Here is a 1151402-nt window from a genome sequence, read left to right as displayed (position 1 = left end):
CAGCATCTGCTGCTACCAGACAAAGAGCAGCTATCTTTGAAGAAGAGATCAAGACCCCAAGTGGTGAAGAGCTACCCGTTGACTGGAATGAGATACTGTAGGGAACAGTTTGCCACAGGTAGCTCGCCAACTACTTACCTACCAGCAAAACTTATCCTCACCTTGCTGGGAGGCTTCAGGTTTTCTCAACAGGAAATCCCAAATCTTTGTGCTCAAATTTGCATGGTAAGTCAGTTACTGACTTAAGAACTTTTAATAGGAATTTAGGTATAGCTTAGATAGCCTCCCCTCTACCCCCTGCCTGATGATTGAGCTGTGAGACTAATCTTTGCCACTATATTCTTACATCAAAGAATTAACCAGGCTTCATTTTTTTCTGGGTGTCCTCACATGTTAGGACCCAGAATAGCACTGCCTGTTTTGTGTTTTATGCTATTTAGTTTATCTTCTGAATTCACTTTCCAAATGCTTTTTCTCCCCAACTCTTAAAATTTACAACAAGCAGTGGAGTTATGCTGACAGACCTGCAGATTTTGTTATGAAAAGTATTTTTCAGCAGTTACATATGTTTGCACTAACCTAGTGGAACTGGAGGTGTACCCGCAGTGAGTGACCTTGAAATCCCTGGGGGAGGATGACTGTAATTTTGAAATGCTGGTTAGCACTGAGTTACTGAAGTTGTTGATTAGTTTTATTGATACATATTTCACAGTTAGCAATTTTCATTATTAGATACATTTGTCAGTGGTAAATACTGTGCTTGCAGTGACTAATTACACATTCTGTGATTGTATGTAGATTACAGCAAGAAACTGGGTAGAAAACCTGGGTGTTTTTTATTGAGACCTATTGGCATGACAATCCACCTGGTGAAGCCTGTTTGCTGTCTATTGACTGGGACCTTTGATTCCTTCTTTAAACTGAGGTTTCTGCAAAAAGTGCATTCCTGCAGTATTCTTGAAGGTGTCCTAATACAGCACAACAATATCATTCCATAATACTGATGCTTTGTAAGGATAAAGATTGCTTTAGTTCTGCTCTGCATGTTTAATAATGACAAACTACAATGGAACAGTCAAGGAGAGCTTTTTTTTTTTTTTTTTTTTTTTTTTTTTGGCCAAATACATTCCTCTGGGATCATATATGTTAATTACAAATATTCACTTGCTCGTCTGAATACAATTTGTAATACTATAACCTTTGTAAAATTTGTCCAAAAAAACACACATTTTCTGTAAGTTATGTTCTTTTATAGATGATTCTGAGATATTCAAAATCCCATTCACTCAGTGAAATAGAAATGAGCTAAATACACTCTTCCCATGCCTGTGTGTGAACCCTTTAACAAAGAAATTGGTAATTTGACGTTGGTGCTTCACAAGCCTGTGAAACGATTACTATTCCCCAAAGTGTTCAGAAAGCTCTTACTGTCCATTTCCAATTACGCCAAAGAAAAATACTAACACTTCCTAAGTCATTTATAGCTTCCAATTCACATCATTTTGAAGTCTAGATCATTTTCTGATGTGAGCTGTAGATTACTAGCCAGTTAGATATTTACGTGTTTACAACAAATTGTTAATCACCATCAGAGCTGATTATCTGGCTTCAATATCACCAGAGAAGATTATGTAAAATTTCATAAATCCCACTTCAAGAGGATCATCAAAAACAGTAATTAAGTTCCAGTATTTCCCAATAAAATAATTTCCCATCTAACATTGTACTTGCTTTCCAAGAAGGAAATGGAGTTGTGGAATGCAGCACCTAGTAATATCAAGTGATAAAGCTATAACTTACATTGACAAAACTGCCAGTCCTTTACAGTGCCATAACACCTCAACAACGCCATCCTACTTCCTGTAACTCTGAAATCATCATTTAAATATTAACAACTGGATATCCTGCTGATTAGTAAAACAATAAAAGGGATTGATATCCTTCCTCTAAATTCCCTGTTGCTATTTACCAAATACATATATAACAATTTTTTTGCAATCCAACCATCCACCTACCACCAGTGAAGACAACAAGAAAGTGGCAATTAAACTTGGAGCAGTTTATATATTTTTCTGTTCTTTGATATAGAAATGATCTATATATAATTTGATATCAACACTTGCTAGTTTCAAAATTCTAAAAAAAAAAAATAGGAAAAAAAAAAAAAAAAAAACCCAAATACCAAAACCCTCTGAGAGAGTTGTCAGTACAGTCTCAGTACTGAAGGGAATTATTGGTCATATGCTTCACACATTCACATGTGAGTTAAAGAAATCTGGAGAACGCTTCCTCTTTGAAGCTGATTTGGAACTCCCTTTTCCTATAAGGGGAGGTGGTTTTATTTTCTTTTTCTAAACATAAGGTGAAATACAACTGTGACCTACAGACCCATGCAGTGCACAAGTACTGAGTCATGGTACGCTTTTATAACAGCGGTGCGTATGGCTGAGCTTTCACAGAAGTCAGAACGTCTCCCTGCTTGGTTTTGTTTTACATCGACACTGCCTCGGTGATTGGTGATTCCTTAAGCCTAATGTTGCACCAGAAGTGTGCTATGTGATGTTTTTTGAAAGAGCAAGCTTCTGAGTCCTTGTGTCCTAAAAATAATAATACTAAAAAAAAAAAAAGGAAGGAAGAAAAAGACTTTCTGATACTTATCCTGTCGGCACACAAGAGTTTACATTAGATGATAAATAAAATCATACGGTTTTCAGCTGATATCATTAGCACAGGGACCTGTTTCTGCTAAATTTGAATGCCAGTGGCTCAGCACATTGGCTGCGTCACTGAAAAATTATTCTGGAGGTGAAACTCCCAGTGAAACCATGACAGCTGGCTGGTTTTTAGGATTTTATTCTACTAATATTTTGAATCGAGTTCCTTCTTAAATTCTTGGACTTTTATCTGTCTTCAGACCTTCTCATGTCTATTGGCTTTTACTAGAGCTCAGAAAAAACAATAGTGACAGGCTACTCTGCATTACTAAGAATGGAAACATGTTTAACTAGATGATATTTAATGGAAAATCACAGAAATTATATTGCCTGAACAGCATCTGCAAACACCCACTCACTCTACACTTACGTATGTGTGTTGTTTTGTTTTGTTTTACTCTAAGATACTGTGCTACTGTACTAGCAAGTTTCTCCCATCTTGACAGATAAAATTACAGAGTTTAATCTCCAGAAACTAGCTCAACAAGAATTTATTTAAATAGCTGGGCATAAATTCTCGCTCCTAAATGAGCCTCAGATTAGCTCCAATTTCTCTAATGGTAATTTCTGATAATTACAAACAGAATACACTGGATATAGAAGAAAGAAGAGGTCTTATATTTAAAGCAAAGGGCTGGAAGTCTAGATTCTGTGGCTGATTCAAGTGTTACCTTAAGGTCATGCCTTGAACAGTTCACTTTGATGGGAGTTTCAAAAGAGTGTGAATGAATCAGATACTACCCTAAATCCCACTGCAGAGCTAGGTGCGAAATTTCATCATGCTCCCCTGGAACTCCCAGGACTTCACTGTTTTTGCTTCTGATCAGGGGATAAAACTTGCATGTTCTGTATAGACAGCAGATGCCTAAAGAGTATTTCTTTCATAAAAAGGAAGAATCTCTATCACTGGGAACATTTTAAGAGAAAGCTTGCCTCAAATAACTTAACCTCATGTAGATTTACAAAAACAAGAAGGCCAGAACTGATCTTTGCTGCTTACTCAGATATACTGTGACTAATTCCTCCCCTCCTGAAAGATACCAGCCATTTGCTTTTCCAGATCTCATTCCCACCCCTTAATCCTTATTCTCCAGAGAACACAGATTATCCTCATTGCCCCCATTTTGGCACATTTCCTGGAAACAACACTGCTGCAATACATTCAAGTACATGTATATGCACAAACAATGATGGCAAACTACTTTGACCTCAGCTGCTTGCTGCGTACTAAAAGTACATGCCTTCAATTTTAATCCTGCTTTTCTGACAGATTTTTCTCCCTCACTTCTCTTTCTGTACCCTCTTTGAAACGGAATGTAAGCTTAATACTATTTGCATTCTGGTTGAACTTTCAAACCCAGGAATATTTCAGTGCCAAGCAGAGAACAGCTCAGCTCTGCCCTGGTTCATCTGCCACATCTCTGACACAGAATAGCTTAGGTTGGAGGGACCTTAAAGATTGTCTGTTTCCAAACCCCCTGCCCAAGAATGTTCTGTTGTTTGCATGGTTACAGGATGTTGGTACTGAAAGAGTTAACGTGCCTTTTGTACCTCAGACACAGTAGGATTTTGCAAGCAAATGTCTCCTGGTTGCAAGAGCATACGAGCAAGTAGGAGACTAATTTCCTGTTAAGGAGTCGCTACATTAAAAGGATATTTGCATAATCATAGACTAAGATAATGTAGGGAAAACCCCAGAGATCACTCTGATGCCAGGATTAAGCCAAGCCCAACATGTAATTTATTTGAATGCATGAAAACTGCTTCTTATCTTCCGCTTCTATCTTAAGTCCCCAAGCACTTTAGTTGGCAGCAGCAGGCTCTCACTCCTCCTGGCTAATTCATTATCCCCAACAACTTTTAAAAGGGTTATTTTAAGTTTAACTTAACAGTCTCTGCAACTTAATTCATACAATAAAAAAATTACTCTTTTTATGACCTGTGTCACACGTTCAAAATCAGGCTACCGCATCTTCTTGGGTCATCATTTCATTTAATGCCCTCGCCTTCAGGTTATGGCAACTTCTGAAATATCACACACATAACAAAAATAAAGGTCCAGACTACACCTATGAAAAACATAGCCAAAAACAATGAGATTTCATAATGCAGGCTTTTTTTTTTCAGCTTGTATATAAATAAAGGAGTGTCCACGTAGGAGTTTAACAGAATGCCCTAAAGAGCAAGTACATTAGCAATTAAAAATCAAGGAACTTAAATGTTTCTGAACAGATTAATACTTCTCCAGGGCTGGTTGTTCCATTTTACATCCAGTTGTATGCTTTATTTTTCTATTTAAAGAATCTCGATAGCAAAGATTTTCTCGTACTTTTTACTTCATAATTCCCCTGCGTAATTTTGCTTAGAGGCTCTCAAATTACTGTAGAGAGGCCTGAAAGACTATATATTTTTTTAATTTATTTTTATTTTTTACCCAAGTTGGATGGTAAAGTTATATGAATCCTAAAGATCAGTTGCCAGGAAAAAAAAAAACAAGAAACAGAAACAGGAAAATTAAAGGAAAAAATAAGAGACAAGAAGGGCCATTGCTGCGCCTGCCTGCCAGGGCTAAAATGAAAGGGGATACAGAGAAATGTGAGGAGGAAGAAGTCAGCTGTTGTTTCTGAAAAGCAACAAGGGGAGCAGCTCCATGGCATTTCAGTGCTTCAAGCCTGGAGCCACAGCATAAGAGGGGAATCTTTCAAACAAAGTGAGGGAAAGACAACCATTATGATAACAAATGATTTAGTTAATTGTAGTAAAGACAAGAAGAGAATATAATTACGGCCTCAGACACCTAAATAAGAAAGCATTTAGTAGCAATAGGAGCAACATTAGCAGAAGAGAATCATTATACGAACAGGAGGATCTCCACTGTTCATTGCAAACGCAGCACTAATAAAATGCCTTTCCTGTAGTAGGAGAGAGCACTATGTTTTACCACACTTTAGCAATGATTACAGCAGTAAAATCCCAGTAGCCTGAAGGTAGTCCAATAATACTAATCCATAAAGTTCACACATTAAGATTTGAAATTTCTCATGCTCAATAAGTAGGACTGCTACATATGAAAGAAAATGTGGACATCTTAAGTAGTTAACACAATACACGTTTCTTGCAGATTTTGGAAGTGCTAAAAAAACACCTATCGAATAACGAAGATAACAAACGAAGCCTAATTAGGACAGAATAACAGTCAGTCAACTGAACTATAGTGGATAACTTTGCTAATCCTAAAACTCACACTGCACAAAATCAGTTCCAAATAAAACAAAAAAACAATGCATTGCAATCTGTTCCTTCGGCGAGACAAGGATGGGAGAGTCATCCAAGCTACCTTTAGTTTTAATGTCTCTTCATAATAGACAGTCTACGTTTAACTCAAACTTGATAAAGGTTCCCAGGCTTCAACACAGAGACCAAAACTGTGGCATTATGTCATGTAACAGCATTACACAAGTCTTGATCCCTAATCATGTTTTGTTTTGTGCAGAAATCTGTGCAGAAATCTATATGAAGAAATTTATCTGAACACTTAATCTCTGGGGGAAAAACAAAAGTGTCCAAACTACCTTGCTGCCTTACTCTATCATTAGCAATAGGCCATTCCCAGCCTCAGTTACAGAAATCCTCCAGCTTTGGACATCTCCGCCATGTTCCTATCTACTTCACTGGTCCTTACACTTCTCTGATTTTTAACTCATGCCAATTTCAGATTTCCCAACATAACAGGGTGTAGTTTTACAAAGATTTATCCAAAGAAGAAGTGTACATACACGAGAACTGTGTTAAGCTAAAAGAGGGAATACATAATCTTCATATATAGTTAAAGGATTTCTCCTAGGCTACAAGAAATGAAAATAGAATTCCTGAAAAATGACAGACAAAAAAAAGGAGGAGAAAGTTAAAACTCTGTGGAATGGGGCATTAAAAATCCAGGAATTCAAAGTAACACAGCATAGACTGTAACAAAATTAACCTTGTGCATGAAAAAATGGGATAAAGCTCATGTTACAGAATATTGGGCATAAATCACTCAGGAAAAGCGTTATGAAGTTGACAGAGTTAAACAGAAAAGTGACCAGACAGCCTTGTATTGCAGATGCCAGCAAGGTCAAAAGATTCCCCATTACAGGATTAAGTTTATCACACGATGAGATGTAAGACGCAGACGCAAATTTAACATGCTTGCAAGCCAACAGAGAGATCAAGAACTTTAACCTCTATCCCACAAACATGAGCTTTGTTGCATCTGCAATTATCTTCTGCTTTAAAAAAAAAAATCATAACACTGTTCCTTTTCACATTCAGTTAAAATCCTTAAGCTGCTACTTTGAATTACAGTTGACTAAGACAGATTTGATTTCTTCCCTAGGAAATCACATAAAGATTTCCTGGGGGGTTTTTTGTTCATTTTTTGAAACATTTTCCATGCTCCCAGTATTGCCAATGGAAATTACAGATCTCAGATTCTGTAAATACAAGAAATAGGTTTTCAAAGAAACAAATGAAAGAAAGGCAGCTTAAGTACAGGAGGAGTCTTTGAAATGCTGTTAGCTGGGAGAGTTTAAAGTCAGAATAATCTCATGAGTTGTATTTTCAACTTGTCAGCTGTGCACTGAAATTGTGCTTTTTAGTACTGTTAATCTCTACAGAGGAAATTCCCACTGTATCATGTTCTTTATGGTAGGTAAAAGGACTAGGATGCCATAGGATGCTAAGATCATGCCAGGAAAGGATTTCTCAGGGACAGAAAATGATGCAAGTGGCTGACACCTTTCTTACAAAATTCTTGCAAGCTCTCTATGGGCTGAGCTAGAGATAGTAGTTTTCAGAGTGGTTCTCAGAGTCTGTAGACATCCTTGTGAATTAGATTCCATATGCAGCCATCTCTTGGGACTATCTAAAATATCCCTTTTGGTCATTTCTGTTCTAAATGAGCACAACAGCAGCACAGAAAGCACGCTATCCTCCTGAAACTATGCCCTCTATGCTTGAGGTCTTAGAGAATAAGAATGGGATTTCCCTCTATTGGCCAAAGTCATTTCTTGCTCAGAGAAGCATTGGATCTTTGACTCATCTCTGATCAACTTTAAGCTCCATGGAGGCCTTGTTTCCTACTATTTATTTCAAGCACTTATGTCCCATCCAAAAACAAGCAAATAAACAAACTAATGAGGGTTGGCTTGAATGGACTTCTCCATGAAGAATTTTTTTTATTCAAACGTATAAAAAGATAAAAGTTTTTTAAATACAAGCTGAGTGTGTGAAGTAGAATAAACAGCTAACAGCAAACAATAGTGTCTTTAATCTTAAACCATATCTGAGTGTTAAGTGACAAAACACAGCAAAGAAGATCCTCTCAGTTGAGAAATCTCAGCCTAGAATCCACTCCTGAAGAAAGAAGTTTAAGCCTTTGAAAAATGTAACCAGAGATCACTAGCTTATTTCTGAGAAGTCCCTGCTCTTTCAGATGGCACCCAGGCAGTCAGTGGTCTCATTTAGGATGATGAAAACCTGGTGGCAGGTACCTTTCTGGAATGAAGAAACTCAACCAAGTTTCTCCCACCTTCATGAAGAAAGCTGGAATTTCTACTATTCTGAATTTGCAGGGTGTATACATCTTTCTGAAGACACCCAGAAACTATTCACTGGCTCATAAAGAAATAACAATAGGCACTGATGAATTCTCAGGGAACCAAGAGATTTCTTAAATGGAGAGAATCTTGAATTCTAGTCTGTATTCGTCCAACAGAAGGAAGAGCTTAAGTGAGACAGAGTAGATTTTGAATTAGTGTTACTTGTGTAAAAGTGGGATATAAAATTACTTTTCAGTGTCACTTGTGGGAAATATTTTATTCAGAGCCCGATTCAGATGTCCTCACACCTTGCAAAGATGCGCCACGTCTCCATACAGGATTATTTTGGATGTAGGTGTTTGGTTGCCCAAGGTATTTGGTGACTACATGCAATTCTAGGAGAACATTAAGTGACAAAGGAAAAAAAAAAAAAAGGACAAGTTACCTATGAATTAGATAGTTCATGCAGGAAAAGAGCCTCAGAGGTTTGGATAGGCATTTTAGAACAAATATAAGGAAGCAATTATAGCTTCCAGGCCTCCCTTTTAGGAAAGAAAAAAAAAACCTACACGCAAAAAAACCTCTTGCTTTCTGTGATTCTTTTCATCTTCTTTTGGTCCTGACATAGATGACAGACACCTTTTCTAATCATTCACCTTGGCAAATTTTTCATTTTTCAAATTAGTAACCTTTAATAAACACTCCCCTGTAATTTGCATTGATAATCCTTTTCCCTAGAAGAGTGGGTGTAGCTGCAGGAACATGTCCAAAGGTTGCTCTCCAACCTCTTACTATTGAAAAAAGCACCATGCCACTAGCTACTATGACTCAATAATAGATTGAAATCTCTTGTTATGTTTTAATATGGGATAACAACTCCCTTAGAATTTCCATTAATAACGAAGCACCTCTATGAAATACAGACAGAACAACAGCTGCAGTGAACTTCTAGTAGATAATGCTTCTGCAAGACCTCAGCATTACGTTAGCTCTCAAGACACTGCATCCCAGACTTCCAGACACAGTTCCTGGTATTCACCCAGAAAAAACTCTAACAGGAGTAGTTCAAATGCTGATATGCACACAGTTGACTAACTGCAATTTGGAGACAATGTAGTAACACAGACATGTTGCGACTTCGTGAATATGGTAGTGTTAATGCCTTAAACTGCACAGTGCTCTGACTTGAGCAGGGAAAATAAAAGCTAATATGATAGTGAGTCATATTGGGAAGTTAGCTGTACCCATGTAAGAGTGTCACTGTAACAAGTGGAATCTTCTAGTCTCAAGAAGTGATGCAGCACTGACAAGATTCTTAGAGTAGGAAAATCCAATTCAGGCCATGAATAAACAACCCTTCATCCGTGCCTCACCTTACTTTGATACTGATTTTTAGGAAGATAAGGTGCCACATCCACCTTCTATATAATGTTAGATCCTAGCCTGAGCCTCTAATTCTTTCCATCCACATTTAAGAAAAGATGCTAAAATCTTGTGGGAGAAGAATCTTTTATTGATTCTAAGCTGCTTTGAAAACAATACAGGACCAAAAGTGATCTTTGCTTTAACTTTAAGAAGGTTGTAGTTTTGGGTTTTTTTTTTTTTTTTTTTTCCCAATCAACCAAATACTCAAACTCACATTAAAAACTTAAAAACTTGAATCTAATTGTTAGATGCTTTATTTAACTTCCACTCAAATTAACACAAGTGGATTCCATCTTGCTCTCAGAACTTGAAGTTTGGAGAGTTAGAGGTGCTAATAACTCAAAATGACAGGACAGGGGTCCTTCTGCTCTGGGAATGAGATAGTGCTAAGCACATGTTTTACCATGTAATTCGAATAACCTTCCCTCACCCAAATCGTTTTCCACAGCAAAGAAGAACAAAAACAAGGGTTATTTGATCTTCATTTATACATGTCAATCAAATACTTCTTTTCTTCCTCCTCCTCCCCCAGCTGCACATCTTTCCCCACTGCCCTCCAGCAGAATGTGGGTGGAATTCAATGAAGGCACATATTCTATTTTTTCCCCCCACTTATTTTTGAAGAAACTATGATAACTGCTGTCAGTAATGTTTATGGAGGTAGTAGGAGTAGCTTTTTCTTGCTTGGGATTTTACATACAAGCACCTTTCCAAAGAGTCTTTGTGTTTGCACACCAGTCAATTGCATGATTACTGGAAAACAGCAAGCACTGAAAGTGCTATCTCAAGTTAAACAAGCAAGTTACTACCATTGCTGATAGAGTCCCTGTGTAGTTGCCACCAAACAATTTTCTTTTATTTTTCCACAGGACTATGCAATTAACTTGTATGCCCAGTGTTATTTCAGGATGGGTGTACTGTTCAACTTACTTGAGTTATGCAATACAGGTATTTTGATGTTGATGAAATGTCTCATAACCCAAGATCACTGCTACTGATTCAGGAGGAAATATACCCAGTCTGCAAAGTGGCCAAGGGTTAGTACATACAGAGAATAAACTCTGGTAAAGTACAAAAGAAAATAGAAAAGAAAAAGCACACAGAGAAAAAGGAGATGGTAAAGAAAAAAAATAAGAAAAAAAGATGAATGATAGCCCTATATGAGCAGGACTCATGAGAAATTGTCTCAAGCCTGAAAGCATCTAGCTTGCTTACATGACTAGCTACAGCCATGTTTTCCTTATCTGTGAAATGAGGATAAAATTCCTTTCTGCTGTGCTTTGTAGATTGTGACTAACATTATAAGACCTCATGTTCAACTGAGACGGCTAAAGAGTAGTTAATAAATAAATATAATACTAGAGAAAAGGGAAGAAAGTATGCAGATTATAAAAGAAAAAAAGGGAATGAAAAAGGAAAAAGCAGACTTATTGAAAAGACAAATAGGATGAAGATTCAAAAATACCTAGAGGACAAAAAGATATCCATAGAAAATAAAAGTTATAAAGAAATATGGCACAAAGGACTTATAAGAAGAATATCTGAAGGGCAGAAAAACAGTAGAGGTTAGAAAAACATTTACTTTCTAAATATGGCTGATAATAGAAAAAACAGTGGCTGTGTCATAAAACAATGAGTGCCCTGTGGCAGGACAATAGTATTCTATCCATTTTTTCCATGCTGGAAGAACACGTTGCTTCTATGTGTAATTGCTTGCATTTCTCTTGTGGTATTGTCAAATGTCCTGTGCCCTCCAGAGCTGATGAGAGCTCTGCAACACAGAGCCCCAAGAACAGAATAGAATCAAAATCCTTACATAGAAGCAGTGTTAATAAAGAAAGTTGCCTTGAGGGCTATTAAGTTCAGCACTAATTAAAATGGCTGATTAGCTGCTTTGAAAAATGTGGTTCCCCTTTTCCATGGGATAGACACAGACAAGCCTTACAGCTCCTTTCTGTAAATGCTGTACAGCTAGCACATCATTCCTGATCCCCTGGAGTGAAAGCAATTCCTTTCCTTCCATTTCTCTCTCTACGGAAGCCATTCCAGTTGCCAGTGTAATGGAGTTCAGGCTTTTGTTGGTCTTCTCTCTGTCATCTATGAGAGGACATCAGCCAGCAGCTACTGAAGTGAGTGTCTTTGACTTTGATTCTTTAACTTTGAGTTGACGGTGACCCAACTGATTAATTCCTCTACATTAACTGGGAGCTTTGAGGCATTCTAAAAGGCCAGAATAAGTACAGGAAAACGGTACCACACTGTGAAGTCTTGAGGTAGGGAATGGCAGAGATTTCCAGCTCTAAGAAAAGAGAGGTGGAGGAGAGAAGGAATAGAAGAGAGGAGAAGCTGTGAGGAGCAATCTGCTGAAAGAAGTCTTCCATGCTCCTTCCTCAAAGTCCCTCAATCTTAGCTGGATTAGGTAGCGCTCAGTAGAAAGCAGGCAGCAACCCAAGCAAATCAGGTCCAGAAACAGCTGCAGTTTTTGCTTGTTTGTTATCAAATAAGAAGAAAAATAAAGAAACCCCTTGATAATTAGCTAACATTCTACCTTTTTCAGGATACTGCATGTTTTGTGAAAACGATACCAAGGTTTCCCAGAGTGACTTCTAGATTTACTTCCCCGTGTCTTATTTGACATGCCCAGTACCTCTTAATTCACATAAGTTCCTTGGTGCAACAGCTGTACATACGACACATGTAACATTACACATATGAGTTGGATCCAGGGAAATAACTCTAACAGCTTTCCTGAAGGCAGAAAGTCAGCTTCAGTAAGCAGAGTAAAAAAGGTTCAGCACAGATTGTTTTGTGTCATCCCCAAGAATGGATGATCAGTGAAGTCCAGCCCCTGAATTTTTATTTTATCAAGTCCTACAAGGAAATGAAGTCACCAGGCTAACTAATTTAGAAATACTGATACTTAGGTTGAGGAAGGTTGAAGATCTTGACAGCGTCTGAAAGGTTTTATTAAAACCTTTTACTGCAGGACTGTGCCAAAACATCTCTATCTTGCACATTTATATCAGACTTCTATAGTCAAGTTCCCTCCCTGCTTCAGGAAAGAAAAGTGACCCTTGAATACTGATGAGCTGAATGTCCTCAATTCGTGCAAACAATTAGTAGGAACAGTCATATGAACTGGGACACGCATGTACAGCATGCACAGGTTTTTCATACAGAGCAAGTATATAAACAAATTACTCCTTACTTGACCTAGTGAAGCACCACACCTACTCTGCACACAATTATATCTTTTATGTTCTGCATGAAAGAATATACTGCAAATGAATCTTAGTACAAAGTTTAAATAAAGAATTACCAAGTAATAATTAAACCAGCCTGTCATTTATTATGATTAGACACTAAAGTAAGATCTGTTTCTTTTAATGCTTCTCAAAGAATGTACTCATTTTAGAACACGTACAACCAGTTACAGAGAGGTCTCAAAAGACATACTGTTCTCCTCCGGGCTTAGTGATGCAAAGTGTATTCATTTTTATTACCGGAGTTGACCCAGTTATTGATATCACAGCCGAGGTGACACGCTATCAGTCTTGTCATAATGAGGTTATGACCCAGAACTTTCTCTTGTAACCTCTTCTGTAATGTTCAACTAAAGGTCTCTTCTGTTATGAAACCCTTCACAGCAGGACAAAATAAGTTGCTGTGTTTCAAACAGGAGGAACACCAGGCTGTGTACTGCTAAGCTGCATTAATCTGGGAAGCTTTCTGTGCACAGATGGCCAACCAGATGTAAGCATTAACCAAGAAATCAGACCTAATTGTGGCAAATTTGAGTGGTAGAGGCTCACACATGCACAGTTCCTCACATCTATTTGCAGTGCACCACATGAGAGGGCAGAACTTGTATGGTGTAGAAACTGCTGTGGGAGCTCAATGGCGTTTCCACTTCTTAGTTCCTTTAGTGCACCACAGATCACCTACCACTGAAGTCTTAACTTCAGATTTTTGGGTTACAGATAATGCTAATCCTACAAAGGTATTATTTACAATTTATATTATAGTTGCACCCAGAAACCTAAAAAGAAAGGGTATCGTTTAATTAGGAGTTTTGCAAACAATAATGAGTTGCTGCATCAGAGATCTAACACAGTTCTTATCGGCGAGCATAAAAGCGATGGATGGAACAGATAAACTGTGAGGTGGGAGTGGATTGGAAAGACTGAATAACTGTAAAGCAAACAGACTTCACTGCAGCTCACTACTTGCCTAACAGATGGGAGTGGTTCATGAGCATCATAGCAGAAAAAGGTTTTGAGGAGGGATTTAGAGAGGGATAAGACATCAGCTTTATGGATTTTGGCAAGAACTGGTTTTCACTGCTAGGTAATGTGGCAGAGAAAATATTTAAGACTTCTGTCTCACTGAAAGAAGAGCAGCTGCTTAAGTTGCACTAGGTGATCACTCCTCAATTTAATACATTAATTGCTATAGCATGCGGTGAGAGATGGTTTTGCTAATTGACTTTAGCCCATTTAGCATCCATGGTCTGAAAAACAGTTTTGATTTTCATCTCCTGTGAGTACATATAATTATATCTTCTCTTTGTTGTTTATCCTGAAGTTGATCATGCTCCAGTACGGCTGAAGTCCAGAAAGCATAGCTGTATGTTGAAATGAAAATTGCACAATAACCATCATCATAGAGACCTAAGGGGAAAGTTGTAAGATTTGTTATAATCTCATACAGCTTTATGAGATGTTTAAACCAGAAAATACAAAAATGTTTTCTGAATAAGGTATGATCATATTTCATATGAAGCTCAGATCTTTTCCACTGTGGATTCCACTTCACTTTCAGTGAAAACAAACAGCATCTTCATTAAATACAGCGATTTGGGAGCTGATAAGGTTGTTTTAATTATTAATTGTATTGACTCCCAATATATTTTGGGCTAAAACAAGCATTTAAAGCTAATTAAGAATATAATTAAGCCTTCCTGAAGTTGACAGGTACGACTTTATCAGCTCTGAATCCTTTCTTCCACTCCAAGTCCTGCTCCCACAGACCACTAGCTCTCCATGGTCCCTGGATGCTATTACAGACTTGACTGATCATCTATTAGCCCTGCACCCCTGGCAGGAGCCTCCCTCTCTCATCAGCCAGGAACTTTCACTCACTTAGTAGCCTTTAACCACGTAACAGAATCAAGGCCAGATCTGTTGCTCAGGTTCCTTTTACTGATGTAGCATGTTAAGTGAAAAAGCATGCTGCAGGTCAAGCTTTCAAGCAGCTGAGCCAAGAAGTTCATACACAATCTTCCTCCCACTACTTTATTTACATCCAGTCTGCTCCTTTAACACTTCACCATGCTCTTCCTACTGCTTAGCTTCTGTTGTCAATCTGCAACACATTTTTTTATTGATTAATGAATGACTAATGTTTATGACTTAACCATACATTACAGACCCATGCTACTTCCAATCATTGTCTTCACCATGTGTTCATGTCCTAAGAGTTTGAAGGCTGTCTTTGGCCATTTTCTTGCTTTCATGTCCCTAATAAGAGGCATGAACGCAGACCTTTGCTGGAATATAAATACCTTGCTAGTTCACCTCCTCCCTGCTCAGTCACCGTTTGAAGCACCCCATTATTTTGGTTGCACGCTTACAATAATTAAGTCTCCCATTTTTTCTAGGCCTCAATTATCTTGCTTTCACTGACACCTATAAAGTCTTATTTCAGGAAACAGGAAAATTAACCACAGTATTTATTTATTTACATCCACATAACATAAAACCTAGGTAGAGTTGTTAAAGCACCTGGCACTGGTTTAGAAACATAATTACAATATTATAGAATCAGTCAAAACACCAGCTGCTCTTTCTTTCCTATATCTCTTCTATCAGCTACATATCATTCACTAGTTTCTGAGAAGATTCAATAAAGATTATAACTTCCCATAAACCATATCTATTACACAATCGTATCTTTTCCTTGCTATTACAGCTTAGCATCGCTTGTACAATCTTTGGAAAGAAGCTATGGAGAATAAGTAAACAAATAACTTCTAAAAATTATTAATGTCTTATATCACAAAGCCCAGATTACTGCACCCATAGCACAGTTTGTCCACTTCTGATGCTCAGCAACTACCTTCATGAAGTTTTGAGAAATGCATTGAACAAGCCCACCTCTCCTGCTGAGATGGAAAACAAAGCAATTCATCACTCAAATACAATCTAAAATAATTCCTACCATATAAAATTTTCTGATAGGTAGCAAAGAATATTTTTAAAGGTCAGTGGAGAAGTGGAATGCATAATGAAATACTGATGAATTGGGATAAGACTGGTAGTTGATATAAGAACAAGTTAATCACTTAGTGCTGTAAATTATTACTGCTCTTACATTTAAATATTTGCGTACAGCAAAGAGAACCAAAGATAACTTTAAAAAAAAAAAAAAAAGGGCCTAGTCTTTTATGTATGTATATATGTCTGAAAAAGGGTGCGATGGCATTCTTGCAGGCAGTCTGTCCAGCATTGACTGCTGCCTGCCTATATTTCAGCTATGAGAATACTTCAATAAATAGCCTTAAAGTTTCACAAAAGACACCTTTAGGCCAGCCATGATATTCCTCTCGTTCCAATCTGGATTTGCATCAGATTTTTTTTTGTTTGTTTGTTTTGTTGTTGTTATTTCTTTGCTGCGAGTTCAAAAATTTGGAAAAGTTGAAACAAAATTTTGATTGTCAATTAACTACCAGAAATTCCCCATGAACACATACCCCATGTGTTCACTTCAGATGCTCTTCAGAAGCTGGGAGGCTGGAAGAGAGCTTCCAGATTAACATTACCAGTAACAGGACTGAAAATAGGAGAGATGCATCGCATCAACACCTAAACCAGAAAAATACAAGTGCAACCCAGAACCATTAGTAAATGGGTGCTACTATGAAGTTGAGTAGATTTAAAAGTTAGTAGTTTTCGATTTTTAAAAATGTGTTTTATGGTTGGTTTCATCCAATTACACATATTCTTTTTAACTAGTAACACTTGTTTCTGCAGAGAGATTACAAATAAGTACTAATTAATGAACCTTCCAAACTGGGCTAATGATCTGATGTATGAGCATAAGAGGTTGCAGCAATTTCTTACCATTTGGTAGTGGAAAATGTGTGCAAATACTTCTTGGCCAGGCTGGTAGAACTACAAAGCCTTGATGTAACAAGAGATTGGAGCACTCGGACTGAAAGTTTTGATTAACCATTTGGTCGACTGCTTGACTTGCTATCTAATTATGAAGTTTAACTACATCTCCACAAGATCTAGAAAGACTCTCCACACCTCATTGTTGTTTTTCTTTTGTTTGTTTGTTTTCTATTTTTTGTTGGTTTGTTTCTGTTTATATTTTTAAAGTCAGCTTAAAACTGATATGCATCTGACAACAAGCAGTTCACCACATAGCACCAAGGCTTTGCTGTATCAAAGGGCAAGAGATCATAAATGAGGCATTTGTCTAAAATGTAGCCAGATTTTCCAAAGAGCTCAAGGATAATTCTTTTCAAATGCTCACCATCTACCTCTATAGGTATATTTTCAGAAATGCTCAAAGCCATGCATGCTAAAAGTCTCCAAGAATGTTGCTGGTTGTTTTGGTTCTTAAACAGAAGCCAAGCTTTTTGAAAAGCCTGTCCCCTTTGAAATATTTCTGCTAAAGGATATTATAGTATAGATGTTATTATTTTGGGTTCTAGATGCATCTGTACATCTCTATAAAACAAGCATGGTGTAAAACAACATGGTGTTAAATGAAAAACAAACTCAGTCCCTTTGGAACACAGATCTTTCTTTTTGTTATTTCTTGAAATGGCTTCATAGACATCCTTTGTATGAAATAACTCATCCTTGTCATTTGGAAACATTATATCATAAGGTTTTGTCAAGTCATTTTTTCCCCCACTGCATCTATTTATAAAGCAGGCATTCTCTTTTTTCAGCTTTTCTTATATATGCCCTTCTTCCTAAACAAATGCCTGTTTTCTTCATTACAAATACTTTTGTAACTTTTACAAAACAGAATTACACCTGACATTATTTCCTAACATATTCATTCTGTAGATTTTTTGTTCTGTTTGATCTTTTCCGAGTGCTGCAACTCCATTTTACTAAACCCTTACTTGTGAACAAAATATAGGAGGAACAGAAAATTGTAGATATCAGCCGGAAAAAAAAGAAACAAGAAATCACCTGGAAGGAAAGTAGAGTGCAATTTAGTAAAAGAGTCAAGTGGAAGATGGCACTCTTGCACAGACCTACAAAATATATGAAAGCAGAATGGAAAACATCTAGAAAATAGTTTGGAATACACTGAGGTCAGGGATATATCTAAGCACAGGCTACACTTGAATAAAAAACATCTTGCTGTCATAACAAGAAGAAAGAAGTTGGCATCACCCTGGAGGTTTAAAGCAGAGCACGGCCTTCAGATACATGAAGTTTTTCTCATCAGGGTTGGTATGACTTCAGCTGGAACACTATGCCTATGACTGGGAACACCTCTTCTATAAGTATGGCAGCTAGAAGTGGGAGGCCAAGGATATGTCATTGAGATCATTTATGCTTCATGACATTCAGAAAAATCATCTCTTAATACTGCTGAAACAAAACTGTGGACAGGAAAGTAAAAGATAGAGACAGAAGAGAACTTGCCAATGTTATCTGACCAAGAGCAGAGGAAGCCTGTGCTGCCTTTCAAAGCTCACAAGACTTCAGGCTGCCCCTTTGGCCAGTTTGGTGTCTCCTTAAAAATGTACCTCAAATGTAAAACGCATCTCAGAAGACAACAAAGTATTAATTCAGGTTCTGACTAAATATAAAGGGAAGAAAAAAGAAATCAGTGTAAAAATATAGTATTGGACTAGACATCAAGGAAGACTGTGGAACATGAGTCCTTGAGGGTTTTGAAGGTGAAACAAAGGCCTGAGGAACACATTATGTTCAGGGTTTACCCTGCTCTGCAATGGAAGTCAGACCAGAGAGCTCCACAGGTCCATTCCCACACTAGTGGCACTGTGCTGATCCTGAGATCACTTTTTTTTTTTTTTTTTTTTTTTTAAATGTCAGCTGGTCCAGCAGTGACTTCTCCTCTCACCAGAGGACAAACACATTTGCAAGATGCTTCATCAATAAGCAGGTTGTCTGGAGGTAAGGGTTTCATGAGCATGTCTGCATGTAGTACATTTATGTAAGGGACATACGTGTGCTCACAGGACAGTGATCAGATGAGTTCAAACTTGCAGGCTCTTCAAGACCCAAATGTCCATCATCTAGATGGACTTCAGTGAAAGATTAACAAGAATACTTGTGTGCAGCTTGGCCCAGAACACCCAGGAAGGAGAAGAACTACTCAGAACTGCCTGCGGGAGTTTACAACTGGGAGCAATAGGGTAAAGTCAGGTAAGAAAAAACTGTTTGAACATCAGTAAAATTTCCTAACAGTGAATGTTATTAGGCTGGATAATCTCCCCTTAGGGAAGCAATAAAAACGACATCATTTGCATCTTTGCAAACGAGACCAGACAAAGCACTGGGAAATATACTGTGGGGAATAATCTTGTAAAAAGATTGCACTAATTTTTCCCATCTATTCTTTCTTCATAGGATTGCTTCATACGTGCAGTGTGCCATACTCCTTTTCCTGTTACTTTATTCCTTTTTCCTGTGGGTTGAATAATAAAAAAAAAAAACCCTGGAGCAATTGATACCTTTCTAACTAAAATACGACATACAAAGACAATTTGCCTTTTTATTTAAAAAAGGTATCTTTTTTTAGTTAAAATATAACCAGCAACAGATACAAGATCATATTCTGTAGGGTACTGACACACTCCAGCACAATAAGCAATTAGGTTTGCCCTAAATTAATTATTGTTTGACATGCTACTCATACATATATTCTGCGTAAGAGGAGGAAGTCAGTCTGACCTTAATTATTGCTTGTAAATAATCCCCAAGTTGTAACTAAGTAGAGCCTTTTAAAATGTAATTATTATAATACCAGAGTTACAGAGCTCATTGATTTATAATTGCTTAATTGTTTATATCTATTAAACCACAGCTGTGATAGGTTCATCACGCATACATGCACTACTGTGGAAACCAATGAAGTATGGCCGGGAACTTGGACCAACATTATCTCCCACAGCTACATGCTAAATAATCATTCCAGTCAAGGTCAGCAGTGTTCATCAGATGGCTGACCAACTGTGGGAAATAAGCTGGTCATTTCAGAACAGATCCTGCAAAGTAACAAGATGGGAATAGGACACAAACATATCGGTACCTCCAGGATCCTGAGTTTCCCACCGATTTCCAATTCAGAACAAAACTTTCTCCTCTCTGTGAGCCTGACTGTACACTTTCAGGGTCGTAATGTGTAATAATCTATTGGAAATACAGGTAGCTGTGCTAGTGGGAAACATAATATCCAAGTAATTATAAAGTTTTCCTCTCTTTCTAAGCAAGGTCTATGCAGTAGTTTGTACACTTGCATGCAAAGGATAGACTGTGCTTTTGTCATGCCAACTACACATATGCAGAGAGCCTTTCATAGAGGGAATTCAAGCCACACACACCATCCTCATATCTTCAGTGTGTTCAGCTCTTTCTCTGCCACGGTCTGGTAATAAGAAGCTGAACAACTGCACTGCATTACACGTAGTTGTGACTGGGGAAAAAGAGCAAGATAGAAAAAACACTTAGGAGTAGTCAGCATGACACTTTCATTAAAATTGCAGTGTATCCCATCTGTCAGGAAGGAGACAGCAACATTTTTCTCTGAGAAACTGCAACCTGGCACTCAGGAAGATTTTAATATATTTCTAAATACCACCTTCTTCTGACAAAGATAACACCTGGATTTTTTATCATTAAAATTTCAGCTAAATATAAGCTTTTGGTTCAAATCTGTTGTCATTTTACAGTGGAGAATATCACCAGCAAAAAAGCACATTAATTCTGTATATGTTCATGGAAGCTGGGAGAGACCCACCAGGATCAACTCCTGGCTTCACATGGGATGACCTGAAACTCAACCACTATGCCTGAGAGCTTTGTCAAATGCTGCTTGAACTCTGGTAGGCTTGGCCAGATGACCACTACCCCAGGAAGCCCTTTCCAGCAAACACACATTACATCACAGAATCAGATCCTAGAAGAAATGATGGAACTATGAACTGACAGCTCATATAACCACACTAACACCTGAAAGATAAATGTATTCACAGAGCAGGTATTGGGAGTAAGAGATTATATATATATTCTCAGTATTCATGCAAATTCTTATATATTTCTTAAAAACGTAACACATTCGGAAAGCCTGAGAAAATTGGTTCTGTGATAGACCAATAAAGAAATTTCTGCAATGAATTTCTTCCGTATGCTCCAAATACTGAAAAGTGATAATGGTGATCTTTGTGCAAGCTGCACATGAAGATTCAGCTGTAAAGACCTAAAAATCCCATTCCAATCTCAGGCTTTCCTAGACTGAGCAGCATAAAGAAAAAGCCGTTGCCATTAGTCTCGATTTCTGCACTCCTATAAAGTGAATATTAGTCATGTAGGTTCATCAGTCGGGTTACATCTAAATTCCCCATGGTAAATGAGACTAAAGAAATGCAAAGTATTCTAGTGTTGTACAATCCAGATGGAGCGATAATACCCTGCTTGTTATTATCAACATTCCACAGCAATTAGGGAATCACAGCAGAATCCTAAATCTATGGGAAGAAAATCAGATTGCCTCAAAGTGTGGTCCTGTCCCATCATGTGACTGAGCGTGTAGGATTAAAGGTATCCCTATCTCAGTGTTTTTGTGCACTTTTTTTTTTTTAAGTTTATAATTGAAAATGTTGTTTTCTGTTGTTCCTCCTCCCACCCTCAAGCCGTCAGTTATGCAAATACAGCACAAGTCCTGCTCTTCTGCATACCCTCACCAGTCATCAAGGTTTTTCAGCCAAGTTCTGCTCCCACTTCTACCTGCACAGACCTATTCCTTGCAAATAGAAAATGTGCAAAGAACAACCGTAGCAGCCATCCATCCTTGGGCTCTAATTTCCTTGGAAAGGTCGTGGATAACCTACTCTTATCTGTTGTGTTTTGGTTTCTTGTTTGTTTGTGTTTGGTGGTGTTTTTTTTTTTTTTTTTTTCCAAATATAACATGAAGAAAAAAAATCATGTCATGAAAAAATTTATCTTCCTTATCTGCAATTCTTATTGAAAAAAAATATTCTTTACATTGCTGACAGCTTGTTATTTTCCTCATCTGTGAACAGCTGACATCTCTTATCTTGTGCTTGGAATATAAACTCTCCAGTACAGACCATCAGATCATTCCTTATTCCTCCCACTGACATTACAGTCAAAGCAAGAACAATAAGAAAGAAGGCAACTTTTTTTTTTTTTTTGTGCAGAAATGTTTTGGACTGCTTGGCAGACTAGCTGGTACATGAAATATATCCCGAAAACATAGAACATCACCTATGGACAGCTAGAATTTTTCCTAACTCTTAAACTTTTCGGTATTTCTTCATTACTTTGTGTTGGCTGAACACAGCACCTATCTGAAATAATGAAGGTATTTTAACCAATAAAGGTAACTGTAGATCCAAATACAATGTTTGAGGTTAGAACTTTAGAACCAGGTAACACAAATTTATCTTGCATAGGAAGTAGGGGAAAAAAAAAATGGAACAGAAAAAAATCCCAAAACCCACAAATGAAAAACATTAAAGAATAAGCAAGTTGAAATAGTTATAATATAGAGAGAAAAGATACAATCATGAACAATCTGTAATTAAATACCCGCAATAACACAGAGAAAGTTACTTCCTTGATGTTCAAAGGGCCAAAGGAAGGAAAGAGTAAATTAAAGCCTCCTTATAAGAAAACAGCCTGATTCTGTGTTGGTAACTTAGAAACTGAAGTTCTGACAAGCCTGATAACAGGAATAGTCGAGGGGGAAGGCTTGCTTCGCTGTGAATTTACAGTATATTTGCTGGACATTTTAGAACAGTTCCTAACTGATGACTGGGAAGAGCCATTAAGCGAATCCTAGCTGATCACTGGTCTTTAGGAGAATTTGAGAGCTGATTCTGCTCCATGAAACCAAAACCTTTAGGAACCAAATAAATAAATAAATAAATAAGAAAACTGGTGAACACAGGCGGCCTGTGGATGGAGAACTCAGCTGACATACTTTGAAGACCCATTTTCATAAATTACTACTTGATATTTAAAAAGAGGAAACAAACTAGAACAAAGAAGCAAGCCAACAAATATCAATCAATTCCAAGCAAATGAAAAACAAGAAAGAAAAAAAACAACAACACACAAAGACTGTGAGCACCTAGAAGGAAAATTTTCCAGTTTTTGCACTAGGATAAGCTACATAAATAGCACCTCCCCCAATAATTCCTCATATAAATTATTATTCATTAAAGAATATCTCCTCCCCACTTTTCCTGAAGCAAGAAGGACATAGGAGCAAGACATCCTGCTATAAATCTCTGATCCCTCACCTGCTTAAGCAGGAATTCATATGCAGGGTATGATGTAGCTGTGGTGCACCTGTACCCTCTGTAATAGCTGTGTGAGGGGTGACAGTGAACACATGGAAACTGTTCTCTGCTGATGGATGAGGAGGCACATCTTTAGAGAGCACTGTTTCCCAGAAGGAATCAGGCAGAGGATGCTAAAGGGAGATCCAGAAGCTCCACAAGACAGGAGAGATTGTCAATAATATTGTTTAATACCCACTGCCCTAAGCTCGTGCAAAGCAGCTTCTGAACAGACCTATTCAGCTCATAGGCTTGCTTTCTCCTCCTCCACTGCAACATGAATTCATTCATTATTTTTCAGGAGTATCATCCGTATATAAAAATAACCCATTCACAATGTCTACTACTAAAAAAAATAACTTTTAATCATGTTAGTACTTAAAAAATAGAGCCTTCATCCTTACGTGATTTCCGTCCACACCAAATCCTTTACATGCAGTACCTACACACACACACAAAAGTACGATCAAAGCACAAGCTTAACTTTAATAACCAACAGCCTTACTTGAGGACACTGAACACCAAATAAACAGAGGCAGCTCCCTGTATTTCACTCCTCACTTCATCCTCCCAGTGGGGAGGTTCTGCAGGCTGGATGCCTTGTTCATACAAAACTTATTAGTGCAGGATCTAGCACATTTTGAACCATCTTTTAATTGAGATCTGTAAGCAGTAAAGTACAGATTGGTGTTGCTCCTAATTAAGTACATCTATTTGCACCCAGAGCACTTTTCTGTCAGCTTGAAGGAACACCCAGGACTGGCAAAACAGACGCCTTGAATTAGCACAGAGGTCATATGTGCTGACATGCATAATATAAGCAGATTGTCCCACTTTTCCACCCACTGAATTCTTGTTGCTAATCTAATTAGTGCCCTCTGACTATTTCAGATGGCCACTTGCAAGCAACAACAAAGATAAAATGCTGGGGTATCTTGTGACACATACCTGCTTTTTTGTCTGCCCTATTTCCAACACATTTTTCTCTGCTCTTTTTGTCTCCCTTCTGCTCATTCATTCTCTGTAGATGGGCTGCCTTCACTTCCATGCTTTGAGAGAGGAGTGCAGTACTGAGATTAAAAAAAATCCAGTGGAACTGGAAAGCTGGATCTCTCTTTTCCCTTTCTTTTCCCTATATCCTTTACTGCCCCTCTTTTCACTGCCCCTTTCCACCTCTCCCATCTCCAAGGCTCCCTGCTTCTCCTTTCACCTGTAGGCTGAGAGCTGGGCACAGTTTGCAGAGCAGGACAGCCCTTCCCTAAGCATTTGTAGGCAAGGAGGGTGCGGATTTAATACAAAGAAATATTTATGTTTACCACCATCTTTAGCCATTTTCATGCATTCTGCAAACAAGGAAGAAGCACTGCAACTCTAAGCAGTGGCTTCTTTGCAGAGAACAGGGAAGATATGCTCACCCCCCTCATTCTCATACTCCTTCACCTGTTGCTGTGGCCAAAAAAAAAAATAAATAAATAAAGGTGAACACCCAGGGATACTAATAGCAGTTTTGGACCTTAGGTTATCTGGAATTTTTATTTACCACTGGCATAATTTTAGTAAGAAGAGAACATGAAAATAATAATGATAAAAAAGAAACGGTCCTAATGCCAAAGACCTCTCTTCCCAAAGAAGAAATATCAAACAGTAAAACCCAACTGTAATCCAAGAGCAACAGTTAATGAGTATGTACATGTGTGATAGATCTCACAGCAGAGTCTCTCTTAGAAAGGTAGGAGGCGAGTGAAAGCAGTACTGTAAAAATTGTCATGCTCGCATACAGGAGCAGTAAGTAAAGCTGTACAGACACAGGAGAGTGGGAGTAAACAACATCACCTCCACAGAAAAGATGGGTTCAGGAAAAGCCAGCCAAGAGACTCAGCAAATGGGGGAGGGGGAAAAGGAACATTAGAGCTCTTTTGAATGAAACTTAGTGATTATCAGTCTTTTATATAAAGTCATTCCTGCACTCATACAGTGATTCACCTCCTCCATTCAAAAAATGATGCAGTCTGCATAAGTAACAGTACTCATAAAAGGTTTGATCCAAATTCATTTTTCTAGCCAAGTTGAACAGCAAGAAATCAAAAAGGCGTCCCAAAAAGTTAAGCAAGACCCACTAAGTAAGTACAGGGAATAGATGTAGTTGCTATGTATTTTAACTTACATTTCACGTACTTCTATGATAAGGAGATACTCATAACAGGGGTGAGCAGGTTTGTATGAAAATGTAATACTTATTTCAATAAGGGAAGATCATTTTCTAAAAGGACTCAGATAGCTGTGTATTTTTTAGTTTCTCTTATACCAATCCTTCTTCAGAAGAACAGAATTCTTTAGAGGAAAAAAAAAAAGCCTGACAGACAAAACTCAAACTTCACAAAGCCCGGTGTTTCACTAAGCTTGTTATGCGTGAACGATTTAACGTGGCGTTAGCGATAAGCAATAATTGTATTCAGTCAAAAGGAAAAGAAGGACCAAAGACTTGAACTCTTCATCACCATAGGTCTTAAACAAGATCAAAAGCATACCCTTGGTAGTTGCAAGAGAGTTACTCTCTCCTTGGGCAGTCACTAGAGGGCAACATCACCTACTCAATCTACCCAGCAGACAGGATCACAGCATCCACACCCTTCTCTCCCAGAGGCTCACCAGGCCCAAGCTGGCTATGCTCATGTTGCCTGTAGGATTGCCACATGCTCAGCTCTGAAAACTCAACTTTCCAGTTGCTCAGTCAGCTTTAACACAGGGGCACCTGCAGGGCACCGTGAAAATAGGCTCCTTGGGATCCCAGGGGAGAGGAAAACTCAGGAATACTTGGCTCTCCACACCCCTAAACTTTCAGCATGCAACAGAGGAGCCTGGAGGACTTGCTCTCTAGTTAGAACTACCCAAGCCTTCTACCACACGTACAGTAAGCCAACAGTCACTATTTTATATCACTGTACCTTCACATCCTGTCCCAGCACTCAAATGCCTGTAGAGACGGTTACCTTGTTAATTCTGCAGCACACTCAGGACACCTGCTCTGTATTCTTACTGGGCTGCTCACATGTCACAAGAGCACAGAGACATTCTCAAGAAGGTACTGTCTCCCAGAACAGGGGGAAACTGATGGCCACATCCACTCCCTCAGTTATACACACAAGCACAGCTTGTGGGCAGAACAATCAGTGGCCCAGGCAACCTACCTATTCACTACCTCAGCCCCACAGCTGAGGCACTCAGCTGGACTAGCTCAGCTCATCAGTCAGCCCTGGCACTGCACCAGGAGAAGAAAGTCCAACTGAAGTGGTCTTTGTTTGCATAAAGGAATTCCACAAGTTGTACTACTTCCACAGCCTCCTGTAGTTCAGGCTTTCCTGTGTTCTTCTCTCCTTGGACCCATATTGCAACAACGATGTGCTGCAGAAAATGGCACAGCACCCCAGTGTCATTTTTATTTTTCAGTCAGGAACTGGGGAGGCCAGTCTTCAAGCATATCCAGATGAAGAGTTAGGATGGGTTAGATTGCCAGCAAGCAGGAATGGTCACACATGAGAAATGTAAGAGTGATATCCTCTCTTCACCACTCTCAACCAAGTTTTATCCACATTTTATTTTTTTCCTACTCCCTCCACCTTACAGTAGTCATTTTCAAGCAAGAATAAAGGAGAATGCTGATGCTAGCTTTCTGCAGTACAGTTTGGGGCTGGAAAATGCCTTCTGGCCATGTGGCTGAAGGAGATGCAAATTTGAAAGCAGCTGCAATCCACAGAGATTGTCTCTTCATCTTCTCCACAACAACCCCTGCACAGCAGCTCTATCTCAACTATCTCTTAAAAGTTGCACTCCTACAATAAAGATGTCCATCATCAGCCTAGTACTCTCACTTCCATGTGGGGTTATCTGTAAAAGTACTCACCTAGCGACTTCTCCAAATTGCTCTAGCAACCCAAGGACAGATGAAATGCTGAATATACCATAAAATGTTGATTAGCTTTGTCAGACCAAGGGCAGAAATCTCCTACAGTCTTCCTGAATGTGTCTACTATGCAACAGTCATACAACATCCTCATATAACAGAGCTGGTAGCTCTTCAAGGATACCCTTCTGAGCATGAGAGCTCTTCAGCCCCAAGCATAAGAAATCAAGCAGTGAAGGTAGAAAGCCAATGTGGCTGAGCAATGGCCTGGTTGCCAAGCTGAGGGAAAAGAATGAAAAATACAGGCAGTGGAAGCAGGGATGGGTAGCCTGGGAAGAATACAGGGATGACTCCTGGACATGCAGAAATGGGGTTATAAAAGACAAGGCACAGATGGAACCGAACTTGGCATGGGATGTGAAAAATAACAGAAAGGGATTCTCTAGGAACACTGGTCAGAAGAGATGGGCAAAGGAGAGTGTACCCCCTCTGATAAATGAGAAGGGAGAACTGGCTTCAACAAACATGAAGAAGGCTGAGGTATTCTATGAGTTCTTTGCCTTGATCTTCACTGGCCGTCAAGTTTTCCATGCCTCTCACATCCCTGAACCCCTAGGCAGTCACTAGGGGGCAAAATGTCTCCCACTGTAAGAGCAGAGGAACTCAGAGACCACCTCATAAGTCTGAATGTGTACAACCATACGGGGCCATATGACATACATCCCAGGATCCTGAGGGAACTGGCTGATGTGGTTGCCAGGCCGTTCTCCATCATATTTGAAAAGTCGTGGCTGTCAAGCAAAATCCTTGGTGACTGGAAAAAGTGAAACATTACTTTCATTTTCAAGAAAGGAAGAAAAGACCCAGGGAACTACAGGCTGGTGAGCTTCACCTCTGTGCCTGGGAAAATCGTGGAACATCAATCTAAAAGCCTTCTATGTTGGAGTGACGGTATCAGTGGAAGGGCAACTGATGTCATCTGCCTGGACTTGTGCAAGGCCTTTGACATAGTCCCACACCACATCCTTATCTCTAAATTGGAGAAATATGGATTTGAAGTCTGATTATTTGGTGGATAAATAGTGGGTTGGATGGTCGCAGCCAGAGTATTGTGATCAGTGGATCTATGTTCAGGTGGAGACTATTTATGAATAGTATCCTCCTTGGATTGGTCTTGGACAGTGCTCTTCAGCATCTTGATCAATGACATAGTGGGACTGAACATGCCCTTAGCAAGTTTGCTTATGGCAACAAGCTGAGTGGTACAGTTGATATAATAGAAGGCAGAGATGCCACCCAAAGGGATCTAGACAAGCTTGAAATGTGGCCCCACAAGAATCCAATGAGATTCAACAGGGCCAAATGCAGTGTGTTGCACTTGGGTCATGGCAATCCCAGACACGTCTAAAGACTGAGAGAAGAACTCATTGAAAACAGTCCTGTGGAAAAGAATTTGGGCATTCTGGTAAACAAAAAGCTGGGTGTGAGCCAGCAGTGTGCTCTTGTAGCCCAGAAGGAAAATAGTATCCTGGGCTGCATCAAAAGAGGGGTAGCCTCTCTGCTCTGCCCTCTTGAGGTCCTATGTGGAGTACTGCATGCAGGCCCAGGCCCCCAGCACAAGAATATATGTCACAAAGGTCTTCCCAAAGAAGCTTTGGACGATCTCCAAAGCCTGGAGTACCATGAAAAGCACCTGAAGTTCCAGGGTGGGAAACACTTGTTTTACAAGAAGCAGGTCTACAGGTCATAAAGAGTTTGGGACATTTTGAATTTTACCTGGGATTTTCCCTTCGGAGAGTGGGTACCTGGAGCTGCTCTACCCAAGTTAGATTCTTGAGTGAGAATGTATGTTTTAGTTTAGAGGGAATGAATAAGCAGTAGGTGTTTATCTGCTCTAGTAGTAATGCACTACCTACACTATTGGTAATGGTGTATCTAGTATAATGTGCTAGATAGCAATTTCATTAACTCATGAGGAATAATACTTGCATGTTGGAAGAGCCCCAGGAACTGGAGAAGGGGAATTAGAAGAAATAGTGCTGTTTATTGCTAAAAGGTGGACGGAGGAGCAATGGTATAAAAGGTAAATAAGTAGGGAATAAAATGAAAGAGAAAACATTGAAACTAAATCCCAATTAAAGAGGTAATATGTGCAAATCTAGGGCACAAATGATCTTGTTAACTGCATTGTCCACGGCCTACAAAAGGGAACACATTTGCATTAGAAAAATCAAAAAAAGCAGACTCGAATGTTTTCAAAACTTGTGAGTTGTGATAACTTTAGATCTCCAAATCTCCAGACATGGTTAGAAAATGAGGAAAAGCTCTGTGAAAATTTAACAGAACTTTCTAAGATGAAAAAAAAGTCAATTATGTTTATACAAGACGCTAAGAAAGATAAACGTTAGAGCAAAAGCTTCCTTTATGTATTGAGAGATGATGGTCTCTCAGCACTGGAAAGAGTAGCTCTTATCTTTCTGCATACATACAACAGAAGGATACTTGGTCATTATTATTCACTAAAACTCCCATACTAGGCAAAGCTACCATCTGAGTCACTTTAACAGAAACCCACCCATTCCCAGGCCTACAGCACTTACTAACAAGCCAGCATTTAGATATGCAAATAATAACATATTGTAATCAGCAGCTTGTCCAATAATATTCCCTTTGTTTCATCAAAAAGGCGTATCAGTTTTGTACAGTTGGCAGTGAACATGCAAAGAGGAATTTGAAAAAGCAAGAACAGCCAGAACAGCAGCTCCTGCCAGTCCGATTGCAAGCATCACTGATGTCAGATGATGCATCAGAAGCTTAGGGTGCTAATGACTTGTTGATGTGTTTATCGTTATGTAGCTATTCCTTAGCAGAGATTTTCATGGTAGGTTTTGTTTTTATAGATGTTGCTATATTACTCATGAACTGGAAGGTTCAAGGGAAATTTTTGAAAACAAGATGAAAGCTTGAGGGTACTGGCACGATGGGAGAGAGAAAGTTTGTAGGAATCTACTGTAGGGAACCTGGTTTAGCAGAGGAGTTGGACTAGATGATCTCCAGAGGTCCCTTTCAATCTTTATAATTCTGTGATTCTGCAATTTTCACATATACTTTGTCCAAAACACAGAAACAATAAATATCTTGTCCCTAGTAACAAGCCTGTTACAGGATTAAGAGTACAGGACACTTGGCTTCATCTGCTTAGCTACAGTCATCTATTTATATTCATACATACATACATATAAATATATACATATATATATATATAATCAGCTGTAGTCCTTGAACAGAAGTTAAAACGTATGCAAAAAATTAAGGGAACTAAATTATCATCCTGAAATAATTCAGCTAGTTTATCTTCTTTGTGTGGGTTTTTCTTTTTCTTTTTTTTTTTTTTGTCTGTCTTTCCTTTGGAGATTTGCAAGACAATTTTCAGAGCCTAATTAAGTTTTTTCATGAAGATGCACTCCTTTCATTTTGGAGAAGTAATCACATTTAATCTGCAGACACCTAGCCATTATAGCAAGTCTGTCTGTTCACTATGACAGATAGATTATGAGAAAATAAATGGAAAGTGACATTCATATTAGACAAAGTGTGTATTTGGCAGCCATCAACGAGCTTTTCTAGTTGCTATGACTTTAACACATCATCGCTTTCTCATTACAACCTGATTGAGTAAGTTAGGTCACCAAGTGGCTTTTGCAAACATTTATTATGACAGTAACATTGAAGTTATGGTTGAAGTTATCAAAATTCTTCAGAATGAATTATTTTCTTGAGCATAGGTTATCCCTCTATCAGCTAGAGACTAGCTATTTATAGGGGAGCTTGGGATTCTAAGCTCTTTAGGCATGGAGCAGTGCAAATCCAATTGCAGATTGAGTCAAAGAAGCTTCCACAGCAGCTTATTCCAATAGAGTAGGTGCTGGAAAAGACAACATTCTTAAAGGGGCTCTGCATAAACCAAAATGTGTATACATGAGAAGACAATCAAGAATACTAATGCAGTGAAATATGTCATAAAAAAAGGCAAGAAGAAAAGGTTTCATTGTAGATAAAATGACTTAAAGTATGAAAAAGATGTTCTAAAAGATGAACTATGCCAAAGAAAAAGAGATACAGGTGTTGTTTTGCCCTTCATCCAGATGTGCAATCAGTACTTTGCAGAATACGTGCAGAAAGCAGGGCTGCTTAGGAGAGCATGCATTCTAAGGTGATTTATATCAGCTAAATAAAGGTAATTAAAGATATAAAGGACTGAAGCAGTAAAAACAAGACTGAGCTATTTAACCAAGTGTGACAGCTTTGCATGACTGATTATTCATGAACTACTTCTAGGTAGTTAGGAAACATAAAACGTGATTCATAACCTCTAGAAAGAAAACAAGCTACTTAGTAAGAAAGCTAATTTTATGATACTCCTAAAACCAGTGTAAATATTTGAATTCCTTTCTGAAAAACTTTCTGAAAAAGATGAATAAATACATCCATTCACATAGCACACAAGCATCTATATACATATATTTCATAACTAGCAATTAAAAAGTAGGCACACCTATGAATGCAGTATGCATGCATTTAAATGCATACTCCAAAAGCATTAAATAATTAGTGATCATTTCTACCAGACTGCTTTCATGTATTTTTATGGAGAACAACACTGTCTACGAAGGAATGCTAAAGTAACAAGCCTTTAAAAAGAGAAATGATCCATAGAATTATCCTCTGATCAGGCTGAAAGCTTCTCTTCACAGGTAAATAATCGAGCAGTACACTAAATGGTGATTGCAGAGTGTATTAACAGCTCTTCATTAACTCTTCACATGCAGTAATTTTACCTCATTTACTCCATCAGTTAGCTACCAACACTGACAGAGCTGCAAGTGTATACATGTAGGGGGTTAATGTGAGAGTCACTGCAGCACAGTGAATTACTAAGTCACTGCCCAGCATCTAGGAAATCCCTGGCTGCAACTCACAAATTAACTAAATATATATAATTCTGCAAAACAATCTAGTAATGAAAAAAAGTGCAAAGTAATTCCTGTTTATTCATATAGGTATCATAGCAGGAAGAGAGATAAATGTTCATTTCCATAAGAGTTTGGGGATTTTTTTAAGAAAACTATCCCCTTTATTTAATTTCATCTGCCTGGTCAGATACTAAGTGTGACTACTTCTCATTTCTTGCACTGATGAAATACAATGTATACATATATATTATTATAAAATTATGAGCATGCTCTATTATGAGCCAGATTTAAAGTAAACATAAAATGAACACCAAAGAATTACTAGGAAATTGGCTGGCAATGGGATGTTAGCTTCCTCTCTTTTTAGGTTGGACATTAGGAAAAATTTATTCTCCAGAAGTGCGGTGATGCATTGGAACGTGTTGCCCAGGGAGGTGGTGGAGTCACTGTCCCTGGAGGTATTCAAGAAATGTGGAGATGTGACAGTGAGGAACATGGTCAGTGGGTATGGTTGTAATGGGTTGGTGGCTGGACTACATGCTCTTAGTTGTCTTTCCCAACCTTAATTCTATTTTATTCAATTCTATTCTATTATAAAGTTCTTCTTTCTCTTACTGTAATCGAGGGATAAATAGTTACTGAAGTCATAATAAGGGTGTATATTTACATTAAGAAGGGAAGGGAAGGGAAGGGAAGGGAAGGGAAGGGAAGGGAAGGGAAGGGAAGGGAAGGGAAGGGAAGGGAAGGGAAGGGAAGGGAAGGGAAGGGAAGGGAAGGGAAGGGAAGGGAAGGGAAGGGAAGGGAAGGGAAGGGAAGGGAAGGGAAGGGAAGGGAAGGGAAGGGAAGGGAAGGGAAGGGAAGGGAAGGGAAGGGAAGGGAAGGGAAGGGAAGGGAAGGAGGAAGACTAATAATTTGAAAAAATCTCTGCTGAACTTTGAGTATTTCCCATTTTCATTTCAGAAAACATATCCTCAGTGCTTAAACACAGTTTTGAAGCCATGCCTCCTAATTACACTAACGTCTGTAAAACAACTCAGTAAAATAAAGCCAGACCTAGCTCCAGAAGAACATTCATAGTTAGGCAACGGGTAAATTAACAGTATGCTCATAGCATTTAGATATGAAAGCCATGGAGGTTTTCTAAGCTACCTAATCCATTAGTGAAGATTTGAAAGGGTTAGGGACTAATATAACCAAATACCAGAGCTGGTAACCTTCTGCGGTATCTGTTACTTGGACAGTTGAACTTCCCCAGCACAGAGCACCTGCTCTGAATTATTTTCCAAACCTGCTTTGTTTCTAGAAGCCTTTGTAATAGCAAAACAATTAGCCTCAGTGTTTTCATACTGCAACACTGTCAGCCCAAGAGAGGAAGATACACAATGCAAATGATGACCCGAGGACTCGGGAATTTAATAAGCAAAAACACCACATGCAAACTTTGGTGGGTAGAGATTCCTCTAATATGTATGAGTGTTGGTTTTAGACTGAGATGGAGTGATCTTGCTAGAATAAATTGTTGCGTAATGGGGGAGCATCCCTTCCTTACCTGCTGGACTTGGATGGCCCAGCTCTGGGCTGGCCTGTGCAGCCCTGAGCCTGCAGCCATGCCATGGACACGCAGGAACACCCTGGAAGAAAGCCAGCAGCATGGGTTTTAGAAAGAGTCAAGGCATGCAGGCAGTATGACATAAGCATTTGTGCTGCATGATAAAAGGTGTTTGTGGCATCTAATAAACTCATTGTCTGGCTCATGAGGGTGCTCACTGTTGTTATTATTGTTATGGTTAATGGTAGTAGCACTAAATTAGCGTAGTAACTGCTACTCTCAGTAGAGACCAGGCTCTCTGAAATATAAGCTTATAACAATTAAAAGCCAGCTGGTCTCACAGAGTTTACATTGAAAACATAGGAAATAGCGCTTCAAATTTGATCTGGCTGCAGCTGAGGGGTCACAAATTGCTGCCACATTCCAAGGCATGGTAATACAAACCAAAAGCAAAGCAGCCATTCATGTGGGCTTATCAGCCTGCGCCTTGAAGAGCCTTTGGAAACTGATCCTCTGTTGCCCCGTTGCCCTCGTGACAGGGCAACAACCCCCAGCAGACAGGTGTGGCTGCCAGTTAGAGTGGCTAATCTCTTGGATCAGCCTGGTGTGAATGAGTAGAGCACATGATTCAGAGTCCAAAGGGTGGGTGTGAGCTTTATTTTGCTGCTACCCAAGTGGAGGTGTCTCTCGTGCAAGCAGGGCTGCTTCCCCAATGTGATCAGAGCATGGGGCCTCCTTGGCCAGGAAATGAGAGGAACAGCTTAAATTTGGCACTGCCAAGGCAGGAAAGAGATTTGTACATTGTACCTTCAGCCCAAACCATACACAGTCTTTGAGGGGGAGCAGCTGGTCCCAAAATGTGTCTGGAAACCACTGGAAAGCCTGGTAAAAAGCATACTGGGAGTGTCATGTCATAAACAACACTGTTTCATTAAGTCATTTAGACATAGCAACCGAAGCCATCACATACACATTTACTTGCCACGAGAAGTTCAGAGAGTGGCTGTGACCTAGTACCTATCCTGTGCAGAGCTGACCACATCCACCTCTGTCATGACTCTCTTCGCTGCAGCCAAATTACAGGAGGTTGTTCTGCCAAGAGAAACATGTGCTGATTTGGGATGTCCCAAACTCATGAGACTTTTTGAGAACCTCCACTGGAAGATGGCCTATTGTAGAAGTACTTGTCATTCTCTTCACTATTCCTAGTTAGATGTGTTCTCTGAAGTGTGTCCATCCAAACTTTTTTAGCTCTGTATTTCTCCTGAAGTGTTTTACTTCAACTTCAAATTGAAAAGTTGGGTTGGTTTTTGTTTTTGTTTTGTTTTGTTTTTTAAAGACTGTTTATTGAAACGGGTGAATGTATAATGCTTCAAAGGGTGAATAAATATGGTCTTTTTCCCCCATAATTAACTTGCCAAAATCAATTCTGTAGCAAAACTATTCTTCCTCCAATTCTGCCCTCACTTCTTTCATCAAGCTCACACTGAAAAAACACTGTTAATCCCCAAGAAGCATCAATATTTTTGCTGCAGAGCATTGCACAACTTGTGGTATGGACTAATGCCATGCATTAGCTGTGAAGCAAGGTTTGACGTAGCTAGAGAACATCAAGTACAATACCACATTTTATCAAAACCAAACAGCAGAACAATGCACACAAGGCTCTCGCAAATACACCAGACCCATCAGATTTCCATCAGATAAAGTCAGTACAGAGAAGAAATATAGGTACACTCTGTTTTCATTAATGCAGGAATAGGCTCAGAAACTCTACTCTTCCTCTGTACAGCGCCCTTAAGCCAACAGACCTCAGGATGAGCCTTTTGGACAGAAATATTGTCAGTCTGCACTTCAAACCACAAAGAATCATGCTTTTCCCACATGCATCGGAAAGGATTTGTCCAGCTTCTCCCCACTGTGCTTCCCAGTGGCACATTTACCTCAGCATGTCTCCCCCAAGACCTCTGAGACCCCTTCTCAGCCCTGCCTGAGGCTCCCAGGAGGCAGCACAGGGTCAATTCCCTCATGGACATGAGGTCTACCCAGAGGGACCAGCAATTCTGCCAGAGAACCAGATAGCACCACACATGCCAGCCCAGCCACTGTGCACAGCACTGCTCAGAGCAATGAGCCACCTAACAATATCAGAGATGAGTCCTGCTAATCAGGGGGCTGCAGCAGCCCTGGCCAGCCGGTGTGGAGCCACGTGGGATGTGTATGCCAGCCATGCATCAGAGGGACTGGGCTGGTTTTGTGGCCTGGCTGCCTCCATGGATTTGGGCTGCGCTTCCCAAGGCTCCATAGGAACGGCTGGTGCTCTGGGGCAGGCCTGCAGGCAGGAGGGATGCAGAGAAATGCCCAAATATTGTGACACGCTAATCGACACCTTCAATAGAAAATGATTCATTCTCAACTATGTGCTGGGCTGATCCTGGCTGGAAAAGCCGAGTGGAGAGAGAATCTCTAGAGTAGAGATGAACAAGGAAACACACACAACTGAAACTCATGCTATAACTTGTTAACAGTAGAGCTAAGGTTTTGCTTAGTTCAGTTAGTATCCTAATTCAGACACCAATCCAAATCTCCTTTAACAAGACACTTGGAAATCTTGCAAAAAGAGCCTTCCCAAGCTCCCAACACTGAAACCTATACTGCAGAAGTGATTTTCTCCACATTTTCTCTTTCAAGCACAACAGAAGCCAGAGAACACAAAAGGTGAGTGAAAATATTTTTAAAAGGAAATTTCTAAGCCTTTCTTGCATTCGCTGTGGGCAAAGACTCAGTCTCTCTGAACAGGTTTGTTCTATGCAGTAACAAAAATGATTTATTTTCTCTAGCCTCGTTTTAAAAGGCAGGTCATGGACATTCTGTTAGTTCATAAAAGAATAAATATACGAAGACAGTGGCTCACCTGATTTATGGCTGAGCTGTCTGGTATATGTTATGGCTTGAATTTACATTGTGACTTACAGTAAATTAAATAGAGACCATAAATGGAAAATGTTTAAAAGGCCATTACATAACTGAATAAATGGGCTGAACATGTTGCTTGCATGCCTCTCCCACACCCTGATTAGTGGAGGATGATGGCTTCATCTCAGATTGAATCTGCACTGTTGCCGCTATACGTATTGCCAGGCTACAGCAAGTATTACAAATCACATGTCATTATTTTTAAAGAACAGCAAGGGAAAACAAATACAATCAGATAAACTGACTACTTCTGCAATTGTACCATATCCTCACTGAGTTTTGTCTAGTATCACCATGTATAAAGGGACAGGAAAATGAGAAATACAAAGAAAACCGTATCTTTAGAAATAGAGGGCTAAGGAGATACAAGTTTTACACTGCAGGGGACTGTTAGCACTGACACTTCAAGGTAAACACAGGTTTGCCACCAGCCACCAACAGACAAGCCAAATGCTGCACAGCTCAGGCAGAGTGGGCATGGAGGTTCAGTATATGGGGGGGTCAGGAAGGTAAAGCTACTGGTTATGCCTCCTACTTACGCCTCCTACAAGAGGCATAGTAGTGCTACTACTATAGTGCCCCTCCACTACCAACAACATGTGTGATCCCAGCCTGTAAATAAATGAAGGAAAACAACATCAATTTGGAAAAAAAAATTCCAGCTATTTTTGGCTGCCCTATTCAAATGTAACCATGGCTGTGCATTGACAAACCAGCTCCAAGGAACGTGGACGTGCTTCTCTCATCTAGCAATAATTCTGTAGCAAATGTTGTGGCACTGAATGCAGCCTCTTTCTGTTAGTCACTCTTGGGATTTTGTTCAGAGGTGTCCAAAAGGCTACAGGGATTACTATCCCTGAGCAGCTACCCAGCGAGCTGCACTCTCTTCACCAAATTCTTCCTTCTGACAAAATAGTGATTTGGTGGCATTTTCTTCTTATTTCTTAATTGTCTCCAACACTTGATGACCTGTGTTTTTTTTATAAAAATCTTCCACTGCTAGCTTAAACTACCTTCTAAAATTCACTCATCTCCCAGGCTCTCCTTTTAGACTTCTTCTGTAAGATGAACAGAAATACATCAGATTGACAGAAATGAGCCAGTAACTCTCTCCCAGCCAAGCACTTTGGCACACAAAAAGTCATCCAGGACAGCCTCTGTCCTTTCATGCAAGCGTGCCACCAGTAACAGGCAACTCCAAAGCTCAGAAAACAGATAAAAAATTATGGACCTCAAGCAGAGTGGTGGGAATCCAGAGAAGTTCCCATCAGGTTCAGCTGGGAGATCTGAGCTGCCGCTCTTTGCAAGGGAGGAAAAACTGCAGGCAAGGAGGGTCTCCTGCTCGGAAGAACGGCTGAGCACTAAGGCCATCCCCAAACAGGTCCCTGCTGTGCCACGTGTTCCTTGTGTGGCCTGGGGCAAACCAGGATTCAGGCTGGCCAGCTCTCTTCTCTGCAAATCATAGATAATCTTGTTCTCTACCCCACAGGACATGATATGCAGTCAACACTGAGATGGTAGTGGGGTGCTCACATTCCAAAGACAAGACTCCTTTTGTATTTGTTTTTTGTTTGCTTGTTTTTTTTTTCCTTTAAATTCAGCTATTGTAGCATGCTGACTGACTTTTCTGTGCACCACTTCTTGTCTATCTTGACTATCTCATCATGTATCATTACAATTTAGTTTTACAAAAGGAAGCTAGTTTATCTGTCCATAGTTCCATAAATATGAATCTGAAGTATTTCATAAGAATACAGATAACTGTTAAGATTTATCCCCTAACCAACTTGAAATGTTTCCTAATTGTTTTTACCAATATCTTTATTTCAGAGACAATTCAACTAAAATCAATGTTGAAAATCAAAGTTGCAGCACATTTTAAATTTCAGGCGGTTTTTCTGAAAAAAGAGAAAATCCTTGTATAAAGAAGTTTCCAGTTTCTACGTCACAGTGAATCTGCAAACCACTCAAAACCCAGCGGGATGATTTGGTACGACAAGAGGCAATCCTATTAGTACATGATTAACAAATTGCCCAAGCCCTCTTTCCAGAATCAAGATCAAAATGTGTTTTTCTTACAAATTGAAAACCTTGGGTGTGTTGGATAGCTGAGCAGTGAGTAATTGGAATAGAAAGCCTTTCATGTGGAGCAGTCAACTCCTATTCACATCCCTTATTAGAACTGACTGCAGTTTCTTGCTTGATGGTGCCATTGCAGCACCATCAGCAGTGTGTTCATAGACAGCGACCACTGGGCTATCCCCAGTGCCGTCACTCCTAACTCCTCTCCTGCAGTGCAGGGGAGGTGAGCCAGGAGGTGACTCTAAGATGATGAAATATTTAAAAATCTGCAGAGAAATCACAAGCAAAATTTCCTCTTAATAGTTTCTGAAAATAGAATATTTCATGCCAAAATGTGGCTGCTTTTTGTCTGGAGTGGGAGAAGATGTGGGCTTTTCTCAGACCATCTGTTTTTCCCTTGAATGTCAGATTCTAGCAATAAATTCTTGAAGCTGCAAAGATTGTAATTATGAGCAGATAATTCTGCCACTCTTCCTACGTTACTAAAATCAATAGTCTATTTGTGAAGTGAAACAGCAGTGCCATGAAAAAAATTATATTTGGCAAGTGCTCTGCTTTTTCTTTTTAATGCTCCCAATTTACCTTGCAGTATTTCTGTAAGACTTTTTGGCAAGAGTAAGGATATGTAAATGTTGGTTTTTTTTCTATCGTTTCATTCACTAGTAATATCCAACTCTGCAGGCTTGTGCATTTAAATCCACATCCATAGCACAGCTTGTGGTCAAGATGCCAACTGTTCTTCCACATACATTTAATTTCCCTGGTTGAAATGCTGATTCAAGTGGACTTAATAAAGAAGTAAATCATTTAAGCATGGAAATGAAGGTGTTGCATGTGAGAGATCTTTCCCAGTCATCTCATTACTGCATACTAATGGTGCAGTTTAATCTCTACATCTTTTGTTTGGTCTGATTAGGCATATCCCAGTTCCCATTAAGCATCAGGAAGAGAGCAAGTTATCCTTAGAAGATAGCAACATGAGGCTCAGTCCTTGCTTCCTGACACACCCAACTCCCACATCATTTCATGTGCCTGAGGTTGGCAGTACCAGGTGCCAATCATTCTAGACAGCCAAGATCTTTTTTGCTGTGGCCTGGCAACATCAATAAGGCATTACCATCTTGTTAACTCAGGGTATCCTCCAGGTGTTTTCATTTTGCATTGAAATTCTCTGGACATCAAGATAGAGAGAGGTTTGTCCTAAGTAATAGGAGACAAACTCAGCAGCACTGAGTTAATTAATTGTTAGCACTTATAAATGAGCGCTACAAACTGATCAGATCTGGTTTGACACTGGAGCTTTGCATAGGTTTTTGATTCCTCCTAGAATGCCATGCAGAGAATCCACTGGCAGTTCATCTACTGACTTGTCCAACACACGAATCACATACCCTGTGTCCCCCCAAGCCCAAATCTTCCACTGACTACAGACAACCCTTAGGTGATCAGTCTCAGCAGGCTGCAGCCAACCTTTTGTGGCTACCTTCCTAAATACCAAGCATTAGTCATCTTAGAAAACTGATGCTACTGTATTTATTTCATATCAGCTGTATTCTGGATGGCCAAATCTCCTTTTCTTTCTGCTTTGTTGATGGCAACAAACATGAACTTCTCTGGAAGTTCAAGTGTTCCTAAAATTCTTTTTCTCAGCCTTGGCAGAGCATCAGGAGTACCTCTGACTTTGCTTTAAACTGAAATAAAAAGAAGTACAACAAAGGAAATATTTCATAGCATTTAAGTTTTATAGGCTTTGTAGAAGAAAAGCTGGAACATCCTTTTAAAGCTGATTTGTGTCTAAATATCACTGTTTATTTCATTGGCTTGTTTTTTTTACAAAAAGCTGTTTTCCATCCTAGTTCTTCCCTCAGCTCTTTAATTACTCATTCAAAACTTAGCTGAAGAATAAGAGAATTAAAGTGTTGTAAAACTGATGCCCTGTTTTTTCCTTTCACTTGCAATGCATAGACCAAACTTATTTGACATATATATATTTTTTTTCTTTGGCATAGTCCCTTACCTATATCCACCTTCTAATAGGACTGTATCTCCCATTGGACAATAAGAAGAATGGGTTTGGCTAAAAGTTTGAATTTTCCTTGGAAAAAGCCAAAATAGGTGGATCTGTTTTTCTGTCAAGCTAGAAATATCCGTTATATTGTATTTACAGGGTTTTTTTCTTCACAATTTCATTATTTTTCTAAAATCTAGCACTATTCAGTTACCACAGTCCAGCTTTTGCAGCTTTGCAGGTTGCCATTAGAAATTCTTTGCAGCAAAAATATACTCAACCTTTATTTTTGTGACCATTTTAAAAAGAAACAAAAGCATTTTGTACCACTAGAATCACAGTGCCTCCTGTAGACAGCTTTGTGCTTCATGATGGGCAAATGAAAGGAAAGAACAACCCCAGAGCAGGGGTTGTTCTACAATACCTGGCAGATGCATTCACATCCATAGAAACATCTCTGTTTCTATGACTTCAAGGAATTTGCTTCAAGTCTACATACAAGTAGATAAACATTTCAAAAGCAATGAAGAGATCTGGACTTTATCTTCTGTTTATAAGCTGCTTGTGGGAAGATGATAACAGTACTCACATTTCTGACAATAATACTATGAGGATAGGATCACAAAGCATTTTAGGATTTTACACCAGTATGAGCTCTATAAACATTAGATGCACTAGGAAAGTCATGGAAGGGCTTGGGTTGGAAGGGACCTCAAAGATCATTTAGTTCTAAGCCCCCTGCCACAAGTAGGGTTGTCAACCACTAAATCATGAAATGAGATCAGGTTGTCTGTGGCCCTGTCCAACCTGGATTTGACTATCTTCAGGAATGGCGGCATCCACAGCTTCTCTGGCCAGCCTGTTCCCACACTCTACCACCCTCTCAGTGAAAAAGTTTCTCCCTGGCATCTAAACTAAATCTTCCTTCTTTTAGTTTTAAACTGTTCCCCCTTGTCCTATCACCATCTACCCACATAAAAAGTTGATTTCCTTCCTGTAGGGCAGTTGTTTGCAGCACACGATCCTGCTAGTGTAGAAGCATAGACCAATCTAGGTTAACACTCCCTACAATCTAATGGCATTAGCAACCTCTCTCATTTCCTTTTTAGACTTGAACTTGCTTTATCACTTACCTGCAGGGAAGAGTAAACAGTAAACAATTACCTAAGAGGCTAGATAGGTGAGACTCAGACATAATTCAGGGTATGTCAGTGTGACTTGTTCTCCCCACTGTCCTCTACAATCAGTTTTAATTTCACATGTATTCTAATTTAAGTTTTATGTCCATATGATACTCTTCTGTAAATTCTTAAACATTTATTGCAGAATGTACACTCAGGTGACAATGTAAAAGTGAAATCTTAGCACTAGGTGGCTTTAGGAATTGTCAATGCACGCAGCTAGAGGTGGCCAGAAGGCTTTTGAAGAAAATGTCTTTTCCCCCATTGAGACATTATTGTTTCATCCAAGCCTACATGACTTACGACACAAGAAGCTGTGCTAGAGGAGCTCTAAGATCATGCCAGTCCATCGCTCGCCCAAAGGAAAGATCAGCTGTGCTTATGTAATTCTAAGGAGTTGTTGGTCTAACCTGTTCTTTTTAATGTCGGCAGATGGGCCTCTTCTTCATACCATTGTAAATCTCTTGCTTGCATCTAACCTAAATTTCCTTTGCTGCAGTTAGGCTTGTTATTTCTTGTTTTGACTTACTGGAAGTAGAGAAAGATTCATCTCCTTTGTGACAGCTTTTTTTACATTTGAAGATGAGAACCACCTTTCTTTTCATTCTTGTCCTCTCCCTGTAAAATAAACCTGATATTCTAATCTTTCCTCATAAAGCATGTCTTCTAGATCTCTAGCGCTTCCTGCTGTGCTACCAAGACCATAGCGTTCCTGAAATAGTGTCCAAAGCCAGGCTTCATATTCTAGCTAAAGTTAGATTATCTGCAAGTGAGCAGGCTGGAAGAGCACTATTATCTCACAGGTACCGTGCCCATGTGTTCTTGAATATTTTCTGGCACTGCCCTCTTACGCATAACTTGTGCTCCGCAGAAACATTATGTTCCTCTTTTTCTGTGAAACATCCAATAAGTCAGTTACCATCTTATTTTGTGCAACTGAGTATTGCTGTAGTGCCATTGATCTTGTTTGTGTCCATTTAGAACATCTAGAACCTTCCACTTATTTCAGATCACACTTCTAATGTCATCGTTTTGACTTTCCATCCTGTGTTCCAAAGGGCTGGCTGTATTTTTCAGCTGTCATGACTTACAAACTCAGTAAATTGACTCTTTTCCATGAGTAAAGTCATTAATGAAAATATTAACCAGTACTTGGGCCCATGGCAGATCACAGTTGAGTCATATTAAATATAACTCAATTTGACAGCAGATCACTAATAACCACTCTTAGGGTGCAATTTTGCAACTGGTTTGAGCACAGTTTGGAGTAATTTCATCGAGGCTATGTTTCCAGACTAAAATGTCTACAAAACAGTAATAAGTCAAAAGCCTAGCACAGAATTCTCTCTTCTATTAAAGAAATGTTAACCTGACATGCTATCACAGAATAAAATTTGTTGAAACTCTACTTCAAAATCCATTTTGACTTTTGTAGGTATTTTGCAGTGGCATTATCAGTACCAATTCAGAAACTGAAGTTACACTCGTTGACCTATATTTGCCTTAGCCATCTTCTGCTCACCACCCCCTGAAGTCTTTTGCGTTTAAAAACTTTATTTTACTACATTGCTGCTTTTTTATTTTATTTTATTTTATTTAACTCTTTTGTTAACAATTCAGGGTGCTCCACCCACTTTCTCGGGAAGTTTTGAACTGATCTCAAAAATCTCAGCAGATCTGAACCCCCTACCTCACATTTTTACCTTTCCAGTCTGAAGTCCTACTTCTTCTGCTAATGTTAAATTTCTTTGGCATTCTGATCAGAAGTCCAACCAAGTTTCTAGTGGGAGTGTTACTAAAGTTCATAAAGCACACAGAGTGAAAAAAGGATAAAGAAAACTAGTATTTTCCAATCTAAAATTTACCATATTTATATCCAAATGCATTTTGGAAAAAGCTTCAAGAATTTTTGTTTTTAATTTAAAACCTTAAAAATTGTAAATGATGGTTGCTTTTATTTATTTGTAACTTCTTCTGAAAAAGAATTTAAAATATTGTGATTCATTTAAGAAGAATATTATTTCTTCTGTTTTCCTCATTGACACATGCAAGAGAAAACTGATTAGCAACAATTTTCTTTTTTCATTCCATGCTACATGCATTGAGATTTTAAAGCTGTGTTATTGCCTTCCATACTCAGTGTCTAGACTACGATTTCCAAAGTAAAACTGACAGGCCCAAAAAAGGAATTAAAGGTTTGCAAGCAAACAACTCCAGACCTCCTTAACTGCAGCCTGAGCTATCTCACTTGTGGATGATACAGGTTCACTGTTGCAAACTATTGCTTTCTCCATAGAGCAGAACAGCACAGAAAATAAGGCTGTGGAATAAAACAGAAAAATATTATCTATTTTATTTTCAAACTATTGCAGATCTTTTCAAACATCACGCTCTAGAAACGATTTGAAAGGCTGGGTATTACAACTAGATCCCTTACGCGTCACACGTATACACGTCACAGGTTAGCTTTCTGCATGCAATACTACAGCTGTAATCACTTGAGACGTTGAGAAAGAATTGTGTCTGGAATACAACACTGATAAGCAGGAGTGCCTCTGTCTGAAGTAGCTGAGACCACTGACTGAGATCCTTCCAAGTGATCAAAACCAACACAGTACATTTTATGTCCCCGTGCATGTAAACAGCCTTATAATAACCATGTAGCACTTTTTTGTAGCTCTGAACATACTACCCTGCTCACCTACAGCCCGATCTGGTTAGGAAAAGCACATTTACAAATACTCTGAAGGAAAGAAAGCTTGAAGCCTCCAACTCCGTTACCTTAAGACAGCAGCTGAAGTAAAAAAAGATCACTAACACTACTGATGAGAAAATAAAAGGACACATGATAGAATGATTAACAAGTTAGGACTCCATCGTTAGGATAATTGGCTTTTTCTGGGAAACTGCTAATGTGCATGATCCCATGGATACATTTTCACATACTGGTGGCAATCCAGGTCATATTTTTGATTTACTCTCCATTACATTTTGTAGGTAGAAGACAATATGTTCAAGAACATCTTGAAAAAGTACAGTATAATTGCATCCATTGCTCTCCCTTTCTGTCACAAGATGCCTGCAGTGTACCTGCTTCTTTTCACCATGACATGGCAGGCACAAAAGGATGTTACTGCATTATCTCAGCCTTCTGAAGATGCTTATTTTCTGCTATCAAAATGCTTGGACCATAGATCTCTTTAACTGCCGTGAACTTGTTGTGCAAGGCTAGATTGAAAGGATACATGCAGACGTTTTGTTTGAAAGAAATCCCTCAGGACTGGTCAGTGAGGGTTGTATTTTTCTTGTTTTTCCCTGGAAGCAGGTCACAACTTTTACTCCCACCCAGAGTACTTTCTGATTCCCCTTTTCCATCTCCAAAGAAGCCCTGATGTGCTCCACCTCACCCCGCTCTAGGGATGGGGCATGGAGAAGAGAGATCTGACACAGACATCACACCTTGAGCCACATTTGTTGCAGTTCCTCAGCATCAAGTGGAGGATGGTCTGTTCTGCCTTGCTCCTTCAGACAGGTGTGTAAACGCAGGGGATAATCTAGCTCCAAAAAATTAATTATCTGTAACCCAGTCATTGCCATGTTGTGGTGATCCACTCTGCCTGTGGTTTCTTTGTGATTTTTTTCCCTAACCAAACCCTTTGAGTAAGCTGGGGAATGAAGGTGTGGGAACTGACTGGGGAGCAGAGCTGTGTGGGTTGATCACACAGTATTATTACGATTTATTTTTTTTTAAACTAGCGTATCAGGTGAATACAAACAGCCAAATCATAAAATTTTGAGATGGAAAAAAGCATAATAGGTCCCACCTACTCTATGCCTCTGCCAGTACCAGATTGTTATCTGCAGTTTATTTTCCAGCCTGATTTTTCCTGGGATAGGCGATTGCTCAGTGCTTCTGAAAATCAGGCCCTGCTGGTGCACAGATGGGGCCTCAACCACTTCCCTTAGGAGACATGAGGTAATTGTTCTCAGATATTAGCATGCAAATGCCATATCCAGAGTTCAAAAGGCCTAGACGCATCACTCTGCAATTTCAGTCATTACAGTTATAATGGTTTCTAATTCTGATCACACACTGTGAGCAAGCATGGTGCAGCCCAACCACCTCCAGCCTTGCAGCCAGCAGTTGGGAAGGACTCCCTGCATGGCCAAGAGGTTATTCCCCAAATCCTTCTCTTCAGTTCCTTCTTTTCTTAACTATATTTCCACCCCTTACCAGCCATCTCTTCAATTCACAACATAAAACCCCACACCATTTATCAGCAGCTTTGATCCGCACTCACCCCTTGCTGCCCAGATGATGCAGGCTGTGCCTCACAGCGCCCTGTGACTCAACATGGCCTGCTCACCTTCATGGCAAACACCTGCTGGTGGGAGGGATCTTTCACAAACACCTTGTGCTTGCAACTCCTCAACAAGCTCATCCATGCAGTTCAGTCTAGGTTTGCAATCAGTCTGGGTCCCCCTGGTTTGCTTCAGTTCCCTAGTTTCACACCCTAGCCTCATCAGATCTGTGCTTTACCAGACTGTAAAAGCAGACCGTAAAAGTCAAAGGAACATTGTGGTAAAAATGCAATGCAAAATCCTTTCATTGCTGTGTAAAATTTAAGGAAAGGTATCAACATGTTTGTCAAAGCATAATATACCTGCCAAGCGCCCCTGCATGGCTGAGTCAGATGTCTTCTCCACAGAGCAGTTCCTTCAGTGCTCACAAACGGCTGATGCCAACTTGACAAGTAATGGCTGCCCAAGAGACAGATCACTTCCCCCTCCTGCTCCTCTGATCACAGAGTTGTACATTCTCCTTCAAGTTGGACCCAACAACCCCACAGCCTCAGGGTGTGCAGATCCAACCAAAATCTTATCCTTTTCTACTTCAGACTAATTTTTGGGTCCATCATCGAGCAGGGCCAGTCCATACAGCAGCAGGCACAGAGCAGAAAGGCACGGTAGCCATTCTTCCAATTGCTGTCTGAGGCCAACTTAAACAGACTGTGACTACAAACTGCAGTCAGACTCAAGGTGTTTTATATGGTGGCTAGGCTTAGGAGATAGGTCTCCGATAAGGCCCCTGCTTCTAGCCTTGTCTTTCTCCAAGCTGAGGAAAGACTTGTTGCTCTACATCCTTTCTGAGGCAGGGAATCAGCTTAAAAGCTTAAAGCTTCAGCTTTGCCTGCAGGTCCCTGTAATTCATAACTTTAGTGTTCAAACAAAATATTAGCTAGTAATATTTCTCCACGGTGTCGTTGGCTGCTACAGTGTGGCTTTTTCTTGACACATAAAGAGGTTTTAAAAATGCTGATGGCCCTTGGGCGTAGCTGCACAGAGTTATTATCTTGTGAAACCATTTATTAAAGGTGACAGCAAAGCTTAATAGCTGGCTTTGTACTTAACTTGACTGTAAACAAATGGGTTATCCATATGCAGTGCATTAAATTCCTTCTGCACACCAGAAGAAAGGAGCATAAGCTTCAGCACATGACTTTTCATTGTATATATATTGAAAAATTACATCTGATAGAAACATCAGATAAAGGGCAGGTCTCATCTACCACTGCTGAAAGTGACCAATCTCCATGACAGCAGAACATACTTGGGATGAGACAGTCCTTGGTTGGGTCCCAGGACACCCACAGTGGGTCTTTGTATTCTATTCCCTTAAATTCGATAGCACCAGGTTACTCCTCACCCATGCAAGCACAGTTCAGTGTCAGTTACTTTCCTTCACTGAAGCCATGAGCTCAGGTTTCAGGGAGCCTAAAAGTGTTTTCAACCTCAACATTTATTAAGTTCCCCCAGTCCTTAACATTTTCAGCACTGACAACTCCAATTTCAGTTTTTATAGTACAATGAATGAACAGCTGCATCTGCCACGCTGCTGGAGGCAGAAGTGATGGAGCCTGGCATGACAGGATAGCTTATACTCTCATCTGGGTCAGCTTGAGGAGAGCTCTGGAGAAGTGAATCTAGAGGCAGCCCCAAAACAGGGAGGAGCTGGGAAAGAACCACACGGATAGGTAGGAGCCATGCTATGTCAGGGATGGCTGCTGGGGTGGGAGAACAAAGTGAGTCCCTCTTCCACGGGAGCGTGGTAACAGAATGGATTAACTTTACCATCTAACTAATTTCCTTGAAAGCAAATGTGCCTTTCGTTACCCACAAACCTAGCAGGAAAAGAGCTGTGTGTGGCTGTATGACAGCAACTGAGCACACCATGCATCCTCAAGCAGAGTGGCCTTCTCCACTAAATGTCTTCTGGCATGCCAATGATTTCAGTCTGAACGTATTAAAGTGTCTAGCTCATGATCTGTAAAATACTGAAAAATATTGGTTTGGCATGAATAACTGGTGAATCATCAGCATTTGTAATTGTGTAGGGGCATGGAGGTAGTTCTGTTATTTGTATTCTGATTTCACATGAGAACATTGATATGAAACAGCAGTAATTGAATCTGATAAGCACCAGTGAGCCTTTCCCCAGGAGAGGAGGTACGATTCAGAGAGAGATAGAGGAGTACAGAGAGAACTCTAGAAGTAGGCATGGAGACTTGCAGGTTGCCTCATATCACTACTCATAGATTTTATACACTCCCAAAATGAGAGATCATCAGCTCAGGCAAAGCTAATTACCTGAAACATTATGATTGTATCTGCCATAAGAAGGATGAGATTCAAGGCGTTTCCCTTCCCCCTTTTTTAATTAATTGTCTGTCTATTTAAGCTTTCTTTGAAAATATAGGGCTCTTAGACAGCATAGGATTGCAGTCTGCACATCTCTGGTGGCTCGCAGTTGTCACTGGTTGTTGTTTCTCCTCCTATTGGTCGGTGGCCACACTAAAGAAAAGTACCACTGAGCAGCATCAGGTTCTGGTGTTGTCCTCCATTCCCTCCCAGATGCACTGACTGAGAATGAGAGAGCCCCTGGAAGCAGATTTGGTTTGCACATTTAAATTTCCCTGACTTGGCAAATCCAAAGCTTATAACTGTGTAAGCTAGAGCCAAAGGGCTAGTTTGTTTTTAGCCTGTGAAAGCCAGCTAAAGGCTGGTGGCTTCTGGGGAAAGGGCAATTCCCATGGGTACAGCCGGGATTAAAAGCACCCATCTGGGAAAAGAGGGTGGAAGAAGAGAGCAGAGGCAGGATCTGACACACAGCAAGCAAGCTCGCAAGACCTGAAGGAGAGCGTGCAGTCCCCTCATCCCAGCATTCCTCATGCTCTCTACTGGAGGGCTACATCAAGCATCCTCACAGCAGCAACCCAGACCTTTTCCAGACCCATCTGTTTTCAGACCTTTCTGCAGCACTCGCTGTCACTCGCTGGCATATTAAAACACTTTGGCATACATCTTTGATCAGGCCTCAGGAGGTGAGGGCACTACAGCCCTGCACTCAGTCAATCCTACTTTCTCCAGGGGCTGCAACCTGGATCAGTTTGATGCTTCTCCTCACCTGTGGAACTATGGAGCTTTCCTCCAGCTGCCTCTGAGAGCTGAGAAGCACAGTACTCTCATCCCCACACAATCTTATAGATCACGTTATTGACCAAGATTCTCTAGGTGCAGAAAGGAGCTTTGGAAAGAAGCATGTGAGAGAGTCATGTCAGCCCTGAGGACTCTTATTTCCACCAATGGGTCCTGAGATCCTTGAGCTTTCAGTCCCTTCATTGCTCTGAAGACACATAGAGGGAGAGAATCCTCTGCAAAACACACAAGATGTGTCATGACACTGAAATCACTTCTTGAAAAAGCAGTCACACCTCTCTGAATTACCCATAGCTTGAAATGAGGAAATCCCAGTGCATGGTTATGCAGAAACCTGGAATCAGTCACAAAACATCTGCCAATGGAAAAACAAAGTGACTTTCACAATGAATGAAAGTTGCAATAAATAGTCCACCTGTTAATCTCAGTTTGCAATCAATTCATTCGAACAATAAATCACTTGAACTAATTCACTGGAAGAAGAGACTATCTTAACATCTAGAGAGGTGTCAAGCTGCAGGCTCAGATACAAACAAACAAGTGCAATACATACATGAAATTTATAACAGTAGAGAGCAAGTGTTTATGAAGCCTTCACACCTCCCTGGGGCCCAGTAGTGCTGCATAAGGAGCAAGCTGGTTTGCAAAGGCAAAAGGCAAAAGCACATTTTGTGTAGTTCTTCTGTTCTTCTTCTTGCAGGCCCACTCTAGGAACAGAAACTGCATTTCTGGCCCATCCTGTCCTCCTGACCCTAGGCAAGATCTGAGAGGAGAAAACAATTGCAATGCTGAAAATTTGTAGATTGCATCCAGATTTTCTCACTTTTAAGTTTGAATTCAAAGCACTGCTTGAGATAAAATACTCTGATTCAAATAGGTATTAGTAACGTGCATTGAATATGACAGTGAAATTGATGGCCTGTGGTAAAAAGGACGGTAATCAAGGCAGGAGCAAGGATCCATCAGGATGTAAAATTTGTGGGACGGATCCTTAATTAGTTTGATTAGAATGAAAATATATGCTGGGTTACGCCAGATTTATCAGCAAACCAGAATACTTTAAGCAAAATGCAGTTTTACAGCTGCCATGCTGTTGACTTCTACCCAAAAAGTTTCATTAATCAGATTCTCCTAGAAACACCTCGAGCTGGAACATGCAACTGAATAGGGAGCTTCCGATGCAACACAGCACACGTGTGATTTTTGTGCAGCCTTGAGGTTCGTGATTAATGATACAAATCTGATGTATTTTTACCTTTGTATCCTCCAAAAAGAGGTGAATTGCTGAAGAGGTGCAAGTGTTTGGCCAACTTCTACAGAAGCAGTAACACTATCTTCATCTGTGTCTTAGAAAACACAAAATACTTTTTAAAGAATAGCTCGATTAAATCAGATTCATTTCCAGTGTAATTACTGTAATGTAATAGGCAAAAACAAAATGCAGAAAGTTATTACTAAACCTTTTCTCAAAAATTAAAGTTAAATGACAAGAAAAATCTCTCCTGTTTTACTTTATGTTATTTGTTCTCCTGACATGTTGGACATCTCTTTGGTTTTCAGTTTAAAGAACAAAATTTGCCTTCATAGGTTAAAAACTAAAAAAATAAACACTAAAATACTCTTGTGAAATACATGTTAGTGTTGGGCTTTTCATGTGGAAACAATTCCACGTTACTTATGTCAAAATGAAAACACCTGAGAATGCTTAAAAATTCTCACAGAAATAACCAGCAATTTTCAACTAGATTTAGCTATTCAAGTCAGCAGCCTCAAGAAAAATAATCCTACCAGCACAGAAACTGCTTGGGAGAGATGCACTGGAGTTTCAATGGAGAAAAATTCAGATTTTCTATCTTGAGAAAAAATGCAATTTTCCTTTTTATTTTAGTGACATCTCATATTTGCTCTAAAAGTAATCCCCCACCACAAACAAAGTATCTCTTTTCCAGGAACATTAAAAACTGTGATCCAAAATGATGCTATAAGTCTGAGAAGAAGCAGCTGTAATTTGCCTCTTCGTTTTGCAGGATGTGGTGCAGCATCACAGATCATCCCTCTCAACCTCATTCCCCATGTTGAGACTAAACGTCGTTGCTAGAAATTCAAAAGTTGATGAGAGAAAAGGAGAATATTATACCATTTTGAAGACAGAGGAGAGAAATTCTTCAGTAGAAAGCATATTTTTAGTCATTTTGCTTCCATAATTTTTTTTTTTTTTAGCCTCAGAAGATTATATCATACATATAGGTGTATTGTTCTCATTTCTTCTCCTTACAGTTGCAATTAGACTTGTAAACACTAATTTGTATTTAATTTTTGCAACCAACCTCTGGTGGGAAGAATATAAATAGACTGATTTGGATGTCATCAACTCTTTTTCTGCCTTTGGAATTCCACACAGAAGCACTCAGTGCAGCAAGACATGGCCATGCACTAAGTCTCTTTCTCATGTTCTTTTTTTTGGTTTTCCTGGCATTTTCTTGAATTTTCTCACATGTTTAAACAGTGTCTGGTGACTGAAAGAGCTAAATATCAAGGGAAAGGCAGCAAGACTGCTTGCTGGAGGAAATTCCCGACTGGCACAGAGCTCAGCCAAGTTGCCCTACATCTCAGGACTTGGGCTGCCTGTGCAAAACTCCATCAGCCCAGGAGAAAACGCTGCAAACCCCAATAGATTATCTGTCATTTAAATTGTTGTCACTGCTTGGGAATCATTGGTATTGGTAACTTTAACTGCTTCTCTTTCTGCAGTACCAGATTTCGCTTAACTGAAGCAATTCTCACTCAGTCCTGTCACAGACATTCACACAAATTTATACTGGGTTTACATGAAGCCTGGAAGACTATTTCCAGTGCATGTTTTAGTTACTTTCAATTTCCATAGGATTTGCAAACAGAACATTTATTTCACATGGCCTCAGAGCGTGGCCGTAAACTGCAGTCTTGCTTTATTGTAAGTCACAAGCAGACAAGGTTACTTTTCAATATGCGTTTATTTGCATGTTTCCATGTATTCTTATTTGTCTTTGGCTCAAATATTGGACTCAGCTTGCGTGAAACAAAAGCCCAGCCATTTTACGGAAAACTAGCTGTATGCTTATTTAAAACAGCCTGAACCAGTGTGATATCTGGCTCCTGTTCCTCCTGAAGGCTGATGTGGGACTCCCGAGCCCTCAGAGTGCGACAGCCCTGTGGGGAAGCAGCCTGGTTCTGCGGGCTGAACGCGAGGGCTTTGCCTGTGTCTGAAAATCAAACTTTTTCTCTGATACAGCCACAGGGTGCAAACGCTGTGCGAGCCTGCTCTGAATTCCTCCTAAGTATCAGGTTTTTCATTTTTTCCCTCAAACTGAAGACCGAATTAGGAGAAAGGTATTCTCTTTGTTCATTGAGTGTTTTCGTAGCTATCTCTTAGGTGAAAAAATAGCACAAAGGAAAGGACTTTGCCACTTTAGCTGCTTTGATTCAGTGAAGGAAATGCTAAGTGCGAGTAATGCCAGCTGTAATCAGACAAGCCCTTGTACGTGCTCCAAAATGCCTTGAAGTTAAATGTGCAGTGCTGAAGTAAGACTTTGTGAAGTTCAGCAGCCAAACAAGAAAGGCAGTCTGGCTCTGCTGACAGCACTGACAACAAGCCTTGTGGGACGTGCAAGACGTTTGCAAATCCAGTGGCTTCACCAGAGAAGGCTACACCACCAATCAGTTCAGCAGGCTACTGGATTCTGTGGGAGTCACATTTTTTTTTCCAATACTGAAATATTCTCCAATATCAAAAAGAATTCATTGTAGCCATAATTCCAGTCTCAAGAGATAAAAAACAAAAAACCAAAAAACCAAAGTAAATGTTCACCAGAAAATTTCTTTCACGAGTCATTTATTTGAATTTTTATCATGTCCACAAAAATAGAAACAGTCTTCAGAACCATTCTGTGATACATAGTCTCCAAGTTGAGATTTACAATGGCAATAGAGAAATATCTCATGTGGGGTTTTTTCCACATGTGTATGTTGAAGAAGCTGTGAGAAGCAAGCAAGAATGATGCATTTCACCATGGAAAGAAAGACAAAAATGTAACTAAACATGTTAATGTCTCTGTAGTTCACCAGCCTACATATAGTTTCTCAGGATGTTTTAAGAGTAAGTTGCTCTAACTTTGTGCAGAAAATAGAGTTGGAGGGGTGCTCACGCTTACACCTCTGACATTCTGATTTGCATGTATCTATATAAATATAATATACTTTCCTATCTAAAGCTTTATACATATGAAAAATTATGGTACAATAAAAATCTATACACATGGTGCTACCAGTTGAGCAGCTGCTAACTTATAGGATACATCTAAAAATATGATTGCTCAGCTTCTGAAATACAAAATAAAAGAGCAATCAGAAATGCTTTTTGTTTAAATAGTAATTTACATAAACATTCATCTCTTCATTTTCTCCATTTGCTTAGGCCTTGTAAAAATATTCCCTTTGGTTGGTTGCATCTGTCCTTGGCAAGAACTGCAGATTTAAACAGTCCTTTGTGTTTGTCTTAGGCAAGGGTTAATACATTTGTGAAACAGAGTAAAAGTTGGCTGGCTCCTATTCCAGGTTTGTGCTATTGTAATGCTGAATGACAAGTACCTAGTCTGAAAAGTTCTACAGAATGGGAACATAAACTTGCATGATTTCCACTTGCTGAAAGACCTGACAGTAAAAGGCTGGCATTTGTACTGCAACACAGCATAAATCACTATCCGGATTTATACAGTGGGCTTTAAGTGAAGCTACTTATTTTCAAAACCTTTACAAGCATGTTTAGCTGCTGCTCAGTAAAAAAGGGGTGAGACATCTATATTACAAGTTCAATGAATTTCCCAGTAAGTTGCTGAGAGATCTGGTAGAAAGCAGTTTTATGAAGGTATGTTAATCAGTAAGACATGAGTTAACCTGAGATTTAGCACAACAGCATCACTATGGCCATCAGCTATACCTTTTTGCTTCCAGAGCAAGAAAGGATGAAATCTGGGTGCCAGGGGATTTGTGACTGTGGCACTGATTTCAGGTTTTCACTGAAGGAGTGGATTGGAATGTGAAGGGGGATAAGCCTGGAGTACCGTGGTGATGGTTGGACTAGATGATCTTAGTGGTCTTTTCCAACCTTAATGATTCTATGATCCTATGAATGGACTGCAAATAACTGTGGGGTTGGGGGGGTGGAAGGTGACGATCTTTGGAACAAAGTGAAGGTTCTCTCCTCATCTGGTGGCATGGTTCTTGCTGTATGAACTACAAAATGATGGTAAATGGAGTGGAATGTAGCCAATCAAGCTGAAAAAAGAGGAAATTAGTGAGTTGCGCAAAAGCAAGCAAGGCTGGCACAGTCAGTCCACAAAAAAAAAAAAAAGATACACTGAGAGAAAAAAAAAATGCTTTGAAGTACAGAGGCTTATAACTTGATTTGTAAATTAGATGAACCTCTCTCCACCCAGGTTATGAAAAGTAAAAATTGTCATGTACAGGTAATTGATGGTGACAGCTTTGGCACACACACTGTAGGAGGTGGTGCTATTGTTAGACATGCCCTACATGTGTAGATAACAAGCTAAGCTCTTATGTTTGCCTACAAATTGTTGCTAAGCACATTTGATGCCATTTATATTGATACTTCTGTTGTCTCTTGGTTTCATCTGCATTTCCTTTTAAGACAAACAAAAAATGGAATAGCTTACAACCTCCAGCTGCGCCCTGCTGAATTTCTGCCTAATTTGGATTCAAATCCAAGAGATGCCTGAGGAAATGGATATTGGATGGATTTAATATTCCTTTTTATTTTCCCCTGGATTTTTCAGCCCCTGTAATTGCCATTGCTTTCCAAATTCCCAATCCTTGAAATAGTGAATAGGAATCGATCTTTGTTTCACCTCTGCTAACATCACCAAGAAAATCCTGTTTTTCAACTCCCACATCTCACGTACTCAGTGACCTGGTGAAGAACTGCCTCCTCTAGATTTATTTCCCCATGTTCTGCCTGTGCCTGGTGCCAGCAGGAAGCATTCGTGAGTTGGAGAAAGAAAAAGCTGCCAATGAATGTTCAGTCTCTGCATGGCACAGATAGAGACAAGCCCAAAATACTGACCCAGATCCAAATACAAGTGTCCCCAATGTCTCATTGTCTTTATGTTGCTGGGTTTTTCTGCAACAAAGAACGGGAAAAAAAAAAAAGAAAAAAAGCAAACAAAAAAGCAAACAAATACAAAGAGCTAGACTTGTGAAAAGCAAAGAGAACTCATATTTTACATGCAACTGAGTTTTACATTTCTCAGAGGTTATTTGAAAATAAATGTCCAAATGAGACTTGACCTGCCAGGAAGATCATATAACTTGAAGGAACTGGGGAGACTTCTCCCTCGTGCAATTGGATTAATAGATATTCTGCTTGCCCCTCTCCTCATTGCCTTATGTGTTGTGGATTTGAATGCTCTAGTTAGGAATATAAGATAGGGGAAAGTATTATCTCTACTGGGAAACTGGTGCTTTTTGGTAAGTTTGCCCAGTCAGAAAACAGTCATCTTCCTCTAATGGCTTTGGTCCCTGAGATTGACTCTCTTCCTGCAGTCCACTTCAAATACAGTTTAAGTCAGTTATAAACAAATAGCCCGTTTCATGGTGTGAGCTGAATGCCCTTTGGAGGTTAGGGAAGAAACTCAGTACCAGGCAAGGTCCAGTCCTAAACTTCTGCCTACAAAAGAAGGTCCCAGTGGTGGAGGTAGTATGGGTTCTCCAAGTAAATGCTCACACCCACCTTGATGAGCTACTGCTCTTACAGCCGGGACAAGCCAATTGAAGGGGAACCCACTGTCTGGATTAATAAAAGCAACTGGAAGCCAGCAAAGTGTTGAAACATTCAGAAATTGGAGGGAAGGAACAAGTGATATTGGCCAATGAAAGCTATAAACCAGCTGGTTATGGAAGAAGACTACTTGGCTCAGAGATGCTTTACAGTTTCTCCACTTACAGCTGCCTTCCAAAGTGGATTACCATACTGCCTAAATGCCCTAGTATTTTGCTCCTTCCCTTTCTTTGCATGACTCGCAGCATTGTCATGAATCACATTATGCCTGTATGACTTAACAAAAAAAAAAAAAAAGAAGAAAAACTTCACAAGAAGGGAAAAATAATCATAATTCTATAATGTTATCTTATATCACAGAAAACTGTGTACATTTTTTCCCCATACAGGACATACTTCAAATAAAATAATTTTAACGCCAACAATGATAATGTTCCTTCTTCCCGACAGAAGTAGAATTGTTTTTTCACCCCAGTTTGGTACATAAATATAAGAAAATAGTCTTTGAATATTTACATCCAGGTGTTTTAAGTGTTATTTCTTGAGATCCTTAATTCTCATTTTCTCTCCAGCCACGGGCATTCTTTCCAAATTTATATACTAATCTGCGACCATCCACACGCTCCAGGATTTCTCGTTTATAATAGTATCTGTTAAAGGAAACATGTAGAAAAGATTTAAACCAAATTCCTCTACAGTCTCAGAAGACCACAGTCAAATTGGGAATCACAAAGCTATCTGAAATGTCTTTAGTTTGTTTCATTTTACGTTATTTTATTATACTTTATTACACCAAAGGTTGATCTAACTGAAAGACAAGGAAGAAAAAAAATCACTGTGTCTTCTTTTACTTCACATTAACCAACTTACAAATTTGAATCTCACCATTTTTCAAGTTCCACAGTATTGCCCTATTCATTACACGCTCTGATTAAATTTCATCTTGTTTTGTTTTTTTTGGTGGTGTTTTTTTTTTTCTCCTAAATAAGCCTGCATCTGAAATCTGACCAGGAAAGAATCTAAAATTCCATTTTGAAATACAGTTTGAACTTCTATGGATTATGGGAAATTCTGAGAATGTTAAACCAACTGGCAAAGAAGGTCCTCACAGAGGACCTGTAAGCCAGTTTTAAGATAAAGGCAGGGGAATGTTTATGTTCTGAACACTGATGCAAAAAACAAGTTCTCTGTAATCTAAAACTTCCCAGTTCAATAGCACGTGAACTTTCAGCTTGCTGTAACCATTTTTCCTTTCTACAATCAAATATTTTTATTGGTTGGCAGTGTGGACAGAAACAGAATCTACTATGTATAAAATATATTGTAAACGTTATATAATATGAATATTATAGTATACAGACACAGGAGGAATAAATTAAGACAAAGCAGAATGCAATGTTACAACCTCAAGATTAGTGGGAAAGACTTCGTTGTTGCAAAAAATAAAAAAAAGGAACTGCTGCTGCTTGCACTTCATTTTTAAAAGTAACCAGATTCTCCATTCAGGCAATTTCTTTATGTGCACTCACCTCATAGCCCGGCTGAGTTTCTCATAAGTCATGCTGCTGTTGTTCTTCTTCTTCCCCCAGAGCTGAGCCACAGCTTCGGATTTTAAAAATCTGAAGACACCTTCTGACCGGTCCTCCCACTTGATTAATCCTGGGTATTTCTCAGGGTTAAGAAGAATATCTCGAATAAATTCCCACAGATGAGTTCCTCGAGGGTCTGAAAGAGGGAGGGTGCAGAAGGAAGGAGTTTAAGGAGCTCTCTGGGCTATGTTCTTTATTATGCAGTTTTCTTACGGTGTGTCATCTATAAGCAAGGACCACTCAGTGAGGATGGGCCATGCTTTGTGGACTGCAGAACCACCACCTCAGAGCTACACATGTGAAAACATTGATGGCTTTTACACCAAGGCTAGAGCTGAGCATCAGCCTTTGGAAGGCTGAGCCCTGAGGCAAAAGGATGGATAAGAGCCACAACAACCAGGAGAGGTAGAGACCAAACCATCCCCTGCTGCCTGAACTAAACACCACTTTGGGACTGAACATGTTTAAGTCTTCCCTTCACCTCCTCCCTTTTTCCTGATATTTTTCCTGATATTCTTCTACAGCATGGCAGCATGTAACCTGGTGTTATTGTGCAACTCCTGAAACAGCCAGCAGAACTGTATGGAGGGCACTGAAGTGCCATGCATTTAAAACAGATAAACAGAAGGCAAATGAAATACAATGCTGTTCCACGTGTGCAAGTGTTTGGTCTCAAGTGTTCTAGGTAGACTTCAAGAAGAAGGTGTATACTGGCTAGAGGAATAGTGATAAAAATGGATAGCCAAAATTGTATAGGAAAATAGCATTAAAAGTTTGGCTGCAATGGCAGAAAGGGCAAAAACAGACATCCAAGTTCAATATGGAGGCCCCATTTAAGCACAACTCTAATCCAGCTATTGTAGAGATGACACGAGAAAGCCCACGTAGAAGGAAAACAAACATACAGTCAAACAAGTGAGATGTGGTATATGAATGAAGAGTAACAGTGACAAGGTGGGCCAGGAAACAGTTGTCCTTTGGTCTGCTTTCAAATGCATGTAAGGCTTTGGACCAATGTAAGAAGGAAACAACCTCAGCAAAGATGCAGTGTTAAATAGAAACTGGTATACAGGTAACATCAGTATTTTTCAGTCAACTAATCCAGTATTTTTCTTTGCTATGATAACTGCTTTCTAGAGGCAACCAAATGTGGTGGATCTAGTCTATCTGGACATCAGCAACAGACTGTATAGATAAAGGTACAACGACTAATGATGAAACTGGAAATGTAGGGGATTAGCCCAGCATGGCAAAGTAACCTTTACTTTATGCCAAGACTATGATGGGGTTCTTCTCAGGTTCGTCTTCAAACCATTCCTACTTAATCTCTTCATTAGCAATCTTGATACACACACACAACACCACAAAAAAAGTCTGTGTGCAGATAAAAGTTCTGGAGTTCTGAATGAGCAAAGTCACAGAGCAGGATAAGAAGAGAAGTCATGAAGGAAAACTAATCTGGAGACTACAGAAACAGGATTAAATTGAATACTGCAATACACATCAGAGGACAAATACTAATATGCTCTACTATAAGCACAGGATGAAAAAAAAACATATGCAAGTTGTTTTCAGGTTTGAAATCCCAGTAATATGCATTAAGAGAATGGTGTCTACAAATCACAGATATGGTAATCTGTCTTCAGACTCAGGTTGAATCAAAACTAGCAGAAAAAGAGGATGAGGGGAGCAGAAAGACCTCCGTATCAGAAGAAAAGGCAGCTGTAGGAGTAGGGGCAGGTGTTTGCTCATGATGGCATGCATTAAAAGCTCTGGGAAGAGATGCAGAGCTGCATCTCTGGCATTGCTGCACCTAGCAGGCACAGGCACAGCAGGGCCTGTGTACAGACCTTCCTTATTTAGTTCATCACCTCCTTAGTTATCCCTATATTCCAGATCACCAGCTCAGCTCAACGAAGGGGGGAGGAAACTGAATTCTGGTGGTTTCCCTCTGGGCTCTTACTGATAAAAACAATTAGAAAAGTGCAAAACTACTGCATCAAAAATAACATGAGCAAACAGCACCAGAAACAGTGAGATCCTTGGAGAATTCTATCAGAGTAACCATCTAACTAGCTCTGCTTTCAAAATGAACTCAGAATGCTCCCTTTTCCTTCCCAATGGGTATCTGCTCTTCATGCGTTTCTTTTCCCTCAATCAAACAACCATTATAAACCACGGATGTTATAACCATTATAACCATGGACTTACTGTGTTTCTTGGTGTGGGACTTTGGGGTATGATCTTGTGTTTTTTTCACATCTGAAGAATCTGTAGAGAGGAAAATGAAGCCTATTTGTAAATTTGATTAAAGGTTTTCCATTGACTAGCAGGTTGAAAGAAATAAAACCACAAAAAAGAACGAATATCTCTTTTAAAGATAATCACTTTTCAGAAGGCAATCTAAGGGAGGAGGAAGGGGGAGAGTTTTGTTTTCTGTACTGTATGGTAATCAGCACACTTCACAAAGAGACCATTGATGAATAAAGAATGAACGCAGAGGTAAACATTTGGCTTTTGAAACCTAAATTAGATTAACAAATACCTCACCCCATGCTATGTGTGAGAGAGAGAAAAATAAGAGAATCAAGTCTATAAAAGGAAGCCTGAATTGTCCCATTATGTCTTAGTCTTTGCAGAAGCATGTATCTTTGGGGGCTTATTTGTTTCCGAAGAGATGATCTAATGTGAAATATATGCGCTGGTACCGATGCACAGAACACCTACCTGACTAAAACATAATGAACTGGCACAGCACGGTTGTTTGGGGGGCAGGGAGCGGGACTGCACTGGTAGGAGGTTTTGGCAGCTGGACGTGCATATATTGTTCCATGGCTCGCAGCCACAGAAACAAGCCATTTCTCATTGATGGTGCTTTATCACCTGCAGCCAGCCCCAGGAGGAATCGGATTTCTGGCACAAATGTTTCTTCAGAAACCAAGAAAAAGAAAAGTTCTGTCTGTTCCTCGCCGTCCCCCACCTGGCAGCCTGACTGCATCCCGCTCTGCAGCTCCAAGGTCTCACAAAATCTGCGGGACCGTCCCGAGACGGAGGCCCTCCTCTATTTGCTTTTCGGCCTGCTTCGTGCCTGAATGCCACAAAGCAAAGCTGAAGGTCCCACGCACGTTTTCCCAGCTTCTATGAATGCAGGATTATCATACTTTTCATGGAAACGGGACATTTGCATGTGCAAATGACTCACAGGAAATATTCATTTGCATAGAAACTTGTTGGATTTGCACAAGCAACTGCAATAACTGCATGTGAAAAGGTAGATGCAAAGCTATTCACACAAGTCACTTTATTCATACATAACTGGATATGTACCCCGAGCAGGGCAGAGAGGATAAGTCCAACCTCCCCTGCTCTGAGCTGACATAATTACTGTCCTTGACCCCCCGAGCAGCAAATGTGCTCTGAGTCATTTTGCCTTCCCACTCTCAAAGAGCAGGAACCAGCCTGAACCTCACTCAGCTTGGGGGGAAAAAGTAAAATGAGGCCTATTTCACTGCCTTTCCTCAGATTACGATCCCCTGATGTTATTAAAAGCCTGTGGGAACTCCTGGTGAGGACAGCAGGACCAGGCCCTTTATTTGCCCTCTTATTTAAATCCTTTCCATTTTAAAATCCCACAGTTTGCTTGCAAATGTTTGTTATACTCTGTTTAGCTGGGGATTTATTCTTGGAGATTCAGTTGCCTTCTGCTTGGCTGGTGATTTACTCTGGGTTTCAGCTGTGTACACAGCCTCTCGCTCTGCCTCCCTCTCATGGAGACCGGTTTCAAACACGCTGTGTCGGGAGGCTGGGGCCTGACAGATGAAAAGAGTTACAATGCAGTTTCAACAAAGCTGCCTTGCAAAACTTGTGACAAAAGGTTGCAGGGTATTTGCATATGATTCAGGAGTGAGCCATATTCTTTACGGGATATACAAATTTAGTTTTTACAGGAGGCTGTGCCCTTGGCGTGCCACCCTTGCTCTAGGCTCAAGCAGTCAGCAGGTAAACACACCGCGCCAGGAGCTTGACAGGTCCCCAGTCCCACCAGAGCACTCTGAACTCCTGGCAGCCATCTTAGCAGAGTGGGTGGAGGCGGCAGCGAAAGCAAACACAGTGGGGGTTTTGGTGGTGGTTGGCTGTTTTTTTTCTCTTTTTAAGGTTTGGTGGTTTTCTTTCTCAAGTTAGGTTTTCTCTCTCTCTTATTAAATCGATTGCCAAATGCATGCATTTAAGCCACACGTCCCAGTAGTAAGCCCAGCGGCGCAGGGAGGCAGGGGCGCGGTGGGCACAGGAGCAGTCACAGCTCGACAGCCCACAGGGCTCTGCGGAGACAGTGCCTATGAGGCCACATCCCTGCAGCACACCTCCCTCATTACCCCACCACTTCTACCTGTCTCCCTCAGGCCTATCTGCCTGAAAGCTTTCTAAGATGACTGTGCCTTTCCTTCCCCCTTTCTTGCTGCCTCATGACCTCAGATTCCCTTTTCCCTCCACCTTGCTCTTGCCTCCATCCCGCTGCCTGCAGCAGGACGTGCCCTGCAGAGCACCCCGACATGTGTGCCCTGCCCGCAGTTTCAATGGGCGCTACATCAAATGGGTTTGTGCACTTTTTCCTGCCCTTTAGCAGACAGATCGTATCTCTTCTGTGGCCTCGTGGAGCTCTGAGAAGGGTGAAATGGTGTGCTGGGCTTGCCTGGGGACAGGCTGGGCTGGGAGTAGGCAGGGGGCGCTGGGCCTGCCCTACAGTGCCCAGCGGCTGCCCCCAGCATGCCCCCAAACCTACTTGACATGAACGACCAGCTCAGCAGGGAACTGCAGCCGCTTCTGGGGAGGAATATGACAATTATTTGCCCACACTTGGCTACCCCACAGAAAAGCACATGCCTGAGCTGGAACATCTTGTCTCTCTGACACTAACATCTTCCCCTTTGACTAAGTCACTTTAAAAGATATGTGGAGGCAGCAGATTGTTTGATCTTCTTTGTCTTGACAGAGGGAAGAGAGAAGCTATGGTAATGATGATAGCTAAAAGAGTTGTCAGAATCAGTACTGCTTGGTATAAAAATGACTGGAGGCTCAGATTCAATCCTACAACACAAGACCACGGAGACTATTATATGTCAGTAGCTTTGGGAGAAGCAACAATTAACAATATAATTACAAGTTCCTTACCAGGAGGCTGGTGACTCGGTGTCGACATGGAGATTTGAGCACGACAGAACGTTTTGCTGTCCAATAGCTCTGGAATTAAAAAGAAAACAGTTAAAGTAATGTCCTCTTACAACCATAGAGCTACTTCAGAAAAGCAAGAAGTATAGTGAAGGTAGTTACCTACTGTGCTACCATAGCCACTATCATACAGGTAGTTGTCTTCTTTCCAGGACACCATTAACGATGGATCTGAAGGTGAAGGACAACGAGGGAAATTAGATCAACAAAAGGACATAAGGATGAATACAGACAGACAAAGCAGTAAGAAATGTGCAGAAGGTACAGTGAACTGAGAATTGAAGGGGCTAAGTGAAAAATTACTTTCTTTCTCTGAAATTGTGGATTAGGGCTTGCATACTCAGGCAAACATACTTACACAAAGCACTGACTTACAAAATAATGTAGCCGCCTTTTCCTTTTCCTAAGACACCATTTATACCTGCCCTGGAATGAATTTTCCTATGTCAGAACAGCTCTAATTCTACCCTAATTCTCTAATTCTATGACAGTTCTTTGGTGCCATGAAAATGAAAGTGCTCTCAAATATCTAGTAGAACAAGAGAATGCTTATAATTAGTATTTATTTCTATAATAGTGGAACTCGAAAGTCCCCTCCAAGACAGAACTTCATGTGTAAGCACATAGTGAGAAACATCAAAGCAGAACCATTTTATTCTGGCACGTAAGTCCCCACCCTTAACCCAAAAGCCACTAGTAAGCTTAAAGAGTAATATGACTTAGTGACCTTCTGGTCAGGTGGATCAATACATACAGAAGTATTGTCTTTATAAGCCGTACAGCGAGCAGGAAATTACTCTTTTTACAGTGCATTTTTGAGGTTAGAAGCTTTAAACACTTATTTTTCTTTTGAACTCAAGCTCAGAAAGGATGAGATCTGAAGTTCAAATCCATGTTTTACTTTTTTTTTTTTTCATGTTCACATAAATGGGGGGGGAAAAAAAGAGTTATAGCTAAATAATCATGGTTGGCTGAGTTACCACTTATGACATAGGAATTTAGCAGGCATGCTAAGTAATAGCTGCATGTTTGGGCACCCAGAGCTTGTGTTCCTACAATAGCACACACCCTTTGCTTGTTTGGACACCTGATCTGCCCAGTGTTGCCTCTGAAAACAGGCCTTAGCCAGCCAGAACGTGGGGAGACAGCTTGTCTTCACATTTCATTCTATTTCAGTGCCTACAAGGCAGGCTTTCCCCCCTAAACCACCAGCCCATCCCTGCCAGCTCATATGGAGTCCCAGTCTGCACCAGTCCACCCTACCAGCAGGCACAGTGAGTAGCACTAGTCAATGGTGGGCTTTGATCTCTCCAGGATGTGTGGCAGAGGTACTGTGCAGAGCCCTGTGTATCTCTACTTGAAGGAGAGACTAACATTATATCAGGATCTCATAAATCAGGACTTGAAGAATTACTGTGGTTTCTTATAGGGCAAGCATCAAGGCTGCTGCATGCATGCCACCCATACCATGCGGGTACGGGCAGGGAGCCGACTGCAATGCTTGCTTGCTGCAAGGAGAAGGTGAAGAGTGTCCCTGACTGGGGAGGCTGTGCTCCTCCAGGATCACTGAATGAATTGGCTGGCAGTATTTGTCAGAGACACCTCACACTACAAGTCTGTACTCCTGCTGTCAGGAAATACTAAAATGTGGCTAATGAATATATCTACAGGCAAAGATGCTGGGACCAGTGTGATAGACAGTGTTCAGATATAGACGGAGCTGTCCTGGTAAAAGCAACTGGCACAATAATTGTGCCCAGAGTGCACTGAAGTTCTTTTCCTGGAGAAACAAGGCCCAGGCAGGAAAAGCATCTAGCTACGAATACAATGGAATAAGGGACTGCTGCAGGAAAAATGCAGACGTATGCTACCACGAATTTCAGTTTAACTGAAACGTGAAGAAACTGAAATGTAACATTTTAAATTTTTTACTCAAATATGTTTGGTTTGGAAATTTCCTCACATTTCAAAGCACTAACAGCACTTCTTCGCAAAATATTTTTCCTCTTTAGAAAAAAAAACCAACAACTTAAATTTCTGTGAACTGTTTTGCAATCTGCTGAATGAAGCAAAGAATGATGTTCTCTACACTCTCTGACTGCACTCTCTAACCACTGCACACTATACTAACTCTGAACATCAGTGTAGGCAGGTGGTGTTACAGTATTCTCCCAGCAAAAGTGGCCACATGAGAAGGTATTTTGGTGCTACCTGAAGCTTCAAAAAAATGATTGACTGATATCTGTGTTATCTCCTTAAATCTGTGTGAAATGCCGTTGCAATTAATGCTGTTGTGATCTCTCTCTTGCAATGGACAACTTCCCCTTTTCCCCATAAAAAGATCAGTTACCCAGCAATTACTTACCTGTTTGCTCTGTCTTCACAATGACGTTATGAGATTGGTACACGTCACTTCCACACTGACCTGCAAGAAAGCATATGGCAGATAGGACATGCAACAACAAGCAGAGAAGAATTAAAGATACAGTTCCAAGCACAAACCGTTGCAGTTGAGCCAGAGAGCTAATTTTGGAGTGGAATACAAACCTTTCCCCTTGATCCTTCTGCCTTATATGTGACATAAGCAATGATACAGTAATATAGTCAGTAAGGCGTTAGCAATATAGCAAACAAAGCAAATGACATTTGCCAGGTGTGTTTCAGAAGTGGCTTCTGAAGATTTGAAAATTCAGACAATCGTATATGCGTCTCTATCCCCTGCGTAGCTTACTGTCTATTTACCATTCCATTTTAGGTGCTGAAGGTTGCTATAAAGCAACTGCCCTGCTGTCCCAGCTGCCTGCGTGAATTCCTGCAGACTCATGCTGCACAGATGTTCCCCGTTGATATCAAACTCCTGGAAGGGTATGCAGTTGGCATCCAGTTGGTTGGTATCAAGGAGATGCTGCAGCCATTCCCAGACCTGAAACTTCGTCCAGTACTGAGGATGTATTTCGTGCCACTGGGTTCCATAGAAACTGCTGGACACTGGAGAAGAAAATGAGTATTAACTGGCTCTGTTAACACCATGGGATTATTTTGAGGACAGAAAAGTTACATACATAAATTTCACGCCCTGGAAGTCCACAAACTTAGACTCTTTTCAGTTTTTAACACTAGCTCAGTACCTACTGCTGGAGAAAAACATCTTTTTGTTGTTGTTGTTTTTTTACTCAGTTTTCCAATTAAAAATGAAATATATTACTTTACACCTCTCTTAAGAAGTTGAATGAGTAGAAATGAATTTAGTAATGTTGGCTAAATATACCAAAAATTCTTTGGAGCAAGATAAACTGCAGAAGTACTGTCACAAAGGAGTGTTGATCTGTGCGTGGGAAAAGTGTATTAGTGCATAAGAAAACGATGGAAAAGCCTTGCAAAATCCACATAATGAGCAGTGGAAATTTTGTTTGTATAAAGATTGAATATGAATTGTGGAATTCAGCCAACGAACACTAAAAACAAGGCACTCTTAAATTGCTCTAACATAAAAATCTATCAGTACGGCCTACAATATCAGGGCAGAGCTGACCTTCTAACAAATGCATGTTATCTTTGTAGTCTGGTAAGATGGTTTCTGAATATAATTGTAAAACTCATTTTGAAATTAAGGGAACTACCTAATTTTCTTCTTAGGATGTCTGAATCTTTTCTTGGTCAGTCTTTCAAACCACCCTCAGTTGTATGTCACTGCATGACAATAATTTATGTGTACAAATGAAAGGAAACATATGCGGGGACAGGATAATTACACAAGATAAGATAAGATGTAAGATATACAAAGGTAGGACTGCCTTGATCCAGCCTCTCAGAGAAGTTAGCAAAAGGAGTTCAGTGCAATTTATTCCTTGGGAAAAGAGGACAGCGGGGAAGGCCAGGCAGAGACAGCGGCATGATAAAATGTTCAGAAAAGCAAGAAGGTTCATTTAAGGATGAAAGAATTACAGACTGCAGAGGTGGTTAAATTATGGGAAAAGGAAAGACTGCCGTGCTCTGGCTCTGAGTTAGCTCTGCACCAACACATTGTTTCTCTCACTGGTACCAATCTGGTCCTTCACAGTCTTTCCCACACAGCTGTGAGAAATACAAGTAACAAAGGGTATGGCTAGAAGACTACAAGCTACAGAGCTGGCACATTTTAGGAAACTGTTTCAGCCAGATCTCAGGTCTCTTCAGATGAGATGCAATGCACAGTGTGAGCTCATGGATGAACACAGAATAAGCCCACAGTTACTTGTGCTCCTTTATCAACGCTGGCCAGCAAAGTCTGCGTCAGTGCTTTAGTTAGATGTTGCTCATCCTGCTGTTGAAGGATTAGGGGAATGAGTACAGAAATGACTAAGACTTTGGTATGTTGGCAAGTGAAGGTTTGAAGGAACCAAGAAGCGTTCCCTGAAAAGGAGGCTGAATTTATTCCCATCATTTCAGAACTGTCAAGAATTTTCAGAGATTCTCTAATGTAAGCACAAGTCTTTAATGAGAGAAAGGAGTTTGCATGGGAAATGGACGTGAGGAGGTAGGTAACTGTAGAGGCTGGTCTATGCTTTCGGTTTCCTGTAACTCCAAAAGATGTGTGAATGCTTGAGGATCTCTCAATGGGAAATCCAAATCCATATCTTTATGAGATCCTGTGCAAGATCAGTCAAGACTTTTTTTCCATTATTCTGTTACAGGCAGCTTATAGGCAACTTGATACATTTACTCAAAGCTCACTTTTGTATTTCTTTGTATTTAGAAATTACACATTAAAAAAAAAAATCAAACACAAGTTTCACTGAATAGGAACTTTTGCTGTAAGTTTTTTGTACCACTCTGTAGATTAGAAGAACAACTGCAACACGTTTGCTTAGATTTTAAGGTTTACGCATTGATTTCAAAGCACTATTTTGGGTGAGGAAAACAAACCTAGATGAAACACTGCACGTCTATCTATGCATCTGTATCTACATTTTTATATATAGAGAGAATGTGTATCTGTGCAGCTAAATCATCACAAGAATAGTATAATAAATTTCACCCTGTGTGACACCTTGTAAGTTAATTTAGGTGCAAAAGTCATCACTAGCTCTTAGGCATTAGAAGGCATATATGGAATTAAAGAGATGGTTCTGTGCATAACAAAGAAGTTCTCAGATCACAAGCTATCTAGTGCCCTAACGCCAGTCTAATTAGATAGCTATCTAGTAATTTGAGCTGAAAAAGCAAATATAGTGAAGGAGCAAAAAGACTACTCCCCTGCAAAGCCGGAGGGGTGATTAGTGCTGAAGAGTAATGTCGGATCAGAGAGGGCATGAGGGGTAAATGTGACAGAGAAAGAATTCTGGACTGAGGAGAGGGAACATTTGACTCTTTTGCTACCTTGAAATTCATTTTAACAAAAAGGAGCAGTAACAAAATAAACTGGACACTTTCAGAAATTTAAGTTTTGTGAGTTCAGCTCTGACAAAGAAAATACAAACGGAAATTTTCCAACATGAAGTGAAACTCCAGCAAACTAGTATCACTGAAAAGCAATACCTGTGCATATTTAAGGGTTAAGTAGTCCCTTCCACCCCTGCCTATCCTCTCCCACCAAAAAAAATAAAAACACATAGCTCAGAGCTGTTGAATTCCTCCTACCATTGCACGTGGAATATCCATCTGTCCAGGAAGGCTGCTGGTGGAGTAGGTTGCTGCTGGAATTGATACTCATTCTGCCAGCTCCTTCCAAAATCATGATCTGTAAGTGAATTGAACAGCTTGCTTAGTGAGCAGTGTCTAGTCCAAAAGGTAAATGGTAAAAAAAAAAAATCCACTGAAGGTAAAGTGAGCAAGCCAATTCCATTTGTAGAAGATACAATTGAAATCAAGAACATGTTGCCACAACCCCTTTTCAGCTGCCACAAAATCTCTTTATGATAAACATTACCATGCTTGATTTGCATATGCAAGAAGCAAGTTTCTACAGCTGCCCATCCATAAATGAATAATCCGTAATCAGAAATGAAGCCGAATGAAAAGACAAGGATCCTGACAGAGCAATACAGGAAAACTGCCAAGCTTTGAGAAACGAAAAACAAAGTTGTTTGACTTTTTTTAATTTTTCTTTTTTTAGATTTAAAGAGAAAATGTGTTAAAATAGGATTTTCTTTTCTTTCTTTTTTCTTTTTTCTTTCTTTTTTTTTTTTTAGGAGAAAGAAAAGATTTTTCAATAACTGCAAATTAAACTATACAAGAACTCATGGTAAGAACTCAAGTTGAGAAACTCCTTCACACAGAGGGACCCACGTGTAAATGCTACAGGGAGGTAATGTTAGAAGGAATATTTTTTCAGTTTGCTCAGTTTTGCTCAGTTTCTTTCTGATCTGCGTCAACAGCGTCCCTAACCTACTCTCAGCTGCAGATAGCAGAGATCCTACATTTGGAACCACTGAAGAACTGGACAGTCAAAGATCTCAAAGATGAGACAAGTGAGACAAATTTTCCTTTCTACTTATGTTAGCTTTAGCATCATGGGCAAAACTGTTACTTTATTTGGTAAGACATGTTTGAGCAAAATTACTTAGATGGTATTTTAAAAAATGTCACATATTTATCACACATTAAATCATTTCAGTGAACATAGACAAAGCTCCACAACTACAGGTACTCATGACTTTTTAATTATCTTTCAATGGTTTCAAGTTGCAAGCTTATAAGTACACATTATAACCGCACAGCATGAACATTCTTCAAGAGTTTAGAAAAGTAATTTTTAACTAATACAAAGGTTTCAGAACAGTGCTGTTATATAACTGCACACAGAACAAACTGTTGTTCAAAACCTTCTAAATCAAAAGCCATGGACGCTGTGAGAATAAAACTTTTAGAGCTCAGGAGGGAACGTGAAAGTAGCTAGATGTCACTTTGAAATTACAGAGAGGCTGAAATAAAAAAAAAAATGCACCCATGAAAGTTAAAGAAGATGGTCTTGGCCTTTTCCGCACTGAGGAGAATGAGAAAACTTCCACTGAGTGCCCTGCCAGACCCTCACAAGCTCATACCAAGAACATTTTTGGTAGAAGGAGTCATTAAGAAGAGTCGCAACCTTGAAAGAACTGCCTGAAAAAGATCTGGACTGACACATACCTCCATCATTTGCAATAAATGACGACATTCGTAAAAGTTACTGAAGTGCACACATTTAGGAGAGCCTCTCTACGTCTTTTCCCTGACTCCACATTGATGTACATTTATAAATGGACAGAGGTTGTTGAGAATCACTGAAAAATCCAAACCCTTAAGAAATGTGTCACAGGGAATAATCCTTTACAGTATACCCTACTTCAGTGCTTTTTTTTTTTTTCTGCTACATAGAATGACATAATGCTTTCTACTCTTAATTCTAACAAATCCATGATTCAGTGACGACTGGTGAAATTTTTTTCTTGTATCAGATATGTGATGTTACAAAATGTCAGCAATTGAGTGATACCTATCGTCCCCCCATGGCTAAAATCCATGGCCAAATAAAAGATGACGGGGTATCAGTCAGTAAGTTTGTGCAAGTTAGAAAAGAAGACGTCTTTAGCCCTGTGTTAAAGTCAAGTGACTTGGTACTCTGAGGTCAGGAAACATTTCATTTTCTTACACTGACTTTGTTCAGCATAAAAGATGAATATCATTTATCTCATACGCTTGAGATGGATGCTTTTCAGTGATAATGCATGTTTGAAAGTAAATACATACTCACTCTTCTGAGCAGATACAGACTGAAAGATTTATCAAATTATTTATTTCACTGACTCGTTTTTTAATCATTTAAGATTTAATTATGTTCTTAAGATTTTATACAAGTGAAGTATTCATGATACAAAACTTATTACATTATCAAATAAAGGTGAGGTAGAATACCAGGCATGCTGGGAAAACCATAAAGCTTGAGGATTAACAGAACTCTCTCAGGAACGTAGTTTGATGAGTTCTCTTCTTTTTAAAAAGTACATTAGGCATTTAATATTGAATTTCAACTGATAGATCTCCAGTCAAATTTTCAGCAGAGATCATCAAGGATTCACATGTGTTATGTCATTTTAAACAGTTTCTACAGTTTATGGAACTCCACACAATTTTAATGTCTGATACTTGCTCAAATAAAAATGTCTGAGAAAATGTATGCTTACAATCTGAAATGCTTTCCATGTTCAAGGCCCTGTGTACCTTTGCTCTGAAAACTCTACTACGTAAATTCTTGTTTTATTTTCTTTCTAACTAATCAGATGAATTTCCAAACCAAAAGACACTATGACACTTTGGTTCAGAGACTAAAGCTATAGAAAGTTAAATAAACAAAAAATTAAGTCTTGCATAGTTTCCAGCATAAAGCAGAACACGTCAGAACACCAACTAGAAGCACTCTGAAAGCCTTTTCCTTAGATTCTGATTCCTGACATGCTCCCTTGAAATCTTATTCCCCTGTCATAGTCTAGCACACAATTGCTCTTCACAGTATTCCTTACAACATTAATAGTATTTCCAGACAATGTACGTGGAACTTTGCAAATTAATCAATCAGTACATCCTCTTTCTGAAAGCTATACAAATTATTTTAACCAAAATAACTTATCTTTCCACATCACTTGTGGAAACAGCTGTTCACGAGAAGAAGAAATCATGATACAACAGTAACCACTGGCACAGGACTAGATTCAGCTTTGACCCAAACTTTCCCAAAGTTATGGGTGCTATTCAAGGTACTGGGTTGGGTTTTTTTGTAACTTGAAAATTGCCATGTCACCTCCTGTATCTTAATGCAAGAGCGTTGCTTATTTGGAAATGACTTCCAGCACTTTGTTCAGAGTGAATATAAAGTTCCACTAACATAACTTCCATGAATTTGCTTGGAAGTGTGCACATCTTGCTCAAGAATATTTTCTCTATGAAAATGAAATTGTGATTTTCTTCGTTTCATCCAGTATATGCCTTTCTTTGATACGAGTTCATGACAGATTTATGCTTAGAGCAGTGTCTCATCTCATACTTGGAAAGATTTCGAGTCAGGATATTGGAACGGGTGTGCTCTTCATTAGTTTGGGGCCAAATCCTCAAGTCTCCCTTGTGTACAGACAAACCTGGTTAAAGGGTGTGAAGCCTCAAGGGGAAGGACACATAATATGTTCAGTTTTCTTTTAATCGTATGCCATATATCAAAGTGAACGGTGGAACTAATGAAGCATGGTTTCCTATGAATGTGTATCTTGTGGTTGGATTCTCGAGTGTCTAGTAAGATGTGAGCGCTGATTGAAGTTTTTCCCACGGTTGGGGCATTCATAATATCTCGTTGTCTTAAAGGAGTGAGCTCAAGCTTCACTCCTTCTTTCAGACAGGGTATTAATAGATTTTTCTCCTCCACTTGGCAGCTTGTTTTCATTAATCCTGAAAGAACTTCATATCTTTCAGACTTCTACCCCATATCAAATTTAATTAAAATTGGCAATGGGACTCAAAGACTGTTACAGGCCAATTGCAAAAGCCAACAGACAGAAAATATAACCACAAAAGCCTCATTTCCTCAGGAAACCATGCTAAAAAGGGATTCTAACTAAGATGAGATGTTGGAAAACAAAATAAAAGTCTTAGGATATGTCTCTGTACTGAATAAGACGTGGTACATTATGAATGAAAGCACACATGAAATGTTCTGTGTGTATATACAAATACACATATGCGTATACACATATTTGCACGCATACACTCTTGTGTGTGTGTTGCAGGTATCTGTACACACATTCCTAGTTTCTTCCACTAGAGATGTGACACCTTTGAATTACAATCTTAAAACACTACCAGAAACATGGCACAGTTATAAGCAGAATCCAACAATGCTCTACTCAAACAGCAAGGTTAAATATAGTTGTGCATTGGTGCTAAGCAGCATTCATTTCAGAGAGTCCTATTAGAGGGCATGAGTGCACCCAGAAAAAAAAAAAAAAAAGCTCTTTCACCTACATTTGATATATCAGATGGTATTCAAAGTCCAAAGCCTGAAGGCCTCTCTTAATGAAGCTCTTACTGGAGTCAGGAGGAGCTCAGACCAAGCCACAACCTGGCCACTTTGCAGCCATAAGAGCTCAGTTGTTCTGGTCCTCTCATCTGTCCTGGCTGCCGGACTAATCTGAGTACGTGGTGGTACCAGAAACAACCATGGCTGGGCAAGGGAGCAAACCCAGCATTGCAGGAAAACATATTTACAAATCCTTGAACCTTGAACAGTGTATAGCGCACTGTATGCAAATTATTTTATTGCACTACAGGTGTGCTCTGAAAGTAAATTACCCTGATCCCCATTTCCACATTCACCCCAATGAGCCTTAACAGCCAAATAATGGATTTCTCCTTTCTTTGAACTCAAATATTTCAACAACACCGTGTATTAAATGACAGGAAAATACTGAACGCAACATGAAAGGAGAACGAGCAATGCAGAGAAAATGAGTGAATCCCAAAGAGCTCCAACCACAGCGATTGCACTGACATTGATTTGTACAATTGCTTACATTACAACACTGAACTGAACTAAGGGTCTCATTAATTACAAATATGAGGGGGTGTGGAGCCCATAGGGGAGAGAGGCGTACAGCTTTCTGGTTTGTAATACGCACTCTATGCAAAAGACAAAAAAATATCTAAGGCAAAACTGACTGGAACTATTAAACTATGACTCCACCCGTAAGCTATGCAAAGTCTAAAAGTGACTTCTAGCTGAGACAAGCTCAGTGCAGCTCCTCCTGGCGTGTCCAAAAGGGTGGATCTCTTTTGGCGCATTTATCTATGGGATCCTTCCCCATTTTTCCCCTTTTACCATCGTGGCTGAACTTCAAATATAGATTTCACCTGGGCCTATTTTCTTTGAAGTATGTTATGTACACAGTGAAGACACAATCCCTGCTTTTCAGGGCTTGGAGTTTATGGAACAAGTATCTACAGAGTATGTTAAATATTTTATACCATTACTTTGCCTTGGATTGCAGTCAAGCAGTTAAACAGCAATCTAAAATAAATGATACCAGATAATAACTGCAGCTGCAGAGGAACAGATTCTGGATTTTAAGCTTTTTCTTGAAATCTCAAAAGATGGCAATGGGCTGAGCTTTCAAGACATCAGAAACAAAGGAGATGCACAACAAAGCACGTGGCCCTGCTTTACACATACGGTTATTTCAGAAACACAACTGCATTGTACTTGAAATGTCTATGATCAATTAGCTGCTTTGCATTCCAACCACCTATTTTACATCTCCAGCAGCAGGCACAAACCAAATACATGAATGCCGACAGCCTGTTTGCATGTTACCATGAGCTTTCAGTCTTCTGCTGTTTTCTCCCATTTAAAGTGCATTGCTAGCAGGGTACCAGAGTTTAATTCTGAGCCACCACACAAATAAATACAGTTAGGGATGACCCCAAGAGTGCTTTACAGTCTCTATCCATCTATTTTGCAAAAGTTTCACATTCACCCTCAGCATCTATGCCAAAATCCCAGATAAGATACAACTCTGTCAGAACTCACTGTGATCCTTTCCTGTTAGGATCTCTCCTAACCATGCAGATCCACATACAGTAATCACGCACCTCCTTGCTTCAAACCCATTGTTTTAGTGTCCAAAAAAAACAGACAGAAGCCTCCAACAAAAAACTTTTTGCAGGTTGATCCACAGGGATCCACATCACAACTCAAAGCTCAGCTGAGTGCCACCTCACTGTGACCTGTAAGTTACTGTTTCAATGACAGCCCATGCAGTTCTTGTTATATAACATACATGGTGTTTGATGCATTTCATTTTTTAGTCCATCATATGTACCCTTAGGCCACAGCAACAAAACGTGCTTACTGAACAACGCTGCGAGTGTAAAGTTCAACTATTCATTTTTATAAGAAAGTTTTCTAATCCTCCAAACTCTTTGTATTCCAGATTCTGGTTTGGAGCTTTGGGGCCTATGTTTTTCTTTCCTCTGAACTGCACATTCCTATGCTTCTACGTTTCTGGTGTATACAGCTGTGGTTCATATGCATAAAACCACCTTTGCATGTGCAAAACTGGCTCTTGGTAAGCTTTCAGAGAGTATATTGAGACCTTGATCATTTACTGTTGTGGGCTTTTGGAAAGGAAGAGTTGGGTTTATTCTTTTGTTTTCTTTGAACCTTGTTATTAAACGTATATATGAAGGTAAACTGAAAGACTAGAAAAAGGAAGATGAATAGAAAAGGAGCTTTTAGCATTTACCTGCGTTGCAGATAGGATCACAATAAACAAAGTCAAATAAAGCTTGGTTGGAATCTTTTATTACTAAAGATCTGGTTTTCATGATGCACTACAAGGCAACTTTTGTAAGAGATATGTGGTGGTTGTTTTAACATGTTCATATGGATGCTTCAAAATCTTGCATATATATTTTAACCAAAGAGAAGCCTGAGTAGAAAAGCTAGGATCTAGATCTGTATCTGAGCTACCCCTCCGCTCCAGGGTTTGGTTCTTATCTCCCTTTTAACGATGTAATTTAAAGACAAAACCATAGTTCAGTTTCCTTTTTGAGTGAGAACAAAGTTCACTTTATGAATGCAAAAAACAAAAATTTACTTGATTATATGCAAAGTCTCATAGAGTATTTTTCCTCTGTCCCCCCCCCCTTTTTTTTTTTCTCCATAATCCACAATCTTCATATGAACTGGCTTCAATAGACAAGGTACTACTTAGTATAATGAAAATAAAAGAGAGAATTTCAACAGAGGTTTTGTTTGTTTGTTTTTCTAAATCAGAAGCAAACAGAAAGCCAACTACAAGCACATGGTCCTCAAGGCACAGATGTGCCTGACACTACTAGCTGCCAAATGTTGGCACTTTGGAAAATTTTACCCACACTTATGCTAGCTCAGCAGAGGAAACTGAACCTGCCTCTCAACAAGGATCTAGTGTTGGGATCCCTGCTTCCTCCTCACAGCACAGCCTAGATGTACATCTTCTTGCCATGCCTCTAGTTTTTGAGTAAGAAAGAAAATAGCATAACCAATTTTGCTGTCAAAAAGCTCACTCTCCTCATGCAGAAAGTCCATTCACAGATCTGTATCTAAGAGGCAGTCACACGGCTAAATTAAAAGCAAGCCAAGAAAAGGTTCTATTTCTTGTGATAAATGCTCACGTCATTTCTGCACAATCATACGCTTAGAATTTTCTGAATATGTAGACATGGTTGCAAATAACTGACAAAAAAAAGTAGGATTTTTGTTGTTCTTTGGAGATGATCCTGCAAGACGTGGCTGCGACTGGCATATAGCACTCCCTTTATTGCTGTCTGCATCACCTCAGCAAGTTCATGATAATTTGGGCCAGCCATTTTTTCCTGAGTATTTAGAAGTCATTTGCAATAGATTCATCAGTCTTGCCTCAGGGGTACAGAGTCTTGGAAAACACAACAATGGGAAAAACTGCCTTTGCTCTTTATTCTTCTTTCAGCACTTAATACCACACCTCATGGAACAACTCCACACCTTCTTTCATGTCCTTCCTATCTCTCTGGTACATCCTTCCTCTAACCAGGAGCCAGCTCATCTTCCTAATCTCCTTTTACTAAACACCTTTCTTTTGCTTACAATACACTAAATATACAAATGGCCAAAAAGCACTCTAGATACCCCTGTAGCTTGACAAACTACCTACCTATAATTAGGCAAGAACCTCATCAGCTAACAAAATACTACCATCATGTTCTAACACCTTCTCTTTTCCCCTTGGCTCTAGTTCCCCAACCACTTCCCTCCACCTTTCACGACAGCTTCTCTCTGTATTGCCTTGAAGACTGAGTCTGTGTTGGGGGATCTGCTTTCTATGCCGCTAACATAGACTGTGCAACTGATCAGTTATTAGCAAATAATGACAAAAATTGTGGCTTTGTTCATATTTGGCTCTCTTTAGAAGCTGAAACACTTATGTCATAACTGCCACTCTGATGTATAGAGTCTGACATGCACTGCTGCAGCAGCCCATATTTCATAGAGAAGTATGTTTTAACTACTGCCACCACCAGAACTTCTCTTTTTTTTTAGTGGGACTAGTCTGGTTTCAGTAGTAACAACCACTAATTTGCCTACTCCCAAAATAAAAATATCCTTTTCCTCTCCTTGCTTTTTTTGTTTGTTTGTTTGTTTTTTAACAGTTACAGATACTGTGTTTTTACAAAGAGCATCTGCTTGGAAGTTACAGGCTTCTTCTTTGGGGTTGATTTCTGTGTGAGGACTGCACAGAATAAGGAATGTGACTTGGGCACCACAAAAGGGAAGGTGTTCTGGAGGTCTGTGTGAGCAGCTTCTGGTGCCTGGGCAGGAGGAGGAAGGCAGAGACCTCCCCAGCAGGGATGGCAGCCCTACAGACATGGGCACAGTGAGCCCTAGGCATGATAAGGCTGAGAGCAGCTGAGCCTTCACATCCCTGTGCTGCCAGTACCCCACTCAGGACATGCAGCTAACACAGCCTAGAGACTGTTCTACATTAACATTCTTCCAGGGTGGTGCCTGTTGGTTCTACGGACATTAAGCCATATCTTCTCACTTAGAGTTACTGGGCTTTTTGGTGTTGTCCAAAACCTGACTCAGGATAGAGAAAGACATTTTCTTTTTCATTTCCCATACTACCAACTGTTAGCAAGCTGGATTTCACTTTGGAAAATTTCCTGCTTTTGATAGCAGAGATAAAATCTTGAATATAAATGTTGTCCATTTAAGATTTCATACGTAAAAGCCTTACTTATGATTAACAGACAAATTTTCTCATTGAGACTATTTTTTTTTTACATGAATTAATTCAGTTAACAAACTGATAGCATTTGCTCACTAAATACATGAAAGGCATAAATGGGAGTTAGCTATGACAGAGGAGCTGGGAGTTGAGAGCAAAGTGTCCTATCCTAAATAAGGTCCAAGCACAAGCTGCTGGAGGTCTAAGCCAGTCAGCAGCAGCATTTGTGCCTTTATTTCAACCCACTGGCTGCCCAGCCTGATGTCATCACACTCTTCTGCAGTCATGAAAGCAGAAGGGTGTTTCAAGGAAAAGACATAACAGGGGTAGTAGAGGGCTTGTAATGGGAAGGATTATGAGTTACAGTTGATAAGAGAGGGTTTGTACAGCTGAATGTTAACTCCTCTGTTCAAGTCAGACACATTCCCCAGTGCCAGGCTGGGGAATATTGATTCCACCAGAATGACAGTAGCTCCATCCAATACATCTGCTCCTCCAGCACTGCTCTCTAGACTATGAAATATCCCAGGGTGGGCAGGTGTTTGTGAAGGAAAACATGCCCAAACAGCAGCTATCAGTGAAACAGTTCATTGGTGCTCACTGACCATTACTTTGACTGCCATATAGTCTTACGTATTTGTGCATTGAGCAAGCACTTTTATTTGGAACTCTGTTATCTCTTCGATATTTCTTCATCCTGTATTTACTGTGTTAAGAATAAGAGGTTGAGAGACCACTGCCCTGGCATTTTACTCAGCCACGCGCTCCTGGCCCCACGTGGTCAGAACTTCAGGGGAAGCCAAACGTCTCCCGCAGCCACACAGCGCTGGAACACTAGTGAGGTCTCATTCAGGCTTTCTGCCTTCATTAAAAGCAGCCAGAAAAAGTAGGGAGCAAAGTTTTCATGCTCCGCAGCCACCTTCTACAGGCAAAGCAAGAAGGAGCTGTGGAAAACATCTTCCTGCTTTTGTAAAAGCCCAGAGCAGCTTCCTCTGTCTCCTGGCCACAATTAGGGGAGCAACATTTCACAGTGCCTCTCCTCAGCTGGCACAGTGAGAGCTGCCCATCCTGTTTTCATTGATTTCTCCAGTGGCTGCATTAAACAATACAATGGAGTATTTATGTGCCTGTGTTGGGAGCAGGTTGTTAAGTAAAACCCACCGTAAATAGAGCCGTTAATTCAGTTGCTGGCATGGCCCTCTGTTATCTTCTCAATACCTCCCAGAGGGTATTAGCCTTACCCTTTCGTTTGAGTTGGCAGCAGAGTTATTTTTTTGCACCTGCTGCTCTACTCCGATAACAACACAGGTCAGCTTTGATTTGTTGGAATATAAACAAAAGAGCAAAGCCAGGCATCTGCCTCAACAGCCTGGGCCGGTTTGACGATACAGCTTTTCCCATTGGGTTCTGCACAAATGTACTCTTACGATTCTTACGTGAACTCTCTCCTGCTTCATAAATAGTCCTTTGCTACAGAACAGACTGGTGTCAGGAGGACGGCTCAACACCGTACTTTTCCACTGACTGAAATCCCAACAGGGCAAAGTAACACCCTCTTCCAAGACTGACATCAGAAGAGGTGTTGCACAAAACACGTAAAGCAAAATCAGCTGGAAAAAGAGTGGTTTGAAAGTGAGCAGGAGAAACCAGCAAACTGAGTGTAAGGGGCAGAGGATCCTTGCTGAGAGAGAAAGAAAACCGGAAGCATTGGGAAGGTTTGCTTGTCTTCATTCACCTACACACACTCCACCACTCCAGCTGCTATTTACCAAAATAAATTAATAAATGAAATTCACAAGAAGCAGGCATTCAGCTAGGAACAGACTAATTTTAAGGTCTGCTGAAAACTAAGCCTGCAGGGTTCATTTTCTGTAAAAGCATCCATCTATAGCAATTGCAGAAGCACACTAAAAAAAGTGTCCTCAGACAGGGCAGTAAATAGCACAAAGCACAGAAGCGATGGAAGAAACTGGTATTGCCTCCTTATGACAAGTATGAAAATTGAGACACAGAGCTGAAATGATTTGCTAAAGTCATATAAGAAGTCAATGGACGAGTCAGTCCCACTCACATCCTCCAGTGCAAGCTCCATTGCATCATGTTTCCAGCAAAAAATTTCAACATGCAGATTAGCTAAGGATGATCATGTTGTTTGTTGTTGTTGTTAGGGCAAAGAGAAGACATAAAATAAGGGAAATAATTTTCTGTAGAAAAGAAACCTGTTCAGACGGAAGCAAGTCTCTTCTACGCATCATAGTTATTATGTACCTAGTAGAGATTTGAATGTTAACTTAGTCAAACAATTAAATCTACACTTGAAATATTAAATCAAAAAAGCTGCCCTTGACCTATGCATGATCCTGAAAAAGAGCTAGAAATTCCTGAGCTGGCTGAAATTCAAAATTTCTGTTATGTGGAACTGTGGCTATTTCAAGGCTTTTTTTTTCCCCCTTTTTAAATCACAACGAACTTTAAAAAGCAAGTTTCCTTGCAGCAAAGAGGTAGGATTCCCATCTCTATGAGCTGGCATGTAAAAACCTATATTCAAGCTGTTCAAGTAACAAAAGCGCAACTCAGCCTGTTACGCAAAACTGTAGAAGACAAAACATCCAAAGCCACACCACGATATCACTGCAGCAAGCAGCAATGTCACTGCGGGGCGGCTGCACTGGAAGCCCTTGCCTCGTGTGGCTCTGCCCATGTGGGCACCTGGAGACTCCCTCAGAGCTTTGCCACTGTGATTCTGGAGCACACTCTGCGGGTACCAGATCTGACATCCCAAACACAAGCTGTGATGTGGAGCTTGCCATCCTGATCCTACTCTTTCACCAAGTGCTGGAATATCTCTTCCTCCTTATTGCTTTTCTTTCCATTTCATTTCTTTTTACTCTTTTACTTTTGCATTCTATTTGATCAGACTGGCTGACCTAGCTAAGGAAGCTTCTTCTTGGAGACCACCAAAGGCCTGGAGCCAATGAGACAAACAAAAACAGCATCTCCAGTTCTCTCTCTATGGCACAAAAATGCCAGGTCCTCCAGCGTCTGCGCGCTGACCTGCAGGACGGAGGCTGGAGGAGTCAGAAGCAGGGAGAAAAGCTCTTTTCCCTCAGTTCTTTTTGCTTCTCTCTATGAGTATTTATCTCACTTAGTCCTTGAGCTAGCTGGAACAGGTTCCACCAACAAAACTAATGAAAATATTTCTAGGCTCTTTCAAACAACTATTCTCTTCTAAAGAATACTTACTAACATCTGAACTATACCAACTTTAACTTTTTAAATACCATCGAAGCTATACCAACTTGAACATTTTAGGGAGGGGCAGTTAGCAGAGATCCTTATATATCCTTCTTCAGATCCTTGTAAAAGCTGTTTCTGGTTTTTCAATATCAAAGACGCACTGTATCATAAGGCAGGCTAACATTTTGGTGCTAAATTCACCCAAACCTCATTAGCTTTTCACATTATATTAGCACTGATTGTGAACGTCACATCCATCAACACAGTGATGCTGAACACAGCAGCACCCGATGCCGCAGTAGCTGCCGACTTCTGCTCGGGGCTCAGGGAAGGGCCGCCCTGGGCACACAGCTCATGCTCCTGCAGGAAAGCCAAGCAAAGCACTGGGCAAAAGCAGAGGGAGGGAGGGAACTCATCACAGAATCACAGAACTCATAGGCAGCTCAGGCTCAGGATGTTGGCACGAGCAACCCCTCACTCAGTGCAGGACAGCACAAGTCACCCATTTCTGTCTGCTGACAAAATACACTGAACACAAGTCACTTTACATTTTAAAGGATTAAATGAAGGAATTATTCAGACTATCAGACAAAATTGGCTGAATTTCAGGCAAATATTTGAATATCTACTTTAAAAAGTTAGGCAAGAAAGCCCATGCAGGAGATAAGGGATGTGCGTGTGCATGTACTTTGTGCAGCGTGTCTGAGTGTATGCCTATCGGGAGTGGCTGCAGACAGACTGAGAAAGATTTGCTGGATTGACTACAATTTGACTATCATCCAAAAATATTTAATCATTTGTGATTTTAAAGGAAGAAGATAAGTTTCTACCTGTTCTTGCACAGTATTAGAGCTCCATCAAAAGTCTTAGGGAGGGTAAAGATATCTACCAGTCCCTAAATGAAGGAAAATCTGTATCTATTTCACTTTGTACATCACGCTTTTGATAAGTCTCTAAGGATATCTCCTTGTCTAATCACCTATTAATTCAGTCTTCTAAAATGTTTTTCATCTTCCTCTGTCAGAGCAGTTGCCTGGGAACATTAGGAGTGAAGTCTGCTTTACATGAGTGGCATGGCAGATCCCACTGCGAAAGAGATGAGAACAGCACCTTCAATGTGTCAGAATTTGACTCCCTGATAAAGCCCCTTCATGGCCATGCCAATCTATGAGACAATTGCTTAACCAAGCATACTTTAAAAGTGCATCATCAAGATGCAAGCTTCTACACTGTTGTGCAATAGTAATTATAAGCTTCAGTAAAAACCATTAAGAAAGTTTGGGGGTAATCATTATATTGTTCATTTAGTCTCATTCCTGACCATAGCATCTCGGGCAGTTTTACACAGGATCATTAATAACAGAGCAATATAAATTAGTTACTACTCACTGCCAGGTGAAAGAGAGAATCCAGAACAGTTTTGAAAAATATATATATTTTTATGATGGTGGCACCAGAAATCTGGACAACAGAGTATATTTTTACACATAGAAGCTCAATCCTTACAGACACGCAGGAGCTCAGGAAGCTTTTCTGGCTACAAATGATTGCAGACTGAGAAAATATCTTAAGAGGTTACGCCACTGCATTTCCTCTCCAATAGGCAGGATTTTTTATTTTATTCTTCGTATTTGCAGATCCTCCAAATAGAATGGCTTTCTTTTCACCACTGCAAAGCAATTCTTTTTCATTGCCCAATCTCTTTGGTCTATGACCAGCCACTACTCAGCTAGCTGTTTTTTTCTACTAGCTCTCATACTCTTTCCTGTGAAGCACATTTTACAAGATCAGCAAAGGAATAGGTAATGACAACCATGTGCAAAGTCAGCTTTTGGAAAGGGAGCCTTTCAGGGATCGTCCTCATAGAGAGACACGCAAAGTGCCAACTGCCAGTTGGTTGCTCCACTGGCTACGTGACTCCATGTTTACTCATTCTCACCCATCTATAGGCCAACAACCAACAAATGTCCCAAGCATTTTAGGCATTCAGTGAGGGATTTGCTTCAAGTTGCACCCCTAATACAGCTCAAAACATCTATCATACTAAGGAAAGACGGGTAGCATCCCCAGAAAACAAATTAATCCTTACTTTTCCATATGCCAACTGTACGAACAAACCCTTCTTAGTTTATGCTTTCTATCAGTAGTTTTACTCATGAATTTTGCCTTCACCAAGTCTGCAGTGTCCCTGGTTAATCAGGGGCTGAAATACACACAAACTGCAGTATGGGCTGAAGGTTAGCACAGGGAGAAGGAGCAGCCGACACCCGAGGCACCTTTGAGGTTGGGTGGGTGACCAAAGCCAGTGGGTTTGCTGAAGATAGGGGGTCATTTTTGGTGCTCACGATGAACTTATCATTAGGAAGAGAACTCCGTAAGTTTATCCTTAAAACCTTAGCAATAGCTAAGCTGCCAGACTGGACAAAACACTCAACAAAACATCACAAACTGCGCAAGGTAAAGAAATTGTTAGCATTTCTGTTCATTTCCTCATGTGCAGCAATGCCTTTATATTTGATTCTACCACATGCTGACATCATGTGTCATTTGCAATGACAGCAGACAATTAAGCTTGTGACCCTTTTCTTTTTATGTGCTGTTTACTGCAGGAGCGCCTAGACTTCAGCAAGAATTCCTTCTTCACAACAGAAGGAAGACTTACGAGGAGAGCACTGTAAGACCATAGGAAATCCCATAGAGGGTGGTCAAACTTCCATCAAAACAAGAAGGGGTCATTCATCTATTTGTAGTTTAGTCTCGGCACTCTGACTTAATTTTTAAGCCAGTTAGCTCCGTCTCACTGTTCTGGTACCATGGGCTATTGCTCCAGTCCATGGAGGTGGTGTTGGCTGTATCGCAGACGGAGCTCAGACAATTCTGTGCGAACTGAAGCACATCAACAGCAACAGAAAAAAAGTAACTGTAGACTCCACAGAACAAACCCCGGTAAATCTGCAATCAGTGGAAAAACTGCCGGGAGAAGATTGAATGATTTGGTCCCAACATTAAGCTAGACAGAGTAAGTAAGGGGTGAGCAAAGGAGAGACGGCAAGTATTGATTCTGGAAAGGTGTCGCGGACAGCTCTCCGAGCTCACAAAGGCAAAGTCATTTAACCTCTGCTTTAAGAACTGACCATATATACTTCTTCAGCATGTACAGAAATTAATTCTCCTAGAATTTATTTGTTTGATTTGCTGTGGGAGAGGCAACAGACTAACACAACAGTCCTGTCTGGACAGAGACACCTACAGAAATCCTTCATTTTCCTCTCTAATCTCTCTTCATCTGTGTCTCTGGATGAATTTTCCTCTTTAGTTTGATCTCTCTCCATCGCAATTTGTTACCTCGCACCTCCCAGACAGAACAAGTACTGATTTTAACAGTAAAACTCACTGGTAATGAAAAGAAGTGAAGTAAGTTCAGTTGGAGCCAAATTATTTGTCTTAGTCCAGCTCTCCAACAGTTTGTTTTCACCACGTCTGAAAACTCGTAACAACTTGAGAATATCTGAAGTAATATAACATCGCTGTGGCAATACCACAAGCAAATAATGACAAGCAAATATTTCCCATGTTAAAAAGACCACATTCTATTAACTGAGCTCACCCTCACTGGGATAATAACAATTGTTGTCACCTCACAAACTGCTATGAAGCATTACCTAATTTCTGCTGGGGTAGAAACACAATTCTGCTCTGATACAGGTTTATTTATTACTGTGACTTGGGAAGAATATACTCTTATTTTCTTGGGGGATTTATAATAACCACTAGGACTAGGAAAAATAAAAATAAAAAAAAATGCAAGCAAACAACATCAGCGCTATTAATGGTAACACTGTCCCCGCATGTAGGACCAAGACAAAGAGGTGAGAAGGGGGTCTGGAGGACAACAACTCCACAAAAATCAACCATGCTAAATAAACTTCTGATCCAGAGCTTTCAGAAGGGGGAAGGCATCACCTTTTAGGAGAAAAAAAAATTACTTCTGGGGGCAGAAACACAAATATATTGACTCATAGTTTTTATGTGCTTGGCTTTGCTGCTCCTACTGCGTGTGACCACTCCTGACATCCAAATTTTACAGAGGATATTGAAAAATTAGAGACAATCATCAAAGAGATCAAAGGACAGAAAAATGTACAGTGGAACTAACAAAGATTTTTCCGTGAGATGGAAGAGCCTATGGTACTCAATGCATTTGTATAAGATAAGACTGATGGTGGACTTGTTCACAGCTCCAAACAGCTACCACAGTAAGGAACAGAAATTTGTGACTCAGGGGGATTTTGTGTTGGCTATCAAAAGGTAACAGAACCCAGTGGCTGAATGTTGAAGTTAGACCAAGTCAGACTGAAAATGAGACAAAATATTTTAGAGGAACGGTGCTTAAAAAGTTAATTTAAAAGTTCTGTTGAATTTCCCATTGTTGGACTTACAGGCTTTTATTTTTTTTTCTTCAAGTTTGGAAGTTTTCTAAAATATAAGCTCTACTTCAAGCCCTCTACTTCTGAATTCCTCTAATTCTGGGAAATCCTACTGTTATCACAACAGTCACTTCTGGTTTTAAAACCTGCAAGGGCCAGGAATTAAAGTGTCATTAACTGCGATATTTGTTGGTAAAGTACCTTAATCCTGCTGTTTTTCTAGTTTTAATTGCAGCTGTTCTCTCTGGTTTCTACATTTGCATTAAGTATAAACCTGCTCTGTTTTTCAGCTGTGGTACTTTCTACAGTGCAAAACAGATGTCAGAAAAGTGGCTTAAATTGCTACCCACAAATTTGCTATCAAAACAGTACTTAAAGGAGTGCTTTTTACTATTATTATTATCCCTCTCAAATTTTCACAAATTAGAGGAAATGTTGCTACAAGATAGCTGTACTGAATGCAGTGACGAGTGTACAAGTAAAATCACTCAGTGAAACTTTAAGCTCAAGGTCCATTTCTATCTTAACAAAGCAGTTTCATTTCAAAAATGAACATGAAAACGTAGAAGAAAAGGTGACATACGTTTAGATGCAATAATCTAAAAGTTCACTTCTGATAAAATTAAATAACTCTAAAATTATGTATAACGCAAGAGCACCCGCTTAAAATGCCTCATGGATAAAATACAAATATTTATCATAATGCCCATCACATATATTTTACACAATCATTGTAGATTTCAAGTAACTCTTTCCTTATGTGCACCTCTACCATTCCTTAAACCAAATTTTTAAAGTCTCTTTCTTACTGTGTCTATACCTTAAGGGGCCAATTCTGGTTCTATTCAAATAAAATTACCATTGGAAGAGAAGCAAATTAAACAAGAGGAGACACTGCAGGTCTCTGTTCATGCTGTATTTACCAATTCAGTACTTGAGATCCCTTCTCTGGGGTGCTTTAACTTAGATGGGACTGAGAGCGACGATTCCCCTCACCACTGGAGCTGCCAAGAGACTCCCTTGAGAACAGAGCTGGGCCAAGTTATAAACTCCTTTAGTATTTCTTTGTCATCAGTACAATCACCATCAATACCTCTTCCCTAAAATCACCAGAAGTGCCATCCTAGTGAAGGGTCTCTGTTACATGGCGCTAGTGCTAGTGAGAAGGTCTACTTTCTCATCCCTTGCCTTACTGAACAGATGACCTCTCATCATTTGAACAACAAAATTGACACCAAAATTATTATTCTCAGATATATCATAATAACAAGGGTCCTCAGAACCTTTGAGTAATTCTGAGGAAGCCAGTGGCTCAGTGTGAGGTCAGTGACATTCTGCATGAATAAAGATAGTAGATCTGGCCCCAATCAAACATAAACACAACAAGATTATTTAAACATAAGTAAGGTTCAAGTTCAAAATAGGTAAATAGAAGTATATACTGTAATGTTAAAAAAAAAAAAAAAAAAAAAGCCTTTTGATCTAATGAGCTTAGCTCCTGTTCCAAACTGGGAAGGGAGGGGCTCGGTAGGGTGGGCATGAGTCCAGCAGACAGTTCTTTTTTTTTTTTTTCATTGGTGTTAATTTAAAGGAAGCATATAAAAAATAATAACCCAAACACCTTACCTCATTTAGCTGCAGATTCTGGAGTGGAAATCCTTAACTGAGGCAATGGAAAGACAGTCTGAAGAACGGTAGGTAGGGTAAACACAGGTACTAGGTTATCTCTTCTAAAGACTCCCAGGAGTGAAGATAAATGGATGTGATATTAATTTTAAAACATTTTGCTGAACACTCAGGCAGCCAATGGGGGAATTCCTTAGGTCACTTCCTGTTCATTTGATTGGGTCTGCAACGACAACAACCTAGACGAGGTTGGGAGCATTTGCATAAGGCCAGCTCAGTCCTCAGTATTCAAAGAGAACAGGTCTAACCAGGTTACACGTGTGGCTCCAGAACAAAAGAGAAACTTGGTAATGGATGAGGGATTGATTTCTTTGTAGTTGTTTTTTTAAGACCATCCCTTTTTTTTTTTTTTTTTTTTTTTTTTAAATGGAGGTTATTTCAGGTAGATAGGGAGATTATAATTAGAATGAGGAGAAGTGAAAAGCAGGAATGTCCTAACTTAAAAATAGGCTGGAAATAACATTAGAAGATGCATAGTAGAAAATAGCCCTGTGCTGCCTGGCAGGTGATTGGACAAGCCAATACTATGGACTTGATTCTTTCTTTTCATACTTTGAGCTTCCTGTGAAATGAATGAGTCTCCATAAGGGGGAGTCTCTTGTTCCTCCAGCTTCTCCAGGTATGTGAGAGAAGTAAGAAAAAAGGAAAAAATGCAAACAAAATCTTTAGTTTATGTGTAAATAGGGATGAGTATAAAAAGACAGCTATACAAAGATCAGCAAGGAAAAAAAAATCTGCAGGTGAGCTTCTGGTTTTATATTTATCTGCTTTAAGCTTCCTGATTTTTAGGGTTCTGACCAGCAAGGGAGAGCTAAAACTTTTCTTAAGGCACTCCACAGACCATAGGAGTCAGGCAAAATCTTTTTCTTTGCTCCTCCAAGCCACAGGGAGGGCACTGGATTAGAGGCTTTCACTAATCCAGTCCTGAGTTCAACTCTTGGCTGAGATGAAAAGCACGGAAGGGCTGTTTCCTCATGAAATACTTGGTCTCAAAAGACAGTTCTGAGAATCTGGCCTTGATTATGTACAAGTTACTTCTCCAGCTTGCAATCAGCAACCTGTGTGAGAAATGAGGTACCTAAAATATGAATCCTCACCTATCACAATTTACTGACATAGGAAAGTTTCAATGTTTTGTTAATTTGTATGCATAAGACAATAATAGCTGAATATTTTTATTCCATGATTTTTCAGAGGTCTATATGAAAAGAATTTTCCAGCCACCTTTCATTTTTGGTTCCAGGGCCCTGGAATCTCCCTCTGAACAGACACCAACAAGCACTCTCGGTGCTAGATTCACACATCACAGGGAATGAATCGTCCTTCAACAGTCAAAGACACTATTAATTATTAATCAGGACAACTGTCAGTGTAGAGGAAACATTTCAGACACATTACTTACTCTGAACCTGATTTCAAGATCAATCTCACTCTTGAGGAATGTCACCTTTGTTCCTATCATCCACACTGAAGATATTAAAATCTAAGTTGGTTTCATTCACACTAATAAGGTGTGCCTGAACACGAGCGATGTTTAAGAAGATCCCATTGCTTTTCACCCAAGGTAAAGTCAAGTTTCATGGCTGCTCATCTCGATTCTCACTTATCAAAGAAAGTTGACCCTGATGAAGAAGGCAGCTGTAAATTTCCATCTTGGGAGCAGTACCATCTTGGAATTACAACACCAATGGCTAAGGATGTCCATGAAAACAGCGAGGCAACTGCTCAGAGTCTTCACAAGTAAGTCAAGTATCTGTGAGGTTTTTCTAAGTACTCATGTCACCAAGTCTAAGTATTTGCATACCAGTTCATCTCTTGGGTGAGCATTCATACTAAAGCTTTCATCATTAAAATAATGCCTTATCATCATATCAGCATGAGTGATCAATCCAGAGCAGGAGAACAGGAAAAAGTTAAGAAGTAAGCAAAGAATAAGAAAGCAATAAAGAGCATTTCCCTTCCCTGGAAAGACATCGTTAACAAGGAAGCCACCACATCTTACACCGCCCCCTTGAGTAAATGCTGAAGATGAATGTCTCATCATATGCTGCAGCAGCATCACAGGAAGATATGACCACAGGATCTCAACATGGCTACAGATATCAGACTTTTCCTACTGTCAGTAAGGGCACAAGCAAAAGTGGCAGAACTTTGATTCAAATACGGTACTTAGACTGGTATGTCACTTTGTGTTTGTGTGGCTGCAAGCCTTTTCTGTCTCAGCTCCCAAGGGCAGAGACAGCTCTGGTTGCTAAGGCCCAGAATACTTCCAGACAGACAAAAAAAAAAAAGCACATTGTACCAACAGGTCTGGGCAAGGTGAGGCTAACTTGGCCAGCATACCAGCATGCATTATTTAAGTAGTGTTCTATTTTCAAAGGCAGGGTGCCACACAGGGTGGTGGCTTCTTAAATTTACTGCCCTACCAGGCCAGCTATGCTGCCCCCATGCTCCTGATTATGCTTATTGACACTTACATGTGGTTCAGCGCAGAGAGTATTACAGGTGGCTTTTGGAGACAGGCAGACTTTTCCCTCTTCATATTCTTCTGCAGCGCTAGAACCACAAAATTAGCATGATTTTGGTCCCCACACAATTCTAGGTGGCAGAGGAAACATGAAAACCTCTCTAATTAGGAGCTAAGAGGCCATGTTCACAGGATGGTTGTAGTGTCAGTACAGATTCTCAGAATTAATTTAATTGCAACCATCAAGCATGGAGGAAATTATCTAAATCAGTCTAGATTCTTAAATTGGCGTCTGACACCTGATGAAAACAGAGAACAAATGTGTGATAATTCCTACTTTTCCAGTGATATTCTATGCTTCATTTGTTAAATTTCAGTGGAATATCAAAAGGAAAGCATAAGAAGCTGATAGGTATGTTAGACATGCCCAGCAATCAGAACCGAGTGTACAATGTGTCTTCAGTCTTCTACAGCAAAATCAGAAGTGACTCATAAAATCTGCTGTAGAATAATACAATTTCTGTAAGAACTTCAGAAAGACCACAAGGAGCAGAACAGAAGCTATTTCCAAACAGATTTGATGTTACAGGCAAGCACCACCTATTACTATAGTTGCATACTACCTAGGCTTGCAAGACAATTTTTTCTTTACAGGTTTCTGAATTCTCTGCCTTAGCTGTTTAGATAAACTGAAATTTCCCATCATGTGAACTATATTTGTATACTTTTCATCCTTAATAGTGTATAATATATCTCCAGGAAATTAAAAAAAAAAAAAAAGAGAGAATACTTTTCCTTACATTCACAGTTAAAACTACTCCTGCCTTTTTTTTTTGGAAAGCTCAGGAACTTGAAGCAAGGATGGATCACAGCTGGCTAATGAGTTAAAGACATGCTATTTACCACTTTCAGTAAGATCCACTCACGTTTGGAGAGCTTAAAGCTCCTCGTCAAATCAGAACCCACATAATGAACTCCACACTGAGGAGCTGCATACCCTGCAGCTTCCTTGCACACCAAGTGTGCTCCATTTCCCACGTTCACAGCTAACAAAGGCTATTCTTGTTCACATCCACCCTTCTGAAAAGACAGATTTTCCAGTGAGTCCCCCATTTGGCCCAACAGCAACACTCAGTTCATCAGGCAGAGGTCTGAGCTGGGCTGTAGTTCCTGGGTTTAACTCACAGTGATGAAACAACAGCCCTTTCACTTCACATTTAAAATAAATAATGCAGAATGCATACTGAAGAAACAGAAGTAGAAGGACGCATTAACATTGTGACAAGTTGAGCAGTACTGTACTTAAGGCAGAGACAAAATGGTACTCATTTGAAGCCAAGCTAACCAACATTATGTATTCAGGGAGTGGCCCTCAGCTGTATTTGCTGCACATGAATCAAAGTTGCTCTGAAAACTTGTATTCATTTCCTCATGAGTTTTCTTATAGTGTTAATCCTCATGGTATTTGAGGTATTATAGTAATACATTTATTCGTAATATAAATAAACATTTAATGCATGTACAGCAGTGTATTACATTATGTTAATGCATTAGCACTAATACTACAGTATTAGCACCAAAACACTTATTTATCTTTACGCTGCCCTAGTGAAGTAACATAATAATTTATTATCCTTATTTTAATGGGGAATTCTAAAAAGATCAAGGTGAAGGTGTTTAATAATTCAAGGTATCCATTCTGAGATGCCTAAGAATGTGTATTTAGAGTGCTTGGTTTTCAATAGCTAGGTGAAGTACTGAAAGGTCTCTCCCATTCACTTCTGTTTCAGATTTTAGTGCTCAGCAGTTTCATACATCAGATGTCTTTCTCACAGGAAAGGAGAACTTTTTCTGCATACGAACAAACGGTGACATCAGTCTAGAAAACAGCTTAAGTATTTTGTCTGGATTTTTCCAAATGTATTCAATCTAAAGCAAAACTCCTTACAGCCCTTTTGGTCAACATTTGGATAAATTATAAGTAAAGGTAGTAACAGTGAGGAGTTAGGCAATGGCCTCAGAGTATCAGCTCTGCATATGATTCTAGGAAGGTTCAATCTCTAAACCTACACAGCTACATGCAATAATATTTCTTCAGCTTCCTCACAATCCCCCATCTGTCATACCAACAACATGCTGCAAACTGGAACTGATGAACTAGAAATAGTTGAGTAACAGAGCTCTTTGGTTTTGAATGCTCTCATGATGCGAAGTTCTCCAAAACCAAGTATGCCGTGGAACAGGCGTACGCTCCAATGAAAAAAGTGATAAAGTGAACCCCCTCAAGTTCCTCCCAGCAAAGCCAATTGCCAGCCAGAGGTACCACCTAAGCACTGCTTTTTCTCCTGGTGGTACACAGCCTCTGTCTTGATTCTTCAGCCCCCTTTTCACAGAGGAGAACTGAGGGAGACGTTTTCTCAGAAAATCCACAGTGATTTCTCTTATTGTGCTAGTCCAAAGGTGAAGACAAGTCTGAGTCCAGCACCTGTTACTGTTATCTGTTACTTAAACAATTTACAGGAAAAACACGCAAGAATCTTTGCAAGGATCACTGCAATTCTGCCCATGGTCTGCAAGAAATATTCAGGGATAAAGACCATAGAAACCTGAGCTGAGGATAGAGTAGAAAGCAAATAAAACTACAAATAACATTAAGCTTTCCATGGAAAAGGTAAGAGTAGAAAAGGGCTAAAATAAACCAGCAGGGCAAATAGAATACCTTAGTCAAACACTGAAGGAAAAATGTAAATCCTAGAAAGAATATGAGCTTATTATTAATTACGTATTTGTTTCATTCTCCCCTGTTGTACAGGTCAAACCAACTCAGTGTAACAGCACAGTGGCATCCAGCCACTCCTTTGTGCAAGAGCTTCCATTGTTGCTCATACTGGTGGGAATAAACAGGTATGAGAAGTGGGGAAGGAGAGATTTCAAATAATAAATAATGGCCGTGGCAAATAAAAATGTGTACCACTGAGGAGATAGTTCAGTGCAGCACCTGATTTGCTTTTCACTTGGACAAAAAACTGTAAGGAGTCACTAGGATCAACTGCCAAGAAACCATTTACAAGACCTAAAAGCTGTGTTTTTCATCCATGTGAACCCATGCAGTCCCATAAACTTTTGTGAGATTTTAACAATATATATATATCCAACAGCATTTGCGAACATAGCTCTGTGCATTGCCTGTTCAGGCGCCAAAAATCATCGCTTTAACTATCTGTTACATAAAGTCTCCTTTTCAGTGGTGCTTCTTTCTGTAGGAAATGATGGATGTATATAATCATTTATGTATATCAGAGGGCTATATGCATCAAAGGGGATGAGAAATTGTTGATTGAGTGTTTTGTCATTAAGAATTTCTAAGCCCAAATGGGGATTATTATGAGCCTAGACTATGGAATGCTTTCTCAGAGAAAAGGCATCACAACTTTGTGCAATAGCAGACATTAAGACACAACAGGCACAGCACAATGACCTAATTGGTCTTTTCTACCTGCTGTGGTTTCAATCTCTTACCAAATACTTTGATGCTGCTGGGACCAAAACAAATCACGCTTTTGATTTTAAGAACATAAAACTATCTTTCCATGAATGCAAGCACAAAGATAAAGAGTACAAATATAGCAAGATAAACTTTTAGTTGGGCAGAGATACTCTTTCTTGTACATTCACAGCCTGCAACCTGGTAAAACCACAGGGGCCAGAAGAGGCAAAGCCATTCCTATGAGTGTTGTACCTCACTCTCCCCAAATCTGGTGAATATGGAAGGATGTTTGCACTAAGACCCACTGGTAACCCTGTAGTCAGAGCCATTGATTTCTCAGACATTGGATCTGAAGCACAATTAGAGAGCTCAGAAAGAGATCTTGCATCACAGACACCTTGTTTTTGAAGTACAGAGAAGAAAAAGTAGGGATAAGCACTGTAGGATGGCTGGACAGAGTTCAAATCCATTCTTGTGCATAGGCCCTCATCAATGACTCTACATCACAGTATTTGAGGTTGGTGTTTCATATACAGTATATAAATGTCAAGCGTCTTAGGAAATCTACTTATGCTAAGTGAATCACACCTGCAGCATTTCAATGTTAATCCAATTCTTTTTTGAGTGAAACTTTTCCTAATTTAAGAAAGCTGGATTTCGTAAGGAGTGCTCTTTGTAAACCCTCGAAGAGTACATAGGGTTTGAATATTCCAAACATCAAAAGCTGTTCAGAAGAGAGTTTGATCTGAAATAATCTCCAGCAGAGACCTAAAAGTAGCACATCATTTCTTTATGCTCTGAAAAAGCAGAAGATTAAAAAGTAAGCACAGCAGGCCACTAGAGGAGCAGTTACGTATCATAAGGACACACAAAGGAGTCTACAAAATAGGAATGAAAAGTGATAGCAGCAACACTTACTTGAACATTTAAGTTGTTCATACCATAATCAGCTATTTTTCAAGGCAGCCAACCTTTTAAGCTGCATGTAGTGACAAAAATGAAATAGAGACAAAGAGTCAAGGACGTCCCTAGACACAAAAACCCATGCACATACTTAGAGCAAAAGCAGTTCAAGGACAGACAGCAAAACACAGGCCCCTGCAGAGTAGAGAGCAGACTGTCTGGGATGCCAGGTGTCTGACTGTGAGACTATGGATTTGATTAGTTATGAGGAATTTATGGCACCAGTGCTGCTCCCTTGGGTTGCTCAACTAGGAATACGCCCAACAGAGACCCATGGCAGCATGAATATGTGGGTGACCAAGCTTCTCACACTTCATGACATTGGAGAGTAATAATATTCTAAATAAGTGCATTTTCATGAATGCTTGCATGCATGTGGGTGAGCATTACATGGCTGAATGACTGAGGAGGGGATAAAGTAACAAACTCATTATGTATATGTCTGTCCTGGTGCATAAATGTGAGCTGAGTGCATACAGATTGGTACATTCATCTATTTGAGAAGAGGTATTAGAGGCCTCCAAGGTTTCAGCCTTCACAGACAGGGAGTGGATATGTCTGCCATAAGGCAAGGCTGGAATAGCTGAACAGTAGCAAATGAAGGGATTTAAGACCTGCGTAGTTACAAAGGACATTAAAAGTCCAAGTCGTCGTTGTTCAGATTGGCCTTAGAAATCATACCTGGACAGATCGTTTGGGGACATCTCAAAGCAGGCAGCTGCAAGACAGCATGACACGTGCACAGTTCGTAGGTTATCCTCCAATCTTGCAGTCACGACAGGATTTCCTTTGCCAGCATCGATGGGGGAAGTGAGGGTTAACCCTTGGACACAGCTACAGCAGGCAAACCTTTCCAAACCAGTTTATCCCAACTCCAGTATCTACACAATGCTCAATGCCCGTGAGATGCAAATATCTGGTTTATGATTAACTGTGTTAAAATTCCATGGAACTGCAAGTACTTTTATTTGTTTGTATAATGAAATTAAAACAGCGCACCCTTTCCTTACTAAACTTCAACTTTGCTAGCAGTTAAAAAGAAATATGAAACTTTCAGTAGATATACGTGCTATATCCTGGTATGCCCCGAGTTCAGCCTTTGTCCTTAGAGTTCTGCTGCATTAATCTTTGAAATGGGCTGTCCATGTCTGAAAGCTATAGTATAACCCAGACACCTTTCACTCTATGACTATCTCACTTTTGTAATGCTTAGATCTGGCAAATCATTTTGACATGTAGCATGATCTCAGCTGAAAGTACACGTACATTCTTTTTGCCTGAAGAAAGGCCCATTTTATTCAGGTATGTAGCTGTTTGGCCAGCAAGCACTGAAGAGCTGCATTGCCTTTTACCAACGAGGCTGATGGATCCCAGAAAATGACCATGTGAACAGAGTCACACGTAGTGCAGTGAGGCACACTGGCATGAAGCTGGTACTTCATCATCCCTGTACAGGGTTACTGCATTACACTGCATTACTCAGAATTAATTACTTGATTTATTTAAAAAGAAAAACCTTCTCCCAGGTTTCTCCCATGCCCTTTCTGAAATGGCTTTTAGCAGCTGGCATGGTGCATCTGTGGGAGGAAAGAATGAGAAAAATTGGAGTGACTTTAGTAGGACTCATTCTCATTCTGTGGCTTGCAAACTAGACTCAGTGACCCACAGCAACACTGCCCTGAATTTCAAAGGAGTGAGTCCCTCCTTGAGCTGCTCCCTTTTCTTCTAGTAAGCTAGCAAAAGCCTTGGAGCTGGAGTTGTGTTCTTCAGGAATCTCCACCACTGGTCTCATGCCCCGTAGCCAATCCTTCTACTGACACACAGTTTCAACAGGAAAACTCTACAAGTCTATTTTGCACAAAAATAAATCTATGTAAGTGCGAGGACACATTAACAGGCAGATGGAATCACACTAGTAGTGGGAACAGATCCTCCAAAAAGAGTGAACTGGTTGATTTAGCAGGCAGGTGGCCTCACCACGCATTTACACACGTACACATCACAGAAATGCCTCAAGAACATACCTGAGAGAAACACTTATGAAGCAGCCATATCCAGAAGAAAAAATTGACCTGGTCTTTATGGGGATTCCTGATGAGGAGATTACACAGTTGCAACTAAAATGATCTGGCTGTTCATTAGTACCAACTACATCACTTAGCTATTGGCCTTGATCTATTCAGAATGGTCATTGGCACAATGTGCTTACTTCTGAACACTTTTGAATGTGGATGAAAAGTGCACAACAAGCATGTTCTTGGATCATAACAGCTAGCATGGGAAATTTTGTTAACATGCTCCAAATTTACAAAAAGAGGAAAAAGAGCAAAGATGAGGAGAGAGGAGTGAAAAATGGGAAAATACTGGATTTTTCAACTTACAGAGTGTATAAGAAGTGGTCATTTTCTGCATTTCTTTTCTACCACTGTACACTTGGATGTATGTATTTCATACAGTAATTCAAGCTGGAATGGACCCGAGGAAGTCCTGCATCCAACCTCCTGCTGAAAACAGTGTTGGCTAAGAGATCAGACCACACTGATACAGGTTCTAGGGTTCTGTTTAACCATCTAAATCAGTTCCTTGATCAATCAGGTGTTTTTTCATGAATTGAAACCACTATGTAGACACCATTGTAGTGTCTAGCATTCATAAAGGTACTTCTTGTACCACTTCTTTGTGAGAGTATTCAGTCATTTATTATAATCTGGAAATAAGCTTATTCCAGTCATTTAACTCAGTTTTGCCCTGTTCACGTTCATCCAAGTGCTCCAGATGTAATCTGTCATATTCCTTTTGCAACACTACTTGGAGTTACTTTCATCTTCAAACTATATATCACATCCATACCCACATCTCTAATAATGTGAAACTGAGGCATCTTGAAATCCAGTGCCTATAAGGGTGCAAGTTCAAAGAAAGCAGCAAGCTATTCCTGTGCAATTGTGAATAGGAAAAAATAACAGAAGTGCATCCTGCTGAAAACAACAGTTAATCAACTGCTAAATATCACCTTTACCATTTTTTTTTTTTCCATGAAACAGATTTGCATAGAACCAGCTCTGTTCCCAGCATCAGCACTCATCACTGAAAGATGCAAAGAAAAAGAAGCAGTACTGGAACTTTCAGGCACCTCAGCAGTATTGCTGTCCCAAGCATTCATCATCTTAAGACAAGAACATGACCGTAACGTGAGTTTCTAACAACTGTATTTCCAGAACTATTTTGGAACATAATTCTTCAAGAAATGTATTTTGTTTACAAAAATAAAAGCTGTGGGATGTATGCCTTAGTGTCCAAACATAACATTTTTGGTCTGCAAGTTCCAGGTCAGGAATTTAATTCTCCTAGTTGATATTGAATTATTATTATTACAAACAGAATGAAAAAGATGAAGAGAAGGAGGGAGAAAGAGAGGGTAAGATTCTAGCAGTCATCTGTTAGGCCTCCTTTGATGACAGTCTTATTTTGAGATGCAAGTTAAAAACCACAAAGTACATATAAAACAAAATACACTTTAAAAACATAATCCAGAATGGATTTAATTTAGATATGCAAATGAATATAAATACGTATGTATTATATACATACTATTTTGGCTAAAATAATCTAAATAGAAGTGACCATTTGCAGCATTTAGAAATGAACCCAAACTACACCACATGCTTTTGTTGAGATCCGACAGCCAATAGGAAGCTTCCAACTGATGCAAAGCTTCGCAAAAAGAAATTATTTGCTGTGCACTTCTGACAGATCTCTAACACCTACGCTGTCAGACCTCAGAGTTCAACTTCATTGCTTTTTCAGATGTCCTCTTAACACGGAATCTTATCTTATTCACACGTGGGTTTCATGTCCTGATAGCATGGCAGCAGAGGAAGAACACTGTGCATACTACTCTCGCGATACACAGGTCAGCTCTGTGATTGGCTGAACCCTTGAGATCTGCCCTTTCCTATTTAAAATCAGCTCCTGCTAACTTCAGTGGTATCTCTGCAAATAGCTACATCACTTCATATTTTCAAATTGTTTCAACTGAAATTTTTATAAAGCAGGTGAGTTCCTCGGACAGAGCCGTGCGAATAACAAATCTCTTACAAGGACGGACAATAAATCATGACTCTGGTGACTCACTGCCTGTATAGAGGATGGAAAATGAAAGGGTAAGTCCTTGAATAAGAACTGACTGAGATCTGAGTGAGACCAGTTACTGAGATAATTAGCCGATGGATGCGAGATGAAAGCCGAGGTCTTTTCATTTATACATTAATTAACCAGAAGATCAAAGACCTTGGCTAGGCCTATAACCACGACTGCAACGTTGGCTTGCTATGCAATAATGAACTCATTATTACCTGCTTTCATAAATTACCTGTGGTAGACTATTTTATTTTTAATACTGTACATAAAGCATAAAAACAACTACAATGTTATTTTTGAATATTTTAATTGCTAAGCATGCACTTTTGTGTAATGAGAGCATTCATCCCTTCACCTGATCACTGTTACCAGCTCAGTTCTACTTTCTGTCAGGAAATTTCCTAACAGGTGACAAGTCTCTCTATTTCATGGAATCAAGGGGAAAGGAGTGACCAGAACACCAATATGGACTTGAAGTGGGATGCAATGGTAAAATAAAAAGTTTAAAAAATCTGATTATCTGTCTCAGAGCAAGGAAAACAGATCAGTGTGCTACGATTTCACAGGACAAAGAAAAGTAAATATTCTGATACTTCATGCTGTCATTTTATGCCAGTATACTTCTGCCGTCATATCAGGGAAAAGTATGCATGGACCCACGATTGCAGAGCTGATTTTAGCTTGCATGATTGTATGTGGTTGATCTTAGGGAAAATTTCTCTTCTCTACAGTCTTTCTGAAAGAGCATAGGTGGGTCGTACGACAGTCATGTTTCAGGTCCAGACCTATAAAACACTGTCATTTCTGAGACTCTACAAATGTCTACAGTCTATATTTGAGAAAAGCTTATAAACACGCATCCAATAGAAAGTTTCAGATAAAATCCCAGTGAGTTGAGAAGGAAGTTGTGAATCAACAGTAAGACACGATGTGAAGAAAAGCTTTGTTGCAAATGGGTGAGTTGTGATGTGGGCATGTTAGTATATGCCCTCTTTTAAAGGGCATAGAAAAGAAAGGTATTTTATCTGTAGGCAAAGTTTCTGATGCAAAGAAGATATAATCACATTTATTTATGATCTGCTCTGAAGACCTCACACTGCTGGTGAGAAGTGTAAGTAGAAGAGATTGAGCCATCTGTTGCTACAGCAACATAAAGCAATTACTCATTGCTCTGGGACACAGGGTAAACCTGACATCGATTTTTGTTCTCTCCTCAATTCTTTACTTAATAATTTACCTTCAAGAGGGGGACATACTGATTCACAGCTCAGATGGAAATAAGGGTTGGTGAGGTCCCCACATTGAACCATTTATAAGTAAACTCTTTACACTTGGACATTACCCACAAGCTAACATTTTTCCCAGTGCTTCATTATTTTGAACTGGTCTGCAAACTTTAGTCAACCCCCACATTTCTCACCAAGCATTCACCAAAGCTTTTGTTTCCAGCACAACTATTCATAATGCCTTATTCATCCTGTGACCTCAGTAACATGTTATGGTTGTTTTTCTCCGTAACTGGATGACTTGAAAACCCACAAAGATCCCTCAAGATGGCTGTAGGAACACTTCCACTGAAAGTACTTGAGCGTGTCAGAGCTTGTCATTGCAGAGGTGCAGCTGGATGGATGTTTATGGCTTGTCCCTATTTCACAAACACTATAGTAAACAAAATGTCAAGCCAAACACAAAGACTAGCAAGTACAATCCAGGGGTGTTATTAAAAAATACATTCCCAAAGCCCTTTGAATCACTCTTCCAGGTTCCCTTGAGAAAGGCACAGAGAGAAACTCATCACTCTTTCACTAATATTCAGGACTTGTACAGTACAGTTTTGTCGGCTCTTCTTATGCCCTAGAGAGAAAAAGGGATGTGGCCGAAAGACCTTCAGCTAGAAGCATTTCCCCAGGAAACACTCACAGCCTCCGAGAAAGGTGCATCATCCACAGCAGTCTCAGTGGGTGCCGAGGGGTAGTGTCACTGCCAGCACCAACTCCTCCTCTGCCCTTGAAAACCTTTCCTTGGGAATTCAGCAGTGGACGAAACCTTGCATTATTTTGGGGAATTAAACTGTGCGTTTACTATGGTGTTCAGGGTGGAGAAAAGGGAGGAAACAAAGTGAAGGGAAAGGGAACGGGGGGGGAGGGAAGACTCCTCTAATACCCAGTATCCAGATCTGAATGCAGAGGGCATGTGCCAACAACTTCAAGACTGGCAGACAGCAATACCCCAGTGACCAATACCGCTCTGATCAGAACTGTGCTGGGAGCAGTGCCCATCTAAGCCATGCAACTGGCGGCTGTCTGGAAGCTTTGTTCTTGTTTTGTCACTTTGGCTCTGATAAAGTGAGTCACAGCAGTCCCTGGGTAACCTTTGGGAGGCAGTTTGCTCCTTGCTCCAAGGGCCCTGCCTCACCTCACCTGAGCTCTAGCTTTCATAGCTGAGATAGAAGTAAGACATCAGATCAACCTGCCACTCCCTTTGCCACTGCAAAGCTACCTTCACTGTATGAAGTGAGCAGTAACTTTTGGCCCATTAACTATCGCTGGGCTATTGCTGAAACTCAGAAGTCCAAAACAAGTGCAGAAGGCCTAGCCAGGTGGCTACCCCTCCCCTGCCCCAGTTAGCTAGTGCAGGGAGGAGGCAGGTTCTCTGTATCCCTCCCAAAACTTAATGCTATCTTTGCTTTTAGCTGACCACGCCTGAGATCAATAACAAGAAAGCTATTCCTTTCTTAGGTCTCAAAAGAAACTGTCACAGCAGCTTGCTGTCATTTTGCGTGCTAGCCTAGCTGGATCCGCCTGCAGTTAAGATGTGTAAGGAAAGCAGAGAATCACAGAATCATAGGGTTTTGGAAGGGACCACTGGAGACCGAGTCCAACTCCCAACTAAAGCAGGTTCCCTACAGTAGGTCACAGAGGAAAGTGTCCAGACGGGTTTTGAATATCTCCAGGGAAGGAGACACCACAGCCTTTCAGGGCAGCCTGTTCCAGTGCTCTACCAGCCTCACAGTAAAAAAGTTTCTCACATTCAGATGGAACTTTCTGTGTTCTGGTTTGTGCCTATTACCTTAGGCTTGTCACCAGGCAGCACAGTTTCAAACAGTTAGCCTCTCTTGACAAGATAAAAAGAATTCTTTGCTGAATTAATTCTCCTGCACTCATAATTTATTAGCAATTTGCATTTCTGCATCATGAGTAAGCATTTCCCACAGCCCCACTGTCTCAGCCTCATCAGAATTCTGTTTCCAAATCAATTTTCACACTCCAGAGTATTATTGGGTCACCTCCCAGAAATCATTCCCAGTGTGGGTTGAGCCAAGCATCTCTGAATAGGAGAGAATGAAGCAATTTAGCCACAAGTACTGTGAAGTCTTTCCTCTTAGCTAGTGGATCAAATGAGTGCTTAAATCCTTCCAATAATTTTCCTTCATTTATAAAGGCATGCTATTTGCAAGGTAGCTGGAGAGAAGCTAACGAGAAGTCCATTCCAACAGCTTAGTTCTAATAGAAAGACAAACTTTTAGAGGTAGGAGAATACCAAACTTGTCTTTTCAATCCATACTAACAGGCTGATCTTGAACCACTGAAATTTCTGTCATTAATCCCTTAAGAATCCTTGGTACAAAGATGCAGTGGCTCTACCGGTATAGTAAGAGCTATGGGAATATATTTATTTTTCTTTCTTTTTTCCCAAAGAATGGATTTGTAATTAAAATTATAGCACGCAGGCATTTAAATAGTAGTATCTGAAAACATAACATGAATTGATACATCTCTAAAGCTTCACAGGATATTAAGAACAGGTTAGCTTTCAAGATCCGTGCAACTGTCTGCCATTCCTGCACACAGACAATCTGTGAAGGAACTGCTTATAATACTCAACAGCTTTTCAAGGAAGAAAATAAACAGAAAAAAAGCCCCATAACTAAATTATGTTTCCACAGTGTCGTATAAATTATAAAAATGAGAGAAGATAGGATTTGGTTATGTATCTTACACTTGTTATAGTCATTTAGTCTCATGTTTTTCTTTCCCCTTTTGAATTTTAGTGTTGTTACAGAATGCCAAACCAGCACTGTAAAGGTGCAGTCTAAATCCCAGGCATACCTATTGAACATTGCCACTGACTCACTGTATGCCTTGGGCAAGTGCCTGCTTTGCTTCATGAAGAGGTGAACAGAGGAATGACAATTTTCAGCCTCATGAAGTACTTTAAGAACTTCCAACAAAAAAGCCTAACTCTACAGCTACAATCTCTTACCTGCTTCCCTCCCAGCTTGGTCGTGCTAGCAAAGCAAAGCACGTGAGTCCTTTAGGAAAGAGACTCTCCCTACCCACCATCTATTTAAATAAAATGTTTGAACCCACACCCATCTCCTCCTGACACTGGGTTAATCATTGAGCCACTTAGCAGGTGCATCTCCTTAACACCCCCAATAATACACTTTTGCAGGTGGCTGGAGGTAGGCTGAAGTCTGATAGCAGTTAAATACATACATGGAGAGGGAGAAAGAGATAGAGGAAAAACTTCAGAGGAAAATATATTCTTTATTATTTCATGAGTTTTCTTAACATGAACTTGATGAAGAAGGAAGAGGCTGAGGGCTATGGAGAGCAGTAGGTGGGCTGTGGCTGGCTCTGTGGCCCCACCATGTTCTGGTGCCCTTGAGGCTTGTCAGGTGCCAGGGTCAGTCAGTTTCCTTGCAGATCTGACACTTTACTGCTCAGAGCAGTGTGACTCCATACATCTAATTGTGAGAGTGTGTCATGCGATGCCGTTAACTTTTTATAGTTTTTATAGCTTTTTAGGGAGATAGCAGTATCTTTACAACTTCCTTCGCTGGCTGTTTTCCTGGCACTAGATGGAAACAGGAGCTGCCAGAGCTCCGTCAGCTGCTCTGGGAAGCACAGGGCCAAGGCTATGGGCAGCATAATGTCAGTGCTTCATCTCAGCAGATGGTGGAGCAGCCAGTGCCCACAGCACTGCTAAGACCAAGGCAGCAAGTGCTTTGGAGATCACAGGAAGGCAGACAATGTAAAATCAGATGGGTTTCCTGTGTGACTCAGCCTTTGTTTTTAATTTAGTATGTCATCCACTTGTTTACAGCGATCTAGACCTAGTCTGGAGAAACCAATAAGTGATTTCCAAAGAGCTAACGCATTCCATCACAGGTCACAATCCCATGCTTGATTCATACATCGTGACCTCTAACAGTCGTGCAGGTGTGTGGAAACACACCTCATTTCTCAGTTAGCTTGTCTCAGGCAGTGCTGTAAAGGTGAACACATACAGCAGTAAGAAAGGATTGGGAGGTATTGACGCAACGTGATCAAACTTGGTTGCAATATTGCAGTTTCGCAATGAAGAATAAGGTTTTGAAGAAATTCCAGCCTCCAAATTTCCTGTAAGGCAGTCATGCACAGCTGCAGGTCGGACAGCAAAAGCAGAGCTAAAGGCAGTCACTAGCACAGTACATCCAGAGAGACAACAGTGCGAGAGAGACCGGCAACCCGCCGAGGTATTAATTGATGGAGGTTGAACGAAAATAACCTCAGGACAAGGGGAAGAGCACCACCTGGTGGAGAAAGAGCCCAAACTGAAAGCAGTGGTTCTGATTTTTACAATCACTTAATTGCAAAGGATGAGGGAATACTGTTGTCTCCAACTCCACTTTGCACTCCCAAGTTATTCTTTACAGAGTCGTATCTGTCTCACTTGGCATACACTGTCCGTGCAACCCATCACATAATGATCATGCTGATAAAAATGAGTCTGGGAAGCTCAGAACACAAGGACAGTTTAAATTCCCAGTCAGAATAGGGTACATATGTTGCATGCCTCAAAAATAAATAGTTTTACTTTAATTTTAAGAAGTCCAAATTACCTGGACTCAACCTGTTGCTGGTCTGTACCAGCCAGTACACATGCACTGCTTCTTCTCAGAAATGCATCCCTGAGACTGCCTTCATTAGGCTTTTAGCAGTCCAACCTTCCCTAATCAGAGAATTCCTGTCTTCATTTGTTAAAGCAATGAATTTCTAGAAAAGGGGAAGACAGGAGTGTCTTTATAAGGAACAAGACCAAGAGATCCATGCCTGACCATATCCATGGAACCTGTGGTGTTCTTAGAACAGCTATTTTCACCTCAGATTTATTTAAAGTTAGCTGATAGCTTCAAAATAGGAGAGATACACACGCATTTTTCACGTGCACATGCATATTTCCTAGGAAACAAGGCTGTTAAGAAACATCAAATGCGCATTAATCCGTATGATCACTTCTCCATGAATGGATCTCAGTCCAGCATTTGCAGAGTGCTTTTGCAACAACGTAACAGCAGAAATGGGGCAAGCATCTGAGCCTGCATGTTACGCAGTTAATTCTTAATTCTAATGAATTAAGCGCAGCATTCAGTAGAATGAACCTTATGAATTACAGATTAGGTCCAGGGTCAATTCCAATAACTCTGTAATTTGGAACTGAGAAATTTTGTAATTTAAGAAAACAATACTGGATCAACAGGGATCATTTAATGTTTCTGTAGTAGGCAAGTTCCAGGGGACACCTGGAAAGAAATTCTAAAATCTGCAGCTGTGGGAATTACACTGGAAGTAGTCTGTGCTGAGCCTTTTTTTTCCCCTCTAAAATGGGGTTACAGGTTCTTCTCCTCCATCTGATCTGAACAGTACCTCACTGCCTTGCACTAAGGGAGCATATAAGAAATCAAGCACAGAATCACGTAAGTTAGAGGGAAATCATTTAAGTTTGTGTAAAGTCATTTCTTCCATGCAATTTTATTTTTGCTCGCCTTGCTAATGAAATAAGATACAAGATTCAAGAGAGTCCAGGAAATAGCTATGGATCTTGTAGCCCTTGCAAACCAATTGGAAAGGGAGGATTAATACTCTTCTGGGAATAATCAGATGTCACTTCAAAGAAATGTATGGGCAAATACAGAGCTTGTGATGTTTGTCTGTGATGAGATGACTGCTGCTGCTATCCACTGTTGAAAGTGATAATAAATGTTAAGGATATCCAACACTGGACATACAGTAGCACATCTCTGTGCAAATACAGTCACCAAAATTGCATTGACAGCTGAAATAAGTAGGTGTTTGGCTGAGCTATCTCACTGCCTTGCCTTTACTGTTTACCACGCTGGGAACCACTTACACAATAGCACAATTGCACAAGGAAACAAATGTGTACACACAGTTCAGACAACAGATAACCTGCATTCTTTCAAAGTCTGCCTTGCAGTCCATTGTAGAGATGTTTCTTTTGCATTTCTCTATTCCTTCACTACTGAATCAAAATCCCTGCTTTTGTTTTTTTTTTGAACATGCAAATCACTTCATTAGATGGAATAGTCCCATAACTTCAGTGCTATCTAGGACAGTCTTTTGCCCCCAGAGGTGTTTGAGAGACATGTAGGTGTAGTACTGACTGACATGGTTTAGTGGTACAGAAGTGATAGGTTGATTGCTGGACTAGATTATCTTAGTTTTCTTTTCCAATCTTAATGATTCTGTGATTGCTTGCTTTAACAAACACATGCCCATCTCAGTATTGTCACATTACTTTGAGCTTCACATGCTTGGAACCAAGAAGTTCCTTCCAGTCTGCTTTGATCAAGATTGCCATTTCCAGTAATATGTATTCAGTGTAGTCAATGTCTTTTCAAAAATATTGCAATTTTTGTTTTTGTTTTTTAACAAAAGGGAAATTCCTGGTGAAAAAATGCTGCCCTGGCAGATTCCTCACCAGCACTGCATGCAAGCGCTTATCAGAAAATGCAATGCCTACTATCTAAAAAAAAGATCGCCTAACCTCTGCCTAGGATCTTGCTTCTTAAAGAGGAGCCATAAAGAGGAGGTTAGCCCATAAGTCACATTCCTCACTGACAGCACCTGCCTGCTTGGGAAGGCAGCGTACGCCTGTCCACGTAGCCTCCACTTCGTCCATCGAACAGCAACAGCAAATTCCACAGAGAAATTTCCAGCATGAGTCACGAACTCAGGCCTGGACCATCTCCTAAAAGAAGCACAGACTCTCAGGGGCTGTTTTATCAATCCAGCCTGCTCTTTGTTTCAGCCTATTCCCCAGGTCTGCCTACACACCAACCTAATGTGGACCAATTGTTTCCCTTGACAAGACAACATGAATGTAAAAGTAGTTCAGTATAAAAGCCGTGCCTGATATATGTTAGGGAAATAAATCACCCCATACCACTTGCCTAGAGATCAGGGTTCCAACAAGAGGACTGGAGCGTGCTCAGCTGATGAAAGATTCTCTGATATATATGGCATAAGAGAGGAAGCAACCTTTACTCAGCATTAGAAAGACTGAGAGGTACATTTAATGGATGCATCCTGCTCCCTCACACACTACTGAGAGTTCCAGACATTCCTATGTCCTTCAGTACCTCCTGCATTTTGGTTTGTATTTATGAAATTCGACTTTAAACAACTTTTTCCTCCCCACTCTGCTATCACATAAAAAGGTTTCATAAGTTAAAGATCAACTTTGTCCTGGTTTAAAACTACAAAGACTGTGAGATTTGTATGTAACCATCTTATGGTCTAGAAACTACTTCCTAGCAAGCATGCTTCATTGAAAATTTTTTACTTGAGCTAAGTTTAAGGTTTCTCAGTGACTATAATTCCTTCCTCAATCGTGCTTTCAGTCTTTTTTGTGGGTTTTGTTGTTTTTTTGGTTGTTTTCCTACTGAGCTAACAAGAGGGATGGTTGCAAAATGATCATGTGTCCTATATATGGTTACTGATGCTATTTGTAGGTAATTGATACAGATGCATAACAAATTTCAGAACTCAATGCAAATATATATAAATCCTGAGTGGAAACTCAGTGGCAATGTGAAAAACATACAGCAGTGCCTGGAGCTCTAGAATACTTCAGAGGACCTTGAGTGAGCGTGAAGCAGCTCTGCCATTGAAGAGCCTCCTCCATCTTTCATTCTTGTCTTGTAAGTGAATCTAAATAGGATTTGTTTAACCCATGCAAGCAAATTGTACTATCCAAACATGGTTTATGCTGAGGTTTCTCAGCATTCATCTTTAAGTATCATCACAGATGGGTTGCTACTGTATCCCTTCTGGAATAATACTGCAATGAGAGATGAAACACTTAGATGCTACTTATCTTCCTGTAATTAGCCATGCATCTATCTTAAAAGTTTCAGTTTTTCTTGAAATCACGCTCTAAAATTTACTTCATCAGATGCCTTGGTGAGGAAGGACTGCTATCAGCTTAAGTGCTGAAGACTTCTTCCAGGCAAACCAGATGAATAAAGGGATTGTTCCTCTTTGAAAACTGAAATGACTACTAATAATCCACGCAGTGCTTGAGATTGCTCCTGAGGAGAATATTCACAGTTTTATACATGAAAAAGAAATAGCACAAAAAATTACATGAAATACTGATTAAACAATGAAACAAGAAGATAGAATGGTCCTTGTGGCTATAAAGCTTCCATTACTGGTCACAGGAAAGGTACTGCCTGATAATAAGTGCATCCTCATCCCAAAAGCTGAGTCTAATCTACAGGACCACTAATGATGTTCTTTGGCTCATTCAAGAGCATGCCTAAGCTGAAGTTTTGAAAATATCACCACGATCTTCAAAAGCAAAGGTCAACATAGACACCACAGTTTCTATGCACATGCACACACAGGAGATCATTTCCCCTTCACTCCCTGCATCTGCCCTCCCCTGGCACCTCACCTGCAGCTCTTCCATCACAGAAGTGTATAGAAACACACTGCAAACAAACATTCTCAAAGTGTGACAACTGATTACTATCTGAATCAGCTTTGGTACAGCCTGAGCATGTTAAGACCCAAAAATATTTCAGCGTCATAAATGGAACTGGATATGAAGGACTTGCCTTCTAAAGTTCTTTGCTAAAAGTTGGTTTGAGAGAGACCTGTAAGTCAACTGAATGGTAAAATATTCGGAGTAGTCACAGGAGGTGAATACCATGTTGTGATCCTAGCTGGGGCCCATACATACTGAAAAATATAGCAATGATTACAGACACTAAGATGAGATTCGCTAGCTCACAGTTTAGCTTCCTGGCTGACTTAAGACTGTCATTTACCTATCCAGAAAAGTGGAAGTGAATCACTCAAGTGTGTGAAGTCAATGTGCATATGCTAAAGCACGTTAAGCTTCTAATTCAGTGCTCTCATGTATCCCTAAATCACTATAGCTTAATCCTGAAGAGTCAGCAAAAAAGTGTTTAACTTCCCTTCTCGAAAGAACCACGTGTCTTACTCTGCCTTTCAGTTCATCTGCCACCATACTTTTTGCAGCAGTGTGGTCACGTAGTTGCATTCTGATCCTTTCAGATCGGTTAAACAAGACCAGATCAAACCTGGTGACTAATTGGACTTGAGAAGGCCAAACATGTGATGGCCATTGGCAAACACAGACCCAGCGCCAGGACAGACCTGCAATTCCCAGGGTTTCCAGACAGGTCTTGCTATCTCTCCTATCACTTTTTTTCTCTGCCTCCTTATGTTTGCACATGTATGGTTCCACAGACCTTGATTGCTTTCTTATCCTCCCTCTCTATTCTTTGACCAGAAACAGTTCTCAGGCTCCATTTTTAAGAACAATGTCCTCATTAGTGAGCAGCACCTCACAGACTGAGCTAATTTGATTTTCTGAATTATTATTTAGTCCTAAAATGGTGTGACTATCAACCTTCACTTCTTATCCTCATCTCCTTTGGAATTCTATGTGACAGTAAGCATTTGCTATATTTCATAGAGTACCTAGACAAGTCTCAACAAAATAATCCCTTAAATTCATTGAAGTTTGAGTACTTTCGTGGAGAAGAAACGATAGAAAAATAAATTGACCAATTTTAAAGCAACTTAAAGTAGTTTTATAAGAAAAGAATTGTAGAGTATGTTTCTGGTTTGTTGCTGCAGGGTAAAAAAGAAAGAGTAAACCTGCAGAACTTCCAGTTTAGAACACTTTCAAAAAGATAATCTAATGCTTTTCTTGAAGAACAGAAATACGTTACTGAAAAAGAGAGAAAGGTTATTCTTATAAATAATGGATTTGCTTAACATCAAAATTCATTTCCCAGCCTTTAAGCTAAAGCAAAGGCTGGCTTCACAGCTGCCTTTGCAAAATCCTAAGCAGCACCACAGTGTTAATCGTTCAAGGATGTTTCTCTGGTTGCAGTGGCCAGAAAGCCAGTTTCCCACCTACCCATTGTAAAGTGGAGCATGTAAACTCAGCAAGTTAACATTTCCTCTGATCCACTCCCTGTCATGCACACAAAGCTCTGCAGCATGCCCAATCCTGCAGCTCTTTCTCCAGCATTCACTAACATAACATTTACAGTTTTCCCACTCCATTTCCTTAAGTTCAAATGTAAATATAGACTTGTAATGATGAAAAGACGCCCCGATGTCCCCTCCCCAAAGTCTCTTCACTGACCATCCAGATAAGGCACGTGGCATTTTGGGAAACATGAAGGGTTAAAGATCGTTCTTAGTACACAACAATGTACCATTTATTCACTAATCCTTCAAACTTAATTCCTGAAATGTCAAAAGCATTTCACAAGCTAACAACATTGGCAGCATTAAGCTTTCTGTTCTGCCCAAAGTGCCTGTGAAACAACAGACAGAAGTTTTCATTTCTTTCTGGAAGCCACCTAGGTAAGTGTTAGTTTCATCTGGCTGTGGCACTGATTGCTTACAAGGTCATTTGAAGGATAAATTCAACATGCTGAAGCACTAAGAGAAAGATCAGGTGGTCCTTGCAAATACTGATGGAAACATACTGTACTTCCATACAGAAGGACATACTGCTATGCCTGTTTTTCATGATTGAACTGAAACAAGAGTTCAGATGTGCATATTTCTCCAAAGAAATACACGGCAGGACAGGAAGTCAGGCAGAGGTCCTTGTTGCTAGCTGCTTCCTTTAGTCTCTGGGCTCTACTTCCTGCCAATCTTTGCTGTTGCCTATGGGACCTCAGTACCCCACTGATATTCCAGACCATGGTTTGAAAGCATTATTGAAGCAGTGCTCTCTTCTAAGAAACCTCTGTGTAAAATTAATGGTATAACAATTTAGAGAAAAGAAACTCCTCCCATGGAAGGATGCCTACCTCTCTGACCACCACCTAGGAAACCTCATTTGAGCAGAAGCAGCATTACCCAGTTCCCATCCACATTCTCCAAAACATTTCAATCAAGATTACCGATTCTTTCTGTGTACCAGTGAAGATGATAAACTTACAGAAACCCAACTTGTTATTTGGTTAGTCCTATCCATTTACATGTCTCCATGGCAGCATGGCATCTTGAAGGATTCAATCATCCTCACAACCAAATTTTCCAACTAAAGTTGTCATAAGTACATCTTTTTTATGATTCTTGTGCCTCAGGTCACCAACAACCCTTCACAGTTAGATTCATATCCAGAAAATTTACTCTCCTCTTACCCAGGAAAGAGTTCATTTAGCTGGAACTGTGTACAGCTATTTTGTTGAGAGATGCCCACCTTTACAAAAATATAAGTGCGCTGCCTTTGCAGGTAGTGACAAAGGCACGCACAGGTGTGTAGCAAGAGGTTACTTTAATGTGCCTTTGAGTTTCAAGGATTAAGAAACAGGCTCAAACGCTTTTTGAAGTTTCATCTTTCATTGAATCCCTTAATCCCTCCAAGCTTGGCACCATTTCTCACTCATTTGTTTATGTTTTAATCTAAAGTTTCTCACTTGAGAACCACATTGACCTTTTGATTAAACCTGAGGCTGTGAGTGATAGTGCAGCTGGGAGTTTTGTTCCAGCACTTCATGCTTCTCATGACTTGCAAAGAGAGCAGGGAGTTTGCACACCAGCACTGCACAAAGCTGATCACATCCATGCCAGATGATTTTAGCTTTGCTGGTTGTGTCACTGGACCTGAATGCTCATGAGCAAAACAGTCATAGAAAACAAAGGATCTGACACTGAAGGATCAATACCTGAGCAATGCTGTTCATCCTTGTGGGTTAATGTGGCAACCCCTACTTTGGATTGCCGTGCTTGGAGGTAACAGCAGCAGGTTAGAGTCTGACCCACAAGAGCTGTCTTAGAGGCTGTATTCCTTGGTTGGCTTCATTGAGGAGTAGTGTGTGAAAGCACAGGGATGAAAAGACTCAACTTTGCTGCTGCTACTTTAATAGGATATTACCTTCAAGATGCATCTTAGAAATGAGAATGACAAACAGTGACCCCTAAAAAGAAGCGTTGTCTACAGCAGGACTTTCGGTGGAATTTGTTTTGCAGGAGGTTGTCACAAGGCTAAAGGGGCAGCTGGGTTTCAGCCACTGCAGCAGCATAATGAACCACTGCAATTATGCAAAGACAGACAGCAGTAAGTGTTTTTTAACTTTATGGCTCATATGATCAACTGATTGCCTGTGGAAAAAAATCCCCTCACAACGCTCAGAATTGTGTGGGTGCTTTCTGCAGGGTTTCCCCTTCACAACATATATTTACTGCCTTTTCCCCTGCTTTCTTCTGCCATGGTAGATTCAGGGTAAGAGATGTGACCTGTACAAAATTCTTATGCCATGTTTTGCTTCCTTGTACTTGCCTGTAAAAATTACCCATAATTTAATCATGCAGCACCTTCCATTCAGAAATTTCACAAAGTGATTACCATAAAAATCATACATGATACCCAAAAAGAGAAAAGCTCAGATATCACTAGAAAGATATCCAAAATCCTCATTTCTGATGACTATATCTTCCAGCCAACAAAATGCCAGGCTCCCAGCACAACATCTAGCCTCAGTAGGAATTAAGGAGTCACCCTTCCTCATCCACCATGCTAGAGGCATCCAAATATGCCAGCATCTCTAGAACACAGCCATCCAAGACGACTTCAGCCAAGCCTGCTGCAGGGCAAACAGCCTTTCAGTCCTATGGTGCTAGTACTACAGCACTCATTCAGGACACAGGTTGCAGAATCTGACATTCTCCCTCTGCCCAAGGACCCCACATCTCTCATTGCTTATGAGTCAGCTATGCTTTATCCCACTGTTCATTTATTCAGTCTAACTGAGGGGATTTCAAACTGCATGCACTAATTCATTATGCTGCAATAATACCCTGAGTTGAAGAATAAGGATTGCTTTACAGGCTTCTACTTAGGGCAATGACCTTCAATAAAAGAGACACCTCAAGCTAACAAAGCCACAGATTCTACAAGGTGTGAAGACAGGTATAACTTTTCATATTTACCTAAAGCACAGTTCTCATGAATGAGGGTCTTTTAGGCTCTCTTGTGAATAAGAAAGGAAAATTGACCCCACCTTAAAAATGATTGAATGTATTTTCTAAAGACACAGAGAGATTTGTTAAGAAAAGGAATCTACTGTGTATGTGCACGTCTTCAAAACAATCTTCCTTTCTTCCTACAGCTTTCAGTTAGGGGTGAAAAAAATTCAGGGGGGATCAAATGAGGAATATGTATATAACAGCTTCTAGATCAGAATAAATTTGAGATCCTGAGACTTGAGCACCTTCAGTGCAGACCTCTACGTGAACGTTGACCACTTAGACTTCTGAGAGAAACTAACATTTTTTTCTCTCTTTGCAGAGGTTTTATGGGCCCTGTTAACAAGTGAAAGGTATTTTAAAAGGGTGATCATTTTTATAGCACTGATTTGATTGCTACTATTGTTTTCCAACCATTTCTGATCTATGCCATTGTTCCCTAACTTCTCTAGGTTAAATCTGTAGAGGGAATTCCCATCATATCTTAAAGGTCAAAGACACACCGTTGATTTTTCTTCCCTTAAGAAGAAAACAACTGAAAGCTGCATGCAAGCATTGTGATTCTTAATTCTGTGGATATGAGAAAATGGCTCTTGTCCTATCTGGCATTGTTTAGAAAGAATACATCCACATGTTGTTGTTAAATGGAGCAGCTGCCCATTCATGTTATCTAAAAGTGGGAGGTGGTTAAGCAGTTAGAATAAGAACGAGAGCTGAAAAGTAGAAACATTTCATCATCCTGGTAAACTGGATTACAACCTAAGAGACCAACACCTGTGGAAAGCCCATGTTGCTGCTTCCATTCTGCCAAGCAATAGAGGCCAACAGGCAGAAGAGAAAGCAGTAAGTTCTCCCATAGCATGGTAAATCCCAGCACTTGTACTACAACATATACAAACCGTCTTCTTCACCAAAATGAATCCGGCAAAGAAGACTTTGCTGTGGAGAAATAAAAGCATTCTCCTGGGTTAGATAAAGAACCAGGGCCTCCTCCCATGTACAGCTATGAACATAAACACCTATTTCTGGATCCAAACTCAAAAAGCCTGGTGCTGCCCAGTCTCTCCCACCAAAGCTTGGTTTTTCCTCAATGCTTCTTTTGCCTCCAGTTTTGATTCTAATGTTGAATACATTCAATTATGACTTCACAAAAAGAAGTCTCACAAAAGTACAGTATACAAATATTCAGCATACAGTGATCATCCCAACTAACGCCAAGGAGGCTGTCGGTACTACCACCGTCCTGCAACACTACCATATTTGGCAGAGAAAATCTCTAGAACATGAGGGAATTTCCAGATACACATCCCAGAAGTTCCTACATATTCCAGAGAAAGTCTGAGAAGCCTTATTCAAGCATGCCGTTAACTGTATCATTACTAGTGGACTCCTCCATCTCTTGTCAGTAATGCTGGTTCTAGGATTAAACAAGAACATAGACAATCTATATCTCTTCAGGAGAGAGCAAAAACTGCTGCAGCTCAGTGTATGGTATTGTAATGCTGGAACATAGCCAAAAACACACCATAAAAGCATAGAGGCAAAGTCCTAGGCTGCAGCAACTGCAGACAGAGAAACAAACGAAAAAACATCCACTCACCCTTGGAAAGCCTCAGGAAGGCAAAGATCTCCAGCAAAACACCCTCACCTTCACTGCCAACCCTTAAATGAGGTCTGGTGGATCCTGGTTCCACCCCTTCCAATCAGTCAGGTACATTGCATACACCTGAGCTCCCCTGGGTTGGCCCTGCCTTCCCACCAGGTGCTCAATCACTGCTTCAAGCCTTGACTGAGCATTTCTGCTACAGCTTTAAAACCCCAAAAAATCTGGCTCCTGCTTCTGGTTGGTGCTGAGAATTGTGGTGCTATTAGCAATGAGGTGGTCTGTGCAAAGTTGGATCATAGCTTGGTTGTAGTGCTGTAAAGGGTAGGCCCACTGAATCACTGTCAGAATCACTGCAGGAAGATGTTGAGGTTTGAAGTATGTTCAGAAATGCAGAAATTCCTCTTGCTGGAAGAAGTCTGGGAGAGTCCCCTGTTCTTGCTGTGAACTGCTCTCTCCCGTGATGGCCATGGAACAAATTCACTGTCATTTTAAGGGTCTGAATAGTACTGTGCTAGCCCAGGTACCTAAGAAATTCTGTATGCAATCACATCACAGCAGTATCTCGGGCTAGTTAAATGCCTAGACTTCCTGAGCAATGTTGCTTACCCTCACTGCAGGTGTCAGCGTGGGATCTCTGATGACAGCACACAGTGGTGTCACACACTTGAAGAAGCAGTGATGCAATATTTGCTGAATGTATTTGCTGAATGTCACTAAACCTCCAGATGTTTCTTCCTTTTATAGTCCTTCAGAAGTATATAAGGATTTGTGGAGTGATCTCTGTGGAAAAAAAAACAATGGTTAAATTCACATAGTCCATCATTTTGTTAACTAGAATGTAGTTTTCCAATAAATATGTTTCCAGATAGACGTCCCAGAAATTTCTGCATATTCCAGGGAAAGTGGAGTGATTCTTGTCTGGAGGATCTACGCATCCAGTCATAAAGATGTGATGCATTTGTTGTGTGGTGCCAGTTGGTTCTGAATAGAGAAAACAGAGTTAATAATCAGTTTTTCTGCTGCTGTAGCTGGAAGAAGAAAGAGATTTGCATGTACTTTAAGTATTATTCCTTGAAAAGAGCCCTCCACGCTGTTCCAAGAAATCTCATCCATTGTGTACATTACCTATAAATGTATACTTAATACTTATCTTTAATTTTAGAGACTGCTTGTGTGGGTATTTTTGCTAATGTATTCTCTGTTATGCTGTCACATAACCTTAATGCTGCCTCTTTTCTTAAAAGGCTGCTAGAGGCCCTTCCTCTTACCTTGCCCATTTAGTTAGTGTTCTGTAGGAAAAGACACTCAGATTAGTTTTGTATCAGGACGGAAGAGAACATGAGGACATTATGGTCTCAGACATCCTGAGATCTCGCTTTCCCCTGATACCTGGTGCTTCACTGCTCCTTGATGCTTCCGTTGACATTTTGACTGGTGCTCCAAAGGGAAAATCAGCAAAGGGAAATCTCCCTTCTCTACAGGCAGTGCAGAGCTCACTGGGATGGGCTATGCCTGGGAGATGTGTCCCCCAAGATGCACACCATTAGGCCATGTAACACAGGAATGTATTCATGGCAACCTCTGTTACGGCAGGGCATCTAGCTGGCATTGTTTGGTGTTCGTTAATTCACAGTGGAGCAAATGGTGTTATTTGAGTTTCTACTGCTGTAGCTGAAAGAAAAAAAGCCTAGATTAGTATTTATGGTAAGTGTTATTAACCTGGCTTCACCAGCACACTCTCCAAGCCATATAATACAAGTCAAAGTCTCTTTGCAGTCACTCAGATGATTACAAGAGATAAAAAGTAATAATGGGTCATAAACTGAGGGAATATGAGACAAACACCACTTAATAGACTGTGAACGAAGTTCATTGTAGCCAGTGGAAATCTGAGCTGCATCTGAATCAGAACCGCCTCGCTGTGGAAATCCCTAGTGTCCATTTGCACTTGTCAGCAACGTTTCTCTGATCAGGCTGCAAAGCTGAGTGAGTGGCACTTTTATTAAAAATTGTGAAAGATGATGTCGCGGGCTAATCCAGTAATAACTTCTTCCTGCTACTCTCAGGAGCCCAGTCAATCTTCTTTAAACCTGCAAAGTCTTTGTTCATGTTCTGAGCACTGAGACTCAAGTAGTTCAGTGCACATGGCACAGGCTGGTGCTATCCTGGGAATTCAGAAGTGCAGAACAATGTTCCTGTGTAGCAGAAGGTGATGAGCCTCAGGTGCATCATGCCCCTGGGCAGTCCCATTACAGCACGAGCCATGAGGCCGTGCATGGCCCTGCTGCACTGGGGAGATGGAGATGCTCCTACAATCCGCACCACGCTGCAGTGCCTGGTTTCAGTCTCTGCTCTGCAGGGTCACACTATGCAGCAATGTGAGATGCACACAGGAGTGGAAGCTCTCTGACACCGCAGTAATCAGGCAAGCAAACGCGTCAGCTTGGAGCAAGAGCTTAAAAGAAAAGCAGAAAACTAAGTCAAAGGGATCCTACAAGCAGATGGCTCTGCGTTTGCCTCATTTAGTATCTTCAACTCCTCCCTGAATGACAATTGCGGCTGTGGAATTTCTGAAGATAGGAAAACCTTAGTCCAAAGCCTGCCTTAGGCATATAAAGGACAAGGTATCCTCAGCGTTAGAAGCAGCACCTCTCTGGAGAACTGAGGTGTCATACATGTGCAAGTCTTTAACTTGTGCTATTTACTCAGGCATCCTCCAGAGACTACTAATTAATGTGGAGCTCTGGGGCACAAAAATATTTTGATCTAGGCTGACCAAAGCTCCTCCTCGTTTATATTAAGAACTGTTTTTTAATATTAGATGTGCTCATTTCATTTTCCAATTCATTCTCTCTACTGCCGGTGTCTCTGATCTGTTGCTTCTAATGATGCCAAGCATCATCCTCATGAAAATTCACATAATTTGGTAGTCAGTAACAACATAAAGGCAGCTGCATCTGGGCTACAACCCTGCAGGTCTGGGGGATCTCAGGCCCTGTGAGATATAAAACAGTTTTGAAAAATTTCTTCTCAGAAGGAATGGTTATGCAGTGCTATAGGCAGCCCAGGAAGGCGGTAGAATCACCTTCCCTGGAGGTGTTCATGGGCCATGGAGTTGTGGCACAGAGGGACATGGTCAGCAGGCATGGTGAAGATGGGGTTGTGGTTGGAGTAGATGATCTTAGTGCTCTTTTCCAACCTTAATGATTCTACGTGCAGAGTAGAGATGTCACTTGACATCAGGTGAGCACTGTACTTTCTCCCACGCTGTCAGTGTTTTGCTCCATGATTTTCACCAGTCATTTTCCTGGTCTTTGTCAGAAGTGGTGAGAATGCCACTTTCCTGGGATTTGAGGTCTCTGAATATAATTCAGTAACCATTTGTACATACTAAGGCTTTGAAGGAAAGAGTGAAAATGCCACCTCAGTTCAAGTGCTTAAACACACTGGGTTTGCCTAAGGTGGTCCAAGAGTCAGGCTTACGTAAATGAACACTTTTCAGAGGAGGAGAAGAAAACAATGCAGGATAAAGGTAAACTTTCTGCACTTGTGAATGTTTCTCCCCCGTTCCCTCAGCTGTGTTATACTATATATTATCACTGTCATCAAAAGGGGTGTGTGTAAGAACTTGAAAAACCAAACGAACCTGTCTGCAAGGTGTTCCGTATATCACAGTCCCACAGGTGGCTTTATTTCCAAGCACCGGGCTGTGCTGCTGCTGCCTCCTGCTCCCCCTGGCTCCCAAGGCTGCTTCTGGATTTAGCTGCTGCATCGGGAGTAAGCGTCCGCCTGCAAGTAAGCTCCATTTCTTTCTTGAAGTCGCTGTTTTCAAAAGAGCTGTCAGCTGCCAAGGTGCTTTAGTTGTGATGATTTATCAGGCACTCAGCTGATGTACTGCCTGCCACTTTTGTTGTGCATCACCTCCTTTCTTAATGATAAACAATTGATTGGTTTAATGAATTAATAGAGGAGGCATGCGTGAACCTCAACAAATGCTTTTTAATAAATTAACTATCTAGGCCTGTCTCATTAAATCAGAAGAGAACGTTTGCAGTGTGACAGCTAATTAATTGCTTCTTCCAATCAGTCACCAGCTGGGATAAAGCCAACATTGTAAAGTTCCCCTTTTGTTTAAACAAGTGAATGCCTCTTCCCCTTTCTGTTTCCCAAAAGTGGATTTAAGTGGATACCCATGTGTGTATCTAAGCAGCACCAGCTAACAGTGAAATGTCATTCGACGTGACCCAAACCAACATCCTGTTTGCATAACGTATTTGAAAAGAGATTACCTTTGTTAGTGATGTTAAGAATTAACATTATTTTCTGGAGCGTACATAGATCTGTATAGGAGCAACTGCATATAAGCTGCATATGGGTAAAACAGGATTTTTCCTTCCTAAACGGCTTATGCTACCCTGTCACAGCACACAGCCAAGCTATTGGATGTCAGGCTGGCAGCTCTGCCCCACACCCAGGAGCCCAGGCCCAGTGCTCAGTGGGAGCTCAAGCTGACCTTCCTCTCACGGAACTGATTTCCCAGCTTGGATAAATAATTTTCCTCACAGGGAACTACAAAATCAAGCATGTGACTCATTCAGATCTTTTCTAAAACCAATGGCTTTGGATCTGTTTCAGACTGTACTTTGCTCTCTCTAGTTCATCCATCATCCTGGGTATCATTCTACCTTGTGCAAATCTACTTTCCATCTTGGAAAAATCATCATGAAAATTCACAAGCCAGGCACTGAATCTACTAATCTGTCATTAATGTTTGCATAGCGATGATGAAAACAATAGCAACTTCATCTTCTCTCTGGGTCAAGTCTTACCCAGATGGAGAAATAATTATAGTCTTCAAAGGTAATCTATTCTTTTCTGTAAGCCATTACTATTTTCAACTTTTTTTTTTTTTCTACTAAAAGCACTAGCCTAAAAAAAATGCAACCAATAAATGGTTTTTACTGTGAAGAGGATGTGTCAATCTTATCGTCCTCTCATCTTTTTCATTTGTGTTTCTAGCAAGCTTGTGAAACTGTCAGAAATTATTTTCTGCTGATAAGCAAAAGAAATATACAGTAAAATTCTATCTTTGATGAATTTTAGGGGAAAATTGTTTTGAGAAGGACGGGGATTTCATTCCAGATATTCTTGTCTCTATGTGAAATCTTATTTATGGGCAGACCGGTGTCAAGAGTGGGGGAGATGCTTTTCCAGGTTAGCTTAGCAATCATTCTTAAGGCACATTTCTCCAATTACCTGCAGAGATATTTTATTCACTTTTCCAAAATTGAGTTGGCTCTGGGGGTTTTCTTTCTGCTTGTTGGGTTGGTACCAGGATGTGTGTATTCACAGCCAGGTGATCATTGTGCCATTTGGGGATGACTGTCACAGGAAAATAGAGTGTGCTGGCTGCCAAGGGAATGGTTGGGAACGTTATTGTCACTGCACGTGTCCTGGATACTTCTTTCTTTCCTGTATTTCCAATTTAGCACAGCTAAACTGGAATCACCTACTGCACAGATGGAGGTACTTTTCTAGCACTGTCCTGTCATTACTGAAGTGAGTTATCAGTGATTTGTAGTTCTCCCTACCTTCTTCCCTGTTCCATGAGCTCCTATCCAGCTCTTCTGCGTGTGCCTGTCCTGCCACCCCTTGGTGATAAATGAGTGTTGAAATTCTGCTGAAGTTTACCAAAAAAAAAAAAATCCCACTGAGCCTCAGAAGTGTTTTTTTCTATTGTGGCAAACAGTAATTTCCATTTGCATAGATAGTAACATGAAGTCTCAAATTTCTCAAATTTAAAAGTCTCAAACCATTTTTCAGAGACAGTTGTGCCAACATGCTTGCACCATTGTACAGAGTTGAGAAAGATTTGGAAGACTTCAAAGAAATAATGAAGTGGATTTTAAAAGCACAGTGCCTTATGTCCTAGTTTCCTCTTTGGGAAAGACAGGAATTGTTCCATGGACTAACTGATGTGAAGACAAAAATGGGCCTGATTTGAACTCTTACCTTTCAGAGTTCAGAAACAACTGCTCATTCTACCCGACACTGTGAATTTCAGAATTCTATGTATAGCAAGCCAACATCATCTCATTCCAATAATACAAAAACAATTGCAGAAAAATTGGAGTAAGCGTTTTGTGCTCATTTTTGTTTGGATTATATTGTGCAGCAACTCAGATAGGAATAAAAGCCACTGTTTTGACATTGTAATGGTTTGTAAATATATGTGACATTAGGGACCACTCTGCCAGAGGAATAAAAGAGTCCTACAGGGAGCATCACTAGTTCTGAAAGGCAGAAGCAGCTTAGGTCTGAAGAAAAGGAGTAAATTGTCTTGAGCAGTTGAGCAGTTGCCTTGAGCCTCGGTGCTCAAAACATGAACATTTTAAAATCCACTTCATTATTTCCTTCAAGCCTTCCAAACCATCACCTTTCCTACCGCTTGTGGGAAGCTGTGGGGGTTTGGGCATTGTGAGTCTTGGCCGTGAAGAACAGCAAATTGCATGTTTGTGTACTTATGTGTATGTGACATAGGCAGAGTGGGATGGACCACAATTCTCTTCTCCGTGCCAACTTTCATTTCTACCATAGATCATGTTTTCACCAACCTCTACTATTTCATTGAAATATCACCAAGATATGCAAGAATCCCCTTCCCTGAAGCACGGAACATCTGTAATAGTTCCCTAATTTTCCACATAAATTCTTAGTTTTCCTCAGGCTTTGTTAATCTCCTCATGCTTTAGCCTGGCTGACATTTATGGCAGTGTGTTATAGACACAGTGAACATCTTTATGGCCAGAATGATATTTTCTCATACATGGGGACTTTTTTACCACAATCTCATATAGTCATAAAGTTAAACTCATCCACGTGTTTCTAATTATTTAACGATTTGTTTAATAGTTTATTTGTCACTCTTATTTTTGTATGTATAGGTTGCATTTTCAAATCCCTAGGAATATGTCTTTCCAATCATTTTGACTGCAAGTCTACCTATGGTGTTTTCATTCCTGCATTCCTGCTAAATGTCTTACTTCATCTTACTAGTTTTCAAAAGATCATTAACTTCAACTGAAGTTTATGTGGTGGCCGTTGGTGCATCACAGATCTATGCAATCACACCAAGAAATTAATGCTGCTCTACTTAAAAGTAGCACTCTTAATATTTTCATCAACTAATGTATTGCTGTCTCAAGGTGATGCTGGATTCAGTAACACCCAGCACGTTTCTGTCAAACATGATGGTTTGTGATCCCCTGATGTCTTGGACAGAGATATTTGGGACAACTGAAGATGACTATTCCACCTGTGACCATCAGACAGGTATGTAGATAGAAACTGAAATTGAAAAGAATTTTCAGTAATTCAAGGTTAATTTGAATTTAATTTAGTTCAAGATAAACTGAGTGCCAAACAGGCTGAGCCCTCTCTTTTAACCTTTCTCTTAGAATCAAAGAATGAACTGGGTTTAAAGGGACCATAATAAACATCTAGTTTCAGCCCCCTTGCTATGTGCAGGGGACCTTTTCTGGTCCAGTTAACTTCCTCAAGCATATTGCTAGCTTAGAAAAGATCAAGGTGCACAGAAAGAACAGTGTTTTGTGTTTAAGCAATGTTTTCCCCCCATTTAGCAAGGTGATATAAGTAATGCAGGAAGGAACCCTCAAAGGAAAGTGCAGTCAACAAGGAGAGAAAGGCAGCAATTGAAAGGCAGATTCTTGACTCCTTGTTTATCCCATCTGCCTAGAATTTAGAATTTGTCCCTGAGATCACTTCTACCGTACAGAACTTCAGCCATATACTGAGCCAGTTATTTGTGATGACTGTCAATGACCAGATCACACACGTAGCTGCCAATAACTGGGATTTCAAAAGCTATTGGAGAACTGTGTGGGTCTAGAAACACATCAAATTCTCCTCTGCAGAATTTGCCAATGTTAAGTGTGCAATTCTCTGACTGTGCATGTGGAGACCCTGCACTTCACCAGGCTGCACACCTTACACGGTCATCCCAACTCTGCAAAGGAATTCATTCTAAATCTCCCTTCCAGTCAGTCATACAGTTCCCGAACAGTCCTTCTCTCTCCGAATCATTCAACAGTTCTGTAAAGAAAGGTAACACAACCAAGTCACAATACTGACCCAACCTTGTGGTGAGATCTGGGGAAGATTTATGATTTTATGCAGTATTTTTCTCTTAGGAAGCTATTTTTGTCCTCTTAAGTGAGAACAGTGTTGGCCTTACGGAAAAGTACTTTCCTGCTAAGGCACAGTTTGAGTAATAAGGAACAAAACTTTCCACACAGCTTCTGTTGGTGCTAATCCATGGCCATTGAGGACTTAGTGTTTGTTTCCATATGGCTGAATTTGTCTGTTCCATGTTTGTATGGTATATTAGGTAGAATATAAATGTTGCTTCAACTAGAAGGCTGTTCTTTAAAGCTGTGCAGGAATTAAATTTTTACTTAAATATATATATATCTGTATACTGTTTTAATATTAGTTTTCATTCCAACTTAGAATGAAATTCTAAAGTTCACTAGACATTACAGAAGTCACAGAAAGTATTCTGTTTTAAAATTTAAGAATGCAATTTAAAAAGTCTAATGTTATTCTACTTAAAGTTAATTTGGGGTCAGTCACAGTTTTGCCTTGATTCATATTATACATTTGCCTGCTATCCAACCTTGGTTTTGTTGTTGTTGTTGTTTAAAAAATGAAAATCCATCAAATCACTGAAATTGAAATGATCCCAAGGGCTGCCCAGGGAGGTGATGGAATCACCATCCCTGGATGTGTTCAAGAAATGTGAAGAAGTGGTACTGAGGGACATGGTTTAGTGGGCAATATAGGTGGTAGATAAATAGTTGGGCTGGATAACCTTAAAGGTCTTTTCCAATCTTCGTGTTTCTATGACTCTATGAAGTAGTTCTGCTATCAGCAGATCAGCATTTGCTGAAGGCAGAGCAGCCCTTCTGAGGCATCTTGACAATTCCTAGCATTACAGCCATCTGCTCCTTGTTATCAGCGTGAGCTCTGCAACTCAACAGTTGGGCAGCTCTGAGCTCACCCAGGTGGACAGCAGTGCAGCAGTGAAGTTGAGTCAGATTCTGCTTGTAGCTAAGTGCAAAGCTCTCTCTGCTCTAGAAGCAGAATTTTGTGCAGCAATCAGGTCAGACTCCCTCTTGCCAAGCAAAGTTGAACAGAGGAAATAATTATCATTTTCTGATCATGGTGGAAGCTACATTTCCTCCTTCACAAGTTTTTATTGCTCAATTTCTGATGCTTTTAAACTTCCCATAAACCCCTCATGGTTACAATCATTTCTGAATCAAATTTAAACCAAGCTTGTAAAACCTGTGAGTTCCGTTCCTATTTCCTTCCTTTCCTTCACAGTAGCTGAGGAGCACATTTAACATGTCTAGCACCGAAAAAAAAAACAACACCAAAAAACTACTGCAGTGGTGCAGGAGCAGTGCTAGAGCAGCAATTTGAGGAGAACTTGGCACTGAAGGCAGAGGAGAATGTGGGTCAGCACAACTCATCCTGCGCTGCCTCCTGGTCACAGCAACAGGCTTCAGGGCTCTGATCCCAACGCTTTCTGAAAACTTGTTTTGGATTTGATGAAAAAAAGTGTGAGGTCAAGTTCAAATTTATTCCAGATGGAAATGTATATTAATATACATAAATATATATAAAACATATGTATATATTCAGATGAACAATAGACGACAAGTCTGCCTAGAAAGAGTCAGATGCAGATCACTGATTTAAAGCTATTACTAGACTCAGCTCCTGTGCCAGACAGGGCGTTAGTAGTTCTATGTACAAGCTCAAATTAATCTATATGTACCAGTCCAAGTCCGATAGTTTCCCTGAAAATATGAAATTGTTCCTGCAAACCTGATCACAGAAAGGAGCCCAACTTAGTGGGACTTTCAGTCTGGGGCTCAGCCTATCCTCATGTTCCTATGAGAACTACAAGGTTAATCTGCCTTTACAGTTTCCACATTAGTCATCTTAATGTTCTTACATTTTCACTTTCTGGCAATCAGAACATACCAGGATTTACATTTTAGAGGCATCTTTATTTATATACACAAAGTGGAGGAAGCTAAAATCTGTGACACTGAAATACTGTGTTATTTTCATTTCTTGTCCTCATTTTCCATCACTGGGTGCTGGAAAATTATACAGAAGTGTTAATACTGGGGAACTAATACAAGAAAATGTGTGAAAATTCTGCCTCTAAAAATCAAAACATTATGATTAAATGAGATGTATTTTTTCCAACTGACAAAAGGTGGGCATGGGCTGTCTGCCTTATATTACAGCTGGGCTATATATAGAGAGAGAGCAGACTCAATTGCATCCACCCAGATTTGTTATGGCTGATAAAAGTATTTTCCCCAACTGTAACCACACGTGCAACATTGGTTTGCCGTTGCCATGCAGAAACAAGGGCATCCCAGGAAAACCTGGACAGCTGACTTTTCTTGGCCTGCATTGCTGAACCTACCTGGGACTTCATGTCTTCCTCAGCTTTGCTTGCCACTACAGATAAAGACACATCGCCTGCAAGGCAGGAGACTCATTTTCACAGCGCAGCATTAGCTGGAGGACATGAACCAGGCTTACTGACTGAAACAACAGTTGCAGCCCGGTGGGATTATGCTTACAAATGTCATTTCCCAAGGGCTGGGTGCTGGGTGACATTAAAGGGTTTAAAATATTCAGGTTTCAGGAGAGGCCCAGCAAGACAATTAGTGCAATGGAATAGATGGTAGGAATCGTCTAAAACCAGTGGAAAGGGCAACATCTGAATCGAGGGTCTCTTCTCCACTCTCAGCTGCCCACCACCGTCCTCCTGGGTGCCCTGTTCGTAGCTTTAGGCACACTGCTGCCCTGCCACAGGGAGCTACCTGCACCCAGCTCCTGCCAGGTGCCTTTTTGCCTTACACTTTTGGAACAGTGCTATGAAATTCTACCTGACCTTTACTTTTTCTCTAAAAGAAGACCTGAAATCCTTTCGTAGAGCCTTTGTCTTCAGCTGATCTTTTCTTCCAGCAGGCTGTTTGAAGTGGCACGGTACCTCAGTCACGTCTATCGCCTGGAAGAAGGGGGAAGCTCCCCTGTATGTATAACCTAGATATAAGAACTAAAAGGCAAGAGCACATGCAAATGCTACACCTCGGTGTCAGCACATTTTGAGCACTCATCCTGTACATTAACATGGGGCCTTGGAATATTCCAAAAAAAATCTGAGCCTTTCCAAAGCCAAAGCAAACAAGGAAACTAGACTGGATGAGTGCTGGTCCATGAAAAAAACATGCTGTGGCATTTGTACTGCCTGCAAAGCTGATATTTATCACTGTCAAGTCAAATTTTCAAGACCAATGGCCAATTCACTGTGAGATAATTCACTGTACCCATGGAAGGACAGAAAGCTCACAGGGCAGCTCAGGAAACATGAGGCTGGACGTGTGCCCGATCCACAGAAAGGCCTCTCTGCAGTCTGTCTGTCTAGCTGGGTACCTGGGGATGCTCCACCTTTCCTAAGGGGGCTGGAGGCTGTTGGCACAGGATTAAATAAAAATAGTCTGCCTGGTCCAAAAGAGATCGATTCAGCCTTCTGCTTTTCTTGAGCAGCCTCTAAAGTTGAGATTCCTGTAGAGCTCAAACCTAGTATTAAAGCAATTTTTTTTTCCTGGCAGAAGCCCTGTGAGCCCAGTGTTTCCAGCACTCCCATTCCCCCCAAGGAAACCTCCAGACTCTGACATAGCCAGGTGTATGCCATCTGCAGGGCTTAGAGCAGCCAACCCAATGTCAGGCTCACCAGATTTCCCTTTTAAATCAGGAGCTGAATAAAATGTCAGATTCAAATATCCTTAAGCAATGGGCCCCAAAAGGTAGACCCAGATCTTCTGCCCACCTCTTTGCTTTACAGGGATGTCACAGCAGAGGTTCAGTATTACATTAATTCCATATGTGCATAGAGATGAAGATATTTATAGCCTGGGAATGATTCATGAAAGCAACCACAAATTCCCCTGTAAACTTTTAGGACTTCTAATTAGAAGTATTAATTATTTAACAGAAGCCCACGTCGAAAGCAGGATCCACATTTCAGTTATTCTGTCACAATTTCAAGCCCTTGGAATTCATTTTACTGTGAAACTCCCCCAGCCTATTTGCATCATTTTGCACTCTAAACTAGCTGGTTGTCTAGACAAATGACAGCTACAATTCACTTTGCTCGCAGTGCTATCATAGCCTAATTTGAATTGCCATTTCATATGAGCAGTACCTAAAATCAGATGTTCAGGATTCATTTGAAAATAAAATGGTAAAAAATGGATGACCAAACTAAGACAGTGGGAAATGTAAGTCAAGAATACAATGCTGTTAGATGTGAAAATGCACTAAATAATCTCTGCTTACATTATACTCCTCTCATTCACATGCTATTTTGTTGCCCTCCTGTTGTTACTTACTTTTAAGCCACTCTAGGAATACAATAAATGATTCAGATAGATAATTAAAGCCAATTAATGAGACGTATTAAAAGTAATGCATTTTTCAGTTTCTAACATAACAACAAGTATTTCAATCTATAGCTCTAATATCATTTTAGATGAAAATTAATGGCATTTACCCAACTGCCACAGATATCACTGAAAGAGAGTATGTCAGGTTATTTCAGCCCAGGAATACATCACTCATTGTTACCACACAGTGCCACGTTCACACAAATTCTTTAATTTTCTTGTACCTTTTTGAAATTTATTTATGTGTTTTTGAGAGGTACATTGTCCTTTGTACATGTAAGCAGTTTCTCTCAGTCTAAGGTCTAAGACAATTAGCATGCATATTTGCATGGCAACAGCAGTAAGTGAAATGCACAACGTAGGGCCTGGTGTTCTTTTACAGAATAAGGAAGGAAGTCTGCAACCATAACAGAAGAAAGAAGAGGGATGAGTTTTGCTTGGAACGTGGTTATTAAAATGAAGAGCTTTGCATCACAATGTTCCTCTTTCTGGTGAAATATTTTACAGATTCTGATTCTTTCTGGACATCCATCAACCCGGAGCACTGGAGTAAGCACAACGTCTGCGAATGGCTGCAGTTTTGCTGTGACCAGTACAAGCTAGATGCCAACTGCATTTCCTTTTCCCATTTTAATATCAGTGGCTTACAGCTCTGCAACATGACCCAGGAAGAGTTCCTGGATGCTGCAGGCATTTGTGGTGAATACTTGTATTTCATCTTACAGAACATCAGGATGCACGGTGAGTGTTCCAGAAACCAAATGCAAAACAGAAAGCAGTGCTTTTTTGAGTGAAGTTTTTGCTAACAGAAAGTGTGGGATTCATGCTGTAGAACAGCAAAACAGGAGGGCACTTAGGTATTAGCCTACATAAGGACACAGCCACAGCTGTGTCCTCCACTCTTGATGTAGCTACGGGGTCAGCCACATGTCACCAGGTTCCTCCCTGGGCCACAGAAACCTTCATGCAGGCTCCAGTGCTGTTCCATCCTTGGCCTTTCTGCTGAAACTGCTTGACCTGCAGCAGTCCCAGGGTTACATCCAAACTGGATACAGAGAGACATAATACACAGTTATTCCTGTAACCCAACAGAGTGAAGACTGCTCTGCTTCCCAGAAAGTAGACCGGTTTTGTTTGATGAGATTATGAGAGCTGACACTGAACAGCTGAGTGTAAGTTAAATACAACAAACCATGCCCATCCACCCCCTGCATTGCCCAAGGCCTGTGAGGAAAGGCAATATACACAGTCCTGTAACGAGACTGTCACAACATAGCAGGCAATGCACCCAACTGCATCTTTACAAGCAGGCCTAAGTTTATCATTTACTTACTTTGTGTGTTGGACTGCTCAGCATGGATTAAGTTCTCCGAATGCAGCTTGGTATGGGCAAAAAATTCATTTATGTACTGGGAATGTAATGGATCCTTTACTAAGGTGACACAAACCTACTAACACAGAGTTTCAGGCCTGTGCACATCTGGTTTCCAGCAGAAAAAGTGATTGTTAGGTAGGGGAAGGATGCAGAAGTAGTTTTCAAGAGACTGAATGAGGACGGAGTGAAAAGAAGCTGCGAGTGATCTTTGGAGAGAGAAACAGAGACACGTGAGTAGATGTGGTGCAAAGGCTAAGGAAAGTGGAGGATCAAGACAGATCAAGAAGTGGAAACAATAAATCAATTTAGCAGTGGAGAAGTTGAAAAATTATTTCACTGGTTTCAGTAGTTAGTCTTCTGAAGAAAAGCATTGAACACTGGGTTGTGTTTTACCTTCACAGGCACATCCTTTTTTACTGACTTAGAAGAAACAAAGTTATCCAGCAAGGACTGTAAGTAAACATGATCACACACACTAAGTTGCACCCAATGGAAAACACATTTCAGAGAAGTTCCCCTATTTTGTTACTTTTATCCCACTACTGTTTACCCCATGAAATAAATCTGTAGGTCTTAACTGTTAATTGCTTTCACGAGGTTTCACCAATCACCCTTCTGCAAACCCCACAGTTGTGTTAATTATTCACTTGCACTTAGTTTTGTGCTGGAGTTTTATTAAAGAGATAAAGTTGCAGCTCACATACCCTCTTTGACTTAATGTTGCATGGTGTTTGCATAGGTGACCTTTTGACCAAGTTGCCACCAGACTCAGGAGTTCCTTCTTCACTTCTCACGTTATTCTGCAGTTCAGTCCCAGTGCATGATAAAGCATGCATAAAGACAGGTGGCATCAGCAGCCAAGAATGTCACAGTCATGGTAGAACAAGTAAGTACATATCTGAAACTCAAAATTCAAGATTACACAACCTATGTTGTTCTAACTCTTCAGCTCCATGCGGTTATCAAAAGAAACCTTAACGATACCACAAATAAGTAAAATTACAAATAAGTAAAATTGGATATTAGGAAAAATTTCTTCTCTGAAAGAGTGGTCAGGCAGCAGCACAGGCTGCCCAGGGAGGTGGTTCAGTCATTGTCCCAGAAGGTGTTGAAGAAAAGCTTAGATGTTGTGGAAAGGGACATGATTTAGTGGGAAATATTGGTGGATGGTTGGGCTGGATGATCTTGGAGGTCTTTTCCAGCTTTGGTGATCCTACGATTCTAATCTTACGTTAAGGTAATAGCTACACCTGCATTTTCTTTTTTCTTTTCTGTTTTGTTTGTTAGAGTCCCATTATTTGTGGGACATCTGGTGTGCAAACACATCTCTGAGCTAGGTGAAACAACAGGAAAAGAAACAGTCTACCAGTGCTGGGAAACTGGCACTCGTTATCTCAGTTTTAGCCAGCCCAGTCTTTGTTACAATTTTTCCCTTGAAACACTTGAGATGAACATTAAAATTTTTTTAAAAGCACCAATTTAAACCATATGTTAAAGTTGTCAATGATAAGTGAATGAAATAAATAAAGCTGTTTTAAATTCCTAAAATTCCTGGAGTAGAAACCAGATTCTAGCACCATAAATATTTGTAAAAGCCCTTAACTGATATTTTCTGGAGCACTTCTTATTTGCCCCTTAATTCCATTTGTAGAGAGGTAAGGCACTAACATTTGGAGAGTCTAATTGAAATAAGTGCAAACAGACAACAGGAATAACTAGCTGGTGACAAACGTAAATATAATTCTGCCTAAGTAAGAAAACATCTACTGAAGAGCTGTCTTCTTCCTGTTCAAGACCTTCAGAGTTCACATCTGTGGGAATTTGTAAGAGACCTCCTCCTTTCTCCTGAAGAAAACAGTGGCATTCTGGAATGGGAGGACAGGGGAAAAGGCATTTTTCGAGTTGTCAAATCAGAAGCTCTGGCAAAGATGTGGGGACAAAGGAAGAAAAATGACAGAATGACATATGAAAAACTGAGCAGAGCACTTCGGTGAGTTAATTGGTGGAAGGGCCCCTCACCTCACTTGACTTCTGTCTCAACATCCATATCTCATTACTATCCTGAAAACTTACAATGGGCAGACAGGAATTGGTACTTCCTGTTTTTTCTAAGGCCACGAGAGAGCACTCAGTCTCCTTTGTGTCACATAGGATCATAGGGCTAGATGTAGAGTGGTAGAGTGGTGCAATCGACTCTACTGATTGCAACAAAGCTATCACATTAACTCAGCTGAGAACTTGGACTATATCTGCTAAATGACGCTTTTTATTCCAGCAGAAACATAGGCAGTTTCTGCTGAATTGTGGTAATCTTAGTTAAAAATACAGCTAAGAAAAAAGCTTTGTATTCCTTGTAATTTTCAAACAGTGGAAGGTATAATCCAAGGCACCTGGGAAAGCTGAAAGCTCTTTTAAGTCACAACAAAGCAATTTAATGGAAAGGAAGATTGGAAAGAGTACACTGACTCCCATTCTATTCTCTGGCTGTGATGTCTATGTAAAGAACTCCAGTAATCTGAATTCTACTACTTTTTTGTTTATTTTCCCTGCAGATACTATTATAAAACAGGCATTTTGGAACGAGTAGACAGAAGGCTGGTGTACAAGTTTGGGAAGAATGCCCACGGATGGCAGGAGAACAAGATATGAACTGCTCAGTGCTCCCACAAATGCCTGGCACAAAACACGCCACAATCTGGATGGTCCAGCTGCAGTGGACACTTGAGAGAGAGGCTTTCCCCTCCCTTTCTCCCCTCAGCCCATCTGGACGAATTCATTGGAGTCTGCTACAGGAAACAGGCTACAGCATCAAAAAAAGCACTTGAATTTTGGAGTCGTTTCTGCCAAGCACTGTCTGCTAGGAAGTCTTTAGGAATATCTTTATCTGCTGCTCAAGTGACAATTAAATCCTGCCTGTCTCCCTGCCTCAGCCAATAATGTCAATGACCAGTACGAAATTCCTCTCTGTTCTGCTGCCATTTAAAGGGGAATATTTAGAGACATTTCCCAGTTATGTTACAGTATTTCTAAAGAAAGTAGAAAAGCTTCTTTTCCATTTGATGAGAAAAACCACACTTCTGATCCATTCCACTCTAAATCACTGCATTTCTCAGATATGCCAGAAATCCATGTGTTGTCTGAAACGTGCAGTCCAGTCTCCTCTATGTGCCTGGATTTAATATATCCAGTCAACATAGTTAACAAAAAAAAAATCAATCTCAATTCTGAAATACATGTATCAAGTAATTACTACCTTTATCTGCTAATTCCATCTGTGAAAAGATGTAGAGCAACACACACTTGATGTATTTGATTTTTTTATTTTTTTTTTCCATGAAGATGAATTCAAGTTACTTCTGCATTAGGAAGAAGCAGTTCTGGATAGGGTACAAGAATTTGCTGAAGTAGATTAGTTTTGAAATGTAAATGAATATTTGTGGAGATGTTTCTAAAGAGCTTTTGCCCACATCTATGCAGACATCAGTTGAACACTTCAGAGCAGCTTACAGCAGTGTTGTACATATACCAGTAAAATTAACGTGTGGTGTGTGCCCTCAGCTGCTCCATAGATCAACCCTACAATAAGCAAATTTGTTAGAATGAAAGGCGGTATGTGAGAATTCAGTTGCGGCTTTTGGAAGCATCATGACTATTCTGTAGTTTTACAAGGTTTGCTTCTTCAACGTAATAAATTTAAGCTACAGCTGTAAATGTATCAACTACTTTAGCCTTACCGCAAGTGGCATTCAGGGAAGTTCAATGGGCCTCTAAACTTGCTTTCCAATGGACAACTCTGCACACATTACTCTACATAATCCCAGGTCACTGAGGACTTCCTTAACCCTAAAGCCTTTTTCTTGCAACTCAGAAAACCGTGGTATTATTTGCAATAGGAATTAGCTTTCATGGCAAGTGTCTGTTGTAAGAATTGGGATTATCAGGTGAAGAACAGCTGCAGCAACCCCCATTCCAGGCACTGCACTACATGGGATTACATGGGCAGCAGCTGGAATGGAGGATGGTGGTTACTGACTTCAGAACCTAGATCAGGCCCCAGCACTACCAACAGCCTGCAAAATTCACATTAGAGATGACTACCAATGAGGTTTCTTCCAGAAATTACGCGTATTTGTTTGGAAAGGCTCCTCTTTCTCCTATTTTTCAGCCACGTGTTTGTTTTTATCTGCATAACAGCTACAGATAATCTTTCTGGGAAATAAATTCCTTAGGGATATAAACACAGCATAAAGGGCATGCTGTGAAAAAATGCTCAACGTTTATTGCAGCTGCCTGTTTCATAATATGGGAAAACAGCTTGGCTGAAGGAAAAACAAGGCACTAAACTTGACATAGAAACACTTCTTAGACTATGACAAGATGTAGAACTGAGGGATGCAGATTTTCAAATGTGTCTGACACCTGTGTAATTTAGGTAGTAAAATATAGTACAAATGTTCTGTTTAGGCTTCTAAATAGATAGATAGATAGATAAATAAATAAATAAATAAACAAATAAATCAAGCTTTCAAACTCTTTAAAACTAGCAGGAATTGCCAACATTCCACCACACTACCTGCAAAACACAGCCAGGTGGCCCTCTTGTGCCACGTCCAAAAGAGATCAACAAGCCTTTAGGCCCCAATCCAATTATGAATCATAGAATTGCTGAGGTTGGAAAAAGACTTTAAAGATCAACGAGTCCAACCATGACCACCCATACTACCCTAACTGTAACAACCCTCTGCTAAATCATGTCCCTTAACACCACATCCAAATGGTTTTTAAACACATCCAGGGATGAAGATTTACTGTAGAGATGTTCTTAAAATGTGAACTGTAAAATAGATTTTCCTCTTAGGTTTGTAGAGTTTCCTGCCCACTGCAACTTGTTAACAACATGAACGAAGATGTATGCCTTTCTTCCTCTCGTGTTGCCATAACTCCTTTCAAGAGTTCCCAGAACCACTCCATGGAGGCCGGATCTTGTAGCCTGGGCCTGTCCCACAACTTCCAGATGTGGACCAGGGCAGCACCAGGCATCTCTCTGGCACCAGGCCCAGGGAGATCCAGCCCTGATGGCTGTGGAGACAAGGACAGCTGGGACTGGGCAGTCACTGGGGCCTTGGTGAGGATCACCACGAGGAGAGGTCAGGCAGGGTCAGTCAGCTCAAAAATGTATAACTTAATCTAGCTCTGCCATAAGAATGGAAATTCAGAAGACGGGATAATGCTAATCCCAAAGTCTAATCCATCAACACAACTTCCCCCTTGTGCAGCCAATCTAAGCAGCGCAGATACAGCAAAGAACAAGATGCTATTTCAGATATTGTTAAGTCAGAGCACACGGCGCAGAACTCTTTGGAAGGGAGTGGCCTGTTTAAGCATAGCTTAGAAACAACCTGATAAAAATCTGAAAGTTTTTAAAAGGGTCAACTACTGTAAATTGTTAGTGTTGTAACTCTAATGGAGCTGTGATGATCCAACAGAGTCTGCAGGCAACTTCAGCCAGGAAAAAAGGTTGCCCAGCTGTTCCTTCACGCTCATGAATGCAGTATAGAAACAACAGGCAATTTAATACGCTTCTCCCAAGGCAGATAACACATCTATTTCTAAAAACTAAAGCAGAGCAGAAAAACATACAACATTATTTTTCATACATTGCCTTCCTGTACCACTGAAGGCATCAACGGGCAACAGAATCAAGATCCTAAATGGCTACACGTGGAAACTGTTCACCTATCGACATTTACAATGCCAATGCAAATGTCCTTTTTTCAAATCTCCAAAGATATTGAGGAAGCCATTTTATTCAGAAAGAATTAAATCTAGCATCATTACTAAGGCTCTCAGCCAGAAAATGCACCGCCTTCTACATCCTAATGCCTACCTAGTATCATTCTAAGCTGTGAAAAGGGAGCTTCCTCTAAGGCAGGCACAAGTATTACACAGGATCATTGTATCTTCAGAAAGCATGTAATTCTGCACACCACCTTTGTCACAAGGGGTTACCTTGCAAAACATCATTTAAGATGAATCACAGCTTCTTGCTGTGTAAATCCTTGTAAATCCTGACTATCTGCATGAAATGACAGAATTTGTCATTCTCCAGCAACATCTGGGTTAAACCTGTATTCTACCTGGTTTGGAGCAAAAGTCAAACCCAGACGTCAGCCCTTCCACATGCCAGAATAGCATCTTAGCCTATTTCAACAGTAAATGATACATGTTTTACTAATTGCAGGCAAGGATTTCAGGCCGATTATGCCTCCAGACATCACATAAATTAACAAAATCAGTTCCTCTATTTAGGCATGATGATTCCCACCTCTACCTGCTTCTAGCACAGAAGAAATGCAGAGGCCAAGGACTTTGTTATGGAACCATGGCAGTCACCAGTACAACTTGGAAGAGCCTTAGCTCTCACACTCTGTTCCTTAAAATCCTGCCAAATCTTAACAAAATAGAAGCCTGATTGTAAGTCAGCTAGTTTCTGTCACAAACTGAACTATATGCATTGCATATTACTGCTTCAAGCTTGGGAAAATACTGTATTTCTAAGCAGCAGTTTCTTTGAAGGTTCACTTTACAAGTTCAGAAGATGGCAAGTTTGAGCAGTCTGATCTTGAAGAATGTGCTTTGAAAGTTTTAACCTTGTCCTGGAGGCACAAAGTGCAAGAAGAATATGCTTTAGTTTTTATTGTAAAATCCAGTTAAATCATCTTCAAACTGAGCTACAGAAGAAGTAGGAATGATTGTGTGGAACATTTCTTACCACATTTTCCCCAATACGCAAGTTCTCATTAAACAAGAAAGGAAATCAAACGTCTAATTAAACTATTATTCATAATTATTATTTATTTCTTTTGCTCTACTATTAGTAAGCAAGGACATAACCTAATTATATTACCATCTGTGCTGTCACTTCTCAGAATCAATATTTTTAAGCAAGATTTAATTCAGACTGAATGTTGAAGTTGGAGTGACATTCTCGTACTGATAATTTTCCAAATACTTACTTCTTATTATTTAAACAAAACATTAAAGTCATTAAAGGGGAAAGCCTCAGAACAAAGTTGGCTGTTTATCCAGTGAAAATCCTGTAAGGGAGGATTTTCATTCACCCTAAGGAGGCTTCTTCAGCACTATTTATTCCAAAGAGCTTGCATACAGGTTCTGCTGCCAGGCAAATATTAGAAGAATTGTCATCTGAAATGCTAAGTCAAAGCAGCATGGGAACAGGAAGAAATTTCCTTTATCAGCTCCAAACACATTCTTGGTTGTTCTGTCCCAAGCCTCCTATATGGTTGGTCAAAAAAGGAAAGTAGTGATGAACTTCATGCAGGCCCAGCTGACCAGAATTTCAGACCAAGAACAAATTTTAGACTTGGCTTTACGTCTTTGAGAGCCATGTGTTGATTTTAGCAAATCAAGATGACATTCGCATGGAAAAGAGAAGGAAGATGATGTACTTTATTTTTTCTCAGCAGTGTGCTCACTACCAATCATAGCTGCTGCTCTCATTGCCCAGGTGGGCTTTTTGGCTTCACCCAACCGATTATTCTCCCATCCATAGGAAAGCAGGAACACAGAAGAGCAGCAGTACAGGACACTGCCAACGTTTTACCTTCAAACATGCAGCACCTACACATTCCGTTAGTGATCTCCAGGACATTCATTGCATTTCAGACCTACAATAAAGCTATTTCTATTGACATCCATTGGGAGGGGGGTGGTGAGGAAGGCACCAAGTGTTTCTCTATCACATTCTGCAGCAAAAAGTGCAGCTCCTGGACGAGACGTACGAGTAAGGCAATGTTTGATAGGCAGCACAGCATCAGAAATTAATTCTTTTCTACGCAAAACTGAAACGAAGTAGAATAATCATTTTTTGAATTGCGTGGTACTGAGCATTCCTTATGTTAAAAGGTTGCAGACATCTATTTTAAATTTAATTTACTCTTGTATTCCAGAACAATCACTTGTTCCTAGGAGTGCAATTTTGTATTTCAAATTCTTAACAGCTCTTTGAGACAACTGATTTGCAATGCCAGAATTCTCCATCAGAGGCCACAGTTGAGCTAAAACAGCATTTGCTGCGGTCTCAGCCAGAGCTCCAGCACCCTGATCACTTGCAACACTTTCACACACGCTCCTACCATTTTGCTATGTGCAGTAAATTGTAATAAATGAAAACCGGGCAACCAGGTCTGCATTCATAATGATTTATATCTTGCCGTCGCTTACTGTAACGATATCACTGATGGAAAATGGTACTTTTAAGGCTAAGGAGTTTCTCAGCATTTTGCATGTTCAAAAATCCTAGGACTATCAGAAAGAGTGTATGTTGCTGTTTACCTTTTCATTTTAATCACCTGAACAAAAAAGTCCCTCCATTGTTAACATTTAATAATCTTTGATTCTTGAACAGCTCTGGAAATAAACTGAGAGTTTGGACTGCAAATAAAATCAGATGAGAGAAGTAGAACAAGAAGGCAAGTAAAAGTGTAAAGTTACACAGTTGTTTATACAAGTTCTGTTTGCTCTCAGGAATGACCATCATTGAACTCGTGATGACACAGAGCTTCTCTTGGTCCTGAACATATCCTAGTTAGTTTTTAAATTGGCTACAAACAAGGTTGAGTGCCAGAATTTGGTCTTACGCACTGACACGGAGAATAAGGGAATGCAGGATGCAGACTCAAGGTTTTAAGTGAACTATAGAGTTGTCTCAGCATCAAGGTGAAGGCAGCTTAAAGAGCTCAAGGTGAACTTTAACTAGCTCAGAGGACTTGGACTTTGGTTCTGCCAGTCAGAAAGCAAAGCAGAGAAAGGGGCTAATTTAGATACTGTGAGTCTCTGTTGAGAGAAGCCAGTGTATTTTCATGAATTAGTAACTGTTCATCCATTGTGACTTCATCCTCAGACCCTGAAATGAAAGTGCAACTTCTGAAAAAGTGAATTTGAGAGGAAAAAAAAAAAAGTCATCTGAATATCAGCAGTTAAGACTGCTTGCTTATAACAGTGACGGAGAAGAGGTTAATACATGGAAATTTCACCTGGTGGAAAGATACAAGAAAGCCTCTGATTAGATAATGAATGGACTTTGCATTGTTTGTGCAATGATTGCCTGAATTACTTTCAACTAAGAAACACTCAGCACTGACTTTTTAAATAAAAGCCTTTAACCTGGTACGATCAGTCAGAACGTAAGAGATTTGTTATTAATTAAACTATCTTCTGCTCTGAAAAATGTGCAATCATGGTTAGAGGTTAACAGCACAAAGTGCTATTTCAGAACCATGGGAGTAAAAGAAATGGTTCTTGAAAACTGTGGAAGAAAAGGAGTGGGGCAGAGAACTCACATTGTTGTCAGTTTTCTCCACTGTCGACCAACATTTACTCATAGAATCACATCATTGAGGCACAAAGCAACATTAGCATTCATCTGCAAGTTACTACTTTTAATAGCCTTTTAAAATTACTTGAAGTACTCATTTAAAATAACTTCTGATTTTGAGGAACTGCCTTTTCTTTTTACCTTGGATATTATTGGACTCCCAGTGCAATTTACAGTAAGTGGAGGTGCAATAAGAAAGAATGAGCTTCAAATGTTTCCATCCGTTGAAGACCATTTGCACAAAACAGTAGGTGGAGTAACGTTGTTATGGAGGGCTGCTGGATAACCCTGCAAGAAAGCCTTAGCAATATGGATCAGTGCCAGAACAAACAGGAGAAGCTGCCAAACTCTTCCACAGCTATCTTCTATCAATCTTATCAGTACTTTTAAATGATAGGTAGCATAGGTTTGGAAAAAAGGCTGCCTCTATTACCTCAGTAAAACATTTAATAGCTTGGTGAGATTTTGCACGCAAGATAATCACTGCATGGGCCAAACAATAAAACAGATACAAATTACAGTTATGCAACTCAACAGAAAAACATGAAAAATGACTCTTATGTAACAAAGTTATGGCACATGAAAAAAACAGAGTGGAGATAAAATTAGCACTAGCACAAGATTGCCTTTTCTAAATGTCTGGAAAATGATGGAAGCACAATATAGTCAATGGGCAGTGTAAAATATGGCCTTTATTCCAATCAGTCTAATTTTTTTTAGTCATATCTTGAAAGGGGGAGTCCAGGACAATTTCTATTATAAATGACATCGAAAATTTATACTTAGAATTTCTTCTTCCTATAAATTTTCTCTGAAAAATATTGTTTTAAGAAATGCCAGTGTTGGTATCAAATATTCTTTATAAATGGCACCTCAGCTCAACAGCTAGAAATTAATGAAACAAGCATATTCAGTGTCTTGTGTTGTAATGTTGAATGGTAAGTAATAGAAAACTTCAGTACTTGAATGCTTGCTTTGAAGCAAAAAGCTGTATCTGTGAGAGTACAGACAAATCTTAGCCAGAGTGAAGAGTACAGCTGTACTTCCATGTGTGCTGAAACTATCCCTTACCCTGCATTCTTTATAAACTTATACATACACACCCATCAGATGAAGAACCAGTGGGGAAAAAAAAAACAAAAAAAAAAAACTTGTAATTTGTTTTAGGCCTCAAGAAGATCTCAGTGCCCAAAGTACCTTTGTCTGCACAACAACAAGTAATAAGTAAAGCAGGCAAAATGGCTATAAATTTCTTTCTCTTTCCCGATTTCCCTCCACAACGTTTGGAACGTTGTCCAAAAAGCTGTATACAGTGTGAGAGCAATTAGGTAGAGGTATGCTGCTGTGTGGTTTCTTAATTTCCTAAGATGTGCCAATTTGGATTTTTACCGCATCTCAGGCAACCAACTTATTTAACCGGGCTTACCACCTTATTTAACTGCATTTAACTGAAAAATCACAGGGAAAAAATGCAAGAGAGACAAAATATATTAGACTTTAGTCAAAGGTTACAGCTTTAGTCAGACTAATGGTTGCGTAACTGAAAGCAGCACAGGTTTGGCCAGCTTACTTGCCAGAGCCCAGCATCTGCTACTTCAGCAGAGCCTGCAGGGAACAGGTCGTACAGACCTCTGCCCAGACAGGGGGTTAGTCATTGCCACATCTGGGCTGACTTTCACTAAAGCAGTCAAACAAAAGGTGTTTGGTCAGGCAGCCAATTACTGTGCTTCATTTCCTTTGATCTATTATGTAAAGACAACATCGGGGTGAAGAAACAAAATGTTTCAGAGAGCTATTTAATGCTGGTGAGGAGGAACAACAAAGAAATCTGGATATGGTCTAGGAGGGTGAAGTAATTACAATAGACTGAATAAAGCGAGCTAGGGGAAGTGGAAGATCAGTGATAGGGTTCTGACCACCAGGAGACTCATCTCCTAGAGACTCCCATGCAATCTCATACGTCAGTGCCATCTGAACACACAGTGATATGTCAGCTTCCACAAGAGCTCGGCTATCCTCTTGTCCGCACATTTTCAGTGGCCATTCTGGATGGCCATTACCCTATCTGAATCTGCAGCTGAAAGACAGATGGACTTCAAGCTGAAAACTTGCACACCTTCCACCCCTAGCACTGAGCCAGAGAAAGCTGCCTTAAGGCATTTTATATTTTCAGCCTGTTTGGGAGTGTTGCAACTTTAGTTTGTGAGCACTACCTTCCATCACATTATTCGGTAATCCTTACAAAATATTTGCAAAAGGTCAAACAGGTTCTTGAGATCTAAGTGGAGAGAACAGAAAAGCAATAATTCATTATTCATAAGCCATTCACATGTAGACAAACATACTAACTTCTGTCAACGCTGAAACAATAATCTCATGGTGAGACAAAGGCTTATTGCATGAAAAAGATATTGGAAAAAAAATTCAAAAAACCCAACAGAATTCTCAGTAAGGGAAAAAGTCAATCAGGTTAAAAATGGTAGCAACTGAGAGGAATAAAGTAAGAATAAGCACTGATGTTAACAGCCACAGCAAATCTGTTCTGAATGTTTTTTTATCACATACTATCAAACAGGGCTTGCAGTTTTGCTTCTGACTTGTTTTATTACAGTTTTGCAGTATTTGAACTGAAATAAGATTGAGGTAAATGTTTCAAGGTTTTCAATAAATTATCAAGATACTGTGCCCAAGTTCCTCTGAAGAAAAGTTTGAAGTAACCTGCATCTAATGTTTCCTTTCAAGGTAAACTACCATCATGTAACAAAACAGGTCAGGCTGTAATTTCTAGGAGAGAAAAAAAAATAGTGTTATTCTGCTCTAGTAAGCAGGATGTAAAAATAAATAAATAAATAAATAAAAAAGTAACATAAAATCACCTGCAAATAAGCTTCAGCACAGCTCCTGAAGGCCTGTTTACTCTCAGAATGCAATGAAGTGAGACTACCAACTGTACTGGAGTTGAAGTTCAACTTTGAGTGGAATTTCACCATGACATACTACTAAATCACATCAGCCCTATACAGCAATCCAGGCTGTAAAAAAATATCACCACCAGTGAATTTAACATCAAGCTACTTCACCTGCTACTTTTAACTAGTGTCTCATTGTTCAGCCTCGATTAGCTTTCAGACTATGGAAAGAGGCAATCCTTTGCACACACAGCATTTTCAGGAATCACCTTCAATCTATGAGATCCATTCCCACAAATGAAATCATCTTAAGCAAGAGGAGCTCCTCGTGTGAAAAGTTTTCATAAGAAAAGTATAATGGTACATTACTAATGGGACAAAAGAGGAAGGGAATGTAACACAGACTTTGCTAGTACCTTTAAGAGTTACCTGGGAGATGATGGTTGAGCACAGATTACAAAAGCCTTTCTCTTTGATACTGGAGATCCAATATTTAATTGAGAATCTAGCTGCTACTGAGTCAAACCACTGATTTGGCAAACTTGCTTTAGATTCATTTGCAATCACAAATTGCTGGTTACATCATTAATGTCAGCTGGATCAAGTGCTCAAATCCAACTGTGTACATCATACTCTGGGTCATCTCAGCTTGACTACAAGCTCAAGCCTCAGTTCCAACTGAATTTTAAAATATTACCTATGAAAAAAGGCCAAGCTTTACTATGGATTGCATATCATGTCATAATCCAGCATCAACAAGAGATTAGAACATCCACTTCTGCAATATTGTTTTGAAGCCTCAAACCCCTCAGCAAGAAAAACCCCAAGTGCAGAATGGTTTGACTTGAAGTTAATGTACGAATGCCTTTAAAACCTCTAGTTTTAAGGCTTTATTATGAGTTTTCCTTATTTGTATTAGCTTTCTCTGATACAGATTATATGGTGCATGTATGCATGCACATCCAAGATGGGATCCTTCAGTTCCTGTCCACTTTGCACTGAGAAAAAAAAAAAAGAGCACATATCTGTCTTCTTCCTCTTCTCCCTCCCTTAGACAGAAGGAGTGAAATGAAGGCCACAAGCCATCCCAGAAGCAGAATGAGGACTGAATAATTAGGAGACAAAAAAGGGGACAAAAAGAAGGGTTCAAGGGTAAAATTGTTTAGCATTAAGAATCATTTAAGATATTTATTACAGGAAAACAATGAGAACACTGCATTTCTTTCCAAAATGGTGGAGCCTCCTTCCCTGGAAATATTCAAAATCTACCTGAACACTTTTTTATTTCACTTGTTCTGGGGAATGTGCTTTAGCAGGGGGTCAGATCAGGTGATCTCCAGAGGTCCCTTCCAACCCTACAGTTGTGATTCTGATCAGTGGGAAAAAAAAAAAAATAAAATCAACGTCACTTTTTTCCCCTCCTCTTAGCACCCAAGCAAAGTGGGCTATAAAGGCCTGTTGTAACACAGTGAGCACATTTTTTCATGATTAAACATTCGTTGTCTGGAATTGCTATCTGTGATGTTAAAAAGCAGCTCTTAACACACCTAAAAATACATTTTGCAAGAAGGCCCAGTCAAGCTATGTGCATCTTTGAAAATGTTTTTTTCCCCATGCAAGCTTCTAGATTAAGGTCTCAAAATTAGTATTAACTACTCATACAGCCTGTTGCTTAACTTTGAAACATAGCAAATGGAAAACAGATAAATGGGTGGAAGTTCACCTCTAGTATACAACTTCGTTGCTTACAGTCAATAAAATATTTTCTTAGTATCACAAACTGACGCCCATAATATTTAGTAAGAAAGTAGATATTTCTTCACATTCACTCACCCAATTAACTTTTAAATTGCAGATAACAATGAAACAGTTAAAAAGAAGGATTAATGGAGCTCCAATGCAGAGGGTACTCAAACTCTCACAGGCAAAGTGTGGAATCAACCCACAGCAACCACTTCCTTCTGTGGCATCTCGAAAGAGAATACTCTTGCTTAGATGTTATTCTGTGGGAAGCAGTGACTTGCATGCCTGTCAGCTCACGCATCAGCTCTCCAAAAGAACAGTACACAGCCACTGTCTCTAAGACGAGCAGATGTATAAAATTACTTTGCAAATCAGCAAGATTGATTTTATGTATGCTAAGTCATAGATACCCACACCAAGATTAGCAGACAGTCCTCATGAGTGAATTTCACCAGATAATTCTCTAGTCAGTTCAATAAAGGAATTCCGGACTTACTTTTTGTAACATGCATGAAGCAATATCTGACCCAAATCTAGCTCACCCTTTCCCCAGAGAAGATGTAGCAATTCCACATACTCAGTCATCTCTTGCTATAGCTCATTCCAGCTACTATCTTCTGCAATACTAGAGTCTGCTACTTTGTTTTCCTTTTCTTAAGTGTTAGCACTCTCCCATCTAGCAACAAAGGGAAAAGGCCCTGGAGAAGCTCTAGGTTTTAAAACTGTCAAACTCATTTTTCAATCCATTGTTAGCAATGAGCATCTAAAAAAACTATGAAGTAATTCTTAATACAATTAAAAAAAAAAAAAAAAAAAAAAAAAAAAAAAAAAAAAAAAAAAAAAAGAACTGCACTGCAATAACCTAGAAAACAAATATTTAATTTTACTTGGGCAGAAGACAAAGTCACAATACAAATACGATTATGTCATGTCACACAAACTGTCTTAGCTTTCACAATGCATAGTCATAAATAGATCTATCACCTGGGTTACTTGTACAAATAGCATTATTGTTTGCTCAGTGCTGCCTACCTGCTAAAACCCCACTTAGAGCCTTTAAAAAAAAGGCAGGTTTTACTTTGAAACACCTGTCATTGTTAACTTTTAGCACAGAACACTGTTCAGTCTTAAGCACAACAACAGAGAGCTGAAATAAAATATAGCTGCAACTGTTAACTATCTAGCCCATTCTACTACTACACAAGATGTTTCCTTGGTCTTTCTTATGACCCAGAACTTAGTTTTTGACTTGATGCTGTTCAAGTTTTAGCCTAACCTCTACTCTAAACTAGTACAATTTGCAGTATAACTTATTAACTACAATCATTCGTTCAGACTGCCTTTATCTGGTCATGCCACTGAAGTTAAGAAACAGTTGTTTGTGTTAAACATTTTATTAAAAACCTCCAGGAGTGCTGTGTGATAACGCCCTTTCCAACTCATGATCAATAGATGTGTTTAACCACTATTTTGCAAAGGTTACATTTCAACATGCATGAGGCATGCAGTTTACAGAATCATAGGGGTTGGAAGTTCTTCTACACGTTAATACAGAATTTCCTGCATTCAAGTTCAACAAAAGAACAAACAAACAAACAAAAAAAAACCCTGAACTTGTTATCTTCTACTTCCTTTGCAAGGTTTAATTCCAAGAGCATGTTGACCTTTGTTGCATCTCTACAAGCCCTGAGAAAGTTGCTATAATCTCCCCAGGTGGGCAGCCCTTTTTCCACATTTCATGGACTTTCTCCTTTCCTTTCATTTTATCCATGAGTTCCTTGCTCATCCAGCAGGCCTCTAGCCATGCCTCCCTGTATTTCTTACTCTAAGGGATGCACTTATCTTGAACATGAAATAAGTGGTATTAAAGTGCCAACCATTCCTCCCGGGCCCTCTTACCTTCTAACACTCCAGTCCATGGGATACCTCCAAGTACATCTTTGAAAAAGTCAAAGTTGGCTCTCTTGAAGTTTAGGGCAGCAATTCTATTTACTGCTTTGTTTCTTCCACACGAAATCAGGAACTCCACCATCTCGCATCCTAAGCTTCCCCCAACCACCACAACACTGACCAGCTTTTCCTTGTTAGCAAAACCAAGCTCAAGTAGCACACCCCTCCCCATCAGTCCCTCCCACCACCTGTGTCAAAATTTATCAAAACATTGCAGGAACCACCTGGACCTTGTGTGCCTGGCCATCTGCAACAAATACCAGTATGGCTGAAGTCCCCCATGTGAGCCATTGCCAGGGATGGTGAGGCTACTACCAGACGTTTGTAAAAGGCCTCATCTGCTTCCTCCTCCTGATCAGGCAGCCTGTAGTACACACAACAGTATCACCTATGTTAGCCTGCCCCTTAATTCCTACCCACAAGTTCTCCACCTGATCACCATTCCCCTCCAAGTTCTAGTTGCTGTCTTACGTAAGGAGCAACTCCCCCACCTTGTCAGCCTATCTTTCCTCAAGAGGAAATAACCATCCATTGCAGCAACCCAGTTGTGTGAGCTGTCCCAAGATATCTCTGCTCCTTGCCCACGAAGAAAAAGTAACAAGCACAATAAAAGAAAAGTTGAACATTTGGGTAATATATATATTGAAGAACAACTATCTATACCGACAGCCTGTTGAAAGGCTTTATGGGAACACTGAGATATATTTCAAGTGTTTTATTTCAACTGCGTGCTCTTTATTGATAGTGTCCAACAGAATGAGTTAACTTTGATGAAAAACTGGATGAACTTATGACTGAAATTTGAAAATTTTAGATGAAAAATATCAAAAGGTCCCTTAGCATGTAGAGCCTTAAGGAAGACTCCATCAACAAAAGCCACAGTGAAGTTCAAAAGCAATTTTTTCCCCTTTCACAGGGTACACAGTCTCAGGCACTGCTGTACCACAGATTCAAGCAGCATTCTCTTTTCAGAAGGCCTTACAAATTAAACAGAAGGCTTCAAACAGATAATTTGTCATATCAGTACTGAATAGAATTTCCTTTTGGCACCATCACATGAATTTGAAGTGTCAGCCTGAGTCTGCAACCTTTGTTTGCTTATGAGGTCTACATCAGAGCTTGTGCAATCCAAGTAACTTGTGGTCTAAAATAAATACCAGTTCCCCAGAACTTCAACAGCTTCTGCACTATCACAACAACAACAACAAATCCTCAAAAAAAAACCAAACAAATTAACAAATTCATGCTATCATTTAAAATAAACTGATTGAATGTAGGCTCACAAAAAAGGCAACATGTAGCAAAGAAATTTTTAATTGTTTTATTTCAGAAACAAAAGAAAGGCAACATAATCCATTTACCAGAGATCATGAAAATTACAAAGTCTTGCATACTCCTTCCCAAGACTCATTAGGATTTTCTGTGTCAGCAAAACAAATTCCCACTCATTTATACAGCTCTTTCATTTCCCACCAGCCTCATCATGCAATTATCCAGACAAATCCCAGGATAAAACAGACCATCATTTGATATCATTTTACTTTATCACACAGATGTTTTTCACAATAGGTTAGTATGTAAATGAGTTGGAATAGCTTTCTACAGTGTTTCTAGTTAACAGTACTTTATCAATTTTTTTTCAGTCTATCTGTATCACTTCTCATAAAGCTAATTTGTGCTTGAAATCCAAATCAAGGAGTACCCCTACTCAAAATGCAATCCAACGTAGATCCTCAAATGCACCAACTGTTGAAACTGGTATATTTGCTTAAAAGCTAGTAGCTGGGCTCTGAAATCTTTTATCATCATTCAGTGCTTCTTTCAATCCAAATGCTAGTAAAGCAGTATTAGCAGGCAAGCAAGGAAAGTGTATATTTCAAACTGAGGGCAATGTTGTGTAACTAAGGTCTGGACTGATTACATATACATGCTGATCTTTCTCTTTGGTAAGGGAAGAGGGAAAAGTAACAGGCAGAATTATTGATACTTGCTGGAATTATAGATGCATGGCAAACTGCCTATTGAGCACAGTTAGAAAACATTTTTATTCCATTAGGAACAGCTTCAATGTGTAATGGATATGACAAATTTTATTCTAAATTCCAACCATCAGCTTGAACACTAGTTACCCCATAACTGGGTGATACTTCCAAGTTAGTTAAGAATAAATACTTGTTGGGATTTTTGGCCTCTACAAAAAATGTAGCTTAAGCCATGGCTTTGTTGTATGAACATATTGTGAAATATTCAGGCACTGACTGTAGTTTCTTAGGCCAACACCATACATGTTCAGGTACAATAAAACCAGAATTTCTGTAATTATCATAAAACTTAAGAACTCAGGATACAGCTAAAATATAAACGCTTTCATTATGTCTCAGTTCATAAGGTACTATTAAAGATTATACTCCAAAATTGTAGATAAAATATCAATATGCTAAAAAAACTCCTTTGAACTATCAGAAGGAATAACACTTCTCAATCCAAAGGGTTGCAATTTCTTTTTGTACTGATTAACTAAATTGCAAACAGTGTACAACATTCCAATATGTCTAAAATCAGGCTTTATCCCTTTTATCCCTACATAGATGAACGTGCATGCATACAAACACACCATTTCAATTAGGCTTTAATTTTGAAAACCAGCTCTGACTTAAGCAACATCAGATTACAGCAGTCAAACAACTTCAGGAGCTATTGGGAATAGTTTAAGGCATCTAAGCTTGTAAATCAATGTATTTGGAGGTTAATGTTCCACATGTTTGGAAAAATCAATGTTTTTCAATTTAAATACTTGTAAATGAGAAAAAAAAACAAACACATTTTTCTCCCCCTATGGACTTGTAAGATGTAATCACTTTGGTTGTAAAGTGTACACAAGTAGAAAATAACTGCACCCGCCATCTCCCTTAAATCAGTTATCTCTGACACAGCATTAATAAGTAGAGATTTGTTATCTTCAATATGTGCTTAAAATGAAAATTACATATGTGAGATAAGCTTCCTATTCAGCTCCATTTTTTACAAAGAAATGAGAAATATTCAGTAGTTCTGGTAAAATATTGGTTATGTATTATTTTTATTCAGGAAGATAAAACAATTTCAAAAGGAAGAACCTACAAATACATTCAGGTAACTACTTTACTAGAAATACTAAGTAATATCAGCTTTTTAACATGAACAAGTTTATCCATAAGGATAATCACAGTATCATTATTTAAGTCTTATTGTGCAATTTAGCCAGAGATAGTTTTTCATTTAAAAAAAATGGAATAGAACATGAATTTATGTTTCCTCTTAGAAAGGAAAACTTTTCAGTTTCCTAGAAAACACCATGTTTTTAGCGAGCAGTAAAGCACTAGTGTTGAAAGGCACTAGGATTGTTAGCTTGTGTTACTTACTGTTTCCAGTACAGATACAGGCACTTGAAAGCTTAATAAATCAAGCCTGTAAAAAATTTGTGAGGAATTCTGCCACATTCAATACATTTTCAACAGGTTGTCCCACAGTTGTATGGACGCAAAATTCATATGGTAATTCTCTGCAGCACACTTTACAAGTTGGACGTCTCTTTGGCAGACACACGAGAAGTGGCTTGTCTGTATGTCCTGATGACATCCTAAAAAGTGATACAAGAGAAATAATTAGAGTAAGTTCCATTAAAGCAGTCACAGAAATTGCAGGAAAAAAAAGTACAATTGAGCAACAATTTTTTATCCTGTGTAGTCAGAAAAGTCCCATTAAAGTGTTTTTTACTACTACTGAAAGTAGATAATTGTTTCGTATGAAGAATCAACCTGAACTCCTTGCAAAGCACTTCCACTTATTTTCCAAACCTTTGGAAAGCAATTAGCTACATTAAATTAAATGTTGATTAACCAGTCATTTTTTTTTTTTTTTTTTTTTTTTTTAAGTGAGCGATGTTCCCTCATTTTGTAATTCCACATGCATTGACTTCTCCCATTTAAAATCAAATGCAAGTTAAAATAGACTCTTCATTCTGGTAAACATATGAATAAAACTAAAATACTTGGTTCAACAAAATTGAGCAGCACAAGTCTTTAGCACACCTTTTTCCCAGTCTCAGCATTGTATTTGTCCAGCAGTGCCTGAATACGTGCACCATAATCAGGGTGAACATCACTGAAGTTTTTCACCTAAACAAAACGACAACATAAAATGCAATGAATTTCCCCTATTCTGTGATCTATAATCAGAATATAAAAGGAAGAATAGAAGGATAGAAAAGCATTTTCAAAATTAACAGTTTGATTTTCAACGACCAGAAGGGAGCAATGAACACAATGAATCATTGCTTCTTTAAGCATACATAAAAGGCCTCTCCTGAATTTAAACAGATCATCTGATTTTTGAAGTGCAAAGATAAACATAACGACATCCCTGGTGTTCAACTTCAAATTTTTCTCAGTAGGAACAAGTCCTTCCAGCACACTCTACATTATTTACACATATTCACACATTAAAATGTTCTGTATTTGCAATTCCTGCAAAAGAAAGAAAAGTCTGCAAGTTACCTAGAAGCAGAATTCCTCATCTTTGTCTCATAAGCACAGTGTTATTTTGACAAAGTTGCTAGACATCCTGGACTGCAGACAAAAAAGAGCAAAGACTGAAAGCAAACAGACTACTTACAGCCCTCTTTTGAATGAAAAGTTGAGCATCTTTAAGATGATCAGCAATATTTTTACACAGCCTTTGGCGTTCATCCTCCTTCAACACTTTGAGATAGAAGTCTCGCACCTTATAATTAGAAAAAAAAATTGGTTTGAAATTTCCAAAAGCAAGTCATTCTACCAGCAGCAGCCCATTATTTAGGATTCATTATTATCAAAGAAATAATAGCTATCACTAGTAAGGCAGCATTTAAATTCAACTCCATAGGCAACTAATTTTTGCTGGCTTTTTTCCCTCCCCCCCCCCCAGCAAATCCGTTAACAACCCTTTTTGTTTGTAGTTTAAGATCACTGATGCTTACCTAGTTAATGAAAACAAGTATGTACTGTTGCACTTCAAATTAAGGAACTGGAGCTTATTACATTACATGCATATTCTAGTTTTGCTATCTGCATAGACCAGTTGCAGGAAAACCGAACACCACTCTCTAGATATGAGTACTCAAAATATGATGTCAGAGGTCTATGAGAATTCATTTATGGTCCTGTCAGCAAGAATTCAGTTATTAATCATTATTAAGCTGTACAGAGATCTTTCAAAATTTTACAAGCACTTAATTTCAGGTTGGCCCAAATGCAAAGATATTCGTGTTTGATTGATCATTGTTAATATTATTCATACAGACTATATGCTCATCTTCTGAATAAGCAGTGTAAAGTCCCTCTATGCATCAGACCTGAGACACATTGTCTTCATTTGCACTGCTGAAACGCTGCACATCTCCCGAAACGGACATGCGGCTCTCCTTCAGAACATGCTCATCTGCTGGACCAGTAAAGCTATTTGGATAATAGTTCGGGGCACCACCTGAAGAGGGAACGCAAAAAAATTTAAGAAAATTAAAATAAATAGATAGAAATAATCTAAAAAAAAACAATCACCCAATTCTGATTCACCTTACTGAAAACAGTCATCAATATACGGTTATCAACAGCAGCATTCTTTTAGCCAGCATTTAAAAAGCACTTAGTACAAGAAGAATTTACATAGATCTCGGGATAAAAAAACAAACTGCTCTGTTTCAAAAATAAGGAGGCCTGGCCACTTCCTCTACATCATTGCTCAGAATTTTAATAAAATCATGGGACTCACTGAAAATTTCAGTCCAAAGGCAATGAAAACATACTTCCGTCTGCTTATTTGAAATCTCAAATTTGACCCTTCACAGCTTATTTTCAACACAATGAACTTACAAAGCTTCTTAAACGCTGCTTTCAAGTTCCTGTTTTCCAAACATTTCCACTTCCTCCTTCATGAAGTTTTTTTCATAGCCCAGAGGAATACATGCTTTTGGCATGAAATGTAGCTCAAGTACATACTTGCTTATGTTTAGATACAAGTCAGTCAACATTGGGCAAATACTGACAGAACGTATCATGCAACAGAGCTGAATTTAAAGTTCTAGTGTTGGGATTTACATTCCTGCCTTTCAGTCTCTTGGAAACTGGTGGGAAAAAATGCAGATATAGACTTATTAAAAGATTTAGGCTCTAATTTTTAGAGCAGATTTTTGCCTACAAGTACAAACAAAGAAAAAGTAATTATCTTGTGAAACCATTTCTCAGGCATACTTAGCATTAAATAATTAGCATTTTAGAACTTTTCAATTCAAGCTGTTAACATGTTTGTCCCTGGAAGTCTTTGAATTAACAAACTAGGGCCGTCAATGAACTCATTTGACTGGCCATGCTCTCCTGCGATTCCCCTCTCTGAAGATGACCTATCTGTAAACTTCCTAACCAAGTGAAGCTTAACATGCATTTTAAAACTTCTAAATAAAACTAAATGATTTCAAAAACACTTTCCACACAAATGTTCAAACAAAGTGTGATTTTCTGGATTAATGCAAGAGATATAGAGCCATTATATGTATTTATATACAGTTTGTATGCATACATACAACATACATATATTCAAATTGCAAATGAATATTTTTCACAAGTGACAATTACACACAAAATTTGAAAACCCAATTTGGAAATAACAGCTTCTTGATACAAGACATTAGTTGTAGTAACCGCCGTCTACATACTTTTAAATAGTTAAAAAAGACATTTATGTTCACATGCTCACGTAATGTTTCTCACAATGTAAAAAATTAGTCAAAAAAGTACTTAATAAATATCTTTAATCTGCTGCGAAAATAAAAAGCTGCAGTAGCTTCAAAGATTAAAGGATTTCTATTAATACCTTGGTTGTCAGACACACACATTGGCCCATCCCTCTGATAATTGGCCACGCGAGCCCTGTAGGGGCAATTCACCGGAATCTGCAGATAGTTTGGTCCCAGACGATGTCTGTGCGTGTCAGGATATGCAAAAAGACGACCCTAAAACAGGCATCACAAACATCACTAAAGCTCTTTCAGCAAGCAGCAGTTATGCAGAGTGTCCCAATTAAAATCATTATATACTAAATAGTAAAAGGCAGAAGACTGCTTCCTTAGCATATTTATATATTCCTGACATAATTTAAAGCACCTTCAAAGTGACACAGACACAAACTAACTTCACAAAAGAAACCTGTGAAGAACAGCATGTGGAGATGTATTTACACAACTTGGCATTTCCTACCAATTACCAACAAGTTTGTTTCAGAATACTAACCCTATCCTGACATAGGAGAAGAGTTACATGCCTAGAAATTAAAAATACCACAACAGTGGTAAATATCAAGGAGCAATATAAGTATTTTCCTACTTGTAAGCAATTTTTAAATTTAAGTTTAAATTTAAGATTAGTTCTGTGCATCAGAGTGTTTCAAGTCCACTTCTCACACTCAAGCACTCTTAATTCTAAAATATTCTACAAAAGCATAAGTAAGCAAGCATTGCTGCTAAGGTCTTATATAGTTGCTCTTGTCAGACCAATAGATTTCCTAGCAACAAGTTATTTGCAGATGTCCTCTAAATTTTGGATTTTCTATTCCTTTAGTTGTTTCCATTCTCTTACTATTTAAACACTGGATAATCATATCAACAAATTGTGATTATTTAAAGACAAAAAAATTCAGCTGCTTTCCATCTGTCCAGTTATTTTACCATTGTTACATAAAGTGATTGCAATGCTTTCACAAACAGAACACGAGATTTCACCCACGGAGTACTACAGGAACAGTACATTACCTGCAGCATCTTATCGGGGCTGGGTTCAATACCAGGTGGCATGTTGCTAGGATCATATGCCATCTGTTCTACCTCCGTAAAGTAATTGACAGGATTCCTGTTCAAGACAATCTTGCCCACCGGAATGAGAGGATAGTCACCATGCGGCCAAATCTATATCAGAAAACGCATGCATTAAAATCCATGTGATTAGTATTATGCAGCTTAAATAACAAAACAGGCAAGTGCTGCTTAATTAAGTCTCAACTGAGAGAGAATACATTATTGAAGTAATTTCTGCTTTGCTAACAGACATTTTGAGGAATGTCTTTGTCTTCTGAAATTTACACAGAGCATTCGTGCAAATAATTTCATCGTGGCATAATCCCAGCACTGGACTGCTTAAATGAAATACCCACAGGCACTTGAAGAGATGCCTAGGAATGCAGTATTGTATGTGGAACTGGTAGCATGATTGTTTTCTGCTACTAAAAAAATGCAACGAGATAAACTAGCCTTTCTTTTGTTATGCTGCAGTTTCAAAAGGTCAGAAGTATTTAAACATTTTGGAGGTGGGCAATACTACAGAAAAAAATAAAAAAACATAAGTTTACTTTACTATCTTCCAAGTGCCATTCTTTGGAACAGCAACTGGAAGTCTGATGTAACCAAAAACCAACACCAAGACCACACAATGCAACTGTTTCAGCAAGGAAGAACAACAGAGATACCTTAGTCAAATCAAAAGGATTAAATGGGAACTTCTCTGCTTGTTCAAAAGTCATAACTTGAATGTAGAAAGACCAGGAAGGATAGTTTCCATTGGCTATGGCATTGTAGAGATCACGAATTCCATAATCAGGATCAGTAGCAGCCAGTCTTCCTGCTTCTTCAACAGTAAGATTTTTGATGCCCTGATCAGTCTAAAAGCAACAAAAGCAGGAGAAACAGATATTACTTGCAGAAATTACAATAATAATAATAATAGCAATGTGCTTTAAGAAGACTCAAGAACTAAGAGCATGATGTCCCAGTCTACAGTAATATCAGTTTGGGAACAATACAGTCAACAGCTGGCTTCCAGATAAGAATGAGTTCTCTTATAAAACAGAAATAAAAGTAATGCTATACCACACAAAAACAGACATGGAAATACAATCTCTACAGCACATAAAGTGAATATATTTCTTCTTTCCCCTCACAGGATGGAGTGCTCCTTTACTGTCCCATCATCTTATCTCTTCCCACAGACCACGTGCTAAAATAAACTGATAGAAGGGTAGTGGCTCTCAATGCTGGAAGTCCAAGATTCATACCGAATCCATCTTTTCAGATATTCTGTTGAAATTTCCTTTCTTCCCCTTCAATTTCTCCGACATCTTCAGCACGAACTACACCATCATTTTAATAAGCTTCTGACAACTGAAAAACTAAAAGCTGCTATGCAATCCTTCTTAGTTCAGAATAATGGTTTCTCAAGCCTTGGTTCAAGAGTAAGCATCCAGGCTCCACTAACTGAAATTTAACAAGTTAAGCAGCTCCACTGTCTTTAAAACTGAAGGGAAGCTGTTTGCAAGTGAGATGCGCTACTGACTTATTTCCCAACAAAAGTAGGAAAGTTCTACAAGCTTCAGCCATAGAGCTCTCAGGTAGAGGATTATATTCTTTGACTTTACATAATCGATGTTGTATTTCTAAGGAACATCATCTATGTGCTTTAAATGAATGCAACTGATTTGAAAACATGCACACACAACATATGTAGAGTATACACACTAAGTAATTCTCTTCTGAATTAAAGCAGAAGTTAAACACAGAGCATTCAGACAATCTTTGAGTTGATCTTTTCATTCAGTGTAAAGTCTACTTCCAATAAATAAGAGGAGAAAAAGCACACCTTAACATGGAATTTGCAGTAGACGGCTCCCCCGCTAGCATTAACGAGTTTAAAAGTATGAGATCCATATCCATTCATATGGCGAAATCCATCAGGAATACCACGATCACTGTACGTGAAAGACACCTACAGGGAAGAATCCAACAACATTAGCTCATTCAGTTCAACTAAACAACCACTTGAGACTAAGGTCACTTACTACATGATATGCATCACTGTAAATATTTAACATGAAAAATTATATCAACATCCTAGAGAAATTTAAGTTTCTAAGACTTAAACCAAGACTGCTCAGGTTTTGCACATGGAACAAGGATGCCCACTTTAAGTATTAAAGGAAAAACACATCAACCTAGTGATAATGTTATGATTTTCTCTATAAGCACAGAGCAGGAAAGTATAGATATTTAAATACAACTAAAATTTTTAATAAAATAAAGAAAAATCAGGAAATTTAAGTCCTGAATAACTAACCCATCAGTGTCCTTAGGCAATAAACACAGCACTAAAGTTATTCCGAATGCTGGTTTTTTTCCGATTTACAATCAGAAACAACACCAGCTGCATCTCCATTCCAAGTAACTGGAAAACTTCTACATTAATCTGTTCATTTTTAAAAACACAACTGCATTTCAATTTTCTTTAGCTTTTCTAATGGCATTCTTCTTTATATGCTAACATTAATATACAGTTCGTTGTTAATCAGCTCTCCCATGGCTTTAGTATTAAAGAAACACACGAGCTTTCTTTCCATCTCCATGTAAGATATGATCACAAAAGTGGGAGAAATCTAGCTTTTTCATAGTCTTTCAAAGAAAAAAAAAGACAAAACTAAAAGAAAGTACTAATGGCCTTAGGAGGTATCAAAGGTATTACAGGCTTTTGACCTTTACGGTACCTAAAAAAATCATGTAGGCTTCCAGACAAAACAGTTTCAGTTAAAAACATGCTGCTGTAACATGAAATTCAAGACGAGAAACTTACTTGATGCAAAGACTCGGGGCGAAGACTCAAGAAATCCCATACCATATCTGCATCCTTCAAGTGAGTCTGAGGGTTCCTCTTTTGGCTATGGATGAAAGATGGAAACTAATTTGTCCAGGGAGGAAAGGAAAGAGAGAAAAAAAAAAGTTTTATTTCATATCCCCAAATACAAGGTTTTGCTTATTATATCCCATGTACAAGATTAACAGTTTAACAGATTAACAGTTTTATTCAGTACATTTTCAGCTATGAAAGGAACAAAACACTGGAGGATTAGGAAGCTTTAAGAAAAATCTTCTGTTGTCATTCACTTCCTGCAACCAAATTTGTTACCCTAATTTTACTGATTTGACTATGAAAGCAAAATTTTAACATTAGGATTAACGGGATGTTCAAAGACAGAAAATGCTTTCAACTTCTGTCCAATAAAATGAGAGGCAAATGCTCTTAAATTTGCATATAAACACTAGTGAAGCTGATCAAACTGGAAGTTTAAAGCCACTATATATTTACTTGTTGTCTGCTATCCTGTAGCATGTGCACTAGCAAATAACTAGGCATGTGTGCTATTGAGGTAGCAATGTAAGTAATCAAGTATTAGCTCTTAATTTTTTATTTTTATTTTTATTTTTTTTTTTTTTTAAGTATCACCTTGTCAAGTTAAAACCAGTTAGAACACCTATTGGACAGAATTTAAAAGCATGTCAAAACAATTCTTGCTTCTCAGTAGAGCAAGAACAAGGTTTGAGATAACTTTTGTACTCTTCCACACAATACTATCATCCTCAGTGCTTACTCACCAACATTGCATCCCGGATAAAGAAGATAGGTGTATTATTTCCCACGAGATCCCAGTTACCTTCTTCTGTATAGAATTTCATTGCAAAGCCTCGAGGGTCACGAACTGTGTCAGCTGACCCAGATTCTCCAGCTTGAAGAAACACAAACACATACAAGCGTTATGATAAGAAATCAAAGTAGAAAACTATGAAACTTGAGAATATGCCATAAGATCCTAAGAGAATGGTTTATGTTGTTGTTTATTTCTAATTAAAATCTATTACATTCAAAGAATTTTCTGCATGTTCGCAGTAATACCTCAGGGAGTGCCTGAAGGGGCTGAATTACCTAGAAATACATTATTTTCTGTGCATCAAATCCCATTGTGAAAGCTCTCACTTGGAGAACAGCAATCTAAGTTGCGTACCCAGTGAAAGCACAACTTCTTACAGAAGAGTTGCAACACTTAATTAATCCCTTGCTTTATCCAAAGTAATCTTTTCAGCAGGTGAATTTATACCACAGCAAAAGTATCCTCCACCGTATGTCAGCAAGTGTTCTGGAGGCATTCAGCAACTATTAACGTTAGCCGTCATTAAGAAACAACTAGGACACCCATTATCTCTTGTAAAATGATTCTGTCTGCTACAAAATAGCTCAGAAGAAACACGTTCAAAAACAGCAGGAAAAGGAAAGCTAACACTGCAACCTTCCTCTTCAGCACTATCTACTTACCAAGCTCAGCTACATGCCTTTTCTCTCCAATAGAATATTCCAGAGAAAGACCAGTAAGCTAAAAACTAGAGGTCCTTGAGTTTTGTTTTTTTTTCCTTCCCTTTTCCAGTGCAATTCCCAGAATTAAATATTCATTAGAATTTATTTTAAGTATAATAAACATGTCTAGTAATACACACCTTTCAGAAGATCCTTTTTCTATCAGGTATACTCTATAGCTTTACAACACATACTTAACATAGCCAATCCATGCATTCACTTCTTTAGCAAAAGAAGCAAGATTGTTTAGAATACTGACTATTCCTACTTGCCTAAAATACACTTAGCAGCATTCTTCTCCAGAGCGTTCCTACAGCATAAGAGATTTCAGGTCTTCAAATTTAAAGAGTAAAACCACAGTTTCCAAATGTTGACTGTGACCCTTCCAGAAACAAAGCTTTCCATCAGAACTAAAAACAGACTAAAAGTGGTACAGACTACCCTTTCTTTCACATTCCAGGGGAAAAACAGGGCTGGTGCCACAAGACATAGAACTAGTGCACTGTTGTTTAAGGTCTTAAAAATTAAATAAAATATACAGAGAAGGAAACATTTCAAATATCTTAAAGACAACGTAAGTGTTCTGCAACTCAAACACTGATATCAGGGTTAACTATGAGATTGTATATGTATGTATGTATGTATGTATGTATGTATGAAGATACACAATTTTAGAGCCTTACCAACAGTGGAGAACCGTATAGCAATTGGAGTTCTTTTTCCAATGTGTTCAAACACTTTTGCCTTGCAGTACTGGGTAATATCATGAGTCACTTCAAAATAGCCAAAGGCACCTGAAGAAATATAATTTCAAAACATCAGATCTACATAATTTCCTTCCACTCATAGCACATATATTATTCAATTATGGTTAAACATACAACATTAACTTAAAAAAAAACATGAAAATACACTTTAAATCTATGCACTAAACCACCAATTTGTTTTTACAGATTAAAATTTACATCACACAATCTAGTATTTGCAGTGTGCTCCCCTACCCCCATCTTAACAGACTGCTAACAGCTCTTGGCAGCAATACAGATCTCACTCCTACTCTACAAAATAATAAACAGTAACTCTCTTTGGGTGCTTTTCTGCCAAGATTTTATATTTACCTCTGAGGAAGATAAGTATTTCTTTGATCTTAGTAAATGTTGTCTTTAAACAAGACAAAGCAACCAGTTCTCCCCACCCTCCAAAGACGACCTTTTCTACAGATCTATATATATTACAATAAAATTCAGCCCCATATTTTATTGTTTAAGAGCAATGTGTAACAGAAACCAGTGGTGCTAGTTCTATGTGACATTTTTCTAGTTTAAGTATTAAAGATCATCTCTCTTTGGCAGACTGACACATCAGGAATTAGAGAGTGAAGTTTTTAATCAAAAAACACAGAAACAAGTATTAAAACACAGATGGTTAAGACATCCTATCAGAGAAGAGGGGTAGTAAGAAGCAACAGACAGATGAAACAGAGTACAGTGAATAGTACAATATTTAAAATAAATCAAAGGGCTATAATTACATTTCTATATTTTTTAATAGTTTGACTGCTTTAAATTTCAGCTTTGACCCTTGGCATAATAACTGGTATAAATTTAATCAAGAACTGCAGATTCATAGCACATTAACTGTTTATTACAATTGAATTATTACAGGTTTTTTTGTGGTTGGTTGGGTTTGTGGTTTCTTGTTTGTTTTTAAATTTCACACACTTGATCCATTTACCTTTGGATCAAAGACGAGCACACAGTTTTTCTAAACCAAGCCTTACCTGCTGCTCTGTTGTTAACTGAATTATAGACTACAATACAATTCAATCCAACTGTACTGATATGCCACCTCAAAAGCTTCTTAAACCTGATCCCCAGAGAAAAAAGTGCATTTATAAAACATACCTGTTCCTTTTGCATGCACAACTCTTTCAGGAATCCTCTCTCTGTCAAAATGAGCCATCTCATCAGTGAAAACAACATCTTGAACAAGAAGAGGTCCACGTGGCCCAACAGTCATAATATTAAGTTTATCCCCTATTGGATTGCCAGCAGCAGTGGTCAAGGCATCTGGCTTCTGAAAGTAAGAAAATGACTATTAACACTAGAAATTGAAAGCCCTCTATCTAAACCACAGGACACACAAAAAAGTATGTATCATGGTTTCAGCTGAGATAGTTTTCTTCATAGGGGCTTATATGATGCCACAGTCTGGATTTTTGAGCAGTGGTGATAGCAGCTTGATGTTTCAGTTGTTGAACAGCAGTGCTTACACAGAGCAAGCACTTTCTAAAAAACAAACTTCTCATGCTGCTCTGCCAGCAGGCTGTGGTGCACAAGGAGCTGGGAAGGGACCCAGCCAGCACAGATGATCCTGACTGACCAAGGAGACATCTCATACCACACAGCATTATGCTCTGCAATTTAAGCCAGCATAAAAGTGGAAGTGAAGCCGTTTGTCCTCTCAGAGGGCGAACCATTACACACAAGCAAATTAATTCCTTGTTTTGCTTTGCTCACACGCATGGCTTTTGCTTTACCTAGCAAACTGACAACACGCAAGTTCTCAAGTTTACTTCTCCAGTTTCCTCTCCCATCCTATGCAGGGAGAGCGAGCAAGTGGCTTTGTGGTGCAGAGCTGCTCATTTGTGACATACCATAACTCCATCCTTCCAGCCATCCAAAGTGGGGCATAAAGTGTTCAAGATGATGACAGATTTGATACAAGTGGGGACTGCACTAGAACCAGATGTATAAATGTTTCAGCTGTTTAGCTGCTAACAGGGCTTACTTGACTTACTGCATGGTAGGAGTTTGGTGCTTACTAGTGGCTGCTTTTGCTCTGCCATTTGCTCTACTCCTTATCAGCTTGTTTTACTGTGCCTATGAACATTCTGATAACAGCTACAGCCTGGGCTGGACAGGGTGCGACTCCAGACTGAACTCCAGTCAGAGGGATTGTGCCCTGCAGGTAAGCCCACATGAGAGGATGTATAACCCAAAACATTGGTGGCCACGAGGAAGCCTGCACCATAGCAGGTACACCTTGCAATGTCTGTGAATAAGACCATGCGAAAGTACCTCAAAAGCATCTGTGGATAAGAACGCAATGCAGCAGGCATGTCAGAAGCAACCTCTGAAGGGACTGAGGCTCATTGAAAAGGCCACACTACAGCAGGTACACCTCAAAGTGACTGTGAATAAGTCACTGCCACAGGTTGTATGCTCCTGAAGAGGCTACGTCCTGTTAATAAGCTCACACCAGAACAGGCAGACCTTAAAGCATCTATGGTCGTGGATAAGTCTACAACTTAGCAGACAGGCATCTAAAGAGATTGTGGCTCACAGTAAGGCCAGGTAGAAGCAGGTACAGCTCCAAAGAACTACAGCCAATAGGCAAACCCAGGCTTGAGCAAAAGCAAGAGTTCTTTACATGTTACACCTTACAGACTGGAATGAAAGGACCGAAGGTAGAAACTGTAACTGACACAGCCTTAAAGAGTTGTAATCTATGGGTTGAGTTGTGTGTTACAGTTGAGTCCGACAAGCAGAGCTGCCACTGGCACACAGAAACACCACACAACACCACTCCTATCCTCAGAGCTACTGTAACAGATAGAAGCTAAATCACAGTCATTCCACAGGAGTGGTCCACAGACCAAAGGAAGGGTATCTTCATATTACCAAAGGGTGGTCATTAATGAAGATGCATTAGAAAAAGTGGGGGACTTGAGCATGATATGCAAGAAGGGGTTCTTACATCATGGTTTTGACTGGGATGGAATTCATTTTCTTTGTAGATATTCACACAATACCAACATTTGGATTTTTTAATGAAAACAGTGATGGCAGCACCACCCATGTTTCAGTTGTAGCAGAGCTGTGCTTGCTCAGAGCCATAGACTTTCCTCCTTCTCATGTTGCCTTGACAGCAGGAGCTGGAGAGACACAGCCAGGACAGTTCCCACACTGACCAAAAGGATGTCACATACCATCTGCTTGCCAAAGGGAAGCTAAGGAATGAATTCCTTGTTCTGCTTTGCTTGCACACACAGCTTCTGCTTTACCCAGCAATCTGTCTTCACGCCAACCCATGAGTTCTTCACAGAATCACAGAATTGCTAGGGTTGGAAGGGACCTCAAGGATCGTGAATCTCCAACCCCCTGCCACATGAAGGGCCACCAACCTCCCCATTTAATACTAGACCAGGCTGCCCAAGGCCCCATCCAACCTGGCCTTGAACACCTCCAGGGATGGGGCACTCATAACCTCTCTGGGCAGCCTGTTCCAGCACCTCACCGCTCTCATATTAAAGAATTTCCCCCTGACATCCAATCTAAATTTTCCCTCCCTCAACTTAAAACCATTTCCCTTCATCCTGCAGTTACCAACCTTTCAAAGAGTTGATTCCCCAATCTTATTGTTCTTGCACTTTTACCTTTCCAATTCTCTCTCCCATATCACCTGCAGAGTGAACAAGTGGTCACACGGCGCTGAGCTGCCTGCCAGGGTTAAGCCACAACTATATGCAAGAAAACTGCATAAGATTCTGGAACTACTTACAGAAATCATAGGGGTGTAAATATCAACAGCATTATACCTAAGGCCACTTCAGAACGGGAGTTAAAGCCATATACAATGAGAGAATGCTTTCTACCTTCAGAAGTATTTATCATGGCTTCACTTTCCTTCAAGTAAAATATGATGAGATGATTTTAAAACGCAAGTTTCATTTTGACCCTTCTGCTGCTCCTGTGACAAGAGGGGATATGGGAGAAAAAGCATGAAAGAGGGTAACTACTGAAAAGTAGTGAGGAAAAAGGGGAAAGTAACGTCAGTGCAGGGATGAAGTCACAAGGAAAGATTTGCAGTCACAGAAAAGACTAGAAGGTACTCATGAATGCCTTTACTAGTTTGGAAGAGCTGTGCTAATAATAAGCAAGAACAAATCTAAGGAATGATCAATCCCAGACTCATAAGCTACTGAAGGACTAGGACTACCAGAAGCACTGCTGTCAACAAACACCCCGTCAAAAGAACAGGAAATTAGAACCTTTTGCGTCTTTAAATCAATTGCCTGAAATAGGCTGTATTTCTCCTCTGTTCCCCCCTTCCTTCCACACAGTTCCTGTAGCTCATTCCAAAGCACTGCTTGTTCATATGGTAGGAGTGACTCTGTACCAGGGGAGAAAAAACAGCCACTCTGAGATAACTTCAAGAAACATCTGCTGGAATTCTACAGCACTACTCAGTCTGTAATTCCACTTTCCTAAATACATACAATATAAACTCTTTTCTACTGGTGTGTATATCTGCACTGTGTATTAATACGCTATTCTAAAGGTGACAGTGCTATTTTACTGGGTACTGCATTAAAACACACACACACACACAAGAAAAGAAAGAAAAAAAAAAGGGAACAGTAAGCCAAAGGAATAGGTGCTTTAATTAAAACATTAGTTTGTCAGGGGAAAAAACAGAAAAGCAGAAGCTGTTGTCAATATTATTTCTACTAATTTTGTGTCACATGCTTATATTTTGATCAGTTTTGAATCAAATAAAGGGATTTTACTGTTCACTTTGAGAAGCCTGACTGCATAGGAAGTTCTCCCATCCTGAATTATTCTAAGGGTTTAGTTTCTTAACATGATATTCTAACATGCAGACCCCATACAATGTAGCACCCCTAAAAATAAACATGATAAAGCATAATTAAACGGTTTATAATTTGAGGTGATTGTTTAAGTTGTCATTACAGCTGATTTTTTTTTTTTAATGACAATTTTGATATACTAAAGTAAGTAGAAGGACACTACCATATTCAAGGCATTTCAGGAAAAATTCATTTATCTATTCCAGTCATTCAGCCCAGTAAATGTAAAATACTGTGCTTCAAAATATTCACCTTGCACAAATTAGTGCAATGTGATTTTTCAGCTCATTATCCTGAGCCACTTTCCATACTAGGAAGCTTCATGCAGCCCATTTTTAAATCCATTCTAAGCCTCTGCTTTGAAAAGCCCTTTCTTCAAACATGGAATGGTCTGCAGATACGACTATAAAAAGCTCACACATCTTGACATTTTTAAATGAACTTTTCGGTCAAGAAAATTTTAGTTTGCATAGGGAAAAACTTTTTTTCCCCTCCTTTGGAAACCTAACTACCTGCAATGTTTTTTCTTTGATTTTTGTTAATTTTGTCAACTGAAAATTAATCAATTTTTTGTTGATGACTACAAAACTCATTTAAGACAGGAAAAGTTTGTAATGTGATAAAAAGAAATCCCAAAAGTTGCACCATGTCCATCAAGGCACAGAGAAGTCATGTTGACATAAGAGCCCCGCTTATCCTTTCAAAACTGTATACAAATTCTAAGCTCAGCAGTAGGACTACAAGCCATATACCTACAACCTTCTGCTCCACAATGCCCTTGCAAGACATTGGTAATGGTCATTAAGGATATACACATGATGGCTCTTTTCCCAGCCTTAAAAAGAAGTTTTTGATTCATCTATGGTTTCATAATACAGAACAATTACCTGAAAAGGAGAAAAAACTGTATATCAGTTGGAAGCTATGTATGCTGTAAAATATAAAAGGTTTGTAGAGACAGTACAGCCCTTTTCAAATGGACAGGTTACTTCATTATCTGTTTCTTCCACGATGCAAACATAAGACCAGTAGAAACGGCTAGAAATACATCCTTTTGAAACAAATCATACTAAAAAAAAACTTAAGATTTTCATGACCGAAAGATCTTTTTGTGAAGGCAAACTTTCTGAGAGGTTCTTTCTAATATTGACACTAGAAGTACAAACGCTTCCAACTGGCAGGATATATATAGTCACCTTAGTTTCAGGATAATGGCATGAAGGGCACACAAAGCAACTTCCATCTCTATGAGGGGAGAGAAGGAAAACCACGTTAGTTTTAAGAGAACTCTCAGACTACTTTTGGAGTTGAGTTTGTTTGATGCCTTTATTTTCAAATGGTTGGGAGCTGCATACAGTCAAAGCCATAAAAGATAAACACTCAGATTTGAAGCCAATGTCGCAGAAAGGAAGGAAGTAAAGCCAGGAGGATTTTAGTCACACTTGTTGTAAACACCATACATCAAAGTGCATTCTTCCAGGCATTACTGATACTTTGCACCTTACATATGTCACTTTAAAATTCAAATAAGTCACCCCTACTTTCTCTCTTGAGGTCTCGTGACTCCTTATGGAACACAGACTCCGTGTTAACTCCCAATCTTCACATTAACCTTGGCCTATATTTAAATGCTGTTTCACTACAGAAGAGCTGACACTAACACAAACAGCATTAGCTGCAGTACATGAAAATGCTATACGACACGGTGGAATATGTTGAAGCCACAACCGATCGTCAGAACACTGTTTACACAGAGTGCTGTGTAGACTGGACAAAGTCGAGGGCTAACTATGAGCAGTGTGAACTATGGCAGCCACTCACATTTAGTAAGGCTGCCGTTCTATTCTATTCAAGTAGAAGGAGCGTTTAACGCCATATACGTATTCCTGTCAGCAGATTCCGAGCAGCAAACTGGCACAGGGGTTCGCTGAAAAGGAATGGCAGCCAACCGGTGCGGCATTTACACCCTCAGCCAAGCACTCTGGCACACACTCCGTCTTTGGAAGGCAGAGCCCTATATTGTTGTTTACGCGATTTCAACCCACCTCTCACCCCAATCCAACCTGGCAAACACATCTCTGTTCCTCTCTGTCTATACCGTTCCCTAATCCGATTTTCACCGATTTCTACCGCTGCGATAACAGGACAGCCGATCCCAGCTAGCCCCCCGCGGGAGCGGCTTCCCACAGCCCGTCGCCGGGCACGGCCCAGCCTTGCCCAGCAAAGGCGGACAAGGCTGAGCCGCGAGATGCCCGTGCCAGTGGCACCGCTGCCCGGCTGGCAGCCGCTCCTTTTGGCTGAAGGCAGCTCGCCCTCGCCGTGCCCCGCACGCAGCGGCACGCGGGCCGGCTGACAGCTCTCTGCCGGCGGCGAACCACCCGAGAGCTCGCCCCCATCACAGACCGCGGCGGTACCTGCGAGCCCCGCTGGCTTTGCCACCGCTTCAGCTGTTCCGAGGCGACGTCCTGTCTGTCAGCCATCTTGCAAGCTTAGGAGACCCCCGGGCAGGAAGGGCACTGCAGAGCGAGAAAAGCGCGCGCAGGGCGGGCTACTGAGACAAGACTCGCTACCGCCAACCTCGGAGAGGAAACCCTACCGAGCTCCACTGCGCCAGCGAGTAGCGGGAGCGACCGCACCCACGGTACCTACTCCAGTGCTGCGCCCACCCCCTCGCCGCCGTGACCAATAGCCCCGCGTCGAGCGGGCAGCGCGAGCTCTGAATGGCTGAGAGGAATGTCAGTCAGGGCATAAGGACCCCCCCCCCACACACACACCCCACCCCCTGGGTGAGGCGCTGTGTGCGGACGCCGGCGGCGCCCTGCGACTCAGCTTGGGGGCGGTGGGGGTCACGTGGATCCTCCCCGTGGGCTGCGGAGTGCCGCCTCGTTAGTTAGGGCTGGAGTGCGTCTAATGAGCTGTGCGCAGCTACGGTTTTGTTAGGCGTTTTTAATCTCGAGGTCCCCCAGCTCTGTAGAGTCACCGTCCCTGGAGGTGTTAAGGAAAAGGCAGATGTGGTTTTGCGGGACGTGGTTTGGAGTGGTTACAATCATGGGCTGGCTGCTAGGCTACATGATTTTAGTGGTCCATCCAACCTTAGTGATTCTATGATCCTATGAAACGAGGAAAAGGCTTTTCTACAAGGCTAGCGTGACTCCTTAACAGATACAAAAAGTAGCTTAACTCATTATTTCAGTAAGATAATTCTCTATCAAGCAGATAGTTATTTAAGGCCTCCAATTACAGGTCTGGATACTGCTAAGGGATTATCATTAATGGTTCTCCATTTTCTCAGTAGTGAGAACAGCAAACTGCTCTCTTCTTCAGTCTCACTTGGGATGGTTTTTGTTGCTGTCTCAGCATCTCATAATCCTTTCTACCTCAACATCATGAAGCATTAGAAAGGACACCCATATTTCTAATATTTCTTGTTGTAAATACACGCCAGCCTACTGCATCTTCTTTGTAAGTACCAATCAACTGCACGTATAAGAATTCTGCTGCATTCAGAACAGATTTGGTAAAAATAAGCAGAAGGAAATCCACACAGATTTAAGAACTCTTTGTACAGAGCAGAATATCCATATAATATCTGCCAAAACAAAACAAAACAAATCTAAGCTTCAGAACAAGGTCTTAATCCACAGTAAACTTAATTTTCAAGACTTTAGGTCCCATTCTGCAACTATGCTTGTAGGCCTCACCATCAGCCATTTCTGAGAACATACAGTGATCATTTCAGGTACTCATTTAGACTTCAGTACCATTCTCCTTAACAGCTTTTATGTTTTTAAGATGGCTTCTTCATATTAAAAACAAAGGTCTTCACACAGAGACTTTATATTAGGAGTGCATCTACACATTTGTTAAAATCAAGCAACTTAAAAATGATTTTGCTTAACCAGCAAAATGAGGGAAATGTGTTTCATTAAAAGCTTTTGTTTGCTTTTCCTTTAAAGTTTAACATTCCCTGTCAACAAATGTGTGTATATAAGCTTGCCTGATACAAACCTGCTTCAAAATAAGAGTAACTTTAAAAAAATTCTCGTCTCTCCAATAAAACCTTCTTGTTACAGTTGTAATGCTAGAGAAAAACGTGTATGTATACATACTTGTGTGTGTACAAAAAGAACAGGAGGAGATTAATTATTGACTAGTAAAATATGCTAAAATACAAGAGAAAGCAGTAGTAACATCAATGGCACATATTTTCATAAATTTTTGTTCTTTAGTTTTATCAAAACTAAGTAAACACATTTGAGAAGAAAGGTTATATCCAGCACTAAGTTAAACATAAAGCAAGTACTTTTATCTCATGTTATGGAAAAACGATCTGTATCTTCAGTAAGTGGTGAATGCTGGTTTAAATTCCACAAGCATCTTGCTGTGGATATGTTAATTTATTTCCTCCCCCTTCTATTATATGATTCCTGAGGCATTTCATTTGCCTGGGAAAGCCTCCTGTTATATATATGTATTATGTAAACAAACTTCAAACAATTCCAAATTAATCATCTCTATTTACCTGGGGAGACTGGTTCTCTGTTGTGCATCTTTCTCTTATGTCTTTCTGAGACATAATCCAAACCACACTTCATCCTTAATGGAAATTTTCTGAGATTAAAACTCATAATAGTTTAACATTTGTTTTTGTTTTTCTTTTTTTATAAAGTGAATTTAAGCATGAACTACAGGGTCAGCTTCACACATGCAGTCATATAGTACATAAACAATTTGTGGTGCAGTCCTTTAAACTGAAGAGAATGATCTAGAGTTAGTTTCACAGATCATAGAAGGTTGGAGTTGGAAGAATAAAAGGTCAGTAGTATCACTTGATTTCCTACTTAAGTTATGTAAGTTCCTAAAGTTTTTGTTTCACAAATATCATCCACCTTGAATGACTGACTTGGCACCTACCTCTTACTTGAATTTTAATCAGATTCACAAATGTTCCCACGTTCCATACATCTTCTGAGTAGGTATACTCAGAGTACCTCTGCTACATGGCAAAGCATTTAACTTCAGCACAAAGCATGGTGGCCATTTGAACTTCAGTCTAGTGACTGAGAGAAGAGCAGGACAAGATTTCTCTTTTTTAATGCTCATTTTTAACAAAACTAATTATAACCTAGTACACTCATCTCATACTTAATTTCTTTGCCCATCTACTAATGATATTTGAACTTAACATCTTCTGGGGAATTCAAACCATCATCTAGAGATGAGGCTTGGTTTTGTTTTCCACCTGAACTTATTTCACACATCTTTGTGTTTTGCAATTTCTTAATTTGCATAAGCAATACTTCTGATCATCACTGTCAAGAACTTGTTTCATATTTAGTGCTGAAAAGAGAACTGCAGTATAACTAAAATAAAGTCGGTTGTAGAATAAGAAATTCAGCCCTTTTCACACGGTGAGGCTCTCAAACACATATTTATGTGGATATCTCAGTTTTCTTTTTTTATTCTTAGAAACTTAATAAAATTATTTTATTAAATTTTTAGTATTAATAAAATTATTTCACATCATATAAGTCATATAAATACAATTTTATTGTATTAATGTGTTTTATTTTCTTTGAGTTAAACATCAAAGAGTAAGCATACGAATATTTGCCTGCATTTGTTCTCTGTATTGTTAGCAGGACTGTATGAAGCATTTAGCTAACAACAATTAAACATGTATTTTTAAACTTGCTTTTGCCCATTGATATTTCATTCTTCATAAGACTTAAAGCTAAACACAGTAATGATTTTTACTATTGTTAAAATCAGAAGCTCTTAATCTGTTAAATGGGTCACCCATCCAGAATGACTTGTGCTTTGAATTAGTCAAGTGCTTAATTGGTATGCTGGTTATTTGCAGGTATTAATATAGATATTTGATGTCAGAGATATGGTCTAATTCTGTAGCAAGAAGAGGACATTTTGTACTAGGAGTAATATAAATTAAGTGTGACTCATGGAAGTTTTGAGAAACTCAAGCAATTGTATATATTTACCAAAATTCCTTGTAAAACTGAGTAATTCTGGTTAAGATAATAAAATTGAAATGTTGTTATATAAGCATAGTTATTTAAAACAGAAATGGTTGTAATATTCTAAAAGCTTTAGCTACCTACCTTTATCACTCGACTCTGAGTACTGCTGTGAAAAATGTACTTACGTGTGTACCATTACTTAATCAAATTCATCATGTGTTATTTAACTAGGGTCTTCTGAATTCATCCTAATCTGAGGACCAATGATGATCCAAAGGGCCTTAAAAGTGCCTGTAAAAAGACTGCAAAAACCAGCCAGCAAATCATATTTTTACATTGTTGTGTGTAAAATTAAGCAAATAGCATGTAGGAAATAAAAATGGACACTGAATGTTTGGCCTTATTTGGTTGTTATACTGCATTAAATGGTCCAATGGTCTTTTCCTACCAGTGAAAATTAGATAAATGACTGTGGAAAATTTTGGATACATGTCTGCAGCTAAATTCATCACTACCACTCTCTCTCTGTATATTTATACACAGGAATTATTTGTACAATTCATTAATATACTAAAGAGTCAAACTGAAGCTTCTACTTGGATGTACAAACAGTTTTTGTGTCATTATATGTTGCATTCTATAATAAGCAAGCTACAAAAATAATAGTTTGATGTTGTGCTGTAAAATATTAGTGCAATATTTGCACACTACAAGTGGGAAAGTGTACCTGATATAGTCTGAGTTGTGTGTGCATAATTTTATAAAACTCTACAGTTTTATATGCATGTATGTATACACGTAAATATGTAGTGACACATCTACATTATGTGAACCAAATGAAAGAAGTTACATGTATACCTAATAAACTAAACATTACTTATTATTTGAGCATTCTATTTGGAAAGAAAGTCAACTGGTATTCTGAGTGACTGATGTTAACATTGTGAGGTAACACCACTAATGATGACTGTAGGCATAGTTAATATGACTAATATAAAAGTTTTCAGTAAAATTTGGTACTAAAACAACGTTAAAATTTATCCTTTGATTACATGACTCTTGACAGTGATTTCTGATTTATTTCTGTGAATAGTCATTATTATGACACATTATTATGACTGTGATCGCATGAAGTTTATGAGGGAAAAAAAAAGATAATAAACCAGCCAGTGGAATGCCAGCAAGTGATTGAGATTTGCTGTAACAGCATCGACACCAGAAAAAAAGAGGGATCTAAGGGGAAGATGCATAGAATTTGTAAGGTATGAACGAGTAAATGTGACTGTCTTTAAAACCAACAGGGAAGTAGCTAGAAATTATGTATGATCTAGTCACCAAGTCAAAATTATTACACCTCAGAGATCTATGTTAGAAATCTAAGTGACATTTAGGTGTCTAAATAAAGCCTGGATTAATTTCTTTTTTCTTTAAGCAAGTTGTGAAAGTTGAGAGTCTCTGTGAGCTGAGATGCACCAAAAGATTTCCATTGCACATGACAAGCACAATAGGGATATGTGCTTTGTTTGCTAGAGTATCATGCACACATTTTACATATGTAATAATCTGATGTGCTGGCTTGATGGTTCCATTTCTCATGGAATCACCTGGAGGTAATTGCTGCAGATTTCTAGAGCAGAGAGTACACATCATGATTCCATTACAGATAATTCTAACATGCATATAATCCACTTGTATTTGTATTTTTAGGACAAAAGTTGAAAGAGAAAAATACATTTTAAGATATTTCATGGAAGCCAGCTGGTCACTCTGATTCATTTTCATCACCTTTAAAGTAGCTCATCAGTAGATGCTGAGCATAACTCATTTTTTAAGGTAATTTCAATGAATTGTGGAAGAGATGCACTTTTAAAAATCTGCTTTATTGTAGGGGAAGAATTGTGATGTCTCTTCAGTTGCCCTATTCAAAAGGGCTAAGAGCAATAGATGCAAGATTGTGAGGTTTGCCCCTTTGAGATGGTTGCAAATAAGAACCAAGGGAATAATTAATCCTAGGGTGCTAACACACTAATTAGTGTTCTTTGAACTGATAGGAGTTCTAGGTTCTCAGTTCCTTTGAAAAATCTGTTTTTATTTTGGTGTGAATTTTTTAGTCTTCCCCCCCCATCTTAAGTAGCTGTCATTCTCTGTATATTTTGCATAATAATAGGAGGAAGCTAAGGATGGAATGCTGGGAAAAAAGTCTGCATACCATCTGCTTACATATCTTAATTTTGACAATAAAATAGAACAAAAAAATTACAAGGTTCTTATGAGATTCAAAGAAGCAATACACACAAAGCAAAACACAGCAGTGTTAGTAGCATATAAGATAAAAATAAAATGGCTCTTCTAACCTGGAATAATGGGTTCATCACAGTGTCTGCCATATGGCCAGCAGCTTGCTGATACCCTTTGCTCCAGCTGTCTTGTGTAATGACAGCATTTGAGTCACTCTCATAAAAGCAGCTTTTCATATTGGCTAGTTACGTGTCATTATGACTTGCAAAGATAGCCTTCTTTGTTGTTGTTTAAGATTCAAACAATTGCCAGGGGCTACTTCTGATATCTGCTGAAGTAGAATAAAAGCCTTTGACTGTTTAGGCTACAGATAAATGCATGCAAAATGAACAGAGGTGGTTGTGCGATTTCCTTTGAGTTTAGTTCTCTTCCATATGACTGACCAGAGTTATTCATGGTTTTCTGTACTTCTCTATAAGGAAAATTCATTACCTCAAACAGGTAAGTTGAATTAGAATTAGAGAAGCAACCAATAAACTAAAAAAATAAAAAAATAAAAAAATAGAAAATGCTTTAGTAACTATAGCAGCCTTTACAGCATTCACTTAAGCATTGGGATCAAGTTTAGACATCCAAAAAGTTTTCAGGTACTGAATTATATGGAGAGCTATGTTTTAAAAGCACGATCCTGTTTTATAAAATTAAATTATTGGAAGGTAGAATAATTACTTCCACATCAGCACAGAACTTGATTGTTTCATAACATTCAAGCAGCAGTGGAAAGTACCTTGTAATTATAATAAAGAATTAGTCAGAGGTTGTGTTTACTGTTCCCCCCAGTAGTTGCATCTAAGACACCAGTGGGATTATATTGATATGTTTCTAGCTATTAATTCTTTCTGTGCACCACAGAAACACATTTAGAGGATATTTCGATGAGTTTACAAGCAGTTTACATTACCAGAATTACCATGTAGAGATAAAAATGAAATGCACATTAAATGTTGTTACAAACCATTGTTTGTTTATTCACAACAAAAAGTGGAGAAAGATTTCAGGGTGAAAAGGCTGAAATAAAATTTTAAATTGCACTACCTACATTAATTTTCACACTGAAAGGAAAGTTTTGTTAGAAAGCATCAGAGCTTCAGCTCAGCTACATAAGCTTGTGTCTAGTTATAGCAGAAGGATGTAGTATCTTCAAATGCTCAAAAACTTCAAAAAAGCAACACTGGGGATGTGCGTGTAACATCTATTCAGTACTTCATATGCATTATAGTAATGAAATACGTTTATTATCGCATATGTACATACATGTATGTACATATACATTATGTCTTATAGTCATCATTAATTATATGATCACATCTCTCTTTCTCCCATTATTTTGAAAACTTGGAGATAAATTCTCCCCTCTTCGGTTCTGACATGTCTTGCCAGGGTAGAGCCTGCTGGAGGAAATCAGGAAATTCAACTGAAGTTCTATTTACCCACAGCATCCCTCAGATCATACATTTTCTGAAGAGCCTGTCTTTCAGGACTGAGTTCACCAAGTATTGGCTTCTGGCCACAAGCTGGAAACCAAAAGAATTCCAAAGATGAAGGACTGACAATAAATGAACCCTGCTAAAAAAATGAACTACTCAATACAGCAAATAAGTTACAGTAATGCAGTACACACACACACACAAAGAATGTGTGTTATCTTCTTTATGTTTTTAACAGAAAGAAGGACATCTTAGTACTGTGAGTGGATAAGATATAAAATAATAAACATCAGCCAGTGACTAGCATGCAGATAAGTCTCATCAAGTTTCAGATTGTAAATTGCAAAGAAACTGATATATCACCAGGGGCACTGGCACACTGTTGCAAAGTCTAGCTTGTTACCACAGAGACACTACATCAGGAATATCTTTTTATTACCTAATTTTCTTAGATGTAATTATAGAATTATAATAAATAGAGGTATGTAACTTTTCATCCTGTCTCCTGTGCTACAGTACAAGAGCCTGTTTGCTGTTTTATCAGTCACTGGCACAAGCCACTACTGCTAAATTTCACTATTTCTATAGCTACTAATACTTCCCCCCCCCCCCCCTTCATGTTTCCTTCTCACCTAATGTAACAAATTATAAATAATCATCTTCTAACACCCTAAAACTGTCTAAAAGATCTTCAGGGGTCTATCAGCATTCCTATTCAGCTACATCTGTACACTATTTCTATTTTGGCTAAGAGCAATTTTTAATCTGTGCTTAACCAGCATAAAGGCATACACATTTTTTTTAACTGAAAACATTGCTTTCTTTTATTTAAAGAATTAAAATCTAGAAGCATTTGATTAAATTTCATAGCTGAGAGAAGGATGACTATTGGTAGCAACTGTGCAAATTCAGACAGGCTTTGACTACCAACTACTTTCAATTCACTAACTAACAGCGAAAATGCTATTTTTCAGTAGTCTTTTTATCCTCTGGCTGAGGAGATTAATGGTTACTAGGTTGTTTGTTTGTGGCTTTTTTTTTTTCCTTTTTTGATATTATTGCTGGATGTTGTTTGTTTTTATGTGCTACCATTTCTTCTGTTTGTTATTGTTTTACTGAAAACTTGAAGTAGGCTTCAAGATACAGAAGGCTGAAGTATTGTAATTTTCTGGCTGCATGGCAGATTCTAGAGGCTTTTCACCATCCTCTTCTGTATTGATTTTTAATTTTTTTTTCTTCTCACCCTCATAGGGATTATAACCAATATATTCTATTTATAAAAACACGATGATATACTTAAAAGCTAACTTACAAGCATCTTCCTATAGATAGGAGAATCATATTTTTAAGCATTTGAACAAGGATTTTGTTGTAACCCAGTTCTAATGAGTTATCCTAAGACATCCACCCAACAGTCATTCAATTTCATCATTTTGCCAGCCTCTGATACATCTCTTGTTCATCCTTCTGTTGGCTTCTTATGGGTCCCATAACACAGTGCCCTGGCACCAGCCCCACTCTTACTGAATCATGGAGACTATTCTCCTGTGTGGTTTTTTTCAGGGCCAGTTAACTGAGATTTGCTATGCATATAGGACATTATACAGCACAGTCAGACTTCTATTACAGATGGTGTGTCACAGGTATATCCTCCCAGTGACGCAGGTGGAAAGAAAAAAAGGGAGTTGGTAATTATCTACCTATTGTCTACATACAGTATGTATTTCAACCTGAGTGGCAATAACTAATTGGCCGATGTCAGTGGTCTCCTTGCTGGAAAAATGTTCCTGTGCTATTATAAAGTGGTATAGAGTAAAAAGATTTTCTGAAACTGTTACAGGATCTTTGAGAGAGAAACAACTCTGTAAGCAGTGGTGAGAAGTGACATTTCAAATTTAAGAAAATGAAAGGAGCATATACATGAATTTCTGCAGCATGAGTTAAAGAACTTGTGTGATTTAATATATGAGTACAGTATGCCCTTCTCTTAAGATTGTCAGCTGCAAGAATAAGGCAGCTATTAACATAGAGGAGACGAGCACCACAGAAAGGAAAGAGACCGAACCTTTGCAGCCTCCTAGGCTCTCTTAAGTAACATCACAATTTTAATCAGCCAAAAGGAGAGAATGTGACTGCACAAGACACAGTAGAATGCACACTCTGGAAAGAAAGGGTTCTGACAAGTGTCCATACATTTCCATGCACATATGTGCTTCATTGAAAACTTTTCTGTACAGATCACAGAATATAGTGCTGCCTGGGTACAACCCTCATTTCATCTTAAGGAACAAACACCATGGAATGAAGTTTATAGAAACTATGTGACAACATCAGTGTGATGAAGTGCCAGTCATTGCTCCTCCTCTCTTTTTCCACTGATGTTTTCCTGTACACTTCCTATCAAAACCCTATCCCTCCCTTTACAAGGTTCTTAATTTCAGAAGATATATTTCCATGGTCCTACCACTCCATCAGGCTCCCTAAGCCACACATGGCATACCAGCATGGATGGGAGAGAGAAAAATCCAGGCATTAGAGAATATGTAGTGCCTGTTTTACACTATTGACATTTTAGTGGAGGGCAGCCTCAGAACACAAAGGGAAATGGGGCAATTTAGCACAGCAGTGTCTTCACTCATTAACCTTCAGCCCAGGATTTCCATTTCTGATTGGGATACTATTTACCAGTTGTCAGATATGCTCACACAGCATAGAAGATTCTAGTTTACTCCTTTTACAGCGGACAAAGTACCTGCATACACAAGTTAATCAACAGTGAGCACAGGAAGGCTCATGGGACACCGTATTAGACACACTTCATTGTCAGTGGACAGTGCAGTGACTACCAGCTGCACAATAGACAAGAATGTATGCTGCTAGTCACCTCAAAAGCATGCTCCAATTCAAAACAAAACACCTGAAAGTATCACTAAGTTTTTAATTCACTCTTCATTGAAGACAGGTCAAGCAATAAATAAGTTCCATTACCACATTGTACATCTCATAATATGCATCAGCATGCTTTCCCTTACCTTTACTCCATTTTCCTGTACCTGTCTCTCTTAGTTTACTTGTTTCTTGCAGGTGTTTTCTCTTCCCCTGGAATGTGATACCGAGCTCTGTAGACATCATGTCTTGTTGTGATGAGCCATCTGGCTCTACTCCAGGAACACGATCTATAAGAAAGTTTTAAGACTCCCATAAGACTCTTCATATAAAAAAAACGCAGGCTTTGTCTTTGTGAAACAGATGTCTGCGGAAAGATGGGCAGCAGTGCACAACGTTTTTTTTTTTCCCCACCGATATATTTTTAACTGAAAGAGGTGCTACCTCATCCAGAAGTAGGGAATAGGGAAAGAAACCAGATCTCTATCAAGTTTTATAAATAGAAAGTCAGAGTCTTCATTACTATGCAGTTCAAATGTTATTCCAGGCAGTCCTTCAACTGTTCTAAGCAGTTACATATGCAAGGTATTGTACACTTGTTGACTACTCTGTGAGGCAAGGCATGTTATGCTTATAGTGCCATATCAGTGAATGTGATCTGTTTGAAACTGTGCCACATGCACTGCCTCATCAGCATTCATGGGCAGCCCCATTATGTGGGGTGTGTCAAACAGCAATTGTTCACATATCAGTGGGAAACCTGGTATGCATCTTTCTCATAAGCGAATACGTAGGTATTCGGTGGACATCCTGGAACACAACACTATTGTTCTGTTATTTCCATACAACCAACACGGGGTAAGTGGGTTGCTGTGACACAGTGAACCCTCCTGCTACTAAGTTTGTTATTCCTGAGAAAAATAAAGCTCTAAGCCCACCCAGAAAGAGAGGGATTTGTGCAGACAGTCAGTGCAAAATGATGGGTACACTTGTGAGGGCTTGTAGGACCCACATAGAATAAGATCCTGTACCAGCTAGAAAGCTATTGTTTTATTTATATATTTTATTTATATATATTTTATTTATATATATTTTATTTATATATATATATATATCAGTGCCATAATAAATACTTAGCTATTGTGCTAAGGATATAAATTGTTCCATGCAAAGTAGTCTTAAGGTTTTGCCCTTTCATTTCACCTTGGTTTGTCTTTAATTTATTTTTTTTTTGCCACTATATCTAAACACTACTCTCAGCATGAACTGATACAGTCTAGGGCATCCATTTTATTGCAGAGTTAGAAGATGAAGTATTCTGCCAGGGGACAGTGACAAATTCAATATTTAACTGTCTATATGGCTATTCTTCCAATTGACTCAGTGATCATAGTAACAGGCTTTTGATAAATGTTATTTTCAACACTGTATTACTGACTAGTAAGAGAGACATCAGGATATAAACATTATTTCAGTAAACATGTGCCAGGAAGCATGACACGCATCCGTTCCAATCTGTATGTGATTTGTTCTATCAGGTGTCTAGTGAGACATTAATATTACAGCCAGTGAATGGCTACAGCAATTACTGTAATTTTGACACCCAGAGTTCTTCCAAATATGCAAGTACTCTGGCACATGGGATTGTAGCATGTTTCTACATGTACAGGGTACAGTAGTGGAAACATGATGATGACCCCATTATTACTGCAAGTGCCTCAAACTCATGATTTCCACTGGCAACTAATCACATGCAGACTCATAAGATCTGGTATTATAGCAGAGCTAGGTATCCAGTAGCTATGAAAATTTATCCTGGTTAAGTCTATAGCTGAATGTTATATTAATAGCTGATAAACAGCTGGAAAAATAGTATATTTGCAGCTATTTTGGTGAAGAAAATAATCTGTCTCCTCCCCTTCACCTGGTTACAAATTGCACAGTATGATTGCCTGCCACCAACCCTTGCTGTTAAGAGACCTTGCTGCTAGTAAATGAGAAATATTACTGATATTGCACCAAGTAACGATCCAAGAATTTAATGCATGGTTAAAATGCTACTCTTTTATTCTAAGAGCTTTTTCCCCCACCCTTGTCATCATAATCATCTCGTTGTGCAATTCATGGAACAAAAGGATGAAACAGATCCTTAATTTTCATGTTTTCCACATCCTAGAATCATCTACAGTAATCTCACTGTAACACTTTTTCAGTTGTGCTGTGCACTTAGAGATGAAAACTTTTTAATGTCAGATACTGTATTCATTCACTATGAATGTATAAAACATACCATTTCTGGACAGAATTTTTGTCTGTTGAGACTTATATTTTAAATTAGATGAGATCTTACTGGCTGTTTCCAAGATTAGTTTGCTTTTCCTAAATCTACAAGTGGAACAAGTGTCTTCAGCATTCCTCTCATTCTTAGAAAGTAATTGAATTTTGGAAGGCACCTCTTGAAGTCATCAAATCCAACTCACAAAGCAGGGTCAAGTACAGCATTATCCAGGGCTACATCCAGTTAGATTTAGAATATATCAAGGATGGGAGGTCCCCAGGCGACCTGTTCCAGAGTTTGACTGCCTTCCACAGGAAAAGAGTTTCACATGCTTCAATTGAAATATTCATATATTGATTTGTGCCTTTTACTGAGCACTACTGAGAAGAGCCTACCTAACTCTGCATCTTCTACTCTGCTTCCTATCAGATATTTATTCACAAACACCCACCCCTGCCTTTCTAAGGCTAATCACACCAGCTCTCTCACCTCTTCTCATACGACAGAAGTTCCACTCCCCTAATCATCTGTGTGTCCTGTCGTTGGACTCTCTCCTGTATGTTGGTGTCGTTGCTGTTCTGGAAAGCCCAGAACTGAACCCAGCGCTCCATGTATGCCTCATCAGTGCTGAGTAGATGTGAAGGGTTCTCTCTCTCTCTCTCCACCTGCTGGTAGTTCTCTTATGCAGCTTTAGTATGCTGTTGGCTTTCATCACCACAAGGATGCACTGCTGGCTCATATTGAATGTGCTGTCCAGTGGGACTCTATTTCCTTTAATGCAAGTTTTCCTTTCCCAGATGGTCCCAGCACATACAGAGGCCTGGAATTATTCATCCCTAGATGCAGCACTTGGCACTTACTTTTGATGAACTTCAAGGGACTCCTTTCTGACCATTTCTTTAGCCTGTTAAAGATCCCCTGATTTTATTATTATTATTTTTTTTAATCAATAACTTCTTGTTTTAATCCATCCTTGCAGTTTTCTTTTCTTTTATTTATTTATTTTTTTAAAATCATCTGCAAACTTACATGGGCACCACTGGTAACCAGCCTCCAGCAGAAGGTTTTCAATGCTGATCACAACTCTTTAAGTGCAGCAGCTCAGGCAGCTTTCAGTCTACCTCCCTGACCACTAATTTAAGCCATACTTCTTCAGTTTGCCCATGATGATGTTATGGAACAATTGGTAAAAATGAAGATCAACGATATTATCTGCTCTTCTCTCATCCACCATGAAAGTGGTTTCTTCATAGAAGGCTGTCAGGTTAGCCAGGCACTGTTTCCCTTTCATGAATCAATGCTAGCCATTCTCGAGTATTTTTGTCTCCTAGTGCATTTGCAAATTATTTCCAGGACTGCTGGTTGTACCCAGTTTCCAAGGATAAAGATGAGAATGATTAGCCTGTGTTTTATTCCAATCCTCCTTCTTACCTTTTTAGGGATAGGAATTACATTTGTTTCCTTCCAGTCCTCAAGAATCTTCCCCCAAAATCTGTGACTTTCCAAAGATGTTGAATAGTGGTCTTGTAGTGACATCAACTAGCTCCCTCAGCACTCATATTCTCAAACCCCAAAAACCTTTGTATGTCTAATCAGTTAAATGCTCCTTAACCTTATCATTTCAAATGATAGAGAAATGAATTAGTATTAATTCCTAGACAAAGGTAACTCACAGGAAAAAAAATAATAATGAAGAGAAATTAAAAAATGGAAGTTCTGCTTTGACAGTTTTACGGATTTCCGTGAGACAAGAGCTGTGAGGGCAGTTGCAGCAATTAGACAGATCAGTACAATGGGAAAGGTACTGCAACAAAGATGCAATGACAAAAAAGCCACCATGAAAGAAAAGTGCCATAAAGAAAGAAAAGAAAAAAAGATCACTCACCTGTATCAGAAGACACCAGGTTTGCAGGGGAAAGCTTCACCAAGGAGGAATCTCCTACTAGAGATCCTTCCCTGTGGCAGTCAGCCCTTAAATGAGGTCTAAGAGAGGTGCAGCCAGGCTCCACCCCTTCCTGTCACACAGCTGAATTGCCTTCACCTGTGCTCCCAGGGCTGACCGGTCCTTTCCCCAGGTGCTCAATCAGTAGTTCTTAGTGGACTTAACAGCTCCCATACAGTAGCAAACTTCCATTATTAGACCAATTGGAGAGAAAAATAAGGAGAAAGCTTTCTGTGGAATTATTAATAGCAAAATATAGTTTTGTTCTCTGCTGAATCACAGATAAAACTTAGGGAGGAAGTAAAATCACTGTTTGTTACTAAAAAGCCTGGAGATTTCTTTAGTACATTCTCTGTAGAAAATTCCAGTACGTTTTAAGTACCTGAAGAGTTTACACAGGGATAGTATGATTTTCTGAGGATTTTGAAGGGCATGAGATTCTACGCTCTCTTTTTAAAATGTAATTACTGCTATGTGGTAAATTTACCTATAAATTATCAACTACCATATTCTGAAATTTTAATGCCATAAGCTTTAGAAATATATTCTGCACCAAGATGAGTGTAGAAGAAACTGATCTCATTACATATCAGGAAGAAGTCTCCCCTTGGGAGGGTGCAGTTGGTGCCTCCATTATTACTTGCTAGCTGGTGAGATCAGCAACCAGTATTTGGTAATTTGCTGAAACAGACCCTCGACTCGTGTTAGACAGGAAAATGAAGACCTTTGCTGTATGGAGATTTTGCAGTACAGTAGAAAACACACCAGATAAACGTTATATATTCTTACAGCATTAAAAACAGAATTAGCACTTGCTCAAATTAAAAAAAAAAAAGTTCTAGTGGTAACCATCACAGCTGCAAAAATAAGGCTTCAAACAGCTCCTCTGCCAGGTGCTTTGGATGTACTAATTTAGGGGTTTGGTTGCACTGTTCGAATAGTTTTTCTGATTGCTGTGCTGGGGATGTTTTGCTGTTGTTTTTACTTTTTCTCATGGAACGACTACCTGAGTCTTTTTTACTTCAGAATGATTGAAGTTAGCTCACGTGGGACTTGCAGGTAAGGGATGTTTTTGTTGCTTACTACAGCAAGTGTGAATGTTGTATTCCAGGAATATGTTAAAATTTCTGATTGCAGAGGGTGATATTAATATAATTATTGGCCACTTAAATGTATTAATTTGGAGTCTTTTCTACAAGTTAAATTTATAGGGGTTTTACATTTGCTTTTTCTATTTCCTTAAAAATGGGTTTGATGTTATTTGTCTAGTTGCTATTTGTAAGTCAGAGAATGATGATGCTTTTTAATTCCAATTAATTTTGATGTGCTTCTGAATTATAGTCTTAAGACTTTTTTATAATCTGTAGTGCATTTGAGCTTGGAATAACACCTGGCTCTGAGGCCTTTAAATGAAGGAAAATGGGGCTTCTAAAGCATGAAGATTTTGTTTATGATGGGATTTCTGCTGTTACATACTTGGAGCCTCTGATCCTGGAAGTCTTTCAATAGCTTTTCCGTTCTTAACTCTTCTGTTCCAAAGCAAAAGTTGACTCTCAGTGTTTAAACATGTGATCTCTAATGGATCCAGTCAAAAGCATAAAGACAGCATGATGCCTGTTTTGTCTTTTTAAAGCAAGAAATGTCAACTTGTTATCAGTGCTTTGATTTTTGGGGGGCTGGCAATTTTGTGTGAGCTGGAATAATGCGTTCTGGAAACATGCCTTGGTTTTCATAACGTAGTCTGTAGCTCAGTTACAAATACACATCTCTGGTCTGAAAGCAAACAAATTCCTTCCATAAAGGAAAATATTTTGAAGGAAATAATTTGATTGCTTCTGTCCACGCCCTATTCTTCATTTAGCTGTTCTATGATAGAGACAGTGAATTAACACTGGAGAACACCAGCAACACGATGAATTTGTTCCTCTGTGGATAAATAACCTGTGGGAAATCAGGAAGTGCTGGTAAAAACACAAATATGTCTCATTTTCGTTTCTCTTTTCCCTTCTTCCCATGTCCCAGAAAGTTTTGCTTTTAAAACATGGTTTGCCTTCAGGTTTAGATCTCCAGTAAGGAATATCTCTTCTGCCCTCAAGGGGCTTCTGCTGTGTGGTTTGTCTGCTTTGGGAGAAGGTTGGTGGTCTCGTTTCATTGAAGGGAGAGAAAGATTTACCAGGCGGTGTATTGTCCCCTAAGAAAACGTTGCCTGTGTAATTCTAAAAATGGCAAGGAGTTTAACTTCTAACTGTGAGGAAATACTGCTTGAGGGAGTTAAGCAGATAGTGCTGTTAAGTTGGGTGATTTTTGTGGTGTTAAATTACTTGGCATTGTAGGAATAACAAAATGTACAGGAGGAGAGGGGATGTGATAGTGAGAATAGTAGATGTGACATGTAGAAATGTAAAGCTGTATACAAACACACCGCTGCATTTTCTTTAAATAATAAAGTTTCTGCTAGTCAACCAGGTAGCAATTCTCAGCAATTCATGTTTCATTTTGTAATAGTGTGACTCAGTGGAAGCAGGCAGAACCTTAGAAATTTAGAGCAAGCTTTGTGAATGGGCATCACAGGACAAAGCACAAAGGCCTTTTAGTGTGAGAGATGACAGATTGTTCTCCCCGTCTGATTTTTATTCCTACAGGGTTTAGCGTGAAGATGGGGGTGGAGGGGAAAGGAGGATGTGTACAATCTGATGTGTTAGGCAAGGAATTAAAGCATAGTGCTGGTGCTTTCAGGACATAGGGGACACGTAGGGGGGCACGAAGGGGGTGGAAGTGAACAAGAGGACTTCGGCAGCTGTGGTCCAGATGGGCCTGGGCACTATGTGGGAACAAAGCGAATTTAAGGGGAAGAACTTGGCAGTATTCTGTACCTAACATACAGGATTAAATATGGATGTGAAAGAGGGAAGGCAGTGTTTTGCAAAACAAGCATACTGACTGAATGCACAGGACCTGCAACAGCTTACTTTGAATCAGTAATGCCTCGTCTTACATTTAGGTGCTTATTGTTTGGCCAGCTCTGGTGTCTTTATTGGTCTTGCTCTTAAACACAGCGCTCAGGCCTGAAAAGTCCAACAAAATGGAGAAGTTTGGATTGATAACTGAGGTACTAGAAAGATGTAGGGAAAAAAAAATCCTATTTCTGAACCACCCGCGGAGCACAAATAAAGTGCTGAGGTGCTTTATTTTCAAGTGACTGGAAGAAGGTTAAGGATCGCGTTCCGCCCGGCTCGCGGTCCTCGGTGGGGGGAAGCTGCAGCGCTGCTCGAGGTGGGGCAGCCGCGCACGTGGCGCCGTGCTGCAGCCAGGTGGCGCCCTCGTCCCGCGCTGCAGCTGCCGACCCGAAGGGGCTGGGGGGCGCTGCCGGACGCCGCTCGCACTGCGCGGTTCAAGGTCGGGGCTGTGTAAACGGCCGCACAAAGGCTCCTTTCAGAGCCCGGCATGCCGCAGCCCGCACAATCCCCCATTCAGCCGCTGGTCCCGGCGGAGGAGCGGGGGGGTGCGAACCGGGCGTGCGCGACCCTCGATCCGAGAAAGCGGGGAAACACCGGGAGCCGCTTCGGATGGCTCTCGAAGAGGGGCTGGCGAAGGCGGAAGACGACCGCCACAAAGGCGGCTTTCTCTCGCGGCTCGGCCGGGGCTGCGCTGTGCTGGCGGCACCGGGGAGGCACGCGCTGCCCGGCCGAGAGCGGCGCAAAGCAGTGCTGCGCTCTCGCGGATCCGCAGCCGCGCGCCCTGCTGTCCTCGCGTCCCCTCCGCGCCCCGCCCACCCGCCCGCTTTGCATACTAGCCGCCCAGCTCGGCTTCCACTGGCGGAGACGATCCCCGTCGGCGCCGCCGATTGGTGCCTCTCCCCTCAGCTCGTTTGCATGCGGCCGTGCGGGGCGCCCGGCGGAGGCGCGGCGGAGAAGTTGACTCGGAGCCGCCGCAAGTGTCCCGCCGAGCGGCTCGCGCGCAGCCCGCCTCGCGCCCGCTCCGGGGCCTCGCGAGCCGCCCTGTCCGCCGCCGCCCCTCCGTCCGCCGCCGCCGGCCGCTCTGGGACGGAAGATGGCCGAGCGCAGCCGGCCCGCGGCATGGAGGTAGCCGGCCCTCGGCGGAGCCGGCGTGCCGAGGGAGCTCCTGCCCGCTACGCTGCTGCTCGGCCGGCGGCTCCGGGTCGCTGAGCGCAGTAGGGATCCGCTCCGGCCTCACCTTTCGCGCGCCTCGCGTTTGGCCCGCCCGACTTTCCTATGGCTGGGATATACAGCTCTACTCTGAAGACCCTGGAGGATCTGACTCTGGACTCTGGTTATGGGGCAGGGGATTCCTGCAGGTCCCTCAGCCTCTCCTCGTCCAAGTCCAACTCCCAAGCCTTCACCTCTTCACAGCACAGGGGCAACTGGTGGTACTACTCGGGCTCCATGAACAGTCGGAATAACAGCTGGGATACGGTGAACACGGTGCTGCCGGAGGACCCCGAGGTCGCCGATATCTTTTCCAAGTGCCCGAGGCTGCCGGATCTGGAGGAGTACCCTTGGAGCGATGAAGACATCGGAAGAATACTCCGAAAGGCGAAGGGGGACGGGAGCGGCAGGCCCTTCTCCGTCGAGGCCGTCCGGCGGCTCTCCCAGCTGCTGAGACGCGCTCTGATCCGCGTCTCCAGGGAGGCCCAGCGCCTGAGCGTCATGCACTCCAAGTGCACCCGCTTCGAGGTGCAGAGCGCCGTCAAGCTCATCCAGAGCTGGGCGCTGGCCGAGAGCTGCGTGCTGGCCGCCGTCAGGGCGCTCTCCCTCTACAGCATGAGCGCCGGGGACGGGCTGAGGAAGGGCAAATCGGCCAGGTGCGGGCTGACCTTCTCGGTGGGGAGGTTCTTCAGGTGGATGGTGGACACCAGGATCTCGGTCAGGATCCACGAATACGCGGCCATCTCCTTGACCGCTTGCATGGAGAACCTGGTAGAAGAGATCAAGGGCAGGGTTCTGGCGAGTCAGAGCCCGGACGGCGGTGGAGGGGAGATCTCGGCTGAAATCCTGGAGATGGTGATCAACAACGATGCTGAGCTCTGGGGAGTGCTGCAGCCGTACGAGCATCTCATCTGTGGGAAGAACGCTAATGGTAAGGGCCAGCCTTCATCTCAGCAAATGTCAGGTTAAAATAGATGCTTTCCATGGGCTTGGGTTTTTTTAGGTTGTTTTTTGTTTGTTTGTTTTGCTTTTCATCAGAATTGTGCCCAGATAGCGTCCTGTGCACACACAAAGTGGATGTCTACCAGACTGGAATGACACCGCTTTCTTAGGGCATACCAGTTTATATGAAGTGTGGAGGTGGTGGGAAGCCAAGCCCTGCTGACTTAACAGATGTCTTCTGACTTTCTACCAGCTGCTGCTGGGAGTGTTCCTGCTCAAACTGGCATGTGAGCGTTGCTTCTTGGCGCTCAGAGGGTGAAATGTGCGTTACGAGATGCTCTTCTGAAAAATACAGTCAGTGTTTTGAACAAAGTTTACTTTGGTCTCCCGCCAGTGTGTAATAAGTCACACTGACAATTTCGCAGTTTCGTCTTAAAGATGCTGTTCCCACATACAGCCTGGAGAGGGAAAACAACATTGAGGTCTTTTTTTCCTTTGCGGTAGTGAAATTTAGTTTCTGAACAGAAATGTCTAACTGCTTCTCACTTAGACTTGCTTCTTGCTCACCAGAAGTCTGTGTTATAATTGCACTCATGTCATAAACGAGCTTGAGCTTGGCTTGCCAAAATGAGTATGTGGGATGGTGCCTTGGTAATGAGAATAACATAGCATTAAGGTACGTCTGTAACTTGTTCAGAAAGCAGTTGGTGTTTTTTTTGTTTTTTTTTTTTTAACAGTTGAGGAAATAACCAGACAGAGGAATGTTGACCTCCACTTAAGAGAATGAGGAGCAATTTGAAAGGCTTAAGTCTTGACAGTTCTGTTGGGAACCTGTACTGTTTGTTTTGCATCGTCACATTGAGGAGCACCATATTTTATTTTATTTTTTTTTTGTGTGGAAAATTTAGGGAAACATTTAATTTGGACAAGTAGTCTATCCACACACAGTTTCATGGCCTTTGCTGGCCTCATTGTTACAATCAGGTGTTCCATGCAGAATGCCTTCCTGTTTTAACTGTGTATAAAACCAAGTGTCTAGATCCTCTGCAAAAGGTAATCTCACAGCAAGAGACAAGGAGCAGATTTTCTGAGGAACAGAGATACGTTGGGTGAATGTTGCTAATGAAATGCTTTAAAAGGGAAAGGTTGGCTCCCTTGACTTCTGCTCCGTGGGTGCATTGACAGCCCACTGTTACTTGGTGTCCAAACTGTAACAGTGATTCAGATCCATAGTGCAGAGGTGCAGTGCTGCAGCATCTCCACATCAGGTCAGCCTGCTTCATTCTTGCTTTGTAAGAGGATGGCTGGTCACAAACCCTCTCATGCGCTCTATCTGCACTCTGTCCAGTGATTATACTACTAAATGCATGTGAAATAAATTCCGGGAGCCTGGGCTGTGCTCCTGGTTCTGGTACAATATGTAACCATATCAGACAGGCAGACATCTAGTTTTTGAACTACGAATTCTTTGCTACAAGTCTATAAAGGTATGGGGATGTCTTGTCTTCTGCCAAAATGTTTATCATAATCCTGTGGGAGTATTTGTCTCCAGGCACAAAAATAGGACTCAGTTCCCTCTCTTGTTCATTGTAAGGTAGAATAAAATACTGCGATTCTATTTGTGCACTCGAGATGTTCTGAGTTCAGTGCTCCTGTCTATTTCTGTGTGTAAAAGGAAGTCAGTCCTTTGCAGACATTTTTTTTCTTATATTTTTTTTTCCTCCTTCCTAAGAGAGATCTTTCTTGGAAAAAGGGCAGTGAATGCTTGGAAGCTGGTGCTCAGTGAAAGTTGGAGTGACTGTGCAGGGAATGCTTATAAATATTCAAAACAGCAAATGGTCAGTTACGATAACGCTTGTGTAGTGCAATACCAAGCAGTCATTGGCCATGGGGGGGTTGGCTTCTCTCTTTGTTGCTCTTGTCTTTCAGATCAATTCTGTCAATAATTGAATGCATTTTTTTTTTAAGTCTGGAAATTGAATGAAGTGCATATGAAGGTACACTGTGATTTCCTGTGACAGTCTGTCACAAGTATTTCACCTGACACAAGTCAGTGAATCTTCTAAATGGCTTTCCTTGCAATTGTAAGGTCACAGTGTGGATGCAAAAAGCTTGAAATACCTTGCTTATTCTTTCTCCCCATAGGAATTGTAAATTACTAGTATTCACATTGCTCTCCACAGCACTCTCAAATGATTTTGTCTTTAATTTACATCTGAGGTAGATCTAGTGGTAAAATAACTGGATTTATTCCAGAGTAAGGAACAGTCTTCACTGCTTTACTGTTGTCTTGGTTTCTTTTTACAGTAAGAACATTTTAATGGAGTACTTGTAAATTCCAAACTTGGCACAGGTTTGTTGGGTTTTGTCTTATAGTACTGAGTTTGATGCTAGAGATAAAAAGCTCTTAGAGGTTAAGTTCCAACTCCAGTCAAGCATTGCAATCTCTGTATGAAATCCTTGGCAGTGTACTGTGCAGAAGATTGCACTGGATTATCATAATGGACCTTTATGGCATTAAGATCTATTGAATATGGTTTTCATTATTAGATCAGGATAGCATGCTTCCTTGGAGTCTAAGAAACAGTAAGTGAACACATGAATCTTTCTAAGTTCCTGAGAGACTGGTATTTAGACCTGTTCTCCTTCTGCAGCTAATCTCCCATCAAATAAAGTAGTCCAGTAGGTATTCTTATGGCTTTGGAGCCTGGAAGCTTAGTGTTTATTATAACAAACATTTTAATTAACACCTGGTGTGTGAAGAGTGAAGCTTAAAGCTCTCTAGATGCTTAAGGGGGATTTCAGTTTTATTTTTAAATAAACAATAATCTATGGTTTGTTTATTTATTTGTTTTACCCTCTCTATGAAGCTGTTCTTTAATCAACAATCCGTAGTATCTGTGAGGTAGTTTCTGTTTCTGTGAGTTCTGTCCTTGAAGCAGGAATGCCACCTGAGCTTGTGGGCTCTGTGGAGCTCCCTGGGTATGTTAACACGTCCCAGGGCTAAGTATTCTTGGAGTCTGGGTGGGATGTTGCAAAATAATGCAGTGCAAGTTGGAAGAAAAGTGAAACATCTTTAAAGGCAACAGAAGTCATTAGCAGCTGCTGAACAGCATAGCAACTGGAATGTTTTTTGTTGGTTCTTTCTTTTTCCAAGTCTCATAACTTGGCATACGTGTTTCTTTTTCCATTTTAAACTAGGTGGAGATGTATGATATCCCTTGGATTGATAAAGCAGAAGTAGAGAATGCATCCGGTAGTTTCACAGGGAATTTTACACATTCTATCTTGGAATATCAGAGTCAACTCATTTAAAACATTTGCTGGGAGACTAGAAGAAATATGAACTGACCTTGGAAATGTGATTCTTCTACTTGATTTGACTGATGTGTAATTTGTTAGAATCTGAACTGTCAATGCTTCAGGTATGTTTTGATATTACTGTGCTATTAACAACAGCACTTAGGTTGTACTGAAGTCTCTGGTTATTGCTGAATGCTCCTGTGGCAGCCGATACACCTGCTGTGCGATTTTATGCATCAGCACATCCTGATGTTCTGGAGATGTAAGTGTTGACAGATGTTCCTGCAGAAAAAGAAAAAGAATTTAACTCAGTAATGCTGTTTCTTCATGTACTTCTTAGCTAAGACACTTTAGGGTCTCTGTGGATGAACTAATCAATGAGTTAGCATGTTAATTGTTTAGCCAGCAAGCAGTAAAAACAGAGTCTGAAATAAATTCATTTTTCTTTGAAAAGATGCTCTTTTTTTTTTTTTTTTTTTTTTGATAGAGTTATTCCACAGATGAGGTTTTTACTCTGCGATAGTCAACACTGCAGGACTGTCTACCAAGAGTCAAGCATGGCTGTAGGGTTTAGTCTCACTTACTAGCCTGATTTTCTTTCGTGTATCTCATTGTGCCTATATAGGTTAAAATTTAGTGCTGATTTTGGCATTGAGAATTTTTTTCTTTAGAGCAACACCATTCTTAAAAATTACTTTTGTAGTTATTTAGCTGGTGTGAAATGTGTTTTATTTCAGTGTAGTCTTGTGCTGTACTGAGATCCAGCACTGAAAGAATACATTTGTGACTTCTCAGTGAATGTCCTTTTGTTATCTGAACTGAACAAACCGGTGTGCTCATAAAGAGCCTCATCAATTTTAATAAGCTATCAGCTTCACAAGTACTGAGCAAAGCTGCATGCTGGGAGGGCGTTATTTTGGGGAAGGGAGCTGCAACTGCCATCAATAAGCTGTGCTGAGAAGAAATGCAGCTGTACCTCAGCTTGTGTACAAATCATTTAAAATAAATAAACCACCACATCTGTCTTCTGTGTCATATCATGGTCTAACAGAAATGCATACATCTTAAGCAGTGGTTTGAATCTCCTTGGTTATAGCTGTGAATCACACAGCTGTGTCTAATCTCTGCTCTGGGCTCCCCTAATACCTGATCAGCTTGCTTGGTAGACATGGGACAGGATTTCATTTGCACCTGCTGGCAAGCTAAGCCATCTTCTGTTAACACTGCACTGGCTGAAAGCTTCCTGTGGTCTGGGGAACTTCTCCTGCCCTTGCTAATGTGAATAAATGTCTTTGGGCTGGAATGGTCTTGGATCGTGCCTCTTATTGTGTGGGGGCAGGCTCAGGTACATTGATGGGAGAGTGGATAAAAGGCCATCCATCCCTCCACTGAAGTGGATAGGAAGGTGTCCTTTGAGTTCCTGGCTGTCTGGCAGCCTCATCAGTGCATTGGCTGAAAATCCAGAAGCCTACAGAAAAGATCATAAGTGGTAGGATGAGAGAAAATAGTCTCAAGGTGACCAGGGGAGGTTCAGATTGTTGCCAGGAATATTTTGTTCACAAGATGGTGATCAAGCATTGGGGCAGCTGCCCAGGGAAGTGGGGGAGTCTTGGCAACTGGAGGTATTTGAGACATGGATGTGGCACTGAGGGACATGCTTTAGTGATGGGACTTGGTTGGTCAGGCTGATGGTTGGACTTGGTGACCTTGAAGGGCTTTTCCAACTTACCTGATGCTGTGATTTAAAAATGGCTGCTGATTTTTCAGCCTGTATACAGCATAACTGATGCATTGGCCTCGCTATGCAACTTCTGTTTATTGGGTCAGGTTGAGTGCATTTTGCTGTGCTCACATATTCCTTACCAGGCTTCCTAGGCAGGAAGATGTTAGATCCTCACGCATGTTTCCATGGCAAATGAGATGGCTGTAGCCATGATCTTGTTTGAATTACAGCTTGTTCACCTCTGTACAAACATACTGCAGCATATCTTGTGTGCTTCTACTCCCACAAGTACCTGGATTTGTATCCACAAACCCACAGGGACAAATTCTCTGAGCCTAATGTTAGTGCTTGTATATACATGTTTGTGTCTGTTATAAATGCAAACCACTAGATATAAAAATCTGCAGATATGAATCTTAGGAGGAAGATCAAGTAAAGCTAAAATACCTATTACTTCTTTCTTTATAGTAGGTTTATACGTGCATACGTATTTTTCAGGTAGTAAAACAAACAATGTAGTTATGCTGGCTTAAATTATTCTTTCAAATTGCTGATATTACACAGTGGCAATAAAATTTGGATCCGTTCAGTTCATTTGGTTTCAGATCAAGCATTGAAACTCCCTCGGTATGTAACTGCTATCTGCAAAGGCTGATATTTGGATTATTTCAAGTGGAATCAATGTTGGTGACAACTTATTCCTGTGAAACTGAGGAGCCAGGTCTGTGCAGAAGGAACTTCTGGAGTGGAGAGAAAAAAAAAGAAAAGTTTATGTCCTGTGGTATTCAGACTGATGTCTATTGCTGTTTGGATTGCTGCTAAAGCTACAAGTATGAACTGCGTACCTGCTCTTGAGACCAAGACAGAATTTTCTTAATCCAGGGAGTGCTGATGATTGTCAGTGAACTTCCCTAACTGATTACTGTCATTACAGATTTCCTCCTCTTTCTTGAGCTCTCACCCAGTGCACAGATGTTATATATATTAGAATTGTTCAGAAATCTTAATTCTACTTGATTTGGAGTTTTTCCTAAGCCAGTTTCAGCACTACCATAGGAGGAAGTGCATTTTGAATAAATTATGTTAATAGCATTGAGGTGAGATTTCACTATTAATGTTGTAACACTTTCCTGCCTTAATAATTGATTTGTGTGCCTATACCTAGTATGATTTGGTATCATACTGTCTGGCCCATCTAGAGCTTCCTGCCTTATCTCTTTCATTTTTCTGTCACCCTCACTAGCCAGGTGTCGCAATGCGTGAGTATACGATGCTGATGTTTAAACTTATAAAGCCTTGTGTTACATGAAATGTAAAAAGTGAAGTACTGAAAATGCCTACATACAATAGACTGAGTAAAATTCACTTATGCAATTACCAAGTTGCAGAGGGGCATGTGCTTAGGACTGAAGTATCTAAGTTACTTCTGAAGGAAAGGAGGCCCAAAAAATACTCGTGCTTGGAAACTTCAACCAAAGATCTTAAGGTTGAACTAAAAGTGAGTTTGTGTTTAAAGATACTTATGGCAGTGTAAGAAAATGGAACAATAAGGCTAAAGGTATTATTGCTTTGCTGTGGTGTCCTTAATATAAAATGCAAAATGAGTAGGTGTTTATCTTGACCAACTATCTCGAGCCATTGAAATGAAAAGAAGATTCTAAATAAGAAAAACAAAACTAAGAACTCTCTAGCTACTCAGAAGTACCCAGCAAATTCCTCACCAATCTGTATTCCCTTGAATGTTTGGAAACAAGCTCTTATGTAGTAAATGTTAAACTTTTCAAGTTAGTACATGTGGTCAGTGTTTATAAATATCTTCACACCCTTACAGGCTGAGTAGTTTTGCTTTGCAGTCTTACACTCAGGACAGTGAGTGGAAAACTACCTTGCATGGTAAGTTCTACTCCACCACTAGGCAGCGTGAGAAAATGTCTGCTTACATTCAACTCTTAGGATGCTGGCTGATAAACAATCAATTATTTCTTATGCTCTTGTTTTAGTGGGACTAATTTCCATGTTGTTTTGAATATATAAGTGCCTGATACTTGACATCTGCTTAAATCTAAGCAAGTTTGTGATAGTAGTAAAACCAGGAGTATGGTGACTTCATGATTTCTTAATTTGTTTGATTCCTTCTTTTGATTCGTCTGATTGCTTCCCTTAGAGAACATGAGTTTAAAGAAATACTATTGCTAGACATAGGAGTATCAGTGTCGATTTAAGGACAGAGCTGTGCATTTGTGAGCAAGGAAAGCCTTTAAAATGAAGTCATGTTGACAGTCAAGGCCTTATCAAGGGAAGGTAACAATAGAGGAGAAGATGCGCAAATGCTGATAGATGAAGTTAAGGTTTGTTCCTTCCACCCAAACGCATCCAGACTTGCCTTCTGACTTAGGTCACAAATAAAGCTGGTGTTGTGATCTCATCCTAGTACTTAGGAAGTCTTTGGCTTCAGTTGGTATGATTTGGTATGGTTGGCACGTTGAGTGAGGAGAGCTCAGTGTTGGGACTGGCCAGCTACGGGCAGGGCATGGCTGAGTCTCTAATTAAAGTGTCTGCCTGTGTTATACCTGCCTGTAGCCTGCTGGGTTGTTGCAGCTTTTGTGGGCGTGGAGTGTGTGGAATAGAATTAATAGTTTGAAAATAGCTTCTGAGGGAAGGGTGTGCTGTAACTGCTGTCATTTTCATGACTGGAAACTAAGGCTCAGGCCTTTAAATACAAGTTAAATGAAATTGCAAACTAGTAAGTCCTTCTCTTTTAAAATCTACCTGCTGACATGCTATGTGCAGACGAAAGTCATTTAGAATTGTTAGCTTCCTCCTCATTTGCTCGAAACCTATTACTTGTGTGCTTTCCAGAGCTATAGTCTGGCTGACAGTTTTTGTGGTGGTGGTCCTCTAAGAGGCAGTTGCTTGGAATTGATCTTTTTTATGCTCTTATCTCTGAAGTAGACTCTCAGCAAAGCCCAGACCGTGGGCTGTAAGCCATGAAAATAATTAACATGGGTCACATGAGTTGTGAATTTATTTAATTTCCTGTTGAATAAACAAAAACTGTCTGGTGTTGTATATGCATTTAATTCAGATAACTCAGGTTAGTTGTAAGCCAGAGCACTTGTAGGTCTTGTACTTGTCCTACTATTGCACCTGAACCATTTTTTTAAAAAATTGTCTGATGTTCAGTAGGCTACTTTACCTGCTTTATGCCTCAGTTCACGTCACCACCTTCTGGAACATGCCGTAAGGTGTCATTCATTCAGTTTGCAAAGAGTTTTCAGGAATGATAAGGTCAGTAAATGGGAAAACATCTTAATCATCTTAGGTTGGTGTACATCACTCCTATTTCATATCAAGCTTTCCCTCTTACGGTGTGCAAACTATGCTGTCTTCCACTGAGAAGATGCATCTTGGCTATTGACAGGTGTTCTGCTGGGTGTGTAGAAATGAAATTAAAGTCTAAGCATTGCTTTTGTGGAATTCTTGTGGTGTTTGTTTTTAGGGGAGAGCTTAAAAAAACAAAGCTAAAGCTGATGCTTTTTTGTGACATTGCAATCAATCAGGAGACTGCATTTCTCTCTTCCATTGCAGAAATGAAGAAGTCTTGATATAAACAACAACAACAACAACAGAAGTGCCTTAGTAATTGCTGTAGCTCTCTTGGAGTGACACCAAAATGCTTGTGATGGTTAAGGACATCTATGGTATAATCGTGAGCTGAAGACTAAGCTGGAGCCAAATAAACATTTCAGACAAGCTTTTCAGTTGATGCATGGAGACTTATAACAACTGGTGAATTTGCTAGGGGGTTATGTAAGATCAAAGTAAAAGTTGTTTATGGTATTACAGGGATGAGAGGGAAGAAACACCATGAAAGACATAATCCGCTTGTCCTTTTCTGTAGTGCTTACAATCTTGCAGTTCGTGTTGGATCCTTTTATCACTTTTTATTCTAGACCAATCTACAGACTTCTGACTGGGACCTGAAGAATAAAAAAGAAAATGTAACTGTATGTTTATGCTGGAACTTCTTATACGTTAAAAAGCTAAACAGAGACTTAATTATTATTTTCTTGGCTCTGTATAGCTCTGGATTTATTTTATTTCTTAATTCCAAAATGACAGTGAATTGATTTTTCCTCTAGTATTTACATTTTAGTGCTGTTGAGAAAAGCACATTACTCTTTCAGCTGAAGGTCAGGAGTTGAGTATTGGCAAATTGCTGAGACAGGGAAGTGGGCCAGTTTAGCCTCTTAGTCTTTCTTCAAGTCTTTTTTTGCTTCTTGTTGTTTTAATAGAACTTATGAATTTATTATAAATACAGTTTTGTTTGGTTTGCTTTAATTAAATGGCTGTCTAATACACCATACAGTACAGCCTGATGACAAAGCAAACAGATTAAAGCAAAAAATCCCCAAAAAACAACAGTTGTCTAGCTGCATTGGGACAGTTCACTCATCTTTAACTTTGACTCTGGATAAGCCACTGACAGTCCTGCAGTCTCTTTTAACCTCTCTCTTCCACTTGAAATAGTGCAACTATTGAAATAGTGCACCTAGCTGCCCCTTATGGCTGGGGAAGCAGCGTGCTTCTGTAGCTTGTGAGGAACAGAGGTGTGAGGACACGTTTCTGCCGTAGGTATGCGTAAGTGCAGGAAGGCAGAAAGCACTTGTCTGCATACGGTCACTTTGGAGTGCTGTCTTTGAGGGTGTCCTTTGGTCACTTGTGAGACTGACTCTTGCTGGAATTAATGTGCAACCCCTTACTGCCTTCTGAAAATGTTGTCGCAGCCTGGGTAACTTTCTCTTGAGGCTAAGAGGGAACCTTGCCTGTACAGTGTATAGAGTGCTTGGTCTTTTCAGGTATCTGAGAGGATTATTTGATTAAAGATGGGGAAATGATTTTCGCTCCATTGGCTTCTCATCCCTTTTAATTCTTCAGAATTTGTCAAAGAAACCTTAGGAGGAGATCAGTAGGAACATGCCAAATGCCTTGGATTTTACGTGCGTTTTTGTGACAGATAATATTTTGGAGTGTTTTACTGTATGCTGAGATTGGGAAGAATCATTAATGTGAACCATGAGAAACATTATTGTTGCACACCATAAATTTGTCCTCAGAAATACTCGTCTGTTTATGCATCACAAATGGTTGAGAGGTTTCCTTTCTTCCTTCGTTTTTTTTTTTTTTTCAATTTCCTGAGTCAATACCACAGATCTAAGCAAAATGTTGAGGACGTATAATAATACAAGGATACTATATAACAAAAATTACTTCCTTTTAAGGGGTTGCATATAATGTCTGGTTAAATGCATTCTGAATTTCTGCTCTTTAATTCTGAATGTTATCTTTCCTTTCAATGTACATGCCTTGTTCTTGTGCTGAGCTTAGACTAAACAAAACTGCCAGGATAAGGATCATAAAAATATCTCCAGATTTGAACTGGTACAGCTTTGTTATGGTCTTAGTATGGATCCTAGTACTTGTAAGTTGTTATTTCAAATTTATAAGGTGTCTTTGGATGCCTACACTGAAGTGATTGTTTAATTCAGAGTGGGAGGAAGAAGATAGAAAGCCATAATAGTAAGCAACCAAGTATTAAAAACAACTAATAAAGATAAACCATTTCCTTCTGTTATCAATATATGAAGACATCTAAAGCTTGTCTATGGTTTTATGGATTTTCTTCCAAGAAGTGTCATGCAAAGTTCTCTTATGTTTTGACAGTATGTGTAGAAGTCTTGGCTTTAGTGAATATTACTTTATCAGTTTTGTCTAAACTGATGTGATACTTGAGGGTGATGACAATAAGACCAGCAAGTAGGAAAACTGACAGAATTGTTCATAAGGAGCTACTACTGAAAGCAGGCTCAGAGTGTCTGAGAAGTACCGCTTACCTTAAAGTTTAGTTTTGACAGAGAGAAAGGAATCACTTCCATTAGCTTGAATGCACCTTTGATCAGAATCCAGAGTAGCAAATACTGCTTCTTTTCTCCCAATTATTACTGGGGTTCTTCTTCTTTTGAGGTAGTACATCTGTAATTAGGGGGGAAAAAAAAAACAACACAGCACAACCCTTTGAAAATGCTCTATTAGTTCTTGCTTCTTGTTTCATGCTTCTTTTGATTTCAGTGGTGAGTATTCAGGACATGATTAAATCAAATTCTTGTTACTTGTGAAAATGAATTGAGATTTGCAGGAAAAAAAAAAATCTGACTTTTTCTTAAGAATGATCAACTAAATTGACGATAAATCTGAATTTGGGAGGCTAATTGATCTTGCTATGACTCCGTATGCTGTGTTGAAAATGCAGAGAAATTTCAGTTCAAGCATTTGGCAGGGATATAGTTAACCTGGTTCCCTGCACAAATACAGGTCTTCAAACATACACTCATAAATCTCTTGTCAGTGTACATAATTGCACTTATGACTACATTATGACACACTGAAATGTTTGTTTCCTGTACTGCATGTCATGAGTAGAAGGAAGAAGGAAGGATGGTTGATTTGATTGCTTTTCTGTGATTGCTTGGTGCAAGGGGTATGTCTAACTTAAACTGAGGAGAAGCAGGCATTTGGGAAGATGCTGTGAACCTTGCATTTTTCTCCCAGAACATAGGTTTGTGAATCTCTTAGTTCCTAATAATGATTATATCTTTAGTGGTGTAAGTAGAAGAAGGCGAAGGCAAGAAGTCAAGAATATGGATAAGAGTTGAGAACTAGGCTTGATGGAATCATACAGAGTAAAAGCTGGATCAGAGTACTATGCTTGCTTACCAGTGTACTATGTTTGTTTACCAGTGCTGTGAGATCAGAGACTTTCATTATGGAATATGGCAGTGGCTCATCAGTTTTAGTCTGTGATTCACTGTAATGGCAAAGGTATGATTTTACTCAACAGAAGAGAGTAGACTGTTTCCTAAGCAGTTGCTGGGGATCTTCCACTGAAATCACTTGGATTGAGGCCACCTGTCTGCATGAGGTAGTTTTGTTTCAGCACTTTGCATCAAAAACTGCTGGGCTTTACATGTTAAAGTGGGAGAAGCTTTGGTCTCATGAGTAATACTTCCTACTGTGCCAGGGGCTGACAGGATTTATTGCATCTACATGCTGATGTGGTTCTGTAGATTCACCAGTGAGCAGGTGACTCCAACAGTGCGTGCTTTTCTAATATTGCTCATTGAAAAACATGTGTGGTTTTCCATACACCCCCCCAGAGGGTGTCAGAGCAGGGCAATACAAAGTCTTTTATGAAAGCCACTCAAGGAAGATTCATGCTAACACTAGATTTCCTGTTGGAAAACAGCTCCAGAGTTGTTTCTGGCACCTTTTCCCCGTGTGTATAATCTTGGCTCTCAAAGTTTTGTTGCTGATGTGAAATTGCAGTTTTCGTCACAGGTTGTTTTGTGGGATGATGTATGTGCTGTATGTCAATAAATCTGGGGAGGGGGCTGTTTTGTTTTGTTTTTAAACAGTCCCAGTGAGCTGTCACCTGCCTGGATGAAGTGATAAAACTTTACTTATTCCTTGACAGCAGTTCAGAATATCATTTTCCTTTTATAGCATGATGATATATATGTAAGGCTGTGTGTTCCTGACTTGTTTTGATTTTTTTTTTCTTATGTGCACTGCAAAAGGCCAGAGCTTCCCTAAGGCAAGCACAGTTTATAAATAAAAATTAGTATAATTTATTAGCCGGAAGGTAACCCTTCCCTGTAGCTAAGACTTAGATAACACACATGTTATGGAAGAAGATACTAAATTGGCACAGGGTGTTGGGCCTACCACCATCTGCAGAGCCTGCTCTCCAATTTTCTGCTGTTGCCATGGGCTGCAGACTCAGACAGGAAATCATGGTAGGATGGGAAAGGGTCCAAAATATACAGAGCTAGTATAAGGTTTGCAGTTAAAAGAGAGTCAGAGAACAGGCTATCTGTTCTACTGAACAGGCAGGGTAAAGTAAAACTGGCTTGTGTGTGCATGCGTGTGTGTACTTTAAATGTCTTTTTATATTTTATATGCTTATTTTTTTGAAAGCTGGAATTTTTTCCGTGTAAAGTAATGTGTATAATTTCAAATGATCCATTTACATATGAGGGGCCTGATTCAACCAGCAGTTAATTGGCCACGTTGGCCTGACAGAAGAGTAAAGCAGTGGAGAATCAGGCCTCCAAAGTATATGAAGTAACCACGGGGGCTTGTCTCTGCACATCAAACAAATGAGCAGTCACCCACCACTGCTTCCTCTCTGCACATGGTCTGTGAAGACACACAGGGGGTATTAGCTTAGCAGAGCTGAATCTCTCCCTGATGCTGTCTTACTATGGACTCCCCAAGAAGCCCAGAGAAGCTTGTCGCCTCACCTGGTGTCTGCACAAATGTTTGTCCTCAGCCTTAATGTTAGGAGCTGCTGCACAGTGCGCAGAAAAAATCTTTTGTGTGAATTCTGCCAGGGATTCTGCTCACCTGGAGCTGCAGTTGGTCATTTGGACTCACCATGTGCCAAACATAATGAAGTGAGCTCAGAACTCTGTTTGCATTCTCGATAGAATTTGTGTGACAGCACAGACAAGGACTAGCACTGAGCATCCCAGCAGACTCCAAATCTTATGGAATTATTGTTCTTATGTGGATCTCTTTTTTTTTTTTTAGCTTTTTAGCCACATAGCAGCAGTTCAAATACATAGCAAGTCTCCTATCTCCTGATCAGTTTGTCACTCTGCATGCTTAACATCAACAACTGCATAAGCAAGATTCAGTGGGCAGTGTTGCTTTATTCTGTTAGACAGTTCTTCTGTATATGCAGTATGTGTGGAGCAAAGAGGAATAACTCCTTACCTTCCTTAAAAGCACAATAGTTTCAATGTAAATGTATTTGGAAACAAATAGCTAGGTTTAGTCATAAACATACCTTTTCTTGCTGCAAGAGTTGCTAGGTGAAAGTGGAAGCAAAGGAGATACTAAGCAATACTTATGTTCAAGAGGTGTAGCTAAGAAGTAGTCAAAGACTCCTGTGAGAGTAGTTTCCAGTACATGATACCAATGTGATTTATTAATCTTGTTTCATACATTTTTCAGTATTTTTGTCTATCCTTAGAGACTGTATTTCAACTAAAGCTTTCTAGGGCCTGATCCTGAAGTGGCACTGTGAGATACCTTATTTTTACTTTTTGTGGCAGTTGATGTTGAGGAGCCGTTTAGTGTGAACTTGAGCACCTAACTCTTTAATTCTTAACAAATCTGTTCAAGGTTGGTTTAAAGCATAGTTTCAGATAAATAGTTTAGGGTGGAAACTTAGAGTGTTTCTAGCTGGATTATAGGTCAATAGAAGACACAAGTATATTTTTAAAAAATGAACTTTAGATCAGAATTTTAACTCCTAAGTTCTCCTATGTCTCAGGCCTGCTGTAGAGAAGTACTATTTGGAAGGAAAGTGCAGGACTTTGTAATTATACATAATGTGACCACTTTAGAGCTTGTTTAAAGTTTCCGGTGTAATTTTGAGAATTTTTGGGTCTGGATGATCACTTAATATCACTCTGAAATATTTTTTTCATGGTGTAAGTTGCCAGAGGCGATGACGAGCTTTTCATCTGAAACAATTTTCATTTAATGGCAATTTCACATTCTTGAAAGAAAGAAAACTTAGGGGAAAATCAGCAAGCAGGAGAATAGTGTGCAATATCTGCCAATATAACAAGAATATCCCTGCTTACATGTGAAACTTGATTATTGGTAGAGAGATGAAGTAATTACCAGATGAAAATAAAAGTGGACACTTAAGAGAAAACCAATACTTAATCCATATCAGATCATTTAGAATTCTGAGCTGCTGATTGGCTTCAGCAAGGCTGTTTTGTGTTGTGTGCAGCTTCTTCTAAACATCCTTCCAAATTTGTCTGAGTTTATATAATGCGCAATTGATGCCACATTTGTCTTCAGCAGACCATATGTTTCTGACATCTGAGTGTCATGAATCTTGACTAATTCTAGTTTTGCCTCCTTATAACCCTGAACAGACAGTGGAATAGTTAATAAAAATTCTATGACTACTTCACTGCCGTTTAATGTTGAGGAAAATGAGAGTTCTGATATCAGCCCTGATGGTCTGCAGTTTCAGATAGTTTCAGCCATAGCTTAAATTTTGGCCTGATAAAAAAAGCAGGGTTGATGATAGTAACTGAACTTGGCTGAATGGAATCCCAAAGAAGGCATCTGGATAGATCATAGTGTCAGAGATAGCAATGTGTTTTCTTTGCAGGTTGAATATTGGTATGACTTGCTTTGGAAAGCATGGTTTTCATATCTAGCATTGAGAAAATAAGCAGAATAACCTAAAAGTAATTTATTGCACTGATAGCAAAGCTGCCAGCAGCTTGAAGAACAGAGCACAACTCTTCAGCTTGTATTCCCTTAGCAGATGATGGGAGATAATAATTTCTTCTTCAGTTTTTAATTTAATCTTTGAAAATATGATGTTTCTTAACTGAAAAAAAAAACAATAACACACAGTGACATGCTAGTGGCATGTTCTGGATTGGCAGAACAGAAGCTCAGCAAACTTGTGATGAAAAACGTGAACTAATATTTCTCACAGACCCGTACACATTTCGTAATTCTAACAGAAGGGCATGATACATGAGGCTGGTTCATTTTCCAGGCTCTTTCCAGCAAGTTTTCCTCTGGCTGTCAGAACTGCTTCCCGCTTGCCTTAGCCTTATATGTGGTCTCTTTTCAGCTTCAGGACAGAAGTATGGTGAGTTCTGCATGTTACAGTGCCAGACATTGCACTGAAAGAAAAGAGACTGAGTCTACCAATTAATCCCTCTTAGAAATAAAAGCAGACCTAGTCAGGGTATAACCCTGTGGCTGGGATCAGTGAAGAGGTCTGCTTCATGACCCTGTTCTTTCTAGCTGATGTATTTTTGAAAGCGTTGACTTTTTGTTGTTGTTGTTTGGTTGGCTTTTTTGTGTGTATGTGATATAATCTGGAAAAGACTCACTGACTTTTTTCTGTTGTTTTTTTTTTTTAAATTGCAAACTGTCTCAGCCAAGCCATCTGCCTGAGCCTTCAGCAGTGTATTGCATTGCTGAAAAGCGTTCTAGTGAAGCATCGTAATACTGAAGAGTTTGAGCTGATTCTGCATTAAGAGAAATGATCCAAAAAGCTGCCAATGATTTATATGTGAATGCTGCCAAGTATCTCTCTGATGAGAGTACATAACAAAGAAGTGCTCGAGTGATTGAGTAAGGCTGATTTGAACAATCTGCTGTGTATTATAGCTCCCTCTGATATTCCACAATTGTGAGAAGCTACTGTCACTTGTATTTTCAATCTGTGTTTTGCTTAGGGGAGCAAGATCTTTTGTTCTCAAGTCCCTTGAGCCAGCTGGATGGGAGCACACAATACTTCTTGCTTAAAAATATTCATGAAGCTGGCCTAGGCTTTGTCTGACTTTGTCACCCATAGCGATTTCCACAAGAAGACAGTAAAGTTGTGCTTGATATTTGTCCTAGCTAGGGATTGCAAGACAAATTCTGATTTGAATTTTGTGTCTGATTGTGTCTATGAATTAATAATCTGTTCCTTTCCTGGCCTGAATACTTTCCTAGATGTCTGTGAGGAGATTGCTCAGTGAACATCTGTAAAAATGTGTAATATTCATTGTATGAAACTGGTTCATCTGAGGACACTTTTCTGTTATTCAGGGGCAACAGGTTACTTTTTGTGCCTGCTAAGTGATGAACAGTGTGAGCTTTAAAGGACTCGTGTGGGAGTGATTTCTTTCACTTGTGATTTGCTGTTGAGGAGGAATGAAGCCGTTTATATAAAGCAGCTGCTTTCTTTGGAAGAAAATCAGCATGACACATTAAGGAACCCATTAATCACTTAGTTTGACCTTCATTTATTATTTAAAATACTTTTTGCATCAATTGTTCAGATCAGAATGCCAGGGATGCTAAGAAATACATTATGTATTCAGGTCTGTAGGTTAAGAGCATTAAGTTAGGATATGATTGGTAGCAAACCCAAAAGGAGCTCCTTTTGAAATACTGGTTTTCCTTTTACTCATTGTAGGAGTAGAAGAAGGCTGTATAAATACCTGCCCTAATAGAGCTGCTGTGAGTTCTCATTGTGTTCTAGAGCAGTCATGTCCACATTTTTGTCCTGGGATAGCAGCTTCTCTTTGTTCAGTCCTTGCCAACACAAAATTCTCTTCTTTCTGTCAAGTATTTCAGTGCGGAAGATAAGAGGAGTAAACTGTATTTTTCCTCTCCTCTCCTCAAAATCCCTGCTTACTGTTTACCAAAGAGTTTATTCTGTATTTAGACTCCAAGTTTTGCAGGGCAGTGTCTTTCTTATCGCTAGGTCTACTCAGGGAATACATATCATAAGAGCTTACTACCTTGTAATTATGTTAACTTGTTGCAGAGATATTTTTTTAATACTGTGGGTAAATGCTAGATGTTCGACTATTAAAACGCAGATTAGTTTTGAGATGGGGGAAGGAGTCAGTGGGCAATTTTAAAAAGATTGAATGGTTTGTTCAGAAACCTGTGCTATGATTGTATAGGAGTATGATACAATCTGCTGTTCCTGCAAATCAAACTGTAATCACAACCACAGGATCAAGCTTCATTCACCTCCAAAGGTACTCAGCATTTTCATTTTATTGGGAAGGCACAGTCAGCTTTCTGGTGGTGTTTAATATATAGTAGTTCGTGAAACTGACAGCCCGAATTGGATGCAACAGTTAGTAGAAGCTTATGGAGTGAACCGGAATGACATCTCTTGGGGTCTGAATTGCCTCTTCTCTTAAAATACTTATGGCTTGTTGCAGTTAGTAGCTGAGGTTAAGACCAACATGGCAACGATTTTGTTTGAATATTGGCACAGTGTAGCCATGCTAATGAGCTGTAGTTTGCCATCTGTGCTACACATCATGGACTGGACTCTGAGTTTATTTTACATTTAGGATGGCTTCTGTCTGCAGTAGAGGTTGTCTCAATCTACAGTGATGTAGTAGATCAGAATCTGACCTTATAGTACAGCTTTCCCACAACTGTAGTGCAGAAATAACACAGCTGTTGGGGCATTTTTTTTTCCAACTGGCTGTTTTGGGAGACATTATTCTTTGGCCTCAACTTCCTAATGCAAGTAATCAGCCACTCTTTGATAACAATACTCAGACAGAGAGGGCTGTGGTGTTGAAAGCATTAAGCGTTGCTTAAGTATGAGTTTCTGCTCCAAATGTTCAGGCTTTTAATGAATATTAGGCTTATTTTTATGGACACTGAATGCTGTACTTTCTCCCCCTCTTCACCCCTACCTTTTTCTCAGCTTATGATAAGCTAAAACAAAAACAGCACTTGGAGAAGGAATGAAGTGTTTCATTTTTATGTTTTGTGGGTTTTTTCCTTTAATGTCATTGATACATGCTGTTACATCCTACATCCCCACAAACATCAGAGAAGTTGTGTGAACGGGCAGTTTGCACCTTTGATTTGTTCGTTGTGAAACTGTGAGCTTCTGAATTACACCCAACAAAGAGTAGGAAGAATATAAATGAATATATTGGGAGATGGCAGTTGTGACTGTGCTGTGTAACTACTTGGTCACATTAGAATCACTGGAATGCTGATTAGGAGGAACTCCTGCAGGTCATCTAGTCTAACTTCCTACCTAGAGCTGCACTCTTACCAGAAGAAGATTATGTGAGGAGTGGCTTAGCCTTGTTAAACCTTGAAAATTCCGTATGGAAGATTCCACACTCCCTGAGCAGCCAACTCACTTTTTAGAGAAGTTTATCTGAGTTCAGCCTGAGCCTCCCAAGCCACGGATGGTGGCTAATGCCCCCCTGTGCAGCATTTGGCACTTCTGAGAAGAATTTGACTGCCTGATTTTTGTAGCTACCCTTCTGGTAGCTGTAGGCTGCTTTTAATCGCCTCTTAGTGTCATCATACCCAGCTTGTACAAGCTCAGCTCCCTCATCCTCCCCTTGTGGGCCTCTCTAGGTCTCTGGCCATCTTCAGGAAGAAGCTTCTGCTCATCTCTCTGCAGCTTACCTGTATCCCTCTTAATGCTGGCAGCCTAAGCCAGTCATGTACTGAATGCCTCATATAATGTGTTAGTGTCACGTCATCTGTGTTAATTTGGCATGCTGTTGTTTGTACCGGAGGAACACCCAGTAACCTTGGCTGCAGAGCATGCTTGCCCTGACTTGGACACCAGCCTTTCATTAGGCATCATCTTAGGACCAAAGAATTTCCAGTGCAGTCAGACAGAAACAAGTGTGGGAGGATGAAGTGTTACATGACAGCTCTGTGGCAAGGTGAGACTGAGTCTGGGCTGATTGGGTCCGTGCCTGCTGCTTGCAGCCTACTCCAGAGCTGGGATGTGGCATTTATGGTGCTGCTGAGTTCTTAGGCTTGATGGGCTGCAGTGGGCCAGGTTATGGGGTTGTGCTCAGTATGGCAAAAAAGCAAGAAGAACTGTCTGTCTGCCTGAGCACAAAGTTGAGACAGCGCTCTAGGGAGTCTCCTGAGAGAAATGAAATCATCACTGAAGTGAGCATACATTTGGTATGAGCAGTGTTTCCTCAGTTTTCTTGTAGCCTTTCATTTAACTGAAACTATTTTTGCTATTCACAATCTAAGGTTTTCTCAGCAGCAATCAAATCCTATTACAGACTCCTTTACCTCTTTCAACTGAGTACAGCTATATTGTCAGTTTATTGTAGCGTATCAGAGTATCAGTATTTTCACTGTCTGGATGCTTTCAAAATCAATAGTTTTGAAATCTGGCCATGAGGTCTCAATGGGCTGAGATCTAGTTTCAGTTGACAGTGTCTCTTCCCTTACCTTCCTGTCCATCACAGTGTTGAAGGCATGACCTTATTTCATTTAAACATAATTTTCAACTTAAGAGATAGGCAAAGTGCGTTCTATGTAACTGAAGCACTAAGAAGCAGATAATTTAGTTTCATTACTTGCTGCTTTATGATGAAGAGCATTCATGCACCAGAGATTCACTCAGTATTTATTTTTTTTTTAGAAAAAGTGGCTTCAATATTTGCCAATTTATACCAGTTGCTGACAAAAGCAGGTATTGGTTTGTCTTACCCTTGTGTGATCCTACACACAGAATATCATTCACAGAAATGAAGTTGTTAATATATGGATAAGCAGCTGCAGAGAATTTTATGTCAATTGAAACAGCAGTACTGTGAGCATGCAAGTTACAGTGTGCTCAGGCCTCTCTTTTTCCATCTTTTCATTGTTTTGTTTCTCAATTATTAATGTTTGGAGAGAGAGTGGTGTGGAGACCAGAGCACAGAATCCCATTAGCCGAACATCCTGGTTCTGGATGTGGGGATCTCGTGGTAGTACTGGTGAGGGAAAAAAGTAAAGGCATCTTTTCATCACGCTTAAAAACTAGGAAGTGTCAACAGAGATAATTCTGACTAACACATTTTGTTTACCAGTGAGTTATGGACTGCAAACGTTGACATAACTGATGAACTGTTTTTCTCTTGAGGAGTGCAACTAAGTCGAGTTTCCAGGTAGCAAGAGAATTGTGCTCCCTACTTATAAACTCATGCCCATCTTTCTCTAAATGAGGTAAACCTTCTGTGAAATTGCTACTCAGAAATGACCTCACTGAGGTTGTTTGCTCAAGCTCTTGGCAGTTGGTTTTGAATACTGAATGCGGTAGGCAGAGTGTAGCAAAAAAAACCCTATAAGCTAGGAAATAAATGAGGTGGTGATGTCCATCATTCCAAAACATTCTCTAGTTTTTCTCTGCATTTGATTCAAAAAAATGATTGAAATGGTATTTTAATGTTGCTTTTATTAGTTGCACTCTACCATCCGAAGGCTGAAGAAATGGCTCTGTGTAGAATGTTAAAATGCTATGAGGTTAACTATTTCACTATTCTATATTAACCAAATAACTGTAGTAGGCTACTTAAATACAAACATTAGGAAAAAAAAAAAAAAAAAAAAACCTGTTCTAAGTCTGCTGCCAGAGAGTCTTTGAATTTAGGTAATTTCGTGAATCCAGAGGTAGAATTTATTTTTCCTTCATCAGCTAGAATAACAATAAAGCTGAACTTGGTGTATTTATTTAACGAAACGCAGGATCTCTGCCTGATGGTTTTAATCAGTTCCCTTGCTATGTGGTAATTAGGGGTTCTCTCACATGGTTCTGTTTTTACTTAACTCTCAGAATGTGTAGCCGGTTTAAGTTCCCAGAGATGCTTGCAACTAATGTTGTCTCATTTACATACAGATTATCCAGAGGGGACTCTTAAACACACTCACATTACAGAAACACAAACTTTTTCGTCACTTTCGTATTCAGAGAATAATGTTTCTGAGTAAAATGCTGTCTTTTGTGAGCAGCTAATTCATTCCACTTGGTGGATGTGACCAGCTCTTTCATTTCTTGCTCACAAGGATTCAGAAGCTGGAGAGGGCTGAGAGCCAGGATCGGCGCTTTGGTGTGCCACTGGATGCAGCTTTGCTATTTTAAAACTACATCCCTGAAATCAGATTCAGACTGTAGATTTGCTATGGAGAAACCCATGTGCAGTATAGGTCAAGAAACGGTCCTCCACTTTCTCTGACAACCTGCACATCAGTAGAGTAGATGTTGTAGCAGGCTTCTCATCTTTATGCTTAATAGATAATTCTCTCAAAGTGCCTGAGAAACATTCACATGTGTGTACAGCTGGTACCGTTTGCTCCTGGCAGTTGTGGAGTCACTGAGGAGACCTGAGGAGGTAGAACAAATACATATGGTTTCAGGCTTGCTAAAACTGTTTCCTTGCATGGTATGTAATGCTAAAATACTAGGTGGTAGATTGGTCCGATATAAAAGTTTTATTGGTATGAATTCGGGCTTGCCACATTACCCGGGAAGCCACTACTGAGTTTTCAAGTCATCTGAAGTGTGTGCTTGTAAAAGGTTTATAAAGCAATACAACATCATGCAGTCTCCCTGAATGACTAGTCATCTGTGTCCTGGGATTGAGCTAGTGGAATGTTTGTGATTTGAGTCTCAGTTGCTGGTTTATGCAGGTATATTGCTCATAAAACCAGAAGGAGTAAGCTTTTCCCAGTCTTTCCAGACTTAAGCAGAGGGATTAGAGAAACCACCTTTGTATTATGCTGAAACCTACTAATTAAACATTTATTGTTGAAGAACTGAGACTTGGTGCTAATTCCTATCCCCTCACTAGCATTAAGACTTAAGGAGAACTTAGAGTTTATGCAGCGTGTTGTGTGCTTTAAACTTCTGTGGAATCAGAAGCATGTCTCACTGTAGGCATCTGGTGCCTCTTTCCGTTGAGCAGAAATACCAGACTGCCTTCCCCAAACATGACCACTGAAGTGATGAAACTGAGATTGGGTAGGGCTTGAGTGTGACCATTTGAACTTCTGGGTTACGAAGAAAAATTATTTGACTGTGCCCTGTGCACATGTTAGAATAAACTAATCTGAGAGATGTAAACATTTTGGTTGCAAACAAATGCAAGTCAGTACCTAAAGTGAATTTAGGTCAGGACAGAAGGTGGCTAGCCTGCGTAACTGGCATGTCAGAGCTGCTTCCTAAATGCGAGTGTGTGCTTAAATGGCTTTAGAGGTCTCTGAAACCAGCCATGGGATGGTGGGTAGAATTTGGCTTTGCTGTTCTTTAGGAATATTGGTAAATGGGCAAATGCCATCATTATAGAAATACAGTGTTAGGTATGTCATGTTTGGATTGTAATGGGATCTCTTATTATTTGTCTGAGAAGCTATTTAGATTGCTATTCAAATGAGTCTCTTTCCAAGTTTTTCCCCTCACTTCTTTGATCTGGCTTGGCATGTTTTTATTCCGTTGTCATTTTTGTTTTTCTTTGCAGTTCTTAGGCATAACTACTTGCAAACTTTGATACCTGTTTTAGCTCTGACTTTGAAAATGAGGGGTTTCATTTTGACGTTTTTACCATAAATAGCAAAATTAAGAATTCTGTGGTAAAAGATGTACATGCATGCACACACATAAGTAAATGGGAGAGCTTATTACAGTGTATTGGAGGAAACCTGCCTGACTGGTACCAATAACAGTCTATAGTCAACTAACAGCAGCTTAACTTTAAACCAGGGTTTACTGTAGACACATACAAAATAAAAAAAAAACAAAAAAACAACAAACCCTGAATACATACACACATAACAAATTCAGTTTTCTTTAGTGAAGTATGGATATGATGGCCTTCTAAAAATGCTTTGTTCTTGAAGAGCTGATGTGTGAGTATAGATTGTTGTTTGGAAACCCATAACAAGCTAGAGATTTGGAGGGGGGAAAAAACTCGAATTCTTCTCTGCTTTCATGCTCCTCACTAGAAAAAGAGATGAATGAGTGAGGATGAGAATTATTACAAGCAAAGAGTAAGCAACCACCCACTGTAAGGATTTGCTGTGTAGCACTGTACTGTGCTCTCTGTAGTGACTTCTATAGTACCATTCCATGAAAAGCACAGAACTGAGGGAGAGGATATGAATTGTTTCTCACTTTACAAAGTAAAGGTACTATTTCCACTTTTCTTTTGTTTGCTGGTCATTGGAAGCAATTAAAATATTTGCAGATATCTCCAGGCTTGGCCATATTGTTTCTCTATGCATGTATGTGGAAAGCTGTGTGCGATAATAAATGTGACAGGTTACAGTCAAGACTTGAAAATGTGGGACCTGTATTCCCTGATAGGGCTGTGCTATTGAAGAAATGAGGTAGAAAGTAGATCTGTTTGAGAGGCTGATAGAACTCATTAAAAGAGAAAGGGAAGTGAAAATAAGACCGCTTAATGGGGTACCTCTGGTTGGTGTTAGCATTTTTTTCTGGAGAGGCTTGTCTTCATTTGAGTATTGTAGCTAATAGCACAGCATCATGCCTATTTTACTGATATAGCACAGAAAGTTTCCAAGGCTACCATTCAAGTCAGTGTTAGAGCTGGGATTGGATTCTGGATGTCCTGCCTGTTTTTAAAAGTTTGGAGCTTTTGTGCTCTCTGAGTTCTTAATGCCCAGCTGTAATTTTGCAACTACAGAGTGTAAGATGCTCTTGGCACGGCACCAGTTGGCATTGACTTTCTTCAGTGATGGAGTGAACTTTGAGCCTTCAGTGATACTTCAAGACTTCAGTGAAGTTTAAAATTGTTGGTGTTTGGAATACCTTCTGCAAGCTCTTTTAACTGCTGGTTTATCTGACAGCTTTTTCTCTAGGCTTGTGGTTGGAACAGTTAACTCAGGGAGCAGTGAGAATGCTAGCAGTCAGTAAACTCAAAGAATTTACGTTCTGCTCAGCAGTGGCATTTTGTCAGAAATGAATTCTGTGTATCATGATGAAATGTTTTGAGGAATAGTTCTCACTGTGCTGTCACCCACATTTGAGTAATATTCCCATGTTGCAGGAAGGCAAACCACTGTGCATACTCATTACAGAAACTTGTTTGTGCAGCTCACTATAGATCGTATCCAGCAACAACTTACACATACCCGTCTGGTGACAAATGATTCCTCAGCCCTGCAGCAATCTGACTTTGTTTTATGATAAACTAAGGTGGCTTCCTTATTTCACATTATGGGAAGGTCTCTTTCTCTTTCTTTCTGAAGTACATAGACGTCTATTTTTGGATTTGGCTTGTGTCACAATAATGATGACTCTTCCTGGGTACGTCAGAAGGCTTGTCATCATTCTTTTTTTAAATATTATACAGCTGAGTAGAATTAGGGCATACCACACGCATGATCAAACCCTCTCTCTTTTCCCTTTCAGCTCTACTGAAAAAAAACCAGTATTAGTTCACTGTTTTTATACAGGTCACCAAGCATTGTAGGTAGTGTAATAAGAGGTGGACAAGTTCTTGTGAAGATGACACATGAGTTTTGGTATGCTGTTTTCTAGTTCACACCCTGCTTACAAAATACTCAAGCCAGAAGCTATAAAGCTTATTGTCACTTTATAAACATCTCAACTTATTCATTAAAATAACTTCTGTTAGTATCTTACAAATACTAGTATGCCTTATAGCAACTTAGGCAGAAAAATATAATGCAGTTAAAATAAAAAAGAATAACTGTGCAGGTGAAGGGATTTCTTTCAAGTCGCATTAAAACAAAACAAAATATGCTAAAACTTGTGTCAACTGATAATACCGAATGGACAAGTGTGTTGTATGGGGCTTTTGCCTGGCTTTACCATGAGCTCATCATAAGTTGAAGTAAATGCAACCTGATTGTGTCATATTCTTTGTCCCTGACCAGCACAGCAGCCAATGTGAAACTGCGGCAAGGAGGAAGATCAACTCCAGGGCTGCTTGAATTTGCAGCCCAATGAATGAGAGTTGGGGATCATAGCAAAGCATCTTCAGCATTTTGTTACAGTTCCAAACAAGAAATGGGATGATGTCTTCCTGGAATGACTTATGTTATTGAGTAGTTATTAGAGGGTAGTCTCTCTGAGACTTATGGCAAAAGACTGTGTTGAGCCCAGTGCATAGAGTGTGCACAATCTATTCTGAGGAATTATTATGATTAGAGGAGACAGACATGCTCTTGCAGGTGAGTTAAGAATGGAGTTCATCTTCTCAGAGTAAGCAAATTCCTGGTGCATCACATGTAAATTGGTTACTTATTTCTGCATTGAAAATGAAAAGTTGTTTCTGTTCAGTTTCTTCTAGAAGCAAACATTGTATGATAATGATTCTGCATTGTGTTTACAGCTGCTTCTAGGACTGGAATGCAATTTAGTGTTATGTTAAATGAGAACCATTATAAAAAAAATTATAAATGAGAACCAATATGAAAAAATCCAAAGGCCTTTTATTTTATTTATTACTTCCAAATCAGTCTTGAACTTCAGGAAGAGGTTTGGATGTTCATCTTAGTTGCAGCAGTGTATCTAAAATCTGAACTTACATCTCTTATCTGCACTGAAACTTTTTTTAAGCAATGGTCCTTGAGACCAGTACAAAATAGCTGTTTAATAATGTTGATTATTTAAGGTAAAGGACAAGTTTTGCTTCACAGAAACAGAGCAATGGCAGCATAGTGAGAAATTATTTTAGCTACCACAACTTGTGAAGGAATAAACACTTGTGAAATGGTGTAGTTGAAAAAGACAAAGAGAAGTGACCATCTTCATGGGGAGTATGGAGCGAGCCCTGTTAAGAAATAGGGAAATTTAGTCTAATTCCAATGTGTGTGACTGTAAATTTACCTGGTTTAGTGAATTTATTTCAAAAGTCATATATGAGATATTTTAAAGAACAGATTTTAATTACAATATTCTCAACCTCTGGCAATTTGATGTACAAGTGGCAGAACTGATTTGTTACTAAGTTTGCCTTTTCAGGAGAAAAATGATTGTGTCATTTGAAATTGTACGTCTTACCGGTTATTCATAAGCTGTGTGGTGGATTTACTCCTCAGTGTGCCTTGCAGATCTCGTCTAACACCATGCTCTTGTTCTTATTGCAAGGCAGGACAAGACTTGAGTGCATGCCTCTCTTCCTTTCTACTCTGCCTGACTGTCTGGGTGCTGTAGTTTTCTGCTAAGGAAAACAGGAGTTTCTGCTAAGGAAAACAGGAGTTTCCAGTTGCTTTGTGCCTTTGTAAGTTGGGAAATTAGACTCCAGAAGGCAGTGGAATGGATTTGTTTTGAAGACTGGGCTTGCTTTTTTTTTTTTTTTTTTTTTTTTTTTTTTTTAAGAACAAATTGGGCCATAGCTCAGTAGGGTAGTGGCTGAACTAGGCAGGTGAAAAACTTCCTGTATATTTGGGTAGATGCGGTTTGGGACATCCAGATTCAAAGTTTCATTTTAATTCTGCAAGGAAGTGAGACAATTATTTATAAAGGAGGAATTTCTGAAGGAGATCCTAAAAATTGTATGAACAGCTTAATGAAAGGTAATTCTGTTTTATGGAGGAAAACATTTCAGCTTAATCGCTGTACGTAGAAGTGCAGTGTAAGTGGCTGCTTGCTGCAGAGTCCAGACTTGGCTCTGTCTCTTGACTCTTAAGAACTGAGGTGGGTTCATCCTTTCTTAAGAAAAATCCTGGAGTGGAAATTATGCCTGTCTAATGTGAGCTGCAACTCTGTTGTGTTGTATTTATGCTGCTGCTGATGTGTTTGCAGTCCCAAAGCAAGCAATGCTCTGTTTAGGTGGAGTAGGTTAGAATTTGGTAAGTACAGTCCCATCCTCCTTGCACATCTATGATCCACAGTACTACTGTCTCATAGTCTGTATCTGGGGGAATGCTCTTCCTAGTGGAAGTTTCTGGTGGGATTTCTTTCAGTGGCTTATGTATTGAGCAATTAAAAACCTAGGTGAAGTTGAAGTAATAGGATAACAGGTACTACTATTCCTCTGCTATATTGTTATATTGTTATATGTTATTCTAAAGTAACATAATACAATGTTGGTTTAGAAGGACTTATGTTGTCTGTCAGTGTAATTGATGGTATACGTAAGTTGCTCTGGAAGTAATGCCTCCTATTTATTTCTATGGAAACAACAGATACAAAGAGCACAATAACAGTATTAAGTCTGATTAGCATAAACATGTTCTCAGTTGAGTTGTTCTTTGAACTGCTAACACAACAGAAAAGCAAGAAATGCTTGATCTGTCATAACTGATGGTCTGGCTCAGTACATAGTATGAGAATGAATGGAACCATTGAGTAAGAGCTTATTTCTTTGCAGTAAATTTTCAAGGTGAAATGCTCTTCCAAACGACACTTCAAGAGTCAAATGCCAGTGGAATCAAAACTAAAAGGCTTTAAAAAAAAAAAAACCAACAAGTTAACTGCACTGCAAGTTGAACCTCACTTTGAAATTAGTGAATAGTAGATTTTGTCCTTGTAATATAAGTTCAGTATGAGTATTGGTGAAATCTTTATCAGTGTTCATCATTGTTCAGAGTTCTTTCCATGTAGAGATTTTAATGCTAGGTAAGCAGCAGTGAGACTCCAAATCACATCAGGTTATCATAAAGCAGTCTAAGTGAAGCTGCTCTGCATTTGTTAGGGCTGTCCCCAGGAAGAAAATAATGTACAGGTTACCTATATTTATGCAGTGGCTCGATGATGAATACTATACTGTTTATGCAGTGTAAGCCTGAAATAAAAGTGAACTCTGTGGTTGAGGCCAAAAAAAAAAAAAAAAAGTCTTTCAGAATATTCTTAATAACAGTGAACAAAGAGAAAAGATCAAAGCCAACCAATCAACCCTATTTTTTGTTTTATTCAATTGATTTCTAAAGACCCTTGTTACTATAGTAACTCCAGTAGGTCTTTTAATTACAAAATTTGTAAAACGCATCAATTATTCAGAACTGCTGGGGGGGAAGAATGGTAGCAGAAAACCTACCACTGCTAGTATTGCAAACAAAGCTTGACAGACTTCCCATTAAGCATGACAGGGAATAACACACCATCAGCATAAACACACTGGGTTCAAGTTCTCAGAAAGCAATCCCCTGGTAGAGGGTTCCCCCTTTGGCTAAAGAGAAAAAAATCCCCATCATTATCCAAATAAAATACTTCCCTCTTCACATATGCAGATGGTAAAGGTTGTTCTTCATAGACCCGAATGTAATTACAGTGTATCTGAGAGGGTTGTGTAATCACGTTAATTAGCAATATAGAGAACTGTTCACTACTGGAAGCACTGAATACCAGTGTGTGTTGCAGGTACTAGTTCTATCAAAGAGGAATCAGTTAGCTGTAATGAGCACCTTTCAAAGAATAATTGCATTCAAAGTAGACGCTGTCATCATTTGTAGTCAGATACGTTTCCAGAATGGATTTATAGTCAGACATATATTGCAGTACCACAGTAGAAGAACTAGAGGTATGTCATGTGAGTGGCTTCAAAATGCCATCTCTTGACTTGAGGATGTGTGCTGAGTTGGTTTATTTGGCAGACCTGGTGTAGCAGTGTGGGGAGCCATTGTACTGCAACTCCCCAGAGGAATACAGTAGTGAAATTTTCACTGTGATTCTTTCATTTGTGAAAAATGAGACATTCTTAATGCCATTTCAAATCTGTACTTTTTTTTTTTCTCTGCAAGAAAGAACTGTTATTGACATTTGTTTTAATCCTTACTCCAGTATGTCGCACATCCCAATCTTGATTTCATCTTCTGTCAAAGATTTTAATTGTATGTCCAAGTAGTAAGCTTGTCTCTGGTTGTAACTTGAGTTGTAGCCCAAATCTAAATGGCTTTACCTGTACTATTGATAGGAAATTTAACTCTGGGCTGAGGAGTATAAATAATGCTTCAGTCTGTGCCGGTGAAGGAAAAAAAGCATCTGGAAACTTTTCTTCAAGAGACCAGTTAATGTCTTGTGCTAAAACACGACTGCTAATGCCTTGCCAAATAGTAATGCATGTGGATACTGTTCTGACCATGTAAATTGGCTCTTAACAAGGTCTTCATTGACCCTGAGAGTTCTCCCACACCTTTGTCATGGTTAGCACTGTGGCATAAAGTTCTTGTGTGGCCGTAGGACATGGTTGGGCTGTAAGGAGGTTTGGTAAGTTTTGTATCTGTATCTTTGGAAGCCTACCCTAATCTCTGCTGCACGCAGCAGTTCAGGCTCTGGATAGGTTCTCCACAGGATTTTTGGTGTGTGAGTGGGAGATGAAGTTGAATTTTCCCTTGGTTGTGAAGCAAGCCCTTTGAATATCTCAGGACAACTACCCCCCTCTTTGTTCTTTCAACACACTGTATTAATGAAACTGCAATACACAGCGGGTCTTCCAGAATCTCAGTTACATTAAATTCATCAGGCTGATCCTCACTTCATAAAACAAGCAGAGCTGTTTTTAGTGTTGTGCAAGTATTATGTTTTTTCCTACTATGGTAGATGCTACTGCTAGAAAGGGAACATTCCATTCCTACTATTAACTAAACCTATTTTTATATAAAATAGGACAACACAAGGTGCTTCGGTAACACTTCAGAATGTTTCTGCGTGTGGTGTATTACCTGCCAGAAGGAAAACACCCCAGAAGCTCCTTAAGACATGTCTATTTATACAAGTTACAAAATGATTCCTTTGAGACACTTACACAAGCGTCATCCTGATACATTCTACACTTTTTCATATTTCACAGTCTGTGATAGCGTAGGTCTGTCACGTTAACAACGTTTCACTGTTGGTGAATTCCTGGAACATGTTTGTTCCTCCCTTAAAAATCTTGCGTTATGATGTAAAAATTAAATTGCAAAGCACCACTTGCATGTACAGGATGGTCAACAGTGGCATCCAGCTGCATGCAGGGGTTTCACAGGACAGCATGGGTCCTAGCATCACAGAAAGAAACGTAATGGTTAATGCTCCCATTTGAATGAAAGAGTTGTAACTTGATGGATTGAAAGTAAAAGAAAGCAGCAAATTTTGGATTGCCATTGAGTACGTATTTTTGAAGAACGGAAAATGTGCCTATCTTAAAAGTATTCAGCATGAGCACACATACACACACACAAAATAATTGCTATCTAACCTATCTTGTAATGTTTAGCCACCAAGGTTCTGTTGCTCTGAATTTCAGTTGACTTTCTGAAGGCCCTGAGGATCTGAATTCTCTGGGTCGTTCACAGAGGCCCTGGGAAGCAAGGCACATTGCAGAACACTCCTTTTCATCTGGGGCTGGGGCAACCACATGAGGTCTTCATTATTAACGTCAGGGAAGCAGTGTGCCCTGGCAAAGCTGTGAAATAGTAGTAGCCTAGTTTTGGTGCCACTTCAAGGTGCTCCTGTTTTTATGGTATTGCGTTAGTATGTGTCTGTATGATTGTTTTGACTTTGCTTTTACTGTCTTGCTAGCACTTTCTGTTGGGTGACAGGAAGGTCTTTTGTTTTTCTTTATGCATGACATAGTGAGCAAACAAACACTGCCCCTCAGAATGGAGGAAGCAGGTGGTTCTGAGGATACTTCCAAGTAGCTGCAGGAAAAATCCTTCTGTTTTCATAGGCCTATTTTAGGTCCAGGAAGCTACAGATACATGTTGATTTGGAAGATGCTGGAATAATTACTATCCTTTTTAAAATTGTTTTAAATCCTGTGTTCTTTCCTTTATGGCTGTAAAAATCCCTTTGAAAGCAATTTGGGTATCTTGTGTTCCTCATGAAGTTCAGCACAAGGAAGTGCACAGTCCTGCACCTGCCCCAGTACATGCTGGAGACTGAGCAGCTGGAAAGCAGGTCTGCAGAAAAGGACCTGTGGTTCTGATAGACAGCAAGCTGACTGCGAGCCAGAAATGTGTCTTTGAGGCAAAGAAGACTGATGGCACCCTGGGATGCATTAGGGGAGGAGTGTTGCGAGCAGATGGAGGTGATGCTGTCCCTCTCTACTTAGCTGTGGTGAGACATGCATGGAGGGGCAAGAGAGATGCGGAAATACCGGGGATAGCCCAGCAAAAGGCCGTAAAGATGATGAAAGGTCTGAGGCATCTGTCCTATGAGGAAAGACAGAGCTGGGGCCTGGAGGAGACTCGAGGAAGGGAGGTCTGATCTGTGTCCATAAATACCTAAACAGAGGGTGCAAAATGCATGGAGGCACACTCTTGTTAGTGATGCCCAGTGTCAGGACAAGAGGCCATGGGTGCAAACTGGAGCACAGCTTCTCTCTGAAAATTAGTAGCGTTTTGGTGCTGTGTGGGTGCTGGAACAGTGTTCCAGCGTAGGTTTTTTCAGAGAGGTTGTGGAATCTCCTTTTTGGAAAGATACTGTGAAGGCATTTGGATGTGGTTCTAGGACAGTGGCTCCACTTGAACAGGGAGCTGGACTTGATATCTCCAGATGTCCCTTCTCACCTCAACCACTATGTGATTCTTAATTATTTAAATTAAGTGTAGGTATTTAATACCAGAAAGTTAGGTTCTAAGTTTTAGTACACGTAGTTCTGGTTATCAAGATTAGGAGTTTAATTAGTCTTCGTGTCCGAGTGATTTATATGACTAACAACCTATTTGAATCCTTGGGGAAAGGGAAGAGACAAGGAGAGAATTTTACCTCGTGTTACTCACCTGCAAAACTGTGAAATTGAATTTATTAGTACGTGAAAGTTTGTAGTTGATTCAAATTGAAAAGTAATTTATTATTATATAGAATTTCTTAACAGATAGACAACACTGACCTGAGACTTAAAAGCAATATTCAAAGAGGTTAATTTGAACATGGAGAGAGACTTCTTGGTCAGGTTGATGCTCTGAACCATTTTCTAGAGAAGCTGCAATTTTAGATGTAGGTCTTTATTAGGTTGCAGATATTAATTCTCAGTGTGTGAGGTGGAGCTACCAATACTAAGTTTCTGGATTAATTGCTGAAAACTCCTTGTCTTCCCTTTGTCTTTAAAAATGATATTTTTTCCCTAAATGGTTTCTGTGTGAGGGCTGTCATTGTTCTTGCAATGAAAGGAATGTACAAGAAGAAAGCAGTCACAATACATCCAGAACAGTGAAAACAGCAGCTGGAGTTGTAACTTTTTACAGCTGAAAGGAGCATATCTGTTGTGTCTAATAGCGTGACCTCCTTAGGTTCTAAACTGCCATTAATGATGAAGCTTCCGTTAAAGCATAATGAAGTCTGGATGTCAGTGTGACAAGAGAACTCTCTTATCTCTATGAAGTAAGAATCTTATTTGAAGAGCCTCATAAAGGACTGCAGCATGAAATAAGTCAAGTCGATTGTTATTTTGAACTTTCTAAAGGCTGAAGATTGGCGAAGTAAGAAAGCATCAAAGGTGAATGCTTTCCTTCTGTGTAGAGAATGATGTCTATTGAGAAAGCACAGGTGTAAGTTGTTCCTCCCAGCGATAGTTCTAATGAGGTATGATTCATTGAAATTAGTGGAGCTTTTCAGATCTAAGTGGTGCATCTGCAGCTGAAGGTATCAGATGCAGATCAGATAAGTAGGTGATCCTGACTGAGCATATCTGCTACTGGGATTGGAACGTCTTCCTCTGAGCTTTGTCAATATTTTTAGGTGAATCGAAGTGACCAGCAACATGACTGGATGAGAATAAGCATATCCATACATGGATTTAAGGATTGCTCTCCCTAAACTAACTCAGAGTTTGTGAACTTTAAAATTTAAACTGGTGTGTTAATGTTCATGATTTAGCTAATAAACAAGCTTTTACTCAGAGGCAGAGATTCCAGTGATCTCTGAGTAGCTTAGTGAGGCTCAGAAGAGAATACAGTTTTGCTCACTATCAACCATATGTAAAATTGAGTGCGTATCTAACTGGAAATGGGAAATTACTTTATTGCTTTTAAGATCTGGTGCATTAACCATTTGATGACTAGGGACATATGTTCCTTTTTTTTTGGGGGGGGGGGGGTTAAATATGTTTTTTTTTTTTTTCCTGTTGTTTGGGAGAATTTGTTTCCTTTTCATCATATCATTTAGGCAACAGAAGCTCTTTTAAGAATGAACAGTTTGGCCAGTGAGCAGTATTGTAGGTCTGATGAATGGCTGAGTTTTGTGCTGGCTAGTAACAGGCCAACAGTGAAACAGGGCTTTATCTGAGAAGCAGCGTGTTATATGTAATGAAGATGATGGGAGGAAAATTTTTACACTGCGCACAAGAAGGCAATAGAAGCAAAACCAAAAAGCTTTGGAAATAACTGCCAAACACTGTGCTTTTATGAAGTGTGTATCCAGTGAAAATCAAAAGGAATGTAAAACTTTCCTTGGGCTAAATGGCTTCTGTCATCTCTGATGAGAGTCTGTATCTTTGCTTACTGCTCTGGAGCTCCTTTATCTTCTAATCGCCTTAGCAAAAAGCAGGCTTGGTTTAGCAAGCGAGAGGCTTAGGCACAAAAAAAAGCCTCTGGAAATGAGCAGAAGGGGAACAGAGATGGGTGGCACTGGTGGATTGCCAGAGCTCAAAGGTATTAAAATATTTGGATGCTTCTGGTGCTATTTCATTCATGAAATGCCAGGGCTGTAAGGGAAAAATAAAAGAATGTGGGTGAAAGCTGCTGCAACTCAGATGTACAAGCTCCTATCGTAACCAACTATGTTTGGCAAATTGTGGAATAATACAAACGATGCCAAATTATGTCTGCACATTGTGTGATAGCTTAACTATTTTAGCTATTTCAGTGTTGTAAATTATGACACTGATAGCACACTAATGTGATCCTTTCAGGTTTCTCGTTTATATTAATGAGTTTTAGTCATCTAAGGCAAACTGATAACTACTGATTAATAGCTCAGCAACTTTCAGACTAACATCAAACACTTCTTTCCCTCTTCTAACTCATTGATGTCTTATGAGTTAAGACAGTTAACAATTAACTCCCAGCTTAATTGAAATCCAGATGTTAAGTACTTGAATTTAATTTTGATCATAGCTGTAGCTGATTTCAGTCTGATTTTTTTCTTTAAGTAGCTTTGAACTTCAAGAACAAGAGCATGATTTGTTTCACTTTTTTTTTTTTTTTTTTTTTTTTTTTAGCATTTGCAGTCTGAAGAAGAGGAATTGCTAGGCTAATACTGAACAAAGATAAATTATCACAGGAACATCAAATAGCTGCTAGCCAAAGCAATTAAAATCCCTCAGAAAAAAACTCAGTGATCAAGAAAAAGCAAATTATGAAGTCTTTTAGCTGTTTTTAAATTCTGTAGATATTTTCAGGAAGAACAGATATGAAATTTTTTGTGCAATTAGCACAGTGGAGATCAAAAAAAGAGCTCCAGGTATGCACGTGTAAGAAGTCAAGTAACCATCTCTTGTTTAAGAAGATGGGTTGAGAGTTTGGGGAAAAAAAAAACAAATGACAAGATTGAAATCACAAATACAGAGGCAGTCTCTGGATTGTTGTATGCAGGCAGCTGCTCACAGGTGAGATCTTCTGATCATTGTGTGGTATTTCAGTCTTTGTTTTCTGTCATGGACGGTCCAAACCTGTTGGAACAGTCAGTCACCACGTTAAAACGGGATAGACTGCGTTAATATGTACATGCAGCTTCAAAGCATTCCAGTTCTGGAGCAGAAGTTTTCAAAGAGCGAGCAGACAACAAGTTAGTAGAGTGGTTGTCAAGGTCAGTTTCTGCTTTTCAAACAACTGCTTTCATTGTTTTCCAGAAGGAATATATTGTGATAGATTTCTAAATAAGCCATTTCTCCAAATATAGAAACCTGATCTGCTGAGAAATCTTGGCCTAGAGATCAGAAGGTCTGCTCAGTAAGCAGGATGACTTTAGAATATACAATAGCATTGACACTTCCTCCTGGTGCTGTTTAAGCTTTAAGGCTGTCCCACAAATGGCTCCATGCATTTAGTGTGCATCGTGACTGGAACTAGATTTGTGAAAAACCAATGTCAGTGGAGAAAGAAAGATGCATTTACTTTTCATTTTTGATGAGTACATTTTATAGTCTCTAGATACTCCAAGCAACATCTGCTAGAAAGATAAATCTATTGTAGGGGTAATTAAATGCATATTTTAAATGCAGACAGTTTTCTGTTGTTGGTGATGGGTAGGGAAAAATTAATTTTAAAGCCTTTTAAAAAGGTTGTGTAAAAGTTACAGGTTTGTTGCAGGATGTTGGGCATTAGATGCTAAATCAGGCTTTCTTGTCAGTTTGACTGATTTATTTCTCATCTTGAGAGGAATTTTCAGCTTTAGAAACTGAGTTTGAAAAAGGACTTTCATATATTGCAACATAATGATGCTTCTAAACAATGAGCATCTGCTACAGTTTAAGATTCCCACTTTGCCATAAGAGAGTGCTAAAGTTGGTCTGCTTGACAATATTCTGTTCAGACTCTAGCCTTCAGACTAGTGCTTCATATTGCTTGTAGTTGCTGTGGCATCCCTACCAAATTCATAGAATCATAGAATCATAGAATCATAGAATCACCCGGGTTGGAAGGGACCCCAAGGATCATGTAGTTCCAACCCCCCTGCCTAGCAGGGCCACCAAACATCCACATTCAGATCAGGTTGCCCAGGACCCCGTCCAACCTGGCCTTAAACACGTCCAAGGACGGGGCATCCACAACCTCCCTGGGCAGCCCGTTCCAGGGCCTAACCACTCTCCTAGTAAAGAACTTCCCCCTAACATCTAACCTAAATCTTCCCTCCTTCAACTTAAAACCATTTCCCCTAGTCCTGCTGTTGTCAGCCCTTTTGAAGAGTTTACTCCCCTCCTGGGTGTAGGTTCCCTTCAGGTATTGATAGGCTGCAATGAGGTCACCCCGCAGCCTTCTCTTCTCCAGGCTGAACAAGCCCAACTCCCTCAGCCTGTCCTCATAGGGGAGGTGCTCCAGCCCCCTGATCATCTTAGTCGCCCTCCTCTGGACCCTTTCCAAAATCTCTATGTCTTTCTTGTACTGAGGGCTCCACACCTGGACACAGTACTCCAGGTGGGGCCTCACAAGAGCCGAGTAGAGAGGGACAATCACCTCCCTGTCCCTGCTGGCCACCCCTCTCCTGATGGAGCCCAGGATCCCATTTGCCTTTCGAGCTGCCAGAGCGCACTGCTGGCTCATATTCAGTCTCTCGTCCATCAGGACCCCCAGGTCCTTCTCTGCCGAGCTGCTCTCAAGGACCACTCCTCCCAGCCTGTACGGGTGCCTGGGGTTCTTCCGGCCCAAATGCAAAACCCTGCACTTTGCCGTGTTGAACCTCATCAGGTTCACCCGAGCCCAGCCCTCCAGCCTGTCGAGGTCCCTCTGAATGGCATCCCTTCCTTCCACCGTATCAACTGCACCACTCAGCTTGGTGTCGTCAGCAAACTTGCTGAGGGTGCACTCAATTCCCTCATCGATGTCATTAATAAAGATGTTAAAGAGCACCGGTCCCAAGACAGACCCTTGGGGGACACCACTTGTTACCGGCCTCCACCTGGACATAGAGCCATTGACCACCACCCTCTGTCTGCGGCCTTTCAACCAATTGCTTATCCATCGGGTCGTCCACCCATCAAATCCACTTCCCTCCAATTTGGAGACGAGGATGTGGTGGGGGACCATGTCAAAGGCCTTGCTCAGGTCCAGGTAAATGACATCGGTCGCCTTCCCTTCGTCCACCAATGCCGTCACTCCATCATAGAAGGCCACAAGATTAGTTAGGCATGACCTTCCTTTGGTGAAGCCATGCTGGCTGTCTCGGATCACATGCTCATTCTTTATGTGACCGAGCATGTTGTCCAGGAGGATCTGTTCCATGATCTTCCCAGGCACAGAGGTGAGACTCACCGGCCTGTAGTTCCCCGGGTCCTCCCTGCTCCCCTTCTTGTATATGGGAGTGACGTGACCCTTCCTCCAGTCGTCCGGGACCTCACCTGACAGCCACGACTTCTCAAATATGATGGAGAGCGGCTCGGCAACCACCTCGGCCAGCTCCTTCAGGACCCTGGGATGCACGTCATCCGGCCCCATAGACTTGTATTCATTCAGTCTAAGGAGGCACTCTCGGACTTGCTCTGCCCTTACAGTGGGGAGGGATTTACCTCCTTGGTCCCCACATAGAGGTTTGGGGATGCAGGGTTCAGGGACGTGAAAAAGACTAGAATCCTGGCCACCAGTGAAGACCGAGGTGAAGAACTCATTCAGCACCTCGGCTTTCTCTTCATCTGTTGAAGCCAGTTCTCCTTTTAAATTTACCAAAGTAGGTACGCCCGTTTTGGCCTGTCTCTTCTGGGCAATGTACCTGTAGAAGGTTTTCTTATTGTTTTTCACGTCCCTTGCCAAGTTCAGTTCTGCTTGCGCCTTGGCTTCCCTGATCCCACGTCTGCAAGTCCGGACGGCATTCCTGTACTCTTCCCAGGTGACACAGCCTTGTTTCCAGAGCTTGTACACCCCTTTCTTCGCCCTCAGTTCTCTCAGCAAGTCCTTGCTGAGCCATGCCGGTTTCCTACTTCGCCTGCCCACTTTCTTATTCAGAGGAATGGAGACCTCTTGTGCTTCCAGGAGGGCATCTTTGAAGAGCCGCCAGCTCTCCTCAACATCCTTGTCTTTGAGGGCAGCGTGCCAGGGGATCTTGGCCAGCAATCCATTGAATAGCTTAGCTTTCAGAAATGGTGCAAAACTGCTGTCTTTACTCTGTTCTCTACCAGTTTACCCATTGCTCAGTTTTGAAGAGATCAACCCAAGTTTATCATATCACTTAACTCAAGCTCTAGAGAGTTTTTGCTTGACCAGAAGTCAGATACATTAATTTTGTTGAGAAATGTTAAGTGAAGATCTGTGTACCCAAATAAGGGAACTGCAAAGTGAATTCATGAATTCCAAGGTTTCTCCTCAGAACTGACAAAAGATGCAGAAACAAAAGCAGTAAAATAACAAATAGGTGGTAGGATAAAATAATTGTCAGTACTCAGAAGAAAGGAGTCAGAAGAGAGGAGCAGTAATATAAGGAGCTTAATGTAAGTCTCTGAAGCGTTTCAAACCCAGTTAATTTAGAAGGGCTTTTCTAGCGGGGAGTACATTTCAATATTTATCAATTAGATAAGACCAATTGGAATTTGCTTGAATTTGTTGGGGTAAAAACTCTTCTTTCCAGAACTTTTAATCTTTCAAAATCCTAAACTGGTTATTAAAAATTAAGTGTTTGTTAGTTGGTTAAAGTAAAATAACTTAATAATAATAATTAAAAAAATATAAAACAGTTTTAGCTAGGTTTGCTTTTCCTTTCTGGTATTTTTAACTTACATTGTGTAGTTATTTTTCTCAAATGTAAAGAATGGAAGGATGTTTTTTTTTTGTTTTGTTTTAAGGAACATTGTTCTAAATTAATGCAAAAGTCTGGGAGATGTACTTGAAAAAATCACCAACTTCCTGATTTACAACAGAAGATGACAAGAATTTGTCAAGATGACAAGAAATGACAAGAATTGAGAAAACTACTGTACTGAATCTTGACTTTGGAGGATGTTAACATGTCCCATCCATAATAATACATACTTCATTCATTTATTTACTTTACTGATTGTTAGCCTATATGAGAAAGATGCTATTTTTACAGTATATTTAACTGCTTACATACCAAAGCTCTTCTAGCAAATTATTTCACATGCATTTAGATTTTTGTTCCAATGGAGAGGAAAAGGGATCGGCAGCATACAAGCAGCTACTTCTTTATAGCAGTCTTGAGATATAATTCTGTGAGTCACAGAATACAGCTAGGAAATGCAAGTTCAACATGCAGGTTCGTGTTACGCTGAATTCAGTCTAAGTCTGTGTTGCCAATGAAATGAGATCCTGCTCTCCTCAAGCCAGCCATGTGCTTCCACTGTTTATGTTTGCTCTGGCAATTGGTGTGATTGTGGGCTAGTTGGATCAGTTTGCTGACTTAATGGAAAACTTGCTTTCAGTCATAAAAGATAGCTTTCCATTGGGTGAATTGCTGACCTGACCGAGGCATAAGGCTGCATAATCTTGTGCGAAACCAAGGGTGAGAATACGTACCTTAGGAAAACAGGACTTCTAACTGAGCTAAAGTGTGCGCTTAGATTGTAAACTCTGATTCCATCTAGCTTAAATGTACTGACTGCTTAAGATCTTTTTAAAGCATCAGTTGGCACCTACAGGGTATGGTCCTAATCTTGTGTTACTGGATGTGAACTACCCTGTGTATTTACAGCATTGCTTGGCGAAACACTGAAGCGAGCAGAATGTGAATAGCCAGATGTAACATCCCTGGTATCACTGACTCAGGCATTGGTGATGCGTTACTTGCAGTACTGAGTATCTGTCACACCATGGGTATTTCCCAAAGAAAAGGAGATAAACACAAAACTTCCCTTAACCTCTTATCAGAGGGCGTGGAACTAATCTTTAAACACTTCTATTTGACTCAGACAAGCAGGAAGACCTGTCATAGTTTGGGTTACTGTTCTGGGTGAATGCTTCTCTTTTCAAGTTGATGACTGACTTAACCAGTAGGAATGAACTGAAGGCAGTGACTTTGCATGGCTGTGTAGATGATGTGACAGTGTTGCTAAAGGATACTTTACAGGTTTAGCAAACTAAAAAAAAAAAAATTGGTGTGTATTATTTCTTACTCAGGTTGTAAATAGCGCTTTCCTATGCAGGTGCTTCAAAAGTCATCTTTGCTCTTTTATCTAGCAAGGGTAGCAGGGGTTTCAATAGGAGAGTTTTATGCCCTTTTTCCAGTTAGAGTTGTCTAGATAACAAATGTGGTTGATTTTTGAACGATAATGGTAGTTGTAACCTCCATTATTTTATGTTGTGTTGTTTTATGTCCGTTATTTTATGTGTGTTGCTCCCATGCAACAAGGCTTCAGCAACCAATCTGAGTGTAATAACTTACTGTCTTTCCCAGTCTCACTCCTGCTTTGTAGCTTTTGCTTCTAGCATCTCATTCTGTTCTGTGTTCTCTGCTTCTCCACTTAGTCATTACTTGCAGGCAGTTGCATTTGCTGTAGTACTGACAGATGATAGTGTGATTTCCTCTACAACAGTATTTTAGTGTTCTGTATCGTAGTTCTTTTAAAACTATTTCTCTGATAATCTCTGATTTTATTCCACAAGCATCATTTGTTTGCTGGAAAAAAAAAAGGTGGGTCATCTGGGTCCAGTGTGGTGAGGATCAGGTGTGGATTGGTTTTAGACATCTGTACTCCATCAGCCTGGAGTGCCACGTCTTTGAAATTGTCGCATAGCTTCCCTTATCTATTTCTACTGGTCTCTGCAGGAGGGGAATGTAAGCTTGGTGGTGTCTGAGGGAGTGGGGGGTTGGCAGTGAGCACAGTGCTTTGTGTAGATTTCATGTGGCTTATTATCCTTCAGCTTTATTCATAGAACCTTCCAGGTTACATGGTGGGATATGCACTGCACAATCAAATCTTGAATCAGTGAAAGCTAAGGTTTGTTGGATTGAGATGTATTTGTGGCCAACAGAAATACCACAAAAAGAGTATGCTGCTACTACCCTGTTATAGTACTTGAAATTGTTGCCTATCGTAAATACTCTGCATCATTCTCCTACCCCTTGACAGTGGAAAATAAAATAGAGAAATTCATTTCTCCACATTCAGGACAGGAATGGCCTTGCTTCCATCACTGACCTGTTCCCAGAGCCAGGCTGGTATGGCTCTCCAGGGAAAATCTTATCACTGTGAGGAGCAAAGCCGTCCTTGCCAGATTTTGTTTTTTCAGGAGGACTGTTAGAGAAATTCACTGTTTTGTGCATTCAAGAGCTGGAGCGCTGCAGATCAATGTTCTTTATTACAGTAGCTAATAAAAAGAGCTTTATCAGGTTACTTGCTTCGTGGCTGGTTCTTACATCCGTCTCTGTTAAGTGTTTCCCCATTTTCTGCAAGGGCAGACCAGTCATGTGTCTCTGAGGGCAGTTGTGTAGCAACAGAAGTATAGATGCGTCATGCAGACTGAAGTTTGCATTGAACAATATAGCGAGAGCTCTTCAGTAAATCCTCTACTCCGCTTTTCAAGTGAGATTGCAAATTTGCTGTGCCAAAGCATTCATTTTAGCCAGCCTGGACACACAAATCTCTGTACAAAAGAGTTGTCAAAAATGTCAAGATCGTGATATTAAATAGGAGCTGACTGTGCATTGGAAATCAAAATATGCAATCTAGTTTGGTGTGTGTCTTTGCAAAAGTGTATTATGCTGATGGTTTAAAACAAAACAACAACAAAAAACCAAACCACAGCCTTGTACTTAACTGCTTACCTTAATCACTAGAATCAAGGGATCACAATAATAAACTGCCTCTTATGTTATTAATGTACATAGGCACATTTTTCAGGCTACACTTTAATGCTGTGGTGTAGTATAATTCACTATTGCTACATGGGGAACAGATATAAATATGAAAGCCAAACTCCAGGCATTTTTATGAGTTTTAAACAGAGAGGAATCAGACGCGACAGTGTAAACATAAGCAGCATGTGTGCTTTTTCTCTTGAAAGAGAATAGTAAATTCAAATGGATAATTTTATTCTTTTTTTTTTTTAATCTGCTCACCAGAATATTGGCAGTACTGAATTTTACTGTACCATTCAGAAAATTTAACAGTTGCATAAAACTATAGTTTTCCCTATTGCATCTATTTTGTGAGTCTTTTTCCTTTCAATTGGAAGATTTCATTTTTCCATTCTCGTCAATGAAAAGAGTAGAAAATATAGAAGTTGTTCTGATTTCTTTTAGTATAACCTCAAAAATGTGTGATGTTGCAAAATGGGAATTAAAAAAAACGAGAGAAACGTGAAAGCTATTGATGTTCTGTGTGGGATCCCTGCTCCCTGAAGAATAAAGCTATTTCACATTCCCCTTTTCACATGGAGCACTGCAGCATATAATGCAGCAATTATTTTGGGGGGTAGGTGTTTCATTACCAACCTGGACCTTGGAGATGATGGGAGAAAATTTGTCTTGACCTTCCAGGGAAGACATAAAAGAGAAGCGATGTCTAAATAATAAATGTCTAAGAGAAACATGAAATGCCTAATGGTGTTGCACTTAGATTTTATGACGTGTGCATTGTAGTATAAAGAGCTGGTATATGGCTCATTTCAAAACCAGAAATATTTTCATCATTTCTTTGCATTTTTGACCTTTCCTCCTCTTCTGGTTCAGTCCCTCCCAAATGTGGTTTAATTTTTTTCCTACAGAGCGCACCTTTTTCTGATTGTCACTTGAGAGTGGAGCAAATCACAGAAAGCAGATTTGGAAACAACACTGATTCCAAACAGAGCGTGATGAGATCAGGATTTTATTAATTGTACTTTGTCATATGTGCAGCACTTGGTATTGGTAGCCACACGAGTAAATCTTGCCTTCTGTCTTTGATCTTAAGACAATATGGCTGATAATAGTGTGGATGAAAACAGGCGGGAGTAGCTGCTGTGTCACTGTGGCCCTGCTTTGTGCTGCTGCTCAGGATTTGGGGGCATAAGTGCCAGGTTATGGTGTTGTAGTGATGTGTTTCCCCCTTCCCAATCCCCCCCTTCACTTTCCTCATTTAGATTTTTAGCTCTCAAGACTAATGGTTGAGACTGCTGTCAATCCAAAGTTCTGAAACGTTTAGTTGTGTTGATGCTTTCTCTGCTCCTGTTATTTCCAGCTGCTTTGCAAAAAGATGGGTTTTTTCCTTCCTGAAAAATCTAAAATAAAACTGATTTTAATACAAAAATAAATTGCTCTGGAATAAACATACTATTAACTGATCATCCCATTTAAAAATCTTTCCTTCCAAGCAAGTGTGAGTGTTGCCATGTGTTATCTCCTTATTTTATGTTCATTTAGATCTGATGGAGATTCCCTTTTGCCAAGTGAGTGTAGTGCTTCTAGAGAATTGCTGATCTTCTGAGAATTGCTGAACAGACAAATGATCATAACATTGAGCTTTATTAATATTCTGAAGAACCCTCGTGTAACATCACCTGTCATGCCAGAGCATTACTTCTGATTCTATCTTATTTGAGTGATTTGTCTCATTTTCTCTGAAATCTTACATCCTCAAGAATTTCAGATACTGATTAATCAGCTGTTGTTTTTCTGTGTGTGTGTGTGTGTGTGTGTGTGTGTGTGTGTGTTTGACAGTGTTTCTTTTACTCCTAACTTAATTGTTCCTATTGATGGATAGAGGCAGTCTTTTACCAAGGTAAATGCTGAACAATTCATGTCTGCTTTGTTGTACCCTTGTGTCTACTTAGGTCTCTTCGACTTTGTAAGGTTTGTAAAGGTATCTCTGAGGCAGGGGCTCTTTGCTGCTGGCTTCAGAATGTACCAACAACTAAGAGCTACTCTCTCTTGCAAAGACAAAGAACTATTGAAAAGGAAATGAGCAGGATCTCAACTGTTTTTGAAGTCAGCATTTACCATTTTATTTCCTTTGGGAAAGAAAAATCTAGTCTGATACACTGGTCCCAAAATGTTACTTGCACTTATTCTAGCTCAGAAGCTGTGCTCTGAGGAGCACAGCTGATGCTAAACATTGCCCCAAAGCCTCTCTTTGACACAGAAGCTAGTCATTAATCCTTTTTGTCATGCGTGTTGTAATATTAAGGTTTCCTCCTGCAAAAGTTGGTATTCTCCTGCTTTCCTCTCTCTTATCAATCTCACTTCTGTAGCTAGTAGTCTGCCGTGGCTTCCCTCTCAGCACAATTACAAACCCATTGCATTCTGAAGAAGTTTCAAGCTGTGTACCCTTAGTCTGAGCTGATCTTGGAGACCTTACCAAAGTTCTCTCCTTAAGACTTGCTGAGATGCAGCTTTCCTTCTCTTGTAGGCTTCCTTTCTTCACTAAATTCTAACTTTTTCATAGCTCTTTTCCACATATTATTGCTGTTCTTTGTCTCTTCCCTCATGGGTTCTCTTGCCAATAAAGAGCCCTTGTCATTTGTGTGCACTCTAAAAACACCTTCTGGTAGATGTTGTGTGCCTACCGGCATAAATGGGTAGAGATGATGTGCTCCTATGATTTCAGCCATAGCTGACAAGTGCTTGGTTTTGTACTGTTGGCCCAGTGCTGTGCTATTTCAATCTTCTGATCATTTAATTGAGAAAAAAAATATCTAAAGTGATTTAATGAGTATTGGTTCATTGGAGATTTCAGATGATTCAGTGTAAAAGGCTGATCTATGAAGACACAGAAACATGATGAGTTGAAAGGACAGTAAGCATGATTCCTTCCTCAGTTCATGTCATTATTGTAAACCTAGAAAAATACTCAAGGAGCACCTGTAGCTTTAATTGATCTCAACTTGGAATGGGTTTTGATCTATATATATTAACAAGTAAACACATATATGTATATATTTAATATTTTTTGCATGCACATAGGCAAGTTTAAAACTTCTCTTGAGATCCTTTATCTCAACAGATTTGCCTTGCCTTACAATGTCTCAGGGGAGTGGTATTGCTGTTGGAATATTTTCTCTGCTCTCTTCACTGCCTAGCAGTGTCTCAGTTCTGCCATAAAGAGGTGTCTTAAAAAATTCTACCAGTATCTGTGTTTAGATGCTCACATCTATGCATGTTTCCTGTCAGCAGATGGTTGGGACAGCAGATGAATGCTCCTTACAGCTCATGATTTTTGGAACATGCACAGCTGTCTTTCAGCATTACAGTGGCTGTATGGATCATAACAGCAGTTGGTTAGATCCTATTCTGTCAAATTGGCTATGACAATATTACATCAAGTTTCTTCATTCAGCTTCCCATGAAGTTACAAGAAGTTTCAAGCTATGCCATATATGTACTTTACTGGTAACAGAAACAAAAGAGCATGATAAACATGTGGAGTATGGCCCAAGCATAGTCCCCTGAAGAAGGGGAGAGGTGCAAAACCAGAGAACAGGATGGGGCGTAGGTCTGGTGGCTGTTCTCTGGTCTATAATGAGAACTGTCCCTAGCCATGCAGGTTGTATAAGGCTGTAGCTGTGGTTGTGTCACTCCACACTTGCCTTATCATTTGCCTATATCTATACCAAACAACATGTGGCCTAGAATTCATGTCAAGGGTCTGTGCTATGTCTGGAAGTTGTTAAGGAAAAGAAAGTGCTGCCTTTGGTGAAAAAGGGAGACTATAAAACTGTGTGATGATTAACCTAGGAACAACTCCTCATGCTTTTGGGAACTGAAAATGAGGTCTTAAGAAACCAACAGAAGTTTCTCTGCTTTTCCCTAAAGTCATGTGTTTTTCATACCCCTGCTTAAATCTTACTTTGCATACCTTGTAATAGTTTGAGCCCCCAAGCCCCCCTTTGGTGTATAGGTACAACTGATAATAGTCATATAGTAATAGTAAATTGTATGTGTGTGTGTGTGTGTGTGTGAATATATATGGCATACCTTATCCAACCTAATTTACCTAATTTATCTCCCCCCACCTTCACCCTGGAATACTGATTAATCATAGACTAATACATTGTTTGCTCAGAACACATGTGATTATAAATTATACACACCACTGCTTGCTCAGAATACATTTAATACATTGTGTTGGTGGATCTGTGTCAGTGAGGTGCACCGTTGTCATTGTCATTTTGCTGGGTGAAACAAACCAGGGAGTGGGGTGGGACAACAAGCCATATAGTTTCCTAAAATGTTGGTCTCTATTTTATGAGGCCGTTCAATAGTGTTTGTATATAACACACATATTCTTGATAATAAAAATGCTTAAGATACAAAGATGTTATTCAACTTTAATACTGACTTACTTAGATCTGAGGAAGAATTAGGTAATTCTGAGGGAGTGACTCATGTATAGATAGATAGGAAGACATGGCTATATAGCTATAAGCATGCTGTCTGTTATCTTCTAACTAGGTAACGTGGAAGTTAATGCTGGGAGTCCAACAGTCAAATACATTGTTGTTAGAAGTTCTCTGTCTCATGGTAAGAGTCACCATAGCTCAGCTGTGCTCATAGCCTTGCTTTACTGAACTTCCTGAACAAACTGAAACTGCCTTGGTGTACATACACCTCTTCTTGAAAATAATTTTCTGCTAAGGTTTAATGTTAGAGCTCTCTTGCAGCATTATTCAGTAGCAGTTGTGGACTCAGGTGCTGGGAACAATTGGTTATTTTCAGATGAGTGTCATGGAGTGTATTTGAGTTTTGGTCTCTGTTTTGATATAATAGCAGAATTTGACCCAGGAAGAGAGGAATGTGTGGAGTCAATCCATCTAGACATAAGAAGGATTCAGGAAGCTATTGGGAGTAAAAATACAATTGCAAGGAAGAATGGAGAAAAGATGAGAACTGGTTTTTATCTCTGGGGTCTGGCTACCTCGTGGGTGAAGACTTGGGATTTTCCAAGTTCTGCTTCTCAGAAATGCAGATTTCAGAGTCCCGTGTAGTCCTGAGGAAAGAATTATCCATCCCTGCATAGCCCTTCAAATGCCGTCTTGTTGCAGACTGTAAGTCAAGATTTGTTCTTAATAGATACAATAAGTGCTGGTTGCATGCAGGATTTCTGTTATGAGTTTGTCCCACCTGTAAGGCTAATCAGCACTATACTAGAGTTAAACATCTGTTGTGAATTAAGCTGCTTCATGCAGGCCAGCCCTCTGACTTCTACTTCTTTTTTCGTTATTTCTCCTAGCTGTGTATGTACTTCTGTTTGTTGATGGTAAGCGCCTTCCACAGTATGTATCTCTGAAATGCACTGTCAGCACAAAAGCCACCCTGAAGGATAAGATTAAAAAAAAATAATAATAAAAAGTCCTGTGTAGGCAGGAAGCATCTTCAAAGGAATGCTATGAAGAGCATCCCTTAAGACCTAACTGCCCTGATCAGCGAAGCAAGCATGGGATCAGCCAATTTTTCTGGTTGGAGTTCACAATGTCTTTGTGAAGTTTCTGTCTGAGTGCAAGTAGGGATCCTTGAAAGATGCATTAGATGTAGACTATCTAGTGTGTTTACTGTTGATTTCTGATTCAAACAGCAAAAAGTACTAGTGCTTCAACTACTGTCCACTCCTCATCTGATGTTTGGTTTCCTACTGTAGGAGTCTGATGGCCTACTGGGGTGGTAGCCAGCACAATTTATGTATTTATATCATATTGCCAGTTACCTTTTTAGCAGGCTGGTCTGTCAGGACTGGTGCTGCTCTCTTGGAGGGGTTAATTTGTCTTGCTTTTTGAACACAAGGAAGTAAACCTTGCCTCTTAATTCTTTCGTCCCTTCTCTATTGCCCGTGTTAATTTAATTTGACAGCCTGGCGAATAGGATTTGTCAAATACTGTAACCTTAAGCAATGCAGATATTGAAAACTGTGCCTTAAGTTTATACAATCCAGATGTGAGAACTAATAAAACAGTGTGATGAAATGAAACGTCAGGCTTTACTGGGAGAGAAAGGGAGCAATAGTATTTGCTGTTTATTTTTCCAAATGGCATGAAGTACAGAGCAGAGTTCAGTCAGTGATATTAGCCTCCAATAATAGAAGTAATTTTTTGTCATCACATTGCTATTAGTGAGCTTCAGGTTTTTTAATCAATCGTATCTGTAAGACTAGTTAAGTAAAAACAAGTTATGTTCGGGCAGTGAAAAGCCTACTCTTGCTAAGTACTTGCTGCTAAGTTGCTGAAATGATCTGCAGCTCAAACTTGTAAAGACTAATTGTGCAGACCCTGTAGTATCACGTGTGAAACTGATTACCTTACTCTTCCTATCAATGTAATGCACCACTTGAAGAGAAGATGTTCTTTGTCTTACTAGTCTTAAATAATAATTAAAAAAAAAAAAAAAAAAAAAAAAAAAAGCAATGGATGTAATGATTTTGGATCTGCTGGAGTTACCCAGGTGAATTAAAGCAAAAAGCTCCTAAAAAGTGGACGAAAGAGAGAAACCTTGTAAGCATCTGCTCCATGTGCTCAAAGTGAGTAAGCTCTAGCATCCTGTTTAGGAATTTCACTGCTACAAAAATATGTTCACAAACTGTGTATGTAAAACAAAGCATATAATGACAAATTATGATTTTGTGATTCTGTGAAATTATGTGTATAGAACAAGCTCCGTTCCTACAGTATTTCTTCTTCTTCTTTTCTGTGTTGGAAGAGATTGAAATGTAATAGTTAAATAGTTAAAATAGTTATAATAGTTAAAATAATTTTTGCCTGAATCTTTTCACTCTCTCTGGTTACCATTCTTTTGGCAGAAAGGAAGAAATACTGACAATATTATTCAAGTAGTTTATTCCCCAAAAGTGAAATTCCATGTTAGCTTAGAAATGGGTATTAGAATTAGTGTTCATCAAATTCAGAGCATAGGCCTAATATATAGGTCAAAAAGTTAGAAAATATAAAACATTTCAGTTTGATATTTAAAATACACTTTTATTTACTTCAGTTAATACAAAAGCTGAATAAACTTGCAATCAAAATCACAATTATTTTTTTTAATAAATATTCAGAGAGTAAAGCCAGAAGAATCATGCATATAACTCAGACAAGAAGTGATCTCAACACCAGTATTGGCTAACTTGATTTGACAGCACCATACTGTTGCGATATGATGAAATGAAATAGGACTGTTCTTAGATTTCTGTACCATCTGAATTAGGTGTCCAGAAATAAGCTAGAAATTGAATTGTATTTAAATGTCACCCTGAATTCCATTCTGAGAAAAGCACTTTTCCTATTTAACTAAAGCTAGATTGAATCCAGACCATCTCTGGCTTTGATTACACAAAATCAAAACATATATAATAAGATTTTATGAAACAAACCCAACCACTGGCTTTGTGCACCTCTGATTTCCTTAAGACAAAAGCTGTAGAAAAAAAGCCCTCAGAAGTTATAGTGGGATTTTTTTTTTTTTTTTTTTTTTTTAAGTATGAGATATGAACAAATGCATGCATTCTTTATTGTCAAGGCTTCAAGTTAGAACTGCTGTGGGATGCAGCCCCTAATGTCACCTCAGTTAATGAAATAATTGCTCACATGGGAGCCTTGTATATTATGAACTGAGTCATGTGAAGCTAGTGGATTAGTTAGGAGGCCGAGATGCAGCAAACCTTAGCTATTATTGCATTTTCCATTGAAACACTTTTTTTTGTAGCAGTACAGAACTATCTGTTATTCTGTATCTGTAATGTAAGAGTACTACTACTTATATCTGAAGGGAGGTTTATTGTTCTGAGCCCTTAGGTATGCTTGTGAAAGATCATCTTCAGGCTGATATAAAGGTAACATTTTTTTTTTATCATTGTGTAAATGTTGGAATGCCAGCTTAGGCCAATTGCAGTTTCTGCCGGAATATCCTGGTGTCTCACCTTTTCCAAGCCATGCTTTTGGGTACACTCTGTATGCAGCCAACTTAGATATTCAGGGTGATATTATTATTAAAAGGGCAACATTTGAACAGACAAAATTTTACAGCTGTGGATATTTTCCAAGAGAAGTATTCTGCACCTTGGACTTTCAACAACAGCTGTATTTCAGAGAGAGAATTCTCTCCAAGTTATTTTGTCCAAAGTTTTGTGTATGCCATCAAAGAGAGTTTTCTGCATCAATCACAGCTAATTCGGATGGAGACAACACTGCTGAAAGATGTCAGGGAAGACAGATCCATGCTGAAGATCTCATGTTTTTTAGACAATGCAGTAACTGTCTGGATTGTAGCTCTTTGAAACCTTAGTATAACCAAGTGCAAAGACATAAGTAATAGAAGTTCCATTTAACAAACTCCATCCTGTTCAGCTGATCATATGATCTAGCCTCTTGGGTTTGTTTGATTCATTCATTAGCTGTGTAATCCATTTGTTTCTGCTTTGGTTCCATAAATCACGTGCTTGCCAGAGTAGAGAGAATTATTTGAAAGAGTGGAAGAGCCATTAAGCAGAAATGAGAATGTGTGTAAAGCGCTCACCCAGCGTAGCTTGGGGGAATGAATGCTGGCCTCTCTACAGTATGGAGCTGAAAGACCAGCTAAACCTCAGCCATTTCCCCTCTTTCTGGTTAACGTACTAAACATAGTACTAGGCTATTCCCAATGGGGACATACTGCAGCTTCCAAGACTGGGGATAGCTTTCTTCTGTCATGCTCAGCCATGGCTTTGTATGTTTTTACTCCAAATTACAACATGGTTTTAATCTAAACAGACATCAGCTCTCTACGCCAAGCACATCAAATATATATTGCGAGGATAACAGAATGGAAGAAAGTAGTGTGGCTCACAGAGCAGCTGTGTGATAGTGAGAGGCAGAGGAGGGAGCTGTGGAGGAAAGGATTGAGCAGAGAATGGACCCCCTAAAGCAAAGCAACTAATGGAAAAAGTGGTGAATGAATAGAGGTATTGTATTCAACTTAGTGAAACAGATTCCCCAGGGATAGGTTAGGTTCCAGGATAAATGAAATCTCCCTTCAAATAGCATTCTACCTGATCCAGATATAAGCATGACGATAACCTGTGAAGAAACAGAATTCAGAGTATTTATCACTTCTATTCTAATTTACTTGCATTTTACCTACATTGGAAGTGGTGTACAACCAGGAAATTCTGTCTTTCTGGAAAATACTTTGTTCTAGGATTTCTCAAGCGTCTCCTCCATTGTTGTTATTTCAATTCCAACTTTTTATACTTAATATTGTTTGGAAGGTGTAGACTCTTTCCACCGTTGCTGTGAAACGCAAGTCTCCATAGCTTGGTACTTATCTGTTTTCTAGGAGAACCAGATAGCAACCAAAGCAGACTGAAAGGTCTGTCATTTTTTGCTTCTTTTTTTTTTTTTTCCCCCCCACCTTCTTGGGGTTTCTTGTTGTAAGCATGAGAAAGATAAGGAGTGGGGCTTCCCACAGTTGGAGACTGAAGGGTGTTTGCTTCTTCCAGCAGGATTGTAGTTGTTGAATGGGAAGCACTGATGTGACAGCGCTACAGCAAGGAAACACTGCTTTAGAAACGGAACGTGAACAGAGAATGATGGTTTAGGAAGCCTTGAAATTATTTACTTCGTTCTGAGGTCACAAATAAGAGCAGGTAGATGATACACAAATGCTCAAGAAAACTACTTGAGACTGAGGAGGGAAGACAGATGGGACTCTTGTAAACTGCTGCAAGGCCAGAAAGCTGTACAAAGTTACAGCACCGTTCTTGTGACGTTGTGTTACGCTCTGCTTCTTTGAGAGTTGTGCTCCTTTTTATTTAAGTGATTCCTGCCATAGTTAGTCACAGGACAATTTCAATTTTCATTGCAAAAATGTGTTGGGTTTTACTTCTTGTGATAGTGATAAAAAGTTTTAAAAACACAGAGTGTAGTCTAAAAATGCAGAAACCTGCAAGAACCTGAATCTTATTTAGAATAATAATAATTATTATTATTATTTTCTATCATGATTTTTCTACTCCTGACTGTGAACACTTTGCAGTAATGAAATACATGTTAGGCGGACAGGGGTGTATCAGATACTTATTGAAACTGTGTCATCTTCAGCCTTGGTGTTTGTTGTCGTAGTTCTTCAGAAACTCGTGGCACACCTGTGACTTACGGAGTGCTTCTGGGTATTCCATTTCTATGTAATTATCAAACATATGGATATGATCATCTACTTAGGAAGTATGCAATTGTACCTAATATGGTGATACAGAACTATGATATTTCTCTTGTTACTATAAAGTTTTGTTAACTTTTTGGAGAAAAGACATGTTGCAGAAGTAGTCGTATGTGAAACAGGCACAAAAAATATTCATTGTTTGAATGAGCGAGAGCACGAAGGAAACAAACTGTGTGCAAGTGTGGAAATGGCTTTAAAAAAAACAAAAAAAGTCAAGGTAAGACTTGTTCTCTTTAGTGCATAGTTTTATGCTACAGCTGCTACTTCTCCAGCCAGGCATGCGTGGCATGTTCCACTGCTGTGCCTCCTGAGGACTTGCTATTGCTTAGGCTGTAAAGATCAACAACAACACAGCACTGCTGAAAGTATAAACCACTACTTGAATAGTGCCAGCACTTTATAAGATTACAATTATTACCGAAATAGAAGGATTTTGCTTTTATGTTTGGTCTTTTTACAAGTCTGCACCTCTGATTTCCAGTTTTTGAAAAACATATTTATTTGCTGTGGCTTTTCAGAGATGCTGCATGTTCTCAGTCTTATGCTTTGATGTACTGTATTTTGACAGTTGCTTCAAAGCTTAAGTGGATTGGGCTCCAGAGGATTGTAGGTTCAGAGTACATGTTCAGATGGATGGGGATGAGGGAAAGAAGTGTCATAACAGCATCTGAACCCTGGGAAGCAAAATGGTACTCAGTAGCAGAGCCAATATGATAATATAAGTGTTGAATTACAGAATGATTAGAATTAGGTCACTATTTCATCAATAAAAAAAAAATTTCTCTGAAATTGCTTGTGTTTATAGAGCAACAAAAATGATGTAAAGTCAAGACTCGGGTAAATGCTGGATTTCAACACAACTCTCACACTGACTCTCTCACCTTGTGGCCATAGGTAGAATGTTTTGTTCCCAGTCTGTAAAACAGGTTATGTGCTTACCGTCCTTTGTCAGAAAGGTGATGTGGGATTTAGTTTTCAGTTATGAAGTTCTTTAATATGCTTTATTTCTTTATGGCTCAGAATGGACTTGAGCCATACGGATTTTCCATGGCTCAGAAAAGACTCTCCTCCTGTTGTGCTCTCAGCTTTATTCATTTGAATTGCCAGAAAAAAAGCTAACAAATTGGCGTGAGCTCCAAGGAGAGTAGCAAATGACTCTGGATCTGGCTGGAGGCATTAAATTAACAATGTAAGATAAAAAAAAGATAAATATGTGTAGCTTGGTGAGAGCTGTTTCCCTGGAGCTAATTATGCCATATTATTTTAAAGATGTAAATGTTGATGGATTTGGTTAGTGTGCTCCAGAGAGGTAATTGGCAGAGAATAGAGGAAGCAAAAAGGAATTTCAAGTTGAATACCAAGGGAAAAGGATTTCCTGACAGTATATCTCTTGCTCTGTCAAATAGGCTTGCAGGGGTGCTGAAAACCCCACTGCTTGGAACATGAAAATCTGCACATAGAGGAAGAAGTGCAGAACTGGGATAAAGATGTAACCTGCTGAGTCTTTTCTGTCTCAATTCTTGTGATTAGAGAGATTCAGATACCATTATTGATACAGCAGTAATGTCCAGAAACTCAAATCTGAGAGGAGTGCTGTAGGAACACACAAACAAGCTTTCTGAATCTATTACAAAATATGTGGAGCAGTCAGGAAGGTTGAAAACAATTCAAAGCTGAGTACTGAGGAGCCACAGCCAAGATGGCTGTAGATATTCTACCCTTTTCTGCTCCATACCCAGCAGAGACATGAAGGCAGCCCCCTGCACATCCATTGTTGCATGGCCACCCTTGGAGGACCCAAGAAAGCAGTAGTGAGCAGCTTCTACTGGGCTCTACAGTGCTACAAGAGTATCAACTTTTGAGTTCACAAACATGAAAATGCTCCCTGAGGCTTTCAAGGTTCCCCTGATGTATTATTGTAGGAATAACTTTTGGAAAGTTCAGCAACTACAGTGAAACTTCAGTTCTTAACTCAACTGAAAACAGCAGTTCAAATTCTGTGTTAATTATGAGCATATTCTCTCTTAAATCTTTTTTGTTGCTCTTAGATGGCAGGTGTTCCTATGCTGCAACACATACCAGAGCTGACTTGAATATTTGAGGCAGTACCTTGGAGTTCCTTGCACGCAAATTTATCTTGGTAGTCCTAGCAATAGCACAGCACTAAATATGGGTTAACACATGCTGCAATTACCGTGCTTCCAGTCATCAGAGTAACTTGTTAGACTTACCACAAGTATCTCTACAGTGCTCAACAGTCAGCTAAGCATTTTGCCTGGAAAACATCATCAGCAAAAACAGCAGAAGTAATGGATGTGTCTGTTAGTTGAGACTGAGACCTAAAACCAAAATGTCTGTCTTAAATCAGCCGAATTCAGAATTCTGGTCTGTAAACTTAAGAAATAAGTCAAGTTGATCATGGCACTTGGTTTGATCAGAGAACTGGGTCAGCTGTCTTTTGTAAACAAACCAGTGCATTCGGAAACCTCAAATGAGAAATTATAGTTAGGAGTCCTTGATTCTGTTAAATAGGAAGTACCTATGCTATTCCCTTAATTAGGAACACTTATTTTTCTGAAAAATGACTGAAGATAGGACTTGAAGTCAAAATTATGTCAAGAATGTGTTTGGTAGCTTGTTGGCAAGTTGCTGCTTTGCTAAATAAGAGGCCTCTTTAACACTTGTTCTCAATGAAGGAGCAATCTCCTTCAGAAATTATCATACATAGGAGATCTGTGGGCTTGTCAGACTGTGCTTTTCACACCTGTGATTATAGACATGCATGAGGTCACATAAATAATGCTTCTGTCAAGCTTCGCTAATGAACCCTGTAGGATTTTATTCCCCACCTGTAATGTAGTGATACCAAGAAAGGCCAGTTCCATTCCTTTCCTCTATCACCATTTAATTGCTTGCCTACACCATTTTGCCATAGCAAGCTGTAGCCATAGTAGAGCAGCTCTTAACATCCTCGTCAATAACGTCTGTTAAGCGGCATATTTTATTTATGACAGTATACAAAGCCCACACCATACAACTTTGGGACTTTGGGGTATCTCAGAATTAGAATCTACTCGTGTGAAATTTTGATGTTTTCGTGTCATCTTTTTTGAGGCTGCTTCTGAGTCATTAAAGTGAGATAACTAATTTCCAGGAGACAACTCCAATGAAATTAAAAGTGAAGTTGTTATCATTGCTGCAAATTGCAGAATCCCTGCTGTTCTTGTGCTGGGCAATTGCAGTATTTGAACACTTGCCACCCTCAATGGGCAGCATTTTTATTAGGATGTGTGCTGCCACAATTAACCAAATATAGAAAAAGATGTGATCTGACTTTGAGAGCATTTGCTCTACCCTTTCAAAAAATATCTAGTCCTTATAAAGGCTCCCAGGATACTGTTGTCAATAGAAACAGATCAAAAATTTGAAAGCTATACTATTTTGCTTTTACTGAACTCTCTGTTTCAGACTTGCTTCTTATAAGGAGAAAGTGTGGTGCAGACATTGTACAAATTAAAGATAACACAAAAGTTCTATTTCCAGGAGCAGCTCTGGAAGTCAGGCAGAGGAGCTGGTTTGTCTGGGCTGTTTTAGCTTTCCTTATCCACACACTGCCACCCGTGCATAAGAATGTGCTCTCTGCATCCCATCAGTAACACTGCTCCAGAGAGAAATGCTGTGATAATAAGTAGTAATGTGTCTGTTTCATTCATTAGATATATTGTGACTTAATGATAACGTTAATTGAATTGGCTGAATAAGTGCTGTTTGGGCATTATGCCAGTATTTCTGGGAGTTTGTGTGACAGACATGCTTCTGAGGAAATGAATGAATCCATCTTATGGTAGGCACCGATTTAGTGTCTGTTCCTGTGATTCTCATCATCTTACAGCTCTGAAGTGATATGTAAAAAATAAAATTATATGGTTGCCTGTTCTACGCTCACCAGCACTGTTTTTTGTCACAGTGATGATGACTGGAATTAGCAGATGATGTTCCCTTCCCTGTTGGCGTATTCACCACCAGCTAAACTCTTCTTATTTGGTTCCTCATCACTGTGTGCTTCAGGCCTTGGCCCAGAGAGATCAGCAGCTCTTACTTCTACCTCTGTCTTTACTTTCTGCCTGCTTCAGGGCTCTGACATAAGAGAAATTACAAGGCAGAAAATCTTTTTTTCCTCTCAGGCTTTCCTGACAGCAGGTGCTACCAATCTTCCTTTCCATTTATTAGTCCTGTGCGTGGTCCCCTGCTCCTTCTCTGAGTGGTTATAAGAGAGTTCTTCAGGGCTCAGCCTTTCCCTCCCGCTGCTGTATCAGTAAAGGATACATTAACGTAATTGTTGATGCTGTCGTCGTTTAAGTTAAGAAAGCTCTCTGGTCCGTATAAGTGTGTGTGTCTTTTAGCAAAATCTGAGTTCTTTCATTATTTAACCATTATTCTTACTTAAGTGTGTGTGTATATACAGTGAGATGTTTCAATTATTGATGCTACTTTATTTGGATACATTTTACTTGGCCTCAAGACAATGAGTAGATGGAGGAAAGGAGTGGTGGAAGTGTCTTTTAAGATAATCTATTGTGTTAGAACACAATTCCTCCCTAACCCCTTTGGTCAAACTTGGAGCTTCAGCCAGCTGCCTCTAACTACTAGCATATGTCTGAGGAAGGGAGAGAGGTGCAGGAGGGAATACTCTGAGTACGATAGTATTTCTGCTTTCTATAAGCTAGTGATCAGCTGCTTCAGTTGTAAAGGCAAAAGAATAAAATAAATGATCTGTAAAGGAGCTGCAAATCTGAGACAGAAAGATTGTCCCATCCATCTAATGATTTTATAGCAGATTATGGTGACTGTATTTTTCGTAGTGTTTTCATTAGGAAGGAGGATCTCAAAGTACTTCAGTGATTTGTAGTAGTGATTCAGCAATGGAGTGGGAGCTGAAACTGTATCAAAAACCAGGACCTAGATCTTTTCTTCTTAATTTATTCTTTGAGCTCTGGTGTCACATTCAGTTTTGTATTCAAAGACAAACCACTCTGTCAACAAACAGCGGTGCTTGTTGCCACCAGACAGAAGTTATTCTCAGTTGAACTTGCCTTGACGATGATCTCAATCAGGAGTCAGTGTTTTTGTTCTATTGCTTCTGTCTCTGACTGCAAAGCACTACCTGACTACCTGTGGGCCACCTTACCAGCTTATTTTCCTGCCTTTACATTTGAATACTCAAGAATATTCTCCCTGTTTATACCCTCCCCAAACAGGTATTTTTTTCTTTTTCCTACTTTACATGTGATAAGCACATAGCTATTTGTATTAACCTTGAGAGGCGTAGAATTCTGATTTAACTCTTGTCCCCTGGCTACATCAGGAGAAGACAAATTGCTATAGAAATAAGAATATTAATAGCTTTAAAATCAAATTACTTTAACATATGGTGTGTGTGCAGTCAGTATCTCTATTAATTTTTGCTTGATCTTCTGTGTGAGATGCCTGTAGCAGCTCTATGACTATTGTTGGGAGTGAAATGTGAGAAACAATGTCTATAAGGAATAGACATAAATCTTCCAGATAATTGCAATCAAGTTTGAAGTCCACTTCTACTGCAAAATTTAACTTGCTGCTTCTGTGCATTGCTTCATTATGCATTAATGTCAGCACTGCATGGGAACTGACTGAGGCTTTAGTTCAAGTCTCATTTTGAACATGTGCTCTGTTCTCTTCCCACCCCTATTGTTTGCTTAGCCCTCCACCCTCTTTAAAAAAATAAATAAAGGGAAAAAAAACTCAAGAAAATGGGGGGGAAAAAAAAAATTAAAAAATAAAAGCATAACACTTCAGTCGCAAATCTCAGTGAGCAAGTCCTTAGAGCTATGCTAATTGCTTCTGGAAGCTAATTATTGTATGTTAGTAAACGAACCAGTTAGAAAGAATGTTAAATATACTAGACTTGTAACAACAAGTCTCCTGTCAAAAGAGAGAACGCTAATTTCCCTCTAGTTCCACATGAGATATCAGCAGCTACAGCCACCAGCTGACAGGAAGGTGAGAAATAAAGTAATCCAGGAATAGATTTTTAAGTGTTAACAGTGAGCTTCTTCATTGTATGAGTTTTCCATACCGCATGCTTTCTTTTGTGCTATTGGTACAGTAAAGAAAGCCTCTTTCCCCTTGCTGTTCCCCCAACCCATTCCAGACTTGGTGAATGCTGAAACAAAACAGGAATTTGAATGCTGACTCACAGGCATCCCCATATATTCTGTCCTGGTTGCTTTAATTCCTGCTTTTCCAGCTATAGCAGGATTTCTACAAATGAATTTTCAGGCTCTCAAAATGCATTCACTTGTCCAGAGGGAAGTAATGAAATCCAGAATGTACCAATTCAAAACGTTCCTGATTCCAAACCAGTCTCCTGGGTCATTCAGTGCAAAGAACGCAATTGAAGAGTGAGCTCAGTTCAAAACAAACCTGGAGTTCATTATCAATTTGGGTTGATTTAAGCTTGTGGTCTTCCCCCCTCCCTCCTCCCCTTTCTGGGACTCTCTGAGGTGAAAGTTGTATCTTCTACTGAAGAGAAAGCGTCTCATGTCATGACATGCTGAATAGCCTGCTCACATTTCTCTGACAAACTCCAGGGCTTTGCAGTCCCGAGAGGAAACTCTTGTTAAGAATAGGGCACTGGAAATGGTTTCTCAAAAGTCAGAAAGCTTCTTGTGCCTTATTGTTTTTAATCATAAAATGGATGTGATAAAATATGAAGTGCATGACTTTGAAATTAAATACACTCCTCCCTTCCCTCTTTTTTTCTTTTTTTCTTCTGTAACTTGCCATGTGAGGTTTTGGCTTTATTAGGCAGATACTATGCCAAGGTAACAGATGTTAAGATGCTATCAGGTATCCACAAAGTTCTCTCTTCTTTAAGAGCCTGGTCTTGTATAGCTGATACTGAATAGATCTCAGGTGTCAACGGCTGTACTGCATAATTAATTATAACTTTATATGGCAGAGAGAGAGCAGTGCTGTCTGAGTGTATCAATGGTAATGAATGGATCTGTTTACTAGAGATCTAATTTAAATGGTTTTAATCTTTCCACTGGCTTACCATTTTATTCAGGCCTTTTCCATTAATTAATTAGATGATAGTTAATCCTTGTTGCTATTCAAATATCTGTTCCACCTGAGAAAATTTGTCTTACTAAGCTGACTAAAGAACCAAGGTGTTTCTGAGCAGCTATCTGTGCAAAAAGTCGTACTTTCAATCCTATGGGTGTCAGATATTTCTGCTACCATGAAGTACATACACCGATGTTTCCACAATATGTCTTCATCTTTACATACATACTGCACGTCTGTTTTCAGTGCATGCTTTGTGCAGCCTGGCTGAGGTAATGTTAGTGTCAGCGAGAAGCAGGTGCTGTGAATTTGGCATGCCACCTGCTCTTTGGCTGGAGCATTGGCAATGAGTTAGAGGTTTCCCCTGCAGGTTTACCCTCAGTGTAAACTGGAAAACCAGAGGACAGCACTCTCATTCCTGCAGGCACTGGGTGCTCTTCTCAGCCATGGGTTTATGCCAGATTGCTGTGCATGGGGCTGGTGGTGAGATGCCATCTGCTGATGCAGTGTGGTGGTTCTTGCACATGAGCAGCAAGTGACAAACTGTGTACATGGGGAGCTTTGATCCTAAACTGTGGCCCTAAGAGTTTGGAAAGTAGGGGTTATCATGAGCTTTGGATTAGGTTGTCTCTCAAGAATGTGATATATCCTTGCTTTAACCTGTCGTCATTGGACAGTGAATGTCTTTTACATACAACCCAAGCTTTTCTAAGACTGGGAGACAGCTAAAATATGAAGTTTTCATAAAACCATGTGTGTTTCCCAGTTGTAACCTAAGGATGTTACTTAATCTTTTGACTCACCAGGTGCACAGTTAGCCATGAAAGCTCAAGTGAGAGTTTTATTTTCAGTTCAGAGGGAGATGTATGTATTATTCATGGTGCCAAATGTAATGTGGTAAATGGTATTTCTGTTTTCATTCAGGTCAGTTATTTGCCTCTCAAAAACATAACATGTAGTAGGTTGGGTTTTTTCCCCCTCTGCTGATTCTACTTTATCCTCTTTCCTTATACCCTTCTTATCTATTCCTAATTCTCTACAGAAATGCTTAACTGAGTATCAGATAGATTTTTAATATTCAGGTTCTGTGCATGGGCTCTGACATTTTAAGCGGTTGCTTTGGAAGATCTACAAATTGATTTACGTATAGCAATAATCTCACCTTAAACTATTCTTCTTTATCGAGAATAAAAGCATAAGAATTGTAAAGAAAAGTTCTTGTTGAAAATTTGAATGTGAATCATAAATTACTTCTAAGGATGTCTTAGTTTTCATTGTTTCTAGCAGTGCTGTGTAGTCAAATTTTGATCTGATTTAAAACTCTGGTAAGCCTTTGATGTCACTGAGGTTATGCAAGGCTTACTTTGCCAGCCTCTCACCATTTCCTCCTGCCAATACAACCCAGACTCTCAGTCTCTTCAAGAGGAGCAAATGATTTACTGGGAAATTTTCTTAGTTTCATCAGGGTTTTCCTGTGTTGTGTCATACAAGGGAGAAAGGAACACAAGCCGTTAAAAGCAAGTCTGATGTGTTAATTCACCCCTAGCTGGTATGGAAGTGTAGTGCTGGCTGAATGCCCAATGAGTGAGAGATGGACAGGTGTATCTTTACACCTTCTCCCCACTGCCATCTAACAGTGCATTTAGGGAGATTCTCCAGTTTTGAGAAGCAAGAAAAGTGCATTTTTGCTTACCCTTATTTTGGTTCTTTAGGGTAAAGTATTTAGAAGTTGCTAAAGCTTTAACAAGCGTGCCTGCAGATAGTGGAATGACAGCATAGTGCAGCTACTACCTGTGCTTTTTTGCAAAGCCTTTCATCTACCAGAGTAGTGTGTGAGCAGTAGTCTCATTTTTCTCATTCTGAGGTTGATATGTAATCCATGTAAGTTAATGGCATCACAACATCCTGGTGCACACACGAGGAGGAGCAGGTCTTTTATTCCTGTGTTAAACATGGGTCTTCATTTCTCAGCACTGCTGTCAGGTAGTCTTGTTACAGTGGTCTGCCTTAAATGCGGTAATCTCTAGTGCAATTTGTAGGCTGCTTAAATACATCTGTGTTTCCGTTTTGGGTAGGTTAGGCAACATGTTTAGTAGTGCAGTGTGTTCTGCTGTTGCAGTGGAGACAGGGCCATTGGTGGTGTAGCAAAGCATGGCAGCACCTTGTTAAAACGTGAACTGTTCTACTCCATAAGCAGGAGCATCGCAAGTTCTTCACCAAATCCAAAGCTTGCTTCAGGACACTGTTGCTATATATCAGGTCCCACAGTGCAAAGCATTGTTATTTCTCCCAAAGAGCTTTTGGTGTCAGCTGAGCTCTGACACTCCAGCTCTGACGACCACAGAAGAGGATAAGAGTAAAGAAGTAGGTTGCAGATGGCACTGGGGGGAGAAAGGGGCTGAATATATGGAAAAGCAGAATTCAGAGTGCTTGTTTGGGCAAAATAACAGAACAAATTGTTAGTAGAAATTAGTCTTGCTTTTTTCCCAGGTAACGCTCTAGTTGTAGAACTAGAGGTACACTCTAGCTGGTGTATACCCCGTGATTTTCTCAGTGCTTGTACTGTAGAAATGTGGTCAGTATCTTTAATCAACCTCTAGCTTGTGCTGCAACCTCTCACAGGACTGTGGTTAAGAAGTGTAACAATTTGAGATTTATTTGCTTTTGTAGCTTCTGGATACGTCCTTTCCTGTAGGACCCCCCGTGACTCTTGAATGTTCTAATAAGAAAGCCTCAGGGGCTGCTGATCACACTAGCCTTATAGTATGAGCTAACAGTGGTGGAGCATGTATGTGGTTTTGCTTGTAAAAAGAAGTAGAGCATGTTTTTAAGGAGCATATTTCCTCTCTGCCTCCCCTCAGTGCATACAAATGTTATTTTAGAGAAAAACTGCTTCTATGCTGGTTTGTAGAAATCGGGCTGTACTGTTGACTAAAACTTTCTTCTGTGTCTCGTGCATCTGTCCATGTATATACTTCTGTAACTTAGGGCTGTTCTTATAGGTTCCACAGTGAGATTTATTTTCTGGGGCTTACTGGAAACATTATCAGAGAAAAATAAACACCATAGAGAACTCATAGCTGGTGACCCAGCTACGTTGTGTTTTTTCTGTCTGTTTTTTATTATACTTGTGGTTTTCACCAGATTTGCTTCAGCTGTGATTTATTTTAATCTTGTGCTCTGGCATTTGCAGTTTAAGTGTGTATGTTCCTTGCATTTTGTTGAGTGTTACTGCTTTTCTGATCCCCAAGTTGTGGGATAGTTTTGAGGTGACATCCAGGCCTTTGTCCTTCCTTGGTACAAGCCTGCTTGGGCAGGTCTTGTTCAGAGGAGGAGCCTAAGTAGGGTGTTTGGGCTTTTACTTATCCTAATAAGTAACTTTTTGGGGGCACTCAAAAGTATTCAAGATCTCTACAGTTTTTTTATTTACTTTATTATGTATAAATTCTGGGCCCACGTCGCAGAATCAAAAGGGTCTTTATGGACCTCTGGCTCTCACTCAGTCGAGCCCAATGCTGAAGTAGGCTCTCTAAAGTGGATTGCACAGGAAGGCATCCAGGCAGGTTTTAATATCTCCAAAGAAGACGACTTCAGCACCTCTTTGAGCTGCCTGTTCCAGTGCTCTGTTATCCTCAAAGTAAGAAACTTTTTCCTCATGTTTGTATGAAACTTTCTGAGTTCTGGTTTGTGCCAATTGCCCCTTGTCCTGTCACTGGACATGACTGAAAAGAGCCTGGTGGGGCTTGGTAAGGCAAAAGAGCCTGGCCTGCCTTTCAGCAGCGAGATTGTGGGGTGAAAGGGTGCAAGATTTCTCCATAGATTTTAGGTTCTTCTAGTTCTCAGGGACAGCTAAAATGTAACCACCGCAGAGCCCAGCATGTCCTCTGAGTTTTATTGTTAGATGTGTCTCCTAGGGGCTTCCATAATGCCAGTGATGTTGGCTTTTTCTACCTCTCAATCTATGAGTTTAGAGCTGCTGCCTACAAGACCTGTAGTCTAACACTGTGCGTATTGTTTGAGCAGGAACTTCTCATTTGATTACCATATGATTCACAGGCATGCTGTGATACTGGCTGATCTCATGTGTCCTGCTCCCACGCCCACAGAGCCCATACAAATCCTCTGCTTGTATTTACTTTGCTTCTTTTGTAGTAAAAAGAGTGGCTGCAAACCTCAGTTGTGGAAAACAAGTGTGGTCAACTACAGCAAGGTTTTTCTGGCTTTCCTTCCTCTCTTCCTTTCATGTGCGTATGCTTTGAGAACGCAGCCTTGTCTTCCCTTCCTGTGCTGGGACCTCATTATGCTGTATTCTCTCTGTTCGCTCTCTCTCTTAGCTGCTAATGCAAAACCAGTTATTAATATAAGCTTTGAGAGTGTTCTCTAACTTGCTGCAATCTCATCTATGAAACTTGTGCAAAAGATGCTGTCCCTCACTGCCAGTGCTTCAAAAGCAAACATGCAGCCATTTAGCTGGCACTGCAAATTGGTGACATTGTTTGTTTAAACAGCCCGTGCTACTCTTGTATCCAAGCTTAATAGCTTTATCCTCAGTCATTCCTATGCAGCAGGGAAGTGCAGTGTTTCACAGAATCAAATATTGCCTGCCAAGCCCTGTTATCTTGGAGCTTGAGCTTGTACATATTGCCTGCTTGTCGGATGGGATCCTGCTCCTTATCTTCAGTGAGCCAGCTGGCTGTCATTTAGGGCAACTTTAAACTGAAGCCATAGCCCTGGGAATGGTATTGTTGCAATTGGCACAAGTCACATGGCCATGGAGCATAAGCCTGCTACTGGGGGGGCTCTGGGTACAGTCGGTGTCATCGGTCACAACTCCAGGAGTCTCAGCTGCTGACCAACTTCCATGTCAAATTCTGGATTCAGTGTCAAATATAAAGAATATTGGTGTAAATAGCAGGATTCCTCATCAGGAAAGAGCAGCATGCCAGGGATAGGTTATCATCTGCTTCATCAGCCACAGACCACCCATAAGGAGATCCAGGCTTAGAGCTCTAGTAATGAACCTAAGGACAAACCTCAAGTACAGATTTAATTGGCCTTACCATTTGCCTAGTGCAAACTCTCATTGGCGTTTTATGGTTTTCTTATTTACGATGAAACTCTGTGTACCCATTTAGAGCACTTTGTTTGCAAGGATCTGTATCCAAGTATAAGCACAAGAAGCTAAGTGTTAAACAGAAAAATGTGACTGGCAAGCCACAAAAAACTGGAAAAGAATTAAGTGTGAATAACACTTTCCTTTACTTTCCGTGAGGCTGCAGTTTGATACAATCTGTTTAGCAAAATACAGCAAGCAGTTTTTCAACCGGAGGGTTTCCCTCACTTCTTTTGAAGCTGTATTGCTTTATTTCAGAGGTCTGATGTGGTATTAGGACAGACTCCCAGGTAGGCTTTTGTTGTCTTAAGGAACTTGAAGGGAACTGCTTATATTGGGGCTTGTTTTTCTGAAGATACAAGGCGATGTCCAAGAAACAGTTTCACTCCTAGTTTCTGTATAAATAGAGCTGAACCACACAACTCCAACCCATTATGGCTTAGTTGTGAAAGAACTTTAAGAACATGATATAGCTTTTTTGTGTTTAGTGTGCAGCAGAGGCATTTCAGTGAAGCTGATGTAATGAGTTGAGAGTGGTAGCAAGTGGAATGCATAGTTGTGAGACTTGCACTGCTGGTGTGCAGCATCTTGGGAAAGTGACAGGTTAAATGCAAAGCCTCCAGAGTAAAGCATCAGGAAAGGGAGATTGACATTCCTTGTGCCAAACAGAGGAAGACTGACATCTATTCTGTTCGCCTAAATATTTGCTATGACAGAGACCAGTAATTGAACATGCAGGAGGTCAGTGTTATGATTTGTAAGTAGTTCTGATTATGGTTGTTATTCTGGGGGAGGAAGGCATAACTCGACAGAGAATTGATCTCTTTATGTTGTAGGAAATGTGATGTTTAAAATGTTACTGTTATTTTGAAACACTGCAAATATGATAATAGCTGCAAGGACTTTCTTCTTGCCATTCCTTTACCCTTGGCTTCCAATGGTATGAGCTGCAGCTAGTACTTGTTCTTTTTTCTTCTATTCGTTTACAGATAGCAATCCAGATGTTATACGTGGCAGGCTAAGCTGGTTGCGGTGATAGGCTGTAAAACAAATCAACAATAAGAAGAAGTTATTTCAGACTATTTTATGTGTTGTGATTTATGGATGTTCCAAAGTCATTCTGCTTCCATCATGCAGGATCAGACAGATGATGCTGGATAACAAAATGAACAGAGACGTTTATTTAAAAAAAAAAAAAAGAAAAAAAAAGAGAAGACTGCAACAGCAGCAATTGCTTTCTAGTTGGATGGGAGAATATATGAATGTTGAAAAGAGATTAGAGGCATTAGGGTGAGCCAAGATGTTGTGTTTTTTATAAGAGCAAGGAGGGGAAATTCATCCATTTCAGAGTCTGGCTGTGAGCCTGCCAGCCCTTAGTCATGGCCTTGTGAAAGGCAGCAGAGAGGCTGAACTGACCACTTGCTTGCCTTTTATCCTTGGAAGGGACGAGCTTGGAATAAAAAAATAAAAATCAGCCTCTCTTACATGATGAAACAATCCATTTTATTTTGGCTACTATTTGAGAAAAGATGTCTCATTTCAAAGATGGGGAAATGTCTCCCTGGAAGTCCCTCTGAGCCAAAGACCCCCCATGGGATATGATGTGAGAAATCCAACGCCCTGCTGCTGTGCCTGGAGCAGCATCCTTCCATAGCTCACCTTGTGCACATCCGGCCTCGTGCTCCTGCTGCTGCAGGACCGGGCATTCCAAACAAAGTGAAGCTTTGTGTAAAATGTGGTGTGACGATGGCTGCTGAAGCTGTGTCTTCTGGTTTAACCACAGTGGATTTTTTCTCTAGTCACATGCTGGCAATGAGAATTTCCCTTAAATGTAACTGGTGACATTACAGATGTATTGCCTGCTCTCATTGCTTGCCCAGACTTGCCTTTCATCTTCTGTCAGACTTCCAAAGGCCAGTAGAGCACTGAGGGGTTTTAGCCTTATCTCCTAACTCATTGTAAAAAGACTTATTTGTTGAATTAAGTGGTTTTGGAAATGTTTTCAATCATATGAAAAGGTGGTGCTTTCATGAGGCCATAAACATTATCACGAGTCCAGAGGCAACGTTCAGCCACAACGCTCACATGGTGGATCTGGCCACAGGGCTTCTGGGCCCTTCTCTTACTTGGCCCTGTGATCTGCACAGGTTGGGAATTAGTGTTCCAGTTGTGACTACAAAAATCTGCAATTGCAACAATACCTGCCTTGTAGTGAACTGCTTGCTTTGCAGTCTAACATTTCCTTTGGAAAAGCTGCTAACTTTCTGACATGACCGTGTTTGCTAAAGGTGGTCTTGCTGTTTTGGTTGTTTTTTCTAAGGATACTTTCTGGAGAAAGAATGGAGTTATGAAGTAGCCTTACTTTGAGGCTGATACACAGTGCTGTGTTTTATATAAAGCAGTGACTTGGCACTTGACTTTTCCTATTGGTGGACTGTGAATTCAGTGTTTATAACAATAGGATCTCACCTCTGTGAAGACTGCAATGAGAGCTTTTGTCTGCCATATTGCTTCCTTCCTCTGCCTCTCAGAGCATATTCCAGGCATCTCTGAGGCCTCATAAGTGGGAAGCAGTATTGTTAACTGTTTAACAGATGAGAAAACTGAGGGAAATGCCTTAGTCACATGATTGAACAGCAGACTGGAATAAATTCAGTATTTTTGCTGCTGTGTCCCATGAGCTATGTACTAAGCTTAATGTTGCCTTCCCAGCCTACTAACTCTTCTCCCACTGTAGCATCTGTTTCAGCACGGCGGGATGGTTTATAATGCTACTTCAAAATAGTTTTCCTTTTTGATTGGAACAGTGAAGTTTTCCTTAAAGATCCACCCACCCCCAGGTTTTATTTTTATCGTCCCTTGCTGAAAAACTCTACATCAGTCTGATCTCAGCTTGTCCTTCCAGCAGGAGAGAGAGGGGTTTGCATAGGCCCCATTGAGAGCAGGGAATGTCAGCGCCTCTCTGGGTTACTTAAGATACATCCACAATCTAATAAATCTCATGTTGTCATTCTGATGGTACAATAACTTGGAAGTGAAAGAAGTCAGCTGGGGGAATATGTGTGCACTGGAAAAATCATCCAGAGGACTGTGCTGGGTTTGGATACTGTTGTGGAAAAATCTTAGAAGCTGTTAGTCTGGTGCACAGAAGCAATGAGGAAAAACAGTGACGTTCCTTTAAACAAAGGGAGAGAATAGGAGAAATGGCATACTTCATGTTTCAGTTCTTTCTAAACTCTTTCGTTCTCTTTATGTAATGAGGCAGTTGGTGAAAGCTCTGTCCCTTAGAAGAAAGTGAACATAAAGTAAGCCAGGCCGTAACTAAATTAATACTGAAGTAGACTTGAGATTTGAATGACTTTTAATTATTATTGATCTTCGTTTTTCCTTGTGGCTTCAAGCTGTAGATGCTGAATAAACTACATACACATAGAATTGTCCTGATTTTTTATGCTGGGAAACTGGTACAATGTAGCATACTGTGTATGCTCTGCTCTGCAGAGGTGCATTTCTCCTGGATACTGCATAGATGTTCAGTTAATTACTCTGGCAGTTAATACTGCAAATAGGAAAAGAGCTGTTGATAACCCCTTCTGTGTTCCCACTTTCTTTTGTGGAGTGCGCCTGACTTGCAGAGCACTGGATTTCCTGCTCTGCCTCAGTCCTGACAAGTGATGTCAGACAAAGTCTTTGATGCCTGTGCCTCCTTTTCTACAACAGCAAAACAAAGATCCCATTCTCAGATTTGAGGCAGTATGCATGTGTGGGCAAAAAAACGTATTTTCTTTCTCAATACTAGGGAGAAGGGAAATACAAATATATCTAACAGCACTTCCTTTCATTATAAAATACAGTGGTCAAATTTGGGAATAAAATCTGACATAAAAAGAGTCATTTGACTTCTATTTCTTCACAGGATGTTTGGCAGCACAAATCAAAAAGTCTAAATTAAAAATATATAGCATCTTTGAGATAAGTGGCCTGTATATAGTACAGGGCTCACATATATATATGCGCATGCACATACACAATATGAGCTATGGTATGATTTAGACTTGACATGGACCTTAGGGATGGTGAGATCAACCTTGTAAGTGACAAACTCTTTCTGGTCTCTTCACTCAAGTCAGAGCATGTGATCGCTTACTGAAATTGGTGAAGGCCCAACAGTTTCTGTAAGTCTGGCTGAAAAGCTCTCCCATGCATACTTAGGAGCTGTATTTTTTCACCTGGAGATGCTGTTGGTATTCATGGAGGTATCTGATGGAGGGAGAACTTGCTGATAGCTTGAAGGGATCCTCGTCATCCTCAGCAGATTTCTGATGATTTAATGAAAACTTAAGCTCAGATGTTAAGCTTCAGTGTTGTATGCCCAAAAGGATTAAGAGGTGATTATATTTTTTTGCAAAATGTAGGCTCTCATGGGAGATTATTGCGTGATTACTGGAGCTTTATAAGAGGATTCACCATTGTAGCAAGTGAACCTTCATGAGATGAACTCTCCTTTCATCGGAATGCTCCAGAGTGCATGAAATGTGGGGAAGAGAGAGGAAAGGTAGAAAAAATTTGTCAGAAAATCCATTTTACTGTTGCCTGAAGATCTTCTTTCTGAAGAATGACATATTACCAAATATAACTTACATATAAGCAGAAATATTTGGGGAAGAAAAAATGGACAATGGGTGCCATTAAGTTTCATGGGAATGGGTATTCCGTTATCCTGGCATTTACATTGTGCTAGGGAACAGAAAAACCCTCTGTTGTGTGAACAGAGGATTCCCTACCTCCTTTTCCTTAATTGCAGATTTTTTGTTTGTTTGTTTCTGTGATGTAACCAGTGGTGTTTATACTTGCAAAGCTTTTTACCCAAGTATTGCAACATATTTTAAGATGATGAATGCGTCTATGTGAGTAATGTGAAAGGTATGTTTTTTGCAATGTGCTGGGTAGTAACAGGGCTTAATATAGCAGTTGTTAAAATGCATACAGGAGCAACTTAACCCAACCGTTCAGGCCAGGAAGTAATGGAAGCTGTAAACTACATATGTCACAAGTGAGTTAAAGCAGTTGGAAAGGTGCTGTTGCTGTTAAATTATACCAGGATGCTTCATTAAAACTTCAGTTTTCGTAACATAAGTGACAGGAGCTGAAGAGTTGGACATCTGAGAATGTGGTATTCAAGTTTACTACATTAATAAAATAAACATAACTTTGAGTGATTAGAAAAATTAAGCTCAGTTGCAAATCTTATGTCTGTGCAATTACATGAAAGTTTTGACTTTCATATGAAAATGATGCTATGAGAATATGCTTCAAAGATTAAATGCTGTAGGAATGTCTGCCTAACTGAAGGTTGTGAAATAATTGCTCTCTCCCAAGCACCAAGGCCAACTGTAAGATCCTTAGAGCATCATCGACACATTTAAGTGATGCTGGACTACATGTGGTAGCCAAGCCTGTCTTGTTACTAGATGCACTGACCGTCCACTGAACAGAGACACTTCCATACTGCCATCTCTCTGACTGTCTTTGTGGGGAAGGAGAGAGGAGGAGTCCTGAACAGAGCTAGGGCTTTAATGAGTTGTGACCCTGGGATATTCTTTGGATTTGCCATCTCTGATTTCTCAACATTCCCAGTATCAGTTCCTAAGAATGGCAGAACAGTTTATATGCCCATAGGATAGCAGTTTTCCTTTCTAGGCTGGTAAGACATAATTGCTGTGTGTGTGCAGCTACTGTTTGTTGGGTTTTTTTATTTCAGCAGTGGCTGTATTTCCTTTTTCCAGGAAGTACTGCCTATGCCTATCTGTAAAGGTGCTATAGAATTAATTCTCTCCTACCAGCTCCTTCAGAAACTTTATGATTCTTGGCAACTTAGGCTTTCATACTATAGCTAATCTATCAATTGTGCTAAATGAGAGAAATCACCCTGTAGCTTAAATCAGGAACGTGCATGCTTTAATTGCATTGACAGGGGAAGAACATTTGTGCATCTGTTAGATTGTAACTAGCTGTTGTTAGATTGTAACTAGCTCAGCACAGTATTTTGTTTTGATGTTACTTTGCCTGAATGTTGAAAAAGTGTGCTCTAATTATGATCTTCAAAATATTCAAGTATCAGCAGCCCTTTTTGCATGTGTTATGTTGTGTTTTCCTTTTAAACACAGCACCACCATAGAATTCTTTTGCACACTAACACCAATGAGTGTAACTTGTCATCAGCGCCAGCTAAAATGGCCACTATAGCTTCTGGATTTGCAAGCACCTTGCATTTATCAGTCTTCAAGCAGGAAACAAGAAAGTTCACCTCCAATTTCATGTTTTTATGCACCTCCAAGTATTGGAGTTGTAACTACAAGTTAAAGTGGAAGTCCTAAACAGGATAAAATTCTGGAAGTGGTAGCAAGATATATTACCTGTCCTGAATCTTTTAAGACCTCTTAAAATAAATAAATAAGGAGTAAAGAGAAAAATGTCTTTTTTGCTGGCTACAGATAATAAGTTGATGAACACTTGCCCTTGGTCCATAACAGATCTAGGGAGGGAAAACCAGACCTCCTGCAAAACCATTTCTCCCTGCATGGTGTACCAAGCAACTTGCTAATTTGAGAGTAATATTGTTCCAGTTCTCAGGCTATCTAGGCTGATGTAATATTTTGGCTGCAGTCAGGTGGATCATAATAAATTTTCTGGAACTATTTCTAGTTCTCTGTTTCTTTTGTTATAAACAACTTCTTGTACTTGGCAAATTCAATTTGTCTCAGACTGCCAGAACTATGGATAAATTTTCTACTATTTTCTAGAAGTAAATCTTTTCCTATTTTTTTCCTAAAAACAAAAACCAATAAATTCAAAGGACTCTGATTTTGTCTCATTATTTTGGCAGATTATATGGCTTCTGCAAAACATGGTAGCAGTATAGGGTTGGGCATTCACAGCAGCTGAAGACAAACTAAATTGGGGTTGCAGCAGTTTCACCTATCCCTTTTTGTCCCAGGTGTGTTAGGCCTGCACTGGCATTTGTGTGTTTATACAGTGCCTGTAACAATGCAGGGAATCGATGTGACTAAAGCTAAGTGTCCTGAGAGAGGGGGGACAAGAAGAGAGACATCTCTGTGTTTCCTGAAGCATCTTGTGAAACAACTGCACAAATGCCAGTTCCGACAAAAGTGGGTGGCAGGAACACAAAGCTCAGGGTCAGGAGAGAGAGCAGTGCAGCTCCATTACTGGAGGTGGTTCAATGGAAGTTTAAAACAGTGTAGGTTGTAATGAGACTACCAAGCCTTCGGCTCATTTTTAATGCCGTGGCTGTCTTTGAGATGCTACCTTTTATTTGTGGCAGTCTGCATGGAATGAGTAATGCAGAGACACATGGATGCAATCTGGCCTGAAGGATGTTATAACAATGATCTTTCGTCGGGTCAGCTCTTCAGAGGGGGTGAAAGGTGATCCAGTCTCCAGACAAAGATAGCAGGTTATATGAGTGCCAGTTACCTTTGGGGTGGGTTGATGTGAGAGCTGTGATGTGAGTCTCCCATGCTGTTTGTTTGTACTGCAGATCCTGTCTTGGCTGAGAGAACAGCTGAGGGGTAAAAAGCTTGTTTTTACTGACTCCAGTGTCCAGGCACCTCATCCAAGACATAACACAGAGGCTTATGTTGCGAACACAAACATAAGGGAAGCATGGCTCTTTTCTGCTCTTGACAATTTTGGACAACTCTTATATCTTGGAAATGAGAATAGTAGAACATATGATAGCAGCAAGACTTTTGATGTATTTTCTGTTTCTGAAAGCTGCAGCTTTTCCCACCTGTCAGTTCAATAATGGTTTTTAAGCACAACATAATGCAGTTCTAGATGCTGCATATTTCTAAAGAAGTAGAGCTTTGGACTTGAATTCCACGGAATTATTTTCTTTCTGTGTTTACCAGATTTTTGCTCACACCTGAGTGAAACACCCAGCAATATACAGATAGAGTAACAGTGAGTAGATCAGCATTCCTCCTGGCTTAACTGAGCACAGATATTTGCACATTAGTTGCTGTCAGCACAGAGACCTCTTGACTTTATTAGGTCAAAGAAAGGTGCTAATCCATCACAGAAAATAGCTCAGCACTTGATTTATATTAATTCATCTTTGCTCTGCACAAATGCTTTGTTCCTTATCCTTCTTTGAATCTGGGCAGCCTAATATATTGGCATCTCAATCATCATTTGGCTCCCACTGAGATGAAGCAGCAGCGGTCAGGCCTGGAGGGCCGTAACAGTAGATCAGTGATTTATTAGCAAGAATAGGGCAGGAAGGTGATAAGAATGTTGAAGAAAATAGGTAGTAAGGAGACTGGAGCATTTTTCTGTTAGTATTTCACTAATTATTTTGCCCTGAACTGTAAAACAGTAAATGAATATTAAAAAAAACAAAACAAACAAACAAAAAAAAACTACAAAAAAAACAGGTATATTCAAGGCCCAAAGCAGAATATAAAAAATTGATTTCTTTATCTTTGTGTCATCTTAAGCTGATCTTGAAGTTAGCCCACAAGAGGTGCATCTGGAAACTGAATGAATTTGCCCAGACAGCTTCAGTGGTTACCAGACTCCATCAATATTAAGAGGCATAAGTTCAAGCTCTGCTATATCACCCTTTATTTATTATGTCACTTTTCAGGGAGTGATGTGAGGGGAAAGGAATCAAATGATACTGATTGTTAAAGGTTAGAGAGTATTATGAGTTATGCAGGATCCTGAAAAACTTAGAAAAAAATAGAATATTTTTAAGATATATGCTAAGAAATATATATGTTAAGATATATGCTAAAGCAGTGGCTCTTTGTTATTGAGCTCCTTTCCAGTGCTTTCCTATTCTTTCACCAATTCTTTCATCAAGGAATGGTTTGTTTGTTTTTTCTCAGTTCCTTTCCCACTGCTTTTCTTCCTCACATCTATTCTCAGCCTCTTTGAGTTTCCTTTGCGTTCCATTTCTTTACTCATCTCTATCTTATTTCTGCTTTGGAGAGGTGAGTCTAAAACGAGATGTCAATCCGCTTACGCTGAGTAGCACCAAGGCTTTGGGGCCAAATGGTGTGTTCTTTATTCTCTCATTCCATGTCTGCATTTTTGAGTGCCCTAAATGGAATGGCAGTGGATTACAGTTACAGTTTCTTTCTAGCTTCTCCTGCTTTAAAAGAACAGTCTCTTACTCAGATTGTTGCTTTACTAATTTGGTGAAAAAAGCGGAGTGCTGTTTGAGGAGAACATTCTTAGGAAGCTGAGCTTCCCCACACATGCATCTCCCACAGTTGTAGCTTTTGCTTTTCCTCCATGACAAATTTTAAAAGCATTCTGAGATATTTTCTTGGCAATAGTCAAAGCTATTAATGTTAGTAGAATATAGTGCTTGCATATAAACATCTGGATCCAAAAGTGCTTGTTATGTAGTATGGGATTGTTTATGTGGTATGGACCTCTGCTTTTCAAGTATTTCCGTTTTGCACACCTCTGCTACACAGCAGTAGAGATGCTGCACGTTGCTGTCTGAGAGAGATTTGCATTGTGGAGCAGCATAGCCTAGCTTCAGCAGAGAAGCAACAAAATAAAGAATATCAATTTTATCTTATGGTCTGAGGAGTACAGAAGTTTTATAGGCAGTGAAATTATTTTGTCAGTGAGATTATCAAAATGTCTTCTGAGATGTAGTGTTCTATTACTTTCCTAAGAATTGTTGGAAGGTTCTCTGTAATTTGAATGCCAGGCACTGTCACAGAATGTCTCCACAGGAATTTAGGAGCATCCCTGTTCATTGTTGGAGCACCTGTGCTAACTGAAAAAGGAAGGAGCTCTGTACAGTGAAGCATGTCTGCCTGCTAGCTGGTAGCTGCCAGTTTGTGTCCTTGCTCAGATCGTCCCTATTATTGTGATTCTGCAAGCTATTTTATCTTACAGTGTAATTCAAGAATGCTCAACAGATTAATTCAGTTTTCCTGACTTTGCAGGGTGTGTAGAAGAATGGGCCTCACAGTCTCAGGTAACCTGTAGGCACTCCAGAGGTTGCCTCCTGCCATGTGGATCCCTCAGAATTTGCCAGCAGTGATAGGCATGGGACTGAACTGCCCTTGTGGAAAAAGCACAAGAAATGCCACTTTATTTTGCAGCTAGCAGCAGGGATTCCACAGCACTTAAAGAAAATGATTTTGGTTCTCTCTCTCATAGAAATCACTGAATTATTTTTTCTTACTGTCTGTGAGAACAGCCACTTCTGTATTAGGAATGCTGGCAGCACTCTTGCCAGAGCTGCTGTGGCACATGTGCACTCATTCTGAGAGCTGTTCAGTGTTGCTGCTTCTGGGGACACAGTCAGTGTCCTTCGATGAATGCAGTTGTGTTAAGTAATGATCTGTCTTCTACTAAAAAATACTTTCCCTTTTACTTCTGCAGTAAGGCAGGTTTTCCTGTTCGTTATTATCTTATCTGAAGGAGGTGGGTCACCTCTACAAATCATTTTGTTACAAGTGTCAAGAAAATAATTGCTGGCAATGGCCTGATTCTTCTCCCTGTTGCCGAATTTGACTTTTTCGGATGCTGCACGGTGTAAAATGGCATGATTGGAATTACTGTGTTCAAGAAGCTGTGGGAAGATAGCACACGGGCAGAATGAATTTTTACATGACTGAATCTGTTACAGATACGGCGCATTTTGTGTAATAAAGATATAAACATGCCTTCTCCTTATTTAAAAACATCAGAACATGGAGGTTCTAAATTTCATCCTCTACGCAGATGCCATATTTAAGAAAAAAAGAAAGGAACATGTGGCAGTGTTTTGAGATTCTTGAGGGAACCACGCCCACCCCATCTGAGAACTGTAAACAGTGCTGCTATTTATGCTTATGCAAAAAAGATGCTGTTCTATAATAAAAACACAGGCAACCTGCTTTTCTTCAGAGCTATTTCAAGTTTTAAAACAATGCTGGGGATCCATTAATCTGAGCAGTTTCTAAACCAAGATCTTAATGTAAATTTCTATAAATAATACAATGGCAACAGCATTCCTTTGAAAACAAAATTCAAAGACGTACTGTTTGAGAAGTGAATACTTGCTTGGGGCAGTTATATTTAGGGCTCTAATGGAAGTGTACAAGTTATGCTTTTTATACAAACTATAAATGGCTGCAACCAAGAGACTTTGAAATGCATTTAGCATTTATACAATGTGAGATACAGGACAGAGCCTTGTAGTAGAGATATTTTTCCCCCTTTTTTTTTCCCTGCATGCTTTAAAACTGTCGCCGAATTCTTATGTTGTTGCTACCCCAAAGAGTACTTTCAAAAATAGGTTTTGTATCTACCCTTGTTTGTAATTGGTGCTGAGCTGTAGAAAGCTGCAAACATGGTGATGATGAATAGATGATGGATGAGCAAGAAAGAAGGATACAGGCAGCAAAGTAGAGAATAGAACAGGTACTAGAAGCTGGACCAAGTGGGATACAGCAATGAAGAAAGTCATGGATGTAGATGGTAAGAGCTGGTTCTTCAATACTACAGACAATGTGTGGAACAGTTGAACTTGAAAAGATAGAGAAGAAAATTCAGCAGCTGGTGAATAAGTAGAATTCCTCAACTGCACTTCTGCTGTTGGCGTGTAGTGCTAAACTTCTGGTAATGCTACCAAAACACTCTTAGAAAATAAGCCCTGTCTAATGGCACATGTCTAATGCAAAAATTGTTATCTGTGTGGTGGAGGTCTGTATTTACACTTGTCCTAAAAACTTTGGCTGACCAAAGCTAATGTTGGGCAAAACTGGTTAAAAAATTGGGGTAAAAATGGCGAAATGCTTCATGCAATTTAATACTGATTTGAGTAGTAAATTATTGTAGCTGTGGTGATGACAGCATTGGAGATGAGGTATTAAGTCTGTGCTTTCCTGTCTACTTTGTTGCAAACTAGCAAAGATACCCACCCCAAGTTTTGTGTTGTCTGCTCAGTGAGTCAAACCCTGAATCATTACCAGCTACAAGCACTGTGCGTCTGGAGTCCTGCTCACATACCCATGCCCTCTGGAGGCCAGACTTCATGGTCTTAGGACCGGGCTGTGTTCCCCTTAGGTAAAATGTCAGTGTAGAACTGAGAAGCTTGCTTCAACCTGGCAAAAGTCAAAACTGATCAGATGTGCATCAGAGGACCTCTGCTGCTGACAGCTGATGGAGACTGCTCTTGACTCGTGTAAAAAGTCCTGTCCTTTAGAGCAGTAGTTTGCTTGCTGTTGGGTTCCTGTTTCCTCATGGCTTCTTTAAAATGCACATAGAATAAGTGGCTCTTATATTTTAAGTCATTGACTCATATAATTGCAGTCTGGATGTTTATTAGCAAGTAACCACAGTACCTAGAATTTTATTTTAATGACATGTTTACTACAGCCAGGAGAGTCTAATGGAGGTAGACTTTAATCAAGCCATTGGCTTACATGTACAAAGAAGTTTATGGGCAGGGGCCATGTAGAGTCATACTTTGAAAAGATGATCCTGTGTGGGCTGGTGGAGCACCAGGGCCTCCCTGTCACCACCCTGCTAGGGGAGGCCTGCTGTGGCCTGGGCACATGCTCTGTGCCCTGCTCACACAGCATAACGTTTCGCTCTGCTCCTAGGGCACTGACATCTGCACTGTGCTCTGCTCTGGAGAAAGCATCCTCCTACTCCAGAAGGAGTGCTTGGTTCCAGTGGTAGATAGACTGGAAGGGTTATTCTGGAGGACTGTCCTGGTCAGATTATCTATCTAGATATTTTCTGAGAAAAGGAACTGGGGGTGACAGAGGATGTAAGTTTACTATCTTCCTTGTGTTTGGCAAGCACACAGATCATGTAATGTATAAATAGAAGAATTGAAGGCAAGTAAAGAGGGGTCATTATGGCATGTACAAAGAGCTTAGTCAGACCACATCTGGAGAACTGGGCATGATTCAAAGACCATATTTCAGGAAGGACAGTGAACAATAAGGAGTGGTTTAGAAGGGAGCATTGTAAGAGGATATTGGGGCACTAGCTAGTGCCTGCAATTTTATTAGGCATAAGCTACAATCCTCCTGGTTAATCCAATTGAAGCTGTTTTTATGGCAGAAGGAACTAAATTGAAGACATCTAAGGAATTCCAAGGTGATTGAGGAGATGATAGTTAACTCTTCTCTCTGATCCTCATAATAATGATACTAAAGGATTCAGTGTTTGAGGAGATGCCATTGTGTATATAAATATTTATATATTCTTGTTTATACCTTTCATATATTCATACAACATTTTTTTGCCATGTTTGTCAGAATAACTGTCCCACCGTTGTATCCACACCAGAATCTATTTTGCCTTTCTTAACCCCATCATCTGGATAAAGCTTCTCTTCTTGTATCATAAGCCCCATTGATGTGGAATTACACATTGCCTTACTACTGTGTTCTTTCATCTCGGTATGTTGTGTCTCAGAGCACTGTGGGATTGTTGAAGGTAAAAAGGGCTACGTAAATGAAAGATGTACTGTTGCTAAGGGACCAAAAAAAAAAAAAAAAAGTCCTATTGACATGTACAGGAAATGGGGACGGTGCTGTTAAACAGCATAAAAGAGTAAAATCAGAAAGAACTGAAACAATAAAGTTGTTCTGTCAGAGTGCCCTTAACAGGAATAAAGCGATATCCCCATTTTACAGAAAAGCGAACTAGGACACTGAGTAAATTGGTTGGTTGGAGTTTACACAGCCAGCTAATGGTATGTCCTCTCTTCCTGTTGGACTGTGCTCATTTTTTGGCACAGCATTCTGGTTTTGTATTCCTTCTTTGGCTCAGTGTTGGCTGGTTTCATGCAGGAAAGGTCTAATGCCAAAGAGTTTCTGAACTGGGTGATTTGGACTTTTTGCAAAGATTTGGTTCTGATGCATGAGCTTTGAAAGTTGCTTCTCCTTTTGTCTCTGTTTCCCCATTGAAGAAATGGAAATGAGGATAATCACCAGCTCATAAAACCACTGATACCTTTTATCTTGCAAAGTATGCTGCTGCTGCTAATGATAAAATTTGCAATGTTTTTTGGCAGTTATTACAATATAAACTCAGGACGTATTCCCTTGAGCTCATGTTCAATTAAGCACTTGAGTCCAAGCCAGGCTAGTGGTTGTCCAGAAGACCACAGGGATATGAAAGTGGGATTAATGACTCAATAAGTACTGACTCAGTACTAAACCCAGGCCTTTCTCCTACATTTATATTCATTTTCAGTCCTGTCTGTCACAGATGAATTCGAATGCAGTTGTTCTTATAGATACTTCCTGCCTTCTCCACTCCAGCATTCAGCCCAATTCCATCATTTTCCTAGCAAAAATGGGGCAGGTATTCATCATGTTTGTAGGAGTGGTTATGAATACGCAGTTACTTAGGAGAAAAGAAACATTTAAAGGTTTGTAATACCTGTAATAATAGTCTTCCTCTGGTGGTGTACACAGAGCAGTGATTTCCTAACTCTTGTAATACTGAGAGCTCTACTGCTCTGACCTGCTTTTGGAACATGACGTACTGCAGTGCCCTGGACTGCAGCAAAGGGGTAGTGGCTTGTGAGGATGCTTTAAAACTCTGTTTTGGGGTGTTCTGGTATTTCAGTCAAGTAGTGCCTGCTGACACTGAAGAGCAGCAAGGACCAGAGTGTAGGCTTTGAGACAGCGCATCTCTAGTAACGGTCCTGATGTTCAGGCAAATAGCGAGTGGGCATATTGTGTTTCAAGCCCAGTGGCTGTGTGAGGCTGTTGTACAAATTTCTGCACATTCTTCTGCCCAATCCCTAAGCTTTTGTTTTTGCCTCTTAACTGCTTGCTGCCAGTAGGGCTCATGCTGTGTATCAGGGCATATGGGGCAGCTGGGTTGGTCTCATTCCATGACTTGGTATGCCACGGTGCACCTGAAATCCTGGTCCTCACAGATGGCATCACAACTCTGAGATTTCCTTTAAGGTAAACTGATAATTATGTCTAGTTGTGTTTGTGAATAAAGACATGGAAAAATTGATTTGAAGGAGACATTGTCTTTCCAGGCACTTAGACCAAGAGCAGGGAACTTGTGTTAATGGCTGTGTGAATGAATCCCTTGGATCCATCTATGATGCAATTAGGAAAGCAGCCCTTCAGCAGGGAGATTCAGCTCAGCAGTTGCAGGATACTTAAAAATCTTCTTTCTGTGTTCTGAAGTTTTCTGTTCTTCTGCTTTTTCTCCTGTTTTCAATTCAGTACTGCTGTTTAGTGTGTATGCAGATACAAGGAACTGTTTGATTTTTCATACTGCTGACAGAGACAAACTGAAAGAGTTTCCTGCCTGCTTTATAGCAGCATATTATTTTCCTATATGTTAGCAATTATATGTATTGTTTCCTGATCACAAGTCTTTCTCACAATCCGTAGCATGACTGTACTTGATTATATAGCCTGATGTGTTTAGATTTCAGTTTGCTATATCAGGAACACTTTGGTTGCCTGTTATTTCAAGCTTTTTGTTTGTTTCTTTAGTTTTTCTCAGAATAAGCCTGTCTTATTTCATAAAGTAAGAGGGTCGATCGTAGCAGTGCATGATAGTAATTTGGCAAGGAGAAAACACAGAGTATCAGGAGTTGGCATTAATTCTAGGTGGTACTGTATGCCCTAGGTCTGTACTGGGTTGATTGGCAAGAGGAAACTACATGGCATTGTGTTGCTTGGTAGAATGGGAAACAAAAAAACCGAAGAAAAGCCTTGAATGCTCCTTGCCATGAAGAATGGTAGGACTTTGTGCTAGGTGACAGCCATCCTGGTGTCACGGCCAAATTCCAATGTGGGAACTGCAATCGCAGTTGGGTGCATTGAAATGAGTGGGATTTGTTCAGTGTAGTCAGGTCATTGCTGTCTGCCTTCAAAATTCCGAATCACAGCTCAGCTCATTGGGAACAGTTATCATTCTCACCTCTGAGAATGTTTCTTACAGATTTTATCACAAGCCAAATGTTGCAGAAATATGTTGATGCTGAAAACTGAAGCCATATTTTTTTCCTTGTATTTAAGTTCCTAAGACGCTTCTGTGGCACAGCAGTTCTGGTCATACTGACAGCAGTTCTGACTTCATGTATGTGATTTTTTGCATTAGGGGCATTTAGAAATAGTCTGTAAGCTTTGAAGAGGAACCCAAATGTTCCAATGGCTTTCATTTCTAATTGGTTTTGTCAAATAGAAATGTCTCCTGTTTGTATTGTGGTAGCATTCAGTAAAGATCCCCACTGTTAGATGCAGTGCACACACAGTTCACAAAGAGAATGCTTGCCTGTGGAACTCACTTCTGTTCTGGCCAAAGGCAAAAATCAATGGACATCGTATTGTCTCATAGACTCTATTATGTTTATCATAGGGGGAAAGAAAATGTGCACTTTTCTGGCTTGGTAGTTTGCAGTGTGAGCTCCATCCTAATTATATTTCTGATTCTTTGCCTAAGCTGTCATGAATACAGCCAGCTCCTGAGATGTTAAGTTTTACATTTCTGAAATAATGGAGTTAGTACCCTGGGCAATTTCTGCGAGGAATCCCAGACAGCAGAATTGGAGTGCTTTGCAGACAAGCCTCGTTGGCCCTTTGCCACTTGTGAGTGGCCCCATCTTAACCTCCAGACATCTTGCAAGTGTTTGAAAGTCCTCAAACAGCTGACGTGTTAATCTTTAGGAAGTTGTGTCCCAGCATGAAGGATTTAGATTAAAGCAGAGAAAGCACAGGGAAAATGATTACAGCGAGGTAAAAATGATGGATAGTTTTTTTTTCATGAAACAAACAGCAAGGTGTGAAGATGACATGGGTACTTTAAAAGTTAATTGAAAAAAGGTTTTTAAACATTCCAGTTATAAAGGTAAAAGTGTTTGCATTTCTTTGTATTTTGATATCAAAAGAGCAAAAGTTGATGCCAGGCTCTTAATCTCCAGAGAGCATTGGGCTTGATGCAGGGCACCTTACCAAAAGTTCCTTGCTTAAGGGTTGGACCAATTGCCCAACTCGAGGAAACTAAGCAACAGTGTGTGCAGCCCTGGTCATCTCATGAGCTGTCACCTTACAGCCAAAGCTCTCAGCAGAGCTGCTGTACTTCTTAAAGTAGAAGGATGTCCAAGGGTGTGAACACTCTTTTTCCCTGGACCTTGCTCAGACTTTGGAAACATTGTCAGTTATTGTTAAAAAGCATCAGATTACAGACAATAATTTCAAAATCTGTGGGCAAGCAGAATAATTTCATTTTAAAGAACTGTTTAACTGGAATTTCACCCAGTTGTGAAGCCTTTTAAGATCACTGGCAGCAAATGCCCATGAACAGGTTTCCTATATTAACTGAGTTAGAATAAATATGCCTTTATTTCCAGCTGCTATTTCAAAGGCTATGGAAATATCAGCAGCAAATTGTTAGCCAGCTGTGCCTTCATCACAGCACTATGAACGTGCTTTCAATTGGGCTGTTATGGGGTGTTGCCTCACACCATCCTAGAGAAGTGACTTCTCAACTCATTCTGCTCTTTAGGCTTAATGTAAGCCATGCTAAAATTAATACCTCTCACTAACTTTTCTTGGGCTCAGATCCTTATTTAAAATCTTGAGTAATTAAAATTTGTAACCAGAGTGCCAGGATACAGCCAGAGAAATGTATAAAGCTCAACATAGCCCACATTAGATAATTGAAGAAGGGGGGTGTACACGTCTGAATGGCTCATTCTGCACAGTAATTAGGTGCTGTTCCACACTGTTGTTTTGTGGGGAAAAAAACATTCTTGAGCGTTGGGATATAAATCAGCAGTTCTGACATGATTTCAAACATTAAGAGTGGTTAGATATTAATTGGTGTGTTTCAATTAGAGTTTTCCATATTTAGTTAGCCAAGATTGAAATCAGTGTTGCTGCAAATATTTAGAAAATAAAAATAAATACAGAAATGCAAATGCCAGGTATAAATAGAAACCGTCTCTACCTTCATAATATCTTTTATCTACAAATTGTTTGGTTTCAGTGGGAGGAGAGCTGATGTCACCATTTGGGGGGACAAGAAGACGTTGCAATGCAGTTGTTTCTACTGTCAAATAATTTTTAATACCAATTAGGAAAAAAAAGAAAAAAAGAAAAAAAAAGTTGTGTTCCTAATTATAATACCAGTAGTCCAGGCTTGACTGCAGATGTTCTTGAGCCTGAATTTCTGATCTAAAGAATGACTGTGATGCTTTTCCAACTCTACACTTAGTGGAAATATATGGAAAGAGAAATAATCATCAGCGCACTGCAAGATGAGGGCCAGAAAGCTCTTCAGTAATGATTGTGGATTAAGTTTCTGCTTTGCTGCCTGTCCCGTGTCTGCTCTTAGTCAGTCTCAATTGCAGCACTGAGATGTAATTTCCACTTCCTGGGTTTGCTCAGAACCTAATGAGACCTGCCAGACCAGGTGAGCCTTTGGGAAACCTCCTGTAAAGAGGTCCTGATTCATCCTCTACCATGATCCTGTGAAAATCCCAGGTGACGTCGCAGGGCCAGAGGTTTAGTAACTTCCTTCTTTCTCTTTGGTACACTGAGGATATTCCTCAACTGTAACACAGCAGGTGAGAGCATAAATCTTGTCCACAACTATCTTGTACGAGCAATTTCTCCAAAAGTAAATAAATCATCTCTGTTTGCTCTTACCCACGGCACCTGGTGAACAAATAACCAAATAACTGAGGGTGTACTTTCACTTTTGGGCCAATCTAAATCATTCTACAAATCTGTACTTTAAATTCCTTTTTAGAAAACGGAACCAACTGAAACTGGCTGGCAGGGGAAATAACACCCCATTTTTTTGCTCTGAGTGGTTTAATAATGTAACTGCCAGTTTCTGTTTTCGCCTCCGTAGAATTACATGCCTCTATTTGAAACTTTTGACAAATCAGTCTATTTTTGTTCTCCCTCTGCCGTAAATCCAATCCATGTGTCTTAAAACATCCTCTCATAGCTCTAAGGTGGAAAAGGAAGTGGCTTAGGCTCTGTATAGGCGGCTACAGTGTAGTTAGCAAGCTCTTGTAGTTTGAATGTATTGCTTCTGCTAGCTCATGAGCCTTGAATTCCTAATTATTCAAGTTACAGAGGGCATTGGCAGAGTTTTTCCCATTAACTAACAGTGGTGCACAGTGAAGAAACACAACGGAATAAATCATTCCCTTATCCTCAGATTGTCCAGGAAGTTTTTGATGCAGTCCTTGGCTTTACCACCAAGCAGGATGCGAAGAGGATGTGAAAAGAATAGGAGAGATCAATTCAGCATACAGTTTCAAAAGAAAACCTCAAGACAAAGAAACAAAGGTCTTGCCCAATACACTGCAGTTCAGCTGGCGAGGGCTTTGTTTGACAAGCACAGCACCTACGTGACAGGAGGTCACTGCAATATGAGCAAAGTGTCTCCACATCTGAGACTTAACTGGGGTCAGAAGGTGAGACGGGAAAGAAATGTGGATTGAAACTGAAATATATTGGTTTGGCTGTTCATGGATCGAAGCTGAAAAACCAAAAATACAGGATGTGCCAGGGTAAGAGTGCAGGCAGAAGTAGCTATAAGCCCCCTTGCCTAAAATCACAGAAAATTTAGACTGAGGATATGCTACTGCTGGAGTTGTGGATTGATTCATAATTAGCAGTATGGCTGCAACTGAACACACTGTATTACAAGAACACTGGCTGAGTTGACTGCAAAAAGCTTTTGCTCTACTGTGGATGCAGTGTCATGCTGGGTGTCATTGGATCACACTGCAGGGTGCCTCCAGAGGAATCGTGTTCCCTCTCCCATCCTGCCATGGTCACATATCCCTGCTCCCTTTCTCCCATTAGATGTAGAGGTCACAGTCCCCCTTTCCCTCTGTGCTACACACAGCAGTTCTGTGGCCACAGGGCAAAGCAATTCAGCTCACTAATTTGAAGAAAAGCCAATCAACTAATGTTGTTTTGGTGGGTTTTTTTGGAGTACAGTAGGCAATATATTTTGGATATATTTGGCTATCTGTGTGGGCGCTGACTTGCAATGTGGCTGCAGATTTGCCATGCTCGAGCAAAGATATAAGGCAGAAAGAGTGACTGGGAGAAGGAAAATGGCTGCCCATTTTAGAGACAACTTGCAAATTAGCTTGAAACTGCCTCATAGTTTTGTTTTCAGTACCTCCAGTCATTGCTACCCTTCCCAACCTGTTCATCTAAATAATCTAATTTGTCAACAATTCAAATGAGTTGTAATGGCAGACATGGTCCAGGTAGGATGAGGTCCCAATAACATCTACACAGAACTGATTGTAAAGCCTTAGTTCCATTCAGTTGCTGTGCATTAACTGTCTTGTATGCAAGGTGAAATCCTTCAGAATGGAAGGAGTGTGTGTGCAGTGAAGGCGTGCGTACAATATAACTGCCTTTCTAATCTCTCTCTCTAATATAGGGTCATTTATAGAGAATATAGTCAACCTCAAAACTTGTGGGCGTAGTTTGGCAAAGCCAAAGGTTCACGCTTATAGAAACCACAGTCTGCATATTTGAAACTGCATGCAGGTTCAAAGAGCTGGCATGGCCTATGGCTTTATTTTTAGAGTTACAAAGATTACAGCTACCATTTACCCCAGATGGACTTGAGGTTATCTTCTACACCTTTTAAAATTAGGCCCTTATATCTAGCAATCTGCATGCAGCTGTTCAAAGGCAACTTGTATGTGCACGGCTGAGTTTTTATATAAACAATACGAGGGACTTCATTAAAGCTTTTCATGTAGCTTTATCTCAACTGCAGTTTCTAGTTTTTACAAGCTATAGAAACTTCCAGCCTTGCTCCCTAGATCCCAGTTGCGCTGTTTCATCCGTTTCAATGGTATTTATAGCACTACTGGATTTTGTTTGAACTGTTCTAAAGACCTCACGTGCTCTGACTAAAGAAGGTGAAGAGATATGTTTGAGCTCTGCTTCACTGCTGTCGGTACGGAGACTTGCTTTTCTACTCCCAGAAGTTCACTTGTAACAGCTCTGTTTCTTACTCTCTTCCCTAGGTGTACTGTCTCTGCCTGCTTACTTCAGCCCATACAACGACGGCGCTGTGTGCAGCGATGGACGAGCTGATGCTTACGCCCAGCTGGAACTCCGAACTTTAGAGCAGTCTCTGTTGGCAACTTGTGTTGGAAGCATCTCTGAATTGAGTAAGTTTCAGTTGTAACTGACTGTGCGTTCCTTTCCATTCCTTTCCACGAAGCAGGAGAGCCGGTCCCTCTGCTATTGAGGTCAGTGGGAGTGTTGCCACTGTTGACAGTGTGAGGAGTATTTGGCCAATGTTATGTAAGGTTTAATTGTTTTGTGGTGCGGTTTATGAAAATCAGGTTGTTTCGTTAGGCTTCTTTATATTTAATTCACCTCGGAGATTCATAAGATGTGGCTTTTCCAGCTTCTTGGTAGTTAGTGGTGCTAGCACCAATAGAAGATGGATGCTTTTGCTTAGATACCTCTAAAGGCTTTCTTGTACTTTTGTGGAACATAGCAGTGGCACCTCCTTTTGTGGCAAGAATGGTTCTCTTTTCTTATTGTTCATGCAGTGGAAATGTCAAGAGCGCAAGTTATTCAAGGAGAAGCTTTTTGGTTAATTAAAAAACAAAAAGTGGAGGGAAAAAAAAAAGTTGAGAGCACTTCAGTAATAAAAACCTCTTCAAAACTTTTTTTTTAAATGCTAACCAAATGAAATGTTTCATTCCTAGACTACTCACAAAGCTCTTTTAAAGTAAACAAAAATGATTTGTGTTTTCCTAGTCTACTTCTTGCAACGTTTCTGCCGGCATCGTTTTCTTAGTTTCTACCATGTGAATGCTAATGAATGTCAGGGGCCAGTAAGGAGTTTGTGGGTTTCACCATTTATTTTGCAACCTGCCTTAATTTGAGGTTTTCAAATTCCTTTAACACACCTCTATTTATCCTGAAACACAAGAGAACATTTGTAGCTCGGGTCTGTGATTGAATACAGCTTCCTCTCTCTCTTCCCCCAGCCTTGCTTTGGCCAACTTAGTCATTACACCTAGTGAATGGATCTCCTGATACAGTTGCCTGCTGATATTTTTTATTTTTTTAAAAATTTTGCTGAACATTGCCAAAAAAATAAAGAGAGTGAGTGTGCAAAGGAGAAGGAACGTTATTCTGAGCTGAAAATTTGAATTCCAAATGCATTTCTTCTGTAATGTGCAGGTTTCTGTGTTAGTAGCAGTGCTAAAGCATTCACAATTTTCTTGTAAGATTAGAGTGCAAAGAGTCTGGAGCTGCTGAAGTGCAAAGACAAAGACGTTAGAAGGTTTTGACATTCAGAAATGGGTCCTTAAGTCTGAATGTACTATGCAGTGAAGAAGTGATAAAACTGCAAGTGGAGATTTTTTTCGTATTGCATTGATCTGAACCACTGAATAAAGTTGTATAGGCGTACAGAACATTTGTGGTGATTACCCCCTCACCTGTGCAACACTACAACTTGATGGGTTCAGCTGGAGGTTGGTTGGCAGATTCAGGGTCTTGCTGTGATATAAAAGAACAAATGACTTCCTAAGAATTTTAGAGAGAGGTGAGAATAATTCATATTTCACATTAGTAAGTTCAAGGCATTTTCTCAGGATTTAGCTTTGAGATGGGGTAACTATTTCAGTTCCATCCTTTCCCAGTATTGTAACTGTAGGGCACAATGGAGTAACATTTCCTGTGAGAGTCGTAGGGGACTGTAAAGCAACAGAGGATTCTCTCAAGGAAAAAAAATAGACTCTAGCTATGTATAGTAATCGTTCAGACCAGTGGTATGGTAGTCACACTAGTCAAAGATGTAGTGTCTGAAGCCTTTGTTGCAAAGCTGATGTTGTTTGTAACATACCACAATAAAAGGAGAGTAAACAGGGTGTGCCCAAAGCAAATATACTGCACAAATGTCAGCTTTATGTGACTAAAGAGTTTCTACATAGCTGCTATCTTGGGATCACTGCTCTGTGAAATTTTATAAATCTGCAGCCTTTAAGTCTTTTCCTGGTACTCTGAAACACAGGCAGGTTGGCTCAAATTCAAAGGCTGAGAGGACTCAGCAGCTCAGAAAACTTCTAGACTGCACTTCTTACAAGGCTCAGGGGCAAATTCATGGTACAGCTTGTGACAGTCAGCATGATATAGTTCAGCTTCTTAATAGGGGGTTCATGTTTTATTGTTCAGGAGGAAGCTGCAGGTAGAGTGAGGAGGAGAGAATCAAACTCCTAAAAGAAGAGGTTTCTCTATGAATGTATCATTAATTTGTCACAAGTGCCTGAACCTCAGAGCCCAGCTGAAAGAAATAGGAATAATCTCCTAACATAAAATAGTGATTGTGGAGATTAGAAAAAAAAGTGTTTGTACTGGTAATGCTGGCTTTGCCATGTGTAAGCTATGCTTATGGTAATAAGCAATAATGATTTTACAGAAATATAAACAGGCTTTGTGGGCAGGCAAGAAACTTTTTTTACATGGTGGGGAAAAGGAGAAAGCATTAAAGCAGGATGGAAAAATCAGTGGAAGGCTATTATTCTGCATGCATGGTGTCTGAAAGGAGTTTCATTTTCTATTTCCTAACTCATAGATTTTTGTTTGAAAGAAAGCTAAATTCCTTTTGGAGCAAACTGCAAGAAGCGGCATCTTGGGGGCAATTTTTGGCTTAGTGAAATAAAAAGAATTTTTTACACAAAGGGCATTTCTCTCAGCAGTGAGAGATTCGATTTAGCTGAAGGAGTGTATTAAAGGAGCAGTGTGAATGAATAATAGAGACTTTTGCACTCTTTCTCTTTTTGCAGGTGACTTGGTATCACGGGCAATGCACCACATGCAGTGCTTGAACACCATTCGCCCAGGCATGAGCCCCATTCGGCAAACTCGGCAGCAGCAACCCATCTCTTGGTCCCCTGATGCTCTCCACACTCTCTACTACTTCCTACGTTGTCCTCAAATGGAGTCTATGGAGAATCCCAACCTCGATCCTCCAAGAATGACCCTGAACAATGAACGGTATGTAGGCTGGTGAATTGTTAGTAGATGGGGAGTTAGGCTAAGAAGGTCTCTTTTTGTTGAGGAACTGTGTGTGCCTGAGCAGCCCTGGCAGTTTTGCAGGATGCTACCTATCAGGCATCAGTTATTCCTGCAGTCAGGCCAGATTATGCTGTTAGCCTTGCCAAGTTTACTAAGCCTTGGAATTGGAACTGGAAAGTGAGCTGTTTTTTCATGCGATCTTTCCGAGCGAGGCATATACTGAATGCTGCCAACAAGGCTCGTCTGGAGGCACTGCCAAAAGTACATGTGGTTGCCTAAAGCAGTAAAGACCTTACCAAAGAAAATTTTACCTTCTGAATAGCACCAATTAACAATTGTCATCATTCTCAGGAAAAGGAATGTCATTTGCTGTGCAGAATTTCAAAAGGATTTATGACCAAACTTACTTAAAGATTACTTCAGTTGATGCTGTGTGTCCGGTATAGAAGGAAATTTATATAGGAAGCCAGTAACTAAATAAAAAATGCAGTAGGTTGCCATGCCTTCTGCCAGCATCATACCTGACTGTGAAAGTAGGCTCATTATTAGAGTGGGTCAGAAATTTTCCAGTGGGATGTTTTTTTCTGTTAGAAACCTCCCCAGTTTCCTTCCTGAATGGCTCCTTGGCAGACTGCCTGACAGGCAAGTGGCAGCACAGAGCCTAGGAGCCCTCAGAGCTCTCACCACAAGTTCCTTGACAGGTCAGGCAGATTCTGCTCTTGTGCTCTAAGGCTCAGCTCAAAGGCAGACAGGTAACTGGTTAATTTGCAGTTGTTTCCTGCAGAGAGACCTAAGTCTTTCAGGGCATAAGTTTCCCCAGTTTGAAATGTATATGATACGTAAATGCAATTTTTGGTTTCCAATGAACAGTAGCCAATACTTAAGCTAAGTTACCTTTTGGATTTCTTTTGGCCTGCTGGACATCAGGCAGGTGGTTGTTTCCAGCTCCATCCCAAAAAGCAGCCTATGGTTGTGAAGTTTTGTAGGATAGTGATGAAGTCTGGGATATGGACCACATTCACAAACCAAGAAAGCAGGGCATCTGTTGCATGGGTGAGCAGATAGAGGAGAACATCTCTGCAGATGTACGCATAGTGTGGTTTCTTTGCACCCTATGCTTTACCAATGGCCTCTGCATTTAAAGTTGATTTGAAATCACGGTAACATATGTCATCCTTAAAATTTATTCTAAAAACCTAAAAAAATTAAACCACCTTTTTCTTTGTCTCTATTCTGTGTACGTGGGGGTTATAATACTTTTTCCTCTCCTCCTTGCTGGGTGGATGTGGTTGTTTGTTTGTTTTTTAATTATTATTTTTAACTTATATTGAACATACTGAATATTTTATTGAACCAATTTGTTTTTGCTGTCAGTCTGCACTGTCCTCAGACAGTATGTTTCTGATGCTTCAGGTCAGTCCTGTCTCCTACTTTGACCTTTACCAAGCCTGCCTCCTATAGCTGCATTCCTCACAGCAGAGCTGTGGTTGATGGCTTAAGGTTCAGAGCCTGATTGCTTAGGTGTGAGATGATTTTTGAGAATAGCAGTAGACTGAACTATCTTCCTTTAAGGCTCTGATTTTACAGACTGAGATGCAGAAAAACCTGCTGGATGAAAGGCAGCTTCTATAACTGCAGTCTCAGTGTTACTTTAGTTAAGGAGAAAAGCACAAAGCTGTCATTGCTAGGTTGCCTATTCCGATAAAGTATTTTGCATGTTAGTAGTCTGTGTAGCTACATCCACTGTTTACTTGCTTTTATTTTCCTTTGGATGCTGAACTATCTTTCTGTACTTTATCATTATTTATTATGTACTGTTCATAGTGGCCTGACTTCTTTGAGGTCTCATCTGGGAGCTCAACTGTTTTGCAAAGTAAAAAAGATTTTTTTTCTGTTTGTCTGATCATTCCCCAAAAGAGAATGCAGACTGAAAAAGATCTGTGGGCATAACTGCAGCATGAGAGAGGGAACTGATTACTTGTTTGAAAACCAAGGAGAATTAAATAAATTTAAATAAAATAGATACAGGAAGATGTCTGGCTGCACGATGTACAGCCCCTTGGTAGCTCTGTTTTCGGGAGTTCACTGATCAAATGCTCTCTCTAGTGCTAAACAGCTTATTTTGCATTTCATGTTAGCATACTGCAAAAAATGAGCTTTCAGGGGGCCACATTCTGTCAAGTTGTACCACTAGTTTTCACAGTTGTACAGCTGAATCTGTCAAGCACCTTGTAGCAGAAATGTAGATTAAGCTTTCTAATTTGTGTTGTGTTTTTTTTTTTTGATACTCTCATTATAATGATGATGCAGCTACCTGTTTTGTACACTGGTAATAAACCAGCTCAATCAGAAGTGCAGCCTTTTCTCCAATTGCTCCCAAGCATTTCTCTTTGCATGGTGTACTGGAGTTTCTTTTAGAATTCAAGTTGCAACTCTATTCTATTTTAAAATCTGCACTAGATCCTGTAACAGCTGCTGTCAGAGAAACTTCTGCAATTTTTTTCTGACCAGTACTGAGCTGTAAAGGAAATTAAAGGGGATATATTAAAAGGGAGCAAAAACTGGCATTAGGGAAGGAAAAAAAACAGAATCTGAGGTTAAACAATTGGCTATGAGAAGTTTGTTAAACTTGAAAATGAAATTAATACTGCCTGGTATGTTAGAAAATAATTTTCAGCCTTAACTTTCACGTGCTTCAGGGCATATTTGTGCATGACTTAATGTATTGATCTCTGTGAACATTTATTATAGCCAGTGGTAAAAATATTGCTGGTGCACTTTATACAGGAGATAGTTTACTCATTCCTAGCTTAAGAGGAAAGATAGTTGAGGCTGCATGTAAGATACCTGACTTATGGCTTAATAGATGAGAGCACTGATTCACCTAATGTGGGTTGGCAAAGCTGTGCAGTTCTTTTATTCTTTATTGAGCTGTGCTACATCAGCTGCAAACTCTGCAAACTCTTTTGTGCATTTATGCTCCCTCTCTGGAATATTCTTGTGACGTACATTGAATCCTAGTTTGTTTTCTAACTGAAAAAAATCTCTGTCACAAACAGGGGCCACTAATGCTGACCTATTCTGTATTTGCATGTGCTTCAGTTTGCAGCCTGCTGTATAAAACTTGTTGTTGAATACTAATCTGAAGTTTAGCGAAGAGAGGGACGGCTCTTAGAGCTACAGACTTGGTGAAACCCCATCTTTATCTTGGAAAGGTCTGTGAGCCATGTAGATTCAGCAGGAGCTGCAGTTCTGCAATACGTCTATGGACATGACAGCCTACTATCCATTTTGCTTGACAGTTGTCTGTGAGCCTTCTGTGTGTCACACTGTGACGCTGTGGTGCAGAGTGCTATAAAAATCATAATGCTGTAAAGTCTAGAAGGTTTCTACTGTGCTTCCCTGCAACATGAAAGGAAATATGGATTTCAAGTTCAGAAACTGTGCCCAGTGGAGGCTGTCATGCCTGGACTTCCATACAGGGCTTTTAAAAAACAGGCCAAGCTTCTGAACGTATCATGCAGCAAACTGTACAAGGTATGAAAACATACATACTTGTAGTTAGGTATGCAAGGCACCCCACTGAACAGATTCAGCTTAAATTGATGTGTTTCTTACCCATGCTGAATACCTCCTCAGCCAAAGCACTGAGGACAGTAAACTACAGAGTCCAGCAGGATTGGGGTAGATGTAGTTGTCTCTCTACAGCTTGGTGGGTAGAGGATCCTTCTTGTTTGGCCTCCAGCATGTGAATGATTTAGGACACCAGTAGACTGAAGCTGTGGTAAGTTTGTTGATTCTGACACTATGTCTGGTTCTCATACTTACCTCCAGGTAAAGGCACCAAAGTGGAAGGAGAAGAATAGGCAAAATTAGACAGAAAGCACCTAAATATCCATAGCAAAAGTTTTGAAATATTTCCTCGGTTCATGTAGCTGCTCACTCTATGACCACGTGGAACCCCAAGCTGACTGGGGTTGACTGACATGATCTGCTGAGTGGGCAGTAAACTATCTGCTGTTTGGTGTCAAAGAAGCTACCCAAGGAAGCATTTTGCAAGTAATATGCTACTTGTGCAATATGTTGGCCAACAGATTAGACCCTAAGGTTGAGATCAGGATGCTTTATTCACTGTCCCAACTGCCTGAAAGCTAAAGAACTTGTCTGTACCATTAGAGAGTACATCTGTCTTTACTGCTGTAAAACGTCTCTCTGCTGGGTGATGCTCTGTTTATTTATTTAATTATTTATTTTTAGTTTCTCAGGGGTCTTAGAGTATATTGTATAAGAGATCAGACATTGTGCTTCTGGGCCACGGAGAGTTACCAGCCATGTGGCATTCCGTCTCTCCCTGCTCTGTTTCTGCTCTGCTTTTCCCTTACTGCTTATGTCAAACTAGCTGAGCTTGGGAGTACTCTGCAGTGTGAGATCATGTCCCAGAGCAGCAGAGCATGTTTGCTGGCATTCTTTATGGGATACTATGACTTGAGAAGGGCCATCCAAAGGTAAGCTAAGTTTTTTCTTCCCTCTTCATTTTTTCCCCATGTGGAATATAAAGCTTTTGTCTTACTTTTAACAGTGTGTCCAGACAAGATTACTCTCTGATTGATACTTATCTCATGGAGTATTTGCTCCCTGTAGAGCACAAATTGAGGTCAGTGTTCTAGTCTCATTTTACAGCTGGATGGAGTAGCCTACCTAAGATTAATTGACAGCTAGGGCAGTGGAGCAGACTTAAAGCTAGAAATAGAAGCCATTGACTGTCTTCATCCTATCTCTGTTTGGATATGAGATCCCAGAAGTACAGATTATTGTGCGTGTACAGCATTTATAGTAGGAATGTTAGTATAACCCAAAACCTAAGAAAAGATTTAAAAAAGAAAAAATTGGATCCTGCATCCTATTGTGTAGCTGATTGTCTTATAAATCATTTTTCCATAGCCAACATTGTTGATCTGTAGAAGGTTCTAGAAGTAATACTAGGCTTGTCTATCAGTACTCGTGCAGCCAGTCACACCAGTTGAAGCAGGTCCAGAGGAGGGCCGTGAAGATGATTGGAGGGCTGGAGCACTTCTGCTATGAGGACAGGCTGAGAGAGCTGAGGCTTCTCAGCGTGGAGAAGAAAAGGCTCCAGGGGGACCTTATAGCAGCCTTCCAGTACCTGAAAGGGGCCTACAGGAAAGCTGGGGAGGGATTTTTCATAAGGGCAGATTGAGGAAAAATGGTTTTAAACTGGAAGAGGGTAGATTTAGACTAGGTCTTAAGAAGAAATTCTTTACTGTGAGGGTGGTGAAACACTGGCACACGTTGCCCAGTGAGGTTGTGAATGCCCACTCCCTGTGAGCATTCAGGCTGAATGGGACGTTGAGCAACCTGGGCTAGAGGGAGGTGTCTCTGCCTATAGCAGAGGAGTTGGAATTAGGTGATCATAAAGATCCTTTCCAACCCAAACCACTCCATGATTCTATGATCGGAATTTTTTGTGCTCTTTGGTTTTCTGGCATGCCAAGTTTTACATGTCTGACTTTACTGGTGTATCATTTTAATCCAAAAGTCTGTGAACAAAAAACAATTTACATCAGCAGCAGCACGTAGACAGTACCCATCTGACTGTCAGAGAAAATCCAGTGAAACACTAGCAAAATTCCAGAGCCAATGTAGAATTCATCAGCCACCAAGAATAAAATTCAAGGCTTGCCAATTTGATGGAAACCCAGATGGAAAAGTCATGGACATTGCAGGAAGCCAACTGCAATCACAGACTGCATGCATACCATATCTTTTAGGAAGGGTCAGGCAGAAGCAGTAGGCTATTTCTTGCTTTCCTGTGTTGTGTTAGCAGGGTAGAAAGAAGGAACGGAGCAAACTATTTGTGTTCCATGGAGTATTTCCAGAAATGCCTTCTCTAAAACATTATTTATTGGGAAGGGATCTGATGCTGCCAGGAGAATGACTGTAGTTCTTTCATGCTATTTTTGAGTGCTATTTACTCAAAGGCTATATTCTTCCAGTATTTGACCTATTGATTTAAATAAAAACATTTGATATTTGTCTTGTGGCATACAGTCCAAATTTACTCTGGCTAGCATGGAAACCAGAGATAGATCTACATTAAGAGTTCCTGATAGAACATCAAAATCCTGTCCAAGCATCCCTGAAATTGATCATGTTCAAGTTTGTATCTAAGCCTGCTATGCTTGCAGATTCAAGCACTCATACTCAAATCAGACAGATCAAATCAGATATGATCCTGTTTTATTTTTCTCTTTGTAAAATGCAGTCTGTCTTCAGATACCTCAGAGACATGCCACTGACTTTTACTGAGGGGAAAAAAAAACATCTCTAAGTAGCTTGTATCTGTGCTTTTCTAGAGCACTCTTTTCAAGTGTTGTCTTGTTTAGGTTCCTTATCAAGAGTCTTGAGTGTTTGATAAAGACATCCCGTGCTATGGCTATTTCTAAATCCTCAGTGACTACCTGGTGAAGATGGTCTCTTCATATCATTTTTTACAAAATTCTTAATTTGAAAAAACATTGCTTTGATCTTAGTATGTTTTTTCTTGATGATCTTTAGGTGCATCATTAGAAATAATTATAGCCCTTGGATATTTCCCTCACAATTAGCTGCTTTCTCCCCTCTGCTTAGAAAAGGCCTGAAACATTAAATGTTAATTCTGCGATGGCTTGAGACAAGAGTGATTTCACATGGATCAATTTTTACAGAGGCTATCAATTCACATTAAAGAGCATACTAGCAACCCAATTGTTAATGCCAGAAAGTCTTGCTTGCTGTTGCATGAACATCCAACTAGCAGAAAAAGAAGGAGAATCAGGAATAACCTGCAGAGCCTGCTGCTGAGACCTGTGATTCCTTGAAATGCATCATTGAAATCACTGGGAAGTATCACTGCTTTCAGGGCTAGTTAAGAACAAATCTTTTCTCCAGATGGATGTTTCCAGACTCTGAGTGGTCTGTCATGAGGCTTTTTTCCCTCTACTCTTTTAAAGTGTAGGTTTATGGAATTTTATTAAGTGGAATGGCTACATCATTGTCTGTCTTTTAGATTTATCTGCAGCCTAGCCTTTCTTAATTCAAATTTTATGTATTTATGTCTGAATTCCTTTCTTTTACTGCCGTATCCTATTGTTACCGTGATTGATCAGGAAGAGAACTTGATATACCTAGTTCAATGAGCTGTGCTTTTGAAAAAGCCTGCAGTAAAATAAATTCTGGAATCTCTTGTCTGAGAGATCTTAGTATCTTTCTGCTCTTTCTACAGCTGCATAACTAAACACATGAAAGACTTTTTGCAATTCTTCTGTAAATCCAGCTTTTTGATAAATGATCCTTCATGTTGTTTTCAAGCCCAGTATCCTCCATTAAGACTGGGGGCAGCATCCTGCTTTGCACTGTGCACCATTGGGTCCTCATCTCAGGGACTGTCATGGCTACAAACTGTTAGCCATGCAGAACTGTGTGGGTCTGCCTTGTCAGCAGTACTGCCTGGACTTTACTTTGTCATTGTGATTGTTCAGAAACACAGAGGTCACATTTTTTTTTTTTCCTGGCCCAAGAAATTGATGGGATTTTGTTTTTACTCTTTAAAACAAACAGAAAAGCCAACTTGTTATTGATGAAGGGCTTAATTTGGTAGATTTAGAAGAAGAATAAGAGTTTATAAATGTTTCCTTCATCTTTACTGCAGAAAGAGGCTGCTAGCATCCATTTTTGCCTGTTTGAGACATAGAGCAGCTAGTGTTGGATTCAGTTGTGATTTTGAGATATTCATTTACAAGGAAGAGAGAGTGAATGGTCATGTTTCAGAGGTTCATAACCTACAGTCAGTGTGCATCTATTGACTAAACTTGATTATACATCAGTAGTGCTGTTTCTGGCCCACACTAAATAGTTGCACAATATATTTTGACATTTTCTACAGCTTTGAGAATTGAAAATGTGAGCATTTTATCAGGAGGAGTCAGTCATTTTGTTGTGCTTTTGGTGAGTAATTTTCACCTTCCCGTTTTGTATGGTTACATCTCAGCACATTCTACAGCAGTAAAAGCAGGAGAGGAGAGGAGAGGAGAGGAAACACAAAGCACTCTGAAACTACTGACTTCTTAGGAGAGTTGTATCCCATGCAAATGGGACACCTGAATATGAGCTCCTGACATCTGAATGAAAGACTGAAGAGAAATTCATGGTGAAATCCTGGATCATCATGGGTTTTTTCTTCTTTTTTTTTTACAGATCATTTCCTCGTGTTCAAAGATTATAAAATTGAGAAGTGAGGGGTGACCTTGCCAGTAGTGATGGGAATTAATTGCAAACCCTGAGGATCAAATTAATCCAAGTGTAACTGCTGAAACTGGCAATGCAGTCTACCAGATTCTTCTGCTGTCTTTTATGTTGTCTGTAAAAACAAACACTGCTCCTTTTTTAAACTTTGTTTGCACCTGGAGTAGACTAGCCTTTCTCCCATACTGCTGTCTGTAAGCAATTTGTAACATTAACTAGAGTGTTTCTAAGGTAGCTTGTATCTTCTGATCTTCTGAATTGAAATGGGGGTGTGGTACAAACACTGGTTATTTAAATTCTTTGCAGCATTGCAAGGAGACGAATATCACTGTAATACCAAATCAAACAGTACAGAACAGACTTGATAGAGAGTAAAGGGACTGCCTTCCCATGCCAGCCATGGCACACAGGGAAAGCATTATGGGTGAACAAGAACTTGCACAGTGAAACTAATATTTGCTTCTAATAACTGTATCTGAAGCCATGCACCAAAAAGTTGGCCTCTTGACTCCTTACTACTGAATGTGTATTGGATTCTGTGAACAGCAGTTAAAGATTAATGTATGAAGTCTCAGATGTCAGATATGAATGTGCAGGGGGACAGATCACCTAGAAGATTAGAAGGTGTGAATATGTGACTTGATATTTAAACACCTGTAAGCAGATAATCTGACTTGCCTGGTCCTCTGACTGGAGGGGCACTGTATCTCTGAGGCCCAAGGGGTGGATGTATAAGTACTACAGCAATAGCTGGTGCTGGTTTCAAGCCAGCCAAGCATTTATATTTCTTGTCATAAATAATCCACCTCATCTCTGAGCTTGTTTGCAGCAATTCTTAATTCTCTTCCTTTGATCCTGAAAGGATCATCTGAAAGGATTCAGTTCATCTGGCACAATAGGGATGCAGGAGGTAAATAAGGAGCACTCCAGTAGGGATTACTGGCAGACTATGAGAGTCACGTGAACTGCATTTGCTGATCATATCTTAAAATTGTTGGTAAATTATCAAGGTGCCTACTTTATATTAAAATGTGAATTAAAATATCTGATCTGTTTTGTGCAGCTGCAAGTGATACGAAAATATTATATTAGTATATGAACTGAATGAGTGTTGGAGCTGTGAATATCCAGGGTATAACTGGACAGTTTCCAGAAGTCTATTTCAGATTAAATGGGTCCCTCTCTCTTAGAACACAGCAAAGCTTTAACAGAGCACCTGTGCTTACTAAGTGCTATGAAACTATCAGTGATGACGTACTGGTAAGGAAACAGTAGTTTCTTGCATAAAGATCTAGCATCCCTGGGAGCTCTTCCTGGAGTTAATTTTCTTCATCAATATAACTTACACTGAAATGCAAACCTATCAATTTGCTGATCTGAAATAATGAACAAGTTGGATAGAGCAGTAGAGGGAAAATGTAAGTTACATATCTACAAGATACCAGGCAAACAAAGGGAAAGTAAAATGGAAAGATCTTCATGTCATTCCATGCTGCATTTCAGACCCTGGGTAGGAGGAAATAATCATGGAAACTATTTCAAAACGTGCTGATGCCAAAGGAGTGTGTGGGAGTAGTCAGTAAGGATTGCAGAGGGGAAACCTTCTGTGATAACTTGGTGAATGAGAAGAGAACAGCAGGCAATGTATATCTTTTACTTAGCAAAGCTGTCAACACCGTCTCCCATAACACTCTTACAGACGAATTTGATGAGGTATGGGCTAGATGAGTGTGAAGGGAGCTGCTGGGCTCAAAGATTTGTGATGAGCATCACAAAGTCCAGCTGGCTGTCGGTCACTGGTGATATGTCCCAGGGTCAGTGGTGGGATCAGTACTGTTTAACAACTTAATTAATGACCTGGATAATAAGACAGAGTGCATCCTTAGCGGGTTTGCAGGTGATATGAAACTGGGAGAATGGGAGAATCTTTGATGCATCTAATGGCTGGGTTGCTGTTCAGAGGGACCTTAGTAGGTTGAAGAACTGGTCAAACAGGAATCTCAATTAGGATAAGCAAATGGAAATGCTCAGTCCCTGTCTGGAAAGGAATAACCCCAGGCACCAGTACATGCTGAAGGCTGATGAGCTGAGCAGCTTTGCAGAAAAGGAGCTGGAGGTTCAATCAAACAGCATATCAAACGTAAGCCAGCAGTGTGCTCTTGCTGCAAAGGTGGCTGATATTATCCTGGGCTGAATTAGAGAATTTACAGCAGGTGGAGAGGGAGATCCTTCCACTGCTCAGCCCTGTACAGGTACAGTTCTGGGCTCCCAGTATAGAAGAGAGATGGATATACTGGAGAGAATCCAGCAAAGAGCCACAAAGATGATGAAAATGGAATGCAGTTTCTGTCATTTGAGGTGTGGCTGAGAGAGCTGGGGTTTCTTTGGCTAAGAGAAGGCTCAGGGAGATCTTATCAGTCTTTATAAATATTTCCCTCCCAGTAGGGAGGGAAACAAAGATGAAGCCAGACCGTTCTAATTGGTGCACAGTGAAAGAACAAAAGCACAAACTGGATTACAGAAAATTTTACTTCAATACGATAGAACTATACTTAACCTAATAAGAACACTGTAACGGGTTGCCACTGTTGTTTGTGTAGTCTCTGACCTTGGAAGTAATCAGAATCCCACTGGACATGGTCCTGAGCAACCTGCTCTAGCTCACCCTGGTTTGAACAAAACCATCTCCAGGGGTGCTGTGCAACCTCAGCTGTTCTGTGGTTCGAATGGCAGTTTTTGTCCCTTGAAGTTTGTGTGTGTCACCTGGTAACTTCCCAGTCGTTAGGTGTGAAGACGTAGTTTTGGAGAACTGGCTGTTCTCTTAGCAGGCAAGTAACTATTCCTTTCCACCTACCTGGAGAAACAGTACCAACTTTTAACAGTCTTTGTTCTGGCGGTTACAAAAGTTTCTTCTGAAAAACACTGTTAGAGTAGATGTCAGTGCTTGCATTGTGTCTTTGACCCAAGCCTTTTCTGGCAAATGTCCCCTCCTTGTAAAAATGTTTGAAAACTATGTAGCCAATTGTTGGCTCATTTCTTTAGTAACAAAGAGATGATAGCCACTATGTGTGTGTGTGCTACCACTCTGCAATTACTGTAACTACAGCTACAGTAATTACTGCAACTGCTGTGAAGATTTCAGTGTTAAGTTCTTGGCTTCTGCGCTTAAGTTTCCATCTGTTTGGATCAAAAAGAAGGTAGGAGAAAATAAAAGCCTGTTAAACGAGTTGCCTGTATTCTCCAGGCTAGTACAAACAGAAATGCCCAGTGCCTGTAGACCCTCTATGTTGTGTATTGTTTATTGTTTGCTATTTCATCATCAGAAGATTAAGCAGCAAAGTAGCATTAAAAAAGGAAAGAAGAGTAATGCAGAAAAAGTTATAACAGAAGTGTTATAGCAAGCGTTATGGGAAAGGTATTTTACAAACACAGAGGTGAATAAAGGTCTTCTGGCTTCATTTTTTCAGCTTTGGGACAGCAGCTACCTGTTAAAGTAGTAGAGGACTGACTGAGTCTCTATTTATCTACTTGCTGTTGGCTGTTATTTAATATCAGTCTGTCTCCATTTTTTCCCAGAGATAGTTCTTCAAAGATAACCACAGTGCTCCCCTAAGTAATGTAAGTAAAAAGTAGTTACTCTGTGGATGAAAGATTCTGAAAATATTGCAAAGCATGATGGTAAAAAGCCAGCAAGTTTCTTCTTTTTCAGTAATTGCTGTTTCCAATTGAAGTTAATATTGTTTCCTGTTGGACTAAATTACAGACGTGCAGAATTTGCCTGTTTCCTGAGGAAGGAGTTAGCATGGCCCTTGTTAAAGCATCAGCTAAATAAAGACACTGTTAGGAGTTTTTGCAGCACAGCAGCCACGGTTGGCAGATTGTTGGGGTTTTCTCTCTTATTGCTCCTGACATCTTTGTTACAGAGACCTGAGAGCTAAGCTCTTCTGAAGAGTAAACGTTTCTGGGTATAATTTATGATAATAGCAACAATCATTCTTTCTCTTTGACCTTGTGGGGATTAGAAACTAAGCTTTCCCTGGGGTAATCCTAGATTGTATGTCTATGCTTTGTCTCCTTTTAAAGGAGACTCTGCAAGTTTGCGTTTCCTGGTCCCCTACCTACAAGTGCATGTACAGCCATGACCTGATTGTCACCTAGGATGCTAAATTGTGCTGTCTTCATCTAGTGTTCTTACAGTAAATGCTGAGCTGAGTGTTTTTAAAAGTATGTCTGCTCTGCAATACAAATCCTATTCAAATGAGTTACATGTCTAAGCAGATTCAGCTCTGATTTGTGGATTCTTCTGGGGCTAAACAACCACGTGCTGATACAATGCATGCTGGTCTGATGTGTTTGCTCAGAGAGTAATGACAATGAACTGTATTTTACTCTCTCTGCTTATCAGTATAAATCTGAAGTGATGCTGCTGAAAGGGGTCCTTTAAGTCAAACTGCTGGGATCTTCAGTTCAACTGAAGACTTTGTACCTAAAGTTCTTTCTTGCGTGAATTAGAAAGTATATCTCAAAGGCTAGAGAACAGGGCAGAGAAACAGAGACTGTAAGTATTTATTTCTAACCTTGCTGGAAAACTCTGCTACTATAAGCAATTCAATTAGCCATTCTTCACCTCTTCAGCTTCCTTCAGAGACAAAACAGTTCCAAAAAGGTATAGGGTCTTCTGATACAAGTGCTTTAGAACTGCTAAGATTTTTCAGTACAAAAGGATGAGTTATTCACAAGATAGACGAGCTATTTGAGAGGAGTGTAAGTAGTTCAGCGTGAAATTACAACAGGACTTTTACAAGCTGCTCAGAATGCATCTTGTTGCAATTATATTACTTTCAGTATCCAGATTGTGTGATTGAGAGTTACCTCTGTGCCAGGTAGCTGTGCTGAGTTCCCTGATGTGGCTGCCAAACTTTTTGGGAAGGTTCTCTCTGAAGAATTTTGATGCATTGGAACACCACAGAAACACATGTTCCTTAACTGACTTTCCATCTGGGTATCCCATTATTCCTTATACAAGAAATGCTGCAATAGTTTAATTAACTTGCTTTGGAACCTCTTTTTGTCTGTTGAAATCTCTATGCTGAGATGCTTATTATGCTTAATCTTTGCTCAAGCATAGGTGACCAAACTAACTTAGTTTGACTACCTATAGAAAAGGCATTCACCCAGGTGTAGTGATGCATTGTCATTCTCATTATGTACAGTTCCAGCCATATACTCAGGACTTAGAGGTAACTAAGGTGAAGAAAGGCAAGTGGAAACTACTTTATTTCTAAAAAAATTTTGCTGCTTCAGTTTTCTTTCAGGTAACAGCTCTGGGAAGAAAGATTTTGGTTTCTCATCTTCCACATGCATTTTATTATTCCTTTGCATTTGAAATGCAGAGCACTGGGTGTTGATAAGGAAGGCTTATTCAAGCAACAGGTAACGATGGAGAGCAGACAGATTTTGAACTACATTTTTCAACAAGCTGAAGAAAAATAATTGTGCACTTTGTACTTGGCATTAGAATTGATGCAATGCCATTCATTGATGTTTCTGTAGTTTTAAATCTGCTTTTTGACAGCAGAATTTTAACAGTGTTGAAAGGAAAAGAATATCCTTCCAGTTTGGTATTAGAAACAAAATATTCTGAAATTGGAATACCAGCCATTAGCTGTAGTAGCCACAGAGCTGTACGCTTGGCAATGGTAAAAATGAAGCAGGTTAAACCTATTGCAAGAGTGAGTTTTAGCTGTGTATAAGAAAACTCCATTCTCCAGACCTGCATTAGAACATAAATCTAATCTCTTGATGTAAGATTATCAAAGTGTCCCTTTTTAGAGAGAGATGGGATAAAAAAAAGAATAGTCTTGACATAAATCCGATGTTGGATGACAGTTGTTTTTTAATCTGCTTCCTATCCTGTACTGCACCACTGCACTCAGTCATTTGCAAACTCAGCATAAAATATGCAACTCTGTAGTTCAGAGTATACAAGATGCAAAACTTTGGTAGCAAGATGTTGCTTTTTAGACGTTATTGCTTGAGCCACAGTGCATGCTTCTGGCTGCTTATTTGTGCTAGCAGTCCTAGCAACTACACGTATGATCATATCAGGACTTTGAGGGTAAGTGCCTTTACACTTTTCTGGTTTGCAAGGTTGTCATTTGTGAAGATTCCCGCAGTTTGTGATGTAGAAATGCATGTGCTCTGAGAACTGGTGCAGGTTACCTGCTAGATTCTGCAGTGCATGTATGGACAACCGTCTTGGAGAATCTGGAAAAGCAGTTGAGTGAGTTATCTTTATGGACTGATAGGGTTTGAGAGTAGAGATTAGCCTTGTCAGAGTTCCTGATATTTTGTCAACTGTGGCTACTGTGTGCAGCACATCATTTCATTCTAACGGGAACATTAGATTTATGGACCTCTTCCTAAGAGGAAGGAACACTTTTTACAATTCAGTAGAGATGACAGGAGGCTACTGATACCCAAGTTGGCAAAAGATTTTTATTTTAACTTTACGTGTATCCTGTCGGCAGGCAGGTATATTTTAAAGTATTGAAACCTAGAATTAAAATCGACATTCACTAAGAGCGTATATACTCTATTTCTGTACAGCAGCAGCTTGAGGAACAAAATGGAAGATCTTTGAAGGCATGAAATGAATATGTTCATTGAACAGCTTGCTAGTAAGGCTCAATTTGTGTTCTATTGCAAAATAATTTAAAAAATGCTGCAATTGCATCTATTTTAACTAGCAGTGATGTAACTCCTCGTCATAATCTTTCATTGATATATGTTATGTCTTACCTGGCACTGGCTTAGAGAGATGAGTACTGCCTATTCATTCACAAATGCTACACCCTGTGGGCTTGATTGCCTTTTATTCAAGAAAATGGATTCTAAAATTTTGGTTATTTAGTGAGATCTTCCATGATTATAGTACAGGAGCCAGAACCCAAGTTAAGTAATTACACCACAGGCTGGAGTGAATGCCTGATTTTAGTTTGTATCTAAGAGAGCTCCAAAATCAGTTCTCTTCATCTGCACGTAGGTGTTTTTCATGACTTTATGCTAAACTTGCATGAGTGTAAAAAGCCAAAATATTATTTAGATTTTCATTAGGAATACCTTGATATCGGCATCAGATGAGATTAATCTACAAGGAGGCCATGCTCACAGTCGTGTGACATGGCTCAGAAGTATGATATCAGTCAAGCAATGAAAATAGAAATTTCATCTAGCTTTTTGCTGTTCTGAAATATGAAAGAAACATTTTTTAGTCTCCAAATGTTTAGCTTCTATCTACCATTGTTTAATGTTTGAAAAATTGTCGTACAAAACATTAATTAGATTTTGGCTTGTGCTGTAAAATAAATGGAAATGTTTCCTTATTTATTGTTAAAAATGTGCTTTGCTCAGGATGGTCTTTGTTCAGCAGAGCAAACTTTTGCAGTTATAATCAAACAGTTCTGAGTTTTCCAGAACCGCACAAAAATATTTCTCTGACTGGTTCTTTGTTCTCACAATTACAACTCAGGAGCTTCAGGCAATTTTCATAAGCGTGGCAATGCTCTGCATTCAAGATTTTACAACTGGGCCCTGAAAATTAGTTCTGTGATTGAATCTGGCAGATTGGTTTTGGCTTGAGAATCAGCATATGTTTTTAACATATGCACGTTGGCATGATGGAAGTCATAAGTAACAGGCCTGTTATCTCAATCCGACTAGTGTTTGCAGGAGTTAGCTATAATGGGCTAAAAAAGTGATGGAGGAGGAGTTGCAGCAGTGGATAGTGAAGAATCGCACTGACCCCAGATAAATCTTCTTGCAGGTAGCGCGCTGTGGTTTGCTTTCATTTTGCTAGCCTAGCACCTGGAATGAAGCATAAGAATACCTCTTGGTTTTTCTGGCCACAAGATCAAGGTTAATCCAGGAATAATAGACAACCTTTTCTGGCTTTCTGCCTGTGTTTATTTCTGCCTATCACATAGCATGTTGTTACAGGCTTTTTCAGTTAATGCTTGTAGTTTGCACTCATGTTTTACTCCAGACTGGATCAGTGTTTTCTTTTGCAGCAGGAATTGTGCTTGTAGCACATGGCAACATCTCTTCAGTCAGTTCGTTTGGGGTGGCTCCTAGTTATGGAGCCCTAAATGTCAAACTGGTTCAGGTTGGAACAAACCATGCCTGCCTCTTCTGGTCATTCTGCAAACTCTCAGGGGCCCTTTTGACTGAATTACCCAGAAAATCCACAATAATTAACTTTCTCCTTTCTCATTTTTTGTCAGTCAGTGCTGATGACTTAAAAACACAAGTACGAGGCTTGCAACAATGCCACAAAGGGAATTTTTAAGATTTTCCACATAAATTGTGGAAATTTTTAGTGACAACTGAAAAGTTGGGGCAGATTAAGACCAGTTGTGTAACTGAGGACAAGCTCTATGGGCTTCAGAAACTTGAACTGTAACGCCACAAACAACAGAGTGATGTGTGAGAGGCACGCAAAAGTGAGACATCCTTGCTGCTGGCCACAGCTGGCCTGAGAGGCAGCAGGGGAGAGTAAGCATCCTTCAGAGCAGCTACAGTGGCAAAATGGGGGGACTTGGAAGCCAGCACGGTCACCTTTTTTATACAGGAAAGGCTCAGCAGATGTGATGCAAATGAGCAGTTCATTATAAAGTCCAGACCTGACCAGAGCTTCTATTGTGTGATATGAAGAGCTAGGGAAGCTCACAGCTACTGAGAAGCTGCATTTGAAACCCAGGGCCCTCAGAGACATACAGAATTGACCTCTGCATGTCTGGCATTAGGAGCTCACACACGCGTCATTGATAAGTGCTGTTTTCAGTGCGTAGCGTGAGATTCAGTCAATCTGTCTTCAGAGTTGCATCTAATCTTCATGTAAGTGAGTTAAGCGTACAGCTGTCTATTGATTAGAGCTTAAAACTGCACTTAGGTCCAGATTTTAATTTGCCCCTCAGTTTACCTGTCTGGTTGTTTGCAGTAGTGCCTTTTAGCATACGGAGAACTTTAGGATGTCAGAGAGTAGGGAGAAGCAGAAGAGCTGCTGAAGAGAGAAGCAGAAGAGATTGCTGACGACACCAAGCTGAGTGGTGCGGTTGATACGGTGGAAGGAAGGGATGCCATTCAGAGGGACCTCGACAGGCTGGAGGGCTGGGCTCGGGTGAACCTGATGAGGTTCAACACGGCAAAGTGCAAGGTTTTGCATTTGGGCCGGAAGAACCCCAGGCACCTGTACAGGCTGGGAGGAGTGGTCCTTGAGAGCAGCTCGGCAGAGAAGGACCTGGGGGTCCTGATGGACGAGAGACTGAATATGAGCCAGCAGTGCGCTCTGGCAGCTCGAAAGGCAAATGGGATCCTGGGCTCCATCAGGAGAGGGGTGGCCAGCAGGGACAGGGAGGTGATTGTCCCTCTCTACACGGCTCTTGTGAGGCCCCATCTGGAGTACTGTGTCCAGGTGTGGAGCCCTCAGTACAAGAAAGACATAGAGATTTTGGAAAGGGTCCAGAGGAGGGCGACTAAGATGATCAAGGGGCTGGAGCACCTCCCCTATGAGGACAGGCTGAGGGAGTTGGGCTTGTTCAGCCTGGAGAAGAGAAGGCTGCGGGGTGACCTCATTGCAGCCTATCAATACCTGAAGGGAACCTACACCCAGGAGGGGAGTAAACTCTTCAAAAGGGCTGACAACAGCAGGACTAGGGGAAATGGTTTTAAGTTGAAGGAGGGAAGATTTAGGTTAGATGTTAGGGGGAAGTTCTTTACTAGGAGAGTGGTTAGGCCCTGGAACGGGCTGCCCAGGGAGGTTGTGGATGCCCCGTCCTTGGACGTGTTTAAGGCCAGGTTGGACGGGGTCCTGGGCAACCTGATCTGAATATGTATGTTGGTGGCCCTGCTAGGCAGGGGGGTTGGAACTACATGATCCTTGGGGTCCCTTCCAACCCGGGTGATTCTGTGATTCTGTGATTCTGTGAAGAGCAAATCCAATGGTATTCCATTCCCTGATGTCTCCTCTGTTGAGGTGGTTACTCACAGTGACAAGGATCAAATGGCTCTGTGTTCTTGAGGCAGATGGAAGCAAGTCACATCCTTGACCACATCACTGTGGCCATGTTGCTATACTTAAAGCTATCGTGTGTATTTATCTGACTCTTATCATCGCCTACAAACAGTTTGTTGGTTTTAATTATTTTACATCTGCCTATAGTTCATTCTGCCACATCACACAGATGTTATAAATGTGTTTCTAGAGTATACATGGCACGTTCTAGAACAACAGAAGTATTTGCTTTCAGTCTGAAAATTGTTTTTCCCTGTTGCTAAAACAATAAAGAAATCATAGACTGAAGTATCTTTTTAAGATTCTTAGTGAATCCCCAGTGATTTCTTCATGCTTTTTTTTAGCGAGCTTTTTTTAGTTTTTATTTTGATTTGTAGCTAACATAGAATAAAACTTGTCTCATTTCTCTGTGAAGTTTGCAGACAAGAACAGAAAAAAATGATTTCTGTGGTTGCTAGTAAAGATCAGAGCTGCCATTTCTAGATTAAAACTACTCTTGTACCGTTTTATGCTCTATCAGCAGAGGAAATTATGAAGGCAGACTCAGTGCAGAAAGGATCCGAATAAATGTAATTTTATCCAGATGTTTTTCATCTTGTTAGTGTCCCAGTGAAGGAAAACTCACTAAACTCCTCTGGAAGCTAGTGTTGTGGCAGAACCAAGCCAAGACCTTAGCAGATTGATAATGATCCACTAAAATCTGAGAACTCTTTATCTTCTAAGACATGAGCCAATCATTGTTTCAAGGGAATTCAGAAGAAAACTTTCCCTTTAGGCCAGTTGGCTGTGATTAGATTTCTTTTTTCCATTTCTGTGAAGAGCTGGGACTGTTTGCTTTGAAAGACGTGGCATTAGTTGAGATGATCTCTGGATCAGAACCAGAATGGCAGTTCCTATCTTTCCTTTGTAAATGTAGCAGGTTTTTGCAAATTCACTAAAATATCTTGATTCTGAAAGGAATGGCTCCAGGCTTAAGCTGGTTGTGTTTTGGAGTAAAGATTTTGTGTTTGTCTTGTTACTTTATTCACATATAATTACATACCCAGTGAACTTTCTTTGCTGCAACTTCCAGAATGGTTTAGTGTTTGAGAATCCAAGCTTTAAGTATGCCTCTGTTTTCTACTTTGACGTTAAATGATTTGGTTTTGGATACTCTGTCTTGCATCAGAGTCTTTTCCTTCTCTAACTCATTGCTCTATTTTCTTTTTGACTCTGTTGCCATACTTTTTTCTGTCTTGCTGTAAAGTTGAAACAGTACATCTTCTAGCTGTCTTCCTACACAAATCACCATTTACTTGTCACTTCTGAAGCTGAAGCTCCGTGAGCATTTTCTCAGCATTCAGTGGTGAATGGCATACCAATGCCATCATCTTCTGACTGCTGTGGAGGTCTTGCCTCCTCTGCATACAATTAACTTCCCTCTGCCAAAAATGCCTTGGCCTTAGGGTTCTTAAAAAATCCTGAGAAGAGCTTACTTTGGAGAGCAGTTTCTTTGTGATGAATGACCTGACACTGAAAGTCTGTGATCTCACAGCGTAGCCTCAGAGACTGCCACACATGATCCCCACATGCCAGTCGTGTCCTAGGCAATTGTAATCAGTTAAGTGCAGCACATATCCAGGGAAAAGCTACAACCCCTTTCAGCAAATGAACTTGCTGTAAGTTCTCTGCCAAGTGTGGCTGCCACCATCCTTCTTGATTATGTCTACATAGAATAATGCATTTTTGTTCAAATGAGGGGAAAACAACAACAATAGATTCCATTCTTTCTCAGAGCACTTCTCCAACCTGATCCCTTGGCAATGGTGGGGCTGTCTGGTTCAAAGTGGAGAAAATGTTGAACAACTGATGGATAAAATATTGATAGCTCATGGTGTTCTCAGACATTATTGTGTTTCATTACAAGGCATGTAGTAAGCGAAGAGTGTTCATTTTACTTTTTTTGCTGTATACTATCCCAGCTTACATGTAAAATTGCTCTCTTGTAAGGCAAGATGACAAGAAACTGAACAAAGCAGTGGTGGCATTCTTCATAGAAAACACAGTATGTGTGCCCCCAGTGAACTACTGCTGGGAATACGACAGTTTCCCAGGGCTGGATTGCTTCATGTGTGGAATTTAATGAGCTGCCAAATGCTTCTAAATGTCAGAAAATCATGAGGAAAATGCACTGCCCAGAACATGGCACAGACAGAAATGCACAGATAGAAATTTGTTTTTCAGCTTGCGGCATCTTCCCAGTTAATTTTCCGTGGAGGTTTCACTCCTCCATCCTCCTCTGGTGTTTTTCAGACTGTGAAATGATCGGTGTTTCCCTAGAGGCAGACAGAATCTCAGGTTAAGAGCCATAGGAATGACAATTGCATTTATTTTCTAGAAAAAAGAATAAGTGCATTTATTAGTGTAGTGCAACCCAGCGTTGGCATTTACTTCAGCTGAACTGCATCTCTCTCTGCTTAGATCATGCAGTAGTGTGTCTTATGTAATGTGTTGTCAGGGAGAAAATGAGTGAAGTGCTGCTGTTAGCATGCCTACAAGCATACTGTGAAGAAAGGAAAGAGTTGGATAGAAGGGGGGGAACAAGAGAAAGAACAGAAATTCCATCCTCAAGCTTGAAATTTTCTGAGGAAATAGAGCCTTTACAGCAAAATAGAGATTGGGGTCATCATAGTCACTGCTGATAGAATAATGATTTATTTGCTTGCACAGTAATGTGAGTGGTGGGAGTGGGACAGTTTAGGACAGCAGCAAGAGAAAGTCATCCTTCCTGACACTTAATGCAATCTGAAGACTGCTCTCCTTTGACGCAGGGTAACTAAGTAGTGTACTGAGATGAGTTTTAAAGCCTTTGGAAAAATCTATTGTGATTTAAAACAAACAAGCAAACACCTCTTCCTTCCCTTTCCTCCCCAGCCAAGCTTTTCTTGTTCAAGATCTGCTTGTGCATGCAATCCATTTAGGATCCTGGCACATGCCAGTTTTTAGAGAATGGAAATTTATTCCTAGTCTGTGTTATTTCTGGTGCAGACTCAATGGTATTTTCTGCTGGCTGAGCACAGCTATTGCAGCAGCATGACAGTAACCCAGTTCTGGCTCACTACCTGGGAAGACGATCTGGTCTCTGCTGGACTGGCACAGTTCTCTGTCCAGTGATGATCCCAATGTGAAAGCTTCAGGGATGCTGCAATGTGGCCTAAATACCAAAATTGTGCTTGGCCACAAAAGGTTACTTGTAAGATGGGTGTTTAATTAATCACTCTTGAGTTCTTCATTCTAGCGCTTTTAAGCACATCTTTCTGTGTTCACCATTTTGGGAGGAGGCCAGGGGCTCTGCTAAACAAAGAACGAGTCTGGATACTGAATTTAGGCTCCTCCCTTCGATGCCTGAAGCTGAAAGGTGTAAATGCTGGCTCTGTTGTAGGCCAGAAAGAAGTTCTCTGGAGCCAACTGCTGAATACATCTCCCAAACACGAGTTGTCTGGATTGCTGCTCTTGCCTCAGGGCAGTCAGTCAACTCTGAGCTTGGCTGTGCTGCAGATTGGCTGCAGCGATCATCCCACGGATCTGGAGTGAGTTAGTAAGCTTAAATGGGCTGGGGAATTAAAGCTGAGCTTCAAGAAGGTGTCTCAGCTGGTGAGCTACTGCGTGGTTTTCAAAGTGAAGGATGTAGGAGCCCTAATGTTGTAGTTGATTGATGTAGAAGCATACTGGTTAAAGCAGCAAGTCACGTTAAGAACGCTCTTGCACTGGCAGTCCAGGATTGATCAGATATTTAGACAGACCTGTGATTTTGTAGATATTTCTTTGCCACTCAGGAGAAGGAAAGGAGCAGAGGGAAAAAAAGCAGGCTTGTTTGCAAGCAGAAAATGGCAACTTATTAGAGTGTGCTTTGTAACTGGTAAAATTGAAAGAGCTAGCACATATTTGATGGGATAGAATTATTCCAGCCTGAAGGATGTTCAAAGCCATCCAAAGGCAGTTCTGCTTACAAATCTCATTATTGATAAAATGATTTCTAATGGGATCGGCGCTGCTCGCTCTTACTGTGATGGCAGATGTGCGCACACATATACGTGTGCTGCTTTGAAAATGCCTTTCATGGGTTCAGCCACTTTCATTAATATCACTTCATATTTTCTGGTGTGCATCTTTCTTCCTTTAACTTTATAAAGAAACTGATACCTTATTCCCTCGGTTATTTTCTTTTGAATGCTTAAATGCAAAGGGTTTGGGGTTTTTTTTTTGTTTTGTTTTGTTTTGTTTTTCAGCATGAGTAAATTCATTACTAGAAATGGGAGAGGTGTTTCCAATTACAGCTGGCACTTCTGAGCCTCGCGTCACGGTGGCAGGTATCCTTGGGGGAAAATCAAGCAAATAACAGATCACTGGCTGTGTACTGGGAGGAGAGATAGGTTGTGTATGAGTGTTATGATACCCATATATTATTGTATAATTTCAGTGTTGTGTTCATTCATAGGAGTAAGGGACAGGCTGTTCATAAGCTAGCCTAAAATGGCTTTTGGCTCTGTTGTTACTGCCATATTTATGTTGCTTTATTGGCTTGCAATTCCTTGTACAGACTAAAACCTCTCTGTGTGCTGCTCTGGGTACTGTACAAATTAGGATCAAGTAAATTTTTTTTTCTGCAAGTTGCTTACAGTTTGTTGTTTGTTATATGTGTTTTCTTCTTCAGAGTTGTCTGTGTTGGTTATCTCTTTGATTGTACTCATTCATCCCCAAGTCCAAAGTATGGCAAGTTTTGCTGGGGAAAATGACAGAAGAGCAAAGCTGCAGCAGTTCTGCAGCGGTCTCAAATGGTCAGTTGTGCACAAATGGTCTCTCACCTGCTGACCTGCCACCTTGCCGAGCAGGAGAACGGATCTACCTTTGCAGGATGGGCTTTATTTGTCTGCCTGTCACAAGCAGGCAGGGGAAGCGATGAAATGTGCCGAGTCCTAGCAGAAGACAGCAGACCCATGTTAACCATGGCATGTTTTTTCCTTGTTTGCCCAGGCCCTTCATGCTTCTGCCGCCGCTGATGGAGTGGATGCGAGTGGCTATCACCTATGCCGAGCACCGGCGCAGCTTAACAGTGGACAGTGATGACATCAGGCAGACAGCCAGGCTGCTCTTACCTGGGTTGGACTGCGAGCCCAGGCAGCTCAAGTAGGTGGACTCAGTCCTTTGCTTTCCTTGTTTCATGGGAATGGGACTCAATATACTATATTGGCAATGTGTGCTCAAGGTTTTAGGAGGAGATAAAGAACCTTTGGCCAGACACCACAGTTGGGATGGAAGGATTTTTTCTTGCCAGAAGTTGTACAGGAAAAATGAGACAGAAAGATTGTAATATAAATATTCAGTCATTTATGCTTCAGTCTTAATTACAAGATAATCTTTTGCTTTCTCAGATGCCCTGACGAAAAGTACCTATTAATATCCTCCTCTCACACGTATATTGAACAGGGATTTATAATTAGCTCAGTTCATTAGCACATCATAGGTATTTTACTCAGTGTTTGTTGTCTTTCAAAGTTGCTGTCATTAGCACTACTTTTGATACCAGCGTTATATCCTGAACAGTACTGCAAGTTTTCTTGAATTAATTTTATCCCCCATATTGATTGTGGGTTAAATGAGTGGGCTGGACACATAAATAACAATGAATACCACCTCTGTCATGCTCTGCAAGTGATCAAGTGTTGTATATGTATCCTTTCTGATAATCATTACTCTTAGAATTCTTTTATTTGTGAATGAGAGAAGCAACAGGAAACTTTTAATGATGATTCTTTGATCTATTTTTGTTGCTCTTTACTTTTTCCTTCTGGCAGCCAGGAAGGCTCTTGCTTTTTCCTATATCCCTGTCTCCCTTTTTGTGCAACAACGGATACTCCTCACTATCCATCAAACCTAATGCAAAGCTAAATTAGTTGGCAAGCGTGCTGGTGCAATTCAATGACTGAACTCTGTTCCAAGCTTATTGGTGGCATGTCTGCTATTTCCTAACTCTGGCTGATATGATTATACTGGCTAAGTCTGTTCTACATAGCTGCACCTTAAGGGGACGTAGCTATGGAAGCTCAGAGGTGGCACCCTTTTAAGCTTTATATGTGCTGCATCTGCTCACATAGCACTTCTCCCCATGCTCTGCCAGTGTATATGTGCTCTGCAACTGAAGCACGCTTTTCTCAGGCTTGTGTGTATCCAAGTAGGTATGTGTGTATCTCAGGTAGGTGCTAGCATAGGATAATTCCTATGGGCTAAGCTAATTTTACCCATATCCCTAGTGCATGTCACAAGCTTTGAAATTCTTTGTTGAGCAGTGCCAATGGAAGACATAATGAATGCTTTCAGTCAGTTTCCTAAGTTTTCTTTCAATCTCTCCTTTTGAAAGGCTTTCTCTTTCAAAACTGAATCCAAACTTTGCACCTCAAAGGCATCCCCCTTTAGCTCTGCACTAGTTGTTTTTGTACACGTTGGCATACAAAACACAAGCAGTCCCTTACTTTACAGATCACACATCTTAATAAGGCAGGGATTTGGGTGCTTGTTTTCACTTCTGATGTGAGGTCAAACACTTAGAGATAGTTTCTGTGCTCCCAGGTCTGTCCATCCCCAGGTGGGGAGGAAGCCAAGCTTACACAGGAGCTGCCATCTGGGCATTGCACGGGTGCAAGCTTTATCCTAGGAAGCGTGCGAGAGTTTGACTCTCTCTGACAGGGTAACAACTCACGCATGGAAAACCTGCTGTGGGTACAGCTGCTGCACAGCAGTTGTGTGTGTGCGAGCTCTTTCCCTGGCTCATGGAGGATGCTGTAGCTTTTATCACACTCTGAAAGAAAAAGCTGCTTTGCCTCTATCATAGAAGCGCATGCTGTCAAGCAATTATTAGACTGGCGTGTGTATACTATTTTTCTGTTGGGAAGTTTTGCATGGGCTGAGCTTGCAGGTCCCCCAGGAGCAAAGCCCATAAATAGTAACTTCAGATCGTTGCCTCCAGATGTGCTCCCGGCAGCTCTACGCCAAGAACTGCAGCCCACCTCTTTGCTCTGTCCCTCGGACAGCTCTGCACAATGCTCTGCTTTGCTCTTTGCACTGCAGGGCTCAGCAGTGCATGGTGCCCCCATCACCCTCCCCTTGCTCCAGCAGTGCAGGGTGCGTCGTGCCTGTTAGCAAAATGGAATCAGAGTGCAAAGGTAGATACCTGTACTTTAGTAAATGTCATTTATTCTCTGAGGTTCAACAGCTTTCAAGTTTATAATGCCCTATTTCACTCGTTTGCATAGGATAATAATAGTGAATATATATAGAATATGATACCATTACTATATAATAATGTTATTGCATTGTGACACTGTGCCAATTTCCTTACTAGAGCAAGATGATTTATTGCTTAGGCTCTGTTTAGGATTCACATATGTCTAACAGTAAGCCTTACCTTACTGTCATCCTGTGCTCTGTACTGCACGTGTCCTAACCCAGGATCTGGATGCTTGGAAGATCTCTTCTGATCAGATATCCTCACTCATTGCCTGGGAGCTGCATTTTATTTATGGATGTATCTCCAAAGAGCGGGTGACTCCAAGGCTGTCACTCTGCTTCCCTGCTGACTGCTCCTCATATTTCATCCTGATGCAGCTGCAGTGATGCTGCTTTCCCACAAGCAATGGGACTGCTCACCAGGCTGAGGAGTGAGTTTTGTGAACTCAGCATATTTTTCATTGCAGCTGAGCCCTATTTGTCTTCAACGCTGATGCAGTTCAGAAACATACAAAATGTCCAGCTGAATTAATACTTGAGTATGATTCATCCTGAGTCTAAGTGATGAGTGTTTTACTTATCTGGCCGCCTATATACAGAGTTTCCAGGTTAGCCTCCTTGAAAGAATCTCGCTTTTCAAAGGAACTTGGCAAACTACTATCTCACTCACCGACAGTTTGCACAAGAGCTTGTGCTGAAACCAGACAGCTAGTAGAGAAGGCACTCAGCCTGAAATAGCATCAAAGGGCTGAGCATATCAGTGCTCACCTCCAATTTGGGAATGTTTGGTCAGTGAGGGAGATAGGCCTCCAGCTCTGGAACTCAGAGCTCTCAGCACAACCAGGGGGATTTACAGTAATTTCTGGACTACTTCCAAATGAGATAAAGGCTATCTGATAGTTATCTGGAGGATAAGGAGTTAATAGAGCCTCACAGGAACGTTACCTCATTTCCTTTGAGGCACTGGAGAAGAGTTGAGATTTGAATTTTTTTGGTTTTTTGGGGCTTTTTTTGAAATTTGATTTTTTTTTTTTTTTTTTTTCTTCAGAAAACAATCTGAAATGGAAGAATCGTCTTTCAGAATAACTGTCTAGCAGTCAGACAGCCTAATGGTCTCATCATAGTAACACTGCTTGGCTGGTGTTTTGTATATGTGTAACTTTCTCTACATCTCTTTTTCCTCTTTGGAACATGTTTTTGTCTATGTAGGATGCATTCTCCTATGACAGCCACCTCATATTATGTGATAGCATCTCACGAAAAATGCGGAGCTAACTACTTAAAGCGTGGTTGTTTTTTTTTCCAGTAAGCAGTAGAATAAATGATAACTCAGTTGCTGCAGGTTTGTACCCTGTGAGCCCTCTCCTGCCACAGTAACCTCACTGCTGCAGTAGCCTGTTCCAGAGGTGCCCTTGAAGTGTGAGGCTGAGTGACAGGGAGTAAGGATTTCTTTCTACCCTTCACACAGAAAGCACCAATGACATTCTTCTACTTGGCACCATTTTTTCCTGTAATATTCATATGAATTTATTGTTTGTCCCTAACAACTAAAACTTCTATCTCCAGTATGATTGAAGTTTAGCCAGATTTCTTCAGAAATGATTGCGTGCTGGAGAAGGTATGCAGTAGGTAAAGCCATGACATTTCATAAACATCATCCCCTACATAAATCAGGCTTAAAAAAAAAAAAAAAAGAAAAAAAATCCATAAATTGTTTTGTCCTCCACAGACCTGAATGCTGTTTTAGTTCCTTCCGGAGACTGGATGCTAAGGCTGCTACTGAAAAATTCCAGCAGGATCTGGGTTTCCGAATGCTGAACTGCGGAAGGACAGATCTGATCAATCAAGCAATAGATGCACTGGGAGCTGATGGAGTTAACACCATGGACGATCAGGTGTGCCATATGTATGCTTATACACACACAAAATTTTAGCATCGAGTTGTGTGTTCCTTTCTTTGTAGGTCTTAAGCATTAGTTGCCTCTCCAAAACTTCTCTTATTCTAGCTAATGTTTTAGAAAAAAAGAATAGAAATCCCTCACTCATGCAACCCTCAAGAGTCAGTCAGAGCCTTGAGTGAATTGTTTCTTTATGAGCTGGAATGCAGGTCTGCCCCTTGCATGGTCTGTCTCAGGCACTGACTGAAGACAGGTTAACATGCTGGCAGCAAATGCAAAGTCTGATGTTACCTTAATGTTAAGAGAACATCAAAACAAAATTAATTTTGCCAATGCCAATCTTCTCTGGTTTAACAGCCAAAATCCCATCTGGGTGAGTGATGAGCGACCAAAAGGTGTTGCTGTGTCATGGCTCTCAGGTTGCCTGTTTGAAGTGGACTGTCTGTTCTCAGTGCATTGTGGTAGATGAAACAGCACAGAGGATCCCAGTGGCACTGGTATCAGTCAGTATTAGCTTTGCTAAAAGCTCTCATACTTTATTTTTACCTATCCCTGCTCATCTGCATTTAAGCATAAAGACTGCGCGGAGTAATAAGTCCCTATCTGTTTGTGCTGTCAATTCTATCAAGTCAGTCTGCTCTCTGGGGCATCATTCAATGCACTGATTTACCTTCTAATTAAAAAAAAAAATTAAACAACCATCCACCTCCCACAAATGAACATTCATTACAGATGTCACAGCAATGAGAAAGACCTGTCATGTATCAGAAACAATAGGATACTTATCAGTAGGAAGGATTTACATTCAAGTAAAGAGGTTTTCAGACCCATTTGTGAAATGAGCGAGTCTTCCATGGTACTTTCTGCAATTTAAAAGGTATATGAAAATGCATACAAACATGGGCAGAACTGTTCCTGCAGAAGGCTACATTTAACTACACCTTATTTACATATCCCATATAAGTTTTGTGATCACAGACATGTATCATTTCACAGATGCCCTTGAAATTGACTTTGTTAAAGTGACACTGGTGGCAGATTTATATTATGAAAATCTGCCATTGACTTCCTTGATTTTTTTTCTTAAGTTTTTGTAATTTCTGTTCACGTGGCCCTCGGGACTTTTGTTCTTCCAAAGCACAACTGCTCTGTTCTCTGATATTTTGCCCTGTGAACAAGTACTGTAGTATCATGGCACTCCTTTGCAGCCAACCAGCAAACTGGGAGAAGTTTTGCTTTTTTTCCTATGTAAGGACCCTGCTTTGTAGGCAACTTTGGAAAGGTTGAGGACTTACTGCTGTCATTTATTTATGATCTTGTTATAATCCTGTTGATGTCTTCCTCTAGCCAGTCCCCCTGTGAACAAGGGGACCAGACAGTGCTGGCAGCTCTGCTGTGTTTGCAGAGTACTCTTCCCATGTTTTTAACCAGAAACTCTTCTTCCCCATGAATACTGAGCAGCAAGCAGGGAATGCAAAACTGAGTTGGGGAAATAAGTATGTATGTATTTCTATAGAAACCTGGTAGTTTTAGAACCCTGACTGTGTGGCAATAAATATGAGCTCATTTTTGAATTCTCAGTGAAGTTTACTTGTCCGTATTAAAGAATTGGTCTCCCTTGCAAAGCCCCAGTAAGCTAACCCTACTCTGCCCCTCACCCCTGAACATCTTTGCAAATGGTATAACTTCCTTATGTGTAGGAAGACTGGAATTGTGTCTGTTCTGAAAAGATGCCTTTGCAGATTCAAAACCAGAACTCCTCTATTTGAGATTTGCTTCTATTTTGATAAAGCTATCTAAAGATGAACCTGTATTACTACACAATGAACACCAGAAATAGTACCTATGAAAGAGTTAAACATCCAAAGTCATTAAAAGGGGACAAAATACTACAGGATATGAGCAGAAATTGATTTGACTGGCCCATTTTTCTTTCTGTCATTAGCTACTCCTGGAGTTAACTGTCTAAGTAAGGCTCATTTCTCTCAGTTCACTTCTGAACCATCACAGTTTGTTGGTTAAACAGAGACAGACTTATGGGACTGAAATGCTGAAATACTGTGGCAAGTAGCATTTTAGTAATAGGGATATGTTGCCAAGTAGATTCCTGTGTACTGCTTTCAGTTCATCTGGCTAGAAATGATACAGAAAAAAATGCTATTTCTTTTTTGCAGCCTATGAAGCTCAATAATTGTAGCAGTCTTGACCTCTAACTTTTGACCACAGCGCCTTTCCATATTTGCACATTGAGCCAGCCCTACACTGAAACCAAAACGTTTTTAACATATGCACACACACTCACACTCTGTGCCTGAGATTCAAACTCTGTCTCTGTGACAGATCTGCTATTGCTATAGAAAGGTAACTCTTTTTTTTTTTCCTCCCTTAAAGGGTATGACCCCGCTGATGTATGCCTGTGCTGCTGGAGATGAAGCAATGGTCCAAATGCTTATAGATGCTGGAGCAAATTTAGATATACCAGTAAGTAATGGAGTACCCCATCATTCATCCTTAGTCTGTAAACTAACAAGAGCAGTTATTAAACCACTATCAAATTTCTCCTACCAACTGATGTCTTTGTTTCTGGAAGGTTCTGTCCCAATCTCAGGGCAAGGCACTTCTTTCAGAAGTCACTGCTTCATAAGTTTGGGAGAGGGGAAAATACCTTCAGAACTTCTTGGAGTGCTCGCTAGCAAGTCTAATAGGCATGGTGGAGGTGAAGGGGCCTCCTTCCTTAAAGGGCTGCTGCCAGGAGAAACCAACAAGCCGATTAAAAAGGCCCAGAGGACTGGACGGCGAGTAGTGCTGGCAGTGTATTTGTTACCATTCCCTGGGGCCATCACTTACAAAGGGAAAGCCAGTTATATGGAAGTCTAAAGATTATGGAAGACAGATGCTGCAGTGATTAATAACTACCCGGTTTCCTTGCCCAGGTTCCCAGTACCTCTCCACGATACCCTTCAGTCCATCCTGACAGCCGGCACTGGACTGCTCTCACCTTTGCTGTGTTACATGGGCATATATCCGTTGTTCAGGTAAGCAGAAGAAAGTCTTTAGTCAGGAATCTTTGCCCAAGATACTGAGGGACTGAAGTGCTTAAGCAGTCACCTGCCCTGCTCCCTCTTCCATGGAATGAATGCCAGAGGCAGCAGAATAGAGCAGAATCCTGGAAATTCTGCTCAGACTTCAAGGGGAACTCAAAACCAATACCAAAACAAGACACTAACTGCTGAATTTAATTTACCTTCTGCTCAAAGGGGAAAAAAAAAAAGACGTAAGTAAATGGAGGTCGCATACAGTCATATTCTGTGTACATTTGTAAATAATTACAAAGACTAGATCCCACCTGGCAAATTGCCAGCACAGCCTTTGGTACTGGACAGCCTTAATTTACATGAGAGATAAGTGTGACTCTCCCAGGAGCTGTAGCCAGATAGATCCTACTGGATCTATGCCAAAGTTCCTACTGGACTGTATACCCACTGTGTCTGCTCGCTTTAAAACTTTTGAAGATTTTATATAATCTTTCCTTTGGCAACCATCCTTTAAAGTGTAGATGTGAGCTTTCTCTGGATTCTGTGTATGAAATCACTGTTCCAGGTAAGGCCTGCCATAGGATGGTTACCTGGAATTGTTGGCATCTCAACTATTCACCAGCAAACCAGTCAATGAGCCAGTTGTCATGCTCTATGGACAGTTTTAGTTTTATAATAAAAATGTGAATGTATATGCTGTGCCCAGGCCAGTACCATTAATCAGGGATGGCTGAAACTGCTTAATTGTGACAGCATTACCCGTTGCAGCCATCTGGACACTCACACTGAGTGGAAGAACCTCTGCTGCTGGCTGGAGGACAGTGCTCACTGTTGCTGCAGTGGTGCTGCTCTGGATGCCCCTCTGCTGCTGACTGCCAGCACTGCTTGGCCATAAGAGATGCATAACCTCCCCTTTGTCTAGGAGACATGCAGTTGCCTTTTGAGTAGCTTGGTGTGTTCAAAGAAAGCCACTTCTGTGCATGGCAAATCACTAAGGGCCTTCTTATACAAGCTCCACAGGGCTTGGGAGAGACCAAGGGCTATGTTTGGCCTCCAGGGCTAATTCCCTGAAGGTGTAGCATGCTTCCTGCACACATCATGAAACTAAATAAGATTAACTTCCTATGCTCGAGACACTCTGACTGCAGAGCTCTTTGGGGCTGGGAAATCACAAGTAGCAAAATCAAGTTCATAATAAGAGATTAAAAGAAGAGTAGATATTCTCCAGTCTATCAGCTGAGAACGTTTTTTAGCATAAGTTCACTGCTGAAAGTACAGTAAAGCAAAAGAAAATAAATCTCTGACATTTTTGTAAGGCTTTAGCCCTAGGCTGATCAAAGACACGCATGAGAAACTTGGCCTGCAAAAGGTATCTTGCTTTAGCCTTTAAGATGTTCCCTTCATCATGAATCTTCTCATTTTCCTTCCTAGCACTGCTGAACTGCTGTTTTCTCAACTCCTTGTTTTTAAATGTGTCTGTTGCAGCTACTCTTGGATGCTGGTGCTCACGTTGAGGGCTCTGCTGTTAACAGTGGAGAAGATAACTATGCTGAGACCCCACTTCAACTGGCTTCAGCAGCAGGTAAGTTACATGCAACCATGGCACGCAACCATGGCACACTCTGTCTCTTGCTATCACAAAATAAGCACAACTAATTGATGCCTGGGTCAGGGATCTGTAAAATATGTTAGGATTTGCTCTGCATTGTGGTCTGCAGGTATTGCAGATACAGCAAAGATACTTAATGGGCAACACCAGGAGCTAGATAGTCAGCATTTTTTTTTCATTTCTAAACCACTAATGTGAACTCAGCCTGAGTTGGCAGTGACTGACAGCAATCATGTGCAACAGCTGATGGGCACTAAATGAGTGCCTACTTCTGCCAGGAGTACCAACTATTATCTCCTGCCAGCAGCCTCCATACTTAAGCTGAAACGGCTCCTCCTTTGCATGGGGCTCTGTGAAGAAACATAAAACAGCTACTGTCTAGCCTAGGCATGTCTTGGATCTAAATAACTTCCAGATGCAAAAATTAACAAGTTTAAATTCAGCCTGAGGAAAGAAGAACTGCTATATCGAGACATTTGTTTTATTAATTTATTAAATACGAGTAAAATTCTGCATTTCTTCTACCTAGCTCTGTAAAGATTTTAGCATTCTATAAACAAGTCTGCGCTAGTATAAAAGTTGTTTTTCAGCATGTCAGTTCTAGCCCTTTTTTCCCCCTTTCATTTCCTTCTGCTTTATTTTTGTGCCTTCACAAACACAAATCTCTGCCTTATCTGCTCCAAGTTTTACTGAGAGGATAAAAAAAAAAAAAAAGCCTCCTCCCCCACATGCCACAGTGAAAGATGCACATTGTGCAAGGTCTGTGCCACCACTCACTGCTGTATCTTATGAAAAGTGTGGAAGAGAGCCCAGGTGAATGTGAACTGTACCAATATACCCGTCTGCAAGGTGGCTCTATGGAAGCCATGGTCAGCAACTCCCTTCTGGCCTTCTCTGTTACCTCATCCACCAACTGAACAGCTTTTCTTTCTGCCTGTAGCTAGCTGTGCATTCTTGTGTAGTTCAGCTGCTCTGCGACTCCATTCTTCTGAGAGGTGTCATGAAGCCTAACACATGCTTACAGGATGCTTTGAAAACCTTAGTTGGCAGCTTAAAAGCTGCTGGTACGCTTTGCCTGATAACATCCTGAGTTACGTTTCAAAAAAGAAAGAGACATGATATTTCTCTTAATTGTTTCCTAGGGAACTATGAGTTGGTCAGCCTATTGCTAAGCAGGGGCGCCGACCCCCTCCTGAGTATGCTGGAAGTCAATGGCATGTCATCTTCACTTCATGAAGATATGAACTGTTTCAGTCACTCAGCTGCGCACGGACACAGGTAAAGCTCCATTCATGTTCAGAAGAGTTTTTTGCCTAAGGCTTACACACTGTAGGTGTATTGCTTATCTTCTGCCCAAATCCCTGGGTGTGCAGTTCAGAAGATGGTGTTAATGCTGACAGTAACCATTTTTTAGCACTGCTTAGTTTCTCTGATTATTCTAATTGTGATGTAGGTAGTGCTGGGGGGAACTGACTGATTCTGTAAGCCAGTAGCTGCTTTCTGTTGCATCCTTCTGAGGGGAAAAAAATCATGCAAGATTTTCATTATTCAGTAATAGTACCTTTAAAAAAAGCAAAGGATTATATTTTGGTCAAAAGCACAAAATGCAACAGAAAGGTCACTTGTTTTTTCTCTCATTTGCTGGTCTAGCTCTGCAGCACTGAGAGGGTAGAGAGGAGCTGGTTCTAGCCCTCCTTTAGCAGATTAAGTTCCACCTATGGGCTAGCTGCAAAGATAGCAGTTCATGATATTGAGACAGATTCCCATCACATTAAGAAGTGGCAAAAATAGACAGCTACAGCATTCAATTGAATGTATCACTGGTTTCTGGGTGACCGACCAAGAGATCGCTCATTAATACACTGAAAAGCTAGACTAGGCTTCCTAACCCTGCTTGCAGGGTGGTTATTTAGAAATAAGATGTTATGTACAAACTCATCCAGAAATTCTTCAATTCCCAGAAAAATGTCAACATAACGAGCCAATTAAAACAGGCCCACACCACCCACAGAGATGGGCTGAGTGGTATCCAGGGGGTCTCCTGCAGCGTTACCACACGCCTTTATGGCAACGTGCTCAGTAGCAGCTACCTAGTTGGCACACAGATGTGTGTTACAGCAGAGCCAAAAGCACACCTCCCGGCACACCACGCATCTGGCTACACCAGGGAAAACATCTCAAGTTCAAATGAGGCCCAAACACAGCAGAGCTGGAACAGCCTAATGCTGTTATTTACAGTGTAAAACTACAGAAACGCTGTTCTGATCCCAACTCTGTTCCCCTCCCACAACCTGCTGTGACAGCCAACCATGCAAACTGAAATTCAAGGCTTATTCTCCAGTCTGCTAGGGGAGGGTGATGGAAAGCCTGCAGTTCCCCTGTTCTAGTCACATGGAGTCGTGTGGGTGCAAGGAGAGCACCAGCTAGTGGCAGTGTGGTGCCACAGCTGCGTGGACTCCCGGGGATGAGAATGTCTGTTGCAGATGGCTGCAGCTGTCTGCAGGGAGACCAAATGATGCAAGCTGCCTACAGTGTTTGTCTGGACACAAGAAAACCTCTTTCTTGTAACTGCTCTCTGAAATTCCAAACCAGAAAATTCTCCCTGGATTTAGTGAGGCAGAACTGTCATTTTTTATGGTTTCTATTTGCTGGTACAGAAAGCAAGGCTAACTAAAACAGCAGTGCTAAAGTTGGTCAGTCAGGGAAACAGCAAGGGTTCTAACAGTTGCTTTGTAATTCTTACTTCAGAGCTTTAGGTGTTACCATAGATAGAGCTGGCAGCAGGAAGTGTGCTTCTAGAAGTGTGCTAAAGTATAGGCTGCAATAAAAATCAGTTTGCTCCAGCACTCTGAAATGTGTCCTGGTACTGCTAGGGTACAAGAGCATACTGCATTGATTTGTCCCTTCTATAAGGGCATCAATTTCTATCTTGCAGTAGGGGGAAAGGAGGAGTCTTAAATGCTGCGCTGTATCTGCGAGATGTCTGTCAAAGCCCAACTCTATCTTTGGGAATGAAGTAATTTGCTAACCCAAATTATAAACCCAAATCACAACAGTCCTGCCTGAATTGCTGCTCTTTCATTTATTAATAAGCAATACTACTTGTTCTTCCTCAGGAATGTTCTGCGCAAGCTCCTGACCCAGCCCCAGCAAATGAAGGGAGATGTCCTCTCACTGGAGGAGATTTTGGCTGAGGGAGTGGAGAGTGACACCTCCAGCCAGGGCAGCTCCACAGAGGGACAAGTCAAGCTATGTAAAACAAGAACGAAAGCCCTGCAAGAGGCCATGTATTACAGTGCTGAGCATGGCTACGTAGATATCACCATGGAGCTCAGAGGACTTGGTAAGGTGTTTTCTTCATTTATTTTTTAAGTCTTGTGCACATTCAGGGAACACAAAGCTTTTCCCATTTCATTTGGACAAATGCCTGCAACCCCAACTGGAAATCTATCCTAAGTTTCTGGGAAACAGCTGTACCTAATAATCAAAAGCAAGGGGCATCTCTCCCCCTCACATACTCTGTTTGTAAGGCTAGCCCCTTTAACACAAAGGTAACATCAGGGGTTAAAATGGGTTCGCTCTAGAGGTGAAAGAACAGATTTGATCTGAAAGCAGAAAAGAAAAGCTTTGAAATTTGAGTGTCTATTGTCAACAACAAGAAAAGACCTCATGCTATGTGTAGGGTCAGGTATTCAAACAAGTTTAGTATAAATTTACTCTGTTCTGACCATTGATGAAGCTAAGTACACAACAAGGAGTCTCTGGTCCTTACCACTCAACAGAAGGTCCTGGACCAGTTTACCAGTCCTCTGCTACTGTAGACAAGTTGCTTAATCTGTCAGTGACCCAGCTCAGTCACCTTTAATGACAAGACAAAAATGTATCTGCTGTAAAGAAATAAAAGATCTACTTCAGCACTAACGCTTCCGTGTTATTACGTACTAACAGAGGTATCCACTCACTGTTATTTCTGTATTCATCACCTTTCTTTTGTTCTGGCTGCAGGAGTCCCATGGAAGCTCCACGTGTGGATTGAATCACTACGGACAACCTTCTACCAGTGTCGCTACTCGGTTGTACAGACCCTCTTACGGGAATTTGTCACCATTAAGGAAGAAGACTATAATGAGGAACTGGTTAACGAAGGGCTTCAGCTCATGTTCGATATCCTCAAAACCAGCAAAGTAAGCATTAGTTTTATAACAGAATCAAAATCAAGTGTTTGAGCCAGGTCTTTTGCAACTGTATAAACCATCAAAAACAACTGAGTGCATACACCAAGTCCCTGTGACTGCAGTGTGAAGATGACCCCAATAGCATTTATCTAAATTCATACACAGCCCAATGACAGGGAATCAAAAAAGCAGCCCTCACAATACAGATATTCATTTCTTTATCAGTGGAAGCTATTCTGTTAAAAGTTCAGTTCAGGAACTGGATTTTGAAACTGTGCAAATGTAACAGGAAGCATTATCATTACACTACTGGGCAATTCAGGCTACTTCAGCAGTATCTTCTAGGAGCTTTCTGAACAAAGTTTTTGTTCAGCAACATTTTCCTTCTTTTCTCTCATTTAAAGATTACCTATGACTATTTCATGACAGAGGGTTGGCCTGTAAACTGTTGCTGAGAGCGTTCTTTCAGAGTGCACCGTTAGATCATGTGGCTGGTCCTTCTGTTTTGAGGTTGCTCTTGTAAGGAGCAGTTGCCTTGAGAGAACTGTTACAGAATGTTTGAAACTCTCTCAGAGCAAAGTGCTGATTGGTATCTGTTCTATTCTCCTCACAGAATGATTCTATCAATCAACAGCTTGCATCCATCTTCACCCATTGCTACGGCAGCAGTCCTATACCCAGTATTCCCGAAATCCACAAGACATTGCCAGCACGGCTCGGTAAGATGCTCACCCAAACACTGAAGCTTTTGTAATATTTCTTTGAAAGCATATATTGTTTCAAAACAAACAAACAAAAAAAAAAAACAAACCACCAAAACTCATCCTCATTTTCTTTTCTTGCTTTAACAGATCCTCACTTTCTAAATAATAAAGAAATGTCTGATGTGACTTTCTTAGTAGAAGGAAAGCTGTTTTATGCACACAAAGTCCTGCTGGTTACTGCATCTAACAGGTAAATAAGTCACTTTCTACAGCTCTGTACATAATATAAAAGGAAGCTCTGACCCTTCTCTATTTTTTGTGACTAATTCTTCATCACTCACTACAGTAATGCAGCTGCTGAGGATATGGCCTGCAGACATAATTCAGAGCTGCAGGATCAGTCCATATCATCTTTGCTAATGTTAAGAACACAGCAAAAGGATGAGTTTTTCTAGCCATTCAATTGTTCCTAGTCATTCTTAGTACATGTTAAAGAAATCCTGGGCTGCGCTGACATGAACTGATCAGTAATAACCCCTAGAAACCTGTACAGTAGTTGGGAGTGCACAGACCAAGGCATTCCAGGCCTTTTTCATTCCCCCTCTCGGTTTGCTATCTAGAGGCACAATTGTTCCACACTTCACCTGTGGCTGGTACACATGCATCTCTCTCTCACTGGCAAAATAAGTGTTTTCAACTATTACGATGTGAGTTTGAATGAATCTCATGCAATTTACCTGTTAATTTGCCCCTGAAGTTCCAAAGCAATTATCTTAGGATTAAAAGGAATGTTTTGGTTGTCAACTTAAAAATGGTAACAAAGGAAGATCTTTCACCTTGCTTAGACTCTTTGCCAGCAGGCAATGAGTGTGTGAAGTAATAATACAGAAATCTATTAAAATTATTCTCAGGTTTAAGACTCTAATGACCAATAAAACGGAACACGACAGCCATGGAAGCAAGACTGTTGAAATTAGCGATATGAAATACAATATTTTCAAGGTATGTTGCATAATCCACCTTTTCTCTACTCATCATCTTCTCAATTACTTTGAGGCTGTGAGGGCCGAGACTTAATATTGCTGATAATCTACAACTAGATATGAGCTTAAATTCAACCTCTATTCCATGAATCTGAAGTCTGGCTCTAGCCTTTCACTAGGACCAAATTCAAACAAAAACTTACAGCTTATTTGTTTATAACCTTGCTAGACAGTTGTTTCTTATATAAGGTAGGTGAAACAGTCTTATACTTAACATACTTCTAAAAGGCTTCCAGGCAGATCTCAGTTTCTGTTAACCAAAAGGTAAGCTTACTTGCAGGCAGACTACCCTGATTACCCAGACTACTATTGCACGCTTCAAAATGAATTCAAATCACATTATCAGAAATTAGTGACACTGTTTTCAAGAAAGGCTCACAGTTGAGAATTTCACTCCATTTTTATGACATCTCTGGATTTAATGGGCCTAAAATTCGTGACGTAGATGAAGTTGGTTACTTAGCACATACCCAAGGACAAAAACAAGCAGTGAAGTGTGCCAGTTAGTTATTCCAGCTTTCCAGGTCTGCACCTCAAATTTCAAAGAAAGGTACAGAACAAAAATCTAAAGTCCAGAATGGGTTGTGTAATTGCTTCACTACAGTGCTGGGGCTCTTTCTATGATGCATACAAAGCTGCCATCAAACTTCACATTGAGAGAATGGAAATTGCCTGTTGGAACATCTTGATCCTACTTGAAAGGGGCTATATAAGTTTGGATGTCATCCATCCAACACCAAACTATGCAACTCAGGAAGTGACAAAAAGTAAAATAGAATCAAGTGGAATTAAACCTCCCTAGCAAGATTTTTTACATCAAAAGGTTTCAGAAGATAAACTTTTGCTTCACTGAAGAATGCAACTAATTAAAAAGTAAAACAGTGGCAATACTTCCTGGAACTAGATGATTTGATGGTAAACAAAATCAGGCTAGTTAAAGAGGTTCTGACATTCTACAGTGATGTCAATTACAGCACTGAGGATGGGGCAGCAAACTGAATCACTGGAGCTCTAGGTTCTGCTTGAGGCTCTGCTGGAAAGCAGCTTGCCTTCCCTGTGCTTTCTCAAATAGGAAAACTTTACAAGTACAAGCTTAATTTTGTTACCACTACTGTTAGAAGTGGTAAGCACAGCATGCATCCATACCTGCTTCCACAGTATAAGAACAGCGGAGTGACTTCCCTTTCCAATACCAAACTGAGCTGTTCCCTAGATATGGCAATCCTGGTTTAGCTGGGGTGCACACATGGAGATCAAAGAGACTCAACTGCCATTGCTGCAAACAATTAGGCTTTTTCCTCCTGCCCCAATGGCGGCGGGGGGAGGCTGGAAGCTGATTAGAAGCACAGCAGGAGAGGCAAGAGGCTGGGGGGTCCCCGCAACACACATGCTCATGGCATGGCAGACTCAGTGCTCCAGCTAGCTGGCAGCTGTGTGTGACCAGCCTGTGGGGCTTTACCAAACAAGAATGTTTTTACAAGTATATTCGTATCAGAGACACACTGGTCACTCTCTCAGCTTATAATCTTCAGCAGGGCCCTCTTCAAAGCCTGAGAAGAAATAAGTATTAGAAAGCAGCAAACTTGCAACAAGAGAAAAAAAAAAAAAGCCAAGTGGAGATGGGAGCCAGCATATTATGTGATCCTTGTCTGCTCAGGAAGGGGAGTGCAGTCATTCACAGCCCCCTGTGACTTCAGTGATAACAGCTTCATGGCTGGCCTTCTTCCCATTCCAGATGCTGATGCAGTACTTATACTATGGAGGAACAGAATCCATGGAAATTCCCACCACTGATATCTTAGAGGTGAGAGTATTTTCTTCTAATCTTGCTAAGTGCACTGGAGCATAAACAGGGTTTGAAAGGCAAAAACTAGGAGCTAACAGCAAGCTTGCAATCCAAGAGTACAGAAGTTCAAAGTTGCAATGCAGTTGCTTGGAAATGAGAATTAGCAATTATTTGATATTATGTCCATGAGATACAAGGGGAAAAAAAAAAAAAAAAAAAAAAACAATACACCACTGCAGTGTTTTTGGTACTAGAGCTGTGTGAAAGCTCCCTCTATGAAGCTGGGAGAAGTAAGACTTCAGAGATGGTGTAGCTGATTCCACAGCAGCCAAACAGCAAGGGGCTTAAAAATCACAAAGAAACAACTGAAACAAGCTGAACTTCTGCAGCACTAGTTACAATTCAGCAAAAATCAGACCAAGAGCACTTCCATGTTACAAACAAGTCCTCTTACAATAATGCTGTTTAGTCACAAGCGGTCTGCTGAGATTGAAGTTTGCTGCTAAAGACTACACACAGCTGTTCTGCTTTCTTTTGAGAAAAGGGGCTGTTCAGCAGCCTAAGAATTGTCTGTCATAGTGACAAAAGGCAGCACAGATGCAGGAGAAGCAAGCCTGTACTAGTGGCCTTCCTGCTCCGTCGTGAGGACTGAGCTGTTAAACGGGGCAGTCTCGTACTGTTCAGAGAAGAGATCGTCAGTTCTGTCTGTCCACTGTTCCCTAGCTCTTTCAAGGCTCACGAGCTTCTCTCCTCCTAATAGCTGTTGTCGGCTGCCAGCCTGTTTCAACTGGACGGCCTCCAGAGACACTGTGAAATCCTCTGTGCCCAGACGATCAGCATGGAAAACTCTGTTAGCATCTATAAATATGCAAAGGTATGCGCCAAACTGCCTTATTTAGGAATCACAATGAAGCAGCAGTCTCATCTCAGTGAGTAAATATAATGAGCGTAGAACAGGTACCTGCTATGCTGGTAACTGCCCCAGCCACAACCACAAGTGAGATGATGTGTTACGTTTCAGCCTGTAAAGTCCTACACAACATAGTATGTTTTTCCATCCAAAGCAATCATGTATGAAATCGATGAGAGATCCCTATAGAGCTGTGTAGAGGTGACTGGGGGCGCTGAAACAGCAACATCATCCAGCAAAGCCCGAGAGATTCACATCCTTACAGCAGCAGAGGCACTTGATCATACAGTACAGCAATTAAGCAGCAAACCCTTTCCCTGCACTCTTGCTGAAATATCTTCTTTATAGCTCCAGAACTAGCAGAAACCTTCATATCAAACAACCCAACCAATGTTATCAATAAAATCATTGAGGAAACAGCCTGCCATTCCCAGAAGTTTGTCAGACACAGCATCAGATCCCTTAAAAGACAAGTATTAGGGGCAGATGTGCACCCTTACTTTGCCCATAATGGTGCACTGTTTTTTTTTTTGCTGCCCAGCTATCAGACTTGGGCTTTTTTTTTTTTTTTAATCCTGTAGAACTCAGGCTGGTCCATTTTAGCAATTTAACCTTATGCAACAGTAGAGGTGGAAAGGATCATTCTTCCTTTGCCTTCAGTACTTTTCATTAAATAACTATTTGCACAAAACTCCCAGGACCCTAGTGTATGCACACAGTGCTTCTAAGTACTGAACACTTCATTTTTCTTCCGTTACCTAGCTGCCCAGAGCAGTTCTGAAGGGAACTGGATCACAGCCAGACTGCCCCCCACCATGTTTCAGAAATGCAAAATCCCCGTTTTCCTACATTCACCTCCATTCTCTAGCAGAAACATATTTCCTATTGCTATGAGTTGTACACACCATCTGGCAACACATTACTTTATGTTGTGGCACCACTCCCTGCCTGCACAGCAGAACAGGTACCTTGGCCACTTCATCTGCCAGCTGCTCTCTTCCTTTAAGAGGAAGCAACTGGCCTGCAGGCCCCATGGCTCTGCCAGCAGCAGCCCACCAGAGGAAGAAATTAAAAAAAGCTTAAATGCCTCTCTGCTCACACCTGTGCCTGCAAAAAGCATCAATAGAAATCACCAGTCATCACTGGTCCTACCAGAGTTCTTTTCCATAGTCATTACTGTTTTGTTTTTTTAATCTCAGAAAACACTGGAAATGAAATTAGGCCCAGGCACGTCCATAGGTCTGTGACATAGCGAAAGAGCTAACTGACTCTACTCTTCTGCAGATACACAACGCACCTGAACTAGCGGCTTTTTGTGAAGGCTTCTTCCTTAAACACATGAGCTCTCTTCTAGAGCAGGACTCATTCAGACAGCTGATCTACAGCAGGAACAGCAAAGTGCAAGGCTTGGACCCTCTGCGGGACTTGCAGACAGCCCTGGCTGGCCGCCTGCATTCTGTGTACGTCACCTCAAGGGTGTGAAGCAGGAACGAGGCAGTGGCAGAAGCACTGGTTCAAACCGCACGGGGACACGGCTTCAGGCAGAGCTGAGGCTTTCCTGTCTGCCTTCTGGAGTCATCAGTTCTCGCTGGAAGTCCCCTGCATCAGATACCCCATCAGCAAGCGGGGGGGGGTGCCTCATCCCACTGAAGGAGGGGAGCTGGCTTCTCTGTGCTACTACTGTCAGAGCTACACTGTGTGAACGGTGTGATCAAGAGCTGGGCAGGCAAGCAAAGAACCCCAAACGAAGAGATCAATACTGCCATCCAAACAACGTACAATGTGGGCCTGCAGAGAAGTGAGGCAACTTACCTAGATCTAACACCTCATATCTAGTCTTAAGTGTCCGTCTACACACCATAATGGCCACCTAGTTCATATCCGTAGATATTTTACTTGTAAAAAGGCTGCATAGAAGGAGTTTTCTAATCGTGTGGACCACTGCCCATTCAACAAGTCATCAGTCTGAACACAGAAGCTGATGTATGCAGACCCCTTCACTGCAGTTAACAAGCACCAGTTTCCACACACGGCAAGAGACTCCGGCATAAGTCTTCCCCTGAACTGTTTGCACCTTGAGGGAGAAATTGTGTAGATGTACGAGGCTGAGTAGGAGCTACTAACTCTGGAATTACTCGCTCTTCACACATAATATGAAGAACTGAGCTGGGGCAGGGAGGGAAGAAAACTTTTTTAAAATACGGTTTCACTGTGCTAATTGTTTAATCTGGATCCAATTTGAGAGGAAAAAGTACTGTCTACCCTTTCACTACAGAGGTTTGATAGCCCAATTCACTTTTAACTTAAAAACATGTTTGCGAACATTATCTGTGAGATCTGACATAAGAGAGACTTTCTAAAAGACTCAGGCGTAGAAGCAGCTATCGCTAAGCTGAAAAACTGTCCGATAGCTTAAATAAGCAATAAAAATCTCCGTAAGACCATGAGAAACGTACAGCTTGATGCTTTGTTTTCTCTCTGGAGAGAAGCTGGGGGTACAAGCTCTGAAATCAAGTCTTTGCCTCCACATCCTCATCCATGGGGTGATGTTTCCACTACCTCAGGGAAGACCGTGCACAGCACGCTGCTGACTGCTGCCTCGAGGTAGGCTGCACTCTGACATTTGGGCTGCAGCACTTACACAAGATGCCTCAACTGAAATACTCAAGATTCACGTTTTTCCTTGCTTGCAGTAGATGGATGTTTCTATATAGAAAGGACTTGTGCTAGACATTCTCCTAGCTGACTTAAGTCAGGAAACAGCTCAAGATACAGTTTTGTGTCTGAGGCCACTTACCTTTCCCTTTTTAAATAAGCCCAAGCTTAAGAAGCTGGTTAATCATACACAGCCGCACACCTTGCTCTCACCAACCTTCAGCTGTTCCCCTGAACTATGTAAGCAACCTCCAAAAGCATATGCTAAGATGTGCTCACTGGCTACAGATGGATGAAGGAGAAGGAAAAGCAATAGTTTAGGTGGGAAACTGCCACTTAAAAAAATCCAACAAATAATATTGTAACTAAGCACACTGGTAGAGGTAGGCTTAGCTGAGCATAAGCTCCAGTGCAAGATATAGACATGGTTTAAATAGAGAAGGAAAGGAGAATGAATTACAGCACCCTTCAACAAAATCACCGAAACCTGCCATACCTTCTTTCCTGAAGGGTTTGCATCACAGGCACACTGCATGCAAGGAGAACAATCAGCCTAGGATCAGTCATCTGACAGACACGTTGGTCAGAGCACACACACCAATTTGTGTACACATCCACTTTTGAAGATCACCAGCTTCAGTAACTCTATTTATTATCAGAAAGCCATAGAGATGCTACAAAATTATTACTGTTCTGCCAGAAAACCACCACAAAAGGCTCTATCTTGGAAGGTATTTTCAAGCAGCTGCTCCAGCTATTTGTACAAAAATGTAGGTCCTCTTTTATTGCTGTAATATTACAATGCTTTGTTAATTGTACATTAATGTTGTCATTTATGTAAATGTACCGGGATTTTATTAACAACGTAATTTTAAAATACACAGCTGCTGTTATTTATTCTGCTTCTCTAACAATGACAAAGACATATTTAAAATCTTCTGTAGAAAAGGTAGTTGCAGTTTCACCACCTTGCATCGTTTCGGTATATGTACCTAATTTAATGCTTCAAAGCAAGGGATAAAAAGGCATTCATTTCCCTGTCCCGTGTTCACACTTTTTTTTTTTTGCATAATAAATGAAACTTGCATTTTTCCTAGCTCAAGTGAAGTTTACCTAGGCACCCTTCATTGAAAAGAAGCAGATGTGAAAGAAAAATCCTAGTTCTGGGATTCTTTTCCTATGTGTATCAGGCAGACCTCAGGAGTTAAAGGTCAAACCCACTCCACTCTAATAGTAACAAAGAAGAGGTGACAGAGCAGAAAGCACTTCTTCTGTCATGGCCCTGGCACCCAGAAGGCTGGGATGGCTCTGACAGGTCTGGGTGGCTGCTAGTAGCTGCAGGTCTGGCTGCTCTGGTAGTTGCAGGACTAGTAGTCCTGTGTTTGAAGATCACACTGGCAACCACCTGTAGTCAGGTGAGCAACAGCACAGGGAGCCCTCCTGAACTCTGCCCATGAGCATTACCCACACACAGCCAACCCCAGAGACAGAGGCTAAGGAGGCAGCCATAGCTGCATGGGTTTCATCCCTGACCATCAGATGATAAAGCCAGAGATTTAAGCAATGACAAAAAATGGAATACCTGAATAGAAAGCTGCTAGACTCATTCAGTCTCTTCCTCTTATTGTATTTATCAGAAATGGTGGCTTGCTATAACCAGGCTGCAAAGAGCAAGGGCGTTTACTCATCTGTGAAGTCAGACACACAGAGGTTTCTTTCTGCTGACAGCAAGAATTTGACCCAGAAATGACTATTTCTTTCCCCCTCTAAGTCTGCCCCATAAATCTTTCAGACCCCTATGGTGTTTGGATAACGCCTCAACTGTAACGCTGGATTCAGTGTAACCCTGCAGGAGGACTCAAATACTTTACTTCTTAGAACACCGGTTCTAAGGACTTCAGAAGAAGCCATTAATACAACCAGAATGTGTGTTCAGCTGCTGAGAACCTATTAATGCTTGCTTCTTTCCTTCAATTTCCCACCACACACCTGAACAAAGGATGCTGTGCCGCACACCTCTCTGCTGCAGCAAGACCTGAAATCCAGTTCTACAATAAATGAGCATCACAAGCATTTGTTGATGTGATCTAAAAGAATTCTGCTGGGAACGATGCATGAGGGATGCTTTCTGTTGTACTGTACCCTTAAGCCAGCATGCTTGGAAACCAACCAGTGCAAATCCTGACTTGCTTTCAAGAGTCACGGAATACAAAGATCTAAGATTCCCTCTGCAGCACTTCTACTCTAGAAAGTAGATTAAGTAGAATTTTTTCAATCTAACTAGCTGCACCTCTATTTTATGCAGTACTGCCCTTGTAGTCCTAGAATGTGTAGCGAAGCTGGCACAAAACTTTGCTGGTCATAGTTGTACGATTTCATGGAGCACAGGAAACAGCACTCATACACCTGCCTGAACACACTCTGCCTTTGAGAGTCAAATAAACCCTTACTGCTTTATGATAAGCCCTTACACTGCAGACAAGCTCCAGTTAATGTAGCACTGCTACCAACTGGCCCTCCCCAAACACTGCACAAGTGACCAGATACTGCGTCCTGCATGTGCTGTAACAGACACAGCCAGGAGAACACAAGAGTGGCAACTCCTTCGAGGAAGTGGGGCTGTAAGCGGCTGCCTCCACTGCTCATGACAGAGAAAGAGGATGCAAAAGGTGGATTTGGCTCCCCCAAGAGGTTTTGAGTAAAAGAGATCCACTGATGCACAGCAAACAATACAGAATATTGCTCTCAGTACTATTTGCCCAGGCAGACGTGGAGGGAAAAAAAAAAAAGCAAAAAAAAAAAAGCTATTGTTGTACAATGAAAGTCACAGCAAAGCAGGGAAAAAGGCCTTACTACAGCACTATGGGTTGGCCTGTTATCAGAACTAGAGTCATTTCCAGCCCCAGCACTCTTTTCCTACTGCTCATAACTAGAAAACAAGCCAGCCAGTTCAAAACCATTCCTACCCTCAGTCAGACGGGTCCAAGCCCATTGCTTCACAAACCACTCACACGACAGGCAGTACAGAACATCACACAGCTCAGCTCTGCCTCCAGTGCCAGCTCAGTCACGAGGGTACACCTGAGTTTCTACCTTCAGCCTTTGCACATCCAATGTACCCACCTCTACCTTGCAGACCACTCACTGGAGCTGTACCACAGCTATGGGAGCTCACCTCCCACCCAAAACGCAGAGCCAGCTCCCAGCAGCAGGGAAGGTCCTCAGCTTCACTGCTTTCACTTCTTCCCAGATACCTCACAGAGGTCAGCTCCTTCCAGCTGTCAGAACAGCTCACGGGCTCCAGTGAGCAGGATGATTCTGCTGACAACTAGGTCACAGACTACCCACCACCTGCAGGGTGCTGCTCACTAAACGTGGCTTTCCCACTCTCTTCCAATTAGCCCCAGCACTGTCATCACAGGCGAGCAAGCTGGTGTGGGCACAGGAGGAGAGAGCTGACACACAGCAATGTGCTGGGCACTTGATCAGCAGCACGGGAGCAAGGCTGAAAGCTGTAGCTGACTTAGCTGTAAGCTGACCTAGCGTGTTTACAACAGCCTGAAATGCTACTGCCTCTGGTTACAGTTATGCAAAAAACTGTCCAATGCACAGGAAACACGGAGCATGGAGAGCCAAGAGGGCTGTGCCTTCAGCTACATGCACACACTGCAACAACAGCCCATCTCTGGCTTCTTCGCATATGTACAGCCCCTCTGGAGGGGACCCTGGTACAGAAGTAACATGTACTCAGAGCAAAAATTACTGCAGCAAAACAAAACAAAACCAAAACAACAAAACAGAAGTTAACATCTGGAGATACAGAACTTACTCCCTTCTCATCTTCCGTGCTGTATGAAACCTTGATGTACTCCAGCTACTGAAGCACAGATAGCCATGCCCTACTGCTGGAGCTCATTCACCTGGCCCTTCCTCCAGCTGGGATTGTAACCCAGCTCATTTGAGCTAAAGCACAGACAGAGGAAAATGTGGTTTGACCAGAGTTGGTAAAATAGAATTAAAAAATAATAATAATAAAACCCCCTCTCTCACTTATTTTAGCATGTGACATCTTTTTTCCATTTTGCTTTTCAAAGAGCAATTGACAGGCAGAAGAATCCAAAGCAATGCCAGGAATCACAAAGCATACATGGAAAACTTGAAAAAGAATGGTTCAGCTCTGAATAAAGTCATTTTTGTAGAAACAGCTTAATTCTGCTCAATGCTCCATAGTGGGAGTGGCATAGTGGGGCACAGTCATTAATAACACTGAGAAGTGCAAATATAAACACAAAGCTCAAAGCCCTCAAGTCGTTTCTGACAACTAAAGGACAAACTCACAGGTAACAGAGCAAAGATGACCACAGCCCACTACAGACAGCAAGCAGGAGAAGCAGCTGAAAACCGGTATCTGCCAAATAGTAACATCCTTATTTATTTGAAAAATCCATTTTAATTTTGCCTACTACCTTCTACTTTGACTTACAATTCACAAGAAGTTTTGACAGACTACATTAATACGTTCACTGATCACCTCTTAGCTACTGGGGGAACATGCCAGTTTCCTATTTTATTTCACAGTATTCAGTAGTAAAAATTGGCAAAATTTGGCTTGTGAGGGGGGGGAAAGAAAACATACAAGGAGACATGACAGGACCACCTTTCTTACATCCTCACCTCTATTTCAGAAAGCATCCCACACCTCCATCCCAGCATCTCTGAGCATCCCTGGACTCAGGCTCAAAGAGCACGCTGGGCATTGCTTGTTTTGCCTCACTGCCAGTCTGGCTCCTGCATCAATAAGCAAACGTACTTTCCCTAAGATGGTGCCAGTAAAACAGACAGCCAAGTTTCTAAGGCACTTGCAGCCTACCAGCATGAGACCATATTTCCTGAAACAACCATTGCCTCTCTCTGGCTTCAGGCATCAGAACAGCTTCACAAGGACAGTCAAACAAGTCCTGAACCTTAACAACGTGTAGATAACTGTAATAAAAGTTCCCTTAAACCTTCATTTTTAATCTTTAAGTAGAACCAGAGTTTAGCAGTACTCACAAGATGTACACTGTAATTTACACCACTTTTATGCTTTAAGAAATTAATATTTTCTTACCACAAAAGCTTAACACACAATAAGAAAGCATTCCATCATCTATACCTAGAGCAAGCAGAACACTACAACCTGCATAACAAACTAATAATCCACACAGAATCCAATTAAACTGCTAGCACTATATCAATACTAAGCTTCAATATGCTTTGAAGGGACTCTACAAGCATTAAAAGCCTTCTCTCACAGCCTGTCAAACCACTGCTGCTCCTCTCAAAGCAGAGCATAGGAAGTAGACATACCAACATTATCCCACTGCTAACAGCAGCAACAGTAAAAACAAACAGAATTCACACTCACCTTTTCTTCCTGAAGACTTTCCAAAGATCAAGAGCCTCACACTTCCTATCTGCTCCTTTCCTAACTTCTTCAGAGCCCTTTCAAGGCAGGCAACCACCACTAATTGCTGCCAGGTGCTGCAGCCACTTGGACACAGCTGGCTGATAATCAGGCTCCTCATTAAGCCTTTAAGAGCTGCAGCTGCAGATCTCAGGACTCAGCTGTCCCCCAGTGTGGGTGATGTGCTGTTGCTGCTGATTCTCATAAAGTAGTCTATTAACCAAAGGTATACACAGGCTGTGTTGTACAAGGCCTATATTTAATTTACATCTTTTATAAAATGTCATCCTAGAAAACAAATACTGTGTTAACTAGGAAGAACTTTCTTCTTCAAGGATTTACTGGAAAGAGATGCTCTGAGATCTACAAACAAATAGAATGCACCTACACGTTGCCTGTAGGGAAGTCTTTCTTTTCTAAATCCTTATGCTAGCACATCAAGAAAATGCACCAGGGTAGTAAGGTTCAGAACAGGGAGAGTTCTGTATCAGAAGTCAGCCCTGGTTCTGAAACCTCTGGAGTCTGCAGTCACAAGAATTGCAGACTGGTGCTCCTTTATTGCCAAGCTGGTAGCACAGCTGGAGCTTACCTGCCCCCTGAGAAGATCACTAGGATCAGGTGTTGGTTGGATAGTGCTGACTTCCTAGCAGCCCTCACAGAAAACTTTCCAAAAAAGCTAAGTAGCATCACTTGGTGAGCAGACAGCAAGACAGACAATAGTCAAAGACACTTTTCCAGCAACTATTAATCATTCTATCCTGTTTAAAAACTAGGAAATGTAGATTACTGAGCAATGGGAATGCTGAGACCTTCTAAGCAAGTGTGAATGTAGAAGAGCCTTTTATTACAGCTGTTTGAGGAGCACAGTACATAGAAACTAAACACAGTGTTCCAAAACAGAAGTATTCTGAAACTTCTTGAGCAGGGACCACCTCACTGACAATGGGGTTAGGGCTCAGAGTAGCCAGCCCCAAATGAGAAGTGTGTGTCCCCCACACTGGCATCTCCCCACAGCTACAAAAGAACAGTTTTACTACTGAACCAGTATCTGAATAAATCCAGCTGTACAGCAATGCTACAACGCAGTCATGTACCAAAGGATAATGCATTTCTATGCTTTGTTATCCAAACTTTTTTTAATAGACATCAACCATTAAGAAGCAGGAAAGTTTAAAGATTGATCTGTCAGTCTGAATGGAAACTGTAGCTGCTAAGGCACCCTCCTAATATCCCAGTGTTCTGCAGACTGCCTCATGCAAGCTTTGCAGTCACACTTCATAAAACATCTCCATAGACCGTCTCCTGGCAGTGTCACTGCACTTCCCTTAATACACTTTTAAAATGCCTTATAAGCTTTTCCTTCTCTTCAGCATTTACCCTCCTGCTCCTCAAGAAAGTCTTTTGGTTTGAAAGGAGAACGGTACAGACCCGTCACTCATTATTTCAAGTTCACTGATTTCATTTTAGAGTCATTTCTTCCGCTTCTGCTTTATATCTTTAGTCTTCTTAAACTTCTTCTGCTGCTTGTGTCCTCTTACCATTTCTAGTTTTCTTTTCTTCTCACTGGGAAACAGGAACAAAATATCTGTTAAAATGTATGCTGGATGCCCACCAAGATGCAAAATTCTTTTGAGGAGTCTACACAGAAATGTTTGCCTCAAGACTTCTGGGCCAACCCAAAGAAGGTGGTTGGAAGGAAATAATTCCAATTTCATGGGTCACTTAGAGTCTTTTACAGAAAGCAGGAACAGGAGTACAATATAAAACCTCTAGACACTACAAAATCTTTAGCCTGACTTGAATAAGGGATCTTTATTTTTAGCTACATTTTGTCATTGCTTTTCAAGGCTGTAAGTTATGTTTCCTAAAGGCTATTCACATAGGGCATCTGGAAGTTAGAGTAACTGAAGAAAAAAATAGTTATCACCAACAGTTGTAGATGTAAGTACACAATTTTACTGCTGCACTACATTCTGACTAGATCAAATATGACAGAGCTCCAGTCTTTATAAGTACTGACAAGACTCCTGTGCTTCTGTAAGGCTTCTAGACATTCAGAGCTCCCAGCATTCATGAAAAGAATATGAATACACAAAAGGTAAAATAGAAGGAAGACCACATAATTACTTAAGTTGTCAGTCACCATGGAAAGGGAAAACAATCAAGGGGAACAGGCAAGTCTCAACTGTAAATCTCCAAGTGAAGAAAGCCTCCATCCTGCGCAAGGTAAAAGAAGATGGACTAAAAGGAAGAAACTGCAGAAAGGCAGACTCAGCATCTTGCAGGCTTAAGCTCAAATTTGAAAGAATCCTCCACCAATTTCCCATTTTCTCCAATGGGAATATCAGAGGCTCCTGCAGCAACGGGACAAGGATGTGGAACGAGTGCTGTTTATTGCACTAAAGCCAGCAGGAAAGACAAGAGAGACCTCTCCACAGTATTGCAACTTTCCTAACCTTTTCACACTGACGATGGAGGCGTTCTGTCCTGCTTTGCTCAGCACCTCATTCCATTCTTCATCATCACCCCGGATAATATATCTAAGTGAAAAAGGTAAAAGAAAATCCAAGTAAAATTTTCAGGTTTAAGTAGAATAGGACAAAAAGGCAATTCTACTGTCACACACGTACTCTTCAAACAAAGCCAGGGCATCGCACCCAACCAAATCAGTATTTGGAAATACATACAAAACCAGACTGGCAAAGGGATACAAAAGCTTGTCACAACTAGGTCAACAAACAAACTACTCCACAGCTTAATAGCAACCAATGCTTGCGCTCATCCAAAGCTCACCAGTGGCAGATGAAGCTCTTTCTCTCAGAAGCCAGTACTGTGCACATCACAAAACTGTTCTGTGGAAGTCTCTGCCACAAAAGTAGAATTCTGAACAGTGTACCATTTACAAAAGCAAAACAAACAAACAAAACAACCAAAAAACAGAGCTATGGTGCTAATGCTTTCCACAGCAATGGTATATACTTCTCCTTTGCTCAGTAGATTTCTTAGAATATAGGCCTTCAAACACGACAGATTTAAGACTGACAACCACAGACAAAAATGTATTCACTATACAGATTTATTTTTAAAGGATTGAGGCCTTCATTGTTTGGTTTTTTTTTTAATTCTTTTCTTCCCTCCAAACCAAGAAGGATGATTGATACTAAAGGAAGAGGTTGCAAAAAGGAAAGTCATATAATGGAAAGTCAGTGAAATTACCAGCTGCTCTTAGACTAGCAGTAAGTTTGAATGGTACTCTTCCCTGCATGAATCTGGGGAAAACTGAAGACCTGCAGGTTTCTTCTACAAACAGACATTCAGACAACAACTGCTAGGCAGATAGAAATGCCCTTGTTCAAATACCCTGGAAATAACATATGAATTTCAATAGACAAAAAGAAAGTCAGTAGTTACTCTCCATCTCAAGTTCTCAGAGATAGGATTAGACTATGCTTTGCTCATACAAGGCTGAACAACACTGGACAGAGCCAAACCGAACAGCTCTGACTTTTTTGTTCGCTTTCTATAACCTGTATTCAAAAGTGTTCCAAATAGGTTTTTGTACCTCTTTCCTCAGAGAAACAAACAGAAATCTTTTTCTGGATGAAGAAAAAGGGAACATGGTCCAAAATGACAAACAGGCATGTCATACTATCAGATATAAAAAACGAAATTAAAACTTCTATTAAAAAGCAGTGATTATTCTATTTTTCTATTATGACTGACAAATCATTTCAAATCACACCCATTTTTGTCTTACCCTCAAACAAGAAAACCAAAAATTCAAAAAAAAAAAAATTTCCTCATATCTAACCTTGATTAATCTAGAGCCAACATAGATTTTTTTTTTCTTTTGTAATAGCAGTAGAGAGCAATGAATTTATGAGACAAAAAAGAGAGAGAAGGGAGACAATTCAAGTGGCAGGTGTAATTCCTGTTGGTTCAGAAAGAGTGACATCTGCTGACGTTTCAAGGAAGTTCAGCAAGCAACTCAGTATTGTAAAAACTGTACAGCTTTACAACAGCTACAACTATCAAGTATACAAGTCCATGCACACTGCCGTGAGTGAAGAAAGCTCTTTTTGGTTGTTCTTTTCTGTCAGCTCTGGGGTGGTTTTGTGTGGTTTTTTGTTTTTTTGGGGTTTTTTTTTGCTTTTTTTTTAAAATACTAGAATACTAAAATTAGTCAGCTACTATTTTTACTTGAGATGAAGACAGCTGCACACAGAAGAGCCAGCCATGGCACAACATGACCCACATATCCGGGCTTGAGGAAACTAATGACTATATCTAGAAGTACAGAAAACTATCAAATTATAAGGAGTTTACACTCAGGAAGCTTATTTTATTACTCCCCATTATAGAACTACATAAGTTATATACATATAATACGCATTCTCTACACAGCCAGGACCAAGAGCCCCCTATGGATACATAGTAAGAGTTCTTGCCAGAGCAACATAATTTACCACTGAAAGAGACAAAGGAGAACAGAAGCTCTCAAGCTCATGCCAGAGGGGAATTGAACCAGCATTTCCACATCTCCTATGTGCAGTAGTATTATGATGAGCCAGCTCCACCTTTCATAATTCAGTTCTACAGTTCCACAGACACACCTCACTGCTGATCCGCTGTTGTATGCAAACTTACCACCTCCTGCTTTTTGTTCAAAACATCAACTGGAAAAAAGGAAATTGGTAACTTCACGCTTGGCAAAAAGTAAAATTAATGCCCATGACACATTTTTCAGGAAAACAATTAATGTACTGAGTTATATAGGTGAATGACACTGAACAAATAAACTGCTACTGAATTTACCTTCTACTGCAAATTATCTTGTGAGTGTGAAACAAAGCAACTGTTAAGAGAGCTGATGAAAACAATTACTGGCTATCAGGACAAAATACCCAAAGTTTTCATCAGAATAGAGGCATATACTTATCCAACGTGGACAATGTTGAAAGATGCTCATTGCTTTTTCTCATTTGTAGATGGTTTGCAATCACTGCAACTACAGCCTTGTGCACGGTGTGCCAGAGCTGGTAACCAAGCATTCAAATAACCAGCAGGGAAAAACTGGAGTTGAGACTCATACAGATAAATTCTTACTGTGTAAGGTCCATTTCCTTCAGCTTCCCCACTTCTTGCTTGTGTTTTTCTTGGAATTCCTTTGCAGCTTCTTCCTACAAAAGGACACAATACAGACGCACTAAGTGTTAAGTGCAACAGTAACCATGCAATACAAGTAAAACTCCTTTCCCATACAAAGAGAAGAACATCTCATAAAACAAATACCGTATGATCCTGCAGTTTTTATCTTTTATGAAATTTCATTTTTATTTAATGGCTATACATATAGTTGTGATACATAACTCCAAAAACATCTTTGTACGTTCTATAAAAATCTGTATGGTTGATTAGCAAAGCATGACTAAGAATGTAATGTAAAGCTGGCTGGTTTAACTTCCAAAAAGTGACAGACATGACATGGAATAGTTCTAATCCAAGAAAAGTTAGATTACAAGTTTCTATGCTTGAGAGAGCACCATGAGGAGTGTTTATGTATGTGCTAGGAAGAAAATTCATCATTACCAAATCATCATTTAAAGATTTAATCGTTGGCTCCATTACAATGTCCTTTGTTGCTACCATCTGTTCTTCCACAGCCTTTTCCTGGACGGTGTCGAACAACTGAAAATGAAGTAAGCCCACACATGTAAAACAGTTTCTTCTACACTGCTGCTTTAAAATAAATAAGAAATACTGGTTGTCCCCAAAGCAAAAACTCTTCTAACTGTGCAGATATTTCAGGCAGTTGTTTATTTCTGATGCATACATTCTGTCATACTAAAATAAGAAGCTCAAGGTTGCTTCCTAAAGAAAAAAATACATAATAGCTTTCATTAAAAAGTATAAAAAATAACAGCTAAAACTGTCACTCGCATAAGCTCAGAAAGCTGACAGTTAACAATACTCTTTATTAACACACCATTATTTGATTAGGATTTGTAACTAAAAGTTGTATATTAGTTTTCTTGTATGTTACTTTCATTATGCTGAGCAAATCACCTCTCCAATAAGCAATGTGTTAGACTGCAGAAGCTTTGCTACCGTTCCTTGAGAACTAAAGGCCCTAGGCTGAGCAAGCAACAGCAAGCAGATGGCAATTTTTCTCTCTTGCCATTTAGCAACTCATCATGGTTCTCACGTCATCACAAACACCAGGGAAAAAGAAAACCAGACCCAACATTTCTACAGTGCTTTCACTGGAGTTCAAGTCCATCTCTAAATGATATTGGGAAAGTCTCACGTTTGTTTTTTCGTTGTGATGCCACCAAAGCTGTGAACCACCAGAAACAAATGGCTCAAGTTCAGCTGGCTTCACAGGCTGTATGCTCAGCATTTTGTTAAGAGCATTTCAATATTTAAAAACATAACAAGCACTCTCACTTGGGAAAACAAAGTACAGATCAATGATATAAATACTGCTTCTTCCACAAGCATTTTCCCTTCTCACAAAATTTACAGTCATTTTTTGTGGCCATATTAAAAATACACAATTCTAATTCAGCATTCTACTGGCATCACACTCAGTGTTGGAATTACTCTTTGGCCTCATACTACCAAGACAAAGCGTGTCAAGATGCAATTACCTGGACTACTTTGCGGATGATTCTGTTGAAGAGACCCATCAGCTGGCTGCTAGGCAGTTCCACCTCCTTTTCCAGTTGCTCTAGAGATTTATGCTGTAGGCCAATCCCTAGAAGAAGGGCCTGAAGAAATATTTCAGTTAGAGAGGCTTTTAGAGCAAACACTACCATATCCTTTAACTCCCTGCATTTTACCAAGTCCTCGCTCTACTCAGATAATACAAGGCTTCTCTGGCACACGCTGAAGCTTTGCTCAGATGCAGCAGCACACCTCTAAATCATTCTGTAGTCAGCAAGCATTGTTCCATACTTAATACAGATGACTACATCTTTCCTGAGGCACAGGCTCAAGAAACAAGACTTTGAGGCTTTTTTCAGCCATAGTTCACACAGTATTACAAACGAATGGAATACTTCACTGAACATACAACAGAATATGATCCTCTACAGATTTTATTCAAGGCAAAAACTAAAAGCAGAATAATACTATAAGCAGGAGAAATCATGCAAAGGATCACAGAAGCAGCAATCACCTAAAACAAAGTCTTTTTAAAAATGACATGAAATGGGAAACCACTCCAAAATTAGGAGACAGCAGGAAAGTGCAAAGAGTAAAACATGGCAGTTCTCATAGTGAAACATACCGACTGTGCTGCAGAGAGAGAGATATCACCCAACTGGTTGAGAAAAAACATCCTGGCAATGGTAGGTACCATGTCCATGATGAGATGATAGTCCACCATGTTGCGAGAGTACATCTCTAATCTCTTCAGGTCATATGGGATGAAAGCAGATTCTAATTCAGCACGGCTGATGGCTGAACAATAAAGAGACATCAGCATCAAGACTCTTCTTCATAGCTGTCCAGGATCTCAGTATTTAACAAATTCCTTTTTCACATCATTGATTGAAGTCCAACTGCTACCCCATAAATTCACTTCCCAATATACTTCAGAAGGCAAGACACTAGGAAAAACACTGCTATTCAAACTGGCTTGCTTATTCAAGAGCATTGCAAATTTCAAAACAGATCAATTAATTAAGTCAAACATGCCAGAGAAACTAAAAGCAGCAAGAACTGACTGAGAAAAACAGTTTGCTCAGTCTTTCCGTGCTTTATATTGGTTTTGCTGATAACAAACTTTCTTTCCTTGTAGCGACAACCAAACCTTTTTCAACAAGACAGATACTTAAAATCCACAAGAGGCAGATCACCAAGTTGTCTTAAGAGGACTCTCTTAGGCTTACAATGAAAATAGCAACTTGCTTTTAAGGTGGACTTTTAAGCCACGAGGCTTGAAATTAGAATTGTCTTATTTGCCCCATTTTATTACGTTGTCTACGTGTTTTCCCCAGCAGGTGTTGCACTGAACCCCACAACCATGCAGATGGACTAAAGCCTCTCTCTTAGAAAATCCAATTTCCAAATTTCTGATGATAACACGCTCTACCTATTGACCCTTGCTACTCAAGGCTTCCATTTCAACTTCAACAGGCTTCAGTATTCATTTTTTTTGTTTTCACTTTGTTTTCTCATGCCTTTAGCTGCTACACTCAAGGTCCCTCTAGTTTTGGAGCACTTAAATCTTTGATTTAAAAAAAAAAAAAAAAAAAAGCACAGCAAAAAAAAAGAAGAGCAGCACAGAAACACCACCTATTTTCAATTGACAGAAAACGTTCTGATAGTTTTTACTCAAAAATGCAAGCATTTTTTTAGATGATAAGAACAAAACATAGGAACTAGCTCAGAGCAATTCATAGCACTTCACACAAGGCTTCATATTACGCATGTATTTGAGAGCCCGACAAATCTATACAAAGACTTTAAACTGCAATCTAGATAAATATAGAGTGTGGGTACTCACGGGGCTGCGACTGCTGTTTGATATTTTTGTTCTGTAGGATATTCAATGCAAGCGAGGGAGAGAATGTGCTGAACTGGTAGGAAAGTAGAGAAAGAAACCGCCTCCTAAAATCTATACAAGATGAAAAAATAAATTACTGCCATGAACCTCCAGAATAAATATTTCAAAATTTTTTGTTAGTATTAGTTGTTACCTTTCCAGAAGGCAGTAAGCCAAGGTTCCTGCTCAACATCCTCTTCATTCAGCATCTTCATCATGATGCACGAATGCTCACCAGTCAGATCATTCTAATAATGAAGATGCATTTCCCATCATCAGCATCAACTGTTTGCATTCTATGCTAAACTGCAGAAGGCAAAGGTCTTCTAAATCAACAACTCTTAGATCCACTGCTACTGATGACCACCACGAAACGATGAACTTCTACAATTCGGTAAATCCCCATGCTGAGGGATTTTGGCTTCTTGAGATATATTCAACTAATGCTGCAAACCCACTGTACAGCTCAAGAGCCAAAAAAAAACTAAAGCAAAATACAGTGATGAGACAAACAAATTATTTTCTCCAGAAGTACAATAATCACTACAGCTACTTCTGGTAAATACCTAGAAAAATGATGGCAGGCAGTTCAGGGACAACTTGCATATTTTACCTATGACTACAATAATAATAACCCTGACCAGCTGCACCCTTGCTCTATTTCTTTAAGTGTAAATTACTTAGAATTCCACATTCACAACCCCAATACTTGATTCCACTAGTGAACTATTAGGCCAAAAGAACAAAAATGAATATAAAACAAACTCCAAATGTAGTCTCAGAAAACGTTTTTGCCCAAATGAAATCTCACAGAAACCAATGGAAATATGCCCAGTGATTTTAACAGGGCTGGATTTCATTCAAAAACAGTATGCTACTTACTGGTGTCTGCCTTAGATAAACTGGCACAAATCCAGCACGTTTCCAAAACCTAGGGAAAATGACAACAGAAAGCACACTGAGAAATATGGAGCTGTTGATTTTGCAATAATACTTGTGCTTAAATAAAATTTATCTATTATACAAGAGCAACTGTTGAAAGGTAGGCACTACCCTACCAAATAATAAAAATAAACACTGACAGAAAATACCAACAGCAATCTAACTGATTGAAATTCTAACCAGAGCAGTTAAAAATGATCATCATTGCCTCAGAAAATGAATGAAATTTCAAAAACTAGCAGATAAGAAGACCTCTTGTATTCAGCATGCTTCCAGGATCTCTATTAAAACAGGCAAATCAAAAACACCACAGAATCCTTAGGGATATCCTGGGAAAGTGTGAAGGATTTATAGTTCACTTCAGAGACTCCACTCTTCTTCAGTGATCACTTATGGACCAGAGAGAGCCCCAGACAGACCTGAGATTCCCTTTCCATCCTCCTCATCTTGGCTGTGAACTGATACTAATTTCATTTTGCCCAGGAAAAGGAATACTAGTGTGAAGGTCCTGCTGAGATGAAACATATGGCGTCTCAGACAAAAGAAAGAAGTCAGGCCCCAGAACAACTGTCACTGGCAATCCACCTCCACAGGCTAAAGGATGACTACTCATCAGCCATGCAGGATGTTGCAAATTTCAGTAGCAAGCCCTACATGAAAACCCCAGCAACTCTATGTTACTATTCCTCTTTGTTTTATCTGTTCCCACCAAATCTAGCAGAAAAACAATTCAAAACAGTGAACACTTTATCCTTCCTTCTGTCCTGAAAAGAACTGTTCAATAGTGATGAGCCATTTGCTTTATAATTTACAGAGATGAAGCCTTTTCCAGAACTATTCAGTTTGGATGCTGCATTCCACTAAATAATTCACCCTCACATTTTGCTATGAACTTTACAGCATACTTATCACAGAACAAAGCAAGCTACAGTCTCTGTATCTGAAATGCTGAATCACACACATCTGTCTAACATCACTCTGACTGGGTCAGTCACAAACCCGCCTCCTTGGGTCTTCTGTTGGACTCAATCACATCTTTTGTGAAATGCTCCTCTGTAAAAGTGGACAGGCCAGCACAGAAATTTTGGTTCTGTGGTTCAGATCCAAAGTTTCAGGTGGTAAATTACTGCTTTGCTGTTAGGTTACTAACAGAAAGAATTTTACGTAGTTTTGAAACTGTCTCCCAAACCATGGATTCAACACTTTTCATACAGAGTCTCAGAAATGTAAATATGTTACAGATATAATTTTTAAGTTACAATTTATTATAAAAGTTTAAGTTCTTGTATAAAACTATAACATGGAGAGCAAACTTTAGAAAAATTATTATTATTATTAATTATTTAGAAAAAATTAAACTATTTATTGCTGCAGTAACTCCGTTCCTCCTTGGTGAGAAAAATGAGAAGCAGCAGCAATTTCTGTTGAAATGTATTTACATTAGGAAATGTAAATAAACAAGTAACTTTGAAGTTAGCAGCAGCTCTTGTTTCTAGAGGTCACGAGAGTATTTAACTCATCCCTTTTTATTACAGGTTTTTCTTACTGTTCTAGCTTAGAAAAAACAAGCAGTTAAAGGTAATTAACTGTTCAGAAGGGTCACAGAGCTGATTGAGAAGAGAAAGGGTTTTCCTTCACAATGATTTTGAGGGAAAACTACTCTGAAGGATGTGCTAAGTGATTAGATTCAGCTACACTGCACAAGAAAAGGTCCTGCAGGAGTACAAGGCTTGGAGCTGCCCAGATTTTGAAATCAATGGAAGCATGGAGAAAGGAAGAGGATGCCTGAGAGGTAAAATATTTACATCTATATTTATACTATTCCCAAATTGCAGATATTCTATTATTTATATAGCTATGCTTTTACACTGGGTGTAACTAGTAAACAGAACAAGATCTTACTTAAGTAATCTTGGTGTTAAGCCATATGATACCCCAAGGTAGTCTAGACTCTCAGCTGGTCTCTCACTCAGTTTGAGAAGTAAAGGTGGCAAGTCTTTCCGAGGTGTCACAACTTCTTCTAACAAACTAACAGTCTGAAAGAGAAAGTGGAAATGAGTTAACAGCATTGTTCAGGGCAGTCTACAAATTAAATCCTTTATTCTGTACAAAGAATAAATAGGAATATTCTGTATTTACTTAGATAAATCAATATTGAGATTTACAGCAAGAAGTAGATAATTTAGCACAAGGAAAAAAGCGATAAATGGACTGAGTTCCATACCTCACTGCTTACAGTTGCAATTTCTTTTGGCTTTTGGATTGGTTTTTCTTCCAAACATGGGAATTTGCCTTCATAGTACATCTGCAGTAAATTCAGAGCTCTGCTGCCATAGCCCATCTGTGAAGTAGGAAAAATACACTGTAAGCAAAAAGACAGATCTGTTTTCTAAAGCAGGACGACATTTCCCCCTTACAAATCCATTAACAATCATAAGTTTAAAAATTATTCAGCCACTGCAAAAACATATTTTGATTGCTACATGGGAACTCCATGGGGAAAAATACCACAGAACCTGATGGATGACCAAAATCACAACAAGAGCCCAGTCAGGAGCTCAGGACAGCACAGTAATTGCCATTGCATATCTCTGGCGTTCTGAAAACATCAAACACCAGTGTGAACATTTGGTACTCTCACAATAAGCGTCATTGCATCTACATTGCATACTGGGTCAGGCAAAGCTCTGGTCTGCCTGGCTGCTAGTGCCTCTGCTGACTGTTGACAATAACTGGGTTTCACAATACTTTACCCCCTGATAATCTGGATGAACTGCAATGCGAACAACGCGCCCACCAGACAGGGCCCCAAAGTCTGGATCTTGGAACTGCATAAGAGACAAAAGTCAACTTGAGTTACTCAGGATACTTTGGAAACAAGCAATAGCGCTGCAAGATATCACTGGTGTGAATACACAGCCAAAATTATTTACCTGCTCTGAAATGGTCCAGGGAATAAGATCACCAGAGGCTTTCTTTCCCCTAGAAAGGCTGTTCATGATAGATTGGCGAGAGATCTCTCCCTCCATGCACACCTGCCAGAAAAGGTAAAAAGGCCATGAATGGAGAAAAAGTTTTTCTCCCGCAGTCATTCCACCAGAACGTATCAAAATCTATCCTCAGCTGCTGAGTGCACTATGCAGAACTGACGTGTCACCTGATGCCTCACCTGCAACATGGTGAGCTAACAGATATGTGCCAACGAACAGGCTCTGTCCCTAAAACCACTGTCTCAAAAAGCACAGCAGTGAGCAGGCAGGACAGTATGGCACAAAAGAAGCCAAAAGAGATTAAAGCACAGGATGTGCTCTATGTATTTTCTGTAGTCTGCCAGCAGCAAACATTAGATCTTGTCTCCCAGTATTTCTCTTGAAGTATCATGTACTTCTGTAAATGGGCCTTCTTTTTCTTTTAAAATACAGCCAATTTAACTAGTTGCACTGAACACCAATAATTAAGAATCTGTGTTCTCAAGGAAGGAAGGAAGCATACCGTCAGATACTCGGACAAATATTTCCACAACTCTGAGCATCTGTATCTGATGCATTTGTATTTTTGTGTTTCCATTGCAAGTAAAAGGAATGCCAGACACACAAAATAAGCATAATAAACCAGTGAATCAGCACTCTTTGGTAGGAATTTGAAACAGCAGGATGATAATTTATTGAACCAGCAGCTGAGCTTCTCAGAAAGCTTCTCAGCACAAAAATATTTTAAAGTCTGGAATTGAAAGGATCAGCATCACAACATACTTACGCAGCAATTAGTGTTAACAAAAGAAAGCAAAAAAAAACAAAACAAAACCAAACAAACCCAAACAGCCTTAATACACTGTTGTGCTACTCGAAAACACAGCCTGAAGCTACCTTCTACTCCTGGATAGTACACTGCTGCTTCACAGTGTATTATCCCTGCTTCATTTACTGAACAGTTCACTTCATAGATACAGGATGCCCTCTCACCTGAACAACAGCAAGTACTTCTGGTAACGAATTCTGCGTAGGTGGAACAGGAGGCAACAGACAAAAAAGATGATGGGCAGGTGCATCAGATAGCATCTGGAGGTCATTGGGAGAGTTCTAGAAGGTAAATATGGATGAGAAAGGGATGAGAAAGCTCAAATATTATTCCACGAGAAGAGCTCTAAATAGTCCTCCACAGTCTGAATTTAGGTCTATTAAGAAAATTGGAAGTAGAATATTGATGGATGAATCTCCTAACAGGGCAGCTTGTGGTTGTTATGCTACCAAACAACATCTCTTTTGCTAAATTGAAAACTCGTGTTCTCATATACTAAGCTGAGCTTTCTATTTTTATGCATCTACATATCTCTTAGTCTACCGAACCTGAAATAAATTTATTTCATGGGTCAGATTTTTAGTACTCAGTACTTCAGCACTTCCTAATTTCACCAGTCACCCATGGTCTTGAAACTCAAGAGATGAATTATTACTTTTGTCAATAGTACAGCAATACTGCTCTTTTGCTTAACTTGATGCTACTAAGATACTGTGAAGAGAATTGCAGAAGAGTGTTCATCACTGATACCAATAAGCTTGTAGGCTCACCTGGAATTTAGCCTCCCGAATTTCTCAAGACAAAAATATTTCAGTTACCTGTAATTCCAGTGTATTCAGGTAAGGCTAAAGATTCTCCTTCTCACAAGAATACAGGTATGTATACAACAAAAAACAACTGAAGCTGAACAGAAATTTTCAATAACACCAATTCAATCAGACTTCCTGTAACAAGCAGTACTCCCTCCACAAAATTCCTAGCTGAAATTTTGACAGAAGCGGCATGACCTTTACCTTGTAGTGTGAAGCCACATAAAGGGCCATCAGTCGCTGCAGAAAAACTTCTGATGCTCTGTGGTAACAAAAGAGTGTGTCTCTATTTACATAATATCTAAACACAGCGTTAAGGAATTAAACTCCCTGGAAAATGGGGAAAAAAATTCTCCTTGTTGGTTTAAGTTATATTTTCCACTCAGCCTCAGGCTATGTGCAGGCTTAAGCAATTAGGAATCTACAGCTCTATCTACAAGAGTGAATTAACGACTGGGTATTGTTTATAACTTTCACTCCCTCAATCTGTAAAGCTTTGCACTGTGTAACTCTAACCAGGATTTCCTTCTGCTCAGCCCTTCCTTAGTCGCTGCAATAAAAATAAAGTTTAGTAATGTCCTGGTAACACAGGGATCGTATCAGGTAGTGATAAGAGCTCAACTCCAGAAGCATGGTCTTCTGCCAAAAGATCGTGCTCTGAGGTTACCACATCAGCTTGAGAATTCACAGCACATAAGCTTGAGAAAGCCTGCATCACCCAAAAGCAAGATATTTTACCAGAGCACATCACTTGAGTAAGGATACAGGTCACAAGCCTCAGGCAGCGGGCAGCCGGAGATAATTCTGGTGATGCTGAGACAGTCCAAACACAGCAGATCATTCAGCCATTTTTCAACTGGATCACCAGGTGCATATCTGATTGACTCATGGAGGGAGACCTCATGCAATGTACGAGCTGCAAAGACATTTCAGAGAAAAACCTCCAGTACTGGAAGTTACAGCCAGCAAAGAGTTCAATAGGATCAGCGCCCTCTGAAGGGCTCCCGGGAGATTAGAAACACACCCAAATCTGAACAGCAGAGAAAGCACTTGAAAAGTAACTGCTCCAACTGGAGCCTTCACAGTCTGCTTCTTCATGTAAGATCAGGAGGAAGGTACAATGATCATTGCTTGCATAGCTTTGATCCCCTAAATGCCTTGACATATGAAAATCATGAGGAAAAAAAAAAGATATGAGAAGAGCTTCCTCATTTCTCCATACCTCTACCTTCCTACAGCTGCACAGTACATGGACACATGGGACACCCACAGGGATTGTTGAGCAGCGACACCAGACATCAGGGATACACTGTAGTCCAGAAATCAATGGAGTACCTGAGGCAAGTTTGGCTGTAGCTGTAGATTTGTTCTCTGCTGTCATGGTGACTTGGGCTTGTGCACTCTGTTGCCGGAGCTGCTGAATAAGCTTCAAAGACAGCGATCGACCAGTACCCTCATACCTGCAAAACAGAAGACAAAAGTCTGTAGCAAATGACCAAACGGCAATCCTGAGCCATGAAGAAGCTCCAACACAGAACTATGTGCCATTCTGAGGCCTTTAGTGGCTTCAGCCATCTGCGAGAATTGCTGTGTTTTGTCGTTGTTGCACATATAGGACAGAGCAGCCTACCCTGTCACTTTTTTAGTCTCATCATACCAGATAGAAGTTTTCACTGCTCTCCTAACAGATTGCAGAATCTCATTCATATGCTGTTCTTAGCAGAACAGAAGAGGTGTAAGACAAATACTCAATGAATTTGCAGTGGAACCAAAAGGAAAGAAGCAAGCGCTTGTACTGACTGTGTCATTCTGAAGAGCAGTTCCATATGATCAAAAATAAGCAAGACCCAATTATGATAGTGCATATTATAAAAAGAAACACAGTAGACAAGAAATAGTCAATTAGCAGTCACAGAACTGCTTTCCCAAGTAGCCTGGAGATGCTCAAGTCTTACCCATTGATTGTCGAAGCCATGAAAACAAGGTAAGGGCCTAGCAGTTTTTTCACCAGGGGGAGAGGAATGGCAGCAGCTTCATCAATTACCACAAGTTCAGCCTGACCCAGTTTCACAGAATCAGCAGGGTGTATGTACTACAAGGAATGAGAGGACACCATCAACAACAGCTCTGGGATATAGGGAAATATCAGAGATGGCAAAGCTTGAGATCTGACAATCCCTGTTCCTCATGAATGAAGAGAACCCATGGGAAAGGGTTCATGTTATCCTAACAAAGGCACCATCACACATATTGTTTTAAACATTTTTGAAAACATTTATCTGCATAGATCACAAAAACAAAGAAAATCTAGTAACTAGAAACATATGCTCTTCCTTCACTATTTGTTTCACCTTTTTTCACTTCTGTTTCAAGAAGGAATGCAGAAGCAACTACCAGGGACACTCTGTAATCTACAAGTTATCCACAGAACGATGTAAAATATTTTATGCAAGTCACACACCAGATTGAGGGTCTGCCTCAAAGCAAAATTATCCACAATAGTTACATGTTACATAAAACAAACAGTCATGAATAAAAAAATAGAAAGCTCAGTGTGCAAAGAAGGCCAGCCACCTGAATAGTCTGTCTGTGCTCCTTGAATACATTCACTCTGACAACTGCTTTGTTAAATTCCGGGTTTAAAGACTGAATAATCTCATAGTCCAGGTGTTCCTAAAAGAAAACATTGTAAAATTGCATGAACAGTCCAAGAGCTTAGAAAAATACAGTTTGTCATCACCATCAAAACACATTTGCTACACGTGCCCTGATATTTCAGATTACCATTGAGAAACCTTGTACTGAGAAGATTTACCTGTTAAAAACTATTTTCAAGCAGAAAGGAACCAAATTTCCCAACTTATAAATATAGAGGTAAACGTACTCATACTATGATTTGCTTTCACAGAGCATTATTAAACAGGCTGGTAGGGCAGAAGCTGATACACACAGCAAACATTGGAGATGAGATGCAAAGTACTCCTAAACAGGAACTCTGCGAAAGCATTGCAAAACGGCCTGCCCTCCTTACCTGATACTGCAGTGCATCAAAGCCTTTAAATATGAACTCAAAGAGAGTGTGAAGGTTATCAGGACTTGGCGATGTGACAAAAATGTTGGAGTAACTGCAGAGAAAAATAAAACAAGAATTTAACTCCTTTTCTACCAAATTTACGCACAAAGGATTCATTTTAATACGAGGGGTTGATTTTACTTAATAACCAGATAACTTTCCAACTTAATAACAGCAGATTCCTTTATATACTTATCTCACTTTTTACCTTGTGATTGATTTTTAAAGACTGAGGATTTCTGATTACTATAAAACAGAAAAACTTGAGTATCAGCTTAGGCAGCAATTAAAACATACAAGAACTACAAACGAGAAGGATGTAGGGCTGGAAATTGTAAATATATTAAAATCTTATCATAATTTAAAAAAAAAAAAAAAAAAATTAACGGATGCAAATAAAACTTGGGACATGGGGGACATTCCTCACCCAAAAGCTACCGCTCCAGCTATAGCCAGTCCCAAAGCAGCAGATTTACCACGTCCCCTGGCTGCTGTTAATGCCACAGTGCTCCGCAGGGTTTTCTCAGAAATGGCTTCAATAAATTTCAGAACCGCTTTTGCCTGATGATCAGAAAAATACAAGAAACTAAAATTCACTTTGACTATGTTGTTTTTGGCTTTACGTATGGGTTTGCCACATGAATTTTCCTTAGTACAGGAAGGAGAAGAAAAACAAGATGAGACAAATAATAGGAAAGAAGCTGCTTGATCCACCCAGCTCTTGAACACGGTCAGGCTAAAACACACATGAACAATCAGCACAGCTCGATTACTACTCCCATGCCAATGAGCACAGAATACAGTCAGAAAGACAGGAAGAGGTACACTGCTAGGGGAGGAGGAAGATGAACGGATCTGGACAGTGAAAAAGCCAACTATGAAAACGCTTTAAAGCAGTGCGTAAATCTCAGAAACTCTGAACAGTAATTTCTCAGTGTGAAACAGGAAAGAAATTACAAAGGGGTCTTTTCCTGTGCACTGGTCAGTGATTCTCAAATGCGACTAAAAGAATTGTCAGGGAAGCAGTTATGAGAGTACACTAAAACACAGTGCAGACCGTTAACATTTATTTCCTGCTTATTTCAAACCCCCGAGTTACAAGTTCATCAACTTTTTAAATGCTAACTTCTCCAGATCAGCTTCCTGCCTCCATTCTAGCCCTTCTACTTATTCCCAACCTTATAAAGAAAATCACTTTGAGCTATTCTGTTCAAACAATTTTTCAAGAAATCTTTCTCTCTAAGACAACTCCCATCAACATTCACGCTCTCGGATTTGATTACTTGAAAGATGAGACACAAATACTGCTCCTACAGTGACTGGGCAAGCACCCAGGGTCTTGCATTTAAGTATTACACCAACCTGATCCAAGGTTTTACAGCCATCCACCAGAACTCCTACAGGTTGTGTATCCTGCAGGCTCTCCTTCAGCTCTTTCAGCTCCAAGTCTTGCGGCCGAAGACTATCTTCCTATAAACACAGAGTTTTCCATAACAGGATTAGTAGGACACCTCAGCACAATTATACTTTTGTGATGTCCTGGGATATCTTTCATCAGGTAAAGATATCTGAAAGAAAGCTTCACCACAAGTTGAATATATTATCTAGAGACAGGAAAGTTTAAGTGCATAGACAGGTATTTAACACTTCAATTTTAATGCATTTTCAGAAGAATGGTTACACAACAAGTATCCTGGCTTTCCCAGTCTTGGAAGAAAAAAGCAAAGTATTTTTCAGTACATGGTAACTGGGTAATGGCAGAAAGAAGAAACCACAGACAATTTTTCCAGAAGAATTTAATCTATTTTTCAGTCTTCAGGATAAGCCAAAATGTTATTATGATCCTCATTATGCCTGTCATATGGGATGTACATACTGTAATTTAGAAGGAAGCAGCAGCAATTGGTCAGTTTTCTAACCAATGTAAATATTTTCAAAGCTAATCAATGAGTTTGGACACAAAAGAAATCCATTTCAAGTAGAAACAGATTCTGCCTAATTGGCACTGAAAATTCCAAAGACATCTGTCTATCCATCCAAGAGATGAGCATTTCTGTTGCTGTCAATGTTTTTATAATGTTAAGACATGTTGGTTTTTTTTTTAGCATCAACGCTGTTTACGTTTTTACTGTCTTCAGTAGAATTAACAATAGTATTTCCTCGACCACACAAACCAACAGTTCAAAAGCTTAAAGATTTCTATTTAAATTTATTTCCATTTTTTTCATCTGCAACTGAAAGTGATAAAGGAACGCATACAGCACAAGCTGCATGTCTGGCTTGCACTCAGTGAATGTTTTCTGAGATTTGGCATGCATAATTCACTCAGAAACTGAAACAAGTACCACAGCTTTGAGCTATCAGGTATCCTCAGCCTTTTAATATGCTTCTTTCCAAAGAGTTTTCCCACCTTCCAGCCTTTGAGAAGTCTTTTTGTCTCATCCTCACTGTTCATCAGCTTAAAATCTCTCTATGCACTTCTGAAACAGTAACCACAGCAATTAAGCTTCAACTCACCAGATGAAATGAAAGAAGAAAAAAAGAGGAACAAAAAGACATCTTCCCAATGCTTCACTCACATGAGGTATATTTTCTGCAGAACATTTTTCATCCTCTCTACAAGGCCATTATCTGCTATCAATCAGCATGAAAGGAAACCTTCCTCTTTTTCAGATCTTTAACACTTTTCAACTCCGACTGGTTTCTCCCAACGAAAAGTGTCTGTCATTGCTTACTGACCTGTGACTGTGGTGGGACGGGTGTGATGTTTGCAACGTGACTGGAGATGGGCAAGATATTCAGCTGATCATCAATCACGATGCAATTCTTGCATGAGGCCAGAGACAGAATGAACCTGAGCAGTCAAGCAAAGGCAACTCAGTAAAAGCACTAGCAACACTATTGCATCTTGGTGATTAATTAAACCTCTGTACTAAGTATTTACAGCAAGAGCAGCTTAAAGCTAAGCTGAGACAAGTTCACATAACTGGTCACATGCCTTTTATCAAGAAAGATGCAGAACAGGCATCCACTTACAGGGGCACAGGCCTCCAAAGAAAACCACTAACATATGATGATCCACCAAGAGAACTAGAAAGTAATTTCCAGTGTTTAAGCAGGAGGTAGCTGCATAGAAGTGTAAGACAACAATTGTGACAAATGCTGACCAGCAAAGACTGCAGTCAGTGCCTGGTTTACTCATCCTTCTAATTTCTGACAACACATAAATATCACCTGCATGCAAAAGAACAAATTTTGCCAATGGCTAGAGCAAGGGCTCAAGCACTCAGTAAGAACTTTATAGAACAAAAGGAGAGGAATCGCGTTTAAAACAAAGTTCTAAAGCCACAGAGAAGACTCTACAGTGAGCAGTTCCATGTTTTATAGTAGATATAGTAAGCAGTGAGTACCTGAATTTCCTTTCATCTGTGTACATGTTTCTATGCAGCATTTCAAGAGCAGAACTCAGAAGATTTTACAAATCTGGGCACATTTACACATCCTTTGTAATATAATGCTAAAATTTTGTATACAATTCCTCCAACAAGATATAACATTCATTTCCAGGATAGTACATACAGACTTCACAGAAGCAGCAAAGAAGCTTTATTTATTCTCATGCAAACTTACAGGATACTTTCCCAATATGAATATACAGCGTTGCTCTAGACACCCTTCCTGGACATGCTTTGAATGCCTAATAACATACCTTTCATTAAACCGTCCTACCACGTCCTGGTGTGCCTCTGTTCTATATCGAGAGTGTACATCCTGAAACAGAAAGTCAGTCTGGAGAAGGAGCAGCGCCAACAGTGACACTTACAAGATTATTACGCATGGGACAATCCAATTTGTTCCCCACTACGTCACTCTCTCCATCAACACTGCATCCCAGGCTGGATTCTGACTTTGTTCACTGAGACAATCAAGTATTCCAAATATTGCTTTAAAAACATACTTCTCCCACCAAGACTTTTCAGTGTGGTCTCACATATTTTTGTCTGATTAAAAGGCCACTTGTACTACACACAGAACATTTTAAGCAGCACAGGGATCACAGATCACAGAATCACCCGGGTTGGAAGGGACCCCAAGGATCATGTAGTTCCAACCCCCCTGCCTAGCAGGGCCACCAAACATACACATTCAGATCAGGTTGCCCAGGACCCCGTCCAACCTGGCCTTAAACACGTCCAAGGACAGGGCATCCACAACCTCCCTGGGCAGCCCGTTCCAGGGCCTAACCACTCTCCTAGTAAAGAACTTCCCCCTAACATCTAACCTAAATCTTCCCTCCTTCAACTTAAAACCATTTCCCCTAGTCCTGCTGTTGTCAGCCCTTTTGAAGAGTTTACTCCCCTCCTGGGTGTAGGTTCCCTTCAGGTATTGATAGGCTGCAATGAGGTCACCCCGCAGCCTTCTCTTCTCCAGGCTGAACAAGCCCAACTCCCTCAGCCTGTCCTCATAGGGGAGGTGCTCCAGCCCCCTGATCATCTTAGTCGCCCTCCTCTGGACCCTTTCCAAAATCTCAATGTCTTTCTTGTACTGAGGGATGCTAAGTAAAAATAATTTAATGCTTTAATTCACCTACTGGCGTTATAAACTGTCCCTGCTACAAGGTTAGGTATACTCTGTGTGAAAAAATTATCCTTAGAAATACAAAGGAACGAAGCAGCTAATCTCACTTAGCACTGAGTCAGAAAACACTTTTTTCCTTCACTTTGTCATGTGTGCAAACAGCATAAATAATTTCCAACACTACTGTGAAATGAAGACAGTTGAGCTTGTTGGCAGAACAAGGGTTGGTGTAACTGCCTAAACAAAAGACTCATTCCACGATAAACGAAAGAAGGAGCAGCAAAAATAATGGAAGAAAGACTACAACCCATAACAAAAGCAAAAAAAAAAAAAAAATCACTTAGCATCACCAAATGTAGCTGCCCATCTAAAACAGACACATTACATTGAACATACCATGGTCATTGTATAGAGCTGCTTCAGTGAGTTCATTGTTCTCAGGAGAATTACTACAATTCCACCCCCTTCCACTGTTTCTACAGTTCTAGCTAGCAGGTTTGGAGTCAAGGCCTCAAAATCCTAGGAAACAAAATAAAAAAACCTTCAAAGCTGCATAGAATTCACAAGTGCAATAGCAACTACTAAAAAGAAGAGAAAAACTATAAACATTCTTTATCTGAGTTTAATTCCAGCTTAACATTTGCATTAACCAACTTCCCATTAAAATTCTACCCAGGAAGGCTATGTCACTCCCCACAAAACCCATAAAAGATAAGTAAGGCCATCATAACTTAAGTAACAGGAGCAACAAACAGAATTACTGCAGCTTTTAAACTCAAAGCCACCAATTATAGCACTACATGCCTCAAGCAAAAAGTTTAATTCTTTACCTGAAGCACACACATGCCAAAAGTGTTACCAAGAATCTTATGAGTTTCATTGTAATAGCAGTAGCGAATGTTTGTGGCTGCTATAAACAGTTCAAAAGGATCATCATCTTTTATGTTCAAGGTTCCACTTTTAATCTTCTTCTGCAGTTGCCTCATTCTCTTCTTCCGGTGGCTGGAGAACAAAACTTCATGTAAGTTTTTTTAGGAAAGGGTTTGAGAAGACTGCACTCGTTCCTCATTTCAAGGCTAAATGGAATTCAGAGCTCAGCCTCCAAGGATAAGTCTTGCATTACACATACTGTATTCAGGGTATGTTCCCAAATGCCTTTGGCCCAAAGTGGTTGAAACCACCCAGAACCAGCCGGTTTTGGAAGAAATCATCTGGTTGGAATCATGTAGTTTCAAGTAACCCTTCCCAGCTTTGTGCCCAGACTGCAAGTATGCATGTAAACCTAAGAACTAACATTTTAAACCTTTTCTCAAATGAAAGCAACAGTAACGTCTAATCTGCACCCGGCTGTATATGCTACTGAGGCACTGAAGTTTTGGCCATTTGAGATTAGAAAAGAAAGGGAGAAATAGGCCCAGGACAACAGGGTTAGTGTTGGAGCTACAGAAGGAAAGCAGAAGTACGTAGCGTTGATGCCAACCACACTCCTGAGACTGAATTTTAGCTCTGGAAAATCGAGCATCCTGTATCTCCTACTAAAATAAGACTTGTTTCTCCTGACAACCAAATCAGCCCATGCTGAGCAGAGCAGCCGCAAAGCTTTTCCTTCAGAGAGCACTCAGACATCTACTGCAACACGAGATGTAAAAGGCACCTTACCTGCTAAAGCCCAGCTCTTTTTTGTAACACCACAGGACAGAGGGCCTGGCCTTGACAGTTGCCTTGGACAACATGTGGTGAAGTATAACCACCTGCCAAGACACAGGAACATCAATGCACAACCGCACTCGTAAACTAACATGGAGCAATATATTTTTCAGCAGGGTCTGCTGAGACGAGATGGGGGCAAACTGTTTCAGATAAAAAGACTGGATGGAAGAAAATTTTTTACAGTAAGGGCGGTGAAGCACCGGCACTGGTTGCCCAGAGAGGTGGACGCCATCCCTGAGTCATCCACGGCCAGGATGGATGGGCTGCGAGCACCTGACCTAGCACGGATGTCCCCGCTCCTTGCAGGGGAGGCGGGCCAGATAGCGTTTAAGGTCCCTTCCAACTCAAACGACTCTATGAACGTTCCACGCTGACCTGTCCTCAAGTTTGAAGCCACGGTATCTACCGAGCAACACCGGGCAAAACGGAAGGGTATTTAAACGCGTCGTGAAGTTGAATCCCAGCACTCCTTCCCGGCACCGCAGCCGCGAGGCGCTCACCTGGTCCTTGCCGCGGTCGCCGACCACCACGAAGAGGCCCCTCTGCCGCTCCGCCACCCCGTTCTCAATCAGCACCCGGATTCGATTATCCACCTTGCGGCGCTGCATGGCGCCGGCCGAGCGCTCGGTCCTTCCCGCCTCTCAGCCGCTACCGACAGCTCTTGGCCGCGCTCCGCACCACGCACCCCACGTGGGAACCGCGCGGCGCAAGGCGCGCGCGCCGCCGCTCAAGTAGGACCCCGTGCGAGGCTGTCCTGGCCAGCGCCTGTGCGGCGCGGCTCCCTCAGCGCGGGGCGGCACCGGGCTCGGCGGAAGGGGAGGCCGCGGGTCTGAACGGCGGCGCTTCGGAGAGCGCATAGGCGGCGCCACTCGTGTCCGAGCGACGGCGCAGCCGGTTGTAAAAACGGGCTGAAGCGCGCTTGAAAAAGTTTTAATTCTTTTTTCCCCGAAATAAACATCGCTTGCAACGTCTGACTGCTCGAGCGAGCGCCCCGCCATGGCGGCCCTGCGGCCTGAGAAAGGGGCGGCGGGACGGAGCGCGTGCACGGCAAAATAACGAGGCTGTGTGGTGCGGTATCGTCCGGTAATGAGCCATTAGAGCCTAAGAAACGTCAGTTACCTTGCATCTCAATAAAAGTACCGCTCAAGCTGTCGGGTAAAAGAGCAGCTGCAACGTCAGCCGAGCGAGCTGCCTGCACAAACACGGCTATTGCTGGCTCTTCATACCGCCAGAACGAGTTCGGAAGCGTTTAAAAAGCGGGTAACAGCATAAGGGAGCGCGCTTAGTACCGCTGGGCAGATGCTGAGATAAATATCAGTTTCAAAACAGCAACACGTGCAATCAAACTATTGAATTCAAGCTCTTTAAGGCTGTGGAACAAACCTTGAGGAGAAGCCAGGTATCCAAACGAAATCACCAACACAACAGAAGCACAGCAAGTCAATTCCTGAGGGATAGCTGTGGAATATTTGCTTAAAAGGACATAAAACATTGAAACTACTTATGTTTCAGGTGCTTACATACGCCACGAGCCAATTTGTTTTAAATGGAGAGGTAAAGAACTGTGAAGTTGTAGGAATGTTTAAGGCCATCGGAAAACCAGAGCCTGCAGGTTAACGAGAAGGTAAGTCTGAGAACTTATTTTGTGCAGTAGATGCATTACTAAAATTTGTTCTAATATGGAATAGCCTTAAAAATTATGAAATATATATGAAATATATTTTCATTTAGTACAAGTGTAATGGATACAAAAAATCAGCTGAACACTTGATCCATTAATTAGGTATCTGAGCACATCTATACAAAGCCGAAACTGGACATCATAGTTGGACTGAGCCAGTTACACCTGCCTGATTATCTCATGAACATAAAGGGATAGGGGAGATGGGGGCTGGAGAAACGTAACTTTTGGTGCAGCCCATGATCCCATTAAGGGCTAACGCTGATCAATTTCACTCAGTCACAACTGTCAAGTCACAATGTCATTTTGCTAATACAGTTCTCTGAAACACTGCTCAAGTTGACTTTATGATGTCAATTTGGGAAACAATTTTCCTTCCTTCCTTCCATTAATGCTAGACCTACAGAATTACAAATAACAATTACATCGTATTCAAAAAGCCTAAGAAAATGAATAGGATAGTACCTCTTCTAATAGATAAACCATTTAGAAAATTAGTTTCTTATCAGAGTCTTTTTGATAGCACACTAGAAATTCAACATATCCAGTTTATGAGACAGAAATCCAAGATGCTGCTTCTAAAGCTGCATAAAAGTAGATGAGGGTGAGGGCTTTCTTTCAGGTACAGGAAGAGACATTTTCTTTAAAAGTCCACTTACAGCTTTCCCTTCAGGTTACATCCCTCAATTTTAACGTGAGATGATTTGAATGCAATATCAATCCCTAAACATCCAGGTGCCGTGCTAATCATCCTTATTTCATCTTAGATGATGTGCTGATTGGGATGAAAAACATTTATTGCCAGGGAATGCAAGCAGTTGCAGATGGGAGAGTTTTAAGGACCTTCTCCCTCTCCCTCTGAAAAAACATAATGGCCAAACAAAAGCAGCTTAAGTCATTACCTTTCTGCATGAGCACGGAGTATGCCGATCTCACATTAAATGATGGAATTTTGCCAAAGTTAATATGAAAACTCCTTGTACTTAATTCTGCCACTGAACATAAGAAATCTGACATTAGTACAAGACTAATTGCCCACTTAGCTTGTGATCTTGTGATGGAATAACTACAGTAGTTTTATAATTTATAATTACAAGGACACTATTGCAGTTTTGCAATGCATTTTCCACAAGATGATAACTATATTTAAGCTCAAGTTTTAAAAAGAAAACCATTCTCTTTTGAAGTTCAAAAGGAGAATTTTCTTGTTTAGAACAATTTTTTGCTTGCTTCTCAGACAAAGCACCCAGAGGTAAAAGTTAAGTCAGGTTAAGTCAGTTAAGTCAGGTCACCCAGAGGTAAAAGTTAACTACCCATCTCATCTGCAGAACTGATGGTGCCAGCACAAATAATTAAATGCCTTCATTTGTTCCACACTGAATGCAGATGGAGCACTGTAAATAGGAGCACAGATCTGAAAGACTGAGGCAGTTCTATTTGTTTAGTTGCAAAATGAGCTTTGCACGGACAAGAGGAAGAGCTTTATTTTTCAAGATGTGACTTCGACAGTCTTATTAATGGAATTTAATGTCAAGCAGCTTCCTCGTGTCCCTTTCTATCTACAGCAGACTTGAGATAAGAAATCTGAAGAATACCACAAATTTTGCCCACTGACACTTAACATCTGCACCTCAGATAAGCATTCATAACAAATTATTCTTGCAAAGAAATGGTAAAAAAGTCAGCTACTTAGCTTGGCTACGTCCAGACCTTCAAATAAAGACCAGGAGTGTCAAGAGTCTTCTGATCATTTACCTTATTCTGCTGGATTACAAAGTTTTTGCCCTATCTGCAATTAACCACAGGAAGTTACTGCTTTCTCACTATTATTTATCACACCTTGAATATTTGCCTAGGGTTAAAGCCATTTCAACACCTAATTATTCAAATGCCATTTGGGGAGAGAAGGACAGCTTGTCCATTCTATAGTGACAATGTACACGAAGGTAACCTCCAACCCAATCAAATAATCTGCCTAAAACATAACATATGTGGGATGTATGGAGAAGACTTTTAAGGTAATGAAATTCTCTGAAAGTTACAAAGTCCCAGCAGAATACACCATTAGCTATTATCCAGCCATCACTGTCATTCTTGCATCTACTCTGGATGATGTCTAATCATAAGACTTCAATACTTTACTGCCATACCCTGGAAAGAAAAATGGCAGTTAAGCCTAGGATTATAGATTTACTATAACAAAATCTAAAATTTGTATTGGTGGACTCTTTAGAAGAGAGCCAGTACATACAACTAAGTAGGACAAGATTGACCTTAGGTACGACAAGCAGCTCATGATTTAAGTTATGCAACATGTCCAGAAAGGTCTGAAATGTCCCAGATACAGTAACATTAGGTAGAAACATCTGAAAACTCTGGAGCCACCTCACGGATGATTTACTCAAGAATCCTTTTATGACACACTGCAGTGCTAAAAGCTGGTTCTCAAACACGTATGTTATCACAGCCTTGCTACTAGATAATGAAGTCCCAGCTGGGAACAAAAACACTTCTCTCGTAATAGCTGCACACACCAGAAGGCAGTCATTACTTGTCTGTAATGCTCCAAAGAGACTAATTCAGGGAAGAATCAAGTAAACCACCATGAGAGCAACTGATGTATGTATATACAGGCTCAAAAGTACGATATTTGCCCCCTGGTGTCAAAAGAAAGGGCTCTACAACAGAACCAGGCCAGAACTGCTACCTATTTCACCTGCTTACCATCATTTTGTAACTGTTCCATGTTCACAACACAGATTTCTTTTTCCCCAAATGAAAGTGATCTTGAATTGCTTTTGATCTGAGTGCAACTCAGATCTAGAAGTAATCTAAGCAGTGATGGTACTTGAAAGCTCTGAAGTCCTCTCTCTCTCTCTCTCAATACAGTTCTTTAAAATGTGTAGCATCACACTTGCACTGCAGTGGACCAAGCAAAGAAAACAAGCTGGACCCTTACAATCAACCATAATGTTGACTGACAAACCCCCTGAACAGGCCAGAAAACCAGTTAATGAATCTATGTGCCATACTGTGACTCGAGGCAATTTTTCAGTATACTGTTTATTAGCTGCATGTATTGAGATTAAAGGAGTCAGTGCAAATTCCCAGATTAAACATGTATTAAGTACTTGTTTATAGTTATTATCGTTACACATCTCCCTCTATCAGCATACAGTAGAACAGCTATTCTAAAGACCATTTTCATACACGAAAAGGCTTACAACTTTGCATCTCAAATAAGAGGCCTCTCAAACACCCACGTTTTATTAATAAATTTAAATTATGCTTCAAAAAAAAAAAAAAAAAAACTTAAGTGGAATGTTCTGATCAATTCAGTGGTCTTTAATTCAGTATGCTGCAAGTTCACTATCCAACTACAATTAACTATTGAATTCGCATTTGGTGTGCAACAGAAAAGGCTGAATAGCTTATATTCTACCAACCATTTCAAAGTAAGCTGATGCACACAAAAAGAAAAAAAAAAATCACTGTTTCCTACATCAGTTCAGCATTAAAAGGTTTGTCTTTTATTTTTTTTTTTCCAGTTAAAAAAACCAATTGGGACTATTAGCTCAGTAACAGCTTCCTAAAAAAAGACACAGAACAGCAACTTCTTACCGGACTGCAGGTTTTATCTTTACACTGGCTTGGAATGTTCCTAGGCCTTGACTACAACTGCTGTGCTTCTAGCCATCAGCATTGTTTCAAGGTGTTTGCTGTGTAGCATTGTCTTCAAAAGCTTATCACTCCTCAGTAAAAACTTTTCTTGTTTGTGCTCTTCACGTGTAAAATGGAAAAGTGACCTTACCATCTATCTGTATGCACTATTCAGCAACAAAGTCAAAAAATACAAGTTGTTCTGAAAGTTCAGTTATGATACAACGTAGAAATGTCCCTCTGGGCAAAACTCTCAGCAAAAACAACTTTCAGTTCTGTATATAACAGGTAAGCAATGGGTAGCTGTTCCTTAACGTCACCCTTCCACACGTGGGAATTATCTGATGAGCAACACAGCGCTTTTCTTCTTGCACATGCTATAAATGCAACACAACTACCAACACCTCTATGGAGGCAGCTATCAATATATTCTCCCTACTGCAGAGAGAGTGCATGTGCGCAAAAGTGAGGCACAAGTGATTTTCCAAAGATTATACCACAAGTATACAGTAAAAACTTGAGTAAAACTTGGTAATTTCCAGCTCCTAGTCTTATGCCATTTCTTCTAGACATTGCTGCCTTGATGAGAAGGAGAGTCTCCACAAGAAGAAAAACTTCCTAGATGTCACAGGTATTAGAATCAAATGAGAAAACGGGAGTTTGACAACTATTCAGGAAAATCTTTCATTGAAAAGAGAAAACCTTATGCATTGTAAACCCGTTACATTAGATTTGTTTCAGTCGCTGAAAACCAGTGTTCAGGATACAATTTTTATAAACATGTTTTATTTGTCTTGCTTATACCATTAGAACTGGAACTGCTGGCTGTCATTTCCCTTAAAAGGGGAAATCAATTCAAACACATACTGGTGCTTTTCAAAAGATAGCAATTAAAAGGGCAGCAGCAGCGGGCATTTGAGATTTCTTAAAACCTTCAAGGCTGCAGGAAAGACAAAAGGACATGTGACCAAAAGTGTTATGATTATCCATTAGAGATTTCCATCAGTACCGGCATCAGTTATTTAGGTGATAATACAGCAAAGTCAAGTATTAGTGACAGACAATGTGCAAGTCATAAGGAATGATAGAGAGTACCAATCCTTACAAAAGTCATTGCTATCAAAGAAACTTAAATGTGTTTCAAAGAGATATCTAAATACTTCACATCAAATATACAGTGGCCAACCAGATTATAACTCGCGTTTGTTGCAAAATTTTGTTGAAGTGCCAAATGAAAGCTTTTTTCTTTAAAAAAATTACACAGTAACATTAGCAGTTATGCAAGCGACCCTACGTCCTTAGCCACAGTAAACGGGGCCCTGGTGCTGAGCAGCGCTGTAGCTAAGGGCGCTTCTTCTTTGTCAAAAACTGGCTATAAGCCTGCTTAGGGAAATATGCATCGCTACACATCTGTAACTGTTCAGTGCTTCAGTTTAATATGAAAAAGCTGAAATGCAGTTGCTCTACCAAGCCACACTTCACTTTTTCAATCCTTTCATGGGAACATTAAGTTTCGTCACATTAGGTTTTGCCACCACAGTAATTCTTTATGAATTTGCAGATTATATCCAAATTTGTTGCATCGCTTTTAATGTCAGAAGTGAGTCTTTGCTTTTTCCTGCCACTTCAGTTAACCATGGAGAGACTGGATCACCCTGAAAATTGCCTTTTTTTGCATTATTCTTAGCAAGGGTGAGGAATCTGAATCTCATGTGCAAGGCTCAAGATGATGCTTAGGACAGAACATGCAGAGTAAACGTTGTTTATTTCTTTCCATATCCAGGTAACATAAAGCTGGCAACTGTAGTCCTGTCATTATGGGTAATGAAAATAGTCCCTTTACAACAAACTTCCTGTAAGGGAGAACAAATAGATGATAACTCTTCTGGTAACATGTATAGTACACTGGCCAGTGTGTTTTTGGCGTTTTCACGTAATCCTGTGAATTTGTTTAATTCACTTGCTGAGCGTTCATTTGAGGCATCCCTCTGTTTGGTCTTGGGGGTCCTCCACGACCTAGAAAATATGTGAGAGGCACTGGGATTATGCAAGGAAACAAAACAGAAACAACAACCACCACCACCAGAAAACAAACCAAAAAACTACAAGCTCTGGTCTAAACTAGGTATTTGGGCTGCAGATGCTTTTCAGAGATTCTGTACATCAGAATTCAAGAGTGTACAGCTTGTCTTTACAGTTTTCATCTTTATCTCAATACCTTTTCCCCCAAACTATGAAGCTGTAACCACTATGAAAAAATTTAGTCATGAGATACAAAGATTGAAACTGAAAGTTTTGAAGTAATGTAAAACAATCATTGGTTTACTGCAGTTTTAAATACTGCAAGCTAACTGATCATATTTTTACTTCCATTCTTTCTTAAGAAAGGGACTGTGTGCAGCTCACAGTGTGAGAGCAGGGAGCTGCTGGAGAGGGTCCAGAGGGCCACAAAGATGATGAGAGGGCTGGAGCACCTCCCCTTCGAAGACAGGCTGAAGGAGAAGGGCTTGTTCAGCCTGAAGAAAAGAAGGCTGTGGGGTGATCTCATTGCAGTACTTGAAGGGAGCCTACAAACAGGAGGGGAATCAACTCTTTGAAAGGGTTGATAGCAGCAGGACATGGGGAAATGGTTTGAAGTTGAATGAGGGAAGATTTAGGATGGATGTCAGGGGAAGTTCTTCACAGAGAGAGTGGTGAGGTGCTGGAACAGGCTGCCCAGAGAGGTTGTGGATGCCCCGTCCCTGGAGGTGTTCAAGGCCAGGTTGGATGGCTCCCTGGGCAGCCTGGTCTAGTATTAAATGGGGAGGTTGGTGGCCCTGCATGTGGCAGGGGGTTGGAGATTCATGATCCTTGAGGTCCCTTCCAACCCTGGCCATTCTGTGATTCTGTGAACTGTTTGGTGAATTTCTGTCAGCCACACATCACTGATAACAAACATCAAGACTTCATTCATTATAGCTGAGCTTTCTATACAATGCTTTCAGCTTCACAACAGCCTCACACTAGGTTTAATTCCAAGCCACAAGGCACAGGATGGTGCCTTCAGTACCAAGAGTCAAGATCAGAACTCTAAGTGCTTCCTCCTCAACAACAATGAGAATCTTAAGTTATAATCAGAGAGGTTCAAAATGTCCGTATGAGAACAGAGCTCATCACCAAACATCTATTAGAAAAGAACTGTGGAAAACACTGTTGAAAAGTAAGATTTAGAAGTTCAACTGGAAGCCTCATGAGTACACTTTTGTTTGTTTCCTGAGATGAACACCTGGCAAGCACTCCCAAAAAGCTACAAGATAGAATGCTTCCACTACCTAAAAGCAATAATTCTTCAGGACCAAGGAAGAGAATAACACGTTGTATCCTTAGATTAAAAAAAAATAAGTCCTTGCAACAGATGCAGTAATTCATCTCTTACTGCCAAGTAAAACACAATTCTGAAGGCTGACAGCCAGTTAAAGCCAGATGGTAGCTTTATTAATAAATTTTACTTACAAAATATTCACACATCTAACTAAGCAGATCTTATGTTATGACAAATCTGGAGGAAAAAAAGAATCACTAAGTTTTTCATTATTATCTGCTACATTTAAAGCACCAAAAACAAACGCCTTTTTAATTGCTTCTCAAATTCAACAGGCAGCTAAATTTCTGTAGGAGTTCACAGGATAACAGTGTAACTCAAGACAGAAAGGACCTCAAGAGGTCCTTCTTCCAAAGCTGAGTCAACTATGAAGTCAGAGAAAAGAAAGCCTATTCTTCAACTGGGATCTACTGAATAAAGGATTGAGGTTGCTTTAATACACAACTCCAGAAATTGAATCAAAAGATTCCACTCAGCTCAAATCAAGCACACGCTACTCAGGAATTACCTCGAGGAGCTCCCCGAGGCCCACTTTGTCCAGAACCACGTTTGAAGTTCTGCTGATATCCATCCTGAAGCATAAAAATGGGAAAGTTACGACATAAACCACACACATTTTCTTGGTTTAATAGTTACCAGTAAAATAAAGAGCTTTTAAAACTATCTACACTGATGAAGCACCTGTGACTCCAGCATACTGCATTCTGTTAGTTTTAGTTCTTGTAAGGAAAACACATTCTTACTCCTACCAGTATCTAGCAGCTATAATAATGTAAAATAATAAATTCCTTGTCCAGTTCCAGGATATTTTCTTCAATACAAGTAACAAATGCAGACAGAACTACTGTTCAGTTTTTTTCTGGACTGCACAGAAGTCAGACAGATGGGTTTCTCACAGAACCGGTCAACAAAATGAAGATTCTAACACCAGTATCAAAGTTAGCCATCTCATCTGTTTATAAATACATGTTTGAGGATGAGCAGTCATTTTCCAGTCAGTCAGACTAAGCTTTGAGCTCACTATACGCTTCCTACAGAACAATGTATTTCTATACTGATTTCAGAATAGCATATCAGAAATGCTGAAGACAGGCAGCCCCTTACAAGCTTGAGAAGTTCATTTCAATGGATTTAAGTTCTGTGGTCCTTCCTCACAGAGCTGTGAAAACTTGAGAGAGTTTTTAATAATTCAACTAACTTTGCTTTAGCTACTTCAGAGACCACACAGCCAAACAGTTCTCCCAGTTATAACTAGCCATCTCAAATTCTGCTATTTCTATGCATCTGTAACTTCTGCCTTCATTAGCGATAAAAATGTCATAGGAAAACTTTCCACTCATTGCCTTGCACTCATGCTTTTGCAAATGCATGCATTTTCCTTGTATCTTACCCGCTGGTAGTTTGAATAATCTCGAGGAGCATTAAACTGGGGCTGCGTGTAACCACTGTTCGGAGTGTTGGAAAATGAGGGACGGTAGCCATCATATCCTCCTAAGGAAAAACAGACAAGTCTTCACTTGGAAATGACAACCTGTTACACAAGGCTTTTCTTTCTATGGTGGCGTAAAGAGCTTTTAACCTAAATCTAAGGGAAAATAAAACATTTAGGAAGTTGTTTCTGCAAGTCAAGCAAGTGTTTGCAACTTCAGTGGTAATGAATATCTAGTAACAAGTGGGAGGAAAAACCATTATGTGCATTTCTCCAGTATTTTGAAATTTAATTTACATAACAAATCCAAAACTAAATGTAATATTGGGATCTAAATCTGACAGCTGCAGCCTGCAAAGTCACAACTGCCAACTCAGACTGCTTCTGAGTAAAGGTTTTCCTGAGAGACAGGAAACAAGCCCAAGAACAGTTTCAGTTTAGAAGTCTAAAATCTGGAATCCGGATCAATTTTGAACAGACAAATGGTGAACACAATACTGCCAACTATAATCAACCATATTTTTATTATGCAGCTTTTTCCTCTTTTCTCCAATCACATAAGAGGATGAGAAAAGGGCACTAGTCTAACCCCCTGTCACTCAACAAGGAAGCTGCATCTTTTCTATTCTAACACGCACACCCTGGCTATCTCTGCAACACTGAAACCACATAAAATCATCTCCATGACCATTTATTATTCATCCATCCAGAACAACCGTATCATTCTTCTGCTCCTGTTAATTCCTTCAGAGCAGCGACTTCTACATTTCTCTTCCTTTACTTTTGTATAATCAAACCCATTCTCAGTATGATGGAAATTAAAACTCTAAGAGCCATTTACCTCTAAATCCATTTGCAGGTCCCCTGTAACCATTCATCAAGCCGCGAGTCCCACGTGATCCACCACGAGACACTCCCCGACTGTTGTAGTAAGGCTGACTGTTACGTGGAAATCCAGTATTCTGTTGGGGAGGTTGCTGATGGTTTCCTGCCACTTGATGGGTCTGGTCCGGAGAACCATGGTAAGTACCAACCACTGCATTTGAAGTGAGGAGAAAGTACAGTACAGAATCCTGAGTTTCTGCATTGACATTCCCACATATGCTCATCTTCTAACTCAATATACAAAGCTCGGAAGTACCCCTGAACACATCAATGTATGCTTACCCACTGAAAGAAAATTAATCTGCAGAACTGTGTCAAATTTAATTCTGTGAGATGTCTGACAATGAAGGTAAATCAGCTGTGTACCACTTTTAGATTGAGCCAATGTCAAGAAGCCTCTGGCCTAAGCTCAGCAACAAATATTCCATACGCAGGTAACATTTCTCTGTGTGCCATTTCAATTCCTTTAAAAATCACCAACACACACACACACTCTCTCTCTGTAAAAATAACGTGAACTAACCCATTTCTGGAGCTTCCTTCCCTCTGAACTGACAGACAGCCACTAAAAAGTATTTGTAGTCGCTCTACATTCTCTCTGCTAGGCACAGCTGTGCTGACTACAGGTGAGATTGTGGGAATGTTTTAACAGAGCTGCTGTTCTGACTGTACAGGCTGGGGATTCATTCCTTCTACAGGACACGTAAACCGAGAAGCAAAAGCTGGACAGATAGCTTGAGACTATTTGCTTCTTGAAAAAACGTATGCCACGTTATCTTCACATCACAGGCATCATCAGAAATGGACTATGAACACAATCCAAGGATTATAGGTTCAGTAAGTGTAATAATAGATGGAATTCTGTATCTAAGAGTGAAAGAGCTATAAACTTCAGTTTGATACCAATTGTAAAAGCAAGATCTCAACATTTAAGTGGTAAGATTCTCCCTCCCATTTCATATGCAGGAAAGCAAGTCTTCATTATTCAACAGAAAGCATTACTTCAGTTCAACCTCACTTAGCATAAAGTGCTATGAAGTTCTGTACAGCTCTGTCTCCCCAACCTCCATGCATTCCACAGTCATAGGAAGAAGTGGTCATCCTATGCCCCATTACAATGGGCAGGTTTTGTTCTAAAGCCACTGTAATTTTTTTGTATTATCAGTTATGTTTACTTAACTGCTAATATACTAATATATTATATCATATATAATAATATAATAATGTATATTAATATATATACTAATATAATATAATATATAAGTATATACTAATATATACTAATATAAAGTGAAACACTTAATACTGCATGGCTCACCTTCAACACCACCGTTCCCCAAGTTGTTTTTCTAGTTGGTTTTTTTTTTTTTTTTTTGAGCTATACAATGTACAAGGGAAATGGTAAAAATCTGATTCTCCCTCTTCTCATTCATACAACCCTTAACCTACCTTGCAGGGAAGACAAGATTCAAGACCATAATCGGTTGCAAAGAAGGATCACATTTTTTCCTCACTCTACACCTCCAGTAGCTTTTAGCACTTCACCACTGTCATCCTGTCCTGTATCATGAAATCCCCCTCTGCATCTACACGTTTTATCTGAATGTCCAGTAAGAGGCAGGCTGCAAGGACAGCTTTGCACAAAGCCTCTGTATTATAGCTTATTTTTCTTAACTTGATAACTTGGAAAGATTTTGATTGCTGCATTCAAACTATGCCCAACACTTTTAGAAGAAAGTTTTACATTTTTCTGGACCTTCAGTGATCTGTGAGAACCAATCCATATTTGTTCTCAATTGTAGCCTGCTATTACCTTCTTAGAACTTTACTGAAGCAGTACAACCAACTTTTGTTCCTTTTTATGGCATATTGAAGAATCATTTAATTTTCACATCAGCAGAGCAAGTACTCTACTGCTTTCGTCTCAAAAACAATCCTCAATCTCGTTTGTGATTTTCAAACCCATATATAGATGTGTGTATGTGTATATACACACACACACACAAAAAAAAAAACTAAAATCAGGTAGCAAAATATCTTTGACAACTGGAGAGTTACATACTGAATTCCATGCCTTGCTGGATAGTCCAACCAAGACAGAAACACTACAGATTGCAAAACGAAGCAATAAAATATAGACATTGCCCAGAGGTAAGCATCTTTGCAAAACAAGAAGCATTCAAGAATGTGTGACATGCTCTGCTACGCATCTTAAGACTTCACAGCCTTGATTATCTGCTCTACCAAAGCTATCACCATTTTACTTTTCTCTAAATTAGTTTACCTGTCTGGAGCTGTTCTTGCTGAAGATCTGATTGTTCTACTTGGTGTGGCTGATTGGAGAAGCTCTGGTTGTAACTGGCCTGGTACTGATTTTGTTGCTTAAGGGTTTCTGGCTCATTAACAGGAGGAACGGGTGCATTCATGTTGAATACCTATAATGTTAGAAAAATAGCACTCTGCTCCAATCCATTTTTTATAAATTCTCATCAGATCATTTACAGAAATAATGCAAGACTGCAAAATGAGAATAATCGAAGACTATTTTGTGCAATTACATAACTGATTCCAACACTGTAAAAAAACAACAAAGGGAATGACTACCAGAGTAAAGTAATTCAGAATTCATTTGCTACATACTGTTTGCATGGATTGGAATGGAGCTGCATTAACATTGATTCCACTGCTATGCAAAGGTTTGCTAGATCCAGCCTGGAAAACTTGGGGCTGGGACGCAGCGGGAAGCGACGATGATGACGGGGTCTGGTCTGCATTCAGTGACATTGAAGCCTAGTAATTAAAACAAACAACGCTTTAGTAGCCTTTGAATAGTATTAAGAACTTTAAGAAAACAAGTGCAAAGACCTTAGTTGAATTTCAGAAAGCGAACATTTCACTACGAATGACAGACTGTTTCAAAATTTTGAACTTATAAGGAACTGAACCAGCCCTACCAATAAATGAAATCACAAAGTCTATTGATTTCCAAATAAACAAAGATTAACATTTGACCCCATCTGGAAATAGCCATTCCCACCCCTGTGAAGTCAGACTTACCTGAATCTGGTCAATTGATTCCTTCTGTGGCCGCTGCTCTGTGCTATGAGAAGGCTGATACATGGGTTGGGAGGCTGTATATCCCTCACTTGTAGAAGAAACCAAGGGAACCTGACAAAATAAAAACCAAAAGTTCTCCAAGTCAACTGATGCTCACAGACACTTGTATAACAGGGATCTAAGAACTCTGGAATGCATCACAAGAACTCTTTAGTAAAACTATGTATTCAGAAAAACTTTACAGCCATTAAAGATTTACTACTTCTTAACTAGCAGAGCTCTACCCACCTCATCTTGACACAGCCTGACTTGTTATATCACCCACTCCCTACCAAATTTTCTTCTGTGGGTACTTATTAATCAGCTGGACACATATCTGCCTTAATGCCAGAGATGCCATACATACTTAACAGAAAATCAGGAAGTTCTTATTCATTACTTCTGTTATCACAAGACCGTTCAGTAAGAAACTGACACATCATGAAGAAAAGGAGAATATATCATGTATGCATTGCAGAAACAAGCAACCCTACTTAAACAGCAAATGCAGGAGCTCACTGCTCCCTAACTCCAGTATTAAATATTATCCAAGCAAGCAACTGGAATGAATTCTTAATAGAACAAGTCAAAAACAAAACCAAAACCTATTTAGTTAAGCTATAAAATCTGCTTTTAGTTTGATTGTCACTTGAACAGATACAGACGTGATTCTGTTCTTTGCCATTTCTGTTGCAAATAAGCAACTAAAAAGTCACATGCTTTTACCTAAATTAAAAATACTATTTGACACAGCTTAACATGGAGAGAAAACTACTAGGCGAGAATTGACATGTCAAATTATTAATCCATCTTGAAGAAAATGAAGAGAAATCTTAAACTATATGTATTAGAATGACTACATAGCAGTATTCCAAACAGTGCTTCCTCTAAATAAAATAATAACCATTTAACAAAGACCACCTCTGAACTTCAGCTTTGTGTTTCTGCTATAGAAAGGAATTACGTATATCCTGTCACAACACTAAGCAAAACTAAATTAAATTTTTTAACTACAAAAAACAATTTACTGAACATTTTACCTGCGTAGCTTCTGGTTGCACAGGAACTTGATTAGGCTGGGCAAGTCTTGACTCAGTATGAACTGCAATAAAGTAATTTCACTTACTACATGGTACACTGAAGCCTTTTAAAGAACAGCATTACAGTCTTATCTAATTCAGTTATTTGCGACCTCATCATAATAGATAAGTATTCTCCTAGCTTGGCAGAACTACCAATTATCTTTTCCATATAAAGTACATTTTTTTCCCCGTCAGGCATTCAAAATAACCCAGCAGTTTCCAAAAGATGAAGCAAAAATATATTTCACCCATTAAAAAAAATTAATATGTTCCCATTAGCAGTAAGTGAAGATCCAAAATCTATCAACAGTACACCTCAGAAGTACTGATAATCAGATTTCTTTGAAACACACCTAGAACATACTGCTACACTACTCCTGATGATCCCTTCAACGTAACAGTAACTGAAACATCTCTAATAGATGACTCGCAGGCTTCCCCAATATTTATATTTAGTATTTTCCATTACAAACCTGGAGGGCAGACCATCTGCGGCATGTCCAAATTCTGTGCTGGATTCATGGGCTGTGCAGATACAATGGCAGGATCGAGTGTCTGGTTCTCAAACTCCAGCATGGAGTCCTTGGAATAGAAACAGTAATACAAGAATTAAATCCCGTGTATCGGATTTTTAAAAGATTCGGTGTTTAGACTCTAGAAATGACCAGGTCACAATAAAGGAAGCCTAGGCTCACAGTTAAGCAATAGCCAGTTTTGCCATATATTTTACATTAAGATACTAAGAACTCCAAAAGCATTTATCAAAATGAGAATTCAGCCCACATACATAAATAGAGCTCATTTCACAAAATAACAAATGGAGGCAGGAAGAATAGGAGATGATCTGGTTCTTTATTCTTTACCCAAAATTAGCATTTTCACTTTGTAGGAAAAAAAAAACAAAACACAAACCAAAAACCTTCCAAACTTACGTGTATGCCTCATTTGTTGATTACTCCTCCTTTATGGAGTAAAAAGATAAGCTTTTCCTGATACGTTCACTTAATTCCCAATGCATTTCTAGTTGGTTACAATTTTAGAGTCTAAAATGCTAGAAACTTCAGGAAACCTTCTTGTTTTAGAAAGCCTTCAAAAAACTATCCAAAGTTTGGCAGAATTATTTCATAATGCAAAATTTTAAGCTTGCTTAAAGAAAGGCTATTTTATAGCTGTCTCACTTAGGCACAATACAGCACCTACTCCTATGTCCACAGCTTTTCACCCTCTCTGTTGAGGACAAAAAATGAAAAGCTTAATAGTATTTTCATTGCACTTCAACAGTAATACGGGTGTGGGACTTTTGAGACACTGCCATACAGTACTGTAAGATAAGACCATTGTATTTTTCAGTTAACCTACACCAGGCTCTTCAAATAACTAGAAGCCAGACAGAAGGAGCTATTTTGTTTTTTTGCTTGTGAATACCACAGGAGCTTCACCATACCTGCATGAAGTTATATGGACCCTGCATCTGGGCCATGAGGTCCTGTACTCTCTGTCTTCTAACAAGAGGATCTGCCTGAGCCACAGTAGTGAGTGTATGAGGTTCAGGAACTGGAGGAGATGTAGCTTGTGTTTGTTGCTGCAGTGAATTTACAACCTAGTTAAGAAACAAACAACTAACTGAAATTTCAGCTTAATAAAACGCTAAGTCAGTAGTACAAGAAACATTTATTCACTATGGACACAGTTACTATAGTGTTCTTAAAGAAAAGTGTTATTCTCCAACAGAAGTAATCTGTGCAATTTGTAAGGTTTGAAAGCTTAGACGGCATCTTATTTGCTTTCCATCTATTCCTCATTAAACAGATTCATTAGCACTGTTATAATATTATAGATAAGCATTTTTTAGCACGGGATTTAACAATATCAGTTATCTTGGAAGTACAAAGAAAGTCAGAGAAAAGCAAGATTCAGAAATATCGACACGTGGAACACAATTCTTTTCTTATACCTTTTTAGAAAACATAAACAGAGTCTGAACTTGCGAGTCCATGCCTATGTCTTTCTCAAGCGTTACACTGGCTAATCTAATTTATGGTCTCAGAGAACACCAGGCTGCATCATCTGGTGGAAACACTGCAAGAGAAGCCCTGAAGCAGTACAACTCCCAGCAGTGAAGAAAGCTCAGAGACTGAAAATGGTAACAACTTCCTTAAACAGGACGGCAGACAGCATTTACCAGTCAAATGTAAACAAAGAAGACAAACAGCTAGAAGCTTTCAAATACCACCATACTGAAGATAACAGAGCAACCAGGAAAGCTGAGTATGAGCCTGCAAACACAGCCATCATCAAGTAGTTTAAAAACAGATTGTTACAAGGATGATTGAAGTGTGCAAGTTGTAGCAGTTCTGCTTTTCTGACCAGTTTTGCTTTCTAGGTAACTCCCATAATACAGAAGCACCATCTGCAATCTGCGTTCACATCAACAAATATCCTTTTAGAAGGTATCGTCGAGAACTTGTCTACTGCTTCTTTACTCCCATGAGTTTAACTAATAATCATCTTCTAAACATACAAACAAAGCTAAAACTTACGATAGAACAGGATTTAAATTAACATATATGCATCTAGAAATTCAAAATAATTAGATTTACCTAAAACAGCTGGATTCTCACAAGACTTTCAGAAGACATTTTGTGCAGCAGTCATGGTGAGGCACAAGACCTGTCCTGTTACCACTGGTCTGAACTTTAAACTTGAGCTTCCTCAATCCACCCTCATAGCCCAGAATTTATTTATTGAAACCTTCTCAAAGAAATCTCACACATCTTCCAGCACCACCATCCCTTGCTCAGACACGCATGGTTCTCATGGTTACATTCTGTACACTTTTTGTAAGCATCTGACAAACTGCAGTGGATTTTCTCTTTACCAAATCCCTAACAGCCTGTGATTAAAAAAAAGAAATCTTTTGACAACTGTAAAAGCCAGCTACAACTCTGCAGTCTTCTTTGCGAGTCCCTTCATACTGAGCTCTCCACTTTTAGCCATACAACGAGAAACTCTTTGGAGAATTCCCATGGAAGTATATCCTAAGGCTGTCAACACTGGAAAACAAGCATGACAGCTCCAGCCTATTACACTATCAACCCCCAACTGCAAATTATGGGCTACTGCCAAGTAAAAAAAGCCCCATGAATGAAAAAAAGTATTTTTGAAAATGTTATCTACAGTACATACATGGTCTTTTCATATTACAAAGCTTTAAAATGAAAAAGGAAAAAAGCCAACCAGATGACTAGATGGAACCCAGGAGGAAAACTAGCAGCTACTCACCACCAATGTAATTACTACTAGAAAATGTTATCACTCAATTTATATAGTCCAAGTCACTCAAAAGCATTTAATATCTTCATGAAAAAAACAGCTGTTGCAATAATAAAAAACACAGAATAGGAACAATTTTATCTGTTTTACTTTTTCACAAATAATGCAGCCATAACTTCAGAAGACACTTAGTATTTTTCACCTTCTTTCAAATCTTATACCATTAAAGGAAGCTGTTCATTTAGTCTTACCAATACTACCAAGTACTTTACCCTATTATAAGCCTAACAGCCGGACAAACCTAATAAACTAAACTTTAAAAATATATATTAAATTTTGCTTAATAAGCTGCCAATATACAGGCTGTAGCTCTAAAGTTAATAGCTATTTAAACGCAGTCTGCTGCATGAAAACTACTCAAACGTAAGGATCATTAATTTAAAAAGAAAAATTATTATTAAAAAAAAAAACAAAAAAAAAAACCACCCAAATTACCACCCAGCCGCATATCTCCCTTCATCCTAGGGTACAGAGAGCATCAAGAAACTGAATTTCTCCAGTGTAGTAGTGTTTGACTCATAAACTCTATGACAAGCTATTCAGTAGGCAGAGCTAACTGAGGTGATGAAGGAGGGCAACAAAGGACAAAAGGAGATGAAAGAACAGAAGCTTATTGAGACCACAAACCAACTCAAACGACATCTCATCTCTTTTGTTAGTTACAGGACAGTTTCTAGATTTACCCACAATACACACACCTTCACCCAACATTCCACATTTTAAACCTCAAATAACTTACGTATTAGAATACACAGATTTGGGTACTTATTGCAAAAGAGAGGAGAAGGAAAAAAAAAAATCACAGAACAAAAAAACCACTGTCACCAGAAGACATCCAAAAAAAAGTAGACTTCTGAGAATTCAAAAACAAATTCTTTAATTTAGAACTTATGGAAGGTCTCCATCGTGTCAGATATTGTCACCTCTCAAACTGGAAAGTATACCACAGAAAGATTAAATTTATGATGTTTATTATTACTGTGTAATACAGTCTTAATATTTGAAGAGCTCAAGGAAGTACACCAAGTTTCAATCACAATGACAATTCCTATACTCTCATGTCTTTATCCACACTACTTACCTTAAGAGCTATAGAAAACCTCTATACTACACTGCACACTTGGTATAAACACAGATGTGATTATGCCTCAAGACAGACTGAAGCCGATCAGGCTTCAACATTAAACTACTGTGTCTCCTATGAATACCACAATCTGACATCCCTAGAATGGTTCTTTCTGAAAGATTTCTCTAGTTTTCAAGAGGTTTCTTGAACCATATTCAACAGCAGTGGTATTGTAGAGTATGTTTAAGTGCAAGAATGGAAGAGTGTGAGAAGGTACTACTAAAATCTTCCACATATGTGGCCAAGTTAGTTACAGGAGGTTCACATCCATCCTATTATTATTGTAGTATTATTATTATAGTATTATTAAATCTCTCTGGTCTACAACACCATTAGATGTAAGTTTCATTAATACAGTGTAAAATCAGGCAGAATAGATTATGTCAAAATAACACCTCTTTTTTTCATCATTTGAAGAGATGATGAATACTTTATTCCACTCCAACACTTCAAAAATCTAAAGGCACTAAGGAAGATTTTCCTTAAAAGTGACCTTCTGGAATTTGCTGCTGCAGAAAACTATGGTGACTCAAAAAAGTACATCTTCAGCACCTGAAAGGCACTGCTGATATTTGGTCCTAACAGATGCGTACAAACCAAGGTCCAATATGCCAACCATTTCAGTGATCCCATGTGATTCTTCAATGCATAAAGGACACAGATCTCCATACAACAGAACAGCCAACTCATACGCATAGCTGAGTCTAGAGCCTCAATCACTGAACTAAGATCCCAACAGCACGTACCAGAAAAATCACAAAACAATCACTCAACTGCCAAGTAGCAGTGAATTAAACATATTAAGTACTGTGTTTCTTGAAAGCAGAAATGTACATACAGGTGTATTTTAATGCTATAATACATGTATATGCAATTTGGAGTAGCTATTAACTGAGCTATTATTTTTCCGCTTGATCTTTATGGAGCTGCACAATGGAACACAACTACTCCAAGCTGTCAGCAGATAAGCAGATACGCTCACATTCTACGTTGGCACAAAAGTCATCTTCGAAGAACAAACAAAAAAACTCTTCCAAAAAAATTGTAAGTCTTTTTAAGTCCAAACCTTTACCCTGCATTTTCCCCACATGCCACTACTGAACAAAGCAAGATCTCCACAGACTTAGCCAGGCTGCATTGTTTTTATTTTAGTTACTCCTGAGCTAAACATACAATTGAAGAGTGAGTAGTCATTTCAAGCCTATTTAAATATATACTTTTATACACGTTAAGGGAGAGAGGATAAAATACTATAACTCATCATGAACTGTGAGTCAGCGGAAACAGGGATTACAATTTTACCTGCAGTACACAAGATCTTACCTCAACCGTTTCAACTGTCCACTCATCTACCTGTTCCTTCTCACTACTGCTGAACTGAGTCTCTGCCATGAATTGTCTGTTTACATACTAAAATAAAAATAAGAAAGGGTATGAAAGTAAAAGTAAGTGGCATTAAAGCTGCATAAAATGACAATCTTTCTAATGAGTAATACCTCAGTCGATTCAACTTCAGTAGGTTCAGTGAATTCTTCTGCTGGATCAGGTTCTGTGAGAAAAACAGACCATTTATGCGAAGGAAAACAAACAACAACCCACAAGACATTACAGACTAGATTTACAAGACCAAAAACATACTCTGAAGACACGAAGATAGCCAGTAGAAGGAAGAAGGGCTAGGTGTAAGAACGAACAGACACACATTTACACTTGACTTATGTTAATACCTAATATTAGAAGTCTGCTATACAACAAGGAAAGAGTTGCTTCATCACACACCTTTAGGCAGATAGGATTCTGATTAGATCTAAAATTAGAGCCTCAACATAATTTCTATAGTTAAGTATCTGCTAGGCTCAGAAACAAACCTAATGATAAAAGGCAGATAAAATAAGAAACATCTTTCTCAGAAGGAAGAAAATAATGTCAGAACAGAGAACTAAGCACTACCAAAGATTTCTGAAGTTTTGAAAATAATTAACAAAACAAAATATAACAACTCATGTAAAACTCTTAATATGAAGAATTACATTCTGCTACCTCCAAAATTTACTACCCTCCACAGCATATTCAAAAGGGCAAAAACAACAACAACAACAAAAAAAAGGCAGGAATCTTTTCTTCAAGTATGGAACCACATTTTCAAATTCCTTGCATGTAAACATATCCTACTTCAAACACTTCTCCCTTCTAAAAAAGGGACTAAGTGATGGAATTACAGCAAAATGGAAAGGCTCCAGCAGCTAGTACTTAGATCTTCGATAGTTTCAATACTGCAAACAAAATGTTCTGAGAGTTTGTAAAGTGTAAGTTCAGCAGGAAAAAAATAGGAAAGATGTTGGAAATGATTCTCATCTGCATAAAACTGCTTCTAAATCATTTCATTTTGGCTTTGGTGGTTCTTTCAGCAAGTGACATACTGGACAAATGCTGAAGGATGTGTTCAAAAAGAAATCCTACCAAGTGACTTTGTTTCTCCATTCAGCTGATGCTCCACAGCTACAATAGCCAGCCTTTCCTCATGCATAACTGAGGACATTTAACAGTGTGATCGTTAGAAGGGATTATGGTCCTTCCAGAACAGTAGCTAGCAAGAGTAACCCTTACAGAACTATTCTGAAACACTGCTCTGTTCTTCTTTTCTCAGTCTCAGGACAGGGTCTAACAAGTGGTTGACTGTCCCTATATATATTGCCCAGCTGTTTGTATAGCTGATAATCCCGTAATTACATTTCTATTCAAAACACACAGTACATAAAATCACATTTGCAATTTAATTAGTCTGATGAATCCAAAGAGACTTGACAGTATGGCAGAAACATGACAGAAAACAGTGGATCTTCACATTCTTACCACCTTCTGCTACAGTATCTTCTACTGCAGGTGTGGGTGCTGCCTCTTCTTCCTCACATAATCCGTTCTGATGGTTATGGGTGCTATCAAAGTAGTTAGTTTGAAGGATACGTTCAACAACCTCTTTTAGGGCTTTATCTGAGAAAAGAAGTTAAAAATTAACAGCCACTGAACTCTAACTCTAATCCTTATCCTACACATTTCCTTTTCTTCCCAAAGATCCCAAGTACATTTTACTGCCCTTTCACTAGGAAGACATTGCTGCCTGTCCACAGACACTACTGTTACAGAACTACCATCTGTATTATTAGGTCATATTCAATAAACATACTATCTGCTTTAATTCAGACAAAAATCTGAAAGGGCAAAGAGAAGAATATGCAACACCCTTCAGAAGAGTAATGAAACACTTTGAAATTAGTGTAAGGTTTTCAAATTCAAGTATACTTTTACTACTATTTCAAAAATCTCTGGTTGCTTAGTTTTGACTCAGAAAAGTTTTAGGAACCCACTGAAGTTTCAACCCCACTTCTTTCCTAATTAAGAAACCTTACTACAAGTTAATTTTCAAACTGCAGTCATTACTAATTTACATGGGTACCATCATCACAAAGATTCTTCCCTTGAGGTAAGTGACTCAGAACAGGCTTTGCAAGTGAAACAAGAACAAGCCTTCATTGCACTCAGTGCCCCATATGAATGCAGCAGCATCTTAGCCTAGAACAAATTTGTTACAGCCATACTGGAAAGGCAGCAACACATACTGTCTAGGCCCGAAAAATAGATTAAAAAACAAAGCAACAGACTCAGAAGATTCATAATGTATACCCTGCAAGTGATTATTATCACTGTATGAATCAATACACATAGAAGAACACAGAAATGCATTAATATCGCCCATGACATCAGTAAAAGTTCATCCTGATATCCATATAATACCCAGCCTAACTTCTTAACATCCACTAAGAAAACGACCAGGCTTCCAAGGCACAACCATCATCTCTCTCATAAAAACTGCTCCCATACTTCTTCTTTCTTTATTTTCTCTTGCAAGAAGAAATACTACACATCTACTGGCTCTCACTGTGATCCAACACCGTTTGTTTTACAATAACTTTAAGTCTCAAAGATTTGTATTAACTGAAAAAAAAACAAAACAAAAAACAAAACAAAACAAAAAACTGGTATCTTCTCATAAGATTTCATTTTAACTGTGTAAATAGTTTGAGGTTTCCTGTTCTGACACTAATAAGCAAAGTCTTATTCATTAAAGCCAAAATATTTATAATATTCTGTGTATTATTCCTCAGTAAAGTAAGGTAGAACACTGCAAACAAAAACTCTTCCAACAGCTTAAAATTGCTGCAGCACAGCAAGAATTTCAATTATTGGAATTTTAAAAAGCAAATGAGAAAAGCAGTTTTAACTAAGGACAATCTTCCCTCCAACCTTCTAGTTAAGAGACTTCAAAAGAAATAGGTAACTGCCTAACAAAGCCATTTTCTTAATATATAACGTTATAATGTTAAAAGCTAAGTATTTGTGGAAATTGACATTTATGCAAGAAAACAAATAATCATGCATCAATTTACAGTTAATTAATTGTTTAAAATTAGGTCAGAAATAAAAATGAACTGTTTTTGTAGGAAGGGACAGGGGAGAGTAACACATCACACTAAATAAGGTCACGCCAGTTTATATATTAGATCATGTTGCTGTCTAAGCTCCTGGTCCATACAAATGTTTCCAGAAAACAAAGAATTGCTACAAAGCATCAACAGCAGTTAAATCCTGCTGAAACAGTAGGAACGGACTACGCTTAAATACTGAGCAATGCTGCGTCAGCAAAAAAAATCCCGTACACACAGTTTGTACTTCAGTGAGTTATTCCAATACAGTCCAGGCAGTGTTTGAGAAAAAAGCAGCAACTACAAAACGCTGGAAAGACATTTAACTATCAGAATTGTTTTACGTCAGACACTGTAATTTAGGTCAAGCACAAATTCAGTGCGCTCTTTCAAACAGACTATACTTACAGGTTGTTCCACAAACAGGTTTTTCCTTCCCTTCCAGTAAGTCCCACAGGTGAACAGATGCTTGCTCATACTGCTCATTCAACCTTAAAAATTAATAAGGGTTAATTTCTTACTAAGCTTGTGGTAATTTAATCACAAAGCAAATAAATATCATTAACTAAATGACAGTTATATAGGAAAGTACTTTCCTAAAAGCCTACCTCATGTTCATGTCTCTTTCAGGGTAAACTAGCTTGTAGAATTCATCCAGCATTGTCAGTTCCTCCTCTGTCAGTACTGGCACTCCATTTGATCCTTGTTTCAAGTCAGTGCGCACTTCATCGTCACCCAGCTTGTCCAGAATAAACTGCAGCTCCAGCACGGTCTTTAAACGCTTCTGCTCAGCCTCTTCTCGCATCAGCTGCTCCCTGCGAGCTGTCTTCTTTATTGTTTTCTGGATCTGTTCAGAATCAAAAAGGGATTTAAAAAACAGGTTGGAAATGTATTTTATTGGTAAGTAAAGATGGATGCCAACTCACTACTTATCAATCTAACGTTACAGCAGAATATCAGTGAAGCATGAAAACTATCTTTCGAGCAAAGTCAAAAGCCTGCAAATTAAGCCAAATTTTAGAATCAATGCCACAAACCTTACACTACATTGGATTTTGATTATATTCTTATCTGAAATCTGTGTTTCTCTGCATGACTTCTAAGTAGTTCAGTCAAGCAACTGCAGCCCCAATGTATAAAGTTTCAGATGTGAAGGAGCTGTGTGAAACAAGCTCAGATTAATACTATCTGCTTCCTTTATGAATTCTTCCATAACGTCTAAATGATTTTGATCTAGATGAAAGTAAACAAATGCACAAAGCAAAGTACCTTTTAAACAAGCATTGCAGCTATTTACAGCCCAAGTTCAGGCTTCACAATTTGGAGGTGTAAAAGTGATCCAGATTTTTTGTTTTGTTTTAAAGGCCACAAAGGTCAGCAGATAACACTAACATTCACCATTTCCCATTACAGTCAGTACAAGGCATTCGCTGGAACCAGCTAGAGGTCAACTTAAAACAGATAAATAAAAGTAATCATGGGAGGGAGCTCGTGGAATGTTTTGCCATGGAGGCTGGGGAGACTATTATCAGCAAGTTTAAGAACAGCATTACAACAAATTCTCAGATAAAAGGTTCACAGATACTAAAGGGAACAGGAAGGAATCAACTCTCCAGCATTCTCAGTTTGAGGATGATGAACACTGGCAGGAACAGATAATTTTTGTTATGTAATCTGTATCACATCTTCTACAATTGCTGTCACAACACTGGTTGAAATGCCTTACTTGTCTGAGCCCACAGGACATTTCTCTCATTTTTATTCTTTGTTCTAGCCTCCAAAATTGAACTTGTTCTCATCCCAAGTACACAAAAATTTAACCTTCTTTTCCAAAAAAACATAACTCGCAATAGTAACTCTCTCACTCGGAAGCATCTACATTGTTTCTAATCTGAAACAATTGCAAGCAAGCTGTAAAGCAAGATATTAACTTCTTGTTCCTGGAGTCTCTCTTTCTGTTGGCACTCAGCTGACCAGGAAACATTTCAGGACATACTTGTTGGAGGAAGAAAGCCCTTTGTTACTAACGTTCCATGAACATACACAGAAACCTGATACAAGAAAAGCAAAAAAAAATGGCTTGGCTTACATGCTTCCAAGCAAACCAAAATATAGAAAGCAGCCTATAATGTCAGGGCGTTGACTGTCCTTGAAATTGTCACACAGCTTGTTCCTAAACTGAACACACTTGTTAATGCAGCAGACTGGTTTCACATTGATGACCTAATGAATTCTAACAGTGTTACTGCTCTTTCTGTAACTCATCAATTCTACCTACATGTACAATCTTCCATTCATGTGGGATGCATTATGATTTCTGTTTGCACCTGCATTAATTCTTCCTTGAAACGATACTGAGTAGGCCTGAACTGTCCCTTTTGAAGAGAGTGAAAAGAGAAAAGCTGCTCATATAACTGCAATTGTCTTCTTGAAATTTTAGAACTTATTCTTGATCACACTGTCATTTTACAACCCAGACATAGCAGCAGTTTCAAAGATTCTATTTTATGCAGTATTCAGTTATCTTATAATTTACAAAAAATATTTTAGTCTTGAAACCTGTCCCATATCGTAGTTTCTGATTGTATTTGCAATTACTAAGACAGGAAAAATCTTGAAAAAGGAACTGCAATACTTTCAGTTGCTGAAGCATGATAAGCTACAGTAACATAAGGAAATAAAAACGTTCAACCACTTGCCAGAGAAGCAGGCCTGTGAAATCCCTCTTTTCTTTCAGGAAAAAAAGAATTACTTATGGCAGTAAGCAGCAGACTATGGTGTTGTATGACAGGCCTGCCCAGTGATCAGTGTCTTAAAAATGTCTCTCCTGTCAGGATATTACCACTATATTTTTGTTCCTGTATCTTCAGGCAGTGCTTCAGAAGACATCTAGGAGTGGTTTTGAGGAAACGTGTCACAAGCTAGTACAACATTAAGAGAAAGTAATCAAACATACATATAATGAGCATTTCACCTTCTGTAATAGAGGCTGCTGCATCCAGTGTTGGTGAAAGACAATTTAAATCCCAAGTGCCACAAACAGCAGCTGAAAGCCCACACTGGACCACTTTACTTACATCTTGGCTCAGTGCCATAAAGCTCCTCTGCAGTTCTTTAGCAAATTCCAGATTATTTGTCACTTCCTGGTATTTTGACACTGCATCCTTAAAAAGAAGAAGAAAAAAGAAAAAGAAAAAAAGCAACCAATCAGAAAGAGAACAAAATACATGCTTCCAAAAATCTACTTGCTGCACTTTCAGTTTCTAAGTGAGACACAGCTGCACAAGTAACCATCTCTAAACAGACTGCAGCAACGTTAAATTTTAAACTCTCACTGGCCAAAATATGGAAAGGACTTGTGCAGGTCTTGTATGTCTTCAGGGCCTGCTGTTTCTTAGGAAGTACACTGAAACATAAGCATGAATATGCTGACACACTGAGTAGCATGACACACTAGTTTAACGTCCAGTTTTAGACAGCTTCTGAGGAAAAAAACCTAACAGGCAGGCTGGCCAAGGGGATGGGAGAAGAATAATTTGACAAGTCAATCCTGCTTGAGATAAGGGTCTGAGAATTAATGCATTGCAATCAAATCAGTATACATAGCGTAATGTTCCCCTGTCCACAGATTTTTATATTTTATATTCTGTTTTACAGTTTCTCTTCTACCACCAAAGCAATCCATACACCTTAACTCCCTTACTTTGTAGTAATGACAGAGTCAAATTACATTACGCTTCTGGTGAGATTAATTCAAGAATGGAAACGTTCTTGGTAGGAACAAACAAGCCAGAGGAAAATGTTACTTACTTTGAAAAGCAAAGAACATGAACTGCTTTGGTTTTTTAAATCTCCAGCTATTTCTGTTTGCAATACAAGTAAGAAACTTATTAGCTGATTTGCAAAATTCATCATCCTTAGCTATTTACTGAAGCAAAAAATGCAGTGAGCTTTCAGAATTTCTCTACTCAAACACAATTTCACGGTTCTGAAGTGCTGTAGTCAGACTCTGCTCCTTATTAAATTTAACTCTGGAGTTTCTCTTCTGAAGGTGAAATTTCAGTTATTCTCCCTGCTCAAACAGAAAACTTCTCATGGCTTATTTTCACAATATTGCCATTCAAAAAATAAAAATACATCAACTGATGATATTTCACAAGTCAATTAATGGGCAAAGAAGAACCAAAGTGATTAGCTGACACTAAATAGATGAAAAGATGGAACAAAGGGAGTAACTGATTTCTGTAACATGAACAGCTACAACTGCTATTGAGTACATTTTTTTTTAGTCTTCTCCATGCTGAAAATCATCAACAAAATATTGCTGACTCAAGCAATCTCTAATATCAATTCACATGTTTGCATAATACATCTGAATTTGATACTTGCTTCATATTTATTACAACTGGAATATAGCTGTTAAGCTGAGCTCTACAACCTCCTACTTTAACAGCCTGAACATTTTTTTCAGATACATAGAGATATACACACACATACATAGACATTATAGATAGCAAACCCAGTTTACCGAGTCACAGCTCCCCTGCAGAACTCAGTGTAAGCAAAACCTCTAACTAGGCTGCTTATTTCTAAGGTAAGTGTGATCAAGTGACTAAGCTCTTAAAGTTCTCCCTGGGCACATTTTCTAAGAAGAAAAGAATGATGTCCAGGGAGCCCCACAGATACTGTTCAGCTCTTTCAACAGTACTAGATTACAACAGAAGCCATTTTTCACCACAGCCTGCTCACAACCCAACCTCAGCAAGCGTAACAAAGCATTGTGACAAATTCCTCTACAGATTCCTTCAGCTTCTTATGAACAGAAAAACCGAGACCTTCCAGGCAATAAGAAACAGAGGTCAAGACTAAAGTCTTAAAAATCTTGCTTTTAACAAGCAGAAGTGAAATTCATCCCTTCCCTCCCCAACATCACCAAACATTAAGAGAGATCTAGTTGGTTTTTTCTTTTTACCAGTTGATCTTGATTTAGACGTTCTCCCTTGTTCATTCGTTCCTGGTAGTCATCAAGTTTGCTCTGAAAGGGAAGAAAAATCCAATTTACAAAAGGTTACTGCTTTTTCTGTTTCTGCTAACAAAACAAAATCATATTACAGTAAATACAGACTGTAGCATATTACACAAACATGCAGCTGTCATGTAGAAATAGTACCCAAGAAAATTCACCTTCTGGGTTAAAAATGAAAATATTTGTCTCTTAGGAAAGTATTTACAACTCTTACTTAGGTTACAACAATGTATCTTCATGAACTGTCTTAGTTTCCAAGCAAGGACAGGTTTTTCCTAACGTGGAGAATGTTGACAGCACACTTCCTTCATTGCTAATTACAGAGCTGAAGAGAGTCCTGAGCCACAATAATACAAACATGACTGGAGAGGAAAAAGCCACTGCTACTAAGATTCAAAACTTAACCTTTACACTTGTACCAGTTAAGATAGCACAGGAACGCCCATCAACATAGATCACGTTAATAGCAATAAAATATTTCTATTCAAAGGCATGAAGAAGATTTCTTCCTGAAGGGAAGACACTTCACAATCATTAGCTTAATTTCCAGCAGGACCAAGTCTCTAATCTGCTTAAATACAAAACTGTGCAAAACACTGAGAGTAGTCAAGAGCAGGTAAGCTTATGCAGGCCCAAAATGACATAAACGACTACAGGCTGAATTTTAAGGGTCTTAGGCAGGAAGCAAAGTCTGTATGAAAAACCTACATACAGATCTCTAAGTTTCCACCATTCCTACATGTCCCAACTGATCATAATTTTATGAAGCTTGCCTTGTGCTTATTAAAAGCTTTAAAATGATCCTTATTCATTACCTTTCTAATCTAGTATAAAGAAAACAAAAAAAACATGAAAATGAGAGCAGGCTAACTTCTTTTTGAACACAGAAGAATTAAAACCCTCATATAACCATAGCTTTAGTTTATACTTATCACTGAGGGACATGGGGGTTTTTTGTTTCTTGCTTGTTTGTTTTGGTGGTGGCAGCTTATTTGTGGGTTTTTGTTTTGCTTTAACTACTAATTTTACTTAGTGATATTTCAGTCAAAATATTTTACTAGCGTGTTTCTAGCTAATTCACCTCCTCTGCTCAGCACCAGACCTCTCAGAATGGACTATGAAGAGCTGAACGGCAAAGCTTATTTATTTGATGTTCAGCATCACTTGGTCAAACACAAAAACACACTGATGTGATCTGGTCCTTTTGGTGTCACCTGGAGACAAAAAAAAAAAAAATTATATGAAAATTCTACCCATTAGATTTAACTACTTTGCCTTTCAGCACAGCAGAGCCAGTAATGCTGTAAGCAAAGTCCAAGAAATAAGAGCTTCCTGAGCTCCAACAACATATTATAGGGAATTTCATGCTGGATACAGATGCTAGCACTGTAAAAAAGCTGCTAAATGCAGCAGCCACAGTTGGAAATACATCAACAGAATTGTCCTGAAAAGCATTCAGCATATTGGAAATCCACCACATCAGGAAACAAGGAAATTTAATTCTCACACCAACTACCTTGTATTAAAACAGATGAAAATCTGGCTGGACAAGAAGTAGAGAAGTAGTTTTCATGATTTTAGAGATACCAGCTGAGCTGAGAAGAATTAAAAAAGCAATGTAAAGAGCTCAAACATTCCAATGCCCAAGGACAGAGTCAGGTTAACCAAATCTTCCCCTGCTTAAGGTGGCTTGCATCCTGCACTAAGCTGGCTTCACAGACCAATTTCAAGAGGTTCCTACTCAAACCACTTACTTCCATGCTTCTGTTTACCATTCCCTCAGTTACAGTGATGCAACTCTTTGTGAGGCTGCACAGTAAACTGGACTGCTAATGTAAGAGGGTAAAAGGAGTGTCTACAAAACACATAAAAAAAACCCAAACAATGTGGGTGATGCAGTTTCCAGCACAAACCCATAAACCATCAAAGGTAACACCAACAGGATTGAGCACCAAGCTCCTGAAGAATCTACCTGGAATCCTGAAAAGCCTTTGATACGGTTCCGTAACAAATCCTTACCACTAAATTGCAGAGATACGGATTTGAAGGCTAGACTATTTGGCAGATAAAGAACTGGTTGGATGGTTGCTATCAGAGGGCTGTGCTCAACAGCTCAATGTCCAAGTGGAGGCTGGTCACAAGCAATGTTCCCAGGGGCCTGTTTTGGGACCAGTGCTCTTCAATACCTTTATCAAAGGCATAGACAGTGAGACTGACTGCATCCTCAGTAAGTTTGCTGATGACATCAGACAACAGAAGGAAGTCAGGCCATCCACAGGGACCTGGACTGACTTGAAAAGTGGGCCCACATGAACCTAACAAGGCTCAGAAAGGACAAGCACAAGGTACTACTACACCTGGATTGGGGCAATCCCAGATTGTGGGTATCTTGAGAGCAGCTCTCCAGAGAAGGACCTGGGGCATCCTGGGGTCCCAAGGACAGGAACGATACAAAGCTGTTGAAGCAAGTAAGTCCAGAGGAGGGCCGTAAATGCAACTACACAGCTGGAACAAATCTCCTATGAAGAAAAGCTGAGGGAGCTGGGATTGTTCAGCAGAGAGAAGGCTCTGGTAAAACCTCAATGCAGCCTTCCAGTATTTCCATGCTTCCTCACGCTTATAAGCATGAGAGAGACTGAATTTTTATGCAGTCTGATAGCGACAGGACAAGGGGAATGGCTCTGAACTAAAAGAGAAGCAATCTGGAAGTTAGAAGGAAATTTTCTACTTAGAAAACGGTGAGGTGCTGGAACAGTTTGCCCAGAGAAGCTGTGGATGCCCCATACCTGGAGGTGCTCAAGACCAGGTTGGACAGAGCCCTGGGCAGCCTCATCTGGTGGGCTGCAGCCCTGCCCATGGCAGGGGGCTGGAATTAAATTATCTTTAAGGTCTCTTCCAAGCCATTATATGAATAACACTGCTTAGAAAAGTTTTGTTGAACATACTGCAAAACTATGCTGCCAAAAACTTACATGATGTGTTTTGCTATTATCTTCAGATTAAGAACACAAGTTCTTCTTCAATGGCCAAATATTTTAAGTCTAAACATAAATATTTTGTTTATATGGTTTCCATTCCATGGTAGTATCAAATGAAAAAACAAAGGGTAATTTGTCTATTCCTAAGAATTGAAGAGTTACTTCTCTTTTTCTATCCTAAGTGCATCCATACTGGAACTGTAAAAGCAAAAGAAGGAAAGCTCTTTCAGCTGCAATGCAGAGGAGAATCAAACGTGTTTGGTTGCTTACTTAGTGCTTGAAATCTTTGTAATAACATGCAATTTTCTATCATCCTCAAGAAACTATAAGATCAAAACGTTATGTTACAGAAGCCTAAGGAAGCACAATGCTTTTAATCAGTACTGTGAACTAACAGCAAGCTAACAGCAGCATTAGGGCTGTAAAATAACTGCAGTAAAACTCCCACTTCACAACCTACTGCAGCGTTTGCAAGAAGGGATTTTCTTAACTTTACCTTTCTTCTGCAACTTCACTCATGCTGAAGTATAAAAGCTAGTATAAACCAGCAGAAAAAATACCAAGTGGCAAAGTGAGCATATAAATTGCCCATTAAACAGTTTGTGAGCCACAAGACCCCAGATCTGCAGACAGAAAACCACCACGCTTCAGCTCTTTTTCCACTGAGATTCTTGGAGTATTTCAGACTTCCCTAGGAGAAAAGTACTACATACAGGCCACACGTCCATGCAGAGAGAAGACAGGGAGATGGTGGTGTCAACTGTTTTAAGTATGCCCTACATCTTATTTTAACAAAATTTATTTTCTTTACTATGGCAACAGATGCTTTCCTCTCACGTTCAGGTGAGAGGAAACCCATTCACTCATTACCTCCTCTGAATGTCAGAGCAAAGTGAAAAAAGGTGCAGATACGTGATATTAGTTTCAAAATCAATATTGGTTTGAAAAGAGCCTGACCACTCAGCTGTGCTATTAAGAGTCATTTACAGTGCTATCCTATAAACTGGATCATTGGAACGATCTGATTAAAAATAACCCTTAAAAAGGGTGGAGGCCAGGAGCAAGGAGGCACTATATTTAACCAGGTACTCTCAGCAATATCATTTATGCTAGTTATATCAGCACAACCGTATACGAAAAGCTGCAGTGTGGAAAAGGGTGAACTCCAACCTACTGAAGCAAACTCTCTAACAGGCACTTCACTACAAGCAAAGAAAAGGTAGAGAGAACTACTTCAAGTCTGTTTTCTGAATTCTCAAACACTGCTAAGTTTTCTTTAAACATGTATTAAGCAATTAATATAATCCAAATCAATTCCTGTGTGTTCAGTTGGAAAAAAAAAAAAAAACAAGCTACAAAATACAAGTTTATTAATATGTTTTATATTTGCACATTATAATTTGTTTCTCCTCTGCCATCATCTCTGCAGTCACACATCTTAACGTCCCTGAAAAATCTGTTCAAAAAAGAAAAAAATTTAAGTCTGTTTTCTCAACAAAATGGGGGAAAAAAAATCAAAAAGGTTAAATACTTAAAGAGTATAAGGAATCAAATGAGGAAATACAAAATCTCTCTCACTCTCAAAAAAAAACAACCCAGTTCTCTATCTTGGTACAGTTTATACTATGCATACACGCACCTAACAGAAGTTCCCCAAAGCTGCTTCAGCCTGAGGTTTCAGTGAAAGTTTCAGACTTCCAACATGCAGCTTCAAACAGTTTTACAAGCCCTCGCTTTCAAAATCAAGTCTCATCTCCAAAGATAAATTTGAACTAGCCTCATACTTCATCCAGCGCAGATGGCAACAGGACCTTTCTGAAGCAGCATTTGTTTTTCAGTAACTTCTAGATCAGCATTCCAGAAGAATCAACTTACATGTGTGGGTGAAGAAAGGGAGAAAGAGGAGGTGACGATTCCTTCTTTAAAGAACAGTGTGCAACAGCGACAGCCCATAATAGCTGCAGCAATCAGCAATGTATCCTGCATGCTTCCACTGCCACAGAGATTGCAGAGAAGACACTTGTGCCGTGCTGGCAATGGGGACACAATTACGTTCATTTTAACAGGACAGGACCCACACAGGCTGCAAACCCAGACCAGCCCTAGTGCTGACCTGTTGCCACAAACAGAACAGCCCACTCAGGGGGTAAACTATTGGTAGAACCAAGCTTCACAAGGAGAGGGGTTCTGCAGAGACACAAGATGTCCTTGAACATCCAAGTGGCCCACATAATGGTACAAAAGCACTTAGGCAGCTAACGGGCAACTTGGAACATGGCATTTTCCTGCTATCACTAGCTGCATCTACAGGAATAGAAAACTCATTTCAGCTTTTACTATAGGCTGCTACCTGCTAATCCAACATTTTACTGAATGGGGAGGACAGCTGCCTCTTAGGTCAGAACAACCTGAATACACACGAAATTTCAGTGGAACAGCTGCTGGGTAATAGTTACAGTCTAAATTTCTCAACCCCATCAGGATTACACGTTTTCAGAGACAAGCTGATAAAGCAATGGTGTCCTATGGTACCAACGACAGCTAAAATGCCCCATTTTGACAAATACACCAAGGCCAGGTCACATCAAATACTTTAAGCTAACATACTTCCTATCTGCAGTTCCCCAAGAATAATCTTTGTGATCACCTGCCCGTATCTTAAAACGTGTTAGCAAATGAGAGATTTTGTCCCTTTTATAAAATAGTTGGTTTTAAAAATTGTTTTTGTGAGCTGAAATCATAAGGCTCTTTGTTTTTTCATTCCCCATTGTAACAAGACACGGGTTTGATCTATATTCAACCAGCTTAATTTGGAAAGGATCTACTCATCTAATAAAATAAGGAAAAAAAACAGGATAGCATTCCTACCATTTCCAAATACAAGGAGATGAAGAGAACACAGACGTTTTCAGACCATATTTTCACATACATTTATAAACGGCAATTCAGTTTTCTCTTAATTCCCTTTGAACTAAGCCAGACTTGTTTGAAGTAATAAGATAACTTCTAGGAGAAGAACATAAAACCGTAAAACCTTACTATTTCCAACACACTCAGAGACATTCAAAATAGTACAAAACTCAGCAACATTATGAGTTCTATACTGTATTCTGTTGGCCGTGTGATTTTGTGCTCAGAGCTTAAAATGGAACATGACAAAGTTCACTTCAAACCTTGAGTTCTCTCATAAGGAATGACCTTTACTTAACTAAAAGTGTCAGATACCATTTAAGAGTTAAACAGCATTTCTTAGCCTTCGTCTACTAGAAGCATGTCTCAGTCAAATATAATTTTATAACTGCTCTCAAAAATGGAGCCCTTAATCACAGAATCACAGAATCGTAGGGGTTGGAAGGGACCTCCAGAGATCATCGAGTCCAACCCCCCTGCCAAAGCAGGTTCCCTACAGCAGGTCGCACAGGTAGGCATCCAGGCAGGTCTTGAACATCTCCAGAGAAGGAGACTCCACCACCTCCCTGGGAAGCTTGTTCCAGTGAAAAGTAACCTCTCTCCCAGCCCTTGTAATCGGCTGCTGACAAACAACTGCATGTTCAGCTAAGCAGGTATTTTCTGGGTGATGTCCATGTGTACAGGAAGTTACACATTTAATATTCTCTTCATTGAAAGAATGCTGATCTACTGAAGAACTGTTGGTTCCCCAACTAAAGGACAGGCTCAAGCCCACAAATCAGTAACTCTTATTTAATACATAAAGATCAATAGGGGGAAGAAGGAAGGCAGAGCACTGATTCTCCCAAAGAGATGCTCTAAGTAGTTTTAATGGAATTACTATTCCAGATTTTCCCTGCAGTCAGCTGCTAAGACACTGTAATGATAAAAACACGATGACAGCAGCCACAGGCACAAAATATAACAAGAACCAGGTCATTAATGAGCAATAACACTAATTTTCACTCTGCTCCATTGAAATAAGCACCTTCCACACACCCTTTTAACTTCAGGTATTACAGAAGCACTCCAGAAGGCCCATTCAAACAGAGGGGAATGGACAAGCCAAGTGTAAATTAGGTGTGAATTATTTATTTGAAAAGGTAAATAAAAACGCCACTGGAAAGGAAAGCTGACTTGCACACCAGTAACAGTGTGCTTGTCTGCTTCATTTCTTCCACATACAGAATTGATCAGAAGGCTTTCTGATTTAAAAATACTCATTTCCAGCATCATATAAAACTCTTTTCCTGTCTTTTTCCTGTATTTTAGTACCATACTACATGGTGTATGTTGGATACCATCATTTCAAACCATCTTACCAGAATCATTTGAGATATGCACTGAAAGACTTGTGTTCTTTCTCAAGATGAGGGCCAGTGTTCTTCTGCAGGCACACAGTTGTACACATGAGCACATTTAAGGAAGACGTTTTGTCCCAACTATACACAACAGTATTCAGACAAGGGTCAAGAAGCGATCCTTTAATTCTAAGCTTATCTAAAAGCTCCTAGCACCTTTCTCTTTGTTTTTTAAACAACATTGTATTTTTTTAAATGAGAAAAAAGAAACCACTGCATACACAGATTTATGTACTTCATTCACAACTCACCTGGAAGGGCTAATGTTTTGGCCTTCTTTAGGATACCTGTCTTGACTACTAGAACCTAAAATGTTGGTTAAAAAACTGAAGTGTAACTGTTCTTGTTAACTCTTAAGAGCTAAAACAGATTTAGGGCTTCAGCACAGACCTGAAATTCTATCCGAGCGCTCCTAAATTTTAGTTTGGCGATGCTGTGTTTCCCAGTACATCTGCACTTTCAGTGTCCTACTGAAAGTCCCCCTACTGAAGGGGAACCCCTTCCTGCATCCCACAGCGCTAAGCATGGAAGGGTGCCGTGTAAATGCCCACTAACCACGGCATCATCTCGTCTCTGTCACAAACCTGAACCCTCCCAGGATCAAGGATTTAGCGGCGGTTCTTTCTATAAATAACCGCCCAAAGGCCGCTCTCAGCTGACCCGGGACTCCCGAGGGGCGAGAGCGGGGCGAAGTGAAGAGCCGCGGGCGGGGCGGCCCGGCTTTGTGCGGGCTGCTGGCACAATGCAGTTCCGCTGGGGAGGCTTAGGCGGCCTCGCCGCCGCCATGTTAGCTCCCGCTTCCATGTGCGCGGCTTGTCTCACGGCTTGTCCAAGTCCCACGACTCGGCCGCGCGGAGCGAACGGGGGAAGCGCCGCCGGCGGGGCGCGGGGCCGCAGCGCGGATGGGAACGGCGGCCCTCCCGCAGCGCGGCCGGGCCGAGCCCCGCCGCGACGAACAAAAGGCGGAAGGGGGAGGGGGCCGCGCCGCCGGGGGCTCGCCGGGAGGGAGGGGGCCGCGGGCCGCGGCGGAGAGGCGCCCATCCGCGCCCGCCTTCGGCACCCGGCCCGCGGGGAACAGCCGCGTTCGCTCCGAGGGGCCGAGCGCGGCCCGGCGAAGGGACGGCCTGCGGAGGGGGCTGGGAGACCCCCGAAAGAGGAAGGGGAAAGGCCGGTAGAGCGCTGCTCGCCCTTCTGGAACCTTCCAGCGGGCGGCCCCTGGGGGCGACACCGGGAACAACCCGAGCGGCCGCGGGCGCCCGGAGCGGGGCCGGGGGCACGCGGCTCGGCCCGAGGAACGGACGGCGCCCGGCCGGCTCGGTGTCCCCTGAGGCGGCAGGCTGCGGGAACGCGGCGGCCGCCCGGCGGGGAGCACGAGGGGCCCGCGACCTCAATGGGGATGGCTGGCTTTAGGGGGGAGCAGGAAGAGAGAAGGAGCACCTTTTTCTTCTCGAGGTTGCGGAGCTTTTTGTCGATCACTCCCAAGATCTGCTTCATGGCCTCGGTCTGAACCGAGGTGATGCTGCCGCCCGACGCCTGCGGGGCCGACGCCGCCGCCGCCGGGGCCTGCTCGTTGCCGCCGGGGCCCGCCTTCCCGCTGCCGCTGCTCGCCATGGTGCTGTTGGTAGCCGAGGGCATCTCTGCGCGGGAGAGAGCGCGCGTGAGGAGAACGGGCCACCGGAGGGGACACGCGGGAGGGCGGACGCGCGCACTGCCGCTTCCCCACGCCCAGGACAGACGCGCGCCGGCCGCACCTGCCGGTCGCGCGCGCGCCCCCGTCCCGCCGACTCGGCCCCGGGCGCGCGCGGGGCGGTCACGTGACGGGCGGCCTCGCGCCGGCGCTCGCCCCTCCGACGGTCATTCCCCGAGCGTGGCCATTTCCACCGCCCCCCCTCCCTCCCCACCCCGCCGGTGTCCGGAGGGCCTCGCCGCCCCCCTCACCGTGTGCCTGAGTGGCCCGGGGGAGGGGGGAACTCGGTGCGCCGCGCTCTCGCTAGAGGAATGACCGCCTCAGCCGACTCCGGCCCCGCGCCGCTCCTTCCACCTCCGCACAGCGCTACTATGGGAGAGAGCGAGAGCGCGCACGCGAGCGCGTAAGGCAGGCGGCGCGGGAGCGAGCGACGCGGGGTCCTCGCCATACGCGAGTGCCCGCAGAGAACGCCTGAGCCCGCCGTGAGGGCGGAGGAGGCGCCTTCCAGCCGCGCCGCTGCCCTTCGGCTCCTCTCGCTTGGGTCCATCAGGCGCGCGCCGGGCGCCTCAGCGCCAGACACAATAGCGAGGCGGGGCGAGGCTCCTGCCCGCCATTAGGGGCCGTGTTGTACGGCAGGGTTGGGCCCCGCGGAACATCGGGTGCCCGCTGGGGAATGTGTTCTGCCGTCTCCCAGCAGCAGCGTGGCTCTGAACGCTGCTGGTTCTGCTGCTGGTGCCCTGGAGACACGTCTTTGTGGCGGTGCGTGGCGCGCCGCGTTCCGGCCGCTGGAAGCAGTACTCTTTTTCAGATTTGGGCGCATATTTAATCCTTCTCCGTTCCTCAGTGCGATACGTGCATTTAATAAACCTCTGCGACCGGAGCTGACAACCGCTTGCTGAACCTTCCATGCCTAGGAGTGGTGATGACTTGGGTAGCAGTTAGAAGTGAAATGCTGTCTTTCTGTGCCTCCCCATTAAGGCAGCACGAAAACAACACGGAGCAGGCTGGAACCTAGGTGACATTGGAAACGCGTTTATCCCATGGTAGTCGTAGAGTTAATAGACGCAGGACTAGGAACACAAGGCCCTAATACTCTATTTCCCCCAATTCCACTTTGTAAATGAAATTTTCAGTTGCAATTCCTGTTTAGGATTTTGTCTGTTTAATCCTGGATGCCCTGGGTTGTTTTTTCTTAAATGAGGGCCGTTCCTGGAACGACTGAGCCAACCTAATGGAGCTCTCCTTGCCCTTCCCATCTGTTATCCCATCCCTTCTCCTGTGCACAGTCACACAGTTCTAATTCTGACTGCCTATGAGTTAATTCAAGTTGGTGATCAGCAGAAAAATGCTTTTTTTGACCTCATGCTTCAGCAATTAATGCCTGAATAGTCAGATTTTTCTTCACGGCATCCATAAATACCGTTTTGTAGACTTCTCGTGTATGTGTGTATTTTAAATAGCAGCTCAATGCTTTGCCATTTTATGATAGATAATTTGCTTTCCAGATCACTGCATTTTGCATAACAGGTTATAAGACAAGCATAATAAATCAGCCAACTCCACTTGAATATATATACATTTCCTCAGATATTGAAAGTCAGTGTCTTTTCACAACTCACCAAGAAGTTTTGGTTCATACCGCTGTTGAAATTTGCTTTTTATGCAGTAACATATTTCTGCAAGTCCCATACCCAGCTGTTGAAACCACTTTTCCCCACTCACGTTCTTCATGAACACTGAAGCACACTGAGGCATTTTGACCATTAAATATAATACCTGAAAATATGAAGTTATTTCATCCATTGCTATTCATTTCTTCTTATTACATTGCCATCGCAATTCTGGATAAGCTGTGGCAGCTCAACAGCTTAGGAAAAATCAGCCAAATCATAGGGAGCTTAACGTAGTTTGTACTCAAAGGCTGTATTTCTGAAGAGCACAAATCTGCAAGAAAAAAAAAACAGAGTTAATGGAAGAGTAGGTGGCAGTAAGTTTAAAAATGTCTTTTGGGTCAGAATAAAGATTTTGTCTGCCAATGTAAGATATTTATTCTCATTGGGAAGGCACAAAAAAGAATAGCAAGTCTTCAGTATCACAGAAAGGCTGAAAATACTGCTCCTGAGAGCAGTTATTACATGAGATTGCCCAAGCAATAATTATATGACAATTACTGCATCAAAGCTCTTCATAATTACAGTGGATGCCTTTTTGTTAGCCAAAGATGGAACTCTATTGCTGAGCTTACATACTGAAGCACAAATATAAACAAAGCGTTATGTATGTATCTTATACAGAACTGCAAAGGGACTTTCATACCATACTGAAAAAGTGACATTTGTAAAGTCAAGTCTAGGTGTCATCTCCAGAAATGAAAAAATATTTAACTTGGCTATGTCCAGTAGTAATTTAAGATATGTTGGTAATATGAGGTAAATTAAAAGATTGAATTTTAACAGCATACAATCATTAGCCAACTGGGAGATTTAAGATGATGTGGGGGAATAAGTAATAATTAAATAGCAACTGGATTACAAATTCAAGAATGACCAGATTCATGAACTTACAGGATATTCTAAATCAATTTTTATACATATGCACAGATGCAGAACATATGGAATGCATACAGATATATACATACAGAATCACAAAGAATGGAAAAGACCCCCAAGACCATCCCATCCAATCATCCACCTACCACCAATATTCCCCCATTAAACCATGTCCCTTAGTACCACATCTAAATGTTTCTTGAACACCTCAGTGACACTAACTCAACCACCTCCCTGGGTAGTCCGTTCCAGTGTCTGATCAGCCTTTCAAAGAAAGGTTTCCTAATCTCTAATCTAAACCTTCTCCTAGCACCACCTGATGCCATTCCCTCTAGTCCTGTCACTATTTATATGGAAGAAGAGGCTGACCCCCACCTTGCCCCAGCATCCTTTTAGGTAGGTCTCCCCTGAGCCTCCTCCAAACGGAACAACCCCAGTTCCCTTAGCTGCTCCTCATAAGACTTGTGCTCCAGACTCCTTTGTTGACCTTCTTCTGGACATTTTTCAGGACCTCAGCATCTTTCCCAAACCAAACACAGTGCTCAAAGTATGGCCTCACCAGAACTGAGGTACAGAGGGACAATCTCCTCCTTGCTCCTGCTGGGAGCTCTCTTTCTGACACAAGCCAGAATGCCATTGGCCTTCTTGGTTACTTGGGCAAACAGGTGGCTCATGTGTCAGGAAGCATCAACCAGCACTCCCAGGTCCATTTCTTCCACATAGTTCTCCAGCTTCTCTGCTCTAAGGCTGTAGTACTGCTTAAGGTTGTTGTAACCAAAGCGCTGGACGTAGCACTTGGTCTTGTTAAACTTTGTCCTGTTGGTCTCAGCCCAGAAATCCAGCATATTCAGATCCCTCTGAAGGAGAGGAGCTACCCTCAGGCAGATCAATGCTTCCTCTCAGTTTGATATCACCTACAGGTTTATTGAGGGCATACTCAACCCCTCATCAAGGTCATCAAAGATTTTAAACAGGAGATGTGCTGACACCAGCCCCTAAGGAAAACAGCTTGTGACCCATCGTTTGCTGGATTTAACTCCGTTCACCACTGCAGCAGAAATGCTAAGTGATTGAGCACCTGGTGGGAAGGCGGGGCCAACCCCAGGCAGCTCAGGTGCATGCAATGTAATTCACCTGAGTGACTGGAAGGGGAGGAGCCAGGATCCACCCCTCCCAGACCTCATTTAAGGGTTGGCAGTGGAAGTGAGGGTGTTTTGCTGGAGTTCCCTGTGTACCTGAGACCCTTGGAAGGTGAGTAGCTTCTTTATTTTTGTGCTCATAGCTGTTGCATTTGGGCAAGTTTTCATTTGCTGTAGCCTGGAATCCTGCTGCTCTGCTCTCACTGTTGTGTTTTTTTATTCTGTTGTAACTGGTGTTTTCTGGGCCCAGCTGTCCAGCCAGTTCTTTACCTAGCCAGCCATAGGCTGCTAGTTTTTCCAGGTAAATGCTGTAAGAAACTGTGTCAAAGGCTTTGCTGAGATTGGGGTAGAGTACAACAGCAGCCTGGCCCTCACCTTCTAAGTGGATTATCCTTTTGTAGAAGGAAATCAGATTGGTTAAACAGGATTTGCCTTTCATGCACCCCATGCTGTCTGGGTGTGGTTCTTGAGCATGGAATACATGTGTGTACTTAAGCACGCAGGAATATATGGATCCAGTAAAATGTCTGAACACTCAGGCTAGTGAAGAAAGTGAGTGTTTATAGAACACATATATAGGTAGGGAGGTGGATGGAGGAATAATAAATTAGCCTAAATGTAATAGCTCTCCCTACTTGAGTTTGGAGCAAATACTCACTTTATAGCAGCATTCCTCTGTGGGCTATAAGGGGAACTGGCTTGAAACAGATGACTTTGTCTTGGCCCCATCACTGGACAGCCTTGAGAATCTGGTAGTACTGAGAGTTGTCCCAACCCAGGGAAGGTGCTGGTCACAGCTCACTGAAATCCAGGAGAACTAAAAGGGCCTTACTTTATATTACTATTTGTAGGGTTTGAGCTAATTGACTTTTGTCAGGTACTCTTCAAAACTAGCTCCTTTGGATGGCAAAATATTCTGGTACTTTTCAGCAGTTGTGTTAGTACCAGAACTCGTTGGATTTGCAAACTTCGTATTACTCTCTTTAGGCCATGACCCAGGTACAGATGTATGAGGTTGTGTGGGGGTTATTGTTTCTAGGAGACAGAGAGATAAGCAGGAGCCAAGTACAATAAGGCAGTGCATTAACACTCTGGACTAAACGTGCAATTATTAGAGATATGTGCCCCCTCTTGCTTACCATGAAAGAATAAGTATTTTCTTCTTTGAATTAAGTCGTGTGCCTTTGTAGTTTGTGTTGCTGCTAAATGAGCTGAAGCAAAAGTTCTCAGCATCATCCACTGTGTGGCTCCTTTCATGGCACTTTAAAACCCAGTCAAGCTAATTGATAGAAAGGCAGGCTGACAAAGGATGAAGAATTAGCTTTTACAGGGGTGCTTAGTTAAGAAGTAGACACAGGCAGCTGATTGTTTTGTTAATAAACTGCTTATTGTGAAGTTTTTAAATGGAACAATCTGTGTTTTTTAGAGCATGGAGCTATCGAAGAACTTGAACTCTGTGGAAACTTTTGTAAACTTTAAGTCCTATGTAATCAGAAGGGTAACACTATATAAATGGTCGTGAAGCATGAGGTGGTTGTCATTCACTGTAGTAGTGATCCAACTGAGTTGTCTGGAATAAATCAGCAAACCTAGTGTGACCCAGTCTGCTGTAATTTCTCCCTTCTACATTTACCATTTAGTTTGGTGCCTTCTGGTTTAGGATTCAGGACTTTTCACCAGTTAGCTATCTGGTTAAAATCACACTTCTGCATAATTTTAGATTAGATAAAATCTATTTAAAGGGCACTGGGTTCGTGTTTTGTTATTGCAAGCTGGGTAAATGAAGGTCAGATCTGGAACTGCTTATTTTGGAGTCACATTTGTTTAGTCACTATGGAAAGTCAAAGTCCCTTTAACAAGTGAAAGTACACGCAGCACTTCCACAAATGCAAACCTTTAGACCACAACATTGCTCAAGATAAAGGAAACCTTCTAGTGTGGAGATCCAGACTGAGAAGATATTTAGCTTTGCTCTTCATGTTCTGAGGAGACTTCTCCCATGCTAGAGCTCTCTAGCTTTTATCTGCTATTATTTTACATCAGCTGTTATTAGAAAGTCTGAATGCAGCTTCTCTGTTTGAGCTTCCAGCCCTCAGAAAAGTAAATGAGCAAAAACAGATGCAGGTGTAGTTAAAAAATGTAACCAGTTTATTACAGGAAAAAGTTGGAGAAGAAATCAACTCTTTAAGCTTGTTGCTGCACCTGCTCAGTTGTGTAAGTAGTCTGTGGGGGTATAAAGCTTTCTCACTGAAGTGAGGACTCAGGCAGTGTTTTTCTCATTGGTTTCAGTACATCAGTTCTGTTAGTCCTGACACACCTTCTCAGCCCTTCCTGTTCCACCTTCCCCTCATGGCCAAAGGGCTTGGTGACTTTCCAGTAAGATGAGCCTTGCCCTCCTGGGAAAATGCTATGGGAAGGTACTACCAGTTCCCTGCCCTGTTGTTCTTTCCCCAGATAAAAACCAAACAAATGGCATCACCTCAGTGTCCTAGAGGCCATTTCTAGGGAAGAAGTCTCTCGTTAATTCCTTACAAACTCCAAGGGGTTGAGTTGTGTATTCCTGCAGCTCTGTCTTGTTCTGACTGTTCCTACACTGGCAAACAAAGCACCCAAGTAGAGACACGTTGCCCTCTCTCCAGGCCTGTATTCTTACATCTTTTTACTGCCTCTCTGAGGTAGCAGCCAAACCTCTGTCTCCCCAGCATTCCCACTCAGTACATCAGTATGCTGCATTCCCATAATAAGGAGCTCTGACCCTACACATTATTCTTTGCTTCTTATTTTGTGGGCCTGTCCCTAGTTACACTCAGAATTGTTCTGAGTGATCAAGTGATGTAATGAATAACATCTGTTTGTTCTACTCCCCCCCATAGAAAACATAAGGCTAAAATGGAGTTATTCTTGCACACTATCATAAATCTGTTTGTCAGTCAGTTCCTGAACGAGACCACAAAGTTTTGCTGCCTAAAGATGGGCCTAATCTGCATATTTCAGAAGCTGCAGTTCCTAGTGCTTATCAGGCACTTATAGAAAGCTGTCACTTTGTTCTTATCTAGGTTTTCTTTTCCCAAAGGAATTTTCTCAAGGCAGAGAAATTCTCATTCTCTCTAATGCCAAAGGCTGACTGAAAAAAAAAATACGCTGTTAAAATAAATCTCTCTGAATAAAGGTTAAAAGCTCAATAGGTGTTTTTATCTGAATAAGATTAAATTATGAATTTTGTACAACAGATGTCAAACATTGGTTTGATCAATATCAAAAAATTGATCAGCCAGATCAATAAAAAAATTCAGAAGATATTTGGGTTCAAAGGAAACTAAATGATGTTTGGCACACTTAGTCAAAACTAGCATATTCCAACAGAATACCAAATGCCACTGAATTATAGATTGTTCTATGAAATCATTGTTGGAAAATCATTATAAAACATTTGTTTCTGCTGATGTTGCAGTTCTTCGGCCTGTTTATGAAAAATATTTGCTTATAAAAACCTTCAACTTTCAAAAGTAAATAACCAGGGTGGAGTAGTACCTTGCTGTGTATACTACATGCAAAATACTTCCAGCATTCCTTTTTGTAGACAGTGCGTGCGCAGGAAGGTCGTAAGTACCAAAGAAAGAGTCTCTGCGTTGAAGAGCAGATCAAGATTGCTTAGAGCTATTTGCCTGAATTAACTCATTTGAATGGACCAAGCTTACCACGTGATCTAGGTTGTTTTATGTCTATCTCCCCTCTAATTTACTTATTTTCCAAAGATCTTGAGTAAATTTATATTTATTTACTGTTAATGACTGTTTTGGGTATTGTTATGACAGGTGTTGCAGGTCCAACCAAAATACATTCCTAATCAGCAGTTTTCTTTTCACAATTTGTGCCTGCCAGCCACTTTCCTCATGCGTAATGCCAGCTCTTTCTCTTTGAAGCCGACTTTCTAACACAATATGATAACAATTACATTTCTTTGTGGTGTTCTTCGCTGGGTCGAGCAACCTCTGTTCTTTCAGTCTTTTCACATTGGTGATGTTTGTTACACTTCTGGTCATTTTTTATGTTTTTCTCAACCCTGTCTCCTATGGGTCTGTACATACCTTCAAATAAAGTGCTTAAAACTGATACTAATTCAGTGGGGTCCTTCTTAATAACAGCATGGTGCAGTTACATTATGTGCCTCACAGGATAAGTTATTGTTCATGCATCTATCTATGCTGTTTGCTTCTTTGCAGCAAACTCACACTGTATGCTGAGCTTCAGCTTGTAATTCATTATCACCTCCATATCTGCAGAAATACCTGCTGGCCCGTCAACCTCCAACATGAGTTTATGAAGTTGCTTACTGTTGCCTAAATTGATTTATCATTATTGAGTTAAATCTCTTGTGGTTCTTTGTTTTATCTCCAAAGTATTTGATGTTTCTTTCCAGCTTTTAGATCCCCTGCCCTACCATCTAGGTCATAATGAAAATATTTAATAGTGTAAAAACATGAACAAATTCTGGTGATATCTTGCTTGATACTTCCATTTATTTTTACAAGGCATCACTAATTATTCTTTTAATAGACCACATCTGCATCTGCTTTAGATTACCTTCATTTAGGCCATATATTTTTTTAATCTTGCTTGCAAGTTGTGTGAGGAAGTATTAAAAGCCTTACTGAAGTCAAATTGTCGCCTACTTCTCCTCTGTCCCCTGGCTTTCTTCAAGGAAGGATATTAAATACCTTGTCATTATCTTGGCTATGACAAATTTATGTAGATTGTTACTTGACTCCTTTATTCCCAATCGCTTTGAATGTTTCACAAATAATGGCATACCATCTCTAACTGTAGGAAGATCTGCCATGCAGCTCAATCTACAAATGGCTAGATCAGTTTGTTACTTGTATTTCAGGAGTTGGACTAGATGACCTTTAAAGGTCTCCTTCCAAGTCAGGCGATTCTATGATTTTGATTCTCAGCTGAAAAACCCTTTACAGGGTTTCAAATGGCAAAGCTCTCCTGTAATCAAAATAAAAAATAGTGCTGACATGTATATTCTCACATCAGTGCAGAGATTTACCACTTTGTTGTGCGTACTTGTTTGTACTGACCTGCTTATCTCAGGCTTTATCATACAGCTACATTTTAATAATGTCTCTTTCAGAACAACAGTCACAAAGAAACAGGAAATACTGAAAACTTCTACAATATATGCTTGTATGGAAAAGTCAAGTGTGCTTAGTGTGGTTGAAAGACCTGGAAGTTGCTGTAAACAACAGTATTTGCAGCCTCTATGTTAAAGTACAGGTACTTTGAGGAAAAACTCATGGTTCATTAGGCAAGTATTTCCAAGTGTGTCAGTATTACAGCTACCTTTTGAATGCATGTTGTCTTCAGCAGTGCCACTGGCATTGTAAGCCTTTTCCATCTGACTTCCCAACACTGTAGGAAGTGTACGTGTGTATGGCTTTGAGGAACATACATAACCTATGTAAGCTGAACAGTTCTTCCACTAAAGAGTTTCAAATTCTTCTGCTCAACTAAGCAATCAAACCAAGCTAACCAAGCAAACAAAACAAACAAAAAGACTAAAAATCACGTTAAAGCAAGTGAAGAGATCACCTACATAAATTCATGCTTATTGTTAATTTTTTTCCTGTCCTTTAACATCTGTTTCTTTTGGGGGGGGAGGGCACTGAGCCTGAACCATATTGGAAAAGACTTGTGCTCAAGCCCTCCTGAATGTGGTTTCAGGTTGGATATCAGTAGAATGTTCTCTGAGAGGGCAGTAAGGCACAGAACAGGCTTGGCATGGCCCCAGCTGCCAGTGTTCAAGAAGTGTTTGGGCAACAATCTCAGACAGAAGGGTTGATTTTTGGATGGTCTCATGCAGACCCAGGAGTTGGACTCAGTGATCCGTCAAGCTAGGTATATTCTATGATTCTGTTGGTTTGATGTGGACAGATCCAGTCTTTGTCACCTCACCTCGACTGATGGCTTCTCACTGGAACCTGTCACTGTCCTATTCTGATGCAAGTTTTGCAGGCTCATGCTCTGGTCAGCAGGATCAGTGCTTGCCCTCAATTCCTGGCTCCTTTATGACGCAGTTGCTGGCAGCCCATGCATGGCTATGCTCAGTCACTTTTGGAGTGACAGTCTTTCCACTCATGAAGACCAACCTCTTCATCTTCAAATACTTGAAGTCCACTGAGCAGTTCTAAGAAGCCAGTGAATAATGGCTTATAATTGCTTTTGAAAAGTAGCAGAGCTATTCATCAGGCAATAATTTGTGTGTTACACAGGTTAGGACTCTAGTGCTGCTGAGGAAATAAATTTAGGAACGGATTTTATAAGGAGATTGCAACACAAGATTTAAAGTTTAGAAAAAGATTGATTCACTGACATTAGTAACTAACATTGCAATAATAACATATTGCACTCCAAGAATTGCAAAGCAGAGCAATTATCTAATTAGAAAAATAATTACATCACGTTCTAATTACTTAATAGCAGAGAAATTTTCATCAGGATGAAGGCTGAGAAATGTCATGAAGAATTAACAGGGAGTGCAATTTGGCTGGTATGCAGAATATTTTCCTTACTGTCATGATATTTGGAAGCATGTTTGTTTGCAGCAGTTCCTCAGAGGCCTATCAAGATTCACTGCATCACCACTTCTGTAGCAGATGCCACGTGGATGCAGGAGGCCTTACTAGACCTGAGGAGGTCACTGCAAGAGCCAAGACTTGTATTTGGCAGTACATAGGAGAGCTGCAGGAGAGGGAGAAAGCCCTAATCCAACAGCAAGCTAGAGAAAGCATCTCAATGAAGAAGCAACTTAGTTTGCCACCTTTATTCGCAAACATGCTGAGTGCTGAAAATCTTAGCAAGATAGAGCACTGCAGCTCAGAGGAAACAGATGCACTTCTGCTATGGGGAAGGGTAGTTGCCAGGGAAATATCCCCTCTGTGCAAGGATTTATTACCCAGACTTGCCACCAGGGAAGCACAGGGTTTTTGAAGAAGATGGCAGGTGAGACTGGAGGAAGGCAAGCACTGAATGATTTAAGGATGAGAGTTTTCTGTGGAGGAGTCAGAAGAAGCTGTTGAAATGCTGGATGTGCTCTCTGCCATCACGACTCAGCAGCTCCAAGACTCAGAGCATGCAGAAGAGACATTATTTGCCAGGTTATGACTTACAGTTCTTATATTATGGAAGAGTTGCATTGCAATGAACAAAAACTGCATCAAAATGTAAATCTGCAAAATATGTAATTTGGAATAAGCACTGGGGATATACAACTCACACAAGACTTCATCTGACCCAGTATTTTTGTGGATACTGGACAAACACTCTCATTTCCTTCAACCATCAGACTGCTTTTCAAGTAGTCTGAAGGGGTGATGATGCTTAAGGTAGTAACTAAGACAAGAAAGCCAGGCCAACAAGAAGACATTGTTTTAAAATAAACAGTGTAGGCAAAAAAATGAAAACATTCAAATGACATGTCTGTGCACCAGGGTGCTTGTTTTTGCAAGACTGGTTGCAATTAACATTTGAAAAGGTTTGTAAATAATGTTTCATGCAAATATTCACTTGGACACAGGCTTGAAAGTTATTAGTTATTCAAAACCAGCACAAGCATTTTGTCATTGCTGTCTGCTGCATGTTCCTTGCTTTCATCTGTCCTTTGGTCTTAGGTCTGTCAGATTTCCATAACTGGGTCACCCAGTTCTTTCTCAATTTTGCTTTCTGTGTGGAATGAAAACTAGCATTGTCTATCACATATTTAGATATTCTATAAGGAGCTTGAATGGCTGTTACAGGAAGTGTATCAGTAAGGATGCCTAAAATATGTGTTAAAGCTTTCAAGGAATGAATTTGTATCTGTGGATAATGTGAATTTTCAATGTCAGCTGACCCTTGGAAACAGTGTTGGATGAAAATCGCATTTTGCTAGTTGGCCAAATGAAAAGAAAAATATTACCTGATACACAGCCATGATGTTAGATTCACAGAATCAAAGTCAAGTGTTGGAAGGGACGTCTGGTGTAGTCCAACCCCAGTTCAGTGCTTGTATGTGTGTAATGAAAAACCCTATTCTAGTGCCCATTAATAACTTTAATAAAATAACGATAGCCGCTATTTAAAAATTATTGGTGACCCGGAGACACACGAGTAGTTAGGGGAGATGTATTAACTATAGTGAGGTGATGGGTGACATTGGAAGTATTTGGAGTTTGAGTCGCTAGAGGGCGCTCAAGCACCGCTTTTTAAATCTACTTTCGTACCCTGTGTATGTACGGCAGGGCTGCTCTGCGGTGCGAATGGGGAGAAATGTTGGGGGGTCGAGTTCGGAACAGTCACCCCCTCTTCTATATAGCATGAAACAGCTCTTCTGACCTACACAGGCCAGTACAGCATATGCAAGGGGAATAGAGGTGATTCTTGACTTCCCAGCATCTTTTCACAATATTCTCTGCAGGTGATTTACTGTATGGCTTGCAGGGAAGGGTAAGAGAGGTGAGATGGAAAGGGACTCAGGTAAGCATGTTGGGAAACCTCTGCCACCCATTTCTTAATGGTGCCAGAAATTACATATTTCTAAACCGAATTTGTGGTTTGTAACTGTTGCTGCAGACTCTTTTTAAGATGCATCCTTTTCAGGTGCTTATTGTATATTTGACCTCTCTGTTTTATAGGCCACTAGAATGATTTCTAGGTGATTTTTTTTTTTTTTTATACTGTCACTGAAGTTCTAATGAGCTTTAGGAGGATTAAGAGGTAGGGTTAGAATGGAGGCTTGGAATGGGTGACCCTAAGCCAAGGTTTGGCTTCCACTGTAGCCTCTTAAAGGCAAACCAGGGTGAAGATTCAAGCCTAAAGGCCAGCTCCTGCTTAAAGTGATGTCAAAATGTTCCTGATTGCAAAGGAGATGCACTTCCTGAGGCCTTTGAAGTTCATCTTCTTGTCTGCTTGAATCAGTTAAGGAGTTGATAGATAATAATCAGAAATACCTCTCTTCCAGGAGAATATCCATGAACTCTTTGACTCTAGATAACTTCTATGATCTGAGATACCTCAAATCAGATCATCAGAGAATAGCTCAGGTTGGAAGGCCCTAGGTGCTCTCTAGGCCCATCTCCCAAACCTCCAAGGCTGCATGCTGCCTGACTTCTCTGGGCAGTTTGTGTTCCTATTAACAGAGCCCAGGATGCTGCTGATCATCTTTGCTGCCTGGCACACTGTGAGCCAGTGTTTACCAACACACACAGGTTTCTTTCAGCAGAGCTGCTCTCCAGCTAGTTTGACTGACCTTTTTGTTCTCCTACATGACAAAACTAATATATATGTATCAGAATATAAAGTAACAAAGACCTTCTTTTTGAAAATAATTCCAGCAAGTCTTAACGTGCTTTCCTCATCTGGAAACGCTTGAGTTTCATTGTAATTTCTAGTTTGCAGAAATGTATATATCTGGGGGCACATTCTTCAAGCTTGAAGGAGTCTTTCATTTGCACTTGTTGATTTTTGAGGCTGAGGTATCATTAGTTTAATTAGCAGATTTACAGAATATCAGTGTAAGCTACAGATACTGAACTTCTCTAGAAACCAATCTGAGCATTGATAGCTTACCTAAAGAAAAATTAGGTGGTAATCTGCATTTCTTATATGCTGCTACTTATGCTAGATTGGAAACCACCTTCTTGCAAAGCCTCCTGGCAGAGAAGACAATATTTTTTTGTCCTCCACATTAGGGTTGGAATTATTTATATTGTGGCCAGGAATAGATGCAGGACCTGTCTATAGTAATCAAAATCAGTTCTGTACTGAACATTTAGTATCCTTGGCCTTCTTGGCATAGGGTTGGGTCAGTTTTAGAACAGAAGAGTTCAGTTTTGTACAATTGCAATCAGTGAAAGTATCATAATGGCCTTTAGTGCCGAAGCATGAGAACTGAATGCAAGAGTTATTGCTATCAGTAAAAAATACCAGATTTTTTGCTTGAGTTTTACCTTCAGGTCCCAGGTCCTGTTAGTAATTATGTTGTGGAATACAAAACTACATTTTTTTCAGTTTTTTTTGTCTTCCTTTTCAGTTGCAATTCTCTTCTGTATTTTATCCACTAGGAGGCAGAAGAGAGGCTTAATGAGCATGCTCACAAAAAAATTGCACACTTGGAAGATATATAGCAAGGCGACTACTGCTATTTTTCTGTGGATTCATCATCTTTGGCCTACCAAGCACTTCCATTTTCAAGGGTCCCAAAGTCTTCAGTAATGTGACCTGACATAAGAATTGACCCTGAAATCATGCTATGGCTCAGCAGTGGGCTGTGACACTTCTCAACCTCATAGGACACACGGGGAAGAACAAATTATCTAGCTGAAACTTCAAGGGAGTTTTAAAAGGCAGATTTGTAATTAATTGAGTTGGAATTTTGCCAAGGCAGAGACTTCAGTATGTCATCTTTCCTGTCTCATTTGTGCAAACTCAGGGATAGTATAACATCCTTGTCTAGAGCTTATGCCTCTGTCAAATGCAGTCCCATCACTTTCCTGTAGGGAATGTCCAGCCATTTGGTTCCAGGCCAGTTTCTGCACTGCACAGCCTTTGGTGGTGTGCATCTGTGAATGTCTTCATCATTGTCATCTGTGTCCCTTCTCTAGGATCCTCCTCTATTGCCTTGTTTTTCCACTGTAGCTAATCCCAAACCTGGATTTAACATCCTTTCCTGCTCTCAGATTATCTGCTGTTCTTACTTTGCATTGTGCCGGTTTCCTTTTGAAGAACTAGTTCATCAGCAGCATTTGGATACTGAATAACAGATGCTGTTATTTAATGCCACATGACTGACCTATAGGCTATTAATGCTTTCTCTCTTACCTACATGCTTTTATACTAAAAGCTTTTGCCTAAGTATATCTTGTTTTCCTACTTTTCCTTAGCAGCAGTTAAATTCCCTGAGTATATTTAAAGTCTGTTTTCTTTCTTTCTTTCCAAAAGGGAAATACCTTATATTATTGGTAGATGCTAAAACCCAAGTTGACTACAGTAATTTTGTCAGTTTGCAAAGATAATCAACTTTGCCTCATTTATCTGAAAACTATGCAATATCACCTGCGTAATATGAAATTTGAATCTTCCTTTGTCACGTGATTTAACTCATTTACTATTCTAATGTCTGTTTGAAGTGTGTGTTGAAAGTGTTGGTGAATTCATGGTCTTTTGTTTCATACCAGGCCGGGTTTGAATCAGTTGCTTAATTTTCTGCCAATTCCTATTGCACTGCAGGAGTTCCCAGCACTTGTACCACCAATATGCTTACCTGACAGTTGTATCATTTCTGTGTTCTACAATAGCTCCTTCCAAACCAAATGAAATGCTTTCATGGCATCAAGGAAGATAGCAAATGCTTTTGAAGCTCATTCTTCCTTTTTTTTTTTTTCCCATCAGCTGTAAAAATTTGAATATCTGATTAATGCAACTTCAACCTGGTCTGAAGCCACACCAGTTTTCTCTTACTGTTCTGTCTAGAGCTGGCTTTGATCTGTTGACTATTGCTTTCATCAGAATTTTTCTCAGTACTGGCAATAAGCTTACACCTCCATAATTATTTTGATGAGCAGGATCTCCTTTGGCCAGGTTTGGTACAGCTATTGCCTTCAGCTAGTCACCTGGCATTTTCCCTCACCCCCACAACTGTTTGTATTTTTGTACAAGCTCCAAAACCTTTCTCATTTTTAACTGATTCACTGTGCTGTCTGTTCTTCTGATCCTGGCTAAGTACTTATTCAGCACTACCTTACAGGTTAACGTGTCTGTTCCTGCAAAGTGCCTTTAAATCATTCACACACAAACATGTTCATGATGCCAATGCTGTGTTTTATCATTAAAGCTTAATATATAACAAATTTCTACTACTCACAGTAGGAAATATGAGCAGGCGGTCTTGGAGATTCTACTTTTTTTGACATATGAGATATAACAAGATGACTCTTCTGGGAAGCGTAGTTTAATTCTTAAGTTTCTGGCTGCTAGGAACACTTTTTAAACAGCGTATGGATCATGCTGTGTTAGCCCTTTGGATTTCATCCCCAACCCCTGCAGTCAAAGCATGAAGATGTCTGAGTGGAAGGGTACTTCACAAGCCATCCTGCTGCAGATTATGGAGGAAAACTTAGCTCAGATCAGCAGTCTATTTCTCCCATTGCAGGACTTCAGCAACAGGCAGAGTTGAAATTTACTGAGCAACTCTGAAATGGGAAACAATAGAAGTGCTACCAGGGCACACTTTTTCTTAGTTTCTGTTGGTTAGTAGTGAAATGGTTAGGAAAACAGGAGTGTTTGGCTTTCTTGTTTTTCTGGAGGTGTTTGGGAATGCTTTCATTATTTGCACAAGAACTGAAAATCCAGCCTGGAGTTCTTGTATATACTAGATTTTAAACATGACAGCAATGGTTTATGTGGCTTGACTGCTAATAGCCAAATCTTTGGCTATTAAAAAAGTGCCTTTTAATATCATGAAATGTCACCTTATTTTTGTACTGTGGAGACAGCAAAGTTGACTGTGACTTTGACTTTACTGTGACTTTTTCTGTTATTCATTGTTACTCACATTTCCGTTACAGGTAAAAGAAAAAAAGATTAGCATTAAGTATTTATGATTTGAATTTTAAAACCCTTCTGTGTGTTGTTCCCATAAAGATGAGTCGTTATGTTAACGGATGCACTTGAGTGCTTCCATGACAGTAAACTGTGTGGTTTCTTGTCACTGTGTTCCAGCTACAAGTTAGGCCTTAATCATATACAGCATCTCATTCCACAACTTTCTTCTCTAACTTCTCTTCTTTGCTATCTCCCTTTGCCTCATTTCATTTTTATTTTTCCCTCCTTGCTTTCCCGTGCAATAAGCCCAGCAGCTTATTGGAAGAAAATAATTTCCGTCCTGTGAACCCTTTGTGTTAGCACCCAGTTTATTACATTATTGTGCCTTTGAAGCTTCTGAGTCCCTCCTCTTCCCACTGAGGCAGATGTGAAGGAGTTCAACAACTTGCAGAACAAATCCTTGTTGTCTCCACTGCATCCGTGGTGTAGTACCTGTGATGAATTTCACCCATCGAATCTTTCAGGATGTGTAAAACACATTTATGTAAAGCTCCCTGCAAATAAGAAATAGCTTGAAGATTAAAAACCAACCAGCAGATGATTAAGCACCTTTTCACTCCCTATTACTCACCCCGCTTGCCCTCCCACATGAGTTTCTCACAGCTCGGTACGTTTTGTACATTTCCTTTCTCACTGTACCCCGGCACACACTGTGGCATTTGACAGAGGTTCTGCTGGGAGCATTTCCCAAAAGTAAGAGAAAAGCACTCCTTGGAGGTGTTTTGCTTAACACATATCTTTTGGTCTGCAGCACTGCAGGCTCTGTGCTCAGGATGGGTTTGGAGAAAAGGAAAGCAGGAGGAAAAAAAAAAAAACAAACACAAGCTTTTGTTCTTAATTCTTTTCTCAGGCCTTTTCTCAGTTGGTTCCGTTGCTATCACTGTGAAGACTATTTTACACACCCTTGTGAAAGGCGTGTTTGGGTCTCTGTGGTGGCTGATAAGGGTGGTGCGGAGTGGTGGGCTCACCCCACCCACTGACCACACAGCCTTTCCCTTTCCTCTGTCTCTGCTCGCTCCTTCTGAGTTGCTGGGACATATGGGAGGAGGGATAGCTGTCTCCCCATTATCATTGCTTTGCAGAGAAAGCACTCGGCAACTTGTGCCTCAGCTTCACTGCCCACGTTTGTACCTCGTGTTTCTTTCTCTTTTGTTGAGCAACTTTATCAGCTCCTTCAGCTGCATTTTGGCAAAACAAAGCCTGTTCACTTAGAGCGTTTTGGAAAGCTCAAACCTATGCCCTGTGCATGAAAACTGTTGGGGAAAGATTACCTTGGGTGAAGTTCCAGCAGAATAGCACCTGTCATTACACTTTCGGGAGACCAGGTTGCCTTCTTGCAGCCCTTCAGCAGTCAGGGATTTTGCCAGCTATCTGTTGTCTTTTATTTCTCCATCCTTTCTTCTTTAAATGCTTTTACTCTAAGGAAGAACCTGAAGGGAATACCATCCTTAGAGCTGGTTTCCTCTCAGCTCCCTGCAGCTAGGATCAGTAGGAACAACAGCCTGCTTCACTTGGCTGCCCATCCTCGTGGGTACCTGCAGCCTTTAGGAGGGCTGCTCTTATGGGCCAGCAGGCAGCCAGGCCTGTTTTGGTTACCCTGATATTCCCAGTAACCTGGCTCCTGGCCATCTCTGTTAAGTCTGGACTCCTTCCCTACACACAGCATTTTTCTGTAACCATCCTTTCTGAGCATTCTTTGCAGTTGTCACTGCACTTTCATTGGGTAGATTTTTATTTAAATTGTGAATATTCTGCCTTTCTTACAGGGTTCTGTATACTTTGCACCCTTTATGTAGTTCTGGTTAAAGTATACTGGGAAGGAAGCTGATGTTCTGCACCACATCTGCTCTTGATCTGGATCCACTTAAGTACATAATTAACTATGAGATTTTGTGCAGCCCTATAGTGTTTTGCCAGAATATTTTTATGTTATAAGGACGAGGCAAATGTTCCAGGCCAGCAACTGCTTCGTGGCATGTCTAGAGTAATGGGGGTACATGATGATAGATAAGAAGCTCGGGGAACAAGGATGAACTGAAACACGTCTGAGGTGATGTGAATGTTCCCTTACATGGAAAAATCTCTCCCCTTTAGCTTACAACAAATATTGTATTCTCAAGGGAGCTCTCTTAAGTTAACATTGACTGTGCAGTTTGTGTGTAGACCAATTTATGTGGGTGTATTTCCTGCTGTCTTATATAACCATCAGAAGGCGATCTATTTTACCATATGTTTATACACATATTAAGCTTGCATTAAAGAACATTTATTTTGTTCTGAAGTTTAGCACTAAGTAGTCTTTCAAGTAGTCCTGCAATTGGGCAGATGGTTAATAGCCAGGGACAAGTCTAGCACTGAAGACATTTACAAAGTAATTTTGGAGAACCTGACAAGAATCTGTTGCAACTGATTACTAACTGTATTTTCCTATGCTTTGGATAGATCTGGTTGTATCAAGAGAAGTCTCTATGGACTTGATTTAACAAAGGCAAGATGGATCTGACTCTGCATATTTTTTTGATATTGAAGTTAGCTTTTTACTCAGTTGTTATCTTGCCCAGAGAAGACTGATTTTGTTTTTCCTTAAGCTGAATGGCAACCCACCTGGGTTCATATCTTTTATCCAAGTATGCCCATTTTTTTTTCCCCCTTTGTATTACCAAGGACTTTGATTTATTGTGCCTCTGCCCTTTCTGAGTTAATGTTATTATCTTGAAAGAAGATTTTCCTGATTAGTTACCATAATAAACAAAGGTTTCATTTGCAAATCTGCCTTGGGTTATTATAGACATTAAACATATTCAGATCCCTAATGCTCATGATTTATTATGAATGGGAATGTCTATGGGATGCATAGCTAGCAAATTTAGAGGGAAAAAGATCTTCTAGCCAAATTAGGTTGGTGAAATCAAGTAGATTGGAATGGTGATAAATGCTGAAATGCAAATGCTATTTCTGGTATTCTAATGAGTAAGGGAATCTCTTTATATAGTTAAAGCTTCACTGTTTATTTGAAATGTGGCTGCTTGTTAGGAACAGCGTCTCAGCCTTGGTGGTACTGCTGTTGTACAGTACTGGCTCATCTCACAGAAAACTGTTTGAAGAAGGTTAAAGATTTTGATTGTTTGGGTAATGTGTGGCAGCAATAGCAAGTGGGATGCGTTTCTGGATCCTGCTATTGAATCAAACTGCAGATGCCAAATACAGTGCTGCTGATGAGATGGAGAACGACCTTGTCCCTGTCAATGTGCAGAATGGGGGGGAAGGGGGTACCAAGCAATCATCCTTTGGATACCTCAGTGGAAAGGAGAAGTTACAGCTACTGTCTTTTTATTCTAAGTAGGAAGGAGGTGTTTTGTTGTGCAGTCTGGGCTGCTCTGCACATGGTGGTGATACAAAGTGGCACAACAGAGTGTTACTGTATCTTTTCCAACTTGGAGATCAGACAGGGATAATATGTGGGATGTTTGAGTCTAGTTATACTAAAAATCACCTCCTTTTACCTTCTCAAAACCCTGAGCTAGCTCCAAGAGAATGCTGACTACAGTCTAGGTCAGTGAGATCTCAAGTAAGCTGCTGGATTTAGCGTTTATCTACCTTTTTTTTTTTTTAATGGCTTGAAGTTATGTGGTTGCAGTATGGAAAAGAATGAGACATATCTAGGTTTTCCTGTGGTGTTTTGTTTGCACAATTTCCATATATCTAAACAAATTCTGGAAAGCCCTGCTGATATTCTTGCTCTTGTTTCTTTATTTCATTGAGCATCTAATGAATTTTCTTCTGGATTAAATCATGGCTCTGTTTATCCTTTGAGCTGCAGCCGTAATCTTTTACTTTTTAAGTTTTGAAATTGTCATTCCATATTTACAGCAGTAGTTTCAGGGGAGAAATCAAGTCTTGTACCCTCAGAAACTGAAAAAAAGCATTGCATATTTCAAATCCAAACCAAGAGTAAGTACTCAGGGCTTTCTTCACCTTCAAAACTGTAACATAAGATGCGAATATTTTCGTAATTAAAAAGTATTTTTTAAAATTGGTTTTTGCTAGGCCAAAAAATCAAAATTGCTAACATTCTGGTGGACATTTCTAACAACGGAATTTTAAGAAAGAGTTTCTTTAACAAATTCTTTTTACCTTCAACACAAAATGTGAGAATAATCCATCAAAGGAAATTTTAAAATGAAGAGTAGCAGTGTGGTATAAAGTATTCAACGTTCTGCTAGTTTAACTGCTTGTTTTTTTTCAAATAATATTTACTACGTAATGTTCTTCCCAACAAACCACATTTTCCAATCACTCCTGTGACCTTCTTCATAACTTTATCTCAGCATGGACTCCATTGTGAGAGATGCTGTACAAACTCCTGTATGCGATGGATCCCACCCAAAGTTTCCAAGTTTCCAAAGAGTTTCCAAGGACAAATTAGAGGAAGGTGGTAGAAGGAAAGCAGCGCATCATTTGACTACACAAATGGAAAACTTCCACAGGCAGATGAGGCAGTCTTCCCTAGAGCACCCTGGAAGCCTCTGCCACAGCCAATACTTGAATTTATATCTTCCCAAGTCCTTCAAAGACCATCCTCTCTCATTCCATCAGTTGATTTTTCTAGTCCAAAACTGGTGGAAAGAACAACCTGATTTCAGTGTTTTTTGAGCAGAGTCCCAAATACAGAAAAATCTATTGTTTTTTTTTCTCAACTGTAGTAAAGATAAGACCTTATCCAATGCAGAAAAGAATGCTAACCTCTGTTTTTGTCAACTGGCACCACGAAGTTCAGTTAAAGCAGGTCACTGGGAGATCTGTACCCTTCCTGGCAGTCAGGGCACTAAGGAAGGGAATTATTTTTGCCACTTCACATTATTAGCCATGTCTCACACTTAATTCATCGGTGCCATCATTGTCTTTTTTAAAATGTGTTTTTAATTGAGGCATGGTTTTGTTGCAGGTGATATCTTATTTGTATAAAGAGTATTTAAAGGAAAGTCTTTTTTTCTTGGCAAGTTCTTTGATGCTATTCTTGCAAATCTAATACAAAGACTTGAGCATCAGATATGCAGTGCTGCTTCTACACTTTATCCCCCTCAGGATTATTACAGAGTGGAAAGTTTTCAGACAGATTTTCAGAGTTGAAATAAGACATCACAGCTGTCACAGTACCATCAATACCATTCAGCTCCATCATGTGTAAAATAGCCTGAGCATATGGTGAGAATCTGCAGTGACTGCAATGAAATTGCATCAGCCGTAAATTTAGGCCATTAGTTTCACCTCTTGCAGTGAGGAGATCCTAACGTATTGATTTTGCATTTTTATCATTCTCACTGAGGCAGTAACCAGAAACCAGCTGAGATAGAAGCTGAAGTTTGTAACATGCATTTCCAAGAACAGTGGAGGAACGTATTCTTTTCCACTGTTCTATTTCTGTTTTAGTCCTTGTGCATTTGAAATATCCAATACATTCGGCAAAAAACTCCAAACACTAGAACCAAACCCAGACCCCAGGGTTGGTGCTATGGTTTTCTTTTGAAACCTTCCAGTCAAAGCTCTGCCATGGCAGTCAGACTTCTGTAAGCCTACAAAGCCTGCGTGGAAAGACTTCAAAGCCAATGTTTACAAAGCATATTGAAATGCCTATATTAAGTCTGTTTGGATATCAGCTAATTTATTCTCAGGAGCAAAGCCTACACTGATGAAGTAATCTTGGGTAGTTGGGCATCCTGAATGTCGTCTTGCACACATAATTATCTGACTGATATGCTCAAAGTTCATTTTTTTGTATATCCAAAATTCATTTTTTGGATCTTAAAAAATCTTGTGAATTTTACTAGCTAAGTTTTTCACATCTTGTTTGAGATTATTTTGTGTATTTGAAGGCTTAGACATCAAAATTAACATAAGCAAGAATACTTTTCATCCAGTGTGTGTGTTTAGCATGCTTATTACTCTAATCGGTGTAACCACTGTTATTTAGCATTTATCCAATCTTGTTTTCTGTTCACCTGTTCCATCCTGTCTGATACTGCTGTGAAAGCTCCTCAAATCAGAGTCAGTCTGCTTGCTGTGTGCTTACACAGGGCCAGCTATAGTGGAGTCTTGGTTTCTATGTGAGATTTTAATTCCTTCCATAATTTCAAATGCAGCAAACAGTAGACCTGACTATAAGAACAGAAATTTCTGCCCCATCCAGGGTATGATTTTTACTGTGGGGTGCATACAGAAGCCAGCCTCAGAGATGGCTGATTGACAGCTATAAAAGGGAATGGTGAGAGGAGAAGTTGTTACAAGTGGCATTTTCTTGTCATATCATGAGCTCCTCTTCTATCAAATCAAAGAAGAACAAATGGTCCATTTGTTGCTGAGATGCTGCACATCTGTGGCTGTGTCTAATCAGAATTAATTATGAAGAGCTGAGTCTCTGTAATGCTTCTGGTCCCTGGGCTCTGAAGGACCCCTTGCTTTGTTCTATAGCTTCTACTGCCAATTTCTGTAGCCGCCTATTATCAAGCACCAAAAGGTAGAGATTGTACAGGGTTCCTGGCAAGCAGCACAAAGTATCACAGCTTAATTCTAAAGCAATGACTAATCAGGGCATCCCAGGAAGGAGCTTTGCAATTGCTCTTGCAAGGGTAATGAGGACAGTTTTCATAGCTATGGCATTTTGAGCCAAGCAAAATGCAAGCAGTCTGGTTTATTCTTTGCTGGTGAGAAAGACCATGAAAGAGTGGGTAAGGCAGCTCCAAACTGAAAAGGAGTTTTGCTGAGAGAAGGATTGCACCAAAATGGGAGGTGGGATTAACAGCTATCTTTGTTGTTTCATCATAGCAAGACTGATAGATAAATTCTATTAGCTGTGGAGTGCTGTTGTGTGAAAGAACACAGATCATGGCCTGAACGGGTGATTAGCCCATAAGAAAGGGCTTGTATTAGCCTGTTAGTAAGCTGTCTCTAGCTTCTGCAGAAGAAACTTGTTTGTGAGAATGTGAGAATCTGCTGCCTAGCTATAAGCAAGTCTCTTTGCTTTTTGTGAGTGACTGCTTACTTTGATATGTGGTTCTTTGTTTCCTTCTGCTATAAAAATGTGTATGTGTGTGTGTGTGTATATATGTATGTATGTATATGGTCACAGTACTAAGGGGTGTAGGTGGATATCTGGCTGCCTACCCCACCAGTGTCTGCTGAGAGTAATCCCAGGGCAGATACTATACTGGTCAGCTGCTACTGGTACTGAGAACTTGGAGACCAATTGACAGGCTGACTCCAGTAACATGAGCACCTCTCTATGAAACTGGTGAACCTTAACACAGAAGCACTGGCACTTTTGCATTGCAGCTGTTTTGTTTGGCAAATACAGGAAGCAGTTTACATGGCTACGCAGTGCTCTGGTTCTCAGTCCTTCTGAAATAGTGTTATTGTAGCAGGATAATACTGATTAAGGATAGTTCCCTGAGGAAGGAGGGCCTTTTGATGACTGAGTCATTTCCTTTCTCTGTTCTACTTCAGTGAGATAGGGCTTCTCTCACCACAGGCACACACCCTTTGTATCCAGAGGGTTCTCCAGCAAGGAGGTGAGAAGCACATACTTCAGCCTCAGCATGGAGATGCCTGGGTGCACAAGGAATGTGCGAGGAGTCCAAGCAAACTGTGCCACATTTGACTTCATTTCTGCAGTCAATTATGCATCAAAATGGGTCAGTGAGGTGTTTAAATGATATCTCCCACATTCATGCTGTGGGGCAGGAGCAGAGCTAGGACAGAACTAGACAGGAAATACCACAGTAAAGTCAACAGATTTCAGTGCATCTCATACAAATTTTATCTATATAGTAAGACTCTTTTTTCACCAGATATTCTGGTTGCCAGTACGCTTCCAGAACTACAGACTAGTAGTCTTTGGTGAAATCACTCTGCTGGAATAACTTTTTGTGAGGTGAGATTTGAGGAATGAGCCTCTTAAATTGACATAATAATTAAGTAGATTAGTTCTGTCATTGAGAAAATGTTGGGCCAAATGGCATGACACTCAATATGATAAGACCAGTGTAAAAACTAAGGTCAAAATGCAAGTTTCAGAAAGACTGAACCACCAGTACATTAACTTTAAACACTGGCACAGTTTCTCAGTGTTGCAAGACCACTGTTGTATATTTCTGAGATGCTCTGGACTCATAAGTGAAATTGCTACCTTACAAGAAGATGCACTTAATAGAGTAAAGCAGTGCAATCTCATTTCACTTTATTAGCAAACAACCACAGCCCCATCCTAGTAAGACTGCCTGATGTGAGAAGGCCATATATTTCCAAACCCCTAAGCTCTGATTTTTGTTCTGATGCTAATTTGCCCAATTCATTTGAATATAGGCATGGATTTGCCAGCTAGGCAAAGGCAGCTCTAGCAGCATCTTTGCAAGCCACTGAAGGACAGCCTGCTGCTTGTGGAAGGAGCAAGGCTTTTGGCCAAGGTCACTAGATGCAATAACATGAATTACTGAAAATAAATCAAAAAAGCAAGTGCTGTTCACACCTAATTATAGCTGTGGAGGTAAAATATTCCAAGTTCAATTACAAGTGATGAGCATGAACAAAATCCCAGCTCCCAAGCCATGCAAGCAACAGGGAATCTTGATCACGTGGTATGGTAGTAGATAAGAACAACTCTTTGCCTCTCTTCTCACTTTGATTTTTGTCATGTTCTGCCATGAAAGGTGGCTGAATGACCTCGAATGTAACCATGGACTTGCACAAAAATGTTGCTGTTATCACTTCTGAGCTAAAACTGGGTTCTTCTAAATGTTTTCCCTTTTGAGGTACAATAATTGCTCTACGATTAGGCAGGAAACTGTACCACCATTATTGCTTTAAAGGAGCCAGTGTTATCAGAAAACAACACATCAGGGCCTGTCCTCACAGGAAGGAAATCATAAGTAATCAGCAGTGCTATAATCCAATTGGTTGCTGCTCCCTTTTCATGGACATGGCAGAGTGCAGAAAAATGCTTTAGGACTTTTGTTTGTGGCAAAAGGATTTTAGAAGAGCCCTGGCTGCTCTTTGCCTCCCTCCTCATCTTTTACAAACATTTCAGTTTTTCTTCCATAAAGTGGGGGAAAAAAAAAAAACCTTGATAAGTTTGCAGGACCCTTCCATAGAAAGGATGTTTTTCAAACTGGTGCTATCACTTCCCTGAAAGCACCACCAGTTTACACTGGTAAATTGACCAGGAACTCTATGCCCATTCATCCATATATAAGTACACCCACCCACACCTATATATATGCAGTCATCCACCAAGACTAGTGTGAAATACTTACATCTGTGTTATGTGAGAGCCAGCCTGCTCTCTACGTGTTCTACAAAAGAAAACAGAAATGCTGATTTGTTTAATAATACAGAATCTGACTGGAAATCTCCTCTTTGAAGCAAATTCTACATTAATGCTGGTTTGTTCTGCATTTGCAGTCTGTGTATTTGGGGATTCACAGTGATTTTCAGAGATGCGGTCTCCTGTTCATCCATCCAAGTTGCTCTGTGTCTTCAGGTCATCTGATTATTTTGTTTATTAGTAATATACACCAGTCTAGCTGTGAGAGTCAAAGATATAAGTAATTCTGAAAAAGTGCTGACTCTACAGACAATGTTTGGTTTGATGGCAAATGCATCACGTGTTCCCACAGTTGAAGAGGGATGGTTACTCCTCACTCATCACAGTATCAATATGAGGCTGAGGTGACCCACAAAAGTGAGGCTTTCACATCACTCTGAAGCCTCAGTCCCACAGTGGTCTGGAAAAAAAAACAGCTTTATAGAGTGGTAAAAAAAAAAAATCTATCTTCAGGCCCAGCTGTGTAAGAAAATGCCAGGATATTAATTGAAGTAGACAAAGCAATGTTATAGAACTAATTGCAGCATCAGCACCCTGAAAGTGTCTGTTTGATAAAAGACACCAAATAACAATCTGAACCCTACTGAGAGTTTTGATGTCTGTTGAGAGCTATATTCCAGATCTTTTTGAAGAAGATGTTCCTTAATGCTTTAACATTCTATTTAGCAGGACTAGCATCAGAGAGTGAGCTTCTATTTGTTTGTTGCTCTGTTAGAATAGAACCCCAAGACTGGAGTACTGCCTGAGCTTCTTGGACCTGCAACATGCTACTGGCATGTCAAAATTCTCAGTACTACATGCAGAGTTCTACTACTGTCCAAAACAAGTAAGCTGCTTCTGATGATGTGGCAAGGGAACACAGTTGAAGTTGAAGGCCAGCAGTTCAGAAATGGTTTCTCCTCTCCCTAGAGCAGAGGTGGGGATTTCTAGGTATTAGCCTGATCAGGTGGGCCCAAGCATTTTGAGTGGTGGTGAAGGACAAGCTGCCTGTGCAAACAAATGCAGAAGAGCCTTGCAGAGGAGTGGTTTAGTAGCTGTTTCTATTCAACTGAGTTTGACCTCAGCACAGTTCTTCTGACAAGGATGGAACAGAAAAGGAAATAAAAACGGTAATAATAGGTGAATGAGCCATTTTGGAAAGTTGCAATATTTTGCTGTTTTGTGAGTTCAATTAACAAAAGAAAAATGTGAGCCTTGAACTGAGGAAAAAAGCCTGGAAAATCAGATAGCACTGGGGAGAAAGCTCACAGGTTTTTATATTTCTCAGGCCACAGGAATAGAATTATTTGTCTTATCTCTACCTTTCCTGCTTATTCTTAACTTGTATTAGATGTGTAAGTGCCCAGTGCTTCATGGTGCCCTAATGCTAGCATGGTGTAAAGTAAGCAAAGGGATGCAGTTGCATCACACTGTCCTTCACATCCTCTTAACTTCCATATTAGAAACTCAGAATGCTAAGAGTTCATAGACGTATACTCCAAAGAGCCAAAGAACATCCTCTTCACCAGAGGGTGTTTCCACCAAATGTTTCCACATTTGGTCTGATTTTGGGTCGTTGTCCTTCAGACCTTAGCGGAAGGCTTTTACTTCAAAGAGCACTGTGAGTACTGAGTTGCTTTTACATCTCAGCTGCTCTCCCTGAGATGACTTTTGTCAGTTTGGTTGTTTGGTTTAGTAGTAATGTTTTTAAATTGAAACCTCTGTGCCCACAAGGCACATAAAACAAGAGGCTTTTAAAAGCCAGAGGATAAATAAAACACAACCTTGAATAAACAACAGGCTTTTGTCCTTATTTCCTTCCCTTCCTTAATGGATGCTGATAAACTATCTGAATTTCTCAGTGTATTAATGCCAGAATGACAGTAATAGGAAACCACAACCTCACAATAGCAATGATTTGACCAAATCGTTAGCTTTTAGAAAAGCAATTATTTCATTCAAGATTTTCTGTAGGTTACTGTGGTCTTTCCAGGTTGCTGCGTTCTCTACCCATCACTGACTATTTCAGTAGCATACATTTATCAAAGAAAACTGCTAGGCTAACTCTGGGCTGATATATTTTATGGAAAAATATTATGTTTGACCAGGTAAGCACTTACACGTTCTGCTTCATTACTGATCTTATACTCTCAGTGCTATCAGCAAATAATGCTCCTTATTGTCTGCATCAAAACATTTTTTGTCTGTAAGGCTGATCAACAGAAGTACTAATAGGTGTGGGTTTTGGGTTTTTTGTTTTTTGTTTTTTTGCTATGCAGTGCACCAAAAAGTAAAGACGTTCTTCTCAGGGCCTAGGAGCGTACATACTTCTGTGAAAAACAAGGGAACTTGGAGGAGCACTCTCAGGAGATATCATCTATGCCTTACATGGAATACCACATCAAGCGTAGGCTGTGTCACTCCTCCTGTCATCAAGCTCTACAGGTCTGATTACTGTGCATAGCAATTTATGTATTTCTATTTGTTAATCATTGAAGAAGCCTGGGAATTACTAGATGAAGGAGACTGGAATTTCTTACCTGCGTTTCTGTCCCTCTCTTTATGATTATGTGGATGAGGATAGAAAATTCCCCTTTCCTGAGAACATACAGACCTACAGCTATGGTGCCTTCAGCTTCTGCATGCCAGGTGCAAGATGCGTTGTGCCAGCAGAGCATGGCTCCAGCACTAACATAGAAGCTGCTGATGCTAAACAAATTGCGAAACCTATACTTATCTCTGAAAGAAGGTAACAAGAGCCACTAGTGTAGAAGCTTCTTTCAGTGTCTCACTGGCAGTGTGATCAGCAAGGCATCATTTTCTGTATCTGCTTTTTGTGCCTTCCATCCTGCGCCTGCCACAGTCATACCCAACCCCTCCTTTGGCAGTGCAGGAATTACAATGTCAGTGAAAATCAAGCTTGTACATTAAGGCGATGAGAAAACAAGATCAGCAGAGAAATTCCCTTCAAGATTTTCATATGCCTCCTTTCTGCTGGAGTAGATTGGTGCCTGTATCCAGGATTTCTGCTTTTCATAGCTATCATCTGTGAGTTCACCTTCCCATTTGTTCTCTAGACTGTATACCAGGGCAAGTCAAAACAAACTGATCACCCACCCAAACTTTTGTTTTGAGAACATTCCCAGAGCAAGTCACACCCAATTCTTTTTTTTTTTTTTGAAGGTCTCTAAACAAAACAGGCTATGGTTGATAACATAAATGCACAGAGGCGGACACACCACTGAACGTGCCCAGAAACAGGCAGCAAGCAAAACACATTTGCAGAAAAATACAACTTTGGGCAAGTCAGGACACAGGCAGCATTCATTTTGCACGTCCACGCACTTAATGTTTATTGCTTTGGCTGCGTAACAGAAAAATTGTTTATCCTCTATATCGATCTGTTCACTTCTGCTTATTTCACGGCATGTATAACTTTCAACCAAAGTAATAAAGCGGGCCAATTAACAATAATAATAATAATAGCATTAAAATATTACAAGCTAAATTACTACGTAGCCAGGAATGAAAAGACAGAATTCAAAGGCAAGTGAAAAGCGTGATATCTTGTTATGAGAGGAGCAGATGAGCACTGTGCTAAAAAGCAGTAATATCTGCCCAGCCCTTTGGATTTGAGTCCTTTCCTCACGTGGTAAAATAAATAAATCAGACTTTACATCATGAGAAACTCAGTTTCTGAACATCCGTGTTCAGTGGAATATGGATTCCAATATAAAAAGGAAAATAGTGGAGGTTTATTGAAATGTGAGTTTCTAGAATTAAAAGGGAAATAACTCAGTTTCTTTACATAAAAGAAAAGCTCAAAAAAAGAGATCCCTATCCTAAGCTGAACATATATTTCAATTGTGAAAGTTCATGACTGTGAATTGTGAAGTTTTGATAAAAATATTTAAAAAAAAATATTAAATGAAATGTTGGGAATGGCACCTCAAATGTCAGAAATCTTCCATCATCCTTTGCTTTCTGAAATCCCACGCTTACTGTGGCAAAGTAGCAGTAGGCTGAGGGAAGGAGTCATTCCTGAATGTTGGGGACCCATTCGGAACCAAAAGTCTGGAGCTGGGCCCTCTCGGTTCCCCATCTTTTCTTTGCTCAGAAAGGCTGTGGATGCCCCATCCCTGGTGGCATTCAGGGCCAGGCTGGATGTCGCTCTGGACAACCTGGGCTAGTGGTTGGCAACACTGCACATAGTAGGGGGTAGAAACTAGATCATCTTTGAGGTCTTTTCAGCCCAGGCCATTCTTTGATGATTCTATGATTCTTTTTGCTCCCTATGCACATTCTGGACTTTACAGGGTGCCCTGAGTTCTTCCCTAGGTGCTAATAGTCCAGAGTGTGACAAGGGATCAGGTTGCCTACAAGCAAATCTGGCTGAGTTTTGATGAATTCTCTCAGTTATAATGATGGGGAGAAAAATATTGTTTGTGGGCTACATAAACAATTTTAATTGGCTCAGCAGCCCGAAATGTGCTTTTTTTGTTTGACTGCCAAGGTTGCTTTTTCTCTTTCTAATTATGTTTCTCTCCAGCTTTCAGCAAAAACAGGAAGTAAGACATTCATTACTTGAATGACAAATTTTCAACAAACCAACATTTCAACATCCATTGTGTAATTTCCGACCTAGAGCCAGCTAGGAGCTAAGTGCCTTTAGAAATGTATGTCTCCTCTTACAAGGGTCTTATTGGCCCCATGTGCTGCTAAATAATAGCATGCTACATTTGTGCTTCTGAAACATGGTCAAGAGGCCTTTCTCAATGGGAACTGGAGATAGATACACCCCAGTGTATGTCTGATTTTTATTTCCTCTGCTGTGAATGTCTTACTAGAGTCTGTCTGCTGCCTTGGTTCTGCAGGACCCTCAGGATGTCTGGGATTATCCAAGTCCTGTACCTTGTCACAGGCTTAAATGGTGAATGAAAATCTGCTCTCATACTGTAGCGACTTTCTAGATTTATATACCAAGCCCATCATTTTCTGTAGATCCCTTTTCTGTATTTCCCCTCTGGTTACTGAAACTACCAGCCTCTGTAACAAAACATTTCACTAACTCTGCAGGACATCTTTGGAGCCTTTTACTTTCCCTCTCAGACTGGCTGACTGAGCAAGCAATACAAGCATCCAGGTGATGCTTGCATTCATGGCCATCTCTTGTACTCTCTCCCATACACGGTAGCAGGTTTCTTCTTCCAACAAAGACATCTGGTAGCTCAAATTTATAAAAGCAGTAGGTGTATACCCAGGTTGTGTCTTTATCTACTCCTAGTGCAAAAGCTGAAGAGGGAGGGAAGTCATTAGAGCAGCTAGCCATGTGTCAGACAGCCATCAGCTCTTTTTAGTCATCACCAGAGTTCATTGCCCTCGCAGGTCTATTCAGATCAGCTCTTCGTGTTCTCAAGAGAAGTTTAATAAAAAAGCAGTTGCAACCTGAAAGAAATGACCATCCAGATTGGCGTACGTTTGGCACAAACAAGATGTCTTCAAAATTGGGGTTATAGAAGCAGCTTTTCTTTGGCAAACTCTTGGACACAGACACTACGGATTTACCTAAGATATCTGAAAGTTAGACTGGCAAGGCTCCAGAAACACTGAAGATAGTCTCCTTTCTGTTACATGAAAATACGGTGGTCCCAAGAAAAATACGGTGGTCCCAAGATACAGCACCAGCGAAACAGGACTAGACTGAGGATTATATGTGTTTCCTTTTTACATCTCTATTTCTTTAGTCCTGATTATGATTTTAAGCTCTGTTGAGGTTTTTTGTTTTGTTTTTTTTTTTTTTTTTAAACAAGTCTTCATTTGATTTTTTTTTTTAATTTTTTTTCCCCTGAGATACCCAGCCTTTTTCAGTTTCAGGGCACACTGTCATATCCACCTAGAGTAGCTGCTGTGTACAATTTCACTGTTTGAGTGTGGAGAAAAAGCTCTTACTCCTCTTGTTCAGACAGCTGAGCTGTAACTGGCAAAGCAAGCAATAGGTACATGCTACATTGTGGGAGTGAATGAGAATGCCCTTTAAATTACCTATAAAACCCTTTGATTCAAACTGCTGATGTTGCCATGGGCAATTTGCTAAGTGTATTGATCATCTTCTGTTTAAATTAAAGTTTGATGTCCTGGAACAGGCTATTCAGCACAGAGAGCTAATGGGATGGGATGAGATAGGGGTAGTGAGAGAAATACATGCACACGGGGGAAATGGACTGTGGTCAAAGGAGAAAAAAAGGGGGTTATGTACTGAATAGGTTCCATGGGTCAGTTAGCAATAAATATTGTGGTGATAAAAGAGTCTAGCATGGATATTGAAGGAAAAGATTTTTTGGTGTGTAATTAAAGGAAAAAGAGCAGTTTGACAGAAACCTAAAATTTCAGAAAAAGAAAATGAAGCATTTAAGAAATATTATAAATGTATGCATACAAACTTAATTTCTGCCAGAAATGTAAAATCTCCCAAACGTGTAATGAATTGGCTTACATATGAGCCATATAATCACTAAGCCAACATGGGTGAAAGCTGATAGGCCTCAGGTAAATGTTGACCAAGAGAAGAAATAGCTCAGAGGGAGGTTATCTCTAATAGCTTCCCTTTGGTCATGTGTATGTCTACTACTCTGTCTATCAACCATGCAATCATTTGAGCTCAAACAAAATTAAAACTTTAGAAGGAAGAAAAATGAGGTTTTCATGAAGAATGGTATCTGCTTTGCTGGAATAATGCCTAGCAGGACCAAGGTTTGTTTGTTTGTTTTTTCCCTTGAGGTAGACAAAAGGAAAAGTGACTTAGAGAAATAAGATGATGAAATATTAAACCTGATTATGTTTGCCAATAATATTTATAGCACATGAACGAGATATCCAGGCAAGAAAAGCAAAATGCACATTGAACTGGTCAGATAGCTACAGGATTATGAATTTGCCCAGCTCAGCATCAATTTAATTAGTTATGGAAGCAAACAGAAATTGGTCAGACAGAAGTCTGATAAAGTGTATTGAACTAGAGAAGATCTTCAGAGAATGGCAAGAGACCTCTCCTTAGTGATTAATTAGTTCAGGTTTTCTGGGGCTTCTTTTTAGTGTTTTAGTGTGTGAATGTAAATTTCTTTGCAGAAGAGTAGCAAGGAGCTCTTACAAAACTCGTGGGTGCAGTTGTCTTTGAGCTTTGGGTTAGAACTTTGAGTTTTAAGGGGAGTGGGGATTATGAGGCTATGGTGTGGACCAGCTCCAAGCAATTGAAAGTTAAGGTCAAAAATGTTGACAGTATGGACTGATACTGGTATCTCCTTTGGGAGCAATTAGTAACAGTTACTCCAGCAGGGCTTCCTATTTAAAACCAATATGAGAAATATCTAGGTATCTCATTTCCATAATTTCTAAACAGAAATAAATGTATAGATAGTATTGGTTAGTGGATAAGCCCATCCCCCTGGCACCAATTATATATACCAATTATATAGCACATCTTTGCAGCTTTATTTTGTCACGGGGTGGAGATCTTGTTCCTCTGTGCTAAAAGCCAATGAGGGAGAACTGTAGGCTTGTGTTTGCCTTGCATATGCAAGTGAAGTGAAATTGAAAGTGATGAAGCCCTCAAGCTGTATGTCTATAGTCAGATCCAGAGCTTCCCCTAGAAAAGAAGAAAACAAAGGTAATGACTGCTTCTATAGAATGCTGGGTAGTAAGAGAGGCTTTGGAACACAGTTGCACGTTCGTGATTCAAAAGAATATTTAAGAATTTCTGGATAACTTTCAACTGAAGAGGAATTAGTCCTGACAAGTTAGTCAAGACACTGTATTTACTAGTGTTTATTTGTAGATGTGATCTCATTTCCCCCTACTGTTGGCAGAGCCTCATATTTAGAATACAAGTGGAAAGAACTGTAATTGAAATTCACCATTGCAGGGTTCTGCAGAGCTTCTATAGTTTGGCTTTCTTCTCAGGGAAGTTATCCCTACCAAAATCATTCCTCTTCAGGATCTCACTGTGGGCAAAATCCTCTGCACCCCTCTAGGCTGGGTTGAAAAGCATCCTGAGAATGTTAAATGTAGTCAGACTACTGACCAAGATTTCAACCAGATTTGCACTATCAAAGCAGAATTGAGGATGTATATTCTATGTTCACACTGTATTTCAACACGTAAAGTTTTTGTGGGAAGACTAATAACGTGAAATTCAAGGTTAGCATGAGACTTACAGCCCTAAATGTTTATGGTTAAATATTAGGCAAGTTTCTATGCTGTACTAATGTCTTTGTACTGGCTGATCCTCCTTCAGTCACAGCAAGAAGCAGGTACCACTCCTGAATCTGAAGGAACAAAAGCACAGATGTTGCTCTGTTCCAATCTCAGTAGCTGTACTTACAGACTTGATTACAACACGCTGGAGAGTTGTCGTGAACCCATAGCCCTAGGAAAAGCATGTGGAAGAAAAGGCTGAAGAACAGACAAGGAAACCCAGATACCAAAATCTGAAAAGCAAAGTTTGGACTGCACGTCATTGAAAGGTGGTTTTATAATCTCTGTTGCATTTTATGCTGTTACAGGATCCAAGCATCCCTTTAATGTATTTTAATCAAGGTCATACTTGGTGGCAGAGAGACGTCTCTCCCACTCCCAGCCAGTCTCAGGCTTCTTGCATAAAGAGAGTGGCTTAGAATGGCTTGTGTTGTGAAGAAAGCATTCTTGCTTTTAAATGAAGGGAAATGCCTTTTGTCTGACCATGATACTTATGTTACAGCAAGCAAGGAGTCCCATGCTAATTTTCACCTGGCTTGTAAAGCTACAAGAACACAAGGAGGGACAAAACCCTTGGGAGAAAAGATGTGAAGACTTGCGGCAATAGCAACGTCCTACCATCCTTCGCTCACAGTGGGGTCACAAAGAGGCAGGGGGGTTTCCAGACCATGAAGGGAAAGCATGGTGGAAACAAGCAGCCCAAGCTGCTGGCTACCACACCACACAAAGAAGCATAGCTCTGGTACCCAGCAAGCAGTGGTGCCCAGGAAGAGCTATCACAGGAAACCATCTGTACCGGGCAGTGAGGGAGGCACCCCGTGCCGCAGGCTGCAGGAAGGCAGCTCCACAGGAAGTTGGGCCAGGCCAGCTGCCTCTGCAAACATTTATTTCTCTCCCTGACAGTCTTCTCCTCGACGCTCTCCATAAAAGACATGGGGAGGAAGTAAGTTGTCAATTGAAAATTGTCGCCTATTATTAGCTGCGGAATGCGAAGTGCTTTAGTTAAGAAACCAATGTGTAACAGATTTGCATTTATTTCCTGTAACTGTAGTTAACAGGAAATTTATTTGAAATAGAAATAATTAGAAAACCAGTGTGACCCTTTCCTGAGAAATGTAATTTTTGACAGAAAATCATGCTCAGTGTTTTTTTGAAATCTAAAAAACACAAGAGGTTTGAAAGGAAGAGTGCAGAGAATTGGTCAGAAAAATAAATTAGTGGACAAAGTCTGGCAAAAATTTTAAATAAGTCATGGAAATTAGTGGTGCAGAATGCACTTTTAGAATCATGTTAGAGAAAGGAAAGCTGACTCCTCCCTTCAAATTCGAATGATGTGCTTTTCATGGCTAAATTATGACTGATGTCTGCTAATTTGACCAGAGCCACAGGGCAGTGGGAAGAAAATACAGGGAATGTGTTGAGATTGAGATTGCAAACTATCACGTTGTTCGTAATTATTACTTCCCCATCCCAGGAGGTGTTCAAAGCCAGGTTGGATGGGGCCCTGGGCAGCCTGGTCTAGTGTTACATATGGAGGTTGGTGGCCCTGCCTGTGGCAGGGGTGTTCGAGCTTCATGTTCTTTGAGGTCCCTTCCAACCCAGGCTATTCTTTGATTCTGTTATGATTATTATTAGGAGATTTCTTCCACTTCAGAAATATTCTTCTGCCCCAGGCCACAGATATGTAACTATTATAATTTCTTTTAAGTAAGATAACCAAAAGACTTTTAGAATATTCCATGTGTCTACATTACACGCTTGGGCTGGCTCAGCCTTGTCAGGTAGAGGTATAAAGAGGCATGATGCCTGATCGACACAGCAGTGTTGGCAAAAGCTCCTAGCACTGAATAATTTACACCAGCGGAATTGTACTTTTGCCAACACAGCATGTTTCATCCAAGTAAGGCTGGAATAAACTCTTCCAGAAGAAGCTTAAGGTTTAAGGTACAGCTACGAAATCAAGTATTTTGCTGGTAGGATATAATAGCTTGGCAAACTATTCCCCACTTAGGTCTGTCCCAAGTCTCCTACTCAGCAGGTAGCAAGGAAAACAGGAAACCAGACTTCAAGAAGGCAGCAAACAAACCTCTGAGTCTAAAAGGGAATCTTTAGAAGCTGTGATCCCTCCAGCAAACAGGAACAGTCGGTGTCTTCCTGCCAAGCTGCTGATCTGCAACAGCACTGACAGCCTCGCAGGCCGCTCAATAGCTGCAGAAGAGGGAGAAATTGTGAAACAGGCTCAATCGGTGCCGAAATGAGGAAGGAAATGCTAAATGCTAAATGATTTAATTTTCTAAGTTCACTTTGTTCCCTACAGATAGACCTAGAATCGGAGCTGATTACAGTGCCTTGTTTTGATTAACAGACAGAGAGGGAGAGAGATCTGAGGCAAAGATACTTCTATCAGTTTCAAAGTGTTTCCACATCTTGTAATTCATTTTCATAGAGGGGTCAGGAATTCAAAGGATGTTTATCTTTCATGCTTTTTAGCTTAAAAAAAAAAAAAAAATTCTTAGTGATGCTACTTAGTGATGCTAGTTTAAATCTAGCTCACTATACTGACCTTACATTTCTTATACTTCAGTGGAATTATTCCAGATTTACACCAGTGTGAGTAGGTATGCTTTACTCCATGCTAAATGAATTACAAGCTTTAAGCAGTCTATACATGCTGACTCAACTTTTTTGGGAGCTAGATAAAACTTATTGGTGGTAAATGATTTCAGTTGTGTTTCAGCTTTACATACTCCATCAGGTGGGTTTACTGCATAATGCCACCAGAATTTGGAAGTTAATGGGCCTACTGCAGTCCCAGGTGCACCCTGAGATGCTGTTGAGATCTTGGTCCCACAGACCATCACTCCTTCTGTGGTGCCTGACAAATTCAAGCACCTCTGTACTGCTGCAGGAGATTAAAGCAACATTTCTTTTGTACTACCCAGTAATCTTTATGCTCGGTGGTAAAGTTAATGTACAGGTTTGTCATTCAACTCATTTCACGCAGGCTGCCAAAGAGCCTTCAGAGCACAGTGAGGTCCTGCTACTGCCAGCCTCAAGCAGATCTGAGCCAGTGTTCTGGAGGTAAAAGAACTACATGCCCATTTGTTTCTCAGTTTCAGAGAGGCTGAAATGGAGAAAACAATCACTGAAGAGCAAAGGCAGTCACAATCACTTCTAAATGAATCATTTAAAAGCACCTAGGATTCCTGACGCCCAGTCCTGTTGTGACTACTAGGAAGCATCTACACCCCCTGAAGTCTCTAATTCTTGAGAACTGCAACTCTCTCGAGGCTTGGAAAAAAGGGAAAGAGGAGAAATGTGTATTAGACAGCTCTGTCCTTTAGTGAGTGTGTTGCTTTTAAAAACAAATGAAGACAGGCTTACAGAGCCTATTAGTTGTTCCACATACACATTCATTGGGATGAGAATTAGTTTCTGGCCAGCGCACAGCCACTGGGTGATACAAAGGAAAGACTCCTTTAATCTTCTGTGGCAGTACAGCGGTGTCCAGGCTTGTCAGAAGCGGCAGGAGAGTGATGGCCCTGGTGCTGACAGACTTCTAATTGGGTACTAGAGGGGACCAGCAGAGAGCAGCTATAAAGGCTGTGTTTGTGCCAAATGTGTGGCCAATATAAAGAGAGATCCATAGAGGAATGGAGAGGGAGAATGTGGCAGTACTGCAGTGCTGGATGCTGTCCTAGCCCAGCAGGGCTCACGCTTCCCAGCCAGCGCTTTGATGGCACTGAGGCTACCAGCAGCTGTGGAGTGCTGCAGCATGGAGGTCTGGCTGGAGTCAGCAGCACTCAGAGCCGGATGGCCTGGTTGCTCTGCAGTGGAGGGATCTCTCTGTCCTGGCAGTGGGACTCGTGTCACAAATTGGCTAGGAGATAGGATGCACAGAGCCTGCAAAGATTAGAAAGTGAATATACACTGTGGCTTTGTGTGCTGGTAGTCCGTTTCCCTCACTCTGCACTATGTGCTCCCAGTACTGCACGATGCCCTGTTGGAGTCTGGCAACCTGTGGTCATCAGCAATGTCTTCATTGGCCACTGCTTCCCCAAAGACACTGTGAAGCAGTGGCAGAGCTTTTGGAACCCTTTGGATCCCTGGATAACATAGGTGGCTTCCTAATACTATTTTCACTTCCGTATTAACAGAAGATGCCAAGTGATTCCACTCTGAGACCTTGATGAAACTCACCTGAGCTAACATGTCACTTGAGGCTAGCTGATACGCATGTGACATGCATGTATTTACCACCAACTTGTGTAACTCTGCCTGGCCAGCTCCAGATCTGAGTGAATGGGAATAGGAAATGGGGAATTGAAACCACAGTTCAATCTGAATATGGTCAGACCCTGTGGCCGTGGAATGAAATGCCTGATCTAAATATAAGAAAAGGCTGAAGAACTCACTGCCCGAAATGCCTGGAAGCAGAACTGGCAGGATGGGATGGGCACCCTATCCCAGCTAGAGCCTCTGATAGAGGATGAAATAAGAAGAGAGACTTAATGATGATAATTTGAGCAGATTATATCAGTAAGGAGACTGAATGTCCCAAATGGGCTAAGAAACTGGAAGGTAAAGCTCTGGGAAACGGTGCAGTCAGGAGGAAAATGTTTGTTGCTCTTCTGGGCTTGTTTCAAAACTGAGAGTGGCCTTAACTGTGCTTCCTGAGTCTCCTAGCCAGTCAGCATGAGGTCCAGGTAGAACTTCTGTTGGTGACAGCAGAGAGGCAAATGTCAGCATCTGATGGAGGTGTCCAGCAGAGGTAGGAACAAACCGTTAGCAAACTTCTCAGCATCCCAACTCTCCTCCCTTGGCACGCATATGTCCTCTCCACATCCTGCAGTGAGGGGAGGCACTGCGAATCCCTGTAGGGGTGCCCTTGGGATGGGAAAGGCACTTCAGGGCTGTAGTCAGTGCACAGACCAGTGAGGAGAGCAACAGAGGGCATCCTACATCAGCATTCCCATGGCTGAATCCTGAAGGATTGTGCTAGGATAATTTCAACCCCCATGGGAAGTCACCAGCTCTAAGGGCCAGGTTGTGTCAGGACTGATGAATATACTGACAAGCAGAGGAGTTTGGTGGGTCCACTGTAAACAAGAGATGCAGTGGCAGCACAGAGTGATACCAGTTGGGCCGCAACCAACTCTGTTTTCTCATTTAAATGATGCAGACTTATCTGCACTGAGAGGAAGCCAGGCAATTGGTGCCCATAGCACTTAGAGGCAGCGAATAATTTGGCCAGTGGTGGAGTGCAGCATGTTTGACTAGCATCTGTGGTAGCTGGAAATTTACCCATCCAATTTTCTCCTCTACCCCAGCCACAAAGGGAGATCACTCCAATTATTTTTCAGACAGAATTGAGGCTGATGTTTACCATTATCTCCCTGGTTACCTTCTTCTCATGACTATATTATGCGACATAATTGCAGAGCCTCCTCAGCTCACTGGGGCTGTTATTAAAGGCACTCTGCTTCTTTTTCCCAAGGTCAAGGTTAATAATTAGGTGGCCGGTATGCTTGCAATGGAGCCTTGTCATATAAAAAAGACAAGCAACTCAAAGGCTGCATCAGACATTCCTGAGTCCAAGAGGAAATTCCTGCTACAGGTTACAAGGTCTGCTGAAGGTGGCTGGGTGAAGTGGGGTAAATTAGTGAATAAGCAGTGCTCCTGTACACTGGTCCACAGGTAAAGCTTGATTAGGTTCATGGTATAAAGCACACTGTATGACTTTTTATAGGATACATGGCAATGCACCTGGTGAGATCTGAAGCTGCAGCTTCTGGAATGAGGAGATGAACTCAGTACAATTTTTATTTGAGCTAGTGTAACAAGAATACATTGAGCTGTTATTCTTCTGGACTTTTTTCCAACAATTGATGGTACTTGTACCGTAAGTGTAAGAATATTATGCAGTCCTTAGCCCATGTATTTTGGGAGTATGCATGTGCTATCTGTGTTAAGGGAGGTGGTGGAGCTGCTCTCCCTGGAGGTGTTCAAGAAACATGTAGATGTGGCACTGAGGAACATCGCTCAGTGGTCACAGTGGTGATGGGTTGGACCAGATTATCCTAATGGTCTTTTCAACCTTAATGATTCTGTGATTCGTTGTGGAGCAGGGAATACCAGACCAGCTCATCAGAACTACCTCCCATTGCATCTGTTTTGGGGAGACTGACCCGTCGCACATTGAATCCCCAGAACTAATTAAAAGCAGAAATGGCATTGCATAGGGGAGCAGCAAGACCGGTGTATTCCTGAAATGATGTTAGTCTTCCTTGTGCAACACCAAGGTACTACATTTACCTGCTGACCCTCAGATAACATGAAATAGTGCATCAGCTAGACCAGTGGTAATCTTGAAAGGCTACCTTTGTCTAGAAAACAGCTTGGAACGCTGCGAAACACTAAAGAATATAATTTACAAGTCTGTATGTGTCTCTCTGTGTGTTTACAAATACATACACACGTAAAGAAATGCATAATTATATACACATCATAAATACAGATATAAAGATATATACATAGACAGGGAAGCCTGAGCAGAAGTTTCTGGTTGGTCTGTGACTCCCTGTGAAATTTCTTCTGAGGGCATTTCTTTCCCAGTCATTGCTTATTTTTTAAAAGGAAAGCATTCATAGGTCAGACTCAAAGCTTCTGCAGGTTAATATGTGTATTTCTTCTGGCATGTATGGACTTTGGATGAGATATTTAATTCTGAAATAAAAACTAGTATAGTGCTGCTGGGGTGACTTACATGCATAATAAGCACAGAGGAGAGTACTTAGCACAGAAAAGGTGCAAATTGCTTGGAAGAACTATACTGTAGAGCAGTAGCCTTATGGAAAAAATGACATGGTAATTGGATCTGGCCGGTGTACGAGGCAGCAAGGGCTTGATGGGAGCAAGGGAAATCAGTAGCAGAAAAGAGAGGAAATGGGGAAGGGGAAGCCTTTCACATTTCTTCAGTGAAGCATCCTTTCATCTGACTGCCTGTAACTTACTTGTCATCATATGTGCTGTGACCTGCAGTCAGAGATTTCTCTCAGCTGCTTTTTCATCTTAATTGCTTGCTGAAGAACGTAAGGCACAACAAAACAACAACTTGTTATTGCTCAAACTTCTTTATGCACCAGGTTTCTTATCTGAAAGTCCGGACCTCACAATCCCAGGGCAAACCTCACTCTCGCTGTGGTTTTTATTGTTCTGGCATGTTTTCTTCCAGTTCAAAGGAAAGGTTAACCTGCCAAAAGAAAAGTGTGTTCTTATCCCAGAGTCTTTAAAGTCCTCTGAATCACACTTTGCTAAGCCTCCAAAGACTTTAAGGTTTGTTCCTGTGGTCATCACTCAAGAAGAACTCTTTATCTTTACTTTCACCACTTCCATCCTCAGGAAACTTAGAAAATATGCTAGGTAGCTGGGAGTGTGGTAGGAGCTTTTGTTAGGAAGAAAACTAGCACTTGCGGAGACAGGATGTATAACAGAAATTATTGTCTAAAAAAGAGATTTCCAGGTCTATGAAAAAGCAAAAAAGCAACAAAACCCCAACATATTTTTGTTTCTTTTAGTGATGTGGTGTCTTGCATGCCTATGGTATTATATTATACCTTGTCAATATGGTGCACTATTGATATGACACTGATCCTCCAGAGATGTCCAACATTGTCAGAAGTAGCTGATTTCTACTGAAGCATTCTGTATTCACCAGGGAGACCAGAGATTGGCGAACATGATCACCTCCTAACCTGTTGCACAGTGTCAACATCATGTCAGAAAAACCCGAAACAAAGCAACAGATGTCCTTTTTTTTTTCTTTTTTCCTTAAACCCAAGGATTTGGCACATCAAAGCCTCAGTTCAGTGAGTAGTGGTGGGAAGCAGGTTTTCCATTTCCCAAATAGGTGAACCAAGTGGGGAAACAGGCAGAGCAATGTTTTTTTTCTAGCACTGTACGGTGGGGCCATGGCAGACAATAACCCAAGATACAGAAATCTGTATTTCCTTTTCTCTGCCAGACTTTGCATTAATCAATCAACTTCAGCCATGGTCTTGACATTACTATCCTATAGAAGATACTAACAGAAAATACAAGCCACTGGCACTGAGATCTAATTCTCATGTCTATGCAGAAACTTAAATCCTCATAAGGTACGTTTTAGGCAAAAAAGTGTTACCAGCTATGAAAGATAGCAAAGTTAATCTTCCCTATACACAAGCTTCTCTAAATGAGAGAGACCTGAAATTATTCAACGTTATCCATAAGCTCTAGAGAGAACAAAGCTAGGATATACTAAAGAAGTACATGCAGGAGCAGAGATCCTGAGACTCTATCAAATAAGCAGAGTTCCAAAATAAAGCTGAAAATACTCAGTCCAGGCTCTTTGGAAATGGGTGCCTTTTGCTATTTCTTGAGATGACATCACTCATAGAAACATTATAGTTTTAGATGGAATGTTCTTATTGAAAAATACAGAGAAAAGTCCAGCCTGATTCTTCTAAGTACTGAATGCTTAACACAGAAGCACTGGTTTTGATCTTAGTTGTGCTCCAATAATTAGTTCATAGTAGGATCTACATTACTAAAATTTAATTGAAACCAACAGTCATCCCTCATGATTTTTAATCCGTCAGCAAACACAAAAAGCTGTACTAGAAAATGCGGGAAAATACAGCCTCACAGAGAAAGGGACAATGGAAAGAAAAGCCCTCACTAAAAATAGTACCAGTCTTTTTGTCCCTGTGCAGGAAATGTAGGCACCACGAATTCTAGCCCAGAATAATGCTTTGTCTTTGTGAACATTATTCAGCAGGAGGCAAAAGTAAATCAATGACCGATTCTACTGAAGGAAGTAAACATTTACAGATGGGAAAATTGAGGCACAAAGATATTAAGGGACTTGCCTGAGATGAAAAAGAGAATCCGCTCTTCACCACTGCTCTCATCTGTTGCTCTGAGACATGAGATCCTTGGGTGGGCATGCCAAAGTTCACTGTCCAGAGTGAGAGCCTATTAAATACAAACCCAGTAAAGGAAAATTGCAGTGTCTCCCCCAAAAGTGTGTGCTTTTGATCCCCTAAGGTGCTAGAAGAGATGGCTCTTGCCATTCTTTCACAGTGAATCCAGTGAAAATGGACAGCCAAAGCCAGCTCAGAAACCTGGAGAAAAGGTTCTTGAGAAATTTCATTCAGGAAAACCCAAGAGCAGTTTAACTTTGTGCTCCCCATCAGGACAGGACACTGGCTCCTGATGTACAGGGCCAAGCATTGCCTGGTGCCTTTGCAGTGCAGTTTATTCAAGATCTATAACTTTGATCCCCTTTGCTCTTTGCTTAAGCAGATTGAGCTCCACCACTGTCCCACTAAGCATGGTGGAGCAGCATTCAGGAGATTGATTGATTGATTTGCTCCTACTAGCTCTCCCCATACTGTTTTGCCTCTCAGAGGAAAGAGAGAAAACAAGAAATAACTTCGTGATTGTTGTTACAGCTCTTTACACTGGGAGATAGGTGGTGTCTGTGGGAGTATGTGATGATGCTAGCACCATCATGAGGATTACATTTAAGGAGTTGGCTTCTCTAAGAAGTTTGTTCTGGGTCTGAAATGTGTCAACATCTCTATTTTTGTCCCTCACCAAAACTGGTGACTGAGCTGACCTCTTTCACATAGACAGAGGTCTTAAGATATTTATTTCCTGTAAATTTTGGAAAAGTACATAGAAGAGAGGGAGCACGCCAAAAGAGCTGTAGCTCTTTTGTAGCACAGCTGTGTCCTCTGAAAGCAGAAAATGCACCTGGCCTTAAGGAATTGCTCACGTTATCCCATCAGGAGCCGTTCAGAGTATGATTTCCCCAGTCGTCAGGGAAATTGTGACTCGGAGTTTATACTTTATTAAACCTTGAGACATGCGGCTAGGAGAAATCTAGTTCAGAAGTGCTTTTTTCTTTTCTTCCTCCTCCCTCACCTCGAACACGTTTGAAGTTCTTATGGCTGTTTTTGATACACCTTTAAAGCCAACTAATATAAGAAATGAAATGTTCATCATGCAGTCCATGGAACCTGGTGAAAGAGCTGTACCATGACAGGAACATTTGGTTGTGAGAGCGGCTGCTATACTGTAACAGCTTAAAGAATAAGAAAGATGTATTCTAATGACCAGTGATGGCTCTAAAGCGTTGCGAGAACTCAGTTCAAAGCCCTTGAAATGAATAACAGTCCTGCTGACGTTACTAATCTTTGGATCGGGCTCATTAATGTATTTCAGATATTATAACCCCGGTGCCAAAAAGATGAAAAAATTAAAATGTACTCATAAAAATAGACATCAAATGTATTTCTGTTCTGGGAATTAATATAGAAGCTAAATGCTTCTGCTAGCACTTTACTGCTGATCTTTTCTTACTGTTTCTGAAGGAATTAGTGGGGCGAGCAGCTCATTTCAGCCAGGGCTCTGCCTCCAGCAGCTACAGGCATCTCATGCCACACTGTCTGGGAAAATGCTATAACCACTGTAATAGTTTTCACTCTGGCCCTGTAAATCAGTTCTTTCCGGGACATGCTGTGCTGATGGAGAGGAGGGGGAGGAAGGATGGGAGTGGAAATAGAGACATTCAGGCAAGAGTTTCCCATCTTTAGCTTCCGTGTGATTCATTATGGATCAATACTGTACTCTCGAGCTTTTATAGCTCATTAACACCAAGCAGCGTCAAGATATAAATTTGTTATAGTGCTTACCGAGAACTCGGGGGCATCTGGAAGCAGACACCAGCGACCAGTGACTCTGGAACACAACGGGATACAAGGGAAGCACAGTTTAGTTGACCGATTTGCACTCTAGGTAGAAAACAGCGCTCGAGTTCTGACCCAGCGCCCGATTTCCAGGTGCCGTGGCGAAACGTGCCTGGTGTGGGCATGTGCATGTGTAGGGGCTGGAGAGGACGAGGAGAGGGAGCGTGACGGCCGCTGTGATTCCGCGTGGGGCCGGGGTGCCGACAGCTCGGAGCCGGTCGAGGTTTCCCTCAGCCCTTTCGGATCGCGCACCTCCCCGGGAGCCCCGAGCAGCGGTGCGGTGCTGCTCCGTGACGTCGCGATGTGAAAACGCAGCGTCAGCTCGCAGCCCCGGTTGCGGGGAGCCCGAGCTCTGTCTCTTTAAGAAGCCGAGCGAGTCGTGATGCCGCTGTTTGTGTTGCTAAACCCCCAGGAGTCCAGTTAAGAAACGGGCAGCTGTCTCTTTAAGCGTGATTTCCTTCTATTGTATTTGAATCGTGATCAGGAAAAAGGAAATGAAACCGGAGAGCCGGGGCCGCGCCGCACAGCACTAATAGCGATGCCGAGCTCCCCGGCCGCAGCACCCGCCCGGCTCCGCGGGGCGAGCTGAGAGCCGCGGCCGGGCAGGCGCCGGAGAGCGGCGGGCAGCGGCGGGCAGGCAGCGGTGGCCGCGGTAGTCGCGGTAGTCGCCTCCCGTCCGCCCTCAGAGCCGCGGCCGGAGGAGCGGCCCCGCCGCCCGGCGCGCAGGAGGAGCGCGGCGAGGATGGGAGGTTAGAGCCCGCGGGCAGCCCCGCCGCGGAGCCCGGCAGCCGCCCCAGCCCGCGTTTGTGTCTCTCTTTGGTGTTGCAGGAGGAAATCCTGTGAATGTCATTGGGGGGCGGAGGGGGAGCGCGGCTGGTGACAAGGCGTCGAGAGCAGACGGCCTCTGCGGGGGCAGCGGGGGCAGATCGCATCACAGGCACGCTACAAAGGAGCCATCCCTGCCAATGTCATCGGCCATCGAGAGGAAGAGCCTCGATCCTTCCGAGTAAGTGGCGTCTTTTCTCCCGGCCTCCCCACCCCTCCGTTCCTCGCGGTGCCACCGACGGCAAGCTGGCCGGCTTCGTACCGGCCCCGCGCGCCCCTCGGCTGCCACGGGGACTTCTCTCCGGCGGGGGCCTCCGGAGCCGGAGCCCGGGTGCCGGAGAGCCCCATCGGGAGGCGGCTGCGGGCGCAGCTCCGGGCCGGGTGCTTCCCGCTGCCCGCGGGTTGCGGGACCCGCTGCGGGGCTCTCATCCAAGCTGAAAGGCGATCGTCGTTCCGGGTTCCCCGGACCTGCCCCGCTCTTTTCGCCGATTATAGCGAAAGGTCGGAGCTGTTATCTGCGGGTGCCCGACTTCCACATTTGCACAACGCGAGGCGCTTTGCAACTTTCAAGGGCTTTGCTGGGGGAGGCGTTGCGCAGGGGGCGTGCGGAGGGACCCCACGGTACAGGTGGTGAGAATTCCCCTCCGCGTTTTTCATGTTCGTGGACGGGGCCGACCCGCAGATCCCGTCCCTCAGCCGGTTGTGTGCAGCCCTCCCGCACATGCAGGCACCGTCCTTGCAAGGGGCAATGGCAACTCGGCTTAAAACAGCGCTGCGCGCCTTCGTAGCTGCAGTTACACCCGTCTGGAATTGTGATAAGAGCAAAAGAAAGAAAATCTCCTTTTTCAGACAGCACTTAAAACATAGCTCTTAGTTAAGTTTGGTCGTCCGTGGTTTCTTTCCTGTGATATATTCAAATGCCGTCTCTTGAAGCTGCGATGAGCGCAGGGGAACCATCCCCACTGCGGGTTAAATCAATTCCTGCCGTGTTGCTTTTGATTTTTTGTGTGCTACGTTTTCTTTTTTAAATCGTCTGTGAGAAATCATCATCTGAACTCCTGGGTGTCGATGTCCCGGTTTGTGCTGCAGCGTTTTAGCAGTATTTATTTGCTTTCCTGCTTGGTGTCCTAATGACTTCGCTGGCGTGCAAATATGTGGACATCAAAAAGCCGATGCAGAAGAAAGAAATTCTGTTCCTCAGAAATACGTGTGGGGCTGTTACAGAGCTGCCTTGTGATTCCCAGAACCTGTAAGACCAAGATATTTTGGGGCTGCAATCTCGGGTTTCGCATGATGGCCGATAAGGGACACTAAGGTGCGTTCCCTCCCTGCATGATCTGTTGGGTGGCACGCAGAGCTCATCCAAGTGGAGCCCACTCTCCAGGAATGGAACTATGGGGCTCAGTAGAGAAAGCTTGGAATAAGCAGGGCCTGCTCCTGTCACAGCCCAGGCTGCTTGGAGTTTCAATGGGAACTTACAGAGCCTAGGCAGCACTGCTGGGGCCCAGCAGCTTGGGCACTGGGAAAGCAGTGGGCTGAGCATGTTGTCACATCACATCCCATGGCTCAGTTCGTAAAAGCTACAGGATCAGTTTCATAGTACAGAAGATGTTGACCAGCGGTCATTTCTCCACACTGAACTGAGTCATATTTCCCTAGAAAATTGCTAACCTAGTAAAAAATGTATGGAGTTCCTTGAGGCAGCAGCTATAGGAGTTCTCCTGTTGCCTGCTGGAACCCCAGTGCAGCCCAGTTCTGAACTGAGTGAGGACCACAAACAGTCTGGGGCTCTGCTCTGCCTCCTGTTGAGCACTTTGGTCATGGTCTAGTAAAGCAGATAAACCTAAATGTGCAAACCTGTGATTTCCTTTCCACTAGCAGAGGGCTGAAATGATACAGATGCTAAAGGACTTATCCCAGAGTCTTCTTATAAGCTTCCCTGGGGTCTGGGTGAGGGTCTGGGTCACTGCAGAACTGAGCTCACCTGCCTTCCTTTTAGCTTTTGAACGTAGGATGAAAGCCAGGCTTCATTCAAAACAGCAGCAAAGCATAAACCAGCTGGGCAGCAGCTACATCTGTTGTCGTTATTTATTTAATGCTGCTCAGTGAAATAACATCCCCGGACTTAGTCTCCAAATTTACATTCCCCAGAGGAAAGCTGGCTGCATGTAGTTTCCCTCAGGTACCTTTTCTAGACCCACAGTCCTCTGTGAGACAGAATTCCCTTTGCTCCCAAACAGCACTACAGTCAAAACTGAAAGCACCAGGTCTAAACAATAGGCTTGTGTATTTTGGGGTGCAGAGGTGCTTTGTGGAGCTCTTCAGTAAGTTAGAGGTAGATCCAGATGTTGTCTGAGTTCATACAGACATTTATAGGTAAATCTTAAAAATCAGGGGGAAAAAAAGCTTTTAGGTGTATTTACAGTAATGAATACTCCTGGGTGATAAAGAGATCTTTGTATTTCTGTGTTATCCTTTGAAGAAAAATATAAAACAAGTTAGCAAATATTTGGTTACTTTTATTAGCTCCGTATACTTTAAGTTATCCCAATCTCCTTAAAGTGCAATAAGAGTGAAGTCCTGCTCGCTCCCTCTCGTGTTAGAAGGGGATAAATTGTTCACTCCATTGGGAGAAAAAATGAGGGTGTGCTCTGTGTTCTCACCCGACCCATCTGCCATTGTGTTTAGTTTTGGTTTTCCTCCTCCTCCTTCTCATGATGGCAGCATGTTTCCCTTCTCCAACGCCCGTTTTGTTCGCAGGGAGCCGGTGGACGAGGTGCTGCAGATCCCCCCCTCGCTGCTGACATGTGGGGGCTGCCAGCAGAACATCGGGGACCGTTATTTCCTAAAGGCCATCGACCAGTACTGGCACGAGGACTGCCTCAGCTGCGACCTGTGCGGGTGCCGGCTGGGAGAGGTGGGCCGGCGGCTGTACTACAAGCTGGGCAGGAAGCTCTGCCGGAGGGACTATCTCAGGTATGCGGCCTCCCAGCCCGCTTCTCATAGAATCATGGGATCGTGTGAGTTGGAAGGGACCTTAAATGCCATCTGGTCCAATCCCCTGCAATGAACAGGGATGCCTAAGCTAGATCAGGCACTCACAGCCCCGTCCAGCCTGACCTTGTGTGTCTCCGGGGATGGGGCATCCACCGCCTCTCTGGGCAACTTATTCTATTCACCTCTGCTTCTTTCTACCATTTCAGCTTTGTCTATCAATTTAAGGTACAGCTAGTGAACAAAGGATCACGCATAATTCATTTTGGCTAATCTTAGATGTAGAGTTTAAGAGTAATGGGGTTTGCTCAGTGCTGCTGCTCCCCACATAGCTGGATGCTGACTCAGCCGTGTCAGCATGGGGTACTGCCAAGCAGAAATTGGGAAACAGTGAAGAATTTGAGGAAGACCTTCCCACCCATGCTGACTGCCAGCCAGTTCCCCAGAATGGCTTTAAGCAGTTTTGTGCCACCAGGCATTGCTTTGGAGCTGAAAGTTATATAAAAGCAGGTGCTGAGATTGGCTACTGATGAAAGATCATTTCGTTCTCTCATTTAAGAACATGGTATCCAAGGTAACTGAATTTAATTCATTTTCCTGATGTGGTAATGTCAACCCTATAAGAGACGCTTGATTCCACCAAGCAGTGAGACTGCTGTACTTGTTTGGTTCTGAAGTGACAGCCTTTTGTACATGGATCGATCCATGTCTTTTTCTGCATCACTGGTAACTTATCAGGAGCACTTCAAGCAGAAAGAAATCATGTGCTGGATGTGTAGTGTGGAGCTGCAGCCAGTACAGGGAAGTTTGGTCCTATTAAGCTGGACCCAGTGGAGTTTTCAGCAACATCTATCTTCCTATCTGATTTGCCATAATTTTTAAGAGGATTAAACTGGGAATAATATATTTCAGAAAGCATTCTTAATAAAGGATCTCTATGTTCTCAGTTACAGAGAAATGTTTTGACCTTAGCTGTGCTGGCTGTATCCCATTTGTCCCAATGGATCCCTACTGTTGCAGGAAGTTTGTGGAACAGGCTTAAGACATTGTATATATTTTCAGCTACCTTACTGAAGTCACTAAAATTAAAGCAGCATCTCAGAGGAGCTCCTAGCAATTGTGTTCCAGAACTTACTGATGGGAATTTCTCTTGGCAGAAATGGGACCACTTGTAAACTCTCAGCAGACATCATGTTCCAATGAACCTGTGTTAGCTACGCTTCCCAGACACTTTTTGTTTTAAAAGGGAAGAAAGACAAAATGTGTCAGCGCAGTAATGTATTTTCTTGCCATGAGATGAAATGTTTTTGTTTATTTAATTATGTAACATGGTATCTTCCATTATTAATGAGACGTCTTGCAACGTTTGTGTAACCTTATCACTTTAGCTGGGCAGAAGTAGACACTGACATCTCCTGGTAGACTAAAGAAATATATCTTCTGCCCTTAATGAGCTCTCTGTAATAGGTGTTCCATTTCCAGTTCAGGATACATGAAGCAGGCACTGAAGTGAAGTGTAAAGGTGGACAAAATCTTTTTGAAATTAGTATAGAAACATAGAATTCAAAGTCAACGAGTGTATTCTATACACAAGTAATAGGACTTCTCCCTCCTTTTAGGACTATACATGATAATCTTAGTGATCTTCTCCCACCTAAATGATTCTATGATTCTATATACATGCATACTCTCTATATGTCCCTTATTTATTAATAATATGTTTTTAAAACTGTAACCAGCAGACTGTGTGAAATGCTGCTTTTCATTTTGTCATCACACATGGCTGAGTATGTTGCTCTGCTTCAGCTGAGAATGCTGGCAAATGCTGTGAGGGGGGCATCATACATGGTGCATTTGCTAGGGGCTCCTTTTAATAGAAGATAGCATACTGATTTCAGCAGGGAATCTCAATCTGCTTTCAAAAGAGCAGTCCAGAACATAGAATTTTCTGGGACAGCAGAGCACCTGGAAGGTCTTAGCATGTATCCTGAAATGCAGCAGGAGTGATTTCACGAATACAGAAGTATTTGAGTTTGAAAGAACCTCAAATATAGAAGCAATGAGTGCATGCAGTAGAATATTAAATCATAGATATGTCATAATGTGGCAACTTTTTCCTGTGAACCACAATAGCAACAGCTGAAGATAGGCAAGATTTATCAACTGAAAGGTAATTTCTGTTGATGGTATCAGAGGAAGTATTAGCATCACACAACTTTATGTACAATCAGGTGAACCTTTACTCTGCTTGAAGCTGCTCAATGTTTCAGGGTAGCGTCATTGATCACAGAAATCATTTACCTTAGAAATAAGTGAAGACCTTGGACTTTCTTCCTCAGTTTTTGGTATTTCAGAGGTTTGAGTTCTGCTCAGCAGCTTTCCGTGTGACCTCTATGTATCTTGGCAATAGTCTGACTAATGAGGCAATGCACTGATGTTTTGTTCCTGTTTTGACTACTTTTTTTCCCCACCTCTCCGGGAAAGGAACTCTAATTACTTCTCTGCTGTTGTTGTTTTAGGCTCTTTGGCCAAGATGGCCTCTGTGCCTCCTGTGACAAACGGATCCGGGCTTATGAGATGACCATGCGGGTGAAGGACAAAGTGTATCACCTTGAATGCTTCAAATGTGCAGCCTGCCAGAAACACTTCTGTGTTGGGGACAGATACCTCCTCATCAACTCGGACATAGTATGTGAACAGGACATCTACGAGTGGACTAAGATAAATGGAATGATATAGCAAAGAGATGGCTCATGATCTATAAAAGACATCTCACGGGTGATGCAGACACGTAGCTGCAGTGAGGAGATAACCACCTGAGCTATGTGCTTTGTCTAAAATGGGGGGGAAATACCACAGAGTAGGCCCTTTTCAGGCAGTGCTGCGTAGAATCCAAACTACATATAAATGAAGAAGGGAGACTGAAGCAATAGTAGATAGACTGGCCTGCTAACAAAGGCCTATCCACAATAACTGACATCAGCCAGATAGGCAAGAGCTGAGGAGCAAACACAATGTGATAATGAATGCTCATAAATGGAAAAACAGTAGTGACTTATGTAAAGAGATGTTATGACTTTGTCACCTGCAGACTAGGATTGTGCAGTTGATTTTTCTTTTCAACTCTTTTTAGTTACTCAGTTTAGACAACTGCTCCTAAAGTAGACATGAAGAAGAATACTGGAAAAAAAAGGGGCCAGTCCCTTATGTGGTCATTTGATAAGGCAGTATGTTTTGGATTAGGAGAGAAAGGGGGAAGAGGGCAGGGGTTATTTTTGCATGGATTTTTGTTGGTTGGTTTGGGTTTTTGTTTTTTTTTGTGAGAATGAAGAGTGCATCCTCTAGTCCCAAACTGTTCTTCAAAAAAGTCCTGCTGAATAGTTGTTTTCAGGCACTGCTGTTTCAAGATGAGATGTTCCATAGATCATTTCTATACAAATATAAATCTAAAGAGTTGTTCAACTATTTTATTAACTTAGATTATATCGATAAAATATTTGTTGTGTGTAGTAAGACTCTGCAGCTTTAATAAAAATGACAGAAGATTTGAGTGTTACTATTTCTTTCGTGGAAATCAGATGGAATATTTTGTTTGGATCATTTATTTTATTTTCTGTAGCGGGATTTCTGCACTTGGACTACAGCTGATTCTTGCTGGATTCACTTAAGGTTGTGTTTCAAAGCAGCAGCAGGAAAACACCAGTCAGCCTCAAGAAGCTTTATGGAGTTTTTCATACTAAGGACCAATGGGGTAATATTGTGTGACATGGGTGCCTGTAAGGATGTTTTGGGGCTGGCTGATGCCGTGAAATACATTTGGGTGTTACTGTGCAACATAAGAATAAGCTGCCTGATCTCAGAGGAGGTCATGTAGGATTAGGTCCTGATTTTGCTCTAGATCATTGAAACCAGTCTAATATAACTTGAGCCAATCAAAATTTACTAATGTTTAGAAAGATTTCTGTTCAAAGCCCTAACAGCTCTGAGCTTTGCCCTCAGGCCCCAGTGCTTAACAGCAGCTCAGACCCGTTCCCCATGAGTTTGCCTGGTCTCTTTCTGGCTTTTGAATTTTTGGCTTCCTTCAAAAGCAACCGATTTCTCAATTTAATTCTGTACTTTGTATTTTTCAAAAGCTGTTATTTGATGACTTAGTTGGGTGTCCAACATACTGGAAGAGAGGATAATTGTCATTTCTCATCATTATTTTTTGCACTATGCTTGTCCTTATAGACGTATCACAAACCCTCCAACTTGTATCATTTTGGGATGAATAATCTAAGTTCTTTCTTGTGTGAAAGCTGTTTCACACTTCTCATCCTCTTCACGTCTACATGTTTTCTGGTTCCACTCTATCCTTTTCAGAGTGTCACAAGGGCTGTTAATTCTGTTCCAACATATTAAAAATAGAGCTTATAGCACAGTGGAACAAGTCTAACAATCAGCTCAGAACACAGCTGTTATGTGCTTTCATCCCATTAGTAGCAACACATAAGCAGTAGCACCTAAACACATAGATTCCTATTTGTCCCATTCATTTAAATAAGATTGTCACCTAAGGGACATTTTTTTAGTTCTCATTTTTCTAGTGGTGCTAATTAGTGACAACATGTTGCATTTTACAGTGGGTATCTTGAGAGCTATTTTTTTCCTTGCTTTTGTTATCACAGGCAGAACTGGGGGCAAAAAGCTTTAAATCTTACTACAACTGAAGTTGAAAACTATACAGGAGCCATGATCTCATGCTTGAAATGAGAAAGGGCCTTTTGAGTCCTCCTTGATTTAGTTCTTCTCAAGTGATATGCTGACCTCTGGAGGCCACTGACAGCTGTTATAATTACAGCTCTTAGCCTAATACACATCCTTGCCGGCACAGGCAAGAAAGCTATAAAGCTGTGTACCCAGAACAAGGAAAATCCAGCTATCACCTTCATCATCCCCACTGGCTTATTGCAAAAACTCTATCACAGTACCTTGTTAGTTTGCACAACTTACTGAGCATATTCATGATGCTAAAGCAAGGTGCAGGTGCACAGACATTCTTCAGGTCTGTGCAGTGTGCTCACACAGTGTTCATAAAAAACAGCTTCATTGCAGATGCCTGCAATGCTTTGCAGGTCTTCATGCCCTATGGTAATGTATCTCTCAGGGATCTCTTTTTTCACATTTCTCCTTTCCCTGAAAAAGTAAACCCTGACAGCACCGCAGTACAAGAGGGGAAAGGGCTGCTTACAGCTTCATTAACATCTACAAGTTCATGGCAAAAAAAAAAAAAAAGATACAGATGACAGCAATCAGCTATAAAGCTGCTTTCCCTGCAGCCCCGTGCTACTGGCATATTGAGACAGACAGGTAGATATCAAAGGGAATGTGTTACACCAGGGAGGATGAAGTCTACCCCAACATGTAGAGCGTAAGTCAGAGGCTGGGCAGCATTCTGCCAGTGGTCCTGACACTGCCAGGGACTTTGGCAAAGTGGGCAGTGATTTTGACTTTTCAGAATTGCTACAAAGAGGTTTTGAACCCTGTTCAGACCTCATGCTGTGCAATAGCAGAAGTGACACTGGAATAACTGGTGGCAGAATTACATTGATGTAAAGATGGCATTGATACGGTCAGGAGCAACTAAGATCATTACAGAGCAGACTTTAGACATTTATTCCCTAAACCCTTTGCAGTGTAGTCTTCAACCATTCTCAGACACGCTGCAGAGCTGATTTCCACAATTCCACCTCATAGAGAGGTCTGACTGAAAACAGTGTGAGGGGCCTCATTACCATCTGAGTTGAGATGAGGTAATAATGTCAGTAGTTCATAGAGGCTTTGTGCTAATGAAAGCAAGATCTGTGTTTTGTTCCCACCTCCTAAAGTGCTTCCTGTGTGACTTTTAGCAATTTAGTGAAATCTTCTGCTTCTCCATTGCTCACTTGTGAAATGGAGATACCATCACTTGCTCTTAAAAAAATTTCCAAAAATCCCAATGCACTCATTATTTTGTGTACATGTATACCATGTAAGGTATCACTGACATGGGAAAAAATAGTTTAACTTAAATGAATGTATATTTCATGGAATGATGCTGAAGGGTGGATGATCTTATTTTATTATAAGACCACCTATTTTATCTAGTCTGTGTAAGGCCTAAGGTAAACTGGAAGACAAAAACTTGTGCCAAGACAAGTCTCCGCTTGAGCAGTAGTATAACTCTGCCTCTGTCTGTATAATTATGTCAATCTGTAGATGGCTTTTCCTAGCCAGATAAACCCTTAGACATCACAGAATGTGATGTATGCATGCCAACAAAGGGAAGAGGTTAAAAAAACAGTATAAAAATCTACCAAGTATAAAAACGCAAGGATAAACACAACAAAATGCTGTAGTCATTCCTAGCATTTCTTCTGCTGTCAAATTGCCATGTGATGTTACATTCATCACACTGCTGTGAGTTCCCACTTTTTCAAGCCAGCTGCATATCTCATACTGCTCATAACTCATATATAACTCCTGTTATTTGAGTCCAAGTGGAGGGAGAAGAGGTTTCTCTTGGAACTGATTTAACCAACACTTCCCCTCCATCTTCGCAACTGTACTCCTTAAAGCCAGGAATCTCTTCTGGAATAAAAAGAAAATAAAATATTCAGAAAACGATGATAAAAAATAAAAGCAAAAATTATTTAAAGTCGTTGAAAAAAGCATGGTAATCTGAACAAGACTTCATCAGCTGATATTCTAATATAGTGTCCTTTATGTGTTTTCAACACCGTCAGTATTTTAAAAGGCATGTCATCCCTCAAGATTTCCCTTCTTTGTCCCCATTATTCAATGTCATGGTAGGAAAATGAGAGCATTACCATCAATATTACTTTTTTAATTCCATGTCCTTGAATAAGGGCAATAAGAACCCTGCATAATAGAGTTTTCAGCAGGGAGAGTAAATGGGAATCGGTTGTTAATTCGATAGAGGATACAGAAGCTGACTCTCCCCTCTCTGTTCTCAAGGTAATACTGTGCCTCCAATTGTCATTATACCCAAGAATCAAATTATTGGAATTCTGGACACATCAGCACAAAACCGAAGACTCCCTGCCAATTTCGTAGCCTGCTTGGAAGAGAACATCATAGAGCATCACTCATTTATACGACTGCCAGCCTGAGATTGTAAATTCAGAAAACAAGAAGGCCTCAGGTGCTGCACTTTAACACGTCTTTCTGCTCCTGAATCACCCCCCTCCTCACTACCCCCATGTACAAGGTAACATTTTATCTCTGAAAGGCAAAGCTTTCAACCATCTGCCGGGATGAGCGCAGCCTCTGCATGGCCTGAATGTGAATTGAAAATGAGACTATTAAGTCTATTAATTGATAACAGTGACTTGTGACTTTGAAGGAGATTCATGACACTTGGAAAAATAATCTATAAAGATTTTTGTTGCTCTAAAAAGACAGCGCAGCATCAGCTTATTTCTCTTGCAGCAGGTTCATCTCTTTTATTGCACTGCAGGCAATGGAAATTTTAATGGACACTGGGAAAAATGATCTATTCCTCAGACCCGCAACAGAAAAGAAACCATAAAAAGGCATAGAACAGAGAGATGCAGATATGATATAAAAAAACATTTAAAGAATTGTAATTAAATTAAGATTCACAAGTCTATCCATGAGACAAAGATTAAACTGGCAGAAAGTCGAACCTTGTTTGAAGTAACTTGTTCCCCCCCTGCTGGGGGTTGTTTTGTTCCAGTCTAATGAGATGGCATATTTCTGAATGGTTCTTAACATAGCAGCAGATTTCTGCCCATTAGTTAATCAACATATTTTGTAGCAGTGAACCACATTCTGTGCAAATACCTTTCAAGTGCCTTGCAAGCAGCAATTCATTGTTTCTTCCCTTTTTAAGATACAAACCCCATAGGTTTTCCATAGGTGGGGAAACTGTGGCCCAAGATTGACGTGACCTGCTTAAAATTGCACAGTAGACAGACTTATACCCAACCAGAACTTAAATCTCCTGACCTAAGCATGGACTGTTTTGCAAGTGCTAAGTAAGCAGGTATCGGTATGGCACGGCCTGATCTATCCAGTGGTGTGGATGCAGCCCCTTCACATCCTCAAATATAGTCTGAGCATCCCAGGGCATCTTCAGATAGCATTTTGTATGGATACTTCCCGTGAGTTGTTGGGAAGTGATTGGTACACTGATGATGTGTACTTCTCTCCTCTGTGATTGATGGTTAAATGCATACAGCTCAGCTGTACGTGTTGAAGCCTATGGGGACATTCGGTCATTGGTTGTAAAAACTCATGAACTTCTGCTAGAATAAATGCACCTAATGATGTCTATGGTTTATTCTCTGCATACCAACCATTTCACTATTTGCAACGATACTCAGGCAATACTCAAAATCTCTTTAAGCCCCCTTCTCTGTATTCTTTGCAAACAGTAAAGGGATGATCAAAAAGCTGTTCTTGCATGACTTCCCTATTACAAATTTGGCTTTCCAATATGTAATTATTTTTTGGTGGAAAACATATGATGCATGAAAATCCCACTTTTCAGGGAAGAGATATTTCTTTTCTAAGGACAGATTGAAATGCCATTTGCTGAGTGCTTCCTGAACATCTCTGCTGTACTCTGAGGTATTCTGGTTACATGTATGTTGGTGTAAGTTAGTGAAGCCTGGGACCGAAGGTAGATCGAGTGCAAGTTTTATTTCTGTGGAGGTGCTGGAATAGCTGGGCAGGGGGGGATGCTGCTCCAGTATGACTGGAGTAGTAACAACCAGCCTGCAGTGCTGAGGCTATTCCTCTTAGGGCTGGGACCCTGGGTGGTGGGCAGCTGAGCCCCTAGCTGCAGGCTTGTGCCTGAGATCCTGACTTCTGTACTGCTACTGTGGGCGTGGTTATCCCTGCAAAAAAAACTTGTCTTGCATCTCTTACCAGATAACATTAACAGTGTATTTCACAACACCTGAAAGTCGGTTTTGAGGTACAGACTGTTTACTTATTTACATTTATTTTCAAGAGACAATCTGAATAAAAATGAAGTTCTTCTACACTAAGACACATACTCTTCCATCTGACAATATCTTGCAGCATCTTGACAGCTACATTTAAAAGTGCTTAGATGTCACATTGCTAGCTTAATAAAGTGTATAAGACCTGGGATTATAAACCGGAGGACGTTTTGCAACACTGGGAATTTCTAGGTCCGCTTGTAAGACAATACTCTGTCACAACATGGTTGCTTTTCTCTTACAGGAGGTGTGAACACTGAATTCCCCAGGAATTCTTGGAGCTGGACCAGCAGTGAGTTTGACCCAACGTGCAAGAGAAGCGTGTTGCTCAGCTGATAAGGGAACTGAGAACATGCATCAGCAAACACAGTTTGTTTATCCCATAATAACTGGTTTTGAGTAGTACAGCAAAAAGTGGTTGGGTCTGCACGAGGCAGATAAGAGCTCCTACCAAAAGGACGAGCAAAGGGCACGTGAGGCTTCCTGGAAACTTCAAAAGAGAAGCCTTCAGTGGGAATGGATGACTAAGGGAATTGCAAAGGGTTTCTGGAGTCTTTTATCTTTGTGCTACCTCTTCAAATCCGGCTCAACACTTCAGTAATTTATTGTTGCTGTCATCTGATGAATGTTCACTGGGCTCAGCCTTTCTCCTACCGCACAGGTGTTCAGAGCCAAAAACTCCACTGCTGGAACCACAGCTAGTGGTCGTCTTGTTAAGAATCTCAGCTAACAACCCAAAGAGAGAACATGTGGAGCTGAAAAGTGAGCGGCTATCTGGTTCATACAGATGGCTTTTTTCAGGTGTGAAAGAATCAGTGATAGCAGAATTTTCGAAGGGGCACATGGTTGTTCTCCATTTTCCTCAAGCAAAGAAAAGCTTTCAGAACTTCTAGACAAATGCAAAAGCTGCATCTAAGCAACTGGGCTCCTAACACTTCCCATAAGATCATGGAATATTTCTCCAGTGCTTATTTTCATTGGGGTCTTTCACGCATGCCCTAGGATGAATCATACGCAGTGAAAATATTGTAAGCACATGAAATAATGAAAATTCCTAAAACTTTATTAAAGACTTTTTGACCAAATTTGAAATTAGCCATCTTGGGAGCATGCACATATGATCTCCTGTGGACTCCTCAGAGCTATTCTCTGTTAGCATTACTCCAGCATGGACAAATGCACTCATACAAAACAAGAGAGCGGGTATCAGCAATGCTGGGCTCTGATGGAGGCCCCTGCTGACTACCCACTGCTCACAGAATTTAATGTGTCAGCTTTTGGAGACAAGGATTGTTTCTTTCTATGCTATTTACACTCCATAAAGTAAGCAAGTTTTTTTTGAAAATTACATGGATGAATGTTTACATTTTTAATCATATCTCACCTATGATTGATGTCAAAGTACACCGTGTGAAAGGAAAACCAGCTCTGAACTAAGAAACAACAGGAAAAAAAATAAAACTTGATTATGTCAGTTTGTGTTAAGGTAGAGACCTTCCTCTGCAGAAAGAAAAAAAAAAAAAAAAAAAAGCAGAGGCTCCTGAAATTGCACTCTAATGGAATTCGTATCTTAGCAAACATAAACAAATGCCTGAGTGTCATTTCAGAGTTTTTCTTTATTTATTTATTTTTGCTAATAAAGAAGACAAGCATAGAGTCACTGAGTCCTGTCCAGCAAAAGGTGGGGAAGAAGCAGAGATGTCCTGGTGACAGTCTTGGGCAGCCACTGTATACAAGAGCAGCCATATAGGGTCACCTAATAATTCCAAATCTATGGACCACAGTTTTACTAGCACAGCACACCTTCCCTAGCTCATCTCTGCCCCAGGATCTTCCAGGCTCAAGGACACTAAGATATGAGGGTTTAATTTATCCAGAACACCTCTGCACTAAGGGACCTGCCTGGATTACTATACTCTTCGCACCTCATCTGGTCCAGAAGCAGAAAGCTGAGTGTAAGTTCCGTCTGCTCCTTGCATTTCACTGTAACCCCGAGATAAAGTCCATTGGCTCAACCCTTGGGGATACCAGAGCTGGCCTGTGGGCTGCCTTTGATTCCAGCTGACCTTGGAGGTGCCATGGCTAATCTTCTGTTGTGCGAGAGATTCAAGAAGGGTGTCACTGTTTGTGTATACATGGCTGTAACAAGAAGGGGATTTTTTAAAAACAGTTGTTTCATTCTGTCAGGAGAAAGCCTGAAGCTGTATGCTGACAGAAATCCCATTTGTTACTAAAATGTCCAACAAGCTCATTCATATGTAATATTTAGTTTATTCACGTACACATTTCACTGAAGTTCTGGCTCTGATCCCTAGAGCTACCATTCTGGCATCTTTCAAATCTCATCTGAGATTGACTCCTGTGAAGCCTGGAAAAGTGATTTGCTTATCGGCTCCTATGTAAATCCCTCACCTTTCAAAGGACAACTGATCTATCTTTATGTTCCTTTGACTCACTGAAGTCTCTGCATGATGATACAGCTCCTGTTTATAATTTCTTTTCCCTTACTCCTTACTGTTTGTTACAGCCACTCTTGGGTCATGGCTAATTTTAGATTATCAGACTTCCAAACAAAGTTAATTGCCTTGTTTTCCCTATATGCCCTGAACTTATTCCTTCTTTTGCACACAAAAAAGCAAAAATAATATTATCAGTATAATAACAGTACACATTTCTTTGGGCCCTTTTATTCTCAGTGGTAGCTGTAAGAGGCACTGTAGTAAATGAACTGGTTTTCAGTGACCTAATTGCACTGAATGAACTTGGAGTAAAGCCAGCTGCAAAGCCCTGTTTTGGCCTGTTCAGGGGTCATAGCTCCATAGGTCAGGTCATAAACTACGCAGAGGTTGGGTAATGCCTTACACCCACCTACATCCTGTAGTTTCTTATCGTCTTCTGACATTTCCCTCATTTGGGTACAGAGGTAAGAAGCAAAGTTTATCAAACTTGGCCAAATGTATAGAGGTTAAGGTCAGCTCACCGTAGATGTTCAAGGAAGATTTATGGTTTAAATGATTCAAAGATATTCTGTGTTGTAATCTATATAAAATGGTCTCACTTAAGAACAGAGTTTATGAATATCACTATAATGGATGCAGGGGGCACAAAATTCCCGTGTTGCAATTCACTGCTCCCTTTCTTGTGTATCATTCAAAGGTGTTCGGACTGCATTCCAAACAGAATCACTGAAGTGACCCCAAGCCCCTTTTAACACGGACCACAGCGAAGCCAGAATAACAGTATGTATAAATAATAACGATATTAAAATTCCCGCCCTTCTGGAGCACGGGGCAGCGGCGAGGCGTCGCCAGGACAGGCGGCAGAGCCACCAGCGGGACGCAAAGCGGCGGAGCGGACGGCAGGGGGCGCTGCCAACAGCCCCCGCCGACAACGGAGCGGCGCGAGGGGCGGCCCCGGCGGCGAGGCGGTGGGACGTCTCTCAAGATGGCGGCGCCCCTGGACATGGAGCCGCCGGCTCTCAGCCTGGAGCTGCTGCCCACCGATCCGCTGCTGCTCATCCTCAGCTTCCTCGACTACCGGGATCTGATGAGGTGAAGGCCTGGCCCGGGGCGCCGCGGGAGCCTCCGGGCCGCGCTGCCGGGGGGAAGGAAGGAAGGAAGGACGGCCGGCCGAGCCCGGCCTCGGCGGGAGGCGGGGGAGGTGCGGGAGGCGTTCCCCCACGCAGCGCCGGGCCGCGGCTCGGCAGAGCGCCGGCGGGGTCCGCTCCCTTCCGCGGCCTCGGCGCCCCCGGGCCGTGCTGCAGGGGCGCAAGGCGGCCGCTGTGTCGGCCGTGTCGGGGAGAGAGAAGTGGCCGGCTGGGAGCCGCGGGGAGCGGGGCGGGCCGCCTGCCTCGGCCGGGGCTGCCGGTGGCCGCCGGTGCACAACTTTTGGTTGTGCTAGCAAACAGGGTCAGGAAAAGAGTGCTGGTGGGGGATGTGACGGACGGGGAGGAGAAGCAGCGAGCGGGGCACGGCGCTCGAAAGCGTATGTCGCTGTGCGAGGGAGAGGATTGGCTTCTCGGGAGGGCAGGCGTCCTGAAGCACTGCGCTCTTAGAACAGCAGTGGCGTTTGGTTAAGCGAAACGGAACGTTCACCGTTTACCCCCATTACCTGTTGTTTTTATTTGTATTTAAATCACCATGTGGAGGTGAACCAATAGCTGAGTTAATGGAATGAGTAATTCTCTGAAACTCTGATATGTGTGGGCAAACAAAGGGCGGTTCTGTTGCCAGCAATACGGGCGGCTATTGAATGGGCTGTTGTTTGGGGCTGGGGGAAACCAGATGCAGTCAAACAGGAGGACCTCTCGATCAGCAGAACGTGAACCAGAGCTGCTAGCTGCTCCGTGTGGGCTGGATGTCAGAGCTGCAGGTCAAACGGCGGAGATGAGAATATGTTTTTAGCTGAAACCTTCTCAATGAAGTGCAAGCAGTGGCAGTGATTGAAATCGGTGTTGCATTAGCGAGAAGAATGCGTGTGAATCAAATAGGATGTCATCGGTTGTTTTTCTTCTCGTAAATATTAGTGAGGAAAGCCGAAGGCATCTGGGAGACTTATGTTAACTAGGCAGCAGAAATGAGATGAAGTATAATGGGAGCAAAAAACACTGCAGTAATTGGGTAAATTCAGTGGAGATGACTTAGTAGTTGATGACAATATAGTGAAGGCAGGCTTAATGCCTATTTTTGCTAAATATTTGATGAACTCTTATTTGATCAACTGTGTGATTCCGTGATGAAATGAGATGAGTGTGGTTAGCTTTCTCATTGGTAAGGTCAGTAATGGTAGTTTTGCTCAGCTTTCCGCTCATGGTACTCGGGGTGTTAATTGAGGACATCTCTGGCTTGCCTGTCTTTGTTTTAGTGGCATGTATGCATACACTATCACAGACATTCCCATTTCCCCTGTATTCCACAGGTTGGTCAGCCTGGTAGTCTTTAAATAATGAAAAATCCCAACACTTATGTAATTAATGAGAATGGCTTTAAATCTTTGACTGTGTTTGAAGCCACATGTTACACTGTTACCACAGTGACTTCTTTCTTCCAAGCAATTATAAGCTTGGTTGATAATTATGGTTGGAAAGATCACTGAGATAATCTAGTCCTGCTGTCAGCCCATCGCTGCCATTAAACCATGTCCCTCAGTGATCTGTGCTGTTCTTGGAAAGCTCCAGAGGTGGTGACTCCACCACCTCCCTGGGCAGCTTATTCCAATAACACCAAGAACAGATTTCGGCTAGGAATTTAACTTCAGGATGTTTTTATTTACAAATAAACTTCCAGAATGTCGCAAATGAAGTTCTCCTATCACCGAATATCAAGGTCTTGTTATTCATGAGCAGCCACGAATCAACATTGTGTATCTAGTGGGCTTCTGAGATAACTATTAAATTCTATGTGCAAGCCGTTAATAGGTGTTAAGTAGTTTATTGTTTAAAAGCAAAGCCGTTAAAGCTTACAAGTGCTGTAAAGACTGGTGAAGTAACACAGCAGTGGTACAAGGGGTGTGTGTTCTGGTCAAGCTGACCAGTCAGATCAGTGAGCTCTAATTCTGAGGAACAAAAAAGTGCAAGACCGTGCCAGTGAAAGGTGATGAATAAAAAGATCCAAGGGCTACAGCAGACAGTTTGATGAGTCTCATTGGCAGAACTCACTACCTAATAGAAGTGAATGTATTTCTGACGCTGAAGGTAATTGCAGGGCATACAGGAGAATCACTTTAGTTTGTTGAAATACTGATACTGTTCTGCTTTGAACAGCTTATTGTGGACACTGGGGAAAAAAAATAAGAAGATTAAATTGAGCAGACAAACACAAATAATTCTGCGGTCTCAGTGTGAGATAGAGTGCAGCTGATTTAGCTTATCAAAGACAGGATTTGGAGGCATTGTTATTCCAGTGTGTAACTGTGTCCGGTTGCACGGTTAGTCCTTATAAATTGCCAATTTCTGAGCTACACGGAGAAGGAAATCAATGAAAATGACCAAAAGTTGAAGTTCAGTAATTTCATTTTGAGTATTTAGGTGTTAATCTCAGCTGTTAAAGCATACACACTGAGTGTTAGCACAAGGTATCAGAGTGGTGATGCTACATCTGTACTGGTGGTTTCTTCCTGCAAGTTTCTTCAAAGCGTGACTGACAATTCTGCTCAAACACAGAAGAGGAAGGCGAAGGTTTATTGTGAGGTGTTTGGGTTAGAGTAAATGAGACAATTGTTTCTTTAAAATTCTATGACTCTATGATTCTATGACTGTATTTCCAAATGCAAGATGTGATTTTTTTAATTTCCTGAAGCAGCAATGTTACCTGTAATGCAATGGCAAGAGCTTACTTATGCTCTCATAAGAGTAAGCTTGCACTACTTACTTCCAAGTCTACCATCCTTTGTATTTTTTCCTGTTTTATTCTTTTTTCCCATCATAAGTTATTTAAGTAAAATGGAAAATAACTTCCTAGCACTGAAACTTTATAGTTCTGTATCTTACTGATCAAGCTTTCAATATGACAGTATGACAGTGGTGGGGAAAAAAGATAAGGTAGAGATAGGCAATTCAGGTAATGAATCAAACATAATAAGTAGCCTGCACTACAGAAATACTTGCTTCTGGTGGACTGTAATCATACCTGAATCTTTCAGATTATGTTTGTGATGGAAAAGACCTACAGGCTGACCTGCTTTACAAAATTAATTAATTACTCACAGTTCTCAAAGCTGTAATGGAAACTGTTAACCATTATAAGAACAACTCTAAAAAGGGTAGCTAATGAACTTTCAAGCTTTCTTATTTATTTAATGGGAAAGCAAGTTACAGTTTATTGGTGAGTATTTATCCCTGTTTAGTTCACTGCTTTCCTGCAATCAAATGTAATGATTTTGTATTTATAGCTGCTGCTATTTGAGTCGGAGATTAAATCAGCTATCAAGCCATGATCCATTGTGGAAAAGACACTGCAAGAAATACTGGCTTATTTCAGAGTAAGTGTGGTTGTCTGAAGCCTTCTTTCTGCTAACAAAAAAAAAAAAAAAGTCTTGTATGCTATTGTGCACATGACTTCTTGTAACACTTAGATTGGTGTTCACCATTTGCTGACTTCACTTTGATGAAAGCTTAGAAAATGAACATTTTTAATACCTCTATGAAAGTTTCATGAATGTAAAAGGGTTAACAAAGTTTGTATGGATAGATAGAAGTACCCTGTTAATGCCAAAGCTGGCGGAGAAGCTTCAGCTTGACTCTCAGACACCAAATACTCTGTGGTAATATTCTGAGTACTGTAATTGTGGGGGTACACCTGGATTGCTGCATCAGTGACTGCTGTGACTGGAACTACAGAGTAGCTGAGGTTGGAAGAGGTCTTTTTGAGATCATTTAGTCCAGCTCCCCTGCTCAAAAAGGGTCACCAATGACAACTTGCTCAGGACCCTGTCCAATAAATCTCAATGTTTTCTGAAAATGGAAACTCTGTAACCACTCTTAGCAACCTGTTCCTGTGTTTGACCACCTTCACATTAAGAGAGTATGTATTTCTTTGTGTTCAGTTTGAGTTTTTGGTGATTGCTTATCCTACTGTCAGTTTGCAGTGTGGAGAGGAGTCTGACTCCATCTTTACTCCTTTCCATTAGGGTAGATGCCCCTGAGCCTTCCTTTCTCCATTCAGAAGAGTTCCAGCTCTCTTAAACTCTGCTTATGTGAAAGATACTCCAGTCCCATAATCGTCTTTGAGGCCTTGTCTAGTACATCCATATCTCTCTTGTTTTATGGAGCCCAAACTGGACAAAGTGCTGCAGATACAGCCTCACGTGGGCTGTCTAGAAAGGAACAGTGTTCTTGGCCAGTGTTTTTCCTGTTGCACCTGGGGTTCTGTTGGGCTTTTTTGCTGCAAGGGCACGTTGATGGCTCTTGGTCAGCTTGGTATCCATCAAGGCTCCCTTCTTGGCAAAGCCACTTGCCAGCCTCTTGATCCCCAGCACGTACTGGTGTGTGGGGTTATTCTTCCCCAGATGGAGGACATCAATGTGTGTAAACATATGATAAATATTCTAATTATATACAGCTTATGAAGCTATAATGCAGTTTTGCATTGAGATTCTCTGTGTAAAAATCTTAAGGGGAAGGAAGCAAGTGGGAAGTTCAGACTGAATACCTGATGCTTGAGAAGAGGGGCATGATGAACTTACATGGGAAAGGTGAGGGAGTCAGGGCTCTGCTAAGAACAGACTGTAGGGTGACTTTCTGACATGATGGTCTCCCTTCACCCAGGAAGGGTAAGTAATCAAGACTGAAGGAAATCTCTACAAATGACATTGGTGGGTGAATATGAGCTTAAACTTCTCTCATCTGCTGAGTCGTGAGTCATGCTAGGTTTTTCCTCTTTACTCTCCATTTTATTGTTAGTTTTTCTAATTTTCCAGATTAAATATAATCTTTTTCTTCTCCCTTTCCTCCCCCCTCCCTCAAGAAATCTTCCTCAAGAAATAAGGCTCTTCTGTCCTTACAAGAGCTAAAAAAATATTAAAGCTGATATGAAGGCATCTCAATTGCTAAATTATTATGCAGGTGTATGGGGCTGTATTAAAACTTTTAGATTCAGCATGCTTATTGGAACCTCAGGAGTTGGAATATATCCTTACGCAACAGTGGAAGAGCTGCTACACTTTTGGAGGCAAGCAGCCTTTGTCAGATGTCAGTCAGCATTTTTATGCAGCCAGTATTTAAATAATCTGCTGTTGTGCCCGTGAGCAGAATTGAATATGCAGTAGTTCTTTCAGAAATTGGCTTTCTGGATCAGCATACAGCATTCTTATGTAACTATCAGGTTTGCTCTTTAATCCTTTTTATCAGGTAAATAGAGGAGTTCATGACTCCTTTATTTGACTACTGCAGTAGATAAAAAAATAAGACTCTTAAAGGCCTGCAACGTGATTTAGCTATTTAACAGTTCTAAGACTTAGTGCTAGACAGTATTCTTCCTTTAAAGAAATTGTGTATCCCTACTTTCCCCTGGTACTAAGTACCAAACATGTATCCTAAATCTTTTCCAAGTTGCTGTTTAATCGATGTCAAAATTAACTAGACTGGTGTAGCATTCTGTGACTGAGATGTGTTCCGGGCTTAATATTATGCGTATGGTTTCTGCCAAATGACAAAAATTAGCTTCTTGGTTTTAGAAGTCAAAGTATTTAGGCTGACGTTCAAAATTCTTTCTTCATCTCTACTTAGTGAGGAAAAAAGTCGGCGAAATCAGAGCTGGAAAGCTATCTTCATCAGTACCTACTCCGATCTAGGAAGATACATCCAGTATTATGCTACGCTGAAAAAAGCCTGGGATGACCTAGAGAAATACCTGGGACAGCGGTGTCCTCGGATGATTGGTTCTTTGAAAGGTACAGTGTGATACCTGCTTGCTTTAGTAGATGGATGCTACTTTTATTATTGCTTTTATTATTTAGTTTTATACTGCTTTCATCTTAGACTTGTGCATCAGTTCCTGGAGCCCTGGAAGTGAAAGAGATGTGCTCTCCCTTCCAGTAAATAAGTGTATCAGACCGCATGTATAGTCCTTGCCAAGTTGCTAGTAATCCATAGGCAGTCTTGAAGTGAAAAATCTTACCATTGTTTTACTTTCAGAAGCTTCTTTTGTCTACAAAAAATGAATGGAATTGTTCGATTTCTTTTGAATAGTGATAGGAAGTTTTAGCAGGAGACTTGCAAGACTTAGACCTTTATGGTATCATAGTAGGCACTTCGTTTCACTGAACTTTTGACTGATGCCTTGCTGTAACTGAGCATACAAATTCCCCTCTGGAGTGTGTGTGGGGGTATAAGAATAGTTATTCCCTATGCCCTTCTGGTGGTAACCGAATATAAAAATTCCCCAATTTCACGTTTGATGCTCCAGATACAACATGAAAGGTGTCTGTAGCCAAGGGTTGTTTTTTTTTTTTGTTAATGGTTGGATTGAAAACTGAGAGAAGCAACCCTTCAAATAATATTTCCTGACTGTCAGCTAAGAACAATATTGTGGGGGAGAGTTATTTTCACTTCATAAATACTTTATGTGTAGAGCATGCCTGTTGAGATTACATTGGATGAAGGTTGGTGCTGTGTTATGTAATCAGTTAATGTAATCAGCCTCTTTCCAAATGTATGTAATATTAGTTCTATGCCTCCTGGCATACAGTGGTTACTAAATGTTGTTTATTTGATCAAGACACTTACAAATTTCATACTTTGTATTTAAAATACTTGATTTTCAGTGATTCTGGCTACTTGCTTGGAACCATGCTTTTACACAACTGTGTCCCTAATTTTCCTTGCTTGTATGTCTGCCAGTTCACTTTCTCTGGATTACAAGTTTCCAAGTGCTTTGAAATCTATATTCCTGTATTTTCTTTTGTAATAACATAAAAGAAGATATAATGCTGGGGCATCATTAAATTCTCTTTGCAATTGAAAGCATGCTGTTATGTCTAGAATATGGTTAATTTCTCTTTGTGCTAGCCATGCTGCTCTGATGAAATCATGTGAAATGAAATTTTAAAGAAAGGTCTTAATGCAAATCCTAGTATTCACATGTGTCGGGAACAGCACACAAGCATTGTGGGTGGAGTAGGGAAACAGCATTAAATTTGAGAGTTGGGAGCAGTACTTGTTTATTCCCCCTCTGACACTGCCTCATAATACTATGTTTCTTTTTGTACACAGAGAGTGTGCAGGAAGAGGATCTAGATGCTGTGGAAGCACAGATTGGCTGCAAACTCCCTGATGACTATCGATGTTCATTCCGTATTCATAATGGACAGAAGCTGGTTGTTCCTGGGTAAGCTACAGCAACTACTTACCAAGTTGTTAATTGTCTGTATTCTTAAAAAGTTCAAATGTGTGCTGACCAGGACAGATGAAACATTGAATGTATTGTAACTGAGGGACCACTTGTACTGACACTGATTATAGAGTTGGTTATGTTCTAATCTCAGAAGTAACTGAAAATGTAGTGCAGATTTCTAATTGCTCTAATTGTTCTTGAGTGCCTTTATTTTTTTTGTAACAACTGAAACTTCAGAATGTTGACATACCACTGCATGCTGCTTTCCCAAAGTTTTGCTTTGTGTTATGTAAGTTATGTAACTAGACTCAGACTGCAATCTTCGTGATTTGGAAACTTTTGTTCTTTAAAAATGGTGAAGGAATAACTTCCAAACCAGGTAGTCGTTCTCAGTAGAATCTAAGCGTCAATTTTGCAAATTAAATTTTCTGACTAGAAGATTTTGTGATGCTATATCAGCAATTAAAAACTCCTTTGACATCAAGGTTAGCATGCAGGTGAGTGCACATGGATTTGTATCTTCCAATTATGAAAAGATTTAGCAGGTCAGCACTTGATGCGCAAACACAAGTGTTAGCAAAAGATAAAAAGCGGGCAAATCACTGCAGTGTCTCTCCTGAGCAGTGCTTTCGTGTTGCCCTGCCAAAGCCTTCACTGATAAAGCAGACACAGCTTTGTCTAATTCGGGTGTTGTAAGTGCAGTAGATATATGGGAAATGGTTTTATGCAAGCATAAGGATGATTTCTAGTTTTGTTTCCTTCCCTAGGAAATACTTGGTGCTTTTTTCTTTTTTTTTCAGAGGAGAGGTAGTGTCCTACCTAGTTCTGCAAATTTTATGAGATAGCTCTTTCCATTTTGAAAGTGCATCCTTCTGTTACCTGATAGAGTAAAAAGTGGTAGTAACTGCAAATACATTACTATTGGTCAATGGATGACTAAAAATTTTTATGAATGCAAATGTGGCTCACCATGCTTGCTATGTTTGATCATTTGGAAGTGATCAGAATAAAGCTCTGCAGCTTGTGTGTGTTCTCCTCTTCCTACTGCTCTTTTACTTCCACTACACCCTGCCTTGATGAGCAGTGTGCTTGTGGAGGGGCAGCAAGGGACACATGCATTTTGGCATGACCTTCAGTTCAGGTAACTGCTAGTGGGCTGTGATCTATTGCTGTGCCCTCAAAGGGAGGGAACAGGCCTAAACATTTCTTGACAAACCCCATTGGTGGACCAATTATTTCTGCCACTGGGACCTTGGAATAAGAAATGGTGTCATACTGCAAGTAGAAGATATAGTGTTACTTTGGGGCAGGCTTGCTCGCTGACCCCACAATTCATGCTCCATAGTGGGCCATGAATATCAGCAAGATCATGTGTAGGGGGTGGAAGTTGATGAGTTTGTGGGATTGGTGTGCTAGACCAAAAATGGAGGACACTGGGTCTAGATGTGGGTGCCAGTCACTGGTAAGTGCTGTGGGAGTCTTTGTCCGGATTTTAAAGACGCTACGTATGGAAAGATGAGAGGAATGGAACCCGTTGCCCAAGGTAGGAGCAACTTAGATCATACAGACATGTGGCAGCTTGTGCCTTGAGTCACTGCTTTCATAATGCCAGCAAAAGCTTAGTGTGTGCAAAAGTTTGCGTCTGAGAACATTAGTGAAAGGCAAATTAGAAGGGAGTATGGGTGGGGAGGTGTAGATTACAAGTTTGTTTACTTGGATGAAGAAGAGAAGGTTGTGGTTCTTTGGAGAACAGGAGAAAAATAATGTTGTTTATAAAGTCAAAGCTTTTAGACGCTTATCTTCTAGTGCTGTGATCTTGACAGTTTCTAGTTCAGTCCACATTAACCTATTAAATGACATTATTGAAAGACTATTGGAGGACTAATCAGCGTTATTTTCTTAACGGCTGTATCAAGAATACTTAGTTGTTAACAGTGGCCCGGTCTAGTTTGATCAGATAGATAGACCTTGGAGTTCTAGTGATTAGGTAACAGCTACCTCTAAAAAGAAGTGAAATGTGCAGTGTGGATTTTGGAGTGGATGCTGGTTGTTTTGTTTGTTCCCTGTTCTAGGAGTTTTCTTGTGCAAATTGCCTTGTGATTCCTGTGTGATCATTGACACCGCATTAGAATTTAAGCGCTTTCTCGTTAATTTGATCAACTCCTTGCACTAATCAACTTTGGGCAAAATATCTCCTGTTTCAGAGCTTTGGGAGAATGTCAGCCACGTTCTGCCAAACAGGGAAAAAAAATAAAAACAATATGAGAAAGCTGTTGTTGCAAATCTGTCATATTCTTACAAATGCAGTAACTGTAACTGTTACTTCAGGCCTTTTTCCAAATTGATGATGTATAGTACATTGATGTGTCAACTTTTAATGTGTCCTGCTGTTTCATAAAAGCAGTATCTCATGTTTTTTTGATGCTGTCCTTCCAAATGTCCCTGAGTCCCACGTCAGTTACATAAAGACATGTTTATATGCAGTGCATTTGTTACTCTAACCGCTGCTTTCATTAATCTCTTGCTGTTAGCCTGTTTGAAATAATGTATTGAATTCTTGTATTTTGCTGAGTTTTAAAATACTTGGTTCATGCTTAACATATGTATTTGTTGAGATGTTATTAGAAATTTCAATGTTGACTTGCTTGGATATTTCCTCTAGAGAGCCTGAATTTTTAAAATAATAAAAATAAAATCTAGATAATGTGACTTCTCAAATACAGAAGCCAAAATGTTAGTCAGAAGGACCAAAAGTAAAGTGTTCATACAGAACTCCTGTCCACTTATTTTAAGTCCTATTTAAAATCGTTCACTTTTGATTTTTACCCTGCAAAGTTTTCTCTGAAGCATGTGACCTTGCTAACACCCAGGCTAAGCCTGAAGCCTACCAACTCTTTCCTGTCATACACAAAAACTCATCTGCAGTGTATTTTTCTTTGGCTTTGATAACTGTAGTTGTCTCTTCTTGCTAGGCACACTGCTGAAGTGTGTGCTCTTGTAGGTAATTACTTTAATCGCTTTATCCCTCTTTATCATTTCGCCATTATTTGCACATCTTTGAGATTGAATGTATGTTGGTTTTTTTTATTTTCACCATGGCTTTCATTCATATCAGTGTTACCTTTAGATTCTGATGCTCACCCTCATTTTAAATCTGTTATTTGTACTAATCTGAAAGCACCTTTTTTTTTTCCTCAACTGTCTGTATTCATTTTCTATCTCAGGAGACTCCTTTTGTGGGCTTCAAAGTCATATTCATATTGTCAGAAAAAAAACAACAGAATCCCATCTTTTGTAGTGTGCTTACAAAAAACTAGAGGAAAAATTGGATGCATAATGGTCTTGTCATGCGATGCTTTCTCATTCTTTCCTTGTGTGACTTTGTGTCTGTCTGCCTTAGTTTTTATACAGAGATTTTAGTCTCTGTGACTCCATAGTTGTTTTCCTTCTTTACTTATCAACCTTTTCTCCAAAGCGTAGAACACCCAGCTCATAGTTTTGATCAATGTCTGTTACTATAGCAGCTTGTTATTCTAATTGAAAAATCACAGATGTTTGGTAGTATTGGAATTAACTTGCATAAAATGTGAGATATCTTCAGCTATTATTATATTAAGCTAATAGGAAATTGTGCCAGCTGTGAACAGGTAGCCTACAGCTTATTTGAAGTAATTGCAGACAGAATGGGAATCTTGAGCAGTTTAAATGATTCTCTAAGGGACACAAAATGTACAGGAAAGTGTGAAAGCAACCAAGCCTCCCTCTGTGTTTTACTGAGAACTAAGACTTGTCTCTGCTTCTGACTGTTATTGTTGGATTTAATATAGCTCTAATATAGCATTGTTAGATTGAAAGCTTTCTTTACATTTTGAGTGAGATCTTCTGTTTATTCTGCTTCTATATCTGATTTTGTCTCTTAAGGTTGATGGGAAGTATGGCACTGTCGAACCACTACCGCTCCGAAGACTTGCTGGATATTGACACGGCCGCTGGAGGCTTTCAACAGAGACTAGGTCTGAAACAATGCCTCCCCCTGACCTTCTGCATTCACACTGGCCTGAGTCAGTACATGGCCCTGGAGAGCGTGGAAGGACGGAATAAATACGAGATCTTCTATCAGTGTCCAGTAAGAAGGATATGGTTATACTTGTGAATGTAGATCTGTAACAGTTGATGGTAGCTGTTTGTTTAGCTTTTCTGCTATGGAAAATAAGAATCTCTTCTCTCAGATGTGATAAATGTAGACTTGCTGTAATAAACCTCTGGGTTTTAAGGAAGACTTACTTTCCAATGAGAGAACAAATTGGTCATAAAGAAATCCTTTATAGACTTAGATTATTTGAGTTTTTTTTTCTAATTCTTAAAGCTGTAAAATTTTAAGATAGGCATCATCGTTGCTATTGAAGCTTAAAAATGTTATACCTAAAAATACTTCACGTATCCCCCTCCTTAGTCACCCCCACCACAACAGTGGGATGAGTGGGGAAAAAAAAAATCTTTCTGCTGTGGAATTCCTGGCTGTATGTTTTCAGAGCATGTAGCAGTGAGATCTGTAGGGAATGCTTTGAAATGCATTACTTGAAGGATGTTAAGATCCCCATTTGTGTTATATTAAGTATTCAAACCTTTTGAATAAAGCATTGGAACCTGAAACATTACTTACATGCTTATGTTTGGGGTCATCTATGAATAGCCCTGCTTTTATCAGGTAGGATAATGATAGTAAAGGAGCTGAGATTGTTTAGTCTGGAGAAAAGAAGGCTCTGAAGTTTTTATCAGTGTTTAGAAATACTTGAAGGCCATAAAGAAGTCAGAGCTTCCCAGGGAAACCAATGACAGAGAAGAGGCAATGGGCACAAATCAGAACACAGGAAAACTGATCTGAACGTAGGCAAAAAAAACTCAAAAAAAAAAAAAACACCTGTGAGTGTAGTTGAGCACTGGAGCAGATTACTCAGAGGTTTTGTAGTCTTTGTTCTTGGAGACGGTCAGAACCCAAATGGACGTGATTCTGGGTAACCTGCTCTAGCTCTATTCCCTAGCACAAGGGAATTGGGGTGATAATCTCCAGAGATCTCTTCCAACTTCAACTTCACTGTGCTTTTGTTCGCTCTCTTCAATGATGCCTTGAATCTGATGAGCCTTAGTGGAATATCAAAACTACTTTTGATAATGTACAATTACAGTAATGTACAATTACTACATGTAATTATCAGCTGAGCATTCTCAGGGACAGGCATGTGTGTTTTTTATTACATGTTTGAAAATATGACTGGGATAGGATGATGAATTAAGAAGCAAGATTATTGGTCTAGTGGATATAGGAAGGAGTTCTCTATGTTACATTTCAGATCTTAAATTTTAAACTTGGAAGTCTAATGCTTTCCTTCTAATACATCTATAACCTCCTTTCTGTTTCAGGACCAAATGGCTCGCAATCCATCTGCTATTGATATGTTCATTACAGGTAATACTTCTGAATAAAATATTCTTAAAAATGTTTTAATTGTACTGTTTAGGAAACAGATGTCAGTTTTTGTCAGATGAAATCAAACTGTGCGGAGCAGTTGACTTGAACAAAGCAAGTGTTGTAAATCTTGTCTGGTACTTTTAAGACTAACCTGCTTTAAAGTGTCAGTGGTTACTTGAAATGATTTTCCTATTAAAGTTTGTCCTTCCTGGTGCCTTGTATACCAATTTTACAGTGTATTAACCTGTCTAACAAGATGAGCAAAGGCTGTAAATTAGCCACCGTGGGTGTAATGTAAGTGGTTAGTAAATATAACATCCAAGTGGACACAAAGTGTTTTTTTTTTTCCCCAATATTCTTACAGCAGTGTTAAAAATTCGTAATATTTTGTGTCCTGTAGTGAAATCTAATTTACTATAACTGTGGCTGCAGAGAAAAGACTTTCTGAATTTTGATTCTGTCGATTTCCTTTGTTGAAAAGAAAAGGGAAGAAAGGTGAAAACTGTCGTTTGGTTATGTGGTACTCTATTGTGATCATCTGTCTGACATGTGCATTGACTGAAACTCTGTTCTCATGGTTTGTTTGTTTGTTTTTTAATTCATTGAAGTCTGGTTATTGTGGCTATGTATAAATTAATTTCACTCAATGGGAAAGCAGGTGTGTTTTGAGTAGTTCCAGTATTAATCTTAAAGTTTAGCCTCATGTGTTTCTTAGGGTATATGCATGAATATTAATAGGGAGAAATAATTTTACACCATTGCTGGTTTGGGTTGAAGGTGGTTAAATTCTTTACCACTCTAATTATAGGAGTCCTTTCTATGTACTGATTAATAGTATAAACTAATTTCAGTGTGACAGAAACAATCTGAAATCTTTTCTACAAAAATCATTCAGTAAAATGCACTGTGAGCCCTAGAATTATAGAGGAAAAATGCACCAAAAGCTGAAGAGTAATAGTTTGGTTACTTGCTTTTCTCCGCATGGGGATGATTTAATACTTTAAAGCTGCTCTACAGTGCATTTGTATTGTTTCTTGAGCTTGCTGCTTTTATGGAGTTGAGTCAATGATGAGGTGATCTGACATCATTTAAATGTACTGATTGCACTTGCCTGAAAGGATTCATCTTGGCATATTGCAGGGTGGAGGGGAAGCTTATACAGCATTCATCTGGATTTTCTTGAACATTGCAGAGTAAATTGGTCTATTTTCTCTGTTCAGAGTTACTTTATAAACAGTTTGCATTTTATGGATTAGTGGTAGAAAGGAGAATAATAAACGTAGATTCCATAAGTTCAAAGGACAGTACATGTAGCTCTCACTAAAAAGTAGTGGTAAGTACGTGTAATCTAAGAGAAGAGATCAGTAGTCGATAACAGCTCAGTGAAGATTTGGATAACAACTTCTTAGTATTTCAGTTACTTTAAATATGGCTTTGTGTGAGTAAAATTGACAAATAATTGAAGAACTCTGTGTACTTTTCTGCTGAACTCTATCACAATGCTTAGAAAATTTATGGCTATAATTAAAGCCAGTATCTTTTGTATGAAACTCGTTTCTTTAGAAGTTAAATTTGCCAGCTTGACTGCCCTCTTAGAAATCAAGCTGTTCCTTAATAATGGCTGTAGATGTATGAAAACCTTTTCTCAAGCAATGGCTGTATGTTAAGGAAAATCCCAACTTGTTTTGAGTGCTCTTATGGGCTTGTGATAGGAGTGCTGAGTATATCTATGCCTCATCCCTGTTTTAAAGAAAGGGAAATTCTGCAACTTTTTAACAGATTTCTTAGAATCAGTTTGGAAACTTGCCTGTCAAAGCTATGTTCATAAATCCACCAGCAGCCTTGTGTGCCTCTTGTAGGTGGACTAGCTGGAAAGAGCTATACAAGTAGGATGCACCACTAAATCAGTGTTCTTTTGAAATTATAGGAGAAGTCACAATAAGGAAAACATGATGAGAGACACCGGCATTTGAAAACTGATGATATTGCAAAACACTTAGCTAAGATTTTCTTCAATTGCTGTGGCATTTCTGGAGTATGTACTCTTAGTTCTAGGTTGGTTGCTCCAGATGAGCCTAAGTGGTTGAAAGGACTGGAATATTGGTTAACTCATCTAAGAAAGTCTGAGAATTTATTGTGTAATATTAAAAATTAAGCTTTTGCCTTACACTGTTTACAGAAATGTTCTTAGTGGTAAACTTGCCTATCCTTACAAACACTTCTCTTTGATATCTAGGAACATCTTACTTGGAATGGTTTACATCCTATGTCAACAAAGTGGTAACTGGTGGTTACCCTATCATCAGAGACCAGATCTTCAGGTAATGTGACTGAGACTTAAAGCCTCACTGCAGTATGTTGATGTTTCTTTTAGAACGTAGACCTCTTTCTAAGTAGTTACGGGTATCGGATATAAAAGCTAATAGTGGGGGAGGAAGGAGTGCATGAAATATTGCAGATACAGCTTTGAAAGAGAATGCTTAAATGCATTTTTTTCTACCAGAAACTTGAGTTTGTAATTTATATAAACAGGACTGGGATTTTGAAAAGAAGTTGTTCTGAAGCTTAGTTAACAACACCGTGTTACTTAGTGTTTACAATGCGTGTGCTACAGCTGCAGGGCAGTTTTGAGTTATTAAGACAGCAATTGTTCCAGTGAACTGATCTCTTAAAGTAACACTGCACTAAATAAGTAAATGAACAGGACTTGTTCTGCTGCTTAATAGTCATGTACTTACAACTTTTTCTAAGTAAGAGCCTTAGCTTTATCATACTGGGGTTCTACAGAACCCGAGTGCTTGATCTGAAAATCAATTTACTTGTGGTAGAAAGGCAAATAGTAAACATAGACTTCCATAAGTTCAATATATATAAATATATAAGTAAATAACATAAGAGCACATCCTTAATAACAAGTGTCTTCATTGATTTCAGATGAAATTATATACTTAGCTTAGTGTAAGCATTAATGCAGTTAGAAAGAGGTATGTAGCTGTATGAGTTTGGGAAGTGTGTGTAATGAAGACACTGTACATCATTAACTTAACTAGCAGATGAAAAACTCAGAATTACTTTTAAATCTAGCACTGCAGTATTCTTAGTAGTGACTAATCACTTCACATGTTTAGTTTTCTGCACTGAACATGCACAGCTATTTGTAGATTTAACGTTTTCTTTTTTGTAGGTATGTGCATGATAAAGAATGTGTTGCTACCACAGGAGATATTACTGTTTCTGTATCCACATCTTTTCTACCTGAACTCAGTTCTGTACATCCACCGCATTATTTCTTCACTTACAGAATCAGGTAAGAATTATAACTGAACAACATAAAGCACCACAGGGAAGACCGTTGCAGAGTTCGCATCAACAATTTTGTAATACTCTGTATAAATTTGTGAAGTTACTGAAATTAATTGAATGTGTCTGAATGTGCACAGCATGCACTATTTAATTAAAAAACAACCATTTAAACGTTACCTGGTCAAGTACATAAGGCATCTGTCAAGTTGGTAATTAGTAAAATACAGTGATGTGTGAAGTAAAAAAGTTACAAGTAACTCAAAAAGGGAACAATAATGATAGTGAGCAGAGACATACAGGTGGATACTGGCAACTGATTCAGTATACCTTACTGTAAGTTGTTGGGGTTTTTTCCCAGTCTGCTTTGAGAAATACCCCAACATTGCCCAAGTCTTAAAATGTATGACAGTAGTTACATAATCATTAAATGTGCTGTTTGGCTTCTAGAATCGAAATGTCCAAAGATGCCCTTCCTGAGAAGGCTTGTCAGCTGGACAGTCGATACTGGAGAATAACAAATGCCAAAGGTGACGTGGAAGAAGTTCAAGGTCCTGGAGTAGTTGGTAAGCAAAAGATTACTTTTATAAACCTAATGGTGAATGTTTTGGTGTTTAATAGTGTTAGTTTCATGACGTGCATATCAGCCATTCTTTATGATGACATGGTAGTAGTTATGAGGTTTGTATCAACATGATTTCATTGCTTGAAAGGAAGAAATACGCATCCATCTGTTTCATCTTTTAAAGTTGTTTTGCAAGCATAGTTTTAACGTCTTGATAGTCAATCTTTCTCCAAACAGTTCTTTTTAATGCTAATAGTTAGAGTATAATTTCTGCCTCTACTAGAATCTGAAGTGATCTTCCTGAATGTTACAGAGTGCCGCTGCTCCAGCAAAGTGCTAAAATGCAGTTATACATCAGATCTTACTTACTGTGATCTAACATCTTGTCAACAGGGGAGTTTCCAATAATCAGCCCAGGGAGAGTCTATGAATATACCAGCTGTACTACTTTCTCCACAACGTCTGGATATATGGAGGGGTATTACACCTTCCACTGCCTCTACTACAAGGAAAAATTCTTTAATGTTACGATTCCCAGATTTCATATGGTGTGTCCAACATTCAAGGTGTCTACAGCACGAATGGTAAGCAAAAATGCAGCTGTGCTTATCTTGCATTTTCTTTCTCACCTCCTGTTCTCATTGAGTGTTCATCTTAATAGTACAGCATAACTATGTGTCTAAACTTCAATGATGACATTTTTCAGTTTTAATACTTCCCCTGAAAATCAGCTCTCTTTGAGATCCATTTCACTTAAAACATAAAATCTGGAAGTATCACTCAGTCTGATACTTGGACAACTTCCCACTATGCAAACTTTTTTAAGCTTCTGGAATGTTTATTGATAAGAAAACACTTATGTTGCAAAATTCACTGAACGCTATTCAGATTGATAACACATTTAAGCCTAAATCGGTCTGAAAACTGTAGTAGTCAGTTTGTACACTGGTAAAGCCATGTATCCTTGTTGCTTTGACATGTAGTGCTACCAATTTAAAATTTTTAAAGTGATCCTCCTGATATTCAGTTTTCACTTGAAGTGCATTTGACTTGCATTTGACTCTTAATGAGTTGGCAAATCAGAAAGATATTTAGCTTTCTGTTAATTATCGTTGTGGTTTGGAGATTGCGAGTTAACTTCAATTTTTCTGATTGCTTTGGAACATTTAGATGTGATGGCTTTATTAATTGTATGACTTGCATAGCTCTTTTCTAGTGACTAGTTCAGATAGAACTTAAAATCCTTGTGCCAAGCGCTGAGTATTCCTTCTGCTTTTGCCTTGGAAAAACAGGACCAAGTTTATTTGAAAAATTGTGTTACCAGTGGCTATAATAAAAATTGCCAGCAGAGGTCGTACTTACAGTGGAAGGTATTTCTAGATTACCTTTATGAGTGGAAGAGGTTACAATGTATCTGACTGTAAAAGTCATTTGGTTTCATCTCTTTTGCTCTACCACTACTTTTAAAGGTAGTAATGACCCTTTGCTTTTAAACTGCTTGTATCAAAATATGAGCCACCAAGGAAACCGGTACAACTAAGGTTCCAGATTGATTCTATGTAGCTGTACGTATGGAATAATTAAGGCTAATGGAAATTTATTGAGCTGAAGATGAAGTAGTTTGGCAAAATGATGTCTAGTGTAATCTTTATAATCCTAAGGAACTGGGTTTTTTAAGACATGGGCACTGTATCTACCTCAGTTAATTGATGTGATAATATAGATTTCTAATTTTTCTGGACAAACATTTGTGCTTTCTTATGAGTTGCTGAATTACAAGATTTTAATTAAATATGAATGTGCCTTGTATTAGGAAACAAATAATAACAAGTATGCAGTGGATGAAGACGAGGATTCCACAGACACTGATGAATATGAGGACCGCCGTAGAGTGATGGACATTCCTGCACCTTCTGGACGCTGCCCACATCATACCTGATGGGACTTTTTTCCAAAGCTGTTTTCAGAAGCTGAACTCTTTGGGGCTAGTGCATAAAAATATTTCTGACTATTGTAAATGAACTTTCTGTTGCCCATCAGGGCAACTAGCATGAATGTTGGTGCCAGCTCTAATATTCATCAGAGTATAACTTCTTTCTTTTTTGTTTCCTGGTTTGGAAGTGCAACGGGAAGGGGGGAAGGAGGGAAGTAGAGAAAGAGAAAGGTGTTTGGGTTTTGTTCACTTTTTTTCCTGGGTGCAAAACAGCGTGATAGTCTGAGATAATCATATGTTTTGATTTTAAACCATTGTGTGGGGATTTGTTTTTATACAAGCATTTGAAATTAGCAATAGACAAGGAGGCAAAAGAGGTGCATATTGTCCACGTGAGTTTCTACTGTTGGTAATTTCTGCTAGGAATGATGTTTGCAGGTTGGTTGATATATCCTGTTTGGATTAGATCAGGTGCTCTTATGCTCTTTTTATTAATGTAGAACCACCAGAAAATTCTGATTGTCAGATAAATTTGGAGTGGAACTGGCCTTATTTCTAGACAATCTGTCTTTCTGCTTAATTTTATGCTAAGTGACTCTGATTGAATAATGCCTTTTCAGAATGTAGTGCACACACATCATCTGCCACTTGGTAAAGAAATTTCTCAATGACTACAAAGTATGAATTTGTAAATATGGTTTGAGTTTTTCATTATATGATGTTTGCTGTTCAGACTTTGCCCTAGTTGACAATTTCTGTCAAAGTATCATGTTTCCCTAAATCCTCTGTGGATTTTTGCAACTATGCCTCCTGAATCCCCCCATCAAAAATAAAAAAAAGAAAAGAAAAAGAGCCTGACAGAACACCAGATGACTAGAATCTGTATATTTAAATAAGTATCTGTTTGCTTTATCACTTTTATTTTGTTTTCACTGTCATTAATAAACGAATTAACTGCCTTCTTTGCCCTGAAGTGCTATATGGGAATGCTTCTGAGAAGACTTGAACAAAACTGGTAACTAGTTTTGCTGTAGTCCGTTCATTTATTTTTTCTTTTATATCCAGAACTAGTAACTCTGAGTAATACCACTATATTGTTGTTACAACTAAATCTTTCAATTGCTGAATAGCTACAGCTGTTACAGAAAGTCTGAATGTTTGTTTGTTTGCTTCCTAGAAGTCATTGTCATAGTCACTGGGTTCTCAATGAGCTCATCTTTCTCTTGTGCCACACAGCATTTGGATAGATCTTCCACAGTGGGAGACAAATGAATACTGAATGTGACCTCTGCAACAGTTCTTCAGGTAAAACATCTAGAGGAGAAAAAAAGGAAAAAAAAAAAAAAAAGTTGCCTCTCCTGTACTGAAGTCTGAACATCAGTGTGAATTACTAGACTAGATAGAACATGTTTTTGCTTGGGAGCTCCTTCAGCATTAACTGTTAGAAGAAAATTATCGTGGCTTAATGTTGTTTCTTAACAGGAGGTTCATCGTCAGTTAAAAGGATCAGTGAATAAAGGTTGGGAAACCAATATTTAGCAGAACTAGAACTTATTCCAGTGCAATCTGTCTGATAGGTGTTTTAGCAACTGTTAACTGTCATGGTCAGGGCCATGCCGTAGTCAGAAATAGGATCTGTGGGTTCTAGTAACATAAAGTCATTAGATTCTGTAGAAATACTTCCAACAGATGTTATGGGAGGGTTCCTTTTCCTTTCAGTTGTTAACAAAGGAAGTGTAATTTTTGCTTACTGTTGTGTAAGGCAGGATAGAGGGCAGCACAATCCTGCTGGCTTCTGAGCACTTGCAGCCCATGATCCCATTGCTGCTGGCAGTCTCAGGGCTCTTGTAACTGCAGGTATGAAGTACAGATCTAATGAGGTGGGAGAACAGCTTGTTGCTGTTATTGTACCAGCTGTGTTTCTAAGTGGTTATATAAAATGGCTTCAGGCAGTTATTTCAGCACAGCGACGTGTTGCCTGGACTTAGCAGATGCCGTGTTGCTGGAAGCATTGTAGCTCTTGGTCATGCACAGTCAAAACAGGGCATATGTCAGTAGTCTTGCACATCTCACCCGAACCTGAAACTTCTGCCAAGTTGTTATGAAAAGCAAAGCAGCTGAAACTGGAAGAAAACAAGGCGTTAGTCATGTGTGCATGCAGAAGTCTTCTCTGGGAAAGAGAGGAGTGATTGTTGAGATCCCACTGAGGAAGATGGCATTTCAGCAGTGCTCTGATGCAGCACTTCGGGTAGGTGTGTTGGTAAATGTTACAGGGCTTCCACTTGCTAACTGCTCAGTATAAACTGTACAGTGAGTATGTTGCACTGCCTGTCTCTTTGGTGGCCAGAGTTTAGATTAAGCCTCAAGCTCTTTCACCTGCTTCTGACCAGATCCGCAAAGTCTGATGACCCCATAGCTGGGGTTTTTGTCCACTGGGCCTCACTGCACATCTGTGAGTCCAGAATGTAGTTAAAGGCACGTCCAGTGCAAATGTGTAACTGAAGCAGACCTTATTTGTGTGTGTGGAAAAGGCTTCCGGTGCCAGCTTATTGTTGCTGTAGGATTCCACTGGCATTTTCTGAGGCTTGTACTGACATGATTAAATGGAGAGAGCCTTCTGCCCTGGCCTGACTGCATCGTGCAAGGGGAAAACAAGGCAGGTGCCAGCCAGCAGCAAAACCCACAGGGTTTGCTGTTAGACTTGTGCCGCTGAAGGGTTTATTCTGGTCGATGTTGACAGAAATGTTCATCATCTGTGCAAGGAATCTGCAACGGTGGAAAATCGGACCGCAAGGGAAATGCCATTTATGTGACAGTATGGACTTAAGGAAGGGAAAACAGGCCCATTCTCAGCTGTGACTCAAGTTCCATGTTGCCAGCTCCTCACCACAAAATTTTACAAGTGAAATAATAAATCACTGTGTTTGTTTGTTTGAAATATCAAGTCTTAGCGTCTTGGATTCTAATAGTTTGTAAGTTATGTGCACAAGCCTCCTCTCCCCCTTTGCTCCTAGGTACGGCTCGCACGAAGGTCGGATCTTTAGAACACCACAGCACCAGCTGTGCGGGAGCCGTGCCGCAGCCGGGCCGGGCCGTGCCGTGCCCGCGGCTCCGCCCTCGGGGCGGGCAGCGACAGAACCGCTCAGCGCTGCACCGCCGACCGCCTGCAGACGGTGCGGGACTGAACGGAGGTGCCGTGCGGAGCCGGTAAGGGGCGCGGTGGGCGCGGGCAGCCCGGAGATGTTCAGTGAGCCTCTCGGCTCACCGCAGCGCTGCGGCGGGGAGCGGCGGCCCGAGGGCTGCCTCTACAGGCGGAGCGGCGGCGCGCTGCGGGAATGGAGCGAGCGGCCGGGCTGGGGACGAGGAGGGGAGGCCGTCCTGCGGGAGGACGGGGTTTGTGGGATGGGTCACGGCACCGGGTCCGCGGCGGTACCGCAGTGCGCTGTGTGTATCTGTATGTATGTAGATACACCGTGCCACAGGGCAGAGCCGCAACGCCTCGGGGACGCAGCGTCGTGCCGGCCGCGGGGTAATGGGACGAGGTGCGATGGGATGCGGAACGGGCTGCTCCGAGAGGCTGCGGGCGAGTCAGGGTCCCCGTCGCCGCTCACTGCCATCCCGCCTCTCCGGGGCTGCGGCACGGCAACGACCGAGCTTCGTCCGCGGGCGAGCGGTCCCGGGGGGCTGCAGAGATTCCTTCGGCGCGGTCCTCAGCCGCGGCGTTTGGACAGCTGTGTCATCGGGGCCGGTGGGATGCCCCAACTGGCCAATTTGGGAATCCAATTTCTAATTAAATCACAAAAGACAGGTACATTGCAGCTTTACTGCCGTCAAAGCCGTTATGTTGGTTTATTATTCCGGCCGTGACTCGCTTCTGCCAAGCGGCAAAGCTGCGCCGTGCCGAGCTGAGCCGCGCCGCGGGCACTGCGGGGCTGAGGGTCTCTCCAAGATGGCGGCGTCCCGGGGCGCTGCAGGCTGTGCCAAGAGCCCCGGGTGCGGGAAACATCTTGGGAAACATCACATCCTGCAGCCGAGAGTTTTTTTTTTTTTTTTTTAGCTTAAGTAAGAAAGAGGAAAAGACCATTTACTTACTTGGCTTGTGACTGAGAAGGACTTCAGTATTATTTTACTGCAAAGCCACTTTTTGAAGTTCAGTTGGGAAGAAAAGATTCCACCAGCTTGTCACTACGGCCTCATAACTGCACACAGAAGTAGCTCCAAGCAGAAGCGTGGTCAAAAGCAGTGATGTCAGTGCCCCGCTGCAGTCTTATGGCAAAACTTGTTATCTAAATTCCTGCGGCACTTTGGGACAGTCGACTCCCACCTAGGCTTTGAAGCTAAATACAATAGCAGGTCCTTCTGCTTTGAGTGTGTCTATCTGTCTCCAGATCTGCTTGGTGCTGGGTCTGAAGGAGAGCGTTGGGTGTGAGGTCCTGGGAAGCTTTGCACCAAGTTGTTTACCGTGGAAAACATCAACTTTTTACATGTGTAAATAGTGACAGGGCAAGGGAGAATGGTTTTAAACTAAGAGAAAGAAAATACAGATTAGGTGTTGGGAGCAATTCTTTACTCAGAGGCACTGGCTGCCCAGAGAAGCTGTGGATGCCCCATCCCTGGAGCTGCTCCAAGGCTGGGTGAGATGGGGCCCTGACAGCCTGATCTGGTGGGGAGCAACCCTGCCAATAGCAGGGGTGTGGAACTGGATGGACTTTAAGGTCCCTTCCAACCCAAGCTGCTGCTTGATTCAGAAGAGCCCATTCTCTGCAATGGTGGGTATGAACATTCAGCAGTAGGCTCATACTGCTCACACATTTCATCTTGTAGACTGGCACAGCTGGGACAATTGTGGGGAAAGGGGTAAGCAGCCTTGCAGTGCAGGCAGGTCTCAAACAGCCCTTAGAGAAGAAAGGAAGGAGCATAGGGTGGCTGTGGGGTTATTGGTGGATTGCTGTGAAAGAAATGCAAGAAGACATGCAGGACCACAGGCCCTTCTTGCAGAAGGTGACAGCTGGTGAGAGCTCTTGGGCAGGATGAGCAGCAGTGCTGCAGCCAGTGGGGCTCCGGGCCCAGCGCCCAGCACGAAACCTTCTCTGTGAAGGTGAAAGTCACTTTTGTCTCTTCCCTTCCAGTGCTTTTCTGATGGCCAGTGACTTTGGTCACACAGAATCCCTTGCTTCCTCACCACATATTTTGCCAATTCTGTACATATTTTAAATATAATAAATATTTTAAATCTATTTATGCCCCCCAGACAGGGAAGAAGTATGATCAAGATGAATTGCGTCCTGCTAACCGCCTGCATTGTTCTGCTTGCTTTCTCTAGTTCTGGTGAGTATAATGGAGGCTCTCTGCTGATGGAATGTTATGACAGTGTGTGAAGGAATCATGGAAACAATGTCTGAGAGGGAAAAATAACAAGAAAGGCCTGCATTATTTAATGTTGCTGCAGGGAATTAGGGTAACTTTATAGGCAGGGCTTAGTTTCTGTGGCTGATTGTCTTTGGTCAGAGCAGAGAGCTGTGTGCAGAACATGCTGGTGTTTAATATGGCAACTAAACATGCTGTTTTGCTGGTGGAATATTGAATTCCTGATGTATGATTTAGAAATAAGGAGCAGAGAACAAGGGAGATATGAGGTAGGATGAAAGGAACAAGGGAAAAAGGGATGGAATGCAATTCTAGTAAAAAAAAATCTCTTATCTGTGATGTTGGAAAATCTGATTTTTAAATAAAAGGAGCAAAAAATAATTATGCAGGGGATGTAAGGATAAATGCTTTTTAAAATGAAATATGTGAAGCACATGCTTCAAAATCTTACTTGCAAAATTGCCAGTCTTGGCGTGTGCACTGACAAAAACTTGTGCATTTCAGCTTGTGTTTAGGTTAACAACCAGAAATACGCTTTGTGGCAATCAAATGCAGCCACTGTTTCTTCATTTTTCTTTTCAATTCTGCTTGTTCAGTAAGGCAAAACTCTGTCTTCTTAGGTTATGCCCTGAGGTGCTATCACTGCGAGAACAGCCCTTCCTTGTGCAAGACCAACAGCACTTGCTTATCAAATGAAGATACTTGCTTGCAGATGAGATTTGGTAGGTATACTGACTTACAGACCTAAGGTAAACATGGCTGTATCCATTTTCATTGCCTGTGCACTTCTGTACTGGACATAACTTGAATTTCTTAGCCTTCTGCAATAGAAGGTTGCAAATATAAGCTTGAAGGTCATACTAGTAGTAAATTGGTGTATTTTGACTTCTAAGTGACTGATACAGATTGAGATGATTTGGATATTTGATATACACGTGTTTTAGCATTTATACAGATGTCTCACTACATACTGAGTTTGTGGCTGACACACTTCTTACCTGAGCTTGTTGCCTCTAAGGAGTCCAAGCGGATAAGCCCATGAAGGCATAGAGGGGAGAAAACTTTTCTGAATTGGACATTCATTGTGATCACTGTAAAGTTTATATTTCTCATGTAAAGATGGGGTTAATATGGTACGGATAAATACCTCAGCTGAAGATCATTCTTAGCTCTGTAACGAAGTATTTACTCAACTGCAGTTCTGGAGTTTACATTCTGTTTGAAAGGCAGAGATGAAGGTGTGGCCATTTTCTCAGACTTCCTTTGGGTTGTGGGTTACTCAGCACAGCCTTTTAATTGCTTTTTTTTTTTTTTTTTTTTTTAATAAAGAGATTTGAAGCTAATCACTTTCTAGTTGGAGCTCCCCTACTGGGAGCTTGGCATCTTGCATGAGGATGTCCACAGTTTCACAGAGCAGGCTCTCTGGCAGGAATAAGAGCACAGGCTGTGTGAGGTGAACCTGCTGGCTGAGTGCTGAACTACCTCAGCTCCAGCAGCTCTTGTCTTAGTGCATGTCTCTTGGAAATGAAAGAATGAGCAAAGTGAAACAATCTCCTGGTTTCCCAGCTGGTTCTACTGCCCCTAAAAGACTGCTGCGCTGATTTTAGGACTGACATTTTCCAAGGATGGTCATTGCTAAAGCTTCAGTCTAAGCAGTGATTCTCAGTCTGTATCAAAACTGGCATTGCTTTCAGTATTCTCTTAATCTTTTTAATTATTTTCCAGGTAAATTGAGAACGTCCTCCTGCTGGAAGTTGTCTCAGTGCAACGTGAATGATATTGCTGTATTCTATCAGTTGGATAACTTTGATTACTTTTGCTGCCAACAAGACTTGTGCAATGAGGGTGCAATTACTGGGGTTAACAAGGCAGCTTTCAGTATTGCTTCTGCAATAGCCATGTTATGGATGCTTCTGTAGCAATCCTGGTCTGTATGCTGTCTTTCCAAGCTGAAATTATACAAAATCATTATTAACTCTTTTCTCAGTTGTACTTCTTGCAGTTTCAGTTGAAGTTTGAAATACTTTAAAATACTACAGTTTGAATACTTTGAAATACTACAGTTTCAGCTGAAATAAGGCCTTTTAATTTTCAATTCTGTTTTTTAAGGTTCCATCTGGTAAACTGCTGTCTCCATTTGTGTGAAGGAGACCAATATTGTTAACATTTTCAGGAAGTTTTGGCATGGCATCTGCTCAGTGGAAATACCTAATTCTGAAGTAGTTTTACATTGTGGAGGACCTGGGCAAACCTTTGAGGTTGATACGGAAATGAAGGAATAATGTATGTTTTGTGATGGGAAAACTGTAATTTCTTACTGTAGCATGAATTCTAATTAATTTTATTTGAGATTTTGGTTCTTTTGGATGCTACCTTTTCATACACAAAGCAGTGAGTTTACCCTCAACACAACAGTGTTGAATCATATGCATAAACTTGCTGCAGTATCCATGAAGTTTTTGTTTTTAGGTGATGCAGACTCTTTGTTCCAATATCCAGTATCAATGTAACATTTTTTTTCACTTGTACAAACCAATAACATAACGGTCAGTACCATTATTTTGGAGGAAAGCATCTAACTTTCTTAAAACAAAACCACAATAATGCTTTTAGTGAGGAAATCACCTCCTTTCTTTTATATTTCTGTGGGCCTGCAGATTACATATGCCAGCTTCTTTTTTGAGCTTTCATTTTACAGTTTAGTTTTGCTTATATTTTTTCTCCAAGTCTAGGATTTAAGCTAAGCATGTGCTTTGCACTAAATATTTCTTAGTATACCAAAAATTGTTTATAAAATGCTAAGGAATTAAAATGGCACATCTAGTTTACTTTCCCGTGTAATCAGCTTTTGTTTTTGTTGAGACACATGAGCAGGTAAACTTAATCCTTTAGGCTTCCATAAGAGCATTAAACAAAAGTTTGCAGACTTTTATATTTTGACCTTTGTGCAACTGTATAAATGGCAGTCAAAATACACATGCATCTAAATAGCATGAAGAATAATGCTCTGTTTGTGTGTGTACGACTTGTAGAGCTCGAATGCTGCACATTGTTTTGATTCTGTGGTGGAGGCAGACCTTTGGTGCTTCCCCTGGTCTTAGGGAGCCTCTCAGTTAAGTATGATGCCACATTTTCCTTTGACAAGTTTGGAACTTTTAGCATGTTCTCGCAAGAGTCTACAGCCAATGGTATATTCTTTTCTGAGGGCTCTGGCTTGTGCTTTCCGGGGTGTCAGTGATACTGGCTCACTCAGTCATAACAAAGGCAAGGGACTGCATTGTGTTACTCCAAACCATCATGTATTCTGCAAAGCACCTTTTGGCTAAGCTTACCTTAGCTATGAAAACATCCTTGGATCTCTCTGGTCACTCAAAATATGAAAGCTACGCTGTCTTTGATTAATAAAAATGTAAAAAAGAAAATGTGAAAAGTGTGGTTATTTAAGAGCACGCTACTTACAGCCCAATGTAGTTCTCATTTCCAAGCAAGATGCATCTGTACTTTCCATCTGGAGACTCTTCTTAAATGTGAGCAAGGCTTCTCTTATTTCTGACCAGGAGGTGGCTGCTACATATAATCAGTGAGTTTTGGCAGAGTGATTATAGCTTTTGGGAGTTGTTATGCTGGGAAACAAAGAGGGTTAGAGTCTTTCTCTAAGTGAAGTGGTACTGGTATGACACAGAAGGGAAGCAGTAGAATATATGGCCTAAGAGATGTGAATCTCTTAGGAATTTGTTGAAAATACTAATTTCCCATCATTTGGGAAAGAAGAGTTGTCAGTGCCAAAGCATATAATATAACATACTTTGGTAGAGGTACAACGTTCCTATGGGTAAAATAATAAAAGGTGATAGAGCTGAGACATTTTAGAAAGAACATGGAGAATTTGTAGGAAAAAGGAAGTTTAAAAAAGGGGAAAAGGCAAACAAAAAAAGGATTAATATTTAAAAGACTTAACAAGAAGAGTTAATTCTGTAATCACAGAGGTAATAAATTTCTGTGGTAGTAAAGGAAGGTGGTAAAACCTTCCTTATTATGAGGATGGGTAGCAAATATTTTGTGTGATTAACTGTGTTCTGTGAGATACAGGTTAGTGCCTGTGGCTGTCTACATTACCATGGAGTCTAGGGTAATATGTCACTGTTTTCTGGGTTTTGTTGTCATTGTTTTCCTTAGTTTTTTAAATTATCTAAATTGTTTGCTCCATTCTAAATTAGTTGCACAATTAAAACCCAGTATTTATCTGTTTACCTTTGAGCATGCTATATTTGTCAATACTGAGAAAGCAGAGAGCTCAGCAGAAAGCTGAGCGAGAAATTTCTTCCCACTTCTGATTGGATTGAGAGAAGTGAGGAGGCTAACAAACCAGGAGCAATTCCTCCTAAATGTGGAGGAATCGCTAAGGCAGTAAAGAAGTCCCAACAGAGAAATCTCCACCCGTCTCTGAGGGACATGTAGCTTGCTGATGAGTAAAATGAGCATTAGGGCTGAAGGGAGTTCATAACAGGGAAGTTAGGCTGGAAGGCACACAAAAACACTAAAACCAATTATTTGTGAGATGCACATTGTTCTCCCAGTATGCTGTACTTTCAGACTTAATGATGCAATTTTAATATCACACTAACAGGACCTTGATGCAGCACACGGCATTTTGGAGTAGGAGAACCAAGCAGTGGATTTGGCTGTTGGGGTTCTAGAAGCAAGCAGGGTGTCATTTCCACTCCCATCTTTCTAAGACTAGTTGATACATTGGGTTAAAGGGTAAGGAAGACTTGTGGATGATACAGTCCTCATGAGTTTATACACTGTGTTGATTATTATAGCAGGTCGATTCACACTGCAAAGAAAAGTTGAAGTTTAAGGAAGTTTCGGCCTCTTTCACTGAATTGGAACCATTAAAAAATATTTGGAGCAAAGATGTAGATGAGTTTTCTGAAGCAGTTTCTGAAACTAATTTTCAAGAGTCCCTTAAGAAAAGGTAATACAAACAAGGAGCAAAGAAGCAACAGGCACCAAAACACAGTGTTCCACGGGCAGCACTTGGATGTACGTTCCTATGTATGAGAGTGGAAAACTCTGTAATTCTGGGCCTGAAGAGGCCACAGGGCTGGTTGGACTCAGAGGCATGTAAGCCTTCTATAGCTCCATCGTTCTCCATGTACGTTCTCTTCCTGCTGCTCTGTTTTGCCTCAGAACCACAGAGGTTTCTTTATTTGTGAGGTCAGTCATTTGCTGTTAGAATTTTTGAATTATAAATACAATGCAGAAAAATCTGTTCAGAAACAAATGAGGAAAACTACCTGAATGCAGATGGACTGTTACCTGTATCTTTTGAACTGTTACATCTGAAGCCTCTTTCCTGCACATGAAGATCTCTAGAACTGATCAAATGCCGGTCTTGTTGAAGTGGTTAGGAGTTTAGTTTTCAGTAAGATGCCTTCCAGCCCCTGTTTTTCAAATGCTGGCTAGCCCGAGTGTGCTGTGAGGGTGTAACACAGTGCTGTTGTTTCCATGCACACGTTTCCCAAAGAAGCCTTTATTCCTGAGAGCATTCGTGCACGCGGTGCCGGGAAGCCCGCGGCCATGACGTGGCTGGGAATTTCAGTGGGAAGTGCCTGTGGGAGATCCTGGCCTCGCATCACACGGCCTGGCAGCAGCTGGGGGAAAGGACCAGGCGGTCTTTGTAATAAATGGCGTCCTTAGTCACAGGGCACCAGCTGCGAACTGGAAAGAAGGGCACGCTGGGAAAAGCAACGACATTGTGACATTGGTCATATTGGGAAAGCTGTTCCACTTCATCTCCGAGAATACTGACGGTGCGGCTGTCGTTACACTATATCCGCAGCGCACCGATACTCGCGGAGGTGCTCGTCTCCTCCCGACAAATCCTTCTCTGGTCAGTCATCGGCCGCCACGCTCCCTCAGGGCCGAGGTTCCTCCGCGCCGCCAGGGGGCGCTACGACACCGACGTGCCGCGGGGGGCGTGGCTCGCTGCCGTGCCCGGCGCTGCGGGGCCGCGCCGAGGCGCAGGCGGAGGAGGCGGTAGCGCTGCGTGGAGCCCGGCGCGGCTCGCCCGCCCACCGGCACCCGCAGGTGAGTGGGGCCGCGCGGAGCCATTTCGCAAGCTGGGGCGATCGGGTGAGGGGAGGAAGACCCGGCCGGGCCTCCTCGTTGGGGCTGTTTTCTGCCTCGGCCCTGAGCCTGAACGGGCCTTGGACGGATTGCGGTGACGGTGCTGGCGGCACTGCAGGAAGTATGTGCGGCCGGGAGGGATGGCCGGCTTTCCAGGGGAGCGTGATCTGTGTTCTCGAGGAGCTGTTTGTAACAAGCACGTGTGATAACTGCGGATTTGCTGTTAAATCTGTATCGGGTAAAAGCAAAACTGTGCAGGTGCAGTGAGAAAATAAATACATGGACGCGCTTTTCTTTTGGTCTCTGTGTTTAAAGCGCAAGTGTTCAAAGAATTGTATTAGAAGTAATAAAGCACTGTTGATAATCTTTCTACTGAAGACGTGTGAAAGAAGAGAAAGGGAGCACCACTGCCTTCCATGGTAGTTCTGCCTCTGTTTGTTGCTATGTGCTTCTGTACAGAAGAAGAAGAGTTCCCCTAATGCCTTCATATTGAAAGCTCAGTGAGTGTGCATGAAGCCATCCTTATATCAGAATGGCTTTGAACAGCCGTGGGGAAAGTGAGTGTGGGGGTTCTGTGACCTCTCACTGTACGTGCTGCTGCTGAAAGGTGCCCTGCCCATAGCTGTGTGCTCTTCATTGCCCCTTGTGCCAGGCCCTGACATAGCTGGCTCAGGGAAGTGAGCAGGCTGGAACTCCCCCAGGTGAATGCATGCTTAGATTTTTTTAGCTGCACTTGACTGCAGCTGGAGCAGAACCAATAGAATGGACGACTGTGGAGCCAAAGCTGCCGGAGGAGCTTTTTTGTTTGATAAAATCCCATTGTGATAAGAGCTGAAACCTCAGTTGTCCTTGGAGCGTAAGGAGAAACTTCCTTCACTGCAGTTGAGGAAACCTTAGTTCCATCTCTTGGAGTTTGCAGAAAGTTTGAGTATGCTGCCTGTTGTTCCTTGGTGAAGGAAACACTGAGGGAAGTCAGCGTATAGTGCGTGACAAAGGATGATGGTCAGCATGGTAGGAAATGCAAGATGAAGAGCAGGATGAGGTACTGGCAGTGATGGAGCAGCGTGGAACATTTAAAGTGAGAGCGAGCAGGTAGATCTTGCAGCAGAAAGACAAACACAGAGAAGGTAGCCACAGGTTGTTTGGACTCAGCTTCTTTTGTGCATGATGACTGATAGTGCTGTGTCCAGTAAATAGGCTAGCACTGGAAGGACAATTGGGATAGAAGACTTGATTTCAAGTTCTGTTTAAATAATACTGCAAGGAGAAAGGATTGAGCATTCCAGCTGCAGCCTTGGTGCTTTAATTTGTTGTCAGCATAAGAAAAGCAAAAATCACTATTGGTTGGCTTCATGGTGGGTGAGAAATTTTTGTTTGTGTTTCCAAGTTAGTTCGGAAAACTTCTCAATATTTAGTAACCTTGCTATAAATAAAGATGATTGGGAAAGTGGCAGTTAAGGTATTCAAGTAGGAATGCTGGCACATGAAGTGGCTGAAGGCAATTGCTTCAGTCAAAGCTGGAAATGAGCTGAAATATTCATAAGTCAAATGTAAATACACCACCATATTAATCCAGTGAGTCCCTTTTAGCTTCTCTGTACCTCAGTAACCCTTTTATGTATCTGGAAATGAGCTTTTTAATGAGAGCAGATTTGATGTTAGGGCTCTGGAGGAGTCATAGATAGGGTTTTTACTTTTAAGTTATATAATTTCTATCCCCGAGCCCATAGTTACTTTGTTGGTTTTAATGTTAGGAAAGAATCTTAGCATAATCCATTTTGACCTTGTAGATAACGTAGGCCATAGATTGCAGTCTGTGATTGCTGGTTTTAGCTTTTAGAAGATAAACATCTTTAAAAGCAGTCTCTACTATCATTCTGCATACTTTTTAAGGTAAGCTATGTGCTAATGTTTATAATAAACTGGTTTCCAAATTCAGTAGTGCTGACTGATCTGTGCGTGCATATTTCAAAAGTATGCTGTACAGATGGGTGTTGCCAGTGGAGAGTGCAGATTATAGAACAGGTAGGGCTTGGCTTCTCACTTTGTGCTGCTGTTTGGAGTATTATCCAGACAGAGCAACATCTGTCTGTTCTTAATATACATCTCCACAGCACAGTCTGGTGTTTACAGCATGGGATATTTTGAAGGCTGCCCCTTTTTTTTTTCTCAGCCAGGCCTATCACTATTATGCAGGATTGTTCTTAACCCCTGAGCTGCCTTCTGTCCTTTTGTCCTTCAGGATTTTGCCACCTTAGAGCCCTGAGTTGCCTTAATTTATGTCTACAGCTTTCCACAGCCAGAGACTACAATTATGTGTGTTTAATACTTTGTTACTATTTAGAAATCAGTGGTGCTTGCTGCAGAGCAAAGGAGCAAGGAATAAGTGCTGCTCCTGCAGCGTCAGCTGCTGGTATTTAATAGACTGATCAGTGACTTCAAGGGTTGCAGCACTGACTTTATTTTTCAGGTGAAGATGGTCGCATGGCATGGAATGCAGGGTGGTGTTCTTTGAAGATTTTATGTGTGTGGTTTTATAGAACCACAAGTTGATATGAACCCTGTCATACTGCAGTGGCAGGCAGTGTTTAAGGTCTGGTTAAATATTAGCAGTGCTTCTATCTTTTATTTACATGTGGAAATAGCAACTATGCTGAATACTACTTTACAGTATTTACATTTTAAAGGCTTCTTTGGATATATATGTTTTTAATAGTGTTGGCATTTTACAAGCTAGGAGTCAAAAGGCATAGTATGCATATTTTATACAAAATGTAATTATATCTTAGCAGCTAGTAATGCGATGGAAATCAGAGGTGCTGTCACCATTGAACAAACAAGTTAGATTAAAATATTTTACTTTGAAATGTGCAGAGAGGACGAGTTGATTAGAGTTATCTGAGAGCCATTGATGTTCACTGTTGTGTTATTTCATTTATGTTTTTCATAGCCATCTTGAAACCATGTGGAAATGGGGTAGTGGAGATGATTCTCCTTCCAAAGCAGTAGTAAGTAATGAGCTACTTTTCAGTAATAATTTCTCTAATGGATGTTATGCTAATAATATGTATTTGCTCTTTCATAAAGAAGTTGCTTAATTGCTTTTACCATCATTCGCTTTTATGACTCTATAAGTCAAATTGGGTTCTTGCTTCCATTCTATGTGATATTTAATCATAACACCACTGCTCTGCTCCTCTTCATTATGCTTACATTGTTTTAAGAGCAAATTCAGAGAAATTTTATGGGCTTTATCCCAAGTGTGTTATTTGTGCATAGTGTTCAGTAAAATATTTTGTTGCCTCTAGGTCCAGTAACAGTACTACTGGATGTCATGATGAAAATCCAGTAGTTAAGAAAGTTCAGCCCTTGTACATTAAGTTGCTCAACATTTGGTGTAGCTATTAATTATTTTCATTATTTGTTTAGCTGTTCAAAGTCAGTGTTGTTGACCCCCATAAAGGAAAAAAAAAAAATGTTATTTTAAATGAACTATTGCTATAGTTACGTTAAAGCTTATTTTGAAAAAGTCTTAATGAGGGAAAGGTGAGGGATACTGTTTTTTACTTCTGCTTCCTTAAAAAATAAAGCTTTCTTTAAAGCCTCGAGTAGAGTTAGCAAGATCCACTTGAAATCTTTCAGGTTTCTTTTCATGATTCCACACAGATCTTAGATTAGGGACAGAAGGGAAGGTTGCTGTACAAGAGAATCTATAAAGATGAGGAAAAGGAAGAAACTGCAAGGAATTTCTGAGGTGGCAAAATATAGGGATTTATTGGGTCTAAACAAAATGGTGGAATGGTCTGACTGAACCGTAGTACAGTGAGGAATGTTCCTACTCTTTGCTGTAGATCATTACAGCTGTGTTGCGAGATCTTTTTAACATGGTTTTATATAACCCCTTCTGTTACTATATCTGTCAAACTAGCTATGACCAGTCTGGTATGTGCACATATAGTAGATGCATGTTTGAATGTTGTGTTCTAAAAAGATTTGCTGTATGTGTTCAGAAAACAAACGCACCCTCTTGCCTTTCAAGCCCCCTCCCCACCCCACCCCCAAAAAAAAAAAATTGTACCAAAACAGGTGATTTTTTTGCACAAAGAGCATTGTCTGCACCATTTTGTTTGTTCAAAGTGTAGTTAATGTCTGCAGGCTGCGGGCTCACAAGATGCAAGAAGCATGTCGGTGACGGATTTGACTGAACAGCTGGCAAGTACTGAGCAGCTGGTAATACAGCTAAAGGAGCTTGTTCGAGAGAAGGATGCTGAGCTTCGAAATAAAGACCATCAGTTAAAGGTACCGTGTATGTGTTCCTGTCAAAAAGATTGCTTAAAAAAAATACTTCAGTCCTGTTTGCCATAAGCTGATTTTATATATAAAAGCTTAACAGTCCCCTACAGCAACTGGAGGAACTTCAGGATGCATTGGTAACAATTAGCTGTTCACAGAATCACAGAATTGTAGGAGTTGGAAGGGACCTCCAGAGATCGAGTCCAACCCCCCTGCCAAAGCAGGTTCCCTACACCAGGTCGCACAGGTTGGCATCCAGGCAGGTCATGAACATCTCCAGAGAAGGAGACTCCACCACCTCCCTGGGCAGCCTGTTCCAGTGCTCCGTCACCTCACTGTAAAGAAGTTCTCACACACATTTGTGCAGAACTTCCTATGCTGCAGTTTCCAGCCATTTCCCCTTGTCCTGTCTCCACTCACCACTGAAAAGAGTCCGGCCTCGCCATTCTGCCCCCCACACCTCAGATATTTATAGACCTGGATCAGGTCCCCTCTCAGTCTTCTTTTCTCAAGGCTGAACAGACCCAGTTCACTCAGCCTTTCTTCATAGGGGAGATGCTCCAGGCCCTTCACCATCTTCGTGGCCCTCCGCTGGACTCTTTCCAAGAGATCCCTGTCTTTTTTGTACTGGGGAGCCCAGAACTGGATGCAGTACTCCAGATGAGGCCTGGGTGTTCTAGCTTTTTGTCAATGTATTGTCTGTTCCAAAAGTTAACTGAGTTTGAATATTACACAAGCAGCAGTCTCTCTTCCAAAAATTTGTTTTGGATTTAGATTTCTTAGGGTTTTTTTTTTTTTTTTTTTTTTAGATTTTTATCTGTTTGTTTGTTTTTAATGGGAGACTTGAAGGATGCAGTTGCTCATGGAGCTGATTTAAGTTCTTTGTGACTCTGATGTTTGTAGGAGGAGAAGGAATCTGCTGATGCCAAACTTTCCAAAGTGAAGCTGCAAAACAAAGCCAAGGTTGCATCGCTAACCTCACAACTGGAAGAACTTAAGAAACAGTTGTCAGCATCAGGAGGCTCAGAGGAAAAAGCAGAACCAAAAAAGGTAAGTGCCTTTTAGCTCAAAAGTGGACAGTTTAATATGCCAGACTTGAATATGGACCTCAAGTCCCAATTTTGAGCTGCTTTGATCAGGTTGCAATCAAGATAAACTTTGTAGTCGCTGGCTGCCAGTCTGTATGTTTCTATCTTATTTATTTTGTTATATAAATTTAGAAAATTGTGTATTGCTTTCAAATTGTTTTAGTTAAATAAAAAACTAAAAAAATCATACTGCTGTTTGTCTTATTTGCATCTTAAACTCTTCACATGTGAGTCAGGAATATATGTTTATGAGAAGAAATGAAACTAAAAAACCCACCTTGTTATTTTAATAACCAGAACAACCCTGGAAATCTAAAAATGGCCTTGGAAGCAAAGTTTGGATTAAATGCAGTAATCTCTCATTTTAGCTGACCAGTATTTTACCAGAAACAGAGATTTTTAAAATTTGTTTATAGTAGTGCTTTCATATGAGTAGATACTGTGCTTTGGAGGCATTTAATTGACACTTTTTTCCCCACTCCCTCCAACAGTCCCTTCTTTCTTCTGTGTTATATTGATTACACTTGCCAGGTTATGTGGCTTACAATGGCCAGAGGAAATAAATACCCCTTCTGCATGTTTCAGTTCACTTTGCATCAATAATTATCATTAATAATTTAAATATGATGATTTCTACATGCTTAATAGGAATACCATGCTGCCTTTGTTTAGCTTCTTGGATTTGTATATAAGGGAATGGAAATACCAACCACAAGTAAAGAGTACTTTATTTCACCAATATTGTTGTTGGAATAGGTGGAGGTACCCCAAAATCAGTCACTACCTATTTATGGTATTAAAGACTCTGTGTTATTGCAGGCATCAAGAGATGGTGACCAGGAAAATGCTGCAGCAAACCGTGGGAAAATATTGGTGCTGAGAAAGAGAATTGAAGAACTGGAATCCCAGATCACACAAAAAAATGAAGAGTTACAAAAAAAGGTGGTATTTTAAGTGATGCTTAGCGTGTGGTTTTTTTCACATTTGTGGTGCATGATTATATTTAAAGGCTAAACAGATGTTCTGAGAAAGTTTTTGGTTGAGAAGAAAGAGAAGGATATATCACAGAATCACAGAAGCACCAAGGTTGGAAAAGACCTACAAGATCATCCAGTCCAGCCACCCACCTATCACTAACAGTTCTCACTAAACCATGTCCCTCAACACAACGTCCATGTTATAATGTTTTAATCTGCTTCAGAAAATACAGTAATAGTTGTTTTGTTGTGTCTTCAGTTAATGAATTCTCTAGAATACTTCTGTGGTATTTTGATAGTAAATGGAAAAGGAAAAATTGTATGACCTGTGTGGTTTAATATCATCTTTAAACCTTTTATTTTGAATTAAAATGCTGTTTTGTTTCAGTTACAAAAAGCAACTCATTACAGAAAGAAATGCAAGCAAGGAATAATTTCATATTATGTGTTTTGTGCGTATTGTTATTGACTGTAGAAGGTGGCAGGAATGCGAGTGCTACAGAATTTCACTGAGAAACAGACTTAGTAATTAAATGTTGTGGCTAAAATTGAACTACATTATAAATGTGGTGGCAGTTTTTTCAGTAACTTAAAATAGGCTGTAAGGAGGTAGTACAAACTGCTCTTCTGAGCTGTAGATGATAGAAGTATAGATTACATGCTGTGTTGTCTTTTCATTTTCAGGATGCTGAATTGGAGGCTCAGCGCTATCGGGGGACTGAAATGGATGCCATGCTGGCAGAGAAAGAAAAGAAGTTAGCTGAAAGAGATGCCTATATCATCGATTTACAGATAGCATGTGGATCAGGTGGTGCTAACAATGAAGTACTCTTGCCCACTGAAGAGCTGAAGGTATGTTTCATAGCAATTTCAAGGAACCCAACAAACCCCGCTGTTACGTGAGCAGTCCTTTTCTGAAGCATAAATAATCTGTCCTTATTCATGTGACTACAATTTCTTCACTGGTTATCTCATTTATTTTGTTAGAGCTAATATTTATTTGCTTTAGTCAGTATCATTAATACTGACTTTGGAATCTGCTGACAAACTTCATACAAATTTATACCAAACCTGAATTTCTAGTTTAATGTGCTTAACATTAGAGGAAAGGCTAGAAGGTGATTCCTAGTGATTGCTTTTTCTTTATTCTGGAGCCATTCTTCTTATCATCTTATGGTTTGCATTCTAAAGAACGAACTATCCATTAAAGAATCATCCCTACAAAGCATGGAGATTCTTGTTCAGCAACTTAACAAGAAGGTTGGAGACAGTGAAGAAAAATGCAGCTTGTTCCAGGAAGAGATTGAGAGTCTTAAAAATGTGCAGAGCAATGAAAGAGAACGTTTCCAAAAGATGGAAGCCACATATATAGAAAATGTAAGTAAGCACTGTAAAAATATTTACATTTGTTGGTGGAAGAAGTGGTGTCTTGGCTGTAGTAGTGCTATCTCAATATCTGAGAGAAGCCATTCTGAATTTTCAGTGATTCTTAAGGTCTAAATACTCATCAGATGAATTAAAAACAATGGGACTGTCAGTAGATGGTTTGTACAGGTGATTATTGAAAATGAAATATTGTGCAAGGAAGGATTTTAACAATGCGGCTGATGTCTGTGCACAGAGGAACTAGGATGTAAATGAGTAAAATGAGTTGTGGAGCATTCTAGTAGAAGAACCCCTAAAGCCTTCTCCTTGTGGCACTGTTCCTGAAGGTGCAGAAGTGTACACATGCAGCATCTACAGGTCTTTCTGAGTTATTTAACCATTCTGAATACAATCAGCATCCTTTTTTTCAGACTGAACAATCCCAGTAACTTTGCTCCAAACCCTGCACAGTTTCATTGTCTTTCTCTGGACATGCTCCAGGGCCTCAGTGTCTTTCTTGTCATTTGAAGTTTGTTATTGTAGATTTGAGGCACGTTTCTTGCAAGTTAGAGATTTATCTGTATGCATCATTGTCTTTGGTAATCACTGACTGATTACTATACTTACTACTAAGCAGAAGCAAAACTCAACTTACAGAACACAATATCTTGCTGTACTTCAGTTACTTCAGTGTTCTTCTAATGTACTTTTCTGAACAGGTTTCATATTTTCTTTGTATGTGTTTTCAGGTACATGTGCTTCAAAATATAATTCATGAAAAGGAAAAAGAGCTGGAAGCACAGGGGAAAAAGCATGAGCAGGAGCTCTTTAAATTAGCTGCTAAATCTGATGCAAGTGCTGACTTGGAACAGGTGTGTTGCTTTGGAAAATTGGTAAATTGCTTTGACTTAGCTGTGGGAGTTTGGAATAATGTAATTAACAATAAGTATCACAGAATCACAAAGACCTGTATGACACTGTTCAGATGTCTTGTTTGGAAACTAAATATGGGACGTTCACTTTGTCTTCTGAAAGTGTTAACCTCTATATTGATAGCTTGATTTTTTTTACTAGCTATTGAAGGCCTTGAAACAGAAGCTCCACGAAAAGGAAGAAGTCATGCTGGGAAGAACACAGGTGATAGATGTGCTGCAAAAAGAACTGGATGCCAAGGACCAGGAATTAAAAGTAAGAAATGCTATATACACCCTGCTCAACTCACCTGGTCAATTACAAGTTCTGGAAACTGTTGATTGTGTACAAAGATGATTCTATGTAAAATACCTTGGCAGTGCTCTGGGTGGTTTTCACACATGCTGATAATGTAATTAAGATTGTGCAAACAAATATTAATTTCAGTTAGGAAATGAATTTTAAGGAGAAATAAATCCCGTGAAATACAAAATTGTCAATTGTCACCCATAGTTTTGATTCATTTATTACATGTTAAAGACTTTTTGCTGTCAAAAAACTGATTTCTCTAGTTAAGAGTTTTGGAGAGAACTTCAAAACTGAGGCTTTCTTTTTGTTCCCTAAAGAGAATGTTTTGCTAGTAGTGTGCCCTTCCTTTTGAAGTATTTCTACTGATTGCAAAACCCATAGCTAATCAGGGTTCTTTGTGTTTAAGCACTTATTGTGAACCCTGATTATAGCCTTTTGAGTGCTGCTACTTCAGTTCAACAATGTAAGAAAAGGACATTGCAGTTCTCAAGCTTTTGAGACTCTGCTGAAACAACTTGTTTAAGAAGTGTCAGGGCCAGCAATTCAGCCACAATATTTCTAAAATATTTTCCACTTGCCAAGAGGGTTATCAGACTCACAATCTATTAGAAATTATTTAAACTATGTATGTAACCAGATAGGCATCCTGTCCTGATGACATAGTCAGGATCCACAGCAAAAATGAATGATCTACAAGCTGTTATCCAGCTGAGTCAGTACTTTATTCATCCTTCACATTTATTATGTGTTGTGCATTGTGCAAGCTTTTGTTTTTTGTTTGTTTTTTTTTCCTGGGGTTAGATGCATCTTGGAGGAAGATGCTCTACAGGAATAGTACCCAGTGCTAATGCATTGAGGGGACAGAAATGCACAGCTTGAAGATAGTGGGAAGGGTGAAATATGACGACATGAACTTAGAGCAGTTTTAACTGTGGTGGATCCTTGGTCTTAGTATCAAAATAGCAGGAAGTCTTCCTTTACATGTGCAGTATAATCACATTTTAAAAATATTGTCTCTCTTGTCCTTCATGGCCTCTTTACATGGACAGTTTATGGATTATGAATGCTGGCTTTTGTACAACAAATCTAATCTGGTGAGCTGCTGTCATACTGTTAGGGAGATCTGTAATCTTTTCTAGCCGTTGTATTATAACTAATGTGAAAGCACTGAAAGTAGAATAAGCACCAACAGAGAACTAGTTAGCAACAGGATTCTGTAAAAAAGAACTAGATTGTAGTTTGCTAGTTTAAATTCTAACAATGTAAGTAACAACTTCTGAATGGTGTTGTAGTGAACATTCTCAATCCTTGATATCACTGTTAGATTCTTGCAGTTTTCCTTTACGCCATACATCAAAATGTTCATTTTTATTCCACTTTTGCCTATGGAGAGATGTTGTATGTAGTTTGCACCCAAAAATAGCAGTGCTGTTTTTTGAAGTTCCCATGTAGCCCTTTGAAATTGAAGCTGGGTTTTTTGTACTAGAGCCAGTTGCCCAAAGCAGCACCCTTTTCTGATTATGACAAGATGAAGTGTGTAAGAATGCACTTATAATGTTTCACAGTGGTACTGAAAATACTTCATATAAGAAAATAAACCTTTTTTTTTTAAACAGGAGATTACTGAAAACATGAAACGTCTGCAGTCTGAAAAAGAAAACCTCCAGTCCAAACTGGATGCTGAGAGGCATGTATTGAGGGCACAGATAAAAGACATGATGGAGAAACACATGCTTGAAATGACAAAAGTCAGGGAGAAACACAATGCTGAGCTGCATGAAATTCAAGAGAAACATGAAACTGAGCTGCAAGAGAAAGACCAGGCTCTGTTTCAGCTTAAGAAACAAGTGGCAGAATTAACTGGTAGTGGGCAGACTAACTCAAAAGATGTTGCAGATCTGGAATCTACATCCAAAGAGAAGATGGAAGAATTAGAAGGTATCCTATTTAAAAAGTTGTCATGTATGAAGTTACTTTGCACCATACCCTTTCGTACTGTATGCCAATTTCATTCGTTTTTCAAATAGAATTCCATAAAATCCACTGGAAAAGTTATCACCATAAGTACGTGTGCAGAAGCACTGTTACTATGAGGGTTATGGGAATGTACAGATATCACTGTAAATTGCTCACTACGTTTCTTAATGTTTTTCTTCTCTAAATACAGTTGTCTTGTTTAAGTGCTACTTTCAGTTGCTAAAGAAATTAAACATAGGTCCCTTACTGATAATCGTTCTAGGATTTTAAGTAATTTTTATGCCTTGCTTTTTAGTACAATTGAAATTGAAGACAGAAGAGGCCAGCAAATCTGAAGCTAAGTTTCTGAAAATGAAGGCTTGGTCTAAATCAAGAATCAAACAATTGGAAGATGAGCTGAAAAATGTATGTGCAGCATTTTTTTAATGCTACAAACCTGTTTTTAAAATGTCTTTACTTGATTGAAAGAAGTAAAATATGGGGTAAATAGAATATTGAAATAATTTATTCAAAATGGCTATATTTGAGTATAAAAATAGTATAAAAATTGAATGGAAGCTAAATGTTGATACAGGAGGAAATTGCAACAACAAAATGTACAAATTTTGATGCATCTAAAAAGCTTACAGCTGCTTTTTGTTTTAGTTTTCATCGAAGAATAATGATCTGTCAGCCTTGAACAATCGTGTGTCAGAATTAGAAGCTGAAAAAGAAGAACTGGAATTAAAACTGCAATCATTACAAGAAATCAGAACTCAGAACGGTAAAACAAGGAGAAAAGCTAACAAAAATATCTTTTTTTACTACTCTATTGCAGATGGTTCAGAGTAAAGAGACAGGGAGGGTTAAATGGACTTTTGACTTGTTTGTTTTAAATTTCCAATATATACCTTTTCTTTTTTCAAACAGATTTGGAAGTAACTTCATGCTGCTTTGAGCAACAGCATACGCTACTTAACTCAGAGTTGCAACTCAGTTCTTCCTTCCCTAAACCTTCTTGTGCTTTATAGTTCAGGCCTTGATGTATTTGACAGAATGTGTATCAGGTTCTCTAGTAAAGTGGAAGAGGTATTTTCTTAGGATGAAAAATGAGAATGAGCATATTTGGAAAATGTAACAGAGTGTGTATAATTAATGGTAAGGAGCAGTGAGCTTAAATTCAGAATTATCTCAAGTGTGTTTTTTTGTTATAAAGATTTTGAGAAAAACTTGTATAAAACCTCAGAGTGGTAACTAGGTTTAAAATACAGCTCAGAGAGATTATTTTTGTGTTATCTTGTTAGTTTTTATGACTTTTTTTTTTAAATGGAAAATGGTAGAATTTTCAGTTTAGTGGTCTAAATTGTTAGCAGATTAAATTTAAAGCACTCATCAGTATTTAATAAACAAGAAGTCAGTCTTGTGGGTAAGTGGACAGCACAGCCCAGCACAGGGCTTCTTATTGAAATCAGTCATCTAAATTTCCATTTTGAATCTCTTTTCTATGCTTTTATTGATCTTCCTATGGTTTTGCATTGTATCAAACCTAATTCATGATTTTCTTTTTGTAGAAGAATTGCTGGCTAAGCTAGAAATCTATGAAGAGCAGCAAAGGAAGTTGCAAGCTGATCTTGACCAAGTTACAAAGAGAGCAGCTTCACAGGTTAACTTTAAAATTGATTTGTATGAATTACTGATTGGCTCAAGTGGCACATTGGAAAGTATGTTCATTGAATGTTGGTGCTGCAGATGAGTGACACATGAAACTGAGATGTCAGTGGCTGTTAAGTAACAAGCTGACAAGATTTGAATTAATTAAATGTGGATTTCTACTTACTTTTTTACATACTTTAAATTATGTTTCCCTAAACTGCTTATGATTTATTTAGTTACATTTAACAGAAATTATTGAATTGTGACTTCTTATTACTTTGTGTATGACCTGAGTAACTTTCAGAAGAAAATAACAAATGAAATCTTAACAAATATCCAGATATGGATGAGAAAGGGAGAAGATTCAGAAAATTATCCCAAAAGACTTCAAGATAGATTAAAAGCATATGTTACTCTTAGTGCTAAGTGATTTTGTGCAAGCCCAGCAACAAAGCCAGTTTGAACATACTTTGCTGAAAGTGTTATCTATGAACTTTAATGAAATTTTTTTGTTAGTTTGATTGTTACATTTATAAAATGAGGCTTTCTTTTGAGGGGAAGGCAGAAACATTCTTATTCTACTCATGGATAAAAGTAATAGAGATTTCTTATCTCAAGGAAAGGAAGTTAAATATTATTCTACTTTGAAATATTTCAAGATGAAAATGTACAAGAAAAATATTTTGGTTAAAAGAAAAAACACTTCATTTAAAAAGTATTTTAGACTAAAAGTGCAACTGGCAAGTAGCATTTTAGATATTTTGCTAAGTGGTGAGGTTTGCCTTTTTTACCATCTACTATAATATCTTCATTTTCACAGATATGTATGTGAAGTGGTAAATAATACAGATAATTTTCTCTGTGAATGGCTTGCTAAATTAAAAAGTCATTTATGTTCATAGTGGGATTTGGTGAATATATTTTCATGTCCACTTTCTCTTGTTAGGCTAGTGAATCTGGTAGTGTGGATGAATTGCAGAATCAGCTCTTAGAATGGCAAGAAAATGCACCAGAATCAGAGGAGTCGCGTGATCGAGTCAGAGAAGAGAAATCTGCTATGGCCTTGAGAATGGCTCAGATTGAGGAGGAGAGAGAAGGTGGGTTGTTTTTCTTAGTTAAATTATCACATACATATGATGTGCAATCACATCTCACATGTTTGTGTGTTCTACTGCAGACTGAATTTATACTGTTCTATCATGACTAATTTATGTAATCTTGAGAATTATATATAGCTAGTGAATTTGCTTAAATTTGCATTTTTAATTTTTTTTCCTATGTCCTTGAATCTTTTTTCCATACGTTCATTTTTTTTTCTTTGTATCATTTTTATGAGTAGATGTGCTTGTTCTGTTTCCCCTCCAAGTTGCTGCTCTGTAAGAAATGTTGAACTTACTTCGGAAGCGTACTGTCCACATATGAATGAACAGTGCTTAAAAAGTTCACCGTATGTTAAAGCTGCCTACCTTGAACAGGGAGTAAAGGTGTGGGAAACTGTGGTACTGGTTTAAATTTGATACTGGGTGGTGCTTTAGTAAAATGCAGGACAAATTTTCCCTTTAAATGTCATTAATCAGAAACTTTCCTTTAGTAGTCTGTTAACAAGTGTCACTTGTGTGGTTGGCTGAATAACAGTAAGTGTTACAGAAAATCACATTTTGGGTAATCTCAAGTATTGAAATTTTCTAAATTATTAATTAAACAGTTGATGAAAAAGTGAAGCAGATTCTGTTAAATCTCATAAAAGTCTGGTTAAATTTCAGTTAGTTTTTACTGCTTATTTCCCAGACCATTTAGTACTTCATTTTAACTTTTGTCCCATTAGTTAATGGATTAACAGCACATTATAATGTGCACAACCTACCATCATAATTAATTCAGTTAAAGAACTTGAGTCTTCTCTTTCTAATGTGCAATTGAGTAATTATTTTTAATTTAAAGGATGAATTTGGAAGTTCAGTATATAAGCACAGAAATGTTTTAAAGATCTTGTCTCATCTTTTTGAGAGTTTTACCATGTAATGCTTTGGACGAAAATAATATTCCCTTCATTAAAACTACCTGTTACCTCATATGTGGTAACTACAGACCCACATGCAATATTAATAGCAGTTGTAAAATTTCATCTGCGTCAGTCTGTGTTTAATTTTGCATTTTTTCCCCTTGGGATAAGCATGACCTTTCTGTTTCTGTTTTTTTTTGGTGTTTTTTTTCCTGCCGTTACACCTGATGAGCCCTCAGCGTCCCTTCCCCCTCCACTCCTACCCTACACTGCGATTTGGTCAGCCAGTGAGAACATAGTTTCCCATCAGTTTTGTGCATGCAGGTTCCTGCAGCAATGGCAACTTGTAATGTACTGTTGCTGATTTCTTCTGATGATGGTTCTTTTGAGGAAATTGCCAACAGTACCTTATAATATTTGCCATTGATGGTATGTGGGTTTTAACAGTATGTGTAACAAATGCTGTCTTTCAACTTAATTTTTTTTTCCCTCTTGCAAAGCCAATTTCTTCATTTACACTAACCGAGTCGTGTTTCTTTATTTTTCTTTGTTGTAACAGCTGACTCCATATTTCTAGAGGAAAAAAATCTTAGCTTGCTGCAACTGGATATAACTAAACAAGAATTGAATTTATTTAGAAATTCTTAATAGAAATTGAAATTCAGTAGCATTTAAAAAGAAAACAATTATGTTCCCCCATGTAAGTTACAGGATTTATTTGGATTAATATTAGTTACCAATATTTTAAGCAATTTAGAAACCCACTACTCATTCCATCATAGACTATGGGAATTTGCCAAGTAAGGCAATTTTCTGTTTTGGAATGAATGTATGAAGAGCTACACAATCTTAGGGGGATATAGCATTGACTGATGTCTGTAAATTCTGGCTTGTTTCCTCTGCAAACCACTGAAGATTGTAACATGAACAGTTACACACAGAATTATAGATGCATTATTAGTTAATTTGAATGCACTGTGAATCAGAATGAAAGTGTTTTGTTCAGGTTTTTACTTCAGATATAATTGCAAATGAAAGGCTTCCTATGCTGCTGCAAAACATTAGAAAATATATTTACTTACTAACTATTGTTAAAGTAATGCTGAATTTAACTGAAAGTGTTTTAATGTTTAACAAAGGGTTTTACACTATTCTAAAGCTCCAATTTCTACATTGTCGTTTTTCATCTGACAATGGTAGTGTCGTTTTTCCTTTCACTATCAAAACCAAAAATAGTTGGGTTCCTAAAGGATAGTGTACTTTTCTTTCTGATGATGCTTAAAAGCAGATGTCTTCAATTTAAACTTGAAGGCATTTAATTTTTTTAAAGAGGGAATTAAATTCTGATATTAAATAACACTTTCTCTTCGAATTTCTTCCTGGGCTACAATAATAGTTCTGTAAGCATATATTTAAGGTGATCAAAATTTGGCATTTATATATTTATATATATATACATATGCTTTGAAAAAGCACGTGTAGTGATTAAATACAAAATTTAAAAAAAAAAAAGTTGAATTCATTTTTGCACAAAAGTGTGCAGGATGAATGCTGATAAAGTGACTGTGCAAGAAACCAAAATTTAATTAAAACCATAAGGGAAATCCAGTTCTGCAGTCCTGCTTGAATGGCCCTTAAAGGTTTTCTTTAACGTTTTTTGCTTGAATCTTTTATGACTGTTAAGTATGTAGTTTTTAAATATTACAGGAAGAACTTTACTCCCATCTAGTAGGTGGTATATGAATGTGCTTTAATGAAATCTGTTGAATAAGTTATCCTTGTACAATTCAGATGAAAGCTGAGCATTCCCAGTATGACCTAACAGTTTTGGGGTTATACTTCACTGATGCATAAGTAGAATGTTGTCTGGACTTTGCATTTTATGAAGACAACTGTGTATTGATATGGTTAAGTTGAAAGCTATATCTGCGATTGTCTTATTTTCAGTTGAAGTATGGAGCCACCTTTATTTTCATTTCTTCTCACCAGCTGTTCTGTTTTGTCTGCTTTGCATGATACACCTGTTACCTAGTCTGTCAACCCAAATGTGTTTTGTCATATCACAAAACAGATGGGAATGTACTTAAAATGAAAAAGCCTTTCTAACAGCGAACAAGATGCATACCTTAGCTTTCATATTCTGAATTTATTCAGTGTGGTTTTTTGTTTTAAACAATGATTCTGTATTTGTCTTTAAAAGAATGGTATTATTGATGTATGATAAGATGGTTTGATACCAGTTGCAGTGTAACGCTTGCTTGTGACTTCCTCAAATTATCATACTCGTACTAAAATTGAAGTCGAAATAGACACATTACATGAAATTGATGTGATTGTTCACATTACAAAAAGCACAGCTGTCTCAGCTGATATTATTATCAGCTTTATTATTTATTATTATCAAATTGGGTATATTTTAACCTGGTAAATCAAAAGCCTATGTAATTTGGCCTTTAATTGGTTGGATTTATTATTGTTACTTTAGCGTAAACTCACCCTTTCCAATCTCTTGTATCAAGACTTTCTTTAGAGTGACGAAGAAGTAATGCTAGCCTTCAGTTTGCTTCTTCTTAGTGAGATAGATATACAGTCTTTATTTTTGTGTTCTACTAAGTAACGTTGGAGGGAAATCACAAGGTGAATGCTGTGGATTGCTTCTTTAATCTTGTTCTGTCAGTCATTCATAGGGACTTCAGCCTGTCCCAGGTCTCTTTTCATGTAGTAGTGTCTGATATAATTGTAATTCCTTTCCTGTGGCACAAAACTGATTGAGGATGACTGGTTCTTTCCTGGCTGCTCTGATCCAGCCATAGTCTCAGGGCAACAGGAGCTGGAGGAGGAACTGACCACAGTTCAAGGAATGGGCAGGCTGGATCAGGCGGGAAGAAAAAGTAATCAGAACAACAGGAATCTTCAGGTGGGTTAAAAGTTACATATATCTATTTTTACCTGAATGTTAATGAAAATATGATGCTTTACAGTTGGATAGGTTAAGGGCTTATGAGCTTAGATCTGTTATGTAAGTGAATACTAGATAGATTTGGTAGTAAATTTTAAATGCCTGTGAATGTAGCCAGAAGATGAGGAGCAATTCTAGTGGCATTCCAGTTCTCTGTTCCTTGAGTCACGAGCCTGCTTAATTTTACATTGAAAAATTGAGAGTCTCCTTCTGGAGTGATTCATATCCTTGTAGCTGTGTACATGCTTCATATGCTAAGGCCATGTTTTGTGTCAGATACAGTCTTTATTAATTTCTATGCAGGGAGATTTATAGAACAGTTAGTAATTAGTGTCAGTTCATTTGAGTTAACTTTTTGGTACTTGGTGCTGTTGCTTGCAAAAAAAAAAAATCCCAGTATTTTATAAGAATAGTTAGAATGTCACTTGCATAAACCTGCTGTTGGAAGAATAATTTTATGTTTAGTTAATTCCAGTACTTCGATTTTCAGAGGATGCTATTAACTGTGGAAACTGGAACTAATTAACGTTTCCAAACATAATTATCTGTTGGCCTCTCAGATGCCTGAGGGTGTCTTCAGAGCTGTAGCAGGTCCTGCACAAAGACTGTGGAAGATTCTCCTTCTCTGGAAGTGACAGTTTAAGGCTAGACAGCTGTCCATAGTGGTCACATGCTTACGTTTATGCACCTGAATCACTTGTTGGATTTTATAATATTTAACTGAAACTACACTTCTAGTAACAGAATATGTATTTTACCCTTCCTTCTTTTCTTCTTTTAATTAAATGTCATTCTTATATTTTGCACGTAGGAAGAGTACAGCTTTGATAGAAAACAATGCTTTCAAGAAGCATTGAATGTCACCCTGGATAGCACTGATTCAGCTGAAGGAGAAAATATGGGAGGTTGGTGGCCAGAATACACTTCACCTAATGCAGGTGTGATAGAGACTAGACAGTTTATTAAAGCATGCACAGCCTCTGTATTTTGTGTCTATTTTTGTTTTCAAAATTCAACTAACAACCCATTTGTGGTGTATCCTATTCATTGTTGAATTTTTTTGGCTTGCGTTTTCTTCTGTTTCATTTTAAGCATGTGCGTGCTGGATGAACTGCCTAGTTTTGGTTCAGAAGTAGAATATAAATATTATTAAACACTGGAATTGTTTGAGCCTTGCTGCCTGTGAAGTACCCTACGTAGCAAGATCGTGTGGTTTTTAAGTTGAGTCTTGTTCCTGTGAGTGTGTTTCCAATCTATGTAACTGTTTTGTTTGGAAAACAGAATTATATTGCACTGCTGTGTGCTTTGTTTTAAAGATCAAACAGCTGTTTTTTAGTGTGGATATGCTCTTCTGTCTGTGGTATAAGCTACTAATATGTATTGTTAGTAAAATGCAGTAGATGCACTTGCAAATTTTGATATAGACCAGTTTACTTTGTTAATATAGCTTAAAATCTGATATTGTAAGTATATTAACTTATGATTAAAGTAACATCACTCTTATTATTAATTGGGACACAATATTGATTAAAATATCTCTGCTAGGTTCTCTATGAGTTACTGAGTTTTGCAAGTAGATTTTAGTTTTTGAAAAGTTATGGGTGTGTTTATCATTTAATATTTGCATGAACAAGACCTCAAGCATTTCCATTGGAAGTGGTTAAGATCTAATTGTGCCCAACAATGGCAAAAATTGTGAATATAAAGGTGAAAGTCATATCTAGACTTAAGGATTTTTTAATAGATCTTTCTTGAACTAATTCTTCCTTTTGACTTAAATAGGCTTACGGAGTGTAGTTGAAGAGTTGGAATTGGAAAGAAATCAACTGCAGGAACAAATTCTGTTTCTAGAAGAACGATGTCAGGATTTGGAAGATAGATTGCAGCTTCAAGGTAGAATGGAAACTCTTCAGGTGAGCTTTTGCACTTCCCTAAAAACTGCTATTGTTAAGATAATCGCTTAGTTCTCTCTTCATATTCTTACAACAGCCTACAGTAGCACAAAAGTGTAAATTTGCAGCGAGCAAAAATACCTAAAACCTATTTTATAGTTTCTGTTGGCTGACAGTCTACACATGCTATCTTATGCTCTAAAGTTTAAGCCTGTCACTTCTAGTGACAGTAAAAGTAGAAGTCAGTGCATTAAAAAAAACTTGGTTGGAAGTAAGCTTCATTAATTGTTGCAGAAACATAGTAAAGGTCAAAATAATTTGTATCACTCTCTGTAGGATGCCTTTGTTAAAAGAGCAAGAGCTGTATTTTCTTTCTTTTACTACTAGAAGAAGTCTCTGTCACATCCATCAATTCATAATTGTAGCTCACATACCACGTACATATAATATATGCATAATATAAATACATAACATATTTTAATGTATGCTGCAGTGAATGCTCGAGAACAGTAACATAAATACTTAAATCAGAAATTTTAAATACTTTTATAGTATTTCCTGACTAGTAAGTTACTATGTTCAATACTTTCTAAACCTAATTTCCACAAAATGACACAACTGATCTCTTCTCATGCTCCTTGAGCTTGGTACATTGCTCATATTCCTTACTGCTAAGTTGCACCTATTCATTTATTTATAATTAATTTAAGATACAAAACAAACTTATTAATATCTGAGAATCTTTTAACAAAACCTTTTGATACAGGTAACGTTTGATGTAAAGGAAGAAGGGCAGCTATTGAGGGCGGTACAGGTGTGTTCTGCCTCCTCCAGAATGCTAGCTTATTTTCATTAGAGGTGACAAGTTTGCCACGTTTGTCCTTTTTGATGTTGGTTCTGAATATGTGTTTTGCTTTTTGGTTGCCATTAGATATTTTTGTGGTTTTATTTTTGAATGGGTGCTGTGAATCTGACTAGAGTAGGGCATTTGCATTGTTTTTTGTTGTTTTCTTTTTTAAGTGTGTGAATGGAGCTTGCTTTCTTTTTCTTCTTTTCTCTGCAACTCCCTTTATGCTAATTTAGTCTCCTGCAGATTTTTTGCATTCCTTCAGGTTGAAAAAAACATGCCCCTTTAGTATTATCTTCAAATCAATGAGGAAAGTGTGTTTTCAAAGCAGTAGCTTCCCCTTTTGAAGATCAATTAAATAAGGTGTCTTAACACAGTGTGTGTGTTGCTTTGGGTATAGAGCAACAATCCTTGAGTTCATTCTAGTATAGCAACACTGTAGGAAGTATTTCTGAAAGGTGGGTTGCATCTATCTGAACTTATGATATTAATGTTGTATTTTGAACTGATGAGTGCTAATATGCTAACAGTCTCTTGTTACATAAGATGTAAATCTTCTAATGAGTCAGATTTTTGGAACTCTAGTTCTCTTATGCTATTCTATGTGTGCAGTAATCCTCTTGATTAACTTTTTGTTGCAGAATGAAAATGAACGTTTTCAAAGTCAGCTCACCCAGTTACGCAATCAACAGATTCGAGATGCCGAAAAGCATCAAATTCTGATCTCCGGATTGAATGAGCAGCTGAAAGGGTAAAATGAAGGCTCTTTATAACTCCATTGAGGATTTGCTTTCTTTGCTTTAAACTTAAATTTCTAATGGACCAGAAGTGTCATCTGTTAAAACATGTAAACTTGATACTTGTTTCTGATTGCAGTCAAGATACTTTTGGACTTGGAAGTTTAAATGGAAATTGTAGAAATGATTATTTTTTTTAGGGACACAGTTTGGGGGCTAATAAACTAGAAAGCCTAAAGCAAACTTTGTTTTCAAGATGGAATTTAGTTATCAAAGGTCTATGTATGTGCTTTCTTCTCAGGTTGAGCGACCGAAATAGTTTCCTTGAAACTTCACTTGGAGAAAAAGAAGAAAAACTGCTAAGCTTAACAGAAAAACTAGAACAAATTGAAACTTTGAGAAAACTGCTTCAAGAAAGGGATCTGTTGAACAAAGAGCTGGGAGAGAAGTTTGTGCATAGTGAACAAAACGTAAGTTACTAAATAGTATGTAATTTATTAGAACTGGTGAACATTGGCCTTAACTTTTGATTTGTATTCCAGAAGTAAAATTTCTGTTTTTCTAGCCAAAGGATTTGGCTCTTTTGTTTCATTGCAGCTTTGTTTACATCATCTAATTACTTTGCTTAAAGTTGGGTGTAACGATTACTTGCCACACCACAGTGATTTGCATGAATGTATTGTGTATTTTGAGTGAAATGTTGTCTTAATTAATTTCATTATATGAATACCTCTTTTAGGTAAGTTCAATCTTACTATTCGAACATCACATTTTAAATATGTTTCTATGATCTAAATCTTTATTTTTAATACTAAGCTGAAAGAAGCCTTAAAGAAATGCAGTGTGTATGAAGTGGAGAACGCTGAGCAGAAAAAAGTCATCAGTGATCTAACGGAAAAAGTTGCTACACTGAAGGAAAAGGTAACTCATAAAATGAAAATAAGGATCTTTCTTGTATTTTGAAATGGTTCATTTAAATGTGAGAAAAAAAACCAACAACCTTGAGCATTAATTATACTGCAGATTTTATACACTGACCTTTCTGTATGCTAAAACGATCTAAAATGTAACATTGTCTTGTGATTGTACTGTTGGGTAGGTCATTGTTACAGTTGATAAAAGTATTGTGGTGTTACAGTTGGAAAGAATATAATGGAGAAATGGAAAGAAACAAACAGAGAAGGAATGCTCACCCATATTTAAAGATTCAAGCTTGGGATGAAAGATTCCACAAAGAAGGAATTTCCAAAAAGAGATCCTTCCCTAGTGCTAGTCAGCCCTTAAATGGGGTCTTCTGGCCACACAGGTGAATTGCTTTCACCTGTGCTCCCACGGCTGACCCAGTCCTTGCCTCAGGTGATCAATCAGTGGTTCAGGCTGTGACTCAACAGTTTCCATACAGTCATTAGTTCAAGGATTGTTTGTGAGTGATGGATTAGTCTAAATATTAGATTTACATAAGGAGTGTATCTTCCATTTTCCTTCTAATGTACCTTTTAATTATTCTTGTAACATTGTTTTCTTGATGTTTAGACTTTGAAACAAGATGATATGGTGGAATCAATGCAGCTGGATCTTGACCAGGCAAATGAGGAACTTGACAAATTGAATACGAGCCATTTAGAGGAACGATCTCAACTTATTCAAGATCTCCAGAAACGTGAAAGAGAAATTGATCATCTTAAAGAAGCACTGGCAGAAAAAGAGAGGGAGTTATCTGCCTTGTCTTTGAATATGACAGAATATTCAGAACAAGTTATCATTCTGAAGCATCAAGTGCAATGCAAAAATGAAGAAATACGGGGGATAGAAGAGGCTTTATCGAAGGCTGAAAGGGAGGCTGATTTACTGAAAGAAGTACAAACAGCTGATGTAAGAGATACAAGTGTGAAAATATCTGTCCTTTCTGAGAAGAGTAATACAATGAGACTAGAACTGGAAAGAATTAGAGTTGAAAATGAAGCTAAAACTAAAGAAAATGAGGAACTGATAAGACAAATCAGTGAGTACAGCATTACAGTTAAGGATCTCCGTTCTGAAATCAAGGCCAATCATGTTGCATACCATAACAATCTTATGGAGTGTGAGTCACAAATTACTTTGCTGAAAGAACAAATTAGCAAATCATCTGAAAAGCTACAAGAAACTGAGAATAAACAAAGAAAAGAAGCTGAATATTTGAAATCTCAGATTGAGGAAAATAACACTCTGAAAGAACAATGGAACAGTTTGCTTAAAGAGAAAGAGAATAAAGAACAGACTCTTGAAAATGAGTTAAAATCTATTAAAGATTCATACAACAAACTAGTTTTGGAAGATGCTAAAAAAGATGAAGAGTTGGCTCAGTTATCTAGGAAGCTCACAGAACGTACTGAACACCAGGAAACAATTAAAAAAGAATTACAGGAGAAACAAGAGATCATTGTTTCATTAGATAAGAAGCTTGAGTTTTTGGAGCAACAAAATGAAGAGACCAAACTTAAATTAACTGAAGATCTTAAAGCCAAAGAGACATGTTGTGAAGAGCTTAGTAACCAATTAAGTGAAATACAGAAACAAATTAACAAGATGGAAATAGAGACACAGGAGAAAGCTTCAGCTAATAAGCAGTTGCAGGCAGATCTTGAGGGGAAAGAAACAAAATTGGCAGAGCAAGTGAAAGCAAATGAACATCTGAAAAAAAGTATAGGTAAAGTGAAAAAAGAGAAGCAACAGTTAGTCAGTGAAAATGAGAATTTGTCCAAACTTCTGGATGTGAAGGAATGTGAATTATTAAAGAAAATCCAGGCTGTAGCAGAAATGGAAAGCAAGTTATCTGTTAGCGATGCTGAATACCAAAAAACTCTTTCAGTTCTAAACAGTGAAAAAACCACTCTAGCAAAAGAGATTGAACAACTCTCAATAGCTGCAAAGCAAAAAGAAAATTCAGTTGCAGAACAGCTGCAGAAGAAAACAAAGGAATGCAATGTGTTAGCTGGTCAGTTGTCTGAAAGCAAGGAACAAGCACAACAGTTGAGTGAACAAATGCAATCAGTTCTCATTCAACTGAAGGATGCTACAGACAAAGAAACAAAGAAAGAAGAAATGTTAAATAGTAAGTTATCTGAATGTAGTACCCTAATACAAGAGCTCAGCCAGAGTAAGGAAAATAATTTACTGCTGCAAGAGCAAGTTCAAAGATTAGCTTTGGATTTTGAAGCTAAGAGCAAGAGTCTAGAAGAAAAAATCCTTCAATGTGATTCACTGCATAAGGAAATTGAAGACAGCAAATCTTATATTGTAGAGTTGCAGGAAGAAATTAAAAATCTTAAAGAGGACAAAACAAAGTTATCTCAGTGGGTAGAAGAAAGAGACCTGACTCTAAAAAGTCAGGGTTCAGAACTTGAAAAGTTTCGTAAGCAGGTTTCTGACAAAATTGAAGAAAGTTCAGTGTTAAATAATCAGCTACAGCAAGTAAGCAAAGAAGTGACTGAGCTTAAGCATAAAAAGGAGGACCTTTCAAACCTATTGAGCAAGAAGTCACATGAATATGAAATTCTTCAGTTACAGTTGGTACAGCAACAATCTGATACTACTTCTGCAAGGCAACTAGCACACACAGCAGCTCTAGAAAATGAAAAATTGAAAGTAGAAATTGAAAACCTTAATGGAATGATAATGAAAAAATCAGAAGAAATAGCTACTTTAACTTCACACTTGTCCCAACAGAGTCATAGTATTTTAGCTCTGAAGGACCAAATTGATGGCCTCGTGGTTGAAAAAGAAAACCTAAAAACTCTCGTGGAAAGGAAAGAGATTCTTATTTCTGAGAAGGATGTTTTGCTACAACAAATAAAGGATAGTAAAATGGCAGGAGAAGGGCAATATTTGCAAGTCATTTCAGATCTGCAAAACCAAATACAAACCCTAGGTTTTGAAGCCAGCCAGCTTAAACAGACAATGCAGGAAAAAGAAAATGAATGTAAGAAGCAAGCTCAAGAATTAAAGTTACTAAAAGATAAATCTGAAGAGTCTGATATACTTAGGGTTCAACTGTCTGAGAATATGGAGGTTATTTCTGACCTTCAGTATCAACTTAGAAATTTGACAGAAAAAGCAGCAGAGTTGAATGATTCAATTGCACAGAAGGATGAATGTTTAAAACAAAAGATAGATGAATATGTTAGTTTAAAAGCATGCCTTTCTGATGTACAGGAATCATCCATTTTGCAGCAGAAACAGTTAGAACTTTTAACTTCAGAAGCAGAACAATTAAAAGTACTTGTTTCAGAGAAAGATTTAACTGTAAATAATATTTCATTATTCAGTGAGAACTTAAAGATGCAACTTCAAGAAAAGGAGAATGAATGTGTTGTCTTAAGGAAACAGGTAGTGGAGCTGGAGGAAGTAAAAGTGAATTTACAAAAAGAAGTACAACATCAGAAGAACGTAATAATAGAAAAGGATCAGTCCTTATCAGAAAACAAATCCTCTCTTACAGAAAATAAAACTCTTCTCAATGCTCTGAAGGAGAAAGCACAGGAAGATGAAGAGAAGATAAATTTAATCTCTCAGCTCCAAAGTCAAGTACATGTACTAACACAAGAACTACAAAAATCTAAGGAACTAATCCAGGAGAAAGAAGATGCCTTTTTGTCTCTTCAGGAAAAAATTGAAGCACAGTATGAACTAAGAACAGAGTTTAATGCAGCTCTTAATAAAAAAGAAGAAGTTATTGCTGAACTGCATAATTCTGTGAAGGAGAAGGATTCCAGTCTACAGTTGGCAAATAAGAACATAAGTGTTCTCTCTAATGAGATTGAGATTCTCAAAGAAGAATTAGAAAAAAGCGGTGCAGCTATGAAAAACCTTACTAAGGAATTTCAGGAGAAAAATGAAAGCTTTAATATTAATCAGAAGAAAGTCGATTCTTTGACAGTTGAGCTTCAGACTGTGAAAAGTGAACACTGTAAAGCACTAAACCAAATAAGTACATGTAAACAAGAATTACAGCAAAAAGAATTGGCTGTAGAGTCTCTGTGTTTGACTTGCACTGAACAGGCAGATAATATAGCATGTCTAAAGTTGGAGTTGAATAATGTAAATTCCAAATCATCTCAAGACAGCCACGAAAGTGCACTTTTAATAGGTAGTCTGCAGCACCAAGTAGAGGCTTTAGTGAATGAAAAAAATATGCTACAAGAAGATGCTGCTAAACTTATGGCTGAAAACACACAACTTGTTGCATCTCAAAATCATTTGGAAAAGAAATTGGAAGAGCTCCAAGAAATGAATGGAAAACTAGAAGCCAGTGAGAATTACTCAAGAATGCAGATAGATGCTGTCCAACTGCAGATGAAGACTGAAAAAGAGAAGTTACAGATGCAGGTTAGTGCGAAGGGTGAAGAACTTTCTAAATTAGAACTTAAATTTGAAAATCTAGAGCAAAGTCTTCTTGAGTCAGAAAACAAATGGGTGACAGAACTTGATAGGGCAACTTTAGAAATTAAAAATCTTACTGAACAATTGAACTGTTTAGAAAGTGAAATGAAATCCAAGGATAGCAAAATCCAGTCTTTACAGGAGGAACTGGATCTTACCAAAGAGCAAATAACTCAAAGCTTATCTCATTTACTTAATAGTAGGCTTTTATGTAAAGAAAAGAATGCAAAGACTTCAGATTCCCAACTGCAGCTAACTGATGGTAAAATACAATTGGAAAAATTCTCCACTCTGATATCTACTATTTTAAGCAAAGAAGTAGAAAGAGAACAATTGCAGCTGGTTCTTTTAGAAAAACAGAAAGAAATAGATGTCATAAAAGATGAATTAAAAAATATGCAGTCACTTGAGAAAGAGAAGGAGTTGCTACAGAATGATATTGATAAAATGAAGGGTACCTATGAGTCTGAAATTGAATGCCTATCACAAGAAATGATTGCTGTCAAGGAAACTTTATGTAAACAAGAATCTCTTTTGCAAGAAAAGAATAGGCAGATTGAATTTCTTCAGGACAAGATAAATAAATCAGAAGAAGTAGTAAGGACCAGTCAAGAAAAACTGCATGTTGACGGCAAAAAAGTAGCAAGTCTCCTTGAAGATATGGGAAGAAAAGATCAACTCATAGAAGACTTAACTTCACAAGTAAATCAGCAAAAGGATTTAATTTCTGGTCTAAGCCAGCAAATGAAAGAAAAGGACTGTTCTGTTACCCAGGTCATGGAATCATTGTCTAGTGAAATGCTGAATTTTTCTGAAGAGAGGAATACATTAAACAGCAAACTGCAGGCTCTTGAGTCTGCTCATAATCATTCCATAGGAGAACTAAATCGAGTGTTGCAGGAACTTGAGGACTGTAAGAAAGAGCTGGAATGTAGTCAGGTTGTATTAAGCAACAGAGAAGCTGTTTTTAAAGATTTAATGAAAGAAAAGGAGGAGATGTATCTTAATCTTGAGAAACTTGGCAAGGAAAAAGAGAATCTGAAGAAGAAACTTCAAGCAGCATTGATAATAAGAAGAGATCTAATGCAAAAAGTCGCAAAACTAGAGAAGAGTGGGCAGGAAGAAATGGAGAAAGAGAAAGGAAAAAGAGAGGGGTTGTTGAAGAAAGTTGAGGAGTTAACGGACAAGCTGAAACTAGCTGAAGATCAAAATATAGATATTGAGACCTATCTTGGAACTCTGAAGCAACAGCTTAGAGAAAAAGATGTCAAAATAAGTGACTTGAATGATATCTTGTTGGCAAAGGCCACTTATATAGAGGAACTTCAGGCCAATATTGCAAAACTAAATGATGTCATTGCTGAAAAACAAATTATCTGTGAGCAGAACCTAAAATCTTTAGAGGAAAAGGATAACATGCTTGCTCATATGCAAACTATGCTTGATGAAAAAGTAAGAGCGTATGAAGAGAAACATTCACAGCTCTTAATAGCTCTTGAAATGATAAACTCTGAAGTTAAGGAGGAGGAATTGTTGAAAAATTCCAGTTCTGAAAAGCTCAGTGCCAGGGACAAGAGAAAGTGTTTGGACTCTAACAATGAAACTAATGTAATTCAGTTAGAAAAAGAAGACTTGCAGAGAGATCTTTTGGTCAGGGAAGAAGATGTAAGAAAATTTCAGAAAGAGGGGACAGAGGACACTAAACTTACAGCAGATTTTGATGAACAAACACACTTGAAGAATGTCAAACTAGAGCATAAAGCTCTCTGGGAAGATCTTCAAAGAAAATTTAAAGAGTTTGGCTTGAATCAATTAGAAAAACATCTTGGGAAGGAGCTTGTCTCTCCTAAGACAGGAGAAGAAGAAAGTGACCTAAAGAATTTGGAATCCAACAAATCAAGAAACAAGGTTCAGGCTGCATCCTTTAAAGAGTCAGAAAACCTAATCACTTCGGTGACAAGTAAAGATACTGAATTAGAAGAACTAAGAGACAATTATGTAAAGCTTCGGGAGGAAACAGAAATGTTGAAGGAAGAGCTGAGAAAAATATTAGTTGAATTTGGTGGTGGTGGAATAAAAGCAGTTGACTTAAACTCCATGATAGAACAGGAGCAGTACCAGGAACAATGTAAAGATAGCGTTTTGGAGGATATAAAGCAGCTACAGACAAAGCTGAAAACATTCTTGACTGAAACTGCAGACATGAAGATGATGCTGGAACGTGTAAATAATGAGAAAGAAACACTTGTTAAAAAAAATGAGGAGGATTACAGGATGAGCCAGGAGAAGCTGCAGAAACTGAGAAAGGAAGCTAACAAGGAAATTGCAGAAAAGAATGAGGAAATAGAAGCTTTGCATTCTTCACTTAAAGATTTTAAGGAGAAACTTGATCTTGAAAAGGAATTGTTAAAAGAAGCTCTAAAGGACGGCCAAGAAGAAATCCACCGTTACAAAGCAGCACTTGAAAAAATAAAGAATGAAAAAGAGGAGCTTGTTCATCATTTAGAGGAGTCCAATTTGAAACTAATCAATAAGAAAAGGGAGTTAAAGCATGTCAATGAAGAAAACAAAAAGCTTCTGACAGAACTTTGTTTGCTACGTGAGAAGGCTGAGATAAGTACTCCTGTAGTGTCATGCAAAGAGTTTGAAGAAGAAAATGGTACTGAAAAAGAACTGGTAGAATTTTGTTCAGAAGGTGGTTCTCTTCAAGGAAAATTACAAAGTAAAGGCACCTCTTTTCAACTATCTAAGACTGGTTACTCTGGGAAAACTACTCTGAAAGAAGCAGCGGACTATAAAACCCAGAAAGAAATGGAAATTGTTCAGGAGCCACTTTCAAAAACTGTTAACGTAGGTGATTCTAAACCAGAAGGACAAAGGACTATAGCAGAAGAGAAGTCCAAAGACCACCTTCAAAGAAAATTACAAGCAGCTTTAATATCGCGTAAAGAAGCTCTGAGAGAAAATAAATATCTAAAAGACCAGATTGATAAGCTATTACTGGAAAGAGAGGAACTGGTGAACAAGACAAGTACGCTTGAACGCTTGTTGTTAGAGCTTGGTAGAGAAAAGCAAAGTTCAAATACTGTTTCTGTATTGTCTGAAGAGGAGAGCCTTGTTTCTGAAAATGCTAGACTGTTGGCTGAAAATGAAAACCTCACTGCTGCATGTGAAAGTCTTAAATCTACGATGGAGACAATAGTTCAGGAAAAAGAGGCCTTTTCTTTCCAGCTAAATACCTTAAAAGATTCTCAGACAGTTGAATTAACAGGTTGGAAGGCTAAACACAGTGAATTAAAGCAAGAGTATGAATCCCTCCTTCAGGCTTATGAGAATATCAGTAGTAAAATAGCAGATATGAGGCAAGTTATTGATGTCACTAGAAAAGAGAAACAAGAGGCTATTCAGAGACTCAGGGAAGGGGAATCAGAGAAGGAGGCTCTTGAGAAACAGTTTCAGAAACTCACTGATGAAAATGAAGTGATTAAGGATCAGCTGAAAAAACTCAGTGAATCCAGGAAGTTGGAAGTTGATGAATTACAGAGTAAAGCAAAAAGGCAGATATGTGAACAAGAGGCAAGAATGGAAGAACACCAGACTCGTCTTCATGAACTCACTCAACAGAATAATCAGCTAATGGAGGAAAATGAACAGTTGAAACAAACTTCTGAAAATTTAAAGCAGGCTTTAGAGAAAATTCAGGATGAAAATGGCATCCTTCATAATAACATCGCTGTAACTAAAGCAGCTCTGGGAGACCTCCAAGTTAAAATGGAAGTGTACCAAAATGATATGCAATCTAAAATCAGAGATGCGTTATATGAGAATGAATCATTGTTAAAAGACATTAATGTTTTAAGAGATAAACTCTCTGAAAAGGAACAAGAAAGAAAATTAATTTCAGAAAAAGTGAAAGAAACTGAAAAGTCTTTGGACCATAAAAATCATTGTATTACAAAGCTGAACATGGAGTGTAAAAATCTTACACGAGAAATTGTTAGTCTAAATGAAAAAGTTAAGATTTTAGAAGATGATAAATGTCTCTTACAAGAGGAATTAGAAAATGCACAAGAAAGTTCTTACAAAGTAAAGAATGAGAGGGAATTCCTTGAGACAGAATTGCTTAATCATATTAAAGAGGTTGATCATCTTACTGATACAATGAAATCAGCACAAGTGCAGAATAATGTACTTTTACAGCAACTGGAAGAATTAAAGGCAGAGAAGTGTAATGTGATTAGAGAAAAAGAAGAACAGCAGCTACAACTAGTAAAACTGTTTGAGGAGAAGGTGAAATGTGCACAGAGAGATAATAGTGGAAATAAAAACAGAACAAAAGAATTACAAGAACTCTTAAAGGAGAAACAGCAGGAGATCAACCATTTGCAAAAGGATTCTATAAAATTCCAGGAGCTGATCCTGGATTTGGAAAGGTCTGTGAAATTGTCACAGTCAAAAAACGAAAAATTTGAAAAAGATTTAAGTAATATGTCAGAAAAGCTTACCAAATCGAATGAAGAAATATCCCATCTCAATGAAAAGCTGTCTTCACAGGTGAACTTGTTGGATCAGTCAAAGAAAGAAGTAGACAGGCTTACAGCTGAGAATCTGAATTGGAGAAATGAACTTAAGAGGAAAGAAGATGAACTGGAAATCCAGAAGAGAAAATATATGACAGAACTGGAGCTAAATTTTAAACAATTAAAATTGGTTCACAAAGGAGAATTTTTGAACTTAGAGGAAAGACACAGTGCCCTTCAGAGAGAAAAAGATAGGGCAATTAGTGAGATTCAAGGATTGCAAGAAGAGGTTAGCTTTAAAGACTCTGAAAACAAGAAGCTTCAGGCAGATTTGAATGCAGCTTTGGCACGCTTAGCTGCTTTTGCAAAGTGTATGTCCTCTCTTCAAAATGACCGGGACAGGGTAATCACTGAAATGAAAACCTGGGAAACACAGTTCAAAGAGGCTATCCAGAGTAAAGAGATACAAATAGAAAACAGTAATAAAAGAATAATGTCCCTGCAAGATGAATTGAAAGACAAAATGACTCAGATTCAGGAACTGAATATCAAATATTCTGTGGGACAGGAAACAAAGGATGAACTGTATTTAAGGCAAAAATCTGCTAATATACCATGGCGTGAAGAGCTCCACAAAATAAAGGAAGAAAATGTACTTTTTTTTAATAGGCAGCAAGAGTTGGAGAATGCTCTGCAGTCAAAAGAAGAAGCTTTGCAAGCACTCCTGAAGGAAAATAACTCTCTTAATCATCTTATAGAGAATAGTAAAAGTTCTGGAAGTGAGATAAAAGTTCTGGAAAGTAATTTTACAAGACAAGAACAAGAACTGCAAAACCTTCTTGCTGAAAAGGAAAAAATTAATGCTGAGTTGGAGAAGCAAATTACCATTTCTGAGCAAATGAAAATCATGCTGAATAATAAGGATAAAGAAATTTCCTTACTCATTTCTTCAAAAAGTGATGGAATTTCTGACTATCTGATTCAGGTACAGACTCAACATAGAGAACAAATCAAAGAATATGAGCGTCAGTTCCATTCACTACAGAGAGAGAAAGAACAGTCTGAGGAGTGCTGTCAAAAGATGGAAAATGAACTGAGAAATCTCCAGATGAAAGCAGATAAGGCAGGTCAAGATAAGGCTGCAATTGCCAGTGAACTAGATGCTTTTAAAAAGTCAATGTCATCTCTTCAGAATGATCGCGATGACCTTTTTTCAAAATACAAAGAACTGGAGCATCTTCACCAAAATGTCATTAGTCAACGAGACAATCTTATAGTCGGCAATGCGAGTGAGAATAATGCTTTGAAACAAGAATTAAGGGTACTACTTAATCGGATAGATGATCTTCATTCTGAAAATGCAATGCTAAATGCCCAGCTAATAAAGTATAGGGAAGATCTTAACCAAGTTTTATCTCTGAAAGATCATCAATTAAAAGACTTACTTAAGCAAAAATTAGATTTCATTAAAGGCCTTGAACAGGAAAAATATGATCTTCAGAAACAAATAAAAGAGGTGCAACTGTCCAGTCAACTGCAAATGGATACTGTTGTATCTTTGGAACATGAAAATAAAAAATTAGTATCTAAAGTAAATGATTTAGAATCTTTAATTGCATCATTAAACAAAGAGAAACTTGTTTCTGAGTCTGGAGAGAAACTGTTAACTTGTGGTAGCATTCAGAAAAAAAAAAGTGCATCCAATGGACTGTATGGAGAAAAACTTCAGAAGACTGACAGTGTCCAGAAATCACTAGGCAGAAATACTAAGGATGCAGATGGGGAACACAGTAAGACATTTCAGAAACTTGAGCATGGATATGAACCCGATGCTTTTACAGAAATGATAGTAGAAGTTCAATCTCAGAATAGAGAGCTGAGATCCCAGAATGAGGCCTTTGGCAAAGCAATGACTGCTCTACAAAATGATAGAGATAGGATAATAGAGGACTTAAATATACTTCAGAGCAAATACACATCAGAACTCAAGTCTGAAAAAAAGAAAGGAGTTGAACTTGAAGCTGAATTTGGTAGCTTTAAATCCCGTCTTGTCAGTATACTCAAGGAAAATGGTCTTCTGAAAAAGGTACTTTTTGATCCTGCAAGTATGGTTACAGTTGATCAGATTGCTGATGAAATTGAAAATCTCTGTAGGACATTTGTCACCCGTGAGCTGGAGATTAGCAGGCTCTCATCTGAATGTGGGAATTATGTTCAGCAGATTGAAGCATTTTCCAAGGCTATGGCCAGTCTTCAGGATGACCGAGACAAATTGCTGCAGGAACTCAGCAAGCAGAAGGTAGCTTCTGAAACTAAACAGGGGGGCACAGCTTCATTTCCCATTGCTTGCAACAGCATCAATGATACAAATTATTTTAAAAGTAATTTGGATGTGCTTCAGATTGATAGGGAAAGATTGGTAAGTTTTAACTGGCTACGTTGCTTTTTTTTTTTCTTTTTTTTTTCTTCTCCATTTAATGCAGAGAATGCATGACTTTGCAAATTACATGAGTGCTATGAAAACATAGTATGACTAAACAAGATGTGTAAAATCTTTAGAGTTTAGAAAATGTTCCTGTTAAACAAAAGCAAATGGGAAAAGCAAAGCAAAAGAATTCTGTACTAGAATTCTGGTACTAATAAAACTTCAATTATATACTTTTCCTTCGGTTTACTAATCATGTTTATTAAATGTAGGCTAAAGAAGGAGCCAGCCTTGCAACTGTTGAAATATCAAAACTGAAGGCCAAGGTTGATGATTTGGAGAAGGCATTACATCAGACAAAAGCCTTCCAAGCAGAAACTGAGAGAGAAATTGCATCATACCAGAGTGAAATTGCTGGATTGAGGTATAAATGTTTAAGTTAAATTAACAAGTGATGCATAAGGTTTTTGCTTAGAATTCTTCATTGAGTTCAACATGATATATAACTGACAAAGAAAATGATGTATAATTTATCAAAAGAATATTTTCATAACGTGCTCGGTCAGCTTCCACACAATTTTCTTTGTTTACAGTTATCCTTGTATCTTTATCTAATTATCTCTTTATTGATGTAAAATTTCAGTCTTGAATGAATGTCTTCTCTCCAGCTGGTGACTTCAGTGTATGGATCTAAAATTAACGGATCTCATTTCTGTGCTTGATGATATCATGTTGTTGTCTCAGTAAAAGTTACTGTTGATAAACCTGAACATTTCCTCCCAATTTTTTGTTGTTAAGTATACGTCTGAAATATTGCAGATTTGACTCAACTGCATATTGAAAATAGTCTTCATTTCACATTTGAGGAATGTTTTTGTAAATTCACATGTCCACTTCTGCACTGTTGACATCTTCTATCACCTATGACAAATGAATAATGTCACACCTTGTGTCTAATTCTGTGAATGCTATTTTGAAGAGACATCTTCAAATGGAAATATGTATTGAGAATACTCATAAAATGTACCACATTTGCATGTAAGTTTTTTAAAATTGCCATGACTTGTTCTAGAAATAACAATTTATACAGCCTTATTCTTTTCATTGACTTCCGTATAATGTATTTTCATTTAATAGCCAGTTTTTTATTTCTCATTCAGGATGGAAAAGAACCTCCTCCTCTCAGAGTCCCAAGCACTGCGAAATCAATATCAAATGACAATTGCTGAGAAAGACCGTCAGATTGCAGAACTGCAGAAGCTGCAAGAAGACATAATTGTTAAAAAATCAATCTCCACTGGCAACATTTACCCAGTCAAGGTAAACAGAATATAGCAGGAGGCATCAACCTACTTCAGTTGATTCATTGTACTAAGTTTGCAGTTTGCTTCCTAAATGAGAATTATCTAGTATGTTAGTCTAAATAGTGAAGGCTGATATGCTATAGAGCGTATTTCACTATTCTGGGGGCCAGTCCAGTAGCAAGCTACAACTACATCAGGTCACTGAGTTGCAATAATTAAGAACACTTTTCAAATGAAGTCAGGTGTGTTGATATTGATCCGCTTCTTTTAAATGAAAAAAGAAGTTCGTTACGTTTATAAAATAACAGTGAAAACTCACTGGTGCAATACATTTTAATGGATAAAAAGCATGCGAAGAAACTTCATGAATAAAAGAATAGTTATAAAACAAAATGTGAAGAACTGTCATGAACCAATAATGGTTGTTAATTCTTAGCCAATAAGGAGTATCAATTTGTTATGGTTAAACTGTAAGGTAGCTGTATTTTCTCTTTACAGAGTTGATAATGTTAGTAAATTCCTGAAGTAATTTTGTAAATTGCTATTTTAGGTTAGTTAAATCTAGAATATAATATGAAGAAGTTCAAAGTTGGTGAATGATCATGAGCATGATTCAACAGCAGACAGGGTGTTGATAAATACAGAGATCTATATTGGAAAGGGGGAAAAAAAAAAAGAGCAATGCGATTTATAGCTTTGTCACATAGTTTTATCCAATCAAGAGGGATGAAGCTTTCAGATAACTCAGAGGAATTCCTACATAGTAGCTGAGGTAAAATGCGTTACGTTATTAAGTGGAAAATAACTTTGGGTCTATAATTCTTGTGCCAATTTTCTGCCTATCATGAGTAATTTGCAGTTCACACTATTATAAAACCAATGTTGCTACTTGTTCCTATGAGATACATTCAGAAGAGAAGTAGAATGCTGTATGGTGATTTGTAGGGTGCCAACAATGTGTTTATCAGTTACCGAGTCCTTGCTTGCTCTTAGACTTAATTAGCTGTCAGGCAGGCACAGGCTATACTTAGTTCTTTTTCTCTCAGCTGAAAATGTCATGTATACTATGTCTTCCTGAGCCAGTGTTTATAATAATCTGCATGTATGTATAAAATCATTAAATACAGAAGTAGCATAACTTCTCTTGAGAAATGAACATCTTACGTTTTTTTAAATCCAATTTTAAATTTGTCTAACTGATGTTATTGATACAGATGGACGAACAGGATTGCTTGCTTGCATCTTACTTTAAGAAAAACAGCGTTAATTAAATAAGTTTTTTGGATGTTGAAAAAATGGTGGATAAAGGGACACAAAGCATGTTACAGTACACTTCACCTCAGTTTCACAGAAGCATTGCAGTAAGAATATTTTGAAAGAGTGAAAACATGATGCAGAAAATAAGAAAATTCAGAAAAGATTGAGATTTGTTCATGTTAAAGAAGAAATTAAAGAGATAAACAGTCTAATTGTACTGTAGGATGTGTGCATTTGAACTGAGAATCTTTAACTTCTTGTGAATCCAAGATAAAGAGATAAGCAAAACTAGTCAAGATATGTGCTCTTTCAGGTAGCATGAACGTTATTTAGATGTATGATTTCTACAGACTGTTTTCAGGTACATGTTATTAACAGGATCAAAAAGAAATTTGGTAATTTACATTGGTAACAACAGCATATACTTGATGCTAGCAAAGTCATAAGAGCCTAAATCAATCTCTTAATTATTTGTCGATGAGAATAGAACCTAATTGTGGGGAGAAGGGAGACAGATGCCTAATGGAAGCACCGTTGCCCTTTCCGTGAAGCAGCTGGAATTGTTTCTGGCAGGAACAAAATACCAAATTTAGAAAGACAGCAGCTGAGACCCAGTTGTCTGCTTTCATAGATTATCATTAAAGGTTCAAGGAAAGTGTTATTTTGGAATAATGTTTTCATTTGCTTTTTTCTGTACCAAAGGAAGTAGAGGTAAGGCATCTTCCATTAATTTCATTAAAAACAGTGTTTCGGTTGGTAAAATTCATAGCTGTCATATACTGTTCATTTTTTTGTGTGTTCAAGATGACAAACAAGGGCTGCTGAACTGCAGTGTCTGCTGGGTTACAAAGTATCTTATGTGGTAAAAGTCTTTATTTCACGATTTTATGAGAAAATAGATTCCAGAAACCACTGAAGATGGCTTACTTTCCTTCACTGTTAGAGATTAACATCATAGCATTGGCCTGCCATGTACTCACTATCTTGTCCTTTTCTGTTAGTGATAAAGTTGAATTCTTTTTGTGAATTGGGCTTTTAACTTTAAATTCATATTTAAAAAACAGCTGCATTCACCCTGTTATGAATGCCATTATTTTTTTTTAATTAGAAACTAGATTTTTAAAAGGTATTTTAAATTCATCTGCCTTTTCTGTTTTTCCACTTTCATGCTTCACACTGTTTACAGGGTTTTTTTCAGTGAAGTTTGTAGATTGAAAACTTTTAGAAGCAGATTTTTATGTAAATAAAGTTTCTTCCACATGTCAAACTTATAAGAAGGAAATTATCCTGTTTAAAGGAAATCATTATGTAGTCCATATGTATATTTAATGTTGAATTATTTAGAAAATTCCTTTACTGTTTAACCTGAATATACTGATATTTCTTAAGGCTTTAGAAACTGCCTCTCTTGCTGGAGGTGCAGACACCCCTGAGGAAGTCAAACATGTTTTGGCTGAAAGGAATCAGCTTCAGAATGAGCTACAGCGCTGTCTTCAGGAGATGCACCAGAAGGATCTGCATCTACATCAGGTTAATTCAAAGGTAACTTAAACCAACAACTGTCATCCTAAATAGTCAGTGTGAATCTGAGCTATTAAAAGCACAGCAATATGGCTAAACTGGGTGGTATCCTTATGATTGAAACTTCGCTTCAAAACTTAGAGTTCTTCAAAACATTCCATTTGGTTCAGTCTAGAAATTGCAATGTAAACTCAGTATTATGTTTATGCTGTTGCCTTCCTTATTTGACCAAGAGATGTTTATTTGAATTTGCATTCTGAGGAGATTGATAGAGCATTGCTCAACTTGAACTCAAATTAAAGTATTTTTCTTTATTCTATATTAGACAGAAAAAGATGGCTGTCTTAGCTGGAACAAAATTTTGGCTTTCTCATACCAAATGTAAAATACCTCAAAAATGTTTCCTCACAGTGTCTTTATGAACCTTTCAGTGGATTTGCGTGTGGATGTGTTGAGTTTTGCTTGCAGAAGTTTGTAAATGTTTTTGGAAATTCACTAAGCACTTATCCTGCTTTGTGTGTCTTGGTATTCAGAACAAATTAGATTTGTTGCATTTCATCTGTAATTGTGTCTGTTTTTACTGCTGCACCTGAACATTTTATGAATCTAGTGACAATTTCAACCAACTTTTGAAACTGTCATAGCAATCTCAACCTACAGCTGAAGGTGAATATTTGGGAAAGGGTGAAGAGCCGTATTGCTGTTTTGTTATTGAAAATATTAAAAGTTGACTGCTTTTACATACCTCAACTTCCTGATGAACATCTTTATTCCTGGAATTACTGTTTTGAGTTATTGATTACAGAGACAATACTCTTTTTGTTTTTGTTTGAAGATTTTGTTACTTCTACTTCTCATAAAACAACTAGTTAAATCTTACTAAGCTGACCTCGCCAAAAAGTGGATGCAATACTGAAAATAGTATGCAGTTACTTTCAAACTTTCAACAACAGATCTCATGTCTAGTAATTTCCTGGATGATATAGTTTTTGTGTTTGCTTTATTGTGTTTTTGGAATAATTTAAATGATAATTTCTTTCAGAATCTGCAGTCAGCAGAAGAGAATGCTGTGTTGTCTGCCCAGCTGAAAACTCTATCTCAGACTCTAAGGGATAACCAGCTTCGTTACACTGATTTGCAGAATCGTTATTTAAGACTGGAGAGGGAATATCAAACAATGCAGGTGACATCCTTCCAGGGCACTGTTCAGGTAAATGAACATAGAGAAAATTCTTAGGGCTCTTTCTATACTCGTGTTTTTGCTGGCTTTTGTGCTAAACAAAAATAAATACTTAAAAAGCATTTACTTACTGTTTTTTAATTGTTTTGCTGATACAATAGTCTATGATACCTTGAAGATAACTATTTTTATAAAGCTGGTTTTTTAATTAGATTTTTCAGGAAGCTCTTTACAGATGCTATTTTCATTTTGAAGCGTCATCTTTTTTGAATTGGCCACAACTGGCAGGATAATTGGATGATCACCAATCAGTGGATTAGCAAGATTCAGTGATAGTTTCACAGCAGTTACAAACCATTTTGCAAAGTTATTTGTAATATTTTGGGAAATCAGATCTATTTAATCAATTCAGCATCTCAGTACCCCTTACAACCCATCATACACATGTAAGCTTATCTCTTTGTGGTCCCTTCATTTCTAAAATGTTTTCCTCTGCTACCTTTCTTAGTAAGTAATGACTGATTAATGGAAGACCCTAAAATATTATGTGGATTCATATATAAACCCTTTCTAGAAACAAAAATAATGGGGTGAACTGTATACTGAAAAAGAAATTAAATCTCTACTTCTTAGAGAGGATTCAGGTTCCATTTCTTTCACATGTTGTTTACAAAGCATGAGGCTGCTTAAGTGCAGTTCTCGGTGCTTCTGCACTGCCTAAAGATCTGAATTTAAACATTGCTTTATGTTAGTCATAGTCTATCTGGGAGAAAATAAAAGGGAGACCTACTTTATTCAGTCTCACATTGTTACCTGTTCTGCAAGTACACATAGCCATCTACTCCCAAGCATTTATTCAGTGTCAGTCCAGGTGGTGATCCCAACCTGTGCATCACTGCATCTTACTGAATATACAAGTATTTCTGTTCTGCTGTTTGTGTTACACCTTAGCAACAAGCTGTGAAGCTAGAGCTAAGTAACTAATCCCAATATTCAGATGTTATCATAAGGGGACAAAATATAATGGGGTGTTCTGTGTCTAGAGTTCACAAATGTGAGAAAAAGAATACAATACTGTGTAGAACTTTTTTGCTGCCTCTGTTTGAACTGGCTTGTCTGTATGGCTTGATATGCTACAGATATTTTGTCTCAGATTTTGATAGTAGAAGAATAGCTATGCTAAGGAAACTGCTCAGTATGTTATGTTACTGTGTGCATTTGTAGATGTATTTCTTGCACTGCAGTCATAGCAGACAGATTGCTGTGTTGTACTGCATACATGCATCTTCCAAGTCCAGCAGGATACAGAGACAGTTGTCATTTTTTAATTAGAAGACTTAGTTTTGTAAAATTGTGGTTTTGGAAATTTAATGATTGAATGACACAAGAGTTCTGTTCCCCTGTTGTGTGTTGCTCATGGCTTCTTTAACTGAATAAAGATTTTTTTACGACTACAGAAATTGTAACTAGCTATTTCTCCTTCTAATAGGATGAAGCTAGAGCAGAAGTTCCCCCTGGAGCACCACAGGAAAGATCTGCAGTTATTGTTGAAATAGACAATATGGAGCTAAATGAACTCAGAAAAAGGTCAGAATTGAAGAGTGTGTATTAGCAATATTGTTTTCTAACAGCTGTATTGTAAGTGCATAAGTAATGCTTTTCTCTCTCTTTGGGGAAAAGGGAAGGATGTGGATTTACAGTACATTAAATGTGTCAGTCATATTCTTACAATATTATTTGGTTTTATTTCAATATCTCCAAATCTAATCTAACGAGGCTCATTAAAGTTGAGTCCTTATCCCCAAACAGAACATTCCTAAATTAAAAAAAAAAGAACAATGAATTGATTATTTCAGTACATAAAAATATTGATTTCATTTTTCATTTTATTTATAGGCTTGCAGACACTGAGCAACAATATGATTCAGTGCAGCAGGCTCTCTCACAACTGACACAAACACTGGCAGAAGAAAAGAGAAGGAGAGAAGCTGCAGAAGAAGCTCTTGGACTCTCTGAAGAGCTAAGTAACAGGTAAACTGTACTGTACTGTGAAACATTTTGGTTTTTTTTTTTTTCTTTTGAAGGCATATGATGGATTGTTATATTTAAACCCTTATGCAAGTATGAAAAAACCTGCATATTCGGAGAGCTTAAACCTCTTTCCTCTTCTTTCTTCCTCTTGTGGCTCAGCTTCTTTTTGAATAGGTTCATCCTGAGGTTTTCATTTACAGTAGCCTAGAATAAATGCAAAGTGTACTACAGAACTGAAAAACTGTCAGATTTTTTTTTTTTTTTTGCCTTTTATTTTTAGTGATGGTTTTTCCTGTTGATGTTAGATTTCTGGTAATAGAATAGAAACTGTAAGTGTAGAACCTGTAGCAATCAAAAAATGCATGTGTGACTGTTAAAATCTAGTTCTAACTCTGTGGATCAAGAAAATGTTAAGGGCCTTTGATTTTTATTGTTCTTATTTTTAATTTAATCTCTTGCTTCTGAATGACTCGGTGTTATTTTTGCCAAGTTAGAAGAAATATACATACTGAAACTTTAGTACAGGCATGGGTTAGATTTAAAATATCACAAGTCATTTGCCCAATTAAAATCTTCATTACTATCGTAATCTGAAAATTACTATTTAACCAGCTAACAATGATGAGGATTATTTAGAATAAATAACACCTTGAGAGTAGTTTGCAAATAGCTTATGTTGTCATAAGTCTCTAAGTCTTACTGCGTTTTATGGGGAGCTCCTTGCAGCAATTTAAATGTATAAAGTGTTGTGTTATTTTTTTTTAATGTAAATTTGGTATTTTGGAAGAGCAGGTAATTCAGTATTCCATTGTTTAACTTTTCTCTAGATTTGAAGTCAGTAGTTACAGGCCTGTACCTAGCGAATACACTGTTCACATGGAAACTGAGGGGGAAAGGGAAGCCTTAATCATCAATCCTAGTGAACATATTACTGTAAGAAAGGTAAGTAAATAAAAAGCTTCTAAAAAGCCCAGATTATAAACTGCTTAAGTGGTACATGTGTTGTATATTGTTAATTGCAGATAGCACTGAAGGTATCATGGTTCAGTATTTTCTTTCATGCTACTCTTCCTTTCTTTGTTCTTCCTCTGCTTTATCTCTCTGTCTTTCATTCATTCTTCAAGTGCAGATTTCCCTTTTGAATTTGTGAGAATTGCTGACTGTAGATTATCCTCTTTGTATGTAAATGCTGGCACAAAGCAGCTACTTGTTTAATCTGCCATTAATCCGAAAAGCTTATTGAAGCACTCTTTTATTGTTTTACATATCATGGGTGTGTCGGCTACACAGGGGTCCATTCAACATAGCAATGTAATGAAAAAATTTATTTCTGTCCTGGGTTGTGGATGGTAAATCAAATATAGATAGCTGTGTAAAACATGCCACATTACGTATGTTCAAACCAAAATATCAGAGATCTATAAGTTTAATTCTATTGCATATCAGGCCATTAAATACAGTTTATATGCATATAATTATATGTTTTTGTCTCTAGTATGCATATGTAATTACATAATATACATAATGTACTTTATGTTCATTCTTACTCCCCTTTTGTTAGTGCTGTTCTTTTATCTTTAAATCATGTTTAAGTCCCATGGTGTGACATCTGTTGCTGCATCAGAGTTAGAAGGTTTACAGTGCCAGAGATGTCTAGGTTACAATGGAATTGCTTCTTAGGTATTTATGAACACTTTGTTTCCTAACCAGGTGAAAAGAGGAGCCCTCTCCTTCAGAAGATGGCTTCGAGGACGAAGTCTTACCTGTTCTAAGCTGCTGACCTCCAGAGCAAAATCCCGCTATTTATTCCTTACATACCTGGTTACACTACATCTTATTGTTTTATTGTGCCTCACTGGTGTTCTCTGAATACACTGCATTTTCTGAGTAAATTATTTTCTTATAGGTAATGGTGTGCCAATTCAAGATAATAGATTTTTCACATGCTGCTGTTAAGCTATGCACTGGACACAGTTGTATATATTCTTGTTACACTATATGAATCTTGAGCTTCTTGTAAGAAATTTGTGTATATCACAGTTGTCCCAAAGTTGACTTGAATTGCTCTTTATCAGTGGGGTATTATATTTGCTAAGGAGAAAATATTGCCCTCGTTTGCCCTATAAAGAAACTGCTGCATACTAGTTATTTAATATTGCTTGTGAGTACATAACGAATGATTACTTCTGAATGGGTTGTAAATGATATCTTTTCTAAATAAATTTTATTTTAAGAGTTGAACTATACATTTTAAAGGAATATTCAGCTATTACTGTTTATTGGCTTCTTGGTTACAACAGGAAGTTCTACAAGAGTGCAATAAAGAAAGAAGAACTGGATTTTAATTTCCTCTTATTTTTATTCAAAAAATAAGCTTCAGTCAATGTTCTTTGGCCATATTAAGCCTTCATAGTTTGTGTTGGCTGTTTCAGGGTACACAGGTCTGTACGTGGTAATAAGGTAAGGTGAAGTATAAGCTTCAGTCAAGACTGGGGAATTGGCATGAAGAAATGTCTTAAGCATCCTATGTTCCTTTATTGTTGTTTCAGAGGTGCAATTTCTGTAACTTTTCACGTGTTTAAATTTACTTCCACTCCTCGTAGTCTTGATGGGTTTAAGTTTATGTATGTCTTGGGGCCAGATGTTACTTAGCTGCTCAGCAGATGAACTTCAGGCTTATAAACCTACAGTCTTACATATTTTACATACTTTGAATTACGAATGAGGAGAGTTTGCATTTTTAACTGGGAGGCTATAAGAAGCAGGTGATTTGCACTCAGTTTCTGTAGGTATGTAGTGGAGCATTGTGCCTTTTATATTGATACTCCTGTATTTTGTTATAACGATCTCTGAAACTTCACAGCTATTTCTCTGATTCCAAAACCAGCTTATCTGTGAAGGCTATGGCCAGTAGAAGCTAGAATGTTGTTTTTATTCCTGGTACTGTTTATTGTTTGTTCTGTGTTTCCGTTCATTCCTGTATAAAATGGAGATGCATTCAAAACAAGCCAAGTCTAAGAGAGTAGACATAAAGTCACAAAAAGAAATGACCATTTGTTTTCCTATTAACCAGTCTAAAAAACTGTGGGAGAAGATAATGCATATGAAAATTGAAGGCTTCCATCAGTTTTACAAAATTGACTTGAGTGTTCATGAAGTGAATTATCTGCCTGTGTTACAAGGATTTTTGTACATGCTGTCTTCTGCTGTGCATGGTCACGTGGTGAGAGAAAGAGCGATTGGTTGAGAGTTGATGTTGGCAGGGTTAACATTTACTAAATTGTATCTGAAGTTCTGCATTGTTTGCTTTTGTGATGTGGAATGGGAATTGTCACCGGCCTTAATTATCTAGGAACTAAGGTAAAGCTTAGGAACTTTCTTCTTATGAGGATTCTGTAATATTTCTAGTCTACTAATGGTCTGGATTCCTATATTAATCCAATATATTCCGGTGTAGTTGATGTCTTTTTTTGTGTGTGTGTGTGAAATAGTTACCACTCACCTCTTTTGAATGGCTTATTGCTGATTCAGTCCCTGTTTTAAGCCACAGTGTCACTGAAATTCTGAGATAAGTCAGCTATTTTCAGTCTTTGCACCACACAAACAAACATCAAGTACAGTTGAAACGTGAGAACTGTTTGTGGTAAGACTTCTCCTGCTTCAGGATGGCTGCTAACAAGGATGATAATGAGCTATTCTTAGGTATTTGTGTTAAAAGAAGTAGAATGGTTTCTAGTGACAGCAGTGGACCACAAAACCTTCCTGTCTTGCACATCTGGTGTGAGGGCTTTTGTCTCAAAAAGGGGGGTTATTAATGAAAATAAAAATCCTTTCTTACGAGGCATAGCAAGTTAACAAGGGGGAGGGGATACAGAGGTAATGGAAATCCTGCCCTAATTTATCTAGGCCTTTATGCTGTCACAGCGATAAGCACAAACTGAAAAAAAGGTTTCCAAAAATGGCTTGACTCACGTAGATGTTCTGTGAACTCCTTTCCTGAAGCTGTTATAAATGTAATGGAAGATGAGATCACTTCATTTACGAAGGTGCTTTTACAGATCGTCACCATTTCCCAGGTAAGCGCACCCTGAGAGTTTCACCTGTTAACAGCTGATGATTTTAACGCTTGTTTTCACTTGGTTTGAGATCTTCTGGGGGTATGTGTACACTTGCTTATTTCCAAAATGTGGTCCTGGATACTGCTTTGCCTTAGCCATTGAAGGAATTCCAGAAGGACTCCTAATGTAAGGCAGTTCAGGTTTGACTGCATGATTGTAAGGAGATGTAGATGTCCCTCATCGCTGGAAAGATCAGTGGTGTACAGTGGAACTTTCTTTGTCTGAAGCCTAGAGGGATCTGTATGTGTAAGCTGAACAGATAGTTATGAGTAGCTATGACACAAACCAGGATGAAGCACAAGGTGAATGTATTCCATCACATTTAGTTCTCTCACAGCATTTTGTACTAAAGGACTAAACGCTTTGTATTTTACAGAAGGAGTGCTGTCTTAAGAGTGGATGGCCGTATTAATTTCAGTGTTACCTACATTTGATCAACTCACTGAAGGGCAGGGTAGGATGGATGTGGGGAAGGCATTCACAAGACATGGAGGCTCAACAGTTTGAGGGAATTAGATGGTTCAGGCATCTGTTCTTTGTCAATCCTAGAACAGCACGGACAATAAGGACTTTTATTTGGCCCGTGCTAAATATGCATACAAAATGCAGAACATGCTATAGAATTTAGAACTTTAATAGTGTTCTCTGAACATCAGGCATTATGCAGAAACCAGTAGAAACAAATAGGAAGTTTTCTGTTTATTAAAACCAGCAGCTTCAAAGCAATAACATGACTGTCACTGAAGGTATTTGTGTATTTAAGTAGTACTCTTTTAACATTTACCTTATGACTAAGTAATGATAAGCATAGCAAGGTCATTGCTATAGTTTTTAAGCATGAAATGAACAAATTCAGCCATTGATTTTATTAATAAGTTTCAATGAGTTGTCTGGAATCTAACCAATATTGAGTAAAAGTACCAACTGAATAACTGCTGGCACTCTGAAGCCTAGCTTGTAAAGATGATCTAAGGTTTCGCTGTGAATTTTTTTTCTCTGAGGATGGTTGTAACTGAGATTATTTTTCCATTCACAGTTGCACATAAAATGCTGTGATGAGAGTGAATGGGAATATTATTTTCTGTACTGTCAGAGCTGCGAAGAATCTCTATACTTATAATTTCTCTGTTTTGAAATTGTAGCGTTTCACCTGATGTAGTTCTTGTATTTAGGAACTGAATTTCCTTTGATTCAGATTCACATTGGAATCGAAGTCTGGGTACAGTTCTGTAAAGCTGGATAATGCTGGAAGATGGTTAGTTTATTGCATTCTCAAAGGCTTTTCGTTAGGATTTCGGAACTAAGTAATGGCTTGTGGCAGTGTGAATGAAGATTCACAAATACACCTGCTGGAACTAATGTTTAAACATTCCTAAATTAAAACTATTGGCAAACATATGTGCTAGAAATATTCAGCTTCTTTATGAGCAAAGGAATCTTCCAGTCACATGCATATCAACGTCAATCAAAGAGATTATTGTTATTTTATAATACTGCATTATCATTTATTCAAATTATGCATCCATTTCATCTGGCAGCGTTCTGATCAATCGTGTGTTGTGGTCTTACTCCATAAAGCCCATGGTGAAGGAGTGAACACCAGGGACTTCATTATTTTTTTGATGCAGAAGGGGCAGAGTATCCTATCTCTGCACAGTCATTGTCTGTTGTGAGAAAACCTTGTTTTTAAATATCCAAGGACTTCAGTATTATTGCAGTGGCCCTCTGAAGAGCATGAGGCTGTTTTAAGCCCCACAGATCAGACAGATGGAGACTTAGTGGGATAAGTTCTGTTTTCTTGTTCGTTCCTTTTTTGTTCTTAAAGTCCTCTTCCTTACCGAATGAAGTTGCCAGAAAAGGAAAAGTGCAATACTTCTCTCTTGACTGCCTAAACAGGCAGTCTTACAGCCCTAAAAATAAACAAGGAGTCCAAAAGAGAAGTCTTGGTGAAATTCGGGCCCTCCCTCGGTGGGAATTCTGCCATGGATTTCAGTGAATTCAGGACTTTGATGTGTTGGCCAACTGCTGTGGTTTTGTTGATTTTGGCCAGCTGTGCCAGCCACAGCTTGTTCTATGTCCCAGAATAGCTTCTTTGATAAGATATTTACCATTACAAGTATGGAACAGGTCCTCTAGCCAGCACTTAACGTTACAGAGTAGCTGTCATTTAAAAACACAGCCAATACTTTCCTGAAAGTGTTTGTGGGGGTTATTTTTAGTTGTTTCTTCAAATTGATCATGGCCCCCTGAGAAAAAGGCAAAAATGCCATTAGGGAGCAAAAGCAGCATCTGAAAGAGTTAATGTTCAGGAGCTCTTAAAGCACTAATGTTATAACTGGTGGGTGCATATGATTAATTCATTTTTAATAAATGTAATTTCTAGAAGGTAATTTAGCGTTGGAAGAGATGGAGTTACGCTTGCAGAAGTCCATGTAGAGCTGAATGTGTATCCATTAGCTGAGCCCGTCCTGTGGTCACCAAGTCAGTTAATAGAGTATGACAGGGATATCGGAGATTTCCCTTTTGGAAATAGAGGCTGAATATCCTTGCTAACTTGGCTCACTAAAATTCATTCAGCCAAAATTTATATGGATACTTAGTGTGTTTTCCGGAACTGAGGCTTTAGCATGGACTTTGGTATTTAGTTTTGCTGTTTTCTAAAATAATTTTTCTTTACAGCAGTAGGCTATCTAAAAGATGAAGAATTGTTTCTGTCTCATTCCCTTCCATCTACTCCTCCAAACTCTTTCAAATTACTGTTTTACAGCCCAAATTGAGGCACTATGTGTGATGATGATGAAACCACTGCCCTTGTTTGTGACAATGGGTCTGGTCTTTGCAAAGCTGGATTTGCAGGAGATGATGCTCCAAGAGCCGTGTTTCCATCCATTGTTGGACGCCCTCGACATCAGGTCTGTTGGTACCAGAATGGAAGTGCTGCCTGCTCGTATTTGTGAGACTTGTGGAAGTGATAAAGGATTATTCAGGCAAATCTCCCATTCGTGGGAATTGAGCTTGTTAAGAACCAGGTAGTTGAGCTGCATATCTTTTATGCAGTGAGCTTCCGAGTCCTTTGGAAAAGGTATTCTTCAACTATAAAATGTTGACTGTAGAAGAACCTGAATGTTTTAATGATGTGGAGGTGTCTTATGGGGAAAAAAACCCACAAAAGTTGCTGTATCAATACAAACAAAAAAGGAAGAATGCTGCTAACACAAGAAACCAAATGAATGGCAGTGGTAAGGTCCTTTTATTGTTCCATTAAACAAAAGCAGGGCCCATTAAATGTCTGAAAAATATCTCTAGTGCATCACTTAATCAACTCCTGCAGGACTAGAAAGGATAAATGTGATTTTTCTTGAACTTGAAAAAGGTCTTGCTTGCTTAATTACTTTTCTAACAGTTCCTTTAGAATTAGAAGTTGCCAGTTTTCGCTGATTTTGTTCTTATCTGAGTCAGATTTTAATTTTCTGAGGTGTCTAACCCCTTCCCTGAAGTTCTCTGTGTTCTTTTGCCAAGTTGAATAAGCCTGTTTAGACAGGCATAAAATATTAAGCTTTTTAATGAATGTGTTTTGAACACCTCTATGAGTTATTGAAGTTTAAATGTCAGTTGTTGAAAGCATGTCCATTTTTTAACCTCTGGAATTGTTCACTGGCTTTTAATCATGATTGGAGCTGGCATGTCATTTTGCACAGTGAAACATCTCAGTGGCTGCGTTACTATCCATGACAAAATTCAATATATTTTTTACTATTTGCTGAATAATATTGTACCCAATGTCTTGTTATATTTAGAGAAAGAATGATAGACTTCCTAATGCAAACATGATGAAATTAATAAAACTATTATTCAGCGTGTTCATTTTCTTTTGCAAAATCTCTTTTATGTTTCACAAAAGAGCATTAATTAATGTAAATTTCAAAGTTGAATGTTTATCCTTTACCTGTGTTGTAAACTGGTCTTCTGGCAAGGAGCAATCTCACCATTTAAAGGCAGTAGTGGAACTGCTTAGACACAAGGTGCAAGCAAATGTATGAATGTAAGAAGTAGATCTTTGGAGTCAAAACCAGGTTCTCTTTCATCTGCAATTCATTTCAAGTGTTTCTTTGCAATGTTGAAGGAGCCACCTCTCCTGGAGATACCATGGGTTTACTGATGCCTTCCTAGACATTGCTCCTACACAGGCATTCTCTGTGTGCGGTGCAAGATCCCCAGCTTCATTTCTGAAGCTGTGTTAGGCTTTCTAGAGAGTTTATTGAGCTAGTTGGTATGGTCAGTGGTTACCAATAAATTTGCATTTTAGTTTGGCTTTGTGAAGTACATTGTTTCACATGAGGTTTAGGCCATATTCTTTTTACTGTGCAAGGTACGCCGCACTAATAGAGGAACAATATACTTTGCAGGGTGTTATGGTTGGAATGGGTCAAAAAGACAGCTATGTAGGGGATGAAGCGCAAAGCAAAAGAGGGATCCTGACGCTGAAGTATCCCATTGAGCATGGAATCATCACCAATTGGGATGACATGGAAAAGGTGGGTGTTTACTTTTAATATAATTTTCTTAAAGCGTCATCAAAGAAACAGAGTTTGACATTATCTTCCTTGCAAATCAAAGGAAGTCCTTGAAGGAATCCTTGAGGAAATCTCAGTATAGCTGAAAGGATGGTGATGTGTGCCTGTACAGGAGTCCAGTGCTGATCAGGCCTTAGCACTGCTGGAGACGTTTTAAAAAGTAAATGTTTTTCTTCAGGTATTTGTGGCATGTTAGACAAATATTTTATACATATTTTTAGTCTTGAAGTTCGAACTGAGACAGAACTTCGTATGATGTGATCGGAATTGGCTAAAGTTAGAGTTGCAGTTCATCAGAGGTGTAACAGAAACACGAAGGAAGGTTATTTCAGTTGGGATTGAAACCTGTGAGGTGGTGGATGATTTTCCCTCCTCAATTCTTGCTTACGTGAATGGACCACGGATGATGCCCGTGTTTTGTATTGCATAGAATGCACTCACTGCCAATTGAAGACCAGATTTGTGCTTCTCTATCCCTGTACCAACTCTCTAAGGAGGGGACTTTTTCCATAGAGCATGTTTTCCCATTGCTGATTCCAGTGAGCTTTAATGCCTGTGTGGTGATGAAGTTGCTGTATTCCCTGCCAGGTACTGCATTCCTGGCATTTGGACAGCAGAATGGCACTGTGCAGTGCCTTGCTGAGGGTGCCCAAGAGCAGGCTTGGCAGTGCAGAGTGCTGCTGATGGGCTCTGGAGAGGGCTATCTTACTGTGTGAAGTCCTTCTCATATTGCGTGCATCCTGCTCTTTGCAGGGAGCACCTGAATCTGTGGGAGCGCTGTGTCTGCTTAGGGGCAAAGCAACAACTCAGCTGTGTGTTCTCTTATAATTCAGCTGTGGTGTCACAGCCACAAATTCACACTGGTAGTGCAGGGTGTACCAGGTGAACAGACCAAAGTTAACACAGAAGTAATGGGAGTCCCAACTTCTTGTCTGGATGAGAGTTGCCCACCTACTCCTCTAGATGGAAGCATAGTATTTGCATTTCATTATTTCACTGCTTTCTGGGAAGATACCTTGCTCATTTCTGTAGTGTAGAATAGGTGGGAATATAATTCCCACCATTATACTGTTCTTCATGATAATTTTCCTGCTCTGCATTGGGTGAAAAAGTTTACTAGGTTTGTCTCTGCAACCAGAATTGTTCTGTGTAGAGCACATAGTGGTGTTTGCTTTCTGGGTAATGCTTGATGCTGGAGCAGGCTATCTAAAATGCAGTCAAGAAAAGAAATTGGGGATGGTAAAAAACAAACAAACAAACAAAAAAACCTGGCATGTGCTTTACTGTCTCATGGTGTAGTGCTGGAGGGTAGCCTAATGGTTAGACTGACCTCTGCTAGGGGAGGGGTTTTCCAAGGGTGTTCTATGGTGGAGATTCGGGCAGTGCTGTAATTCATATAATGGTAGGACAAGGCATGGGTTCTTGTAGTTCAACTTTTTTTTTTTTTTCTCCACTTTATCAACCAAATGAGTGAGAGTGGGTTCTTAGCTCAAAATCACTTTCTTATGTCATACAACACCCAAGATGTCCTAGCTGGAAGAGATGCCCCCAGACAGAGTTGCACTCAGTCTAAGGAGTGGGACAGAAAGTGGAAAAGGTTTTCAAATAAATGAGCAACAAATAGCAGAAAAGAACCATGAGAGAAAGACATAGGGAAGGGAGAGATGAGAATCACATTGCTAACTTTCATGATTGTGGCAAATAAATTAAAAAGAAAAAAAAAGTAATTATTATTATGATTCTCCCCAACTCAGTTAGACATATGATCACATGGGAATCTTCCACCTAATTTCTGTACAACAGAAACTGTACAACAGTTCTGTGTATGTGTGCACGTACACAGACACGTACATGCTCTTCTGGCTGAAGGGCACTCAGAAGTGCATTGTTCCTAAAGTTTGAACGTTAAAGAAATAAGTGTTATGTATTTTCCCTGGGATTTCCCAAAACAAGTTGCACAGTTCTGATCCAAACCACAGATTTCTTTGGCATGCTTGGAAATAACAGTACTGAAAAATGCCACACTATAGAAGAAACGAGGAAATTGCTGGGAAATGTGCCAAAAAAATGGAACAAAGGCATAAGTGTAGTGCTCAGCCATGCACGCATGACAATAAGAGGAGGTCACCTAAAGACTGGGCTGGGTGAATGAGTAAGGATGAGTTTGTGTGTGAGGGGGAGCGTGGATGGGGATGCTGCTGGGCACCCAGGCATCTGTGTGAATCAGGAACAGAACATGTGGGCAATGAAGCGAAGCATTCTTCCTCTGGTGTGCTTCAGTTCACAATATTCAAATTGGGGCTGCTCTGTTTTCTAGTGGATAATAACACGGGGCTTTGTACATCACCGTTAATTTGTACGCAGCTACAGAGCTGGCAGCGTATGGGAGGGGAAGCGTTAGAATAGGGAGATTTCTGACCCTGATGGCTATGTAGATGTTTAAGTGTTGGAATAATCCCTCCTCGGTAATTTCTCTTAGCTCTTTTGCATGCTGTTTAAATTTAATTCCTGTCACCTGTTGAAATTAACACGGGGCTATTCTCATTTCTTGTGGAATACCATTATCCATTATTATCATTAGATCAAGTCTAATGGTCTGTGCAGCACCTAATCCTGCCTGGTTTGGAGTAAAAACCTGCAAAATGCCAGAGGTTTCATCAGGGTCTATCCTTACTAGTACTGTTGAAATCTTCAGTGCATTGTTAATGATGTACAACTCCTCTCCTTCTTCTTTCCTATTTGAAGTTGTGGTTTTTTTCCTTCTCCTTATGTATGACATATGTTGTCCTTTATTTTATTTTTACTGATTATTTCATTTTCTTCAACATTTTCCTGCCTTCATTTTCTAAACCTTTGTATGGTAACTGTTGAGTCACGGTCTGAAACACTGATTGAGCACCTGGGGTAAGGACCTGGTCAGCCCTTGGAGCACAGGTGAAGGCAGTTCAGCTGTGTGATAGAAAGGGGTAGAGCCTGGCTGCACCTCTCTTATACCTCATTTAAGGGGCTGACTGCCATCGTGGAAGGATCTCTGCTTGGAGATCCTTCCTTGGAGAAGATTTCCTCTGTGAACCTGGCATCTTCTGATACAGGTGAGCAATCTTCTTCCCTTCCTTTATAGCACCTTTCTATCGTGCCATCTTTCTGTCATCACACCTCTGTTGTAGCACCTTCCCTATTGTGTTGATCTGTCCAATTGCTACAACCTTCAAGTGGAAATGGCCTGCACCCCAAGTCCCAGTTCTGGAAATATCTGGATTTATACTTAAGTGACTGAAAGGAAATGAGTTTTTTTTTTCTAAGGGCAGATAACTTTCATAATAAATCCAGTGCTTGGCAGCTGATGTCTAAATCTGAAGCACCTGCAAAGTCAAGATCATCAAGTAAACTTGAGCACAAAGCTGATGCTTTATGCTCAGAAATAAGTTCATTAGGTTGGACAAAGCTGGAATATGATTAAAGAGACAAGAAAAAAAAAATGAAGGAAAGAATTACATGAGAAGATGAGAAAATATTTCATCACGATACAAAACAATCTGTCTTTGAGCTGACATCAAGAAAATAATCCCTTGAGTTCCTCATAGTCAGTCCTCAGACAAAAAAGGTCTTGATGGGTCAGGAGAACAATCTAAGCCAGCACTGTTGGTACAGGTAACACCTCCCAACTTGAACAACAGTGATTCACAGAAACTGAGAAACTCAGTTACTTGGAATAAGTGAGTTTGATTCAGGGCTTACAGGATGAAATAGCTGTGGCAGAAACAACTTTTCATTTTTGCGGAAATAATTAGATTTATACAGACTGCCTTGGCAATGGCTTACAACTGGATCTTAGCCTTCACACAGCTTGAAGTGGAGAAATCTCTCCAGAACTGGCAGTTCAATGCTCGGCTCAGCTCCAGCACCAGAGCGCTGGGGCTGGAAATGCAGCAGTGCTTCCATTTAGAGAGGATGATCCATCATATGTGTGGGGAATCCTGGCAGGCGGGGCTCCCTTGTGTAGGTCATATTCTGTTGTTCAATATGGTAAAAACCCAGTGGTTTTGGTTAATAAAAACAGAGCAGCATTTGGCAGCTTCACTCTTGCATGTTTTTTCTCTATTTTAACGTGTCTATAGAAAATTTATTAGAACCGTATCTGAAAAGCTTCCTGTGTAGTGTTATGTGGACAAATGGAATAATTTCCTGACCGCTTTTCTGAAGTGATTTTCATTTTAGATTTGGCATCATTCTTTCTACAATGAGCTCCGCATTGCACCAGAGGAGCACCCTGTGCTGCTGACCGAGGCCCCATTGAACCCCAAGGCCAACCGTGAAAAAATGACTCAGGTATGGTGGGCCACCAGATAGGAATCATGAAATTGTTAAGGCTGGAAAAACTACTACGACCACCCAGTCTGGCTGTCCAACCATGCCTGCCACCTCTCTACACCACGTCACTCAGTGTGACATCTAGTCTTTTCTTGAGCATCTCCAAGGATGGTGACTCCACTGCTCCCCTGGGAAATGCTGCACTGCAGACCATTTCTGCATGGGAACCATACAGGAAGCCACGGTATAAGAGTCCTTGATATTCAGCTTTCTTAATATGGAAGATAATCACTTAGGGTTGGCATCTCTGAGCACAAAGGATTGGAGAAAATTGTTCTAATCTGTTCTGTCTTGGGAAAATGGATTGCCTAGGAGTATTTGAATTGAAATAATGCTCTGCTGAACATTTTTTCAGATAGATGTGCCCGGATTGACTTAATAAGCATATCTCAGAACCAAAAGTAGACCTCCATAGTTTGTACATTTTAGAACGGCCTTCTGGCCAGAAGTCCATATTGCAGATTTAACTAGTGATGTAACTAGAAGCGTGATTTAAATACAGGTATGGAAGTAAAATCACATGGGAAAATCAAATGTAGCTCTGAGCTTCCCTTTGTGCACCCATTTGGCATATATTTAATAAAAAGATTATGCATCCATTCAGCAACAGTGTAAATATACTAATTAAGTAATGAAGTTGGCAGCACACGTTACTGGGAGGTAATACACAACAACAAAACATAAGAAAGACCTAGTTTATGGCAACCAGAAAGTGTAGTTTATACAGCAGACATGTCTGGGACTGTTTCTTTGTCATTACACTGTAATGATAAATCCTGTTTAGAGGCTTATGGTCTATTACTTATTGCATTAAATTCATTGCATCAATTAACTATGAAATATCTAATTAATATATTTTTTAATTGTTGGCGTGCTTTTCATTAAAATAGACTTCATTGGCAAAGGCATTAGCTTATGAAATCCAAAGTTTAAATGTAACTCCCTGATTCCAGTGGCTCTGCACTGATGATGGAGTAGCATTGTGTGGGGTAGGTGACATTAGTTTAGGAAAGAATAAATCCCATATGGCTGTCCATATTTCACTACTTCCCTGTGAGCCTTTAATGTTTTTACTCAGCAGAGCTCTAGCCGGAAACAAAAGATATTCCATCTGCTCTGATAAAAATGCAGAGTACCTGATATAGAAAGTGAAAAGAGTTGGAGCTTTTTAGGGTAGAGAATATGGGAGGGACAAGATGAGAGAATGTTGAATGTCGTAAGTTGGAAAGGACCCATAAGTTTCATTGAATCCAACTCTAGACTCCAAATGGACCACCCAAAAATCAGACTCTATGAGAACATTGTCCAGATGCTCCTTGAACTCCAACAACTTGGGGCCCTGGGGAGACTTTTCTGTGCCTGCTACCTTCTGGTGAAGAATCTTCTGATATCCAAGTTTACCATAAAGAGAAAAAAGTGTTTGCTGGAGACAGAAAGGGATGACAGGCTTAAGCCCAATCAGGTGAGGTTTTAGCTACACCAAGAGAATCCTGAAGTTCATGTTTCACTAGATATGTTTGCCAGAGGAATCTGAACACTCTAGCAGAGGAGTTTCTGAGACAGAACAAAAGCTGTGCCAGGAATGGTCGGGTCTTCCTTGAGCTATGAATAGGTTGAATATTCCTCTATTTTCAGCTGTGTTTTCTTAATTTTTTTTAATGACATATATCTAAATACTTTAGATTGCTGTATTGTTGCAGCAGTGGGGTGAGAAAGTCATCCAGAGTCATTGCCTTCAATGAATGTTATCAGTAGCACCCTGACCTAGTCTGAGGTTCATTAAAAGATATCCACTGACTTCAGTTCTGCTGTCTCTTCGGTTACTTTTAATTGTAACTGCTAAAGGTTTGTGAATTTTTAATTACAGATTATGTTTGAGACGTTCAACGTGCCAGCCATGTACGTAGCAATTCAGGCAGTGCTGTCTCTGTATGCATCTGGAAGAACCACTGGTGAGTCTGTCTGGGTGCCGTGTTGTCCACCTGTCCTTCGTTTGCACATGTACATACTCCTTTGCTGTGGCATGCCAGCTGTTTATTAAGAAGAATCAATACTTATATGGAAACAAAATGCCTTCCACTATGCCATTTAAATGCTTCTTGGTTGTTCTGCTCTTTGTGGCAGCTGTGGGCATTGGCTTCATGTTGTTCTGCTTAAAATGATCAAGTTGCTACTTATCAATAACATGAACAGGTGGACGGTACAACTTGATACTGCCCTTAGTTGCACAGCATGGAGAACAGTTTGTATCTTAATTGGGCTGTTCCATGCCTGCCCTTTCCTTCTTACTTCATACCTGTCTCTATTGTGAAGCTCCATTCCCCATACAAGATAGTTTCCAGTGGTTAAGTGAAAATGTTTCATGCAAGTATTGAATATCTATCACCAAACCTGATGTCTGCTGTTAATTAGCAGTCTGCTCTAGAATTAGCATGTAGTTCTTATTGCCATTTAGAATCTGATTAAACATCAAGACAATAAATTACATTTTAGTATTCTTTTAGTCTTAACATATTTTGAAAAAAATTAAAATACATCTGTTTATGTAGCCTGATGTCACGGTATAATTCCATATGAAAAGATCACCAGCCTGCAGGGATTACAACCTGTTATAAATACTTGTTTCATGTCCAAAATTTGACTGTTTATATACATCTTTGATATATCAGAAATGCTTTATTCATTTTGGTTGGAAAACATACACTCACTTCCATTCCTGAATAGGAAATTGACTCATCTGCAGGCAGATAAACCGTGGTTACATTTTCCCTCGTGGAATGATTTATTTTAATGGCAGACAGATTTTTATGTGCAGTTTATATACTGTTTCATGTCTGTGAAGAGCTAGCAGTCTTCTAAAATGAAAGACTCCGTATATGATTATTGTTGTTAGCATCTGTTCAATAAGAACAATACAATCAAGTTGCTGAATGTTACATGTCTCTTCACTGCCACAGTTGCTTAGTTTGAGCTAACAATTTCATCTCACGTGTGAGCTCTTTAGATGTAAGAATGACAGAAGCAATTGGGTGAGGATCTTTATTTGTTGCTGCACAATTCATTTTAGAATATGAGGAATGTAGAGACTCTATAATAGTGGAAAATATCCAGCTTCTCCTTTTCTTTCTCTTTTCAGGGATAGTTTTGGATTCTGGGGATGGTGTCACACACAATGTACCCATCTATGAGGGCTATGCCTTGCCTCACGCTATTATGAGGCTGGACCTTGCAGGCAGAGATCTGACTGACTATCTCATGAAGATTCTTACAGAGAGAGGCTATTCTTTTGTGACCACTGGTAATGAGCTTTATTTTGCATGCACTTTGCTTATATTTGTTCTGGTACTTGTCTTATTATGCTGGCAAAAACCATATCTCTAGCTTAGCTAATGGAATTCTCCTGGCTGTGCCTTGCAGCATATCTGTTGAGCTCAAGGACATGGTTACCACTTTGTTAGGAACTCCTGTGTCATTGAGGAATTTAACTGCTTGTTGGAGTTCACCATATCTATTCCACAGACAAAGGAACAGTTAGTAGCTGGTAATAGATGAACCTCTGGAAATTTGATCAAAGTTTTGGCTCATAAAATGTAAAAATTTATCTTTACGTTATTTGGTAACACAATACATCTTCATCAGCAGATGAGAGAAATTTGGTTATGCAAATGGGAAGTAGTTTAGTTACGATGGCAGAGAGATCAGAATTCAATGGACTGTATGGCCACCCTGGGCCTAAGGAGCTGTGCATGAGGATGTCTGTGTTCAATCTGTTGCACTGTATGTTGATTAAAAACCTACTGACTCTCTGCAGCGGAACGGGAGATTGTGAGGGATGTAAAGGAGAAGCTTTGTTATGTGGCTTTGGATTTTGAAAATGAAATGGCAACTGCTGCTTCCTCCTCCTCCCTTGAAAAGAGCTATGAACTTCCTGATGGACAAGTCATCACCATTGGAAATGAAAGATTCCGATGCCCAGAAACTCTCTTCCAGCCATCCTTTATAGGTGAGACACGACTTCTCTTTTTAGGGCCTTAGCACAATATAAAAAGCATGCTTTATTAGAAAGTATAGGAAGCTTTCACAGCTGTAGGATCTTAAATGTTTGTCCTCAATTGTCCTTAGAAATGTGCAGATTCTATTGGTTTATTTTGTTCTTTAGAAGTTTATTCAGAAAGATCTCTGTTCATTTAGAGTATGAGAATTTTAAGGCTGTTTCATACTTTTATGAACGCAGTAGAAGTTTTAAGTTGATGTTTGGAGAACTGTTGAAAGATCACTGCTTTTTATCTTGACTGATCTAGATCCACACAGCACTGATTTTTTTGAATCCAGACGCTGTTTCTGTTTATCATTTTCTTATATTAATCTGAGTTAATCTTTAAAAAAAGAAAAAATCAAACTTTATTTTCCAGTAGTTTTAGCCGTAGTGTTAAAAAAATTTCCATTCTCTCAGTGGATGTTGGCGCTTTATGTGGTAAATCATACTGCTCTTAAAAATTTCCCACTTCCCGCTCAGATTGTGCTGATGAGGACCCAGCAAAATGGCTGTAGGCACTTTGGCATTATTTCTATTGTACTGAACAGCAAAGCTAGCCACGCTTCTATGTGAAAATTAAACTATCCAAGCATTAACATAGCTCCAAGTTCTGTATCTGAACAGCAGCAGGAGTGAGATTAGATTTACAGAAATTCCCTTTGATAGAGGAATTTGTTTACTGGAAGTGTAGTAAGGATTACAGTTGGTGCTAAAGGATGGTTATTGTCAGAAATGTGGCTATGGGACTCAGGAATTCCTGAATCTCCTTCCTATCCTAGGCATTCCATAACTTCTGGAGTCTTGTGAAGGGAGATAGGTGAGGGAAATAAGTTTGGACTAGTGAGCTTTCCTTTTCCATTTTAACAATAATAAAAAGAAATAACATGGTGAAAACTTTTTTTCCACACAGGGATGGAGTCTGCAGGTATCCATGAAACTACGTACAACAGCATTATGAAATGTGATATTGACATTCGCAAGGATCTATATGCCAACAATGTACTCTCTGGAGGAACCACAATGTATCCTGGTATTGGTGACCGTATGCAGAAAGAGATCACAGCTTTGGCTCCAAGTACCATGAAGATTAAGGTAATTTTTAATGCTTACTTCTTTTGTTGAAAAATTATGTCCTGTAAGCAAATCTAAAATGTCTGTAGTCGAATGCTCATGTCTTGCATCAGGAGTCCTGATGGTAGGAGGGTGTGGACAGGCAGCCTTATCCCTCTGTTCCTTAAACCAGCTAAAGCAGGATTGAAAGAGGAGTTTGAGAGACAGGGATGAACCTGAAGAGGAAAGAGCTGAAAATGCCAATGGGTAGATGGGCAACTTGAGAAGTTACTGGGAGTATCACAGACTTCAAAGTTTAGCTGTCAGTGAAAGCCATTAGTAGTGAGAAGGATGAAAGAAATTTCAGTAATAAGCTAACAATTCACTAATGAATTTGAAATTTAGTTAAGTAGTTAAAGCATAGAACAGCTGATGCGTTTTAGCACTGGATAAACGGGGAAGAGGCAGCCCAATATCTAACATCTATCTTGGGATACAAGGCTGGTATGTCCAAAGTGTTTGGGTTTTTTTGCTTTGTTTACAGAGCTATTTTATCCTTAAACAAATGAACCTTGGACCACTCTCGGAAGTGTTTATTTATGATCAAATTATATTAATCTCTTAAATTTGAAATTCTTTCTCATTTGTAAGATGTTTTGTGGGCTGCCACTTATTCACCTGCTGATGATAATCTCTATTGACTAGAGTTGGAAGGCAGTTTACAGGCTTTCTGCCTCTCAGAGGGTTTATTTCATTAGAGTTGCATTGGTACAGTGCCTTTTACCTAGTTATTTAATCCAAAGAGATGTTACTGCATTATCTACTTGCCACTTTATTTATGACAGATCACACTTCTCTTTTAGATGATTGCACCACCAGAACGTAAATACTCTGTCTGGATTGGGGGTTCAATATTGGCATCCCTCTCCACTTTTCAGCAAATGTGGATTAGTAAGGATGAATATGAGGAAGCTGGGCCCTCTATTGTCCATCGCAAGTGCTTTTGAATGCTTCCGTTGGCTACTGTCTGTGATAAGTAGTGCTGTTTCTCTACACCTTACCTGCTCTTCTTTGCTATGAGTGAATCCTGGTTTGGCTTTCCTCTACTTGCAATAAAGCACACTGTGTGGATGTCATATGAATTAGTATATTACTTCTAAGCTTTTAGTGCTCAAACAAGACTAACATTTCAGTGATGGGTATTTTTCAAGAGGAATTACAGCAATTATAGTACACAGTTTGTAGACACCTCCCCAGTTTTTAAGGATCCAACTGCCGTACATGGAGGAGGTGGCATACCTTATAGCTAGTAAGTTATTCAGTTAGTCTCTGCTAATTGGGATTAAGTCTGAAGAACATAAGTAGTATAGGATTCTTTCAAACTTACACATGATGCAAGATTTGGGTACCATATGTGGCTTATTTTGTGCAGTTCAGTGGCAGACAGGATTTTTCTAAGGGGATTTATTTTACTGAGGATACAGCGGATTTATGTGGGAACTACTGAGCACATAGTGCTCAGTTGGTAGTGCTCGTATGGATGTCTTTCCTTTGTCTGCTGAAATTGTTTGGCAGGAGTTCTTTGTCCCTATGACCACCACTCACCAACAGCAGTGAGTTTCAACAAGCTACAGTGACATTTGCACATAGGCGTAACAGGCTAACTTAATTCTAATATTGTTTTATTCATCTCTTTTACTGGGCAGTCAGATGACATTTCATTTACTTCATCTGTATCTGTGCTATGCTAAGCTAATGGTTAGTGAGTAAATAATAACCTTTTAAGTACGTTATTAAAATATTCTGGGTTTAATGGATCAATGAAAGTGTAATTATCCATGTAAGGCTGATGGTGGCATACATTAATTTCACAGAGTTTACTTTATCTGTTATACATAAAATAATAATTACTGAGTTCTAATTTAATTTTATTTTGAAAATGGTTTCATTTCCTCCGAGTTTTGTAGTCAAATAATTTTTAAATGAAAACAGGATTGTTTCACAATTTCCATTAAAAATGTACATCTTCCTGAATGAGGAATGTTCATAATGTTTGTTTTTTTTTTAAATGATGATTAAAGCAAGTTACATGGAGATCACTTTTTACTGTTTCAGATACCAGACAAATGTCTTCTATATGATTTTGGATTGGTGGTGATATAGGTTTTGACATTGTTCATGATTTAAATAAAACTTTTTAAGTTACTGCACTGAGAAGTAGTAGTAAATGGATTTTGTTTTGTTTGATTGTCCTTTTAATAAATTAACACTAGCAAAGCTTCAGATTGTGGAGCTTAGCCCAAAACACCCTAATGTGCTGGGCATGGGATTGGGGAACAAATCCTAAATTCCTGACTCCCAGACAACTGTTCCACTAACCAGACAATGTGTGCACATCCTCCCTCCCTTCCCTCTTTGTCTTCCTCTGACTTCAGTGCATTTTGTATTGGTGCCTCCTGAAGCTGTGACACATGACCAGTGAAGACAATTTTCCCCCCTTTCCAAAGAAGGGGAAAAGCTAAGAGCTTTATTTACAGACCTCTTCTTGTAACATTTTTGCTTGGGCTAAACTACAAGGAAAGTTGTATTTCTGCTGTAACTGTTCAACTTTCACAGAAATAAATTTGCTTTCATTTTGATACAGTGCTTTTTTTTTTTTTTTTTTAAATGCCCAGCATTTCAAAAGCATTGAGAAATCCAGTGCTGTTGTAAATAGTTTCTGTTATCCTTGGAGACAGCACAGTGGGCAATGCCCGAGTGCTGTGGCTAAGGGCAGTGAATGATTGATTCACCCTGATTTTTCTGGTGAGCAGCATCTATCTGCTCCCTGGTGAGTGCTCTGATGTAACCAGGTAGCTCAACGGAGTACTAGGCTGATGCACAAACTTCTTGTGCTGTGTTCTGCAATAAGGGTCTCTGTTGCACAGATTCTTGTGCAGTAAGGGGAGGAATGCAAAACTCCAAGAAGATGGTTGCCTTCATTTCCAGAGTTACATTGCAAGGTTGTGATTCTCTTCTCTCAGCCAAAACATTGAACAAGCATTTGCCTTCAATTCAATTGCTCATTGCCAATGTGGCACTGAAATGTGTTCACATTTCCTGAACTGTACAGGGTTCACCAGTGCTGCTCTGTGAAGGTACTGGCTGACTCAGGGTTTGCTTGTGTGGTTCTCCTTCAGAGATGACTGAAAAGTAGTTATAGTTGTATGTCAGCTTTGTATTGTGGTTGAAATGTCCTTTGCCTTTTAAAAATGCCACCTTGGAGATGTTTTATGGACTCCCGCTCATTCTGACTACTGGTAATTCCAGGGCTGGGTAATCTTATTTCTTTATCCAAATGAACTCTTCATGATAAAAGCTGCAAGACCTATAAGGGCAGCATTCTCCAAAGCTCTGCTTTATCTAGCACAGTGCAGCATAAGCAGAGGATGGTCCTTCACTACTCAAATAGCAGGCAGTTCAAGTTGCCATTATTCATGTGTTCTCAAGCAACTGTAAGTCACAGCAAATGTCTCAGCCTCTGAATGAATGCTACTTCAGGTTTATTGTGAAAAGCTCGTGTGATTTCTGCTGAAATTAACAAATCAACTACATCTAGACTTAGCACTGTTAACTGCCTTTTAGTTGATATAACTTACATTTTCATCTCGACCTTTTGTAGTGTGATGTCCAACAGCATGAACTTAATTGAATGCCAGAGATTTGCACACTTACCTTTGCAATCGTAGAATCATAGAATTGCTCAGGTTGGAAAAGACCTTAAAGATCAAGTCCAACTGCAACCTAACCAAGCTACCCTAACTCTGATAATCCTCTGCTAAATCATGCCCCCGAGCATGACATCCAAATGGTTTTTAAGCACATCCAGGGATGGCGACTCAACCACATCCCTGGGGAGTCTATTCCAGTGCTTAACAACCTTTTCAGTGAATAAGTTTTTCCTGATATCCAGCCTAAACTTACCCTGGTGAAACTTGAGGCCATTTCCTCTTATCCTGTCACCAGTGAGAAGAGACCAACCCTGCTCTTGCTGTAAGCACCTTTCAGGTACTGGAAAAGAGCAATAAGGTCTCCCCTCAGCCTCCTTTTCCCCAAACTAAACAGCCCCATGAGGAGCCCCAGTTGCTCCTCATGAAGCATATTCTCTAAGTCCTTCACAAGTATTCTTGCCCTTCTTTGGATGTGCTCCAGCACCTCAATGTCCTTTCTGTACTGAGGTATAATAACTGAACACAGTACTTGAGGTACTCAAGTACTTCAGTGCTGAGAACAGGGGCACGATGACTTCCTTAGTCCTGCTCACCACACCATTCCTGATCCAAGTCAGGATGCCATTGGCCTTCTTTGCCACCTGGCACGCTGCTGGCTCATATTCAGCTCACTGTCCCTCAGTACACCAAGGTCCCTTTCTGTCAGGCAGCTTTCCAGCCAATCCTCAGTAACATCAAAGTGAAAATCTCTTTACTTTGCTAATAATACTTGTCCTACTTTGAATATTAAAAATGAAGGATCTTTAATTTTCCAATTTACATTTTTTAATGTATCCTTTCAGTATATAATCGTAGCTCGCTGGTCAGTGCCCTGAGGTCTATGAGGTTGCACAATTTTATTGCCCCCTTTTGTACAGAATAAGTTCCGAGAAGTCTATGGTAGCATTGTAGTCAAATATCTGGATAACTGTAGAGTTTTGAAACAAATCCACAGCAGTACCCTCTGAATTGCATTACTTTCTCCTGTGCTAGTTACGCATGTGAAAAGGAAGGAGGAGAATAGGAAGCAGTGCAAACATTGCAGTGAAAAAATTACTGAAAAGATTTATAAAGTGTCTGATGAAATATTAGCAAAATGCAAAAGGGGTTTCTATCTTAAAATCACAAGGCTAAACTTCTAGTTTTGTAACTACATGCTTATTGGTTTAAATCCAACTGAAATATTTCATTAGTCTAACATTGCAGCAAAATCCACTTTTGAAAAATAAATTTCTTTATTGTATTTGTAACCTTATATTAATGCTAGTCTAATCTAGGATTTGAAAATGAAATCAACAAGAAATTAATTTAAACTGTTATTTTTCCCATTTCGTTTTTGTCCAACTAGTGCTAAAGAGATGCAAAACAGTAACGGGAAGTCAGTGGAAAGATCTCATCCAAGTAAATGAACTGTTATATTCTCCCAGAATATCTAATTGTAGCTCATGATAAGATATTCCAAATAGGTGTGGGCTTCTGCATAAGGTAATGTCAATGCTTCAGGTCTCAGAATACTTCCTTAAGAGGAAGATAAATATATGGAAGAGAGATGTCCATTTCAACTATTAATTGAATCTCCTTCTCCTTGTCCCTTACTATCCCTTGCCTGTCTTCTCCATGTAATCTTGAAAGTTTGATGTAAAACAGGTATGTAAACCGGTTCTTTGTCCTTCTGTGACTACTGTTTGTATAAAACCAAAATTACCTGTGACTTTTTAAGTTTCTTTACAAAGGTGGACTCTTTACATGTCAGATACTTGAAATATTTTCTAAACTTCAGCACTCAACTTTTCTCATTCTTTAGGCTAAGATTGGTCAATAGATCTCTACTGGGAAGGGGAAAAAATTCTAAAAGCTTGTAAATTTGAGACTGTTTAGAATGTGAGCAGCAAAGGAAGTAAACATTTTGTAGCATTTGTATATTTGTATACAACTAGAAGTGCTCCTTGGGTTTCTCTGTATTCCTCCCTTCCACAGGTCTCCTCTCACTCTCCAAACCAAAATTCTCTTCAGTCCTTGGCTGGCATTTATCTATTGATCTTTGCACAGCTGGGGCTGAGAAGTGAGCTCTCAATGGTTGCAATTGAATTCTCATCCTGCAGCTGACTTATTTCTCAGCTTGGAAGAGCCTGATTATGCTCTGAATACTTCCCTAACAATCTGCATGTGGAATATTATTCAAAATTAAAATGCATTTTGAAAATAGAATCAATCATGTGCCAAGAGCAAATACAGATAAAAATAAATAAAACTGTCAAGCTTTTTGTGTGATTTGGCAAACCTCTGCTTCTTTGACTGGAATTTGCTCCAGTCACCATGCAAGTCCTACTTTGCTATAGAAAGTTGTACAGTACACTGTAGTGTTTGTGCCAAGAGTGGGGAATTACCCACAAGCCAAGAAGACACTTCATAATTTGCTCCAAACACTTACCTGCAGTTGTTAATTACTTATTGACTACCATTTCACTTCAAGATGATCTTTAAACCTATTGGGTTGTTAGCATCACATTGAGTCACAATTATGCATTCTCCTTGTGTGAAAATCTAGTTTGGCTGATGATAAATGTCCTCTAAATTTGGAAGTGGTTCTATGGATCCTAATTGTCACTGGATCAACACAGTCACTGCTACCAAACATTCAGAACTGGTTCTTGAAACTGGCTTTGGCATCTGGTCTTCTAATTCAGTAGTTCTTGGATCCCTAATATTCTAATATATATTATATATCCTATATATAAGATATAGATATATATACAATATACATATATATGCATCTTATATTATATCCTAATATAATACCGCCACACAGGCAAGGTATTTCTTTGGTAAGAACAAGCAAACCAAATTTATTTCAACTCCAGGAGTTAGGACTCAGAAAACAGTGCTCTCCGTACCAAAACTGATCTACCTTGAGGCTCATGGCAAGTTATGGCTCCACAATATCATATTAAGTGCACCTTATAGGCAAAGGTAGTTCAAGTATTACAAATATCTTTAAGAGCAGCTGATCTTGACAGAGAAAGAAAGAAGAGCAGCTTGTACAACAAGGACTTTTAGGCAACAGTTATTTGTGTTGTTAAATGCCAGCTTGCAATTCAGATGTTCCACATGTAAAACATTATCTTCCAGGAAAACTAAGTCAGCAAGTCAAAGGCTACTAATTATACCTTGGATGACTGATAGTTGTCTGCTCTATTGAGTTCGCTATTGCGATTGGATCGCATTTTTCTAAAGAGTGGGAAAAAGATAGCCAAGTGAATTTTTGTGGCTGTATTGTTTCAAGGTGAATGTATCAAGATTGTCTAACTAGATGTTACATTAAATTATCATGGTATTGCTGTCTTCAGATCAGACAGTGAGAGTCATTGTTAAGTGCTCTCGAGGTGAGAGGAATCTCAACTACTGGCTCTGTACAATCCAAGTGTGTAATTCCTCACTGTATGCAAACCGATACCATGCAAAGAAAGCGCTTTGCATTTGGCAGAGTTTCTGGTTGTCTAGGAAATTGTCTCTGAAAACAGAAATGCTAATGGTAATGACTGTTCTTCCCCAGTTTTTCTAGTCATGAGGCTGTAAGCAGTTTTGCAGTGTGTGCTCCTGTTCCTGCAGGCCAAAGATTTGTGGTGGGGAGTGCAAAGCAAGGAGCTTCTGCAGGAGAATCCTCAGTGATGTTTGCGTGGTTCAGGATGGTTCTCCAACTTCAGCAGTGAACTATGTTCAGTTGTGGATGCTACATCTTTATCAAGGTACATTCCCTCCCACCCCCCCAAAGTATTTGTAAGTAAAATTCTTATTCTAGTTCCAGCATGTGTTTTGGTTAATGCTATATCCTTTTATTTGATCTTTACAAACACAATCCTGTATTTGTTCAGGATATGCTCCCTAAAACAGCATTTTTCTAGCCTGTGACCTTGACTATATTATCTCCTTCCATTACCAAGGAAATAAATACCTTCATGTTAAAGGTCTATAGCTTTACTCTGATTTGTTACCTTCTTTCCTCCATCAAATTTTGATTTATACTTCTGATCAACTTCTGTTTCAAATTAAGCATGTTGTTACCTTTTATTTTTGTAGAACAGCTCCCTATAAACATCTTCACAACTTTAATCCCTCTAAACACTTCCATAAAAGTTTATAACGCCCTGATGCTTCTGAATCTTAAGCTGAATTAGAAGCTCAGGCAGTTTTCCTATTGCCTTTTGTCACCCACTCTTTCTGTATTGTTCTTTTTCTTAGGTAAAAAGTTCTCTTGAGTAGGAACCAATGTTTGGTTTTTGATTTGTACAGCACCTTTTGTAATCAGTATTTACCTTTAGTTGGGCAGCCGTGCAACCTGGATGTACTGGCAATTATTCACTTCTAAGGTGTCCTTTCTGTTCTCCCTAACCTTGTTGATGTTGGCTGATTCTTTTAGCTCCTCACTTACTTTTATAAGTAATAGCATAAAAGAGCTCTAGGTATGTGAAGACATTTTTTCATAGGAATAACTTGCAGGGAAAAATATTCATTCATACAAGTGTTACCAACTTCAGTACATATAAACTAGAGTATCTCCAGTTATTTCTGTGCACTTATTTTATTAAATTCACTGAATACTTGACATAAATCTTTTAAATATGAATGCTATCTTCCAAATAGTTTAGATTTTAGTGTCTTATAACACAATCTTTCAATTCTACTTCTCCCATCAGTGATGCTCTTCCATTTCTTAAAATAACTGGGGATCTGATGTGAAATTCTTATCAGTTGTGCCACGCTGTTTTTGATGTTCACTCAGATATATGAAGGCTGCTCTGAAAATGATGATTCCTATGCCTTCTTGCCTCAGTTTTAGTTAAAAATCCTGTTTCGTTTTGGAATTCACCTGCTAAGAAATGTGGTGAGAGAAGCTGTGTCAATGGCTCTATCAATCTGGATGGTGTGCCTGAGGATTCATTGCATTATGAGTGTGGTGATCAGTCTGTGGTTGGAGGGAAGTCACTGGCCCATTCTGAGATGAGTTACTTAAAATATGATTTAGGGAGAGAAGTTTTCAAACTATGCAAAGAAGACTTTTTTTACTGACCTCATCTTCCACCTGGATAAATTGCTTTGAGATGCATGTCCAATGCGCCTCTAGTGAGGAAGCTCACTGAAATGTGTATCACTCCTTAACTGGGGTTTTAAGAAAACAACATTCCTGAGAGAAATGAGACAAGAAGTGTCATGTAGCAACAGTAAGCAAAGAAAATTGCACGCTATGACATGAATTGAATTTGCAAATGCAGAAGCCATGCCTCACAAAATGGCAAGCTAAGATGGGGGATTAATAAGATTGTATGGGAACTGCTGAGTCACGGCCTGAACCTCTGATTAATCACCTGAGGTGAGCCATGAGTCAGCCAGAGGAGCACAGGTGAAGGCAATTCACCTGTGCTGCTGGAAGGGATGGAGCCAGGCTCCACCCCTCCTAGACCTATTTAAGAGCTGGCTACCAGAGGGGAAGGATCTCTTCTGGAGATCCCCTCTTTTGGTGAGCTCAACCAAAGGGTAAGCTCTTCCAGTTATTCTCTTTTTGTTGTCGTTGTCTGTTTTGCCTTACTCTCTTGATTATATTGCGATTATAACATCTTGATATCTATTGATTATACACAATTATATTGTGATTATAACATCTTGGTTATACATAAGATTAATGATTAAAATGTTTCTTTACTGTTGGGAGTTAATCTGGGATGAGAATGAGTCTGTTGTTGTAAAGCCTTGTTCAATTTTAATATGGAAATATCTCCTGGCCCGTATTCTGAACACCCTGTAAATTGTGATATTGATCTGATCTTCAATTAATGAGAGACCCTTTGCAAAATTCTGATCTGGGTTTGAATAGTTAATAGCTGTAGCAGAGTGGATCTTTCACACATCAAGGTTTGAGATATTAGTCACTAGGATTATGGCTTTTTTCTTTATTATTTTAATGCAGTCTTGCTTTCCCTGGAGCAAAAGACCAAAAGGGTGAGGTATGATTAAAAACTGTGGAGAATATTATTGAAGTCTAGTCCTGCTCTCTGTTGACATATTTTTCAGGTATCTGCTGTGTTTTTCACAGTTGGCCAGAATGAGCAGTCTCCATCTTTAGTCTTTACACAGTGCATTTCCCCTGTCAGTCCACGCAAAGCAACTTTTATAGTGGCCAACCTGTGCCTCTTTCTCCTTCATGCAGTTTGCTATACCCAGTCCCACAGTAAGGAATTGTGAGGTGCTTGCATTCATTACTCACTGCTACCAAGACTAGACAGCAAACTCAATGGTCTTGCTACAGCCACATATTTAAATAAATACGAAATTCTATTTGTTTTCTTGAGACAATAACAAAAACTTAACCAGGAAGCATCCATCCTCTTTTCCTACAAATAATTATTATAGCAAGTTTTTCTTTTCTTTTATGCTGATGGCAATCTTTGTTAGGCATGAAGTAATATATAGTTTCACTGAAGGAGATGCTGATACTGAGCGGTTTTCTATAGAACGATTTGTGGCCTGAGTCTGAATCTTGCAGTTTTACTCTCTAACTGATTTCCCACCTGGCTCAGAGAGTTGTGTTTTTACAGGACTTCAAAGCCTAATTAAACTGAAGAAAAATTTCCACTCATCACAAGCTCCACTGGTTTATGAAATATCTGAGCTGAAAGACAACTAGACTGCTTCAACAAGGCAGACCCTGTGATTTGATGATAAAACTGACAGAGCTGGTGGTAATGCAACTGTGTTAAACCTACTTCCAAGCCACGGGGACTTGTGCTTTCAGAACCATTTTTTGAGCTTGGAATCACCACAACATCTGCTGAAAAGAAACAAAGCCCAAAAGATGGGCTCTGGTCTGCTTAAGCCTACCCCCACTTAGTGCTCCTCAAGTTTCAGACAGCAATCATGCCTACTTACTTTCTGCTCTTGCTGTTTAATCCTTTAAGCTGTTAATTAGGTGCCTTCTTAGTGATCCTGAGAGCTCCTTGGGTATTTGTACTCCTAAATGTTTTCAGGGGTTCAGTAGAACTCAGTGCACATACTCAAGAAGTGTGCAGCCTTGGCTTTTAGTAACTACTCAACTTAATAGGCTTTCAAGCTATTACTGTCTTCAAGAAACACATCTCCAAAACCCTGCCAGAGGCTGCTATCGGTGGGAGCATTTTGCACTGCTCTTCTTTAAACCGAAGCATTGTACGGTCCAGCAGGCAATAGCCACAAACAAAACAGATCAGATAGAAAATGTTTTGCAGAAAGTGGTCTGCAAGTTTAACCCTGCCTAGCTCTGGATGTAGACTTTCTGGTTCTATTGCCAGTCTTCAAAAATGTGAACAAGAGCTTGAAAATGTGGTGTGCAGAAGCCAGTAAGGAAAAATCTAATGCTTTTAAGAACAACGTTGGGTTCTTAATTGGGTGTAATTGGGTGAATCTACCTTCTGTGCTTAAAAGTAGAGAAGACAGATGAATGAGCTTGAGCTGTACTTTCAAGGTGAGAAGACATTAAATAACTGCTGAGGTTTGGGGTTGGAATTTTTTTTTTTGTAATCTTTTTTTCTCGTGTAACCAAATACCAATGTTCTTCTCCTTTCTGCATAGGCTTACCACGTGTAGCAGTCTGAAGGGGATCTGTGGACTTTGTCTTGAGAAAATACCACTGTTTTGGAACTATTCCAGCTCCCAGATGCTGAGCATTTTGCTGTTGACCTCAGTGAGTATAAGAGATGATCCTGTGAATGTGTGCAATTCCCTGTATAGCTAACCACTGCAAGGACTTCAGAGGAACATTACCTTCTGGTAGTTCTTTCACTTTAGCAGCCTCTTAAAGAGCATTTTACATTGCAAGTGGCACACTAAATCAGTTGCTTTGATCTCACACAGGGTGCTGAATTAACATGATGCAACCCAGAGATGCAAAGGGATTTCTTTCATTAACAGTGCTGTGATGCTAGTGAGAACAGAAGATGTGTTTCCTAGACAACCACCATCATTCTGTAAGTGAAAGAAAGCAGGAGGGCTGGAAAGGGAGTTTGTGATGACTAGAGATCAATTTAGGAAAAGGTCTGAATAGCACCATTTAAGCTCTTTTTCAAAATGTAAAATATTACACTTTCTAAAACTCTTCATGGAGACCTGCTATAGGGTCTGAGAAACAGCTTTGGTGGTCTCAGAAATTAAAAAACTACTACAAAGAAATGCAAATATGAAATTCATTCCCAGACCCTCCTATTTTGGCCATATGCGCATGCCTTCAAAATAGGAAGTGATATAATGCTGAGATTTCTGGTGTTTAGCAAAAGAAAGGGTGTTGAACAGCAGTGCATGGCTGAACTATGCTCCTTTTTGAGAATAGATTCTGACATAACCTCTCCTAGGAAGATGATAGTAAGATTTTATTATCAGCTGTTACAACAGTGGTAGCTGGGGTGAAAAAGCCTTTTCTATGTAGGCAATTAGGTGGGAACTTGTCTACCTGCACAGACCCATGAAGAAGTGAATTCAGGAAGCTGAGTTTGCCTGCAGGAAGGAGGGAGGGGGCCGTCAGAAGCCTGAGATCAATATGAGCTTAAATGAAACATTTCAAACCATGCTGGCAGTGACTATCAAAGTGACATTTCCTGCTGCTGGAAACTGCATTGTAATATAAATTACTTTTCTATTTGTTTCCTTGACAAGACTTTCAAAAGAATTGAATATCCTGCATTGGTAATCCTACAGCAGAAGTTTTGTATTTAGATCAAAATCTATTCGGACAAGGTTTAGATGGTTAAACACCCTCCCACTGGCTGGGGAGGAAAGGATGGACCTAGCTACTGGGGCTCCATACTTTTATTTGTTGTGTGCATGTCGTGTATGATAGTGGCATTCTGAGATGTGGAGCTTGGGAAGCTGAGTTTTATTTTGTGGCCAAGATAAGCCGCTGCTAAGATGCTACCACTGTAGTTCTTCCTCTTAGGCTGTGGCTAGCATTAGTGGTGTAAATCTCACACTGGTCTCTTCCTAGGCCAGTTTCTACATTGTGTTCACTCATGATGGAAGAACAGAACACCATTCTTGCTGTAGCATCTTCGTGTTTGTTCTTCACAGTGATCTTTGTGGAAGAAACACACCCCCTTTTTGCCTCTGAAGGCACGGAGGAGTTTCACTCACAGGAAACGTACTATACTGCAACTTGATATAGAACATTTTGGAAGGAAAAGTTTTGCACAGGGGACAACTTGTGTTAATAAGGAAAGGCACGTTGGCACGAGGGGGAAACAATCAAAAAGTAGATAAAGGAAACAGGAATGAGATGATTATCCTAGATTATTTTGTTGTGAAGTGCTGTGTAAAAGGTTAAGTTACATTTTAGCTACATGCTCAGTTTGCGTGAAAAAAGAAACAGCTTGTAGCCTGGGCCAAACAGTTTGCTTTTTGCATTCTATATTATTCCTCAATATTTGTCTGCTTTTACTGAAAGTTTAGAACCCTATAAGGATAAAGAGCATTTTCCCCTGAGAAAAACCCTGGAGCATCTTGGGGAGTATTGTTACCAAGTTTAATTTACTGGTGATGAACAATTTGGTACTCTTGTGTTACTCCATCAGTAATGTCACTAAATAGCAGTGATTATTTATTCAACACTCGGTGCTTCACATTTCTGAAAGTATCTTCCTGTGTTATGTGCTCAAAAGTGCAGTGAAATAACTGAGGTAAATTATAAGGGGCTCATCCTGTTTCTCTGGATCTCTCTTGTTCTTACTGATCCTCATACTTGCTTACCTTGACTCGACAGGAGATTTTGTGCAAATAGTGTGAATCTGCTTCAGAGCTCATAGCTTCTGTCCCCTGGCAATGCTGCCTTTTGCTACTGCTGGTACTTCTTCTGAGTGGGGTTGTGACTAATTATTGGTGCCCTAAGAGAGGACTGTTTGGAGTCAAGGTTATTTACCATCTTTCAGGAAGAAACATGGAGGAAAAAGCAATGGGATGCTTAAGTGAAGACCAGGATACCTTATGCTAAGGATAACTGTCCCTCAAGTGCTTAATAGACACACTTGAAAATAGCAAATAAAACCTCAGAAAAAATTTGAGCTCAAGAAGTTATGTTCTTTCAGCAGCTGACAAAATACTTCGATCAGCTTTATCGTTCTGTCAATGAGAAACGACCTTCCTGCGCATTGGCTGCAAATCTGCAGTGCTGGAAAGGAATTCAGTTAAAGAGGGAAATGCAGACTTTAACAAATGAAGCTTCTAGTCTTACTGCTCATTTGTACTTTGTTGAAAACCACAAACCTCTCAATTTTTACCATGCACTCTGTGGCCACTCAGACATTTGTTTTGTTATTTTACCATATGAACTCTCACTTTCCTTGCCCTTCCTTCAGAGCACTTGGACAGGAGTCTGCAGCTATGTCTGTTGAAGTTTCTGTTCCGACTTTGCTAAAGGAGGAAAGAAGCATGGATAGCATCCATGTGCTTCTGTTCTGGTCCAGGGGGGGCTTATTGAATGGGGATAAGGATCTTTCTCGTCTCCTTTTGTAGTGCTGACACCAATAGATGTGAAGATGGCAGCCATGCAGGTTGGAGTGATGGCAGCTCAGAAATATGTGATTCAGTAGGAAGGATTCTTGGCAATCAGCTTAGATGATGTGATGAAATGTGTATTGACTAGGAGCAGGGAGTGCAGTGCAGATTAGATGTACCCTTAGGGTGTGAATGATATTTCCTAAATCCCTTTGAATGGCACTTACATGCATACTCTCAGTTATCATTGCTGCTCGTCATCCTCCAGAAATGTCTTCAAAGTTCTCTGTGCAAACCAAAGCAAAACTTCCCAAGCTTTGTTTTCAGACAGCTGCTATCTGGAGGGTACTAAGCTCCACAAACTCAAATTTTTAGAGAAGATAATAAAAAGCTCACATGAAATACAGTATCTAATATTCTTTACTTTCCTGTGTGCCTGTGGAATCAATAAACACAAACAAATAATTCAGAAACAAACAATTCTAGTCTAAATGTAAGTAGCTATCATTTTGGATTTGTTTTAAAAGGGAATAAATGCAGCAAGATGCAGACATTGTTACACATTATAATTAATAGAACATCTAATGAGTTCTAACTAATAACCAGGAAAGTTGTTTAGTAAAATAGCTTTTTTAAGAGCAATATGCTTGTAAAATCATAAAAGTTGTTTATTTTGCAAAGGAGGAAGAGAAGAGAGATGGTTGTAAATATTTCTTAAAAGCTGAATTTCATTCACAAATACTGTTCACCTTTTCAAATCAAAGAAAAAGGCTTTTTCAGGGTTGTTTGAAAAATACATCTTTCTTAACAGGCTTCATAAGAGTTAGTAAAGTCCAGTACATCTCAGAGACTATAATGGTTGAATTTCTTTAGGCAAAAGTAGCTCATGTTTTGTGGCACATGTTTTGATATATATATTATAATTTGGTAAATTATATTAATATTTTCCTAGGTAATATATCAGGAAGCACAGCTTCTCCATTATTTGTATTTATTTCTCTATTACTTATGCTGAAAAACCTTCTTTTACATCAGTGTATTACAGATTTGTTCATATTAGATGGGACCATAGGAGAACTCCAGCCCATTCTTTTGAACATCCATGGTCTCACCTGCCTGTGTGCAGAGGACTTGCCTGGTGCATCTCTGTCCCTTTTCTCTTCTCCACCATTTCTGTGTTATGGCAACCTCATAATCCTCCTGGTCATTTTGTTAAATTTCCACATTAACAAATCTATAAATTTATCTGCTGCTTTTCACCTTCTTGTAATACAAAACAGCACCTTTATGTAGAGCATTTCATCTTTGTTAATACAGTCATTAATTAATTAGTTGAGCTGGCATATTCCTCTGTTAAATTGCCAGACTACTAAAATGTATTCTTACAACTCCCTTAAGGTATTTTATGTACCGGTGAGGTCTTTTGTTAATCTCCTTTCCATAGTGTGTTTAACCTTCTTTCACTTATCATTTAGGGTCATTGAGGCTAATCTCAGCTGTCCTCTTTTGAACCTTGCGGTGTCCACCTCTTTTTTTTCTTCTCTAACTGGAACCGTGTAGTTGGCCCAGGTTCTCAGCTAACTAAAACTAAAAATTAGGAGTAACTGAATAAGAGTTAATTCCACCAGAAGCCAGAATGCAGTCATTTTCAGAAATTCACATGTGACTTTCCTATCCCTGTTAAGATACAGCAAGCAGCAACTGTTATGTTGCTTTTTATACACTTTTTTTTTTTTTTAAGGTTTGTCACAGTGTGCTGCTTAGGCATTAACCAGAAAACAGTTCCCAGTGGACAAAGTGTGTCTGTGTTTCTTAGAAATTCAGAAAGAATAGAAAAAAAGATTCAAAAAATACTCTGGAGTCTCAAAAACATCGTAATAATGAGTAAATAAGAATTTCAACCTATTTCAATAGAACAAAGCTTAGGCTAAACTCTAAGGGAAGGACTGTGAATGGTTTATTAAGAAGTGCTATGAAATCTAATGAATGGGCAACAAAAAACTTAGCTTGTAAACTAAAGGCAGACCAAGTAGGAATATGCATAAGATTCACTGAACATAATTAACTATTGGAACAATTAACCTATGACTATGAATTTTTTGAAGTATTTAAATTGAGACCACATATTTTTCCTAGATATATAGGCTTGTCCAGCCAGAAATTACTAGGTAAGATTCTTTGGTATGTGTAAAGTCTCAATAATTCATCACAGCCTCTTTCAGCCTTGCAATTTAAGACCTTAAATGCCATATGCTCACAGCTTTCCTATTCCCTTTTTTTAATGTGGGGAAGGGGAGTTCCATAATGGGTTTTGTGGCAGTATGGATGTATTTTGCACTGACGCGTTCTTGATTAAACACAAAGCATCACCTTTCTCAGAATTCTTGCTCCCACACACTCCCAAGTGTTTTCCTGGGAACACTACAAAAGCACCTTGTCTTTACTCCCTTGTCAGCCTGTAACGTAAGATCTCTCTTAATTTGCTGTTCTTTACTCTTTCTCTTCCACCGTAGCACTGCGTTGGCTGAATGTTGATCACTGTGGTGGATCCCTTATTTGTGTTTAACTTACTGCTGGCTACTCTGTCAGAACTGTATCCTGCAGGTCTGTAACTATATGCACAGATTCTCTCCCTATAAAATCCTTTTGGTTACTGCTGCTTCTTCAGTGAGGCAGCAGGAGATGAGTTAGGCAAGCTCTTTGCTGTTAAATGCATGCTGGCTGCTCACAATTTAGATATACTTTGCTAAATGTTCCATGCCTACTATTTTCTGCTGTTCTCATTATTCAAATCATGCTTGTAGAACCTTGTTGTATTTTTTCTTTTCCTGGATATTCATGACAAAAGTAATACAGGATTCCTCCCACTTTGTGCATAGCTATTTTCTCAGTCCCAAAGAATCTATTGTTGCTATTAAAGCTCAACAGTAGCACTTGACTGATTTCTGACTGATCAGAGACTTCAATTATCAGATATTTTCCTCTCTTCCTGCCTTGATTTTTGTGCAGTCCCTCTTTGCTATCTTTATGAACAACACAGTGAAGGATACATCTGATAGGATGCTTTATACATGCTGTGACAATTTGATTCAATTTTCACCTATATTACCTGTTTCTCCAGGTTATTATTTATATATAAACATGCTTCTCTTTATCTGCTTCTTGCTCCTAGCCAGTAACACGTTCCATGTCCCAGGTATTTGGCCCAAACCTTTATTGCCAGCACCACCTCATTTCTCATGGTTTTGAATGCCAATAGGCATCTTGGGTAAACACTGAGCTCACCTGTTCCTGTGCTCTGTGCTACACCCTTCTCATTTCAACTGGGAGCTACAGAACAGAAAGCTACCAATATCTTTGCTATAAAAAGCATTTTAGTGCTACTCGTAAAAACAAATAAACACCTTCCCTGCCTCAGATTATGTGCTCTTGCCATGACAAAAAAGATTGCTTTTCTTGTGTGAGTGTTGCACATATAATATCTCTTCAAGGATATGATCTCATAGCCTCTTGCTAATGCATTGATGACCCATTTTTATTTTGTATCATGCTGTTCAAAGACAAAAGAAGGTGAGACCATCTGAGAGAGTCTTAGTGATTAATTGCTCTGTGCTACCTGTCCCAGAATGCAGATTGAAATTGGAGCGCTCTGGCTCCCAGAGCTAAATTCACAGAAAGCAGCTGTTTTTCCAGTGTTTTTTTTTTTTTTTTTTTTCTCTAATAAGAAGCAGAAACTCACACCTGCTACTTAATATGTGAATGGTATTTAAAATATTGGGTTGTTTCAATCAGATCTGAGTGACAACAGCTTCAGTCATTTAAACCCATTTGCAGCCTCTTCCCGTTGTCTATCACAGACACCAAGAAGCACTTTTAAAAAGTGTGTGTTCCTGTGCATTATGTTCATGTTTTCATTTAAAGCCACTAGTGGTTGCTCATTTCCATTCTTTAGAAGTATGAAATCATCTCTGATAAACTGTTCATTTGGCACATTAATAACAATGGAGAATCAGGCTGGCTACGGTACTTATACCATCAGTGTGGTGCTTGAGCAACTCGCCTTTATGTGTGAATTTGTTTTTTGAATACTTATTGAGTGAGAGAAGTAGAGTTCCCATTACATAAATAGGAAATAGAAACAAACAGGCAAGCAAATGTTTATCTGTTTGCATAAGAAGGAACATCAAAATCAGCAAGCGTCCTTGCAGGAGTGAAGTTAAGCATTCAAAAAAGCATTTGAGGAAATCAGAGTAGAATGACTATGCTCCAGCCCAGGAGTGTAAAAATACTTTGTACAGATGGAAAAGGGGTTTCCAGAGCCACATGCCAGCAATTAGGCTCTGTGGCCGGATGGAGAAACATCTTACTTGAGACAGTGCTGAGAAGAAGTGGCAGCAGGAGGGACAGCCGCAGCTAGGGATAATCAGCTGGACCCTCCAAAACCATTAAAAACACGTTTAGTGGTTGGGCTGGAAAGTCCTGTGGAGTGATTTTGTCTGCTCTAAAAAGTGACTGTTTATGTGTTTGTTTTCTGGGGAGGGCTGTTAATGCAGGGATCCTGCTGGTGCTGGCAGACATAGCCCAAGACAATAAAGATTTCTAAGTTGCACAAGGAATTTTTCTTTTTGCTTTGATTCTTATTCCCTTTAAAATCCTGAAAGTGTGCAACTTGTCAAGCTTTACTGGTGTCACAAACTCAGCAGAGTTGGGTATCTGTAGCAGATTTTTTCAAGGTGTTATATCTAATAAGTGAACTATGCTTTCTCTCAGAGCCTATGACTTTATCCTGATCTTGAGCCTGGGGAAAACATCCAGCTAGAGTCTTATTTCTATACGGCTATCAAAAACCTGGTGCTTGGTCACAAGGCCTCACTTCCTTCCAAAGATGCTGTGTGGGGAAGCAGTACCTAGCTGAGCAGGGCTCCCTCTGACCTTCCCTCCAACTCCTGCCTGGAGGTGGCTGGCATCCCACAACTGCCCCACACCTAGAGGATATGAAAGAGGAGAACCTTAATTAGTGAACATGGTGAGGCATTTCAAGAATCCACACAAGCATGTAAAGCCTATTCTGGTTTGTTTCAGAGCGGATGGCATATACAGACAAGTGTTAGGTTGTTTGTAATTATCAACATCTTTGGTGCTTATCTGCTGGCATGGGCCATGAGGAGCAGCCCAGTGACTGCCTGTATCTATTTGCCAGCTGTCACATGTGTACTCAGTCATCTCTGCTGGCTATCACCTGTCAGACAGCAAATCCATTTTCTAAGAAACACAAAGGTTTTATTATTATCTGAGAATGGTATGAGATTTCTTAATCATTCTGTACATCTGATGTGACATCCTACATTTCAGGGTGACATACAAAAGCCATCCTAAGGGGAATCTCAAGCACCCGGCCTTGACTGCTTTCTGCCACAGTATGGCCCTGCTATCAGTAATGGCTATATGACCAAGGGTAGAGCAGAGCTCTGTATTTCTGGGTTACCATAAATGATCCACTGTGTCCTGCAATCTACTGACAAGCAATCTGGGACAACAAGGCACATAACATCATCTTGATATTTTGAGAAATGGGGACGTAAGAATTAGAACGTTCTTGTTGGCTGCTTCAATGCTTTCTTCATGACAGAAAGTAATAATTTTGCTGTCAGTAGGGAAAAAATCCTAACCTTTTCAACTATGATTTTGTCAAAGAAAAAGAAAAGGAATACTGAATATTTAACAGAAATGCAGCTATTCCTAAAAAGAAATTGGCAAAATGATATTCTGAGCCTTCTAACAATAAAACCATCTGATAATGTTTCCCTTTTCAGTGTGGCTTACTGCATAGTCAGTGTTGATGTATGTAAAACCTGATAAGCAATGTATAAACAAAACATTCCATACTGACCTTAGTTGGCTGTAAAGCGTCACATCCATCATTTAAAAATATATGGAATATTGGATTCAATAAAAACAATTCTGCTTTGCTTTAGACAAATGGAGTGAAAAGCTGTCTCTTGGCTCAGGAAAGATTGTGGAAAAAATCAGGGTTACAAAAGGGGTAAAAATTCAAATGGTATTTAAGTTCTTGACAATCTTTTTGTGTTGTCCGTAAAATTGGCTAAGATAAATTGTGGAAAACTTTACTTACCAGAACATTGTATTTGACTTGGATGAGTACAGTATGTAACAAAAGAAAAATCCACCTGGAAATCCAATCATCTCTCTCATCAGATGCTTATAACATTATAGCATGTTTTTTAATGGTAATTGCGAATTTTCTGATTTTAGAGAGGCCTTGGGAAGAGTGCAAATGAGAAAATTCAGTGGCTTTCATAGAACATTTCATGCTTGATTTAGAAAGATTTTCTTGGACACAAGTTATAGCAGAGAAATGGTACAGAAGTTGAATAGGTAAAAGACAATGAGGGCAGCATGACATTAATTGCTCTGAGTTTGTCACAGTGGGCTCAACGTAATGTCTTTATAGACTTGGAGTTTGCAAGCTGAGGCAGACCCTCTATCAGTAAGTGCATTCCTGTCATTATCTTGTTCTCCTGCTCCACAGGTGTGCATCATACTTGGCAGAAAATTTGAAAAGACATGAATCTTAAAATAACACAGGAAAGCAAAGATGCAAGTGGTGAGATGGGAAATGTTAGAAAAGGACCTGGAAAAGAATTTTTACTTCTGCTTTCTCTTGTCAGGTCTCTTCTATTTTATCATCTATTGTGGCAATCTCTAGGGATGGAAAAATCTGTCACACGCTGCATCAGAACTTCTTTTCACTGTCTACAGTTAAGTCATCTGAATATTTGATGGACAAAGCTAGAAGTCTTTTTTCCTTCTAGCGAATTCACTTACATTTACTTTTTAGTTTCCACATGCGTATGCACACACATGTGGAGGATATACCTTTGTTCAAGAGACTAGAAACTGGAGCAGCAGATTAGCGGAAATAAATGAGGCATTTTGTAGAAAGCAGGGCAGAAGTGTACTGCTACAGAGAGTCTGTACTCCCAGTTGCCTTCTGGAGCTCTGAAAGCGCGAGCAGCAGAAGAGATAGGAGAGTATTTTTTAGTGCATTTCACACCAATTATATGCTTTCTCAACCTTTATCTCTTTGGAAACTCCAGGGCCTCCAGCAATGAAATCTATGGTGCCATCCAGCTGAATCTGTGCCTCTCCTGGACTAAGATGCGTGAGCCAAGTTGACTTCAGATATCCTTTCTTCATTACCTCCTTACAGATTTCAGCTGAGGAGTATAAGGATATGCAAGTCAGTTAAACTCCTTAGGATCAGTCTGGAGAGTAATGATGGGACTTCTTTTTTTCTTCAATTTCTAAATCAACTTAATTTTCTATCTCCTTGGAGTAGATTAAAGCACATTTTTAAGCAATTCCCAAATACCTGCAATAGGTAACAATGCAAAGATGAGTGAAAAAGCATAAGAAATGAAGAAAATATTCAAAGTCTAAAAATAAAAGAATATACATATTGTCCAGGTTGGCTAAGTGATCAAGCAAAGTCACATACGTTTAGAGAATGCTTTTTTGCGAGCCAATCTGAAGAAACAGACTCTAGAGAGACCTGATGTTTGTATTTGACTCTGTAAATGATGCTTCTCAAGAGATCTCATTCTATCCCCTGTGACCTACTCATGTTGAGACAGATGCACTCCCCAAGGAAGCCATCTTATAAATATATACTTTTTATCACTCCCAGATCCTTTCAGGTTCTTCTGTGCTGTTTCTGCTAAAAGAGGATGTTGCTTTTTAAATGCCCTTCAGTGTCCGACTTCTCAGTCTTCATTTTCAGTATACGCTTCCTTCTCTGAATTTCTAGTTCAAGACAGTGCATTGTTTGTATAATTCTCTGGAGTAGGTAACTCAGATACTGCTCAGTTTTACCTTTAAAAAGGAAGACAAGTTTTTCTCATACTTCCATCCTAATTTTCTCCTGTCATGAATGAACTACAGACAATCTTGTCTTCCACAGCCAACCACAGAGAAACAAGAACTGATGCTTACCAGAAAGACTGCCATAAAGGAAAGCCAAGAAAATACCAAAGTCAGTGTTTTTAAATTCTTCTTTTTAGTTTTGTAATGGAAAACTGAATCCCTAATGTGCATTCAGTTTTGGGCAATTTGTTGTAATGTTCAAAGAGTGGAGAGCTGTTAAAAGGATACTGCATATAGAGGATACTTCTATTATGAATGTATACTTTGGTACCTACTTATAAGTACATTATACTGTAAATACAATGTAATTTGAATGTAATTAAGATAGGGATTATTAGGGGAGGGGAAAGGAAAAGAGGGAGATTTTACTTAATTGGGCATCTGAAATAAGGACAATGGCAGTCAGTTGTTAAATTATTTGGAAAATGCTAAATCAAAATCACTTTATGTTATAGGAAACTGCAATTGTGGAAGTGCTGACAGTGTGATACTTAGAGCAGAGCAGACAGTTTCTCCCTGGTGAGTTTTCTTACTCCTCTAATTTGCAGAACTTCTCTGAAACAGAGCATTATTCAGTCTCTGATTATCCATGAATATTCAAAATTTACCCTATTATTTGAATACATTTGGCCAGATAAATTGTATGCAATTCTTACTTCTTGATTGGAGAAAAACAGATGAAATCTTTGTTCAAATATTTGCATTGATGCATTTTCCCTTGTTTTGAAACTATATTCATACATTTGACTTTTAAATGATTTTTCATGAACATTGATTTACCAAAAGTTATTGCTCAGATCTTTCCACAAAGCATACTTAATTGATGTGAATGTAACCAGGCTGTCCTGATTTGAAATTAGGAATATCTGTGACAAATGAGTTTGAACTTTACATCCAAATTTCATGTAATATATCGTTTTATTGGCTGTGAACCATTCACCTGCAAAAGCTGCTCAGAAACATAGTTGTGCTGTTTCAGCTTGTGGCTGCTTACTGGTAATGCCATGAGTCTTATTAAATATTTAGGAAACTCTTACTGAAGTACTGTTCTTCAGCTGTAATTGTGACATAGCTGGGTACTCAAATAGAAATTGTATTCCCTTAAAGGGAAATAACTGAGTGTTGGAGTTTAGAGTATCTTACTTGCTTTAAGCTTACAGTTCATAAAATCAAGCAATAAGGTAGTTTATGCATACCAAGGTGAAAGGAAAAACAGAGGTAATAACATCAGATACCCATGGGGAAGCTGGTAGAGTATTTCTGCCTGCTTTGGGACCCCAAGCACAAGGTAAGAAAACACATAAGAAACAGAGCTCAGCCCCATGTGCCTACATGATGTGTGCCTAAGGCTGGCTTTGCAGAGGTGGAGGCTGGTCTCCATCAGATATTACAGGTATGTGGTGAGAGTTAGCAGCTCTTAGTTATGTTGTCTGATCTAAGTTTAGTACTAGACCAACTCCCCTCATCTGTTTGTTCTAGACACTGCATATTTCCTCCAAGGAGCCTATATACATGATCAGTGCTTCCATCTTTATCCCTCACACTTTTTTCTTTTTTTTTTTTTTAATTAAATGTGGTGGATTTATAGCTGATTTTTATTTCAGTAGCAGTTTGGGGGATTTTTTTTTCTTTCTTATTAACACCACATCAGGTCTCATGCCAGGAGAGGAAAGACCCAATGACAGGGGTGGCCTATTTGCTGTACCTGAGTTAGATGCAAAGCTGTGTTTTAAGCTTGGATGAGCTTGATAGCAAGAAATATGTGGGTTCAGAGGTGAAGCTGCACTGGAGATCGCCTGTCTTTTCAATGGTCATGCTTGGATTAATTTATACTTGTCCCATCCAAATTTTCTATTCTCTCTTCAGGAAGCTGTTTTCCTGCCCCCCATGATCATTTCCTTCAGCAGGTGAGGAGCTCGTATAGGTCTTCTGCTCTCCCCTCGGATCTCTTTGAGAGCTGTTGTAGCTCTCTGCTTCTTGACCTCCGCTGATCCTCTTCAAAGTGTTTCTCCAAGATGTAGTTTGTCAACAGACAGAGAAATCAAAGAAGCAAGAGTTTGCCTTGTTTCTCATCCAGGTAAGCAAGCTCTCTTCTGGTTTAGCTGAGCATGCATTGCAGTGCGCATCTGACTGCCAGTGCATTTGTGAGTTCTGAAAAAAGTGAGTCCCATTTTCCATATTGCATCAGCAAATGATAAAGCACCCAAATGCTATGCAGACAGGATGACCTCAGAGCGTTAGTAATTTAGATGAAGAGTTGACAGCAGAGGACAACTTTTAAAACATATGCATTTTTAGGTACTGTTTGTTGCTCTGTGTGACACGTGGGAATGTGCAGATCAACCCTTGTTGCCTTGGTCCCCTACAACCCAGATCTCGTAGTCTTCCCTCCACTCCAGGGAGGCCATCTGTGGAGACCTCCTCTCAACTGTCCTACAACCATTCAAGCATGAGACTGGGACGTGCCAAAGTTCAACTGAGCTCCAGGAATTGCTGAGGAAAAAAAGAAGCATATGACCACCAGTGAAATCCAAAGAGCCAAAGAGAATAACTAGGCTTTTATGCATAAATGCTGGATAGAACCAAGCTCTCTCACATGGGTAAGATTGATGGTTGGGCTCAATGTTCTTGAAGTTCTTTTCCAACCCAGATGATTCTAGGGCTTATGCAATTTGTGATGAGCCAAGCAAAGGCCTTTCCCTCAGTCAACACTGTGTAAAATGGCTTGAGACCGTTTTCTTCCTGAGCTGGGACTCCTTAGGTGACTTAGGTGACCAAGCACTACTATAGGGATGGAAAGCAGCCTGCTCCATGCCTTGACTGTTATAGTATAGCAAATATTACGTATTTTTGTGAGAGCAATGAAAAGTGCATGAGTTTGCAAAAGGTTTATCTATGTTTTATAGCAGAAAAAAAAATGAGAGTAAAACTACATTGTTTTACTCTTTCATGCTTCCTTTCTGCTTTTAGATCTTGTTGCCTGTGAAGTAAAGCAGGAGGTTCTTTAGTTTCTGCAAATGTCTCAGGGAAAATGTAGCAGTACAGTTATGTATTTACAAAATGGCATTAAGCACATTATAAATTCTATCAATCAAACTGAATATTGCCAAATGGGATATTATGTTTGTTAATGAAGCATGTTTCCCATTCACACTCCCTAATTGAGCAGGAAACAGAGGCTACAGCACCTTTTCTGTAATTCCCTGCAGCCATAGTCTTGTTTCCCAGAACTAACTGCTCTGTGGGCATTCCATCTCTGAATCACTCCATCTTATTTCCAGTACAATAGGATTTTCAGCAGTGATAATTATGCTTTGAAAATGCTAAGTGACAAGCTCATAGCTGGTATAAAGTGATTCAAATGAACCTATGCTAGTTTCATGTCATAGCCACTGTGTGCATGTAGTAGAAAAGCAAAAGCTTTAATCCCTGTGAACATTTCTTTTTAATTAGAAACTTTACTAGGGAAAAGGCATGACTTCTTTTATTTCTTTTCTATTTTTTTTTATCCTCAAGAAAAAAGATGTTGGACAAGGATGATCCTTTGTAATCAGAAAGTCCAGTTTGATCTTACTATATGTAGGAATATTTTGGGAGTGGATAGTCTTGCAGATCTCAGTAGTTTTGAGAAACTATAACTTGGAAGCAAAATAATGTGAAAGCATGTAAATTGTGTACCAGGTAAGAGAAAACCAACTTCTAATTTGTAAAAAATCATGGGAGTTTTTGCTAAAAAAAAAAAAAAAAAAAAAAAAAAAAAAAAAAAAAAAAAAAAAAGGACAGTAAAAACCTGAGAATTGGCTGCACCATTAACACAAAGGATTTATGTTATGTAAATCTATTTCCATGCGAGGCTTTAAATGTTATACTGCTCTAAACTAGCTGAAACTAAACTTAGTCCTCTAAATTAGGTGAGGATTGGCTTGTCCTCAGACAGCCTTGTGACAGAAGGAATGCATTTCCAATCATTATGGTAATCTGCTACATAAATTGAAAATTAAACTTCACGCCTTTCTCTATCCCTGAAACAAATACAGCAATCATTTACCTTGTCATTGACATTCTAGCAGTTACAATTTGATTTAAATACTGAATTAGCAATATTTAGGGGTTTTTTTTTACATTAAAAATAAGAAAATAAATCTGAAAATAGAAATCACCATAATGAAAAGACTTCATTATTTTATTTTTTTATGGAGGAAAGGTGCTGTGCATCACATGAAGTGAAATACATTTCCATCACTTTTAACTAAGGAAAAGCTTAATTTTCCACTCATAAATAGTATTTTTGCCTGTCTTCTTAGGAAAATACACACTGAAAAAAAAAATCTGAATTGCTTATTATAGTTTTATTGTATGCATTTGAAAATATGAAGGCTACTTGGAAAGTAATGCCTGTTATTTCACTATGTTGTCTCATGACATCAGAGGCAGATGTTGGTATTATGGTAGTAGAGGCTGAACCTTCCTGACAATATTGCATTACATTTTGTTGCTGTCAGACCAATGGCAACAGGGGAACATTCTGACACAAAGGAATCTGACATGGAAGTGTGGTGTATCATTTAATTTCTTTGTGCGGAAAAAATGGCAACCACTGACATTCACTGATACTTGCTAAGCTTTTATGGAGACCAAACAGTGGATATAAGCATAGTGAGGCAATGGGTGGTGGGTTTCAGCAGTGGTGACAGCAATGTCAATGACAAGTTACGTTTTGGATGGCTATGAGCAACAGTCACACCATGGAATGAAGAGTTTCTCGATTAACTCATCTGTGCAAATCAGCAGATTACAACTAGGGAACCATGTACATAGCTGAATATTATCTTCAGTGCATTGGAAACAATGATGGCAACATTGGACTATCTCAAAGTTTGTGTCAGGTGGGTCCCATGAGTGCTCAAATAGGAACAGAAAAAACACTATATACAGGTTTGTCAGGACCTCTTGAACTAATATGAGGCTGAAGATGATTGTTTCCTGGATCACATCCTGGATCACTACCACGAGCTGGAGTTATATTGGCAGTCCATAGAGTAACACGTGAATTGCTCATCAAAAAAATCCCTCTGGGTGCCCAGCCAGTGCTGGTAGTAAATTAGAAGAGGAATTCAGCACAACGGGAGAAATTTGAGTTGTCTTTTTCTGTGCTACTTCACATGGTTTTGGAACAGTAAAGCCCTTCACTACTTCTGGACTTCTTTTCGGTTGCATAGAGCTGCCATTCAGACTGCATGAGTGAAAAGAATGTTAAAACATACCAGGCCACATTGGAAGAGTGTTCACCCAGGAAATATCCAAGTTTATCCCCAAATAACCCGAACATCCAAGAGTATCCATATTTGCATCCTTTATCACTAAGAAAATTGTGAGAAAGGACCAAACAGTAGCTTTTTGTTGTTGCTGTAGTATTTTTTTTATTTTATTTTTTTAATAAAGTTGTTATGGCAGCAATCTGTCATCGGCACTGTGAGTTTAGTGTCCAGATGTCAGTTTGTTTATTTTTTTGTTCTTCTGTAACTCCTGTACTTTACTTTGCTGTACTGTAGAATGAGAGCTATAGCAGTTCCCATTGTAATCTTAGTTTTAATATCATCTACACTGTGTCCTCTGACTATTTTGCTATTGAAGACAAGTACATCATGTTAGCCTTTTGCATAATACGATTTAAGATGGTCAGATTTCTTTCTTTAGTTAGTAATAACTGTATAAGTGTGAAGTAGCTTTTTAAAATAAGTTCAGTTTTAATTTTGATTTTGAAGAAATGACACAGTGACATTCTCTTTTCACTCAAGTCTGTAGCAAACATTTCACTGACTTCAAGGAACCATTATACTATCCAATGTATGTGTGCACAGAAATATTACATTGCCTGAATTGATCACCTGCTGGGCTGTGTTTCAGATAACAGCTGTGACTGATAGGGGGAAAAGAAAAAGAGATGTTAAGAGCTGAGAAATTTAGCCGAAAATAATCCATTCCCTGTTTTGGAAATGTTACTTTTAACAGGTCCTATGGAAGCTATGGCCTCTTTCAGGCTTCTGCCTTCTCTTTACCAAAGTCCACTTCTTTTAGTAAACAATGAATGGATTTAGGACCTACCACTGCATTCAAAGCAGTTGCTGTAAATCATTATGTTCAAAAACACTAGGATGTTGTGCTGGCTCCAAGGATTCATTCACACATACCACACTGCAGCCAAAGGTATCCTGAAAAGAGCCTTAGGAGAATACCTTAGTAAACACTGTGATCAGTTTTTTAAATTTATTCTGTCAGCATCCTTGTGAGCACTTCAAAGTATACAGAATTTTACTTTGAAGTAAAAAAGATAAATATTACTATAAAGATAACTGAATAAATCTATTGATCGCATGGAGAACTTACTGAACTTTTTAAACATCCACACTACAGCCAGTCGCAGCATCAAACTGTTGCTCTCTGTGGCTGATGCTTTCAATTGAAGTTCAGCTTGGAGAATTATTTGTCACTTTCAAAGACAGACGGGAGCTCCTGATGGCTGGATTTCTGTTTCATACCTCAGAAAATAGCTTGTTACAGGTGAAAATCTTCAGTCTTTCCCAGAATGTGGTGCATAAAATATTCCTCCCTCTTAAGAATTTTGACAGTTGAACCTACAGAAATAATAGACAAAGTTGTTCTGACATACATTTCAGATGATTTCTTGTTTGAATCCATTTGAGATGGTGTCATGGTTCTATGTTTCTTGTTTGTTTGTTTGTTTGTTTTTACTTTGGGTTTCAGTATTCCACATCAAAACATCATGTAGTGTACGGGGCATCAAAGTATCACTGCCCCAATCCCAGGTACCTATCCCTGTACATTACAGCAGTCCAGATCTGACCCTTCCGGGTGGGGGGGGCGCTCTCTTGCTGCCTTGCAGTGGGTGCTGGAGGGTGCTTTCCTGGCCGTTCCAAGCTTTTCAGGTTTGACTCGGTCCCGGGAACTCTCTCTCTCTTATCTTGTCTGATTTATTAATCTCAATTTCAATTAAATTGTATATATTGTGTTATTTTGTATTCCAATATTATAGTAAAATAAGTTTTCCTCCATAGATTGTTGCCACTGCTCTTTTCCTCCCTTCCTTCCTTCCCATTTTTTTGTGGGACTGGGGTGGGGGGGGAGGGCGGAGGCCTGTCGCCCCTGTCACGGACATAGATTGATCTGGTCAACTCCGTGACAGATGGCTATAGGAGTTTAAGTGTAATGGAAAAGAGAATTACTAGGAATTTCTTGTTTTGACTTCCTGAATTTCTATATCTTTTGCTTTCTCATTCTCTACAGTTCAGACAGAATTAGTTTTTCTTCTAGCTTGTGATTTAAGTGAAACTTAAACTGTGTAGCTAGTGGACACAGGTCCAGAGTTTGTGAAGGCAGATTTCTGATTATGTTCTGATACTGTCATATTATCCACAAATATTTATATGATTCTTAAGATGCACAAGTAACTATTTGCAGAAAATGGGAAAAATACCATCCTATGGGTAACCTCTCTCTTTCTCTCTCTCATTTATTTGTTTCTTACATTTAGATTATTTCAACACAAAGTAACTTTTTTCTATCTTTACCTACTACTTTGACAAAACATTATTACCTGTTCCGTTGTCTTAAAATGTTGCTTAAGTCAAGGTATCTGCAGGACCTGGTTAGTGCTATTGTGCCATTTGCACGTGTGGGAGCTGAACTGCAGAGAGATCTTTGGGAGCAGCTGCAACTTTACCCTTTTTAACTGCTTTCTACTTACTTGAGTAACTGTACTTTCTGTGAAACTAAGTAAAGCAATTGTGAAGGAGATTAGACTATGAAAATAATTGATGGAGAAAGTGGACATGTATGACTTTGGTGTAACTTAGCTTTGATGTGCTTACCCATTATTTTTCATTGGTGCAAAGGTTAAATCCATTAACTGGTGGTCTTCCAGTGTGGCTGACAAGGCATGATGAGCTCAGGCTAGCAAAACCACAAAGTACTTGATCTCTGAATGTATGACTTTTATTGTCAGCAGCAAAAGTGACTTGACTTTCATGTGTTCGCTCTACATGTGAGGAAATGAACATAAATTAGTAGCTACAGTCATTTCCTCTGGGTAAATCTATCTGATCTTAAATACTAGAATGCTGAAAGGCTAATGGCTTGACTGGCTGACATGATGAACATCTACAGCTGTTTGTGAAGACAAAGGCAGGTCTTGCGTGCTCGCTGCCTTTGAAAATCAGGTCACATCACCAGCAATGCCTTTATAAAGAATCCTCTTGATTTTAGGAATATTTACATAAACTTACACCAGGACAACAGCCTGATGTATCTCTTCAGCATCTGAGTTTCTAAAAATTGAAAAGGTTGAGCTTGTTTGCCTTCCAGGAAGCATTAGATGATAGGTGGAGTGTTTTTATCCCCAATTCTTGAATGTGTCAGTGTTTTGCATTTACACCTAAAGAAGCAGTATGTAGACCTTACAGTAATTTGTAGGAAATGAACACACATTTGAGGTTTTATAATTCACATGTGCTAACTTCCCTTGCCAGAATTGCAGTTTGGGAATAAAACAAACTCAACAGTTCATGCCTGAGTGATTATGATTTTTCTGTGTCACAGGATATTTGTAAACCTTTTACACAGCATGGCCGTTTTAATTTTGGTTTGTTTGTTTGTTACTGTTGTTTTATTGTTTGTTACAATAATTGTTTGTTTGGTTTTTTTTGTCTGTTAGGAAAATTTTTCACATCAGTATTGTCATATTACTGGATAATCTTACTAGAGAAGGAAAGCAAAATAATTTAATTAAATGACTTGAAGATGTCACTTCATGTTCAGCAATTAACAGAAAAAGTATGGTTAAGATTAGAAAGCTTTAGACATCTTGCAATGTGAATATCCATGGCAAACTTTGGATGTTGAACCAGATACATTTTGTTTATATATTGTTTTAAGTGAGCACCTTAGCTAAATATTGATGTTTTATGAGTTACATTTTTGTAGTATGTAGCACAAGGACAAACCCATAAACAAACATGATACTTGCATGTGGAGAAAAGAAATTTTGAAATGATTTGTCTCTCTGGCAATTGTAAATCAGGAGTTGTCAGGGGACTGACAAGTTCAAGGCTCTTCCCTAGGTCTGGGAAAGGCTTCTTTGCTGTGGATTCTTAGGGTAGAATTCTGGCAACTTGCTCAGATCCCAGAGCTCTATAGAGGCTTGGGAACAAAGTGACAGATGTAGTCCCACATCTTGGCCCAACTCATGAGCCACCACTTTTTGTTGGTAACATTCTCCAGCTAGATAGGACTTTACACATGCCTAAAGCAGCATGTGTTAGCAAAGATAAGTAGCTCATGCTCTCTATGCATCATTTCCTATTGCAGAATGCTTTGAGCGTCTCTGTGAAAACAACCAATCCTAATAACCTGCCATCTGGACTCCAGAAATTTAATGGTTTCTGACTTTAAACTAGCTTCAATCCGCTTGCTGAGCTGCGTGTGTGCCTGTTACTGGTTGGAAAATCTCCAGGCTAGAGCACCCTACCTGAGAGAGAGGTTCACTTCAAATATGCATATCTTAGCCAAACTGGAACACAATACATGTGCAACTTGAACAATCATGCTGTATTTGATCTCTTATTTCATATGGCATTTATAAACCTCTCCCATGTCTTCCCATTGGGTCTCAGTGTTTATACAGCTTAACAATACAGACCTGACTCCAATGACAGCTCACATCTATTTTCTCAACCTGTTGTAGGTTAACTTTAGAAACAATTCTCTCAAGATTGTCAGATAATCAAAAAGCAACCAACTTAGCAAATTTTAGAAAATTGCTACTCAGTAATGGCGATATACATCGTATGGTAACTGTTGAGTCACAGCCTGAACCACTGATTGAGCACCTGGGGAAAAAATGGTCAGCCCTGGGAGCACAGGTGAAGGCAATTCAGCTGTGTGAGAGGAAGGAGTGGAGCCTGGCTGCACCTCTCTTAGACCACATCTCAGAGCTGACTGCCACTGGGGAAGGATCTCTGGTTGGAAGTTTATCCCTTGTGGAGTTTTCTTGTGAGCTTAGATGAGGGGTGAGTACTTTCCCTTTTTGTAACACCTTTCCATTGTGTCAGTCTCTTTGTGATTCCTATCTCCTGTATCACCATTCCATCGTGTTGATCTTTCTGATTGTTATGTACGTGCATCTAACAACAAATTGATTACTATGAATATCTGACTGGCTTATTTTAATGTATGACTAGTTATATAAGATATTATCTTCCCTCCCAGCTGAGATTTGTAACCATGTACAAATTCCTCAACCACTGCACTGAAAAGCAAAGTTGAAACTACTGATGCTATCAGCAGATAATGTTCTTGCTCAGTGGCTTGCTACTATCTACTATGGCCTGTCTTGGGAAGGAATGATTGTCCCCAGGCAGTAAAACAAGAAAAAAGAGAGGGAAAAAAAATTCTATGTGCTCTGGGTTTCTATAATATGGCAGTAATCACATAATATTCACATATATTTCAGTTTCTGAAACTGATTTACAGTTTACAGAAAGTTGAGAAGGAATAGAATCCAAGCTTACCTCCACCTGGTAGCATTAACCACAGTTCAGAAACTTCAGGCTTATGTAAGAGGGAGCACAATTTAGAGTTAACAAGGATTCGTGAAGTCTCCGTTCATATTGACTAATTCATGCCTTTAAGAAAGATTCCTAACCTTTTTTTTTTTTTTTACATCAGTGGATCAGTATGGATGATGAAATTTCACAGAAAGGCACTGAAGATAAGTTAATATTTATGAACTTTGTAAGTTCTGTGTAAATAATAACAAAAACCTGCTGTTTAATTCTCTTTGAGGTGCTGGTTAGTGACTGCTAAATTTGTAAACTTTGCACAGTTTACAAACTGGAGATTATATTCCGGTGTTATAAAGACTACTAGCTAGCATTTCTTTCCCTTTATGAACAAATACCTCATTTGGCAGGTTCAAATAAAGGCAGAGGGTTTATGCAGCTTCAGAGCAGAAAGCCTTCCTGGTTTTGCTATTCTGATAATCTCTCTTACCAAAACAAACAACAACAACAACAAAAAAGTAGTGAATTCTTATTTTAAAGGGTGTGGTCCTAGTTTAAATATTCAACTCTGACAAAAATCTTGTCCTTTGGAGCAGCTGCCAAACTTAGCAAATGGGTATTCTGGCTCTGAATGGTTAAATGTAGCATAGTCCTGATTCTGAGGAGTACGTTTTGAGACAGAAAACTGTAACAAGAAAAACTGTTAGTAAATATCCCTGTCGGCATGAAAAGCAGAACATCTGCTGAAGTCACGAGTGGTTTGTTGCCTGAGTTAGCAGCAGGACAGCTGCTAACTGATTTGCTATGGCTTGATAAGAGAACAGGAGCAAAGTAGATAGAAATGCTTGTCATTTGAAGTTGTTTGAAATCAGGCTAAAGCATTAAAACCTAGATAGCAATTTTTTAAAAGGCTTTTTATTTTGAGAAACTGCTGTAATGACTTCAGACTATCAATGCATCTCCAAACTGAAATACATGTGGATGAAAGCAAGACTTCATCTGATGTTCACCAGAGTATTGAAGTAAGCATTTGTCTATTCCTACCCAGAAAAACACATAGTGCATGCAAAATACTGAGCACATGTTCCAAAATTAAGTTTAAGCATAGACTTAGGGTTTCCCACATATGCTGAGATTAGCTGGAATATGGCACTTGCATTACTTTAAGTCTGTTTTGTGGGTCTGATCTGCAGAGCTGTGACACCAGCCTGAACTTTGGGCCACATGCTGAAAACAGTCCTTGCCTGCTTTTTTTCCTAAACTCAGCTTGTGTGAGGATCTCTCTGATTTAAAGTAGATGTGGCAATTCAAACACCTGTGAACCTCAAACATCCTCCTATTAGGCCAGGTATAATGGTGAATTAAGTATGGATTCCAACACAATTAACTTTGGCTGACTTTTGTGTTAATTCTTAAAACAAGACTTACTAACATGTGGAAACAGGAATAACCTTATGCAGCTGTTGGACTGTTTTCCTTGATACTCTGCACTTCAGCCTGGAGGAGGAGTTTTGACTATGAGAGCCACTATGATAAACTGACCGCTTGCTGATGTTGTTTTTCCTGCTAGGTCTGTAGGAAAAGTTCTTCTCTTCTCTGAAAAGAAATCAGTGTTGGGCAGTATGTAATGTGTGTGTGTGTGTGTGTGTATATATATATATGTACTTGCAGGTGTGTTCAATAAATGGTAATACAGCAGTTAAATCTTGTAGCCAGAACGTCATTGTAATATGATATGTGTTGCCTTCCCAATTGGCATGGAAGAGATGTGAAATACGTGATGGTGTTCTCATGGCACTGCTTGCAGATGCTCCTATCAAAGGGAATTTCATATTGTATGGGTAGAATAAAGAAAGTTTGTTAAAGCTGTCTTATTCAGTTTTGGGGGTGAGAAAAGGCAGTCTTTTTTTCCACTAGTGCTTAAACGTATTTTGCATTAGATGCTTCATGCTGGCATACTTCTTATGAGACTTAAGTTTTAAATTCCTCTGAGAGGAATACTGTAATTTTTCTAAACTATACCAGTTTACATACATATTTCATATATATATATGTGTGTGTGTGTGTGTAGGTATAGGTATAAAACCTATGCAAACAGCATATGCTTCTGAATGATATAAGTCACACTTAAATTTCCCTAGATTTTGTGGCTAACACACATCTCTGAATATTCTCAAATCATCTGCTTTTACTTAGCCCTGTCTTCAGCAAAAGGTGTGGTAAATTACCTGAGGGCTTCAGAGCACATAAAGCAAGTTACCTGTCATACTATGCTGCTAGGAACTAAAATCTGTTTAAAAAGAAGTGTATATATGTGTGTGTGCATATATTTGCATATATATATATATATATATATATATATATATATATATATATATATATATATGCACACATGTATATCTTGGGCCAGTGTACTCATATCACCAAGGGCGCATTACTAAGACATAATCTCTCTTTTGCTTGTTGTCTCTGGTAAATTACTGCCATTGGGAAATGTGACCACCAGCAGGGTAACTAAGGCAGTAATGTTGAATGTGGTCTGGATGGTCATGGTTTTATATAATGTTCGTAGCAGGTCAAGTACAGCAAAATTCTTAAAATAAATTATTGTGTAACTGTGTCATTACGCGTGTAACCTGAGGAAGAAATGAATTAACCATTACAATCAGAGCATGCGTGTTACAGATTGCAGACTTATCAAATGAAAGAAGGAAAAAAAAACAGCCTTCAAGCAGAAAAATTAGAGGAAAGTTAGATAGCCTTTTATTTGATGCTTACTATATGAAAGCTTTTACGTGTAAAAGGTAAGAAGAGAAAATTAGGAAAGATAGTTTCTCTGACTCCATGCTTTGTTCCTATTTCATTATAGATAAGCAATTTCCTTATTATCATTAATATAAAAGGCCATTTATCTTAAAGTGCAAGGAACCTAATAAAGATCAACACGAAATATTTATTACTTTATTATTATTATTTTAAAAGGCACAATAATCTTCCATCAGGAGACATGTATGTGTTCTGTTTCTTTCAGATCTAACTGGTGCTTTTAAAGATTTTTATTAGGATGTAATGAAGTGCTGGGAAAATACATTCATAGTGGCAGGAGAAAGATCTGCATTAATTTAATTTTATATTGGTTTAAGCGTAATAAGCTGGCTTAGTGAGAGCAACTGACAAAACACTTCTGAACACAAGTGGGGAAATACTTACTGAAGAAGTATGAGAGCAAAGTACGAAGAAAACCCAACAGAGTGGTGAGAATGGTATATGTAGAACCATACAGGAGAGCAAAGGCTTTGAGGGCATATCTTTAAGCAAACTTGCCTAAATATTACAGTTTTGATTTTTTTCCATGTAAGGGTTTTTATGGATTTTAGTAAATGAGTAAATGTACAAGAAAATCTAAATAAGAGACCTAGAAAACTTACGCAATTTGATCCTTTTTAGAAAGCTTAGAAATGCTAGTTTCAGGCTTTAGAAAGCTTGAAATGCAGATGGAAATGTATTTAAGAAAAAATAATGAAATACTTCACCTTTTCCTCCTCGTATGAGAAATCTGAGTTTGGAGTCTGCTGTGTTAATGCTCCAGTCCTATGTTCATTTCTATAGTTCATCTACATGCTGGTTCTGTTTAATAGCAGGGTTTTAAAAATATTATAATAGTAATGATAAGCAAACTTGATTGAAATCATTCAATGCACTGGCACCAGAAACCCCTTACTTATTTTGGAGTATAATTACAACAGTGAGAAGTTTGAAAGTTCTTGAAACTTCCTCTGTCATGAGCAGGGAATATGGGTTTCATCCCACCTAGCCGTATCAGGCTGCCACATAGTGGTTCTGCATGTTTATATCATCAATGGGAAAATGTAGGCAATTGCAGGCAGCAGCTCCTGCCCTGCAGCTCAGGTGGTGTCCACACCAACAAAGCCCAACCATGGAAATCAGATGGTGCTTTCTGCGCTCAGTAGCCCAGACTGCTGCAGCAAGCTGCTGGATTTCCACAAGTTATTGACCACCATAACAGGTGGTAGAGTCACCATCCCTGGAGTTGTTCAAGGAGCATATAGGTATTGTACTGAGGGATGTGGTTTAGTGGGAAATACTGGTGATAGGTGGATGGTTGGACTAGTTGACCTTGGAGGTCTTTTCCAATCTTGGTGATTCTATGGTTTTATGATTTTATGAAATTAATAGTCCAGTATGCATGAGATAGTTCCCAGAAACTGCAAAGTTGTGTCATTTCTCTTAAATCCAAGGACTTGCCCTCACTGTGCTTTCTTTCATATGTTTTTGGAAGGGTAAAATGTTACAGAAAAAGTTTCTTAATATCTTGTCACAATTGTGAATTGTTTCACAAAAAACGTTTTTCAGGGAAGAGTTTATAGTTTGGAGCTGCTGCTTTGTCCCAGATTTTAGTTCTTACTCAGTTGAAGCTCCTGAAGGTCATCATAATTCTTTTTGTTAATAGAAGAAGCCTAAAAATTTGTCGATAGGTGAAGATTTAGCGGGACTTAACAAGTCAAAATTTTAGGCATTGCAGTTAAGTTTATAATATATATATTATAAAGAGGATTGATTCACTTTTATGGTTCTCTGTTAAATCCATCTGTATTTATAAAATACCTGAAGCATCCTTAAATTCCTCTTGCGTTTCAGACATGACAAAGACATACATGGGGCTCAATTCAATCATACTTCAAGGCTTTTCTCTTGAAATTTCTGGACATGGTATGCTTTAATTACATGTCAGTATGAATAGAGCTACAGAAGGGCGCTCCTCAGACAGAGCAACTGTCAGCTACTGCCACTGCCATAAGTAATTTTCATTTGCACTCTTTGTGTATTGGTTGCTGGATACAATATGGGACTTTGAATTGCAGCATAAAAGCAGTTCTCACCTCTTTCCCCCATGTCACTGTTGGTAAGTTTTAATTGTAAAAGATGCAGTAGATGGAGTTTTTCCTCTCAGCACTGCTGTCCTATTTTTCTGTGATATCCCCTGGGGATCTAAGATGAGTTTAAGTCAGTCCATTTTTTTCTCGACTGACAGAACAAATGTTCAGACGCTTTAAAATTTAAAGAGAAAAATACAGAGATGGGTGGACCAGTTCAGAAGAGGTAGAAAATTCCGATGCAAATTAACAACCTTCTTTTTTTGCTTGCTTGATTGCTTCTGTGTTGTTTTTGTTTGCTTTTAATTTTCTCTGATGATGTTTTATGTTCTGGGAGCTCAGCATTCTCAGTTGCCTCTGCTGCATCTGAAGAGGAAATCTGTGGCACTAAGGACCTGCAACCAGCAGAGAGAATTCAGTGACGTGAACTTTGCCAGGAACTGCACCTATGTGCAGAAGACTCTTTGCATGAAAATTATTTTTGTGACACAGCTTAATGCTCATTAATATTTATGAGGTAACATAGCTGTTCTGCATGGATTGAAGAAAATTCCCAGTTTCAAGGATGTTTGTTTCTTGCTTAAAAAGAACCATGTGAGAGCTACTATGGTGAAAAGTTTTGCAGTTGGGAAAGCAGGGCAGAAAGTACAAAACTGAGTTGCTAAAAATATTTAAATATATTATCTGTTTCTATGCGTATTTTCTGTTCTATTTACGTATGTTACTCTGGAAGTAATGCCTCCTATTTATTTCCATGTAAGCCGCAACAGATACAAAGAGTACAACAACATTATTTAATAGAGCACGTTCTCAGCTACTAAATGTTACTTTCTTACATAGTCACCACTATTAGCTATGCATTTTGGTCAGCAATGAACAAAAGCCTGTGTGCTGCACTTGTGACCATCTGCATCAGTGGAGATGTTGCACTGTCACTGCTGAAACTGTACCTCACTGTGCTCGCACCCACTGGTTGGTCTCCATAAACATTCAGTGAATGTCAGTGGGTGCTGTGGAGAAATTCAGTGCCATACCTTTGCTTCATGCTCACTTCTATGTCAGACGCCATTTTATCAGGGCTGCCCCTCTGCTACCGTCTTTCACGCGGCAACAAAAGGTAATGGAACACTGGTGGGAACGTTCAACCTCTGCTGCCATACCACCTCCATCTGAGGGTGTGAGCCAGAATCATAAAATAGGAGGCATTACTTTTGGAGCAGCACTCGTTGTTCAGAACAGTTTAACAGAGAAGCAACACGGTGAGTCATCTTTGTGGCGACGCGGTGCTGTGGTTGGCTCCCCCAAGTGCTCTCAGATCCATACACTTGCTTGGATTGTCTTAATTTGCACTGAGTGGCGTTACAGATCCAGAATGGGGTGACAGAAGCGCTCCGAAGCAAAGCCTTGCTAGAAGGGCGCTGCGCGAAGCAGCGGCCCTGGCTTTGCTGCAACCCACCGAGGGCTCAGCCTCTGGTTCTCGCGCCCCCGGGTCGCTCCAGGCTCGCGTTAGAGGACGCCGTCTCTGGGAGCTTATCGGGCTCGCCCCGGGCCATGGCACGCTGTGGGGCGGTGGACCGCGCGCGTGGCCGGAGCTGCGCCGCGTGCAGGTGGGTAACGGCGCGAGGATGGGGAGCGATGCCGGCAGCACCCCGCTCTGCTAAAGCTTCCCTCAGCTGAGCGCTGCGCCCACCCGCGCCCGGATCCTTTCACGGGCAGAGCCTGACGCCTTCCGTTCCTCGAGGAAAACGAAGCGTCCGGGGCACGGCACCGCGCCGTGGGGGGACCCGAGCAGGCGGGCGCCGACTTCGAGCGGCGCGGGGGGGCCCGGCGGCGAGGCGGGCGCTGCCATGCGGCGGGGGGGCGGCTCCGCGGCCCGGCCTCCGCCCAGCCCGGCCGGCAGCGAGGCGTGAGGGGAGCGCCGCCGCCGAACCCTGCCGCCCCGTCGTCCGCCACAGGTAGGCACGGGGGGGTGCGGGCGTTACCTGCCCGGCCCCGAGCGCACGGAGGCATATGTGTGTGTATCGGGGGGGAAGCGAGCACCTCGACTTTTGCGGAGGAATTTCTTGTGCGGGAGGCGGGTCTTGGGGGACTGCAGGTGAGGCGGAGGGGGAGGATGTCGCGGCTTGGGATGGAGGGGCCGGGGGTGCTGGGACGGAGGGCTGAGAAGCGGTGGGCAGGGGCCGCGAGTTTAGGATAGCTGCGTTGCCGCCACTCTGCCAGCGAGAGGCAGAGGAGCCGCAGGTGGAGGTGCTTCCTAAGGGCTCCGCCGGGCAGAGAAAGACGTGGGGTGTAGTTGCTCTGCTCCGCACACCTGTGTCCTTAGGCCCCGCTCCTCAGCACGGGAGTCGCAAACCTCCCCGCAGGGAACTCAGCCTGCCAGAGAGTGCGTTCTGCTCCTGCAAGTTTTCACTTCCTTTGCTTTGTGCCTTGCCCTTCTCTCCTTTGCTGCGCTCTTGGCTCTGTTCGACTGTGCTCAGAACGACCTGCCTTGTTCGAGGGAGCCTCTGCCGGGAAGAAAAAATAAAAGCCCTCAAAAACAAATGCTATCTTTGTTTAAAGGTATTTGCGGCTCAAGGTTGTGACTTAGCTGTGGAATTGCTTGGTTCGTCTTTGCTTATATTGAAAGCACAGTTGTGTTTTAAAATAATCAAAGCTGTGAAATAGCAAGGCTCAAATGCCTTTTTAACACTCATACTGTCTCCTGCATCAGCTTCAGTGGTCAGAGACACTCCAGCTCCCTCCGTGGGAAACTGGGAGTTCTTCCACAGCCACTGGCATAGATGGAGTAGACGGCAAGATGGGTTAAAATAGGAATTGTTTGCACTGTTTAAAAGTTGCAGCTAATGAAGCAGAGTGCCTGCTGGTAAATTCCTAGCTTTGTTGCTGGATACCACTGTGGGAGTCGTCAGACTTTGGTAGGGAATTTAGCAGGTCCTTAACACACTTGAAACGCAGTAAGTGTTGAAGAGAAACCTACGTAGATTTCATAGAGTGAAAGATCTGAAGTTTCAGCTGTACTTCTGGATACTGTAGGACATTAACTTTGCCTGTATCTTTATACTAAGAATACAAGGACTCCAGTTAGACTCTCAGAAATCAAATGAGAGCACAAACCACAGGGGAGCAGAGGAGGCACCGGTGATCAGTTCCTTGCAGTGGCAGGAGGGGGTTAGCCAGAACCCAGTTAGGAAAAGCACTCCCAAAGCTGTAGAAGGAGGAAAAAATGGCCTCAAAGAGCTTTGCTCAATATTGGCAGCACTTTTTTGAATCCCACATTTGATTGCCGATGTGATCTTACATGGGCAATTGCATGTTAATATATAAGTCATCACCCAGGCATTTGCAATGATTTTCTCCTAAGTCTGAAAGTTTAGAAGAATTAAGTTGGAAAAAGTAGCTGCTGATTTTGATGGCCAGGCTTGAAGCAATGTTTTCTTTTCCTGGTATTTTGCTGTAAACTAGAACTAAAAGCCCATGAAGATGTGGCTGAGAGTTCTGGCCACATCTGGTTCTTTGCATTGATTCTGACTAGCTCTTTTGATTGTCCTTTCTTATCCCATAGCACTCATGCTTTCCCTTGCTGTTTAGTCCAGAATAGATAATCTTTAAATTCCTTGGGTTGTTTTTCTCCCCCTGCTCCCCATTTCAACTCTTCTCCCTGTGTTTGTACTTCTCTGTTTCTCAGCTGAGGCTGAGCTGGAGCTTTCTTCAGCTCAGGAATTCCTCAGATGCTGCAAACTCTGGGTTACTTCTTAGCTGCCCTACTCAGAGCTAGCCCCTGTCCTCCTGCAGCCTTCTGTTTTTCCTCTCCACCTCTCTTCCTCTCTTTCTTTCTTCTTCCTCAGCTGTGCTGCATGTGGAGGAAGGCTGTGGCTTCATCCCTTGAGGATGTGCCTTGGGCAATGTGTGTGCATGTCAGGTGTCTGGGATGGGGACATGGCACTCCTTCAACAGCCCCATCAAGAACTGTCCGAGGAAGAGAAAATGAATTATGCAAGAGACTCAGGTGGCTTCATCAAGTTTCTTTCTTAAGTTTCATCAGCAGACTTCAATTTCATTGCTTTGGAGGTCAGACTATTGCGTTAGGGAGCCTGATGAGCATTTGCTGTGTGACAGAACTGCAAGTTTCTAGAGGAGCCCCGCAGAGCCCCAGCATGACGTAGGCGTTCCCATCAAACTACTTTTCCATTAATTAAAAAAGTAGGCACCCTAGATAGTGTGAACTCTTTGATGAGGACATTAGAGGCAAGTTGCTTATCTTTAGCATTATCATTTTTTTTTCCAGCCTTTATTTTTTACATGTAAGTTATTCTTGACTCTTGCCTGTCTGGAAAACCTCTGCTTTAACCTACAGGATCATCATTGCTCCATTTTCTAACTTCTCAATCTCATTCTAATCAAGAATGTAAATACATGCATAGTGATTTGCATGTCATTAACTTCAGAAATAAACAGTCATGCTAAGAATCAGGGTTTTTTTTGAATCTAATTTTCTTGCCTGTCTGAGAAGTAGCACCTGGAATTCACAAACCAGGATGTCTGAAAATATACTTTCCACACTCTGCTCTTTACTTTCTACATATTTCACTTCGGTCTGAGAAAAAAAAAAAAAATCATTTAAAAAATATGGTTATGGGGATTTTTATAACAAGTTTCTCTCTTAAATCTTCAATAAAATGCTTTGCAAGTTTGTGAAGGCGTACAGCAAAAATATATTTTAAAATGAAAATTTTAGCACGGTGTGTAGTTACACACATGTTGCTAGCACTGATTTCCTTGTGATCATTTGTGTACGCAGTGTCTGATGTAGACCAGAGATTTCAAGGGAAGATTCTGTATCTGTGGACAGGCACGTACTGATTTTGAGGAATTCTGGGAGACCAGAGGGAAGCTGATGTTGTCAGAAGTGGGCCTTGAACTTCACTTTCCACAGCACAGAGCTGTGTGCAGACACTGACAGTTCAGGCTGCTGGGCTCTGCATGGAGCAGTCCATAGACGAGGCTGTGACGCAGGCACTCTGCCAACAGTTTACACAATTGTTTTTGCTTGATGTCAGAGATGCTGAGAATAAAAATTTGGGGGATTCTTGCTTGATTTTGGAAGTGATAGCCACTGAAATCTGGAGGACCTGAGTTCCATTTATGCTATCTTTAAGAATGAGCAGATGTGATTTAATTCATATTAAAAACCTGAGATGTGAAATGGGCCTTTGCTATGCATCATTTGTGCAGAATTCAAGTCTTGTTTTAATAGGCTGCCATCAAGCCAGCGAGCCTGTAAGCCAGCAGGAGGTTACTTTGGATCAAAATGCCATGATGTATAAGGACCTTCCCCATCTGAAACGGCCCATGGTCTTTCAAAACAGGATTATCACTAGGGCTGCAAATGCACTGCCTTATACTCTTGATAGATATGCATATGTCGGACCTCTGTGAAGCAAAAAGAAATTGCTAGTGTTGGTGATGATCCAATATAGCAGCTTTAACATGCCTCTTCTTTCAGGAAGGATGGGAAAACAGTGTACAATGTTTTGCTACAAAGAAAGACCTACTTTTAAACCGATGAGATAAAACATGAGGTAAATTGTGGATCAGATTTAAGTTCAAATTCTATTTGAAGAAACATTTTAATCTTCTTTGCTGTGTCACATATAGCATATGGTTTTGTCTGAAGCCTTGGATGCAGTAGTTGTACTTCATGCTCAGCGTCGTTTCAAACAAATTTCTGTAATAGAAGTAAATGGTTTATCTTTCACTTGAATACCCAAACTCTGTTTGGATGCTGGGAGGAAACCAACTGGGCTATTTTGTTTTTTTTTTTGGTGTAAAAAAGTGTGGGAGAGTTGTGCTCGTGTTCTCGAGTTCGTTCTGGTGTGTAGGGTCTGTTGTAACGTAGGGGGAGACGGGCATTGTGCTCAGCAGGGGCAGTGCTGCCGGGGTCTCTATAGATATGCGTGGCTGAGCAATAGGATGCTTAATGAGGGAGTGATGAATGAAGCAAAGAGTGCCGTGCCAACACCTTCTTATAGGCACCGTAAACAATCACTGGCTTGTTTTGAGATAATGGCCTTAATGTTCAGGGTCTGTGGCGTCTTTCTGTTGAAACTGTGGTTGAATTCTTGTGCAAAGGACTGACAAGTATAGTTAATTTCAAATGTTTCCTTTCTATGTTTAGCTTCTGTATGTCTCTGATTCAGGTTTTGGTAAAACTTAAGCGTAAGCATAAGTTTGCCATTGCAGTTTCAGATTCAGTGTTTGCCTGCTTTTTGTTAACTCAATTGTATTGATAAAATGGAGCAAGTACTTCACAAAATTTGATATTTGTAATGAGGATGCTGCTATCATTTAGGAAATAGAGTTTTGGAACTGAAGAACTTTTGATTACAGAGGAGTGTGTCTGAGTATGTTTTGAAAGTAAACTTCAGAAAACAGTTAATTGGTGCTTTTGTATTCAACGTTGAGGCTGTGAAGCTATGACACAGGCTGAGCCAGCTGTGTGAGCTTTACATTTAACATATAATCACCAGAGGATAGCAGAAAATACGTTCAGCAGTCTTTATTCTGATTACAGAAGTACTCTTCCTTTAATTTGTGTTAACACTACAGCATAAATATTTTATATCCTCCAAGCATTCTACCATCATGACTCGTATCTGGGGATGTGAGAAAAGGCTGTGGACCTTGAGTAGTCCGGGACTTCTGCAGAGCAGCCTTCCACATTACTGAGTCTCAGCTTGGGAGATGCATTCCTGTGTCACGTGCAGCAGCTGCCAAGCACTCCTGTGCTGGGCTGACTGGAATGAAGCTCAGCTGGAGTATGGAGAGGAATCAGGGTAGCGGAGGAAAAGGAACAAAGGTGACTGATATTGGAGGAGAGAAATGATGGAGCGTGAAGTATTGCAGCTATGGTGCTGCATGATGTTAATCATAACAACAAAAAGGGTTGAGAGTAGCCTGGGAAATGTGGGTAAAAATAATCCGTGTAAAAGGCAACCAGAGAAGTGTTAGAAAAAGTCCTTAAAATATCATCTATTTTATCAGTCTGGTAAAAGAATTTGTTACCGGCTAAAACTAATGTCTCTGTTTCCCATCTCCTCCAGAAACGTAAAATACTTCCCCAAACTTAACTCTATCACTTATACATTCCTTTGTTTCCATCATTTCTGATCTGGCATTCCGTTTCTTCATTAGCTATGAAAGTCTCAGTTGGTCCACTGCACAGCTGAATGTCTTTGTTGTTGACTGTGGTGTAAGGGACTCAGAGAACCTTGCTCCTTCTTGGGAAGCATCCCCAGAGCCTGCTTTAAGAATTTTTTGTAATAAGAACTCTGAACCACTCCTCCTAGTAGCTCAAGGGCTCACTGGTAGTACATGACATGTTAGGTTCAAACTAAGTTTTAACAAAAATGTAAGCCATAACCAAGCTAGTTATATAATGAAAAAAATGGATGTAAGAATTTACTGGGTACAAAAGGTGCTTTTGTTTTGACAAAAGTCAGTGCTTAGATCCCAGCAAGCTATTTTAAAAGAAGAGCTGATGGCAGAAACTGTGATGTGCAGTTGGCTGTTAGTGATATACGTTGACATTCCGTATATATGTGTTTTGAAAGTGGCTTTTCCAGTCAAGGGGAATAATGTGAACACGTTGCAGTTGAGTTAACATTATAGCAGTGTGGTTAAAATTGGCGTATGCTAATATTTTCACAGACTCCCACTATTTTCAAATGTTTTACTGACCATTGTAATAGCTGGAGATCTTTTCGTATAGTCTAAAAGAATAGATGGAGTTCCTCTAGTGTGTTGCTGCCCTTACTAAGTTATAGACCTGCAGAATTCCCTCCTGGAACTGCCGCAGTGCTGCCCAGTGCGCATGGTGCTGCTCACCTCCTCTACCTGCACTTATGGGAAGGGGCTCTCGAAGGACATGGCCTGATGGCAAATAGGGCATGACAAAAGCCCTGCCACTTGCCAGTGCTTCGATGCTAGCAATAAGAGTAAATGTTGAACTGGCAGATGACTCTTTAAGACCAGCTGATTTCCAATTAGTCTCCCCTTACAGCATGCATCCACTGTAACAAGCTCGGTAATTTGACCCATTAATTTAGTCTAGCATGTACGCATATCTGCAACTATTATTACTGAAAACAGACTTCTAAGTACATTATATGTGATTGTAGTTGCATGAAACATTACATCTCCCTTAAACGATATCTATCCAATTAGACAATATGCCCATAAAACATGACTTCGGTGTAGTATATTGTTATTGCTTTTGTTATTGTACGTTGCTTTAATCAGATGGCAAAATGACTCTACCATCAGTGCAGTGGACTGTACAATTTCTGTCTTCTCAAGGAAATATTAAGATAGAATTTTCTGAAGCATATTATAGCCTGAAAAACGTAAACAAGAAGATGATACCCTTTCCTACTACCAATAGTCACATTTTTTTTTTTACATGAAGTATTTTCCTAGGGTGAAAAAGAAAAAAAAAAGTGACTGCTGGTCAATTAAATTTTTTAAACTTTATCCTTTACATATTTTTCAGTGAGAAAGCCTTTGTTTTAACTCTCAGTGGCTGGAATTGATGTAGAAGCTACTAGGAACTTTATAGAAATGTTGGTGTGCAACAAGAAGAGGATACACATTTAGCTCAGTAATTGTCCCTCTCCTATCACGTGCTGATATCCTGTTTGGATTAGAGCTGAAATAGCTGAGAACATTAAAAAGAAATGACAACGTTTTTTGGTAGACCTGTGCATTTCTGATGATTACAGCTTATAAGTGTCTGGTTCACAACAGCACTGTGAGTCAACTGAGGGCATCTGAGAGGAGGCATCTGGACAAGGACCTTCAAGTGCAGGGAAACTTGTCTGCTTTTGTGCTAGCCTACTGTTCTTAAAACAAGGAGGGAGTAGGGAATAGTTACAGGGCTTTACTGCTTCAAATTAAAGGTTGGTTCAGTTTTATCAAGCTTCAGTGATCTAAGTGCCTTCTGTTTCAAGTGCAGTGAATAGTCCTTATGAAAGGTGCTATGGCTCAGCTATCTCTACAGGGCAAGCATCTCTCTTTTGTCTTCTCTTTTCTACAGTGTGTCTAAAAACCATTGAGTAAGTCAGCAGTCTGCTGAAATTTCTTGCTTCCAATCCTGCTGTGGCTTCACCAGTTCCCCCGCCCATGCACTGAGACCCATCAGGAGAAGCAGCCTACAGACTTGCAGATTGCCCCACCACCCTGAGGTAAGGCTATGCGGCAGTGAGAGACCACTCACATGGGCTGAGGAAGGAGGGATCTCTAGGGCAGGACTAAATGCTCATGCTCATGTTGACTGTTCATCCTGCGGCAGTGCAGTAGTGCCACTTTCTTTCCCCTTGTGATGACTCTGAGATGGCTGGGCACCGCTGTCTTCTGCGTAGCTACAGCTACATGGGGACACTCACAGTGACAGTGGCACCTGAAGGCTTGCTACAGCTCCCACTGTACTGATGGTTGCTGCAGGCCATCTCGGGAGTTTGTCCTCTGATGTCTTGCCGAGGTGTTATCTGTGCTTCGCGAACACTGTGAGCACCACCTGCAAAACTGAACTTGACCTGCTATTTTCCACATGATGAAGATGCATTATGGAAGAAAAAACATTTTTATATTTAGTCCTCCTGCTGTGTGAACCAGAAAATTTTCTTCACCTTGCCATCAGCATAGCATTTAACTGATAGAAATTTTTCCCCTAAATAAATATTTAGAAATGTTATAATGGAAGGACTAGCTTTTAACAAATTAAGCTTTTTACTTTGGCCTTTGCAGTTCTACAGTCAGGCTTGGAAGGTGAAGTTTTTGTACCTCTATGAATGCCACTTAGCTTGTCAGTTATGCGTGAGATGAACACATAGGATAAAGCAGTGTGAAATTTGTAGACTTCAAAGCCCATGAGGCACATCTGAGGAAAATAAATGTTTATTTTTTATACTTTGACATCCCCAACTGGTGTCAGCAGCTTGGCAGAAGTCAGTTATTTATACCACCTCAGAACTGGATTCAAAACAATGAACATCGATGCAATTTCAAATGAAAACTTAAATTTTTATTAGGAGTTCTCTCTGTTGTGGTTATCTATTGATTTGGTATGACTTTCTCTTCTGTCTGGACTGAAACACTGAAGGTTCTTGTGAAAATTCCCTCACATGAGGCTTCAAATTGACAAGAAGGATGTAAAACTCCATGGCATCAAACTCATCCTTTTTTTCTATTCCTTTCTAGCTAATCAGTGATAGCTGCTGAACCAGATGGGACAAAAGATACAATGATAGGTAGGCTGAACCTAGCAGTTTAACAGTGTGCCTGGCTCTCTACGTTTTTAGCAGAAAATACACACTGATGTTTTTGTAGAGTTTGTTCATATTTGCTGTTTTTATTCAGAGTAACAAAATATTGCATACTATAAAATGACAGGTGAAATAGTGTATTAATTACATGCATGTTTACTCATGGATAAGATTAAATAACTTTAAATCTAAAACTGAAAATAATAATATACCAAGGTCCTCAGAAATCCACATTTCCTTATTGATTATCTGCAAGTGTAAAGTGGTCCCAAAATGTATTGTCTAATTTATAATATTAATTTATGTTGCACACCAGTGCAACCATTAACTCAAGCCTTGCTTCCACAATATTGTCGTAAAATATTTTATTCTTAATTTTTCCTCTTGTGCAGTCTAGCTCACTGTTCTTATAGAATTTCCATATCACTACATTGGAATTGCTGATGAAATTACTGTTAGGTATTTCTAGACCTCTCCAATTTGGTCAAATCTTGCTCTGAAAACTTTTAATTTTTATTTTCCTGCTTGAACTAAAGGATAGTTTTTGATTATAAGTTTGGAAACATTGGATTATTATTATTATTATTATTATTATTGATTTTTTCCTAAGCAGTTTATCGTGGTTTAATCTGTCAGTAAATAGTTGTGATATTTTAGAAAAGTTGTAGGCTGAAAGTATATACATATACAGGCTTGTAAATATGTCATCTTGGAAAGGCGTTGGTCCAACTGGTCACCAAAAGAGTGAGCAAATTACTTGTTTTCTAGACCTTCACTGACATGCCATTGGCATGAAGAAGATGGCTTCTGAGTAAATATTGCATCTTTCCCTGTGTAATAAAACAATTCTGTGATCATAGAATCAGATTCACAGATGCAAAACAACATGAAAATTAAGCTCAGGATGAAAATGAATGAAAATAAGCTAAATTCCTGCTGTAGACAAACTTTCATTTTCCACCAAATCTGCAGAATCCCATCTGTGGGAGAGTTTGGGTCCCGTTAGGCACTTCTGTCTGGTGTAAAGGTTCCCAATTTCTGAAGTATCTGAAGCTTTTGTGTGCCTGGGCTGTTTAGGCTTAACTCGCAGATTAATTTTAACAGTTTCTCACAAACTGTGTACAAGTGTTGCATTTATAGTTGCAAATACGTAGAAGAATGTTAGTGTTGCAGTAGCACCTAGAGGTGTTAAACAGGTGGCAGCTTGTCCTGGTGTGTGGTGTAGAGAGCGTTGGTTTTGCTTTGACAATTGCCTGGCTTAAATTTAATGAGGAGAAAAAAACCCCAAATCTACTGTGCTGTGAAAGGTATTCACTATCTACAGTCCTGCTGTAACAACATCTGTGGCTAATCTTGTCAGTTCAAACCATTTTAGTGCTATTTTAAAATGAATTAATATATCTGTAAGAGATTCTTGAAGATTATTGTGTTTGTAGAAAACCAGTCCTGTAGTCTTCCAAGTGAGCTCATTAGGGAGTAACAAATATTGGCTGCAATGTGCTGCAGAAATGAAAAGCTTCTCTTATGTGGCTATCATGCAGACTTGATACTTCTGTTGTGAGGCAGCCTTGTGAGGCTGGTGCAGTGGATGCCATGCCTTGTACTGGACCTGCTTATATAAAGATTATTTTGTTGATGCTTTTTTTTGTTTCAGAGTTCTTAAGGTGATTGTAGTTTTTTGCCACTATGAGAACAAGTAAGAGATATCTGTTGGCAAACACCTGGGCAGAGGTTTCTTAGGTGGTGATGGAACATGTTGCCCCAAGGTTCAGCCAGTGAGGTCTACTAAGTAACATTGTTAAGGTGATCTGTTCTTTGTAAAATGCTTAAGTTTAACTACTGTAAAGAGAAGAGAGTGGACTGGCTTACAAAATGCTGTTTCCAATTTCTTGAAAAGGTTGAATGTGTGTTTCAAAACCAGAGAAAATGAAATTGTGTATAAGCTGTGCACAGCTATGTAGTTTGGGAAACTTTTTCCTCTTGTTTATTGCTGTATCCCAAGCCATAGTTATGGCATCAATCCCAAAATAAGGCATCAATAAAGCTCAAAGTTTTTCTGTAGTATATTTAAGTTAGATTTTACTTTGTCTTGTCCAAACCCTTCACTTCCCCTTTGCCAAGAAAAAATCTTTAACCTCTATAGCTTTTTAAAATTTCTTGTTTACTGGTTTGCATTTCAGATTTTCTGGGGAGATTGTTGTTAGAAATGTCATTGGTGGCTGTGTGATAAGGGAAGTGTAACCTACCAAAGGCTTCAGTAAAAGGTTTCTCCCTCTCTCAACATAAATTTTACAGGCAGTTGAAAATAGAGGCTGTAAAACCTTCAATCTGGGCAAATACAGGAAAGAGGAGGGCAGAGCAGCTGTTGTTCTGCGCTGGACACATATGGTTAAGAAGATCAAGTTATATGTGTTTGAAGTGATAAGTATAATAATATGCCTCAAGTTTGACAGCAATTTAGACAAAGTATCTTTCCATATTCTGAATCATCAAATAATGACCACACAGAGGTGTAAACAAAATTGTTTAAAGCAGGTAACTCTGAACTCTAGAGTTCTTGAGGTTATAGCATAGCTGCTCAGCAGGTCTCACACAAGCAGCTTGGATGCTCCTACAGTGGATATACTTTAGGGGAAAGGGAAGAGGCATGGTAAGTCTCTATATACCTTTTCTGTAATCCACCTGTTTTATTTTCAGTTGCCTAGGGAAATGTGGATGAAACATACAGCTCAGTCCCAGATGTCTGCATTTCAGCTGTGTTATGGAAGGCAAGATTGCATATTGTATTGTAATATGTGTTCTAATTTTAAAGGATACTATTTTTAATTTTTAGAGTTCTACACTGTGCAGGGCATCAACAAGCAGGTCCTAAGAACAGGACTGAAGGCTTTTCAGCTACGTAAAAACTTAGTGTGACAGTTCTTTTACACTGTATATCTCTGCATCTCATAAAAGACAGAATGGAGTTGGACAAGGTACAAAGGCAGAAGAGGCCATGACTTCAGTTTGGAGAGGAGAAGGAAGAGAGAAATGAAGTTTTGAAAGTCATGAAGGCAGTGGATTTACGTGTGTGTGGAACTGTTGTTCACTGAGTTCTGCAACAAGAGTGCTAAAACCTGACATTTCTAGTTAAAACTAGTAGCGTGGTTTAAAGCTGATAAAAGAAAGTTCATTTCTTTGTACGGTGGATACTGAACTTTCAAAAATGGGTGCCATAGGCAGGTGTGGGAGCAGACAGTACCATTAGATTCAAAATGGGATTAGAGAAATTCATGTTACTGCAATTCCCTGCAAAGATGCTAACTGGACTTGACATGGATATGCCCTCCAACATCCCTTTTACAATTCTTAATGCCGAGGAAGCCAAAGGGAGAAGTTGACAGGAGGTGACCAGGTTTGTTTGAGCTTCCTCTTGTCATCATCAGAGATAGGACACTGGGGTAAATAATCATTGGTCTGACTGTAGAATAATGTGTTTTAAAATAATTAATGGATTAGTATTCATCTCTAAATATGGCTGTGTTGATCTCAATACAGAAGACAGAGTGAATGTCCTAGAGAGGTCATCCTCTTGCTAGGATGTATTAAGCCAGAAGTACTGAATCAGATATGATACACATCATATAGACAAGATAATTTATCAACTGGGTATGCATTCTAAGGGGCTTTGGAGTCATTGAGACTCTTATGGGGCAGAAAACTGCCCCATATCTGTTGGCCTAGACAATGCATGCTGTGCTTGTAAAAATCTGCACCAGTGGAGATGACCCACTTTTTAATGGCTGCTATGTTGGCATCGTTGCTAGGAAGTGTTTCCCATGCGGTCCTTCTTTCTTCATTCAGCCTGAACAGATGGAAGTCACAAGGCACAAAATCCGGACTATTACATGTGTGTGTGGTGTCCAGCCAAGACTGGCAATGTGCTCCATGGCCTTCAAACTGGTATGAGGCCTACTGTTGTTATGTTGCAAGAGCAAGGTTGTCTTCTTCTCTGTCCTGACTCATAAGTTCAAGCCTTCAACTTAGTAGGCATCATGATGCCATGGTCAGAGTTCATCATTGGTCTGGATTTCAGGAAATCCGAAAGGATCGTGCCTTTCCTATCCCAAAAGACACTTTACTTGCTGAGGGCTGTGCCTTGAACTTTTTCTTTAATGGAGAATTCCCATATCACCAATCCATGGATTGCTGTTTTTACTCTGGCTCTTAGTGATGACTCTACATCTTGTCAGTGCTAATGATGTCATCCAGGAAATGGTCACCTTTAGCCTCATATCGATTCAGTAGGTCCTGACAAGCTTGCATTTTCTTTATATTCTCGTGTGGGACCTACCTGGCACAAACTTTGCAGTATCCCAACAATGCAAAGTGCTTTTCAAGCAAATGAACATAATAAATATTTAACTCACCTTCGGCTAAGACTCATTAGAAAAGTTGACTTGTTCAAGCCTTGGCAATTGAATTTATTTATGCTGACTATCAGTGTTATTTTGTGGTAGCTGCAGTTATCATGGGGTACTGTTTCACTCAAATAGGTGACCAGGAGATTGAGACATTCAGTGGTGTCAGGTTTTAAAAGTTTTCAGTATTGTAGTCATCATAATTTCTGGCTACCAAGAACTTTATATAATAAGCTGCAATACCAAGGTATACGAGATTCTTGTAATAATGGTAAGAGAACAGTGCAATTTTATTTCCCTCCTATGAATATGATTGTGTTGATCTCCACAGAGATAACAAAGAATGGATGTCCTGGAGAGGCTATTTCTCTTGCTCTGGTTTATTAAGCAAGACTTTCAACAAAACTTTGCGAGTATGATGTTTATCAGAAGACATGTAGGGACCGTGCTTTATCTGGGGAGAACAGAATCTGAATTTTTTTTTATGGAACAAAGTATCTATGTAAGGATGAGAGCGTTTTCAAAGCATTGGCTTAGGAGCTCTGAAAGTAAACCTTAATGCATTATGGGGAAACTCAGTAACAAATTAATTGAAAAAATTACATTTTATATGAGACTTTTCCTGATAATGTTATGTTTTAAAGCTATTCAAATTATTGTTTGCAAATTGAATGATAGATAATGAGCATAAATATCCAATTTACTAATTACAATGCTAATATGTCATTAACATCCAATTTTGTTAGCACTTAGGAATGATATTTGATTTTGGTTTCTTACCAGTGAGTTTGCATTTATTGCTATTAATGAAGCACAAAAGCTCCTGATGTGATTTTTTTCCTCTGAAGGTTTTTCAGAAAAACAGCACTATCCTCATAGTTCTTATTCTTTTCTCCTCCATAGCTGATATGCACTGTTTTGTTTCCTACTAATAATCAAGTAATTATAATTTCCATGCCAATAATATCCATGCAAGCATCCTATAAGATTTGTGTTCAGAGAGTGTTCTTTGCAATATTTTTTGGACCCATATTAATTTCTTCCAGTTTGCCTGTGATTGATAATACTATTTAGAACTTTCCTAAATACTTGTAAGAAAATACAGTAATAGGGCTCATCAGTGTTGAGGTGATGTACTGCTGGCATCTGCTGCCATTACATAGCTGGTAAGGAAGGCAAAGTGGTTGTGGGAGATGGACAATGATTCTGAGAAGACTTGAAGTGTGGCCAAAATGGACAATGGCAGGCAGGACTGTTCATATGGAACCAAAGTAGATCTTGAGATCATTGGAGACTCTTGGTGTTACCATATGTTCTGTGATTCCATAACACTCACAATATGTCTCTCAGCTGAAGCTGTGGCCCACAGTCCTAGTGAGGAAATAATGTGATATCTTCAAAAAGGTTTGGTGCTCAGAATAGTATGTCCCTCTGAATAAGCCTTCCTCAGACTTGAAAAGTGGCTGGCATACCATAAGTCTGTGCTGCCATTTAGGCAAACCTGGACAGGCTGGCAGGCAATAAGAGCCAGTGTAGAGTCCTGCCCCTGGGTAGGGATAACTGCATGCATTAGTACAGGTTGGGGGATGGAAAGGAGCTTTGCAGAGAAGGACTGAGGTGGCCTGACGGACAGCAGGTTGGCCATGAGTCAGAGGTGTGCCCTTGTGGTCACGAAGGCCAATGGTATCTTGGGGTTCATGAAAAAGAGCATGGCCAGGAGGTCCTGGGAGATGATCCTTCCCCTCCACTCTGCCCTGGTGAGGTCACATTTAGAACACTGTGTCATCATCTCCCAAGTTCAAGAGAGACAGAACTACTAGAGAAGATCCAACAGAGGGCTGCAAGGGTGATTGGGACCTGGAGCATCTTCCATATGAGGAAAGGCTGAGAGGTCTGGAACTGTTCAGCCTGGAGAAGACTGAAAGGGATCTTATCAATGCTTATAAATATCTTACAGGGAGGAGTCAAGTGAATGGGGTCAGACTCTTCTCAGTGGTGCCCAGTGGCAGGACAGTGGGCACAGGCTGGAATATAGAAAGTTCCATACAGTCATGAGGAAAAACGTATTTACTTTGAGAGTTACAAAGCGCTGGAACAGAGAGGTTGCAGAGGCTCCTTTTCTGGAGATGCTTAAAACCTGCCTGGATACTTTTTCATGTAACCTACTCTAGGGAACCTGCTTTAGCAAGAGGTTGGACTCAATGATCTCCAAGTGATTCCTTCCAACCCTTATATTCTGTGATTCTGTGAAACACAGTCATTTAGAGATTGAAGATTTGCTTAATTGAAGCCATGCATGCTTTCAATTGAATAAGCCTTTTTGTATTTCACATGCACAGCTGTAATTTTCACATTTCAAATAATTTTTTTTTCTTTCCTTTTATGTATGTGGTGTGTATTGAAGGTGTAGCTTAGGTCAAGGTGACATTGCAGTGTTAGCTTTGCTTAATTTCTGACGCCTTTCATGGCTGGAGGGAAAGAGAAGGGCTGGCTTTGTCTAAGATTGCATTTTAAACAAAATACTCCATTTCTCAGGATAAAGATCACTCAAACAGAGCTTGCAACTACCCTGTACATATAAATCTTAGCATTGGCTTAGCAGACTACATGGCCATATACTGCTTTGGGGCATATTAGCATTTATTTTTTCCGCATGGAAGGTCAGTTCTCCATATAGCAGTTTACGTATTTTTAGAGCTGATTTAGTCATCTGTAGTAGCTGAGTACCTTTTTGTAGGTATATGTGACCTCTTCTGTCCCTTTATCCCTATCTTTTCTTAGTATTATATTACTTATAGGGTTAAACAAATTTTTGGATTACAACACTAGGACAATAATTAACCTGCTTATAGGAAGATAAAAGCAAGGAAGGGGACAAGATGTGAACAGAAGAGACACCTGACAAAAGGCAAAAGACCGATATTTGAATATTAGTGGAAAGTGCATGTGCTTTCTTTAACTGGATTTACACTTTCTGTATACGAGGCAAATTCCAGTTCCTAAAATTGAAGACCCTAAATTACATTCATAGTATGAGTAGAAGCACAGCACTTAATAAATCTCTCACGAAAATATTCGCTCATGTTCTGTGCAGTGCATTTGTAGTGGAAAAGTCAAACAAATCAAACAATTGATGCCTGGTGTGACCCTGTTTACTCAAACATGCTATATGAGCAAGGAATTTATACAAGGAAACAAGGAAGCTTGGAGATCTGCCATCTGGGTCTGGCTCATATATCGTTAACGCTACCTATAAAGATAACAATATCAGCTTTTTGAATGCTAGTAATTAAGAAATAGTTTTTCAAATACCCATAGTAAGTAGTTTGTATGTCCTTCCTTCTTCTAAGCAAAAACAAATATGCAAGTTGCATTAAGCTATTATATTCTTTTATTTGTTAGGCTTCCAGTTACACTGAACCTAGCTTGCTTGCTATCTGCATTCATAAGGGCTAGAAGCAAATCCTAGCTTCAATAAAACTATTAATTTAAAAGACATCTTGCTGTCAGTACAGATGCTTCAGATTTATTTTCTCTGTGTTAAAACACATAAAAATGTGTTGTAATATAAATGAATTTAATCTTGTTGAATATTCATTAACATGTATGGAGATAATCCCATTTAGGCAACTCAGTACGTTCACTTGAATATTTTTTTCACTTGCGATATGACTTATGTTGTTATGTCTTTTTCATTTTAAACTATGTCCATCATATTCTACAAGTCTTGTGTTAAGAAAACATAGCTATTGAAATGTATTTCTATTACCTTTAAATACTGCTAGCAGGATATAAACTAGTTCATTTTTTCTTAAAATTGTGAACGATTTTCTTAATCAAATTTTTAACCCTGCCCATATTGCTTAACATAAACCTGCTGTCAGTAAATGCAATGGGATGGAGATGGAGATGTGTGGGCTCATTTATCCCCTTGGAGCTATAGGCAAGACCTGGCAGCTGAATAATTGATTTGTGAGCAGCCTGGCTCTCCTTGCACAATGCTCGGTCACAACCCCTGTCTCTGCCTGGCGTGACTCCCTGTTTCATCTCTCTTTACTTACCACCCAGTTCAGCCAGGAAAGTCAATAAAATCCTGTCTTTTGCAAATATTCCTGTCTTTACGAGAAGCATGAAGGAACAGATGCTGCAGCTATTGGCAGTGGTTTGTGATTTGTAGCTGGAGAGATTTCTCCCTCTTATTGTCAAAATGCTAACAAGTATTTCCTCAACAGAGTAATGGGTGTTTAGATGGCACATGTAAATAAAATGGAACCATCGAGGCTACTGAAAAATTGGCAGATACAGTGCTCACTTATCTTGAGTAGATTAAGACTGTTTCTTCCTTTTAGATAATTGTAATCTGTGAATTTTGTTCACTTAGTGAAAAGTTCACAGCCATCTGAATGTAAGTCTGACTTGTAGAGAAAGAAAATCAATCAATCAGCAGCAACAAAAAATATCCAGAATAAACACCCACCCAGTTTTTGTTTGGGTAAATACAATCTTTCTGAGTTTAGACTCAGTTGCACAAACAGGTAGCAATTGAATACAAGTACTTCTGTGAATTTAAATGGCAAAGGTTTTCACCTCAAAGAACAAAAGTAGAGTTTCGGGAGTTTTGACTTAATTTTCTTGGACGCATCCAGTGAATTCCATGAAGAATTACATCCAAAGTGAGCAGCTTCTGGCCTTTAGAAATACTATTATTTATTACAGTGGATTTTGTAGTGTTTGGGAAATGAAATAATTAGGAGATGTGAACTGAAGATGAAATTTTTCTTTCATCACTGATTGCTTATGAATTGCAGTAATACTTACCACTTTAATGATATTGCCATTTCATACTCAGATAAGAATGGAAAGGAAGGTGGTTTCTTTTTTCTTCTTCTTTTCTTTTTTCTTTTTAAAAATTCTGTAACTGAACATACTTTTTTAACCTACTATGATCAATAATAAACAACAATGCAGGATCCGTTTCTGGTCCTTCTTATCAGAAACATATGAACTGCCTGGAAAACAAGGTATTCTTTTTATGGCACAGCTTTCCTAGTAATGAGAGTCTCTTTAAGGTTATATTTAGGAGTGGAAAAATTTCATTTTAGAAATACAGGTAATAGATATTGAATAATTTAAACAGAAGCTACTAGCAAGTCTTGAGATGTTGACAGGTGGAGATGTCTGTTAGCAGTGTACTTTTATTCTTGAGCTTGAGTTTACTGTTTAGCTGGAACGCTGGATACATTGCAGTTGTTTTAGTGGCCACCCACCATCTCTTAATGGAGTATCAGCTGAAAAAATGGATTCACGTTGTCTCTTCCTCTTTGAGTTCTCCTTAGCTGATGGCACAATCACAGGTCTTAAGAATCACTGTACAGGTTTTGTATGGGTTCAACCTTGCTTTGCTTCAGGTGGCTGTCAGTCCACCTACGTGCTTGTAACACAGCTACTGTTTAAGTATCTCACAAACTCCTCTGACTTCTCAGTTTTATTTATTTATTTATTTATTTTCCCAAAGGGACCTTTTTAATGAAGGTTATATTGTACTAAATAGTCTGCTAGAGAGGTCAGCAGTTATGAGTGATGTGCTCTGAATTCATGGCTGCCCTACTTTATCAGGGGAATGGGAGGAGGGAAATCTAGAAAAACGTTGCCCTGAGGCTACCTGCTGTAATTCCTGTGCTTGGGAAACCTCTGGTGTCAAGCAGCAAGATGACAGGTCAGATTAGAAGTGCTGTGTGACTGTTTGGGTGGTGGTACTGCCCAAAAGTGTTTTGTGTTTGAGTTGGGTTTTTGCCAAATATGGTGTTTGTCCAATTTAAAGAGCCCAAGTTTTTGTTGAAAGTGGAGAGTGTTTTTATACAGATAGAATGAATCCTGTCTCAATTACCATCAGCTTATTTTCACATCTATATCTGCTCATTTAGCCTCGGTTTAGAAGGTCACTATATTCCCCATTTATTCATGCTGATCAGGTCTCAGATATCAATTGCGAAGATTCTTACGGTCTCTTACTGTCACAAGCTTTTTGAACTCTGCAGCACCACAGACCCCATTGACTTCCAACTGCAAGTGGCTAGCTGTGCCCAATATTCATAGCCATGAAACAGAGGCAAAGTGTGTCCCTGAGCTTCACAGCAAGGGATTTGCATACTCTATTAACTTCTTCCATGCACTGCTCCTTTTGCATCCTGCATGGCCTTTCCCGTTGGAGAACGAGATGATTGGAGAACTGCAGTATGTATGCAGGCCAGAGCTGTTCAGCAAGATTTAATCAGGATTAGTAAAAGGAAGCCAACAGTAACACGAATCCTGTGGACAGTCATGACACATTGCACAAAATTCTAGGAAAAGGGAAATCCTTTGTTGCATGGTGCAGGCAGTTTGTTATGAACATGGTCTGGATCTGCCAAACTGGCCAGTGAGGTGACCCTGAGCTCAGCTCAGATCACGTCCTGCTGATGCTTCTGCACCTTATCTTTCCTCCTACTCCTCCAAGCTCAGGCAGTTAGGAGAAAATATCCAATGGGGCAAGTGACCAAGGGTCCCTTTTTAACATCTACTTGGAACACCCATGGCATTATTCTAATCTGTCTCATTTTAGCATGTCATGTTGCCTAAATTCCTGGTCATGTTTTTTCTTGCATTGGGTAAGCATCTTTGAAGAGGTAGTTTCTGGAACGTGGAGCTTCTCTGCATCTTTAGTATAAATGCAATTAAAGGCATTTTTATATTGTCTGTATTTGAACAGAAAGTAAATGATTTTTTGCTGCTACCATGAGCTTGCTCCCACAGACAGTGAATAATCTGAAGCCACAAAGCATCTAACATTTTAGAAGACCGTTCTCTGCTAACACACAGAATCTAAGCATTGAAGCCATTGGGCTTGGATGGCTGAAGAAAAGAAGATTAGAGCATAACAAAGAGTTGAGCATAACAAAGAGTCACAAATAAATGAATTCATTCCAGTAAGTGTTCAAGCAGCTATAGATTTCATATTTAGTTCTAAAAGATCGATGTGTAGAGTTCTTTCTGTTCTGAATTTTAAATGTATGCCCAAATACGGTCTCTTTAATGAATAAAATAACTACTTTTCTTCTTTTTTGAACTGTTTTCCTGATGCTGTTCACATTTCAACCTTGTGGACAGACTTCCTTTGTTTGCTCTAGCTGTATACAGTGGCAGAATTGGACAACAGGCGTCTCATAAAATCTCAAACAGCTCTTCCCTTGCTACATTTATTTTTCAGCTCACTGCTCTTCTCTTTGCAGAGCTAGAATCAAATGTGGTTTGCTTATACAGTCTCCCTCAAGCAGCCTTTCAATCCATCATATATGTATGTGCTAGACACACGAACCTTGGTGCTAAAACTTAACCCAGTATCTGAGCCTCCAATTTAATGGGTGGAAAAAGTGGAGAACTCAGTGCGTGTGTTTGGGGTCTTTTAGCATAAAAGACACTTGGAAGTCTGAGTGTTACTAAACTAATGGATGCCTGGAGCCTTACTATGCCTTCAGATCTCTTATAATAAGTTACCTGATTTTAACAGTTCAACAGTTAGCACTTTGTTAGCACAGTTGGCACAGCTGGACTGCTTCAGCCATTTTTAAAAACTGGGGAGGTGTTCACATATTCATGTGAACTCTTCTGGTGTTCAGTTCTGTAGACTTTCACTCAAGCTTGAAGACCTCGTATGCAAACTGTCTTTGACATCTGAAGCTGCTTGCAACTCAAGCTTTTGTGCAAATTGGGGATCTTCAGTGTTGGTAACTAACAGAGATTTTGGTGTACACTGCACTACACTACAGGAAGAAAAGTAACAGCATGCTATGGTAGTATTAAGAATGTAAGGGCTGTTTGTGTTCAGAAATGCTAGGATAAATTCATGATATTTCTAATTTAAATTGTATTAATTAAAACATGCTAATCCTTCAGCTGAATGCTCCCAGATGTTTCATTTCTGAGTGCTTCCATATATCTATTTGCCATTCTCATAAATTCACAAATTTCTTAGTGGCCATGCAAACAGCTGTGCAGAGAAGCTGGCTGGTCAACTGGGAGCTAGGGCCAGGCTGGCAACTGGGATGTTGAAACTGTGCTAAGAGGTTATGCAGGAATATTCCCTCAAGTTTGCCTTTGCCAATATGGATGTACGATTTCTAATTGGCATGCGTTTGTGTGAGTCAGAATACTGGCAGAGTAAATGCATGTTTGTTTGCTGAGGAGCATGTGGACATGCTTTATCTAGTCAGTAGCTGGATTTACTTAATTTTGCTCTTATCAGTTAATAACTTGTGCTTTCCAGAGTGTGCACCTAGGCACAGAAAAATGCCCACAAACAAGGTTATTTCTCTGTATTGATGATTCATTATGTGAATGCGTTACAATAGAAAAAAGTAAACATGGAAATCTTGTTGCTTTTATTCCACTAGTTAAAATTCCTACAAATACTGGACTGTTCCTAATCTGAAAACTTGCCAAACCTGTGGGAAGGCCTGACCAGTGTCCTGTTGGGACTGATGGTTCTGAGACCCCCTGTGGTGTGAGGCAGCCGCAGCAGTTCTGGCTGAGCCGCATGGGAGAGAAGCGGTGCTGAGCATGGCAGCCAGCCCTACAAATGCTGCATGGCTGTGGCCACACTGCTCCCGAGCTCTGTTACTGATGCTACATTGCACACTGCAGAAACATCAGATCTCCTCACTGCAGTGCACTGAATCTTGTAGGTACTGCCAACTGTACCATATGTCTAAGCACTTTGGAGTCATCATTTGATTCTTTTTAGGTTGATTTGATAAGGAAAACGGCTTACAAGGCAGGGCTGCAAGTCTTTTCTTCCCTCTATATCCCTCACCTTCTGTTTTCTAATGACCTTTGTTGTTTAAATTCAGCTATACTTTTTAAAGGAACAGAGATCTCTTTAGGTGTTACATTCCTACAAATGCTATAAAAATTGTTGATTAGATGTAGGAGAGACCCACATTAGTGTTCGATGGAAGGAAAGACATGAGGCTAGCAGCTGCCCATCCTATTTCTCTCCCTTGCCCAGCCAGGCATGAAGGCCACAGATGGAAGAGAAACCTATTGCAGTACAAAGTGCTGGGGATGCAAGAATAATTTTAATTTTCACGGCACAGGGATGCATTTACAGGGATGCATTGGAGACTTTGAGGGGATAAAGAAAAACTTCAGCTTTGCCAGTCCTGAACTTGAGGAGAGGAAGAAAAGGATGTGGAGGGAGCTCGGTCCTTTTGGTTTGCAGACGGGTATTAAGAGGTGTTTTGCAGGAACAGAAGACAGGACAGTTGCTTTTCCAACAATGGTATCTATCCACTGTGAAACATCACCAGTCTTGTTAAGAAGACAGTATTGGCGCAACCTAATTAGATTTCTGTGTATATTTGCAATATACAAATACTCTAATTTAAAGGGCTTTATTGAACCCTTATCAAGTTGGTTTCCTGATGCTTAGATGTAACTGGAAAGCACTGTGGAAAGTGTTTTAACAATACAGATGAAAGTAATGGTGCCATGCTGATGGTCATTTTTGTAAACAGAAGGTTTGGGCTCCACATGGAAAAAACGACTGCAGTTCTTATCTCTCCAACAAGAAGTGCAAAAATTCCTTGTATTGAATTTCTTTAGTTTTAATTTTCTGTAGGGTATCTAGTAGCTAAATATGTTCACGTTTACGTTTATGTTGGTTTTGTTACTTAGATTTTAAACAAAGATGCCAATAGATGCCAACAAAGTCCTGAAATACAGGTTTAAGTTATAGATTGTTGCTGTGGATAGACCACTGCTCAATCCTACCAATATCTGTTGGAAATTGGCCAAGTTATAAATCTTTCCTAAAAACTACAAGGACAGTTTTTGGAATATGATGAACAAATGTCTCAACAGTTGAGAGCCATTTTGGAAATCATCTGTGATGGATATTTTTGAGTCCCAGATGATTCATCCTTCCCTGTCTCCAGATTCAAATAGAAACTGAAAGCTAAAGGGTGTAAAAGAGGTGGTTCAAAAGTGGAAATAGTTTATCCCCTGTCCTATAATGTGGTTAATAAACCTGTTAGATTAGTTAGTTAATTTTGCTTTCCTTTTAATCCACTGATTTCCCTTCCATGGGTTCTGTTTTTAATTTTTTTGAGAATCAGCTGATCCTTTCTTAGCTATGCCATTTATGATCGCAGAGATTGCAATTGTATCTACTCTGTAACTGGAGAATCTTCTAGATTTCATCTCAAGTGCAGCTTACTTTGTCATAGTACAAAATGTAGAAGTTCATTATGGGGAATGCACTTCACTTAAATAGTTTTGCTGTTTCTGTAAGACAGTTGTGCAGAGCTATGCACGTCCTGGAGACACATTTTTAAGTATTTTCTTCCTACTCAAATTTTTTTGAATACGTTGTTTTCAGTAAAATATGCATGTTGATGTCTGTCTTCATTCAAAATAATGAGCTTAAATACACTGTAAAGGCATTTAAACATTTGTGTACACATGTATATATTAACATTAGATATAACTTCAATGGTATACAATAGAGAAGGTGTAATAAAACATGCAATAAGAGGTAATCTGAGGTAAATTTAGTTCTTATATTGGAGTAAATAATGCAGTCCAGTGATATTAACTGAATTATCTCTGAGTAGTTCCAGTTTTACTCGTAGTCGTGTTCTTTATTCTGGAGCTTCATGACTGGTTTACACTTCTCTTCTGTCTAATAGGTGCCTGTTTGGACTTCTTAAACTGGTTAAATGTAAGAATGTAATCCAGTACGTAATGTGATCCAATATTATTGCTTGATCCAGTACTAGACACCAGAGTAAGCTACGAGAGAGTGGAAAAAAAAATAATAAAATGTCAAACTTGCTGTATCAATGCAAGACTGCAGACTTTCCCTTCCATTTATATCCATAAAGGTAAAAAATAAATGGGAGGCAAGACTTTCTTTAGCATGAACATTTTCTCCATGAACGAAGGCAGTGAATTTGAATCTAGTCAAATACATTTCAGTGCTTCTCAGCCTGCTCTAGGCTATGCCTTACTGTGGTGGGTGTTGAACAGTGATGCTCAGCACATCTGCTGAACTTGGGAATCTTCTGGTGGAGGTTGAAGAAGCAGAGCTAATTTCTGGATCTCAGCTAGACCTGGAAAGGATATACTGGATATACTAGCATCTTCCTGAACAAATTAGAGTTGTTCTGCAAGTGCACGTCTCTGGGATATTTGGCACGTCAACAACACTTAAATCAAACAAGGTGTCCATGCTCTGCCAACAGCAGAGCAGCATCTTTCACCTTCTGTCACATCCAGCATGGAATTATGTCTGTTGATAACCAAGAGGGCCTCTTTTTGTTTTAGTACTAGTTTTGTGCTGCCAGAAGCAGTCTGGAGTGAGTGAAGTTAAGTCAGGTTATTACCACGTGAAGTTAAGCAAAATATCTGTGTTACAACATGATGAATACGTTGTAAATTGGCTAAGTGATAAAATACATTTTTTTTTTTTTAAACTAATATATCCCCTTATGCTGCACTAGCTGCTTTGCAGTTCTTAAAGAGGACAGTTATTAGATCACTGACTTTCTTTCTTCATGTGTCAGTCTTCTTATGTATCTTATGTGAATTGTTGTTTATTTTTTCTTCCCCAGGAATCTGAGATGAGAATAGCCAAATGCTGATGATCTTGACACTGTTTCTCTCTTATGTATGCTGACAGGTAAGCATGCCTAACTAATTTTGTAAAGAAGTCATTTAAGTTACATCTCATTTCTCCATCTTTTTTTTCCAATGGTAAGTTTCTGAGACTTTTTCTTAGATTTTAATGCTATAGAATTGGTGAAACAGCAGGATTTGCAGCTTAACAGCAGTCTGTAGTGAAGAAGGTTGGGAGAGTGTGTTAACTTTCATCATCAGTTGTGGAAGCCTTCTTCTTCCTCCTGCTGAATATACTTTAAATCTGGGCCTGCAAATAGACATGTTATGATATTTCTTGTACCATTATTATAACGTAACATTATTCTTGTTGAAACACCATTTCTCCATACATAATTTTTGGTGAGTTCATTGTGAATTTTACAATTAATGTTAGATTTGCATGAAGAATTTCTGGATTTTTGTACTGTAATGCTCTCATCATACAGTGAGGTAAGAAATGATGGACTGTGGAGTCAGTGTAGAGCCTCTCCTAACACAGTACAAACACATACCTTGTGTCTTTTTTGCCTTATTTGAATGTTGCATTTTCAGTGTTTTCTATTCAAACTTCTAGACTTGTTGTATTTCTTTCTTATTACACTTATGTTTTTTCCTCTTTTTTTTTTGGTGATTCTTTATGAACACAATTTAAAAAGTTTTGGCAGTACCCAGAGACTTTTTATTGTCTTCCTATAGAAAAGAGTTTCTTAAATTAGAATTACTTTATTGGCTTACTATCCAGTCATTACAAAATAAATAGAAAATTTAAACTCAGATATCAGAAAATGAGAACAAAATGTACAGTGATTTCAAATTATGTTTCCTTTGGTGAAGCCTGTATGATCTGGAAACTAAAAAACTCATTTTCTTTGTGATAAAGAGAAAGTGAAGGCACCTTTTTTTCACATTGCTGTTGCAGATGTCTTTGTTAATGTATGCTATGAACGTTGATCAGAGATAAGATAGTAGTGTGGTTTCACGCTGATAGACAGTCCTAACAGTATTTTTGTTTGAGCACTGGAAGGTGAATGAAAATATTAAAATTATGTAAAAATGGTGGAAGAGATTGCTATAAAGTGCATGGTGGCACTGTTTCAATTTAGAGGAGCAGTCTGTAAAAATGAAAAGAGGAGAAAAATATTTAAAAAATTGCTGTGTACCTCAAGGACAGCACAACAAAAAATGTCTAGCTTATCAGGCATTTAATCACTAACTGTGTCTGTGGCTACTGACAATATCAGAGATAAATAACAATGCTGATGAGAAGGGAAACGGAACGAAAACAGGTACAGAAACTTAGGTTTAAAAATATATATATATTTGATATTGTGGTGAGTTGTTATGACTAATATATTTTATTGACAGAAAGGTGTGAGCAAAATTCCAGTTGTGATTAGGAGTTTTTCAAATTGGTCATTATTCCATGGTATGATCAAAATAATCCACCAGTCTGATGAGAGATGTGTATATTTGAGTGTAAAGCAGAATTGGGAAAGTGTGGGTGTGAGATGGAATATTTGAATGATTTCCAAGAATAGGAAAACAAAACTCTCAATTTTGAAATTGCTCAGTGCTGCTAGCTGTTTGCAGGAAGTAGATATCATCAGTATACAGCTGAATTACTTTTTTTAGAAGTCTGAAGCGTAAAAACAACACTTACTGAAACCTACCTTTAATAAAGACACATTTTAAAACAGATATGATGGGAAAGACATTAACACGTTTCAAAATACAGATCTGATTGGTGAGACCTTTGCTTACCTTTTCAATCTTTTTTTTTTTTCTTTAATGTCACTCTTTTCCATTTACATTCATAGCAGTCACAGTCACTGCAGATGTGAAAAGCAGACATTCATCACTGAGCACAATGTTTCAATGTGAGAGCCAACAGTGACAGTGATGTTTGGCATGGGCTGTAAACACTCCTCTGTTCTTTACGTGCTCGGAGTTGTGAAAAGGAACTTAGAGGATCCTAGTTTCATGGCTTTCTTAAAAGTATTACTATAGGTCTTGTATTGTTGCACGTGCCAGTCTTTGGTTTAATTGCTATTATATATATATACTATATTATATATATATACTATCTGTTACTATAATGCAGGTAATATTGCAGTATTAACTTACGTTATATGCATATTCTGTTCTTTTAATGTAGTAAACCTTTGTTTTGTGTGTACTCTTTCTGACTGTCTGTGATTAATGAGTTTCCTTGGCCAGAAAATAGGGGCAACCCTGTGCCCCAGAAGAGCTGTCTTATGGGAGAATGAGGTGGTATGAGGCTCATCCTACCTTCCTGCTCCTGCTGCAGTAGAAGCAGCTCTGGTGCCCATCAAGCCCTTCTTTGCAATGGAAGGCAAGCTCTAATGTTGGGAAATACAACTGCCAGGCATATGAATACCTGCAGGTTTGTGGTGAGGGAGAACAGAACCTGACTACTTATCCACTGAGTGGCAAGTTAGCAAACATCCAGAAATCTCCTGAAATAAAGAGGAGCTGGTGGCTGTCTTGACCTGAGAGAGGGACCAGAGGCATGCCTAAATTATGAAGTAATGGGGGAAGCACATAAGAAATAAATTAACCTCTGATAAGTTTCCAGTACCACAGAAGCATATGATCACTTGTAATTTGAGGTTGAGAAAAAATTTGGAGGAGTTGAGGCTTGGGGAGAGCTAGTGATAGCAAGAATGAAATCTCTGAAAGGTAGAACAAATAACATGCATGGGAGAATGTGAAGCAGAGATAAGACCTAATGGCAAATCTCTTTTTGATGCTCATTTCCTTTAAAAACGTGAACTGAGAAAAATATGTCTGGTTTCATCGCTTTATATTAATGCTGAAGAGGAGAGCTTTTTCACTCTGCCTCTGCTGCCTTCGTTTCTGTAAGCAGCAAGGCAGAGAGGGGTTCAGTAAATCTAATTAATGGGTATGTCCTGAAGGATTTAGTTCACATGATGGGCTTAATTATTTCCTTCCCTGCACAGCTGCCTTACATGGTAAGCAGAGCTGCCTAGATGTCGCTCTTTTATAATGAGGTGTGGAATAGGTACCGCTGACATCTTCAAGAGCAGTGTTAGGAAATGAGATTTGTACTGAAATTGTTAAGATTAGCAATACATATGGGACCATTTGAACAGTAAAATAGAAAGGCGTGGAGTAAAGTCTGTGTCAGGGTCCAGCCTCAAGTTTAATAGAGAAATCAGAGTTCTTTGAAGCATTGTATTCCTGAGCATTGGTGCTTCTCGTTTCTGGAAAAGGACAGTCTTGTGTGAGTGGCCACTGCAAAGGACTGTGATATCCTACACCAGCAACTGCTCAGTGTTTATGCAAGATTAAGTAAGAACTTTTATGATGTACCTACTTATGGCAGAAACTGACAGTTTTATGCCCGGAGTTCAAGACAGATTTTTCTTAGGAATATTTTATGTTATAGTTCAGTCAGGATCTTTTAAAGTTTTTTTTATATTCAGTTTGCATTTCTTGATTAGGTTGTGATAATTTTCTTGGCTGGAATCTTCAAAGTATGTTATTTTTAATTATAAATGGTAATGAATTCACTTAATCAGGTCTTACAGAAGTACAATCAACACAAAATATAGTCAATTAGAAATAATTAATTTAAAGCATTTCTAATTCTCCAAAAGCCTCACTTTAGGACATGCATTACCTGTGAGCAAATTAGAGACCTACACAAACAAGAGGAAATCGTACTCTGTAAAGAAATCACTGTAAATGTTGTAAACAAATCAAGAACTTTTTGATGATACTGAAATTTCTCTGGGTCTCTGTAGTAAATTATAGATTGAACTCTTCAATGATAATTTTTATTTTGATGTCCCCTTAAAAAGCACAAGAAAGGAATATGCTACCAAGAGTACATCTAAAAGCTAGCGTGTGTTTGTGCAGCTAAAAAAATTGTACAGATTAGTATATTTTGCAGCATGCTAATGTGTGAGATTGTACTGACTGCAAAGCATGTGATTGCTTAGGTATTAACTTGCAGAAAGTTTTTGGATTGCAGAACGAAGCCATATTTGTAGGTTAATCTTCTGGTTGTATACTAACCATTACAGCTCTGTTTAAAGGCAAAATGCAGAAGAAAATGTGTTTTGCAGTTAGCCTCAGAAAGAGGAGAGGGTCCAGAGGAGGGCACTAAGATGATCAGAAGGCTGGAGCACCTTTCCAATGGAGAACGGTTGAGGGTACTGACCTTGTTTAGCTTGGAGAAAAGAAGGCTCTGGGAAAACCTCATCGTGTCCTTACAATACTTGATAGAGAATGTAAACACGAGGGCAAAAGGGTTTTTACGAGGATGGATAAAGAGTGATAGGACAAGGGGGAATGGTTTTGAGCTAAGACAGGGGAGGTTTAATTTAGATATTAGGAGGAAGTTTTTCACACAGAGGGTGTTGAGGCTCTGGAACAGGTTGCCCAAGGAAGCTGTGGATGCCCCATCCCTGGAGGCACTCAAGGCGAGGCTGGATATGGCTCTGGGCAGCCTGGTCTGGTGGCTGGTGACCCTGCACATAGCAGAGGGGTTGGAACTAGGTGATCATTGTGGTTCTTTTCAACCCTGGCCATTCTATGATTCTGTGAAAGACTAAACTATTCATAGTTGGCATGGTTGTCAGTACTGGTTCTAAACTTAGTCCTGGCCTGGCCCTTATTAGTAGGGTCAAATTTCTGTAAAATATTTGGTTATAGCTCTGTCACATGCAATAGTAAAAGGGCAAAATGACCTTATTTTCTGAACCAGTATTTCTTTCAACAGTGAGTTGCTGCAGGAAAGCCATGGGACTGCATATGGGGGGAAAGTATTTGAACAGGTAGAAAGAATGAAGAAATACTTTCCTCTGTTATTGCCACATAATTTGAACAATACAAAAATACTAAAGGTTTCAGAATGTTTGAAAACATGCATTAACCATATATTTACATAATACTAAAGTGAAAGAGAATCTTCACCTTTTAGCTAAAAACAAAATATGTTGATTTTTTGTTTGGAATGTAGAAATATTTATACTGAAATGGATACCAAAATGGTCTTACTATAAAGACGATTTTCCTTGAGGGGAGTGGGCACAAAACTTGAGACCAAATAGAGTAGTGAGCATCAACTGGCCTATACCTGTGGAAAAGACAGATTCTGTGCAACACTGCTTAGCAGGAGACAACACGTGGCAGTTGGAGCAAGTTCAGACTCAGTATGATGAAAATGTTTTTCCCCATGAGGACAGTCAGTGATGGGCAGAGGTTGCTCAGAGAGGTCACACCATTTCCAACCTTGGAGTTGTTCAAGACAGACATAGATAACACCATGATCTGCCTGAGAAGATCTCACAGCTGGGCCTGCTTTGGGTAGCAGTTTGGACTAGAGAGCTCCAGAGGCCCTTCCAACACAAATGACAGGATGATTCTGTGACACAGCATAGAATTTTCCTTATTCAGTTTGTGGAAGCTGATATTTGTCTTGCATTTGTGTCAAGAGAGGAGAACTTGGTAGAAAAACCAACATATGAGATGCTGAACTATTGTAGTACTTTGATGTGGAGAGTTTGTAGGTTTTGGCTGGAGACATTCATGGCATCTGTTTTAAGTTGGAATGTAGACTCTAAATCAAAGTACTTGGTTATCCAGGTTGATTTGACAGGCTTTTTATTTTTAATGCTAAGTTCCAAAATACTCCTGGCATTTAGGTTGTGGAGGCTCAAAGAATTTTTATAAATTTGTCTGTGTGTTATTATATATGAATTTTTGTTTTCTTGTTTTGGCATGTTACTTAAAAATGTGCATCTCATTCCTCATTTTTTTCTTGCCTAAGAATTGATCTTTTCTTTTTTTTTTTTGCCTTCAGTGAACAGAAATGATTGCAGGAAGTCACTGAGGAAAACTGGTTGTTTTCATTAGTTCTATTGTGCCCTGATAGTCTAAATTTTAGTTTAATATTATTAGGTAAAAATTAATCTCTTATCTCTACTGTGAGTTGAATCAAAATCTTAAAGGTCAAGAGAATAATTTAATTCTCAGTTCTTCTACAGAATATCTGTGCTGCCTGGATCATCTTGCAGATCGTTTAACCTTTCTAAGCACGCAGATATTTTCCCCCAGACTGCCATCACCATTATTGCTCATATACACAATCAAAAAAATGAACTCAGGCTTGTTTGAACAGGCTGGAGGACAGGGTAAAGCCCAACATATGTTTACCTTGTAGTGGAAAATAAGCAGGCAAGATGCAGATCAGGTCAGCGGAGTTCCTCTTTCAAAATTTCCTTAGAAAAATTCGGGTAGCTTTTTCTGCAATCAGAAGAGAGGAATCTGACATAGTTTTGAGACCATCTGCAACCAGGATGGGGGGATGTTTGTTGCAGACTTACACGGATGAGTGTAGATAGTGAGGATACGGCACATGGCTTTGCTTACACTGGAGGCTGGCTGAACTGGTCACCTGCTCTAGTTCTACAGTGTGTACATCCTTTTGTGGTCACCATTTGTTTGTTTTTTCTCTCTCTTGGTTAGAAAAAGAAATTAAGTATAAAACAGCAATGTGGTTCCTTCTGCCTTTCTTCCTTGCTCTCTGTCACATTGATTTTGTGATCTTGAGGATAGGGCTTTTTTTCCGCTCAGCTATTTGGAAATCAAGGCAGCAATTGAACTAGAAGCCTATTTGCCTAATGTATAGTCCCTTGCTCTTGCCAGTATACTTCCCAATGCTGGTGAAAAGCGACACAGACAGACCTGCTTTTGTTCATCTGCTTTTGATCCAAAGCTACTGGACCCTGGTTTTAGGAATCCAAATTTAATTTGCCTACCCAAACACAAAGGAAATTGATAGGTGTGTGTTATTGCTCTATGAATTTAACAGCTTGCATTTTCCTTTTCTAGTTAAAAAGATATATATTCTTTCCCTTTATATATATATTTTGTGGAGGATTACTGCATTTCACAACCTGTGTTTTGGGGGCTTTTGGTACAAAAGGTCTGTGTTTCAAGATCTCCAATTGCAGGGCATTGTGGCATTGGGACTGCCCCAGCTGTGCAGGCTCTGGGAAGCCTGAGAGCTACACCCCAAGGACCCCCTCACCCCACTGCTGCAGATGTGGGATGTATGCTCTGCAGACTTCCAGGGGAGTTCCAAACAACTGAAATAATAATGAATTTGTTGAAACTAAATAAAAAAAAAAAAACTCCCAAAGACAACAGAAAAGGGTAATTGATTCTTTTTCAACCATCTCTCTCTGGCAAAGATGACTAATCCTTATATAAGAAAAAGAGAGCATTTGTTAGAAGCTTTGCTTTTTTTGACTAGCTCTTTACTTGTAACATTTGTTGCAAATAATGTAAACAAAGAGACTATTTGGGGGAACACAGCAAATAAAATGACATAGTAGACCCTCATCAGGAACATACTTGAAGAAAATTCAGGTAAAAGTTCCTAACAAACTCCAAGCGCTAACCCATTTGTAGGGAGAGGAGAATCTGTGTTTTCTACTCTCAGCACCTGACCTAAGCTACCTAACAAGACAGCAACCGAGCTTCTCTATTAATTCAAATGCAAACATTATTAAATGTTATCACAAAAATGCTTTTACGATGGATAAAAGGGAAAATAAATTGATAAGCATGAAATGTAAATAAATACCAATAAAGGTGCTTTATCCACCATGGAGATGCACCAGAAAACAAATGCATTCCACAAACTTTGATTTTTTTAATCCAATTCCTCTTGTAAGTCTTTTTAAACTCTCTTGTTCTTTCCTTCCCAACTTATATAATCTTTGTGATATTTACATAGTCAAGTGCAAGCAGAGGCTGGAAACAGGCTAAAAGATGAAACTGATTTCCCCACAACCCTCTCCCTCTCCCTTTCTCTTTTGCCTTCCCCTTTCCCTTTCCCTTTCCCTTTCCCTTTCCCTTTCCCTTTCCCTTTCCCTTTCCCTTTCCCTTTCCCTTTCCCTCTTCAAAACTTCTGAAGAAACCAAGGCAAGCATTATATCCATCTTTCATAAGTAGGTAACAACCATTCAAAATTGAAGTGCTCTAATGCTTGCACACTGCTTAAAGAGAAAAATTCATAATTAGTTACTTAGTCTGTACTCGTTTTGAGTTACTGAAGGGGAAATTGTTTTGTTTTGTGCTGCTGAAGTCTGCAGCTTTGAATTCTACATACTAGACATGAGTGTGCTTGATAAAATATAAATATTTCTGTGGTCATATTATGAAGAAATACTTTACTGGATCCAGAACTGAATAGACTTCCATGATTCACCTTGACTCTTATACCTTCTCCTGATTGTTGCTTCTCATATGAATACCATATGCAGGAGACAATCTTGGCGCAGCCATTCCTAAAGCAATTCTGGCTACTTAAGCAGGATTACATAAATTGATTTCCCATGCAAGGTGTGAAATTGCTTTAAAAGTTCCAGTCCATTACTTCATCCTTCAGAGTGTGTTATGATTTCATCTTGGAAAACTATAGCATACATTGCAAGTGGTATTTAAAGAATGACATAGGAGGACTGTTGTTTGTTCATCTATTTATTGGAAAATAGATGTTCTAATAAATGTACAAAGCCAGAGGCTGTGTGAAGAACAATGATAGAAATGAAGAGAGCCTGGAAGCTACCCGCCGTGGGGCTTGAGGGGCTGGCTGTAATGCCTTGTCTGGAGGGGTGACCTTTAAATAAAGGTCAGATAAGCTTGCACTGGAAACCTTGCAGGTGCTCTGCAGAAGACACTTAAGATATTGTATTGCCAGTGGGAGTTGGCCTTTGCTGTAAACTTCACTGTGTTTAACATTTGTAAATACTTGCTGTGCACTCCCTAGCATTATGCTTTTTATTCCTTTTTGTTGTTGAAAGATTTCTAACCATTTTACTACTCCTCTTTTTCTAATGGGCTCTATTTTCTAATGGGCTCTCTTTTATAACGTTGCGAAGTTCTTTCTATTTTAAATGTTTTTAAGCCTTTTGCACACCTGCCTCTCTTCCAGCCTTGCTTGCTCAGGGCAGTAAGTCACTTGTCCACTGAATACTTTGTTTCTATCCTTCCTCTAATTTCTTTTTGTATCTTTGTGATTGAAGTTGAGCCTTTTTGCAAAAATACTTTGACCTTCTGAATAGTAAAATTAATACTGAAAGTGAAACAGTTGGAGGACAAAGTATATATCTACCTTTGTACAAAAGGGAATGCCTCCAAAGCTACTTGGAAATGTAAGAAACCTCTAGAAAACGACACTGTATCTGCAGAAATATGTTGCATGTGTAGATTTTTTATGTGCTAGGAGTGCTAGTGGAGAAGTATATCCGCAAAAAGAACAAATTACCTTCTTGCAAACTGATCTTAAGACCCAGTTTAATCATATGATTTTGGTATTTGGGACTTGAAATACCAGAAGTTAATGGGGCTTAGCCTCTTGTTGGCAAGTCTGCACTGCGCAAATATACATCACCATGGGGCAACAACCTGCATTAGAAATAAGGATCAGGTTCAACAGTTGCTTTATTCAATTCTCTTAAAACTCTTGATCCCTTTTGCAAAACACTTTCTCACTTGTGCGTAGCACACCTAGCAGAGTACTACAAGGACTACAAAAGTCAGCCCTAAAACAGGGCAGCTGGAACCTCCCAGCAGTGCTGGTGGGAACAAGTGAGTGTGGCCACTGATCTTCAGTGCTAAGTCCAATTCTGTATTTGGGTTTTGGTGTAAGAGATACCATGCTGACGTACAACAGCTTCAGAGAAAAGTAAGAGAGGGATTTGCTTGGCAATGTGGTACATTACTCAGCACTCATCTTGTAAAATATTTATATGGGTGTTTCAGTTATTTAACAAGGAGATAAAAAATGCATTACCAGACAGTGCAACCAAGGTAAATTTAAGTGAAGGAATGGTGTAAAAAAAAAAAAAAAAAATGAAAGGAAACTATAATTATGCAGATGTGAATTGCAAAATATTGTATGACCAGGATTTTTTAGGTAATTGCCACAGAGGGGAAATTTTTTTTTAAAGATATATGCAAGTGATTTGCTTTTCTAGTGCTCTCTCTCACATAATAAAAGTGCTTTACAGAAGAATCAAGAACTATTTGTCCATTTTACAGATAGAGGGAACTGCAGGACCTCATAGATTAATTTTCTTAGAGCCTTGGTACATGCATGTCCTTATCCTCTATTTTTCAGTCTCCTAAGTGACATTTAAATTTCTGAATAGGATCAGATCAGGAGGTGTTCCCTTGGATACTAATCTGGCTCTGTTGCAGCAGACCCCCAGGAGTGGACCCCAACCAGCACAGCTCTGCGTGATGTTGGGTCAACACCAAAGCCCCCTCCTGGTCTGATGGAGTAGGAAAAGGGAAGAAGCTACCAGGACCTCAACCCTCTGGGACTGTACTGAGAGCTGATTAGCGTTCTTCTGTTTCTCTTCATCTAGGCATATACTTTTTTGGGTTTTTGCATTTTCTTGGTTGAATTCTGTATCAGTGGATTTCAGTTGACTTGTTCTGTGTTGTTATATTTTGGTGCTGATAATCGATGCATATTTATTGGTGTTGATCAGATTGCTCAATTTATATAAATTTCTTTCCCATAACATAGGCCATGGTGTCTCAGATTCACTTTACACTGGTGAACGTTTATCCTGCCTTTGCAAAAAATGTTTTCTGCCCTTTTCATGCCCTGACTATTTGCTTCTGGCCCTCTGCCATCTACTTGCTGCTGCTTATTCAGACATTTGCATAGTGATCCAGAGTGATGGACGCTGAAGCTAACCTCCCAGAACAAAAAGCTGCTCTTTAACTTGGACCAGTGCTTTGCTCTGCTCCACTGCTTGTGTCGGCACAACAATTAAAGCTGTCGGGGCACAGTGGAGGGACCAGGAGTGCAAGGATGGGAGTGAGGCAGTGCTACTTAATGCCAGCTTTAAAGCAACAGTGCTAAGTGGAATTGGAGTCAATCATCTTGGAAACTGTCCATTGGAATTGGTCCGCCAATCAGATTGTCTTCTCCACGGTATTTTCTGTACAACTGGAGAGATGCTGATTGTACCCCTGTCTCCAGATGAAATGTGTTTTGGTTTTAATATTAATATAATTAGAAAAAGCAATGCTAGATCTTCTCCTGCATTTTAATTTAGTAGATTGGAGAGCTGCTTATTGAGCTGAGATGTATAATAATCCTGAATAAAGCCTGAGAATCTGTCTGTTAGGAGCTGGAAGGCTTTATGTTGATGGAAATTTTTTTTTCTCTGAATGGTTTTTTCCTCAAAGTTAATTATTAAATACCTCTTTGTTGCAGTTGCTATTACTCTAAAAGCAAATTTTTCTCACAGCTTGGTTAATGGCATTACTCAGCCCATAACAATGCTGACTCTGTCTCTGGGATATTCCCACAGGTACATTTTTAACTCGTCTGACAATAGCAGCCTAGAGGTCTTCTCCCTGCAAGCAACAGGGCTGCTATTGTGCAAATGAATGTTTATATAAAAATAGATTGTTCTTATCGAGACTGAGAGCCAGTGACCCTTGAATTTGAAACTTTGCTCAGAGATCTGCCTTGGTGGCCTTGGGCAAGGCATTTGATGTGTGTGCCTCAGCCACATTGGAGAGAAAGGAAAACTAGTAACTATTTGATTCATCCAAAATGGGCAGTTGTGGGAGACCTCAGTCTTTGTTCTCATGACTGCAAAATGAAAATATTACAGGCCAGGGAAGGAAGTGTTTAATCCATCAATGTCCTTTATTGTGTTTTCCATATGAAAATGTGGCTTCAGTGTTAGGGATGTGTTTCCTTCTGTCCCACCATATGTTAGTCTTTCCCTCTGCAGAAACACAGGGGAGCACAGGCTGCAGCTGCCCTGTCCTTCTGCTCTCTGCAGGGCCAGGGGGATGGATGTGGTAGAGACCCAGGTCCTGCTGAGCTGGGTGTGCAGCAGCAGCAGCAGGAAGCCACTGCTTGAGAGAGCAGTTTTTGCAGGAGTGATGGCTGGGGGATATGTCCCAGGGGAACAGGGACATTGTGCCCCCTGATCTGTCAGCCTGGGGTGCTCCTCAGATGCAGGACAGTGGGGTTTGGTCCATTCAAACTGGAGAAATGCCTGCAATTTATCTTATTTCTTGGTGCTGATACAGTAGGGAGGGGACTGTATATGAGATGTTTTTCCATGTGAGTTTTTGTGTCTGTCTGTATAGATCTGCTCCAGTTTACCACTATGAAACTAGATGGGAGGGTTTGCTACTTTTCAGGACAAATAAATTGCATGTAACCTTCATTAAGTGGATGATATTAAACTCTAATTTTGTAGCGGGTGTTTGCACTGAAGGTCTTGCAATACTTTTGTGTTTATTTAAGATAACATGCTAAATATTTGTCCATATCAAATATGTTTTAATCTCTGTAGTAAATATTTATGATATTTAGCATAGTTAAGCATAAAATGTAAGATATGCATTTGTACATTCTGTCCATGGAATACTTACCAACCATAAGGCTCCAAAAAATGCTGTTCTTGCTTTTCCCTGCTGTATCAATTTGCACTCACTGGAGCCCTGCATTCAGATACACAGAGAGCTCTGGGAGCTGAAATTCTTGCCTTTTGATAACCTGTGTGCTATTTGTATAGTCTTTTATATATCCTTAGGCTCTCCTCCCACAAGAAAAGTGCTGAAAGCAGCCACTTATGTATCATATCACTGGAAAATAACATCACCTTAATTATAGTAGCCAAAACAATTGTATCAGTGAAAACTAATTTACATTTTAACTATGTGACCTCCTGTTGAACCAATAAGTTTTGTTCTTCCAGCATAGGAGAATTAGGAGCCTGTGATGCCATGTTATCTTCTACTGTACAAGGATAGGCAAGCCAAGCAGTGTGCTTGGTTGATGGTTTTAACTGGGGAAATGTCTTTGGAATCTCACTGGGAAAAAATTGAAACAGCTCTGATAACAACTTCCCTGAGGGTGCTGTAATAGTGAGCACCTCTTGTTAATGAATGGCTGCATCTCCTGTTTCCACTCAAATGAAGAACCAAGAAACCAAATTGCCCTAAAGTGTCTGTAGGTTTATAGAGGCATATTTGGTCTCGGTGCCCTGGCAGGATCTGTCCCTCCCAATGGTTTTGCATCTCCAGTCATCAGATTGTCTTGTTTAAAAAAAGCTTTAAAATGATCTGTTTCTGGAAAGAGCTGTTGGGGCATAGCTTCTGCTCTCTTTACTCTTGTAAATGCAGTCTTTCATTATCCTTTGTGTGGTTACTTGTCCTTTCTTTCCTGTCTTATACCAGAAAGTTTGGTGATTTAAGTTTTGTTAAGTACATAGTACTTCAGAGCTGGTCCTTTAGGTGGTAGTTTCCCTTTGTTATTCCACAGTGAGATATTTCTGGGTAATTCTTGTATGAAAATCCACTCATCAAAACCTTGGGAAGTTTTTTCCCAATTCAGCTCTTTATTTCTATGTTGTATAATTGCAGTTTACTGCACTCTATCAAAGCAGTTGAAGCCATTGCTCTGGAATATATTCTCAGATGGCTTTAAGGCAAGACAAACCATGTGGTGATCATGTCTTTTTCCTCACACTTGCTGGCCTATACCTCTCACGTAGGTATATATGTTCATAAATACTGTGTATCAACCTAATACTGTAGTCTGATTTCATATGATTCAGCATTTGTAGAAAAATAAAGCAGCCATTGAAATGTTTATGCTTTTTACTGACTTAGGGTGGTTTGGAGAGCAGCATTAATCTACAGCTCAGTGAAGCAGTAAGAAGATAAAATACTCCCTCAAGAGTTTTTGTTTGTAAATAGAGACTTGCATTAAGCTGCTATGAACTGGCAAGCTTTCATATTATTTTTGAATGCACTGTTTTTGTCTTCATTAGTAGTTATAGCTGAGGGTAATAATACTGGAATTGTCCTGCACCAGAAATAACAATGCTACTTGATGATGTGGATGTATGATGTGCTGTGGAAATTTTTGACTTTGACCTTAAACTCTTGCCTTGCCACTTCCCATGCTCTGGTTCAAGCTCTGCTGCCGGCACGTTGGCACCTTAAAACAATTGGAAGGGTCACCTTTTCTGCATCTTTTGTAATTATTTCAGTATGAATGACCAGTCACTGAGGAGGAATGAGTAATCTCATTGTGATTCTCAGTTGACTCAAACTGAATTATGAGACACAATAATGCAGAGAGCTCTGCTGTTGTTTGAGTGTATATTTACTTTCAGGATCTGACTATAGACCATTGTACAAAGCATACATTGAGAGATCTTGGTACAGTCACATGGCATGTGAGAGACCTTGGCAAAGTCAGTTTGCACTACTGTGTTTTATTTCTGCTTTAATGTCATTTTAATGTGGGCCAACAAATGGATTGGTTGATATTTTTTTTCTTTGAGCTATGGATTTTTCTTTATTAAAAAGCAGAAAAGTTGTCTTGGAAGGTTGCTCACAGAAGACATGGAAAATAATGTTTACATTTTTCTGGTCTCTGAAAACTGAAGAAGTATATGTTTGCTAAACACTGCATAGTTTATGGTGGCCTTTCCTTTTTTTTTTTTTTTTGTTAGTATAAATTTTCCTCCATTTTTCCACAAAGTAATAATTACACATTTCCCCATGAAGCTTTATATTTCTAGGGGGCAAAAGCTGTCATTTGCTTCTGCAGTTGGAAAATCTCTGGAAGGAAAGTGTTCTTACTGTGAGCCCTGAGCAACTGCTATCTGAATGCAGAAGTCCATTCTTTAGAATTAAGTATTACTTTCATGTTATCCTAATCTATAGCACAGATGAAAATATGTTTCTAAGCTCTGTATTTATGTACACATAATAGAAAGATTTTGGTAGTGTAGAGCCAGAAAACAAAGGAATGTCTTTATCTGTCTAGTTCCCTGTAGTATTCCACTTTTTAATTGATTTTGCTATTTGAAAATACTGTCTAAAGGCTTATCCCTACCGTTTCTCAGCATTAATTTTCAATAGTGATATAAGTTTAGCAGGTATGTTAATGTCCTTAACTGTCCTTTTTACACTGGGAGAAATACACTTGGATACTGGAAGTACAATTTATAACATTGCTGTTTAGCAGAAAACCTGATGAGAATACTCGGTTTCTCTGGATCTTTTGGAGGACCAAGTGTGCCTGGAAGAAAGGTCATCTTTTCTTTCAATTCCTCTTTTTCCTACTCTTGGTCTTCTTTCTCTTTTGTAGTAAATTGGTGGCCAGATTTATTTCCACTACATGCTGTCTACCTCTGTAAATTACAAGAGAAAATAAAAAAAGGTAAAAGCTATGACTTCACTGTTGAATTTGTGTTAGTTTCAGGAAAATAAAGAACACTTGTTGCTGATTGATTTTTAAGACTAGCTGTTTATATATTTTTATCTTTCTGCTTTGTATTGGCAGGGTAAAAAGCTTGAACATGCCTCGTAGCCCAACATCAAGCGAAGATGAAATGGCACAGAGCTATTCCGACTATTCTGTTGAGTCTGAATCTGACAGTTCCAAAGAGGAAACTATTTATGACACAATTAGAGCAACTGCAGAAAAGCCAAGCAGCAGAATGGATGACAGTCAGAGCAACACTCTGGTGATTCGAATTATAATACCTGATCTCCAGCAAACGGTAAGGGAGATTACATTATCAATTAAAAGAAGTTTAGATATTACATTATCATTTAAGAGAAGTTTAGAAAGATTAACTTTGCTGTTTTCAGTCCACAGTAAGTCTGTTTTGTTTTTTTTACAACTAAGTCAAAATGTATGTCTTGTTTGCTTTTGCATCCGATTTTTTTACCCCAGTGGTGTGTCCAACTGATTGCCTAAACTAAATCCCAAGCAAGAGAATTTATTTAACATATTAACTTGATGTAAGCTGTGAAGTGAAATACTTGTCTGATCTGCATTCAGAGACATTTGACTGAGTAGAATAAAGAGACTTTCGAATCTAAAAAGTTTATCAGAATTTATCATATACTCTCTAGGAAAGCTGCATACATAAGTAACTCCACCATCTTCTTGTTTCTCTCCTTATGAGATAGTTTTTGATTGGCTTCACAGGAATTCACCATTCTCTCTCTTTTTAGTCACCTTTGTATATCCTCTTGCTATGAAATGATATCTTTGTTAGATAGCTATGATGTTTAGAATGTAAAAATGAGGAAAGAAACATAAAAATAGATCTTTTCTTCCTGTTATGCTGCTATGCTTTCACTACACAGTTCTATTTCTCAGTCTTCCCCCCAGAGAAATCAGCACCCTTGGTCTGGAAGAAGAAGAAAGTGTGGCGTTGTACCATTCCACAGGTTTTACAGTGATGTGAAATCATTATGTTATTTTTTCCCATCTCCTCACCAGTTATAATAGAAATGTATCAGAAATTATAGGATTAGCCTTTTCTGATTTTCTGAAATGAATCTTTTAAGATGCAAATATTCTAACCTACAGCTACGTCTCACAATCCAAAGTCAAATGGATGAAAACAGAAAGGCTTATTCTACCACGTCTTACAGATAGAGACATTAAACAGAATTTCAGTTTGTTTAAAAATGTACAAAAGATTTGATAATAAAAATGTTTTTTGTTTTTTAATTAAAAAATACATCTAGGATGTTCCTTACATATCAGAAGTCTACAATCCAGAATCCGCTTTCTAGTGAGGAACTATAAAATTGTTTCTTTCGTGGCAGAATGTATAAAATGCAGGATATGAAAAGTTAGAAAAAAGAAGCTGGAAAAGCTTGCTGTTGTAATTTGTAATGGTCCTCCTAAGTGCTGCAATAGGAATAGCAATTGCATCCTGGAGAAGGTCACTGGGAATTACTTGCTGATTCTATCTAGAACCACAGCTTGTCTATGTTTTGATTAATTACCTAAATTACCTAGCCGCTGTCTGGATTTTCAGCTGATGGTGTGCATCAGACTTTCTTCATTTCAAAGGTGATTATAAAACTACCATTCTTTCGGGTGTGTCTGTTACATGCATCGCTCTATGGTGACATTTAACTTCTACATCATACTGCGCTGCCACTCAGCATCTATCTCAGATGAAATTATTCCTTTCTTTTTAATTAAGTTCATTTTTGGAATGATAGAGATGGCCTGTCTACAGGCTGATAGGAAAGAACTGGTTTGACAGTATGGCCTCAGGTGTGGTTGTAGAGCTGCTTTTTTTTTTTTTAACTCAATGTACAGAGTGCAGCAGAAACTCAAAGAAGTCTGTGCTGAAGCTGAGACCATTCTCTCTTCAATTCTTATATTTAAGATTTCTAGTTAAGTCCTGAACCTCTTTCTGTTGAAAATGTAGTTCCACTCTATTAGTTTAAATGGTGTAAGATCAAATTCCGTAAAGAGGAGGTGGTATGGGACCTGAGCTGGACAGCAAGGCTCTTGAGGGAACAGCAGCATTGTGGCTGCAGGGATCCACCCATAGGATCTTTGGGAAATCTTGGCTGAAACACTTATCAGCTTGGATCTTTCATTTCAGTGCTATAGAAATATTGAAATCTAGTGTTGTACACAGTATCCTTTTAAAAAGGTTTTTACCTGTAATGAAGTCTTCTGTCAATGTTCCTACCAGTCTGCTGTATATTTTACAATGAGTAGATTCAAAATCAACAGAAGAATTACATTTATTTTACTTGCTAGCCTCACTCTGATGTTAAAAACAAAGTGATATGAGCCCTCTCATTCCATCACTCTATTTCTTAGACCAGTAATACTTCCCTTATTGGTACTACTGAAACTACTATTTTGTTAAAAATTAATGTTGTGCAGGAAATGAAATAAAATGTACTTTAGGTTTTGTTCTTTATTTGTTCATTTTTATTGCTTTACTTTTCAGTATTTTTTTTTCCTTTTCAATAAAGTCTTAATTAAAAATAACTGTTTTAAACAGTCCTGTAGCAGATGACCTATTTCTGATTTAATTTGTAAGCCCACAAATCCTTGTGCAATAAAGTGAAATCTGCATTCAGTTTTACAAAATGATAGCTTAAATGCAGCATAACATAACTTGGAAAAGGTCACAGTTCATTATAAATTATCAATCATTGCGTATGATAATTAATTGATGTTCTCATCTGAAACTTTGAAGATGCTGTAAACCTGGCCACAGTCTTATGAAGACTAATTTTTCAGTTATTATATGAATTATTTTTTGTCTCCTTTTCAGCTCAGATAATAATCCATAGTGTTGAAACAATACATCATAGAAAGAGTAATTTCTTACTGCTTTTGTTCATCTGTATTCAAGAAAGTATCCATAGCACAAGGGCATGGAGAGTGTATAAATGAGTGACGGAATGATTTCCTGAATCACACTAATATTACTGAGGGAATGGAGCTCACAAAAAATCTTCCATACATGCGTAGGAGAGCAGACAAACAAGCTCTGTCTTGTGGCATTTAACTTCCTGATTTAATAAGCCAGAAGGTACTAAATCCTTCATGGATCTAGTGTAATCTTTTGAGTAGCTGCTTATTTGCAGTGCATCCAACACAGAGAGTTTGGGCTTGCTAATCTGATGGGAATTGCAGTAAGTGACTTTTTCTCCTCTGCTAGCTGTGGTGACCTCTCTCTGCTAGTTCAGAGAATACAGATAAGCAAGTCTGAATCTCTCTTGGGCTTGAAACTAATCCCAACCTCCTACCTCATGCCCAAAGGCAATACGCATTTTTAGTGTTGAATGTCTATTGGACATGGAAAGCTAGTGAGCAGATGGTCCTGTGCTTTCCTTTAAGAAGGATGGCATCTCTTCCCTTTTTTCTTTTCCTTTTCCCTTTCCCTTTTCCCCTTCCCTTTCTCCTTTCTTTTTAGATATTCAATGCTATTTGCATTTGTGTTTTCCTTTTTGTTTGTCTAATCTTTAATACTGACATCTTCTATCCAAAGGAATAGTTTCTATTTTGCTAGTCTGACAATTTTTTTTTTATACAAAAAGTATAAAACTTTTGTCAGTATTCCTCTGACACAGCACAGTTTTGTACGATTGACATCATCATGATTCTGATGAAAAAAAGTTGGTAGTTTATTGACTTAGAATGCATAAATGTTATTCCTCTGAGATTCTGTATCATGAACATTACTCACAAGAAATAAATACATTCCCTTTAGGGAATAATGGGTGAGCTTTGTTTCCCTTGCTTCCAGTCCTTACACTCTGTGACTTCCTCTCACCAGTACTGAGAGTACAAGATTATAATTGACTGTATCCCTCATGATCTGAAGAGCTCTAATATTACAAACACAGTTCTCTCATTTCATCAGCCAATGATGACATGCTGTCTTGCTGCTAGATTTGGATTTTTAGTGGCCCAGTGTGATTTTGTCAGATTTTTAGACACTGAAGGCTTTTCCTTCCTCCCTTCTTCCCTTCCTCCCAGGCTTCAAGACAAACTATGACATTTTGTCTGGTCTTGGAATGCAACAGAAAGTTGGTATGAATAAATCCCATCTGTCTATCCTGTTGAAGTATCTGTTTCACGTGTATTTCTGATGTTCTTTGTCATTACAAGTTTTCTGTATTTTTTATTATTAAGTCATAAAAGTATCCTGCTAGAAAAATGTCTGGCTTTTTTTTTTACTCAGCTGCTATCTTATTTTCTCATGGTCACTCCAGTTGCAGGGTTGTGCTGAACAGCAGGGTAGTCTCTTCCATTGCCTCGTGTTGCGCTGCACTGCTGATCTGAATCTGAAGAAAGGATTTAAATAAATGTCAGATAGGCTGCCAACAATTCTGTTAACCCAGAATGATCTTAAAGTCATTCAGAACGAAAGTCAGGCTTGAATTCTGCCATGAAATTAAACTAGGCTTTATAAATTCTTCTGTATTTAAACTGACTGATGCAAGAGAAAAATAATTTAGGGTCTTGGTGTTTTTTTGAGGCTTCATGTCCTTTTGAAGTATAGCTTGTGTTTCTGTAAAACTTCAAGAACTATTAGTATGTTTCAGTCCAGTGAATGGAAAACAGCTGAACTGCCTGCTGAACTGTTTGGCTTCCTCAAGCAGACAATAAATCCCAATGTACTGACATCAGATTTCGTGATATCTCATTATTGACAATGCATGTTGATGCACTATTGATAGTAATTTTCTGTATGGATTTTGAACTCATTCCAAGTCAAGTACTGATTAGCTATTTATGTGAAAGAGACGAAGAATCTCATTCTCTTATGAGCATACCTTTGTTGGCTTCACTTGCAGAACTATTTGTAATGCATGAATTAGTAAGGATGTGTATCTGTGTAGGTTTGATGTGCTTGTGGAATCCTGCAGACCTGACCCCCTCTGCAGAAACCTGCACCAGGTGAACTGCAACCCTAAGTTGTTGTGGGCATCTGCTCTTGGTATTCCAGTGCTGTCTGCTTCCACTGCTAGCAGCCTTTGCGTGTTTCTACAGAAAAGTTGGGAATCTTATTAGTGTAGTAAAGATGGTAATTCCTTTACTCCGAAGAAGATTATTTTCTTTAGAAAGACTCAGATGTCTGTTTTGAGGTGTTTATTTGTTTTACTTTTAGTCTGATTTATGCCTCAGAATGCATTATCTCAAATTCTGTTTAGCTGTGTCTGTCTCTGGCTATAAGGCTGATATTTCTATTTTATGGAAATCCTGTAATTTCCAACGAATATTGATATTTTTTTTTGCTGAAATCAGGCCCTGCAGCCCTAGTAAAGAGCTGAAAATCTTTGGCAATGATGATAATACGATTTCAGTAATCTTCAACATTTATAAAAATAAGAGCACTTGTGAATTGGTAGATAGGCTAGGACTGTGAGTAAATGAATCTGTAAGGTTATTAGTTTCGAAGTAGTTTCATATTTATTCTTCTATTGAGGTCTCTATAAGATATCATAATGTGGTAGAAATGTAATGGTGATATATGCATCAGATAACTCATTTTAAAGCAAGCCTTTGAGCTACTGCACAAGAAGAATTCTTCTGTGATGTTTCAGCCCAATGCAGGTGGTTAAACTCTTATCGCCTTTCCTCATGCATTAGATGAATGTGGCGATATCGAATGTGTAGAAAGGGAAGCATATAAGTAGATAAATATTGTGCATTACTGATGTAATGTGCTTAAATCCCGTAGAATTATTTCCTTTTGAAGTATGTTCTGATGAAATATGAAATTATTCATAATTTTGCCAGCTTAACATATCTTTGAGAATTAGAAATATCCACCGTCATCTGCTATGCTTGCAGATAATCAAGAATGGATAGATCACAACAGATTAGATGAAACATTGAATAATCAAGGTGTATTTAAAAAAGAAATAATAATTAAACTGCAATTGCAAATTAAAATCAAAGCAGTGTAATGTCACTGCAACACAGGTCGTATCTTTCTTCTGCCATCCTTTTAATCCTTCATGTTCCCTTGTAAAAACAACAACAGAATATAACACTTAAAAGCATGGGAGGTATCTGTAATTACTTGAGGACAATAAAATAAAGGTAGGCAGGAAAGCACACCTCAGAGTGAAAGCTGTTGACAGCTGTGGAGTGGAAGGGGTGACATCAGCAGAGTAGGGGGTTTATTTCTGGGGGTTCACTTGCCACAGAGTCTGCTTGTATGCTCTGGAGTTGCCAGCTGTTAGTCCCTTCTCCATTAATTTATCACTCTCCCATCACACACCTCAAAATACCCTGATGACAGTACTTAAGCCTTGTCTGAAAAACTGCTGGGAAAGACAAACCCAGTGGTAATTTTTAATAATTCATGACCGGCCACAGTGGAGCTGGACAGGACCCAATTCTGCTGTGCCTGTCTTGCTCACTTGGTCATTCCACTGCAAGATGCTGTCACAGCAGCTTCAACGGCTCTGCCAGCCAGTGATGACAAATAGAGGCCATTGCAGTGTCAGTCCTCATGTCTGAGGATTAATTCACAGAAGCACAGCCAACTCCTCTGCGTCGGCTCGTCCACTCTGCTCTGATTAAATGAATGCACAAGGAGGGCTGGTTGACTACAGTGTCTGCTCAGTTAAAAACAGTTGTGAATTCAAAGTCTTCTGGCTCCTGCTTGGTGCTTTACATTGTTGAAGATTTTTGCCATGTACTATCAAAATGGCCAAGAAGACACCGTAAGCATATAAAGTAATTGTAGCTTATGCACTTGCTAATAAAATTTCAGGATTGAAACACTCACATGAATTTGTTAGTTGGTTTGAGTTCATGGGATCAGAGGTGACATTTGGTTGTATGCTGAGTTTGCCAGGATAAATAAGTTTAGTTGAAGAAGACAAACTGCATCCATTCTATGGATGGCCTCAGAACTTCTGAAGGATGCCAGCAGACACTGCTGAGTTGAGCAGTGCAGAAGCAACAGTGAGGTTAAAGCATTTTTGTCAGCTCATACTGGTGAATTTCATTTAAGATCAAATTACTAAATAAATTCAAACACAGTATTGCTTGCTGGTTGATGGGAGGGATTGTCCTGCTGTATTCTGCACTTGGTGTGGCCTCACCTTAAGCACTGCGTGAAATTTTGCGCATCTTAACATAAGAAGGACATCAAACTGTTAGTGAGCATCTGAAGGAAGGCTACAAAGATTGAGAAGGGTCTGGATGGCATGAGGAGTAGCTGAGATCCCTTGGTCTGCTCAGCCCAGAGCAGAGGAGGTTGATGGGAGGCCTCATAGTGATCTGCAGCTCCTCACAGGAAATGGAGGTGGTCAGCACCGAATTCTGCTCTCTAATGTTGGCAACAGGACCCCAGGGAACAGTGTGGAGTTGTGTCAGGGGAGGATCATGTAGGGTATTAGGAAAAGGTTGTTCATCAGAGGTGGTGGATATGATTCCAAGCCTGATGGAGTTCAGGAAGCACTTGGACAACAACCTCAGACATGGGGTTTGGGTGGTCCTCTGTGAAGCCAGAAGCTGGACTCAGTGATCCTTGTGCACTCCTTTCAACATCCTTCATTATGTTCTATGAAATACTTAAACTTCTTAAAGTTTCATATTGCTCAGTAGCAGAGAACTTGCAAAGGTTTCTGAGTTTTTCAAGTCATCTGCTGCCTCACATCAGAAAGTTCCTCTCACAAGCTTACCTCAAGATAAACTTATTTTAACTGACTACCATTTTTCTGTGAAACTCTTGCAGATCAGACTGGTCATCAGAACAGCCTAGAATCAAGTGGGTGGTTAAACATGTTGTAACATCCCTTCTTTCACTTGGCCTTTCTAACTGGTTTGCCAAGAAGGCATCTTTTCTTTGAAGAAGGACTTGGTCAGTGAAGTTTATGGAGTGACTTAAAATGTCCTGGGTTTTCATGGTGTTTGTGTGCTAGATATTATAGAAGAATGAGTGTCTGAAATATAATTCTATTGATGTAGATTTTGTCATGGCACATACAGATTTAGTGTATATATACAACACTCGTATATTTTATAGCGTAAGATATTGTTTGAATATTTTGTCATAATTCAGATCTTTTCTCTCGTTTTGCTTTGCAGAAATGCATTAGATTTAATCCAGAAGCTTCAGTGTGGGTCGCAAAGCAACGAATTTTGTGCACTTTGAATCAGAGTTTGAAAGATGTCCTGAATTATGGACTGTTCCAGCCAGCAAGCAATGGTAGAGATGGAAAGTTCTTGGATGAGGAACGACTTCTCAGGGAATATCCACAGCCGGTGAATAAAGGAGTTCCTTCCCTAGAGGTATTTTTAGATGAAAAATCTGAAATAATGTTGTATTGCTCTGTTACAGATTATACTGCAAACTATATTTGAGGTTTCTGTGTGCACCTGAATTGCATTTGGGAAACAGCAATCAGCAAGTATGAACTTGAACTCTTTCTCTCAGAAGTGCTAGTGTGTGCTTGCTGGTGCAGTTGTCCTACATGTCACCCCCAAAAGTCTGCAAAGAATCAGACCCTTGGGGAGATTTGATCTGGGGACTTTTGTCTCCTGAGGACATAGGAGATGTGTTTTAGGAGAGTAGTCTGTGATTTAAGAAAGAATTGTAAGGTTCTGGATTAAGATTTTGGGTATGTGATTATGTTTACTCAAGTAGGGTAACAGTTGCTTAATAATAGCTATTTGTTTCTGCCAAAGGAGGGTCTTTCTGTGAGGAAGCTAGGCACAAAACTAGCATTTAATTAACGTTAGTATTGATTGTATGACGGTACATCATCCAGTAATAATCTGTAGTTAATAAACTTTCCCCAATATGACACAAATGAAAGAAAAAAAGAATCAGAGTCCAGAGAGAGTTTTGAGTCCTGTATTGTCCAGCAGTTTATTTTCTGAAAGCCTATCTTTGATGTTCATATTATAGCCATAAGCAAAATAAATAACTGCATTATTTTCTCTGCCATGTTTGTTCCAGAGTTTTGTTTAATAAGCGTTCAGTTGGTAAAATTATTCTCACAGCAGCTAAAGGGTTGCAATGTGCAGGTTAAAAGTGGGCTTTTATAGAATCTGGTATTAAGCTTCCTACAGTGTAGTCTTGTTGTCCAGCAAATGTGCTGCATTCTTTGAACTGGGTATATTATGATGAGATGATAACAAATTATAACTATGTAAACCCCATGATTCTGGCCACAGATGTTTCCATGCTAGCCGAAGGGTAGCAAACTGCACACAGAGACGGAATTTCAGACAAAAGAGACAATCCTGTGAACCTCACCCACAGGACCAGTCCTATTAAACATCAGGAGAACTGTTCCCATGTTCTTCCCGTGTTGATTTTACAGGAGTTGTTTCTAAAAATTTAAATTTTAGAAGTGCTAAGCTGATATTTTCAAATATGTATTTTTTTTTTTTGTTTAACATGACTCTTTAGGCCTTCTTTCTGCCTGAGACCATAAATAAAAGTGCTGAGATGCCCTTAGGAGTAAGCTCCTTTCACTGTAATTCTTGCTCATTTATGTAGATTCTGGAGACTGTTCTCATTTCCCATATAATTCCACTCATCTCGTTACATTTATACAGGATAGACATTTTGCTTACGCGAACTGTACAACTATAATAACTCATCTTTTATGCATAGGGCTGATTGTAGGTGAATATTCAAAATAAAACAGTAGGTCTTTTTTATGAATATTACTTAAATCTATATACTTTGGATAATTCTTTCTGGTGAAGTCAGAAATGTTTTTATTGCTAGTATTTAAGCAAAATATGACATTTTAAATTTTTGTATATTTGTTTATTGTTTCTTCCTCTCAGTTTCGATACAAGAAAAGAGTGTACAAGCAGTTCAATCTTGATGAAAAACAGCTGGCCAAACTTCACACAAAGGTATGCCCAGTTTACTGGGGAAGTTAGTAAATGCCTACTCAGAAAACTAATGTGTCTGAGAAACTGGAAATAAGAAGTTTATTGCCACCTGAGTGAATTGCAGAACAACAAGCAACATGTGTTTCCCACTAAGACAGGGATGTGAATTGTGATCTGTGAATTTTGCTCATAGAAAAATACCTGTGTTTGACTCTTACACAGGTGTACAAATAATATCTAATGAACATTTCTACACAAATACAGTGTGTTTTTAGCATACTGCAAAAATGTCATCTATGTCTTCAGACTCATCTGCTCGTCCGAACAATAATGATTACCTTACCAATCTAATTTGTTACTAAATTAATATTTCATTCATTTTTTGTTAAAACTATCAACAACTGAATCTTATTGTATTTGATTCCTGAACTTTACAAACTGTAGGATGTATTATCATGGTAAAAATTTGGTTCTTCAAGAGTGTGAATTAGTTCAGTGATGACAATGTACATATAGTGACAGAATATTTCACTTTAAGTCAAAATTTTCCTTTCCAATTAGATGATGATTCATTTGTTACTCTTTATTTCAGGCTAACTTGAGAAAATTTATGGATCATGTCCATCATCTCTCAGTGGAAAAAATCACAAAAATGTTGGACCGAGGACTGGACCCCAACTATCATGACCTAGAAAGTGGAGGTCAGAACAATAAAAGTAGCAGCATAACATTGGGTTTGCTCAGCCTAAACTGATTAACAGGTTAAATCTCATGCATTCTATCTGTGACCTTTGCATCTTTAGCCTAAAGGTATCTTTATGGTTTTGCTGGCCAAGGGAGGAAAATGATCATTCATGATTTTTGATCAGTACTTTTAACTTAATATTTTATAAGATTTTAAAGCAAATGCTCTTTATTTTATAAATCTGATCATTTCTTTTTCATGTATATACTACTCTCTTCTTCAGAAACACCACTAACTTTGGCAGTTCAACTTGACAATACAGTAGAAGTGATAAAAGCTCTGAAAAATGGAGGAGCACATTTAGACTTCAGAGCCAAAGATGGAATGACAGCTCTGCACAAAGCAGCCAGAGCCAAAAACCAAGTAACCCTCAAGGTAGATGCTTTCAGTAGCAAATTATACAATACTTTATGCAGAAAAATATATAAAGGAGAATGCTTTCATCCTCAATGGGTCCATTAAGTTGTGTTTGTTCTGGTGCATTATAGTCTTTCAAATCTTATGATTTGATTTCAATAAAGGGTCTTTTTACTTTCAATTCTTGATAGGGGAAAAAAGTAGTGAAATGTAAACTTATTACTGATTGATAGATTGGGACAGATCTGCTTGAGGAAATAGTGATAGTGTTATTACTGCTTATCTCTTGGGAAGCAAGTGCCAGTGAAATGGATTATGCATTGTATCTTTACAGTCTTTCCTGTTTTCTTTCATATTTTAACAAGTATTCTTAAATCACCTTGATAAACTAGATTCAATCTTATGTTTACGGCATTTGCTTATTTCCTTTTGACAGATATTCAAATTATTTGGTATATTTGATAATGTATTCTGTAAATGAAGAAGTAAATGTTTTTCAAAGGTGATGAAGCATTTTCAGAATGTGAGTTCTGAAATTTGTATAATATGGAAACTGTACATTCTCATTCATCCTTACCTTGTTATCCCTGTAAATTCCTTTAGGTTCTACTTCTTTTGAAGTCATTCCTTGCTTAACTTACTCTTTGTCACAGCCTATTATTTCAGCTTTTAAATAAATGAGCTATAAGTAGACGTAACAAATATCACCTTCTGATTTCTTTTTCAGGGAGAAAAGCCCCTTTTTACTTGTAAGTCCCTTCAAAAAGCAGTTTTCGCTGTTTCTGTTTGTTTTCAGACTCTTTTAGAGCTGGGAGCATCTCCTAACTACAAAGACAGCTGTGGCCTGACACCGCTGTACCACACTGCTGTTGTGGGGGGGGATCCTTACTGCTGTGAACTTCTTCTTCATGAACATGCTACAGTTAGCTGCAAAGATGAAAACGGATGGCAAGAAATTCATCAGGTAGGGAAGATGAGTTTTTGTTTAGAATTCAAATTGTACTGGGAAATGTAATCTTCCTGTACATTCTATGTGCAGAAACATACTGTATACATTCTGTGTCTAAACGAATACCATTTCTATACATTCAGCCCTTGCACATTCAAGTATGGAATTATTGATTATTGCTTTGCATCCTGCTTTTGCAAACGCTTACTGTAGCTTTTGTTGCAGAAATTGTGCTGGCTGCTAATGACATTTATCCAAAGGATACTTGGATATGTGAGTGTCTTAGAGACACTCTAGTTAAAAGAAAGAAAGAAAGAAAGAAAGAAAAAAAAAAAGTAAATCAATCTTTTGTTAGCAACTAAATGATAATTTCCCTGGTAAAACTTATTGTCTGTTAAACATACTCTCTTCTTTCTTTTTGAACTTTACAGGGAAGATTTAGATTCAGGATTCTGCTGCTAGAATCATGTAGTATGTTGTATTGTAGGTAGTTAAATCCTCACAAACTCATAATCTGAGTTCAGTTTTAATCCCTTGCATATATGGAAACTGAGATTCTAATTGTTTTTCTTCTGCTGTTTGTACATGGTGTTCTTTGTCTTTTCTTATAACTTCCCTGGTGGATAAAAATGGGAATATGTGGTATGAAAACAAACAAACAAAGAAAAAAACCCCAAAACTTTTTACATTCCTACTTAGGTTATCTAGGCTCAGTTTCTCTTCTATACAAAGTTCATTTAGTACACAGCTATGTTTCTTCTTTTCTTTGAAGGGAAATGGAAGATGGTTTTGTTACCTGGTTTGGGGAAAGAATCTGGAAAAAGTTTTTATTTAGTGTGTATGTGTGTTTAAATCTGGATTGTTTGGATCCATCTAGTAAGAAGTAAAAAGAATTAATGCACTGTCATAATTCCTGAGCCTCTGAAGGAAATGGATTGTATAGATTGAAGTATGTAGGTTGCTCCGAAAGTAATGCCTCCTATTTGTTTCCATGGAAACTACAGCAGTAACAGAGAGAACAAAACCACTATTTGATAGAGCAAATTCCCATGTGCAAAACACTTCTTTTTCAATTCAGTAATCATGAATTCATGCAGATGAGCTGATCATGATACTCTTCGTTTCATGATGTGACTATTGTGCATAACCATCCAGAATGTGGCTTATCTTTCATGACACAGTCACCACTGCTGAAACACACTACTCACCACCTCACTGTGTTCACATACACTGGTCTCCCCATAAGCATTCAGCAAGCATCAATGAACATCAATGGTTGCCATTGTTTCCACCTGGAGGAATTCCAACTGCACACGTTTGCTTCTTATGCATGTCCATGTTGGATGCCAATTTCTAACACTGCCCCTGTGCTGCCATCTGTTGCACAGCAACAAAATGGAATAGAATATTGGTGGGAAGGTTCAACCTCTACTGTCCCACAACCAGCATCTGCTTCTGATGCTGTCAGCCAACATCATAATGAGATAGAAGGCATTACTTATGGAGCAGCCATTCTCCTACCATTCGTCAGTGAATTAAGGAAGACAGTGACATGATACAATCACATATATTGTCTGCATGAAGAAGGCAAGGTTATTTTGCATGGCAAAGAAATACTTTTTAGGGAATGTGTTTTTAATTTTGTTAGAAAATCTGCAGAAAATAAGCCTCCAAGCTGCCCTTGTAGTAATGGCAAAAAGGTAAAGTGTTCTGCTGTGCAGTAATAGGAGTAAACTAAATATCCTTGATATACTCATCCCTTTCTGTTGACTATAACAGGGAGCCCTCAATAACAGTTTGGACAGCTCACCTAACATATATCCCCCCGACAAGGGAAATGCGTTTCCCTTGTATTTGTTGTCTTCCAGAGCTCCCAAAAAGCAGAGAAAACATTTCTGTCAGATTGGCAAAGAAAGGAAGAAGGTCAAATCCTGCTCTAGCAAGGAAGCAAGGCGAGAGAAGGGCCTGGCTTTAGTCCAGCTTGTTGTATTAAGAATAGAAAGTTGGACACCTGCACATTCATATCCAGATGTTGACTGACTTTTAGAAGCTGGAGAGAGCTGATAGCTAAATATGGCTCATTATACATTTGGTCTAATATCCAGTCAGAAACACAGCTTTGATTCGGTTCTGTTTCTCCCTTTTGCACAGTTTCAGTTGCTTGCTTTCTGTTGCTCAACCTTAAACCTTTCTGTTCTAACATCAGCTGACACGATTTTGGCAAATAATGTGTAAATAAATAATCTAATAAAATGCTGGGGAATTTTCTTTCTATATGATGAAATTTGAAAATTGAAGATGGTGTGGTAGTAAATGTATTAGCCTGGGATTTGGGAAATCCAGTTCACTCCCAGATGTGTCACATTTAATCTTATGTTCAGCAGTACACTTAATTCTTCTGATTCAAATTGCAAGATGTGCAGGTGATATAATCCCCAGTGAAGTCAGTGTAATTAGGTACCTACAGCAGAGTGTTGTATATAAGCATCTCTCAGTTTAGATTCTGTGTTATTGTATAGGAAAAATACTAATTTGAGACTGTTAAGGTAAAAGTATTACGAACATTAAGATGCTCAGTTGGTGCACTATAAAGAGGAAGGGAGGCAAGAACTTGAGACTAATGAATGAAATGAATGTGATTTTTCTCAAACTTCTTTGCTGATCAGGGAAGTTTAAAATTTTAGTGGAGTCTCTTTCTTTATCAGTTTATTTCCAACTATTTAAAGTCTAATGTTTTATCTCTGTGACTGAAAGTAACATTTGGCAGTGTTAGAAGTTAAGTGGCAAAACACTTGAAAGGAATGCTCTTTAGGATCTTGTGTACACGGTGCATCTGCTGACATAACAGAATCTGTTTTTTTGAACTACTTTGACCGAGTTCTCGCAAACCTTAAGAGCGGAATTTGAACATCTGATCGCCTTTAGTGCCATCTAGTGGACAACTTCCCAAAGATTTGTGGGACAAAAATTATTTTCAGTCAACCGTCAGACATGATGAACATAATAAGAATATTGGTTCCGTGTATGTATCCTATCTAAGAATATATTATAAAAATATCAACATTTGTATTTTACTGATAAGTTACTGATAAGGATATGCTTAAACTTTTGCACAGATTTGGTGTACCTGAAATGCGCATAACTCAGTTTTCAGATGTATATAGATCTCAGTCTTGTCATGCAGTCCAGGGGTGGTTTTGAAAGTTATGTCCCAAGTAAAGTAGTATCTTCTCTGATAAAAGTCACTGACCTGGAATGCTTAACTGATGCAACTAGACTGTATAATAATGGAGACAATACGCATCTCTTAATAGGCTTGCCGATATGGACATGTCCAACATCTGGAGCACCTTCTCTTCTATGGTGCTGACATGTGTGCGCAGAACGCATCGGGAAACACAGCGCTGCACATCTGTGCTCTTTACAACCAGGTGAGCAGGCACCCACCTTCCCTGCTTTTGAACAGTGGTCCTAGAAACTAGAAAATACATAATAAAGCACATTCTATTCTATTATCATTTTATTCACTAATTACATACGAAGGCTGCTCATCTATGGTAGCAAGATTATACCTATTCACTGGAAATGCTGTCAACATCATGTATTACTGAACTGTGTTTTTTAGTATCATATCTGACTATGGACCTATTGCTGTTTTGTTGGAATTTAAATTAGAATTAAATAAGAAATACGTAGAAAATACTGTGGAGGTATATCTCTAGATTGTACAGAAGATATCTCATTCCTTGCTGTTTACAGCTTGTATAGTCATTTGCAAATAAAAGAACCATTTTGATTTGATAACATTCAACATGCTTTATATGTATAGTGAAGAGGGAATGAGTTTTACAACTGTGTTAAAATACTGCATGTAGAATGTTGCATTAAATTGAAAAAAACACAAGTCATGAGATGTGACTCTAACTAACAAAAAGCTGTTAAAGCATCTGTTTCTTAATTAATTACCATCTTGCCTTTTCTGAAGGCTTATCAAAGCAGATCCCTCAAGTATCTCTAAAATTACCTCGACAGTTTTAAAAATAGGTTTTGGAGAATAATTTGACAATTTTCAAGTCTGCTGGCTTGATGTGTGCGTCATAATTGAAATAAATTCATGGACTCCTGTTGTACAAATCTTCCTCAGTAATGCTGATTATTGTTTGAAGTATGCAGCATAACAGTGGGTAACGTGCCGCTATGGGATTGCTTGTTGCTCAGTCTGCAAGCTTTAACAGGCCATTAAGTACCCAGAGCAACTAGGTTAAGGTTAGCATGTTTTCTTCACTTCTATAGTCACTCAAAGGTTCTGCAGGTTAACACTTTTCAAGATTTCTATCCAGAAAAGTAAAATTCACATTCTCAGCAAAAATTTTACTTGTAAGCTTCACATCAGGAACTTGATACACAACTAACTGTAAGCTCTTCTGCTGAGTATTTTAAAAATATATTTTCAAACTTCATTTATTTTATTTTTCCCAAGTAAGAATTTTGAAGTTTGGGTCATAGTGCACATATAAACTTAAAAACGTGAACTCGTCTTTCTCTCATATTTTTTAAAATTTTATATTATTTTAACAACTTATTGCAGTATTTCAATAGCTGTAGCTGTTTACAAGAACACACTTTTAGCAAAGGTTATACGGTATGAAAATTGGATTTTTTTGTGTACAGATGTATTGTTTTGACCCTGGTGGAAAAAATCATTCTGTGGAACACTTAGCCCTTACTGAAATTTCATCTACAAATCATGGGTATTTTTGAAGCCAGTTAAATTTGGCTCTGAGATTGGAGTTTTACTGCACTGTAATGATTTCCTTTCCTTAATTAGGAATACGTAGATTTTTTTCTCTAGGTGCTGTGAACCGTAACCTGTATTAATGTTTTCAGTGTCCTTTTTGTTCAAAAGTTGTTGTTAACTAATGTGGAAGGAAGGAACTGTGACCTTTTTTTGGCTGAAGAGGACAGGAACAGCAAAATTCTTTTTTCCTTTTGATTCCTGTAGATGGAGTCATTACCCATAGAATTTTTCTCTTCCATCTTTCCCCAGGGAATTTTCTCAGGATTTCAGCAATTCTATTTTCCTAAGTTTGAGCTAAATGCTCATCTGAATACATTCTTGCTTTTTAAAGTTGTTTTTTTTTGTTTGTTTGTTTTCTTTTGTTTTGTTTAATATTCACTAATACAGAGCACAGAAAAAATAGTGAAAAAAAATTTATCTAGGTATTTTCATGTTTAGAGTTACAGATATTACACCTTAAGTACAGATATCAGTGCAAGCAAATGAGACAATTAATTATACAGTAGAAACACTTGTGATGAGAAAACAAAACTGTTGTGAAATATGACCAGGTATGTATAATATCCTAAGATCATAGAATCATGGAATGGTTTGGGTTGGAAGCGACCTTTAAGATTGTCTAGTTCTAGCTCCCTACTCTAGACCAGGTTGCCTGGCCTTGAATGCTTCCAGGGAAGGGACATCCTCAGTCTTGCTGTGTAACCTGTGTCAGTGTCTCACCACCCTCAAAGTAAAGAATTTCTTTGTAATATCTAGTCTTAATCTACCTTCTCTAAAACCACTTCCCCCTGTCCTGTTGCTATGTCCTTCAAAAAAGCCCCTCCCCAGCTTTCCTGTAGGTCCCTTTCAGGTACTGGAAGGCCACTGTAAGGTTCCCCCGGAGCTTCTCTTTTCCAGGCTGAAGAGTCCCAGCTCTCTCAGCCTGTCCTCACAGGGGAGGTGCTCCAGCCTTCTGGTCATCTTTGTGGCCCTCCTCTGGACCTGCTCCAATAACTCCATGTCCTTCTTGTGTTGAGAACTGGACACAGTACTTCAGGTAGGGTCTCATGAGAGCAGAGTAGAGGGGCAGAATCACCTCCCTCGACCTGCTGGTCACGCTTCTCTTGATGCAACCTAGGATACGATTGGCCTTCTGGGCTGCAAGCACACACTGCCAGCTCATGTTGAAACTTTCATCAGCCAACACCCCCAAATACTTCTTGTTGGGGCAGCTTTCAAGCCATTCTCTGCCTAACCTGTATATGTGCTTTTGCTTGCCCTGACCCAGGTGCAAGCCTGATGAAGATGAACAGTAAAGATGATATACAGGAAATAGTCAGAAAGTGTAGTATTTGAAAAGCAGGCTAGAACCACAGAAGGTTTCTGGCAGATTACAATTGGTCATATTTTACAACAGTGTAGTCTAGTGACTTCAGGGTACTATGTATTAATGTAAAAAGAAAAATGTTTTCAAAGGATTTCATTTGCAGATTTCTGCAGTTCAGAAGGATTTAATTCATGCATTTCTCTTTTCTTTACAAGAAAGGTCACATTTGGTTTGCTCTATTAACTAATTTTATAGAGAAGAGAGAGAAAGTAAGCCTCAAGACTCATACATAAAATGTTTAACACTTGTAGCAGAAATGCTAAGTCACAATTTGAACCAGTGAATGAATTTCTGGTGATAAGGCAGGGCCAACACAGGGGAGCTCAGGTGTATGCAATGTGCCTGAGTGACTGGAAGGGGTGGAGCCAGGATCCTCCCCTTCCCAGACCTCATTTAAGTGTTGGCAACAGTTCTCAAGGTAAGCAGCTTCTTTCTTCCCCCCTTCCCCCTATTCCTTTGGCTCTTAAATTTGAGCAAGTCCTCACTTGCTGTGGCCTTGTTCCTTGGCTCTCTTGCTGTGCTTTCCATTGCGTTACAGCACTGAAATGAGTGAAAACCAAACCAAAATAACTAAAATGCTTCCCCTCCCTCACCCCCCTCCCCCAAAAAAGCAGCAAAACATCTGAAACAAGAAAAATAGGAGGAAACAAGCACAAACCCAACCATCAAACAGAATAAGTAAATGGAATTGGTAAAACTGCTTTGTTTAATTTTCAACAGTAGGGGAGTATGCCCTTTATCACAGTTACCTTACTGTTCCTTTAACAGTACTCTTATCCCTACAGAATAGGCAAAAACTGCATGGGAGCCAATTTTATTGTTAACAAATATGTTTTCTGTAAGATCTAACCTCTTAAGTATGAAATTTTCAAGGTACAGTTAAAAAAAAAAAAATTAGATGTTTACAACTTACATTCCTTTTTTTTTTTTTAATATAAATTTGCAAGTTATTTCTACTCTACACAATTCAAAGAATGTAAAGCCCTGTCAAAAATACTAAAAATGCTACTTTAGTAACTTCATTTCTTAAACTTGTATGCATATTTGATGTTGCTTATATAAGAAAATACATACCAAATGTATCTCGTAGAATCAACCTCTCTTCAGGATTGCTATTAAGTAGTTTACTTTTCTACCATTTTCAGGAGAGCTGTGCCAGGGTGCTGCTATTCCGTGGAGCAAACAAGGAGATTAAGAATTACAACAGCCAGTCTCCATTTCAGGTAAAAAACAAACACACACACACACAGGAAAAAAAAAAAAAAACCTGAAAATGAATGCCCTTTCTTTCTGCTGCACATCAATGTCTATATTTTTTGTAGACGTTATTCACACAACCACACCAACCCACCCCATCAACAAAGAAAAACCCCCCAACTCTTACTTTTTTGTAATGTGGTTTGTGGGTTCTTCATTCTATGGATGTGGTGCCAAAGAACTGGGATATGTTTCAAGGACAGGGTTGAGTTGAGTGCCCTATCAGTTAAAATAGTTGAATTGTCATCTCTGTCTCTGCAAGGAAAGTCTTTCTCTGGATCAGTCGAAATTTGCTAGATGTTTTTTCATTATTTGCTTATATTAAAGTACTTTCAGAAAGCTTAATTAACAAACTAAATGGAAGAAAATTGTCCGAAAGAGTTGCCAGGTATGTCTGACAACCTTAAGCCCTTATTTCTGAAGCAGCCTTAATTAGTCTGGTTTTCAGTAAAACATTCATAACACAAACTGGCATGTGAGAAATAGAGATGAAAGCTGCAATGTTTTAAGAAAAAGTAACAGAGAAAAATCTATTCTGCAGAAAAGGGTGCTTCTGGAAGACTGATGGTATAGTTGCACTAAGTGGAACTGTCTTCTTTTGAAACATGAGGGGACCATTTCTCAAAATCAAGTATTCTTTAAACTGTAAGAAATCCTGACTTACCCTTGCACACTCTGTCTCCCACTGCATTCTGGTCCTTAATTAGATAATCTTGGCTTAGAATAATAATAATAATAATAATAATAATAATAATAATAATAATAATTAAAAACCCACACACACATGCACACAAGTGTGAGAAAAAAGCCACCCATGAAATAAAGCACTTTTTCTCTCATTCTTTGACAAATGAAATTGATGGAATATTTGCTATGTCCACGTAGGTCTCTAACTTAGTTTCCCAATGTTATTAATGCCTGTAAATATTAGACTCTTAAAAAATAGCTTGGGCACATAATCCCACATTTGTTTAATTAGTTCTGTAATTTGAAGCTTTTCTGGACATAATTTGTATCTCTCAAGCTTCAGAGTTCTGCCTGCAAATTCCAGCCAGATCATTGTTTTCTTTGGGGACTGTTTTACCCAGACTGGAGAAACAACATATGAATTTAGGGATCATTTTCAGGCTGCTAATAGTTTGACTTCTAAATATACACTAAACACAAATTCATGAAGTTGTAGATAATATTTATCACTGCACCTTATATTTAGAGAGTGATTTAATTGGATGATTAAAAATGGAAAAGAGGGATCTCTAATGTTTCAGTGGGTGAATTCCAGTGTCATTTGTTACTTTGAGAGACTAGATTATTTTATTTCTGTATCTGAGATTCACTTTTCCTTTTGTTTTAGGTGATTATGTAGGGAGGATGGTTGGAAAGCAAAGCAATTTCTGTTTGTCTTCCTCTTTCTACTTAATGCTGCAAATTTGTTACTTTTCCTCTGAAGTTATGAAAACATTGAAAAAGACAGATTCAATCTTTGTAAATGCTAGTACTGATGATTATAGGGCCTCAAGGAGTGAAGGATGACTAGCTAAAACCAAATAAAATTGGAATAGCAAGTGAGCACAGAGACAGGAGAAATAACCTTGAGAGAAGAGACTAATTGTGGAGGTGCACATGCCCTTAGGGAATAAAATGCTTCTATTTCTTATCATTTAGTATGTGCTAACACTTCTGATATTTGGGCTTCTGTCACACCCTCTCCTAGTATAAACAGAAGGACTGAAAATTAGGTTGGCTTTGTTCTATCATTGCCTTTTTTTGAGCATGTGGATGTGGAAATTGTTTCCATCTTTTTACTTCATTCTGTCTTGTAGGTATAAGGAATGTAAGAAATGATTTAGTTTTTCCAAATGTAGTGAGTAGAGAAACCCTGGTGGCAGCATTGTAATAAAGCAGCATTAGAATTAATTCTTTGCCATCTGTCTGATGCTGACCCAGTCAATCAGACACCACAAGTGGAGCTGTTATAAAATTATGCAGAATCCCCTTGAGTTAATAGGATTTTGCATACTAAAATTGTTTACTCATGTAATCAGTAGCAAGGAATGTTGAAGAATCTCATATGTACATAATGAGAACACTTGTAGCTGCACCTTCTATTCCTTTGAGTAACCTCCATTATGTTGTTTTCTGAGAAAAATCTAAAAGGATTCCTTTAAATTGCTGCTTACAAAATTGATTGCATGAAAATGGATCCTTCCTGTAAATACAAAGTATTCATATATCAATACATGTGTATTTTGCATTCAAGGCCTGCCAAAAATGTATTTATTTTGGTGAAAATGAGGAGCACACTTTGACTTTTGTATCTTGCATTTGTGGCAGATGAATGTCCTATAATTTTACTGCACATTTAAAAAATATAAATAAAAAATGGAGCAAGGAAATGTTCACGTATTTCCAAACCATGGTGATGCTTAAAATAAGCATGGGTTTACAAGATCATAAGAAAAAAAGCCAATCCAAGTTAAACTGTGTACCATTAGATTCAGGTATCCCATACTGAGTTCCTTGTAGAGTTCTCTGCCTGAGATCTGGCTGTCTTTTTTAGCATTTCACTGTCTAAAAGAATTAGTATTGGAATGACATTGCCAGGTATCAAAGCCTGGAAAACCTTGTGTATGTTTCCTAATTGAATGCATAAGTGTTAATTAGCTACTTTCAAAGAAGTGTTCTTCATCCTGACTGATTGCTCAGATCTATTTAGTAATCAGTACTGAATACAGTTCGTGTCATCCAGAGTTCAAAGTCTGCTTTTGACTGTCAACTGCAGAACCTTTTGCTGATAGGACGCACTCTGCAATAAGAGTATGGGGCAGAAGAAATTCCACTGAGTTTTTTCCGAATAAGCAATAATGCTGACATAAACTATTATATCATCTCTATTTGTGTTCCAAGTAGGTTAGGACAATTCTTGTATCATTGTCCTCAGTATAGGCTTGAGAACCTTTTGCATATTATGTGTTTTGATTAAAAGCAGATGAACAGTTACAGTTAAGATGAAACCTGTGCCACATCATTATGTGACATTGTTAGTTCTGTTGGTTAATCAGTTGCTTACCCATCATGTCTTGACTGAGTATCTGAGAATCTAAGTACCATATATGGTAATTTTTCTGTGCTAACAGAAGGTATAAATCTATCAGCATTACAGAACTGGAAGTGCTAGCTAATAATATGCTGTTATGTATGTATGAGCGGGTTTGTGCTTTCATTCATAGCACTGAACTTGAACGTGCTCTCAACCATGACTGCTGTAAGTACTACTGATGCCTCCATAGCCATTTGTAGCTTCTGACAGAGTTTGCTAAACATGTTTGCCACCATCATATAGTGGATTGAGTTACAGCTTTCATAAATGAAATGGTGAACTTCTGTTCCAGATGTAGGTTGGCTTTTAAGTTTCCAGTGATTTGGGGTGTTTTTTTCCCTGTTAAAGTTTCTTTTTTATTACTAAAAATAACAACAGAATCTTGTTTTTTGACCTCCTGGTAGCTGCAAAGAGATGTACTGAAAAACTTCCTAGATGTTCTTTCAAAAAATCCATTATATCTTACCAACATCCATAGATTAATGTAAAATTTCTTACCTGACGATCATTATTCCAGTAACTCAGAAATATCACTTATCCAGCGTTTACAAGCCATTGATATTGTATTGTGCAAGTTCAAAAGGACATACACGTTGTTTATCATTTTTCTTTTACTTAGCGTAAGTCCTGTGTGAATAATTCATATGTTTTTTTTTTTTTCATACTGTCTATAAACACTTCCAAGCTTAGAGCTAATAGAACTAATGACCAGTGCGTTTAAAGCATATGTGTTCAAATATGCTGAGGAATTTGCACTTAGTGACGTTCAGGGCTGTATCTAAGGGTGATTTCACTCTCAGAAGTACCTTGTTGTTGACCACTGCTGTCTCAAGTCAACACGGTCTTTTAATGTGCAGATATATAGACAGCACGAAGAACAACCATCTTCCGGTGCAGTTCCACTGCAGGTAGAATTGTTCCTTTCAATGTCTTGGCTGTGCATCCATTTTCAATTGCTCATATTTTTGCCAGATTTTAATCATTTGAAAAGAAATTTTCTATGCCTGGTTCGTCAGGCTGCACTGTTCAGAAAAACAAAATGATTCAGCTGTTTCTGAGTATGGGTGAAGGAAAACATGTGTTGTTTTTCTCATACTGGAAAACTCTGTTGACCCCCCTCTCCTTGTCCCATCTCCCCTGTGGTGTGATGTTGTTTTGTTTTCTTTAATTGCCCTACATGCTGTTAGTGATCTCTGTATTAGTAACACAACAGTGTAAAATGGTTTGCAGCCTGACTCAAATTCAGGGGCTCCAAAACTAGTTGCATATTTGGAAGCTTGCTAGGGGGATGCAGATGTGCAGAATAGGGCACTGGTAAGTAAGAATGGCATTTGAGAACTTGCAAGTGGGTGGAAAAGTTCGGGACTGGCTGAGTCTGAGGCTGAGAGGCAGTGAAAGTTCAGTAAGAGCAAGATAGATAAGGGTCTTAGGAAGACTTCTATCAAAAGTGTCAGAAGAAAAAATAAAAATCAGTTCAGGGAAAATGGGGACTGACTATATGGAAAAGGGGGTCTGAGCTGGAAAGCCAGGGAGGGTAGGGATTTCTCAAGGTGGAAGTACATATGCTAGCAATCAGTCAGAAAAAAATTCATCTGTTATCCAGCATATTGCCATAATGACTTCCCAAAGCTCAGTTTTGATTTAGTTTATTTTGCAGAATCTCTTTTTGGTGGAATTTCTAGGCAAAGGACAAAAGGTTATTTCCAGGTATTTTTGTCTCTGACTTATTTTTGAAGGGTAAATCTGATAAAGCAAACTTTAAAACTGAAAATCTCTGTCCAGTGCCTGAAGAAGTCGTTTTTATAAATACAAAGAAATGTTAGAATATGTAACTGTTGTGTTACTGGAATGTAGCAACTAGAAAAGGACTTCTTTTTTGCCAAGTTTTTGTTTTTATATTTGCATCCTAATTCCTTCCCTAAAGCACCTGTGCAAAGAATGCATCATTGGATATTGTGTGTTATTGGCAAAAGAAGTCTCAAAATATCTCTTTTCTCATGATACGTTCTGCCTTTAGTCAGACCTTAAGCTTATTCCTGTTTTCTTCCTGCTTTGAATGAAATCATTGAATTTATTGTTACGTGTTTGTGTTGGCTTATTTTTTATCCATGTTTGGCCACTGATTAGTTACATTTTGTTTTGCAGTACAAAAATAACAGGTAAAAGACAACATGCCATAGAAAATTATGCAGTCTAGTTTACACTTACTCAAGATTTGAATATTGATGTAGAAGATTCAAAGATGTAATCATTTTTAATAATTGTGGTAGAAGAAAGTATGTTTTCAACTGCACACAAGTGGTGATACAAGAATAAAATACTACATGAGCTTACATATGCATATTCACCATCATTTTCATAAGAAGAGATTATAAAATTAAAAAGAAAATCTCATGGTGATACACTCAGATGCAAACAGTGATTAGTTATGACATGTTTTCTCATCATTTACCTTGAAGTGCTATTTATAGAAGAACACATGTTCTCATTTGAGAAAAAGGATTTTTGGGAATCCTGTACATCACCTCCAGCATACTTATGCCTTTGTGCTGATATGTTGTCTGCTATAATATTAGGGGAATTGTTGCCAAATGGAAATATACCTGAGAATAGAAGATGGGAATACCTGGGATAGAAGATGTTCCCATTAACACTTCCAAGAAAAAAGTGTTCAGTGGGAAGCTAGAAGTGACCTAGGTTGTCAGTAGATTTACTGCTGTTGTTAATTTTGAAGCATTGACAAACTGTTAGGCAAAAGCTTCTCCTTGCTTGTGTATGAAGCACAATTCCCAAAGGTCAGTATTTAGTTCATTATACAGTTGGTGACAACAAAGCAAAATGTTGTATGCTCACTGAGAATGTGGGACAGCAAAGATGCACTGCTTTTGTAACAGAAACTGAAAATTGGGGCCTCTAGATTTTACTGGGCAGAAATGGTGGGTTTGTATCCCAAGAACCTTTTCCTTCTCCTTAGATCTCTTTAGCCACCAACTCTGCATGTTACACATCTTTTGCTAATACTTTTTCCTGGCTTGGATAAGTTGAATTTGGGAAGAGATACAGGAGCAGAAAAATATACGTGCGTATGTAATGAGATTTAAATCCATTCCCCTTGACCCAGCAATGGTTTGCAGAGCACTGGCTAATCACTCTCCTCTGTCTTATTCTTTGCCATTTTTTCAGAAAAGTGGACAAAATGAAGTAATGTGGTAAAACACAAATTAAATTATGTGATCATCTGTATTGCAAAGGGCAAAATATTGCCACACTTGAAGGTACTTAAAAATACTTACAGCAGGTTCTAAAACAAAACAAAAAAAGAATTGTGCAGCAACATCAGCTTTTGTGTCTGCAAACTTATGGAAGAGTGTCCACGAGCTGATTCTTTATACTGTATTCAGTGTGCGATCCCACACGTCTTATCATCCCCTTTGTGATTTCTCTTCCTGCTCAGGCAGGAGCTGAAGTGCCTCAGGTGTCTGTCTATGGACCAATATTTCACTGGGAAGTAAAGTGTCCCTGAGGTAGCTAGGAGCCAATCTGTTTGTTTGTTTCCACCAAATGGATAAACTTCAAAAAGCTGAGAAGCAGCTGAAACTAGGTTATAAAAGGGAACAAATTAAGCAAACTAAATTGTAAGGGTCACTACCAGTTCTTGCCTCCAAGTGAGAGATGCTGGTGTGCAGTGCAGATGTGATGAGCTGTCATGGAGAAGGTTGCAGGAGGTAATGTAGATCTCTGTAATTTTAATTTAGTTATAGAGTTTTGATAGCCAGACTGAATATTGCTCTTATTATTTTATTTATACTATCTCCTACAAGAGAAGGCAGCAAGGGTAAGTTCTTAAGTGGCAGAACTGTAACTGAGCAGTCACACATATATTGTCTAATCCTTATAAAAAGGTCAGCTGTGCTGAACTCTATATATTTTTTGTTGTTGTTTTAAAGATCACAGCAATCTTGTCATTGGAAAATCTTCATTTGATTGTTGTATATAAAAGGAGCTGCTTCTGCATTTTCCTTTCTTTTAGGCAGATTTTATGTCTCCAACTCATCGGAAAAGCTCTAAAACAATCCTAAGACCATGATGAACAGGATTAATATAAAATATCTATTTATTTGAATTGCATTGTTGCCAGGGTTTTACATGTATTGAAGTGGAAATGATAGATGCTGTATAAACTCCCAGAGAGTGACAGGTAGCAAGTATTTATTCTCTCATATTCTTATAGAAAAGTGCACTATATCAGACTCTGCTTTAGATTTAACTGTGGGAGAAATGAGAGATGCTGTTCTCTTGATTCCTGTTCCTGTGTGTGTGGTATAAAGACTGTTATACTGTATGAGAAATCTGTTTCACAAGTCGTAGATAAGCATGCTTACAGTAATCTGCTACATGTAAAGTTTTCTTACTCTTACAATAGTGTTATTTTGAGATGTTAATACTATTCAGTTTTTCTATTAAATACATAACAATACATTATTAGACTTAGAGCAAAGCTGTATGTAAAAGCTCTGTGACGCTGATCAAATTAGTTGATGCAATGAATGAGAAATTTCAGAGAAGCTGAAATTTCTCCACATAGGCTGAAGCCACTTCTGCCTTGATGTTCCAGATCCCCAGTGGTGTCCTGCTGTTCACCTCTGCCTGCTTGCATCTGATCAGACTCTCAGAGCGAGTGCTTAGATTTGGGGGAAACAGTGTGTTCTTGCAGGCTGAGCTGAGTCCATGCCTGGATCATGGGCACCTTAGGTCCATAAATACCAGCTAATGATTATGGCTATGATGTGCTGATGTGATCTCTTGCTTTTACGTGAATATACAGGCTGTTTGCTGTTAATTTCTGGTAATATCCACGTGAGTTCTTGTTGCTTGTAAAATGAAGTGCCTCTGGGATGACTGAGCATCTTCTTGCACTGCCCTTTGGAGAGTGCTCGTGTTGTGCAGTTGGCACATGCCACATCCCCATGTCCATCCTCATCAGCGCATATTGTGGCATTGGCCTTTACTGTTTCCAGAGGTTTTGTCATAGCTAACACATTGAGTTTGGAATTAATCCACCAAATGTATTAGGTAAGATAATAATCATATTTTATTAGCTTGGTGCATTCAGCCCTAAGGGCTTTCAAAAAGCATTTTTGTCAATTTGGTGTAGCGGTTTAAACAACACTGTGTTATTAAACAGTGCTGTTTGCAGAACTGAATTCCATAAACTGTTTGTGCTGTGAAATAGTAAGCAGCATCTTTTGCCTTCTGTGACTAGGAAGGCATTTTTTCTGAAAGTACTTTGGAAAGTAGCTGCTAATATAGTATGTTTTGACTTTTCTATGAGGAAAGCTTGTGTTCAGAGGTAAAAGCACCTGCAGCAGGGCACATCTTTACACCTTAGCTAAATTTTCTGTATAACCCAACATTTACTGTGATTTCAAGGAAAGCAAAATCCAGCACACAGCATGCTTTCTCGGTCTTTTTTTTTTTTTCTAAATGACTTCTGCTGAAGATTACATTTCATGGCTTTCTGATTTAGCATATCATTGGGAAGAAAAAAAAGAAAATTAAATCAATTTTATTACTGGCTGTGCCTTATCTGATTCATCTCATTCTGCAACCTGGCTTTATCTGCTTTCAATAAACACTCCTTTGGAATTGCTACTCACCCATGTAGCAGTAATGGGGATTATGCAATAACTGGCTTCTGATGGCTCTTTCCAGCCTGATCTAGATTTTCTCATGGAAAGCATCTGTAATTGTAAATGCGTGTATCACCCTGTCTGCTTTTTCTTTCTTATATTAATAATTAAAACGCAAGCGTAGAAAAGTGCATCTTGCTTGAGAATGACTTGCTAGGTGGCATTTTAGCAGAGAAGCAAAAGAAAGATGTACATATTTTTTTCTCCTTGTAGGACAGAAATATTAAACTTCCTAATACATACAGTGACCAAGGAAGAATCTCAGTGCAGTCTTTATAAAACAGGGCTACCTAAAAATAACAGTTTTTTCTCATCTAAGGAAATAGAAGGAAATAAAAGAGTGACGTGAAGCGGTGAAATTGTGCCTGGGATGAATTCACCAGCACATTCCTTTTTTTACAGCCTGACATGTTTCATGGTAACTTTAGCTGACTTGCCGGCATATTCAGTTCAACACTTCCTGGCAAGCTGGTTATTGCATAACTCCGGATCCTTTTGTCATAGGAGTTAAGTTTGCATTTCAAAGCTGAGAGAGTGAGATGATTTAGAAGCGATTTGCTTGCAAGTTGTGAGGAAAGGAGTTACCTTCTTTAATCTTGGTTTACATGCAGAGTTAGCTTAATCAGAAGGTTTTCAGTCATGGCTTATTCATGAGTAAGAGTAATTAAGTTTTAAGAACATAGTTGTGTATTTTCTTGAAAGGATATTGTACGGCAAAATACATGTTCTACTTTTAAAATCATATTAAAGTTGCTGGAAAATGAGCTTGGCTGCCTAATGGCACTTTAGGTAACCTTGCTAAAGCAGAACTCAGAAGAAAATGAGAGGTTTCAGCGTAATAGTCTTCTCTTAACTTTGACTTGAATTCACTGTGCTTATCAACTCTGGCACTGTTTTGTGGCCACTGTGTGTAATACCAGAAAGCATAGGATCTGTGAAATCTGCAAGCAAAACCAGCGTTTTAGCAATGAAAATGTACTGTTACATTTGCAATGTACTTTTTTTGATAATAGACAGGTATATACATATGTATTGAGTGTCCATTGTTATATAACTGAATATTTGCTTGGTTTTTAAATTTTAATTGCACAAAGGCATTTAGGGTAAAGTCCTAATTCCTTGAAGTTGATAAAAGTGGATGGGATGGAAATTTGTTCCCCGTGCCTTGCTCAAGATTGTTTCAAAGCCATGTTGCTAAATCTTTCTCATGATATATTATGCTTCATATAATTGCTTTTAATTAATGTTACCTAATTTTAGCGCTTAGCACTATTTTTATTTCTTTTAAGTCATGTGAAATTGCAAACTGCATTGAAACAAATAACTGCAAAGTCTTTAGCTACCGATAGATGATTATTGTAATTTGCTACTGCTGAAAGCCAAACAGAAACAGTTTTAGGTGTCAGAAAAGTTGCTTTAGTAGATATGATTGTAATTTTGTAACCTGTGAGAGAGGTTCAGGACATCTTTCTATTCTCTGCTGTACCGCTGCTGTGACAGTCTTTTTGTCATTGCCTAGCAAGATGCAAAGCTTTTCCCACCCATTTTAGGACGCTTAGACTCCTAGGATATAAAAAACGCTTTCATCTTAGTGCTGCAGTGCAGCAGTACTTGAAGTTCTAAAGTCAAGTCTTTGATTACTGTTAATGAGTAGTCAGGGCACCAGGTGGCTCTCACCCGGGAAGCTGCATGGAGAGCTTTAAGATGTTCGTAAAGGATGCTGGTACCCAGCACCGCAGACCTGCGCACTGCCGTGAGATGGGAAGCATGAATCCTGTGACCTTAACACTGAGGCAAAGTGATCATTGCAAGCCTTTGTTTAAACGGTGCTAAAATGATCAAGGGAATGATGAAGAGCCTCAAAGAAATATTGGCCCTTGCCCATAATTTATATTTTCAGATGCTAAAACTAGTTGTTGAGCAAATGCAAGGTATCTATTTTAAGATACTGCATGTCAATATCTGACTACAGATGGCTCCATGAATCATAGTTGGAAGAAGGAAAATGTTAGACACTAAGATATTGTTGCTAAGAGATTTTTGTACACAATATGCTAACATGTGCTGGCAAATTTGGGAACAGTAGCAGCAACATGCTTTTGGAGAAAAAAAAATTCAGTGGTGAAGAAACTGTCTTCAAAGGACTATTTAAAGGATAGTAACATTATTGTGCTTTGTTGTATCAAGAACTGATGAAGATGAAATTGTCTTTCAAGCAGATAATATACAGAAAACATCCAAAAGGTAAAGCTAATCCTGCTATCCAATGAAATAGAAAGCAGGGACTAGAAGAAAAAAGAAAAAAAAAAGCCCTGTACTTTGGGTTTTAAATTAAGTAAATTTCAAGATAATTAAAGATATTGCTGATATTTTGCCATCTACTGGACAACAGTTATATTAATATACGATGTTAATTTCTTTATAAATCAAAAATAGTGGGCTTGTTTTACATTCTGTATTTATATCAGTTAAGAATTATTTTCTGTCCAGGACAAAAGCATGTGTGAAAATGCTGAGTATAATTTTTTTACTTGTATTCTGTAATAACATCATAGAAAATTTTAGTAAAACTGCCAGTATTTTATTGACCTGGCAGAGATATAGGGTATTTCTGCACTTAATATAATCTTTACTGACTACTATGTGAAGAGAAGAAAATTAAGTTTTACTTCTTTGCTTCTTCTGTATATACATTTTACACCTTTTTTCAGTGTTTTGCTGAAATTTGAGAACAAATTATATCTGAAAGAAAATTTCAAATTCCAGTATTCTTTTAGTACTCTTTCTCTCTTGGAATAAAACTTTTTACAATTCTTACGTGTTTTCAGAAAAAAGTTATCTTTATATACAAATATAAAATTCTCATGGTAAAATGTACTTCTGACATATTTCTAATTATGTGTATTATATCTGAACTTCAAAGCTGTTTACTTTTTATTAAAAGTTTTGGAGTGTAAATGTAAAGATGTATCTCTGTAAGGTGAATATATATATCTTCTTGAGGTCGTGTTTCATGTCATCCATCTTAAGTGCAGTCGGGAGCGCTATTAGAAAAGAACATGGAATAGTGATATTAATAGCATATAGAACAAGAGTTTAGTTGTGTCGTATGATGAGGTGAACTAGAAAGCTTCATTTAATTTTATTTTACCTCATAGCCTCAAACTTAAGAGTCAACCGTAATCAATACAACTATAAAATATGGGATGGTGCTTTGCACTTTGAGCTTGGAAGGTAAAATACTGAATTCATGATTATTCAGCATATCTATTTTAGATTATATAGTTATTGCAACTGCATAGCATTCTCCAGCTGGTTCAGAAAATAGAGTTTTTGCTCTATTTATTGAATTCTTAATGTCTTCTCTACTTGAAAATAGCTAAAGCTGTTATATTTTGCAAAGATAGTACAAAATAATATATTTCTAAAGGAAAATGATTTCTAGATATGTCTTTGTATTTATTGAATAAATTAACGTGTCTTAATTTTAAAAGCTCTCTTAAACTAGGCAAGAAACCAATAATGCTTGATAAGTACATTTTTCTCCCACACCTATGGGAAAGAAATTCAGAATGCAGATTGCTTCATGCTTTTCCAAGCCAAACTCCATCTGTACCACTGAGGATAGTTTTAAAATCTACATGCTGCTCATATATGAGAGCAACTAATGCATATCAATTTAAGATTTCTTTCCAAGTCCACAGTGTGCTGTGTGATTTTTCTGTCACTATGTATCAGGAATATAACCTCATTGTGCTATGTGCAGCACGGGCATGCACGCTCATACATGAGAGCAAGGGTTTCCAACTTTAGAACCTGAATTTAAGATTCTAACGTTGTTGTGGATGAATAATGGAATGGTGCACAGTGACAGTCTTCAAAGTGGCTTTAAACTCTAAAAGGCTTTACCTCTTCATTTCATTAGGGATAGCTTTTCTGTCAGAAGGACGTGATAGAAATACGTTGAACTACATTTCCTTTTCAATGCCCAACAGTAAGCAACATTTTAACTTCATACTGAATTATAGAGGTATCATATCTGTGTCCAAAGATAGTGATTATAATGCAATGGTTTAGAGATCACTATGCTGTTGGATCTTTTTTTTTTTCTCCTTCTTTTTTTTTTATTTTATATTTCAGGTACTTTCAGTGAGTTGTTGTTATGCTTTTTTGTCCAGAAATTTGTTCATTAAAAATGGTAACATTTCGATTATATTTAATATGAAGAGATTAAGTCACAATTAAGAGACATGCAAGAGCTCCTCAAGCAGTCTCTTTGTTAAGAAGGTGATCCTAACAATTCCTTCCAAAGGTATTTGAGATAATTTCTCACTGGTCTCCACTGTGAATCCTACTGCTTTGTCCTTAGTGGTACAGTGATTTATAATTTTATGTCTAGTAAGTCGATGATTTGAGTGGAAGGCAATTTCTGGAGAACCTTATTGCTGGATTGTATCATCTTCTCCTTCCAGTTCCACCTGGAGATAGGAGAATGCAGTATACGTAGACCCCAGAGTAGCTTTTATGTTGCGTTTATTTCTCTTCCTTGTCTGAGTAAGGACTGAGACAGAGTAAAGTCTCTTTTTGTTCTGGGATGGAGCTATCTTCTGTAATGTACCGTGCCATACCTGAGCTCATTGCTATTTCAAGCTTTCTTGAAAGACTATCATTTAGTGAGCACTGCAGGATAGCAGAGACAATGCAAGGGTAAAATATCAGCTCTGAAAGAAAGAATAATGAAATGTTCTTTCATCAGGGAAGTGAAATTGTCTGGAAAAGAAGGGGAGAAAAGCAGGTGGGGAGTGCTATCTGTTTTATCATGAACTGCTTATTGTGAATTGCAGCTACAAATGTGCAGCACAAAAAGCCTCCTCCACTCTCCATTTAGGCAGAGCATTTTAAAGCTTTGTCTCACATGGTCTAAGATTTAAGCATGTGGGGAAGGAAGTGAAGCAGCCTTGACTGAGAAATATAAATGAAATGTGAGATGCTCTCCCCATTTCCGTGTAGAAACTCTGTTGAAGTTCATTGGCTGGACATTAATAGGGAACAACTTCAGTTTCTCCTTTTTTTAAAATTCATTTCTTATTGTGGGGAGTAATTTGTTTCTAAGAGTAATAACGTAATATAGCTGTTGTGCTTGCCTTTCAGGGACTAACCTATTGCTGTAGGCGTAGGAGGCAATGTAACAACCTATAAAGCTCTAAAATTGTATTTGCTAACAGGCTACAAAGATCTTACTCTAATTTAATATAATCTCTACCTGTGATACACTTCAGGAGCAGAAGAAAACCAATTGTGAAAGGTTAGTGACAGGTAAAGTGTACATATAATTTCCAATTTCCCAAAAGGAACAAAGCACTGCATGAATTAAAATCCAGAAAATCTAAATGCTTGAGGGTAAGTAATTGATATATTGACAGCTGCAGTTTCCATGCTGAAAAGAGAGCCTTTTCCGAGACAGTACTTGCTACAGACTGAAAGCCGTTATGAATCTCTCTCATGCTGAAACCTGTATCTGGACATCTACCAGGCTCCAATAATGTAGACTTATTTGCCTTCTACTTTGGGCGAGAAAACACTGTACTTGAACTGCTTAGTTATGCTTTTCAGCTGGACATTCATTGTCACTGTGCTGGGATGCTGCAGGAGCAGTCTTTCTGATTCTGGAGCCAATGCATAGTAAATACGGCCTTTAAAAACAGAGTAAAAGATTTACAGATTTGAGTGGAAATCATAGATTAATGACTTTTTGAGAAGATAACCAGACTTTATCAAATTTTACAGAATAATTTCACAAAGGACATGAACCTGAAATATCATAAGACTGCTTTATATGCTGTTTTTTAAAGAGCTGCAATTTTTGAAGCTTCAGCATAATAGAATCTGTAGCTAGCCTCTAGCTCTAAAGTGCTAGCTCCAGCCTTTCATGGCAATATTTCATGTCTGGAAACATGCATGTGATGCATTTTGATGACTGGAATCCAATTCCTACTGGAATTGGGAGAGACTTTCACTATACTTCTGCTGCTGGTGCTGTTTTTTTTATTACTGCCAAGAAGAGATGTATTGTAACCCCAAAAAGAAAGACAAAGAAATCTTTCTTTCATACAGTGGCCTGTCAAGTTGAAATCTGACTGTATAATATCCCTGCAAGAGAAATATGGGTGTTTAACAACATGTAAATTATGAAATCACTCTATTATGTTTTATAAATACATGAATATATACTTCTTTCTAAAATACAACAAAATTTAGTACAATCATAGAACTTCAGTGAATTTCCACTGAAGTTTTCATGTTACTCAAAGGAAAAGTTAGACTGCTTCATTTTGTATTAAATTTGTACTGGTTGAAGCGCGTTGTTCTGATCATATAAAGACTGCTCACTTGCCCTAATGCATTCACACTAATAGCTTTGTCTGATCACACTGCTACTTTGGTTCAAGAAGAATTTTGGTGGAAAAGAGGCTACTGTGCTTCATTTGCAACTGCAAAATCTGAATGAATATCATTTTATATATTTCAGATTTCTCTCTGACTCCACTTTTCTCCCACACTCTTTACCCATCAAATTCAAGTGAAGCACATTGACGTTATGCCAAGAAATATTTGTACTTTTTTACTTGCTTTCTTTAGATCTTACCATACTTGCCTTCATTTTTGCTGTTGGAATTTTACATAATGTTTCTACTGATTTGAAGCAAATTGAATTAAAAGAGTTGATACCTTGAGCTTGCTGAATCTAGTGCTTGATTCAGAAACAATTCTCTGTCAAGCTGTCTCTCAGCTTTCTTTTTTCAAGTAATAAAACGTATTTGTCACTCGAACAACATGCTTTATTTGAGTTTTAAAATCTTTTTTGTATCAAACATTCTTTCATTTGAGTAACATGGCGGCTGTCTAGCAAGCTGCCTGTCACTGCTGAATTCCCCGCTTGAATTTTACATGCCAATTAGTGGTAATGCTGATGAAAGGTATTATTGCTCTTCTAACACTCCGTGATCTATATACAAATGTTGTTTTTATGAGGCAGACTGCAGAATATGAGGTTAAACAGGCAGGATTTGCATAGCTTCTCTGTTACTTTTATAGTGCCATTGACCAGGTTGAATGATAAGTTGCACTTTAAAACTAGCCACTGAGGGCCGGATTTGGATATATTATCAATGCTGAGAAGAAAGGTTTTTTTTTCATGACTAGTTCCTGGAATACAGTTGTTCTAACTAATGGTTAAAATATTAATAATGTTCAGATGAATAACTATCACTATTGATGATGAGGTGGCAGTGCTCCACCATATCCATCTAGCTCTATTTGAACTTACTGATCTCTGCAGACAATAGAGCATGCAGATATCTTATATATCTCAGTCAACTGCAGTCTAAATGAAGTGGGATTGATTAGAACCAGCATTATTGATTAATAACAATACATTCTGCTCACAAGAATCAAGTACTAAATCTAAAACATCTGAGAAGTGCCCAGAGCAAAATATTTCCTTATGTTTAATATCGTAATGAGAAATTACATGACTGTTACTGGGAAGTATGGTGCTAATCTATGTGCATCAATTACTTAAAAGACAAAAATTATTACATTGCATTTGCGATGCTCATAGCTGTCTACTGGAGATTATTTTAAAGCACAAATAAATATCTCTTGAGTACAACTACTAGGAGCTGTGTAAATGTGGATCAGAGCTTCTGCTATCACATAAAGACACTTGAAATGAGAAACAAACTTAATTACTGTCTTTAGCCCTTACGTTGGATAGAATTTCATAATGAAATAAGAAACAATTTGCCAAGGAAAAAACATCTGAAAAGCATTAAAGAAGAAAAAGGAGGGAGGGACTTGGATTTAGGATGTAAACATGATAAATGCTATGTTCTGTTGCTTGTTTTAAGCTTTTCTTGATAGTTTGAAAAAGTCATTCTGATACTGCATTATACTTAAAACATAGTGATTTCTTTGGAGGCATGGTTATATTTCCTAGCCCGTAAATTTTACAACCTGAACTAGATCAGCCTGTCTCTCCTTAAACCAACTGCTGCTTGCTTAAGACTGTGAGATAAGTCCGAGACTACTTCAGTGTATTTGAAAGCATTTTTTTTTATATCTGGGTTATTCTGCAGGGATTTCCAGAAATGTTTTGTGAGCGATAACTTGTGGCATGAGGACTAATTCAATGAGAGTCTTAGGTGTAAATGCCTTAAAGTGAGCTCACCAGAAGGACTGTAGAGCAGAGAACGCGATAATCTGTCAATTATTCCCATCTAGCTTTATTTAGGAGTTTTGTAATGAGTTCTCTTTTCTTGGACAGTTCACCATTCCTGCTGCGAATACTCATCACAGGACTGCACATTAATGAGACTTGTTCCAGTGTTCTAATAGGATATATAATAAGCCTAAGGCCTACACAAGATTCACTAATGCAGAAAGAGATATAGTGTATGAAATGAGGCATGCTGAATGAAAAGCGCAGAGAATTTATATAATTTTTTTATTTTGAAATGAAGTAGATGTCCGAAATGTGGCTTATGATTTAAGCCTCCTCTAAGCTTACCATTTAAAACAAATTTGGAAACACCTACATAATAGTTGACATTTTCTAACTGTATCTTGTCATGAGTTTATAAAGTCTTCATTTTTGAGAGCTTCCATATTATTTTGTGTCTGTTAATAGTAAATAGAACTTACTCTTTAAGGAAATTTTCTGCAGTAAGAGAAGTATAACCTTAGACTTCTTACATTAAAAAATGTTACTTGTATTAATTGTACCTCATACACCTCTCTAAGAATATGTCGTTCTTTTCATTACTCTTCATGTCTGATATTAGTTGAATGGTTCAGACCAGCTGACGATTTTTCTTGGTCGTCAACTCAGACTTTTCCCCTGATTTTAAATTATTCTTATGATTGACTGTAGCGCTGTATCCAAGGAAGTCCTTAAGTAAGATTTTTATTTTCTTTTTCCTGGCCTGCATTAAGGTTGGATATTTGGACAAATTCTTTCTCAGTAAGAGTGGTAAGGCACTGGAACAGGCTGCCTAGGGAAATGGTAGAGTCACCATCCCTGGAAGTGTTCAAGATATGTGTACATTTGGCACTTAGTTATGTCGTTTAGTAGGTGTGGTGGTGATGGATTGACAGCTGGACTAGATGATCTTAGTAGTCTTCTCCAACCTTAGTGATTCTATGATTCACTCTGTATGTGCAGAAGCTCTGATGAGAAAAGTGAGCTGAGTGTATCACTTTTACCAGCATTAAGAAAGATGCAGTGACCCTGGGAGGAAAGAAAGCTTCAAAATAAGTGAAGGAAAAGGAGTTCATGGAGATTCGCAGTAAAACAGGAGAGGAAGAAGGGAGGAAATAGCAGTAGCATAAGCAAATCTTTCTTCCTATCCTGTGGAGATATTTCTCTTATTAACATCATTTAGATGAGGACTTGCAATAGTCTGTCACGCATCCACGTTTTACAATCAGGAAATAAATTAAAAAGATAATAATAATTTTTTCTACCAGAAGTGTAGTTTAATAAACACTGTATTTACATATGCATAAGCTATTGAAGTTTCTCTTTTGTAGTCATCTTTGCTGTCTTAGTGATACCTGACTTATTGTAGTTTCGGGTACTTCTTTCCTGGTTATCCCACGTACACTGCAGTGCAGCTTCTGAATCAATGTTCAGTTAAGGAACGAGGAGGATCAATAAAGGGAAAATAATGTCTTAGTATCTCTCTCAGAACCTACGATTATACAATTCTCCAGACCAGTATAGCCCTGAGAGTGCTGGGGATGCTGCTTTTGAATGCCACAACATGAAAAGCTCCACAGGTCATAGAGCAGTTGCCTGAGAGACACCCATGATCACAGCAACCTTATTAAATGGGCAACTGGGAGACTTGATCTGCTTTTTCACATAGACTGTAATATCATTTCATAATGTTGCTTCCACAATGCATTGTATGCAACAATTGAAGAATGGAAGTAGAGATGTCCATGAAATAAACAATCAATTTTACAAAATGAAATGTCTGATGTTTATTAGAAGTATAACTTGCATGTTTTCTACTTAATGAATTATGACAAGATATTAATTTTAACTATTTTACAATCCTTCAGGTGGCTATAATAGCAGGAAATTTTGAGCTTGCTGAATATATCAAGAATCACAGGGAAGCTGATATTGGTAAGCAAAATATTTTAAAACACTGAAAATAAACTATTCATGTTTGAACCAAGATTTTACAAAAATGTTAATAATGATTTAATGTTAGATATGCCTATGAGGTACCCTGGTGATGGTGTTTCAGGGAGAATTTAAAAGTAACTTTCCTTTACATAATGCAGGTAGGAAAAAAAAAAGATGAAATGTTTTCAAAATATGCTCAGAAAAAGAAAATTTGATAGGTAATGCAACAGTTGCAGATGTTTTGAATATGAACAAGCCAGTTTCTAATGGATTAAATATATGTGCTCATGCCCAGCAGAGCTAAATTGCTAGCTATTTTGAACTTTAGCATCAGGCTAAAGCAGTTCTCATGTGGGAATAATTGGTCAGAGGAAAATAAAGATGCTTTCCTGGAACTGTACACATATATGGCAAAAACTGTCTATCCATATCCATAAAAACTTTTCCTATCACAGAGGTTGATGTGTGAGACTGCATGAATCCTACAGCAGTTCCAAATGACAGGCACTAAGGGCCCTCAAGATAAACCTTCAGAATTTTTAAAGATCTTTTCACATAGTGAGTTCCGCCATTAAAATAAAGATAATTTAAATAAAGTGATTCCTTACACAGATTAATTAAAACACTTTAACTGAAACCAATTAAAGCCCCACAGAAAAATTGTTGCACTAAGAAAGGCATTTGTTCTGAAATAGAAGAGTCTGTATAGTTGTCTGCACTAATTTAACTCCATGATGTGTGTCCATGACTTGTTAGCATTATTCATGTGGAATACTGAGCCAACTCAAACACAGTTCAGGTCTGAGAAGGTATTGCTCTACATTAAAGTCTCTCTTCCCTTTCCCTTCCCAGTTGCCCATGCTCTGTAGGGATATATTTGAAAATTCATCATATGAAATTTAGCATCACTGTGATACTTTTAATTCCTTATAGTATGCAGTGAGATAACTCAGGAAATTTTGTGGAAGTTTTGCATAAGTGTCTTGTTTCTGCGGTTCATTGCAAGCTTGGAAGGCTTTTTCCAGACAAGTAGGATAGCTCCGTTCCATATATCTTCTTCCTTCTGTCTTTATAAATAGTTTGATGTAAAAAATTAACATAAAAATGAACCAGCTATGCCTAATGCAGTGAACATCTTGTTTATATTTACATATGATTAGTGGTTTCAGAACTTTGTGAAGATCTTGAAATGAACGGAAATGATTGGTTAGATTCAAATGGTCCCATTTGTTTCTGCTGTGCTAGTTCTTGGTACTTTGACTTGCCTATACAGCCTGTGCAGAACAAGTACTGCAAATAGTGCACAATATTATGTTTTATGTCTTCCTGTTTTTTTGTTTCTGTTAAAAATAGTTAAGTACAATGAAATAAAAAAATCTAATGACGGAATTACTTGCTCCAGTTTCAATATGAGAAATTGTAAAATTTAAGTAATGCTTACATTGCTCTTATTGACAGTAGACTTTAAGATGGTTTGCATGAAACCATATTGACCTTGATATTGTTATTTTTCTGACTTTAGTTTTGTGCTATTTTTCCTTTCCTCTGATCGGTGCCATTTCTGAGTTACTATATAAGAGAGATTGTAATATAGTTTAATATCAGATGGATGAAATTCAGTTCAGAAAAAAAAAAATGAGTCACATGGCTCATGTGTTAGCAGAGTTTAATGTTCATGATTAAACTCGCTTTGTGATTTCTATTAAAAAAAAAAGCTTCTATGAGAAGCTTCTCCTGATTTTTCCCATGCCTTCACTTTCCTAATGAAAAATGGAAATATTGGTGCTTTTGTCACTCACCTTTTTTCAATTTGTTTATTGATTGTGTATGATATTTAAATTAGTAGGTTTGTCCTAAAGAGCAAGCATTAGTTCATGCTGTTTCTCTCTACTGATTTGATTTAGTCAGATATCGTCCCTTAAGGTTTATTACCTGAAAAAATACTAAATAAAATAAAAGAAACACCAGTAAACATCAAAACGTCTAGAGTTTTTGTTTTTTTTTTTAATTTAAAGATAAATAGAAGAATCAAAGAACAGTGTCCTGAGCAGAAAAGCTGACAGCTATTGTGGTGATGAATATGCAGTATCATGTCAGCATTTAAACAACAGCTTGACTTTTACGTATCTTACTTGCCTTTATTCTTTATTTATTCCTGTAGTTTTGGATCTATTCTAAGATAAATCCTTTGATTAATGCACCTTCTCTGAGCACAGAAGCAACAAAGTGGGCACTAATAGCAAAGAGCTAGAGAACTATCTTCAAGAAGAAAAGACAATGGATAATATGAAGTACCTTGAGAAACTTTTCATCTTTCATCTCTCAGAGTATTTTGGATTAGTTATTGAACTCTGATATTGAACCAGTTCATTAAACCTTGCTGTTATTATTTTAGGTCCATTTAACAGTCAACAAGTTACAGCTTTGGGAAATTCTTTGGAATATGTGCAACTTTGGTAGGTCTCCTTTGTCTGTGGAAGTTTTAGCAGGTAGATGATGAGGTGTTCAATCATTTAACAGTAAACTTGCCAGCGATGTTCATGATTATTCACAATAGCGCTCATTCACAGGAGGGGTTAGTGATGCATCAGAGAAGAAACTCTGCATTGCTCTTGGAAGATTTTTGATACAATATTTTAACTTTTTGCAATCTCCTTTCAATATCTTTCCATATAGTTACTTTATAAATGGAAGCCTAATATGTGCCTAAGTAATAGAAATGACAATAACATTTTTTCAGAAAAATCTACCTACTTTCCTAGGTGTGTCGTCTTAAGTGTGGGAAAATTTTAATTGATGAGCATGACTGGAGGCTGGACTTAACTTTGCAGTTTCAAGAGCAGTATTTTAATCTGGCAATAGAAAAGAGTTTTTACATTTCTCAAGCTAATGCATCTAATATGAAAAATATTTTATTGAAATCTCTAATCTTAAACAATGAAGACTTCATTATCAGCGTCCATCTGTTTTGGTACGTGCTAATTAACTTTACTCTTTGATAAATTTATTGTCCCAAACTACTGCAGTAGGAAGTCATTTGTACTTTCAATGCAGAAGGTATTGCGTGGGTGTCTTCCAGTTTCTCAGTAGTCACAAAGCTGTTTCGAGTAATGTAGCCAAAACGGCAATTATAAGGATCTAACAGCAGTAATGTAATGCTTATGATTCATGGTCCTGTGCCGTGTGTTGCCATGAATGAGCTGCTTCCGTGGCACAGATCATATCCCAGTCTTTCCACAGGAGGACATCACTGCCTGTGCAGAAACGGGAGGTGGCTGCAGTATGCCTGCAGCAACAGCACTGCACCTCCTAGCGGTAGTCTGTGAGAACTCTACGTAAATATATTTGCATGCTTAAGTGCTCGGTGTATTATTACTCATTAGACATTCAACCTTTGCCTGCCAGATATATCTTCGTTGGCTTTTAGAGTAAGTTATGTTTTATGCCATACACAAAGTCTAGAATTACTCAGTTAAGAGGAGACTGATCTCATGTCTCAAAGGAAGCCTTTTTTTTTTTTTTCTCTTGCCTGGATTGATAACAAATTGTAGTGCTATGACTATCTTTATTGTTGAAGATGATGGAGAAGATGCACAAGTGGAAAATGATCTAGGTATTCTCTAACAGTAGAAAATAATTTAGAGCAGAACTGTTCAGCAGAACTGAGAGTTCAAAAGTTTCTATGGATCGATTCCCACAGAGAATGCTCTTTTTTATTTAATTACGAAGCACTTATATCAGACAAATTTGTTGAAATAATGAAAAAATAGGCAAATATGAGATAAGCTTTTCTGCTGTAACCGCAATACTTGACACTACGCTGTAAAAAGAAAATTTAATAATGCCTATTTTAGAGCCATAACAGGCAAAAATGGTGACCTATGTTACTAAAGTATGTGATGTCCGACTCAAAGAAAAGAATGTTCTTCTAGAGTGTGTAGTGGCTGTTTGTGTTACTCAGATGTTGCCAGAGTAAGTATCTACCTAGTGCTGTGAAAACAAGACAGGAGATTTTGCCAGGGAATTCTTAGCTGCATAAAATTGTCCTATAGAGGCTGTTCAGTTGAATAGGCAAAGGGTGTTTTGAGACTTATAGGATCTTTTAGGATTTCCTAACTGCCAGGAGAGGTTATTGCTCATGGTTGAAGAGCACATGCCTGGATTGCCCTCTTTGTAATTTTTTTAGTCTGGAGAAAGCCTGCTGCCCATCACAGCCTTGGTGAAGCCCTCTACTTCTTGGTTGATTTAGTGGACGAAACTTGTGATGAATTGAGGGATTAAGCCACGGAAGACTCAGAGACTCAGAATCCAAACCCACTTACTACGTTCATAACTCTGATTTACAGCACATTAAACGTTCTGACAAAGTTGCACTTCAATTTCTTATATTCTTTTTTGGATCTAAGCCCTCATGCCTCCCAGCAAACTTGAGTTTCAGTGAACCTGCTTTGCTTAACCACTGCACCAGGATAAAATCTGTTAGCAATTCTGTCTTACTGAAAACTAGATCTCCACTGGATTCTCATGATTGTGTGGGTTATCACACATGCTCTCCCTTCTTGTATCAGCAATTTTTTTTCTCATCACCTTGCTGCTCTTCCCACCATCATTGCCACTTAATCTTTCCCTCATACATTAGCTGTCTGGGTGACTGGTCTGTTGGAACTGAGACATGCAAACAATTCAGCAGAGATAACAAGTTTTTTGCCTTGATGCTGCCATTTTAAGGAGCACAATGAGAAAAAGATTTACAAATAATTCCTGACACTTAGTACAGTAAAAGACACCATGCTGTCATTAACAGGAGGAGTTCACACCAGTTTTATCTGAAAGGAATGGTGCTTTTTGTAAGACCAAATCATATCTAAAAGATAGAGTATTCAGGGCAGAGAAAAAAAGTGTATGAGTAGGAGATTAAAAAATGGATCCAGATTTCGCTGTATTTATTTAATGGTATACTAAATATCAGGGAATCCCTTTTGCTTTCTTGACAGATGTTCAAAAGGTAAATGGAAATTGCCCTATCATTTTTAAAGTAACTCTATTGGAAACAAAATAAAATGATATTTTTCATAAAGCAAGAAAAACCTATAATCAAATGGTACTTAACTTGTTTTACAGACAGTATGAAAGACTAGCATAGCCTCTCAGATAATTTCAATTCATCATGTCCCTAAATTAGTCATTTAAGGAATAGTAACAACATCAAAGCAGCTTATTCTAATTATCACTAATTACGAGAGTCTTTAGAACCCAGAACTACCTTGCAGCTTTTAGACTATTGTTCCATCTTCTTGTCTGCGCTGAGGAAGATGTTACCCACAGCCCTGATAGGTAGCCCAGCAGTTACACATCACTTTAAAATAACCACACCCCTTTGCAAACTTAAAAAAAAAATAGTTTCTGTACGTTTATGATTTATTTATCTTCATGTATTTATTTATTGCAAACTAAGAGAAAGTAATGGATTAGAAAATGTGAGGAATAGAAAAGTTAATCCCTGTTTGTTTTCATCCAGCCTGCAGCTGTCTGTGAGTAAATGAGCACAGCAGATTTAGGAAGATTTTGCTATACAGAATTTACTATGGCTTCTATAGGATGGAAGTACAAAACACAATCACATATGTAAGAATATTGAAGCTTTCATTAGATACAGATATGCAGATCTTAAGTGTGTTTCAAGTTGATAATCCTTTGACTTGGATAACCTATTTTTAAATCTGTCTTTTGCCTTGGTTCTTTGTGATGAGATGAATTTTCACATGGATTAAATGACATGGGTTGTTCTTCTTCAAGTGAACAAGGTTTGTTTTATATTGCGCATCTTATCCTTCAGCAGCTCTGAAGCTAGAAGCAATAGAGGAATCTTTTGCTTTATTTTTGTTCGCTTTTGCTTTTGAAAAATGAAACATATTGAGCTGATGTGTGAGTTTTTGGTAGTTGATTAGCAGACTAACTAATACTTGGATACTGTTGCTAGGCTTCAAGTCAGTATTCCTCTATAATTATGCAGAGATATGTGTATGTGGTGGTTTGTCTGTGCTTTCACATGGATTTTCTTTTTAAATATTGAAAGTCTGCTAATACAGTAGGCTTATAATTTAAAATATATGTAGTCCACACAAGGCAATTGCTTTTATGTAAAACATTTTTCAAACATAAGTATTTATTTTAATAGGAATTGTGACTGTACATAGCTTAAGAAAAATGCATTTTATTGTAGAAGAAGCATAACAGGTCTTTTAAAAGACAAAGATACAAGTAGGTTTTTGGTAAAACTGCTTTTTTTGGCCCATTTTCTTAGATCAGAGTAATTGAGGTCAGCATACTTGATTTCCTTTTTTCCAACTGAAAATGTTTTTCTTAAATGCTAGCCAGCATGATGAATATTCTGTTTTTTTATGTTTTTATTTTGATTTTGAGAACCTTTTTAGAACTTCTGATTTTCATAAATCAGATGTCTGCAGAATACCTCTTACATTAAGAGAAATCATACCAAGAAAGATAAAAGCAGAAACAAGAAAGGGCAGTAAATCAAAAGACTTAAAAATCTACAAACTGTCAGCAGCACACTACGACTAGTTCTAATTTTAGCTCATGTTACTTAATAGAAGAAAAAGGGACACAAGCGTGTATTACAGCCCTGTATATTTGTTATTTGAAGAGAAGTAACATTAACCTGTTTCATATGCTATTGGGTATTTTAACACAGAAAGGGGATTAATATTAGTGCAATCAGGATAGCAGTGGTACTGAGATCCTCATTGCCCACATTTAAAATTCTTATTTTGGGTGGACTGTCAAATTCCTGTAATGCTGTGTTTGTCTTTGTAGTTTATTTTAAATACTAGTCTTAATTTTAATATCTAGTAATTAAATTAATAATATTCCTCATGTTCATAGGAAGATTTTTTGACCTTAATCACTTCTGATATCAGTTTCACCAAACAAACAGTAAGTGGTGTGGAAATAAATTTGTTGCTATTATTTATCTGTTTCTTTTTTTTTTTTTTTCAAAGAGTTACAAGAAATGGAATGTCATATGCTCAGTCTTGGTTATGCAGGAGCAAACAAATTGGAAAACTGGGAATTGTTATCTCTTAATGTAATTACATACTGAAATGTAGGACAGAGCTTGAAAAACTTACAGTAATTTTCTTTTTCCCTTTGATCACAGGTAAATTGTTTTCTGCATATATATTAGCACAAAATAGTGCCGTAGTTGTTTAGTTTTATTTCAAAGTTTAAACCTCATTTTCAGAAGCGGATTGTTCTTTTTGGCTTTTGAACTTCAGTGTAGTTCTGTGCATATTAGCATATTTGTTGCTTATATGGGCTTTGTAGATCAGAGCTTCTAAACTGTCTGATACGAAATTGCAGCCAAAGCAGAGTATTGTAGATTGCTATTATTACTTGGTCATAGGCTGTGGCTAATGAGGCTTCCTCTTAAGTTCTGAGCAGGAAAGGAGAGTAATGATATGGAACAGTTAATGTAAGTACTGTAGGTTTCAGACTGCTGTGTTCTGGTTTTGCAAACTGCTCCATAGTCTGTCCTTCCTACATGTCTGTTAGGGAATAATTGCAACAGCTGCTCCTGTTAGAGTTATTTGAGATCGAGGAAGAAGAGCCCTGTATTTGAGCAGAAAAACTATCAGAAGAATATCAAGCTATCTTGAATACTGGTAGTGTCAACAGTTTTCTTTTCATGCAAGAGCTTTGTGGTTTGAACAGTGAGTGATGGTCACACAGTGCTGGCTGACTTATCTGCATCTTCCCTTGTGGAGAAGTCAGGAAGGATAGCACAGGAAGGATGGATAGAAAGAGGGGGTTCAAATTTGGGTCTTCTCCCATTTGTTATGCTCAGACCCAAGTACTTGGAAGTATATTCCACCAGACTGGCTTCTAGCTGGCTCCTAGTCTGCCAGCCTCCTGATCAGGAGAAATGCTGCTCGCCTTCTCTGCTCCCTCCAGGTTGGTGTCAGCAGTTTGGAAATTGTGGCTATTTATTTATTTATTTATTTATTAATTATTATTTAACATACCTGCATGCTGCTTCATTATGGAGCAGAATCCTTTCTCCAACAGTGGTTTTTTGATTTTGCTTTTTAATACCCTTCAGTGGTTTGAAGCTTCTGAAGTAGTGTAGCCAGAAATAAAATCACAGTTTATATGAAGGACTAATACAAACTGATGAATTAAAAATCAAGACAAATAGTACTGATAATATCATGTTAGGGGAAAAAAAAGAAAAAAACGCCTTAAAACATAATGAAAAGGAAAAATGATTTCAGAATATGCCAGGTATAATTGTATAATTGTTCTGTCTGGAGATAAAAGAGGAATGTATTTTTGGATATCAAGCATTACCAAATGGGCAAGAGTAATTTCTTTTTTAAAAAAGAATAGTACTCGAGTAATCAAGTAATAGAACAATTCTTGTGAAATACATTGAAGGATAATTTCATTGAGGTAAAATATCAGGTCAAGGATCATGTTAGAAGAAGACAGCAATGCAAAAACCCCAGAGCTCTCAAATGCTGAAATTTTCAACTAATGTTTCCAAACTTGAAGTTACAGTTCTGTTTTCACTAAAATGCAGAACTAATTTGATGTGCTTGGCTGGATTGTTCCAGCTCATGGCCAGATCTTGTGCAAAGTCCTTACAGCTCCTCTTGGAGGCACTAGAAGAGGAAAGTGGGCAACCTGTCCCTTGGGAACCCACCTTTCCCAGACACTCTTCGGAATAAAAATGGGCGTCTTTTCCTGCCCTGGAATGCCTTTGGGGGCAAGGCCAGAGTATGTCAAATTAAGGTTAGAGAATTTAAGAAGAAGGTACTTTTGAGTTCATATGGGATGTGAAATTTGTTCAGTGATTTCTGAATGAATTTTTAGAGATCACAGATTCTAAAGCTGAAAGAAGTGTAATGTGATCGTGCAGTCTGATCTTCTCCATAGTACAGATTACAGCATTTGTATTAGCTAATTCCTGCATTAAGTGAATTATAACTAAAAGAAACCCTATTTTGTCTTGTCTGAAACCTGTAATAATGAATAGATATGGTTTGGAAAATTGGATCTGAATCTTGCTATCTGATACTTCTGAATCCATTTGTGAATTGTTCTGATTTTTCCTAAAGAATATTCCTGTGCTTCCCACAGTATATACAGCAAAACAACTCACTAAGCATTTGTATGAGCATAGTGATTGGCAAGAATGTTATTTTTCTTTTCAAATGGTTCAAATAACTGTTTCAAGCTTGACTTTTCAGTAACTGAAAATGTCTTCCATATTGAACAGATTCAGTACCCTACAGTGACTTGGAGCTCCTCTTTCTATTATGCTAAATTTATGTAACTTCATCAACATTTCAGTAAAGCATACAGCTTTTCTTCCAAACAAGATTATTTATCAAAATTAAGTTCCCGTTATGTTTTCCATTCCGTATACAATGATTTGGCAATTTGCTTTAAGAACCTAGGCTTCACTGAAGAAATTTGTTTTAATATATTATGAATAATCTGATTTTAATATTGTGTTATTAATGTCAGAATTTCAGGGAAAATTGATCTCGTACTATACAATCTCTTTAAAAGGAAGAGAAGACCATTTGTTGTCAAATTACAGATGAGGCTTGATAAAGGGATAGGCTTTGAAGCATGCTGCTTCATAATGAGTGTAATATTTCACACTGCATTTCACACTGCTCACAATATTTCTCACTGTTGCTGTTACTCTGCTTATATCTCAATCTCATAGGCTGGTGTTCCTGTGTCTATGTTGACAGCCTTCTCTTTGGAGTTCTCAACAAGCTATATCTTTTTGTAGTCAAGTTTTTGTCATGCTATGGAAAATACCTTCTGAGTAAATGCTTCCTGAATATTTAAGCTAGATCTTTTTAGGGATCCCAAGACAGTTGAAACTACTTGAACTTTTTCTGACGTTCCACATCTTTTTTAATAAGATGATGTTTGAAAATATTTTTCCTTTTTTTTTTTTTTTTTTTTTTTTTTTTTTTTTTTTTTCCCATTTCCAGATATTCTCTTCTTTGACAAAAATAAATAAACAGAGAAAATGTTTTGCAGTCCTGAAGACTGCTAATTTAGTAGGATGCCTTGTTTTGTCTGGTTTACTGGTTTCCTTATTTCTCTCTAGTAACACATGGTCGTCCTAAAGAACATGTATATTATTTCTTGTCCTAACTTTGTTATTAAGTTTGTAAGGGCAATTGTTTTTGTGCTACCTGGCTTTTTGTGTTTTCAGGATTAGATGAAAATATAAATAATTCCATAACATAATAATATGCAACAGAATTTATGGATGGCCCTCATTGAAGGGTGTCAGTTTTTAATTGTTCCAATTTAACCAATTAAGGTTTTATTTTCTAGGCTATTTCTCTCTGCATTTCATTGTGAATGTATGTATAGATTTGAATAGAAATAATTAAGCCAGTTAGGGAATAAGCTTGTTGATGTAATTTTGAGCAGCACTTCTTTTTGCTTATTCCCTGATACTTGACCAGACATCTTCCATTTGGATAGTCTCCTACAGTCTGCCTGGGGCAGTGTAGTTTACACGCACTGCATAGCCTGGGAATCATGCTGATGTGCAGCAAGATTGTTTCTCAGGGAATCTCTAAACTGTTAATTTTTTTCATAACTTCTTATGTGTGTCCTGCCAATTACATGATCAGCTTTTAAAGTCAAAAGACTATTTTCTGCACCATCTTCTACATAATGTTGCTGAAATAATTGTTCAGTCAATTATGATACCATCTTAACTCAGAAAAGCTTGCAAGAGTGTGAGAAAGCATCTGTAATTGGATGCAGGCGGTGTTGAATGAAAGCAAAACAAGATTTATTAGATTGAAGAGGCAGGAAGAGATGACAACCTTACAATTGCATTATTTATGTAAGTGAAAGGGTATGTCTACTTTGTTTTTATTTATATATTTCTGGTAATTCCAGTACATTAGGACTTCAGTATATTAGCCTACTTAGTGGGACTCTGGTACAACACCAAATATCATTGTAGCTGTTTCTTTCTCAGAAACAAGAAAACTGAAAGCTGACTGGCCTTATTTCCTCCTAACATGTCTTCTCTTATGAAAAAAAATAATATCTGATAAGTTTTCTTTCTTTATGTATAATCTTTTGTATTATAACATTTTCTGTTTGGTAAACTGGCTCTTACATCTCTTTAGAATATCATAGATTCATAGAATCATCAGAGTTGGAAAGGACCTTTAAAGGTCATCTAGTCCAACTCCCCTGCAGTGAACAGGGACATCCATAGCTAGATCAGGTTGCTCAGAGCCTGGTCCAGCCTACCTGCAGTAGTGAAATTAAACATGACCTCTGTGTTTTCACTTTTAAATGTACCTTGTCAAATGTATAATTTAACATCATTTATTTATCCTGAAAAAATTATTTGTTGCTGCTGAAAAACCCTTCCAAGTGTAGATCACCAGCCTACTGATTAGTCCTTTGAATCTCTCATTCCCTTTTATTTTTTTTCTAATCTAACATCCAGCCACCACTACTTCCAGCATTTCTGGGAGTACAGGCACGGTCTTGACCTCAGGAAGAGGTCAAGCAGACTGAAATCATTGTTTTTGTATATGCTATGTGTCACATTCTTGCAGATGGGAGCCTCCACAGTCCCCATCCCACCAAAGCATGTTATATGTCATGCATTACATTCTGATCCCAGCTCACTGTCTTTCTCACTGCCTTTAAAAGGAGGTACTCCCTCCTATTTCTCCATGTAACAGTTGTCCAGACTGCTGAGCTTATATGATGCAAGAAATCAAGAGGCCACAAGTCCATAGTATTTTTTTGTGTTAGCTTGAATTTATCTTTTGAGGGTTTAGCTTTTTATTTCGGGTCAAAGCATGGCTTATCTTGCCAGATTCATTAACACTCTTGAGAGTGCCAGGTGCTAAAGAGCTCTATTTTTGCTATGCATATCAAGTGTGTCTAGTTTCTTGTGGCCTATTTTTACATATTTCTTCTTCTATGACTAGGAAAAGCCAGGACGGAGAACAAATGAATGACAATAGCCAAAGAAAATGGCTGTGATATTATTATGGGAAAATATAGGGGAGGATATATTTGTGAGTTTCTGTTACTGAGAGGTCAGGGAATTAAAATTGAAGAAAACAGTGAGTATGAAAACAAAATAAAAAGCATAATAGCAATATTTCAGGAGAGGATTGACTATTTCAAAATCATTCTCTGGAAAATGTTTTTAGGTCTTTGAATAAAGATTCTATGACACTAGCAGCTAAAAATTTTTCTCAGTTATTCATCAGTATTCCAGGGTGTCTTTATTTATCATTCAGTGTTAAGCAGTTATCTGTACAAAGGGAGGAGATATTCTCCCAGGAGGAGGAGACATACATCATAACAGAGAGGGGAGCCTAGGTCAGGAAAACTGTATCTTAAAAATGAACCAATAGCTAGAGAACTGGTAGGGAGGAAAGCTCTACTTCTTTGTGCATAAACCACCAGCTAGCACAGGAAATCTGGTATTGACCTGGCAAGGGCTGGAATTCTGCTATGCAATAGTTTATATACGTATGATATTCATGGAATGAAAACCAGCTGAGAACTACTTGTGCTGAGTTGGTCTATAGCAGCACAGCAACTTGTTCCCTAATAGCTCTGAAAAAATTCCTTGGACTAAGCTAATCAGACCATTTTAGTATTCTCTGGAGAACTCTTGGACTTTTGGACACTCATCCTGTCCCCCAAGTTCTCTCTAGACAATATATACCTGTATGGTAACTGTTGAGTCACAGCCTGAACCACTGATTGAGCACCTGGGGAAAGGACCCGGTCAGCCCAGGGAGCACACGTGAAGGCAATTCAGCTGTGTGACCAGAAAGGGTGGAGCCTGGCTGCACCTCTCTTAGACCTCATTTAAGAGCTGACTGCAAGTGGGGAAGGATCTCTCCTTGGAGTTCTCTCCTTGGTGAAGCTTTCCCCTGCAAACCTGGCATCTTCTGATACAGGTGAGCAATCTTCCTTTGTAGCGCCTTTCTGCTGTGTCAGTCCTTCCATCATTGCATCTTTGTTGTAGTACCTTTCTCACTGTGTTGCTCTTTCCAGTTGCTACAATACCTAATGTTGTGGTTGAGAACTGGGCACCTAAGGCATGGCTCCCTATGTACCTCAGTATTGTATGTGTATGTTTTTTCCCCTAACCCCCTCAACTTCAGGTATTTCTATGTCATTTGTATGTAAGCAGGAGCTTTGACATTGCTTACACTCAAAGGCGAAGAACCTTGTGTTCAGCCGTGTTTAATACCAGAGAATTTCCAACTAAGTGCATTAGGCTAGCTTAGCTTAGTGCTGTGTTATCATAATGATACATCTGAGGTCTGTCTCAAGAAATGGTTACAATGAGTTTACCTGCCTGTTCCAGATTTGTCTGGGTCATCAGTTTGTTCTCTACAACATACAGAGCGTTTTCTTCAACACTGCTACCAAGTAATTCATATCCCACGTTGGATTTGTTTAACTGCGAATTCCAGCTATAATATTTTTTAATTTTTCTTTTAACTTAATGGCATCTTGTCTGATTGAGATCAATTACCTATTTAATTATGATTCTTTCCATCATTTCACCTTTCCTCATTGTGCTTTTGTTTTTGTCAGGGCAGGCTTCTTTCCTGTTCTCTCAAGAGTGGTACCTTGGTGCGCTTTCAAGGTTTTCTTCCTTGGCTGCTTAACTCCTATTCCCATAAAAGATACAACTTTTCCCGTGTCTGAGGAGCTTGCTAAGATTTCTGCTAGCTGACTTGTCCTTTGCCTCACAAATTTTGAATGAAACTGTAAGCTTTTTGAAATCAGGAATGTAACTTCTTTGCTGCCCGTTCCAAAAGAGAGTAAGGCTGAATTTCAGCCCTGAATAGGGTAATCTCCTGCATGTTCTCAGAATTTGGTTGATATGAAGTTAAAACTCTGCTTATGTTTATTGTGTGTGATAAATCTCAGAAAATGGCAGAAAAGTGTTATATGAAATACTTGAGTCTGAGTGTTGTGAGTGCTGTGGTATCTTAAATGTTGTGTTGCAGATACTGGCTGAGATTACCTGTGTTATAATACCATTGTCTGCTAGCAATGAATTGGTAGTTTGACCATCCTCTGAGAGAAGATTACATTAGGAGAAATAAGGAATTACGGTCACTTGTAGAATATGTTGTTCATTTTACATTGGATGCATGGACTTTTATGTTTTAGAAGTCCTGTGATGTATGTTTTGGAGCTCAGTAATTAAGAACAGCTAAGGACATCCCAGGAGTTTGGTGACGTCCTTCCTTTATATTCTGTTCTTAGGACAGAGTGTTTTTTTTTCTTTTGACCCATTAGCTTAACAATATATATTCAGCCATCTTAGTGAGCAATGGATGCACTATCTTGCCTGTGAAGACAACCAAAAGAGACAGCAAAATGTAAGAACTAATCTAACACTGTTTATTTCAATTAAATAAAAGCAAACTTGCATCAGTTGAATTACTAAAACAGAAAATACTTTGGACATTATGGCACAGAACTGTATTTTTCTCGTTGTCATAAGCAATGTGCTGTGTGGTAATCATTCGTTTTCAAGCTAACTGAAATGTATTGAAAAGAACAATGAAATACAAGGTTTTACAAGGCATATTTTGAGATTCAGTAATATACTCATTTGTAAATGTTACAGAATCAGGGTGATGTTATTCTGAAGATGTCCATTTTTTCAGCAAAATAAAAAGGTCTTTCTTTGCTTGAGAACCTCAAAATGGAAGACACTGAAAGAACCTGATGCATTACAATATCTAAGATTCATTCACATTGAGACAAACTCCAATAGTTAAGTTGATGTAATGTTTATTGAATCACTTTTTTGACTTCTGGGCATGTTTTAAGTGCAAAAATCTATTGAAATAAACTTTTTGTTTTAGTAGCTTGATTGTGTACAATGATAGTACATGCATTTTTCCTACTCTTGTTGGATGGTGAAAGGGTTATCATCTTATTTATTGCTAAATACTAAAGTTTGGGCCAGTTTACATCCAAAACTAGTGAAGGTTTCTCTACACAATCCTGTGAGGAAGGTTTTTTATTTATGAAGTGAGAGAAGATCTTGTAGAGTCAAAATTCCAGTGGGTTAACCGTGCTTTTGATCTTTCTGTGGAATACTGGTGTTACATTAGAAAGTACACTTCAAAAGTGATTTCTTGGCAAACATGATTTACTCAATTGAACGTAATTCTTCATCTATCTGAACACTCACAGTGGAGTACTTAATAGAAATTTTTTTAATCCTATCCTTGCAATAAATGTGGTCAGAGCTTAACATCATGTTTCGTTTTTTTTTCCTCATTAACTTTGTTTTCCTATTTAAAAAAAAAAAAAGAAAAGAAATCCACCAACAATATAAATCTAAGGGTCCCCCCCCTTTGAAGCCTGTTCTTTTCCACTGTACAGAACTGCAACCCAGAAGCATGGAGGAAGGCCTGTTACTGCAAAGGCTGGGGCTGGGCAGCAGTGCTGAGCACAGAGGGCCTGTGCTGGGGATGTGTGGGTTGCCATGACGGCAGCTCACTGCTCCAAATGCTGAGACACTGCATCTCCAGAATGACAGTGACCAACTGCCTGCAGCAAAGACCTGGGATTTGCTGTGTCCTGGGCGCTGTCCTTTTTGTGAAGCTGTTTGTGTTTCTGTTCTCCAGCCATGGCTGCTTCTAAATAATCCCCAGTAGGAGTTTATTCTGTGCCAGCTGATGAGGGAAATTTTCACGTCTAAACTCCGTTATGCAAGTAACAGATCGTGTTCTGCATTAAAGAAGTGTAAATCTTGATGCAATCCACATAATTTATTACGGATTTAGTCTAGTGCCTTATCTTAGGGTGTGTTCGAGTTTCTGCTTTGAGAAGGAAAAAGACAATCTACTAAGTCTGTTGCTGGCAGCAAGTGAACCACAGCCAATGCAATCTAGAGAATATCTGTGTTCTTTGCAGATTAAAAAAAAAAAATCTGCTTCTATTTGGGTTTACATCTTTCATCTAGGTGGAAAAAATATGGAGTAAGTTGGAAGAAAAGGGTTGTTCAAGACCAAAGAATTCCCATCTTGTTACATGTAGCATTTGGTACATGTTCTTGATAAATGAAGTGTAGTGTACTTTTGATATCCAAACAACCCAGATGTTTTTACTGATACAGTGCTGTATGCAGATTAAAATCTAAAATCATTTGATTAATACTAGGTTCATGTATGGTAGTAGTTATGCCGATTTCTGAAAAAGTTAAAATGACGTAAGCTTTGAATATAGCTTTTATAGATTACACTAGCATATGGCTGCGACACTGTTACCATCCCTATCACAACAGGCTCCAATTTTAGAATGTCCTTTATTGGTTACAGCTAAGTTGTTTTCTTTTTTCATTTTGAGAAAAGTAAAGGGTGTTTGGTTTTTTTTGTGTGTTTTTTTGAGATGTTTTAAAAATCATGCTCAAATCCATTGAGCTTTGTGGTAGCACAAAAGAAATAGGGGAACAGTGAGTCATTAAAGTAGATGCTCTAGAAGATTGGATTCTGTGATTCTGGTTGAAACGTTTCCAAGCACTAAGGAAAAGTCAACCCAGTATCATATTGTGTTAAAGAAGTCTCAGAATTTTGGCAAGATTTTGCTGCTGGATTTTTTTCGTTCCTTCTTGGTAAATACTCCAAAAATTTGACTTTGGCAATACCAAAGTGATTCATGCTACATAAGAGGTGCCAAGAAAGGACTGCATAAGTCGGACATACTGATATTGGGAGGTGCTGCTGCAATATCATTGAGCATCAGTGTTAAAATAAGGTGCATTTCTGAAGTCATGTGTAAGTCCTTGTCACCCAAGATCTGGTTTTGCTAACTCATAGTGAGCACAGCTACTTGAAAGGGTGAAATGTTTAGGTCCAGAATTTGTTTTATGGGATGTCAGGCTGCGTGCGGTTGTTAGAGTTCTTGCAAAAAAAATAACAACAACAACAAAAAAGCCCATAACCCAATGCTCTGTGACTTAACTAACTTATAAGGGTATAATTTTGTATAGGGCTACAAAAAAATGGGTTTTAGTCATGGCACTTCACATACATCCGTTCTTTGACCATTTTTATTTCGTGATACAGCCATCACATCTATATATATCTCATAAGAGCTATCTAGCTTTTACAAGATATAAAATTCTACAGTCCTTTTTCAAATAGCTTTCATACTATTGTGTAAAATATTATTTTATAGGTTGTTCACTTCTAATGTGCTAACATATGAACAGACACTTAAAAGGAAAAAAAATCCAGATGAGGTAGTTAAATGTTTTTTATGATCAGTTAAAAAATATTTTCTGCAAAACTGAACATATTTTGATTGCATAAAACTAAACATGCACTGATGAAAGTTACACATATAAAATAAAGCCATTATGGTCTACTTTTTTTTCCCTTTTTTTTCTCCTTAGAGGAAATCAGTGCAAAAAGCACTGACCTAAAAGAAGCTTGAAATCAAAATCTGTTCTCTATGTTTCCAGATACTTAAGATTTTATCTTTATCCAGATTTGGGATAAGGTCAGTAAAGTTTACACATGGAGAGGTGTCAGTTCTGAAGTATTTGGCAAAATATTTGGATGTATATTTCATCCCTCTTTTTTCTAGAATGCTCCTGCTTGTGTCCCGGAATAGGAACAGAAGCACCAGAGATCTAAATTATTCAATCTAAATGAATAATCAAATAGGGATTTTGAGTATATGACTACAGCATGCTAATTTTGGTTGATTTCAAACATATGGGTAACTTTTAGCAAATAATTTATCTGTACATTCTGTAGAAAATTTAATATACTTTATAGTGCAAGTATTATGCTTGAAGTATTCAAGATACTGAGAACTGGAGTTTAACATTGTTTGAGGATGTGTTTGTACATGGGCTTCCTAGGGAGAGATCTCTGTCCAGAAATCAAGAAAGTCTGTGAAAGCAGAGTTTCAGTCTAGATTAATGTGAATGCTAAGAGTCTATTGGTAATTTCCATAAAGTGTCAGCCTTGCTCATTTCTCTCTGACTTTGGTTCCTATTTCCCCTCACTAAATGATGCCTCTGTGGATGACTGCTCTCTGAGTTGGTGCTACTCAATGCAGAATAGATGTCACATTCCAGCAGAGTGAAAGAAATTATGACTGAAATAGGAAAATGAGTTGCTAGTGTAACATTATATGTCAGTAGTGTTTCTAACCATGTAAAAGATTGTGACTTAAGATACTAGCCAATCTCTTACTGAAAAACTATTTCATCTTGATTTCCAGATGGATGTTGTTAGTCTTATGTCCACTTTTTTCTCTCTTTGGTAAAAGAATACTTGTCTCATGTTACGTGGAATATCTACCAATTAGAATTTTTTATCTTAGATTTTCTGTCAGTCAAACATATAACTGAAAGGATTGTGAAGGTGAATTTTTTTTTGCCATCAGAGTAAGGCATATTTGATTTTTATTTATTGTTTGACACTTCCAAATTTTACACTTAGGACAAGAATGCTTTTGTCCGTAATCTGGCTCTCTGAAATTTCATGAGATCAAAGCTCAGGTTGCAAACAGAATTTTTGAGTTCAACTGACTGTTGATATGAATATGTAGGTGATTAAAGATAGAATTTTTTTTAACATGAAGCTTTCTTGGCTGAAAAATAAACATCAATTTCCATTTAACTGAAATTTTTTTTGCTGTGTATCTCTGGGGAAGAACTGGAAAAAATACAAGCAGTATAATGATTGTCCTTTAAACCAGAGGCATTAAAACTATTAGATTCTGATAAAGAACATTAATGCATGGGGTTCACAACATCCTGAATATGCATCAATGATAATAAATTCAGATTCTTGGAAGTACTTTGCAATATAATGTTTATGCAAATTTCACTGAGAATTTGTCCAGAGTGATTTATATAAAGTTACAGAAATCATACATGCCTCTACTGTTCACATTAAATAAGTAATTAGGGCTTCTTAGCAGACCTTTCATTTCTCACTGTGATTTAAAAATGAGTTTGATTTCTGATCTCGGTGTTTTATTGTGTGTTCTCCTAAACATAATGAAATCTCCTAAAATAATGAAATAATTGTTATGGATCATAATTTAAGATGAATTCCATCAAAGCTTCCTATTGAAGATAAAGATGGTGTCAGCAACAACTTCTATAAAACACTTTTTCAGTGAAGGTAAAATATTAAATTTGTTTTTGTGCTTGACTACTGCATTGCCAGTCAGATAAAGAAGGAAAATAAACTATGAATTATAGTCAGTGCTAAAGCAAACAAAGGCTTTTAGTATAGAAGTCAATTTTTCTCTGCTAAGTGCCAAAGGATCTGCCTCCATGGACATGAAGGGAGAATCTGCTTGACCGTAAAGGAGAAATGGTCATGGGTCTGTGCTTTTGCTGTCATTCCAGAAGTGGCTGATTGGCAGCTTAAGCTACACCAAGCACCCACAGCCAGGAGTGGGGCTGCAAGGATCTGGGCGGCTCCTGCAAGCTCCAGGCTTCCGTTGTGTAGGAGTTGGGAGTTCAGAGAAGGCTGTGAATGATCCACATTCTTAACTGCTTTCCCTTGATTTACATTTGATTCTGAACTGCTTAACCACTGGTGGATTATTTCAATTTTCCTGGTGAATAATGCATAAGGGTATATAAGTGGAAGTTCCCTGGCTGAGTGGGCTGCAGATGAAAAGTGTCAGCTCCTTTGCAGCATTAATGTGTGACTTGTTTTTTCCTCAGGTTAAAGCTGTAGAGAACCTAGACAAACTTTTTTTTTGACAACTCCTACAAATGCCAAAATATTGCCGATGTTTGCTTTTTCTCTTCTTTCTCATTTGAATGCCTGTTATTACAGTGAAAAACTCAGTTGCCAGTTTTCCATTATGAATTTGTTTTCCTCAGGACTCCCCTTCAAAATTTCAGTCCTACATTGTTGTACCTGCTGCTTAAGCTTTCTGAAAGCTGACAGGAACGAGAATGTCTTTGTTTCTCTGCCGTTAAGGTTAATTTGTTTTACTGGCTTGGACAAATTTCATCTGCTCCTTTCTTGCACTTCCTTATTCGTCAGTATGTTCCCTCAAAGGATTACTGGGGTATCTATCCCACCAGCAACCCTGAGGCACAGATACAAGTATGTTTTTTGTTTTTTTGGTTTTTTTTTTTTTTTGCATAAATGTGGAATATTTGACATAGGTGTATGTGAAGACAACAAATTCTATAGTAATTGATGCAACACTTACTGTCACCCGTGGTGCACTTGTAGGCAAATGTCTACACATTTTCCCTTACTGGTTGGATGTTTATAATGTACACTTGTGTCAGCCCTGTCATAGGCAGAAAAGATTGGAACTTGGTTAGTGTCTAGCAGTTCTAACTTTTAGAATGTCAGAAAATTAAAGCACTGCTACTGTTCTTGTTTGCTTGTGGTTAGGCTTAAATTTACAGATGTTTATTTGTGATCATAATTTGTTCTCTAAAATGTCAAAACTCTGCAACTTACACTAAACCATTCTAAGCCATTCTAAACCAAATGTTTAATCAGAGTAGACAAGTATGTAATTTGAAGGCTTCCAAGGAGGTGTGATGTATCAGTTATCTTGGAAAACGATGTTTGATGTGATTCCTTCATAGTGAGTGGGATTGAAAAAAAAAAAAAAAAAAAAACCCTTAAAACGTGAGATCATGCTACTGAAACAAACAGGCCTATAAAATACAACTCTTCAAAACTTCCAAATATTATTTGAATTTAGGCATCCAGACATGATAAACACATTCTAAAGTGTAAAATTTTGAGCTAAACTTAGCCTTATTGGAAAGGCTGAAAACTTGCTTAATCATAGAAGTGATACAGTAAACATGACAGAATTGTGCAAATGTTTGAAGAACAGTTCTGTTTTAGTAGTGATGACAATAGAATCTGAAAGTATTTGGAAACAGTCCTAAGAGTATTTTGTAAACTTGTTTAGGATTTGATGTAGAAATGCTGAAATTGGTAGTGAAAGGTTTGGCAAAAATGCATGTTACTTTTTTAAATCATATGAGTTCTCAAGATGTAATCAAAGAATAGAGTCAAAAGAGGGAAAAGTGTGAAAAGAGGAGATTGAAGTTTGGAATAATTACAAATCACTCTATAAAAGCCATATATGATCTCTTTGTGATGGGAGAGCTATGATTCTGAGACCATGGGGTCTGACGTGATGGTGCAGTAGTAGAGCCTTGTCCACAGCTGTGAAAAGTAGTTCCTGCCTTTTACATGTGGAACTCAGTACATTGCAGGTGAAGCAGGTTTTCTCATTGTTCTAGTCTTCTAAACCTTGTATCGCCATCCTTCTGCTGTCCTTAATTACTTTCAACACTCTTCATTACCTTCCATTACCTCATTTATCATTACGTCACTTTTATCACCTCATTTCATGTGGAAAGTGACAAGGACAGAGGAGCGGAAGAAATGCGAACTCAGATCCGCACCTCCTCTAACTGTTTATTTTGTCCATCTTTTGATTTTTTTTTTTTTTTTTTTTTTCAAATCATGTCATAAGAACTTCACTTACATAATCTTTTACTTTCTAATTTTTTCCCCCTAAAATCTAATTCTGATGCCTAACTTTTTGATGTTGCCTTCATTCCTTCCCCTTCTGAAAGGATCCTGCTTCTCATATCCAAGTAGAAGTCCCCGGAATCTGTTGCTATCAGGTAAGGGTTAAACCACAGTAATTCTTCTGTTTGGGGATAATGGTAGAAGCATTTGGTTAATTTTTATTTATTTATTTATTTATTTTGCTTTTACTGAAAGTGAAGGAAAGTTAACAAAACACAAATGTATTTTAGAAGCTTAGCTGATCACAGGGAAATGCTTCACAAATCAGTATCCTGTTATCTTGAGCCTGTTTATGTTGCCAGTAGATGGGTGGAATTGAGAGAGTATTTGTAAGTGATACTGAACATTTATATTTAAAAAAAAAAAAAAAAAATGCAAATTCTGCCTGATCTCACAGACTTGTTGAAATGGCCTTTTGGCCTGAAATCTGTATGTAGGAGTATACTCTATGTAATTCACTCTACCTTTATTCTTAGAAAAGCCAGTAAACATGCAGCAGAAAAAGGGCAGCACTTAGTTTGCAAATTTCTGCTTAACATGTAAATACTATATGGTATTCACCAAATTATCAATTAATAAACTAATAAGTCACAATAATATGTCTCTTGGAAGAGATTCTACTGGACAGAAGATTGTTTTAAACACAGAAGATTGTTTCAAATTTCAGAACTGCAGATTGAATTGTACAAGAAATAGGGAAGGGCTCCTTGCATAATTCTCAGTTTGTCTCCTATTCGCTACAGAGTGAATGAAATGTTTGATGTGTTTTGCGTTGTTTTATTTTTGCATGAAAGCCTTAAAGAATATTGTTTGATTTTGATATTTTTGATTGGCAATAGGATACTAATTACGTGTAAATATTTTCATAAATATAGATAGGTTTGTATTGTCATTTTGTTTGTTTTTCTTATAGGTTTCTTTTAAGAAAATGTTTTTAATTCTATCTATAATGGTATTTTATTTTGTTTTAATGTACTGATGTTTTAATGTGATTCGCAATTCAGTTGTTAATAGGAGGACTCCAAATTTCATCTGACAGTGTTGGCTGGACCATTTTCAATGTATTAAAGGAATAGCTGCTTAATTCAAAGCCACTGAAAATTGGGCATAAAGGTTCTAATATCCTAATTCTGGAATCTCAGCCAACAGTATTGGTGTGACACGGAAGTCTGTGAGGTACCTGGATGATTACTGCAGTTCCAAAAATTCTGTGAAGTAGAGGAATGCTTCTACCAGATATGAACTCAAGATTACCGAGTTTATTAATGTAACATTTTAATCAATAGCAATTTGGCCGACCAAAGCTTACATAATTTCCTTCTAGTTTGTCTACAGCGTATTTGTCTGTGGACACATGCAGCTGAGTATGTGCATATCCTTTTTTTCAAAGTGGAGTGAGTAACAGAAGCCATTTTAGTGTGAGAAAGTTCTCAACGTTTTGAAATAAAATGCTTCAAATATTTTAGCAAACGAAGTATCTTAGGTTTCTCAGTGTCCTGTCTATTAATAATCAAAAGTATAAGCTGATTATCATCTTAGGTGAATTTTGACTGTACTCTTGTGTCATTTCTCTTTGATCTCTATCTGTGGATCTCTATTTTGATAATGGACGTGACTAATAGTTGATGCTGGGTCAAAGGAATGTATTCAGAATTTAAAGGTGTTGCAGCAACAAAAAAAGCCACAGTCATGGTTTCCAAAATAAATCATGTATGTAGCCTTTTTTACTGTAGTAAAATTTGTCTTCTGTATTATGAAGAAGATTTGTCCATCAAAGTCTTGGTGAGAGGCATTCAATAAGAATATATTTAATTATGATCTTTTATTTTTTTTCTCAAAGGAGAAAAAAGATACTCAGTGAATTAGTTTCACATTGCTACAAGAAGTAGCTGGTATCTAGGTTGACATTTATGAAAACTGCCCCTCGTTGGTAATACTGATGCAGTTGACAGCTTGGAGTTTTACTGAACAATTTAGCCTAAATTAGAGATGCTTAGATACTTCAATTATTTTGGGTGAGAGTTCAGTATCAGGAAAGCCAAAGGTTTTATGAAAATATTTGATGATCCTCTGTAGAATGGGTTGAGCTGGAAGGGGTAATTAAAGGCCATCTAGTCCAGCTCCACTGCAAAGAACAGGGACATCTAGAGCTGGATGAAGTTACTTAGAGTCTCGTGGAGCCTGATCTTGAATGTCTTCAAGAAGACATCTCTGGGCAATGTGTTCTAGTACCTCTCCATCTTCCTTATATGGAACATCTTCCTTATACCCAGTCTTACCCAGTCTAAATCTCCCTTCCTTTAACTTGAAACTATTTTCCCTTATTCTGTCGAAATCCTTTCAAAACGTATATCAAGTTAGTCTCATTGAAGTGATGATGCGCTGTGCTGTAACATTAATGTTCTAAAACTCTTCTCCTGAGCCTTAGCTAAAATATAGGAAATTTTCAATGTGGTTACACTGGGTTGCTATTCTTGATTTCAAGCTATGATGAAGGGACTTCAGAGGGTTTTTTCCATATTTTTTTTTTTTTAAATTTTTATTTAAACTGTGGTATAACTTGGATTACAGGTTGTCAGAAGCAAATTGTGCTACATTTTCTTCCATGGTTACAGCCTTTGTAATGAAGTGTATAGATGTACCATGTACTGTTTTTAGTAGAAGTTGGAAATTATCTCAAACTGCTTAGTTTTATGACATTTTTTTCTTGTCAGAATCTGCCATGACAATTGCTTAACAAAAAAAATTCATACCTTTTAGGTTCTTAATTCTGCTCTGTCTTTACCTGATAAAATATCTGTAAATACACAGTATAGGGTGACTGTCTTACATCTATAGAAGGGGCACTGAGAGTTGATGTAATTCTGAAACCAACAAGTATGCAACTGAAGAGAAAATTACACAAAGTATTTTTTTAGGAGGGATAGTTCTGAAAAATGCCCCACTGGGTTGCAAAACTGATGAGCAAAACTGCCAGTCCTGCTTCCTCTAATTCATGCCTCCTCAGTATTTTTGGATTTGTTCAGAGTCAGTTGTTGAGCCATTCCCTAAGCCCTGCAACCTCCCAGAGCAGCGCCACTTTCATCAGCATGTTCTGGTCCAGGGGGCATAGTTAGAGCAAAAGTGTGCCTGACTTGTGCCCATCGTCCAGGCATCCCTGTGTGATGGTAGGAAAAGCCTATGAGGGAAATCTGGGTCAACAAGTGCTGCTATAATGCAGCCCCAAAACCAAGGAACTCAAAACTTGCCTAAAGTCGATTTTGTACAGTTCTTTTCAATGTATCTCTCAGGACAAAATTCTTAGTACATTAAATAAGAAAGATGAGCCTTTCAGATGCTAAGGAAGGCATGGTTTCATAACTAATCATTTGAGCAATTTGGAACACTAGATAATCACAAATCATATTCAGTTATTGAAAGCAAATGACAACTTTCCAGTAACAGCTTCAAAGCTGTTTGCTGCCTTCTGTATTTTCAGAGGCTTCTCACCATGTAGAAGGAGGGTTACACCAGGACACATCTTTTGATATCATCTGACATTATGCAGTGCACCCATCACATTGCATCATCATTGAAATAAACACTGTTCTGATCATGTCTTTTCCTTCCATTAAAGCTTAATAACAAAAAATGAAATTTCACTTGAGACCAAATGAATTCCTACTAGTTTTTTTTTTTTTTTTTTTACTATGTTTGGTTTTAAATGCTAGATTAAGTTAAGTTGGAAGATATCATCTTCGCTGAAATCAGCAGTTCTAATGAACAGGTATGAAGGCTCAAGGCTTTACCCTTTATAACTTCTAGATGTGTAATTTTTCAAAATTTAACTGGAGAAATCGGATGTGCTGAAAATCTGGTATAGCACAGCAGCTAGATGAATGTTATTTTTCCAGCTTGCTCTCCTCCTGAAGCACTTTGTGGGGGTGTTTTCAGTATTTCCAGACTCTCCTGGGAGATTTTTTTCTTCACAATTCTAATGCCCATCATTGTCAAAATTTGAATCAGTAATATATTGATGCAATGAAAAGACATGATTGGGATTACCAAATTAAAGGGAAAGAAAACAAATATCAGAATCCTTCTTTCTTGATTGTCCTTTTATGCCTGAATAGTGGCAGAGTTCAGGTCAGCACCCAAGTACTCACATGTTAACAGTAAGTTATACTATTCAGGGTCTGCCTGTATGCTTTTTTTGCCACTGTTTTGCTGGTGTGCTTTTTTACTTTGCGTACTTCTTTCTCATTGCATTTGCTTTTGTGTAATATCTGTAGGGAGCTTCAGCACTGACTTGCACAGTAAAATAGCACGAGTAAATTATTTAAAATAGGTATAGTCACTTCAGTGTGATTTAATAATTAAGAAACCCTTTTAAGAAAAAGGCAGCTCCACAGAGACTTCTGGTTAAGTACTGCAAACTCTCATTTGCGAACTAGTAGCTCTGACCAGCAGCCCCGAAGTTTCTGGATTACTATGCAGTTGTCAGCTGTGACAGCAACAGGCAGAGCTTCTCAAGCTGCCTGTAGTCCCTGGTGTTTATGTTAACCATTTAATGAATGCTGCATTTGACCTTGTAGACCGAGATACGGGAATCTTTAGTGTCAACAAACTTTAGGAGTCTATCTCTTTTTGTTTTATAGTAGTAGTTTTTTTAAGTAAAATGAAGTCCCCTTTGAGGCAATTTTCTGGGAATGAAATGTTCAAAAATGAATAAAATATTCCAGGTATGATCTTTTCATGATTTTAAGGGACTGTACTTCCCAACCCTCTTATCGTGATGTTTGAGTGTATGAAGATGCAAACTGACTATCCTTTTTTGCTTTCTAATTATTTTGCAAGTTCAGGACTAAATTATCATTACAAGTTCAGATAGTTAAACATTACCTGTCTTGCTCTTTCATTCTTCTCTTTTAAGGAATTGTTGTCATATGCATTTGTGTTATCAAACTTGAATCTGTCATTTTAAGTAAACAATATTTTATTAACAGATTGCTCTGTGTACGTGCAAATCGAAGTGCTAGTGGTTTGATTTCCACATATTTAACTATAAATACTTGTGAAGCCCAGTGTAAACTGAAATGTTAGCATTAAGTTTCGTTTGGGAAATTATCCAGAGAAAGATATTGCCTAAGGATATAAAAATATTTTATTTCCCTGAGAAAACAGAGTGGTTGCGATAGAACAGAAACTTATCTAATGAAAGCTTTCCATAGATGCATACTTCTGGACAGAATTAGAATAGGCAAGCCACACTGCATAAAAGTGTTGAATTTTCTGGGATATGTTTTTGAAAGAAGTTTTCTTAGTGTAGATCTAAATACTTCCCCCCTCCCCCCCCCCCCCCCCCCCCCAAAAACAAACAAACAAACAAAAAAAACCAGTATCTTTCTGTAGGGTACAATTAATTTTTTTTCAATCATCCCAGAATACTGTGAATGAAACATATTTGTTAAGTCAAGAAAGCTTTTAAACACCTGTGAGGAAAATTGCAGTCCTTTTGAATGCTGACTGATTTCTCTAAGTTATCATCAGTACAAGTAATGATTTTATGTGTAGCAATATAATTATAAATCTAAGCAATAAGTCAAAGTTATGTTATAAATTTAATCACCTTTTTTCATCATCTCACTTTGAAATGGGAAAATCGTTTAAATACTGATGTTTGAAATATAACTGTATCCAATTCTGAAAGTGCCCCTAGCATCACCTAGTAGCCAGCCAAATACAGTTATTGACTCATGAGCCACTGTGGTGTCTAGGAATTTGGCTGTGTGAAATGCATTGTGACCCATTGTAAACCTTCTAATGAACTATCTCCCTCCAGCCTGCACACGGAAGAGCTGCAGGACTGTTTTTCTCTTGCTCTTCCCCTTTCTCAATCTTCCCCCTTGAGATTTTCTACGAGACAGCAACTTTGAACAGCCCTGATCCTTCCCCTATGGGTGCACCATGCAACCATTCCAAGTGTACCTACAGGATGTTGGTAAACGTAATAATTTTATTGACTACGGTTGAAAACTACATGAATAGGGTCTGAAAAATGCTGAATCTTTATAGATACTGGATGCCTGATGATGTAGAAAGGAATATTTTATGGTTGTTTATTTTTTTTAGCTCCTTGTATGCCTGTCTCCCACTGAGGCATATATTTTAGAATTCAGTGAAATGGACATAGAAAATGTGCGTTGTGGTAAATCCACCATCCATTAGCATCCAGCATCTGTGATCACTTTCCACTATCTAGTGCACAGGCAAGCTGGCATACCCTGAAAATGAATAAAGACTTCTCAAGTAGAGTACTGTGAATAAAGGATGGCTTAAACCCAATGTAATGCTTGCCTTGCTCCTGACTCTTCAAAAATCCTCAAAAAAATCTTCAAAAATTGTTTTAATGTCCTTTCTAGCTTATTATGAACATCAATTTTTAATGTCTGTAGTTTAGTAATTAGTAAGATCCTTACTAATGCTTAATAAAAGTTTGAATGGAAACAAAAACTGTTTTCTACTCCTCTCAGACCTTTATTCTCCTTGCAACCTTGAGGATCTCAGGGTCTTAGTTCTCCAGATCATGTTTGAAATCCCAGTAGTTGTGCATGGCCTAAATGAATGCATGCATGCAAAAACTGATGCTTTCAATCATCCTGCTTATGGAATAGAAAAACTAAGATTGTGGTCTTGCCACATGATTAGCATTCTTGTATTCTCCTAAATTCTGTGTCTTTCTAGCCTCTAATTTATTTCCATGGAAAATACAACAGATACAAAGAGCACAATAACATAATTTAATAGAGCAATTTTTCAGCTACAAAGCATTATTTTTTTCAGCATAGTCACCAGCATCATCTTTGTGTTTTCACCAGTGGACAAGAGCCTGCAGGGCATGTTCACGGAAGTGTGCACTAGTGGATGGGACGCACTGTTTTAGAGCTGCTGTGATGGTGATGTTGCTAGAAAAATGCTACTCATGGAGTCTATTCTTCATCAGATCAAATAGATAAAAGTCAGAAGATTCCAGACCTGGACTATATGGTGCATGTGGTAGGACAGTCCAGCTAAGAAAGGAAATGTTATTTGTGGTTTTCAGACTGGTATGGGGCTTGGTGTTAGTGCCTTTCAAGAGCAAGGTTGTGTTGCTCTGAGAATTCAAGCCTTTAGCTTATATGGTGTTGTGATGTAGCAGTCAGAGTTCATAATCTGTCAGGGTTCCACGAAATCCAGGAGGATTGCCCCTTTCCTCCAAAAACATCTCCACAAAAGAGACTGCACCTCATTTTACTCACTGAATGCTGTCTCTTGAACTTATTCTTTGGTGGAGAATTCACGCATCACCTCTTCATGGACTGCTGTTTTGATTCTGGTTCATAGTGGTCACACCTCTCATCACCAGTAACGATGCAAACTGTCACCTTCAGCCTCATATTGGCTCAGTAGGCCCTGACAAACTTGCATATGGTGTTCTTTCTATTCCCGTGTGGTTGCATTCGAAGGACCCTGGTGCAAACTTTGCAATGTTCCAGCTGTGCCATCATTGTCTTCATCCCTGGATACAGTTTCCTGCTCATAATCCACCAATTCCTGCAGATGGATTCATTGAGATGTTCCTCATTTTGTGGTATGACAGCTGTGAGTGGCCATCCAGAAGGAAGCTTGTCTTTCATGTTGCTGTTACCACTGCTGAAATACACCACCTGCTGTATTACTGTGCTCCCATCCATTGGTTGTTCTCCATAAACATTCAGTGAATGTCAGTAGGTGCCATTTTTCCTTACGGAGGAATTCAGTGACCTTTACTTCACCTTTACTTCATTCTCACCTTCATATTAGACACCATTTTGTCAGACTGTCCCTCTGCTGTTATCTGTCACACAGTGACAAAATGTAGAGCAGCATTGATGGGAGTGTTCATCCTATACTGCCATATCACCAACATCTTTCTCTGATGTGGGCCAACAGAATAACACAGGAGGTGTTACTTTTGGAGCTGCCCTCCTAGTAGCAAACTAGATGTGTCTTAGTTTGCTATTTAATTTTTTTAAATCGCTGTTTTTTTGAGAAGTTACTGAAGTCAAAGTACTTTGCAATTGTGAGAAGCCACAAACTCATTGCATTTGTACTCCAATTTACTCAGAAATACCTGTCTGTGATTACTGCCAAAAAAAAAAAAAAAAGTACTAAATTTCTGCTTTCTTCATTAATCCTTTCTCCTTTTTCATATTTTTTTCATAGGGTTTGAAACTGTTCCCTGAATTTTCTCTCATATTTATCCTTATGTTCCTGTTTAATAACTTCAGCCATCTTTCACAGTCTCCTTACTGAAGTTCATTCATTGCTGGAGCTGTGATGTGGTTTTCTGCCTGCCAGTTTTCTAAAGTGCTCATTCTGATGTTATTTTTTTTGTTGTTAAGTGATTATGGGATCAATTCATTACTGCTAATCCAATCTCTTTATCCTTTTTTTTTTTTTTTTTCACCCTCTTTTCTCTCTCCTATTTTATGCATACTTTTTCTTTACAGTGTTCCTTATAGTGAAGAACTGTTGCTTATTGGTAGTCTTTCTTCTTTTGTCACTGATTCTAAGCATCACTGATAGTAGGAAGGTTCTGAAAATGAAGACTATTGGTAGGTGTGAAGTAATAATGTAAAATCAAAAAATTACCACCAGCTACAGAACATCAGTCAGGAGATAGCTCAATTTTCCCCCTTTTTTTCCTGTAGAGTGGCAGAATAGACAAAGTTCAATTGCCTTCACAGACAAAGTTTTTCATGGCAAGAGGATTCATAGCAACAATAGGGCTGCTGACAGTTCAGACTTACAAGAAGCACAGATAACAGTTAAAGTTTTTGGTAAGGCTTAAATAGTAAGACCCTTTAAAATAAGATTCTCACTTACACAGATGAGAAAAAATAATTTGTTTTATTTATGATCTTATTTACCCCAGCAACAGATAATTTTCAGATAATTTGTCAATTAATGACCAGGGTTTCTCATTTACTGTGTTCTAAAAAATCTGAACAAACTGCAACTGCTGTGTGTTCTTGATCATGTAATCTGAAAAAATAACTATGTAAAAGTCTGTCTATTGTTTTATACAATGCAGTGTTAGTTAAAAATAAATTACTAGTTAATATTTTGAACCTCACTCACTGAAACATTGACGACATTTGAATAATGAATAGAAGACGCATTGAGTTGTTCTGCTGCAGTTTGGCTCTGGAGAGTAAACTTCACAGAGATTTCTGTCTGTGGTTGTGAAGGTTTTCACTTTTAGTCTGCAGACTGTTCCACTTGTTTGATGGATCAAAGAAACAAAATGTTTTTCGCTACGTATTTTACTAGAATATATGACAACACTAGAGGTAGGGATAAACTGCTCTGCTCCTTAAAGCTTTCTGATCAAAATGTGGCTTGTGAGCATAGCTGTGGAGAGTTATCTTGCAGCTTTTCTGGCTGGAAGGTGCCAGGGCCACATCCTGCTTGCTCCTTCCAGTTATGTGCTCAAAGAAATCTACAGACTCCGACTGTTCATTGGAATGGGAGAGGGAGAGAAGAAGTAAAGTTGTCTACACCTTTTTTTCTGTTACTGCTGAATACATTTTGTGCTTTTCTACTGTTCTATTCTTCTAGTTATTTTACTGTTTCTGTAGCTCTGGAGTGGCCCTCAATTTCATATCAATCAAACACTTTTTTATTTCTTGATTGACATTTTATTTCCACCATAGTTCGTACACCACTCTTATTGGAACTAGAATTTAAGCAGTTGTTTCAGCAGTTTTATTTTCTGTTTATTCATTAACTAACAAGCTGTGGAGTAAAACAAAAAATTTTTCTAAGTTAAGCCAGTATCAAAACCCAGCGACTGTGAATGGTTTAAGACCTTGCTTGGAACTTTTACCTATTGTAACGTTTCCTACATAAATTGAAATCACTAATTAGTCATTCCCAGGTCCTGATTATTCACTATATTTCTATTCCTTGCTATCTGGTTTGATATTTGTGGTCTGGTATTCAGAAAGTGTTATTTCAGGCAAGGAGTTGCTTAGAGTTGCTTTATACACTTCCATGTAATGTACAGTCTCCAAATCTATGTTACTTAGTTGGTAATGTGTTATATTCTGTATATATACAGAATACCCTTTCAAGAGTTGTTGAATTGTTATTCTTAAGTATCTTAAAGCTAATCCGTTTCCGTTTTCTCCGCTGAAAATCTCTTTCAAATTATATGTCAGACTTGTGGGGAATCACTGGATTTTTCTCTGTATTTTCTTCCTACCTTCCAGTCCTTCCATTGCCATTCATACTTTTTTTTTCTGACCTTAAAGGCATCCTTGTGTCCTATTTATTTTTCCTTTATCTTTGCTGCTAGTAATTCTTTTGATGTTGCTTGCAGCTTCCCAACATAAAGGAAAGACGGTCATACCAAGGGGAACTTATGTTGTATCACTTCTAAACTTCTTGCAAACTGTAGACCAGTAGAAAGACTTAATGGAAATTTTACTTTTGCAGTGATTCCATAAAATTTTCTCCAAATTCATGGATTACCATTTATTCTTGGTTTGTTCTCCTACCCTTCCACTGATAATCATTGTTCAGCTGAGGAAGTGGTCTTAGGTTTCTGGATTCCTTTTCTGACCACAGCTGGAAACATGGAATGGGGATGTGAATACTTTTTGGATGTGTTTGACTTGTCTGTTGTGATGGAGGCTTCCTATGGGCCGTGGTTCTCTGTAGGTTGATCGGAAGCAGAGAAATCATCTAGGGGCTGCTTGCAGAATTGATGCACCACAAGTTTCTGGTGGGATAGCATCCAGAGTCCGCTGGTCAAGCTGAGTGCTGGTCTTTCTTTCATTTCGGATTTCTATTAGAAACATTATTAAACAAAGAGATACTGTAACTCATTTGAATTCATTTTTTTCAGCTGAAGCTTTCTAATGTAATACGTGTTCTATATTACCATGTCTGTTCTTATTCTTTATTTTTACTTTGATTCATTTTTTGTTGTTTTTGTTTTTATTTTGCTTGTAAAGACGTGCTTATTATTCATGATTTTCATACCTGAGAGAAGTATACAAGTACAGTCATCATTAACTTGGTTTAGATGATGTTTCTATAGAGGAGGACAGGCTGGATAGTGGGTGTTTATTGGCAAATTATGCTTCATGTAATGAAAGTGTTTGTGGATACATATAGTAACTTCACATATACACAGGTAATACTAGCATCAGAAATTATTTCTTTGCTAACCACACAGTCTGAAATTATTCTGAAACATCAAAAATCTACCTGAAATGCTGCTATGGCTTAGTAGAGGATAACATACACAATTTGCTCATTTGTACAATTTCTCTCCTTTTTCAGATCCCGTTCTTTTTTAGGGATGTGCAGTGCCTTTTCCTACTAGCTTTATTTATACCACTCCTTGTCCGGAAGAAAGCAGAGTTATTTTGGAACTTGAACATGGAATTCATATTTTATTGTAGTACTCATGATGTCCGGGGGTGTGACTGCCAAATAATGTCCAGAATGCTTCTATTTTCACAGTAATATCTTGGATGTCAGCCACACATTTTTCCACTGAATTAATGAATATCATGAGGCTACATCTACTACTGCTGTCAGAAATGTTAGGAGTAGCAATATTTCTGAAACAGTATGCACAGAAGATTACTTTTTGGTAATGGGCTTTAAGCTTGCATCATGTTTGCTTTTTTAGTTAGTCTTACCTGTATAAACAAGAGTACTTTTTCATATTCTTGTTACAGAAAATCTCCTAAGCTCAGCTACTGGTGCACCAATGTAAAACTTAACCTGCAGTCCAAATGAAGAAACAGGATACAATAGCAAAGAAAAAAAAGCCCACAAAAACCAATAACCTTACCTCAACATTTTCAAATATTTTAAAATACAAGTGATATTGTCTTGAACAAGAAGTAGGCATAGTATTATTGGTAATATTACCTTAAATGTTAATCTCAAAAGTGCTCCAGTGAGCAAGCCTGCAGTTCTCAATGGGATTAACCACTGAAAATGCTACGAACGCTACAAACACCTACATATTTGTTGTACAAAGGCAACCCCCTGCTATAGCAGATACATTATTATTATTTTTTTTAATCCTTTCTTATTTAGACTGGCATGATTCATTAACAGTTATTTTTGGAACAGAGAAATGTAGGCTACTAATGTAATTTTAAATGCTGTTATTTTAAGGAATAAGTCAGCTATGTTTTAGTTTCTTCTTAAGACAAAATGTCTAAAAGGGACTAAGGATAGTGAGACAGTTATCAGCTTAAATTATTGGGCTTTATTTCTTTCAAAGATCCTGCTTGATGGCATAACTTTAGAGCTTCTTTTCTTCTATTTAGAACATATATTTTGAGGGATGAGTTGTTGCATGCCATAAGTACTGTCTAACTATAGATAAGACAAAGACAAAAGAAAGGTTGCAGTGGGAGACTGTACACAGGTAACAAAAATGTGTATCCTCTCACTAGCTAAAAAAAACTTCCTCTTGTAGTGCTTGTAGTGCTAGGTCTACTTTGAAACTGAGTTGGTAACAAAAATGAGTAGTTCTTCCAGATTCTTGAAAGGGACAGCTCTTAAGAGTCTGTTGTGACAGGATAAGGGAAAATGGTTTCAAATTAAAAGAGGGAGATTTTGGCTGGATAAAGATGCAGAGTATAAATTTGGCACTTGCCCGACAGTAACTTAGGAGTGACTATATGTCTAAGAAACACTTGAACTGGAGATGGGCTATCAAGTTGGTCTTCAATACCATCCCTATTTACCTTGTGTTATCATCTAGATTGTATGTATTATTTGTATATACAATAATGTAAAATATTTTCAGAACAGGGTGGATGTGTTTCATGTCTGATAATCTGGAGGAATAGTGCCGAAAGTTATGAAGCCTGGAGAATCAGGCCCAACTGACTGATGCAAACAATAGTACAAATAGGTTTATCCAGCCCACCCTGCTCCAGCAAGTACCTTTGTCTGTAAAAATTGTATTAGGGTAACACACAGGACTGTGGAATGCTGTCTGACCGCTTTGGCGGTTAAATATTTTGCAATTTTTTTCAGATGGAGGATTTTTTTCCTCATTGGTTGCAATAGACATTTTCAGTTATGGAAATGATGTTATTCTAAATAAAACTGACAAGATCCACCAACACTTTTGGAAGCACAGATGCTTTGTCCCACTATTTACTAAAGAGGTTCACACTTAGATTAAAGCAGTGAAATCAAATCACTGAATAAATCCTGGAACAACATAATGATTTAAGGAATTTGTTGAGAGCTTTTGGTAGGAGGAAAGTTACACAAAGGCAAAATTAGACTGTTTTCTGTACAACACCAGAACACAAAAGCAGTATGCAATCCAGTATTGGTTCATTCATTTGTTCTAAGTGTATTGTGCAGTTTCATTTGTCTTTTTTCTTCTTTGCGACATGAGACAGCAGCCCACAAATTTGTGTACTGCATCCAAGGCCTATCTGCATCAGCTGTGAAAAGAAGCATCAGGCATCTTTCTTTTTAGGAGCTACCAGCTATGAAGTTCTCCTCTGTCTAAATGATACTGATTTTTTTTTTTTTTTCCTGCTTGAACTATATGAATTGGGAAATGCACAGCCCCTGATGTTAAATTATAATTTGCCAACTCAGTGTATAATGCAAAGAATGAACTTAGTTTCTCGTGTAATTCAATGAGTCTAAGTGGTGCTGCATCAGAACTAGATTTCTCAATGTATTAGCAGAGAAAATTGCACCATCCTTTCCTCAGCTTGTTTAAAGGAGTGTAGGAATATGTATGGCTAAATAACATAAGTCTTTCTGTCCAGATGCCATAAGGGTCATTAATCTCTTGTTTTGATGACATATTTAAGTAGCTGGTAACTGATAATCCACTTCTGTGTAAGAGTGAACAATTTTGGTGCAGTAGAATGAACCAATTCTAATTGGTACCGAAAACAGAATTTGAAATCAGAACAGTCCATATTTAAAGAACTGCCATTAAAAATAATCCAGACAGTTAAAACAAGTAGTTTCCTGATTTAACTCTGAATTATCCATTGTTGTTTGTTGATTTTTTTTTTTTTGAAAGCATTTATAAGAACAACTTACTTTTTATATATATTTTTTTTCCCATGGTTACATTACAGTGGAAAGGTATTTCCAAACAGCCAAGGAAATTTGCTATTTCTTATGTGCATGCAGAAATGCATTTAGAACAGGATTTGATGTTCCTTCAAACCCAAGCATGGGATAGAAATAGAAGGCTGTGAGTATAAAACCCTTAGAAACTACTGGCAACTCTGAGCTGATCTCTCCATGCTTCATCTCTGGATCATATCCTGAAGAAACAGAACTTTGTAAACTACAGATTTGTATTTAGATAAGTGCCTTTTCTTTAAAGGACAGTACCTGTTAAGAATGAAAGTGAGCCATACGTTATTCAAATATGCTGCTTTCTTTGACATTGCTGGTGGATTTCAATCATATTTTAAAATTCTGTTTCAGCTATTGTAGCATTCTCTCATTACCTTTGCTTTTCTCTCTCTTCAAGCTACTACTTGCAAGATGTTTTCCTTCATTACTGGTCATTGTTTCCTCCCTGCTTGCAGCTTTGCCCATGAAATAAGAGGTTTTCATTTTCCCACATTATAAGTCTTTGTTGTTCTGTGTCTGCCTGCATCCCAACCCAGATTTCCCACACAACTTCAAGAACAGAGCAGCTTCCTATTCTTTGGGACAGAGGTTTTATTTTGCTTCTAAGGTAAATTCTGATGTGCGCACCTATAGTTGCCTTGAGCCTGGTAATCAGAAAATTTAAAAAAAAAAGTGAAACACCATGATTTTCAAGTTCTTCTGTATCACAGTTTCTGAACCAATTATCTTCTAACCCAGCAAGGTGATTTCAGACATTTGCTCTGACACATACAAAGTTTTAAGTGATACTTAGCAATTTTTACATGTACGGTTCTTGATGTGTAAGCATCTGAAAGTAAGCCTTGCAGTCAGCATTCTTGCCTTCTGCAGAAGCATGCAGCTCTTTAATGCTGCTCCTTCATAACTGCTGTAATCCCACTGAATCTTATGGAAGCCTTCCTTTTTAATCATGTGAGTATTGTAAGAAAGAGAGGTTGATTTTCAGTTCCCATGGTATTAAACTCATGTAAGTGTGGCAACTGTATACTTACTGCCTCTGGAAATCCTTTGAAATGCACCCAAAAACATGTGCACCTCACATACTGAATTATTAAAAATCTTTCAAGAGCATGAATTGAATAAAGGATTTTCTGCAGAACTGGAGATCCAGCAGTGACCAGTTCATTCCATTGCACAAGTTTTGCCTCTAGAAACAAACCTTCTTGTGTACAGCTGTGGATTTTGCTGCACGTCTGAGAATTTTTCTAACTACTTGTTTTGGCTGTTGTTTTTAAATACAGTTCTGTGAATGTGCCACTTTCCCCGTGAGAGTAAAGTGAGGCTGGCCCTTGTCAAACAGTAAACTTTAGGGACAGCGATGTAAGATACATGCCAGGTGATGGAAGGGAAGTCTGGCACATGGCTATGTAACTTTCACTGCTATATTCTGTTTTTCTTTCTACTTCTAATTGATAACTCTTGCCATCTGTTCCCAATCCATCCCTCTGCTGTCCTTTCCTACACGCTGTTTCCTGCCTTTGTTCTACCCTTCAGACTTGAGCTGCCTGCCTGAAGTCTGCTAACTGGTGCTGATGGATACAGATAGCGGCTGAGTGGGGAGAAGTCCCTCCCAGTGGTGACAGAGACACACAGGTTAGGTATAGCTGGGCTCTTTAAGCGTTTGCGTGGGCTCAGATACTCCTCTCAGGGCTGTTATAACTGCAGCCTCCTGAATGAACTCAGACGTTTTACAAAAAATAAAACAACATGGTGTGATGAAAGAGGTTTGGTTGTTGCCCTAAGAAGAACTCCTTCTGAAGTTATGCTGTGGCTCTGTAGGATAAGTAAGCAAGCTAGAAGTACTGGCTTTTTTTGTTTTCTGTTTTGTACTCTACAGTCTGTATTTGAATCTTTGTGTACTTTACAGTCTATATTTGAATCTGTCTTTTCTCATCTAACTCTCCCCTTGGTGGCTTAGCATACGGGAAGCCTATTTTATAGTGGAGAGAAATTTATTTATATATGTGAAGAACTGTATTTTTAACAAAAGCCTAGATGGGTATATGAGTTGAAGGGATTTTTTTCTGTTAAGAACTCAGAAATGGGCAAAACCTAAAAAGAACAAAGATGATAATTGTGAGTGTTCTGCCATTATCTGAGAAGCGCTTGCTCTTTGTGGGAAGGTGAAGCAAAGGCATAGATTTGGTCAAGCCTATCATTTTTTAGCTGTTCATGAAGTTCTTAAATGTAGACCTCAAAAAAATGTGTAAGTCACTATTTGGCATTGATTCCCAATGGAATCCAGAGACTGAGGTACAAAGGAATATTTTAGGAAAGTGATGTTACCAACATACAAAAAAAAGGCCAATCAAAGTTAACTTTGGAGCCCATGTTTTGATTTACGCTTGAGGGCCTCTTCTTTGCAGAAGTAGCCCCATGCAGAGCCCATGGATGTCTTACTGGGTACCTACAGAATATGTAGAGGGGAAAAAAAGACTGTTAGGGCTTACCTCTCTTGCATTTGTAGTGCTCTTCATGATTTTTAGATTATAGGTGCTATAGTTTGTGGGTTATATTATTGTATGCTGATGCAGACAAATTATTACTTCTTTTATGCTGAGCTAACAGCACTAAGGCTATCATCACAAGGCAGCAAAAATCCTTCTGGAAAAGGTGGAAATTGCTGGAATGCTTTCTTTATTACCTCCCCCACACTACAGATTTTAGGACTTCGGTTAAAACAAGCAAATTCTAATAAGCTATTAGTGACAATCAGTAAACATCAAAAACTGCAGCTGCAAATAGTTCGCTGACTTCCTTGATTGTCATATTTTCCAGTTGTACAATAACATTTATTGCAGTAGGCTCTGCCATGGAGGAAGAAATCATATTTCCTTCAATTTCCTTCAATGGGAGAAAGAGAGACACTTAAATGGAATAAAATGATCATTCATCTAACGATGTATCTGATGGTGTAGATAGGAAAGAGTTCCTACAATTTCCATGAAACTCAATAATTTCAAGTGACTTTAATATTTTTTTTTATGTTTTTATAACACTGATTAGAAACCTCTAGGTGATGAAATGCTGGAGCTCCAGTGAGAATCTAATAAAAATACCCCCTGGGACTGATTTTGATTGACCACGGTTGCCTGCCTGTTTTTATTTTTCTGTATATGAACCGACAGGAATAAGCACAATAGAGTTAACGCTTTCCTAGCCTAACTCTTGCAATTAGGTACTTAGGATAGTACTAAGTTGAAGCACTGACACCCACATGGAAGAAGATATAATCTGAGGATGAAGTCCTATAATTCTATACTGGCAGCCCTTCAGTAAAATGTCCAGGGCTGAAAGTATGGAGGCAGGGTTTTTGGTCTTTCCCTGAGCACACAACAGGTAATTCTCTTAAAATCTAAGGGGTGTGGAGGGAGGGGGGAGGTGTCAGTCTGTGTTCTGCATAGTCAATAAAGAGCATTCGCCTATGCTGTGTAAAGCTGATTTCAGTGCATGTCCTTGGAAATCTCTACTCTGTGGGCATTGCAGCAGAGCTGCGTTCTCTCAGCCCCATCAATAACCAAAATCCAAGATGTTGGTCTCCCCTGAGCTGCCAACACGCAGCCCCCTTCTGTCCACCTCTCGCTGCTGGTACTCTATGACATCTTTAGGTTTTCTGCAGACCTCACTAGCCCACACTCACTGTTGACTACATTTAGTTAGAAAGTACCATGGAAATGTAAAACATTACTAATAATTATAGCTCCTTTGTTGTTTACGGCTCCAAGTGTAATTGAGGGGATTGAATGGAGTTCTGTGAAGTGGGAGTTGGCCTCTTCTCCCAGGTAACTGGTGGTAGGTCAAGAAGTAATGGCTTGAAGTTGCGCCAGGGGAGGTTCAGATTGGATATTAGGAAAAATTTCTCTGAGAGAGTGATGAGGCACTGGAACAGGCTGCCCAGGGAGGTGGCAGAATCAGTGGCTCTGGAGGTGTTGAAGAATCATGTAGATTTTGTAGTGAGTGATTTGGCTCACATAGGCATGATGAGGATGTGTTGGTGGTTTGAATAGATGATCTTAGAGGTCTTTTCCAACCGGAATGATTTTATGATCCTATTATAAAGGGTAGCACACAGTTTGTAATTCAAATTAGTAACATAGCTCTCCTAGTGTAAGTAGTTCTTGTTCTGGAATCAATACTGATTCTTCTAGAGAGCTAACAAATACATTTACTTATAAGATGGTGAAAAAGACTTCAGAGTTACTCTTTAGAAAACTTTACATCTTTTTAAAGTTCAGAAAAAATTATTTTTGTCAAATACAGATGTTTAAATTTCTATGCATATTTTGTATCTGATATCCCTGGTAAACTTTCCACATTCTGAGCACAGTGAAAAAGAAATTGAATCAAAGTGTGCAATTACATTAATTTAGAGAAATATTATTTTCATTAGAAATTAAGAGCTATGCAAACATTGGAATGTTAAATGAAGTTTAAATAATTGAATTTATTTATGCTTACTAATTCTTTTCAGTTTTGCTTAATATGATGTCACCAAGCATATGGAGGTTGAATCCATTTAAGTGATTTATCTTCTGTCCTTCTTGAAGCTGTTTTCACAGTTAGAAAAAGGCCAACATTTTCAAAATAGATATACTAGCAGGTCAGCAGAGGTGTCTGAGGCGGAATACATGTTTATTAAGTATCGTGTAGTTTATGCAGTTTGAGGATGGCTTTTTACCGTGGGTAACTCATGTTCAAAGCAGAAAACTTCCTGTTCTTCTTAGCTGTTTCACTGTAGGTTCTGCTAGAGCTCTGAGGGGCTGCTTGCACTACCCCTGCTTCCTCCCTGTCAATGTGCCTGTACATTGCAGGCTGCTATGGTTCCCTGCAGAATGTTTGTCAGAATTATTGTATCCTATCATAGAATGGCTTGGGTTGGAAAGGACCTTAAAGTTTATCGAGCTCCAACCACCCTGCCATGAGCAGAGGTGCCCCCAACTAGGTCAGGTTGCCCAGGGCCCCATCCAACCTGGCCTTGAGCACCTCCAAAGATGGAACAGTGCACTACAAACTGCACACAAAACATGCTTATTTGTTTTGTGGCATCTGCATGAAAGTTAGAGAAATGGCACAGTCAAATTTTAGTATTTTTGCCCTGTGCAGAATGGGATTCTGTTTTATTTTGGTGTAATCACCGCAGCAAAGGGGAGTGGAAAGTTGCTGGTGCTGAGACCTATCTGTGTCAGGCTGGAATATAGGCCAGCTCCAGCTACTCTGAGTAGTGGCAGTTTTGTGTAACATCTCACTGTAGTCAGTGCAGGCAGATTGCTGCTTTGATTTGCTTTTCACTTTTCCTTCCGAGCACCACGCTCAGCAAGCAAGCAAACACCGAAACCAAAGGGTGCCTGTAAGCTCCGCGGGTCAGCCAGGCAAGTTTGCGAGCTGAGCACGCTAGCGCTCATGAAGCAGCTCCCAGCTCTTCCAGGGCTCCCTGCCACTGACAGCACAGCCTGTAGTGTGGCCATAGAGCCCTGCTGCACATCTCCCATTCTCCCTGCCCCTCGCCTTGGGCCCAGGAGCAGGGCATTGCTGCGAGGCGGCAGCGGAGACGCTCACATGACTGATGCTGGGAGAGAGAGGAGAGTGGTGGTTTTTTTTTTTCTCCTCTTTTTTTTTTTTCTCTGTGTGTGTGTGTGTGTGAGCGGCTCCAGTCTATGCACAGTTGGCTCCCAGCTGACAGACAGGATGTGGGGTGGGCTTTGTCACCAGCGCGCCGGGCGCTGCGTGCCCGCTATGCTGGCAATTACACAGTGCCCAGAAACCTGCTGCTCATGTCAGGGTGCAGGCAGCCTGAACACATAGAAATTGGGTAGCTGTATTTTTTTTTCTTTTCTATTTTTTTTTTCCTCTTTCTTCCCAGAAAAGGTTATATAATGAGGGGATTGCTGCTAAAGTAAAAGGGAAAATGAAGTCTTTGTTAAATGCCTTCACAAAGAAAGAAGGTAAGCGATGCAAGCAGAACACTTCAATGTTTCAGACCGGTGTTTTCTTGTGTACATTTAATATGTTCGGCTTAGTGACTTTATGATTAATCAGTTCATGTAGTTTTGTTTCCAAAATTATTTTATGCTAGACCATCCATTTAGGCAACTGATTATGAAGGCTGGATGTGACTTTATTAATTGTGTTGTTTTCTCTGAAGTAGTTATAGAAATGTGTTTTTCCCTAAGAAATGCATTTGGAGACGCGTAAGGAATTTCCTGAGTGAATTTTTGTCAGTGACTGCTACTCCTTCAGATTTAAGAAATGCCAGGAGTAGATGGATGCTGAGAGATAAGGAAGGATTAAATGATGCTTTCAGACATGCTTTTAGAGATGATAATTTTAAACTTCAGGGGCTTTAAATTAGTTTAGGCATTTTCATGTCATGTTATATCAACTGTTTTTCCCAAACGAGTTTTAGAATAATTATTCTTATAGTTGTGAGCATAGTGAGATATTAGGGAGTGACAGTGTCCAACAGAGCTAAGAAAGTGGATGTTTGCATTCCATCATTTTGTGTTGTAGTGATTTTTTTATTGTGCAAATAATATAAATAATGACTATAAGAGGAGCTAAAAAAATATCCACCCACTTACAGTTTGCAGATTGCTGGGGAAAAGAAACAGTTGGGAGGAATATTAATCACTTTAGGCAAGAAAATGTTTATTTTTAACTATTTCTATAAAAGATTTGTTAGACACACATCAATTGATGTCATTAATTGTCCGCTTTCCTGTGTATTCTCTGTAGTAAAGGCTGATTTTGCTTGCAGTTCTGTCCTTAAGGATAGAACGTTAACAGTGAATCAAAAGCTGACTCCTAAATGTAAAATCTGACACATGAAGGAAAAAGAGTGAATTTAACATGATACCTGGTGAGCGTGCACACATACAACACACCGCTTTCCAGTGGGAGGTAGCGCGCAGCCCTATGCTTTCTCCCACTGCTGGCACAAAGGTGCTCACAGCTCCCTGTTGTCCTGTCCCCATCCTGAGCTCGTGCCCTCCTGCTGCCACTAGCATGCACAGCTGACTGCATGGGCAGAACCCACGGGCACCATTTGGTTTGATGTAGCTGTGGCTCTGCAGCCTTCCCTGTGTGTAAGCAATTTTAAGGGGTAGAAATCTCAAGTCTTAGGGCCAGACCCCATTTTTACTGAAGTCTGAGACAAACTTTGGTGATCCTAAGGGAACAAGGCTAGTTCTTCAGGCAGAAATTCTATATCTGCCATACATTTTCTGATTTTGTCTGATTTCTCTGTAATTAAATTATTGCAGCAGCTGTTGTGTTTTATTTTGTACCTGGGAAAAATTTCTGTCTTCAGTGAAATCACATCCAGAGCCATATTCTGAATGCTGAAAGTACAACAGTAGTGCACAAACAGCACATCCATGTCACAGACATTGATCAGAATATCTGTGGATGTTAATTCTGGATATAAGAGCCGTGGATTTTCTTCAAGTTAGTACTAGCCCATGGGTTTCACTGTGACATTTGAGGCAATAAGGTGCTTTCAGTGACACACTTTGCTGCTTTGAAACTCTGAAAAGATATGAAGCATGAAAGATTTGGAATATCCAGAAAATTACATAGAATTTCTGTCAGATTTTAGCACAGATATTGAACTTTATGCCTTTGAGATCTTTTAAAGACTACTTCCCTTGTTTCAGCCTCTTTCAAATTATGGAAATAAATTTAAAGCCTTTCCTGTCTGTGCACACAGTTTTCTTTTCTATGGTTGTTCTGATGTTTTTTGAGCTACTTACCAGACACTGTTTCAACTCATTAAAAATATTAAGGATGCTGTTTTAAAATACTCAGAATCACGGTTTCTATCATAAAATTCAATCATAAAACAGTTCATGTGAAAATTGTATAAACCATTCTTTTCCTTACAATTACAACTTTATTTTACATTATAAGTATGCTTTCAGTTTTGCTCGAGAACCTTAGGTTTTTCTGTGTTTTCCCAATTAAAAGCTATCTGTCAAGGCAGGACAGATTGATTCCTGTGTATATTCAAATTTATGTGAATTCATTTACTTACAGCATATGACAGACACATTCTAATTCTGTTATTTTGTATGTTTTTAAAGGGCATTGAATGTGTAGACATTTGTGGCACTTTACAAATGGCACTTCCTGGCACTTTAGAGATGTAGGATGATAGTTTGTGGGGCTTCTTTCCCAACTGAAATATAATATTTGAAAATTACAGCAGCTCAGTAAAGTCCTCGGAAAGATACCTGGCAGCCTTGTATTAGTTATACTAACGTGACTTTTCAGGTGTAACTACATGCTTTTTTCAGATGTGAATACATTCAGGATCAATCCTACAACCCCATGAGTTCCACTGAAAGTAAAGAGAGTACTTGAGTGAATGTAGACTGAGCTAAGTTTCCAAGGTCAGGTCCCTTACTGCCTTATAACTAGAAAATGCTGTCACTTCTAGTATGAGTTTAGTGCCTTTTATTAGGAAATTCTACTTTTAAATTGCACTTGCAAGTAACTGACCCACTAGAGTGAGAAATGGAGATCTGGAATTTATAGAGTCTGCTTGTCCAAATTCTTGTATGGCTGCAGCAGTATACCAGTAACATGGATGAATGGATAGGCTCTCTGGTTTGCATTAGGTTTTTATTGCTCTTGCTTTTGTTTTCTGTAATGACTGTTTCATTAACTAGCATATTGCAGCCTTTGGATACAGTCATGTTCTCCCCAGGACGTGGCACGTGACAAGGCGAGTGTATTACCCTGGGGTAATATGCTCTATATACAATAGTAATAGATGGAGTAGAAATGCCTAGATTAGAAAGAGATGAATACCAGGGGATTGTAGAGGTGTAATAGAGTTCTGCCAGAAGAAAAATCTGTGTCCTTGATTTTTAACCTGGAAGATGGGGATAAGGTGACAACACAACAGATTTCAGGTTAGGCCTGAACTTGCAATGGAACATAGTTCTCCCAGCTTGGATGCTGATAGAAGAGGGGAGATGGAAGTTGATACACCAAAACTGTTCAGTGTCTTTCTGATTGAATATTATGACACAGAGTAAATCTGAACATTATGAGAGTCAAGCTCAGGGATAATTAGCTGTTTTCCTTTTCATAGACTGTAGCTCAGACTGCTCTGCAGACTCTGACCGCTGGCATTGCCTGACTATTTATTAAAAGCAGTAAACACGTTAATGTTGGCCAGTTGTTTTCAGTTTTAATGATGTTTTGAAGATAATTAATTTGATTAAATATGCAGGCAAGGTAAAGTTTCTGTCTCTGCAGAAAAAAAAACAATGCCATATGTTGCTAAATCTTTTTATGGGCTTGTAAGCACATATAAATGATAAATTCATCTGCGATTACCCTGGATATCTTTCTTTACACAGTGCCCTTTAGGGAGGCTCCTACCTACTCAAACAGAAGGCGGAGACCCCCGAGCACCTTAGCAGCACCACGTATCTTGCTTCGTTCCAACAGCGACAACAACCTGAACATCAACAATATCCCTGAGTGGTCAGCCTCCTCTTCTGCGTCTTCCCACCGCAGCCTTTCACCTCATCTACTTCAACAGATGCAGAATAATCCTAATGGAACTGTAAAAACTGTAGGGAGCTACACACCATCCTCCCGGAGCCGGTCACCGTCCCTAAACAGGTTGGGAGAGGATGGCAAACGGCAGCAGCACAGGCACATCAGGTGAATTTTGAAAGTTGACAAAGTATGAGATATTCCTAATGTCATCATGCTACACTGCTATGTTCTTATATGGAATTTATCTGACCATTTTGTAGACGATATAATGTATAGGTAACAAAATCTCAACACAGTGGAACATGTTCAAATGTGAAAGTTCTAATCCCTTCCACTCTGGTAGTCAATGCTAGCTGCCTCCCTACAGAACTTGAACAATAAGGCACACTACAAAATCTAGCAATGCCCATCAGCTCCACATCACAGTGCAAGTTCTCAAGATCTTCTAATAGTTAAATAATTGTATTCAGCAGCCATAAAAGATATTTCTGTGATTCTTGGTCCCTGTACACAACTATTGGTCATGCTTGAAACCTGTGCTGGAGCTGCTATGAGTGATGGAGCAGAGACTGTTTAAGTTTTCTCTTCTACAGATGAGTGCTGAACCAAACGGGAAATCAGAGGGAATGTGTGGGCAATAAGTGGGGCTGTACAGGAGGCTGACTGAGAGCAGAGGGAGTTTCTTGAGATGTTGGTGATAGGTGTCAAGGGCTCCTGTTATGATTATCCTTGCTGCAGGGTTTCACATTCCCTCAGACTTTGCTGCTTTCTCTCCTCTCGAATTATAAATGTGATTTAGCAGGCACTCTCTGCAGATAACCTGCAGCTATATCCCACTGGAGAGCAAATCCTGACTAATTAGAGTGATGTAGATATTGCAAGTAACATAATAAAGCAGCTGATTGTGTCTAGGTTTTGATCACAAATGAGGACTTTAGATTTATGAAACCACTGTCCTGTGAACAGGTAAATTAGCTACAGCTTCCCTTGCATAGGACACGGGAAATGCATCTGTCAAGTGTGCAAGTGATGGATTTGCACCAGCATGATAAGCCAGAGGGGTTAAACACAGGGTTACAAAAATGAAGAAAGTGGGATCGGGTACTGATGGAGATGTTCAGTGCTTAAATATTTTGACAAAATGCATTTAATTTATCACTTAAAATATCAGCCTTTGTCTATCCTGTCTCCTAATATCAAAAATAATCCATTCTTCGGTGCAGAAAAGGCAAGCGTATTGTTAAGCAATGTAGGTGTTGGTTTCTCTCCGTTATTTGCAAGTATATGAATCTTTATTCGAGTTTTCAAATTGCTAAAACAAAATGTGATGTAGTTGAAGTTACTGTGCACATTCTGCACGTTTGTATTCTCTCTTCGGCAGTAGGCACCAAAACTGATAATCATTATTTGTGCTGGCAGCAATATTGCTGGGATGTGGTGCATAAAAAAGTTATCTGAGAAGTAAGAATCGCTGAAAGAAATTCTTAGGCGAGTAGTTTCATGCAATAGAGCAAACTATGTTACAATAGTGGCAAAAACTCATTTGGTTATGATTTGGATGACACTTCCTCACATAGAACTGTATCAACTTCAAACCATGTTGTCTGTAAGAAGACTTCACTGAGGTGAGGAGGCGGCTGTGAGATGGCTTTTGCAGAATGAGTGTGCCTGTGTTCCACTGAATGCTGCTGGTGTCACTAAAGTAGGATTTACCTTGTGTTCTGTGACTACTTCAGCTGTAATGGATAAAAAGTGTCTTTTCTTCAATATTCCTGGGATAACGTGCTTCCATATTCCTGGAGCACAGACACTTTTTAGGAGGGAGAACAAGTTAAAAAACATTCAGCCACTTTTCCCTTTCTGTGAACCAGCAATTTTGAAAACTAGCGTAAATGATAGAGCAAACAAATTTCCTGCCTGAAACTGCAGGTTGTTCTGTTAATGCATCAGTATGATATCTGCATGCACAGCTGTCCAGATGCAGAGGATCTGTTTGTGCTATGCACCAGCAAGACTTTTCTGGGAGAGATCAGATCTCCTACAAGTGCTCAAAGAGAACTGAAGGCTCTGTAAATGTGAAGGCAACCAAAACACTTTATAAGTAATCTCTGCCTGCAGGCAATGCCTTTTGTTGCCACAGGCCTACTTTGCTGCCTTGAATGGCACCTCATGTGCTTCACTGTGTGACCATGGTACTTACTATCAGCTAAACTATCAGCTGAGAATTGTTGCTGTCTCTGCTAATTATTTGCAAACAGTACATCACTGTGAAGCTGCTCCTCCCTTTATATGACAAAGCCCTTATTGACATTGCCACAGATTGAATTTCAGAGCCACAGCAGCAGATGGGACAGGATAATGGAAAAGGTCAGGGTTAGCATCACCAGGACGTTAATGAGGTTTCAGAGAGTGGTTTGCTGCTGGGAAGGAGAGGGCTGGAAAGTGATGCTGGAAGGGGTCCATGTGGTCATTGCAGCCTGTCACTCAGGTGTTTGTTTATATTCTTACCTGGCTGCTGGTCTCCATGCCAATCAGGGGTGGCCTCCTTCCTGGGCAAGAGGAAAACATACTAAATTCCCCATATTCTCTTCTGACGTCTTCTTGGCATGGGACTTGGTGGGGCAAGAGGAGAAAGGGGAGATATTTTTAAGAAGTCATGACTCCAGTGCTGTAGCCCTGATTTCCATTCAGGAAGCCTGTCTCATGCAAGAAGATGTCTCCAATGCAAAGCTTCAACGTGCCATTATACCCTCCTCCTTCAGTAAGAAAGAAAGTGAAAGAGTCTTCTGTGATAGATGAATAAATTGCTGCTGCCTGGCTGCTACCAGATTAGGCAGAAAATGCAGCTTTATACGTTTGGGAATTGTATGTCAGTCAACAGTTTATCGATCTGGATTGTATACAGTTATGAGTATTTCTTCACTTATAAGGAAAAAGAAATGGAGCCAAATTGAAAATTGAACGTCATCTTTTCCTGCTTTCCTTTAAATGGTGTGAGCCATTTCTGATGCAAAGTCCTTCACAGACAAGCAACAGGAGTTTACTTTTAAAGACCTAAGGACAGTTCAGCACATCTTCACAGTAATAGAAAAGCGTGATGAGGTTAGAGGGAGACTTCGTTCCAAGTGATGTAGAAGTTACTGAATAGAATGGAAATGTTCATGATAAAAAAAGGAGAAGATGAGAAAACAGTAAGGAACAATCCTCATATTTTGTTTGGTTTATAGCAGTGTGAGATCACTTATTTTTCCTTACAAGAATATGGGGAGTTGAAATGCCAGATCGCCCATTATTCATCTTTTTCTACTCTTTTCCTAAAAATCTTTATTAATACTTTTCTTTCTTACAAATGGTTTGTGTTTCTGGACTTTGTTTAAGGCTTTCATACTTTTCATTTTTTTAAAAATTGAATAGTAGGTTATTGGTAGTTTGTGTTATTTTCTACAAGTTTTCTACCCTCTAATATTTGCCTCTTTCTCATGCTATCTTTTTGACGGTTACTGATTTTGGAGAGATTTGATAATGAGCTGTTTGGTAGTTTTCAATAATTTCTCTCTGTGTATCGTGACTAGACTGTGAGTTTTTTAATGATCTATGACTTGTTAGTACAGGCCACTCTGAAGTCACTGCGAGAGCTATAATGATCTCTTCAAGAACGTGCTAGCCGTGCTTAGTGAAGATTCAGATCCAATATTTAGCTTCAGGCCTTGGAGTGAGGAAGTAGCTTAATTATTTAGTCCGTAGTAGGGTGATGAATTAACTTTCTGTCTATTCTCTTGATAATTCATTTTTCTCAGTTTTTCTGTTAACATTTCAATATTACAAATACATCCATTCCCAACAAACGTTATATACGGAGTTATAAAAAAAGTTAAAAGTTAAAAATTTTTCTGACATTGTGGTGCTTGTGATGTATGGTTGTACAGAAAATGTAAAGTTAATCTGGAGCTGTCATTGTGCTAGTTCCATTTGTGGAAAAACTAAAAACTTTAGTATTATTTATTTTCTAGAACAACATGATCAGATGCACATTGTGTTTCAAACAAAAAGATTTCCAGAATGTAAAGAATACATTTAAAATGAAAATAGAAAATGTGTGTATTCATTTTTTTCTGCAGGGTTAGATGTCTTACTGGAAGATGATTACGCTACTCACTGCTTAATTTAATACTACAAATGTGATGGTAAATGATTAACTTTTTTCATTTTAAATAACCAGTTAATGATTTTAATTTCAATTTCCAGTGCTGTTTACAATCCTAGTGCCAACAAGGATACTCTGTCTGCCTTGGATTATCAGGGTCCAAAACGCAAGCTTTACAGTGCTGTACCTGGAAGACTTTTTATTGTTGTAAAGCCATATCAACCTCAAGGAGAAGGGGAAATTCACCTGCATAAAGGAGACAGAGTAAAAGGTGAGTAAATAATTTTGGCTAAGCATTGAAATTTTATTTTAAAATTATTTTATATTTTAGGAAAAAATCTGTCTCATATTTAATAGAAGTGCTTTTTCCTTTGTTTCTTTAGAAGGTATTTTGCTCCTGGTACTATTTTGTAACCAATCCATATTCAGCTGCCATTTTAACTTTGATTTTGAAGTATTACTAAAATTCAAAAACATGTGCAGTAATAGCAGCATGTTGCACAGAACATGTAATTGGTTTCTGTAGTCATTCCAAAAAGGAGTTAGCACTTTAAAAGTTTGTAAACTTGTTGGCTATCCAAAAAAGCTCAGGAAGGAAACAGCAATAGGGTCAAGTCAGTCTCTGTTCCTTTCCTCATGGAACAATTTACTGGTTGAATAGAAAGAGTCTCCTCCTGAGAGTTAGGATAAGTATGTAGATAGAGTCTGGTGTAAATAATCTAGGGAGCAAATATGGTGATACGCATCTCATTTCTGGTGCACTTCCCAAGCAAGAACACGGTAAAATCAAAGTAGAAGTTCATGTTATTACTTTGAAGACAATAAGTACTTCCAGATAAGACTAAGAGAGTGAGGCATGTGCTATACAAGAAACTTCCTAAGAGAGTTAGCTGCAGTTTAATCTGTGGTTTTGCACATCCAGGTAAAACTGGAACAAAAGATCTTCTACTCAGTACGTGTAAACAAAATTCCAGTTATTGAAGGCAAATAAAAAGGAATAAATTCAGAATGCTAACTAAAAATGTTAAACAGATGAAAATTTCCCTGCAACTGAAACTCTTTACCCTCCAAAAGAAAATATCCCCTTTTCTGATCCTGTATGTAGTAGCTGGAAGTAATCAGGGAGATATTAAAAAGTATTTTTCTATTTTGGAAATGGTTGACTCTTGAAGCCACTTGTAAGTTCAATAATTTTTTAAACTCAGTCCTTCAGAAGGTGTAGAGCAAATCTCAAGAATGCTGCACTTTAAAGATAAAACACATGTGAGATGTGTTTTAAATGCAAGGATGAATGAGGAAGGTTGAATTTAGGTGAGCTGATGATTGCTGTAGGGCTGAAAAAATGATTTGACAGTTCTGAGACTCTTCCCTGTCTGATAGGAAGCAGTGATTATGAGTGAAAAAAAATGGTGCACAAGGAAATTAGGGAGAGCCAATAGGATCACTTAATAAAAATCTGTAGAAATTGATAAGTAATGGGAGTTAACTAAACAAGAGTAAATTTAATAAAGGCAAGCAAATTCCTTGGGAATGCCAGATGTCAAGTAAAATTCAAGTCACAAATAGCAGCACTGACTTCAAATTCAAGGAAAATTGACAGAGATTTGCATCTTCTGGGAACATATTTTGTGAGCTTTCAGTGTATGTGAATAAATGCAAGAGAAGTAATGCATAATATCAGTTAACAAAAGCCTTGAATTTTCAAAAGAATGGGTACAACCTAGAGAAAGGTTAAGTTACATTATGAGTAACTGAATGCAAAACAAAGCAAATTGAATATAAATGTAATTTTCATACTTTTACATAACAATACTGAAAATGTGAAGGCCTGGGGTCTTGCGTGGAATTTGTGCTCACTGAAAAGATGCAGGAATAAGACAGTAGAAAAAGCTACATGTTAGTGAATTGAAAGAAAATGATAACAAAAAACTGAAAGTTATGCACATTCCAGAAGTTTTTGCTTGAGCATAATCTCAGAAAGTTTATCATCACCAGGGAGAATTGCTGGTTCCTACAAAAGGCGAAATTTGAGGAGCCATGAGTGGTACTAAATAGCTTTCTGCATTAGATGTGTTCATGAGGTCCCTAGTAGCTGCCAACATATAAAGAATGAATACAGCTGAGCAACATCTATCTTTTGAGAAGCATTATATCCCTGCATGATTTTGTTCAACTGGGTTGCTGGATTTAAAGAGTAATACTTTTCTTTATGTAGAGGATTTAAGAAAAGATAGACCATAGATTCTATACACCAGAATAAAGCATCTGAGACTCCAGGTAGTTCTGGAGTAAGATAAAGCAGAAAATGCTTTTCCTGACAGAAGTGGAAACAGTATAACACATTGTTGGATGTTCATTACCAGGCTCTTGTTTACAGTAGAATTTGTGTTGATTGTATGTAAAAATATCCAACAAACAAGGGATTTAAATTTCAACAAAGAGTTTGAGTTTAATAGTTAAATGAATTAGTTTGGGAGCCCTTGGTTCTAAGCTACTGTGACAGGGGAAATGCAGGGGGAAATTAGTTTACTTTTCAGATCTTCTTATAATAGGATGATCAGAACATAACACAATGATTTTGTGGGGGCACTAACCAAAGCATGTAAAAGTACTGAAACAGAAATTGAGGATAATTTATGTTTATTGAAGCTGAATATAAATTATTTATTACCGTTATAAAAAGCAAGGCTTACCTATCCAACATCGAATCATCTCTACAGGGATTCTTCAGTTTCAAATATATGATCTGTATATTGAAGTAAAAAGGTAGCAGAGATCTTGGATTGGTAACAGAGACCTTGTTTTACAGCATTTTATAGAACTTCAATGCAGTGAAGTCTAGTGAGATGTTTATACATGTCAATCCTTTTAGGAAAGCTTGGAAAAAGAAAAGAGTGTACATAGGAAAAAGAAAACAACAATAGTTCTGCTACTTAAGATGGAGTCTTGCTGAGTGTAATTTAAGTCTGTTTGCACAGGAAAGCTAGAGCCATATCAGACTTCAATTACTCATCAGAGAAAAAAGTTTCAGAAGCATATCAAACCCTATTTCATGTTATCGTGTCAGTGGTTCCTCAAATGTCACAAAAAATATGTCAGAATGTACACAACAGGGTTACGCAGAAGATGAAGAGTCCAACTGAAATGACATTAATGCTTTAAAAAGGTCTCACAATGGTACTTATGTATGGAGGAAGAATTCAAACTTACCAAACTTTGACAAAAATCTAGGGTCAGTTAAACAATATATGGCTCTATTCAAGTGAAAATGTAATTATTTGAATCAGAGCAAAAAAATAAATAAAAATTGTTCCAGCAGGAAGGATTGATAGACTTCCTTTCCATCACCTGAAAGCACAGACATTAAAACTCACATCTCTCGGTATTGTGTGCTGGCTATCAAGTCCTCCTTTGTGAGCAGAAGATCCACTCAGTACCTGGTAGATCTTGTGTCATTCTATCCCTGAAACTTGCTTAGCAAGTCCACGATCCAGTTAGCACTGAAATTTTGCACAGGTTATGTAACAGCCTATTAATTCAATATCATTTTATTTTGTCTGGGGATACACATGCCTGTTAGGAGGCTTAGAGACTCGCTGTATGTAAAAACATTCTTGCCTTGCATTTAAAAAATAAAAAGCTTTCTCTTGACCCCACCTCATGTGCCAACTTGAGAGCTGCACTGTACCCTGATGCTTAGGTGGTTCTTGGGTTACAGACTAGTACAGAAATTCCTTATGGGGTTCCAGGGTCTGTTCACTTTGACTGTTCTCATCAGAGTATCCTGTAAGATTGATCACTATATAGATGTTACACAGCAATAACACAGAACAACATGTTAGAGAAAGGGATAAATTGGGAAAAGTTTTGTGTTTTATTTTATAACTTGGTACAATAAGACAGGACGTGGTGGTGAGTGAATCCCTAAACTCTTGATAAGAAGTGCTTTTATCAGGTGAAGATTAGGCAGAGTTCTTATCTTTCTAGAACCTTTGAAAGTGCATGAGTGACAACAGATCACAGTAGATGGCACAAAGAAACTATTCAGAAAAAGATATGAATGAGCAAGGTCCAAAGAAAATGTAAACTAAACAAAATGGTCTTGTATTAATAGAATATTACATAGCCTCTACAAAAATATCAGCTTTATTTTTAGTTGTTAGTCATACTCACTGACATCATTTGTGTGTCTGCCACTCATGAGAGAAGGGCGATGGCTGATATAAAAATAAATGTTGATATATTTATACAGTTTTCATTCAAACATAAATGAAGAGCTAGCTTCATTCCCCATTGAAATATTTTTATCATATTTTGTTTCTTTTGCATTTTGCTATGGGCCTACAATTTCACTGCAATAAAACTAGTTCATTCTAAACAGACACACACAAACACACAATGTAGAGTATATTCAAAATGCACTTCAATAATCTTTTGCATTGATATACTTAATTCTTAAACTGTAAGTCAAGTGGCATCTTTTATAACAAAACTCAGGTATGGATAAGGCAATGCTTCTAAGCAGTTTGTGTGTGAAGAATGGATACTTATGTGTGTCATGAAGACAAAGAACTACAGAAGAATGCATGCATCCTGTGAGGGTTACCTGTGATTCACGTCTGTAGTAGCATACCTTGTTGTTAAAGTAGTAGATGCTACCTTTGGTCCCAGCTCAGAGCAGACAATCCCTTAAAAACAAAACAATATCCCTTAGAAACAATGTTATATTACAGCATATCTGAAATGGACGTGAATTACCACTTACTGACTGAAGAAAAAAATAAAGCATTGCCTAATTCAGATACTTTAAAACCTCTGAAGCCTCATCTTGCTCACAGTTTTGCTCTTTCTTTCTCTCTATTATTGTGTGCTTTTATTACAGTTTGTCCATTTGCCACACGATTCGTATGTTTCTAATTTTTGGGTCCCACAGTATTGTCTACCTTATGGGTGGCCTCCAACTCTGAATTTTTGCTTCTCTCTTTTATTTTTATTGCTTCTCATGGTATCACCACCCCTTCTGTTTCACCTGGAAAGCAAATACATGGGCCCGTTCTGAAAAACGCTTGGTTTCTCTGTTTCTGTGATTACATATATTTCCTAGTGTTTGTCATTTGAAAATATGGGAGGTTTTTCTGGTATCTCAAATGTGTTCCAACATAGAGTTTTTTGGGTATCTTGTCAGATGCCTCCTGTGCAGGTGCAGTCTGTACATCTGAGAGGAGTTTAGCGCAATCAAGGTCTGCTCCCAGATGCATTCTTTTTTGTTAAAGAAAGAGAAGTCAGACAATAGTGGTGACTTGATCATCTGTTCTACCAGAAGGTCAGCAGTTCCCTGCATTAGAAATAATGACCCTTATAACACTACTTTTACTTCAGTGTGCTCTCAGCCAGTAGGGCAATCCAAATATATCAGTAACATTTTAATTCCTTGTGAAATCTACTTATAAGTCATTTTAAAAAAGAAAGATTATTAAACACCTGCTGTGCTTGAAAATATTGCCAGCAGACAGTGTTTGTGGGCAGAAGGAAAGTTGTTCTCCTGGGACTTTTGCAATTGTTAGATTAGTAAATAAAATCCTGGAAAGGGAAGAGCTACATAAATGTATTTTGTTTTTCAATAGCATTTTGTACCTTGAGTGAATGAGCCAGGCAACTGAATTTAACCTAAAAGGTTTGCATAAGGATTGTTATACTATAAAATATGAAGGATGAAATTAATGTGAAATTAACCTTGCTCAGATTCATTGGTTTCTTTACTGTCTCCTGACTTGATCAGTTTGATTTAAATTCCTAACATAAGCTGTTGTGACTCATCATAGATAATAACCTAATTCATTTCTTCCAGTCACTCATATCTAAAGGAGACAGAATTGTGCTTCTAACTGGTACATCAGAGTAATATGACAAACACACGGCCTTGCTCCTGCTTGAATAAGAGTGCTTGCTTTGCTCAGGAGTCTGCGTGAAGGGGGTTAGGATGTTCTTACATCTTCAAATCCCCATCATCTTCAGTAGTAACTGACCAAAAATGGTCAATAGACACAGAATACCAATGAGGTGAGAAATGGATTGGATATGATCATACTCTGTCATCTGACAGAGTAGTATAATCTCCTGATCTAAGTCAATTTGCAGCCACTTCTCTAATTCTCTCTGCTCTGCACTCCCCACATCTGGCTCTATCTCAGCCTTCCTAAACAGAGATGGTGATAAAATGTATAGAGCTAGAGATTTTCCCATTTCTTGATTCTAATTTGTTCAATATTCAGATCAGAACAGGAGGATTGTGTTGTGCAGTTTTCATCTCTACTCCCCTTTCCTCAAACTAAGACACACACCTGGACAGCAGCAAAGCGGTTAGCTTCGTAAAAAGTAGTTCACAAAGGCAAAGAGGAAGAAAAAGTGTACAAAGCTAGATCTAAACTGGAACAGCACAGTTCATTCAGTTCCATTTCAGTTGAGCTCTCTTTCCTCAGATTTAGAGGATTAAGGGCAGATTATTGCATTTGTATACTTTGACGTAGTGAGTGATTGCTCTGTTAACAATCCATCGTTGTCAACCATCTCACAAGCCAGGGCCTCTTCTTGAACGTTGCTTGTTGTTTCTCTTAACAAAATACAGGCGGTAAAGGGAAAAAAATGCTGCTCTGAGACAGGATTTAGCCTGATATTGACTGTGGCCATGGTGGCTGTGGCCAAAACTTTAAGTCTTCCCATCCTTTAGTGGTGTAGGGCAGTGGTGGGGGAATAAGGCACAACCAGAAGACATGAAGTTATCAGAGTTTAACAGTTAGTCTGTTAAAAGAAATCAGACAATTTAATGGTTGAATTATAGGCCAGTAGGATTGACTTTCAGATAAACAAGAAAGATCATATAGATTACAGAAATTTGAGTAGGTTAATCCTAGAAGTCACAGATGATTGTGCTTTGGTTTTAGAAGCAAAACTGGAAGTTAAATGTGAAATCTAAAAGTGAGAAATATCTCTGTCCATGTTACTTCCCCAGTTTCAGTTCTGTGCGATGTTCCACAGACAGAGATGGGGAAGGACTGCTGAATTTGCTTCTCCACTAAAAGAAATGTCTGTGGAGCTACTGTTGAATCTGACTGCTCAGGTCAATCAGGCAAAATCATTAACTGCGGATACACAAGGCTTTCCTTCCAGATTGTACGCGGACTGCACAGGAACATTTTCTGCATGGCAGCTGGGACTTGTTTGCATGCTGGAGGCCTTAACATGATTTTATCAGTGCTATAGACAATTAGTTCCTTTCTAGTAGTTTTGCACTCGTCTCGAGATATGTCAGTCTCTCTTGATCATTTTGAAAGCCAGAAATGATCTGCCCATAAGGCAGAACAGACAGATCTTGTTCATCATTAATGACAGGGAGGGCAGGCAGGATATGTCTCTGGAACAAATGAGGATACATAAAGAAATGGAGTAAAATTTAAGCCAGATTTTCAGAAAAAGAGAAAGCAAGAGTAAGTTGTAACTTGTATTGACCTGCAGTTGTCTTGCTTGTAATGTATGAGTCAAGATGCATTTCAGGTGCAGAGAACTGTCACTCTGCAAGGTAACTGTCAATTTACTTTTCTCTTTACTTGCTTCTATGAAAACATAGTTTAAACCTTTAACTTTTTTTATACTGAAACATATTTAGAGGAAAGAAATTGCCCCTATAACACAAGGTTAAGAAAAAACATTTTTAAGTTGTAACTTATTAAAGGTATTTTTTAAGCAAAACTGTTTTTCCAATGAAACACCTACTCTTGGAGCAGTTATCTGTCATTTGGAAGCTGTCCTTTCAAAGGGCAAATAGCTCTGGAAATTTGCATCAAACTGACACTTCTAAAAGAAAAAAAACTATAGTTGATGTTTCTGAGAGAAATAATTTGGTTTTGTGCCCTTCAGAAAATTAAAAAGTATACAGCTTAATTTAAAAAAAATCCAGGTGATGAATTGTTGTCTATAGCCCAAATTTTCACCAAACCTTTCTATCTACAATTCAGAGGAAAGCCTTTTGCATTTCATTAGGTAAATAGCACTCGTTAGCAATAACTGACCAGTGGTATAATGGTAAATGACATGGTCAAACTGCATTTTGAATGGAAGGGGCACTGTCATTGTTCCTTTCAGATGTAGAAGGAAATTCTGAAATTTTCTGCTTTCTACTGCGAGTTCTACAGAATGTTCTTAATTCCTCCTCTCACTAAAAGTATTGCGATCTTCAGCTGCTCATCATTAGCAAACATATTTACTTTCAGCTCTGATGGCTCTTACATCAGCATAGGCTAGTTCTGTTGGTAGATTTTTCAGCTCATTGTCAACTTCACTTGACTCTAATGCTATTGTGATCTTTTCCTTTATTCTCTCACTTGTAGAAATATTCTTTTCTTGTAGCAGATCTATCATTACCTCTACAGGTAAGTATTTGTTTTCCCATGAAAGAGTGTATTTTATAGTAGCACCAAAATTGGTTGTAGATATTAGAAAGCAGTTTCACATAAACCCTGTAACATCTATAGACAGTCGCCTGTATTTGGCTGTAATTTCCATTACATTTTTTGCAAAAAGGATAACTAGAACAATTCTTCTATTGAATCTTCAGCATTATTAAGAACTTCAGAAATTGTTTGCATTATCACTGGATGGAAAAATGTCCTTACGCCCTACTATATGGCAGTAGAATAATGAAGGGAGCTATAATGTGGAAGAATACATTTTCTTGTATTTTGATTTATGGTCATATGGTGGATTTTTGGTCATATGTTGAGTAATGTAGTTTGAGATGAGCATGTTATATTGTTAATAAACTTAGAGAAGTTGTTAGACTTTAAATACCCTACAACAGATTGGTACTGTATATAAATTCTTTACCATTTTTTGGACTTCACCAAGGTAGAATCTGGCTTGTATTAAGCATAATACTTAAATGATATTAAAATATAAGATTCTAATAGGATTATGCATATTTTCATGTTATTCAACTGCTTGGTCTTTGTCCAATTTTGATTTGAACTTTTGTTCATGTAATTAAATATAATTCTTGTTTTAAACTATAGTTTTGTTGTGAAAAGACATACCAGAATTCACAATGTTAATAGAGCCTTAATTTTATTCTTATAACATCACATTCTTTTTTGTAATTCATATTGTATGTAAAGAAACTCTGGCCTGCTCTTACCGTAGCAACCACATCTTTTGTTTTTACAAAAAGCAAAAGGGACCAAAAAGAAAAAAAAAAAAAAAAAGCTTGAAATGGTAAAGCCTAATTATTAATTTTGGGAAAGTTATCCTTTGATTTAACATTGTTATGTCCTTCAGAAGGGAAAATGTTGACTACAAAGTCTCTCGCTGGTACCAAATTATCTATTACAATTCTATTATCTATATCTCTTGTTGTGAGAAGGAAAAGACAGACATTAAGCCCTCATTCTAAAAAAGCGTTAGTGGTTTCAACAAATTATATATATATTTTATATATATATATAATATGTATATTATATATTTAATTTATCCTTCAAGTTCTCTGCTATCTGTGTTGGAATACATGAAGCATTGCCAGTTTTTATAAATACAAAAATTATTTTATTCTTGACTCCTGCTGCGGAATTTCATATTAATGACACTGCCTGAGATTTATTTCAAGTATTTTTGGTAGTGCAGAACCTATGTATCTATCTCAAATTCTACATTTTTAGTATTAGGCAGTGTGTGCTTCTCCTCCATCTCACCAGTAACTTGTCTTGTCATGTCTCAGTACATCAGCTGCACCACTGGCTTCTCCACATTTTCCTCTTGCAGTTCCAATGTTTTTCTTCTTCTTGATATCCATAATGCTGTATTTCTTTATATAATCATTATTATTTTATTTGTAGATTTAATCTCTAGACAAACTTAGACAAGAATGGTGAAGTCTGGCTGAATTCTAGCAGTACCTCATTTTCTTTTCTACCTCTTTTCCATAGATGTTAGGTCTTCAGGCAGGTCTAAAGATATTTTCTTCCCTCTTGTTGTTAGTAATTGCTGATATTTAATAATCCATGCAATAATGGGGAAGCTTTTGCTTTCTGGTGATCTCTTTTTGCCTTGTATTCACAGATGGACTTATAAAAAGCATTCTTTTTCTCATCTTGACTTAGATGTTTTATCAGCTGCTCCTATTGTAAACTCATGAAATTACAGGTGTGACTATCCCAACTTCTGTCTCAATGTGCTTTTTGGATATTGAAATATCAGTGTAACTTGGAGCATTTTTGACAGGTTAATGACAGGTTCAGTTCTGAACTCTCCTCAACATGAATCTTACTGCCGCATTTTGCACTGTCAGCTGATTGGAAGCTTGGACTCGCATTTGTTATTTGAAGCTGTACAATAGGACGCTACAGGGGTTATAATAAATATATGTGTGCTATTAATTATGCTTTCCTACTTATTTCATATGTAAGAAATGCACTCTATTCTTATTCAACAGAGTATATATTGTTAAAAAAATATTAGCTGTTGTTAAATACCTAATATATATAGGATGAATGAACAGGCTTCTATTTTTTTTAAGACTGAGTTATCAGATTGATTTTGTGCAGTAATAAACACAAACTTTTCAAGAACAACTGGAATTTATAAACATATTTTTCATTAATTATACCCCAATTTATATCTGTTAATAGTTCTATTTATGTATTATTTACAGTTTTTCTTTTTTTGCGTGGAAATATAGAGATGCGATATTTTCTTCTTATCTAAACAGTAGCAATAAGTCTTAGGTAACTAAAAAAAAAAGTCATGCTAAATTTTTTTTATTTGCTTTCCTTCTCACTGTTACTGTGTTGTTACTGTGTTCCAAAATCAGTGCTCACCCCGTTAACCTCTAACTTTCTAGACAGGTGTAGGTTTCCCCATATACATGAAGTTGGAGAAGTGCTTGAGAAACAGTATTAATATTGAAACTCACCCAGGTGTAACATTTTGCTTTAATGGATGTTTTCTTGGGTCTAAGATGTCCTTTCTGTTGAAAGTGATTTGCATATAAGCAGTTAGTGGAATCTGTGCAACTGAATATGCTATATTAAAAATCTGAAAATTGACACTTTAAAAAATATTTTTCTCTCAAAGATTTATGTTAGTAGTCATCTGCACTTCATAAGCAACATCTCAAATATCTTAGGATTGCATCAATGACAAATGAGGTAAAAATTTAATTTCAAATACTGTTTTTACAGATACTGATTTGTCAGACCAGGCTTCTTACTATTCCTTTAGTATTCTCAGGACACTTTTTTTTTTTTTTTTTCCCTAGCATTGATTTGATTTTCATCTGAGTCTATAGTAGTGCAAATCAAGTTCAAATTCAAAGCCATTGAGTCACAGCAGTTCCACTGATACAGAATTCAATTGCAGACAGGCTCTGGGACTACAATTTTAAAGCCTGATAAGGCATGTTTTAACAGAACAGAGTGCTTATGCTAGAAATCATCAAAATGGCTCTGAGTAAGTTAATATCCCTACCATACTGCAGTATTCTGCAGAGATCTTACTCTGGGTCCCAAAAACCACATGCATTCGTTAGCAAAGAGATGAGCTTGAGCTAATTAGCCTTGATTTTCAGCAGGGCCAGTTAGCTTGGCTGGTTAAGAAAGTAGTCTGCTACAGAACTGTGCCGCCTTGACTCCCATGGACTTATTTTTGGTAGCTCAGGGACCTCCACGCTGAACACTAGGTTTTGTACAGATGTACTCTGGAGACCTGTGTTGTATGACTGACCTACGTTCCTAGTCAACCTACTCTGAAGAGCTATCCATGTTTTTATTAGTCTATTATATCATATGTATTCTATTAAAATAATTGATAGCATATTTTTAATAGAACATTTATGTTCTTTTAGTGTAAATTATTAACACAGTGATTAGGAAGAATCTCACCTCCAATTGCTTAGAAGTAAAAATATGCATTATTATTGTGCAATTATTACAATCCTTGATAACTAGAACTAAAGCTTTTTTTTCCATTGGAAACTTACTATGTCCCTATTTTTATTATCTTCTACTGAGAAAAGTCACTGAAATGTTTCAAAAGGCATGTACATTGTGTAGTGCACCTATGGGATGTTTTTGCTGCTGCATACTCAAACTATTGAACCACATTACTTGACCTATATTACACGTCTCTGGAGTTAACCACTAAATAAAACGGCATGTTTCCTTAGGAAGTACAAAACATATGAGATGTCTCTCTATGTATACATATATATAGAAACCCAGTTTCAACATGGATTCAATTTTACGGTGTGTTCATCACTTCAGCTTAATCTGAACAGGCAAGACACATTTTTGGTGTTAATACGACCATACGTTTATTCTTTTAAATTGGCAATGCAAAAACTGAAAATGGAAGGGATTATGTAAGGGCTGAAAAACTTCTGATAAAAATAGTTTGGGCAGGGGTTTCAAAGGCTGATTAGGGTTAAGTTACATTTGAAGTTTACTCTGTGCTTACTTTTGCAGCACTAGAATTTAAGTTATTAGATAGTGTGTTTACTCTTAGGAGCATGATATTCAATTATTATTAAAAAGTTTTTGAAATAATCTTAGTTTTTACATCAGAAGAGAAAAAAGTCTAATGCTTCCTATGTCTCTATTTTTAGTTTTAAGCATTGGAGAAGGTGGATTCTGGGAAGGCAGCACCCGGGGACATATTGGATGGTTTCCTGCAGAATGTGTTGAAGAAGTTCAGTGTAAACCAAATGAAAGCAAACCAGGTAATCAGTTTAAGTTCTTGTTGAATTCTAACAATGACAAATGTGACGTATGGGGCAAGCAAAGACAGCCTAGGTGGTAATGTGTTATACAGCAGTGTGTTTGTGCAATATTAGAAACTGGAGAATTAAATAAAACTGAGCTGCTGAATTAAAAAAATATAGGTTTATTGATAAGATTTTACTGGATGCTATCTAAGCAAACAGTCTTTCTCATGAGGGATGATGCTGTGAAGTACTGCGAAATCTCTTTCATGGAGCTGTATTCACAAATTTGCAAAGTGGTGTGCTGTGCTTTATCTTCTTACAGAATGGGAGAATAATTAGACAAATAATGGAAGGAAAATCGATCAGTCATCTCCCAGTCTAAGGCAGTCATATAATGTATTGTACTCTTGTTCATAGAGGCAATGTTTCCTCTGTTGACCTTTTACCAAATTTTAGAGGAGACATCTGTTAGCGGGATGGCTCACATACCACCTTGCTGATAAGAAATGAAATAGAATTCTCCATTATCCTACGCTTTAACTGCCATGAGTAAACCAATAATGACTTCAGGAAGTAGTCTCTACATTTCAAGTAAAATAAAAGAAAGATGAACATTGAAGCATGCTATTTTAAGAATTACCTCGCATCTCATAATTTCTGCCCTTTTAAGAATTACGATATGAGGACATACTCTTTAATTAAAAGCTCATTTTAAATGAGCTCTAAGAACATAATTAATGTTCTCTACAAATGTGGGCAGTTCTAAATTAGCTATCAATGTGTTTTGGTTCTCTGAGGTATTGACTAAGAATTTCCTGGCATTGCACAGAAAATACCCTAAAATTTATGCATAGTATTATTCATTCATGAATATTATTATTTTAGGTGTACCATTGTAAACTGCACAGGCATACTTTTTTTACTTCTTGCATGTGCACTAAAGTATATATATAAACTGGATGGAATGGAATGGAATTGAATATGCTGGATAGGATAATTCCAGAGTAGTAAGAATCTGGAGATGTTTGTAAGATATTGTAATTATTTTAATTTCCTTTCTTATAATGGAAGCAGAGGTAAAATGAAATAGATTTTAAGGGATAAGCAGAAAAGGAGATCAAAAAGGTTGCTTTTATAATACGAAAGCTATAAGAATGAAGGAATGCGGCATCAGAGACAGTGCTCTAAAGATAAGCAAGCACTACATGGAAAGGTTATACTTCCTCTTCCATTTCCCTTTTGAGGAATAATAATAATAAAAAAAAAAAACAGGCAAAATCAAATCTAATATTTGGAGAGAACAAATTCAGCCTATAGAGTAATGAGAGAATAGTTGGGCAGCTCCTCAAAGGCCTTAAGAAGAAATAAGAATTTAAAGACGTGGAGGTATATTAAAAAAAGGAAGACTGAAGCTGGAAATGATGAATCTAGGAGCAGTGAAGTTTGTTCTCAAATATGGGATAAGACAAAGAGAATAACAAAATTGGAATTCCAGTATACAACATCTTTCAGAAACAATATGGAACAAGAATAAATTCAGTCAATGTGAAAGATAATCTACCGAAGCGTAACACATGAAAAATTCTGAAGGTCCCTCAATAACAGTTTGTGGCCACTTGATTGGAGGACTTCAGAAAGATATAGTCTGTATAGGAAAGATGTCATAAACAGCTTTCTTGGCTCTATCATGGCAACTCTGCATTACATCAGAGCTGTGTATTTTTGTATCCAAATCGGAAGAAAGTTCTGGGCAGGGAGATTATGTGAAGTTCTAAAAAATGAAAGCAGTTTTATATCTTCTTTAGGCATATGCGGTAGTTTTGTACAAAGTAATCAAATCTGTTTGTCACAGAACCTTAAAGGTCTTTTCAAGAAACAGTATAGAAGTAAATTCAGTTTATCACAAGATTATTTTAATGTATGACAAGGAATAGCGCTTTGATCAGTCAATGAAAATGAAAATTAAGAAAAAAATTGTTTTGATAAGAATAAAAACATGACTAAATCTGGAAGTACTGAAAGAATATCAACAGAAACATCTTAACATTTTCTGACGTGAAATTTTGAAATCTTCTACCATGTGTCTGGTACAACACCAGAGCACTTATTGTTCTTTGTACCTTGTCTTTCTGATTGTTCTTCAGTTTACTTATTGTAAATTTTTAACATTACCTGAAATTCTTAAGTTTAACATTCTTCTTTGCCAAAAACTAATATGATTAAATAAACACAAGTGTGCACAATTTCTACACCTTTAAACTTGTGCACTCACATATTTTCCTGGGCTGTCTGGAAAACTCTGGCTTTCTGCCCTTCACTCAAAAGTCACAGGTAAAGTACAGTACACGCCTCTCTGTGCTATGAGCATGAAATATGTCAAATGCAAAATATATGCCATATTGTCATTGAGATATGGTATGGACTGAAAGCAGCTGATCACTGAATTGCTCTATGCAGTTAGCTTCATTCCTTTTGCATAGGAAACAATGGGAATGAAAAGGGAAAGCTTTATAAGCAAAAATCAGCCAGTACTCCCTCTGAGTACAAATGCAAAATAATTTAGAAAAAAGTGTTAAGCATGGTGAAAAGATTAGAAATTAAATTAGGTCTGCTGGGATTGCTGAAAGAGCATCAGCTGAGAAACATCATAAACTTGTGGAAGTTGCAAGAATTTGCATCTTGGACTTTGCAAAGAAGCAGAAGTTCTTATGATAATGATTTAGTAAGTAGATCATCATAACGCGTAGGAAATGAATCTCAAACTCAGCTCTTTTCAGACCAGGACCAAAGCAATAGATTTTTTTTTTTTTTTCTTCTTTTTTTTTTTTCTGTAAATGAGATTTAGGAACATTTCTTCAAATGACTTCCCTTTGCTATTAAGTTTGAACAATCGTGTTTAATAGTAGCTTGCCATTTGCATGCCAAGGGTGAAAGAAATAGTTCTTGGAAAAAACAAACCACAATTAAACACTACATGCCCAGTAAAACTGGCAGGCAGGTGTTTCATGTCATGCTGATGTATAATCTCACTTCAAAGACAAGTTCAATTTTCAGGGAATTTCGTTGCCATCCAGACTCTTCTCTGGAAGTAGGCAGCACAGAATGGCACCTGGTTCCTGCAATCTCTTCAAAGATACCATGCCAGCTTGGCAAGTTCTGTTTTCCAAAAAACAGTCATATTGACTGACATTAATTCTAAACCGCTTCTTTAATCCTTCATTAGTTGAGACTTGTAGAAAATATTCCATTATTTTCCTAGGACTGATGCTGGGCTTACGGGATTTTAATTATCCAGGTCGTCTCATTTACCCTTTAAAGCACAAGATCTTTTTTCTTTCAGTTTTATAAAGTTTCCTTAGTATTTCAAGAACAAATGAAAAATGAATTATGACAAAGAAAATCATTATCAGTGGCCTGCTGTATTCCTTTGCTTGTTTTAGAAAACTTATGAAATCAAAACCTTCATGCTATCTTGTTTTAAACAACGTAGTTTTAGTAGCCATATTTAACATTTTTCTGAATCTTAGAGTCAGAAGTATTCTTTCAGGGGAGATTGGTACAACTTTTTTTTCTTCTAGCACAAACATAAAATACAACTGTTACTTATTTCTTTCTGCATTGGCAGTTTTCCTTTGTTATTCAGGAATGAGCCAATTCCGATGCTATTTTTTTCTTTTTCCTAAATATGAGAATAGGATAGTGGAATAATGACTTCAAAATAAAAGAGGGGAAATCTAAGATAGTTGTTTGGAGGAAATTCTTCACTCAAAGGGCAGTGAGGCCCTGGTGCATCTGCCCAGGAGGAGCTGTGGGTGCCCCATCCCTGGAAGTGCTCACGGCTGGGTCAGATAGAGCCCTTGGCAGCCCCATCTGGTGAGGGGCAGCCCTGCCCATGTCAGGGGGCTTGGATTGGGTGGGCTGTAAGGTCCCCTCCAGCCCAAGCCATGGTATGATTCTGTAAAAATAGATTGTTTGCATGTGTGCCAAAGTGTTCTGGGTGGATTAGAATCATGTTCTGCAGGAAAAGCTTGATATGCACGAAACCTAACTTATCTGACATTTATGTAAATATGAGGCTCTAACTTGTGTTAATAGGCATCTTAATAGGATTTATTAGCTAAGTAATGCAACACAAGTCATCTTGGATCTCTGGCAGCAATAGTTTGCATCCACTGAGGACACGCTACATAACATCGATAAAATAAAAAGCAAGGCTCTTCCTCTTACCAGCTTATTTTCCTCTTAGAATTCATTTTCTTTCTTAATATCGGAAGAATTCCTACCTAATACTTGCCAGTGGCAAATGAAGTATGAAATAGTAAGTTGTCCTTAAAATCAGCTGTCTCACCAATAGAAGAATACCATAAGCATAGATATTTTCATTTGCTTTTCTCCCATCACTCTGTCTTGACAGATATAATACAAAAATGCTTTCTGTTGGATTTGCAATTTTACACTCCATGTCCTTCAGCGCTCATATATAGATTACCTGATTACTTGTAGCTGAGGTGAACCTTCATTTAGTTTTTTAGCAAGAAGTAATCTTTAATGTGTATTGTTGTTTCCTGCTGTGTTCTCTACCAATTGATTTGCCTGAAGAACTCTTAGATTTTACAGATGATACCAAAATGTAGGCTCAGCTTGTCTTTTAGTTATTCTCACTTTAGAAATTCCCTTTCATTTCTTGACTTCCTCAGTGTACCTTTCCCTGAGTTCTTTGCTTATCTTTCATATCGTCTTTTGGGTTATTTTTCACTCAGCAGCAACCTCCATGCATTTTTCTATCCTGTGGCCTTAGGGTACACATTATAAGCAGTTGTAGCATGTCTAATTCAGAGAATGAGGGGAAGATTTGACATATAAAATCTCTGCACTTCATATAGTAGTTGATTTCCTAGCAAGCTCACTTTATTTCTCAAACTTTGTATTTTTCAAATTCATATTTTTCAATTTACACTTACATTCAATTTAATAGTAAAGTTTATCTAAATCCCCTTTTATGTTTCCCTCAGATTTTCTATGATCCTTTGTTTCAAACTTATACTCTTATTATTCAATTTTTCTACCCATCTCCTCCCCACTCTCGTCCTCCCCTCCCCTTCCATTCCTCTCCTCTCTTCCTTTTTCCTTTTTCTTTTCCTTCTCCCTTAAGCAGCTTTACTAATGAGATCCAGCTTTTTACTTCGTTTACAGTAGTCTTATAGATACTGTTAGATCTTCATACACATTTTTTTTAACTGGTAGTTTTTGGACACTTGGTGTAATACTCTGGAGTTGATGCTCTGAATCAGCCATCATTTGTACTTTTGAATTTACAATATTTCTGCTTATTTGAATAGTTTTTTAGTTTTGTGAAGTTGTATTTTACATTGTTCTCTTTACATGTGCCTACATATAATGGAATATAGAGTGTGATTTCTCACCTGACAAAGAGGTGCTTTGCTGCTACTTCTGATATAGATAAAATTAGGGACTATCCACATCAGCAAGTGGTCCAGCAGGAAGAAAGCAAATCCAAAGAGTGAACCTCACGTTCATAACACAGGAGCCTGGGTGCTCATTTCAGACTAGACATATTTTGGGCATATGATTCAAACAGTCACTAGTGGCATCTTTCATTTAGTTTCCTCTTAAATGAATCTTGAAATGTACAAACTCTGAGCCTGCTCAGTCTTGTGGGCTTTTAGCAGTGTGGGGCACTTCAAAGCACATTTCTAGCCCAGGCTAAAATGCTAATGTAGATGCTCTCATGCTGACCTCTAGTGTCACTGGTGCTCAGAGCAGATGCTATCTAGTGTCTAAGGTGGTCTTTCTCTCTGAAAATGTCTGTACCAGTAAGTTTGGTACAGCTTGTTCCTGTGTTCTTAGCAGAGTGAAAACACAATAGATTTTCCAGTAATAGAACATTTCCCACACCTGTTTGTGTTTTACCCATGTTTTACCCATACATTGATTCTATAAGCAGAAACTGTAGTTTGCCTCATCCAGCATTCCCTCTAGATGTCAGAAGCTACCAAACAGGTTAAAGTTGTATTAATAAAAGGAATGCTTTACTACACAGGCTGCTAATATTGAGAAACAGAATTTACTTTATTACACATTCTCAGTCTTTAAGAATATGTGCATTCAGTATAAACAGATATATTCCCAATTTCTGCCTCCCCTTTTTAAAGTAGTACAACACCTTTGCAGACAGTGTAACCAGACAGGCTGGTAGAAAATTGATTTGCATTCTTATAAAAAAAAGATGTTTCCTTGCTGTGCATTGAGGAGCTACATACATTCTTACATAGCTGATGGTTAATTTCAAACATTTTCTGTTTAACTCCTTGTGAGGAGAAGGGGTGCTAGAAAATTAAAGTTTCACATTCCTTTTTGTACTCCTTCTTCATCCTGGGATAGTGATACAGTGTACTACAAAAGAATATCTTACTGGGTGTGCTCTGTTAGACAAGTGAACAGTAAATCTTATCCAATAAATTTGATCTCTTTACGTGTGTGTGCATGCAGGCATGCATGTATACCTCACTTTATTCCAGTTTGGAACAGAAATGTAATCCAGTGAGCCTTATCCATGAATCATCAAGACCAGAGGACATGATGGAACACGTATTCCATTCAAGCAGAGCTTGTTTATGCAGCCGAGGACTTGGACTGGGTGCTTGCTGTGGAATAATCCTGTCTTTGGCTACCTGTAGAGGGCTTGGAGCTTTTGGATGTGGCCATCACACTTCTTCCTATGAGCTGTGGGGCACCTGAGTTCTGGAAGGTTTTTGATAATAAGTTTAGATAAATGCTCCTTCCATGTTATTTCACCTTGAATAGAAGGTACATAGATATCTGTGGCAAAATGATTGTGCAACTGAAACTGTTTGACATAAACAGCAAAAATTAAAGACAAAGCATTGCTGCAGCTGGAGAGACTAAAGAAGGAGGTATAAAAATAAATTACATAGGTAAAAAGTGAAAGACGAATTTTTGTTGTGGAAGTTAACCACAAACCTTCTAACGAGAGTTGTGTTAATAGCTGAGAAGTCTGATAGCTTGGAAATGTGTTCTTACAATAGCAAGGGCATTGGCTGAGCTTAATATGGCAGAGCATGTAAACCAAGTAAAAAATTTTAAGCACAAGATTGCCACACAAGTAAGTTTATCACTGTAAAAACATGGTATGATGTGGATACAAATTCAGCTATTTGAAAATAGGTGAAAAGCTCAAGAGATTAATGCTATATCCTTGTAGTTTCAGACACCAGTCCTAAACATGGTTTGCAGTTGAATAGATGTGTTTATGCAACCTTACCCCTGTCTATTTGAGGAATGTCCAGCTATCAAAACCTGGTACCCAGAGCTCATAAGAACAGGTCAAACAGTATTCTGTTAAGTCCCACTGCTTTGAAGTATACCGTCCAAACCTCTGACCTCTGAAATAAGCTTTTCTGCCCTATTTCTGTATTGTGCACAACAAACCACATGGCTCTCATGGTTCTGAAAAGTTCCACCTTTTGATAAATGATTTTCTTCTGTAAAATATATTTCCCATCTCCAAATTTATAATTTAAAAAAATGTGGATAGGTGACAAGACATGGCACAGCAATCATCCACAGAAATTGTGTTCTGTGTGAAAAAGAATGCTTCACACTGTATTTTTATACAAACTGCATTCCCTTCCATCAAAGAGTAGGAAGAAAATGCTCTATCCTGGAGTGAAAAAAGTGAGTGTGAAGAACTAGACCTAAAGTGCTTTCCACAAAGCCCAGCTGACATGGGAACTTGGTGCAATAGTATTCAGCCAGTTCTGATAACTCTGTAGCTGAGAATGCAAATCAACTCTAGTTTTTGTCTCAAGTACTGGAAATTTAAAGAATGAACCTCAGCAACTTTCTATACTTTAGCTTTGCTGAGCAAAGTATTTGTGCTCTCAGTAATGATAAACAGCAGTTTAGGAAAAGACTTCTAAATGAATCATCACTCAACAATAATGCTAAAGAGCTGTTTTGGTCCACAAACAAGCTATATTATATGATGGAGTTTTGTGCTTCCCACACAGCCTGATGATGTGTATTCTCTCTGACCAAGGGTACATTGACCTTCCAGTCAGTGCTCTTCTTACCAAAACATAATGGGAAAAGTCCTGTCCTTTGGAAGACTGAGTCTACCAACTTATTTTGCTAGTTGGCTCTTCTCCCTCAAATTATAGCGGCTTTCCTCTGCTAATAGTATGAGTTTAGTTCCAAGAAAGAGTAAAATAAAGCATTCCATAATTTATTCAATTTCTGAGAACAGCATAAAGCAAAAGCCTAGGTCTAACCTGTCTTCACCTTTATCTCTGAGTAAGTAATTTTTAATACATAATATTTCACTGTGATCTCCTTAGCTGATGTGCACTTCATTTTTTTTACTCTGATTTTCATCCTTATTAAGAGCCACTTAGGAATAACTCTAATCAGTTGAAAAGGAACACCACAACACTCTAAAGCATTGAAATAGGCTAAAGTTAAATTGGACAGCAAAAGAAAATTAAACTGAGATGCTAGGAAACTCAACATTCCAAATACACCTAGGATTGCTTATGTGTGAAATTGGACACGCAAGTACAGAGATTTTCCTTTTCTGATTCCTTCTGCGTTTTTCCACTGTGTCCATCTAACTATAAAGGATTAAAAAGTGCCAATTCCGAGGAACGTCTCAAAAAGAAAATGGTTACCATTATGGTATCTTCCTTTTATTTCCACAGTTGCCTTCACATTTTCTATTCAGCCCAGCTAACATGAAGAAGGAACTTTCAAAGTCTGTGAGCATACATAGATGCTAAAAATGTCTTATGTTAAAAATTACTTAAGAAGTGTCAAAAAGATAAAGTTATAAAATGAATGATTTATACAGTGAGGCAAACTTTGTGGGAATTTAAGCCCAGTTATTGGTTTAAGACAGAATACTACAGCCTGTGGCAGTCTTTGAGAAGCACTGTTATGCAGTGCACTAGCAATCCAAAAATAATAGTAAATTTTTGATTCTTCACTGTTACTGTGAAAACTACACACATTAATCAAATTGTTGGAGTCTCAGGTCAAGTTATTTGAGTTTTTATCAGTCATTTGTCCTATCTTCATTGCTTGTAGGCAGAATCCATTGCTTTGCCTTTCTGGAATTTTGGAGCATTTCATATTTTAAGAGTATATATTTTGATATTTTCTTCTCCATATTAATAGCTGTTCTTGATTAGCTGTATTTGTTAATATCTTGTGATTTTGTGATCAAATATATTTGGCCTTTGCTCTTTTTATAAATATCTTAAATTATAGTAGGAGTGGATCTTTAGTTTTCTTTTTCCATTCTGTATGTTTTTTTTTCTTCTGAAATACATTTCTCTGATGCAGCTATTCAAACATTATTTATCTGAGAATATAACTTCTGTTAAAGTCATTCTGTGTATTCCATCCCTATGTATTGGAATGAAATAAAAGGTCATTTTTCATTTAACTCATTTCATTTGGTATAACTTAACACTTTCTTTTTAAAACCATCTACTTGAAATGGCTGACATAAAGCAAGGCAAATCTTAGATCTCTGCATATTCTGAAAGTGTTGATAGATCATCATTTTCTGCTGTTTTCTCTGGTACTAAATGACACATTTGGGTTTTTTTCCCTTTCTTATTCTTAATGGTTCAGATTAAAGGCTTGACAACAGAGCCTGAAAACTCTTTGAAACACTCCTCAGTTATCTAAGATCAAATCCATATTAATTTAAGGAAGATGATAGAGCATCTACTTATAGTAATGGCAATGCTGGATGTGATCAAGAAAATGATCCCCAAATAGCAGCAGCTGGTAGATAATACATATTCTGATCTTAAATTATATCACTGCTATTTGCTCTCATACCTGCCTGCAGCAAAAGAGGGGAAAGGGGCTTTTTCCAGCTTGTTAATAGATCTGTGAGTTTGTAACGGGGAGAAAATGTTTTGATAATGTACATCTTAATGACAGCAACTGATCATGTAGAATGAAAATAAGCATGTTATACTGATTCACTGGGGGGGAAAAGACAACAATAAGAAAAACACCATGAGTTTTTACATTACATACCACTTTCAACTTTTATTCTGTAGAGAAAACCATGTAAGTGTAAGCTTTCTCTTTCCAGAAAGCTATGTTAATTTTATTGCTGAATCAGTATCAAAAGAAATATTGATATCAGTCAGAAAATCTGGGATCCCACCTTTCCTCGTGAGTTATTAACCAAACTGGTGGGATAAGGCTTTTAGTTTCTTCTACAAGAGATAATTTTCACTGGAACTTATTTCTTGAGCTGGATCACCTCTAGGCAGGAATCTGTTCAGTCTTTCAGGTAGCCCTGGATATGGCTGGACCTCGCAGAGAGGAACTGTTTTGCTAGGGTCCTCACACCATCTCCTTTCCATCCATTTCTATTGCTTTCTGTATCTGTCTGACATCTCACAGGCAGATTTTCTTAGGCATCAGCCACTGTCCATATTCTGCCTGGCAGAGCCTGAAGGCACAGTCAGCACAGCTGCAGCAGATTTTCTGTGGCACTGATTTTAAGGATTGGGCTTTGAAACATGTTGTGCTTACTCAGGCAATCAATACCCCAGAGCATGTTTATCTAGTTAAGTGAAAGATTATCACATTGATATTGATGCCCTTATTCTTCAAACCAGGGGCAGGTTATTGGTTTTGGTTTAAATAAACAAATCTGAATAAACGTTTCTAATTCTGAACTCACAAAAAGTATTGAAGTTTTAATGGTAATTGAGCTTGCTTGTGTTTGGAATGGAGTTTGTTAATTTGGGTTGGCTTATTGAATTGAAGTGGAAAATGCCCATGGACACCCTTAACCCTCAATTCTTCTCTATGGGAAGAGTTGGGTTTAGATAAAGGGCATTTGTTAATTGCTGTTGTCTGATGAAGCTACTGTGATTGCCTCTTGAAGAATCAAACACTGCAGAACTGTTTAAAGACAACAATTTCTAAAAAGCTTGAGGAATGAAGTACTTCGAAAAATACCAAAAATAGCTGTAAAGTCAAGATAATTTTGATTAGCAAACTGAAAGAATTTCAGTGTACTGTTTTGGGGCTTTTTTTGTGGCTAAAAATTCAACCAATATAAAAAGTCACAGGAAGCTATTGTCTTTAATTCATGTTTATAGATGTTATGTACGTTCCAAGCACTAGTTTAATCATATCCAGAAAGACATTTAAAATAGTTATGTATTTTGGCTGCTCTCCTGGCACTAATATAAGAACTTATATTTAATTATCTTTATGACAAATAAGTACTTTAAGGAAATTAAATCTAATGTATCTTTGTCTCATTTATCTAAAAATTCCTTACACTAGAAAAAAAAAATAAATTAGATGTGGAGTAAAGGTTAATAAGAAACCTGTAGAAGTTATAATATTCAATTTTGGCTGAATAGTTAAAATGTTCTATCATATGAGCTTAGAGAAATAGTTGAACTCCGTTAGATATATTTCTGTGTAGTGATACACTGCAGGAGATGGAAAGCCTAAAGTTAGGTAAGAGGAGTAGAATTATTTGCAACAGCATTGTAATGAAAGATGGAAAGTATTGGTGTTTGCGGGTGTGCTGTGAATGCACATAGATGTTATGAAAGACAGGCAAAGTCAAAAACAAAGTGGATTCACAAAAACAATCCAGTAAGATACCAGCAACATTGAGAAACAGAAAGAGCTTAGAGAATCTTGGCAGTGAAAAGATGTACTTAAAATGATTCCACGCAATGTGTTTTTCTTTGCCCAGGTGTGTGTGCTAGAGGTAAAGAAAAGGAGGGGTTTTCATGCTTTCAGCATATCTGCACTAAACAAGTTGTCAGTTGAAAAGTGCCTAGGAACAAGAATCACCCAAATTCTCAGTAAAGCCTTACATAAAGTTAAAATTCACGCAGACGTGCTCATATCATGCTTTTACATGGCTGTGTGAAAGAGAGACTTATCACTTTTTTAGTTGCTAAGCAAGCTGTTATGGTTAGAGTTACATATTTCTTACATGTACAGTGTTTTCTGTATAATCACATCCATTTTGGGTGCAAATATTGTGCAGCAGTGTTGTCTTTGTCTATGTCTACTGCAATTATTTTCCGTTCCCAGATTCCTTTCCACATCTTTACCAGCGCAGTGGTTTACGTGGCCACACTGTGGATGGAAAAGGCAAAACACAGTGCTGCAAAAATTTTAGCTACTATTTCTATTCTGAATGTTTTATCTCTCATGTAACTTAGAAAAGCAATTCCTTTTACATCTGATGTTAAAATCTGTTTTCATCAATTATTAAAAAACAAAAAAGAGAGAGAATTACCTAATTATAAATTCCCACAGGTTATGCTTCTACTTTATTTGCCAGGACAAAACCTGTGCATTGCTGCAGTCTCATTTAAGACTTGGAAGTGAATAGTAGGCTTCTGAGTGAGGGGAAATGCACACATGTGCAGGAGTTGTGCAAGACACTGTTACAAAGTTGTAAATCTATTTTGCTAAGATTCTGTCATTCAAAGACAGGATACAATTATGTGCAGTGAAAAAAAGCCATGAGAAAAACCAATGCCAGAATCCAATCATTTCTAAAAACCAGAGGATGTTTAAAAAGTAGTAGAAAGAATGGTGATTTTTTTTTTTTTTTTTTTTGCCCTAGAAAACAGAAGGGCAAATTGTAGATAATTGCACTGCGGAAATAAAGGCCTAGATAAAAACCGGAGGAGAAGCACAAGACAAAATTAGTATAGAGTTGTAATCCTCTGAGTTTTTCTCTTTGCTTTACTACTATGTTCCTAGTTGTAGGCTGTTAGCTGCTGATAAAGTAATACTTGCAGACAGAAAGAAAATCTGGCTAAAGAGTGAAACAGAAAGGGATTCTCTTAAGATAAGGAACTGCTTTGGCTGGAAAAGGTACTTGTAATGTTGCTGTAATTCTTTGGTGACGACATCTCAATATCCAATTTAATTTTAAACTCTTAAGACTCTGTGTCCCCAGATATTTTTGGTATAAAGCTGTCAAGTAAGTTTTTTTTTTTTTTTCAATGATAAAGACTTCCATAGCTGGGTCAGTTCTTGGCTTTACTACCTCCATTCCTGTAATCATGTCACAGTTCAGCTTTCTTCAGTGTCTTCTCCTAAGCTGTGCTCTTTGAGAATTCTTCTTAAGTCCCCTTGATTTCCCCAGCCTCTAAACAGGCTTTTGAGTGGCACTAAAACTCTGAAATTCTTAAATTTCATAATTATTACCAGACATCATTATTACAGGTAAGAGATCTGAAAATAATCTATAAAATATATATATATTCTTTCAAGTATTTTTTCCCCCCTTCTGGTATTATCTGCATACTTGAACAAGAAAATAAGGTGACAAAAATTTTAGAAATGTAGCAGTATTTAAAACTAGATTACTGTGATGAGTTTTGATAGGGCACACTCCTTTGGAATTGTACTCTGCATTGTAATTGCGGGAAATACATTTACAGAAGTCTTGCTGGTTAGGAAAACAGATAAATCAAGTGAACTTTTTTGCTCCTCTTTCATTCTTGCTTCCTTTTTTAAAAAAAGAAAGTTTTAAGGATTTAGGTTTTTTTTTTTTTTTTTCTTATGAAAATTTTGAATATTTCCATTATTCTCATTCATTCATTTTACCTCTTTCATTGTAAGTGAAATTTGCATGAAGTGAGGTAGTACCTGTTATCTGGGCTGCAGATGGACAGGTGAAAGGGGAAGATATTTAATGTATTGAAAATATCTTGTTCAATGCAGGAAATGATTGAGTTCATAGAAAAACAGGAAGTGATTCTCAGAAGTATCACACTTTCTTACTCTGCAGTAAAAACAACTTGTTTCCAGTTTTTGTCCAATTTTTCTTATTTACCCCATAAGGTATTCTATCAGAGTGAGAAAATGCTATTCCTACTGAACAGCTTAGCACTTATTTCTCTCCGCATCAAATTCCATTTTCTGAAGATGCTGCCTACATTGCGGTATAGAAGGAACTATTCTTAGGAATGGATACCCTCAGGTCCCCACTCCCCCAAAACATATTGCAATGCTGTTAAAAAGTACAGGCGCTTGGTAGTACATGTAGACGCAGTACTAGACTTTGACACAAGAACTTATAACTCTTGTAGCTTGGGGTGGGAAGTGTTTATAAGACTGATGAGGAGGAAAAAACATACACCTGAGAAGCAAAATAACTGACATGGATGCAAGTGCTGTTAGCTCTGTGTATTTCGGTACACCACTACCTCCAGCTTTTCTTCTGTTCTATGTATACATGTCTATTTAAAGATGCACTTAGATATGCTGCTAACCTGTGAAGTATACATATATAAAACTTGTTTTTCTTTTCATTTGTTTGTAAAACTGTTTGTATCTTGTTTCTACAATAATGACGTTTCTAAAGCTTAAGTAATCTTGAAACCAAGTTTGTGCTCAGTCATGCTTGTATCCATAGGGAAAGACAGTTATTGAATGTTAATGAATTTCTTACCCTCACTAAGCTGGAATTAAGTTTGTTAGCACATATTTTCTTACTTATCTAAGAAGTGCAGGTCATGCTGACTATCTAATTAGAAGTTTCATTTCTAACAAGAAGTTTTTAAGTGTTACTTTTGATAGATGTGGAAGGGTTCAGTTCTGAAAACGTATTCATTGAAAATAAATAAGCCTGAATGTGAACTGGAATACTTTACATGAACTACAGTGTAGTTCCTGAATTTGGGGATTAGGTGAGGTATTGCTGTATGGAGAGAGTTGAAACACTGAAATGTGTTATAAATATTCTTCTTCAAAAGTATATCATTAGGATATTGTGATATCCTAAACTCACTTTGTAGGACTTTGCAACTGGCATGTGATATTTGAAAGTTAGTTGGAATTGCTCGAGTTAATGGATTTTAAAGCATTAGAGAAGCATTTAAGATGGTTTTTGTGAAGCTGTTTTTACCAAATAGGTAAGAAATAGATCATATATTTTTTAGACCACACTGAACTAGTCTTTCTGTCTGTAAAATGTATACTTAGTGTAGGTATGTCTCATGTATCTTCATACTACTTCACAATACGAAGATAACTCTGTTTCATATTCCAGTTGGCAATAGTCTTACAGCTACATTGTTAAACTGCAAAAGTGCACAGGTTTGTCATGGCTATGCCTATTTCATAATGAGTATTTTACTCTTGGGGTATTTCCTGAAAATTAATAGATGTGTTTTAAAAAAATGTCTAAGCAAAATCATGTATTAATTAGTGTCTCAGTATGAGAATTCATCTGTTTCATTACTGAATCTTTTAAAAGCAGGGATTCAGTAGATAGCCGATTATCCTGATTTCTAGACTGACCAGAATAGCAAATAATACAATGTATTAAAGTTACTGTCCAAATCATTTAGAATGAAAGGAAGATATAAGAATGATATAAGTTCTTTACTATGAGAGTGGTGAGGTGCTGGAACAGGCTGCCCAGAGAGGTTGTGGATGCTCCATCCCTGGAGGTGTTCAAGGCCAGGTTGGATGGAGCCCTGGGCAGCCTGGTCTGGTATTAAATGGGGAGGTTGGTGGCCCTGCGTGTGGCAGGGGGGTTGGAGATTCATGATCCTTGAGGTCCCTTCCAACCTAGGCCATTCTGTGATTCTGAATAAAAAAATCTGTAAAAACAGTATATGTTTGTTCAGGTTGTAGTATATTAAAACAATTTTGAAGTAAGAGTTAGATGGCCATTAAGCATAAATACTTTGAGAATACTCACAATGTTTCTGAATACAGCTATAAACATGGATACATTTCATGTTATCATGTTATTCCCAAGATTCAAACTGTGTTGAAGACAAAAACATCTGGTAGCTCTTCTGACAAATACTGTCTTATTTAAAGGAACGACCATATTCCCTTGTAATTTTACTTTTTGGTACTTTTTAAATTCTGAAAACTGATTTGTGAATAGTGTCTGACTTTTCTAGTTGTCACTGTTGAAATTTTGTGAGCACACAAATGCTGAAAATGGAAAAGCATGTAGTATCTCTCGATATGCTGCCACTTCTTACCTATTTTTATTTTTTTATTTTTTTATTTTTTACAAAGGAAATAATCCCACATCTTGAATCTGTGTTGTGGGAATTTCTTTACTTTTATGTTTTATGATCACCTATTTGTTGTATTTTGGTTAAAAAGCAATGAGGAAAAAGAAAGGGAAAAAAATATCTTTGAAGTGGGGAAAGCGATAGAAAACAGACAGATGAAAATAGGGCCCCTGTTCCTGATTTTGTCTGCTGCTGAACCAGGGTATGGATCTAGAAGAGGGAAGACGAAGCAAGAAGTGTGCAAGGGGAGGACTGTGCAGTGGCCCCCTCTCAGACCAGGGACAGAGTTGTGCTGCAGCAGGCTGAAGGCACATCAAAGCCATGGCATCCAAGCGGCTTCACACAAATGTTACTGAAGCGGTAAAGGAACCAGCTGAGTGCAGGGTGCTCTCAACCAAACAAGTAGTTAAGTAATAAAACACACAGGGGGACAGTGATGTCATCCTGAAAGCACATGTGCTGTTTAAGTAAGTGAGGTGTTAACGTGACTGCCAAATGATAGTCCTCATAGATGTTTCTCAAGCAAACAGAAACACAGCTGGGAGCACAGCATAGTGGGAGCCACTGTCTAGTGATGACATCCTCCTCGTTTGAGAACTGGATGTGAGGAAGAAACTGAGTTTTATGTTCTAGAAACTTCTCTCTGGAAGATGTTTTCCTGATTCAGTGGTCAGGTCAATCTGCGTTGCTTTTGAATCTGCTCCTTGTGAGAAGCTTAATCGTTGTCATTTTGGACAGAGCAATTCTGAGGCATGTGAAAATCATCTGGAAACTCACAGGTAGGTATTTTGTGAATACATGGCAATTATTTCTTGGGACTAAGTCTACATTAAGCTAGGCTGAGTCCTTGTCTCTTCTGCCAGAGGCTCCATGTCCAGGTCTTCCTTTCTGTGCTATAATCACCCGGCCTGTTTTGGTGCAGGTAGCAGAGGAAACTTGTATTCCTTGAAGTTTCAGTCAGTTCTACCAAAGTTGCAGTAACAATATTCAAGAGGAGCAGGAGTAGCCTCACGCAAAAAGCCGACTTCTGGCAAGGTAATCAGAGGTAAAGATTACAGAGGTACCTTCCTGATGTGCTACATAGTTCTCAGGGATAGTTCTCAAGAACTCTGCTAGCAGTACCCATTTGGTTCACACAATGACGCCAACTTTACACCATGTGCATATGCAAGACATAATAAAAGCAAGGCAAGATTAACCACTGGGTCAACTCCCTATGGTTTTACATACAGTCACAGTAATTGTACCAATAGGTAGTCTTTATGAAAATCTGTGTGCAGATTTTTTTGGCCCTTTTGTGCTATCACAGTTTGTTTTGAATTAATTCAGTGAAGTATATTTTCCTTACACATGGCAAACTATTTGAGCTTCAGTTTAAAACTTACTGAGTTAGTTCCTCAGGCTTTTGTGTGCATGGATGATAGGCTGCTACCAGCTATGTTTTGGCTGAAGTGATGGCAGAATAGAAGGAAATTTGTTAGTTGCCAGCAGTACCACAATTACTCTTTTGGACACAGAAAAGAATATTGACTTTCTAATGAAATTCACTGCTGACAAAGTTATTTCCTTAATCCTCATATTTTACAAAGTTCAAACAGATTACGCAGGTGCTGAAATCAGTAGGCTTCATTTATCATTTTTCTCTGCTGGAATCTCATTCTTAGAAGAGACCTTTATAAGACCGTTGTAAGAGACCACTGATTTACTGGGAGCGTGTTTTCCATATTTTTCGCTTTGCTCTAAATATGCCCGATATTAAGTAGTAGGAGACTTAAAAAACGGTATCATTTTTAATAAGAAATATTTTTAAAGATTTAATTTTATAAATTGAATATTGCCAATGACTTAAGTACTTGAAGGGGAGCTTTATCTTACATAGAGAAAAAGGAGGAAAAAAAAGCTTTTTAATTAATTTACTTTTTCTAAAGAAACAGGGCTTGTGTATTCTCGCCATCTTCATCCGTTTGTTCCTCACCACAGTGGCTTTACAATACATTTTTGCTTTTTCTGAGATCAAACTTTGTGAGTCAATACAGAAGCGTTGACTAAATGAATTCCTCATACGTTAAAAATCTTATTGAGTGCTTGTAGCTTCAGGTTAGCTCCTCCACACCAGGAGAAAGAGCAGCAAGCAGAGAAGGGTCTTGGCACATTGTCAGAGGATTGCTGAGAGAGTGAGAAGGGCTGATGGCTGCACATGGCCAGGATGATGTGAAGGAGAGGAGGCAAGGGAGTACGGTGGCAGAGGGCCAGGGGGAGCAGGTGTTGTTGTTGCCCTCCTGCTGCCTCCTCCATAACCAGGTGTTTCATCTGTGGGTCCTGAACAGTTCTGGAAAGGAATAGCACTGAATGACAGGTAAGCAGTCTATGCTTCGCATGAATGAGAGCTGGATTTCTTTTTCTTTTCATGGGAATTCTTGAATATTTTAACTTTACTTAAGCTTAATTACTTCATGCACATGGACAAGTGATACTTCCTTTTCCAATTACAGGTTTATGCCTTTAGGTCAAAAAAGTAGCTATGTTAGCTAACTTTATTCCTATATATATATAAAGGTGATTAAGAAGTCGTGCAACACTTCTGAAAATCTTAATCTAAAGTTTATTTTATAAGAATATGTAACAAATGATAATCCTGACACTTTCAACTATTCACAAATGCTGTTACTAAAGCAAGACAACTGCAGGAGAGATGTTTTCACAAAAGTCACAACTGCAAAGAAAGTTCTATTTGCAGCTTGCAACTTCCTTGCATGTGCAAGTCAGTCAACTGCAAGACAAGTTCACAGATCATAAATTCACAGAATCATAGAATTTGAACGAGTTTTTGTTTTAGTTTTGTTTTGTTTAGTAGTTGCTCACACAACTACTTAACAACATGTTAGTCTTTCACATTTTTCACCTCTATGATACATTTTAAATGCCTTTATAATAACCCTGTAACATAATGATTTCCCCTCCTATTAAACTTCAGCATGCCATATGTTTTTAAACCACTTGGTTTTGATGTGTTAAGTCTGATTTTGCCAGTCACTTTGCAGTATTCATTTTGCTTTATGTGGTCAAATATACTTTGATGTGGATATGAATGTACAACTGATTTGTATTGATTTTTCTCTGCCTTGCTATTAATCAAGACTGAATGTAGAGACATTTTTAAGGCTTTTTCCTTGCTGTTCTTGGCAAGCTATTCTAGAGTACAAAAAAGAAAAAAAATATCTCCACAGCATCCTACAGCTGTACATAACATACAACCTAGTGATCATTAATATAGTTCCTTCATATGATTTTCAACATCTGAGATACAGTAACATATTTTGAATTGTTGCATTTGTTGAGTATTTGAGCCAAGACTTCTTGAAGCTCAAAAATCGGTTAGCTTCATTAATTTTTTAAAATCTCAAGAACCTGTTCAGAAACTTATTTCTCAGTAGATTATACTGTTCTGGTATCTTCATCCAGAATGTCAATATTCAGAAGCCTTTCTACATTCTTAGCTTGCTGATTGCATTTCTTTCCTTACAGAAAATCAATTACTCTTACTTACAGCAGCAGAATTTTAAAAAGATATAATCAAAGCTTGAATTTCATCCTAGTTTCAGTTCTGGTTGCTGTGGGTACAGATACCTTTTGTGTCCTTAGTTTAAATTCCCTTTGAGTTTCAGATCAAATCATAGGTGTGCTACCTTACTCCAAAAAGTGAGAAAGCAAAGGTGCTTCTTAAGACCTCTCATGTCATTCTGTATAATTGTTGTCCAGAGAGTTATAAGCAGTTGTTACCCAAAGAACTAAAGCAAATGTAGTTTGTGTTTGGTATGCTGTATTGATTATCTCACAAAGCAGTAGAACTACAGTATGATGAATTTCCACAGGTCAAGAGATATTAAAAAATAAAAGTGAATGCAGAAGTGTTCTTTCAGGTGGTTTATAACATATCCATTTGAAGAAAGGTAAATCCTTGTGCAGGCACTCACATTGTGTGTGATGGGGTCACCTTAATCCAGTACTGCGTGATGAGAAAGGATGGTAACAGTACTGATTATGGAATCTATCTGGTACCGTGCTTTCAATCTGTACATGTTGTTCTGTATCTAACCTTAATACAGAATTTTTAATGGCAATTATTGATTATAAATTGGTATAGGTTACAGCTTTCAATCTGATTTTATGCAAAAGTGTTTTTTTTAACATTTCCTAATAGGCAGTTTCATCAGGAATGAAAGGGCTTTTAAGGAGTGCATTTTTGCTACTAAATTATGTATAGAATATGACCTGACTCAAGTTTTCTGACGAGACTTCCGTAGTAGGTTAGTTTTTCCTGTGATCAGCTAAATGTGACTCAGTTCTATGCTTACTGCTTACAAAGTTTGTGATTAGCATCATAGTAGTCCAGCCTGTATTCTGAAGGTAACAGCAGCAGAAGGTTATCTCTGTTTACTCCCAATAAAAGATTAATTTTTCCAAATGAAGGCAATATTAATCTGGAAAAGAGTACTGGAAAAATTAGTTTAAATTAATCAAAAGCCAAGTCTGTTTTCCAATATCAGGGGAGAAAACAAAGGTAAAAAAAAATAAGAATATATATATTATAAATTATATATGTTACATATTAATAGAAATAGTATACATCTGGTAATATTGCTGAGATGAAATCATTCTGCTTTTCTGAAATTTTTATATCTCTGAAATACTGCAGTCCTCAGTAACATGTCACTAAATACGCTCTCTCCAGTCAATGCATGATTAGAATGCTAATATGCTTCTTTCTGCTCAGTATTTAAGACAGTCTTTTTATGGAAGCAAAGCATTTTATAAACTTTATTACATGGTATGACGGCTTGTTGAAAAGTCTTGCCTTTAGGATTTTTGTGAAATATGGCTTGTGCTCAAATGCCTTTCTTGTACTGAAACATGCAATTCATTATACCATTTGTCTTTTATAACAAAAAGTGCTACGTAAGAGATATTGTCACAATACAAGGGAGCTTAGATAAAGAAAATGCTGTGATTATTTTTGATTGATAGGAAAGTAGTTTTAGTGTTTAAGAAAAAAAAAAAAACAGGATAGAAAGAAAAATTGGGATTTATCCTATCTACAAAATGCTGGGAAATCATGAATGCCTCAGTTTTGAGCTATTGATCCATACTGAAGCAACATTCTGCAAGATAGAAACCACCTTCTGGGTAGAGTAGCTGAATCACAGCAGAAGTGACAAATTTGCAAATGGAGGTCAGATGTCCTTGTCTGCAGTAAGGACTCTTGCATTAGAACAAAAATACTCTGGCTAAGATCTCATCCTTGCTGTTTCTTACTTCAAAAAAAAAAAAAAAAAATCTTGCACCTCATATTTAACGTGATATGTTATCTTAACAGTTAAAGTGAGATGTCTTATTGATACCAAGTCTTGTATTCAGTAGATGGTCACTAGATGGCATTCTCTGGGTATAGAATTTAAGAGAAAATAGTACATAATGCTTAATTTGTATTCAGCCACATTTCTGTCAATTATTATGCTTCAGTATAAAACCCTTAGTAAGGACACGCTAGGGCAGTGGGAGAGAAGGGGGAAGGAAAAATTTGGTGGTGTTATTTTAGAGGCTGCACTTTCTAAACATTTTTGGTTTACTTTGAGCGCTAAAAATGTGCAAAAATCTTTGAATATTTTTCTATTTAATGTATTTGAAAGTTGGTTTTCAGATTACAGATTTATGCAGCCCTGTGAATCTGTTAAGTTCTTTGCTCGCACTCCTTAAAGGCAATAATCAATCATTATTAAATGTTCTAGGTAAGATCTCATCTTCCAGGCCCTTAAAACTGAATCTTCCAGGCCCTTAAAACTGAAACCAACTAATCAACAACATCAGCTCTCTTTGTAGAGAACTGCAGGAAAGCTCTGATATTCAAAGGATGAGTACAGGTAGTTACTGGCATTGTCTCCTCTAGAGTTGGGACAGGGTATGAGTATAATGCTGTGATAATCTGCTTCTTTGAAGTCCATCAGAAATTCCATTTAAACTGAGAATTCTTCTTCTTTGCTGCAGAACACAAGGAGTAATTAAAAGTGTTTTGCCCTAATGAATCTGTAAATACTAACTGGTTTCACGGGAATTGCTTTACTTCTGTCTGTGCCATATTTTAGAATGAATAAAAGCAGTCATCATTGATTTCTGAGCTGTGTTTCAAATCTGACTCATCTACTTTGTTCTAATTCGAAATGGGATGAAGTATCTCAAGTGGCTATAAACGTTGTTCTGTGAGTGCCATAGAGTAGCATCAGTTTACTGCAGACAGCACTTTCTGGACTTGAGTGCCGTTTGTTTTTATTATTCCTCAGTGGCATAGAGGAAAGGGCATGGTGAGGTAGTCTTCTTTATGTACCATCTGCACTACCTGAATCTTTTAGTATAACTGGTGAGATTTCGAGTATCCAAAATCTGGCTTGCTTCAGATATTAATATATTATAAATTTGATGACTTTCTCTGTGCTGATCTCTAATGCACCCTCATCATAACCATAGAATTATAGAATTCTGAAATGGTTTGGGTTGGAACCCCAGCGTTGTTTGTTTGTTTGTTTAAGTTTCAACCCCTCTGCTATAGGCAGGGAGTAGTTTTAAACCAGGTAGTAGCAAGACTTTCCAATTTCATATCAAGACAACTTCTACAGTGAAGACAAATAGTGTTTGACAGTCTTAACCTTAAAATATCTGATTTTTATATACAAACAGAAAAACTAAAATATGTTATCAAAATTCTTACTTCAATGTTACGTTAATCTCTTTCCTAATGTCATACAAAGACAAAGCTAACTCAGTTGACAGCAGTGCTCTTAAACCAAAGAAGAACCACTGTGAGCATAAGGGAGTGGAATTCAAGTGAAAAAAAGCTCCTGTGTCACCTAGAATGAGCATAGATTGCATCTTTTATTTAGCTTTCTCGCATCCTAGCTGTTGACAGTTTGTTTTTCTATCTTAAACTGCTCTGTAAAATTGTGATAATAACTCTCTAAATGTGTTTGAGGAGTTGTACAAAATGAAAAAATCTACGTATGTGAGTGCCTGTATTTTTCTTCCTTATTTGTAAAAAATTGAGATTAAATCTTGAGTGCAGTTCCTGGGTACAATTTTATACACTTCTCTGATAACAATTTCCTCTATTCAGAAATAGTTATAACAATTTTAATACATCAACACTTGGTATTCTTCTTACAAAACCAGTATATATTTCCTGTAGCTCATCCCGCACTATGGTTTATTGTGTCTGGCCCAAAGGCACTTAAGGCCTTACTGATTTCCAAAACCAACTGCCTTTCTTAGGCCCTGCTTCCTTTTTCCTTCTACTCTGTTCAGATTTTTGTGTTTCTCTTGCAGACTTTCAGACTTACTCTCCAGAAAACTCTTCCGTGTACCTGTGACTTAAGTTTCTTCTCTGCTTGCTTCACACGCACAAAGGTGATATTTCCATGTTACCTAGCGTTTTCATCAGAATTTAATATAGGATAATCCTTAGAACAGGAATTCATCATCTCTTTTGAGTTAATGTTCTGTTCTGCTGCTGGTGGCCTGCCCTTAAACACTTTGTGCATTGCCTCAGGTCAGTAGCAGAAATGAATGCTTCTGCCTCTCCCGTTTTCAGCTGGTCACAGGTTAGAATAAATGAGACTGCAGCACCTATTTCTTCAACATCTCGTTTTCCTGAGGTGAATCTTTGCTCTGTGTGTGTGTATGGGAACTGCAGAATCATGGCCTGAACCTCTGATCACCTGAGGTGAGCGCTGAGTCAGCCAAGGGAGCACAGGTGAAGGCAACTCACCTGTGCTGCCGGAAGGGGTGGAGCCTGGCTGCACCCATTTAAGAGCTGACCATCAGTGAGGAAGGATCTCTTCTGGAGATCCCCCCTCTGGAGTTTTGCAGTGAGCCCAGGACGTAGGTAAGCATCCCATCTATTCTCTTTTTGTTATTATAATGTGCTTTGCCAAACTCTCTTGTTTATTTCACTATTATAGCATCTTTATATTCATTGCTTATACCGTGTGGAACCTCACTTTCATTACTAAGGTGAGATATTTTTAATTATCTTACCTACAGGATAGATTTGTGATCCTGGTGAACTCTTAAAGAATGAATATCGGAAAAATGTACTTGTTTTAAAAAATAAGTAAAAGCATACCTTCATCCCACTGTGTGCTTGTTTCTCTCCCTGTTTTTTTCAAGTAGGCTGCAATCATTCCTCTCTGCGTGGAAGGAATGCACTCATAAAATAGGTATCTTAAAATATAATCGAAGTAGTACTTATTTTCATGTAACACGGAAAATGTGGGTGTTAGAATCAAAAAGCTCTAATAACTTGCTTAGCTGCTTAAACAGTGTTGGTGGAGATATGGGAAGATCAGATACGATCCAGTGGAAGGAAGGCTTTGATGTTAGGCCAAATTGTCAGTGAACCATCTTGCCCTTTTAATTGTTTGGCCTAACCAAGGCATGGGAAAACAGTGGCAAAGACTTGAATTAAAGGGTCTCTGGATGGTGTTTGGGTGATATCAATAAGTGGCGAAGGGAGAGCATGATAGTATATAAGTGAAAATCTACATAAACTTTGAGTTCTTGATCCACTGGCTGCCTGAGTATTTCTCCATAATGGGGGTGGATGCAAGGCAGATGGTTGGCTCGTTTTTATCCAGGTATAAATCATACACCTTGATGTTCATTTTTTAAAAAAATAATGGATGGGATAAGCTGACAAGAAAAAAAAAAAAAGGATTACGAGAAACACTAAGTAGGAGTAAGTGAATAAAGGAATAATTAATTAAGATCCTTCCTGATCCTCCATAAATTGTTATGTGGTTTATTTGTATGTTGGTAAGTTTTGTGGTTTTTTTTTTTGTATAAAATATGGACCATATCGTGTAACTGTGAGACTTTCAGTTGAGAGCAAGGAGGCAGAGGACAGCGTAAACTAAACCAGAAATGTTTTCTTGTTAAGATTTGGATAGTACTGGATACATCTTGGAGTGACTGTGTTATATCAGGCCATAACACTTTTGTTGTTGGTTCTGCATCAGTGGGATCTGAACTCCTACAGGCATCATATTCATGAATGATTTTTTTTCAATAACTTAAAATTCCAATTTTTCTAATTCCATTTTTCTGAGTAGAATAAAGTGTTTGCTATTTTCTTTACCTACAAGCAAATACTTTGGGAATGTTTCTCATTTAAAAAATGCTGCAACTACAGTGCCACTATAATTTAAAAAGCATAGTGGAAATAAGGAAGGGAAAGTGCATACATTTGGGGATTTTTTAGTTAAGCTTGCACTAAACATCTCTCTCTATTCATTTTACTTGAGAAAATTCCCTTGAAACCATTATGTTACACAATTATCCCTCTTCAGGGTGGGTTTCTTGTGCAACTTAATCTTTCATTTTTAGGCCAGAGGTTGTGCATATGTGGCAAAAATACTGTCGAACATTCATAGTTTCATGTTATTTTTGGTAATCTTGCCCACTAGTATTAAATATGCTCTTCATAAAGAATAGCATATTATCACTTTGCCTAATTTCCTGGAAATTCAGTTAGTGAATCAGAAATAATTAAATGAAAAGAGAGTGGTTGATTATTCTTTAATCTTTTTATATGCAACATAAATGCCGAAGTAAAATATGCAGTTCTAATGGCTATTTAATGTTCATGTAAGATACAATACAGTGGGGAAATAACTCTGCAAATGAAAAACTGGCACCAGAATCTTTTTTTTTTTTTTTTTTTTTTAAATGCGAGATAGTCACATAAGCTTTTATTGTATGAAAATATGAAATTGGAGTTTGGTATAATCTTATCACTACTGTGCTCAGTTGAGCAGAAATAACACAGTCGCTTGCTATTATCTTGACGAGCGTCTTTGAACTGTTAGGTGGTCAGAGGGATAATCTTGGTTTTTCCAGTGCCCATAGCTTTACTTTGATAGGAGATAAATTCTGAAGTTCTTTGTCTCTACCTGCAGCTGCTTGGCAGATTATATCTTTCCAAAAATTCTGTTGCCAAATAGTTACATGCATACATGAGTAAATGAAGATCTGAGCGTATATTTGAGTGTATATTGAGCAAATATGCAAGAAAACTGCACGCGTTATCTCAAAGGTGGGAGAAGTGTAACTAGCAAACATCTTCCGCAACAGGAGGGTAGATCCTCAGAAGGAAGTAAGAATGGTATTTTCTAACAGTGACACTGAAGTTGAGGTATTGACAGCGTGAGGAAGAATTTCAGTTTCTTCCTGGATTGCCAGTCAGAAATTATTCTTATTTCTGTGTAGATTCACTGGAACTTATCTACAGCGTAATAAAGCCCAGTCTCAGGAAACTATATACACTCTAAAAATGAAAAAAATCTTATCTATTTATCATTGTTCTTGCTATACATTACTTATAGCATGAGCCATATATGAAGCCTAGTGAAGATCTTTCAAAAGGTGTTTTATGTCTTATTAGTATGCCCAGGGCTAGCTCTCGCAAGAAACTTGTGAATCCTAAGAAGGAGCAGTGGTCTCAGAGCACTCTGAAGTGTCTAAAAGGCTCTATCCTACCTGACTGCTTTTTGCTTTCCATTCTTTTTGTGAGTGAGAGAGAATGATGCTTATCAGTTCTTAAAAGCCTTAACAGGCTTTTAAAATATCAAGAGGCTGTTGGTCTGGGAAAATCCTGGATCTTGGCCTCCCTGTCAGCTGAAGAAACAGCCCAGATGTAAAGAAAATCCTTCTCTCACACCGTATAAACTATGGATATGAGAAGTCTTATTTTGTCACCAGATGTTCAGATTTAATAGTATGCTTTCATGATTTTTTTGCAGATAATTAGAATATGCCCTGATATCAATGTATTTTAATTGTAAATGGGCAAACTGACTAATGTCCCCTTTGTTTACCTTTTTTTTTTTTTTTTTTGAACACATCTTCCCACTCAACCAGTAACTGAAGTAATCTAGGCATTACTAGATCACTAGAACTGCCAACAGTACTCAGTGTAGATATTCAGATATTCAGGTTATGTGTGATGAAATGTTATCCTTTATCTTGTTTTCTTTAGAGCATAGAGCATAGTAGCATCCTAACCAGGATACAGTTGGCTTTCTGGGTTGTGAGGGCACATTGCTGGCTCATGTCCAGCTTGCCATCCACCAGTATTCTCAAGTCCTTTTCTGCAGGTTTGTGCTCTATCCCTATGTCTCCCAGCTTGTACCAATAGCAGGGATTGCCACAATCCAGGTGCAAGACCTTGCACTTGGCTTTGTTGAGCCTCATGAGGTTCACATGGACCCACTACTCAAGCCTGTCTAGATCTCTCTGAATGGCATCCCATTCCTCAGGCATGTTGACAGCACCACAGAGCTTGGTGTAATCCATGAACTTGCTGAGGGTGTAAAATCCACAGGATCTTTCTCCTCTGTAATTTGTGCTTTCCACAAAGCTGATGAGACCTTCTCTCCGTTTCTGCTGTTCAGCTTTTTTGGTAAGAAGGCTATTTCATTAGATTTCTAATTATGTATTCAGGAAACTACTAATTCCTTTTTTTGGCTAATGACCGTTGTGCTTTACTTTCTCTCAGAGCAAGATGTATGATGGCTTCTGTTATGTCAGTAATAAAACAGATGGCCTTCGACACAACATCTGGGGGAAGAGAGGCGGATCTCTGAAGCTTATTTAGTAAAGTAAACATTGCTAAAGTGAAATTAGATTAGTTGCTTTGCTAAGAATATCTCTGGATTGAAGCATACCTGAGTGTTTTGTACACGCAGGCAGGAATAGAAATAGTTATGTATTACTAGCATTTCAGTTTATGACATTTCCTTCACTGAAAGCTTTGAGCAGGAAGTGTTATTAGTACTAGTTCTGGGAAGAACACCCTGCTGATCAGTGCTAAAAACAGCTGTGTGGATTTGGTCTAGTGATGTCACCATTTAACATCTCTCAATTAATTTTGTGATTGCAAGTCAGGAAGAATAAGGACTTGATGCTTTTTTTAAAAATCACTCTGAATTTGTGGTAGCTTAAACAAGCATCCCAAAATGGTCTGATTATTTTTGGAAGTATATGGGATTTTATTAATAATCTGAGTTATGAATCTGGTTCTTTTCTGATAACAAAATGTGCTTAAAGGTGATGTAACTGAATTTAATTATAAACAACAAACTGTGAATAGCAAGTCTACTTTTAGCATCTTTATTCCTGTTACCCCTGTCCAGGTTAGCCTTTTTCAAACAATATTTTCTTAAAATGTTGACATAATACTGTAATTAGTTGACAAGTTGTCAACTTCATGTTACGTGATAGGAAAGAAGGTTATTTAAAAGCAGTTGTATGTCCTTTCTCTCCTAAAATGATTGTTGTTGTTGTATGTATGTCAAAAACTTGTGGTTCTTTACCAGTCATATAAGAGTAATTAATCAGTGACATATTACAGCATAATCATTTAACCATTGTGAGTGTCAAAAGAACTCTTCAAACTATGCAAATTGTCATCAATGTTAGGTGATTATTTTTTGTGTGCTGGATTATGGTAAATAGAATGAAACAGGACTTTTTGATTGTATATTTGGAGGATTAGATTTGCATGGTCTCTTTGAGGATTAAGTATGCTGAGATGCAATTTATATGTGAGTAAGAGATAAGGAGAGTAAGAATGGTAAGAAGAAGGGGGTGTGATTATCAGGTAAAGAGAGATGGCTAATCCAGGTTGATTTAATATACTTGATTACATTTTTAGAATAGAGTAAACCTATTAAGTGTATATATATGTATATATATATATTATAATATAATATATATATATAAATTAAGTGTATCCCGTGCTTGAGAAATCTCCAAAGAATGAAAATTCACTGAACTAAAATTTCCTTTAGTACTCTTCCTTTTTTTCTTTTTTTTTTAACATCAAATTTCTGATGTCAGTAAGTCCACCATATGAAACTTATTAGGTCAAAGCTACACTTTTCAGCCTTTAAGTGGTTTTGGAAGGTTCACTGAGTCTGTTTGTTTTTTATTTCTTCTGGATGGGGGAAGAAAAGTACATTCCTGTTCCATACAATCCAGTCAATCACAATAGGCTTATAAGCTCAGAATTACATTGCCATTATTTTCTTCCTCAGTATGTCAGCAAGAGACTCTTTTAGTTTTCAGTACTTTACAGAATTTGGCAGAGTAATCTTCTTGAACCCCAAGGTGACAGCCCAATTTGCTGGTGTGTCCCTTTGCTTTTGGGTCCCAGTGCAGGACAGTTGATAGGTTTGCTTCTTTCCTTATGATCATGGATTAATTCTAATCACACCTTTGTCTTACTTGGAATGAGGATTTACAAAGCTGACCAGCATTCCCCTTTCTCTGTGACTCTGAACCAGACCACCAAACCCACAGTTGGTCGTGGATTAGTTTACTTTTAAGGATCTGTAATTGTGAAGAAGTATGAGGTGTAAAAGCTGAAGCTTCACTGACGTTGTTAGTCCTCTGCCATTTAACCATTAAGCTCAGCAGGGATTACTGTTACTGACTGTATAAAAGAAAGATTGTGTGAAGAGGTGCACTGTTGTTGGACAAGGTTAATGGTGCTCTCTCATAACGTATGATTACTGCATAGGTACAGAATTGTTGGTAACTGTTGGCTGTGTAAGGTATCTGAATTTCTGTTTTCCTCTTTCTCTACCCCTTCATTTCATTCAGTGTTCTGGATTTTTTTCTACTACTAATATACTCAGACTATTTGATTTCCTCAGTTAAAATATTTTACGAATCTCATAACTAAAAATCTCCTAAGTACAAAGATGCAATGTAATTAGTTTTTTCTTATTAGTTTACAGTCATTAAGCATGGTACATAATGGAGTTTCAGGAACATATCAGTCTTAAGAGAATTCCTTTCCATATTGCTACTTGTTTCCAAGAATTAGTCATTTAGAATTACAGAAAACATTTGGAAATGTCTTTTTCCATTCCTGCATTTTTGACCTTTGAATATGTTTGAATGTAATGTTTTGACATTTCTGTAACAGTTAACAAATGTATATTTTTATTGTTAGATTTATGAACTCAAAGCTCATATGCTTTTTCAGCAGAACTACTTTAAAAGATGTTAACTGTCTTTCTCTATAGCCTTTGGCATGCTGTTTACACTCCCTGTGCCTCAGTTACCTAATTCTCTAAATTGCAATGCTGTTCTGAGGAGAAATACCCTGAAGACTTAGATATTTGTAGTGACTTAATGAATGCTGAACTGCAGAAATGAGATTCTTTTACTATTCATAGTGATCATTTCCATGATGATGATCACTTAAATTTAGACAATATAATCTGAATGGTATTTAGGCTGAAAGACTTTTTTTTCTTCTTTGGTAACACTTATATATTCCTACAATTCTGTATCTTTGTATCATAATATACTCTCTGCTTTAATCGTCACTTAAGAAAGACAGAATTTTGATCAACAGTTTCAATAGTTGGACAAGCTGCTACTCAGTTTAGCATACAATTTAAAGCCATATAGTTTTCTAGTGAGCTGCTTGTGTCATTGTACTCCCCAAGGGTTTCAAAGTGTGTTCTAAATAAAACTTTTGAAGGATATGCCTTCTGTCATAGTAGAGATGTAAAATCTTTACTTTGAAAAGCATGTTACTGCCACATATAAAACAAGTTCCTAATCTAAATTGGACTAAATGTTAGAAAATGAAACTTGAAAGAGTCTGGCTTGAGATGCAGATAAAAGATTGTCACATTTGAGAAAGAAGACCTACTTTCCTCTGCTTTTTAGAAGACTTCAGCAGATGAAGAAAATGCATTTATGTGCAAGTGTCAGAACTAACTAAAAGGTAGCATAAAGAATAATATATATTCAAGCTGATTTGCAGTATGGTCTTTTAGTGTTCTTAATTTATAAATATGCCCCCTGTTTTTTTTCCCCTGAATTTGAAATTGGGCGATGAAATTAAACATACCATACGTGTGAGTTTCATAGCAACCTAAAATCCAAGACAAGTACCCTCGTCATACACACTTTATGAATTTGTTAACTTACAGGTAAGTGATGCAGTTTATCTTTTAGCTGGTGAAGTACGCACAAACTCGGAGCTCCTATCTCTGGCAGATCATAGAATCAGAGTCACCAAGTTTATTATTAACCACATTTTCTGATTTGCATGTTTACAGCCTAGTAATGAAAGTGTTCATCCTTCTCTAGCTTTGTGATAGACTACAAATCTACTTTTTGCTAGTCAAATAGGCATTAGTATCTATATATACTAATCATATTTTCAGATGGCACATCTTTTAAATATATAGCTTGGGCTGCTACTGCCTATACTGTCAGGTTAGCATGTAAAATTGCAGCATTTAAATACCTAAAGGGAGCCTACAAAGGGGAGAGGAATCAACTCTTTGAAAGGGTTGGTAACTGCAGGACAAGGGGAAATGGTTTTAAGTTGAGGGAGAGGAGATTTAGGTTGGATGTCAAGGGGAAATTCTTTACTATGAGAGTGGTGAGGTGCTGGAACAGGCTGCCCAGAGAGGTTGTGGATGCCCCGTCCCTGTTCGAGGCCAGATTGTACGAGGCCCAGGGCAGCCTGGTCTAGTATTAAATGGGGAGGTTGGTGGCCCTGCGTGTTGCAGGGGGTTGGAGATTCATGATCCTTGAGGTCCCTTCCAACCCTGTCCATTCTGTGATTTTGTAAACCCCTTTCAAAAATCTACTATTTGTATTATGTGGGTAACAAAATGACATGGAAATGCAGTATTCATATGTAAAGTGATATGAATTTGCTGTGTAGGTGCATTAGACTTGACCTTTCTGCAATCATAAATCTTACCATAATTGCCAGAATGAGAAAGTAAAACTGTAGCTTGTAATAAATCCAAATGCTTAAAGCATGGGTGTCCAACCTTTTGGTTTGCCTGAGCTGTGCTGAGTGAAGAGGAATTGTCTTGGACTGTGTATAAGGTAAACAATATAGCTAATGTATATAAGTATCACTTTTATTTTTATTATTTTTTTAATTAAAACATAATAGGAGAGCAACATAAGCATTAAACTACTGGGATACTTGACCTTGGGAAACTACTGCACTTGTCTGGTTTGATGGAAGTGGTCACAAATTGTAAAGAGTTCTCAAGATGTTTGTCAGAGATTTTTGGTGAAATTTCATTCTTCCTGTACTTCATCACTGAAAACAGTTGTTCAGAGATGTATGTACTGCCAAAAAGAGATGACATGAATGAGGCTGGTTGTGAAGTGAAGGATATTTTTCTCATGTAAGATAGGTTTTTTGAAAGCCCAGTAAAGAGGCATGAGCAAATGTTTGAGTTGACTATCTGATTGCAACTCCCTCCGTACATTCAATTTCAAAATTTGCAGGTAATATATTTATGTCAACTGAAAATAGAGTCACACATATGCAAAAAGGAAAAAAAAAAAAAAAAAGATTTTTTTTCAGCAACTTTGAAACCTATTCTGCAATTCCTTTATCAAAATATAAAGCAAGGATGCACATTTTTCAATCTTCACAGGACCATGTTTAGGTCATGTTTCGAAATTATTTGCCATGACTAGAGCTTGCCAAAGTTTTCACCTTCATGGTGCATGTCTAACACTTTCAAATGAGTGGTCAAATCCACAAAAAATGTAATCTGTGAGCAATTTTTTCTTTTCTGGCAAAAATTTCCTTTTGATTACATAAATGACTTGATTTTATTTTGCACATCAAAAAAATCTTACTAGCATTCTACCCCAACGTAGCCAACTTACTTCAGAAAAGCAAATGATGGATAATCAGTATCCACACTTCTAAGGAATTGCTGAAATTTGTGATGATTCAGGCCTTTGGGCTTCATGAAATTCAGTTTTGATGAGAATTTGCATGACACTATCCATTTTTAAAGCTTTCGTGCATAAATCTTCTTGATGTACCATGCAGTGATATTTCATCAAATGTGACATGCTAGTGGCAATTGCATGATCTTCTGTTAATTTTATGTTGTTCTTTTTTACCAGCCAGCGCTGTAGCACCATCAGTAGCTATACCAGATGTGTTGACAAAGGTTAAAGACAGTCATTTTAATGTAAATGTTAATGCTTCATGCAAATCAAGAGATTTAGTTGTGTCTTTTATTGGTACCAAAGAAGTCGTTTCTTCATTGCCTTTATATCTGTTATCAAAACCTCTAATAAGAATGGTGAATTCAGCCATATCTGAAGCATCAGAACTTGCATTTATTGTGGAAGTTTAAACTTTGAAATTAGCAGCTTTAGTCTCCAAATTTCTTCCAATAAATTTTCCGTCAGTTCACCTGGCTGAAGTCTGGTGAGATGAACTGATTTTAGAAAAATCTGTGTTTTTTTTTTCTGTCAGGACTTGTATCTGCCATGCTTTCCATACACTGCTTAATAATCCCCCCCATCAGTAAATGGTTTTGATTTTTAACTGTCAGATTTGCTATCACATAACTCACTTTTATAATAGTCTGTTCGAGCTGTAACAGTTTAAATAAATTTTGTTGTACTACAGGCATTTTCAGTTCTACTATTTTGTCTTCCTGAAACATTCCTTGATACACATTGAATTTGGCACAATGTTTTTGTATATAATGTCTTTTCAAATTGTAATCTTTGAAAACTGTCATGATTTCCTTGCAAATTATGCATAGTGCCATATTATTTGTCTCAGTATACATCTGTCCATTTTTCACTGAACACTGTTCATCCATAATTTTTGTTTCTTTGGGTTCTGTTTTCTTTTGAGACTGCATTAGATAGATTGAAATATTTGTATCAGTAATCACTGCATTTTATTTACAAAGCAGAAAAGGTACATTTAAGTTGTAATACTGAATGTGTGTAGCAGGCATGAGAGATGGAGTTAGCACTGACTGCACCCTCACTTGTGCAGCTTTCAGCTGAGACAGCATTAACAGCACTCTAATAGTTTGACTGTCGCTCAGTGATGGGTACACGCCTAGGGCTGGGTCTGGCTGCTTAGTGAAGAAGAGTTGTCACCATGATGGTGCGAGGCAGAGGGCATTATAACTGTTGCAGGCTGCATGTGGTCCACAAGCTGGGAGGGTTGGACACATCTAACTTAAGGTACGGTCTGTAGTATCATTTGGGATGTATTCTTTCTATGGTTTGACTAGCAGCATGTTAGAAACAGTATAATGTTACCCTCTGTATGGGGTCCGATCTACTGGACAGACTCATGCCTTGTTTGCTTCACTAGCTTTTGCTCCTTCCCACAGTATCGTTCTTCCCCTATGTAGTTTCTGTTGCTGCTGCTCCTGTCTTGTTTCACATAGCTTTCTCTGTAAGTGCTAGTCTAAGCTGCCTTCCATTTTCTCCGTTCTGGCTTTTCCATTCAACTAATCAGACATTATTCCCACTGGTGGTCAGGTGACAGTGTGGAGAACTTGAGCGTGTAGAAAAAACTATATCTCTGCTTACTGAATGCTTGCTTCTCTAGCTGTATATAGCAATTGAGAATGGAGGGGGTGTGCTTGCTTGTGAACTTGTGCAACATAGAGTCTTGACTGCAATTAAAAATTTAAGAGGACTTTTCATCCAGAAATATCTCCTCCTTCTGAGGTCCTACTGTTTGTGGTCTAACTGTAATATTTCTTGGCTGAAATCACAGTGACTTTAGGTAGAAAAAAGGATCAGAAGTAGCACCTTACTGGCATACATACATACAGCATAGATGCTACATCTCAAACGTGTGCTCCAAAATTTCAAACTGCTATTTATTCACTGGCCTCACTCATACCTAAAACCATTTGTGAGACGTTTTCTGTGAAGCCTAGTATAGACATTAAGAAGTTAGTAAACAGAATCCAAAAGCTAGATCTTTTCAAGGTTGCCCAGTTTCCACTTAAAACTGGTACTATGATAGTTCACCCCTCCCCTCACTCTTGAAGAATGAACTAACTAGGCTGTCATACCATTCAAATGGTCTGGAAAATCTCTGCCTTTATGGCATATCAACAGTCTCTTCTTCACATCATTAGATATTTTCCTGTGTGACAAGAGGTAGGAGTGCTTTGAGTGCAAAGCAGCAGGAGGACAAGGCAGCTAGCAGACGTGGACACCAAACCACTCATTTGCCAATGACATGAACAAAGTGAATCCACACACTGTGTGGCAGAGGTGAAACTTCAATAGCGAGTCTCTGGCAATTGGTATGTGAAGCGTAATAGACCTGTAAATAGTTACACACACAAAAAAAAGAATGTGTGCCCTTACTACTTTGTATTACTTAAAGTTAATTTGGGTGCTGAACTGCAATTATCTTTGTAAGTATAGTCGTACCTATGACTGACATGTATGCTCTGGCTGCAAATAGATGCTTAGCAAAACATCAGAAGTTATAACATTATTTTAAGGATCATTAGGCCTATTGCTCATCAAAATGACTAAAGTGTCTTTGACCAGTATTGGAAAGATAAGTTTTCATGTATAGTGGATTTTCATTGCAGAACAAATGCGTGTTATTAACTACGTTTGTGTCTTGCAATTGATATAGTATTACTTTGTTGCATGCTTGTTATGTATGTATTTTTAATGCTTTTTCTTCTTTTTACTGCATCTTATAGTCAGTAAAAGAGTGGGTTTAAACAAACAGAGAAGCAGTTTTGTTTTTAGAACACTGCAACAATATATAGAAGTGATAGCTGTGCCACGTTTCTAATAGCTGAGTTGAATCATATTCTTTTCCTCTAATGGCATGCGTAATTGCTCTAGGTTTTCAGGCGTCCTTCACCCGCACTTATTTAGATTAGTGACTGATGCATTTCCATGGAAACCTGCATCGGGGGAAAAAAAAGTCTCTTGGTACAGTGTGGAACTGAAAGGATGTGGGCTATGAGTCTCAGCCTATAACTTGTGTGAAATAAGACTTCCTGTTTGTGGTCAAATTCATTTGTTTTTTTTTTTTTTTTTCCTGTTCTTTAAAAAGAAGAATTGTTTTTAGCAGTGTTTTGTATTAAAATTTAGAACACTTATCAAATCCTATATTTCTTGTAAAGCTTTAACTTTTTTGATGTAGTTCAGGTAGCATATTTTGAGGTGATGTTCTGGGATGTTTTTCTACATGTGGATGCAGAAGCATACAAAACTCAAGTAAGCTGATTAGGAACTATGGCTGGAAAGTCAAGATCCATGAAGAGAGTTCATCTTGGAGGTACTGTCTGTGGCTGTAACAATGAATGGCTATTTTTTGAAGTGGTGGTGGGGGAGATGGAAGGGATTTATAGAGTGAGATTAGTGACCTCAGATTGGAAAATGTGGATATTTTAAAAAACTTCGTACAGTGCTATTTATTTTTTTCTCAGTATCTGTTGTGCATACTTAATATGCACTAGCTAACATATAATATCTCTTTAGTAATCTTATTTTTGATTCTTTCTTAGGAAAAGTTTGTTGTTGTCATTCTCTGCACTTGTTTCTAATTTTTAGGAGTGGTTAAGCTTACAGCAGATCATAGATTTGTGTTCTTTTAAAGTACTTACTATTATCTGTCTGCTCAGTGCTGACAGGACAAGTACTTTCTGCAGATTTTGAAATATATTTTCGGATTTTTCTGTGTTTTAGACTGCAGTCATTCTAATTATTTTGAATACCTATGTAGCTTCTCCAAATCAGTGGTCAAATTAGTTTCTCATGTGGTAGCTCTTTGTGGTTTAAAAATTAATTAGCCTATGGTCTGACCTTGAAAACTGTGTTTAACTTTGACTGAACAGCCATCAACATGAAGTATCTATATTTGCATGTATATGTCATTTCCATACATTTATTTATTATGCATTCAGTATTACGTTACTATTATATCTGTACATAAATGTGTCTCTATATCCTGATGGTGCTTCACAGTTCGGTACATAATGTTCTGTTCTCCATCACCCTTAAAAGCAACCTGGTGCTCCTACGTAATTTGCTGCTGCAGAACCTTTGCGTTTTGTACATGTTCAGGAGCGAGGCGAGGAAGGAGTTCTTCCTCCAGATTAAGGAACTGCAAGTGCCTCTGCATCTCCTTGCTCCACCCAATTTTCCCCTCCACAGTCCTGTGTAAACTCCCGTACAACATTGCTTAGCAACATTCTGCTCTGCTAATTTGAGCTATTTGTTCACGCTGACTGAAATCATAATGTTAAATTATAAGTTATTCTGAGGCACTTGCAGTAAAAGTTGCTGAGTATTTCTTTGCGTTTCTTTTGGGTTTTGGTAATGGCACACTTTCACTGCAGTGGAATTGAGGCTGGAAGGCACATGTGCGCAATCAGAGGAGAGGGGGAAAAAAAGGGACACTGAATGAAGATAAAATTTTGGCTTTTCATTGCTTATTATTTAGTGTTATTTTGTTACTTAGGTCATCTTCATTTTATAATCTTTTAAGTACTTGTCGCACCATGCTGTTCTGATGTTAGGGTGACCAGATTGGGTGAGAATTGGGAAAACTATGAGAAGAAAGGACAAAGTGAAAATGTTATCTTGTGGGACGTTTTTATTGAAGTCTAAAATACTGCAAGAGGTTTGAAGGAGAGGGGAATGGAAGAAAATAAAGCACTCATTGTTAAACGAAAGGTAAAGAGTATTCTTCTGAACTGATAAAATGACTTGTTTTGGAGGTCTAATCTAGCAGAAGTGTGAAAAACTTGCTCCCAGTATCCCCAGTGACCTCCCAGAGCACTCTACAACCTGTTTGATGGTAGGAAGATGAGGCCTGCTTCAAGCTGGGATTGCTAGCTGGCTGCAAAGCTATCATACTGATGGGTTTGAAACCACAACACCTCTGGGAGTGTTACTGTGAAAATGGCTGGGAGGTGCTCTGAACTTCTTGCATGTCTCCCTTACACAGATGACTGCTTCTTATGTATTCAGAATGTTATCCATTATTCAAGTGTGAGAATTTGACAGGTTGTTAATCCTGAATAGGTAACCAGTAAAGGCTTTAGGCTTCAAGGCTTCTGTAAGGATGGTAGTTGAGTGCAAATACTTGTATCACCACTGATGGGTGGGGAAAAAGTCCACAGTAACTCTTGTTGAAACTTGCTGTAATTGAAGATTAATAATGTTTAAAATTGAGTAGAAAAATGGCTTTTCAGGGCTGTGTTTTTCCTTACACAAACCCAAATAGATCTCCATCTGTTCTTTCCACCTTAGGGTGTAGGATGACCTTCTTCAAAGCGGTTGGTTATCTTGTGTGACTGTAAATACATCTCAGGTAAAAATACTTTGTGTGCTGTAGAGTAGAGCACAGTTTCTGCCACACAACCAATAGAGAGTTCCTTCACAAACTTGTAATGAGATCTTTCTAGATTTCAGATAAAGTTGCTAGAAGTTACCCACCGCTCTGAAACAATACTAAAAACCACCATTTACAATTCACGGTCTTCTGGCAAATTTGTAACTGTGTGAAAATGATTGATAAAATGATATTGTGATGTTGTTTCTTGGCTGACAGTAAATACCAAATTTGGCTCTACAATAGGGAGAAGTAACCAAAACTAGAGGGCTGTTAGGATGGTTTGGTTGTGATCATGATTGCTGTTGTTCTGTGACACTTGAAGATATGCTGAACAGGGGGAGTGTCAATTAATGTCACTTTTTGAATGTTTGTAGGAAATGTGCGACGGAGATGTGCCTGGCACCTTCCTAGCTGGTGACTGTTCTGATCCAGTTTCACATAGCTGTGCCTTAGCTTAAAGCTGCAGAACTTCATCTTGGGAAGTAAATTCTGCTGTCTGTTTAGAATGTAGTGGGAACTGAGAAACGGAGCATTTAGTTAATGAATGAGACAGATATTGAGTTCTGAAATGTTAGTTGTTTGTTTGTTAGAATATTTACTTTTTTTTACTCTAAGTATTTTTAGTTCTCCGTTTTTTAGTTTTATTTTAGGTTGAGTGTGGAGAAAAAGAAGGCTTCTTCCCCACATATGTGCAGGGTTGATTTTTGTTTGCCCTTTTTTTAAATTTCTTTTTTGTTTTAGGGCAGTAAGTAGAAACGGAGGTAGACTGAACAATATGCTAGTATATTAGCACTGAATTCTGCAAAGTCTTTACTTTGTTAACACCTCTAAGCCTGCTTTCTCTATTTGCAGTAGTAGCCCCTGCTGCTCAAAGATACATATTCTTGACCTAAAATGTGTAAAATACGAAGACTTAGTGTTTGCGTAAGATAAAGTGTGTTCAGGAGCACTGGAAGATGGGGACTGCAAAATTTCACATTCACAAATTGTGAAGAATAGAATCCCACTGTAGAGCTAACAACTAAATTTCAAGTGATTCCTGCCCTTTTAGATTATGCTGCTGCTTTTTCTCACAACGCTAAGGTAACTCACATAAATATTTTCAGAGGAGAAGGAAAATATGAAATAGTGTGATGATTTCAAACTTCTGTACTACAGATTAGTTCTAAAGAATTGGGACATTACAATACACCTCAGCTTTGTAGCTGAACAAACCATCCTGACCTTCAGGACAAGTAACCATTTGCAACAGATCAAGATTCCTATGTTCTGTCTAAACTGGAAAAACAAGTTGCCTTCTTACATGTTTGTAGGCACTTTGGAATTGACAATAATAACTGTTTTTTATAAAGTATACTCTACATATTTTGAATGTGCAATAGAGGGATAAGCAAAATGCATTTAAGTTGCTTCATTTTGGACACGATTTTGTAAAAAATGACATGTTCCAGCAATGATCTAAATACATTCTAACTAATCAATTCCCTGGTTGGTTGCTAGAGTCTTTGAAGTCTCTCTGGCCCAGGTCAACATCCATCTCTTTACAAGCAATGAAGTCTGAAAAGCCTTGTAAATCTTTTAGAAAAAGAGGAAAATTCCTCTCAATTTGTTCCCTCCAGTGACATCACCCAGACCTATGTCTGTGTCTGTTCCAGACATCAAGCAATTTAACCGTCTGTTTCAACTGGGACCATGGACACAGCTACCTTCCAGCATCTGGAGGCTGATTAACTGTTCTATTGCAGATGGGTCATAAACTGGGGGCAGAGGTACTGAAGGCCTGAAGAAAGCGCCAGGAGAGCATATCTAGAGATCACTACCACATTTTGCATATATTCTGCAAATGGAGGAAGAACATGTTCTGTCTGCTCTGCCTGTTCTGTAAAAAAAAACAAACAAACAAAAAAAAAAGCAGAGAGAAGGTCAGTCTACCTGTGTTTCTACTTATGGCAGTAATAAAAAATGGGGGGGAAAAAAAAAGGCAAAACAAATATAGCTCATTAAACTAGCCTCAATTTTAACATACGTTTAACTTTGCTTCTTCTTATGATGCAGATATAAGCAAATGAAGCCATGTTCCCATTCAGATTTAAGCTTCAGCAAGAGAATATTGTATTTAACTGGTGACCTGGATGTTTTCCTCTGTAGCCTATTCTAGTGAACTGCTTTAGCATAGGTTTTGGACTAGGTGACTTCCATCGGTCCCTTCCAGCCCCTACAATTCTGTAATTTTGTGACCTTGTTACAAGAATCCTGATTCCTTGTAGTTAGCTCTGTAAGATCCATTCCAAAAAAGAACCAAACAGGAGCATCTGTTGGTATTGCAACAATCTGATTTGCTGTTGCACTCAAATTTTATAACTTCAAATACCAGATAAGATTTGCTGTTTCTTGGTTTCATCTGAAAGAAAAAAATGGCTGAGAATATCCCATGAACTGTGATGAACTTTAACAACACATGAACTTTTCTTTATTATCCAGTTATTTTCTAGATCAAAGTTCATAATGTGTCTCTTTTCAAGAAAATCCCTTGTTACTTGAAAGCAAAAAGCATACTGAACTTGCAATGAGTTAAATCTGTAGAAGTTACAAGGCACAGAATGGAAGGAATAGGGTAACTTCTTTGCAAAACTCTTTTGTCTTCCTAAATGTGGTGTTTATTTCCTTAATACATGTTTTAATACATTCTGTATTACAAAGCTTTAGTTATGCTGTGACTTACAGCAACGCTGAGGGTGCTGTTTATAATTGGTGGCCTTTTGCTGAAGTACAGGAGTAGTTAAATTGTAGGATATGTCTTTGATTAATCTGGTCATGTAAAATGGCATTATTTTGGCCAGCACATCATCCAGTATTATTTTTCCCACAACAGCAAAGGGTTGTGATATAATGGCATGCTGAGTTTTCTTAAGAAATGGCAAAAAGCATAGGTTGAGACAAGGTTTTAGGACGATGTCCACCCTAAATTAGCATTTTTTGAGCTAAAAAACATGCTACGTATTTTGCATTTGGCTTCCTCTAATATAGAGGTAATTTGGCATCATTTAGCATTTTGTATTGCAAATACTTTGAATGCAACATAAATGCTTTGTTGTGACTGAAACGTAAATGTTCTACATAGTGATATTTTCAATTCCATATACTTCTTCCTTTTTTTCTTTTTTTTTTTTTTCTCTGCAGGGTCAATGTATTTTTATGATACTATTGGAACAGTTCTAGGAAAGGCTCTTGTTGTAAATTGTCTATTAACCTTACATATTGTCTGTGTACCTGGCAGTAACAAAGAATTTTAGACCACTTTTCTCAGCTTTGGATAAATTTTGGCCTAACCCTCAACATAAATAGCTGCAAAAGCAGTTTTTCCCCAGGAAGTATAAGAGGGTACACAGTGCAAGCCTTTGCCTCCTGCCTCTGCTGGGTATTGCATTCTATCAGACTCATGCAGAGTGCTGTTTCTGACCTTGTTTCGGCAGAGAGCATCTCCAGCTATCTATGGCGGTAATGAAACATCTCTCAGAGTTGTTGCTGGGGAAAAAGCTTTCTTTTTTACGATGGTGCCAAGCTATTGGATTTACTTTGGCCAGCAGAACAACAAAATCAAGGACTTGGACTCTCATTTTTGAACTTTTTTTATTACTTGGATTGAAAACCATTTCTTATTGAAAACTATTTCTTAAATTCTGCTAGCATAATAAATGTCTTGATTGGAATAGCAGTATGTCCTGCCTGTACCTTTCATGATCCCTTTATGATATTTCTCTCTGATACCACATCCAAAGGAAGCAGTGGCACTTTCATTTCCTCTGCCTGGCCTGTGCTCGTGTGGATCACTTCAAACCCTTCCCACAGTGCTGGTAAGCAGGCTGATACGAACCCCCTGGCAGAGCAGCCCCATGCAGTTTCCTAGGAAACACAGTCTCCGAGATGCCCTGCGAAGAGCAGCAGGGAAAAGTACAAGAAATGAAGGTAGTTTCTTTGGGATTTTTACCTAGTTTACTACTCTACTGAACAATATTGAGTATGTAAGCAATTTACTGCAAATAATAGCACCACTGTGGTGTTTGAGTTGTCTGTCATAACATACTTACAATAGTTATTTGCTAATCATTGAAGAAACAGAGCAAGAAAGGAGTTATCTGTCTGTGTGAATTATGTCTTCCCTTCCATGGCAGTGATTTTCAGCTTTTCATTATGCTGTCTGTAGGCACTGCTGGAGCCCTATGGTCAGTTCCGAGGCTTACACAGGGAAGTTGCAGTGAAGTCACAGATGTATTTCTCAGTTCAGGAAAGCCATTACTACTCCTGAAGTGGAAGAAGAGAAGGAGGATATATCTTATTGCTTCATCTTCATAGTGATCACCCTTATTTGACCCTATAAATTATATTGAGAATGGCAGGATTTGAATCGCTCTATTACTGAGATCTCCACAACACTAAAGCATTGTTATAAAGAAAAGGCTAGTTGTTTATTCTTCGTGTTGCCACTAATACACAGTGCAAAGTGCTTATGTTTGCTGCAACTTCATTGGCTTCAGTGATAAATAGACCAAGAAAAAACTGGCCACGTTACTTTTTTCCTCTCTATGGCTCTTTGTAGTGGGGCTCTTGTTGCTCCTAGATTGCTTATTAATTGAGGCAAATAAAGTCTCTTAGGTGGTTTACTGACTTTTTTGTTTCTTTTTGTAGCAGAAAATAGAGAGGTTTATGCTGATATGCACCTATGGAAGATATTTTCTGTAGCTGTAGAGGAAGCCTTGCTTTTGCATAAAGTGGTCTTTAGTCTGTGAACATCAGTGCATTATTTTGAGGACAGAGTTGTTAGCTGCGACCCTGTTCCAGTGCTTGATGCCCAGGTATGTCCTGTTGCTTTAGCACAGCGAAGGCCTGTACTGTGAAAGTCTTCTAGCTGACTGAAGATAATAGAAAAAATAGTACTGGAGTTACTCTAGTAAAATGGAGATTTCTCAAGAAGTGTAGAAAATCTTGAATGATCAATGTTCCTCTTTTTTTTTTTCTTTTTTTTTCTGTCAAAGGAAACAAAGCTAGAGCAATCTTGCAAACACAGATGTTTTGTTCTGTCTCCTGGAATGACTTTTGGTCTGATCCAATTTCATGCAATTACTTTTGGCTGTGGTGAGACATGTTCATCTCAATAATGATACAAGATTATTAATACTAGTAAATAATGTTTTTCTAGACCTTGTCTTTTATTTTATTGCTATTCTTTCTCATCTGTCTGTAAGCAAGTTTAAAAAGAAATCCGTAAAGGTTTCCTTAAAGGACTCCAGCAACGGCGATAGGTAGGGTTACTAGCCTTGGATGGGCCAAAATTGCTGCAAAGTACTCTGGTTAAAAGGTAAAAAGCTGAAGGAATGTAGGAATGCATGAAAATCCACTGGAACCTGGAAATAACCTTTTAGTGTTATAGCACCTATTTACTGCACAATTCTGGCTTGAATTCAGAAATTTATTACAGTTACATATCAGTACCTTTTATTGCTTGGTCAGATTAGAGAAAGGACTCTCTAAGTACCTTTTTTTTCTTTTTTCTTTTTTTCATTATCCTGTTCATTATGATGACAAATTCCCAATTCTTTTCCCTTATAGGTATCATCTGCATTTATGCTGCATAATAAGACAGACTGGAATCGGAGTCAGGGTTTAGGGAAAGAGGTTAATTAAAGAACTATAGGGTTTACACAGCAACTTGGAAAACATGCCACTTAGCCTTGAGTTCATGGATTTGTGAAGCTAATAGGTTCCCAAATAATCCCTGTGAATGCAATTACAAAGAGGTGGGGAAAGTAGAGGAGCAGGAGTGACAAGGAGCAGATACTAGCCTCAGCTGAAGAGTGCTGGCATGGCATTACTGAGTAGCTGAACGAAGCTATCTGCCTTACAGTGTCTTGCCTTTCCTCCCACTCTCACACAAAATTTGTATTTGCTAATAGCGCTGAAATAGCTTGTAGAAAACAGTTGCTGCAGAAGAAACATCTGGTTCCACAAGGCTCAAGCAGTGGTGTGAAGTGCTTCAAAAAATTCTTTAGAAAACCTTGTTCTTTTAACTACTTTTAGTCAACTTCTGAAAACAGGCCAGTGGTAAACAGTGAAAGGAATCCAGTGTTCTTCTATGTGGCTTCTGATCATGTCTCCTGATAATAATCTGATTTTTTGGATTATGTGAAAAATAATATCTCTTGGTGGGGAGCAGGCTTTATGCACGTCTTTTTTCTTTATGTCACAGCAAGAATTTGACTTCTGAAGCTAACCTTGTAAATTTAGCAATGAAGGTGTGACCTATGCAATTCACAGAACCCCCTACAGCATGTTGAGAGATACAATCCTACACTGAGCTATTTCAAAGACAAATCTCTTTGAGCAGCTGCCATGTAGCCTTGGGTACTGCTGTTGCTCCCTACACTTCTCGCTCTTACCCTGTGAAAGACAGTGTGGTGTTCTGCAGCCCTTCAGCTGATGAGCTGCCTGGTGGAACTGTTGTTGTACCTAGACAGGCACCAGGTGGCTCCTTTTTGGCTGTTCCAGAAAGGCAGGGGGTAAGGGCAGTAGGAGTTGGAGTCTGGGATAAAAGTAAGGTGTCTTTGGCAGACAATGCTGCTTGGAAATGAATGATGAAGGGGCTGAATGTGCATAAACAAGACTATCTGATAGAATTAATGCTGTAATTGGGATTTTCTCCCTCTTTGACCATCCAGTAGGAAGGATGCTGGCTGATCTACACAAGATTATTTTTTTTATTGTTAGACTTGTAGTACAGCCCCTCTTCTATCTTGGAAATTATTGCACCAGTATGAAGAAGTAACTTCCTTACTCTGTCAGCCAGCTGCAAACTGCATGTGTATTTTCAGCCATAATTCCTCTGTATTGAGCGTGTACTTGTATTTATGTCTCCAGCTGGGGATATATTGAAGTCCCACAGTCTAGTTAAGAGTCAGCTGTACTGATTAAAGTAAGGAAAGAAGCTTTTTTGTCAACTTTGTTTTCCCAAACTCTGTCCCCCAGTGCTTTCTTCTGCACTGTGCTCCTTGACTGTGTTTAAAGCCTGCCATCCTGCTTTGATGTTTTGGTGTTTTTTTTTTTTACCTGAAGGCCAGCACTTGGTCATCTGACAGCACTATATCTCAGAGTAATGTTTAATATCCACGAAGTTGTGACATAGATATGGTGTACCTCAAAGGCTTTGACTGGCTTAGAGAACTAAGAAAATTTGTTTGGACTGAGCCAGAAAGTCCTCCAGTCAAAAATTCCTGGGTCATACAGATGCGAATTTCATGGTTGCAAGCTAAATCAGGAAATTTTCAATGTGATTTTGATGTCTGTTAGGCTAATACTTTGATGGCATTTGAGAACCAACCTGTATTTATGTAAGACTTTTTCCTTCCTTGAAAAACATGTTTCTGCATAACTGTCTTCCCATAGATGATAAAGAAAAAGACAAAGGGGACATACTAAACATTTCTAAGGAAAAAAATAAATGCCCTAAATATCTATAAGGCTGTTCTATACAAATGCTGTGGATTTACTACATCTAGAATTGGTTGTTCTGAAGTATCTTAAGTATCTGCTAACTTTTCAGAATTTACATTGATACATAACATGGAGGAAATATTCTGCTCATGATTAAATAATATTCCTGAAATGTTTAAGTCTTCAAAGCAGATGAGGACACTTCCTTTCTGATAAGATAAATGAGGAAGATATATATATACGCTTTTTTAATTGTAGTGGGAAAAAAGAGACATCTCAGCTGTTCAGTGAAGTAACCGGTTATACATGTGCAGAAGAAGCAGTGTTCAGTATGGAAACATCCAATTTTCAATGTCATGAAAACTTGTCACGATTTCCAGGCAAATTTTGCTTTCAAGTGTTGGAGCAGGCTGCCAAGATAGTGTAAGAAATAGGCAGATGTGGCACTGAGGGAAATGGTCAGTGGGCACGGTGGGGATGGGTTGGTGATTGGACTTGGTGATCTTGGGTCTTTTCCAACCGCAGTGACTGTGTGATTCCTGTTACAAAGGCAGAGTAAGGTTCAGAAAATTGACGCTTTTGGAATGATAATCGTAAAGCTTCCAAAGAATATTCATTCTTTGCTCTCTTTTTTAAAGTTTTATTCTATATGAATGCTGCTATTGGTAGTAAATTTGTTACATGTTTTCCTGTCTGAAGAAGAATATCACAAAAAATTTATCTACTGCCTGTACAATATTTTTTGTTCTTCCCTGAAGGTGTAATTTATATATGCATTTTGTAATAGTCTCTCAGTGTATACCTTTTAGGTTATGATATTTGCTGAAAAAGAAGAATAAATCAAATACTGGAGTAGCATCTGTGTCTTTGACATACGCTTGACTGGTGCTTTTCAAGATACCCATTCAAAAAATAGGAGAACATCTTTTGAGAAAGATATATGTTTAGCTCTTTTATCTGCCATTCTATAAATACTGTTCTAAACTACAGTTTTAGACCTGTACTGAACCAGTATTGATATTGGCCAATCTGACTGTAGAAATACTTGTTAACATAAATTTCATGGTCGTAATAGATTGATTTAAAATTGCAGCCACTGGATATGGGATCTGTTTCAGTGGAATGTGTGGCTTTGTTCTTTGTGGGGTTTTGTTTGTTTTTGTCTTGTTTTTCTTAAGAAAAGGATGGATATCAAGTTTTAAATGGCTTTTCTTGATGGATGTGTTGTTGTATCATATTCTTTTGATCATCCTGTTTTCAAAATACAGTTTCTTTCTATTTTCCTTAATCCTTTGTCCCACAGTTTGTTAGATTGTTTGCTTTTGCTGTATAATACTAGTACAAATCTTATAGCGCTATTTATTTGATTGATGGAAATCAGTGTGGGCACTTTTACCCCTTCATTCTTCTCTATCTGGGTAATACAATGGCTGAATATACTTTCATTTTATGTGTTGCATGTGTATATTTAAACAAACAAACAAAAAACTCATTTGCATATATATTTTTTGCTACTTCTTAAACCTTTCCAAACTGAATTGATTCTTTTGTTTTATTTCTTTTTTCTTTTATTTTGCTTCTTAGTCCAAGAATGCTTTTACCTCTGAGAATGGAGTTGGAACATTCAAACTTAGAACTAATATGTTACATTATATACAGAGATTTATTAACTTGATGCATATGATATGGTAAAAGAATGTTTCAACTCAAATGTCAAAATTTCTTCAAAACTCCTAGAGACCATTTTAATTCATTGTAAGTTTTCTTTATTGACATATAGCAGAAAATCAACTTTGAAATTGCTAATGAAAGCAATGTTTGATTAAAAAGTATAGGAGTACTATTAAATGCTCCCCTTTTTTATGCAGAAACACGAACAGATAGAACAAAGAAACTGTTTAGACACTACACAGTTGGATCCTATGACAGCTTTGATGCTTCAAGGTAAGGATTTTTCTTTTCGGTTGCCATCTGTTTACAAAATCTTTCTGAGTTTTATTTAATTGTTACTTATGATTTAGACTTTAGAGAGGAAAAGGAAAGCAGATTACAAAACTGAATTTCTAAGATATCGTTCTACTTCTAGATCTTTTTAGCATAGTTTATTCTTTTCTTATGGGATGGGTTCACAAAAATCATGAATAACGAAGTAATAGCAAATTTATGTTCACTATTACGTTTTTATGAGCAGTGAAGGAGATCAGCATCTCAGAGAAGCTGTATGTTCTAGCTGTTTCCACAGTCAAAGGCAACTTAAGCTGGATATTTCACAAGATCAGGCTTTATCTATCTATTTGCAGAATCATACTTGCTGATTAGAAAACCAAAACAAAGTTTTATGACATAATTTTCTGAATGGTATCTTAGATCCAAAGCAGAAATTAAGCTGCTGGAAATTAGGAATTTTACAATTTAGATAAATTGTTTCTAGTTTCTGCTGAGTATTCATGATTTCAAAGCAGGTTTTTCTCCTGCATGTACATAGGATGTATAGCCAGCTTCTGGTAGGAAGTTAGCTATCGGTGTCTTGAGAAAATTGTGGTGGCATACTGGAATTTCTTATGCTTTTCTCTTGACTGCCTAATTACAGCTTTTCAAGAAAGACAACTTTTTTGTAGAAGAGTTCTGAAATGTGTAAAGCAATGATGGCAGAGTTTCATGTGGCATGTTATCTATTTCAAGAAAAAAAAAGTGGTAACTGCTGTTTCTATTATGTGATCTTAGTCCAAGTTCTGAGGGTTATGCATAATTTCTGTGCCAGTTAAACAACTTGGAAGAATTTGGAGGGTGAAATTCATGTCGGATGAAGTTGTTTGGATGCCCAAGGCGTCCTTCCCTGTTCCTGCTGGTCAGTGCGCAAAGCTCTGAAAGGCAGAGAGCCTGCTGCTTGTCTGCTGCTTACAGCTTGTAAATATTTGGAAAATACTAATGCTTTAGTCCTATTGAGTTGTAATTTGAAGGACTATTGCAGTGCTGGATGAAGGAGGAAGGTTTGGTGGCACAGTGGGAGAACGCACAGACTTGTGGGTGAGATATGATTATCCCATCTCAGAGTATCTGATGTTCCTGTTACAGAACACAGTGTGCTGTAGGGCATCAGCTCTGGCTACTGTGGAGCAGAGAAATCCCATTTCCACATCTTGCATATTTCCCTGCTGTGATCAGCCAAGTTAACAGAGCTTTGCACAGTGGGACAATGATGTGATTGACTACATAGTCTAATAATGATAAAGTTGTCAAGAAAAGCTATTATTCTGTGCTATGAAACACGTAAATGTTCTGCAGAGCAAGAGAACTGGTTAAAAGTTTCATTTTCAGAGAGCCATGATGGCTTTTTGCAAGACTATCTGATCATTCTATAACCATAGCCTTGTCTCTGCATTTCAGAGTTAGCAGAGTTGTTTCAGTAAAGTAAAAAGCGATGGCTATATCACATTGCCTCACATATACAAAATAGTTCCACTTGGAAACCTATCCTTAATGATAATTTGAAATGACAAATTGTCTTTCTTTTTTTTTTTTCCCCTACTCTTTAAAGTATTGGATTTGTGTAATGCAACAAAGCTCTAACGCATTTACATTGTCTAATTCAGGCTATAGCCAGATAGGAAAGTTGATCAGATAAATGAAAAGTTTTCATACACACCCTAGTCATTGAGTGATCAGATTTGAAGTATATTTAAAATTGTTCCAGATTTTGTCATAATTGTCTGAGGAGTACAAGAAAAAGCAACAGAGTTCTCTTGGCAGCTTCTGAATAAAGCAAAGTTTTGGAGAAAATTAATTTCCCCTGAGAATCTGAATCCCAGGGGTCCCATTTTGAAAGATCGTAATGATAGCCCAGCAGTACAAGCTGAAATTAATACTTTCTCCTACCTTACCATTTTAATGGGGAAATTCAGGAAATATAACTGAAAGGTATACCTGTCCAACACTTTTTTAAAGAGAGAAATGTTAATTTTAGATTTTTTTTTATAATAATACAAGAAAATTTAAAAATTTAAAAATTGGTGTCTGAGTTTCCAAAAAAGAAAATAAATTTTCCCTGAGACACATATAATAACTTGCTGTAATGAGATGTTTACTGGGAACATACGCCACGTTGCAAGGTAACCTTCCTTCTTCATCCTTTTCAAATGTGCCATATAGAAGAGAAACAGCATTCTGATACTTGCTTTATTAAAACTGCAATAGCAAACATGCAGCAGCATGAAGTTGAGATTCAAATACTGGACTGAGAACGTAGATCAGCTTTTTGTACATCTAAATGCTAATTTTACTGTTGCTTAAGTATTGTGGCAAAGAAAAAGAATTTGTATTTAAGAACGACAGGAGATTGGTGTGACTTTTAATATGTTGAGTACATTTAACTCCTAGCATGGGCTTCTTCAGAGAGAGATTGTTAAAAGTGGCAAACATGATGTCAAACTGACAACAGTTTGTGATACTTCCAAGTTAGGAAGTAATCGAAGCAGCATACTATGTTATAGTTTCCTATCAAAGTAAAGGAAGAATACAGGAAGAAAAAAAAGGTATAACTGCTCGCAGATAAGCTTTAATAAACATTTGTTAGAAGGTGATTGTGTTTATGTGCTAAGAAGAGCTTTGAAACCAAAGTATTAACAAATATGACTCAATTCCTTTCCAGAGATGTGGGGGAGTGAGGGGAAGTCTCTGTTCCACTCATTTCTCCTTCCTGCTCCCAGGAAGACAAAAACTGCTGAGTAGAAATATTTTGTTCAGAAATCTATATTAATAGGCTTATTCACATGCAGGAAAATGTATTGTACGTGGCATTTTTCATCTTTAGGAAAATGTGCAACTTGAGTAATGAAAGTTCATTAAATCTTATTTCAGCTTCGCATAAGAAATGAATTATCCGTAAATTAATATTCCATGAAAATGGATAGTATGCTTACTAACGTGCAGAAAGGCAGTGAGGATTCCTTGCCAGTACAAATAATCATTAAATACCATATTTATATAATGTTTGGAACTACTGAGACTAATGTATCAACTGACTTAAATGCTGATGGGATGTATTAATTCTGTTGTGCAAAAATGACGTGGTCTCTTGAACCTGACATGTGCTGCCACTGCTGCCATTCCTTTACAGCAATTTCTCTACTATTTTATTAAAAACTTTTAATAACTAATTTCTTTCAGTTTCCTTTAATCCTATGCAGATGAACACTGAAGGGAAGGATAGGCTTTGTTGCAATTGCAGACATTTGAGAGAGGATAAAGCCTCTTATGCTAGGAGGATAAATGGGAATACGTACATGTCTCTGGACAGTCGTCTCAGGCTTCAGCTCCGGAGGCTGAGCTGAAAAATGGGATTGTTGGTTTCTTTCTGCATCCCAGATGGAAAACACAGAGAGCCCCATGCCTGCAGTGGCTGGACTGTGGCATCAAACTCAAGGAAATAGAAAAGACCCTCTAGGGCAACAAACCCCAGGCTAGAGTCTCCACTTTATGGCATGCCTTGTAGCGTCAGGAGCAGGAAGTAGGCACAGACAAAAAGCAGATACACCAATGCAATTGCAGGGAGATATATAAGACAGCTCTGACACATCCCTAGAGTTCTTTGGCTATCCCTGCTTTTGTGTTCAACAGTAGTTCCAACAACCATGAGATGCTGTTTCTGAGAGTTGGAGGTAAGGGGCAACCTACCAAGTCTTGTCTGGAGAAATATTTGTTTGTGTCTGTCTTGAGTAGACTGAGTGGATGATGTTGTACAAAGAAGAAGCTTCCAGAAAACAATTTGTATGCCTTAAACCAGTTATTTCACGAAGTCTTGTTGAATTTCAGTTTAGTAAGAGAAATTAATACTAAGGCAATAGAATGGATGTTGAATGCTTTTTAATTTAAATTAAAATCATTATAGATCTTTACAAATTATAATTTTTAATCTGCTTTTTAACATGTAGTGAGGGAATTGATTCCATCAAGATAGGTTAGGGAGCTATTCACTCAGGAAAATCAGAGGGAAGACAAAAATAAGTTAAAATGTGTAAGATTAATTACTTGTGCACTTTCACATGTAAAATATTAGCTGCCTTTTGAAGGATGTTATTGTTGATAAAGTAACTTAGTTTTATTACTCTACAGACATAAATGTGAGATTTCAATGGTATGTAAGGATTGCAAACATGGTTTGGTGGAAACACACGATCCAGTCACCCTCATGGATTTGGGAACTTTACGATACACATGTGGAAACTTGTACTACTGCATTAATTGCATCATCTGCCTGCTACCTTCAGCAGTATAGTCAAATAGCAAAAGTCAATACAATAATTGAATTGCCAGCTTCTATGCAATTACAAAGTATATGATATAAATATAAGGTTTAATGTCCCTTCCATTACTTCCCCTTTCTTCACAGTCCAATTGATTTTCACATCTTTTTTTTTTTTTTTTCCTAACCACTTTAACTGGTACTAATCACTGCACAGAAACTTTCTTGGTGTCTTTTCATGACCTGCTTTTACTACAGCACTATTAAGAAGCACATGTGAAAGGATGTAATAAATTTTTTTCAAAGGCTGATTGCCACTGAGTTAATGGTGGTAGTGAATTTATTTGCTTTCTGATGGTAGTTCTATTTTTTTGGATGAAGAGAAAGAGGAAAATTTAATTGTATAGTCATACACAATGATATGTGTAAGAAAGCTTAATTAAAAGCTTAATTCATTAACCCTAATGGCCCTGCCTGGACTCCAGTGGCAGCATCCACATCTCATGAGCGTAGAAGCTGATGGAAACAACTCCTTAAAAACCAATGGATGTACAAACATGTAAAGAAAAAAAAAAAAAAAAAGATCTTTCTCAGCTTTATATCTTATTAATTCGCTATTGATGTTGACATCTGCAGTGTTGGGTAGAGTTGTATATGCTTTAACAAACAGCTCCAAGAGCCTCCTTAGTGCAGATGAAGCTGTCTGTCCCAGGAACTTGTAGTGCTTTTTATATTTTTATTTTATAACCTGCCAACTACACTTGTTGGATACTTCAGTTCTTGTCCCGAAGTTGTGCTGTGATTGGAGCTGCTTTAAGACCCATAGCATCAGATGTGATACACAAGTATTACACTGTATTTTTTGTTTTAGTGAAAACTTTTGATCCAGAAATACTTTGATCTGATTTAATATTTGGCTTCACGTGGAAATACTCTCATTGTCCTATTCCTGGAAAATACAAGTATTCATGACTTGATAGATAAATACACTTTTAAAATGAATGGAATTTCTTTTGAAAATCTCTGTTCCTTGCAAGTCCTGAGATCCTAAGCACCAGAGAAGAAAGAAACTGAGCTTTTCCTGGTTGTGGTTACAGCAGTGGTATCATTCCTGTGTTGCAGTGAATTGAGCATATGTACTTGCTGAGGGCTGCTTACTTGTGTGCAACTATCAACAGCAATCTGTTAAGTCTGGCAAAGGGTTCTTCATGAAAGTTGAAGAGATGTGTAAGGTCTGTTGTTTTTTACATTGTTTGCCACGTTGCTTCTCCCTAGACCTGGAGAGTACGAGGGCAACATAGATAGTGGAGAGGTATTCTTATCAAGAAGAGAGGGTTCTGCATAACTGGCTGCTTCTGATCTTCTGTTGGATGGCACCAGTTCTGCTGTACTAATATTTTCTGTGAGATTTGTACTGTCCAGTTAATCTCTTTCGGGAGTTGGAGTAAGGATATGAAAATGAACACTTGCTCTTAAAAACAGATTATTTTCTTTTACTTTATTCTTGGATTGATACATTGACAGTAAGTTGAAAGGGATTTTACAGTATTATTATGCAGTATATATGTGTATTTATTGCAGGAATAGATTTTAAACAATATTCTTTTTTTTTTTTTTTTTCTCTGATGGAAAGAAACAAATACTATAATATTTTTATTTAAAACAATATATAGCTCAATCTTTGTCGGGTGATGGTAGTAAAAATATCTGAAAATGCTCATACTTGTATATTCACATGATATAGTGGGTGTGTTTACATTTGAATGCATGTTAAAATTTTAATTACATAAGATCTTTGTACATGTGGTACTCTTGGTTCTTCCAGACAGAGAGAACAAGCAGCACTGACCAAATTATGGAAACAAAAGTGTGAAAACTTTTTTTTTCCTGTGTATTGTTATTTTATTTCTGAAGATATTTGGGTAGTTTGTCTGATGCCTACTCTGAATGAATATATGCTTGCTTTGAGTATAATGGTTTGATAGTGCTGAACTGCTCCATTAATGTGTGAGGTAGAAAGACAAGGGCAGCTCATTTTTAACGCTTTATGCTTCATCAATGTGAAGAATATAATTTAATACAATTAGGGAAATTAAGTATATGTGCAAGCAATAATTAAGGCATCATAGTTTTTTGTGGAATAGGAGGAGATATAAGATGTGAAGTCTTTCATTTACTATTATTTAACTTCTAATGAAAATGATCTCACTTGCTAATAAACAACTTTGCCTTCACTGCTATGTGTACCGCTGTGACCAAGCTTTTTATGTTTGTGACTACAGATAATATTTAAAGTAATTGCTAAAATTAGTGGGAAAAAAGGGTGTGTATGTGTGCATGTATCTGAACTGTAATATCACTTTATTAAATCTGCACTATAATTGCATAAAAATGCACGTTAAGATCTACTGCAGTTACATTTAGGTGCAGTATTCCACAGTGAGTGGTGGGAGTTTCCATAAAGCGGTAAGCCCATTTTTGAGTTCCTTATTAGTAAAGTTTGTTTAAAGCACTTTAGTAAGATCCTGCTTTTAATAACTGATGATTTTTGCTACACTGACTTAAATTTATGAGACATTTTCTAGGCTAGATGGGCTAAATTTCTAGAGGTAAAGCAAGGAAAGACCAACAGTTCCCAAGAAGGAAGTTAAGAAAAATACATAGCTCTTCCCAATTTTAAAATTAAAACTCTAACTATAGGTACAGATCTTGTTTGTCAAGGCTGTGATTTGGTAATGGGCCATTTCTCATAGAGCCTTTGATGCACTCAAGTTCTCTATCACTCCTCTGGCCAGCTGCTGGAGGACAGGAGGGAATTTAATCAGATATTCTGAACGTGGGGAGGAATAAATCTTGCTAAAGTATAACGGAGGGAAGTAATGTGTGTATGTGTGTGTGTGTGTATATATATATGTATACAGGAAAAGGAGTGAAAATGACAGAAGGTGGGGACACAAGAAAAGACTGTGAGGATGTGATACCAGGTTAGTTAGAAGCAGGAGCATAATTACATGCAAGGATAGAGCAGAAGAAAACAGATTTAATGTTTGTTTTTCTGAGAAAAGGAGAACAATTAAGTTTCTAAGAAATACTGTTTTACGTTCTTGAGTCCCAGCCTCCACTGTGATGACTTAGCTTCCTCTGTGTGACCTTTAAGTCCCTGCTCCACTCCACTTTTGTCCACCTTTCTCTCAGCTAGCCACTAGATGAGCAAAAGCTAACATATGGTGCCTTCGATTATAAGTGATGCATTTTTATGTTTTGGCAGCCCAAAAGAACAAATAACTGTGATCTTTCCTTCACAGAGAGCAATAATTTAAATAACTTTTTTCCTTTTTCCAGACAGAGCTTAACAAATATTGGTTGTGTTTGCAGAATTTGATCTACAAGGCAAATTTTAAGGGTAGCTGGCAGACAACGTCTTTTTTCCTATTAAAAAAGAAATTAGCAAACTAGAAAGAGGTCACTGTAAAGCTCTCTCATCACACAAAACATTAAGGCTGATGAGAGAAGGATGTTTTCTTCTGTTCTAGGACAAAACTGAGGTTCTGGAGTTACATTTCTTTGGAGGTTTTGCTTCTGCCCAGTTTACACAGATGGATTTGCTAGAGAGCAAGCAATAGCTGGTGTCAGGGTATACACCTGAACACAATTCCCTCGTGTAGTAGATCGCTTTGACTTAAACCTGAACTTTGCATTGCTGATGACTGCCAAGAACCCGACAAATAGAACAATTATTTGTCCAGGTCTTTTGAAGCTTACTCTTTCATTGCCAAGAGGCAGATTAGCTCAGTCCTCAATAGCTGTGGCATGCAAGTGGGTATATCAGATGTGGATGACTGGCAGATCTACCAGCTGAATAGCTGCTGATCTTGCTAGGGGTGCCTGTGCACTCTGGCAAAACGTTTCATCTTTCGTCTTCTCTGGAGAAAGAATCTTTAGCCAAAAGTAAAGTCTTTGTTAAAATATACTGAAAAAGAGATTATTTTTAAGAAAGAGGCATTTCACTAAAACTGGTTTCGTGAAAAAATTCCCAACAGAATATTAATGAAGGTTCAGAAAGTTCACTGTTGAGAACTAGGGCCTATGTGGAGCAGTTTGTGTTATGCTCTAAACCAGCAGTTCCAAAGATAGATGGTGCAGCACAGTCAGATCCAGTTGCAGTTGCACTTTTAACAGATACATTATATTATATCTGTACTGTGAACACTTCAAATTTAATAAATTTTGTAATACACTTAAAATTAAACTCAGTGCAACTTTAATTAGTCACCCAATTTAGTTGATATGCTAAACCAAAATTCCTACTGTCTCCAGTACTTACAGTATGAAAAGTGCAAGAAACTGCCAGAAAATAAGCTGTAATACAGCCAGCAAGCAAGGAAAGGGGGCAATATGGAGAGATTCCAGTTCAACATTACCTTAATTAAGAAAAGTTATTGCTGGTTTAAATAAAGCAGAATTCTTTCTCTTAATCAGCTGGTATATGCATGATTTTTCACTATTGCTACCAAAGCTATGAGCTAAACTGGCCATTATCTGGCAAAATTTCTGAGAACTGATACTGTTAGATGGGAACACTGCTGAAGTGAATGTTTCTCAAGCTTTTTCGCAGAGAAGTAAACAGTTCAGAGTAGACTTAATATAACTGAGGGCGTTAGTGTAATTAGAGATGAAGGAGGTGGGAATGTATTTCAGAAAAAAGGTAAGGATGCTGCCTCCTTTTTAACGTTAATTAGGTTGTAAAATAATATGGTAATTAGCCAGGGTTTTTAAACTGATTTGTGCAAATTAAACACTAATTGACACCTTCCCTTCCCTTCCTTATAGAAAAAGCCTAGAACATATAACTTCCTTATTCTTTGCTGTCTTAAGACTTTTGAGAAGAAAAAAAGTGGGAAAGTGCTTTTGGGAAAAACAGTACTCAATGCCTTTGATAATACTTCCTGTGTTTTGAGACAGAACTTGAAACCTACTTGTAACATATGCCTTATAATCAAGTGTCATAAAATTTTACAGGAATGTTAATGCTGTTAATTAAAACTAAAGATGAAGTAGTATTTTACATGAAATACTCAGGTCTGTAAAATTGAAAGGAACTGTCAAGTCACTCAGATTTCTTGTGGTTAGAGCTGCAGTCAGTTTCCAGGAAATGCAGGACAGCAGGAGTATAACTCCTAGAGAGTAGGGCATGATGGAAACCCTGAGGGATCCTTTAAAACTAATTTGAAGTTGAAAACTGAAATCAGGAATGTTGACAGAAGCGTATTATAGAAATACTAGTCAAGAGATCCTGAGGAAGGTTGATGTAACCCCTTGTATTACTGTGAAATGTGCCAAAACATGATGACAGTACTGCACGAGAAGAAAGCATGTTTCAGGGAGTCTGTAAGGAGTAAGTAGTCCAGCTTGTTTGGATTACTGTGGGGAAGCACCACATGTGCTTGTCCTGCTCTTGCACCCTTCTCTGGTTTTGTCCTTTCAAAGAAGAAGAATGTTGGATCTAACCCAGCATGGCTGTACATATGTCATACTGGCATTTGCTAAAAATGGGAGGAAAGTCCTGTTTGATGCATGCCAAGTCTGAGATAAGCATAGAGATTGATTATCAGGCTTTGTGAACTAGTTAAAATGCTTCATCAGCTGGAGAAGTTCATTATTGTTATATATAGTTATGTTTTTCTACATTCACACCATTATCTTAAATCTGAATAAATCTGGATTGACGTCACTGGCTCTACCTTTTTTTTTCACTTGACCTATTTGCTAACCTTGAATTTATTTTTCCTTATTACCGTGGTTGTCTGCAAGAATACTGATTACCTTTAGCAAAAGTATTTGAAAAATTATTGTTTAAAATAAAAGCTAGGGAGAGAGGTAGCATGATTACTAACATGAAAATTACTCATTTTGTGTGAATGCTTTAATAAGATTCTTAGAGAGAAAATTCCTCTTTTTGTGTGCTTTGGTGGCAATAAATAGAAGAGGCTAGAACTGCAACTGATTTGGGTGGACAAACACAATCCTAACAAGGATAAGTATTCTGGTTACTTGCGCATATTTGTTCTGTCTGTTTATTTGTTCAAGGCTCATAGTATGAGCAATGAATATTAATATTTTCATGCTGCAGGCATAGATTGCTCACAGGCTTGATAATTACAACTGAAAATTGCCATTAAGTATCAGGTATAAGTGGAGTGTGCTGCAACCCAAAAGACTAATGTGATTGATGGAACAGCTGTATGAAGGGTAGGATTCTGCATTATAAAACCTTCATATTGTGTACTAGAATTACACCTACATAAATGTTTCATGTTTAGTTTTCATTTTACCATGTGTTGTTATTATTATTCTTTTAAATACAAATGAAGTTAATTAAAATAAGGGAATAAAGCTTTTTTTTTTTTTTTTTTTTAAATTTCATTTTGCCATCCTGCTCCCCCAGCATGCTATTTTCTCTCTACCAATACAAATGCAAGAGAATAGTAACATTTATTTTAAAAATGATGATAATAATAATAATGAAAAGCCTATATGCATACATTATAATGTATTCAAGTGTAGGACTGTGCCCTTATGATTTTTTTTTTCCTTCTTACCCTATCCTGAGATTTCTCTATAAAGTAAAATAGATTTTACTGGATGATTTATATTTCCAGGAAGTTTATTTTGACTTCCTTTTTTTTTTTTTTTTTTTTTTTTTTTTTTTTTTTTTTTCCCTCCATGTCAGTTTGTTACTTTAATGGTTGTGTTCCAGCAACTGAAGGTATATAGGGAACTTGGGTATTACTTCAGATTTTCTGATCTTTCATATGCCCAAAGAATATAATGTTATAATATTAAGTTGAATTAAAAGTAACTAAAAGAGTGTGGACTGATACAAAGATATACAGAAAGTCTCTCTTTGCTTCTACATTGAGAAAAAAATACATAGTTTCTCTGTCATGAAATTTGATGGTTTTTTTTTTTTTTAAACCTGTATTTCTTTATTATGTCTTACACTATAAACTCATGGAGGTATATAGCATTGCTGTTCTTTTTAAAATAAAATGCTTCTTGTCCCTTATAGTTGTGGTTAATCTTTTGGGCAACTCTGTCAATCGTAGGGCTGGAAAAAAACAGCACAATCTTTCCGACTTTCTAAGGCATATCAAATCACTTCATAACTGATATTTTTTTTTGTTTGGTAACTTAGAGAAGCACTGTTCATTTTTTACACAGGTTGTCAAGTATTCAAAATCCAGGAAAGACAACTTGATTACTTGTTCAAAAGTGTGAAACATCTTTTTAAATTGAGGAAGTTATATGTGCTGTCAGGTTTTAATATCATCCATAATGATGTCATAATGTAATGGAGATCCGTGAAATATAGGAATTAGGAAGTGCCTATATGTCTCTTCTGACATGTTACAGTTTAGCATTAATCAAAAGATGAATTTAAATGGATAATATGTAACACTGCATTTTGCATGATCAAATAGGCTTTTACTGAACTCTGTAGAAACAGCACTGATGCATGAGGTGGAACACAAATAAATGGATACAAAGATGTGAGATATGAAAGACAGAAACAGGTAATGGAGGTATGTAGTGTATCACTGAAGTATCATCTTTTCCTTTCCCATTCCTTTTCTGGGCCTGAGGATAGCAAACTGAAGAAGATATGGATATACTGAGTTAGACGTTCAAACATGGAAGAAAGCTGGAATTCATATACAGTGTTGAGCATATTATTCTATTATCTTCACAAATTCTCTTTCCAGATGTTCAGATTTAAAGTAAAATCTTATCTTTCTCTTTGAATTCTACATATGCAGGATTGTATGCAGACCTGGTTTTATAATTGTTTTTTTATGAAATAGCAAAATGTCTTAGAGCTCCTGTCACTGTGAATGCCTGATGAATTAATTATTATTCTCCAGTATAATTATTTTGAATGCATTAAACAGCATCTTGAGGACTTAACTGGCTTTTTTTTTTTTTTTTGGATGGACAAATGTACATCGAAACATAGGGTTTAATTCTTCTAATTCTGTTTTATCAGTAAATGTTGTACTGATGCGATAACTTTGCATCATGATAATGAGAATATTGTTTTGGGAAACAGCTGAACAGTCTAGGTCCGCTTTAGGTATAGTAGCTCAATGGAAAAATAAAGTAGGTCTGTGCCCTGATACCCTATGTAAAGAAATGTCTGTGAGTTCCTACAAATGGTGGGCTTTGGGAACAAGGAGAAAGAAGGGGAAAGTCAAAGACAACAAAGAACAGGAGAAATCTTTTTATTTAGCTACCCTATTGTCGGAATCTCATGACCTCAAATATTGAAAAGCAGAAAGGGTGACCCTGCTTTCAGCTCTATGTCATTCTATTTAACCCTTCTCCTTTATGTTTTAGTTATTATACCACCATCAGTAGTCCTTGGACTTCCACCTTCATTTACCTAATCAGAAGTTCATCAACTTAAAGTTTAGAATTTACAGTATTCTGACATTTCTGTTTTAATGACGGGTTGAGACTTCCTTGAATATAAGACTGTTGAGGTAGTTACCAACTATCTGTTTGAAAATATTTTCTTACAGCCCTTGTCCCAACTACATTTTGCTATAAACTTCCAGATAAGCAAATGTTCTGTATTATAAGGAAAATCATTTAGACTTTTCTTATATGATCACAATGATATTAGTGGAATCGATCAGTTGTACAAGGCAGGACAAAATATAAAGTATTTTTCCTGAATATCTTCTATGTGAGTAAATTGTATTTAAAAAAAAAAAAAAAAAAAAGTTTTGTTAGAAGATGGAAATAAGTAGTTAAGGAAAACAAAGTTTAGAAAGCAGATGCATATTCTGGAAAACAATAAAACTGTTTCTTCACTAAAGTAGACAGAAATTATTTGTTATTTAAAATGTCATTGTGAGAAACCAAGAAAAGATTCTATCAAGGATAACAGTAGATTGTTAATTCTTCTATAAGCGTAATAACCTGTTATCGTTCAAAGCTATATCTTATCAAATAAGAATATTTTTAATACAAATTGTATTGCAGTGCAGCTAAAGATGTCATCACATAAGGGAATCTCTGCGTGTGATGGCAGGGTATTCAGAAAAAAAAGAGTTTTCTATGAGTTTTAATCTGTGGTTGACTACATTGTGCTGTTTCTGTTTTGTAGGTGGGTGAGGTGGGGAGGGACCATCCATGTATTTTCCTATTTGCACTTCAAAAGCCATGCTTATGGTGGTAGCTAGTACCCCTTCAACAAGTAATTCCTGTTTTGTGTGTTACAAGAGCTGTGGAAGCTTTTCTGCAAGACCATCAGCTGGATGATCGATGTTTGAGAATAATGAGCAATCAGATACAGAGTCTTCATTAATCTTGAAGGCCTTAATTACTAGGATTAGGTAATTTTCCCAAAATTGTTAGAGTAGATGACTATAAATAGTAAGGTTGACCCCTTCCAGCAATAACAGGAAAAGTTTTTCAACTGGAAGTTTCTTTCATTTTTCAGTAAGATTTGCTATTCACATTATTTAAATTTTACATGGTATTGAGACTGGTAACTTCTGCCCAAAAACTAGTATTCAGAAAAGAAGTTCTTTATGTGCTTTTAAAAGGGAATGACCATCAAAACAGAAGAGCTTCTCTTGAATAGATTTCCAGAATAACTCTCTGAGTCTGAACCTACCTACCATACATTGTCTTATCCTGAAAGAAATTAGTGCAATTGCTTTGAGGCGTTGTATGTAGATTTATGGAATGATTTAGATATTTTTTTTATTGCATCTAGCAGAGTTTAAAAGAGGCTTTGACTTTTGAAAAGAGGGCCCTGTTTGATTCTTCTAACCTGCAGATATCTCTGTATTCAGTAGCTCTTTAAAAAAATAAATAAATAAATTGAAATTTCAGGAGTACTGAGGAGAGGACATGAAAAAAGATTTGAAGAAAAGATTATTTCATTTGCCTACTGAAGGAAGTTGAATTGGTACGGATAACTTCTCACTAATAGTTCAAGCTAAGTCTTGAACGGAAGTTTGTAGGCTGAGAAGGCTACTCATTTGATTGCAGCTCTGGCTGTCAGAATCTCGGATGTGATCTGTAAGATAAGCTTTCCACTTTGGAAAGCTTATTCCATTTTGTTAAAGGTAAATTATGTCTATAAGGGCTGCACAACTGGAGAGAATTAGGAAAATATTTTCCTTCCATGTTCTTTTTCTCTACCTTAGGAAAAGACTGACAGTATACCAAGTATCTATTTCTGTTTGCAAGTAATGATGATCATGGACGCTATGTGCTTTTTTTTTTCAGATGGAAATCTGCAATGATACATGCAATACAAACATGCCTAAATGCATTCTATGGTCCTGATGGTTTCAGTCTCTGTATTTAAGTGTTCTGACTTCTGTTTTTGGAATAAATTTGTGCTTTAAGGTAGGGTGCAGATGTTTTAGTTGTGAAACGGAAGCTAGGTTTCATGGGTTTTGCTTCCATCAGGAACTAGGGCTTTACCCCTTATTTTCTTCTTTATTGACTTCTACCTCAGGCACCGTCTGATTGGGTTGTTAGCAAAGCAGAACTTCTTGCCATCTTAAAAAGTCTACGTGTATGATGGCTTTTATGTTGAATGAGTGCTGAATTCAAATCACAGGTGTCTGTCTGACCAGTCTTTATATTTCCCTTTCTCTATTAGTAAGACTATAAAATTATGGAAACTCTGACAGCTGTGCACAGTTCTTCAGCCTTAAACTGTTAAGCTACACGAATGGATGAGGACGCGTATTTTCTAGTATTCAGTTTTTGCTTAAAGCCTTAAGTTGATGGTTTGTCACAGTACCTCATGAAGAAATATTCTGCATTCTATAGGATATATTTTGCATTTAACCTTATATATAATGAATCTTGGACTTACACAGCCCGAAGTTAATGTAACGTTTCCTCTTTGTAAATAATGAGCTATTATTTTTAAAATTACTTGTTACCAAAGTATGAAATCAGTATTATTCTGAATGCTTTACTGTGGAATAGGAACTGTTTCATTTCAATTTGAGATAGGATATAAATTGATCTTAAGGATTTTACGTACTGAAATTTAGCGTAGGGTGATATCACTGTGTTTAAAGCATCTGTGAAGAAACACTTCTCTGCTTAAGATCAGACCTCTGAACAGACTTGCAACACAATGTCTCCTTTGTTTGTCACTGATAGCTAAACCCTATATGCATTCTGTTGCTGAATATTTGTGACACCTTCAAGATCAAAGAAATGCTGCCAACAAGACTAGTTAAGAGAAAATTTGACCTACTTTTATATTTGGCTCCCTTCGCCTGCCAGAACCAGGTAGATCTGTTCCACAGGTCTTCAGTGCAGATGTCCACTCTGACACTGAGATATGGGTGTACTGTCATTGCAAAACAAACAAAAAATCAGTATTACAAGTAGTCAGAGGTTAAACACTTTTCTGGTCTCCCCCTTTCTCAGAGGTGCAAGGGAGCTTGCTGGCAGAAGGATTGTGAAGGTTGCAAATTTGGTTTGTGTGTATGTTTGTTTTCCATCCTTTTTCTGCTGCTCTGCAACACCAGAATAAGGGATCGGTTTGCTTTCTGTGCTTGGTTTAAACAACTTTTAACAGTTCAAGACACAAGTATATTGCAGATTTCATTCTTCCACGTAAATGAGAAGTAATTGTCTAAACATCTGCTTTTTTCAAACCTACGTTTTTACTTTACAGGCTGTGATAAAGTTTTCCTTACGTAGTACATCACTGAAACTGTGTATTAGTAAACTATTTGTCAAATAGTAGAGATCAGTTTGTACCTTATGTTACCAAAAATTCTTGTTGTGCTTCTACTTTTCCCTTTGCCCTTTACCTTACATTACAATGCTTTGTAACAGTTTAGTATTCCCACTTGTATTGTGTAAACTGAGATACAAAACTGGCTAGTTGTAAAAATAAAGTGTGCTGTAGAGGAAGAGAAAATCATAGGTGCTTCTCACACTTTTCATATGAACAATTCTGCATATTATGTTTAAGTGAGCATACCTTAAAAATGCCAGTGAAGTTTGATTGTGAAGAGAGCTGAGATTTTTCTTGGTGTTGTTTTTTGTAGGGTTTTTTTTTTTTGTAAGTTTGCTTGCTTTGTATAGATGTGTAACATTGATCAGGTGAACCACACCAAGAAGTTTTAAAAGCATTGCTGTTGAAACTTCAGCTTTTTAAGGAATGATGTTCTGAATTTGATTTTGTTGACAAAAATGAAATAAGAGCAGTTTAATAAGGTACCTAGATAATACGCTTCTGAATTCTCTGCATTAACTATCTCAAATGAGAAATTGGTTTGGGTAGAGTAGAGGAGGGGTTTTCTTTGACTGATCCCTTCTATGCTTAGGTTCTCAAAAGTAGCTTTCCAATTTCTATTAAGCTTGTTTCCAAGAAATCTTGAAGTAAATAGGTCTTATTCATTTGACCAGGTATCAAGAAAAATGCTGACGATAGCTTTATTGTTGGATCTTCACTGAACAAGTATAGAGTCCCATCTTGAAAATCTGATAGTGAATTGCAGGCAGTATGCCTGTGTAAGTTTCTGTAACATGAGGACGTTGTTGGAAGGCTTCAAAAATATAGTATAGACTCTGAGGTTGCAGATTTCCTTTCCAATATCCCTGAACTGGAGCGTTTTCAGTTTTCTTGAGAAACACATTTCTTACTACATCATTATCATAGAAAGAGTATTCATCGTAAGAAGAGGTAACATCCAAATTACAAGAGCTGCTCTGAAAGTAATGCCTTCTATATTATTATGTTGGCTCACTATGTCAGTGATGCATGCTGGTGGTATGGCAGTAACGGTTGAACCTTTCCATCAGTATTCTGTTACATTTTGTTGCCACGTGACGGATGGCAGCAGAAGGGCAGTTTGACAAATTGGTGTCTGGCATGGAAGTGCAGATGAAGCAAAGATATGTCTATTAATTCCTCCTTGTGGACAAATGGCACCCATTGACATTCATCAATGCTTGATAAACATTTATGGAGATCAAACAGTGGATGTGAGCACAGTGAGGCAGTGGATGGTGCATTTCAGCAGTGGTGACAGTGACGTGAAAGACCATCCACATTCTGGATGGCCATGCACAGCTGTCACGCCATGAAATGAAGAATGTCTTGATCAGCTCATCCATGTGAATCCATGGGTTACAACAGGGAAACTCTTTATAGCGATGTGCACTGTCTTTTGGGATAGGAAAGGAGTGTTCTTTTTGGATTTCCCAGTACCTAGACAAGCCATCAACTCTGACCACATGATGCTGATTAAAACTGAAGGCTCAAACTTTCAGAATCAAGCCAGAGAAAAAGACAACCTTGCTTTTACAACACAGTAGCACCAGGCCCCATACCAGTTTAAAGACCATGGGGCACATTTCCATTCTTCTCTGGACTGTCCTACAACATCCACAATATAGTCCAAATTTGGTGTCTTCTGACTTTCATCTGTTCAAGCCAATGAAATGTGGACTATGTGAGCAACATTTTCCTAGCAACAATGCTAGGAAATAGCCATAGCAGCTGTGAAGCAGTGAGTCCCTTCTGCTGATGCACGTTTTTACAAGTGCAGTATGCAGACTCTTGATCATCATTGGTGAAAATGCGTAGTTAATGGCAGTGACTATGTTGGAAAATAGTGTTTTCTAGCTCAGAGTTTGCTATGTATTTGCTGGAAATGTATAGGTGGTAGTACTTTCAGAGTTACATGTATGTAGTAAGGCGAGAGACAATATTCAAAAGCTGTTGGTATTTATGGAAGTCATCTGTTGCTCAGAAAGCTGAAGTCTCCATTGTGGTAGCAGTAACTCACGTGTTATTCTATTCAATAACATTTAAATACTGACTAGTTTGGAAGCATAATTACATCACCATTTTAGCAATAGCATGAAGTTGTATCGCTCAGTTGAATTTGGAAAGTCCCCAAAAGAGTGGTCTGTGATGCGTGAGAGATTTGGAGTTTGGAGGCTGGCCACTGGTATCCTGATCTCATCATCCTTGCCTTTGTTCAGAGCTTTAAATAAAAAGGTCACACCATTTTTTCTTTCATTAGTTTCCTCCTCCCCTTCTGAATTATTAATGGCACTGAAGGAGTCTCTGTCTCTTTTTGTGCACTGGATACTTCAGTGACTAAACTCTGCACAAGACCAGTGGAAACTTTAGTTGGTTAGTACAAATCAAGGAAAAGAAAACGAAACTTTGCTTAATGCTTCTTCGTGTATTAAATACTTATGTAAGTTTTTTAAGCCAGTTTACCAGTCTTTTGCAGTGCTTACAATTCATTACGATTCATGAACGTTTAACCCCTGGCACTGTGCTGCCTAATGGCTTTAAACCTAGAAAAAGTATTTTAGATGATGATGGTTATTATTATTATTTTACCTTGAGCTTATTTTTAGTAGTCAAATGTTTAAAAACAGTAAACAGTTTAAAGCTTTTACAGATTGTTGTCTGTATGTGAGATCTCATTTTGATGTGGATTTACGAATTTTCTTTCTCCTCTGTCTACTTTTTTCTTATCCAATGACAGAAAGATTCCTAAGGCTACTTTCTCTTTAAGGGCATGCTGCTTACATAAATAGTCCTTTAAACCATCGTCTTGTTTTATAATATTAATTGTTGATCAGGAGACGGGAATTATTCCTTAGAAACGTGTTTTCCTGATTGTGCATGCCTTGTTACTATTTCAATTATGCAGATTCTTGATGCTGTGGAAATTTGTGCTTGATGACGCCAAGGCAGCTGCACGTTGTTAGCATTGTAGGCTGTCAGATGATCATGTGGGATTCTTGCAGCATGCAACATTCAATAGGATTGAAAAAGGGCTTTTGATGCAAGGCATAGCTTTCAGAATATATTTGTGCCTTTTAGTTAGCTTATATAAAATCATAATATTTTATCTTTAAATTTAAAATGCTGCCTCATTTTTCTTCTGGTTGGTTTCATTTTGGCTTCACTAGAAGATGCATCTGGTACATCCACGATTGAGGAGTTTATTAATGATACTGTCGTTCAGTTCACTTACTTTTTTTCCTTTTAGAGTCCTAGCTAGCCCACAGATTACATGATCACATGCTCATTCAGTCATTCATATAGAACACAAACGACCATGCATGTTTTCTTCTTTCTTTTTCCTCTCTGCCTTTTTTCTTCTCTTTAAGTTGCATTGTCATGTTCTCTTTTATCATCAGGCTTAGTCTTTGTCTTCCCTCCGCTGCTATTTGTATATATTTTCCCATGCTTGGTTACTGCAATATTATTTGATTAACGGGCTGTGATGATGATGAACCTGCACACTGGAGGAGCAGCTACTACAGTGGTGATGAAGGGATGTAATAATGGTCGCTATCCTCGGAATTCTCTCTACAGTGACTGCATTATAGAAGAAAAGGCAGTGGTCCTGCAGAAAAAAGACAATGAAGGATTTGGATTTGTGCTCAGAGGGGCAAAAGGTATGTGCTTCTGTGTGTGTTTGTGTGATGTGCACTGGCATGAAGAAATTTATACATCTCTGAATATAAGCAGGAATTATTCTTGGTGCACTTGGTTGCTAGACAACAGGATTCTCTGCATGCTGTACTACTCGGACAGATTTTAGTGCTTTCTGTCTGAAGCAGTTTGTGTTTTTACATAGGAGAAGCACTGTATAGCCTGTAGTCGTTTTGTGGGGAGAAAGTTTTGTCTGTATTTTTACTGTGATGGTATATGTAATATTTTGTCATTTGTCTGTTTTGTTATGCAGTTTACCTAAAGGAAACCTGCTTTCCTTATAAAACCTGCTTCTCTATTTCAATGACAGTCTGTTTAAATAGGTCTGTGAATAGAAATAGACAAGAGAGTGATGTTTTGTTTAAAATAGGTGTGGATTTTCGGCAAGGTGACATTGGTGCAGTTTTAGTATGAAAATATGATCTTTTTTTATATCTTCAGAAGCTGCACGTATGTTGCATGGCCTGTAGTGTGCTCATTTTGAAAGCTGTTTGTATATTAAACTGCATGCTACTTTTCTCTAGGCTAAAATCTAAAATAATGGCATTCTCAAGAGTTAAAAAAAGCATTCTATTTAATGCTTTCCTGAACTTTCAGTCCAGTTTGTTCCTTTTGTATTTTAAAAAATATATATGATGGTATGTCCCATCTCTTGTTCCCCCCATTTTTCCGTGGGTTCTCCCTTGCCTTGCTTGAGCATGAAAAATATTCCTTATCTTCATTCTTGGGACATCATTTTTGCTCCCCCTTTTCCCGCACCTCCAAACCAGTGACACTGTAGATTTTCAGTGCTGTAAATGCTGTTCTAATTAAAGAAGTATTTTTGTAGCTCTGCTAGGAAAGCCAGTAGTGCTACCTTTTAGTTAACCCATTGCCACAAGTTGACTGTGCATCAAGCAGAGGTTACTCCCACTATGCAAGCCCAACTATTTTCCTCTAATTCTCTCTGTAACAGTGAGGGCGCCTCAGGTGAAAGACCCAAGGACTTTTCTGCTGGTCTGTGTACGTGACAGAGAGAGGAAAGGCTGGTTCAAGGGCTGATGTTCCTCTTTTCCATAAGGAGTGCTTTTTCTGTTACACATATGCATATACAAAGAATTTTTGTAGAGGAAAAACCGATTTCTATCTTTTTGCTCCTGCTATCCACCCTCCTCCCTGCCTAGGTTGGCCAAATGCTCTCTTCTGTCTTACAGTAAATAATTCCTTTGTAGCTGGGTGTTTCCAGAGTTAGAAGCATTTTGCCAGGCATACAAAAGGTTTAAATGAAGTCATACCAAATATCCTAGAATACTCAGAATCCAGCTATTGCCATGTACAGCTTGATTTAGCCTATGTCAGTAAAGAAGCATGTATTTTTCTCACTAAATTGAAGACCTGTGGATTGCTATTGCAGAGATTGTACTCTGTTCCCAGCATTTTGATATTCTTTGAGGCCAAGTCCCTTGCTTTTAGCACTCGTCATTTTTTAACCACAAATTTGAGTGGCCAGTAATAGGCCGTTAGCTAAGTGGTATTTGCAAGCATTTCCTAACTTTCTTTTTTAATGTGGTATTTATTTCTAAAGCTGACACACCAATTGAAGAATTCACCCCAACTCCAGCCTTTCCTGCTTTGCAGTACTTGGAATCTGTGGATGAAGGGGGAGTAGCATGGCAAGCTGGCCTGAGAACCGGAGACTTTTTGATCGAGGTAGGAGATCCTGACATCTAATTATTAGTGCTCTGCTGGGGAAAGAGCAGCTTTTCCTTTTATAGAATTTCCTTTGGAAAAAGTGTATGATGCTTCTGAAATAGCAAGTTCCATGGAGTAACACCAGTAACTATTTCACCCTGCCTATTTTTAAAAATCATGCAGCATTTAGAAAAGCAGTAAAAAGAATGATATTCAGGTTACTTGGGAGGTTGCTGTTTGTTCTCTTTGTCATTTGACAATACAGTGCCAGGGAAACATGAGGATTTTGATACTACTTTGCATTATTGAATTCAAATTCAATTTAGTTTCTATGTTCATTGCAAACTATCAATCCTCATATCTAAATATTTTTACAGAGTCACCAAAATTATTGACTTCTTGTGATACTTTTTCTGCAATCAGAAATATTGGTTTGCTCTTGGGAAACTGTGAAGATAAAGCAAATGATTTTGGCTTGAAATTAGATATTTACAACTGTGTATTTTAAATACAGTCAAACACACACAAAAGTGCATTGCAATATAAACTACTCTTTTAAGTGGCCTATTTAAACAATGCCTTCATTCATACTGAAAATGTCTTTGTCTTTTCTATTTTGGAAGATTTTTGGTTGGGATGTTAGGTTTTGTTGCAGTAGTTGGTTCTCCTTTCTAGTGTTACTGGACAGTTTGCAACAAGATCATGATTTGGGATTTTCTTTCCCTTTCCATACAACTCCTTCATCATCAAAAAAGTTGTGCTGTGGTTCTTCGAAAATAGGTATTTTAGGGTGGATCAATAGAATCTCGTTTGTAAGATCTGTTGTTTTGTTTTTTGTAGGCTTTTTCCTAAAGGAAAAAAAATGTCTGCTTTGTTAAATATTTACTGATACTGTAGCATTTATTTCTGCAGAGCTGGCTTTTCTATTCATGGGAGAATAGAATGTATAGCTTTCATTTGTTGCCTGCCTGAACTTCCATGGTGACTGAATTTAAATAGGTGTACTATTTAATAATACGCTTCATATTGGAACAATGAAAGAACAGGCTTTGCAGATTTTTAAAGTAAAGAGATGTGCATTTTGACCAGTGCCATTTTTCTTACTGTTGTATAGACTTATGTCTATAACAAACTGTTAGACAATACCTTACAAATTGTACTGATACATACTCTGAGCAAGAAGGCTTTTGAAACTAAGATTTTTTTTACCATGGCTTTGAAAAAAAAGATAAGCTTTGGTTTTGATTTCTTGATAGGCTTTTAATCTGTAGGAAGTATGAATAGTCTGTACTGACTGACTTCACAAATAGATTTAATGGTGAATAACATGTAATTTAATGGAGAGGATTACTGGATAACTGTGCATACGTATTTTTTTTTAAGATTAATGAGAGAATCGAAGAAATCTGAGATACCTGATTCTGCTCGAAGGTTTACCAATTTTGTTGCTAATGAGAGAACTAGAATTAATTGTCCAGACAATCTCCTAGCTTTAGCTTGGAAGAACACTTAAGCATGCACGTGTCTTGCTGAATCAGGGCATTAATCCATACTGTGCAAAGGCCAGCATATTTGTAATTAATTTTGAAAAAAGGCATTGTTACATACAAATCAAATCAATTTCTGTGTAATTTATGTACGTCAGGTTATTCTGTTCTGAGTTTTACTATTAAGAGGAGATGATGATCTTGAGAATTCAGACAATTGTAGGTTTTGGAGACTTCTGTATTGGAGAAACTGCAGGGTTGTTGGTTACTTTCTTGCACTGAACTGATAAGTTCTTAATATACTCCACCTTGCAGTGCATGGTTACCATAGCTGGTGGATTTAGTCTGTCTTGCTGCCAAATGATTTCTTCCATGACTCTAAAGTTTGTGCTGGTGTGTATAAGTGCCACCTCAACCATTTGTAAGTAACATAGTGCATTTATCACAAGTGTCACATGAATAATAAAGGAGTCAGTGGGCAACAAGAATCCTAATTAGTCTCATTTATAACACTTGCGGTAAGCATCAAGCATTGGGAAAGTGAGAGTCCAGTTCGGCAGAGGGCAAAATGCAAGGAAGAGCAGATGTTTCAAACTTGCTTAAGCAGGTTCAGTGACTTGGGGTCGTAGAGGTAAGAGGAGCCTTTTCTCTGACTGCTGAACGACAGTCTTGACAGGAAGATAGATCCCTTCTTTGGAAGCAGGAAAGATAGTGAGGGTAGGTGAATAGAAGGCATCTTTCTTTCATGTTTAATTATGGTCTCTGGGACTTATAAGGGGGTAAAACAGCCATGGCTGCTAAGCAAACTGAAGTAATTTGATGTAGAAGTTGTTGCACATTAAGCAGAACAGGTAAATCGCTATGTAAAAAAGGAAGAAAAGATGTTACCTTGTTTCAGCAGGTACAAAGAGTAGATATTATCTGGAAGGGGGCTGGCATGCTTTCATCTGATGGAGTTTTTATCAAATTTGTGGGTTTTCTGAGGGGAAAAGAAACAACAACAACAAAAAACCTGAAAAGCTACAAGATACTGATTTGTGCAACCTGTACAATTAAGTTTAATGTAACACTTCAGAAGCTAACGTTTCAAACTTGCCTGTGGAGATACAGTATTTAATGATTCTTCACTGAAATTTTGGATGATGATATGGCTTTTTATTCTTCCTTCAAATTTGATCATATTTTTTGTGTTAAAACATATAATGTATTTAGTGGATTTTCTGGATAGAGTCCAAATAAAATGTATTGAAAAAGTGCATGACTAGTTTCAGAGCTGAAACAGCTAGCGACAGCTTTCATTATATGCTTATTTTCATAAATAACACACAGTTAACAATTCATGTGATTTTTCTTAGCTTTGGCAAACAATCAGAAATGGAGTATGACTATGACTTCAATTTTATTAAATGAGAGAGTTAGTATGATTTGCCTTAGTTGCTGCTTTTTGATATTTTAGCAGGTATTTTGTTGAATTGCAGTATCTGCTCAATAAAGGAGAGAAAAACAAGTCACGATATTAAAGTAGGTGCTATGAAACCTGAAACGTGGAATCCATTAGAGAGATGTTTCAAAAACTTCAGCCATCATTAAGCTATACACTGATTGTGAAGCCATTGGAACTTGTAAATTCATCATTGTGACTGAATGTCTGTAGTATACGTACTCCAGTTTGTAAAGACTTCATGAGAAAATATCAAACTGAGCTGATTTGGTTTATTTATATCTTTGCAAGAAAGAGAGGCATTAGCTCTGACTATAAATCTCTCATTTATTTATAATATTTATGTGCCTAACTTTGGTTAACTTCATACAGTGTAGAAGTCAAACTGACCATAGAGGAACCATTGAATACCATTCAAAAAGAGCTGTCTTATGACTTGACTCAAAGAATCCTGGGTTTAAGGGCCTCTGTTGTTTAGTTGATTTGTTTAGGCTTTGTGGGTTATTGGTTTGTTTTTTTTTTTTGTTTTGTTTTGTTTTTTAAATATTTGCTTTGATGGAGTTTATAACTGTCTTCAAATAAAGAGATCCATTAATGTAGAAGTGGGGTTTTTGTATGTGTCAGAATGTTATTATCATTTGGTATAGAAGATATGGACTATCTTATTAAATTAAAACTCGGTGGATTATTATGAACATGTGAAGAATCTTTTTTACTTTGGGAGTGACAGAGCTTTGGAACAGCCAGAGGGGTTGTGGAGTCTCCTTCTCTGGAGATATTTAAAACCCACCCAGATACTTTCCTATGCAGCCCACTCTTGGAAACCCACTTTAGCAGGGGTTTGGACTCTATGATCTCAAGTGGTTCTTTCCAACCTCTGTGACTCTGTGATTAAAACTACTAGTTGTATCTCTGAATGCATAGCTGTTTTGCAGGTGTTGCGTGATGTAATAGATTTTTCGTCTATCACAGTACATATTTCCTATCAAACAATATTATAATATCAGTACTCAGTAATGAAAGTAATTCTGCAATCTTTGACTAGAATAATGCTTTTCTTCTCCGAATGAGACATTGCATTGCATTTTAATGCCATAAAATCGTTTATTTTTCCAGATAAATTGAAGTGTTACTTTTATCAGAGTAGGATGGCTACTTATTTACATTCAAATGAAAATTCAAACTAGTAAAACCAGTGTATTATGTACTTACAAAAAGAAGGAAGGCAAAATCCAAAGTTTGATTTGAGAATCAAAACAAGAGGTGATACTAGAAGAAATCTCATCACTTTTCAGTGCAGCTTGGTTTGTATACATACTGAATCATGCCAAATGGGCTGGAGTATAACTAGCTCTATCTTACTTAAAGGCTTATAGAATTCAGGAACGGAAACTTTTTTTTAAAAACAGTATTAAGTGGAAAATAGACAAAATGTATCATTTGCAGCATTATTTTATCACCTTGCAGACAGGTATATGACTATGTAAGATGTAGTGATAAACATTCAAGAAGATATTTTGAGTAACTGGAGTAATGTCAGAACGAAAGCTAAACATATATGCACATATGCACGTGAATAAGTTAGGATCATATTTACCAATAGCTGAGATATTTATTTTATTGCAGTAAATGCTTCACACAAATTTCATAAATTATCTGAAAACTAAGCATCTAACTGTGTTGTTGTAACTATAGCCGTTATGGCAAGCATAGCAATGTTACGCCTTATATTTGTATTCAGTGACTGAATGGATTAGCAAGGGTTTACAAAGCCTGTCACTGAGTTTCTTGAGCAATCAAGAAGTGTTTCCAACCCTAGATAAGCTTTGATAACTACCCCAAGTTTTCTTTCTTTTATGAACCCCAGCTTCTACCATCAGATGTAAATATATAAATATTTTTTTGTGGAAGCTACATGGAGGCCATTTTTTTTTCTCTTTCTGAAATAAACTGAGATTTTATTGTTGTCTTCATAATAATACAGGTTATCACATTGCAATTTTTTGCAGTTGTTTTCTGAATGTTTGTTCATATCCTCCCAGATGTCTGAACACCAGCTTGATAAGAGTAACAACTTTAGTAACAACTTCCATAATTTTGTGTGTAAAAGTAGAAAAGAAAAAGACTCTTCCATTTTTTTGGTGGACCAAAGAGTAAAGTTCACCCTACATTGCAGTCTTGTGTTTGTTTTTTTTTTTACTGTCAACTTGGTTGTTCCTCCTGTGCATGCAGCAAGCCTCCTTTCTCAAATGTTATGCAGGGGAATGGTAATACTTGTGATGGAGCTCCTGAGCCCTTCTGTTCCTACACAAGATCATATTCAGGCTTGTGTTCAACTGTACAAACAATAGTTTTGCAGATTTTAAAGAGATTTACTAAAACTGTAACAGTACTGCAGCATTTTATCACACACACACTATAGTGCATGCACACAAACATACATAATACATATAAGGAATAGTTGTTTGTATGTACATACATACAAACAGGTTATTGAAGTGTAGCAGGGCTCTCCCTTACATGCAGCTCTGAGGTACAGCGGAACCTGCACATCTAGAATGGGCACCACTTTTTAAAAATCTGTATGTTTAATTGATACTCTTTCATTCAACCAACCGTTCAAAGGTAATTTCTATTTAGTCATAATCCTCTTGGGAACTTTTCTAAACTATGGCTACAAAACAGAAGTATTTTTCTTGAAATCTTAAAAAATCCTGGGCTTTTCTTAAAATGAACGTTGTCAGAGTCCAAAGGAAACATACTTTCTGTATGTTGATTTTGAAACTCTTACTGCGTTAAGTGTAACTGTAGATGTACTATAGAAGTTGGACAGCGGGGTCTTGGAAGAACAGCAGCCCTCATGTTAGTGGTTGAGAGTCTACTGTATCTGAGCAGACTCTGCCCAAGCAGATCAATTTTTCACTTGATGGAAAATTATTTTGCTTTCTTTCCACTTAAACTCAGTGGGAGAGGCTTTGAGTTTATACTGTTTTGTTTGTTTGCTTGGTTTTTTATTTTGTTGTTTTAATGGGTAATAGCAGATGGATTAAAGAACTGTGCCTTCAAAGTGTTTTGGATTTGCACAAAAGCACAGTAGAAAAATGAGAACTCTTTGGGATTTTTCTATCTTAAATTCAGCCTCTACCCTGCAGGAAATGATGGTATTCCAAATGTGCTCAGTGTGATAATAAAAAAGATGAACCAAACTTGTTTTATTCTAAAAATACATTAATAAAACTGTTAGATTTGTTGGCATAGATGGAAAGGGGCAGACAAAAAAGAATTTGGTTCTTATAAGAGCTCAGTTATTCATGCCTAAGCAAATAATGCTTTAAAATAAGACTGAAAAGCAGAAGAAAAAAAAATCATTTTGTTGTTGTCAGACATACAAAACCAGACTGCAATAAAAATTCAGAAGTGTTTTTCTTTAGCCTTGATTTTACATGAGGTAGATATTGTGCTTGCAATCTTGTGCAAGATAAAATGGCAGTATTTATCTGGTTTAGAAAAAATCTAACAAGTACTTATTTGATACTGAGAACTGAATCAGCACTAGCTCTGTGTCCATCCAGTTCTCTGTGATGAGTCTTATGGCATTTTAATCTAGACCACACTGTTATCAAGCGAAGTTTGCATTAACATTCTGAGAGATTCGTTCAAAGCTCATGGGACATAGGTGGAGTTTGGAGCTATCCACAGGGAGCTTTTTGACTTCTAGTGATTATGGTAGCCATTTCCCTCACTTCCTACTGAAAGATTCTCTAAAAATAGCAAATTTGTTTAAACATAAACTGCTTATAAACATCCAGTTCCTGGCCACCTAGAAGTGCCTCCATAAATATAAATGCAGTTTTTAAGGTATAGTTAAGAAATTTCCAGAAGACATTATATTAAAATTAATTCCTCTGAAGCCTGTTGGCTTTTTTTAGTCTTTGATACTATGGAAACCTGGTTGCTGGAATGGAGCTATAAGAAAAACAGTACTTGCGCCTGATATTTTAGGGGAGATAATATAGTTTCTTCTCACTGGAGGATGTTTCTACAAATCTATGAAAGTACAGGTGAAGGGAAATAAATAAGTTGCTTTAGATGGAGTATTGATTGATAAACTCATACTGTTGAGTGGTGCAGCTGAACTATTCTAATACATAATTTTTTATTTTTTTTTTTCTTGTTTTCAAGAGCTCTAAGTCTTTCAGTTTAAGTCTTTCCTATGTATCAAGCAACAGGAATACTATTATAGGGTGTTGCGTGTGAGGGTATATGTTTTTGTGGTTGCTTTGATTGTTTTATTTACTATTTAGTTTTTGTTAATCTGAGATTGGCAATCAGCTATGTGAGACTGAGTTCACCTAGTAGTTGTGTTTCACAAAACAGAAGTCTATCCAGATGTTAAAAAGAGGTTGCTTGACACCTGATTATCACATACTTTATAAGCAGTAACCCTACCCTCTCTCCCTACCTACTACTCCTCCCTAACCAAACTTTCTATTTTTTTTAGAAATAGCTTAATTTTTGAATATTTGCAGTCTCAAAGGTGATGAATGACCATCCCTGGAGGTGTTCAAGAACTGTTTGGATTTTGTACTAAGGGATATGATTTAGTGGGGAAATGTTGCTGGTAAATGGATAGTTGGACCAGTTGATCTTGGAGGTCTTCTCCAATGTTGGTGATTCTGTGATTTACTGTCACCTCTGTATCTGAAAAAAGCAAACAAAAACTGGAGAATAAACGAGTATTCATTTGATTTTCTATGTATTCATTTGATTTTCTATTTTTTCAAAACTATAGCCTTTTAACATGGACTGTGGAACGAGGTTCCTAAGCTGTTTGAGATGTTACAGAGAGTCCAGGTAAAGCACTTCATGCAGGTACACAGAGCAGACTCCCCACTGCATTTTTAGGGGTACGAATAACTGCAGAAACACTTGTAATTGGGGGAAATTCAGAATTTTTGAATCCAGGCTTCTAGTAGCTCTGTATTCCTTTTGTTACTATTTATTTTACATTCGAATTCTATCATATTTCCTCTGTAGCAGAATGACCATGGGTTCCAGTCTAATCAACAAATTTGATTAGACTTCTGCTGAAAAAATCAGAAGGCTTTAATCCCTTCTTTTGTTGTCTGCATGTGGTGGCAAATGTAAGCAAAACACTGACTTTAACCTCCCGGTCTAATTCAGTTCCTTACACATTAGGGTATGTATTAAGAGAATAAGGATCTCTTTTCTCTCACAGATCGTAGAAGTGATAAACACGAGGTGAAGAGGGCAAAAGCATTGAGAAACAACCCAGTGATGAACTTCTTGCTGATTTTAATAGATGAAAAAGAATTAAGTTGTGGAGGTATGCTAAGCTGAATCTGAGTTAGCTGGCAGCCGTATCTCTGAGCTGTTGTGTTCCTCTGTGGTTAGTTTACAGTTATGAAGGAAAGCAGTAAGTGGGAATTTAATGAAGAAGATGGCTTCTGAAGACTCAAAGCCTTGTTGCATGTGTTCTGTTGCATTCAGGGTATTTCCTGCAGCTTGTAATTGTGGAACTCAGCACATTTATCTTGTAAGGAAATTGAAAAATACTTTAAATTCATCTGTAGTGGAAATGCTAAGTCATGGCCTGAAGCAGTGATTGAGCACCTGGTGGGAAGGCAGGGCCAACCCAGGGGAGCTCAGGTGCATGCAATATACCTGTGTGACCAGAAGGGGTGATGCCAGGATCCACTCCTTTCCAGACCTCATTTAAGGGTTGGTGGTGGAGGTGAGGGTGTCTTGCTGGAGATCCCTGCCTACCTGAGGCCTTCCGAATGTTAGCAGATTTTCTTCTTTTGTTTCTGCATCCATGGCTACTGTAGTGGGTCTTGTTCTCATTTGCTGTAACCTGGGATTGTGCCACCCTGCTATTATGGCTGTACTTTCCATCACATTATAGCAATACACCATCACATTAGAAATAACATTTTATATTCTACTGTAGTGCTGATATGAATCTTTTTAGAGACTTGAATATAACAATAGGAAATTATAATGCTTTCTTTCTTCTGTTACTTCATTTTTGTTCCATGCATTCTGGCAGCAATTTAGGGAGCAAAATTTCTAGTTCCCCTCACCTGGTGGTACAAAATTTTCACTAATTACATGGACTTTATTTCTCTGTGGTGGTAGTTCTACCTTCTGTTTTCAAAACAGGAGGATGTGAGGGTCTCCTCCTCCTCCTCTCTGAAGGCTTTGCTGATCAGATCATTGAAAATACTCCTAGCAAAGAAATCAAAGTTTTAATGCAGTTTTCCAGTAATTAACTTCAAATAGGGTAAAATTGGGTAGCTAAATATTTGGTGATAAACAGAAATTTAAAAGCATAAAGATGAAATCGTGGAAGAGTTTTTACAACTTTGAACAAAAAGCCTTGGTTCTCATCAACACTTGTCATTGTACAGAGCAAAGAAGAAAGTTAAGATGGAAATGTGAAAGTCCCGGGCCAAATAGGTTGCTGTGGAGAGATATTTCACCATGAAATGTCATTATTTACTAATTTAATGGTTGCTTAAAAAAAACTGGCATGAAAGATGGCAGAAAAGTCTTTATGAAAAAACTCAGCTTGGACTTGCCCTCACATGATGTGACAAAATGTTTTTGCTACCAACCTACACGCTAAATAGAGGTTAGGATATATGTGAAATTCAAATACAAATTATCAGTAAGTGAAGTTCCTCTTTAATTTGCATACTAACCCATACATATATGGCAGGTTAGTTTACACATCAGTTTGCTTTGCTGTTAGTTTTAAAAAAAAAATGATATAGTGTAGTTAAATATACTTTGTTTTGCCACTTTTATTGCACAAATAGATGTCATTAATTCATTTAAAATTATTTATATATTTTTCTAAGATTTTTTTTTAAACAATAGGTTTTCTTGTTATTGTTGGTTTCTGCTAGTCACTTATTGGCCCAGGGACCTTGCAACATAAACACCATATCAGTGACACGAGGGCAATCTTTGATAGATGAATGAACCCTTTTTAAATAACAACTTTCAAATAACTTGCAGATACCCATTCTAGAAAGCTGCATATTCACAGAAAAGAAATGTATAAAACTGGATAAAGGAAGATACCAGAATTAAGGTGAACTCTCCATTTGCCTGTCTCAGCAGAACAGAATCAGATGGAGATTTTTGTTCACTTCAGTGGCATGTTACATGGTTGAACTAACACCATTGTAGCAGTCTGCCTGAGTTTAAACAGCTGGTGTATAAGCAGATGAAGAGAATTAGTGCTATCATTCAATCAATATTAATCATATTCACACATGGCTCTGCTTTAGAGAACTGAGAATGGTGAGCACTAGTGTAGTTTTATCTTAGCATTCTTTTCATACGTTTCTGTATGGCTTAGGACAGCTGTACAACTACAATTGAACTTCTTAGGCTGAGATTTAGATTTGAACAGATGCTAGTACAGGATGTGTGTGCTGGGGAAGATGTTTTTTCTTTGTAATTACTTTTTCATGAAAACACAAAGTAGGTGTGTGTTAAAGTTTGCTGCTGATTAGCTGAGATTACCGTTTAAGTACAGAGATTGTGCAGGAGAAGCAGATTAGTTTAATATGTGTGGCCTATAGTTTAATGGAGAAGAATGCAATCAAAATAATCTTTCCAAAACAGTGAATGTTCTTGGGATATTTCATGCTCTTTGAATACTCTAGGTAGGTCTATCTTCCACACTTTGAGTAATTATTAGAACTTTAATGTTCTGTTTCCCTGAATCATTTGCCAGTCATTTTCAGAGATTCCATTATCTTAAAAAAAAACAAAAAACAAAACAACAACAACAACAACAAAAACCTAATGCAAATTTTAAAATGAAACTCCTGATTCTCATCTTCAGTTGTTGTTGTTATTAATCTGACATGTCAGGAAAAAAATGTGTTAAGTCTCTGGCCTTCATGTTTTTTTTCTTTCAATCCCGTGATTGCCTTTTTTTGTTAAAAGTTGTATTTACTTGTTGGGCTCTGGCAATATATATAGTACTTGTAATGCTAGACTGTTTATGTTTTCTGTTGGCACAGAGAAATGCCTCAATAGCATGTTCTTTTTTTATCAGACATTTGTGTCTGTTAGTATTATTGGCTAATTTCTCATATTGGCTAGTTTGACAGTTTCTGGCATTTTTGTCCTCACAAAATCTTTGTGGTTGGGATTTTTTGGCTGTTCTTGTGATTAATATTTTTTTTTAATTCTAATATTTAGAATTCATTATTTTCTGTAGGTCAGGACTACTTTTTTGTCCACTTCTGAATTTGTTTTCCAGACCATAGAGTTCTGAATGGAGAAACACTGCCTTCAGTAGAACATGCTATGTTTGCACAGCAGCTTATTTTATTGTTTGTAGTATTCTCTTTTGGATGAAGTGTCTCTCTTGAATTATTATTTTAATTAGTTTTGATTTGCTTTGGTTATTGTTCTCCCTTGCACATACAACAAACTCTCTTGCAGCAAAGTTTACTCTGAAAGCTATCCCATTACATTTACAGATACTAAAAAATTACAGATCAGGTCCTCCTGGTGCTATTCACTGTTAACAGAGTAAGAGCTTTTTGAAGTTTATCTCATCTAAAACAAGCTGTTACAAACTGGGAGGAGTACAAATGTACATATCAACTTATTTCAAGAAAGAAAAAACACTGAAGAAGGACTGCTTGGGACTTGGCTTTAAGAACCCTTCAGTAGGTGACAATGTTAAAATCATCATGTCTTGCCAAGAATTATCCAAGCCAAAATAAACAAGGTGTTATTTTCCAAAAGATCCACACAACAAAAGAACACCCTGGCCTGTGCTTTTGTAGAAATTCCTATCTGAAGAACTCCAACCCACGTTTGTGCTTTAAGCAAGAACCAGGTTGTCCCAGGTTAGGGACACTTCCAGCAAGTATTTAAATTGTGCTGGATAAATGTGGTCTGCATGTCACTGTATATAAACTAGTTAGAAGCCGATGAAGTACCCACCTCATCTTCCTTTCTCTGCCAGGAGTGGTGGGAGCAGTCTGCTGCTGCAGAGGGGAAGCAGTGTACTTCTGCTGCACAGAGGTAAGAGGGAGACAGACAGTCCAGGTCCCTTTTCTCACAACACCGCTAATGCTGGTGGTTGCATTACCTGGATGTAGCTACTCTGCCTACCACATGTATCCATCTCTTCAGGTTGTTCATGTCATATGGCAGTTTTGGCAATCTGTCGAGATCTTTCTGAGTAATGCAAATCATGGGGGATGATGATATTAACCCTTTTTAAGTTAGCTAAACATTGATCTTTTCTTGTAAGTTAGAGAGAGCTTGGTAACTCCCCTGGCCCACCCTTTTTCCTCCCTCCTGCCCTTCAAAATGTCACAGAAGACTGTGCATGAAGTAGCCTAAACAGAGAGGTTCCTGCTGTTATCTTCTGAAAACAGTACAAAATGACTGGGTATGTGCTAAAATGGTTTTCTTGTCTTATCAGAGTTCACAAACTGTGCTGTTATTTGGTTGTTTAAGGTGATAACTTCCAAACGGGTAGGAGTCAGTAAATCTTATATAAAAGTAGAATTATAATCTTCTTTGTTAAATAACAGGGCTGGAAAAGGATAAACTTCCTAGGGGAAATGGTAGCATTAAAAAAAGGAGGGTAACGGGATTCTCTATATTTTTTGCAGCAATTTGAAAAGATAATCTGTAGTTCTGTTTTCTCCTCCTCTACTGAGCTGTCAAGGGCAAATTTGAATGGCGTCCACAGTGCTTAGTGCTGACAACCTTTCTCCATTTTTGTCTCTCTTATGGAAGTGAAAGATTTGCATTTGCACTGTAATTTGCACAGCACTGGAATATTTTTCTAAGGTGAACCAAAAGATAATGCTTCCTGATCTCACTATGGTATGTTTTCCAGATCGTCAGGTGGCTCCATTATTATTGCAGAGAGCTGCTTAGTAGAGATGCTCATGTTATGCTTACCGTTATTAAAATATTGACAGCTTGTCTCTGCCTTAAGAACAAGACAACTGTATTTTGAAAAATGATGGACGGAGAAAGTATGAGTAAGCTACCTTTTTCTAATACAGGAAAATGAATGTGTTAAAAAAAAAAAAAAAAGTGTATGGGCTTGAATTTCAATGAAAAAAGCAAAATTCCATAAACATGTTTATTTTATGAACACTACTGATATGCTAATACTTTCTATTTCATTATGAAAGTCTTCATAAAAAAATGATCTGAGATCTGTACAGAGACAACTTTGCTGACAATCTGTACTCAGACAACTTTGCCAGATATCCTTTCCTGCTTTCCTTTGCTTAGGTCAGTGTTCCTTTACTACATCCAACTGCTTTTTTTCTCCTTATGTTTTCCTTTCTCTCCTTTTTTTTTTTTTTTTTTACTGGAAGATGTAAATTTTGGTGCTTGACCACTGTGAGCTGTATTCCACGCGGGATAGCAAGGTGCATATTGTTGACATACTGTGACCTCACATAGCCTATTGAGTATCAGCCCAGCTGACCTACACATCCTCAGGCTTGCTTGTGAGCTTCCCTGGGCTTTCTGCCTAGGAGCAAACAATGCTTGTTAACTCACTCTTGAGTTGCTAATAATTGAAGCAGCATAATTATAAAATACTTGGACTCATTCCACATCTGAAATAAAACAGCTGTGTTATAATGTTATGATCAAATTCTTTCACTGTTATATGACCTAATAAATTAGCAGTTGGGAATCGTGCATTTGTGACTCACAATCTGCCACTAATACACTAAATACACTAATTTCATCAATGGTCTTTTGGGTAAATTTCTGTAAATGGGCACTGGTTTTAGCTTTTAATAGTGCTTTGACTTTGTCTGAAAGGAAGTGTGGCTGCTTCATGCTAACTGTTCTATGAAAGCTGAGTTAGTAGTTTCTGGTCTAAAAAACTGTAATGAAGAAACTAGAAAGAAATAAGATATTTCTGTAAAGGACTGGCTTTACAAGGGACCAAATGACTCATCAATTTAGTTAGGGACATAAGCCAGCTACTAAGAGCACTCAGAATTTCCCTGGGTTGCTGCTCAAGGACCTGTCTGCATGCAATCTACTTTATGTAGATTGATTGCTCTGGAGAAAGAGTAGTACAGCAGATTGCCGACTAACTGTCGCTACAATGAGATTAAGGGTGAAAAATTAAACAATTTCATTCTTGCTAAGCAAAAGATTAATATCTTGTTTGCAAAATATAATCAGTTAAAACTACAAGCAATAAAACATCCTTCTGAATTCAGCTAAACATGATTTCTCATCAGCTGCTCAAGTACCAACGTTTGGGAACTGGAAATTTAGCAGGCTGATCTGCCTTAGATGCTTTTCAAAACTAAATAGATCTCCCCTGTCTTTATTTCTTTCTTTGTTGTTTTTTCATTGTCATTTTTAATCTATTAAGTACACAGCCACCAAAAGGGCAGCATAATTAAATGCTGTTTGGTATTAAGAAGTCTTACTTCAAAACTGGAAATGTGAAGACAGAAAAGAGGAGAGAATTGAAATCCTGCAGAGTTAAAGCAATAGTAAATATCACAGAAATAGATTCTGGTGAAGAACCAACTGAAGTCATGAAATTGCATGATAGCAGAAGTAGGAAGATCTGCTAGAGGTCAGCAGACCTTAAAGGTGATGGATCTGTAAAAAAGGAATACTTTTGAAAGAGAATGCCTTTAAAATGTTACTGAAATCCTAGCTTTAGTGTTAACTGTGATGAACTTCATATATGACTGTTTCCTCCTGACTCTGAAAATAAAGGCCAAAGCTGCAATCTCTCAGTTTGCTTAGGTCAGTTGGAATCTGGGGTCTATGTCTGTCCTATGATCTCCTTTATCATACTTATGTTCTGAGTTGCAGGCTCCCACCTTTCCCCTTGTGTTAGTGCTGCCATCAACATGTGATAGTTTGTGGATCGAGATGAAACGTGAAAGAAGTAAAAACTGTGGGTTCAGTGACTTGCTTAACCAAGAATCGAGAATCTCCTAGAAAGCCTCATGACTGCAGGCATTACCACTGGAATAGCAGTTTACTGTTAGAACAATTTAAGCATAAGTCTACCCTGAGGAGCAATGTCTGGTTTCATAGACACCATAGGTTTCATAACTGACTGACAAAATGAAGAGTAACAAATCATCAAGGCAAGGTAATATTCCAAGAGTAGCTCAGATATGAAACTTCTGAATAGAAGTAGTTTCTCTTTCTTATTTGTTGGTCTGCCTTGGTAACAGGAATGGGAAGTAACTGCTTTGATGGTCTTAATGTTGTAGAAATGACTGTGAGGACTGACTTAGGTAGCTTATTTCAAGTACAGGAGAACTGGTACTAACACTGCAAAGATCACAATTACTTGAAATGTGGTTTAAAAAAAATATCAAAACCTTGAAGAGTCAAAATAGCATATGTATAAAAATCATATTTTATGAAGGAGTCAGTGAGTATAGGGGTAATTCCCTTGACTCTTTCATCTTCACTTTGGATTTAGAGAAACAAAAGATATGCTTAGATAATAGATACCTGCTTAATAAATAAGTGACCTCTAACTTAAAGGATAAGAAATAAGAGGTAGAAATGATCCATTGGTTTTCAAAACAGCATAATTTCCGTAGGGCTGATCTTTAACAGGATTGTTCATTTGCTTTCAGGTAGATAGGCTATTGCCTTTGTCGCTAATGATAGTATCCAGTTGTCTAGATACAGATGAAAAGCAACTTTGCAGAAAATGACCTGAAAATCCTCATGGACACCAACCTGAACATAAGCCACCAATTTGCTCTTGGGGCAAAGAACGCTGAAGGTATCCCTGGATAGCAGCAGTTCTGCTGCTAGTGGGTCAAGTGGAGCATCTTCCCACTCAGGAATGGTGAGGCCACACCTGGAATGCTGTGTTCATTTGTGGGCTATCTGGTAAAAGGTAGACATGGACATAATGGAGGGAATCCAGAAAAGGTCCACAAAGATGACTGAAAAAGTGATGCCTCTCTCATGAGGAAAGGCTGAAAGACCTGATACTGTTCAGAAGAAAAGATTCAGAAGGGTTCTTATCACAGTATAAAGATAATCAAGGAGAGGGTGCAAAGTAAATGAAACCAGTCTCTTTGCAGTAAGGCCTGATGCCAGGGCAAGAAACTGGGGAAAAAAACTGGTTGCTGTCTGAACACTAGGCAACACATTTTTACTGTGATGGTGACTGAGCACTGGCACAGGTTGCTCAGAAAGCTTGTGGAGTCTCCTTGGAGGTATTCCAAAGCCATCTGGACGTGGTCCTGGGCAAGTGGTTTTAGGTGAACCTGCTTGAGCAGGGGGTTGGACTTGATCATTCTGGAGGTCCCTGCCAACCTCAGCCGTTCTGTGATTTTGAGGCTACAGTGAGCTGTGAGTGGTGAAATGTGAATGGACAGCCACCTCAGATCCAGCTGTTTTCAAATTTTTTGCACAAAAATGCAGACCAGGCATTTTTCAATTCTATTTTATGTTCTTTAAATATGTTTGTGACTGTATTTCATGGCTAGCTTAAAACATTGTATGTAACAGATGCATGCAAACTGCAAAACCCAGCAGGTATTGGGGGACAGAGAGAGTGGCAATAAACTAAATTCTTCATGTTTTACATCAGATAGCTCTAATGTGTTACAGCCATGAGAGGAGGTAGAATTGTATTGTAATATTAAGCAAAAACAAAACTCTGCTACTAATTTTTAAAATAGTTTCATTTATTGAGTGAATTTTTGAGTGAATTTAAATATTTCTCTTGTCCAATATGATGACAAAATCAAAAAAGTATTCTTTCCAGTAACCACTCTACTAGAAAAATGCTGTGGACAAAATTCAGCACTGAATAAAACAAGCACACACAAATAATGAGTGCAGTTTCAAAAGATGTGTGAAGGTATTTTGGTTTCGTGCTAAGTAAGGATCAAAAAATGTATCCTTAAGTATGGAAACATTTCGGCGTCGCTTCCTCCTAAATACCTATATCACTTTGTCTGAACAAGTGAGGAAAAAAAGGCCCCAAATGGTCAATAACTGAAAGATCTCATCTCCATAAGGTGTCACAAATTTTCAGTGCTATTTTGCAGTGCTGGCTGGTTGTAACGCAGCAACTGTTTCCTGGCAACTGTGCAGCCCTCCAGGAAGCCCAAGCAGGCTCCTGTATCTCAGGTTGCGGGCAGCCTTTGGATCTCTGCAGGCCATGCTGAAGGCAGCAGACCCTGAGGAGTTCAGTGCCTCTTTGGTGGGCCCAGGTGTAGCCATTCCTGCAGGCAGAAGCATGAGTTTGGTTGTCAGTTGCCCATATCAGCTTTTTTTCTTTTTTTGCTGAGATACCTCTGATGTATTAATTGGTTCTCTCTCGGCTGTACCGGCGGCTGTGGTCAAAACATTGTTTTTGTGGCGAAATGAATCTAAGCAAGCTCTCAAAGCAGAAGTAGTACGTTTGCAGGCAGGCCCAACTCAAAATAACTATTTGGAGAGAGTTAATCTAAATAAGTAAATCATTGTGCATTGTAGAAATTCTGTGTTCAATAAAATTTCTCTCCATTTACTTTCTCACATGCTAAACTAGCATTATGTGTATGAAAGCTTTTTTAAAAGCAAAATATATACATTTTCTGTCCTGAAAAAAACTCATCATTTTGTCATTTGTGATACTATGTTTTGTTTAGAACCTACTCCAACCACTGCATAACCTGCAGGCATACAGCAGTCCACTTCATCCAGAGGTAGCTTCCAGCGTTACAATTTGAATTCCCTGTAGCAGGGAATTTCAAGCTATGAAGTAATTTGCTACAAAAGCTAGCAATTAGAGATTATTTTTTTTTTTTCATTTTTAAAGCATAATTTGTGCACTCATTCATGTGATAGTTGATTTGGGGGCTTATAATCTTCCAGAACACTGTTCTGAGACAAAACACTAGTGGTAATTCAGAAGATGAAAAGCTTTCTTCTTTACCTAGAAGACAGAAATAGAGGGAAAAAAGGAAGAGGAAATGGGAAGAATGATTACCAGCATATGAATAAACACAAGATTGTTCCAGTACTACAATTTTGTTACTAGTGCTGATGTTAAGAGCGTTGCTGAGGCTCTCCCAGCAATAGTACTTACAGTTCAGCTGCACCAGTATGTTCCGTGCTAGTCCTGAACCATTGGAAGTGATCAGAAATCTGTCCACTTTGCTTACTACCAGTATATCTATTACTGAATCACAAGAAATAATATTCCAGTTTCTTCTGAGTTTTTCTGCACAATTGGTTAACAAAATATCATGCTAGACCTACTTTTTATTTATTACTTTACAGGCTGTTTGCTTTCCCTAAGCCTCAATTGGCAGATATGGGGGTGATGCTGGCATATATACTGTACGGTTTGCTTTGCGTTTTTCAATTTACTCCCTTTTCTTTCTCTTCTTTCTAAATTCTAAAATGTCTATGGTGGATGAGTTCTGTTAATGGTCACACGTTAATAGCAGATAACTATATACTCATTTTACAGACAGCTTCTGTATTGCTTTGACATTCATTAATGCTATTCAATCCAGAGGTACTATTTAACTCATTTTAATAGCTCAATCCAGAAAGAACCTGCTGAAGCATCTGCATTTCATAAATTAAATGCCTTCTCCATGTGTAATGTTGAAAAGAAAGTAAAAGCTTCTAGGTGAGAGAATGTGGCATGTTATGCTGCAGAAGCACATCAGTGTGCTGATGTCCATCATGAGTACTGAACTTCTTTGATCAGTCTTTCTCATCCCATAATTACTATTATATACAGTAAAATGCAAGCAGTGTCTGAATTTTCAGTTTGAATAATGGATTTACATCTCAAACAGGGATGGATTTAAGGGCTTTGGACAGATACTGCAGAACTCAGCAGCCTGGGGAGCATGGGATGAGGTGTGACTTCTGCAGGTTGACTGGCAAAGAACAGAGCTGTAAGGCTGCATTTTATGTTCACGCTGTTCTGCCTCAACTGGTGCAGAAGCCTCAGTGCTGAGTTAAGAAATGACTGCAGATAAGATTGGATGCTGTGAGGGTTATTTGAACTTGCTAGGGCTAGGCTTTTTCCCAAACTCTTCTTGGTTTGTTATACCTATGAGTTCCATTTCTAAATGCTTTAACTTTTTTTTCTTAACATAGTTCAGTCTTATTAGTAACAGAACTGAAGCGTAGTCAGCATGTGGTATATACTCAGTGCTTCACAATTATCCATGTTCTTCAGATAATACCGAATTTCTTTCTCCCCTTTATAAAAGGGAAAATAGGAAGTAGCCACGAAATAGGAGGTTACAGCCAGTTACAGGTCAATTATCTTTTGCAAGCTGTTCTTTGGTGGCGTTCCTTGGAGAGGCTTTATCTGAGTTGGATACTTTTACATAAACTTGATCATAAGACCAGCATGTTTCTGCCAATAGGACTTCAGGATTTTGCTACCAGGTTAATCTTTGAAGGATGGATTGATAACTTGTGTGCGTGCTCTGTCTCTCTATATATATGTATGTTGCTTTCTGCTTGAGAAAGGAATTAGAGCTGCATCCCACCCTTTCCATGATTAGATCTCCATCCTGAAAGCATGATATATATAATCTCTTTCTGTGAATATAGATTTAAGCTGCTCGTTTTCTTCTTTTCTTCATCTCTGTGTTTGGGAGGTTCAGTCTCATTAGCTCAAGTAGCAGCAGGAGATAAAGCTGTCTGCTCCAGAGGAAGCCTGAGGCCTGAGGTGCCCCAAACCTCTCCGTGGGGTTGCTAAGGAAACAGGAGATCTTTTTGGGGCATGCGAGGTTCGGACGGCTCTGCAGGCAGCAGCGATGCCATTCAAGCACATGGCTCCCCTGCCCTTCTGCTTCCCACAGAGAGAAATGCAAAATATGCTGGCAATCTGTAATGCACCACACCAGCCCACTCCTTTCCTTCTTCTCCGCCTCCTGCTCCACCCCCACGTGGGGATTTTTTGATAAATCTGTCAACAAATAAATGAATGCCCTGGAATGGAGGATGGCTAACCATTTTGGACCAGACCTCTGAAACGAGAGGGAAGAGAGCAGAACCGGCAGCTGCACGTCACCTGGGGACCTGTGCAGAGATGCACAGAAGCTGACTGCAGGCAGTTGTCTTCTCCATTTTGGGAGATCTGTAGGGAATAGAAGGGAAAAAAAAAACCAAAAAAAAACAACCAGCAAACTGCAAAGCAACTTAACCCCTTCTGTTGATCCTGGATTTTTCCTGCATTTGTTTTCCTCAGTTAGAAATATTTCTTATTGTGAAAGTATTTATCATATTCCCTCAGTGAATTTGCAATTTTAAATTTTCAGTATTCAGTTGTAATTTCATAGAATGCATTATTTTTTCTGTACAATTACCTTATTTTAGTGGTACTTAAATTAGTCAAATTCAGATTATTTTACTGTTCCATTATCAGATTTCCTATTTATTAACGTAAATGTCTCAACTCTTAAGAGATAGAATTGTTGCTTCCTATGTTATTTTTCCAAATTGCATACCTGAAGTTCTTGAATATCTCCTCTTATTATTTATGAAAATAATTTTCATCCTTCAGATTAAAAAAAGATATATATTGTCTTAAAGTTTATTGAATACCATTAGGTAGAATATGATAAGGGTGATGAACTGGAACAGATTTCACAAAGAGGTGGTGAATGACCCATCTCTGGAGAAATCTAAGGTCAGACTGGACAGGCTCTGAGCACCTGATCTAGTGCAGGTGTCCATATTCATTGCGGGGGAGTTGTTCAGATCACTTTTAAAGGTTTCTTCCAACTCAAATGATTCTGATTCTGTGATTCTAGGCAACTATAATTATTTCCATATTTTTTTTCATAAAACAAATCTAGTTTAATGCCAAGTCCAGCTTCCTGCTATATTTTTTTTCTGATTTGTTCTGTAAAGACATAGTAGCTAGGCATGTTTTGTTGGAAGAGTACCAGTTTTGTGGTTAGTTAAGAATGTGAAATGCTGAATTATATTACTGAGATTATATTAACTATGAAGATATTACTTCTCATTGGTGACCTTTTAAGTAATATTTCTGAGAAGTACTGCTTTATCCAAATAACAAGGGTGTATATAAAAATGACTAAACATACTATATATGGAATATCCTAACTTACTAAAGATAATGACAAGATATCTCTTGATTTGGGTTTTGGAATTAGATGATCTCTAAAATCCCTTTCAACCCAAGCCATTCCATGATTATTTGATTCCATGATTTGGTGATAAGAATACTTTGTTAGAAGTATAAATAACTTCTAAGCTGACACTTTATCCAGATTTTTAAAACTCATTAGCATTTATTTTCTTGCACTTGTGAGATCTTTCAATGTTAAATTTCATAGTGAATAAATCTCAGAGCAGAACAGACTGATTCTAATGGAGAAAAGTATTTTAGGAAGTATCCCATATTCTTTATTTAGATCAATATTCTGACTATTTCAGGTCATCTTCTGTGCATTCTTGTATGAAGACATTCCTGTAAGCATATAAAATCCTGTAATGACTGGGAGGCGCTCACTGGAAGTAATACAAAAACGTGACCTAATACTTTTGTTTATGGGGGAGAGATTAGATAAATTAGGATTGATCATAATGATCATAAATCACTGTGGCATTCTACCCTCAGTTTCAAGTCCACAGGGAATAGATAAAAGAGTAATTATTACCAAAACAGATCATGGCATCATAGAATCACGGATGTTGGGAAAGACCTCCAAGATCATCTAGTCCAACTGCAGCAGAATCCTCCCACAGTTTTCTATTCCATGCATGTAGTCAGTATGGATCGCAATAAAATGAAATTGTTGGTTTTGTTACTGTGTTACATGTTTCAGGAAGTTGGGACAACCTACTGCAAAATCTGAATGTTACAGATGTTTCCAAGACTAAAAGTAAAGGCATGCATTTGCCTCTTGTTCTTTTTCTCTTAGGACTTTTTTGTTCTTTTTGTCAGATGTTTGGTTTGCTATTATCTTAGAGGGTTTATTTTCTCATTTTAATATAATTCATTGGTGGTAATATGAGCATAGTGTTTGTCTTGGTTTTCTTCCTCATAGGTATTAGTAACTAGAAATAATTTCAGAATGTTTGTAATGTGACTTTTGGCTTTACTATTCTGATTGCCATCTTTTTCCCATTTTCCTATGGAAAACTTTTTTGGTTGAAGTTCTACTTCAACATTAGGTATTTGAAAAACAAAATTAGCCCATTTAATTAAGTTTACTCTGTGTACAAAATTTGATAATATTCGTTACCCATTTTGAAGTTTACTTGTGCTTTCTGATTCTGCTTGTGGCTTTTCAGAAAATAAAACAGTAAAGAAAAAAATTAAAATTTAAATGTTACAAGGCTTGTCTTGTACTGACTTTCATGTAAAATAAATGGGGGAAATTAAAAAACGGTACTATTTGCTGCATATTTAGCTTGGTAAAGTTGCCAATGTTATTATTATGATAAATCCCTGAGGTTGGTTTGTTTTGTTTGACTTGTGACAATATTAGGGTTTGGTATAAATGGATATATACCTCTATTTGTGCTTGTGTTCATTAGTTGGACTTGGTAGCTGAATATTCATTCATTTAGGTGAACCATACGAACAAGCAGTACTAATGGCATACGTTGTGGTAATGTAGTTAGCTTGCTTTTCACCTTGTGTTGTACAACTTTGCTGCAGAAATCTCTGCGTAGAACCTACATTTTTATGTATTCACATCTGGGGATGCAAGTTTCAGTAAGTTTGTTTATGCATTTTGAAAAATTAATCAAAATACATCTAGATATTTTTAATCTCTTGGTGAATAGCAGTTGGAATGGAAACTGCTTGAATAAGGTAACTGGAAGCCCATAGGCATCAAAGAGTTTGGAGGGGATTAGAGAGTACTGAGCATGGTATCTTTGACCAAAATGTAACTGTAGCCTGAATTGAAAGACAAGCTTCTCCAAGACACTTGAAAAATGCTGATAGCTAACGTAGATAAAGAAACCAATTTGAAGTCCTTCATTTGGTTATGAAAGCTTTAAAATAAGTTTGTATTAATGATCAACGGGGTTTTATTAATTATTTATTTCTGTGTTTTGTTATCTGGCATCCAGTATCTTAGCTTTAAGAAAATTTACCTTCCACCTAACCCTGTGAATTTTGTGCCTTTCTCTATGTGTTTCAATTTGGTATCATATGAATGTGACTGGAACAGTGTCGTCTCTTCCCCTCCTCCTCCCTCTCACCAGCACCCCAAAATACTGACTTCTTAGGGAGGGTATCCAAGATCTTGCCATATATTTATTTATTCATTTATTATTATTGTTATTATTATTTTCAAAAACTGTCATGAACACTGAGCTGGGTCATCTTGACTGCTAAGAGTTGAAGATAACCTATCAATTATTTCATAATTTGAACTTCTCATAGTGCAAAGTAGTTGTTGTATAGGAGTGCATTTCAGATGCTCTGTAAAAAAATATTTTTGTATGAACTATGCCTGGTATTTGACATTTGGTTATTCCATACTGATAAGCATTAATTATCTTTTTTGTTTTTCCCTCAAACTGAATACAGTCCAGGAGCTGATTGAAACAGGCTGTATTGTTCAGCCCTATCTTTTGCTTCTGCTTCTCTTGCTTATTTACTTACCATCCTCCATAATGTAAAATCAGTAAATTCAGATAAATATCAATTGGATTAAGTTTCATTTTCTTTTGATTTTAGTAATCTGATTGAGTGACTGTATTTAAAAAACAAAACAAAACAAATTCCATTTCTATCTGTTGATTTATAGTCATAGCATAGAATCATAGAATGCGCAATAATGTTGCTGATAAGTAATGCTAATAGTAATTTTATTTTTATCTCTTTACTGGCAATTTTAGTCCTTACCATGTCCTTATCACAGAAATCACAGAATCTGTTTTGACTGATTTTTTTTTTTCTCATAGATATAAAATAATTTTTATTAGACTTGAAAATGAATAAGAAAAATGTGTGAGAAATTTGGGAAAGATCAGATGAAATAGCTAGAAGTCTCAAATGATGCAATTCTTCCTTACATGTGAAAGGTGCTGCTGAATGGTGTTAGATATTATTTTTAATTGTGATTGATATGTACAGTGATTGTGAACTATAATTCTGCATAGTTCCCAAATAAATGTACACACCCATATTTTTTTAGATTCTGATTGGGGTGGATTAAATTTTGTGTTTGAAGACATAATGCAAGTTCTAGCCCTTATACTGACTAATTTTTTGAAATTTTGTGCAGTTTACCTCTGTCTAATTTAACCTGGAACTCCTGTGTTATTATAGAGCAGATCTGTACCTTTTTGAATGGCATACCAAAGCACTTTTACCAATGGGTTTAAACTTTTGACTAAACTTCACTTTCTTTCTTAATCTCAGTAAAGTGGATAAATAATCTACTATCAGAATTCCCAATACCAATTCAAAAGTGCCATAGCCAGACGACACAAAACATCCAGCACATCCACTAAGTTATATCCAGCACTAACTTACTGCTGTGGCTCAATTTTTTTCAAATATTTATTGGTAAATGAACTTGTACTGGCAGTATGTGGGCTAACTCAGCTGGCACAAAGCTCATAGAGAGACATCGAGCTGACAAAACCTCAGATCATGCATGCTGTGTAAGTGGGCAGCTACATGTCCTCAGTAATCATGCTGCAGTCCCACTGTGGGTCTGCCAGTGCACCCCACAGTTGATACCTTGAACCACAACCTTTGGTCTCATGGGATATGGCTAGAAATAACTTGGGTGCGTGCATTTTACCCAATGCTCAAATTAGCAACTCATGTTCACAGTTATGTACCTCAAACCCAAGTCAGCTACCGTCTAATCTGTGGATATTTGGGTTTCCCAGGGATCAGATTCCACCTCCAACCAGTCATGTATTTCTGGGAATGAATATGGTTGCTAGACTTTACAGTCAGTGAAGTCAGGGACATTTTTCACCCTTGTGTGAGTCAACAGTCCAAAGTTCTACTCAGGTTCTCTCAAAATTTGATTTTATCAGGTAACTTAGAATGCATTATATTTTCTTTCCAAAACAGACCATATTATTCTTATCCAGCAAGTTTTATGTTTGTATGTAAGAATGCCTGTAATCCTAAACCCTAGTCTGTTTTAATGACTTCTGTGTTAAGAGTCAATGAGATGGAGTAGTAAAAGGGACTTTCTACAGAATGTGACTTCAATTGGATTGGATTGAAGTGAAAATCTTGCTCATCTTGAAGAATACTCTCTGTCTGGTTTCTGTGCCAAGACCTAAGGATTACACCTCCAAGTGTTCAAATACAGTCCTGTAAACGGAGGGAAGACAGAGTGTTAGATGCACTCTCCTCTTGAGCAATTCCTGCTATATAAAGTGGCTTCTCAATTAGTCTGCCAGCACATGGATATCATTTTGACTTATCTCATTTTTCCTGGATGTGTATGCATAAAATGTTTAGGTAGGTTTTCCTGAGAATGCTATGAGTAAGGAGCTAAAAATGTTTAGTGATGGGTAACATTTTAGGGCCTTGTCTGCTGATGAGCATTGTCTAGAAATTGAGAAATATGGCAGGCCATTAGTTGCTTTGCATACAAGGAGCTACTGCTATGAATTGTTTGAATGGATTGTTGGAAAATGTGGTACAACATGCAGCGATGTATCTGCCGCATCTTTCTCGCATTAGAGGCTCAGCTGTCAGGAGAGGACTGGGGTTCTTCAAGGGCAAAAGCCCTACATCTTCAACATAGGAGGGGTTGGAGCCTTAAAGCAAGAAGAGCTCAGAAATGGGTTCCATGGGTATCAGGATTGCTCCAGGAACTGATTTCCCAGCCTGTTTCTCCCTGGCATCCATTTCTGAGCTCTTTTTGCTTTTCTCAGTGATGTTTCCAGTAGATTGTCCAGCATTTTCTGTTCTCTACAGATGTAGTTATTTTGGATGATACTTTTTTGTTTGTTTTGTCCATTTTTGTTGTAAATTTTCCTTCCTGTAGTGACAAACCAGATGCTCTGTCTGTTTCCCGGATTAGTTTACTGATAATTACTGAAATACGATGATTTGTATAAGGACAGATTTCATTTAAAAAAAAAAACAACAACAAAAAAACTCTAGTTCTCTCTGTCATCATTGAACAAGTCAGTTTTTTAATCATTAAATCTCTTGAAATGATAGTTATCTATTTATGTAAATCAGTTGCCAAAGTAATTAATACCGGAATGTAATTCTCCTGCCAAATCAAATCAGTTTTTTCCTGGAATTATTTTTGAAAGACAGTAATTGCTGTCAGTGTAGACCAAGGTCTTTAAGAGAACTAAGGAAGTTTTGGAGATGTGGCAGTTTTCTTTCTTTTCAGTTACATGGAAGAAGCGATTCAGACTTTTCACTCGGTAAAGATGTCTCCAGGCAATTGTAGTAAAAGGCTGTGTAACAACAGAGGTATAATGTGAGAACACAGCTGCTCTTTGATAGAAACTTGAAGTCATCCCACCCCACCGCTCAGCAGGGAAGTGATCCAGTGTTTTTTAAGAGAAAAAATAAATAAGCATGGAGTAATAGAGATGGATAAGTATTGTCTATTCCCCACAAGGGGCAAAGCTCAGCTCTGAAGTCAAAACACATTGGGCTGGCAAACTGCAGCCAGGAAACAAAGGGAAGAGATGGAGTGGTAGGAGATCAGTGGGGCTAAAATAACTTGAAGCACCTCTCGTTGGGTCCAGTTCAGATTTTTCTCTGCTTACATAGATTATAATACCATTTTGCAGAATGTGGCACAGTGGGAGATTTCTAAGTAGCGAAGCTACCTGCTGTTTGTTTCTACTGTGTTACCAGGAAATACAGCTTAACTCATTATTTTTGTAAATAAGCAAGAACTTAGCACATAATTATACCAAGTAGCATAGCTGATGCATCTCTGATATCTTAACAGAAATATTCTTTGAAGGCCCTAACAACAGGCTGACTGCTTCAGCTGAAAGGCAGTGCTTAGGCACTAATGGGAATATATGATGAGAATTCAATGTTGATGGCCTCTGTAGACACAAGTACTTCTGTCCGCCTAATGTACAGGTATTATTTCACACCGGGCTCAGGAACATAAAAAATCTTAACACTAGGGCTATGTTTCTTCATATTTGAAAACAAACAAAACACCCATTTTCCCCTAAAATACAAATGCAGAGTGCTACTAACTAATTGGAGGAACTGTCTTGTTTTAATTAGTGTTTTTTATACTAGTAAAATGATGTGTTACAATCCACGGTAGTTCTGTCTGAAAACATTTTTAAAAAAAGCAAAGTTGCTCTTCTCTGTTTTGGTGGGCCTTTTTTCCTCTCAGAAGGTAATGTAAGACTCCTTCTCTGGATATAAACAAGACCTGTCTGGACACTTTCCTGTGCAATCTATTGCAGGGAACCTGCTTTGGCAGGGGGTTGGACTTCATGATTCCCAGAGGACCTTTGCAACCCCTACAATTCTTCAATTCTGTCACTTTATTTATTTGTTTCTCACAGGACCATAATGGCATTACAGAGTGACTTTTGTAGTTATATAGATAGCATCACACAGTGAAATTAGTTAAGGTGTAATATTTTTCATTATGTGTGCCTTTGGCAGAACACCAGTTTTGTATCATTGATCTCCAAAAGAAGTAAAGAAGGAAGAAATAGTATACAATTACACAGTTGCCTTTTTGCTGCTCCTTTTGGCTTCGCTTTGCTAAAGAATTTTTAGTCTCTCTGTACATAGCTTCAGACCACTTACAGAATAAGTAGCTGAAATATCAGCTCAGTGCTGGCATTTGCACTTACTAGAAGTCTTGTGAATCTGTCTAACATTCATAGCATTCTGGCCTTATTCACTGCAACTAAGGAATGCAGAATCAAAATACTTTGGTTCTTTTCTTCTGGTCGTTCTTTGCCCAACATTCAAGAAGTCACTGATCGCACTGTGTTCAGGTGGCACAGGTTGGAGCCTTGTTTGTGTTTCCTCTACAGGTTTGAGGAAATCGGTGGCAGAACAGTGCGTATAAGATATTGGCTCTCAAATCTGAAAGTCTGAGTCCTTATTGCTCTGCATCAAGACTTAATGCTCTGGCTATGAATTTTTGCTGCTGGCGATAGTGTGGGATTTTTGTTGATGTTGTTGCTGAACGTGCCACACAGTCGTGTTGTGCAAGGCCTCAGATAACTGCGCTGATAAGAATTATAAACAAGCTTGGGAGAGATGAAAAGGGCAGAAGTCCACTGGTGATCTTAAGACCTGGTTTAACTGTAGCTTCAGTCTCAGCGCCCTGGAGATGTGCATAAGAAGATGACCTCTATACATATGTTGCTTTATGGATTCTTCTATGTGAAATGTGTGAGTTACTAGATACTGTTTGAATGAGAAGGCTAGGTAAGGTAAGCTAATGACAATTTCCACAAATCTTGCTAACTCATTTGAATTCAGATAGGTGGACCATAGTCTACTCAGAAGGATTGATTTACCTTTTTTAATGCCTACTTTTTCCTAACCCAAAATTAGAGTATCATGTTACTTTATGTAGCTGCTGCTTCTTATTCCATTGATTTGTGTAACACAACAATGGGTTAGATCAGTTACTGTTAAGCTTTTTAGGTCAGTGTGGAGAGATAGCATGCACTTTTCAGAATATTGAATCCATCAGTATGACATGCTATACAGAATATTTCAGCATTTTATGTGACCCTACTTGCCATTTCACATAAAGTCGTACAAAGCTAACACCATGTTCTTTCCTGCATTGTTCTTAGTCTACAAATATCAACCTGACTGTAACATCTTTATGATTATGACTATACAGTGCATAAGCATATAAAACCAAGATTGTTATATTCACAAGAATACAAAGACTGCCCTTAACTGCATACAAATATTAAGAACATAACTAAGTAGGTTGTTGTCTCGTTTGTAACAAGTTTCTATGAATATTAAAATGATCTGCCTTGTATGCCTTGAACGAGATACTATTCAAGACCTTGACTTCTTTCAAATTATTTATGCTGGCCTGAAAACACACTATTTAACTCTGGGATTTAATGTGATTTTCTATATTGACATCCAGTATATGATAGAAAGAGTAACTTCCCACCTTTAGCGTGAATCAAGTTCTTTAACTGGGTATTGGCTTTGACCTTATGTTAATCTACTGGGAAACTGAAAGAAGCAGACGTGAAAGGTGTCACCCTTAGAAAATTACAAATGTAAAAACAGTTTTAACTTGTGATTTTCCTAGTTGTTAGCCCCTGATCTTAACATTATTTCAACTTGTCTTTATTTAAGGAATAACAACCCTTCATAATATGTCACATTTTAAACCCCAGTGACAAAAGAGTTTCTATTTCCAGAACAAAAAAAAAAGGTTTTTTTCCGTTCCTCTGCACCAAAAAGTAATCATATGTTAAATCTTACATGTCACATGCAGTGATTTGTGGGTAGCTCATTTGTTTTTTTGCTAGCTTGTTTGCAGAAAGAAAAATCTTCTGAATTCTATTTTTAACATTAGAATGGTATCGTAATGCTTGCATATAATTCACTACCTGGTGGGAACAGCCTTTAATTTTTTTTCCCCTCTAATTGTAGTACATCAAGCTTTTAAATGCATTTATTCTGTGCTTTCATGCCCAGAGATATTTTTATAGAACGTAAAGGGGTTATAGGTAGAGTGATTAATTTTTGTTTATATGTATATTTGTATATTTATAGAAATATATCTATATGAGTCTGTCAGAGAAAGCAACAGATTTTATAGGCAGTGTAAGTTGCAGGGTTTATTTGCTTCTAGCGTAGCAGTGTAGGAAAAAGTTTTTCTTTTTGCTTATGATATGACAGCATCTCTATCTTCTGTATGTCAAGTTATCAAGAGAGAATGTACCTGGCTTTTGAGGCAGCTGGTAGAAGCTAATCATGTTCGAGGAATGGATATCTGAGTTGATTTAAATGTCTTCTCTGTTTATTTCCATTGCCAGTTAGATCCTGTGAGTCCTTGAATGGTTTCAAGCATTCTGATACTGATGATAATTTGTCCTCTAATTACTGTTTTACACTCTAAAAGGTGATTATTATGTTTTTCTGCTTTCTGTTGAGAAATGTACTTTTTAGTGCTTTTTTGAGATTATGGTATTTACAACTATGGCCTCAGTTTCTGTGCTAAACTAACTGTAGATTGAAGATTTTTTGAAGAAGTTAAGCAAGTTTATTTTACTTGATTCATAAGCAACTCCCATAATCAGTTTTGAGTTTTAAACACGTTAAATGTTAGGAGATACAGTGACTAAAATCAGTAGTAGTCACATAGCTAGGGATGAAAAGAGCTGTCTCTATGATAACCTGCATATTAAACTTTGCTGGAGATTTGAATGTGCAGCTCACCAAAGTCGGAAGACACTTGGAAGATTAGCAGTTTGGAGGAGTAGGAAGATGCCTAGTGGAGGTGGTTATAGACTGCACATATTTTAGCTATAGCAACAGAGATTTTTCTTCCTTTACTCCTACATCAAGTATTTTTCAAATATTCTCCAAATAAATGTCCTTGCAGCAATGGTGAACTTTTATTAAATAATTGAACATGAAGAAATTAATAACTTAGTATGCACATACCTATCTTAAAAGTTATTTTAACAGCAAACAAGAAACAGAAGAAAAACAAGCAAACACAAAGAAACGGTTTCTGTATCTTAAGTAAAAATCATTATATAAACAAAAGTATCATAGTGTATTTGTATACTACCATCATGTCCTATGCTTATTACTAACTGTGTATGCTGGGAAAAAAAATGGCTTCTCTACCTGAGAACTGAAGCCAGTTCAATCTCTTAGCAAACACAGATTTCATTTAAAAGTCTGGTATACAGTAGTGACAGTGGATGTGAACGTGTGTAGGAGATGACTTTTATTTGCTCCATAACTTTCTCACATTTGCTGAAAGGGAAAATCTTAAAAGCTAGTAGGCTTTATTATCACTGTTCCTGGATCAAATTACACAGGAACAGCTTGCTTTCTATCAGTCCTCCACTCTTGTGCTTGAAGAACTGATTTGTCTTGGATATTCATTCCTTCTCATTCATGTCTTAAACTTCTAGGTAGATTCTGCAAAGTTCTGGTTTACTTCTGGGCCCCATCTATTACAGACCAGCAGTAATTGAAGGGGACTTCTGGTGGTAGAAAGTGGTGGCAAAATTGGAATAACATAAAATGGTTTGAATACCAGTTTTAGTAGCATTGTGCTTCATACTAAGAGCTACTTGAGAAAAATGAGCTTTTTAGATAAGGTAAACCTTTCCGTAGTGATACATAACTGAATAATAGAATTCAAATAAGATTGCCAAGATTATCCCAGTGGACAAAATAGCTGTAACTTTACTTGTGATGTGTCATTTATAGGAAAGGTGTTACACTCTGTTTACTCAAGGAGTATTTTAGATGTGAAGGCATATAGAATGTTTATTTTGTCATTCTTTCTAAAATTTGTTTCCAAATTTGAATGTGGAATGGTCTTAATTTAGAACAGTAAATACAAAAGCCTTGATCTTGAATGCAAAAAAATAACACCCTCCTCTCTTACCCATGCAGCATTGCTAGGTGATCATCTTGATACCTATTTTATATTCTAACTTAATGGTAGCTCAACAGACTATCTAGATTCTATGATATTCTAGATTTGTGGTTTCAGATATACTATATACTGTATATACTAGATATACTATAGAGACTACCAAATGATTTGGTTGGGTACATCTGAGTACATCTTGTTTTACTCCTGGCTTAGAAACATTTCTTTGAATAGATGGTAAGACTGGCCTTTCCATTTTAAGGAAAAAAAAAAAAAAATAATAGAGCACTATTGAACAGAAAAGACAACAAAATATTCATGATACGTTTGTCTGGGTATCTATAGGTATTATAAATGTAATTTAATACAAAGTGCAGTTTGCAGTTTGTGTTTATAAAGATGCTACCCAATTACCACCTTACATAGAAGTGACGAGAATATTGCAGGATACTTGTCTCTACTTAGAATGTGATGGTGTTGTTCATTTATCCAGTGTATTCAAGGTGTGGAGGTTTGCTTTCTTGTGGTTTTTGAGTTACATATTCTTCTGTAATGGGGAGAAAAAAAAAAGGGGAAATTTTGATTCAGAATCTGAATTTGACAGCCTTCGCTTTCAAAAGCCAGAGGCAGTCTTGAATTTTCTTCTTTGTTTTAAATGTTCCATGAGACAGGTGTGTCTTGTGATCTTTTGTTTTCCTAACATTTTTGCCAAGAATTTGGAGAAAACATTACACAGAATCAAATATCCCACTGCAAGACCCAGACACAAAGAGGATGGAGGAAATTGAGGCATCTGCAGCAAGTTAGTTTACCACCATGTGAAAGAAATCAGGCTTTATATCGGGGTTGAGGGTAGGTTTTGTAGTAGCTTTGTTGGTAGAAAATAGGCATGGTACCTACATAGGTACAAAGCATCCTGAACTAGGAACAAGAATAAAATTTTCCCTCCTGTTACAAGCTCTTGGAATTCCCAAAATTTGAATTTGACAATAAAATACTTCTCATATGTACTTCTTGGAACCTGACCACTGACTGGTGTGTTAGTAGTTCTATTCAGCTATTTAACTTCATGTGACTTCTTAGTACTAATTTTGAAGGTTAGGAGTTATGCTTCTACCAAACTGGCTGACCATTTCACAGTAACAGATATTTTCTCCCTCGGGAACTGAGTTCATAAGTCTGAATACCTTAGCACTGCAATTTACAAGTGGAAAAATAGAGTGTTTCCAGAATAATTTTTCATCAGAAAATACAACATTTACTTACATCCTAAGGATAACACTGAATATCACTATATATTTCAACCTTTTCTTATTGTGGAATGTAATAGTATTTCACATTTCTTGCAATCATATTGGATGGGACACATCTGTTAATGGATGATCCTAGTAGAAACGGCTGTATAGCATTGAATTTCTCAGCTTTAGTACTGCAGTTATTGTAGTAGTCTTTAAAGTCAGATTTTTTTTCTGTAAAATATAGTGTTTGCAAGTGGTTGAGCTTTGGGTTGATCACGTGATGTCATTGGAAGCATACATTGTGGTTCCATATACTCAAAATATTTGTAAAACAAACAAACAAACAAACAAAAAAACAACAACAAAAAAAACACCTCACTGTTTCGCAGACTGATGATAATGTCTTGTTTGCTAGCAAGTGTAGATATGCTAACACTAATCCTTGGATGAAGTGGTATGCTCCTGATGCTAGCTGGGAGGTTATCATCATTATATTGTGGAAGGTATTCATCACAAAATAACTTGAGTAATTTTCTCAGCTATGCTATAGCATTCTCATAATGTGGTCACTTCATCTTGTTGGGGAGAAACTATCCCCCTTGTTTGACATTGACACAATGGTAAAGTTGTTAGTGTGTCATCTTTGCTTCCTTGAATGATCTTCTGTTTGCTTAGGTAGTTCATGATGTGTCCTCAAAGAGATGGTGCTCTGATGCCAGCAGAAAAGCTTCTGCTGTCAGCATTTACTGTCTTACTGTTAAAAGGAATGCTGATGTAGCATTCATGCTGTATATTCTGAAATAAAAATACATGCAAAGCTAAATGGGAAATTTGAGAATAGCAGAAATCCTAGTGAAAGTGCAGCTCACCAGGAAGTTGTAGATTTCAGTCCACTTTGTGCTCCTGTTCCAGTAGGTTTTAAAATAATTTTAAGAGAAACTAATGTTTTTGCCTCTCCTGAAAAAGTAATAGAACATGGACTAAAGCATATGGGCAGGAAAGACTTCTCTGATCTTGTAGTATTTTTGCGTGAAAAGGAGGGAAGGAAAAGCTGAAGTGTAAGAATCAACAATGAAAACTGAAGAATTCACATGATGCATTCCCTATTTTCTTACCATTGAAATGATAAATGAATAAAAGGGTTGCTGGACAATATTGTGGACAATATTCAGACACCTGTTTCAAATAAGGAAATGGTTTGTTGTTATCAGAAAGATCAACATGGTGGAAGGGCGATACAGGAGTGTAGTAGCAAAAGGGACCAGCACAAATGGAATGATGTTATGAAGGAAAAGGTCTCACCCATCTCTGAAGATCTAGGTTTGCCAGGAAAAGTCCATAAAAGAGGGATCTCCAAGCAGAGATCCCAGTGGTAGTCAGCCCTTAAATGAGATCTAAGAGGTGCAGCAAAGCTCCATCCCTTCTGGTCACACAGCCGATTTGCATTTACCCATGCTCCCAGGGCTGACTGGGTCCTTTCCCCAGGTGCTCAATCAGTAGTTCAGGCTGTGACACAAAAGTTACCATGCATTTGTATATGAATTACTGATTTCTAAAAACGTGTAAAGTTTTCCATTAATTTATCAACCATGGAATTTTGTCTGTTTTCGGAGAGATAGTAGCAGTAGGCATTATTTCCTTCAAGATTTAAGATGGAGGAAAAACAGGGCTTTTGCTATGAAAACGAAGTGGCGAATCTCAATGGATAGCAAAAAATAGTTTATTCTACATTAGCTAAGCATGTGTGCTGGCTCTTTTCTGCATATGTGGCGTAATCAAGGGTATTTTGAATACATTTCAGAGGTTATTTATTCGAGTACCTTTCAGACAATGCCACTTCTTACAATGCAGTTTGCTTAGTATGAAGCATTAACGCATCATTCTACTCCAAGACTTGTTTGTAAGATATAATGTAAGATCTTGGTTCTTTGTCTTCCATTTTAGCTAGCAGTAGGCTTGCTAATTTAGATATTTTAATGAATGAGTCATAACCTTTGTATAATAGTACAGGAACTATAATTGTCATTTAATTATATCCACTGATGTATTTTTTGTATCAGAAATGGAGTTCAAGTTGGGGAGAAATCATTTACACATTTATATACAACAGGGAAAAAAATAATCTGAACTCTTGTTAGGTTTTGTGAAATAATTGGTAGAGTGTTAAACAATTTCTCTGCAAGATTCAGAGCTCAGGTATATAGATTTTCCTTATGTCTTTTCATCAGATAATCTATAGCTCTTCTTTCAGTTACTAAATTCAGGTATTTAGCATAGTTTCATGTAACAGCCAGTTTTAAACTAGAGGAAATCTGATCAGTAAGTATCTGTCAGATGCATTATATCCTACTCCTGTATTTTCTTCTAATATATTTTTATTTATTTGTTGTTTGGACCTTTAGACTGGCAAATTGCTGAGTGGTGAATTTTAAAATACTTCAATTGTAGATCTCAGACTGAGAGGCTTTTCATAAAGAGAACATTTTTCCCTCTATCACATAAAAGAGTCAAAGAAAACATTTTCTTACTTCCAAACCTAACGATCTTCCATTCTAATCTCCTAAGTCTTGTAGATGCCAACAGAAAAATTGCTGTGCTTGTAAGTACATCAAGGCCTTCACAAATAGCATATATTCAACTGAAAGGTGGAGTCTATAATTCTCTTTTGGTTAGGACTAATGATGTAGGAAACAGTATTTGTCATAGTCATCTCACTATTGAACACTAGCAAAATGAATAAGCAGTACCTGGAAGGCAGCAAACATTCTAGAAAATGACTTCTATTTTTTTTTATTGGTTTGTTTTGTGTGTGTGTGTTGTTTGTTTGTTTGTTTTCCCCCCTCTGTACTGCAGGGCTCCTCTTGCTACTTAATTGTTTCCTCGTATTCTGATGGATAATTATTCTCTCATATCCCATAGGATTTGATGTTTCATTTATTTTTATTGTGAACTACCAGAGACTTAACTATCCAAAGGCAATTTCTAAATACATCTTTGCCCTTAGACATGTGCATAAGATCTAGGTGTGTGAGGATTTTCGGGCAAAATGTTAAGATGAGATAACAACAAAGCAGACTGTTTTATTATATAATGACCATACGAATAAAAAAATACTCTGTTGTTGCAAGAAATAGAACTATTTTTTTTTTGTCTTGGCTAGACAGGTATAGCAATCACTGTTCAGCAAATCAAGCGTTATAATTCCTCTGTTGAGAAAGCAGTCTGGGTGGGACATGTAAGACTTGAACCAAAATGTCCACATTTTGTCATGCAAACACACATGTCATGCAAACAAAGATCAGAGGAAACAAAAACAATGATTAGAAACCATAGATAATTCTGAAATAGCTAGGTTTTCTTTTTCTTTTCCATAAGTTGGAAGCTCTGGTCTGATGGTGGCATTATTTCCCCCTCTCAGTTTCCCCCTCTCAAAGCCACATGCCACTCTGAAACCACTGCATTTCCAGTTAGATTAGAACAGCAAGGCTTTCAGGGGTTGACTTCATCGAATCATGGAGTAGCTGGGCAGGAAATCAGACTTGAGAAGCATTTTTGGTTCATATACTTATATGAATAAAATCAAGGGATGTGAAAGAAGCAGGAGCGAGGATTTTAAACTACATCCCATTTCCTTGGAGATGGAGGTTAGAATGAAAGGGAGGAAGAAGGGGGGAAAGTAAACCCTTAAGTTCATATTTTAAGTTATATCTTTTTGCCACTCCTACATGGGTTTCTATGGAAACAGAAGTAGAAACTGGGCCATCAGCAGCCAAGAATCCATTTACACTTTAAATTTACTGCTTGAGCAGCCATGCAGTTTTCTTGTCCAAATTAAATCATGATGGAGTAACACATACTAAATAAATTGGGGGTAAAATGAAAACACCAAATATTAAATATCCTTCCATTTTAGATATTTGCACAATCCAAAAATATATGTATATAACCTTTTTTTTTTTTTTTTTTTTTTTGAAGGACCCTAAAATAACAGGTTTGATCATATTTTGAAATAAGGTTATGGCTTTACAAATACACATTTGAAGTCAATTAAATAATTCTGTTATATTATTCAGGTAATTATGTTATCTACTTTAATTAGGAATGTAGCTTACTCTCCTGGGCAGTTTATTGGGTTTTGTGCTTTGGAAGCAGAAAAGACTGATGTCACAATATCCTTCTGCTCATTGTGTAATACATCTAATGGTGAAATTCTCAGGCAGTAACACAGCTTGTGGATGTTCTATCAGTATCACTTCTGACATTTATGTGTGTTTTATTAGAAGATAAAATTGGTTATATTGCTTAGGATAAAATATTGACATCTTTGCCACTATTAGAAACTATATTAAACTTATTAAGCTTTTGCTGAAAAATTGTTTAAGTTGACGGGTTTTTTTTTATTTGGTTATACTCTTATTGATGATTGCATTCTATTTTTTAAATTCTGGAGAGATTTTTACTAGAAAAATAGTAGTGCGCTCATGCTTTTAAGTAAGAGTTAAAAAAAAAAAAGCTCCAATTATATATATATATATGCATACATATATATGTATATACAGACATGTATATACATGTCTGTATATACATATATATGTATGCATATATATATGTATATGTATCTTATTCTGCTGTCAGTTGCAACTGCACTTGTTTCCTTATCTGGCGTTTCCTTATCTGGCCTTTATAAATCTGGTGGGAGTCCCACCTTTTTTTTTCCCCCCCCTTCAAAGCTAATAAATTTGAGCTGTAGGTAGACCTGGTTAAATGATGGTGAGCGATGAATGGGAAAAGTAGTCTTGACTGAACAATGGGTCTGTAAACAGCTATGGAAGAGAGGAAGGGACTAGACGGGAGCAGTGATAGCGTAAGAACTGTATGGTGGGGAAAAAGTTGGAAGGAGAGAGGAAGAAGCAGGGTGGAGGAGAAAGAAGAATGGGTAAAGAGAAAATGGGATGGATCGTGGGGGAGACCATGGGGATAGAAGAGACAAACTGTCCAAGAGACTGGAAAAAAAAGGAATTAGGAATGGACTTAGAACACAGTGAGACTGGAGATAAACTGAGAAGACTGAAACTTGCAAGGAATGTAAGCTAAGCACATGCTCAGAAGTTTGAGAAGTGAAGATTTTTCAACAGTATGATGCTATGATAAGAAACTGTCCTGGGATGAAGACAGGTACAAAGCATCAAGACTCTGAAATGCTGAAGAAATATTTTGTGTATATTTGAGAACTCTTCTGGTATATTGTCATATTTTCCCAAGTGAGAACTCACATCCAAGTATGACTGCCCAACCCTTGGGCAGATATTTGCACAGGAGATGTAAAGGGGACAACAGCACTGTGGGCCTCATCATTGTGGCAAAAGAGGAGAATTTACTTTGTCTGTGTGAAGCTCATTTTCTTTCATAATCAAATTATTGTTTTCATGTGGTTGATGCCTCTGGGTACGGCTGAGATCAGCTGAATATGCCAGCCACAAACATAGTGAGTACTGGCAATCACAGCAACTGTTTTTTCAGAGCATGACGTGCAAAAAAATGTGTTCCTCCATTTTCTCCTTCCTCGTGGTGAGGGATAAACACCTGTGTCAAGACCGTAAAAATGAGCTGCTGCTGTGTGTGTTTTGTGGTGGTTCGCAAAGCATATTTTTTCCCAAATGATGACACCACTTAATAGCAATTGTTTGTGTTGTCTTGTGGAGTGTTTCATGAATATTTCCTTACAGATTTCTTATGACTGTGAAAATTAGGGTCTTGTCCCTGTACCTTATTAAGAAATAGGAATTTGAAATATTGGTGATAAGTGGGCGGTTGGACTGGATGATCTTTAAGTTCTTTTCCAACCTTGATTTTATGATCCTGGAGCAGAGAAGTGAGGAAGGAAGGGTGGCAAAGACGAGCCAATACAAACTGACTGCAAACCCCATTCCCCATCCCTCCTGTAACATTCAGAAGGGGAGGCAGAGAAGTCAGGAGTGAAGAAGTGAAGCTGTATCTGGGAACAAGAGATGGGGGAAAGTGCTTTTTTTCTTCTTTAGTTAGCAGTAAATTATGTTAATTTTCCACAGGTCAAGTCTGTTTTGCCTGTGACTAATCTGCTAGTGATCTCTCTGTCCTTATCTCAACTCACAAACTTTTTTATCTTATTTTCCCCCATTTTCCTGTTAAGGAAGAGTGGGAGAGTGATTGGGTGGACATCCCATCCAAGGGCAGCCCACTCCAATGGGGGACTTCATGTGAGATTTTGATAGTGCATTAGGGAGAAAGAAATAAATTGGATATATCTGAGAATGTGTATACATCTGCAATGCAAGAAGATGTCAGTAGCATTATTAAAGACGCCAAATGTCAACACCTACTTGGAAAGGCTAATTAATGTGGGAGGAAAAAAAGCAATGACCAGTGAAAATAAGGCCAAGAAACTGAAAAGAAGTAGATCTGTGTAATAGTTCTGCTGTTACTAAAAATGAGAGGGAACAGCCAGAAGGACTTGCTGTGTTGAAGGAAAGAAAGGCAAATCCACAGAAATTTAATAAATAAATAAATAATGAAATCTGTCCAGGAACAGAGTCACGAAAAGGTAAAAATGTTTTGAGGGATGAAATGTGAGGATGCTTTCACAGAATATTATAGAAATACTACCGATGTTAGGTATCTTTGTCAGTGGGGATCCATAAAAAGGACAGAATTAAGATAAAATCAAGGCAACAATGTTGATAGCAAAGTAAAATAACAAAAACTTGTGGAATAAAAAAGAGTCAATTTATTGTTGCAATTGCTGGAACAGTACAGACAGATTCTTGCTGGAAAAGGTATGCCAGGGTATGAAAAAATGTCCCAAGTAATTGCTGCTCAGGTCAACTTTGAAATTATTTTAAAGAAGTAATTCAGAATCTTGATAGGTTCTGAAAACAGTCTTAAGGGAATGATGGGACTCCTGGAATATTTGATTCAACTGAGGTATTTGTAGATAGCAGCTTTCAGGGGAGAGGACTGAACATCATCAAAATATAACTGCGGAATTGTCTATCATGAAGACAAAGTTAGCAAAGAAGGTTTGAAGAAGGTTGGAAGTGCATACGTACACTGAAATCAGGTTTGTAAAAATGCAGCAAAGAAAAACATTTGTGAATGTCATGAAAAGAAAGTAGAAGTAAATAAGTATTTTAGTAAACTTCTAAAGCAGTTAGAAGAAAGTGCAATATTTTTATACATTCTATATTGTAATAAAGGAATTGGGAAACCTGATATGGGACACCAAACAGAATTAAATGAACAGCAATTGAGGTGGGCTGGTCTTGGCTAGAAGTCCATCTAGCCATTCCCTGCCCCCCCATCCTCAAAAATAAGACGAAAAAGTTCGTGGGTCAAGGTAGAGACAAGCAGATCACTTTCTAATTGCATAACAGTCTCAACTTTAGGCAAAAAAATATGAAGTACAATAGCACTGATGAGACTACTGTTCACCCCTGTACATGTTCAAGTTCTTATGGGTGTTGGTAGGATTAGAGAGGAAATAAAAATCCATGGAAATTGTGATTATGAGGGACTTGCAAATGCCAAATTCATGGATTTTGAGTGCTGATTAAGGGTCTTGGGGAAAAGCTGGTCTGATAGAGTAGTTTTGAATGTGAGTGAGTTTGTGGGCTGTACCAGTTTGTCACATTGCAAAACAGATAAAAAGCAAGATTTTATTTCAAAAGACTGCAGCTTCACTTGCATGATTAAGCTCTTTAAAGAGGATACAAGAGGAAGTAGAGAATATGCAGTGATTTGAAAGGAAGCTGAAAAGTAAGGAAAGATAAAAGGAATGCAGGAAGAGTCCTGTATAATTTGCATTTTCTAAGGCCTATTTAAGCAAATAGCAGAAAAAAATCATTCTTATTAACATTTGGGACATGTATAGTATGTTCATGCCTCCCTCGACATGGAACACTGCATCGTTTTAGGCCTGGGAACAAAAAACAATGCTTTTCCTCAGCTCTCAATAACATTCATGTTGTGCACGTGGGTGATTAGGTACATATTGAAAATGCATCTCAGTGAGCAGCTACAGAGCTAGAAAGCAGTATTTCTGTAGCTTGTATTTCTCCAGAGTCCAGGTATACTACAGGGTAACATCCATGTTCAAAAAGACGAAACGTGAGGTGAGGTGACTATAGGTCAACAGATTTCCCAACAGTCAATTATTTATGAAGTTTTAAACTATTTCTGTAATAAACAATAGGTAGGTAACAGAATGTAAAAGGAAAGTGGCATAAATGGCAATGTGTTTTTTTCAAGCTGGTTTCTAAAAATAATGGGAGGAGGAGATTAGCTGATTTCTTGAACAGGAGTAATGCAGAAGAGTTGATCTGTATAGATTTAAAACATTTACCATTCCGTAGGGAACTATTACTGAAGGTTGAAAAAGTGAGAAACAAGTTAGTTAGGAAGATGGCTAACAAGTCGACTGCACAAAGCTGTGAACAGTTTTTGGAATGAAAAGATTATTAAGGATCTGTACATTGGTAATCATTTTGTACAGTCATTGGAAGATATTCTTAGATGTTTGCTCATCAATTTTGGGTAATGCAAAACTGAGAGAGCCTGCTGAGACATGCAGAACATACAGAGAAGTTGTGAACTAAATTAGTAGATTTGAAAAAGTAATAGAGCCATAGTCACAGTTGTGCAGAATGCTAGCAACTATAAGGTGGGGGCAATAAAGAGGCTCAAGAGCTGGGGATATCAGCCTGTGAAGGCCAGCTGCAGCTGCAGAAAGTGTGCAGCACAAAAAGGTTAACGCAGTTCTAGGAAGATCTTCATGAGAAGCTCAGCTTAAGCTAGGAAGTGGCAGTTTTGTTTAATAACAGGTTGGCATCTGCCCTGCCTAATATCTTCTTTTGCTCAGCCTGAATCCTGTGAAAAGGCATATGAGTTGCCTTGCTCTGTCCCACAAACGAAGTATTTTAACTTAATTTATACTTTCTATTTAAGCAACACTAATACCACGGACTCTCAGCACTGCTGCATGCTCAAGAGTGCTTTCAGGTCCTGATGAAAGCCAGGGCATTCATGCAGTCTAGAACTCAATAACTGACTGGTTAGTTTTTTTTATCATCTGCTTACCTTTCAGCAGTAAAGGTGGGGAGTTTCAAGTGTGTTTTCTTCTAATTTAGGGAGAAATTGAACTGCTGTTTAGGGATGAAAAGTAGTGCTTTCGTATTAAAGCACAAATCTCTTGTCAGTGCTAAATGTCCTCCATTCCCTTAGGTTCTCTGGTATTAGTCTGACCACTTTCTTTCTCTTGCTGTGTTTATTTTGAACCTTCAGACAGCTAATCTCCGACCGAGAATGGTTTTCTGCTGTGGTGGTTTGCCTTTTTCCTACTCAGCTTGTGTTTCATTTCCATTGTGAGACGCTACGCTTCCTTTCAAGTTACTAAAAGACACGATTCATTCTTTTTCCTCTGTTTTTTAACTGGGGTCTACTTCATGAATTTAACTTGTGTTTTTATAATCTTTTGTAAGGAACTTTCCAAAGGGCTTTGGAAATCTAAGAAAACTGTCAAGGAGTTTCAACTATCTATGTTTCGCTCTCCTGGCACACTCCTGAATTAGAGTAGACACATGCTAGGATTTGTCTTTGAATTTTCGCTTCCTAGTGTGCAGTGGTTTTACAGGTTTATTCTTAATTATTTTTAGAAGACCTTTTGTCATAAGTCAACTGAAGTGAACTGTAAGCTTGCACAAAGTTAAAGAAGATGCTGGTTTCCTGCTTCTAGAATGGAGCTAGATTTTAATATATGCATATCTTTATTAGTCATTCAAAAATATACATAAATTCTATCATAGTGGAGTTAACTAGTTGATCTCCTTGCTGGAAATGCTAAATGCAGTATATATTATAATTGAGGAAATGCAGATTAAACAAATTTGTGCCTGCATTTCAACACAAATGTTAATACTCATCTTTGCATCTCAACAGAAACATATTTTTGTTATCCATTTTTAGACATATAGTCTTTTACCTTTTTTTTTCTAAGCGAAAATAAAAACAATGATATGAACATGAGACATGGGAACATTAATTTGATTCAATCTGCTAAACAATTTCAATGGATTTAATTGCACCCTTGTTCTTCTGAACACATTAAGACATATGTTCACAAATTAATTGAATATAGCTTCTAGCCTTGGCAAAAATCCAATATGCTGTTAAGTCAACAACAGTATTCTTAAGAATTATTTCAGTTGTAGAGTGTTAAATGCCATCTTCCTTGTTTTTAATTTTGAAAATCCTGTCACAAATTGAACTATAGGCTTATAAAAAGCTAACTAAATTTTTGAAATGGATTGCCATTTGCCAGTAAGCTTTCTGATCGAAATGCAATTGTTTTGGCATTTGTGTATTTTGGCTACAGATTTAATGTTGTAGCTCCTTTGGGATGTTTCTATTTGCTTGCTGTATGTTACTCCTGTAGCCTCAAATTGTTCCTTCAATTTCTAATTTTATGTATTTAAGCCTCATAATATTTCTTATTCACTTGGCCTAATTGCAAAAAGATGGATTTAATATACACTTATTCTAGCCTTCCAGTCAAGTAAGGATGGAGCTGTTTTTACCTAAAGAAGGCAAAGGAGATGCTCATTCATTTTCAATGACCTTGTCTAAAACACCTCCTGGGAAGTTAAAAGAAAAAAAGTTGAACAGACTGTGTAGGCTTAATAATATTCAAAGAAATAAATGTTTACTTTTGTTTTTTTCTTATCTTTTCTCTTGTCATTTTGGGAGATGAAGATTAGAGCTTTGGAAAACCTCTGCCTTCAAAGGTGATTTCCTATTTAAGTTTCTTTTTTCCCATCAGATCTTACGCTTAAGTGAGTATAGGAATTTTGCTTTATGTCTTACTATAGTATAGTATTATACTATACTACAGAGTCTTCTAGGATTGGTGCAGTCTGCTAAGACTGATGGCATTCTGAAGAGCCTGGAGTAAAACAGGGATGATAAATATTTGCATGTAATGCAGAAATTTTAAAGATTCCTTGTATTTCCCAGCAGGCTAATTATGGGACCTTTTCTTCCTCTGCAGTTAGGAAGCATGTAGGATCAAGAGGAATCACTGAGCAAAAACTAGTCTACATGCATATTAAAACTGTGGGGAAAAAAAGAAGTCTAACGTATAACTCTGTTATGTGTATTCTTGAAAGGGAGTAGATAGAATTAACTGTTTCCTGTTTTTGAGAGGGGATCAACATTTGAATAAGAAGGCACATATTCAATTCAGTTCATATTAATTCAATTCAGTGATGACAGGTTCTAATCCAAAAGGCAGTAAAAATGTTTTTTTTTTTTTTGTGCTGTGTGTATGTTAAGTAGATATCTAGTCTTAATCTCTTGCCCAAAGGATGAAACTATACCTAATGGCATATGGAGTACTAGGCATGAACTTCAACTAACAGCCTTGAAGGAGGTTTTGAAGATCAGGCTCTGTATGTTGATGTGTTACACTAGAGGTAACATAGCAGAACTTCAAAGTAGCTTTTATGAGGGAAAAAGGATGTAGTGTAATATACTAATAAGTCTACTTACTAGGAAATTAAAAGGATGCTGAAGCCGAAGTTGTACTGCTCATTGTTTCTATATGATCTCTTCTGCTTCTCAGTTTTTCCTTAATAACTAACCTTTCTTTTTCTCTTCCTATGAGAAGTTTATATATTATGTAAGTAGAAGCAGCAGTTTACGCTGTTTGGTACAGGCAAAATATTGAATATGGTGTCCATTTTTTAACGTAGCTTCAGATTGATGGGATTTTACACTCGTTTTTATTTTCCCTGAAGCCTGAGCAAGAGGAAAATAGAGAAGAAGAATACGTAAGCACTCTGCTTTCCTTAGTACTTTAGAATATGCCTTAGAGGTATCCTTTCTTTTCTCATCATTGTCCTTTCATGATCCGTTGCCAAAGCCTGCATCTGTTTTGGTTATCAGTAAGACAGGATTGCAGTAAGGAATGATTAGCAGAATATTTCTGCATTGTCATAAAACCTCAGCTAATCTCAGAAGGCTTAAAGGTATAAATCTGAAGTATCCATGATAAGGTTGCAAAGGAGAAACAGGTATTGGAGCCTCTCATTCATTGTTGCTTTGAATTTAAGCCTAGAAATTTCAGTAAAATATTACTGCAGCTTTTGATCCTCTGCCTCATTTTCCAGCAGATCATTCCATGGATGTATTTTAGAGATCCAAAGAGATCGTTTTTGTAAACAGTTGTATTAATAATACAACCAAACATGGAATTAAAGGAATTGAGCCAATATGAGGGTTGTCTGTGTGATACAGTTCCTGAGTGCTCTGAGCCAGAATATTTTCCAGAGGAAAAGAATCTTCTAGAATTTTAGCTAAAACACATCTGCATGCTGTTTCTTCCATCATCAGCAGCTGCAGTCTCTCTTTATGCTGTGCTGGTTTGCATCTGTCCTGTCCTAGTACTGCTTTACATGATGATTCATTAAAAACTACTTAAAACAACAAAGAATAACGTACGTTTGGAGAGGAATATACATATTCTTCATTCTTGTCTGAAATGTGACCTTTCTCTACCACACTGATACCAACTATTTCTCTTGTTCTATGCTGTCTACATTCTGATTTAAAAATCTTTAAATTCATTTTTCAGAGATGAACATACTGTACAAGTTGTACTTGTCGTTGCATTGCAGTGTTAAAGCCAGAGATGCATCTCTGAGTTTTTTGGTTTTTTTTAGTATGGGATAAAGATCTGACCGACTGATTTCTTTCATGATTGGCTAGATATGTGAGAATTAGGTAACCATACTTTGACAGGACTAATTAGAATTAGATAAATATAAAAATAAGCCATAGCTACTATGTTATGTACAGCCTGCATGTTTTGCCTTACTTTTAAAGAAAATCGATATTTTAAATCTTGTCCAGATGCAGCATTATCTATTAAGCATCTAAAGAATTCTGCATTGAACACACTTTAATAAATCATAAGAATTAATAATTTACAGTAGAATATACATAATACATGATTTGGCTTTTTCTCAGCTGTATGTCAGTCAGTACTTCCGTGTTGTGTAACATCCATCTTCAGCCTTAGAATTTAGCTTAGCTCATCAGCAAAAGCAAAACAGGAATAAAACAAATAAAAAGAGTTCCATGCAGATGAGCTGCATCAGTCTTTGCTCTTCAGATTTTCTAATGAATAACAAAGGATTAAGCGGGGAAGGTCACTGGGAAAAAAATATGAAGTTTTCTTTATTTTTGTTATACAAAGATACGAATATACTAGAAAACAACTTTTTAGATAAATAATGCTGCCAGTATACAGAATGTATTATTGCCTGGCTTTGTGCCAGAAAGATAATGGAATTAAATGCATAACTAGATTTTGAACTAAGCTAGATTTAATTTATGTCCATTAATATTAGGAAATTTAACTGTGCTAAAATGGTGACCTGGAAATCTAATACTTTGAAGTGTAAATTCAATTTTGGAAAGACCATTTAATGGAAGGTCTACGTAGGTAGGGCCAAGTGCTTAATATAATCTACAAATGTACTATTTTTGGGCACTATTCTCATGATAAGTTTTTAATTTCTGGCTTCAAAACAGTATTGAAACCCCTCTATTTGTTGCTCAGAATAGACCATCTTACAATTTCATTTCTGTCATAGGGTAATCAGAAAGTCTCGTGATGTATGCTTTTCTTTAGTCACTGAGCCAAGCTTTCCATTTGTAAGAGCTATGTCCTAAAGTTGGCAGGGAACCAGGAGTTAAAGTGCCTCCCAACACCACCTCTCCCTTGCTCTCAGGTATTTTCCATTTCCAGCATAAGCCTCTCAGGAAAGTTAAGGTTAGGTTCAAAAATAATGATAGTAGCAATAGTAACAAACGCCTCAGCTACAAAATCCCAAAACAACTTTCAAACTCATTTCAAATGTGTACTGGTAGGTTCCAAGTGTCTGTTTTTACCAGCCACATCACATCTTATCCTATTGGTGAAATTCAGTTAAAGAATAATGTTTCTGGTTAAGGGCAGAATATAATGAATTATAGAATCTTGTGTATTTAACAGAATCGCAGAATGGCTTAGGTTGGAGGGACCTTGAAGTCCACCCAGTCCCAAAGCCCCTGCCACAAAGAACTGTGTCTTGGATTCAGAAAAGTCTAACCAAATCTTCATCTAGTTACTACTTCCAACAAGTAATGTTTTTACTGCCTTAATTTCCTATGGGGAAAATGCTCATTAAAACTTCATTTAATTTGGCATTAACAATATCTTTAGTTCCTCCATATGGTTCATGTGATTTCTCCTGCACATCTGCATTCTTTTTCCCAGTTTTCCTCCATTCACTTGCTTCCCTAATTTTTATGTCACTTAAGTCTCTCCTGTTATGTTAACAAGCGCCAGGCAACAGTAGGTAGCGTGTTTTGTAGATTCAGAAGCACTAAAATGTACGCATTGGAAAGACTTTTCTTTGTGAATGTTCTATAACATTTGTCATGCGTACCTGTGTCTTTAGAGGTCTAGGAAATTAACCTTATGTTACAAGAGTATGTTTGGCTAATAAGTCTGCTGTTAGCTAGGAGAAATTATTATACTCTAACTTTCAGATTTTTTTTGCAGAACGTGTCTTTCTGCACCTCCCATCAAAATTTTGGTTGGTCTGAGATGTTTTAGATTCTGCATGCAAAAAGAGAATCTACTTTTTATTATATCTAGCTAACGATGCCTATTTCGCTTGTTTTGTTTTTAATCTGTGCTCTTTCACTACCATGTTTTGCTTTTATTTAAGCATCTTTGTTGAAATTGACTTAGATCACATTGTAATCAAATTTCATAGAGACTGAGAGAAACTGAATGAATAAACTGCAATATGAGTGGTAAAATGTGTAATTATTCTGCTTATGCTTATATAAGAAAATAGCCAGAGTTTGTTGGTAAATGAAAAATAGTTATCATAATCTTACCATTAAGTTGATGTTCTGGTTTTTGTTTTCATATGCATTTAAAATAACAGCTCATTTGTTTTAGCTGTTTGTAAACATCGAAGAGATTTTACTAGCTAACTGCATTGCAAGATTTTGTGTTGAAGGGAAAAAGATGTTTAGTGAGTTGTCTAATAACTACCTTTCCTGTTTCAGAATATCTCAATTTCCACATCTAGTACTGTAATATGGTAGCTAACACCGACCCTGGGGGTGTTCAAGGAAAGGCTGGATGTTGTGTTGAGGAACATGGTTTAGTGGGAGCTATTGGGAATAGGTGAACGGTTGGACTGGATGATCTTTTAGGTCTTTTCCAACCTTGGTGATTCTATGATTCTAACATTACAAGGAAGATTTTTAGAAAGGTTGGTTGCTGTCTTTCTATATCAGTTATATACTGGGCTTCCTAGGTTTGATTTTCTTTGAAAACTGCTGTCAAGGCTTTGGCCAGTGATATCAGGAAACTGTGAAAATGAATCTTGCACCAATCTGAATACTTACACAGTCATTTCTTCCTTTCCCTTCCCATATCTGCATCCCAGGCATATTTTCCCACCTCTGTTCCTCAAACCTGAGGTAAACCTGAGATGAACATAACTTCCTTGTATACCTTCTCACATACCTGTTGAGATACAGGATAAGAATTTTGTATTGAAATGTTACGTTTAATGCAAAAAATACCCCAAAAAAGTGTTTTCATTTTAGCATTTTCTTCAACTAGATGTAAATTTTCTATTTCTCTCTATACCCCACTTAACTGGAGTAAAGATTTAGAATACACAGCATGTTACTATCCCTGCAATAAAGGGAGAAAAGTTTCATAGATACTCAATTGGGTTAATTCATGATGATACATAGCAATTTTAAATTGAACCTCATTTGCCAGCAGATTTTGACTGTGGACTTCACTTCTTTGAAGAGATGCAGTTGTCAGAGAGATTTAAAATAAATTGCTTTATCACTTCACTTTTTTTTTTTTTTTTTTTAAACTGACTTCTTCAGGGGCAAGTTTTACATTTTCCGTATCTACCTGCTCAGCTGTTTATTGCTACCCAACCTCTTCCTCATTTTTTAAAACTATGGTTAATATCTTGCAAATCTAACAGAGCCAAAAATCATTAGATCTAATCATTAATAAGATCTAGTCATTAGTCTTAAAATCATTTTTCCTGCTTTTTTTTTTTTTTTTTTTAAAAAAAAGGTAGTAGTTGGTTTGATGGTACAGATCCAAAGTAGTCCTTTCATTTGGATAGAAAGATAGGAAGAGCCTCATCTTGGCAGCAACCTCTTGGCATCCTTGTGTGCATACTTGTTGGGGCTGACATGTAGTAAGTGCAAAGGAGAGAGCAGTTACTCCTCCAGCCATTGAATATTTTGCTTCTTGTAGAGCAGTCTTGCTAAAGAAAATTTATCTTGTAGTGTATTCTTATGATGAAAGCTCTTTAGTGAACAGAGACATGAAAACATAGAGATTCAGTTTGTTAAATGTATAAAGTACTAGTATCTTGAACAGCCAAAATCCCTGTTTTCTTAATCTTCTTCCTAATAAGAAGAATATTCACGGAAGGTTTTCAACTTCCCCTTTGATAGTCACCTTCAGTGTTTCATAATTGTTGTTGCTGACACGTTCTTCAAAGAATGCACTAAGTCAAAGTAACTGAGAAGTGTTTAGAATATTTCATCAGCAACAAGTGTATTTGACTAAAATTTTCTTTCCAAGTGAGGAGTTTCAGTTGTTTGGTGTTTTTTTTTTTTTCTTCTTTTCTGGGACAGGGTGGAAGATGACAGGGAAAGGGAGAGAAGATGATAAAGTGATTATTGTTATATCAAAAATGTAAAGACAATATTGATCAATTAAAAAAAAAAAAAAACAGGTGCTTCACACAGAAAAACACATGCACATGCTTCTACAGGAGAGTATATCAATTTTTTTTTTTTAAGAAGCAATTCATTCAAGACCAATATATCCTTGCTTGGACATTTTCTTTTCAGAAAGAAAGGAAAAAAAAAAAAAAAAAAAAAAGGAAGATGAGATGTAACTCCTTCCACTTTTTTCCAAGATCCTCTCACCCCCAAATTCTGAATTATGAGCCATAGGTTAATTAGAGAATCCTAGTCCTCAAAACTATTTGAGAAAAATTTACAGAAGTACTTTTGACACAAAATCCTAGTTCTTATTTGTATCAATTGCTGACCATTCATGAAACAGCAAAGTTGTGGGTTTTTTTGTTTTTTTGTTTTTTTGTTTTTGTTTTTTTTTTCATGATGTTTAACTAGTAACATTTAGAATTCTACAGCCTTCTTCAACCTTTCTTTTTATGAAAAAAATATAAACTGTACCGATTATGGTATGCTGAATAGATTTTATTTTTCCCAATAGAGTAAAACAAAACGTTTCTAGACAGATCTAACAGTGAAGCTCAATGTCTGGATCATCTTTCCACCCATTCTCTTCCATCTCCAACAATTATTCTGGATCTGACTGTTGATATTATAGGGTAATTTATGCAGTTTATTCTTATGCTTTTGTGTTAGGATAATTTGTTAAGCCATGATTGCATAAATTTAGTTAGCTGAAGTGCAGACGTAGCAGAAGAGAAGTATTTGTGTTCGTGATGACTTGGAATTTTCTATCATGTGTTTAGGATATATGCAAAAAAAATTTGGATCATTTAATATTTATTTGCCTTTTTATCTTCATTAGTAGCATTTTTATAGGTAACTTAGAAACTCTTAGAATAAAGTTCAGAAAAAAATAATACTTTTTTTTTTTGGCTGCATCCTTAGATCTGTAGTAATTTCTTTTATTACATGCTTTATTTCTAAGACTGCCTAGTAGTTATTCCCAAATTCACCAAATGTGACTATTGTAGACTACTTTTTTGTACAAATGATATTTTCCTTGCTCTCATAACCTCTCTTCTGATTTTCATAGCAAAATGGATAAGTCTTTGGGTTGGTTTTTCACTGTTTCTTAAGTATTGTGTGTTCATGCATGTAAACACTACCCCTTTTTAGTTGTGCATCTTTTTTTAGAGCCACTGTTTTTGACACAGGAGAGATAATGCAGTCAATGATGCCTTCAAATAAGTTGTCATTCATATCTCTGGTTCTTCCTTCATTCCTTTTGTATCCTAGTTGCACGTAGTGGGTTGCAGGCAGAAAGTAAATTTTGTTAAAAATCACTTATTTAAAATTTTGCATTCCTTTCAGTGAGTATTGCTGATATGTGAGAAAACAAACAGTGTTCTTCCTTATCAGGTGAACATAGTTCATCACTTTTAATGGCTCTTTGCCAAAGTAAATCCATGTATCTTTGTTTAATACAAGTTTCAGAAAATATGCAGATAGGATCCTGTTATCACCAAATTCATTGTGCGATCAGCTTCACACGTTCATTAATTTTTCCATTTAATTTTATGTTTTACTTGTTCTTAGGTGTTTGGTAATAATCAGATAATCAAATGAAGTAACAATACATTGTTTTATAATACATTGCCGCCTTCATTCTCTTTATCTCAGAAACATAAAATTATCAGTAGAAAATCAAAATGTTACATTACAGTGATAGAACTGAAATTCCTGCATGCGCAGCTTGGTCATGTCATTCAGAGATTCCAGGGAACCATTTTTGTTATTCATTTTTTGTAATCAATACTGATGTGCTCCTCCACATTCTTGTAATAAATTGTGACAACAATATACTCCAGTTATTTATATTGAAAGGAACAAAATGAACATCTAATTTCTCTTTTATACTACTTCAGCTTTTAGAAGTACTTTTGTATTTAAACAAGCCCTGCACCTAGCTGGGACACCTGACTAGCTGGTGATGATATGCTTAGGAAAGAAAGAATACTCACTGACTCTTCATTGATGTCATTTATATCAATTTTATGGAATAATTGTGTGCTATTACTCTCTCATCAATAAGTATGCCTACCACAATATATTTTTTTTTGTTTGCTAATAAGTCTTTTTTTATCCTGAGTAGCCTATATGTGACAGCCTATACAGAAAGGGCATCCTGAATGCACTCAAAATAATACTGACTCTTGTAATGATTTAGTTTGTTATAAAGATAGACTTTGACTTCATAAACTTTTGAACACCTTCGAGGGAATAAATACCACCATCAATAATGGAACTAGGGAGAAATTAAGGACCAAGTTCTGTTAATCAGTACTTTGTCCATGAAGCCACAGGGATTTTCTCTGGCATGCTTTGCAGCTGGCAAGGCACAGGTTCTGCCATGTCCTTAAATTGCTGGAAGTGCAAGGGGAGGGTGAGTATTGCTGCTGCTCAACCCTGCCTCACATTCACCTAAACCCTAACAGTTTCCTGCTCTGGAGGCATTTCTGTTTCAGCACTCCTTTTGGAATGTGAACTGGGAAAGATTTGTTAGACTGCTAGCTGTGTTATCCTGAAAAATAAATTTGACTGTTTTAATTAGCTGTTGATGTATATCATGTAGCAGCAACGTCAGACATAGCGTCCTGGCTCTAGCACAAAAATAAGTGCAAAATAGGATTTTTTTAAAATGAGAATCGCCTTCTAGAAGACAATAACTGATTATCCAAAACTAACGAAGTGTGTAGGTCTTATGAAGTTAATGCTTAGAGACTAACTGAAGTTATTCCTTTTTCAGTGTTGATGTCACAACACTGTTAGTTAAAGTAAGCTCTATATGCTTAGCGTGGAGTTAAGCATTGCCATTAAGATATGAGAAAGCATAATATTTGCATTTTCTGTGAGCTTGGTAAGCATAGTGGGATAGAAAACTGCAATTCTCTTATTTTGAATCTTTCAAAGACCTGTAAGGATTCATCATGGTTTATATCTGTTAATGCTGACAAATGAGCTGATAGAATGTTTTGCCTTTTTCTAAAAATAGCAAAAAAGACAACTCATATACTGATTCTTTCTGAGACAAATACAAATGTTTTGAAATTCCTGTGAATTTCAGTGGATTTCAGTGAATTTTCATATTAAATAGTAATTTCATGAGAGGAATTTGAATTAATCAGACTGTACTATTGATAGCACATATTTTCCATGCATTTTCCATGCATGGCCACATAATCAAAGGTTCTTTGCTTATACTGAAATTTGGCTTAAAACTCTTTATTCCAAGGCAGGATTGCATTATTTCTTAAATGAATAGTGATAACATAGATGCTTTTTTAAAAATTTTTACTCTTGTTTGGAGATCTTGTCATTTAGCTGCAGGGTGCTTCTTTGTGAAGGTAAGCCATTTGGTACAGCACATGATCCCAAGATTACAAGAATTCCTAGTGTAAGGATGAAATTTGGACAGTATATTTAGTGACAGGTGACATTTTTGTGTTTGAGAGGAGTCAGAACAACTTAAGAGTTTTCACTGAGAGAAAGAAGGAATAAAAACAACAAGCTGACTTTATGCAAATGCTAGGTTTGTTTTTATGATATTTGAAGTTTTCTGTCTATTGCTTGAGATTTTTTCTAATAGGGAGAGAGAGATTTCACTGCTGTTAAGAACAGTACAGACTAAGCGACAACAGCAGTTGTTTTTATATGGATAGGTACATTTAATCATAAGGTGTGTAGTCAGCTTGGTTGTAGATTCAACAACAGATGCAAGTGCAGTAGCTGAAATTGTAGCTGAATATAAATGCAGCATACTGTGTGGAAGATTGTGACATGATTCACTGCTAACTTACATTTTACAGGGAGATCAAGGGCATTAAGACTGTTTCTTTGATCATATTAAAAGATCCATACTTTAATAAGTACACTAATGGAGATCCCAACCTATTTGTCCAGGTGATTAAAGGGACAGTAGGAACTAGTATTGAGACTCTTGGGATGAAATTAATTATTCATATTCCCTTATCAAAAACTCAAAGCAAGAATGATTGCCGTTTTCGTAAGTGGTTATGATTGAGACAACAGGGATAAATTGTTAACTGCCTGTGTGGGTTGCAGGATGATGTAGTTTGTATAATGACTGTCATAGAGATGTAAGGCTGAGGTGGAGAAATAGAAAGCAGCAACGAGATGAAACAGAACAGAAAATATTTTCTTGCTCTTGATCAGCACTCAATTGTTCGTCTTTGCTATAGCTGTAAATGAAGAGGATTATTATTGTAATCTGTTTCTGCGTCATATTTTGCTGAACAAAATTTTAAGGCAGTCTTAAGTGAAGTCACAGTACTGTGCACAATATCTTTGCATCGTGAAACTGTCACATAAATAGGTTTTTTACTCAAATGATTTCTTAGGTTTGAGAGCATACATTTCTTATTCACAGACAGCTAATTGAGATGTACAATAGGAAAAAGAAAGCAATAGTCAAAACAGTATTCTGTAGTGAGCATTCTTTTGAATACCTGTATTATTTGGTTTTGGCTATTTCAGTACACACACTGTTAGCATAGCACATACTCTCTTTAAGGCTTTAAGTGAAGGATTAATTTTAACTTAAATTTAACCATGGGTTGCAATGCTGACTTCATTGAAATATGTTTGAACTTTTTTTTTTTTTTAAATAAAGTCATCATCTCCATGATGTCTAAGCTACAGTATCTCAACACTATTTTGGCAATAAAACATCAAGTAACTCACAAAAAAAAAAAAAAAAAAAAAAAAAAAAAGACACATACACAATACTACATTTTCTTTGAGTGCAGATCTATTTGTAAAAACCTAAATCAGTGTCTCAGCATAGGTGCTAGCAGGTTAGATTCGATGTACCTGATACATATTTCCAGCCTGTAAACAGGAGATGCAGTCTAACAAGTTTAATCACAATCGTTAGCTGTCTCTCCAAACTTAACTCTAACTGCGACACTGAAAGTGGTCGATGCTTGACTGTGTTCTCTGATTATTCATACAAAAGTCCTGCACTAGATGAGTAATCCCTAGATATGCCTATTCTGCAGGCAGAGCAGTAGTTGAAATGAGATATAGCAATACCTGAATTGGTAAATTCAGCGAGGCTGTGTGTCGGATGCAGTCTTGCCACTGCTTCCTGTGTAAATTTCTCTTCCTGGAGATCAATTCTGTTGCAGGTGTTATTCTCACTGCTGCATTTATGCATATCCTGATTAAGAAATTAGCAATCAAGATTGCAAATACACATCACGTCATCAAGAATTACAAGTTTTGCCTTGGAGAGCATCATACAACATCGCATAGTGATTAGTGTCCTCCCAGATGTGTTCTTCAGTGAATTGTTTCAGGAGTCCTGGGACACTTCTCCACCCCATCAGATATAAACCACATAGGGAAGACTTCCTCTCACAGTTATTGACATAAGCAACTTTGAGAACAAGAGTGAAATGCTAAACCTGTTGGTGCTGTTGTAGTACAAGAATCTGTGCCATCTTTAAAGTTCATTGTTATGCAGGAAATTGGACAAGGATATTTTTCATTTGTTCCAAACTTTAGATGCTTTTTAAGCATTTCACACAGTCTGGCAGACAACTGAATCTCCAGTTATCAGACAAAGCAATCTCAACATGAAACAAAATACTTCAGTTACTTTATAATGCAGATCACAATACAAGCAACAGGATTATTAATTACTTTTTCTTCAGAGTTGATTTGGAAAGGAAAACAGGGCCTCAAGTGTATTATTTCTGTACCTCTGGCATAGTGATTTCCAGCTCAGGTGGTCATTAGAAATCCTTGAGAATCAGTTCTCTTGTGTTTTCTTCGAACACATTGTAAGCAGAATTCAAATATATTGAAGTTTTTATTAGTATAACTAGTAACAGAAATTATTAGTACTGCATATTTAGATTTAAAAAAAAAAAAAAAAAAAAACTATGGAAAAATACCTATGGTTCTGTGCACCTGGCCTTTTATTAATAAACTGATCTCTGTCTTAAAGAATCTCAACTAACAGACTCTAGTGGTCAGATACAATAATGTAATATGCACTAGCTTTGGAAAATAAGAGATAAAGTTATCTTCAGCGTGGTGAATAGAGTTTTGCATTTGTACAATTGAAAGTATGTATGTTTTCAAGAAAGAAGAAACCTCCCAGTTCTGTTTACGTACAAACAAATCTGAAATATAAATTATCCTCTAACTATATTGATAAGATTATAAATAGCAGAATATCATTGAATTTGGAAGATAAATTTTTTAATGGGGTTATACCTTAAGATGGTTTTGATCATTCCATCTGGTTCTGCCATTTTGGAGAGGAGGAGGGGAAATGATTTTTGTTTAAGCAAAGTTGAGATAGTTGTGCTGACTGAAAAGATGTATGCAAGTGATGCAGGGCTTAGCAGTGTAAGCTGATATCAGTAGCCTTGCTGCCAAAATTTATCTGCAGTGTTAGCAGTAAAAATTTATGCCCACAGTGTTTTTTCTTTAAAAGGAAGACGTGGATAATTACAGGGTCCAGCATTTTCAGCAAAGGTTAATTCTGAACAAAAAATTCCTATTTACTTACTTTTTGTAGTAATAGCACTTTTCTATTGTTCAACCCTAATCTTAAGCATTCTTGTCCACAGATATATTCCAAACCATAACATTATATACAATGAGTAAGCAGGTTAGTAAGAATCCAGAATTCCTCAACTTTATCTGTATTTGAACTGGATATAACTTTAAAATTCTGCTGCTGCTATCAGTGAGTTAGTGCCTTTTGGAGGGAATTCTATAGTGTAGTGCTGAGTTCCTGGAAAAATATTATTAAATCATTGCTTTGCAGCTCAGCAGTATTTTAACACAGCCTATGTCTTGGCAAAAGCATAATATATTTCTTTTAATAATTGAATGCAGTTTGAAATATATTCCTTTCACCAGACTTTGAGAATATCATAGAATGGCTTAGTTTGAAAAGGACCTTAAAGATCATCTAGTTCCAAACACCCTGCCGTGGGCAGGGTTGCCAGTCACTAGATTGGGCTGCCCAGGGCAGCCTTTGTTCAGTGCCTCGCCACTCTGAGTAAAGAATTTCTTCCTAATGTATAAACTAAATCTCTCTCTCTCTTTTTTTTTTTTTTTTTTTTTTTTTTTTTTTTTTAAATTTAAAGCCATTCCCACTTATTCTATCCCTGTGTTCCCATATAAAAAGTCGGTCCCCCTCCTGCTTATAAGCTCCCTTCAAGTACTGGAAGGCTGCAATGAGCCCTCCCCAAAACCTTTATTTCCCCAAGCTAAACAAGCATAGCTCCCTCAACCCTTTATCGTAAGAGAGGTGCTCCAGCCCTCTGAACATCTTTGTGGTCCTCCTCTGGACCTTCTCCAACAGCTCTGCATCCTCCTTGTGCTGGGAGCCTCAGGCCTGGATGAAGTACTCCAGCGCAGAGTAAAGAGGGACACTCACCTCCCTCACCCTGCTGGTCTTTTGATGCAGCCCGGGATACTGATAGTCTTCCGAGCTGCAAGAGTGCACTACTGGCTCATGTCTAACTTTCTGCCCATCAGGGCACCCTAAGTCCTTCTGCACAAGGCTGCTCTCAAGGAATTCTTCTCCAAGTCCATGGACGTATCTGGGATTGCCCTGACCCAAGTGCAACATCTTGCTCTTGGCCTTACTGAATCTCATTAGATTCACATGCAGCCCACTTTTCAACCCTTTTAAAGATCACCTTGCTCACATAGAAGTATCCTAAAAAAGCTGTCAGCTATGTTCTGCTCCTGTGTCCCTAAGGACAGTTCTCCAGAGCTTGTCATCCAGTAATTCCTTAAACAACCAGAAGTTCTCTGTCCTGAAGTTCAGGGACCTATTTCTGCTCCTTTTTGGGCCCACATTCCTTGAGATCACGAACTCAACTGCGGCCTCTAATTATTTCACATGAATTTTTTTTAGCTTTTGTTGCTTGGATGCCAAAGTAAGATCAATTTCTGGTATTAAACAATTAATGAATTAGCATTCAGGGAAAAAAGCAATATAAACAAAAGAAGAGATTCTTATTACTTGAATCCCAACCATTTCAGTGTATGCTAGTGTTGTCATCTGGTATTTATATTTTCCTTCATTACCATCCCTAAAAAACTTATGTTCCACAATTCAAGAATAGTATTTAGTTGTGTCTTTGTCATTAAATCAAATTCTTACTTGGGAAGATGAAAGAAAGTACGTACTGAAAACTGATATATTTGTTGTCCAATTTCTTACAGTAATTCTATGTGGCCTCAATATTTTTGCAGTAATAACTATTCATTTACATGTGATTTCCAGCAAACCAACCCCTTCATCTTTGTCACCTCCAAATGTTCTGAAGTTGTTTTTCTGTTACTTCAACTATCAGAAGCCTCATAACTTTGCTTTGCTTATTTTCTAGCCCTTAGCAGGTAGCCAAACTTAATAGTTTTTGGCTTTTTCTTTTTCAAAAGTCATCTATTTCTTTGCTAACATTTCACTAATAAATTTCCACAATTGATTTTGGCACTTTCTGTAACAGTGTGGTGCTACTCTGCTATTCAAGGAATGCGCAGAGCAGAAGTGCTGTGTCACTTGAACAGATTCATAGATCTGTCCATAATCTTTCTGCTTTATTTTCACTTTTTCTCAGTCCCTTTTGTACTTGTCTCTAGTGACCATCTGTGTTTCTGCATGCCAGCTCTTATGCTGACCTCTTCCCTGATATGAATAACCTCTGTTTTCTCTCTCAAATTTGCTGCTTGCAGTATTTCTTTTAAAAAATTGTGCTGCCAGCATAAATGTAGCAATGTCAAATGGGACTCTTCCTTGAGCCTATTTTCTTATAGTAACTCTTGAGTGATGGCCATTTTTTAAAGTATGTCTGATCAAACCAATGTATTTGCTCATGTGAGGAGTGATTTCAAAGCATATGTGTAGCTGCACAGAGGTTTATATCATAAACTTGTTATGTATTTGAAAGGAAGCTGAGATATCTTTACCTATGTGGGTTTGTAGTTCCACAAACTTCTGGATATTTCCGCTTTGGCCTGTGTGGTATTAAAGGTCATTTTGGAAAGTCATACATGGGGAGGTGTTGCATTGTCATTCCTTGCCCAGATTCTGATCGTTACAAAAAGAAACATCAGCAGATTGTAAAATAAATAAATAAATAAATAAAAGTGCACTTCTATTTTATTGCCTTTTTTGCTACTTGATATTTTTGCTCTAAGTTAACATAAGAAAGGATACTGCAGAGGATTTATTTGCTGACAGCAGTAACTAATAAAGTAGTTGCTTAAGGCTTTTAAAATTAGTTTTAAATTGTTCTTGACCACAAACAGAACTAACAAAAGAGTAATTAATAAATAATGGAGCCATCATATTGGAATGCTAATACGTATGTTATGCAAATATATTAATTACATTTATATCAGTAAAGAATGGCAAGCTCTTTAAAAGAGGTACAGATATATACTTACGGAAGAAACTGTGAGCAAACAAAGCATATCATTTCAACATAAGGAAATGTGGAAATACAATTTAAAAAGCAGAGTCAGTATACACCAACTTCACACTGATCAAGTGCAATCAGTCCACCAGATACTATGGAAGTGTTAAATAAGTAACTTTATGAATAATTTTTTTACTTTGAGATTGTTTTTAACTATTATTGAGTGTTCATCATGTTCATTCATTAATTTAAAATTAATTTAAGAAACATCACTTACAAATTTTAACTCACAAGGAATTGATCATCTAGAAATAATGACCTAATTTCTTGTTCACATAGTAGGCAAATCTGTGCATTTATGGCATGATAATTGGGAACCAGGTCATTAAATATCTTGCTTTGATTTTGAAGTCTGTAGTCACCTAGTTGTTAAAACATACTAGAAAAAGTAAAGAAAAACATTGTTTTTCAAAGATTTTAATATTACTTCCCTTTTGCCACATTTGTGCGTTTTCAATTCCTACTATACCGTGCAGGTTCCAGTCCAAAGAGCCAATATGGTGATTGTGAAAGAAAGCACTCTTCCAGCCCTCTAAACAGAAACTTGGTAAATGATTTCTGTTCTTTGAAATAAAACCTGCATATATACGTACATAAATATGTATGTATAATAAGATGTGTATATATATTATATATAGTTATCTATTTAGATGTGTATTTACACATTTGCATATATACCTATGTATGTAATGTTTAGCTATGTGTGTGTATATATGCATAAGTTATTTATGTATATATATATGTATAGTCATTATTTAATAGGAAATTATAATGTGAGTATGTTGTCCTCAAGCTTAAAGTTCACATTCTGGAACTCATTTGGAAGGGCTCCTTTGCCAGAAGTCCTGCTGTGGTTTACTCTGCTGTAAATTTACTGAACACTCAATGGGATATCTCTCTATTCACTATGGAAGAAATCCATCAGTTATTGATTCCTTTCCCAGAGGAATTTAAGAAGTTCAGCATTACTGTGTAACTTTTGGCCAAGTAAAACTAGCTAGACTAATTTATTTTGTTGTTTTTACTTTTACGAATTTAGTATCTGGAAAAAAAAAAACCTCTTAATTTTCATTTAATTATGATTTCTATTATTTGTTACATTTGTTTATTTTTCCATTGTTTTTTATTTAGTCATAAATTTAAAGCAATTACAAATTATTTCTTAGTATTCTGCAAGAAACTCTGTAATACATTTATTCTCTTTTCTTAATTTTTTTTTCTTGAGCCTGTTTCATTCATTGTAAGTGTGCCAGTTGTACACCTTGCATTTTTATATTATTTGCACTCCTCAGACTCTGATTTAGCTTCTGAAGCATTCCTGTCCAGCTATGCAAAATTATACTGCCAGCGGCATTCATTCAGCGTAGAAGTCTCTAGTTTCTATTAATTTATGTTAAGTAATCATTTTTTTGAAGTAAATTAATACAGTCTATTTGTTTTTTAGATTTCAAATTGCATGGATATATTTTTTAAGGATGTTGATCTCTTTGCTTTCCAGCTGTTGATTTCTAAACACTTGAAAAGGGCACTGAATACTTTCTCTCTTCACAGATAAAGTAACAGAAAGATAAGGCTGTGTCATATAGCAGTGTCTTAAGGAGGCAGGCACTGTACTCCTCCCTAATTGTACTTCATTTACAAACTTGTTTGGCTTCCTATCAGTCAGCCTTATATCTCTGCTTCTCACCATGCCTCACTACACAGAAGAAATATTTCCTGTTAGTTATCTTGACATATCAATACTTTGTAATTTTTTTTTAGCCTACAACACACGCAAAATAAGAGTCTTATGTTCATGTTCATTGAAAATATTACTTCTCAGAAGTTCTCAACTAGAAAGATGGAAAATGGTTGGCAATTCTTCTCTGACAGAGTGGTTATGCATTGGAATGGGCTGCTGAGGGAGGTGGTTGAGTCACTGTCCCTGGAAGTGTTCAAGAAATGTTTAGATGTTGTACTGAGGGGAGTGGTTTACTGTGGGAAATATAGCTGGAAGGTGGATGGTTGGGCAGAATTATCTTGAGCTCTCTTCTTACTTTGCTGATTCTATGATAATGATTCAAGTATACTGGGCAGGCTTTTTTCCTAAACCACTTAATTACTTCTTTAAGTAGTGATTGTTATACTTCTGTTCTGATTCCTTTTCAGTATTGAGAAATAACATTTTTATTTATCCAGTGATGTATAAGAAGGCCCAGTGATATATAAATTAAGGGCCTGGTTTTCAAAACTGCCCAGATTCCTGAAATTCAAAATCCTGAATTGGTCTTGAACATCTTCAGGGTCAGTGACTCCACCACTTCCCTGGGCAGTCTGTTCCAGTGCCTGACCATTCTCTTGGTGAAGTATTTCCTAACACCCAACCTGAATATCACCTGGTGCAACTTGAGGCCATTCCCTCTAGTCCTGTTGCTAGTTATGTGGGAGAAGAGGCTGACACCCACCTCACCACAGCCTTCCTTCAGGTAGTTGTAGAGAGTGATAAGGTCACCCCTGAACTGCCTCTTCTTCAGACTGAACAATTCCAGCTCCCTCAGCTGCTCATTGGTAGTCTGAAGAATATCACAGTTGACTTTGTTTGCATTTCAGATAGGTCAAGAGGGGTGTATTCGTACCCTCACCATGTCCCTTGAATCAGCAGTTTTATCTGCTGCAACTGTTCATGTTATTGGCAGCTGTTATACATACGTAGATGCATTTGTATATGTATGTGTATGCATATAAACACACAAGTGAGATTTATATTACGGAAGTGGGAACAACAGAGCAATGAGGCTTTACGTGTAAGTTTGTTGCCCAAGTGCTGAGACTGCACCTGGTCCATGCTGAACCCTTCATTAGCACAGTTTCTCTGAAGTTGCTTCCAGATTTAGGAGCTAGATAACAATAAACATCTGATAGTGCATTGAAAGCTGAGCACTACTACTTCTGGAAAGCGTTCCCACCCAAGTTTTTTCCATCTTTCAGATGAAAATTCCAAATAGACACTTCAGTTATTTTTTTTTTTTTCATGGATGTCATATATCCTAATAGTTCTTTGGCTTCAAAAGCTATAAAGTAATTGTCTGGATGCTGCAGAGGTAGATGCTGAAATTGATTATGGATGATTTGCGCTTTCCTCAAAGGCCACTGTAAAATGTCAGAACATTTTATTATTGGGTCAGTTATAGGGAAAAAAATTACAGAAATGTAGAAATGTAGTGATGGACGATCATTAGTTTATCAGCTTATCAGATTGTGGAGGAAAACGGATGTATTTGATGAAACTTATAGTAAAAAAAAAAATCATTGCTGAGAAGAGAAAATGTATCTATTTCTTCAGCTTCTTTGTTCGTGATGCATGGTACTTTATTATTCTCTCCTATGTCATTCACTTCACTTCTCTCTGATGTTGCAGAGAATAGTTAGAAAAGAGGTCAATTATCATCAATCTTAAAGGACAATGAAAGGAGGCACAAGTCTGTATTACAAATTTTCCTCTCCATTTCTGCTTTCTGACAATCCAATTTTTATTCATTTTCCAAAGAATTTGGATTTTGGATGTTTCTGTTGCAGGACAACAGTGAATTTTTGACATGAAAGAGGCTAGATTCTTCTCTACTCTAGGATGCATATCAGTGTAAACTCTTAGCTTTATTAGAATTGCTTTCATGACAAGTAGAGGTAGATATTTACTTGTTGTTAGTAGGTGAAACTGTTATTGAATGACAGAGATACACAGAGAAGTTTATACAATTGCAGAAACATTTTTTTTCTGGCAATTTTTTTCTTTTAGCCTTTGCTATAGTTTTCTTTAGCTAATGGTTTTGCACTGAAGAAGTACTGGGAGATGATTTGAAGAACAATCCTAAGTTTTGGTGGAGTATTATGTGCCTTCAGTGGACCTACTGCCTGTTACAGATTTTCTTTTGCTCTATGTGAGTGTCCTTCATGAGGCACCCTTCACACCTCTTTGTTCTCTAGCACTCTTTTGTTCTTCCTTTTCTTGTCTGTTTCCACTGTCTCCTCTGCTCACAGTTTCTGGATCTTCCCCATGCTGGTGTCTCCACTTGAGGGAGGTAACTCAACTTCCTACTCCAGAAATCCTGGTTGTTCTTTCTAGATCTTCAGCATCTTACTGGATGACTTGCATTTCTAGCACTTATTTCATTAAATTAGTTCACTGAATAAGTTCATTAATTTAGGAGAATATTTCAATTTAGCACCCAATATGAGTACTCAGGGCAGCTATCTTTCCTCTTGGTTGTTGATGAGAAGATGACTAAATGATTCTGGAAGTTTATATCTGACAAAATTGTTGGATCCATTAGTTGAGTGACAAAATTCTCTTTTCACTCTTACTGTAATGTACCAAAATGTTTTGGTTATGCTTTTTGAGGAGAAATATGCCAAGTCCTCTTCTCTCAGTGCTCTGTGTGGATGACTTTTGGAAGATGTTTCTGTTATGTTAAAACAAAGGAAGGAGAGTTTTACAGCCATGCTTCATTTTAAGGTTTCAGTGAAATGAAGGATGGATAGATAAAAATCAACCGTTGCAGCTACGTGGGATGCACAATTCTTTACCTTCAATAAGATGTGCACTCTCCCTTCCTTCAGTATGTGCTGAGATTTAACATCTTTATGAAAAAGGCTCACAGTGAACAAAAAAATACGTCTGATGCTTTCTTGGTTGCGTTTGTCTCTTGTGTGAAACAATTAGTGTGGGTGGGAAAGTATTCATAGTTTTTATATACGTGTTTATTTATTGATTGATTTGAAGAATAGAAAGAAACTGCTCGTGCTGCCAGGACAATTCGTTTTCTAGTATCAATACGAGTCTGTGCCAGAAATGGTTCAGAAGTGCAAAGGAAACAGAATTAAGTTGTTTTAGTATCTGTGACAAAATTGAACGACATATGTTCATAGAATGATAGAGACTATGAGTTCCTTGAAAGAATCTTCTGTTACTTTACTTTTCCAAGTTTGGCTTCATAATTAAAAGATATTCACTGAGGAAATTGAATGCTCAGTGGGGTATTCAAATCTTAGAACAAAGCCATTGACAATGCTACTTTTATAAGAGTCAGTCTTGGATGTCAGTTTTGAAGGACAAAATTCAGTGACCTGACAGCACCCTATTTGAGGTTTGTAATGAAAGATCAGTTGTGTTGAAACTGCAAGGCATTTTCTTTCTTTTCTGCAAAGTGATTTACCCCCTTGAGCAGCAATATAACATGGATTTAAAAAATGTCATAATTCTGGCTATGTTTAAATAAAATTACTCTTAATTCAGAGATAGATTCTAACTAGGATATGGCTTCACTGTCCAGAAGTCTGATCAATACCAGAAAAAGTGATTCCTGGTCAAATAACAGAAGGGCTCTCTTGAGGGTAAGCACTGAAATATCAGGTCAATTATTTAACTATTGTATTAACCCCTAAGATGATGGAGCAGTAAGTGTATTCTTGTGATGGAGGAGTTGGAGAGATTGACAGCATCTGTTTAAATCCAGATAAACATAAATGCAATACAAGTGTCTAATGTGCATCCAACCAGGAAAAGCTTGCCTGCTGGGGCAAACCTGACTAGTTTTCCATGATCCAGATATAATTCAGGGAGGTGGGTTTTGTGGTACTATGAAAGGTTTTACCCTTAGATAGTGTCACCTGTGTGGTATTTTGCTCTCTACATACATTTAATATCTGAATTTAGCTTATAAAAAACATTTGTAGATGCCAAGTAAGACATGAAAGGCATAGAATGGTTTACGTTTTCTCCAAGTGTCAGAGTATAATTTGCATATTTGTTATGGGATTCGTATGTTGCAAATCATACAATCTTAAAATGGTTGTGGTTGGAAAGGACCCCTGAATTTCATCTTCCCATAGATCAGGTTGCTCAAAGCACCATCCAGCCTCAGACAGGAGCTTACCTATCCTCTTTGTGTAGAATGGTTCGCAGATATTATTCATATTTTAGGAGTAGGTACTGTTTCTGTTTTCTAGGTTATTATTGCAGTCAGAAATCTAACTTCCTTCTGGATTCACTAACTGTCATGCAGGATTAATGGCTAGTGTAAACGTTTCTGTGATAGCACATTTTTTAAATTCCTGTGCCCCACTGTCGAGTGTGATTTATCAGTTTTGATATCAAAATGAAAACAAATCACTCAGGTAAAATCAGCTGAGGTAAAATTCAGCTATGAGTGTACTGTGGTCCGTACTACTGTATTAGTAATAGAATAGATTCAAGTGGGGAAGACTCTGTGAAGACATAGAAGCTATTATTAGTACAACTGCCTATAAAACAGTGTTTATTTTAGTCTTGCATGACTCACCCTTGTACTTACATAAAAGACAAGACAAAGTGCAGTTCACTGACTTTGGCCACTATCAAAATGCTGACAAAACCTCAAAGTGCATGCTTTTTCTGAGATAAGTAATTTTGTCTGTCTTTTTAATCTGTGTCTTGCTGCAAGACAAAGGAAAGGAAAACAAGCAACCACAGTTCATGGTTTATATAACTAAGTCATCATACCTAGGAAGCTTTTCACTGATAGTTCACTATGTTCACTGCAGTGAACATAGTTCTGAAACTGAGGGCTGCTCCAAAAGTAATGCCTCCTCTTTTATTATATTGGCCCATGATGTCAGAGGTGTATGTTTGTGGTGTGGCAGCAGAGGTTGAACCTTTCAGCAATATTCCATTACATTTTGTTGCTGTGTGATAGACGGCAGCAGAAGGGCAGTCTGATAAAACAGTGTCTGACATGGAAGTGTGTATGAAGAGAAGGTGTGTCATTGAATTCCTCCATGAAGAAAAAATGGCACCATTGGCATTTATCAATGCTTACAGAGACTAAACAGTGAATGTGAGCACAGTGAGGTGATGGGTGGTGTTTCAACAGTGTCGACAGCAACATGAAAGACAAGCCATGTTCCAGACAGCCATGCACAGCTGTCACACCAGGAAGAGTGTCTCAATCAACTAATCCACACAATGCAGATAAGGGTAGTGACTGCATTGAAACATATTGTTTTGTAGTTGAGAATTTGTTCTATCAAATAGTATTGTTGTGCTCTTCTATCTGCTGTAATTTCCACGGAGATAAATGGGAGGCATTACTTTTGGAGCAACCTACATATAATGTGCAGTGATGTTTTTGTCGTTTGCTGCTTTTTACTAGCTGTCACCATACTGTATTAAATCATAGCTTTGGGCCATGTTAGATCTTATGCAAGCTTCCAGATGGGCTATAGTTATGTCAAACAAAATTCTTCATCTCTCCTTGATAAATTATGTGATAGCCCTGGGGTGAGACAAAAGAAAAATAAATAAATCCAGTTATATGTAGTTAAGTGAGGATGTTCTTTATTAACCTGAGGGCCAGCAGTGGAAATGTTAGGTAGTGAGGTAGCTCAGAGATGCTTTGATAGCAAGCAGTTTAGTACTCTAAATGAGATGTTGCCCAGGTAGCTTAGTAAGCAGGTGGTACTTGCTAAAAAAAAAAAACAAAACATGGAGATGAAAAAAATAAAAGGAGCACACTGGGGACAATTGCTTCAAGCCAAAAATACTGTGAAAACAAAAAGCAAAGACAGTAGCATAGATGGTAATTGGTAAGTCCTCTTGTCCCAGTTGGTAATTGTGATTTTTTGGTGGAAAAGATTTAGTAGAACTTTGCTGATGTTTCACATGAAGCTGTGATGAGCACAGTATTCATGATGATGATGATGATGATTTTAAAAGAATGCAACTGTAATTCCTGCTTAAAAGGAAAAGCAAGAACTAATTAAATATATGACTTTCTCTGTACTGGATTGTACAGTGAAGGATTGCTTCATCTTTTCCAGATGGAGGAAACTAGCCTTCATTTTTATCACAACCTGCAATCCATCCTTCATATTCTATTTTTGGCTTCTAAAAAATTTCCACTTCCACCCCTTGTTTAGGAATACATCTTTCTGGCTCAAGACAACAGGCTGTCCTACTTACTCATCAGTTCCGCTATGTAGTTAGTGGCTTAAATTCTCAGTGTTATGAGAAACTTTGTCCATGATGAGAGGACAAACTTGATTCTTACTTCAACCTTGTATTTCTGCTCAACAAATTCATGTTACTAAAGTGAATGGTGTAAAGATGATGGAAAATATTTTGTATTTTCAGTATTCCTTTCTGGGATGAAGAATTAGGATCTGTATAGTCCCTATATGTATATATGTATAGTCCCTCATTAGAGAGCAGAGAACTGAGCTGAGATGCTGATAGATTCCAATGACACCAGCATAAGGCTTCAATGAAATATTGTCACAGGTCAGAAGTCCATCTCCTTCAGGTTTGTTGCTAGGCAGAACAGCACAATAGAAATCACACCAGAAAACATTTTAAGTTTTCAGCCTCCTTCAGTTTCTGAAATAGAAAAGTTTCAGTCACTAATTCCAAGGTCCTCTCTATTTAGGAGATATTGCCAGCTTAGCCTTTGTGCCAAGAAGTAATGATATGCTTCTAAACTTGCCTTGTACATGCATTTCTCTGCATGCTAAGGTAAATGATCTAGGTTAATGGGAAGAGTGTATAATAATTACTTATTTTGGATCAGTTGAAAACATTTCAGAAGGTAACTTAAAAAGCAAATGCTTTGAGGAGATGGCGTCGTGTTTCTAGGTCTTTGATCTAGATCAACCTATGTAGCTGGATTCTTCTTTTTAGAGTTCTTGAATCTACACAACTTTCTAGATAGGGTAAGTCGATCTTCTCTTTATTCCTTGGATAGGACAACTGTCCAGAGAATTTTCTTAAATTTCTGTGTAATACTCTGTGATACATTCTCTTCTTTTCTTTTTGAAAATAAAGTTAGCTAGGAAAGTATTTCTTCTACATCTTTTTGCAGTGAATGCAGTGACTCAATCTGTTATAATATTGCAGGTCACTTTTACCTGACATTGACCTCTGAAGTTTAAAGTCATCTTTAAAAATGATTGGAAGCCCCTGACCTTCAGGGGGATATAATTGTTCCTGTTGTTGCAGGAAATAATTATGCCAGAATCCAAGTGTTACTTCCTAAAAGTAATTTGCCAGTTCCAGTATTGGAAACTGACTGTATGTGCTAAAGATCTGATACAGTCATCTTCTGTTATGTTTAAATTGTGCCGTGGCTTGCCAAGTAATTGCACTGAAAGAGTGCAACAGAACTAAGAGTACCACTTAAAAAAAAAATCTATATCATGAGCAATGTAAGAAGCAAATACAACAAATCCAAATTCTGAGAGTCTTTCACACAGAAAATTATCACTTAGCAAGGGTGTATGTCTAAAACATTATAACAGTTCGAAAAACACTTATAAAACAGAAAAATACTAAGCTGAAGATGAAGTAGATACCATGTAGGTACCTCACTGTAGGAAAAAGAATATTCAGCACTTGTATATCAGAAAACAACTAAAAACTGTGTTAGCTAAATGAAGGCCTGCTCTGAGATGTCTCTTTTCAGATGTGCTATCTTAATTAAAGCGTCTTTTAAGTTGAAAATATGGATTGCATGGGGGAAGAGTAATTTTACTCCATTAATGACCAGGAGCTTCATGTCTAATTATATCTTTGACTCCTCTTCTCAAAATATGAGTATGCAGGGAAAGCAGAAAGTGGATTTTGGTAGTTGTCACTCTTTCTGAGCTGAGCAGCTTCATTTGCAAGTCATAGTGAGGAGTCAGGGTCAAGACTCTTTAGAGTAACTGCTCTATAAATATTTTCTTTGGAAGTCTAGGAAAAATCTGGTCACAGCATGACAGGGTGAGTCCTTCCTCTCTCTGCAAGATCAGAATTCTGAGCAAGTAAGAGGTGAAATCTTTGCAACCGAGTAATCACACCTGTGTCTTTCAACTGCCAAGGGATAACTACTGAATGCCTTATTTAATTAATCCCTTACATTATGTTATGAGAATATTCTAATCAATAATGTACAAAATCATATTGATTTTGGTTACATTTTGAAAATTACAGTTAGCACCTTCAACAGCAATCTCTGTATGTCAGCCCTGAGCATGGTCCCAGTACACTTAATGCAAACACTGTGGGAGTGTTTGTTAATGCTGTGCATGGCCTGTGCAGAGAAGGCCTTGAGCTGGCATTGAACGGCCATAGCTCTGAAGCCAGAACTGACAAAATCCTGTCGTTGCTGTACTAATTAGCCTGCAGGCAGCACCATGCTGGTATGACTGCATTTCTTCCAGGATTCAGGCTCAAGTCTCTGCATGGAGTCACTCTGCTTTATTTACGCATGCCAGATTGCTTGGCGATAGCTCAGGTGCTTCTAATGCAGTACTGTCAGATACCTTGGGAATTATTCTCTATGTCCTAGGTGTGTCCTCTAACTATATTGTAAAGAGTTAAAAGGATGAAGGGCACACAGTGGCTTACGATCACAAGCAAAAGAATGGAGTCATTGGGGTAGATGGAGTTGTATATGGGAAGGATGAGCAAGAGCATTAGCACATTAAATGGTCATTGTGGGGATTCCCAAAGGTGAGGACATCAAGTCCGTAGAGGCAGCACAAGCATTAAAGAAAACCCTAAATTTTCAACCTAATCTTGACATGCAAGACCTGCAGTTTATAATTTGTTTTTTTCCAGATTTGAAGAGTGAGTTTCTGAATTAAATAATGAGATTTCATCTCCCCAGAAGCATAAAATTTCCAACTCTTTCTTTCTGACTAAAAACACTGGGAAAGAAGTGCCAAGTAAACATGAACAAAATTGCTTATAAGCTTTCTGTTGATATGATGTTAAAATCGGAGTCAGTGTGTTGTTGACAAGACTGAATTATTTTCCCAGTTCATTGCCCTTCAGTATTGTTTTGATGCAGCCCTTGTCTGTTGTTCCAATATCAGCCATTTGATGGAGTAAAGGCTGTATCAAATTGTAGCTGCTCTTCCTCACTTAGAAAATATTAAAAACTAATTAATGGCATATTTTGCCTGCTTTCTTTGTTTATTTTTAAATTGCTGCCTCTAAACACTGCAGTTTTTCTTGGTTTTATGCCTATTAGCTTAGTTATTTCTAGTAGATCTGTACACTGTCAAGTGCACACCTACATTTTTCTCTCTATTTCTCTCAAAAAAATTAAGCTTCTTCAGTAAGAAATGCACTCCTACTGGTAACTACACGTTATATATATATTTACATATATATATATAAATCTGTGAGGGCAACTGTACGTTATTAACAATTGATCATGTAACTATTTCAGATAGCAAGTATTTAGAACATCTGAAAATATCTTTAATTTCGTAAACTCTCGGGAGTCAATAATTCCTTCCATCCTGAAGTGATAGGAAGATAGACAAGCATGCAGTACTGAAACCAGTAGCAGAAGACATTCTGCTATAGATGTGGGCAACTCTATCAGTGCTGCCCATGCAGGATTTGGGGTACATATTAGTGAGCAAAATACACTAAAGTTATTTTTTTACAGCAAGTTTCCTGGAACTGAACCTTTCCTGATAACATGGGCAAACTTGAGGATCTAAATCTGATTTTTCATGCCTGTCTTCCTTTCAGTTTAAACAAAAATCCTGGAAATCAATAGAATATGTATTAAGATACCCTGAAATTGCAAACATTACACTTGCCAAAATAACTTGCCAATGTCAGTAACTGGGACAAACCGATTTAGGTCAAGGTATTTGGAGAAAAATCTGTTGCGACGCAACTGTAATTGAGGCAATTAAGCAAAGAGCTGAGAGGCTGGTGAAAAGGTAGTGTTCAAAAAGAGCCAATTGATGCCTTAAAGTCATACTTATGATTGTGCTTGTAACTCTTTCTCACAGCTCTGTTTCCATCTGATTGTGTCATACTTCAGAGACATGTGAACAACATATCATTAAAGAAATTGTTATTGCTAGCTGTGAAATGAAACTGGTAACTACTGGGTTTACTTGATGTTCTCTTCCCCAGATAGCACTCTAGCTAAAATTCACATTCGCTAGAAAATTCAAGTATTAAGAGTTTTCTGACCTGGGTAGTCACTGATGTGGAACAATGCACTGTTGTACAGCTAGGATTAGCCTCCAAATCAAGGCAGCTACATCCATAGTGACTTCTGGAAGTGGTCCCTGGCCCATGCTGATTTCCAGGCCCTTCAGGGGCTCTGGCTGGGAGTGCCCTTGCAGATGCCTGCCAAGCAGGATTTAGCAGCCCAACAGGCAGTTCAGCACTCAGGAATGTGCTCAAGTTGTGGTGCGTAACCTGTATTGCTGCCATCTGTATTGCTGTCCAGGAGGGAGTGTTTGTCTGACCCTTCTCTGATTACAGTTTGGGATTAAGCTTTTGCTTAATCAAGTGTTCACAGGAATCATCCCAACATCTTGTGTAAAGTTTTATCCCCTTTTAAGTGGGGCACAAGTGCTAAGTACTTAAGGAATCTGAGCTCCAGTCACAATGAAGGTGTACATCTTACTATCAAGAGTAGTATGCAAATTGCCTAGGCATCTAACAGCTTTTGACAGTTATGACTTTGGGGAAATAAAATACTTTTCACAGAATCATAGTACTATAGAATCATTTGAGTTGGAAGAAACGCTTAAAGATCATCTAGTCCAACTCCCCTGCAATGAACAGGAACCCCTACACTAGATCAGGTTGCTCAGAGCCCTGTCCAGCCTGACCTTGAATGTCTCCAGTGAACAGGGCTTCCACCACCTCTTTGGGCAAAGACAAATGTTTCTATTGGCTCTTTCCTCAGTTCCTTTAAGCTGTTAGATCCTTGCATAAGAACTTATTTGACAGGTTAAATTCTAGAACTCTTGGTTACAAAGCAATTGAAATCTGAAGGGGCTTAGATGATGTTTGGTGTTTAACTGCAAGTTAAACTCTTCCTTATTTCTGGAAGTATATAGCCATTGCTCTTTAGTGTACGGCAGCATTATCCTTGGCTGTTCTTCCTTTGTTGTGCAAATTCCCTACGCTCCTTTTCTGATCGGTCCTTCCTTGCTTTATCTGGCTTTTGCTGTCTGTGAATGGTTTGGGTTGTTTTAATTTTATGCACAGAAAATAAAATTGATAACAATCCTGCAAAATTACTCTTGCTGCAGGTGAGGCTGGAATTCTCTAATAGAAAAGGTGGTATTTTCACTAGTGCTTCATTTGTCTCTCTCTCTTTCATGTCCATGTTCAGTTCTGTGGCATGCCTATTTGGATAATATGCTTCTGATGAATTGCTACATTTTTATATGGTTTTACAGCTACACTGTGTTCCTAAAATGTCAGTGCGTAACAGCACTGATTCATCCAATGCATTGCACAGCCAACTTCTGTTTGTGAAGCAGGCAATTCTGTTGCTAACTTTAGGTGTTGAAAGAAAGAGGAGGGCAGTTTTGTGTTCCTTTTGGATGCCTAGGTAGAAAAAAAAAAAAAAAAAGAAAAAAAAAAAGAAAAAACAAAAAACAAAAAACAAACCTTTCCAATGAAATGCTTCCCACTTGTTTTGGTGCAGAATTTGACCACACTGCTGTGAAGTAAATGTTTCTAAAAGACAGGCTGCATCATCTTATTGCCACTTCAGGCATCCACAGACTCGAAGCAATGTATAAGGCAGAAACTGCTCTACTGGTTTTGCCTTTTTACTTGCAAGGATGCTGCCTCAGGACTGGCATTCTGTGTAGGCTAGGTGGAGCTGCTTTAAAGGCCAGAAAATTTCCTCATGCTCCATGAGTCATCAGATCAGTAAAAATAGATTTTTACATCCAAGTATTTACAAATAAAATCAAAGTTAATGAAAGGTTTGTTGGTGATTCTTATCCACTGTGACAGAATGCTCTGTGGAGTCTGCTGTTGTACTTCCAAGATGGTTGTTCACAAACTGAAGTAAATCATTCTGTCTCAGTGTAGAAGGTTTTTGTGTTTACATTTTTGTTGGAGATTATTAAAAAAGTGACACTGTGCATAGTAAGTAAATTCAGACTTTACTTCTTTGAGGTGGTAATAGAAAGACTCATCATGACTTAACAGAGTTGCTCCTATAAACAAGTTTGTTTTCTTTAAAGAGAACTGAAAAGTTGTCTTTTGATGATTCTGAGTTTCTGTTTTGTTAATGTTTGTAGCACTCTATGTATGTGTTGCTGTCTTATAGTTACAGATAGACACTAATACCCTTCTAAAGTGAAGAATGAGTAGGATTTCTATTGTTAGCCTTGTGAACGTACCTAGTGAATTCTGACACTCCTCTGCAAAGGTAGATACCAGAGGATCATGCAGTATTGTTTTTCATAACATGCTGTGCTTCCTAATCAAATCTGTTAATTCTTCACCTCCATCAATTGAGCCTTGGTTATGTAGGTAGGTTAAGTACTTAGTTATAGATATGTTATGGTGGATTAGTTGTTTTCCTCTTTTTGAGGCTCTTAAACTGAAGTATCGACCTAAAGATCACAAAGTGAGTCTTAGGCAGAATTGGGACTGCATAGCAATTTTGATGCAGACCCTCATGTTTGTATTAAGTAATCTGTCAAAGATGTTCACTTGAAATAAATTTTTACTTAGATGAAAGAAAATGTAAAGTGAAAAAAGGTACAGGTATTTCAGCTCTTTTTTTTTTTTTTTTTTTTTTGCTAATATTCAGATAAGTCAATGGATATAAACTTCTGTTTCTGTACAAGTATTTATCAACCTAAATTATTTTTGTTACTAAAAGCTTTTAGGATAGGTTTCCTTTATATTTAACCATGGGCGGATGGTTAGAAATATGATGGAACTTGATGTTGGTGCAGCGATTGCCTTGGCTGCTCTTTCCCAAACTATTTAGACCCTAAGGAGTGTTTTCCATCCAGACCCAAACCCTGCAAATTGCTTGGTTAATTTGCATCAGTTACTACAGTTTGAATAGCTCAGTCCATTAGCACTGAGGTCCACAGGCATAGACTGTATTATAGTTAGTCAGTATGGCTATTGAAGTCAGTGAGTATTTGGATAAAGTTAATTAAAGCAGGGCTTTGCTGACTGAAAGGATGTCTTCCTATAGTTTAGGTCAGCTGCATGATTTGACTGGGCAAACAACAGTCAAATGATGCAGTGGTCTTGTAACAACAAATGGTGCAAAACTTAGTATTGCCCATGGACTTGATAGCTTAACAAATTAAGAAAACCTGCCCATAGAGATAATAATGTATACTAAGTATTAACATGTAAAAACATGCTCCTTTCCCAACATAAATTATTGTAGACAGACTTCAAATAAAATGTACTTTACTATGAAGCACTGTGTGTCTTTACTATGAGTGTGCTTCTAATCAAGCTGGAGCTCATCTTGTTAAGGTTTCTGTTTCCACTATTTGTGGTCTTTCATAAAGGCAGTGTATTGCATATCTGACCAAGGAATATTAGCTTTTTTTATTATTATTATTTTATTCTTTTGTCTGAATCTGTGAAGGACAAAATAATTGTCTACAAGTTTCACTTTGAGACAGAAATGTTTTACTGTATTTTATTCTAATTTTGTGAGTTTTAAGAACATGATGCATGTCCTGTAAAAAAACTGAGAAGCAATTCTGAAATTAAGGCAGAATACAGTGAATTCTAATATGACTTTAAGAAATATTTACTTCTATATGCTATAAGATTAGGCATTCCTACTTAAAGAAAACTAAAGGAGCAGTAGTTTTTTATTCTTACCAGTGCAGATGCATTTTCTGGAAAATGACTGTTTGTAGGAGGAGGACATACAGATTATCTATACTTGATGATAACACATTCTGTCAATATATCTGTATAATCTCTGTAAAGGCTTTAGCTGACAATCTTCGGAATGTATGAACAAATCAGTTTACATTACATGCATAATGCTTAACTTTAAATTGTGTTGCCAGAATAATGTGTGCTTACCAAAGGAAAAGGAATATTAGACTGCATTTTTAACACTAGCGAACAGATCTGTATTTTGATACGTAGTTTAGAATCCTAATGGCCTTTAACGTAGGTATGCAGAGTTTTAAAAAGAGAAGGGCAGAGCCTGCTATCTTTTACCTATTGTAAATACTTATCAAGTGGTTCATTCAGAATTCAAATAAAGATCCATTGTCTTCTCAGTGCTTACATAATTCCACCATGCTCCTGATTTTGAAAAGGATATATTTTTAGGGTTGAATACAACATCATATTTTTGTAAGGAGTTGAGAATTATTTAACTAGGGTCTGAAACATATAGTCTCTTCATAGGCCAGAGTGTGGCAGCTGAGTGCTGCTCTCAGGCTGTAGCTTTGCCAGCAACAAACCATACCCTTGGGTGCCCTAGGACCAGCACTGCCAGCTAATTGAGGGAAGGGATTGTCCTGCTCTACACTGCACTGATGTGGCCTCACCTTGAGTACTATGTATACTTCTGGGCACCACAGTACAAAAATGACATTAAACTATTAAAGAGTGTCCAAGGAAGAGCTGCAAAGATGCAGAAGGGTTGAAAATGGAAGACGTATGAGGTGTGACTGAAGTCATTGGTTGGCTCAGCCCAAACTGAGGAGGCTGAGGGGAGGTATTGTGGCCACCTACAGCTCCCTATGAGGGGAGTGCAGAGCCAGGCACTGATCTTCTTTCACAGGTGGCAGTGAGAGAACTCAAGGGAATACCATGGAGTTGCAACATGGGAAGGTCAGGCTGAATATCAGGAAAAAGTACTTCACCGGAGGGCAATGGGGATGGAACAGGCTCCCCAGGGCAATGGTCACAGCCCCAAGCTGCCAGAGTTCTAGGAGTGTCTGGGCAGTGCTCTCAGACATATGGTCTGAATTTTGGGTGGTCCTGCGCGGAGCCCAGAGCTGGACTCAGTGATCCTTGTTGGACCCTTCCAACTATGATTCTACATTTCTACTCATTACTGACCCCACACACCCTCTGTGCTACACAAATGAATCTCCTAATGAACAGCTCCAACAATAGGTTAGCTTAGAATCACCGTCTATCCCAAATGGATTTTGTTCTCTGTGTGGACCAGAAAAGAACCATCTCAGAGAAGCTGACAGGTGCAAAGGGGCATACGCTCATGTAGCACTGCCAACAGGATGCTTGTCCAAGGCTTGTCAGATGAACACAGACCTGCTCCTCCCACTGGGCCTGGCAGGCAGGTCTCAAAGTGAACTTCTGAAGCATGCAACTATAACCAATCCATGGAGTGGTCTGGATTAAAACTAGACTCTTTCTTTTCCTCTGAAGTCAGCTTGCCAGCAGAGCCTCACAGAGATGGTATAGGATGGGTAACCAGCAGGGGAAAGCAGAGGGGAGGAGGCTGTTAAACTTGCTTTTCTACTACAGAACAGTAGCCTAAATATGCATCTAGGACTGTATTCTCTTCACATGAAGAAGCAGTTTTTGCTCTTGACCTCAAAACCACCCCCAGCAGACATGCATGACAATGGATATGTCAGAGATATGAGGTGAAAGCAGCTGCCAGTTGCAGTGGTTAAGCAGTTTTGGATTTTCGTGCATGCTTTCATCTGTGAAGGGCTGATAAGCTAGAGATGTTTCATTAGTATATGGGTGACCTCTGGTTTGCTATTTCTGGTACTCAAAGGTCAGCTGGCTGTGTATCATACCTTATAGGCTATGATAGCAGCTGGAATTAATATTAGAATATTCTGTTGCACTTCAAACTCCATTTAAATGTTACTGAATTTTAAATTAGAACATATTTTTGAGAAGCATGGGAATTTGCAAAAGGGAAAAAAAAAAGTATCTAGCAGCTTATCATCATGGAGCTTATTTTAAGAAAAACAGAAGCAAATGTCAAGCTGGACTAACTGTCAGGTGCCAGTGGAACTCAGGGTTACAAAGTAAGTGCATGCTGGAAAGATACAAAGAGTAACAAATAAATGCAGTGACAATAGAACTAGGGCAAGAGGTTAGGTACAACCAAATCCAACCTGGGTGATTAAATTAGGCCACTCCTGTCCTAAAAGCCACTGTATGTATCTGGCCAGCCAGATGGAATGTTTGGCTCTGCTGTGGAATCGGTCAGGTCAGTGGAGAGGGAAGAGGAGAAAGATTTGGTGGAGGAAAAAAAAGGTGGCATCTTAGGTTGTGGTCTTCCTAGCTATGGACCTCTGAAGCTTGTTGCCAGATGCAATCCTCCTGTCTAATGTATGGTCTGATCACTGTTCCGGATGTGCAGAATTGAGAAGAGGTCAGAGACCTGCGCAGACAACCACTGGACTTCTTTTGTTCGTCTTTGACATTCCCAGGCCATTAAATACTCATTCTTCTAAACAGGTTGAAATATCAAGTATAGGTGTCAACCTTGTACTGCCTCGTATCAGTATACACCCACTGGGTGTTATACTTTTCTGAAGGTTCCTCAGAAATAAAAACATTTTCAGGTGTGCGTGTGAGAGTGCAAAACAGATGTGCAGAATTAATTTGTTTTTATTCCTAGGAGAAGTTATCACATGAAAAACTGCCACCTCTCACACCTGAAAGCCATTGGACAAAATCATCCTAAGTGTAATTTAATTGATTACATTACACTGCAGTTCAATCAACTGCAATAAAGTTAATTGAACCTCTCCTAAGGAATGTGACTTGAGCCAAATGATTCAAAGTAGTACCAAGGTACTGATTAATGGAGGCAATTATTTTTAGTAGGAATGGGTCCAAGTAATTGAGTGATGCTTAAATGTTCTGTATAATGTGGTCTCATGAGGACAGTAGTTGCTTACTTTCAGCAAATTTCAGATCAAGTATAGGTACAAAACATTCAAAAATTTGAGATAAAAATGCTCATTTTAAGTGACTATACCTTCCAAACTTTGTCATGGGTAAGAGATATATAGCACTCCTCAAGTCAGCTGCTTTTCTTTTAGTGTGTTTGTTTAACTCTGTCTCCAAACATAACCGCTGGGTTCTGCACAGAAACATTACTGCTGTTTTGTCTTTCTTGGCAATATTTTCAATGGGACAAAATGAGATGCTACAGAATAACCATTTTGGTATTTTTCAATCAATTAGTTTTTCGAGTGAGGCTGGATTTGTTTTATAAATGCCCTTAATTAAAGTAAGCGAAGTTCCCTTAGAATGTTCAGCTGTGTTTTCTTGCTATGCTTATCTGTTTGCATGTATATGTGCATGGTCACTTGAGCAAAATTTACAACTCTTCTGAAAAAAAGACTGGTGCTTTTACAGTTTTTAACCTATGTTAGGATCAAATACTTTGTTGCTGAATTTAAAGTCATATTTGCCATTGGCCATATGTTAATAGCTCCACAGGTGAAATGTAGATTGGGTGAAATGCATGTGAAAAGTAGTCCATCTTTGTAAGTTAGCTTGAATGGTCACGTATATTTAAAACAAACAAACAAAAAATTAGAACCACCACCACCAATCAAAACTAGCTGGTTTTGAAGTGCTGGTCAGCAGCTGTGTTCCATGTACGCCTTAGATTCTTTGTTATAATAGATTATTAAAGTTCTTATTTAGCCAAGAGAGGAAATTGTACTCACCTGGTCTGCTTGTAATGTGTGTGGAAAGTATAGAGTAAATAGACCTTTAAATTATTGCCAGTTTGAGCAGGAAAAAAAACAAGGGTATAAACAAGTCGTATACAGACGTAGATGAAAATTGGAAAAAGTGGGGTCACATTATCAAGGTTCTGGGTCTAACTGGAATAACAAGGAAAAGAACTCAAAGTAGTTCCAAGAGGGAGCTTGGTTTTATGTTAAGAAATACATTATGTGATGCAGTTGCCATGACGACAAAAGAGTCTGGAGTTTATGTTCTGAGGTGTCTCTTCATTCCCATGCTTCTATCAGAAATAGATGTTCTTAAGTGCAGCTGAAGATTAGCAGTACTGGTGCTACGTGAGGGTATGGTGAGATGCAAGCTAAAGCTCTACTCAACAGCGTGGCTTAGCAATCTGAAGAGACAGAACAGGTTCCTGCTGCAGCTCAGAAAACAACAGCTTTGCCACTGCTAAATCTCTTGCAGCAAAAGTCTGGTGCGTAGCTGGAGCAGCCCTGGAGACCTTATGGTTCAGCCCATCCTGCTGCCCTCACTGAGTGGGGGCACCGTGCTGTGCTCCTCTCTTTTGGCATGGCAGATGAAAGAGAAAAGGCACAACACTCCCTCAGAAGAGCCTGCCTCTCTCTTCTTTATATCCTTCCATGCATTACAGCCGCCAATCCAGGCAAATCTGTAAGCAAGTGGATTTGTGACATGTTCAAACAGCGGCACATGCACAACTCCGTGGTTACTTGAAATGCAAAAGTGTCATTTGAGACTACAAAACTACTTACATGCTATTTGGCTGGTACCAGTTGTAATTGGGTTAGTGTGTACTAAGGTTATAAAGATGGTGGATTTATTAAAAAAGTATGTAGGCCAGGGCTTGTAACTATGTATCATAGCGTTTGGTCTTATTTTTTGGTTGTTTTTTCAAGCAGTTCAATGGAGGGCAAGAGAGATCTGGGAAGTGTTTGAAACTCCAAGGTGGATTTATTCACCGTTGCACCTCTGATTTGGTCACTATGAGCAAAATGATCAGGTTTTGTCTCCTTAGTTACCATGAAAAATGACTGATTACATTTTTCACTGACAGAAAGTTTTGATAATGGAAGAATTAGGATGCTGCATGTATTGAAAAAATTAAGATATATATATATTTAATAATAGAACAGAATCTGTAAAGGTCTCTTTGTCTGATAATGTTTTTTCTTTTGCACCTTCCTACGGGAAGGCTGCTCAGATGAATGTCTTCCAGCTCATACATCTGCTATCCTACAATGTACAGGTTATTTTATTTCATTTTAGTTTTTCAACCTATTGCATGGTTATACATTTTGGGGGGCAGGGGGAAGGATTTCCATGCAGCCTGTTCCATTATTCATAAAATCTACCTCTGCATCTCCAGGAGGTACATAAACAGTGCTCTTTTCCAAAATTCTCCATTTTTAAATAATAGTATTTCTTCTTTGCTCTCCTAAATTTGTTCACATATGTAGGATAGATACATGCATTTAAATGGTGAAGAGTCTGTTTTATAATCAAACATTGAAAAGAACAAACTTATACAGTAGGATTTTCTGTGTGAGATGGGTACTGTAAAGAATAATGCACTGTTTCAATTTCTTTAAGATATGGATAGGCACATTTCTTGGAGGGAGGGAGGGCATATTCACGAAAGTTTAATCTTCATCTTTATTGCTAGAGTACATTTTGTGATATCACCCATAAGTGACTTATCTGTTTTCCATTCAGACTTACTTTAAAACAGTATCTAGCATATCCTTGTCCTTTTCTAAACTTCCTTCCTTCATTTCTTAAACTGTTGTCATTCTCAGTCCTGTGTGCATATCCCACATGTTATCAGGATTATAAGGTTGCCTGAAAAGAGGCATCTCTATCTTTGTAGAGTTCCAGAAAAGTTTATTGATGTCATGGGTGTTCATATATCATTCTTTTTATGGAGGGCTCTTTCTTGTAGAGATTATTTCTCACAGAAAAAAAAAAAAAGAGAGAAAAAAAGAAAAAAGATTACCCAACTGGAGACCACATCATTCTATAATCTTAAAATACCATGATTTTAATTGAGTTTGTGAGTTTTAGAGATTGCTGTATGCTCAGTAAGATCAAGTTAGAATGGTCTTCAATATTAAGAATAGTGAGGATACCCCGTGGTCTTTGTCTCCAGTGTACTCCACATTTTTTCATTATCTGTTGAGAGAATACTCGTGTTTGAGGATAGAACTTCTCATTGGTGGTGTTCAAAGCTCCTTGTGCATGACGAATGTCATCATTGTTTGAAGTCTCTGTTTTGGAGCTTCAAACATGTGTAAACACCTTGAATGCCAGCCCCAAAGACCTGAAATGTAGTGTGTTCTCCAAGAGGGCGCTGGAGGGATCAAGGACATATTTGCAGTAGTCACAGTGGTAGAAAGGGTAGAAGAGACACAGTGCACTGTTTTTTATCTTGGGGAATTGAATAGCTTGTGCTCAAGTATTTTGCATAACCACAGAAACATATTAAATGGCAAGCATGTGAATGACTGGTTTAGTGAGCCAATAGAAAGGGATGAATCCAGATAACCATGTGGAGGTGATGATGAGTATTAATGGTCGTCTTCTCTGACAATTTAGTGTCTTAAATGTATCCCAAAGTTATCTGGATTAACCACCTATATGTACCTCCAGTTTCAACTGCAGACTGGTTCACCTGTATCTTCCCTAAATACTGATCACTAACTTAAACATCACTTTGCTTGCTTTTCTTTTGTATGGACTGCCTTTAGCTGTAAGATGACAAGCAGTGGTGCATCATATGGGGCAAAGGCTGAATAGCACAATCTGTCTCCTGTCGCTGACTATTCAGCATCAGGTTTAAGTCATGTATGGTATGTGAAAGTAATGTTATAATTCATGAGGGTAATACTATTTCAAGATATTGAAATACAATGTATTGTACATCTCTAGTAAATTATCTGGGAAATTTAGCTGTTGAACAAATTTTTCTGATTTTTGTCTCCAGCTTTCTCTGAAGTCGTACTTTACCCATCGTGTAGCACTCTACTGATCTTAAAAACTGATGTGCATTAATTATACAAAGTGGAAAAGGTGACATATAGGTGGAAACATAGGTGGAGGCATGTAGGTGAAAAAGTTTTCATACATAAATAAAAAAATCCCCCAAAATACAAGTTCAGCTTGAGAGGTCAGATTTTTGATTTACATTATTTTATGAAAATGTAAGTTCTGTGAATTCATATTATTTCATTATTAATTTCTTAAATCCTCTCAATGTGGGCCAGTAACTTCTGTTTCTCTGGTCAGTTTTAACCATATGATGACAGAGTAGGATTTCAAAAATATTAAGTCCCATGGGTTTTCCCGAGATCTGGAAATAGATGTTTGGCTTGTTGAATGACCAGCTGACAATGATGCAGCATGGAACCACCCATAGCATGTAACTATTTCTATAATATAGTTGTATATTTTTATCTGTTTTTGAAGAGAAAGAAAGTAGTGTAAAAAATTTTGTGGAAGAAGTGAAAGAAAAGAAGAACTTTGCTTTTTGCAGTGAAAGGTCATAGAAAATATGCTTAAAGATTGGGTTGAAGAAGAGGGAGAGATACAAACCTGTGTCCACAAACTGATTTTGCTAGGTGGTTTATGGAGCATCCTTCTAAACACTTTGCCACTAAAGCAAAAATATTTTTTGTTGTGTTTCAAAGACTGTGATCTTACTTAACACCAAATGCCCAGGTAGTGGATATCTGAGTGTGTTACGGACCATAAAAATTTACCTTCTTCAGCTTGTTTGCAAACCCAAATGAAATGCAGTAGTTATCTCTCCAATGCCAAAGCTTAAAGTGGAAACAAAGAAAGTATAGTCAAATTATTTATACCTGAAAATGTACTGAAACTATCAAACAAACATACTAGAACTCTGGTATGATACTAGATACTATCTAGTGTCCACTTCTACTGTCACTTAGCTTTTATATATTCAAGAAGACTCTGTGACTGAAATCCCAGTTCCTGTTGACAATTTTGATTTTGTTGTTGCTTTTTAATGATGCTAGTTTTACCCACTGAGCTTTTAAACATAGCGATCTTCAGATCTCCTATCAATACTTTTATTGTTGTAAAAGGAATCTTCTTGGTACTAGTTTTTAAACAAAACTACTATAAGCAATCATTTTAGAGGTTCTGTTTCTGAGACAGCTTTAAAAAAGATGTCTTATATATTTGCTCTTGCTTTAAATGTTAAATATCATTGCACATAATGATGTGAACAGATGGTGTGCTGCATAAGCTGTTTATCATTTTACACATCACTTTTTATTAGTGAAGTGTACATGTTTGATTAATATTAGCTTTTGATGTATTTGGAGTTGTCTGTTTTTTGACAGTGTTAGGAGATATATTCTAATCCATACGGATTTAAATTTTTACTCCAGTAGTAATAGAGTTGTTGCAATCACTAGTTTTGAATTACATAAACCTTTAAATTGTGGAAAAGAATTACCTGGTTTAGGTTTAAATATTGGAAAGAATTTCGGAAGTAGGAGGGTAACGATTCCTGCTAAAATGTTTCAGAGAAATTAAATGTAGATGTCATTGGTCCAGCTAAATAAACAGCATATCTTGAAATTAAGCACCAGATGCTAAGGTGTAAAATAAAACAGCAACAGTTCGATTCAGATCAATATTCTTTTATATCTTCCACCTACAGAAGGAGAGAACTTTGTATTTGTCTGCTCAGTGGGTCTGGATGTTATGCAGGCATTACACCTATGTCAATTCAGTTGAAATTAAAAAAGCATCTCAAGAGGCATCTCAGGCTTACAGACATAGCACACAAGTAATGCGTTGAGATTTTTGACTGCTGTATTTTTTGAAAATATTGTTTACCAAAACATTATTTTGTTGTAAATATTCTTGTCTCATCTAAAACCTGGAAAATTTTCATGGATGAGACAATGATTTCTAGTTGTAAACCAGGGCTTGTAGCTCTGCTAAATGGCAATAACATTTAATGAGAGATTTTGCTCTAAACTGTAAATTCTTTAGAGTGTGAGGTGCTCAGCCTGTCAGAATAAATAGAGGAAGCTAAAAACACTTACTTTGAAAATGACTGTTCATTTTGGAATGCTCTGGGTGATCTCAGTGAAATAGAACTGAGTCAGTTGTGCTTTGGATAAAGTTCAAATTCCCAGCATGTATTCTGGCAGCATCTTTTCTTCAATGATTCTATTCCTTAATATCTTTTATGTTCAAATAACACATGGCTGTGATTATATGCTGTGACTGTTCAGATTTCAAATAACTTTCACCAATTCCTTTTAGACTGTATAAAGAAATTACTTTTATCCACACTTATTTACAGATTTTTTCTGCCTGTGTTTTCTTGTATGTGTAAGAATAACTGCTAGGGAAAGAATTTATGAATTTATTAAAGAAATTATGCTGTAGTACTAAGAATTACCTAGGGACTATATTTTTTAAAGTTTAATGTTGAATGCAGGTTAAGTTTAATTGGCGTGACCGTAATAGTTGGTCAGGGTTTCATGTTTTACCATTAAAATTATTCTGGAATGCTATAGTCCTGTTGCCTGTGCTTCCCAAACACCAGATCCTTCTAGAAATGTGCAGAAGGAAAAATCTGGAAAATGAGGAAAGGAGTGTCTCAAATAAAAGAATCCCTCTGGAACCTGCAGTTTCATTTCAGGAGTGAAAAATTTGGTTCCTGGATGATCTGAAAGGAAAGGATCTGAAAGGAAAACCTATAAATATCTCCTTTGTTATGTTAGATAGAAAAATGCATGTAAACATTTGTGCCTAATCCATGGTGAATAATGACTATCATTCAAGAAAATATTTTAGTGTATGAAATGCTGAATGGTAGCACACTAATTGTTGCAAATAAAACAAGTAAAGGGAAATATCTGGTTAAACTCACTATGTGTTTCATTGTTTTAACTGATAATTATAAGTGAATTAAATGCATATTTCTTTTCCTGTTATCACGCCAACTACTTGAGGTTTCTTATATGTATGTTTTCATTAAAAGACAGCAATTAGACATTCTGAATCTTCCTGTTCTTTCTACCTTCCGGGTTTAAAAACCGAAGGAACAGGCATTTTTGATGTTTTGATCTAAACGAATGCTTTCTGTCTTTGCAGGTTAATAATGAGAATGTTGTGAAAGTTGGCCACAGGCAGGTGGTGAATATGATCCGACAAGGGGGCAATCACCTAGTTCTAAAGGTTGTCACAGTAACAAGGAATCTTGATCCAGATGACACAGCTAGAAAGAAAGGTACATTTTTCTCTTTTCCCAATGGATTTTTTTTCAGTCTTGCTCTACAGAGAACAGGCTATGGACACAAATCTAATTTATAAACTTCCCTTTTTCAATTTGTAATGCTCTTTTGCTATTTTGCTATTTATTTTAGAGTAATTTAATTCTGTTTACTTATGCATTCACATGTGACAAGAAGGGTCATTCCATTGTCATGCTTGTCATGAAATTTCATCTTTGTGGGTCTTTCATATAATATAAGTTGGAGGTGTAATCAAACTTCTTGACATGAGTGTCTCGATGGAGAAAACTCACAAAGAACTGATTATCGTTTATTAATTAATTCCAAACATACTTGAAGTTAATTTGACTCCTGTTGAACTTAATGAGAATGTACAGGTTTTCAAATTTTTTTAAAGAAACTGTAAGATTAAGAAAAGCAAGCAATATATTTTGATTGAATTTCTGATGAAAGAAACAGTACATTAGAATCAGAAAATCATTCCAGGTGAATTCAAGTAGAGGGGTTGTCCCAGCCAGGGAGAATTCCCTCTTCTTCCTCTAAGTCAAAAATATGCATGGGTTCTTTTTCTGCCACTTGGTTGCTAACAAGAAAGCAGTGGCTCCAGGAAAGTTTAATGTAGCATCATGTGCTGCAAGACTTTGGAAAACAGTTGTCTGGGTACAAATATGGGGAAGTTTTTTCTCAGTTTAAAAGTGTAATTTTTTTTTTAACACTGTGTTTAGTAGAGATTATGGGATAATGTATAAAGACTGAGTTACTCTGTTAAGAATTATAATGTTCTAACTTCCCCCTCCTCCTCCCACCCTCCAAAAAAAAAAAAAAAAAAAAAAGAAAGAAAGAAAAAAAAAATTGAATTTTGCACTATTTCTTTCACCTTAGATGCTTCTTAACTTGCTCAGGTAAAAGTTACTCAGGGAAGTTATTTGAATCAGAGAATCATAGAATGCCTTGAGTTGGAAGGGACCTTAAAGATCATCCATTTCCAACTTCCCTGTTGTGTTCTGAGCTGCCCCCCACCAGCTTAGGCTGCCCAGGGCTCCACGTAACCTGGCCATGAATACCTCCAGGGTAGGCACTCACAACTTCTCTGGGCAGCTGTTGCCAGTGCCTCACTGCCTCTGACTAAAGAATTTCCTCTTAGTATGTAATCTGAATCTCTCCTCTTATCCTATCGTTATCAGACAATGTCAATAGTCAGCCTTGCTTCTGTTCATAAGCTCTTTTAACTACTGGAAGGCCTACTTCTCAAGCTGTCCATGTCCCTCTGGATGGCATCCCTTCCTTCTGTTGTATCAACTGCACCACTCAGCTTGATGTGGTCTGCAGAGTTGCTGATGGTGCAGCTTCTCTCAAAGATTTGTTGTCCCTTTTCTCATCAGGAAAGAGCAGACTTCATGCTGGATTTAATATGTGTAGCACTTTTGTAGTACGTACTGTATGTCTGGCACTGAACTCGAGCTAAGTTTTTATGCTCTCGTGACATACTTTTGTTCAAATCTCTGTGAGAGGATGATAGAGCTTAACAGGGGAAAGATGATGCTTATATAGTGTATATAGGTGATACGAGAAGACAGTTGTCTACTTCCCTCTCTCATGCCTTCTTCTCCTCAAATTGCTTTGCCTTCTTTAGTCAGAATAGCGTAGCATAGTGTATGTTATTGATGCTTCCGAATCCTTGATGTTTTGCCTGGTGTCCCAGTGCCATTTCTGTTTACTGGACAACTCCAGCTTTCCTACCAACATTGGCGTAATCTTTTCTGAAGTTACCTCCCCTTTCTGACCTCTGGAATGGATTATATCAATATGTTTTCTGGTTTGGCTACATTTGAAGCTAGCAAAAAAGATTTATCATCAGGATAATAAAACAGATGCTGGTTCTGAGCTAAATGATTGCCTTGATATTTTAAGCTTTACTTTGTGTTCTTTATCTCGAGAATCACCTGTTTTATCTTGTCTCACTGTAACTGTAAAGATAAATGTGAATCTTCTTTCTTATGTTTCTGAGATTTCTGAAATTAATCTGACAGAGGTTGGCTGGTCTCTAGGAGAGTTTTAGTTGTTTCTTAGAAGGAGGGGCACAAGTGCTGGGAGGCACTTTCTCTAGAAAGTCTTTTTCCTACTAAAAAATAGAAGGGCACAGTTATTTAGCTTTAACTGTTTCTATGTATCCTGTTACATAAAAGCTTACGGATGTGTCAAACAACCTACACTAAAAGTAGAAACAGTACAGAAATCCAGTACATGAAAAGCATCTCAGGGTTTTTCCTCTGCGTGTATGTATTTAATATTACCTTATTTAATGTGACATTATTTTAAATAAATCAGAAATTGTGTATGTTAATATAGTGGTTTAGAGAGGTTTATTTACTTATACTGTCTATCATTCTGTTTAACGCAAAGCCCCACCACCTCCTAAGCGAGCTCCAACCACTGCACTGACCTTGCGGTCTAAGTCAATGACCTCAGAGCTTGAAGAGCTTGGTAAGAAAGTGTTTTTTGACAAGCATGCTGGGATAAAGAAATGTAAATATATATATATGTATATGTATGTATGTATGTTAAATTGATTTATAAGAATTGCAATGTGTACAGTATATAGAGCAGAAAGGGTTGTAAGAATGCTGCATCTTTGGAGAGTTCAAATATGCATGAATTGCATGAATAATTTTTTTTAAACTTGTGCCTTTACTGCTATGCAAGAGAATGTTGATACATTTTTATGCATCATTGAAGTTTGGCACATTTACTAAAGAATAATGCCGTATCTTATTTTGTTAGCTTTGCTTTCCACATTTTCAGTTCATCTAATATTGTTTTATTTTAAATTTCTGTGGCCTCTCATTAGTGGATAAAGGTAAGCTGCCAGAAGCTGTTGTTAAAAAGCTGACAGTGTTAAAGCAGCTTCAACTTCAACTTGTTTTCGTTAGACTCTAATCTGAAAAAGTGCATATTATTATATCACTTTGACTTCTCTGCATGAAATAAGCTTAATTCTTCTTGCTACTGGTAATAAAAGTGTTGGGCATTCAGTCTTTTATTCACTAGTTTTAAGAAATGTGATGAGTGATTCCTTGAACATTCACATTCTAAATGTACATAATTCTTGGGGAATTTCGATTAGTTTTATAGAAGTGTAGAAAGTAATTGTTCTTTTTGTCCTGAATTTAAACTATTAGGTCATTAAAAAGAAGAATTTTTACAGGTAGACTAAAGAATATGATATGAATGGACTGTATATAACAAGACAAATGCCCAGTGTATATTTATATTTTGTTATTTCACCAGAATAGTGTGTTTAGCAAGCGACACTGCGTACCTTACTGCAGAGTAATACAGTCTGTCACACAGTAATGCTCATTTAATTACGTACATTTTGTAAAAAAATTTATTTTTGTCATAGACTCATGAAGGGAAACATGAAAGAATCGAAGCATTGAGGATAAATGGCCACACCTTTTTTTCCCTATGAGTCAATTTTTTCTGGGGCAGATGGACCCCACCTATTCATTAGCGAGTCAGAAGACACATGATTTCAGTGGGAGCTCTGACAAACAAAAGGCTGCAGAAGTGATTATGGTCTTCTCTGTGGCATAACAAGCTAATGAAGACCAAAATTTAACGTTCCGATAATTTATCCCTGACAGATCTCAGAAAATTTGTTTTGTCTATGCTAAGGACCTTAGGAACCTGAGTAAAAGTTTCAGCAGTTTGTGAATGCTCCTTAATTTTTCTTCCAGAATTAAAATGTAGAATATTATTTTTGGAGCCAATTTTTTGTTTGAGATATTTTGATTTGTTTTCCTTGCATGGAGTGCTATGTAACTTTGCTGACTTATCAATAAGCTTTCCCAAGGAGACAGGAGTATTTAGGTATCGTTTTTCCCCCTTCCTTTTTCCCTTCTCCAAATCACTCTCAGACTGAGAGTATTTTTGTATTTCTCTTACTTTTCAGTCTTACATAGTAGGTACTGTTACTAAAACAGAGAGAAGCAGCACTCTTTTCTAGAGGAAAATCACATCTTAACAGTAACATCACTCTTGTAATTAAAAGCATTATATTTTAGCTTATTTGTCCCCTAATTCAGAGTATAGTACTTGACCTGCCGTGTTCTCTTTGGCTTGTAGAAACCACTGCATCTCTTGTGATTAGCAGCCATGGGATATGAGTCTTTAAGTGAATTTCCCATCTATATCATCATTTAGATGGGCAAATATTACCATGGCAAGACTTTACTATTCTGAAGATTATTTCTGAAGCATGCTCCGGAAATGTATGTCCCCTAATAAAGCTGTAGTAACACTGGAGCATAACAGAGTATTTTCTTCCAAAAGCCTGTAAATACCAGTTCCAAATGATTTTCTAAACATTTACCACCTTAGCAAACTATGACTATGACTTCTGTTATAAATAGCAACATCTGTGGTCTACCTATTTTGATATTTGTCCTGTAAAAGGACTATTAGCAGAAAGAAAAAGAGTTCTTGAATTGCACAAAAATCAAACGGATTACCAAGAAGAAAACATTTTCACTCATTGATTAAAAATTGTCTTCTGATGTATAACATAAATTGTATGTGTGTATATATATAATTTACATAGCTTTATATGTATATGTGTATATATTGGACATCTGTATGATCTATGAGAACACCCACATTTTTATGACTATTAAACAATGTAATGAACATTTTTTTCATAATATAGATATATACAGAAACTAAATAGAAAATATGAACAGATGAACACTGTGGATGTTCTCATCAATATATGTGTAATCTTTTTTCTGAACTGGAGAAGCTCATGGTCTCAATAATGTCTTGTGGCAAAGAATTCCACAGGCTGATTATGTGCTGTGTACAAATGTTCTTTTTTATTGGTTTTGAATGTGATGCCTTTAATTTTATTGAATGTCCCTTGTTATGTAGTATAAGAAGAAGGAAAACAGAAATTCCCATTTTGTTTTCCCTTAGAGTATATATTTCTTTCTTCAGTTTTCCTAGCTAGGCTAAATGACCTGATTTTTTTTAATTATTATTTTTTTTATTTATTTACCTTGCAGTCTTCACAGTCATACCCTTTGCCTGGCTTTGAACTTACAGTGTTGCTGACATGTTTTGAGCTACCCTGTTTCCCATAACACTTAGCAGACCATCTCAGTTGTTCTCTTTCAGTTGAGTTAATCCAAATGATGGCAGAGAACATGTGATAGTGATTCCTTTCCGTTTCAATCTGAAAAGGCGTTAAAATGCCCTATTATTATAATTTTAAAGCTTTGGTATCAATAATTTGCCCCAGTTACTACTTCTTAAAAACAATTTAGAGAAAAGTTGTGCATTTATCCCTGCCATATGCTCGGGAGCAACTTCTTATAGCTCAAACCTAAACCCTGATAAACTGGGCTTTTGCCAAGCTGTTTATCTAGGGTGGTTTCATAGATACATGCATAGTATAGGTTAGCAGAGAGAGGCTGACGTCTTAAATGGAAGAAAAATGTTTATGCTCAGAGTAACAGACAAGGATTTAGCATATAAAATTATCTTCAGAATTGATTCACAGTTCATTCCCTTTCTGTTTCCAAGCTTCAGTACGGAAGAAGAAGGGTAAGGGGAAGCATTTTGTCTCTTGTTTAACCTGTTTCTCACCTTTCCATAGTGGAGGATAATAACATAATGTAAATGTTGGCATATGGTCCAGTTTATTTTATGGTGTCAAACGTACATTAGTTATTGTATATGTTTTTTAGTTACTTAGTTAACAAATTGCAAACACACTAAGAACTAAAGCAGAAGACTACATTTGAAAATATTCCCCACATTCCTTCCTTTTGTCTCCTTTCCTTCATTTTGCCTTTCTTTCCTTCTTTCTATCCAACTCTTTTCCAAACCCTTCCATTTCATCTCCTCACAGTTACTGTGCTAACTGGCAGCCACTGAGAGTACATGGCCAGTAACACATCCTCAGTGTAGTCCTACGTTAGTGATTTCATTTGTCTTTTTGATGGCCAAATGTTACTCACGTAACCACACTGTCTCTATCTCAGGAAGTAGGGATCTTGCACACAACACTTGAACTTTTGACCTGGAGAAATGCTGCTCTGCACAATTTTAAGTTTTTATATAACATCTTCCACACTGTCCCGTATGCATGGAGTGCCAACCCCGAACTGATTCATAAGGCCACTACCTTTTCCCTGAAATCTCTCCTTAAGACCCGCTTCCCCTGTGATCCCTATTAAGCAATCATCTCAGTAATAATGGCTAGGCAGAGGAACAGGTAGATGACATAGTGATAATATTTTAATAGTTTTTATAAATGTAACTGCATATATATGTATGCAACTTTGTTTGTGTTTAGTTGTATTTTTCCATACTCCTGTATGTCATTTTGCTTTCTTAGATTGTGAGCTCCTAGGAGCAGGGACTGTGCCATTCACACGTTTTCATGATGTCTAGCCCAAGGAAGAGCTTTAAACCTCTCTGGGCCCCTAGGTGGTAGCTGGTAAAACAGTCTGTGTGCTGCTCTTTGACAAAGCTCAGCGTCCCTGAAAGGAAGGCTATGTTGTAGGCAGTGCATCTCAGCAGTGAAGCTTTTGCTTTTTAATATTAAACAAAATCAGGTTATTTATTTTCTTCTACTTATTTTTCTCTTCCTTCCTGACCTCCTTTCAGGTCACTAACAGAAATACAGCTAGTGGTATTTTCCATTCTGATTCAGAACATGTGCCAAATAAACCCCATTGCTACTGGTATGTTTTGGCAGCTTATAAAGGTCTTTACATTGTTATAGTAGCTATCTGTAAAGCAAAATGCAGTTTTCTGGGTCATAGGTGAGGGATACATTGAGACAGAACTAGTGGCTTTTGGGATTCTGTTTGACTGGTTTTTTTGTTATGTTTGGATGAGGCTTCTGGTTCAATGGGAGGCTGGGAAAACAGAAGAGCATAGGTGGCATTTTTATACTAAGTATCAACTGTATGTCGTTTGTGACTAAAGAGAAAGGTAATAAAATCTTAAGGTCGCAAAAAATTTAGAGCAATACATCATGGGTAATATTACCGTTTTACTGCAGTTTCATAGCACAGATTACTAAAAGTTAAGGAATGCTCAGTGTGTGCCACTGGCTTTCTGCTTACAGCAGCTGCCTGACTCAGAGAAGTATCACCCGGTTTCAGATTGTGGTTTCGAAGGGGCTGTGTTTTTAATAGTAAAATTAGTCTCTGGATTTTATGAGATGTCGGAGAGGGAAAAGAGGCATTATTTTTTTCTTATATGACTCATAAGTTTTCAACGACAGATTAACAGTTGTAGCAGGAGCCTTTTTTGATGCAGTACTTACAATATAATTCTAAATAATATGTGGTTAGCCCATTCATGCTGAAGAATATCCAAAATATTTGTGCAAATTAGAATTAAGATTTGAAAATACTAGAAATGATTTGAAGATTTGAAAATAATAGAAATGTTATTAAGCTCCCTATGCATTTGTTTTGATCGTAATTCTTATATCACTGCAAGAAATAGATTTCATTAAATTTTCAAAATATTTTAAGATAATAAAATTGACTTCATAAAAATTTTATGTGGCTTGTGAAAAGCCTGGTTTTGAAGGACTCTATCTTCAGTTTTTATTTTGATGTACTTGCTAATAACTACTTGTGAATTTTAAAATGATATGATTCTTAACAAGTACATACTGTAAACATATAGATGTATGATTCAAAAGTTTTATACTGCTGAGCTTTTTACTGCCAAGAAGTGGATTTGATTTAGTGAGTAATTTGGGATTTTCAGTGAAAGCTTAAGTAGACAGTTCTTAAATGAAAAGCTAATATGAAAATCCTTGGGAGACATTTCAAGAATTTAAGAGAAGGTAGAAAATGAAGACACTGCAGGCTACATTTTCTTAGTGAAATTCAATAACAAATAAAAAAACTCCTCTGTATCAAAAAAAACCTACTTTGACTGATGAGAGCGCCAGTTACGAGCTGTGATTTTTTATTTATTTTTTAATATATTTGATACATAATCAAATATTAATCATAATCCTTTGTATGCTGATAATGCTGATCTTTGGGTTTTGGTGTGGGCTAAAGGATCAAATAGTAGGGTTTTCCTCCTTTGAGCAGTTTAGATGCTAGTGCTGCCTCTCAGATAAAAAATAACTGTGATATCATCAACATAGACTATTGTTATCTGGCATCAAGTCTTAACTGCATTTGAATGGAAAAATATCAGTTGATGGCATTCAAAAGAAATATTATTAGCTCTGTCTGCAATAAGCATTCACACTTCATCTCATTCTTGTTGTCCATTGTTTCAAAGGTGGCACATTCTAATGGCATCTGAAACAATGAAATTGCAGAGCAAATATATATAAATGAATGCCAAACAGTGGATTAACTTAAACTGTTATGTTATGTTCGAAGAAACCGCTCACAAAAGACATCTGAGTTCAAAAGTCATTTTCTAATTTCAATATGCTGGAGTTGATGATGGAGATTTATCTGCAGGAAACAATGGAATAATCATCAAAACAAGTCTTAAAGCCCTCACGTCAACTTCTTTGATAGTTTCCGGTATCTGCAGCACTTCTGTGTAGGAAGAAAGTTTTCTGATCTTCACCAGACACTGTATTTTAGAAGATGAGATCAAAAGACATCAGACTTCATGAAGAATTCCTGAACAGCGTCTTTGTAAGTAATTGATTTGCGTTACCTATTTGAAATTCTAATGAGCTAGTAATAATAAGATGAAGGTTGTCATAAGGTTGTCATTTTCACAAGCATTAAGCAGTGAGGCTGGGTGGAATTTGGCTGTATGTGACATAATGTGAGTCCATCTTTATGTTGATAAAGGGAGGTTACAGGTTTTATGACTTGTAGTCTATCTCATGTGGAGTCCACAGAAGTGTAAGAGGATACAGGATTTGGATCATACCTACGGTATACCTGCTTTTAAAACACTTTGTAAGAGATAAATATTGGAAGATAGCACATTTTGAGGAGAAAAATGCTAGGTTTTCCACTGAGAAAAAAGTAATTGAAACCTAGCAGATGTGCTGTTTTTTAGCAGCATTTGATACTGAATATTAAAATAACAGGTACCTAACAGTTCCAAACACTTCTTCAAACAAGGTTTCATATTGCTTGAGGTGGGAAGCTCTAAATGACATTTTGAAAAAACTGGGAATCCCTGAACAGGGAGGTCAGATGAGTCACTGTGCGGGTGTTCTCATTTGCACTAGTACTATTTTGAATTTATCAGATTGCTCTCTAGTGTGTGTAGTACCTGTCCCTAATGCTCAGTTTTCTTTGCTACAGGACAGTAATTGAAAAGGTTTTCAAAACCTTTCTGCATCAACCAACAGGAAAATGGTATAAAAGAAGTTGGAAAAAGAATTGTAAGTGTTAAAGAAAATATGGGTTTTGTAGCATTTGGAGCCAGATGAATGAAATACATTGACATATGTGAGTGTCACTTGTTATGCTCAGATACTATCAACTGAATATTTAACAACATGCTCAAAATCATGAGTGTATGAAGAACAGTAAGAGTTGCATGTATTTCCCAACGAGGTACAGTTAGGACAATAGAAAAATTTTCAACACTTTTAATGTGTTCTCTCTCTTTTTCAGGAGCCATGGAGATGAAGGACTTACCTCCCTCATCTCAAAACTCCTTTTGCTGCAATTTTTCTTCAAATGTTCATATACCCATGTTAACTAATTCCTAATATAATCAAAAATAAATGTTTTTAGATAATTTGTCATAGTTTGCTTGTTTTTTCCCTTCGGTGTGGAAGTGTGAGAGTAAGTGTAAGAATGGAGAAGGCTGCAAGTGTCTTGGTTCCTCCACCTTTCTTTTTAATATCTTTTGGTTGATTATGTTTCTTTTCTGACTAGGCCAAATTTTCAAATGCTGTCTCTTAAACAGAAATATCAAATTGCCACGTAAATTCCACCTGGCTTGCAGGGTAGGAGTGGGTATTGACTATATTCTCTGCTTTGTTTTTGTTCTTAAACAGAAACCACTGTTAGACAATGACCATTCCTCTTTCAAGGTAGGCTGAATTGTAAGGCTGAAGGATTGCAGGTGCATTTTAAATGCCTGTAAAATAATTTTATCAGTTGAACATACTGTTGAAGAGCTGGTACTTGAAAATTGTATCTAGAAAGAATTTGAACAGTCATCTGCCTTCCTAAAATTACTTTTGATTGTGTGACTATGATACATAAGTATGACTTATATGTAGTAATGTGAAATTATCTTCAGGCCTAGAAACACAAATAAGACTTTCTTTCAAGAAAGTTTTGATAGTTCCTAATGTGAATACATACAAATAATTTTTCTAAGTCATGTTATTATGTTTGTAGATACTCAATGATTAATTTTACTAACAGTTTTTATGTTTTACTGATTTATTTTACATTATTTTCCCATCATTTTTGAATTTTTTTGTACATTGGAGAGTTTACGGTATCTCAGACAGCATAATTGTATTTTTACTCAGTTTTAGTAGAAGGGAAATGTTTCAAATGGCTTGTGTTTTTGACTGTATTGCGAAGCACTACTGTTATTTCCTCATGCTAACTTCTAAAGTAATATTCTCTTCCTGTTACTTGCAATATGAAAAACATGTGATTTTGATGCTGTGAGTTGAGCACAGTCCTGTAAATTGTTTGTTTGGATCAGGGCTGGATCAACTTCATTCCAGATTGAAATGTGCTCATGGTGACAGGTTCCTGAGTATTAGTCTGATGTTCTAACTGGAAACTCAGATCATTTAGTTTGTATGTTTTTTTTTTTTTTTAATAACGCTTAGGTGACAGGCTCAACTTGTTTCCTCCAAATTTGATCATAAACAAGTTTGGGTTTAAATCTTGACCTTGAATACTCTTCCATTGAAACAATTATTTATGTATGGTTGGCCTCTTAATTCTTGGTGATATGTTGGGGATCTAGTTATACCTTATCTACTTTTAGTCTTTGATTTTTTTTTCTGTTCACATTCAAATAACTAGGAAAAAAAAACATTAGTTCTCAGTGGGCATAGGTAATGCAACAGTGATTCCTTTTTAACCATTTCCAAATACGTAATCCATTTTTCTGCAGACACTACAGGTTTATTCATCACATACAGTTGCTTCTATGACAAGCAACATGATCACGTGAGCTTCTGTAGTCCAATCAAGCTTGCTTTTGAAATTAGTAGATTCTTATCTTGATGCTGCACCCCCATTGGTATTGGACAGCTGTTCCAGAATTTTGTTCATCTGCTTCTTTGAAAGCACTGTCTAGATTCCTGTATGTTTGCCCAAATTTCCTTTACACAGTTCCTCCCAACACAGAGGCATTCCTCCTGAAATATTTATCAAGTATTTATCATTCTTCAACAAACTAAGAAAGGCAAAGTCATTTGCCTTTGTATGGGAAGTTACAAAAATCTGAAAGAAATGCAATGGATATGAGAGCACCTGCTTGTTTTAGATGTTCTTTCTGTGCATGCGAACTTGTAATTTAACACATATCAGCTTCTGGTCTTTATGCTAAAAACAAATTGCTGGTAGTTAAACCTTAAAAGAAAGAGATAATAATTATGAAAAATGATAAAATGCATTTTTAATATTCACACATAAGACTACTCCTTTGGTTTTAGTGTCTGATTTTCACAGATAATTGACAAAGAAACACAAACTGTACTGGTTAATGAAAGAAATTAAACTCAACTTGCACACTCACATTTAGGGAAGGCAGTGGAAACGAAGTATGTGTATACGCAGTACCTAACATTACAGCCTAAGTTTCTAGATCGGTTGACACCGAGGAAGAATGAAAGTCCTGTGTTTCCATCACTTTTCAAAAGGAAAAATTCATGTGCCAAATATTTGACTGTGGTTGACTGCAGATGCTAGAAAAGGTGGGTGATACTACATCATATAGGTGCAACTGGCATTGTATTAAGTTTTGCATAACAGATTGTGCCTGGTACAGTTTCTGTCTGTATCTATCTTAGGTATTTACAAGGCATCTATCACCTTGGTACCTAAGCAGTTTGAAAAATGCACCCACCCCAGGAAGCATGATGCAGATACAGGCAGAGGCCCAGGTCCAGAGCAGCAGAGGCAGGTCCCAGGAAGCTCCCCAACTGTGGTACCGCTGTTGTTGAGCTCCTGGCCCACTTGTGGCCAAGGAACATCTCCACCTACCTGTCAGCAGGAAGACGGTACCCCACCCCTCACGTCCAGATCCACTGGTGGGGAATCTGAAAAGGAGATGTAAATGGAAAAGGCAACGGTCCAGTAGCAGAGGTGAAACAGAAATGGTGGGATTTCAAAAGGAGGGATTCTTAAAGAACAGCACATCTCAGGGGAGGGATCAACTGCCAGTCCAAGTGGCAGGTAAGGCACAACACAGGCATAAGTCACAAATGTTCTTCAGTGAACAAAAGTTAAAGAAATATCTCTGATGTCTCTGAAGCTTGTCTATATCCAAAGCCCTGCTCTGTTCTTGGCCTCTGTCTTGGTCTTCTATCCCTACAGTTGAATCAGTTGTTCAGTTCTCTATGTATCTCAACCAGATAACCTCTACAATTCTATATATGTCTAATAACTTGAAAGACTGTCATTAGGAAAGAATGGTACTGAATCCTGTGTCTCAAGGAGACAACATGGTGTAGCCATGCTTCAAAATGGTGAATGTATTCATGCACCCAGAGGCTCCATAATCCTAGCCACCATGTTCAGAGCAGCTCTCCTGTGGCCACCAGCAGCAATTGCACCACTGTTAAGCCACATCAGACCAAGCTCAGTATCTGCCCAGTGCAAACACCCTTACAGGTAGCCAGCTGTGCTGCAGAAACAGAAGACTGGTCTGACAGCAGGAAAGAAAGGAAGATAGTTAGGACTTTGATGTTGGTTCCCTAGTAACTCTTACAGGGACCACTTTAAAAACAGATTAAATATAACAAAATCAGTGAGGTAAAGGAGAAAAAAGCCTTCAAAAGCATTAAATTCCCATGTTACTTTTGGAAATATCTATATCGTACAGTGATCAAGCAATGAAGCTAAAGTGTGATGGGTCACTGACTTTGAGATCTTTGCATTTCTTTTACTTCATATGCATGCTCCTTTCTGGTTCCCTTACTTGATCATTTAAGGACCCAACTGGAAATCATGCCCTAACAGAGCAAGGAACATTAAATTAGAAACATAAAACAAGTCACAACTGTAAAGACTGTTAGTTTTTTGACTAATTACTAGGCATAAATATAAAAAGGCAAAACTCATGTATTTTGTCTGAAAGTTTTATGTGTCGCTGTGAGCAAGATTCTGTAGGTAGGAATGGAATGTAATGGAATTTGCTTCACACCTGAAGAAGCTAGTTGTGCTTCTTTGTACCCACTGTTTTTTAAGTTTGATTTTTAAAGAGAGATAATTTTTAAAGCCAATTAACAGCCAAGCAAGATCAACCATGTCAATACATTGGAAAATACACAGTCAATTTTGACTTGGCTGTCTTAATGCTCTCTCCTTATTTATTCACTTTTTAAGACCCACTTTGCTAAGGAAGTGAGGTAAAGGCAATTGGTTGAGGTAATGGTTTCAGCCAGCTTTAATCCTGCTGTTTAAAACGGAGAGCTTCTTCATTGGATAAGGACCGTTTACAGAAAAAACAAAGTTTTCCAGTGCCCTACTGTATGTAACTGGCACAACTTTTCCACAGCACTGACATAGCAACTGGTGCCATCACCTTAACAAGAATATAAGGTGACTTTTGATCATCAGGAAGTGGATTTATTGGGCAGAGACTGACACATTCATCACTGTGGTGTCAGCCATTGATCTTGAGGCAGATTTCCACTGTTGCTCGGCAGTGAACATAGTTTGTGTCAGACCATGCCTGTAACACGCCCTTGGTTTCTCCTCTGCCCATGACAATGCTTCACAAAGCTTCCAGAAGACAAAGTGACTAGAATTGTACTTTGTGATGTATAATAACAGTTAATGAATATTTCTTGCTAGTCAAGTTAACAAGCCTATGCTAAAACCTGTGAATGTATTCATTATTCATAAGTATTCGCCAATAGTTTCCACAGTTAACTTTCTCCCATGGGTTCTCACAGACTGTTTGCTTGGACTCTTTGTCATTTGTGTTATTGATCACCGTTGCCAGATGCTTTTTCTTTAGCCCTGAAGGCTGAGAGTATCAATTAGGAGGATTGGCAAATGGTACTCTTTCATAGAGAATTAGGGACTTTGCAAAAGAGTATTATACTTTTTTTCTGGTAAACTTTTCTTCACAAGCTTCTGGCAAATGTGTAAACATGCACAAATAACAAGTGTTGCTGTCCCCCTAAATCTGAACAATCTTTCCTCAGTGAAACTATTTACAGAAATACTCATAAATTAATGTGGATTTTTGAGTTTTTTCTTTTGTTTCAATTTTTGACTTTTAGTTTAGTTTAGTTCTATTACTTACCAATTGCTAGGTGGGCTCTGTTTAGATCATGTCAGGAAAATGGAGTTTTCAAATATGGGGAATTTTCTGATGATATACCTAAAAAAAATTCAAGGACATTTTGTATGACCACTGTATCTACCAGAATGAATATATATAACTCATTTTCTTTCTCCAATTCCGTACAATTTAACTGAAATGTGTGTTTGCTATGTGTGGTAAAAATAGATCCCCTGGTTTGATTTTTTTTCTTTTCTTTTCTTTCTTTATTACATGTGTGCTCAAATAAGAGAATGCTGAGAAATAACTGCATAGTCTTACAGTATAGTTGTTAAGAGAGATTTGTTAATGAGGAATTGCAGCTATGGCTGTATTAGTAAAGCAAAGGGGGAAAAGAACTGCGAAGGAAGAAGCAGATATTGCAGATATGTTGATATAGTCCCTTTCAAATCTCTTTGGAGTAGAAGAGCCAATGATTGCATGACAGTTTGTCCCTAAAATCCATTTTCATAAGGAAATCATGCCTTTTTATAAATACAATCTCATCCTCACTCTCCATAAAACATGCAACTGGACAGTAAACTAGATAGAGACATAGTGTGAATACTTTGAATGTGAATACTTTGAAGTAATGAATAAGTTAAATGCATAAATAACATCTGTGACTTTAGCATTAAAAGATCATAATTACATTATGCGGCACAGAATCCCTTTTAGAGCAGTATAATATTGAAGGCACTTGAGCACAGAAATTAAGATTGCAACATTAGAGTTAGGGTAGGCAGGGACTGATATAGAGGAGAAGGGATCCTTGGGTCTATCAGAAGGAGCTTTCGTTTTAAAACTATATAAAACAACAACAACAAAAACCCGTAAGAAAAAGAACAAAAGCACAACAAAACAAACAAAAACATACCCTGACTCATAAACAGAACCAGAAGTATTATTTTAACTTGACCTCAGCAATACCTTCCAGATGTAAGCTCGCAGCTTCATACTGAGGTCCAAAGAGCAGCATATAAAGTATTTCAAAGAGCAGAAATGAATCCTTACAGAATGACATTTTTCAAGACTGGGATGATAAGAGAGTAGGCATAACACTGCCGTGGGGAATCACTTGCACCCTGATTTCCACCATATGCCCTCAGGCAAGGGGAGAAGTAGACAGGGAAGGGCAGAGCTTACTTATTTTCAGAAGACAATAAGATCCTGGAGAGCAATGCCCTCAGATACCATTACTTACTCTTTGGAGAAAAGAACAAGAAAATCCAGCAGATGTGGGGGAGGGCATTGCTCACAGGATGAATGCTGTGGACAGCCACCACCTCTCGCAGCAGTGATTTAAGAGAGAATGCACTTAGGGGTGGGGGTGACGTGAGACGTCGGACAAAAGTGAAGATAGCCAGCAGTGCTTCAGAACAACAAAGGGCTGCCCTCAACCAGTGGTGGAGCACGTCTGACACCACAGGAAGCTCACTTGGACACTTGGCCCTGAGCTCATCCCAGGGATGTCTGACTGACACCACTGCAGTGCATAGGTGAGCTTTTTGATAGGTTCACTGACATTTCCTGTCACAGTCACAATGAGGTGAATTGGTAGCTCCTGCCTTGGGATGCAGCATGGCTGTGTGTGTTGTGGGTACAGGACAGTGTGCATTTATACGAAGAGCAGTTAATAATGTCAACTGCCACGTGCCCAATGCAGTCATTAAACTTTAGCCCGCCCTTCCGTTTGCCCAAACACATACACTCTGGCTTCCCAACTGGCTTCTTTCTATGTGTTGTCCAATGCATGTAGATACCTCCATCTGCCTGGCCTCAGATACAGTGGTTGTTGCTCCTCTATTTGATTGCCAGATGTCACTGGGGAACAAGATGGGGAGGTTCCTGGATCCTCGGGGCAAGCTGGCCGTCTCCGAGGGAGCTCGCCGTCCACGCCGGCTGAAGAACAGGAATCCTCGGTGCCTGCCTCTGACGAAGACTCACCGGCCAGGACCACAGAGAGCTGGCAGTGGCCGTTGTCCTCGTCTGAAACGCACAGCAACGTTGGGGAGGATTTTGAGGGATTTCAAACGCCAGCGCGGACTCCGGAGTGTACCATGGACATACAGTCTCCCGGGGATCAGTCACTCAGTAGGACTCCTCAGTTTGAAAGTGACTCTCCTGAGGAGGAGGGCAATGATGAGATGAATGAAGAGCACCGCGGTGTTGAGCCTGTCCCTAGGGATCGGGGTTGGAGAGGGCAGCCCCAGCTAACAGAGGGAGAGAAGCTGTTGATGGAAACCAACAGTAGGATTGTGCAGCTGCTGGAAAATATCAAGAGGGAGCATGCACAGTCCATGGGTCTCATGTCACAGTCCATGGGCCGCATGGAGCTGCAGCTGGGCATTGTGGCTACCTCCACAAGAGCCATCCATAACTACCTGTCAGAGATTTTAGCTTTTCTCAAGCAGCCACGGACGCAGGTCCTTGAAACACGCATCTCCCAAAGAGCCACCCCCCATGTCGAGTTAACCTGTGCCTCGACATGGACTGGTGAGGACGCAGTGGCAGCCTCCACTGTGTGCTTACCAGGGGCCGAAGGGACGAGCGACTCTCGAGAACCGCCGCAGGCCACGCTGCCTTGTCGCAGTGGCCGGCTGCAGAGAGCCATAACCGAGAGGGCCTCGTTGCCCATGCCTACACGCCAGGCAAAAGGGGGAGGGAAGAAAAAATAACCACACCGTAGGATTTTTAGGGTTTTTTTTAATGTGCCTGTCCTTTTAATTCTTAGCCATAAGGCCATCAGTGGCAGATTTCAACCATTTCCTACATTGGCTAACATTGTATTCTGGCTGACTAGATTAGTCTAACATTTTGTAGTTTATATTTGCACTGTTAACAATGTGTGCTGCTGGTATTTGAAGAACATTTGCCTCTGTTCTTTCACTTTAACTTCATACAAGCATTTTTTTACTCTGTGCCAGGCATTCATTGCTTTTCTTACAAATACAAGTCATTTCTTGAGGCAGCTGTTTTTTGAGTTTTCTTTCTCCATTATCCCATCCCCTCTGAGCAAGCATTCTGGAGTTGGTGGTAAGTATACAGGTCTTGGCAATACTCGCCTCCAAAACTGTGTTCGATCAGTCTTTGCCTGGTGTTTCTGGCATGCCAGCCTGAGGTGTTGGGGTTAGCCTGTACTGGATCATGATCATTCTTATCCTCTGTGGGTCTGACAAGCTCACTTTCTAAGACCCTCGGTGGAGCTAATCCACGTGTCTTGGCTATGTCTTATTAGAAGTAATGTTGCCAGGATCATACCTCATATTTATCTTTTGGGGCTTGTACAGTAATGTGCCACCAGATCTATCTAGGTACCTGACTCTCATTTTCAAAGTTCCTTTTACGATGGATCTGGTGGTTGGATGGGCAGCATTATTTTTCCTCTGAGAGAGTCTGGGATTTGAAACAGGAGTCACTAAGCAATGTGTTCTTGGGGATAAGAGCCATCTCCTTCACCAAATCTACTGGGAGGAGACTGTCCCCTGTAATTATCACAGATATTAATTATTTAAGAAAATGAAAAGAAAAAAAGAAAAAGAAAAAAAAAACTTGCCTAGCAGCCAGACCTCTTGAGAATGTAAATGTCATGACATGCTGTTGGGTATTGTGCTACTATGTCTGTGATTAAGAGTTTTTCATCAGAAATGACCTACGTGCTGATAAAATACAACTACTTTCTGTGCCTTTAGGCCATCTAATTTCCTGAGGGCTGGCACCCTGAGTAGAACATGGGTGCAATTGGTAACCCACAGGGCAGATGGAAATGCACTTTGCAATAAATTATTTTATATCTGTTGGTGCTGCCTCTCTCGGGGGAATTTAATATAGTGGCACTCAAATTGCTATATGCATGCAGAGGCATCAGACTGGCTTATCCATGTGGTATCCCTGACAGTTCTCTGGAAGGATGCTGTTACCAGGAGTCCCTTGAGCGTGGTAACTAATGATCACAGGTGTAGCATGGCTCCTGTGTTTGACTCTCCACATATCTTTGTAACATTTTGTAAAGATTTAGAGGAGTTTATATGGCGAAGCAGTGATGAATTCCTTCTTTGGCAAATACTAGAAAATAACTGTAGGCCTAAAAATCCTCTTCTGTGAATACAGCTGAACGGTGCTCTCTCTGTCCAGTGAGCCATAGCCTCTTCTTTCTCGTCTTTCTCTGAGACTGAAGTTAATCAAAATAAAGCACATACAACATTTTGTTATTCTACCAGTCAGCCACAGATTGCTCCCTTATAAGTGTGTGTGCGTGCGTGCTTGTGGCTGTACATTGTAAAATGAATGGTTTAATGATGAAATGCAGCTGGCATGGCCAACCTCCAGTGTAGGCTCTTTGCAGTAGAGAATATTTCTTCCCTTCCACCTACATCCAGCTGCGTTCCCTCTGAGACTACCATTGGAGGCGTTCTTCTTCAGTCACACTGCTGACACACTTTACACAAGGTGCAAATTTTTGTACCTCTTCCATGGCTTTTTTATACTTCTTTTTGTTAAAACTGTTTGTAAATGTATCCTCAGAGAATTTCCAATACAAGCTTGTAAGATTCCCCTCTCATTGATACAAGAAGCGCATGCTGTCGAATATTTAAGATCACAAGAAGGAGATGTGGGAGAGAAGCCCGTTAGTGAGCTTTGAGAAATTAGTCCAGTATGTGCGGCCTTCTGAACACTTGTTTCTGGTGCATACGTGGTTTGCACACTGGTACTGTGAATATGAACAGCTAAGCTAAAGGCAAAGACAAGTGGAAGTTTGTCCCAATATGCTTACATCTTATTTCTTTGGGATAAGTTTGAACAAAGCTGAATATAAATCAGCCAATTAATTTTCTTGGCCTAATTAATGTGTGTCTGATAATACAGTGAGAATGTTTTTATTTTACGTAGTATTTTCACTTCAAAAGTGTGGTGCAGTAGTGTGGTCAGATGCTAAGTAAGATTTTGATGTACTCTGCAGGACCCGCCATGTAGCTGCTGCCATTTAGAATAAATTGCATTCCACTGTAGTTTTGAAAACACACCCTCTGCTCTACCTTTGCGTTCGGATCAAAGACAGCAGAGAAAATCAAAGACATCTGCTGCGCAGATGCAGTAGTGCTGCTGTTGGAAAAACTGCCTGAGGAACACCTAAAGAGTTCCTTGCAAAGCAGCTTAAGCTGTCACCTGATCTCTCCCGTTGCTCACTGCTTTAGCTAGATGTGGAAAGACCCAAAACCACTTGAATGGGAGCAGTTATAGGGTGAGAGTGACTAAGAACATGTCCACAGGCAAGAAACCTGCAATAAACTCACACAGAATAAAGTTATTCCAGCTGGAAGTAGTAGGTGGTATTAATAATTGGTACCAACTGATATTTTGGTCAGATCTTAAATTAAGATCTGACTTATAGTGTTGTCTAGCAAAATCAGTGCAGTTGGAGAGTATGTATGTTTCATCCCCAAACAAATATTTTCATGCTTTTCAAGTGTCTGTCATAGCCTCATCACTCTTTCCCTGTAGCTTTTTGTTGTCTGAATGGGTATATGGTTACATGTGTCTGTTAAAATAAAAGGGGATCCTTGTTCTTACATGGTATATTTATATTTCTTATTTACAGATTTTGAGTACCTAATGCCTCATTTTCACAAACTTCCTTCTCTCTCAATCCCAAAGACCAGTTTTTAGGCCTTCTGGGATGATAAAAAAGGGTGGGAAAGACTTAACGTGAAATTTCTCCACCCTTGAAGCTCTTGGTGATAGATCCCCTAAGTACAGTTTTACGGTCTAGCCATATTTTTGTTGTATAGGTCAAATGTTAATGGTGACACTGTTGCTTTATGATGCCTTTTGCTGAGCAGAAGTGCAGATATTTTTCCTTCAGAAGGTCAAAGTTTGTATTACAAAATCTTATGAAATGTGACTTGAAGTTTATTTTATTTTTGAATACATGTGATGGTTTTAAGATTTTTTTTCTTCCTTTCACCAAATGATTTTAAACACTCAGAAATAAAGCAGACCAATGAAAAAAAAAAAAAAAAAAGTCAAACGATAACTTCAATTGAATAGAAACAGCAACATCACACTTGTGAGAAAGTTTTCAACAGTGTTCTGATTCTCCCTAATCTTTCCGTTCCTGCCTGCTCCCTGACCCTCTGTGACACTAAAATAACCACTCCTAGGACAACCTGCTTTCTAACCAGAGGGCTAAAAGTTCTTCCCTCTCTTCTTCTCCTGCTTAAAATGTCATCCTTGCATCTGCCAGATCTACTGTTTAGAGGGACCAAAAACTTTTTTCCTCCTGCCTTATTCCCATCCATATCCATATCCAGGGCCCTGAGTATGCTGCTCTCCAGTGAGAGGTAAAGCTTAAATCCCTTAATCTGATGCTTTGCAGACTAGCATCATCTGTAGACTGCCAAAAGCCTGCTTTTTTTTTTCAGTCTGTAATAACCTAATGGAATAGATACCCTTTTCTGCTGAAATAAAAATTGAACATTTGGGAGGTGGATCTAATTGCTGAAAATTAACAGTGCTCCTGCTCATGTTGTGAAAGCCTAGTAGCCAGGCTAAGATATTCCATTTATATAAGTATCACAGCCAATATAACTGATCTCTACTCTGGTGAGACTTCAAAGGAAAAGACACTAAATTAAGATAATTATTAAGTACAGAATAATCAATATGGTGCAGTCCATTTTTTCTTAGGGAGGCAAACATGTTGAAAGGGGTAGAAAGGAAACTTGTTGGTATGGTCTAACTTTGGATTCTAGTACAGGTTCAGAAATCAAACTGTTCTGCTGGCTTGGGCTACTCATTTAATTTCTCCATGCCTTAGTTTTGTAGTAGTAGAAGTAGCAATAAAGGAGCTGTAAGGCTATAATTAGTTGATTGGTGCTTGGAGGTCCTCAGTCTAAGGAATGTAATAAACACTGATGAATCTTGTTTGTGACCACAGTTGGAACTGGGGCTAAAGCAAATGCTCTTAAGTTCAGAAGATCTCGATCAAAGATTTTTCCCTGTATTTTATCGTCATGCCATGTGAATCAGTAAATTAGAATCCCAAATCCAAATGTTGAAGTTGTCATTCTGATTTGGACTTTGACTGTTTGGTCTGTTTCTGACCACAGCTAAATACGTTCCCAAAGTTAATAAAATAATAATAATTAAAAAAACAAATATTCAAATTTCATTTAAAGAATGATGCTGTTGCTTATAATGCTAATCTTATAATCCAAAATCATATAGGTTAAGACATGATTAATTGAGGAAAATAGGCATAAAAGAGCACTTCTGGAGTACTTGTTATTGTCCAAAATATCTCTGAAATTCTGATGACTAAGTACAGTCTGCTTATCTCTATTTGAAACAGTTCTTTACAGATTCATTATTTCTAAAGGTCTTCTTTCCATTTCTATATAGATATTGTCCCTTCACATTTTGAAGGTTTGAAGAAGAGGATTGTTTTTCGAGTCACACTAAGTAAACATTAAATGCATGCAGGCTTAAAACTAAAGCATGCATGTTATGTAGCAGCAATAAAAAGTGCTCGGCTTGCACGACTTATGATGCTCAAGCATTGCCTTGTTAAAATGCCAAAAAGAAAAAAAACCTTTTTCTTTGCATTTTTTTTTTGAAAAGTAAATCTCTTCCTTTGACCTTGCAATACTTAATTTTTCAGGTTTTGGACAAATGATATTTATTTTACTGAATACTTTTATATTACAGATAAGGTGGATGAAATAGTACCAGTTTCCAAGCCATCAAGAATTGCAGACAATGCAACTGTGGATTCAAGAGTGGCAACTATTAAACAGCGGCCTTCTAGTAGATGTTTTCCCTCAGCTACAGATATGAATGTGAGTGGTAGCTACAAAGTACTGCTTTCGCTTCTGAAACTGTGTGGAAAGGGTACTTGCTAGTGTACAAAGTTTAAACCACAATAGAAATGAATTTTTAAAAAATGCATTATGTGCTCATGCTGATTTTATTACCTTGTAGCCTTGATCTATATTTCTGATAATAATTCATTTAACAGAAGAGCCTTTGGGCTCCTAAAAACTTTTGTTGTATTCTTATATCTACTCTGAGATTGTCATTTCAACAACATTGCTATCTTGGTGTTACTGAAACAGAAGTAAGTGACCTTACTCTGTCCTTAATGTCACCCAGTGAGATAACAGTGAGCTCTAACTTGAAAGTGTCAGTACAAAACTAAGGCCAAACAAAAAAAAAAGTCACTGAAAATTGAAGTATGTTAATTCAGTTTCAGTGCCAGAATTAGTGCAGCCACACAATTTCCACTAACGTGAAGGTTTCTACAAGTTCGTTTTTTTTATTGTTCATAACGGCCTATATAATATCTTGATGAAATAATACATGATGATTTGTAGGGGAAGAATTGACATTAGTACTATAGTGGATAGTAAAAATTTAATTTCCAGAACTCTGCAATTGGATTCCTCAATTGTAGAATTTACTTTTACAGAACTTATGTGTGAAAAAATAATTGTTCTTCTTGCATTTTAGATGTACACTTTGGTGTTCTCAGTAGCTTGGGAAGGAAGAAAATAGAGACTGTTTCATGACAGAAAACAGATAGTTGTGTGATAACCTATGTTAAAGGGCAGTTGAGTGCATTGGGATTCAGGGGACATTCTGCAGTTCCTAGGTGATAATCTGTCTTTCTATGTAACCTTGTGCAAGGCACCATCTGTGCAAGACCCAAGGAGTAGGTCTGTCGCTCAGTAGTGAAGAGAGCGTATGGCCTGGTGGAAAGTGAACATTTGTACCTGTGCAGTGTGTGGCAATGTTTTGGAAGTGAGTGAAATGAAATGCAATTGCTCAGGCTTCCTTTCTCGCAGCACACCGAATGTGCTGTAAACTTAACATATTGCCTTGTAAATAATTTCAACTAAATCTACTTACAACTGTTGTCATTTTATTAACATATAAGTAAATCTCAGCCTTCCCCTTCTCTCTGCATCCTTCTTCGAAGAACAGCAAATTTGCTGTTCTCCATAAGAATTCCTAAGAGGGTTAGGTAGTGGATTAGTTGATGTGAGTGGACAGTTATTTACATGTGGGAGAAAGTTCTGCATTCTTTAATGCTTGTGGGTTCTTCTGTTTGCTTTCTTATAGTCTATGTATGAGAGACAGGGTATTGCTGTGATGACGCCCACTGTACCAGGGAGTCCACAAGGTCCTTTTCTGGGTATACCTCGGGGTACAATGAGAAGACAAAAATCTATAGGTAAAATGTTCCTCATGCATAGTTCATTTGTGCATTATTCACCTCTTTTAGTAATTCACCTCTTTTTGTACTTTCTTTCTTAAAGCATATTTCTCTAACACCTTTACTTCAGTGAATGATTTTATTTTTTCTTTATACAAAAGTTCATGGAAAAATAAGTTTTTGTTTAATTTCTACATATAGCTTTAATAGCAGTAGGCAAGTGTTATGGAATTCTGATTTAATTCCTTTCTTTAAAATATTTCCTTTGTCCAAAAACAATAGTGAGAGAAAAAAAAAAAAAAAACAAAAAAAAAACCCACCAATATTATTGCAAAGTATTACCTAGGGCAAAATGTTATTCATTTTTATTTTGCTGTTGAGACAGAAGTGTTGTAATGCTGTGTAGTCATTTACAAAGTAATCCCTATTGATCAAAGGGAATAAACATCACTTCCATTTCATTCCAAAGAATTGTGTCAATTAATGATTAAACAAAATAGGAAAAAAAAAAAAAGAGCAAATAAAATTTGAACTTGTTTTGTTCTGGGTAATCTTAGTAGTGATATTTCTCAATTTAAAAACACATTACACTGATGTAAAATTGGCCTTCTAAATTCTCCTATTATCGAGTTTATTTATGTTAAAAGCCATATTTGTAATAATGTAATGACATCTTTTGAAATAAACCCATATGATTTTTTCCCAGTAGAATCTTCCCAGTCCCTTTGCTAAGTTTCAGTGCATCTTAAAAATTCATTAGGTTTCTAAGTTGCATTATTTTATGCATTTGGAAATCGCTAGAGCCAGGCATAAGCTCTTTTTTCATTCAGAACATCTTCCCTCCTCAATAATTGTGGAAGAAAATGTGCTTCTCTACAGCTACCTTGATGATACATAAACAAAACATTTGCCTCCACATGAATGATCAGTTTAATTAAAATTCTGTAGCATCCTTTTTAATTCTGGCATCTGGTCTCTGGTTCTCTTTTCAACAAGAAAAATACTTATTGTTTGAATGAGGCAAAAGACCATTTTTGTAATTTCATACAGGCCTTGTGCCATGTGAATTACACCCTTGCATTTTAGGCTGGCTACAGAGATGGTACAATATGAGGGATTCCAGTGGAAGGCAGTGTTTTAATATGCTTTCTGATTTTTAGGAATAACAGAGGAAGAACGGCAGTTTTTGGCTCCTCCTATGCTGAAGTTTACCAGAAGTCTTTCAATGCCTGACACCTCTGAAGATATTCCTCCACCACCGCAGTCCTTACCCCCTTCACCACCACCACCTTCTCCCTCTCTGTACAACGCTCCCAAATCCCCAACGTCAAGGAGCTATGGAACTATCAAACCTCCATTTAATCAGAATTCAGGTGCAAAAATTTCTTTGGTTAGGCCTGAAAATGTGGGAACAATGATGAGGGACAAAGGGATCTATTACAGACGAGAACTGGACCGTTACTCTCTGGACTCTGAGGACCTGTACAGTCGGAGTGCCACAGCTCAGGCAAATTTCAGGAACAAGAGAGGTCAGATGCCTGAAAACCCATATTCTGAGGTTGGGAAGATTGCAAGCAAAGCAGTTTATGTACCGGCCAAACCAGCAAGGCGGAAGGGGATGCTAGTTAAACAATCCAATGTTGAAGATAGTCCAGAAAAGACCTGCTCTATTCCAATCCCCACAATTATTGTGAAAGAGCCGTCCACCAGCAGCAGCGGGAAGAGCAGCCAAGGGAGCAGCATGGAAATTGACCCTCAGTCTTCAGAACAACCTGGGCAACTCCGACCTGATGACAGTTTAGGTGTCAGCAGTCCATTTGCAGCAGCCATTGCTGGAGCAGTGAGGGACAGGGAAAAGCGGCTGGAAGCGAGGCGTAATTCTCCAGCCTTCCTCTCCACAGACCTAGGAGATGAAGATGTTGGACTAACACCACCAACACCACGTATGAGGCAATCTAAATTTACTGATGAAGCAATGTTTAGTAGTGAAGATGGCTTTAGGCAGCTTATGTCACCATCTCCAATTCCCGCACCTAGAGAGCCTGAAAATCTTTTTAATAGCAGTGATCCCAGCAATCAAAGCGATGCAAGGACATTAAATACTTCGTCCAAAACGAAGGGTACTGAAAACAGTACAGCGGCAGCTAAGTCCACAAATGCATCCACCTCCGATAATTACGTTCACCCGGTCACAGGAAAGCTGCTAGATCCAAACTCACCGCTAGCCCTCGCTCTCTCTGCCAGGGACAGAGCCATGAAAGAACAAACACAGCAGATTCCAGGCAAAGTGGACACTGTTAAGGCTGACCTTAATAAACCACTTTACATCGATACAAAGCTGAGACCCAATATTGAAACAACATTTCCTGTTACTGCTACTGTCTCTAGGCAAAATACTCGTGGTCCACTACGAAGGCAGGAGACTGAGAACAAGTATGAAACAGATGCAGGGAAAGAAAAGAAGGCTGAAGAGAAGAAAAATATGTTGATAAACATTGTGGATACTTCACAGCAGAAGTCAGCTGGCTTATTAATGGTTCATACCGTGGACACAGCAAAGTCAGATGATACGCCTGAGGATGAAGAGGAAAAGGGAGCTGAAATGGAACCGAGCCCCGAAAACTCCCTGACAGAGAGGCCAGAGGGGAGTGAGGAAGCTGAAAGTGAGCTGAACGTGCCTGCTGTGCCTGAGCCACCGGCATCTCCCTGCAAAACCATTGTGGCGGCGAGCTCTGTCGACGACCCAGTCATCTTGCCCTTCCGCATCCCCCCACCACCCTTAGCATCAGTTGATATTGATGAAGAATTTATTTTTACTGAGCCACTACCACCCCCCTTAGAGTTTGCCAACAGCTTTGACATCCCTGACGACCGCTCGGTGCCCGCTTCAGCTCTCACGGACTTGATTAAGCAAAGGAAAAACGGCACACCCTCACCTGCGCCATTCGTCACCAGCCAGCCAACCAATTCTTTAGACAGTAAAAAGCAAGTGGGTCTTTCAAACTGTTTGCCTGCCTCCTTTCTGCCACCCCCTGATAGCTTTGACAACGTCACTGACTCTGGGATTGAGGAGGTAGACAGTCGGAGTAGTAGTGACCATCACTTAGAGACAACCAGCACTATCTCAACAGTGTCCAGCATCTCTACCTTATCCTCGGAAGGGTGCGAGAACGTGGATACTTGTACAGTCTATGCAGATGGGCAAACATTTCTGGTGGACAAACCCCCAGTACCTCCTAAGCCAAAAATGAAGCCCATAATCAACAAAAGCAATGCACTTTACAAGGATGCGCTAATTGAAGAAACTGTAGACAGCTTTGTTATTCCTCCTCCCGCTCCACCCCCACCTCCCATCAGTGCGCAGCCCAATATGGCAAAGGTTGTTCCCCAGAGGACATCTAAGCTATGGGGGGATGTGACGGAGGTGAAAAGCCCAATTCTCTCAGGCCCAAAGGCTAATGTTATTAGTGAATTGAACTCAATACTCCAGCAAATGAATAGAGAGAAATCCTCAAAGCCAGGGGAAGGATTGGAGTCACCTACTGGAACAAAAACTGCAAGTCTCAGTACAAGGTAAATGTAAATAACCAAATAATTTACCAAACAAGTCTTGATTTTTTTCATCTCTCCCTAACTTTTACTATTACACAAGTTAAAAAAGAATATACCTTTTATTGTACATACTTGTTACATGCATAGTCTCTGATGAACAATTTTACAGAGGGCAAGATTTTCCTATATCACCAAGGTTTCTGTCATCTAGGACAGGGGCTCACTCAGTATTCTCCACTTTCCGAGGTGGTTTGCACAAGCCTGTCAGTTGTTTTGACATGAGTTACTTAGATTTAGGTTTAAGTAGCACTCTTTATTTTTTTCCTTTCAAAATGTGATAATTTAATTTTTGTTCAGTCTCACGGCTTATTTTGGCTTCAAACAGGTAAAAAAATGTTTTTGTCTAGGCTTACTTCACATTCACTGCACGATATTTGATTTTTACTTGAATCTCTAATAATCCACCCTATGAAGAAGTATGAGGTCTGCTCCAAACTTAATGCCATCTTTTTTATTATGTTGGCCCATTATGTCAGAGGTGGACGTTGGTGGTATGGTAGCAGAGGTTGAGCCTCCCCACCGTTATTCCATTGCATTTTATTGCTGTGCAACAGATGGCAGCGGAGGGGCAGTCTGACCAAGTGGTGTCTGACATGGAAATGTGTATGCAGCAAAAGTTTGGAATTGAATTCCTCCATGCAGAAAAAGATGCCACACGCTGGCTTTCATTAATGCTTTCTGAACATTTATAGAGACCACATAGCGGATGTGAGCAGAGTGAGGCAATGTGTGGTGCGTTTCAGCAGTGGTGACAGCGAGAGCGAGTCACCTCCGCTAATGCGGATGTTTATGAGTGCGACATGCAAATCCTTGTTCACCACTGGCAAAAATGCATAGTTAATAGTGGTGACTATGTTGAAAAACAATGTTTTGTAGCTAGGAATTTGCTCCATCAAAGTAGTCTTGTTCTGTTCTTGGTATTTGTTGTAAAAAGGAAATAAATAGGAGACATTACTTTTGGAGTGAGCTAAGTATGAAGCCATCTTAGAAAATTTCTTTCTGGCATCACTTTGCATTGTTCGTAGTTTTGCTAAATGATTAATTTATTGTCTCTAATCACTCAGCTTTACTGGGTTTAAGTTCTTACTTTCGGTTGTCAGTGCTTGCTAGTGAATAGTAGTGATGTCTACAGGTTCAAAAGTGTGGCTCATTTCACCAAACAGCACAATCCTTGTAGTGCAGTGTAATGCATTTCCAGAGAAGTTATATCAAAAAGTACTTAGAGTTGTCAGACACCATTAGATAAATTCATAGATAATTGTGTAGTCACTTTTCTCTGGAATATGGTGAAGTTTGCAGCAGTTAAATGGACCTTTTACTGAAGTATTGCGTATTGTTTGTCCTTTCCTGCATCAAAGAAATTGGGTTTTTGGGGATTTTTTTTTTTTTTTTTTTTTTCAGCGATACAGTGCTGATTTTGCTTATTAAAAAAGGCAACCCTAAAGTAAATTTTATTATAATTATTCTGCTGGATAATAAATAACCTGGCCTTTGAAAAACTACTATTCTTCGCATGCATTAAGATGATTTTCTTTTAGGGAAAGGATGGCTCTGTTAAATGCAAATGATTACTTATTCAGAAAGCAGTGTGATCACAAGCCTCAGGGTCAGGCCATTACATTATTTCTTTCAAGCTGTAAGTTATTAAATGGTCACAGGATGGTATGGAGGTTATATGTCTTTTAGGATGAAAGGGTGGAAGAGAAATGCCGGAATTCTGGAATTCCTATCAGTATTGTTTGACTAATTGGTGTAGAAATTGAGTTGCCTGTATGGGAAAAGCTTTTAGTGTAATGAGAACTATACAATGAAAAGATATATAGTGGCTGCTTGACCAAGACAGTCTTAACCAAAGTTAGCACAACAACTGAACCCTGCCTATGTAAGTTTGAAAATATCTTGGGTAAGCATAAAATCAAAAGTTGTGCGCTAAGTTTGAATCATCTTGCAGATGACTCCAAGAGTTTCAATTTGTTTTATTCTGCCTATGTCTTCAATTTTCTGCTTGGGCTTCGTCCTTTAAAGTCATATGAACGTGTTGCCTCTGACTTCATATATATATAATATGTTTATTATCTTGCATATTTTATATGATAGTTATTTCCAGGTTGCAGTGTAGGTCTTTATCATTATTTTATTAGTTAATAACCAAGGCAACGTACAGTAAATATACTGCATTTTTGAGAGAAAAAAATGAGAAGTAGAAGCAAATAGTTACCTCTTTTCTGTGAAAAGAAATTTATGCCAATAGAAAGGACACAAAAAATAATTTGCACAACTAATTCACTTTACTTGAGAAATGAAAATAATCATGTAAGAAAGAACTATACCATATGTATGTCATTTTAGAGAAAAATCTTGGACAGCAATTGGAAATTATTTTGCTTTTCTGTCCTTTAGTCTTTTTAATTCTTACAACTCAGCTTTGGCAAACAATTTTTGTTATGGACTATAGAGTCTATAGAGACAAGTGTTGACCTAAAACTTGAACACGGGAAGTTCCGTAGTAACATGCGATAAGTATGGTGGAGTACTGGAACAGGCTGTACAGAGAGGTTGTGGAGTGTCTTTCTATGGTGATATTCAAGACCCATCTGGATCTATTGTATGGAACCTGCTTTACTTGGAGGGTTGGACTCAGTGATCTCTTGAGGTCACTTCCAATCCCTGCAATTCTGTGATTCTGTGACTCCATTTGGAAGTAAAAACTCACAAGGAATAATTTAAATCTGGCTGAAATCCTACTTCTTTCCTGAGAAGTCTGCCTAAATGTGTGTATTTGCAAACTAGAGAGAGGGATCTTGAGCTATAAAAAATAATGAAGTCGAACCTTGTCCAGCTCTGAGACTAGAGAGGGTGAGGGAGGATCAATTTCTGAGCTGGAGAAAGAGTGGGAAGGAGGGAGCAAAAGGCTAGCAGCAATATTATCACAGTGGAGAAGTGCTCCAATTTCTGTTTTTCGTTTTGTTATATATGTCCTGGACTGCCTATGTTTAATATCAGTTCTGCTCTTGGAAGTGCCTACATAAAGGCTGTGGATGCATAGTAAATGCTTCCCAGACAAAGCCTTATTTTAACTGCTTTTTTTTCTACTTTACCTTTAAAATGTTAAATAAATTACAGCCTTTCTAGCCTGATCGCATGATTGACACATTTTTTTACAAAGTCATAATGTATTATGATCAGGGAATACCATCTTGCCAAAGTATGAAAGTTAATATTTCAATTGTAAAGCTAAAATTTTTCACTTTTTTTTCTCATATTATAAAACGTACATCAACCAATTGTAGAACTTACAGCCCTTTTCTTTGAGGCAGTCAGAGAAAAGGAGCAAGGAATTTCAGCTTTCAGAAAGCAAGGATTCTGCTGAATTAAAGAGAAGTGATGAAAAATGTGTAGGTCTGTTCATATACCCTTCAGCCAAGGAGAAGTAGTGGGAAGTATTATAAATAGTAACGTTGTTCTCAGGCTCACTTGGGTTCTGCTCATAGCACTAGCAGCCTGATGAAATTAAAATATATATTTCTTCATTGTGAAACATGAAGTTATAGCCTAGGAAACTGCTCTAAATACCTCAGGAGTTATCTCTGTACAGCCAGTGGATATACAAATGTCACTCAGTCACAGCAATTGCACCGTTAGGGCAGCATGAAGGTAAATTAAATTGTAAATTGTTTGGGAATAGCTTGTTACAGAAACCTGCAAAATTGATCTTCTTTATATGTTTTTGACAAATGAGGATCATGAAGAGATTGTTATGCAATACTGAGCAGCATTCCTCTCTCAATTATTACATTATGAAAAACCCTAGTCTTCCTTTTTTCAACATACATAGGTTTAGCAGTAATTCCACACCATGTATTTATAGTTTTCTGTGTTTTCTATGGAGACACTGAGTTGAAGATTTTTAAATAGAGCATGGAAATGTTTGGCTGGAAACCATCTGCTGGAAACCATCAGAGGCAGTGACCAGCTGCAGTCCAGGAAGAGGAGCCTGGGAAAGGACAGAAAAAGAGGAAAAAGCAAAAGGATGTGCTTGTTTCATTGTGCGAAGGGTTTGATCAGCAGGCTCTGGACCAGAGCTTTTGAATTCACATGGGCTCTTCCCACTCTTCACATTGGCCATCACTCACTTTAAGAAATTTTGGAGCTGATTCTTGGAGATGCAAGTTTTCATCTGGTCCATCCATGTAGTCAGGATCTCACAGGCCACAACACCCAGCCATCACTTCCTCCTCTTCTGCCCAAAATTACTTACAGCATCAGCTCAGGGCATTTGAGTACAGGGCCCTATCTGAGCCAAATACTCAAGATTGGGATGTGCTGCCCTGAGTTGCATTGCCCATCCTAGGGTTTGGACACGCTCTGTGCTGGGAGATGAGGGTGCTTTCCACAGCTGGGCAAAGAGGAGGGGAGCACAGCAGCATCTCCAACTCCTGCACTATAAATATGGCAAGGTTACAGATTCTCTTGAGAGGCTACTTCTGTTGTATGAAGCTGCTAAAAGGAAGGAAGGAGAAGGCCAGTGCAGGGTTTTTATCAGGTTAAGAGGAATGCTCGCTCTGTGAACCCAGCAGTTGCTTAGCAACATAGTGATCAAGAGCAAGTTGCAAGCTGGCTGCATAACGCCAGCAGGATTAACACAGGACAGCATCATGCTTCCACTTCTGCTCTTGTGTGCTAATAAGGAATAATGAACAGCTACCACTGCACCCTGCCATCACCGCCCCAAAATGGTTGATAGCTTGGAGTAGGGAGGAGCTAGTTCTGTTCTGAAGGTCTCTCCTGCTTCCCAGACTGTGCTCACAGAGCATTCGTGTGTGGCCTCCTGGCAGGCTGAATGTCAGCCTGGCAATGGGAGTGCTCATTGCAGATGTGGGAGTTGTACAGAATGCTTAACCATGCAGGATCAAGTCCTTCAGGAAAAATAACCTCTATTGTCTTGGCAGAACAGGTTTTAAAGGGGGAAATCCTGTGGTCAGGCTTTTGTGCATTTCTAAGGGCTTTTCATTTGGTTAAGTCCCCATATTTTAACAAACAGGTAAGGCAGAATTGAACTTAGCAATGAGTGCGTGGGTCTTGACCCTACGTTTGGTTTATTCTGGTTATGAAACACGTTATCTTGTGGCATAATTATCAAGCCTTGATTTTTCAGTTTACTGTCGTCCCATTAGCTTCATTTCATATCATTAACCATTTGTCAGCCATTTTCACAGGATTGCTTGCTTTGTCAGTAATTTTTGCAGCAGCTCAGTCATTCCATTTTGTCATTTTTATTTGCCCTCATGGCTGCTGCTCTCAGAAATGGGTCATACTGAAGTGCCATGAAGTAAGTGTCAACTATAAAGCATAGAGTACTCTGAGTTGTACATTCTGTTTCTTTTTAATGCTCACTCGATGCTATTGCATTTTAGTGATTTTGATACAAAATGCAGTGTAGATTAGCTCTCCCTTATCCAGAAACGATACCCATTCTCAAACCAGAGATGGGATGTTATCTCCAACTGAAATGAAAGCCACTTTCATCAGACGGGTATTCAGCAAAGATTTTTATAGTGTGAGCACCTAAGAGTAGATTCCTGAACTTATACCCAGGCACCTAAATATGGAGACATAATTTTTCAAGTGCACCAAAACTCTGTTTTTAGGATGTGTTTTTGAGAGAAGGGGGAATGATAAGCACACTTTTACATGCCTATGTAAGCTCTTAAGTAAAGACAAACTACCCTTGAAATAATCAAGCTGTGCTGCAGTGGTAACTGCTGAGTCTGTCTCCACTGGAAGCAGTGAGGTTTTCCTTTCTCTTTCCAGCTTGTCTTCACCTTTTCCCTTCCAGTTCTCCAGAGGTAAGGCTGAGGCAGCCTTCTGGCCCTCAGCCTCCAGCAGCACCTTGCTGCTGTTTCTGTACAGCTGTGTTATTCACATGGAAACTGTTGTTCATCAGCAGCTCCCACAGAGCTTTGGTGATTATTCCTCACTCAGCTGAAAAGCATTACCTGCAACAGACACTCACCATTCCTCATTTCTCTTCAGTAAAATCATGCTATTATAAGAAGCTGTGTATCCTGCCAGTCATCATACCAATGCTTGTTCTTCACCTTCTCCCAAAACAGCATTGTCTTACTTTCCTACCATGCCATTTTCCTTTGACAATCCAAAAATACAGTATAAATTTTGCAAGAGGTGAAGGCAAAGTTTTGGATTTGCAAGTACACAGAAAGCTCTAAAAAGTTAATTTCCCACAGTACCTCCTTATAGGGCATCTTTTCTCCCACTGTTTTTTCTCCAACATAGTGGAAGAGCTTTGTCAGAGACAGCAAGTCTTCGGGAAAGTCAGAGAATAAAACAGCTCTTATAAGAGAATAAAACAGCTCTTATAACCCAAAGTGATTTTGGGTTTGCATTTTTTGTTGTTGTTGTTGTTGTTGTTTGTTTTTGTTTTTAATGGGAGGCTCTTAGGACCTATTGCAGCATGCCATCTTTCACTGATTTTCTTTCATTATTAAGTTAGCAGTGAATTTGAATCCTGCAAATCTGATTTAGAATTTGAAATCATTTCTTGCCTACAATTTGTGGTGATGACTTATTACTTGGAGACATAGGAATTATATACTGTGGTTTTAATATGAGACAATATAATGGGCATTACCATCAGTGCAGCCTTACAGCAGCAAATGTTTACAAATTAGTTCCATATGCTGATGCTAACAGGGCAAATTTTATTTAAAATAATTATCAGACTTTTCACTTTCCTAAAATGAAATTTGGGTTTAGGTACGTTTAATATGTATTTAGTAAGCTTAATGTAACAGATAACCGAATAAGGCCTAAGAAATTGCTCTTATTAAAAATCTGGAAAACCCACAACGCAATGAAAACACTCCTGCTCTCCAGCTGGAACGTGCTCGCCCCTGTAATGACCAGGATACCATCATCTGTGAAATGCAAGACAGCTGAGAGTTTCAAGGCTATCTGCACCAGATGGTGCTATAGATGACATAAATTGTAAGTGGGGATGGATGGGAGTTTGCACAAAGGTGCATACTTTTTTCCATCTGTAACACACTGGAGTTGATACAACAAGTGAAAGTAGAGGGGGAAAAAGAGAAAAAGAATCTTGGAATAGAAGACTCGGGACAGGAAGTCTGGAAGTGCAGTCATGGGCCCCAGCAGGCTCATGTAGCTGTTACGAGGCTGAGCCTCTGCCACAAAAGCTGCAGAGCCAGCTGCAGAACAGCAGTCAGAAATAAAACACAAACTTTGTTTTGCAGGTTACTGAGTGATTTTGCAGACAGCAGTGACCTCAAGTCACCGTGGTTACATTTCCTCTCATCTTTAGGTGGTTACTGCAAAACTGGTCCTGCGTAGGACTGCTGTGACAGAGTGTAGTGACTCACAGACTGTATTCTCGGTGTGGAGAACAACTGGGGGGTGTTGCTAGAGGATTAAGTCTGATAATGAAGTGCTCTGAGCTTTCTGATAAAAGGGTTAATGTTTCTATTGGCCTTTGTGCTGAACTGGCTATAAACTGAGCTAGTGTCGAAATATCATTCATCAGCTAAAATAAGTTATGATCATTCTAGTGTCATATTTTAACAGCCAGTAGTCCTGAACCCATGGCTTGAGAAAAGCCAGATGCCCACAGATCTTTTAATAGTGACTGTAGCCATGAGAAGCCATTACTTTGATGCAGCCTGATGGGAAGAGCAAAAGGCCCAGTGTTGCCTCTGTTGCTTTGCTCACTCAGTACTTCTGCCTGTGCATGAGAAGGGGAGGTAACACAGGTCTACAGAACACTTAAAGAGTGCACAGTTTACTTTGGGGGATTTTGTTTTACTGTCTTGATGTAGTTTATTTAAAGGAGCAGTGACAGTGATCTCCTGAACGAGGATGTACAGGGAGTGTGTGAAAGGAACGATAGATAAGCAGCAGCAGGAGCAAGTTACAGGAGCGAGCAGGAGCTGTTGGCCAACTAACAGAAGTTACCCTCTGCTGGCATCTACCATATCAGAAGATAAATTTGCATCATCCATTTGATACTGCCACAGAGGATGGCAGCTCATTTCTTATATTTGCAGTACAGGAACGTGAGTAAAAGGGTCAGTACTAATAAAGGGCTGGGGAGAGATTTCTTCATCTCTGCAAAACTCACCTTGCCTTTCTTTCAATCAGTAGTACAAAATTATCCCAACCTATTTCAAATAAGAGTTTTTTGGATTCAAAATTAGATCGTGTGTTATTAAAGTCCATGAGACTCCTAGTGCTATGTGGGTAGAAATATTTTTTTCCCCTTGATTAGTAGAATTGAATTGTTTCTTGCCATTGACTTTTATGTGTTAGAATGCTTAGCTCTAGTCTTGGAAGACAATGTGAGCCATTAAGCTCCAAACAAATCACAGGAAGCACTCCAAACCTTGCCAAGCATTTCTTTTCTTTGTTAAATTACAAAGACCAAAGTGCTCTAAGTCTTGTTCCCACTGTGTTTTAAGTGAAGTGCTGATCTTTCAGCTCTCAAGGAGATCCCCTGTTCCCTTTGAAATATATGGAACAACCTGTGGGAAATCATTGGGATTGCTCATGTGAATAACATGTACATTCTCCAAACAGTTATTCTTAGTGCTTTTCTAATAACATGGTATTGGATCCTTATTTGAAAGAGGCTCGCTGTGCTGTGAGTGTGCTGTGCGTGTCGGTGTAGAAGCACTGTAGGCTATTTGACATCTGAGTTTGTTAATTATGGGCTGAATTATGTGGGGATTAGATAGGAAGAGGGCTCACATCAGCCAGGAGCAAACCAAAGAGCCACTGAAGAGAGCCTCCAGATCAAGGCTGCCAAGAGTAACTATGGCTGCTTGTATGAAAGAAAGGGATTAATAGCCCATTATCATTGCCCCAGGTGAGTTGCCTGTATTTCTTCTTTTTGAGTAGTTCACAGGAGCAGCAGTTAGGATGGATTTTGAGAACTACTGGGACCATCACCTTTTTAATCAAAATTTTAACCACTCTTTTAATAAGAATGTGGGGAACCAAAGTCAAGTCATGCCCCTTCCATGGGCGTTCACTGCACTAGGAACCAGATCTGATGGAGCAGCCTAACCCCGAGTGCCTTGTCCTCCTTCTCACCTATCTCAGTGTTCTGCGGGGGGGAGGGAGGGGGATCTTTGTTTATAAAGCAGATCTTGTGGTGAGGGGCATGACCCAGAGAGAGCTGACGTAGTTTTGCATGGATCATTTCTGGTACTTCATTTACTGGCAGTTAATATAAGATCTTCAAGCAGTCAGTCAGATAAAGACCTGAGCTGGTTCCACAGTAGGACTTTAAAACGAGGACTCCAGAACCCACACTTTTTCTTTGGCTCTTTTATGCACAGTAGTGAATCTGCATTATTTATAAAAGCATTTGTATCTGCCATTGTGCCCCAAAGTCCTTGCCTGTTCTGCCCCAAGCATGACATATCAAGCATGGGGACAGTCTGGCACTGAGATAAAGAGGGATTCAGCCTATCTGAGTGAGAAATCCAGCTACAGCATCCGTCAGATCATCCCCTCGAGTCTATGGCATCACTTCAAAGATAAACAAATCCTTTGGTCTGGAAGTGCATGAAATTACTTGGCTGAAGGTGTCTCTGACTGGAAGGATATTTTAAAAGTGAAAAACTCGGGAGCTTCAGGCACCCAAAAGTTCAGTGAAAGATCCTGTATTGTGCATGCTGACTGGCACAGCTGTCTCATGAAATGTAAGGGCTGTGTAGGTAAGTGTTTTGTGAACAGACCTGAGCCCCAACCATCTGCTTCTAAATTTGTTTTATAGACACCAGACAAAAGTAGGTTTGTCTGCTCCTTCACCCACCCCACCAGCCTCGGCAGGAGAGCCTCTCAGCAAGCTTCATGCTTGCTTCATTTGCAATCTCAGATTTCCTTTAGGCAGGAGATAGGTGCCAGTGACTTGATTACAGCTACATCACCTCTGGGCATGCAGAGTGACAAGAATTTTGTCTCCGCAAGTTTTGTGGTGAAACTGACGAAGTATAATTTCTGTTTAGAAAAAAAATGAAAGATCCAGAACCTGAGTCAATAATGTGCTTCCAATACTTTCCATACCTACCGTTACTAGCTGTGTTACCTTACAGTGTAGGACCTATAAGCTAAAACTGCTCTGTGTGGGTAACACTAAGTGCCCATGTGCTTACTGCACACAGCGTTCCTCATTTAGCCATGAGATAATTTGTTATAGCCTTAAAAAAGAGCAATGTGCTCTGAAACGTGTTCCTCTGAAGTGCTGATAAGCAAAGGTTTTGTTTTTAACTACAGCTTAAGATTGTTTTATGGGAAAGATTGAATTATGCTGTCTTGGTACTTTCTACCTGCTACTGCTCTTTAAAAAAAGTTATACTATTCTGACGTTCCAAAGCCACGTTTACCATGTGTTGATAGGGGTACCACTGGCAGCTGATGTGTCTAATTTTCCATGTCTGTTTACAATTTCAGGAGCACAGAAGTCATGAGTACTGTCTCAGGTACACGAAGTACAACAATCACTTTCACTGTCCGACCTGGAACCAGCCAGCCGATCACACTGCAGAGCAGGTCCCCAGACTATGACAGTAGGACCTCAGGAGCACGGCATGCTCCAAGCCCTGTGGTTTCACCAACAGAGATTAATAAAGACATCATGCCTGCTCCTCTGACTGCTTCTGCTTCAGCTTCATCTCCTTCTCCAACTCTGTCCGATGTATTTAGCCTACCCAGCCAGCCCCCCTCTGGGGACTTATTTGGCTTGACCACAGGGCGCAGCAGGTCTCCTTCTCCCTCAATATTACAACAGCCAATCTCAAATAAGCCTTTTACAACTAAGCCTGTCCACCTGTGGACTAAACCAGATGTGGCAGATTGGTTGGAAAGTCTAAACTTAGGTGAACACAAAGAAACATTTATGGACAATGAAATAGATGGCACTCATTTACCAAATCTACAAAAGGAAGATCTGATAGACCTTGGAGTGACTAGAGTTGGGCACAGAATGAACATAGAAAGAGCTTTGAAACAGCTGCTGGACAGATAAGAATAGCTATTTTGCCTCACAAACTTCTGTTGATAACTAGAGATGGGCTGGTACTGAAATACCCCAAATGCCTTGTCTGTCTGCGAGTGCCAGCAAAATTAGGGGGGAAAAATAAAACAGTTTAATTCCTGGTACTCAGGTAATGCAGACTATATGTTACACACCCAAATATAAATCTAAATGTGTTGCACGAGTGGGGCCATTTATTTCAAAGTTGTGGGGAGATACAAGAGAGAGAGAGAGAAAATTGTTAACTTCAAAAATATTACCATCTATTGATACTGCCCTTCTCCTGGAACCATTACAGACCAGTTTTCTTTTAACTTCAAATTGCAAGCTTTTTTTTTCTCCTTAATTGAAAAGCACTGTATTCTCTTCTTGACATTCATTCAGACTCCCAGCAGGTTTCCTTTCTGAAATCTTAGTTTATTTAAAGAGGACAGATTGCTTCATTACCATTCAAATCCATTTTTGTTAGCAGAGGTACAATATTGAGACAGGTACAGGAGTTCATATAACTGTTTTTTTACAAAGTTTAGCTCTCCGATTTGTTGGCAGAGAAGCTGGTTGTTCTGCTGGAATTAGCTCAAAGGTAACCTTGCTCTGTTTTACCTGGTATTTCTTTATTTCTGCAGTTATATTTAGCACTCTTCCAAGGTGGCAGAACAAGTTCAATACATGCTCCATTGACGTGACCTGTAAGACGATGCAGATATTTCATAAAAGCTGAGAAGGAATGCTCACTTAGAGGTACAACAAAATGAAGCTAGTTTGAACCTGAGACCCCCAGTTTTCAACCAGCTAAACTACTGCTAAGTCGCAATGTGAACTCTGCAAATCAGAAAAAAAATTGGGTTTATGTACAGCTGCATCTTCAGGACTTCACAGTCAGATATCAAATACGCTGAACCCTGAGTGATATTGTCTAATCCAGTGAGTGAGAAGTACTTAGATATTTTGAACATCGGGCCAAGAAAGATTAAGTAGATGAATGTTCCCATTGAAGTCAACGAGAAGGTTGCCAGTATTTTAAGTAAGAGAGGAATTTCAAGCTGTTAGCAGAAATAGAAATAGTTTATGTTGCTTAAAAAGAAAAAAAAGAAAAGAAAAAAAAAAAACCTAATGCCAAGATAGACCAAGGTATGTAGTGTTCCAGAGCATATGTGCTTAAGGGGCAAGGGAAGTAGTAGCTATCCGGTTTCTCGTTTTTATTGCTATTAACAAGTATGGGCTCCTGGACCAGAAGAGCAGAGTGAACACCTCCCGGGGGGCTGAACGCTTCCCATGGCCACCCGTGATTGCTGTGCAGGTGGCAGTGAGCACGCCCTGCTCTGGGCCGGAGCTTCCAGGAGACCTCGGCAGCAGGGGGAGCACACATTTGGTCAGTCTGACTATTTCATTTTATTATTTTTTTTAAGTTAACAAGTCTCTCTCTGCATGTTTGACCTCCCCTTGTAATTAACACCTCTAAATATCTGTGAGTTTTGTAGGTCTTTATTAACATAATACTCAAGATGTTCAAGGTGGATAAATTGTGTGTGGATGGCTAGACTGCCTACCTACCATACTTTCAGGTTCTCTTACATTTTGCAGGATACCTGAACTTTCTTTCCTTGATATGTTCCTTGATATGGTCCAGCCTATCTCTAATTTTTTTATTGTGATTATTTTTGCTCACAAACAAGTGTCTAATTAGGTCTGCAACAGCCCTAGTATGAGTACATAAAGTTTAGCATTTTAAATATCTTTCTTTACTGCAAGTTTAAATAGTTGTACAGATAGTTTATAAGCACAATATTTTAAGAAAATAAGTGGCTGGTCTACTGGGCAGCCTTTGTGCCACTTCAGTGCTAGAAAGTGAAAAACAACAAAAAAAAAAAACTTTTGTGGTTTAATACTATTTCTGTGGAATAATTATAAAGTCTTGACCTTTTTAAAATCAACCTCATTTGGATGCATCTGAACCAGCAGAGCTGTGTTATATTTTCTATCTTTGCTAGAACTTCTACAAAGGAGGATGAATATTTCTTCAAAAGTGGTTATAGTTACCAACGCATTGGATACTCATAAAAAGCAACTTATTTAGCCTCCTGCCCCCTTTACGGAACAACAAGTCCTTTGACTTAACATCTGTTACTACGCTATATTTGTATTTGAAAGTTCCAAGTAACCTTGTAATAAAAACCAAGTACTAAGGTGTTTTACTTCCAAAAGTACTGCATTTTTCCATAGGTGGTGTAGAAGATGACAGTCTCATTCAGATAGTCAACACAGACAACTTGAGGCCATCAGATACTTTCAGAAGTGTACAAATGGTAATTTAGCCATCATTGTCTTCCATTTGGTGATACAACAGAATTCAGTAAATAAACCACTAATGCCATGCTCTTTTTTTTTTTTTTTTTTAATTTTTTTGTTTCTTTGGGTACAGTTGATATTACCTCTATAATATGTGCCAGAAAATACGTTAGAAATTATGGTAGTAACAACAATGTAGAAGTTGACTTTGAAGCTGCTTTTTACTCACAACCTTATTGTTGAATTTCAGTTTAATGAGTGCTGACGTTCAAGGTCAATTACAGTTGGTGGTAATCCCTTTCTAACACAGGTGTGTTTCTTGCCTGTCTACCTTTTCAGGTACTGAAAGAATAGGTACAAAATCATTAGCAGAAAAGAGGTTTGAAACATCAAAGAGCTAATGAAATAGTTTATTTTTACATCGTGTCTTACAAAGTAAACGTAACGAGACCTGAGAGGACCTCCTTTCACCAATAAAATGCACCTCTGCCAAGATGAATTGGTCTCTAGCTCTGTTTGATGATTTTGCTACAGAAAGCAATAGTAACAGATACGACGTTGCCTCTGAGTATTTTCGTCAGTCTGGAAACGTTGGGGGGAGGAGAGAAGACCCATTTATTTCATGCTTCTATGATAGTGAAAAACAAGTTGTTAGAGATCTATGAAATACATTATGATATTCTGGGTTTTAGGATCAACTTTTGTTTATATACTGTAATTTAAATAAATTGCATTTACATGCCTAGTTTCTGTAATATTTGTGTATACAATACCAAAATCTTACAAGATGTAAATTGTGTATAACTGCACAGACTCCTTTCCGTAGGTGTCTGAGAACATTTTCAGTTGAATTCATATATTATAAAATGACTAGATGTGACTGTTGATTTACAGAATTTACATATCACAAAAGTTAATTATTTGTGGTACTTAAGTTAATAAAATAGTGATTTTTTTCTCCGTTCTTAAAAAGCATTACCCAGTTGATCTGGCGATGATTATGTGTATGAGCCACAAATATTGATAATTTTTCCATTACATTTTTTCTTTTCTTTTCTAGATATTACTATGTTTCTCGCTATAGTTTGTGTAAGAACTTGTGTTCACGTTATCTATGTTGCTGTAATTTTCGTGCTTTAATTCCTCTTATTTCAACTGATTAAAAGATCAAGCTCCTGTAACTTGCACTTTTCCCCAATCCTTAATACTCTTGTATGGCAACCAAAATTACTGTAAGAAATAAATATAATATTGCACTAAGGTTGTGGTTCTGATTGCAAACAGAAAGAACTGTCTGAATTTTTATTAAGCAAGCAAACAAGCAAAAAGTTGCCAAACTTGCAATCTGATGTTGTGTATTGAAAGAGCACAGAATGCTTTAACAAAATGTAGATAGAATTAAGGCAAAATGATTGATTTTGTTTTGGACAGGAAAAACGTTTCCCTTTCTTCTTTCTGGTTAAAGCATTCTCCACACTGAGCATCAGTTCATTTACCAAGTTCAAGATCCGTGTTTGAAATGTGACGAGTGAAAATAATTCAGTAAGAGGTAGAAAATACGTCTCTATTTGCCTTAAGGTGGATTTTTAATAACAATTGAATTCTTTTCCTTGGCTGAGCGTGTGTGGGGGAATGCATGCTCTCAACTTGGTGCTGCTGGTTGTATGGGCCTCTCATGTGGGGATCTGTTCTGCTGTCTCATGAGGTACTGGAACGGCACTGGAGAGTTGGGGGTTGGACCATTCATAGGAAAGAGTGGCTTTACAGAGGAGAAAGGGGAATGGTGCTCCTTACCAGGATTTGTGCATCTTGTGACAAAAAATTGTACCGGCAGGGTATGTCTGTAATATGAATAAATGAAGCTTCAGGTGGACGAAAAAGAAAGAAAGAAAGAAAGAAAAGTCTCCTTTTCTTTTGGCTTAATCTCAACATTGTTTTGTATTTTTAAATGGTGATGCTATGAAGATATTTTTAATTTTTATTTTCTAAGATATCGGAATAAATGCCTAGAAATGTTGCCATTTATTTCATTTGTTCCTTAACCATAATTCTCTTCCACAGATGTCATTCTGGTTCATCTTTTTTTTTTTTTTTTTTATAGCTGCCCATGATTTCTCTTGTAATTTTTCCAACAGCAATTACTTGGCAGCTTTGTTTTGTTAAGAACAACATAAAAACACCAACAACCCAATCACCACCCTTTGTTGTATTTCAGATACTGTTGTAAACCAGTGATCAACACTGTGTATTTTCAATTGTCACTGCTTTGTCAGCCAAAGAATTGAGAAGAATTGGCCATTGCTGTCGTGGTGGACATTGTATCACTGTGTTGTATTTTGCTTTGTTTGTGTTTTTCTGTATTTTTTTTCTGCATTTTGTGGTCTTTCATTCTGTCTGTCCAAAAAAACGTGAAAACAAAACAAAACAAACAAACAAAAAAACACACGTCCCAGTAGCTATGATGAGATATCCAGAACAATTTTTACAAGAGATGATTGTAAAAATACTTCAGAACATGGGATTTATTTTTTTTTAAAGTACGTGCCTTGCAATTTTCGACGTGGATCAACTACACTGCATTTGACACAAAGCTTTTTCTTCCAGATACTGTAATATCTGACCAAAAGAGCTTATTATGCTGTTTTTTAAAGCGAGGAGACCATATCTCTGCATTAAGAAAAGTAGTTAGAACAACTGAAATGATTTACATCTTATTTAGAAAGTTTCTTTGGCATCAGGAGTCTGATTTGAAGGCCTTTATTCAGCTCCATTAAATGAGGGGGGCACAGAAGGGGGATATAATGAGACTGTTATTTTGGGTTCAACTTATTACTGCGAATATATGCTTCGTTATTAATGGGGTTGACGTACTATGTTCCAAAGATGACAAAAATAAATGGAGTGGACTTATGCTTTTAAGTCTGCACAAGCTGTTTCTGTCATGCTGACATCTAGTGGAATGTGATGGCCATGGGCTTAAGCAATATCTTAAAATATGTATTCCTTTACAATGAGTGATTTTAGCGTCTTGTTATTATTGTGAGTTGGCCTGAACATCTAAGCCAGAAAAAAAGGCTGACTGTATAATTATATGAATTATTCAATGAATGATAAATCTTTAAAGAGTTGTAACGTTTTCTAGTTTCTTTGTGGGTATGTTTAATCAATTTTATGTTTTAAATGTTAGCATCTCCACACGATCCTTCATCTGCATTGAGTATGTTTTCTAAAGAATGTAGTTTTTGTCTCCAGTGCTGCAAATCCTGGACTGCTGTGAACTATTTCAGCCAAACATTGCAATCTGGTGAACAACAACAATTTCAGCAGCACACTGCAGCTGAGTGCGAGGTATTCAGGTTAGGAATTTGTCCATAGTAGCTGGTGAATTGTCTCCCAAATGTACTTGCGGAACTGACATTGGATTTCCCAAGTGAAATTTAAGTTTTCCTCAGGACTAATGTTAGAAGGAATACGTGCATGTGTGTGTGAGTTCTTGTATGCTTTTAATGTAAAGGTTCTTGGACTGCATTAGAAATCCATGTACAAACAGGTCACCAGTGTTGCATGTGCTTAAAAATGTATTGGAATAAATGTTGCAGTGAAGAGAATACAATACAGAGAAATCTCAAAATGTAATTCATGTTTTAACGGGTTATTTTTCCACTTTTTTTTTCTTTTTGCCTTATTTTGTTGTCTCCAATCTCCTAGTTCCCTTTTATACTTAAATGTAATTTAAAGCAATTTCTTATAACTTCTGAAAGTCTTGAGAAACCTAAAATGAAGGTATGGAGGGAGATGAGAGAGAACCTCTCTGCTGCGCATCCTTCTGAAGCCTTTGATTCATTCTCTTAATGATGTTCTTCAAACAAAGCCTTAAGGAAACAGAGCATCATTACAAGGATGTAAAGAATTCACAGCTCCCTAAATGGGCTATCATTTGTCCATAATGGATTTTGAGAACTGCCAAGTATGGCCCTCCTTATCAAACCTCTGCAAAATATCCAGTGAGGAACGACTGCGACCACATCATCCATTTTTTGTTTTGTTTGGGCCTTGTTGGTGCATCTAGTATCAAAACTTTCAAGCTATGCAGGGTCAAGGTCAAGGTGAGAGCTTGAACTCTGTGATTAGAGGAGAACAGATAGAAGGGGGCCAAAACAGAGATTGAAATGTTGTTTACTTACTGGTCCACATGTGGTGTCAAAAAAAACAAAAATAATTCATTTGATAACTGAACATAGTCACATTTGAGCTCTCTGTCCAATTGAGCGTAAAATAACACCATGATTACAATTTCACTTAGGGCAATGCTATGTCCCCTCTTCTCCATTTGCTCCAACACCTCAGCCGTTTTCTTTCTTTACAAAAGCAGGGGATGTGGCCTTTAACACATGCACCATTCTCCAGCTCTGTTTAAGGCACCTGTAAGACATTACAGTAACCAAGGAGCAGTGTACAAGTTCTACATTTCACCTGAGGATATCTGCAATCTCTAATAATGTCCTTTTTTTTTTTTTTTCCTGCAGTAAAGAGAACAGCCAGAATCACCAAAGGGGCGGGTGATTTACAGAAGATACTTTGCAATTTTTAGAAATTTTCTTGCAGAGAAGAATTCTGCACAGGCGGTGTGTATTCAGAACAGATCATTTACATACTTCTAGTTCATACTTTCTGGACTTTCCCCCACTCAAGTGTGTGTTTTCATAGTGCCATGATACTGTCAATCTTCAACCCTCTGAAGGAAAGTCACTGGGCTAATGCTGTGTATTAACTCTTTGTGCTGGTGACAAGGCTGGTTTTTGGCAGGGAAGATCATTATAGCAAATAACATATTGTACACTTGAAAGATCAGTGCAAATGGTAACAGGGAAAATGTGCTTGAACAAAATGCAGCACGCACATTCCTTGCCTTGAGTCCATAGGATGCCTCTGTTGGAGGCAGCAGGAAGAAAAACTTTGCCATGATAATAACGTACATAATTCACAAAGCAGGAGAAGCTTTTAAAGGAAGATTGAGAACCTCTTGGTGAGAGCTGAGAGTGCTCACAAGAGCTCGTTGGGACAGGTGTGGGACAGCTGCTGGTGAGAGCCCAGCAGTGGGTGCTTACAGCAGGCTGTGAAATGACTCGGTCTATTTAACAGAGCAAATAGAAGGCTAAAATGAGATGTCTGCTTTTCCCACTCACATGAGTGGGTGAACAGCCAGGAGAGGGATTGTACCTTAAAGAATCATCGGTGTCAGGAGAAGACAGTGCTGATTGGCAATGAATAAATTCAAGTTGGAAACTGGGAAACGCTGCAACAAGACTAGTGGAGTTGTGGGGCCACCTCCTACAAGGAAGAGCATGGACGCTCCCCGAAGTTTGTGAAGCCAAGAAATGCCACGTGCTTATTCCTTGAAGCATGCAGGTTGCCATGCCCAGTGCCCTGCCCAACCAGGGCTGGGATGGCCAAGGGGTTTCGGAAGCATGGCCTGCACAAGGCCATTCCTAAGCCAAGGCCCTGGGGTTCAAGTATTGGTTTTGTGCAACAAAGGCTGCTGCCTTCCACAGGAAGCCTTTGGTTTACAGGGTTACAACTGGTCTGGTTGGGCTGTGGACATGAGTCTCAGGCTTCAAGAGAAGAGTGGGTTATGAGGGATTTGCAGCTGACACAGATCACAGTTCTGGCCCTCGCTACAGGAAAATGCCACGTTAAGAAAAAATAATAACTGCATTAATACTGAAGTACTGGGTGAAACATTGAAGGAGAGAAACAAAACCCAGGATCCACATCTGAAAGATGCAAAGCCTAATACAAGGCTGCAGCATTCATAAATTTAGGGAAGGTGGTCGCGTGCTGACAATATTTCTGCTCAGGAAAGACAGCTAAAAAAATAATAGACTAAAAAAAAAGAGCTAGGATGTAACCTAGTTATTTGACTTCACTGCTAACTGTGCGCTTTAGCCGTGGGGCTCATCTGGGCTCCTCAGAGAGGAGCGCCTCAGTGTAGGATGTTTTTCCCCCACTCCTGTGGGCAAACTGGGCTCGGAGCTCTGGCCCTGGAAACAACTTCTTTCCTTACACCATTTAAGAGACTTTTTTTACATACAGCCTGTCTGGCTTCAATAATTTCTTCATTCCCTCCCCCCCCAGACTGTCTGATGCTACCTCCCCCTTTACATTAAATAATCCTTATTAGGGCTGTATGGTAACTGCTGAGTCACAGCCTGAACCACTGATTGAGCACCTGGGGAAAGGACCCGGTCAGCCCTGGGAGCACAGGTGAACAATTCAGTTGTGTGACGAGAGGGGGTAGAGCCTGGCTGCAGCCTTCTTAGACCTCATTTAAGGGCTGACTGTCAGTGGGGAAGGATCTCTGGTTGAAGATCCCTTCCTCATGGAGTGTCCTTTGCGAGCATAGCTCTTCAGAGGCAGGTGAGCACTTTTCATTTGTAATGTATTTCCATCACACTTGTTTCTTTGTCATCATACCTCTTGAATCAATATTCTATTGTGTTGATCTTTCTGATTGTTACAAAGGCAAATACTGGGGCTGGGATTCTACTTCAGGTTGGCTGTAAGGAGAGCAGACAATTTTTAGTAAATTTTTAAAAGCCTGACGCCCTAATCTTTAACAAAAATATTGATTTTTTTTTTCTTATTATTTTACACCATTAAATAACAAATGAAGGAAACTTTCTAAGCAAAGGATGCTTCATCAAATAGGAAAAAAAATCCATCTATTTAACTACAGTATGATGCTATGAAGAATGTTTTTTGAAGCCTTGCTAAGCAAAGGCAGTACTAACAAACAGAAAGCAAGATATGATTGTGGATGATTCACTCTCCCAACGTTTATCAGTGTAGCTATCCAGCTGGATAATGACCACATTTCATGGTATTTACTCATGTAGGCAAAACTTGTTCTTTCAGTACTTTAATTATTTCAGACTCTTGAGTTTCTTTGGATGTTAAGTAAGTTTTATTCCTGGACTGTAAATAGAGGCTCAAAGAAAGCCTCCCACCAAACAAAACAAGCTCCTTCTGGTTTGTCTGAGAGTCCAATGGGTTGTGCAGTCTTGAATTAAATGATTTGACTTTCCTACTTACTACTCTGTCTAGACAGTACTGCCACTGCCTATGATTCTCCAATTTCAATTGGGTAAGGGTGGAAATTTCTCGTCATATATGCCTATAAAGAACAGAAGGAAATGTTAGAACAGCAGTGTCTATGCAGTAGGGCTAATTAAGGGCAGGACTTGATCAACCATTTCTAATATGCTTAGACCCCTTCAAAATAAAGAGCTTTTTCTTTATAATTTGGATGTCTACAACTCCACCATAGGAACATTTTAATTTGGATTTGTGCATGTTTCAGCTAGAAAAGCCAAAGGACAAAATCAACCAACTTCCTTACAGAAGGAAAAGGTTATTTAAGTACAAATTATTAGCAATAACACAACTTTAAAAGCAATGAGCTTGTGTAGAACAAGTTCACTGAAGAACTTGTTTCCAGACTGCGATGGAAATAACAACCTGTATTTAGTAGAGAAATATGTTGTTATAAACTTGAACTACTACCAGTGTGTATTTGAGTTTGTATATTACTACCAGTGTGTATTTGAGTTTGTATATTACTACATTAAGGAAGACTTTGGATGCCTTTTTTAGGGGTTGGTGTTTCCAGCACTGGTGTGCAAACACAGGGGAACTGGAGCCCTACAAGGAGTTTTCAATTAGCGTTTTTTCTTGCTGGTGTAGCTAGATGAAAATAGGGTAGGATGGTATATGCAGTAGTTTATGTTTTATTAGAAATGCTAGTAGCACTTTGTTCCTGGGAATAATATGCAGTGTGTGTAGGCCACTGTCCTGGGCTGTTAGGCACTGAGGAACACAACAGCTTGACAAATAGCAATGTTAATAACAATGCTAGGGCGGAAGTAGTACACATGGGAATGAGCAGACATCTGTACTGTCCCAAGTGATTGATGGCTATAAGCTCTTCAGAAGGGATAGACAAGGAAGGAAGGGTGGTGGTGTGGCCCCTTATATTAAAGACTGTTTTGATGTTGAAGAGCTTGAGATTGCAAATGATCAAGTGGAGTGTCTATGGGTGAGGATCAGGGGGAAGGCCTGTAGGGGAGACATCATAGTTGGGGTCTGTTATAGACCGCCGAATCAGGATGAGGAGATGGACGAGGCGTTCTACGAGCAGCTTGCGGAAGTCATGCGATCGCCAGCACTCGTTCTTGTGGGGGATTTCAACTTCCCTGATGTATGTTGGGAACATAACATGGCTCAAAGAAAGTAGTCCAAGAGGTTTCTAGAATGTGTGGAAGATAGCTTCCTTACACAGCTGGTATGAGAGCCTACCAGGGGTGGTGCCCTGCTTGACCTGCTCTTTGCTAACAGAGAAGGACTGGTAGGTGATGTGCAGGTTGGAGACTGTCTAGGGCAGAGTGACTGTGAAATTGTAGAGTTCTCTATTCTTGGAGATGTCAGAAGGGTGACCAAAACTGCCATCTTGAACTTCAAGAGGGTGGACTTTGACCTGCCCAGGATGCTTGCAGCACGGGTCCCTTGGGAGTCGCTCCGTAAGGATAAAGGGGTCCAGGAAGCCTGGACGCTCCTCAAGGTGGAAATCTTAAAGGCGCAAAAACAGGCTGTCCCTGAATACCGTAAGGTGAGCCGCAGGGGGAGAAGACCGGTGTGGATGAGCCGGGAATTACTGTCAAGACTCAAGAAGAGAAAGAGAGTCTATGTCCTCTGGAAGAAGGGACAGGCTACTAGGGGAGATTACAAGGAAGTTGCTAAGGTATGCAGGGAGGAAGTCCGGAAGGCGAAAGCCCGTCTTGAACTTAGATTGGCCACTGCAGTAAAGGAGAATAAGAAATCCTTTTGCAAATATATCAATGGCAAGAGAAAAACCAAGGATAATCTCTATCCTTTATTTGATGCGGCGGGGAATGTGACCACAGATGACAAGGAGAAGTCTGAGGTCCTCAAAGCCTTCTTTACATCTGCCTTTAATAGTCAGACCAGTTATCTTCAGGGCACTTTGTGCCCTGATCTGGATATCTGGGCTGATACGCAGAATGTCTCCCCGGAGATTGAGGTGGAGGCCGTTAGGGAGCTCCTCCTCCATCTGGACAGTCACAAGTCCATGGGACTGGATAGGCTTCATCCTAGGGTGCTGAGGGAGTTGGCGGGGGTGATTGCTAAGCCGCTCTCGGCTATCTACCAGCGCTCCTGGTTGACTGGAGAGGTTCCAGAGGATTGGAGGCTTGCTGATGTGACTCCCATCTACAAGAAGGGCTGTAAGGAGGATCCGGGGAACTACAGGCCTGTCAGCCTGACATCAGTGCCAGGGAAGGTCATGGAACAAATCTTCCTGGGAGAGATCACACGGCTCGTGCACGATGTCCACGGGATCAGGCCCAGCCAGCATGGGTTCGTGAAAGGCAGGTCGTGTTTGACCAACCTCATCTCCTTCTACGACTGGGTGACCAGACTGGTAGATGAGGGAAAGGCAGTTGATGTAGTCTACCTAGACTTCAGCAAAGACTTTGACATGGTCTCACACAGTATCCTTCTGCGGAAACTGGCTGCCCATGGCTTGGACGGTTTTACCCTCTGTTGGATAAGGAACTGGCTGGAGGGCCGTGCTCAACGGGTGGTGGTCAATGGAGTGAAGTCTAGCTGGAGACCTGTTACAAGTGGTGTCCCCCAGGGGTCGGTGCTGGGGCCCGTCCTGTTTAATATCTTCATTGACGACTTAGATGAAGGGATTGAGTGTACCCTGAGTAAGTTTGCAGATGACACCAAGTTGGGAGGTGGTGTTGATCTGCCTGAGGGCAGGGAGGCCTTGCAGAGGGATCTAGATAAGCTGGATTGCTGGGCTGAGGTGAGGATGGGGATGAGGTTTGGGATGAGGTTTAACAAGGCCAAGTGTCGGGTCCTGCACTTTGGCCACAATAACCCCATGCAGCACTACAGGCTTGGGGATGAGTGCTTGAATGACTGTCAAGAGGAAAGGGTTGATGCTCGGCTGGACATGAGCCAGCAGTGTGCCCAGGTGGCCAAGAGGGCCAATGGCATCTTGGCCTGCATTAGAAATAGTATGGCCAGCAGGAGCAGGGAGGTGATCATCCCCCTGTACTCAGCACTGGTGAGGCTGCAGCTCGAGTATTGTGTTCAGTTTTGGGCCCCTCACTACAAGAAAGACATTGAGGCCCTGGAACGTGTCCAGAGAAGGGCAACAAAACTGGTGAGGGGTCTAGAGCACAAACCTTATGAGGAGCTCCTGAGGGAGCTGGGATTGTTCAGTCTGGAGAAGAGGAGGCTCAGGGGAGACCTCATCGCACTCTACAACTTCCTGAAGGGAGGTTGTGGTGTAAAAGGGTCTGGCCTCTTCTCCCAGACAAATAGCAGGACCCGAGGAAACGGCCAGAAGTTATCAGAGGAGGTTTAGGTTGGACATCAGGAGAAGCTTTTTCTCTCAGAGAGTGGTCAGGCACTGGAATGGCTGCCCAGGGAGGTGGTGGAGTCACCGTCCCTGGCAGTGTTCAAGAGGCGCCTGGATGAGGAGCTATGAGATATGGTTTAGTAGCTTGTGGTACTAATAGGAATGGGAGGTTGGTTGGACTAGATGATCTTGCAGGTCGTTTCCAACCTTGCGATTCTGTGATTCTGTGAAGTGGATTAAATGAACATACATAATTCTTTACTTCTGTCTTCAGTGAAAAGGCTCTCCCTCAGATTTCCCACACCCTGGAGGTTAGTGAGAGGGTCTGGGGAATGGGAGACTTCCGTTTAGTCAGGAAAGAGGAGGTGCGTGAGCGCCTAGGCAGTACTAAGGTCCACAAGTCCATGGGACCTGATGGAGTGCATCCATGTGTGCTGAGGGAGCTGGTGGAGGTCATTGCCAAACTGCTTTCCATCATTTTTGAGAGGTCTTGGATAACAGGGAGGTCCCTGAAGACTGGAGGATAGCCAATGTCACTCTGGTCTTCAAAAAGGGCAAGAAGGAAGACCCAGGTAATTATAGACCTGTCAGCCTCACCTCTATCCCTGGAAAGGTGATGGAGCAGCTTGTGCTGGATGCCATCTCCAGACAACTGGGAGAAAAGGAGGTTATCAGGAGTAGTCAGCACGGGTTCACCAAGGGGAGGTCATGCTCGACCAACCTGGTGGCCTTCTATGATGTTGTCATATGCTGGGTGGATGGGGGAAGAGCGGTAGATGTAGTCTACCTTGATTTTAGAAAGGCTTTTGATACTGTCTCTCATGACATCCTTATAACAAAGCTGAAGAAGTGTGGGATAGACGAATGGACAGTGAGGTGGGTTGAGAACTGGCTGATTGGCAGAGCACAGAGGGTCGTCATTAGCAGTGCAGAGTCTGGCTGGAGACCTGTAACCAGTGGTGTCCCCCAGGGGTCGGTGCTGGGTCCAGTCTTGTTTAACATCTTCATCAATGACCTTGATGAGGGGATAGTGGCCACCCTCAGCAAGTTTGCTGATGATACAAAGGTGGGAGGATTGGCTGACACGCCTGAAGGCTGCACTGCCATTCAGCAACACCTGGACAGGCTGGAGAGCTGGGCAGTAAGAAACCGGATGAGATTCAACAAAAGCAAGTGTAGAGTCTTACACCTAGGGAGGAATAATTGCATGCACCAATACAGGCTGGGGGATGAGCTGCTGGAGAGGAGCTCTGCGGAGAGGGACCTGGGCGTCCTGGTGGACGACAGGTTGGCCATAAGCCAGCAGTGTGCCCTCGTGGCCAAAAAGGCCAATGGCTTACTGGGGTGCATTAAAAAGAGCGTGGCCAGCAGGTGGAGGGAGGTGATCCTCCCCCTCTACTCTGCCCTGGTGAGGCCTCATCTGGAGTACTGCGTCCAGTTCTGGGCTCCCCAGTACAAAAAAGACAGGGATCTCTTGGAAAGAGTCCAGCGGAGGGCCACGAAGATGGTGAAGGGCCTGGAGCATCTCTCCTATGAAGTAAGGCTGAGTGAACTGGGTCTGTTCAGCCTTGAGAAAAGAAGACTGAGAGGGGACCTGAAACAGGTTTATAAATATCTGAGGTGTGGGGGTGATAGTGGTGAGGCCAGTCCCTTTTCAGTGGTACTTGGAAACAGGACAAGGGGAAACGGATATAAGCTGCAGCATAGGAAGTTTTGAACGAATGTGTGTAAGAACTTCTTTATGGTGAGGGTGACGGAGCACTGGAACAGGCTTCCCAGAGGGGTTGTGGAGTCTCCTTCTCTGGAGATGTTCAAGACCTGCCTGGATGCCTACCTGTGCAACCTGGTGTAGGGAACCTGCTTTGGCAGGGGGTTGCAACCCCTACAATTCTGTGATTCTGTGATAATTCAAGAAAAGAGTAAGTGAGCTGGGTGGTGGAACAGCACCCTTGAGGTGAAGATGGCCAACAGGCAAGTGTGCCAGGGGAAAACAAAAAAATAAAAAAGAAAAAAAAAATCCCCAAAACTTTAAAAATATTTTTGCACTTCTACTGACCTACCTGCATTTCAGTTTACTGCCTTCAAAGAAATCCATTAATTACCAGTGTTAGGTAAGTGCCTTGTAGGCTTTATTCCAGAAAGTTCAGGTCTTTTACACTGAATGCATAAGTCTGGCACTTCCTTGCAAGATGCATCACAGCACTTTCACTTAGAGAAACTACTTGTCATAGAGCACTGTAGAAAAATACGAATTTACAGAGCTATTAACTACAAGGTTGGCATACAGTGCTTAGAAATGTTGTATTTGAAAAGTCAATTAGAGCTGATTAAACTGACTTTTCCCTCACAATAGTGTTACCCAGAAATTGTTTGGTCATGCTAAAAATCCAGATCACATAGGGAAAATGGGGAGGACAAGTAGAAAAAGATGTGCAGCTAAAAGAACAGAACCTCCATCTACCAGAAGCACTTTCATCTCAAAAATGCCACAAGCACAAGCAGATGTGGGAGCAACCCCCAAGCAACGAGCCCAACCTTTGAAGAAGGAAACAGGACTAGCAAGTTGGTTGGTAAAGGACGCTATTTGAGATCAAGGCTGCACCAGGAGCTACAAAAGCAATGCCCTGATGATGAGAGATGGCCCTGTGTGAGGGCTGCCACACTGCGATTTGTGCCTTAGGAGTGGCACTGTCCCTGGAAGCTGACTCTGGGGAGGGCCTTCCTGTGCCACCCCTCAGCCCTCCGAGACTCCCTGGCTGGCCAGATGTTGCAGTGCCCCTTTCTGCCAGAGCTTTCCAAGTCTTGGGCAATATATCAAGGAAAGCTATTTTAATCCATTCCGCTTCCCTTGTTGGCCGACATCCAGGTCATCACTCCGCACACTTTGCATTATGCAGTTCGGATCGATTTCTGTTCATCTTCCCATGGATTTGTGCTTTAATTTCCCTTTCACTAACTCACTTCACAGCCATGCCTGTAAATGACAGTGCAAGCAGAGTGCTCGACGGGAAAAGAAGTTGTTGGGGAATTATCTTCAAATCTAGGAGACATGGAGCAGCATGCCCTCAAACATGCAGCTCTAGGAGCCCCGTGCAGCATAGAAGGCCTGCAGTGAGAGGAGCACTACCTACACATAATGGTGACTTTTCTTGGCCCTCATGTCCCAGTCAGATGACATACTGGGAGAGAGTGATCAGGGAGAGTGCTTTTCTGGAAATCCTCCTTTGGGAGTGAGCTTCCATCCTTCACTGCATGTGCGTGCAGGTGTCCATGTGACTGCTGTTCCCTTGCACTGCTGCAGCTTCAGGCTGAGGCTGCTCAGAAATCACAGGTGGCTTTGAGGCTGCATGTGAAAAGCACTTCTCCAGAAGCAGCTGCTTCAGCTGAATAGCCTTGGCAACAAGCACTGGCAATCTCACTAGAAAGGGGACTTGAAAATGAGTCTGTGCTGAGATTGCTGTGATCGTCAGCCTTGCAGATTCAAGAAGGGCTACAGTCCACACATAATATGAAATGCCAGTGGGAAGCAGTCACAATTTGGCTATGCATTCATCTAAGCCAAAGCCCCTCTCTTTTGAACAACTTCCTTCTGCTTCACCGTGCAATGCTTCTGCTTCCTTTCCTGGGATAGAAGGCAAAAACTGGCATGCCCTTGACAAACTAGTCAGAATTGATGTGTTGTAAATGGCCCATTGCACATAAAAATCCAGCAAAGCACGCCACAGCTCCAAGGCTTTACATAAAATAAATGGGATGCAGGAGCATTCTTCACCATCCTCTTAAGCCTGCCATCTGTACAGACTAAAAATAAAGTGGCAGCTTAAGGAGAGGGTTGATAAAACGCATCCAAGAAACACAAAGAAAATAGCTGTGGCTCCTGTGCTGAGCTAACCTGGGGTCTACAGCCAGCACAGGGAGAGGAGTATTCACGAGGGGTGGAGGATGCACAGCACACAGAGAACGCTGGGCAATAAATGTATCTCACTTCTGTAAGAATTTCCCCACCTCTCAAATAACCACCTTTCAAACTACGGCCTTCTCCTTGCTATCATTAGCAATTACTGCAGAAATAGAAAAAGAAAATTATAAAAAAACAGAAAATATTTATATATAGAAAGACTTATTTGACTGCTCGTACTACATGCTTATATTAAAATTAACTTGGAAGAATTCAGAACATTCAGAAGTGTAAAATCATTGAATAGGCAATGAATAAAGTCAGTGCACTGCTGCCTTTCATTACCCAAAACCTGAGCAGGATGAGAAGCAGCAACTGCATCACATTAAGGTGTGAATGGGCTCAAGACTCACCCATCCCATTAGCAGAAATAAACAGGGCTTGCTTTCTCTTCACATTAATTACACACACACGGAGGGCTATGCCAGATGCTCTGATGATAAATTCAGGCAGTCTGAGGTATGTTTCACCAGAATTGTTTCAGCTAGCTTGGGCAATTATTAATGACGAGTAAGATCTTAAAACTTCAAAGCCTTGAATGCATCTCACCTCATAGTTGTAACAGTACAGTCATAACACTGCTACCTACATATACTTGACAAGGTACCAAATCAATCTAGCAGAGAACATCTTACCAGACTGAGCAAGATCAGTAGTTTAAATTAAAGATGAAACCTTGTCTATTAGGCAAGGAGACACATGAGTACACTCCCAAGACTTAATCCCCATGCTGCTGCTGATGGTGTTATCTAATGCATTCTTCCAGCAGCTCAGGTCCCCACTCTTTCATACTTGACAGGGAGGATGCTGGAAATGTGCACTGCTTGTCCACTGTGCCATTTATGAAGATGACAGATGCCATGCTCATGAGTCCAAGTGCAATGCAAGTGCTTTGCTCCCATTGAAGTTTTCCCCTCCATTATCAAAGTGCCTCTCCTGCTGCTCAACAGTTACTATGATTGTTCAGGTGCCTTTAAAGAAATGAGTTTGCTGAAGATGGAAGCATGGTGGAAGAGCCAAGCATGCAAACCCTCATCTCCCTGCTGACTGTGAGACTACAAGTCATCCTGAAGCCTGGAAAGTCTTGTGCTTGTGATTCACAATAAAAGGCATCAGAAGGGCTCCATGATGCAGCCATCTTCAGCACAGCATCTTCCCATCTGCTCAAAAAAGTTCAGCATTAGCAACTGCAAAACACTGTCTTGCTTAGCAAGGCAGGACTGCAAGTTCTCCAAGCAAACCTTTGGGAAGCAGCTGGCCTAAGGATCTCTGTCATCAGTTGGTCTTTTTAGGTATGTGCACAACCTAACTGCTCTGGATGATCAAGGACTTGAGAGGAAGAGTAGGGAAGAGAAAAGAGATGCCTTTAAGCTTATTGTGGAAGTGAGAAGTTTAAGAAATTGGTCAAATGCACTGAAAATTCCAGAGTGTTTTCATAAATTCATTCATTATTTCATTCTATGACAAGGTGACCTGTTTACTGGCTGAAGGTAAGGCTGTCAATGTGATCTATCTGCCTGGGGAAAAGGGGCTAGAAAGCTGCCAGATAGAAAGGGACCTTGGTATACTGATGGACAGTCAGCTGAATATGAGCCAGCAGTGTGCCCAGGTGGCCAAGGCCAATGGCATTCTGGCTTGTATTAGGAATGGTGTGGTGAGCAGGACTAGGGAAGTAATCCTGTCCCTGTACTCGGTCTTGGTGAGGCCTCACCTCAGTACAGAAAGGACACAGAGGTGCTGGAACAGGTCCAAAGAAAGGCAACAAAGCTTGTGAGGGCTCGGAGAATATGCTCTCCAAAGAGCGACTGAAGGAACTGGGGCTGCTTAGTTTGGGGAAAAGGAGGCCGAGGAATTTGGGGGGAAAAAAAAAAAAACAACTAAAAAAACAGCACTTCCATTAATATTTTGTTCAGGCAGACACAAGACTATGAAAGCAAGGTTTTATGCAGACTGCCTTCCTCGGATCCAGCTTCCACTGCAGTCATGCAGAAGAGCAGAAAAGACTTAAAGGTATTGTAAAATTTTATGTGATTATAACTGTTAGCCCTGTTTTCAAGTGCACTCCTTGCCTTGCAGCCATCAGTACTCCCAAATGGGAGTACTTTCCACGTGGGAGTAGGAATAAATTATAAAGCAATTGTGTTTCTGAGGAAAGGAATTATCTCGAAGGCAGTGGCAACCTAGAAGAACCTAGGTACCCTTCACTACAGTACCAAGCACCATGCAGCAGCTCTCCATACCATCCTTTGTTGTACTCAAGTTGGTCCCAGATGCAGCTTGAGATGGGATGAACTACCTGTAACAAGCTAACAAAGGAACTTAAAAATACAAAAATATTACATGCAAATGGTTCAAAAAGTTTATTGAATATTTAATTTACAAAAATCATATCTCCCCTATGAGGTGTTCTATGCAAAATTGGATAAAATAAACTGCATATAAAACCCAACCCTAGTAATGCAAATGCAACAGAGAAATGAGACCATGGAAAGGAAGAAATATACATAATCATGACATACACATGACATTCATTAAGGATTGTCCCAACCATCCAAGAATTGGTTCAACACAATGCCTTCCAAGATACGTTATATATTTTACCATTTTATACAGGTCTCCTATATTCCATTGGTCCAAATTTACAGTTTAAAAAAATTCTTTGCATTCTTGCATATCAGTTATCAGTTCTGCTTTTCTCATTTGATCAGAAGGTGGAAACGGACAGTACATACATTTAACATGTGCTCTATGAGATGCAACTTACTATCTTTGGTAGGGACCCTAAGCCTGCAGAGAAATCAGCTTTCTAGAATGACAAGAAGTTCAGTTTTAGTTTTGGCAAAGAACAGGTTTAAACCCATTGTTTAGTAGAATGCTACTGGCAGTTTCTGCTGAACACACAAGAAGTACAGACGTCTCTTGTATGGTTTAAAAATTGAGATTATTTATAAGGGTTTAAAATCAAATTATTTGTATTAATATTCTTCAACTCAAATATGGTTACGTAAAATGTTATTACTGCACAGCAGGCCTGCCTGTTTCACTGTATGAACAAAGGATGCATTGTACACAAAATGACTGCAATTCCGTCTTGCCTTTTCTCCTCCCGTTTAAAGAAATGAGACTATTCCTGTAAGTAGCCACACAGATTTGGATGCCAGTTTCCCTTTGAGCAAGTAGGAATTTCACTGAGTAACTCAACACCGTGTAGTAATTTTTTCAAGTTTTCCTGTGAAAGATGGGAGAGAAATTGGAACAAAAAGCAAAGAAATTCAGGACAATCAGTGCTAGAGTGTTTTGCTGTCCTCCTCAGGGAAAACATGAAGAAAAGGAGCAAGATGAAGGAAAAAAATAAAAAGAAATCAATGCAATATCCTAAAAACTTCACTTTAAAAGAGAAGGAAAAAGTAACCAGACTGTTTCCTTCATAACATTAATATTCAGTAAATATTGGAGAGTACTTGATTAACTGCCATTAGCTGTAATTTCAAGCATTCTCTTTGCTTTTTCACATACTATCAAGAAAACAAAAGGAAAAAATTATGCCCCTTCCCAGTCCTGCCCATCCCAATTGCTTAGTGGAAATGTAAATAACCTGCACAGCCATGATTTTCTGAGCTGAAAACATGTAGTGGAAGACTAACTAGACTTAAACACTAGGTAAATCTGCTCACTTATGAGTAAAACATGCAATATTATGACAGACAGCTAATTGTCCTTGGAAAGGCTTTTTATGACAATCACTAATTTGGCAGAGAATGTTTCCAAATGCAGGAAAATCATTTTAAGAGCCTTAGTGAAGAACAGAGTAGTTACAATATATTAGCAACTTCTGTGGCATAAACATTTTAAAAAGCATCGGCAAAGTATTAAATATAAAAGCAATATGTATATACCCCTCCATTCTCAGAAAAGCATCATGATTTGTAGTGTGTTAAGTCAGATTTATTGACTGGGGAATTAAGGCATAACCAGCAGACAATAGTCTCTATTGTCTCAGCTCCACATAATTCGCTGGGAACAACCCGTATCGGCCTTTGCAGACACCCCTCCACCAGCCATCATCTATCATCTCTATGTTTGTGATGATGTCATCTGGATCAAAGGAGATCTCGTCATCACCCGCTGGAGAGAAAGCAGAAGCAGCTCAGTGTTGGCACAGGACCTGTCCCACTGTACTCTCATTTATAGCCCACTAAAGGTGCCACGAACACCCATCACCTTCCTGCCTCCCAGCAGGGCTGCGAAACGGGGCACTGGACAAAGACAAGCAGCACAGACGGCTGTTTTCTCACCTGCAGCACTGACGCCATGGTTGGCTCCCACCCGCTGTATTTTGAGTGCATTTCTAACTCAGAGCAGCAATCACTACATAACACCCTGAAAAGCACTCTTTCTTGAGCTCTCCCCAGATTTAACCAGAGCAGAGCTTAACTACTCACACCAAGGGTATAATACGAGTGTTAACATTTAGTTAAAAAGGTTTTTTTAAACCTCTGTAATTTCTAGAAGCAGTGGATGTCAGTTTTCAGAAATGTCTCAATGTTGCTGTTAAATCATTAACTGTCCTCTTATTAAACATTTTTAACACTTCATATCTTCACACATTGGTACAAGAGACTACAAGATGGCAGGAAAAGAAAAAAATCTAGACTCAGCTTTCAAAAATAAGAGTTTTCACAAGATGAACAAGAGCTTTGCTTACCAGCCTGATAATCATAAAGAGCTATGGCTGTAATTCCAAGTTCATTTTCATATTCATCGTAAGTATTTTCTTCTGAGGGAGAGAGAGAGAGAGAGAGAGAAGAAAAATTAAAAGCATAAAGCATACTATCTATAGTTCTGAGTTTTTTTCTATGGTATTCCTCCTTTCATTCTAATTCTAACACCGCACAGAAAGAAGGGAACAAACCATGCAGGATTTAAACACTGCTGATGGACCCCTTGAAATGGATTATTTTTTCCTAAACCACATATAATTAAATCCTGACAGGAAGTGTTCTCACCTAGGCATTTAATACAGTATAAAAATAAAAATTATTAGCTTCATAGCACTTAAGAATGTGACAGACCAACAACTGAGCACAAGATCAGCATGTAAGAGTATTTAATACAAATTGTTACGTGCGCATGTTTGGGGGCGTGTGTTAAGTGATGTGTTCAGAATTTCCAGAGCAAATATAATTTTAGGAGCCAGAAGAGGTGAGAAAAACAGGAATTCAAAAGAACTGTATTCTTTTAGTGCCATTAGCTTATTAGTTTTATCTCTATCTCCTAAAATATCTTTGTTGGTGGGGAATCTTCAAAGCCTCAACAATGACTTCAGAAAATGAGGGCTGTGTGATACTGACACAATTATTCATCGGGTCACTCGAAGGAACTAAATCTTCATCACTAAAGGTTTCACATCAGAAATGAACACTTTACCTGCTTGGTAATGGTCTCCTGCCCCTGCCACTTCATAGACTGTCTCTGCCTCATATTCTGCTTCTCTCTGACTCACTGCTTCTTGGTAATCTGACTCTGTAGCTTTGTAGCCAGATTCCGGCTCTTGTGCTGCTGAGTATGTTGTGCTAGAGTTCTTGTAGGCAGACTCTGCATCATAGGAAACTGCATCCTGCAAAAACAGTTGGTGAGGTTGATGATCAGGATTTTGTTAAGAGGTTCCTATACTTTGAATCAAAAACTAGGAGGGAAGGTAACAAACCTGGTAGACTGGGCTTGAGGGTGTCTTCAGTTCAGCTGGCTGTGTGGTAGGAGATGGTGGTGGAGTTTGTTTTTTGGCTTTAGCTTGCTCCTTAAATGAAGAAAAAGAAAAGCTTCAGTGTAGCTCAGTCACTGTTTGATAAAAGAACAAGAAGCAATCCTCAAATAACAGATAAATGGCATATTCTGAAATAAACTGGAGCAGGGAGCAGAACAGACCTGGACTGACTGCATCATTAAACCTGCATGGGGTTTAAAATGGCTATAAAAAAAAGTTTCAGCAAAACTGCAAAGCAGAGGAGGAAAAAAAAATGTAGAATCAAAAACTGCACAGAATGTATGGATACATGAATTTAAAAACAGAGCACACAATGTTCTTTGGCACATTTCCACAGGAGCTGCAGGGTTTCTGTGCTCAATACATTCATACTGTTCATTAGCTGATTGGGTCTCATGTACCATTTTAGCGTAAGCCTAGAGAACTTGAAGCCCCCATGTTCTAATTATACTACTGATTTATTGTCCTTGATGAGAAATGATCCTGTAAACTCTTGCAGGTATGCCAAAAGCCTGCCAAAGGGAAAGATTGAATAGCTCATGCAAAATTAAATTCTATATATTGGCAACGAGGGGTTTCAAATGTTCAGAAGAGCTCCATGTATTAGAAATGCGGTGGAGAATGTGACTGCTGAGAATAAGGAAAAGGTTGAGGTTCTCACTGTCATCTTTAATATTCAGACTAGTTATCCTCAAGGTACTGAGCCTCCTGCCCTGGAAGTCTAGAGTGAGGTGCAGAATAAACCTCCCTTATTCAGGTGGAAACAGATGATAGATGGTAAGAGACCTACTACAGCACCTGGACTGTTACTAGTCCTTGGGGCCAGATGGGATCCACTTGAGGATGCTGAGAGAGCTGGTAGACAGGATTGCAAGCTGTGTTCCACCATCTATCAGCAGTCCTTGTCAATCAGAGAGGTCCCAGATGACTGGAGTCTTGCCAGTGTGACACCATGTCTATGAAGGGTTATAAGGAGGATCTGAGGAACTGCTTGTCAGCAGACCTCGATGCCAAGGAACGTTCTGAGTCAGACCACCTCGAGTGCAATCGCACAGCACACGTGGGACAACCAGAGGATCAGGCCCAGCCAGCATGGGTTCATGAAAAGCAGGTTCTGCTTGACTAACCTTATCTTGTTATGACCAGGTGATTCACCTGGTGGACAAGAGCTGTTGACGTAGCCCACCTAGATTTCAGCAAAGCCTTTGACACAGTCTGATGGGGAGTGGCTGAGGGAACTGGGATTGTTCAGTCTGGAGAAGAGGAGGCTCAGGGGAGACTTTATCACTCTCTACAATGACCTGATGAGGTGGTGGGTGGCCTCTTCTCCCAGGTAATTAGCAACAGGACAAAAGGGAGTGGCCTCAAGTTGTGTAAGGGGACATTCAAGTTGGATATTAAGAAGAATTTGTTCTCAGAAAGAGTGGTGTGGCACTGGAACAAGCTGTGCAGGGAAGTAGTGAAGTCACTGTCCCTGGAGGTGCTTAGGGAAAGAGCAGACGTAGCACTTAGGGACACGGTTTAGTGGGCAATACTGGTGGTAGGTGGATGGTTAGACTGGATGATCATGAGGCTCTTTTCCAATCATAATGATTCTATGATTCCAAATAAAAACAGTATTGCTGTACTCTACAATACAAAGAGCAGGAATCTGAATCAAGCATTCTGGCACTCCAGAATTTCATACCATGCCACCTGTGAATCAGAGGGCTGAACAACAATATTCATTGGGAAGCCATTCATTAGGAAGCCTGAATACCATATCTCAAGAAATGCAACAAAATAATAAAACAGTCGAGGTTGGAGGGGACGTCTGGAGATCAGCTGTCCAACCTCTCTGCTCAAACAAGGTCCCCCAGAGCACATTACTCAGGATTGTGTTTGCTTGCATGACTTAAAGATATTAATGCTTATACTTCAAGACTGTCAGCTACTTATTTCATTTTGCTTCTCTTTGTCACAAAGGAAAAGAAGTCTGAGTGTTTAGGGACAAACTTTCTTCTTTTTTTTTTTTTTTTTTTTTTTTTTTTTTTGTAGAAAAGGACAACGAATACAAATTATGGGAGACTGTGCTCCAGTTTAGGTCCATCAAGTCACAACTTCCCAAAGGATTCTCAGGAGAAATCATAGACCAGAGATGAAATGAGAGGACTTCACTGCAAAAAAATCTTCCTTTTCTTTGTTTGTCACAGCTCAGAAAAAAAATACATCAAACAAAGAAAGGAAAATGTGTCCTGAGAACAGAGCCAGCTTTGAAGTTCAATTCAAAGCTTATGCTGAGCTTTCTGGAAAGAATCTGTCCTAATGCCCTTCTCTTTAGCTTCTGTACTACAGATGAAGAAGTACAAGCAAAGTGTTTCTTAGAGCACAAATCTAAGTTTGGGGAAAAACTAACAAGTATCAATTATCATTAACAATATTGCAAATTGAATAATGAATAATTATTGAATCATTTCTCCTATAAAATGGGTCTCTGCAATCCAAATTACTGTCTAAGACTGCCACAGCATAATTTCTATAATGCATTTAAATTGCATGGTCCCCTCAGGCTAACTTAGAGCAGTTTCTTCCACAAGGAAATGCCATATGTGAAACAGTATCTAGCATGGTTCTCTAAGGTAGCAGAGGCTAAATCATGAGGCATTTGACTCATTACAGTAGTTGAAGAACAGCTCCCTGAACACCACTTGTCTATGTGACATATGTGAAAAGCAAAGAAGAAAAAGGATTTCCAGTAAACCGGATTCTTGAAGGAATGCAGTCCATCTGTGCATTCCCATTGTGGGAGGGTGTGTGCCCACATACTTTCTTAAAGTGAGAGAACTTTCTGTATAAATAAGGAAGTTCTCCTAAAGAAATAGCTTGCTTAAGTCAAAGGACCTCTGTCCCTTCACAGCACCTGTCGATGGTGCACTTGCATCCCTCCCCTTTCCATGCTCAGTGAGGGGTAGCACAGCCAAGGCCATTTCAGCTTCCCCTTAACCTCATCCTCTTTCCTCAGACCCTATAGAATCACACAATTAACCAGGGAGATTCTCAGTCTGGAAGAGTATTAATCATCTGGTTGTGGTAAAATTTAAATACCACCAGCTTTGGAAAAAACTTCAAATGTGTCCAGGCAACAGAGTATCTCCTGCACAAGAGAGATCAAGAATTATGGCTGGAATGTGACCCATACTTACAGCAAGAAAATAACACTAAAGACAGAAAGCCATTTTGAGAAAGGGAAAGAAAAAAAAAAACAAAACAACAATAGGCCACTGACTCATGAGAACCAGTGTTACTGCACCAACTCTTCTGCAAAACTGTTCATTGAAGGAAACCTCAATGAAAAAGCTGAAATGGGAGACAAAGCCAACAAGAGAGCTAATGGAAAGGTTGAATTTCTCACACACTTTGCAGACTATGAACAGATACAGCAAAAAGGGAGATAGCCCAGTGAGAATAGCAAGCAGAAAGCTTGGCCTTCTGGCATATAAACAACCAGTCATCTCTTCCACACTGGTTGGAAAAAATGGCTCCAACTAGGTTGGAACAGGAGGACTCTAATGGTGTGTCTTTTCGTATTGATAGATTGAAGAGGATTATTTCAAGATCGAGATGAGCAAGACAGAAATTGTTACACAGATCAGGCTGAGAGAATTCAAGAAGTTCTGAAAGACAAAGACCCAATACCAAAACATATAGGTGGCATCCAGATGGTGAAAGCCAACAGGATGTAGTCCTACCTTACTCTAACCAAAACACTTGCAACAGAAGTGTCTCCAGAAATGCTCCATTTAGGCAGTTTCAGCACTGTCCTTGAGTGTAAGCTTCAACACAACAGCTTATCTCAAAAAGAAACATCAATACTTTCTATGGCAGCTGCACAACGTTTCAAAAATACACACAGTCACTAGAACAGGTTTCTTGCTTCTTGATGAGCAATGCAAGAAAATCTATCAGAGTTCAAGAACCGGCACATGAACTTCAAAGTCTCCCCTCAGCTACCAATTAGTTCAATTTCCGCCTCGAAGGAACAGAGGATCTCCCCTAAACCATATTATGTCATCACCTCATAAGGAAATTCTACAATTCTGTGATTCTGTGAAATAAGTAAAGTTCTGATCTCCAGAGCACTAGTATGTAGCTGCTCTCCTCCTCATAAGTGCAGCCATGGTGCAATGGAATTACACAGCATTTTCTAAAGCTAAATGAATATACCGATTTCCCTACTTATCAAGCCAGAGGGAACTGGAAGGGCATTCTACTACAGATGTAGGTGCCACCATACATGAAGGACCTCCTTGCACCTTAAGGAACAAGAAACCTGCTTGTAGCAAAGGTGCAGAGCAAAATTCTGCATAAAGCACAAAAAAGGATCAGTATGAAGTAACACAGAATTCTCATGTGCCCTAAGGGAGCGTTACATTCTTGAGGCTATTGCATAAGAGGTGAAGCATTGCATTAAGAATGAAGTCTCCTGGAACCCTGGTAAGAGAGCTTCTTCCATTTCAGAGTAGGCAATTGCTCTGAGATAATGAGTGAAGTTTTTGACTTTATACCCAAATGTTCAAGGATGGACTGCACTACTTACCAGGACTTAAATGTAAAACCCCTAGAAACAATGAAATGAAAGTAAGGAAATAACAGCCCTCAGTTGTGAGTGTTGTCTAACAACTATCTTTGGTATCTTGGAGATGAACCTACAAAGCTTCAAACAGGCTAACTGAAAAGACCTAAAGGTACCCAGTCACCTCTGTCTGAGAATAAAGCAAAAGTAGTGATGATGGAATGCAGTTATTGCCAGGTGATAATATATACCTTAGAGAGAGAAATGAAGGAGTAGGATAAATACTAAGAAAGTTCATTTTCCTACGAACTGATATTTCTTAGCAGTTTGCAGCTGTAACGAGAGCAAAGGCTCTCCAAAGTGATTACGTGGATACCGAACAGCCTTATTAATAGTGAAACACTTGCACCATCCATCATCCTGCTTCATGGTTCTTCCTTATCAGAAGAACTGTAAAATATCTACTACATTAAATGCTGCAAGGAAAACAATGTCGCTGCAAGTTGCAAACCGTAATGCTGCCCAGATCCAATGTGCTAGTGGAAGAAGGTAAGTGAAAAGAAAAGCAAGATCTCTTGAAGAAGAAAGAAGCTGCTCTTTCAAGAACAACTTACACCCCTTAAGGCTGCCCCCAGGCTGTTTCCAAGAAAAGCTGACACAGAGTTGACAGACTAAAGCCCTCTGACTGCAATTGTTGTGCTGATGGCATGGACAAAGACTCAAGAGGATGAGGAGTGAAAAATCACATTGCTGGGGGAAAAAAAACAGATGCTAGATCTAGACACTAGTGATGCGTAGGCTTAAATACACTGGAGCATGCTGGGAACAGTTGACAGTAGTTCAGAAGCACTGACAGCCTGGCAATGGCTAGAGGAGCTGTGGGGCTACCAGCTCAACAGCTACACCGGAGTCACGAGTCACGGTGGTGATGTACTGATAGCACTTTGCAATCATCTCAGTAGAGGCATTCAACTTTTCTGATCTGAAGAGCTCCCGTAACAACTGCTCTGACTGACACACCTCATCTTCTCTGCTCTGAGGGGAACTGAGAGACTGTCCTCAGGGAAAACGTTCAACCTCTCTTTTGCATGGCTGAGTGCTGGGGACTGGTGCCAATGCTGAGAATGACACAGAGCAGTCCGAGCTGCCTACTGTTCACAGAAGTGCCCCAGAGCAGGCTTGATGATCTTATCAAAAGAAAAGACTGACTTCTCAACTTCAGATCTTTCTTTCATCTTCTCTCAGCTTTAAGAAATTGGCAGATGTTGTGTTGATGGTGTCACGTGTTTTTCCCAAGGACAGTAAAGAAGCCAAAACAGTGCTGTGGGAAGGTATTTGAATTTCACAGCACACAGAGATGAAGGGCAGCATTAAAGAAATCACTGATACACAAGGACCAATTCCCACTCATTTCCTGATAAACATATGCAGTGAATATGCTTGTACTGTGCTTCCTGAAGCCATGAAGCAAAAAGGGGTCATAAGCTGAAAGAAAAAAAGAAGAAAAAAACAGCAATTGCTTTGATTGGAGAAACCTGACCCAACCTATAAAGCTAAAAAGTTATAGAAAGCTATAGAAAGCTCTAAAGTTGCCCAATTTCAAACAGAAGTCAAAAGGGAGTTAACAGCTTTTCAAAGTCGAGCAATACACAAAATACACAAGTCATGCTGCTTCAGCACAGGAAAACTACAAAGCTCTTTCAGAAGCAGTACTGGTCTGCACACCTGTGAACAGCAGAGCTGAGAACCCAATCGTCAAATCAGGCAAGGTTAACTAGATGTTTTATTTGATACTATTAATTTTCTGCTTTTCTGTAGCTGTGTAACTGCTTTGCTGGCATAGGGGATAAAGTAGCTCAGTAGTGCTGATAAATATATAAACTATGCTGCTTTAGGCTAGTTTAATTGATGTGAAGTATACACAGGTTTCACTGCAGCTGCATTGTTGTTAGTATAGGAATATCTGAGCTCCGTTGTGCATACAGTTTTTCATATATATAAAACAAATCATTTACATCACGGTTAAAGCGGTGATCAATCAGACCATGCTGGTGCATTGGGATAAACAACACACAGTGGCATCCTGCAACAGCTTCCTGCTCAGGGAAGTAGCTACCACGTGTGCAAAAAGCACTCAGTGAGCATTGTCACACTTGTTATTAAACAGACGACTGAACAGTTTTGAGAAAACAGCTGACAGTCAGTTCTGGATTTCATGTGTCACACTGAGGATGTCGAGACAATTTCATACACAAGAGAATTTATTACTGAAGACTGTGGTGGATGGCATCCATTGAGTCTTAACAAAAGTTACTTTTCAGGAAAAATCTAAAAACAAAAGAGGGGAGGGAGAGAATGAGAACTGGGGGGGGAGGGGGGAACTCTCCAATAATCAGCTGAGAAGAGCAGCAATGAGGATCTCAAAGAACTATTCACTCTGCAGTGTCTCCTGCATAAAAAAGTGGCAACACTGAAGATGATGCGGATGAGGATTTTGCTGTGCACCTCCCTGAGTTGAACATACTTTTCATCAAAATCCGTTCAATCTCCCTGCCAGTTATTCCTGCTTGTGACACTTCTAGCCCTAGCTGGAGCATGCTAGCTGAGCATCAGTGTTGCCTGTTACATCTCAGTGCAGGGGAATGGCTAGGTAGCTTTCACCCAGTGTTTAAAGGACCACTATTTTTTTGTGCACTGTGCTTAGTCTTCTATTTCTATAAAGCAAGAAGTGAAGGAGAAAGGAGGGACTATTCTAATGCTACTAACAACTGCTTTCCAGTCCATGGCATGACAGAAAGTACGTATACTTTTAAGTATGAGGTCATGAAATCAGAATAAGAGCATGTATCCATGGGGGAAACTGCCAGAGAGGCTCTGGACAAACACTGCTAACGCAGCTTGCATGAAAGGTTAGAGCTGCAAACAGCCATCCCTCAGTATTACTGACACTAAGGCACTTCAGGCATCACAAAACACAGCAAATGAACTAGACACAAAAGACTAGTCCTTCCACCTAGCAGCAGAATTTCACCAAACATGCAAATTCTATAAAGCAGATAAGGTGTACCTTCTGACTAAACATCCCCTGGAATTATTTTGCTTATGATTTACATGCAAATCACTAACTCTTCAAGCACGTTGATGCCAAAAGTCATTTTCTGAATTTCCAAACCAAGATTTATTTAACCCAACCCCTGGAACACTATCTCCCCTCACCTCACGAGTGTGGAACACCAATGGGCGATAATCACCTTCATCTTCAACAATACTGATTCCAAAGAAACAGCATCACTGTCATCATACTATCAACATTTAGGTGACCATGTGTCTCTCCCTTACAAACTCCTTCACGCCCAATGGAATCTGGTATTATTGAAAGGTAGAGGTATGGCAAGGCTTGGCTATAGGGATTAGCATCCAAGACGAGCATACTTCTTTTGGAACAGGCTAGATACAAAAATGATACACTATCAGGTATTACTCCATCACCATATTTGATGTCTGATATGCATACAGTGCATGTTAACAGATGGCTGGTTTTGCAAACAGATAAAGCACAGGAAGAAACACACACAGACCTTTAAAGCCTAGCAGTTACAGGGGAAAACATATTTACTTAAAAGATTTTTTTCTCCCAACTTTGCATTGAAACATACTAGACATGCTACTTGAATAGGATTTGAGTCCTACTGACCTCCAGTTTCCTTCGAGCCTCTTCCTGTTCTTGTTTCTCCCTTGCCATTCTTTGTGCTCTCTCAGCTTCTGCCTTCCTTCGGTCTTCCTGTTCTTTCTCCTTGGCGAGGTTTTCAAAGTTAGCTCTAATGCTACTCGTTTTATTAGCAACTGTAACATTAAAAATAAAATATGCTTTTGCTTAAAGTTCTCTACAACAGCAGCATAGAATGAATTTATGGTAAAATTTCTGCAAGGATTAACCTTGTTTCTGCAGTTTCTTCTCTTTGAGCTCATAGCTGATTTACGAAAGTAATTCTATCTCTCTCCTCCTCTCCTTTCCTTCCAACCCCAAACCTCTTGTGCAACACATGTATTTAAAAATCTCTGCAACACTTTTCCTTCCTTTCCTTTATGGTACAGTCTCTACCACCCCGCTTCCCTGCTCGGACTTCTCTCCACTCTTATGCTCAGTATTTTCTCTTCTTCAACTATATCAACCCTCAAAGATTAAACATTAACTTCTGACAGAAGAAGATAGACACTAGCTGAAGCTACCAGAGATCCACAGATACAGCAGTTCCCTCCTTATTCATCACAATTTCATCAACAGTAACAGCCCGGACTTCTGAAGATTATCACCTTCAGAGAAAGGATATGGGTACTATGTCTTACCAGCTTCTACTGGCTTAGTTTTCTGATATGTTGGGGTTGGTTTCTCAATATCTTCAAAAGTTGCTGCATTCTATCATTAAAGAAGAAAAGAGAAAGTTTAAAAAGGTACAAATTCATGAAGAGATTTCAAACAGCTTCAACCTCTTCTTACTCTTTCATTAAGATTTTGCTTTTCTTTCATTTTCATGCTTCAGCTTTCCATACTTCATATATCTACAAATATTTATGTACACATATATACACACACACTACATACATGTACACACATACATATGTGCATAATCCAGCATCAAGCTCACTTGCTTTTTAAGGAATTAGAAAAGCACAGATGAACTCCAGTGACAGACTGGAGTTCATCTAGAATCTAGAACAAAGAGCTGAACGATACAGGTTTAAGCATGCTGTTTTTTATCCCTGTGGGCTATTTAAGTCATAGCTATTTTAAGAGACTTACCTTATCCATCCGATCTTTCTGTACACCATACTTCCCACCAAATCCTTTTGAATAATCTAAAAAGCAGGACAAAAGGGTCAGTGTGAGGAATTTTCCCATCCATCTTTCTGCCAAATGCAAATAGCCATTTCAAATGCAAATAGCCATTTCAGCTGCATGCAAAGACAAAGTGACAGCCGCCAAAGAAAATGCAACTTGTTTTTTGATGCAGAAAGGATACATAACCACAAGAGCCTTCAGGTACACCAGCAGAGGAAAGACTGCGGGCCACATGCATTCTCTGAGTAAACAGTAAGCTTGGGACTGATAAGGTATCAAGCAAGGAGTAAGGGATGAGCCCTTCTAATGCATCACTTCTGTAACACAGCCTTTCACAGCACCAACTTTTAGCCCTCTGCAGTGATCATATAACCTAAGTCACTTCTGCTTTGCTCAAAGAGTGACATCCAGTCTTTGCTGACCACAGAGGTGGCTTTTTTTCTTCCTTCTTAAATTCTACATATGGTAGGAAAATTTAACAAATCTCACGTTTGGAAGTTTTGGTTATGATATCCAACTGATGAATATTAATGTTATTGGTAATAACTCCTGCTATCCCTACAGAGAGGGGCAGTTCCATGAGACAGCACGACTCTGACAACTCACCACTAAAGAATGGGGTGGCCCTGCTGCTCTTTACCACTGCAAACTACACACTCTTGCTCTCACCTAATGCTGACTCCAGCACTTGTTCCACTCCAGAAGTGGCTAATTCACTAGTGGTATAAAAAGAAAGAAATACTAACAAGAGTAGCTTTGCACTATTTCTAGAGAATTGTTCTCAGAGAAATGTCCAACAAGCACCAGAGCCACTGCAGCAGGAGCAGGAAGAGTGTGTGGCTGAGAAAACACCACTTTCTGGTGGCAATGAGCTGTCGAACTGTCTGCAGGAACAAGCACCAAACTCTGCAGATGGACAGGCTTTCCTATACACCCCTAAAATAAAATTGCAACTACTACTCTTCCTGTCAGCCCCAAAATTGCTGGGGACTCCTAACCAGCTATTTTAGTGTAGTACTTGGGGTCTGCTAACAGCACATTGGACACTCAAAAGTTTGAATCTGTGTCACTATAGCACAGGAAAATACTGATTATAAGAATGAACAACCTAATTCTCTTCAGCTTTGTATGTATTTTCAGCCAGAATAAATATACTACACTTACATTTTCCTGATCCAGACTTCTCACTTTAAGATAACGGAAAACCAGGAATTCATGGTTTGTACCCCAACTATTTCACAATGAATAAAGAGAGCATTATAACAGTATTTGCTCACCCAAGAACCACAAATATCCCCTACTTCTTGTTTTAAAGAATACAATTACACAATTTTGCTAAAATCCATTGCTTGTTAAGGGTTACATGCACGGTCCTTATCTGAATATTTTTCCACCAATTTTTCCAGGCAAAGTTTCACACTTAGGCTTTAGAACTGGTAAGCATATCATTAACACCATACTAATTATTACGTTGTTACTGTCACATTGTATGTATAGTCATTAACTAAATGCATAATGTTTTAGAGCTGTTAACTAAGCATTGGATATCCTTTCCTGAACACAGGTCTGTTTCGTGTAACATTTTAAGAATAAAATGGAAGAACATTGCTAGATCATGTAGGAACAGAAGCGCAAGAAAGTGCCTGCACATTACTAGCATCGATCTACGAAGAGAACTATTTAAGACTGTGTGAGAAGTGGCTGCACTATTGAGAAAGTAACAAGTGAAAACGGTGCCTTGTTGAGATTCATGCTTGGCTAGTTTCTCCTTGTAATCAAACCCCACAGCAGATGGGTCCTGCCTTTCTGTCTGTACACCAAATTTCCCTCCGAAACCACTCTTATAGTCTGAAAAAGCCACATGTAATACATTAAAATGAAAGGAGGAAAATAACAAAGTTTAGTCAGAGACACTCAAAGATCACTTTTTGCAATATTTCTCAATTACCAATAATTTCGAATGGTTAAAAAATGGTTAAAAAATTCTCAATGCGCTTTTGTACAAGTAAATTCAGAAGTTTCCACTTGAGACTAGAAAGAGATCAATGCAATTTATCACACACTGGAACAACATTCTGCAGTCACAGAAAAACAACAATTCTAAACATTTTTCATACATACTGCATAATGCACTTGCATTTGATCAACATTCTGAACACAGACACACACGGTATATTTAACAAAACAAGATACAAGAGGATTAGCAGTTAAGGATGAAATGAGCTTCCTTCATCACCACGGTTAACACCTGAACGCTACGCATCTGACTGCTTAAAGATGTCCAGTGTCCACAGACACTAGCCATCAGATATCCCTGATATCACAGCACTGTTTAAAGGAAGAAGCAATATTCCTGCTGTTGCAGCAGCTGGAGGAAATTCTCACCCAAGAGCTATGATCATTTTCTACTGCTGCCTTAAAACAGCCATTTTAATGAATGATACAAAACGAGGGCACAAAGCCAGGGATTCAGGTAATAATCCTCTAGCAACAAATCTAGAGCACCCAACAGAATAATATTTTGAGGATCACTTTTAATTTAAGAAATTTTAGCTTAATTAATGTAATTTCTTTAAGTTAAAGACTAGTGACAGGCAGGGAAGCAATGTTTGTTCTGGAACTTTTCATCTGGGTACCAACCTTTCATGGGAATAGGTATCTCACAGACAGTGAGATAAGACAGTACTAAATATTAGATTTCCATTGCATGGAAATTGGGGGTATAGAGAACCCAAACCAAAAAGGCAGATTATGTGTGAAGGCCCTCATGGAAAGTACAGAGAAACTGTTAATTTGTGGCTCGTACAAATCAACTGATGAAGTAAAAAAAAAAAATCCAGGCTACCTGCAGACTTGTTAGGCTTCTCCAGTGAGAACTTAGCTAAGTTCAAATTTTCAGGGACTCAGAAGCAAATGTGTTTAACCTGCTTTGCAGACACCAGTACAACCAATACACAGCAACAGTTCCAACACAGAAAAAGGAGATTTGTGTTAGCACTGTAAGACTGCAGCTAAAGATACCAGGGGAGGAGGATTCACACAGGGAAGAGAAAAGTGGATATCAGAAAAGATGAAAAGAGCGGCTAAGAATCTTGAACTGATATACCTTTCTGGGATTCATGCAGCTGCACTTTCTCCTGGTGATCCCAGCCAAGTGCACATTTGTCTTGTCTGTCTGTCTGCACACCAAACTTGCCTCCAAACCCCTTCACATAATCTGTATGCATGAAGTTTCAGAAAACATTAATACAGCTCATGATTGTAAGCAGTACTTAGAAAAAAATGGCAGATAGATATGTCACTGGGTAAGTTGCCCTACTGATGATGATTTGATTTAATGATGATAATGTTTTCATTATTTTTCCCCTGATGAAGTGAAAGACACCCATTTGGTAACTCTAGAACCATAGTGCAAGGAGGCACCAAAAATCCAGTGTAGACTACAGCAGATAGAGTCAATAATATTCAGAAGCTTAGTGAATTTGATGTACTTTCTATCTAAAGCCATAAAATACACACATATATATGCATAAAGCAGATATATATATATAAAGAAGGATTTGACACTGCCTCTGAATACCATAGATCTGTACAGTTACACGCTTATTTCAATAATATCCATGTGGATATAAGATCCTTTGGAAAAGAGATTGTGAAACTCAGGGACAGTTTCCAATGCCTTCTAAAGGAAATAGAAATCTACATACACAAAAGGCAAACACACATTTACCATCAACAACAAAAATTATGTCTTCCTAATTTGGAAAGGTTGATTGTTTTGAACCAGTATTTTTAAATAAGATAATAAAAACCTTTCTGGGATTCATGTTTTTCCGTTTTGCCTTGATATTCAAAGCCAACAGCACTTTTGTCCACTTTGTCCTTGTCAACACCATATTTACCACCAAAGCCCTTGGAATAATCTAGAGATAAGAGTGAAGAGTTTTGTTTGTAAGTGTTCAACAACAAAATGTTACCTTGAAAAATTGTGACAATCAGATGAGCTAACATTAAATTACATATTAAAAGAAGTACTGACAGCCCCTGTTAATTCTGATTCAGGACACTGAAGTCATAAATTTTTCAGAACATGCCCTCTCAGATGGAAAATAAAATGTCACCATTTCAACTACAAGGTGATAGCAGCAGTACTGTTATTGGACTCCTTGACAAAATTCTGAAGACACTTGTAGGGAAGTGAACTTCAAGAACCATGTCAACAACAGCCTGCCTGCTTTTAAACAAACACCACCTTCTTCTCGGTATTTCCAGAGTGCAAATATTTCTTTGAGATAAACAAAAAACCAGATGGCAAAAATGTCCATTTTTCAATGAAACACTTGATTTTTGGATCAGGTATGCCTAGAAATGTGATTAGCAACCCAGTATCAATTCCAAACACTGATGACTTTGATAAATGTTTTATTACGCCAATAGCTGATACTTTTAGAAACACCCTGCTGCGATTAAACTGCTCACACTCCCACTATTTTAACTCATAGCTTTTCAAGTTGCAAAAAACTGTTGACAAACCTATGTGCCCTGCCTCCAATGTAACGTCAGAAGGATCATCACTTAAGACAAGTTAGAAGCTAAGTTATAGGCTTCTTTATTAGAGGCTGAAGTTTTCAGCAATATAAATTGTATAAAGTGGGCTATGAGTAGAACAGATGGAGGAAAACAAATTTACAACACTGCCTGTCATTACTGCCTACCATATCAGAATATGAATCCATGCTCACCTTTTTGTGACTCATGCTTCTCAGTTTTACCCTGGTAATCAAACCCCACTGCACTCTTGTCCACCCTGTCAGCTTGCACTCCATATTTTCCACCAAAACCACTTGAGTAGTCTGCATTGAGAGGAAAGAACAAGAAAAATGAAACAAAGAAGCTTCCACTGCAAGCGTATTCTAGAAATTAATGGGATGAAAAAAAAAAAGCCTGTTATCTTAGTAGTGAAATATTACTCTTTGGTATAGGAAATTAAATTTAAAATTAAGCACAGAAAATAAGGAATGCAGCAGTCCTGTAGTTTACAAGACTTCCTCTTAAACCAGGATTCAATAAAGTGAAGAACAATTCCTACTTTAAAATGTTCCAGAACCTTACTTTGACAAGAAAAGTAAGACTTGCAATGACACACTATTTTCTTTAATTAAAACCTCACAAACTCACGAAATTGCCTTAAAACTAATTCTTTCATCTTCCCCTCAAATCTCTCAATATTTGATTAATCGACAATGATATATTGAGGCCTCACTACACGAGGTCCTTCACCAACAATAAAAGAATGAGCATCTATTCAAATAATTTTAAGAACATGTATTACAGAGGCAATCACCTCACCACTTTACCTTTTTGGGAGGCATGTTTCTCAGTTTTCCCCTGGTATTCAAACCCAACAGCTGACTGGAAGAGAAATAAAAATACACAACAAAATGTTAGACATTTGTAGAAAAACTACTTGCACTTCAGTGGACAAACAGCATGGAAAGCTCCTGCGTCTTTCCATACTATTCTGACCTTTTGAATTGGGTACACACACTTAAAATATACAGGCCATATTCATTTACACGACAATCCATACACACTTCTGTTTTTGTCATTCATTGCCAAAATAAAATTTTCCTAGCTGAATACTGTTGCCTTGCCAGGTTCAGCAATTTAGTACAGCAGAAGTTCCATATAATAGAAATGCAGCATTTCCACACAAGGGCTGTTATGCTCTCTTGGCAGGACATACCAGGGATCTTGCACAGTAGTTCACACTGCAGTGCAAGTCAAGGCTTCCCCAAGGCCTTCCATCTCTACAAGTCACACTGATTTTACCCTCGCCAAAAGAGCACATACCAGCTAAAAGTCATGCAACACCTCTTTTCAACTTTACTCCCATGCTATTTCCCATACTTTTGTTTTGCTTTAGACAGAAATTTATCTTCCTAACAGTCCCTGATAGCTTACTGCTACACTTCAAACACACCAGGGAGAACAGACATGGCAGTTTTTCAGCTGTGTAGATGAACTGATAAACTCAGCTACTGTGAGTAGCTGTAGTACCAGGAGAAACCGCTTACCTGGTCAACTCTGTCAGTTTGTACTCCAAACTTGCCTCCAAATCCTTTCACAGAATCCACTTGGGAGCAGTGCTTAGAAAGCTTTGACTGGTACTCGTGTCCAACAGCTGACTAAAAGAAAGTGAGAAGTTCAGAAACATGCAGCAGTTCTGTACAGTTCTGTATGCAGGAGAAAATATGGCACCAGATGATCTCAGGAGACAAACATGCACCTCTTCCTGCTGAAATCACCATCCTTGTAAATCATCTGGTCATTGAGGAGCCTTTAGGAAACTTTCACCATGCTACCTAAACAGCACAATCTAGGGAAGTTCTAAGAGTTTGACAGCAATGACTATTTTATGGACGCTGTTTTACACTCTGCATTTTTACCTCAAACCACAGGCACGAAAAAAAAGAAAGATACAGGCAAAATCTTGATGGTGTCACCCAAAATTTAAATTAAGGATTAGTCGCAGATAAAATACCAACATTTCAGCCCCACAGCTTCCATCTTTGACTAGAAAGCAAGCTGAACACAGCAACTGCGGGAGCAGTCATGTTATGCTGCCACGGGTTCCAGGTAGGGCAGGAGGATATGTAATTACACACCTGAAAATGCATCCTCCCCTTCTCACAGATAACACTTTCTAGTGTTACCTTAACCTAGAGCTTGGGTGCTCTCCTAGCTCCTGGAATCAGTGCTGAAGCCATGCACCTGGGGGTGCTACATCCCACAGCAAGGTGCTCTCTTCCACGTCCAGTGCCAAAGCTGAGCATCAGCCAGAGCAACCTGCAATTTCCCACTCAAATCTGACACCTGAGGCTGCTGCTCACATGTGTACAACGACCATGTCTAACGGGGGGAGGGAGAGAGAAAGAGGATTTTACACTGTTTGACAAATGGAGGTAGGTAAGGTTAACAATGTTTCCTTTACATGACACCAGAAAAGAGAGTTCCTTACAGCACTTCATTAAATATACAGCATCATAACATATACCTTTATAAAAAAAATATATAGAAAAAAAAATTTATTCAAAATTTGTATTTCAGAGTAAGTTGCACTCTTAATTCCCCAGTACTCTGCTATCTTTTAAATCAGTGATGGAAGCCTGGCATATGGAGTTATATAGCTTTGCATTTTAGGACTGTGTCATGGTTTTGTACACCAACAGAAAGCCTTCCCTCGATGGGAACATCTCAGTGATGAAGTTTTATAACTACAGATGCAAGTAAGAAAGCATTCATTAAAATCTAAATTACAAATGCCTCCCACCAATACCATTTATATGGACACAACCATCAGGTTTTTCCTGATGGTTAATTCTGGCATATGGGAAACAGTGTTGCTTTAGTTTCTTTTTTTTTTTTTTTTTTTTTTTTTTTTTTTTTTTTTTTTTTTTTTTTCTTTTTCTCCCATCAACACGGGAGAAGGATAAACTGCTGACACAAGATTGCTATGCAGTTGCAGAATAGGCCTCAGGATTGAATCTAGGATCAGTCCCTTTCCCACATTCACTGGTTAGGTTACCTATTTCAAAGGCAAAGGCCCACTGAGAATTATACAGCAATTTACTCAGAAATATGGCAAGAATTTAAGGCTGCCTAATTACTAGAAACACAAAAAACAAATTAAGTAGGAAAATAAAATCATTCACATTCAGGAAACAGTTTGGTTCTTATTTTAAGCAAGTGTGCGAAAGAAACTAGCCAGGATTCGATATGACTGTCTAAGTATCACACAGCTAATAGAATTACCTTAAAAATTGCCATAACTTTTGTTAATAGAGTGCAGCTTAGCCATCATATCCTTATGTAAAACACTGCCATCTGACTGAAGTACAATGATTCTTTAAATACCTGTATTACTTGTCAGTGTTCACACATTATCACTGTTTCAGAGAGCTACCCTCTAATTTAAAAGAAGCAGCACACTCTTTTCTTCCTCTCTGGCAACCTCAACATACAAAGAGGAGCAGGCACACCACTGAAATTAAAATAATGCTAGATTTATTCATGCATGAAGTACTTTCTTAATTTAGAAATACACATTTAGAAACTTGAATCTTGACTCCAAAAAATCCACCCAGGATATAAGAACACAGACTTGCTCTAACGGCAGGATTAGCATTGCTCACACGTGTGGATCTACCTACATCCTAGAACTCCCCCCTCATCATTCACAGATTCCTAATTTGCTACTGAAATAGGTGTTCCTGGTACTTCGAATGCTTCAGTTCACCTTTTTCTTGACTAAAGTAGAAAAGACCAGATGTTCTGCCAGACTTGGGTGGTAGTGGTCACATGCGGCCTTGTCACAGCTCCACAAAGGTGATGTCCTCAAAATGAGCCACTGCTGTTTATAGCTTATACCACCATCTGAGCTTCTATATCAATGATTCTGGCAAAGCAGGAACAACAGCCTTTGCCTTCAACTCATGTATGTGGCTGTGCTGACCACTGGTAATGCGAGGCAAGGCTTATATCATCATCCCAGGAGACCACGCAGACTTACTTTATCCATGCGATCTTGTTCAACGCCAAATTTCCCTCCATAGCCATGGGAAGCTTTTGGTCCCGTTTCAAGCTCCTTCTCTTTGATGGTCTGGTGTTCTTGGAATACATTCTCTCTCAGTTGATGAATACTTTAAAGACAGACAATTAAGCAGCAAGATTTACGAAGAAAGGTTCAGAAGATAATTTCAAAAAGATGCAAAATAATAAGTAGGTAGTTTAGAAGCCAGACAATTTACATTTTTGGAGCCCTACCCATTTTTGAATTCACAGAGCACCTCATATTCTGAGAATCAGAATTTATTTCAGTGTAGAACACTGAAAAGAAGTGTTGGTTTTAAGATTGTCACATAGGACAGTATTTTGCTATTTGAAAAATCTTTCAATCCACTGCCATGAATTCATAGGTGCCTCAAATACATCTTCTTCTTACATCCTAATTTAAATTCTTCCTAACACTTTTTACTTACATGGCAACTTTTCAGAATAGGGAACATCTCTTACACAGTCCCTATGGTAACAGGACTCTGATTCCAAACAAGCATTTTGGACACAATTGTAATACCAAATAAGGATGCAAGGAGACATTCACCTCTTCTTCCCCAGGTGTTCTCTTGCAATGCAGGAACTGAAACTGTGGTAGCACAGACTATGTACAGGAAGGACAAATCCAGATGGCAATCTGTACCATAAAGCACTTTCCACCTGAGACTGAAGTGTCCGCAGCACAACTCAGCCAGCAGGTGTCAGCGCTGCTCTGCACAGAAGGCAGAGCACAACTGATCCCAAAAGCAAGGGATCACCACACTAACCACATTCATTCTCAGCTTAAAAACACGGGGCTGGATACCCAAGAAGCAGAAAAGCAAAACAGAATCGAGGACCGTAATCATGTATTTCCTAAATCACAGATATCCTAAAATTGCTCTTAAGTCTTAGGCACTTTTCATAATGAGTACGAGATTCAGAAGAGGGACTGCTTATTTCATATTGCTTTTGTGATGCATTCATTTTTTGAGTTTGTCACATGAGTCCATTTGTTAATTTGCCACAATTTTTTCAAATTGACTGCAGATTTCTAAACAAAGCCTGAGAACCAAGAGACTAAATCTACTCTTATGTGTCAAATGCAGCTGCTCAGATCACCCAATACAAATCCCTGGCAGTATTGGCTCTCTCACCCAAAAATAACAAAGAAACTTCCCAGACACAAAGAAGCAGGCAAAACAACACTGCCAGTTAAAAAGCAAGATTTAAGAGTCCTTACATCATAGCTCTGATCTTAATTTCAGATTTGAAGGTGCTGACGTAGATGAAAAATTAGCAACGTGACAAATAATCAGTCTTCTACAGACAGTCTTGTTTTAATTATGAGGAGAACATGAAATGATTAGGAGTTGCCTGGGATTGTGGCTATTAATAGATTTGAAAAAGAGCTGCTTTACTTGATGTGCTCTTGATGGCCGGATCCTTTCACAGTTTTAGCCCCCCAGCGCTGCTCTTTCTCACTCACGTCATTCTGTGAAGGACACACAACAAGCGTTAAAAACCCAAAGATGTTACCAGTTATTCATAGCAAAACCTGCCAGAAGTCGGCAAGATCCAAGAATCAGAAAACCAACTACTTCTGCTTTCGCTTCTGCAAGCACTGTGCATTTCCCATTGCAGAAAGCACTTTCTATCCCAAAAAGCTGCTGCTTCAAATCACACAAGTGATTGATTTAAATCACTTCCCTGCAGACTTCCCTGCAGCATCCAAGCAAAACAAGATAGCTTTGTTCATCCCACACAGAAAATCCTAATTCTCTCCTCTTCCAGGAAGATGCTCCTACCAGTTTGTCTTGCTTAGATATACCCAGCCCCCCCCCCCCCCCCCCCCCAGGCTGCAGAATTTCAGCACGTTACACCACACAGTTGCAGTGAATAGATGAGATCTGAAAGCCGTACCACAAAGTCGGGATCTGTCTCCCAGTCATCTGCTCCATCATCCTGGCTGATGGCAATGGCGTGGCCTGCGGTAGCCTTCCACATCTGCAACACCATCAGAAGCAGCACTGTCACGCTCCCATTACACAGAAACTCACTTTACCTTCTGTGTATGCTGACAGAAGCACAACCCAAAATTCCAAGCAAAGGACACAAACATCAGCTATCTCTGCAGTCGTTGGCTCTCAGACTGTTTGAACCACCATATCCTTAGTTTTTGCTACTGGCACTGCAGAAAGATTAGCAGCAATCAAAGATGAAATTTTAAAGAGACCAAGGAAGCCTCTCCTTGCCCAAATTAACACGTGGTTTTTCTTCACTTAGTGGTAGCACCCTTTGTACCTCTGCACTAAAGTCTTCTGTTCAGGCAGCTTTCCTGCTCCATGTCTACTCCTGAGGAGTGCTGCTAATTCCGGACCCTGTGCACATGCTTAGGGCTTAGCAATAGCTGTTTTCCACCAGTGCTCCACGTGCTGCCTCAGATGTGCGATGGGTTTCAAGAAATCCAAACAACTACAAGAATTTGCACACAATCTAGACACTGATCCACTTGCCTGCAACAACAGGGTATGCAAGTTGCTGCATTTCTCAGATAATCCCCCGTGAAATGTGCAAAAGTCAGCGCCCCGGCTGACTTGCGGGAGAAGCAGAGGGCAAATGCTGGTGCGATGATAACAGGAAGCAAAAGGCAAGCAATAACATCCCCAAAAAAACATTCAGAGCATGTTAGGTATCACCCTTTCTGGAAATACTATACCCAGTAGAGTATCAGGTTGGGCACTTTAATTAACACTTCTGAACATGACCAGGGAGCACAGTGTATCACCTGCTTGGTGCTAGTGGCTGTATTTTACAAAGCTTATTCAAGAAAAATTATATTTCTTATATGTACATATATTATATATATTTCTGAAGAGCCAACAAAAGACAACAACAAAATGCTCTCTGTTCTGCCAGCTTTTTCATGTTCATGAGTCAGAGGAAGGCCTTTTCTTCATACTTGTGCCACTAGAGTACAGTTCTTGAACATTCCGTCATCCTACTTAACTTCACTTTTAAAATTAGGAATAGTTTATGAAGGTTACTAACGTGGACTATTTCTTTTGCACAAATGTAACTCAGAAGGTAGAATGGAAATTCCATTTTAAATGTGTAACTAGTAATTTGCAGTGAAGTTTGTACTACAGCAATAAAACCCTGCTTGCTCTGCAGTCTAACAGAATGAACCAGCAGAGCAGCACATCAGAAATGCCAGGATTTGGAATAAGAACAAGAATGATCGAGAAATAATCAAACCAACAACAGCAAAGCACAGACTGCTCCTGGAGGGGCATGAGAAGAGAGCAGAGCACACCCTGACAAAGCAGCAGTATGTTTGCTATCCCTTTTGTTCAGGTCTCTCACCTCCAAATTCCTACGACAACTGAGAAGTACCATTTGATGAACCACTTAATATCTAAAAACCTTGTAAGACCAAGTAATTATAATAAAAACCTCCAGGGCAGCTTCCTTCCCCAGGTGCATAGTTCAAGGCGCTTGCTTGACTTTTTGTCTTTTGCAATTCAGTTACGTTTGGCAGCAGGAGGGCTACATCTTCAGGTCAAGATTTCTCTCCCTCTTCCTCCCCAGATGCTCACAGACGACAGCCGAGAGGGAGAGGACTTCAAACACACACACACACACCCTTACAGAGCCCAGCACCACCAGGTTTAGCCCTGCACAGAGGCACAAACGCCTGCCCCGGCCCAGCCCCGCACAATGCACGGCCAGCTGCGAGCCGGTGGGATCAGGCCCGGCTTGCACAGCAGCCCATTGCTCCAGCATCTCTTCCAAGGCAGGATGTGGACGAACATGATCTGCCTGTGAGTCAGCGACTCACATGGGCAAATTACTGAAGGAAAACCAGAATATTATATTTCCGGCGTATCGAGGCTAGAAATAAGTTCGGAACCCATCTGGCCAGCTCCGTCCTTCGCCCTGCCGTGACCAATGGAAGCCGGCGGACCCCCCAGCACCGTCCGAGCAGCGCCCATCGGCAGGGCCGCGCCGGCACCGGGACAGCAGGGCGGGCAGAGCCCACCGCCGCGCCCGTCCGCGGGCACCCAGGGCCCACACCGCCCCTCGGGGCCTCTCAGAGGATGCCCGGGCCGGCAGCCCCGTCCCGCCCCGTCGGCAGCCCGCCCCCCGCCCCGCCGGGCCGCACGTCGCGCCGCCGAGCCCGCACCCAGCGCTCCCTGTGCAGCTAAGGGCCCCGGGCTCCCCCGCCGCACAGCCCGGCGCCCCCCGCCCCGCGCTTACCCTGCTGGCCGCCGGCTGCCGCGGCCGTGGCTCCCGCGGTGCTTCCCGGGCGGACGGCGGCGGCGATTTCCGCTTCTCCCGAGCTCCCACTTCCTCTTTCCGCACGGCGGGGCGGCTCCAGGTGGGAGATGGCCGCCCGCGCCGCCCCGCCCCGCCGGCCGGGGCGCTTCCTTAGCCCTGGATCCTGGCAGAGCGGTGCAAACCAAACGAGAGCGGGCTGCGGCTTCGAAAAGGCCCTGTCAGGAATTTTAAGATCACGTTCAAAATTCATTTAGTTATAACAGTGCCTCTTGAGGGGCTTCCCTTAGCAGGGGGTGAGAGGCCCGCCCGTGGTTGTTCACAGGGTGTCTGCATCGAATAGGTGCTGAAAACAAAACCCCCACCCTCATGTTTGAGGTCTGAAAGCAGGACACTGCCTTCCTGATGGTTAAATATTTGCCCGTGATTTATTATCTTTTGGGGAGGGGGAAACAGGAGAAATGATGTATCTAGTGGGAGAAAAATACACATATGTAACACACACAATGTGAAATAATCCAGGCAAACAGAGTTTTGCAAAGTATTGGAGGCAGGAGCGTGACTTACCAGCTCCTCCAGTCACGTGAAGGCAGTCTGCTCAGTGTCAGCCTCAATTCTTCTTGTATGAAACAGAACTTACTCTATATTCAGAGCTAAAAACTGGGCTGAACTCACTCTAAGATACACGCAGGAATATCAACGCAGCACTTTTAGCCATTCCTATATGAATGTCCTATAAGGGTAGGTGCTGCTATTTAAGTTAGGCTCCAATTGCTGCCCTTTGCAAACAACCACCATTAGTAAAATTTATAACGTCTTTACTTGAGGTTAGCCAGTACACCAAAACCATAACCTTGAAAAATGAAATACATTACCCGTTTGAAGGCAAAGTAGTTACTATGTTCAACAAAAACATCATCCCTCAACTAATTCTTCAAATTTAACGCTGCACCTGAAAATTATCTCTGCTTCCTTCCAGACTGCTTAGTTCCAGCAGATCCCATAGCAGTCCCTGGTGTTTTGAAGGCAAGATCCATTTTAAAGGCCAGCCAAATTCATTAGGACTTCAAGCAGGCATAAGCCAAGCAAAAACTCAGCCTTGAATCATCTCATTTCTGTCATGAAAAATTACTGCTTGCCATCAGACATTGCAAAACCCACCTAGTCTTCCAATTCTATAGTGGTTAGAAAAAATAGAGATGAAGTTATACTATCTGTTTTGATATTTACCTGCCTTCTTAATGTGAAAAAAAAAAATTGAAAGTTTAAAGTCCTCAGATAATTCAATCATCTTTATTGCAAATAAAAAAGGGTTCTCACATTTTAAAACACGTTTTCATAGCACTTCACAACTGAAGCCTTTAAAGACATTTGGCATTTACAGAAGAAAAAAAAAATAAAAATCACTGAATCAAGATTTAAAGATTACTCCATGTGCCTTTTACACATGCAGTTGCAATATCCTTCTTTGTGGGGAGTTATTAAAACAAAATAGTGTTTTTCTCAACTTCCCTGGGATAGGGAGAGCTTTGCCATGTAATTCAAAGGAAACCAACACACAGTTTTGCAATTTTTTTGAAAGCTTTTTCTATTTCACTTTTATTCTAGCTCTCATGTTGATTCCATTGTTCCGTAACAGTCAGGGTTCACAGCCTTAAAGTAATAACCACATTTTCCCATTTTACCAGTCTATTCTGCATTTTCACTTTTGAGAAGCAACAGTACATGACTTTGAACACGCCTACCATCATATCAGCAACCAGAGACACACACACTATTTTTTCTACCTGCTTAGCTAAACAGTGAGACGAGATTTCCTTCTGCAGTTTCACCTTAGTTTTTTTTCCAGAAAGATAGCTTTTCAGAAAGTATAAACGTCTGCCACTTATCAGACAGCAACACAAACAGACAGTCATTATTACTAAACGACGTTTAAAGCATTGATCACAGTATTTCCATTCCAGGCATTCCACATCCTGCTCTGGATCTAGAGGACATGACAAAATACGCTTCAATTGCTCAGCAAGTTTATTTGTCTCTTCCCTTTTACACAAGAAATGGTTTACAACATATCTTAATTGAAATAAGCAGCCCTATTACGACCCAGGTTTTCATCGGTTCCCTGGACTCCTATGCTTCCCCCCAAATATCACTACTGTCAATTTCATTTTATTAACAAAGCAATAATTGCTGCTATATGTAACAGCACTTCAATTTTCATCACACTGACCAAAATACAGTGAAGTTATATTAGAGTTTCATTGGAGGGAGGAGGACATTGTGGGGTGAAAAAAGAAGTAAATCATAGCTCTAAGTAATGCCAAAGTACTGAAGTACTGTCCAAAAAAGTCTCAACACAAACTTGAACAATTCCCAAGAGAAAGTCGCTTCTAACGTAAAATTTTCCTGCTGGAGAAGAATCTTCATGTGAAACAAGATGTACAGGGCAGCAAAGAATCATTAAGATGCTTTATTGACAAATATCCACTCACCGCAAAAAGTATCTGCCTGCATACAATTAGATTTTAGCTTTTCAATAGTGTTTTATTGGCAGTGGAAAATGCATCAGTACTTTATTGAAAGAAAGCAATAAATAATACTGTGATAAAAATAGTTCAAAAGTAGACTGTACATATTGTTACATAATCTGAAAATACACAAAAGATTAATAGAAAAACAGAACAGTAACAATGAATTTGTTTTACAAGCAAGTTAAAAGTGGAAAACAAAATAAGAAAAAAAGACATGCTATATATATATTGTTGCATAATAAATAATGCACCATCTGAACAGAATCTTGCTGGCTTTTTAATATGCCATTTACAAGTGTTGGGATACATTTTTCTACTCATACAGTCCAAAATGGCTACAACCATTCAAACTAAAGTCCAGACAACTCTTTAGAACAAGTTTACAAAACACAAAATATGATTTACGTAAGAAAAGTAAGGCCTTGATTAGGAGTTGCACTGCTTTAGTTCTCAGCACACTGTACCTTCATTTTCACTAGTCATTTGACGTGAGACTGCAGTGTTTCATGACTGGTCCATTAAAATTAGTTTTACCAGCATCTTTCCACAAGTGTTTTCAGTCAAAAAAAAAGATCAGCACAAAAGCACTCTCTGTGGCCTGTGGATTACAACCAGGAATTATTATGAAGTCTATCTTCCTCAGTTAAGAAAAACAGTTCTTGGTTTATGGCTTGGTTCTCAGTCACTGTGAAGATATGCTATACAAATACAGCAGAGACAGAGTTGTGACCGAGGCAATCACTTCTAAAATGTGTTCCATAGTGTTCTAGTTCTTCCCAGCTTTTCAAACGAGTTATATTTTAAATAAAGACAAATTCCCACTGCTTGACAATTCCTTTGTGGAAAGGTACACTTCTGAAAAGAAGAACAATTATGTACCATACCTTCAACAAACAACATACGCTTGTCTGAAAAAAAGCTGGACTTGTTTTCAGATCTAGCTAACATTTCCAAAAGACAAAATATATACTGCTTGGTGTCATGATACTTTTACAAAGGTATTAAAATTCTTTTCACCTTCAGTTTCATTATTAAAAAACAATGATAATTACAGTAACTGCATAATTTACAAAAACCTTACATTATTTATAGGGACATATACATACAAGCATTACAGTACATTCAGTTGGAAAGACTAAAATTAGATTAAAAATCAGCAATGATTCATTGTAGACTGAATAGAAACAGAAAAAAGTAAGTAACTATATAAATGAGAAGTCACATAAATATAAGAAACATTTAGATTCTAAAATATTTTCTCTATAGTACTCATGAATTTATTTGCTAATTAAAAACTCTGTAATAAAATATCTCAAAGTGTCCATTTAAGAAGTATTAACAGGTTACGCTTTCCAAATGTTCAAAATGCTGCATTATCACCGGTAGAAATAGTGTGGGTAAACTGCAAAATAAAGAAATCATTGGATTAGAATGAAATGTTGCTAAAACACAAACCATTTGCTAAGTTCCTCACAAACAACTCAGTAGTGTAGCAGTCATGCACCAAATTATTGCCATGCCACAACATATACCATTTCATTGCATATTATTAATTTCAGTTGCAAAGTAAAGCACGAGGTCAAGTACTTCCTAGATTTTTCATTCTAGGTCATTTGCATCATAATCCTCCACACAGAGAATTTTCTAGTGTGTATATGGGTGAAGACTCTAAACTTTGATGTCTTAAAACTAAGAACATTAAGAAAACCCCTGAGATTATATATACTGACAGATCCACATAGTTTTAGTTGCTGAGAACTCTTTAGAGCTAAACCTGTATGTGTGAAAAGGTTCAGGATTTGAAGAAAAGGCAGCCACTATACATGAGTTGGTACGGATTTTATTTGTGGAAAGAAAGAAGCTGTACACAGAAGAGATAGAGATGGGCAATTTATTCCCATAGATAACTGCTAGTGACAGTAAGAATATTTTTTCATTGGATTTCTTCTATACCCAACAATCCAAAATGTTAGTTTCCAAACTTGTTTGTAAAACAAGATTGTTTGATGAGAAAATACAGCAGAGGCTGCTGAAGAAAAAAAATCAAGCCAAATCCTCACGACAGAACTGAATGTCTATTCACTAGCTGGAAGACATTCATTTTTTGTTTAAATATCCTTTGTTATCAAGCTGCTTCACTGTCACCACTGTTCCACAATTACCCAAACCTTGGACTGCAGGTAACTAAATCCAAACAGACAAACTAAACAATCGCAATGGTATGGAGTATGGAACTTGAAATCAATGTAGTTACCCCATAAAAATTCAATATGGAAGATACTGCAGTATATTTGACCAAGCAAAGACTGAAAGAATCTGAATCACAATACCGCAAACTGAGTTTTCTTTCCACTATATCCCTATTTTAGTTCCCTTCCTCCCCACTTTCACTAGCTGTTTCACTTCACCTTTGACTTCAGCGCTTTCTACATAGTCACTTGCATGCATAATCCTTTGAGGTGATTTAAAAAAAAAGAGGAATATCACAATGTACAAAAGAAAATACTGAAACTCAGTTGTCTTTGTAAGAAATAAACTTTGTATTTTGAACAATCTACTCTGCAAGTTGAAAAGCCTTTAAAATTCGTTCTATTAAAACACCTGACACTTTACTCATAAATAGCTGCTTTACCATTACACCTATCAACTTTACTCACCAGAAGAAGGCTTTAACAGGAGTAGGTCCTTACTGTAGCAGAATCCAATCTTTGTGTTCCTGATACACTGCCTATTTCAAGAAGCATGGGAAAACATGCAGAACACAGCATGCATGTTAGTTCTCAAAAACCATCACAGCAGTGTGATTATAGCTACTACACTCACTCACAAGTTAGAAAATCTAAATTTACTGTACAGTTTATATATTTTTCACTTCTAGTTTCTGTGGCTATCGAAAAGAATCCTAAAAAAGACCTGCATGCCAACTGGCACATGAACTGCCAGTGGTGTGTATATATATATTCTAATACAGTAAGAAGAGGTGTTTTAATGTAAGAAAGTTTTATTTATACATAGTTTTTCATATGAATTCTGGAAGATGTTTTGTGCTAGTGAAAATCTTTAATGTAAACCAACTCACATTTTAAGTAGTAAAGGTAATAATATCAGGTGTAAAGGGTGGTTGTTTGATTTTTACTCCAATATACTCCTCAGAACTTGAGACAACTCTGACAGACTATGAGGAAACTCACCTCCTATCTATTCCAATTAAACATATTTTCAATCTATTTTTTACTTGTTTTGTAAGAAAAATTGAGAATTTATTCTCACGGTATTAGAGACTGGTTTTAAACTGACAATATAATTACTCTGACAGATCTCACTTCCAAGTGTTGTTTCATTTCCTTTTCATACAGTGTTTTTGCTCCCTCTTTTTCTTTTTCCCTTTACAGACAAGGGAGACATCCATCCATATAAATCATTCTAATAAATAATTCTAAAATAGTGGTTACAAATACTCTCAATAAATAGTTAAATGACCACTGGAGGGGAGGAATGTACTTTTTTCTCAAGTTGCAATATTCTCATAAATGTCTGAGAGATATAACATTTCCTGAATGCATTTTACTGCATTTCAGATGTGGGACCAATTAAATTGGTCTAATTGCTACTAATTCAAAACCATGCGTCACATTACAAGACTTCTAACTAAATGCCCTTTTACTTTCCCAGTTTAATAAAATTTCCTGAATATAATTATCTTTGTTATTCCAATGAAGTAAAAAGAACCTCCTTATCTAGCACAGATCCTGAAATTACAAAGCACTCTGTGGTTAAACAGTGTTACAAATACAATCATGCACAAGGCAGATGCTTTTACGGAGCAAAAAAACTAATTTGAACTTCATTTCCCTATAATCTCAAGCAAGAAAGAGCATCATGCTTAAAATAATCCGAAGTAAATACCATCAATCTGCATCTTCTTTGGCTGCATAGAGGGTGAAGACATTGAGGTTGTAACTCTGAAATTTGCAGGAAGAGTCTCTGCTGATCCAGCAGCTAAACCTCTTATGTCCTTTGGTCTAAACTTCTTTCTCCATGAAGGTGCTCGCCTAAAGCTCTTATCATCATCCTGTTAAATTGATAAACATTAGCAGTTCAAAAATTTAGGATTGTTACCAACATTAAAAGGATTACTGACAATTTAGGTAAATACATCATCATTGAACGACCTAATTTTCAACAGCTCAATTGCAATGGGTCACTGTTTTCAACAATATGTGCTCATTTACTGGAGTGTAGGCTCTTCATCTAAGTAATTATGCAAATTCATGTGTTTGGCACATCTAGGAAACCCTTGTAGTTCAAATGTTTTTACTTCCCAATTTGTAGTAATTTGCATTGTATCGTCTAAGAATGAGTGATATGAAATGGAACATATAAAAGCTACTTAAGAACACTTCAGCTTAAGCTGAACAGCTGTTTATAACTTTAAATTCTGTTTTACAGGAGTGATGATAGAACTATAGCATGTTCTTATGCTACAAATTGAGGTAATCAGAGTGGGGAGAAAAAAGTTGAACAGCAGTAGTAAATACTGCCGTTCAGAGCAGCGGTTAATTGCCTCGGTAATTACAACTTAAAGATTCCCAAAGGATTCTTTCTGCATTCACATATCTGCATCTTTCAGAAATATAACACTATAATTAAATGCAACAGTTTAAATCACCCTGCCCAAAAACGCCTCATCCAATGAATTCAACGTACTATATCCACTGTGAATCTACACTTGTCAATTTCACCTTTAGAAACAATTCTATCTTTGGATTGCTGTTTTATATAATATATTACATTTTATAATTAAAATTAGGAGACACGTGCCTTCATTATTTGGAAAGATCTTCATAATCAAATACTTTTGCTGCTCATTGTAACCAGAATAGAGTAGAACACCCCTCCCTCAAAGCTCCATCTCCCGCAGTGAGAAATCACTACTGAAAAATAACTCAGAAAACTATCAGGCTGTTTTCTGTAGAGATGATTAAAATCTTAGTGTAGATACATACTAGGCTATCAGGATGTGCCATAGAAGGGCTGAACAAGTCTAGATTTGTATCTTTATTTTCTGTCACCCAAAACTGCAAACGATGCTTGAGGTGAGGCTGCACCAACGCAGTTTCTCACACATAACTTGTTAGAGCTTTGTACTACTTACATTAGAATAATGCATGTACACTGTAAATCACAGACTGTCTAATAAGAATCACTTGGATGAGCAAACATTTCTGGTCATTGTTCCACACTAGTATTAACAGATAGTAACTCAAGGATAACTTGAGTAACTTGGGATAAAGGTTTGAACTGTACTGTACAGACCTTCTCAGTTATACTTGATTGACCTGCAATGCCAGTGACTGTTTTCCCCACACTTTACATAGGAAAGAATGATTCAATGACAAGTGTGCTGCTAGTAGGCTTAACTACGCAAGCTACGGATAAACTTGCAGAATCACCTCATGCTTTCACATTCAAAGTTATCTTACACAAAAACTGCCATATCCAAGAATTCACAACAAATTTACAAGTCCTTTTTTTGGTCACAATTTTGTCAGTAAATTGACAAGGGTCAAGCTACATTCTTTGACTTTGCAGTTTGGATATAATTCCTAGAAACACAGAACAACTCAAAAGCTAAAGAAACTTACTTCATCAAGTCTTCTGTCAGTGCCCATAATGAGAAGGTTATTAAATTCCCTCTCCAGAACAGCACGAGCCTAAAATTTAGAGTATGAAATAAAAAGTGATTGTTAAAATTTCAGGAGCCTGTATTTCTTTTAAAACAAATTGTTGAAGATCTTCTAATCAGAGTATTAAACATTCTTAACACTTGAAAAGAGTGGTTTAGCTTTCTAAGTTGTAACATGAACAACAAAAAATGATACATTTTACACTAAGATGGAATATGAGCAAAAGTTACAAACAGCATTCTTTTTTCAAGCAAATTTAACAACTAGAACTGTAACTAAGAAAATAATTAAAGCATAGCTCCGTTTTTTCTTTTTACAGGAAAAACGATTAGGAACAACTTTCCATTTCCAATAGCCAGGAATACAAAGACACACACTTACCTAAAAAAAAAAAAAAAAAAATAGTTGTTTCCATTTTTATCCTTTCTAAAGGGGAAAAAAATACCCATCAACCATAATGTAAATCTTGCTTACCTGTGTGTTCTGCGTCGGTATTTGTAATAAGAGAGCTAACGCATTGTAATCAAATGTTTCATCTAAGGCCACAAGTGCACCATGAACTCCACTCTCTACAAGGTTATTCGCATATTCTTTGAGACCAATGGACAATACCCAACGGATCATTCTATCGTTGCTCCACACAAGGACATCTATGCAGGAAAGAATTTGATTTATATAGTGAGACTTTTCTGAACAAAAAAAAAAAAACAACACAGTCCTTTCTTGTTCTGCATGTTGGTGTAGGGACTGATATTCATGTATGCAGAACTCATTGTGATTGATGCTAAGCAGTAGCCCTAAAGGAATTCTGTTATTTAATATTTAGGATACAAATTAATCTCCCCCTGCTTTTTTTGAGTGCACGAGATGGTCTGAATTGACAACAACACTTCATGTTTGGACTACAATGGATTGTTTCCAGTCAGCAGTTTTTGCTACATCCATCACCACTGGATCTTGCACAACCTCCTCTCTCTGCCTACAGAGGAGATTAGTCACATTATTTATGAGAAAAGTACAGTTGGGCAATAGTGTTCATGCAGGTAGGAATCAACATGGATCTTGTATTTTAAACTATCATTTTCAAGTGGCTTAACCTTACTTGCAACAGACAAAATATTTATTTTCTTTTGTACAACTCAGAAGTCCAATAGCAGTTTAATGCATTTCCTATTGAAACTGAACAGAAAAGCTTTATTATAATGTTTTATAATCTTATTTACCTTTAAGTTCTGACAGCATTCAATTTAGTAGCACACACTTTTGTATACACACTACTATAATTTTCTGCAATTCTAAGTGGAAAGGAAATGTATTTGAATTTTGCTGAAGGACACTGTAAGAGTTCAAAGATCAACATACTGTTAATATACTGCCATTTTTTTCAAATACAAACTCCATAAATTAGTACTTGTACAGCACTAATATCAAAACAATAATTATGTTCTTAATACGTTTCTGGTGGTTTGTAGTTTTGTGTTGTTGTTATTTGTTTTTACACTACACAGAAGTATTTATACCAATCAAACCAAAACATTTTTGAGGCAGAATGGTGCAAGCAGGATGGATTCAGACTGGGGACAAAACTTTAGTCATTAACCTTTAACTTAACTATTGGTCACCAACCTTTAATTTCAGATTGACTTTCCTCTCTTTTTCTTTCAAGTTCTTTTCGATCATAGTTCAGTCTTCTTAGGCACATAATTCCACACTGAAAACTGTTTCTGTTTAGAACAGAAAAAAAGTTATTTAGAGGTAAACAAAATACTTGCTGTAGATGTTTGGTGTCCAGCTTAACCCATTTACCTGTGAAAACTGTCCACCATTTTAAGCTGGCCACGTAGATCTTTTTTAGTTAAGTGATCCAGCATTCGAGCATCAACAAGACATTCCATGAAATAGCTGCGATACTGAGGGAGCCCCAGACTAGGGAGCCATTCATTGCCAATCCACTCGTGGTTCATATCACCATATGCTAATGTCTGTTTTTAAGAAGTAAAACATAAGCTTATTAAAATGAGAAACACAGAGAAAAGCTTTTTTAGACAACATATTTTAAAGAAAGTGATAAAACAATGCTTATAGCGCTAGAAATTCCGTAAACACATCAGAAACATTAAACAGTACATGTAGGTTTTTGAAGAAGCTATCTTCGTGAAGAAAAGCAAGCCCAGATGGTCAGATCAGTAAGTAAAACTGCCCTAATATATATCATCTTAAAGAGTATGAAAAAAAATTACGCAACATTTAAAAACTAAGGTGTAACTTTAGTAGCAAGGCTCTCAGAACTTCATTTTGTTGAGCTGAAAATGCAGCGTTTCTTGAAAAGTGAAGGTGCTGAAAATATTGTCTCTTGAAAATTTAGCAGAAAAAGTAATTTTCTTAAAAAATTACTTAGCACAAAAATACATGATGGTTGAAAAATAACTGTAGCTGTTTGGCTTTTTTCTAATATGCCTAACAGTTTTCAGAAGCAGGTCCCAATTATATAAGCAGAAATTAAAAAGTTCCCTATATAAGAACCAATGATTCTAATTGCTAGCCCTCATTATAATGCTAGACTCCATTTAGACTCCACCTTCATACAGATCTGCAGATCAAACATTTTTTGTAGAACACTTCAGAAAACAATTTGAAACTAGGTATCTAAACATTCCTCAAGCACCAAAAAACAGCAGCTCTCTTTTTTCAAAAGAGAAGGCTAATAACTTATTTTTACTGCAGAAGTTTTATTTCTTCTCTAGAGGAAACATCTTCTAGAAAGAAGTAAGGTGACACAAACATATTTCTTCAAGCCATCACTGGGTAACAAAATTGAAAAAGCACATTATTTTTGTAATAGGGATACAAGCCATGCTTGCTAACATAGACAATCTGCAAACGAGCACCTGAGAAAAAGTTAATGGGACTTGAACAGGTTTAAACTGGAAGGGGACCACATGAGAAGAGACTGTACCATCCAAAGATAGAAGTCACGGGCAAATCCTGAGTTCTGTTTATATGCCTGTATAAAAACACCTGAACTTTCTCAATGCCTGAAAATACAATTAGGATCTGTCAAACTTGAAGGGAAAACAATTAATCAAGGGGGATTACATAATTAGTGCACAGAAATCTTCTTAGTTGTCTAGGCTTACTATGCAGTACACCTGTGATGGTGGCCAGGTTGAGCAAGAACTTTCTGTACGCAACAGATATTCTTACTGGACTGGTGCCCCAAAGAGCCATTTCCCCATTAAAAAATTCAAGGCTTTACATCATTAAGTTTTAATTTGATCTAGTTTGTTAAACACAAACAGAATACCACAATGCTCAATAAGAATAAGTAACTTCATTTTGGATATTCAAAAGCTTGAGGACAAATGTTTTTGAAAGCTAATGATAAGAAAGCCTTTGGAATATTTTTCCCTTACCATTCCTATTTAGAAGTGCCACATATATAATTTTTTGTGATACATTATGTAATAAAAAATATTTTACAAATTTTGCCATGATGAACCACCAAATCTTGTGAGCTGTATAAAAACATTAACGCTTTTAAACAGCCTAAACGTAAGTGTATCCTGTAACTCTGTACTATGTAAACATGTAGTTTCCCACTTTCCCAGTCCCCATTCTACACCGTCACTCCATGAAATGGCAATCAAAGAAAATCAGATTCTTTCATGCTCATTATGACAACACATTGCATGTAGTCTATAATATTACATAAAGTTTCCAACCTGAGCCCAGCTTCCCTCCTCATCTTCCTGTTACGTGGTTAGAAAAGCAAAAGAATACATATATTAGTATTTAAGTTTAGTAATGAGACAAAAGTTAAAGATGCACTGCAAACTCTAAGTCTACTGCATACAAAGAAAATCTACATAGTGCATGCATCATGCATTGTGAGAAATACACAAGACACTCATTGTCCCATAAGAATTTGGAAAACCATCTACTGATCAACTTTTCAGGAAGAGAAATAGAGAAATTTCTGCACAAATAGATCAATTTTATCTCTTAGTTAAATCAAGTCAGTTTTTTTTGTTTTTTTTTTTTTTTTTAACAGATTCTAGAAAGTTTGTTGCTTGTGTGGTTTTTTTTTAATTTTTTTTTTTTTTTTTAAACAGTCTTATCAATGTTGATTTTTTTCCCATCTGGAAAAAAAAACACATCAATAATCAAATTGCAAGGTTAATGATTAGAAAAAGCCACAATGCAGAATTGTAATGCATTAATTTTTTAAAAAGGATAGAAAGAAGACCAAAGGGCCCTTGGTTCAGTAGTTCAAAAGTGGGAAAAGCACTCTAACGAACAGAAGTGGCAACACCATAAACTAACCGTTTGTTGTGTGGCTGTAAGATTTTCCATTTCTTCATGTGTTACCCAGACATTTCCCGTGGTCTAACATGACCCCACAGTGAACCAATCACATCCAATGAAAGGAAAGCAGTAACAAAGAGGAAAGGTTGCAGAACATATAAGCAATCGGTACATATAAGGAGCAGGCATGGGCAAAAGCAATGGTTTCTAGAAGTTTTAAGTATAGGTCAATCTATCTAACATGACAGCATAGAATAAAAGGCCATTAACACAGATCACTTTTTCTTCAAAGATATTACACAACTGAACGTGATAAATAACTTTCATTGATGTAATTAGTGTACCAACATTTGACTGTGCTCTAATCCAAAACATGTATTTGTAGTCTTGTACACAACCTCAGAAATCCCAAAAATAACTTCAGACTGTAGAGTACACAGACTTGAGAGATGGAATTCAACTTTCAGTGTTTAAATTTAACACAATGTATAAGGTACAAGTGGACCCCTACTTCCACACAATATGAATTACTAATCCAAATGAAAAGCCCTGCATACATGGATTTAAAAAGCCTCTATTTTACTACAAACTATTTTACAAATTTCTCTACAAACACATGAACATCATCTGTATTATGTTTTGTTTCTGAGGTTAAAAGGAGAGACAAATAAGTATTCTAAGTATTTTTAATTGTATAATTACACTAATAGAAACTAGACTTAAGGAAAGCACCACATCCTTAATTTCCAGAAAAGGAGGAAAAGTTGTTCTCCCTGTGATTTGATGTTTCTAGAAATTCTTACTTGAAGCTCAAATCCTTTCAGTTACATAATTATGAAAGAAGATTTAGAAATTCTAATGGTTCTGAAAGACATCTAGTGTTGGATCACTTTCCTTACCGTCCTTGAGGTGGGAGGGGCAGATGGACTTGTTAGTGACATGATCTCCTGAATGGCCAGTCTCAGCTTCAGTCTGTGCAGGGGATTACTAATTCCAATTTCACGCTGTATTTCCGTATCAGACAAAGCTGACATAATAGCACCACTTTTCACATTTGCTCGGCACGCAGCCACATACCAGGCTGGCATCCCTACCCACAGCTGAAACAAAAAAAAAAAAACAGTAGTAACCAAATCTGGAAAGCACTCCTGGCCCCAAAATCTTAAGTTCCTTAAAAATAATTATGTTCATTATTAACCTATTTCGGAGGGACTGCTTACCTCCAACCATACAACTACTGTAGGTCCATCCCATTGTGCAAAAGGTAAACCTTGTCTTCTGGCTTCCTCAAGCAACTCATGCCTATGATAATAAAAACAGTTCTTAATAACAAAAACTAGTGTAAACAGTAACTTTAACACTGTAATCAAATTACTATCTTCTTGCAAACAGCCATTTTTCTTCACTTCCCAGCCTAAGAGGCACAACGATATAACCAGTAGGGCAGTCACAAGAAACGGACAAGGACTACATAGAGAAATAAGCTGAGCTGGATAGGGAATCTCTGTGTGGCAGAGATGCTGGGTTTTGCCTTTAAGAAAACTACAGAAAAACATGTCTCAAACCACTACAGGCCAAAGCTGCCACCACAAGGTGGAGACGTCTGACTTATCTCTGACAGTTAGATTCTTGACTGCTGCAGTTTTCTAGAACCTCCCAGCAATTCATCCCAGCTAAACACGCTACTAAGGAATGAAATAAATCGGAGGAGGAGCCATCATGTAGCTGGTTACAAGCAGCCATTCCAGTATACCTATTTTAAAATCCAATAGTGCTGAAACAGCATTCAGCAATTAGCAGCTCAATAATTAGATTACACTTACAAAAAAGAGAAGACTTTAAAAGCTAATACTGATTTGTACACTTCCAAAATATTCATATCTCTAAAGTAAAAACAGATCATGGTTTCCTCCTAGCACAGAACATACACTATATTGATCTCACGCCCTAAATACACTGCATTGCTTTGCCTTACTTGGTATTTTTTTGCTTTTAATTTTTAAATAACAAAGATTCTATAAAACATTGCTCGGTAAGAAGATATTAAAATGCTTAATGCTGTATTTGCCAGAAAGGAATACAATGTTTTTCCAAAGCAGTTAAATTTTGAAACTGGTGGTTCTGTTATCCTTTTGGTTAAGTACAGTAACTTGTTCATGCAGTGAGGGAGGTGCACTGATGACAAAGGAGCACAGATATGCTCAGAGAATCCCAAAGATGACCTCAGGCAGGCATGTGAGCACTGCCTCCCCTCCTCCTACTGGCTCACAAAGCTTTCTGGGGCATGCAGTTCGGAGAATTGCTGCAGTAATTTCTTGTCATTTCAATAGCCTCCCTGTATGCTTTAGGTTAACTATGAAAGAGTAATTGATTTAGAGGTGAGCAGTACAGGGAAAGCACTGAAAGAGTAAGGTGAAGTTATGATGCAGCCATATTACTGTATGCAGAAAATAGTTGTGTTGATGGAAGGAAATGTGATGGAAGTAAATGTAGAAAAATAAGCAAAACAATGTTTATTGGAAGTTTACTCGAATTATTTAATGGATCCAAAAAGTAATGCTTCCATGAAGCAGAATGTTATATGCAGAGTTTGTTCATATACAGTAAGAGATACAAACTCACTTAGATGGGAAATTATTAAACTGAAATTTCCAGACATCTCTTGGGAAGAATTAAGAAGTAGCTGCTGCTGGCATTTGTAAGAGATGCATCAACATTTTGCCTACAGCAGGGAACGTCACTTTTCCAAAAATTATCTTCCAGCTTCACCAGAAAATCACTGTGCTCCAGCAATGAATGATCAAGCTACATAAATAGCACAACTGACATATCAATTTAGTGGCACATCATCCAATTAGACTTTTTTTTTTTTTAAAATGGGTGCAAAATCCATCCTCATATTATCTTTGTCTACTGCAATGACATTTTCAGTGTTAACAGATGGTAGATACATAGTCACCACTTTGAAACGTGAAACAGGAGATCTCAAAGGGGCAGCTGACTACTGGAATTTAAGTAACAAAACCAAGGGATGGGCATCTAAAATTGGTTGAGTGTTACTTAGAATGGGAGACAAACTGAGGAAAGCTAGTTGACAGATATATTCAAAAGGAGTCTAACGTCAGCCATAGAGAAATTGTGGTCATATAGGAAGAAAAACAATACAAAAAATGCAGGTGCTAGGTGTAGTAGTGAACAATGTGGCCCTTCAAAAACCATCTGAAGTAACTGTATTTACAATGGCTCCCAGCAGGCAAGCATGCTCTGACCCACAAGGAAATAAAGCAGCATGCAAATTCCATGCAACAGCACTGTCACTAGATGGGAACATAAATCTAGAACTCGTAGCCAAATGGCATTGCTGTAATCCAAGTTTCTTGGTCCGAATCAAAGGTAACAGATTTGGAAGAAGCTGAGAATAAACACTAAGGAAAATACTAAGGAAAAAAAGTAAAGGCGATGAAGAGAGCAATAATGGTAGAAATGACAAAGAGTTCTATGGTGTAAAAACTGAAAGGCAACAGTAGAAAAATGAAATGAAAATACATTAACTTCAGGCAGAGCAATAATGTAATTTTCGTATGTAGCATTAATAGGTATGTAAACTTCGTGCATAATTTTTTTTTTTTTTTAAAGTAAAGATACCTTAACCTGAAAGTAGCCTTCCTTCTTAGTTAATACAGCATTAAGCTTGTAATGGTGAACAGGAAGCACTAAGACAGTGGTGGCAAACAGCATCAGCAGTACAGCTCACAGAGATGAACAGCACGAACATCATATTAAAAGCAACTCACATTTAGTAAGCAAAGAGCATACTTTAAATAAATATATCTACCCTCAAATTGAATCGCCATGACTATCAACTACTCCCCAAGCAACTTTCAAAACCCAAATTACAAACTTTCAAAGACTTAATATTTCCATTGTAAACGAAAAAACCACACCATGCAAATTAAGACAAAACATACAGCTAGCATTAAGACAACACTGGATATATTTCAGCAACACACTTCCACAACAATTTCTTCTGAATCTAATCTCTCTCTTCTCAGAATTAGACTTCTTTCAAAAAAAATCAGCACTTTTCAGACTAAAAATTCCAAGCAAGATTCATCATAATTTCACAATAATCCTAATAAATCAAACTTACCCTGATTTTGCACTACCACAAATGGTAAACAAAAAGAAAATGAAACAAAGAAAAACATAAAACCAAGATTAAACTGAAAACAAAGGTATACAAAAATAGACAAACAACACATACAATTTAATTCTGTCACTATGTTTTGTTAGAAAAGACACTGAATACTGCTCTCACCCCTTTTGTGTACATGCTGCTCTCAGCACTATGTACCATTTGTCACAAGATTCTTCATCAACACAAATGAAGGTACTACACTGTGAATATGTTTCTATGTATAGCTAGCAAGTTAATTTCCAACTCACATACAGAAGCTTTCACATCAAGCAACCAACAACATGGCAGCCATATAACCAACACATGGCATATATTGGTTATTAACATATTCTGCCCTTCAAAAAATTACTAAGAAACTGTACTTATTGTAATATTAAGACAGCATAGACTGCTCTACTCTAGAATTCAATTTGTCACTACTGTTGATAAAAATCTATACTGTTCCAAGAATAGGCCTACCACTATTTGTACGTGGCCAGATTAAAACAATTTAGGCAAGCAAGATGTGGTACAACTTTAAAGTTCTGCAGAAAAAGCAAAATATCACACTACAGTAAAGTGCGATTGCCTTCACTGTAGAAGTTTGAAGAAAAACAGCTGAGCCTACTGTTATGCAAACAAAACCACATTCCATTCTGACTTTTCAAACCAGCATGCTGCTGGTTTTCATTAGTAAAGTGACCAGGCATTATTTTTATTTGCTAATAGAACTTAAGTACTGCAAGAAATCTCTCTCGTAAAGAGAAATTTATCACATCGCCATTCTAACATACATTACTTAATCTTCAGAAGGGAAGTCAAAAAGTCAAAACATTTCTGATCTCAGACAGCTTTTTTAGCTGAGAGTAATGGCAGCTGACACAATAAAAGCACCAGAACTATAAAGTATAAACTAAGCTTTGGGGGAAAAAAAATGTAAAGAATGCCTGATCCTACTTATACAATTCAGGTGCTTCCTGTATTACCATATAAATATCAAATCAAAATTCCTAACAGTATCTGTTCTCACCTACACCTTGCTGTATCTTTTCTAAGTCAAGGAATAACAGAACATGCAGTAGGTTGTCAGTGGTGAATTTCAAAGGTTTGCTTGGACACTTTGGAAAAAATTCTCATCAGAAGGAAAAAATAACCACATATCATAGGTGCCTGAAAGGAAGTAGAGTCAGAGTTCATTAAACAGAGGAAATAAGGAGTATAAGGTGAGAACAGATTTGAATTGCTGTAATATGAAGTGAAAAATATCAAGATAATCATAAATAGAAGCGAGGGGAAAAAAAAACAACCAACACAATTAGCAACTACAACACAAAAGGAAACTGGTTCTGAGCCACTTGTTACAAAAGACAAGCCAATACACACAAGAATGCCCTGTAGTGAACTTTTCGTGCTTTCATACTGCACTCTAACAACAAGCAATTGTCAAAGCACTTTAGAAAGTCTTCCAAATGAATTGAATTCAAAGCAGGAATTAAATAAAATACTGTAGGACAGTTTGATAAGAGTCTGCTTTTAAGCAACAAGTATTCACCAACTAATCCTTTCCAAACCTACCAAGACTACATTATCACTAATGATCTGGAAAAACGAGGAAAAAAGAAATTAACAGAGGCTGAAGAGTCACAGCACCATACTGGGGAAAAACACCTGAAAACAGAAAACTGAAAACAAAGCATTTTTAAACAAGGCAGTATCTTGTAGAATTAATAGAGAATTAAAAATATTTGATAACTTACTTTTTCTGCATTTTTCTGTTTTTTTCTGCCTGACCTCCAAGTTTGCTAAGGCCTAATGCATCCTGAGAGGAACTATCCGCCTCTGCCATGCCAACTGCAAAGAAAGAAAAGAAAAAAAAAACAAAACCAAACAGTCTTGTTATTTTCTCAGTTTTGGTCACATGGTTATAGATAAAAATCACTATTGTTTCCCCATGCAAAAATATTTAATTCTTTGTAATGTTACTGACACTGTTTTTAACCAGGAAATTTCTTCCCACTTAAATGGCAGATAAAAAGTTTTTCCCCTGTCAAGCCCATAAAAGACAAACCAGATAAAATCTTTTGTACGATTATCTTACAGATGTGCTTGAGCTTAGAGTTTCTTTAAGTATTTATCATAATCATACTTCATAGTCTTATACCACCTTTGGTTATCAACAATCTTTTGGTGACACAGCATATTCAGACCTACAACAAACCCCAAAAATGTATAAAGGAATACTGCAACTAGAAGAGCAGTACAGAAATAGCAGCGACTGTGGTGAACAGTGGAGTGAGGACAGCAAGAAGAAAACTGTGCAAATGCTCTTCTAAATATTTTTTCTGTATTTAAGTCTTAATGGCAAAACATTTACAGAGAAGAGCTTTACTGGTCATAGGACATCTCACCCATAGATGACATCTAAGCATTTGAACCAGGAAGTGATATGGATGCTTTGTTGGAAATTCCAAGAAGTGACTGTACAAAACCAACTGGAGTATTTGTGAAGTAAATCATGACATGTTTACCAGCCCTGTTAAGTATTTCACATTGATTAAAAAGACTTAGTTGACCTTTAGCAGTCAATACAGCTGGTGATTTGGATAATGGAGCTATCAATTTTAGCTGCACAGCTTCATTTAACTTCATTTGGTTTTACTATATTGCTGGTTGAACACCTATAGAAAGTTACAAAATGTAAAGGAAGGGTCAACTCTTAAGGGTACAGAATAGCGTATTTCAAAGCATCTCCTTCATTGGAGAATTATGTCAAGACCAACATGGGAAATATAAAAGATCTGTAATCCCCTTCTGAGGGTGGCTACAGCCACTGCACCTTTGCTCTGGTTTTCACTGCTCTCCCTGCAGATTGTCTGTCCCAACTTCATCAACAGCTACTTTCTGCTGACTGGATGGCACTGCTGAAGCCTGCAATCAGCTTTTCGTCACACGTGCCTACAGCTGTAGCTTTATACACACCATCACCCCAACAGATAATTCTTCTTCATATCCTCTTTGGTGAAACCACATCAAATAATTGTAATAAACCATGTCAAAACAGTCCCTTTTACAAAAAAGAGCTTTTATGAAACAAATACAAAAGAGATGACTTGCCATATAGTATTTTGTCCTGGTGGATCACTTATGTATGCAAATGGCCACAATCTTTACCATGTTAAACAAAAACTTTTTTGGATTTCATATACTCCACAATATTAGTTGTGTTGCTAGCATTGTATATAGCTTTCATAATAACGTAAAGGTCAATCACACTCAAATGTGTAGAGAGCAATGCATTTTATACAGGAATCACAGGAATAAATATGCTTTCCTAGAAGAAAAAGGCATGCTAAAAGATAGCAATACCTGACTCACTGAGCTTGCACATAAAAAGACCTGCCAAAAGATTCAGTGTCTAATTTGATAAAACATGTACACAAGCAACTAAGTACTCTGTCAAATATACATATACTGACATACATCCTAAAATTTAGCCTTTCACTGAAGAAAAGAAATAAAGAAGGCAAACCAACCTTGTCCTAATGCTTCCTTGCTTGTTTGTCCGGGTCGTCCCTTTTCTTTCTTGCCAAACAAGCGGCCAATAGAGGATTTAATCCCCTTCTTTTTGGGGGCTTTGTGAAGGGAATCTTGGCTACTATTGCTGCTACTAGGATTACTTGCTTGACCATCCTGTGAGCCGGTTGAACTTTCACAAAAACAAAACAAAGGAAAAAAGGAGTCAAACAAACTGGTTTACCTACACACTCACTGTCGCTACATAGTGAAAGACAACTTCTGATTTGCATGAAAGTTCACAAAAGATCAGTGGCTTACTAGTAACATTTAATTTCAGATTTGATGAACATCACAAGAAGAAACTGATATACCAAAATACACAGAGAAAAACATTAAACATTAACCACGAAACAGAGAAAAACAAAGGAAAGAATAGAAGGGGTAGGATATTTAGATATTATATAAAGGAACTTATTGAAGAATTAAGGTGTTTAAAGTGCAATTCAGGAAAGCCAAAGCTGACAATGCATCTCCTTTCAAATTAAGCTGACAATGGAAGTTTGAAATGTTTGAAAATACTTGAGATGCTTGAAAAAGAAAAACCGCACACCAACTGAAATTATTTTTTCAACTTTCTTATTTATAGATAAACTGCAATCTGTGAAAGAGGATGTGAAGCACGCACCTAATGCAGACTTGATGCCAAAAGGATCATTCACAAAAACATTTCCAATCATTAAAATCTGTACTGTTTATTCAACACTCACTCATTTATGTGGTCTTATTCTTTTATTTCTTGAGACACTGACATCTAGATTAAAATCTAAAATTGCAAAGCTGCTCAGCCTATAAGAATTTTACTCTGATGATGTGAAATAGCAACTAACATTACTAGTAGGCCTGATTTATTCATAGCTACTTACTTTCTTATGTCCCTGATATCTTCGTGGCTCACCGTATGCAAAGCTCCTTTTTGGACTCTGTCCAAACGCAAAGATCGAGGTGAAGAAGGTGGGGATGTCTCACATTTTATTGTCGCTTTATCATCACGTACCTCTTCTCTAGAAGCTGGAGACTAATGGAGAACAAATGAAATTTGAGGGTTTTGTTGGAATACACTAAAACATGAAAGCAATATTAACAACACAAAATACATTAGAAGGAAATTCAATAATTTCCAAGTTAAAGAGTTACTCTTGCCCTTACTATTCTACAATTGCCTGGTTCTCATTCGAACTTCTGAATTATTTTCTTTTTTAACCTTGACTGACAAACTACTACATTTCAGACTTAGCTAGTGAAATGAGCAAGCAGCCATCTTTTGTTCATTCACAGATCTAACAACTAAAGTAATGTCATCAGCTCCATGAAACCAACATAGCTGGCTTCAGTTTATGCAAACTGCAAATGCTAATAAAAGGTTCTGGGAAAAGAAGCTCTTGCTGTCGTGTTTAGATAAGCATTAGCTAGACTACCAATTCTATAAAGCCAGTTTCTATGTATCTGTAGCCTTGGCTAATCTTCTGTTTGAAGAACAGAAACTACAATTTGTGTATGCATTAATAGATCCCTGAAATTAAATATTCTTTCATTAAGATTGCAAAACAGCAACTACAAACAACAGAGCTGTACCACGTAGCAGCAAAAGAAAAAAAAACCCTCAAAAACAAATGACCAAACCAACACTTTCTGCTAAAAGCCATTTTACATTTAATGTCAAAAAAAACTTATAATCTTTATCATACAGTTAACCAGCAAATTCTCTCATATGCTTCTGGTATCCATTAACAAGTTGAGAGAAGAGTAAGCGAATGAAGGGGCACAGCAGTAAATAAACTAAAGATTTTACCTTTCTACGGTGTTTCCTTAAATCACTAGGCTGAAAGATGCGTGCAAAAAAAAAATTTGGAAAGGCCATATTTATTGTAAACTGTAGCATAAACTGAAATAACTTCCACAGACAAAATACAGCAGGGCGAATTTAAAACAACTACAGCAACAGCACAGAGAAACATAAGAGAATGAAGCATTCTTCAAATCACAGCAGTATTTAAAAATGTATGCCTGAAGACAGAAAAGGAAGGAAAATAATCAAGGTTTATACTTGATTGCCTACAGATGTACTCTAGATATTTCAATATAGTGGTACTGTACGCGAAACTAGCACACAGGATGTGCACTTTATCTTTAGCAAGAGAAACAGTGGAGCATTTTGGGGCATGAGTTGTTTCTTTTATAACAGAGCATTTCCAGTCTTATGTCAAGGGCTCTTCTCCCTTTGAACAACATGACCTACGTAGCAACAGCAGGCACAGAGCTTAACAACTCGCCAGTATTATTTCTTTCCCAACACCTTAGCAGTTGCGCTAAATAGCATAAAAAGCAGCCGAACTTTAATAACTGTGGAAGAGCACCCATAGCTCATTTCGACACAATAACAACGCTCTTTTCACAAAGTTTAATGTGATGATAAGCTTGATTCCGATTCTACTCTCAGTTTCACCTAATCCTCCACCTGCTCCAGAACCCACTGTATTTCACTTCTTAGGTACTTCTCAATCCTGCTACCACTCAGATCAAGATAGCAACCTTGAGTTGTGTGAACAACTTAACAGGTTATTCAGGTTAATATTGACAAAAACTAAACTTAGATTATTTGTCACCATTGTGTTTGGCAACTTATTATTTCAGAAGACTGTAAACCAAAAATAAAGTCATAAAAATAGCCAGCAGCCTTCATATATTTTGCTGTTTTGTTGTTGGTGGTGTTTTTAAAATCAATACCAACTTCTAAACATCTTCTAATTAGAATGGACTACACAAACTACACAAAATTAAGAAGTTTTGTTGTTGTACTATGACTGTAGAGTTGAGTATAAAACAACTTCTGAGAGAAATAACATCAGATTCATATCCAATTTCTGGTTTTTTCCTCCATTAAATTTGATACAACAAAAATCTGAAAGTGTCTGCAATATCGAATGAAAAATATTCATGCAAATTGTTGAAGAGAGCTATATAAGCTTCAGAATTGATTAAGTTGATAGCTTTTAAACTAGATTAAGAGTTTTCAGCTGAATGTACTGCCCAACACTACTTTAGTTATCTAATTAAGCTAATGCTTCCATCATACTCAAACTAATGCAGCTGTCAAAAATTATAAGAACTCATTCTGTCTCATAATTCCCAGTAGCTTTTCTAAAAGTTTCTAGAAACCTTTTGTTCAATAATTCTAGAAGCACAGCTTATTACTGTGAGAGTAAGGATATAAAGCAATCCACCTCTTGAAATATGTTAATTTATGCAAAATAAAGATGTGCTTGACACTGGATATATGATCTGAGCCATTATAATTTGTTTGTTTGCTTGTTTTTAATACAAAAATGGCAAACAATTCTTTTTTATGCAAAAACCTTGCATTACATACAAAATTATTACCCGTTCATTACAAAAAGCTGGAAAAATAGGTGGCAGAAATGCTTATTTTTAAACTCCTATCAGAGAGCTAGATTAGATACAACAATCTGTTGCAGCCTGCCTGCTGTTGCAGTGTTGGATAGCATTCCTTGTCCACTGAATCTTACAGTCATGACACAAGTGCAATAATCCAAGACAAAGTGTAGTAACCATGACGTTGCACATACAACTATTAAGCAAAGGTTCCAAATCTGGAGACAAAGCAATGTATATAGACAGAAATATTTGTTTAATTCTGACATATTTCTCAGTGAAACATGTTCCATCTGTTAAGGAGGCAGATTTGTCTAAAATTTATATAAACAAGAAGATGGAAAACTGGTCTTTCTTTTACAGGTAGACTTACTGCGTGAAACACCTCCTAGAAGGATTAATTTTCCTAAGCAGTTGTAGAAAGGTCAAAAGAATGGATCCATCCTTCCCTACTCACTGCAAAGACCAAGCTGCTACTACACCAGCTACTAAGTCTAACATACTTACCTACATGTTTAATAGGCTAAGAAAAGACACTAGCACTCAATATTACCACAGCTGTGACATCTTACAAACTTCAAGATTAATATAAAACATGCAAATTATGCTTTAGTTGAATATTTAGCTAAAAAACAAAACAAAAAAAAAAAACACCACATTAAAACTAAAGCTTAAAACAGACAGTAACTTGTTGCTGGAGTGAGGGTTAAAAAGAAAACATTTCTTCCAGAGAGAGTAATGAAGAAAAATTACAGCAAAAGGAATACTTCAGTATGAAATGCTGACCAGTAGAACTGAGTTCTGAACATTTTGTTGGGTTTTTTTGGTAATCATTATAATTTTACCTCACTCTTTTTACAGAAGTTGAAAGGAAGCAGTAGAAAAAACTAGAGAAAGGACAAACAGAGGTAAGTAAGAAGCAGAGGAAGGGGAGGATCAAATGTATTTCCTACAGGAAAAGAACAATCCCCTGGAAAAATAAAGTTAGTGGATACTTACCAGTGTCATGATACCTAGTCTGTCCACTTCCCTAGCTGGGCTATGCGGAATCCGCCTTGGGGTGGAGCGGCCACTGCCAGGTGGGGAAGAACCAGCAAGGGAACCACTTGCATAGGGAGGAGGAATGGAGCTCATGGACCTGAATCGGCCATGGGCATCCAAGCTCCCACTACCCACTCTGCTTTCAATTTCCTCTGCACGCTGTTCAGTGTTTTCCTTTTCTTCCTGTATAAGCCTGAAAGAAAAAAGGGTTCCAAAGGAACATGGCATTCAAACAAGTACCGTATAAACAGAATGGCCCCACTCAAGCATTCTGAAAAGCAGCAGCACTTGACAGACAAAACAACTGTACTGAAAATTTGGTAATCCAATCTGAAAAGAGGTTGTAAACACTACAACTATTACCACCATGCAGAGGTTTCTGTCCAACTAGCAATACAATCCCTTCCACAAATGAGACTGAAGACCTGAAAGGAATACTTAAAGCACAGGCAATCTAGTTTTTTTGTTTGTTCATCAATTCCCACTCTCCCAGTCTCCCAAAGGAAAATGAATGAGCAAACAACTCTGTGAGTAACCATATAAAAAGGATTTCTTGTGTTACACATTACTTTTCAGTAAAAACGTAACAGCAGATATGCCATACCTAATCTCTTTGTTAATTGCATCCAGCTGTTCCTGAAGCATCATGGCCAAAGTCTGAGCATCAGCCTGACCACTTGGTGACAGCAGATCAACTGAACTGAATATAGTCTCCCTGTCATCCTCACCATCAGACACATCGACATCGCTTTCAAATGCTTGTGCCACGTTTGCCAATACACTTGCTTGCTGGGCTCGCTCCCAGTCCTGCTCATTCAGAGTTTGAACCTGTTACAGGAGAATTAAAGAAAGACTCAGATGTGAAATGTGATATTTCTCCTATTTTTCAAGATGTTTAAACAATTTTTTTAAAAGTCCACTTACATGCTGAATGCATCCATCAAGATAACAACGTTTAGAGAGATGTAAAACAAAAAGCTATGATGTAGAAAACTTTGCCTCTTACAAGTAAGTACAGTTTAAAACAGCCAGACCCAATAGATAAAACACCATTATCTTAGCTATACGCATTCTCAACAGATTTTTGCTAACAATGAAAACACATTCAAATCAGCTTTTTGTAAAAGTAGAACTTGCAAGACTGGGTTGCAGGACAAGAAGTGTTAGATTAGTGAACGAAAGTTGACATCCAAAGTGTAGAGACACAAAGGAAGGACTCTTTCATGTTATATTGCACAGATTTTTCATACTTAAAGGAAATTGGACTTTACAGCCCCAGAATTGCAGACTGGAATGGAATGACTCAGCCTAGTAGCCTTGTATTAGTGAAGCAGAATATCTAAACATATCTTAAAATGTGTTTTCATATACAAGATCCAGCCCCTTTATTGCTGTGTAATCCTATTCCACCAACTCCTTGCAACTTGTTAACATCATCTAATCTGCTTTGTTGCCATCACTTCCTTTCAGAGTTCTATTACCTTTGAAGGTTCATCTCTGAGAGCTGCCAAACGCCCTTTCTGAGGACGCCTCAGCACAGAAGAGGTGCCATAAGAGTCTGCATGACTGTCAGCCATAGACGAAGATGCCATCGGGTATCTGAAATCTGGCCGGCTAAGACAGGAAGAAACACTATCATTAGCAAGATGGAGAGAGGAGTGAAACAAGCTAAGAAACCCTCCCAAAATGATTTCCATTGTGCCCTCAGTGCTTTTTTTTTTTTTTTTTTTTTTTTTTTTCTTTTTTGAAGTGGTGTAATAGCTGCTTTATCTGCTCTATAAAGTATGTTTTATAGCTACAACTGAAGCGTTTTCATTTACAATAAGTAAAGTTTTTTGTTTGCTCCTTTTTTCTTTTTTTTCCCTTCAGGAAATCAGAAAAAAAAATCACTGAACTACAATTAAGTGCTTGTACCTATGATGAAGTGATGTGGCTCTGAGTCTCACTTGGTCATTTTCAGCCCTTAGTGCGTCAATACTTAATATAAGTTTATCCTGTAAAAACAGACACAATATGTAACAATGTGCATTAAAAAATTCAGCATCAGATTCTAATATATTAGCAAATATTTAGCCCACTGATCTCATTTCTATGAAACTCAAGTATAAATAGTTTTAAAACATAGCTTTGAACAACATAAAACCAAAATGATTTTTGCTACATAGCACAGCACCATCGCAAAAGGTCATCCAAAGATAATTCTTGGCTCTCTACACTGTGACTTTGTATACATACTCTAAAAGCAGCTACTGAACAAAATTCACACATTACTAATCTTAGGAAAATAAAATGGCAATATTTAATACGAACCAAGATTTGTCAAGTTGTGAAAAACAAGTCCTAAAAGCATCCACTTTTAACTCTACTCATAAATGCTGTAAAAGATGAATTTAACAAAGCAATCCAATGAATGAGAGAACAATGAAAGCCCGTGGAAAGTGGCTGATGATTAACATCTGTGCCGTGTGTGAAAACTAGTGGCCTACATAAAAATTTGAAGCACATCCTACAAAATATTCTGAATATGTTCTTCATTTTGTTACAAAATCACAGCCTCCAATATTTTGGCCTAGCTACTTACTAGAACGATCTGGGGAGATGCAGTACACTTGTGATTTAATAAGCAACAACAAGTATTATTTCAGAACAGTGTGATCATAAAATGAATCATCACTGCTTAAGGAAGCAAAAAAAATGAAAGGCCCCACCACTATTATTCAAGAAGTGAATTTGCCAGTTACAGAGCCAGTCACTACTGCAAAGGAATAACCAAGTCTAATAAATCTCTCTCTCATAATTTCAAGACAATTTTATCAAACAAGCATCTTATGATATCCACTGCTTTAAGTATACACCTAAGGGAAAAAACCCACTGTTAAAGTATTTCTCTTTTCTTTTTACTGTTCATAGTTTTATGTATAAACAGCAAAATAAAAAATACTATGCAAACTTTAAACTTCAGCAAATTGCCAATATATCCATCCACTTTGCATATTCAGAACTGTGTTACATCTGAGTAAAAAAATAAAATATCTATAAAAACAAAATTGAAGCAAACCGTATTATAAAATAAAAAAAAATTCAGCCCTCAAAATTGTTATTTTTGGACTAAACAGCATCAATAATGTTGAGCTTTATGGGGCAAGCCAAATCTGCTTCTGCTATGCAGCAACACAGCAATTATTTCCCAACATAACATTTCAGAAATGCATATTATACCTTCTCATGCTGAAGTTCCTCTATTTGTTTTTTTGCATTTTCAATTTCTCGCAGAAGTGAATTCTAAAACAAAATGTATCACAAGTTATTTATAAAAGCTTACCACTCCTAAACCATAACCAATAGGAGTTACTAACAAACTTTGGTCATACTGTACAGATGCATCTTAATTTAGCAGATAGTTTACTTCTTTATCTACTATGTTTAGCAGGTACTTTACTTTTGAGATCACACCTCAAAAAATCTTTTACATATACAGCCCTGTAAATGATGGATTTACTAACAGCAGAAACTTTTATTAGTATATGTATATACAAAATACAAATACTTGATCAAAAAACAAATAGTAATTATGCAGCTAAAGAACTTTAAATCTGTTCAGTCTTTGGTTACTAAGGTATTACTGGCTATTATCATTTTGCTTTTGAATTTTCATTTTGCTTTCACTTTTCTGATCAACAAAATTACTGTAACGCAAGAGCTGTTTCCTTCACAATTATGTTGCAACTTTTAAACAGCTGCAATAAAGGTACTTACAACTACTATAATCTGTTTGCTCAAAACAGTTCCCAAATTCAAATTAAGAATCATCTGAGAGCTACAACAATCAAAAAGATTTAACTAACGTGACCACAGTACATGATTTTAAACAAAAGTCAAAAGATTCCCCCTTCTAATAGTAAATTTATAACCACCTCATGTATTCTTTGCTTTCCAAAGTTGCCAAGAAGTTCTGCTAAGCACATTTCCTTGAGATGAGTAATACAATTATTTGCATTTTAAACCTGTAATAAGATTTCGTAAGCGAACAAACAAATCATTCTGGGAAAAGAGCTTCAGTGATCAGAAGGAAAGTACTGAAGTTTTATATGCACCTTTCTTTCCAATTTATTGGAAGAATGAGCTGGAAGCCATTCCAGGGAGAGTTTTTTCTAGAAGCTGTTACTGACAGTAAAGAACAACTAAATTTCTCTCGTTATTCATGAACGTAGCTCAAATTTGAGGGGAAGATAAGTGCTTTAGGTCAACTCCAATGCATCCTTCCCAATGTTGGCCATAAAAAGAAAAAATGCCATCAGCTGCTTCTCAGAAATTCAATTTATGAACACTGTCAGAGCAACCTTAACAGTAAGGCCCATAACAAGAGAGTCAGAAGTACTGGGAGCAGCTGGTGATCTTGAAAATAGCAATCTTAAAACCTAGAAGGCAAAAGTCTATGGCCTTAGATATCAGATAACTGACCTCCCAGTCCATGACAGGTGAGTTGGAAATAGATGATCTTTAAGGTCCTTTCCAACTCAAATCATTCTATGATCATACAGGAAGCATTCTTCACCGTTAACCCAAAGGACCAGAACCAGTAGGACCTGCATTTGTACTACAGTACTTGATTTTTCTTACCCCCCAGAATGAAAAAGCTGGAAAAAGAGAAAACTAAATCTCTGATGATCTGAGGTGTGGGCAGTTCTACTACTCTCAAAAGACCAAAAGCTGAGGGATTAGAACTGACTTAACATGAACCCACGAGAAAGTAAACACCCATTGAAGTCTGAATACATCACTATAAGCCACTCAGCTTTTACTGAGGCCTTTCCCCAGCCTCCAGTACAAGAAACTAATTGCTTACTAATCCAAGACAAAGCAATTCCAATTCAAAGTACTACTGGTAAAAGGCACTGGTTTGTTTTTTTTTTTTTGGTCACAGAATAAGAGAATTCTTAAAAGACAGGCATGAAAGAAAAACCCTTGAGGACCTAGCTCCAAAAGCAGAAAGGAATCAAAGGTAAATATGTAGTAAAAGAGGAATTAAATATAGGAGAAGGCTCTGACACGTGCACCAACAACACAAGGAATAGTTCCATTATGTTTGTATAACCTGTTCATCTGGGGGAGAAGACATAAGATTGTCTCAACCTGCAAGAATTCCGTAATGATTTAGAGTAACCAACACAGACAAAAGCTGTGGGAAACAAAAGGAATCTGAAGAGGTCACATTTCAAGTCCTAATTCTTCAGACTTCCTGTATTACACTGGACAAGCCTACTTATGCAGTCCACATCAGTCAACTAAAAAAAAAATAAAGCATCCTAAAAGATGTGATTTCAATGGATGTTTAAGGTCTATCCTCTACCCCTCCTCCCCCCCCCCCAAAAAAAGAAATTTTAAGAATATACTTCTCATTACAAAATACAGAAATCACTACAGAATGTTGAACATCTAATGAATAAACACGCTAGGAATGTGACTTAAGGTTACCTTGTCTTCCAAGGCAGCCATCCTCTCCTTGAGATGAAGCTGAAGCCTTTCATTAGATTCAGACAGTAGCTTATCCACAGTTTCTGACAAGCGTTTATTATGCTCTTCGTTCATCTTCTCTCTCTGTCTAGCCTAAGATAAATAACAAAAATTAAAATTCTTACGACAAAGTTACTGAAATAACTTGGAACAACGTCTTGCTGGTTGTAAAGTGGTATGCTTTCTTAATCTATATTTTTCTTTAATAGAAATGGTTTTTCCAAAGGGATAAGAAATACTGCGTGTATCCCCAAGACTCTGTAAGGGAGTATAAGGGACACAAGATTTTAATGAGCATTTGAGATCAGAAGTTTGAAAGCCTGAGCTTACACTTTAAAACAAACCAGATTTCAAAAGCAATTAATTATTTATAATCTAAAAATCATTTATGCACGGTCAGTTACTTCAGCAAGATTTCTGATCAGATTTCTTCATCAGAAAGTATACTCAGAATGTATAACTAACAACAAGGTAATTCCAAACTTATTTCAAATCGATCAGAGACTTTCAGCTTTTCCTTGAGACTGAAAGTTAGCCATAGAAAGCGGCCCAGATCACCCAGCTATGAACCAACCCAAACTCTGATTTATTTTAGAGATGAAACAAAATCAGCTTTGCTGAATGGTAGAAAACCATGAAGAGAATCAGATTTTCAGCTTTGTTTCAGTGCCAAAAATGTGTATCGTACCCTTTGTAGTTCTTGATTCTTTTCTTCTAACTGTGCTTCCATCTGTCTCAGTCGCTCTTCTATATTGCCATGCCTCTCTTCAGCCTGTCAATTTAAAAAACAAAATCAAAATTTTTTATTAAAAAAAAAAACTTTCAAAGGCATAAAAACATTGAAGCATGACAGTATATCTAACATGCTTTGTGTAACTGCCATTTATGATAATATACAATGCAGAACTGATGCCTTTCTCTCACTAAGAGTATCTAGTGTGAGAGTTTGCATGTTACATAACAAGACAAAGCCTCTCACCACTAGATCCTGTGAATCAACTCTTACTTGCAAATGATTTTGTAACAGCAGATTTTCATTCAAAATTCCCAAAAGCCAACAAAAAAAAAAAATAAATAAATGCATTCTCAACTTCTCACTAGCCTAGACACTATGAGTTTTTGTTGTTGGTCATGACAAAGCAGAAAGCAGCAAGCAGAAATGAAGACTAATACACAAATTCTACCTTCCTAAGTTTGGTGGTAAGTTCCAACACTTTAGCATCTTTAGCAGCAGAGTTCCCAGGAGACAAAAGCTCAGACTACACAGCCAGTAAGGGATGGAAGAGATAACAGGGAAAGAAAAGAAACTAAGACTTTAAAGAGACACATGTACAAAAAGGCTCATTTACACTCAACACATATTACTTCAGATTCCACTACTCCACTTGCAATCCTCCAAGTCTTTATACTGCTGACTACCCATTACTTCTCTCATCCTACATGTCTCACTCTGTTAACAGTAGAATAAAAATGTTTTTCCCCTTCAGAAATTGCTACTTACTTTAATACCTATTATTGAAAGAATTATAATAAAACCTAACAAAGTAGCAGTTCAAAAAGGCACCTCCATAATGCAACAGGGCAACAAGAAAAACTAATCAAATTCCAGAGAGAAATTAAAGACACAGGACAAATCAGAGTGCGTTTCAATAGACGAGCAGAAATAATCTCTGAACTGGTTGGGGAAAAACAAAAACAGATCAACAAAAACAACAGTAAGAACAGATTTTTTCGTAGTGGGACAATAATAGAGAAAAAGATCTCGAGGACATTGTCCAGTTATCTTACCTTTGAAAGTGCTGCAACTCTCTGTGCTAGCTCAGCTTCCACCTCTGGTAAAGTTTCAGCTTTTCTCAAAGTCTGCTGCAGCTTCTGCTCAGCTAGTTCCAGCCTTTCTTGCAATTGCCTGTTCTTATCTTCACTCTACACAGGATTATGATCAGCAATTTTTAGTGTTAAAATGGGAATCAATTTTGATCAAACACAAAGGTAAAGATACAGTTTACTGACTTTACTAGAACTAAGGACAACAAGCTATCCAAAACTGGTCTCATGAACAAAGAGGTGGCATCTTCCCTTTCAACATATGAAAGCCTTATTTTTTTTTTTTTATTGCAAATATTTTTGAGGATTCCAAAAGCAATTCTATCACTGAACAAATATAGTAATGTTATGGGAATTATATAGAAAATATTGTAAACTTTCAATGACAAAGCTCTGCTAAAAGTGAGTTATACTAAGGATAAATTCATTTGTCTTTAAAATAACACTATGCATGTTACCAGAAAATTTATTTTAAAATATAAATGTGTACAAAACTTATAAAAAAAAATTACAAACAGTAACTAAGTGTTGCCTGGCTTCCTCCAGTTAGAAAGTGACTGGCTAAATAAAGGACAAAATCCCTCCTCTGGCATGATCAAGTCACTGAAATGCTTAAAAAGCTCTTCTCCAGTATACTCTCATCTTCGTTTTCAGGATAAAGCTCTGTACAATGCATTCCCTACCAAAAAATAATTATCAACAACAGTGCACTACAAATATTTGTTTTCCTAAAAGCAAAGTGAAGTGCTTTGGAATAGTACAAATATTATTTCCATTAGTACTATGCTGAGCAAAAGGTACTGAGCAATTTACAACCTGTCGATGCATGGAGTCTTTAGTGGCTATTTCGTTTTCAAGTTTATCATTGAGGTCATGCACAGATGTAGCTTCACGTTGTGCAGCGAGGTAGCGTTTTTCAAGAGTTGTAATTCTCTCTTCCATGTCCTCCTTCTGGGCCATAGTCTATCCAAAAGGCAAGACAGAATGTAGTCTTTTAATACTGGGGATAATTATTTACTGATCAAAAAACAGAGCACACAACTTGAGCATACTTTGTAACTTCAGCTAATAAATTCAATAACTTGTTTTTAGTGGTTTGTTTAAAGCCACTGATCTTTACTTAATGGATGGTCAGAGTGTTCTGAGAACTAATTAAAGGTCCCTTTCAGTTTAATAAGGATACATCCTCTTCCAGACTACACTGTAAGTCACATTAATTTGAAGGTTAGTGATGGATGGGTAACAGGAACTGTCCACCACATCACTCAGTGATACTATAACCGCATACAACTTCAACAACAACAACAAATGAACACGAATACAGTCAGCATCTATGACAAGATAAGTATCTTTCATGCTTCAAGTCCACAAAGCTAGATCTCTAGTTTAATAAATTTACTTGAAGTGCCTATATAATAATAGGCAAGTTCAGCAAACAAATTTTCTTAAGGAATTGGATTTTTTTTTTTTTTTTTAATAAAAGGACCGTCATGCTGTAAACAGTTATGCCTTATCTTTAGACCAAAGAGCATCAAGGATTAACTGAGCACCAGCGACAAATATTATAAAGCAATTACACTCATGACTACCCAAATTTTGACAGTTTATTCCTCACCTCTCGTACATCTCTCTGCAATTTTGTGTTCATCTCTTCAGACTTTATTAAGTCTTTTCTAGCTGTGTCAAGATCTTCTTCTAGCTCTGTTACTCTACTAGATAAAGCAGTAAGGCGTTCTTTCATTTGTGTCTGTTCCTTGTTTTGCTTATCTATGATGTCTTGGAGTTCAATCACTTTAGCAAGATTTTCATCATGGCACAAAGAACCATCAGAAGAGCGCTATTAAGGAGAGAGAAGTATTAACATATGATATAGAGATTTGAAAAATGAATTGTTAGTTAGCAGTAAATATCCCACCCCTGAAATAATTCTATTATGAATTAGACTGCAAAAAGCAAAACAGGCTTTTTGATCACATCTTCACTCAAAATCTTTCGTTATGGTATACAATTAATATATTCTGGTTAATCTTAGAAAAATAAATAAATAAATAATCAGGCAGCTTAAAGCAAATAGCTCTACCTTCCCATTTGTAGTTGGTGTATTTTCTTGTTCATGATTTATATCCAGCATCCCATCTGGAAGTATTTTTTTCTGATTATTTTGCTCTTTCAGAATCATTAACTAAAAGAAAAGAAAAGCTTATGTAAGTTTCAAGTTTAATTTCCATCTCAATAGTAATATAAGGAGCAGCTGTAAAAGCAAAGGAGCAAAACAAACTTACTGCAAGGTATGTATAAGAAAATATGTCACAAGCACTCAAAAAATATGCCACTGCACCCCAACAGTAGTTCTTCTAAAACCACAGAAATTATGTTGATTTTTTTCAGGCTTGATATTTTTTCCTCTCTCCTCTTCTGGTCTTTCACAGAACGTTACACAATTAAAAAATACAGTTATCTCCACTTGGTAAAAATTTAAATCGCAAAATTGAAAGAAAATCTTTAATAACTGAATAAATGACAAGTATTGATTAAACACTCACATCCCACACCTGAGGAATACTTTAAAGAGAAACCTACCTCTTTATGCGTAGTACCTAGTTCTTCTTCCAATAAACTACATCTTTCAAGTGCTACTCGTAACCTCTCCCTTACCTGAAAGAGTCATTTCAGTGTTATCAAATTATTTGAAATTAAGAAATCAACTTCACACACTGCCACACTACCACACACTTTTAGGTTATAAACAATGCTTTATTTTCAGTCTGTTCAGAGATCAGCTTAATCTCAAGTCAGTAGTAATTACAACAGACAATACAAAAATAACTAGATAAACAATGAATGTCTCAAAATTTAGCTTTTTTTTTGTCATTATCAAATTACATCTCAGCATGACCTGTACGTACAGGCAAGAATTAAACATATCCAGAATTTACCCACCCTTTTGTAAGGCACACAGCATGCATGTTTTTGCTTATTCGCTACAAGGAAGAAGGAATATACATCTCCTGAAAATAACCTGCAAGACTTTGTATACAAGTTCACAAAAGCTGTTCAATAAACTAAGAGTTGCCAGCAAAATTCACAGCAAGTTCCACCATTTGCACTGCCTAATTGCTAACATCAGGTACAGCTGAAGGGTGGAGCTCCTTTAAATCAGCTTTATTTAATAGCACAGCATAAGCAGATTTCTTTCCTCTTGTTCTCTCTAGCCCACTTGTTGTATTACACAATTAAAAGGCTAAATCCTCATATTATACAGGTAAGTAAACATACGTGTTCCTCCAACAAATACATAAACCAAGCATGTTCGGATGCAACATTAGCACAGAATGACAGAATGCTGGAATAAACTACAGCACCTTGCTGCAGTACAACACCTTTTCTTGGGAGTGTGGTTACTAACGCAGTTTTAGCACAGCCACCATTTTAATATAACAACTTAAGTATGTACAACTGCATGGTTCACACTAAGAAGAGATAGGATTTTTAAAACATTAACCAGCACAGTTATTACCTTTTCATCAAGGGCTTTGTGGTGTTCAAATAAAGATTTTAGTGCTTTGAGAACTTCTACTTCACTAGAAACTCCTGCTGGAGATTGAGCTTGTCTCTTCACAACAGTCATTCTGAGAGATCGCTCATGCCTGGAGACAAGACACTCCAAATGTTCCAGTAATAGCTAAAACAAAAAGCAGCAATGTTTATTCCCATTCTGCAGTTACAGAGAACTGCGCCTCCTAAAACACCAAATTCTGACTTCTAAATTTCAAACAAATATTATTTCAAGTCCAAGGACACGTATTAACATTTCATTCCTTTCACCCATACTAGAAGTGATTTCAGAGCTAATGAATTCCCTATACTCTACATGGCTTTAAAATTAGGTTTCTACTTAACTGAGCCTTTCCAGTTCTTCCACCAATCTGAAGAACAGTGTCAGAAGGACACACAAAATACTCTTAACTGTTCTGCTGTGTAGCTGTGTAATCTGATGGCAAAGACTACTACAGCTTGCCCACTCTAGTCTTATCTGGAGTACTGCACATTTTCAAAACTGTAACTAGAAGAGAGCTGAATGACAGACAGTACTGTAATCTTAAATGCCTTTTCCTGATTCTGCACGGCAATATCTGGAGCCATACATAAGCTTCCAGCCCTTCTTAACACACATTCACATCTGCAGGATGACTTATGTGCAAATAGCAAGGTAAAAAAGCATTTAGCTTTTCAAATTCAATATTCAGTGTTTTTCCTCCACGTAGTTGGATGCTTCAAAAACAGTGACCTTGGACAAAAGAGAAGGAACTAACCCTAGTATTATTTCTTTCTGCTTTCAGTTCAGCAATTTCTTCTTCTCTTTCAAGCAGCTGTTCCCTGCATACATTTAGCTCTTTCGTAAGCGCTGCAAATTCCTGAAACAAACCAGACAAACGTAGATACATTAAATACTGGGATGTAGCAAGAGAGGATTCATACTAACACTTGACGTAATTTCTTAAAGAATTTATTTCAGATGTCTAAAACCAATACAATTGTACAGTCACGATAAGCAGGCTTAAGTTTCAATGCTTAAAACAGTTATAAAGTAACAATAAAAGACACTGGAACAGTAGTTTGAAAACTTGCTTCTGTCTTTCCAGTTATCTGAGTCATGGTAACCCTGGTAAGCAAAGAGAAAAACATGTTTCTATTGCACTTATATATTGTTTCTAAGGCTTGGCGTTTCTGATACAAAGGTATTCTATTGAGCAACTGAAATAGCTACTGCATCCTAAACTACTCCATTCTCTAGCAACAGTGTCACAAGAAATATAACAGGCACTGGATCAACACTCTGGATACAATGTAAAATACAACCACACGAGACTGTCATTGAGCAAATGCTGAGAATTATCTTCCCTTCCAACTCAGTTTGGTCAAATGTCAGGTGTAACCTGAATCACACCGAAAACAATTATTAGTAGTAAGTCTAAACATAAACAAGGTCATACTTTAGAGGACAGTGTTGTAGAAAACAGGGTTGAAAGATCACTTTTGTTATCAATGCCACTTAGGCACTAATGAGAAAATAAATGCACATCAGTCACCTCAATGACTGGTGAACATTACTGAAGTACCCCTACAAGAAAAGATAGAAATGCCAATAAACTGATTAGTCTTCACTAATTCTCTACTTTCTATGAAAGAGAAAGACCAAACACGTCTGTTAGCACATAAGTACAGCTGCACTGCTAAGACAAGGGAGGTAAGGCTAAGAATATACCATGTAAACACACTGTGCATAAAAGCTGCTTCTCCAATTTTTCTAAACTCTGCAAGATACATTGCTCAATTGACAGCAGCTGCCTATCAAGTAGAGGCTTAAGATGGTGCTGTTTCGTAGTAAAATTCAAAGTGACAAAAAGCCATGCTTAAAACAAAAGGACACATCAACTAGTACAACTACTAGTGCACCCATAAAATCTAACTTGAAGCTAAAACAAGCAGTCTAAAAATATGTATTAATTTAATTAAGCAAAAAATTTACAAAGCTTTAATCTAAAACACACACAACAAAAGACAAGAAATTCAGTAGCATGATATATTGCCTAGAGTGAACTCCTTTACGATTACTAACACAGTAGGCATTAAGAAGTTGCTGTGACCAAAAGACAGCACCACCACAGATGCAGAATCCTTCATCATAACAACTCCTCCTAAATAAAAATTTATCATGCATATTCCAGTCAAAATTTGTGAGTGAACTGTGACTATTTCACCTTTATACCTCTAAAGTAATTTTCACCATCCTTAAAACCGACTTAGGAATTTCAAGAAAAAAAAAATGCTGAAAACACACATACTAGGGCATCCAGGTCAGTAAATTCGTAGCTAATGACAGCTTTAAACATGCAAAACAAAACATAAAAGATTCTTGAGTGCAAAGTAAACCAAGAAAGGGAAACTCCTCCCCAAGCATTACAGGAGCTGGAGGAAAAATTCACTCTGCTTTAAGCTCTGCCTACAGAATTCTTCTTCCTGTTGGAATTTGTACTGTGCACCCAGTAACCCCATGGGACTTTCTACGACTCCCAGGCAAATGACAGCATGCATTTCTTTTGCTCCAGATACAAGCACAGGTAAATCCAGCCGAGATTCTGAAGGTGTAGCTCTTCACAGGTCCATCTTGTTATTTTTGTATATTATGCAATTGACTGTTTTCAGGTGGTACTGAAACTACTACAAGTACTGAGACTCAATGTATTTCCAAATGAGCTTGACACAAACATTTTATGGGTTGTTCTTTTTCCCCTTTTTAAAAAAAAAGAAAAAAGAAAAAAGAAAAAATCTCCCTTCAAGTGCCAACATCAAAATCCAGAAGCATGGACACTAAGTAAGGACTTCAGGCTGACACGGTGAGCTCTATATTCCTCCAGACTATCTCAAGTCTAGAGAACAGAACAAAGAAAGCAGTAAGGACTATCAGACACTGTTTTGCCATCTGTCCTCAACTTAGTAACACTGTATGGCATTAATAAAAATGTTACTGAAAACAACTGCTGATGAGCTCTGTCTACAGAAAAACAGTGTATATTTCAAAAGGAAGCTGGTTTACCCTTTAAATAATAATTGCAGACAGTTCTGTTCCATTGCATTCTCCTGTGCAAATATAAACTGTAGCACAAATATATCATAATTCTGACGTGAACCACCGCACTGTCAGGTGACCCAAGAATAACAATGCACATGAGAATTTATACTGCTGCTCCAGAAACAGACTGACACGTATTTCTAGCATTGCGTAATACATTCATTGCTGTTTGTTTTTGCAAAATGTATTTGCTTTGAGTCCCATAAGCAGCTTCAGAAAGAACACTCAAGTGTCCTCAGTTTCAGTTGATGCTGCCAAAAGACATGTTCTTTCTAGTTTAGATCACTCTCTTCAACAGCAGACAGTTTGCGATTTCCTCAAGCAGTTCAAAAGGAAACTATTCACAACTTCATTACCTAAAAACACATTCTGAGTTGTCTCATCTTCTCCAGCATTAAATCAGTGTACAGAAACAAATACAGGAAACAAGACAATTCATAAGAAGCTTTTTTACTTGTCCAAATACAGTATTACTTTGTACGTAAAGACAAACTTGAAAGCTTCAGAATTGAACTTCTGCTCTGCTTTCCAGTTGCAACCAAAACAATAAACAGTCTACTCTAAAAACTGACAGGAGTGGGGACTCAAAATAAGCACAACAGAGCATTTACTACAAGAAACAGTGTGCCAAATATACCAAATAAATATCCTCTGTTGTTTAGAATGCACTGGCAAAAACCCATGTAGTAAATTGAAATGCTTACTCAAGAAAGTAACTTTCCGAACCAAATATGACACTGTCAGAAAAGAAAAACTCAGCAAAAAACTAAATTCAGTGGAAGTAACTTTGTTGTTGTTCAGTAATTCATTTTCTGGGTTTTGTCCACATATCCTCCACAGGTTTTTAAAACAATGGCATTTCTTCATGAAGAAGAGTCTGTATTCTGGGCACAAGGTGAAAAGGAAAAGCTGCCAGCAAGACAGACGTGTGGAGCGAGATCTGGAACTTTTTTCTAAGACTCCTGCTGTGTTTGTAAGTAAAAGCAGTGGAGAATCTCATGTCTCAGCCCCGGCCTGGTGGGAGCACATCTGAGCCACAGCACAGAAAATACACCAGCAAACAGCATTTGGGCAGGCATGACCCATGCCTAAAGAACATAAGGACAAACACAGTGCCTGAGCGACCATCCTTCCAAAGCCACAGCTTTTGGGGGTGATGCAAAGCATTCTTTTTCTATTTGGGTGTTTCTGTTCAAAGGTTTTCACTCCAGCAATTCATTCTCTGGTGACAGCAGCATCTCTTGTGTGTGATGCTGTCCACCTTCCAGCGCACTTAGCTCAGAGTCAGCAAAAGCCCCTGCTGCATCGTATTCTTGTGCATTTCCCTCATTTCTCAGGACAAGGGGGAAATGGCCTTAAGTCGCACCAGGGTAAGTTTAGGTTGGATATCAGGAAAAACTGCTTTACAGAAAGGGTTGTAAAGCACTGGAATAGGCTGCCCAGGGAGGTGGTTGAGTCACCATCCCTGGATGTGTTTAAAAACTGTATGGATATGACGCTCGGGGTCATGATTTAGCGAGGGTTGTTAGGGCAGTTTGGTGAGGTCATGGCTGGACTTGATGATCTTTAAGGTCTTTTCCAACCTGAGCAACTTTACTGTATAAGAACTGAAGTAGCACCGGCTGATCTAGCTGTCAAGCCCATAGAATTGTGATGTCTGATCTGATACTTGGCTACTTAAAAGACGATGGTGGTCCAGGAACATAACAGCTTTCAGGTAACAGATTTTCTTCACGTTTATTACGAGTATACTTTACAGGTTCCATGGACAGTAAACTGCAACCCATTAAATGCTACATGATAGGAAAGATGACACTAAAATTTAAAGAAACAGGTAATCCCTGTCAATCTGACAACAGAAGCTATATAGCAGGGACACTCTTTCTACGGTAACTGCAGAGAACAGTAGGGTTGCTTGGGATTTGCTCAAACAAAAGACATTTTTGCACAAAATACAAGTGCCTCTCTTAAGCAAATAAGAATTCAAGATTAAAGGTATGACTAGAAAACTTATTTTAAGGGTAAGAAGAAAAACTTTTAGCTTATCGAGAAAATATTATATATTAAAAACTATCTCCTGGCAATACAAGGATGAAGTTGCATCTTTAGGAACATCTCCACCCCAACTACGTGAGCAACATTTACCTGTTTAATCCTTAAGTAGCATTCTGTTCTACTGTTAACATTCTGTTCTGTAATCTGCACATCAAGCAACCCACACAATTATCCAATATGCTGAGAATATAATAAGTACAACAGAGGAAAAAAAACAAACAACAAAAAAAAAAACAGGCCATCAGGGATGAGAAACCAAGGTAAATATGAGACAAGTTCCCATGGTGTTACTCATATTACATGTAATCCATGCTTGTTCTAAATAGTGTGTGAATGAGAGCAGAAATGAGAAGCATCATAAATAAAACAATCAAAGCAAACCTAAATATCTACACTTAACAGGATATTTAATAGTCAGCTCATTTTAAACCCAAGGGTTGTAGGTAGCAGCAGTAGTCAATATCCCAACATACCAGGTTTTAAAAGTACACATTCAATAAAACTTAACTGTTTAACAGAATCTGGAGGGGTCAAGTAACAGCAAGCAAGTTTTGTAGCTACTGACTCACACCAGTTAGCTTTTTCAGCTGTCAGGATTATTAAATAATTCAAGAGCAGAGCTACAACTCAAAAGCACTTGCATGTTTTGATCATTAAATCCTGCCTTCCAAGAAAACGCAGAAATCCAGGAGAAACAATAACCAATGTAAGCAGTGCTTTGTCTATCCAGTCTATCCAGCCCAATAAATCAGATTACTTTCAACCTTTCCAATATCTATGGCATGCCAGAATGGGTAAAACAAAAATTAATCTAGAGTGTTAAAAAAAAAAAAAAAAAAAATGTTTTTTGCTTTTCACCTAATGAAATTACTTTTCAGTAAGCACTGAACATAGATATGGTTATGTCAGACTCTTGAGTCTGAATTAAAATGTCTTTCACACTCAAACTGCCTTAGAAACATAAGTGAAGGTTTCCTTAATTGTAGCAACTTTCTCACATTCCAACCACTGACACTGAGATAGTTTAAAATGTTTAGTGTAATTTTGATCAGTCTACATTTTCATTGAATCAAAAGCCATTTTTCCCCTCTCTACCAAAAACTGTGCCACTACTTGAAAACACTAAAACAAGCACTGCACCCAGCTAATGAGTAGTTATTAATAAACTTAATACATATTAAAGTTTAGCATCTTTTATCATTCCAGTTCTCTTTCAGTAGAATATTCTTGAACTTCACTTCTTGGATTGACCTTTCTGGGCTTTGTCATTAATGATGCTCCACTTTAAGCATCCAATTATGTTTTAAAATGTTTACAGTTGTATAATTTTACTGCTCTGGAATGAAACACACTGCTTCCAGTCCACTTCAGAGCTGGAAGCTCTAGCATTTGACAGAAAGCAATGTGCAAAAGAACTCTAACTCACAGTCAGTAGGTAGCAAACAGATGCCCAAGAGCAAAACAGAAAAGTTCAGTGCAAAGCCAAATCTCTACAGCAATAAACAGGTTTCCAGTTACTGTCTTGACTGACCTGCTCTCCTTTACATGCAGCGTTCACTGAGCCTTAACTACAAAGCACTAAATCTGGATTTAATTGCTAAGAACTTTCAGGAAGTGCTGCATATTGAAGTACAAGGAAACATAAATGAGGATGAACAATATTTGGTAGTTTTGCAACAGAAATGCAGAATTAACAGAAAAAAAAAAAGGGGGGAAGGAAACACATCAGTTCCATGTTCTCTTCTAAGGCTCCTCTTTCCCTTAATAATATTTCTGACAGACATTTCCTATTGGGGCATGGAAGCATAGAAGTACTGAAACCCAAACATGGCAGAATCTTTGACCTCTTGAAACATCAGAGGTTCTCCTTTCACCACACTAATTAATACCCAAAGTTCACACACGCTCTTTTGAAAGAGAGCCTGTAAGCTCAAGCACACAAACTGCAGGTTGAAGGCAGGCAAACAGGAACCACCTACACTCAACTCATTAAATGCAGCCAACAGAAGCCATTTAAATATGCAAAATTATTACCACCTATGCTATCAAGTTTAATTTTCTCTAAATCATGCAAACCATCACTGTTATGCATATAAGGCTAAAGCAAAGCCCAGTTCAAAAACATATCTTGGTGCATCACTGGAAAGCCGACAATCACCGATTATACACATCATTTTACAGTGCAAAGTAGAACTAAGCCCTTGCAGCATTCTATTTTCTTCAGTGCTAAATGCACCCCTTTAAGTCTGCAAAATTCAGCAAGAAGAACATAACAGTGTTTAGCTTAGGTCTAATTTTGCAGTTTGCTACGATCCTTCCTGTACGACAACCAGCCTTGATATCACTGACACATTAAGAATCTATGTTTTCTTCAAACTACTCTTTCATCTCTTCATCAACTTTAACAAATCACTGGCAGCATCTGTGGCCAAAGTATACGTGTTCAAAGTGTGGTGGATCACAGAGTCTACTTTCAGTTAACTCAGAGCAGGGAACACCTACTTTCAACTCAACCTTTTTAACAGAGATTTTTAAACTACCTTTACAACTATAGATGTGTATCTAAGATTCCATACTGAATCAGCAAACAACTATACCAAAACAATTCCACCCCATCCCCAAAGGCTTTTTCCAAATACTCAATACTTGTGGGGGGAATTCTGTCACTTAGGACTCAGCAGCATTCACTAAGAATTAACAAGAAAAAAAACTGAAGGCTAATTACAAACTCAAGTTGTAAGTTCTTCTCTTGTCTTGCAAAGTAGTTGCAAAACGCTGCTACTGAAACTACATTGTAAATCTTCAGAGTAAAGAAGTTCAGAAGTGAACAGCCAACATGCAGCAAGCATAGAGTATACAGAAGCTGTCCTCAAAAACTTAATATCTATTCACACACAAAGGTAGTGAGTCTATGGCCCATCCAGTTCCAATCCCCTGCCATGGGCAGGACTGCCACCCATCAGATGGGGCTGCTCAGGGCCTCATCCAACCTGGCCATGAGGCCCTTCAGAGATGGGGCATCCACAGCTGCTCTGGGCATCTGAGCCAGGGCTTCACTGCCCTCACAGTAAATGTACAAGAGCAGGTGAATATTCATCAGGAAAGCTTCAGTCATCATGAAGGAGCAGGCTTTTAAGCTCAGGGTGTGTTTGCCTACTTTGTACAGGCTGGTCAGTGCTACAGTAGTCCTTTCCAATACTGTGCAAGCATCAATACTCATATTCCAAAATTATAATAGTTTACAAAAACACTTTGAAAAATATTTGGGAGATATCTGGAACAAATATGCCTCTCAGTTACAGTCTGAACTAGTGAATTTGAAGAGCCTCGCAGTGTGAATGATCACATTCCTGCACCTCTGGTTTAGTCTATTTTCATTAGTAACTAATACAGTGAGTAGTAGGACAACTTCTTAGTTGTAGCTTTAGGCATCTCCATTTTTGGAGTCCATGTCAGTAAAAAACTTACCCACACCCATATCCACCATGGCAAATGGAGAATACAAGTTGTACTTAATTAAGAGGAAGAATCTTGCTTTACCAGTTCGACAAGATACAGGGCAAAACCAGTCTTCATATTTAATATGACATATAAGAGATTTCATTTAAGCTTTTCCTCTCCACAAAGAAGTTGGTCAAGATCTCCTGGGATGCTGCAGATGATTTCACAATGCATAACACTCCTCAAAACTGTACAATCACCGCAAAGTATCCGAGAAAATTTAACAGAAGTTCAACACTGTTTGTGGGACCCTCCATTATGGAGACTGACTCCTACTGAAGCTGTAACAAGTTTGTTGTAAACAACGCTGAGCTGTCAGTTTCCTTAGGCAAGAAAAAGATACCAACTCCAAGCATGCTGCACTCACAAGGAACACCACAATTCTTGCTCAGCTGACATTATATACTAAATTCCTTTGAGTTAAGAATTAAATATCATTTAATCCTTAATCCTGAATTTCAGCATTTTAATCTTCACAGAAATAATAATTCACTTTTTTCCCAGAAATAGGCCCAGAATAAGATTCTTCATGCATGATTATTTCAGAGATGGGATCTCTCTGCTTGCAAAAACTGTAAGCAGCAGCTGAGGCTCTGCCCTGCCTTATTCCAGCCATTAATCTTGGCTCTAGTTGCCAGGTTTAGCTCTGGCCAGTAGTTGTAGAGTGTGTTTTTCACACTGTGTTAGAAGGGAGTGCTTGGGAATATCTGAATAAGGCTGGCCGAGCCACTCTCATTAAACAAGCATCAACATGAATTTCCCTTCAATGCTCCGATATATATTTATATACACACACAAATGAACTTTTCTTTTGCCAACTGATGAAAGTTCAGTTTTATAGTTTCAAACTTGTTTAAGCAAGTAATAGTCCACGAAGACAGACAGACATGCCTTCAGCACATAATTCAGCTCAACTGGCAGGCCCTTTACATTTTGTTTTTCTACTTCTTTGTATTCAGTCACTCAGTTTACAAGCTAAGTGAATTTACTAGCTGAAGCTAAATACTCAAATCTGCAACATTGGGAATGAAAGCAATTAGATCATTCTATTAAAAAGTTTCCTTTTACGAACAAAAACTATTCTAAAACCTGTTCGAAGAGTATAATCTCACATCTCAAAGCAGACATGTCTAATATTTAAAAACAAAAGCTTAACCCAGTAACAGATTGTCAACATTTGTTTTACGCTTACCTTAATGCTTTGTTGCTTGCTTGTTTTGACTGCACAAAGACATTCAAAACAAACAGTTTCATCAAATGTCATAACCACCACCTGAACCCAAAAAACATGCTACCTCACAGAACACATTCAAGGATATTGAACAACACTCAACAGCAAGGAACAAAAAAAAGGAGAAAAGAGGCATCTTAACAAGCTGTGACCAGCACCAGATACTGCAGCAAAACATGGATTGGTGAGGAGCCTGGCCTTCAAAGAGGAATAAGCTCCTGTTCCACAATGGGTTACAAATGAGGGAAAGATGATGCAGCCAGGAAACCATGAGGCCTTGTACTCTTTTGAGAGATAATACAAGCTTGGCCCATTTCTCCTCTACTACCTCCCAGGACAATTCTTTATAACCATTACACAGCATACAGAAAGTGTTACGCAGTCTCTGGAGACTACAGTTACAAGGAATCAGTTGCACCAATTTAATTTATCAACATAAATCTACAGCCAGAGGAAAGGGCAGTTTCTTTGCTGCACGGCACTGAAAGCTAAAACCCTAAAAAGCTTTTTAATTCCCATTTTACAAGACCTAATCCCCTATTTCTTGAAACAAAGGCTCAGATTTAAGACAACAGCATTGTTGAACCACACCCTCTAATGACATTCCAAAAACTCTAGCTGCATGTTCCGAAAGAACTAGATGCACCTGCCCCATGTTCTTCGACACAAAGCTAATGAAGAATGCTACTGATCTTCAGAGCCTTATCCCCAACAACTGTACCAAAGTGCACAAAAAACATATTACTCTACAAAAACACTCACAGCAGTATCCCAAGGCATCCTTGAAATTATCTAAGCCAAACTTTAGTCATTCACCCAAAACTAATTCAGCAAATACAGCCTGGAGACAGATACTAAATTTAAATGTTCCCCTAAAACATGCAGACACACATGAAGACCCCCAACCACATTTACCCATATATATGAGGTCTCAAAGACTGCCCTTCATGCACACTCTGGTCTTCCAACCATGGTCTCTAAGGTAAAGACTCATTCTCTATATCCACACAGTTTAGATTATCTGAAAAATTCCTAATGCCAGAGGAAACTATTCACACAAAAGAATCCAAAGTAAGTCTTTAAATGACCTTTGAATTACATCAGAACTCTATTAACGTGTTTCCAACTTACGATGCAAGAGGTAGCCCATGTCTTAAACCCTAGTAGAAGCAAGAGACTGAAGTGTGAGATGTCAGTCAGGACTTTTAATATGACATAATAGAGCCTTAAAGGATAATAAATTAGTAAGAATGCAGGTTCCCCTTGGGAACAGTAAATCCACAAATCTTATTCATTCACGAACTACAGTGAACAACACAGCTGTAGCAGAATTCAGATGTAAAAAAATACCACACTTCAAGTATTAGATATCCCATTTATGGGTAGAAGGGCAGAGAAAATGAGCTTAAACTATGACACTTGGCAACAGCAGATATGGCTACATGACTTTTGTGATGGGCATTTGAGAATCCACAAGTCAAACCCACAATTTAACCCTCACCATTGATCGAGTCAGATGTTCTTCCAAAAGAACACTGCAGAATTCCTTTTCTGCTCAATTTTGTTTCTGAAAACAGCTTAACATTTGCAGTTGGACTTTTTTTTTTTTTAAATTAAGCAGTTTGTTTCATTGAGCGCCAAACACAAACAAGCAACTCCACTTTCAGATCTTTCTCCCCCTTCCCAGTGGCTTATTATAGGATCCCACTTTAAATCCATACGTAGGTTTTAAAAGCCAGACAAATCAAATTGGTTCTGTTTACTGAGATAACCAGTACCATTAAAATAACAGGAATTTACAATCCTCTTTACTGAATGAACCCTCTGCACATTAAAGAAAGTTTTACTGTTTACACAGAGGATTTGGGTAGCCTGAATTCCTTTTCAAGTCAGTCAAAATAAATCCTATTTCTCATTACAGGAAGTTGTCAGCATTGAGAAGACAATGATTAAACTTCACTAGTGCAAGGACCCAGCTACATTTGTAGTTACACCATTCAGCCACAAAGCCAGATAAAGTCTGTACAAACTGACACAAAAAATTCTTTGTTTCGACTGCACCTCCTGAAAAATTTTGTCTTGGTTTTAAACTGTGAAAATTCATCAGCAATCTAAGCTTGTATAATTAGATCCTTATACTGCATGCTGGTCAGTAAATCTGAGGTACAGAACAGGCTGCCCAGAGTGATTGTGGATGCCCCATCCCTGGAGATGTTCAAAGCCAGATTGGAGAGGGCCCTGGGCAGCCTGGTCGAGTATTAAATGGAGAGGCTGGTGGCTCTGCATGTGGGAGAGGGGTTGGAGACCTCTGATCCTTGAGGTTCCTTCCAAACCAGGCCATTCTGTGTGATTCAGTGTGAGGTAAGGAAAAAGAAACATTTCTTCCTAGAGTAAAAAGTTCGTTAGCCTGTCATGCACATCTTCTACTCACTTTCATCAGATATTCTATCCTGTAGCTCTTTTTAAGAAAAAAGTTGTTTCCAAATGCAATGTTTCTCTACAAGACATTTAAATTGCACAAGACTGAACTTAGTATCAATTTACAAAGGGGAAACAAGATCATTAAAAAACAAGCAGAAATTTCTAGATGAGTAGATGACAAATGGAATTGGGTAACAAACTATACCACACGCTAGCAACAGAGGGTAAGGTATGGCACAGCACGAGCACACCCAACAGTTGCTCTGCTACAGAAAAGAATTAAAGGCTGCGGAAAATGGAAAACACTTCGGGCTTTTTTCCAAGAGGATTTTTTCCCGTTTCTTCTTAACAAAACTAGACAGAGAGACATTCTATTGAAATTTTCAAGCTTTTTGCCACATGGCATTTGTTTAAAATCTGTCCCGAAGATATGTGACAATGCCTAATACTGGGAGCATAAGGACCTTTTCATCACGGCACCTTGAAGCAGACATTCTAAAGCCAAATACTATTTCTAAACATCCATAAAACAGAAGAACTACAGGAAAAGATATCTTGACTGTTCTTATTCGTTTGCTCCCAAGAAAGTCCCAGTGTATTTCAAACACAACCAAAATTATATTCCAGTTAAAATTTTCACTACCACCCTCAAAAACCATTTCCTGAGCAGACACGAGCATAAACACAAGCATAGTTCAAGGCTAGCCACTGTAGAATAGCAGAAGAGAAGATTAAGTCATAAAGCTTCTCTTCTTGAAAACATTACAGCTTTAGCCACTTTAAGAACAGGCCCCAGAGCCTTGGTACAACAGCCAGAAGGAGCCAACTTGCAGTAGAGCTTACAATGAAACCCAAGATAAAGTCCAAAACAGACAGATGTCAGGGGCAAAAGACTGGTCACATTAGTTTGTGGAGGATCTGAAGGAAAATAACATCAAAATCAACCAGAGCAGAACTTTTAAGGATTATTGTAATCAGTCTCCCCTCCAGTTCTGAATAAATGAACAGAAGAACAAGCTCCTCGAATGACCTACAGATGCATACTCCTCTCACTATTAAAATTATCCAGAACTTACAAAATGTAGCAACAGATTTAGCAGTTAGATGGTTTGCATCTTCAGATGTGTGAGACTAAACGATACTAGATGTTGTCACGTATTAGAAAATGTTTCTAATAATTTCTTGTATGTCTGAATCTCCCAACAGTTTGCATGCATTTCTGTGAAAAAAATGTCTAATAAGGGAAAAACTCCACTCAATAGCAAAAAAATAATTCTTTTCTCAGCCTGGAGAATGCAAAAACATTTTTCCTGGCAAGCACCTCAACACATTTCCTCACTCGCATCTGGAGACTACATAGACAAACTGAGGGGAAAAAAAAGCACTTAGAAAGCTACGAACACTCAGATTACTCAAAACACAGAATCTAAATATTTCTCCTCTAACTAATTGTGGATTGAGATTCATAAATACAAGAAATTATTAGAAACACTTTCTAATGCTAATAGTGTCATTTAGTCTCACACACCTGAAGATGCAAACCATTTTAACTGCTAAAACAGCCTACGTAAAGACACCTGACATACACCTCTAAGGGAAGAAAACACAAGTGCAAAATTAAGAGGAAGAGAGATGTATATTAACTGAGTTCTTGGATGAAGGGCTAAGCTGAGAATTATAAAATTACTGATGGACAGCTAGTAAGTTCTCTCCAAAGATATAAGTTCTCTGAGAACACTTAACTATATGTGATCTACATACTGACCTCAGTTCTTATGCTATGTTCTGGAAGATATTTTCTGATTTTTAATCTGGTGTTATTGCATCATGCACAGTGAATACTTACCAAGCATAACTGAGTAAAAATCAGATGTGGAGTGTTTATTATCTGCAGTCTTTTGATGATTACTCTATAAGCACCTGACGTCAAGTTTCCACAAGGCCATTAACTTAAAATGCAAGCATACAAACAAAGCTATAGTCTTAACTTCAAATCCTACAGCGTCAATAAACGTAACATTCACATCTCCCAAATATGTATCAGAATGGAGAAACTTAATACAGATTGCTCTGTGGTTTTAATCACTAAGAACTCCTAAGAGTAAAAAAACAAAAGAAAAAAACAACAAAAAAATTTGTTATTATCTTAAAAGAAAGCCAAGGGCTTCTTTTTCTTTTTTAATACCTCTAGAGAGAAACTGGAAATAAGTAGCCACACTAACCCCCAAGTCTTGGAACAACCATCTTAGAAGAAGTTTTGAGGTATACACTTAAAAAGCAGAGAAAAAGCAGGAGGGCTGGCAGATGAATAATTTTCTATTTTCAGAATACCAAAGCAAACACTACTTGTTGTACAGGTGGCTACATGAAAATTAGCATAAGTGAACACATATATGCAAAGTTTACCTTGTCCTAAATACACTACATGTTTTATGAACTGCTTGCTTTGGTTACAGCTCTTCTCACTCAAGCTTATACGTGGTCTGTTGGTCAGCCTGCAAGTTTGATGACAGCACATCATAAGTTAATAAACCCATTTTCAGATATGTGCACACTGACTGAAGAGTGAGAAAAATAATCATTGCCTCATCTTTCAGAGCTACATCCATAAATCACCAATAAAAAACAAACAAAAAGCATTTTTATTTAGTCACCAGTACATCCTTCTGCTGATCAACCAAAGAAAAGAAAAACAGTAGCTTTCGACTATTAATTTTAAAGGGATTGATAGAACATCATAAGAGCACAGTTTCATTGAACTTGCACAAATACATTTAAATGAAAAACTGAGAAGCCAGAACAAACGCTAGGGGTCTGGTCCTGAACATATGCCTTTTGGACACAAGCTGTCTCTTTCTGTGCCTTGTAATGAAAAAACATTAGGGAAGCTGAGATTTATTGTTATAGTCAGTGAAGAATTCTAAACATTAACCCATACCTCCATCTGACTTTAGCTACATGGATGAAGACGATCCAGTAGTTTACTAACAGTAACTGCCAAGGAAAACTCAGCAGCTGAACATAAACAGGAATAAAATTACACTTGTCTGAAAAAGCAACTGAAAGACTCACGTTCATCTCTGCTGTCACAGTGCTGGGTGAGAGATGGAGGCTATGCCTGTGTGACACACAGCTGCACAACTGAAACCTTTTAGATCTCTATCAATCCTGAGTAGACTGCTGAGACTAATGGCTTTTACTCAGAAGCCAGAATTGCATCTTGCTGAAGTAACAACAGGCTACGTCACCTCAAGGCTGAGTAGTTGTGAATACCGTAAATGAAGCTGCACTTAAAACGCTCAGGAAATTTCAGCTACTGCAAAGTTTGGCAAACCCTTCAATTAATGTACTTTCCGCAGCCATGTTCTTCATATCTATGCACAATTCAAGACCTCAGTTCTCCGTCTATGACATCCTGTATTATTTAAAACTCGCCTGGAGGAAATCCAAATAACACCATTAATAAAACGACAGCTAAATCCATAAATTCACCATTACTAAACAACACCAGGGCAGACTTCAGACTAAAAGTTTAGATATTTCTTGCATGCAAGACAATCGATTTCTCAGACTAAGAAAAATCATTATATAGAGACAGATCTGAACTTAACTGAGCATAAGTATAAATAGATTTACTTTTTTTTTTTTTTTTTAATAGAAGCATGTAGCAGTGATAAAACATTTACTATTAAATAGAACGCAACTAAAGATGACCTAGTGGGGATTTGCTTTAAATTAAGATAAGGCAGGCATCCCAGTAAAGCTGAAGCCAAACCAAAACTGCAGGCAGCTTTTTCCGTATTTAATTCCATGTTACAGTAAGCATTCTTACTTTTATACACACACACACGCGCACAGAGCCTCCAACAGAAAATTCGCATCTGTCCCTAATCTATGCCCCCATACAGAATTTCTCAATGCAGAACAGAACCACATGACAAACACAAGAAGTACCTTTCATTTACAAGCTGCTTTGCACAGCTCATGTTATGATACATTTCAGACTAAAAAGCAACCACTGTAAGATGAAGGTGGATCTCAGTAAGAGTATTGCTTTATCACAACAGCACAGCATTTGTTCATTAGCGCTCAAAGTTCTGCAACATATATAATTATCCTGATAAGACCTGCTGTGAATTCATCCACTGTACATTTACCTGTGCTAGCTATGAGTCCACAAATTAAATGGCAGTCTTCTCTATCCAAAACAAGCCCGACGCTGGCATTCACAGAAACATCCACATAGAATTCTACCAACAAACTGAAGCCCAGTCTGTCACATCTCAACACCACAGCTAGCAGGCACCTGGAACTCATCAACCTTACGTTCAAAACATTAGTCTGAAACGCACCACAGTCCCATGCATTTCTCAGATTAATTTATAAGTTTTAAGCATGCTTATCTTAAAATATGTAGAAAACACACTGGAAGTACAAAAAGGGCAAGGAAATAACAGAGTCAGCTATTCATCTGACCATAATTATATCATAACTGAATGCGTTTACACTGAAAAGACAAGTTATTTAACTTCTCAGAGTAAAAAGTGCATTTTCACTATCTCTGTGAAGAATACAAGGAAGAACAAAAATGGTTTTGAATTCTTGCCTGGCAATTTGATTTCATCCAATTCATATTCCAAGGTCAGAGTAAATTTTAACCAAGGTAAGAGATAATGCCCAGGAAAAAAAACATTGCTAAATTAAACAGAAACCAGTTACTTTATCAAGGCAATGCTGACAAATTTTGCTTTAAACTGTTCATACAAGAAAGGCTTGTCAATTTTAGACGTGAACGTAACAAAGCACACCTATAACGAATGCTCTTCTCTTTGTGAACTAGAGAACCACAACAAAAGTCTTCCTACTCTAAATAGCTGCTCTGATTTTATGAGAACAGCAACAGATGCCCTTACATTACTAGTTGCCCATCATACAACAAGCTCATTAGAAGAGTCTCTTTCTCCAACGTTTTAGAGAAGGGAAAAAAATCACTGCAGCAGAATGAACTGTAATTATTTTTATAACTTACTAAGATGTGCAAGTACACAAGTACTTGCCATTTTGTAGCTACCTACACAGAGATACAGGCTCCTTTACTATACTACAGAAACTCAATGAACGCAGGGAATTCAGAGCAGCAACGTCAATAGAGTGCCTTCATACGAACACCAGAAAAGTTCTGGTGTAGAAGCAATCTGCCATCCTACCCCTTATACACAAGAAGTTTCCATCAATCATCAGAATGGTCTAACTGGTCGATTCAGCTAAAAACATAAACGACAAAGTACACCTACAAACAAGTCAATTCAACACTCCTGAGGATAACGTGCCCCAGAATCAACTACAAAGACTAGCTGCACATACAAACTAGGCCAGGGGAGAAATAATACATTTGTTAGATGTTGACTCGGTGATTCACACCATCATACTGCTGTTTGCACAACCACTCAAACTGATCCTCACATCTTTCTACTTAACTGAAAACATCTACTCTGATTAAAAATACTTAAAAGAAAAAAATAGCACCACCAAGTAGCCCTTTTTTTTTCCCTGAAAAAAAATGTAATGCATCTGTCAGTAAAGTTATCCTGCTTCCACCCCTACTTGAAATCCACAGTTGAACAATGAGTTGTTTGAGACAGCAGTTCAAAAGAATGTTCAGCTTGAAATAATTAACAAAAAAGTTTGACTAGTTCCAAATACCGTAGCCAGCAGAAAGTTCTTCTACTGAACACTTAACAGAACTTAAATTAGAATTTTGTCAGAAATTTACTAATCCAAAGTAACCAATTAATTGCCATACTAACAACAAGGGTTTGTCAAACACAGAAGACTCTTCTGATCCGCAGCAAGAATGAGTTATTTTGTGAATGCAACTTTTGAAAGCAGCACCAATTCTCACTTTCCACTACCATCTGAGCTTAAGCATGACTCAAGACAGGAGCAGTACAGTTTCACAACATGACAATGTTATTTTCCAACAGAAAATCTACAAAAATCCATTCTTGCATTGTATTTATATAATGCTGCAATTGAACCACGAGACTTGCTTCCCCACTGATCTCATGTGAAAACATACAAGTGTGACACACATGAAACTGGGAACTGTTGAGCTGCCTGAATCTTTCATAGAGGTTTAGAAAAAAATCTTTACACACTGGTAGCTCACAAGATTTAAGAAGGAAAATGAGAATGAAAAAGGTAAGACATAATGCAGCTTAGAGAGCTTTGGTGATTCCACTCAGCCACAAATTCAAGTGTAACAGTTTACAGATCATACAACTGGTTAATGGCACCTGTTAATGCACCTGGAAGAGCAGCTAAAGAGAAGCCACAATTATTACATTAAAAAGCAACAGAAAAACAAAGAATGATTTTTGCCTGCAGCACATGATTTAACACAGGGAGCAGCAAAGGTTGGAAAATTCTCCTTTCTGATTTCCATCATAACACTGTAATCCAACTACATTCACATTTATTACTTCTTAGTTTCTGTCCCCGAGTAATTTCCAGTATTATTTAACGTATCAACAGTCATACAGTGGAAATAGGAGAGTTTGAAACCACTGCTTTAAACAGTATGAACAGTAACCACAGTATTTAGGAACATATAAATACTTGTAATAATTTACATGTTTTCTTGTAATAAGACATGCAAGCCCAACATCACCATGACAAACTGACAAACTCAGGACAACAACCAAGCAGGCTAGAAAGTACAAGGCTGTCAATAGTTAACTGACAACTGAAAGTGGTCTCTGCTTTGCCTACAATCAAAAGCTTTCCAGCATGTTCAAAGTTCAGTTGGTTTTGATTTTATTTATTAAGACTGGAATGGAGTAACTAAGAACAGAGAAGATCTGTAGACATCTATGAACTCTCTTAACTGCACACTACTGCTCTATACAATATGTTAAGTACTACAGCCTATATGTGGGCAGATTGCATCCTCCAGAAGTCAATTTTAGTTCAAGTCTGTAACAGTATCAGAACAGCCTGTTTCATTCCCCCAAATGGTCTATACATATTTCTTAGGCACACAGATGAATTAGGCAGTAAGAAACACTAATACAGTGGTGACAGAAAAAAGTCCACCAGGTTCTATTAAACAAAGCAATGCAGAAACAACCTCATACTCCTGAGCCAAAGAAATGCCAGAAACAGGGAAAGCATGCTAGAGGGAAGGGGCTGATGTTCTCTACTCGCCTTGCTTTTCTGTCTTTCTCAAAGTGAACAAGCACCAACAAATACTTCAGGAAAGTATTAGGTTGGATTGATCTTTCCCTACGATAAGCTGTTCAGTAAATTGAATAAACAAGACAACAATAAAAACAACAAAGATAAGTTATCAGAAAACAGCTTCCTTTCAAAACGTTCATACCTGTGGAAGTGCAGTATTGAGCTGTCTCTGCAAGGAATCTCTTTCATGACCAACTTCATGCAGCTTGCCCTGGGTCAATGCTAGCGTCTCCTGAGTTTCTCTTAGTGTTTCCAGAAGGCGATCCCTTTCTTCCAACATGGATACCATTAACTGCTCAAAATGGGAATCAGCATCTGACTGTAATGGGGAACCTGAACCATGGCCTCCATTTCCCCCAGAGGGAATCTCTGCCTCGCTGATGGTTGGCATCACCTCACACATCATCTTGAAACAAAACAAGACAAAACAAAGACAGTACATTTAAGTCAAACAAATCTAAACAGGATAAGCAAAGGGACTTTGGATACTATCCATAATATCAGCTTAGGTCTCTCAATGATAGCATCAGCAACACTTGCCAACACCTTAGTGTTTGCCACTATTTCATTAAGATTGTGGGTGAAAAGGTAGACAATCAATTTAATCAAGGCATCACTCCATAATGAGAATCCTGTGACATCCTGCAAAACCAGATTTTTACAGCTGCTTTTTAAGCTATGATCTCATTTTAATGGACTTATATTTTTGTTAAGAGCAAACTGCCACTGAGATCTTTAAAAAACAAAGATAAGGCATGCAACAAGCCACCAAAAATTATATACTTAAACCAGTTACTGATTACACTGCATATTTTGAGAATCATTATATGCTTCTTCCAAGTCTTCAAACATATAAAGATAATATCTAAAATAGTACTCTGAACTTATGCTGCTGTCTTGCAAAAACCCACTGCTAATGTGATGCATTTAAACTAGAGGTAAATCCACATAGTCCAAATTCAGGAGATAATAACATAAAAAAAAAGAAAAATGGATTACAGAGTAGTAGCAGCTGTCATTACGAATAAAAGTAAACAAGGTTTACCTTTAAAAAAGGTAAATGAACATAAAGGTAAAGGTAATTGAAAATAATTCAAGGCAGAGTATGAATACAATTAATTAGGCAAATGTAAGTACTTTACTACAGTCAAACTGAAAGGACTTTTAGGAGACCTAACAGATCACGAATGGCTATGATAACAAGTGTTTTAAAAACTTGGAAAAACATACAAATATTTACAAACGATTAATTGCACTCTTTCACTGAACCACTTAAGACTTCTGAAGTTCTTTAGACAGCCTCTTTCAACATCAGAGATCTGTAACACAAAATGGTTCACTCAGTTATCAGTTGTTCTCAGCATTAAGCTCCACATTCATTTTAATGAAAAACTAAACTTATTCAGAGGCTTTTAACGAGGTTATACCTCTGAGTCTGCTGAAAGGTTCTGAATACCCTTAAGTGCTCTGCAACATCTTGGTGTATGATTACTGCAAGCCCTATACTTTCAACACCACTACATTATTTACCTTGCTCAATAAAATAAAAAGGCTTGGAAAACGGGCTCCAGGTTTCCAGCAGTACCGGTTCTTCTGTTTTTAGTAGTTTTTTCTTATCCTCCAAAATCTTGTGGATTGCAAAGCATCCATTCAGCTTCAGTCCAACATCTGCTTAGCTGAAACACCCCGTGTATGTGAAAACAAATAAAACTGCCCAATAAAGAGCAACTCCAATAAAAAGCAGCAGCAACTCCAGCTAACTAGCCAAGTCCCCAGCACAGAAGAATGTGAGAATTAACCTCCAGTCTATTGTTGGCCCATAGGTCCTGCAACAGCTGGGATGGAGGAATCATGTGCAGAGAGAAAAACAACGTAGTCCAACGCTCTGGTGCAAAAGCTTCAACAGTTCATGGCTCGGAAATCCCACTCAGGTCACAATCGCATTATTAAACAGAATACGGGCAGCATGGGAAAACGGCTCGAGTTTTATCGCGAGGGATTTGGAAAAGCCTCCTTCCTTTTCTCTTCTGCGAATTCCAACAGGAGGCTCACCTTTCAGTTTCCTGGGTCTCCGTCCAAACATTTATAATCCCAGCAGCGAGGAGCCGATATCGGGTCGGAAGACGCGGGGAAGGGAGACCCGTCACTGCAAAGCCTTCTTCAGCCCTCAGCCTTCCACCCGACGCGAAGCCGAACGCTGAGGCAGCTCCCGGCCGGCTCGGGCCCCGAGGAGGAACGGGGGAATGCGACCGTGCGGGCCTCGCCGCTCCTCTCCCCAGCAGCAGCCGGCCAAACAAAGATGCCGGGCGAACAGACGGAGCCTTCTGCCCCGCGCCGGGCCGCGCCTCTCTCCCTGCTGAAGGTCCTCAACCCCGAGCCCGCCCGCGGAGGCTCCGGTGCCGTGAGATCCGAACGAGCCCCCCTCTCCGGGCCCTACCGAGCGGTTCCTCCGAGCCGGGCCCGGCTCCGCCCGCCACCGCCGCCTCCACGTCCGTGGCGGCCGATAAGCGGCCGGCCGAGGCCGGGCAGGGTGCCTCCACGACCCGCGGCGCGGTCCGGAGGAGCGGTGAAGGTCCTGCGCTCTCAGAGAGCCCGGATCGCTGCCGGCCGGCCCGCAGCTCCGCGCCGCGCCAGCCCCGAGCGCCGCCGCCACCGCCGCCTCCGCGCCGCCGCCACCCGCGTCTCCCGGCGCCCTCTGCGGCTCGTGCATAAATCAATGCGGGGCCCACAATGCACCGCGACAGGTCGGCGCGCGGCCCACCTTCCTCTCCGCCCCCGGCTGTGGCCTCGCTGCAGCGGGTCGGGTCCGGCTCGGCTTCCAGCCCTTCTCACCCGGGTCCCGGAGTTAGAGTCCTGTTTCCCCGCGCGCCCTTCCCTACCCCTACAAGCGACGCTCCCGCCGCCTACGGCTACCCGCCCGAAAGGAGGGCTGCCCCGTCTTGGCGGCAGCGCCCTGGGACGGGAGGCGTGCTCGCGGAACAACGGGGAGGACCGGAGTCGCTGCCAGCGCCCCGAGTGGCCCCGTCATCGCAGCGACGGCCGGAGCGGCGTTCCCTCAGGGGCCCGGCGTGTCGCGGCACGGCCCTGCCGGGCGGGTCTGCCCGCTGCTTTGCAGCAGTCTGCCGGCATGGCCCCGGAGTCGGCGTCTCGGCCTGTTTCCTGCCCTCAGTCCGCCCCCTCGCCTCGGCCTGCTGTTTGCGACCTGCACGCTTTCAGCGAGCCTTAAACATCTGCGAGGTGGAGCGGCGTGTTTAGGTCTTTAACCTCGTAGAGCTGTGAGGCAGTGATTTTCTCCTGTGAAACAGTCTAACTCCATAACTCTGACATAAGTAAAGCAGACGGGAGAGCCAACTGCTCCCTGCTCCTCTTGCTTGTGCAGGACAGGAGGTTTAATGGTGATGGAAGCAGTGTGCCGAGCTTCCCTTCAGCAGCGATTGCCGCGCTGTAAGCACAGCCCGACCCAGGTCCCACCAGCCAGAGGTGGCCTCTCTGGCACGGCTCATTCCCCACAGGAAGCAGGCTGTGGGTGCGCTGACATAATAATGTCTTTTTTTTGCTTTTTTTTTCCCTGCATGTGACCTGTTTCCAAAACAGCATAGATGTGTTTTCCACGTAATTTTCACTCTGTTCCTGGATGATTGTGCTGCTAGAGCTTTTTTTTTCATGCACCTGAATAAAGATGGAAAGTGTAGGCAAAGCTTTGAGAAATCTTTTCTCCATTCTTCTCGAGCTCTGTGAGAGAGTTGTGTTACTGCTATGAATAAAGCATTTGCATTTTGGTTCCTGTTCTTGCTTTTATAGTGCAAAGCTCTGAAAAGCATCAAGGGCCGGTTACACAGACAGAGGCTCGACATGCCAAGAAGTAGCCGTACCCACGCTGAAGCTTGTGTGGTTTTGTGCCCAGATTATATGACACCTCATTTGTGAATGGAACATATTGATACCTGGCACTGAATAGAAAGGACCGTTAATTAGTCACTCTTCCTTCCCCTGAGTACAGAAATCTTTACAATTACCAGTTTACTACACTGTGCTCTTTTTCTTTCCTTTGGTATTAGAGTCTTTAGGGTGAATTCGGGTCACGTTTTTAAGCTTTCCTCCCTCCACAGCCATGAGGTTTGATTTTTTATTTTTTTTTTCCTTGAGGGTTGTGTTGTTATCACATGACTCTGGGAGCTGGAACTTTAAGGAAGAAGCCGAATATTATGAAGCACATTCAAATCACGAGTTCTGCCAAATGCTGGTTAGCAGAGTTAACACTGAGTTAGGGCACAATTTAAGCATAATTAAAAACAAACAAACAAATAACCTGAGATCTATTTTTTCAGTATAGAAATGTTAAGGAAAAAAAAGGCTAAAATCAACTGTGCTGTTTCAGAGGAAATTGCCCAATGCTATGAATTAACCTGTGTTGTCCAACAGTCTCAGTATGACTTAATAATGACTTAATATTACTTATTAGCATTGATATATTCATACTGAAATAGCTAGAAGCTTGTAAGCTTGGATTTTAACATAGCGTGCTTAAAATGATCACAGGAGGGGAGGAAGAAAAGGGCATTCTTCATTTGGCCTTCTCCTTTTACATGTTACTGAGGGGTCCTGTTATATAATTCACATTAATGTAAAAACTAACCATGAAGTCTGGGCTATGGCTATGAAGCACAGCAACACATTTCTGGAGGAAAACAAAGGTAGTTACTTAATGCTGCAAAGTAGGTCCTGAGTATTACCTTGAACTTAATCAATTCTTTGTTTCTAAGCACACTTCTACAGAGGAATGCTTCTATTCCTTTGCCACAAACTGCATTTTGCCAGTGTTAACAAAGCTCTCCCATAAGTTGCATGCAGTTCATCCATGATTATATTATGTACTTGTACACCACAGGTGGTGACTTTCATTCTATGAAGAAAACAAAAATATTCTGGCAAAGATACATAAACTCTTCAGATTCAAGTGAAAATCTGACCCAGTTTTCTAGGCACAGTCACAAACATAGAATGAAAATGTACAGGGGGAAGACGAAAGATGGGATTTCCTTACTTCTCAGACTAGGATTTCAGGTAATTCTTTCCTTCCTCTATAATGCAATATTCACAAAGGAAATAAAAAATGTAAATAAGTCTAATTGATACTGGTCTAATAAAGTGAGATTTTGAAAACTGAAAAGCATTTAAAAACTAAAGCAAACTTTTGGAAGGAGTGAAGGGTTGTTTTTTTTCCTGTCATGATTTTGTTGTCACTTGTACTATTAAGTTTAATATCAGTGGTACTCTGCTTATTTTTTTATCAGAAAGCCTTGCAAATTAGTATTTACCAGTTATGCATCAAAATCTGGACACCAATTTCTTCAAGTAATTCTCTGCAAGGGAAATAATATTTTCAGCTGTAGTAGTAGAACAGCCATTTCATTACATCCACTGATCATTTCATTACATCCACTGATCTATTCTAGGTCCAATTTATGCAATTTCTAGATTTCATGCTTACACCTGCATGAAAGATATCTTGAAGCAAACAAGAGTATTTCAGGTTAATTCTGAAAGGAGGAAAAACATATTTTACACATGAAGTAGAAAAGATACATGAAAAAAAATTATAATTTTTCTGTCATTCTCCAAACATTACTAGGTATGGACCTCTGCAGCTGAACTGTTGTGCCTAAACTACCATCACATGACAGACAGTGGAATTTTTCAGCAAAATCTTTGGGCATAACAATTACAGGATGCTGAATTAAGCTGCCATCAACTGATTGTAATCAAATATTTGTTAGGTTTCTTTATTACTACTAGAGTGACTTTTTTTCCACTGACAACAAAGAGTGTAGAACTCCAGCCAAAGCTTTCTTACTGCAGTTGTTTCAATGAATCAAAAAATACAGCTATTCAGAAAGGAACAATTTGTAGGATAGGGACCATAATAACTTTTGGAAAAGTAATCAAAAAAGCGCAACTACAAATTTCAAAAGACTTTCAAGTATTTAATGGAGTTATCTCATTGCCACTAATTGGCAAGCAATAAACTGTTGCAGCATGGAAGTAGAGATTCAAATATGAGACAGCACAGGCAATCGGTAGTTAGTGTTGAGATCTTTTCTGCTTCACAGACTCAAAAGTTGCGTCTTGCCTCTTATGCTAAGCTGAGATCTGAATTTTTGTCCCCTGTGAACATGTTCGTCAGCTGTTCAGCCGTGGCAGCAAGGGCAACAGTCACGGGATACCTTTGCTGATAGGACAGTGGTCATTGTTTTGCCCTCGTCCTTTGGGAGTCAGAGTTCAAAGGCACTGAAGGTGTTTGTCCTGACTCTGCCTCATCAGTGTTGCAAGTGGAAGAAGTCCTTACAGGTGAGAATGCAGGTAGGACAGTACATGTTAGCAAGGGTGAAATCCTTACGTGTTATCTTGATTACTTCTGCTCTACCAGTTCTGTGGACAGAGCACTTCCACCAAAGGAGCTGCCAACCAGCCTCTTCAGAATAATGTTTTCAAGCGAAAGCAAAACTTGCTGGGAAAATAAAAAGTAGAATTTACAGCTGTATGAACAAACACTATTTTACTTCAACTTGTCATACATAAAGAAAAATGAAAATGAATAAATTTCCCTAGAAGGAATACAGCCTGGTTTGATTTTCATTTAATACATGAGTCAAATGGAAGGCTTGTGAATATAAGGGTAAAAGGTTAAACACCATAGGCACAGAACTGACAAACTATATAAAACTGGACACCGCACTGCATCCAGTCAGACTAATTGCTCTTAGACAGTAGTTATGTGGAATAAATTCATAAGTGAGCCTCTGTATCCACAGAGATCTTGAAAGATATCATTACATTTTCTCTCAGTTTGGGATGACCTAGAATGTAGATATTTTTGCTTTTGAAACTAAATAATGTTTTGGCTTTGAGTGGTTAATAACAAAACTGAACCATTCTACCAAAACTATAATCATGCTCCATTATGAAGGCAGAAAAAAGAACATAACACACAATTCTGAATTGGAGAGTAAATATGTAGGAAATGAATGAATTAATCCTGACTTCAACTAGTCGGTTCACAAGGCACAGGCACTCTCATTCAGCTTTCCCAGCTCATTTCACCTGTGGCCAGACTTCCCTTCTAGGAAGCAAAAAGTGTCACCTGTAGACTCTCCTCAGCCTAAAGGAGTTGCCACCACAGTCCTTGTCATCTCCAAATCTTGTATTACTCTATACACAACTTTTAGAGGAGAGATGGAAATGCTAGTGGTTTAGGCACTTGATAAATGGGTTTCAGTCTCCAGAGCCTCAGGTAGAAACAGAGTTCACATTGCATATTAAATGTCTCATATAGAAGAGAGGCACTGTCTCCTCATATATAAAGAGCCAGGCATTTATTCATGCCCAAAAGGATAGCTTAGTCCAGAAGAAAACTCAAATTCAGATGATCCCATTCAAGAATACACCTCCCACACACCCTACTGCAAATGTCTTTGTCAGGCACCCTGCTTTCTGAGTGCTATACTCCAAGACTAAACCTTACGTACAGCAGAAATTTCTAGGGCACCCCAAAAAGATCAGGATTTTAAAAGCACTTTGTGTAGCTCCCTGTGTGGAATTCAGCATTGTCCAGGGCAGACGAGCGTAGGTAGGATCAGTGCTTCAAAGTGCTGAAGACTGAATCATCAAATCTTTGTGTAACACTCTGTCTTGCACATAGTACACGTGAAATACCCAGGATAGAATCAGGAAAATCCCTAGGTATTTCCTGTAAAACACCAAAATACTTTTCGGCATTTCTCTTTATTTGCAATACCAGAAAAATGGTTTCCTTCTTTCTTCTACCTGGGCACGCACCCCAAGACACACTGTACAGCATCAAGTGTGAGCAGCTCGGACATTTTCACTGAATGAGCTCGATGACTTTTTTTACTAGTTCAGTGAGAGGGCTGGCTGCTCGCCCATGGCGTTTGGTGAGGCACTACACTTGGAGACATGATCAGTAAGATCCATGCACTAAAGAAACTGGCAGCAAAGTCATTGCTTTGGAGACTGGGGTTTGATACTCAGTCACTCCCTGCACCTCATAACCACACAATGATGTTCAACAAAAGATGGTAAAAACAGAGAGCAAAGAAAAAAAAAAAAAAAACAAGAAAAAGAAAAGGAAAAAAAAGAAAAAGCCCAGTTTTCCTGTCACATGATAGACATGGCCCCAGTGTTTATCCCATCCAAGCAGCAGCAGCCCCTTCCTGCCCTCCCCAGCTGGCTGAGGGAAGCCACCTGCTGCTCCTGGCCTGCCTGCACCACATTGCATCACCTGGGGGTGATCAGGGCCCACAGGCTTCTCCCTTCTGAGCTGAGCTTGTGGCACTGTGCTTACTCCTCATCTTTCCCAGCTGCCTTACTGGGAAAATGCATTTTGAACACGTCTCTCTCATTTCTTACTGAAAGGAGAGGATTTTTGCCAACAGCATCAATTACTCTTCTGTCAGTAGATGCATGGCCATTCTTCTACCATAACAAATGCATCCAGAGGTTGCTGAGCAGAATAGCCTCTTTGCCTGGAGGGAGAAGCAACAAGAGGGGATGAAGCCATATGGTGGTCTATAGAGATGAGGACAGAACAATTAATTGCTATGCCAGAGTGTAGGGGTAAGTGCACTAGAAATTGTGTCAACCCTTTGGCAACAGAAGATGTGACTGCTAGAAAGAGTGGCTTGCCATAGTTCTCTACATCAACATGTTATTTGTACTGTACAGATTTAGATGGATTTGTGCTTGATTTATGCAAGTGTAAATCAGATCAGAGTCAACTGCTCTGAAATCTCAGAGGGTTTTCAGTTGGATTGCTTCATCTGATAGGAAGAACAGCCTCCACAAAACAGACAGCTCTGAAGATGTGCAGAAAACTTTTAAGAGAGCAGATGAACGTAAAGTATGCATTTTAATGGGAATCACACAATATTTATTTTATTGGGTATGTCAGTACTATAAATATTTTCTAAATTCAGCTGCTGTTCCTACAACCAAAAATGCATATGCCCACTCAAGTACAAACCCACTGAACTCGAAAAGGTTTGCAGATTACTTTCAGCTCCAGTTGTGCAGTTTACAGCACAGAATTGTTGCAGCTGTTGTCTTTTTTGTATTGATCTACAGTGACAGAAACCCCCCTGAGCTACAAGGATTTTCTAAAGAAAAGTATCAGTTAGTTCAATCTTGAGTGAAATATATCCCTAATATCTAATGCATGGGTAGTTTACAGTAAGTGAACATACTGATTTCAGCGCATCTTTAAATAGACTGAATTTAACAAATAACTTCTACCTCCAATCCCTTTCAGTTGTAAGTTCAGGGCTGAACATTATTTAGTTGCACTAAAAAAAAAATTAAAAAAAAAAAACAGGAAATTCATGTGGCATAGCTGAAGCAGAAAGGTCTGGAGTCAAGGATTCAGAAACAGCTGTGATACTGCACCTCCTGACTCACTGGAGCAGGTCTGGATACATTCCACCTGGCTGATCACCTACATTCTGAACCCATTTACCCTTGCCTGCCTCTGTAATCAGTGGAGTGAGAGAGCCGCTCCGTGGGAGCGATTCAGACGTTTGGTGTGGTCCATGAATCACCCTCTTGGGATGCTTGTTTTCTCACTGGCTGCAGCGGGAGCCTAGGGCAGCTGCACTCTGGCCGTGGGAGACACAGTTAGTTAGGTCCCTGAAGCAGCCAGAGACAAATTTGGGGCTGGGATGCCAAATACGTGTGAGAAATGGCACAGCTCGTTTGTAGGAAACAAGTAAAATGAACATGAATGTCTGTGGAAATAAAAAGCACTGCAATCAGCTTCACTGCTTTGTGTTTTGCAGCTCGAGGCTTGCCTGCCTTACTCATTAATTCTAACTGGTCTGGAATTATACGATTATATTTGCACAACTGGGACCTACAAATACAGAGCCACGGCAATCTCTGAGGATATATAAAAATTCAATTACCAAGAAAAAGGAATTATATATATATATTTTTATTGCAAAACACCTTGTGTACTCATCTGCTGATCCTAGAGTGAGCTCTATAGACAATCAGTCTTTCAAGCTTCTGAATACTAAGAGAGACTGGGAGTTGATATCTGTGCAGATCATTTCAGAACTGAGGTTTCATCTTTTCAGAATGCGTTAGGGAAAGAAAAAAAAAGATCATTTTACTAACACACACAGGGAGTTTTATAGATAGCCTAACTAGATTTAAAAGGATTTGCACAAAAAGTAACACTTCTGCTCCTGTAAGTTAGAGTTTGAAGGAGATATATATAGGAGATATATATATATATAGCTTGTCTACTATGCAAAGGCTCCTACTGCTTCAAGTGGCTTTGGAGTGGGCACTAAGCAAACTGGACCATGATTTCTATGTACTCAGCATCCTCTATTATTAGCCCTTCATGTTACTGTAGGAAAGTAGACAAAGGCATTTAAAAATAAATAGAGAGATCTCATATAGTACTTAGTCTTATTTTTAATCCTTAACCGACTAGTTTTCAAGATGTTAACATACCTTTCATTACGCACACATTGCCTGCATGAAATTGCATGCAGAAATCACTATCATCATTATTCAGATGCATGCTGAATTGGAACTTGTGTATGTGAAGGTAATAATGTTGGTAAGATTATTTCCAAATCGCATGTGTGTAAAACTGACAACATTTTGCTGTGCAACCAGCTTTAGCTTATAGGCAAATGAAAATGTAAACACTGTTCTCAGTGAATCACTGGTTTATGTACACTAGAGTTAAATCACAAAATCACAGGGATTGGAAGGGACCTCTGGGGATCAAGTCCAACCCCTCAGTGTTTGTTTGCACCATTTGATAATTCCCAACAGTCTTGAAAAATATTTGCTAAAAATATCAATTTGTAAAATGAATCTGCCAAGTAAGTGCCTCAGCCTCAAAATCAATTCATACAGAAAACTGTAACAGATTAAAATATTAGCAACTATGGATACCTGCAATGGCACCGGTGCATACTGTCAAAAAATATCTCCAGTTTCAAGGTTATCCCAAGGATCAAATGAAATTATCTGCCAATTGATATGGTGTATTAAACTGCTGCCAAATAAAGGTCATTAGCCAACATCATTTTTCTGTTCTGATTAACAGCAATTCTTCCTAGGCAACCAAGCCATTTAAAACTAAACATCACCCTTGGCATTTGGAGGAGAAGAGGGTTACTAGGTCAGAGTCTGACACAGAAAATACGTATAAGCCATATAATAGTAAACATTCAGCTCAGAATACCTAGTAGTAGCCTTAAGCAGCAGACTGACTTTTAAAAGGAATCAGTCAGAAAAGAACCCGGAGGGAAAGTAGACAGTATTTTAGAAAAAGGAGATTTACTTATGCCAGATGAACAAAAAAAAAAAGACCATTGGGAACAGCGCTCAAATCAACTTGAAACAAACACTAAGAAAAATAATGGGAACACAGCAAGCAATGCTTCTCCTCTTCTGCAAAATTTATATAATGTTTTTTTAAGTAAATTCCTTCTCTGTTTGCATGTATGTTGGTCAGTCCCTACCATCTGGTGCTATTCCAATATGATAAACTCTTTAATTTAATAAGTAAATATATGAAAGTTGGCACATCCCTTTCAATATATAAGCCAAGAGATTTGCTCCCATCCGTCTTTTGAAGAAATGCCATGATTTTGAGCAAAATGCCTTGCAAATCCATAAATCCAGAGTATACACAACATCACCTGGGTGAGACATGCAGAGGGGAGCAGACTCTGCAACGCCTTTCAGAGAAGGTGGAAAGACAGCAGAGCCCTCTGCACCTCACCAGCTGCAATGGTCATCCCTACCACTGCATTCACGTTTACTTTAAAGAAAGGCAGTTTCAGGGTTCCTGTCAGAAATCACCATTTTAGTGCTGCTGGGATTTCCTTGCAGTCATGCAGCACATGAAGGCGATTCAGGTTACATATCAAGAAAAGGTTCTTCACTAACAGTGTGGCTGGCAATCAGAACTGCCTCCCAGGGGAAATGCCATGGCACCAAGCCTGCTGGAGTTCAGGAAGTTGCTGGACGATGCCCTCAGCCACATAGTGTGATTTTTGTGTGCTCCTGTATAAAGCCAGGAGTTGAACATGAATACTTCTATGGGTCCTTTCCAACTTGGGATATTCTATGATTCTGTGATTTAAAAACTGAGAAATGCCTTCTGCATCAAGGTCTTAAAAGAGCAGTCTTTTAACTCACTTTGGCTACCAACAAAAGATTTGCTCCTGTGTTTTGCCGAATAATACTCTTAGTCACTCCAGTTCTCATTTTGCCTTTTTGTTTGCCTGAATGTCTCCTTCGTTTGAATGTATTTACATAACTTTTATCAAATATCAGTTAACCAATGTAGGCAGGTACTAGGTAAAAAGACATAATCTAGCTGCTGAAAATAAAATTACATGGTGTATAGCTTGCAAAAGAAATAAGAGGAAATGCAGCCCTCTCTTAGCTCTTTCTTCAATTATCATTATTTCTAGGAAGTAGTACAAAAGCTGAAAAAGCCTTGTCATTGTCTTGCCCCTAAGTCATGTCAATTAGTTGATCTTCAAACAAACTGAGAATAGTAATATAAAAACAAAACATTTAAAAACAGCTGAAAGCCATCCTGTGTAAGATATAAAGGAATATAACTCTAATATAAAAATCAGCAGCCCTGACTTTTCTCATCAATACTCTAACAAGCAAGGCAAATAATTTATTTCAGAGCTTGTTCTCCTGAACACGGTTCATATTAAAGACACTATGATCATGTCCTCAGTCTGTATCATAATTCACGTTTAAATGAGTCAAATATTTACTCATGAACAGGCTCTAGCTGTGGTTTGTAAGTGAAGCTGCCATAGGACACTTACACTTGTGCACATAGGCAAAGAGTGCTGGGATCCTTCTTTGTGTGCTGGACACCATCACTCAGACCCTTCCCATACAGGTCAGACCCTCCTGCAAATCCACATAAACCTAACTTCCCTTTGTCCCTTAAACAACTGTGGATGATAATGCCTGCAACTTCCAGGAATCACTTATTCATATACAAATATAAAATACTTAGTCTAACCAAGGTGAGGTTAATTTGGTAGTTTTACTTAGGTGAACCATTGCCTTTGCCACAAAAGGAACTTGGAGCTAAATTATTCTTTGTACCCTTTGTCAGTAAGTCCTAAGACTGAAGCGGATGAAACTCACCTATCTTCTTCCTTAATCATTTATGGGCAGGCTGGGAATCAGGTTGCTCCATTGACAGCTTGGGAGAGAGCAGCATCTGCACCACAGACAACTCATCTCAAAGTCTGCACAATGAGAAGGAAGGATCCTTCCATTCATTTTGGTCACACACACTGTTTCTAAAATACGGACGCTTATTAAAGAATTGATGTTGACTCTCACTCTTGCAGGCAGCAGCTGTAACGAGGTAAAGAACAGAGGGTTAACGTCAGCATCACTGATTTGTATTGGCATCAAGTATTACACTGAAGGAAAATGCTGATCGTAATAGAAACCCATGACTGCTCTAATGTATACTAGGAAATAAGCCAACTTTTGCATTTAACTTTGTGAGACTGAAACACTGCTTTAAAATCACTTTTTCTCTGCCTGATCTTAAAGATGCAGCAGCTGGCCCTGCATTTGTACTTGGTATTTAGTGTTGGCCCTGAAATACAACACAACTGTTTCAAGCAAAACTGGGACTGATCTTGGAGATTGTCAGAGGGATGCATTTCTTTACAGCTTACAGCGATAGATGTAAGTCTGAGAAACAGTATTGAGAAATAGCACTGTCAGGAAAATCTTGTTTTCCAGATGATATCAAATAGCTTTATTTAAGGGTGTGTGCATGTATGCATATGTATACATATATACACAGAGATATGCGTATGTACACATACACAAGCGTATGTGAATTGGGGAGACACGTCATTCTCACATCTAACACTTTCTTTGTCTCCCATAATAAACTGTACAGTTTTCTTTCACCAAAATAACACAGCCCAAGTTTGAATCCACTATATCATTAAGCCATATACCAACAGGTTCAATGGAGTAGATGGCAGTTACACAAAAAAAACTGTGCTTACTCCTGCACATTCACAAGCATCCAGCTAGGAAGGAGATTTTTCAATGACAGTTATGCAACAAAAATAAATCTTACAGAACTGTACTCTTACAGTAAAAAGATTTATCAAACTTCACGCTAGCCCAAATCTGCAATCCTGAATTTAAAGCGTTAGCTACTAAATCTAGCTTTGTTGGATTGGGCCTTTCTATCACACCCTTTGCAGAAAGGTGATGATGCAGAGCAGTCACAATGGGGAAAGGACTCCCAGCTTTCAGTGCTCATACAGAGCATCTCATACTGTTATCAGTTTGAGACCAAAATGCTGCAGAAAAGTCCATGTATAAGGTCTTCAGTAAGTTCTTAGAAGATCGATAAGTTCTTTAAGAGCACACAAAGAAAGGTTTTTTCAGGTCCTGTGGCTCAGTTCAATTGCATGGCTAGAAGCTGTTTTGCCTGCCTTCAATAACACCACCTCTGTGGTACCAAAATACGTGACTGAAAGAAGCCAGCGGCATTCTTTAGCCAGCAGCTACCCACTGCCTCTCTTTGCATGGGAAAACAGGAAGCTGCCACTGCTGCTGTAACATCTGACATGATAACAGTTCAAAAAAAAAACAGGATACAGGTACCGGGGTAATTCTACTAGTGGCCACTTTCCTAGAGTTGAGGCTGTCATATCCTATTTGAAACCATTAAAACCCACTGAAACAGGCTATCTGAATAGCTTGGGTTGATTCTAGCAACGTCAAAGTCCTTTTCAAACCAAGAAAACAAGTATTTGTCTTCCCTCTGGCTTCCGTATGATAATCATTCAACAACATTCATGATGTGCAGGGGTATGAGTTTGTAGGAGGGAGATAATGGATGAAAGTAATCTTTAAAGGAGAAAACGGGACAAGCCTACGAGGCACTATAGGTGCTGTTTAAGTAAAAGGAACTGACCTAATTTCTCCATAATTCCTTCTCAAATTCCTCTAATTAACCCGTGGGAACTTCTCAGACCTCACGGAACAAATTGAGCTCCCCATAGCTTAACCCTGAGCTGCAGTCATCTCTCTTTGCTGGCATGTCCTGCAGCAGGAGGAGGAGACTGCAGTGCTGAAGGGCTGCTTGGGATCTCAGACACCTCCCTGCTCCACACCTGCTTGGTGCGCTGAAGCCAGAATGGAAATAAGGGCCACATCCACAGGGTTGCTCTTAGAGTGAAACCCACTGTTTTTGGGTACCTCCTGTTCAGTCAGGTTGTTACGGTAGTGACATATATTGTGTTAGCATAACACAAAACCACAGGTTTGAATTGTCACTCACCTCAGTGATCTCATTTGGTTGTGTGAGAAAGGCTCAAAGTGAGCCAGGGCTGAAGTGCTGGTAATGGTGAAGGTCCAGGAAATGAAGGAAAAAAATGCTGTATGGAACAAAGAGACTGGTACCTGCAGTTCTATTATACACCATACCTCTTAATATCCCTTACAACTCACAGCCCAAGTGTGGAACTTGACATTCAGATGCAATGTATCGTAAGAGAGGCAACATTCTTTTATATAAGAAGTGCTAATTTTTGTAAAAAGTAGAATGTTTTGGAGGAAAGAGTTGTATAATGAAATCCACTTATTTAAGGGGCATATGACAGAGCTACAAGTAGCTGTTAGCTACAAAAAATATATGTGCTTTTTCTTTTTTTTTAGCTCACATTAGCTTTCATTCATCTGCATATATATGAGTTACTTCATGCACAAACATGCAGTTAGACACTCAAGTTTGAGTTTTACAGCCCAGGTTAAATGCAGAAATGGAAGCACCAAGTGCTCAGCTGATGTTTAGGAAATGTCAAAGGCAAATGCTTTAATTTCTAGGACCACTCTCCCTTGTTTTTCCCATCTCAACGGGGCTGGAAGGGAGAAAATCAAGTCAGGAATTCTGCTCAATGTTCCTGCACTTGGAGTTAGGCTTTCCGACACGGTCAGCTACCAGAGACGGCAGCAAGTCTCCCAATTACTAACAGCTTCCCAGCATTATTCAGCTAGCTGGATAGCCAGGAGGGAGCATGCTGCAGCCACATGCCCAGTGCACTCTCGTGCAAAGCAGTTGCCATGGGAATAATGGCTTTGAAGGTAATTCCGGTTAGCCAGGGTTTCCCACACTAGGGACTTCACAGCCAGGAAGTTGTGACTAAATTCTACTCCCATTTAACATGGCATAAAGAAAGAATACAGGATTTAGAACTCAGAAACCATGGGCCCAGACCTGCCAGGTGCTGCACCCTTTTGATTCCCGTTTTCTCTGCAATTTTTTTTTTTTTTTAAATTTGGCACTATGCCTAGAAGCTACAGGAACCAACTCTCAGGGAGATTGCTGGTTGGAGGAAGAAAAGAAAAGCATTAAGCTCTAATGGTCAGATCCTTCGTTTCCTTTTTTTATTTAACAGATGGATCTAGATGCAGGAACCTCTTTTTCATAAAGAAAAAAGAACCCACAAATCTTTCAAAAAACAAATATTAGAAATTCTGCAAAAGAGTCGGGGAAAAAATGAGGTAATTCTGTCTAGAACTACAAGTGTATAAATGCTTAAAATTCAAAAGGTTATAGCAAGAATAATTTTGAGGCTCAATTTTGCTCAAGGAGGCTGTGGATGCCCCATCCCTGGAGGCATTCAAGGCCAGGCTGGATGTGGCTCTGGGCAGCCTGCTCTAGTGGCTGGTGACCCTGCCTGCAGCAGTGGGGTTTAAACTAGATGATCTTTGAGATCCTTTTTAACCCAGGCCCATTCTACGATTCTATGATTTTTATATAAAACTTTCCTCATAGCTTATATGCTCGCTGTATGTAAATCTGGTGCCAGGTTTGCACACATAATCACTTCCCAACCAGTGTACAGAAATACTGCCATACAGCACCTTAGGCAAATCTTCACTACAGGCAGTGGCAAAGCTGTTAAGTCGGCCACAATAAGAAGCACTCTTATTAAATTGTGCAGATTATCTTCTAGAGCTAATAATCCACCTGTGATCAACAGGAATAATGGAAGTATGAAGTAGAAGTGAATAAAAATTGTGAGCATTTTTAATTGCAGTGCTATTGCTTTACGTAGAAGTCCGTACCAGTAGACTCACCTGCAAATCTGTCATCAACAGAAAAGCCCCATTGAATCTTTATACACCTCCTTGACAAAGGTCCAAATTTCATCTTCTATAATTTCACTCAGCACAACAGTCTGATCAAAAGGCCAGAAAACTCTGAAGTAAAAATGCCAGTTTCAGAACTTTGCGATACAAAGTTAATGTTAAGCTACTCTTCTTAGCAAAGGTACTTATTACATGCATTAGAGATGTAAACCTGGAGAATAGCTTTAAAATGTATTATACAATATATGTTAGAGAAAATATCAACCCCTTCAGCTTTCAAGAACACAGTTTCAAAAGCCTTAACTTTTCTACAACAGCCGGTTATTATGTAGACTGAAAGCCATCTTAAGTATAGAGCCGTCAGTGACATGAAATTAACCTTTGATTTGACAAACTAAACTCCAGGCTGAAAGAAGGGAAAGCTACATCACCATTAACAAGCAGTACTGTGAGCACAGACTGTTTGGAAAACAACGAAAAATCACCTCCATCTCCAATATTTATCCAAGCACAGGAATTAGTGAATTTAAACTTGACTAGCATCAGCAACATATTTTAACATGTTTAATGTTTTGTTTTTTAAACCGCCTGTTTTTAAGAAGTGAATGAGTAATGCTCTCAAGGGGAAACTGGAAGAAATAGATCTGAAGAAACGTATGCCCACGTAGTCATTAAGAATGCATGTGAGTTTATTGCACGGAAGCCCATCTTTTCTTTCTTCATTAATCCGCACTTTACTGGCAGCTGCATACATTTGTGCTTTCTTCCTCCTAAGCCTACAGTTCCCAGAACCCACTGCAAAATACCCTCCCAACAAGGAGTAAAGCCTCCGCTATGAAAACTGTTATGAAAACGGATTCTTCCAGAGCTCTTGTACTACTCACAGGCATCAAAGCCCCATACCTCTCATCTGACCCCCATAATTCTTGCTCTGATGGAATGCAGTTGAAGCAGTGAACTGGTTTCCGCAGTTCTATTGGTGCATCCTTAAAACTTGCAATAAAAACACTGGCGGAGGAAAGAAGTAATAAATCATATAGAGAAAACAACTTGGAACAATATTTTCCGTGCTGGAACATATTTTAAGGACATAGGTGATCTATGCAGAGAATGGGAAGAAAAACACAAACCACCTTCTGGCAATCATGGGAGAAACAAAGACAGTGAATAGAAATCAAACTGAAATTGAAAAATAATCAACAAAACAGTCTGTATTAAGGACATGCTGAGTGCCAGTGAGAGCTCTGAGGTACAGCATGTGTTATTAAGCTGTCTGCATTAGACAATTAAATGAAGCAATTAGATTTCATAAAGTAGCCCATTATTTTAGGAGTGAAACAAAGGCTGGAGGAAATGCAGCTGCCTGTGTTTGAAGAATGGAGAAAAATGGAATACAAAGCACTGCATTTGAAGTAGTCACAAAAACCAACTCATGCAGGGGGAATTTAAAAGTCTAGAAAACTTCTCTTAAACTGTCATGAAAAAAAAACGCAGCTTCTTAAAAAAAAAAAAATCAATGTGCAATATGCAATTATGGACATCTTCAAGTATCAAAGGAAATGGCAGGCATGTAGTGAAAGGGACTACAAAGGGACATAAAGAAAACAATCTGCCAACATCAGATTCTCCTGAAATACTGCTTTTTTACTGCGTTTTGACATGTTCTCTTTTCAAGGCTGCAAAATAGTCTCAAGGGACAAAAACAAACACTTTAGTGATTCTCACAGATATTCGTGCAGATTATCACAAAGAGAATTTGCTACAATGAGTAATTAAGTTACTTGCCTTATGCATTCAAAGTGTTAATACTCTATTACCAGAAGAGACTTCAGAGAATAAGACTTCTGAATGCATTCTCTAGGCGCCTGCAGGCTTAGTACAAGGCGTAAACTACAATTTTAATTATAAAACAACTACAGTATCCTTACCGCAGCATGACTAGTATAGAAAAAGTAAGAAAATCAATTTTAATACGGTTATTTACTCATAGAAGGTCTATGTCCCATGCATACACTGTGTTCAATTTTAGGCTCCTAAGGGCTGGCAGAATTATTTTTTTCTTGTATACCTCTGCAGGCAAAAGCATTCAAAGCTACAGCTACTTCCCGCTGGCCCTCCCAGCCTTTCTGATGTTCCAAGAAGGACATGGTTAACACTAGGCCTGTTTACCACAACTCCTTGCATTAATAGTCCCCACCATTTATTTTCTCCTCACTAGAGATCTCCTCATAAACAGCAACCCTGTAAGACAAATCCAGTTCCATTTCATTTGCTTTTAAAGAAATACATTTAATGAAATATGCACAAGGTTACACGGTATAAAACTACGCACAAATCCTGAAGTTTTACATTTTCTAAGGCAGGAGATTTCTTGCAGATGAACATTTGGCTACAACTGCTATTCCTAATGATTCTAAAAATACCCTGATTATATACAGTAGGCAATATACTTCTTTTTAATATTCCAGATAAATGAATCTTTGGTAAACCAGAAGATTTATGACAAGTAGATAAGGAAAACATGTTAGTGGACAGACTAAACTTGGAACTGCTGCAAACTCCTTCACCACAAACGTAACTCATTTTGCTAACTTCTCTTCCACTCTGCTCACAAAGATCATTACTACATTACATGAAGTAAAAAAAGATTAAATCTTCAAATACTGCAGAATGCAGATCAACACTATTAAAAACATCTCTAAAACTTCTGAGCTGAAGTGCAGCATTTCCTCCCCCACCAGAACTTTGGAACTGAGAATTGATGCTGACAGAGCATTGGAGCAAGCACTTGAAGAACTGCACCTGCCAAAAACCAGAGGTACTTTCATATTACCCATTGTTTTTTGCTCTCATATAATCACTAATATGATTTAAATAATTCCCGCAAGCATATTTTAAAAGGAAAGCCCAAATAAGAAGTTCACATTACAGCAGTTGCCATCAAGTACAATCAAGTATTCAAGGGTAATCTTCTAAACTAGAAGCACCAACTTCAACAAAAACTTGAAAATTATGACTGTTAACAACATTTATACAGAGTAGTGATGTAATACTACATGATGATACTTGGTCTTCACAGTAATAGCACCATGCAACAAGAACTTGGACAAAGCCAAGTCACATGGGTACAGTAGCAAAAAAAAAAAAAAAGAAGCAGCCTTCCTGTTTAGGAATCATCTATGTATGTATGAATGTTTGCAGTAACAATCCAACTCATCTAAACAATAATAATATCAGAATATTTTCCCCTCTGGCATAACAAATAACTCCAAGGCTTCCATTGCCCTATGAGTCTTGAAGCATGTGCAGCTTTTTCCAGTGTTACATTAGGCATAAAATCTGTACTTTTTTAGGTCTGGTCTCATTTTACAAATGCTCCTTCAACTGTGAGTTGCTTACAGCCACTTTCTAGAAGTGTAAAGGAATGGGAACAAAGTAAAGAATTGCAGAGAACTTGAAAGTACTACCAGTTCCAGTAGTACTCGAACCAAGAATGACAAAAGGTATCTGATCTTCACAGGATATCACTGAAGAGAAAGTTAGTACTCTTCCCCTAAGCTTTCACGCTCCTTGACTAAAAAGAAGTCATTTTTGTTTTCTAAGTTCTTGTTACAGCATTTTTTTTTAATTATTATTTTTTTTAAAACCAAGACCACAGGTAACTGTGGCTGACTGATGAGGTGAGCTGCAGCATCCAGCAGACACGATCACGTTTCCCCGATATGGATTATGAGATGACTAGCTTTAGAAAATCTTAAAGCATTCAAGGCAATGAAAAAAAAAGAAGTCTGCTGTAAACATCCATAATCACTTTTGTACTGTGCAGGTGACAGAGCACTGGCACAGGATGCCCAGAGAAGTTGTGCTATCTTTCCTCTGGAATGTTGCCTGGGCATGGTATTGGGCAGCCTGCCCTATGTACTTGTGCTTCAGCAGGCAGTTGGACCACATAACCTCCAGAGGCACCCTCCAACCTAAACCATTCTGTGTATAAAGGCACTTGATAATTAATTTCAACGAGATTGTTTTTCAATCCAGGCACATTTTTTGCCAAAAAACCCACTACAGTAGTTATAAGTCCTAATGCACTGATGTCTTACAGACTGAGCTTACAGTCTTCTTTGAATTATTTTACTGATAGCAAAGGTGTTCAAAAATTATGGAAGATATTACCTTATGCTACTCAAAACAAAGACAAGACTCACTACATAGCTAAGAGCTCAGCCTCCTTCCCCCTTTTCACACTAGTTACAAACAGATCACTTAAAAAGTATATATATATACTTTTTATTAGGAGGTTGGAATATTCATGTATATATATACACACACACATATACATGTGTATATGATATATACATATATATATATATATATATATATATATATATATATATAAAATGAAATTGTCAGTTCCCTCAGAAGTGTCCCATGGATGTAATTACAGACAAGGCACTTGTAAGGAATCTGCAATAAAGCATATATTATTTTCAGGTGGGGGGCAAAACTAAAATCTCAGAATTTTCTGCAAAAAATTTGTATTCCAAAAGTTAAAATCTCTTAAAGGAAGCACCAACTGCAAAGCACTGCCTGAAAGGATTTGTTTGCACATTAGTTATAACCTGATCTGAAATTAACCTATTAATTTTAAGGCACATAAATTAATGGCAGAATTAACAGAGCCAATGACAGATGATCAAAAGGCACTTTTGCTTCTTTCTTCAATTGCATCTGTGATGTGAAAGTGCTTTTCTCTTCATTTCACATGTTTTCTGTGTTCAGACGCGAGAGCTTCTCTTCAGCTATGTCTGCCACTAAATTCATATTACAGTCTCGAAGAGCCTTTATTAGGTCAGTCACCTTTGCATCTTTCCCCTTCAATTTCTGCCATTCTCGAAGTGACTGAACCAATTGCTCCCGCAAATTCCGTGGATTGTCTTCTTCTATTCTCTCTATCCTCACTTCAGAAAGGTCAAGTTTTCGCATCAGCCTTCTCCAGTCTCTCCCAACGTTTTCGCATATAACTTCGATAACTACCTTCTGCAAACCTGGAACAGCAGAAATACATATGTGAGGACATACAAAGAAAGACACTTTTTTTAAGCAAAACACTATTATTGATCTATCATTCATAATGAAAAGCTACTGCGTGCACTGGAAGCTCCTAGTACAGAGCAGGGCTTCCAATTAACCACCAGGCTGAGAGCTGAGAGACCTGGGACTCCTCAGTCTGGAGAAGAGAGAATGAGAGAAGACTAATAAATAACTGTTTGCAAATATCTGAAGTGCAGGAGTCATGTTGATAGGAATGGATTCTTCGCGGTGGTGTGCAATAGAGCCAAGGGCAACATACAGAAAGTGAAACACAGGAAGTTCCACACAAATACAAGGAAGAACTTCTTTACTGTCAGAGTGACAAAGCACAGGAACAGGCTGCCCAGGGAGTGATGGAATCTCCTTCTCTGGGGATACTGAAGACCCACCTGTCTGCCTGTGTAACCTGCTGTTAGCGAACCTACTTTAGCAGGACTTTAGGGGGTTGGACTCTGTAGAGTTCCTTTCCAAACCCTACGATTCTGTGACTCGGTGACCAGGGCTAAAGGAGCAGCTGCTCGCAGCATATGCTGCCCTCACGGTACGCTTCCAGGGTATGACACCGTCCCTGCAACAGCACCGTTAGCAGCAGCCACAGATGGGAACTGAGGGCTGAGCACTCTCACGCCTCAAACACACGTTTACTGGGATCAATTGGAAAAAAGTAACGAAAAAAATAAAAAGCTGCACCTACGTCTTTCCTTCATGTCAGGCCGCTCATCAGGAGCGCTGGCTTCTCCCTCCTCTATGAAATGCTCCAGCCGTAAGACCAAATCTTCTCTTTTAATGCTCTTAAACATGGTTTTAAGCAAGTCTACGTTGTGACTTGAAATCAGCTGCTGCTCCATGAAGAAGTTGAAAAGCTCCCTGCCGCTCTGGACAGACTCCAGCTTCCTTTTCCCAATTTTGTCCTGGCACAGAAACTTCAGGTCGTGCAGCTCGCTGGCAGACAGACAGGCGGACAAAGAATTCAGCAGAGCCAGAAAGGGATCCATGGGGCTGAGGCCTACAGTGCAGCCGACACCAAAAGAGGCACAGAGCGCACACTCCACCCTGGCGGCGGATTTCACTCGCGCTTCCGCAGTGCCACCGCGGGAACGCGAAGCCCGCCCCGGCCCGGCCCCGCTACGGCGGGGTGCTGATCCGCGCCAGCCGGGCCGGAAGTGACGTCACGGCGGCGGGCTCTCCCGCAGCCGTCAGAAGATGGCGGCTGGTGTTTCTTAGGGGTGTGGTAGTGCCTATCAGCTCTGCCACGCGGTTTGTGTCTCAGAGCAAAGAGACTCATGTGCTTCCAGTTTATTACGAGGAAGTGGGCCCCCTTCGCACGGGGCTGCTCAGACATCTCGGCTCCCTGCCTTGGGACTGCAGGGCTCCCTGCCACCTGGAAGTGTGTGGGGCTTTGGCAGAACCAAAGTGCCAGTCATTGTGCTCGTTACCACTTGGCCTGTTAATTAGGAACCACACAGTACTCAAAATCCCCTGGAGATTAACTGACTTGTCTCATAGTACTGAATTAAAAATGTGTGCTTGGAGCCAAATGTGAGATTGCCCATCTCCTGCTGCTCAAGCAGTAGTGCCAATTCCCTACACCTTGGCTTTGATTGGGCTGTCATTATAGTAATGCATCTATGCCTCAGTTGGGAGGCCTGTATGTTCCCTGTAAGTGCACAATTACTGGCTTTCTTGTGAGCTTTATCACAATGTTTTACCTACCAGCTAAATGAATGAGGATTGTTTGGGGTTATACGCTGATGAAAGGAGCCAACAGAGAGTAAGAAGTGCAGTATCAGAGCCCCTTTCTCAAAGAGATATTGCTGTGCACATTATGTCCCTGGAAGCTGCTCAAGAAAGGAACCTCTGCCCTTGCCTGAGCCAGAGGCCTGAGCCATTCACTAGCAACATGGGGGTTGTTATAGCAGTCTTATTACTTGCAAAGATTAATTGTGACATGAAATAACTCCTGACCTTTAAAACAGAAGAAGCAAGGCAAATCTTTAGTGTCCACATTTTAAAACCAATTCTTACACAAGGTGAAAGGTTGTGAACTTACGTTGAATTTGAAAATTCAAGTTCATGCCACTGTTTTGTATGTCTCTAAAGTTCAGAGCAACCATACTGGTTTGTCTCACAGCACAGATAGGTAATTCAGGACTTTCCTTGTTCCTTTGGTTGATTCCCCAAGCTACCCCATTACTAGATTGCTTCTAGTACATCCTTCAATTTACTGTCACTGCAGTACACAAATAGAACTATGATTCTTGGCGTAGATTGCAGTTGCAGATACATAAACTTGGAAGTTATCGTTTTCTACATCTTCTTCCCCAGTCTCACATTCCAAGCTGAGGTACAACTCCTACTACTCTCAAAACATTTCTAAAACTCCCAATTCAACTCCAAACTCCAAAACAATCTCTCCTTAGATAAAATTGCTAGATTTTCAGCATCCTGTTTCAGTCTATTATGCAGATCTAGTCTTGCATATAATCAAGAAAGCCAGTATACAGAACTAGCTACAGACATTAAGTCCATCTGTGAACTAAACCAGTTTAAAGCAGGATTTTTTGGAGTCCCTAATTGCTATAAATTGGATATTGCATGGTCACATGGGAGGAATGAGCTGTGCATGTTCTCAGGGATGTATTTTCTCCCTGTAGTCCTGAAGATTCTTCAGTGTGTGGAGGAATGAATATGAATAAAATGTGTAGTTCAAGCCAAGGAGGAATGTGCGTGGATTAATTTAGAAAGCACACAGAAGTCCCAATTGCAATACAAGAGGTAAAAAAAACAACAAGAAACAAAAAAGAACTGATTAATTAAAATCTCACTTTAATATTGCCAGAACAATGACTCTATTGTATAACCAAGATGTTATAAACACAATATAATTGTTTATTATCAATAGATATCAAAATGTTATAATTGCAATATAATCAAAAGAGTAAGGCAAAGCAAACAAGGATCACAAAAGAGAATAAGTAGAAGAGCTTACCCCTGGGTTGAGCTCACTAGAAGATACCAAAAGAGGGGATCTCCAGAAGAGATCCTTCCCCTCTGGCAGCCAGCTCTTACATAGTTCCAGGAGGGGTGGAGCCAGGCTCCACCCCTTCCGGCAGCACAGGTGAGTTGCCTTCACCTGTGCTCCTCTGGCTGACTCATGGCTCACCTCAGGTGATTAATCAGAGGTTCAGGCCGTGACTCAGCAGTTCCCATACACTCTATAAAGCAAAAACGTGTAAGAAAGGACCAAAGCACATGGCACGTAGCTTGTGCTCAATTCAGAAACAAGCCTACATGAATGAAGCCTACATAAATCAGTGTAATTTATACCTTTATCCTCAGTCCCTTTCATGCAACTGAAATCAACATCACCTGAGATTTTCATAGGTTTGTATGAACTCAGTGGCCACATTCTGCACTGACGTATGAGGAGGTGTGAAAACAATCCCATATGTCTGTGTAATTTTCAGGGAATCTAAATTAGTAACAAACACAGAACTATGCAATATAAATCATTATTTAAGACGTAACTCATTGCTTAAATGCTTTTGAATTCACTTTTAACATCTGACATAGTAATTTAGTAACACCTTCTGTTATGTCTGAATCTGAGCTGTTAACTGCACATTCACAGATGAAAATCCTGGAGCAACATGCTTTCCTCCAGTTGTTTCCTTTGAAAGTGGTTTGGGATGGGGTTTGCAAGGAAAGTATTTGCCAGGGTCAACAGATCATAACGGCATCTCATTAGAATAAAATTTAATGGAAAGGATTTGTTCGACTAGCTCAGATTTCAGCAGACGTTTCCCAGAAATTAAACGATCCAGTTCCTTACCACATAGGTTCCTTGAGGTATGACGATTCCTTCCCAAATGCTGCAGAGGGAGCTCGAGGCTTTGGAGTGCACCGTGCTGAGCTTTTTTGACTTCATCTCCACTGAAGGAGCAGGACGAGGAGGGCAAAATGATTCATTACTGCCGAGACTTGGAAAGATGTCGGTCACTAGGACACATAGGAACAAACACATTGAAAGAGTGGGGAAGTGAAGCAGCAACACACATGGGCTGACATTCTCAGGGGCTGTGCAGTCATGGCATGTGAATACCTGTGGGCAGGGTTTATGACTTACTAAAGAACTGCTTTAAAAAGCAGCAGAGTAATTTACATGCCCATAAGAGTAAAATGTTCTAATGAAACGTACACTGCTGTCCTGACTGTAGGTGACTGACTCAGCTTTCACAGAATTTCTGGAAGATGCTTTGTGCTGATAGTGGCCTATCAATATCTAAAGAGGGGCTGAAAGAAAGAAGGGGACAGACTCTTTAGCAGGCCTATTGTGATTATGACATGGGGAAGTGGTCTCAAACTAAAACAGGGGGGATTTGGACTGGATATAAGAGAAATTTTTTACAGAGAAAGTGCTGAGGCTCTGGTGCAGGTTGCCCAGAGATGTAGTCTTCGAGAATGTCTTTGGAGACATTCAGGGTCAGGCTGGATGGGGCTGTGAGCACCTGGTCTAGAGTAGGTGTCCATCTTCCATGCAGCGGAGTTGAACCAGGTGGCCTTTAGAGGTCCTTTCCAATTCAAACAATTCTATGATTCTTTCCAGCCAAGGCAACTTGAATTTCTTGTTGCCTTCCTTCTTTACTCTGGAATCATAGTCTAATCTGCCACACAGCTGATGAAAGTGTGTGACATTTTCTCTGAGAGCTCTAATCCAATCTGATGTAATCTAATTTGCTATTAGTGCTCATTAGCAAGCATATGAGTGGTTAAGTCCAGCTTTGATGACTCTGTTTCCTCTAATACTGTCAAGCAACTTATTCCTCATATGGCAGATAGCTTTCTATACATACTAACAGCCTGCCATCTCTTTTCAGACAGTTTCTTTTATCTAGCAAGGGATGTGCTTGTAGTGTGCAACTGACACAGCAGAACTAGTTTTAAACAAGCTAATTCAGATGCTGGTAGCAATACAGCATGCTCAAATTTGAGATAATATTGCAGATATTCAAAGAAATGCCTCTCCTGAAGCCCATGGCAAGGGCTACACGCACATAGAGTTTAAAATGTTAATCTGTGTATTTTTTTTTCTTTGCTCTTCTTTTGCAAAGAGCCATGCATTTTTGAGCCATATATTTGCTGCTTTGTATGTACATACTTTGCTTACCTTTGATATGTTTGGAGTTTAAATCATTGCTATCATGTCAGTCCTGTCCCATCAGAGAAGAGCTCAGCTCCTAGGTTTGTAAGGTGCAAAGAATGCACTTCTGTATGAATTCCTGTCTGGTTTTACAGAGCAGAAGGAGGTGAAAGTCTGAAAGGATCATGACTGTATCTTTGCAGACTTGTAAAGGCATCTTACTGATGTTGTAGTTGCTTTAAATAATATGCAGGATGACAAGATGGTCAACAGATATCTTCAGAGGTGCAAACTGAAATCAAACTAATGAGTCCTTGATGTTCTACTGCTGTTTCTTTACAAGCTGCATGTTGGTACTCATGAGGTTGTCTGGGCTGACTGTAGAATTGGCAAAAGGGTATTTTTACTTTTATTTATTTTTTTAATAAGTGGAAGCAAAAAGGAGAATGTCCATATGGCAAAGGTGGCATCAAAATTCAAAGCGTTCCATCATTATAAGGTAAATCTATGTGCTGCTGCCCACCTTCCAGATAGACTGCATTTGTGCTTTCAGAAGTCCTGCATCTAGAGAGGGGAGCAGACTCACCATTTTGAGCAGGCAATGAGAAATGTCCATAGAAATCAGGGCATTTAGGTGAGGTACTATTTATGAATGAAATAGCTTTGATACATTTTCTAACTTATCAGACAATTCAGTAATGAATAATTCAGGAAGATTATAAAATCTTCCTGTCACTTCTGAAAAACAGGTTAGACAAACTTCTTGGCAGAGACATTTTTAATCCCATGGTGAATAAACTGACTTCCATAAAGTTTCTTAACCAACCTATTCCAAGTCTCACATTCATTGTTTGCAAAATCATAAAACATTTTCATCAGATAAAGTTTCTGCAGTTCTGCTGTTGTAAAGTTTTGGGGGTTTTTTGTGAGTAAATCAAACTGTTCATAATTCCTATATTTCCTTATCAGAGATCACCTCTGTTACTATAATATCTTGTGTAGAAAGAAATGCTCTCTAGTACAGAAACCACTTGTGAAGGGACCTGGGATCCTAAGAGAACACTGTCCATGATAAAAAAGACTACAAGAAATGTCGAGTTATTGTAGGTTGTGGGAGATAAAATTAGAAGCAGACTGTGGGAAAAGCAAATAAGTACTGAAAAGTAAGTTAACTCCAGCATTGTTGTATATGGATAAAAGATCTGGCCACGTAACAACAACAACAAGCAATAAGTTGTTAACAGATGCTTGAACTTAATATTGAAACAGAAGAAGTGTTGATATAATTCTGTTGATATAATTCTGTTGTGTTGTTGTTGGCAGAAGACGTTAGTTAAACTTCAGGGAGAGGGTAAATTGTAGACTTCTGTTTATTTTCTCAAGCAAAAAACTTCTGATTTGGCACTTTTTACCTATTTTTGTATGGACTTTTCATCATGCTGTGTGAGTATGAAATCATTCAGACAAACATTTCACATGTCAGTAAAGCTATGTGTATGTTTTACCCTAGCACATTTCATTCCACTAAACCATATCTATTACTTAAACTATGTAACATTAATTTTTCAGTTGGAATAACAGAAAAAACAGAAAAGAGAATTGTCTACAGAGTAATGTCATTGTGAAGTAAGTTGGGAGGTAATAAGACTCTGAATAATATTGAATTATCATTAGATCTTTGGGGCACTTTTTTTCCCCATTCTATTCAGTCCTATCTGGACTGGCTGACCTTTCTGACACTGAAAATGCCCACGTTCTGAGGACTACCTCAGCAGCATAGAATAGCCACGTGAGGTAGATATTCTGAGCAACTTCCTCATGAAGACGAAGCTACAGCAGAATATGATACAGACATGCCAAAGCTCATGCGAATTGGTGCAGAAGCCATGCAGAAGCTGTGTGAGACTGAAAGGAAAACATCTCCATTAGAGTGGTGCAGAGCCACTATATTTTCATATTTTTCATATATTTTCATATTTTCATGCACGTTTACCACTCAGCCCCAGTGACTCTTATAGTTCTCTACTGGAGACCACTCCATCATGCAGTGGTGTACTGCTTCACTGGTTGAGAAAGAAGCAAATGAAGGTAAAGTATGATGTGGAGGTTGCCATTAATCCAGAGAAACAGTCCAACAGTTCTGATTGCCAGGCTCCTAAGCTAATATTAATTAATTTCTGATGAGCATATACATTTGTTTTTTATTTTCCTGGGCTATTGTGTTGCCAGTTCCCAAGACCAATAAAGACATGAAAAGTTAAATATGTGCTGCATTAAGAAATATTTTTTTGGAAAGAAAACAGATGGAAGAATTTGTCTTCAGTTTCTTTTGCAGTGATAAAAAAGATTAGGCTAGTTTAAAAGGGTAAAACAGATCAACTTTGCACTAGTTTGTATCACTTGGAATTATTTCCTATAAGCATGCAAATTGTCTCAGGACTTCATCCTCCCCCCTAAAGAAATGGGGTTCTTTTCTTTACTTTTACCAAGTACAGCACTGCTCAGTTTTTGTTTGTGCATATTCCAGCTCTAATTTCTTCTGGATTAATAGGTTCTATTTTGGAGGTGGTTGTTGTTACCCTGCAATTTGACTGCAGAAGGTGTCATGAAGAATGAAGCCTTTTTTCCAAACAGGTGTCTGCATCCATCCTGCAGAACGACCTGTTCACAGACCAGAAAATATCTTGGCTTCCAACTATCTCCCAGAGTGACTAAAATTTTGCCTTAACGTAAGTAAAAGAATCAGCCTAGCCCAACTTTAATTCTTTTTGTGTTTAACTCAGTTTTGAGCTCACTGACCACTACAAACCAAGAGGGGAATGAATTTCTTAACTAGAAGTATTGACTGAAATACCTGTGGTTGGCAGTTAAACTATCCGTTGGAGGAAAGGCTGGTGGATTTCTGTTCTTCCCTTCAAGAACGTGCCAATAGAGTGTTTTCCGTCTGAGTCATTATCTCACCGTCACTGAAATTGGAAGGTGCAAGTCTTTTTCAAATCTGATTAAAGAGGGAGTGCCTTGGTCTGCCCCAACACAGTGTGGCTATTATCTGGAGCAATCACTTCCTTTTAAAACGTGAATAGTTTTATGCAACCCTTAAGTGACACAGGATATGACTAGGTTAGTTGCTCACAGGAATTTAGAAATAATAAATAAGAAAGTAAATCTGGTTTCATTGTGCTCCTCCCTTGATTCTTAAGTGTAGGGGCATAGAAACCATTATTTTCTGCTCTCTGAATAAAAGCTTCAATTTGAGCTAGTCCTCTGCATTGTAGTCAGAACCAGATACAGTTAGACTTAATCCACAGTTCATTGGAACTGTGGAAAATGTGATTTATTCCCAGAAATGAGAAGACAATGACCTTCTGAGCAAAGGAGTGGTTAACATTATACAACATATAGTGTTTATATACTTTGCCTGCACTCTGTATACCTTCGAAGAGAGTAAGGAGAAGTTGCACAGCTTTGTCTGCCTACCCTCAAAAGTTTATGTACTACATTTTCTTATTTTCCTGAGTAGTTGTTGTTCAGAGACACAACCATAACAAAGCAATTTGCAATGTGAGATCAGATCTGTGTTCACATCCTCTCTCAAACACACAAATACTTCTGCCATTTTTCACTAATTTTGAGTGTTATTTTAAAGCTATAATAAAGGTAACCTTTATTATGTCTATGCTAAGTATCTGATCCTGGAATTAACTGGCATTTCTTACTCACAAGAAGCCCCAGAGGGGTCTACCAGCTTAGCTCTGCAGCTCTCTTTGGTCAGATCTAAAGGACGCACATTTTAAAGATGTGGAAAATTTTGTTTTCAAAACTAAAATTCATAGGGATAAAAGTGGAGAAATCCAGTGGGGATTTGAAGCTGACTCTCAGTTTTACTTCTCTTTTTCTCTGAAGCAAGGAAGAAGATGCAGCTGAAATTCACATCAATCTACTCTCAGGACTGTAATTGTTCCTTTCCCTGCTACCAGCTCCATCCCTCTTCCAACAATGCCTGTGTAGAGTACCAAAGTGCTTGCAGGAGTGTGGCCCCACTTCCACCAGGTCACAGAGCCATCTCTTCATATCTTGAGCATTTTGTGCTTGCTTTGTGGCACAGAGAAAGAGCAGAGGAAGGAGTGCAGCAGTTTAGGGCCAGTTTTGTAATTTGACCTTGACATTAGAAAAAGTAACTCAAGGGAAACTTGAATGCTTTCAAGGTAAAAGTAGTCTAGACCTCAGGTCTCCAACTCCCCGCTATGTGATCTAAGCTATAAAACATGTTTGTCTCCATTTTATACAGAATGAGATTTGTTTTCAGGAATAGCCCACTTTGAGTGAAACTTTGGCCTCCAACCAACCTCCTCACCCTGTTAACCTTTAGGCGGGGCTGGAAACTCAGTTTCTTCACTGGGCTAATCCTTCCCTATCAGTAAACTTGGGGCAGGCTAGTATGCTGAGACTTACTGCTTTCCCACTTGATGGCTAATTACCTGTGAGTAATTATATTTCTTTACCTACAGATGTTTTTGGAAGATTAATATATTAAGAAATGTAAGCAGCTCGGTTAATTATGTGTTCTTACTAGGATAGATGGCAATTCCATACCTGTGAGTACAGCAAAGCAGTGAGGCAATGCTGTGGTTAGCCATTCACCTGCACGTTGTCTGCGAGGATTCAGAAACTTAGCTGCTGAAGAGGCTGAGAGTATGGTCTGACTTCAGTATTGGAAATGGCATGAGAGCTCATAAATCGTTCTGATGCATCAGAGTTATAAATCATGCTGATGTTAAAAATAACTGTTCCTGGAGGAACGTGTGAGAAACAAAATGATTGCACTGGTCTAATGCTAAGGCCTCTAAATTGTTGAGCCAGAATTTAAGGTTAATCTGAAAAAAAATATAGAAAAAAATAAATAAGAAAAATTATTGGTATTTGGGTGATTATGTCGCCTTCCTGGCCCCCGAAAAGAGATGCTTTTTAAGTAGAAAAGATGGCTGGCATGCTCCCCGTGAAAACCCTTGGTTTTGCTGGGCCTTTTTATTTTCGACTGCAGAGGCTCGTGGTATTCTTTTCCATACAGTGGAATACATACAATACATTCAGTGGAGAACAAGTCAGCAATTCTTCACTGAAGCCTGCTCTTAATGAATGTTCATTGCATTTCTTACCACCTTCTAGCCTTCACCTGCACATAAGATCAATAGTATTGCACTGCTTGGTAGGGTGAGATTGCGTGTTGCTCAGAAAAGATTGGCAAAGGATATCTGATAACCTGCCTATGGGATGGTCTCACCTTAGGAAGCAATTCTAATTCCATAAAAGCAACTTCTGCAGCTGATCTGCCAACTTACTTGCACCTGAGCACATCACTCAAAAGCATTTTCTTCATCCCTTCCCTACCTGCCATTTAACCTTAGCCTATATCTCCTTTACTTCAGCTAGAAAACATGGCCACTCTTAATTTAGAAGTATGGAATAACTTTTTTTACTTGTATAGTGAAATTTACTTCACTATACATATCTAACTCTTGCTTGGAAAAATGGATTTCATTAAGCTTTTAAGTTTCTCAGCACAATACTTTGTGTCACATGTTGATTCTTTTTCTCACAAACATCTTGATGGATCTGTTAGCCATTTTTTTGCAGGAATTTTCTCATACGTGTGGAACTAAGCAAAATGAAATCTGTGACCTTCAAATTTGTGCAGCCAGCTAAGTTTACATGAGCGTGTAATGTCTTTGATTTTTGGGACCATTTTCCTCACGGAGGCTAATACAACAGCATATGGAACTCTTTGCTGCTTGCACAACTTATCTGCTTCAATGTCTTTTGGCTTTAGCTGACCCACAAGGTTATGAAAGTTGCATAGGGTGAGTACTAAAAATTCTTGTTATAAGTGAAACCAATCATTCAATAGGCAACGCTTAGTCTTATGTAAAATATACTGAAGTCAGAGGGAGTTGAAGAAAACATTTTCCTTGGCTGCAAGTAGCTTGGAATCAGGATGCATGCAGGGTACTGAAAACCTAAGAAGAGCTGAAAATTAAGAAGCCATTTTACTGGTTTCTTCTTTTGAAAGGCCTGTTTGGTTCAAAAAAGGAGGAAGAAAAAACTAACTTTCTTTTTTTCTCTGCTGTACTAAAAATGGCATATTGTGTTTGGCCATGGAATAAATAGTACTCAAATGTGAAAAGAATTGAATCAGAGCTTGAATGAGATCCATGTAAATTTTAGGACATAGTTTCTTCAGTGGCAAAAGGAAAAATGTTTACTTTGAAAACGTCATAGGAAAATATAAATGTGCTCCAGTGATTAAAAAACTTGAGGAGAGTTCAGACTGCTGAGGTAACAAGACAAAACGTAAATTGTTTTATTATCACTTATTGGAAATGGCAACAGCCAAAAAGATCATTAACAGCTCAGCACCAGAAAGCACTGAGGGTTTAAAATAGAAACATATCTGTGCCTTGACTTGAGACTTATTCACCCTTAAGCTATTTAAGACTGCAAAATATTTGTAATATGGTATCTTAGAAACACAGTGACATCGAAATCCAGAAGATTCAGACTTGTACTGTCAACACAACAGAGTGCGTGTGATTTCCTCCTCAGATGTACCAACTGAAATTCTGCTTTTTCCACAAACTTTGGTTAGCAAAATGCAAACACTCTATTTTAGCAACAGTTCTACATAGCCACTTCCAGCTATAATCTTTCCTACTATTCTCTTTATCTGCAGCTTCTTGTCAAGACCTCTGCTCTTTGATAGAGATTTTCCTGTTTGATACACTGATTTGTTTTGTTTTAATCAAAAGACTTTTGTACTTAGAACTTTTTGGCAGAAGTATGTCAAGCACAGGTTTGCATGCAAACCATAGGAAGTCGTTCACAAGATGAATAGCTATCCCCTATGGCAGCTGCAAGTCACATCCAGCTGCTTTCAGTTATTCCTTGCTCACCTCCAGTTCCCTGCTTCTCTTTCTTCCCCCCCCCACCTCTTCCATTAAATCTGTATTAGCATAACTCTTCCCCAAATTTGCCATCAGTATAATCAGTATTTGTTACTACTTGCATCACAAATAGAAAAAAAAACACAGAACAAACACCAACCAACCTGTCAGGAATAGGAACAGAACTGCGGTGCAAATCTTTATGGAAGATATCTTCTATTTCACAAACTCAGCTCAACAGTTCTGTTTTTAAGAACCAGCGAAACCAAATCAGCTACCAAGCAGGCAGTGATATACCTGCTCCTACAAAAGTTACTTAGAACGATGAGAAGTATTATTTGACACAGGTTGTTGCTTAATTCAAAGATGCATCTTTTGAAGAAAAATAAGGTCTCACCTTTGTTTGGACAACAAACAAATCCAAGCACAACACGAACCAACTGCAGTTCTTGACAGTGTGGTACATAGTCCCTAAAAGCTTACAGCTTTTAGGAGTTGGTTTTCCCAGCCATTATCTCTGAATAGAATTCTTACCTACCAAATAAATTCAATTACAGTTAGAAGCATTAATATTTTCTGATAAAAAGGAAGAACTGGAATGAAGAATCATTCTTTTCCTTCTCACAGAAAAGTTAGAAAGGAGACTGGAAAAGGCAAGTGAGGTTCTATACCCGACTCTACTTGCACAAATCCCACAGTCCAATTAAAGTGGCCTACAGTGCAACTCCAGGCCTGCACTCAGGACACAGCCCAAGGAATCACTGAGTTTAATTCCTTCAGTTTACCATTTATATTTTCTTCTAATAACAAATACATTTTTCAACTTAAATGAACAAGCCAAGTAGTTGTTATGAGCTCATTTCAAAAGTCTTGGTGAAAACTCTTACAGTTTACATTCTGCTAAATGCCCAAGACTGACATCAAAAGAAAATTAAAGCTCCCAGGCTAAGATTTGTCACTGTGCATGCACCATCCATGTCAATGCTAGAAGCCAAATCTCTCTTTGTGCTTATGGAGACAGAAACACCTAAGGCAGGATGCATTAGAATTCCAAGTGGGGTTTGATGGCACTCTGACCCAAAGAACTACAGCAACCACAACACAAGACTTGCAATCTCAGTTGTCAAGAAGATGGCTATAAACAGAGAAGTCAATATCTGCAGAAAAACCACCTGCTTCTGGTCTCTGCAGTCTGAGTACGTAAGGAGCACTGCAGAGTGTCAACAATCCATTTTTTATGCAAACAAACACAAGTTACCATATTTCTCCAACCTAGCAGTACTTGCAGTTGCACTCAGAGCACAAGGAGGACTGGGAAGTGAGCCCACCCCACAGAAGCAGCTCTGGCACGTTTAAGTTTATTTCAAATAAATGCTCAAAGAAAAGAGAAAAAAAAAAAAAAAAGAAATAAAACAGATTTAGTATATATTTACTTTTCTTAAAAAAAGGATTCCATGAAAGTTTTATAGTTATCTAAGTAGTAATACAGTTTTTATATACAAAATTCCATTTCAAACAATTTACTGTACAAAAGAAAATATAAGCCACTGTTACTATTTCGATTTCAGCAAATAATGCAAATTTTTGATAAGTATGTGTTCAGGATATAGTTCTACCATTTACAGGAATGTCAGTATTAAGCTGGGAACTGTCAGATCAGTATTTACAGATGAAATTCCCTTAGAGGAAGTTCCATTAAATGTCTCTTCAGAATAGGTAGTTCACATTTAGCTTTCTTCAAGATCTTTCGGGCTACCACGGAATGAGAGAAAGCACACTTGTATAAGATTCACAGACAAAATTCTGCTTAATTTATTTGCACTTATTGCAGTCCACGGGCCTGACCTTGTAAATACTTACTGCCAGGCTTAATGCTTATAGTGTGAATAAATCAGGCAGGATTTGGCCCTGTTGGATTAAGCTATCATAAATTACAAATTTAAAAAATAGTGACATTCCTGCAAGTCAAAATACAACAGAAACAAGAGTTAACAAAATATAAGCCCTTTATTAATAAAAATCTTTGGTTGGATCAATATTTTAAATAAGCTTCAAGAATATTTGGTTAATACCATTTTCTTTCTTCCACATAATATCTTTTCTGGTGCCTTTTTTTGGACAGACTACAGAAAAATATCAAGTTTATCACATACTTTAAAACAAATAAATATATCAAAAGCTAGATATGGCTTTTTTTTCTTTTTTCTTTTTTTTCTTTTTTCTTTTTTTTTCTTTTTTAGTTCTGGCATTAATCTTTAAATTAGTTTGGCAAAGAACGAAGAAAAGAATAAAGAAACAACTACTGAAAACAGTCTTGACATTTGGTTTTGTAACAAACCATACAGTAGTTAGACTTTAAAGAAATCTTTACTTTTTATTTTATTCTTCAGTTTTATATTCATAATGCAAGCGCCATGGACAAGACAAAGCAATAAAAGAAATGAGGTTAATTGCACCAATATTATTTGGAAGTGCAGTTCATCATTTGACAAAGCAAAACTAGAATGTACTATGCTTAAAAAGAGTCGAACCGATGAGATTTAGATAGGCTTCATAAGGAAGGATTTTAGACTTCTGTTCAAGGAAGCTCCATGTATAAAAGATAGGGTATTTTAAGACAAAAGAGAAGTTATGTAACTAACTGTAGGTCTGGTCCTGCAGCCCCAGTGCAGGCTAAACTTCCCTTGAAGACATTGAGCGTACATGTTTTGGATTTACTCTTCCAGCATAGCCTCCAGGAAATGCCATTCAGCAGTACAAAGTCTGCAAGGGCAACCGGCTCCCTTCTCCTGCAGAGGACAGAGGGCTACAGAGAAAAACCTGACTAAGAAGGGGATGTGCTAAAACAAAGGGAAAAAGAGACTCCCCTCAGCAAGAATGGTGGCTGCATATCAGGCAGGGCAGTTGACTCATTGTAGCTCTACATGTGCTCATTAATTCAGGGCATTTACCAAAATGCTCCATAGTAATCGACCTGCTGGGAAGATCTCCAAAATTGTGCTGCTGCTGCTGCCTTGCTATGGGTGAGGAGCCTCTGGGGACCACTCCAACACAGGTGATGCAGCCTGGGGCACCGAGGTAGCTTCCACCACATCAGATATGCACTGGTAAGGAGGTCTTTTTCAGATCCATTTTCCTGATGCTTGTGAACAGAGCAATGCCCAGTGGAAGTCTCAGGCATGCAGCAGACAACCACATGTGCCCTAGGCATGTATTTGACCCTAAAACTCAATGGGAGCTTTGTTTCAGACCTGCAGGTTCAAACACAGATGTCTGCCAGCAGAGCTAAACCGTAACTTTGACAGCAAGTAAATCTGGTAAACTTTACATGGTTCCTCTCCTGCTAAAAGGAGGCACACTCTAATGCTGATTTTGCATATGCTTTTTAAAGTTTCCTGATAGAGCTACAAGCCTGGGGCTCCAAAAGTATTTTAAATTAGTAGTATTATCATTATTTAAAATTTAGCTTCAATGATTTAGTTATTATCCTAAGGTCAAATTCTCAGAGAATATCAAGACATACTAAGTACATCTTTATTAATGCACACCAATGTAAATAGTGTTATCTAATGATGAAATATAAAAATTCCCTGCATTACTGCTTGTGCAAAAGAAAAAAACAAAACACATTATCAGAAATAGAATATGGTCCTCCGTATTTGCAAGAAGAGCATTTCTCACAAAGATGGGAGCGAAATGGCAGCACATCCTTCAACATGCAGCAGGTTGTCCATTATTCAAGTCCTGCCCTTTATGTGATGGCTTATGTACCAGTGGAATGCCCCGACACAATCAACTCCATCCTCTTCTATACATCAACAGGATACGAGTGACAGGAGGACAAGCTCCCACTGTGGCTCAGGGAGAGTCTGGGGCTGTGATTGTTACAGTTTTCACCTTTTTTCTTGTCCTTGTCTTTCCAGGTTTCCATTTGCAGCTTCCCTTGCTCTTCTCTCATAAAGACCTCCACCATGAGAACCTTCTCTTTATGAATCTGCTGACTAATGTCCTTGGGAATGTCTGGGATAATCCAGTCAACAAAGTCACTCATAAACATGACCAAATTCTGAAAATGAAATTGTGAGAAAATGTCAGCCTGGGCAAATGAAAGGATGACTGTAGGGGAAGGGGTCATTTCACTGTAGCTGAGAAGGAAGAACAAAGAAAAGACAATATTTGAATTGGGCTCAACTGCATGCTATAAATGTGATGCTGAGCCAAATTTACCTCAATTTCCTGTTCATATTAGAAACAGTGAAAAATACCAGGTGCAGATCTTTATGATTTATCTACAAATATTGTTAGAGCCATTTGGAAATGAAAAGGAAATACTGGACCTGATGGAATTTTACATCAGCAAGGCAGAAGCAAATAAGGAGGAAGTAAAAATGATGAAAGTTGGCAAAAAAAAAAATATTAAAAAAAATCATGAAACATTTCTGATTTAAAATCTTGATTCCATGAAAGGGAAACCCTTCTCAAATGTTTCCCCCCAAAAAATAATAATTGAAACAAGATTAGGTAAGGTAGGATTAAAACACTTGTATCACAATAACCAGCTTGATTGTTGTGACTGAACGATGTAATTCAATGAAAAATTACCAGATTTTGCCATGCTGTTCAGACATGAAATAAAATACAACTGGGAAATCTTGGAAATTTCATTTCTTGGCTTGGTCTAGAAATTATTTTGGAGGAAATTTATGTTTCTTCACTGTAAACATCCTACTGGAAGGATGTAATTAGCAGCAGTCTTGTGCTCTCCCATTCACTAAGGTCATTAAGTTGTTTCTGCATCAAACCAATTAAGAGAATCACTGAGAATGAAGTAACCCTCTGCTGGGGGACATCTGGGACTGTATGGGAGGCAGATAGGTGAACAAGAATGGGCAAATTCCTTTGATTTTGCAAGAAACAGCTGTGAAGGAAGATACTTTCTTTGGCCTAATAACTATTTCTGAAGGTGGCTTGCTGTATTTAGCTAAAGAAATATGACAACTCTTTTTCCTTCTCATAGTAGAAGTGCCTGCAGTCATAACATACCTGGAAAACTATCACAAATGCTAGTCTTGCTGCTAGGACAGCCCAGAAATCCTTTGAAATGTCATACTTATTCTCAGACCAGGGGGGCTCTCGATAATCTTTGTACCTGCAAATAAACAAGACTCAGTAAATCAGTGATGTCATTCAGACGTTTTAGCACAACAAGGAGTTAACACTGAATGGCTGAACAGTAGGTCAAATAGTCTAAAGGAATGTTCACTTTTACAACATGGCTTTGTATTAACCTCTCACAAACAAGACACAGCTGAACCTCCCACAGCCTTTAAGTTTTATTCAAGATTAAAAGCCTTCAATCTTAATACCCCCTGATTATAAATAATATAAACTCTAATTACAGATAAAATAAACTGCATAAAGACAGCAAACAACACAGCTCAGTCTGGTTTCTTTGTTGTTGCTGTTGTTTGAAATAAGCTTGAAATTAAACTGCATTTGCAAACTTATTTTTCAGCCAATACTGATCTCAAGTCCATAATGTGTGCTGTGCTACGTGGCATTCTACTGGTTCATGATTGACAAAAGATCACTGCCAAAATATAGAGAGAACATGAAAATTTTCCCTTAGCTATAGCTTCAAAAAGAAATCTGTGAGCTAATCAATAATAACCTCTTAGGAACTGGACCAAGAAAAATACATTTAATTTAAAATATGGCATCTTGTTAATATTTAGGAAGAATTAGGAACCCCTGTTTTCAAGTGATTTAAAAATCCCTGGAATGTGGGAGAAATGGAAGAAAGAGGGTGGGATTAGAAAGTAGAAAACTGCCATTTTTACATTGGACTGTGACACTAATACACCCTAACACTTCTCTTCTGTAAGTTCTGTACTAAAAACATGTTTGCCTGCCTAATTTATCCTCTATACAAAGATCACCAGGAGGAAATTGTGAGAAATCAAAAATAAGCTAAGCTGATATATATGTAATTTTGGTTGGTCTCTCTTTCATCTCAGGGTGAATTTTCTGTTTAGCATTCATTCAGCATTCGATTTAGCATTCAGTGCAAGTTAATCTGCTATGTCAATATATAAAGAATAAATTGAAGATTAAAAAAAAAAACAAACTATAAATATTTTGTTTTTTTCCTGGTCAGTTTGTGTAATTTTTCAGTGTATCTATACTAGAATCATTTTTCTTTCTTTTTTCTTCCCTCCCCTAGTTTGTCTTCCTCCTTGCCACCATTTATCCCTGCTATTTAGTCTTTCAGTTTTGCTGTTCCAAATGCTTCCATTTGGCTTTCGTCCCTGGTTTATAAGGTTGAAAACATTTGTTTTGAAGACGATGCATATCTAAGGAAGCGTAGGCAAAGTATGCATTTCAGCATTTCAGAGCCAAACTGCTTGATAAGCTGAAATATGCAAACAATAATTTGCCTTTAGCAATGAAAATAGTATGTAGAAATTGTTACAGGCATGGATATTTCCTGCATAATCACAATTTGAGTGGGTCTTAAATTCCAGTGCAGATCAGGCTGCTATTACTGTCATCAGCAATTGCTACAGAAATTGGAGAAGTATACTGTGAAGTCACAGTCATCCAATTAGAAGGCTGTGATATAATACCATGATTGACATCATTTTATTCCCTTAAAATATCATTATGCTGTTTATCACTATTTATCTCCTTTCCTGAAAATACATTGTAACAAAAATCTTTGTAAAGACAAATTTGCTAATGCTACTCTCTGTTTCCCAAAATACGCAGTACTTCTTATTCAGGTCTTGTGGTTAATCTGTAAGGCAAGACTTTCAAGGTAATGGCTTGATTCAATATAAAAGACTACCAAGGTCCTCAAAAGGTGTTGACAATACAAGGGACCAAAGTCAACCCCAGGAATATTAGAGTTTGTCACATTCTTAGCTGGTAAAGCACTTAAAATTAGTTGTTACTCGAGAGAATACCTGCATATCTGAACCTCGTAGCCAAGTTCCATGGGGTCGTTTGGAGCTGTTCCTGCTTGAAAATCGCTGACATTAAAAGAGGATAGTGTATGGTTCACGAAGCCATGCATGGTGCCATTCTCACTGTACATATACAGGTACACGAGGCGTGGAATGAAGTCGGATGTGAATGAGATCACAAATGCCTAAGCCATAAGAGTAAAGAATGAGCGCAATATTCAGGCACTGTTTCAAGTTAACAACACACTCAACTATGTCTTGCTCACACAGCTTATACAAATAAGGGGCTGTCATATAGGGGTTGCTGCAGAAACAAGGTGGAGACTGCAGCGTACAGGCCCCTAAATAGAATATTAACTGCTGTAACAAAGTAGTATTTATTGCTGACACCTTCGAGTTGCAGGGCATAATATAGAGCAGTTCCACGTTGACTAAGATTTGTATGTGGTAACAATCTGAATTCCCCAGAACATGGAGCTGCTGCGTCCCAGTGTCAGGGCAAAGCAAAACACACTGCTGTTTCCTTGTGCCCCTATGACAACTTGACCCCTATGCATTTCATGAGGTCCAACTGATTTATTTACACGATTTCCTTTTCCATTCTGCAAACAACTTACAGTGAGTTGACTCTAAACTCTCACTGCACTGTGAAAGCCCATTAATTTTACATATTCTTTAGCTCCACTGGGGTAAAAGGATAAGCAGACTAAGCCAGTTTTATTTTTATGGTCACAAAAGTTCCACATTGTTTGGTTATTTTAAAAGGTTTTGTAAAAACGTCATACACAAAGTGCAGGACAGCCAAGTGAACGGACATCTTCATAACTCTCGCTGTTCTTATTTATCATTGTTGCAAAACATTTTCACTGGCACAAGTCACGTGGAACAAACACAGTACAAAATGTTTTACTTGTTCTGTGATAAAAAGGGACAGTGCATAGGTCAAAGAAGGAAAATAACACTGGATAATGATGAAGAGAGACTACAGGGGAGAAAAGAGAGAAACGGAGAAATTATTTCCAAAGGAAAAGGTGAGAAATGGTAAAGACAAACTAAGGCAGCGTCCCAGACGCCTACCAGAATGGTTTGGCCTTAAAAGAACAGACACCTGTTGGCAAAGCTAAGGGATTTCCACTCTGAATAATGGGAGAAAAGAGGAGAGCCCATGGATGTGTGGCTGTAAGCCCTGCACAGCTGCTATTGTGCTACATTAGAAACATGTTTTCAGCTTGTCGTTCAACTGTTCTTTTCATCTGTTGCCAGATGAAGGTGACAAAAGTGGACTTATATTTATTTAGGATATTAGAGATTAACATAATGGAAAGAAGGTGAGAGGGAACACAACTTTTCTGAAGAATCAAGATGATGTAAACTATGCCAACAAAAAGGTAGGCTGAAATTTTTCCAGTGGATAGGATATTCAGTGCTGAAGTAACTAAAAATATCTTCATCGATTATCAGTGCTATATCTGAGTGAGAGCATTGCATTTTGAGGCCAGGTTGTACTCAGATTTTCAGTTCTCCCTATTGTTCTGAATACTGAATTTTAGCCATTTTCTGTCCTCAGTGCACCACTGTGCAGAACTGTCTCAACTTTAAAGTAACCACTGGATCCGACTCTGTAATATTTTAGCAAAATTCTGAATCATTTATTTTCACTGAATTTGAGAGATTTAAGCTAAGATAAAACGAATGGAGCAGAATGGAGAAGCCAGCCTATTGAAGTAAGATTTTATTCATGCAGAATTACTTACATTTATTATGACAGCAAGCTTTCCTATCCCCCGGAGGATATTGTACCAGATTCCTAAGGAAAGAGACAAACATGTGAATGCTGTGCTGGTCATTAAAATTAGCTAAATTACATTTTTCAGATAACAGAGTTAGGATTGTACCAAACTAGAGTAATACAGAAATTAAAAAGAATATTTTGTAAGAGACTAATTTAAGGACCCATCAAGCAAAGTGATTCCGACTCTGTCTTCCAAAATTATGCTTAGGTACCTATTTCTTTAGAGGTTTTGAGGGAAGGGGAGGATTGGTCTGCTGCTGCTGTACGACTACAGAACTGGGTTCCAGCCAGGTCACCTGCTACACAACTAGGTTCCAGCACTTTTCCAGCTTCAGGAATGAGTTGGGATAAAAGCCCTTCCAGCAGGGATGAAGGGACATGTTTACCCACAGGCATTCAAGTCTTTTCTCATTCCCAAGTCTATTTCTCCAGTCCAGTCCAGAGTTACTAAACACAGAAATTTTTGCTTCTGCAAGAAAACTGCACTGCCAGGAAAAGCTGCTGGTGTGCAGAGCCACGTGAGATATTTTGCTACTGTATTGATCACTTTGCTTTGAAAAATGACACTGTTTACCTAATAAAATATTCATCTGGATTTAAAGCATTGGTCTTTCTATTTTGAAAGCAAAGCCTTGGTAAGTTATGACAGTTCACAGTTAAGCCACAGTATAATGTTTTGAATTGTCCTGTAAATGTCTTCCTGTTAATGAGACCAACTCAGCACAATAGCATCCTGCCATAAGTCCAGGAATAAACAAGCAGAGAGTGACAGCAGCAATGAGCACTTACCTATGTCCTTTGCTCTGACTGCTACTGGTCTCCTCAGCTCTGTAACAAATTTTTTTGCATCTAAACGGATTTCAATGATGTTGTTCAGCAAAGCAAACAGAGGCGCCAATGGGAAGGATGCGACAAACAAAGTTACAAATCCAAACTGAATAACTGAGAAGAAAAAAAGAATGTCAGTGGGCTGATTTGTATTTATCAAATGCATACACAGAGTCATAGAATATCCCAAGTTGGAAGGGACCTATAAGGATCATCGAGTCCAACTCCTGACTCTACACAAGACCACACAAAAATCTGATCATATTTTTAGACAGTTGTCCAGATGCTCCAACATCATCATGTCAGTGCTATTCCCCCAGATTCTAATAAGACAACACCTGCTGGGAGAATAAAGTGCATTTTCTTCATCATGTCCAGCAAGGCCAAATGACCACGGAAACAGGGGAATTCCTAGCTTCATCGCAGCAATGCCGACCCTGCTGCTCGCTGCCTCTGTGTCCCTCCAGCAAGGCAGGGGCAAGGGGATGCTGTGCTGCAGCAGGATGGAGTCCTGCTCCATGCAGGCCTCAACCGTGGGAGCTATCTGGAATGAGGAATGTGGGATGACAGCAGCTCTTCTGCCACCTGCTGCCTCCTGCGGCAGCATGAGCTCCCACATAGGATTGTCATGCTCCACATGGCAAGGCTTCAGCTCTCGCTAAGCCCATTGGAAACTCTTCTGAAGTTTATAAACCTTCTGCATGCCAGCCCACTCTCTCCGTGATTGTATGTGCCAGTTCTTTTGCTAGCTTTTGTGCTAGCTTTGTTCTTCAAATTGCATTCATCACCCATACTAATGCTTGCCCTCTCTGTGTACTTATGGAGAGAGATTTAAATCTCCCTTGAACTGTTGTTCCTCACCTCAAAGAAGCCAAGATCTTTTCCATGCTCTCCCAACCAACTCCCCCTTCCTCCAGCCACCCCCACAGCCTATCTGCCCCAGGTGAGGTTCTCCCTACAGAGCGGGCAACAAGAGCCCATATGGTGGCCTGGTGCTGTGCCCCTTATGGACTTCAGGAGGGACATGACCAATTCCTGTCTGTCCTGGACACAACTACTCTAAGTTATTCTAATTCACACTATATTAGCTAGGGAGGCCAATTTTTGGCATAAGCATGTTTCATAATTTTTTTCCATTATTTTTGTCTAGTCGTTCCTGAAAACACTACATAAAGTTGCTTGTCTAAGTCTGACACTTCAGGAATCTCTGACACTGTCAATAACAGCATTAAGAGGAATAGATTTCTCAGCTTCCCCAGGATTTTAAGGTGGAAAGAAAATGCAGCTTCTGGGCCTCAGTAATGCAGAGTGTGATGCCCAGTACTTAGATTCCATATCAATCACTCAAGATAACGCATTACTTGCAAAAAACAGTATACGTGACCTGTCAAGTTCAACCTGGCCTATGGTCAGATTTAAAAAAAATGGAACAAACCTGGTGTGAGAATAGACAGTGGAAACTCAAATCTGAATTAAACTGATATTTTTTTTTCCATGTAAGGTGCAACAAATGACACATCTGTCACCCAATCTCAGGTTTAATTATTTAACAGTAACATGTCGCATAGCTTAAAAGAAAATATCTAAAATATAGTGCTAAAGAAGGGATCACAATCACCAGATAGCATAATTCACCCCTGAAGCAGCCCATGACTGGCCAAAATATGCTACTGTCCTAATTCATACAGATCATACATTTAAGTTCTGCACCATATCCACTGTCCTCCAAACCTACAGTTCAAAAACCTCAGCTCCCATTCCATTCAGTTAGTATAATTCGCTTAAGACACCTTCTTTCCACATCACTCACTCATTTCCATATATTCAGGAGTAAGTCCAGAAAAAGGCTCCAGGTTATAGTCTACTTCATAACGCTGCTTTTTTTTAATGTGCTCTTCATGGTCCAAGGAGCGCCGACGCTTTAATTTCATGTATCTTATGAATTTCTTCATTTTTCTGGGGAAAATAGAAGCGATCCAGTTAGCATGCCACTCTGTGCACAATGCCCACTTTTCAGGTGGGTGGAGGAACAGTAAGTTTTTTTACATTAACAGACACAATGAGCTCTGTATCTACTTTAATATAAGCTATGCAAGAGCACAATATGCTAAAAAGAAGTACCAATACTCAGACGGTTATGGTTGAATCACGTTTGGAACTGCACCAACTGCTAGTTGGTAAGAAGATAATAGATTTCCTAACTCTTCAGACGTGCTCTGCCAGATTTAATGACAGCGATGCTGGTGCAGCTGCAGGACAGCAAGGACACAGCACTTGCTGTATGGCAGATAGAGGCTCACTGCACAGTACTTGCAGGTAGCCTGCAAACCACATTCATATCAAGGGGCTGTGAACACACAGTTTATTGGATACGCTGCAAAAGATGTGTTTGAGAGAGAAAAAAATTGTTGCTACTTACGGGATGCCAATCTCAAATAAATTGTTTTGAATCAGCTGCTTGCCCAACATGATGATGCTCAGCTGGATGCACAGCTCCATCAGGCAGCCACCCGGTGCACACTGCAGCAGACAGAGGGAAGGGAAATCAGGACACCTGTTCCACCTTTGTGACAAGGGAAGAGGGAGCTCACACGTGGTGTGAGCACAGGTAGGGTGAAATAGAATTACCTCTTCCATTCGGAAAGAATGGAAAATGTAGACGTAGTCTCCTGGACGTCCAACAAACCTAGAGTGCAAAAGTTAGAATTAAGAACTTCACATCGATTTCATACTTCTAGTATTTGATTCCTAAAGTAACTTGTGTGAAATGCTATGTCATTGAGCAGGGTCACTTAAAGACCAGTTCTAGAAAAAAGAAGGAAATCAATCCATCTTAGAAGTTTCTCAGTTTTTGTTTCAAGAAATAAGTCCTATGAACTGAGTGAGCAGCTCAGTACAAATGCAAGCCACATGCCCTACAACAGTATAGGTACATCTTGGCAGAAATCCTATAAGGTATATTAAAAAGGAGAAAAAACAAACGTAAAACAAAATGAGAGGGACAGGGAAGAAACATTTGAAAGTAAATTAGTGAGGTAAGGTTAGAAGAGGGGAGGCAATAAGCTGTGCAGGCTGAGCACCAGCTGTCCACCTCAGCCTTGTTCCCCAGGCGAGCTGCCTGCTGCCCAGCACCCCATGACACCTCAGCATTGCTCTCTCACTAAGAAATCATACTAGAGCCAGAACCTGACTACCCATAGGCACCGAACCTCATTGCTGTTGTCTTAACCAGAACATGTCCCGTGGTATCTTTACTGTCACCCACCCCAAGGAATCTTCCTTATCACCCAAGTCTTAAGCCTACTTCTGCTGTTTCAAGCAATGAACCAAAACTCTGAACAGACTTTTTTGTTACCTACCGGCCTTTGAAGAAAGCAACATAGAAGATGGGTGTGTAGGCATTGACAAATTTCAGAAGAAAAGCCTTAAAGATCAAACGCTCTTCAAAGTTCTTGTCAGTTTTTGGAACCTCTGGAACCAATGGGACACATGTAAGAAACATTAAGAAACTGCCTGACCTGGAACAATACATGACCTAATAAATACGGACTTTAGAAAGCATTCTCAGCCACCTTTTAAACAAAGAAAGGTAAAGTAAGATGGCCCTCAGGGAGGTCAGTGGTAAGCCCTCTGAAATCCTCCTGTTCAGCTTCATTGCAACAACTCCAGCATCTGGAGTTGCAACTGTCACATCCGGCTGACCTTCATGATAATCATTTGCAGGATGGAGAACTTAACTGAAAAGAATTCTGGACCTTTCATCAATCATGCTTTTTGGAATCATTTTATTTTTCTGCCTTGTTTTTCTTTGCATCCACAGTTTTCCATTACTTGAAATCTCTCATGCCAAATAAGCAAGAAAAAAGAAAGCAGTAACTGTGTGATAGAGAAGAGTCAATGTCAAGAGTAGGTACAGGAATTTAGCTGCATCTCTGTCACACATAACTGGATTAGCAATTAGACTTTAAAGCTGAATCCATCTAAGCTTTGGTATTTGTGACTAGTGAGAACTCAGGTCACCCACTCGAATTCCCTGGGTTTGCTCACTAGTTTGAAGTTAACCACGCAATGCAGTCCATCCAGTATTCTCATTTATAACTGCTCCAATAAAGACCACCTGAGGACTTGCACCTACCGATCTGAGTTAGCCACCTTGCTATGCAGCCATATACTTCATCCAGGAAGATGATGACAACCAAATTGATGATGACAGCGGTGGCAGTGACAGTGACCCTGACGCTGGACCGGCCCGATGGGGTTGCGCTGATTGCCAGTGCTGCAGCAGTGGAGATTCTGTATATTATGACTCCAAACACTATAGCGAATGTCAGCCCCACCTGCAAGTAAGAGCAGCACAGCCCCTTACAAAAGATGTAACTGTAAACACTTGGCATAAGACCTAGCCATGGCCTTACACATGAGGTCTATGGGCCATACCCCAAACCCAGAAATTGTGTTAAGGCTCCTAGTCACTGTAAGAACAGATTCGATTTTACTTGTCATTTGATCATCAAAATCTCCAGAAATATATCAATTAAGTCAGCCTGGTGTATTATACCTTTGGAAAGGACTTAAAAGCTTTTATCCAACTGCCGCTCTGTCTTGAATTATTATTTCCTTCAAAATTTGTTTTAAATGATGATGGCTTATTAACAACTGGGGAAAAAAAAAAAAAGAAAAAAGAAAAAAGAAGAAGAAATATGCCATTCTCTCCTTCCTGAGCACTTCCCAAGAGCATTTTCTGTGTGTTTTAAGCTTTGTCCCATCGATCATGGTGGTAATCCCCACCTCCATGCCCTCATTTTTCCCTTACCATGTTCAGACATACTTATTTCTTCAGTGGAAAGAGTAGTACTTCCACTTCCAAGAGCAGTGCTAAAGTAGTACTTCAAGCACTTCAATTTCTGTAAAAGTTTTTAAGTTACAAAAAACTAAAATGTTTGAATGTTTTTGCTGGGAAAAAGTTGTTGAGAACCACATTAATCTGACAAATGGTTTTATCAGCATTCTTATCTCTTCTGTTCTTTCTGATCACTCAGTAACATAAATTTCAGGCTTCGCCAAGTGATGCTTACCATGAAGATAATGCCAACAAAATTGGTCAAGTAGGCTGGAAAACGATCCTTCCATGTCAGCTTCTCTTTATCCGTCTAAAATTTGGGGAGGGGAAAGGGTACATTTACTAAAGATAGATCATGTAATTTTGTGCATGTGACAAAAACACAGAGGGAAAATAAAGGCTAACAAATACACACCCAGTTAGCAGATGCAAAGACACAGTGTTTACAGTTACAATTCCACACAGGCAAATTGTTTACTATCTAGGTTCAAATTGGTCAAGTGCCTGCATTGCGGATATAAATAAAACAGATTTTTCTGTGTACTTTTTGGAGGAAGCATGCAAATAGCCTGTCATAAACCATGATGTAAGATCTCTCCCACTGTTAAATATTTTATTTTCCCTTCCCTGGAAAAATCCTTCCTCTTCTTTCCTTCTCCATCTCCAGTCTGTATTTGCAGCTTTGCATTTACCCAACTGGTGCCACTGAAATACAGACTGTACCAAAAAGCTTCAGGATGAGCACACAGTTGACAGGGAAGTTCTTGCTCTGTGATGTGACCAACCTCAATTTGCTTCAATAGTAGCAAGTTTTAACTACGTGACCGTCCATGTGGTATCTGATGGACCAGGCTACTGGGAGTTAAGATGCACATGTGTAGTAGAGATGGTCTGCAGACTATCCTAAATCCCATCAACCATCTAGTAACTCTGCCACAGTGAATTTGGGGATGAAGATTTCATTTAGAGCAATATTGCTCATCAAGTCTTTCATGAACTTTCATGTCGGGAATTGTTTTTAAACACCAGAAAATAAACAACAAAGTAGCATTACAGAAGATGACGCACACATTTTAACGGACATAAAAATATTACTCAAAATTCTATTTCTATTCCATGCACGTTGCCTTAAGGAAGTGCAAGCAACTCTCTCAACACACAGCCCATGCTCCACTGCAAAACATAACCTCAATCCAGCACAGTACCCCTAAGGTTAGCCATGCAGTGCCATTCCGGATGCATAGAAACAGTGGCTAAAAGAGTGCTGAAGGAAACCGGGGAGGAAGGAAAAGAAACCCAAAACTGAATGTGAATATTAAACAAGAGTTCAACAGCCAAAAATAATTGATTTGTGTCTTCCATAATTACACATAATTTGAGCTTCCTCATAAGTTTGAATAAAAAGAACCAATTTCACCCCAGCCATGACTGTCTTAACTCTTTGTCTCCATTTGTTTGCTGCCTCTTCTGGAAAATACCGATGCTTCTGATGGCAATTAAAGGAAACAAAAAAGGATCGGGCAATACAGCATTACAAAGCACTGCTAAATTCATCTCTACAGTCTCTACTAACTGTATGCACTGCAGTTTAGCCACAAGTGAGCGCTCTGTTTGTGTTGCAGCCTAAGGTTAATAAAAAAATAACAGCAAAGCACAAACTTTTGTCCTAAATCTTGGGATAGGTCAAACTGTCCTGCAAAGAATTTCTCATTTTTAATTTAGGATTATGCCATTCTTGTTCCTTTATGATGTGTAAAGGATGTCCAAAGTGTTTCTCCTTTCAGAAACATGTATGTAATTTTTTTTAATCAGACTTCTTTTGAAAAAATGTGAGCAAGTTCTGGGTTGACATTAGATAGTTTTCATTTAACAAAATTTATGAGTTGACATTCAACTGTTGAATTTGAACCCGAACACTCCAGATCCCAATGAAAGATAATTACCAAGTCTTTCAGAAAAAAACTTCTTTTCTCACGTTTCCCAAATTAGCAACATCCATATTGAATGCAGCCCAAGAAGTTATAAATAGTCTGGTTAAAAAAAACCTCTCTCTTTATTGCTCAGCTTTCCTTCTCTGATATTTCGAGGTTACGATTAATTATCCGATTATCCTAATCTTCCACATTCAGGATCTGAATTCCTAATATACCAAAAGGAACAGTGAGTTGCATATTTATGGTAGAATTCAACAAAGTCTATATGCAAATGTTTACGTAGGAAGGCAGCAATATGAATTCTTTTTCTCCTGCTAGGGATTTAAATCAGGTATTCTACATTGCACAAGACAACTTTCATGCTGCACCCCCTCCATTAACTAGAACGTATTGACATCAGCATCCTGAAAAAGGGGTCCAGCAGTACTTAAGCTGTTCAAAGGAACTGTACTGGCTGCGGGTGATATGCACTCCAGGATGGCTGGCAGCACCTTATTCACATCAGTGTCAAGAGCAAGGTAAAAGCAAAAGTGAGCAATACCTTATCCGGTGAAATATAATGGAAGTTATGGTTTTAAAAGGCAGAAAGTTAATATCAAAGCTGGAACTGGGCAAGAAAACTGGTGTTAGTGCTCCCAACTAATGCTCTAGAAATATTTTTATTTACAAAACAGTCCCAAGACCTAAAGCACAGTCAGATCCCAGCTCAGCAGCAGGACATTTATCTTCTAAGAGCAGTGTTAAAGCAGTGCCTTGCCTGACCTACACTATCAGCAAATAGGCAAAAGCAGATGTTAGGGCTCCCAGGGGCTTCCCTAAGGCAGCCACAACAATCCCAGAGGCTTCCCCACATAGCCAAAACCTCTGTATGAGAAGCACCAGATTTCAGCCCCGCAAGTTGACCTGCTGGCAGGAGGATGGATGCTTACAAGACAGTGAACCTCTCCTGAGGCACTTGTAATAGCAAAGAATAAGACGTTTTGTTCTATTTTTCTCAAGTTGTATTGGTTAGCCTAACAGGACAGCCCCTTCAATCAGACAAGATTTCTTAAACCACACTTCCATGTCTGACCACACCAATGAAAGCATTTCTAGGCTTATTTGGGTCTTAAGTATGAGAGTACACATGTATACCAGGGCTGAAAACATCTGGAATTTAAATGCTATCTACAGTTTTTCTGTTTTATTTTTTATTCTTTGTTTTATTATTATTATTATTATTATTACTATTATTATTATCACTGTAACCTATTTATTTTTTTTCCTGGTTGTGAGTCAGTGCCTGCTATAAATGGCCTTTATCAAAGCTTTTTTAATAGATGAAAAAAATTAATATTTTTACCATACCTCTTTATGTTTGTGTTCTTTCCTCAGTGATTTTTCTAAAACTTTTGCTTCGTATTCTGCTCTGGGATGAGCCTGTGAAATAAGTCATATTGAATAAAAAGCCAAGTCATCTGTTTTCAGCATCAGCTAAGTATGAACCATTTGCAGGTCAATTTCCCAATAACCTCTGTTTTGTAATTGAATTCTAATTCACTCAATACATTATCTCAATTGATAGTTCATTATACATTTAACCAGATGTTAAATGCTGTATGATTTGCAGTTGTAAAGCAGCAGATTGACTTGCAGTCATGATTTGCCTATAGCCCTGTGTACATTATATTTAATTCTTAAGAGAACACAGGATGTCCTGCAGACAGGTTCAAACTGCGTGACATTGTACTTGGATTTCAGTGACCTGTCCTTGTGATGACAATTAGATTTTGCATGCTAATTTTGCATTCAGTGACTCTCAGTTCTTGAAAGAAACACTTATTTGTTGTAAATATGCAAAACCCATTGTTTTGGGATCCCAGAAAATCGTCATCTGGGGTCTTCCCGTAATCCTGTCTCGACAAAATCCACACAGTTAGCCATTGCAGGAGAGGGAGTAGGAAACACTCAGAAGTAAGAGACAGCCAAAAGATTCAGAAAGATTCATGGCTTCAGAATTGACAATAATTACGCATTCACAAAAGATGCAGAATTCAGAGGTATGCATTGGATGGAAAACAGAATGGATCTGAAAAATGTCTGAGCAAGTGGAGAGGGGGAGGGTGTAAAGGAAAAGCAATCAGTGGGAGCTGTAAGGGAAATCTGATGCTCAAAAAAAGAAGAGGTGGAGATCAAAAGATGGCATTCATCAGTGGACATGTAATAAAAAAGGTAGGAGCAATTTTTTAAAAAATGTTTTCCAAACCTTGACTGCCTCCTTCAGGAAACCAGAAAAAAAATAAAATAAAAAAAAATACAACACACACAAAAAAAAAAGAAAAGAAAAAAAAAAAAAGAACAAGGGGGAAAAAATATTGATTACTGAACTGTCGCAGATTTATATTTTCACAATTACATGAAACAAACACAGGTGCAGTGGATGGTAGAAGCTAACACAAGATCAGTCCACTCATGTTCCATGCTATCTACTGACATTACTGTAGGTACTGTATGACATCGGTGTCCCTAAAAAACACTGGAAGATGAGACACTTTGTATTTTAGTATCCACTTTCGACCCCAGCTCTTAGCGTGATACTAGCTTAAGTTTCATCAAAATCAGAAATAAGGAGGGACTCAAATTCCTTGCTAACTTCACAACTTATCTAGAGTTGCCTATACAAAACAAAGGATAGACTGTATTTTATTAACAGCTGCTGCCTTTGGCCACACAAGGTTTTAGCCTGGTAGAGCTCTAAACTTGGACGTGAAGGAGATGGCCATCGGAAAGATACAGTTAATCCTTTCTACTTTCATGTGTGCTATCAGCAAGCTGCCAAAAATAAAAGGGCAGTATAGCATGCAGCAAATAAAGCCCCATATTCTCTCCCAGTCGAATAGATATAATCTAGCAAAGCGCATGGTAGAGTGACTGCTTGCACAGTGTGCCTAAATATATTAAGGAGGAGCTAAATATATTAAGAGGAGATAATTTAGCAGAAATGTCTGGGGGTGAGGGGAGCAATAACTGCCCAAGGCTCACCCAGCTGCACAGCACCCTGTCAAATCTATGAGGCTTTTGTTTCAGGGGAACAATATTTGTTGTGTATCTACTTAGGACAGCTTGTGATATGACAAGTGCAGCCGTGCTCCTTTTAGTAACAACAACAGCAATAAATCTGGACAGGCAGGAAGCAGGGCAGTGGCCCCATGCCAGCTGTATGCCCTGGCTGGGATGCTGCAGTGCATGGGGTGACACAAGGGACCTGTCCCCCCGGATTGTGACCAAGGCCATGGCAAGACTGGCACTGCTGTCACTGTGCTACGGTCAGGGCAAGCAGGTACTGTTAGTGAAGTGGCAAATTTAAAAACAAAAAGGTGTAAGGCAGGTCCTAAGCTGAGCATTTTATCTCCTTTTCTTCAAGAAATTCATTGATTTTTAATACCCTTTCTTAAATATACAGACTCCTCTTTTTCTCCTTTCATACTACTTAGCACATTTATCATAAACCTGACTAGGGATTTTTTTTTTTTTTGGGGCATCCAAAATAAATACCCCTCAACACTTGCATCTCTTCCAATGCCCCCAGTGCCACAAGCACTCGTCTGACAGTACCTTCTTAACTATTTGTCAAGTCATGGCTTGATCTTGCATCATTCAAGTGGAATTTTCAGTGCCTTTTTTTTTTTTTTTTTTTTTTTTAATACAATGCTGTAACTTTATCAGGTTTGATACATTCATTTCTGATTTCACTTCAGCAGTGCAAGCTGAACGAAGTTCTGTGGTTGTTAGTGCCCTGACAACAGCCAGGGAGTAACGCATGAGCCATATATTCCATGCATATGCTGCTAGGTGTGACCTGGTTGCACATTTACAAAAAAACAAAACAAAACAAAACCCAAAAAAAAAACCCAACACCAACCGTGATTTTGTGGCTATACGATTATGTTTCTATGGCAACAATACATACTAGTCATAGCCTGGCTATAAAAACATCTTATGGTTCACGTAGGGATTTTCCTGTCTTTTAAACACCCCACAGGCCAAGGTCTGGTGGCTCGGGGCATGGAAGGACTCAGAGCACCGCGGAGCAAGACAAAGAGTCAGAACGGAAGGGACAAACCTCCTCCTCTTCAAACCCAGTCAGGTCCCACCTGTAGTTGAGCCGCATCTGCTTTCTCTTCCAGTGTTCCATAAAGGTAGCAGCTGAAACAACAGGTTGACAGTTATTTTGATGTTTTATAAAGGTTCAGAAGTCATATCAGCCCTAGGTATGTGCCTGGAATCTGTGCTAGCAGCCAACTTTTCTGTCTGTGTAAGCTAAAATAAAGGACATTTACTATGCCCACATGACTTCATGCGGAATGATGCACACAGCTTTTAAGAGGTCTGAGAAAGTCAAACACCCAAAGTTATTTAAATATTTGCATGTGACTAATAATACCGTTGGTCTTCATCAGTACATAATTCCATTTGTAAGTCCAAACAAATCTGTTCTTCATCTACACAAAATATGACTGATTTAACTAGTATTGTACTGTTGGTATAATTGTTCGCTCAAAGATATCAAAATAAAGCATTTGTGTATTCTCATTCCATCTATCTAGTCATCATAATAGTTACATTGGATCTAATAATCATGCTCAAACCCAAATACTTATCATATTGTTAAAGCTGCAGATGAGCAAAGTGCTAAAGAAGCCTGTGATGGTTTTGGGCTTTTTAATCATTAAAAACACTGAAATTTTGTTTTTGATGAGGACAACTTCCAGAAAAGAAACATCTCTAAAGCATTTCTTGAGTCACGGTGAAAAATCCCAGTCTATATCAGTCTCTCTGCCTCTGAGACTGAGCAAGTTCTCAGAGGATGTATTTAGATGCTGGGAATACACCAGCACTGTATGATAAATAAGCGATTATGAAAGAGGCAAGACTACCCAGAAGTGGTGCTCCCAGGGGAGCTTCCCGCAGTGAGCATTAACAGATGTGCTCACAAACATTTGCCCTCTTGTTCAGGAAAAACAGAGGCAGGGAAAGGGCAAGAGAGCTGAACACAGAGAGGAGGACACCATCAGGTCCAGAACCTGGCTCTGTTCTTGGTATTCCAAGAGTAACTTCAACCTGCCAGCCTTTTGGCTGAGCCTCGTCACTGTACCCATACCATGTAACTGTCTCTTAAGAGAGCATGTCAGGGTCCCAGAGATCACATCCCTTGCTGCTGGGGCTCCTGTCCTGCAGCCTGTAGTCTCCATCCACAGTGAGGAATATGGACAATGAATGACATGTTGTTTAATACTGCTGCTAGGAGCTGTTTCGTGGTACTGCCTTACAAAGATGCAAAATGAAAATACTGCATCTGAAATGCAGCCAGTTCATTTCAAAGCAGTGGGTGAATGTGCCAGGTATGCTGCAGTAGTTGAGCACAGCCACTTCTCCACACATACCTCTGCATTTTCATACCTCATCTGGGCCCATCAGTGTACACAGAGCTCAACGCTTCCCAGAGGTTATTATCCAAATGATCTTATCTAGATCCTGTGAGGTTTTCATGCCATTTAAGACCACAGCTTCACGCCTTTGGAAGTAAGCCAGTATCACTTAACACCAGGTAAGCTTCCGGGCTGGCCAAGGAGTGCCTGCTGTTTTGGAGAACAGCACTAGACCAAGGCTCACGTGTAATGTTGAACCTGTGACAGGCATGGGTCAGTCCTACAGCTGCTCAAACTCTCACGGAAGCAGAATTCTCCAGAACTCTGTAATACTGGCCCAGTGAACTGGTGGAGTCACCATCCCTGGAGGTGATCAGGAAACATGGAGATGTGGCACTAAGGGACATGGCGGGGATGAATTGGCAGTCGGACCAGGTGATCTTGGTGGTCTTTCCAAATTTATCATTTCTATGAACAACATCAGAGAAAGACAGCCTGGCCAAGATGGCTCTTTTAGGAATTCCCTCAAACTTTGAGTAATTTCCTTGCCATGTTAAGGACATTTTGCTGCCGTTTTGCTGTTTTAGATTCCATCTGCCTCAGTTCTTCAACTGTACAGAAGCCTAATAAAACTCCTTTCAGGCAGAAGTGCTCATAAATGGCACTGCAGAATATACACATACTTACATATAGAGGGAATCAATTTCTCTTAATATTATTTCCTTAAGAAATAAATTTCTAATTCCCTTTAGAATTTTTTTTTTTGAGAAATCTTTGAAAGTGAAGTTTAAAATAAAGCAAATTCACAACCTTGTGGAAAACCTGACCTCAAATTCAAAATGACATTATTGAAACATTTTTAATATGATGTTCCACCAAAATCAAGTTTTACACTGACCTAAAAATAACTTGAGGAATTTCACATCCCACTCCAAAACTATTTCAGAGATTAAGCCTTATTTTGCACAGAGAACAGAAACTGACTTCTTCCAATATGTCTGCCTTTGCCCCAGAAGGTAAAAAGTTCATGAAGGGATCCAGAGTTTCTTGCTAAAGAAAGGGAGGCAAACAGCCCTACTCTTTGGACAACAGAGCATTATGTGCCAATACCTGTGTGGGGATCACAATAACAGTAAGTGAAAGAGACCGAAACTGATACTTGACTCTCCACATGAGAACATCAGTCTATTTAAAGCCTCTGACACGGCACCCAGCTTTGGGGTGTATCACATTTCTCCCTGTGCATTATATGGCCAGATGATCTTGAAGATCACAGGCACTCCTCCTTGCGGTGATTTCAACCTCCCAAGGTCTCCAGCTTTTCCTTTGTACCTGCAGTGCTCCTGACTCCCTGCTGCCCTTAAATCCCTCTGCAGGACAGCCCTTTTCCTAGGCAGTGAGCTCTCAGCATCAGCCCTTAGCTTACTGCAATTCAAATTAAGACACTGGTGAAGACGACACTGCTCTAAGAGGAATTACATTGGCTTCTACAAAAATCAGTCCAGAGCAAACTTTTTGCACTTCTCTCACCAACACTGGGAACCATGAGGCTGGTCAAACTACACAGCTGATGGTAGTGAAGTGTTCTATGTAGCCTCCCTGTACAGGATTCCAGTTACAAGCATGGGCTTTGGACCCATCGTTCCCATTTATCTATCTAGGCAGGTTCCCATTGCCTGGCACGAGGATGACCGTGGCTCATGTAGCCCTCTGTAACTATTCCCACAAAAAATTTCACAATGCTTTTAACTAAATTCCACAGATGAGAAAAGAAAGGTTAAGTAACTTGCTCAAATACAGGGCCAGTCGGCATTAGAAAAAGTACCTATTATGACACAATTCCCAGCTCATGGTCTGCATGCTTGATGTCTTCTTGCTGATAAACTTAATTGCATCTCGGAACACGCTCAGGAATCAATGTTGGTTTGTCCAGAGACGTTAAAGGCCATTACACTTCCCCATGGAGCCCTCCCCTCAACCCCAAAGTACATCAATACAGTTCTTCCGTAATGCTCTAAAGTGGAAGCTGGCTTTGCAAATAGATTTTTTTGGCAAGCTATGCAATCTTGTTAATGAAATTTTGACATACCATGCTGCAGTTTTATGACAGATGCTTAACAATTTCATTTGACATTCATCTTGAGCAACTTCTTGAATTTTAGCTTTCAGTCCAGAATATAAATCTGGGAGTGGCAGTTTCATGGCGGGGGTGGAGGGGGAAGAAAGAGAAGTCCTTAATATAATTAACTGAGTATAAATATACTGCTTTATCTCTTCTGCTCCTTCCTGTTATATCTTAAATAATTAAAAACTTAACATCAAGGCATACATCTTCTTACCCCAGAGAGCCATGAAGACTGAGAAGAAGACAGTTGCAGGGTTATCAAACAGATGACTTGCACGAGCAGTCGCACAAGCGGAGCTCATCTTCCAGTAACTGCATGTTCTGTCACACAAGGGACACATGGTGATATTGTTTCTCTGGTCACACATTTCCATACTGCAAAGAAGCAATACAACACATGAAAGGCAATGTCAGTATGGCTCAACAGCCAAGCTCTGACAGTCATTTCTGATGGGCCACTCTACTCGGCACAGTATCTGTTTCTGATCTGTAGGACCACCAAATGCTACTCTTGTATTCTTTCCCTCTCTTGGCCTAGTCAGCAACTTCATCCATAACCCATGCTAACGGAGGGGCTGAAATAGCAGATGCAAAAGACTCTGCTTTTATAGAATATTATTGTTAAAAAAAAAAAACAACAAAATAAACTTATTTTAAAATACTAACCACAGCAACAGATAAAGTACAAGGGAAGTGCTGAGGATCAACACACTGGAGTTCAACAAATTTAATTTCTCTGCACTCCATCTGCACACGACCAATAGTAACGTTTTTGACTTTCTTCCACTGTTGGAAGCAGTACAAAGCAATCTTAACCAAAAAAGAAAAAGAAATCTATTTTCTGATATCCATTAATCTGCTTTGTTAATCACTGCTCTTGGTTGTTGTACAAACTATGTAATTTTCATCTACAGCTGATGATGCACGCGGGGCAAATAATGCAAAATCATAGGGCTTTATAATTATTATAATAACAAAACGTACTGAAATTTAAAAATAGTGGGACATCACGACTTTGTTAATCTGACTGCAATTGCTTAGTTTAGACATACATATTCTTGATTTATCTTCATGTCACACAATATGCTTTTCAGCATTTTAAGAAGGGAGCACCAAAACCTATCATCAGCAGCCTTTTGTTAGTTTCATATAATGATCTGCATTAGAAAAAAAACCCCACACCTGAGCACCCAGCCAAGAATTAATTTTAGTACATTCAGCACAGCTCAACAAAGTAACATTAACAATAACTGCTAATGATCTTAAGACATGCTGCAGTTCTGGTGCCCACACTCAGCCCTTGGTATATCTCCATCACTTACTGGAACACGAACCTGTGGGACTGCAGCCCCCCCATCCCACGGAGCTCACCCACCCCCTTCAAACACAGCTCCCAAAGGATGAAACACGCAGGACGTGAAGAGGAACATGGACAGAGAGCACTCACTGCACTCTGGCCAGTGCCAGCTGGCAGCCAGACCTGGGAATGCCATGGCACACACAGACAGGGCACTGCAAGAGGTGCAAGGAAAAGCCCAAGAAATGGGAGCCACAGTTTTCAGCTGTGCTTGCTCTAGTTATTAGTGACAGAGCATCTACGCAGGTAACATTTTATTTTGAAATTCTAATTGCCCCAAATGATAGAAACATCTGTTGCTTATTTTTTTTTATTTGCTTTTACCTTGGTATGTTCTCATCCACAGTTGCACAGCCATATAGGAAAACGATAATCCCTACAATGGAAGCTGGAATAAGCATTTGTGTATAAACTCCCAGCCAGGCAAAATATAGTCCAATCTTCTCTCCAAAGTATTTTCTGAAAAACATTAAAGATTTTTAAAAAGAGAGAGGAAAAAATGTTTCCTATTTCTTAAAATATAACGTGGCTAAAATTATGAATCACAGCTGGATTAAACATGGAGAAAGTAAGATCCAATGACCTGTGGGAATGTTTTCCTCAGAGGACTCTCTTTTTCATGCATGGAGTTAATCCAGTGATGCAGGCACCATGAAAGCCAGTTAGTCCAACTGAACACTGTTTTCCTGTGTTTCTGCTGCATAAGTTGATAACTCTGGATGTCCTGAGAGCTATTCCTCTTACCAAAGCCCCTCTTTTTCTGTAGCACAGTTACTCCAGAGAGTCTCTGCTCTTACCAAGAGTGAATGAAACACACAGAAAGTATTGAAAACCCACACAAACCTCCTCCCTGCCCGCCCTAGCTCCCCTGGCTTCCATCATGGTGGCTGGAGATGTATATGCAGGGACTCCTGCTTGACACAGAGATGCAAACATACACAGCTGCACGTCCTTGGGAGCATTATGGGGTGGCTCCACAGGACCGAAGCACTGCAGGGCACTGGCAGGCATGGCTGCAGTGCAAGAACATGCCCTCAGGGTTGGCTCTCACCTCACCAGATCAATGGGCTGGTACTTATAGAACACTCCATAGCTTGCCCACTCCTCACACAGGAGCTGTAAAAGAGAAAGGAAGGTGAAAGCTGAATCCCAACATGCAGGGCAGATTTCTCCTTTGCAGTGCTCATGCTTTGTGGTTTCAACACATAACTCAGATCTGCCAATATACATGGTCTGCATTAAGTATTAAAAGCAAATTTGATGATCTGGCATGCTATAATGCAGTGATGAATTCTAGTACATTAAAAGGCTCTTCAGCAATGGGATTGATGGATAACTACAGCAGAGATGGGGAGAGCAGTCCTGATTTTATGACCTGCAGAAGGAATTTAGCAGTACATATAGAAAAGATGAACATGCTTTGAGTTAACAAGACAGAGAAAACAAGCATTAGTGGGTTTGTTTCCACTGCACCAATATTCAGTGTTCATCAAGAGGAGCTGTGCAGAGCTGCCTTGAAACCCACATTTAAGAGATGCTCAGCTTTAAACTACAAGTATGTGATGATTTCCTCTCATCCTTTTGGATAGGATACAGGCCAAGAAGAACAATGATCCCTATTAATGATTTATAAAATTGAATCTCTCATAAAAACAGGCTCCTCTGAGACCTTCAACTTCTCTTTTACTTTGTAAAATATATCAACAGTGCTTCTCTGATCTAATTTTTAGTTCACCTAACAGACTGAACAAGAAATCAATGTGTCTAATACACACTGGATAAAAAGAACTGTTCTCACTGGCTACCTGTACCAGCCTGCTTTTCCTGGAATGAGGGAACCAGCCTGTCTACACATGCTTTAGAATTCATGCCTTCCTTTTCAGCTTGTCTCCTTGGTTTAATCAAGTTAAAAGAGATAGGGAATACATTACTGAACAGATAACTAATATTTCAAGGAGATAATCTGTTGGTCGTTTCTGAGACCACTTCCTAGGGGAGCAGCCCAAGCAGGATGCCACTGCTCAAGTCTATAGGCTCTATGCCTGTGGCAGGAGAAGCTTGGCACATGCAGCCATGCTCCTTGAAGCCAAGCAGGCCGGGCAGGTTGGGCACTCCGGCCACTGCCCACAGATTGCCCTATCTCAAGCATCACAGTGCAGAGCCAACAGGGTTTCCAGAGCAGTTAGCAATTCTCCTGCCAAATCATTGGTCAGATCTTCCAAGTTGAACTGCTCCATTGTGCTTTTGAATCACTCAAAATTACGACTTTCCTTCCATGGAAATGTGATGTCAAAAATAAAAGTGGACTATGGATTTTCCCCTCTTTCCTGAAAATAATTCATCTTTACTAGTTTCCTTACAACCATAAGGGCAGAAAGTGAAACCTGAAAGGCAGGTTTTTATTAAAGATCAGCATTCTTGCGTATGTGATTTTTCATTCTACTGCAGGTTTCTTTCAACCATTTTTCCAAGAGTTTCAGCTCTGCTGCTTGTGCTCGGGAAACATGCAATGATTCAGACAATTCAACATTCATGTGTACCAGCTGAAACTTCTTCTTTTTTTTTATTTCCTTTTAATAAGATAAGTTAGTGCTGGAAATGAGATGATTCCTCAGTAAGCTAATCTGGCCAAGCCTATCAGGAAACACTAAATGAAGGAGATTTTGCATCTGTGTCATTTTTCACTTTTGTATGCCGCTTCAAACCAAGTTTGCAGTTAAAGTACAAATGAATTATCTCATTTATCTTGACATTTATCAGCTTGATATTCAAAGCGTAGCTTCAAAGACATGATTATAGAAGATCAGTGAGCTATCCCTAAATATTTACTTCATTTCTATGTCTCAAATTTAATTTTGTTGTAAGAAAGGCACAGTCTGGCCTAGCACCGGATTAGATTAAAGAAAGCTTCAAGAAACCAGAAGAGATGTGCCAAAGCACACCAAGAGATTATTTGAAGAAATTAGAAGCCAAAAGCCAAGGTAAACATTTCAAAACAGACAGTGAACTTGTGAAATAAGTGCATCTGTGAGGCTAGTAGTGAAGACGGTAATCCAGCTGATTTACAAAACATGGACTTTCATCCATGTTTCATCATTTTACAGGGGTGTATTGCTCAATGATGAAATGATAAGCATGTGGTATTTTTAACACAAATCAATGGGGAGGAGAAGGGGTTGGAAATTAACAGTAGCTGTCTCCTGATGACTCATTTGCATGTTAGGCCCAGCAAACCTCTAATTTTGGATACCTATTTTCACAAGGCCAACATTAAGGGTTTGAACCCACTTCTACACCCTGAACCACGCTTTTCCTCATGGAAATGTGGCTGTGAAACAAGTTGGAAGGCAAAGGCAGGCAGTCTAGCAGCCCAAATTACGTGGCAATCAAATTCATTAACTCCTCTCATGAAGCAGAGAGTTCAGGAGCAGGCCCAAGCTCTCTTTTGACACACTGATAGTGAGCTGATGTGCTCTAAAGGAGCATGGTCACCAGTGTGCAGAAATTCCACTCCAAATTTAAGAAACTGACATTTCTGCAAAATGTAGGGAAATTTGCATTTTTTTATGAGAAGTATTCCCTCAGAATGGTTACTAAACATGTTTTTTTTTTTTCAGTATACATACACTAAAAATAATTTAAACTGCAGGGTTATGCAGAAAATGATACAGTAATCAGTATACACCCAATAGGACCACCTCTGGATGTGCTTCATATTAAAGCTTAAATGGAAATAAAAATTGAGTGTTTATGAAGAATGAGCCAGTCTCTATCCTTCCCATTAGCTGACATGCCCACTTTTGGGGCCTGATTCTAACCCCATGCTCCAGAGTAGCAGCACATTAATCCAAGAGACTGCAATGAATTTTGCATGGTTGGCTGTGGCACAAAGCAGGGTTTGTGCTGGGTATGGATATCTGAAGATAGTTGAGCATATTCTCTCATTCAGACCTGAAGTTGCAGCACCCTAACTTTAGGTGCTGTGTCTAAATGCTCTCAGTACTAACATGGTAAGAAGTGCACTGTTACTAAGCTGGCATTTCATACATAGCCATACTGAGCTCCACATGGAGGCAAACTGAAACGTTAGAAAGTATTCACATACTTCTACTGCATGGCATTTTTGTGATATGGTGTGCGAAATCTGGGCGATGCCCAGATTCCAGCAGGTAACTTCAGGCTGGGACTTTCATAAGTCTGTCAACCCCCTTATATCCACTTACTTTTCTGTCATTGGGTTCGACATTTTCACCTTCATAGTCACCCTTTAAAGAAAGAAAACTCATGTCATTCAGTGAGTCACACCCAGAGCTGCTATGCTTCCTGCACGCCCATGGATCCCTCTTGCTTAATGCATCAAAACCAGAAAAGCAATCTGTAAAATAATGTTGCATTTTAGGAGTTCATTTGTCATAGCACACTTTGTCTCTTGTCATCGGGCACATTAAGAAAGAGTAATGGTGTCCATCACTGGGGAAAAAGAAATGAATAAGTGATAAAGGTGGCCTAAAAATGTCAAGGGAAAGGATGCGGTATTTCCGTGGTGTTTGGGGTTCACCTCAGGCCACTTGACAGAGGAGAGAGCAGCTGAGATAGCTGATCTGTACCCAAAGTCTCCAAACATTCAGGGCTGATTACATCTGTGGAGCTATTTTTAAGTATGATAAAGGAGTAAATGAAGACAATAAATAAATTACTTAAAACAGAGCCCATCAGCAGTTATCTAAAGAAGTGGGGCCAGTACATGCAGAGAAGTTTATTTAACTGTTCTGGATTTTTAAGTGATATCACTATAGCTTACGAGTGCCTGATGTTCACGATAAGTATCAGGCAGGCAACGGGCCTGTTGTGATTGCTGTTACCCGGAGATAAAACACTGGAGACACAGCAAACAGGACAGAAAACTAAGACAGCATGCTTCATTCACACGTTCCCCATGGGGCAGCCTGCACTGGGCTTGGCAGTCTCTAGACTCTTACGCAGCCAGCCCATCATGAGCAGTATTTCTGTAATGTCCTCTTGACATCCACTAGGCCTTTTTGCAAGGCTGGCTGAGGACAAGGCTGATTGTGTTTGACAGTTTTAGCCATGCCATGAACTTCCAAGGGAAGGTATCACCAGCACCCAGCTGCTGTGTGCCTCTGCCTCACAGAATCACAGAACGGTTGGGGTCAGAGGGGTCCAACCATCTGGTCCAACCCCTGCTCCAGCAGGGATACCCTGAGCAGAGTACCCAGGACTATGTCCATGCAGTTTCTGAAGATCTCTCAGGAAAGTCTATAACCTCTCTAAGAAATGTATGCCATCACACACCCAACACAGAAGTGCTGTCTGATGGTCAGAGAGAACCTCCTGTGCTCCAGTTTGTGCCCACTGGGCAACAATGAGCACAGCCTGGCTCCATCATCTACGCACCCTTCCTTTGGGTATTTTGACACATTTATGAGATCCCCCGAGCGTCCTCTGCTCTAGGCTGAGCAGTCTTAGCTCTCTCAACCTCTTCTCAAAGGAGAGGTGCATCAGTCCCTTCGCCACTTTGACAGCCATCCATCAGGCTCTTCCCAGCACGTTTAGGTTTGACATCACTCACCTTGACAGTATGAAGATCCCCAGCTCATGCATGGGCACCACCTAAATTCCCCACCTCCCCCTAATCCTCTCTATCCCAGTGAACATTATGGCTTAGCACACTTGAACATCTCATGAAAGACATCACTTAGGATCACCAGAAGTAGGACAGAGGGGAGAAATTCATTAACAGTGGGCACAGTGATGGACACAGCCTGCAGAAATGACTACAGTCATCACACAAGCAAGCAGGAAGTTGTGCTCCCGAGCATCAATGTTTGGGATGATGCCATTAATGAATTACATATTAAAAACTGCTTGGTGTCAGACAGTAGACATGGAAAATACATTCCAAGATCACTTACATCATGCAAAGGATATGCAGCACTGTAAACTCCATTGGCAAGCAGGCTGGTTATCCCTTGAAAAATAAAGACATAACAGTTATTTACAATTTTGAGGCTAGACAGTCCCACTTCATCATGCTTCCTGGAGGTTTCCCTCAAAATAACAGCAATTTGGTCAGCTAATGATTTTTCTGCCATCTCATTCCTTTCCACGTGCTTTCATTTTTAATCATATAGGTTATTAAACATGACTTACTTTATGAAATGGAAAACTGCAGAGAGCAAGAAGAAGTCATATATATTTGAGAATCAAGAATTAGAAGCCAATGACTTGAAATTAGTCATTATAATAAATTACATTTTCTGAAAAGTCAGTTTGATTTAAGGGCAAGCCTGCAGATTTGAAAGCATGTAGCAGAAGGTTTGATCACAAAAAGAATATGGTTGCAATTGATGGTATAAAGGAACACGCATACACACTCACCATACACACAGAGCTTTGAATTTAGATTTCAGATTGATTAGAGAAATTGTAGGGAAAGCCTTTGCAAAGACCTTGGCGTAATACTTACCATATTTACCACATTTTCGTCTTTTATTTAAAAGGGCAGTTTCCTTCTTTCTTCCCTCTCCTTTCCCTGTTTACACATCCGTTTATTAGTTAGATGCATGAGCCTGAAAGCACTTAATGCTTCATCTACAAAATGCATGGGGCACAAGGGGCAGGTTTTTCCCTCTGGGGTGTGGTACTGCTACCTCACCAGGTAGCAGCGAGGCCGAACTGGGGAAGGCGCGAGCACAGGGCTGAAGGGCACATCCACTGAGGGACACGGTTTAGAATGGTCACAAGTATGGGACGATGGTTGGACTAAGTGATCTTAGTGATCTTTCCAGCCTTTATGATTTCGTAGTGCTCCCTCCCACAGGTCTCTTGGCCAAACCATGGCCCTTGAGGGTGCACACAGCTTCTCACACCCTGCTGCCATTCAGACAGCTGCTGCCAGTGATGGAGGGGTGCCCACATCTGAGCGTGCCATGTTATTCATGAAGTTACGGCTGGTGATTCAACCAACTGGTCTTGGCTGTGGAACCAGAGCTACTTTGGGTCAGTCGGTGCAAAGCCAAGCAGTTCTCTTTGTGCAAGGCTAAACAAAAAAAAAAAACCTATGGCACTGTGGAGAATTCAAAAGAACTCAAAAATTAAAAAAAAAAAAAAAAAAAAAAAAAAGAGCAGAAAAATTACATGCTATAGCATGCTCTGGGTTGACCATCCACTCATTGCTACCTAGTGTGGGACAGCGAGTACGAACCAGGAAGCAATCACTGCAGGTTCAGGAGCTGTTTTTGATTGTTCTTAAAGTAAGAGTTTTTCAACTTCAATAATACAATAGCACTAGCTGGAGAAACTGCTCCAGGAGCATTTAGTATCCTGTAGTATCATTATTTTCCAAGTCATATTTAAAATTATGCAGTGCAATAAGTTGCCTGCAAATGTTTCCATACTTCTAGCACAACCAACTAGGGAATGGATAAATTATCCTTTTAGGGCAGTGATACAAAAGAGCTACATAATACCACATACCAGCATTTAACAGTTATGATAGGTTCACATTTTCACAAATTTGCAAAATGAATAACAAAGAGTGCAGTGTTCGCTGTGCTGCTGCCCTTTTCCAGCTGGATAAAAGTGTTGCAGCATTATCTGTGTTTACTCAAATCCATCTGCAACCTTTGCTGGGTTGTAACCCAGCATTCCAGCGCCGTAACACAAAGAACCCGATTGAGTTATACTGATTACATCCTCGGATGTGCGGGCCTAATGACATTTTTATTGGGTATACTTTGTGACCTTGCCAGTCTATTGAAGAAGAACAATCCAGGAATCCTAACTGTTTACCTTCCTTTAGCCTCTGCCCTATTCAGCTAATCTCTAACCAGTTTCCCATTTTTTGATAAATAAAAAATAAAAAAATAAAAAATAATCAAGTGAGCAACCAACTCTAAGGCAAGAACTCGAACTACATGGTCCTCTCCCTTCAAGAGTGCATGTACATAACTTCCAGTAAAACGATCTGGCATCAGACTCAAAAAAGGGTCCTGAAAGTCAGAAATTAACTGGGATTTCCCATGCTACAGGGAAACAAAACTTCTGTTAATATTGGCTGAACCCCAAGAAAATTTAGTGTATACAAGGACTCCACAATTATACATTGTATGCTGTTACTTCAACAGAAAAATCCAAGCATGGTAATTGTTTCTTGTATAATTGTTCTTTATTATTTGATGGATTTCTAAGCAGCTGATGGGTCAATATTGAACAGAACTACCTGTAATTCAAGTTCCCATTGTTTTACTTAGCTGCTTGTAGGTAAATAAACGCTGTAACAGACTTCAACAGTTATCAAATACCTTCTCCCACATTCATGCATTTTTTCCTCATCCAAATATGTTTCTATTTGTCATCTGCTAAAGCAACAGGATATGAGAGAATACAGCCTTTCATCTTATATAGTTTGGTTTACCATTTTTATTTTTGATTCCCCAGATAGCTATCTACCACTTCTGCCTTACAGTGCTTGAATTCATATTTACTCACATCAGGAATTTATTTCTTAAGAAAACCAGATTTAGGTGAAATCCTAAAAACCATTGGCTGTGGCAGCATGAACTTTACCCACACCTGCCATGAGGGCCAAGGGAAGGGCTGGCCTCAGGTTAAACTCACTTCTACTCATAACAGTGATTTGGGCACTCACCACTCCACTCAAGTCCTTGCAAAGGGAATGCAGTGGCCCACAGGTTTCAGGGCAGTTATGGAAGTGCATGGTAATGTTCTCATCCACTACCATGGGTGATAAACTGAACTGCAGAACTTTTGTCACCCCTAGCTCTAGATCACCTTCCAGCCCTGCCATAAAGGTCATAACTAACATACGAAGGGCCTACATGCTCATGCCTCATTTAGAGTTGAATCTATAGATTCACATTTGAAAAAAATTCCAAATAGCTACGGTAATTATATTTCCAAATAAAACACTTACATCCACATACATCAAATCAGAGAGCAGGACAAAAAACAAAACTCCACAGCCAGTTACAGCTTGCCATTATTTTCAATATCTGAAAACAATATTGATCTTAAATCTCAATAAAGTTCCTTACCCATGCTATATTTTGCTTTGGTACATGTTGTTCTTTTCAGAATTTCATAAACCTGTAGAAGTAAAAAAAAAGAAATGCTTACTTGGGATACTGCCAGCAAAAAGCACAGTCTTTCTGTGCACAGCTCAGATACAAGTATTGGCAGAACAAAGACACTGGTGAAGTCATTATTCGTTAATAAAAATTGTCCCGCTCAGCACATCAGAGTTTCAAGACTTCCTTACACAGTTAATAATACAAGAGAGGAAGGCTGAGCTCGCTGGCCAGTTACTGCTGCTTATTTGAGGGGGACAGGATTACATTTCCCTGCTGTCAGGCCTCCCCCTTGCTGCCCATGCTCCGCAGTGACCTGCAGACACTGCTGCCTCCAGCCTCACGAGCTTGCACACGTGTGGCAGCTATCCAAAAACAGGTAAAAGAAACAGTTTGACCTTAACCTTTCAGAGCCTGGTGTCAAAACAGACATATTCGTTCTATGTTTTATTCTCACTTATTGTCAAATAACCTTTCCATGCTGGCGTGGAGTCAGGATGGCAGGGGAGGTCAACCTGCATTTTTGCACATAACCATTGGCAGCTCTGCAGGGGCAAGCAGCACAATTGCTGCCTGCCAGGTCACGAGGAACACCTGAGGCTGCCCCTCTGCCCAGCACTGCCCTTCAGCCCCCACAGGTTAAAGAGCTGTCACAGAGAGATGGCTAGTTACATAATTTGATTTTTTTGTTTTTTCTTTTTTAATAAGTTCAAGCTCTTCAGCTTTTTCTGTTCACCAAAGTCTCGCAGGGAGTGACTGGATTCCTGTTCATTTTGCTGTAAGTGGGAGGGTCAATATTTGCACTGTGGTTTAAAAATACATATGGGAAAGGCAGGAGAGAACTTTAAGTAACAAGAATACAAAGAGAAATGCATGCAGGATAAGATGATGCTGCACACTGCTCAATCTACCTTTTATTACCAGGTTATTTGCAGGGATTTCAAATGAAGCAACACAGAATCAGCATTACTGCTGCATGCCTGGTGTTCTTTAGGAGCCTTAGGGAAGGTAGGCAAGAAATCAGCACCATGCTTTGCAGAATTGTTGCTGCAACTGCTGCTTAGCACAGGCCTGGATGCCATATAGGCTCTACTTTTAATATCCCTTCAATATCTGACTATAGAGGAGCACTTTCTCCCTTTTCTATTTCATGTTCTGAGTCACAAGATATTACTCAGATGTAGTTTGCGATATCTTATTCCTGCTTTAGCCTTCACTTCTGTAAGGGAGCTGCAGAGTTGCAATAGAGCAATGTATAGTTTGGGACCGATAGGCACAACGCAGAAATCTGTTCCCTCCTGGTGATGTGCCTATGAAGAAATCATGTTTCACTTACACCATGAACCAAAAAGAAGATCCAAATCATTGTCCAAAAGGCAGCAATCTGTTAGCACCAAACACAGTTTATTGTACAAGCTAAAGCTGGAAACATTTACTGGATAAATAATTAATGTCACAGGTGATCTCTGGCCTTAGGTACAAAGGGACAAACTTGCAATAGGCTTTGTACTAAAGCCAGCAAAGGGGCTATTAACACCAGGATGAAGGCACTATCCGCCATAAATTATTTATAGACAGTACTTACTATAGTGCTTCTTGTTTTGCTGTCGAAGAAGGAATCTCTGTCAGACAAATCAAATCTGTTAAAAGATCAGAAGGAAGCCATTATGTTAACAAAAAAACAAAACAAAACACAGTAATTTCCTGGTCTTGTTGACCCCTTCAGTATTTTCTTTTCTCCTGGGGTTCTCTCATAGCTAACATTAAAGGGTAGATTGTGGAAATCTCGTTAAAAAGAAAGTCCAACTCTTGCATTTTAAAGACATGCTTTATGTATTTATAGCATTTTCCACACAAAAGAGGCTGTTGGTGCTCAACTAATTGAATTCCTGACCGCTACACGCCTTAGGTTTCTTTCTCCTAATAATCTTTATATTTGGGCCATACCCGCAAAACCTGTAAGAGCACTCTGGTTTCTCTCATTCAGCAAATGCCTAAGATGGTCTCACTGAAGACAGCCACCTCTGCAAGTATCATAAGGCATTTCCAAGCACAAGCTAAGGAGCACCTTCTGGGCTTTCTCTGAGCTATCAGTTTCCTTTGCTGCAGGAGCATCCTACATGCAGTACATATATAAATATAATAGCTGCAAGCCTAAGAACACATCAAACATCACATACATCAACTGGCCCCACTATCAGGCACATGAATCTAATACATGGCTCCATTAGTGTCCCACATCCCTTTATTTTAAAAAAAATTAAAATAATGTTGTATCTAGAGTGAAGAAATCCTTCCCTGGGACTGGTATTTGTTCCAGCTGGCACGCACATAAACACACTCTTCAAAGCTTTGCCTCTGGGATGCTGGCCAAGGAAGAGCAGCAGCAAAGCAATCCAAGGCAAATGAAACTCTGGCTAGGCCCCACCTTATGATTTTTTTCCTCCACCCACGTCTATAGCTACTCTTACCAGTCCACTGGCTTCGTATCACTTACAAGACAAGACCTGATTTGCAGTACATGTGAGCTGCCCATACCACATGATTGGAGTTATCTTTGTCATTATCAATCCACAACTCTGCCCGCAGAATCTTACTGAGCATTTTTATTTTACATAGAAAAAGACTGTTGTAAATGACATTATAAGTTTTGTTTGACATTCAATTCCTTTTCAGCCACTACCAGAGCAGACCAGGCCTGCTGGCACCGTGGTCACTTACAAGTGCTGCTTCTCCCTGGAGAAGGGGTAGGAAAGGCGCTTCACCGTCTGTGGTTTGTGCTCAGCCACCTTGGGCTGGATGGGCTCCGTTATCTTCTGAATTACTGAGTTGATCTTTTTCAGAAGACCATGGGTCTGATTGATTTGATACATCTGAGGGGGAAAACAAAAGAACAGTAAAGCTTCATAGTTTTCTGGTTCACAGAGATGCACTCACAGGTACAATTTCCTCAGTGCAACAGGACAAAGAAGTAATGGACAGAAGTGGTCAGCTCACCCTGCAGCACCAGGGGCTTTTCTCTCAATATCCTGCAGCTTTCAGGATTTTCTCCTCTTCCATGTAATCAAAAATTATTGAAGATATTTTAATTCCATAACATTGAAGCCACTATTCTACTGCAGTTCTCTTTTTGTCTAATTACACTTCTGACTAAAATCGGCAGTAAGTGAGGCAATAATGGGGATTGATATAAAATCCAAACCAAAGATGTAGCTTTAGTTTTGTAATAAATGATGCTAAGCTTTGAGAGTGTCTCTTTCTCCATTACAGACTTCCCTTCGCAGTCTGGGACATGCACTTAGCATGTTTAAATATTAATCCATCTCTAAGCTACTCTCACTGAGCAGGTAGCAATCTATCACAGATGACTTAGAATTTAGCTCACGATGAAAATACACCGTGACATCTTTAATGACATTTCAAATATTCTGAGAGGTAATTTACTTTGTGGTAGAGTAGTCCCAACTCCTGCAAGCACAACTGATGATGTATGTAAGTAGCCACCTAAACCCAGTTAGACTACTGTGTGCAAAGTAGTACATTCATTTTTAAGCAGCCCAACCTTTTGGGTGAGAAAGAAACCACCAAAATGTACAACCACATTTCATTATCAACCTCCTTTAAAACACATTGGGAGGGTAAGGCACTGCATAAAATCATTCGTATTGCACACAGACAATGGCGGGAACCACAAGTTCACGATTTCCATCGCTGCTTCCACTTGTTCTTTCTGTTGTCCCAGGCAAGAAATTTTGTGATCCTCCCATTTTTCACACTAAGTGCCAGGGGGTCACCGTTCTCCTTGCCAGGCCGTGCAGGTTAGTTCACTATTTTATAAATGCTTATGGGAATAAAAGTATATTTGAAAGGTGCAATGAACATGTGTTTAAAGAATGCCTTCCAACATGGATGGGGGAACAAAACACCAAGAAAAAACAAAAACAGGAAAATTGGGCTTACTTTTTTTGTTGGCATCTTGAGCTTAAGAAACTCTGCCTCTCGACACAATACATTCCATGGCGCGTGGATTTTTACAAATCCAACCCCGTGGATCTTAGTCTTTAAAAAAAAAAAAAAAAAAAAAAAAAAGCAAGAGAAAAAGTTACTGGTGAGAGGAAATTAAGTATTCTCCCCCTTGTGTTCCATTTACATTTAGAGAAAAGCCCATTACAGCCAACACTATCACCTCATTTGTTTGAGCTGACCAGTTTCTAACAACAGGACAATCACTGGGTACCTCTCTGCGCTGAGCTGATATAAAACGTGACTCAGAAATGCTATTGTCTTCCAGAACAATTACCATTAGGTTAAACAGATAAAAAGATAAAAACTGTTTGGGAAATAAAAGCTAATGGCTACGGACACAAATATAGGCTAAGCCAGGTAAATTTGATTCACAGGCACAGGGCCAAATGCCACGTGTTCTAAGGAGTGGAGCTGAGGGGAGTTCTTGCTGCCTCACAGGAGCTGCTCGGAACCCACAGCATGAAGGGACAGCTACCTTTCCCAGCCTGCCTTCCAGAAACCCACTGACTACCCAGAAGACATAACTAACTGCCAGCCTTCCAACCAGCCATTTCCAAGCCACCCTTGAATTTACTTCCTTGAAGAGCATTTTAGTGACTTAATGAACAAGTGAGCAAAACTACTCGCTACAACAACCTGACACAAAGCAATTCATATTTTCACACAGGCACAGAGAATTGGAAGATTTCTCACACTGTACCATAAGCCTCACCTGTTATTTGTGAATTAGGGGTGGCAGGTTTATTTATTTAACACTGATCGCTGTTCTAGGTGTTTAATGTCAACTGTTGCATCCAGAAAATAAAACCAACACAAACACTCACCCTCTGTCATGGAGATTTCAGGCATATTGGTTGGATCAGTTAATTGTAATAGCTTTCTTTGAAATTAATATGACTGTGGCTATTTCTACTAATCACACATTGGCAGTACTTCACAGACATCACTTTTCATGCAGTCTAATGGTCTTTTAATAGAGTATGCTGTTTTCAGGGTACAGGTGAAAGGCTGTAATGTTCACTTTGCAAAACTGCAACCCAGAGCCACATGCTTGAACCAGAGTATTTAGCAGAACATCTTGCACAAACACAATTCTCCAGAGGCTGCACCAAGGTACGAAAATTTTACTGTCTGCATCAGATATTCTTCATCAGAGCCAGAATTACCAGTGGACCCAACCCAAGGCATACCATCAATCCATCAACCTCTGATTGCTGTTTACAGCCAATCTAAGCCTCGCCTCTAGCTATGATAACACATCAGCAAGCTGTGTGGCAGTAAGGCACGTGCCATCATGAGTGATGGCTGAGAAGTTCGGCCTGTTGCCCTGGTGAACCTCCCCTCTGCACTGGTGAGGCCACAACTGGAGAAGAGAAGGCTGAGAGGGGATCTCATAACTGTTTATAAATATCTAAAGTGCATGAGTCAAGTCAACGTAGGTGGACTCCTTTCAGACGAGTGTAGCAATAAAACAAGGGCAAGGGGCAGAAATTGTAACACAGGAAGTTCCATGCTAACACAAGGAAGAACTTCTTTACTGTCAGAGTGATGGAGCACTGGAACAAGCTGCTCAGAGAGTGGTGGATTCTTCTTCCCTGGAGGCATTCAAGACCCACCTAGATGCTTGCCTGTGCTACCTGCTGTTGGAAACCTGCTTTAGCAGGGGGCTGGACTCAATGATCTCTAGAGGTCCCTCCCAACCCTTTTGGTTCTGTGACTCTGATCTCCCCAAATCTACTGCCAGCTATCCTTCTTATCATTACACATCTGCAGCAGCTCCTTACATCCTCATCACGTTCCAGTTCCAGGCCAGCCTCCACCAGGTTCCCCTCATACTCCTCCCTGCGAAACCTCTTGTCGTCTTCGTGGCAGTCAGCGTGGGGCTCACTCTCACCCATCTCCATTTGCACACCCTTCCCAGGCAGTGGGTCCTGCCTGGTGCTCTTGGCACCTCCATCATTGTGCAGGGCTCTCCTGGTGAGCGTCCTCCCTGCTGAAGACTTCTTGTAGTGATAGACCAGGATGTAATCCACTTTCCTCTTGCCATCTCGGAAGTAGAGTCCATACTTGCAGTCAGCATCTGGATTTTTGGATAGGGAGTTCAACAGCTGGAAGCAGGGAGTGGGGTGTGGAGGGAAGGAGAAGAATAATTAGTGCACAGTCAAATGGGCACCAAGCAGATCATGGCCTGGTATCAAGGACTGCTTTCCAAGAGCACGCCAAGACCTAACCTCAGGCAGCAAGCCTGCAGGCGGAGACCCCACATGCTACTCACTCAAAACAATTTTGCAAGTTAACACTTGCAATTTTCCTGATAGCCGGCTGGGATTTCATTGGCTAGAAGTAAATAGATAAAATGACTGGGATTTAATCTAATTCTCAGCACACTGCTTCATAAGTCAGCTACTGGGTAGCTTTGGTTGTCTCTGCTGAGGGCTAATTGCCACTAAGATCATCTGTCCTCTTCCATCTGGGACATCTGTGTTTTGATTCTGACGGATAGATTGATATCATGTGCAAACATTTCTCGCTTCTTTTATCTGTTGCTGCTAGTTTGTATCATCTGAGAAAGAGATCAGCCCCCCTACAGACTGAAGGGAGCCAGCTGGGTGCCGAGGGCAGCCAATACTGGACTCCAGCCAGGGAAACGGGCTCCTTGCTAGCTGAGTTCAACACTCTTCCCCCCACTTATCAAATCCCAGGCTGCCTCATAACTGAGGGTGGCATGGGCTTTATTTCTGCCTTAAACTAACACTGCGTAGGTTGGCTGTGCAGTGCTGCAGGACACAAGAAACATAAGTCTCAAAACACAGCCCTATTTTCACACATTTGCCTGAAAACTGGACAGGATAACCACAGAGACATACCAAAGTACTAAAAGATATTAATTTCTGCCTTTCCTTGAACTTGTTGAAAAATTGACCCTCTTGAGGACTGGCTGACTTTGTAGGAGAGCCTGCTGCATTCTGCATACAAAAGCCTCAACGCATTCCCTAAAGATAAGAGTACCTCTACTGAACTTTGAAAGGGATGAGCCAAAGGACTCCAAAGAAGCCTGTTGTCCTGATTTAAAGAAGTAAACAGAGTCTTTGCAGGATGTTCTTTAATACTGCAAGATTCTTGTAGGCCACCAAGGTAGAGAGGTGCATCAGCTAAGACCACGCATGGCCCTGTCCCTCTGCTTGTAGAAGAGACAAAGAAAGGGCATCTTGGTTTCAAAACATTCCTGACAAAATCATTCCACAACATTCAACTCCAGTTAAGCACAAACACAGTGAATCAAGCACTGCTTTTATGGTGATTCTTTCTCCAGCAAGGTCTGTTACACAGCTCACTGTACTTCCATGCCTTCACCTGAATAAACTTTCTTTTATGAGCTTACAACACAACCAGCTCCTAATCCTGTGCATTTATGTTACTAACTTCCTTTAAAACTGCTGATAAAAAGTTTTAACCAAGGCACAATTAATGACACTAGAAATCTGACAATGGGGAAAAAACCTCTGCTGTGTGTTACAAACTGTTTAACGTTACCTCCGCTAACAGTAGTTTTCACATGCAATTTTGGAACTTCTGCTCAGTGTGGGCAGAGATTTAAAGGTTGCCACAGCCTTACTGACAGATTACTCTGAGAATAACCAACCCCTTTTTAGGCTAGGAGTTAAAAAAAGGATCCCTTGTTTCCCTTTGCCAGCCCACACACCCAAGCACCAACCCCACCAAACAAGCAGGTGCTGTGGCTGGCAGCAGCCTCCTCTGCACCCTTGAAAGGGAAGGGGAAGACAGTCAGAGCCTCCAACGAAAGGGAACATTTGGGAATAAGGTAAGGAAAGAAGCACAGTGTGCCAGCTGCTGCATATCTGGCAAGTCCTTTACTCACTGTGCTTTCATGCTGGTCATATCCTATATCCTCAATAGCTCGGATGTTGATGATGTGGATCCCCTTCTCCTCAGCAGGCAGGCAGGAGTATTTCTTGTTCACTCTCATGCCTGTCTCGTCTGGAACGTCACTGAGGTCGTCAGGCAGAAAATCCACCCCATGAAAATCACTGTCTGCGTCTGAAAGGAAAAGGAACAACTTCATCAAGACACTTTAATCCCAACACTTGCTCCTCCCAGAGCCACCCCAGCTGAGACGTATCCTGTTCCTGCCCTCAGCTGCCAATGAGCCTCACTGCAGGGCTCCCACCCCCCCCTTGCTTTGGTTTGGGAGCCCATGGCCCTGAGCTCAACCTTCTCCTTTGAGGAACGCTCCCCGACATCCCCACCATGGTGCTGTCACACCAACTAGGTGTACTTTCCCTCAGGTACACATGTACTGCATAGAATGTGATGAACCGTTCCGACTCATGTGGACTTCTGAATATCAGGTTTACCCAGCCCTACTCTGCCAGGCACCCTCAGTGTTCCTACTTAGTATTTAACTCTATAGCGGGCTAAAGGATTTAACGTATAAATTTCACTACAAACGGAACCACCAGCTAACTCTTGAAAAACAAACTGCTGCTTGCATTTGTACATTGATACATGCATATGTACTTTTATACATGCAATGGAAGGCAAAGTTTTCCAAGATTTGATTCACTTTGACACTGAAGCAAAATATTGCAGAGCAATGCCTTTTTCCAAACCCCTTGGGAGCAGGATTTGCTTGTCTAAGGAGCAAAGATAAAGCAAGAATTTTAGAATTTAGCCTTGAGAGGATACTAAATTAACTTTCCCCCAAAGACAAACAAGAAAAACATGCAGAGGAGCACATTCTAGCAGCTAGGCTGCACAAATCTGTTGCTGCAGTCTGTGCTCTGCCTCTGGAACAGGGATCAGCCAAAGCCGTACACAGTGCCTCTGAGCCTAAGACAGAAGTAGCCCCTTAGAGAAATGCTCACTTTCTACTTACTGACTATAGGATGAGGTGATGAAAAACATCACATTCTAGCCAGCTATTTCTTAGCCTAAGGGAATGCTGCTCTACACCCAATGCTCTGTCTGAATGTGATGGAGCTTCAGGGGTTGCATGGCAAGGAAGGCAGGGGAGTTTGCATTCCCCATCAGGTTTGCTGAAGGCATGGGATGCAGAACATCTGATAAGGTGCAGAGTAGGGATGCCACCTCATGGCTCTCAACAGGCTGAAGAAATGCAGCCTCATGAAGCTCAGGTAAGTCAAATGCAAGATCTGCACCTGGACAGCAGTTAATATGGGCAACACCTGCACCACAGGATGAAGATGTGGTGCTTCTTGGGCTTATCAGTTATAAACACTGGGTAAGAAGGCCAAGTTTCTCTGGAACCATCAGTCATGCTTCTCTGGAAATAGCAATTCCCGTAAGTTTATGGATCTTCATTTCAGTCTCTGTACTTAGGAAATCTTCTGTCCCAAGCAACATTCAACAAGCTCCACATTTTCCCTGCGTTGTTAAGGCATTCTTAGGAACTGCAGTGTTCAGATCTGATGTCTGGTATCCACATCCTCCCGACTCCTGACCAATTAACACCATAACCTTTGCACAGAGCTCAGGCAGCAATTATCCTCATGTATTTCATACGTACAGCACGTAGCACCCATATCTCTGCACATACGTGCTGCTATCCTTGGCTTTCCTTTAGAATTCTGAAATAGTTATCTCCTAGCTCACTCCTTCGGTCTTGGAACAGGATCCTCAAACTCAGTAAATCACTTGACCAACAATTTGTAATATTCAAATAATTTTTTTATGGACTAATATAGAAATGCACACAAAAAATCAGGTGTCTAATGGGAGCAACTAGCACGATGATAACAATTCCCTACACATCTCTGCTCTGTTTTTCCCCAGCATACACCTGCACACACACAAATTCCATGAGCGCTCAAGTACTTAAACATACGTAATCAGTTGCATATTTCTTTTTTTTTTTTTTCCCCACAGCTTTAAAATACATAATAATACAGCTTTTAAATACATAATAATACAGCAACTTTTGGAACTTCCAACATGTAACTATGTACATTTGGATTTGGAAGAATGCCTGAAATAATTTTCTAGAAACAATAGCTTAAATGCTATAGAATCTTCCTCCTCCTCTGACACATGTAGAAAATAAAACCTAGGTACTCCACCAGATCACAAAGATCATTATGACTTAAGTGTCGATTGCTGACTTATTGAATCTAAATATTTTTTGTACCTTGTAATGGGTCTGTGAACTGAAAAGCACTAGATTAGAAACCACAGTTAGGATGAAAAACATTTGGAATGGAAAACCACAAGCTTCAGTGAGCCCAAACAAACTCCCTGTGCTCTGCTGAGCTTCTCAACTGTATTTGTTAAGACTGCAGCGCAGAACAAGGAGACCTACTCCGGTGATTCAGTGCTATTGTGTAAGCCCAAGCAATCAGCCGTCCGCAAGCATATATTTACATTTCTGTTTACGCATCAGTAGCCTGGCAATATCTGAAAGAACAGTGCTTAAGGTAGGCAATGAATCATAAAATTTTGGTTTATTACGACTACTGGAAAAAGATGAGAAATGGTGAGAACAGCATTGATACAATCTTAATTACAAGAAGTTTGATTTCTGTGCTTGAAGGTGATGTCAGGATTTAAGGCTAAGTAAAGTCATCCAAGCCACTTTGGTAATTATAAACGCACAGGGATTACCAGTAGTTCACATATGCTGATTTGGCAAAGGTCAAAGCATTCTATTACAGAACACCTTTTCATACAGGACACAATATTTTAAAACCTAAGTCTGTATTTTGAGTTAATCATATTAAATAACGACAATAATTTAATCTCAAATTAAATGTACGTTCTAAATTATTTATGGCAAGTTAGCAGACACAGAATGAAGAGCACAGAGCATGCTGGCAACCTAATTCAGCTACAGACACATCTTAATCTCTTTGTAGGGAGCTGAAAGAGCAGGATTATTGTGACAATTGCTGGCTTCGCTGCCTTCTAACATTGACTAACCCAATTCTTTTCTATTACTAACCAGAAAGTGCTACAGCAAAGTCCTGAAGAAGTGCTTGACATGTTTCAGTACAGCCATATGAAGAGCTGCCATCTCCCCTCCCTTTCCACAGCCGATGGTGTTCAAAACTCCATGGATTTCAGGACAGCAGAAACTCCTGATACCGTAAACTCAGACCTATCCAACACTTCTATGCATTATTAAGTATTATTATGGAATTATGGAATCACTTGAGTTTGAAGGGACCCTTGAAGGCCACCTGGTCTAACTCCCTTGCAATGAACAGGGACACCTAAATTGTACCAGCCTGACCCTGAATGCCTCCAGGGCTGAAACACCCAACACCTCTCCGGGCAATTTGTGCTAGTGCCTCATTGCCCTTATTGTAAAAAATGTTCTCCTTATGTCTAGTCTAAATCTCTCCTTTTTAATCTGAAACCATTCCACCTTGTCCTGTCACAACAGACTCTACTGTCTGTCTCCTTCATTCTTATAGCCCCCTCCTTTAGATATTTTGCCATTTCTTAGCATTTGCTATGAATTTCAGATATACACTACAGTTCCAATTAATTCTGCCCCTGAACCTCCTGTGAGTATCTCACTCTGAATAATACAGGAAACAAGATAACATTACTAAAAAATACTTGGAAACATCTGCTTCTTTGTACAACTTTCAATTGCAGCTGCAAAACATCCTCAGGCAAACTCCTCTTAACGCTAATTAACAACAAATTTTCTACCACAGAAATCTGGCACACTATGCTGCAACCTGTATGCATTTAGACAGTACCTCTTCCTTCGCCAAACTTCAGTGATCAGGTGAACAAGAGCTGAAAATCTGCTCAAGAAGTAGATGCATTTTTCCCACTACTGGGCCTCAATCAACTACCCTGTGAATATCATAGTCATATTCTCTTATAACCACTAAATATTAAAATAAATGGAAAACTGCATTCTCACAATGTAGCTTTACAGAACCATCTGGATCTAGATCTAAAACAAGGCTGAGTATATTTAAATAACTGAACAACTATTTCACCACTCAACATGAATGCCGTAATGCAGCTGAAGTCATCTCTTATCTCCTTTTGCTTTCTTTTTTTAGGGAGTATGCTTAAGAAAGTGGCTAGAACAAAAAGTCATAAAGACATTTGAGCTAGCTATCCCAGTTTTTCTCAATAAGGAAGAAGCAGGACAGTTACAATACTACATGATTTAAGATTTTCTAGTGTCCAGATTGTTATCTTTTTGCTTTATATAAGTACTCATTGAATTTGGAAAGAAAATTTGAGGATCGTGCAGGATACGTTCTTTGAGCTTGAGGTTTTAAAGAGCCAGGAGCCAGAGCACCACTTCTTCCCAGCAGCCTCTGAAACACTTTTAGATCCCTTAAACTGAAGGCATTTCTTTCATCTGAATTGCGATGGAAAAGTGCTGTGCGTGGTCTCTGAAACTGACAGTGATCCCACTGTGATGGAGAGGAGAGAAAGTCACTCACACACAAATATTTGTTTAAAAAGATAGAAATACACATATACAGATATAAGTAAGTTGCATATTTTGTTTATACTATGCTTTTTCTGAAGAATACCAGTGTAGCAAAATATTGGGGACTTTTCTGATTGGAGGCTTTTGTGTTTTTTAAACTTCAGCAGATAGAAAGAACTTCTCAGTGTGTTTTTGCTTAATATATATTGCCCCCTAGCAGCAGAATCCTCCTTCAGCACAGCCTCATCCATTTCTTTACTTCCCTTATTGCCCATATTCAAAACTACAGGTTAATGCTTGAGCTAGGAAAATAAACAAATAAACAAGCCCTCACAATCAACTCACCCATTACTATCTCCTCTTCTTTATCTCACACCCAATACACTGACAGGCTCACTGGTCAGATTTGGATCCTGAAATCCCTGCTTCGTCCTCAGGAGAAATAAGGCAAGGCAAATGTCAAGGAAGCCTCAGGCGTGCCAGCCCAGCAGCACGCCTCATTGCTGACCTATGGGTCATTCCTCCTGACCCACTAAATCCTGCTGCAGGCACGCCAGCGAGGATACCCGCTGCTGGCACATGGGGAGGGCTTTTTTGGGAGGCTGACACCTGTTTACGAGGCACTGGCCAGAGCCCAACATCCCAATCAGGAACCGCTGCACTCTGCAAGGAGTGTTCATACATGTCCTGAACTTTTGTTCTGTTCAAAGTCCAGGAGTTGAGAAGTGATTAGATCCACATCTGGGAGCATGTGATGCAAACCTCCTCGCATCTGCTGGCTGCCAGCTTTGGCCTCAGGCTGCACCACTTCAGAGCACAGGAGGCTGCCCCAATGCCACCAACAGAGCATGCAACGGGCTGCTGTAAGAGGCAGCCGACCTGTCCCCGAGCAAGGTGACCACTTTCATCTTTCCAAGACATGACTCCCTCTTCCTTTCATCTTCTGTGACATCCTGCTCAGTGGGACGCCCTGGAACTCACCCATCTCGGTGCTTCTGCATTTATTTTAGGACTTGGCCACAGCCTGGGTCTGCACAGAGCATTACCTTAATGAAGCGAACAGAGAGGAGGGCATGATCCAATTCATTAACAATAAATAAATAAATAAATAAAAGAGTGATATCAAAGAGTTCCAAGGACAGCCTCCTTTCCAGAACAGAAATATTTCCAAAGCAGGGCAGTCTCCATACTGAAGAAGCCGATAACTTCATTAGCACTCCCAATCACACAGCAGAGCCCCATTCAGTGCATCCAGTGTTTGGGAGCCCGAAAACCAACCCTTGTCACATGGGTGAAGGAAAGGACACTCCCGGCAGGATTATTTGAAACGTGGGGTCAGGCACATTTCTCAGTACTGGATCAGCTGTGGTTCTCCAGAATGGGGTTGCAGCTTTCCCAGAAGGCTGTCACAGCTTTAAAGTTATTGATCTATTATTATCAGCAACATGTTAAAAGAAGGCTGGACAACTATGGCATCATTTCTATTTCTGCCCTTCTATTTTTGCTTATAAAGGTTAATTGGCACTGTTTGCAGCGTTGCAGCCCTAAGTTTGAACACACCTGATCTGATACAGCCCCTGTGAAATTGGAACACGTAGAACCAATTACCTTAAAAAACAGATAATAGAAAAATGAACCTTTGGGGTGAAAATGCATTTTCAAGGACGAGTAAATATAAATTCTACTGGGAGTCACAGAAGTTATCCTACCAAGATATGCAGACCTTGGAAAATCCCACATTTTATAAAAACAAAAAACACACAAAGCCTTTTCCCATACACCCTACTAAGACAGAGTGCACTTTTTCCCCCCAATTACCAACAACTATTTCATGGTTTATTAAGTACATCTGTTTTCAGACATGCTTCTAAAATAGGAAAAATCCAGCACACTTACTCTTCCACCACCAGACATTGGAAAAATATTTCAGATTTGCTACTGTTGCTATTCCAGGAAAAGCATCATTGAGGCCACGCTCCAGTATAATGCAGATTGTTCTTTGCAAACTGTAATTGGTTTTATAAATTATTTACATATTTCTGTAATTTGATAGCATTTGACTGTAAAATAGACAAAAAGAGCAGGAATTCTACTTCTAGTTACTTTGGTACACATACAAAACAATCTTTGCATTATTTTCATGTTTCAACCAGTTTTAATGAGAACAGAAACACTGGCATGATTCACCAAAGCACACTCGAACTAAAGACTGTACCCCTCCTTCTTACAGAAGTTACTGCTGCCCCTCAAAGCACCTGCTGATATTTTCCTTGGATGCACTCTGCAACATCACATCCTCAAACATGTCATGGGAACAGGAGAGTGCATTATGTAAGGAAGAGCAATTGTCTGCCATGGATGCTGGTAGGTATGTTTTGAAGGGTTACAATGCTAATTATTTTTGTTTGCATGCTCCAAGGGAAGGCAATTGCTGCCAATGAGAGCACTAAGATGAAAGGAAAAGGTTACTAAAGATACTGTGGGGAAAGTACCGGTGTGCATTGGAACGACATATATCTAAGCTCTCATAGCAACTTTTAAAAATATTTAAATACATTTAAAGTATTTCATGTATTTTCCCTTTCCAAACTATTAAAAATAGCTCTTCGTACTAAAAGTGGAGGATCTATTAGGTTTACTGCAAAGGTATGATTCACAGACTGCAACCTTGGACGAAGGTCATAGCACATACTGACCGGTAAAGCTGTTCTTGTTACAAAAGATTTCCAATTTCTAATCTTGAATCATCAACACTTATGTTTAAATTTCTATTTATCTACATCACAAGGGCATTCAGATAGCATAGATTTAGGCATGAAGACTCACAGCAGCTGATGATTTCTTGTAGGAAACAAAGCTTCTAAGCTTTGGTAAGATATGCAGGGCACCTCTTGAGATGCTGCATTTTCTTGGACCTCATTATAGGACTAAATATTCTGAAAGGTTTTGCCTAACCTGATAAGGATGTTTTTGACTACAGTCACCACATTCAGCAGCTGTAGCTCCCCTACACTTGCATTCAAGGAGCCAAGGACTCCCCATCTGAGTCAGCCTGGGTGGAGTCAGGTTCCATATGGCAAAGCTCCACGTTATACATGTTATTTGGGTGTGTCAGAACAGGTGGAGCTGATTTGATAGTGAGGTGGTGGTAGGCAATTTTCAGCCAGGGCCTAGGGCAGCCTCAGCTCTGTGCTATTTGAAATGCCTTTCCACAGCTGATAGAACTAATAATCACATGCTTGAAGACATGCTGTCCAGGCTTTAGCATTTAGCATTAAGATCCTGCAGTTTTAACTTGGACACAGAAAAACACTGCAGTCAGCTCAATCAATCCACTGCAAAGTTTCACTGGCAAATGAAATAATCTTTATCTCACATCAGGCAGGTGAACACAAATGAATTGGGGAAAAAATGCTATTAACTCTTGCCTGAGAGAATTCCCATGCAGTCCCATGTCTTAATGAACTGAGTTTAGGCATGCCAGAGGCACAAGACCTAAGGAGTCACTACTGCAACCAAGCAGGCTCTTTGTTTTTAAGGAAGAGCTAACTGCTATAAGGAAGCTGATGCTCCAGCAAGGTGCCACAAGTCAGCTAGCTTGCCTTGTGCTTGAGGATGCACATGCTACAGATACTCCCATTTAATACTCCTGATAGTCCTGTCCTGAATTGCAAAATTCTTGGAGCTTCCCTTCAGTTCTGGCAAGAGCAAGGACAGGGCCAGGACCCTTTTAGGGCATGTCAAGACTCCCAGATGAAAGGCACGCTTGAAATGTTTGAACAGAGGTGTGCATTCCTCACAGTTTGGCCATCCACATGGAAGCTGGTAGTGACAGCAGCACTGAGCCCAGACTCACCAAATTTCCTCCTTAATGAGCTTTTGATGATCTTTGCTATCTATTACATCCTCATATCAAACAAGCAGTCAAGACCTGGTCCAAGTGTAAACTGATGCCCTGTAGGTTTTGTAGCAGACTCGTTAAAGAGTGTGAATTACTCAAAGGAACACTGGTCAATCCACTTTTTCTACAGAAGATCGAAAAAGAGGAAATTGCCAGGAAATCAGTTTTGACTATAAAAAGGTAAGAAGCAGATCCAAAAAAGCACAGAGGGTTCCTCAGGGTGCTATGTGTGGTCAGAGCAACCTCCCAGCTCCTGGTTTCATTCCTTAACTGCTCTTACATGTGTGTTGCAGCAACAAAACTACTGTTCTAATGTCACGCAATTACAATAAGCACTAATGAAACCAGAACAAAAGAAGAGCAACTGTAGCTCAATATTCTATCTCAAAAACACTGAGATAAATAGAAAAAAAGAGAGCTGCTTCTGTCTTGTTCATTATCCTTTCAGTAATCATCCATGAAAAGAGACCAAGAGCTGGGACAGCAACCAGCTTTCATACATTAGTCTTGCTATAACATACTCTCGATACATGTATAAGCCCTCTTTCGAGCTCTGAACAGCATAAATGTCGGACTTACCAGGACATAAGCTAGAAATCATACAGTTTGAAACAGTGCCTCTCTCTTGTAGACAAAGATTCTGTTGATTCCCAAATTTAGCTGTTCCATTATAACGCAGCAAGCGAACAGCATGAACCTCTCTTGGACCATACATTGTAAGACTCAACCAAAAAATGCTTTCATTTTGCTTATAGTGCACAGAAAACGTACTACTCCCCCTTAGAGAACAAAGTGTCACTAACAAAATTGATGACCAAAAGGTGATGAGACATTAGTGAAACATAACCATGAAGTGGACCAAAAACCCATGCATCAAACCCACATAGCCCACAGTCTGAAGATATTCTCGGTAAGAAAGGAAATGGGGATTCCTGCCAAGATCCAGAACTTGACACAAAGGCAGACACACAGAAAAAGAGAAAACATTATTTGTTTTCATATTTCCTGATGAAGACATTGAAAATGATGTAATCTTGATATCTGGAGAGGGCCAAGATTTCATCCTACAATTTAAGAGCAATTTATTTTCCTCCATGTGTGATTAAGTTTGCAAGCATAAAGTAAAAGTTATATTAAGGTTTTCTAAAGTTTTCACAATTCATTTGCTGTCTTTTTTTTTTTTTAAATGAAAATGTTCTGTTCATTTATTTGGTGTTTATCAGCTCAGTGAGAAAAACTAAACAATGGAATAAAACAGAATTAAAATTTAATATACCACTTCTTCAGGCACTGATATATTTAGAAAAATAATATTCTGTATGAAAAAAAGTTCTTATTTTACCAAAATATTTGGAACAATTATTTATTTGGATACCGTCTTTTAAGGTATCTGCTATCCCATGAACTTAAAAAAAAAACCACCACAACATCATAAGCTGCTAATTGTAAGCTTTATCATATACTCTATCTTGGTTGGTAATTACTGCCAGTTTACAAAAAGCATGACACATTCTTCTAGCTGGGTTTCAAGTCTCATGAATATTCTGTTTATTTATTTAAATAAAATTACTCATGCTCTTTAAAAACTACTTCAAAGGGCTCACTTTTTAATCTAAAATACATTTAGGAGAAAAAAAAAAATGTTCTTCTCCCTCATCACAGTGATTAGGTCAACACTGGAACTGAAAGGAATGGAGGGCAACTAAATAAATATAAATGAAGTTGATGCAGTTCTGAACTGTCTTCAAATCTGAGATAGCTCTCTCATAATGTCCTTGAACTGTTTGCTTTACTAACCTTTTGGGTTTCTGGAACCTGTATAGCTGTTACTATTTTCTATTATGACTGGCTAATATTCTGTGAAGTGATGTGATAGAGCAACAGTGGTTACAGTGGAACAGGTGCCATAGTGCTGGATCAGCTATTGCTCAATGCATTAATTTGGGAGTCATATGATATTTAAACACTTGAATCAGTTGCAGTGGTTTAAAAAAATTCCAAGCAGTTAAGCATTAATTTTTTGTTTTCATACTGTCACTTTTCAACCCAAACTCAATATGAAGGCAACTTTTCAGTAGCTGCTCTGGCAGACATTCAGACTTGATGTCAGAATATGGACCCATTTGGCCACCAAAGCCTGAAAAAAAGATTACTCTCCAAGGGATGGAAATCTGTTTCATGCCAATACGGAAGCCATAGAGGAGAAGCAGCAACAATGTGTGGGACTAAATATTGCTATTGAATTCCCTGGTTCTATAGCTTGTAAGAGAGTGTATGTGACACAAATCGGAGGGGGCTTGGTTAGAGAAAGCTAAGGATCATAGAACGACTGAAGTTGGAAAAGGCCTCTAAGATCATCAGGTCCAACCCACCAACCCATCCCCACCCAAGCCATGTCCCTAAGTCAGATCTCCCTGAGTAGCAGCATCCTTCAAAGAAGCTCCTCTAGCAGCAAAGAAGAAGTACAAGAGTTCTGTACACCACTAATACTCATGTAAAGCACTCTAGAACAGTGGATGGTGACTGCACTTTCAGATAACGTAGTTATCTGAAGAAATATTTCAGCATTACAACATGCAGCAAGTTTCTGAGTCTGTTTTCTTGACCTAATTTTAGCAGGAGGCTGCCTTCTCTTTACATAAAATTAAGTTGTCTTTCTTATTATCATTCATCTCTAATTGCATTCTTCCAGGAATTATTTATAACACAGACGAACAATTTTATCCTTTATTCCTTGCCTGCCTGCAGGGTCGATTCTTGCCTGCGAAGCCCAAGTGACTGTAGACAAAAACACCACAAGACAACTCCTGGCAAGGTGGTTCAGCAAAGTGCTTCAAGGAAACTTCAGAGAGCACAGGAAATCTTTTTGATTAATGTTCTGCAATTGTAGAGGCTTAAAGTACACAACAAAATTGTATTTTGCAGAAAACTTGGTGCTCTAATGAATGAATTCTTAATGAAAATTGATGCAAGTATAAGCTGAGATATGACTTGACCAGGTGCAAAGCTGAAGAGTGTCAGCTCTCATGTGAGAAGATATCTACTTAGACTAACGCTGTCACCCCAGAACATGACTTGCCAGCTGAAATACTACATCCAGGCTGTGCAGCAATTCCTACAGTACCCTGTCAGGACCCCCTTGGAAAAGAAACTATCAACTGCTTTTTCTGCTAATCTCTCTGCCTACTAATGGGGCCTCGGGGTCTTGGAAGGGAGTTGGCCTGTGACCTTTTAAACAAGATTTAGGAAGCCAAATGCCAAAATCAGCCAATTACAAAAAAACCCTGCATCTGAAATGCTGTTTTTCATGGGAAATCATTATTTGCTGGTTTGACAGATAGGATTGTATCTTGCTAATCTTGAGGCTTTTTAATACTTGTATCCTGTTTGACTCCTCTCCTTTTGCCTATTTATTTTGGAAATTTATGGTGTAATTCCCAGAGGTTTGGATGGCATATCACATACCCACTTCAATAAACATTCTGGAGTACTGCTTAAATATGGAAACGCAGCAGCACACCCAAAGTGGAGATGTGCCTTAGGAAAAGAGGGAAGGAAGATGATTTGCATATATCCATGTGCATGCCATTAATTCAGCCACACCAAACAGTTGTAAAATTTACAGATCGCAAAACATTGATTCAATTCAGAAGATAAAAATTTGTACTTAGCAATGACCTTTAGAACTCTGTTCTTCTGAACAGTGCCCTGTTGCTTCGTCAGGAACTGAATGTAACCAAAATAGGCATGCTGGTAGCCTCCTATTAGTCACAGCCCTCACGGGTGTAGAACTTGCTGTCACTTTGAGCAGGGATGCCAAGTTTCTGTTACTTAGAATGCCTCAATGTCCCCACCATTGGCAAGATGCTCAAAAGCAAGGGTCTCTAGGTTGACTGCTCTCGAGCTGGAGTCTCTCTCTTCTGGTTTGCAGAAGGATACACATAGTTTTTACCATTTACTAACATTTCTGCCTTCTCCTTACTTCATAGGTGACAAAGTCAAGGTGGTTTCTGTAAAGGTTCCAATGACACTGAAGTTGTCAAACTTTTCAGAACACATGAAATGTAGCCAAATACAGGGTGATAATCCCCACACGGTCAAGCAGTTCTTCTGTTTTCTAAATCTGCTCTCTTGCCTAACCTCCTTTAAGAAATATGTCCTCTCACAAACAGAACTTACTGTCCACAGCAAGGACATATGACTCCCTCTACTGAAACAGGTAAGGATTATTAGCTCAGACTCTTCTGAATCTTTATACTACTGCCTTATGATGGTTCCCTCCAAAGAACAATTCTGATTTTTCTTGTTTGGTCTCCAGAAAATCTCACCCGCTACATCAGCTCTTCTCTCACGTGACAGTTAGGGGACAACCCTCTGAACATTTATTCTTTGGAAAGCAAGCAGAGATTGGTTTTACTGCAACTACAATTCCAAGTTGCTGGACTGCTGGAGACTCTTCACAGTGATGTTAGAAGCTGCCAACGCAATGCAGCTGAGAACATCTGCTAGCAGCATGGGTGTTCTCCAAATAGAACAGCACATATTTAAACTGTGCCAATCCAACCTATGGCTAACACCTTATGAATAAAACTACATTGACTGGCCATCCTGCACTCAAAAGCAACAGGACTTCTCAGTTTCAAGGAAAATCCACAAAAAATACATTTCCTATTATTATAATTCCTTTGCAAGTCCATCAAGTCTCTAAGAAAACTGGCCTGTGTTTTCTGCTCAAACACAGTCTGTTCCTAATCTTCTCCAGAGATGTCACATGCTAGCTCTGTCTAGCATTGCAGACATTATAGGGCACCTTTCTTCTATGTCAGCAGATCACAGCACAGCTATCCATCTCTGAGGCACATCTCAGAAAAAGGCAAATTTTAGATTACATCAAGCAAAATATTTCTGGTGAAAATCAAAGAGCAACAGCAGTGATCCTCTGGGATGCAGCTCATGTTTTTTGTCACCCCTTTTCCAGAAACATGAACTCAAATCTAAGTGGAAGAAAAATGACTTGGAGGAGCAGTGGTAGATGGAGAAGCTTGTCTTTTTAGAAGATGAAGAAAGAAATTTAATGTTTTAAGCTAAAAAGATCTAGATGGATTCCCTTCATTACTTACTTTCCCCTTATTTGGGTGGTTAAGCAGCCGAATGGCAATGAAGAATAAAATGCGCATATAACCACCTTAATGTTTAAAACACTCATAGATGGTCCAGAGATGGCACTGGATCCAGAAGCATGCCTGAGGTTCAAGTCGGCAATGGAGGGAAAAAAAAAAAAAAAAAAAAAGAGGAAAAAAAAGAAAAAGATACAAACTATTTTTATAATGGTACTTGAGAAATTTCTGAATGGGGTTCTGTGATGTAGTTGCCCGAAATAGCAAAGATTTGGACATGATGACCCTGGAGTTCCTGAAAGCAGCTGGCACACAGGCCGTATGTGCACAGAAGGTTTCCCACTGCTTCTATTCCCCTCCTGTATCATGGACTTTCCCCTCCAAGTTCCGAACAAATATCAGCATTAACATAAGGAAATGTAGAACAGGGCAAGGATAATGAATGTTCCCCTACATACAACAATTCTACCTAGAAAACGTAATGGAAATTTGCAAACTCAGTAGGAAATGCTACTCTTAAACTACTTTCTTCTAGGATGTATTTTATTGGGTTTCTTTTCATTTTTCCATTCTTCTCTCAGATTTGTATAATCTACACTTTTCTTGCAGAAAGATGCCCCAGACTGCATATGGTATGCCAGCTGAGGATTTTCCACCCCTGAGAAGAATTGTATCACCATCTCTTGCCTACACCACTCAGTTTTTTCCCCCCACAACATACGATGTTGTGGATTTATGTTTAGTTTGGGACTCCCAGATCCTTTTCTGAGGAACTGCTCTTTATTCAGCTGATTATTCTGACCCAGATGAAACAGTCTGCGCTTGTCTGGTTCTCAGCCCAAGCCATGGGAGCACATCCTTTTCCAGGAAGATAAGCAACAACAAGTCTGTGGTTTAACGATGTAGGATTTAAGGCTGCTAGCACCAGATCCAAAACTCCATAGTCACATAACGCAGAATGCAGAACTGTGAAACACACTCACTGTATTGCTCCAGGTTTTTCAAAACTAAGTTTTTGCTGTGGCAATATTGTATCGGCTTTAGTTCATATCTGTTACCAACTGTCCTGCCATAGCCAGCCTAATGTTGCCACAAAAGAACAGAGCTACTTCTAACTCTTGCTCGGGTGCGTTGCTGAATTTGAGAGCTGCACATGCTCAAAGAAAGTCACACCAGTACTTTGTATGATCTGATAGCACATAAATCCAGTATCTAAAATCGTGGAAGAAGGGCAAAAGTTCTTTTTTGACATAGCTTTGTAGATACTGGATGAGATTCTTTTCTGTAAACACAACAGTACATCTGATGCAAGATAAGAAAGAGAACTTACAGTGACACATACGCTAATTACACTGAAAAACAATCATCACTCCAGAACAGATAATACTGAGAAATGAATACTGAAGGAAACTTCGATGTACTTCTTAGATAACTGTGGTACTTTAAAACTGGATTCTGTTCAAACATTTGAAACATCTCAGTCCGAGATCTACAGATCAGATTGAGAATGTGTTGATATGCAACCAGATTTTAAAATAAATACATGGTGGAGCAGAACGCAAACACAGATTATTGGTGGGTTTTTTTGTTGTCGTTGCTAAAAAAAACCCTTTCTTCAGCTAGAACTCCCTTTGTTCAAACAGCCTTAAAACCACTTCCACTTCATGTAAGCTAAATCCAGAATTTGCAGTAGCCATGCTTAACAGGCAATCCTGCAGCCTGGATTTGCTGAGATCTGTGTTGACTCGGTGCAATGTGAGTCGTGAGTGCAGCCTGGGTGAGATTGCTGGCTCCTGCTCTAACCACTTGGCCACAGGGCCTTCTTTACACAGAAGCTGAAAATAAGTAAGTAAAATTAAGGACACAGGACACCAACCATGGAGGAAAACACAAACCTAAGCATGTTTAAGCAGGCAATTTGTCTTGCTGATGCTATGTGAAGATCTCTTAGTTTGGAAAGGAGTGATTCATTGATGAATAACTTGTAGGATCAAGCTGAAGTGTTCCTGAAAGAATCTGTGTTCCATTGATGACAAGGATGAGGTACAACACCACAAAGCAAAAGGACAGAAATGTGTAATATTATTAATTATACTCCTGACTAGCACTAAATTATTTTTCTTTAACACCCTTCATCAGAACATCACCTATGACATACCTAAAATGACTTCTTCAGTTTTTTCTAAGACAGGAACTGAGTTAAATAAATGAATGCAAGAGCCACCACAGGGAGAAAAAAAACCAACACATTATTCCAAAAGCAGCAGACATCAGTCCCTCAATCTACACAATATAGAATGCTAATGTGCTCTATTTTTTTTTTTTTTTTTTTTTTGCTCTGCAGTCAAACCACCATAAGCAGAATTTCTCACAACTGTGCAACTAACATTCATGTGACTTTGAGAGCCTCTGGTTTCATAAAAAAACATACAATAATTTTCAGTATACCATGAAAAATTCTGAAAATGGATTCAACACACAGTCAATCTTTTTTTCCCCACATTTCCAGCTACATTTCCTGTACTATTACCTTAAAAATTCACAGGAAAGCCCCAGCCAGGGCTATGGGTAACACACATGGGTGGATCGGTCCCATGAGCTCTACAAAGAATTAACAAAAAGAGGCAGACTAAAATTTTACAACACCTACATATATAATAGGTATATATATATATACATATAGGCTATAGAGTATAAAACAGTATGTGCTCTCGGGATTACTCCACGTGACCAAGCCGTGCCAGCTCCTATGGTAAATGACAAATTTTGTTTTTATGGTAGATTGTAAATGAAACTTACCATTAAATTTAAACGCTTTGGAGCTGGAGAAGATCCCATCTTGCTGGTCCATCCCCAAGAGAGGATTCAATCACACTGCTGGGCAGAGACCAAGCTTGCATCTAATTGCTCCAGAGACAAGCCCAGGACGTGAGCAGATCCATGTTTTTGCACGGTACCACTCACGTGCCCTGCGTTACATACATGCCCTGCAAACTGCAGCTTGTAAAAGGGAAGCAGATTAACCAGCGGCTCTTTTTAACACAGCCAACCTTAAGGACATCTGAACCGAGGGCACAGCTTGGGGCATCAAAGGGGAGACAGGGCACTCTCAGTTGCAGACAAGCACGGGCTTTCTGCCACCAAAATGTCCCCACTCCATTCCATCATGTTATTCTCAAAACAGCTGCTCCCCACTGGTGCTGCCCAAGTGTTTAATTACACTGGGTGAGCATTGTGAGCCTGCTGCTGCCTCTGCCTCACACAGGGAAGGGATGTGTTTGTACCAACCAACCATCAGCACCAGCACTGGAAACACGTTGCATGGCAAGGCCCAGCATCAGGGCCCAGACAGGATGATGGTGGCCATCACCTGCAGCACAACTCTCAGCCCACCCCTTCCCTGGCACAGAGGCACCTCCTCACTGCTTGGGCCTATGGTCAAAACCCAGGAAGGCCCTCGGACCCTTCTGCAAGCACAGCATCTCTGAAGCACCCTGACGAAGCGGCACATGAAATCTGAACACGTATCACTGCAAATGTTGGCTCAACACGCCCTTGCCTTAAGAGGTGAAGGAATCAACTCTTGTTTTTCTTTTCAGGATGTAACACCAGCTGGTACCAAGGAAAACAGAGGTGGAAATACTTCTGAAAAGCCCTTTTCAAAACATCTGCATTCACATGCCAGATGACAGAACAAGTTCACACGTTGTATGATGCAGGGAGCAGACAAGGGATTTCTCCCTTCAGGGCAGACATTTTCCAGTGAAGGGACAGCTGGTGTTTCCTCCAATTACCTGCATGTTTTCGCTCAGCTCCAGTGAGTGGAAAACACCAATAGGAGGACTTACAAATCCTGCAGTTTATAACTCTTCTGGCCCACATCTTTTACTTGTGTACGAAAATTGAGCAAGACAACTAACAGAACCCTAACAGAGTTCCTGCATCCCCCGCTGCAGGCTCCTAGGCAGCAAGCCCTGCCCACACAGAAATTTTAAAAACAAAAATAAAAATATCAGAGTTGTAACTACAGCTTTAATTACATTCCACTTTCATTATGATTTTTCTTTTAGTTGCTCTCTTTAGCCTGTTCTCAGTGGCTGCCTCTTGCAGACATTTCCAAACTGTAGCACATGCTTTAGTGACTATCAGTTTCACTTGCTCTTTACTTGACTTTTTCCCAGCAGTAAAATAGGAGTGAACAGTCTATAAGTTTCTCCCTTGTAAAGCACTGTACAGCAAGTTTAAATGACAACCTTGTCTTCACCACTTTTGGAAAGGCTCAGTGCACCAGTGGGGTTTCACGTAGCACATGGTCCTCCTCCTGGATGAGATAACTAGGCTATGGAAGACACCACAGAGAGCTGGGAAACAGGATGGAAGAGTAGAAGTGAAACATAAGCAGTGTTAGACATCTGTCTCCCATTTTTGTGAGGTTATAGAACACTCACAAGCTCCAAGGGAGAGCTCCTACCCAAGCTAGAAGACTGCTCTGCAGTGGTCTTTCCTGGGTCACTTAAACTCTCTCGATTAATAAATGAACTATATGCAATTGCCAGTTACACACTCATCTGTTAACTTTCACAAGCAGCTGGCAAGAAATGATAGGGCAGTTGTTTAAAACTGTAAGAATATTACATAAGTTAGTGTTGAAAGTAACAGCGTCATCAATCCCAAGGACAGGCAAAAGCTGCACGTCCCAGACCTGTAAGCGGTCGATTGAGTGTTTCAGCAAGAGGATCAGAGAATAGCTTTTGGGTTGGAAGGGACCCAAAAGGTCATTTAGTTCCAACTAGAATGGTGAGTGCAGAGTAAAGAGCAACAAGAGGGTCCTAGAGGGGACAACCCCACTGCCCTGAAGAGCTGAGGCCTCGCAGCTCAAATCACATTCAGTGGAAACCAAGATATGTTATTGACCTGTTGGTTCAGTAACACTACATTTACATCGCTTATGGCCTGAACTCATTTCAGGAGATGCAGCCTGAAGGAACACTCTAGTTTCCCATGGTGGATATCTACGCTCTTCAAATTCAGTAATTATTGCAATGAGCATCTATTTGCCACATCATGGATGTACAACACATCTGTCTGCTTAAGATGGGAACCTTGAAGAGAGCATCTTCCCAGGTGCAGCCTCTCTGGATAGCTCTTGCGTTCCTGTGTTTGTCTCTGGAGGACTCTGGTTCCTTCTGCTCCCAAGCTTTTGTTCTGAGTGGGAAGCAGGCTGCTGCAGCACAGCTGCTCTCCCTAACTCCAATCACCTCCCTACCTCTGATCACCCTCACTCCCTACCCTCCAAGCATGGAAAGTAACAGAGCCAAGAGCACCCTGAGCCTCTCAAGTGATGAGCACAAGCAGGCAGCAAGGCATCAGCTGCACTACTGCTCAGTTTAAATGGTTAAATCTCCTCTTCAAAAGCACGCTTCAGATAATCAAAATTTTAGGCATCTGGTCCATCGTAGCACAGCCACACGATTTGGGAGCCTGGTCCAGCCCCAAGCCTGAGGCTGGCAGGAACAGCGGTGCTGCAGCTGGCCCTTACTTCCCCATACTCAAGTGTTATCTGACCAAAGAAGGAAAAGGAAAGAAAAAAAAAAAAAAAGAGAAAAATCTGGATTCCTGTAAGCAGACCTCGGGGGCAACTCAGGAATATCATCTTTTTTCAGGGGACACTTGGCAGAGCAGGGGTGCTTGTGCTGCTGCCGTGTGTGTATGTGTGTGCGCGCGTGCGTGCATGTGCGTTGTTTCTTCAATGAAAAAGGGTAAGTATCCAGAGAGGGGAAAAAAAGAAAAAAAAGAAAAAAAAAGAAAGAACAGACACAAAATTAAACAATCTACCTTAAAATAAACTCTGCAGTATTATCTGTCTCTTGTCAAAAGTTATTAGTGAATAAAAGTGACAGACTGTCTCCTAAGATACATTCCATGTCCAAGCGACATACCTAAAGCTTGTCAGAGACTTCCCTCTGTTGATGTGTCTGCTTATCCTTAGTGCCCACGCATCTTCCATTGCAGTGCATTCTTGTATGGTGGAAGCACTTGATTTATTTGCTGAAAGGAAGAGAATACTTTTTTCCCACCTAATTTTACTCTTCTGATTCTACAGGTCTTTGTTCCTCATAAAACAGAAAAGTTCTCGACTAAAACCAGACTCCACATAATTATTTTTCCTTAAAAATAGAGTCAATAAAGCTAGCAGATGCAAACAAAAAATGGAAACGATCTATCAAATCTAGCAAACAGGTCTTCCTTTGTTGCACATTCTTCACGTTAAAAAATTACTAGTGGTCAGCATTAAAACCAGACAAATTGCACGGTGCTTTGGGGAATAAGGAGAAAAAACAACTCTCGTAGACAAGTTACAGGAACAGATGAACAAGATGTTGCCTCAGTCCAGACAGCAGTTATCTGCTGCGAGCTTGGTGTCTGCTCTCCATCCCTCGCTGAATGTTGCAAGCAGGGTCTCTGTCTAACATTCCAAATCAAAACTGAAAATTCAGACCCAGCCAACTCTGGGGGTTGTTTGAAAACCGAAGTTCAGCCACAGCTTTGATGTGGTTGTGGACTGGGTGCATTCCCATGAAGTTTTAGTTCTTGTTGAAGCTGCAGAAGGGCGGAGCAAGGACACTCAGCACACTCAGGAGGAGAGTTCTACCATGAGGGCAGTGTGGAAAGGGTTTGCTATGTGGTGGTATGTACTGTACAACCAGAAACATTCAGAGATGAAAAAAATAGTTGAAGAGTTGTAGTTCCTGTTAGAATAAACTTTAAATGAAAATTAAAACAAGCTAATAAAGGGAACTGCAGATTGGACAGATTGGGAACAAACCAAACTGCCTGGATTTCACCCATGCTAACAAAAGAGGAACGTGCAAAGTCACCATGATCCGATCTTCATTTCTTCACAAGAAGCCATCCCATCACCAGACCCTGCATCCCTGTGCTGCATCAGAGGGTCACAGGACACCCTTCCACAGCACTAATGACAGGAGACAGTTCCCACAGTGCCCAAGGCCACCTGGTCGATGGTGAATTGATCTTATCAATTTATTATCAATTTAACCTTAACCTTCATTTAGACAATAAAACACAATTTTTTTCTTTTGTTTCTTCATCTATTTGTTGTTGGGAAACAACATGAACTGTGCCTTCTTCATATTGGCAACACCCACTTTCATTTATGTTTAACGTAATGCAACTTCTGTGGTGCCAGATAACAGCCACACACTTCTTACCCATCTCTGTGACCAGCCCATAGCACGAAGTACCTGCAGGTCACTGCCATTTTCAACTGCTCTACAGAGCACCCAAATATCAGCAGAATGCTTTTTCACCATACCGCACCATCCAGCTGCACAGCCAGCCTTCAAATTGCAAAGGAAGATCCCCAGCATCCTCCCAAGGTAGCACAGAAAGAAGATGGCTCATGGCTGAGCCCCAAGGAGCCCCCAGTCACAGAGGATTTCAGCTTTTGATATGGTTACATTAAAATCCTATCTGCCTCTGTGACTTCAATGAAATTTTTGTGTTCTGCATCAAAACCAAAACTGGCGAACAAAAACAAAGAACTTGACACCTACAGCCTCCAATACATAAACAACTGATTGTTTCCATAGAAAATTAGAGAACAGAGAAACTGAAGTAACTCTAGGAAAAAAAAAAAAAAAAGAGAATCCCTAATTTTGTAATAAAGGCCACGTGGTCTGCTTTGCTGAGCACAGAACTGGAAAGGTATAACCACTGGCTTTAACCAAAGTATTACTATATAAACCAAAGTATTACTGCTGATGCCATCCATGGCTATGAGCCATTTTCCTCCACCTCAGGACATGTTCCTGGGTCTCAGTCAATGGGAACTCCAGGACTCACCTTACGTAAGAGAACATAAGGGGAATCAAATACTGAACACTTGATCTAAACTCAGATCAAACACAGAGCGACCTTGCTTCAAAGCAGGAACTCAGGAGAAATACAAAAGAAAACCAACATTATTGCCTGAACTTAAGATATTGAACTTCAATCTCTTATCTGTACACATTTAAACCATTTTGGTTTGAGTTGTACACATTTATTTATACTTCCAATTTGGAAAAAGCTCCATATAGCAAACACATAATGGTAATGGCACATGGAAGTTAGATATTACAAACATCTTTTGTGAGATTTAAATCACCACTACACCACACTCCACTCTGAATTCTAACCTAATTTGGTAACAAGCCAATATTCTGAGCACCATCCTACAAACAGCATGATCCCAAACTCAACTTCATCTCCAGAGCCATCACCATAAGCAAAAAGTCTCCGAAAAATAACCCTGGGATTGAAAGTTCACACAAGGAGGAGTGCTTGCAAAGGCTTTGGATGCAAGCTGAAACCCCACTTAGTTACAAATATTTTATTGTGGAAAAGGATGTGGAAACACAAAATAAGTTAAAGTGATAAAGAGACCTGAATAGAAAATCTGTGGTTATAAATGGAACAGTTGCAGTAAGCAGATAGTTCTGTACATCCACATCTGTTCCAGTTCAAAACAGTTCATGTGAACCAGGGGAAGAAACTATTTTTTCTTTTAGCTCCACTGCTCTGGACCTATCTGCTTCAGGCTAGGGCAGGGACTAGGAAGAGGGAGAAACCACCACTGGTGCACTGGCTCACTGTTCAGAGTTTTAACGAGATGGAGCAGCCCCTGCACATCTCCCATTGCCTTCACCCTCTTCCCCCATTTAAAACACTTTCCAAAGAGAGCAAAAGCATTTGCAAATACTTAAGGCAATCAAAGCTATTTGTTTTTGCTAAAAACCAAGGCATTGGTAACTTAACAAAACCTCTGTTTTTGCTTCTCTACTCACAGATAGTTTCTGTTTCACAACTATCCCTTCTGGGGCCACTTTGATGATAACGTGGGAAAAGCAGGCAGAATAGCCAAACAGGGAAATAAATATATAAAAATAGCGAGGCCGCTCCAGAACTCACTCAGGTTCCAGAGGAGCTCAAATTTCCTGCCTGTGGATGTCTGAGACACTTTCCCTCCGTGCCCAAGTTCAGTCTCTGTTTCTGTGATGGCCTGTTTTCTCCCCTTTTGGAATCTTAAAAATAAAATAGTAAGAAAGAAAGCGTCTGGGAAAAGGATGCGGTACAGGGAGCCATGATATCAAACTTGGCACAAGCTGAAGTTGGCTGCCCATTTTATATTGACGACACCAAACTCAAGAGGAAGGACCCTCCCCTGCAATAATCTGGTTATGAGAAATCAATATTTTCCTACTTCCATGATTAAATGACAGCCTTCACGCACCCTTCACACAGTGCCTGATATTTAAATGTCTTAACAAAAAATAAAATAAAATAAAATTTAAAATAATTAGTTGCTCACACAGAGATTGAAATACATTCACTAAGGTTCCTGAATTTATTTTCCACTTGCAAAAACATAAAAGCTTCCTGCAAGTGAGTCTCCATAGGAAACTCCTGCAGCTGACAGACCACATGCACACGCCAGTCAATACAAAGTAATTGCTGGACTGGAATCAATTGCAGGCTCCCAGGAACTGCTTCAACTGGATTTTACTTGAGAGATTTAGTGCTGTAACTAGCGAGAAGCTGAGCTCCTCAGATACCATTAGATGTGTGCATCCTTGCCAAAATGAAGACAAATGGTAAAGCTCACAGTGTGCTAGAGCAGAGCTCATCAGAAGCCACCCATGAGGCACGGGACCCTGCGCATTGCCACCCTCCATCTCTAAAGAACATCCTCCACCTTCTTCTTCCATGAAATAATTCTCCAAGCTCCTCAGAGAGATGCCTAAGTGAAGGAGCAGGATTTCACATCAAAACACTGCTCGCACAGAATGGCAAACATACTACAGGTTTCCCTCAAAAACCCAGAGGCACGGATGCTAGCAAGACAAACAGTTGCCCACTTTCGCCAAAATCAGGGCTATCTGCCTGCTTAAGTGCTTTACTGGACAAGGGCCAGAGGGCACAGCAAATTGCAGGATGCAGCCCCTATAAACTATTCTGAGAAAATATACTGAAGAGAAGAAGGGAAAGCTTTCATTAATTTATATTATAAAGACAACAAAGATGTTGTTTTGGAAACAAGAGTCTAGCTGTTTTAACTGGAAATTTGCTAGCACAATGCTACAAGGACAAAGCTTAAAAAAATAAAGTAATTCATCCGCCACTTAGAAACTATTAGCCTTAAAAGACAGATTTGATGTCTGTGCCTCTGATATGATACTAGGATGCTTAAAATCTAAACTCAAATCTATTTCTGCTCTTCCATTGGTAACTGGTATGTGTTGGGTTTTTTTGGGGGGTGGGCAGGAGAGGTTTAATTATTATTATCCATCTACTTACTTATCTTGCCAGATGAACTTAAATGTGGCAAATTAATTGATAATACTCCAATTGCAACACACAGAAGACAGGCTATTAGAGTGGTATTGATGTACAGCTATCTTGCTGTAGATGATCAGTTGTTACTCTTAGCCATTCATTCCTCAAGGAAAGCTCTGGACTGCATATTTAAAATATAAATTATTTCATTTAAAATGACATGCAGCTGTTCCCTGCAAAGTAAGCAGCAGAGAAATCCAGCATGGCCTGATAAAACTCTGCTCTGGACAGCCTGACCCCATTTAAGTGGGGGGCAGACCCACACCACTGTTTCTTCCACTCCCAAAACCCACATAATACATGTGGCTACGCCCTGGGCAGGCGTTATGAGTTCATCAAGTGAACTGAAATGACAATTCTTGCTTTTGTTACCTGCCAAACGCCTAAATTCAACACAGTAGTTCCTGGTATATAAAATAAGTTCTGCTGCAGGAAATGGAAACGATGAGAAAGGAGGCAGTGGGCTCTCTGAAAGGTTCCCTGAAGGCTATGAAGTCTTTTAAGATCTGTGGCTAAAGAAATATTTTGCACTTGCATGTACAAAAGGGTTAGGACAGGGTGTCTGCACTCAGCCTTTGCCTCTCAGCCTGGCTTCCCACCACATGAGCTAAAGGAGGACACGCTGCACATCCTCCCGTACAATTGTTACAGGATCTGTTCCTATTATGAGAGCCCAAACGTCCTCTGGTGCCTCAAGGCACACAGGGTGAAATAATTCTACAAAGTGACTGAATTTGAAATACCAGTCTGTAGCATAGAAATAGTTGTCCTTGATAGCTGAGGTATGTCCTCCTGATGTACCTAAAGATGTTCTCTCTTCTCTTCCAGCCAGTCTCAGCTATCTGCCAAAGGGGTTATTGACAGCAATTGTGAAGAGGAAATAGCACTTCAGATCTATGTCCCCATCAGTGTCAACACTAAACCCTAGCAAGCTGTTCACACACAGACTTAAGGAACTGACAAACACAACTCTGATGCCCGCATCCCTGGAAAACTATGACATTGCAACAAGATATTCGGGACTCAATACTCAGAGAATCACTGAATGAATTGGGTTGGACGGGATCTTAAAGACCATCTAGTTATGACCCCAGTGGACAGGGACACCTTCCACTTGATCAAGTTCCCCAAATCCTCTTACGAAAGGCTTTCATTTAACTCAAAGTAACTGTAAACATGCATCCAGAGCAAAGGTTGTTGGCTTTGGAAGCTTTGAGCTGTTTTAATTAACAGGATAGTAAAGAGTGAAGAATGCAAAGCTTTGGCAATATCCAACTGAACAGATCCCAAAAAAGCATTCACATTCACCAAACAGCAGCTCCAAGAACAGCTGTGGATGAAGGTAGACAGGTAGAGTTCATAATGAAGGGAGAAAGAGGGGAAGGAAGTAAAATTTCCGTAAGAAACAATACAGATGTGGTACACATGGAAATGAGGCAAGTGTATGTATTGGCAAGGTTAGAAAAGATACAGGGATAGCGAGAGGAGCACGGGAATGTAATGCCATCTCCTACTACATACAGCATCAAGTGTTACACCCCAAATAGACTGCCCAGACTTTCAATAGAGCTGAATTGAATGTATTTCATCTTCGGAAATGAAAATGAAGGGTTTCTCAACTTGTGTCTTCTATACAATCAGTTATTCTGATTAAAGACGGAAAATATGGAATATTTGGACATTCACCCTGCATTACTCTGCTTGGGAGAAAGCCCTCTTCCTGCATAGGACACCAAACCAGCCCTATTATCCACACCATGATATGTGGATACACTAAGATTCAAACAGCGCAGATTCAAACTGTTCAGTATACCTTATAAGGTGCTTTTCTTATTTAATTTACGTTATAATATGCTTTATATACCCCAAAACGTGCAGATACCCTTCTTCACAACAGAGAGGCCCTCCCAAGCTACTCCATATCATAGAATCTTATGTCCTGGGGTGAGAAATAATGCTTAGCATGTTTTAGATCAGATACTAGACATTTCTCACAAATAAAATATTACCACATTATGATCCACAGTACAGAGCAGCCTTTAATTCTAGTAGGCAATCAATCATCACAGAAGGGAGATCATTTCCCAAAAAAAACCAATAACACTAATTTATTTTCAGATCTGTTTGATTCAAGTTTATGATTTGTCTGGGACATGGAATCAACAATATGATGAATTGAATACATCTCCTGAAAGACTAAATTTATTAAAGTACATTGCTTGAGCTGATTAAATGAAAGCAACCATTGGTTTGGACATCGGCTTGATCAATAGTAGGGATAATGCTGGAGAAATAATTAACTGGAACCTCACTTGGGTTTTATCATTTTAAGGATAAACTAAGGTGATCACTTTTTCACTGCCTCTTCACACACAAGGCCTCTGCAGCACAGCCCAGAGCCATCCCTGCCTGTCCTTATCCCCATCCTTGCTTCGCAGCTCCCACACTCAGCTGGAAACCAGGATAAAGCCTGGCTCCAAGTCCTCACTCAGTGTCTGGGGCTCAGCTCTGTTTATACTCCTGTGAGCTGAAGAATGACGATGACTAGTAGCTATATAGATAAATAAAGTATATTAAGTCACAGGAAGTAAAAAGGGAAAACTATTAATTTATTTTTAGAATCCTGTTCTTGCCATTCATCAAAAAAGAACATTCAAAAGTATGCAGCAAGATACAAGCATCTGGCTGAGGTTAGCTGACCACATACCAGCATTCAGACTACACACAGAGCCATTTTCCTTTTTTGGGCCAGGCAGACCTGGTGCCAGGGAGCATAGGACACTGACAATAACGGGGCAGTTCCAGCAGACGTGGGGAACAGCCTTTCCACCAGCAAGCTACAGCTGTGTGGGCATGGCTGAGGCTCCCCATCCTTCCAGTGGCTCCACAGTCAATTCCTCCTTTTGGATACACCGTGTTACTACCAGTACATCCCAATCTGCTACACCCATGCCATCTACTAACAGCATCCAAAACTAAATACAGGGGAGAAGACCTTCATGCCTAGGTCAGCTCCTCCAGACGCAGGCCATGTCAACATCAAGCAAAACCAAACGCGTGATGTATTGTGGAGCTGGATGCTCAATTCCCCAAAAACAAGCAGCAAATGCAGTCCACCCACACAACCCTTCTTCCCATCCTATTGCCAAAATAGCATGCATACATCAGTAGAAAGCCTTTTCAAGACAATAGTGCCACAACACATGGTGATGAATTTAATGACATTTGCATAAAAGCTTCCATCTTTTGCAGTCTGCAGTAGATTTTTTTTCTGGGCAATCATACCAGAAGCATAAAGTCATGCCATATTTTGAATCTATGCCTGCCAAAATCCGGGAAGAATTGCAAAGCACACTCATTGACATATCCTGCAGTACATTGCCAGCCAAGATGCTATAGTACAAATGAGTGGACATAAATAACAGCACAAGATCCACTTCTGCCACTCTTCTTATACCAAAGGAGCAAAAACCCAACATGTAGAAAGAAGCTTCACCCCAAAACCTCCACATCAGAGGTCTTATTCTTCTCAAGAAGAATTATAGGACTGCCACTGTATCATGCTAAAAAAGCTTTAAGGTGACTCCAGAAGACTCAGCATTCATTACCTGTGCCTTCACGATACTGCTGAAGCCAGTAACTGCTCAATTTCTGTATATACTTTTTCAAAGTGCACCCTCAGTCTGCACTTTCAGTTGCCAGCCTTTTCCCTTTTTTACTGAGTGCTGTAAAATGTGTTTTTCTCTCTGTGGGCAGCTTTCCTTGGAGAACCTTCCTTATCACACACAGATGCCTATCACATATTCCAAGTTTGTTCTGCAAGTGGTGCATGAGCTGATATCAATAAGTAAGTACATGAGGCAACAAATATTTGCAATGTGTTTAGAAAACAAAGTGTTTCCTCCTCACAGTGTATGCTCCCTCTGCATAGGATACAAACAGTGGGAGAGGTAAGGCATCAGGACCAGCAGCACAGAACTTGCAACCACTGAAGCCAGGATATAAAAAAAAGTAATTTATAAAAATTAAAAGAAACAGTTAACACCTGCACACTACTTAACCTTTCCACAACAGGTTTCAGATTTTAAAACTCCCTCAGAGCACTTACAGTTGTGCATAACAAGTCATAGACTCGTGTCAGTTTACAAAAGAAAGAAATTGCATTTTTTGGAGTGCAGTCAGAGAGGACAATTTTGATGATTATGTATATTATTAATATTCCACTCAGAGGAGTAAGAACGCACAAGCAAGCTCTCGCATTGACTCAGAGCTGCCAAGAACAAATCAGGTATGCAGATATGGCAATGGGCAAAGATACTGCAAGGAGATGGCACGGGATCTCCATCCTTCCATCAGGTCAGATCTGGAAATAGCTTCCATAGCAGCTGGAAGCACAGACTGCCAGGGAAAGGCTCAGAGATGGGAACTGGAAGAAAAGGGAAAGCAGCAGAACCTGGGGCGGCAGTGAGGCTGAGAGCCCTGGGGACAAGCCAGTATGGCAGAGTGTGACATGGAGTGTGTGAAGAGTGGGGATACAGCCCAGCTGTCCCAGGACAGTGGCTGAAAGAAGGCGAGGAAGCACACGGAAGGGCCAGCCTCCCCTGCTGGGCTGGAGCAGCACTCTCAGAGGCATTGGGGTGAGGGTAGGAAACTGAAGGCTAAGCCAAATAAACACATCTCTTCTTCCCGTGGGTGCACAGGGGCAGGCCTGGGGCAGAGGCTGTGACTAATGCAGCTGAGGCTGCTCTGCTTCCTGCGCCTGGGAGCGGGACGGGCGGCTTCTGAAAGGCCTGCGCGTGCCATAAATTACCTTGTGTGACAACCGAGGCATCACCGCCTCGTCGCTCTTCAAAGCGCTGGAAATAAGCTGCACGTTGCTGCTGACATCACCCTGTGATGTGACACCAGCCCAGCAGCCGGCATGGGGTGGCTTAGCATCGCAGAATGTGGTGGTGCCATGGGTTCCCACTGGGCATTCCTCAAACTGGTCATTGGTACAGCTGCCTGTGGAACATACCAAGCTGAGGGCTGACCCATACAGTGACTGAACAACTGTGTGGAATGAAGCAGGGGGAAAATAAGCGAGCTCCGTGCTCCTCAACCTTTTGCACAGTAATGCTCTGAAGCCTATCCTGTCCGCCACAGTCCCCTCTGCTCTTCCCTGCCCACAAACTGATCCTAATTTAAAACCAGCTGTATTTTCCAGCCACAGCATGTCCCTAAGCATTTCCTTTTCTCAAAATCACCAGAAGCCAAAGGGTGTAATTAACGTCAAAAGGGCCGTTTTTGCCTTGTGGATGCCAATACCACCCCTTCCCAGGGCCGCTCTCCTGCCTGCTCACTCTGCCTCCTCATTCCCCATCCCCTCTACATCTCTGTGGCCCAGCCGCAGAAATTAATAAGTTATTAGTACAAATTAAAATATTACATTAATGATGTACGTGAGCGCAAGTTACAGAGCTGGAAAAGAAGTCCTAATTAAATCAATATGGTTATTAGTCCCCTGTCATCTCTGATTAATTATTAGCTTAATATGCTTCATCATTTTTGCTGTTAATAGAATTGTTGCAGCACTACCACAGGGAGATGGGTGCTGCAGAGGAGTCGATGGAGCCGTGCTGGGGGACCCTGCTCAGGCATGAGTGAAGTAATCCTGAGAAAAGAGGGGGAAACACCTCGCTTTCGCATACAACAGCCTCATCACATAAGAACTCCCATCGTTTTCAAAGGGATCCAGCTGATCTTTCAGGGGCTTTTTAACTGTTGATATGCAGGGGATGATGGCACGACTGTGCCAAGCTGCACCCCAAGCACTTGCCCCAGCGCCCCCATGCCTTACACTGGCAAGATGATCTACTCCAGGTCTTTCCCCAACCAACACAACACTGCCTTTTCAGCCACTTCTGCCCCAGCCCTTTCTTCACGCATCCTGGTTGCCCAGAGTGCAAGGAAGGAGCAGGCAGCAAGTCAGGAGCCATCACCTTCTGTGCCTGGGGCTGTGGGCAGGGCAGGGGCCAAGGACCCCCAGCCTCTTGTGCTACCTACAGAACCAAAGACAACATACCAAGGTCACCATCCAGCTCATTCCTAGAAAAACATGAAATAGTCTTTAGGTAACTCCAGCTGTATGGCAATACACCTCTCCTTTGCGCTTTTTTTTTTTTTTTTTTTTTTTTTTTCCTCCTGCCACCCTCCCTCTGATACCAGCTTTTCCTAACTCTGTCCCACCCCGGCTGCCTGCAGCAAGGCTTTGTAGGGATAAAGACCTGGTGCAATACAAATCTCCACCTGATCCTCCTCCAGCAACAAGTGCAGAACATGATCGAGGACTGACCAGGGCTAGCATTGCACTGCAGCGCATGGATCCATCAGGAGCTTCATCCCATAAATAGCTTCACAAACACACTCTTTGGGATACGATACCAACAGGAATATGCGTGTGCTTCCAGGAGCAAAGCTGCTCCTTGAACTCGCTAACAAAGCTGGTGCACAGTATTTGTGCTGCTGATGGGTGATTAAGAAATTAAATAGAGAATGCCACCGCAAATCATTATGCTGAGTTTCTCACAGATAAAGTGCCACTTGAACTTCCCAGGACTCGCCCTACCGCTGCCATTACCTCAGGATAAATGGCCACTTGCACAAAGCCAGAGCTTCGCAGTGCCAGTTTTGCCCCTTGCCCTCCTACAGCCATCCCTGATAACACCTCAGCCTCCATTCCACAACACACAGCACAGAGGACTTCCACCTCCTCCGTTCAACTCTGAACATGGGGCAGGCAGAATTCAGCAACCTCGTTCCCCAGTGCTGAGCTGCACAGCCCAGCTGCGCCGTATCACAGACTCAGAACCTGTTCCCTTCTCCTCCTGGTTGCTCCACCAGCCCATGGCGTACGGAGCATTTCAGAACTGGGCTGAGCTCCAGTTGAATGTTTGGCCATGTAGTAAGGAGACTCCAGGATAACGGTTTTCGTGGGAATCCAGAAAGAAGGAGTAAAGAAAAGGGCTCCCCACGCTATTTTTAGCTGCAAACAGTAAGATTTGGAATTTTGATTGTGAAGTATGGAATTCACAAATGGTGCCACACTAAATTTACTGCATTTATATACAATTCTGCAGGATAACCAAGGGGGTTACAGCATGTTCCTGGTTAGCATCTCAGCCCTAGCTTTATAGCCTCTAAACCAGGAGAAAAATGCGTTCAGTAAATAGTGCTTGTGAAATTTGTGCCCCAATGCGTGCACATGAGGATTTTCTGCACGTGGTGTATATGTGCATGCATGGTATCTTCTACAAACGCGTGTGTCAGTGCATGTGTGCACCCACAGCCACCGAGCTAGGATTTATTTCCACAGCAAAGCCAAGGAAATTCCCACCCCCTACCATTTAAGCGCTTGGCTCTTTGGCTCAAAACATTCTGCAACTTCTCAGCCAAGGAATGTATTTTCCCTTTCCAATATATATAATTTATTTTGCTGCACACGTTAGTTAATGATTCAGAGACACACCATTAAGCCAGTGCTGTGAGGACACTACCGACTGGCTGAGCAGACCCACTTCATTTTGTGAGACCTTTTTTGCTAGCCTGCCGCGGCACAGTGTGAAATGACAGCAGCCACTGAATCAAGGGTTTGTCTCATCTACTTCATACTCCAGCAATTCTTCATAATTAGCCTGGCTTCCTGAGGCTAGATGAGCTTTTAATTACTACATTAACGTAGATAAAGAAGACTTTATGCTGCTCTACGCTTCTGGGGGGTGGGGAAAGAACGCCGTTTTATTTCCCTACTACTTTGCAGAGATTACTCCGGGATCCGTAACACCGCTCGGCACCCCGCAGGGCAGCACCACCCGTAACACCGCTCCCGCAGCGCAGCGCGTCCCGCTCTCCTCTCCCCGCCGCACACTTACGTGGTCCCCACGGCGCGGCGGCAGGCAGCCTGTGCAGGTGGATCTCATCCTTATCCATCGCCCGTCGATCCCCGCAGCCCGGCTGAGGTACCAAACTCAACTTGCCAGGGTTCCTCCTCCCTCCTTTTTTTTTTTTCTTTTTTTTTTTTTTTCTTTTTTTTTTTCCGTCCCTTTTATCCTTTTCCTCTTCCTCCCCCCGCTCGGTGCACGGGGAGGGCTCGCTCACCCGCCGAGCGGCACCGCGCAGCGCCCCGCCGCCCCCCGGCCGACTTTAAATAAGGGCGCCGGGCGCCGGCCCGCCGGGAGCGCGGCCCTCCGCGGGGAGCCGGCCCTCCGCGTCACGCCGCCGCGCTCCCTCCCTCCTTTCTCCCCTCCCTTCCTCCCTCCCCGCCCGCGCCCCCCGCCCCGCGCGGAGCTCCGCGCCTACCTGCGCGGCTACGGCGCTGCCCTGACCTTGGGCGCCGGAGGGACGGCGGCAGCTGCGGCCGGGCGGGGGCAGCGCGGCCGACAAAGGTCAGCGCGCCCGCGGTGCCCGGCGAGAGCGGAGCGGTGCCGCGGGAGTTCGCCCGAGGCCAACCCTCGCCGTGCCCCGCGTGTGCCGGCTTTCACTGCGCGCAGCCGGCGAGGGATGCTCGGACGCGCTCAGCTGCAACCTGCCGGCCCCCGTGTCGCTCCGGTCCCGCTCTCGGCTTTCCTGTGTTACCCAAAGCGTACTGCGTTGTGGCTCGGGAGCCGCTAGGTTTTGAAAGTTTTCAAAACTTTCAACTTTCCTGGGAAGATCTGAGATTTGATGCGGTGGGTAGAGAATACGTCAGTTAAACATCAAATAAACGCAGGAATTTACTCACACGGGCTTCTTCATGGACTACAGTCCTTAGAGGCTCCAAAACCGAAGCAGGATGCTTTTAGGCTAGGTTTTATATCTTTTTACTTCTTCATAATTTTAGCACTTTTTTTTTTTTTTTTTGAGAAAGCTTGGATTTAATCTATTTTTAGAATGCACATTTTAGTTTACTATTTATTAGCTTATTATTAACAGAAGAGCAGATGAATAGATGGTGCTGTACAAAGCTCCATGTACCAGTTTGCCTTGCCAGAGATCAAAGGCGCTTGAGAGCAAGATCTCCTACTTACAACTACTTTGTTCTGGACTGAGTTTTGTAGCAGAACCAAATGTAGGTACAAGCCCAACCTATATATTTGTCTCATGAATACAAAACACAAAGAAATCTGGAAATGATGCTGGATTCCAGCATCCTATCTCACTCTGACCACAGGCTCCTCTGCTGCCCATGGCTGGGGAGGCACATGGGTGGGCACTTGGCAGGGCTGCACAGCTGGCACAGAGCTGGGTGCTCACCAGAACGTGGCCCTTGCTGCCCATCATAGAATCACTAAGGTCAGAAAGACTGTTTAGTCCAACCATCAACCCATCACTCATGCCCACTAAATCAAGTCACTCAGTGCCACATCCACCCTTTCCTTGAACACCTCCAGGGACTGTGACTCCATCACCTCCCTGGGCAGCCTATGCCAGTGCATCACTCACAATAAGAGGCCAGCCTCCACCTTGCTACAACCCCCTTTCAGGTCATTGTAGAGAGAAATACAGCTTCCCCTGAGCATCCTCTTCTCCATCACCCTATTGAAAGCCACACCAAAGGCCAGCTGAGCCAAAACATCATTTCATAATGAGGTTTAGGAAATTTTAGTCTGACAGGCAGCATGTCAAAAATTGAAGTTATACTCCAGCTAAACACATGAAATAAAAATTAAGCAGTAGACATTAAGCACCTGAACAAGGCTGGAGCATAAGTGTTAAAGAACAATATAAAAACAAAAAAATGGCCTAAAAAAAAAAATAAAATAAAATCAAACTATAGTAATTGTATGCAGTTATTTCAGAAGGCCCTGGCCTGGCCCAATTTTCATAGCAGTGGAAACCTCCAAGCACTGCCCCCACAGCACCAGGAGGCCAGGCACTTCTCCCTGCTCCATGCAGAAGCCTGAGCAGATCCCTCAGCTGCTTCAGAGAAGCCCACAGCTGGACACAGCTACAGGAGAATGGAAAAATCACACAGACAGACAAAAGGCTGCACGGCTGCCATCCGCTGGGATGTACCCACACCCTGTGGGCAGGCACAGAGCTGGGCTGGCATCAGTCAGGGTGCTGCTGTGCCCAGGATGGCAACTGAGCTGTAGGGACACTCAGGCCATGCGCAAGAGCAGAGGAAACGTGATTTGTCATTACAAGAGCCGCCGAGCTAAAATAGGCTGCAGGGCTGATAGGAGACAGCAGCTCTGTTGCAGTTTTCCTCCTTGGCATGTGATAAACCCACTGTGCCATCTCAACACATACTTGCAAGAAGAACAGCAAAGGGACAGGGAATCTACTTGTCTGTGCAATAAAACAAAAATGCTTTCCTAACAATTAGGAAGGAGACAGTGCTACTTGGCACCCACACCTACAGTAAGTGCATTTGCTGAAAATATTTATAGTTTGCTCCTGCAGAATGTACTGTGTACCTTTGTAACAACAATAACACAGCTCTCACCTCTTGTCATTTGAAGACAAGCACAGGCTCTGGGTGCTCATGCTGGAGGAGCGCTTGCTCGTGACACAGCCCCACTGGCCCCAGGGGCAGCCCTGCAGCTGCTCACAGTCGCCTTCAGATTTATTTTCCTGGCTGTTTCACTTTGGAGGCACACAGCGAGGCAGTCCCTGCAGCGGAGACACTCAGATAAGGACCACAGCCCTGGCAGCCACCCAGGGCCATGCCAGCACAGTCACATGGGGAAGGACGAGACCTGGCCATAGCTCAGCACAGCTGGTCCCACCCCCTGCTCATCACCCACATGCCAAGTAAAAGCAAACGGGTGAGTTGTAGTGTAAGCAGGGAATGAGATACTGGAGAGTCCTAAAAATCACAGACAGGATCTGTGAGGAAAAGAGGGAGTAGCTGTAACAGCAAAGACATACCCAGAGAAATTGGCAGGTGGTAATGCTAAGATAATCAGCTGGTGGTATTTCTGAATACATAGTATTATTAAATTACTCATAACATTAAATACAACCAAACTATGGATACAGAGTGTAGCTACATTTCATGCAATTCAACTAAGCACAGACTTTTTTTTTTTTTTTTTTTCTTTTAAGGGATGTGAACCACCCATTGAAATATAGGTTCGAGTGATGTCTTCTGTACAGAGCAGTCTGGCTATAATTTTCAGCTGTGTAAGCTCTTAAGCTCCTGGTTGCTGGAAAGGCATTTGTGGGGAAGGATGTTCTGTTTCTCATCTCCTTCCCTTGCTGCTTACCACTAACATACACTGGTCCTGGGCTGGGGGGATCTCAGGTCTGATGGCATGTGGCTGGTCTCCTGGCTGTGCATTTTGTCTTCACATAGAGCTCACGTATCTAGTGCACAAAACATTGTGCTTGTTACAGTCTCATCCAAGTCAAACACAGTTGTGTTGGAATGAAGAAAATACTGCTAAGAACATTATTTCAATCAGTGCACCAATCTTTCGAATGCTTCTGTACAATACTTAAGTATTATTTCTGTCAACACTCCCTGCTCTTTTTTTTTTTTTCCTTTTTTTTTTTTTGCTTTTTTTGCTTTTAGTCAAAATTGAATGAGAAACTTACTGAAGTTTGTAAACAATATTGTCTGGTGTGCTACATATATGGTCAAAGATAAATGCAATATGATGACTGATGCAAAAAAATATACATATATCTGTTGTTAAGATTCTTCTCTGCTTCATAGGTGTTTGCTTGTGCCTATGGTAGATACATATTTAAGGTCACCATAGAACCCCTAAATGAGGATATTTAGGATGGCTGATCCACACAATTTTAGGCAACATTGGGCAAGTGAATAATTAGGTTCTCTTAGGAAAAGAACAATTCTGGGACAGAATACCCTGATTTTGCACATGTAAGAGCTAGTCCCTTTCTCATTTCTGCATGAAACACTTTCCCTAGTTACTATTAGCCACTACAAATGCATGCAGGGTTTTCCTATTAATGCTGCTAAATTTTCCAAGTGTCATTTTCCGAAAGTCTGAGGAACCTCCCACTGCTTCCCACTGTGATTTACAGTTGGAGGTAACACCACCCAAGAGCCTGGCCAGAGCTTTGAAATTAAATTAGAAGATGCTCTAAGCTGTGCTCAGAAACATCGAGAAAGAAGATTTGACTCAGACCATGTGAGTCACAGTTGGTCTCCCGCTCTCCCCTTGCTGCCGATGGAAGGAAATTACAGCAGCCATGGCACTGGCCCAGCTGCACAGGCTGGAGGGTGGGAACCAAAGCAAAACCCACTCCTTCTCTGTTAACCCTCTACCTTGAGTTCATCCCCCCTCCATTCAATTGGACTCAAGCTGCTGCTGATCAGACTTTCTGATTCTTTTTTGAGATCCTCATCATCACTTTCAAGCTGCTGCAAGAGTCCACTGCTGTACAGTTATCCTTGCATTTGTGCTCTAGCAAGAAGAGATTGAGATGAGAGACAAGTCCATCGATCCACAGCCATTTCCAACGGACATGAAAATGCACATTCCCTCATCTTTGATCTGTGTGGCTAATGGTTAGGAGCAGCTATTGATTGCCTTCTTGAGCTGAAGCTTGAGGTAACCAGGACAGGAAGATTAAGACTAATTTTCATGTATCTTTGTTTTCCCTTTTTGTGGCATACAGCTCAAAACAAAAGTCAGCCCAAGGTGTTTCTGTGCAAGCTGCAGCAGCGTGCAATGACCTGCCTCAATTTCTTTAGTCTTGTAATGCAATAACAAGTATAGCAATGACAGCAGGGCAGTAAGGTCCTAGGCTGCAGCAAGTAAGGATTTGCTCAAACAACCATGGGCACAGAAATAAAGGAAAGAAGCTGCTTACCCTTGGAAAGCCTCAGGTAGGCAGGGATCCCCAGCAAGATATCCTTGCCTTCACTGCTAACACTTAAATAAGGTCTGGGAAGGGGTAGATCCATCCCTTCTAGTCACTCAGGTGCATTGCATTGCATGCACCTGAGTTCCCCTGGGTTGCCCCTGCCTTCCCACCAGGTGCTCAATCATTGCTTCAGGCTGTGACTTAGCATTTCTGCTACAGGTCTTAAGCAAGAAAGTTAAAAAATAAAAATAAAAACTGCTTACACTTGACATTTACAGGAGCCTGCATCACCCTCAAAGCACATCTAGTATGGGTGATCTCCTGTGATTTCCACAAGTCTGCTGTGGATGCACCATTTATAGCAGAAGTAGCAAAGCCTTTTCTTTAAAGATACAAAGGGATACTAACAATCATTCAAACCAACACTTTCTAAGCACCTTGGACAGGAGAAGACCACAGATGCTACTTCTAGCCTCTCCTTGCAGTCAGCTGTCCCTTAGGACCGTTCTCACCAGCCTGCATTGGGCACTTAATCCCTAGAGTTAATAGGGATCATCCCCAAAGGTCTAGGTACTTTCATCTGCCCATCCACCCAGGAGCTCAGACCAACTTTCCATGCTCCACCCAGCCCAGGTGCTAGGGGAAGAATTCAGCAGCCCTTTCCCCCCTTCCCACTGCTCTTTCTGCTCAGCTGTTTGCAACCTGCAGAATGGTTGCATCTGGGGAGATGCTGGGGCCTCCATCACTCTGCACGGGCTGCTGTTCTTGCTGAGGAACCACTCCCATCACAAGTGCATTTTATGCTGTGACTGGAAATTTAAGACTATTATTTTGTAACAGTGCTTCACAACAACAAGAGGTTAAGACTTGCATAGATGAGTGAAGATTTGTTATAACAGTACCAGGTTGTGGTATAACAGCAGAGGAGCTGCTTTGCTATTGTTTGGATAGCACTATGCACAATCATATGGCTGCTTTTTCAGAGTCTAATTACTCAGTGCAAGTCTCACTGGTCTACAATAGCAATTTGTACGTAGTATACAAATCTTAGAAGGTCCTTACAAGGATATCAGCAGGGAAATTACACCTATGACCATCACTGAATTGTGTCTGTGTATTCTATGCTTACCTCTACTCTGTTACAACTGCTGGCAAGGGGTGTTTTTGAGGTTTTTGTTTGCTTTAACCCATATCTATTGTAATATCCTCAATCTCAAGTAATTTGTGGCTTAAAGACATTAACCATGCACTCATCTAGCCCCAGTGTGTGGATCCCTGAGAAACACATGACCAATGAGCTCGGTGTCCAGCCTAGGGTTGAGTCAAAAGCAATTCAGGGAGATTCATCTGTACTTTCCAAAGTAGGAATGTCCAAAGACCTGCAGAACAAAATGTGAAGAGGTTGAAGAAACAGTTGCATTCACTTTTCCAGTCTCTGTGTTTTCAGTGGACAGGTACTGAGAGAAATAAATATAGAAAAGTTTTGAAGAATATTTTTCATATGCAACCATTTATCCTGTGCAGCCATTTGCAGATTGGAACAAGACAGTATATCACACACAATTAAAAGAAATTGTGCTCACCTTAGTAATTAGGTACGGCTGTCTATATTGTTGGTAATAAATTTGATTGGTCCTGGAGAACCAGTTTATGTTCACATACTTTTTGTTGAGTATCAAATGGATCCGAGAAAGAGTATGGACATTTTTACATCGTGTTTTGAATCTATGTAAATAAAATAATGCTGCGGCGATTGTTTCCTGATCAGACTCAATACTGCACACTTTCCAGCAATATATCTGTAAATATAGCTAGCTTGTCTATACCCAGGTAGATAATGAAGAGTAACAAAGCCACATCAGCTGTTGCAGTACACCAAGTACATCACCAACAGCTCACAGCATGCACTGTGTGTAAAGAGCAAGAGAGTGATGCTGGGCCAGGTGTATGCCCTCTGAACATCACCACTGTGAGTCAAGAAGGGGAGGCCAGCAAAGCAGAAAGGGTTTGCCAAAACAAAGTGGCCCAAGTGCCAGGAACTGTGGGCAAGGCTGGGTGGTGAATAGAGGAAATGCATAGGAAGAAGTAGAAAAAAGTCTTTGTAATCTCGTGGCATCTTCCCTGCGACTAAGCCAAGGTACTTCTCCCATCTGCTGTTGCCGCATGTGACACCAGGGTAGGTGTGACATCCGAGCCATTTCTTCAGCTTTAATGGCACCTTCTCCACCTAATCTTAATAAATCTGTCTAATTGTAGCACTTATAATTAATCTGTCATTTGAGAGTTTTTGTAGATCTTCCCTGAGACAGTCAGACATGCATCTGCAGTAAGTGAATCAATACTGTTTTTGCCAAGACTACAACCCAAGAGCTACCCAGCAAAGTAATTTCCTTTCAGAGGCAAGCTGCCCTTTGGGAAAACTCAAATCACAGCAGCCCCTTGCTGACCACAGCTGAAAATTGAATTTGGAATTTTAGGAAGTCCATTGTTTATATGGATCACAACGGGAAATAGATACACTCACAAAAAATTCTAGTGACTCATAAACATCTCAGGATCAGCTTTTGAGTATTCCCCTTCAAAACACAGGACCTCCAACAGCTCTCAAGTGTTCTGAATTCCTGTGCTGTGCTTGGATGGTAATCACACACCTATCCGAAGTCTGGTCATTGCTCTTATAACAGCTTGATGCCATAGCCTGACAGTTCTCTTTCAGATCCTGAGTTGCTGACATGCCTCGTCCAGTGTTCCTTAATTGCAACAAATGTGATGGGTGCGATTTGCTGCCATTAACCAGGACCCCAGCAAAATATGTACTTGGCAGCATGCCTGCTGTTCTGAACCCAGCTGTGTGGATTTTGTTCCCAGCCTGTGCTGCTGCACAAAAATAAGGTGGAAATCTGGTCCTTAGTTACCTACCACATACATAACTTTTTTTTTTTTTTAACCTATTTTATAGACTATCTTTGTAACAAATTAAACCCAAGAAACTTACACTTTCTTCTTTTATCTTAACAGTGGGTTGGGTTCTTATGGGAAGGAGCCAATGCACACACTGAAGATAAAGATATTGACATCTATGAAGCTATGTGCTTGCACAAGATCTGATTCTGCTCAACCCCTTTTTTTTTCCTGTGTATAACCTGCACATCCAACAATCCACATGCTTTTAAATATTGGTGCCTGAAAACAAATCATACATTTACTTCATAAAATAAAAAGTATTAATTAATTCATTGATTACATGTATGAGAACAATGTATCTGAACAGAATGAAAACAAAAAAGCCCAATGTTGTTTTTGTTTCTGAACGTTCATTGAAATGCATTTAAAAATACGGTTACTATAAAGTGATCTATATGTTTAATTTATCAGTGGGTTGGAAACGTCTGGAAATATCTGAAAAACAATCCTGAAAATATGCAAGTTAAAAACCTGTTTCTAATCCCTAAAAAAAAAAAAAGCTTTCCTCTCCCCCCCCCCCCCCCCCCGATATCCATTCCTTGCATCTTGCACTCACAGATGCAATAGATATTTATCACGTTCTTTTAAACACAAGGGGGCACCAACAAGCTGGTGGAGTGAGATATATGCTGTTCACATACAATAAATTAAACTGTTAAAACTCTTGGTAGTTTTTCCAAGTGAGATACATGTCAAAAATAGAGGACAGCAATGCAGTGTTTTATCAATCCTTCAGTTGAAGTCATCTGAAAAGCAAATGCTTCACATGTGCATGTTATGCTGCCTTGTTTCTTTCCCTAGCTAGAAGGTAGAAGGTGGAATGCTGTTTCCTATGTTTCATAAAGAGGCAATCGAGCTTCTAAGAAGAAAAAAATACCAACCTCCCCCTGCCCCCAAAATGCAAAGCTGAGGCAAAAAATGATTAGCTTTACACACACACATATAAATATGAACGTAGAAATGTTAGTGGTGTCTGTATTATTCAAATTCCCTGTCTTTTTTTTTTTTTATTTGTGTTTGCTCAGTAAAACTAACCAAAAAAGTTAGTAAAATATCAATTGTAGGATAATCTCATCTACTGAAATACACTCATCTGCAAATACAAATAAGGGGAGTTTGCCCAGTGTGGAAAGTGAACATGAGACTCAACGCAGTGCAAATCCTGAGAGCAGAGCTGTGGTGGGACTAAAGGGCAATCTAATACCCAAGCCTTCATATTTTTAACTGCTGAATTTCTGCCTCGTTTTTTCAGCCCCACTGAAAGGTTCCATGTGAGGTCGTAAGGTTACATATGGGAAAGATCAGCTGCTACTCATTTTTCAACTGCTGCCCATAAAAGATAGCTAAATTCAAAGGAACATGATGTTTCAGTGCAATGAATGAGAGTTCAGTGAATGGTTCTGACAGTGCCTTTCTTTCTTTTTCATTAATCTTTTCCCCATCTTCAGATGTTGGGGCTTTCCTCCCTAGGTGTTTCCTGCTTTAAGTGCACACTCATTCTTCCTGGAATGAATTTGCATGTTTTTCTCTTTTCATTCTCAAGGTAATCAATGAAGTCTTTCCATCTTCCCAGCCCAAACAGAAGTAGAACTTGTTTCCAAAGAAATTTCTTCTTTGTAGGTGAACTTGAGGTCTCAGAGCAAGCTCCCGTAACTAGAAGCTCATTCAGACAGGCTCTCAATTCAGCAAGTAACAGCCATGTGGAGGGAATAGTTCTTTTTTTGCAAGAGACAACCTGTTTTCATTCATTTTAAATTACAGCTGAGCCCTGCACAATCCTTCATAGAATTAAAATGGGTTAGTAGGGTAGTCATACCATACCTAGGACAATCGTACAATTCAAATGGTGATGATCCAATCATGAAAATCTTCAACTTCTGTTATTCTGCCTGGGAAAATGGTTCTACAATGACACAGATCTCATTGTTAAGATTTTCCTGATAATTTACCATGTTTTTACTTGCACAGAATTGTTTTCCCCATTTATGCTGTTCAGATAGTTAGCAAACTACCTGTTTGCTCTTGTGATCAGCTGCCTGCCACATTTTAGATGGATTTATTGTTGGATTGCAACTCAAGAGTTGTGCAGATGGAACAACCTGCACTTTCAAATTATCTACGCCCAAACCAGGGCACTGCTGGGCATGAGACTACACCAAAATTCCTTCTGCATTAACTGCATGCACATATAACTTTGATGCAGTGTAATCAGAGATGTTAGGTTTCTTTGCTCAGATAATCTCCACTTTGTAGATACAAAATTATTTTTTCTTATTTCTCATCTACTTCTTGCAGGTAGAACTGCTAATTAGTTACTCCAGACTGAGAAAGCTCTTTGGCTTTTTAAATGTAGATCTCCTGCAAAGAAGGTATAATGAATTCTTTAAATTCATTGTAAACTCAGAAGTATCCTGGACTTAAAAGTGGTTTTGTGGATAAAACACAGAAGAGGGAGTCAAGAGATGGGAATTCTTTTCACATCATTCCTTGTGCACCTGAGTCAGCTAACTTGTACTTCAGTTCTCATGTATAAATGTTCACTCTGGACATCACTGACAACAGGCCCAATTACCAGGCAAAAAAGACCATCACCCCAGCAAACTTGAGACTGAAGCCCTGCTTTTCTAACTATAGCAGCATTGGTTTCCAGCTGCTCTCTGCAGCCTCTTAAATCAGGGAAGACTCAGGTATAATAGACTTCATAGATGTGTTAGAGGGGCTTTTTGATCAGTCACTTAATCTGAGCTGGTTGGTGGGATAGAGAGGATGAGAAGAGCAGGTCAGTTTAGGAGCATCCAACTCAACTAAAACATATTTCTTCCTCTTTAAAACTCATTTCTGAAAATATCAGTGTTTTTTTTTCCATTATGCTATGTGTCTCCAATAGTTTTTATAATGGAGTTGCTTTTTTTGTGGCTGCTAGAAGCAGCGTTAGCTCCTGAACTTGCAAAAACTCAGTTTATTCTTGTGCTGAACTGCACAAAATCTCTTCAAGCAGAACTGTTCCCGTGTTACACTGCTGGAATATTTGGCAATCAACTTACCACAACACCAACTGAACATCATCCGTTGCTTTTGTTCAGGGCTTCAATAATCGATATTCATGGACACCCTCATGTTTTGCTCTTGCTTTTCAAGAGCCATCATTTTTAGTTGTGTTCATATTTACCTCTTCTTCCTACACATAAATTTATTTGATCCTTTTTGCTTTCTTTTCCTGTGTTTTCCCTCTTTTATCTACAGATATTTTATGTATGTAGCCTAGACTTCTCAGATGTCATCGATAAGTGCCTTACATTAAACGTTATTGAAGCATCCATCTCTGCAGTGTTTTCAACCAGTATACAATATGTGTGACAACACCAGGGAAGCTAGCCAAGGACACTAGAGCAAAAAATGTCCTGGAATTTTTAACATTCACATGAAACATCTGTTTCTCATCAATGCATGGTACTTCATAGATCTTCCTCAGATATATGAACAAACTCTTTGGGGATTTGAACACATTGTTCCAGGGAAGCCAGTTGTCCATACATGACAAAGAAATTCTATCATGATTACAGAATCGTAGGGGTTGGAAAGGACCTCCAGAGATCATTGAGTCCAACCTCCCTGCCATTACAGTTCCACATGGACAACTTTCAGTGACAATACTGGCTTATGTCAACTCTCCTTCACTTCTCCTGTACTATGGTTCCAAAGGCATTTGAGAAACAACTCAGGTAAACAAGCTGAATGAAAAAGAAAAAAGTTTTTTTTCATTCTCATTTGAATGAGTACATCAAACCAGTTCATATCAAACAGCACACATGGCCTGGAAGGAGAAGCAGCCCTATCTGTCCTAGCCATGCTACTAAATGTGGCATTAGGGCCTGAAAAGCCCTGTCATGGATAAGTTACAAAATGCCCTACTGTGAATACTGAAGTTTCTAACATCTTGGATGTCAGGTTTGATAAAATTTCAAACTTTCTAAACTTTATTTTCTTTGCTAAATCAGCTATGGCATGTAACATTTTAATCAACCAGAATGAAATAAAGTCTTCTTTCCATAAGCATGGGACTTTCCTCAGATGGGAAATTCTATTGCTAACTAATTAGAAATAAATTTAAATGATGACAGCAAACTAGTTCTCTTTCTGCTATATTTATATTTTCACCCAAGACAATGAACAAATGGAAATAAGCTGCTGATGTGATAAAGATAATGCCACCAAACTTTGCCAACCGTGTTCGGTACAGATTTGCTGCAGATTTCCCAACTTGCATATTGGATTTGTATTGATGGCAAAAGGAACATTGACCTGCAGAGCTGAATTTTATTCATGAGCTCTACAGAGGTAGCTTAAAAGTGATATGTTTCTTCAATGTGTTTGATATGTGCAAAACTCAGATAAACTGGATTCTAAAATATACCAGGGAACTAAAAAATAAATAAAGAAATAAAACTGAATGTAGAAATGCATAAAGCTCATGCAGGCACACACAAGTGCAAAGTTACCCCTCCCCACTCCCACCCTTTTTATTTGGCACCAAGATGTGTAAGTTCATGCCCATGACAGAGACAGTATTTGCCTTCTTTTCAAGTGTCCCTGTACATATCCTGCTAGAAACAAAATAAAATAGTAATAAACTTGTACTGCTTGCCTTAAACAAACCTGGATGTGAAAAAAAGGAGGTGCCAGGGGTAGTTTCATCATTCTGAGGATTCAAAGCATTGCCATTATTGAACATCACACACTCAGCTGATGAGAACAACCTGTATAGGCAGAACTGTACTAACGTCATCCTCAGAGATGCAAAGATTTAAACATTACATTAGCTCCGTTTTTTTCTAGGATCAAAGACAACACCTTTTCACTCCACAAGCATATCATTTCCCTTGTTTGAGGAAAGTGAAAAACTGCAGACAAGTTTTCTGTAGAGAATATTATATTAACTAGTAGCAAGGAATAAAATCCCAAGGGTTTGGCATGGATCTGGTGCCAAGAACACTTCCAGCAAAATTAAGGGAGCAGCACCAGATAGCATTGGTATCAAAACTAGGTGAGCCATATACACCTATGCTATATAGTTAGTGAGCTTAGTTAGAGAGTAAGAAAAACACAAGAATGGACATGTATAATTAGGACTCCATGGCTTGAATCTGTCTCCTTTCACTGATGCAATGCAATTAATTCCTGTTAAATCAGTGAAGTTACAGTGGCAAGTTGGAATAGCAACAAATGTTTGGTCATTAAGGAACTTTGTGATGATGTCTGAGGGTGCAATTTTTCAGTTTTGATAGAAGTCTAAAGCAGTAGTTTGAGAGTCATCTACTGTAGGGCTCAAGAATTTACACGTTTTATTAGCAGTCATTTTATAATCAAGGAGATATTATTGTGCCAGATGTATATTTATAAATATCACCGGATTCACTACAGCACCAACTTTATTTATGTGATAAATATTGACTTGTTTGTCTTTGAAAATGATCTCTTTTGCCTGGGCCTCTTTAATTAGTTCCGCTTTCTGTCAGTCTCTGGCATTGATTTTTGTATGTTTACTCTTTCTGAACTGTCTGCACAATCCTTGCATAAATGCCAGAACTTGGGTGATATGTTGTTCATCTCTGAAGCTTTGTTAAATTGTTTTGAAAAGTGAAAAATTGAGGTTTCTATAAATCTGCCAGAGAATCACAGCCAGTTTTTTTTAAGAAGTTGAAGAAACTTGGAAATGGGCAGGAAAAGTTTAAATGTGTTTTCTTTAACAGTTTGAAACATCGTATTTCATGGTGCTATTATAAACAGTGAAATGCCCTGTTCCCTTATTTGGTTAAAAAAGCAGACAAGCTATATGCAGCGGGTATTCTGCCTTAAAGACCTTTTTTACAACAATTATTAATTACAGTGCATGATAGTTGGCATACCACATTGATGCTACTGAGCTGAGAAGCCAAATATTGAAAGTTTCTGTTTGAAGGTTCAGTTCATAACCCTTCTGTTTGGATTAGAAGCAGTATGTTTGTGTGAATTTTTTTTCTTGCAAAAAGTCCAGCTTTCAATGTTTGATGGAAGTGATGTTATAACAAACTGTGTCTCCAAAGTCATCCAAAAATGAGCAGAAAAACTGTTAAATACCAGTATTTCATACACTTCTGCTTGATGTTTTGTTGGTTTTGTTTTGTTTTGTTTTGTTTTGTTTGGTAATGAAGTGAATTTTGCAGCTGAAAAGGTAGAAATTAGTTAGACATTATTATGTGCAACAAGCATTCCCTTCTGAGGTTTTTAAACTTTGCAACCAAGATTTCTATTTATCTTATGTTAGGCAACATTCAGTGACTGGAAGACTATTCTGTGCAAGAGTGTTGACACCATTTGCACCCAGATTAGTTATCTGTTGCAATCTGTGCCTAAGCATTTAGAAGTTTTGTCCTGCTCCATGCTGTTCAGACAGGAATCACCACATACTTTCCCAGCACGTTAATGGTATTTATTCAAGAGGAAGAGGCTGATCTCACATGTCAGTTCTTGCCTATGTGCTGGATGTCAGCTTTGGTTTCTCGGGGCATTCAATTACAAAGTGTATTCTATATTTCTATATAAATGTATTGTAACTGTTTTAAATGGAATGAAAAAGCAGTTGTGGAAGCTTGAGGGAAAAAAGCCCCAGTCAGCTCATTCTCCTAAGATTCTTCTAAGTTTAAGGAGCAATAAAAACAATCCACTAGCATGATACTCTCTGGGTTTTATGGCACAATAAGGAACTTTGTTTCAAAATGTGACTCTACCTGCACAAATACACTGTGAAAGTACACAACCGCCTTCAGATCCTTGTACAAAGGCACTGGCATCTGAGTTTTACTCCTTTATGTTCGCCCCTCACAGAAGATTTGGGATCATGCTGAAGAACATCTAGAGTATAGTCATTCTGGTATTCAGTATCTCCCCCAGAAACCTCTAAGTATTTGATCATGTTTGTCAGTATGTCAAATGCTTGAGGTTATCTGTATGTTTCTGCATCATTTCCAGGCAAGTAATTCAAGATTGTGAAGAAAAAGGCAACAACCTTAGTTCTGAAAAATTCTAATTTAACATTGTTTTGCCAAGTCCAATTTCAAAATCAAAGGGACTTCAGCGTGACTTGCTGTAGTCGTTCCTGTTTTAGCATGACTGTGAGCAAGCAAGTCTCTGACAAATAAACCTCCAGATTACCTGATTATTAATACCAATTTCAATACTAAATTCTGAGCTAAACCCTATAATTAAAACCAGGTTTATTTCAGAATTATTTTCAAGTTTGTTTCTGAAAATTACAGTCACAGTAACAATTTGATGTGGTGGACACCAGGAAAATTCAAATCCAGATACAAAGCTGCAGTGTGGGAGCATATTTTTCTTGGATGTGTGCCTATCACACAATTTTATCCAAATTGCTTGTCTAAGGCTCTTACAGCCTCTGACTTGCACAATGGGACATCAGAACACGTTATTTATGGAGTACCTCCATGGAGAACTTCCTTTGGTCAGCAGAGGGCTGATAAAGGAGTACTTCGGTTTCTACTTAGCTCTTGAAGAAGGTATGAAAAGGTACCTAACCTAGCACATCACTCCACTGGGAGTGAATTTCACTTCATCAGTTAAATGAAAAGCAGGCTCCTGAGTTGTTCATTTGTCATCTTTTCTAAGAGATGTCAGCATATGCAGCACATGAATCCAGTGGGAAACCTTACACCAGGAGTCACCGAATTTTTACCCTTGTGTGAAAGAAGTCTTCCTTGTCTGGAAGAGCTATACAGCAAGAACTGAATGCAATATTAAATTGGGCTTCTGCTTGAATGTCCAGAAAAGTGTCAGTTTCTCACTGTATGATTGGAATCACTCTTCATCTAATAGCAGCAGATTTTACCATTAATTATTTTTGTCAAATCTAAACAGCCAGTACAACTGAAATACTGAGCAAGCATCTGTTTGTATCTTGCGCATGGTATACGTATGCTTCACATTAACGGGGTGCCAGGGGTTAATGAAATTAAGAAATATCAACCAAAGTAGACTGGTAAATCTGTTGTTTCTTGTGAGGGTGGGCAATTAGTAATTAATGCAGTCTCATTCCTAGATTTCAGACTGAAATTGTTAGATCAGTGGAGGAAAGAAAATACCCATAGCAACCCACTCCATGTGATGTGAGCAGTTACAATCACACTGCTGAGGAAAATTACAATTGAAATTCAGTGGAGCGAATAAAACCTTTTAGACAAAACTCAGGTACTCCCAAAACTCACGTCATACTCTCAATTACATCCACAGTCTGGGGCTGTTTTCCAAGATAGATTTACTCAGCACCTGTCTCAGTATGCAAAAACCAAACCTCAAAATAGAAATCTAATCAGATTAAGCAGATAGCTCTTTCCCTTCCGTTGGATTACGTCTCTCCAACAATGTTTTTAATTTATATATATATATATATATATATATAAACTGTTTCAGAACTAGTAGAGAAGGCAATGGTAGAGTGGAAAGTTATCAAATGAGAAGAACTAACAAAGAACTCTGAACAAGTTTTGTCAGCAGTGTTTCTGGCTTCTGAGAATCTGAAGGGTCTTGTTTCTGGGATGTCAAGTCACAGTGGGGGAGTTGCCAAAAATAAAACAATTTAAGAATAAATATAAATCCTATCTAGTTTAGAAGAACTCATCATAGGGTAACAGTTTCCCACAGACCTGAATATAGTTAGCACAATGGTCCTTCTAAGGACATTTCCGTTCTGGAGGAATCCCCCTTCAAATCTCATATGTTATTATAGAGCCACTATCTCCAGCTGCCAAGAAGAGTCCTATGAGAAAATGACTACCCTGACATTTCCTTCTGAGGTCTTTTCTTTCCCATTTTCCTTCTGCTTAGGCGTGTTAATCAGTGACAATAGTGTCATTCAGCACAATAGACTGGTCTAACATACAGAAATATATCTTTTCCATAGGCTTTTATACTCCATTCATTACTGGTTTAGCTGAACACCTTTCTGCCATATGCTTGTTTTCTTATTTTCCTCCTGGTGTGATAACAATGTAGAGCAGGGTAGACTGTATAGTATACATACATACTGAGATATGCATATAGAAGCATACAGAGCTATATATGCAAATTAGAGCAAGACTGACATCCAAGGTAATGTTTCCTGTACTTTGGAAGATCATGACATTTAGGATGGCCACCAGCTCCTTGGTAATTTCACGAACTGGGGTGATGTATGAAGAATCTTTGCTGACCACAAAGGTCAATTTTTCCATCAGAGTAGCACACCAGGGAGGACTATCTACATCACCCTAGGTAAGACTGTTACTGTGTGTTGGACAGAGTGGCTATATAGGAATTACTCTCAGGAGTCCAGAAGTATTCCTTGTCAACACAAACTACAGCTTAAGGTAAGACTAAGGGCACTAAAACATTGCTTGCTCATTTTCATGAGTTCTGTCAATTTCAGATGTGTTGTACTCTGAAGACATCCAGGTTGCAGGAAACAGTATATGAAAATCTTGCATTACAGTTTAACTAGGTCAGAATTAAAGAAATTGAATTTATATGAAATAGTTCTAAAATGTGATCATTATTTAGAATGAGGATGAGAAACCTGGCCTTTTTTGTTCACAGACCGAGATTCTTATTCTTGTCTCAGAGTCTTAGTCCATGGGAGTTTCCATATCTTGAGTCTCAAAGGGATCTCAAGAGCACAGCACAACTTGCAGGAAAAAGGAAAGAGTGTAGTACTCAGAGGACCCGGTTTCTGCTATTCACGTAATATGTGACCTTCAGTATCTCTCTGTGCCAGTATCTTTTTCTATTCTTGGTCTGCTCAGATAGTACCTTCTGAGCCTGGTGGACAAATCAGTTTTAGAATTCTAAACTGAATTCAGATTTGAGAACTTCACTACCTTTACTAAACTTTTCGGTAAGTTTACATCTTTTGATAGTGATAAACTCTAGAACTAGATGAACTCTATCTGTTTTCATATTTTGCTATCAGAACTTTATACAACTGGGATTTGTACTTTAAATCAAATACAGCTGGAAGGCTCCTTTATTCTAGGTCAATCATTTCCTAAGCCCAAATCTTACGAAGTTAAAATGCATTAGTTTTGGCAGAACTGTTGCCCAAGTACGGATTCCTGTGCTTAGCTTTCAGTCTTAAAGTTAGAAGCACTGTTATTGCACACATACCGATGTAGCCAGAATGAGATGCTAGCATGGTGTCTTTCCAGAAATAATCCTGTAAATAAGAAGTATTTACACCAGTTAATACTGTTGCTCATATTCATGACTTGGGGTTTAACAAATCTAATAACAAACTGCTATATGAGAATATTAAGTTTAAGTTTAGGTGGCAGTTATTGTTCCCACTTCTCTGTATTTATTCTGCTTTAGAAATTACCCTTCTCTTCCCACTGCAAAGTCTCCTTTAAAGAGCATTTCCCTAAGGAAATGAGAATGTGTATCTACATAATTTAAAAAGACTGAACATAACTGTGTTTTGGAAATTTTTTAATCTGATGATGAGCCACAGTCCTTCTTACTATACTGCAGACGCCATACCAAAACAAACAAAGTATTTGCTAACACTCTTTGCTCTCCAAGTGGATTTGCACTCTTCAGAGGAGTGATGTATAAACATTGGAAGGCATAAACAGAGGATACAGACTCCTTAGGTGAGAGTCTACAGATTTCAGCTGAGTCACAGCAGGAATAAATGTACAAAGACAAGCTGCACTCCTTTTCTTTCTGGGGGCATCTCAGTTACTACCTAGAACTGCCCAGTAACTATTCTTCCAAAAGCCTAGAAGACAACACTAGGTAGCTGCAGGCTGGCAGTTGGAGACAGAAGTTTTACTTATTTCACATATAAATAGCTCTGCGTTGTCATTTTCACTCTTGAAAGGCAGTAACTGTTCAACACACAGAAAATAAAGAAAGAAAGAAGAAGAAATTTGTATTTCTAGATAGCCATCCTTAATCTCAGCCCAACATCCTACCTTCTGCCTTGCAACAGTGAATTGCAGCCATCTTCAGGTTCAAAAGGAAACTAAGGAAATCTTTTGTTAATAAGGTTTGCTGTTAAAATGGAATAAGCTTTCCACTAGAATAAAGACAAAATTTTAGTGTGGCAAAGAACATGCCCACTTTCAGCAGACAACGTCATCATCAGAAAAGATCGGCCTATCTTTGCTTGAAGAGAAAAGTTGTAATCAAGTCTTTATATTGCTCAGCAGACAGCTGAGACTCATTTCATCATAATGTAAAGTGGTGTCACCAAAAACTTGGACACCTATTTTAGCCTTGTAAAGTAATAGGAAAGTTAGTTCTGTGCTTCAGCAGAATAAAGATTTCATACATTTTAAACCAAAATGAAGATATAAGGCATTTTGTTAGAAGGGGGACATAGGATATGCAAGACTGGTATATTATAGTTTTCACAGTAGGTACGTAAGCAGCTGAGATACACCTTCCTTGACGATAATCTTAGTTCACTGAATATGATGAGGTATTTTACCTTAAAATAAGAGACAGAGCATGACCAACAGGGTATTCCCTGTTCTGCTGATCTGCTTCTTGGCTGCACTGTAGCTTATGTAGAGAGAAAAGGGCTTTCTGCAATATTTTGAAATTAAACACGGATCTTGGGTCAACCATTGACAACTACGAAATCTGCTGAAAATCACTTTCATATTAGCTATTCTCTAAACTTCATATGATGATTTGATGAGGAGATGTGGAAAAAAAATGCAAAAAAAAAAAAAAAAAAAAAAAAAGTGTTCTGTTAAAGGTACAGAAATGATAAAGAAACATACATATGGGTAAGCTTGCTACTGGAAAAGGTTCATCCAGTCTGTCAAATAATCCAAAGAATTCCCTTTGCTGATATGCTTGGAAGTGTTTTAAGACAATAACCCTTGGAAAGACTTTCTGAAAGCTGAGCATTCAAGCTGACATGGCACTACTAATCAAGTAGCTGGCTGAGAAGTATAGGACAGCAGAAATAAGAACCAAAAGAAATGAGAATCAGCAGAATCTGGATTCACTATCTGGGCATGACATGATTATTTGTAAAACAAGATAAACCCCATGTCTCAGTTTTCCTTATCTATATATTGGTAACAATATGCGTGTATAGCATCCCGCTGATTGCTGGACAAGGAAATATCATCAGGAAACACGGGTAGAAACTATTTTACCATATATGTATTTATGAGAAGAGAGGGAATTTTTCTGAATTGGAAATGAAGAGAGCTGAATAATACTTGGTTATTTCTCTGTTTTCTTATGCAATGGAAAATTTGCCATTTATTTAAAATAAATAAGAGGTTATGTGGGAATTAACAATAATGAAATATTTAGACTCTCTGGAAATAATGTGCAATGCGATGTTATTATTGCTTCACTTTAATCATTCAAAATGCATTAATCTCAAACTTTTCAAATGTAATAATTTTATTGAAGACTATTAGGCTTAGAAAATGATAGCTTTTATATATCCTATGCTAAATTAAATGTTATGCTGTGTGAACTAAGCTACAACAGCAAAGGACATTGTTGTCATGTGCATTATCCAAACTCCTTCACAAATGTGAAATGCTTCTCCATTTGAATTACTACACAGACGAGCTTTTTGTACTTGATTTCCCTATCTGTGATATGTTCTTTCTGCTTAAAGACAGTAACATGCATATTATGTCCTACTCTTCCACCCACCCTCTACTATTTTAGATAATGTGGATAGATAAAAATGTTTGAATACCTCTGGGCACAACACAGGCCAACGCTTTTTCTCCTACTTTTTTTTTTTTTTTTAAATTAAATTACTCATAAATAACTTTTTTTAAAAAAATAATTAAATCCACTGATAGGAGCACTAAGCATGCAGGTAGTATGTTATTCATTCTTAACAAAATGTATTCAGCTCCAATGAAGAACATTTTCAGCATACCTTGTCTGCTTAAGGCTCTTTTTAGTATTAGATATTTGCTGTAAGTTACTGACATTTCTGAAAATCATTCTGTAATTCAAGCTGTCTCTTGACAGTATCACAACCTAAATTGTATTTAATCATGAATGCTGGTTATATAAAAAAAATCCTGCAGAATTTCTCCTATAGCATGTATTGTCACAGAAAGATGCAAATTGAAGGCAAATCTTTATTTTATAGATAAAAGAAACACCAGTAAACTCTTCCCTCTCAAAGCTTTCTGTAAGCTTAGCTCGTACACTGAATCAAAGACCATCTTTTTGAACTTGTGCAGCACGTACATGTCTGATTGCTCCTGCACTGACACTTCTAGGTACCCAGAAGTTGCCAGCTTAAATATTCTTTTAAAGTAGGTTTTCCTACATGAAATAATCTTTCTTCCATCAGGATGGCCTTACCCACTTCATTTTAGCACCACCTCCTAGGTGGATCCAAGAAGCAGAGCTCCATACTGGCACTCCCTCATGGCACAGTAAAGCGTGCGTGTTAATGAGAGAAGATAGATTTGTACATAACTTGATGCTGTATCTGCAGCCTAGCTTGGCACAGATTTCATCCAAATCTGACCAAGTTCCAGAATGCCCACAAGACTTGCTTTGTTTTCTTCAGAATATACTACTGATTTTATTAAAGCTAAGGAGAGATTGATTGGTTGGTTGATCTTTAAGATCAGGCAAAACTACCTGGTTTCTCTGCAATGTTTTCATTGCTGAAGTACCTCCTGTGCACTGGTTTTAAAACCCAGCTAATTCTAATTGATTGACTAATGAGTATTAGTCATGTAATACCAACAGATGGGAATCGTTTTCTACACCCATTATTAAAAAGAACAGCATTTATTATATATACTGAGGAAATAGTCATGACTTTTTTTCCCAGCTTACTAATGAATAATTCCAAGAAAATGTAAGCTACTAAAACCCTCCAAAGGTGGCCAATTCCTATTCACAGCTCTTTCTGTATAAAGAACAAATAGAATTAGTCTGTTGTAACACTGCTCAAATGTAAATGCAGTACTGGATAAAAAAAATTCTACAAAAAGTTACCACAGTTTCTATTTTGATTTTTTCAGAAAAATATTTCCTTTCATCCTGTCCATTTTTCGAATCTACATGCAAATTACCAGCATAAAACACATCAGTGATGAGTAATTTCAATAGATCTAGCATCATTCACTTCATACTTGTCTGAGCAACTCTTCCAAGGAAATCACACCGCAGGTGTCATGGGACTTTCCCATCACAATGACATTTCCTCACCAGACTGGGTCAGAAACACTGCACTAAATGTTCTTGTGCTACTTACAGCAATCGCTTCTGGCTGACACCAAGCAGATATCATGTACATAGGGATCAGCAAAAGACTCACAACCATTTTTATCTTTTATAATTATTAACCTCATCACTTCATAGAGTAAGCTCAGATTCATCAAGTATAACATGCTTAGTTTAAAAGTGTGCTTTTCAAATACTATTTTGATAGCAATCACAATTTCTTTATAACATTCAAAACCTTTTCCCTGTTTCTGAATTGGAAAATGCTTTGTATAGGTATGTTTGCACTATGAACTCTAGCACTAAATTCAATCAAGTATACATTTATTTACTACTGTAAACATTAAAGAAAAGAGGGAAAGTGTTAGTAGCATGGTGCTATCATCAAAATAAATCAATCTAAATGAACCTTGCTCAGAGCTGGGAGCTTTTGTAATTTCTCCAAAGAAATCTACTGAGAAAACAGGATACTATTTGCATAATGTATCAGAATGACTGTTGGTTTTCCTTCATGAACGCACAACAAACTTCCTGACGCTGATAATATCCTAGCAACTCTTTGTGGTAACTGAGACACCATTACAGCAACAGAAATATTTACAGTATGTTTTTATGGCACATTAAGTCTCAGCTATTAAAAAAGCTGAAGGAATTGTTCTGTATTTCTAAAAATGGATACTAAGAGTAAACCCTTAAAAATATGCAGTTTAGAATCCAATAGTTTATTTTTGTTAGAAACAGTATGAATCTGAAGGAATATTTTTAAGAAACATTATAGTTCCTGTCATTATATGTTGGTCGATACTTTCAATGCATTTTCAGTAGTATTGTAATTTTCTATTTGAAAATGTTTGGAGAGGTTAGAGTAGGGCTAGCAATGTGGCAAAGTTAAATTCCTATTAAGTAAACTATGTCATCAGTACATTCAAAAATGTACAGCCAGAAAGTGGAAAAAGTCTTTAACATCTAAGTATTCAAATTCCAATTTATCCCAAGCCTGATTTATTTAGGGATTTAAGAACAGCATCACTTATCCATAGTCTATGTGTACAATTTATCAGATAGCAAATTTCAAATTTGAACCTGTACATAAATTAAGACTAACTGTAGAAAATTGGCATGAAATGCAAAGCTCTGAAATGAACAGTTAAAGAAGCGAGATAGCAAAAGGCCAGTTTCTGAACCACCTTTATCCCCTGAGGTAGTTACTCATATGACCTGTTCCACCAGAGCACATGGAACTGCATGGGCGAGGAACTTTCTGAGGTCTCTTCCTGGAGAAACTATTTTCTGTAGGAGCATGATTAGGTAAATGCTTAGGTATCCCCTGAGCAACATTTGCTCATATTTATGCTCTGTATCTTCCATAACATCTTGCCACAGAAGGTGAATATGTAACCAGTTTGAAGTTGTTTTTAAAGCTGTATTAAATGGTATATAAAGCTAGACTGAAATTCAATATCCATGTGTATTTCATGAGATCACTTTTATTTAGATGTAGATATGGCTATTTCATCATTTTTCTCATGTTTCAAAACGGATCAGAAAAACATAAATGAAGAAGTCAGCCTCATTTACTATAAATGTTCTCACGTATTTCACTGACTATAAATAGAGTATTTCTAAGATCTGATGATATCCCTTTAGAGAGCACCACATTAAGTATCCAGCATGGGAAATGCTTATATAGTGATGCTTTTACAGCTTTCTCATTGAATGAATTAAAGCTTTCATTTGCTTAATGACTCAAGTCAGGAAAATGTGTTCAAAGTATCCTGTATCCAGAGTATCCATCATTTTCTTAACCATAAACATATGCCAGTTGACCAGTCCATTAAGTCACTTTGAAAACTGTAACTTTTGAATGACTAAAAGAAGTTAGATGTAGTTGTAGAGAGTATTATAACCTAATCCTCCATTCCTCAACATACAGAAATCAAGAGTGAACATGCTGGCTTATGATTTTTAGCAAATGGAAAATAAAGCTCAGCTTGCTTAACTACCACTGCAACCTGGATCTGTTAGAATTTGGAAAGTTTTCTTTGAATACAGGAATCCGTGTGTAGTTTTGTCTAATTTCTTTCATTGACATAGTCAGGAAACATGATATAGCACTTAGGAGCATAAACACTCAGACTTAAGACAGTTTGTTGCTATATAAGTAAAAGGCTCTTTTCTCAAAGTCATGGCATACGCAAAGATATTCTGCATAGCAGAGAAGGCCACCCACACAGTTATGTGAATTTAATTTTTGATTCACATTCCTCTTCTTCCATAAAAGCCAAGGTGGGCCATGGCTGTTTTTCCATAAAGTGCTGAGAATGCTCAATCCGAGCCATTAGGACCTTGAACACAGAACGCCCCCCCAGACACCCCGATAAGATCCTCTTTTCGTACATACGCGAGAGTAGCAAATTCCCCAGAGGAAGAATTCAGTTTGAAGGAAATGTTACAAGGATGTTATGCTTCTGCATTTTAAAAGGAATTTCCTGGCTGGTTCCTAATGCCAACCAAAGGACCAGTCGTGGGAGATGCCACTACTGAAGAAAAGCATTCTGGTTCTTGGCACCTACGTTTTCCAGCTAAGTACACAATGTGTGTGGTCGGAGCCATTGGTTTCCCTTGTGCAGCAGACAAGAGACAGCAAGGGAGATAGCAGCAAGACAAAAGGGAGAGAGAGAGTCACAGAATGGAAGTTCTAATCTGAGACATGTGGGGCCAGATTCTCTGGGGATGAAAATGTACTTGTCTCTGGTGATGTCAATTTATGATTTTGATGTCTTGTAAAAGTACGTTTTAATGTCATGAAGAATGAAGGATCAAAATTAACCCCTGGAAGGAAATTACCATTGAGTACATTCCTCATTCTTCTACTTCCGCACTAAGACAAGTGAAAAATATATTGAGAGAAGCATTGGTATGTATTCCTAACAAAGGTTGAAAATCCATCCCTGCTCCTTTTTTATTATTTTTTGTTCCATTTATCTGTAATTCAAACAGACACTTAGTTTTTTTATGATCAGCAAATGGCTGTGCTGGGGCATACATAGTCAGTAATCTTCTCACCCAAGTGCTTTAAATATATGCAAAACAGTTTCTGGTATTTCAAATATGTGTATACACACTCATTGTCAGACCATTTCTTTTTCAGATTTGTAATGGCTTCAAACAAAAACCCAAGAAAAGGGCTTGCTATAATTCTCTGTAAACATTCCTGTTTTGGAAAGATGAAATTAGAAACTAGAATCTTCATCTCTTGAAAGAAGTTGACAACATTAAGCCCAACAGTTCCACCACAATTCTGTAAGCAATTTATTTTGTTAAAAAAGAAAGAAAGAAAGAAAAAAAAAAAAAGAAGCGATAGCATACTGTAATAATCTTGACAAAGCTGGTGCTCAGTTTGCAGGGGAATTATAAATTTAAGAGAAAAACTGTGGTTAATTGGAGGCAAAGTAAAATTCTTTTCCCCTGCTTCTTTGACAGAAAAAAAAAAAAAAAAAAAAATCTCTTTCAGGACAAATTTGTGCTTCTTCTAAAGGAAGGTGTGAATGACCAACTCAAAACGAGCTCAGAGAAGGAACTGGCATGCTGGTAGAAAACAAGTTTACCATAAGCCATCAGGGTGTCTTTGTGGCCAAAAAGGCCGATGGCATCCTGGGGTGCATTAAAAAGAGCATGGCCAGCAGGTCACAGGGGATTGTCCCCCTCTACTCTGCTCTTGTGAGGCCACATCTGGAGCACTGCATTCAGTTCTGGGTTCCTCAGTTCAAGAAAGACGGGGAACTTCTAGAGAGAGACCAACCATGGTCCACAAAGATGTCTGGGGCCCAGAGCATCATCATTATGAGGAAAGGCTGAGAAACCTGGGACAGTTTTCAGTATGGAAAAGACTGAGAGGGGATCTTATTAACACTTACAAACAATTAAAGGTGGAAGTCAAGTGGATGGGGCCAGGCTCTTTTCAACAGTGCCCAGGAACAGCACAAGTGGCAATAGGCACTGACTGCAGCATAAGGAGTTCCATCGGAACATGAGGATAAACTTGTTTCTTTACTTCGAGGTTTACAGAGGACAAGTTGCCCAGAGAGGTTGTGGAGTCTCTTCCTCTGGAGATATGTAAACCCACCTTGACACTTCTGTACGTAGCCTCTAAGAAACCTGCTTTAACAGGTAAGTGGAGTTGATCTCCAGAGATCCCTTCCAACACCTATGATTCTGTACATGCACATGCACACACATACACACACACACACACAGGATTTAATCTGTCTGGCTTGGATGACAATGGGTAAAAGGGAAGATTAACACATTGCCCAGAAAAGTTTTTAAGACCCAGTCGGATAAAGCCTTGAGAAACTAGGTTCAGTCTCATAGCCTGATCCTGTTTTGAGCAGACGCTTGAACTGGAGAACTCTTAGGATTCCTTCTAGCCTGAATTATCCAATTGCCCCACCATCTGGTTTGGAGCACCAAAGGGGACATAGAGAATAGCATGCCTGCCTACGCAGAACTACAGAGAAAATCACTAGTCTCTTTTCATTTTCTACCACCAGCAGTCTCTGCTCACTGACTAATGGCCTGGATGCTTGCCACACTGTCTTATTCTTTCTGGTGACAGCTACGGAGATAAAAACCTTAGATGGCTGTTCCATTCTGCCACTAGGATATCCCGATTGAACTCAGTGCCCTGAACATATGGGGCTCTGCAGCCTTTATCTTCTTAAAGAAGTTAAAGAACTCAGTCTGGACAACCCAAGCCCTATAGCATACTGAGGCTTTCCAAAATACTCTAAAAGGAAACATCACACGAAGTGTACTGACTTTCCTACCACACTTCTTCTGAAATCAAAGCACCAGCAAGCCCTGTGGTCCTCTAATTCTTCATATGATGTTCAGGATTATGAGCCAGCAGTGCGCAGCCTGCCCTGGGAGGCAGCAGGGGGGATGCTACATGGAGCAAGCAACAATCACTTACACTATGTTTGTGGGAAAAAATTAGAAAGGCCACACATAAATAGCTGCATCTCTGCAGAGTTTGCTGACCAGAGGAGCCAAGAGGATGGAAACCAAATGTAACAGCTGTCTCCTCTCCTGAGGGACACAGATGACCCTGACTTTGCAGTGCTTCTGCCTCAAAGGGAGTGGAGCTGCCTGATACATCACAGATGGAGGCCTAGGAGTCAAGTGCCTGGTGTGTAAGTTCAAAGAGCCTAGTCCTGGGGCAGCCCTGGGGGCCTGTGAATGCTCAACTGCTGTGTGCTGCACTGCAGAGCCCAGAAATCAGCTTGATGCTGCTTTGAAGGGCAAAGCCTGCTCACTCTTGAGTCAGAACTAAGTGGGCAGAGAGCTCAAAAATAAATGACCTACAGTCCACAGGCCGTGAAGTTAGCCTTTCCTGCCCAAATGCATGTTGTTAAAACAGTGGCTATTGCATTTAGAAGACAGCTTGATCACTTTGTCATCACTACAACTGGACATCCAGAGGAGAGTGGTTTGAGCTCTTTGGCAGCTGCTGAATCTTACACTAGCCTGAACACTTACCTCACTTTATGTCTTGGAAGAAAAAGAAGATGCCACAAATCACTCGTCTCATCAAATACTGTGGCAGCGTGTTTCTCACGGAAGGAGCATGGAAAGGAACCACTAATACAGAAATCATCAGCTATGTGCTACCTCAGTCTTGACAGAAACGGTGACCAAAACTGGAGGCCTTGAGAAGACATTGGTCATTCCAACTTTATGAAGATACAGGCTTTATTCAGTTGTTCACTAGCATCTTGTCCCATTGACCCACACCAGACCAGATACCCACGCAATGGAAGACCTACAGGACTCCAGGCGGAGCCAGGCTGGATGCTTTAGAGCATCTCAGGTGGCACTCAATGACTGTTAGCATTGAGATTTGTATTTTTTCATTGACCCTCACTCTCAGGACTGAAAAAAACCCTCACCCTGTCAGACAGCAGTGACAGACACCATATGGGAGGTGGATCCTTCTCTGTATGTATATAACTTTCCTCAGGCATGCTTATAATCAAATCCAAACTTCTCTTTATCACCACCTTGTTACAGCGACTGTTCATTTGCCGTAGTGAGATCTGAGGTTTTGCTCTGTAACATGAGCTTGGCTTCCTGCGGGAACTTGTGTGATCTCCAGGAGTTAACATCCTGAGTCTGAATTACTTTTAGCACCTCTTTATTGGATGGGTAAATATTTACACCAAGTTGTCGAGAGTTTAGCATAACAACTTCAATTTTTCCTGTCAAGAAAGTCAGCACAGGCCGCTTTGTCAATGACAAGGCTTCTAGATAATTAAACAACACTCACTGGCTACTAATTTATATTCATTATAACTCAGACTTAAGAACTTAAATAGACCAATAGAATAAACTCCACAGATGCTAAACACTTATTTGCTGTGACATTATTTACACTGAGGACTACAGAAGGTAGTAAATCAATAGAGGACTTTGGGAGAGGAAGAAGAGTGGACAATCTTCCTTTTCCCAATATTGCTATTTAATATCCTTTCAGACGTGCAGTGTTTGATGCAATCACTAGAATTACATTTAATATGGAAATTTTAGATGAGGACTCGAATGAGTCAACAGATGAATGTTTCTGAAAAGCACGCTTGAACTTTTTCTTAAAAGCACTGAGAAGTGTGCACAGAAATATACAAGCTTTCCCCCATATGACACGTGAATAGCCCTTTAAAGCTCTCCCCCATGAGTATGCACTGAGTTCCTGCATATGGGCTGCACGCAGCACATAAACCCTGAGCTCTTAAAATCCTTTTTGCCTAGAGATGCCACAGTCTGGGCTTAGTTTCCTGACAAGTGTCTATCACGCTGACCACACAGTATGGCCTGATATACCCAGCTGCTTTTGATCAGCACTCAGCCTGGTTCTTGACACAGTTTTGATCCTTATTAGGCACAAGGAATACACCACACACACTCTCCTCACCCTTCCTCCAGTCCTTACAGTGGATGTATATCAGAGACTTCAAAAAACATTTTGAGCCATCTTTGCAATGAAAGATAATTTCATTTACCAATACCCACGCTAAATCCCATGCTTGATGACCTGGAAAGTAAGAGTATTGACAGTCAAGCCTGATGACAGCCATCCTACCATCCAGATAGCCTAACATTATGTTGTAGTTCAGTGAGGGATGTAGATGTCATGTAACTAGCAGTAGAGCCTAGAGTAGAGTTTGTAAACAGACAGCAAAAGTCCAGATCTGTGCCAGTTTGTGAAAAGGACAGCTGCTATTCACCTACATATTTACAACAGCAGCATTACACCCTAAGCCATATTGCAACGATGCACGATACAGAATGAAAAATTTAAAAAAAAAAAAAAAAATTAACAGCAGCAACAAATCAGAAAAGTGAACCTAAAAAAGTAATAGCTGCTTTCCCTGATAATGACAGGGCCTACTGGTGAGATTTTGCTATCTGGTATGAAAAGAAGCAAACAAAGATGCATAAAAATATATTAGGCGTGGCTGTTTAGGTACAACTTAAATTTCAAAAAATTATTTCCAGGAGCACCATCATTTCTTCATTTCATTTCTGTTTGCAGGGCAATAAGCTAAAGGGCATAATGAATACAAGCAATATACTATCAAAAGGGCAGTCACCCCAAAATAAGCATAGAACAATCCTATCTGGAATATATATATTTAAAACTCATTGTAAGCATTAGAAGTGGTAGAGCTGAAGAAGAATTAGAGCTAGAATTCAAGGGATTACTCATCTCTGACATGGTGAAATAAATCAATTTCTGCTCTTATTCTGTGTTTAGTCCCCGGTACTCAAATTTTGTAATGATTTTTATTTTTCATTATGGGATTTTAATCAAACAATTTAAAATTATGTGATTTATAACCCTAACATGAATGGAAATACCATTTCCATTCCTTTTTCTCTGTGCAGTAATATTGAAATCGATGTATGAGTTTCTTTTTGCTTTGAAGTTTGTGCATCTTTATATCACAAGTTGTTTTATATCAGAAAAGTGATCATTAAAAAGATAAATTACATTCTTAATTGCTTCTGTGTTTCCTTAGTTGTTGTATCTTTTATTCCTTTTGGCAGTGGATCAAAATCATGAGAAGTGTCTTCTAGCTGCAAGCAGACTTTTTTATATGCCTTATCAGATCATTAAATCAATTTCTTCCTGTGATTTCTCAGTATTTCTTGGCAGTTCTTTCAGCCACTTTTGAGTTTTCCCAAAGGTACCAAGGTACAGTAAGTGCTAGCATTCACCTACTATCTACATCATCTTTTCAAAGGGAAAGCCTGTAACACATTTTACGTTACAGGAGATCTGTCAGTTAATAAAGTCAGCTAAAAATATAGAGTTTATTCTTAGTGCTAAGTGTTATATTTTTACCTCCTGCTTTGTGCTGCATAAATATATTCCTTGAGGCTGAGGTAGATTTTGTTTTGGGGAATGAAAGAACTCAAGGTACACACCCAGCTGGATTTCTCATGTCAGACAACATGTCAGCAGACGCTTATATTTAATCCCACATAAGGCGCTGAGAGATACCTAGATACCTTTCAGGCAAAAGAGTTTTCACTATCACAAAAGGCCATAACTCCTACACCGAAAATTAACTATATTTACAATTGTGCTCTATCAGATAGGATGCATTCAGAGGCAGACTCCTAGTTCCATGGGTGTCAGCACATGCGGTGCTCTATCACACAAACCAAGGCTCCAGCAAGTCGTACTGCCTCCTAGCAAGAGCTGCTGCTGCTCACAGCTTCCCATATTAGGCAGGGCAACCACGATAAACTGTCCTGCTCTTGCATGGTTATTGTAAAGACAATGTCCTGATGTTTTTTAAGATCTGTATTGCTACTGGATTTGTGTACTTCTGTTTATATACATTTTAGATTTGAAGGTCTCCCCTGTGCTGGAATACATCCAGTCTCATAAGTGCGGTCACATTAGGGAGAGATTTCTCTGGTAGATTCTTGGAGAAAATACTTTTTTTTTTTTTTTCTCCTCCATTTTCTCTACTATAGCCCTGGGCTATAATTCCTGATTAGAGGAATCTTTGATGGGGGCCTACCAGAAGTTATAAGCATGCAAAGAAAAATGAATAACTTGGATCCTGGGGCAAATAATCATCTGATGCCATGCACTCATCTCGTATGTTCCCATATTGGGACCCACAGTAGTAGGAAGCTGCTTTTCTACTTGAAAGAAACAAAGCAGCAGAACAGACCATTTCATCACCCTTTTGAAAAGCAATTATTTATTGGTTTGTCTTTTGTTTGTTTGTTTTGTTTTTTGCTTGTACCACTACTTTTGAAGAGGTAGAGTAGCACACATATCTCCCTCAAGAAAGAATCTCATAGGGGTCACCACTGGTATTATTTACATTTGTATGTAAGGTTTTATTACTACAGAGCTTCGGTCACTAACCCATTATACTACACAGTCTAGAAAGCTAGTTCCTGACTCAAGGTACATACATATAGCCTACGTATCAAAGACAAGAGCATACTCAAATATAAACCTTTTACTATGAAAATAGAGGAAATAGGCCAGTATCAGTCACTGTGCCCCATCTTTCAGATGTCTCAACATTTTTAGGCTTTGTGAGTAACGTGAAAAATAAGAACAAATAGTTCTTGAAAATGTATATGGTACCAAGAATAGAGGCAACAAAGAAGATAACTACATCTTAGAATCATAGAATGGCTTGAGTAGAATGGGACCTCGTGGATCATCAGGTTCCATCCTCCCTCCCACAAGCAGAGTTGACAACCACTAGATCAAGTACTAGCTCAGGCTGCCCAGGGCTTCATCCAACCTGTCCTTGAACACCTCAACAGACAGGGCATCCACAACCTCTTTGGGCATCATGTTCCAGCACCTCATCACTCCTCAGTAAAAAATTTCCCCGACACCTAATCTAAATCTCCCCTCCTTTAATTTAAAACCATTCCCTCTTGTCCTATCACTACCTACCTTCTAAAATAGTTGATTACCCTCATGTATGCAAACTCCTTTAAAATATTGGAAAGCCACAGGGAGGTCTCCCCATAGCTTCCTCTTTTCCAGGCTGAACAAGCCCTGTTCCTTCAGCCTAGCTTCATAAGAGAGGTACTCCAGACATTTTATCACCTTCTTGAGATAAAAAAATCTGTGAAAGTGCTGGAGTTTCAACTATAGAGATTTTCCATCTATAGTTTCATCTATATAGCGCTTCGAAAACAAAGCAGGCACTTTTGCTTCCTTACAGTCATTGCAGAGGAATTGAACTAGGTAACCTTTATAGGTCCCTTCCAACTCTCAAGAGTCTATGATTGGATGAGGTTCACTCGTGTTTATCAAATAACGGGTGGCTGTGGTTCACAACCTCCACTCAGCTCAAGATTTCAGTTATCCAAAACTCAGCACAATGCCCAGCCTCAGAATGACATGGCAAATGTCTGCATTTCTTTTTCTAAATAAGGTCATATAGTAGTTAGCTTTGGAAATTTTGAAGTGAGGTCTTATGTGAAAGAGAGTAAAAGAAAAGCAAGCTGAGACTTCTAGTCTTTCCAGGTATAACAATATGAGTAGATTAAAATGACTTTCTTTTTTACTTCCTTACTTACCGCTTTTAAAAATGAGGCCAATAAACATAGAATTTGAAGTACAGCTTCTGAGTGTGCTTCAAAATATTGCAGAATCTGAACATTAATAAACTGAAGGCCTGCATATATCCAAACTGTTCATCTTACATCAAAATAGTCTGATCTCTACAATGCAAAAACAAATGCTTTGATTGTACTGTTTTAAGAGTGGTGGTTTTTGGGCCTCCTTGTTAATGACAACTTTGTAACATCTTGGGGAGGAACATATGCTAGATGCTACACTGCTAGATTTTTTTTCTGATAATAATCCACACTTTTTTCTGGCCATACCAGCTTGAATTTTAATTTATCTAGCAATTAAAAATGTTACTTATATACACTAGCCAAGAATAACTATTATTTTTGTAGACCTTCAGGTTTGTCACTGAAAGACAAAGCAATAGAGTGACCATATCTCAAACAGCTTTCAAGAAGAAAAAAAAAAAAAAAACAGAAATAATAATACAACCACACATGTCAAGGACATGTTTAACTATTGCTTTATCCCTCCCAACATTTATGCAAAATGAGAAATTACGTTTTCTAACTTTAATGGGACACCTCCTGTGCCTACTGCATGCTTATCCCTTAGTGATTAGAATTAATTGCAGATGAACATATAAATGCAAAAAGGTATCCAGAGATAGCTGCTTTTGAATGGTGGTCTTACAGAATCAGACAGAGGGCAGAAAACTGGACTGTTTTGCTAGATGAAAGAAAGGGGTCACATAGAAATGGTTGACCTATATATTCCTAAAGGACTTTTTTTAGTGATGGAGATTGAAGAGTCCTGATGCATACCTGCAACTAGACCCAAGGAACACTGAGAACATCGCCAGGAACACAGTTCCAGTGACAGAAAAATGCAGACTGGGACTGACATGAATTAATTGTCTCTCACTACATCAAGACTAGGATTTCACTGAAAACAAACAAACAGAAGCATATGCCTCAAATCTTGAGATAAAAATCAAGTGATTAAAAAAAAAAAAAAATCACAGAGATAGACATCAGGTACTTTGCATTCTGCTTATTGTCGCTTGACAAGGAAGTTACTGATCTTGCAAAACAGTCTCTGCTTTTCTGACTTTTTCTTATAACAATGAAGACATAAATTTCATGGCAGACTAATTAGACTGCAACACATGCTCTGCTAATGAACACTTGATAGTATTTGACATCCTAGCAAAGAGAACAAACTTTGTTTTAACGATTTATTTGCATAGGAAATTGATGAAAACCCAAAAGACTTGACATGATATTTGCTGGCCTACAAGGCAATCTAAAAGTACATGAGTACAAGCACAATCTCTGATTCTATTGTTATATCCAATGTGACAACTCAAGTTTTCCAAAACAAAGAAGGCAATAACCCTCCTCTTGAATTTCCTATCACTAAAATAAGCAGATTTCAGCTGTTCTCAGCTTCCTCAGGCTGAAGTAAAATAGAACAGTCCCATCTGTAATTACAAATTCATAAATCACTGAGCCAAAATGTGTATTTTTTGTAATTCAAGGTAGGCAGGATGTGTTCTACTAACTTAAAAATCTGACCCACGACCTCCTGTGTTTTGCAAACAGTGCCAAAGACGGAGTTGGAAAGTGAGTGTCTTGATGTTATAAGACACACTGCGAATTTGTGAAATACAGTTTGGAAAGCATTGCAGAGTGGCGGCCATGCACAGGAAATTTGATATATAACAGATTTAGAACAGTTATAAGGAACAACTTCCTTTATGATGACGTCTAGGAAGTCATTTATCATCTCACAGAGGAGCCTGGCACCTTAAAGTGTTTATCTAAGGAGAGGAAATGAACTCCTGTCATCTAATAGAAACAGTATTTGATCCATTTCACAAAGATGTACACTGGTCAAAGGAATTTTAAATAATCCTTGACTGCAGCATTTGGCTATACCTGCTTCTTGTCTCCAGGAAGCTCTCAATTCATTACCTTCCTGGTGTTTTCCTTTCTTTTCAGTCCTTTCCTTATTTAGACAATCTCTGGGTTTGAAGATTATCCAGGATTTATTCCTTTTCAGATTAAATTTACAAATACATCCCGTTACATTGAATAAAATAGCCGGTGTATTTTAAACATATCAAAAAATTTAGTTACCAGGAAGAAAGCTAAGTTGCATTCACTAAATCTTCTTGAAGTTTATTCTGCGGACCGTAACACGAAGCAGCCATGGGGGCTACCATGCTTAATCCTGATGCACAGCCCATTAAAGTCTTCCCGTGGACTTTAATTGGCTTTCCTTAAGGCCTTATCCTCGCTACGATTATCTGATTAGAAGTCAAGAAGGCACTTTTTAGTCATTCCTCTAGTCACCGATACGACAGTCTTAACAACTAAAATGTCACTTCTTCTATCCTTGCAAAAACACATTGCGAACCCTAAAGATCATTCACAAGTTTTGGAAGCAATAGGAGCAGAGTAGTGTGAACAGTAATATTCCACTTACTTGCAGGCTTAGCAGTTTCTTTGGAAAAAAAATTAGAGTGTAAAGGGATGCAGTTAACTGTGAACTCCTAAAACAATTTGGCAACAGATATTTTCCAGGCTGCTCAAGAACAGATCTGAACTATAGGTGAAGAAGTTCATCATCCCACAGTGAACAAACTACTGCTAACAGCCTCTGCTTTCGCAGCTGCAGATGGTGTCTGTTGTTACTATCCCAAGGCTTGCCCAAGAAGCAGGCAAGCCAGCAAGGGTACATTCAAAGTACTGACAGCAGGTTCTTGTTTTTTTCCCCAAAACAAGTAAATAAGAACTCATGCTGGTGCTGTGCAGAGCAGGGGGGTCAATATATCAGTCCTTGAGTGCAACTTGCTCTTTAGGCCACAGACTGGACTTCCTAAAGATTAAGTCACTAGCTACAAAACCAGTCTTGCAATGGCTCTGGTGGAGATTAGCATTTGTGTGGGATAATCATTGAAAACTGTACTAGAAGAAGTGCGTTTTAAGAAGGGGATTTTAAGCAGCAAAGAACACAGAGGAAAACTCAAAGAAAGACATATTGACAAAAAGAACAGAACAAGAATGGTTTGACAGGAGTAACAAGATGGAGAATCATAACAAAAAAAAGCTCTGAGGAGAAAGAAGAGTCAGAATGCATGAAATAGTAGATGTGTTAGTCCTTTGAGGAAGAGACAGATTTCAAACTGATTTGTAAGAGCTGGGAAATCCAAGAAGGAATCCGAATAAGAAACTGAGAACAGCAAGAAATTATGATGACATTTCAGTAGTGGGGGTGGCTGAGAAAGTAAACAAGAAAGGTCTGGGAAAAGACAGCTCTGTAGGGCAGATTTCACCAAGAAGCTAGAGGGAAGAAAAGGGAGAATTTCAAGTGTAATTTACTAAGTCTAGATACGGATATAAGCTTAAATATGAAAAAAAGGAGTAGACTGATGTAACCACAGACCTGAACTTCCAATCCACAAGTTTGTTTTGCAAAAAAAAAAAAAAAAAAAAAAAAAGGCAAGTATGAAATTTGGTATCTCATAGAATATTTCCATTTTTTTCCAGCTTCATCTGCACAGAATTGAATAGCTGCAGAAGAGATAAGAGAATAAATGAAAAATAGGTCAGAAGGAAGTCACCTCTCATACCTGTAAACGAGTGCAGTTTGCACACTCAGGCATAGCTTAAGGTGCCTGATGTTGGAAGTTGTAGTGATTTGCTTAGAACAATGAAATAGAAAAAAAAAAACAGAAATTGAACCTGATCTGGGGTCCAGGCAAGAAAGCAGAAGGAATAAGAGTTGTAGGGAGACCAGAAGACAGTCATTTCTCTATGAAAAAAACAAGAGAAAGAGGAGGAAAATAAAATACAAATGAGCAGTGGGTTGTTTAGAGATTCCTGTTTCGTAGTGAAGCAGACACAAAACATTCCTAGAGAATCACTTCATACAAGCACCCTCCTTAAAAATAAATTTTAAAAGCAGAAAAAGAAAATTATCCTAATTTACCTTTCTCTCTCTTCCCCTTTCTTTAGGTCTTTGTTTTCACAGCGTGTGTTTGGTCATCACAACCATCACAGGATCTGAGTTTGCCACCACTACAAATCTGCAGAGCTCACAGCTTGTGATGCTTTTCAAATTAGCTTGGAAATGACTTCTCACCTGCAGGTGATTGCCTCGTTTTTCTCTTCTACTCTGACCTTAGCCTACTTGAAACAAGGAGTTCACCAAATCAATACAGAATTTTATGGGGTTGTAGCCTTGGAGTGAGAGTTTCCACAGACCTGTATTTAGGATGGACAATTTACCACTTAGACAAGAAGACAGTGGTGAATGGTTGAATTCTTCCTCCCCTTTTTAGATTTAAGATTTTATAGTTATATCAGTGTTTACAACCTGCTGGTGTGTACTAGCAGTCTTGCAAGGCTACAGCAATATGTAGTACTATATGTGTGCTGTTTTTCATGGAAAAGAGAAGTTCGTGTAATGTGACCTTGTATATGCCTACGTTTAAATGTAATGTCTTTTTCCTTTTAATCTTTCTTTAATATTACTAGAAATCTGGCTCAGAGTTACACGGAACCATAACCTCTTATATATTTCTTGACCTCTCTTTCTGATAAAGATTCTGATGGCAGTGTATTACAAATACTAGTCGTCTGAAGCCTACATGTAATTTTTTAGCAAAGTATTCTCTGACCAAATTTATTTTTGGTAAAAAATCCATGAATTTTTGATTGTTCCTATTCTGCAACTCTGCAAATATGGTAAAAGTGTGGTTTTTTCCTGCTTCAAAGATAATGTTTTATGCAGTTGTGTCATTTGAATGAAGGCAGAAAATAAAATCATTTGCTATCCCTTCAGCATGTCATTCTTCCAATATATTCATCCAAAAATTTCAAATCCTTTAAAATCTTGCA

The 1151402-nt window shown here is 39.0% G+C and overlaps 17 protein-coding genes and 2 long non-coding RNA genes across 50 annotated transcripts; 11 read left to right on the top strand and 8 right to left on the bottom strand.

Annotated features, from left to right (window-relative positions):
- Positions 1–53330: 53330 nt before the first annotated feature.
- On the bottom strand, positions 53331–144257 carry EHF (ETS homologous factor). 5 transcript variants are annotated; one of them, XM_048949859.1, is made up of 10 exons: positions 144076–144257; positions 114802–114975; positions 68737–68836; positions 65860–66105; positions 65483–65542; positions 63220–63288; positions 63061–63129; positions 60103–60162; positions 57832–58027; positions 53331–56952 (listed from the first exon to the last, which is right to left on the bottom strand). In XM_048949859.1, exons 3-10 carry the CDS (start codon positions 68831–68833, stop codon positions 56853–56855), a joined length of 897 nt encoding a protein of 298 aa, XP_048805816.1. In that variant the 5' UTR covers positions 68834–68836; positions 114802–114975; positions 144076–144257; the 3' UTR covers positions 53331–56852. The 5 variants fall into 5 exon arrangements, with proteins under 5 accessions (XP_048805816.1, XP_048805818.1, XP_048805815.1 ...); XM_048949861.1 differs by lacking the exon at positions 144076–144257 and adding an exon at positions 137666–138599; XM_048949858.1 differs by lacking the exons at positions 114802–114975; positions 144076–144257 and adding an exon at positions 114190–114238.
- ELF5 (E74 like ETS transcription factor 5) lies at positions 117849–137671 on the top strand. 2 transcript variants are annotated; one of them, XM_048949864.1, is made up of 7 exons: positions 117849–117990; positions 121401–121527; positions 127260–127493; positions 128529–128579; positions 128867–129013; positions 129922–130117; positions 130680–137671. In XM_048949864.1, the coding sequence occupies exons 2-7, from the start codon at positions 121404–121406 to the stop codon at positions 130774–130776; spliced, it is 849 nt and encodes a 282-aa protein (XP_048805821.1). In that variant the 5' UTR covers positions 117849–117990; positions 121401–121403; the 3' UTR covers positions 130777–137671. The 2 variants fall into 2 exon arrangements, with proteins under 2 accessions (XP_048805821.1, XP_048805820.1); XM_048949863.1 differs by having other exon boundaries at positions 117849–121527.
- A 1174-nt stretch (positions 144258–145431) lies between the features above and the next one.
- On the bottom strand, positions 145432–164643 carry CAT (catalase). Its single transcript, XM_048949852.1, has 13 exons — positions 164427–164643; positions 158264–158435; positions 157043–157153; positions 155606–155736; positions 154806–154910; positions 153822–153947; positions 152656–152847; positions 151946–152098; positions 151012–151150; positions 149498–149628; positions 148780–148887; positions 148197–148283; positions 145432–147745 (listed from the first exon to the last, which is right to left on the bottom strand). The coding sequence occupies exons 1-13, from the start codon at positions 164490–164492 to the stop codon at positions 147680–147682; spliced, it is 1587 nt and encodes a 528-aa protein (XP_048805809.1). The 5' UTR covers positions 164493–164643; the 3' UTR covers positions 145432–147679.
- A 15113-nt stretch (positions 164644–179756) lies between these two features.
- Positions 179757–322003, top strand: ABTB2 (ankyrin repeat and BTB domain containing 2). Of its 2 annotated transcripts, none has more exons than XM_048949846.1 (17): positions 179757–179880; positions 269287–269433; positions 272071–272281; positions 295686–295838; positions 299665–299830; positions 302225–302314; positions 302767–302868; positions 304354–304450; positions 305620–305755; positions 307594–307820; positions 308483–308661; positions 309266–309371; positions 309504–309606; positions 310268–310358; positions 312135–312203; positions 312946–313059; positions 314380–322003. In XM_048949846.1, exons 3-17 carry the CDS (start codon positions 272091–272093, stop codon positions 314575–314577), a joined length of 2022 nt encoding a protein of 673 aa, XP_048805803.1. In that variant the 5' UTR covers positions 179757–179880; positions 269287–269433; positions 272071–272090; the 3' UTR covers positions 314578–322003. The 2 variants fall into 2 exon arrangements, with proteins under 2 accessions (XP_048805803.1, XP_048805802.1); XM_048949845.1 differs by lacking the exon at positions 179757–179880 and adding an exon at positions 182815–183918.
- A 159-nt stretch (positions 322004–322162) lies between these two features.
- Positions 322163–345284, bottom strand: NAT10 (N-acetyltransferase 10). Its single transcript, XM_048949844.1, has 28 exons — positions 345158–345284; positions 344607–344698; positions 343778–343949; positions 343344–343466; positions 342079–342140; positions 341109–341223; positions 339732–339839; positions 338797–338930; positions 338328–338421; positions 337871–337969; positions 337252–337388; positions 336632–336756; positions 336062–336212; positions 335501–335597; positions 334652–334768; positions 333623–333724; positions 333443–333517; positions 332914–333030; positions 332592–332725; positions 330630–330678; positions 329902–329995; positions 329709–329819; positions 328488–328660; positions 327847–327966; positions 326786–326884; positions 326303–326376; positions 323653–323736; positions 322163–322759 (listed from the first exon to the last, which is right to left on the bottom strand). Exons 1-28 carry the CDS (start codon positions 345263–345265, stop codon positions 322666–322668), a joined length of 3060 nt encoding a protein of 1019 aa, XP_048805801.1. The 5' UTR covers positions 345266–345284; the 3' UTR covers positions 322163–322665.
- A 214-nt stretch (positions 345285–345498) lies between these two features.
- Positions 345499–349702, top strand: LOC125695447 (uncharacterized). Its single transcript, XR_007377955.1, has 2 exons — positions 345499–346056; positions 346170–349702. It is a non-coding gene; the product is annotated as an uncharacterized LOC125695447 (long non-coding RNA).
- Positions 349703–350762: 1060 nt separating this feature from the next.
- CAPRIN1 (cell cycle associated protein 1) lies at positions 350763–383211 on the bottom strand. 4 transcript variants are annotated; one of them, XM_048949847.1, is made up of 19 exons: positions 383044–383210; positions 382543–382742; positions 373764–373826; positions 371869–371955; positions 369400–369638; positions 369200–369282; positions 367164–367301; positions 365807–365859; positions 365634–365720; positions 361296–361451; positions 360325–360433; positions 359810–359871; positions 358731–358841; positions 358314–358463; positions 357958–358108; positions 355630–355824; positions 354750–354850; positions 353868–353931; positions 350763–352014 (listed from the first exon to the last, which is right to left on the bottom strand). In XM_048949847.1, exons 2-19 carry the CDS (start codon positions 382738–382740, stop codon positions 351950–351952), a joined length of 2112 nt encoding a protein of 703 aa, XP_048805804.1. In that variant the 5' UTR covers positions 382741–382742; positions 383044–383210; the 3' UTR covers positions 350763–351949. The 4 variants fall into 4 exon arrangements, with proteins under 4 accessions (XP_048805804.1, XP_048805805.1, XP_048805806.1 ...); XM_048949848.1 differs by having other exon boundaries at positions 367167–367301; XM_048949849.1 differs by lacking the exon at positions 365634–365720 and having other exon boundaries at positions 383044–383211.
- Positions 383212–428111: 44900 nt separating this feature from the next.
- LMO2 (LIM domain only 2) lies at positions 428112–434887 on the top strand. The gene is made up of 4 exons (XM_048949867.1): positions 428112–428272; positions 428352–428529; positions 431109–431324; positions 433862–434887. The coding sequence occupies exons 1-4, from the start codon at positions 428266–428268 to the stop codon at positions 434079–434081; spliced, it is 621 nt and encodes a 206-aa protein (XP_048805824.1). The 5' UTR covers positions 428112–428265; the 3' UTR covers positions 434082–434887.
- An 8718-nt stretch (positions 434888–443605) lies between these two features.
- FBXO3 (F-box protein 3) lies at positions 443606–463409 on the top strand (the record flags this gene model as incomplete). The annotated part of the gene is made up of 11 exons (XM_048948293.1): positions 443606–443904; positions 447242–447331; positions 449577–449740; positions 451062–451176; positions 455104–455308; positions 456604–456649; positions 458889–458973; positions 459837–459959; positions 460403–460518; positions 460911–461101; positions 462331–463409. Coding segments are annotated over 11 exons (1560 nt in total), but the record flags the coding sequence as incomplete, so codon positions are not given.
- A 163-nt stretch (positions 463410–463572) lies between these two features.
- Positions 463573–469788, top strand: CD59 (CD59 molecule (CD59 blood group)). Its single transcript, XM_048949868.1, has 5 exons — positions 463573–463755; positions 465465–465657; positions 467702–467778; positions 468438–468539; positions 469543–469788. The coding sequence occupies exons 1-5, from the start codon at positions 463719–463721 to the stop codon at positions 469734–469736; spliced, it is 603 nt and encodes a 200-aa protein (XP_048805825.1). The 5' UTR covers positions 463573–463718; the 3' UTR covers positions 469737–469788.
- A 4008-nt stretch (positions 469789–473796) lies between these two features.
- On the top strand, positions 473797–516937 carry LOC125695433 (golgin subfamily B member 1-like). 4 transcript variants are annotated; one of them, XM_048949840.1, is made up of 29 exons: positions 473797–473910; positions 476900–476957; positions 478105–478248; positions 479146–479292; positions 480150–480272; positions 480992–481159; positions 481499–481684; positions 482422–482544; positions 482747–482860; positions 484510–484831; positions 485166–485275; positions 485516–485633; positions 486421–486512; positions 487449–487599; positions 491312–491421; positions 492275–492368; positions 493246–493376; positions 494844–494953; positions 495241–495409; positions 495756–495860; positions 496473–507299; positions 507578–507729; positions 508466–508625; positions 511256–511408; positions 512430–512597; positions 514057–514154; positions 514464–514598; positions 515426–515540; positions 516309–516937. In XM_048949840.1, the coding sequence occupies exons 2-29, from the start codon at positions 476913–476915 to the stop codon at positions 516465–516467; spliced, it is 14529 nt and encodes a 4842-aa protein (XP_048805797.1). In that variant the 5' UTR covers positions 473797–473910; positions 476900–476912; the 3' UTR covers positions 516468–516937. The 4 variants fall into 4 exon arrangements, with proteins under 4 accessions (XP_048805797.1, XP_048805800.1, XP_048805796.1 ...); XM_048949843.1 differs by having other exon boundaries at positions 492275–492401; positions 496473–507179; XM_048949839.1 differs by having other exon boundaries at positions 492275–492401.
- Positions 516938–518351: 1414 nt separating this feature from the next.
- On the top strand, positions 518352–535386 carry LOC125695439 (actin, alpha skeletal muscle B). Of its 3 annotated transcripts, XM_048949854.1 has the most exons (9): positions 518352–518674; positions 521484–521628; positions 523123–523251; positions 527509–527619; positions 529529–529613; positions 530798–530959; positions 531473–531664; positions 532608–532789; positions 533611–535386. In XM_048949854.1, exons 2-9 carry the CDS (start codon positions 521500–521502, stop codon positions 533752–533754), a joined length of 1134 nt encoding a protein of 377 aa, XP_048805811.1. In that variant the 5' UTR covers positions 518352–518674; positions 521484–521499; the 3' UTR covers positions 533755–535386. The 3 variants fall into 3 exon arrangements, with proteins under 3 accessions (XP_048805811.1, XP_048805812.1, XP_048805813.1); XM_048949855.1 differs by lacking the exons at positions 518352–518674; positions 521484–521628; positions 523123–523251 and adding an exon at positions 523258–526382; XM_048949856.1 differs by lacking the exons at positions 518352–518674; positions 521484–521628; positions 523123–523251 and adding an exon at positions 523258–526382 and having other exon boundaries at positions 527494–527619.
- A 1486-nt stretch (positions 535387–536872) lies between these two features.
- Positions 536873–908908, top strand: SHANK2 (SH3 and multiple ankyrin repeat domains 2). Its single transcript, XM_048949837.1, has 32 exons — positions 536873–540242; positions 543087–544207; positions 549516–555055; positions 555402–555465; positions 556813–565031; positions 579510–579657; positions 596786–596853; positions 612235–612454; positions 620287–620490; positions 622003–622074; positions 622646–622754; positions 623022–623173; positions 623952–624119; positions 627419–627535; positions 631414–631491; positions 650444–650510; positions 672208–672258; positions 695731–696040; positions 700121–700290; positions 712666–712779; positions 760482–760557; positions 780258–780340; positions 781942–782066; positions 866824–866959; positions 869367–869447; positions 869812–869820; positions 872547–872567; positions 888864–888923; positions 889170–889300; positions 890583–890694; positions 891837–894249; positions 904777–908908. Exons 7-32 carry the CDS (start codon positions 596840–596842, stop codon positions 905348–905350), a joined length of 5667 nt encoding a protein of 1888 aa, XP_048805794.1. The 5' UTR covers positions 536873–540242; positions 543087–544207; positions 549516–555055; positions 555402–555465; positions 556813–565031; positions 579510–579657; positions 596786–596839; the 3' UTR covers positions 905351–908908.
- Positions 879174–889171, top strand: LOC125695432 (uncharacterized). Its single transcript, XM_048949838.1, has 2 exons — positions 879174–879364; positions 883281–889171. The coding sequence occupies exons 1-2, from the start codon at positions 879286–879288 to the stop codon at positions 884138–884140; spliced, it is 939 nt and encodes a 312-aa protein (XP_048805795.1). The 5' UTR covers positions 879174–879285; the 3' UTR covers positions 884141–889171.
- A 5084-nt stretch (positions 908909–913992) lies between the features above and the next one.
- Positions 913993–921354, top strand: LOC125694849 (uncharacterized). The gene is made up of 2 exons (XR_007377736.1): positions 913993–914065; positions 920449–921354. It is a non-coding gene; the product is annotated as an uncharacterized LOC125694849 (long non-coding RNA).
- A 3035-nt stretch (positions 921355–924389) lies between these two features.
- On the bottom strand, positions 924390–950197 carry CTTN (cortactin). Of its 5 annotated transcripts, XM_048948480.1 has the most exons (17): positions 950065–950197; positions 947728–947811; positions 947226–947299; positions 945782–945911; positions 943287–943397; positions 942567–942621; positions 941952–942062; positions 941022–941132; positions 940316–940426; positions 938947–939057; positions 937171–937226; positions 936717–936786; positions 936064–936212; positions 927761–927850; positions 927481–927670; positions 926759–926830; positions 924390–926178 (listed from the first exon to the last, which is right to left on the bottom strand). In XM_048948480.1, the coding sequence occupies exons 2-17, from the start codon at positions 947809–947811 to the stop codon at positions 926042–926044; spliced, it is 1662 nt and encodes a 553-aa protein (XP_048804437.1). In that variant the 5' UTR covers positions 950065–950197; the 3' UTR covers positions 924390–926041. The 5 variants fall into 5 exon arrangements, with proteins under 5 accessions (XP_048804437.1, XP_048804438.1, XP_048804439.1 ...); XM_048948481.1 differs by lacking the exon at positions 938947–939057; XM_048948482.1 differs by lacking the exon at positions 941022–941132.
- Positions 950198–952522: 2325 nt separating this feature from the next.
- On the bottom strand, positions 952523–1007788 carry PPFIA1 (PTPRF interacting protein alpha 1). Of its 8 annotated transcripts, XM_048947873.1 has the most exons (31): positions 1006739–1007788; positions 1005351–1005614; positions 986441–986542; positions 985645–985809; positions 984708–984782; positions 984208–984309; positions 983743–983964; positions 982944–983090; positions 982092–982226; positions 980992–981075; positions 980265–980396; positions 978009–978071; positions 976704–976783; positions 976271–976403; positions 975394–975617; positions 974748–974982; positions 972148–972177; positions 971222–971373; positions 970316–970488; positions 968540–968633; positions 963826–963907; positions 963505–963705; positions 962624–962686; positions 962023–962049; positions 960107–960282; positions 959927–960024; positions 958775–958950; positions 958259–958327; positions 956520–956685; positions 955271–955341; positions 952523–954015 (listed from the first exon to the last, which is right to left on the bottom strand). In XM_048947873.1, exons 2-30 carry the CDS (start codon positions 1005612–1005614, stop codon positions 955283–955285), a joined length of 3729 nt encoding a protein of 1242 aa, XP_048803830.1. In that variant the 5' UTR covers positions 1006739–1007788; the 3' UTR covers positions 952523–954015; positions 955271–955282. The 8 variants fall into 8 exon arrangements, with proteins under 8 accessions (XP_048803830.1, XP_048803834.1, XP_048803832.1 ...); XM_048947877.1 differs by lacking the exon at positions 955271–955341; XM_048947875.1 differs by lacking the exon at positions 962023–962049.
- Positions 1007789–1024510: 16722 nt separating this feature from the next.
- FADD (Fas associated via death domain) lies at positions 1024511–1028674 on the bottom strand. Its single transcript, XM_048949439.1, has 2 exons — positions 1028211–1028674; positions 1024511–1027470 (listed from the first exon to the last, which is right to left on the bottom strand). The coding sequence occupies exons 1-2, from the start codon at positions 1028509–1028511 to the stop codon at positions 1027184–1027186; spliced, it is 588 nt and encodes a 195-aa protein (XP_048805396.1). The 5' UTR covers positions 1028512–1028674; the 3' UTR covers positions 1024511–1027183.
- Positions 1028675–1039089: 10415 nt separating this feature from the next.
- ANO1 (anoctamin 1) lies at positions 1039090–1116476 on the bottom strand. 7 transcript variants are annotated; one of them, XM_048947352.1, is made up of 28 exons: positions 1113749–1113901; positions 1081860–1082038; positions 1079764–1080087; positions 1077914–1078012; positions 1076675–1076826; positions 1075539–1075593; positions 1073921–1073972; positions 1071331–1071396; positions 1070777–1070832; positions 1069067–1069108; positions 1065895–1065959; positions 1065168–1065302; positions 1063701–1063861; positions 1060056–1060138; positions 1058199–1058210; positions 1057301–1057372; positions 1055428–1055505; positions 1054255–1054329; positions 1053315–1053516; positions 1052539–1052650; positions 1051808–1051865; positions 1051599–1051699; positions 1050990–1051135; positions 1049141–1049293; positions 1048314–1048366; positions 1046560–1046744; positions 1044638–1044743; positions 1039090–1043660 (listed from the first exon to the last, which is right to left on the bottom strand). In XM_048947352.1, the coding sequence occupies exons 1-28, from the start codon at positions 1113804–1113806 to the stop codon at positions 1043403–1043405; spliced, it is 3138 nt and encodes a 1045-aa protein (XP_048803309.1). In that variant the 5' UTR covers positions 1113807–1113901; the 3' UTR covers positions 1039090–1043402. The 7 variants fall into 7 exon arrangements, with proteins under 7 accessions (XP_048803309.1, XP_048803304.1, XP_048803308.1 ...); XM_048947347.1 differs by lacking the exons at positions 1055428–1055505; positions 1113749–1113901 and adding an exon at positions 1116304–1116476 and having other exon boundaries at positions 1039091–1043660; XM_048947351.1 differs by lacking the exons at positions 1055428–1055505; positions 1113749–1113901 and adding an exon at positions 1114176–1114270 and having other exon boundaries at positions 1039091–1043660.
- Between the last annotated feature and the right edge of the window lie 34926 nt (positions 1116477–1151402).

The sequence above is a fragment of the Lagopus muta genome, chromosome 6 (genome assembly GCF_023343835.1).
Source record: "Lagopus muta isolate bLagMut1 chromosome 6, bLagMut1 primary, whole genome shotgun sequence".
Taxonomy (NCBI): Eukaryota; Metazoa; Chordata; class Aves; order Galliformes; family Phasianidae; genus Lagopus; species Lagopus muta.
The sequence above is the reverse complement of the archived record's forward strand: the minus strand, read 5'-3'. Positions and strand labels throughout refer to the sequence as shown.

What these genes read in the sequence shown, in the direction of transcription:
- SHANK2 (XM_048949837.1), top strand. An exon ending in AAAACCAAGTAACCCTCAAG is followed by an intron (nt 623,174 to 623,951) that starts GTAGATGCTTTC and finishes GTTTGTTTTCAG; the next exon opens with ACTCTTTTAGAGCTGGGAGC. An exon ending in CCGGAATCTGTTGCTATCAG is followed by an intron (nt 672,259 to 695,730) that starts GTAAGGGTTAAA and finishes TTCTTTACACAG; the next exon opens with TGCCCTTTAGGGAGGCTCCT.
- LOC125695432 (XM_048949838.1), top strand. Translation starts at nt 879,286, where the DNA reads ATGGTGGGATTTCAAAAGGAGGGATTCTTAAAGAACAGCACATCTCAG. An exon ending in ACTGCCAGTCCAAGTGGCAG is followed by an intron (nt 879,365 to 883,280) that starts GTAAGGCACAAC and finishes TTTGATTGCCAG; the next exon opens with ATGTCACTGGGGAACAAGAT.
- PPFIA1 (XM_048947873.1), bottom strand. Translation starts at nt 1,005,614, where the DNA reads ATGATGTGTGAGGTGATGCCAACCATCAGCGAGGCAGAGATTCCCTCT. An exon ending in TGCAGAGAGATGTACGAGAG is followed by an intron (nt 983,091 to 983,742) that starts GTGAGGAATAAA and finishes CCTTTTGGATAG; the next exon opens with ACTATGGCCCAGAAGGAGGA. An exon ending in CAAGGAAGCATTAGGACAAG is followed by an intron (nt 968,634 to 970,315) that starts GTTGGTTTGCCT and finishes CTTTCTTTGCAG; the next exon opens with TTGGCATGGCAGAGGCGGAT.
- FADD (XM_048949439.1), bottom strand. Translation starts at nt 1,028,511, where the DNA reads ATGGATCCCTTTCTGGCTCTGCTGAATTCTTTGTCCGCCTGTCTGTCT. An exon ending in GCCTGACATGAAGGAAAGAC is followed by an intron (nt 1,027,471 to 1,028,210) that starts GTAGGTGCAGCT and finishes CTGCTGTTCCAG; the next exon opens with GTTTGCAGAAGGTAGTTATC.
- CAPRIN1 (XM_048949847.1), bottom strand. Translation starts at nt 382,740, where the DNA reads ATGCCCTCGGCTACCAACAGCACCATGGCGAGCAGCGGCAGCGGGAAG. An exon ending in GCAGATGGTCTGCCCTCCAG is followed by an intron (nt 359,872 to 360,324) that starts GTTTGTAATGGA and finishes ACTTTATTGCAG; the next exon opens with TTCATACTGAGTCAAGACTT. An exon ending in GCAAGAACAGCTCCAGACAG is followed by an intron (nt 355,825 to 357,957) that starts GTAAACTAATTT and finishes CTTCAAATGCAG; the next exon opens with TGGTTGGTACTTACCATGGT.
- CD59 (XM_048949868.1), top strand. Translation starts at nt 463,719, where the DNA reads ATGAATACTGAATGTGACCTCTGCAACAGTTCTTCAG. An exon ending in CCTCTGCAACAGTTCTTCAG is followed by an intron (nt 463,756 to 465,464) that starts GTAAAACATCTA and finishes CTTTGCTCCTAG; the next exon opens with GTACGGCTCGCACGAAGGTC. An exon ending in GGAGGTGCCGTGCGGAGCCG is followed by an intron (nt 465,658 to 467,701) that starts GTAAGGGGCGCG and finishes TATGCCCCCCAG; the next exon opens with ACAGGGAAGAAGTATGATCA.
- NAT10 (XM_048949844.1), bottom strand. Translation starts at nt 345,265, where the DNA reads ATGCAGCGCCGCAAGGTGGATAATCGAATCCGGGTGCTGATTGAGAAC. An exon ending in CCGTCCCACCACAGTCACAG is followed by an intron (nt 339,840 to 341,108) that starts GTCAGTAAGCAA and finishes CTGTGTTTATAG; the next exon opens with GAAGATAGTCTTCGGCCGCA. An exon ending in CCTGGACCATTTCAGAGCAG is followed by an intron (nt 333,518 to 333,622) that starts GTAAATAATTTT and finishes TCTCTTATGCAG; the next exon opens with TTCCAAGATCCAGACTTTGG.
- LMO2 (XM_048949867.1), top strand. An exon ending in AAGAGCCTCGATCCTTCCGA is followed by an intron (nt 428,530 to 431,108) that starts GTAAGTGGCGTC and finishes TTTTGTTCGCAG; the next exon opens with GGAGCCGGTGGACGAGGTGC. An exon ending in TGCCGGAGGGACTATCTCAG is followed by an intron (nt 431,325 to 433,861) that starts GTATGCGGCCTC and finishes TTGTTGTTTTAG; the next exon opens with GCTCTTTGGCCAAGATGGCC.
- EHF (XM_048949859.1), bottom strand. Translation starts at nt 68,833, where the DNA reads ATGATTTTGGAAGGAGCTGGCAGAATGAGTATCAATTCCAGCAGCAAC. An exon ending in TGGCTATGGTAGCACAGTAG is followed by an intron (nt 63,130 to 63,219) that starts GTAACTACCTTC and finishes TTTTAATTCCAG; the next exon opens with AGCTATTGGACAGCAAAACG. An exon ending in AAACTCAGCCGGGCTATGAG is followed by an intron (nt 56,953 to 57,831) that starts GTGAGTGCACAT and finishes TTCCTTTAACAG; the next exon opens with ATACTATTATAAACGAGAAA.
- LOC125695433 (XM_048949839.1), top strand. Translation starts at nt 476,913, where the DNA reads ATGTGGAAATGGGGTAGTGGAGATGATTCTCCTTCCAAAGCAGTA. An exon ending in AAAAAGCAGAACCAAAAAAG is followed by an intron (nt 479,293 to 480,149) that starts GTAAGTGCCTTT and finishes GTGTTATTGCAG; the next exon opens with GCATCAAGAGATGGTGACCA. An exon ending in TTGTGCATAGTGAACAAAAC is followed by an intron (nt 495,410 to 495,755) that starts GTAAGTTACTAA and finishes TTTAATACTAAG; the next exon opens with CTGAAAGAAGCCTTAAAGAA.
- ABTB2 (XM_048949845.1), top strand. Translation starts at nt 183,054, where the DNA reads ATGGCTGGGATATACAGCTCTACTCTGAAGACCCTGGAGGATCTGACT. An exon ending in TCAGCTGCGCACGGACACAG is followed by an intron (nt 305,756 to 307,593) that starts GTAAAGCTCCAT and finishes GTTCTTCCTCAG; the next exon opens with GAATGTTCTGCGCAAGCTCC. An exon ending in TGAAATACAATATTTTCAAG is followed by an intron (nt 310,359 to 312,134) that starts GTATGTTGCATA and finishes TTCCCATTCCAG; the next exon opens with ATGCTGATGCAGTACTTATA.
- CAT (XM_048949852.1), bottom strand. Translation starts at nt 164,492, where the DNA reads ATGGCTGACAGACAGGACGTCGCCTCGGAACAGCTGAAGCGGTGGCAA. An exon ending in TGTGCATGCAAAAGGAACAG is followed by an intron (nt 157,154 to 158,263) that starts GTATGTTTTATA and finishes ATATTTCTTCAG; the next exon opens with GTGCCTTTGGCTATTTTGAA. An exon ending in TTATCCGGGATGCAATGTTG is followed by an intron (nt 154,911 to 155,605) that starts GTGAGTAAGCAC and finishes TGGACAAATTAG; the next exon opens with TTTCCATCTTTCATCCATAG.
- LOC125695439 (XM_048949854.1), top strand. Translation starts at nt 521,500, where the DNA reads ATGTGTGATGATGATGAAACCACTGCCCTTGTTTGTGACAATGGGTCT. An exon ending in TTGGACGCCCTCGACATCAG is followed by an intron (nt 521,629 to 523,122) that starts GTCTGTTGGTAC and finishes TATACTTTGCAG; the next exon opens with GGTGTTATGGTTGGAATGGG. An exon ending in CTTCCAGCCATCCTTTATAG is followed by an intron (nt 531,665 to 532,607) that starts GTGAGACACGAC and finishes TTTTCCACACAG; the next exon opens with GGATGGAGTCTGCAGGTATC.
- ANO1 (XM_048947352.1), bottom strand. Translation starts at nt 1,113,806, where the DNA reads ATGGATAAGGATGAGATCCACCTGCACAGGCTGCCTGCCGCCGCGCCG. An exon ending in TCCAGGGAGAAGCAGCACTT is followed by an intron (nt 1,075,594 to 1,076,674) that starts GTAAGTGACCAC and finishes ATCTTTTAACAG; the next exon opens with ATTTGATTTGTCTGACAGAG. An exon ending in TCCTGAATATATGGAAATGA is followed by an intron (nt 1,049,294 to 1,050,989) that starts GTGAGTGATGTG and finishes TTTTCTTCTCAG; the next exon opens with TTATTCAGTTTGGATTTGTA.
- CTTN (XM_048948480.1), bottom strand. Translation starts at nt 947,811, where the DNA reads ATGTGGAAGGCTACCGCAGGCCACGCCATTGCCATCAGCCAGGATGAT. An exon ending in GGCCATCAAGAGCACATCAA is followed by an intron (nt 945,912 to 947,225) that starts GTAAAGCAGCTC and finishes CTGTCTTTAAAG; the next exon opens with TATTCATCAACTGAGAGAGA. An exon ending in TCTTTATGATTATCAGGCTG is followed by an intron (nt 926,179 to 926,758) that starts GTAAGCAAAGCT and finishes CTTTCTCTCCAG; the next exon opens with CGGGTGATGACGAGATCTCC.
- ELF5 (XM_048949863.1), top strand. Translation starts at nt 121,383, where the DNA reads ATGTATTGCTGTCTCAAGGTGATGCTGGATTCAGTAACACCCAGCACG. An exon ending in ACAGAACATCAGGATGCACG is followed by an intron (nt 127,494 to 128,528) that starts GTGAGTGTTCCA and finishes TTACCTTCACAG; the next exon opens with GCACATCCTTTTTTACTGAC. An exon ending in AAAGTTATCCAGCAAGGACT is followed by an intron (nt 128,580 to 128,866) that starts GTAAGTAAACAT and finishes GTGTTTGCATAG; the next exon opens with GTGACCTTTTGACCAAGTTG.